At 45.0% G+C, this 1153433-nt stretch overlaps 1 protein-coding gene across 1 annotated transcript; it reads right to left on the reverse strand.

The window, feature by feature from the left end:
- Positions 1 to 155606: 155606 nt before the first annotated feature.
- HOMER2 (homer scaffold protein 2) lies at positions 155607 to 675190 on the reverse strand. The gene is made up of 9 exons (XM_069222560.1): positions 674804 to 675190; positions 520274 to 520430; positions 463186 to 463317; positions 339253 to 339345; positions 309676 to 309809; positions 268369 to 268525; positions 245843 to 245953; positions 222579 to 222659; positions 155607 to 161010 (listed from the first exon to the last, which is right to left on the reverse strand). Exons 1-9 carry the CDS (start codon positions 674806 to 674808, stop codon positions 160822 to 160824), a joined length of 1059 nt encoding a protein of 352 aa, XP_069078661.1. The 5' UTR covers positions 674809 to 675190; the 3' UTR covers positions 155607 to 160821.
- Between the last annotated feature and the right edge of the window lie 478243 nt (positions 675191 to 1153433).

Below are 1153433 nucleotides of genomic sequence, written 5' to 3' on the forward strand. Positions count from 1 at the left end.
CAAATCACAGATCTTGTGGCCCTTGATTTTCATCCAGAAGATAGTCATTAGCTGGCCTGTCACATGTGGAGGACTTGCAGCATTTTTTACGTGACAAATGGCGTAGGCTGTTTTGGCATGTACTTTCTCAGGGCGAATCTGTGATCTGTATGGTGATATGGCCTGTTTCAGCTACATTAAACGTAATGTGTGATTTTTTTCAGTAGCTATATCACACAATGAAGTACCTAATGTTTGGCTTTAGCTTTTTTAACAGGAGCCAATATGAATGCCATCCAGATTCGGGAGTTTCAGCGCCGGGCAATGCATTACCGCCACATTCTGGATGTGGAGTCTGGGTTCCGCCACATGACACGGCGTTATCGTCGTGAAAGAGCCTCAGGAGTGTGGAGGGCATTTGCCCAAGGGGGCCCTTCGGTGTCCACAACAGCCGCCATCACCAGCACCACCACTACCACCCAGGTAGCACCAAGCATATCAGGCACCACTGCAGGACCATCGACCTCCACTGCTACAGGACCTATGACAGCACCACCTGCACCTCCCCCTACAAGCATGGCACCAACAACTGGACAAACATCTACAACCGGCACTCAGACCATCCCTGCTGCAGTCATTGACCCTGCAGATTTCAAAAGGATGCAACGTGACATGCAACTTATGTTGAGGAGAATGAACAGGCTGCAGCAGGAGGCGTCAAAAATTAATAAGAGGGTGCGTGCCATCAAGATGACCCTGCAGAGGGCAAACTTGTGAAAATTATACCCCCTACCTTAAATCCCTCCCATCCCTCCTCTTTCCTGGTTCTTTTAATTAGTGGGTTTGGGGGCTTAGTGTTAGGTTAGAATAGGCTGTTAGTTTAATTAGTAGTAATGGGTTGGAGGGGTATGATAATTGTAATATTTTTTTTATTATGCATGTGGGTGGGTGGGTGTCGCATGATGTTGGGGTTTAAAAAAAATATATATATATATAAATACAAAAAATATATATTTGTTTAGTATAATATAGTATGTGTTTAGGGTTAGTATATGTTGTCCTCCATGTGTCCCGTCTTATAAGGGGGGCAGGGGCTGATGTTTAGAGTGTTTAGTTAAATGTGATAAGTAAGTTTAGCTTAGGTTAGTTAGGGCCTGTTGTGGGTAATGTGTAGTTAGGATAGGTTAGGTTAGTTAAGGTGTTTCCCCAGGTCTTATCGCCCGTTTTTTACAGTTAAATAAATATTTAGGAACTCCTTTACAGTATGTGTCAAATGCTTGGGGATCAGGGCTTTGCCATGGCTGAACAGTGTCTCTTTAGTATTTGCATTTGTGTCCCATCCTGCAACCAATTCCCAATTGAGCTGTTACATTGGCAGCTACACCAGAGCTACTTTTCTAAGATTCTGCCATTCATTGTACCTACCACTCAAGGTTACTATGGATCCCAATGTGTTGTTAATTTTGATGTATGTTTTCAATCTCACATACTTTGGGACCAGATTTGGTATTGAGGACACTGTGTTACGTCTGCCTGCAGCCTGATGTTCAAGTGAAGCCTTATAAGATGAGTGGTGGTAGAATCTCATGTAGTATGGTATACATAACTCACACGTATCATTTGTTACATTGTACAGCCAGGTTACTTATTTGTACGTACACTCATACACATCCATTCATGCTGTATGGAGTGTGTGATCAAAATCTTAGGTCAAATGTCACATACGTAAAGATTGTCTTGAAGAAAAATGTGAAGAAAATTTTTGGCTTAGACATCCCTTGATGAAGACTTATTCTGTCCAACACATCATTATACTGTATAGTTTCTATTTACCTCAGAATTAACCCTCAGGAAGGGCAGATTATGGTACAATCCAGACCACAGTGCATAGTTATCAGCCCACATTCTTTCAGGGCAGTTGTATTGACATTCTATAATAATTGACAAACATCACTGATCTCCCTCACGGTTGATGTGTCACATTACAACAGAGACAATGTGGTTGTGTAAGTGCTATTTATTGTAAAGTGCTGTAGTGCTATATTTACATTGTCCATGATTGTGAGTCCATTAGTGTGACACCTTCCATTGTGATCCTACACAAGTGCAAAATGACATGTCATTGAACATGCTGAGGTGAAGTGTCAGACAGTGCAGAGGGACATGATTTGCCAATGAGTTAGTGAGAGACAATCACAGGGCAGAGTGACAAGATAAACAGTGGGCTGGAGAACAGTGCTTGAGAGCAGCTGTTGCAAGACTGGCATGTTACAAAGCACAGGACCTTGGTTATAAGTGGCCATGTGGCAGGGACTAGTGCTACCAGGTACTCCTACGGGTGAAGGTGATCTGTTCCACGTCTTCATCATCTGATGTGTGTGTTGTCTCCTCTGCCCTTGGTGGTGGTGGTTGTCAAGGGGTAACACACCTCAGTGTTTGAAGACGTGGAGTCAGACATCCCAGTAGCTGCCAACTGTGGGGCTATTAAGGGCAGTACTGCAGCAAGGAGGAGCTGCTGGTTCTTAAGATAGCAGCTACATTACTGTGGTAGGCAGCCAGGTCGGCCATGAGGGGGTCAATATTACATTCGCGCACGCATTGAATGGTTTGTTGTTGGAGGTGTTGTGTCAACTCTCTTACAGCTGTGCTGATTTCCTTCACACTTTTTTCAAGTTCTTGCAAGATTGATGTTCGCCCTTGCATGGCTGCTGCATGTCCTAGCAGTGTTCCATTTCCTCTTCTTACTGTGAGGGTGAATTTCACTAGCCGGTGACATATGACCTCCCCCTCAATGCTGTTGTCTGAGCAGTATGACATTTGGGATGTTATGTTATGTTAAAATTGCTTATAGCACCTAAACTGCCCAGGGGCCTTTTCGCACTTATACTGCAACGTAGACTTGTCACTGTTCATAGTCGCATAGGAAATCATGCTCTAAATAGCCAGGTTTTTAAGGCCTTCCTGAAGGGGATTTCTTGAGAACTTAATCTAATATTAAGAGGAAGACTATTCCAGAGGATAGCACCTTGATATGACAACGACCTTCCTCCCCATCTTGCTTTCTTCACTGTTGGAACTGTGACCAACATAGCTGAGGAGGATCTGAGAGGTCTGCCCGGAGTGTAAAAAGAGGCCAATGTTTTGAGCATTTCAGGGCCTTGATTGAATAAAGCTCTATGAATATGGCATAATGCCTTGAATTGAATCATTTTGTCTACTGGGAGCCAATGTAAGGAAGAGATTCCGGTCCTTATGGATTGTTGCTTAGGTGTTTTTAAAAGCAGTCATGCCGCTGCATTTTGCACCCTCTGTAATCTTTGTATTACGTATCTTGGTGATCCTACAAACAGAGCATTGCCATAATCAAGACGAGATCCTATCAATGCCTGAATAACCAATCTTCTGGCTAGAAAAGGCAGGATTGCTAAAACCTTCCTCAAAGTCCTAAGCAGGGCAAAGGAAGGTCCAGCTACTCTATTGGCATGTTGCGACATTGAGAGTTAGGGGGTCCAACCATACCCCAATACTTTTTATAAGATGTTTAGGGGGCGGGAGAGTGGCCACTCCTGTTATGCCTGGATTAGCTAATGAATTTTTTGTTTGCCCAAAGAACATAACCTCAGTTTTTCCATCATTGAACTTCAATTTACTTCTCGACATCCATACAGCAACTGCTTTTAGGCAAGGACCTAATGCTGTCCCCAAATCCGGTTGAGTATTGGAAAGGGAGACAATAAATTGAGTATCATCTACATATGATACTAAGTTCAGACCAAATGGCTCAACAATCTCTGCTAATGGCAGCATATAGATATTAAAAAGCAGAGGGCTCAGGGCTGAACCCTGTGGGACTCCACAGCTGCTGATGATACACCTGGAAGTACACGATCTGTCCAGCAACTGGAAGGATCTTCCATGAATAATTGATAGGATCCAATCTAAGGCTACTCCAGAGATTCCAATCCCCGCATTCTATCTTTAAGAATGTTAAGGTCAACTGTATCGAATGCCGCACTCAGATCTAGGAGGATGATGGCTGTTTCAATTCCTTTGTCCATCCTCTTTTTTGCTTCCCCCGTGATCGCAATCAGGGCGGTTTATGTCCCATGAAGTGGCCTAAAACCCATCTGTGTGGGGTGTAAGATCTTTCTCTCTTCCAGAAGAGTAGAGAGCTGAGTATGTACCTGCTTCTCTGCAAGTTTAGCCATTATAGGTAACAGTGAAATCGGTCGGTAGTTATTCAATAGCTTTAAATCCAAATTAGTTTTTTTTTTAGGAGAGTCTTAACAATGGCCTTTTACCATAGGTCTGGTACTGCTCCAGATGATAGTGAAGCATTAATAAGATTTGTAATTACCGGACCTAACATGGGTATTCCCATGAAGAGAATCTGAGGAGGAGCCGGATCCAAAGGAGAGCCTGATTTAGTGGATCCCAGTAATTTAGTTACTCTATCCGTATTATTAGGAGTAAAGTTTGTTAAAATAACCTCTTCCCTACCCTCCTGATCCCTAACAGAATGGTCTCCTATTAGAGTATTAGAGAAGGATACATAAATATCCTGAATTTTTTCATGAAAAGAAATTGCCAGATCATCAACATGTTGCTGCAGGGAGTCCATAATTTCTGACTCCTCAAAGGGATGAATAAGATCTTTTAAGGCCTTAAAAATCTCTTTAGGAGAATTAGCTGCTGCTTCAATTCTTGAAGAATAATATTTAGCCTGTGCATTTTTGATTTCTATATGAAACTCGAATCAGATTCTTATATTCCTTTTTCATGGAATCGTCTTGCGTTTGCCTCCATTTCCATTTCATTTCCATGTTGCATGGTGTCATTGGAGCTATTGTGACCCCAGGCACAGGGTGGACCCTGACATATGCAGCATGGATATGACATTAGTGCTGTGTACCTCATAATGTTTATGACAATGGCTGATGTTTGTAGCAACTATGGACATTCACATTTGACAGGATTAGAACATTTTTATTGATTACAGGGGATTGATAACGTTGTCATCCTGAACCCTCTAATTTAGGTGTGTTTGATCCATGTGGATGTTACTGCCATTGGCTACTTGACCTGCACACACAGCAGAAGTGGTAGTGGCAACTGTTGTCAATGTTAAATTTCACTTGCAGATATGGCCTGAGACTGTTAATTGAGCCCTAGTTCATGTAGGGAGAATACCAGCTGTTGCGTGTCAGCAGGCCAGTTTTATGTTGTACCCTTCCCTCCTGGACTGGCTTTACCTTTCCAACATCCTTGGCATGGCAGCATACCCCCATGAAAAGGTTGTTGGTGTAGTGTAGTACTGGGCCCCAGGTTTCCTCTGAACAGCCCATGTCCCTTTCCCAAGCCACTCCCTAATTATCATGACTTACATGCATTGTGTAGTAGGTATGTCCCCCCGCTTGCAGTTAACATTTGTGCATTTTAATTCCCCATGCGACTTACCCTGCATCTGTGTTGTCTCCTGGTAGTCTGCGCTGTCCTGTCCTTGAACTCCTGTGACGATCTCCTCAGGGATGACGGCTGCCACCATCTCCTCCAAATGGTCCAGGGCCTCCTGTGGTGCTGGACTCCCACCTCCAGTCTGCAGTGCTGCCTTCCTGTTGCTGGCCATCTTTTCCTTGGTCCTGCGCTTGCAGTGATGCCAGCGTTTCTTGCACTCGATGACTGTTCTCTGTACTTCTGCCACACTGTTTATCTTGTCAACAATTTGTTGCCATATTGCCTCTCTCCTACTAATTGGCAACTTTGAGGTGACAAAAAGTTGGTGCTGGTGTTCCGTCACCTCTTTCACCAGAATTTCCTGCTCCTCTGCACTGAAGCAACACTTTATTTTCTTCTTCTCCCTCTCCTGGGTCTTGTGTGGGTCCTCCTGGCTGGTTCCTGGTCTGTTATCTTCCTGGGGTCTGTTTAAGCATCTGGGATCCATTTTGGCTGTCCTTAGCACGTTGTGCTGTGTTTGCACCGCTTTTTGGCAGTATTGGTTTAAAAAAAGGCGCGTATCCGGTTTGCGACGTCGTAAACCGGCTCACAGTCATTTTCGCCACATTAACGTTGTTTTTCTTTACGACGTGACACATTGGTTTGAGTAAAAAAATAAATTTTTTAAAAAAAGACTCATACCAGTGGTTTGCGACGCTGTGCATCAAAGTATAAATTTGACACCCGAGCGGCGCAAATAAATGGCATTAGCTGGCGGTAACATTTTTGACGCAAAACTGCGTCGGTGCAGTTTTGCATCAAAAGTATAAATATGGCCCTCAGTGTTTCTTCATCTGCTCTCTCATGAGGCATGTTAACGGTTCCAGACCAGAGAAAGTCATCATCCTTTGGCAAGCGACTGTGTCACCAACTCAGGTTGGCGAAGCCACCTGCTGTGAATGTAGAGGGTAAAGAAAACAAGAGGTTAGATCTGAGAAAGACATTTGATGCCACATCCAGCCCTGGCATACACACAGCTGTATTTTATTCTGTGGAGCTCAAATGCTCTAGAGACTCACTGTACTGCCCAGGAATGCCACAAGACTTCTACCAGCTGTTCATGCTTCGCTAGGCAGACACTACCTCCATGAATCCAAACACACAGGTGGATTAATATGAAAGAGAGTCACATAGCCAGAGAACATTGGCTGCCTTGGTTACTACCAGGTGTTTATGCCATCTATTTCGCTATCAACGCTGCAGCCTGCTGAGTTATCCTGCAAGAAGATCCAAGCACATCACTCCTATTCTAACTATACTCATCTGGCTCCATCTTGAGGCCAGGAGCACATAGGAGCTGGCTTGCGTAATTCACAAAGATGTTTATGAGGGTTCAGCTATACCCTGACACACAAACTACTCCTCTCAGGCTGTCTCGCTCCCACTGAAGTACAGACACTCTACAACAAGACACTTCATCTTTCAAGAAAAAGAAAATCCTGACGGAAGCCTTCTCTGGAAACTTCACAGGCGGAGGCCTACTACTATGTTACTCTTAGTATATCAAAGACACTGTCATGTTGTTAAGGAACACCGAGAATTCAATACCATGATGAATACTTAGGCAGGGAAAGATGGGAAGAATGAATCACAGAGTAAAGGAAAAAGGAGCACAAGAGTAGCCACCTGTGACAAGGTGCACTCAGAATGTTGAGAGGCTCAACTCACACTGCACATGCAGGAAGTGAAAAGCCTACTTGTAAAGGAGGCAACAATTAGGGCACTAAAATTAGTGTAGGGAGAGGCCATGTAGTTAATCTAAATGAGTAAGGATACTTACAGCTGGGTGTGAGAAAATGAAGATGGTGGAGGTGCAGTTTTCACAGGTACAAGGCATAGATGACAGAGTATATGTCTAAATCTTCGAGCCACTGTAAATGAGGCAATGATTTAGGCACACATGTTAGCGTAGGGTAGGCCTTGTAGGTATTCCAGACGAGTAATGATACTTACGCTGGGTATGAGGAGATGAAGATGGTGGAAGAATACCTCCTACAGGTGCTAGGCATAAATAGCAAGGAGGACATGTCCCAATTATCAGAGGAACCAGAGAAAAGTCTACACACAAGCTGAAATGAGGGGAGGCATTCAAGATGTGCCTATTTAAGAGCGAAAAGCGAACCCATATCAGACCTTAGGTGTGAATGAAAGAGAAGCAGTTAAAAAAAAAAAGACGCCCATTAGGGTAACTGACCGCTGCAAGTCTGGTGTTGGTGCTTCAAATGGGTAGGTACTGTCCAGTACTGCGTACCTGCACTTCTTTAATTTGAAGGGGAGAGTACCTCCACTTCTCAGTACTATTGCAATACATTATAATGGATGAGTATCGGCACTTCTCAGGAGGAAATAGGTAAATAGAGAGTAACTGCACTTCTATACCTCCATTTGAAGCAGTCTATGTCATACAAGAATGTGAGACCTGTAAAGGGAGCAATAAAGTATCCTCAAGCCAGGACTGAATGAGTTCAGTCAATGGTGTGGTGCAAAACACATGCAGGATCCCATCTAGACCGGCATTCATCTGTGACCCAGGAAAGTGGTAGGCAAAACTAGTGAAGGGAGAAAGTCAAGTTTCCCTCAAGTAGAAATGGCACCCAGGACAAAAAAAAGAGTTCAGGAACACGCAGCAATCAGTGCTTAGCACGTGGATGCAGCTCCAGCAGCAGTCCGTGACTCCGCAGCCAAAGCAAAGCAGCAAAGTGTCCTTGTATATCACGTTTTATGAGATGTTGCAGACTGAAAACGTTGGTAAAAGTAAAGTTATAGTGTCAAATTGAAAAGGAAAGAACAATAAAGCAACACAGTGTATGGTAGGGTTACTGAATGGACGGGATATTACGCAATTAGAAATTTTTAGCTGACAAAGGAATAGCATTCAGCAAATGAGAAGGAGCCTGACAGTTGACAGGAATGCAGAAGAGAACCATGTCATGGTGCAGTAATGAATGCCGCTTGCGTTCGTGTGGAAAAACGTGATGGGATTGGTTAAAAATCTCTGAGATAGAGGTAAATGTAGAAATATAAGAGAAAAAAATAGAAGAGAGGTAGTGAACACAGAAGAAAGGACAGATCAGACAACACAATAGGTAAAAAGGCTCACAATTATTAGGAGCGAATTGTAAACAGACCATGGTGCACCATACATGAACAGTATTCAACTCCTTACTATGGAACTCAAATAAAGTCACTACGCCCCCAGAATATGAAATACAAGTATCCCTAAAGCAACATGCATTGTGTGTTACAAAACCACAAATAAAAGGCATTGAAACAGACAGTCACAAACTAGCGGGTAGGGCATTTTGAGTACATCTTTTGTGTTTCATATAATTTTCTTGTTGTAGCTATCCTATACTAAATTGAAGTTTCCAAAGAAGACAGACATAAGTATAATTTTTTAATTAATAAAAACACTTTACCACTAATTTCGATGTCGTTTAGGATATAAGACTATGGGCCTGATTCTGACCTTGGCGGTCTTTTCGCAAGACCGCCGAGTTACCGCCGCGGCAAAGACCGCCGACCGCGGCGGTATGCCGCTGCGCGTATTCCGATCGCTGGGAGCGTTCCGCCGGAATACCGCCAGCAGCCACACTGGCGGTCGGCGGGAAAGTGGAGACTGGTCAACCTCCACCGCCACGCCAGCAGAACACCGCCCCCAGAATTACGACCCACATTTCTGTGTGGCGGTCTTCTGTTGGCGGTCTTCTGTTGGCGGTCACGTCCCTATGGCTCCCGTCGCCTCCCGGAGGACCAACGCACAAGGTAAGTTGATCGTCCGTGAGGGGAGGGGGTGGGGGGGTGTTGTGTGATGTGTGCGTGCATGGGGGTGTGTAGAGGGGGTGTGTGAGTGCGTGCATGCGGGCGGGGGGTGCTGCTGTGCCTTTGGGCAATGTGTGTAGTTCGGCGGGTGCGCATGTCGGCATGTATGTGTGCGGGTATGTGCCCCCGTTGTGTATGTGTGTGTGTAGGGGGTGTGCATACGTGCATGTTGGGGGTGCGTGCATGTCGGGGTGCGTGTATGTGCATGTCGGGGTGGGGGGGGCAGGGGGTTCGTACCACCTCTGAGGGGTGGCAGGGGGGTGGAGGGTGTGGGGGGAGGACTCGTGGGGGGCAGTGGGGGGTGGGGGAGACCCCTATCAGTGCCAGGGAAGGAATTCCCTGGCCCTGATAGTGCCTACCGCCATGGTTCGCATGGCGGTTCCCGACCGCCAAAAACCGCGGCGGTAAGCAGGGTCATGATACGGTTGGCGGTCTTGGGTCGACCGCCGGGCCGGAGTGTGCGAACTCCAGCCCGTCGGTCATGACCGCCGTGGCGGTCGGAGTGGGGAAGTGGCGGTCGATCGCGGCGGTGACCGCCGCGGTCAGAATGCAATTTTTTTGGACCGCCGGTCTGTTCGCGGTCCAACCGCCGCCTCTCCGCCGACCGCCAAGGTAAGAATCAGGCCCTATGACTTGAACAGCTTGCACTCACATCCACGCATGTTTGCAGAAAGAAATGTGTACGTTTATTTTATGTCAGCAAGCCTTTTTCACATGCATGTGTTTCTCTGTGTGCAGTTATGGAAAATCAGCGAAATACAAGCCTAGTCCATGGCCTGGTTTGTTTAGCTGAACATAACTGTATTAATTGGTGTCTGTCATGTTCAGGATGCTCCTGTTTTTTTAACTTTCAAAGTGCTTTCCTTGGGGAAACACCCTTTACAACGTAGTCTTGCTAACGCAAGACTGTTACAACGAGCGGGTGCCTTTACGACAAAAGGCATAAAAACACAAGTAGGTTATAACGCATTGTAATAGCACTCATGCTATTGCAACTTTTTTTTTTTTTACCTCTATTGTCTTAACGAGATGCTTTTACAACGCATGTTTTTATAACGCATCCGGGTACAATGGAAGTCTTTCCAACGATTCATGAGTTTGAAAAGGAAGGTAAGTTGGTTATTTATTAATATGTGTAGTATATATGTGTATATATGTGTCTTTCTTGTACACTGGTGTTCTACGGTGGGGTGCCAATCTTGAGCGGAGGTTTCTTTGTTGAATGTATTTGGTTATTTTGTTTCAGATAAAAAGTGGTCCTGTTCCATGAATAGCTTTGTGGGTGATACAAAGCAGCTTGAAGGTGGATCTCCTGGCAACAGTTAACCAGTGTAGTGTTCTCAAGGCAGGGGAGATGTGGGTTTGTTGCTTTACACGTTGTAATTTTTTCATAATAGATAGAGAGGATCCATGGTAGAAGCCATTGGCATAATCCTGTGTGGATAGTACAAGAGAGATAGTAGCCTGCATCTTGTGTGGAAATCTGAGGTGGGGGAAGATGCGTCACTGAGTCTTCAAGGTGATGAAACTTGTTCGTGCTAATTTGTCCACTTGGGCAGTAAACTTGGAGTACATGGTAATTCCGAGGTTTTTAACTTCCTTGGATAATTGAGGTGGTGGTCAGAGATCGTCAGGCCAGGTGCACAGTGGGTCATACTTTTTCCAGTCACCACATATGAGTATTTCCGTTTTGGAGGCATTTAGTTTGAGATGGCTCCAAGTCATCCACTGATCAACAGCTCTGAGGCAACTCAAGATTTGTGAGTTTTCAATGTCTTTAGGGCATTCCAATTTAAGTAGTATTTGTGTGTCATCTGCATAGTTGTAGCATGGGAGTTGAAAATCATTGATCAGTTCTGGAAATGATATCATGTAGATGTTGAAAAGCAAAGATGAGATGAGTGATCCTTGGGGACCTCTGCTTTTTAGAGATAGGGTTTGGATGAGAAGGGGGGAGAATGGATAATATTAGTTCTGTTTTGAAGGTAGGATGTCATCCATTCAAGAGCAGTCCCTTCTATGCTGGTTTCGTGGAGTCTTTGAATTAGGGTGTTGGACTTTTTTGCTTATGCAGGGTCATCCCCAATCTTTTTGCCTCCTATTTTTTTTGTGACCTGTTGCTGTTGGCTTTTGAACTCTGAGCACTTTACCACTGCTAACCAGTGCTAAAGTGCATATGCTCTCTGTGTAAATTAGATCGTTGAGTGGTTTATCCTAGATTGCCATATTTGATTTACTAGTAAGTCCCTAGTAAGGTGCACTAGAGGTGCCAGGGCCTGTAAATCAAATGCTACTAGTGGGCCTGCAGCACTGGTTGTGCCACCCACATGAGTAGCTCTGTAATCATATCTCAGATCTGCCATTGCAGTGTCTGTGTGTGCGGTTTTAACTGTAAATTCGACTTGGCAAGTGTACCCACTTGCCAGGCCTAAACCTTCCCTTTTATTACGTATGAGGCACTCCTAAGGTAGGTCCTAGGTAGCCCCAAGGGCAGGGTGTAGTGTATGGTTAAGGTGGGACATATAGTGATGTGTTTTATATGTCCTGACAGTGAAATGTTGCTGAATTCGTTTTTCACTGTTGCAAGGCCTGTCCCTCTCATAGGTTAACATAGAGGTACCTTTAAATCTGATTAAAGTGTAGATTCCCTTTGGGCGCGGATGGAAATGTGGAGTTTGGGGTCTCTGAGCTCACAATTTAAAAATACATCTTTTAGTAAAGTTGATTTTAAGATTGTGTGTTTGAAAATGCCACTTTTAGAAAGTGAGCATTTTCTTGCTTATACCATTTCTGTGACTCTGCCTGTTTGTGGACTCCCTGTCTGGGTCAGGTTGAAAGTTGGGCTGGTTGCACCTCACACTAGACAGTGAGACACAAGGAGCTGGGGTCTAATCTGCATTTCCTGATGAACCATCTGTGCTAGGAGGGAGGGGAGGAGTGGTCACTCACACCTGAAAGGGCTGTGCCTGTCCTCACACAATGCAGTCTCCGACCCCTGGTGAGTGTCTGGGGCCTGGCCTGGGCAAGGCAGGATTTCACATTCAATAGAGACTTTACTTTGAAGTAGGGTATAAGAAGGGCACCCAAAACCACAGACTTTAGGTCACTTCTGGACATCAAGAGGAACCTCTACCTGGAAAAGAGCTGAGGAGAAGTGCTGCCCTGCCTGTGACTGCACTTTGTGGCGCTATCCTGCAGTTGCTGCTTCTGCCAGAGTAAGAGGGCAAAGACTGGACTGTGTGCGCCTTTCATCTTGTGAAGAAATCTCCAAGGGCTTAATTTAGAGCTTGCCTCCTGTTGTTTCAAGTCTCAGGTACAGCAAAGACGTCTCCCTGCCAGCACCTAGAGTCTCTGGAGAGACTCCCGCTCTGACAAGTGGTGCCCTATCCAGTCCCTGGGCCCTTGAAAGGAAAGCTGGTGGAATTAGACTTCAGACGACTTTGGACCGACGCAGCTGCTGAATCCGGTGATGCCACCTGCAACAGACTCCGTGATCTTCGCTGGAACGCGACGACCTTCGCAGGCCCGACACCGCTGCAGCCCCGCTGAAGTCCGCGACTCTGTGGAAGTTGCTGCACCACGTCATGACCGACGCCGCTCAAAGTGCACAGATACAATGTTTCGCAGAGACACCGTGATCACCGACTTCGCGCATCAACTTGTTTTCACTCTTCATCAAAAGGTACTGTACTTGGGAGTCTACGCGACTCCGTGTCCGGCGCCGCTGGTGTCGGCTTGTTGGGAACGACTCCGTCACGACGCCGTGTTAACACCTCATCAAAGCATTTTGTGTTTCTAAGCACTATTTTTTTGTTTAATCTTTAAAAATTCATAACTTGACTTGTGTATATTGGACTTTTGTCATTTTGGTCTTGTTATGTTTAGATAAATATTTCTTATTGTTCTATACTGGTGTTGTGTCATTTTGTAGTGTTTTCATTAAGTTACTCTGTGTGTTGGTACAAATACTTTACACCTAGCACTCTGACGTTAAGCCTACTGCTCTGCCAAGCTACCAAGGGGGTAAGCAGGAGTTAGCTGAGGGTGATTCTCTTTTACCCTGATTAGAGTCAGGGTCCTTGCTTGAATAGGGGGTAACCTGACTGTCAACCAAAAACCCCATTTCTAACAGGTGTCATGGTTAACCACATCAAAGGCAGCTGAGAGGTCCAAGAGAAGTAGTGCAGCAACTCCATTGCAGTCGACTGCGTTTTTAAGATCATCCCAGATTGCCAGGATTGCTGATTCAGTGCCTCTCCCTTGGTGGAATCCAGTTTAGTAGTCTGAAAGTATGGAATTGTCTTCAATTAATTGTGACATCTGGTGAATGCTGTTTTTTCTATCAGTTTGCCCAGGAAAGGTCCATTTGTGATTGTTTGTGGTTGTTGGGGTCCTGCGGGTCTAGGTTTTTTTCTTTAATAATGGACATATGTATGCCTTTTTCAGGTCTTCAGGAAAAGTTCCTGTAGGTAAAGAGTTGATGATTCTTCTTACAGGTGTGGCATCAGAAGTAGATAAAAGAATGTTCTTGAAAATGTGTGGTGGTCAAGGGTCAGAAGGACAACCAGAAGGCCTGCTTGCTTTGACCAAACCCATAAATTCACCTTGTGATATTTGTTTGAAGGACTGTAGAGGCTGGGTTGGTTTATTCTTATAGGGGATTTTAGGAAAGGGGTTGGCACTGATGGTTTTCTTCTGTTTTAAACAGGAGTCCAATGTGTCTGCCTTGTAATAAGTTGCCAGTTTGTTTGTGAAAACGTGCATAGTGGAATGACTTCCTTCCATGCATTTAGGTTTTAAAAATTCATTGAGAATTTTATAAAATTCTTTGGTTACAGATTTAGCATTATGTATTCTGTCTGAGTAGTAGCTTTTTTTTTTTTTTTAGCTTTTTTGATTGATGATTTGTATATTCTTTTAAATTTGTGTAACTGCAGTTTGTCTTGAATGTTGTTTGTTTTGAGCCAGGTCCACCGCAGCCTTCTGATTTGTTGCTTTATCTTTTTAGGTTCTGTATTTCTCCAAGGTGTTGGTTTTCTTTTGTCCTGTTTAGTTTTTCTGAGTGGTATTAGGATAGCAGCTTCCTGTAGCCACTCACAGTTTTGGAACAGAATTAATTGTATCTAGATCTTTGTTGGCTGTTAGTTGCATTTCTAACTCATGAAAATTGAGTTTGCTCCATGGTCGATAGGTGCATGTATGTAAGTAGTTGTGGGGTGTGTTGATTTGTGGTGTTTTATGTCGGAATGTTATCAAATGGTGGTCTGACCATGTTATTTGCATGATGCTATGAATGGTAACTGGTTCAGACTTAGCAAAAATGACATCTAGGATATGTCATTAATCAGCTGGCAGTTTAGAAAAAGTGTGTTAGTGGTGGTGTTGTTTTGTTTAGAAGGTTGAGCAGTATATTTTGAGATTGTAGCAGGTGTGTTGTTAGTTGTGATAACGGTATATAGTGTTCCTCTTCCAGCATGGTCAGGAGGCATTTTGTTGGGTCTGTGTGTGTTGGTGGTGGACTTGGTGGCTGAGAGAGACATTAAGAGTGTTCTTTTGTTTGTAGGTTAGCCTTATTATGTAATAGTCCAGGGGATGTGAAGCTGTTAAGAGTGGCATGTCTTTTATGTTGTTTGCGTCTGTTTGGCGTGGAAGGTGTATGCGTTAGGGGTGGTGGTTGAGCATGTGGATCATAATGTAAGGCTCTAAATTGTGCAATGAATGAGGCGGGTGAATTAATTTCGCTGTGTTGCGGTACTTGTGGTAGATGTTTGTGAACAGTGAAAAAGTAGGGGTAAAGATAGGTCAGGATTTGTATTTTTTGTGTAGTCATGAGGGTGGGTGTGACGGAAAACATTAAGAAAGTTTGTGTTATTTTGAGGTGCTGATGTGTATGGTCTATATTGTTTTTGTGGAATAGTGACAGGTGATATTGATGTAGTGGTTTTCTATGAAGGAATTGTATGGGAATTAGTGATGTGTTTAAGAGGGGATGGACGAGGCAATAGGTGGGAAAGTACATTAAAACTGTTATACTAAAAAAAAATTTTTGAGTATTAAGTTATATGTATAATTTGTTATTTTAGTTTATATGAATAGATATATATATCATTATTAAATGTAACGCTTACCTTTAGGGGCGGGTGGCAAGGGATTTAGGGGTTATGGGTGGGTATTGTACTAATACTCATGTATTAAAATGTAATTCCAGAGTATTCATTTTTCCTTTAAAAATTTAAATATATATAAAGAAATGCATGTATAAACAATGATCAGACCATAGTTAAAATATTGTGCATACATAGTGGCGTTAGGGTGTGCAGCATCACTTTTATTAAATATGTCAGCAAGATTAGTGGTCGGCAGAATGCATTAATAATTTTTTTTAAATACCAATGTTTTATTTTTACTTACCTTATGTTTAATTACTAATTCATAATGCATGCAATTTAAAAAAATATGTATTTTTAAGTTATAGAAAAAATAATTGTACTTTAAATTTAAAAATTTAATTATAGTTTGATGTCTTTTACTTTTTTTTTCCAAAGCAAAATGTTGAAGAAAATAACATTTTTATTAACTTGAAAAACAATTATTCAGCATTTCATTAAAATATGTATTAAATATGTAAAAAAGTTTTAAGAAAATGTAATTAAAAAAACAAACATTTGTATTTACTTTTAAATGCATGTTTATATTCACTTCCATTGAAATCAACGGATGAAATAGTCAGCTTTTGTTTCTACTATTTCCTTTGCTGTATGTCGCTTTGCATCTGTTTCCATAGTTGGTGGAGGTTCCGGTCGTGTTCAGCATGTAAACAGAGCTCCCATCAGGCAAGCAAACTTTAAAAAATGTTTTCTTCTATGTAGTGTATTTACTGCAACAAAAAGTGGGGGGGGAGTTAAACAATGTGTTATCGTTTTTCAATGTTATTTTTTTGTATTTAATCACATTTTTATCCCTATGCACGTTGCTGTTCATAGCGCTACATAGGAGGGGCTCGTCAGTGTAAAAACATACAGTAAAAGGTATTTTTTTAAATAAAGCATTTTTATGTAGTAAACTGTTGTTTTTGTAAAACGTTTGCTTTTTTAAAAAAAATGTGTTTTTAGTTATGTGAGATGTAAATTCAGATGCAGTTTTTATTTAAAATATATATATGGGAAATATATTTTCATAGATAATTTTCTTCAGTGGTAGTGTTATGATTTTTATTCTCCTAAAATGTAACAGTTAAACATATTTATTCCAGCTTTTTTTGCTACTTTTAGCATAGTATATTCTTGAAAAAAATAATCTAAACAATTTATTTTTCTTCTTATGTACAGTTATACTTTTGTTGTGCAGAAGTTTATTATATTTTTAATTTTTCAGATGAGGAATCATTATGAGTCATTCTGGTAGGTTCTGCACCGAAAAATCCATGACTTGAAGCATGAAGACATCTTCTGGTTGGAATTTTTGTTTACATTATTTAAAACAAATATTTCATTAGAATTGTCAATTGTAAATGTGGTTTTGATTTAAAACAGGCAAGTAATTTTTTATGTCAATAGAGAAAGTTAGTAATTTAATCTGTAAGAAATATTTTCTAGGTTCTCTGAAGTGCCCATTAGTGGAAATTGTTGTAGATTTGCCAATCGCTTTTCACTCATTTCTTTTGTTGAACGTGGGTTCAGAGCACCAGAAAATGACTGTGCCATTCTCATTTCTTGGAAACTTTGTTCTTTTTTCAAAATTTCCCAAAAATGATAGAAGTTAGGATGACTTTTACCTTTAGAGGTATGCCATCCCTCAAAAGCATTATTTGCTTTTCGGGCCCCCTTCAATGCAAATAGAGTATCAATCAAATCATTTGTATAGTGCACTACTCACCCGTGAGGGTCTCAAGGCGTTGATGGGTGGCAGGGGGCTGCTACTGATCAAACAGCCAGTTCTTGAGCTGTCTCCTGAAGGAAAGTAGGTCCTGTGTGACGTAGGTGGGTAGGAAGAGTGTGCCATGGCTTGGCAGCGAGGTGGGAGAACGATCTGCTGTCAGCGGTCATTCTGTGGATGCATAGGATGGTGGTGAGTTCAAGGTCAGCGGAGCGAAGCTGTCGGACTTTGAACATGATTCTCTTGTTGACGAGGAGCCAGTGTAGGTCTCTCAGGTGGGCTGTGATGTGGCTGTGGCGGGGGATGTCCAAGATGAGGCGTGCAGAGACGTTCTATATGTGTTGAAGTCTTTTCTGGAGCTTGGTCGTGGTTCTGCGTAGAGGACATTGCCGTACTCCAGTTTGCTGCTTATGAGGGCTTGGGTGACTGTCCTGGTTTCAGTGGGTATCCATTTGTAGATCTTCTGAAGCATGCGGAGGGTGTTGAAGCAGGAGGAAGAGATGGCGTTGACATGCTGGGTCTTTGATAGCAATGAGTCCAGGATGAGCACCAGGCTCTGTGTGTGGTCGGTGAGGTTCCCAGTGTCACAGGCCACCAGGAGTCATCCCATTTGGAGGAGGTGGAGCCGATGATGAGGACCTCAGTTTTGTCAGGATTCAGTTTCAGGCAGCTGTTCTTCATCCATTTGGCAATTACCTTAATTTCTTCGTGGAGGCTGGTTTTGGTGTTGGCGGGGTCCTTGCTGAGGGAAAGGATCAGCTGGGTGTCATCAGCGTATGAGACGATGTTGAGGTTGTGAAATCGGACGATGTTTGCGTGCGGTGCCATGTAGACGTTAAAGAGGGTCGCGCTGAGGTACGATCCCTGGGGTACGCTGCAGACTATTTTGGTGGCTTTAGAGCAGAATGGAGGGAGGCAGACTGAGTTCTGCCTGTGAGGAGTAGCAGTTCCACCACTCTTTAGGAAACCTTGGCTTCCTCCTACAACCTGACCAGCATACATTCCCAATCCAGGTTTCCTCAAAGTAATTTTAAATAGGTGCCAATCTTTCTGCATTTTCGACAAAATATTTAGATGGTATAATTGATGTGTCCAATTCATCTATACATTCAAGAGGAATACAAGCAGTTTTATTTTTTTTATTCATATTGAAGTTTACTATCTGACACACAATCCTCTGCTAAGGTTGTTTTCTGAATTTTTCTCCAGTATGCCTGGGAAAAGTGAAAAAAACAACCTTGAATTTGGGTTTCTGGATAAAGCTTTGTAATGGTGTTTATCATTTGTATTTTAAAATCAATGACGACTTTCCAAGGACTCTTATTGTTAGTTTTAGATTATATAGTTGACAAAAAGTCAGTATATGTAAAGGAATGTCTATCAGGTAACAAACCATATACTAATGGCACAGTGGTATTATTATTTCAGTGAATAGTATAAATATCAAATGAATGGATGGGGTGTAGATTTAAAGGTCCCATCCATCATTAAAATGTTTGTATTTTCAAGGGTGGCCAAATTATGTATTGAAGAGAATATTAGTATACGTGTTAGAGGGTCTTGATTATCATACAGAAGACTTGCCTGTTTTGTACATTGTATGATGCATCTTAGGTGAGGGATTGAAGGCATTTTAGATGCAACATGCATAGGGATATTTTGTGCAATTTCACGTAGGACTGAGCTGCAGGGTTCATTGGAGGAGGATGCCTAATATTTTATTTGTTCTAAATTTTTCCTAACTTCTATATCCATTGCAGAGGCACAGTGGTTGTGCTCTGTTGACCTCTCTATCATGTCACCCAGAGTAACCCCTCTGCCTTTGCAATAGGTTGAATAGTACTCAACACACCTCCACTGACTCCTGGGCTCAGTCAACCATTATTTGCAGTAAATATATCCCTCATACTTCTATTACCGCATCTCGATCTTATATAAATAGTACGACGACTGCAGGCACTTGTATTTGTAGCTGTGTAGAAGTAAAAATAAATATTAAAAAATATATTAAAGTTTAAGAAACATTCTCTCATTCTCTTCTACTTTCATTAACTACTGTTTGGGAGAAAAAATAATTACATGATTTCATTTTCCAGTTCTCTTTTTTCTTCAATTTGCACTGTTTACATTCATTGCAAAAATAATGCATTTCAAGATTGTGATTACATTTTTATTTCTACCACTTAATATTTCCTATAGGTTTTTATTTCATTTTTCCTGTTAGGCTGGCAAGCAGAAACGTTGCTTTCTGCCCACTAGCTTACTGGGAAACATGTGGTAGCATTGTCTCTAACCTATATTTGAGACAGTGACAGTGTTATCACCTGCAGGGTATATCAGTACCTTAACTGTGTTCATTGTCTACAAAATAGATAATGAACATGAAAATGGTGCTGGGGATCCTGACCATTCCACTACCCATGTCTAGTGCATGGGTAGTTCAGGGGCTGTCTGTGGTCCCCTGTACCTGTTCTCCAACTGCTTTTTCATAGTATTGAAACAGTCTCAAAAAGCTTTGCTGTAAACAAGGTCCTAATCCATTGGGTTGCTCTGCATGCAATGCTGTCCTAGTGGTTTATGATCTCTACCACTATCAGACCATCGGGTTTACCAATCCCAGCGGGGATACTGAAACCCTGGCAGTTTGACCGCCTTGGTCTTTATGTGACTGTCAGACCTTGAAAGCAGCAGCAGTCCTGTCCACCTCTGCTAAGCCATTTGTCTGAAGACTCATAGGTTTGTAAATGGACATTTTCTCTTTGACTGAACAAGGCAGGTTCTCCTTATGAATTAAAAAAATCCTTTAACAGTTTTATTCTCTTCACTTGTAAGGTAAATATTTAGAAGGATGTTTTTTTACCTGTAGGTCCCATACCAGATATTTTTCAATTTATTGCAGCTTGATTTAGTTGTTTTCATTCTTCTTTGTTATTTATACTTCTACAGTACATGAGAAGAAATAATTTGAAATAAGTGAGTGACATATATGCTACAAAACAGTAAAAATGTATTTTAATACTTCTTAATCTTCTACACAATATCTTAATACATTTGTGTTTCTCCCTTAAAACGAAACTTATTTTACTTTGATTTCATAGGTAACTTGTTGGTAAAAAAACTAAACTATTTTTTTCACATAAATATGGTTTTCTGAGTATTTACCTGTTCTAGCTTTCTTCCTTTTCTTTCAATTTATAGATGTTTTTATTCTGTATTTTCTTGTTTACCCAGCTTATCAACTTCTGGATAATGAATGTAACTCAGTTACCTATAGAAGTGTATTATTTGAGGTACAAGTATCCTGTTTTATTTATACAGCACACTATCTATATTATCTTTATCTATAGCCACTGGTCACAGTAGCACTTAGGTAAATACTTACTCCATTAAGATTAGTAATTTTTCATCCATCATTGTCCAGCACTTGCCCTGAGGGAAGTACCAGGTGGAGTTTGATTAGTAACTTTGCCCTCTATTCAGTATCCAGCACCTGACCTGAGGTAAGTACCCGGCGGATCTGGAATAGTAACTTTGCCCTCCCTCCCCCCCCACCAGTCGCTGTCCAGCACCTGCTCTGAGGTAAGTGCCTCCTGTTGTTAGAATAGTAACTTTGTCCCCCAGTCAATGTCCGGCACCTGCCCTGAGGTAAGTACCCTGTGGAGTTAGAATAGTAATTTTTCTCCCCAGTCACTCTACAGCACCTAACCTGAGGTAAGTACCCAGTGGAGTTGGGATAGGAAATCTGCCCCCTACTCACTGTCCAGCTCCTTCCCTGAGGCAAGTATCCGGTGGAGTTAGAATAGTAATTTTGCCCCCAGGTAATTTACTGTTATTCCTTCTTTTTTGGCAATGGTTTTTACTCCCTCATTTGTTAGGTACATTTTTGTTACCTTTTATGTTTTTGAAAAATGTACGTTTATATGTATCTATATTGTTATTAAACTGTTTATATTGTTTCTCAGAAATGAGTTCTAATATATTTATTATGTTATATTTAAATGTGCGATACATGCTTATGTTGAAATGGTGTGAACGGTAACAACATGTGTTATAGACTTTTAGTTCATGTTAAACAATGTGCGTTGTTGTGGTATGCGTGGTAGTTACATCCATGCTAGTGTCTAATGCGTAGTTGCGGCTGCGTTGTAAAGTAATCTGTGTTAATTGTAATCATAATTCCATCATACATCACTTTCCTTGAGTCTTTCTAAGAAATGTTCATTAGTTGAACTCTCCATTGCATTGGTGTATTAAAATAAAATCATATAATTTCTTTAAGTTACTGTGGACCCACATTCATCAATATGTAGTAAAGTAGGTGTTTCAAGATGTATCTTATTGAATGTATCACATATATTAAAATGGTTGTTGGCTTATTAGAATGTTACATTGGTAGTACAACCCTATTGTGTCATCTCTTACCACTAGCACTAGTCTGTCCAAAACCACATAAAACAGCAGTACTTAACCTTTGACTTCCTTGAGCCCTAATGAATCACTAATGAAAGCCAGGGACTTCTGCCTAAACAATCTTTAGGATGTGAACTTCAAACGATACACAAAACCACAGAAACAAGTACACACATTATGAAATATTTTTTTGAATTCACAAACGAAAATTTAAATTATAATTTTAATGGGAAGGTTTAAGCTTTTCAGAATTTCGTTTTATTTCTAAAAGACAAAACTATGTGCTATGCTCCAACGTAACACTTTATATTTTTTGCCTTTAATGTGCCTCTCTTTTCGTTAGAGCATGCTAGTGCTTCAATTGAGGCCACTAATCATCCATATGAGTGTTTGACATCTTTGTGCTGTTTAAGGAATCAGGCTAAGAACATCAACTTAATTTTAGGCCTCCAATTTAAAATTCCTTCATATTTACCGAGCATTTTACAATTTTCAATGTAGCTTTGTTAAGCTTATATACTTTTATCAATACAGCGTCAGCTTTAGTGCTGATGGCACCCTGCGGGGCGAACTTGGTTAACACCTTCAGAAGCACCTCCTTTTCTATGGATTTCCTCACTACCACCCCAACAATGCCCCTCACCCCTTCATAACCCCTCTCATAGAAAATGATTTTTTAGATCAACATAATGAGTGCTACAGTGTGTATGAGTTACATATCATCCATACTGTTGGGGATTGAATGGTTGGAGTTGCTTGCTCTAATATAAAAATACTATTGCTACATAAAGGCACCCTTTTTAGCAACCACTGAAAAAAACACTGAGGGAGGGAAAAACAAGTTGCTAAACCAATACCTTGAGTTCAACTGTTTTATGCTGGTTACTATGGTGTATTAGGGATATTGTATTTCATGCAAGTAATAAAAGGATCTTCGTGACAAAATAATTAACCCACTGGGTTATCTACACAAAATACAAATCTGTGATCTGCATGTTAAACATTTGCAGGAGGAACATTTACCTTCTTTTTTGTGATGAATCTAAATTTCATCTAGAGTACACAAAACTCAGACCTCTCCAGCAAGTATATTAATCACCAGTTAACTAGACATTTTTATTATCGCCTCATAATTGCAAATCGCAGGAAGAACTCTGCAACATATGCCTTTAACCCAGTGCCCCTGAGTTTGGGGCCCAGTTTGGTGGCATCAGCCGCACAACTATAAAGCTTGCACTCATATTATTTAATTTTCCGGCTAGGTGTGGACCACATGAGGAGGAGTAAAGGACACCCAGGGGTCCGCAGAAGGGAGGTTAAGAATCACTGCAATAACATCTTATATTTTGTGAGATGTGCTAGAGCTTTTGACAGACTCTTTGGAGACACATTATGTCAGTCCCTTGCTTAACTATATTTGATTCTGGCTGCTTACATGCTTGGAAGGAGATCTTATGTTGACCATCTTGTATTATTTTAATTTACTATTGAGAGATTTATTGCTAGTTCCCTAGTTCACTACTTTTTATTTTTTTAAATGATCTTCATTTTGAATAAAATTACAATTTTGTCTTTGAATATTGCCTCACATTCGTTTACTTGATTTGGCTTGGACTCAGTCTTAAAAATACTCAGACAGTCTCTATCTAACATCTTGATATTTCTTAATTATTTTAATTAGAGAGTCAACAATGGCTATTCTCACTTTAGATGTAGCTATATACACATTTAAATAGAAGGAACCTTATAGAAATACAGATTACAAACCAGAGCAAAATGGCAAAATGCAGGGTTGTGACAGAACTGTGGTTGTATTTTCATTGTAATGACAAGAGAAATGTGTGGTGATTTGTTTGTGATTCAGGTTGTGCATATAGTCTAAACACAATACTATAGATTGAGTCAACACTGGAGATAATAGAAGATTAAAACCTTTATTGAACTGCAATAATTACTAGAACTTCAATTACAATTAATACTACTTTTACATATCGAAACAATAATTAAATAGAAAACTTGCCAAAGTACACCTCTGAAAAAAGTACACAATATCACTAGTAAAAAGTGGAGAATTAAGAAATGGGGTAGAGTTTACCAGGCTGCACACTGGCTGTTTTTTTATTTTTTATTTTTTACATACCTCATTCTAGGTGCCTGGCCATGAAAACCTTTTTAGGAGGCAGAAAGCTGCCGAAAACCATTACGTCCAACCATTGAGAGCTGTCAAGGTAAGAGGCAGAGGATTGAGGCCTCTTCCCGACTGTGACAGACAGGATTTTGAAGATGGTGCTGTGTGGCACTGAAATAGACGTAGCTGGTACTCTAGTGTGTGGCACATAGTGGGCCTCTACTGTCAACTAGGGGCCCCACAGGGGCCACCTGGTGCCACAGAGTAACTGCAGTCTTAGGAGAGTGGGCTGCCAGTACAATGGGGTGAGGCAACAGCAGGGGCTGTTCCACAGTCAAATATAGTGCTAGTTACCCTCTCCTACGCTTTAAACAGTGTGAAGAAGCTTTGCTGAACAAGGGCTACTAAGGTATCTACTGCATACTATCTTCAGGCTTTATTGGGGTGTGTGGCTTGGTGAAATTGCTTGACCTGCTTCAAAAGGGATTATGAAGCCTTCTAAATAAAATATACCCAATTCCCACAGAACTAAAAGGAATTGTTGGCTCAAAGGTCCTTCACATCCAGAAAATGCAATTATAAAAAAGAAGGAATCTGCCCCCCTCTCTCATCTTAGCCTGGCTGAATATCTTCTGGTTGAAGAAAACCTTTTAAAGCATATCCATTAAATTGTCAGTAGTAAAGGAGGCAGGGTCGCAGATACCCACCAGGGTAGGAACAGCAGGAAATGAGATGCATACATTGATTGGTACGGTCTCATCTGGGGCGCACAACTTCAACGATGGAAGTCTGTATTTCAGATACAGAAGTCCTTCAGAGATTCTGTTCTTTCATCGGAGTCTCGAGTGAAAATGTTGCAAGGGGCAAGAGAGAGAATAGTGGTTGCGGGAATTTTTGCCACGTCAACGGTTGATTGCCTATGCAACCGGAGGAGGGTTGAGGATTTCTGCAGTCAATGTAACAAGACACATCCGGACGTGCGAAAATATTCTACCTGAGTCTACCTGAGGTAGAGGTCCACAAGAAGTTCCATGTCTGTTGACCTTGTATAATCCTGTATTACTGATTTGACAGCGATGCGATGCGCACTCTGGTCTCTTTCGACTAGTGATTTTGGACAGATTGCATTTCCTTTTGCACTATAACAGCCTGATGTTTCTCACAGTGGGCGAATTCTTTAACTTTTTTTTTCTATTTTTGCATTCCTTTTCGTCCCGTCCCGACATACAAAATATTACTGTGCCAAACAATTATCTGAGAACTCCCGTTCCCGATGAAAACACAATTGAATGCACTCTGCTTTTGTGGTCAAAATGCCAACAATTTAAAATTATTCGAGCTGACCTAGCCTCACACCAGTGGTCCGCACATAGTAATACAAGTAAGGATATTTTTTGGGGGGGGAGTGGGATTCTTTTGTTCCCCGCCATTTAATGGCGAAATGAAAAATCAAGAAATGTTTGTTCTTTGGTTCTGGATTTAGGGTACATCTATATGTTTGACATGTGTGGCACTTGAGCACTGTTCGGTCATGTCACTCATTTGTAATGTCTTTTTGTTATTCTCGCGATCTACTTTGTATAAAATTGCATTAATCAATAGGAGGCTGGAGGTATAGTTGTGAATGCCCTTGAAATCTGTTTATATTGAAGTAGCATGTCCCCCCGCCCCAGCAAAAACGTTTATTAATACAAATTACTTTAGCTTATAGGAAACTTTTTTTTGCTTAGAACCAGCTTCCTTACAAAGAAAATATATTGTGTAAAGGGGTTTCCTTTTCCTATGCTTTTCTTGATTTAGATGAAAACACCCTGCCATAAACAGTAGTTAATGTTTTGCACTATTTACGTTTTCCTGTGCAATCTTTCACCATTTTCTCCCTATCCCTTGTACGGTTTAGGTAAAGATGTGTTCAGCTTTTTCTGCTTTCTAAAATGCAAATTAGTTCATAGTTTCCAATTATACTGTTAACCTTTGCTGATCTGTGGCACTTTTATGTTTGCTGTTGATTTACCTAAAGAAACAAAAGGTTAAAAAAGAACCCTTGTAATGACTTCATTCGGAGATCCTCTTTCTTTCTATCAGCTTTGTTGAGAGAATGCTGCAGGTATTCTGCTGATCTACTATTGCCTGAATTAAATATCAAAGTAAACTAAAGGACCCTACCCTATATCTGCTGTGAAGACATGTACTTTTGTGCTATTTTATAACCATACCACCACCCTGCCACATTCCCTCCTTTGCGTACCAGGTAAAGGGTGCGTACTGCAAAGCGTTCTGATTTCCGGCCTGTAGGTAGTGTGAGGTAATAGGGAATGCAGTATTAACTGATCACAATAATATTAATAGAAACTGCAATTCACATCTTATCTTCCCCTCACTGATATGCCACCACTCATCAAGCCATTAGTGCTCAAAATATACCTTCGTCCACATTCCCGTGGCCATAAATTCAGGGACGTCTCAGAAGCCCCTGCTGCACAGTGGTATCCCCCAAACTCCAGGGGCCCCCCAATCCTCCAACGGGATCCTGTTCAGTCGAAGGTCAATGAATATCTGCGGGATATGAGAGACTCTGGGTCCCCTCATCACACTCAATATTTTGGATACATTCTCTATTGCAAAAACTGTTGCACTCAATATACCCGAGCCATATTTGACACCATAATTATTTCTATCTCTTCTTAAAAATGTGCAATAAAATGATTTAAGGATATCACCTTTACAGCAATAGACTGCAAAGGTATCTTATGCCTTTGAGATCTACCAGTGCACCTTGAATTTGTCTTAGAAATATAACAAAGACAAAGTAATTTTACTAAACACAAAGAAGATAACATGTTGTACAACAGCCTGGGAAACCCCATGCTGAAGGCATAATTTACTTTCAGTTTAGTAAGATAGTTTTTTTGAGTTATACATTTGTCTGAACAGTGTGAGCACATTCTAAACTAAGACGGAATTGGCAGTAAAAGACGAAGATCCTGAAGTTGTCATGGGTGGCATAGTTACATTTTTCCAATCTACACCCAGATATCGCACCCAACCTGGACAAGAGTCACACTCTTGGGATTGTTGTTCTTCTATGTGCCCTGACTGGTAGTGAGGAAACACAATCGCCGCCCCCTAGCTGCATCATCTCCTTTCCCCAATTTTGTAATTCTTGAGGATTACGCTAATCAGCTCCACACAACTTTTCTTAGCTTTACCTTTGTGAGCCATCATGCTTTGCAACTTCGAATTTTAAGAATAGCACTTGGGACAAACACAAAAAGCAATCATTCATCAAAGGTTGCAGTAGTTTTGCACTTTGTGTAGGTTGTTCTTTGATTGAAGTCGTTGTAGCCTTTCGTACAAGCAAGGTTTTTAAACAAGCATTGGCAAAGCCAATAGTTCCCGTCTACGCAAGCGCTATTGGCTTTGCCAATGTGTTTTAGCCATGTTGTACACCATCGTGGCTGCTGTTCAGCATGGTTAAAAATTAGTGGTGTAGAGGAGAGTGTTGTAGAATGGAATGGCAAAGAGTGGAGGAAAGTGTTTTAGGGTGGAGTGGCAAAGAGTGTTGTGCATTGGAGTGGGATGGTGTGGAGTCAGAGTGGTATAAACTGGAGTAACAGAGTAGAGAGGACTGGTGTAGAGTGCATTGCCACTGAGTGTTGCAGAGCAAGGTGGCATAAAGTGCAGTGTTGTAGAGTGCAGCAGCACTGAGTGCAGTAACACTGAATTCAGTGGTGTACAATGCAGCGTCGTAGAATAAAGTGACATAGATTAGAGTGGTGCATGGTAGAGTGGAATCGTGCAGAGTGGAATGCCGCACAGTGGAGTGGCAGAGAGTAGAGTGGCCGAGAGTAGAGTGGCCGAGAGTAGAGTGGTTAAAGTAGAATGGTGTGGAGTGGCAGAGTTGAGTGATGCAGAGGGCAGTGGCGTAGAGTAGGCTGGAATAGAGGGATAATGCATAGAGTGCAGAGTAGAGTTGAGTGGCATAGAGTGCAGTGGCGCAGGGTGGTGCAGAGTATAGTGCTGTACGGTGCAGTGGCATAGAGTGCAGTGGGATAGCATAGAGGGGAGTAGTGCACAGAAGAGTGACCGAGTTCAGTAGAGGGGAGTGCAGTTTCAGAGTAGACTGTCAGAGGGCAGTGGAGTAGAGTGGCATAGAGAGCAGTGGCGTAGAGTACAGTGAGGCAGAGTAGAGTGCAGTTGCATAGAGTGCAGTGACTGCAGTTGTGGAGAGTGCAGTGGCATAACGTGTAATGGCATAGAGTAAAGTGGTGTAGAGTCCAGTGGCATAGAGTGCAGTGGTGCAGAGTAGAATAGAGTGGTATACACTGGATTGATGTAGAGTGCAGGGGCATAGAGTTGAGTGTTACAGAGTAAAGTGCAATAGCGTAGAGTGTATTGGCATGGAGTGCAGTGTTGCAGTGTGTCCTAGAGTACAACGGCATAGAGTGAAGTTGCGCAGATTAGATTGGCATGGTCTAGAATGGAGTGACGAAGAGTGCATTGGCATAGAGTAGTGTGGTACAGGGTAGAGTAGAGAGGTATAGCGTGAAGTGGCATATTGGGAAGTGGCATAGAGTGCAGCGGCATAGTGTGAAGTGGTACAGAGTTCAGTGGCATGGAGCAGTGCAGAGTAGAGTACAGTGGTGTGGAGAGGTGTAGAGTGGAGTGGCATAGAGTTGAGCATTCATGGTGTGGTAGCACAATGCCATTACAGACAAACCATTTTCAATTGAAACGCCAACTACATTTGCACAGACATATAGGTTTAGAGTGGAGTGGCATAGAGTGGAGCATTCATGGTGTGGTAGCACAATGCCATCACAGACAACCCATTTTCAATTGAAATACCCACTACGTTTGCACAGACAGTTTTACTGATAAATCTATACAGTGCACAGACGAAAATGTATGGAAATTGCATCATGTAGGGTAATGATTTGTTTTGATCATTTTAAAGTATTTGTGTCCAACAAGCTTCAGAAATAACAAACAAATGTGCATCATTGTGTACCAAATTCTGATATATTCTGAAATACTTACACAGTTCATTTAAATGTTGTAGTGTGCTTGAAAAAAAAACTTTTTCCTACCCCCAGGATCCAGCAACATTGTCACATACATTCTCTCACTTTGACAAAGCCAGCAAATGGAAAGCAAGAACATGTGACTTACAACCCTCACTGTCCAATGGCAAGCAACAGGAAGAATGCATCCCAAGGTCAACTTTCTGAATGTCCCTAAGATGTCTTTAGCAAACCAGACCGCTGTGCTGTGTACTAGGTTGGAACTAAAAAAAAAGCTGCCTGGATCTTTTCAAACATTAATGCCATGTCTCCCTACTATTATGAAAGCAGCTTCCGGATGTTTCCCTTATTGTTATTGAAATGTGTGCTTTATTTTCATTCAACCTTGGGGGAAAACACTCTAATGCGCCTTTATTAGAAAATAATACAATTTCATGATCTTCCTTCCAAGTCTTATTTGAGTTCTCAGATACTAGCACATAGGCTTCAAAGTGGTTATGCACATTACACTACCATAGAAACTATAATGTACCTTTCTGATTACATTTGAATACAACCGGAGATGCAAGGCGAGGATGACAAAAAATATTTACAGATATGCAGATATGAGAAAAGGCTTACCAAAAATAAATCTCGCTGGAATGTGCAAAATTGCAATTGTTCGAGGCAATAGGACATGTTTGGATGTAAATAAGGCTCCCGGATTTCCATTTTTACAGATTTTTACAGATCAATACAGACAGAAAACATTGTGTTTCCTGACCACATTTATTTTTAAAAGCAGAATAGTACAAACTATTATGTTTCTTGTGGGTGACTGTCCATGATGCCTTTCATGATTTCCAGGACAACAGCTGAGTAGATAGACAGCATATGAAGCTAAAAAGCAGGTTGAGAGTTCCCTAAATACTGCAGCTGATGTTTACCTCTTGGTGCAATATTTTGCTCTTATTTGGCTGCTTAATTAGTTAAACTGTGACAGACAGCAAAGTAGGAATACATGTTTATCAGATAAATAAGTGTGGAAATATTCAATTTTACGACTCCATTCATTCATAAAAAAGAAAGTAAATATGGATAAATTCCAATAAGATGGCCCACAAATAAATAAAGATAATTACAAACATGAATGTTAAAAAACAAAAACAAAAAAAAAAAACATAATACCGGGATCCCTATGTAGGAAAGTACCCTCTTCCATGGCATGGTTACCCCCATTTTCTGCCTGTTGTCAGTGTGTTCGACTGTGTTCACTGGGATCCTACTAACCAGGACCCCAGTGACTATGGTCTCTCCCTTTTAATTTGATTGGTTGGACCACACACACACCCACATTTGGCATACTGGTGCCCCCCCTTGTAAGTCCCCAGTATATGGTACCCAAGGCATTGGGGCACGATGGGTTCCCCATGGGCTGCAGTATTATGTCACCCACAGGGAGCCCATGCAAAGTATCTGCAAGCCTGCCATTGCAACCTGCATGAAAGGGTGCATGCACCCTTATCACTACAGGTCACAGCACCAGGTCACTGTTAAGTCACACCTATGATAGGCCCTCCTTGCCCAGAGGGCAGGGTGCAAGTACCTGTGTGTGAGGGCACCCCTGCATGAGCAGTGGTGCCCCCATGAACTCCAGCTCCATTTTCATGGACTTCATGAGTGCAGGGTTGCCATTTTACGAGTGTACTGGATATAGGTCATTACCCATGTCCAGCTACATAATGGTAACTCCGAACCTAGGCATGTTTGGTATCAAACATGTCTGAATAATACCCCAATACTGTTGCCAGCTGCTGCCACCACTCAGTCAGGTTTCCACCCTCCTGTTGCTTGATCAGCTCAAGCCCAGGAAGGCTGAACAAAGGATTTCATTTGGAAGAGGGGGGGTAACACCCTCTCCCTTTGGAAATAGGTGTTGCATGGCTTGGGAGGGGTACACATTTGGTGCCCTCCTTGCATAAACCAGTCTGCACCGGTTCAAGGACCTCCAGTCCCTGCTCTGGCACGAAACTGGACAATGGAAAGGGGAGTGACCCCAGGGGTGGTGCCCAGAACTCCTCCAATGGGTCCCTTGATTCTTCCGTCTTGAATCCAGGGTGGGCAGATGCCTATGGGAGCATCTTAGTGGCCAGGTCAGGCAGGTGACATCACAGCCTCATCCTGATAGGTGATCAGCCTTTTAGGGCTATTTAGGGTCTCTCTCTTGGGTGGGTCCTCAGATTCAGCTTGCAATATTCCAGCAGGACTCCTCTGGAACCTCTAATTTGACTACTAGCCACTGGAACCGCAACTGGACCCTCCAGGAACCGAAAATCTGCTTGCAACATTGTTTCTACAGCACCTGCCAGCTTCTGCTACATTTCCCCAGCTGTGCATCCTCTGAGGACAAATTCTCCAGCCTGCATGAGAAGGAAGAATGAATCCCCCTTGGAGTGATTGAGTCACTCCCCTGCATCCGCAGACACAAACTGCAACAACGACCGGCTGCATGGATCGCCTCTCATCCTGAGCTGCATGGATCCTGCATCACAGGTGGTGGTCTGGAGTGGTCCCCTCGGTTCTCTCCACCAGCTGTTCAACTTTGGTGAAGGTAAGCCCTTGCCTTCCCAGGCAGAACAGAACCCCTGTGCATTGCATCTCTTGCAGCTACCAAGGCTTTTTGGCATCTCCTCCAAGGGATCTTCAGGCCCCAGCCCCCAGCACTCTTTCCTGCGACGCACAGACTTCTGAGTGCTTCTCCTGCAGCGTGGGACCCCTTCTTCAGTTGTGCTGCATGGGCTCATCTGCGACTCCTGGTTCCTCTTCCAGTGGGTCTCCTGTGGGGGCTGCTGTTTTTCTTCTGTGGACTCTCTGCCTTGCCGATGGTCTCCCCAGTACTCCCTCATGGATTGAGTCCTTCTGGACTTTGCTGGTTCCCGGCAGCTCCACTTTTTCTTCATCGCAACTTCTGCCTTTGCCAAGGCTTGTTGGTGGTCTTTCCACACCACTAACCAACTGCAATCATCCACCCGGCATGGGACGTCGACTGCATCCTACAGGAACTCTTCTCCAGCTCCAGGGCTGCATTGCTGACTGTCTTCGTCCTACCGTCTACCAACTCCTGCAACCACAGATTGTTAAGTACCCACCACACACCAGGCCAGCTTCCTACATCCTAGATATAAACTATACCATTAAAAGGAGCTTAGATAGGTAGGTGTCAGTGGTGCTAATAGACTGGCAAGGTTGCAGAGCACTATAGAAAAATACAGACAGGGCATACAACAACAGACGACAGAAAATGGCTGGTGACTGAGTGCTTTAACAGGTATTGATTCTGAGAGATCTCTTACTTCCAGTTGACAAATAAAATTTATATTTTTCAATGTTTTATCAACTAGGAAAATAAGTATCCTCAAAACCGTCTTTGGTGCAGACAGCGTTACAACGCTATTTCTGACAATCTACCTGGAAGACCATGCCAAAGAGGAAACATTCTTGGAAGGAAAGGGCTTCCCCTGGATGCCTTGCCATGCCAACCTTCTGAGTTTCAGTAACTCTATAAAGCCCAAGAATCACTACCACTCAGGTCATACTGTACAGCCTTGTGCAGGACTGTTTTCTTTAGAGATGAATTACTTCTGCAGTATTATTTTGAAGAAAAGAAAAAATGAAAGTAGTGGGTGATAGCCACTGGCTAGCAGCACAGATGTCGGAATGTCTTGCAGGTGTTAACGCGTCCTTTTATGATATTTTATTACACATCAGGACTCGTTTTAGGCCAATGAATCTTTTGACCCAGTTGAGAGACACCGTAGGACAAGATAGCTAATCAATATATCAATTAATGCATCAATAATGTCATCAATATTTATCACGACAATGCATTTCACTTTAGTCAAAGTCATTATTCAATTCAAAGACGCTACCATGACCTTTCAGCCATGAATAACCACACCTTGTTTAGTAGAATTTTATGAATTTTATTCCCTATTAATTACAGTCTAATAGCAAATGCATTAATCTCAACACCAAGAAACATAATAGCATAATCACGATATGGCAACTTTGGTAAGCTTTCATTAAAGCGAGAATCACAAACATCAGAACATAACACAGCATGAACATAGATCAATTTAGCAGAGTGTCAATAATGCGTCAGTTCAACAAAACATAATCTCGGTCGTTTGTCTATTTGCGTCAGTTTGATGAACCCCTGTCCTAACCACTGATTAGCATTCGCATGTTGGGCTTCATGCAAAACAATTTAGAACACCAATTTGGAAAACCTCTAGCTAAGGTCTTTGTCAAAAGCAAGCAGTTGGTACCTAGAAAGGAAAAGCAAACACACAAATTACAAATGCATTGTCATAATTACCCTCCAAGGGTTAGTTCAGCACACAGGTTCAGTCTTCGTCTTCAGGACATCAGTCAAATCGCCATCAGTCAGAATTCGGCTCTGGGGCAAAAAGGCACTTTCCTCATAAGGAGGTAAAGTGTAGAAATGGATAATCTAAGGGCGAAGATGGTTTTAAATAAACCATCAAGACACCAAACAGAGTGACAGAGTTTCTGGATAAAATCAATAGCATTCCCTAACCCACCTCTATGACTCCTCGTGATATGGGTTTTTATCCCTTTTTCATTGTACATTCCCCCAAAATTCTATTGGACATTTGCTATACCCCACTATCTTTAACCTATCATAAAGTACATTAGGTAATCTAATTCTTCACCCCATGTTATTTTACAAGTTTTTGATTGGTCTTCGTAATTGACGTCTTCAGAGGTGGCACGTCCGGTGTGATTTCATCCTTCTGTAATTCCTTGCACATCTTTTGGTCAGCAGTTCCATTGTCTTCATCGGTTTGAATGACCTTGTACATTACATTAATCTACATTGTTTAATTTCACTTTTAACATTTAGTCTGTGGACGAGGGGAGATGGTGAGAACGGATCTAACATGGTTACATTCATCTTCCAAGTCAAAGAAAAAGAATAAACAGGGTCATGGCCCTTTGTGAGTCAGCACACTGGAAAATAGAAAAATGCATTTAATATGAGAGCCAGGCAGCTAAGCTTCGGCTCATGCTAACTTAAGGCCTATGAGGTTTTCAATACAGATTTAATAACGCAAATGTTAGTATAAACTTATTTAAACAAAATTAAAACATTTTGATTATCATTATTAGTTCGCGTATACATTGGTGGCCAATCATGGTCACTATTCAAGAGTACGTCTAAGCAAAATTACCATTATTATAGTTTCTATGTGACAGGATCACACCTTAATTCATAAACATTTCATGTTAATATAGATTATATAAGCTATGCTCTCTCAGTCCCTCCTCTGATGACGTTCGTCATCACGCAAACCTTTCCCTTTGACCTTTCACTTTAATTTTTCACTTTACGCATAATGCGCATTTCAACATCCTGTCCCTTGTGTGAACTCTCCCAAATTTCATTAAACATTTTCTCCCTCTCACTTTCCTCGTTTCTCTTTGTCCAATTTCTTTTGATTTTATCATTTATTTTGCATGCTCCCCATAATCCTAATAGACAGGCCAGAACAATTAATAGACCCCCTAATATTTTTGCAAGTACCCCATTCCAAATATTGCTAAACCAGCTCCCTACCCTGGCAATTCTCTTTCCAAATTTCTCCCATACTCAAGGTTCCTTCAAATCTGCACTATCTTTAGTTAGGTTAGTAAGCATACCCCTAATCTTTTTACTATTGTCTGGTATAAATGAGCAACAATGACGCTTGTTGAGCATCTTGCAGACCCCCCCACTCTTTGCTAAAAGAATGTCTAAAGCAAGCCGATTCTGAAGAGTCATAGCTCTTTCCGCAGCAAGTTCAGTATCCATCAGGAGTATAGCCCCTGTAAAATTTGTCAGCATGTTATCCACAATAGTAGACAACTTTTGAATCTTTATGGAGTTTAAAGTAACCCCTACTGAAGGAATTATGGCTCCAAATATGTTACCAACGACAGCAGCCGCTGTCTCTCGTTTTTGTCTAGCATGTTGTAATTCAGACGTTTTAGGTATTTGCTTTAAGTCATCAATTTGATCAATCTTTGGGAAAACTATTCCCAAATAACATGTCCCGTACTATCCCTTCGGGAGACGGTAATAAGCATTAAGTCCACAGATATAATAAATCCCAGGGATCGCTGGATCCTGTCCATTTAACATGAATGTCCATTTACTCTGAAACAAAAACACGTCTGCATTCACTCGTTCCCACGAATAAAGTGTCCTGTTCAGATTTCGGCCTATATATACAAAGCCTTCCTACATGTAATGCATCTACAGCTAGTTTGCCTTGTGTCTTTATTGCAGTGTAAGCATAATCATTTGCATATGTGTGTTTTTCTAACCCTTTTTCTAATCTTTCTTTCAATGCTTTGCGTCTATCATCGGTGTGATCTAAAAAGCTTTTCTCTACAGGTGTCAATAAGCAGGTCAGATTGTTGCAGTGTGCATAGGCTGTCCCAAATGTAAGCGTCGGTTCAAAGAAACCTCTAACTAATTTTATACTATGCTCTTTAGCTAGCTTGTTCAGAAACTCAATCACAGGCACAAAAGAAAACACAACATTCAGATTTCAATAAAAGTATTGCACATGCTCGTGATTATAGAATCTTGTTAATAGCAAGCTACAACCGTATGTTAGTGGAAGGCTATGGTAGGTGACCCCTTCTTGCACTGATGAAGGAATCTTTGTGCACACAACGGTTTTTCACATCCATGGTCTCAACGTACTTATTCAACAGGCGATAGAAGACATTAGTGGAAAGTTCCCCCTTTGAGTTAGATCCCTCATGCAAGTGTTTTGCATCCTGCTCAAACTTTTCCCACAGTGTTAGTGTTGTAGTTTCAGGTTTTGAACATGGTTAGTCACTTTCTTGTCCAACCACGGCATTCCCACAATCACTTCCACAATTATTATTGCACACACAATACCTAATATAAGACTCAACCAACCACACAACTTACTCTTCTTGTTACTACCTCTATTATAAGCCATGTCTGTAAAGAATCAGATAGCAGACAATAACCAACTTGAGGAGGATATAAAACTTTTTTTTTTTCTTCTTCTTCCTTGATTCAAAAGTCTCTTTCTCACTGCGTGTATTTACAGCGTTTCACTCACTCCAGGACCCCTTTGTCAAATCAAGTTAACAGCTTGTCATAATCAGGTTCTCAAAGTCAAATCAGGTTATCAGTGTCGCATTCGGTAATTTATAAGTCTCTTTTCTTTAGTTTTTTTTTTTCAGTTTTCAATTTTTAACAAAGTCTTTTCTTTGAGTTACTTCAGGTACCGTAGTATTGGCCTGGTACTTCTCGATCAAAACAGAACGCTAAGAATTCTTGTTGCCATTCAGATGTTGTTGCATATGCCCACTCAGGACCTGCGTACCTCCTATTTGCAGTTCTCTTTCTTTTCAATCTGCGTTCGCCTTGCAATTCTCCTTCACTCAGATCTTCTGTTCTTGGGGTGTTGGTTTCTTCTGTTATTGTTTCACCTGGTACGCTTCTTGCTTTTGCAGCATGCTTCTCTGGACAGTTATCTCCCTTATGTGTCTTCTTCCGGTTTATCTTTTCAGGACGCTGAACAGCACCCTCCTCTTGTAATATGGTGTTTTCTCTTGATGGACCTGCTATTGGCTCAGGGGACGTCGGTGTACTTTGATCTCTTTCTACTATTTCGCCTTCCTCTTCCTCTTCTTCTTCTGGATCTGTAACGGGTTCAAGTTCTAACCCGTACCAGTCTGCTTCTGGGAGAACCTCTCCTTGACTTAGTTCTCCTGCTGGCTCTACGGAGATAGGCACATTATCACCTCTCTCGAACTCATTTACTATTTGAGGGATAAGGCTGTTCTCAGTGGGCTCTCCTGTAGTCTCAGTTCTCTCTTGGCTATTTTCAGGCTGTGAGACGTCCCTCTCTGGAACTGTTGAGTCGGAAACTTCAAGTTCCTCATCAGTTAGACACGTTACCTTCCTTGTGTGGCTGGCATGTATCCAGTTTGGAACGCCTGTACATTTCACAGCAGTGGTTGTTGTCAATATTACTTGATATGGCCCCTTCCAGCGCGGCTCCAAACACGACTTTCTCACGTGCTTCTTGACAACCACCCAGTCACCGGCTTGCAGGGTGTGACCTGGATCACCGATCGGTGGCAATGTGTTAGCTTCCACCTGGTGTGAAAAAGAGCTAATCACATCAACCAAGCCTTTGCAGCAGTCCAACACCGTATCATCTGTGATATTCACAAGAACATTTGCAGGTACTGCAGGCAGCCTCATAGCTCTACCCATAAGGATCTCGTGTGGTGATAGTCCTGTCTTCTTATTAGGTGTGTTCCTCATTGACATCAGCACTAAGGGCAATGCATCTGGCCATTTCATATTGGTAGCTGCACACATCTTCGCCATTCTCGATTTTAAAGTACCATTCATTTATTCTACTAGTCGTGATGCTTCGGGACGGTAGCTACAATGCAGCTTCTGTTCGATGTCTAATGCAGCACACAAGAGCTTAATCACCTCATTGTCGAAGTGTCTGCCCCTATCTGATGCTATAGAGACCAGAAACCCGAACCTAGGTATTAATTCCCTCAGCAGCAGTTTTGCAACTGTGAGACTGTTATTTCCACGTGTGGAGTAAGCTTCAATCCAGTGGCTGAAAACACACACAATCACCAACACGTATTTCAATCCTCCGCAAACAGGCATTTCAATGAAATCCATTTGCATCTTGCTAAATGGACCACCAGCTCTCCCTATGTGGCTCAAAGTTACCACAGTCCCTTTTCGGCCATTCATCTGCTGACAGATGATGCACCTGTGACAGGTAACCTCTGTGGCATGTCTGAACTTTGGGTTAAACCAATCGATTTTGAATGACCTGATCATTGCATCTCTTCCAAGATGAGCCTGTCCATGATAGAGCCTAGCAAATTGTGACAGAAGACTATTTGGCAAAACTAATTCCCCCTCCTCTGAGACCCACAATCGTCAGCCCTCTGTACACATTGCATTCTTTGCCAGGAGCGTTTTTCCTCTTTGCTAGCACGACTCTGTAGTGTCTTTAGCTCATCTAATGTATCGACCACCCTTAATGCAAGGTTCAAGCATGTGTCATTTTCAGTTTGCAGCATCAATTCCCACTGACCCTTGAATGATATACAGTTCAATGCGCAAAACCTTGCGACTTGATCTGCATAGCCGTTTCCCATGGACACAAAGTCTGGTGACTTAAAGTGAGCATTACATTTCACCACGGCAATTTCAAGAGGTAACTGAATTGCATGTAACAAATCCTTAATTTGTTCACCATTTTCCCCAGGGGAACCAGGAGGTCATGAAACCTCTCTGCGACCACAATTGGCCAAAATCATGTACAATTCCAAATCCGTATCTGCTGTCATTATAGATAGTGACCCTCAGATTTTCAGCTGCGTGGCATGCTTTAGTAAGGGCAATTAGCTCTGCCACTTGTACGGAATACACTCTCTCAAGCCAGGAAGCTTCGATGATACCAGCTATGGTACATACAGCGTAACCGGCTCTCAGCATTCCGACTGAATCTCTCAAACAGGATCCATCAACAAACATAATGCAGTCATTTTCTTTTAACTGCGTATCTTGAATATCAGGTCGGGGCTTGGTACATAGTTCTGTTACCTCAAGACAATCATGTTCCACTTCCTCTTCATTATTAATCTCGGTATTCTCAACAGGAAGTAGAGTTGCCGGGTTCAATACAGTACATCGCTTCAATGAAACATTAGGTGACCCCAATATGATTGTCTCATATCTGGTAAGTCGGGCATTTGTCATGTGCTGGGTTTTGGTTCGAGTCAACAAAATCTCAACTGAATGCGGAACCATTACTGTTAGAGGATGTCCCATCACTATGCCTTCACATTGCGTGAGGCTTTGACCAACTGCTACAACTGCTTGCAAACAACCCGGTAAGGCTGCTGCGACGGGGTCCAAGGTAGCTGAAAAATATGCTACAGGGCGGTTTGCACCTCCATGGATCTGTGTTAAGACAGACAAAGAACAAGCATCACATTCATGACAAAACAGTAGAAACAGCTTTGTATAATCAGGCATACCCAAAGCTGGTGCTCTGCACATGCATTCTCTCAATTCCATGAATGTCTCAAGCTCTTCCTTGGATAAAGCTATGGTATACGGCTCATCCTTGAGCTCTTTGCCGGTCAGCTTTATCAATGGTTTTGAGATGATCAAGAAGTTGGGTATCCACTGGCGACAGTAGCCCACCATTCCCAAAAACATCCTAACATCTCTCTTGGTTGTTGGAGGGTTAATTTGTAAAATAGCAGTCACCCTTTCCTTCGCTATTCTCCTGGACCCTTTCTCAATCAAGTGTCCTAAGTATTTTACCTCTTTCTGACAGTACTGCAGCTTCTTTGGTGACACTATGTCCGTTCTTTCCCAAATGATTCCGTAAGGCAATTGTATCATATTTACAGTCATCTTTTGTCCTGGACGCAATCAGCAAATCGTCAATGAACTGTACTAGAGTTGAATTGAAAGGCAGTACCAGGGGACTCTAAGTCCTTTTTCAATACCGGATTGAAGATGGACGGTTATTCAGAAAACCCTTGAGGAATTCTGCACCAACTGCACACTTTGTCTAGGAATTTGAAACTGAATAAAAACTGGCTGTCTTCATGAAGAGGTATAGAGAAGAAAGCTTGTGACAGGTCTACCACGGTGAACCATTCAGCATCACACAGACCCTGAAACATAATCACTGCTGGATTGGGCACTATGGGGCAACATTTTACCACAATCTCGTTTATTTTTCTTAGGTCCTGCACAATTCGAACCTTCCCACAAGACTTTTTCAGACCCATTATCGGTGAATCACAAGGGCTGCTCAATACTTCCTTCAGGACTCCCTGTTTTACAAAATCCGCAATTATTTGTGCCACTTGGATAAGAACATCTTGTGCCATGTGATATTGTGGCACCTGGGGAAACACTGCATCTGGCTTCACTTGTACTTTAACTGGTTCTACTCCTTTTATCAGTGCCACTTCTTTTCCTGTCAAATCCCACACTTTCTCTGTCACCGTTCCCTGTAACTCGGCAGGTAGGTCAATCACTGTAAACATCTGGAACAATGTAATCAAGGGGTAATCTTCATTTGTAGTTCCTGTCTCTAACTCTGAAAATTGACCATCGTCCCCTTCATCATCACTGTTTTTCTGCACCTCAATTCCGTCATTGGAACATTTTAATCGAACATTTCGTCTTGCACAGTAAGTCCCTTCCCAGTAGGGACTTGAGTCACAGACTACAAATTTATGCAGTCCCTGGAAGTTGCTGATCTCAACTTGTACTGGATCTGTAATCGGATTTGTCAGGTACTCGTGTGCTACTCCAACCACTCTTATGGTACACCCTGAAAGTGGTAATTTGGGAACTTCTGACTGTAGAGCGTGTAGCTCCGGTATCAACCAAGAATGAAACCTTGTGACCCATTACCTTTGCTTCTACATAGGGTCCCCTCTGATCTACTTCTAAGGACGCTGCAAGCCTGCACTCTTCGCTGTCTGAGCTGTCATCCAACCATTCCTCATTCATTCCATCTTCACCTCGCAATGGGAACTGTTGTACTGTATTATTTTGACTCATCACTTGACCTGTGACCTGCTGAGGAAGCTTCACCTGTTGCTGTCCCATCGGAGCCATTGGTAATTGCATTTGCTGTCTGGGTACCATGGGAACCTGCTGTTGTACTTGCTGCATTTGCGCTGACTGAACACGCAGCATTTGCATTTGCTGCGTGGGCTGTAACCCTTGCATCTGAACCATGTTATTTTGGAAGTTCGGGTTTTGATTTCTCAACTTTGGACCTCTCATATTTTGCAAGTTACAGACATTAGTGCTTTATTGAACAACACCATCCCGCACCACATTCGGGCATTCCTGCTTCCAATGCCCCCGCACGCGTGACATGGTGACATCTTTTTCATCCCTTGCACGTCATTTTGAACCACAATCCTATTTAAGTCTGGACCGCGATTCACAAAACCTCGACCTCTACCTCTCGGTTGTGCCAGAAACACACCATTCCCTTGCAGTCATCTGTTGAATTCCATTTCCCTGCATTCCATAACTTTTTCTGCTTCAGCTCAATTTCGTCACTACAATATTTCGCATATTGCAACACCTCATCAATTGGCTTAGTTTGCCAACAAATCAAATGATTCTTAATCATCTGGCTAACTTCTGGTCTCAACCCTTCAACAAATCTGAACACAAGATGGTTCATGTCTTTCGACTCAATGGTCTCAGTACCACTGTAATGTTTGAATGCCTTCCACAACCTCTCATAATAAGCATGTATTGATTCTTTAACCTCCTGTGAGGTCCAGTCGATTTTTTGCCAATCAGTTACTTTCGGCGACACTTTGTTTCAAAAACTCAATCACCTTATGATAGTACTTCATTACCTCCTCTCTTGCACTCGAGCCATAAGTCGGGCGGGACAATAATCTCAAACAAGGTATTCAAGTCTTCCCAGCGACACTTTGCAAGCTTCACAAACCTACCTGTTTGTTGGTATCACTCGGTTTCTCCCTCAACCTGGGATAATCATTAGTAAAAGATAGGATGTCTCCTCAGGACCATGGTACATGAATTAAGACCCCACCAGCTGTTTCTCTCATTGGTAGTATCTTTACTGATTCCGTGTCTGGTGTAGCTTTGGCTTTACTAGCTCCTGGGCTGTCATCTTTCTCCTTGTCTCTTTTCTTAGCCCATCTGCCTTCCCACTTTTCTAACGCTCCCCAGATTTGCGCACTTTGCAGTATTTCTTTTAAATGTGCTTTCCTTCCGGCAGATTTCATATGCTCGAAGTCTTTTGAATCAAAGTCTAACCTGTAACTTATTTTCAAATGTTTAGTGTTCTTAATGTCGATATCATATTTGTCTGCCAGGTTCGCTAATTTCTGATGCACTTTGCCTACTTCTTTAGTAATCTTAGGGCACATGTATCTCAACTCTGCTTCTGTGTATGATTCTAGCATGTTCACCCCCATTGTTCCTTCTACTAATTCAGCAGCTTCCACACCCAGTCTCACAAGGTTCAGGTAATCATCTTTCTCTGACCTTTCCGGTTCTACTGCTGTTACTGTAGTCTTTTGCGTAGCATAGGTCTTTTCTAACCACTCATTCAACTGCTGTACTGTAAAACCTTGCAGTGAAATGTTCCCCGCATGCATCATCGGCGACTGTGAAGCATTCGTACTTATTGTCTGTGGGGTTAACACCCCTAGCCCTGCCTGTCTTATTGCTTCCAATGCTGCTTCAACTGGGCTAAGGTCTATCAAGGACCTTGGTTTTTCATCCACTTGTTCTCCTGGGGCCATTAACTGAGGGGTTCCTATGGATCCTCCTCTGAGCACATCTTGGGCCATTACTCCCGGATCACATACACCAGGCTTACCTTGTGCATACAGTGGCACCAGTGGACCAACAGAAATTGGCAATGATATTGCAGCTGGTGTCTGACCTGGTCCCAAACCTCGTAGAGCAGTGACTCCAAAGGTTTGATCTAGTGAAGACGGGGCAGGTATTAATGGAGGTCCAGCTGCTGGATTATATCCCGGTATCAGTTGTGGCTGCGGCTGGGGCAGCAATTGCGGAGTCGACTCAATCTGCACTAACCTCGATTTTGTATATATCGGTTCTGGCGGCACTATCAGATTTGTAGTAGTCTCTAGTACTAGGACGTCTGGATAGATTCTCTGTATCTGCGGTGGAGGTTGCAACTGTATCTGCATGTCTGGCGCAGTGGGTACACTGACACCATTCTGTATCAAAGCAGTATCACTAGTCTGTGCTGTATCAGTAACTCCCTTTTCCTGCATCTGGTTCCCAGGACCAGTACTAGTGCTCGGGACACTATCGCTTACCGCAAGGTGGTGGGCAATCATGTAATATCCGATCCATAAATTCTTCATCGTCTGAATCATCTTCTTCCCAAGATCTCTTAGTTTCTTTAGGCTTACTAGAGTCGTTGTCTGTTTTACAGGTGGCTTTATTTCCCTGTGTCTCATCTCCCTGTGTAATTGCTGGGAACAATTTTAATCCATCAACTATTCCCCGTCTCCACATTTTACTTTCATTATCCCATCTAGCTTCCACATAAGTCTTTTCTGCCCTTTTTATTCTTCTTTGGAATTTCTCTTGTCTCTGTTTAAGGGCCATTAAATCCCAAATTGCTAAGGCCTCACACTGAGCTGGCCTCGGAGGTGGTTTCTGTACACTTAACATCCACCTTAGATTTTCTAGAACTCTTGTATTGAACGTCCCATGTTCTGGGAACACCAAACATCCCTCTGTTTCTGTCAATTTGTGCCACTGTTTCATCCATAAACAAGGCGTGACACCTTTTTCCTCCATAACTATGTAAGCTGGAGTACCCTCAGGCGGTGTAGGCTCCCCTTCACTCGCTATAATGTATGCATCTCCTTTCAGAGCACGCTTAAAAGCCTTGACAAAATTCATTTTTGCGTTTTTCTCTTATTTGTATTTAATCAGAAATTGACTTAGTTCCCAGGACACTCTTCACCCACCTTTCTCAACCTATTGCCTCTCACAGACGGCAGCCAATCCGTGCGCAACCCCTCTCGACAACTGACCTATCTCAGGGCAGAACCACTGACGTCACACTCACACACTGCAGCTGACAAGGTCTTGCGGCTCGTCCGCCCCTCACTGGATTCACACCAAACTAATGCAAAATTACTGCGAGCACCTTCAACAACTACACAAATTTGCCAGTTTACTACAGGAAGGGTAACACATTCGCTTCAGAACTTTACAGAGATTTCACTTGAAGCCTCGGCCGCTAGTCTCTCCTTCTCAGTTCCCGCACCCGCAAGCAGAATTCGACCCGCAAATCCTACTCTCGACTTGTCAATGGTTCGTCCTAGTGCGCTTTAGAACTTGCCAAATCTCCATCGAAGGTTTCATACATACAATTTGACTCAAACTCGACTTGTCAACCACGCCCGATTGACCTATTAAACCGCACAAATTACAACATAAACCCAAGTGTCTCCCACACTTGTCAATATACTCCGGAGTCTTAGACCACAACGGGTCCATACATGAACAACCAACCATGTGAATAATTTTGAGCACAAAGCGCCACACTCATATGAAGTACGCCGACTTCCCTACTTTCATACAGCGGAGTACGACCATTCCTACTAAAACAACATTACCTGGCCTAAATACACACAAACTTCACAGTTCACCTGCAATATGCATAAGCTGAGCAAGCGCAACTCCTACACCACACATGCTATGACGCAGAGAACATCCCCAACTCACTTAGGCAGACTCCGAGATCCCGGGAAAGTCATGATGAATTTAGAAACACATCATACCTCCAATTTGCATTATCTCAGAAAAACAATTTAAACAATGATTCTCTGCCCTAGGTCCCCAAAGGGCCTAACCGTTGCTCTGCTACCAGAACTGTTAACGCGTCCTTTTATGATATTTTATTACACATCAGGACTCGTTTTAGGCCAATGAATCTTTTGACCCAGTTGAGAGACACCGTAGGACGAGATAGCTAATCAATATATCAATCAATACATCAATAATGTCATCAATATTTATCACGACAATGCATTTCACTTTAGTCAAAGTCATTAATCAATTCAAAGATGTTACCATGACCTTGCAGCCATGAATAACCACACCTTGTTTAGTAGAATTTTATGAATTTTATTCCCTATTAATTACAGTCTAATAGCAAATGCGTTAATCTCAACACCAAGAAACATAATAGTATAGTCAGGATATGGCAAATTTGGTAAGCTTTCATTAAAGCAAGAATCACAAACATCATAACACGGCGTGAACATAGATCAATTTAGCAGAGTGTCAATAATGCGTCAGTTCAACAAAACATAATCTCGGTCGTTTGTCTATTTGCGTCAGTTTGATGAACCCCTGTCCTAACCACTGATTAGCATTCGCATGTTGGGCTTCATGCAAAACAATTTAGAACACCAATTTGGAAAACCTCTAGCTAAGGTCTCTGTCAAAAGCAAGCAGTTGGTACCTAGAAAGGAAAAGCAAACAGATAAATTACAAATGCATTGTCATAATTACCCTCCAATGATTAGGTCAGCGCACAGGTTCAGTCTTTGTCTTCAGGACATCAGTCAAATCGCCATTAGTCAGATTTCGGCTCTGGGGCAAAAAGGCACTTTTCTCATAAGGAGGTAAAGTGTAGAAATGGATAATAAGGGCGAAGATGGTTTTAAGTAAACCATCAAGACACCAAACAGATTGACAGAGTTTCTGGATAAAATCAATAGCATTCCCTAACCCACCTTTATGACTCCTTGTGACACGGGTTTTTATCCCTTTTTCGTTGTACATTCCCCCAAAATTCTATTGGACATTTGCTATACCCCACTATCTTTAACCTATCAAAGTACATTAGGTAATCTAATTCTTCACCCCATATTATTTTACAAGTTTTTGATTGGTCTTCGTAATTGACGTCTTCAGAGGTGGTACGTCCAGTGTGATTTCATCCTTCTGTAATTCCTTGCACATCTTTTGGTCAGCAGTTCCATTGTCTTCATCGGTTTGAATGACCTTGTACATTACATTAATCTACATTGTTTCATTTAACTTTTAACATTTAGTCTGTGGACGAGGGGAGATGGTGAGAACGGATCTAACATGGTTACATACATCTTCCAAGTCGAAGAAAAAGAATAAACAGGGTCATGGCCCCTTGTGAGTCAGCACACTGGAAAATAGAAAAATGCATTTAATATGAGAGCCAGGCACCTAAGCTTCGGCTCATGCTTACTTAAGGCCTATAAGGGTTTCAATACAGATTTAATAACACAAATGTTAGTATAAACTTATTTGAAAGTAATTAAAACATTTTGATTATCATTATTAGTTCGCGTATACATTGGTGGCCACTCATCGTGGTCACTATTCAAGAGTACGTTTAAGCAAAATTACCATTATTATAGTTTCTATGTGACAGGATCACACCTTAATTCATAAACATTTCATGTTAATATAGATTATATAAGCTACGCTCTCTAACAGGCGTCCATTAGCTCTAATTACTCCCAAGCCTTGTTTACTTTTATAATGGGAGGGAACAAACCAGTGTATGTATGTTGTAGAATCTCTTACCTGGTCATTCTGCTGTCACCATTGTAGTAGTAAATAATCTAATGTGAAACATCCCCAAATACAATTATGATACATCGTTCAATTTCCTTTTCTCTTTGCTGATTTCTTCAGCACCACCCAATCTATTCAGTACAAAAATATAATTCAATATATATTCTCAAAACGATCTTGTGCAACACACTTTTAGCTTGCCTTCAACTTATTGTATTTATCACATGATATGATATAGTCTAATGTTCAAGGAGCAGAAGTACATGTTTTGACAAATACCTTTAAGACAGGGTTAAGTGAAGAAGTGAATTGGATACCATTAGTGGCCCAATAGTACCTTTTGTTTTTCTATACTAATACTATTGATATCCTAGACTCTAGAGCAAGGATGTTCATTGTGCAAAACATGGATGTAGGCATTAACTTTAATATTTAGAGTTTTGAAGATGAACTCATTAAAATGGAAGATAATTAAGTGTCACTGATACATATATTGGAGTAGACAGAGGCAATGAAAGCAAGTAGGATGTAAATCCTGTATGTGTGAGAGAGAAAGTAATAGGAGACTAGTTAAGAAAAAGATTGCGAATATCAAGATTGAATCTAGTTATAAGTGAGTTATAAAATCATACTTATTTGGGAAAGGAAGAGATGCTTTTATGGACAGCACCTTTACACACAGAATGGTTACAATAATACTAATGCAGAGATCCGGTTCTGTGTAACATTACTCTCAAAGTTATCATTCAGTGTTTCAACTTAATAATTTTGAGGAATACGCGGAACCAGAGATTTAAGCACTTCAACAAGAAGCACTCCCAGTCAGATATTCCTTCACTGGTTAGCAAAGGACAGACATCATTGTGCATATAATTCAGGTCTTCCACATACACAGAAAATAAGCTACTACACAAATAAACGATTTCACAAAAACTACCCAGTGAGTCAGGTTTTAGGGGGTCATTCAAAAAATGGAATTCTGACCCTGGCGGGAACCGCCAACACAGCCCGCCACATTAACACTCCGACCGCCACGGCGGTACAGACAAACAGCGCGGCGGTCACCACCAACAGGCAGGCGGCAGACAATGTACCGCCCACACTATCACAACTCACCAATCCGCCACCTTTTCCGGGGCGGGAGCCCCGCCGATAAAAACACGGCGGAAACAGACTACGGACGGGAAAACGCTCACCAAAACACACTCCACGAGTACGGAGGACAGCATGGAACCCGAATTAAACATCCTACCTGCACTCGTCTACCTGCTCATCTACCACGAGTACGAACTCCGGCGCAGACTACAACAGTGAGTGCTGCACCTACGACACACAGGAGGGGGGAGGAGGAAAGGTTACGGGCACACACATATGCGACCCCCACCCCCCAAACTATGTACACACCAATGCAGAGCAACAATGCACAGTGACACCACCCAAACCCCCCTGAAAAATGCAAAGACATAATTAAATTGTGAACCAAATTTTTATATAAAAAATAGACTCTGAGACGTATCGGCAACTATGCAAAATATCCATAACAAAATAATACTATACACACTGCCATGGCGAACCGAGGCAATTAGTCCGCTACATCCAAGTCAAATGGAACAGTCCGTGGGCTACAGTGTAGCAACACAAGGGCAAAGCCCACACAGGAGACCTGAGTCCTTTGGAGAGAACACTGCAGGGGCATCTGATGAAAATACTACAGGCACCTCAGGGGGAAGGGAAGGGGGGGGCACCACAGCCACATGAGTCCACGACGCAAGATCCACGAAGGGGCCAACATGCCCACTGTGCCATCCTGGGGAGTGCAAAGCCACAGTCTCTCAAGTCTCTACAGTGGGTGGGTTGCCCACTGGACCATCCTGGGGAGTGCAAAGCCACAGTCTCTCAAGTCTCTACAGTGGGTGGGTTGCCCACTGTACCATCCTGGGGAGTGCAAAGCCACAGTCTCTCAAGTCTCTACAGTGGGTGGGTTGCCCACTGTACCATCCTGGGGAGTGCAAAGCCACAGTCTCTCAAGTCTCTACAGTGGGTGGGTTGCCCACTCTGCCATCCTGGGGAGTGCAAAGCCACAGTCTCTCAAGTGGATAACAGTCTCCACTGGTCAAGGAGGAGGCATGGTGGGCACAGTGAACCATAAACAGTGCTTGAGACGAAGGGGCCCAGCGGAGCGGTGCTTGAGACGAAGGGGCCCAGCGGAGCGGTGCTGGAGACGGCGGGGCCCAGCGGAGCGGTGCTGGAGACGGCGGGGCCCAGCGGAGCGGTGCTGGGCGGTGCTGGAGACGGCGGGGCCCAGCGGAGCGGTGCTGGAGACGGCGGGGCCCAGCGGAGCGGTGCTGGAGACGGCGGGGCCCAGCGGAGCGGTGCTGGAGACGGCGGGGCCCAGCGGAGCGGTGCTGGACACGGCGGGGCCCAGCGGAGCGGTGCTGGAGACGGCGGGGCCCAGCGGAGCGGTGCTGGAGACGGCGGGGCCCAGCGGAGCGGTGCTGGAGACGGCGGGGCCCAGCGGAGCGGTGCTGGAGACGGCGGGGCCCAGCGGAGCGGTCCTGGAGACGGCGGGGCCCAGCGGAGCGGTCCTGGAGACGGCGGGGCCCAGCGGAGCGGTCCTGGAGACGGCGGGGCCCAGCGGAGCGGTGCTGGAGACGGCGGGGCCCAGCGGAGCGGTGCTGGAGACGGCGGGGCCCAGCGGAGCGGTGCTGGAGACGGCGGGGCCCAGCGGAGCGGTGCTGGAGATGAAGGGGCCCAGCGGAGCGGTGCTGGAGATGAAGGGGCCCAGCGGAGCGGTGCTGGAGATGAAGGGGCCCAGCGGAGCGGTGCTTGAGATGAAGGGGCCCAGCGGAGCGGTGCTTGAGATGAAGGGGCCCAGCGGAGCGGTGCTTGAGATGAAGGGGCCCAGCGGAGCGGTGCTTGAGATGAAGGGGCCCAGCGGAGCGGTGCTTGAGATGAAGGGGCCCAGCGGAGCGCTGCTTGACAGGAAGGGCCCAGCGGAGCGCTGCTTGACAGGAAGGGCCCAGCGGAGCGCTGCTTGACAGGAAGGGCCCAGCGGAGCGCTGCTTGACAGGAAGGGCCCAGCGGAGCGGTGCTCTTCTGCACAGCGGGCCCTGTTCAGCGGTGCCTATCTTCACGGCGGGCCCTGTTCAGCGGTGCTCTTCTGCACGGCGGGCCCTGTTCAGCGGTGCTCTTCTGCACGGCGGGCCCTGTTCAGCGGTGCTCTTCTGCACGGCGGGCCCTGTTCAGCGGTGCTCTTCTGCACGGCGGGCCCTGTTCAGCGGTGCTCTTCTGCACGGCGGGCCCTGTTCAGCGGTGCTCTTCTGCACGGCGGGCCCTGTTCAGCGGTGCTCTTCTGCACGGCGGGCCCTGTTCAGCGGTGCTCTTCTGCACGGCGGGCCCTGTTCAGCGGTGCTCTTCTGCACGGCGGGCCCTGTTCAGCGGTGCACATCCAGTAGGTTCAAGGGAGCCAGACCTGGCCTGGACTCCGTGCTCAGACACCCTCCGGCCGTGATGTTCCTGGGCCCTTCGGTGACTGAGTCCTGGGCCCTTTGGTGTCCTCCTTTACAGCTGGGATGTGGCATGTGGGGCCCACCTGCTCCACGCTCCTGCTGGCTGACGTCTCCGCCCTGCTGCCCTTACGCTCCTTAGATGGGGCTCTCGGGCCCTTGCCTCCCCTAGACGTTGTGGCTGGTGAAGTGGGCGAACTCTGCTCCTTGGGGGCAGCCGTGTCAGTCTTCGCACAGCGGCCCTTGTGTTTCCTGGTCCTCTTGCCGGGGGGGGGGGGGGGCTGGATGTGTCCTTGCTGCTGATGGAGGTGTCACTGCTGGCAAAGGGTGGGCTCCAGAACCCATGCACAACAGTGACACCCGAAGTTGGGCTGGTGGTGGCTGTGGTGCTCTTGGGACTCTTTGCAGATGGAGGGGGTAGGTCATCGGAGGGGAAGAGTGCAGGTGCTGTAGGCTGTTGTGAGGTGGATGTCTGTTGGGTGGGTGTCTGCCTGCGTTTGTGTGTCTTGGAAGGGGTGGTGACAGACACAGTGGGAGAGGACACAGGGGACGTGTAAATGGCAGTGGGGGTGGTGACTGCACGCGTGCGGACTGTACAGGAGGGTGTGGTGGTGATGGAAGCACTGGCTGATGTTGGTGTGCATGCAGGTGTGAGTGGAGACGTCACAGGGAGGGAGGAGGGAGACGAGGAGGAGGGGGACACAGGGGTGGTAGTGACTGTTGGGAGGTCTGCATCTGTGTGTTGCTTGGGTGAGTGTTTGTGGGATCTGTGGTGCTTGTGTCTGGATGAGCTGCCCTTGGGTGTTGAGGTGTGTGCAGGCTGGTCAGATGGTGTGGATGGGATAGGCTGAGGAACAGGAGACAGAGACAGGGTGGAGGCAGTCAGAAGAGGGAGGCTGGAAACCGGGACAATGGCTGCCGTCAGTGCTGAGGCCAGAGCATTGAACAATCGTTGATGGGCAGCCTGACCCGAATGAATGCCCTCCAGGTAGGCATTGCTCCGATGCACCTCCCTTTCTACCCCATGGATGGCATTCAAAAGGGTAGTCTGCCCAACAATGAGTGTCCTGAGGAGATCAATGACCTCCTCACTGAGGGCAGCAGGGGTAACAGGGGCAGGGGCTGAGGTGCCTGGGGCGAAGGAGACGCCCGTCTTCCTGGGTGGGCGGGCACGGAGCGTAGGCTGAGGGGCTGCTGGGAGGGCGGGGCTGGTGCGCTGGGTGGGGGCTGTACCTGTCGAGGTGGGGGGCCCGGATGTTGCCGCCACCGCTAGGGAGCTCCCATCCGAGGACGTGTCGCTGCTCTCACCAGCGGTCCCCGTCGTGGTGCTCCCCTCGCCCTCCGGCTCACTTGGGCCCTCTGTGTCTGTTCCTGTGCCCACCGGGGCCTTGTGGCTTGCAGCTCCCTCGTGCTCCGATGCCAGATCTCCTCCGCCTGATGATGCTAATGCACACATGCACAAGAAGATGAAGAAGAAGGGTGGGGGGAGAAAGAGAAAACCTGGTTGAGTGCATGCAATGTCAACACCGTTGGCAGAGAGGACAGACACAGGAGCCGCATGCACTAAGCCGCGCATTCGGGGCACACTACTCAGTACTTCTGACTCGGACAACAGGTCAGGAGACGACAAGCGCGCACATGTGTGAGGCTGGACCATCAATAGCTGGACTTGTCACCCTACGGAGGTGGGGGCCGGGAGCACAGGGCCATGCCTAAGGGAGAGGACTACACTACAGAAAGCACCCTGGCCTAATGTCACCCCCAACCCTCCTCCCCCACCCAGACGCCTCCACTGCGCAGAAAGATAGCTGAATGTGCTGATAGTCACCCCCTTGTGTCTGCTGTGATGCTCTCAAGCGCCCATCCAACTCCGGGTAGGCCACCGCCAGGATCCGGGACATCAGGGGGGTCAGGGTATGACTGGCACCCCTCCTAGGTTGGGAGGCCATCCCCAGCAGTGACTCGGCGGTCTTACTGGTTCCGCAGCGGATGTCCTCCCACCTCTTGCGGCAGTGGGTGCCCCGTCTGACGTGGACCCCCAGGGCCCGGACTTCCTTGGCGATGGCACGCCAAATCCCGACTTTCTGATGGGCGCTGACCTATGTGACATGTACAGGGTGGGAAGGAAACAATCATCAACTTACTGCATGTTAGATGTGATTGGCCCTCCCTCCCCAACCTTGCAATTTGGCACATGCTCTCATCTGTCGTGCGTTGCACTCCTCGTTCGCCCCCCCACCCCACCAACTTGCATCCACCCCACTCCACACAGGCATCGCCCATTCCATGTGCACCCGGTGTACTCACCTGTTGGTCTGGAGGACCGTAGAGTAACGCATACTGGGGGAGGACCCCATCCACGAGCTTCTCCAACTCTTCAGACGTGAAGGCAGGGGCCCTTTCCCCAGTCGCAGCAGCCATTGTCACTTCCAGACCGAGTTCACAGCAGCACTTGTAGTATAAGTCCTCTCCTGTGGATGATCAGGTCTCGAGTGATTAAGCAGATAGAAAATGGCGGTCACGCCCGCGGCGGTGCGTACCGCGACCGCCGGCGCACATCGTCATTGGCTCCTGAAACCCATAGGCTTCAATGTTATCCAATGCGGCTCCGTATAGCGGTCTTCGACCGCCTACCGCCACGGTGTGCTCCGCCAGCGCAGTGACCTCACATTCCATTGTCCCACTTCACAGGTCAGGCAGCCGCCATTTCAAGGGCCCACATGGCATAATCTCTACTGCGACACACAGGCCTAGGCCTGGCATTGCTACACATACACGCCTTTCAATACCTAGATAACCGTGTGCCATGCAAGCAGTGGTGAACGTACCAGTGATTATCTTGACTCTGTGCTCCATGTTGTCCTTCCTAGGCACCGTCCACTGGGATTTGCGAGGAGAAGGATGAATCCTCGCGTGTACCGACCGCTGGTGGACCTGTCGACAATGGAAGAACGCCACATCATACTACGATACCGACTTGACCGTGCCACCATCCATGAACTGTGTGCCCAGCTGGAGCCAGCCCTGATGTCCCCCATCCGCCAACCCACAGGAATTCCCCCTCTGGTGCAGGTGCTGTCAGTCCTCCATTTTCTTGCAAGTGGCTCATTCCAGACAACAGTGGCCATGTCATCTGGAATGTCTCAGCCAATGTTTTCTAAGGTGTTGTCTAGAGTGTTGTCTGCCCTGACGAAACATGTGGAGTTACATTATATTCCCTGAGGAGGTTGATTTGGCCACTGTGAAGGGTGATTTTTATGCCCTTGGACATATCCCCAACATAATTGGTGCCATTGATGGGACCCATGTAGCCTTAGTCCCCCCAAAAGACGATGAGCAGGTGTACAGAAACAGGAAGAGTTACCATTCTATGAACGTCCAGGTGGTCTGTTTGGCTGACCAGTACATCTCCCATGTGAATGCCAAGTTCCCTGGGTCAGTGCATGACGCGTATGTGATGCGTAATAGCAGCATCCCTTTTGTGATGGAACAGCTACAGAGACAACGTGTGTGGCTAATAGGTGACTCTGGTTACCCCAACCTGCCTTGGCTATTGACCCCAGTGAGGAATCCCCGGACCAGGGCTGAGGAACGGTACAATGAGGCCCATGGGCGAACTAGGAGGGTCATTGAAAGAACCTTTGGCCTCCTGAAGGGCATATTTAGGTGTCTGCATATGACAGGGGGATCCCTGATGTACTCACCAAAGAAGGTGTGCCAGATCATCGTGGCCTGCTGTATGCTTCACAATCTGGCATTGCGACGTCAGGTGCCTTTCCTGCAGGAGGATGGTCCAGATGGTGGTGTTGAAGCAGCTGTAGAGCCTGTGGAGAGTGAAGGAGGAAGACTCAGAGGACGACCCAGACAAAAGGACAGAGTTATCCAACAGTATTTTCAGTAGCACACAGGTAAGAATCACACACGCCATTTTAATTTTCCTGACTGCCTCGTTTTTCTCAACTTTGTCTATGACCCCCCAGTTATTTGAAACTGATGTTTGATTCTCCCTTCCCTTTTCAGTGCTGTATGACCCACTGCGTGACTTCTGCTTGGTTAGCCCATGGACTAATGCTTATTGATCTCGGTATGTGTTCAGCACAAAGTTTACAGAACATAATTGATCGGTAATGTGTTTTACATTTGTAAATAATACAGCCTGACTCCAGCATGATTTCAGTGCATTGAGTGATTTATTTTTTGTGCTAGATAATGGTACATGATATAAACACGGTGATGGGTGGGGGTGGAGTAATGGTCATGGCAGAGTCCAGTTCTCAGTCTCACAGGTGCATTGTCCATATGCCTGTGGAAGGATGGAGCAGGGGCAGTTCAAGGTTGGACAGGGTGGCAATGTGGGACAGTGGGATGACTTCAGGGGGTATCTCATGCTGGCGGGGGTCTTGACATCCTACTCTGTCGATTTTTTTGATCTCAGGCTCCTCTTGCGGGGTGGTTGTTCTTCAGCAGGAGGTGGGGTTCTGGTGGCCTGCCGTTGTGGTGGGGCCTCCTGTCCACTAGCGCCGGCGAAGGTGGTAGGCTGTTCCTGGTCCGGGCTAGTGACAGGGGCCCTGTGTGGTGCCACATGGTCCGCAACGTGTCTTCTATCCGGTGGAGGGCCTGGACTAGGCTCCCCATGGCGGTAGAGATGTTGGTGAGATGATTGTTGAACGACATGTAGCGTTCCTTCTGCTGTGCCTGGATCTCCTGGAACCTGGCCAGTACCGTCGCCATCGTCTCTTGTGAGCGGTGGTAGGCTGCCATGATGGTGGTGAGGGCCTCTTGGAGAGTCGGTTCCCTGGGCCTCTCCTCCCCCCCCCTGTCGCACAGCAGCCCTCCGAGTTGCCCTGTTTCCCCCGGACTCTGTCCCCTGGACGGTGTGCCCACTACCACTGCCCCCAGGTCCCTGTTGTTGTTGGGGTGGTGGGTTAGCCTGGGGGCCCTGTAGTGGCAGACACACCGCTGATTGACCTGTCCTAGAGACAGAGCCATGGGCCCGCTGGGTGGGAGCTGTGCTGTTGTTCCCAGAGGGGGTTGGGTCTGCTGTGGCCTGTGTGTGGGGAACCGACTGTCCAGAGGTCCCCGATGGTCCGGGCTGGTCGTCAGGTTCCAGGTCGACAGAGCTGCTGTCATCACTGGGTGCCTCTTCCGGGGGGAGGATGGACATTTCTGGACCCTCCTGGCTGGTGTGTTGGCGTTCGGGTCCTGCATGGGGTAAGAGAGTATGGTTATTGTTTCTGTGTGTGCTATTGTGTGCGATTTATGGGTGCCCTTGTCCCCCAGTGCTGTCATTCCCTTGGGGGAGGTGTTGTGGGGGTGTTGGGGGGGGGGTATGTGCAGTGGTCATGCTTAGGTGATGGGTGTCCATAGTTTGTGGTGGCATGCAGGGGTTGGTGTTGGGTGGGTTGTGCTGGGGAGACATTCTCAGGGAGGATGTGTGATGGGGGGTTGGGGGTGAGGGTGGTGGTGGGGGTTGGCATGCTGGGGGGGGGGTGAAGTAGTTGAGATTGTACTTACCAGAGTCCATTCCTCCGTGTACTCCAGCGAGGCCATCAGGATGCAGGATGTTTAGTACCTCTTGCTCCCATGCTGTGAATTCGGGTGGTGTGGGTGGGGGTCCCCCGCCAGTCTTCTGCACTGCGATGTTGTGTCGCGAGACCATCGAGCGCACCTTTCCCCGTAAGTCGTTCCAACGTTTGCGGATGTCCTCTCGATTTCTGGGATGTTGTCCCACCGCGTTGACCCTGTCCACGATCCGCTGCCATAGCTCCGCCTTCCTGGCTATAGTGGTGTGCTGCACCTGTGAGCCGAAGAGCTGGGGTTCGACTCTTATGATCTCCTCCACCATGACCCGGAGTTCTTGGTCCGAAAAGCGTGGGTGCCTTTGGGGTGCCATGGGGTGGTGTGGATGAGGTGTGGGGTGGTGTATATGGTGAAGAGTGTGTTGGTGTGTGGTGCTTTGTGCTTCTATGTGGTGTGTGTGATGGTGTAGTGTGCCTCTGTGTGATGTAGCTCTCTATTCTGTGATGTGTCTCTCTCTCCTTCGTCTATGATCTTCGGTCGTAGGGGTTTGTGGGTGATGTGGGTGTGTGTTTTATAGTTGGTTGGATGTGTGGGAGTGTTGTTTGTATGTGTGTCAGGTGTGTGTATTTCAAATTGACCAATGTGGCTGTGTTTTGGAGCTGTGTGTGTATTTTGACCGCGGCGGTGTGTACCGCCAATGGAATACTGCGGTTGAAAGACCGCCGCGTGGATTCGTGGGTCAGAATGGCATGGGCGTGTTTGTGTTGGCGTGACGGTGGAGGTTTGGTCATCTCCAGTTTTCCGCGGCCCGCTGATGTGGCGGCCTTCCTTGGATGTCGGGATTTTGGCGGTTCCGCCGTTGTGGGTCAGAATGACCGTGGCGGTTTACCGCGGCCGCGGCGGTAGAATGGCGGACTTCTGACCGGCGGTAAGGGCCTTTTACCGCCGAGGTCAGAATGACCCCCTTAGTGTTTCCAGTGAAGTAATTAAATGAGGAATGCAAATCTTTGAGGAGACATGAGGTTAGTTCAATTCATGGACGTCATTTAGGGGTCGCCAGGAGTTGCAGCTGCAACTACTGGCTTGCCCTTTGCGACCTCTGACACTGCCTTTGCGACCCCTGACCTAAGAGGTGGGAAACTCTGTGCCTGGAACACAGGGGCAGCTTGTCTTATGGATGTCAGTTGGAGCTCTGCTCTGTTTTCTGTCAATTTTTTATTACACTAACAGTGCATGATAATAGTGGAAGTCAAATGGCATGTGATGTCACTTCCACTAACCCTGGAATTTCAGTGAGTTGACGTCTATGGTTCAATTAGTTAGTCGAGAGCATATTCCTACGTCTGTTAGGGCTGTGCAGAGTGCTCTATGCTTTGCCAATTTTTAAAGAAGATCATTCACCAATTTTCTGGGATTGTTAGATCTATTACCAGCCTTTTTCATAAGGAGTTCATTCTGTATTTAGTTTCGAAGGAGCGTGCTTTCAGCAGTCCTGTGATACAACATCCAAAACTAGAATTACCATTTATTGTAGAAATGTATGCATAATACCATATAACTAGACAGATATATCCTGTAAATCACTTTCCCTGAGGTTTGCCAGCAGAATTAAAATGTAGCATCACAGATGAAGAATTGTTGGCAATAAAGAGATTTTGAAGAGTGGATATTTTTATCGGCGCTAAACTGTCAGGGTGCAGGGTAGTATGCACTTACTATTGCACCATTGTGGTGCTGGTTTCATGTCCCACACCACTCCAAGACTCAAAGGCATGAGGATGGAAGAATGCACAGGATGAGGGCGCTGCCTGGACAGAGCCCTTGTGTCTTAGCAGGATGTGTTTCACAAAACATCTAAAAACAGACAAGAATGTCTACATGTCCAGTCAGCCCATAAGAATCTCACTAGACTTGCAAGGTGGTGGTCGCCTGGAAGCACAATGTTTAAATTCCTCCTAGCTCATAGTGTCTTTGGTAGGCTGTTACAATATATACTTTCTCAGCCAGGACTTCTTGTTGAAATCCTGTTTTCTGTGTTCCTGCCAAAGACAGCTGGAAACCAGAAATGTATGTTGCAAAGAATAGGTTTGCATTTGTTTCACTCAGAGCTATCCATAGTGATTGTGACCTCTATAGTACTTTGTTTATAAGGAATCATCCAGAGATTACAAACTTTATAGTACTTAATTTAATCATCCATAGCACTATGCACTGTTTACTGCAACCCCCAATTGAAGTATATTGTAACAAACATTGTTGCATGGTATACTGAGACCAGAGACAGTTGATGCACATATGACCACGAAACTACACACACAGTATTGACAAATACTTTCATGTTATAGTTATCCACTTGTCATTTTGAACGAAATCCAAGTACAGAAATATATTTCCTATTTGAAGGTAGCAGTCATTGGTAAACTTAATGTAATTCACATTCAGTTATTATACCAAACCCTAATCGTAATTCAGAAAGAAAGGTTGTGTTTCAAATTGTACTTAAGAGTAAAATGACAGAGAGAGTTGACAAGTATATCATAGGCAACCCTAGGTTATAGTATAGTAAATCTCACCTTTGCATTTCAGACATCAACACTCCGGTAATGCGGATATGGGGCTATGTGTGTAATATACAGTGACTTTCTCCACTCTTCCCTGCCCCATTCCCCTTTCCCCAGCCCTATCGCTTAACTCCATGATAGCACTGTGTAGCTGGCTGTGGGTTTTGAGAAGTGTGGAACATATCCTCACTTCATTTCGATACAGATTTTAAGGTTAGTGCAAACTCTGCCACTCCTGCAGAAGTGTACGATTGTCTGGTTATTATTATGGGTGCTATGAGCTCCTGGGTTCACCACTGTCTATTCAGAGAAAAGCAGAGAAATTCTTTATTTGCTTCTAAATATGTAGGATAATACATTTCTGCATTATCACAATGCATTCTCCAAATTTATCAAATGTGCACATTGTTTCTATTGTGGAGACTTAAATCCTACTTCAGTAAGATTTTGAGAGATAGATATAGGTGATCAGACTACAGCACAAGGCAAAAGAAAACAATAATTTGATTCATGAAGGATTATATACAGCTAAAAGAGCATCATATTTTATATATTTTACGTGCCAGATAATATATCCAGAACGAGATGTGAACAAGAACATACTTGCTTCTTCTAGGTGTGTCCTGGAGTGCCGGTTCATACATTTAATTTACACAGTTCTAGACCCTTTATATTTTATGGTATTCGAATAAATGGAAGACATATGGGTCCCTGTTGACAAACTCTCCACCCAAGTGGAACGTTGGATAACATTTTCGCTTTCAATGGCTGGCCAGATCGCTATCCTAAAAATGGTGGCCCTCCCCTGTTCATTTACCTCTTTCTTAATACCCCATTGCCCTTGACACAACCATTCTTCACCACACTTCGTGTTCTTCTACGATTAATTTGGCCCGACCACCAACCCTACATTCGCTGGGATGTATTGACCCTCCCCTATGAGCAGGGCGGATTTGGGGTCCCCGACCCTCTGATTTATTACTTGTCCACACAGTGCAAGTATACATATGAATGATACCACCCAGATGCACAAATTCCCTACCTCAAGCCAGAGAGATACCAGATTGGCGATCTTCCACTTTCTTCCATACTTCCAGAGGGGATCCCTATGGACCCCTCCGATATACAAACACTTTCTACAGACAGCTGGGCATGGTGAAAACTTCGCTGGATCCTAGGAAGAGGTCTCCTTTACTCCCTGAGCATACCAATAATCAACAATCTCTGGCTTCCTCTCAATCAAGGGAAGATGGTTCAACGAGTTCTTCGCCTCTATGACCTACATATGGTGAGAGATGTCTTCCCAGATGGTCATGTTCTTTCTCACTCTGACACTGTTCAATTTCAGATTTCATAACGCCTTTCTCATGGACCATTTCTTGCTCCTTTGCCTCCACCATATTCCAAGGTGCCCTCCTACCCATTGGTCCCAGGTGATTTCCCACGTTTGACACTACTCATCTTTAATCCTGAGGGAGGACGGTTGATTTCTAGACTCTTTCGTGCTGGTCTCGCCTTGAAACCAGACTCTACCAAGTGAGCACAGGAGGCAGACTTTGGTGTATTCCTTTCTGATATAATAGCCATTAGTGGACTCCTGTCTTCTATCTTCTCTCTGCCATGATTGGATCTGCCCTCATGCCCACTCCCCTGATGGCTTTATTGGGATGCACATATGACATCCCACCATGCACCCAATAATTCACGTGTCCATTGCCCTTCTCCCTGCGAAGCAGAAGCTAGCCCTCCATTGAGGCAGCAAACATGCCCCCAAGTACTCTGCCTGGCTGAAAATTATGCTAGGTTGTAAAAAGGTTAGCAAGGACTATTCACAGTTGCAGCCTCACGCCTCTCCACCCAAAGATATATGGTCCCCTTTACCAGAATAGCTACTCTCCTTGGAGTCTGACATCTCTGACTAACTGTTAACTCCAATGGCCTGACGACATTCCCTCTTGCACCCCCACCATCCATCCCTTCATTGTCTTCCTACATGCACGGAATACGGGCAACCCCTCAGCTGATGCAACTATAACATCAAGTACTGGGAAATATTTCACATAGTCTCGCCGATTTTATGTGGTCTTATATCCACTATGCAGTATTCAGACTCTTTCATATAGGAAACAATGTACAATGTGTTTCTCGCTATTGCTTGTCGTATGCAAAAATTGCAGTGTCTTCCTACCCCTGAGATCCTATGCTCCCCCAGTGTGTTTCGTATTTTTGTTACTTGAAATATCATAAATTAAAAAAATTTAAAAAAAAAAAATGGAAGAAATAACAGTTGGTAGCCTACTGATGTCTCATTCTGTATTACTGCTAGGTTTGGATGGAGGTATTGAGCCTAGAAGGATACCTTGCTTCACTTGTTTATAGAAGATTGATTCTAGAACGCTGAAAACAGTATACTGGAAGGTTCTAGACTCAACCAGTAATGACAGCGTACCAGGAGAAACCTCTGGGTCAGAAAGACAAGACAAACATATCAAGTGATATTGATGCTCATATTATAAAATTTCACATATTCAAATTTGAAGAAGGGGCCTTTTTGAGTCTGTAGTTGTATAGATATAGGTTTGTTTTTTTTGTTGTTGTTCGAGTTAGACCTGACAGCCTTAGGGTGGCTTTCCCCCAAACATTTTGCCTACCTTACCTCACTTTCGATGACCTGTTTTTGTTGACCTTAGGACTCTAGGCACTTTACCACTGCTAACCAGTGCTAAAGTGCATATGCTCACTCCCCTAAAACATGGTAACATTGGTGTATCCACAATTGGCATATCTAATGTACATATAAGTCCCTAGTAAAGTGCACTATATGTGCCTCGTGCCTGTAAATTAAATGCTACTAGTAAGCCTGCACCACAGATTTTTAAACTCACTTAAGTAGCCCTTTAAACATGTCTCAGGTCTGCCACTGCAGATTTTGTATGTGCTGTTTCACTGTCATGTCGACTTCGCAGTGAAAACCCTTTGCCAAGCCTTAAACTCTCCTCTCATTATACTTAAGATCCCCCTAAGGTAGGTAGTCCATATAGCAGGGGGTGATGTAAGTAAAAGGCAGGATATATATGTTTTATTTCTACAGGTCCTAGTAGAGAAAACTCCCAAATTAGTTTTTTCACTACTGCAACGCCTACCCCTCTAATAGGATACCATTGGGGATTGGTTAATGCCTGTATTAAGTGTAATTCCTAATTGAGATGGGGTAGGGCTGCTGTGTTTGGTATCTATGGACTTGCAATAAGAAATCCTCTTTCAATGGTAAAGTTGGATTTATGATAACATTTACAAATGCCACTTTTAGAAAGTTGACATTTTTCTGCTCTTATGCCGTGTGTGCCTGGCTGCTACCTCCAATGCAGGTCTGGGTAAAGTGACAGCTGGACTTTGTGCATTCTGTCTAGATAGTCCCACACAAAGGAAGCTGAGGTGTGCCATTTACATGCTGATGGCCCATCATCAGGCTGATGGGCCTTCCTGAGCTTGATGGGAGGGAGGAGCTGACACTTGCACCTGAATAGAACTGTGACTATCCCCCATGTAAAGAGCTGCGAAACCCCCTTTAGTGTGTCTGGAGTCAGGGGAATTCATATATTTGTATCTCAAGTTCTACTTATTGGATTTGTGTCATTTTGGTCTTGTTTTACTCCTAAGAATATTATTTATTCTTCTAATGAGTGTGGAGTCTGTTAGTGGAGTTTCCACTGTTTTACTGTAATTTTAGCATTGTACAAATACTTTACACATTGCCTTTTAAGTTGAGCCTGGTTGCTCTGTGACACACTATCAGAGGGTGAGCACAGATTAATTTAGGTTGGGTATCTGACTTACCCTGATTAGGATTGTGGTCTCTTTCTGGACAGGGTGCACACCTCTGCCAAGTAGAGAACCAATTTCACAATCACAGTAAGAAATTGGATTATTAGTTGGAGTGAGAATCCACCTCAAATAATCACAATCAAAGTCACTAAATACTTTATTTTTAACCCTCTGGTAGCTTGGCACGAAGCTGTCAGACTTACCTCATCACAATGAGGTGTAGGTCAGATACAGGGACCAGGTTTTCTGGATAAAAAGTGGTTGTCGATAACTCGTCAGCATGGGAAGCTGCATCCAAAGGGGGTGAGAGAGCGTAGCTTATATAATCAATATTAACATGAAATGTTTATGAATTAATGTGTGACAATGTTGCATAGAAATTATAATAGTGATTATGTTTAATACGTAGACTAGTAATAATGACCAAAATGTTTATATTATGTTTAAATAAATTTGTACTGATGATTGGGTTATTGAATCTGTGCTGAAATCCTCATAGGTCTTAAGTTAGCATGAGCTGAAGCTTAACTGCCTTGGCTCTCATATTAAATGCATTTTTCTATTTTTCAGTATGCTGACTCACAAAGGGACATGACCCGGTGTTCTTTTTCTTCAAATCAGAAGACAAATGTAACCATGTTAGATCCGTTCACACAGCCTTTGCAGGATAAATGTTAAAAGTAAATTGAGACAGTGTAGATTAATGTAATGTATAAGGTAATTTAAACCTGTGAAGACAATGAAACTGCTGACCAAAAGATGTGCGAAGAAATACAGAAAGATGAAATCATACCGGACGTGCCACCTCGGAAGAAGTCAATTATGAAGACCAATCAAAGACTTGTAAAATAATATGGGGTGAAGAGTTGGGCTACCTAATGTATTTTCTGATAGGTTAAAGATAGTGGGGTATAACAAGTGTCCAATAAAATGTTGGGGGAATGTACAACAGAAAAGGGATAAAAACCCATGTCACAGGGAGTCACGGGGAATTAGGTAGGGAATGCTATTGATTTTATCCAGAAACTCTGTTTGGTGACTTGGTGGATTACTTAAAACCATCCTTGCCCTTAAATTTGTCCATGTTACACTTTATCTCCTTATGAGGGAAGTGCCCTTTTGCCCCGGAGCTGAATTGACTGATGTCCTGAGGACGAAGACTGAATCTGTGCGCTGACCCAAACCTTGGAGGGTAATTATGACGATGCATTTGTGATTTGTCTGTTTGCTTTTCCTTTCTAGGTACCAACTGCTTATTTTGACAGAGACCTTAGATAGATGTTTTCCAAATTAGTATTCTAAATTGTTTTGCATGCAGCCCAACATGCGAATGTTAATCAGAGGTTAGGACAGGTGTTCACCAAAACTGACGCAAATAGACAAACGACCGAGACTATGCTTTGTTGAACTGACGCGTTATTGACACTCTGCTAAACCTGATCTATGTTCACGCCGTGTTATGTTCTGATGTTTGTAATTCTCGCTTTAATGAAATCTTATCAAAGTTGCCATATCGTGACTATGCTATTATGTTTCTTGGTTTTGAGATTGACGTATCTGATATCAGAATTGTAAGCATTAGGGAATAAAACTCATACAATTCTACTAATCAAGGTGTGGTTATTCATGGCTGAAAGGTCATGGTAGTGTCTTTAAATTGATTAATGATTTTACTAAAGTGAAATGCATTGTGATAAATATTGATGACTTTATTGATGTATTGATAGAGATATTGATTAGCTATCTCGTCCTAAGGTGTCTCTCAACTGGGTCAAAAGATTCATTGGCCTAAAGCAAGTCCTGATGTGTAATAAAATATCATAAAGGGACACGTTATCAGTTCTGGTAGCAGAGCGATGGTTTGGCCCTTTGGGGCCCTAGGACGGAGAATTATTGTTTAGACAGTTTTTCTGAGATAATGCAAATTGGAGATATGATGTGTTTCTAAATTCACCATGACTTTCCCGGGATCTCGCCTAAGTGAGTTGGGAATGTTCTCGGCGTCATAGCATGTATGGTGTAGGGTTTGCGCTTGCTCAGCTTGTGCATTTTTGCAGGTAATTTGTGAAGTTTGTGTGTATTAAGGCCAGGTAAATGTTCTTTTAGTAGGAGTGGGCGTACTCTGCAGTATGAGAGTAGGGAAGTCGTCGTACTTCAGATGAGTGTGGCGCTTTGTGCTCCAAATTATCCACGTGGTTGGTTGTTCATGTACGGACCCGTCATGGTCTAAGACTCCGGAGTATATTGACAAGTGTAGGAGACACTTGGGATTATGTTGTAATTTGTGCAGTTCAATAGGTCAATCGGGCGTGGTTGACAAGTCGAGTTTGAGTAAAATTTTATGTGTGAAACCTTAGATGGAGATTTGGCAAGCTCTAAAGTGCACTAGGACGAACCATTGACAAGCCGAGAGTAGAATTTGCGGGTCGAATTTTGCTTGCGGGTACAGGAACTGAGAAGGAGAGAGTAGCAGCCGAGGCTTTAAGTGAAATCTCTGTAAAGTTCTGAGGCAAATGTGTACCATTCCTGTAGTGAACCGGCAAATTTGTGTTGTCGTCGTTGTTAAAGGTGCTCGCAGTAATTTTTGCATTAGTTTGGTGTGAATCCAGTGAGGGGCGGACAAGCTGCAAGACTTTGTCAGCTGCAGTGTGTGAGTATGACGTCATTGGTGCCTCGCTGAGATAGGTCAGTTATCGAGCGGGGTCGCGCACAGATTGGCTGCCGTCCGTGAGAGGCAATAGGTTGAGAAAGGTGGGTGAAGAGTGTCCTGGGAATTAAAGTCACTTCTTGATTAAATACAGACAAAAGAAAAGACGTAAAGATGAATTTTATCAAAGCTTTTAAGAGTGCTCTGAAAGGAGACGCATACATTATGGCGAGTGAAGGGGAGCCTACACCGCCTGAGGGAACTCCAGCTTACATAGTCATGGAGGAAAAATGTGTCGCGCCTTGTTTGTGGATGAAACAGTGGCGCAAATTGACAGAAAAAGAGGGATGTTTGGCGTTCCCAGAACACGGGTCGTTCAATACGAGAGTTCTAGAGAATTTAAGGTGGATGTTAAGTGTACAGAAACCACCTCTGTGGCCAGCTCAGTGTGACTCTTTAGTGATTTAGGATTTAATGGCTCTCAAACAGAGACAAGAAAAATTCCAAAGAAGAATAAAAAGGGCAGAAAAAACTTATGCGGAAGCTAGGTGGAATAATGAAAGCAAAATGTGGAGACGGGGAATAGTTGATGGATTAAAATTGTTCCCAGCTATTACACAGGGAGATGAGACACAGGGAAAGAAAGCCACCTGTAAAACAGACAAAGACTCTAGTAAGCTAAGAAATCTTGGGAGGAAGAAGATGATTCAGACGAAGAATTCCTAAATCAGATCGCCCGCCACCTTATGCGGTAAGCGATAATGTCCCGAGCACAATGTCGCGGGTCCTGGGAACCAGACGCAGGAGAAGGGAGTTACTGATACAGTACAGACTAGTGATATGGGTTTGATACAGAATAGTGTCATTATACCCACTGCGCCAGACATGCAGATACAGTTGCAACCTCCACCGCAGATACAGAGAATCTATCCAGACGTCCCAGTACTAGAGACTACTACAAATCTGATAGTGTCGCCAGACCCGATATATACAAAATTAAGATTAGTGCAGATTGAATCAACTCCGCAATTGCTGACCCAGCCGCAGCCACAACTGATACCAGGGTATAATCCAACAGCAGGTCCTCCATTAATACCTGCCCCGGCTTCAGAAAATCAGACCTTTGGAGTTGCTGCTCCACGAGGTTTGGGACCAGGTCAGACACCAGCTGCAGTATCATTGCCAATTACTGTTGGTCCACCGGTGCCATTGTATGCACAAGGTAAGCCTGGTGTATGTGATCAGGGAGTAATGACCCAAGATGTAATAAGAGGAGGGTCCATAGGAACCCCTCAGTTAATGGCCCCAGGAGAGCAAGCGGTTGAAAAACCATGGTCTTTGATAGACCTTAGCCCAGTTGAAGCCCCGTTGGAAGCAATGAGACAGGCAGGGCTAGGAGTGTTAACCCCACAGACAATAAGTATGAATACTTCACAGTCGCCGATGATGCATGCAGGAAACATTTCCTTACAAGGTTTTATGGTACAACAGTTGAATGAGGGGTTAGAGAAGACCTTTACTACGCAAAAGACTACAGTAACTGCAGTGGAACCGGAAAGGTTGAGGAAAGATGGGTACCTGAACTTTGTGAGACTGGGCGTGGAAGCTGCTGAATTAGTGGACGGAACAATGGGGGTAAACAGATTAGAGTCATACACAGAAGCAGAATTGAGATACCTGTGCCCTAAGATTACTAAAGAAGTAGGTAAGGTACATCAGAAATTAGCGAACCTGGCAGACAAATACAATATCGACATTGATAATGCTAAACATTTGAAAAGAAGTTACAGGTTAGACTTTGATTCAAAAGACTTTGACCACATGAGGTCTGCCGGAATGAAAGCGCATTTAAAAGAAATATTACAAAGTGTGAAAATCTAGGGAGCATTAGAAAAGTGAGGAGGCAGATGGGCTAAGAAAAGAGACAAGGAGAAAGGTGACCGCCCAGGATCAAGTAAAGCTAAAGCTACACCAGATACGGAATCTGTAAAAATGTTACCAATGAGTGAGACAGCTGGTGGGGTTTTAATTCATGTACCGTGGTCCAGAGGAGACATCTTATCTTTTACAAATGATTATCCCAGGTTGAGGGAGAAACCGATCGAGTGGTACCAACAAACAGATAGGTTTGTGAAGCTTGCGAAATGTCTCTGGGAAGACCTGAATACCTTGTTTGAGATCATTGTTCCACCGGACTTATGGCTTGAGTGCAAGCGAGGGGTAGACTGGCCGACGCAGGAGCCGGCAAGGGATAAGGTGACTGGAGCACCCTCTGAGGAGGTGATGAAGTACTATCATAAAGTAATTGAGTTTATAAAGCAGAAAGTGTCGCCAAAAGTGACTGATTGGCAGAAAATCAAAACGGACCTCACAAGAGGTTAAAGAATCAATACATGCTTACTATGAGAGGTTGTTGAAGGCATTCAAACATTACAGTGGTACTGAGACCATTGATCTGAAAGAAATTAACCATCTTGTGTTCAGATTCATTGAAGGGTTGAGACCAGAGGTTAGCCAGATGATCAAGAATCATTTGATCTGTTGGCAAGCGAAGCCGATTGATGAGGTGTTGCAGTATGCGAAATACTGTAGTGATGAGATTGAGCTGAAGCAGAAAAAGTTGAAGGAGAAAGTGATGGTGATGCCGATAAGGGCTGCGCAGGCAGGAATACAGGGAAATGGAATTCAGCAGATGATACAGCAACAACCGCAAGGGAATGGCGTGTTTCAGGCACAACCAATAGGTCGAGGTGTTGTGAATCGCTGTCCGGACTTGAATACTGTTGTGGTTCAAAATGATGTACAAGGGATGAAAAAGATGTCACCATGTCACGCGTGCGGGGGCGTGGGGCATTGGAAGCGGGAATGCCCAAATGTGGTGCAGGATGGCGTCGTTCAACAAAGCACTAATGTCGGTACATTACAAAATATGAGAGGTCCAAAATTGAGAAATCAACACCCGAATTTTCAAAATAACATGGTACAGATGCAGGGGTTACAGCCCATGCAGCAAATACAAATGCTACGTGTTCAACCAGCGCAAATACAGCAAGTACAACAGTAGGTTCTCATGGTACCTAGACAGCAAATGCAACGACCAATGGCTCCAATGGGACAGCAACAGGTGATATTTCCTCAGCAGGTCACAGGTCAGGTGATGAGCCAAAATAATACAGTACAGCAATTCCCATTGCGTGGTGAAGATGGAATGAATGAGGAATGGTCGGATGATAGTTCATTCAGTGAAGAGTGCAGGCTTGCAGCTTCCCTAGACGTAGATCAGAGGGGACCCTATGTAGAGGGGAAAGTAATGGGTCACAAGGTTTCATTCTTGGTTGATACCGGAGCCACATGCTCCACAGTCAGGAGTGCAGAGGTTCAGAAATTGCCACTTTCAGGGCGTACCATAAGAGTGGTCGGAGTAGCTAACCAGTACTTGACGAATCCAATTACAGACCCAGTGCAAGTTGAGATTTGCAACTTCCAGGGACTGCATAAGTTTGTAGTCTGCGATTCAAGTCCGGTATCCCTACTGGGAAGAGACTTACTGTGCAAAACAAAATGTTCGATTACATGTTCCAATGATGGAATTGAGGTGCAAACAAACATTGATGATGAAGGGGATGATGGTCAGTTCTCAGAGTTGGAAGCAGAAACCGCAAATGAAGATTACCCTTTGATAACAATATACCCGATGCTTACAGTGACTGACTTACCGGCTGAATTACAGGGAACTGTGACAGAAAGTGTGGGATTTGACATGAAAAGAAGTGGGACTGATAAAAGGAGTGGAACCAGTTAAAGTTCAAGTGAAACCAAATGCAGTATTCCCCCAGGTGCCGCAGTACCATATGGCACAAGATGTTCTTATCCAGGTGGCACAAATAATAGCGGACTTTGTGAAACAGGGAGTCCTGAAGGAGGTATTGAGCAGTCCATGTAATTCACCGATAATGGGTCTGAAGAAACCTTGTGGGAAGGTTTGAATTGTGCAGGACTTGAGAAAAATAAACGAGATTGTGTTGAAGTGTTGCCCCATAGTGCTCAATCCAGCAGTGATTATGTTTCAGGTTCCGTGCAATGCTGAATGGTTCACCTTTGTAGATTTGTCACAAGCTTTCTTTTCGATGCCTCTTCATGAGGACAGCCAGTTTTTATTCAGTTTCAAATTCCTGGACAAGGTGTACAGTTGGTGCAGAATTCCTCAAGGGTTTTCTGAATCACCGTCCATCTTCAATCAGATATTGAAAAAGGACTTAGAATCCCTAGTTCTGCCTTTCAATTCGACCCTAGTACAGTACATTGATGACTTGCTGATTGCGTCCAGGACAAAAGATGACTGTAAATATGATACAATTGCCTTACTGAATCACGTAGGAAAGAACGGACAAGAAGCTGCAGTACTGCCAGAAAGAGGTGAAAAACTTAGGACACTTGATTGAAAGAGGGTCCAGGAGAATATTGAAGGAAAGGGTTGCAAATGAACCCCCCCTGACAACAAAGAGATGTCAGGATGTTTTTAGGAATGGTGGGCTACTGTCACCAGTGGATGCCCAACTTCTCGATCATCTCAAAACCATTGATAAAGCTGACAAGCAAAGAGACTAAGGATGACCCGTGTACCATAACTCTATCCAAGGAAGAGCTTGAGTCATTCATGGAATTGAGAGTGCATGTGCAGGGCACCAGCTTTAGGTATGCCTGATAACACGAAACCTTTTCCACTGTTTTGTCATGAACGTGATGCTTGTTCTTTGTCTGTCTTAACACAGGTCCATGGAGGTGCAAACCGCCCTGCAGCATATTTTTCAGCTACCTTGGACCCCATCGCAGAAGCCTTACCGGGTTGTTTGTGCGAAGTTGTAGCAGTTGGTCAAAGCCTCACGCAGTGTGAAGGCATAGTGATGGGACATCCCTTGGCAGTAATGGTTCCTCATTCAGTTGAAATTTTATTGACTCGAACCAAAACTCAACACATGACAAATGCCTGACTTACCAGATATGAGACAATTATATTGGGGTCACCTAATGTTTCATTGAAGCGATGTACTGTATTAAACCCAGCAACTCTGCTTCCTGTTGAGAATACCGAGATTAATAATGAAGAGTAAGTGGAGCATGATTGTCTTGAGGTAACAGAACTATGTACCAAGCCCCGACCTGATATTCAAGATATGCAGTTAAAGGAAAATGACTGCATTATGTTTGTTGATGGATCATGTTTGAGAGATTCACTCGGAATGCTGAGAGCAGGTTACGCTGTGTGTACCATAGCTGGCATCATTGAAGCTTCCTGGCTTGAAAGAGTGTTTTCTGCACAAGTGGCAGAATTAATTGCCCTTAGCAAGGCATGCCACGCAGCTGAAAATCTGAGAGTCACTATCTATACTGACAGCAGATACGGATTTGGAATGCTACATGATTTTGGCCAATTGGGGTCACAGAGAGGTTTCATGACCTCCTCTGGTTCTCCTGTGAAAAATGGTGAACAAATTAAGGATTTGCAATTCAGTTACCTCTTGAAATTGCCCTGGTGAAATGCAATGCTCACGTCAAGTCACAAGACTTTGTGTCCTTGGGAAATGGCTATGTCGATCAAGTCGCAAGATTTTGCGCATTGAGCTGTATATCGTTCAAGGACCAGTGGGAATTGTTACAGCAAACTGAAAATGACACCTGTTTGAATCTTGCATTGAGGGTGGTCGATACACTAGACGAGCTAAAGACACTACAGGGTTGTGCTAGCAAAGAGGAAAAACGCTCCTGGCAGAGAATGCAATGTGTACAAAGAGCTGATGACTTATGGGTCTCAGAGGAGGGGAAACTGGTTTCGCCCAACAGTCTTCTGTCACAATTTGCGAGGCTCTACCATGAGCAGGCACATTTTGGGGGAGATGCAATGATCAGGTCATTCAAGATTGACTGGTTTAACCCAAAATTCAGACATGCTGCAGAGGTTACCTGTCACAGGTGCATCATCTGTCAACAGATGAATGCCGGGAAAGGGACTGTGGTAACATTGAGCCACATAGGCAGAGCTGGAGGTCCATTTAGCAAGATGCAAATGGATTTCATTGAGATGCCTGTTTGTGGAGGATTGAAGTACGTGTTGCTGATTGTGTGTGTTTTCAGCCACTGGATTGAAGCTTACCCCACACGTAGAAACAACAGTCTCACAGTTGCAAAGCTGCTGCTTAGGGAACTAATACCCAGGTTCGGGTTTCCGGTCTCTATAGAATCAGATCGGGGCAGACACTTCGACAATGAGGTGATTAAGCTTTTGTGTGCCGCATTAGACATTGATCAGAAGCTGCATTGTAGCTACCGCCCTGAAGCATCAGGACTAGTAGAACAAATGAATGGTACCTTAAAATCGAGAATGGCGAAGATGTGCGCAGCTACCAATACAAAATGGCCAGATGCATTGCCCTTAGTGCTGATGTCGATGAGGAACACTCCTGATAAGACAGGACTATCACCCCACAAGGACCTTATGGGTAGAGCTATGAGGCTACCCGCAGTACCTGCAAATGCTCTTGTGAATATCACGGATGATATGGTGTTGGACTACTGCAAAGGTTTGGCTGATGTGGTTCGCTCTTTTTCTCACCAGGTGGAAGCTAACACATTGCCACCGATCAGTGATCCAGGTCATACCCTGCAAGCCGGTGACTGGGTTGTTAAGAAGCACTTGAGAAAATCGTGTTTGGAGCCGCGCTGGAAGGGGCCATATCAAATTATATTGACAACAACCAATGCTGTAAAATGTGCAGGCGTTCCAAACTGGATACATGCCAATCACACAAAGAAGGTAACATGTCCAACTCACGAGGAACTTGAAGTTTCCGACTCAACAGTTCCAGAGAGGGAAGTCTCAGGGCCTGAAAATAGCCAAGAGAGAACTGAGACTGCAGGAGAACCCGCTGAGAACAGGCTTGTCCCTCAAACAGTAAACGAGTTCAAGAGAGGTGACAGTGTGCCTATCTCAGTAGAGGCAGCAGGAGAACTAAATCAAGGAGAGGTTCTCCCAGAAGCAGACGGATACGGGTTAGAGCTTGAACCCGTTACAGATCCAGAAGAAGAAGAAGAGGAAATAGAAAGAGATCAAAGTTCACCGGCATCCCCTGAGCCAGTTGCAGGTCCCATCAAGAGAAAACACCATAGCACAAGATGAGGGTGCTGTTCAGCGTCCTGAAAGGACAAGCAGGAAAAAGACGCATAAGGGAGATAATTGGCCAGAAAAGCAGGCTGCAAAAGAAAAGGCCGTACCAGATGAAACAATAACAGAAGAAACCGATACCACAAGGACAGGAGATCTGAGTGAAGGAGAATTTCAGGGCGAACGCCGATTGAAAAGAAAAAGAATCGCAAATAGAAGGTACGCAGGCCCAGAATGAGCATATGCAACAACATCTGAATGGCAACAAGAATTCTTAGCATTCTGTTTTGATCGAGAAGTACCAGGTCAATACTACAGTACCTGAAATCAATTAAAGAGAGAGAGACTTTGTTAAAATTGAAACTGAAACTGAAAGCTGAGAAGCTAATACACTACCGGATGTGACACTGATAACCTGAATTGACTTTGAAAATCTGATTATGACAAGCTGCTAACCTGATTTGACAAAAGGGTCCTGGAATGAGTGAAATGCTGTAAATATACGCAGAGAGAAAGAGACTTTTGCATCAAGAGGAAAAAAAAAACAAAAAAGAGAATTTTACATCGTCCTCAATTGATTATTGTTCTGCTATCTGATTCTTTACAGATATGGCTTATAATAGAGGTAGTAACAAAAAGGGTAAGGTGTGTGGTTGGCTGAGTCTTATATTAGGTATTGTGTGCGCGATAATAATTGTAGGTGTGATTGTAGGAATGCCGTGGTTAGATAAAGCGACTAAATGCTTCCAAACCTGAGACTGCAACACTAACACCGTGGGAAAAGTTTAAGCAGGATGCAAAACACTTGCATGAGGGAACTAATTCAAAGGGGGAACTTTCTACTAATGTTTTCTATCGCTTGCTGAATGAGTACGTTGAGACCATGGATGCGAAAAACTTGTGTGCACAAAGATTCCTTCATCAGAACAAGAGGGGGTCACTTTTCATAGCTTGCCACTAACCTATGGGATAAGTTGTAGTCTGTTACTAACAAGATTTTATAATCAAGAGCATGTGCAATATTTTTATTCAAATCTGGATGTGGTGTTTTCTTTTGTGCCTGTGATTGAGTTTCTGAACAAGCTAGCTAAGGAGCATAGTATAAAATTAGGCAGAGGTTTCTTCTTGAACCTACGCTTACATTTGGGACAGCTTATGCACACCGCAATAATCTGACTTGCTTATTGACACCTGTAGAGAAAAGCTTTTTAGATCACACTGATGATAGACGCAAAGCATTGAAGGAAAGATTAGAAAAAGGTTTAGAGAAACGCACATATGCAAATTATTATGCTTACACTGCAATAAAGAAGCAAGGCAAATTAGCTAAAGATGCTTTACATGTAGGAAGGCTTTGTATATATAGGCCGAAATCCGAACAGGACACTTTATTTGTGGGAACGAGTGAATGCAGGCATGTGTTTTTGTTTCAGGGTAAATGGACATTCATGTTAAATGGACAGGATCCAGCGATCCCTGGGATCTATTATATCTGTGGACTTAATGCTTATTACCGTCTTCCTAAGGGATGGTATGGGACATGTTATTTGGGAATAGTTTTCCCAAAGATTTACCAGATTGATGACTTAAAGCAAATACCTAAAACGTCTGAATTACAACATGCTAGACAAAAACGAGAGACAGCGGCTGCTGTCGTTGGAGACATATTTGGAGCCATAATTCCTTCAGTAGGGGTTATCTTAAACTCCATAAAGATTCAAAAGTTGTCTACTATTGTGGATAACATGCTGACAAATTTTACAGGGGCTTTACTCCTGATGGATACTGAACTTGCTGCGGAAAGAGCTATGACTCTTCAAAATCGGCTTGCTTTCTTTTAGCAAAAAGTGGCGGAGTCTGCAAGATGCTCAACAAGCGTCATTGTTGCTCATATATACCTGACAATAGTAAAAAGATTAGAGGTATGCTTACTAACCTAACTAAAGATAGTACAGATCTGAAGGATTTGAAGGAACCTGGAATGTGGGAGAAATTAGTAAGAGGAATTGCCAGAGTAGGGAGCTGGTTTAGCAATATTTGGAATGGGGTACTTGCAAAAATATTAGGGGGTCTATTAATTGTTCTGGCCTGTCTATTAGGATTATGGGGAGCATGCAAAATTAATGATAAAGTTAAAAGAAATTGGACAAAGAGAAACAAGAGAAATGAGGAAAGTGAAAGGGAGAAAATATTTAATGAAATTTGGGAGAGTTCACACAAGGGACAAGATGTTGAAATGCGCATTATGCGTAAAGTGAAAAATTAAAGTGAAAGGTCAAAGGGAAAGGTTTGCGTGATGACGAACGTCATCAGAGGAGGGACTGAGAGAGCGTATCTTATATAATCCATATTAACATGACATGTTTATGAATTAATGTGTGACAATGTTGCATAGAAATTATAATAGTGATTTTTGTTTAATACGTGCACCTGAAATGTGACCACGGGGAGTGGCCACCAATGTATACGTAGACTAATAATAATGACCAAAATGTTTATATTATGTTTAAATAAATTTGTACTAATGATTGAGTTATTGAATCTGTGCTGAAATCCTCATAGGTCTTAAGTTAGCATGAGCTGAAGCTTAGCTGCCTTGGCTCTCATATTAAATACATTTTTCTTTTTTTAAGTATGCTGTCTCACAAAGGGACATGACCCTGCGTGTTCTTTTTCTTCAAATCAGAAGACAAATGTAACCATGTTAGATCCGTTCACACAGACTTTGCAGAATAAATGTTAAAAGTAAATTGAAACAGTGTAGATTAATGTAATGTACAAGGTCATTCAAACTGGTGAAGCCAATGAAACTGCTGACCAAAAGATGTGCGAAGAATTACAGAAAGATGAAATCATACCGGACGTGCCACCTCGGAAGAAGTCAATTATGAAGACCAATCAAAGACTTGTAAAATAATATGGGGTGAATAGTTGGGTTACCTAATGTATTTTATGATAGGTTAAAGATAGTGGGGTATAACAAGTGTCCAATAAAATTTGGGGGAATGTACAACGGAAAAGGGATAAAAACCCATGCCACAGGGAGTCACGGGGAATTAGGTAGGGACTGCTATTGATTTTATCCAGAAACTCTGTCACTCTGTTTGGTGACTTGGTGGTTTACTTAAAACCATCCTTGCCCTTTAATTTGTCCATGTTACACTTTACCTCCTTATGAGGGAAGTGCCCTTTTGCACCAGAGCTGAATTGACTGATGTCCTGAGGATGAAGACTGAACCTGTGCGCTGACCCAAACCTTGGAGGGTAATTATGACAATGATTTGTCTGTTTGCTTTTCCTTTCTAGGTACCAACTGCTTATTTTGACAGACCTTAGACAGATGTTTTCCAAATTAGTGTTCTAAATTGTTTTGCATGAAGCCCAACATGTGAATGTTAATCAGAGGTTAGGACAGGTGTTCACCAAAACTGACGCAAATAGACAAACGACAGAGACTATGCTTTGTTGAACTGACGTGTTACTGACACTCTGCTAAACTGATCTTTGTTCACGCGGTGTTATGTTCTGATGTTTGTAATACTCGCTTTAATGAAATCTTATCAAAGTTGCCATATCGTGACTATGCTATTATGTTTCTTGGTTTTGAGATTGACGTATCTGATATTAGAATTGTAAGCAATAGGGAATTAAACTCATAAAATTCTACTAATCAAGGTGTGGTTATTCATGGCTGAAAGGTCATGGTAGTGTCTTTAAATTGATTAATGACTTTGACTAAAGTTAAATGCATTGTCGTGATAAATATTGATGACATTATTGATGTATTGATTGAGATATTGATTAGCTATCTCATCCTAAGGTGTCTCTCAACTGGGTCAAAAGATTCATTGGCCTAAAACGAGTCCTGATGTGTAATAAAATATCATAAATGGACACGTTATCAGTTCCTTGATGATAGCAGGGTGCCGGAGAGTGGGGTCCCAGTGCAGTCGTAGATGACAAGGTAAGCTTCAAGATGCCAAAGTCTGTAACAGGAAGGCATCAACATTGATTGGATGCAGCTCAGCGTCAGGAGTTAGAAACGTTTCTGGAAGTCAGGTCTCCTTCAGCAAAGAGAGCCTTAGGGGTGATTTATAAGTATTACAAAATGATGATTTAGGCCTGGTAAAATGGTTAGTTTGCCAGGTCAAAATGACAGTTTGAAAATGCATAGCAATGCTGCAGTGGCCAGCCTGGAGACATGTTTTACAGAGCTGCTTTACTGGGTAGCACAATGAGTAGTGCAGCTCACTAATAGCATTTAATCTGCAGTCCTGGGTACTGGTGATACCATATACTAGGGTCTGACAAGCAAATTAAATGTGTCAGTATACCAATTTGAGCATGTTTGAAATGGAGGGCACAAGCACTTTACCACTGATTAGCAGGGGTAAAGTACACAAAGTTCTATGTCCAACAAAATGTCTCAGCAACAGAACGCAAATGTCTGGGGGATTACCACACAAAAGATGGCCATTTCCAACAGTTTCGATGAGACACGCTTCAGCTAGTGTTTCAATAAAATGACCTTCAGATTGGCCTTTATCTGTGAACCACTTGGCCGCTATAAGTTTGCTTTACACCAAAAGCCTCTTTTCCACTCCTGCTCTCTTTGTAAGCTTCCCACAATATGATACTTTTAAATCCTCACCACCTAGCTTCTATTTAGCATGTCAGTAATCCCACATTACTTCTGTATGCCCAAAATTACAGCTAGAGGTTGAAGCCCATGTGGGTCTAGAATATCGAGAAAGGAATATCCAGTGAACACAATACATTGACCAGAGTAGCAAGGACCAAAATACCAACAGGTAAGTTTGTATAGATTTCTGCACCTAACTCAATATCTACGTACCTTTATGTTATATACAGGTATATATATATCTTCAAGGTTCATAGATTGGAGTGCGGAATAATAAATTTAAACCTCCCTCCCTGTGCACTTACCTGCTTGATATTTTGATTTTGCGATACATTGGTCACAATATTGTGGCCACTCAATATTCCCTCTGCAATATTGCAGACGATAGCCACGTGCATTAGGAGTACATGCATTAAAAGTAACAATACAGAATGTGATGTAAAGACTTCAATGACATCAAATGGAAAAATACTTTATCATTTTAAAGTGACTAAAATGTGGAAATCTCATGAAATGAACAATGTGAAATTTAGGTATATAAGGGAATATGTAAAGGAGAATGAAGAGAATGCTAACCCTTTAAATATCAGGTTAAGGGCATCACCCAGAATATTGTAAGATGTTTGTCGACCACATTTCTAATAGGGTAAATATAGAATGGTGTACAACCATAGGTAAGCAAACAAAATACTTCTTTATCCCACAAGTGACAGAAGCCTTGTAATAAAAATGGACATGTGTTAAAAGAAAGTAGGTTTCTAGTGTAAGAGTTAAGGGACAAAGTCAACCCTGAATGGAAAGAAAACAGTACCAGAGTAAAGAAGTTCATCTTAACAGTCTTATGGAAAGTCAGCTATGGACCGAATAACGTTTTTCCTCATATTATTAATAAGGCTCCCAGTTTTCCATTTTTTACTAATTTTTAAAGATAAATATAGACAGAAAGCAATGTGTTTCCTGTCTGTATTTATTTTTTTCCAGACCAACCACTGAGCAGATAGAGAGCATGGGTAGTTAAAAAACAGGATGTGATTTCCTAAAATACAAGCATATGTTAACATATATCTGAAATATAATGGTAATATTTGTGTGTAGAATATCATTTTTGGCTGCTTAATTTGCTAAAATGTGACAGCCAAAGTATGAGTGCATGTTCATTAGTGAAATAAATGTGGAAATTGACTGTTTTATGACTCCATTTATTTTCGAAACAGAAAATAAATATGGATAAATACCAATAAGAAACTGGGATCACTAATTGTTAATTATGCGTCATCTTCCTCATCACAGTCCCTAGTTATTGAGGCACAGTTAAAAACTAGGACCTCACTGTGGCCCGACTGTGGAGACAGGCCCTAGTGCCACAGCTCTAAGAATGTTTTTTCTCCAAAAAATGCTTAATTCTCTTTTGTTCCTTTCATTTTATGTCAAAGACCTCTGCTCCCCTATGACAACATGTTGTTTATATCTATTCTGAGAGACTGGATTACCATTAATGTTATGGATGTTATTGGATCCTCCTTCAGAACATGATAAATGTATTTCCCATATTGGTACATTTAACTCTAAATTCAGTTTTCAACACTTTTAGACTGATCAGACACAAAGGCCAGGGAATGGCTGCAGGTTGACTGGAAAATGGTGGCATGTAGTAACATGGTTTCCTGGGACTGGTAGTCTCTTGGGCCTCTTGGTTGTCTTCTTCTATGCCAATTTTTGTTAAGAAGCCCAGCAAAGGTGTCCTTCCACAATCATCAATTAGCCTCTTATTATATGCATCAAAATTTTGAGCACAACTGTTTAGTCGTCTACTGTGCTTTAGCTTCTTGCAATTTACTATTGGTTCCTAAAGCACTCCTAATCTGTGCCATTTGTTCTTCTGTCATGAACACTGTGGCTGGGCCTGTATACATTTCTTCTATGTTAATCATCTTCAGAAACTCGATCTATAGACTTGCTATTTTCTCTTTCTGCTAAATTTCAGAATAGTGCTTAGAAGTAGTAATAGCTGTTATGATGTTACGAACATATGTTAGACGTGTCCATAGGGTTTCACTGGCCATGTCATGTATTACTGCATTTACATTCTCATTTTGTATGGTTAGTGTTCTATTTCACACATTAGATTTGGTTTTCAGAAATAAACATTTCAAAGTTTTATCCCCTGATTCTTAGTGCAATTATGAGTGTTATTAATTTACAAAAGAGGGTTTGGCGTTCCACTGTGTCTCTGAACTCTTCTAGGACTCAATGTGACCAGATCACAGCACCTGCACAGTATTGCTCAGTGTGCTGTGTACAGGTTACAGTCAAACTGGAATTATAATTAGTGTTGGTGCACTCAAATTAGTCCTTGCATTAGAAGGTTAGAAATCTGACCCATGCAGCTCTCACCGGGGAACCCAGATTCTGACAAATGGCAATGACCTTCGAATGTGTTCAAATTATTTGGACAGTTTTTGTTGACCGACTAAAAATACAATTATTACAAATATACTGAGACATCCGTGATAATATTGGTCCTCAAAGGTAAATAGGAACCCCCTGTTTTTTGTAGTTTGTCAAGCAGGGCTCTTAAAAAGGGTATACTATATTTGTGAGGTTCGCATTTTGGATCTCATGTTAATAGTAAAGTTTGTGGTGCATGCTGCATATGCCCTTAAAATTTTGTTTATTCATTGGTGGAGTATGATCTTGTAGATTTTACTAGGCATTTCCACACATGACATAATGCTGCAGCTGATCCTGCACAATACTAAGCATATCATGCCTTGGAGGCCCCTTTGACCTACTAAAATTATCTTGGTTGTCACTTATACCCATAAGCCTCAGTGTGTCACACTACGTCTCCTAAATAATATGGGCCACCTAGACTGTGTTAACTGAATACACATAATTTCCTAATTTTCGGGCCCTACACGCAAGGGAAGTATTAACTATATCAATTCATACATTATCCATGTACATGTGAATCATACAGTATGTACTGTAGAACATTGCAGAGAGAGCAGTTCTAGTGGGATCTGCACAACAGGTACAGGTTGCCATACAGACAATTAGACCACAGACTATAAACACTATTATGGCAAGGTGCCTGTAAGGTGCAATAAAGGCACTTTTTGGATTGCTTCCAAGACCAACCAGTTGGAAGTGGCCTATCCACACACAACACCCTAGGACAACCATGGAAGCTTGTCTATGTGTTTTGCACTTGGAATGGTACCACCCATAGAGAATTGGAAAACCTGTGGAAGCATATTTGTGTGTATCTATACTACAACAAACGGCACACTCTCATTACAGTACTAAGACAAGCACAAAATGAGCACCAGCTCTAGTTCTAGGAATACAATGAGGATCTGCACCAACTTCTACTTATAGGAATGAAATTCATGGGACATTTTGTAACAATTTCCTCAATCATTAGGAGCAACATCAGTGGAGAAGTAGGAGTTTTGACCAAATACCAAAGACCTGCACCAGTCCCTGTTCACGAGCGTAATCAGGAATTACCTAAAGTAATTTTGGAATCACATACATCTCCGGGCTGTGATACCTTGGGATCATGAGCCATCAAACAGGTTTTCAAAATAAAAAAATTAGACTGATGGTTCTGGTAAGGAAAGACTCAAAAAAAGACTAAAAAGAAACAGGAGAAAGGGACTGGATTGCCATAAACTCAGGAGTCCAGCCACAGTAGCTACAATTTGACAGACCCTGATAAAATTAAAAAGCCAGATAGATATCAGCATTCTGATTGCCATTCATCCCGTTATTTTCAGATCTGATAATTAAAAGTGTAGAAAGGACTGGATGGACCAAGTACCACAAAAAAAGAACAGTATACCAAGTAGAAAAGTGAATCAGTATATGAAGATGAGATTAGTGTAGTGTAGTGTAGAGAAAAAGGAGCAGCCAGATTTTAAAACAAGCTCCAGCACTGTATAGAATAATCTATTCCACAAGTCATTCTTTTTCAAAGTGAGCCCCAAATAGAGGCTCAATGCCCTGCAAGGCCAGATGAAAAAGGTGACATAAAGGCTATCTTAGATCAGCTGCAATATCTCAGTATCACAAGGCTTTGCATTTCCATAATGAACACCCCTCTTTTCTCGGTTTTAAAGGCTGATGGATCATATAGGATAGTTTTAGACTAGAGAAAAACTCACACACACACACACACTGTACTAAATGCTCATAGGTCAGGACTCATGACAAACTTGGTGCCAAAAAGAAAATGTCACAACGCTGGCCATTTCCGATCAGTTTTCAGTCTTTCTCATTTAACTGAAGTTAACTCCGTTTTAAACTATTGCTGATGGGCTACAACAATAGTCCTACTTCTTAGAATTGTTCTGTTTTGTGGGCCAAACATACATAGTCTACAATGAAGGACAGACAGTTCAAATTGATTACAAATCACACACTTATTCCACAACGGAGGCATGCTTTGCTCCCATAGAGAATTTCTTACTGCAGTACAGACAACCATTTCAAAGAAGTGCCCTTAGGATCAAGGGAAATTAATAATTATACTTTCTCCTACTCCTACACTAGAAGCAGCAATTAAATCAAGCATTTCTATTGCTCGCACTCTACACCTGCATTGTGTGCAGTAGAGTGAGCCTTTAAGTGCATTGTATGTAAAATGTGAGTATGGCCAACTCTCCACACTCAAGAATGTTTCCAATATACACAAAATATACCACAAACTCGTAACATCCTACTCTTTGAGAGATGGTTATGCACTAACTGCAGCTGGCACTAAACAAATACTTCATGGCTTATGATGAAGTGCAAGGAATTTTTTTTAAAGGTGAATTCAAATCACTATATGCTCACACTAACACTATAGGTGCTTGCCCTTCACAGCATGTGAAAACGCATGTCTTGTTGCTTGCACTACAAAAGGTTGTCCCATCAGCTTCCACACTAATAGTACTGGATTCATCCATTTGTGTGCAAGGGTACATTTTCGATTTCTCACATCGGAAATTGAATTCAAACTTGAAAATAATTAAAAATAAACAGCTGTGGTGAAATGTGGCTGTTTTAAAAGACAAACTTCCTTTGGTCCATGTTCAACATACCAAGGCCCATGGAAAATTATGCTAAAAGGTACTGTGCAGCAGACTGAGCCACAAATGCAGTGGGGTAAATACATTTAAGGCAGCAGCGATAACCAGATCGCAAACCAAGATTGATACACATTTTGCGCAGTGCTACAAGCAACAGCTAAAGGTGAAAAACCTTCTGATGACTTTTCCTGCAAAACCTCCTACAGCTCATTCACATTATCTCTCCAGTGGTTTCATTACCATTGTTAGAGAGAGAAAAATTCCAAATGAATAAGTTAGGTTAGACTTAATTAAAACAGCTCATGAGATGCAAGCATCTGTCCACACTGCCTTTAGTACAACAGTAGCCGTGCTCCAAAAAAGATACTGGTATCCTTAGCTACCTAAATAAACTAAAAACTAAGAATGGCAATGGAATACCTGCCAACAATTTAAACCCTCCAGACCAGACACCTATTACTTTCTCCAGTCATCCGTTTGGGGTCATTTACCTCAACCATATTGGGCCAATCGATCAAAGAAAACAATATAGATACATATTTGCTGTTGATTTACACTGCAGATTCCTCTGGGTTTGGCCGCTAAGGAATGTTGATGCTCAAGAGGACATTAAATATTTGCAGTGTTTAGTAGCAATGGTCACAGTTCAAATCTTTCATTCCGACAATGTTCCTGTCGTTGTCGCAAAGAGATGCTATGTCTGCTCTGGGTGTAGGTCTGTATTACTCACACCCATTTCACGCAGCAAGCAACAGGTTAATAGAATCCACCGACAGCATGGTCAAGCAGGCCTTGACTGCTTGGTTATTAAGTACAGGACTGAGGTGGTTGCATAATCTGTATGGAGTTCACAAAGCATTACAAAAATGGCCTGGAGTAGTAGGTGGTTGCACTCCATAAGTCTGATCAGAATTTCTACGTATGTGCCATATCGTGGCAGTTCTGGAAAGCATTGGAAAAAATATATATTTTGACCTAGACTAACCTTTGAATGTGTTGCAATGTCTCAAAGAGGTCAGACACAAAATATCTTATCTGAAGCATTCTGACTCCGCCACCAGCAAAGACGAGGTTCCTAAAGCTGCTGCTGGGTGGCTCCCCAAGGTCAGTGAGCTAGTTCAAGGAAAAGTTCCAGATAAGTGTTTGGGCCATCTTACAGACCACTGGATCAAGTCCTTGGTGTAGAAAGTACACAAATTGTAATCCTGCCTCCATTGCCTGGTTCAAAACCAAACAGAAAGATGTCCATAGATCACATTAGAAAGCATTATGTGGCTGAGTCTGTCCATCATACACCGATTGACACCAAGAAATGTTCACAAAAGAGCCTTACAACCTCTTCCTACTCTGAAGGAATTGCCCCAAGACAAAAATGTCACGCTGAAATTCCAAGCTGGAAATTATAGAGCATACTATGCCTCCAGCTTTACACCAAGTGCCAACTTCCACAAAATAGCCTAATGCTGAGATTTCTACAATTCCACTAGTTTCTACTACTGCTATGGTTTACTAAGAGTTATCAAATGAGTCAACATCAAATGAACTGGAGCCTGTGCAAAAAATAATAACACTTTATGGAAATGATTGACTTTGAATTAGATAGAATACTGACAAACTCCTCGTTCAAAGTCACTGTTGCCTCTCAGTTTGCTATGGGGTTTGTAACAATTATGTTATACCACTATGGTCCCATTTCTGGATCATTACCAGAGTGTTTTTCCTTTTAATGTGGATCATCATACTGATTAAACTATTGATGTTAATAAATGAGAATTAGATGCCTGACAAAACTGGGCTGTTTCCTGTAGTTCAAGAAATGCAACAGCATCTTCCCACAGAGGACATCAGAATCACCATGCTCTGAACATTACTGCATAGCACGTGCTAGAGGGTATAGTTTCAGAAAAGGTTCCCTTTCAGATCATGAAACCTACTGAGCTTCCATAAATGCTCCATGTTTTAAGAAATGCTCTTGATGAAATTATAATAAATGGTTCCTTTTCGGATCAATGGGGCATAAAAACTGTTAAGCGTGTTAAATGACCTTCAGAAGAACACCACCTTAGAGAATAAAGAGCTTCCTTTAAATGCTGACAGCCTTAAGGAAATATTCTGATTCCACCACCTTGGTCATTGTTGGAAAATGGCCCTCTCTGAAGGGTCACTCCAAACATTTGGCTTTCCTCCTCTTCTTTTTCGGACCTCGATTTTGTTGGCTTTAGGACTCTGGGTACTTAACCACTGCTAACTAGTGCTAAAATGCATATGGTCTCTCTCTAAAACATGGTAGCATTGGCTCATACCCAATTGGCATAATTAATTTACCTACAGGTCCCTAGTAAAGTGCATTATATGTGCCCAGGGCCTGTAAATTAAATGCTACTAGTGGGCTTGTATCACTGATTGTGCCACCCACATAAGTAGGCCCTTAAACATGTCTGAAGTCCGTCATTTCACAGCCTGTGTGTGCAGTTTCACTGCCACTTCGACTTGGCATTACAACTACTTGCTAAGCCTTAAACTCCCTTTTTATTACACATGTCACCCCTAAGGTAGGACCTGGGTGCCCACAGGGCAGGGTGCTATGTAAGTAAAAGGCAGGACATGTATGTGTGAGTTTCACATGTCCTGGTACTGAAAAACGCCCAAAGTAATTTTTCACTAAAGTGAAGCCTGCTCCTCTCATAGGCCAGCTTTGGAAATTCCCTTATATGATTTTAAGTGGTAACGTCTGATCTGAAAGGAGTGGCATTGTCATGTTTGGTATGGTTGGAATACTAGTGAGGAATCCTGCTTACTGGTGAAGTTGTATTTAGCATTACTATTTTAAAAATGCCCCTTTTAGAAAGTAGGCATTTCTCTGCACTTACCGCTCTCTGTGCATTACAGCCTGTCTCCAATCTACGTCTGGTCTGTGCTGGTTGACAGGTCCCCTTGGGCATTCCACCCAGGCAGCCATAATAAGGACACTCAGCTGCATTCATCTGCACACTGATGTGTCTTCCTGACAAGAAAGAGTGGAGCGGCTCTCCCTTACAATTCAAAGGATAGTGGCCTGACCTCACACAAAGGACTGATAACACCCCACACATCTCCTGGCAAACAGGACTGGGTTGAAAGGGGAACTGGTGCACTTCAAAACCACTCTTTGAAGTCTCCTCCACTTCATATGGGTATATATACTGGGTCTGTGACCCCCTAAAATCAGATACTTCTGGACCTACAATTGGACCCTGTCAGAAAACTGTTGTGCTGCCTAAAGGACTCATCTGGACTGCTTTTCTGGAAGGACTTCTCTTCAACTTGTTGCCCTGCTGCCTGCTACTCCCTGACTCTACTGGAAGGACTCTGAATTCCCCCACAAGTGATCATCAAGGGCTTGGACTGAGCTTGCCCTGAGCTTGCCTCTTGTTAACACGTCTCAGGGCCATCAAAGGATTCACCAGAGGGATAATATCTACTGAGTCAGAAAATCAATGCAATGCCTGCAAAAATCAATGCATTGCATGCGAAATTAATGCAATGCCAATGTTGCGGCTAGAAAAATCGCACCAGCGCCTACCACATCAATGCAGCACCTGCGTCATCATCGCATCGTGTTTTGGATTTTACATGCATCATCCCTGGGTATCAAAATAGCCCCATACCGCAGTAAGAAGCAAAGGCTGTGTAACAGGAAATCGATGCATCACCTGGCCAGCAAGGAAAGATTCGATGCATCACCTCTGCTGCACCAGAAAAATCGATGCATCGCTTTACATTCCGATGCATCACCTTCTCAGCAGCCTTCTTCTTCATTATTTTTGACACATCCAAGGTACTTTGTGCTAAAAAAAAATACATCCATTGATTCCTATGGATTAAGACTAGGGGTGAAGACAGGATAATTTAGGCTGTATTGTGACTTACCCTGAAAATCTTGCAGTACACTGTAGTATATTGAAGAAAAACGTATTTGAGGAACAACATATTGGCTGCATTATTATTTCTATTTGTGGAGCACAGCAGTTGCCAAAAGGTGTCCTAGAGCTAATAACCATCTGCTGCCTAATGGAAAATAAGAAAAGCACAACAAGAGGATGAGAACCAGCCAAAAGGGTAACTTACAGAGCATAGAGCCAGGTTTTCAATAGCTTCCTGTAAGATAATAGGTTGCTAGTGAAGTGAAGCAGAGTAGGGAGAGAGTTCCATAACTGTACGGCCTTCCCTGAGAAAGCACAACTGCCAATTTGTGCCTTCCTGAATTTGGGAACAGTAAGCAGATTGGTACTGGCCGATCGAAGCATATGGGTCGGCTTATAGTGAGTGAATCTGGATTGTAGTTACCCATACCCCCCCCCCCCATAACCCCCTATCTCTCAATTAGGTTGATTTGTCCATTATGCTTAGGGACTTGAACTTGATTCTTTTAGGCACTGGTAGCCAGTCTAATTTGTCCATAGAGGCTGATGATGATGAATAATGAGAACGAGACAGCGCTAACTTAGCTGCAGTTGACTGGATACAACTTATCCATTTAATGAGATAGTCAGGTGCAGATACTTCTAATAATCCAGTCCACTTAATAAATGACTGGACTACCAGTGGGCAAAGACAGTCAGGAAGAAATGCCAACATTCTGCAGAGAGGTTGCATTAAAGAGAAACATGTGGTAGAGAGCTTCTTTACAAGAGCAGAGAGTGAAGGTTGGAGCCCATGTATATGCCAAGGTTTCATACTACCAAAGAGATTTTGGGAGTTAGATTACTGGGTAATTGGCAAATGTTTTCTGGTAATGGAAGGGGAGGTCTGCCTGTGGCACAACAGACAATTTCTGTATTTTCAATGTTAAATTCCAATGAATTCAGCACTAAACAATATAAGATATCCAGTAGGCAATTGTGGAATGCTTCAAATGGCAGAGGGCTAAATCAATCATGTGACCAGATTTTTTGCATGTCATTGGCATAATTAATTACATAAATGTGAATCAATGCCTGGGGTCACAGGTAATAGTGTAGGGCTGAGGGAGGAAACCTGAGGCACCCCAAGCTCCACTTTTCAGAATCCATATAGAAAAGGCAGGGGATGAATATTTTGAGCTCTGCCTGTTAGATAAGATTTACACCAATCAAGGGCAGTGCTCTTGATGCCAATCTACCCAAACATGGAATCGAAATGTCAGAACTTACAGTGTGAAAGTCCAGAAGTATTAAGTCTACAAAGTGGCCATTGTCTGCTGCCCTTCTAAGGTCATCTATGGCAGCAATCCAGGCTGATTCAGTGCTGTGAGGCAGGTAAAAGCCTAACTGTTCTGGATCAAGTAAATTATTGCCTTCAAGGACATTGGAGAAGATGTTACTGATGTTTTTCTCAATGATTTTCACTAGAAAAGGGGGAAAAGATATTGGCCTGGAAAAGCTTAAGACAGAGGTGTCCATAGAAGGTTTCTTAAACAGTGGGACCACCTTAGCTTTTTTCTAGTCTTAGAGTATAACTCCAGATGATAGCAAAATGTAGCATAAAGGCCCTCATTACAACATTGGCAGGCGGCAACCGCCGCCCGCCAAGTTGCAACCGCTGTGCGGCCATTATGACATCCCCGCTGGGCTGGCGGGTGGAAACCGAGTTTCCGCCCGCCGGCCCAGCTGGGATGTCTGCCGCAACACGGCGGTGTTGCAGTGGTGTGACGGGTGCAGTTGCACCCGTCGCGCTTTTCACTGTCTGCTATGCAGACGGTGAAAAGCTTCATGGGGCTGTGACAGGGGGCCATGCACTGCCCAGGCCAAAGACATGGGCAGTCCAGGGGGCGCCAGTGGCCCAGCGACTCTCCTTTCCGCCAGCCTTTTCATGGCGGTTCCTACCACCATGAAAAGGCTGGTGGGAGGGGGACTCAATCCCCTGGGCAGTGCTGCTGGAGGATTACAACCGCTGGGACCAACGTGGCAGAAAACCGCCGGGACCAACGTGGCAGAAAACCGCTGGTCCTGGCGGTGCGACCGCGGCACTTCCGCTGTGGTCGTAATTCACAAGATTGCACCACCAGCCTGTTGGCGGTGCAATCGTCAAAACAGCAGTGGCGGTCTTTGACCGCCAGGGTTGTAATGAGGCCTAAAGACTGCAAAGTTTTAATATGACAGTGAGTCCTGCTTCAAAAAGATTGGAGGTAAAGGATCTAACGGTGAGCCAGAAGAATTAGAGTTGGAAAGATTCAGAGTTTAGAGCACCCAGAGTTGTGATAGTTGGTAGTCTACTCTAGACAATCAAAGACTGCATAATGTTGGGAGAGTTCCAGCCTGGTAATGATTACGAAGGAGGAGTAAGTGAAAAGATATGTGTAAGATTTGAAAGAATGTTATCAACTTTTTCTTCCTGCACAATTGTTGAGTATGCCCTATGATCAAGAAAAGCAAGGAAGATTTGCAAGTGACTGAACCAACGAGAAAAGTAGTTTAGTGGTATTTGAGGCACTGAGATTAGATTGAGCATAATAGTCCACCTTAACATCATGAATAGGTTGCTTGTAATTTTTTTTGTAGAGCATTTAAAACTCAATTCCAAGATCAGGAGAGTACCTCACTCGCCAACAGTTCTCAATTTTTGTACACTCTAATTTAGCTAATCTTAGGCTTTAACTTTAACATGGTACAGAAGGCCGGACATGGAGATGGATATTCTTGTATGGAAGGAAACGTCTAAAGCCTGGATAATTGGAGGAGGCAGTGCATCCTCAACTGTGCGTGAATAGGAAGATAGGCTTTAAGGCCCTCCACCACTATGCTTCTCATTTCCACTTCAGGGATAGTAGACATAGCAGTCGATAATGCTTCACAGGTTAATTTGGCCAAGGAATGGGACCTAATGGATGTATCCTTGGATGGGCACAAAGTTGTGAGGAGGTCTTGGCCAGATATGGAAAAGAAGGAGTTATCAGTCCACACCAGAGGAAGAATCTGACCAATAGTCATCAATACTTTGGGAGCAAAAATGAAATCAATGGTATGGCCATCTATGTGAGTGGGTTCTGAGACCAATTGTGAGACCTTCTGCCACCATAGAGTCTAATAAGTCCCTAGTAGGATGATCATATAAATTTATCAGCCCAGATATTAAATGCCTAAAATGAAGATTTGGGAATGAGATAAGATAAGAGGAGAGAAGTTAAATTAAAGCATTAACAAAATCTACCGGAGGGGATTGAGGGCAACAGCAAAACACACCAGCCATAGATGAAGATAGGTGAATGGTAAAGCCAAAAAGTTCAGTATTGCGCAATATATTGATGGCATAAGGGCTTTACACTCAACGTCTCCCGTAGATTACAGCAAGCCCTCCTCTACGAGGAAGATGTATACTTTTGAACCCTACAGGGCATGTGCAACCCAGATCAAATGCAGAGTCAGGATTTGCCCAAGTTTCAATCATAAAAACCAAATCCAAATTCTTAGCTTTTATTACATCATGTATTTCTACTGCATATTTAACTAAAGATCGCACATTGACCATAGCGCTTTTACACTGAGGAATGGGGCTCATATATTTTATGGGGCAGCATGCGTAGAGTGAGAGTTAGCCTCAAATTGACAAGAACTTCAGAAGGTCCCCCATGTAGTGATTTGATCCAAATATCTGCTTCAATATTCCAATTTCACAGTCTTAGGTGACAAGAATCTACATTTGGATAACTCTTCTGACTCGCAAGCCAAACTTTTACTTAACAACATGGCCACCGGGAATCTCAGTCAATTGGTTAATTAACCAACACACTGATGGCCATTTTCTGGATCCTATATTTTCTAATTGCCTTGTGAATATTGTCGAAATCAGAATTATTGAGTGGACTGATCAGGCTATAATGCATTTTGCCTGGAATATCGGCCCAGTTTCTTCGAGTAGAAGATGTGAGCCAATTGTGCCATATAGAAACTGGTCCAAAGTCTCTAGCAGTGATGTATCGTTATTCCTTGAAAAATCCACTCCTGTGATGAGTGGTAGTATTGAGCCTGACACTGAGGCAGTCAATGCCTGGCTGTTGCATATGGCTAACACTGTTGTTCCCATGAAATAGCAGAGGTATGCTAATTTCTGCAGCAGACTCCCTTCCACCGCTCAGGTTTAACAAGGATATTAGAGCCTACCATAAGCACTGTAAGAAATTGGAAAATTGATGAAGGAAGATTTACTGTCCCAGAGACAATGACTTATAAAAAAAAAAAAAGGCCCTCGTGAACTACCATCTAAATAACAAGCAGCCATTTTTGCCAACCAAATTGCTGAGTCAGGCAATAAGTCCAGAGACATTTTCAAGGTAGTCAGGAAACCCACCCAAACACTCTTTTGCAGGCTTTAAATGGCTCTCCTAATTTGTGTGAGCAACTATTTATTTGACAGTACAATCCCTGGTATTGTGGAAGCTCTTAATTATATTGGTTCTGAGAGCTTCCTAGATTCAAGTTGGATAGATGATTGACTCTCCTGCCCAGCCAAATCCCCGTCCTGCTCCCTCAGAGCTTTCCACCATTTCCTTGGAGAAATCTGGACAGGCCCTGAAATCATGTAAGTCTGGCTCTCCTGTTGACCCTTATCATCCTTGAATTCTGACTGCCTGTTTAATTACTATTGATCCTGTTTGCAACCTTCTCCTGAATAGTTCTATTAGGTCTGCAACTGTTCCTAGCTGTTGGAAACAATCTCGATTGATACTTTTATTGAAAAAAACCTTCTGCAGATAAATCAATTTTGAGCAATTCTCTCTATTGCCTGCTTTTCCTAAAATACTGAATAAGGGAATGAATAGCCAGTTGTCTAATTTATTGGAGCAGGGCCAACTTCTGCAATCATCCCAGTCTGGATTCCGTCCACGTTTCAGCATGGAAACTACCTTGTTTGAGGTCATTGATTACATCAAGATGGCAGTAGACCAAGAGAAACAGGTCACACCGATATTGGTCTTTGACACTTTCATTCCATTCTCCTTCAGTGTCTGGAAAATATAGGCATTGGAGGTTCAGTCTTAGCTTGGACAGAAGTCAATTGGCCTGGATGACACCATTAGCCTCAGACTCTAAAGCTATAAATGTTGGGTGTTCCCCAGGGATGTGCTCTCAGTCCAATGCTTTTTAATGTTTATATGACCCCCTAGTGTCTCTGGTGGAATCCTTCAGCATTCCGATCATGTGCTATGCTGACAATATGCACATCCTAATAACACTGGATAAGAACAAGTTTAATCCTTACAACAAGTTTAAGTCCTGCCTAACAGCTGTTTTTCAGTGGATGCAACACAGCAATCTACAGTGCAACACCAGCAAAATAAAAATTCTGCTATCTGGTACCAGACTACACGGCTCGGATGGAGACTGTTCACCTAATTTTATTCCTCCGCCTCCATCCTCAGCTACATCTGTTTGTAATCTGGGATTAAATTTGACAACCTTATTTCCTTTGGGCCTCAGGTGTAAGGTGTGGTTGGCGTCTGCTTTGGACTTCTCAAGTCTATGAAGAAATCTTTACACCTACTCCCAGTCCAGGCACATAACACAGTCATTAATGCTCTCATCACACCCCGGTTAGGCTATGCTATCTCTTTCTATGTGGATCTTCAGCCTATCAGGCTCACTCTGACCCTTACGGGCCTTCTTTCGGGTTGGCCCAGCATTTTTTGGCTAATAGGCTTACTCCATAACACCCTACCAGATCCCTCCGCTCATCGGGAACTATGCTGGCTGTGGTACCACGATTTGAGAAGGAAAAAATGGGGTGGCTCCTCCTTTGCTCGGTTTGTGTCCAAGGCTTGGAATGTCCTTCCTTCGATCCTCCACACCATCAAGGACAAACCTGCCTTCAAACGCAATCAGTAGGCCAGCTTTGCTTGGGTCGGTTTCTAGTCTGCTTAGCACTGATACACTCTACGAGTAGCAGCAAGCAATGTTCCTCGATTGATTGATCTCTGATTGAGTGTATTCAGCTGAGCAAGCAGGGTACGCATGGTGGGAGAAACTAAAGTGCTAATGTGTAGGGAATTTTAAAACAGGTAATATAAATACAAAAAGAACCTTTAGCTCACCAAGACAAACTATTAACACATGCTCATTCCACTGGCTATTCAATCAGGGCCAGTGGCTAAAATATTCAAAGTATACATATTTTATCATAAAATTACAATATTTAACTAGCAATTTATGAAATTAAAATAATCTTTTGACTAGCAATTCACTCAGGTCAGACAGTTGACAGCAAAATGGTTAAGCATAATTCCAAAAGAGATTAAGAATAAGATTACATGTCTAGGATTAAGTTCTATTAAAGATTTCAAGAAACCTTCAATTCTAAAAGACAATTTGAGCTAATTTCCAAAATGGAAAAGAAAGGAAAATATCACAGGTTCTGAATTAAATTAAATGATCCAGAATTGTATCTACATCTCAACCATGTTTCACCTCAATGGATAGCGCTATGGCCAATTGATATTTATGTATGCATAAACCAATTTATTTTGGAAACATATTGTCCTATAGCTTTTCGCCTGGTCCCAGGTATAATAAATGTATACCTGCAACTTTTTATCACATGCAGTGTGGGTAAGTTGTGCCAAGACTGGCTAGCACATTTTCACTTTGAGGCCGTGAAGGAGCATCTGTCCATAATTAGTGAAACAATGGATTTCAATGACTTCCTTCTGGGTCCAGACCCAGCTAAATTCAAACCATTTATATTTGCAGCCAGCTAGGCAATCCATAATGAGCTGCAAAGATACTCAGAAAAAGAAGCAGTCAAACAAACTTGAGAAATTGGCAGGGAAATTATGCAAACCACATTTAAAGTTATTGGTAATGGCATGTAAACACTATCCAAATTAGTGTATTCTACAAACACTATAACGTTATCAGCCTTTGATCGCCTAAAGGAAGATTTTCATCTTCTAGAACATGGACAGGCTCAGTTGTGAACTATTACACAGCTACATTGGGCATTATAAATCCTGAAATCTAATTCTGAGCCTGATTTAGAGCTTGGCAGACTGGTTACTCCATTACGAATGTGACGGATAGCCCATCCACCATTTTACGATCTCCATAGGCTATTATGGGATTGTAATATGACAGATGTGATATCTATCACATTTGTGATGGAGTAACCCTCTCTGCCACACTCTAAATCAGGCCCAAAGTTCATCGGCAGATCATCAATAAGACCACCGTATTCAAACCACATAATCTAACTTATACACAAAGAATCATAGCTAAAAAGAAGCCACCTACACCCTGTCAAATATAGAAGAAAGGAGAGATGCCCCATTTTCTCAAGCAGAAGACTCAAATATCAGGTGCCTCTTACATGAAGTAATGCCTGCAATTATTCATTAAAGACAGAAGCATAGGTCCTTTGGTTCGTATGAAAAAATGCACAAACATGTAGGAGCTACCATTTGACTTTGCATGTTCCACACAACACAATACTGCATTCATAAATAAGCTGAATCCTCTATGTCACTCACTCCTTTGAAATTACATCACTGTGCAAGAAGCATGTAACCCTTTGAGGCCAGGATTAAGCTGTATATTGGTAGCTGCACCTGTTACATCCATTTCATCCCACTACACATTCATGAATAATGGTTTTTTTCTTAAGAATCACAAACAATACATGTTACGGAGTGACCCAAGGCCAGATGTATTTTTTATTTGCACCAGAAATCATAAAATGCTGCTGGGAAACCTTGTAGCCCACTCTGAGAAGACTGTTTGAAAACATTCCGTGGCCCAGAATAGATATGGATAATATATGTCTTGATAAGTTAAATAAGCTTGTTGCCAAATTAATGCAGGAAGAGGTTCCTTTAATCCCAATGGCCGAAACTTTGACTTACAAATAGCCTGTTCTGCTTCACAAATTCAAAAACTCCTGCAAACATAGTATCCTACTCACGTGGCAGATTTTGTTCACACCATCTTCAATCCATCCAACACAACTGGCATGGCGCAATTCTTCAAGAACATTGGATCTGGTTTAATAACTGCTCTGCAGACTTTCTTTTGGACTTGTTCCTTCATTTTTTCATTTGTTCTTCACCAGCCTAACAGATTTCCATCAATCCTTCTGATCATTGGTTGTGGAGCTCTTATATTCCTCTTTACAAAGATAAAAGGGAGTTCAACTGTCAGCATGGATTTTGAACGGGAAGATCCCAACAACAAGTAATGTCAAGAGACCTTAGCATTATTTCTTGGGTAGATATTGAATTCTGTCCTTCCTCAAATTGGATGCTTCGCAAGTGAGACTAGTCTTTTGGTGCATAACTTGTTTACAAGATACTTGTCTGGAAGTTCCACTGAAACTGGCCCCAATGGAGTTGATCAATGTGGAACAATTACAACCACCACTAAATTTACGTTAATCCTAAAGCTTGGAATTGCAAAAGCCAATTGTGAAATAGCACATTATGATGGACAAGTTGCTCTTCCAATGTTAGAGTCAATAACCACGTCAGTGTTTCAACAGTCAAAGTCCGAGTCAAAACACATGAGATATCACTATTCTGGGGTTCTCAGGAGCTTCACCTCACTGATTAGGTCCAGGTAGGCTGAAACATACCTGGGATATTTTGTGTGACTGATAAGAGGGGACATAGCCTAGCAGTTTGTGCTGGACTGTTCTGATTGGACTTATGTATATTTCCACATTTGCCATTCGCATTTCTGAAGAGTCAAGTTAATGATGGAATATTGTCATGTTGGATCGCATTGGCTTCATTTCAGATGGTAATTCAAGCAACTATAGCCATTTGGTCAGCATGATTTTAGGTGTGAACTCTGAAATATGGCATTTAGTAGCAGGTTGTGATAAGTTATTGCCAGCGATCACCTCTGAGAAAAGCTGCTGTCTGAAAAGGACATCTTCAGGTTTGCAAGACACATCTGATAGTATCCCTCTCTGTATGGCCAAATATGAAGGGAGGAGCGAGAAAGCCAATTCCAGCCATAGATGGTAGACAATGTAGACAGAAGAAAGTCTAGTGTGTCAGTAGAATAACTAAGTAAAGAATCAGTATGCTTAAGAAAGATGTTGAGGTAAAACCTCAGGATTGCTGGGATGAGTTTCATTGATGGTACCACTCCTGGATCCTGTCTCTTATGGCAGGATTTATAGAGACATGGTCAGAAGTAGATTTTAACAGTCGGTAGGGCACTTGACATTGAGGCTATACACAACAGCTGCTGGGGCTAATACTACTGCTGCAAGATGTAGTGCTCTTGATGTTTGGGTCACTGAATTATTGATCTAAAGGTTGTTTTTGTTTTAATTAGGTGATTAGATGTTTTCCATTTCTAAGGTACACCAGTGCACTGTATAGTCTAGAGTGTCTCCCCTAACATGGTAGAACATAGACTTAGTAATCATCACAGTGAAACAAGTCTAGTTGCTCTCAGGAAGGGGCAGGGTCATGTGTCTCACATGTCACTTCCAATGAGTGTGGTCAGTAGATCACAGATGACCAAGAGCAGATATCTTTTCAAGGTCCACATTTATTAGAATGTGGGACCCTGACTCGTTGCATCACAGCAGGAGGGTGGAGTGAGAATTTGCTATGTTCATGACAGCAGCCTTTTTGGTGAGCTCATAAGTGCCCACTTACATATATAAATATTTTGCATGGTTCATGAGGCCTTAGAGTAGACGGAGGGGGGCTCTTTACCTTTGGTGGTCAGTATTGGCACACTCATAGCTTCTGGGTGATTGTAGGCAAAATTTCTGCCATCCTTGGATGTTGTCAGTGAGGCTCGCAAGGATCACACCTGCTATTGGCTAACAGTGCAGAGCTTCCTGGAAGCACAGTGATCTGCAACATTGTCGAACAACATCCCCCACCTGCGGGTCTTTTTACTTAATGTAATATTTTATGCTTTAGCAAGCATAGTTAGTATTGCACACCTTTAAAAGTTGTATTTAATAATGAAGGTCAAAGTGTAGCTTGCAGTTCTATAGGAGGCCCGGTGATATAGCTCTGGAGACAGTAATGGCAGATCCCTACTAATGTGAGGATGGATACCCAGATCTGAATAAAGAGGCAGATGGATGGATGAGAGGTGGGGGCAAGTATTTGTTTGTCTTGACCATTTGTACATGATTTTGCATTTGTACACTATTACCGGAAATATTAAGAAGTGGATGTAATAAGCATGCGCTGCTGTCAATCCGCACTTAAACTATCAGCTGGGGCACTCAGATGTCAACAGTAATAATGAATGATCACAAGCAGAAACTTACATCTTTCACATTTCTTATTAATTAAGTACAGAATATTTGTGCTGTGATTGTTTTAAATAATGAGTTAACATTTTAAATGCACAGCATTCACATGCATCAAACCTAACACAAAGTTTGGTGACATTCTGCAGTATATGTTACATTTACCTAATTTAAAGGTACTTCTTTTAGTAACTTAAATAGATGCAAAGCATTTGATCTTTCTGAAACCTGAAGCAGTTATCTACAGGTTACATATTGATATCTTTACCAGAACCATTTGCCATTAACTATATTATTCTTCGATATTTTTTACAAAGAGTAAGGAAAGTACAAGAGAAGCAAAGCAGAGGCAGCAGGGAAAAACTGATGAGATAGATATCTGCGTCCAGGTGAGTTGGGCTCTCCTTCCACTCAGCAAAAGGGTATAAAGGAGTATTGGTAGCTACTAGACTGGTTTTCCTGGTCATCAATAGGGGAAAACTCTGCTCAGGATGGTACTGCATAAGACAAATAGCTACAAAACAATCAATAGTGATATGGACAAAATAATTTCTGAAATCAAAATTAGAAGTGGAAAAGCATCACTTATAAAATCAAGAAAATCATGACAGAGAAGGGGTTATTTAGAGTTTGGTGGATGTGGGAAATTTGCCAAAAATAGGAAGATGTATGTACACCCTAGTTCAATGTACACATTGCTACGCACCCTAAATAGGGTGGACAGGACAACCTATTTTGGCAGGTGCCCTGCACAAGCCAGGCACTAAATAACACCTTGTGTATTAATAATTCCTAACTTCAGTCCTCTGAGGCAGTGCCATACAGCAATACAAAACAGATAGTGGATGTAACGAACATAAAAAAAATCTCAACATGCCCAATTCAGTGGATGAGAGTGCTTTGAAAGATCTCTCATTTAAACCGATTGTGTTAAAAGGTCTGCTATGGTCCTTAGGAAACAATTGAAGGATCTCGTCAAATTCTCTCATCAGGATAGAAAATACACAGAGCTATCAGTAGTCATGTTGTACAAATCCAGAGTCTAATAAAGGTTCACAACTGCTCCCAGTGGTGAAATGGATTTACTCAACTAATCAATAGTGTCAATGTGCACAGACTCTATTCATGAATAAATAAATCAAAGGAAAAGGCAACACTAGTTAAGCAGCAGCAGTAGCAGGATAACTTCATCACATTTCAAACTCTCCGTCCTGGTCCCCATCAGCATTCATCATAATGCTTTAGGAATGGGAGTTTTACATACAATTAGGTGAACCAAAAGGCCAAAGAAGGTTATCAATGGAACAGAAGTCTCCAAATTGCTAAGCAATTTGCACATGAGTCTAGGCCACACAAGCATCTGTTTCGTTAGACCCGAAAGTTCAAGTCTTATATTCCTTGTAAAAAGTGTGCAAAAGGAACGGAGCTGCAGTGTTGAAATCAGGGCCAGATTAAGACCTCTATAGGCCCTAAGCACTTAAAAGATTTTGGTGGCACCATATATATCTATTTCAAAATATAAACAATAATAAACCGTGAAATGAAATTTATTTTTTGAAATGAAACAAAATTTACAGTAAAATGGAAAATAATGTTTATTTTTTTATACTTCCACTTTATTTATATTTGAAAAGTTCTCTCCTACTTTTTCTCATTACAAAGTCTGATCAGATCCTCAGAAACTAATCTGACGTAACACATCTGCTTCTATACTCAGTAGAGATAAGGCATCCAGCCTGCCTTTTTGCATAATTGTTCTGTTGGGATTTTTAATATACTTCAACTGAGAAAAGAATGTTCAGCTAAGCAGTTTGTGACCATTAATGTTAAAAATGTATGAAAGCAAATGTCTACATTTGGAAAGCCAAACTCAATATTGTCTTCTACAATTATTTTATAAAGTTCAGCATGACTGTCTTGTTTTTAAGTTTTTTGTTGCACTGAACATACGACGCAGAAATAGGAGAAAGTGCTGAAGCTCAGCTGAGACATTAGTGTCCAAGTCTACTGGGTAAGCATCAACCAGCGTTTGACAACACTGGGAATACCTTTCAATTGCAGTAGATAATGAAGTGACATTATGTGTCACATCACTTAGAAAAGAAAATCTCTCTGCGATTTTCTTGGTATATCTCTCCTTTTCTCATCTCAATTTCAAGGTTGTCAACAATTATGTAAAAGATGGTGATACAAAATTTATCTCTAGAATTCAAATATACTTCTGGTGCAGGATCTGTCACTGAGTAGCTTTTTTCTGATACATTTGTGAGTTTGCGCCGCCTTGTAATCAATATCTGGTAGCATTTCCTTGTAGATGCTTCATATCACAGTTGTGTCTCCATGTACAATGCAGGAAATCTTGAAACAAATGTGATGGCAGACCGCAACAAGTTCAGTGCAGAAAAGGATAGTGAAGTATATGGTGTGTGTCTAATCGCAGAATCATCTGGGTGGCAGGATTCTTCAAGGGCTGGATGAAATGCAGAATTTAAGTCTCAGTATAGCACCCAGACTAAATTGTTGTGATGTTTCTTCCGGGTTTCTCTGGTGTTATGCAAAGGTCGAAAATCAATCAACCAATCAAGCACCCTGAGCTTTCCCAATAATAAATAAAATCAAAATCAAGCAGTAGTAAGTGGACCTGGAAACATTATCAATCTTTCTAAGTCGAGGAACAGCATAATTCATTCAATATCTATGGGAGATAAAAGGATTCATTCTCCATGCAACCACACTTTGGCTCAAATGAAAAATCAGACAAAAAAATGTGAACTTGTATGCAAGACCATTTTGCTTGTGTCCTTTCGATTAAAATACATTATATCCTAGATTATTAAGTATTCTTACATTTATAGATGGTTAGAGAAAATAAAAAATGTAAGCAATATTATCCCAAGGAGGTGGTGAGGCTCAGAACCTTATTGACTGGGGTGGAGTTTAGGGGCCTGAAGTGAAGCTAGATCGCTAATACCCAGTAAAATGACATGTCTGGAATAGAAACACACTGGGCAGCACCTCCGCAATGGCTAAGGAGTGTCGCCCCACTGGCTAAGAGCCAGCAGCTGAAAAATAAAACAATATTTAATTATCGTTTTATTTTTCAGATGCTGTCTGAGCCCGCATGTACAGGGAGGGGTGGGGCTGGGCCATGGGAGAGAGGAGGATGATGAGTGGCGTGCACTTAAGTGCGCATGTCTGTTTGGTGGGTGGCCTTAGATCGGGCAAACCGACATGCCCACATAGGTCCCATGCACTGTCTGAGCTGCAGACCAATCGCTCAGACCAATCCTGGTGCTGCTCTCTTGCTGGATATACTGGGACACCATCAGAGAAGAAAAGGAATGAGGAGGCCGTCTGCAGAGGTGGCGGGTCAGGTACGTTTTTTAAAATATTATTTTAAAATTTTCCCTGTTGTCACCCCCCCCACCCCACCCTTTAATATTTGCAGCGGCCACCACTGGAAGCAGGTAAATGTAAAGGTGGAAATTAGTAAAATTAGGTTATTTGCCCTGTTTAAACAGTTGTTTAAAACATGATAGAAGTATGGGTTTTAGACATTTATGGCAGGATATCATTATAAACGGATACAAATAGTTAAAGACCACCATTGTTCAGCATCTTCTTTCCAATTGTGCTTTCTCACTGTTGCGTAATACCTCCTATCTGCACAGAGATATAGTTTTAATAATTTTGAACTTAAAATTGTGAATGGAGACTCCAAAATTAGTGCTTGATGTGTGTACATCTTACTTTCATATCTCATTTTCCTTTTTTGTACCTTTCTTTTGCATTTCTCTACATGAGGAAGCACTGGCATCAAAATCATTTTTTTGTATAGAGCTCAGACAGAAATTATAGTAACACTCAAATGTACATTTTTATTCCTTACATTAACATATGAAACAAAGGCATCCAGCCTGGTTGTGAATTTCATGAGTGCCTTTATTTCTTTCATTGTTGGACCAGGCCCTTTTTTGCTGGGTTATCCCTAAACATTTTGTGCTCTTCCTCCTATTTTTTCTCACCTTTCGTGTTGGCTTTAGGATTCTGGGCACTTTACCACTCCTGACCAGTGCTAAAGTGCAAGTGCTCTTTGTCTAAAATGGTATTGGTAATTGGTTCACCCATGGTTGGCATATTTGGTTTATTAGTAAGTCTCTAGTAAAGTGCACTAGGATTGCCCACGGCCTGTACATCAAGTGCTACCAGTGAGCCTGCAGCACTAATTGTGCCACCCACAGGAATAGCCCTGCAAACATGTCTCTGACCTGCCACTGCAGTGTCTGTGTGTGCAGGTTTAGCTGCCAGTTCGACCTTCCAAGTGCACCCACTTGCCAGGCCCAAACCTTCCCTTTTACTACATGTAAGTCACTCTTAAGCTAGGCCCAAGGCAACCCCATGGGCAGGGTGCAGTGTATTTAAAAGGAAGGACATGTACTGGTGTGGTTTACATGTCCTGACAGTGAAATACTGCTAAATTCAGTTTTCACTATTGCAAGGCCTATCTCTCCCATTGAGTAACATGGGGATTGCCTTGAAATATCTTCTAAGTGTAATTTCCCATTGAAAGCAGATAGAGATATGAAGTTTTGGGTCTCTGAACTCTCAAGTTAAACATACATGTTTTGGTAAAGTTGGTTTTTAAACCGTAAGTTTGTAAATGCCAATTGTTTGCATTTTCTTGCTTAACAATTCCTTTCCCCTGCCTGGCTGTGGAATACACGCCTAGGACAGTATGACGGTTGGGTTGTTGGCGAATTCACTCTAAACAGTCACACAAAGGGAGCAGATATGTGCCCTGCATATCTTGATTGGCCTTCCCGGGATAGAGTGGTGGGTGGAGCGGACACTTGCACCTGAATAGGGCTGTGCCTGGCCTTGCACAAAGCAGTCTCTAACCTCCTGGAGTGTGTCTGGGGCCAGGGCACGAAAGGCACAGTAATGTGCACTTTACTTTTAAGTTTGCCTACTTCAAAGGCAGAAATGAGTATTGATCCTCTAAGACCACAATTTCAGAACACTTGTGGACTGAGTACATTCTGCCAGGAAGAAGAGCTGGATGCTGGAGGAGGGACTGCCACTCTGCCTGTTGCTTTATTGTACTGGCCTGCTGCTTGCTGCACTGGCCTACTGCTTGCTGCTTCTGTACCGGGAGTAAAAGAACTGGACTTTGCTTTCTACATCCTGCTTTCCAAGGTTCTCCAAGGGCTTGAACTGAGCTTGCCTCCTGTTAGATGTCTCAGGGACATCAAAGACTATCTGTTAGTGCCTGGACTCTTCTGCTGAGAGTCCTGACTTGCCAAGTCCAGTCCCTGAAAAATGACACAAGGCCTGGCTTGCTCCAGAAGAATCGACAAAGTGCCTGTCTTGAGGTGGAAGAACCGACGCAGCACCTGTAGGACAGATGCAGCGCCTGTTCCACCGCAGCTCAATCATTACTGTGTGGCTAGATTTTCCTGTGCATCATCCCTGGGTGTCATTTTTGCATCACCCGCCAGTAAGGAACCGACGATTCACCTCTCCTGTGAGAAGAGAACTGACACACCTCCTCCCGTCAGTATGGAACCGATGCATCAGCTCCCCTGTGCAGTAAGGAACCAACGCATCATTTTGTTTTCCAGCGCCTCACCTCCTCTCCGGCCCACATCATCTTGCTTTTGACACATCCCAGGTACTGTGTGTTAAAAAGAGACAACCATTGATTCTTCTGGATTAAGACTGTATGTAACGTTGTTAAAGTGATATCCTTACTTGTGTATGTTGGATTGTTGTTGTTTTGGTCTTGTTTTATTCAGGTTGGCTATTTGTCTAAACTGGTGTGGAATCCTTTTGTAGTGTTTTCACTGTGTTACTCTATGTTTGTACAAATACTTTACACATTGCCTCTGAGATAAGTCTGACTGCTTGAGCCAAGCTACCAAGGGGATGAGCAGGGTCTATCTTAGGTGTGTGACTCCCTTACCCTGACTAGAGTGAAGGTCTGTACTTGGAAAGGGTGTAAACTGACTGCCACCCAGAGACCCCATTTCTAACACTCATGATAGGTAGAGGAGATATAAATTAATGGACTGCAAATTTCTGTTAAACATATCAGCAGGAAAACCATGGACTGCTATCAAAATATAAATTGATGGATCCTAGAGGAGATAATTTTGAAACACTATCAGGCAAGGAATTGTATAACACAGCCCAATCGAAGTGAGCATTAATCCTCAAGTAAGAGAGGATCTGACCTGGGTGACCAAAGCCTTGGTGAGTAAAATATAGGTTTCTACAGAGCAGAAAATCTCAAGCCAGCGGTAAACATAAGATTTTGTAAAATCACAGGACCGCAAAATTATACAGATTTTTTAAATATATTGACTATGACATAGCCTACTTCACAAAAACCTGGCTTTAAGAATTTGTCATTTACAGGATTTCAGGAATTTGCAATTCCTAACTAAAAGCTCCAGTAATAATGGTTGCCTCGCAATCAATATAATTGGACACAAATGCCCTCATATTGTGCAAGTGCCTCCGAGAACTGGTTGTGGCAAAATGTTTCATTCCGTTCCTACTGATCACTACTTAACTAATCTGCTAGTTAACTGTCCTGACATTATTATTACCACTGAATTTAACATAAACTTCCTAGACATCTTGAGTGGAAAACCCACTGATTAAAGCAACTTGCAATGAAAACATTCCCCCTGCTTACCATCAATCCAAAGATTTGACATTGAAGTTAACAGAATCTTGGAGTTCCTATAAGGGTATAATGTCAAAGTCTGGTAATTAAATTGACATAATCTGCAACTACACACATAGATCCATAGGAGGGCAGGCTGTCTTTGACTACACTTTCATCTCAATACTTTTGTCTAAGCTGATTGGTGACTTTGCTGCAATTTCCGTTTTCCTTGATTGGTGACTTTGTTAAAGGCACAAGTTGAAAAGCCTTTACTTTCTACGTATGATCGTCTTTGACCACTAATGTAGCTGCGGATATAAATGCGGAAGGAATTTAGGGTTGGCACAAATGAAAAAAATAAAATGGTGCTTGAGGGGGTGAAGAGCATTATATTAAACAGAACGGCTTACAAACCGACCTCGTGTCCCTGTAGTCGGCAATGTCCCCAATGGTTAACAGGTCACAAACTGTCACATCTCTAGAGTTATACTTATCTCACAGTGTTACTCATGTCAAAGGGGAATGTACTCGATACCGATAACACCCCCTAGCATGGATGGTATCCTTAATGTACATGCAAAAGCTTAAGAGCTCAAGAGCTCAAGTTAAACGGTTACCAAAATGCACCTCTAAAAAGTGACTCCAAATAAAAGAACTAAAAAGGTTTAGCATTAACAGGTATGGAAACCAACTGCGTACCAAAAATGAATGAAGGTATAAAAAATATGTAAAAATTACAATCAAAAGCTCTTTTGAATTTTCGTTTTTAATTAAGATCAAACAAACACCATGTTTAAAAAGACTAATTTAGGACCTAAAACAGCCAGTTTGGTCCCAAATGATGCCAGGGATCCCTGTCCTGTAGAACGATTGCCTCTCACCAGCAAATTACAGGAAAGGGTAATAACGAAGCAATTTCAGCCTTAACTCCTTAGCCATACAAAACTACACCAGCCCAATAAGCACAGGATAGGGACATTTCCTGGATGTACTGCACAATTTAGTAGGTACCGAGCATGGAAACCTCACCATATTGATTGTTATCTGCATTCAACATTGCTAATCACCTTGTGTTGAATACATAGAATCCATAATAGGGATGACCAGGAATGTCACTTCATGGATTAAGTTATTTCTCTCATGAAGAGCCACCATAATTTCTTGGCACCCTAGTTCAACCTTCGTAAGAGATTTATTGTAGGGCGTCTGAGACTCCATTTTATAACAATGCCTCTTTAATGTGCACATTATGCTGCGTTACTCATTCTACAGTGGGGTGTGCAAGGCCATTAATGTGCAGACAACACATCGAAAGTCATAGGTCATCTGATCAGGATGGCTGGCTGTGTCTTCAGCCAAAGAGTTGAGGCTAAAATAGAAATGATTTCTTGATCAATACATCAGTGTAGCTCACTATGCCAAGACCATACCAGAAAACTATCTCACGATGGGACACACGGTCAATTACGTGTCAACATGTTTATTTTCATCTCTTCCATTTTGAAAAGCTTATTTTTTGTGTCTTTTGTTACCGGATACAGTTATTGGGCTGGCAAGACTCCGCCAATAGCCTTCTGCTTTGGATCTGGGAAAGCCTATTCTAAGATGGGGCGACTGGCATAGGTGCAGGAGATCCAGATCCATGCCTCTCGATTCATAATATCCTCATAAGACACATTTACAAACCGTAAAACTTACTGGAACTCATCTAAATAGTCACTGATTATCCTAATAACCCCGGACTAGCTCTGGTGGGTCTGTGCTGGAAGGTCTGGTTCTGGAGTATAAAGCAGCCCAGGACTCAAGCGTAAGGCTAATTGCAGGCTTCAGGTGTATGATCGCATCTCTTTCAAAACCGAATCAATGTCAATCAGTGATGATTTATTTTTCCTATAATAACTCTAATTGAAAGAGCAATCAGCCCTGTTGCTGTTATTTAAAAGATGAACTATTTTAGGATACGTCAATAAATAATTACATACATTTGCCACATTACAGGAACCAGATTGTTTTATGAGACATTAGGAACCTTAAGCATTCGCTGGTAGTGCCTTTCTTCACTTTCGATTGACGAGTTATAAACGCTTTTGCTGTGACATAACTTACTGCCCCTGAGCGGTGAACAGATTAAATTGTCTATGTTTCCGAGTAAGCACTCCTTCTTTCAACCTCATCAGACTTACTTCTTCTATTTCCAATCTGGTGTCTGATTTATTAAATGCAGGGCTAAGCTCATACTAGATGATGTTTCTCTAGTTACACACGATTAGGTTTGAGGAGATTTCTAATAGGATGGAAACGTGCTTTTATCATAGTAGTAAGAGGCATGTTTTCCTTGGCTCTTTTTTTTTTTTAAAAGACAGGGCATCATTACGAGTATGGCGGTCCATGGACTCCCGTACCCTCGGTGGAGGTGGGACACGCTGCAACCTTGGCGGTCCGACCTCCTCACGACAATGCTGTTGGTCAGACCACCAGCACACCACTGCCACCACCAAGATCAGAGATCCCAAAGGGTTGGCGGCGGTGCAAGTTGTGGTCAGCCACAGCAGGGCTGAGTTCGCCATGCTGGTTAGGACTTCCATTTCTGCTGGCCTTGCCATGGCGGGACCCCGCCCTGGAAAGGCCGGCGGAAAGGCAGGGACAGGGCCACAGGGGGGGTCCTATACTGCCAAAGCCCACGGCAGTGCATTGGCAGTACAGGCCACCCCCACCCCATCAGCACCTTTCGGAATGCGCACTGTCTGCCATGAGTGCACAGTCTGTGCGACGGCATTGGCCTCTGCTTCCTGAGATCTGAGGCCAATGCCGCCACACTGTTTCCGCTGGCCAGGGTGGCAGAAACATCATAATACAGCAGAGAAGACAGAAGAAAGAGCTTCCGTTAGATCCCAGAAGTGCTAAACTAGCAGGGGCCTGGCCTTCATTGGTTCAGGGGGTCAATGGCCCTAAGGCCCAGAGGCCTGAGGGGCCTAGTGAACCCTAATTATAATGGGGTGGGCATTTCCTTCCTTGCTCTAGGGAGCATAGCACACTGGATATGCCACTGTAGAAGATGGCTATTGATGAGTGCCACCTTGAGGTACACACGCAATACTTGCTGTGTATATTAAAGTGGTCCATATGTCACAAATACTTTTAGGATAGAAAATCCTTCTCCCGGCAAACCCTCCAATAGAGCTCATTTGCTCTGCTCACTCTTTTAATACAATATGGGACCAGTATTAAAAGTTTTGAGGGCTTGTTTTAGTTCCCATTCAAGCCCTTCTCTGCACCCTTTTCCAGTCCTGCTTTTTTGGCTAGTGAAGACCAATTGCCAGTTCCTACCGGGGTCTTGATTCTCAAATGATTTTGTTTTGGGGTTCACAAATAAAATTTAGAATTGCAAAGTACACAATACTCACCTTCTGCAAATCGCAAGGGAGACAAGGAGGCAAAGAGATATCACATATTCCTTGTGGTTCTCAAGTGCAAGACAAATGCACTGTGACCGCCTTTGCAGTTTCACAGTTCTAAGTTGCTAGCATCTGCTAAAGACCAACATTAGCCATTTGAAAAGTGTGAGCTGTCAACATTTGTCACTAGTTGTGCAGAGTGTGACAGGGCTGGATTTAGCTCTGGTGGCACTGGTCCAACAATCTTTTTCTATCCCCCACCCCAATGACCTCCTTTCTCCACAGATTGCCTCACTATGACCCTCCAATAGTGCACCTCTTCACTCCATGGCCCATCTCTCACATGCATTTCGTTTTTTAGTGCTATTCATACCAGTCTAGGGTGTCAGGGCACTTTACATCACACCCATTATACAGAAACAATAAATTATGTGTGTATAAATCAGTCCTTAGGAAATGTTACAAAAGACAATGAGGATTATAAAATGTAGGAATCACATCATCCATACTAGTAGGCATATTATTGTATGAGTGTTTGGTCTGGCACAATCTTAGAATTTAAAACATATCGCAGTCGTTGGGGTTGGCATTAATAATAAACTTCTATTCAAATGAAGCCTTTTTAGCAATATTCGTATAATGAAATACTGGGGAAGACAATATAATGCTCTACCCTATACCATGCATGCACCTCTTTGAGGACAGTTCATAGGCCACTATGCTATATCAGGATTGTATTTTATGAACTACAAGCTACAAAAAGATGTGTGACAAAAGCAGTAATGTACTGAGCTAGGATAATGAAAGACTGGGGAAGACAACATAAGTACGACCATATACCATACAGTTTGCATGCAGCTCTTTGAGGACAGTTCATAGGTCACTATGCTGTATTAGGATTGTATTTTATGAACTGCAAGCTACAAAAAGATATGTGACAAAAGCAGTAACCCACTGAGCTGTTAACATAAAATACAGCTCTGTGATATGCATGGTACACGTTATTTGCAGCAGGAGAATTAACCCTCTCTGCTACTTTCTGATGAGTCAGCACTGCCACTACACAAAACTGCATCCTTCTCCATCAGTAACATTAATCACCAGAGTTATCATGACATTTTTATTGCTGCCTGAAAACTGCTGGATACACCAGGGACTCTGCAGTAGGTGCTTTTAAACCCATAAGTTATTTCTAAACAGTGTAAAGTTGCCACAATTTCAGCTGCCGTAAATCTCAAGGGGAGGAAGAGGTGGGGGGTGCTTAAAAATAATTAAAATAAAAACTTACCTCTTCCTGTCGCCAACTGCCACCTCAATCCTCTTCAGGTGTCCCAGCATTCACTGGGACACCAGCATAGGCTCCCAGCAATCCTGCCCCTGCTTTCATACTAAACCTAGTATGAAACCAGCATCATGATTGGTCTAAGCATTGGACTGTCGCTTAGACACAACCCTGGGGTCTGTGCAGTTTTTCCAGCTCAGCTGTTCAACACAGCCAAGTTGGAGAAACGCAAGTGTGCAGGCCGGCCAAACACATATGCACACTTAGGTGCACTCTCTCCTCCTTCCCCCTCCCACCTCCGGTTACCCAGCCCCCATCCCCCCCCACTTCATATGCTCCTGGCTGAGCCAGCAGCTCAAACATAAAACAATAAAGAAATATCATTTTATCATTCAGCTCCAGGCTTAGCAGGGAGGACGACGCTGCTCCACCATTGCGAAGGAGTCGCCCCTGCACAATTTGTGATTTGGTCCAAGATTCACAAGTCTCAGGCCTAGCTTTGTTGCTCTTGCCTTTTAACAAACAATAAGATGAGCCAAGTGCAGCGCATTACACAGCGTTCTTGAACATATAACTCCCGTGTACCTTGGATAAACTGAATTTAATTATACTATATTAATGAAAGGTTTTACTAAAGCTGTATTTAAAGGAGAAATTGCACAATTCGGGCTAAAAAAATAAAAATAAAAATCTTTTGGTGAAGATAATCTCTGGGCGCCACAAAACAGCCTGGAGATAGCGTTCACTCGATCTACAGACATCAGGTACAAAAAAAAGCAAGAACATAAAAAAGAGGGTGATTAAGGGCTACTTAAATATCCTCTTGGACCAAAAGGTACACGTAATTGTGCTTGGCTCGATCACGTAAAAGGAGGCGGGATTTTTTATTTTAGGTTTGTTCTCGCTTTTTAACTTGCAGCAGAACTAATTACACGCTTCAAGGGGCTAATCATCTTGTTCCCTATGTATTTTGTGGACAACTGCAATCTATGCCACCGGGGACATACACAATGCTCCTAAAATACCGAACTTGACCTCCTTTTGTTTTTCAGTCACCAAGAACAAAGGGCCTCATGAATAAAGAAAACTATGCACTCGGTGCCTTATGCTACCGGAAGTAATTTCAAAAGGGGCTAAAAAGAACACAGAACTGTTTGTCCCTGTTCCGGACTTGCTGAATGTGTAATTATTGAATCCTCTGACACATTCCTGCAGAGCAAGCACGAGAAGTAACATTTACTGCTGCATTATTTGACGTGCATGAAAGCAACACACACTGAGCAATATTTAAAACTGATGGCAGCGCATCATACAAAGCCAAAGGGAGTACAGCGCAACATAAAACGCGCTTCGGAATGAAAAAGGCAATTTAATGACGCATAAAAGAATACAAAGAAATTAGAGGTGCGAATTACAAAATAAGAGTTGTGTGCCTCAGAATAAGCAGGCTCAAATTCATCATGTAATACTGTTTATTAAGTGGTAGGCGCTTACTCGATAGCTAATCACGAGGCTATTTCTGCTGATCTTGACTTTCAAAAGCCAGACGTAAGATCTGCTGATGAGGAGGAAGATTGGTCTTCCATGCAAAAAATACTCCTAAACACATAACCTTTACCTTTAAGGGTATCATCATAGTGCATTATCCCCGAAAATCGTGCAATCACTGTAAGAACTCCGGCCTGATCAATAGAGTGTAGAAAGCCTAAAATGCAGCAGGCTGACCCTTTTTAGGCTAATGAACATCAACGTGTGACCACCCAACTAAAGAATCTCCAATCTAGTGCTTAATTTGTGCAAAAAAGTGAAGTGCCAGGGCTCAAATATTGCTCAGAAGCATAAAACCAGCACTATGGAAGATCACAGTGGCAAATACCAAGGCTGCATAATCTTAATTCCACATCATGCCTCTTTAAACCTCCAGACACTCCCTGCCTTTTTATCTCACTCTTACAAGTTATCTGTTTTTCCCCGCCTTTCACAACTATCATGTTTTCCTATATTTCTCTTCCTCCTACTTCCTCTATTCTTTCCTCTCTCTTGATAAAAGCCCATTGAGGAAAAAAATAACTGCTGATCCCCAAAAAGTGAGAGGCAGACCCACCAATGCCTCCATTAAGCATTGGTCAACTGCCAGCTGTAGAAGAAAGAATCAAGTAAAAGGTTCTTTGCTTGGCCTGGAAGGAAAGATCCAGGTCCAAATACAGTAAGATGATAACAAAACAAAAAACAAAAAACTATCATCTATTATGTCCACCAATGTTCCACCATAAACAATAAATTAGTCACAAGTAGAGCCAGAAGGCAGAGCAGAGGTTACAAAAACTCTGCAGCTGTTGCTCCTGCCTGTGGATATTTTCTACGGGTAGGAAGTTAGCAAATTCCAGAATTCACCCCTTGTGAAGGCAACCTTTGATGTAGGTTGGATGGACAGTAGTTTGAAGGATGTTTGAGGGGAGTGGATGCAAGAGTTGTTTAATAGGTGAAGTTGTTCAGTCTTGGGGGAGGATTAGGGGTATGAGCGTGTAGGATCGGAGCTGTATTAGTGAGGGAAGGTTTTACTGTTATTGTAATATTTTGATATTTCTGCACATCTGCCTTAATAAGCAGCCTTTTGCTGTTAGATGGTGGTCCTCTTGTTGCACCGTCTCACCTGCAGTGTGCATGGGCGGGGACTGTGGAGAGTGGTAACATCAGGTCTATTTGACCTCAGTTACCAGCAGCTGTGTTCCTGTGTGATGCCCCCGGTAAGTTTTTGTTCCCTCCTTTACTATGAGGTTCATTGTCTGCCCGATGTGTTATGTTGTTCTTTCATGTGCCCATTCCATTTTTCCTATTTAATAGCTCATTCTTTGTTATTCACATACTTCACTGTCATCTTCTTTGTCACTGTGGTCGTTTTGTTAGGATATAGTGTGTTTTTGGCTGTGAGGTCATTGTCAGTTGTATTGCCACATTTAGGGCAGTTGGCAGTTAAACGGTTGTGGCAAGAGGAAGGAATTCTTGAGGGCACAGGGAAGGTTAGAGTCTGGGGAACCTGTGAGGGCAACCTTTGGTACCTGTTGGAAAGACATTGTTTTAAAGATGTTTGGGGAATGAATGCAGGATTCGTTTGATTGGTGAAGTTGTTCAGTGTTGGGAGGGGAAGATTAAGAGTTGGCGGGGGTAGGATTGGAGACGTACAAGTCAGGTGGGATTTCTTGGTATTCTAAAGTTGTAATATTTTTGCACGCCTGCCCTATCGTTGCTTCTACTTAGTGTGTCATTCCCTTTCACCTTGTCCCTGCTCCCCGCCAACTGTTAATCTCTGACAACACATGGCAGGACATTTTGGATTTTGGCTGGTGGGCTAACTCTCGCATGTCCCTTCTGTCTTTCCTGCCCTGCTACTGAAAGGTGCGCCCAGATAGTGCATCGTGGTCTCTATTCTTTCAGGCATGAGAGTTTTAGTCCATCTCAGAGCACCCTCTGATGCATGGCTCATCAAATGGTGGCATGGCTTTCTCTTCTAACCTGTTTGCATTTGGTCCTCTTTGTTAATCATATCCTGTAAGAACATGTTCCTGGAAAACAAGATGTATAGTTTGTCCTCTTTTTATACTCTCCTTCCTCCTTTCTTTGCAGTTTTTTGTTTTTGTCCACTTTGTGTTCTTAGTATGTTCTGTCTCTGACCCTTTCTTTTAATTATTTAGTCTGCTTTCGCTTTCCATTAGTTTACCTCTCCCTCTCAATTTCCTCCCTTCTATTCCTTATTAGACCCATCATCCACTGGACAAGATGGAACTGGAGTGGCCAAGGCCAGCACCTCTTTGTCAGTATTATTATTTTTTTTTAAAGCATTGAAGACGATACAGCTGGTGACTGTTTATATCGTTTTTAAATGTGTATTGATCGAGTTTTTGGGGGGTCGAGTCTAATAAACTATCATCAAAGCACATCATAATCCTATATCCAAAAGAACAAATCAGTTGAGCTAATGGTTTAATATAAATAGGGAATACTGAATGGTTCAGGGAGGATCCTGGGGGTACTCCATGTTTGATGCTTTTGAACTCTGAGAAGGAGTGAGCCATTTTTACTATGCAATCTTTTCTGTAGGTCGAATGTTAAGCAGACCCAGACCTCTCCCCAATACCAATTTCTGAAAGCGTTTCTTTGAGAATCCCATGTGAAACAGTATAAAAATATGCAGATAGGTCCAGAAGTTAGGAGCAGCATAGTCTACCTTCATTCCAGCACCATAAAAGCTCATCTACTACTGTAACCAAGGCAGATTCAGTACTACAAAATTATCTAAAGCCAGATAGCACAGGGATCAGGATGTTGTGATATCTAAAAAGAATGCTATTTTCTTATTTTTCCAAAATTGCCACCCCTCCTCTTGCTTGACATCCACTTTGCCTCTTCCATTATGGAGCTTCCTGTGCCACGTCTTGTTGGTAATATGTTCCTATATTAAGCACCAATTCTTGCTATAAATTGCAAATCGCAAATACACAGCTCAGATTATTATTATTTTTTTATAGTTCTTTTGGGGGTTTTATGAAAACATGATTACATAGTTTGTTATTTTGCATTTAATTTAATATGCTTTAATAACGACTTGACAGTTTGTTGATTATAATCGATGATTATATTTTATCCAGTGTGTTTAAACTCACATCTGGGGAAGAATCAAACTGCAATGATCAACATCATGCTCAGGTTGTACCAAAAAAGTACTTCGAACTTGAAAATTCCCCATACACAATTCTATGCCTTCCTTTTTATTTTCAGAACTGTTTGGAGGGATAATATAAACTCTCTCAAATTGTGTTTAAAACTTGGTTTATAACCTGTGGTAGCAAGACAATGCCCCAAATAATGTTGACTCCCAAAAATGTATCTCATTTGGTTCTCCCACATTACTGGATCTGAGACAGTGTTAAACCTCATTTCCATGAGGCAATATGTCCTCCTGTTAAGGCACCTCCCCGAGCATCAAATGCCCATTTTGAAGTAGGCACTGTACCCACAACAGACAGAAGTCTGGTAGTACAGAAGCAGGATCCTTCAGCACCAGACGGAATGCACACGAATTGTCTAGCCATCCTGTTGTCTCCCTTTCCCAATTGTTAGATGTGGCGCAATAGGTCTGTCAGGCAGGATCTGGCACTGCGGTGTCAACAGAATGCCGACAGCCCCCACTCTGAATATTTTATGGAGCTCAGAGCAGTCATCTGTGCCCTTGCAGGTCAGCCGATTTTCTCTTGAGAGGCATTCACCACCTGTTTCTGGGCTGGGCACAGGTTGGGAGAAGCTGACGAGTTGACGTAATTCAGCCTCCAGACATTAGTCAGGGAAAAGGTAGCTGTCTAAAAGTTATATTTCCTTAATATTTATTAAAAAACAAACAAATCATCATTACATTGTATTTTTAATAACTATTAAAAATGGCTGTTCAATAAGTTAGCTGGTGTCATTCCCAAGATACTATATTATTATTTTAATCTATACTTTGATTTCCTTCATAAAACAGCTGCCACAGTAAAATAGATTTTAGGCCTTTTCTTTGTAGGGTCATTTTAACACTAATTTTGTCACACTTTTAAATGCCATGCATTCTACCTTGTGGGCTACAGGGCCTACATAGGAGTTTTTGACTGATATTTAAAATGGAGGTTCTTACCTGTCAAAATGTGTTATTTCTACAAGTCTTACTGCAGGTCATGCACTGTAGCAGTCAGGCTACAGTGGTAATCCTGACTCCATAGTTTCTTTTGTCACACAGGGGACATTTTCTTCTTAATGCCATGGGTGTATTTTTGCACCATATGCTATGGCATTATAGAAAAGTTAAAGATCACAACTACGGATTTGTCAATTTCTACCTGTTTTAGGAGTCAGAGCACATACACTGGGCACAGGACACCAGTTCCCACAGTATCCATAGAGGTAAGATAACGTTTTGTTTTTTAATGTGCTTTCTTCCACCTGATCGGTTTTTCTAACCTGGGACAAAAACATTTGAGAGATGCTCCAGATAAATTATTTTAGGCAGTCTGACATGATACGTGGTGCTACAGTGTTTACATTATAAATGATAAATTCTCAAGGTTCAGTTTCTGGTACTTAATAAAATCCTCTCTGCCTAGCAAGCAGTTTAGAAAGAATCAGTTGGTTCTGTTGTGTGGTGTAGTTAAAGCATGCCATAACAAACAGAATGGTCTTAATATATTAGATGATGGATTTAATATTTGCTTTTATTAATAATCACATACCTTACAACCAGCTAAATCTGTGTATACTGATTATGGGGGCTGGAAAAAAGGGTATGTCTTTTGGCAAGTATTTTGTGTTGGCATTATATCAAGTTTATGAAGGGTAGACATGTCATTAATGCTGGTTTGTTTCATGCTTCCTGTGTGAGATGAATTGAGGTCTGGTAATGCTAGGGCAGAAACAATTGTGTAGTTCCACTGTGAAATACAATAACTCACTACTGTCATGGTTTGTAGTCATAAACATTTAAACTCGGTCACAGGCAGATGTAGCTAACACCGGGACCTGCCCCTTCCTGTGTCCTCCCACCCAGGCATGCTTCAATCTCAGAGGGAGAGGATCAACCCCAGAATCTCCTCAGAGATGGTCTAGCATTACGCATGTGCTGACTGGGCGGGCTACAGCGGAGCACAGATGCAGGCAGTGGCTTGCAGTTCTTCTGCAGCTTGTGGAGATCACCAGCTGGCTTTGGTGCCCTGGTAGCTGGTAGCAGTGATAGCACACCGCCCCCTGAGGCCATTGTTTCCAGACGTGCCCTGACTGGTCCCGACCGGAGCAAGCCAAGCATGCAGACCGCGCACAGGCCATGCATCCAGTGGCAATGCAATACCCACTGAGGCTCACACTCGCACCTGTATCTATGGCAGGTAGAAGGAGTGCAGAAAGAAGTGTGGAGCGGCTGACAAGAAAGAAACCACTGGAGCTGCAGGACAACTACAGCAGGCCAGTGGCAAGGGCAAAGGTGGGGAGTGGTCGGGGGCAAGGGTGCTAAGGGCCGAGTGGCAAAGGAGAGAGGGACTGTGTGGACCACGCAGCAAGCATGTGCCCTCAGTAGCATCCTCAAACCAGATATTCCATACCCATACCCCAAACCCGTTCCCTTCCGCCTGATGTGAGAAGACTGAGTGAGAAGCAATAATCGCCTACATGTATCACTGAACCAAACCACCAACGCATCAACAAGCCAACTAGCCAAAACAGCCAACAGTCAGACTTAAGCTACAGAGTAGCTTATAATATATTGGGAAGGCAGGACAAGCAGAACATGGGTGGAGTAGTGGCTCAGTGCCTCGGATTCGGCACTGGTAGGGGCGGAAGCAGCCAGCACTAGTCTGGTGCGGCTTGCCCACCTGTCGATTCTGCAAGCACCCATTTGGACAGCATTATTACAAGCAGTCACCTGAATAAAGCTCTGCCCTGAGCGTGCTCATGCCCCCAGCCTGAGGTGCACAAAGAGTGGCAGAGAGCGAGGCAGCGCTCAATTAGTGCTAGTGCAAGTGGGTAAACAGCTCAATATTTACGTCATCCGGAGAACACTCGCAAGGCCATGCAAATATCAAAGCAAGCAACATCTAAGCAACACATCAATATAAGTGTGCAGCCGACCGGGGTCCCTCTCTGGGTCCCTGGGCAAAGTTCCTGGGCAAAGCTCCTGAGTAAAAGATGTTCGCATATGCCTTTCCAGGAGCAGGGGCTGAGGCCGAGAGCAATAACAATAAAATCTCATCCACCTGCATTAAGACCATTAGGAGATTTGAAATCCCTGAGGCTGGTATCTGAGACGCAAAGGGTACAGAAAAGGCTCTTCCTGAAGAGGAGGAGGTCCTAGGTCTTGCGGAGGTGAGTGGGGAGGGAGTTCCAGGCCCTGGGGGCAAAATAGGAGAAAGATCTGCCTCCAGTGGTGGTGTGTTTGATGCGAGGAACTGTGGCGAGAGAGAGGTTGGCGGAGCGGAGGTGGCGTGTGGGAGTGTGGAAGGTCACTCTTTCGTTAAGGTAGGTTGGGCCGGTGTTGTGGAGGGATTTGTGTGCGTGGATGAGGATCTTAAAGGTGAGCCTTTTGTCTATGGGGAGCCAGTGGAGGGATTTGAGGTGTGGTGAGATGTGTTCATGTCGGGGGAGGTCGAGGATGAGTCGTGCTGCTGAGTTCTGGACTCGCTGTAGTTTGCGCTTGAGTTTTAGTGTGGTGCCGGCGTAGAGGGCGTTGCCGTAGTCAAGCCTGCTGCTTATGAGTGCGTGGGTGACTGTCTTTCTGGTCTCTGTGGGGATCCATTTAGTGTGCGGAGTGTGTTAAACATGAGGAGGTGAGGGCGTTGATTTGTTGGGTCATAGAGAGGGAGGAGTCCAGGATGATGCTGAGGTTGCGTGCGTGGTTTGCGGCCTAACGTGGTGGGCCACCAGGAGGGGTCCCAAGTGTTTTTGTGTGGGCCAAAAGTGATTATTTCGGTTTTGTTGGAGTTGAGTTTAAGGTGGTTGGCTGTCATCCAGGCAGCAGTGTCCAGGAGTGCAGCGTGTAGGTTGGATTTGGCGGTGTTGGGGTTGCGGGTGAGGGAGAAGATGAGTTGTGTGTCATCAGCGTATGAGAGGATGGTGATGCCGTGGGGTTTGAGGATGTTGGCTAGTGGGGCCATGTAGATGTTAAAGAGTGTGGGGCTGAGGGAGGAGCCTTGTGGGACTCCGCAGGTGATTTTGGTGGCAGAGGATTGGAAGTGTGGGAAACTGACTTTTTGGGTTTTGTCAGTAAGGAAGGAGGTGAGCCAGTACAGGGCTTTGTGGCGGATCCAGTCATCGAGAAGTCGTGTGCGGAGTGTGTGGTGGCAGACAGTGTCAAAGGCTGCTGAGAGGTCCAGGAGTATGAGTGCTACGGTCTCGCCCATGTCGACTCTGGATCTGATTTCGTCGGTGCATGCGATGAGCGGTTTGACCGCTGTGGTTCTTGCGGAACCCAGATTGGGAGGGGTCGAGTGTGTGGTTTGCCTCAAGGAAGTGGGATAGGTGGGAGTTGACTATTCTTTCCGTGACCTTGGCTGGGAAAGGGAGGTGGGAGATGGGGCGGTAGTTGGAGAGGTCATCTGGGTCGGCTTTGTTTTTTTTTGTTTTTTTTAGGAGCGCAGTGACATCCGCATGTTTCCAGAGGTCTGGGAAGGTGGCGGTTTCGAATGAGCTGTTGATTATGGCTCGGAGTTTGGGGGCAATGGTGGGGCTGGCCTTGTTGTAAATTCGGTGGGGGCATGGGTTGGAGGGGGAGCCAGAGTGAATGGAGTTCATTGTTTCTTCAGTTTCTTCGTCAGAGGTGGGGGCCCAGGTGGTGAGTAGGTTGGGGGGTGTGTGTGGTGGGTTTGCGTTGGGTGGGTAGAGGGTGTGTGTGGTATGAAGCTGTTGTGTATGTCCAGGATTTTGCGCTGGAAATGATTTGAGAGGGAGTTGCAGAGGGTTTGTGTGTGCGTGGGGTCTCGGTTGCTGGCTTTGGGCTTGGAGAGCTCTTTGATGATGATAGAGTTCTTTGCTGCTTTGGGAGTTGTTGTCAATGTGTTCCTTGTAGTGTGCTCTTTTGGTGGTGCATATGAGTTGGTGGTGGTTGCGTGTGGTGGTTTTGAGGGCGGAGAAGTGTGTGGTGGAGGGTTCTTGTCTCCAAGTTTTCTGCTTTGCGGCATTTGCCTTTGGACTCGTGGAGTTCAGTGGTAAACCATGGGGGGTTCTTGGTATTGCGGGTGGTGATGTTTTTTCTGAGGGGCGTGAGAGCGTCGGCTCAGGTGGTGATCCATTTGTTGAGCTTGTGTGCGGTGGAGTTGGGGTCGGTGGTGTTGGGGGGGGGGGGTTTGTCTCAGTTGGGAGTTCAGGCGCTCAGTGGGGATCTTGTCCCACATGCGGTAGGGGGTGGTGTGTGGGTGGTTTGTTGTAGGAGAAGTGGACGCAATGGTGGTCCGTCCATTGCAGTTTGGTGGTGTGGGTGTAGGTGACGTGTTGGCTTGAGGTGAAAATTGCGTCAAGTGTATGTCCAGCCGAGTGGGTGGGGGCTGTGACCAGCTGTTTGTGTCCCAGGTTGTTGAGGTTGTCCAGGAGGGAGGAGGAGTTGTGGTTGTGAGGGTTTTCCAGGTGGAAGTTGAAGTCGCCGAGGAGTATGTAGTCTGTGGAGGTGAGAGCATGCGTGCTGATGGTGTCAGCGATGGTGTCTCACAAGGGGGGGCCTGGTCCTGGGGGTCTGTATATGAGTGTGCCTCTGAGGGTGGTGATGGTGTTGATGTGGATGAGGAAGTGCATGTGTTCTACGTTGTTGAGGTTGTTGGTGGTGACCTTGATGGTGTGTCTGTGAAGGTTGGCGATGCCGCCTCCTGGTTTGTTAAGGCGGTCTTTGCGTTGGAGTTTGTAGCCCTCTGGGGTGGCTGTGGCTATGTCTGGCTCGGATGTGAGGTTTGACCATGTTTCTGTGAGGAAAACTATGTCGGGTGAGTGTGATGTGATGAGGTCCCAGAGTTCCATGGCATGTTTGTGTAGGGACCGGGTGTTTAGTAGCAGACAGCTGAGATGGTTGCGGGTGGTGTGGTTGTTGTGATGTGAGATAGTGTTTGCGGGGGTGCTTGTGGTGTTGCTGTGGGTAGAGGTGGCATTGGCGTGGGGCTTGTGTAGGTTGTGGGGTTTGTTGGTGGGTGCGGACGTTGTTGTGTGGAGGCTGTTGTGTTTGGTAGTGGTGTGGGGTGCGTGGGAGGTGAAGCAGGAGAATAGGCAGGTGTGGCAGGAGAAGGGGCCTTGTGTGTGTGTGTGGGGCTGGTTTGAATGCAGTTGGGGCGAGCTCCGGGGTTGAGGGAGAGGAGGGAGTGGGGGTGGCAGTGCAGTCTGGGGGGAGTTTGGCTGATTGGGCCAGGGGGACTGGCGCTGGGCGCGGACGGGCGCATACTGGCTTGCTTCTGGCACACCTCCGGCGCGGCCGTGCAGCAACTGCCATTAAGAGGGGGAGGCGGGCGGGAACGGGAGAGCGAATGGGGGCGGGAGGGGGCGGGGCCGCAGGGATGCAGCGGCGGGGAATAAGCAGAGCCGAGGGAGCGCACAAGTGTGGAGATGGCCCAGAAAAGAAGAAACGGCGTGGCAAAAACAGTGGAGAAAGGCACAGAAACAATAAACAAGGCACAGATTAGCAAAGAACAGCGGAAGGCAGAAGCAAGAAAGATACGGACAGAAACCGTGTAAACGGCACAAAGACATTAAACAAGGCACAGAATAGTAAAGAACAGCGGAAGGCAGAAGCAAGAAAGATACGGACAGAAACCGTGTAAACGGTACAAAGACAATAAACAAGGCACAGAATAGCAAAGAATAGCGGAAGGCAGAAGCAAGAAAGACACAGTCAGAAACAGTGTAAACGGCACAAAGACAATAAACAAGGCACAGAATAGTAAAGAACAGCGGAAGGCAGAGGCAAGAAGGATACGGTCAGAAACGGTGGTAAAGACACAAAAACAAAACACAGTGCACAGAATAGTAACACTTATCAGTGTCACTGGACACCAGGGATGTGGAGGAGGGCCTCGAACACGCGATCGGTCGTGTGGGCTGGGGGCTGGGGAGAAGTGGCATAGCAAGGTGGTGCTGTCGGCGCAGGGGAGCGAGCTCCGGCCAAAAAGGTCAGGGGACTGATGGAGCTGTTAGGTGCAGCAGTAGGAGAAAACAGGAACAGCCACCTCAACAATCTTTACAACAGGTCAGGCATAGTCATTAACCCAACGGGAACAGACAGTGGAACCAAGGAATCTAGAATTTCTCCCATGGCGGTGACAGCTTGGCCGTGGAACGGGGGCAGGTTGCATTTCCAAGTAAGAACAAACTGTCAATTGAGGCAGAGATCCATCAGATAGCACAATCTCAGCCAGTGGAAACTCATGCACAAGAGTTCTTTGGCAACCTACAAGGTGTAAAGGATGGCCCCCAAGACATTCTTACCACAATAGCACATGGATGCTGGTCATTACCAGAATCAAGCTTGGAAGATCAAGACCGAGAAGTGGAAATTAGGGGTGGCCTCCGGTGGGAATACAGCAAAGGAATTCTCACCTAACGAGGAGATGGGGGAAGAGGATAGATCAGACTGCATCATAAATACCACAAATGCCTCTCCCTTAGTTGCAGTTAAAGCTCTCACCCTGCAGCGACATAAAATGGAGGATCCATCTGGAGATGTAATGATGAAATAGGCAAGCTATCGACCCTGCCAGATCTATGCCCTTGACAAAATGGATTAAATGGGGCATGGCTTTCTCTGCAAAATATTAACTATGGAATCAGGCCAATGGCCCACTAACATTCAAATCTGGGGCAAGTCGGATCACGGACCAGTGTGAAAACATGATCAATGACTTACATGTCTCTCTTCGTAGCCCAGTGCAGCATTGGCATAAAGGGGGCATGATGACATAGCAAAATAGCTAATGAAACTGACAAGAAGCTGAGCTGCCGGACGCTTGAAAAAAAAGCAGCAGGACATAGTGCCTACTGATTATTCAGAAAAGGGGGAACATTCACTTTTATAGATGACAAGGAAGAAGGGAGGGGCATCGAATCAAGTAACAGGTCACCTATTATTGCACAATCGATGCGGTCTGCTCTTTGTGCATTGCCACTGTTGAAAATTGCATAAACGAGCAAGCTCTGGAAGCAACTACTAAGCCACCAGGTGGGCTTCCTATTGGGAATAACCAACAATCACAACTAACAAGACGAAAGAAGAAAAAGCTGAAAATAAATCAGTCAAAGCCACACAAAAAAATAAGATACTGAGTCGCAATGAGAAAGCCACAAATTCACCCGGTGATATTCCAGTACAGCTTGAGACCTATCCAATTTTCCAGCTGAAATCTTCTTTAGTCTTGGCTCCCACTACTTGTCCACATGTGCACACTGCATCTACAATCGTGGAAGATTTGGCCGGTATAGGAGGTCACAAATTTCCCACTGTTAATAATGTGGAAAGTGGCTACAATGCTCAGCTAGCAGGGCCCACATCTTACACCAGCCAGGTGCCTTTGTATGCTCCAATGGTGTGGCCCAAGGTCAACAGATGTGAAATAGAAACTGATGGCCTAACTCAAACGATAAAACAAGCACCCTCACGGACCAGTGAGACAGACAGCGTTTGGCCAGGAGCCACCCCCAGAGGTTGTTGGGGGGGGGAGGGGGAAGGGCTCATGGGAGATGGTACCCCCAAGAGAAAATTCTTGACACACCAGTTGGGTCTGAAGGGGACGATGAGCTCCATATCTCCATGGAGGTAATATCAACGGAGCTGGGGTACGCACGAGCAGAGAATGAAGCTATTTATCAGCTGTTAATACGGTTACCCTGGAATACCTCGTCACATATGGACCACAGCATGAACAGAAGCACAATGGAAAACTAAACACAAATACTGTAAACCATAAGAAGAACTCTGTACTGCCAGCAATAATATTCACCCGGCTATATGCATCACAGGGACCCTGGGATATACTTAACACGTCAAATATTCTACAGTTGCTGCACAATATACCATCACTTGAAAACCTTATAACAGGGGACCTCACAACTGTGAACTTTAACACTTATGCGTGGATCAGTCAGAGAGAATCTACATTGACAACATGGACTGACCAGAGCATTGTAGATGGAATATTTGAACATGAAGAGTTGCTGAAAAGTTGGGGCATAAAAATCAGCAAACCTGAAATAAAACGATACCATAGAGTTCTGTCTATGGGAAATCAATTATTGTACCCAGACAAAAAGCCATTCAGTACGTTGAAAGGAACTCCTGTGATAAAACCTTTGATGATGGACAAAAAAAAATCACTATGCAGCTGGCAAGGTACATAAGTGGTATACAACGTGCAGATGCAAGAACCCAGCTGAGAGAAACAGGCTGTCGGGACTGGGAGTGGCTTCCCAAAGCTCTTACCACATAAGGAAAAATGCATCTTTAGCCACAAAGATTTACCCCCTAATAAACCAAAAAATGTGATCAAGATGGTAAGTTGGTATGTGGCCAGCTTGGCTTCCCTCATTCCTAGTCCCTGTATCAAGGGCTTTGTGACCAATGCAGATATTTTGTGCTTCCAGGAAACTTGGTCGGTGGAGCCACTAACCATTCCTGGCTTCATAACAGACTCCAGCACAAAAGAAAAATGTGTTTCATGGGAGGGCTTGCAACATATGTTAAAATCGATTTAGTCATCAAAGTGAAGCCTTGGGAGAAATCAACAAACTATGTTCACGTGATAACCATACATAGCCTAGCTTTTACTAACAAATCAACACCGATATCAATCGTACATTTGTACATAAATCCCACTCAGTAAAAAAAAAACAGGCAAAAGTCAAATAAATTTTATCCCTATTGAAGAAATTTCTATATGACCCAACCCCACAATCATTAATATATGATTGCAGGAGACTTCAACCTCTGCAAACTTTGGTCAGGAGGCTGGGCTCCCAGGAGACGGCCCAAGAATGGCAGTAGAAATCATCCTTAAAGAATTCGAGCTGAGAACGACCAACTGCAGCGAGATAGTAGTGGGCACACTTATTCCGACTTTTAGAAACATCTCCACATTAGATTACATCTTTTTAAGCACTGCATTGATGGACAGATGTCTAAGTCACAAGGTCATAATAGATCTGAAAGGGACCACAACCCCGTGGCAATAGAAATCGACCTTGGAGCCACAAGATATCAGACCTACAAAGCTAGTGGAAAGCAATCATTATGCAGCCTATGCCCTTGACAAAATGGATTAAATGGGGCATGGCTTTCTCTGCAAAATATTAACTATGGAAGCAGGCCAATGGCCCACTAACATTCAAATCTGGGGCAAGTCGGATCACGGACCAGTGTGAAAACATGATCAATGACTTACATGTCTCTCTTCGTAGCCCAGTGCAGCATTGGCATAAAGGGGGCAGGAGCAGAAAAGCCGACAAGTTTTCAGCACAGCATCCAGGGAATACCTGCATAGCAAAAAGAAATGCAGGCAAGCAGAAATGTGATACAGGAAAAACAAAACCCCTGCAGCGGAAGCTCATAGAAGGCAGGCTAGGAGAGTATAAGGAAATAATATGGAAATTGAAGCTACAGGATATCGAAGAATGCTTGAATCTAATACATGCATTAATGCCACCAAGGAAAAGCAGAGAATTTTGGGATTATGTCAACTATCTGCTACAAGCATCTGTTAACAAGGACAGCGTGATATCTGCCTGTGATTGGGAATGCCAAGTGGAAAAACGCTGTGGATCCAGAGTACGTAGACGCTCACGGTATCACTGGGCTGCAACATGGTTTAGATGGCTTTGACAACACAACACAAATGTAACTGCCAAATCAGTGAAAGCCGTCCTCAGCAGCATTCAGTGTGATAGGGTTCCAGGACCAAATGGCCTTCCAGGGAGCATTTTTAGAGATGACCAAGATCTTTGGGCTGAACCTTTGAGTATTTTATTTCATGATTGTCTATATGACTCTGCGGTCCCGGAGGCCTGGAAAGGGTCAATATTGCACACAATCTACAAAAAAAGGGGATATCACCCTACCTGAAAACAACAGGCTCATAGCCTTATTAGACATGGACTGTAAGGCCTTTGCAAGGGTTGTGCTTCAAGAGCTTGAAAACTGGAATACTAAAAATAACATCATACACAAATACCAAACTGGCTTCAGACCTTGCTCATCCACCATAGATAAAGTACTTGCTCTGTTGTACCTTGGTCAAAAAGCACTGAAATCATCAGCCCAGCCACTCTTTGCCTGTTTCATTGATTATAGTGCAGCTTTTGATAGTGTTGTGCGCCATATTCTTTGGAAGAAACTGGCCACCTGAGGGATACCTAGAAAGTTGTTAGCATCTACAATTGCGCTATACTCTGATACTTAGGTGCGAATCAAGATTACAGATACACATGTGACCAAGAAAATCTGCACTAACAAAGGCTTAAAGCAAGGCTGTGTCATTGCCCCAACCCTCCTTTATCTGTACACAGCCGATCTGGTTGCGGAGTTGCTCAAAGGAAATATATTTTCCCCTGAACCGAGTCAGACTATGACCCCCATAATTCAGTATGCTGATGATCTGGGCCGGCTTACTCATACCGGGATAGAATTGAAAAGGAGCCTGGACATACTACACCGATATGATGAAATAAACAAATAAAGGGCAAATGCAGCTAAAACCAAAGTTTTGGTTTTTGGCTACTAAGCCAAAAAACATCAAATAGGCCTGTTAAAAATAGAGATGGAAGCCATTTACCATTACCTCAGAGTCTGGATATCATACACAGGGTTGACTGCAAAGGCAGAGAGAGCTACTTATGCTCTAACCAAACTCTACCACCAGCTCAAATCACAGAGGCAATTAGGAAAGTCATAAAGGCAAAATTAGTACCAGGAATCTCCGCTGGTCATCTTGCATATCCCGGTAGGCTTACTACAATGCTTGAGAACTGCCAGGTGAGAGCCTACAAAAGGATATTTCAGATTCCTAAATCAACCAGGCATGCAGGGATACACCTGGAATTTGATATGGTAAGAATGGACACAATATGCAAAACGGACATAATTAAGTTTCTCCATTGTGTTTGTAGGGCCAACACTGACAGTTTGAGGGGGTCTTGGACAGTAATTTTCACAGATAAATCTAGTAGTTGGGCCACCTATCTTAGGAATGCTGAGGAATCCTTGAATTTAGCTCCTTCCTATGCATCAGACCCTCATAATGACGGCTCTGCTAAAAAAAGACGTTGAAAGAGCTGGGTGTGCGAGCCTCAAGGGAAAGAGACATTGCCAGAATCGGGAACATCAGTGGCACCGAGGGTTTAGCAGAGTCATATGCAACCATAAATGGTCAACCGTACATGAAAGCGGCATTGTTTATCCTGACTTTCAACTCCTTTCCCATTTGGGGGAAGCTATGCCACTATCAGACATTCTTTTAGCGCCTTGACATTGATGTAGGAGTCTAAGGAAGGAGTATTAGTGTAACAGAGAATGCCGTTGTACATAGTCCTCCTAAAAAGGAACCATATTAAAATGCATAGTCTGCCATAGTAAGTGCACACACACCAGCATCATTCGCATTTTATGGACTATTGTATTTTCCCTGGATCTCCTTGTCTGTCAAAGGTGCAACCCAGCCTTCATACTTTTTTTTTTTGCTTATTCCATTTTCATATGCACCTTCCTGACTGCCAAAGACATCTCCCTTAGAATAGAAGCATATAAAGCAAACAGTTACATTTGTATCCTGATTGGAAGTGAAATATGTTATGGTGGTGTGGCTTGACTTCAGAATGGATAAACTAATGTTCCTAATTATTTAGGACAATACCTAAGTAACCAACCACACTAAATTATATTGTCATTCTGTAGTATTTCAAACTGCAACAATGCAATGTTTCACTAAATCTTACTGGCTTGTTTTTAGGTGCACAAGAGATATGAGCCCTCCAATCTCTTCAACTTGTACAGCTAAGTGCCACTGCTAACGGACAGCTTCAGAGGTGCTGCCAAGAAAGTGGCCAGTAAGAAGAATCAGCTTTCCACCACTGGTGTGCCAACCAAAACATTGTCAGAAAATTGTGCTTGCTGCACCGGCCTCCGGGGAAGCAAGCTGGGAGCAGAACTCCCTCATCAACAGCACCACCCCAAACTCAGCCCATGCCCATATCTGTCAGAGAGGCAGCCATTGCAATTATTGTGATGACAACAAGCAGCAACGTTAAATTGGATTTCTCTTTAGCAAAGTATCACCCAATCACTGCAGGAAACCAAAGAAAGTGGACCACAGCCAGCAGCAGTAGATCTTCCTGAAGTAGCAGAAGAACAGGAGGTTGAGCTTCCTGCTGAGCAAGAGCCAATGCTTTTAGAACCATTGGCTTTCAGATCTACAACAAAAAAGAAGAAGGTTACTCCACCATCTTTTCCAAGTCCTACTTCTGGACATGGATAGAACCCTGCTGAGTATGAGAGACGCTAGGAAAGACAAAGGAAAAGCAAAGCTCATGAAAGCTTCAGAATTATGGAAGGGGATGAGGAGGATAGCGAGCCAGTCATTGTCATGGAAGCTGGCCCAGAGAAGACAAACTTTATCCCTCTTATTCAACCTGCTTTGAGGGATGTGGCACTGGTACTACCACCACCAGCTCCCATATTTGTAACACCCCCACTTAGACCTGCCTCTACCCCCACCTCAGCAGAGGTATGTACTGCAGAGAGGCAATCACTGTCGCACCCACCTACCTCTAGTTCTTCAGGTATTGGCACTAGCACACTAAGAAAGTTCTCCTTCCCTGTTGGGGACTTCTTTACAATTAGCATACAGAAAGATAGCATTGCAATAGGCCACATTTGCCATTCAAGTGTTCGTTGAGGTAAGTCTGGTTCATATTATGGTACTGGATGCCAAATAACCCATATGAAAAAACATCAAGCAATCCCGTAGGAGGAACATCTTAGAAATTGCTGCAGGTGGTGATATGAGAGTAATCAGCGCCGATCACAGTGGAAGGTGAAGGTTATGAGAAAAAGGGGGTGACATCTTTACGCAAAACAGCCCTGTCCCCAGCATTGTGCCAGTATCATCCACCTGAGCAGCCTCAAAATCACACGAAAGTCAGATGGAGACACAATAGCATACAGTGACTGCCCCCAAAACACACATTGAGGCTACCACCTCCTAGATCTTGGAAGTTGCCTGCATCAGTAGCACCAGAAAAGAAAACAAATCCAGGCTACTATTATGGGCATGTTTCGAAAAGAGGGACCCTATAAACACAACCATCCAACAGCATGTTTGTACAATGGGAAGCTGGCTAAAATGTTAGCATTTGATCTCCTCCCTTATTCTTTTATGGAAGGAGTGGTAGCTTTAGAGTTTGTGGCAGCATCTGCCTGAAATGGAAGGTTTCCAGTCAAACTTATTTTGTCAGTTAGTTTTTCCAGTCCTCCATCACAATGTGCTGCAATTGGTTAGACAAACCTTGCAGCAGAGTACTGTTCACTCTATCCACCTGGCAACAGACATGTGGACCAGCTGTCAAGCAACTGATTACATGTGTATCACAGCACACAATCTCTTTTGCAGGTGTTAGGCTACAGCTATCTACAGCTCTCAGTGTTGAAGAAACTTTTAAGGGTGTACATCATGTTTTCCCTTTGAAGTATATATGTGTATATATTTTATTTTTAGAACTGGGTGTGTTCACTTCACTCCTCCATAATTTGTATTTTATTTTAACAGTTGATGACAGAACATTAAGATATCTAATAATAACTTGGGTCTCTGGGGCTGAAGGACTGTTTGCAATGCATTGAACTGAACTGTGCCATACTCATGCCTTTATTTCCTTCCACATCAGATTGATGATATGCTGCTCATCACCCTGATGATTATTGTTGTGTGATTTCTTTAGGTATGATTTAATTCACACCATAAATGGATCACACACTTGGTGGGGTAGATGTGGTTGAAGAAACCCCAGCTCACTGCAGGATCTTCTATTACCTGAGCAATAGCCCACACCAGCCCCACTTACCCATCCACAGAAAAAAAGGTCCATATTTTAGATAGTGATCATTTGTAAACATCAGGCCTTGTGCTGTGTAAACGCTCAACCTTCCTGACTCCACTTCTCCTGACACAAGGACTTTGTAACTTTAGTCTTAATTAAATACTATTCCCTCTTACTCTTTACAGAAGAAATTACTATTGCTACTTTTTGTTATAATATCAGGTAGTCTTTTCTTTGTTGTGTCTAGTCTCAGTCTTTGTAAAGCTATAATATAAATATATAACCCACTAACTCTGTGTTGCTCCTTCAATTTAGTTGCCTGTGATGGATAATCCTTTTGATTACTCCTACAGCTGGAGCTCACCTAGATGGAACATGGACCTCGCTTGTTGTGAATGTGATGCCTTCCCTGTTAGCACATTAGCCTGCTACTACTACCACCACCATTAAGGCGGCACCTTGGGAAACCCTGCAGTAAGTTTTGGAAGATTGCGAGAGGTAGCAGCTATCGCCTTGGGGAACTATGGAGCGAAGTGAACTCGTTGAATGATTAAGTAAATAACTTTTACTGCAGTGCAGGCATGTACTTTGATTTTCTTTATCTAGGTTATAATAGACAACGGCCGCATACCCTACACCCTAATGATCAATAATATAGTTACAGAGGGTAGTAGGGCATGGTTATAGCTAAAGATAAATACACTTTGGTAACCAGATTTAAAAAGCAGGTTGCACGAAAAACTACTTCAGACATAAAGTATCAGAACAGAGGAGTACGTGTTCTCTTTATTTTAAAGAGAAAAAATAAAAGTTTTAAAACGCACCCTGTCCACCCACAATAGGCCCACCCCTCTCCCCAAACAAATCATCTTGTGCCCAACCATTATCCACAAACAATTAGCATGAAAACTATTCCAAAAAGGCAAAATTCTTGGTCCCTTCCCAATTACCCACAACAAGTCCCTCCCACTAAAAGAAAAAATAAGAAAAGGCTAGAGAAGGACACTGTCTATGCAGGTCTGAAGGTCCTCCTGGTTTTGCTTCAGGCATGCCATCTGATGGCTCAGCTGAGTCAGCTGCTGCAGGCAATGCGCTGATATTGGCAGCCTGAGGAGGAAGCAGCAGCTTCAGTGGCTGATATTTGGGTGGCTGCCTGCGATGCTGACAATGTTGTTGCAGGGAGGTTAGGAGCTGGCTGGAGGAACAGGGGCCTGGGGCATTGTCTGGTGCCTCACTTGCAGCCTCTTCCACAACCACAGCCGTTGGTCCTCTGCCCGGATGGCCTCCAACCTCTACCGCCACAGCCGGGCTGCTATCTGCTGCTGTGCAGGTGGTGGATCAGGAGTAGCTACAGCAAGCAAAAACAAAAAAAGAAAATGTAAACAATGCTCTGTGCAAACTCTTGCTTAAAATTATTAGTAAATTATTAAAATATAGTGTGACTATAGCACATGCTTTGCATATAAGCACGAACTGGCTGAGAGGAATTAGGGTAGAATAACAGCACACTAGATTAACTAAACAGTAATGTTTTTTCCTATTTAGGATTTCCTAGTAAAATACTAAACAGATTTTTTGTGTGGGAAAAAAATTAAAGTTAATCTGATTCATGAGTAAGGCATTATGCACTATAAAGCACATGTATTCTTGTGCTAAATTAATGGAGGCATTCTTGCTAGTGTGTCAGGTACTTTGCTACTCTCTGCAGTCTGCAGCTGTGGCAGCTGTGATGAACAATTGTTTTCATCGCAATGCGCCTGCTCTTATCCAAATGCCTTTCAGTTCCACCTGTCTCCAAAAAGGAAGATGAATAATACTACGTCATGCGTCACGTATAAAATACAGATATCCACTCTTCCGTAAGTAGATGGCAGGAAATATGATGCACTGTAGTACAGTGAAAGAAACCAGATATATAGATTGTATTTGTCATGTTTGTCGCAGAGGCTCCTATCTGCAAAACTCAATATCAGGTACTTAGTCCCATTTTTCTCCCTGGCCTCGCTGTCCACACAAATAATTTCCACAAATACATTCATTAGTAAGGAAATGAAACTTCACTTACTCTACTGCAGGATGAGTTAGAGAGGTTATGCCGGGTAGGAAGAGGTTTTGCTATGGAATAGTGGGGTGTCACTGATCATCATCATGTATCTAAGCTTTGGCTTAGTCACTGTAGTTGACAAAAGTCGAAAGGGATATAAATCCATTTGGAAGCCATGAAATATATGAAACACTTGGCCAGAAAAATGTGGCACATGTCACTGGGGCAGAAGGGAAACACCTTGTTTTTGGTTTGCAAATTGCAATTCATTGAACACTTTGAAATTTCACATTAACTGAAGAAGATGAACACTGCACAGCCAACACTGCAGTGCTGAATTGAACCATGCTACAGTTAGGTCAAGGATGGCAAAATGCCATGGGCAGGGAGGTGATTAATGATAGTTGGGATACATATCTGCCTCACTTAATAAAAGTGAGTCGGGTGTAGACAGAAAATTACAATACTCCCCAATTTGAATCAAAACTTTTATAAAACCAAGCAAGCGAAGTAGGTGAGCACACCCCTATCCAAAAGTGCTCCCTTGTTTATTCATCCAAGCAGTTATCCATCCATCCTTTCACTGTTCTATTCACCCCTTGATACCAACCATTTAAGCTTTACGTTCTCTCATTCAGTCTTTGACCATTCCAATCCATCCATCCATATATATCCATTTACCTATTCACCCTTTTGACCATCCTTTGCTTTCACTCAACCATTTACCCACCCACACATCCTTTCACCAATCCACCCTTTCATCCATCCTTTAACCTACCCAACCACCCTTTCACTCATCCACCCAGGCATCCTTTCACCCATATAACCTTTCATCCATCCTTCAAACCATCCATGCATCCTATCACCTACCTGTGCATCTTATCACCCCCTACACATCCTTTCACCCATCCCACCTATGCATTCTTTCGCTCTTAACCATTTCACCCATCCTTTTAACCTTCCACTCTTCTTTCCTTTTCCCATCAGCCCATAATTTTTAGCATGCATGATCAGCATTGTCTGCTGAGTTGCAGATAGAAGAGACCATTAAGAACCCAACCCCTGCTGTAGCTGCTAAAGTAGGGGGAGGGAGGGTTCAAGACACCCTTGCACTGAGTATACTAGTAATTGTCAATAAGAAAACAATGTAACTTACCACCGCCTGTCCTTGCCACCGCTGGGGCTCCCCCTCCAACTGCCACAGTGTCTGATGCTCTGGTGCTGCCGCTGGCCCCAGCACGGGTGGTTTGTGTGGCTAGAAAAACATTACACATTTTAGATGCCAGATAAATCTATCCTGGTTATCTTTTTGAAAAAAATACAATTGCAATAAATCACTACAGTTTTTTTTATCAGTATCTTCTAACAAAAATCACGTTGGGCATTTTGTTGATTGGCAGTGTTAGAAAAGCCAGGTAGTCAAGCCAACCAAAAACGTTTTGTAATGGAGGGCTGAACTATGATGACTGAACCACTGAAGTGCAATGAAGGGGTGGAATAATTGGTCAATGAAGGACATATGGTCTTGGTTGGCAAATGCAATGGGACCATCCGCATACTACTTTCCAGCCTTGCTGCATCATCACCAAAACTGCTAGTGTACCACTATATAAATGAATGATAAAAAAATACAACACAAAATTGGGGGGTCCACCATGACCATGGCCACTCTCTTGTTTTACTGTTTGAGCATTAGCAAGAAAAAGAAATCCTTTTAAACAAACATGAGTAGAACAGCTTACTTGGGCATGCAATCTTCACAGTAGAGCACCTGCCCAAAACTCTGTTCTCTTAGTCTTACAGTACCAGTCCACAAGATATATAAGGAGAGAGGGAAACTAACTTAGAAAGCAGAAGAAAAGTGTAGCCTAGTACAGAAAGAAGTCATTTGAAGGAACAGGAAAAAGTAGAAAAATAGGATAATGCAGGGATAACAAGAATTTAACTAACAGATAGTAGAGAGGAGTTGAAAAAAACAGGCACATTTAAAAAAAAAAAAATAATCTATATGGGGAGAAGTAAAAGTTAGGTACATATTAATAGTCTTAATAGGAGGTTTAACTGGGGCTACCAGATCTGTCAGCCATGGCTGCAGCACTGGTGGTGGTACTTCCACCCACCCTGGCATTGGTGGTGGCACCCTGACTCTCTGACCCCGGCCTCCCGAGCTCTCTTCTTGCACTTGGGGGCTGAAGTAAGAAATACAGAAGAAAAAAAAAATAGATTAGTGGACAGTTAATCTCGCAAAAAATATTTTGACAGGCAAAAGTAAACTCAATAACATTGTACTTTGCTGCAGCAGATCACCTATACTGCTGGTATCGAGATGAACTATTCCTAATTTCCTAAACCTAAGGCCTAATTACAAATTTCCTAAACCTAAACTAAATTTGGAACTACCAATGCATTGCAATGAATGATCTTTGCTTCTCATTTCATTCTCAATCCCTTTTGATCGGTCAACTCAGTCTCCCCTTTTTTTTTTTCAGTGCACAGATGCATACTACACATCACTGGGAGAATGCTTGGGACTGTACAAGCTTCATAAAGAAAGGCACAGAGAACACTAACTCACTGATTGGTACTACCACTATCTTCGTGACAGGAGTGAGGAGTCTGCATGGCTTCTCAAATAACCAGCAAAAGCAATTGCCGACTACCTGGTTAGCTCAAACTAGATCATGTAATATTTGTATTGTAAAATTAACTTACCTGTGGGTGTGAGCAGCATGCTACTTGAAATCAATATTAGCACCGTAGAACACAACAAATAAATTATACGTACCTAGTTCCGCAACCTCGACGCCCAGCAGGTTGAGGATATTGGTCCAACAGTGCATCAACTGCTGTTTGGTGCACTGGACCCCAGTGTTCTAAGGCAAACACTGGTGCACCCTCCCCCATAGCAGCAGACACTCTCCTGGGGTGTACCCACTCCCAGGCCTGCCACCTGCTTCCAGCAGAGGGGCGGTGGTGCTGCACATAGAAAACACGTGTGGCCACGTCCGCCTCCACCAAAAAAAAAAAAAAAAGAACACAGGAATACACCCCTTGGCAGCACCAGCGACCCCACAGGTGTACAGCTAGCAGCCACACTGGCTCCAACAATGAACGTTATTTTGGACCACAGAAAACCTTTGCTTACGTAAAATAAGAGCACATATTTACATGATAAATTCCACACTGCAATTGTAACTGTCAACACCAGATCAGTACGCGCTCTATTGGCGACAAAAATGCAAAAACCCAGCACTCTCAAAACAACGTAATTTATGCATTGTGCTGATATGTTGTGGTTTAACCTTTTGCATTGCAGAGTTCAATCCTGAAAACGTATTTTTAATATGCTTACAAATACTGTTCCTTTGCAATGTATTGCTGCAGGTTTTCAGAGTGTGTTAGGGTGTGGCCCCTTTCCAGGGCCTTCCAGAGACTTTCCCTGAAACATGCCTGGGCGTGGTTCTGGGCTGGGCCAAGACTCTATAAAAGAGAGCCAGCCCAACTCCCAGTGCTCACTATTCAGAGGTCCCGGTGCAGAGCAGCAGCTTCTTCCTGAGCTCCTGTCCCAGCGGCCTATTTGGATCTTCCAGTCTTCTGCCCTTCATCCTTCATTGGTGATCATTGTTCCAGGCGGTAAGACGGTGGTTGTACTGTTCCGACACCGTTATTGAGAATTTTCGTATTCTTGGTTTAATTCTTAAATGAGTAACAGATTACTTGCGCGCTACCATTTCTTGACATTTATATGGTAGTTTACAAATAGGCAAGACGCGCAATTTGTTTCATAAAGGTTTGACTTTGTTATTCATTGCATGCTACCATTTCTTGACATTGGCATGGTGGCTTAAGAATCGGCAAGACGCGCAATTCATTTTATGGTGTTTTAACATTGTTGTCCATTGCGCGCTACTATTTCTTGACATTTACATTATGTTTTATGAATTGGCAAGACGCGCAACTCGTTTTATGAGGATTTAACTTTGTTGTTCATTGCGCGCTACAATTTCTTGACATTTACATGGTGGCTTAAGAATCGGCAAAAGAAGCGCGATTCGTTTCATTGTACTTTGATCTTGTTATTTATTGTGAGCTGTTATTTCTTGACATTTACATTGTGTTTTACGACTCCGCAAGACGCGCGATTCGATTAATGATGATTTGACTGATATTCATTGCGTGCTACCATTTCTTGGTATTTTACATGGCGACACTCGAATCGGCAAGACGCACGATTCTCTCCTCGAGTTTATTTAACTTTTGTTTATTGTATGCCACTATTAAGATACTTATTATGTAATATTCGAGTTGACAAGTTATGTGATTTGTTTCCTGAATCCATATTGTGTTATTCATGGTGCACAATCCTTTTATGGTGTTTTATATATATATATATATATTTCTGCAATATGCGCAATTTGTGTTGAAACATTTTAAGAGTACACAGAAGGCCAGAGTTTCTAGATGCAATATTGTATGGTCCTAGTATACATTCTCAAAACAGGATTTATATGACTGGTTTAAAATTTAGTCAGAATGTTTTTTCTGATTCTCATGTAAAGGAAAGTACTTGAATAAGAAAGTTTTCATTTAATTCATCTTGATTCCCTTACAGGTATCCGGCCATCTTGAAACTTAGTCATTTTAAACTTAACTCTTAGATTGTTCATGTTTTCAGAGTGACTAGGCTTAGAATCATAGTCTAGTATTGATTTCAGGAGATATAATTTTCATATTGTGTGTTCTAACCTTTTTCTTACTACAGGTCTCCTTCCCAGCTGTTCCCTTCCTAATCCCCTCTTCAACTCTCTCAGTCTCTGTGATTTATCTATCAGAGTCTTGGAGCTGTTCAGTGGTGGACGTGTTGGGAACGTGCACAGACCCCGAGGATCTGGTGACTCCGACAGTATCTTAAAATATGTTAATACACAGGGAACATAATTGTTCTTGTGGTTAGACTGGCTGTACCACAGCATCAACAATGTTCTCAGTGTTACAGCTCCTTTTGTACATTGGTCACACATTTACTCCTGACTAAGTATAAAGCCATGTTCAGAGTTGTGAAGGACTTTCCAAAAGTGTAAATATCTGCAAACACATTAGTTTGTGGGTGTTCACTGCTTTCTAGAGTGACCTCACAGAAAAAAAATAACTATTCATAGAAGTACATTTTGTAATAACATCAAATGTAGATTTAAACAAGGAAATCAAGCCATGTGCATTATTAGGCTGAACTTCGGTTACCTATAGGTAGATAAAATCTGTTTCACCCCTCCCCTTCTAACATGCATGTTGTTAGGGATTCTGAATTTACTTGCCAAACCTTTTATGTTTAGATTTCCTTTGATTTCCATCCCTATTACATATGGACTTTGTTTTCAAATTTACTATAAGCAGGATGATATTCACTTTAGTAATATAAAAGTTACCCACTACCCTCTCCAACTACTGAAGAAAACAGCATAAAAAGTAGGTACTGTTTTCCACTTGTGGCCTCCAATAAACAGTTATTCATACTTTTTGGTTTACCAGAGACCCCTAGAAAAGAGCTAGAGGGATACTATGACAGTAGTTTATTGAAAGAACTACTAAATGGCAAGTATGATGGATAAGCAAGATTAACATTTGGCACAGGAGTCCAATATCAAATCCTTGTATTTCTTACATTGATAATTTAAGAGGTCTTTCACCATGAAGGACTGCAAAATTACTTTAAAACACAATCAAACCATATCATACCTTCAACTTAGTTTCCAATATCAATAATCTCACAAGCTCATGTTTTCACGAACATGTATAAAAATAAATGCCTACCAAGTGGCCAATTTATGAAGAACATAAATATTAATTAAGATTTTGTATTCTGTTCTATACAATCTCAGTTCACTGTTAACGCAGAAAGAGTATTTATCATACTTCTGTCCTACACAGTAGCAAACCTCACGTGGATTTTGAAATACAAGGCAACCAAATATTTGGTGCCTACTCAGATTATGCCCAAATGTTTTCATATATGGCGCTTCACCTACAAAATCATGTTAGCTATACAGCCTTAAAATGTCTTTCTCTGACTACTTTTGCGCCACGATTCCAAAAAGAAATTCTGCAAGAGTTTCTTGTAACATGTAGACAGATCCATAAGGAATACATTTTTTGATAAATGATGTCTGTTTGCATGAAATCTCATACTGGTGAATTTAGAGTGAAAAAAGGAAGTCCTAATCTGTTCTTTATTGTGGACCTACAGAACTAGAAATTCCACCAATGGGCCACCACAATCCAATGTAAATGAAGTGGACTAGCATTCAAAATATTAACATTCTTATAGACTCATGTGACCATCTGATACATCCTCTACACTTCTGATCCATGAAACATATGTTTGCAAATGTATCAAATGTAGAATCTCACAAGCAAGAAGGTTATTGGAAACATCTAATTAAATCTTTAAAAGAGGGATTGAAATTGGAACTCAAGGTGCCATACAATTGCAGGAAATATCTTCATTAAGCAAAGTGTAGCTCCAGTTTAACGTAAAACTGATCCACATCATTCAGCATAGTTTTATTTGTGAGATATGATACAGATTTGTCAGACAAAAAGTACTAGTACATCCTGATGGCATATAAAAGGTAAAAGATGTAACCCTAACCTTTTTGGAGTCAACAAGTAACCCCTTGGTGAGGAAAAAAACATGTTGCATCTCATTCGTACAACAGCATAAAAGTAACGTATGAGAGAAGAAAACATTTCCAAGCATATTGACATATGCCCAGCTAGAGTCATAGGTCTCACATTTTTTGTACTAATGAGTTTTGCATTTCTGTCAAAAGATAAATGGCAGCATTAGCAAGACTAGAATGAGTAGGGCACATTTCATAAAGAAGAGTGTGCTCACTTGTGTCACTTCTTTTCCAACCATAGATCAAACATTATTAGTTGTTTTCCTAGAAGGTACCTAGGTGTTTCAGTATTCAGATTAAAAAATCATAGCTGAGTTGAAAATAAGCTTTAGACAGCTACATTTTTTGGGATGGTATTTCAATATTGCCCGCACAGAGTGCCTAGCTACAACAGAATAATTTACACTAAAACTATCCAAAGCCTAATATAAACTTGGGATAAATTACTACTTTTATAGTTGTATGTAGATAAGATGGTATAAACCACGATACTTACCATGCTGACTGTTTAAAAGCAGAAACCACAATGTCCTCAACCTGGGGTAATAGATATATTGCAGCTAAAACTCAGCCATGTTACTAATTAATGTGATATTTCATTCACTAAGACAAGTAATAATAAAAGTCTGGCATAAACCATCTTTCAATGCAGAGTACGAAATTTCCAAAATCACAAATACATAAGACACATACCTACCATTTATTTACAAATCTTAACCTTCAAATCATAACTCGCCACTCAATTGCGTAAGATTAATTTTACAGGTGGTATTTTGCACCTCTTACGAGTTCTCCTGCTAGGTTCACCCTCCAGCTGTTTTTCATGCTGTGAAGTTTGGCCAAAGAGGGCAAATAAAATGAAGCAAAGACTTTTGTTTTTCATAATGAATGATTAACATTACATTTTCTTCTTTGGTTTGTGAATATACATTTTGTGCCTTTAGTACGACATACATTGGACATGATTAAATTAGAATGATGAAAATGAACAGTTGAGATTGTGACGTATGCATACGATGAACAAAGGTATAATACACCTACTTGGTGAAGTTTGCGAGTTTGTAAGTAAAGGCTCTATTTTTCAATCTTTAATGTTTTTAATATGTTTTTTGTATTTGCTAGTGATGGAGCTTCCAAGATAGTAACCTTGATCAGTATCTGTGCTCTTATAAAGCCATAGTATGCACTGCAGAAGGAGATAATATTTACCTCAACATAACTTATTATTTCACTAAAGTGGTCATTTAGTGAAGAGTGAAGTAAGTACAAAATATTTAGAACGCATTTTCTGTAGGAGCAGTAGTGGCTACATTATTAGTAGATGACAGTGTCTCTTTATAGTCATAGTAGAGTTTCTTCATTTTGCAATTGCTCATTGGTCTCTAAACTTAAGAGTCACTTGAACGCTATAAGGCTGGTAGTCTAGAAAAAAAGCATGAAGAAATCAAACTGATTTTTCTAGCAAGTTTATAAAATACTTTAATTTCATGTAAAATATATAATTTCACTTCTATTCTTACCCTAAAGGTTTCCTGAGTTTAAGAGAGACACTGGGAAGTTACCATGGATGAGACAGACCGAGTGAAACAATATGCATTTTAATGCGAAGAAGTTAAAAATGACCATTATAAATAGGTACTCTATCTCCTAATTTGTAAATAAAAACGTGCCAGTGCCCAAAGCTCACCTCTAACGCGGCTGCTGCCATTAAATGTGCGAGCAGGGAATACTGAGGCAGCATAATCCTGAAGACAGCTGAAGCCTCTTTAATCCATTCACAGCCACTCCCTCACCCTTCAGCTCACTCGCAGCCTTCTGCTTTCTCCCTTTGTGAAGCTTTTTCTGTTTTTCTCTTCCTCCCTCTTTGCCACGCGTGCCTTTTGCTCGCAGTATTTGCTTGAGGTAGAAAAATAAGTGCTGACCCTCAAAAATATGCGCTAGTGCCCCGTACTGGAAATCACCAGCTCAAATTAAGCACTGAGATACTCTGTATCATATACTGCAGATTGGATACAGTTTATGAAGTTCCTTGAGACAACTGAAGCTTAGGGTAATTGTCCTTTCTACATCACAAGATCAGAATATAGTTGTGAAAATCATATGCATTTACACGTACATACAGTGATAATTGCCTACATAAATGTAGATGCTATTGCTATAAGAAATGTTTACATTTGTAGTAGAAGCAATAGGTATTTATACTTTTCGTCTAATAATAATTTGTAATGGCCACCTGTTAAATCTGATCAGTGTTGCCCTAATATCTCCTAAGTATGTTCTTTCTACTGTTTTTGTCCCGGTTTATCCTTACAAACTTGAAAAATCAGTATATCTGTGTAACGTATGCAGGCTGTCATTTATGTAAAGGCTGTCAGTGTACTAGGCGCTTATGAATCTGCTAGATTTTGGAATACAACAATCATAACTATTACATTGATCGCAATATTGCATGTAGGCAACTCACTCTCTTCTAGCATTTATAAACCTGTTCACTTGCATCATTTCATAACAGCAATTTGTTAACTCACACCAAATATATAATGTTGGATCATTTATTACATTCTATTGAATTTTAAATGACGAAATCAAATATTACATTTGCTCCTTCTAATGAAGGATGCGCAAGAAACATTTCCAAAAATACAGTAATAGTATATTTGAAGCTGACAGAATTGCGAGCACATCAACCCATAATTGTCAGTATCCCAATATGCACAAATATTTATTTCCAGATATTTTTGTAATTACATTATTCATGCCTCAGACAGGAGTAGTTTTTAACAAAGTGAACCATGCTGTAAAAATACAAAGGACTTTCTGTGATGTCTTGTTCTGATTCTTTGAGTGTCACTCAGTACCAGTGATACTATATTGGTTATCAAGGCAGCAGGCCTGGGCACAACAAAATGGTGGTGCATCATTACTGAAAAAGGCAGGACTGGCATTTTTTTTCTTGGTATGGGGATTGCTTCAGATAACAAGATTATATTTTGCTTAAGCATTGAAAAACATGGCATGGCAAATCACTGAATTTGCCTTTTATGTGACATCACAGAAGTGACTGCAGAATTAGAAGCTGCACAAGGTGACTGTAGAGTGTGCCACTAATTACCTCACCTTCTTGAAAGCACATTAATTAATCCAGCTGGGCATACAACAGGATATAGTGCAGCCTCTGTAATATGGTATGCAAGTGTTCCTGAAAAGTGTGAATGACAGTAATTATATTACACATAACACAAGGTAATACAAGACATAAATAACCTACATCTAGGTCAAAAATGGCTTTCACAGTTAAAGAGTTCCTCTAAAATCAAGTTTCATACTAATGTCATAGCATATCTATCATAATCCAAAATAACCCCAAACACGGGTAAAAGTTAGTAACTCAAAATTGCGATTTTAATTATAGCTTTAGAAATACCATGTATTTGAAGAAACATGGGATGACTTTAATACTGCTCTTTAGAAAAGGTGCGCAATATATGTATATTTAAATCCATGGTGTTTTATACCCCAATATGAAATCTAGTTGGCAGGATAAGACAGGTGTGGGAGTACCGCTTCCATCTCTACTAAAAACGATGTTAAGTCACAGTATCCTTTTGGGATGTAAACTCCTGCTGCACAAGTCTGAAACTCAGTAAAATAAACCAGACAAGATTAAGAACCTCAGCTCGACTATCCAGAAAACGACCAGAAATCTTAAGAAAGGTAAACCATTTTTCATCACAAAAGATATTACTAATTTCGACTACCACTCCCAGGACAATATCAAATTGAGATTCGTCACTGATACAGTGACTGCAACAGCCACAGTTGGATTAGGTATGCAGCTCCAGGAATAAATTGGCCTGGAGTACTACAGTCAACAGACAATGGATGATTCTGTGCCATGAGATGCTCGACCTTCCCAGTCAATGGAATGGGATTGTGCAACCTCTTGTTGCAGGACATGCAGTGTGACACCTGGTGATCACTGAATTTGGTGGGACAAAGCTGGCCCTGAAATGCACCAAGAGACTATAACATGCAGTTCTGGCATGCTCCTTGAGGAAGGCTTAATGAACCACCTCCAAAGGCAAACACTTTAAAAAGCAGGGCTAAATGCTGCAGTTAAGAAAACAATTCCATCTTAAATTAGCATGAAATGTCCCAATGCTTTCATGGTATTCAGATCAAGCCAGAAGCGCCGTAATTGTTGAGGGGGACCCTCCCCCAAGAAAATCTTGAAAATTTTATCACAAGCAATTAACTTTTAGGGATCATATATAGGTATTCTAATCTAGGTTCTCACATGAACAACCAAAATTCATATAGAATATATTTTCTCATACCACTTCCTTTCATTTTTCCATACTTCCTGTTCTAAGCGTGATAGAGATGTTTCTCCTTTTATGTATCAGTTTTCAGCAGTGTAAGACCAGCTTATATGAACTACAGTTTCCAATCATTATACTAGATGAAAACAAAAGGTCACAGAATATGCATTTAATTAGAATAGCTAGGCTTCACTTTCTCTGGAAGATGGATGTGAACTTAAAACGCTCTATGCCCAATCTGCATTTACCCAAAGCTTTGTAAGGAGTTTTGTTCTTCACGTTTTTTTTTTGTTGCTAGTACGTGATCTAACAAACACATTTTATAAATGTATTTAGAACGCTGCCATGGTTGTGGTGGTTCCATGTTTTCCAAACACACATTTGGTATAGTATTTTCACCTTTCTTCAGGATGTACATGTGATTGTATTTAGTAGCCGCCACACAGGCTATATTGCCAATTCCATTATTTATTTCAAAATATGGAAGAAAATATATTCAGCCTTTAAATGGCCCTAAATGTAAACAAAAGTGCAATTTTTAAGAACATCTTTAACAAACCCTTTTTATTCTCTTTTAAAGTGAATGATAGAGGGATGTAACTGATTAGGCTGCAGCAAAGTAAGAAAGACAATAGACCACTGTTTTTAATGGCACCCTGGACTCCAGTGTTCCATCATGCCCTGTATGTGGCACATCGATCAGTTCCTTTTGACACAATATGTAAAAAGATTGTATTAATCAACCTTTTTCTATTTTATCAGGGAAGAGAAAGGGCTGCTTAAGATTTTAGTTGAGGTGCCCCTGAGAGAGAGCTAAGAATACAGGCAAGAAATCATTCCTTTTCTCTCAGGGGATCTCCATTGATAATCATAAGCAGTTAATAGACTGGCTAGCTCATCCCCTAAGCCATGAAGGAAAAGATAAACAAGGTATGTTAAAGCATAGACATTTTCTCAAAGAGGCTTTCCATGCTTGGCCAGCTGCTCAAGAATCTGAATCAGGAAAATAGCATTTTATAAAGGTGTAAGCAGATCTCCAAGTTGCTGCCTTGCAGTTCTCGGAGATTGGAATATCTCTAAGTAATACAGCAGTAGCTACTTTACAGTGGGTTGAACATGCCTTAGGGTTTCAAGGTAAGGGAAAGGGGCAGGAAGTGTAAAGGTTACACAGATTACACAATTGTATATTTTAGACAGCAGATGCAGTCAGGCTTTACAAGCCCAGACAGCGGTCCCTTAGGTTACCGGGGTCTTACATTTTGAGCAAGTTACACTAATCTTACCAGCTCGGGTTGATGACCGCAGCAGCGGAAAAACTACAACCTTAGCAACACCAAGGAAACAAACTACATTGGTAATGTCAGTAAATCAACTTGAATTCAAGCCTACTAGATTTCTACATTGGGTATCTGCACAATGAATACTCTGGTCAGCAGGGCTCAGAGGCAGGTGCTGGGAAAGGGCAGCAGAGAAATAACAGCAAAGTCCTTGCACCAAGTGGGGCTCTGTGATAAATTCTGAAGCTTTCACTTTTATGTCAATGTGAAGATGTAATATTGTGCACTCAACTATACAGGTGATTGTGTAAACTATGTAGAAAGAAAAAAAACATCTCTAGGAGAGATCATGATCGTGACAGCGTTTTCAAACATCAGTACTATACTAATAATATGTTTACCATTTATTGTCCCCTTTGAAAATAGTAGAAGTGGCTTCGTGTATAAAGGTAACCTTCAGCCATGTTTATTGAATGTACTTCTTTTCGTTCATGGTCAGGCAGGACCGACTGTTTAAAATGCGGTCACTTAGTGTCCTTGAGCTCAGAAATTGCGGAAACATACAAAGAAAAACTAATGTCTGAAATGTTTTCACATTTCCACATGACTGCATTCATGTGTTTTTGAATAGTGCACATAGTAAGGCCACTTCAGATAAATATCATCCGCCATATCATTTTAATTTAGCGCAGATAATGACCTTTACCTTCATGTATCATACCAAGATCATTCCACAATGTTTACAGATGCATTGATTATACTTTAAACGTAGGCTCATGGGCCCTATTCATAAAAGCACAGCAGTGAAAGTACCTGCAGCGATGGAGAACTGCCTGAACGTGCATATTTCCAGTTCAACTACAGTATTGAAAGGCTCCGCTAGAACCAGATTTCCAGGTGTGCTACTCGAAATTTCATGACTTATTTCACGATCTTGGGTGATCCGATCCCTTTCCCATCCTGGAGAGGAATACATTTCTGATCATTTGCAGGAAGAAAAGGTGTCACATCTATTTGTGAACACCCACAAACAAATGTTTGTGGGCATTCACAAACTTACAGGTCTAATCAGTCCTTGTAAAGCCCACTTCCCACTCCTTGACTGGAACTTGCTACTGCACATTTGCAGACACTTATGGCAGGCAAATCTAGAGTATCACATGAAGTAACTGCATGGAATTTTCTTATGGATTAATGCCAGACACAAACGGAGGTATTTTCAGGCACAGACCTTTTATGGACAGCCAAAAATATATTTCTGAATCAGGCCTGATGTCTAAAACATTCACTGTTTCACATTTTTAGACAAATTGATGAAGGTGTATGCTTGGCTTAGACATAAATACAGTCATTTAACATTCTGAGGTAGAACATTCATTTGCATGGCAAAGGTTGTACCTCAGCTCTGACCTTTATGCGGGCTTGCTTCATGAATACAGGTATTCAGGTGTTGTGTCACTTCCTGAGACAACACTGCATGTTACATCATTCCATGTACAAATTAGTCCCCACCATTTTTTAACAGACTTGGGTGCATCACAGAGAGTAACAGTGACAACATAATTAGGGTGAAATCAAGTAATCTGTCTATAGGGGAAATTAGCTAGGAAGGACAGTTTTGTCAAGTGATCTTTACTGGAGGGTGTAACAGTGAATGGGAGCAGAGCCGAACTGCAACATGCCCAGACTTATGGAACAGTATGCAGGACAGGCACAGAGAATGCCTTAGACCCAGCTACGGGTACATTAATAGGAAAGCTTGTGACAATCATGTGAGTTAGGCACAGTGACAAGGCGATGGCCAGACCAGAAAAGTAATGGAGAGATGGATGGACACAGGTAGTGACAAATGTTCAAGTTAGAAATAATATTCTGTAAATACCATGAATCACCACTAAATTTCAAAGAGAAAGTTAAACCTTCTGCTGTTAAATTCTTTGTGAAGCAAAGTTGGGTTGAAGCGCAAGTGGGAACTGTGAGTCAAAGTATGTAGGTCTCAAAACGGTCTCCTGTTGGGCTCATCCTCAGTGTTTATATAATCACAAAAGAGTACTGGGACACATGAAGGAGGGACAGTGATTTGTTCTACCACCTACACATCATTCCACTGGCCGGAAAATGCGTATGCTTAATAAGAGCACATTTAAGTTTAAGGCATCAGGACTGGTGAATTTATGCTACGCTTTGCTACAGGCTAATGTGAAGGACACCTTCCGGGAATAAGGATCCTAATCACAGGCCAAACCAGCAAAGCACAAGAGATCCTAGCAACCTGTGTTACTATGGCTACAAGCACTGCTCAGCTATCAGTACCTTAAAATAACTTGTGTTACACAGTCGTAATTGTATCATACCAACTCCCGCATTAAAACAAAGAAAGCTTGATTTAGCAGCATATCATAATGTGTATGTTGTCCACCGACAATGGACAGGTTCTGGGCACAGGTTTGCATGTACTCAATACAAACACCCAGAATAAAGCAGGTTATAAGCATGCTAAACATGCTCCCCGAGTCCACAATTCTTTTCAAGTTTTACATGCAGCACTATTCAAAGGGTCATGACAACTGGTATTAGTTGATCGTAAATCCTCTGAGAAATTGAATTTAAGTGAGTGGATCTTTTTTTTTCTTTTTTAATTACAATAATAATCCATGACATTTCAATTGAAAGAACTTGTTTCCTTTGTTTAGAATGGAGCCATATGACAGTGTCTGGTACATGACCCAGAATAGACAGTTTATTTCTACCAAAATTCACCACAACCCTCTATTTGTGCAAATAATTTACTTTGACAGAACAGCCACAGACACATGTATTACGGTAACGTCAGGCACAAAGTACAATTATAAACAGCTTGAGTCTATCTAGGAAAGAAAAAATAAAAGGTTAGATTCCTATTGACAATTTGCACTGATTTCTGTCAGATTCCTATTGCCTAATTCCAATTTCAAGCACAAAAGCATTACGTGCGAATCTATGAACGATGTGATGTTGAAGAAATATTTTAACTCTGGCAAAGCCTGTGAGTTTTGAGGCGAAGGCGGACTGGTAACTATTTTCCAATACCTTGCCTACACAGAAAACAGCCTGCAGACATCTTCAGTACAGCACAAACTGCAGAGAGCTTTTCGGAAGCAGCCAGATAAAAGCCTTGGGAGGTACGAATAACATTAATCTCAAGTGATAGATATCTATATTGAAGGATGACAAAGTAGAACAAACTTTCAAAAAGTCATTTGGCAGACAACTTTGTTTATTCGCATCTCTTTTGCAAATACAATGCCAGTGAAAACGTCCTTCAACCTTACTGAATAGGTGGGTTATGTCTCTGCCTGCCATAATAGACAGACCCAAGCTCCGAACAGATTTCTATCAGGCTGCTTAGAACCAAAATCATCTAAGGTGCTCTCAGAAGGCTTATGACTTAAATGGGGGTCCATTAACTTATAGGGAGGAGTTAAAGCATCTGTGGTTTGGTATCCCAAAGGACGAGAAGCTAGAAATACCATAGTCTTGATGTCATGCCATGAAAAGAGTGATAAGCCTATAATGCCCATCAAAATATTACCCATTTCATGGTGATACTGTTGAGTCGCACTGGCCAGTCATCCAGAAACTGAATTCTTCTGTGAAAGTTGTCAGTGGTCGGTTCTGATGCGGAGCTGAGAGTAAAAGCATCGTACTGCGTCGGTTCTGCCCACAAGCTCAGCTTTCAAAATGTCCAAGGGCCCAAGACTGAAGTGGCAATACTGGGGGGGTGGGGGTGAGGGGGGCAAGGCTCACAACAAGCAGAGCCCCGGTGCATGGTTCAATGTAGTTGAAACCCTTTCTGTTCCTGAGGCTCTGATCAGGAGGTCAGCCAGCTAGCCCTTGAGTCACCATGGTGGCCCTGTCTCCAAGATACAAGTTCAGTCCTTCTAACTCAGGCAGCAGAGTAACAGTTCTTCTTGCAGAAGAGCACCACAGCACTCCTCCTGAGTCTTCCACAGGTCCAGATGTGTACTGAAGAGTTGGGTCTGAAGGTCTACTATTTCTACTTGGAGCCAACTTTGAAGCAGGAGAAGGTTCTGGAGGTTTCCACCCCCAGGAGTGTTTGGGATTTTCCGCCTCCCTGCCCTAGCCCCAACTAGGGGCACACAAGACTAGTGTGAAACTCTTTACGACTAAGCTTAACCACAGCCTTTGTGATGTGCAAGAGTGGTAGATGACAGCTCCTCTCCCTCCTCAAATCCGAGAAGGCCCGTCCTGCCAACGCCTATTCCCCCTTTGCCTCACTGTCTGGGAGCAATACACAAAGAAAAACTGCCAACTACACTTAATCGTGTGGCCCAGAATACAGGCTGCAGGCACAGAATGATTGGGACAAGAAAATGTAAACTTTCTAAAAATGGCACTTTCAGAATTCTGATTTAAAATCCAACTTTCTCATTAAACAGGGTTTAAATATTTTTTTAGTCCCCAAACTCCATTCCCACCTATTGACAAATGAAAGTTATCACTTATTAAATGTAATAAAGTAACAAATGTCCTGGTTAAATTCCTTTTTCACTATTGTGAGGCCTGCTTCTTCCATAGGATAACATTTTAAAACTTATAAGTACATGTTGAACTTTTTAAATACATGGCACCTTGACCTCTAGGATGTGCAAGGCCTACCCTAGGCGTGGCATATGTATTAGAAAGGTAGCTTTAGGCCTGGCAAAAGGTTTAATTGCCATGTCAAAAGGGCACTTAAAAATTGCACACACATGTTGCAGGGGCAGGCCAGAGCATAAAGACATGTTTAAATGTCTACTTAAGTGGGTGGCACAACCTGCAGGCCCACTAGTAGAATTTAATTAGCAGGCCCTGGGTACACATAGGGACTTACACATAACATAAAAATAAATGTGCCAATTGGGTGTATGCCATGTTTTAGGGAGTGAGTACATGCACTTTAGCACTGGTCAGCAGTGGTAAAGGGCAGATTCCGAACACCAACAAAATTGAGATCAGCAAAAATGGAGGATTAAGGTAAAGATTTTGGGGGAAGACCACCCTAAGGCTGACAAGTCTTACACTTGTCCCCCAAGTTGAAACTGGGGAGAACTACCCAAACTCAGAGTACTCGTCACTAAGGCTAGACCTTTAGCTAGACCATCTGCATTGGTGTGGTCAGGATGTGTTCCACCGTAAAGTCCATTCCCTTTATAGAGATGGACCACCTGACAAACTTGGGATTTTGACCTCTCATTTGCATGAGCCATCTGAGGGGCCTATGGTCTGTCTGAACCTGGAAGTGTGTCCCAAGCAGGTATGGCCTCCACTTCTTCCACGCCAGATCATAGCAAAGGCCTCCCTCTCAATAGCACTCTACCTCCGCTCCCAGAGAAGTAACCTCCTGCAAATAAAGGCTACAGGTTGGTCGAGGCCCTCATTCATTTGTGCTAAGACAGACCCTATGCCATGCTCTGAAGCATCCGTCTGCACAATAACCCCCTTGGAGACGTCAGGAGCCTAGAGCACAGGTACAGGCGCAAATGAGAGAATATCCTCTCAGGATTGCACTGGCCTTACATGTGCACCAGCGCTATCAGTCTTGAAGAAGAGGCAGTACAAGCATTAGCAGCCCCTTCTGTATTATCATACTGCCTAGGGGGCACAAAAAATGGGTCAAATGTCCATTGCCCCCCAGGGGCACTATGTGTAATATACAGTATATTGAGTGTAGTCCTACCATTGTTTTATTACATTTGAACTCATCTGTCACATTGCAAGCTTTCTTTCATTGTACATTCTATGTTCCAGTTCCACTTTGTGTGTTCCAACTGAAAGTCTAGGGCAGTTGCAGCTGGCAGTAAGAGGAGGACGTGCTGGACATGGGATCCTTGCAGTCTTCATACACCACAAAATAACAAGCTAAGTGACAGATCGCCCCTTAGGCTACAGATAAGTTTATTTGAACCAGCAATGAATGACCTTGGTGGTTTGTGTTTGCACACAGGGGTCAGGCAGAAACAACAATATCCTGAGACCACTGAGCATAATCCCTTACTATAGCATGCCAAGATCACTCCCAGGGATTGTTAAAGTGCAAAGTGTCTGCACTAGTTGTGTCTTTCCTCTAATAATTTTTGAGTGGACATGCTATAGTGTGTCCAACAAACTCCGCCATCTCTCCTTTTGTGTCCTATTAAATTGGCAGCATTCTTCATTTATTTCTTCCCAACAGGTGCTTCAAAATCATCATACAGGCAACATGCCTTTGCATGAAGTCCTGAAATGTTACTGCATCTCTTAAGGCTTAGCAGTGAACTTATCAGGTCCTGCAGAATTCTCTTGCTGTATTCCCCTTTTCACTTCATAGGTGTTCTGTCTACTTGGTCTTCTAGGAGGTGGTATAATGCTGAAAATACCATTTTAGATGCCTTTTTTGAGTTTGCCTAGGACTATGTTGGCCCTGCAGGAAAAGCTGCAAGACACAATGGCTTCCAAAATTAAGTGCAGCACTCCTTGTAAACTATCAACACTACTTGAGACTTAGGACGGATCCAGAACAACATTTCACATGACAGCAAGAGAGAGGAGTCTTGGCTTCTGGCAAGAACTACTAACAAATATCCCTAAAGAGAGACTTTCAGAACAGTCTTTAAAAAAAGATACTGTCGAAAAGAAGCAAGTAAAAACCCCAATTCAATAATTTGTGGGTAAAATCAGGAGGTATAATAAATTGCCTTGTATGCATCTTCAACGTGCTTGGTTCTCTGTCTGGAGACAGGATTGTTTTATGTTCATGTTTAAGCCTTCAGAGTCCATGTAGTCCTCTACTATGTAACCTGTTAGGCCATTTGAAATATCAGTGCTTGCTGAAAGTGGAGACCTAGTGTCTAATTGTTGGCATTTGAAAACGGAATGCTTCTGAGGACTTGGAGCTCTGAAACCTACTATAGCTGATATACCTTGCAATTCTTTAATTTTGTTTCAAAACTTGATTATGTATTGTCTTGGAGATCAAGATCTGGTAGAGCATTTACTGAATAATCTGCTAAAATAATCAGACGTGTAGTTTCCAAGTTAGTGCTTTGAGTGACAGGTATGGTAGGGTTTATTTCAAAGGGATCTGGAGAGATGCGAAGTTCTTGGCCTCACATTCTTAAGAACCTTCCTTTGGTTGCCATTACCTTCTGTAGGGCATCCACCTATTGTGGTAACAAAATCAGCTTTCACATTTCTGCCAGCGTGTCCCGGGGTCTTCCCTACAGGTCATTCTTAAATCCCCATCGACCTACAGTTTTCTATTTCCCCTCCTATCCACTCCTTGGGCCAGCACCTAAAATAATCTGTGTTTCATTGTTCTGGCTGTGTGAACAATGCCAAGATAGTAATATAGGACCATATTACACAGTATGTGACTTTTTTATATTACGTTTCATTTGGAGGAATTTTGCTTGAAAAACCTGTTCTCTTCAAAAAGCAGCTAACAGTGAACACTGCTTGGAATTAGAATTTTTAGGTTTTGCTAGGGCCGGCTTTAGGCCTGGTGGAGCCTGATGCAACAATCTTTTTGGGCACAACCCCTTCCCCCCCACCTCCCCACCCCTCAATGACCTCCTCCTCGGATTCCCTCACTAACACCCAGCAAAAAAGTGCCCTTCATCTCTCCATAGCCACTCTTCCACATACATTTAATTTGTTCTAAAGTGCTGGTAAAGGCTGGCTTTACTAATCCACTCAGATATCCACATAAAATACAAATCTGTTCTTGGCAGCAGGCATATTAACCCTCTGCCCTACTTTATGGTGAGTCAAAACAGCCACTAGCCAAAACTCTGATCGCTTTCTCTCTAGCAGAAACATTGATCACAACAGTTTTCTTGACAATTTTATTGCTGCCTGAAAGCTATATGGAAAAGGAACTCTGCAGCAGGTGCTTTTAAATCTTACGTTATTGCTAAACTCCGTGCCCTCCCTGAGGTCAGTGTCCCCTCCGCCCCGAGGTCAGTGCCCAGTGTGACCACACTAGTCACATTGCCCTAAAGCCAGCCCTGAGTTGTGTTGTCTATGAATAGATTGGTGGTAAAACAGAGGACTGTTAGTGCCTGTGGATTAATACAATTATGTGGCTACAGCATTTATAACATAATTATACATTTTTCCAACTTGCCACATACTTTGCACATTTCAACCAAAAATGTTTTTTCTAATACAAATGGGTCGAAATAATACCGGAAAATGTGTAGCCTAATGCAGTAGAATTAACTTTTTGCAGCATAATTACATACTCTTTTTACATAATTTGGTGCTTCAGTGCTGCATAACCATAGTGCCTGACCAGTTATTTTATGTTCATTTATAATTTACCACAAACTAGAAAACAAAAAACGAAAAAAAAAAAACACAATGAGGCGGATAATATTCCCTCAACAAATTTAGCCAAGCATCAAGTGCAAGTATTAACGCTCTTTAGGTAGTGTCCTTCCGAGGTAGACATTCCAATAAGACAAATATTGCATAACCTGGGAGATTACATAGTTCAACATGAGTTTACACACGGCCTCAAACGAATGGATACATTTTAAGGCCTACCCAATCATCCTATGAGTTATCTGATGAAGATATCCTTCAAGAGGACAAGTATTAAAATTACTATGGTCTCAATCTAGCCCTAAATTTCTTTTATCCAAGGCCAATTCAGCTGGCGTGCGCGCATCCCTGACAATTGTTAAAACCTTCCAAAAGATTTCAAGGCTGTCACAGAATGATGAAACAAATAGTTTCTATATTGCATGGTTCCTGGTTAATTATTGTTTTTTATAACACTGCAATTTGTGCACTAAAAGCATCTAAACTGGGGTGTAGGCAACTTCAATAGGTAGTGCGACATACAGAGGTTAATTTTTAGGAACTTTACAATCTATTGTCACTTTTACAATAGATTCATATTTTAACAGCCATGCTGTTTCTTTATTGTTCTGTAACACTTCAACTTACGGAGTGGGCCCTTCAGCTTCCATTTTCAGCCCCCACCAGTCCTCACAGGCCTGTAATCTTCCAGTCTTTTCACTTCAGTCCTTATTACCAGGCAACACCCTCCACTACTAATCAACTGTCTCTCAGACACATCTAATCACCGCACCCATGTCACCGTCACTGGCCTGAAGTCAGGCACTGTAGTGTTCATCGTCCTGAGAATGCCCTTTCCCTTTGAGATATCACCAAATTCGTTCCACAATGGCTTTTTAGCATTCCTGCTGCCACTAGCACATACAATTGCATTTCTGAAGTATCTTCAGCCTGCTTTCCGATGGTATCATGCTGTAAACCATCTGGAATGAGAGTGTTTTCTTTACCCCAGGGACACAGGACTATCACAGTTCGACAAATCTAATGTAATATTTGGTTGATGTCTTGTTAACTCCAATTAATTTATATTTTTTGCCACCAACAGTACTTTTCTATACCAAACAATCTTTAAATCGTTCCTTAACACCAGACGGTTGAGAAAGTAAGGGGTTTGGAAGAATGAAGCGTTTACTTGTGGTTGCAACACAAGACTAAAACTATTACCAAGATTATCATATTTAAATACCTGAGACTACGGTGGCCTCAGTTTGAAAAAACACACACTGAACTATATAAATGAGACTCTTGCTAACTGATTTAGTCAATATTTTGAGGTTTACCAATAGTTTCACCAGTACTGTTTTACATGAAATAAACCTTGGACTATAGAATGTATATTGACTATTGAGCTCCGAATGAAGCAACAACTGAAAACAAATTACATATTACGTATTCAAGCCTGGGGTCTCTTGATGATTAACAGAACAGATGTTTATTGTTACCCAACTCAATAGTACTCCTTTTAAAGACCCTGGAAGGGCGTCTTTGATCCCAATAAATCAAGTAAAAATAGCATCAGATATCACAAATGTAGAACGCAATGGAGTGAGATGTAGCTAGATAACAGAAGCAAATCCAGACTTTAGGTTTATTCAATAGTACCTTTGAGCTTTCCGATGCTTAGGCCCAGTTTTGATATTTCATCGATGAAGCCCATCAGCAATGTCTTGAAGTAACTGTGGTAGTATACACGAAAAATGAACTATATTTGTAAAATATGGGTAGTATATTAACAGAGCACCCCTTTGCCAAACTGAAAAAGGTCAATTTTGTAGCTGAATAGCAGATTCCATATAGTTTATTACTATCACATGAAGCTTTTAAATGCATCAGAGAAGGGAAACATGGTTGTGCAATGGCCTACACTGAAAATGATAAAAGAAATACAAAGCTATTTAGGTTTTGAAAACGTATACTACTGCTTCATGATTTATATAACTTCTTGGCTTCAATTATTAGTACTGCATTTAGGTGTTACTCTTTATAAGGAATTATGAGCCAAATCAGCAATCCTTTCAACTACAATATTGCCCCACCATACTGTTAGCATACAAGTGGTGGATCCGAATGCTTCAAGTAATCTGAGCCAATGGTAATCACACTGGATGCATATCAGTCATGGTCCTGTGCCAATAGGCAGTCCAGCCTGAACTGCCAGGACATGGGTTATTGGGCTGGAATTAATTCACACATGGTCCCATCACTGTTTTATTGCAAAAGTGTGACATCTATTACAAGACCCGGGCTCAATACTCACTGTGCAACTGACTCCAGCTGCACGCCAATGATCTATCTGAATAAGATCCAGGGTTTCTTGCTTTCTGGTCTTGAGGGGACCTGACTTCAGTTTGGAGTGTTCCCACAGGAGTAAGACCAAATCCGATTTGCATAGGGTTGGTCTCTATCTGGAATGTGCCAGTGAGCAAAAACTGATGGACTTGAATGCAGCCCAAGTAATTACCATTGAATAGGTATACAAAATGCCACCTTTTTACTGGTCACCACAATTTCGTTTGGATTGATGCTCCTGGCTTTCCGACTCTGAACTGCTAACTATGACCAGTGTATGTGCTCAGAGAACTAAAACATGTTGAAACTGGCTACACCCTTAATAGGCATATTTAAATTACCTATAGGTTCCTAGTATATAGCACAAAGTCTACCCAGAGCCAGTAAGTTAAATCTCACTAGTATTGTGCCACCCTAAAGTGACAATGCAAAGCATGCCTCAAAGCCTGCCCCTGTAGCCTGGGTGTCCAGTTTGAAAACTGCAAATATGGCCTTGGAAAGGACACCTTTTCCAGTCCTAAACATTCCTTTTTAATATTCGTAAGTCACCTCTAAAGTACGCCATAAATATCCATAGGGCATGGTACATGGTATTTAAAAAGTAGGACACATTTTATGTTTGACATGCCCTGGTATTGCTAAACATTGAACGCTGTTTTTCACTATGGCAAGGCTGGCTCCCCATAGGAAATCACTGGGTTACATTACAACACCTTATAATGCTTAACTTCAGTTTGGGGATATCCACCTAAATGATTTAAGGACTCATTTTAATAGTAATTTTAAATCTAGCTTAACTCTGAAGTCTGATTTTATATTACTTTCAGAAAGTTGTCATTTTTCTTCCTAAGCCAAATGTGGCTTCTGCCAGTGTTCAGTTAATCTTCACTGTTGATGCCCCTCCTGTGGTGAGATGTGGATTGCTCCCAAGCAGTGAAACCTTTTCACTGGACATAAAGAATGGTACCCAGGTACACTTTTCAGAACACCTCTGGACCTGTGGAAGATAGGACTACATCTGCTTTTATGAGAAGGACCCTAAGGGCTAGACCTACTTTGACTTGTACCCAGGACAAAAGAAGGGTACTGCAAGGGGCAGTTGGCTAAACTCCTGTTAAGCTATAGGGACACAAATGCTTCAAGAAGTCCACTTTCTTAAAGAGCCCTGCTGACCAGTGTTAAATGGACCTGTCCTGGACCTTGTGGCTTCTACTGGAGTTCTGACCCCGCCCAATGGTAAATAAGTGAGTAAGCTTTCTCTGAGCAAGACACTATATATGCCCACTGCCCTCAGTGAGATTCTGGCACCATCTTTCCCCAAACAGGACAACTGCACCCACTGGCTTAGTTTTAGCAAAGCCTCATGAGCAGAAGCCAAATGTAATATTGCAGGCAAACGTTAATGGGCCAAGAAGTATTGCTGTACTTTCTCCTATCTTCCTATAAGGCTCTTTAGCTTTGTGTTCCCAAAATAAAGATTTGTATTTATCAAATAATATTCCACACTAGCAGAGGGGAGGTACAAAACCATTTATGTAGTTAGGTGGAAAGCAAATCTATAAGATTAGAAATAGAGGCAACATAGTAAATGGTTTATCTGCCTTCTTTCTGGCAGTTAGGTGCTTGGTTATTTGATCTAATTGGCATAAAGAGAAGTTTTACCAACAAGCCTCACATACTTTATCTTAGAATGTCAGGGAATGGGATGTGAGATTTTAAGGACAGCAGGTTACTCTTGTGAGTTCTCTCTGTATACTTAGAATGGGAGCAAAGCACCACTTTAAAAAATTGTCTTTATTTATTTAGAAGGGTAAGCAATACAACCGAAGATTGGAGATGATTATATTTTAAACCAAACTGTGAATCACCACAATGGACAACTTCAGGATATACAATCACTATATTAAAAAAAAAAAGACTGCTGCTTTCAACCGTCTTGCTCAGACTAAGCTTTATCGACTTGTTTTTGAAACTTTAGTTAAAGGACGCCTGAAATATGTAGCATTCACCCCTGCTATTGAAACACACCTGAAACCTCAAGACCTCTAGGCCCTGCACCTGCAACACTGAGTAAACAAACCGTGCATTTAAGCTAGAGTAAGCAGATATCATGTCATGTCATTTGAGGCACAAAACTATGAAAAAATGCATAAAAAAGCTGAAACCAAGAACAAATGAAAATGTTGATAGCACAATATAGCCACACGTCTCAGGACCTATAGAAGAACTGATTGTGACAGCGTGGGGCTACATTTCAAAGACATTGCTTCCTACTTAGCCCTCTGGCTGGCAATACCTTACAAATCCGGGGTATTTGGTCACTTTTGAAGGTTTCCATTGCAACCATGTATTGAGTGGATCCCAAGCTGCGGGAATGGAGATTGGCCTTAAAAATCAACAAGAGGAACCTGCAACAAGGAGCAGCAGCTGAATAATATTTGGATTCCTACTGTTTTGTTTCCCAAGGACCTTGCCTGAAGCATCACTAATGAAATTAAAGTGAGTGGGATCAACCGTGTACTGTCACTAGCCCCAACTCCCCCAAACCTTCACCTTTTCATGTTCTCCTATATTGTGTACTCACCAACTGAAATGTGAGAATGAACAAAGTGAAAATGAAAATAAGGATATTACAAAAAATGTGTTGTCCTCTCTATATTAAACAAAGTTCAGTGTATTTGAATAGATTAAGTGTGTTTGGGTTGCCTAACTGCAGAAGTAGCAACAACTCATAGGTATGCAAAGGGACAGTGGCTCCTTACTGTCAACAAATGACCCTCCTGTAATTGTACTTTACCATTTTAAACAGAAGCCAATACAATAATTTGCAACAAAAAAAAATGATAATTGATTTGAATTGAAAAATGTGTACACAAATTTATTAAACTATGTATTTTTACATAAACAAGTTGTAACAGTACAAGAAATTCAAGTATAAATCACAAAAGTATAGAAGTTCTTGAAGCATTTTTGAAAAATTCTCCAAACCTATTTTTTCAAAGCACCCACCACCCTTGCCCAACTCAAACGGGGTGCCAATGCTGTAACAAATATGAATATCTGAAGTATCTGACACAAGCAGATGCAAATAACTTACATTATTGTAAACAAACAGGACAATGTAATGGGCAAAGTTTCTCAATATCTCAATAAGTCATTTGGATTAAACACCAACACTTATTATAAATTACCTTTATATATATTACATTTTTAGAGGATAGAAATGTACATTTTAAAGCACTGCAGTGTTTTTCCAGAATACATATGTATAGACAATACAATTATCTGCAAGAATAGATATATTTTTCTTTACCCACTAAAGCAGTACCATGAATACACTTCACAAGTCTTTTTGCATTTCGAAACATTTGTTTACAATCCTAACCCCATGTCCTAAACTAAAGACAAGGGGAAGGCCATATTTGTTTAAAGCATAAGTGCATGTAATTAGTAAAAACATACATTATTGTAGAAAAGCAAAGCAGTGAACATAGTTATAAAGAAGCACTGCTGAATACTATGCTGATTTCCAGGTATGTCTTGTAAGTGATAGGTATTGATAAATGGTGTGGATTCAACATGGTAAAAGCTAGAGACTTCAATGCACTACAGTAAAAGAAACATTCAGATTCTGCACTGTTCAAAAGTTGATAACTGCAATGAAACTTCTCTGGTCTCTATCCCGAAGTCAACCATCCCCAGAACCATTAACTTAGATAGCAATTTTGTGTCCTACAATTTGCTCTGTCAAACAGTTTACTGGTGACACCGACAAACTGTCAGAAAAACTTTACTTAAAATAATCAGAATATATGGACCAATCACACAAACTGTTTTAAATTTTAGAAAACACATGTTTTGAGTACCAGTGGTTGGACACTCATTGGTAGGCAAAGGAAAGGACTCTACCTAAAAGGTATTTAACACTGTCTTCATCTATAAAGACTTCTCATGAAGGAAAATTTGGCAGTTTGGGGAAAACACCCCACACAATTTCTAATTAAAGCAATTTCCACAAGGGAAATCATTCAACTGAATGATCTTTAACACCACATCAAGATAAGGGTTGACCTGAAAAAAAACAGAAATTTGCAGAATCACTTTACCTTCATAGAGGAAGGGTTTGAAAAATGTGTATATTTTCAAAGCTTAATAAAGATGGCTCATATAGTTCTAGTTGTGTGGGATGCAAGTCAGTCATCAATATCACTGCTACGTTATCTACAACTTCAAACTAAATTCCAGTTTGATAAACGTCTAGACTGTTTTTTTCCAATCCTTGGCACATAAAACCAAGGCATGTTTTGGAGTCTTTGAGTATATTGCATTAGAGCTATTTGGAAACTTGTTATAGCAGGGCCTAACAGTTATCTAGAATTCTTTGCGCTAAGGACAAAACATTACCTTTATTTCAACTGATGGAACAGAGGATGTGTCAGGGAGTAGTATAATTCAACAGAGGTACATGCAGTTAAGCTCAAATACCAGTCTGTGCAGTCATCATTCCTGTTGTTTTCTTTAACTATGCTTAAAGAGTATGTGGCCACATGACTTTAAGCAGCCGTGAAGAATGCAACAGATTCTTCTTTTTTTTTTTTTTTTTTTTTACCAAGGACACATTACAACACTACATTAAAAATGAATACAAATAGAATGATATGGTCTCTGATCAGGTAAAATGTTGCTTCATTCAAACATAAAGTAGTTCTTAAACTTAACTGAGGATAGACAGTGCCACATTTTACTGGCAAGCAGTATTATTCTATGGCAGATTTGCTCACATATTTAATTCTCCTAATTTAATTGTAGAAATCAGGTCCCTTTACAGGAAAAAAAAGATACTCTCCAGACTATGACACTAAAAACATAATCTAAATAAGACAGGCAATTTTTCAATGCCAGTATGTGAATTCTTACTGTTGTGTTACACACCCAAAGTAATTAATGCTTCTAAGATACCTGAAGATTTTCAATACAGCACACTTAGCTGTTTGAGTCTTGTGGAACATCTCAGTTGTGCAAGTTTTACCAAGTTAACTGAGGTTTACTAAAATACTTTCTGTAGCATTTGAGGGATAAAGCACACAAATGAGTATGTGAAAGGGTGACAGTGCCTCCTATGACCAGTTATTAAAGTATAATAACAAAAGGTCCCAATATTTAATAATCAAAAATATTAGTTGTTTATTTAGGGATATGATCTACATTGGTAGCCACCTCAGACACTTAACACATTGGCATGGTGGCTGCCAGATGTTCCATGATGACTGAACTACTATAGGTATAAGATAACCCACAAATGTGAAAGTGGTGACTGGGGAAGGAACATATGTGAGGCTGGTAAGTGTGGAGACTACTTCTAAAGTTGGGTGTTCTGGACTGAATTCTGTTCCTTCCCACACACATTACAAGAGTAAACAGAACATTCATGCAACATATTGAATTCTTAACACTTTCCTTCCACAATATGTACATCGCACTCTGTCACATGAACCACAAAAGCAACCTTTTTAAGACAGTGTCTAAGAACAGTAAAAACAGTGCCACTATCAAGTAAGATGTTTTGTTTCATTCTACCACCATTTTCCATCTTCACATTCATATGTTGGAAATATACAGATGCAGCTGTTCATCTATAGACATTTATTTCTCATGGGTAAGTAGGCAAATAAGTTTAAGGTAAAATGTCCCTTTTCATTGTTTACACATTTAAAGAAAATGCACAGATCTTAAAAATAAAAATAGACCTTCTGTTACTTAAAATATGGCGTGTGGGCTGTACCCTGTACCTAGGCACTAATGTGTGCAGTATGGCTTAGCAAATTGTCCTTTCTACATTCTTTAGGTCAATGCACATCATTTTACCTGAGCATACCACACAGGGCATGGCAGGGGCAAAGTTTTGAGTTTGGTGGTAACCAACTCCTCATAAATGTTGACAAACCTGTTTCTGTAGTTAACAACAAAACCACAATTTCTCTTGAGGGAGAACTAATATCTGTGTAAAAGGAAGCTATATCATGTGTAACTAATGAATGCTCAATGACCAGTTCTATGGAAACTGTGGATCTGAGGTGGAGGATATTCACCAACTGCTATCAGATGAGATTCCATAACCTATATAACTACTTGAAGGCATGCATAGTTGATCTTTTCAAGTTCTAAAACTATTCAACTGTTGAGGTCCAATTGCCACTGCTCCCATTTTCTCCATTCAGATTTCTAGTGAAAAGATTTCTTTCCAATTTCACTTTGGGTTAGTAATTGATACATGTTAAATTTATTTTTAATTACTTGTTAATTCAAGAATCTTGCATCTCTTATGCTTAACATGCTTCGCGTGGCCTATTCTCTTTAGGCTAAATGATGCACCACATACTTCAAAAAGTGTGTGTCTGACTGCAAGATCTTCATAAGGAACGTCACACAAACACTAGTAAACAATGAGGTGAGAAAGTTTATAGGTGACATCCTAACAGTTCCAGTTTGCTTGGGGTCTGCACAAGCTTCTTTTGGACATAGCCATGTTAAATCAGTATGAAATAATTGACACTGAAATTTGTTACTAGTGATTAATTGTAACATTTTGCAAGGTCATAGTCAAGCAAACTAAGTGACTGCATCAAGAAATGTTTTTTATATAGTGAGTTTAGAAGCACCAACGTTGTATGTAATCACAAAACGTTAAAGAGTGGGAAAAAACCTTTTTCATACTGATCTTCATTTTCATTGCTGGTCCATAGCTAAAAAGTAATGCAGACGAGATACAAAACACAAAAGTTAAATGCACACCACATTGATTTGTCTATACAACTTTACAACCAGTAGTCTCTTTTGAGAAACTCAAACTAACTAAATGTTCACATCATAACTCTGCACGCAAACAGTACAACATTTAGTATATAGGCACAAATATTTGGTGAAATTTTTCCAGGTTAAACAATTTGTGCTCTCCCTCAGCTAAATGCTAGCAAAAAAAGCAGTAAAGAGCTGGACCAGGGAATTAAACAATAAATTTCAGTTTAAAGGCAAACTGCTCCTAATGTAGCAGCATGCATGCCGTTCTCAATCCTATGAAAGAAAATGGAACGACTTTAGGAAGCACAGTCTTAAAAAGTACAACATTTTGTCAATGTACATATTATATGTATTATAGGAATTCCTAACATACGCCATTTTTACTTCTCAAGAGTTCACATTGATCTGTTGCAGGTCACTGGCTGGCTAGATTCCATATAGTCTTCCATACCTCAATTGTTTTAATATCATACATACACTAGCTTTAGTACTTTAATATGAGGCAGCTGCGATTTTGTTCCACTGTATTTATATATATTTAGTCTCTAAAATTCATATATGTCAGTGCAGGTAATTTTAAAATGAATAAAACCAGAGCAGCTCTACCTAGTAGGCCATGTGTTGCACCTGCCCTGAATTCTAATACTCAATTCTATTTCTTGTTTCTAACTTTTGTCTCTCTTGTATGAATAAAGAACACTGTTCGGACACAAGAATCCATTACTAAGTGAACCATAGCATTAGATTTAGGAGGAGCTTTGATAACATGGCAAAGAGGTGCTCAAAGCACCGCTATTTGCTTATAATGCTAAATAATAAACTAACATTTATGAAATATTCTTTACTGGAAGCTTCAAACATAAGCACTCATGGTGAAGGTTTTGCGTGAATTTGAGACACATAATGGACTGCAACTTAAATACGTGGGATTTGTATTATTAAGTGTTGAATAGGGTACCCTTTTCATTCTAAAACATGTTTAAAAAAAAAAGGAATACTTCTATGGTGCTCATAAAAAGTATATAATCGTAGGAAATGTTGCTTTCTGGCATATGATACAGGCCAACAATTTTATCATTGATAACACGCCCTTCACTCAGACTCAATACATCCAAATTTGCTGTATTTGCAGTACAGTGGTTGTTTGGGATTTAGATATGCATGAGAAGCAACACATACACAGCTATTTTCTGTCCCTCATGGGGTTGCAATTTTACATAAACATCTATGATTTGGGTTAATGCATTCTGTACATTTTTTGTTTTGCAGTGGTATAGTGCTTTATAACCAGTTCCAGTTTCTTCCAGGATGAAGTGATGTCCCATTTCATTTGCACAGATCAATAAGTGTGAACTAACTACACAGGTTGGCTACCTTTAGTTATAACGACCATTATGTCTGGCCGGTCCAATTATACTCTTATGGTTTAATAAATATCACATATTAAATACAAAAAACTACAAGTCAAATGAGAACAAACAACAATGAAACAAGAGGTGGCAATCCATTCTGGGACCTCTGCAATTCCACATATGATTTAGCTATATTCCTCCACTGTAAGTCTCTAAACAACATACTTCTTTGAATAAATACACAAAAATATGATCACCAGTAGAAAGCTATCAAGGGTTCATTCAGTGCCTGCGAGAATTTGTTAATGCAAAATTAGTTTTAATGAGAAAGATATATCAATAATATGATCCAACCATTGGTCACATCCATTGCCTCCATCAACGGCGGAGTAGAAATCTGAAACTATGAATTTTGTCGACTTTCCATAAATTTCAATAGCCACACTTGAGGAAAACACTTATGCTCAGACATAGCAACACAGATTTTCAAAATGTATTTATACATGGTTTAAGAAAGGCTTTAACACTAGACCAGCCATAGCTGCAACCTTAAGTCAAATAGGGAGACGAAGTGAAAAACAATACAATAAATTGGTTATTCTGACGTGATGTGCAGCAAACTCATCAGTTTGGTGTAACTAGTTAATCAAACTGTGCTAAAAATCTCAATGTATTAGAACACGTTTTAAACATATGATTCTAGAGACCACTACATTCAATGTTTTAGGTCGACATATGTTAACATTTCAAAACCCTTAATGCACCCTTGTCTTTGGAGGTAACATGACATTTCACATCATCATTAACAATAATTTCTTCTCATATTGGTCTTTTGTGGCCAAAAACTTCCAGGGAGTCTTATACCGGAAGACATATTACCTGAAATAAAATAGTGATTAGGCAAACTAAACTACATTTGAAAACCAATTAGAAGCTCTGGACCAACTGTAAACCCAGTCTAAACAAATGCACACCATCATGTCACCCAAAATACTGGACTGAGATATGTGGTCAAGTGAAACAGAATATTAATTTAAAAAAAAAAAAAAACAGCAAACATTATTGCAACATGTTGACCTGTCATAATTTACTCATCACAAGAAAAATAATTGTTGCCAAATTGTTTTAACAACCTATTCTGTAAATTCTGTATGCAAATTGATTTAAATGTAATTGCATCCAAAGATCTTATTAGAAAATCTGTTAACGTCTGTCTGCAGTAATGCAAAGCTGAACTATCGGATCCAAGAAGCTGCGCAGACTAACTTTTGTTGTCTAGGTAACTAGTAACATTTCGTGGTGTTGGAAAATGTCCAATTTCTATTAGAAAATACAAAGTTTCTGTGTTGACCATTGCAGCAGCCCTTGAGTAATGTGCAAATTTCTCCGAAACCACAAATAACATATCCATTTCAGGAAGACCAAATTACAGAATCCTGAAACGGAATCAATCTGTTCTCAAACCTACAAGGTCAGACCAGCAATTGTTCATGAAAACAAGTGAGCAGTCCAATTGTTAATGCACAGCAAACTCATCTCTAGGTACAAAACTATGCAAGTTCATTATTCTATTTATACTTTATAAAACACACAAAGGAAGAACACCAAACCATCAGTCCACTACAGAATGACAGCCAACCAAGCTTTAGCTATCAATTCCGAGTTTAGACAGTCCATGTCTAAATTCATGTAAATCATCAATTTTAACATCTAGTACTTCCAAAAATTGTTTGAGTTCCATTTTAAGATGTCCATGTCTGTGCTTGCTTTCTTCAACGTCTGTTTTCAGAGTTCTAACTCTTTCTTCTAATTCTTTGTTCTTAATCTCGGCAGCCTGAAGAAAAATAAAAAATATCAACATAATTTAGCTATGTAATATGTACACTTCAGCTTCTGTCAGACATTTTAAATCTATAAGCATAATTCAATTTCATACAATATATAAATCCACATACCCATGCAAAAAGAAAAATCTGCTCCACAAGCAGCTGAAGACCTATCTCAAACAAGCCTGATCTCTGGTAACAACCTGAATGCCAGATCATCCTGAAGTATTCCAGTTTCCAACACTCCAACAGCCACCACACTCTCACCAGCAGCTCTGCTACTGCCTCACTGTACAAGTAGTACTGTAAGCCTCACCCCAGCATCCCCCTATCTCTATTCTAAACCGCTATCTCTGCGAGGGAGACTACATATCCCAGACTGCTCTTTGGCCCCAGGAGGAGGCTATTTTCTGCTACAGCTGCTTCCACTTGCCACACCAACGAGCGCTATAAAGTGCTAGGAAGCACACCGCAGTGCGGGACGCGCTCTCTCTGCGTGGGGGGACTACATATCCCAGACTGCTCTTTGGCCCCCGGAGGCAGCCATTTTCTGCAACAGCTGCTCCCACTTGCCACACCAACGAGTGCTATGAAGTGCTAGGAAGCACACCGCAGCGCAGGACGCGTGCAGTCCACACCTGGGCCATGGGCAGGCCAGTCCACACCCAAAGGAGGCTGGGCCACCCCCCTTATATCTGGCAATATAGGGCGCGTAGTACTTCCAGGCTGCCATCGCCCAGCCTTTACTTCTATATAGATTGTTCAAGGCGCATACAGGCACGTGAGTAATCTATCTATAAATGGGGGGAAAAAAAAGTAGCGATTTCAATTATAAAAATGGATCAACTCACATGGCTCAAACTTCAATTTCAAACTATTTGTCCTTTGTTATGGGGGTTATTGAGTCAGAATTAGAGCAAGTCAAATCCAAGATTGGGGCAGTGCAGACCTCCCACCTGGAACCCAGTATTATAATTAAACCATCGGCAAAGGAGCACTGATCGAGTAAGCCCCTGGTTAGTACTACTCCCCAGGCTAGCCCTATAGATCATCCGCCAATCTCCCATAAACTAGTGGAAAGTCTACCAGATGACCCAATTATTGACTCTTCCCTGGTGTGTTCCCCCCTTCGAAGAAGAAAAAAGCAGGACCCAAAAAGCCATTGATCACTCTAGAGAAGCAGGGCCCAAATATGTATCCCAAGGAACGGAAGGGTACCCTGGGGAATGAAGAAAAGGACAAGGAACCGCCGAAGGGGTGCCCATTACACTAAATCAGGCAGAAAGGGAAGGGAGGGAAGATTTGATTTTTTGTAGAAACTTGGGTATGCACATTAAATAGGATAAGGTGGATCAAACAATGCTTAACCACAAAATCATTAAAGTGAAGCTAGATTCCATACATATATGCTTATCATTTAACACAATGCATAAGCAAATTGTCCAGGAATATGAGTAGGTATGTAGCTCTATATCCGCTGCCTTAAGCACGGATAGGATAAAAATAACTTCAGAGGCATGCCACTGGTTAAACTCTGCATGCACGTCTGGCCACCTAAACTTAAAGAAAGCTCTTAAAGTTGTTCCACACTCACGTGAACTAGTTAAAATGTCCAGGAGCCTTTACAAGGCTAAACTTAGAAAGGAAAGCTGAAATTAGATTTAAAGCGTGGCATGATCTACTAATAGCTACCCAGATGAAAGATTCTATTAAGTTCTAGGGGGTGATCAACCAATCTTAATTCTCAGAGTATGGTTCCAAATTAGATAACTGCCTGATCACACAAGATGCAAGGGTAAGCCATTATAAAAGTCTTTCAGTGGATAGCGAACAACCCTATGCAGAGGTGGGAAAGCTCAAACTTATCACGCCCCCACCCAATCCCACTAGATCCTCCCATTGATCTGCAGGAGGTCCTCACAGCAGTAGATCACACTAGGGTGGGTAAAACACCTGGGCCGGATGGGGTCCTGCAGATCTTTTTAAAACACTGCCACACTAATGGGGCCCCCTTGTTACAAATATCCCAATAAGTGTAGCTGAGAGTCACCCCCCCCCCCCTCCTGGGAACAGGCTATTTGTTGTTCCTCCTTTTAAGAAAGGTAAAAGGCAGGACCTAACTTGCTATAGACCCATCTCCCTTATAGACTCTACAGACAAAATTCTAGGGAGAGTAATCCTCTCGCGATTGGAGGAGTGGGTAAAGGAGGGAAATATTTTGTTTCCAATATAGTTTGGTTTAAGGCAGGGCCCAAGTACTATCGACCAGGTGTTAAACTTGCAACTTATACTCAGCAAATACGTAATAGCAAAAAAGGGCGCCATTCACGTGGCTTTTATTGACCTTTCTAGCTCCTTTGATATGGTTAACAGAGAGAAGTTATAGCTAAAAATGGAAGCCATGGGCATTGATTCAAACCTGCTGAACTTAATTATCTGCCTGCACTCGGACCTTGGCATAGCAGTACGATATGGCCTTAATGGAGAGAGTACACGCCTATACCCTCTAGGCGTGGCGAGAGGAAGGAATGCATCCTAGCCCCTCTTATTTTAACTCTATATTATTGGGCTTTATGATTGCTTACTTAGGTCTGGGAAGGACCTTCTCAAGATGGACCAGAGAAACCTCCCAGTCTTATTATACGCAGATGATGCAGTACTAATTTCATGCAGTGCAAACGGCCTTCAATGCCTGCTTGATATTACTTTTTCCTTTATGTAGGACCTGGACATGAAAGTAAATTTTAACAAATCTTTTATAATGACGAGTGGACCCTGGAAAATAAAGTCCAAAGAATTTTGCATGGGTGGTTCCAACCTCAATAAGATTAAGGAATTTTGTTATCTGGGTATGCATTTAAGCTCTTCCTTATCATGGGCATGTCACCTAAAGGTCAAGGCCCAGCAAATAGCAAGGAACAGCAAGGTGATTTTCCGTTTCAACTGGAAATTAGGTATTAAGCCTGCCCCCGCAGATGGTGACCCTATATGAATCAATTTGTATATGACCCTATATGAATCAATGTGTATCTGCCGTGATGTATGGCGTGGGGGGCTTTGGGGCTACGTTAATGCTGGTTCCCTACAGTGTATGGAAAATACATTTGTTCAAAGATTGTTGGGGGTGTCAAAGAGTGCTGCAAATATAATATGCCACGAGGAACTGGGTCTGCAGTACTTCGAGGAGACGGTAGCAGTCTCCCTCCTCCTGTTATGGATTAGATGCTGGAGCAATCCAGAGGAGACTGGTACAAGACTGTATATCTGAGTGCCTACAACTGACTAACACATACAAGATCCCGTGGCTCATACATTAAAAGGTCATTCAGAAGTTATGTTTACAGACTCTAAATCCCTGAGAAGTAACGCAAGCAAGATCATCAAACAGTGCTTCAAAGAGCATGTCATATCCCGTAGACTACAGGGTGCTTTGCAACTGAAGACACTAGAGCCCTATATCTTGATCTCAACTACAGATGCCATGGAACCCTACTTCTATGGGTCTGAGAGTGCAACACCCAGTTCCCAAGAGGTTACTTTGGGCTTTTTGAGGGAGGGGGCATTTTAAATTACTGATTTTAAGCTTATTTATTTAGGAAATATTTATCTGGATTACATTTTAGGTTTTGAATATATATGATTTTTAAATATGGCTTTGTCAACTGCCAAATAAAGAAATTTTAACTGTATTGTAAACCACTGCCCCCGTGAAGCAATATCCCAGTGAGTCCACTCCACCATCCCCCTTCTGCCCTACCAACTAGAAAAAACCCACAGTATAAAGCCCTTTGTTGTTCTTTAGCTAAGTGTTGGGCTTTTTCTCACATCCACCGTTGGAAATTTGCCTTTTCTGCAAGGTCATCACAACTTTGTTTGCCTTTTTTCCTGAACCCTGTTCTATTTGTCTAAAGAACTATGTGGACTTGCTAACCAGTGGTAAAAGGACTGTGCTCCTTTCAACAAGGTAGAATTGGTATACTCCTGACTGGCATATTTAACTTACTTATATATAGGTTATATGGTATTTATTGCTTTGACATTTGTCTATTTCCATTTTTATTTGTTGCTATTTTTTCTGTATTTATACATTTTTATATTGCGTTTATTGTATAAAAGAAGCTGCAATTTATTTTTACTGATAAACGCCCCTACCTGTAAATCTGCACACCTACTGACCTGACATACATGATTGACAGTAGTGAGGATCATCCAAAGAGGACTTATTTTCTGTATTTTTCTGTATTTAAATATAAATAAGTATTTATGTGGTAAACATTAGTACAAAAAAGTGGAAAACTGGGAGCACTACTTATAAGTCACTAGTATATAGAACCAAGATGTACCCAGGGCCAGCAAGTTAAATGTCAGACGTGGACTGCAGCACCCATTGTGCCATCCAGTGAGTGTGAACATGATTGTAGGCCTGCCATGAGTAGCCTAGCTGTGCAGGTATGAACTGCAAATTTGACCTGCCAAAATATCTCTTTTGACAGATCTACGCCTTCCTTTTAAATATTTGGCACTGCTAAGTAGGCCTTATTGCCCATAAAGGCAGAGAGCATGCTATTTAAAAGTAGGACATGTAAATGTTTACTGTTAAACACGTCCTTACAGTGAAAAGGTCCATAATGCTATTTTCGCTGTAGAAGAGTGTGCTGTTTCACAGGAAAGCAATGAGATACAATACTAATTTTAATAAATGTTATCTCCGCTAAAGAAACAGCTACAGAAATATTTCAACTATTCTTTAATGGTTAAACAAAGTCCAATTTAATGGCAAAGTAAATTTTTGTTTATTATAGAAAAGATACTTCGGAAAAGTTACCTTTTGCCTGCCTAATGTTTCTAATGCTTTTCAGTCCCTTTCAACTGCTACCTGGCAGCTGTGGATCCCCTGTGGTGCGGTGTTAACTACTCAGAGGAGCAAAAAATAGGTTGACCTGAAGGAGCAGAGATGCCCCATAAGAACCTGATAGAATATGCAGAGGAGGCAGGGTGGATCTATTTGACAGTAAAGTGTCAAGCCCTGCTTCAATGTCACATCCTGCCTGACTGGTCTGCTGTGATTTTTCATATGAAACTTGGGGGTGCACCTCAAAGAGGCCTACCCTGTCACAGGCAAATGTTAGCTGAGGCGTGGAGGGGGCCCTTCTTTTTCCCTGCAAGCCAGTCAAATCTTAATCACAGGGGGACTCTGACATTACAGTGCCACTACCTGTTTGCCAGGTCTGCTGGGTTAGCATATAACGTGTGGGTGCAAAAGAGGGAAAAAAAATGGCAAAACACTTTGGGTGTATCCACTGTGACTGCTGAATATTCAGCTTTGATTTTATCAGATTTCCGTCTCTGAGATTGTTGGGAGTACAGGGATTGCCTCAAACTAAATTTTAGCGTTCGATGTGGGAGAACAGTATGGTAAACATAATACACTCTCCACCCACACACCCCCGCACAGAGTTCAAGACAAGGACTAGGAGTCATTCCCACCTGCTAGCTCATGCCAAGCATATATGTGGCACCACAAGGCACCCACTACAGAATGTGCTTTGACCTAAGGAACAGGACTACTCCTCTCCTGTTGGCCTCTGCCTGCCAATGTGTGAGTTTATAAGTGCTTCTCCTGAGGTCCTGTGAGGCTCTAGATGTGTGCTCCAGTGGTGAATTGGGACTTGAAGGACTAATGTTAGAAGGTAAAATCTTTGACCAGGTCAACCCTGGTAAGAGTATCCAACCTACACAAATGTGGTCAATGCCAAATTGTGTTTAAAACATGTTGTTATTATAGCCACTTTATTGCTTTTTACTGCTATTACTAGCTTAAACAAATAAAAATAAAAATATATCTCTGGTTCCCCTTATTGGTTTTTTTGTCATCTTGGTGTCATATTGGTTATCAAATCTTACTCTACTGTTCTAATTCATTTTGGGGTTTTCATTGTTTTGCATTTCAACTTTATTACTGTTTTGGTACTGCATAAATACTTTACACAATCTCTAAGTTAAGCCTGTCTGCTCTCTGCTATAGCTACCAGGGGGGCTGAGTTCAGGTTAATTTACTGATTGTAAGGGTTCACACCAACAAGGATTGTGGAATTGTGGTTACCTCCTCCTCTTAAACAATCACAAAAGTGGAAAAGCCAGGAACGTGTTACATCAACAGCAGCCACAAAACATTAATAAAAACCTATAAAAATACATGCATTCCTGCTGCAGGTTGTCCTGTGGCTGGGACATCCTGCAAAAGGTAAACCCACTCTCTTTGAACCTGACATATTCCTACAATTGCTCAAGTATATACTCAAGAGGAGAGGAGGTGATGGTGAGTGGGGGGGCGTGAAATCAGGCAAAGGGACTCAGTTGTGTAGGGAATTTCACAGTGTGGGCACAGGCAAGGGTACTCAGAAGTCAGAGAATTAGCCAGTGGAGGATGAGAGCAGGGGACATGTCAAGCAGCACCAGTCCATGCACATTCGTTTCAATTCTAATTACTGTTGCATTAATTTAATATTGTTTGATGCAATAAACCATATGCTGATTGAAGCAGGAGATAACATGGCAACCCATTCATTATTCAGCTTCATAAAAGTAGCAGGTAGTGTTTTTTTTATTTTTTTGGTTTATCTGTAGCACTCCGGTCCTACACTAAACAACTTGAAAAGATTCTAAGTAATGTGTTAAGTGAAACAAAGATCAATTCAATTTTACACATATGATGTGGAGTGGTCAAACAGGAGATAGGGTATCATTCTCATTGCCCACAGCTAGGCTGACCTTAACTCCTGGTAATCCTGAATGTGCCTTCATTTTCCCTATAATTTAAAAGTGGTTTCTAGTTCTGACGATGGACAACGGATGTCATAGCACTCAGTCTATTTGCTCTTTTCTTAGGCAATAAAACACTTTCCTCACTGGATATGGACGTAAAGCAGTCCATTGCAATTTTCTACCTTTTACTACATATTTATTTTGCCTGTGGGTCAACCCTGCTCGCACATTCAACGTTTTCAAGGTTTAAGTACACAAGCTTCTAAAAAACATATGCCACAGTTACCTTAACATGCTCCTGATTTCCAAGTTAAGTACAAAATCAATTCCTTCACAGTTTTTACACTTACATTTCACAGTTTAAGTGAAACACACAACACATGTAATGCATTTCCACAATAAAAGAACAGATGTAACTAGCAGATAGCTCTGCCTGAAAAGCCAACAGATTAATGTTATTTTTATTCCCAGTAAGGTATCAGTATATTTTGTGACTAATCTCATCACTACTTGGGGGATTCCTTTAATCTGGGGTTTAGTACATTTTTCTATCTGCTATGGCAGATAATTTAACACCTGCCTATCCCTCACCAGACCTCCCATACAGTGTAATTGCACCTACCCTTCTCACAGTTGGATACACATCCTTCTGTTTAGTAACAAACTAGATTCCATATCTCGATGCTGCCAAAAACAAGGGATCTAGTTAGCTCACCTGTGAACTAGTCACCAGACAGCCCACCTCTTCACCAGCAACATTCAACCAAGGGAGGGGGTTGGCTCTTGGTACAGTTTATGTCACAGGAGCCTGAAACCGCTCAGCATAAGCCTGTAAGTGGTCACCAAAATGGGAGCTACATGTATGACAGTTTCTTCATTGAAAATGAAAAGAATGCAGGTCTTGGCTCTATTTCCTCAGTGCCAGCAGACACAAAGCTCACATTTTCAACCAATTCTCAACCGACAAGCCTTCTTCCACCTCTGCATCAGCACCACCATTCAAAGGATGGTGTGTGTCAATGCCTCAGCTCTGGTTGGCCATGTAACATTCTGCTCACAAGAAACATACAAGTACACAAGTTGTACATATAAACAAACATATAAACGCTTGTAAATTATGCATTCCATTAGTGAATGGAACAGAAGCTGATTTGAACCCAGCTCAGTGGAACTACGCAATTTCAGCAGTGCTCTAGCATAACCTCTGTTAAAGAGTTTACGATCCTCAGTCAATTGGATTATAGACACCAAGGGTGCTACTTATCCAAGTCTCTGGCCTTGTGACCCAAGCGAACCAGTCTCAAATAATTTGCCCCATCACAAATTAGTGGGTTTACCAAAAGTTTTAAAATGCTCTCCCTTTCCAATACAGTAGTGCAGAAAGAAACTGAGCCAGTTGGGATGTTACCAACAAAAGCATTTAGGAGGTATCAGCCCTACCGCACTTCCTTATAATTGCCTTCACAAGTCACTCTACAGGATAAAGCATTACCACCAGCATGCATGCTGTAGAATAGGACAAACAAGGCTAGGCTTTTTTGCTCGTACAGGTGTCTAAAGCAGGGGGCATAGGTCAGTAAATCACAACCTCCAGCCACTTCTCAGACCCCCAATACCAGATGACAAAGTTGTCACAGGCATGAGCACACAGTAGAACAGGACAGATCTAGCCCGCTGTATGTGGTGCACTTGCAGAAAGGAGAGGTGGGAAATTACACCAGCCACCCCTAAACACTTTAAATGTTTGACTGTGTAAAGGAGGGGACAAAGAACATCTTGATGCATTTTCCATGCTATTTGCTCCCTTGTTTTCCTTTTCTCGTTTCCGATGGCATGGAGTCATATGGGAACTACATAAAGACAGATTGCAATTTCCGTTTTGGAGTGAAAAGCAGAAGCTTAATAAACACTATCCAGGTTTTTTAAGTGTACTACTATCATTTAGAAAGCAGAAAACGTTCGGCATAGTAGGACCAATGCAGTGATTTTACAAAAAAAGATGGCTATGGTTTAAGATCTGTCCGAGAATTAAAACATCGGACTTGACAGATGCAGAAGTGATATACTAAGAGTAATGCATCTGTGACTGAGTAATTAGTCTGGATGCTACCCGAGCCAGACAAACTTTATTTCGAATGAACGACCTTATGAGAGTTACACCTCCAACTACGAGTAAATAAGTGATCAACAAACCATTTTTTGGTTTTATCAAGTCTTCTCTCCAAAGAATTTATTCAGCCCTTATGGAAAACAGAAGCAGAGTATCTTTTGCCAGAATTTAGGGTAAAAGAAGGGCTGTTGTTTTGTCCAATAGAAAGCACACACCAACACGTGCTCCATTTACTTGACTATCACTAGACTAAGAAGCAGTAAAGCATAACATGGCTAATCTCCACTCAAGTCACCTTGGGACACTGGGCTAGGGTACTACCCAAAAGCAGAATAGATTATTCCAAACACTGGCTTTCAAAAAATGGTGTTCGGGGTGCAAAGGAGGAACAGGAGGAAACGCTTCTATTTCTAGGTCTCCTAACCTTAAGATACATGCCCAGTCGTTTACCACATCTATCCTATTCCTCATCATTCATGCACAGAATTTACTGCCCACCAAGCAACCATCCTTATTCCCTTGACTAGGTGAATATTGCAGTACTCTTTAGAGCATCCCAGGCGGTTTCAAGAGCTACATTTCCTCCAGCTTTTTCCATTGTGTACATCCGAATTTTTATTCTCCACCTATTCTCTAATGGGTCAATGTGAGAAAATGCCTATCATTGCATAATCACCCCCATAATTTTGGACTGAGGCTGTTGACTCTTCTGGGGTGAGATGTGTATTGCTCCCAGAGAGTGGACAAAAGGGTAAGGTGTGGGGGAGATGATTGTCCGACTGACAGGGTGGCCATCATTTTGTTCCCAGAAACTTAAACTTGAAAACGTTGCCTTTCCTGTCACAAGCAGATTTAATTCACACCTAGGCCTGCCCCTTCATTGTCCTGCTAGACAACCAGGCACTCATTCTAGTCGGAGACAGCTGCCCTGCGAACTAGTTTCGAGTGCCCACAAGAGCACGTGCCCATTATATTAACTACACCTCAGGTGGGTACAAGGTACTCTGCAAAAGGGCATAACATTTCTGCCATATTGGTCTGGGTAGAGAAGGGCACTGGGGATAGTTTACAGTAAAACACACGGTTAACATGTGTAGGGCCACCCTGGGAACGTTTCCCTAGGGGTTAGTGAGTGGGCAAGTGTTTCCTCAACCTACAGGCTGGCACTGCATCTACATGCCACCCTCACTACCCTCTTCAGAACACCTCTGAACCGGTGAAAGACAGAAGGATCGCACCTGCTGTTTACCCTATGCAGAGAATCCTAAAGGGCTGGACCTGTTCCCTCTTGTAACCAAGCCAAAAGAGTGGACTATAAGGGCTAGCTGGCTGTTGGGCTCCAGGAACACAAAAACCACAAGACGTCCAGATCTCTGCTGAGCCCAGCTGATCAGTTCCAACTGGATTTCCCCCGGACCCTGCTAGTGGCTTGTGGGAAATTGAGCCCTAACCCTCAAGTAGTGACCAAAGGGTCCTGGACTTCTAACTGGTGTGGCTGATGCAGGAGTACTCTTCCCCCCTCCATATTTTCAAAACTTGACACTTATAAACTTTTTCTGAACTTTTCTCCAAAACAACCAGAGGCTTCCACTGGACCGCTGCGAATACGCAGTTGTTTATCTGCCGGTCAGACTCCGCTTTTTGGTTTGTCATCCTGAATGGATCTTGACTTCCATAAAAGTTTCCAAGTCCGAACATAGAGGACTTCACTGTGACCAAGAACTGAGCAGCACCCTGAAGAGGACACCTCCCTGGGCCCAGACTTCGAAATTTGCCCAGTTGAAGTTTTCTTGCCTTCAACATTGCGAGTATTGAACTTCCAGCTGGAATCAAGGCTCACACACTGAGGACTTGTGCTTCAGCCAGCCACTGTCAATCCTCTTTAGTTCTAGACTGCCCCCAAATCCATTGATGAAGACTTTTCTCCAGAAAAATAACTAAGTCCAAAGGTAAACTTTCGACAGGAACAAACCTGGTCCCTTTATTCAACCGGCATTAACTTTTGAGTTATACCCGGTCTAGGTTAACTCAGTTGGTGCTGTGAGCTTTTTGGCACTAGAATTATTTAAACCTTCTAAAAATCATATCTTCAGTTCCCTATGCCTGTTTTCTGTAATTGGTTTGTCCATTTGTTCATTAAAATGTATTCTATTTTTATAAGCTGGTATGTGATTTTTATTGTGTTTTCTACTTTTTAACCATTTTGGTTCTGATAAAAGCTTTAGATATTACTCCTACTTGCTCTGTGCTACTGTTACCAAGGGTTGAGCTCAGGGTTTTGCAGTGAAATATGTGTTTTTGACCACTGACTGTGCTGCACTACTACGGTGAACACTAGACAGTTAATCCAGGTGCAATTGCAGATTATATTTTGTATTCAGTTTCGCTGCCTATTGACTTTATCGTGGCGTTCGACACTGCCATGTTAAATGTGTTAGGAATATTCCACATTGTACACTATGCTTGTTTTCGTATTCTTTCTCCCCAAAGAGCTAGGACATATTATCACCGAACAGTTAGTCAGTAAGCACAATAAGAATGTACCATACTTCTGTTTATACTTCAACTTATACTCTCCCTCACCAAGGACCCCGCCAGCGCCAAGACCAACCTACAAGAGGGTATGAAGGACGTCGCAGATTGGATGAGGCTCAGCCGCCTAAAGCTGAACTCTGAAAAAACGGAAGTCCTCATCCTCGGCAACACCCCGTCTGCCTGGGACGACTCCTGGTGGCCCACGGCCCTCGGCACTGCACCGACCCCCACAGACCACGCCCGCAACCTCGGCTTCATCTTGGACCTTCTTCTCACCATGACCAAGCAAGTCAACGCCGTGTCCTCCGCCTGCTTCCTCACCCTCCGCATGCTCCGCAAGATCTTCTGCTGGATCCCCGCCGACACGAGAAAAACCGTGACCCACGCCCTCGTCACGAGCCGCCTGGACTACGGCAACACCCTCTACGCTGGGACCACAGCCAAACTCCAAAATCGCCTGCAACGCATCCAAAACGCCTCGGCCCGCCTCATCCTCGACGTACCCCGCAACAGCCACATCTCCGCACACCTGAGACACCTGCATTGGCTCCCAGTCAGCAAAAGGATCCCCTTTCGACTTCTCACCCACGCATACAAAGCCCTCCACAACAAGGGACCGGAATACCTCAACGGACGCCTCAGCTTCTACGTCCCCACCCGCCCCCTCCGTTCCTCTGGCCTCGTACTCGCTGCCGTCCCTCGCATCCGCCGCTCCACGGCGGGTGGGAGATCTTTCTCCTTCCTGGCGGCCAAGACCTGGAACTCCCTCCCCACCAGCCTCAGGACCACCCAGGACCACTCCGCTTTCGGGAGACTCCTAAAAACCTGGCTTTTCGAGCAGCAGTAACACCCTCTATCCCCTAGCGCCTTGAGACCCGCACGGGTGAGTAGCGCGCTTTATAAATGTTAATGATTTGATTTGATTTGTTTTTTGTGTAAGCAGGGAACGGTTTGGCCTTGAGAGAAACAATTTGGGAGACTGGCCATTTCCAACCTGTTTCTTTCAACTTTGACCTACATTAGCCAGCATGTTTGAATATTTCTTTTTATGGGAGGGGTTTTTCTAGAAATCCGTTCTGTTCTTTGAGATATAAAAAGGAGGCCCTGCTCAGTAGCAGTGGAATTTCCAAGACCTCGGCCAGGATTAGACATCGAATGCCTGACATATCTGTCCTGTGAGGGTGGAGATGTTTCACGCAGTTGGAAGGGGTCATCTTCTTGCTGGCATGAGAAAAATGAAGAGCTTGGCAGGCCCTACGGTGATTAATTTTTACTTTATTTTTTGCTTTGCAATTATGATATAATATAAACACATATATTTGCTGTGTACATGGCAGCTGAGAATCATGTTGGTATATTTTCCTTTCATTGCTGTGACCATTTTTAAACGTGGGCTTTCAATCTACTAACCTCCTTTTTAGGAACCTCATGGTGAAATAATAAATGTCTTCTTTGAAATGAGATGTGCATTTCAGAGATTACTGTCAGCTCGGTCATTAGTGAATGCAAAACAGGTTTAAATATTGAAATCTAACTGGACCTGGTAAAAAATGTTGCCATTCTTATTTGAAGAGGACCACTTCGACTAATAATCCACTTTCTCACAGTCCGTGAAATAGGAGGTTGTGATTTAACCACCATTTCCTATGTGCAGGGTGAATAGTAGTAGATACTCAGGAAAACTGAAGCATGATCACAAACTCCTAAATGTCCAGCATCAATATGAAGTACAGCAGATGGTAATGAAGCATAAACTAGGAAATTATCGAACCTAACATGTTCTGCGGTGCTGTGGAAAATAATGTAGTCTCTTGTTTCTGGATGTTGCCTCCTCAAAATGTTAACCAAGTATAGGGTAATCAAACCATTTCGTGGCCTTTGCTGGAGAGCAAACATTTCTGGCAACCCTCATCAAGGATCTATCCATGATTTCCTCTATGCCCAAATTTTGATCACCTGGCATCAATTCCTCCCTTCACTTAACTAGCTCCTACTCAACAGGGTCATAACTTTCTGAGTAAAATCCCTTACAACTTCATAGTGGCGCCCATATCAAGATAGCTCCCAACTGCCTCCCACCCCTTCCCCCAACAACCTCTCTCCATACACCGCCCCAACACACACCACATAATTATTGGGCCAAAAGACAGGTGCTGTCTTGGAAACCACCTTGACTCAAGAACAAGCCAATCTTTTAAAAGGTGCATTTCCCGTATTATACATATTACATTCCACAATATGTAACTGAATCAGCAGTGTCTCGTTTTGTTAGGGCATTAAAACTAAGTAGTTTCAGCGATATTTTAAATATACTAAAAATAGCATTAATTTCTGGTCTGTGTAACACCACTCCCATCACCAGGCAGATAGCTATTCCCAGCGGTGCCCTCCTCCCCTAGTCTTGCAGCTCCAACCCCTTAATCTAACACCTATAGTCTTGCCCAACAAAAAATCTTTATTATTTAATAACTCCGCTCTCACTCATGCCCTGGATCATCAATGAGGCCTCAATTACGTACGCCCATGTTCCCCTATACCTACTAAAACCCGCCAATTCCACTAATTCAAACTGTTCTGACCAACCATCACCATTCTATTAGTGTTATCCTGTGAGTGTGTTGCTGAACGCCCCCAAGGTACAGGATTTAATTCAATTTCCTTCTATAGCCTTCAAGTGTTGCAGAATACTGGCCTTGCCCGTGGCTACATACTCTGATGACTGTTCGTTTCTGCTCCACATTTGAGACTTCACCATCTGCAAGAGAGGCTGCTTTTTTGGGGAACATGTTTGTGGCACTCACCTTCCGGTGTTACATCTGCTGTGTCCAGGACACGTGCCCTTGGATTCTCTGAAGGATCTCACCATCACTCTTTTCTTCAGTCATGTATACATCAAAGGATGGCCCTAATTATAAGGTATCTGTAGATCAGTTTTTCCATACCCCCCAGCCCACCCCAGGCTCCAGTGAATGCTCTCCTAGGCAGGGGCATAGCTTGGCCAGTATATTTTGGGGTGGGGGAGGGGGCATTGTAGTCTGTATACGGAGAATGTAGGGAAGAGAATATAAATACATTTTAACATTAAAATGTACATTGGGAACAATGTACGGATGCAGCAGATACATTCAAACATCTGAGACTAAATAGATTCAACACAGAAACTCCTTTATAGATATTTTTGTGTTGCAGTACAGAAGTAAGTAATTTACTGAAAAGAAACTCAAAAACGACATGGAGATGTCTTCATACGATACCTACACAGTCACTACTACTGACTATCTTTTAATTTACTGTGTATATTAAGTGCCTTGTAGTTTGCAAAACTGAATGTATGCCATGTCATGATACCAAGAGGGCAGGCAATTCTTTTTTATTTTGTATTACTGCATCTTGAATCATTTTCTGTAGAGAATGACTCCCACAGGGATTTTCGACCAGTTGTTGGTTTTTGCAATGGTTATACAAACCCGATGCTTTACAATATAATGAAGTGTTATTATGTTGTGTTAGGGTTCTGGAGGAGTTTGGCATTTGGGGAGAACATGGAGATGCCTTGTGTATGTAAAACAAAACCATCAGATGGGGAAGTACTGCAAAGAATTGATTGAGCCAAGCTTGTATGGAACGTATTTGTCATGCATGGGGAAGCATGAAAAATGATATTCTGGGCCAGTGCTTCTCAAACGTTTTTGAACCACAAACCAATTTTTACAGCAGTAAACATTTGTGACCTGTCTAGCATTAACAGAAATGCAGTGGGAGTGATTTCTTAATGTAACATTAGACATGCTTCTAAAGTACTCTGAACTACCAAAATAACATACTCTTTACAATTTCTTGTGTTTTCATCTAAGATTAATGATTTCTAAATGTGTCAACCTTGACCACATCCTTTGATATGTCTTTAATGAACTGTGGTTAATATACTGATTAGCTCATAAAAGTGGCAGATAGTGAACTGCACTGTAGCAGGGGAGTGGGGTCCTGGCCTGTGGCATGCTTTCACTAAAGAACACAAAGCTTCAGAAACATCTTGGTGATAATGTCGGTGATTTTAGCAAATTTGAAAACCCTTTTGCAGCAGAATGTGGGGTAAGGCCAAATATAATTGTTTTTCCAGTGGGATATATATATATAAAATGCAAACACTGCCCAAGAGCAATGGAGCGCTTTACATGTGCAACAGATTGCATTACATGTAGTCAGATTCATTTTCATTTAAGCACAGGAGATTAAGTTATTTGCCCAGAGCCAATGTCAGGACTCAAACCTGGTCCCCCAGATCCAAAGCATATTTGTATTTCTAAATTTATGTGTGAAATCCATACACAAGAAGATTATATGATTAGGTATAGTGAGCACATTCCCTGTTGAAATGTATTTTTTTAAGTTAAAAGAAAAAAATAGGCACATATAACAATGGGAGGGGAAGAGGTATGTCACCCGGAGTGTTGCTTGGGCATACTTATAAGTGTTTGTTTTGTTTATTTGTTTAAAACTTGACTTAGGGGCCTCTGGACCAGTGGCGGTGGAACAATTTTTAGAGTGGGGGTGCTGACATTAATGCTACATTGTTAAGTCACAGGCTTTCACATGAGGTCTAACAAACATTCCTCAGGAGGGTTGTAAGGGTGTGGTGTGTAGCTGGTTGTGCATTTTGGAGCACACTGTTGCAAATATATTACCAAAGTATCATGAAGTAGCTCACTGTCATTTGCAGACAGTACATATTACATTGAAATCACCACTAAATTTGCACAGACCTATAGTTTTACTGATTACACTATACAGACAAACGTGTGGAAATTGGGTTCTAGTGAATATTTTTTTATTTGCACATTACCAATGAAGTGTCTTGATTAGTTTTGATCCAATTAAATGTTTTGCTTACGACACACTTTAGGGTTAAAAAAAAAAAAAAGTGCTTCATTTTTGCTTTCCCAACTGCTGAGATATTCTGAAATATGTACAGTTCATTTACATGTATCTACATTTTGGTTGTGTATTAGAAGGAAAATGTCACTTACCCAGTGTACATCTGTTCGTGGCATTAGTCGCTGCAGATTCACATGCTGTGCACATCCCGCCATCTGGTGTTGGGCTCGGAGTGTTACAAGTTGTTTTTCTTCAAAGAAGTCTTTTCGAGTCACGAGACCGAGGGACTCCTCCCATTTCGACTCCATTGCGCATGGGCGTCGACTCCATCTTAGATTGTTTTCCCCGCAGAGGGTGAGGTAGGAGTTGTGTATGCTAGTAATAGTGCCCATGCAATGGAGTGAATGCGTATGTACATAAAGTTTCAAGTAATCGATTTACAAATGTACAAATGTTTAAGATCTACTTCTAAACGGCTACAGGCTCCCGGGGAGGCGGGTGGGCGCATGTGAATCTGCAGCGACTAATGCCACGAACAGATGTACACTGGGTAAGTGACATTTTCCGTTCGATGGCATGTGTAGCTGCAGATACACATGCTGTGCATAGACTAGTAGGCAGTTATCTCCCCAAAAGCGGTGGTTCAGCCTGTAGGAGTTGAAGTAGTTTGAAATAATGTTCTTAGTACGGCTTGACCTACTGTTGCTTGTTGTGCAGTTAGCACATCTACACAGTAGTGCTTGGTAAATGTATGAGGCATAGACCATGTTGCTGCCTTACATATTTCGTTCATTGGAATATTTCCTAGAAAGGCCATGGTAGCACCTTTCTTTCTGGTTGAGTGTGCCTTTGGTGTAATAGGCAGTTCTCTTTTAGCTTTAAGATAGCAGGTTTGAATGCACCTAACTATCCATCTAGCAATGCCTTGTTTTGAAATTGGATTTCCTGTATGAGGTTTTTGAAAGGCGATAAATAGTTGCTTTGTTTTTCGAATTAGTTTTGTTCTGTCAATGTAGTACATTAGTGCTCTTTTGATGTCTAATGTATGTAGTGCTCTTTCAGCTACAGAATCTGGCTGTGGGAAGAACACTGGTAATCCTACCGTTTGATTCAAGTGGAACGGTGAGATTACTTTTGGTAAAAATTTGGGATTTGTTCGTAGAACAACTTTATTTTTGTGTATTTGAATAAATGGTTCTTGAATGGTAAACGCTTGAATTTCACTCACTCTTCTTAGAGATGTGATGGCAATTAAAAATGCAACTTTCCACGTTAAGTATTGCATTTCACAAGAGTGCATGGGCTCAAAAGGTGGGCCCATGAGTCGTGTTAAGACAATGTTGAGGTTCCACGAAGGAACTGGTGGCGTTCTTGGTGGTATAATTCTCTTTAGGCCTTCCATAAACGCTTTTATGACTGGTATCCTAAATAATGAAGTTGAGTGCGTAATTTGCAGGTAAGCTGAAATTGCAGCCAGATGTATTTTTATGGAAGAGAAAGCTAGTTTTGCTTTTTGCAAATGTAGTAAGTATCCTACTATATCTTTTGTAGATACGTGTAAGGGTTGAATTTGATTATTATGGCAGTAATAGACAAATCTTTTCCATTTATTTGCATAGCAGTGTCTAGTGGTAGGCTTTCTAGCTTGTTTTAGGACCTCCATACATTCTTGTGTGAGGTCTACGTGTCCGAATTCTAGGATTTCAGGAGCCAAATTGCTAGATTCAGCGATGCTGGATTTGGATGCCTGATCTGTTGTTTGTGTTGTGTTAACAGATCTGGTCTGTTTGGTAGTTTGACATGAGGTACTACTGACAGGTCTAGTAGTGTTGTGTACCAAGGTTGCCTTGCCCATGTTGGTGCTATTAGTATGAGTTTGAGTTTGTTTTGACTCAACTTGTTTACTAGATATGGAAGGAGTGGGAGAGGGGGAAAGCGTAAGCAAATATCCCTGACCAGTTCATCCATAGCGCATTGCCCTGAGACTGATGTTGTGGGTACCTGGATGCAAAGTTTTGGTATTTTGAGTTTTCCTTCGTTGCAAATAGATCTATTTGTGGTGTTCCCCAAATTTGGAAGTAAGTGTTCAGTATTTGGGGGTGAATCTCCCATTCGTGGATCTGTTGGTGATCCCGTGGGAGATTGTCTGCTAACTGATTCTGAATTCCTGGAATAAATTGTGTTATTAGGCGAATGTGGTTGTGAATCGCCCAATGCCATATTTTCTGTGTTAGGAGACACAACTGTGTCGAGTGTGTCCCTCCTTGTTTGTTTAGGTAGTACATTGTTGTCATGTTGTCTGTTTTGACAAGAATTTATTTGTGGGTTATCATAGGTTGAAATGCTTTCAGCGCTAGAAATACCGCTAACAGTTCTAGGTGATTTATGTGTAACTGTTTTTGCTGTATGTTCCATTGTCCTTGGATGCTGTGTTGATTGAGGTGTGCTCCCCACCCTGTCATGGAAGCATCTGTCGTTATCATGTATTGTGGCACTGTGTCTTGGAAAGGCCGCCCTTGGTTTAAATTTATACTGTTCCACCATTGAAGCGAGATGTATGTTTGGCGGTCTATCAACACCAGATCTAGAAGCTGACCCTTTGCTTGTGACCATTGTGATGCTAGGCACTGTTTTAAGGGCTGCATGTGTAACCTTGCATTTGGGACAATGGCTATGCATGAGGACATCATGCCTAGTAGTTTTAGTATTATTTTGACTTGTACTTTGTTTTGGATACAAGGCCTGTATTACATTGTGAAATGTTTGTATTCTTTGTGGACTTGGAGTAGCAATCCCTTTTGCTGTGTTGATTGTTGCTCCCAAGTATTGCTGTGTTTGGCACGGCTGCAGGTGTGACTTTGCGTAGTTGATTGAGAAACCTAGTTTGTGTAGGATTTCTATGACATATTTTGTGTGTTGTGAACACTGTTTTAGCGTATTGGTTTTGATTAACCAATCGTCTAGGTATGGGAACACATGTATTTGCTGCCTTCTGATATGTGCAGCTACTACTGCCAGGCATTTTGTAAAAACTCTTGGCGCAGTTGTTATTCCGAATGGCAACACTTTGAATTGGTAATGTATCCCTTGGAATACAAACCTTAGGTACTTTCTGTGTGAAGGATGTATTGGTATATGGAAATATGCATCCTTTAGGTCTAGCGTTGTCATGTAGTCTTGTTGTTTGAGCAGTGGGATTACGTCTTGTAGAGGAACCTTGTGAAAATGGTCTGATTTGATGTAGGTATTTAATGTTCTGAGATCTAGTATCGGTCTCAGGCTCTTGTCCTTTTTAGGTATCAGGAAGTACAGTGAGTAAACCCCTGTGTTTAATTGATCTTTTGGTACTAATTCTATTTCTTCTTTCTGTAGCAATGCCTGAACTTCTAGTCCTAGAAGATCTATATGTTGTTTTGACATATTGTGTGTTTTCCGGTGGGACGTTTGGAGGGAATTTGAGAAATTCTATGCAATAACCATGCTGGATAATTGCTAAGACCCAAGTGTCTGTTGTTATTTCCTCCCAATGTGTGTAAAACTTGGTTAGTCTCCCCCCCACAGGTGTTATGTGTTGGGGATTTGTGACCTTGAAGTCACTGTTTGTTTTGAGGAGTTTTGGGACTTTGGAACTTTCCTCGGTTTCTTTGAAACTGTCCTCCTCTATATTGTCCGCGAAAACCTCCCCGCTGATACTGGCTCTGGTAAGTGGGCTTTGTTTGTGAGGTTGTGGCTTCTGTGGTTTGCCCTCGAAACCCCCCTCAAAATTGTGTTTTTTGAAATGTGCCTCTGCTCTGCGGGGAGTAGAGCGCGCCCATGGCTTTGGCCGTGTCAGTGTCTTTTTTAAGTTTTTCAATTGCAGTGCCCACCTCTGGCCCAAACAACTGCTGTCCGTTGAATGGCATATTTAGCACAGCTTGCTGTATCTCTGGTTTAAATCCTGATGTACGCAGCCATGCATGCCTCCTTATTGTTACTGCTGTGTTGACAGTTCTAGCAGCTGTGTCTGCAGCATCCATTGCTGATCGAATTTGATTATTGGAGATATTTTGTCCCTCTTCTACCACTTGCTGCGCTCTTTTTTGGAACTCCTTTGGCAAGTGTTCAATAAGGTGTTGCATCTCGTCCCAATGGGCCCTATCATATCTGGCTAGCAAAGCTTGCGAATTTGCAATACGCCACTGCTTTGCTGCCTGTGTCGCCACCCTTTTGCTGCCGCGTCGAATTTTCTACTCTCTTTATCTGGAGGTGGCGCATCTCCTGAAGTATGAGAGTTGGCTCTCTTGCGCGCTGCTCCAACTACAACAGAGTCTGGTGATAGCTGTTGTGTGATGTACACTGGGTCTGTTGGTGGCGGTTTATATTTTTTATCTACTCTTGGAGTAATGGCTCTCCCTTTGACAGGCTCTTCAAACACTTGTTTGGAGTGTTTTAGCATTCCGGGCAACATTGGCAGACTTTGATATTGACTGTGAGTAGACGACAGTGTATTAAAAAGGAAGTTTTCTTCCATGGGTTCTGAGTGAAGGCTGACATTGTGAAATGCTGCTGCCCTTGATACCACTTGAACGTAGCCTGTACTATCCTCAGGTGGCAAGGGTCTTGCTGGATAGCATTGAGGACTATTGTCTGACACTGGTGCATCGTAAAGATCCCATGCGTCAGGGTCATCTTGACTCATCCCCGTATGTGTTGGGGATTGCATCATTGGTGGAGTGGCTACCGGTGATAGTTGTGGAGAGTGATGTGGGGATGGTGGTGGTGTTACTTGTTTAGCCACTTTTGCTTGTGGCTTTTTGTCCTTGTCGGCAAGTTTTCGTTTCATTCTGATTGGAGGAAGAGTGCTGATCTTCCCTGTATCTTTCTGAATAAAGAGCCGCCTTTGCGTGTGATCTGGCTCTATTGTCTGTAATTCTTCTTCAAATCTGTGTGTCTTCATTTGAGAGGACAGTCCTTGTTCCTCTGAATAGGAACTAATTTTCGGTTCGGAGGCCGGATGTTTCGGCACCGAAATCTTTTCTGCTGCTTTTTTCGGCTCCGACAAAATCTTTTTGCTTTTCGGCGTCGTGCCCTCTCTGTGCCGACCAATTTCGGTGCCGCTGTCTCTGTGCCGCATCTTTTCGGAGCCACTCTCTCGGGCCCAAGTTTGCTGCGTGCCTGTATCTCGACCGGAGTCGGATGACTCCGACACCAGCTCGCCCTTTTTCGGTGCCGATGGACGGTCACCTACTTTTCGGGTTAAGCCATGGCCTGTTGGCGGTGGCGTCCCCTGGGCTTTGGCAGTCTTTTCGTGAGTTTTTTGTTTCGACGTCTTACTCACGGTTTTCGGCGTTTCTTCGGGATCGACCTCCTCCGAGTCCGAATCCTGGATGGAGAATGATTCTTCCTCCTCCTCGAAACGCCCTTGTCCTGTTGGCGCCGACGCCATTTGCAGTCTCCTTCTCTTCGGTCCCTGAGTGTCTTCCTGGACCGAAACGCTCGACAGGCCTCACAAGTATCCTTCTTGTGTTCTGGTGACAAACACAAGTTACAGACCAGGTGTTGATCTGTATATGGATACTTGTTATGGCATTTTGGACAGAATCGGAATGGGGTCCGTTCCATCAGCCTGAAGAGACGTGGCCGGGCCGACCAGGCCCCGACGGGGATCGAAAAAACCCCGAAGGGCCACCGGAGCTCTTCTCAATTCGGTGTCGATCTGTTGTAACTAACCCGATACCGAACGCAAACAATACCGACGACTTTTCCGAGATTCTAACTAACTTTCCGACCCGAAACATGGAGCGAAAAGGAACACGTCCGAACCCGATGGCGGAAAAAAAACAATCTAAGGTGGAGTCGATGCCCATGCGCAATGGAGTCGAAATGGGAGGAGTCCCTCGGTCTCGTGACTCGAAAAGACTTCTTCGAAGAAAAACAACTTGTAACACTCCGAGCCCAACACCAGATGGCGGATGTGCACAGCATGTGTATCTGCAGCTACACATGCCATCGAACAAATAGTTTTAGAGCCTTTCTTTACACACTCACTATAAAGCAGCAAAATTGTCACAGTTTACTTTAAAGTACAAGTTACTTACTTTGGGTAACAAAATATCTGGTAGACACATTTTAGTTGCAGATTCCTTACCTTAGAATTTCCCCCAGGAGTCAGACTGGATCTGGAGATTTTTCTTCGAGCAATACACTTGCACGTCGGTAGGTGGTGTCAGTTGACTCTGTGGGTGTTGTTGTCGCTGTGATGACGTCAGGAGTAGTACATAGATACCACCTTCGTGCAGTGACGCCAGTTTCTTTTAACAACATTCCACGCCAAAGCACAGAGCTGCTAAGAACATGGAGATTGGTACGTTAGAGCTAAGGACCTGAAGGGGGAATCCCTGTTCCTGGAAATAAGTTTGCAAGCGGAGAGGCCAGTGGGGGGGTAAGGAACCTCAACTTGAATATGTTTCTACCAGATATTTTGTTACCAAAGGTAAGAAACTTGTACATCTGATAGCGACTTTTCGTTGCAGATTCCTTACCTTAGAATAGATACCCAAGCAATGCCATCCTCTAAGGTGGGCTGCGAACCAAGATCATACTAGGAAGTCCTGCAGGACCGAACGGCCAAAGTAGCCGTCCTGACGGACCTGACTGTCCAGGCAGTAGTTTTTGGCAAAGTGTGCAGGGACGCCCACGTAGCTGCTTAGCAGATATCCATGACAGGAACTCCGCGTGCTAAGGCAATGGAAGCAGCAGTTGCACTGGTGGAATGAGCATGCAAGCCCTCGGGGGTTGCTTCTTGGCCAAAGCGTAGCACATTTTGATGCAAAGAAGTACCCATTGAGAGATGGTCTGTTTTTGCACTGCCTTCCCTTTTTTCAATCCCACATACCCCACAAAGAGATGATCATCCACCCGGAAATCTTTAGTATGATTAAGACACAATGCCAACGCTCTTTTTGGGTCCAGACTGTGGAGTCGCTCCTCCTCATGAGGAGGATGTGGGGGTTGCGTAGAAAGTGGACAGGCTGATGGACTGGCCTACCTGAAAAGGCGTAACCACCTTTGGAATGAAGGAAGCCTTAGTGCGTAACACCACTTTGTCAGGGTGCACAGACAAGTATGGAGCTTTAGACGAAAGGGCTTGAGGCTCACTCACCCTGCGAGCAGAGATGATGGCAACATGAAAGACAGTTTTGAAGGTGATGAGCCGTTGGGTCAATTGTGCATCAGCTCAAAGGGAGTACACATTAAACAAGTTTAAGGACAAGATTGCGGTCTCATTGAGGCATGGTAAATGGAGTGGGAGGAAATAAATGGGGGAGGCCTTTTAGGAATCTATTTACAAAAGAAGTTTAAAAAGTGAGGGCTGATCAGGTAAACTAAGGAAGGCAAAAATGGCAGATAAATACCCTTTAATGGTGCCCAAAGCAGAGCCCTGCTGGGCCAAAAAAAGAATGAAGAGAAGAACCTCAGATAGAGGGGCAGAGAGGGGATCAACAGATTTGTTGGTGCACCATGCCACAAATTTATTCCAACAACAGGCATATACAGTTTTGGTGGAGGGACGCCTGGCTGACAAGATACCATCGCAGAATTCGGGTGGAAGATCAAAAGTTGTCAACTGTCGCTGCTCAATCTTCACGCATGAAGGCAGAGGTTGGACAGGTTTGGGTGAAGTACCGTCCCCTGTTGCTGCGACAGAAGATCTGCCCAAAGAGGCAGTCTGAGTGGAAGATCGATGGACATGCTCAATATCTCTGGATACCAGACTCTCCATGCCCAGTCCGTAGCCACCAAGATGAAGAGGGCCCGGTCATTTCTGATCTTCTTGATAACTCTGGGCAGAAATGGTATAGGCGGAAAGGTGTAAAGGAGACCGGAGTTCCACTCGAGACAAAAAGCGCCTCCGAGCGAGTGCTTCCTTGGAAACACCAACGCGCAAAACAGCTGACACTGCGCGTTCTCTGCCGAGGCAAACAGATCCAACCAAGGCTCTCCCCACTGCTGAAAGAGACCTTGTGCCACCCCTGGATGGAGACTCCATTTGTGATCGGCAGTGCATCGACAGCTGAGTTCGTCCGCTCTGGCGCTGAGAACCCGCCAGATGTTGAACCACCAGGGTAATGCCCTGAAGTTCCAGCCATGTCCAGAGGCATAGTGCCTCCTGACAAAGGGTCCAGGACCCTACTCCACCCTGTTTGTTGCAGTACCACATGGCGGTAATATTGTCCGTGAACATCTGCAATACTTTCCCTTTGAGAGAGGGAAGAAATGCTTTCAATGTACGCCTGATCGCCTGGAGCTCAAGAAGACTGATATGGAGCCCAGACTCCGTTGGAGACCCGAGCCTCTGATCGCTGCCTCTCCCATGTGGCCGCCCCAACCCAGAAGTGACGCATCTGTCACCATAGATAGATCTGGTTGGGGAAGGGAGAGGGATCTGCCGTGGACCCATGCGGATTCGAAAGCCACCACTGCAGGTCTTTCGCAGTCCCCTCTGAGATCTGGACCATGTCGGAGAGATTCCCCTGATGCTGTGCCCACTGGAACTTCAGGTCCCATTGTACAGCCCACATATGCCATCTGGCATGTGTTACTAGCAGGATGCAGGCATCCAGGAGGCCCAGCAGCCTCAAAGTCAGTCTCACCAAAACCCAAGACAGAGGCTGAAAGATCAGAATCGTAGCCTGAATGCCTTGGACTCGCTTTTCGGGAGGATAAGCCCGAAACTGCACTCTGTCCAGAACAGCTCTGATGAAGGGGAGCATTTGAGAGGGAGTTAGGTGTGACTTCAGCACATTTTTATTGAACCCCAGAGTGTGCAGAAGTTTGCCGTAATCTGAAAGTGGGAGATGACTTTCTGGGGCAAGTCCACCTTCAACAGCCAGTTGTTGAGGTAGAGGAAGACTGATACCCCTATCCTGGGCAGATAAGCTGCAACCACCGCCATCACTTTTGTGAACACCCGAGGGGTGCTGGTAAGGTTGAAGGGGAGCGCAGTAAACAAAGTGCTTGTGACCCACCACGAATCGTTGTGGACAGGCAGGATGGGGATGTGGAAGTAAGCGTCCTGCAAGTCCAACGCTACCATCCAGTGTCCTGGGTCCAAAGCAGACAGAACCTGAGCTAGGGGGAGCATTTTGAATTTCTCCTTCTTGAGGAAGTAGTTTAGGTCCTGAAGGTCTAGGATAGGACGTAAGCCCTTGTCCTTTTTCATTACCAGAAAGTATCGGTTTTTAGGTGGGTAGCACGGGCCTCCTCCGGTATCTGCGGCAGGACTTGGGCAACCATACCCCACAAACAGTGGGTATAGCAGCCCACAAGGCATGTAGTTTTCACAGACCGCAGCACAAGACTGGTGGAAAAAACAACTTCTTACCCAATTGTTCCAGCCTTTTTGATTCCCTATCCGGGGGTGCATAAGGGAATGCGCCTGAAGAAGAGGAAGCCTGGATGAAAAGACTCTCAGACGTGGGGTGTTGGGACAGGAATTTAGGGTTGTTTGGAGCAGGCCAATGGCAGCGTGCAATAGTCCTATGCACAGGACCCCCTGCGTTGGGTTGTGACCAATGACCCAAAAAAACATCGGTGAGGGCTTCATTGAATGGCAAAAGGGGCTCGGATGTGGAAGCCTCTGGCTGAAGCACCTCCTTCAGGAGATTGGACCGTACCTCTACAGTAGGAAGCTCAAGGCCAAGGACCTCAGCTGCCCTACTTACCACCATACCATAAGTTGCTCTCTCCGCAGTAGCCACGGTAGGAGACAGCATGCCAGCGTCTGGAGAAGTATCCGGACCACTGGTGTCACCCAATTCCTGATCCCAGTCCAAAGATGGGTCATTCTGGTATTCATAAGGGTCCAGGGACCCCTCCAATCCTTCCCGAAATTTGTCCCCATAGGAAAAAGGTAAAGAATCTGACCTGGGGCGAATAGGCCCCATCGAAGACAAAGACTGTGTCGGACGACGCCTCTCCGACTCTTGGGCACTACCGATGTCGGGAGCGTCGACAATCGACCCAGCGCAGAGGAAGGTCTCAATGGTGTGACTGGTGCCGGTGCGGATCTGCGAGCGGATCCGGAGGGGACCTTGGTGGCTGGAGCCGAAGCCGCTGGCTCGGAACCCGAAGGCCCCTCAACCAAAACCCTAGGGCCCGAAGGTGCCGTATCTGGGTTGGTCGTCCAAAGATGAGGCGCAGGGCCTTATAGAATTCTTTAAGTTGGCCGGGGGTTGCTCTGGCAAACTCTAGGAAGCATCGAGCGGACCCAGACGCAGGCTCTGAGGACAGAGGCCTGGAGCGTTGCCGCTCCTCCCATGTCGTGTGAGCCGAGCAACAGAGCGAAGTCGGAGAGCGGTGGGACCTCTTCGACGACTTTTTTCTTACCTGCACCCGAAGATTTCGAAGACGACAACTGGCGATGGCTCCGTGATCGGTCTCAAGACCGTCCTCCTGATAGAGACCAGGACTTATGTGAAGTTGAGTGCCGAGCTGCCATGAGTTTGCCGGACCACAGCCTTAGGGTGCATGGCCCGGCACTTGGAGCACAACTTTGGGTTGTGGTCATGCTCGAAATACCACAAACAAACCCGATGCAGATCCGTCACAGACATCATACGGTGACAGTCGTCGCACGGCTTGAAACCGGTCTTTGGGGACAGCGTGACGCACCAAATATCTCACGAAACGTTGTCAAAACGGTCGAATTCAGTCAAATAGAGACCAGGGTAGCTCTCGCTGGATCAAAGCATGGTGCGGAAAGAAAAGAACTGACGTCACTGCGCGAAGGCGGCATCTATGTACTACTGCTGATGTCATCACAGCGACTATGATGCCAACGACACCCACAGAGTTGACCAACGCCACCTACCGTCGTGCAAAGGTGGTGCTCTAAGAAAGATCTCCGGATCCAGTCTGACGCCTGGGGGAAATTCTAAGGTAAGGAATCTGCAACTAGAAGTCTCCATCAGATAACTTCTCTCACTTTACTGTGAGAGAAAGAAAAATAAACACCGCTCTCCGTGCTAATATAATAAGCAGCAACTTGTCAGCAGATATAGAATGACATTTGGCTGCTGTTTTTGAAGCACAGCAACTGTGACAAGATAAAGACAAAATGTAAAGGCATCTTTATTTATTGCTCTTTAGCAACCCACCACAAATCAGCTGGTGTCCCACAGTTTTAGAAACAGTGTTCTGGGCAATTCCTTGCTGAAAATACATGTTTGACATATGGAAGCTCTCATAATACAATGGTACCACCACCTGGTGCCACAATTCCTCAATAAAGGACTTCATAAACTATTTCTAAAATTGGCCTACTTGGCCTGCTCAGTTACCAAAATGCCCCTCTGCAAGGCCCATCACTAAAAACTGTTCTACCAACATGAAGCAGACATTAGTGTTGACAATTTAATAGGCAGCATTGGAAATGCTCATTAAAATGCTAATTATGCAACACTTTGCAGCATTATTTTCATCCATTTGGGCTAGAAATACTTTTGTTAAAGCACGGTCCGCTATTTTATCAACATCATTTTTATGAAAAGTAAATATTCCAATTCCAAACAAAGCCAATTATTACATTTTCAAGCCAACTACCCCTAAAATTAATAAATCATATAATACATAACAGGTAACCTGCATATAATCTGAGAGCCAGTGGAGTTATGCAAATTTGTGACCACAGATTTACAATAATTATGGATTTACCTTAGTGGCCACAATAGTGCCAGAGGTTGTGCCACATAATTTGCGTTTTTGCTGCATACTTTAGTTAACCTTGCCCCACAGTCCAGTAGCTTTGATAATGGTCTTTATCCATTTACCTATGAACAAGTGTGTGTGTATTTCATTTATATTTGGGGCACACATAAAAAGTTAAGGACAGTAAAATACATTTTATTAATACTTGAATATATTTTTGTAAGGTGCAGAAAGTAAAACTGTAGTGGCAGAACTTTTACTACTGGCATGCAGCTGGAGTGCATCAAGATGGCCACCTCAGCTTGAATCTCCCGCTTGCTTCGAGCTCCGAATCGGGTCTATGGTGTAGCCACAGCTCCTTGAGAAGAATAGATGGGCCTTTGTAGTGTTGTAACATCAGGGGGATGGCTAACCAAATTTGCTGCCCCATTTCTTTAGGATCTTTTTGAAAAAAGAAACTACTAATTTTACCGCCACTTCCCCCGTTATGATTGCCATTTTCTATGCATCTCCCTAAACAGAGCCTTCGAGGGAGTTTGGCTATGCTCTCATCTCAGGGAAACATGCCTACAATTATGTTTTCACTGGGCCTAAACTATTGGTTTTAACCTCCTACTCTGCCACTATTGTTTTTCTAAGTTATTTTAGTCACCCCTTTCTCAGGTGGCTTACTAGTGGAATGTCTGTGTTGCTCCACCCTGTCTGGGTTACAATATTTTCCATATTTTTTTTCTCTATAATGTATTTGGATATAGCCTTTTGGCTTTTTGCCATCCCCTTTTCTACTAACATGGAGAGTTTCTGTTTCAACCTGTCTTTCTTTTTCTTATCTCCTCTCCACCTGGCTTTTTCTGAATCGCTCTCTCCACTAGCCTTAGTTTTCTATTGCCTAAATTGTGTGTGTGTGTGTGTGCATGTGTTTATATATATATATATATATATATATATATATATATATATATATATATATATATACACACACACACACATACACATACACACACACACACACTTATATTAGTTCAACACATAACATACAATGTACTGACTACAAGTTGTCGTAAATCTTAGGTAACTTTTTTCCTACGATTGTTTCTCATGACTAATGTTTGTTTAGTTTCATAGAATATTAAAGGTCTCTATAAACCTATAAAAAACTCAAAGGGATCTCTCACATTTGTCCATTGCTCACTTGCAGGAAACTCATCTTTTGGAAAAAGGTATTAAATCAATACAAGAACAATGGGTGGGTCATGTTTTGTGTTCACCTGCTAAAAACAATAAGAATGGTGCTCTCATTTTGTTTCGTAAATCCCTTAACCTAGATATTGACATCAAGTTAAAGATGATAAAGGTAGATGACTTCTCTTGAATCTCAAAGTTAATAAAACACTGCTCTCCATTTGTAATATCTATTGGCCAACTGGAGTGGACTTTCAGTTTTGGATAATTTTTCTAACTTGCTTTGATCTTGCTCTAATTACAATTCAATTGTGGGTGGAGATTTAAAACAACTGATGGATCCATTTATGAACAGATGTTCTCATTAAAATATATAAATATATAAAATAAAATGCACAATATAAAATGGAAATTAAGATTAAAAGCGTTATATCTCAAAGATGCACGTACCAATTAGAATGCAAGGCCAACATGATATGAGTGGTTGGCAACAGAGTACTCTACTAAGAAGTGTGAGCGCTGGAGTTTTTTTGTTTTTTTTTGCTTCAAATGGTTACTGGGGATGTAATATTAATGTCTGTATGACGTCCACTGCATTTCATGGCGGAACCTCAAGACCAGTTACTACTGTTATTTTTTTTCTTTTTTACTTTACTTTGAATATATATATATTTGATTGACTATTACTTTTATGGCTTTTAGCCAAAATAATGATTATATTGTTATAGTGTGTATATATATATATATATATATATATATATATATATATATATATATATATATATATATATATATATATATATATATATATAGTGAGAGAGAGAGATAAACATGCACAAATCTATTTTTTTTTTTACTATTCTTTTCAGGTGTTTAGTAGTTCATGCATGTATGATTGCAGGCCTTTTAATCCTGGTGGTATGGAATTCACATTCTATTCCCTTGTACACTAGTCAAGATCCAGAATAGACTGTTTTTAACTGAGAATATCATTAGTAATGGCAGAAACTGGTCCTATACGAATATCTGATCATGCATTGGTTACTGTTGATATAGACTTAATTGTTGGAAGTGCCCTATTCTAATAGATGCAAGATTTAACTATGCCCTGTTAAAGTATCATACAATTGTAGACAGATTTGGGCAATTCGCCACTGAGTTTTTTGATACCGATCAAACTGCAGATAAAGGCATGACCATTATTTGGGATGCCTATAACGCAACTGCTAGATTCATTATCGATTATGTGGCAATAAAGAAAAAGAAAGCTTTAAAAGAAACAGACTGTTGCAACTCAAGGGCGTTGCATATGAATTTTTCCTCTAGTCAGAAATCTGCACTGTTTTGTTTAACTAAGGCTAAAATGGAATTTAACAAACTCCACTGAAAGTGCTTTTGGGACTCGTAATAAGGAAGGCAAAGTTTTGGATAATTATTTTAAAGTCAAAAAGCAAAAATCTAAAATAACCTAAGAAATAGATGTCAAATAGATCAGGGAATTTCAGCTTGCTTTCTGGCTTATATTATCCAATTATACACCCTAGACTATTCTCAATCGACAGAGGTTCTAGATGAAATCTTTAATTCTATTCCCAAACACCATGGTAGGTCAGTACAGACCCTTCATTTGCTGAAATTAAGGCAGCTCTCCAGAATTCCCACAAAGATAAAGCTCTGGGTCCAGATGGCTTTTCGGTTGAATCCTATTTACAATTCTCTAATTGATGTTATTAATTCAATATTTAATCTCTGTAAACAAGGTACTTTTTCAGACGCTATGCTCTGTCTGATCCCTAAGACAGAAAAGGGTTTATCTCAGTGTGGAAACTATAACCCTATTTCGCTAACACTTATTGCAAGACCTTAATAAAAATGTTGGCTCGGAGTCTTAACCACATTATTCCTGACTTAATTGCCATTTGGTAATCTGGTTTTGTTAATGGTAGATAAATCATAGACAATTCTATAACCTTTTTGAATATCATACACTCCCCACCTTGCAGTCCACTGATCCTATTGCAGCAATCACACAATGCTGAAAAGACATTTGACCATGTTCATATGGATTATACATCTAGAGCTCTGAAACATTACTGTTTCAGTCCCCAAATTTTAAAATATATCAGCTTTTCTCCTCTCCTAACACCTCTATTTTCGTTAATGGACTGCAATTGCTAAACTTTCAATTACAGATTTATGTGGCAAGCTTGTCAGTCATCTCCAAAATAATTTACTTTTGTTCCAGAACCTTACCTGGAAAAGATAAACCAATCTACAGCCTTTTCGAGATCTAAAAATAGGGACATGGATATTAAATTTACTGCATATGTGGATATTTTATTATTTGTTTCTGGCCCATTTTGTACAGTCCCAAATTACTTTACCTTAGTGACAGAATATTCTGTTGTCTTTGGTTATAAACTTAACATTGATCCATCAGAGGTTTTGCCCCTTAATAAACACTGCCTTAACACATTTAGGGATTCTGTTAAATGAAATGCTCAGGAGTCCACTATTTCAACTCAATGCAAGACACATTTATTTTATCTATCAACATTGATAAAGTAAAACAGAAATTGCTCAGTTTATCAGAAAAATGGTCCCATGGTACTATTTTTTTTTTTTTTTTTTTTTTTTAAAACAAACGTATTCTTTTTCTATCTTATTACAGTACAGCATATTTTGCACCATTCAACTGCCTCTACATATAAAGCATAGATGTAAACATATGTTAAAAATTCCAGACCTGCAAGTGGTACTGCATATTCATATATTATTTAACAGTACTGAAGAACAACAAACCCCTACACCTCCCTCCCCCCCTCCCTACCCTGCTTCAGTTAATAAGTATATAAATTAAGCCATCTTTGTTGCCGGTATCGATGTGCCTTGCAGGAGTACCTTGACTAGCACCAAAAAGGGGGGGGGGGGGGGGGGGGGGGGGTGTATGTGATCTGTGCACAAACACTCCAATCTATTGTTGATTTTATGCAAGGGAGAGTAAGGCCAAACAAGGAGCCCTTGGCTCGTGGTTAGGTTAAGCCTCAACCTCTCCACCTTCAGCCTCATTAAGGGACACTGCTCTCAGTGCTAATACTCCTGTGCCCCATTTTGGGCTCTAAATGTCTCTACTAGTGTGTCCCACTAGAAAGATATTGGTTTCCTTCTCAACCCCCTGTATTATTCTCTCCGAAGAGCTGAGCTTTCAGCCTGGCTCCAGTGTAGAACTTTCTCCATCCATGAATGAATGGTTGGCACATGGGAGGGGGATTTCCAGCGCCTCGTTTGTTGTCGTTTCGCTAACAGCAGAGCCAAATTCATGAACCGTGAAGTTACTTTAGAGCTGCGTGTGATAGGTTGCCACCCCGGGAGGAAATTAGAAGGCACCAGATCTACTTTCATCTCTGTGATCTCCATCAGAGTGGCTCTGATAGTATCCCAGTACTGTGAGAGGGACAGAACCGCCGAGAGCATATGGAGGTCAGCATCAATGGAATGACATTGAGGGCACTGTGCCGTTGTTGTGTTATACATTCTATTTAGCCTATTTGGAGTGAGATATGCACAATAGGTAAAGTTGGATCAGCTTAAATCCAGTATTGCATGATACTTTTGTAGCATATTGTAACTCCTTAACCGTAATGCCCTGACCTAAATCAGTTGCCCACTTAGTTTATAGCGTATCTAAAGATGTGTGGAGGTGTGCTTGAATCCCTCGGTATATCCATTTAATAAGATGTCTGCGAGACCCATTGTGTGTAGTGTCTGAAGGGCTTTGTGTGTTACTGGTTCCCGATGAGTGCGTACATAGATTAATATTTTAGCATGAGTTAAAAAAAATAGCGTTGGGTAGACCATGTACTCGTAAAGTCCGAGTGTGGCACTAACATGCCATATTCAAACAGTTGCCCTAGGGTAAGCGGTCCCTGTTGTTCCCAAATTGAGCTGTGATTGTTCCTGAGGTGGAAGGGTGGCCGCACAGAGGTATGTTGGGTGCGTAGGTGGTTGATGAGACTATTGTGTAGATAGTCTCCAGTAAGCTATTGCCGTTTGCAGCTGCAAGGTAGCCCCAAGGGGTAATTTTGGGGACCCAGGACAGAGCAATCTATGTATGAAACCTTTCTTCCATAACACCGATGTACAATTTATCTCTTCCAGGTTATTCCCGGCCAGCCAGTAGGACTGCCATTGAAGCAGATCCGCTATACAGTAGGCTTTGAAGTCCGGGCTCCCAGGCCACCCATGTCCAGGGGTAACTGTAATTTTGACAGGCCTACCCGGTGGCGACCCTTCCCTCATATTAGCTCAATTAGTAAGGAGTTTAATGTGCAAAATATGCTAGGTGGTACAATGAGCGGCAGGTTATCAAAATGGTATAAGACACTGGGCAACAGAACCATTTTCACCAGCGCTACTCGTCCAATCAAAGAGGGGTAAAGTAGTCCAGAAATAAATTTGGGACCTGAGCGATGCAACCGTCCGGCCCAAATTATCCTCTAGTAAATCTTTCTGGGCCCAGTATATACGAATACTAAGATAACGGAAGGACACCAGTGTGACTGCAATGGTCATAGGTGCCCCGAACGGAAAATGCAATGGATTTATCGGGGTTAATATGAAGTCCTGAGATGAGTGCAAATTGGGCCCATGGTACTATTATCATGGTGGGGTACACTGGATGCCATCAAAATGATGCAGATTATTAAGTATTTATCCAAGCTTCCAGTGAAACTTTCTCAGAACAAAATGTTTGTACTGCTTTCGCAAAACTTCAGACGTTTACAAGCTTCATGGGAGAAAAGGTTAACCCTAGTAACTAACTATTTAACAGCTCCCTCCTAAGATTACCTGTAGAAATGCGACAGCATTACTCGTCCTATAAAATAGATGGGTACCCACGTCTTTCATGATTTTACAGAGCTTTTTTTCTCTAAACCTCGCTGCTACCTTGAATATGGTGCGCACTATTAAAATGGCAAAATCTGCCTCTATCATTGGATGTGTGGTTCTAAGTAAAATGGTTATTCTGCCACTGTTTACATTTATATTTTCGAAAGCAATAATTGAAGTCAGACACCAGTTTTTTGACAAGGCCGATCAGGTAATTAGTCATTAGGGTCGAGCCTGCGTTGCATGCGCTCGCGCATGCGTATCGCAGCGAGACGCTTTAGGGTTTAGAAAAGGGCTCGGAGCCCTGTCGACGTCACGTCAATGTTTTTCATTGGTTAGTGGGCTTGCCTATTAAAAACTGCTTGCTTTCATTAGTCGAAGGCATGCATACGTCATGCCTTTTCCGGTGGCTAGCCTTCCTCCAGCGCATCGACCAAGTACAGAAAACATGTGAGGCTCGCTGTTTTCTGTCCGGCTCGTGGACTACTTTTTCTCCAATTTACTAGTGCAATTTTGCTTGGCAGAATTCGAGCGCTTTACATAGTTAAATGCAGTTTTTCTGCGATAGGTGAAAAGACGGGTTAGGAGTTTACAACGCTATCAGCGCGAACATGAGCAAACGCGGGACCTGTTGCATTGCAAATGCTTGTTTTTTTTGTGGCAGGGGAAACAGGCTAGTTCTAATCTCCAGACAATTCAACTCAATATTGAACACGGCGGGTTGGCGCTGCCACAATATCAAGATGTACTATCAGGCTGCTTTCTTTGATTGGCTCACTCGGACAGCTGTAATAAACAATAACACTCACTGTTTCGATCTCCAGCTCACGCTTCAGGAAGTTGCAATTCAGTTACCCGTATTTCTCTAGATCCCCAATTTGCCCAAACACACTCGTTATAAAGTGCCACATCTGCTCAAGTATAGATTCAATCAGCTCAGGGAGCAAATACACCTACCCTTGTTTCATCCTCAGATGTATATAAGGGAGTGTACAGAACTAGGACCAATCATAGAAACTGGGGTTATTGCAAAATAGGACAAGACGGGGCGTATCTAAATTTAGTGACTTAATGTTGGTAGGAGACATGAAAACCTGGGAACTGCTGTCTGCCAGCAACCCTGCTATCACCCCAGAGTCATCTTTTTCCTATCAGCAAATTATATATTTCATGCATCACCAATCGGGTCAAGATTAATTAATGTTCGGAACATGTAAGTAAAGCTTACTTCATAAGCAACATTAGGGGGGTAGGAAATTGGTATCGCCTGCTTTATCAGTAGACAAAATGGTACTTGCAGCATTGGCCAAGTTTAAGATCTTCACTGGCTGTGAGATAAATCCGCGCTCCTGGGGCTGCTATAATTTAATGGCTCAAAGCCATCGGAGGTGCTAATTTTAAAAGAATGACTTTCTACTGTAAATAGTAGCTCTGTAATACTCCCAACCGTCTTCAAACAATGTACCCTACCAGTTATGCAAAATGTTTTAAAGGTGGCCGTGAGCAGAGAGATTGACTGCAAATATGCTTCACCTGCCACATTCTAAATGACTTTTGGCAGCAAATATTTGCAGCAATTAGTACGCAAGGACAGATCCAGATGACACCTGGACCATTACACTGTTCGGTATGTTGCCCCCATGGAGGCAAGCATATGTGAGACAGAGGCAATTTTACACATTGCTTCATTGGTTCCACATTCATTAATTTTGCAGAAGTGGAAATCCCCCGAAGCTCCTTATTTTTTTTAATTCTGGTTGAATAAGATGCAACAGGTCAAATGGAGGAGAAGTTGTATGCTCAAAAATTTGAGGCCCTTAAAAAATATAGGGGAATTCGGGGCAATGAGGTACAAAAATGAAATGCCAAGCTTTTATCTACGAAGGGTGTGATTATGCAAGGTTGTTGTATGTATATTTACGCCAAAGTGTTGTAATAAATGTTTTCTTCTACCCGACTATTAAAATATTTTGAGGAAAAAAGAGTAGTGAAATACCATGACCTGGCATTACTTAACTGAAAGAAGCAGAGTTGCTGAATCAAACATTACAATCAAATGATCCCACTACCACAGAGTGTCAGAGCAATGTGATATTACAATAATTGACACTTTGGTCATGTCACAATAAACACATCTGGGAGGAGAAAATGGCGGCTGGCTGTAGGCAGCAGGGAGGCTGCTAAGCAGGTCGCGGCATTTATGGGCAGTAAATACAATTAAAGCCCGAATTTGAGGTCCCTCACCCCCCCCCCCCCCCCCCCCCCTATTCTTACCTTACTGGGAGCATATGCCCCCTCGCAACCGTGAACACCGGCACCCTGCGACGAGAGGAGTTCCGCGTCCGGAGAAGCCAGGAGTTTTGGATCCGGCAAAGAGGGGCGGCGGCCCTTGGACTAGGGCGCCCTGGAGGTGAGGAGAGTTAGGACCCTCACTTCCAGAGTAACGCTTAGAGGAGTATCCGGGAGCACGCCGGGTAGAGACAGCACAAGTCCTACCATTAGAAGTGCTGCCGGAAATATGAAAAAAGCCCTGGCAGTGAGGGAGAAGGAGGCGGAGAAGACCGAAGGAAGTCTTTCCTTCCCCCGGGCCCTGGAGGATTTTGTTCAGCCAGATAAGTCTTTTCCATATTTCCAGGAGTCGGGGGAGGGGATATTGGTACAAGGAGTATAAAAATATCTACGGGGATTAATTTAAGAAGGTGATTGTTATCTAAACAAAGCCTAGGAAAAAGGAGTCCCCAGTAAAGACCAAACTTCTGAGGTCCAGGGTGGGATAAAGGCCCCGGCACGGATAACATTACGGGGAATTACAAAAAAAACAAAAAACGGCCGCAGTAAAAAATAACCCCCTCTTTAAGATCTTATTTCAGGGCTAAGGATTTAGCCGCTTCTATGGCTACTCCCTCTTTTTCTTCTCCCCCGTCGCCACATTCGCTGCCAGGAAAGGGATTGTTGACAGGATTGGAGGAAACGGATGAGGGGCAGATAATGGAGCCTCCCGGGAGGCAGACATAAAGGTCCGATGGACATATTGAGGGAGGGGATCCTCACGAGTCTGCGTTGAAAGGCCGAACACAGTCAATGGAGCATAGTCAAGAAACCTCTTTGGGAACCTTAAGTGGGCCCCAGGTGGAAAATTGTGCCCCGGAGAAGATTGTAGGATCTCAGATAGTGATTTCGGAAATGGCAAGTCCGTCGTGTTCACAATCCGGTTCTCTGGAGTTTCAACTACAATCTTTGGCAAAGGAGGTGAGGCAAGGTTTTTCGGTCTCTCAATCCAACCAGAAAGGAATTCAGGAAGCTTGCGAAGGACAAGCAAACAAGATAGACTTGTTGGCTCAAAGAACTTAGGTCTTGGAAATCCAAGTGGAACAATTAAAGGTAGTGTCAGAGAAGAACAGTTGTGATATAGTTGACCTAAAGGCTAAGAACAAATACAATGCAGAGAAGCTAGAGTCACTGGAGAATAATGCCAGGAGAAATATCAAGCTAATGAATGTCCCGGAAGGGAAAGAAGGCAATGATATTAAAACTTGGGTAGTAGACCTCTTGATGCGGAGTGGCTTGTGGGATGGTACAGTCAATATTAAAGGACGATATACAACGGGTACATAGAGACCCCTTTTGGAAAACAGAGAATAGGGTAAAACCCCAGGGGATCCTGGTGAATTTTCTCACCTATACAGTTAAGGAAAAGATTTTGTCTAAGGCTTTAAAAATAGGAACAGTGAAGGTGAACGACTGTTCTTTTGAAATTAGATCTAATGTTTTGCGCATTACTTCGAACAGGCAATGGGAAATAGGTAAAAGGATGGAGGACTTTAGGAAGCTAGGTGCAATGCTTCAATTGAAGTTTCTTGCAACTTTGAGGGTAATGAGGAACAACAAGATATATAATTTAAGAGATGTGCAGGAAGCCGTTACCCTTTTGAATTAATTTAGGGGTGTAGAGATCTACGGGGGAGGCCCTTGTTGGTGGTTCTTTCCATACGTAGAAAGCTTTTTCTTTTTTTTGTTGGCTTAAGTTAGAATATAATAGCCCATAGCGCCGAATGACTTAGTCAGTGGAGATGGGAGGGGTTCTCCAGGGTGAGGGGAAGGGTGTAGGGGTAGAAGACGGGGAGTGGAAAAATTGGGGGGGGGGGGGGGGGGGGGGGAGGGATAGAGGGTTGGGGAAGAATATGTGTGCCTCATTGCAAAAAAGCCCGATGGGCAGTTTTTTTGGTTTGGTGGACCATAAAGTGAAAGTAGCTAGAGGGAATGGCTGAAAAAACATTTTTATTACTGTCCTGGAATGTGAATGGGTTGCGGGCAAAGCCCAGGAAGAATTACATTCTTCAATATATTAGGGATTCTCCAGCCCAGATCATAATGCTGCAGGAGTCCCATCTTGTGATTTCAGAAGCGCAGGATATTTTTGGAACTCCGAAATGGGTGAAACATATGGTTTGTACGAACAACCACTTCTCATGTAAAGGGAGTAATAATTCTGGTTAACCTCTTCTGTGCCTTGGACGAGATGATCTCGTCCAAGGCTACAGTTCCCCTGTGCCTTGGACGAGATCATCTCGTCCATGGCACAGGGGAACTTGGGGGCGCGCTAGCGCGCCCCCGTGCACCCCCCCTCTCCCCCCCCCCCAAGTCGGGGATGGAAGGGGAAGACCTTCCCCTTCCACCCCCGACCCCCCCCCCCCCTGTGACGTCAGCCGCGCGCGCGCAGCGCGCTGATGTGTCACAGGGGCCTCCCTCGTCGCGCTGGAAGCTCCTGCTTCCAGCGGGCGATTGAAAAAGAAAGCAAAAGCATTTCTTTTTCAATCACTTGGGAGGCCCCGGAGGGGCTTCAAAGGGAAGAAAAGTATTTCCTTCCCTTTGAAGTCCCTCCGAGGGTTTCAAAAGCCGGATTGCCTTGCAATCCGGTTTTGAAACCCCACTAGACACCAGGGATTTTTTTTTTTTTTCGTAGAAATGGACAAAAGGGAGCGACCCCTTGGGCAAGGGTCGCTCCCAGGGGGGGCATTTTATTTTGAAAAGGCCTTTTCTGCCCCCCCTGGGGGCAGATCGGCCTTATTAGGCCGATCTGCCCCCCAGGGGGGGCAGAAACCTCTAGGCACCAGGGACCATTTTTTTTTTTGTTTCATTTTTTTTTTATAGAGGTGGGGAGCGACCCCTTAGGCAAGGGTCGTTCCCCCTTGGGGGAAAATTATATTTTGGCCATTTCTGCCCCCCTTAGGGGGCAGATTGGCCTATTTTGATGAGGCCAATCTGCCCCAAGGCGGGTAGAAACCACTAGACACCAGGGGAGTTTTTTCTTTGCGTGAATTTCACGCAAAGGGAGCGACCACTTAGGCAAGGGTCGCTCCCCTGGGGGGGAGGGGAATTTATTTTAGGCCATTTCTGCCCCCCCTGGGGGGCAGATCGGCCTATTAGGCGATCTGCCCCCAGGGGGGGAAGAAACCTCTAGGCGCCAGGGCAAATTTTTTTTTCTGTGTTTTTTTTTTTTGTTCTTTTTTTTTTTTTTTTTTTTTTTTTTTTTAGAGATGGGGGGGCGACCCATCAGGCAAGGGTCGCTCCCCTGGGGGGCAAATTGTATTAGACCATTTCTGCCCCCCTGGGGGGCAGATTGGCCGATTTTAGGTCAATCTGCCCCCCAAGGGGGGTAGAAACCACTAGGCACCGGGGATTTGTTTTTTGGCGCCAATGTCACGCAGGGGGAGCGACCCCCGTAGGCAAGGGTCGCTCCCGCGGGGGTGGGGGTTGGGGGGGCAAATTTATTTTAGGCCATTTCTGCCCCCCCGGGGGACAGATCGGCCCTATTAGGCCGAACTGCCCCCGGGGGGGGGGGGGCCAGAACACTCTAGGCGCCCAGGGCAATTTTTTTTTTGTGTTTTTTTTTTTTGTTGTTTCTTTTTTTAGAGATGGGGAGCGACCCATCAGGCAAGGGTCGCTCCCCCTGGGGGGGGCAACTTGTATTTAGACCATTTCTGCCCCCCTGGGGGCAGATTGGCCAATTTTAGGTCCAATATGCCCCCCAGTGGGGGCAGAAACCACTAGGCACCGGGGATTTTGTTTTTTGGCGCCAATGTCACGCAGGGGGAGCGACCCCGTAGGCAAGGGTCGCTCCGGGGGGGGGGGGGTTGGGGGCGCAAATTTATTTTAGGCCATTTCTGCCCCCTGGGGGGCAGATCGGCCTATTATTAGGCCGATCTGCCCCCGGGGGGGGGGCAGAAACCTCTAGGCGCCAGGGGCATTTTTCTTTTTTTTTTTCTTTGTTTTTTTTTTTTTTTTTTTAGAGATGGGGAGCGACCCCATCAGGCAAAAGTCGCTCCCCTGGGGGGGACAAATTGTATTTAGGCCATTTCTGCCCCCCTTGGGGGCAGATTGGCTGAGTTTAGGTCAACCTGCCCCCAAGGGGGCAGAAAAACCACTAGGCACCGGGGATTTGTTTTTTGGTGCCAATGTCACGCAGGGGGAGCGACCCCGTGAGGCAAGGGTCGCTCCCGGCGGGGGAGGGTGGGGGTTGGGGGGGCCAAATTTATTTAGGGCATTTTCTGCCCCCCCCCCCCCCCCCCCCCCCCCCCCCCCCGGGGCCCGGCTGAGCTACAGGCCAAACACCACAGGTAGGCACCTTGCAAAAAACACCTCTGTTTTCTGCGAAAAAATATGTTGTGTCCACGTTGTGTTTTGGGCCATTTCCTTTTGTGGGCGCTAGGCCTACCCACAGAAGTGAGGTATCATTTTATATCGGGAGACTTGGGGGAACGCTGGGTAGAAGGAAATTTGTGGCTCCTCTCAGATTCTAGAACTTTCTGCCACAGAAATGTGAGTAACATGTGTATTTTTAGCCAAATTTTGAGGTTTGCAAAGGATTCTGGGTAACAGAACCTGGTCCGAGCCCCGCAAGTCACCCCTCCTTGGATTCCCCTAGGTCTCTAGTTTTCAGAAATGCACAGGTTTGGTAGGTTTCCCTAGGTGCCGGCTGAGCTAGAGGCCAAAATCTACAGGTAGGCACTTCGCAAAAAACACCTCTGTTTTTTCCCCAAAATTTAGGATGTGTCCACGTTGCGCTTTGGGGTGTTTCCTGTCGCCGGCGCTAGGCCTACCCACGCAAGTGAGGTATCATTTTTATCGGGAGACTTGGGGGAACGCTGGGTGGAAGGAAATTTGTAGCTCCTCTCAGATTCCAGAACTTTCTGCCACAGAAATGTGAGGGACATGTGTTTTTTTAGCCAAATTTTGAGGTTTGCAAAGGATTCTGGGTAACAGAACCTGGTCCGAGCCCCGCAAGTCACCCCTCCTTGGATTCCCCTAGGTCTCTAGTTTTCAGAAATGCACAGGTTTGGTAGGTTTCCCTAGGTGGCGGCTGAGCTAGAGGCCAAAATCTCCAGGTAGTCACTTTGCTAAAAACAGCTCTGTTTTCTGTGATGTGTCCACGTTGTGTTTTGGGGCATATCCTGTCGCGGGCGCTAGGCCTACCCACACAAGTGAGGTATCATTTTTATCGGGAGACGTGGGGGAACGCTGGGTGGAAGGAAATTTGTGGCTCCTCTCAGATTCCAGAACTTTCTGCCACAGAAATGTGAGGAACATGTGTTTTTTTTAGCCAAATTTTGAGGTTTGCAAAGGATTCTGGGTAACAGAACCTGGTCCGAGCCCCGCAAGTCACCCCTCCTTGGATTCCCCTAGGTCTCTAGTTTTCAGAAATGCACAGGTTTGGTAGGTTTCCCTAGGTGGCGGCTGAGCTAGAGGCCAAAATCTACAGGTAGTCACTTTGCTAAAAACAGCTCTGTTTTCTGTGATATGTCCACGTTGTGTTTTGGGGCATATCCTGTCGCGGGCGCTAGGCCTACCCACACAAGTGAGGTATCATTTTTATCGGGAGACGTGGGAGAACGCTGGGTGGAAGGAAATTTGTGGCTCCTCTCAGATTCCAGAACTTTCTGCCACAGAAATGTGAGGAACATCTGTTTTTTTTAGCCAAATTTTGAGGTTTGCAAAGGATTCTGGGTAACAGAACCTGGTCCGAGCCACACAAGTCACCCCTCCTTGGATTCCCCTAGGTCTCTAGTTTTTAGAAATGTACAGGTTTGGTAGGTTTCCCTAGGTGGCGGCTGAGCTAGAGGCCAAAATCTACAGGTAGTCACTTTGCTAAAAACAGCTCTGTTTTCTGTGATGTGTCCACGTTGTGTTTTGGGGCATATCCTGTCGCGGGTGCTAGGCCTACCCACACAAGTGAGGTATCATTTTTATCGGGAGACGTGGGGGAACGCTGGGTGGAAGGAAATTTGTGGCTCCTCTCAGATTCCAGAACTTTCTGCCACAGAAATGTGAGGAACATGTGTTTTTTTAGCCAAATTTTGAGGTTTGCAAAGGATTCTGGGTAACAGAACCTGGTCCGAGCCACACAAGTCACCCCTCCTTGGATTCCCCTAGGTCTCTAGTTTTCAGAAATGCACAGGTTTGGTAGGTTTCCCTAGGTGGCGGCTGAGCTAGAGGCCAAAATCTACAGGTAGTCACTTTGCTAAAAACAGCTCTGTTTTCTGTGATGTGTCCACGTTGTGTTTTGGGGCATATCCTGTCGCGGGTGCTAGGCCTACCCACACAAGTGAGGTACCATTTTTATCGGGAGACTTGGGGGAACATAGATTAGCAAAACAAGTACTATTGCCCCTTGTCTTTCTCTACATTTTTTCCTTCCAAATATAGGAGTGTGTGTAAAAAAGACATCTATTTGAGAAATTCCCTGTAATTCACGTGCTACTATGGTCACCCCGGAATTCAGAGATGTGCAAATAACCACTGCTCCTCAACACCTTATCTTGTGCCCTTTTTGGAAATGCAAAGGTTTTCTTGATAGCAATTTTTTACTCCTTATATTTCAGCAAATGAATTGCTGTATACCCGGTATAGAATGAAAACGCACTGCAGGGTGCAGCTCATTTATTGGCTCTGGGTTCCTCGGGTTCTTGATGAACCTACAAACCCTATATATCCCCGCAACCAGAGGAGTCCAGCAGACGTAACGGTATATTGCTTTCGATAATCTGACATTGCAGGGAAAAGTTACAGAGTAAAACGTAGAGAAAAATTGATGGTTTTTTCACCTCAATTTCAATATTTTTCTTTTTCAGCTGTTATTTTCTGTAGGAAACCCTTGTAGGATCTACACAAATGACCCCTTGCTGAATTCAGAATTTTGTCTACTTTTCAGAAATGTTTAGGTTTCTGGGATCCAGCATTGGTTTCATGACCATTCCTGTCACTGACTGGAAGGAGGCTGAAAGCACAAAAAATTGCACAAATGGGGTATGCCCCAGTAAAATGCCAAAATTGTGTTGAAAAATTGGGTTTTCGGATTCAAGTCTGCCTGTTCCTGAAAGCTGGGAAGCTGCTGAGTTTAGCACCGCAGACCCTTTGTTGATGCCATTTTCAGGGGAAAAACCACAAGCCTTCTTCTGCAGCCCCTTTTTCCAATTCTTTTGAAAAAAACGAAATTTTCACTGTATTTTGGCCAATTTCTTGGCCTCCTTCAGGGGAACCCACAAAGTCTGGGTACCTTTAGAATCCCTAGGATGTTGGAAAAAAAGGACGCAAATTTGGCTTGGTTAGCTTATGTGGACAAAAAGTTATGAGGGCCTAAGCGCGAACTGCCCCAAATAGGCAAAAAAGGTCCTGGCACAGGAGGGGGAAAAGGCCTGGCAGCGAAGGGGTTAAAAAGGGGATAGATGCGGCTATATTACATAATAAGGCAGACTCGAAAGGTAGATGGGTTATAGCTGATGTTAGATGTAGTGGGAATAACTATACACTTGTTAGCTATTATGGCCCTAATTTGGATGATATAGGACCATTACAGGATTTATGCCCTGAATTGTTAGAAACTCAATATCCAATTATAATGTCAGGGGATTTTAATGTTGTCTTATCTGAAGCATTGGATAAATCCACTGGAAGCAGATCAATAGATCATTTAAAATCGCGAGCGTATATTAAAACAATTATGAAACAATTTGCGTTGGTGGACGTTTGGAGGGAAATTCATGGTCAATCTCAGGCTTATACTTATCATAATAAGAAATATAAACATCATTCCAGGATTGATTATTTTTTGATAGGTAGGTCTCTTAGGCAGTCAGTGGTTGGCACTGGCCATATTCCTGTACACTTGTCTGATCATGCCGTTTTAACTTTGACCCTGGTATGTGAAGTAGAATGTTATCCGCGTAGATGGACACTGGATCGATCCCTTTTAAATGATCCCCAGATAGTGGTACATTTAGAACATGAATCAAAGCTCTTTTTTTAACTTAATAGGAATTCAGCAGCTCCCCAAGTGGTCTGGGATACTTATAAGTCTTATATGAGAGGGATTCTGATAAGCATTTCTGCACAGAAAAATAAAGGCTATAGTAAGAAAATACAAGATCTTGAATAAGAAAGGGTGTTTAGAACAAAAGCTGGTAAAGTTACGGAAGGAAGGAAAGAACGAGGAACTTATACGGATGGATATGTCATCCAAGCAGGCCTTGTTGGTATCTATAATAGAAGTGAGAGTAAGGGAAAGGTAGGAGGCAAGCAAGTTGGTGCATTTTGAATATGGTGAAGGCGTGGGTAAGCTATTGGCTTGGAAGGCTAAATCAGATTCTGTAAGAAATGAGCTAGTAGGAATAAGGGACCCCATTAAGGGGATGGTTTTAAGGGAGGTTTCCAAGGTCCAAAACGTTTTGCACGTTTTTTTAGTGATTGTTCACAGAAAGCCTGTCAGACTCAGAGGGTGGCCAACAAGAAGTAGAAGATTTACAGATGAGGAAATAGGATAATGAAGGGAAGGCGGTTCTGGAGGAGATTTTAGTTAGGGATTTAGTTCAGGCCATTGCTAAAGGTAAAAAGGGGAAGGCAGCAGGGCCTGATGGTCTACCAGTTGAATTTAATGTGAAAATGCAAGCTGTTATAGCTCCAGGTTTACCCCAGCTTTTTAATTCTGTTTTCAATGGAGAGATTCCCCTCCCCAAGTCTTGGAATGAGGCTGATTATGAAGCCGGGGAAGGACCCTTTAAGTTGCGTGTCATATAGGCCAATTTCCTTATTAAATAGCGATTATAAATTATTTTCAAGTATTCTGGCCAATAGGTTACATTTGGTAATTGAGGGACTGATTCAGGGTGATCAAAAGGGCTTTCTAAACGGAAGGTATATGCATGAGTTATCCCATGAATTGGTTGGGGCAATTGCTCTAGCAATTGCATGCAAATTACCTCTGGCAGTCATAACATTGGATGCTACTAAAGCCTTTGATAGAGTAAATTGGAAATATTTACATCGTATTTTGGCTAATCTTAATTTTGGAGCAAAGTTTCGTGGGGCTTTGAAGACTATTTATAAGGCCCCACTAGCTAGGCTATTATTGAATGGGAATTTAATGAAACCCTTTCCTATAACAAGGGGAATGAGGCAGGGATGCCCATTGTCCCCATTATTTGACCTATATATATAGAACCTTTAGCCCGTATGATTAAAAAAGACCCTCTGATTTAACCATTTATTTATATGGGCTGGGAAAAGAAAATCTCTCTATATGCAGACGATATCATGATTTTTACTAGAGATTTGCCCTCTGCGTTAAATAGATTAGAGGTTTTAACAAAAGATTTCGGCCAGATGTCAGGGTATGCAGTAAATTTGGTAAAGACAGAAATAATGACTTGGAATATGAACGAGGTTGATCAAAAAGGAGATGAAGTATTTGGGTATTAAGATATATAATAAATTAGAGGACATCCCAGTAGAAAATTTGAAGAGTGTATTTAAAGAAATAAATAAACACTTGGTGAGTTGGTCTCATTTACCCTTGACATTACATGGGAGGGGAAATTTAGTTAAAATGTCAATTCTCCCTAAGCTCACTTTTCTCTTCAATATGATTCCATTACATTTTCAGAAGGAAGAGATACATAAAATTCAGGCTAGAATTGATAGTTTAATTTGGTCTTATAAGGGGGTCAGGATTGCAAGAAAAAAGCTTAGAAGGAAATATGGTAAAGGAGGGATCGCGCTTCCTGATCTCCAACTATATACTTGGACGTTTCAGTAAAAAAAATGCAAAAGATTTGTTATGCGTAAACACGACAAATCATTATAGGAGAGCTCTGTTAAAATGTGAGAGGCGGGAAGGGCAGAAATTTATGTACAAGTTTGGTCACCCAAAGTTTTACAAACAAGTTAGGCTGAAAACGTTACAAGTGGCTGCCTTATTGTGGAAGCAGATAAGGAGCACCACAAATGTATCTTATTATAGCCTTTAAGCCCCAATATAGGGCTCTCCAGGTACTCTGCATGCTTTAAGGACACCTTATCACGACCTTTACAGGAAGCAGGTATTGAGAAGTGGGGACCGTTACTTCAAGGAGGAAAACTGAGATCTTGGGAGGAATTAGAGATAGAAACACAAAATCCAGTATCCAGGTTTAAATATTATCAGTTGCAAAGCTGGGTTAGGTCATTGCAAGAAAAAGGCACAGATACAAATGAACAAATGAACTAGAGGAGGTATTGGTTAAGGGCTTGTCTGGTAAAAAGGAAATAACCTATTATAGACTTCTTTTGGATAGCTTGAATAGGGATCTTAATTACCCAGGCTCCCTATGGGACAAATTAGTTCATAGCAATGAAATTATTAGGTTATGGCAAACGTCTTGGCAACTTCTATACCAGGTTGTAAAACCGGCCTTTTTGAGGAAGAACCATCTTTTTGTATTACATAGGGCTTATTATACCCTGCAGAAAATAGCTAAGTTTAGTTCTAAGGAGGACATTGCTTGTAGGAAATGTGGCTTACCTAAGGCGAATGATATTCACATGTTTGTGTCCTGTCCTCAAATCGTAGGCTTTTGGTCAGCGGTGTTTGAAATCTTATGTAAAACATTTCAGACTCGATTAATTTGTACTGCAGCACTAATTTTATTTGGGTGGTCCCCCGACATACATTATCTGTCTAGTTATAAAAGGAAGCTTCTGTTTTATTTGATTTTGTTGGGCAGGCGGGAGATATGTAAAAACTGGACATCTGAAACATCACCTATGTTATCTGCGTGGTTGAATGCAATTTCATATATATGCAGGTTAGATTTTGGCCGGAGCTAACCTGCAAAAATGATGGGAACCTTGGGTAAAGTGGGTGGATCAAGGTACCATGTTTCCCTAAGTGTCTGATGATTATTTAAGAGCAGAAGGAGATACATTCCAGGAAGGTGTTCTGGGGGTAGCCTTACTCCTCTTTCTAACATGACTTTCCACTCTGATAGCTGGACCCATCCAGAAGTTCTCGATTCGGGGCGTGGCTTAAATCAGTTTGGAAGTGAATAAAGTGAATGAGGACACAAAAAAAAAAATACACTTTAAAGGAAGCTGTTTAAAAGAACTATGGGAACCCGAAATGATTCACAGGGAGATAGCTAAATTCAAGATATTCTCTTCTGCCAAGGTGATTAAAGGGTTCTTGGTTTCTGTGGCTTAATAACACTTTACACCAAGCATAAATTTAAGGCTGTGGTAATATTTATCAGCAATGTCAACTTTTGTTCCCAAGCACACTGTTGGAGAAGGCTACAAAAACCCTTACTTCAGATGTTTACTAAAAATGCACCATCTCCGGTGTCTTTGAAAGTTATTTCCTGCTGCCACAAATATGGAACGTATTGTTCTTGCCACACATGATTACACGAGGATGCAGCTTGATGACGGAGAATAAAAGGCCTGATCATAATAGACTTCTGTCTTCCAAAGATGATTGACTACCTTTTACTCCCATGGTACATGGCAGAAGTGAGATTCCATGGCTTTCCTCAGCTCTTTCCTTCAAATATGTCCCAGGTGGTGCCATAATTAAATTCTCATGCCCCTCTCCTTTTCTACTACAGGCTGAATGTGTAGGTCTTTTCACTACACCTTCATGAGATGAGAAGTCTAATAAATATCGAGTCAGACTCTTTTGATATGTGCATCATTCTTGTAATTGGATGGTGGTTGTCTTAAAATGTCCTAAAATTAAATTCAATGAAAAAATATACAAGTGTTATTCCCTGGGAATTTTGCCTATGGCCTTCCTCCATGAGTACTTGCCCAAACCCTGTCAATGTAGTTCAAGTCTGATATCTCTGGTGGACAGCTGCCAAAGCATGTTTCTTTCATCTAAGATGTGCAGTAAATGTTAAAATTTATTTTATTAATAAGTACGCATCTGCAAACTTTATGCCAATTTCCAAACGTGAAATGTATTACAAGGCAATCTGGAGCTTTTCATAACAGTTTTGAAAGTCCTAAGTCAAGGAACCTAAGAAACAAAACATGATTTCAACCTCCACTTGCAATCTCCATCTCCTCGCCTCGTTAAATAGAGTTCAGTTCAACTTCCTTTGCCGTCAAGAATTCCTAATATCTTAAACCTATGAACACACCAACCCAGACTGACCAGCAAAACCAGATCTCACAAAGCAAAGGTGGTGGGACAGCTAGTCGGTAGTGAAGAAAAGGAGATGCATTTTGGAAGACAGTAAGACTGTTACCTTGTGTGAAAAGGATCAGATGGTGCCCCATATCTAATGAGAAAGCCCCTCCTTCTGATTATGGAATCACTATTGCTTTGTTTTTTAAATGCTACAGATGTTGGTCTTAATTCTTTAATTGCACCCACTGATCTCGGTTGAATTAAACTGTAGAACAATTCTGAAGTGTTCTGTTTGTAGCTGTTTCCTGAATTGCTTGTAGTTGGACTCGGAGCTCAGTGAGGATAAAAGGCTGAGTCGGCAGGCCGTTTCTGTACATAAAAAAGGCAAAAATGAGGGTTGACTGCTTCAGAGTCGCATCCCTTTGGCCCTACAAACATCTTTTCAATAATACCTATGACTCATTTGGTTTTTCAAAGGTTTTAATCTGAATTCATGCCTATTTCTGCAGGCGCTGTAAAAATGACTATCTTTCTGATTTCCAGGCTGGAGAGAAAATCTAGGCATAGAGACTGTGATGGCAGCCCCTCCGGTGGTGAGTGCACCTAAGTGAGAATACATCCAGCGGGGACACTCATGGAGAAAAATATTGCAACAAATAAGGAAAGGACAAATAAAAAATACTAGGTCATTATGCGTTCAGCTTTGCTAGAATTACCTTTTAAGAACTGCTCAGTTTTTAAGGGCTGGAGTGCTCCATTGTCTTCTTCCCTCATGTGTGCCACACACACTGTCGGCTCCTGCCCCAGCCAGTTTCCTTCCAAACAAACTTTCCAACCCATAACAGTATGTGGTGGGGGAGCGGCCCACACTTTTGCTCACATGTTGAAGGAGCTGTGTGGACCAAGCCCTGGGCCACAGAACCAAATGCCCAAACACAAACAAAGATATCCTCACTCAAAAATGCCACGGCCACTACTCTTGACATCATCATACTGCCTTGTGCCTCCAAGGCGAGTAAACCCTCACCAGGCCAGGCACATGTACAGCTGCAGCCAACCCCTCAAGTTCCAGTCTCTAGATTACCGATGGACAGACCGAGCACCATGAAGTCTTATGTTAAGGCAGCTCAGTGGATTTATTTCTCTTTCTGTTAGTGGGGCCACACCCACTCTGCCCCTTAATGCCATCCACTGCTGAAACAAAATACCATGGATCATGCTTCATTTTTCCCAGACAAGGCTTCTCCTCACTATGGTTATAAACAGGCCAGACTTGGACAATTGTGTGCTAATGGGGAGAAAGTATGTGATGAAGCACTCCTCTTATGTCTTACTGTTTTAGTTCCTTAATTGGTAGCAGAGTACAGCAGTGTCACCTCCTGCTACAGAGATGTGTCCAATCCTGAGTTCACAGCTCCATGTCTGACATAAGCTTTTCATCTATAATGGGTAGATGAACTCAACTGCACCCAGAAGAATATTTATCTCTCCTAATTTCCTTCACAGATATGTCTAAGTTTCCCAGCAACAGTGTGAGACGCTAGCAACACACATGACATCAGAATCACTCCTCTATAGAACTACCCTTTCCTGATTCCTACTGTTTTATGTGATCACTCAATGCTGTTATTCACTATGCAAGAACCCTACATACATTGGCCTGACTGGAACAGCCAGCTGGGCAACTTTGGGTGAAGGCTTGGGTGTCAAAAACCCAGTCCAAGCCACACACAAGTGGACAAGTACTAGGACACGTCTTAAGCATTCTGTGTAGGTCTCATCTCCAAACCAAGTGTTCTTTTGTTAAACCAGATCTGAAGTAATTAGGTAAATGAGGAACCCTTGCCAACTCCTTTTTCAGCTGTTGTACAATGGGTAAATATATGTATTGTGTTTTCCCTTTTCCTCCTCTCAGTGCCTCCTTTTCAGGTCTGGCATAAGCCAAGACCTTTTGATTTGACTAAAATTATGTGTACTCACAGGGGCTTTCAACAACTTTTCTTTCACTGGTCTGTTGTGTCAATCACATTTTGCTTATGCCCATGGCTGCATACACCATTGGGGCAATGGGTTAACCTACTTCAGTCACTGGCTAACTTTACTCTGATTACCTGCATTTTGCTCTTTCACAATGAGCACATCCACACACTAGGTAATTCCCTTCAGTGCCAATGTTTTTGTTCTCACTTAATTACTTTAGTAATGCTTTTGTTTTTAGTGCCTCAGGTGAAAGCAGGACCTTTCTGCCAGATGTCAACACAGGTCACTTTCCCCGCTTTATCAGTTCCCGTCTCCTGCCAATACTGCTGTAAATTCCTTTTAAAGTGTCCTTTGTTTATCTGACTTCTGCGATTACACAGTATAACAGATTGTATATATTGGAAACTTTGTTCTCTTTTTACTATACATGCAGTACACAAACCAAAAGCCTCAAAACTATACTTGTGAATTCATAAGCAGACAATTCTGCATAACAGGTTTCTGCTGTTATCATATTTAAAGGCACTTTAAATTTATTTCCTTTGTTTCTTTCTTGCCTTCTTTCTTTCCTTGCTTGTTTCTTTCTTTCGCTTCTTGCTTTCTTTATCCTGCCTTCATTCTTATTTCCTTTCATGTCTTTCTCCTTAGCAGCTTTCTCTATTTTCTCCTCTTTTCTTCCTTCATCCTTTCCATCTTTTTTCTTCTTCCTTCTTGCCATCATTTCTGCCTTCTTTCTTTCCATCTTTCCTGCCCTTCTTTATTTTCCTTAATTTCCTTCTTGCCTTTCTTTCCTTCCATTCCATTCTTTCTTCTTTCTATCTATTTTTGCCTCTTATATAGGTTTTCAACCAAACTTCATTTGTCTGTGGTTGTGTGACTTATTTTTTCCAACCAATTCAAGCATGCACCAAGTGACAATGCAGCGGCCAACTTCAGCCACTAGCTGACCTCACTACGAGTTACAACATACTGCCATTTCACAATAAGCATATCCACACACAATTTAGTTCCCTTAAGTGCCAGAGAATCCTACGTAATGCTTTTAGTCAATTTATTGCAGATTGTTGAATACCTGCCAGCTTCCTGAACAAAGTTTTGCAAGAATAATGACAAAACAAGATTTGACACAAGGCTGGCAGATACCAGCAGAACTATTGGTTTTGCCAGTGCCTGTTATTGTTGACAACACTTACGTGATCTGCAAAGCATCCATTGCTATACTAATAATCTGCTTAAAATGTCTGATACGTAACGTTCCACACTGTCAAATAACCTAATACCGAGCAACACGGGCAGAGAAGACACATTTATAAATGAGCTAGTTTTAAAAAAATCAAGATTAATTCAGACTTGTCTGATTTATCCACAGGCTCCAGTATTCAATGTATGCCTGGTACATTGCAGAAATATACCTTAAAGTTCAGTGGAGATTGAGAATTCAGTACAAATGGCTTTTTTAGAAGGATCTGATTAGTATAATCGCTTGGCCTACTCTCTTCCTTCCCATCCCTGCTGCGATGAAACAGCATTCTCAAACAGCAAGGCTACTTTTCTAGCTATTATCAGTGCTGCTATGGTAGCAGTTTGAAGGACGGGCTGTGCCTGGCAGGTTTTCCATCATGTGACAAGTACAATCAAACTCAGAGGGTCTTTCCGTTTTATAATAGTGTAACTACCCTACCACCACTGCATCTCTGTAATACATCATGACAATGCTTTTTCAATAAACCCTCAAATAAGTACTAGTATGAAAGTGTGAAGTCGACCTCAACTCAAACGTTACATATAACCATAGAAGCATTGCAACTATTGTGATCCCTTTCTCCGCCCCCAGGTTTCAGCTCAGTATCACTGGACAGCTCAGTAGGTCAGCTAGATAGCTTGTCTTTCAGCTGTACAAGTGTTCTCCTGAACTGAAAATTACTACCAACCTTTGACATTTGATAACATTTTAATGAGTATCTTGATCATTGTACTTTATCACATCATGAGTCATAATGGTTAATCACTTTAGGAATATGTGATTTCAGGGTTCATTTTAACCGTTTTGCCATATCCACATAGGGTTCCACTTTCAAATCATCCGCATGTTCATAAATGGTTAACATATGGCCTCATAAAACACACTATTCTGTCCACTGACTGTCACAAAAATGTCTTTGCAAACGTTACCTCTATATCCAAGCCAAAGGCAAGCCCGTCTTGCACATGTACCACACCCAGTGCCAGGAACTCCCTAGGTCGCTAGTCCCTGCACACTGTACCCCTCCAACTGCTGTTGTGCCACAACTCATACCAGAGTAGGAGCTTTCACCTGCACTCACTGCTGTGTCTTCAGCCAACCACCCACACCCCCATGCAAATATCAACAATGTCCTCAACACATCTACCCCAGCACACGCCACACAAGCACCTACAATGCCTACAACACACCCCACAGCAAAACCGTACATCAACACCCACTTGCATCCATTCTTCTCAACACACACTCAGTAAACACACAAACACTTCATCAGAGAGACCTGGTTCAACCCCTCAACTCCCGACAACGCCACCCCAATCCCAACATGCTACAAGATTACTGGACAAGACAGCCTTTACAAGCCAAGAGAAGGACTCACTATCATCTACAAGGAGTCCATCAAATGCACAACATCCACAGAGAATGCCCACCCAATTCATGGGACACCTACACTTCAAGCTGCAAATCTCTGAAAACTGCAACCTGCACTGAATTCTCACCTACCAACCACCACGATCACAAGCCACCTTTTACCACCCTCATCACCAACTTTGTCAATCCGCTCACCATCTACTCCAGATCCTACATTCTGCTCGGTAACCTCAACTTTCAACTGGAAGACCGAAAAGGCCCCTGTTCCACAGTACTGCTCGAAAGCATGAGCAACATCGGACTCACCCAGCTTATCCTAGAATCAACATCAAATACAACTCCACCACACCACTCTCATGGACCAACCACTACATCATCCTCTTCCAAATCAACATACCTCCACTTAACACCCCTACCAGATCCAGCATTACAGGCCACCACTGAGGCAAAAATCACAAGAGGATACTGGTTCAGTGCCCTCAGCACGGATCAAGCTAGCCACACAGATAACCTCGATAAGGATAACTTGATCAAGAACTGTATGGACTCTTCCACCCATCAAACCCAACAAGCATACTAGATAAACAAGCAGGCCAGCTGGTACACAGAAGACCCGAGACACCAAACTACATTGTAAACAGCTAGAAAGAAAATGGAGAGCCAGCCATACCACCACCGACAGGCTGCACTCATAAGCTATCAAAAGCAAATAAGACACCAAGAAAAAAGCACTAGTGGACCACATCGAAGGAAGCTCCAACAACTGCAAGGAGTTTTTTTCTTAACATTAAGGATTTCACCTTTCCCCTAGCCACTGCCAACAACATTGCTGCCTCCCAACAACTCTACGAAAAACCTATCCAAATTCTTCCACTGCCACATCGCAAACAACAGTAACTATGCACACTAACCCAACCGCAGAGAACTCGTTGCTAACCTACCCACCACCAACCAAAAAAAACACCTGACTCAAAGGACAATCCTCACCAGAAACAACACAGTGTCAATTATGTGGACTATCCAATCAGGGGCCCCAAAGGACTCATGCCACAAAGGACTACATCTACAACCTGGAAACATCAATCAGCACCATCCTGACCCACATCACATCAACACCTCCTTCATGTCCGCCACTTTTTCGGATGAATAGAAACTTGCAGAAATTAACTCCCTCCTCAAGAAGCCCACAGCAGACCAAATTAACTGAGCAACTTCCAAATCATGTCCCTGCTCCCTATCTAGTCTACAAGATTGAAAAGGCCATCAACAAGCAACTCACAACCCACCTTGAACTTCACTATATTCTAGACAATCGGGATTCTAAATAAATCACAGCACCAAACAGCAACCATGGTGCCCACCAACAACTTTAGAATCATGCTGGACCGAGGAGAAACAGCAGCCCTCATTCTGCTCAACCTCTCTGCTGAGAAACCCAAGGGGTCAGGCTGCCACCCTTCACATCAGAGACCAAGAGACTGATATGCACAGTCCCACAGGAATTGTCCTTGCCATCATCACCTGATTACAAGACATCTCCTACGCTGATGACACTCAACTCATCCTCTCCCTGATGGACAAGACAACCAGCACCAGGACCAACTTTACCAACTGCATGACTATGGTAGCAGACTGGAAGCAAACCAACTTCCTGCAAATCAACTCGGACAAGACGAAAGTAGTGGTGGTTGGCAACAAAACCTACCAATGGGACTCCATCGGTTTGCCATCAGCGCTAGGACCAAGGTCCACAGACCACGCAGAAAATCTAGGGATCATCCTACAGATAAGCTCAACATGACGGCTCAAGTCAACTCAGTGTGCACCTCCTGCTACCACATCCTATGAATGCTACGAAAGAGTTTCAAATGGTTGCCTCACAATGCCAGGCAGATTGTCACAGAAGCACTCATCACCACCAGGCTGGACTATAGCAACATTCTCTGCACCGGAATCTCCAAACAGCTTACACAGACTCCAGACCATCCAGAACACTGCAAGAGTCATACTCTACCTCCCACGCCACACCCTCATCACCCCGCACCTCAAGAGGTTTCACTTGCTTATTCACAAGTGCAGCCAATTCAAACTTCTCACACATACATACAAAGCCCTACACAACACAGGACCAGAATACCTGAACAGCCGCATACACTTTCACCAATCTACAAGAGGCATATAGTATGCCTCTGTCGCACACATTCCCCACATATGCAAAGCAAACCTGGAGGTCGCTTGCTCTCCTGCATCGCACCCAAGACATGGAACAATCTCCCTCAGCACATCAAAGTCTCCTCCTCACTTCTGGAGTTCCACAAGAAGCTGTAGGTGGGGACCACACACCTCCACCTCCCAAGCACCTGGATACACTCTTGGATGATTAGTGCGCTATATAAATCAATTTAACAAGGTAAAATCGTAATAGGGTGTTAGAAATGGGGTCTCTAGTTGGCAGAGGTATTCACCTTTGCAAAATAGGGACCACAATCCTAGTCAGGGTAAGTCGCACACAATCCAAATTATCCTGTGCCCACCCTCTGGTAGCTTGGCACGGAGCAGTCAGGCTTAACTTAGAAGGCAATGTGTAAAGTATTTGTGCTATAAATGATGCAATAACAGTGAAAACACTACAAACATACACCACACAGTCTTTGAAAAATATATGATACTAGATAAATATAGTTAAATTAAGGTCAAAATGATACAGATTCAATAAGCACAAGTTGAAATACCACTTTTTCAAGATTAAAAACAGTCTTAGATCTTAAAAAAATCAACAGCTGTCTTTTGTGTGCACAAAGTACCTGGTTTTCGTCAAAATTGCACGCACTGAGACCGCAGAGGAGGTGGTGCGTGGAAAAATTAAGTGTGCGTTGGATAGTCTGACGCGGCACAGACGATGCGTCATTTCTTTCCACGTTGCAAGGGGCTTTGTGTGGATTTCCAGCATGCAGTCTTTGGTCCTCACTGTGATGCAGGGTTCTTTTAACGCCCAGGGATGATGTGTGGAAATCCTGGGCGTGCGGGATAAAGTCACAGGTGTTGCTTCGATCTGGTAGGCATTGCGTAAGATTTTCTGTTACACGGCAGGAGCTGTGTCGATTCTTCAATCAGGAAGTCGGGCTGTGTCATTCCGGCTCGGCTGTCAGTCGATCCGGTAGGGGTTGCGAGTCCAATTTCCAGTCGCAAGGCAGGCGCTGCATCAATCTTCACTCGGGAAGACGGGCTGCCTCTTTCCGGTTCGGCTGTGTGTCGATTTTATTGTCGCAAGGCAGGCTGTGCATCATTTCCAGCAGGCTGTGCATTGATTTTCGGTGCACAAAGAGTTAACTTAAAAAGATGAAGTCTTTTTGGCCCTGAGACTTCAGAAAACAGGAGGCAAGCTGAATCCAAGCCCTTGGAGAGCACTTCTCAGCAAAGTCAGAGGCCAGCAAGCCAGCAGTCCTTCACAGCAAAGCAGTCCAGGTGAGTCCTTCTGCAGCCAGGCAGTTCCCCTAGACAAGTTGCAGGTTCTGGTCCAGAAGTGTCTGATTTGGTGGGGTCGGAGACCCCTTTTACATACCCATAAATGCCTTTGAAGTGGGGGAGCCTTCAAACAGTAGTTTTGAAGGGCACAAGGTCCCCTTTCAGTATAGGTCTGTCTGCCAGGGTCCTAGTAGATGGTTTGGCAGTCCATTGTGTGAGGGCAGGCCACTAGCCTTTGAAATCTAAGTGTCAGGCCCTCCACCCTTTAAGCCCAGGAAGACCCATTCAGTATGCAGATGATTGCAGGTGTGAGCGAGTATCATGTTTTTGTGGTTGTCTGTGTGAAATGCACAAGGAAGGTGTCAACCAGCCCAGCTCAGACGTTTATTGGAGACAGGCTCTAAGGCACAGATTGATTTTAAGTGCAGAGAAATGTTTACGTTCTGAAAGTGGCATTTCTGAAATAGTTATATAAAAACATCCAACCTCACCAATAAGCAGGATTTTCTATTACCATTCTGGCCATATTAAACATGACCTGTTTACCCCTTTCTGGTCAGAATCTACCACTCAAACAGTATATGGGGGCAGCCATAATGCTATCCTATGAAAGAAGCAGGCCTCACAGCAGTGGAAAACGAATTTAGGAGTTTTCCAATGCCAGGACATATAAACCACACAAGTACATATCCTACCTTTTACCTACAAAGCACCCTGACCTATAGGTTACCTAGGGCCTACCTTAGGTGTGACATATGTAGAAAAAGGGGAGTTTAAGGCTTGGCATGTACTTTTAAATGGCAAGTCAAAATGGAAGTGAAACTGCCCACACAGGCCTTGCAATGTCAGGCCTGAGACATGGTTAAGGGGCTACTTATGTGGGTGGCACAATCCGTGCTGCATGCCCACTAACAGCATTTAATTTACAGGCCCTGGGCACATGTAGTGCACCTTACTAAGGACTTAGAAGTACATTAAATATGCCAATTGGGTATGAGCCAATGTTACCATGTTTTTAGTGAGAGAGCACATGCATTTTAGCACTCGTTAGCAGTAGTAAAGTGTCCAGAGTCCTAGACCAATGTGCTGTTTTTTGAGATGTAATCTTGTCAGTGAAAATTGGACTGTGCTGCTTTAATGATAGGAACTACATTGATCGTGTCACTGCTAAATTAAGAAATACAAAATAAAAGATACAAGTACTAACTATAACAGCACTGTGGTACCTTACTGAAGCTCCACACATGTGAAAAGGTATGTACTACTTTTTAGCACTATCGCAATCAGTGTTTTTAGGTCGAGCCTAGGAAGCCCGAATGTGGGGATGGAGTAAAGGCATTTGCTCCCACCTACTACTGCCTGCCACTTACAATAGGTCAAAAGCAGTGCTGCTCTTGTTGTGATGCTTCCTAACTGGTTTGGCAGCCAATACGTCACCTCCTGTACTTGGCTGAGGAGCACTGGCCAAGTACGGTTTAATTATGTCTGGGATGTTTTTCCTGTTTAGACGGACTATTTATTTATTTTTTTGTTTCCTGCCTCTCGTGTTTGTCAGTAAGCACTCGTGTTCATGCGAGCGGTTAATTTTTTGCGTTTGCCCATCACTTGCCACTTAAGACAATCAGTAATTACAAGTCGTTGTGTCGTGCGTGTGTTTTGTACTTTTTTTGCTGCTTTATACAGCATGATATTGACGCAGGAATTAATCCTCGACAGCAGCTCTCCCGGCACAGTGCGAGAGTCGAAGCTACAATATTCACTGCACTCGGGGAAAACTCACCCCATAATGCTTTGCAGGCATTCCTTTTACAACACATTTTTGCCCATAACCTAGGACAATGGGACCACCAAAAAATGTATAACAATGTGCTCTTTCTGATCAGACAGGCCATCTTGTGGGTCACACTAGGTGAGAGGGGGCCCAAAAATCATAACCTCTTCCAATTTTCAATACATATTTAAATGGTCTTGTAGCTGAAATTTTTGTTTTTATAGCAGAGAGGAGTTTGTGTTATAAGGGTCTTGTTTGTAATAGTATTCTGACAGCCCTGTTCGGTCTGCAAATGTGTAATATGCTATGCTCTCTAAGGGCTGAAGGATGATAATTGCTCCAAGGCACTACTAACTCAGCTGGCTTGACAGGGACGTCTGGTACCCACCAATGGTACTGCACCGTCTGCTGTTGACTACAGGGGCATCTAGCCATAACCAGTGGTACTTACCCTTCAGCTGTTGACTCTACAGGGACATCTAGTAATGACCTGCAGCACTGCACCCTTGTGCCACAGACTCCACAGTTAAATGATATCTAAAAGGCCTGCTAGGCCTGAAAATGTGTAATTCACTATGCCCTCAAAGAGCTGATTATATGATTACACTTTAGCATTCTTTTGTATGTGATTATGCCCTCTAGAGGCAGAGTATATGTTTACATGCCTATGTTTCTTGCAAATGCTATTTTTACTGCGGTGCTCTATAGGGGCTGTTCAGACCATTATAGTCTAATGCCAATTGTATAAAGGAATGCACAAAAACAGTTTATTTCTGATAAAGGTTTAATGTGCTGCATGGCTAAATATTTATAAGGTCCCAAATGAGAGGTTGTCATCATTTACAATGTCAACAGCTCCAACTCTCACTAATGTGAAGCCTATTACTTTGCAAATGCTTGTTAAAACCTGTGACCTGTATTCTTGCTCCCTTGCTGAAACAGCCCACCCGGTCACTTTTGCAGCGTTAAAAAGGTAAGCACCACCCAATAGGGTTAAGTTGCGCTTAAGAGCTCTAGTGAAATGTATTGTCATATTGGGAGGGATTAACACTTAATGAAAACAGAATTGTACTGTTTAAATAGCATTACCGAATTCAAAACTGGGCAGTATTTTACTGTTAAAAGAAAATAATTTTAAAAGGAATAAATCAAAGACTACACCTCCCACACCCTTATTGAATTAATCTTACTGAAGGCACCCACCTGTGAAAAGTTCCGTATGGCTTTATTTTAGCACTATTACAATCTGTTCATGTTTATTTTTTTCGCACAGTTCAACACTAAAGGAGGAAATAAATCAACCAGCAAAATCAGATAAAGAGGAATCACTAAGAAACAGAAATTAACTCACAAGAGGACATTATGAAGTTGCAAGTGATTACTGGGAATGTTAAGGGTGACAGGCTTTGATGTGTTACTTTTAAGTTAAATGTTTCTTCATTACAAAGTCAATACGGCGCTTAACAGCTGCTGCAATGCTGCCGTTACTTGCGATTGAGGTCTAAAAAACACATCTTCATCGTTTGCCGACGCCGCCTTTTGTTTAAAGTTGAACTAGTCTTGAGTGTAAAGCAATACAGACGGCTCTGTAAACTGAGCTTGCAAGCTGCTGGTTGTCACTTGCAATACGATGCACGAGAAACGTCTGCGCACAAATCAAGCAGACAGGGCGAAATAGGCGCCGTTTAAAATTATCCAACACCAAAAAAAAAAAAAAAAAAAAAAAAAAAAAGGGTAGACACTTCTGCAGACCGTGTAAAACACTAAGTGAAGTCACAGCTGCACTACAACATATGCACGACAAAAATCGACAATGTCTGCGTTAACTGAGTACTACTTATGCATACTATGACAACACACAGCATATTCAAAACATGGTCAATATATATTTAAAAACAAAAAAACAAAACAAAATAAAGTTTCATTGCTGTCACCTCTCTGATTTTCAGTTAGCTCACTGTTCAAATGTAAATTACGAGAACATTAGGATTCAACACCTAGATCATGGTTCTGCAAAGTCGGTCCTGGAGAGCCAGGCCCATGCCAGATTTTTAGCATATCCACATTCAGAAAAATGTAGATTTCTGAAACATCTTCTTTCTAAATGTGGATATGCTAAATATCTGGCATGGACCTGGCTCTCCAGGACCAACTATGCAGATCCCTGACCTAGTTCATAATAGTTAATAGTAGCCTTTTTCTTACATACGGTGTCCTGAAAACCTGCCTGTACCTTTTCCTCCCCCCAAACAATGCATCCAATGAAGCATTCTCAAAGGCACACCTGGAAATGAGCTGGCGTACCGTGCACATAGAGGGCCATTAGTCGCTCCACAGGCAGGAGGTTACAGTGAGGTCTCTGGCAGCCTCTTGCAGGGGGTTGTGACGTCATCCACCATCACCAAGACAGCAGGACCTTAAGAGCACTGCGGACCCGGAGAGCTCTCTTTTGTCCTTTGGCCACATGGTAGGCAACGACTCCAGAGGCTCAGAACCCACCCACACCTGGAGTAGAAAGCGGCAAAAAATTTGCCCAGAAGAGAATGGGGCTACCCCAGAAACTGGACTGATTGGCTGGTTTTGACCCTATGATGGGGTAATGATCTCAGAGCGGAAGGGGCTGGCTGGAGCGGGGGACTGACTTGCTGGTGATCCTGGACAGTTCAGCCCTACCATAAGTTGCCTGGAGTACCCGGCAGAGCCGGCATGCAATCCGGTGCCCCGGAGTTGTAAGTTATGTACCAAACTATGTATATTTTCCATACCTCATCTAGTTAGAGATGAAACCTTGTATGATTGATTGTTGATAATATTTGCCCAAAAACACTTTGTGGGGAAGGAAATTGTTGGCACCAGGTGCCTGCCCCTGCAGGGGCTGTATAGAGAATTTAACAATTTATCACTGCACTTAGGAATCATGGCTAAATGTATTTGGGTACATTTATCTCAAGAGCCACTTGCTGTACAATATGGGTGTTTCCCTGCGTTGTATATCTAACTCCTACATGTCTGCCATTTTATTCATTAATTGCATTTTGTTTGAATTATTAGCTACGTCTTGGTACTACCACACAATTTGAGTATGTCTTTCATCCATCTTAAGGATGGGGTGGTGGAGTAGGTGTAAAGATCTGCGACTTGCACGTTGTGAGCACACTACCGGTTTGGGTTCTTATGGGCACTGAAGCCCCTAGCATGTAATGCATTGTGGTAACATGCTTGATAGGCACGGGTGTTTGTTTTCTGTGCATGGAATATTACCTCGAGTTTTTCAGTCACAGATTCACATTCTGACATCAGCTGGGGTATAATTTCACCCTGCTTCCGGAGATCCTCCAATTCCTGCGTGAGAGAACACAAGAAAAAACATCTCAGTATAACCAACGTCAGTCAGCAGGAGGCTGTTGCAACATTCACGCGTTGACTCAAACAGGTAACCAATTCATTCAGGAAGTATCCTTTTCCAACTGCAACACAATGGTTCAGAATAGTTGGGCATTAGGTGAATTATGGCCATGTGTATTGTAAAAGCTGAATTAGGGAGACATCTAGAATTCGGGCATGGATAGATCACAAATATCCACTTACATCGAAACTGTACATCATATTGCTTTCTTTGCAAATGAGCGCAAACAAGGTGCAAGGATTCTCCTATCTGCATTTTGAGAATACTCCTCTTCTATTGACTAATTGCTTTACATCTTTCAATTTAAAAGGCATGTTTCAATAGTAGAGATGAGTAACGCCTGCATCAGTAACCATTCAGCTACAAGGACAGTGCAATACTTTTGAAAACAATGCATGAGGCAATCTAGGTTTACCCTATTGGAATAAGCACCAGTCATGTTTTATGGTGGCACTTCAAGGTGACATAACAGTTTATTTAATAGCATGTGTCACAAACATGGATTATTAATAACAAACTTGAGAAACTATTGCAGGCAACTTCAAACATTGTTAGTGGTTAAAAGGTGCGACTGAAAAAGATGTAGTCATGTGTTAATTGCCTAAGCGGCTGCAAGTGCCACCTTCTCCCACTCCTACTGGCTACTTCTTCAGTACCTGCCTACTCCTCTAGCTAACTGAACCGGACTATGAAGCAAGGGCTGGAACAAAGGTGGGGCCACTAATGCTGCCTATCTGTCCCTTTTTATTTATGGCATGCAGTCCTGGGCGTTATTTATCACTGAAAACCAGTGCCTGTCACAGATCCTTTAATAGGTATTTTTGTCGGTAATATTTGTACATAGGCTACTAAATGGTGAACAACCAATGAGACAGGCTTAGCTCATTCAATTAGAACTTAGAATATGCAGCAATTCACAACCATCAAATAATGGAGAGCAATTTGTTAAATTTGATGGGGTTTTGTTTTTAACTTTACATAATCTACCACACATCTTACCACAAGCCTCCTTCTAATAGGTTAAAGAAATGCATGTGTAACTTGAAGTTGGTATATAATTCATGGACACTCCTTCGCTATCCACATCCAGGAAAGTATATCTGTGCGTGATATTTTATCACATGAAATCTTAGTTGGGGAAACGGCGATTGAGAGTGGAGACCCAAAACATTTCAGTGTACCTTACACACTTTCTTAAATCAATTAAGAAAAATTAATATGGACGTGGTTTTTAAGATGTTATAAAGAGAATGTGATGTATTTTAATACATTGTGATGTAAAAGTTTAAAGAGAGCGTTGGACGAACTTAAGTATTAAATTGAATTGTTGTGCATAGATCATTGGATCTGCACTTTAAATACTGCCATTTGCACTTACATTATGCACAATAGGTATTATTCCAAATCTAGCTCCAATTAGCATTAACGTTTTTAGGATGCCCTTCTCCCCTCTAAGCTCTTGCCACCATGAACTGCATATATTTTTTTGCAATTGTCTCAGTATACAGACCACGAGATTTCAACTGCCCAGAGCAAATATTAATACCACAACAGTGCTCACTGCTTGCAGCACGTTTTGCTGGTTTTTGATTATTGTGAGATCGTTAGTTAAACACAAGTGTGAGCTTTTTGAATTTTTAGTCACATTCCCCTCGCCCAATCAGTTTTCTTAACTGAAACATGGCTAGATGAAGCTACTGGTCCTGATGTGGTCTCGACGTTGCCTACTGGCTATGTAAAGAGCAGACTTGACAGAATGGTTAAATGCGGGGTTGGCCTAGCAATAATTCACTGTGATTCTTTGGGAGTTGTGTGTGAACCAACCACCCTGCTGGATTGTGAGGCTCTCTCTTTGGATGTAAGCTTACAGATAGCTTCACTTTTCATGGACTATTGATTTACAGAACCCCCCTCCCCCGGATCTAAGGCTAAGTTTCTTGATGGAATACGTATCTATATTGATAGTAGTGTTCAATATCCCAATTTTACCATGTTAGGGGATTTTAAATTTTATTTAGAGGATTTTAATAGTAAAGATTGAGTACAGCTTACAGAATTTCTGAATTGCTTTAGGCTGGAGCAAAAGGTGCAAATTACCATGCATTCAGCTGGCCATATTTTAGATGGTGTGTTTTCAAATGACTAACCTGAAGGTAGACGCCATACTATCCATACTACAGTCAGACCATACGGCTATCCAGTCCCATATCAATTTGTTGACCCCAATCCTCCTGCTGATACGTTGGAGAAGGACCTAGCAATTCGTTTATGGAGTAAGACTTTTGGAAGAGGTGGTTGAGAGCTTAATATCAACCAAGCCCGAATATTTATGACCTCAAGGTAGTGGCTGCACATTATCCTAAGCGGTTAAACAAGGCAGTCCACAAACATATTCTGATTGAAAAAAATAGATCTCAGACAAAAGCCATCTGCCCCCGGGTTTTCTTCAGCCCTCAGATCTATGAAACAAAAATGCTGTAGACTGGAGAAAGCTTGGAGACATGATTATAATGGCAGGCAAAAGCAGATATTGAGCTGCAATCGGCAAATATAAAAAAAAAAACATGTTGAAAGAAAGAAAAAAATGACTTAGGGAAAATTCAATTGGTCTCTAATTCTTCAAAGGAACTTTTTAAAATAGTTCAATCTCCTTTGAGTGCCAGTCCTTCAAGCTTCCCCCCTTGCCAGGCGTTCTGTGATAAACTGATTTAAAAAAAAATAAAGTGGAGTCAGTATATGGGTAGTTCGATTCCTTTTGTACCTTATCTGATTTGAGTGCAGAGCCCCTGCTCACGGTTTAAAAAAAATTAGAATTATGTAATTTTCCCCTTTAATGGTTGATTAAGTAACTGTTTTAAGCAAGCATATTAAGTCAGGAGTCCCCTCAGATGCTTGTCCACCTAAGTTAATACAAAATCTGGCAGCCAATCTTGCCCCAGCCCTTACGATTTTGATGAATAATTGTACCATAGTTGGAATCTTTCCATCGGAATGGAAGAAGGTGTTCATACTGCCCTTACTAAAGAAAAGCCTTTTGTGGACCCTACGGAGGAGAAGAACTTCCACTCAATATCACAGCTTCCATGTGTAGCCAAGTTGTTTAAAAAGCATCTTCATACCTGTTTGCCAGACTGTACTCAGAATGGCTTTGGAGCAGGCTATATTATGGAAACAGAATTGATAGTTGTCTCAAAAGAGATTAGATCTACTAAAGGTGCGGGAGGGAGAGCTGTGGTGGTCCTTTTGGACTTTTCTGCAGCTTTCGATGTAGTAAGCCATGCCATACTGCTAGATTGTGCGCAGGACCAGAGATACAATATCAGATAAACAATCTCATTTTTTTTTAATTTATTTTTTAGGGAGAGGGACCATATGGTGGCACTGGGTGAATTTAATTCTAGAACCTTCTCCTTTCCTTGTGGCATCTCTCATGGGTCCGTGCTCAGCGCTACGCTTTTTCACATATACCTAGCCACTTTGGCTGAGCAGATCTACTACTTTGGATTTTCCACAGTTGTGTATCCTGATGACAGACAGATTGGGGTCTCTGTCGCAGGCAACCTGGAAGTCTCTGATAGATTTAACAAGTATATGAGCTCAATTGTTAACTGGATGTCTTAAGTTAAACGCAGACAAAATAGAGGTTCTTATTTTTGGTAAGGAGACCAGTTTTTCGGATGACTCTTGGTGGCCGAGGACTCTTGGTTCCTGGCCGTAGCCTGTTTCTAAGGCATGGAACCTTGGAGTGGTCTTTGACTCTGATTTATCCCTCAGGAAACAGATAAATAATCAACTGACCTCTTCCTGCTTTTTGGTGCTAAGATCATTAAGAAAAGCGTTGCCTTTTATTCCTTTTCAGTTACAAAAACTAGTAGTCATTTCCTAGGTTATATCAAAAGATCAACTACTGTAACACCATCTATATGTGTGCCACACAGTGTGCTGAAAAGGCTCGAGATGCTGCAGAATGCAGCTACCCATCATCATAAAAAACTTCCTAAACACAAGTCAAATACAGACACCTTGATGGAGCTTCATTGACTTCCCGTAAGGAAGAAGGTTACTTTTAAGGCATATCTGGCATTTAAAGCTGTGAATGGAATAGGGCCCGATTACCTCAGGAAAACATTTAAGTGGTCCATCCTCAGAGAAGACTAAGATCTGCCTCCTTACATCTGGTCTCTGTTCTCAGGATAAAGAAAGGTTGCTGGGGTGGTTGCAGCATTGTTTTTTTTCCACTTGTCAGCTATGGAATCCAGTGCTATTCCATATTGTAAGTCAGTGCAATTTGCTTAGTTTCCGTAACCAGTTGAAGTCTTGGCTGTTTTATCTCCCTCCACAAGTCATTATACGCTTCTGGTCTGTGTTAAAGGTCCTTAGCGCCAAGTCACCCTCGGGTATTCACGCGCTGGAAGAACATCACATAAACTGTCTAGTTGTGGCTCAATACCCAACAGCATACAACTAATTCTGCTCCTAAAGTGTATGTTTGTGTTCTTAGGAAGCTTCAAGCCCTCTTTTATGTTGATCTCGTTCAGGGAAACTTAGATAATCTTCCCACCAGGTAGAAGGAGAGTGGACCCATATAACTCCTTCTCAAATAACATTCCCAAAGTAAGCTTTTAAAGGGGTAATCTACATCTCCCGTTATTTCCAGCAAATCTTACAAGTTCTCCCATTGCCTATTTGACATAGGATGTTATGTTTCCCAAAGTAGTTTCAATGACAATGTTTGGAAGAATGTAATTCCTAAGTAACTATTTTTCAACCTCATGTTTCTTTCCATCGAGCCACCATGAGGGCGGATTTAGGGACCAACCAATGGTTAATGGGTGAGATGCAGATCCCTCCAAATGTGAGGCTCCCAGCAGCTGCCGGTAACTCTCACTGCCCGCTTTCACTGCAGCCTAGCATCCTGCCCTCCGCAGCCCAGGCCGGCTTGTCTCTTTTCCCTGCCAGGCTGAATTTTGTCCTTCCCAATCTGCATGTATCAGTCACAGCTAGTGAATACAAGAGGGAGAGGTACTCGTGCAAGCGTCGATTGCAGTGCTGGTTACATCCAATACACAATTAATGAGGTAATCAGATAAGGTAGCGTACAAGTGACAGGGGAGTCTTACACGGAGACAGCACTATTTAGAGACACCACGCAGGAACAGAGTCAGATTTCTGTATGTGTTCCCCCTTTGCTGTTCTCTTCTAGCGACGCGGGCAGGGCTCTTATGATTAATGTTTGCCAACCATTTTAATTGAAAAAAAATCTCTTGTTGCACGCCTGTGGATGATTTTTTTTTCCCAGAACAACCCATTTCAAAAGAATGAGCACAATGGATCACTGCTCTTATTTTGAGGGTCTACATTACAATTTTGGAAGATTTCGAGCAATGCAACGTTCACCCTCTTATCCGTAATTGGCTACTTGCAATGAGAAAATCAGATTGCTAAACTGTCTTAACAAGACATGTATGTGTCACAATAGTACATATAAAGTGGCGATGCACAATGCATCTGAGCACCACTGCATCCAAAACTTCAGTTTTTAGATATCTACTATGTACCTTTCCAGCCTGGTGTCGGAAAGTAAATTATGCTCCATTTCAAAGATAACGAACAGCTGGCACTCAGTGATTCAAAACGGCCTTAATACTTACCATGAAACCAGTGGAGGCTAACAAGACAGGGAAGTCCTGATGAAAGTGCTGGACCCAGTGGGCCTCTGAGTATAGGCCTGTAACATGCTGACTTCACGTAGGGTGTAGGACCACTATCTCCAAGACCCCCCTTTTTGCATTGCTTTTAATCATACCAGGGACACCACTAATGAAGGGATGCCTAAGTGTTCTGAGGTATTTTTATTCGAAGACCCCCACAGGAACCTATCCAAAGTGCTCCCGGGAATATGGTTGAGCCCGTCTTGGTTTTACAGACCAGGATGAGACCCAATGATGAAGCATGCTACCAATAGGATGTGCGAGGGCCTAAAACAAAACAAGAACTGCTTGTGTCCTTTAGGGTCAAGTCTCATACCCATTTGTGGGGTTTGTGTGTTTTTTGCTTCGTTAACATATAGAATACTTTGGGGTGAATAGATAGTGCATACAGGAGGAAATATCCTATCCATGTCCTCTCTTTCCCCCCTCATAATGGTTGTCCCTCTTGTCACCTCCTCCAAGATCAATTATGGTAATAAGTGCACTCGACAGAGCATTTTGGATTAGTTGGATTTGCTGGGCGGACTTTTTAGAAAGGCCAGGACATAATATATTACCATAATCAATATGCAACAGAATGACAGCACAAACCGCTTTCTTCTACACAGTTTCTGGAAGTAAAGGGAGAATATCATTACTTTCTCAGATAACACATTTGCCTAACATGAGAAAGTATATACATTTTCATCCCAAGAATTCTAACCACATTGGGAGTGAGAGGACGGCCTAGATCCAGAGGTCACTATTCAGAGGGCCATGACTCTGAGGTGCCCCCAAATAGATCTACTCCATTTTATCACTATTTAGTTTAGGAACGGACACATCATCCAGCCTGCCATAGCCAACATGCAATTGAGAAACCTTTGCCTGAACGGTCTCAGGGCCCTAGCAAAATATTCCACTGTTTGTAAATCATGAGCATCTGACATGAGAGCAAACCCATAACGGAATAAGCTGTCTATTGGCTATAAACATTGAAGATCTAATTGCTATAGATGTTGAAGAGTGTAGGGCTCGAGGTTAAGCCCTTGCAAAATGCCACACCACAATATTAGCCGGGAGCGAAAAGGCTGGAGATGTACTGCCTGAGTCCCGTCAGTCTCAAAGGAGATCAGCCACCTTAACTTAAGATGACAAAAACTGAACTGAGCTGATCAACCAGAACAGTGTTCGATGGTGTCAAAAGCTGTGCTGAGATTCAATAATATCACCGCAGTACAACCTCTCCTATCAAGCATCATATGGATCGAGCCGTCTCAGTGCATGTCATCCCTGGAACCTGGTTTCTGTAACCTAGATGCCTTGCACCAAAGAGTATTTCGTAATACAGCTGCCTGGTACCAGCAAAATGCTCAAATCTATTCTGTATCAATCTTACTTAATGCAGTTTTGGGCTGTAAGTGGAAGGAGGCTGTCTGAGAAATCCACGTTGCCCAAGATTTTTTTGGGAAATGATGGCGTTATGCAAGTGAAAAAAAACTAGTAAAAGAACTAGTTTAAAAAAAGTATTGACCATCAAAGGTTCAAAATCACTAAGACCAATGCATAGTTTATTTTGTTTTGAGCAGAAAAACATTGTATATTTGCATATAGCCAGCAACAATCGCTGAATGAGGAACAGTAGTGGCTTGAAATAAATGTAAAAGAGCCATGGGGAAAAGGGGATAGCTGTGGTGTTCCAGAGAAAGCTTTTGGCAGAGGCAAGTAAAAGGCATCACACTAGACAGAAATGTTTTTCCTGACAAAGAGCACTTGAACTAGGCTACAACCTATCTAACAGCAATTGCTTAACCTAAACTCTGAAGCAGACAGTGAACCAGCCATGCTTACGATAGCCATGCTGGTCCGATAGGATCACATATGGTTGTACAGGACCAGCTTGCCTAAGTCCCTTTGCCAATGATGTTAAGGATATTGTAAGTCAGACCAAGCAAATTGATCAGCACCTGTTAAGACGGTGCAAATTCACTGGAGAGCAGATAGTGTAATCTATTAGATGGGCTGTAATGGCTTTTGCAACAGTTTTAGAAGGTCTTACTCACCACTGCTAAACTTGCAACATGTTCAAGATTGCTTAAGTCTTCTTGACTCAGGTTAGTCTTCGACTTTCTGAAGAGCACATAGGCCTTTTCTGTCCAGGGATCAGCAAACTGTGCCACTTTCCAGAGAGGGAACCTTGGAGGATGATGACTTTTTTTCCAGCCTCCCCCATAAAGTATTTCCCTTCAACTACAATAAAGGCACCTGGAGCCACTTTTGAGTTGTGACCTACATTAATGCCTAAATAAATACAAATTCCTTCTTTCAGTTGTCTCCAATAGGTCAGAACATTCTGACCCCTTTCAATTGCCTGGGCCAGCCTGTGAAAACCTGAGAACAGTGATTGTGAGGTATAGGACTGTTGATGTGTTTCCTTCAGGGCAAGATGGAAACCTGCATAAGCCTGCAGAGATGAGTCAACGTATCTTTCCACCAGAGACTGTAGGAGTGCAATATGATGACCGAGATGGATGATCTGGCAAGATGGCCAACATGAAAGCGACAAGGATTGTTCAGTGAAAGACTGCTCCCCTCCCCCCAACACTAAGGGTGCATTTTTTTTTACAATATTCTGGAAAAGGTAATTGTTTCAGGACCTCTCATTCCTGAAAATAATATTGAGGACAAATAATTCAGTCTGCTTTGCTTCTTCTACTCCCTCATTTTGACAATACTGGATTGTACTGTGCCACTATTCCGCTCAACAAGCTTTGCCCAACATACTCCAATATCTAGTGCAATGCATCCTTTTCAGTATATCCTCATAACTGGCCTAGTTTGGAAGAGCAGTGTCTGGGTCTAGTAGGAATAAGTTGAAGTGTGGAGTGGGGGAGAGAACAGTGCTAATCACTTTATCTGCTCCTTTACTCAGGTGTGCCCAACAGTGAACATACATGTTGCCCAATAAAAGGAGTTATTTGGGATTCCATTAAGCATACATTCAAACATTTATCGATATAGTACAAAGGTCAAAATCTATTTGAATGTCACAGTAAAAGCTACAACTCTGGATGATCTGGACAAACTTCACTGCTTCAGGATTAGAAAACCTATTTATTGGGAACATGCTCTGGTTACATATCTGTATTATTAACTAATATACGTGGTACACAAGCAAGGTAAAACCCTTACATGCAGCTCTGCATGCAGATGTGGGTTCTATGCCCATTCAGCCATTAGAACTGAGCTGGACCTGACTGACTAAGGATAGATTAAGGACTGACTAAGGACGAAAAGGCCAAAATCAGTCTGAGGTCTCTAGTGTTCTAGTTCAGAGATCACCTGGCTGGACAATTCCTACGGCAGCAAGACTAAGACCAATTTGCAGGTGGCAGGATCTAATATCAGGTGGCATAGTGGGCACAAAAATGGACTGGGATGCAGAAATTACCAGTTGCAGAGATTAATTTACGCATTACTTTATTAACTCTTTTGGATTCTTCATTATGATGCTCTAAATACAACGGGTAGGCCTAGATTTTGGTTATGTGCTCACTGTGACACCAGAAACAAGCTGCCCCTATCTGAAGAGGCCAAAATAGGCCAAAACTGGTCTTAACTTGCTTTTGTTCCAGTTTGAAGAGGACCAGCAGCAGTTCAGGCTGTACTGATCCTTATAGAGCAGGGCCAAGGCTCACTTGCATATGGTTTGGTCCAATCTGAGGTGGCACGATAAGCAAGAAAAAAAAACAAAAAAAAACAATGGACCACGATGCTGTCTGAGTAATTGAGTAGCTGAGATTAATTCAAATTCAATCTTTCCTTCCATCACTTCTTGTATTCTTTGTGGTAAATATAAACAGTTTTTTTTTGTTTTTGTTTTTAAAGAAACGGCTTTTAGGTAACAGTATGTTTTGGTACGTTATAAATTGATCTTACTCATTTACATGTACAGAGCTCAGTCAGCTTCAAAGTACTTTATGTTTGTTGTAATATCTGCATATAGGTAATGCTCCCCATTAGGCTCTCATTGCAGATGCAGTGAAATCAAGTCCAGTGCACGAGTTCTAAAGCAAAGTTTTTTCACTTTTCAAAGGTCCATGCATGAGCAGCTCACCTATTCTAATCATAATAGCTTTTAAAAAAATGTTATTTAAATATAGCGCTCCACTGTATTTCTGCCACTTTTAAGCAATTTAAAAGGCAATTGGTACTATTACCTATTCATGGAACATCGGGAGGATAGAAGGCCAACTCTGCTGGGATTCAAACTTGTGACCTGCCAATCAACTCTCTTCATGTGGCAAATGTTCAGCTGACTCGCTATGATTTTTGTCTGCATTCTAACATTTGTTGCCCAGAATTGCTGATGAGATAGGCAGCAGATTGCAAAGAAAAGTGTTGGCAAAGCCACTAGAACTCACATTGACAGCATGCATTGTAGGTCATTATTGAATGCATTATGTATTTAGAAAAACAATGAGAATGTGGGTCATTTTAAAATGCATTAATGAAATAATATAAGAACATAATCCTTTCAGATATATACTGGGCAACATATGGGTTAAAGTACACCCTGATGTTCATTGTAAGGGCACTGTAAGCTCCTTCGTGTTCATTGCAGGCAAGAATAAAATAAAACAACAATATAGAATGAGAAATTAAATCAAAAACCCGTTAATAGTTTTTGTAAAAAAAAAGCCATAAGAATGTGTTTAACGTAAATCAGGTTAAAAATGCTGTCTCAGGTTTTGTAGAAACATGCAAGACGCTGGCTTTCCTGCAATGACCTACAGTTTGGTTAAAAAAAAAAAAAAAAAAAAAAACATTACCAGAAACCTCTATCTGCTGATCACTTATTTTGAAATTCCTCCCTTTTAGTACAGTTAATGTTTGAAATACTTTTGATCATAAATGTGTAGGATATTTGTGTACTCTGCTTAAAAAAACCTATCTTAAGAAAATGAATACCCTAAGCACTTTATGGCACTTATTGCTTGCACTAGGTACCTAGGTCTGTTCGGGACTGTGTTGAGAACAGATGACTAAAGAAGCGTTCTATTCCAAAGAATTTGTTTGCATTTGCCTGAAGCCTATGATTTTTGTACTCATTAAACTGTAGCTCATCTGAAGAAAAGCTCTCTGATATAATCTGCCAAGCTTTGATGGCCAGAACAAGTGATCTTTAGTGTCCCATCTGATCTACAGTTGAACATTCTGTACTGGAGGTAAATCTATTCCATTTAGCAAATGCTGTTATGCTGGGCAAGTTCACATGTATAAACTACATGAGAAAGTCTTACTAACTAGTAAGGGTAATGAGTATCACTGTTTAGCACATAAAGGTTCACTTGTGGGCTTTGCCCACTGGATTGGAGTGGATTGCATATTTCCTTACTTATTAGAGATCCCTAATAAAAGTCTAAAAAATCTAAATTGGGTTTGATCCACCTGGAACATTAATGGTTTTAAACGAAGACTTCAGTTAACTGTGTGCGTTTCTGTAGACTAAACGTTAAATATATAGTCCACTTTCTTCTTGACCATCATCATAATTTAAAGGCAAGAAAAAATATCCTTTGACCAAAATTTGTAAATATGGATGCCAGTCCAGAGGTGAAGCTCTTAATATATCTTCTTTACACTCTTTAGACACTGGTGTCACACTTGGACGATATATATTACACTTGCTCAAAAGAGAATATTTACAAGTAATGAGCAAATGTCAAGATGGTGGGCTTATGGCAGGATGGTAGGCTTACTACCCTACTGGAGGCTTCTATGTAACTGATTGATGCATTGGTGATGGAAGGTTTTATTCTGAATTGTGCCTATTTAATTCTTTTTTCCATCAGAGAAAAGTGGTCAGTTTACATTAATATGTGCTAGCACGTTATTCTTTTTGAGATTGATGTAATTATTACAGATTTGTAAAGTTTTCTTAAGCGATGTACCATATGATAATAGGATTTCTATTATATTATTTCTCGTAAATGCACTGATTTGCAGGTGTAAGAGGATAGGGGCACCAGACAGCAGGGCAGGGTGTGGGGTATGAAGGTAGTTTTGGGGGCCAGCTCTAGGAGGTCGGGATGGCAGGGGACATTTTTGGCCCGATTTCAGCATTAGTGGCCTCTCTATTGGAGTGGAGTGATGGGGAAGAGCACGAGGATCTATTGGGAATGAACAGGGGGGAAAAGGAGGGCATGGAGGTCGAGCCAGTTTTATATTGCAAGCCTTTTAAAAGGGTGTATAGGAGACTAAAGGATGGTGGGGGAATGAGGGGTCGTGGGTGGAACAGCAGGAAGTGGAAGGAGGCTCAAAGGAACGGGATAGTAGGAAGATGCCGGGCCAGGCCACCCATCAGGTAGGGGCGTCAGGTGGTGGGGTCACAGAAAGGGTAGAGGGAGCTTGGGGCAGGGGGACACTGCTTTGTCCAGTGCACAGGGCCTCTGTTCTACTTTGCAGATGTCGGGCAATGCAGTGGACTTAGGAGAGATTTGTATGGCTCGATGACCCCGCGAGGCAGGGCTCTGGGCGGTTAGCTGGAATGCACCGGAGGCAGATCATGTAGTGCCTACATCGAAGACCTCTGTGGGACCCATGATACTGCAGGATGGAGGGTTTTCGGCAGCCTCCAAAGTCATGGTATATGGGACGCACTCTTGTGCAGCAGCACAGTGGGTGAGAGAGCAATGTATGGTCCTTCAGCAACCACTGGAGGCCTCCACCGACAGCAGTGCCAAGGTACACAATGTCCAGGAAGAAAGAGCAGGCCGTCATATGCAGAGGGGTTTGTAACAGTGGAGCATACGGTGCTTGATTATGATGAGTAGAGTTTGGAGGGGGGGATGGAGTGACCAGAGGGAAAGTGACCGACTGGATGAGGGAGCAGTATGTTGGCAGGAGGATGAGGAACAAGGGCTGGGGGGAGTGACTCTCAGGGAGTGGTTTCTTATGTATTGCAGGTGTTGCGGCTAAAGGGACGCCTAGTAGTCACTGAAACAGGTCCAACTGGCAAGGCAGAGGAGTGAAGAGTGGCCACCAATCTTGACCCCAAGTAAGATGGCGCATTGTAAGCACACTAGTACGATGGTGTTAGTGGAGGTTGAGGCTATGGAGCCTTCAGGAAGTGGTGAGGCCCCCTTGAGAAAAGGTATTTACGTAGTAGATGCAGGAGTGGGGTCAGATGACGGGGCGCCTCAAGGGTCTGAGATGACGACACAAACAGGTGTAATCGAAACACAGGCTGATGACAAGGTAGACTAAGGCGAAAGCCAAGGTTCAAGGAGAAGGGGGTACAGTAGGAAAAAATGGGAGGTGTCGGAGTGTAAAGAGATAAAGGTCAAAAAGCTCCCCTACATGGGGACATCTAAGCCAGTGGGAGCTCACATTATGATAGCGACAAAGGAAAATTTTGGAAGGGGGAGTCTTTGGGAATGATGAAGCTCTTGCACAGGGAACTACGAGGGAAAGGTAGCTCGAAGGAGGAGGAGTTAGCAAAAGAACCACGTGTACCAGTAACTATCAAAAACTGGACCGTAGCCTTTCTGATATTCACAAGCGTTTACTGCGAAAAATATCCTGAGAGGCCTGTAGCTTTATTTAAATATATGGACATAATCAGGACGGCCCAGCTCAATTATGGAGGATACGCATGGGTACAGTACGATGAGTTTCGGGCAAGGATGTCAGTGGATCTCGTGGTCAAATGGGGTGAAATTGATAGTGACTTTTGGCAACATACAATGGGGCCTGCAAAGTTTGGCAAGACAGTGTTTATGGCAAGCGGCCTACCAATTCTTTACCACCCATTTCCGGAACATCCCACCCTGGGGGAAGGGGGCTTCCACAAGGAAAGGACTCAGTGGACTGGGTAGCAGTAACACTGAGATCAGGACATATTGGAATTTCAAAAAGGGCCTCTGCACGAAGGAGTATTGTAAATTGCAGCATGCATGCCCCAAATGTGCAGACAGCCATGCCCTGGTCTACTGCTACGGAGGGAGGGACCACGGTAAGGGAAGGGACAGGGTGGAGCCGGGGTCATTCATTATGGTAACGCCAGTATTACCCAGGATGGAAGGGGTTCACAGTCACCTGGAGACAAAACTTCTACACTAGTTAATTTGGAGAGGTTGCATTTTTGGCTTGAACGGTACGACAGGACAGAGAAGGTGGCTCTATTACTGGAAGGTTTCACCTGGGGTTTCCAGCTGAGGTATACGGTTCCTAGGGGGGGGGGGGGGGGGGGGGGGGACAGAGGGCAGAAATTTAAAATCGGCAGGGGCACACATGTAGATGGTACGGGACAAGTTACACAAGGAAATAGGGGAAGGTCGAAAGACAGGCCCTTTTTCAGATTCGCAGAACCTGATTGTTTTCCCTATGGGGTAGTTTCAAAGAAAGAACCAGGCAATTTAGATTAGGCTAACATTTGTCATGGCCAGAGGGTAACTCAGTGAATGATTTCATTTAGGAGGAGCAGGTATTAGTACCTTAAGCACTATGGATGTGGCACTCTCCTTGGTGGAGGAATTCGGACAGGGGACCCTCATGGCAAAGAGTGACATTAAGTTGGCTTTGCTTGTTTGGGCTCCTCCGCATACAGTTTGATAGCTAATGGAATGTGGACATGGCTTTGCCTACGGGCTGCTCCATATCATGTGCACTTTTTGAATGCTTAAGTAAGTTTTTTGCAATGGGTGTTGTTGACATATTCAGGGCACAAGCAAATCACACACCATTTGGACGATTTTTTCCAATGACTGTTCACCTCGTTTGCAGCAGTGTCAGACATTGCTCGGTATCTTTCAAGACATCATGGGTGACCTTGGGGTGTCTTTGGCAATGGAAAAGACTGTCGGTCCAAATACCTCCTTGTCATTTCTGGGGATCAAAATCGACTGTCGCGATGGAGGCTCTCCTACTGGAGGATAAGAAGGTGGCAATGACACTACCTTTAGACAAAATGCTGAGCAGAGACACGGTTTAAGTGAGAAGTGTAGGTCCCTTTGGGTCACCTTAATTTCGTGCGCAGGGTAGTGAGAGCAAGACAGACTTTTTGTAGGCGACTGGCGATGTCCTTGTCAGGCAAACAATTACCACACCATCATGTGAGACTGTCAGCGGGGGTGAAGGATGACCTCTGGATGAGATGTATCTTTTTGGGCGCTTTCAATGGGGTGCCTTTGAGAAAGGGTCCAGAGTTGGAATGGGATGCACAGATATTTTCCAACGAGGCAGGTGGAGCGTTTTTTTTAATGCTTTTATGCTGATGAAGCAACACTTTTTAGTGCTTTGATGGCCTGGATGATCTTCGGGGCATTTCAGGTGTTGGAGCTTTTAGGGAGAAGAGGGAATCACGGGCTATTACGGGTGGACACTCAGGCCCTCATTACGACTTTGGCGGTCTTTTTCAAAGACAGCTGAAGCCGCTGCAGCCAACAGACAGCCAGTGCTATCCACCATATTTGGAGTGGTGTGAGGACTTCTGCCCATTTATGGGTGGAAGTCTGACTCTGTCGGCCAGGGCGACGGAGTTGAAGAGGCTGGTGCATCACCGGCACCGTCACCCCAGCAAGACTCTGCCCGCCGTATTACGAGCCATAAGTCTTGCTGGCATGGTGGTGCTGGCGGTGCAAAATCACCAGGATCCATCCCCTCCCAGACAACCAGCTCACCGGAAAAGGTAAGGTGATCATCCAAAAGAGGGGTGAGGGGGTAGTGTTGGGTGCATGTGTGTGGTGTGTATGTGTGCAAATGGGGGATTGTATGTGTGTGTGTTTGTGAGCGAGTGAGTGGGGGTGTCTGTGTGCAAGTCTGCGAGTGAATGGGGGTGCATGTGTGCAAGTGTGTGTATGTGGAAGGGTGAATGTATGCCTGCGTGGAGGGGGTGTGAATGATTGTGGATGGGTGGTGTGTGAGCGATTGTGGATGGGGTGGGGGTGAGAGTGTTTGTTGATGGGAGGTGGTGGGGAGTGTTTGTGGGTGTATGTGTGCGTGTGCATGTGTGTCAGTGGACGGGGAGGGGGGTGCGTGTTTGTGTGAGTGAACAGGGAGAGTGGGCGACTACATGCGGTGCAGGGGGAGGGAATGTTTGCAGAGGGGGTGCATATGTGTGAATGGGGGTGTGTGTGTCAGTGTGAGAGCGGGGGTGTTTGGGTGGATGTGTATGGTTGGGGGGAGTTTAGAAGTGTGTGGACGGGTGGGAGGGTGCATTGAGGTGTGGGGACATGTGTAATGGCGACAGGAATCCTCATTCCTGTCACTGGGTGCATTATTGCCAGTATTTTGCTAGGGGGACTTTGCTAGGTGGCGGGGGTAGCTCAAGTTCACATGGTGTTTGAGAAGTTTTAGGGTTGTTGAAAGCAGCAGTCCATGTGGAATGGGTAGACAAGATTACGCTTGGACAAGCCAGGATGATAAATGTTCAGTAGGAAGATATGTTAGATAGAAGGTCTGAGTTATTATATAATATTTGGAAGGGAGTTTTAAAGCCAGCAATCTTAAAGCCCCTTCCCCAATGAGGGATGGAGGTTTAAGATGGGGTGCAGCCGACCCCGGGGAGGTCCCCCTCACTCCCCTGGGCTTATAGGGGATTGGAGCAGTCTGCGACTGCTTGCTCTATTTAGGCTATGGGGTCAGTCCCCAAAATGTAACCGGACATTTTGTCCTGCCAGCCACCATTTTATTGAGGTGATCAAGGTGGTTTGCTTAGAGTTAGTTGGGTAAGTTTTTACCCTCCCTCAAGTCCCTGGTTTTAGAATGGCAAAGGGGAAGTCCAATTTCTTTGGCATATGTTTGGCTAGCGTTGTTGGAAACAGAGACAGATGTGCTGAGTATGGGCAGGTCAAGTTCACATGGTATTTTAGAAGTTTTAGAGCTGCTGATAGTGGCAGTCTAGATGGGAAAGGAACAGGTAGACAGGATCATGCCTGGATGATTCAGGATGTTAAATGTTCGGTAGGAAAAGGTTAGTTAGAAGTTCAGAGTTACTATAAACTGGAAGGGAGTTTTAAAGTCAGCAATCACTTAAAACTGCATGGGGAATTCACAGGTTTGCAATAGTAAAACTGGGGGGTATGGTAGGTGTTTTACATAGATAAATGTTCATATAGTGAGGCTGGTAGTTTTGTGAGGCAAAGGCCCAGGTTGGTTATATTAGGTGCACCAGTTTTAAATAAAGCAGCCTTTTTCACACAGCCTGTGGTCAGTCTCAATAATGCTCACCTCTTCCCCAAAGTCTTGCAGTGTAACACTGTACGCCCTGAATGAATCAACAATGTTTATGTAGCTTACAGCATACTCAAAAGAAATATTGGTGCAAAGGACTATCATAGTGACTTGCACAAAATAATTATAGGTCAGAAGAGACTAAAACCCAAGTTTTTAATGCCTCACTGAAAGCACAATGACTGCAAACGGCCGGAAGTGTAAGACTGACACTAATGTGTATAATGGTGTGTATAATTATATGCCTTGTGGCAAACCGACTTCTCTACATATACTTTCATGAATCGACAGCCAGTACAAGCTGGCAAGATTAGTGGGTAACCTTAAAACTAATTGTGCTCTTTTGTACTGAACAAGCTGCAGCATTTAGAGCATGTGTTTGGGGAAGATAAGTGGTACTTCCATAGTTTAACTGCAACAAAATTATGGCTTACGTCATGGTCTTCCTCGAACTAAGCAGAAGCACAAGAATAAAATTTCTAATTTCCCAAAGAAAGGATAAAGGAAGACTGGAGCTTTGGCACCCAACTGGAGGTTGGAAGGCTACGTTAACATCAAAACATGTGCCTAGATTTCTAACCGGGTTTAATTGGTGGGCGCTAAGCCATCAAGAGTTAGCTCAGGAAGAGATGAAACTACCAATCCATTTTATCAGAGCTAAGCTTTAAATGGCTATTTTACTCATCTGGATGTTGCTTGCAGATGACACAAAAAAGAAGGGTAGGGCGATTATTTTGGAGAAACGATAAGGGAGCCATGTAGATATTAAGCACTGTCAAAGCCAATAGGTCTCAACTTTAAACCTTTCGCTGCTTAACCTTTTACCCCGCCAGTGCAGAGCCCTTTTTGGCCATTTGGGGTAGTTTGTGCTTAGGCCTCCATAACTGTTATTTGCGTCCTTTTTTTCCCCGACATCCTGGGGATTCTAATGGTGACCTGGGTTTGTGGATTTCCCTGCAGCGGACTGAGAAAATGGGCAAAATATCACAAAATTTTACGTTTTTTTTAAAAGGGAAAAGGTGCTCCAGATAAAACTGTTTTTTCCCCCAAAAATGGGCCCCACAAACGGGTTGCTGTATTGAAGTTACCATCCTCACAGCTTTCAGGAACATGCAGAGCTGAATAAAAAAACAAATTTTGTACCACAGTTTTTAGCATTTTTGTAAGCTATTTTCTGTGCTCCGAACCTACTTCCAGTTTGTGTCTGAAACCAGAATAAAACCCTGGGGTGATCCAGAAAAGCTATAGATTTCTGAAAAGTAGATTTCGGAGGTCAGCAAGGGGTCAAATGTGTAGCTCCCTTAAGATTTTCTCAAGGAAAATATCTGTTGAAATAAAAATATTGAAAATGACTAGGAAAAATGGGCATTTATGACAACATTTTAATCTGTAACTTTGTCATAACAGCAGATTAACAAATGCAATACATGATTACATCCTCAAGACCCTTCTGTGGTTGTGGGGATATATAGCGTTTGTAGGTTCTCCAAGAACCAAAGCTATCCAGAGCAAACAACTGAGCTGCACCACACAAAAGCTTTTCATCAAGTAGAGTATAGACCAATTCTTATAGTGAAATTGGTAGTGTGAAAAATGGTATCAAGGAAACATATGTATTTCTAAAATGGGCATAAGGGATAGAGTTTAGAAGCAGGGGTCATTTCTACATATCTGAATTTGTAGGCACCCATAGTAGTGTACGATTTGGAGGGTATTTTTCAAAATGTCATCTTTCTTATACATTGGCTTACATTTGAAAGGCACAAATGCAGCAAAATCAATTGGTAATATCAAATGTTTTACTATTCCATGGTCCTACATGTCTCCTGATACAAATGGTACCTCACTTGTGTGGGTAGGGTTAGTGGCTATGACAGGAAACTGCCCAAAATACAATGTGGACACATCACATTTCTCCACCCAAAACTGACCCTCTTTTTACGATGTGGGTAGCTCTAGATTTTGGACCCTAGCTCAGCCGGCACCTTGGAACTCCTAGCCAACCTGTACATTTATGAAAACTACACACCTAGGGGTATCCAGGGTGGGAAGACTTGCGTGGCTCTCATCACATTTTTATTTACCCAGAATCCCATGCAAACCTAAACCTTTGAATATTTTTCTCACATTTCTGTGATGGAAAGTTATTGAATCTGTGGGGTGCTACAAACTTCCTTCCATCTGGCATTCCTCCAGGTCTTCCAATAAAAATGTTACCTCACTTGTGTGGGTAGACCTAGTGCCCACAACAGGAATTTGCCCAAAATACAACATGGAAGCAGCACAATTTTTCACCCAAAACTGACCCTCTTTTTCCAAAGTGGGAAGGTCTATATTTTGGACCCTAGCTCAGCTGGCACCTACGGAACCCTAGCCAACCTGTACATTTTTTTAAAACTAGACACTGAGAGGTATCTAGGGTGGGCTGACTTGTGTGACTAACACCCCATTTTTTTTTAACCCAGAATCCCTTGCAAACCTCAAACTTTGAACAAAAAAAACATTCTCAAATTTCCGCGATAGAAAGTTCTGGAACCTGCGGGAGCCACTGTACATTTTTCAAAACTAGGAGGGGAATACAAGATGATGTGACTTATGTGGATCCCATTAGGTTTTCTTACCCACAACGCCTGTAAACCTTAAATGTTTCCTGAAATGAAACATTTTTCTTACATTCCTGTGATGGAAACTTCCCGAATCTGCAGGAATTCACAATTTTTATTTTACCACCCAACATTGCCCCACCTGTGCCAATAAAAACACTGCCCCACTTATGTGGCTGGGCCTAGTGGCTCAACAGGAGGGGATCAAACCAAGGACATTAGGAGCACTTACTTGGAGACTACTATTGACCTTTGTTGGATCCATTCCTGTCGCTGGCACTAGGCACAGCCACAAAAATGGGGCAGAGTTGTTATCTGCAAGGATGAGGGAATGTTGGGTGGTAGGATTTTTTTGGAATAACAAAGATTGTGAAAGTTTCCATAACAGAAATGTAGGGAAAATGGGTGACTTTTGGCAAAGGAGAGGTTTTCAGGGCATTATGGGTAAGAAAATGTGAGATGCATTTGAAGCACACCATCCTAGACTACTCAAGAGGTCTACTTTTCAAAAGTGATTGGCCTGGTGGGTTTTAGCAGGTAGCAGCCTAACCAAGCCCAAAAAGTGCAGCTGTTCACCATTACAAGTGGGACGATATTGGGAGTTAGGTAAGCTCTGCTGGCCCATATATGAAATTACCACCCAAAGGAGACAAATCTCCTTGTGGTTGCCAATGGAACAAGATGGTTTAGTCAGCAGGGGGGTGAGGGACAGAAAGACTTCTCACTTTTTTTGGGTTGGAGACATGGACAGGCAACCCCCTCCCCTAAACAAAATCAAATATAAACTTCTTTGGTGTGCTAGTGGGCTTTCTGCAGTGCTTAGAAGTAAAAAGTGCCAACCTGTGATATCTGGCCACACCGGACTGCGACAAAGTCAAAAGAGCATGGACCAGCTGCAGGGACCCAGTTAGGTCTGCTGAAGCAAGTACCATAAATCCAGGTCGTGGAGCATTGCGTTGGCTTCAAATCATACAGTACAGGGGATGTGTCAATTTTCTCCATGCTACAACAGTGATGCGTCGGTTCGAAGATGCAGTGAAGTTGTGGTGCAAGTTCCTAATGTGTCAATATCAAGGACCCAGACGACAGGGCTTGCAATGTAAAGGCCAGAGTCGAGGATGTGTTGGGCAGCAGAGGAGATGCGTCTGTTCCAATGAGTGCAGAAGCTCTGGTGCAGTGTTTCATTGTTGTTGTAGAGGCTGCCGTCGGCAGATGTGAGGACCTTGCACTGAGAAAAGCGCTGCAGTGTCAGTTCTAATGGTGATTCACTGGTTTCAAGATGTGAAAAACAGCAGTGACGCGAGTTTGGTTGCACCGGTTCGGACCCACCCAGTACAGGTGATGAGTCTATTTTCTCCACGCAATAGAAGTGATGAGTCTATTCTGCTCCTGCTACGGAGGATGCATATCCGTTGGAGCAAGCCTTTTAGGCCCACTTCCAAGGGTCCAGGACTAGGCAGGACACATTCTCTGATGGCAGAGTCCAGGTGCAGGAGTGCAATGGTTAGACGTTTGTCATGTCTCTGACACTTCATACCAGGAGACCAGACAACTAGCTCTTGAAGCCACTCTGGGTTCTGGGTTGGTGAGATTCAGGTACAGTGCTTCTCAATCCCAGGCAAAAGGAAAGCGGGCACAGGTCAGCACAGCAAAACAGGAGTCCAGCCGAGTGGCAGGCCTTTATCAGCACAGCAGTTCTTATTGACAGAGTATTCACAGGTCCAGAAGTGTACTGAGTTGGTGGTGTCTGAGGTCCAGCTCTCAAACCCAGTGGTGCTGTTGAAGTGGGGAGACTTCAAAAATATGCCTTTGAAGTGCACAGATGTCCTGCCCTTCCTACCTTGGCTCCAGACTCACTACAGGGAACTATGCAGCCATTTGTGTGTAGACAGTAAACAGCCTATTCAGTTGTAGGCGAGGCTGTGTCCAGCTCCTCCCTCCCATCCTGCCCATGGGATGGCCCACCAGGACACATATGGCTCATCAACTCCCAACTAAGCTCCATTTGTGTGTGGCTGTTTAGGGGGAAAACAAAGCCCAGCTGTCCTCCGCCCCAGACATGTGATGAGAGACCGGTATCAGGCACCAAAAGGAAAGAAAATGCCAACTGTCTAAAAGTGGTATTTTCAAAACTGCAATTTAAAATCCAGCTCCACCATAAGTTGCAATTTTAAATTGTGATTCCAGAGACACCAAACTCAAAAAGTGACTCTCATCCAGAATGTGAACTACACTTATAAGATGTATTAAGGTAATCTCAATGTAAACCTATGGGAGAGGTAGTCCTATCAGTGGTGAAAATCAAATTTAAGAGTTTTGTTTCCAGCAGGATATGTGAAATTTAAAAATACATTTTCAACTTTTTAAATATGCTGCAGCCTGCCCTTGGGGCTGTCTAGGGTCTACCTTAGAGGTAACATACATATTAAAAAGGAAGGTTTGGGCCTGGCAAAAGGATGACTATGCCAGGTCAACATGGCAGTTTAAACTGCACACTAGGCTCTGCAGTGGTAGACCTGAGGTAGGTTTAGAGGGCTACTTAAGTGGGTGGCACAGCCATTGGGGAAGGTCCACTAGTAGCATTTAATTAGCAGGCCCTGGGCACATGTAGTGCACTCTACTAGGGACATATAAGTAAACTATATATGCAAACCTGGGACAAGCCAATGTTACCACATTTTCCCAAGCACTAATACTGGTAGCAGAGGTAAAGTGCACAGAATCGCAAGGCCAGCAAAAACGAAGTCAGCAAAAACAGGAGGTCTGAAGGGAAAAATGTTGGGGGACGACAATAAGGATGACAGGTATAACAAAATGTGGTTCAATAAACAACGCAGTGACGGGGAGTGAGTATAGTAAAGTGCACAAGTACTATATACGAACATATGTACAGAACTAGGGGCTGAAATTAATATAAATTTCAACACAGCTCTAAATCAGAGTATAATGTGCCACATCATAATTAAAATCAGTCCTCTAGCACATCATGTAACATTTCGAGCACAATACATTATTTTATGAGGGTTATCATCAGGTCCAAAATCAAGGTAGCACCAATATAAAGGGATAAATTCAGTTGTCTGGATTTCTCAACCTCTTAACATTTTTAGGTTGACTCTTGTGATTCACTAAGGGGTTAAATTACTTGTTTAGTCTATCCAGAGGCAAATCTAAGTGTTAGTGAAAAATGTTCGCCCACATAGACCTTCTGGAGATACATGGGGAACAGTGCACGGTTAAATTCAAGGGAGGTATATAGTGTGGGTCTACCTCCAGTGCAACACAGTTAGTACAAATGCATTAAAATGACTAACAAAGAGCACTAGACCTTAATGTCCAACAATGTCAGAAAAAGACAAACAGATTAAAAGATGTTGTAAACCGCAATTACCAAATGGTTTATTTATGTTGCAGGCGTTTGTTTCTACTTAACGCTTCACAGATCTAAATCCACATTAGTCGCTTACCTTTAAGGCTGTCAACACACCTGAACATTTTGTCAAAATGTTTTCAATCAGCCAGAAACTGGGAAAATAAATCTTCCCTGCAGTATCTCCTCTCCTGGGAGGCAAGACTTGACCCGCTACTTACCAGATCTTTCTCTTGAAGTTCAATCTCCAATTCTTGGAGTCTTTGGCTCAGCTGCAGATTTCTTTCTTTTTCTTTATTTATTTCCTCACACTGGGCTTCCAGTTCTTCGATCTGTAAAAGTCCCAAAATGGAAAATGTGGCATCAGAAACAGCAAATTATTATACAGAATACAGAACAAACCTATGTTTATCAATGCAAAGAATTTGCAACAGTCACACCTAAAGATGAAGTAAACCACTGCGTGATGAACCTTCCACAATATAAACCATCTGAATTGAAAGGGCTATTGGTAGTGTGCACTCGTTTACCCATGTGACTGCCTGAGACACATTATGAATTTACACAGGATAACAGTTCTAAGGTAAGGTTAAGAAGCCAATTAGAACTTAGTTGTGCAAAAGCACACATCTTGTGTCATAAAAGGCAGATCCAGGCTCACGGGATCCAGATCTGCAGACATCTATGCCCACAGACATTTTACTTGCCACAGAAGACAGATATTACTGACACAGAAGTTCAGCCACTGTTGTATGTTTTCCACAGCAGTGATTTAGTGTTAGGAGTAGGAACATGGTTGTTCTTAGGAAAGGGATGGCTATGGAGAAGGTAGTTAACACTTGCAAAGTCAGTGTATATATGGGGGCAAAAACGTTCCCAAAAACTGCAGATTGTCTCATCTTGACCCTATTATGTAAATTTAGATGGAAACCTATGACGTGTGTAGATTCCCACACCGACTTAAGAATTTTTAAAATCACCAACATTTAAAATGGAATGGTTCTTTACTTGAATATAGATTATCCAGACCACTGTTTACTGCTTTTATATCAACTAACAGCCATTATACTACATGTACTGATCTACTAACATTAATTTCCTTGGTAATCCATATACAGCAAAAACTGCTATCACTACTGTTTGTAGTACTACTAGCAGTAATGATACTTATATGACTAGTGATACCACATCGATAGCAACTAATATTGCTATTACCTCTATGACTACTTCAGGCCTTATCCCTCTGAGCACAGCCTAGTCTAAATCACATGTACGTTTACCTTAATCCCTATAATCGTACATCTGAAAATTGCCCACACCTCATTACAAAGAGGACAATCTTTTTTTGAAAAACAAAATCTGTTTATTGAATATTTATCAGCATTCCATGCAGTACATATTATTGCATAAACATTATATTTGTGTACAATGCATTCCTTTAACAATGAATGTAACCATTAGAAACAGTACAATACAATAAAGAAAAACAGGTAGTGGAACTTCAACTGTGTCCATTCTTCCGCAGAGTTGATACCTTACTGAGACATCAGTTGCCCCTCCCTCCTGGCCAGATTCCCTGCTTGGCTAATCCTATCCTTCTCTCCCTTACTGGAACTATTACTCACTTGACATAAGGAGCATTCATGCTTTGGGGGCATTGAGCAGCCATGTGGTCCAGTCATTTCCCAGATTCAATCATCCAACAGTCATCAAGGGCTCATGACGGTCCCACAACCTCTCCTTTAAAAGTAATGCCCTTGCATCCTAACAATACCTAATCTCCTGTAGCTTGTCTATTAATACCACCAACTAATGCATGAAATTCCCATACCCCCTTCCACTGAATATCAAACCTAATTTGCTACTAATGTAATATAACACACAAACTGGAGCAAGGGCATGGGTTGGCTCCTGTAGAGCACTATACTAATCACAACAACTAACAGTAACTCTAAAAACACTTAACCTGGGACCTGGAGCAGTGTGCTTCCCAGCGTAAAGCACAACAAAGCCTCTCAGGGGGAGTAAGTGCTATAAAATCCAATCACAATACAATATATAACCCACACTAAAACTAGTATAGCAGCATTCAGACACTCGGTTGTAGTTGATACAGGCTGGATCATAATTCCATTTACTGCTTGACTCTTACACTCGGATAAAACAAACTGCTAAAGGTTGTGACCACTATCCAGTAGTGTACTAGTCCACAGCAATAAACCACCCATTGCATTTGAACAGGCATGGAATAACTGAAGAGATCTGCTAGATTACTGCTAGCCAAAAGATCATTTCAATTTAGTCCACCACTATAGGTCCTGACTAGCTACATACTACTGCCACTTCTTGGCATCTCTCAACGACAGTCCAATTTGGGATACCAGCCGATACCGCCACCATTTCTCCCTCTAACATGTGCCTGCTCAGGACAATAAACCTTGAACTAAATATCTCAGAATGGACAAACCAGTGCAAAAACCAGCAGTGAACTATGAACATATGAAATACCAAAAAGGGACTTGCAGAACAGCTCAAAGCTACCAGCTTACTAAAAACCAATAACTGCACGTCTACCTCTTAGACTTCTTCATCCATCAAACTGCCCGAACTGCGTCCCATAACACAATAACCACACCTCAGTGCTCCTCACACACAACATGAAAACACTTCCCACATAGGACTTAAACAAACCATCTTCCAACCACACATCCTACAAAGTATGGCGTGCTACCCATGCAAGCAACTGCTTCTGGGCTCTGTGTTATTATGTGTACAACTGCTGGAGCTAAAAATAGGACTACTTTCACTGTTCTTAACATTACTGGTATCACAACTACTAATTCTACAAGTATTTCTACTGATACAAATAGTGATAAAACTACTGTGTGTAGGGCTAGTACTACAACAACTACCTATATTAACACCTACTGTTGTTACTACCACTACTACTGTTGTCTTGGCTCTCATACTAATGAGACTGCTGGAGTCGGGTGACAGCACCACTAGGTTAGAGGGAACTGAGTTCAATTCCACACCACGTGACAACCGTCAGCCTTACCCTTCCGGCTAGCTAGCGGTACTTCAACATGTGGAAGTGATTTGTGGCAGCATATGACATTCTGATTTCTCAGGGAAATTGTGGTCTAACAGACCTCATCCTCTTCTCTCAGCTACATTCATCTCACATTATGGAATCAACTGTGTTCTAAATAAAATAGCATGTACTGCAATGATTAGGATAATAAAACATGATAATAGCAATACAGGGATGAGAAAGGAAAACATAAGAAAAGTCCAACCATAGTGTCAGAATGCTATGGTTTGGAATTCCTACCTATGCTACTAAGGTACTACTAGAGCACAGCAGTGTTAGCCATAATCCACCCTTCAGAAACCCTAGGACGACACCATACCTGAATATGGTAGTAGCGAAGAGGGCTGTTGGTCTACTGAGAGTCCTCTCCCGTGTAGGTGGAAAAGAGGTGAAGTCTCAGCAGACAGCTGCAGTGAAGCGACAGCATGCAGGGGCAGTTTTCTGCCTGGAACTCTCCCTCTAATGTATAGAGGGCAGAGGTATGTTTTATAATAAAACAGCTGGTGTTCTGAGAAAACTGTCTTAACGTAAGAATATGTATGTTTCTCATGAAGTGGCAAAGATTGTGGTGTTCCTACTTTGTACTGACAGCAATATTGAGTACAGCCTTGAATAGGGTATTGAACGAGAATGTCCTGCTAAGAAGAATTAAAACAGTTCCCAGGCTAAAAGTGTATGAGATAAAATAAATAAAACATCACCACAGAATAAAGCTTTTGTTCAGACACTAAAATTAATTATTATTAGGCGTAAGGGCACAAGAGGGAGGCCTATTGCTAAAATATCGTGCCAGTTGCACTCCAGTTCCTCAAGGAGTGGTGCTCCAAAATACTGCATCATGCATTCACAACAGTTGCGCTGGTGGAAGCGCCGTCAGTCCTTCTTGTCAAGATGGGGCAGCCATTGCAAATGAAAAATAGCAACAGTAAAATGGCACCAATTAAGGCCAAGGTAATTGGGAATCCCCCCAAAATGCCCGTAAATATTGAGTGTAGAGCTGAAGGTATTATGCCAAGTATAGATGAAAAGGTGCTACCAAACCCAGAACCAACAGATAAAAGAAGTGTACATTCCCAGCAGTATGGAACGCATTAAATATTCATCCCACAAGCTCAAAGTCCTCGGAAAGCTTGTATACTTAAAAGGGACTGTATTTCCACGGATGATCTTGCTACTTGGAGCGCATTGGTCTTGCAGGCAGATGTCAGCGCTACATGTTTCTGAAACAAAAGTGCTTTTAGTCTGCTCAGGTAGTCAAAGTTTACATTAGAAGTTGCAATATGAGGCCAGATGTCTGGTACTTTCTACTGTTTCGTAGGGTGAAAAAGGATGTTACTGTATCAAGTTACAATCTGGGAGACAAACTACTGAGGCAATACTGGCTCGCATTCCACAGCAGCTCTTGTACATAACTTCCATTTGAGAGCACCTGGAACGCTGGTCGAATCAAGGGGACAGGAACCCCTTCAGATAAAAGGCCAAATGCGCTGCAGAAGTGTTACAAGCTCCGTGCAAGGAAAGCTTTTTGCAAACCATTAAATGGCTCACAAAAGTCTTGCATTCGATGCCACGAAGAAAGACCTCTCATGCCATTTAAACATTTGTATGAAAAGGGTAGCTCTCACAGCTCATGAATATAACTATCTCCCAGCCTTTCATATCTTCATACAGATATGTGTTTCAAGCAGTATGTGAATTGGAGTGTTAAAATAGATTAATAACCCCATGAATTAGCCAGACTGTAGATGGTATTTCTACTATGGTAAAAGGCAACTTTTCCAATATTTCGATGTTCAACATAATATAAGTTGCTTTTTTCTTAGTCATTATTATTTGCTGTTGTGTCAAATTAAATGCGGCAAACGTGTCTCTAGCCCTGACAATGCCATGGAACGTGATCATTTTTCAAGGTGTGTTTTGTCCAACCTAACTGCATAATTGCATAATGAACCTAGGTTGACTCTGTCCATGTTGTAAAGATGACATGTCAGTTTGCATAATGTCAATTGCAAAAAATATTATGTTACTAAGAGTATATTTGCTGTATTTCTGTATGTTTTCATGATCTTTTTGCCTTAATTGGGCTGCAGCTTCTTGTTGTGAAAGTTTCCAAATTTCATTGTAAATTGCATATAAGAAGCACTTTCTATGTTGTCTTCTGGGGACTTGCAAGTCTGTTATCAGACAGGAGACTGAGGTGTTCTTTTACAGGATCTAGTAATTAACTTTTTAACCATAGCTTGCATAATTTTCCTACACTGTATGTTGTCACAATACCCAAATGTTATGATGACACATAGCGAGAGTCTTGTCTATTCGCTCCAAAACCCCTCATGGACAACCATTTGTCCCCGCTGGCCACAAACACCACCTGCCAGAACTTGAAAGTGTTGTGTCAAAAGTTAAATGTTGGGCCCACTCATAGAGGTGTTCTTCTGTTGCATAAATGTATTTTTGCCATTTGTACAATTTTGCAGTGGTGGGGATACTGGGTGCATTTAATTCTTTAATTTTCGCCAAGCCTAAACAACTTGTCTGCTGCACTGTGTCATTTAGAAATATAATTTTTAAAGGTATCAGGCATGCACTAAATAAAGCTTCCCTTCCCTGTATTTGCCAATGTTTAGTTCCCCAAACACTCTTCAAGTCAATCGACTTCATCCAATATTCATAGCCTTCTATGGCCAACCGGTAAACAAAGGAATTAGAATAAATCAATTTTGTATCAGTCAGTAATACATTGTACATTTCCATTGAGGGCAATTTAAAGTAATAGGACGCAGGATCTTGAACATTATGCCCAGAAAAATACGTAAACTTTTCCATATATGTTTTAGACCTCCCCACTGGCGGGTTTGGACAATGTTCCCATTGTGTATAATTAAAAATAGTCTTTCAGGTACTTTATCTATGAATGAAATGATGTCCATAATAATTGTAACAGAACATATCACCATAATTTTCTTTTGTTTGGTACATGTCTTCACTTTTAAATACATAAAGTACTCTAATTCAGATAGCACAGAATCAACAGTTTTACATACCAGTCATCAGAAACATTACTAGGTATTATGTCATTTAAAGAAAGTTTGAAAACATAGAATTTGAAGAACCTCTGAGGGGCAGAAAAGATCAAAGTGTACTTTATCCCAAACAATCCCACTGGGAACTGGTATAGCTCGACAGCAGAGCGATCAGGAGGATAATGGCCATCTCTCAGTAAAAAAAAAAAATTCAATGACAAACTCAATCCAAAGAAGAAAAGCAAGTACAGTTTATAAAAGCCACAGATAGTTCCATGGATGAATGAAATAATTTTCTTTAAGCCATTTTATCAGCTTACATGCTCTGGACTATGGTTTTGCAAAAGAAGTGGATGAGTCAGAGAAGGTATCATCTCAAACGGCAAAATATCCAGAAGCAGTTAGTGCAAAGGCTGGAGTGGTGTTAAGAAGTGGAGAACTAACAAAAGTCTCCCTCTGGTTCGTAGTAGAAAATGCCATCCATTTGAGTTGCATTTAAGTAATAGTGATCATTTCTTGTCACAGAAGATGATAGTGGTACTAATGAAAGACCATTTACCACCCTCCACAAGCTCGGGGAAGTGTCAGCATTGCTGCTCTAAATCTGTAGAGGAACATCCTTGTCTGTAGTGAGGGGGATTCGGGAACTACCCAGGAGTCCACTAGGTCTGCTGCGGAGGATCGGCCATACGACGTAGCCTGACATTATCAATGGAGAAAAAGATGTTTTTTTGATCCAGGCAGCTGTGGTAGAATAACAGTTCTGGTAACATGTATTCCCAGGACTGGAACTAGTGCACGATATGATAGACCAAACACCTTTTACACAGCAATCTTTTCTCGTACTAGATCCCCAACTTTCAGAATTCAGCCAACAGATGTTGTTGGTGCATCCCTTAGCCCCAAGGAGGCGGCACAGGCAGATGGGTTTACGTCACAGAACGGCTGTAACTTCGGCAAGACAGTGACACGTTCATTTATGTCATAAAGTGTCTGCCGCCTCCGCACCAGAGCTATCAAGAACTCAAACATACATTGAGGTGACCAAGCCAACTACAATCTGTGCCTAATATCCTTGCTGTTAAGAACTGGTTTAAGTCTTGATTCCTCTGATCTACTACACTGTTACCCTCAGGATGGTAGGTGGACAAGAAATATAGTTGTACCCCTAACAAAGCCATGGTGTCCCTGAATGCCCTTGAGGTAAAAGAAGGGCCCTGATCAGAGTGGGAAGCTGCAACTGCATATGTACTGATAAAGACTTGCAAATCATTAATAACAGTTTGAGCGTCAGCTGATCATTGTGGCCATATCCATAGGAATCTGGTGCATGAGTCGTCCGGTACTAGAATGGATTTGTATCCACCATCAGGTGTCATGGGACTACAATGGTCCAGGTACACAGACTGTAGTGGTCAGTTTGAAATCAAAAGCGGTGTCGGAGGTGGGGGTTTAACAGTGGACCTTTTTATTTGCTGACAGGTGTCATAACAGAGGACATATTGTTTTGTCAGTTTGTATACACCTGGCCATCAATAGTATTTTTGAAGTAAACAAATAGTAGCTGCCACACCAGCATGGGCTGAAGCAACTCCCTCACATACAATTTTATCAACTCAGATCTTTGATCGCATGATCACCCACCCCTGGCATTGTTACTAAGGTCGTACTTAGGTTAGTTATGTGGTAGGAATATTTGGCAGGATAGTCCTTTGGTAACGGCTTGCCGACAGCCGAAGCCAGAGGTCTTTCTATAATGTCAGCCAGCTGAACAGCAGTCAGAATCTTTATGGGAGCCAAGCATTGTTCAGCTGTGGAGTACAGGTGGAATTTCTATGCAATAGGGATAGTATCACCCTCATTAAATTTCACATAGGTGAACCCAATGGCACTAGCAATTACCCTGATGACCAAATGTGTCTTCTTGTCCCTTGTGTGTAAACGTTTTGCTGCAAGCATGTCTTGTTGTAATGCTCGTACAGTGAGTGTGTGTTCACCTGTTCAAAATTTGCTGGAAAAGTCAGTGTGTATCAAATCAAATAATGGTTTAATGCGTTGTGCATAATCTGGAATTTAAGTTCTGCCAAAGTTTAAAAAGCCCAATAAAGACTTAAAATTGAATTTGTAACCGAATTTGGCAAATCCCACAACTATGCAGGCCACCAGCTTCAGGTGGTGGATGAGATCATCATCCGTTAGGCAGATGTCATCAAGATAGGACAACACCTCCGGGTCAATGTTGTGTAAAATGGATATTACACATGCTGAATACAGCCCAGGACTGTTTTTATACCCATGTGGGGAGCCTACAATTTTTTTCTGGAAGCCTAAAGCACTAAATGCGAATAAATCCCTGCATTCAGACTCTGTATTTTGGCAGAAGAAACCGTTGGAAATATCCATTGTCGTTTTGTATTTTCTGCGCACTATGTTGTTAAGGAGAGCTGTGCTATGTGTATTTTGAATCGCAAATATTCCTGTGGGACTTCACAGAAATTCTGGTGGACAATCCTTTTCAGCCAAATAAAGTAAAATGCCAGTCAGTCATTTCCAGAATATTATAAAAATTGTGCACTCAATGTCACCCGCTAATTGTATTTTCATTTTATACACCCTATTGGAATGGGAGATGTGCATGACCGCAGTCTCAACTTCTATAAAGAAGTCTGTTGCTTTCACCTCTGGAAGTATTGTGACCACTGCTGCGCTGTCTAGCAGAGCATGTGTCCAGTTCCTGTTCTTCAATAAAACTCATCTTGCGTGGCATTTCATACAGAAATAGCTGCCACCTTCTTTTTGAATTGAGGTTTTTTTGGGGGGGAAGTTGGCCTTTTTTAACTGAAACTTCTGCTGAGCATTGTGAATCTTTTTTCGGTTGCAGGTATTTTGTTTTTTTGTTCTGATTGCCCACCTCACTCACTATGTTTATCTGTGAGCCCTGAAAAGAACGAGATTGGTGTGTTTCAATACACTGATATCTATCAGGAGTTTTTATATTATCCCCATTTCTTAAATTATAATGTTTCTCAGGGGTCTCCGAATGTGGATATTCACCCCTGGCTTTTTAAAATGTTTGTTTTTGGTTATCCTAGCATTTGTTAGAACCCTCAGCTGCTTGCTTGTTAGAATCCTTATTGGATTTACCTTGTAATGTGGCCCCCAAACTATCCCAACTTATTCTCGAATAGGTTTTGGCAATAATAATTTTAGGCAGCTTGTGTTTTTGATCCTGTGCAGGAACATCCCGGAACAGCAGTGCTACTGCTTCCCCTTAAGGTTACTCAATATGATGGAGGACACTGTAGCAAATTTGCCCATTAATTGCATCCCCAAATCTAGGGCAGCCCTGTATTCATCTTGAATTTGTTTTAACACTTCCTGGAAGACTGGCAAGTGTGGGTGTATCACGTGCGGTGGTGTAGAGGGTGGCAAATACCATGCCCCAAGGGTTGCAGTTATCCTCTGTGGGAACCATTCCAAACGGCAAGCACATAGTGAGAATTTTGTTTTATCTTGGGGTCCCGTATGGGGAAAAAACTTCCAGAGCATTTATTTTCTGAGATAGCCAAAACTGAATTTCTTCATGTTTTGCAGGTGCTTTACCCATGATCGAATGCACTGTTGCAGGGTTGATGCCTGGTGTGACTGCGTGTGGTTGTGCTGAAGCAGCACGTGCTGGGTTTGTATTTAACGTTTGCATTACAAATTGTACTAAGAGTCTATGTATTGCTACAAGCTCAATGTAGAAGCGGAGAACCTCAGCTACCTCCCAGGTGACTGCATCAGGATGTAGTGCACATGTGGCCGATTAGGGCCAGGTAGGACCATCATTACTCAGAGGACCTAGCCTAACATGTAGTGTTGTATGGGGTAGGATGCCATCAAGCCAGTTCTGGTGGTCTTGAAAGGATAGAGGTATCTCTACGTATGTTTATGCTCTGTATTGTGCAGGTGCATTAGCATGTGTATAATGATTAAATCTATTAGTGTTTCCATCATCTGCTGGAAAATTGACCTAAGAGTAGAACATTTCTGTTCCATTGGCTGGATGAGCCTCAACCACACATGTAACAGCAGCCCCGGGCTGTAAGGCCATTATTTAATACATGATTAGTGAAGGGGTGGGCCTCATATTTACTGCAATTACCACCTGCTGCGGGTTTGCCATAGTAAATGTAGTGGCTCAGATAAGGACACCAATTGGGAATAATCCTATTAAAGTTCAAGTTTGGACAACCTTCAGTCTAAAATATGTGTTACCTATATATCTGAGGAGGAAATCCTTAATACCACAGATGTCTCCGTAAAGAGTATTGGGGTGCCTTTAGCACATAGTGAGAGAGATACTAAGGAGATCCGAAATTCAGTGCATGACTAAACACTGGTGGCGCCATGTTGTGTTGGCTCTCATACTCATGAGTCTGCTGGATTTGGGTGGCAGACCCACAAGGTTGTGGGGAACTAAGTTCAATTCCACACCGTGTGACAACTGCAGGTCCTATCCTTCTGGCCAGCTAGTAGTACCTCACCAACACCTGGAAGTGGCAGTGATTTATGGTAGTTGTGTGCGTGATATTCTGATTTCTCAAAGAAATCGTGGTCGTGGTCCATTGCTCTCAGTTACATTCATCTCACACATGCAAAGACAAAAAGCAGAAATTGGTTCAATGTGCTTTATTGAATCAACTGCATTCTAGATAAAATAGCATGTACCACAATGATTAGGATAATTAAACTTGATAATAGCAATGCAGTGACAAGGAAAGTGAAACATAAGAAAAGTTCCACCATAGTATCAGTATGCTATGGGTTGCAATTCCTACCTACACTACTAAAGTACTACTAGAGCATAGCAGTGTTAGCCATAATGCGCCCTTCAGGATCCCTAGGAAGACCTGAATGGTAGTTGCAAATAGGGTTGCTGATCTACTGAGTCCTCTCTAGTGTAGGTGGAAAAGATGGCAAGTCTCAGCAGACAACTGCGATGAAGCGCCAGCTTGCAGTGGTCGTTTTTTGGCTGGAACTCTCCCTTTAGCGAATAGGAAGCAGAGGGATGGTATATAATAAAACAGCTGGTATTCTGAGAAAACTGTCCTAACGTAAGAATACCTTTGTTTCTCGTGAAGTGGCAAAGATTGTGGTGTTCCTACTTTGTACTGACAACAATATTGAGTACAGCCTTGAGCAGGGTACAGAACGAGAATGTCCTACTAAGAAGAATGAAAAGAGTTCCTAGGCTAAAAGTGTACGATATAAAAGAAATAAAACATCACTGCAGAATGAAGCTTCTGCTCAGAAATTAAAATAAATTATTATTAGGCTAAATGGCACAAGCGGCAGACCTATTGCTAAAATCTTGTGCCCTTTAAAGCTCACTGAAATAACCTCACAACACTACTGGTATGCTTAAGACGCCTCCTACCCCTACTAGAACCAGAGCCAGTAAGTCTATAACTACCTGTCAATTTGGTGGCACTCATGTTTATATCCCATATTTTGCATTCACAATTTCACAAAGGCTATTTCTAAGTCCTTCTGATGGACAACCTCAATGTAAAGAGTACTCTTTGAAAATGACAATGTAAAATGTACACAATCAGTTTGCCCTTAAATAGATGGCTTCTGGAAGTGTTTTATTGTTTGAAGAAATACTATAAAGCTGCTGGCATTCCAAATATTAGACAAATGCACCAGGTGAAATGTTTCACTGATCCACATTTCATAAAATGAGTATTTCCAGCTACAGCCACAGATTGCTCGGTAATGGACTCCAGTGTTTCCAAAGTCATTCTTCTCTGGTAGATTTCTGATTCATTGTCAGTTGTTTATTTTTTTATTAACCATTACAGTTCATGAATTCAAAGTGGATAAAAATATCTGGATCCGTTCGGGCTGACTGACATCTAACTGATTTTTGATAGAAAACGGATAACTGTTAAAAATAAAAAATCCAAACCGTACTATTGATCATGTGGCCAGGTACAGCTGAGACCTCCTGTCAACCCATGAGTCTTCCTTCCCGTGGCCCGGAAACAACCTTTAATCAATAAATCACATTCCTTTGATTACTCTAGATTAGGGGTCATAAACCCCCAGCTGTATTTTATTTAAAAAAAAAAAAATTAAAAAAAAAGAAAATTCAAATCATCTTTCAACACATTTGTACGCAGTAAAATCATCATATTTACAGCTTAGGTTTACATTTGTAGATGTCTAGACTTAACCGAGTATGCTAAAACATCCAGTTTACCAGCACTATCTAAAGTTAGATGCTGTGTATCCACTTCGATGACTGTGGATGAGATCATGACTGGCTCCCATGGTAAATCCCAGACCCGGTTCCACCCCCGGCTGAGTGGCCCAAGGGTAGGTCCCTCCATATGGGAGAGTCCCAGCTCCATCCACAACCCTTCAAGGTGCAATCTTTGTGCAGAGGGGACCGTCTGCCCGCCAAGATACTTACCTCGGACGCCTTTTTCACCTCTCAGACTTCCTCCCCAAGGGCCAGTGCTAGTTTTGTGCCCAATGAGCATGTATGAGTGGTTGGCCCTAAAGACCGGATGTCAGGGATTGCTCGAAACCCCAGCGCCCCTGGATGTCACCTTCGTTTCCCAGCCAGCACCCCTTGGAGGGTCCCATGACCTTGGTTTCCTGCTCAAGTAAGGAAGGTAAGCGGAACTGCCCCACCAATCATGTCACCGTGCCACGGGACAGCATAGTAGACCAATCTGCCCCCTCCCACAGTTGTTCCCCTACTGTAGGTAGTGTACCAACCAGGCCAAGAAGTTTTCTAAAAACATGTCATTACTAGCTCGCAATAGGTGCACCCTGTCCTGTAAGAAGCACTTCCCCCTTTATGTAACCTTATGGAATGGTGACCAATCTGGGTGGCCTGAATAGCTTGGCAATCTTGTTATTTATCTGTCTCACCGAGTCATTAAGACCTCTGACCGAAATGTCACCCCTCCACTGCAACCAGGGATGATACTCGACCAGGCGAGCACCACATATGGAAATCTTTGCCAACAAACTTCTAAGACCACCAGCTCTAAAAGCTGATGCTGTCCAAGGGGTACCAAGTCATTACCAATGCAGTGCAAGATGATGCCCGGGAGCATGCACACCCGTGGCGGCACTGCGTCCACTGCCTTCCTCAACTGAGCAAGCCAGAGCCCTAAAAGACTGTTAGACCGGACACCCTTTGGGTGGTCAATCCCCCAACATTTTACTTACCTCCCTCCACTTTTCCGACACTGTTTTTGCTGGTTTTTAGAACTGTGCACTTTACCACTGCTAACCAGTACATATGCTCTCTCCCTTAAACATTGGTTCATACCCAATTGGCATATGTAAATTGCTTATAAGTCCCTAGTAAAGTGCACTCATGTGCGCATGGCCTGTAAATGAAATGAGACTAGTGGGCCTACAACACTGATTGTGCCACCCACATAAGTAGCTCCTTAACCATGTCCCAGGCCTGCCATTGCAAAGCCTGTGTGGGCAGTTTCACTGCCACTTCGACTTGGCATTTAAAAGTACTTGCCAAGCCTTAAACTCACCTTTGTCTACATATACGTCACCCCTAAGGTAGGCCCTAGGCAACCCATAGGGAAGGATGCTATGTAGGTAAAAGACAGGACGTGTACATATGTATTTTATATGTCCTGGTATTGAAAAATTCCTAAATACGTTTTCCACTACTATGAGGCCTGCCCCTTTCACAGACTAGCATTAGGACTGCCCTCATATACTTTGAGTGGTAGACTCTGATCAGAAAGGAATAACCAGGTCATAATTGGTATGGCCAGAATGGTAATAAAAATTCCTGCTTATTGGTGAGGTAGGATTTTATATCACTGTTTTAGAAATTCCACTTTTAGAAAGTGAGCATTTCTCTGCACTTAAAAACCATCTGTGCCTTACAGCCTGTCTCCAATCAATGCCTGGATTGGGCTGGTTGACAGCTTGCTGGTGCATTTCCCCCAGACAACCACAAACACAGGACACTCATTCGCACCTGCACTCATCTGAATACTGACTGTGTTTTCCTGGGCTGGAAGGGTGGAAGGCCTGACACTTACATTTCAAAGGCTAGTGGCCAGCCCCCAAACAATGGACTACCAAACCCCCTTCTGGGACCCTGGCAGACAGGACTATATTGAAAGGGGAACTTGTGCACTTCAAAACTACTCTTTGAAGTCTCCTCCACTCTGACCCCACCAACTCAGACACTTCTGGACCTACACCTGCATCCTGTCAAGAGGAACTGCCTGGCTGCCCAAAGGACTAATCTGAACTGCTTTGTTGAGAACAACTGCTGCCCTGCTGACCTCTGACTGCTGAGAAAGACTCCACCTTCCCCAAAAGTGCTCTCAAAGGACTCAGATTAAACTTGCCTCCTGTTTTTCTGAAGTCTCTGGGCCAGAAAGACTGTCTCTTCAGGAAACTCCTTGTGCGTCGAAAATCAATGCACCGCCTGCCAGAATCGACGCAAAGCCTGCATTGTGACCAATAAATCGCTGCACAGCTGACTGGAACGACGCAGCCAGACTTTCCGACTGAAATTCGAGGCAGCGCCTGGCTTGTGACGGACAACTGGATCAACATAGCGCCTGTCTCTACTTCCAGGGCGTAAAGGATTTTCCCCCACATTGTCCCGGGCGTCCAAATACCCTGCATCGGAGTGAGGAACCAAAACTGCGCCCCGCAAAACACAAACCCCTTGCAGCGTGGAAATAAATGACGCATTGTCTGTGCTGCACCGGAAAATTTGGCGAACACCTTATTTTTCCACGCATCTCCTCTTCTGCGGTCTCTGTGAGTCGTTATTTTTGACAGAAACCAGTTACTGTGTGTAACAGAGACAACAGTTAACAATCTTTTAAACATTTCAAAAGTGATATTTTAACTTGTGCTTAATGAATCTTTGCCGTTTTGACCTTATTTAATTCAGATACATATCTATTTTTCTAATCCTGTGTGGTGTATTTTTGTGGTGTTTTCACTGTGTTTCTGTAAGATTTATTGCACAAATACTTTTCACATTGCCTTCTAAGTTAAGCCTGACCCTCAGTGCCAAGCTACCAGAGGGTGGGCACAGGATCATTTAGATTGTGTGCGACTTACCCTAACTAGCATTGTGGTCCCTACTTGGACAAAAGGTGCATACCTCCGCCAACTAGAGACCCCATTTCTAACAATGACCATAAAAGGCAAGGTGATACCCTGCCTGCGAGCCATGTGATGCAAAGAGATTTCTTGAATGTAATTCACCAGCTAGCCGCACATGAGAATGGCTGATCACCCAAACATCCGTGATCCCGTCAGCTACTGCAACACCGAAACCCTCAGGACCTCTGACTGATCGCAGCAGCCACCTAACAGAGAGAGTAGGAGGGGACAAAACAGTACAAAGCAGAGCACTTGAAGCACATGCAGTCTCATGTAACGTTTATAACAATTAGAGGATCCCCTGCTAATCCTCCGTATGGCTGAACCTGAGAACCCTGGAATCCGGTCTGGGCCCCTTGAGCAGCTGCCAGCCCTTCAAAGCCATCCTCATCAGGAAAGATTGTCCCATCGGGAGACCCAAGAAGCTGAGCGAAGAAAGAAATTGAGGCAGCGTGGCGCCTAGCACATGCAACTTATCTCCCCTCGTCCCTAAGTGTCCCCAAGAATGCCATGACTGAGGAAGGATCAGACCAATCGGATAACCCCGCACGTACAAGGAATTCTGAATGAGGACCCAAAGCCCCCTTTTAATGCCTTCTTGGTCCTGGGAGCTGAACTGGCTGCCACAAGGTCTGGTAATCTTGGGCACCAATTTGCCACAGATGCTCCAGGAAGAGTATGGGAAATTCCTCCGCTCCTGGATGGTAGAACCTGAAAACCTGCATCTTAAAACAGGATAGGGAATCAGCGGCGTTGTTCAGAACAACAGGCACATGCTTAGCTCTAAAAAGGACATTAAACCGCAGACACAAGAGCACAATTTCCTTCAGAAGCCTCAGAATTCTGCATTTTGCAGCTTGCTGGTTGATACACTCTATCACCGATATGTACTCATACCAGAAAACCATTAACTGATTATGAAAGTGCTCGGGCCACACTGTCAAGTCTATGAGGACTGGGAACAGCTCAGGAAAGCCAATATTAGCTACCAACAAGAATTGCACCCACTCCTTGGGCCAGAGCTGTGCACACCATGCAGTGCCAACCCCTCACTGCCTGCTGCATCCCTAAGGAGACCCAGCTCTTCATTGGACCACAGCTGACTCAGCCACATAACTGTTCCATTCACATGTCCAGGAATGACTCCCAAATCCTCATATCCTGCTTGACCTCGCTGGACAGCCTGGTGTGGTGATGTTTTACCTTCAATCCAGACATGCCTTGAGCAAAGGAACAGGAGAAGGGGCGCCCCATGAGGATGATCTGCAAAGCAAAATTAAGTGGCCCCACTAGTTCTTGCAGCTGATAGAGCGTGTCCTTCTTAGCCCTCAGACATTCCAGCAACGTTTGTGAAAAAGCATCAGCCTCCCACACTAGAAGCCTTGACACCCCTGCAGCAGAATCCAATTCACTATCAAGTAACTCAATTGTGGTGGCTGGGCCTACCATCATGGCCTGTGCTGGTGGGACCCCCAAGTCCTCCATATTTTTTTTAAAGACCCCCAAAGCTTTAGCGTACCGCTCAGATTTGGGAGGGGGGCAAGGGGGCTAAGCATCGTAAAATCAAGGTAGTGAATTGGTGACCTGACTGTTTTATTAAAAACCTGTTCAAGAAATGCTAAGTTTCTCAAAATAGGAACAGGACACAGAGCAACCCATTGGCATACACTTATCAAAATAGTAGGCCCTCCTCAAACTGGCAACCCAGGAGACGAAAGTCTTCTGGTTGGACAGGCAGCAGCCGGAAAGCAGACTCAGTATCAGATTTAGCCATCATAGCCCGGGGCTCCAGCTCCCGCAGCCTGATCAAGGGATGTATACTACTTGACTAAGCAGAATGCCCCGTCAATAGCTTCATTCACAGAATGGCCCTTGGGAGCAGACAGGTTATGGATCAACCTGAACTCCCCTGTATCTTTCTTAGGGACTACTCCCAGGGGGGAACATACAAAATCATCCACAGGGGCCAGATCGAAGGGACCCACTACATGACCCAAGCTCAGTTCCTTTAAAATCTTTGCCTTTGCCACAACCGGGCTTGATCTGAGAGACTGCTGGTTCCTACAGTGGGGAGAGCCCACATAGCCTTCAGCTGGGATCCTAAAACCTTCCTTAAAAACGTCACATTATATCTGTACAGCCATATAGTTAGTATAAGTATTAAGCCAAGGTACCTTTGCCAACAGGTTATCAGGGCAGGGAGCCTTGTCAAAATCAAAGTCCTCAATCCTGCTTCTTGTTGCCTTTGTCTCTGGATATTTTAAAACACTTAAATTCAGGGTGGGAGACCTGACCACAGAACTAACAACAATGCTTGAATCGACAGGTCCCAAGGTCATAAGCAAGTGCGCTGGTTAAAATCTCAGCATGCCCCTTTTGTTTTTGGCCCCCTCACTGGGCCACTAGTAGACACTGACCCTGCTTCAAAGGGCTGACCCCATGTACCTTGCAGAAGATTCATATATCGAAGCCAAGTGATTATATCAATCTGATCCCACCCTAGGTCGGGCCTATTGACCTTAATCCTCCTGAACTCCTTATAATTCTTCCAGGCCGTACCACCACATTTGTCATGAGCACCCACAATTCTGTTGTGAGAGCAAGCCTGCTGAGCCCCAATATTATTGAAATGCTCTGCTAAAATGGCCTGGTAAGTTAAGAAAGCCCTAACACAATTAACCAGATTCTCATTAAACTTCTTCTAGGGATTGGCCATATTCCCTAGAGTGTGCACATTCTTTACAGGGCTTAACCTCCTCTTTCTCAGAGTATTAGGAAAGTGTCCATATAAGCTGCTTGGCACATGCAGACCCAAGCGCTCATGCTCAGAGCGAATGTCACTCAGATCCATAGGGAGTAGAGCCCCTGTGCTGGACCCGAGCCTTGCCACATTCCCCTGCACTCCCCTGATCACCTCTATCAGTACCTAAGTTAAAACCAGGCATCAAGGTCTTTCCATAACATCACGGTCACCAACACCTGCTAGGGCGCCCCCCCCGCCAGAGGTTCCATCAGCAAACCAACCTCAGAGAGCCATAGCAGCACAGATGGTAAATGAGCCACCAAGTCTTGCTGTCCCTGTCCCCCTGTGGAGGTAACTCCTATAGTCATACCAGAATCAACATCCTGCAGAACGCTACCAGCTGCTGCTGACCCAGAGACATTCACAGCGGTACCCTGAACTGACATCTGGTCAGCATTACTCGCAGCCGGCACAACTCCCAAGGAAGGAGCCCACACATTTGTGGTCATGGCCTAACCTGTTGCCTGACCAGGAACATCCAGGGCCAGAGTCAGAACCACCAGGGCCACCAACCCACAGCTAGAAACCGGATTCCCTAGAGTGACCTGGTCAGAGACAGCCAGCTTTAATGGCGTCCCTCTACCTTTCCTCTGCCCGCAAGCTCTCTTCGGGACTGGAGGGAATGCCTCCCTGGGGGGCACTCCTGCCCTCCTTGGCCTTTCCACCTGCTACCCAGGCACCTCACTATGGACTGGGGGCTTCGACGTCAACGATGCAATGGCCTGATCCATAGCATTCATTCTAAGCATCAATGCTTCCAACTGCACCTCAATCCGGAATCGCTTAGCACTCCTATTGCCCACTTGCTGCCATGCTCAACAATCCTCAGAGAAAAATATCACTACAACCACTCTAAGACAAAGGATGCTACACACAACAGAGACTAAATTACTGACAGAAAACAATTACCAACAACAAACTAGAGCAGACCTACTGGAACACCCACAGAGTTGCCGAAATCGTAAATAACCCTAAAGCAAAGTGTGATGCCTAGGTGGAATGACTAGAAACGGAGCGAGGAAAAGCAACTTGTGCCAAACTCTGCTCAGGCACAAGTATTAACACAGGCACGAAGCCCAGCCAACGAATGAACCTAAAAACAAACCAGCAGCATCAGCTCACCCAAAATCAACAAACATCAACCCTGCTGATGACCTTCCTGCACAAATTCCTTCCCAACCACTTAAACTGCATGCCAAGTTATCCCCCTCACCTGCAGCACCAGGGCCCCTGCCAGAGCAGACACCGAGCAACGCTCGAGTTAGGTGAGCAAAGCTCTAACCTGTGTGGTTCCAGGAAGGTGACTATGGGCTGCTGCTGTGTGAAGTGGCAGAGCACAAGCCGGAAGCATGCTTGTCCCCAAATTCTTACAAGCGGAGCATGCTGAACCTATAGGAAAAACTCCCTGAAAATTTGACCCAATTCTTCAAACTCCTTGCGAAGTTACAGTGTAGGTCTTCATGCGGTCGGCAAGAAGGAAGGAAAGATATGCTCCCGACTGTGACCACTCTTAGAGGTGGGGTCAATGCGTGCGTTACATTTGCGCGGCCCGGAAGTACTACGGCCACGCTGGCGCGTCAGTCAATGCCTAAGAGGGGACAGAGGTGCAATGCGCACCCCTCCCCCCACAACAAGTATCTCCCAGCCTACCATCTGTGGGTGCCCCTTTGATATGGGGAAATCCTGTTCATCCCCTTACCTATAAATCAATGACAGTGCTGGAATTAGTAAACATTTACTTGGGAGCCCATAAATCGGGGGTCAAGATGTGGAAGAGTAAGGAGGTGGAGTCACGAGGGAATGAGTCTGAAAACCAAAGTGACAGCATACTTTTTTTTTTTATCTGCTAAAAAGAAATTGCCAACACGGACAAATGTGGCAACATATATGTTCTAGCTTACTTAATTGGTCACAAAGAGGCTACGTTTTAGAATATTTTACAGGCTTAAGACACCTACTGCAGAGATCTTTGTGTGGCTAACAATTTTGAGGGGATGTTTTAATGCTGGTTTAATGCAGTTCTGGGCAAGTACTGTGATTTGTGCCATCACAATTTTGACTCAAAGAAGCATAGAAGGTTAATGTGCCTGATGCAAAGCACATTGTGTAACATGCAGATCACAGATTTGTTTTTTATGTAGATAGGTAAGTGGACTACTGCTTTTGACAGTGCATGCACATCTCTTACACCGGGGTTGAACAAAGTAAAAAAACTGCCTCCAAGTGATAGTTTCTATAAAGTATTCATGATGTGATAAGCTATGTACACTTGTTTCCTTCCATTCTATTGCCATCTAAGTGTTAAGTGACAGATCGACCCTAACCAGGATATTACTTGAACATAAGGAGGGCTGATGGTCTCCTAAATCAAGCCTATTTGTGCCCAGTTGGGCATCAAAATAAAGCCCAGTTCGCTATGTGCACGTTACTGCACCAAACAGAAAGCAGGCGATGTACAGGGACTGCTGAATTATGTCCTGTGTCAGAAAATGACACCAGGACAAATTCAGCATATTTCTCTTGGTCAGCCCAGATCTGGCCCAAAGAAGCTGCTGGAACAAGGATCGCATGAGATTCCCCCCTACTTTCCAGCTCTGATCTAGACCCCTGCATTTCCCACTTGAATCTACATCACAAAATCTTGTAAGTCCACAACTCTTGTATTTGCCAATGTCTTAATCTCAATTGATTTCTACAATGGTTAATACAAGTAAGTATGCACAAGCGCTCTGCCCCTGTTGTAATCTCTTTGGGCTTTTAACCACGCCCATGTCACTGCTGTCACTTTCATTGGTTCGTGGGCTTGCCTTTTAAAATCCACCTGATTTCATTAGTGAAAGGCATGCATACGTCATGCCTTTTCCGGTGTTTGGCCCTCCTCGAGAGCACCGGCCAAATACTGAAAACATACGATCCTCCATGTTTTCAGCATGGTTTCTGGACTACTTTATCTTTTTATTTTCCATGCAGCACGAAAGTGGTGGGTTTTACATAGCGCGATAGCGCTTTTTTTTTTTCCTCTTTCAATGTTGATGGCAAGAAAAGTCCGGTTAGGAGTTTACAACGCTAATAGCTCTAACCTAACTCGAACAAACACGGGACCCGTTGCATAGCAAATGCTTGTATTTCTACAGTGTTCTTTCTTCTGGTGAAGGCAGGATTCAAGAATACAAAAATGTCAGTGACGGAGCTGTGGGTCTATGATGCCTGCTGCAGAAACTTATTTTTGCAGTTTTATACAGTACAAACTCGACCCAAAGGTACTGTTGCACTTTCCATATGCACCAGTAACATTACACAAGGAAACATTCATTTTTTTGGATGGGCACGGGGAGATTAAGTGATTTGCTCAGAATCACAGGATGTTCAGCCGACGCCAAGACTCGAACCTGAATGAATTAATACATTTTTTCAAACCGGATTCCCCAACTTCAAAGTTGGCAGCAAGTATTGACTGCTGCATGCGCCAGGGAGTGCCCTTAGTCTTTGAGGATCATGTTTGTGTGTATATTACATTTATGTAATGCAGCGAAAATAAATGTGGTCCAGTACCACAACTGTACTATCACATTCATACATTAATTGCACAAAGCAAACGTCAAATTCAATGTTATTACAAAAGTGCAGTAAAACTCACATGAGAAAAATAGTATCTTCTGCCCTACAGGTTGCACAATACAAAAACACTTCATGTAAAATCTGCTTATACTTAAGGAGTCATCTTCAATGTGATTTCATCTTAATGCAGAGCTTAAAGCCATCGCATCCCCGTTTTAGACAAATACTTCGGTTTAACAAAAGCAGACATGAATAAAAAAATGCCAAGACAAACCACATGAAGACATGGGTATTGCAATATGCTGTGATCTGCAAGTGTTGAGGGAAGGGATGTCATGATCAACTCGAGGCTTCTTCACCTCTCATGGGTCACAGTCCCTCCTGATACTCAACAATCGTAATCCATGCATGGATAGAGAGATCGATAGACAGATCGATAGACAGATCGATAGACCGATCGATAGGCAGGTCGACAGGCAGGTCGACAGGCAGGTCGACAGGCAGGTCGACAGGCAGGTCGACAGGCAGGTCGACAGGCAGGTCGACAGGCAGGTCGACAGGCAGGTCGACAGGCAGGTCGACAGGCAGGTCGACAGGCAGGTCGACAGGCAGGTCGACAGGCAGGTCGACAGGCAGGTCGACAGGCAGGTCGACAGGCAGGTCGACAGGCAGGTCGCGTGAGTGACCCTAAATTGTCTCCCTCTTGCCAGCCCACCGTGGCCTGACCCCCAATTTCTCAACTGGAATCTGGCCCACCCTGCACATGGGAAGCATCTCTAGCATGATGGTGGCCACCACTGACATGACGGTCATACCTTGCTCACTGTGACCAAAGTAGATAACTGGATGAAAGCAGTGCTGTGAGTAAAGTTTTGACAAACAACAGGTGCAATCCCACACTGCAAAAAACAAGCAGTGTACAAAATATGACAGAGCCGCAAATGGGCACATCGTTGAAAGTAGGATCACATCTTAAAAGATTAGGCAAAGTGAAGAAAGGCATGCATTTTTATTTTAAAATAGGAAAACAGACAACATTAATGCATGCTCGTTTTAAATTGTGCTTCCCTAAGATAAATAATGCATTCTAATGCTTACCTTATTCCTGAGTTGATCATTTTCTTCTTTACATGTTAGAAATTGTTTTTTCCATTGTTCCACGCTGGCAGACGATTCCTGAAGTGCAGATGAGAGTCTAGCATTGCTGTCTCTTAAAGTTTGTAACTCCGTTTCCCATTTTTTCACATTTGATGAGCTGTAAAATATAATTAAAATTATTATTTGGGAACTCCCCTTAGACTGCAGAAAAATGAAAAAATAAGGCCAAGAAGGCTAGCAAGTGGCTTGATCTCCGACAGGCTTGATACTTGCAATGGTCTCTCTGGTGCAACGTCCTTAGTTTTCATTCCCGTGTCTGCAATAGGGACGTTGCTGCTACTGCTAAAATCCTAATCACAATAGGGGTGGGGCTGCAGGATGCGCTGTATTCCAAACTCACCCACACCTCTGAAGCCCGTTGCTGCCCTGGTCAGAACTGTTTCTTAAGTGTCTCCCTTTGTTTTGAAGGCGCTTCAAAGCGTCCTAATTAGCGGTGGGATTGGAACATTTGCACATTTCTAATGCCACTCTCCCACCCTCCCTCGGTTTACACGATGAACACTTTGCAGCCCTCCTCTTTAGAACCAATGAGGTTGCTACAACAGAGGCCAGGGCAATAGGCGCACATACAGTGCAGGACTAGTAGTGAGACAGTTACCCGGGGCTACTATCAACAACAATGTTCACTTGTCATACCGAAACGAGAAAAAATGTTTAACCTACAAAAATATACGATCTTGTGCTGGGTTTGGTGATAAAAAGGCATAAAAACAAATTCCATTTGATTTTTGCTTTCATACTGACGCTATGTGGCCCTGGAGTAGTGTGTGCTACTTTGAGCCATTCGACGTTTTAACCAACAATCTGGCGCACTCGGGAGCTTACAGTTTTGCTCTCAATACCGCAATTATGGTCTCAAAGTCACAGTGTGCAAAACGGTGTTGGCTAAGAAGCGTGGATTGGCTGAGTGCGTTACACATGACATGAAGCCACTTAAAATTTCTCCAAAATATTCTGTTCATTCTGGAAATCTTGACTACTTGTTTCGACGTGAAACAAAAATCAAACTTTGTTCAAGTATTTTGTGAAAGTTCACTCGTAGCACCTACATTAGACAACGTTTAATGAAAAACTTTGTCTAGTTTTATTAATACACAATATAGGTACTAGAATAGGCAGAACTGAAAGCGTCCATAACACAAACAATAGGTACAAGTGTTAACAGGAGGAGAACCATGAGTTCCCGACACAGAACAGGAGTAACAGTTAGTATCATTGGCAGCTTATCCGGCACACACTCTAACAATGGCGGCACACTTCCCGCACACATTGGTAATATGACATTCGCTGAAGGAGGACCACCAGTCGTTCATCTATTTCCTTGCCTTCTTGCCCAAAAACTGCTACTCTGCTTAGGCTTACACATCTTGTTCATATCTCCTTTCTTTGAACTCACTCCTTACGAGCAGGCTTACCACGCCATCACCTTTCACATCCCCTTTCTCTAGCTCACACATGGTCCACTCCCCCCATTTTTTGTTTTTATTTATTTACACACTGTATCTCTTCCTCTGTCACACAGCTTAGTTCACTACATACAGGCACCTAACTCTCCTTATCCTAATACTTCTCATATCTTCCAGTCTCCCCCCCCCCCCACACACACACACACACACACACACACACTAGCCAACCTGCTGTCTCACATTCACTCACCTCTACTTACGTACAAATATCACACATTAGACACACACACACACACATCCGAAAAATTCAACTTTGCTTCATAAACCCTTTTCATTCTTCCTCCATATCCCACGAATCCTGCCTGTTCTTTCATGACCTTTCCTTTCCTATTTCCCATCTTCTGTTTAATATGTCTTTTTACCAACCCAAACACACACTTTCCAAGAATGACAGTTTCTTATGCCATCGCTAGAGCAAGTATTGAATGATACATTTCAGAATTTGTATCAGAATTTGTACTAAGGAAAAATCTGTGCTTTATAATTAGGGAATAACGGTTCAGAGGTCTTGCTGTTAATGTCAACAAATTCTTGGCAGGACTCTATACGTAATTGATGTAGTGAGGATTGCATTATGAAATATGCTTCTTTAGTTGTTGAAAAAGAAGGAAAAGGAAATTTTGAAATGGACGGACTTGTGTTCATTTTTTTTTTTTAAGTATAAGTGACACCCACCAGTAAGACAAATTGGTATAGTAGAGGGTAGGAATGGTGGGAGCCTTTTCAAGACCTAGATGTTTCCTGTTGCTAGGCCAGGGACCTCTAGTTCTGTTAGACCCATCAGTTGTCTTGCCCCCAACTTTTTACCTTCCTCCTCCATTTTTCTGACCTTGTTTTTGCCGGTATTAGTACTCTACACACTTTACCACTGCCAAACAGTGCTAAAATGCTTGTGTTCTCTCCTTTAAAACATGGTCATATTTGCTGATCCACAATCGGCATACTTAATTTACTTATGTCCTTAGTAAAGTGCACTACATGTGCCCAGCGCCTGTATTAAAGGCTACTAGTGGGCCTGCTGCACTGATTGTGCCACCCACTTAAGAGGCCTTTGAACATGGCTCAGGCCACTGAAGAGACTGTGTGGAGTTTTAAACTGCCATGTTGACCTAGTAAAATAAACATTTTGCCAGGGCCAGGCCTCCCTTTTTAATACATATAAGTCACCCCTAGGATATGGCCTGGACTGCCCACAGGGTAGGATGCAATGTATTTAAAAAGAAGGGCGTGTGGGTTTTACATGGTGTGGTGATGAAAAACTCTTAAATTAAGTTTTCACCACCGCAAGGCCTATCTCTCCCGTAGGATGACATCGGAATTGCCTTATTACATTTCGTAAGTGTAATATCCAAATGGGAAGAAACAATTCCTGGTGTCTCTGGAATCATTTAAAATCCTGACTTATGGTGTAGTCTGATTTTAAATTGCTATTCTGAAAAAGTCATTTTAAAAAAGTTGGTGTTAGAAATGGGGTCTTTGGTAGGCAGTCAGGTTACCCCTGTCCAAGCAAGGACCCTCACTCTAGTCAGGGTAAAGGAGAATCACACTCAATTAACCCCCGCTCGCCCACTTGGTAGCTTGGCACGAGCAGGTAGGCTTAAATTCAGACACAAGGTGTAAAGTATTTATACCAACACACACACATATATAGTAAAAACACCACAAAATGACTCAACACAGGTTTAGAAAAAAATGGCGGTATCTTTAAAAAAAAAAAAAAACACAAGACCAAAATGACAAAAATCTGACATACACATGTCCAGTTATGAATTTTTTTAAACATTAAACTTAAAAATAGCGCTTGGAAACAAAATGTTTTGATGAGGTGTTAATACGGCATTGTGATGGAGTCATTCCCAACAAACTGACGCCAACAGCGACGGGCACGGATTCACGCAGACCCTCAGGTACAGTACCTTACTAAAGTGTGAAAACAAGCCGGTGCGCCAAGTCGGGGATCACAGCGTCTCTGGATTCGAGACGGCGTCAGTTCTGGTGCTGCAGGGCGAAGGAGCTGAGACATCACAAAGAGGTGTCTGGTCCTTGCTGCGGAGCGGTGGAGGTGAGGCGGCGGTGGTGCAAATCGTTAAATCTGCGCACTTCGGGGAGGAGTCAATATTCAGTAGTCACGACATGGTGCGGAGGCTTCCACGGAGGCGAGGTCTTTGGTGGAGCTGCAGCGGTGTCAGGCCTGCGAGGCCTTCAGTGGCAGGTCTGAGCCATGTTTACAGAGTTACTAATGTGGGTGGCACAACCAGTGCTGCAGGCCCACTAGTAGCATTTGATTTACAGGCACTGGGCACCTCTAGTGCACTGTACTAGAGACTCACCAGTAAATCAAATATGCCAATCAGGGAAAGTCAATTACACATACATTTTACATAGGAGCACTTGCACTTTAGCACTGGATAGCAGTGGTAAAGTATAGAGAGTGACAAAACCATCAAAAACAGAGTCCAGCATACATCAACAACCTGGGAAACAGGCAAAAAAGTTAGGGGAGACCACGCCAAGGATTCCAAGTCTAACAGTATTTTCTTGTCTTAGCCATTTCATGCCTGCAATCTGTCTCTGGTTACATGACTGGGTGAAGTTAGCAGTTGGGCTTTGTGCATTCACCCTAGACAGCCACATACACTTGGAGCTTAGGTATAACTTGAAGGGCCAGGGTGTAACTTGAAGGGACATAGCTCACCTACACTTGACTAGACTGCGTTCTGTCCACACACATATAGCCTAATGACCCCGTATTGTCACTCCAGCCCCCTTGGAGCCAGGGCAGCGGGTTCAGGAATTCCTTGCACTTCAAAGTTACTGTCTAGACATTTCTTACAGCTTCCAGAACCAGGGCACCCAGGTATAAATATTGGACATAAGACACCACCACTTCAGTACCTTTCCCGACCTGTGAATACTCTGCCAGGAACAAGGACGGCTGTGCTTCTGAATGATTACCACTGTGCTGGACTGCACTCTACTGGACTCCTGCTTTGCTGTGCTACCCTGCAGCCTGCTGCCCCTTTGCCTGAGTAATAAGGACTGGACTTGCATCTCATGAACTCAGAACCCAGAGTTACTCCAAGGGCTAGTTGACGGGCCTCCTGATATGAAGTCTCAGGGCCATAACAGATTTCCCACCACCCTGCTTCTATGCCTGGACTCAACCATCTGTGAGTCTAACCTGCCAAATGGTGCCACCCCAGCCTTAGACCCCTGGAAGTGGATTTAAGGTGCTTGCCAACTGAACCAACGCATCCTCTCTGCTGAGCGGCGCATCCACGAGTTGAAAGAAGCATTGCTGACTCGCATCACCCCAACAACCTTGGCCTGGTGCATTGCCTTGGAACCGCCACTCGGCTATGCTTTTCCAGAGCAAGTCCTTGCATCACTCATTGACAGCAGCCTCAATGACTATGTCGAACCTCTGCAACGCAGGTTCACCGCTCTTTGGAATCGATGCATCGAATCGTCTGCACAACACATCCAACACTGGCCTTCGCATCGCCAACAACGGGATCCTCAATGTCGATGCAACTGGAACTCACACTGCAACCTCGTTGTATCCTGGAACAGAAGCATCATCTCAGTTGCGCAACACATCTTCGACGCAGGTCCTGCAACACAATGCAAGTAGGATTTATGTGAATTTGTTCAATGGGTCTAACTGGGTCCCTATAGCCAGCTGTCCCTCTATTGCGGTTGACTTGAACTTGTGACTTTGTCCTGGCCCAGTGCAACCAGATACCCCAAGTAGGGCTTCTTGGCGTTATTTTTCCTTGAAACATTAAGGTTCAATATCTCCGACTCTACTAATTGAATTTTAATCATTTTGGTCTTGTTTTATTTGTTAAACTCTACTCTATGTCTCAAACGTTGTTGTAGGCTCCTTTTGTGGTGCATTTTCACTGTGTTACTGTTTGAACTGTTGCACAAATACTTTACACATTGCCTCAAATATAAGCCTGACTGCTCTGTGCCAAGTTACCAGGGGTTGAGCACAGTTCAATATGGGGTTTGCTTGCGTCTTATCCCGACAGGGATTGTGGCTGCTGCCTGACCAGGGCTCACACCCCAGTCGCTCAACTCACCCAAGGTCCATCTCCAGTCACAGCTGAATAGACAGCAACCCTTTCCTTAGGTTCTGTCAGTGATGTGGTGGTTCCACAGTTTGCATCAAGGACCTGTGCTGATAGCTGAAGAGGCCTTCACTATCTAGAAACCACATACATCTTCCCTCCTTTCATATATAGTAGGCCCCTTCTGTGGATTTCTCATTGTGGCTCCCACTAGACAACTTACATTGCTTCGTCAGGGAAGCACTTCTTTCAGCAATGTGTACTTTTAGGCAACATGGTGAAGCACTAGAGCCTGCCATTTGTTTTGGAAAAGGAAAAGACTTGGGGTAACTACTTGGGTTTATTAGGGATTCATAGAGTAAGGAAATGTTGTCATGCCCCTTTTTCCGTCTGCAAGTGCCCAGGTGATAGTCTGACTCGTAAAGTTTATCACTACTGGTGAGAAACTGCTTAAGGCAGTGTACGATTCCGAGGTGGGCATCGGCATCCACAACCATCTCGAGCAAATGTCAAGAGGAGCGCCAAAAGCCCAAGGGAACATTGCAGTCGACTGAATATTGAGAAAGAGGGAATACAATATAATCTTTAGTGTGCAGCAAGTTTCCCCCTTAGTCTATTCCAAATAAAGTGTTGCAAAGTAATGACTCGAAGTGAAGTTACTTGACCGCACTCTATGGGCCAAGAGGTATAGCAGTGCCAATTACGTTTGCTTTGATGCTCACTTTAAGCATAAACCCTTGACCTCGAGTGACATTGTAATGTCTTGTGGTGGGTAATTGAGTAACAGCTCTAATGTAATCTAAGTGCACCTACGACTGGACCTAAGAAATACAACAGTGCCCATTTTACACGGTTTTGTTGTTCTCTCTAAGCACTGCTACGTTAATCACCACCACCATGGACATGCTGAATTAGACCAATGGTGCTGGTGTCCACTATTTGTACGATCAGCCAGCTGGCACACCATCTACATAAAAGTGACCATTTTCCATATGTTGGTGCACTTTGTAAGCACTGCCACTTTAACTACACGTGTTATTCCATTATTAAGAACAATGCTGAAACAGACTAAATGCACTGGCAATTTCTATCTGTATGAACACTCAGCTGGTATAGCAGCTACTATCAACTGACGACCTTTGCTCTTTTACCTGTCATTTTAACTTTTCTGTGAAAGACAAAGAGGACTATCCGGAGGTACGTCAGCCATGTTTAAAAAAAAAAAAAATCCACTGTGCACGTTTTATATTTTGAATTTGTAACGTGTTTTAATCATGTAAATGTTTTAATTACATTCATCATGATCAATAAAATAAAGCATATGTTAGCATTTCAGAAACCATAAAAGAAACTAGACAAATGGTAGGCAGTTAGCATTTCTCTATGTGCCATTGGACTGCCTTAAACAACAAACAGCACAGAGACTGGCATACAAGGTGACCCATGGGGCAGTCCAGAATGAGGTTATGGTATACTTACCCACATTCTATGACCAAGCAGTAGGATCTTTCAGATTGCTAACCTGCATAGTAATGACATCACAAGAAATTACATATGACCTTTAACCTGACCATGAGATCACAGGAAACGGCCACGCTATGCGACTTAGAACTGATTGCATGAAAAGTCTATGTGGACCTTGAATCTGAGGACATCACTACTGGGTTGAAGCACCAAGGTAAACTTAGAGATACTTAACTGTGCACCACAGAAACATGGTAGCACTAGGAGGACCGTAAGCTCCAGCCAACCACCCACAGGTAGTAGTCTCTAGCCTTACCAACATCTTTTTCCAGTACTATTCCAGCTCTGTATCTTAGGGCAATTTAGGACCTTATTTAGAGATCGTAGGATAGGCTAGGATACTCTGTCACAAACGTGCCAGATGTCTTGTCCACTGTCTTACAAGGGCATTATAGCCCATGTCATGTGCAATCCTGTGGATGAGATAGCCGCTATATTTTGACAGAGTATCCAGTTCACCAAACTATAAATAATGTCCTTAATGTACCCTGCCCAACGTGGAAAGGCAACATGAATTTAGGCAAAGTAGCTACCCTCTTCCTTAACACCAGTTTGTCTGGGAAAAATTGTGGTGTAGGGCAGTTGTATCACTGTACTTGGAGCTCACTCACCGTCCTTGGAGCTCACTCATTCAACCTGATGAAGTAATCGCAATGAGGAAGATGAGTGAGAGTCAGAAGATAAAAACCTGTGCATACACTCAAAAAGGGTTACACATGGGGAAAGTGTGACCAAATTAAGATCTTATTGTGACATCAAAAATGGTTTGAGGGAGCATGTGCATCAAACCTTTAATGAACCACATCATAACAAGTGATTTAAAAAAGGATTGTTAGTTTGGCACGCACAAAAGGCTCTAAAGGACTGACAAATAACATTTAATGGTGCCCACTGGAAGACCTTGCTTGCCAAAATATTAAAGAAACAGCACACATGCAACAGTTTGGTTTGTAGGGGGTCTGTACTGCAGAATCCACACCAGGATACACATTTGTCCTGGTACTCTGCTAAATGAAGTTCATAGAGGTATCTCTGGCTGTGGGAATCACACTGACAAACTCATGCAGCAGACTGAACACAATCAATTGGTGCTGCTCAATCTCCACAGGTAGAGGTGTAGGCTGAAAGGGCTTGAGTGAGCCTGCAGCTGACAGAAGATCCTCTCAAAATGGTAGCCTGAGTGGAGGAAAAATGCTCATGCCCACACATTCCAGGTACCACATTGTCCTTGGTGACGTGCATAATGTTGGATCCCCGTCCTAGGCCATGAAAGGATTAGGGTGACTTCTGCAGTGGTGGTGGTCTATATCAGCCCTCTGGAGTACCCTTGTAGGGGTCAGAGCTGCTGAGAAAACTGCAGGACAGGGGTTGAAAACTGCAAGAAAGCTGCTGTGGCTCTGCTTTCTTTAAAGTATTTGAAGGCAGAATCGGCCTTTTCGCCAAAGATGCAGACCCATCAAAGGTATATCCCTTAGAGATGCCTGACATCACCAGAAAAGCCATGGGATCATATTAATGCAGGACTAGTGCCCACCGCATGCCCCAAGCAGGCAGTGTCCAGGCCAGCCATAATGACATACTTTCCTGCATGCAGACCACCTTCCCAGAAACCACCGGCAAGATGTCACTGGCTATGTTCCAAAGGGCATGCATATAACATCCTTACAGGCAGACCGCAGTGACTGACCGCAATGGCAAGCAGGTGGATGAGGATATTCACTTACCAAACGTCTCAATAGCTTTGGACTCCCTGTCCGAATGGGTTGCAGTGAACGCATTAGGAACAACTGTTGGTGGAAGACTGAACAACCAAATTCAGGAGTTTGGTGCAGTGTGAGAAATTCCTCATCACCTGGCGCCAGTCTGTTGCACCTAGCCACTTATCTGTTCACCACTAGGTGAGAGCAAGGCTTTGGCCAAGTAATCCAAAAGGATGTTACCCAGGGTTTCATTAAATGGAAGCAAAGGCTCAGAGGAGCTGGCCTAGGGTCAGGAGAATTGTCTTGCCCACTGGCCTCCTCCTAACCCATATAAATATTATCATCACAATGTTGGGGTAAATCATCACCATCACCATCATCATTATCAAGTTCACTGAACAAAGGCGTAAGGCGATCAGGTGTTGGAGTTGAGTCAAGGCACAACCTTGGTCAGAGTCAAAGTGGATGCAGTCAAGGTCAGACACTAGAGTTGCAAATGTTGGACCTCAGACAACACCTGAAAATGCTCATACCCTAAATCAAGAACAGAAGTCAGAGAGGAACCAGAAGCAGGGTTTGAAGGGCACATATGGTGCAGAGGATGGATCTGCCAGTAGTACCCAACTCTTGGCCTCTGTGGATCCTTAGGACCGAAAGTTGTGCAGACGGAGCTGCAAGACTGACAAAAATAGGCAGCACCGAGTCATTAAAGGTCACAACCTGCTGCAGCACCACCCAGGGAATCCCAGGTGCAAAGGGACAAGTTGAGGAATCTGTTCTGGGATCAGGAGGTTGGAATCAAGATTTGTTGTCTCCTAGATGCCCTCTTGAAATCATTGGACAAGGAGTGGCAGTATGGAGTCAAGTTCTGCTTTGACTTCTTTTGTTTCTTCTTGTAATTAGATCTGGACATACTGGATAACTTCAACTGCATAGAAGAACTGTCATGGGAGGTGTCTCAAGAGCAGGAACAAGTCCACGTCTTCGAGCTGGAAAGAGCGCGTGGGACTTAGGGGAGGTCTCAGACTTCTTTTAGTGTTTGGTGATGTACAGTTTCACTTCACCGTCCTGGATCACCTTGGGGTGCATAAAGGCATAATCAGTGTTCAAAGGTGGAGGAATAAAGGAACTGATGCTTGCGCGCAGGGGTGGCGCTTTTATGTTTTTCTCATGTCACTTCTAGAGCATGCCAGGCCAACAAAAAGCTGCACACCACCACCTAGCGTCACATAGGAGCAGTACTGTAAAACATTCAGATCCAGTCCAACGCCTAGTGAATATTCTAAAGGTGAATATTCTGCGATTGCAAGTATCCATCACAAATGATTTGTTAGAACGTCCACATAAAGCCTCAATCACCTTTGTTTTACCAGTCTATTCCTCCAATTTTGATTGTGCTCTCACTTTCACTCATTTTGCTACATCTCAATTTGTTTCCTATACCTTTTTCTCTTGACCGCTCCCACAACATCTGTATGTTGACCAAAGAAGGGTCATATAGATAGTGACGCATTTTCAAGAGATTTATAGCTGAGCACAGCAGTTCTTCTACAAAAGGAAGGCCATGTCTGGTTATTTATGATCCAAACTACTGAAATTTATACTATGAGCTGAGCAGCAGTAAGCACATGCAGTCTTACTAGGACTGCAATCCAGAGGCTGTAACCCAAAAAAGATTTACCCATCACACTATATTTCACATCAGGAGGGATGTTTTCTCTGAGGTTGCCTGGGAATTATCAGTCAAATGGAAGATATATCTCACTAGCAATTGATCCAGCCATAGTGCTACTGGATAATCAAAGAACGATTCTGAGCGCCAATCTGGAAATTTGTTATTGGCCACTTCTTCTGAATGGCTATTAAAATTTGGGTTATGACAGACTGGATTGAGACAAGCAAGTTCCAGAAGGCTTTACAAAACGTTTTCTCAGTAAGTGGTGGAACGTTTGCATTAAATGTACCATAACCCTTTTGAAAACTGTTAATAAGGGTGTTAAGGCACTGAAATATATAGGCCTGCCATGCTAAGAAACAGTATTCTTTTAATTGCTGGGAAGTACTGAAACATTCAATGCCATTTACTGAACTCATCACTGCACTTAAAAGTATCTAACTTTACTTCAAAATGTAATAGCCCCTCAGCTAAGTGGCATTGTTAGCTGTGCCCACTGTCCTCCAGGTCAATTCAAGCGTATCAAGGAGGAGCAGAGGTGGTTTTTAAAATCCTTGGTCTATTTAAAAGAGATTATTATTGTTGGACTTGACCATTTCTGTAGGGTCATCTGTAAAGTTTTCTGAACTCATATTTGTTGGCTTTCAGTACTTTGAGCACCTTACCACTGCTAACCAGCGATAAACTGCTTCTGCTCTCCCTCTCTTTAAAACGTGGCAGATTTGGATTAAACCCAATTGGCAGATTTAATGTACTTGCAGGTCACTAGTAAGGCAGTGCTACCTTTGCCCAGGGCCTGGATATTGAGTGCTACTAGTGGGTAGCACTTTAAACAATCTCAGGCCTGTCATTGCAGCCTGTGTGTGCATTTATAAACTGCCATTTCAACCTGGCATAATACATCTTTTACCATGCCCAAACTTTCCTATATAATATATATATAAATCACCTATAGAGTAGGCCCTAAACATCCCACAGGGCACAGTGCAGTGTATTTAAAAAGTCAAACATGTTCTTTCAAGTTTTACTTGTCCTGGTAGTGAAAAACTCAAACTCATTTTTCACTACTGCAAGACCTACCCCTCTGACAGGACAAAATTGTAGTTACTTTATTACATTTAATATGCTGTAATTTCCAATTGGGACAGGTCCCAATTGGAACAGAGTGTGGTGTGGTAATCAAAGCCCTCTTTAATAGCAAAGTCAGAATCACAATTCTGAAAATGTCACTTTCAGAAAGTTGGAATTTTCTTGTCCTAGCCATTTGGTGCCTACAGCCTTATCCTGGGTCACATGACTAGGTATAGCATGTCTGGGAGCATTCTTTGTAAATTGCTCCCAGACAGTGAGATAAAATGGAAGACCGGTGTTGGCAGGATGGGCCACTCTCAATTAACAAGAGGAAGGAACTGTCATATGTCACACTTGCACTCCACATAGGCTCTGCCTGAGCATTCTCACAAAGGACTTGTCACAAGGCAATTATGACCTCAGACAAGCTAGGGCCAGGACAGGGAGGAAGGGGATGCCAGACATCAGTGGTGTGGAAACCTCTAGAAGCTTCTCCAACTTCAAAGTAGGCAGTGGGTATAAATATTACCCCTCAGACCCAAATTCATCAGTGCATTTCCAGACCTGTGAATACTTTGCCAGAAAGGATTGCTGAAACGACTGCTGCTCTGTGGTCTGACCTGCTGCCCTCTTGCCTGCGTAAGAAGGACTAGACCTACATCTATGAATCCAGGACCCCAGAGTGACCCAAAGGCTGTTGCCTGGCCTCCTGACTTGAGCCTCAGGAACAGAAGGCTCCCACAACCTCAACCCGAGCATTTGGACACTGCCATCTGTTAGTTTGCCTGTCAAGTGGTTCCACCCCAGTCCTGGAGCCTACAAGGTAGGCATAAGTTACTCTGCCAGCCTCTGTAGACTGTGCAGAACCAACCCAGCTCCTGTGCTGGGAGGCACAACCCAGAACAGAACCAATGCATTGCCACTGCTTCATGAACTGGACCTGTTGCAAAGACCTGCATCACGTTCCTAACCCAGGGCCTCTTTGGAACTGCCGCTGCACAACATATCCTCAGCGCAGGCTCTCACATTCCTCATGGACAGCAATCTTGATGATACTGAAGCTTGCATAGCAACCTCATCGTATCTCGGAACCAACACATCGCTCAGCTGCACGACGTATCTTCAACACAGATCCTTGCAATGCACCGCAAACCAGGTTTAAAGGTACTTTCTTCAGTGGGACTAAATGGGTACCTGTAGGCAGTCCATGCTCCATCGTGGTCGGCCTGAACTTGTGACTGTCTTGGTCTGGCACCACCAGATATCCACAGCTGGCGTGTAGTACTTTTTGGTGTTATTTTCACTACAATTTTTAAAATTGCACCTCTCTGGTTCTGCTGATTGGAGTTTTGTCGCTTTGATTTTGTACTGTTTATTAAAATAACTATTGTTCTAGCTTAGTATGGGATCCTTTTTGTGTGGTGCTTTTCACTTTAGCACTGGTGAAAGTGTTGCACATATTTGTTACACATTGCCTGGAAGTTAAGCCGGATTGCTCCGTGCCAATCTACCAGGGGACTGAACATAGGATACATTAAGGTAGGTTTGTGCCTCACCCAGACAAGGATTGTGGTTGTTGCTGAACCAGGGCTCATACTTCAGTCAACCAACAACCAAATTTCTTGCAGCTAACAAAATAAAAGTTAATTTATCCATGTAGTGATTCATACCAACATTTTTCGAATCTCCCCAGAGGCCCAAATTTAAAACTGTTTGCACATGCTCCATCATTCATCTGCACAGGAAGTGACACCACTGCATTTCCCATCATACATCTATACAGGAAGTGACACCAATTCCTGCCCTCCCTCAACTTCAATCAACTCTTCAGGGCATTCCCATTAAATTGCAGATACAGTTATTACCGGTTTGGGCCTGTTAGGGCAGGATGGCAAGATAAAATCATTTGCATCAACCAGCAAAATCATCCTACTCATCCCCACAACAATATCCAAAAGTAGACGACCCAGCCATTCACATAGTATGTACACAACACAGACCCGGTGTAGTGCACATTTCACTACCACACATATTCCAACTCATGCTCATTAATGCTCGTTCTGCATAACTCTATGTACCAGACATTGCAGACCGTATTACCTAAAAACCTCACACCCTCAATCACAGAAACATGTTTCATGACCACATCTCTGCTCATCCTGGACATCCTCCTTCCCACAGGCTATCAGGATCCATTATATAAACAGTGGACAGGAATTAATGAATACAAATATAGAGCTATATTATAGAGTGCACAGCTGCTTCATCAGAAGCATCCCAGAGCTGCAGTAAGGCAAAGACAAACCATGAGCCAGTCTTTACCTAACAAGGAAGGTTTTCGGACCAGTTTCCAAAATAATCTTCTGACATGGACTTTCTCAGGTCGGCCAGTAATTCATTCCAGAGCTTGGCAGCCAACTAGGAAAAGCAGCACCCTACCTTTCTTGCTTCCTTAATCCTGGGGATAGTCAAACCCTGGTTAGCACAGCAAAGTGATGTGGAGGGTATATACTTCTTAATTCTACCTGTTTGGTAGACTGGGCTTTCAATATGTGCTCTATGAGTGATAATTAAGGCCTTCCATTTAATCCTTTTGGCCACTGGAAGCGAGTGAAGTTGCTAGAGGTATGCGGTGATCGAGGGAGAGAAATTCTGACCCTCTGTATCTTGCAGGTGAAAATGGTTTGTGCTCCGACTTGTTCAAACAGTCCACCCTTGAGGTGACCATGAGGATACTATTGTTCTGAGAGTGGAAGCTGACAGCACTTTCAGGATCTTTCTTTAAGATCTCAATGGGTCAAAGCATAAGGCCACAACAACTTAAATCTGGGACATGAAAAGGAGCTCCTAATCAAATTTGATCCACAAATACCGCATCACAATTGATGGGAAAGTTGGTTCTCCTAAATCCTTCAGCCACCCTATGTAATTAAAGTAAGACATAGTGCAGAAGAATAGTATCTCAGGCGGATCTCATTTTAGTTTAAAACAGCTGTGGTGCATCAATACCGCCACTGTATTAAAGCAGCGCTGCTATCTTCCTTACTGCCTCCACATCTGCCAGAAGGGAGGAGGCCTCAATGTGCTCCATAAAGTACTCCTGGTTCCTGCCCCGTAGGCAATCAAGAACTCCATGGTGCTGCTGACATGCCAGGTCCCACTCTTTGCAGCTTTTCCATCTCATCTACAGGCCTCCTGAGCAGAACAAGGACTCCACTGAAATTCTCAGATTTCCTCATCATCTAATCCATCTGTCATGCCCAAATCACACTCTTGAAGGACATCAACATCCCAAATAACAAACTAAAAAAAAAAGACAAGCAACATCCACTTCAACCTCATTTATACACTCAACATGTCCCACAATTAACACACTCCAAAGGCCACATCCTTTACCTTGTCTTCTCAACATCACCAACAATCCAATGCAAAGTACCCACACCTGTGGACTGACCAACCATTTTGCTACACCTATCTTGCTGCTCAGCATGCTACCAACAAACTAAAGTCAACACAAAGGAGAAAACCAAACCTTTGGATCCTCCAAATACTTCTGTCCTCACAGTGACTCTACATTTTCTGAATTCAATTGTTAGACCATTTCAGTTTAGTATTCAAAGAACTGCCTCCCGCAACTGATAGTGTCCAACCTTTCTCTGCCAGTTATCAAAATGTCATCTTGAAAAATAAATGACTCTGTTAAGGTGTTTGAATAGTCAGTACATTAATCTTTGGAACACGGCTCCTGACAAAGCAAGTCCAAAGGCACCGAAATAAATCTGAATCACCCAAAAGGGGGAAGAAAGGCAGTTAATCCCTACTATTGAGATGAAGTGGCACTTGGTGAAACGGTGAAGTGAGCTCAATGATAGAAAACCACCTCACACCCTTGGTCTCAGCTAGTAAAATATTAATCTTAGGACGTGACTATTAGTCCACTACAATGTTTTCGTTGAGATATCTCAGATCAATGCATAATCTAATTTGGCAACTGGCCTTGCATGCAACGACCAAGGGGGGCAAACCATCAATTATTAAATTTTCCATTAACTTATCAAACTCCATGTCAGCCTCTTCCTTAACACTAAAAGGTACGTTTATAGCTTTGGGGGACACAGATATAGCATTAACTTAACACAAGATGATGGGTGAATTTTTAAGTTTTCGAATTTTGCCAGAAATACCTTGGGTAAGGGTTTCTGCAACCTTTATACTATGCCATATCTCTTGCTGTTATGGTCTACAGTGATTCCTAAAGACCTCTGGTCAATCCATCCCAGAACAGAAGACCCTTTTCTGCAACATCTATTTTCCCACTAACCTTCCTCCTCCCTTTAAACTCAAATACTAGAGTTCTATGTCACAACAAGGATACTTTCACCAGCGAAACTCTGGGTGCACATCAGTGGGGAAACAACTTGCAACCCAACAAACAGACATACCTTTCCTCCTTTACTGATTTGGTGAATTAAGATCCATAATCGGCAACAATTTGTATTTCTGCACCTCGAAACCCCATATGACAACCAGGTTTGTTCCTTGATTTTATGTTTAAAACAGCACAATGCATGTGTAACACCCCTTCAGTTTTTAAGCATTCTTCTTCCAAAGTTTCTGTTTCCGATATTTCAACTATATATTGCACATATTTTTTCCTTTTTCTACCATACCTTGAAGAAATAGTCCAAGAGTACAGACGCACACACACACACACACACACACAGAAAATAACTGCGAGAGGGAAAGTTTTCGTCTCTTGCAAAATGATTTTTGCTTCATTTATAACACTGAACATTCCTGTCTCCTTTTGGTTTGTTATCCAAAGAGTTAGATACATTCTTCAGAATCTTGTTCATTCAATTTATTTTAGAAGGATAACTCAGAAATCTTCAATCTGGTGAATGATTTATTCAAGCTCTTTAATGCTGCTTTGGCATACCCTTTAGATAACTCCACTTTCTTGACAATAACAATTTCTTTGAGAGAAGAATCTGGGCTGGCTTAAGAGCTAGTGGAGCCCGGTGCTACAGTTTTTTTTTGGAGGCCTGCACCCTCCAACATCCCTCCAACATCACCTCTCATCTCTCCATAGCCCTCATCTCGCATTCATTTCATTTGTTTTCCAGAACTACTTATACCAGTGTAAGGCGTCAGCAAGCTTAAGATTACACCTCTTATACAGTAACAATGAATCATACGTCTGTAAAACAGTCTATAGGAAATGTTACATAACACAATGAGAATTACAAGATGTAGGAATGACATGTCATCCATATTGAGGCGTCCTCTGCAGCCCGGGTATCCGCCAATCAACAAAAAAAATTAAATTTTTATAAAATCAGCACACACATATATATATATATATATATCTCCAACTATATCTCTTCGATCAATCTTTCTGGTACTTTGATCATACAACCTAAGCTGATTACTGGAAGCTGCTATCTTCAGTGTCAGAGACTGCCAAGGATGGTAAAGAGGTAGTAACAGTGACTGAGTTTTCAGGGTCAGTCTTTCTTTCACCAATTAGAGTTGAAGACCAATGAATCACAGGCATAAAATGAGAAGTCTCAGGTAACAGACCTCCCAGGGAGCAGGGCAGTCACCATGTGTCCCTTGGTAGACACCACTTGGAAAGGTTCAGCATCAAAAAGAGGACCAGATTTTCTTTTGCGCATCTGTTGGGCGATTACCAAATCTTTTCTAAACAAGATGTCCTTCCCATGTCGCCTCCTGTTTGCATAAGCTTTTATTTTCTGCTTGTTAAACAAGTTTTTTGTACGAATCATGTTCTCCCCTTGGTCTCTTTTGTTGGTCCACTGAGGTAACTTGGCTGGCATTTTTCTCCCGAACATCAAAGTTGCTGGAGTTTCGCCAGTTAGTCCTGGCCCCCTGATACACCTCTGTAAAAAAAAAAAAACTATTGTCCAGAGATTTTAATTTTTGATTTGTGTTTTTGTATCATTAGAGAAGTAATTTAGCTTGGTTAGACATTGCTAATCTGGGCCGATTTTTTTTCAGGACTACATATTTAAAAATGGTGGATGTGTTGCAGTGATGATGTAATATTTCAGGATCCATGAGACCTATATACTTCATTTTGATGTCAAAACATAGGATTTAGGGGTCAAGTAGTCAGTCTTATAGAGACAGAAAAGAACTCCTCAGAACAACCCTTCTGCCATTTTCCAAAAGGGCAGCTCTATAATGATGCGTTTTAGCCATTATATAAGAATTTATTTTAAAATTGTTTTTGTTTCAGATTTTCCGTTGATTCAAATTCGTAAACATGAGCGAAGCAGGTGGTAGCAGATGATCTTTACCTCAACAGTATTGCCAACTACAAAAACTGAGGACTCCTAAGAAAAATGTGTCATATGCCAAACAAAAAGCTAACATCAACTGCGGCTGGACAAAAGAGTTTGAGATGCTGCAGAAATACGGCAAGACGAAGTTCACAAAAGATTGAAACTGATGGATGAAGAGGATCACATATTTTATTATTCTAACAAGTGCTACAGGTCATATGCAATGGAAAAAAAGCCTGGAGAAAAAAAAAATAATTAAAAATAGCAGAAACCGGTGAATCACAAGAATCCGAGTCTTATGAGAAAGCAATGAAAACCAAAGCCAGGGCCTATCCACTTAGAAGAGCGATGGCTACCCCTCTTGCACCTCTGAAAGCAGAGGATCCTCAATGTGTTATCTGTGGTTTAGCCAGAAAAAGGGCTAAAGAGATTGACAAAAGCACAAAGCAAGCGAGTCTCAAAGGGCAAACAGGTTTTTATCTGCAGCTGGTTTCTTCCAAAATTAATTTTTCAGCTGAGTAGCTGGATCTAAACAGCGACTTCAATGTATTTGCAGCAGATTTGTATGCCCACCCAAACTGAGTTTGAAAATATGAATGTACAACGAGCTCCCAAGCAGCAACGTAACCGCCAGTCTTTAGTTAAATTTGCACTCTGAAAAAGCAAATGAAGTTTTAAAGCCACCCGAGTGCTGGCTACAGGTTCATACTCCGTAAGATCAGAGAAATAATGGTCAACACTGCTGAAATTGCATTGATCCATAATAATGAAATTATGATTTTTCTGGTGAGAATGTACAATGACAGAATTTGTTTTTGTCAGTCTAACAAAAAGAATAAGCCACTTATGGTGTATGTCAGCTGATTTGACTCCTGCCAAAAAAGATTACAGGATGCAGGAAAATCATCAGGAACCATTTTCAGAAATGTCTTGAAAGATTTGGACTTAATGACAAATCTGTGTAGTGCCGCAGAGCACAGCAAATCATGGGATGTGGTTTTAACATTTTTTTACATATTTGTTTCATATCAGCAAAGCAAAACTGTTACAAACTAAAGTTCTTGAGTTTGGAACAGAAGCTGACAACATTGATGATGGCTTTGAAGATAAGCTAAGTAGTGGAAGACAATCCTTTGAACCGACAGGCTTATGCTGTGCACGTACTGTCCTTTCCAAATCATGCCTTATGAAGTACATCATGGCAAAAAAACTCTGCTGCACATGATGACTGCCCATGCAATCTATGCAAGTGCAAAGTTAAAGAGCTAATCACTTCAATGACCAGGATTGGCATACCAACAAGTTATAATGGCATAGTATGGGGCAGGAACTAGTTAGCAGCTCATGCTGTAAAATCTTGTGAATCAGACAGCATACCACTTCCAAGCCACTTTACCAGGAAAGGATTTACAATAGCTGCTCTTGATAATTTTGATTTGGAAGACAGGTCTTTGTCTGGAACATCCAGCCCACATGATACTGTCATGGTGCTTTTTCAAGACTGTACCAATGAAGTAGCTGCTGGAAAACAAGCTGTGTCAGCTGTAGGTATAAACAAACAAAGCTGCAAACTTATAACCCAAATGCAAAAATCACTACATGTCCTACTATTCCAGAAAGTTTCGAAGTGGCTGAGGACTTCTTCTACCTGGTGCTGCAGTCTGCAAAGCGGATTTAAATGAATTTATCATATCACCTATTTAGTATGGACTGAAGGATGAAGACAAGAAAGTTCCTCAGTGGGCTGTAATTCATGCTCTGATCTCCCAGAACACAGTCTCACTGAAGATGGCTGGCCAGTCAGATTTGAGTGCAACTCATGTTTGTTACAAGGTATGCTCACCATATCGAAGGCTATTGAAGCATTGTGTTGGAATGCTTTCTGGAACAAGAGTGACAAATTAGGTTTTGCAGATCTTATCTCAGAAGTGAACAAGGAACAGGGTGCACTTCATTCAAGACATAATGCAAAAACAGGCAATGTTTATTACCCTCAGTTCAAAATCAGAAAACCACGTTGGTAGACTTTGTCAAAGAATGTGAGGAAAAATCTGAACTTGCAAGTACTGGGGAAATGTTTTACACATGATAACTCTAGTGACAAACTTGGTACATGTTGATCAGGAAGGGGACAGTGAGCTGCACATGAAGGCTGTGGAGTCACTGATAACAGTTTTTTGCAAGTTTGATTGCATAAGCTACCTGAGATATGGGTGCTGGTATTTGGAAAGAGTGAATGATCTAGTGGTGGAAAAACCATACCACTACAGAAAATTAATCCAAAGACATTTTGTGGTGAAAGGCAGAGAGAGAAGGTTCAATGCTGCGGCTCTAGATATGAAAGTGGAACAGACGATCGAGAGATCACAGAAAAGCTCCAAGAGAATTGTTGGTCAGACATGTAAAAGTGAATATCTTGCTTAATGGCAGCTAGTTTACCATGAAGTCCCTTCAGTTTGCATAGAGATGACAAATTCAAAATTAATGGACCATCCTGAAACTGTTCCACACCAGGAACTTTTGGAAAAGAGAAAACATGCTGATAGCCTTCTTCATTTCATGCGGCAGCAAGGAAACCCCTTTGAAATGACTGCGCCTGTGCGACTTCACAACTTTGTGACCAAACAATATGTGGATAATGATATAAGGACGTCTACTAGATGTCCTGAAACAAGGACTGAAACTATACCCAGAACTGAAGCAGGAGGGATTTGTATTGAATGAGAAAAAGCTGTTTGACATAATCACTAAAGCTAAACTTCCACCCTTTAATTGCCATACTAAGAGTTTTGTCCAACCAGCCACTACAAAACAGGTTACAACAAAAACAACGTTTGCAAGCACAAAGATGGATGTAGCAAGAGAAAGGGGTGAATTTATCAAGGACATTCTGTTGCATGAATTTCTTCCAACAAATTCATTACTTGATGGAGATGCTGCAAACAAATCAGTGAGGCCCAAAGTCGTACAAGAGCTCGGAAAAAAAACTTTCACCTGAAGAATTTCAATTCGAAACGGTGTCCTCATTGAAAATTGCTGCTGTTGTGTACTATATGTCACAATTGCACATGGTCAAGATTTCATCCATGCAAAACTTCAAAGCGGTTGTTCCGACCTTTCTACAGATATCAAAGTCAGTGTGCACCTTGCAAGAATTGCACATTGTCGTTGATATTTATCTTGAACTACCTGTCAAAGAATGTGAGAGAATCCGACAAGTGGAAAAATTGACCTGGTCTGCATCAAAACGATACGACACCTATACCTGTGCAACTTGATAAATTCTGGTTATCAACATCAAACAAAATGAACATGGAGAAGTTAACTCACCAAAACACAGCTGATGCGTCAGTGAACTCAGAATTTCCAATTATTGCAATTGGAATGATCCTCAATGAGGAATTGGTGCCTGCAGAGATATATTCAAAAGGTATGGGGCATATTATTCAAGAACTTAACAGCAACTTAGAGGAAGCTGACCTTTGTGTTGTGCCACATGTTAAGGGGGCTGTTTGAAATGGTTCCAGTCGAGTCACTGTACTGTCAAATCACACAGATATTGTGCTACTTGGATTTTTACAATGTTCATGAATGTCGGAGTTATGGAACAGGCGATAAGACACTTAATCCTGCTTCATATTCTGTACAAGAAACTTGACCCAGAGATGCCCAGCGTTCTTATCAAGGCACATATTCTTAAGTGTGAGGACACTAGGAGTAAAACTGGAACAATGCATGGAGCTTTAACTGCTGAACCTGTGAAGTTTCTAAAAGGATTTGTTGAGGAAGAAGAAGAATGTGACTTTGAAAACATAGAAAAATACATTGTACATGTGTGAAAAAATAGTCACATTTGACAATTTTCGGTTAAGTGAGTTCAAGAAATCAGTCCCGCTAAGTGACCTCCCACGGACATCATATTCTGTGTGTGGACATAAAAAGAGCGTTCCACTTGATTAGAAGATGTGTAATGTTTTTGGATCATGCATATATAGAGAAAGATCCGTGTGAATTTGGATGAGAAGATATCAACGGGGTGCTAGAACCTAGGAAATTTCTAAAGCCTAACCACAGAATTTACATGTACATGCAGAATCTGTGCTACAAAAAGATGTCCTTGTCGATATGATTTTCTCACATGTTCAACATGCTGCAAATGTACCACGAGCAATTGCTAAAGCAAATAAAGTGAACCATGAAAATGTGTATAAAACAGGAGTGATAAACATTTTCTTTTCATATTCAGATCAAACAATGTTTGGTGTATACATAAAATGATTAAAAACAATTATTTGTTTCATTTATATGTCTCTTCTTCCTCTATTGTAGTCGCCATTTTAGAAAATGGCAGAATGGTTGCTCTGAGGAGTTAATTTTCTGTCTCTATAAGACTACTTGACCTCCAAAACCAATGTTTTGACACCACAATGAAGCATATATCTCTCGAGGTTCCTGAAATATTACATCACTGCAACACAGCTGTCATTTTAAAAAATGTCGTCCAGAAAAAAAATAATAATAATTGCCCGGATCAGCAATGTATACCCAAACTAAATTACTTCTCTAATAATACAAAAACAAATCAAAAATGAAAATCTCAGGACAACATTTTTTATTTTTTTAAGAGGTGTATCGGGGGCTGGGATTATGTGGTCGAATGAGGTGTTGAACGATAAGCTTGTAGAGTAGAATTTAGTATTATTTTCAAATTGAACTTCTGAAGGATTAGCACGCTGCACTGCTTACTTTGACATACTCATAAAATGTTCAACAAGTTAATTGGCCTCCCAACACAAAGGCGTACTCTCTTGGTGCTTTATGTTTAGCTGCTCCAGGAATGCTTTACTGTTAAAGCGTGGGCCACTGTCAGACTTCGCAACTTGGAGTATTCCACCCACTGTGAAGATGCCATCAAGCTTTTCAATGAGTCATTCGTGAGTTGTAGATGAGAGATCTTCAACCAACAGGAAAAGAGAGTATTCACCTACAATCACCATTAGATGATGTTCATTATCACGTGGACCAAAGAAGTTGATGGTTATTGTCTCCCAAACATGTTTTGGGAGTTTGAACGTGTTCAGAGTATGTTGAGTATCATTGGTAGAAAGGCAGTTGCATATATGACAGGCCTTGAGTTCCTTTTAAACTCCCATTCAAGTAGAGAAGCCAAACTGTCCTTAAGAGCTCTCTTTGAAGCGATAATACCGCTTCGGTGAGCCACTTCAATCACTGTCGGAGATTCTCCAGAATCAGGATTCTCGATCCTCGCATTATAAATCCTTCCTGCGGTATGAACAACTCATCCTTAACATTATTGTATTTTTGATATTCTTAATCATTGGTGAGAGGTTGATCGTGTTGGTTCCATGACTGATGTGTAATTCTGTCTTTTAGATTCAGCAGATCTCTATCATGGCTCATGGCAGTTATAATATGGACTAACGAGATAGCAGCTTGTGTACTTGACAAGAAAATGGATATAGGCTTCAGCCATCTTGGAATGGAATACAGTGTAGGCACTCTCGAAAAGTTGTCAGCAGGAGGATTCTGATCCTTTCTTGGATGATGCACAATTGTATAACCGTATTCTTGCAATTGGATTCCCCATCGTTTAATGTGAGGAGGCATCTTGGCTTTTGGATTGTTTTTCTTACAGGCATACATGGATATGATCACAAGCCACTACCACAACCAAGCTCTCTAATGTCAGGTGGTGAGTAAGCACAATCTGTTTGGGACAAACGTCTACTAGGCCACAATACACTGTCAAGCTTTTGATCTTCCACCATGCTGTGCAAGGATAGCGCCTAACCCAACTAGACAAGCGTAGACTACAACCTCTATATGAAGCTTTGGACTGCAGTATCCCATTTCAGTAGCCTTATAAAGGTGTGTTTTGATTCTTTCATAATGGCGGACTAACAGCGGCAAAGTCTTGGAAGTACCTTGAAAAGTAACTGGTCAAGCGAAGAAAAGAACATACCACTGAAACATCTTGTGGGGTGAATCAGTATTAGACAGAGCTTGTACCTTTGCAGCATCAGGTGTCATACCCCCATCAGGAAAGATATGGCCAAAAAAATTGTGTTGCCTTGTTGAACTCACCTGTCTGCATTCAGTCAATTCTGCATAACTGAGTTAACAACATACTTTTGTGAGAGCTCTATTGTGCTCCTTCTGTGTAACACCAAAAACAAATGTGTCATTGTTATAACTCAATGCATTCACAAGAAGCTGTAGGATATGTCGGATGAGGATGGGGGGGGAGCTTTAAACTGAAAGTTTGCCCTGCATCACACATTCTGAGAATATAGGAAGTACAGCAAGGCAACTTTCCAAGCGGAAATAGGTAGAGAAAATGTTTATGAGAATATGAAGAGCAATGCAAACGGAGCTGGCTTTAAGTTCTTACAGTTAATAAAATAAAAAATGAAAGCATGAGATATGACAAAGTTTCCCTTATTGTCTCATAATCAACAATTGCTTGCCAAAAGTACCTTTCACTCCATAGGTGGCGTTTCTGGTTACTTTGCTTTAACATGTGAATATGTGGTTTGTAAATACTTGCAAATACTTGCTTGTTAGTAGCAGCTGATAATCCCTCACAGACTACACTGGGTGACCAAAATGACCACCACATAAGATCATGCACCATGACCTGGTGATGTGGTGCTGTTTCAATGGCCTGTCACACCAAACATGATAAGATGCGAGTTGCAACATGCCAGCAATTTCTTGTACACTTTTGAGAATGACAGCAAGCACCCAGCAAACGCATCACAAATGTCAAAATGCAGTTTAAACAGATATCAAGACTGTCAGAACAGCCACTGAGGAAGTGGAGGTAGAAGAGAAGTATGACCCGACCATACAAAGAAATCCTACTCTCCCACAACTGCCAGGTCCAGAGGAAGTGAACAGTGGTCTCCACTAAGGTAAGTAGCACTGCCTCCAAATGGTAATTATAGAGAAGCAGGTAGATTCAGACCACTTGTCACCAATTTGTAAAGACAAAGCAACAACAAATTATGTAGAAGTGACGCAGTTTATTCCCCGCTGGTTTGGAACTCCTACAGTCTCTGCTCCAGGTACAAAACGTCTCATTCATCCCCTATCATCTAGGACACCAACAGCAGGCTTGAGCAGAACACAATGCCAAGAGCCATGCATAAGATAATGACTACACACAAATCCTTCCTAAAATTCACAACATAGCATTTGACTGTCACCCAGGGATGTGGAATTCCTATCGCCCAACGCCCGGGACATCTTGTTCTGGGTCAAGGGCAACATGTTTTCTGTTTACTTTGTCCTTGGGACAAGTAGGCCCAACCCTCTGCAGCACAAACCCTTTGGCTGCCAGTTTACAGAGAGTGGAACTCTCTGCAGTTGAGGTAATGTGTTTCCAAAAGATAATGCTGTTCGAACTTGTATTTATGGTTCATTATTTGAAAGCCTTCATTATTAGGGTGAGTGCTGTAAATAAATGTTTTAAGGTCACACTTCACTACTGACGTTGGTTCCAGTACAAAAAAAAAAAAAAAAGTGTACACACGTTTGAAAAGTTTAGGCTATGAGGTTAAGTATAGTACTCCCAGAATGCTCTGATTAGATGCAAATGTTTGCAGAAGCTTGTAAGCAAGAGAGAAGAGTCTTTGCTTTTAAAATAAAATGTTCAGAAAAAATGCAAGTAGGGAAAAAGTTTCGCTACCATGAAATTTTAGGTGCTATTTCTTTGAAGTGTAATTTAGTAAACTGTGTTGATGCATGCTAGTATTTCCAAAAAATATTTCTAATGGAAAATCAGTGTAACCATTTTTAACACGATTATGGGAAGCATGAATATAAACAAACACTGAAAAAAGTCAACTGATCCAACATATTTTTATAAGTCTTTTAGTTTCATCAATGTGTGTCTTGTTTGGACATGGCTTTTGTAACACTTTACTGTTGTGGGAGCTACCATGCCCTCAACATTGTAACAAACACTGGCAAAAACCTCCCCAAAAGTTTTTGAACTCTAAAAGCACACGTTGCCACCAGTGGCATAAAAAAGGCCCCGCAGCAGCCCTCCAGGGGACCCCTTCAGCACAGCACCTGCCCTGAGAGTCTGAAGAGGGGGCTCCTCCATGTTCTTTGCAAAGGGGCACCCTCCAGTTTCGTTACGTCACTGATTGCCGCTGTAGTTCCTGACACTGAACAAAACTACTTTGTGTGCCAATATGCTCTTTATGGAAGAGCAGAATGCGATCACTCACAGTAAAGCCAGCCAATAGAGAGAGAAATAGAAGTTTAATAAAAACAAAATGTCTTTGTTAACACCAGACCTAATTAGGGATCAAAACCCACATGTAGGTAGCTTTTTGCATGTCGCAAACAGCGAATTTCGCTGTTTGCGATGTGCAAAAAGCACATCGCGATGCACAAACCCAGTTTTGTGACTCGCAATTAGGAAGGGGTGTTCCCTTCCTAATTGCGACTCGCAGTGCAATGTAGGATTGTTTTGACTGCGGGCGCAAACCAATCGCAGTTTGCACCCATTTCAAATGGGTGCTAACCCATTCGCAAAAGGGAAGGGGTCCCCATGGGACCCCTTCCCCGTTGTGAATGTCACTGTAAAAAACAATTCTGAGCAGGTAGCGGTCCTGTGGACCACTGCCTGCTCTGAAAAAATGAAACTAAAACATTTAATTTTTCATTTTTGTAATGCATCTCGTTTTCCTTTAATGAAAAAAACGGGCTGCATCACAAAAAAAAAACTGCTTTATTGAAAAGCAGTCACAGACATGGTGGTCTGCTGTCTCCAGCAGGCCACCATCCCTGTGAGGGCCGCCATTCGCAAGGGGGTCGCAAATTGCAGCCCACCTCATGATTATTCATGAGGTGGGCATTTGCGACCCCCTTGTGAATCGCAGATGGTGTCAGGGACACCATCCTACATTCGGATTTGCGACTCGCAAATTGCGAGTCGCAAATCTGAACCTACCTACATGTGGCCCCAATTTCTTAAAGAAAGTCACAAAAGTGCACCCATGGTATATGTCTTTGAATTAGTGGCTTTCAAGAGAAGTATACCAGGACATCGTACCCGAATAACATATTTGTGAACTGTATTTTAGCATGGGTAGATTTGCTCATGTGAAAATCTATTGAGCATTTGCAAGTTCATTTTCCCTCCAGCCACTTTCTTCCCAACCCTGGAAGAAGTTCTAATTCTGCCATTGTCAGGAGTAAATTTCCAACCTTTCTTATTATGGGAAAATATTAGAGAGAAGCTGGTGAAAATCATTAAAACATGCAGGTTAGTAGGTTTGCAGACTCAAAGGCATTCCAGCCCTGGAACTATTGCTTACTGCTTCCTCCAGCCCCAGTATGCAGATATGCAGAAAGGTGGAAAAATAAGGAAATTGCTACAGTAGGGATTGAAACTGCAAGTATTCAAGCCCTGCCATGGTAGTAGCCCTGGCATAATCAGAGAGGATATTATCAGAGCTCTTACATAATGAGATTGCTGTCATAATTTGTCGCCACACTACATGGCACCAGAGGGACAAGTAGATCTTTTTACAGGACAAGTAGATTTCAGAAGCAACTAGTCCCCTGGACAAGTAGATATTTTAATAAATTCCACACCCCTGCTGTCACCCCATCAGAATTAGCTACTTCAGCCGTCAATGGCAGGCAATATTTTTAAGTTAAATGGGGACCAGACAGAAATTCATCAGGTTGGGGGTGTGAACTATGTGCCACGCAAGATGGGCACCTAAAGACAGAGCTATGACGACACTGGGAGTCGCTGAGGACTTTGTGCCAGTCCTTTTTACTTTATTTCAAGATAATGTAATGACAGTATTTTGCCTGCTCTCAAAATCATTTGGATATCCTGAAATCCACTCAAACTTCCTAATCTTTGCAGGTAACCAGTTACATTCTTCACTCTGTTGTAGCCAGGAACAGCGGTTTAATTCTGTCAGAATAATAAACCATGGATACTTGTGCAATTATATTTTTGGAGGAATTATCTTCAGAAAAGGTACAGCACGATCATGCTTATGGTCTTAGCAATGTGTTGCAGGGCATCTACTTTGTTCACTGTTGGACTATGTTGTAGTTATTTTCTGTTCTTCGCTGTAAGCAAGTTCATTTCCACCAATGAACGGTCAAAAATTATCTGCCATCACCAGAAAAAACATCATCTTCCATTTCAATGGAGATCCTCCCCGGAGAAATAAGAGACTAAAGGAGGAAACCAACAAAATACCTCAGAGTATTGATAAGTGGTCTTTTACTGGGAACAAATTATTGGAAGTTGAACAAAGAGTGAGTGACTAACAAGAAGACGTTATCAAGATTCAGAAAGGAAAGTCATAGGTGAAATGTCTTAAAGACAAGCAGATGACTTAGATAAAAAGAAAAAATATTCTTTGACTATAAAGTGTTCTAGAAGATATAGAAGGAAAACGACCCAGTTGCCTTTTTCAATTCTTTTCTGTTACTCAACTTCACAAATGGCCTACCTTTGAATATTTAAAGAGCGCACAGTGTCTGTGCTAAACTTAAGTTCAGAACATTGTCAATTCCAAAATCAAGAAAAATTATTTTATTCTTAAAATATAAAGAAAGTGCTCTCTGCAGCAAAAGGTCAGATTTCATTGTCTGGTCATAAACTCCTTGTTACACAGGTTGTAAAAATAGCAGCATACAGACAAACAGTTCCTCGACATGAGAGTTGAACTGCGAGTTTTAAATGCAAGATCTTATCCAACCATGTTATTTCAAAATAGCTTACAAAAGACAACTACAATCTATGAATACCTAGCCAAGCTAAATAAAATTCCTTTTTTGAGTGTAGAAGAGAAGTGATGGAATCCACTAAATAACATCTTGGAAGTGACATGAGAACCCACTATATCTAGATGCTGCTAGCCGCTCCTGCTGTTGTGGAGCACTGCTGATCTCCACCAAGTTCCCCTCTAAGCTGGAGCTCAGTGAAGCTAGTAAAGAGGCAGTCAAGTCCGCCTATTTGGGGCCGGTTACCAGACACCCTCAATTGCCCTGATCCACGTCTTACACAACTTCCTGCCAGGCAGCAAAAGGGCTCTAAATCAATGAATACCTGAAGACTGTTAATATGTGGATGTTTGTATTGCTACATGCACTACGTGCAAGGTAAACAGTGGTGCAGGGTGTGGACCATTGGCCTCTGCTTCCATTGGCCTTCGCTTCCATTTTGGTTCACGACTCCATTTTGTCAAGTCTGGTTCGGTGCGTAAGGCACTGTTCTGTGTTTTTCCACAAGCTTCGGGAAGCTGCAGGGTGGGGTGTTTTTCTGCTCAATTTCGCTCCATCTGCCTGATACGAAGGGCGCTATTTACATTCCACGAGCTATCAGTTAGGACAACAGGGGGATGCGCCTGTACTCAAGGAGGAATGCAAACTTCACCTTGGAGCCCTCTCCTGGGAACCTGGCCCGTTCTGAGGAGACGTCTCGAAGGGTGAACAAGGTACCGCCGATTGCACAATTTGTAAAGGAGGGGGTCTTTTTCTAGAAAAGACTCCTGGGCGTTAGTAAATACTATAAAGGTCAGGAGCCTGGATGGACTGGTTTAGGAACTCTCTTCTGGGTTGGACGCAACGCCAGGAGGACTGATTGTCCCGAAGGAGACTCCCTGTGCCAGTCGTTTTGGGTTCCCCGGCTTGGTGTGCGGCGGAGGGATGCAGAATCTCTTTTCGGTGAAGCCTTTCAATTTATAAGCATTGAAGTATATTGTGTGTGCGTGTGTTATATGCACTTATTCTTGCAGTTATTTTCATGCTATTATTCATGATATCACAGAGTACTTATATTCTCACCATTATTCTCATGTTATTCTCTTGATATATATTAGTGTGGTTAGTTTTGCCACATGAGAACTTGCCCCTTAAATAAACTTGATTATTCTACTCACTAGGGTGTCTGAGAGTGATTGCTTTACATTGTGCCTTAACCTATCCTGAAGTGCATAGTTCTGTTATTCTGAAGAGTACAGCAACACAAATTGGCGTAGTCGTTTGCAGGATTCGAAAAAAAAAAAGAAAAAAAAAAAAAAAGGGAAAATGCTTAATAAGAAGATCAAAGCGAGCTCAAAAGCAAGTTCTCATGTAGCAAATCCGGACATAGAAATACCGGGGTGGGAAACTGCCCCGTATAAAAACTTTTAGCTCAGGAATGGTCACGTTGTGCTGGTTTGTGTGAAAATTGGAATGCGTGTATGTTAAATGCAGAACCTGAAGATGTTCTTACATGTTTACAAAAAGTGTCAATTGACAAGGGAAGGGAGATTTGTGCGTTGGGGAGGCGAGGCTGGATCTTGCTTTCTGCGTACCGAAAGTTGTATGAAAAATGTTTACAGTTACAAAAAGACCACGAGCAGCTGGAGAAGGAGTTAGTAGAAGCCCGAAATTCATCTACCATGTTAGCTTGTCAAAATAAATTGTTAAGTGATAAGCTTGAAATGTACCAGCTGGTTGCAGAGAGAACGGCCGTTACCGTCGCTCAATATAAACACAAGAAACGAAGAGGGAAAGTTAATAAAAAGAAGGTACATTTAGCTATCTCTCAGGCAGGATTAGCCTTTGACCCTGAATTTTGGGATGGAAACATCTGGGATACGTCTGATTTTTCAGATGAGTCCGGGGGTGATAACTGTCGAGATGTTAGTCAGGAAAGACAGAGCGCAGGAATTTTGTCCGTGCGCAGCCCATATATCGGCGAAAGTTACAGCATAGCCCAGCTAACCCTGAAGGGGTGATGCTGGATGCCCTGGAGGATTATACACAGCAAGAACTAAGTGATGTGATAGACAGATTTCGACAGAGGTCTGGGGAAACATTGCTTACGTGGATGGTGCGAGTGCATGATATGGGGGGGATCAGGGAGTCCAATTGGATCACGGCGACGCCCCGAGGCTTTGTATATTAAGTACAGACCCGGTTATCCAAAATGAGTTTAGAACTTATCCAGGGTTTGGTCCCATGACCAATTTGTTGGAGTTAGCGGCGCAAGGGTCTGCTCAGAAGTATCCGACAGAGTCAGACTGGCCACCTAACGATAAACCTTGGTATACTTTGAGAGATGCAGTACAGAGATTGAAGAAAGAAGGGATGAAAACAGCTATCTTTCTGGGTAATGCTCATAATTTGATGAATGGAATTTTAAATGTGTCTGTGCGAAACCGGTTGATTAGGGCCGCTCCTCCTGCATATAAGCATGTCATCATGACTTTGTTAATCAATCAGACGGGTAACCCGTTGTCTCAGGTGGTAGAAGCGGTGCATGAGTTAAGTGATTTAGGAGAGTGGGCTAAGCCAGAGAGGAATTCACGGTCCGAGAATCGTACTGATAACAGGGTGTCAAGGCAGGATATGTTTCTAGCCTTGCTGAAAGATGGGGTGGCCAGGGATGACATTGATGGGATAACCACCAAGGACATGTAGGAGATGTACCGCAAATGCAGTTTGGATAAAAAGGAGGGGAGCAGGAAAGGGAACAAGAAGGATAACAAAGTGGTGAAGGCAAAGAGAAAGGCAGGATGGGAGGAGCGTGAGGGTGAAAAGGGAGAGAGAGGGAGAGAACCCCACAGTAGAGAGAGATCCCCAGATGATGGAGATTGGGAGCAAGAACACCGAAGCTCAGAGGGAACCCGGAGCAGGGAGAGAGACCGGGAACTGACAGGTTCTGAGAAAACTCGAGGAAGAGAGTGGGAGAGGGAGCTGGTAAGCACAGAGAGGTTGCGAAGCAGAGACAGGGAGGAGGAGTTCCCTGAGAATTACAGCAGACTGTATCCAGATCTGACTTGGGCAGACTCTGATGTGCGCAGAGTGAAAATAGATTAGGAAACAGGTCAAACTCCGGTGCAGGGATGGGCTCGCAAAGATAACAGACCTCATGTCAAAGTAGAAATTTTTTGGAAACGTGGAAATGTTGAAAAAGTTTGAGCCCTCGTTGACACCGGAGCGGAGGCCTCTTTGATTCATGGCAACCCAAGAAAATTCAGGGGACAGTACTTCACCATTACGGGATTGGGCGGAAAAGAAACCCCGGCAGTGCAGATAGTGGTTCCCATGAAAATAGGGGCACTTCCAAAGAGAGAATACACTGTCTTGACTGTGCCCATTCCCGAGTACATTATTGGAATTGACATTTTGAAAGGGATGACCCTACATTTGGAAGATGGATGTTATCAATTTGGTTCCAAAAGATTTATATCAATAGCCGCTGCAAGGGTGGGGCTGTTGAAGATTCCTCCAGTAACACTTCCCCAAGCTACTAAGGTGATTCAAATGAAACAGTACAGAATACCGGGAGGACATGAGGAGATTAGCCAGACTATACATGACTTACTGGAGGCCGGGGTAATAATTCCCATCACCACTGCGTGGAATAATGCCCTCTGCCTGTTCGTAAAAGTGATAACAGTTGGAGGATTTGCATTGATTATCGCCAATTGAATAAGTATACACCTCCTCTGACTACAGCGGTCCCAGACACCATTACCTTGATTGAGAACATACAGAAACACAGTGGGACGTGGTATGCCACCATTGACATTGCCAATGCGTTCTTTACGATACCAATAGCTACTGAGAGCCAGCCTCAGCTGGCATTCCAGTGGGCGGGGCACCAGTACACCTTCTGTAGATTGCCCATGGGGTATTTACACAGCCCCCCTATCTGTCACCGGCTGGTGGCAGAGCATTTGGATGAAGTACCAGTGGTTCCCGGAGTGCAAATTTCCCACTATATAGATGATGTGATGATGCAGGAAGAGACACAAGAACAGGTGCAGATTCAGCTAGACAGGATGGTGGAACATTTGCAGAATAAAGGGTGGGAGATTAACCCCGAGAAAGTGCAGGGACCGTCTCAGAGCGTGACATTTTTGGGCATTCAGTGGAATCAGGGACACAGAAGTGTTGCCAAAAGTGAAATAAAAGATTAAGGAATTTGCAGTGCCGCGAAATCGTAAGGAAGCCCAGAGTTTTATTGGACTATTCGGGTATTGGAGACAGCATATACCCCATTTGTCTCAGATTTTGGCCCCATTGTACAAAGTTACACGAAAGAAGAATGCGTTTGAATGGGGAGAGCAGGAGCAGCGCACGTTTGAATTGGCGAAAGACGCCATTCAGCATGCTTTGGATTTGTGGCCGATTCGGGAGGGAGACCGAGTTGAATGTGACAGTCCAGGGGCAGCCTGCTAATTGGAGTTTATGGCAAAAACAAGGAAGAAAGAGGGTGCCCCTGGGATTTTGGACAAAGAAGTTACCCGAGGCAGGAGAGAGATATACTCCCTTTGAGAAGCAGCTGCTGGCCTGCTATTGGGCCCTGGTTGATACTGAGCAAATTACACTGGGACACAATGTGATTTTAAGGCCTGAAATTCCCATCATGCAGTGGGTGATGAGTTCCCCTAAGACTCATAGAATTGGACATGCGCAGGAAGCCAGCATTATAAAATGGAAATGGTATGTCCAGGACAGGGCACGAGCGGGTCCAAAAAGAACTGCTGTTTTGCATGAGCAGGTAGCGCAGGCTCCAGTGGAGAATTCCGAAATGTTGCACGATGTACCTTCAGTGTGTGAATCCCCAGTAGGGTGGGGCCAGCCGTTCGCAGACTTGTCTGCAGATGACAAAAAACATGTGTGGTTCACAGATGGCTCAGCAAAATATGTTGGAGCGAAAAGGCACTGGAAGGCAGTGTCCTATAATCCTGTTACAAAGAAGCTTTTGCCAACTACAGGACAGGGAAGAAGTAGCCAGTTTGCAGAGCTTTATGCCCTGTATCAGGCTTTAAAACAAGAGCTACCCGGAAAATGTCACATTTATACAGATTCCTGGTCTACTGCCAATGGGTTAGCTAGTTGGCTTCCCACGTGGCATGCACATCAGTACAAAATCCATAACAAAGAGGTATGGGGGAAGGAGTTATGGCAGGAGATCTGGGAAATGTTACCTCAAAGCACCGTGACTGTATCATGTGGACGCTCACTGTCCAACTGATTCTTTAGACCGATGGACCGATGGTTCAATTGTCTTGCAGACGATCGAGCCAAGATTCAAGAGGCTGAAGTGGAGGTGCAGAATTCTGATTTGGTGGGAATGGCTAAATGGGCACACCAGAAATGCGGACATCTTGGAGAAAAGGCTACTCACAGGTGGGCCGAGATTAGAGGGATGCATCTTCCCCTAGATTTGATTAAAACAGCAATCATTGAATGTCCCATTTGATAGCATGCACAGCACAGACCGGTCCCACAGGTGGTGAGAGGCCAGTTAGGCAGAGGTAAATTGCCAGGACAGATATGGCAGATTGATTACATTGGACCAATGCCAGTGAGCAGAGGGTGTCAGTATGCCTGCACAGTGGTAGACACTTACTCTGGTTATCTCATAGCCTTTCCCTGCAAGCGCGCAACTCAGCAGAGCACCCTGAAAACATTAGATCTGTTGATTCTGTATTATGGGGTGCCACTCCAGATTCAAAGTGATAACGCCAGCCACTTTAAGGGCAGAATAGTGCAGGACTATTGTGCACATCACAATATTGAGTGGATTTTTCACATACCTTACTATCCACAAGCAGCGGGACTGATTGAGAGAATGAATGGGTTGTTGAAAGAACAATTGCGTAAACTGTCTGATGGGACACTGAAGGGGTGGAGGGATAATTTGTACGATGCTTTGCAAATTTTGAACAACCGACCCCTTACAAATGCCGAGACACCTCTCATGAGATTGCTCACACCTGCTTTACAGATTAATCCGTTTACAGCAAGCAATACCATTGTGTATTGGGAAACAGCTCCAGGAGCTTTGGCCCCATATCGAACTACACCAGAATCTGCAGGGCTTGACCTGCATGCTTTACACATGCATCGATGGAAGCCTAGAGACATCACTCTGATTGAAACTGGGGTGGGAATTCAGATTCCCCCTGAGCATTACGGTCTGATCGCCCCTCAATCTGGGCTTGCCCTGAGAGGCATCCAAGTTTTAGGAGGCGTGATAGATGCAGACTACCATGGCGAGTTAAAAGTGATTCTCTTGAACAGTGGTGACGCAGACCTAGTGGTGCAACCTGGTGATCGCGTTGCCCAAATTGTCATTATGCCGGTTTATGGAGGTGTTGTTAAGAAGGGGAGCGCCCCAGCTCTTCTCACTGCAAGAGGCAAAGGAGGGTTCGGATCTACTGACAAGAACCCAGGGACCAAAGTGTGGATTGAATCCCCAAATAACCCTCCTCAACCCGCTGATGTCATCGCCACTGGACCAGACAATGTCCTGGTAGTTATGCGGCCTGGTCAAGACAAATGGGAACATGTTCCTGCTGACAAATGCTATTTGTGAGAATGATAATACGTGTTTTGTCCTTTGCATCCTGTGGAGTGCCTGTGCCATGAGTGTGGTGTATGGAGCCCGTTCGGGAGACTCCACCGGGGAGCGGGAGGGGCTCATAGCCCAAAAATTCAACCGCCAGCCGCAGTTGCCGATGCTACTGCATCAAGCGAACAATGTTTGGATTCATCTAGCGCAGGAAGTGCTGAATATATATCACTTCTGTATGAGTAACATGCAAAGCGTTCAAGATCTGATTATCACTTGTCTAGTGGCAGTGCCCACTCCTGCTGCTATATTATTGCACATCTTTAACAATACAAACCAGGATGGAATGGTGGATGTGAATGACGTTCGCTCCCATCTGTCACTCTATGAGTACTGCCGTCATTGCCCGGAGGTGGGCAGGTGGTTGTGGAGGAACAGGACATCTATACTCACGTTTAACATCTCAAATGGGGATGTGTGCTATTCATTGACCTGTGATCCTATGAAGATAGGTAAATGTGCTCAGCTCAAATTGGAGAAAAGAGACGAAAACTTAACTGCTGCACAACGGACATTGTGCCACTCACGGAATAACCTGACCTGTTTGAATGTAAATAATTCAATGTTCTGCCAGAATGTGGTGCCTGCTGCCAGCCACATTCAAAATGTTAAGTTGCCTAAAGGTTGGCTCTTTTCTTGTGGTAACCTTTCTTTTACTTATATTCCAGCCAATCTAACCGGAGGGCCTTGTGCCTGGTCACACTTAGGCTTTCTCATGTTTCCTATGGATACTGCTCTACACCCTCGCTATACCAGAGACACTATTCAATTACCTACGGACTGTGATTCTGAAATTTCATTGCTTTCCAAAACAGAATGTCAGTTTAGCTGGTTCTATCGTAGGGGTGCCAGGACTTGCAGTATATAATACCAGAGTTATTAATAAACTTGCATGTTTAGTAGTCAAGAATATTAACTATACATCAGCTGCCTTAGCTGAGCTGTTATTAGATGTACAGGGAATTAGGAAAGCTGCTTTGCAGAATCGCGCTGCTATTGATTATTTACTGCTTAAACACAACCATGGCTGCAGTGATTTTGAAGGGCGGAATGTTCTAATAATCATAAAAGCCCTTTGTATTTGGGCTATGTGTCCATTCAAGTCCCTTTAACTCTGGGGTGGGCCTTTAACCCTTTGCGTGCGTCGACAGCTGGGAGCCTTGCGACACAGCAGTGTTCGTGTGTGTCAGACGGCTCCCACCCATCCACACACTTCACACATGAAATCCCTCTGGTGCAGGCACCAGAAGGATTTCATTTCAAAACTCAGGCAGCTATATTTGATTTTGAAAAAAGCATTTGATACTGTTGAAAGGGAGTACATGTGGATGGTCATGGAGGAGATTGGGTTGGGCCCAATATTTATCTTTGTCTCCTCTACACTCGCCCGGTTGCACTAGTTCGCTCAGACACTTAACATTGCGAGGGGGAGCAAGACAGGGATTCCCGCTGCCCCTACTCCTATTTGCGCTTGCAATGGAACCTTTAGCGTGAAAATTGCGGAGGGAAATGGAGTTGGGGGTGCCAGTGGGAGGGTATATGTACATCTTCTCCTTACATGCAGATGATGCCCTGATATATCTGACAAACCCTGAACGCTCTGTACCCGTATTATTAGACGTCCGGACACCACTTGGTGATTTGTTAGGCCTTTGTAAATCTACACTTCACAACTGGCAGTCTAGTGGGACGGACTATTGAAGATCTGCCCCAGACACTACCTGCTTGGAAATGTGACAATTTCCGCTACTTGGGCATGCAGTTCGCTCAATCAAGCTTAGCTCACTATGACTTAAGCATAGGAGCAACTTTACAGCACATGGAAAACTTCAATGACTTTTGGAAAAAAATCCCACTCTCCATTATGGGAAGAGAGGCCTTGTGCAGAATGGTCCTTCTCTACCGCTGTCTGTATATCCTACAGAACACACTGTACCTTATTCCTCAAGTAACTTCATAAAATTGAACCGCTCCTGATCTCTCATATGGGGAGGGAGGAGGAGTAGAGTTAAACTTGAAGTGCAAAAATTAGATCCAGAGCAGGGAGGACGGAGGGTCACCGGCCTGCAATACTATTATGCGGGTCTACTACAATACGCTGTACAATAGTGCACAGACGGAATGCCTACTGATAAGGAACTCCTGGGTGGGAGTCAACAACTTCCCCAGATACCTGATGGGGAGTCCCTGGTGAAGCTCCATTCTTGGCCCGCCAGGTGGTGGAGATCTGAGCACGAATGGTCACCTTCACACTCAAACATGCCCAATATGCAAGAATACTACACATGGTTGCAGAGCTTCAGGCAGGCACAAAAGGTCATAGACCTAACAAAATGGTAATAGGGTGGCTGCCTAACTGTAGGGGACCTATACCAACAAGAGACATTCCTTTCATTTGATGAGGCACGAGACATCTTCCAACTGCCCCCAGTCCAGCACTTACAATATGCTAAGATCTCCTACATAGTAGAATATGGCCATTATTTCCGGAGGAACTAGAGGAGTCACACACATTGCGAACCCTACAAGATCCCGAGGTCACCAGAGGTTTGACATCCCGGATATAAAAAAGTCCTTAAAGCTGATTGCAAAGTAGATGTGACTATGGTGTGGAATAGATGGGCGCCGGATCTTGAGCCCCCTCAGCGATTCGGAGTGGAGGAGGGTTTTTGCGCAAGTCCTGGAGGTAGCCAGTAATGTGCATTTTAAATTACCCCAGTTTCACTACTTACATCGCACCTACCTCACGCACCAGAGACTGCACGGGATCTATCCTGCCCACTCGCCGGGTTGCCCATGTTGTGGGCATACACAGACATTCATACGTTTGACTTGGGACTGTCCTCAGATAGGCGAGTTCTGGGCCACTATCATTGACAATCTGAAGGAGATCACTACAGTGCGGATTGACCCTTTATCTAAACATTGCTTATTGGGTAACCTCCCACAGGAAGGGGAAAAAAAGCATTGATTTGCTTTACTGGGGTTGGCCAAACCCACTCTACTGAAGCCCTGAATGACAAACCTTATGGAATGGGGGAATCACTGAAGAGAGACGGCTGAGGATAGTCTGCACCGTTGAAAACACCAAACGAGACATAGAAGTGTGGGGCAACATGTTGGAAAACCTGGACACCAGGGAATCCCAGGAGCCCTAACTTACCTCATGGAAGTCAGATCAGGTTATGGCAGACTCACAGGGCAGAACATTAGCACCAAAGACTGGAGGGGGGAGTCTGAGGTCAGATGCGGTGTAGGAAACGCTCCCCTCCCTCCCACACTTAACCACCCCCCCCCCTTCCTCAGGATACAGAACATAGGCACAAGGAGAGGCCATACATAAATGACAGAAGTCTTCACCCAATGCAACAGCATATGCTCACCTCCCTCATATTGCCTTACCATGGCATGACATACAGGGATATTGTACCCAAACAAAGCTCACACTGCTAGACCTGACTGAAAAATACCCAGACTAGCCATGATTACAGTTGTTAAAGTTAAATTGGTATATGCTGTTGAACTCTGTATAATGCTGTATCATAATGATCCCAGAAAAGCAATGATTACGGACACTACACTGTGAGGCAGCCCTTGATGCACCACCAATTCTTACAAAGCCATGGCACTGTGCCTGATAAGGGGGCCTTTATAGTTAAGACTTGCTAAGGCAGAATGCAAGACTTATTATGTAATTACAGCTTGGGCCCTCAAAGAGGTAATCATTTCAATTATGCAATCTGAGGTTTTTATCTATGTAATGACTCACTGAGATGTTGAATTATATCACTGGTACTGAGAAATGCAAATTAAAAGTGTTTTGGACACATTTTTGAAGTTTGCAACGGATTCTGGGTAATAGAACCTGGTGAGAGCCACACAAATAACTCCATCCTGGATTCCCCTGGGTTTCCAGTTTTAAAAAATGCACAGGTTTCCTAGATTTCCCTCGATGCTGGCTGAGCAAGGGCCCAAAATCCACAGCTAGGCATGTTGCAAAAAAACCCAAAAAGGGCCATTTTTCAGGGAAAAATGTGGTGTGTACACTTTGCATTTTGGGCTGTTTCCTGTCGCGGGTACTAGGCCTACCTACACAAGTGAGGTACCATTTTTATCTGGAGAATTAGAAGAACACAGAATAGTAAAACAAGTATTATTACCAATTGTCTTTCTCTGCATTTGTGCGTTCCAAATGTAAGACAGTATGTAAGAAAGAAATCATTCTGAGAAATGCCCTCTAATTCACATGCTAGTATGGGTATCCTCAAATTAAGAAATGTGCAAATAACCACTGCTTCTCGGAGGCCTAGCAGCGAAAGGGTCAATGGCCGGTATAGCCTGCTACAACGGGCTATAAGGCTATATTAAAATCTTCAATCAAAAGGAGTGCTGCAACATTCACTCATTTTACTTTTGAAATAGGGGAAGAATAATTTTAACCAAGACAGATCTAAACAGTGTTTGGTTTTTTTTATTATACTGATCACATTGATATAAATATATCATGAAGCACAGCCCCAGCACCAGAAAATCAAGATTAAGAATTCATCACAGGATAACATGAAAGATAAAAAGCCATAAAACAAACATTGAAATAAGTTATTTATCTCTGCAGTTTCAAATGTAAAGTTATGACAACAAAACGAAGGTAGAGTTCTTCCTCTGTGGGTCAATTGAAGACCCTGAGATGATGAATAGGATTTTAGTCAATGTATATTGAAAAATCTAATAGACTCATCTGCCAAACATAACTATTTTATTTCTGTTTTAGGTTTGTGGTATGTAATCTTATGACCTGACAGAAGGCACTGGCAGAGAACAGAGCATTCATGATTCAAATGCCTGGTCTTTCCTGCCTAGGTTCCCAACAACTGCCAAACATGGACTGCGGTTACAATACTAGAATGGGAAATATTTGGCAACCACCTCCCCAAGATGTGTACCACTGGTGATGCCCAATCTCTTCCCCACATTGCTTCCTAACAACCTTCTAACTCCTTAGTTGAATGGTGAGGGGGACACAGAGGTCATACACTGTGCTCTTAAAAGAAGCTAACAATATGGGTTTCTGTTCGCATTCATACAATTGGTTACAATCTACCAAAGAACCACCAAACATCAGTAGTAGAATAGTTATTTGCCAATAGCTAGAAAGCGTAATGACAGTATAGGCATTCAGAACTAGTTGCTGAGATGGCCAACATAAATACAGAGTATGATGCCAATGCAATATCCGTAGCTGTGAAAGAGTAACATAAAAAAATAAAAATGTAAAACGCAGACTTAGTGAAGAAATTTGAATTGAGATGTATAACATCGGGTAAATTAAAATAGTAGATGCTTACTAAGGACTCTATTTACAGATAGGTCTGTTGCATTGGATATTCAACTAAAATATCAATCTATGAAGGAGCTAATGATGGACTGGAGGAGAATTCTGATATTTTACACATTCATAACTCGACTTACTTTATTCTTGATGTGGGAGCAGAATGGGAGCCTTCGTTTTGCTCATCTTGCAAGCTTCCAACTCACCTCATACATGGTTGATTAAACTGTGTTGAGACTGTATGTCTTCATAGTTTGTGTGTCAGAAAAGAAAGGGCCCTACCATGCATGGCAAGTGCTTCCTTCCGACTAAGTAGGTGGTGGACTTTACAACTTAAAAAACAGATTAGAGAATTCTGGAGAAAGGTTTTACTGCCCTTCTATTACTTTTATCCTTCACACTGCTAAAATAAAAATTCAAGGTGTAAACATCGCCGCGATCCAGTTTACAACAGAAACGGACTTAGGGAGAATCTACTGCTGTTGCAAATGGATATGTGCGTCTTTCACGTGCCTGTATAAAATACAGGCAGATGTATAGAAGGGGACCGAACCAGAGAACGACTGTAACCCACAGCAACCACTAGTTATCTCAGGTCGTAGTCGGGTAGCTCAATTAAGCTGGAAAGCCAAACGAGACAAAAATCACACACAATTAAAAGGATTTAAAGTACCTTTGTGCCAGCGCGACTTTAAGCTTGTCATTCTCACACTTTAGCTCCAAGTCGACAGGGCCACCGTGGGAGGCCTTTTCATCATCTGTTCCATTTACGCTCGATGCGCGAGAAGGAGTATCGCGTCCGGATTCCTGCAACACATGGATTAAACTAGTATCAAGTGGCAGCGAGTACAGCACTAACGTTAAACCTAGCGCTCCGACATCACACAACTGTGGCTGTCATCCAACAGGGCGAGGACAGCCTGGCTGGCGTACCTTCGGTAAGCAAGTAAACCACCTAACGGGGGTAAATAAAGGCAACTTTGTAACCACCTGAACTCTTCTTATAGAGGGAGTGCAAGAGAGAGAAACAGTCATGTGCGTGAGGAACACGCTACGGTTTGAGATGGTTAACAGCTTTGAACTATTGAGTTGCGTTTAATTATTAGCATATATATACCGCTTTCTTAGTCACTTCAAGGGCCAAAGTGCACTTAAGCAATGAGGTACGAGATACTGTAAGTGACAAACAGCCCAGTGCGGTTTGTCTGAAACCAAATGTGTATTCCAGGGCAAAGATGGCCTGGAAAGTTTGGGAATGTCCATGAAGTCAAGAGTCTGTGCTTATTCACTAACGTCTTGACAACGCACTGCAACCTTGGAAGCAGACAAAGATTTATTCTGGTCAATGGCAAATATAAATGTGTTTCCAGGATAGGAATGGAAAAGGAATACCCCTAAAATTGACAAATATATAGGCGAAGGGGTTTGTCCATGGGGAAAATATTTTCTTAGTGCAAAAAAATTAAGAAATTGTGCACTTGCAGTAGTACAAATACATTTTCTCTTGCTGTACATTACGTACAATTAGACATCCACATTTGCCTTCACAAAAACAATTGGAAATTTACATAGCAGTTTGTTTTACATCTACAAAGTAAATGAAAACATTACATATACAAACTTTGTATCATACGTGCATTGTATACATAAAGCAAACATTTGTGGTTACTTTTTTTTTTATTTACAGAATCAGCCATTTTAATGATTTTGTTAGGACTCGAGTGTGAATCCGGACCTTAAAATAGCTGCCCTATTCTCTTTACATAATGTAATAGCATGACCTCAAAGTCTTTTCTACTAGCCCCCTTTTGCAAATGTATACCCATCATCTGTTTACCTTCATCAAGTTTGAGGTTCTTTGCTCTGCCAAAACAGGGAAAATACATTTATCTGGTGGTATGCATGTTTGCTTTGATTTGGATAGCAACTTGTTGAGAACCAGGAAGCACCAAGCCCTTGGAAAAGAAGGATCCGAGTACCACACTTGGTTAACTGATATTTCTGTAGAACATTCAGTCATGGTGTCATGTACATTCTATAAGCCTCTACTGAGAGATGCTTCTAAATAAAAATTAGTATGTGGGCACCACAATGTAATAGTAAAAATCCTAACATTACATGCAAAATTATTATTTTTTTCGATCTCAGCCTGGCATCATAGGTGTAATGCTTGTTTTCGTTTTTCTTTTTAACATTTTAAGTTTTGGAAAATTTGCTATCGGTAATCTGGCTGAGGACAACCAAACACATTTCACCCCCTATGGGTTACAGGCAGTGGAAGTGACTGGTGGAACTTAAGTAAACCTTTCTGTGTAAGAAACTGAGGCAGAAAGAGTGACTACTACAACGTCTCATTTGGCCATGGTGAAAAATGTCAACATGTCGTCCCACGTCGAGGTGAGTGAGCACGTGCCACAAAGAGACAAGGCAGACATGTCAGGACTGGGGCTTTGTTAGAAATTGGGTTACTGGTCGACTGGGGTGTGAGCTCTGGTCAGGTAGCAAAAAATCCCTGTCACGGTAAGCCACAAGCAAACCCCAAATTAACCTACGCTCAACACCCTGGTAGCTTGGCATAGAGTAGGCAGGTGTAACTTAAAGGCAATGTGTCAGTGGCAGCCAGTAATATTAGGAGGAAGGGGGTCGGGCAGCACACTCGCACTCATATACACACACACACTTACCTTCAGCTCGGAGGTCCTAGGAGGGTTGGGACTGCTGCCTTGCCTCACGGGCTGAGAAGGAAGGCAGCAGTCCCAACTTCGTCAGAGTGAGACTACTGACCCCACCCCACTCTGTGATGAGGTGTCACTGATTGACACTCGCCCTGGGCGCTTCAGGGCTTAAACCTGAAGTGCCCAGGTCAAAGTCAATTGGTGACGCTTCCCCTCGTCACAGAGGGGAAGGGCCTCGAGGCACCTTTGCCGGACTGAGGACATCACGCCCATAGGAGCTGTGACCTCATCAGCCCAGCAAAGTTCAGCTCAAACAGCCAGGAGCCTACACAAGTCACACATGTCTCACTCCTGGATGCCTGATCTAAACATGAAGAGTGTGTCAGGTTGACCTTTGCTCAGCCTGACAGGCACTCTTCATGAGGGCCAAAAGCAGGGCGGTGCGGGGGGCAGGGGGGGGGGGACCTCCGCACTAAAGGACGGGCCGCAGCTGCAATGTATAAAGCATCTATGCATACTTCAAACAGTAAAAAGGTGAAAACACCACACAAAAAGAATCCCACATCAGGTTAGAAAAACAGAGCTTGATTTAATAAATAAAAACATCAAAAAGACAAAGATCCAGAGTTATTCAAATTTCAAGTTTTAAGAGAAAGTAGCAACAAAAGGCACAAAGCACCAACTGTGCCTATATGGTCATGCCAGATCGGGACAAGGTCACAAGTTCAGACTGACCACAATGGAGCGTGGGCTTGCTACAGGGACTCAGTTATGCCCGCTGAAGAGTACCTTCGATCCTGGTTTGCAGAACGTTGTGTGTATCCCTGTCAAAGATGAGTTGCACAGCCGATCCACACAAAGCGGTGGAAATGTGTTGATTTTGCTCTGGGTGGCACCACGCAGTAGAGGAGATGAATCAGTTCCGCTGTTACTACAGAGGCTGCAAAAGAACCTTAAGCCCACTTCCAAGGGTCCAAGATTGCAGTGGCACCACCTGGCAGAGTAGACTCACAGAAGGCAGAGTCCACGTGCAGATGCCAGGTTGTTAGAAGCCTGCTAGTCCCTGAGGCTTCAGAGCAGGTGGCCAGCCAACTAGCCCTTGGAGTCAATCTCTGTTCTGGGTTCAAGTGATGCAGGACCAGTCTTTCTCAACTAGACAAGAAGGCAGCAGGTGAGCATAGCAGGGCGCAGTTCATTCTGAGCAGCAGTAAAGCAGGGTGGCAGTCCTTGTAGCAACACAGCAGTCCTATTTTCGGGTAGAGTATCCACAGGCTCAGAAGTGTAGTGAAGTGGTGGTGTCTGAGCTCCTTTTAAACACAGTTGTGACTGAAGTGGGGGAGATGCCTTGCCTTTCCTGCCCTGTCTCCAGACTAAGTACAGAGTGTATGCTGCCCTTTGTGTGGAGACAGAACACAGAGTATTTAGGTCTAAGTGGGGCTGGGCCCAGCCCCCCCAATCCTGACAGTGATGGGCCCATCCAGTCATACCTAAACTCCCACTGTGTGTGGCTGTCTAGGAGGAATAGACAAAGTCCCACTGACAACTAAACCCAGTCATGTGACAAAAGAGGCTACAGGCACCAAATGGCTAAAGTACCAAATGCTGAAAGTGGCATTTTCAGAATTGTAATTTAAAATAGTACCTCACTATAAGTTAGGTTTTTAAAGGAGGTTTCTAGAGATGCCAAACATGAACCAATTCTCTCTTCTCATTTTGAAATTACATTACTAAAATGTAAAACTTAAAAGTGCATGTCCCTTTTTTTTTTTTTTTTTTTTTTTTAATACACTGCACCATGCCCTGGGGGCTGTCCAGGGTCTACCTTAGGGGTGATATATATGTATTTAAGAAGGAAGGTTGGGGCCTGGCAAAAGTTTTATTTCACCAGGTCAAAAAGGCAGTTTAAACTGCGCACACAGGCTCTGCAATGGCAGTCCTGAGATGTTTAAAGGACTACTTAAATGGGTGGCACAACCAGTGCTGCAGGCCCACTATTAGCATCTAATTTACAGGTCCTGGCCACATGTAGTGCCACTTTACTAGGGACTTACAAGTAAATTACATATGTCAATTGGGTATAGCCAAGGTTACCCTGTTTTCGGGACAGAACATAAGCACTTTAGCACTGGTTAGCAACCCTAAGGCCGGCAAAAACAAAGTCAGCACAAACAGGAGGTCTGAAGGCAAAAAATTAAGGTGAACGCAAGCCAAGAATGCCAGGTCTAATAGGCTTCCTTATGCTCACAGACTATTTTCAGTGTGCTGTAAGAGTGACAATCTTGGCTGGGTAAAAAAAAAAAGTCATGTCGGCAGACTATGAACACCATGGCATGAAAGAATGATTCTAAAAGATATAACACTTCATTATTTCTAATTTATAAGTATGAAACTAATTGAAATACTTGAACAATGTGTATATTTTTTTAAATAAATGTACGTGTACTATACAGGTGCATCTGGTAATGCACTATTGTGATGGGTTTACACTTTTTAATAGGGTTATTGAGTATCTTTGCACTGCCAATGCAGCAAAGATCACCAAAAGAAAAAGTAAATTTCACTGCAACATGACCATCTGCTTCATCAATTAAGACCTCTTTCTTCCTCTGAAGCTTGTGCATTTGCGTTGTTCACTCAGTTCCCTTCTTTGTGGCGAAGGAGACAGCATGCAGGCTGCAATGGAGAAGTTTAATAGGGCAGTGTTTGCCCTCTAGTAGACACCTGTGAGCAGGAGTATGGCCATTTTCCAGGGATTCTATGTTGTTGGCTCTAGTCTAACCACCTATATTTGGTGCTGTGCTACCTCAAGTTGGACCTGGTGACCAGGGTCAGGCTAACTTCCACATCTCACTGTTACGATTCAATAAGGTATTTTACTGTATTGGGGGCATTTTCATTGTGTTTTACTGTTTCCTGGGGGCATTTTAACTTACTTACCAGTCGCTAACTTTGCAGTTTAGTTGACTTGTCTGTTAGAGAGAGCATTCTGCCAATCGCCATTTTGGGTGCTGGTTTAGTCTTTCTCATTCAAACTATAGAAATGAATGCTAGCGCAACCGACTCTGAAGCCTGTTGCAATTCAATCATGTCTTTACTGAGTGGGGGGCATTTTCATTGTGTTTTACTGTTTCTCTGTGGCTTTTTAACTTCCCTACCAATTGCGAAATTTGCACTTTAGTTGACTCGCCTGTTGAACAAGCATTCTGCCAGTCACCATTTCAGGGGCCGGTCTAGTCTTTCTCATTCAGACTATAAAACGAATGTTGGCACAAACCGTGTAGTGGACTCTGTAGTCTGTTGCGATTGAATCCGGTCTTTTACTGTGTTGGGAGCATTTTCACTTACTTAATGGTCTCACACTTTAGTTGACTTGCCTGTTAGCGTAAGCATTCTGCTGGTCGCCATTTTTGGTGCCAGTCTATTGTTCATTGAAAAATGAATGCTGGTGCGACTGTGCAGCGTGCGCCAGCAATGGTGTGCCAAAGGCAAGCTCGTCTGCTCCTGTCAACGGCTGGACTGTGCCGTGCACCAGGACCCCCGGTTTTATTTTTTTCCCAATTTAAGGTGCATAAGGGATGCACTACTGGAACTTCATGGACTAGTTAGGTCTAAATGCTGTAATACTTATGATTTTAATAATGTAAGCTGTCACATTATCACTGTCCTACTTTTTATTATGTTCTCAGGTCAGATTTTATTACCTGTTAGATAAGTAACAGGGCTCTAAAAATCAAGTCATTTTTTGAGGTCGAGCTACTTTTAGAAAATACTGGACCCTTCTGGAGAGTGGACAAAGAACAGGTGTTCTGTTCAGACAAAGTGAATTAGAAATTAAGATGCCTTTAAATCTTATTCTTGTCACATTTGCTCAGAGTTCAGCAACAGAGGTCAAAAGTCAGTTTGTCTTCTTGCAATGCAAATACTTTTCCTTTTAGCTGAAGAGTTCAAGGATTTTGTAAGGTAAACTGTCTGACCTGTGTGAAATGAAAGACTGTGGGTATCAGGTCTTTCCTAACACACAAGATTTTAAATAACTAAGTCAACTTAACTAACATTTCAAAATATATTTCAGTAGCTGTGAAAGACCATTTTTTGTATGTGTGTGATGAAAAAAGTATTTTAATAGGATGAAAAAAAAAGTCATATACTTATTAAAAGTGAGTGTTTAAACAGACACACTCCTGCCCTGATGCCAAAGATATTAGTAAACTAAGGGGCAGTCATGCATGGATCATGTGTATCCTATAAGTGGGCTAGATTTATTCAAACAAAAGGGGACTTTTTTTATTTTTTACAGCAGAAATGCTGAACTTGCATATTTGAAGGTGCACTCATATGTGAGAATGAAGAAAACAGCGACTGCAAAATACAATATTTGAATAGATTCACACAATTTGAAACCCGATTCCGAGTCAAGTACACTACAGTTAGGTCGAGTAGATTGTTCAAGCTACTCCACCTGCAGGTCTAGTGACATTTTTATGATTTTTCGAGGCCTGAGTAGTACTCCCGCTTTCTCCTCTCCCATGGTTCAGGAGCCAAGGAAATCACCAGATTCACTTTGGTGTTTCACTAGGTCATTGATTAAAACTAAGCTTGAATTTCCTGATAGTCGACCTCTATAGTCCAGACATAGGGGGTCATTACAACGTTGGCAGTAAATGCCGCTTACTGCCGTGCAGAAGACCGCCAACACACCGCCGCGGAATTCCGCCACAGCTATTACGAGCCACAGCTCGGAATCCGCCAAAATCCAGATACCCACACAAGTCCGCCACACCAAAGGTCAGTGATAAACTGGCGATAACAAAACCTCCACCGTCACGCCAACAGGAATACGGCCACACTATCACGACCCACTAATCCATGCGGCGGTCTTTCAACCGCGGTATTCCATTGGCGGTACACACCGCTGCGCTCAAAATACACACACTTTTACAAAACACTACCACATTGAACAATTCTAAATACACACACCTGATACACATACACACACCACTCCCACACATCCAATACAATATAAAACACACACCCACATCACCCACAAACCCTTACGACCAGAAATTTAGACGAAGGCCAGAGAGACAGCACAGCAAAGACAACATCACCAAACAGAGGCACACAACACCATCACACATACACATCCACACACAAAACAACACACACCCCTAAACATCACCCCACACATCACAACACACACCTCCTCACACATTACCCACACCACCCCATGGCACCGCAAAGACACCCCAGGTTTTCTGAGGAGGAGCTCAGGGTCATGGTGGAGGAAATCATCCGGGTAGAGCCACAGCTAATAGGATCACAGGTGCAGCACACCACCATAGCTAGGAAGATGGAGCTATGGCGCAGAACTGTGGACAGGGTCAACGCAGTGGGACAACACCTAAGAACACGGGATGACATCAGGAAGAGGTGGAACGACGTACGGGGGAAGGTACGTTCCGTGGTCTCAAGACACCACATCGCGGTTCAGAGGACTGGCTGCAGACCCCCACCTACTCCCCCAGAACTAACAACATGGGAGGAGCAGGTCTTGAATATACTGCATCCTGAGGGCCTCGCAGGAGTAGCTGGAGGAATGGACTCTGGTAAGTCAAATCTTAACTATTACATCCCCCCCACCCTACCTGCATGCTATCACATACCCCCACCCTCGCCATCACCCCCATCACTCCAACTCCTCACATATGTCTCACTATCACAAACCACACATCCCAACACCAAGCCCTGCATGCAACGGCAAAGCATGGACACCCATCACCAATGCATGGCCACTGCACATACCCACACACACCCCTGAACAATTATCAAACAAGGTCCTACACAAGAATGCAAGCACTGGGGTACAGGGTCACCCACCTATTGCACACCATGGCACACACAGACGCAACAATCATGCCTTTACACCCTTGCAGGACCCCTACCCAACGTCATCGGACAGGAGGTTCCAGATATGTCCACTTCCCCCACAGAAGAGGCCCAAAGTGATGACAGCAGCTCTGTCCAACTGGATCTAGATGACCAGCCCGGCCCATTCGGGACCTCGGTACAGTCTGTTCCCCTCACACTGGCACAAGCCACAACAGAGCCTCCCCCCTCAGAATACACCAGCACAGCACCCACCCAGCGGGCCCATACCTCTGTCCCCAGGACATGTCAAGCAGCAGTGTGTCCACCACTACAGGGAACCCAGGCTAACCCACCACCCCCAACAACAGCAGGGACCTGGGGGCAGTGGGCACACGGTTCTGGGGACAGAGGCTCAGGAACACAGGGGAACTGGGAGGGCTGCTTTGCGACAGGGGGAGGACAGGCCCAGGGAACCCACTCTCCACGAGGCCCTCTCCAACATCATGGGAGCCTACCACCATTCCCAGGAGATGATGGCAACAGTACTGGCCAAGTTTCAGGAGACCCAGCGGCTGCAGGAGGAACAGTATTTGGGGTTCAGGGAGGAACTCAAATCCATCAATACCACCCTGGGCACCATTGTAGGGGAGCTGAAGGAACTCGTGAACACCAGGAGGGACACTGTGGCACTTCATTGGGCCCCTGACACTAGCCTGGATGATGAACTGCCCACCACCTCGGCCGGCGCTAGTGGACAGGAGGCACCGCCACAGGACAACGACACCAGCACCCCACCCCCTGCAGATGGAGAACCACCCCGCAAACGGTCCCTGAGATCCAAGACAAAGAGAACAATGCCAAGACCCCCGCCAAGAAATGAGACCACCCTGACTGTCATGCTTTTGTCCCACTTTGTCACCCTGTCCATCCATCAACTGCCCCAACTCCACTTCCTATGCCCCTTTGGACAATGCACCTGTGAGACTAATAGACTGGACTCTGCCATGGACATTCCTCCACCATCACCCCTGACCATTTTACAACCCCCTCCAATATTTAGCACTTAAACACCCTTAAATCACAAAACTACCTGGAGTCAGTGCTTCTGAAAATGTGTATTTGCAATAACTGAGGAAAAATGCAATATCCATTGTATTGTCAACATACCTATGTCACACAGCTCTAGTCCATGAGGAAACAAAGCAGATGTCACACAGTGGGACCCACATTTGTGAAATTGAAAGGGAAAATTAAAACTCAGGGTCCATACACTGGGTGAAAGTGACAGATGAGAGGTAGAACAAGTGTATCAGATTTAGCAGGCAGTGATGTCTGCTTACTTGTGTCTCACTGGAAGTATGGATGAATCACCGTGTTTCTGTTGTCGATATCCTCTTCTTCTGCTTCCTCGTCTTCACTGTCCACAGGCTCCACAGCTGCCACAAGACCTCCATCTTAACCATCCTACTGTAGAAAAGGCACCTGTCATCGCAAAGCCAAGTTGTGAAGCATACAGCAGGCCACGATGATCTGGCACACCTTCTTTGGTGAGTAGAACAGGGAACCACCTGTCATATGGAGGCACCTGAACCTGGCCTTCAGGAGGCCGAAGGTCCTCTCTATAACCCTCCTAGTTCGCCCATGGGCCTCATTGTAGCGTTCCTCTGCCCTTCTCCTCGGATTCCTCACTGGGGTCAGTAGCCATGACAGGTTGGGGTACCCAGAGTCACCTGCAAATGTCGAGGGACAACTGTTAGACACACACTAACTCTTAGGGACAACCCCAGACCCAGACACCTAGTCACACTGTATAGGGTCCATGTCCTCACCCAATAGCCACACGCAGTGCCTCTGGAGTTGCCCCATCACATAAGGGATGCTTCTATTCCTCAGAATGGAAGCGTCATGCACTGAGCCAGGAAACTTGGCATTCACATGGGAGATGTACTGGTTGGCCAAACACACCATCTGCACATTCAGTGAATGGTAACTCTTCCGGTTTCTGTACACATGTTCACTCCTGCGGGGGGACCAAGGCCACATGTGTCCCATCAGTGGCACCAATGGTGTTGGGGATATGTCCCAGGGCATAGGAGTCACCTTTCACTGTAGGCAAATCCTCCACCTGAGGGAAAACGATGTAGCTGCACATGTGTTTCAGCAGGGCAGACAACACTCTGGACAACACGTTACAGAACATATGCTGGGACATCCCTGATGCTATGGCCACTGTCGTCTGAAAAGACCCACTTGGCAGGAAATGGAGTACAGACAGCGCCTGCACTAGAGGGGGGATACCTGTGGGATGGCGGATTGCAGACATCAGGTCCGGCTCCAACTGGGCACACAGTTCCTGGATTGTGGCACGGTCCAGTCTGTAGGTGATAACTACATGTCGCTCTTCCATTGTCAACAGGTCCACCAGCGGTCTGTACACCGGAGGATGCTGCCATCTCCTCACCTGCCCCAGCGGACGTGCTCTATGGAGGAGAACAGCGAGCAGAGGTCAGCCAACACTGAGGTACGAAAACACAACTTTATTGCACACATTTTTCAATCCGCTATGTCCCTGTCTTAATGTGTATGCAAGGCCTAGATATGTGTGACACATTAAAATTAATGCCATGTGGCCCCCTGAAATGGCGGCTTCCTGACCTGTAATGTGGGACAAGGGGCTATGAGGTAACTGCGCTGGTGTTGTACACCGTCGCGGTAGGCAGTCAAAGACCGCGGCGCAATCCTGCATTGGTTAACATTGGACCCTTTGGGTCCCAGGAGCCAATGATGATGTACGCCGGCGGTGATGGTACGCACGGCTGCGGACGTCACCGCCATTTTCTCTTCACTCACTTGATACCTGATCTTCGACAGGAGAGGACCTACACTGCAAGTGCTGCTGTGACCTCAGTCTGGAAGCAACAATGGCTCATGTGTCTGGGGAAAGGGCCCCTGCCTTCACCACATAGGAGTTGGAGAAACTAGTGGATGGGGTCCTCCCCCAGTACATGCTACTCTACGGTCCTCCAGACAAACAGGTAAGTACACTGTGAGCATGATGGATGGGCAATGCCTGTGTGGAGTGGTGTGGATGGAGATTTGGGGGTGGGGGGGGGAAGGAGAATGAGGTGTGCATGAAACAACGGTGAGTGGATGTGAGTCATGGCAAGGGTGGGAACGTGGGCCAATGACTGTGACGGCGTGCCATCGCCAAGGAAGTCCGGACCCTGGGGGTCCACCACTGCCCGAAAAGATGGGAGGACATTCGCCGCTGGAGCAAGAAGACGTTACGGATCCTGCCAGTGGCGAGTTGGATGGGCGCTTGAGGGCATCACAGCAGCCACAAGGGGGTGAGTACAGTCACATTCATCTGATTCAGCGCGCATTGGAGGTATCTGGGTGGGGAGGTGGGCTGTGGGTACCCCTAGGCCAGGGCAAGTTTTGTAGGCAAGGTCCCTTTGTAAGGCAGGCCATGTGGCACCCCACCATTGTTCAGAGCCAACTACACCTAGTCCGGCTCCTGTGACATCCATGTGTGCAGCAATTGGGCATAGGCCTTGTACACCATTTCCCTGGGATTAATTAGGGAACTGTAAGTGCATGGCGTAGTGCAGAGGGCTTCTGTGTCTGTAGTGTCCTCCAACGGTAGCGGTATTGCATGCACTCAACATGTCTTTCTTCTGTCTTTCCCCTCCCTTTTTTTGGTCTCCCTGTTTTTGTGTGCAATAGCATCATCAGGCGGAGGAGCAGTGGCACCGGAGCAGGCGGGAGCTGCATCCCACATGGCCCTGGAGGGCGAGACAATGGAGTCTGAAGGCACCAGTGGAACAGAGGGTGAGGGGAGCTCCACGGCGGGGACATGAGCCGAGACCAGCGGCACGGACTCCTCCTCTGATGGGAGCTCCCTTACAGCCGCCACCCCCCCACCAGCCCGCCTTCCCAGCAGCCCCTCAGCGTGTGCCCTGTGGTCGCTCACCAAGGAGGGTGGGCATCTCCTTCGCCCCAGGCACCTCAGCCCCTGCCCCGGTCAGCCCTGCTGCCCTCAGTGAGAAGGCCACTGACCTCCTCAGATCCCTCACTGTTGGGCAGTCTACCATTCTGAATGCCATTCAGGGTGTAGAGAGGCATTTGCAACAGACAAATGCATACCTGGAGAACATTCATTCTGGTCAGGCAGCCCAACAGCAAGCTTTTCAGACTCCAGCCTCAGCACTGATGGCAGCCATTGTCGCTGTGTCCAGCCTCCCCCCTCCAACTTCCTCCACCCAGACCCAAACCCCTGTACCTCAGCCTATCCCAAGCACACCATCGGACCAGCATGCACACACCTCAACACACAAGGGAAGCTCTGGCAAACATAAGCACCACACATCCACTCACACAAGTATCATACCCATGCAGACATACCAACATCCACTGCCTCCACTGTGTCCCCCTCCTCCTCGTCTCCCTCCTCCCTGTCACGTCTCCACTCACACCTGCATGCACCACATCTTCATTCACTAAGTCCATCACCAGCACACCCATCACCACACACCGCTCACGTGCACTCACCACCCCCACTACTATTCACACATCCCCTGTGTCCTCTCCCAGTGTGTCTGTGAGCCCACCTCCCAAGGTACACGAACGCAGTCACACAACCACCCAACAGCCATCCACCTCACAGCAGCCTCCAGCCCATGCACCTTCACCCAAAGTCAACAAACGTACACCTCCTACAACCACTACCTCTTCCTCCACTCCCATACCCCCTCCATCAACCCATCCCAGTGTGTCTAAAAAACTTTTCCTGTCCAACCGTGACCTCTTCCCCTCACCTCCCCACCCCTTCAGTCCCCCAGGGCACGCCTTTCCATGTCCCAACCCAGCACCTCAGCCACCACATCAGCGGGAACAGTAATGCCAGCAGTAACCGGCTTCTGAAGTGCGCCAAGCAGCAGGGCAGCCAGTGTGCCAAAGAGCCAGACCACAGAGTTCCCCACCTCAGAAGCATAAGAAGTTGGCCATTGGCCGGAGGGAGAAGGGCAAAACACCTGCCACGAAGGGCTCTCCCAGGACTAAAGTTGGGAGTGGGAAGACAGCAGCGCCACCATCCAAGGTGGGGAAGGGGCACAGAAAGAAAGGGAAGTCGCCGCCAACCTGCACGGCGGACAAGACCACCACCAGCCCCGCTGCCCAGGACACCGCCGCCAGCAGCCCCGCTGCCAAGGACACCGCCGCCAGCAGCCCCGCTGCCAAGGACACCGCCGCCAGCAGCCCCGCTGCCAAGGACACCGCCGCCAGCAGCACGCTCACTGAGCCACCCACCAGCACCGCAGGCCAGTGAGCGCCGCAAGCACCGCCACTACTGAGGCCGCTACGAGCAGGATGAAGCACTCTGGGTAGAAAGCCCCCTCCAGAACCAGTGGAGACTGTTATCCACTTGAGAGACTGGCTTTCCACTCCCCAGGATAAATCAGTGGGCAACCCACCCACTGGAGAGACTTGAGACTGTGGCTTTGCACTCCCTAGGATACATCAATGGGCATGGAGCCCCCTTGTGGATCTGGCGTTGTGCACTCATCCGGCTGAGGTGCCCCCCTTCCCTTCCCCCTGAGGTGGCTGTTTTATTTCGATCTGATGCCCCTGCAGTGTTCTCTCTGTTTGGATCGGGTATTGAGGATGGGGCCTCGCCCATGCATTTTGGGCCCAGTGGTCCACGAACTATAAATGGTGCAGTACCTGGACTTGTATTCTTGGTTTATATACTTGCTAATAGTGTATATATATATGTTTGAGTACTGGGTGTTAATTGATTACAATCCTTACAATAATTTCCTTTTGTCTTTGCATTCTTCCGGAGGGGTGTAACTGTAATGTATCAACATGTATTAGTGTGTGTGTGTGTGTGTTGTAGGGGGTGGGGGTGGTGGTTTTGCGTGTGTCACTCTTTTCCCTCCCCCCTCCCCTGTGTCGTAGGTGCAGTACTCACCGTGGTCTTCGCCGACGTCGTTCGTGCTCCTGGTAGAGGAGCAGGAAGACAAAGGTAGTATATGGAGTTCCGGCTCCATGGCGTACTGGTTCCTCGCGGGGTGTGTTGAGGTGAGCGTTTTCCCTTCCAAGTCCTGTTTCTGCCGTGTTTTTGATCGCGGTGAATCCGCCCCGGAAAAGGTGGCGGATTGGCCTATTGTAATACTGTGGGCGGTACATTGTCTTCCGCCTGTCTGTTGGCTGTTACCACCGTGGTGTTTGTACCGCCGTGGCGGGCAGAGTGTTAAAGTGGCTGTCTATGTTGGCAGTTTCCGTCATGGTCATGATTCCATTTGTTTTTCCGCCGGCCTGTTGGCGGTTTTACCGCCGCTTTAACATTGACCGCCAGGGTTGTAATGAGAGCCATAGTATTTGTAACAAACATGGGCTGACTCCTGGTCAGGCCCTCGATTTAAGAGTAGCAATCCCTAACAGTTACAACACCTATAGAGTTGACAGACAACTTGGCCGGGGGTGGGGTGTTAGCAGAAGTGGGGGGTGGGATGGCAGTTTCTTTCACAACTATCTTAAGGCTACGTTCCAACCAACCTCTCAGTTAGCTGACGAAGCGCTCACTCCGGTTTAATATCAAATTTGACAACATTAACACATTTAATGGTATTTTCGTGTATTCCCTCCTCCCTCACCCCCACCCCCAGTCTAAAAGAGAGGTTTATTAGCTCCCTGCAGACATTCATTGAATCCTGCATGGAATTTTCTAAATTTACTATTTTAGGAGACGTCAACTTCGAGCTTGCAGACAATCCAGACACTGACCATCTAGTTTGTAAGGAAGATTGATAGACCCACCATCAATCCAATATATATGTTCAGAACTTCCACTGACCATCTAGTTGACTGTTTTTGTAGATTTGATCTTACCCAGTTCATTAATGTCCCCACTAATCCAGCCAATCACACTTTAGATGGAGTATTCACCAATAGTTTGGACAGTGGTGACTGGTGGAATTTGAAAGTGGGGGGGGGCTTAAACGTATTGAATGAATTTTAATTTTGCGAGCGTGCCTGATGATTATGAGGAAGGTTTGGGGTATTTGTCTCCTGAATTGTTTTAAATAATTGGTGCATTTTGAGGGAATTTTCTGCACTATTTCTGTCATAAATGGGCCAAAACTAACCCTTAAGAGTTTCCTTAGCGCCTCTTCAATCCATGGTCTTTTCATGCAGGAAAGCATGGGGCTTAACTGCCTAATTTGTGAAGCCTAAGCTTGGTCAAAACGATCGTGCCTGTTATTAACACAACGAATGCTTTAAGGCACAAAGATACCGGGCAATACTGCACCTGGTCAGATTTAAATTACCTGCATTGCTCCTGCTGTGAACTGAACTTATTGAAATAAAATTATTATTTCCAAGGCTGTGTGAGTTTTTCACCTCATCCTACACTTTGAGAGACAAGGAAACAATGTTCATAGAGGTGCTGCCTAGTTGTGGGTATATTCAAAAGTTTTGCTGGCCAAGTTGTAATTGCACAGTGGACCCTAACCCCTTGTCGATAGTGGTGACGGAGTCAAGGTAGCGTAGATTGCTGCAATGAAGTTTGCATGGGAACGTATCCAAGAATTTAGGCTAATCATCTTCTAGATCCATCACAACACGGTTTTAGACCCGGTCCCTGTACGGAATCTGCCTTGGGGATTGCAAATGAACTTAGAGGTGGGTAGAGGAAGCAGGGCAGTGCTGATTCTCCTTGATCTCTCTGCCATGTTTGATACGGTTCATCATTTTTGCTCAAACGGTTTGAGAGAATCGGTTTTCAAGGTGCAATCCTTACCATCCTCAGTTCTTTTTTTATCTAACAGAGAGCAAGTGGTAACCTTCAGAGTTTGTCTATGCTCCTTTCTCTGTTCATTGTGGGGTGCTTCAGGGCTCCTCATTAAGTTCCACTCTTTTCAACATCTGTGTCACTCCTCTAGCCAAACTCATTCATTCTCATGTTATCTTGGTTGTTTTACGCCGACGACACAAATTGTAGCATCAGTGTCATCCAACATCAATGAGGTGACCTGACTGTCCAGACAGTAGTGTTTGGTAAACGTGTGCAGAGATGCCCAACGTTGCTACTGACAGATGTCAAGCACTGGAACTCCGTGTGCCAACGCAGTGGTTGCAGCTCTGACTCTGGTAGAAAGAACATTCAAACACACAAGGGGTTGCTTTGTAGCCAGTGTGTAGCATATTTTAATGCCGAGTACGACCATCAGGAGTTGGATCTCTTCTGCACTGCCCACCCTTTCTTCACACCCACATAACCAACAAACAGTTGATCATCCACCCAGAACTACTTAGTACAATGAAGGTGGAACGTCACTCTTTTTGGGCCCCAGCGGTGGAATCTCTCCTTCTTTAGAAGGATGCGAGGGGTGCATAACAAGTAGGCAAGGTGACAGATTGGCCTAACCACTTTTGGCAGAAAGGAAGCCTTTGTGTGAAACACCACTGTCAGGATAGATTGAGAGGTAGACAGGCTTAGTTGACAATGCCTGCAGCTCACCCACCTTGTGGGCAGATATAATGCTCACAAGGAAGGCTGTTTCTAAAGTGAGGCGCTTGAGAGGACAACTGTGGAGAGGAGCTGAAGGACCACACGAGATGTCAAAACTAAATTAAAATCCCATTAGGGCATAATGAATGGAGAAAACACCTAGCAAGACCTTTAGGGAACAGATTTACAATAGGAGACAAACAAGGAAGGTTGATCAGGCAACCTTAAAAAATGAAAAGATTGCAGATAAATAACCATTTGAGAGTGACCATAGCAGTGCACTGCTGTGCCAAGTATAAACAAACTCAGTGAGGGGGCAGAAAGGGGGTCAACAGACTCATCTATGCACCATGCCACCGATGTCTTCCAATGACAGGTGTACACCATTTTGATGAGGGGCACCTGGCTGCCAAGATTATGTTACAGACTTCGGGAGGAAGGTCAAAAGCAGTCAACTGTCTCCACTCAAACTCCACCCAAGAAGGCAGAGACTGGACAGGTTCGGGTGGAGAACCCACCCCTGTTGCTGCAACAGAAGATCCTCCCAAAGGGGCACTCTGATCAGAGGATCGATGGCCATACTCAGTAGCACGGGATACCAGACTCTTCGTGGCCAGTCTGGAGCTACAAGGATTACTTGGGCACCGTCATTTTTGATCTTCTGGGCAGAAATAGTATGGTAGGAAAGGCATACAGGAGGCCTGAGTTCCACGAGACGAAAAGCGTTGTCGAGTGATTGCCCCCTTGGGAACTCCAACATGCAAAACTGCTGACATTACACATTCTCTGTGGAGGTGAAAAGATCTCTCCAAGGATCTCCCCACTGGTGAAAGATCTTGCCAAACCTCAGGATGGAGACCTTTTTTGTCATCAACTAAGCATTGTCGGTGGAGTTTGTCTGCTCTGGCGTTCAGAGAGCTTGCCAGATGTTGAACCACCAGAAAAATGCCCTGATGTTCCAGCTGCGTCCAGCAGCGCAGAGCCTCCTGACAAAGGGTCCACAACCCCTCACCTGTTGCAGTACCACATAGCTGTGGCATTACCCGTGAACACCTACACTACCTCCCCCTGGATAGAGGGAAGAAATGTTTTCAAAGTTACTCTGATCGCATGGAGCTCCAACAGGTGATGTGGAGTCTGGATCGTGCCGGAGACCAGACGCCTCTGTCCTCCACCTCTCCCTGATTGCCTCCCCTTCCCAGGCGTGATGCATCTGTCACTATTGTCAGATGTGGATGGGGAAGGGAGAGGGCTCTGGCTCTGACCCAATCACGGTTCGTTAACCATCACTAGAGATCTTGTACAGTTCCCTACGCGATCCTGAACATGTTAGAGATATTACCCTAATGCTGCGCCCACTGGAACTTCAGGTCCCACTGCAGAGCGCATATATGCCATCTGGCATGAGTCACCAGCAGGATGCAGGAAACCATGAGACCCAGCAGCCTCAGTCATTCTCACTGAAATCCAGGACAGAGGCTGAAACATCGGTAGGATAGCCTGAATATCCTGGACTCACTGCTCAGGAGGATAAGCCCAAAACTGCACTGTGTCCAGAACAACTCGGATGAAAAGGAGCATCTGAAGGGAGTCAGGTGTGTACGTTTATAGTGAACCTCAGCAAATGCAGAAGGCCCGCCATGGTCTGGAGGGGAGAGAGGACAGCTTTGGACGAGCCCACCTTCAACAGTCATCGAGATAGGGGAAGACCGAAACCCCTGATCTGCGCAGATGAGCTGCAACCACTGCCATCACTTCAATTAACACACAAGGGGTACTGGTTAGGCAAAACGGAAGCACAGTGAACTGAAAGTTCTTGCGACCTACAGTGAACTGTAGGCAGGCAGGATGGGAATAGGGAAATAAACATCCTGCAAGTCCAACACTACATTCCAGTCTCCTGGGTAGAGGGCAGAACGAACTGGAGCCAGAATGAGCATTTTTAACTTCTTCTTGAGGAAGAGATTGAGTGGCCCAAGATCTAGATAAGGCAGAGGCCCCTGTCCTTTTTTGGGTACCAGAAAGTAGCAGGAATAGCAACCACAACCTACTTCTGGCACAGGAACCCTCTCTATGGCTCCCTTGGCCAAGAGAGCCATACCTTCCTCAGGGAGAAGTGCCAAGAGAACCTCCAACATCCCATCGTAGGATGGTGGCACGGATGGAGGGGTAGTATCATAGGGGATGGAGTAGCCCCTTTGGACTATCTGCTAAACCCACCTATCGGACGTGATAGATTGCTAGCCTCCCATTGGTCCCTGGTGGAGAAGAGAGTCAGACTAGGAAGGTTTGGAGGTGGCAGCAGCAGAGGGGGAGAAGTAGGGTGCCACAGTGGACTGACCGGACCACTGGCTTCCTGATCCACGAGGGCGGTGGATCCCATGTCCCGGTCAAGCAGAGGCCGGGCAGCATGCACAGCATGGTGGGTGGATGGGAATGGACGTGGCTCGGTGCCCCTGTAGTAGTATGGGAATCCCTGAAGTGCTCGAGTGCAGAGTCTGCTTTTTCTCCGAAGAGGCAGTTGCCAGCAAAGGGCATGTTCATAAGGTTGGCTTGGACATTCCCCAAAAAGCCAGAGTTCACAACCAGGTGTGGTGCCTTAGGGCCACTATTGATGCAACCGCTCTACCCAGTGAGTTGGTCGTGTCCAGTCCACATCGGATCATGAACTCTGCTGCATCTCTCCTGTTAGAAATGGGGTCCCTGGTTGACAGTCAGGTTACCCCCTGTTCAAGCAAAGACCCTCACTCTAGTCAGGGTAAAAGAGAACCACCCTCAGCTAACCCCTGCTTACCCCCTTGGTAGCTTGGCAGAGCAGTAGGCTTAACCTCAGAGTGATAGGCGTAAAGTATTTGTACCAACACACACAGTAACTCAATGAAAACATTACAAAATGACACAACACAGGTTTAGAAAAATAGGAAATATTTATCTAAACAAAACAAGACCAAAACGACAAAAATCCACCATATACAAGTCAAGTTATTAATTAAAAATCAAAAAGAGTCTTTAAGTAGTTTTAAAAACACACTAGCGCTGCTAGAGTGAAAATGTACCTGGTGTGCGTCAAAAATAACCCCGCACGGGCGGGCGTGCGTCGAAAATAACTCCGCACGGCGGTACTCGAGTCAAAAATCCAGCCGCACGATGAGTTGACGATCCAGCCGCGCAGGTTGCGATCTCCCAGCCTCCGTCAGCGATGCTGCGCGTCGTTTCTCCTGCTCCGTGCGTCGATTCTTCGGTCGCGTTTCCTGCGAGCGTTGTTTCTCAGCCGCGGAGCTGGCGGCGCGTCGTTTTTCACCCGCCGATCGGATTTGCGTCTATCTTTTCCCCGCACGGCGCTCTGTGCGTGGATTTTCTTGTCTTTAGGCTGCCAGCTTCTCCTTTCAGGGTCCCAGGACTGGATGGGCACCACAGGGCAGAGTAGGAGTCTCTCCAGAGGCTCCAGGTGCTGGCAGAGAAGTCTTTGCTGTCCCTGAGACTTCAAACAACAGGAGGCAAGCTCTAGATCAAGCCCTTGGAGATTTCTTCTCAAGATGGAAGGCACACAAAGTCCAGTCTTTGCCCTCTTACTCTGGCAGAAGCAGCACTGCAGGAAAGCTCCACAAAGCACAGTCACAGGCAGGGCAGCACTTCCTCCTCAGCTAACAGCTCTTCTCCAGGCAGAGGTTCCTCTTGATTCCAGAAGTGTTTCTAAAGTCTGTAGATTTGGGTGCCCTTCTTATACCCATTTTAGTCTTTGAAGTCACCTTTCTTCAAAGGGGACTCACCTACTTGTGAAATCCTGCCTTGCCCAGGCAAGGCCTCAGACACACACCAGGGGGTTGGAGCCGGCATTGTTAGAGGCAGGCACAGTCCTTTCAGATGAGAGTGACCACTCCACCCCTCCCTCCTAGCAGAGATGGCTAATCAGGAAATGCAGGTTACACCCCAGCTCCCTTTGTGTCACTGTCTGGTGTGAGGTGAAAAACAACCCAACTGTCAAACTGACCCAGACAGGGAATCCACAAACAAGGCAGAGTCACAGAATGGTTTAAGCAAGAAAATGCTCACTTTCTAAAAGTGGCATTTTCAAACGCACAATCTTAAAATCAACTTTACTAAAAGGTGTATTTTTAAATTGTGAGCTCAGGGACCCCAAACTCCACATGTCCATCTACTCTCTAGGGGAATCTACGCTTTAATCATATTTAAAGGTAGCCCCCATATTATCCTATGAGAGAGACAGTTCTTGCAACAGTGAAAAACTAATTTAGCAGTATTTCACTGTCAGGACATATAAACCACATTACTATATGTCCTACCTTATCCATACACTGCACCCTGCCCTTGGGGCTACCTAGGGCCTACCTTAGGGGTGCCTTACATGTAAGAAAAGGGAAGGTTTAGGCCTGGCAAGTGGGTACACTTGCCAAGTCGAATTTACAGTGTAAAAATACACACACACAGACACTGCAGTGGCAGGTCTGAGACATGATTACAGAGCTACTTATGTGGGTGGCACAACCAGTGCTGCAGGCCCACTAGTAGCATTTGATTTACAGGCCCTGGGCACCTCTAGTGCACTTTACTAGGGACTTACTAGTAAATCAAATATGCCAATCATGGATAAACCAATCACATACAATTTCACACAGAGAGCATATGCACTTTAGCACTGGTTAGCAGTGGGAAAGTGCTCAGAGTTCAAAAGCCAACAGCGACAGGTCAGAAAAAAATAGGAGGCAGGAGGCAAAAAGACTGGGGATGACACTGCATAAGCAAAAGTCCAACCCGACCCCCTACCAGCCTAAAGCCAGGGGAGAACAATCAATACCTTGATGTACTTCCCTGATTGGGGCGATAGAACAAGGACCCAGGCCCACAACAGCAGGGGCATGTTCCAGTTCTACGCCTTCCTGACTCCAGTTGGATCCCTCTGTCCATACTCTCAGGGCCCACTAAGCTAACCCATGGGGAACCCTTCTCCACATCTACAGACACCATCTGTGCAGCACCTAACTTTACTTTGCTCACAGATGAATTGCAATGGGCAGATAGTACCACCAGGGCCAACACAGTGGTGTAGCCCACTCCACCCCCGGGGTGTGACTCTCGTCCCCCCCCCAGGGGCAACTCTGTCCACCAGGACAGCAAGCCACGGTGACCCCTGACAACTGTCAGGGATGAGAGCCCGACCTCAGGCCTCTCTAACCACTGTGACTGTGGAGAGTGGGGGGCGGTAGCCCCAGGTGCCTGGCACCCTTTGACCACTCTCTCTTCCACCAGGTCAGGGATGACACCATGAACCTGGCCTTCCAATCCAGGGTCTGTACCCTTAGATTGCACTGGGGCCAGGGGTGAGGCTCTTTCTCCCCTGTCCCTACTCTCAGGGTTCTGCACCCCCCCCTCAGGGAGAGTACCCCTTGAAGTCACACCAGGGGGGGTGATTGGGCAAACCGCCCACCCCTTCAGGTCAGGGTTTACCCCCTGCACCTGATCCTCCAGTCCAGGGTCTGTACCCACAGACTGGACCACTGCCTGGCAACCCAGGACTTCCTGGGGGGCATACCTACCCCCCACCAGGTCAGAGTTTACCCTCTGAACCTGGTCATCCAACCCAGGGTCACCACCCTGCGGTTGAACCACTGCCTGGCGCACCAGGACTTCCTTGGGAGCACACTTACCCCCCATCAGGTCAGAGTTTACCCTCTGAACCTGGTCATCCAACCCAGGGTCACCACCCTGCAGTTGAACCACTGCCTGGCACACCAGGACTTCCAGGGGGGCACACTTACCCCCCTCAAGGGACACACTGTCCCCAAGGGCCACACAAGAGTCTGGCTGGCGCAGGTCTCCTGACCTCTGCCCATCTGACAGAGTCTGGATTCCCCCCAACCCAGAAATGGTCTTACCAAGGTCATTCCTGGGGGGCTCTGCTCTCAGAGCTGACCCCTGACCCTCCAGGTTCTCCACTGGGGTCCGCAACCCCCTCTCAACCCTCTGTCTGGACTTCTGCACCCCCTCACTAGGAGTGGTACTGCCAGACACCAGAACTGGTGGGACGCTGGCTACAGCCGCCCCCCCAAGTTCTCCTGACACTGTGGGGTCTCCCTCAACAGATGGCCCTATGGTACAGGCTAGGCTCCCCTCCTGGTGTTCCCTCATGGAACCCTCCAGGACCTGGGACCTGATCTCGGGCACCTTGGACCTCAGCCCATCCCCATTCCCTCTCCTCAGAGACTGGACATGGGGTCCCTCACCCATCCCACTACACTGGGACCTACCTGGGACACTACAATCCTTCCCTACCTCACCTGGTTGGGAAATACCTAGACCACTCCTCTCAGGAGCACCCCCAAATGCCTCTTCAGACTCTCTGGTACTCACCAAGAGGTCTGCCTCCATTGTAAGCTCCCTGGGGTCAGAGAACTCACACTCCACCTGGTGTTGGCATAGCTCTGGAAAATAAGGACTAGACATATGCTCTCCAGCAATTACATCACTCAGCCCCTCACATGAATTAACCAAAGTACCCTTCACCCAACCATCCAGTGACTCTGCTTTGAAAAAGCACCCCACATCACCCTCCTGAGACTGGTGAGACAGTACCCGACTGTCCCGGACACTCAACCCACACTCTTCTGGGATGTCTTCACACTCCATAACCAGGACTTCTACCTGGGGGGAACCCCTCTCCCTGTCACTCTCACCTAGAGTCAGTAGAGTGTCCTTCCCACCAGTAGGAATATGACTCCCCATGCCAGTTCCCCAATCCACCTCAGGGACCCTGTGCATCACTGGAGCTACCTCATACCCCTGAACCTCCTGGTGTGTGTTAACTCCCTCCTTCACGTAGGGCACCACATCTCTGGGCATGTGCATTTCTTCAGCAGCACTAGATATAAAATTGTTGCTGCCACCATTCCAGCTGGATTCAACCCTCATGACTTCCAGCGGTTTCAATTTAAGCTTGTAAGCATAAATCATCCTTTGTATCTCGAAGTCCCTTTCCCACTTGTCATACTCCCTTTGCATCCTCAACTTTTCTGCCTCCAACCGGCGAACCCTTTCTGCCTGTCTGTCCTGCACATCTTTAGGAGTCAGACCCTTGGACGACACCCTGCTACCCCTCCTGGGGACCCTCCCCCCAGGCGTAACAGGTACCTCCACTACACCACTGTGTATCCTCTGCACTTCCCCACCCACATTCTCCTCCTCTGTGTGCCCTCCAGCCTTCTTGATTGTCACCCCGGCCCTCTGTGCCTTTTGCAGCTCACCCTCCCTGGTGGAGCTCTTAGTGGGACAGTCAAGATCTTTAAGGAACTGTTTCAATTGAGCAACTGAGTACTCCTTCAGTTTCTCCATTTCAAAAACAGCTCCAGCTGTTGCATCTCCAGATTGAGACATGATGGTCACAAGTGCAAAGTTCCAAAGGCAGAAAATAAGTTCCCAATGAAGTAAAAAGAATCAGTCAAGGGATCAGCAAAATCATGGAAGTAGAACAAAAAGGAGTTCTTAAGAGAAATAGCAAAAGATCACCAAACAAGTAGTATGTGGTCACGTAGTGGTCTGAGATCAAAACAGTAGTGTACACTTAATCACTGTATGTCAAGTACAAATACAAGTCCAAATCCCGACCGCTGATCACCAATGTTAGAAATGGGGTCCCTGGTTGACAGTCAGGTTATCCCCTGTTCAAGCAAAGACCCTCACTCTAGTCAGGGTAAAAGAGAATCACCCTCAGCTAACCCCTGCTTACCCCCTTGGTAGCTTGGCAGAGCAGTAGGCTTAACCTCAGAGTGCTAGGCGTAAAGTATTTGTACCAACACACACAGTAACTCAATGAAAACACTACAAAATGACAACACAGGTTTAGAAAAATAGGAAATATTTATCTAAACAAAACAAGACCAAAACGACAAAAATCCACCATTTACAAGTCAAGTTATTAATTAAAAATCAAAAAGAGTCTTTAAGTAGTTTTAAAAACACACTAGCGCTGCTAGAGTGAAAATGTACCTGGTGTGCGTCAAAAATAACCCCGCACGGGCGGGCGTCGAAAATAACTCCGCACGGCGGTACTCGAGTCAAAAATCCAGCCGCACGATGAGTTGACGATCCAGCCGCGCAGGTTGCGATCTTCCAGCCTCCGTCAGCGATGCTGCGCGTCGTTTCTCCTGCTCCGTGCGTCGATTCTTCGGTCGCGTTTCCTGCGAGCGTTGTTTCTCAGCCGCGGAGCTGGCGGCGCGTCGTTTTTCACCCGCCGATCGGATTCGCGTCTATCTTTTCCCCGCACGGCGCTCTGTGCGTGGATTTTCTTGTCTTTAGGCTGCCAGCTTCTCCTTTCAGGGTCCCAGGACTGGATGGGCACCACAGGGCAGAGTAGGAGTCTCTCCAGAGGCTCCAGGTGCTGGAAGAGAAGTCTTTGCTGTCCCTGAGACTTCAAACAACAGGAGGCAAGCTCTAGATCAAGCCCTTGGAGATTTCTTCTCAAGATGGAAGGCACACAAAGTCCAGTCTTTGCCCTCTTACTCTGGCAGAAGCAGCACTGCAGGAAAGCTCCACAAAGCACAGTCACAGGCAGGGCAGCACTTCCTCCTCAGCTAACAGCTCTTCTCCAGGCAGAGGTTCCTCTTGATTCCAGAAGTGTTTCTAAAGTCTGTAGATTTGGGTGCCCTTCTTATACCCATTTTAGTCTTTGAAGTCACCTTTCTTCAAAGGGGACTCACACCTACTTGTGAAATCCTGCCTTGCCCAGGCAAGGCCTCAGACACACACCAGGGGGTTGGAGCCGGCATTGTTAGAGGCAGGCACAGTCCTTTCAGATGAGAGTGACCACTCCACCCCTCCCTCCTAGCAGAGATGGCTAATCAGGAAATGCAGGTTACACCCCAGCTCCCTTTGTGTCACTGTCTGGTGTGAGGTGAAAACAACCCAACTGTCAAACTGACCCAGACAGGGAATCCACAAACAAGGCAGAGTCACAGAATGGTTTAAGCAAGAAAATGCTCTTTCTAAAAGTGGCATTTTCAAACGCACAATCTTAAAATCAACTTTACTAAAAGATGTATTTTTAAATTGTGAGCTCAGGGACCCCAAACTCCACATGTCCATCTACTCTCTAGGGGAATCTACGCTTTAATCATATTTAAAGGTAGCCCCCATATTATCCTATGAGAGAGACAGTTCTTGCAACAGTGAAAAACTAATTTAGCAGTATTTCACTGTCAGGACATATAAATCACATTACTATATGTCCTACCTTATCCATACACTGCACCCTGCCCTTGGGGCTACCTAGGGCCTACCTTAGGGGTGCCTTACATGTAAGAAAAGGGAAGGTTTAGGCCTGGCAAGTGGGTACACTTGCCAAGTCGAATTTACAGTGTAAAAATACACACACAGACACTGCAGTGGCAGGTCTGAGACATGATTACAGAGCTACTTATGTGGGTGGCACAACCAGTGCTGCAGGCCCACTAGTAGCATTTGATTTACAGGCCCTGGGCACCTCTAGTGCACTTTACTAGGGACTTACTAGTAAATCAAATATGCCAATCATGGATAAACCACACATACAATTTCACACAGAGAGCATATGCACTTTAGCACTGGTTAGCAGTGGGAAAGTGCTCAGAGTTCAAAAGCCAACAGCGACAGGTCAGAAAAAAATAGGAGGCAGGAGGCAAAAAGACTGGGGATGACCCTGCATAAGCAAAAGTCCAACATCTCCCATCAGCAACTGCTTGGGAAAGTACAGCCCAGACCTCCTTCAGGACCTGTGGCAGCACTTGTGCAACTGTATCCCACAGTGTATGAGAATGACAGCCCCAAAAGCATGTAGTGTTCAGGGGCCGCAATGCCAGGATGGTGAAAGAGATCATCATCTTCCCAAGTGTGTCCAGCCCCTTGGATTCCCTATCCGGGGGTGCAGATGGGAATGTGCCATGGGAGGTAGAGGCCTGGATGGCCAAGCTCCCAGGAGTTGGGTCGGAGGGAGGGGTGGGGTGTTGCACAAGGACACTTGGATCACCCGGGGCAGGGCTATGGCGGTGGGCAACTGTCCTGTTCACAGGAGCCCGTGTGCTAGGTTTGGGGCAGGGACCCAGCAAGACATCCGTAAGGGCTTCATTGAAGGGGAACAGGGGTTCAGAAGAACAAACTCCAGGCTGAAGCACCTCTGTTATGAGTTTAGTCCTGATTGCCACTGAAGACAACTCAGGGTCCAGAACCTCAGCCGCTCCTCTCACCACAACAGAGAACGACGCCCTCTTCTCCGTAGCCACAGTAGAGGGAGAAAGCCTGCCTGTATCTGGGGAGATAGTCACATCACTGGCTTCACCCAAGTTCGTACATCAGGCCACTGATTCTTGAGCTGGTGTTCTTGGAACCCCTCCTATTCCTCACCGTAACATAGCCCATAGGAATAAGGCTCAGGGTCCCACATAAGGGGCAAGGGACCCTGTCAGAGTGGCCCATGTGACTCAGTGTCGGCAATGAGGATGGGCACGGCATTCTCATGGGTGGTTCCAGGAGCACAGAGACCAGCGTCAGGCAAGGTTGAGCTGGTACAACAAACGTTGTTCCAGATTCAAGCATGGATCGCTGGGTGCCCCTCGGAGCCAAAGCTGCCAGCGCAGACCCAGAGGGCCCCCCTTCCAAGTCCATGGGGCCTAAAGGTGCAACAATGGTGTTGGACTGCCCAAAAATGAGGAGCATGGCCTCTCAGAACTCTGAGTTGGGCAGGGGTCGCTCCAGCTCCTGGAAGCTCGGGGAGGCACAGATTGGCCCAGACACAGACTCCACAGATGGAGACTAAGATCGATGATGCTCCTGCTCAAGACCGTGGCTTGGGCAGAGTCAAGCATTAGGCTACCATCAGCTTCAAGGAACGTTCTCTCCAAGCCTTCGGCTGCATGGCCGGACACTCAGAGCACGACTTGGGGTTGTAGTCGCGCTCAAGGCACCAAAGGCACATGAGGTGCGGATCCATCATGGACATCGCTCAATTAAATGATCCCCAGGGCTTGAAACCGGTCTTCCTCAAAGACATCCCTTGACGCGTGAGGAGTTTAACAACTCACAAAACTGACAAAAAGTAAAAAAAGACCAATCAAAGATAACTGAGGGGTAGCTTTTTCTTTGGATCAGCACTGACTGGCATGGAAAGAAAAGAACTGATGTTGGCTCACTGGGGTGGCGCCTATATAGGACCCACAAATTCATATCTGGTGCGGATGATGACAGACGTGGAGTCAATTGAGCCAATGGTGCACAGGGGTACTGCTTGAGAAAAATCTCTGAATCCAGACTGACGCCTGGGTGAAATTCTAAGGTAAGGAACCTCCAACTATATGTCTCTATCAGATATTGCCAACCTATTGGCACACCAAACTAAATATGTACAATGGCAAATAACATGCACAATCCTAAAAGTATGGTTGCCTTCCTGCTCCGGGGATCGCCACATGTTTTTGGCATCCTGCACTGAATGGGTCATGAAGGGATTTGTATTTATATTGTCTCAAAATGGCAGGCACTGGAATGCAGCTGAAGGGAACACAGTTAACAATAAATGAACAGTGCATGCCAATGACCGTCTATGACTTGTATAAAACTTTCAGGACCATATCATGGGCATCAATTGAACCTCATGCAAATGTACATATAAAAGAAGCACCAGTAATTTGAAAAAGATGCCACAATTTAGGTATGTATGTGTTAATCACTTTTGTAAAAAATGTATGGTGTAATATTTTAGTCCCTTAGTAAGAAGCACAATTAGAACCTCATATCGTTGCTGACATAATAGATTCCTTGTTTTTTGTTACTACAGTGGATGAATAATGCAATTGTTTATGTGATATAGAATTATAATTCAGAAAGATGCACTAGATCTGTAGTCATATTGCTAAAAAAGTCAATGAATACCTTTGGCACTTCCCCTTGTCCTATATCTAAACCACGGGACATAAGATACAAAATTTCTAAGAAGTACAAAATAAATCCATCAACTTTACATGATACATGGTATAATTTATTGGTGAGCAAGTGCAACATTAGGTAGAGTAAAAAGACCACCAGTTTTTAGCTTGTAAACATAGGTGTAAGATGAGAACCTATTAATGAACTTTAATATGAAGCAAAGTTCTACAAACTAATATACGTCTATTGAATTTGTATGTCTCAAAAAAGAAGTCTAGATGTATGATAGGAAGGTGTAGGTAGCATTTTGAGACTTTCATAATGAAACAAAGTATGACAATCATACATTTCAGTTTTGTTGTGTAAAAGTTGTAATTTGCAATATGATACAAGTACAGCCCTGGGGAAGCAGGATCACTACAAAACGCAAGTTGGCTAGAATATCTGAAACATAAACTGGAAATGATACCAAAGAAATACAATTTACTTATGGATTTATCATAATTACTGTTTGTATTTTAAATAAAAGCTTTAAGGTTCCTCTGTAACATTAAGAGATTCAGGCCATCATTATGAGTGTGGTGGTCCGACCGCCACATTACAACCGTGGCGGACCCTTCCAGGTCTAAACGCCGGCATGGCCAGGTTGCCGCCAGTCAACAGCCTGGCGGTCATAATCCACCAGGGCAGCGCTGCAAGCAGCAATGTCCACCAGATTACGAGTCACCTTTCCGCCAGTTTTGAGTGGCAGTCGGTCCGCCATGCAAAGCCCGACGTAAAAGGGGTGTCGGAGGCCTCTGCACTGCACTTGGCATGGGCAGTGAAGGGGTCCCCATAGACAGCCCTGTCGCGCTTTTCACTGCCTGAATTATGGGCAGTGAAAAGTGCAGCGGGTGCTGTCACACCTGAAGCACCGCAGCATTGCCGGCAACTCCCTTATGAGCAGGTGTCAATGTTGTGGTGTGTTTCCGCCGCAGTCCCAGCAGCAAACTCTTAATAGGGCACGCATAGCCAGTCATCCAGACACAGGACTTTAGTGGGTGGCGGAGTCATCATGAGCCCCTCAGTTTGTGTTGGAAGAGCACCAAGACGGAGCATGGTGGCTAATCTAGAGAATTCCATAGAGCTGAACCCAATACTTCACACATCTTTCCCTCCTTTGAACAAATACAAAAATATGGCTGTTCCTTGTTAAGGGATTTTAAAATTCCTATATTACCAAGAAAATGTCTTGACATTAGGGGCATCTTGCAGACTCGGACCTCTATTATTATATAAAACTTACTTGGGAATGATTGCTTGAGGTTTCAGCTTTTTCTTGAGATTTTTCTCTGGCCAATCTAGCAGCTTCCTTCACTTCTTGAAATTTTTCTGCAAACTAAAACGTAAGAGAGGGAATTACAAGGAGTACTTATCTGTACCAAGGCAAGAAGGTGTTTCAATATTGTTCACAGCACACTAACATTTTATCATCTTATTACTTTGGACAGCACTTCAGTAAAATGGCTCGCTGAATCATTCAATACAGAAATACAAACTACTGAACTGAGATCAGACAAAACAATCAAACCCTGCAAAATAATAAAAAATCAAAAACAGCTATTTCCTTAAATTCATAGTAATAATCTTGCTGCAAACTCACTTATTAAATACTACTGAAGTTTGATACTTCATGTAGAAAGTAAAAATCGAGAGATCATAATATTTGCAGTGACCATTCTTTCCTCTATATGACACACTGAGCAAGAAAATAATTCATTTTAAGATTCAGCACAGTCTGGACACTTAGAATATCTGCCAGACTAGCTTGTAGAGGACTCCCAATACCTGGGTGAAAGGTTCTAGTGGTAACATGCCAATTGGAATTTAATGTACAATGTTTTCACCATCCATGGCTCTACAGAATTGTAACAAAATGGGTTCATAAACAGACCAGATTTTTCGCTTTTTGGTCACCTGGTTTCTGACTTTCTAATGAGTTCTGAGGCTCACAACTGATGACTCACAGTAAACGGACGTCACATGTGACTGTGCAGCACGTATGCACATGTGAGGGCTGCACACATGACACTACCATTGTGCGAAGCTCTGTAACTGCACAGGTAACCTGGTGCAGAGGGGTTAGATACTGACCTGGGGTAGGCCTGACATTAATAGTGGAGAATCATAGCGAAAGTCTGAAAGTCAGTGTGGTTTACTCTTCCTCTGCAGTAACACATTATTATACCTACAGGGGAAAAAATGCTTTAGAGTGCAGGTTTGCTTCTCTTTGGCCTACAAAGTGTGTCCATCAACGTATCAAACTTGGGCAAAGGGTATCTGTAGGAAGTTGTCTCTGTATATACTATCTCAAAGTGAAAGATAGAGTGCAGAGTCCAAGGGTTCCCCTTAGAGATTGACAGTGGCAAAATTAGATAATACTAATGCTCTATTTTGTGGTAGTGTGGTCGAGCAGCAGGCTTATCAGAGGGTAGTGTTAAGCATAAGTTGTACACACACAGGCAATAAATGAGAAAACACACTCAAAGACTTAACTCCAGATCAATAGGTTTTTATATAGAAAAATATTTTCTTAATTTATTTTAGAACCACAAGATTAAAAATTCAGGTAAGTACATAAATTGTAAAGGTACTTGGCATAGGTAAATATGGAACTTTGAATGAAAACAGTAATGTACACAGTTTTGGCAAAAATGGCAATAAGCTATTTTAAATGTGGACATTGCAAAAATCAACAGTTCCTGGGGAAGGTAAGTATTGGTTAGTTTTTGAGGTAAGTAAAGCACTTACAAGTTCAGTCTCCAGGGCATAGACAGCCCACCGTTGGGGGTTCAATTTAACCCCTAACACCCAGCACCAGCAACACAGAGCCGGTCAGGTGCAGAGGTCAAAGTAGGGCCAAAATACCATAGGCGCCTATGGAGAATAGGGGGGCTTAGGTTCCAGTCTGCTAGCAGGTAAGTACTTGCGTGCTCGGGGAGCAGACCAGGGGGTGTTTGTAGAGCTCTGGGGGGGGAGGTCACAAACAGGCAAACAAAATACACCCTCAGCGGCACAGGGGTGGCCGGGTGTAGTGTGTGAAGTAGGTGTCGGGATTCAGATAGGAATCAATGGAGAGACCTGGGGCAGCAGGCAGGGCACAGGGGGGCTGCTCAGGTCAGCCACCAACTGAGCAGGGATGAGGGCCGCCTGCTGGCCCACTCCTGCACCGGTAGTTGGTTTCTCTCGGGACTGGGGGCTGCGGTGCATTTCTTCTAGGCGTCGGGTTTCTTTGTTACCGGGCAGTTGCGATCAGGGGGAGGCTCTGGATCCTCTCTGCAGGCATCGCTGTGGGGGTGCAGGGAGGTCGACTTAGGGTGTTCACGTCGTTGGAGTCGCCTGGGGGTCTTCTCTACAGTGTTGGTTCTTCTGGACACGAGCCGGGGGAATGGGGTGCAGAGTATTGGGGACTCACGCTTCCTGGGTGAGGCTGGAGTCCCTTTAAAGATGGTTGTTTCTAGGACAGAGCCGCTGTCCACTAGAGTTTCTTGGTCCTTTGGGTGCAGGTCAGTCCTCAGAGGTCGCTGGTCCTGCTGGATGCGTCACTGTGCAGGTTCTTTGAGTCTGGAGACAGGCCGGTAGGGCCCGGGCCAAGTCAGTTGTCGTCTCCGTCATCTCTGCGGGGCTTTCAGGTCAGCAGTCCTTGTTTCAGGTTGCAGGAATCTCCTTTCCTGGGTTCAGGGTCACCCCTAAATACTCAATTTAGGGGAGTGTTTAGGTCTGGGGGGCTGTAGCCAATGGCTACTGTCCTCGAGGGTGGCTACACCCTCTTTGTGCCTCCTCCCGGTGGGGAGGGGGGCACATCCATAATCCTATTGGGGGGAATCCTTCAAAACAAGATGGAGGATTTCCTAAGGCAGGGGTCATCTCTGCTGAGGACACCTTAGGGGCTGTCCTGACTGGAGGGTGACTCCTTGTTTTTCTCACTATCTCCTCCGGACTTGCCGCCAAAAGTGGGGGCATGTCCGGAGGGGCTGACATCTCCACTAGCTGGATTGCCCTGGGGCCCTGTAACACCAAGCTTGAGCCTTTGAGGCTCACTGCCAAGTGTTACACTTCCTGCCTGGTGAGGTGTGAAGGACCTCCACCCAGTACAGGCTTTGTTCCTGGCCACGGAGTGACAAAGGCACTCACCCCATGTGGCCAAAAACCCATCTGGATGTGGCAGTCCGGCAGAAACTGGTCAGCCTAGCACTAGTAGTTAGGTAGCTATACAAGGGGCATCTCTAAGATGCCCTCTGTGTGCATTTCTCAATAATTCCCACACTGGCATCAGTGTGGATTTAGACGTTTGATACCAAACTTCCCAGTATTCAGTGTAACCATTATGGAACTGTGGAGTTCGTGTTTGACAAACTCCCAGACCATATACCTTTATGGCTACCCTGCACTTACAATGTTTAAGGTTTGGCTTAGATACTGCAGGGGGATAGTGCTCCTGCAATTATTCCCTCACCTGTGGTATAGTGCACCCTGCCTTAGGGTTGTAAGGCCTTACCTATGCCACAGACAGTGGGTTGTGGGCATGGCACTCTGAGGGGAGTGCCATGTCGACTTAGTCATTTTCTCCCCACCACCACACACAAGCTGTGAGGCACTGTGCATGTGCTGAGTGATGGGTCCCAAGGGTGGCATAATACATGCTGCAGCCCTTAGAGACCTTCCCTGATCACAAGGGACTTATCTGTGTGCAAGGGCTGTGCCAATTGTGGAGACAAAGGTATAGTTTAGGGAAATAATCCTGTTGCTGGGGCCTGGATAGCAGGGTCCCAGCACACTTTCAATCATAACTAGCATCAACAAAAGGCAAAAAGTTAGGGGGTAACCATGCCATCAGAGGCATTTTCCTGCAGTATCCAAGAAGATATCTGTACATTTTATGGGCCATCTAGAATGGTCATATTTTCCTGGCTCAGGTCAGGATCAGAGCCCAGGGAGGTCCACTCAGGGTGTCCACGTTGTTGGAGTTACCAGGGGGTACTCTCTGAGGTGCATGGAGTGGGAGTCCCTCCCCAGAGCTCCAGAGACCCAGGGATCTCAACCCCCAGGCTAACTTTTGCACTATGAGGGTCTGTGTCCTCATCTGCAATCTCCCACAATCAAAAGAAGTTGGGGGAGTACTGTTGTGGCCTGCCCCTAAAAAGCAAGGAAAGGGCCCCACAACCCCAACTCCTGAGAGAGTGAGCCCAGTCACTCTCCCCAAAAGAGGAGGAGGGCCCGGGACTCCATCTCCAGGCCCACAAGGATCGAGGGTGAGAGCCACTGTGCTCAGCCAGATTTAATGGGCCTGCTCCACTCCCCTTGACCATGTCTGGAAGGAGAGGGTGGTCACTACATGGAAGACTGAGTTCAGCCAGGAGCAGGCTGTGGAGGAGCGCTGCAGGCTCTCCGAGCAGCCAAGGAGAACACTGGCCGGACGGGGAGCTGGCTGGGGCACCCAATGAATGGAGGAATTCGGGGTGACCAGAAAGGACTGGGCACCCCACTCCTAAAATAAAAAATAAAAAAAATAAAAATAAAAAAAGAGAAAAGAGGAGAAAAAAAAGGAAAGCTGTGCAGCATTGGGCCACACACGACCACAAAGAAAAGCAACTGGAGGGGCCGAATTAAAAATCCTGCTTCCTGCAAATGAGCGACCCCATAAGGCATCCCCCCCCATCCCTCACAGATCCTTCAGAAGGCACTGACCCTGGGTTTACAGGGCCTAAGAATGGATGACCAATCTAGGATTTTCTTCATTTTTAAGTACTCCCAATGCTCTACAGCTGGAAATGCAGACCCCTCTAGGGCCTGGTACTATGGCTGCATTCCTTGTGCCATGAAAGTGTATAAGAAAGGCACAGACCTATGTTTTATGTTTGGATCATGCTTTTTATTTGTCAGGAGTGTTGGTGCTGACGGTAATGACCATTCCTGAAAGGCTGCAATGCTTTATTAATTATAATGTATGCCCATGGGTAGAAGGCTTACTTATGATTGTAGATGGATTATTGATAATGAAGTCCGTGAAGGAATGTAGCATTTTTACATGCAATTCTGGCCATTAAGTGTAGTAAAATGGACCCAATGTAAAGCAACACCCCCTATATGGTTTTGTACTGTATTGTACAGCAAATGGGGTACTGTGATTGTTTTAAGGATCGTAATGTTGTGAAACGTATTTCCAACAGCCTTGGGCATATTTGTAAATTACTGTGGTGTATTGTGGTGTATTCTGTAATGTGTGTATAAAGGTACTTCTCCTTTCCTGAAGAAAAAGCACAGACTGGACAATCATTTATTGAGTGTTATTACTGCGTACTAGCAAATGGTGATTACTAGCCCACATCACCTCCATTGAGTAGCACTACGTCTGCTCTGCTCAATGCCAAGAGAGTCAAACGCTATAATGGGGTGTTTGTTCCCCCAGTGAAGGGGTGAATGTGGACAAATCACTTGTAAGGAAAGGGACTACAGGGAGTGCAGAATTATTAGGCAAGTTGTATTTTTGAGGATTAATTTTATTATTGAACAACAACCATGTTCTCAATGAACCCAAAAAACTCATTAATATCAAAGCTGAATATTTTTGGAAGTAGTTTTTAGTTTGTTTTTAGTTTTAGCTATGTTAGGGGGATATCTGTGTGTGCAGGTGACTATTACTGTGCATAATTATTAGGCAACTTAACAAAAAAAAAATATATGCCCATTTCAATTATTTATTATTACCAGTGAAACCAATATAACATCTCAACATTCACAAATATACATTTCTGACATTCAAAAACAAAACAAAAACAAATCAGTGACCAATATAGCCACCTTTCTTTGCAAGGACACTCAAAAGCCTGCCATCCATGGATTCTGTCAGTGTTTTGATCTGTTCACCATCAACATTGCGTGCAGCAGCAACCACAGCCTCCCAGACACTGTTCAGAGAGGTGTACTGTTTTCCCTCCTTGTAAATCTCACATTTGATGATGGACCACAGGTTCTCAATGGGGTTCAGATCAGGTGAACAAGGAGGCCATGTCATTAGATTTCCTTCTTTTATACCCTTTCTTGCCAGCCACGCTGTGGAGTACTTGGACGCGTGTGATGGAGCATTGTCCTGCATGAAAATCATGTTTTTCTTGAAGGATGCAGACTTCTTCCTGTACCACTGCTTGAAGAAGGTGTCTTCCAGGAACTGGCAGTAGGACTGGGAGTTGAGCTTGACTCCATCCTCAACCCGAAAAGGCCCCACAAGCTCATCTTTGATGATACCAGCCCAAACCAGTACTCCACCTCCACCTTGCTGGCTTCTGAGTCGGACTGGAGCTCTCTGCCCTTTACCAATCCAGCCACGGGCCCATCCATCTGGCCCATCAAGACTCACTCTCATTTCATCAGTCCATAAAACCTTAGAAAAATCAGTCTTGAGATATTTATTGGCCCAGTCTTGATGTTTCAGCTTGTGTGTCTTGTTCAGTGGTGGTCGTCTTTCAGCCTTTCTTACCTTGGCCATGTCTCTGAGTATTGCACACCTTGTGCTTTTGGGCACTCCAGTGATGTTGCAGCTCTGAAATATGGCCGAACTGGTGGCAAGTGGCATCGTGGCAGCTGCACGCTTGACTTTTCTCAGTTCATGGGCAGTTATTTTGCGCCTTGGTTTTTCCACACGCTTCTTGCGACCCTGTTGACTATTTTGAATGAAACGCTTGATTGTTCGATGATCACGCTTCAGAAGCTTTGCAATTTTAAGAGTGCTGCATCCCTCTGCAAGATATCTCACTATTTTTGACTTTTCGGAGCCTGTCAAGTCCTTCTTTTGACCCATTTTGCCAAAGGAAAGGAAGTTGCCTAATAATTATGCACACCTGATATAGGGTGTTGATGTCATTAGACCACACCCCTTCTCATTACAGAGATGCACATCACCTAATATGCTTAATTGGTAGTAGGCTTTCGAGCCTATACAGCTTGGAGTAAGACAACATGCATAAAGAGGATGATGTGGTCAAAATACTAATTTGCCTAATAATTTTGCACTCCCTGTATAGTTGTATGGCACGCACAAGTATTTAAATCTGGGTCAAACAAGAGCTCACTTCTGAATGATAAAAAATGAATACCTTGTGAATAACCCATGCCTTTATTAGTCTTCAGTTTTATATTAAGCCAGTTCGTATGCACATATTTTATAGCATGAGAAGCCCCAAAAGGGATCCATTCAGGAGATGACCACAAACTTGTGAAAGAATTTACAGACTTACTCAAACCAGTCTGAAATTGGTCTCTCCCACCTGGTACAAAGCATCACTCAAAGCACCTCTATAATGTGTCAGTTCAATAGTGCTCCAAATTCTAGTCTGATGTCAAATAGGCCTATGCTTGCTAAGGATATGTTCTTTTTCAGTCCAGTTTATAAAGTACAGGGACTCTAAGGCCATGTCAGGAGTGGTTTTAAAAACAAAATTAATGTTTTTAAAACCCCAAATTTCTAAACCAAATGAAGCAGAGGTTTGAGTAGGCCTGGACAAACTGTTAATTACGGTGGAGTAATGAGTTAATTTCGCCTTATTCTTGTAAAGAAAAGGTACAGAAAATTACGTGATTACACAAGTTTGCATAATTTCTGCGTAAATGTGGGCAAAAATGTCTACCCAAGAGCTCAGGAACAGAGCTCAAGAGGCTGCTGGATGTTGCTATTCCTGTTCTGTTACATGTAGCGTTATTTTCTTAGTGCAAAACATGAAGATACATTTTGCGCTAAGAAAATGGGGCTAAATGCAGTTAGGCTTCCTAAGTAAAATTTGCACATTTTGCTGTCATTTTGGAAATTATGCAAGTTAGCCTAATTTTGACCTTGTACGCTTCAAGCAATGTTGATATGGCACACCCTGGAGCTGAGATAATCAACCTTGCAAGGATTTTCGGTGTGGTACCACTTAAGCCAACAGGAGGATATTTTATTGAATTATTTCTAAAATACCTCCTTATGCACAGCCAAAAACAGGCAATATGAGTTCCTTTCATTACAGCATCAGTTAGAAAACTAATATAGACACCCCAAATCCAAGGTTTGGGCTTCTTAAGGTCAGCTGATATTCTGGCTTGGCCCGGCACCACGCCCTATTTTGACTCTGAATAGCATATGACATCCTGCAATGTGAGTAGTATTTGCCTTTCACCTCCTGTAGCCCATGAGAAGTTGAACTCCACGCGCATGATGGTAACATTAATGTACATATATCAGAACGAACACTACATATACCAGCTCTCCTTTGTTAAATGGGACAGGGACTTGCTGACAATGGTCCTATTACCACTGAAGAAATGTTCTTGTATCACTGACTCAAACTCCTGCTAACAGTGCAGACCACTGTCTACTTTAAGCCATTTTTTTTTTTTTTTTTTAACAACCTTTTGCAGGTCTTTCTAACACGCCTTGCATCTTCTGTGATGGTTGATTTTAAAAATGCCAGTGCATCTGACTTTCCTTTATTACATTCCTTGTTCTCTCAATTATGTATACGTCCCACTTTGACTAAACCATGTTCCTCAAATTTTAAGGTAAACTGTGCAGTTAGCTCATTCATTTCATTGTGAACACGTAAAAGTTGGTTCTTACTTTAGAGAAGTTCATGGTGATAAAAAAAAAAAACACTTCAAGATACACAATTGATGGCTCATGGTCACATTTTGCTCATTAACTACCACCATGACATTTGTCAGATGACAGTGTTTCATTTACCATTAATTAATGCAATTTCGACACTGTCCAGACTACTAAGCTAACAGTAGGATGTGATCCGAGATGTTCTACCATTACAGGCTCACAACTCTTGTGACAGACTCCGAATTGGTGCGAGACTAAGGTGAAAAAAACAAAGCATTTGCTGCTGATGTGGTGGCATTTATGACGAGTTCAAATACAGGCAGGGCTGTCTCGGACAAAACTTACAAAAATTGCGTACAGTTAAATGGAGCAATAGTTACACCGGTCATTCACACTGCTTTTGAATGGCAAAAAGCAGTGGCAGCTGATTCTAGCATATGCTAGTTCTTTGTGAAGGGTTGTACTGATTCTGTTGGAGAACATTTACCAGAAAGGATTCTTGATTCTTCTGCAGAAGCGGCCAGACATGTTCATGCCTGCATTTCCTATGCCTTATTTTCTGCTTGCACCACACTAGAGGCCACCCCCTTTCAGCTCCACATTTGTTATGGGATCTTCCAGTCTTCTATACTGCGGACATCACGGTCACTAGTATGGGATTTGTTTTCCTGATCTGTAGTGTTTTAACATAAAAAGAATGAAAGCTCATGCTAACTTAGGGCAACTTTGCGCTTTCTTTCCATTTTCGATGAGACTTCGTAACATCACGTGATCCTGGTAGTTGTTTCCTGCTGCAATAACCAGTGTAGGCTTTACACTGAGAAGCTAACATTTTCCCAGTCACACCTAATGTGATGTACCTAATCAAAGACAACCTGCGAGCAAGTAACATAATATTTAACCAGTCATGTAACACAAATATGCGCTGTGAATGCATAACACTGTAGTAGAACTGAAAAAATCCTCAAATGTATTGTGGATTAAAATGTTTTCTTGTTTGTTCTCCATTGGTGCATATCCTGTGAACCATGTACTAGTGTAGCATATGTATGAAATCCTGTGTCTGAAGTCTCACAAAAGGATTTGCTTTTCCTCAGTTGGGGCTTCACCTTTTCCCTTTCTTAGAAGGTGAGTATTTGCTGGATTTTTTTATGGAACTTTACTGAGTTCATGACATATTGCGGATTACATGCCTACATGCCTAAATGATTGATGGTCCATCCTATGTATGTTTGTACTTAAAGAAAATAAGTAAACATTTACATTTTAGTTCTCGGCTGTCATTCTTATTGAGAATGGTTACAGACTTTCAAAATGCATTAACTTAATCAAGTGAAGACGGGTCTGGCAGAGAGCACCAAAGTCAATATATGGTCTACACCACTCCTGGACCAAGCTGGGTAGAGTCAGCATTAGCATTGGCGGCACTTGGTGCAACAATCTTTTTTTTGGCACCCCCTGGCTCAATGACCACCTTCTCCAAGGATTCTCTCACTACCACCACCCAACAGCGCCACTCATCTCACCACAGCACCTTTCTCACATGCATTTCATTTGTTTTATAGCGTTACTCATACTACTGTAGGGTGTCAGAGAACTTTACATCACATGCACACTCTACAGAGACAATGACTCATACATGTGTAAATCAGTCCATCGGAAATTTTAGGTAAAATAATGAGGATTACAAAGTGTGTTTTGTTTGGAGAAGCACAAACTCTGGATTTAAAAAGTACCACAGTGGTTGGGTTGGTTCTACTCATAAGAATTAAATTCTAACCAAGCAAATCATGTTTAGTAACATTAGAATAATGAAAGACTGAGAAACAAAACATAACCTTCTAGCCTATAACATACAGTCTGCATGTAGCTGTTTGAGGACAAATCATAGGTCCATGTACTATTTCAGGATTGTAACTTATGAACGTCAAGTAATAAAATAGGATTTCTGTGACAAACACAGTAACCCACTATATGAAATTGACTTATTTGGTTGAGGGGAGTGGGGGGAGACGGTGTGGGGTTACCCCACTCAGACAACAACCACACTGTCAGGATGAACCACAAAAGTCCCTAAATTAACCTGTGCTTAACCCTCTGATAGCTTGGCACAAAAGCAGGCAGGATTAACTCGGAGGCAATGTGCAAAGTATTTATGCAATACACAAACAGTAATAATGTGAAAACAACACAAACCCAAACAATTTAGAATAATAGAGAATTATAATAAATAAAATGACATTAAAACAAATTAAATCCAATCAGTAAAACCAGAGTTTAAAAAATAAAGAAAACAGTATTTTTATTAAGCTTAAGAAGAAAAAAAGAAAAAAAACTACCATAAGAACCTAAAAGAAAACATTGAGCAATCAGTACTGGTACAACGTACATTAAAATAGGTGCAGAGTTATACATTAAGGTTTCTAGTGAAATCTAGCACCTAAAAGATCAAAGCGCCAACCGCATGTAGGGGTATGTGATCATGCAAGACTGGGTTAAAGTCAAAAGTTAAGGCTGACAGCAAGGGAGCATGTGTCCGATACAAGGGGTGCATTTGGCCCAATCTTCACTTACCTTCAGTCTCAAAAGAAAGTCAGTTAAAAAGTCCTGGTGAAGGTAGAATTCAGTGCTGCAAGGCAGAAGGTTGTATCTGAGAAGGATTATTTGTTAACGCCGGGGAGCCACCTGGCAACATCTCAGTGCAGCACTAAATAGTAGTAGGAGAAGTGGGAAAAGCTTGATTTTCAGGCCATGAGGGTCATCTTCAATGGGGAGTCATCATCATTGAGCCAAATCAAGTTTTCTATCTTCAGTCTTAAACAACGTTTTTGAAGTTGAATTTCTCCAATGGGACGAAGCTGCAGGCTGAATCTGAAGAGGGCTCCATGAGATCGGATTCGGTCTCTGACAGGTCTCACCGAAAGGGAGTTGCTGCGGTTGAGAAGAACATAGTGGGAGCTACAACATAGTCAGGCCAATCTGTGATGCACCTTGGACAATCCAGCTGACAGGATGGTCCTTGCCTTCTGTTGGTTCTCCAGGACGTTTTTGTTGAAAGATTAAACATTTCTTGTCTCAGCTTTTAGGGTTAGACAGGATCAGTACCACTGACACCGCTTCCAAGGGACAAGGACCTGCGGACAACGCTTGGGGAGTTAGGACTCACGCCAGCAGGAGGCCAGCAGCACTGTCCTAGACCTCAGGAGTTGTGCTTGGTATGCCCCTGTAACTCACACAGGACAGCCAACTAGCCCTCTTAGTCACTCCAGTGATTCTGGGTACAAGGAGTTGTCCTACGTCTCCTTGAAACAACAAGGCATTACTTCTGGCAGCAAAGCAGTCCTTCCTCTGGCAGCAAGGGAGTTCTGAAACTTCCACAGGTCCAGGAGTGTACTAAAGACGTGTTCTGAAGGTCCAATATTAATACCTGGTGCCAGCCTTGGGGTAGGACAGGGTGCCCCACCCTACACACAAACACCTAGTTCTAGAATGTTCCTCACTTGCCCTGTCAAGTGGGACAGGGTGCAGCCCTGCCCCATTCCTGTTTTGTCACTGCATGGGAGGAATACACAATCCCTAACAGCAGAGGCATTAACATTTATGTGAACCAGGACACTGGCAAAAGGCACAAGTGTTTAGGACAAGGAAATGCCAAATTTCTAAAAGGGGAATTTTCAGATTTGGGACTTTACCATTAAAGAAGATTTTAAGTTACAACTGATTTGACTATAAGCATGATATCTCTAACCAATTCAAATCCACTTAATAAATGTAATAAGGTAGCCCAGTATTAATCAATGAAAGACAGTACTTCCAGTAGTTACAAACTACTTAAAGGTTTTTTCACTAACAGGACATTTAAAACTCAAATCCACATGCCCTACCTTTGATAAACCCCCATGCACCCTGCCCTGTGGACTTTTAAAACCTACCCTAGGGGTGACTCATAAGCATTATAAAAGAAGGTTTAGGCCTGGCTAAATATATTTTGCCAGGTCAAAATGATTTTTAAAACTGCACTATAGACTGCAATGGCAAGTCTGACATGTTTTAAAGGTTACTTTAGTGGCTAGTACAAGGAGTATTGCAGGCCCACTAGCATCATTTCATTTACAGGGCAAGGGAATACGTAGTACCATATATTAGTGATTTACAAGTACATTAAAAGTGCCAATCAGGTGTAGTCAGTGTTTATATGCTTTAGGGAGAGAGAGCACAAACTGGTTAGCAGTAGTAAACATGCACATAGTCCTAATACAAGCAAAAGCGAATTCTGAAAACAGGAGGAGTGAAGGCAAAATGTTTTTGGTCAATGCCAAGAATGTCCACTCTAACATCCACTGAGCTTTCCACATAAAATTCAGGTATGTAATCAGAATAGTCTATGTTCTTTGCAGTAAGCATATGAACCCTCCACGCTACTTTGAGTCAAAACTGCCAGTAGACAAAGATCCTCTCCAGAACAAACATTAATGTGAATTTTTTGTTGTCTGAAAACTGCTTTCCTTCAATGCACGGTTAAACGTTTCTACTTGTCCATTTAATTGAGGCTTGTACAGTGCCAGTGATGACATGGTGAATATTAAAGTATCTAAGCCAACTCTCCATCTCATGTGACTTCAACTATACCCCTTCATCAGTGATAACAACTTTAGGATACCCTTCTGTAGCAAACAGCTTCTTCAGGAATTCAATCACAACAACAGTGGTGACTTGAGACACATTTTACTTCATGCCATTTGAAGTGATAGTCTACCAGAACCATGGCAAACCTATAATCCTGCAATTAATGAAGTAAAAGGTCCTGAAATATCAAAAACAACTTTCGCCAGAGAAGCTCTGGCCAATCAACCTGATTCACCGGTGCCACCCTTAACATTTTTTCACTATTAGCACATACCTCACCGTTGGAAATGGCCTTTCCGCAGGGTCACCCCCAAACTTTTTGCCTTCCTCCTTCTCTTTTTCAGACCTCATTTTTGCTGGCTTTAGGACTATGCGCACTTTACCACTGCTAATCAGTGCTAAAGTGCATATGCTCTCTCCTTAAAACATGGTGACATTGGCTCATAACCAATTGGCTTATTTAATTTACTTGTAAGTCCCTAGTCGAGTGCACTACATGTGCCCAGGGCCTGTACATTTAATGCTACTAGTGGGCTGCAGCACCGGTTGTGCCACCCACATGAGTAGCCCCCCTAACCATGTCTCAGGCCAGCCTCTGCAGTGCCTGTGTGTGCAGTTTCACTACCACCTCGACTTGGCATTTAAAAGTACTTGCCAAGCCTTAAACTCCCCTTTTTCTACATATAAGTCCCCCCTAAGTTAAGCCCTACGTAGCCCGTAGGGCAGGGTGCTATGGGTTAAAGGCATGAACATGGGTGTTCTATATGTCCTGGTAGTGTAAAACTCCTAAATTCGTTTTTTCGCTGCTGTGAGACCTGCTCCTTTCATAGGATAGCATTGGGGCTACCCTCATATACTGCTTTTAGTGGTAGATCCTGATCTGAAAGGAGTAGCCAGGTCATATTTAGTATGCCCAGAATGGTGATACAAAATCCTGCTTAATGGTGAAGTTGGATTTTATATTACTATTTTAGAAATTCTACTTTTAGAAAGTTAGCATTTCTCTACACTTAAATCCTTCTGTGCCTTCCAATCCACATCTGGCTAGGAGGTTTAGTTGACAGATCCCTTGTGCATTCACTCAGACACACCCCATACACAGGATACTCAGCCTCATTTGCATATATCTGCATTCTGAACAGGTTTTCCTGGGCTGGGAGGGTGGAGGGCTTGACACATATGTCAAAGGACAGTAGCCTACCCTCACACAAAGGGCTGCCACACCCCCTAATGGGACCCTGGCTGACAGGATGGAACTGAAAGGGAACCTTGTGCACTTCTAAGCCACTCTTTGAAGTATCCCCCACTTCAAGGGCACATTTGGGTATTTAGGCAATTAGACACTTCTGAGGTAGACACTCTACCTGACAAGACACTTCCTGGAGAAGAGAAGCTGAACTAGAATCTGCAACCTGCCCAGAAGAACAGACTGTCTGCCCAAAGGACTCACCGGACTGCTTTCTGTGAAGGACTGCTGCCTTCCTGTTACCCTGATGCCTTGCTGCTCTCTGGCTGTGGTGAAGTGCGCTCCAAGGGCTTGGATAGAGCTTGCCTCCTGTTCCCTGAAGTCTCCAGACCAAAAAGACTTCATCTCTACAAGGACTCCTCCTTGTGTGGTGCAAATCGACGCACAGCCTACCAGAAACGACAAACAGCCTGCACCGTGGTGAGAAATTCACTGCATGCCAAACCGGAACGACACAGCCCGACTTTGCAACAAGAAGATAGACGCAGCACCAGCTTAGTGACCGGAAATTAGACACACAGCCCACTGCATGGACACAGCTGAGCCGGAACAACGTAGCCCGACTTCGAGAGGAATTGACGCAGCACCTGCCATGCGGTAGAAATTTCCATGCAACGCCCACCGGATTGACGCAGCTCCTGTGACTTCATCCCATCAGTGCCGGAAATCCACGCATCGTCCCCAGGGCATCCGAGAACCCCGCAATCCAAAGAGGATCCACGACCAAGCGACGGAAATCGACACAGCCATCCCTGTGTGAAAACTAAATGACGCATCGCCATGTGCAGCCTGAGAAATCAACACACACCTCCCTGTTTTCCACGCATCTCCTCCTCTGCGGTTCTTTGCGGAGATTTTGAATGCAAACCAGGTACTTTGTGCTTGAAAGAGACATTTATTGCTTTTAAAAGACTAAAGAAACTTTACATCACTTTAACAGTGATATTTCAACATATACTTATTACATTTTAATCGTTTTGACCTGCATCTTATCAGATAAATATTATATATTTTTCTAAACACTATGTGGTGTATTTTTGTGGTGCTATACTGTGTTATTGCCGGATTTATTGCACAAATACTTTACACATTGCCTTCTAAGTTAAGCCTGACTGCTCAGTGCCAAGCTACCAGAGGGTGGACACAGGATAATTTGGATTGTGTGTGACTTACCCTGACTAGAGTGAGGGTCTTTGCTTGGACAGGGGGTAACCTGACTGCCACCCAAAGACACCATTTCTAACACTCACACTATCTCAAAACTCTGTCCACTACCCTATCAATGCCAGGCCACCCAAACAGTTCTTATTAATCTTTTCATAGATGGCATTCCCAAATGTCCTTCAAGGGCTAAAGATAGTATGTGATTCCTTAACCCAGCAGGAGGTACACTATACGCTTTCCTTTCGTAAACATCATATCACCTTGTATCTCAAAATCTTCCAATATGGGAGCAATTCAGCCAAAATCTCTTCTTATGAGCCATCCTTCTTTTACACATTCCATAACACTTTGCAATCGTAAGTCACCATCCTCACCAACCTTCCACAGCTCTTCATTCACACCTTCAAATTTACCAGACATCACATCTGCTATGCTATCACTTCAGTGTCATTAGCATCTTCTATTTGACCATGTGGTAATCTGGACAAACAGTCCGCTGTGACATTTTTCTTACCAGGTATATGTTCCATTTTAAGGTCATATTCCTGGTGTCTGGACATTAATCGTGCAATGTGTGCTATAGCATTACACTCCTCTCCAGAAGGCAAAAATCCTACAAGAGGCTTGTGGTTCATTCTCAGGGTGAAATAAGAGCCCCAAACAATTACAAAAGGTTTCCACAGTCCACACAGATGCCAACAAATCTTTCTCTATCACAGCATACCTTCTTTCAGATATGAATAAGGGTGCAGGAAGCAAATATTACATTCCACTCTTCTTTGTAACAAAAAACTTCCCACCCCGTACAAACTCAGATCCACTGTAATAATGCATTCTCTGTTTACAAAAAAAGTTTACAAAATAAGTTCCCCCTGCAATCTCCAATTTTACCCGTTCAAACGCTTGCTGCTGTTTTTCTAACCAAACAAACTCCGCATTCCTCCTAGTCACCTCTCTTAACTGTTCCATTTTAGTAGCAAATTCATTGATGAATTTACTAGAATATCTGCATAGCCCTGCAAACAAGAGCTATTTCTCCTTGTTGTCCGGTGTGGGTGCCTTGATATCATCCACCAAAGATTTTATGGCACAGCACTATCCCTTGACAAAGTATGTTCCAAATATTGAACGGTTTCACAAAAGAGTTTGCACTAATTCTCTTTCAATGTCCGACCGTTTTTTGTTTTTTTTTCTCCCCAACACCATACATTTCTTTTAAGTGCTTCAAATGTTAATGTATATCTCTAGAGAAAATGAGAATGTCATCCTGGAAACATCTGACAAATCCCTCCATGCCACTGAAAATGTGGAACACTGCTCTTTGAAATGGATGCCGCTGACGCAAGGCCAAAAATAATCTTTTTGAATTTAAATAAGCCTTAAATGAGGTCAAACACCTCAGTTAATACAATTTGATGATATACCGACCTTTGATCTAGAATGGAAAACATAGCACCTTCCAACACAATCACCTCATTAATTTTGGGTAATGGGTGACAATGAACCACAATATTAGTATTAAGTGGTCTGAGATCAATACATAACCTCAAGGTTTTGTCCACTTTACGCACCAAGACAATGGGGGAGACAGATTCTGAAGATTCAACCTCTTTAATAATAAAAGCCCCAGTTAAAATTCCATCCAATACACTTGTAAGTTCATTCCTCACTTTTAAAGGTACACCTCTTAATTATTATTTTATTGGTTGTGCTCCGGGCTTCAGTTTGATACGGGAAGTGTAACCTTCCAAACTATCTAGCTTTTCAGTGAACACATCTGGGAACCGAGAAATCAACCATGCACAATTATGTTCACTAACCACCCATGCGTGTTCTTTGCTACGTGGGTTAAGCACGCCTCCATTCCACTGATCCCTCCATCCTAGCACATTCACTCCTTTTTCCGCTACATATAGTTTGATTTGTAGCAGAAAAATTCCTATTCTTTGATTGTTATACCAACCTCAGTATAACCCATATCAATAACAGAACAAAAGCTCTGAGCAACAATGTCTGAATCTCAAATCACTGAACCACAACCTCACTGAACTTTTCTATAAAATAGTCTTTAGTAATTATAGTCTATGTGGACTCCAAGTCAGTCATAAGCTCCAACTCGGTCAAGAATTTGAACTCTGCACTTCTAGATTTCTAATCGCATCCTCCTCTTCCACCGTAGTATTTACAGATAACACTATCCCCTTTTCTTTATCACTCCTTGTCTCTCCACCACACACGCATCTCACACAAGACACTTCTGCAACACTGGCAGTCCTGCCCTTGGATGGATAAGCACTCTTGTCATCTTTACACACGTGCAAAATGTCCCACCCGGACACATTTGTTGCAATCTTTCCCAATGGCGTGATACTGTGAAAACAAAGCCTAGTGGTTAAAACTTCCACACCTGATCCAATTTTCCAAGCAGGAGCGTTCTAAACAGCACACACTTCTTTTATAACATTTACATTTCTTACTCTAGTATCTTTTACAGACTAAAGCCATTTCTCAGACTGCTCACAAACCATAGCTGTGTTAAGAGCATCCTGCAATTTAGGATCTCCTGTCACTCATAACTGCTCTTGTATTTTCTTCCTCTTTAAAATTACTTGATCTCTGATGGTTTCATTACTCATAGCGCCAAAATTACAGGTTATGGAACGTGCCCTTTTAGCTGTAAGGAAATCAAACGATTCTCCCTCACACTGAGCCATGGTATAAAATGTAAATCTGTCCAAAGCTATGTTGGAGATGCATTTTAACACATACATACACGCACACATACGATCTTCCAGATGCATTACAAAATAAATTTTAAAAAACTTTAAAATTGTTCCCTATTTCTAGGTGGAACCCAGCTACATACAAACACTATACTGAAGTCATAGTTCTGGACCAATCCCCTACTGGTCTACAATGGGGCCTGGAAGTACTATACAATTACACTACCAATCATTCTTTGAAAATAAACTCTACCAAGAGCAAGATTATATTATTCAGATTACATGATAAAGCTAAATATTGCTGGTGGTTAGGCGTAAGGCTCCTGTACAGGCTACTCATTTACTCTAATTAGGGATTGTCCTGACAGAGAACCTCTCCGCTGGCCCCCATATGAGATACATGGATGGGAAAGTTGTTTCCATGCTGGTGGGTTGTGGGTTAAGTACATGAAAAAAACATCTAATTGAGCCTTTAAAGATATATTGTTGCAAAGTATCACACATACTGCTTCACAAAACTGAATGTTTCTCAATTAGATATATTTTTTAAAGATAGAAAAGATTCAGAAATGATTAGTCTCAAAAACAAAAAGCTTTTGTGTACAAGCACTGAGGCTTGAACTAGATCTTACGAGCGCCCATGCACTAGTTCTTATGGCTTCTGTTCGATTGAGCTTTCACTTAAACCAGGCACTACTCCAATGTACTCCAGTGCTGGCAAAACCAGAATGTACAATGACAGAAACAAACAGTGTAGGTGACATCAATTGTCACTCAAATATAATATTAAATGATCTCCTTAATATCTGCATTGGCTCAAACAGATTTGTATAGTTCAAAAATAGAGAATGGATGGGCACTGTTTGCGAGGATGTACGGAAGGAATGTCAGAGTCTGGTTGTGCTTTAAGCTACCTGCACCATTTCAGTGTTTAATTTAATCTGACTGCCCATAATTCGACGTCTTGATTCGATATGTCTGCTGAACGCCTAGGGTTACTTACTGTAAAGCCTAGTTGAGTCAGTCATTTATAAACCACTCACTGGTAGCGATTACCTGTTCCCTGCAAAAATTAAATATAGGTATTTTAGCGGTAAGATGCATAGCAGTCAACTGAAATGCAAGCAGATTTGCTGTGGTTTAGTGATAAACCTCTAAGATCTTCTTGATCTCCCTCAACTCGGGAGATAGTAGAATCTCATTCTACAAGGGTGGAGGTGGCATCTGGTCTTTAAAAATCCATCACCTATTAATTGAAGTATGGCTTTAGTCCTGACCTTCAGAATTACTAAACTTATATACATAACTTACTTACAGGCACTTTCAGCCAGACCGCAGTCCATTGGTCTGGTGATGTGCCACTCACATTTTCCTTTCATCCGGTAAATCACACAGCATGGGGAAATTGGCCTGCCCACTTCAGTCATTGGCTAACTACGTTGTGAGTGACAGCATTCTGCCTTTTCACAAGTAACACATGCATACAAAGTATCCATAATGCTATAGGTGTGTGGTTTTTAAGACCAAAAAATATTTTTGCTTTTAGGCTTGTGTTTTGATAATGAGGGTTTAGAAGCTCCTTCCCTCCCACCCAACCACCCCGCCAACAATGACGTTTTGTAAAATCAATGATTAAACAAAACAAGCACTGACAAAGCAAAAAGGCTGGCAGCCAAGGCAGACCTATTGGCTTTCCATGAAAGTCAGTTAATAAGGGCAGCATCATAACCCAGGATGACATATGATGTAACATAAAGAGCGCGGTAAAGTAGAATAGTAACAAAATCATTGAGTATGATGGTGAAAACTTAGTGAATATGACAAATATAGCTTGGTCATAGTGGGGAAATGAAAACTTTAATAATTAAGTTGTTAATGGACAGAGAGAAAGCTCCCAGAATGGTTCGCTTTCCATTCGTCTCTACAATACAAGTGTCACGGAACAGATGGTAAGTTTTCAAAATGCATCTCGCCTCACTTCACCAAGGAACACACAATGCAGTCAAATGTCAACGAAGAGTCCAAAACCATACTCATTATTCCTTGTATTTTTTATAGGGGCTTGTACTATTTCCCCATTTTCTGTCCCATGTTGGTGTGCCCCAACTAAGGCTTCTTTCAAGATTTTAACTGTAGTGGATGACAGGGGATGAAGGGGCTTACTCCTATTGCGCCTGAGGAAATGACCTGTGCATCTTTTTCTTTAAATAATACTCCTGCAGAGTTGCAAATCCTAGTAAATGAATAAGAAAAAAAGGTGTTCAAGATGCTGCCACTCAGCAGTATAATATGCCATGGAGTTGTGAGCCACAATTACTGCTACATATTTTAAAATGACAACTAAAGAACAAGATGGCCATCCTTCATTGAGAATAGGTGGCCTGAGGTGTAATCCCAACTACACAATTTTATCTTTTCAAAAGCAGTGAAGTGACAAGAGAATGCTTTTCCTAGCAGACCTACAGGTCATGTTAGGACTAGAATAAGCATCAAGTTCAGCTCAAAAATATTTCAACAACTTACCTGGCACATAAAAAGTAAAAAGAAAAACTTCTCAGGCTATGACAGTGATGATAATAACTCAGTTTTTCTATGACACTTCATATAGCATTTCTGCTAATGTAAGTGCTGTAAATGGAAGGGGTTACTATTATCCAATTTAACGGTGCTAAATCACATACTCCGGAACCATGCCACCCTGAATTATGTACTCCAGGAGTCGATCAAGTGGCCTTAGGATGTCAGCACGAGTCATAAGACAAGCATTAAACACACTCATGGCATACCTACCGTGATAGAACATTTGCCTCACTACTTCATGGGTCTACTGTGTATAAACTGACAGGGGCGACTCCTCTGCAATGGCGAAGGAGTGTCGCACCCACCTCCCCAAGATAAGAGCCAGCAGCTGAAAAATTTAACATTTTGATTGTTTTATTTTTCAGCTGCTGGCTCAGGCAGCATGTGCAGGGAGGGGCAGGGCTGGGACATGGGGGGGGGGGGGGTTGAATTGAGTGCACATAAGTGCTCATGTCAGTTTGGCAAGCCATCTCAGGCTGGCCAGCCAAACTGACATGCACACTTTGGTTTCTCCAAGCCAGATGTGTTGCACAGCCGGGTTGGAGAAACAGCACAGACTCCAGTGCACTGTCTGAGCCAAAGACCAAGTGGCTCAGACCAATGCTGGCGCTGCTCTCATGCTAGGTATAGCATGTGAGCAGCAGCATGATTGAGCGAGGAGCATGTGCTGGTGTCCCAGGGACTGCTGGGATACCAACACCATCGGGCAGGAACAGGAGCGAGGCGGCGGCAGACAGATACTTTTTTTAAATGTATTTTTTATTTTATTGTTTCTCCCTCTGAGATTTGTGGTGGCCGCCACTGTAAAAACCATATTAATTTTTCAAGTGTTAAAAAAAAATTGCGCATTGTAATGAAAACCAGTGGTCAAAGCTGACTGTTTTACAAATGAGGCAGTTAGATAAACACAACCAGTAAGCAACTGACCGCAGTTGCGTGGGTTAGAGTGGAATATTATAGACGAATTGTGAACTTTAAAGACTGAGTTAGTTCTCCGAGGACACAATATGTAACGTCTGAGAAAAAAAATACTTGCAATTGACTGGGGACCTCTCACTATCACACATGTGAAATGGGAATGTTCTTGTCATGCACGGACAGTTTTATCTCACTCTGCACATAAGAGTCTGAATGAATGAATGCACAGTACTATAGAAATAAGGAAAGGAAGACATGATCCCATCAATCGTTTTGAGGATGGATTGAACAATACACTGGCCCACATTTCACTAAGCCGTGTATCTTAAGAAAATAAATGAACATGCAGTGGGGCAGGAAATTGGCAAGAAGCGCAAAAGGCTGTCTTATGCATGTGAAGCACACGCTGTGCCATTGAGCTACCTCGCCATATCGGTTATACGTGTACAAATACAGCTAAAAGAACTACTTTCAGTTCAGGCAGGCAAACTAAATTCAGAAAAGATACTACTTCCCTGAGCAGTGCCCAGTCTAGATATACAACTAATCTACCAATGGGCATTTTGCTAAATTAGAATAACGCCATACGTCATGACTGTGTAATTAACCAATGGCTAATGGACGTGTGCTGAGCAAAGTGACGGGCAAGCACTATAACCAATGACTGGGGAAGGTGGCACTTGCCCCATTTCTCGGTGTAGATCACATTCTCTTTGCATTTAATGGCACAAACGCCATTATACACTAAACCTCTCAAAAGGGGTGAATTGTTTGTAAGCTACATATATAAACCGATTTATGACTAAGTCCAGTAAGTAAGTAGAGAGGAAAAGCCCCTCAATTACATACAGGAAAGTGCCATCATTAAAAGATATGTTAGTGAAAAGTCATTTTGAGACCTCTAAAATTTCCAATTGGCTATCCGATGGGAATAAGGGCTTCTTTGTTGCAAAAAGTGCAAAGCGTGTAAAATTGTTTGCAACAAAAAGGCTTTAACAGATTTGAGGGGAAAAGAGATTATGATTAGAGAAAGAATCACATGTGAAACAACTTTTGTGGTATATGTCTTAGAATGCCGGTGTGGTCTTAGATACGTTGGAAGTACTATATGCCCTTTAAAAAAGCTTATCCTGGAACACATCAGAGCAGTGCAAAATGAGAACAATACTTATGCTATGACTAAGCATTTGAAAATTCATCCAGAATCAGATTGGTTGTCTATGAAATATTATGGCATTGCTACGATACAAAAACATGAACGGGGAGGTGACAGTTCAGAAATTGAGACGTTTGGAGTCCAGATATATCATCAGATTAAAAGCTAAGATTCCGTTTGGGATAAACTGTGATGAAGAATTATACTGTCATCTATAATTATGGTTATATAATTGTGTTATATTATTTATGAAAAAAGTAATTGGGTATGTTACCTGTAGAAAATTGGATAGTGGAAAGTTCTAGCAGTTGGGGCACTAGACCCTATAACGAGGTACAGGGACATGATCTGTAATTATATATGTGGAATTAGAGATTGACAACACATAATTACAATTATATATATTTGTGATATGTTTAGATAATGATGACAGTGTAAATCATGATCAATTGGAGTAGAGTATCCGTTGTTATTTTAATCTTTTGTTATTTTAATATTAGTTTTCTTTGTCATGGGAACTTGGTGGGTGTAAGAAATTGTATTGGTTTGGTGTTCATAATGGATTGTATTGAGCTTTTAATACAGTATATATATACATATTGCAAACTACATATCCCAGAATGCCACATAAAGGCATGGCTCAGAGGATTAGCATAAATAGGGCACTTAATGGATTGTGTAATCACCGTGATCAAGACCGTGAAGGTCGAAACGCGTTGGTGTTGGTTTGTTTGGTATCATTTCATATATTAAATGAAGATTTGTGCAATCCTTTAAGTGCCACGTCTTTGACATAATTGTCAAGCTGGTGTGAAGATTAATTTAAAGGGAAAGGTCCTTCCCTGACGTAGGCACTGATAGGGAGATATATATATATATATTTTTCCTTTTAAGCAAGCCAAAGACTGTTGAACTGACATTTAGAGAATTCTTCTCTCAGCTGCTCCTCTTCTAGTTGAAGACAACCAAGAGTGGACTGGAGGGAATACACACTGTCCAGTAAACCAGGTAACTAATTCTGGGATTGGGAAATAATGAGGATTTGGATAGAGCACACAACAAGGGCCACAGTCTGCAAATTTGATTTCTTGAAACAGATTTGTTCGTTTCTGTTACTTAATTTCCATGCTGGTGTTCCCCTGCATGTTGCTCAGATTCTCCAAGATGCTACCACCCACCAAGCGTTAATGAGATTCAGACCACTATTCACTGGATAAACATTTGGTGTCACTAATTCAATATATTGTCACATGATCCTTTATTAAATATACTGTTATCAGATTATCCCAAAAATCTGATTGTCTCTGGTTCAGTGGCCTAGCAGTGTCTTGGGCCCTAATGCAAGCAAAACAAATGGAAGTGTTTGGAGCGTGGCCGTGAGATCCAACATGGCGGACGTGTAATTTTCTAGCTCCACTTCGGCTATAATTATCTTCAATATGGCGGCAGCGTGTGAAGTTCGGAGTCCATCAGTCAATCACTCATTGTAGCGCAACCCAGACACCCCGCTAGCACCATTACCTGTGGGCAGGGAGGGCGCCGCACTGCAGGAGGAGAGGCCGGAGGTTCAGGCCTGCGGGGCCGCAAGCACCCGAGAGCCGGGGATGTGGAGAGTCAGTGGCTGGGCCTGGGGGACACTGTCCCCCCTGGCAGGAGGTGCGGTGCACAGCACGAGTCCTGCTGCTGCAGGAGAGGGGTCCAGAGGCAGAGTGACACGTGCTAATATTGCCGGGGTAGGGGCCCGAAGGCCGTTCCCATACCACCTCATCCATATCATTGTTGCCTGCGGTCAGGGAAAGCGAGGCATCACAGAAGGTGAGACAGGAGCTGGGAGATGGCCGGTGCCTTGGAGTCAGAGGCGTGGGACGCTGACAGCAGGGCTCCTGCCAGCATTCTCTGCTTCAACAAGATGTGGATGCCCCCACCCACCCGTCGGAAGGCCGGTGTACAGCGCAAGACCTGCGGATGCAGCTGAAGGGACCCTCGCCCGAGAGTACCACACACTGGTGTCGGCTCTCCCGCTGGGGAGACAAAACCAGGCTCGCTGGCCTGACTGGGTGCCAATGGATGCAAGAAGCAGTGCACGGGAGGTAAGGGGGGGGGGGAGATTGACCTGCTAAAGAGCCCAGGAGGTCACATCTCAGTGGACTACTACAGGGGATACGTGGTTGGGCAGCATGATTTCCCCCCCCAGGGTAAAGACGACGATGGGCTTGGCCCGGCATGGCTTGTGGAGGTGCGTGGAGAACCAGGATGGAGTAGACCAGCTCATTTTGCCCTAATGTGAAGGGTGGACGTAGGTGGGACCGTCGGACCCAAGACCAGAGGTAGAATCTACTCTGTTCCGTGAGACAGTATGGGAGTGGAAACATTGAAATGATTTGGATGCAGTGACTTGAGTGTCTTGAATGTGGTCCCTGAGGTGGCCCCTGCCACAGAAGGCCAGCAGAAAAGGCACAACACATGTAACAGATTCAGCAAGTGTTTGCCATGGGGCAATTGAAACCCTTTGGTACAAGCTTCCCTGGCTTTACATGACCAGACACCAGAGGCGGCTATCCCCACTGTGCCAGAAGGGATGAGCGACACCTTAAACAAAATACTGGGGGCCATTGAAGACTCCAAACTCACCCTGCAACGAGACATTGGCAAGGTCGTGGCCGAATTCAGTTTGCTGGTAAAGACCATTAGAAACTGTCAAAGTGCGTGATGTGGAATCTACAGTCCCGAACCTCCAACCTTCCCACCAAGCACTGAAACTTCAAGTATCCCATTTAGCAGACAGAGTGGACCACCTGGAACAATGGGAGGAAGACGCAACAACGTCCACATTGTTCAGCTGCCGGAAGGAGTGGAGGGGAGAAACATGGTGGAATTCCTGGAACCATGGCTGCATGCTCTTATGGACGAAAATAGCCTCACGCCCTCCTTTGCCCTGGAGAGGGCACACACTGCATCCCGGGCCGGAGACCACCGCCTGGTAGGCTGCCTCGGCCCGTTGAGGCCAAACTTCATTACCGTGATCAGGGCCTGCTGTTGCAGAGGGCCTGCGCGGTTTGACCTTTCAAAGTGGAAGGAGGACAGGTAAGTCTGTTCCCAGACTTTACAGCTGCTGTGCAGGCCAGGAGGGCCATCTTTACGGCGGTGAAGAGGGCGTCCCGAGAGGAAGGGATAACATATGCACTATTCTTTATATCCTGGCTGAAGCTCATGGTGGAAGCAACTGTGCACTTCTGCCAAGACCAGAGGAGGCATGGCTGGAATGCTACAAATCTAGTACGGCTGGGTCCCATAAAAAGAGGAGATCCCAGAGCCAGGCCCGCCAGCCCAGGTTCACCAAGCCTTCGCTAACCCAGTAGGCGGAGGTTAAGAAGTAGCAATCCAAGCTGCTGCCTCATTAATGGAGCCTGAACTTTCGGATGGGGAAGGGGCGGAAAAGATCAGGATCGTGACTCAGACGCCCACCTGTCAGACTCAGACTCACGAACTAGCATGCCAGAAGATATCCCCCACATGATGCCTCAATCGTCTGATGACATCATTTAAATTGACTTCACTGAACTGCTTGAAGCTGCCGCTGATTCCACAGGCTGATCATGGTTATAGGAAAGTGGGCAGGACTAAGAAAAGAAGTCTCAACTATTGCCTTGCCTTCCCCCCCCTTTTTTCCTGCCTTTTCGTCGTATATCCAGGCGGTATTGCATGACACTCATCATGGCTATTATGTTCTGTTTTGGCGGCCAGTTTTTGCTGGACTGTCCTTGGGAGGGGAGTTGGGGTTTTGTTCAATTCTTTTGTCCTCAGAAATCTCTGGGGAGACTGTGCCTATTGATATGCAGAAGTGGTGGGGCTGCTGGGGGTTCTGGTTCCCGAAGATGACAGAGTAATGTTACATGATGCCTGTACAGTTGACTGCACTTAATGTGACTGCCTGGAATGTTTGAGGGCTGGATCAAAGGCTAAACGGCATAAAATTCTGTCCTATTTAAAACGTTGCGGGGTACATATCACAATGCTGCAAGAGACCTACCTCACACAGATAGAAGCGGAACGCCTCCGCTGGCATCGGAGAGGGCAACTGTTCGGGACTACCTACTCTGCGTATGTCCAGGGTACACTGATCAGGATTAGGGCAGGGGTGCCTTTGGAGGCAACAAGGGTGGTAGTGAATGATGAGGGGTGGTTTATCTTTGTGGAAGGGTGCCTACATAGTAGATTGAACGTGTTGGGGGTCGGTATACGCCCCTAATCACGACCAGGTGGGCTATCTACACACCCTGTCCACACACATGGCTGACTTCCCAGAGGGACATACCTCATTGGGGGTGACTTTAATGGGGTCCTAGATACATGCCTCAACCGCTCTTTCCCGCCGGTGCAGGGTGCTCTCTCAATTAGTATTGCTGCGGGCTGGTTGTCTGGCCATCTAACTGGGCCTTGCAGGATGTGTGGCGCACACAACACTCCAACTACTCCTATTATTCTCATATTCACCAGGTATATACTAAAATAGATATGTTTGTGTGTAGTGGGGGCAGCTAAGACACTCGAGTATATTGGCTGCACATTCTCAGAACACAGCCCGCTCATCATACACATGCAAGTGTTAGAGCCCCAACCCCCTATCCCGACATGGGTCCAAGATGATTATGCTCCAACGGCTTCTATATTTCTTTGTTAATCTGACGATAAATGTTCCGGTACACTGGTTTAGATCATTAGACACCCTCCTCAGAGACCTAATATGAAATGGTGGGCGCCATAGGGTTGCACTGGCCACCTTCCACCTATGCCCAGAGGCATGGGGATGGAGGTCCCAGGCTTTGAGCTCTATTTTGCAGTGGCACAGCTGCAATGGCTGGTGCTGTGGTTAATACTCATCGGTTGTCCAAACTGTATTGAAATGGCTCCGGACAGCACACAGAAACTTATGTCTGCATTATTTCAGCCGAGACTCCTACCCCAGAAGGATGGGGTTCTCGTGGGTGCGGCCTACAGGGCCTGGCGTAGAGCACTTAGGCGCACTGGGACCTGGACACCCTACATACCTGAGATCCCACTGGAGGGACTTCCACTTGGTGAATCCCACTCACTGCTTTACACAGAGACAAATTCTTCCCTGGATTGAGATGGGGTTTGCTACCGTGGGCGACTTATGCCCAGGGTGAGTGGTCCTCTTTCGCTGGACCAGATGGACCTCACACGGGTCTGTTCTTGAGGTACGAGGCAGTGACCTGATCTGTACGGGACTTATGGAGGGAGGGTACGGAGGAGCCCCCCGCACGTGCGGTGCTCCAGACAATGCTCCGGATGGGTAGAGGATCCCACTTGGTGACATGGCTGTACAAGGCACTGAATGGAATGACGAGTAGGCCACTACATTCCCTGACGGCTAGATAGGAGGCGGATGTTGGCAGGGAACTGACGGAGATTGAGTGGGGACGGGTAGCTGCATATGCATCCCATATCTCACGGAACACACGCCTTAAACTAATTCAGTTCAATTTCATACACAGGACGCATCGTGCCCAGCTGAGCAGTTATTGCTCAGGTATTGTCACAGAATCACTAGAGATTACACACCACGCAGACACGGTTAATCAATCAATCAACACAAGCTTTATTCGGTCACATTTAACCATCAAAGCAAGAACAATTGCAACAAATAAAATACTAATATACATGATAAATAAACTGATAAAAGTTTAAAAGAGAGAAAAAGGAAAAAGCAATCATAAGAATATGGAATAAAAGACAAAAATACATATGTGGCCGCAAAGGACTAGCTAGCCGTCTAGATAAAAAGGGAGAAAGGGAAAAACTGACACCCATCAACAACCTTAGTACAGCTAGCAATATCTCATATTACTTTTATCATCAATCAGGAAAAAGTCACATCATAAAACCTTTGTATATAATAAATGGATAAATGAGCTTAAAAACAATAATCAGTTGAGGACAAGTTAATTTGTTATTTTTAAAAAAAACAGTACGAATGTACCGTGCGGCCGCAAGGAACTTGCTGACCGCATAGATTAAAAGGGGAGAACTATCTCTCATCAACATCCTATGTGCAACTTTGCAGTGTCTCAAGCCCATGATCCTACAAACTGGGCGAATCCACTTCCGCCAAGCAATCCTATAAGCTGGACAAATAAACATAAAATGTACTATAGTTTCAGGAGTATAGTTGTAGCTAGGGCATAGATCAGATGTCGAAACAGGTCGCCAATTACCGGTAAGGGACTTCAATGGTAAACACCCATACCTAAAGCGGGCATACAAACTTTTGCTTAATAAAGTGGGAATTAAATCCAGGAAGGGTTCAAAATGGGGATACCATTTGAAATCAAGAAATTGTGATGTCAATCGACCATATGACATACATAACACATGGTTGTTCCTAACGTAGGACCAGTTAGACTGATTTCAAATGTTGCTTCTGAGCCCTCCCTAGGTTATAGGGATGGGTCCAGAAGTCCCCAAGTCCCAGAATCTGGAACCACCTTGAAACATGCTTGAGCCAGGGGATAGAAAGTGCATTCGGTCTGCCTAAGATGTCTTGTAAGGATTCCTTATATACAGCCAACTTGGAGTGGTCCAAATGCGCACCCAAAAAAGTAAAGGTCTTAGTACTATTACATCGGAAATACGAGGAAACACGGAGGTCCAGAAAAACTGGAATCAATGGAGTATTGCGAGGGCATGCAAGAAGAACCCTTGAGAAGTTATTTTCTCCTACAGTTAGTTTGCTGACAGAGAATCCCCAGATCTCGGCACCGTAGGACGCCGCACCCTGCGCCTTTGCTAAAAAGATCTTAATAGCTGGAGCTGGAGAAACTGCTTTAACAATAGTAGAATTGTAAAAACACAGTATGGCCCCAGATCTATGCTAGAGAAACGCAGCGCTCTTGTCGATCTGTGCCTCCCAATGCATGCTGTTTGTAATTCTTACTCCCAAGTAGTCAATAGAACATACCTTACTTAGGGGAGCCTCATTAAGTGAAATAGTGCATCTTCTGGTGGGGCCCCAACTAAAGATCATAAATTTAGTTTTGCTGGCATTGAGCGCCAATCCATTATCTGCACAAAATGCACTAAACCTGTCCACCAAGACCTGGAGACCCATAGGGGTTCTGGAGATCAAAAGTGAGTCATCAGCGAATAGAAGAATCAGGATTTTTTGGCCATCCAAGGAGGGGGCATCGTTTTGGCAAGCAGACACAACTTGCACAACTTCATTAATAAACAAAGAAAAAAAGAGTAGGGGCAAGAACACAGCCCTGTCGGACCCCCCTCCTAATATCCATTCGATCAGTAAGTTCTCCATGATTGCCCCATCCCACTTGCTCATAAGTGTTCTCATGCATCCTATATATTAGGTGTACTAAGTTCTCCGGGATATCGATTTTGCGCAAAACTTCCCATAGCTTCCCTCTGGTGACCAGGTCGAAGACGGCTCTTAAGTCCACGAAAGCAACATACAAATTTTGTTTTGCTAGAATGACATATTTCCAGAATAAAAGGGAAAGCCTAAAGACCTGGTCCATCGCACTGATTTTTGAACAAAAACCAGCCTGGAGTGGGGATAACACCTGGTTGTCTTGAACCGATTCCATTAGCCTATCTAGGACTTGCTTAGCAAAGATTTTTTGGAGGTTGTCGATCAGACTAATTGGTCTGTAATTTGAAGGTAGGCCCACATTGCCCTTTTTGTATGTGGGAATTATTTACACCCAATACCAGGTCTCCGGGATAGGACCACCTGCTGCTATAGCATTTGATAACATGTTTATCTACCACGCCCAAATAACAGGTTCTGATATAAACAAATCCCCCGGTATCTTATCGGGGCCAGGTGCTCTAGCCGGTCACAAAGAGTTAATAGCAACTGTGGTTTCAGCCATTGAAAAAACAATATCCTCTACAGAACCATCAGCAGATGATCTGCAGTCACCGACCCCATGGCACAATCCAGCCTGAGGTGAAGACATGGTGTCCTGTTGGGCGGGTAAGGCATAAAGCTCAGTAAAATGGTCCACCCATCTTTCAGGCTAGATATGCATGCTGATAGTACCATTACCCCCTCTGTATCTACTAGCCAGCAGCTTCCAAAAGGGCCCATTATCTTGGTTCTTAATTGCATCCTGCATCCCCTGCCAGGTAGCATGTTCCCAATCTGTCTTGGCGCGTTCCAGGGCCTTGTTGTCCCTGAGCCTAGCATCTCTAATCATCCCCTGTGATTGCGTATTAAGGACTGATTTTAAATTGAGCTTTGCATCAATACAATCCTTATTAAACCATTCCCTAGAGTGAATAATATCGGTGGGATACCTAGGTATCACAGTTAATCAGTTTGAAGAGTTATACCTTAGTAACAAAGATTATTTTCTGTATGGTTTGATATGGCATGGGTGTGATCTGCACAGCAAGCCGACCCCACCTGAGGGCATGATACTGCTACTTGTAGGTCTCAGTTTCTTACTCTACCTCACCTCTTCCCTCCCAATCTGCGACTGTTTCTCCTTTCCTCCTCCCTTTTCGCTTTCTCCTATTACCTTCCACTTTTCTACACCCGTTTCTCCTATTCATCCTGATTTCTCCTTGTCCCATTTACCCTATTCTTCTTTTTCTCCTCCTTCTCCAGCTTTCTCGTTCTACCTACGAGCCCTCACCCTCCATTTAATCAACTTGCATTCTATCCTCCTACTCCCTTTCTCTTCCACATCTTTTCCCACTTTCCTCTCCCACTCATTCGCCTAGATCTCTCAAATGTTTATATTAAGTACTTTCTACTCCCTAGTCTTTTTTGCTTGCTATTATCTCCTTTCTCTCACTTGGGACCACCTCTTTCCCTTTTCCACCATGTTTTCACTCACCTTCTATCCCTTTCTCTCAATTTTGTGTTCGCCTTAACTTCTCAATTCCTCTCTCATCCCTTCTTTCTTTCCATCCATTATCTGTTCTTTCTTTGTTCTCATTTCTCCCTTCCACTTTCCCTTTGCCCTGCTATTCTCCCCACAGCACCTCAGATGCCCTCTTTACTTTACTACTAAATGTAAACAAATCCATATCCTAAGAAAGGAAAAAGAGGGAATGAAGAAAAGAAAAAGCGAAAAAGAAAGGAGAAAAAGAAAGGAAAAAAGGAACCAAAAGAAAAAAGAATGAAATAAGGCAAGAATAAAAGGAGGAAAGTGAAAGAATAAAGAAAAGTCAATGAAAGAAGAAAAAAATGAAAGAAAAAGGTAAGAAAGAGGAGGAAAGTAAAAAGAGTACAACTTAATACAGAACAGTTTCAAATGGAAACAATCTGGTATAAAATAGCAGCAGTCAGAAAAGCTAAACACTCCAAGAGGAATTTACAACAGCGTTGGAAGGAGATGAGATCTAACAAAGATGGAATGTGCACCAGAAGTGCCCGATCACATTAGGCTCTAAACACAAATAGGATACTAAAGTAATTATAAAGTAAACAAAACTAAAGGCACTGAAGAGACTAGCTTGTGTGTGGAAGTACTCCTTGTCAGAGAGCAAAAAGCAGTCACTCAAAGTGACGTCAATCAGTGGTTCAAGTAGGCTGACCCACTGCCCCATGCTATATGCTTTTGTGGGCGGAAGCAAAATGTGAATGACAGACCAATGGCTGAAGAGAGGTGGCTGAAAGCCCATATGTGTAAGTATATTATACACCCTTCAGTAAAAGGAAAAGGTGTTGGCTGACCACTGACTTAAGGATAGAGCAGGCCTCTTAAGTAAAACTACAGCCGATGTAAAGCGTGCTAGAGTCCCTCAGACCTCTGAGCCCCGCATTAGGAGTATTAAATGCACTACTGGTAGGTAACCCCTGCTGACTCTCAAGGACTGCTTGGTTAAATGGTTCTTCTCAAAGAGTACCATAATGTCAAAGTAAACATCACTAGATACACAGATTTTCATTTCATGGAAAATTGAGCTATACATTAAGGTTGCATGCAAATTTAATAACCTACGTAAAAATTTAAAGCAGACTTTATTCCATGTAAATCATCAAGATCGTCCTTTATGGCTTGCAGCCTCTCCATAGTCTAGAGCAGAAGTCTAGGACAGAACCAGCAGTGCTAGCTTTCTTCACTCCCCCAGCCCAGGTACCATATTAGCAGCAACAGTGCAAGCTTGCTCCCTCAGAGAGCAGGTACGTATATCGAAAGTACCAGGTCTCACCATGAAAACAAGCATTGTACAACACATACCAGCCATGCAATCATCCTTCACACAAAGATACTACACACGCAGCAGGAAGGCTGACTTCTGATGGTCAACGTGCAACTATGCAACCTTTCCTCGAAGAAAGCAAGTATTATTCAATTAGCAAACTAAAAGGTGTTTGCAACACCTACAGTTGTTATACTTTTACAAGGCACTGATGTGGTAGGAGGACAAGCTGCACTGTTTGTAGTTTTAATATTTCCCACCTTCTTTGCCAGAAGTGTGTAAGAGCTTCACTAACCGGGAATGATCTTTAAAAGTATTGATTCAAACAGCAGAAGAACTACACAAATTGGATGAGCTCCTTTAATTGACAGTTGTGGCTGCTGCCAGGAAGTGGTTGCGGGCGGATCAGAGGGGAAGGGGGTGGTGGCTTAACAGTAAAAATAAAAAAATATATAAACTTACCTGCCCCTCTGTGATCCACCACTCTCGCCGCATCTTATCTTCCCTCCCCAACCAATCCTCAGATGGCCAGACAAACGGACATGCGCACTTAGAAGCGTACCACTACTCCTCCTCCACTTGTTGACATGGAGGAGGCTGGCCCTGCCCCACCCTATGAAAGTAGAAAAATAAAGGGATAATAAAAATACTTTCATTATCCCTTTATTTTTCTGCTTTCAGCAGCGGGGTGACGCTCCTCCACCCTAGCGGAAGGGGCAACCCTGTTAATAGATATGTCCAAAATCCTTAAACAATAAAACATACAAAGCCATCAAGTAATACATAAGGACTGAATCTTGTACATGGAAAACGTACCTGTGGATTTCCTCATTAAAACCCAGAGCATGAGGTATTCACTGGCTGAGCATCCTTCGCAAGACCCTGTCAGGAGTTTGAATAGAATAATGAGTTGCCCAAAACATCACCTGTGGACTTTTGTTAAATACTAGCCTGAGGTACAAAGTGGGCAGCTTGAGGAAAACCCAGTGAAAGTACCTAAAGAAAGGTAGGAAGGAGCATGCTTTTAGCATGCTCGTGCTGTGACTTGTGCTTCAGACATCTTGAAAGACATAGCAGTAGCAAAGACTAGTGCTAAAAAAAACAATAGTAGTTCCCAGAATCCATACAATGTCACTAGTAGAAGGATATATGTCAGTCAGAGAAACTGAGATCTAAATACTCCTATGCAGGACATATCCAAACACAAGAATAGGGAAAAAAACCATTGAATCAAGAGGTGTCAGACAATAGAGCCATCCAATCAGGAGTCGGGGATGATCCAAAGCTCACCATGCAGATTCAAATCAATAGGTCAGACCAACTTACAGCTATAGCTAGTTGTAGCCCAGACCTGAAAACTACAGCAAGTAAACCAATAATATTAATGTCAGCAGAACAATGTTGACCTCTTAACAGATCACAGAATAAAAAGTTATTCAGAACGAGCCCTGAAAACGATAAACACTCACAGACCTCTACTTTATCAAAAATAAAACGACATGGAATGTGGATTAAGAAACTGTTCCTTAAACCGGACAGCTGTCACCTTTTGGTACTCAACCCTGTAGGTAAAGAGATGAGCATGGGCTCTACGGATGCATACAATTAACTGTTAATAGAATGTATACGGCAAGACAGATAGGACTCCTCTGTAGTTTTGTACCAAGGCCTGCTCCAGTCTATGTTGCCTCCTCTACAGTGGACCATAGGTAAAGTGGATGAGATGCGGTTGGAATAAAAAATAAAAAAGAAATACAAAAAAGAAAAAAAAAAAAAAGAAAATGCTCTAGGTTTGGGGGCTTTCTTTCTGCTTACACCCATGGCATGGTGCTCTGCAAGGAAGGCCTAACAGACACAAAGGGCCTCATTATGATCCTTTCGGGGTGGCAATCGGACCACCGCCAATTCTGCGGTCTGAGCACCATATTATGACTGCAGCAGTAGTGCCGCAGTCAGACTGCCAGCACCGCCAGATTTTGACTTCACGATGGCCTGGCAGCGCTGGTGGTCCTAATCCACCAGGGCAGCGCTGCCCTGGGGATTGCAACCCTTTTCTCCACCAGCGATTTCATGGCACTGACGGGGTGTAGGGGCTCCCCTGGCCAGTCCCGTTGCAATGTTCACTGCCTGGTTTGCAGACAGTGAACACTGCGACAGGTGCTGGTGCACCCTACGCACTACAGCACTGCCGCCAGCTCTATTACGAGTTGGAAACAATGATGTAGGCCATTTCACGCTGGGCCAGCGAGCAGAAACTGGGTTTCCGCCTGCTAACCCAGCGGGAAACTCTTAATGGCCCTGGCGGGGAGGCTGCCACACTGGCAGCACCCTACCAGTCGGGACTTCGGCTGACGGGTTTTTCCATCCACCAAAGTCATAATCTGAGCCAAATTGCCATAATGTCAGAGTGCAGCATCGTGCCTAGTTATCTCGCTACTGCTATGATCTCAAGCAATACAGGTTATGCTAAGAGGACACACTCCTCATTCTAGGCAAGCAAAGGGAAACAAGGTATTTTTACTTTAAGCATATGCCGCAATATTAAAACAGAAATAAATTATGCAATCACCTTAACATGATACATTCATGCTGGTCTTAAAAATGAAAATTTTAAAAAAACCTCCTCTGATGTTGTGGTTACACTAGTGACTTTCTTGAAAACCCTAAGCCTCTTGTTTGCGTAGGAATATTATTTTTGAAGCAAGCAAGAATAAACCATCACCTAACCAAGCACTCAAATCACAGGCAGCTACAATGTTACACACATTTGATAAAATAAAGTATACAAAGAATTAGTACAGGAAAAAACAATAATAGTAGAAAAAGTTGATATAAATAAAAATAAAGCACACCACAAATCCGTTGGCAGCTAAAGAGAAAGTAACTATTTTTAGGTCTTAGCTCTAGATGGCACGTATGCCCTGTATCAAACCTAGGCATGCTGCATCTACTGTTGTGGGCTTCAGCCCACCCATAGGCTTCCAATAGGTTGGCACTGTCATCGCTCCATTTGTCGCTATCCCCATTTGTTAAGGACATGCATATGTCATGCCTCTTCCAGGGTTTAGTCTGCACCGAGAACACCACCCAACTTCTTTTAACCATATGCAGCAGCCATTTGCATTTATTGTTTTGGGACTTTTTTTTTTTTTTTACTTATTTTGTTAGAAATCCTGTGCCCATGCTGCTGCTCGTCTCCTGTTGCCCCATGGCTGTGCTCATGTTTTTAGTAGCTTTGTTTGCATGCACACTAATGCACATAGGCAGGGTCACTCGTAACGCTCGCTGCTCTGGCCTTGCACCCCCACCTTCTCCCCACTAAAAGCATTAATTCAAAACACTGCTTACTTTCAGCACCATTTGTGGGCACTTCTAAAACTATTTAATCGGAGTGGAAAACCATTCACATTTGAAGCCATTTGCAGTTTCCAATTAATTTGGCAGCCTTTCCTTCCAAATTACCCAACTTCCAAATAGCTGCTAGTCTTGTGAGGGCTCCGTTTCTGCCTGGGAGAGGATGTAGAAATAATTACATACAACAGAAACAACAGACAATGCTGCCAGAGTGACACTGCGTCAAGTGAAGAACACAGGGCGCTCTAACTATAAATTCCAGCAGTGGGATTAATGCGCTGAACAGGCTGACTGAGGAAAGATGTGGTCATATTTACAGACTGCAGTCACAATAGAAATGAAAATGAACACACAATCACTGGCTTCCTCTCAGCCAACCACTCACTAAGATAACTAGGTGACATTTTTCACATCTTAATTGGTATTGTAACGTAGTTACTAGTTTTCAGCTTGTTGCATATGGCGTGAAGCAGGGTGTGATGAGCCAAGATACCACCTACAGCACTCTCAACCGTTTACTGGACATGGCCGGACATGCTTGGTTAGTGGTATTTCGTGCTGTATAATACCGTTTTTGTAAAGCACATCTTTGACTGTTGCATTGCCATTTGGTGCTGTTAAATGGCGCTGGGTATGAACTTGTCAATGTTTTCTATGGTTAGAGTCCGAAGAGGTTCTGCAAGCACCACCTTCCCAACCAACTAGCCACATGACATTGGGTGGGTTGCTAGATGTTGCGTTAGAGGATGTTGTGCTCAGTGAATGCGGTTTGCAGCTTTGGTAAGCAGGCTCTTTGCTGGACGGTTTAGAGCCCAATACCAGTACCTAAAAGGCTTGTGTATACTCGTCTTCAGACCACCTTAGCTGTAAGCATTACTTCCAGTGGCCAAAAGAGCAAAATAGGAGGACTACGACATGCCCATACTTTTTTCTTTTTTTTAATTTAAGAAACACAATTCCCCTTCTTTCTGTTAAAAGATAATTGCCACAGGACAATTAATTCAGAGAGTGAAATGCTTCAGCTGCACTGTAATGCACAGAACCTCCTGCACTGTGAAAATGAGGGAGGGGCAGACAGCTAATCACGCCTTCTTGCCAGGGGACCTGTTTACCTGAAAAACGTACATTTGCACAACAGGTCAATCTGCAAATATAAAGGAAGCTTGGATGCTGGAATTTAAATCACTTGACACTTCCGAATGACACCGATTTATTAGTTTTGAGTGATTTTGGAAAGAAGTTACCAGCCGAGCTGTAAAGTGTGTGGTTTTTAAAGGGTTGTAACCTGTGCTACGCCCCTAACTATTCCCCACTGTTCCAACCGGGATTCAATTCAGTGTCTCTCTGGCTACAGACACAGACCTCTAATAGAGGTTTTATAAAGTATGATAGTGCATTTCCCAATGATTATTTTAACTTGAACTTATTTTACATTTAAGCTGTGTATTATTTTATATGTACGTACTTGAAAGTGAAAGTACAAAAAAAGCTAGAATATTCAATTTTTTTTAGCCACTCCTTGACCCTGCCCCCATACTTACTTGCCCTGCCCCCACTGTGCACAGCATCACAGTTCCCTTAATTATTTTTTTTAAATGCACTTCGACCGCTGGTTACTTCTTCCTATGCCAGTGTTTGTGCCTTGACAACGAACAAATCAGCCTGAAAGTAGACGAGTGCTGCCTTCACTGTTGTTCAGATTTGACCTCATCTTCTGCTTTCCAGGGATTGGAGGGGGTGGGTTAGACTCTCTTTCTGACTGCATATCTCCTAAGAATCTTGCCAAGTACTGACTGCTAACAAAATACAGTGGCTAGCCTTTTATTCAATGGGTAAAAAAATGTACACACATTAGGAGCGATTTCATGACTTAATAAGATGTGCCCTTTGGTAGATCACACTAGTGTTGCATGCTTTTATTAGGTTCTTTTCGGATAAAAGAGCTTTAACTTATGCCTCAGTGGTGCTTGGCCAGCTCAGCTATTAGCCACTTTCCCATCCTCTTGCAAGCGTAGTTCTGTCCACAGACTGAATGGACGTCTCTCCCTGGAGGACAATGGCACATCGACCATGGCTCTGTGGAAAATCATACACTCCTGGAGGTGCAGAGGTTGTATTCTCATGCACTGGTCTTAGGTGTTACAGCAGGGGATCAGTTTTCACCAGGCCTACCCGCACAAAGCCAGCTTTAAGTCGATGTTTTGAAGACTGGCGACTGATTCAATGCATCTTTGCAGCTTGCTTTAGTTGCATTAGAACTATGGGCTTTAGTTTAAACGAGGTTGCTGCAAAAGTTGAAAGCAGCTAGACTTGTAATTAAAGGGAGATTGAGGTAATTGTTTGTTTTTGGTCAGTAGTAAGTCTGGTGGGGCTGCACATCCGTTTACATATAAAACAAGCACTGGTAAAGCCAATAGGTCTCAACAATCTGAGAGCTACAGGCCTTGGCAATGTTAATGGATTGTTGTATATCAATAAAAACAACTCCAGAGCCGTACACAAATGCATTTATATTGCCAATGCCTATAGCTCTCAGATTGCCGAGACCTACAGGCTCTGCCAATGCTTGTTTGATGTATGTCAACAATGTGCACAGGGTCTGTGCAGTCAATCACATTAAAGGGGACAAACGGATTAAGTGGACTCACCAAGTGACCCATTATGTATGCTGTGGTGGATGAAAGCAAAAATATGAATATCAGTTTCACAGACCAATCGATGAAGCCCTCTGACAAGCCTCTCTATGTTAGTATATGTTGTGTGTGTAATATAGTTCAACAGGTAGTTTGTATGAAATGTAAATTCGTGCCTGTTTTGTCATTAATAGTATTCTACAATGTAGCGTATAAGGACTTCACTTTATGCTTTGTTGAGCTGGGGTGAAGTCATGGGTTCCTTTCCTCGCAATAAACTTAGAGCTTTATTCATCTCTTTTTTAACTATTTGAACACATTGGTAGGGGCATTTTATTTGCTCGAGGAACTTGCTTCTGTGATCAACCGACAGCAATGTGATATTGTCCTATCTTGTTGATCTTTTTTTTTGTTAATCTTTCTGCAAGTGCATGTACAATTTATCACCTTCAACTTAAGCTGTATTCAGCGCAGTTCTGTTATATTAAGGTTGTTTTAGAAGGGGGTGAGGGGGTGCCGATCTCGGAGATCTCCATCCCCGGGAAGTTTGTGGAGAGTGGTACATCCCATTGGCGCCGTTTTGGGCACTTTGTGGGCATGTGTTTGGGAGCCTGGGTGGGCCTATAAATGAGGGAGCCATTTTGGGGCAGTCACCATTTTGTCAGGTGACACAATGGCTGGTGAACAGCAGATTTCTCTGCCATTTTTTCACTTGTGCGTGGCCGTTTTTTCAGTGTTTTTTGCGGTGGTTTTTGTATTGGGTTTTCGGGTAGTCAATTAAAAACAAAATATATACATATATATATAGAAGGAAGACCAAGTAAGAGTGAGCAAGAGAATTTGGCTGGCGAGTGAAGTTTTTTCAAATAATTTCACAGCGCAAATTACTACTTACCGGGATATTACAGGATCCATGGATCAACGGGTAGCACAGGCACTACAGCTCCTCCGGGAGGCTGGGCACCTAGATTTGCTGGCAGAAGGTGTGGGACGGAGGGCCCGGCCGGTGCGGCAGGTGGCGAGCAGAGTAGCGGCAGCGGTGGCAGCCTGCTCGCCCCCATGGGGAAAGTGCTGTAGCGAGGAGCGGCAGGTGAGACCCTTTGGGAAAGGGCGGGGTCGGCGCGTGTGTTGCTGGCGCCGCCCAGAAGGGAAAGGAAGAGCCGCTGCTGCTGCCGCACCCCTTGGAGGCGTGGCGGCAGGGGAGCCATGTGGCTTTGAAGGCAAGGGGCGGGGCTGGGGCGGTCCGGAGTAATTTCAGGAAGGATAGGGGCGAGGGAAGGCCTGGAAGAGAAAGGCCAGTGCTGAGCAGCCAAGCGCTTTGCCTCCAGTGGGTCACAAGGGCCCGAGGAGGACTGACAGGGAGCAGGGCTGGGGCTACAAAACTGGGAATGGGCACAGGAGAGTAGTTATACCAGGAGAAGGGGACACAGATTTATTGATGGCTAGTGGGGCCCGCCGGGCAGGAGAGCAAGAGCTTTTAGTGGCAGAGAGGGGAGAGGAGAAGGTCAACGTTGGGCCAGCTATGGCGGAGACTACAGGGGACAAGGGTTTAGGACATATATATATGATTGGATCGACAAGGATGAGGAGCAAGGGGTAGAGGAGGATGGGATCACCTTGAAGGTGCGTCCTCCGCACTGTACTTATGAGTGAAGGGGGGGGGGGGGCGAAGCAGCAGAGGTGACAGGTTGGGAAGTTAGTTCAGACAGTGAGTGGGAAGATAAGGGAGAGGAGCAGAGTGAGGGGTCACAGGGGCAGGTTTCTCATTGCGGTTCTATGCTCACTGGCACACTGGGCGTTTGTCAGCAGGAGCGGCTTCTGGGCGAGGACAGTGTCCCAGGGGAAGAAGACGAGGCGGGGCCCAGTGCGGCCGGCTGGATGGTATCCAAGCACACTCGGGAACTGGCGAGGCCCAAGGTTGCTGGGAAGAGGCAGCACACCGGACTGGGTTTTGCGCCCGCCAGTGGGGCAGCATCTGACACTAAGCGGCCTGGCCTTATGGCAAGGTCAGGAAGGATACCAGTGGCCTCTCGGCGACCGATGCCTCAGACGGCAAATACAAAGAAGGCAAAGTTTGGAATGGCCACTGTGCCAAGTGAGAGTGAGACGAGTAGCAATAATGATGTTTTAGATTATGAGGAGGACAGTACTGAAGAGAGAGAGCTACGCGGGGAAGAATGGGAGAAGGATTGGTGGACCACGGGGTGGTCCTAATTCTGTTCATCAGTCGTCACAGGTCCCAGTTGCAGTATTGGGACCGGGTGGAGCGGCAGGACGGAAGGTTCAGGAGCGGCCCGCGTCATTGCAGAAAAGTAATGGAACAAGGGTGATGCGCCCTGGCGGAGTGTCGGTAGCAACAGAGGCGACTTTAGGCGGTGCGGGGGAGCGTTTACATAAAGGGGTATATGTATTGGATGTTGAGGTGGGCACAGATCCTAAAGGGGACAGAGTAAGTACAGTCTCAGGAAAAAAAAAAACAGGTAAGTCTGACAAAGGCTTGGGGGAGGGCAGGTAGGTGGGAAGCACAAGCGTTTGCCCTATATGGGAACATCTAAGCCGCTTGGGGCGCATATTATGTTGGCCACTAAGGAAATGATTTGGAAAGGAAAGTATGTGGAGATGCTTAAGTTGTTGCACAGAGAGGTTAGAGCGAAGGAGGGATCAAAGGAGGAAGAATACAAATTGGCAAAGCGCCCCAAGGTCCCAGTAACTATCGAGAATTGGATGGCTGCCTTTCTCATTTTTGCAAGTTTATATTGTGAGCACTTTCCGGAACGGGCGGTGGTGTTGTTTAAGTATATGGATGTGATTCGTAAAGCGTACCTCAACTATGAAGGTTACGCTTGGGTAAAATATGAGTTACGTCCCCGGATGGCGACGGATGATGATGTGCAATGGGGAGAAATAGATGCAGATTCGTGGCAGCATACCATGGGCCCAGCAAAGTTTGGCAAAACCATATTTACGGCGAGCGGGTTACCAATTACTCACCGGCCCTTTTGAGAGCGCCCCTCCCAGGTTGGGGCTACCACAGGTGCAAAAGGGCGATCAGGTGCAGCAGGTAATGGGGCGCAGAAAACAGGAGCCTGTTGGGATTGTAAGTTCAGGCACAAATACTCTAAGTGTTCAGGGAAGCATGCCCTTACTAACTGTTCCAGGACCAGCAGCGCCGGGTCGCAGTCTTGGGCGAGAGGGCAGGGCTTTATGGGGAAAAGCTATTACGCCAGTTAAGGTGGACAAGATTTGTTTCTGGGTAGGGCAGTATGGACACGAGCAGGCGGGGCAACTATTGTTGCAGGGGTTTCTGCATGGGTTTGAACTGGGTTACGAGGGGCCTTGACAGTGGGGCTGGGCTGAGAATTTGCAGTCAATCAGCGGGAAGGAGGAGGTAGTGCGTCTCAAGCTGGAGAAGGAGGTGGCGGAGGGCAGGATGGAAGGTCCTTTTCCGGACTGGCCTTTGGAAAACCTTCGTGCCACTAATTGGAGTGGTGCCAAAAAAAGAGCCGGGAAGTATCGTTTGATACACCACTTATCTTGGCCCGAAGGTTCCTCCGTTAATGATTTTATTCCGGAGGAGCTCACAAAAGTGTCCTATGCGTCGGTAGACCTGGCTATGGCAATGGTGGAATCATTGGGCCCGGGCACCCTAATGGCTAAGACTGATATCAAATCAGCCTTTTGATTGCTGCCGGTGCATCCTCCGGATTTTGAGTTGTTGGGCATTCAATTTCAGGACAGCTGGTATGTGGATAAGGCGCTCCCCATAGGCTGCTCCATATCTTGTTCGCTGTTTGAATGCTTCAGCTCCTTTTTGCAGCAGATATTTGTGACGGTCACTGGACACAAGGCAGTGACCCATTACATGGCCGATTTTTTCCTCGCAGGGCCGAAAGATTCTGAGTCTTGTGAGACGGCACTTGGCAAATTTCAGGCTCTTATGGGGGACCAGGGTGTACCCCTGGCTCCTGAGAAAACGGTGGGCCCCTGTATAGCCTTGGCCTTTTTAGGCATTGAACTGGATACAGTGGCAATGGTGGCTCGCTTGCTGGTGGAGAAGAAACAGGCCATGAATGAGAGTGCAGAATCTGGTCAGTAAAAAGAAAGTGACAGTCAGGGATATCCAAGTACTGCTGGGGCACCTAAATTTCACTTGTCGGTACTGAGAGCAGGGCGTACTTTATGCAGGAGACTCGGTGTGTCCCTTTCGGGTTACACTATGCCACATCATCATGTGCATCTTGGTGCGGGGGTGAAGGAGCATTTGAGGATGTGGTGTGTATTTTTGGAATCCTTTAATGGGATCCCGATTCAGACATGGCCATTGTGTGAATGGGACGTACACATTTTTTCGGACGCGTCGGGAGCTTTCGGATTTGGCATTTAATGGCAGGGAAAATTTTGGGCGGAGGAATGGTCGGAGGCATGGCATGCTGGCGAGCGCAGCTTCGCATTTATTGAGTTGTTCCCACTGGTAGTCGCGGTGTATGTGTGGGGTCATCTTTTGATGCTTAAAAAAGTGTTGTTTCGAGTAGACAACATTGCAGTGGTGCAGGTGGTCAAACGGCAGTCTGCCAGGGATGTGCAGGTGTTGCAGTTGTTACGCATTTTTGTTTTGGAGTGATTGCGTCGCGACATTTACTTCAGGGCGCGACATGTGCCGGGGTTAATAATGACATCGCGGATGCGTTCTCGTTCGCAGTGGGAGAGGTTCCATGGGTTGGTTGCAGACGAGCCCCTGTGCAGAACTACTATGCCAGCAGCTCTATGGACCGTAGGCGATGGAGGATTCTGCAGTTGGTTGTGAATTTGTTGGCTCCCTCCAGCAAGCGTATGTAAGGGCTTGGCGGGAATTTGTGGACTCTGAGGCCCGTAGACAGCATGTGGACCAGGACAGAATTGAGGATGTGGTGAATTTCATCATGAGCATGGTTGAGAAACGTTTGTCCAGAGATTTTATTGCAGGGAAATTGGCAGGGATTGCTCTTATGGGCAAGCTTTTTTGGGGTTATGCGCCATCGGCTAGGAGGTGGGCCAAAGAATACTCGAAGGCTGGGCCAGGGAGCAGGGTGTCGTGGGACGGGCGAGACAGCCGATAACGTTGGCTATTTTAAAGGAGGTTATGAAGGCTTTGCAGGGAGTTTGTAGGGATGAGGTGGAATGCTTATTATTGCGTACCCTCATGTCACGGATGTTCTTTGGGGCATTACGGTTATCAGAATTACTAGGATCTAGAGTAGCAGAGGGTCTCCAGTGGGAGGAGGTGTGCATCTATCGCATGGCGTAGGGGTGCATTTGCGGAGGTCAAAGACAGATCAAAGGGGGAGCGGGGCAGGTGTTCTTGAATGCTTATCCCATAGTAGAGGTTTGTCCAGTACATCTGGGTTTGAGGCTGCAGGCTGCGCTCAGGAGGGACATGGGGGAGTTTTTTGTCATATGCAGGGTCAGGCGGTTTCGTCATACCAACTGTTAGCGGTTTTGCGGGCAAGTTTAAGGACAATTGGGCAGGATGCTTCGCAGTTTGGGACTCATTCTTTTATAATAGGCATGGCAACAGAGGCAGGTTTTCGAGGTTGGAAGCTGAAGGACGTATTGGCGCTTGGCCGAAGGAAATCGAATGCGTATAAGAAATATGTGCGTAAGGGGTTTACAACAACGGAATGGTAATGTATTTTTTTCTTGCTACAGGTTCCGTCTCCGGACCAGCGGTGCACTTCATATTCATCTGGGTTGTGGGCCATTCCTTTGTCAAGGGGGCATGGAGACAAGCGCAGTAAACTGCTGTGGGGGACAACTTAGGTCTGGACAGGGACAGATATTGCGTAAGGTGGGAAGGTAAAGGGGATGTGCTAGTTGGAGTTATTGGAGACATTGCAGCGGCTTCAGGGCAGGGGTTTTTGCCCAGATGTATTACTGGTGCATTTGGGTGAAAACAACCTGGTAAAACAGACTTACCTAGATATTATGAGGCAGATGAAGAAAGATTTGTGTGTTACACCAGCAATGGCATGGTTGCCATGTCATTTGGACAGCTTTTGTTCTTCGCCGGATTTGGCAAGGAGCGAGGAAACTGGGTGCGATTGAAAAAGCACGGAGGAAGATTTATAAGGAAATGAGACTATATTGTTTGGAGCATGGTTTGACGTACTTAGAACATAAGGATTTAAGGTTCGAGGACAAAGAATTTTTCGGGGCAATGGCGTCCACCTGTCCTTTATGGGCATGGAGTTGTACCTGCTCCAGATAAAAAAAGGTGTTGAAGGGACTATTTAAGGAGCCTTAATAGTACTCCTGGAACAGAGGATTATGTTTCCAGTTGGGGGGGGGGGGGGGGGGGAGTGGGAAAGAAAAGGAGGGGGGTTGCCTTTCGTTCACCCCTCCCGTTTTCTGGTGGCGGAGACAGAGACTGTTCACATGACATACGATAACGGATAGGAAGAAAATAGGACAAGGCACTTGCAGATTAGAAGAGGGTGGAGAGTAGCAGGACAATAAAGATAACATACTGAGCAGTAGGGGTTGGAGACTTGCACATTCAATACGCCAGCAACTGACTATTAAGGTAATAGACGGATTCAACAAAGAGCATTAAGAAAGGATGACTGGACTAACGAGCTGCAAGTTTAAGGGGGAAAGGAGGGGGGAGGATAGGATAGGGGAGGGTGGAGCGGTTCGGTTAGGAGAAATTATGTATAGTGAGGTGTTTCGTTTTGTAAGGCTTGAGGCCAGGGGGGGTATTTTGTGAGTGCACCTGTTTCCAATAAACGGCCTTTTACACACAAAAGGGGGTAATGGTGCTGATTTCACTCTTCCTCATTGGGGTCTTTGGGGGGGGGGGGGAGAATGGTGCCGATCTCTGAGGTCCTCCCCCCCGTGAAGTTTGTGGAGGGTGGTACAGCACATTGGCGCCATTTTGGGTGCTTTTTGGGCATGTTTTTGGGAGCCTGGACAGGCCTATAAACAAGAGAGCCATTTTGGGGCAGTCACAATTTTGTCAGGTGACACAGTGGCTGGTGAGCAGCAGATTTTTCCCCCTCCCTCCCGCCCAAAGGGGGAAGGATTAGGGTGGTACGGTTTAGTTAGAAGGGATAGTTTAGTGATTGGCTCGGTTGGAAAGGGGTGCACAGGGTACGGAATTTGTATTTGTCGCTTGGATCAGGGGCAGGCGGAGACAGACTGTTCACATGACATACGATAACGGATGGGAAGAAAATATGACAAGACACTTGCAGATTAGAAGAGGGTGGACAGTAGCAGGGCAGCGAAGATAACATACTGAGCAGCAGGGGGTGGAGACTTGCACGTTCAATACGCCAGCAACTGACTATAAAGGTAATAGACGGATTCAACAAAGAGCATTAAGAAAGGATGACTGGACTAACGAGCTGCAAGTTTAAGGGAGAAGGGAGGAGTGGTTCGGTTAGGAGAAATTATGTATAGTGAGGTGTTTAGTCTTGTAAGGCTTGAGGCCAGGGGGGTATTTTGTGAGTGCACCCGTTTACAATAAAGCGGCCTTTTACACACAAAAGGGGGTAATGGTGCTGATTTCACTCTTCCACAACAGTTTCTACAGGCATGCGCTTGCCTGCACCATTAAAATCCTCACATGAAGCAGCAATGAATTTCTGATGCACGTGATTGCTCAGGCCGGGCATTATGTTCCTGATGTGTACGCTTGCTAGCTGCTTGCATTGTCTGAAGAACGGCACGTTCTATTGGGACTTCCACTTACCTGTTTGTTTCTTCATCATGTCATCACGTTTTACTCATTGGCAAAACAAGCTCTACCTCCCCTGAAAAATATGTGCGCACACTGTGGTCGTCATATTTGTACAGCACTGCTTCAATCTACGATGATGTGCACACCATTACTTCGTATTTAACCACACTTCCTTGAAAGTACTCTGGATATTTTCTTGTACACGTCGCTGGGGGGATATTTCATACATCGCCATATTACAGCATATATACTTCAGTACCACGGAGATTTATAGTAACTATACGAGCACATCTCCAACTGGATCACATCCCGAACATTCATTGCATGTCTTCATGTGAAAGGTACACCAATTCTAAAGGTGAACTCTATAACTTATTTCGTACAAAATATAATTACTGTTCATGGCTTTCTTTCAACATGTGGTGCAACCGCCACCCTTTTTACAAAAACCAGGTTCACTGTCCATTTCTTGAAATAAATGGTTAAGGATTTTTGAGAATTATTTAGTTGCGACAGATGCTGCAAAGTATAATGCCTTTCGTAAAGCAGCACTATTTAATCACCTGAGAGAGTTTGTGCAGGAGGTATTTGACAATTTACCCCAGATTCCAGCACCACTTGGAGACGAAAACTGGGATGCATTTGTAGAAGCAACGATACATATGGGGAAACAGTACTCCGATGAACCTTCAGTAATGCTAAAAAAGCACAATTTCATTAAAAGGAAACAACTGATGGAAGAAAATATTGAAGATTATCAAGCTATTTTAAGGGTGTTAGCTGCCAAAAACGAATTTGGTGCCAATGTATGTATGTATTTACGAGATCAGTTTGTGTTTAATTGTTCCAACAAAAAAATTCAGGAATGTATTTTAACTTGTATTGATGACAGAGGATCAGAAAAATCATACACAAGTTGCTGCCAGTGAAGTTAATGAAATTTAAATTAATGCTTTTTCCAACAAAAGTAGAGAGAAGAAAATGGTAGAAAACAAAGAGTTCCTTTATTGTTATAGATGTGGCTCAAAGACACATAATGGTAACAACATTTCATGTCCAGATCAAGGAAAAAATGCAACTATTGTAAAAAAATAAAAATAAAAAGATAAAAGGGGCATTTTCAAAGTGTGTGCAGATTAGTTAAGAATAAGTCTAAAATAATGAGTCAAAATTCATGAAGAACATTTATGTGAGGATATTAATAATGTTGTCCTGACTGTGGCTATTGATATGGTAAATTTGTCTCCTAAAAGATACCAGGGTCCATTATGCAAGTTTACAATTTCATTCAGCTGCATTAACTATAATGGCAGATTCGGGCTGCCCAAATAGCATTCTATCTGATATCACATTTAACAAAAAAAATAAAATAAAAAAAAAAAAAAAACGTTTGCAAATGTCTGATGTGAATCTAAAAGCCTATGGCAAACAAGATATTGGGGGCCATTATGACTCCTGTGGACGGAAGTCCCGACGGTCAGGTTGCCGCTAGTGCCGCCGCCTTCCCAAGGGCCCCATTAAGAGTTCCTCAGTGGGTGATGACCCAGCGGAAAACAGCCTACAACATTGATACAGACTCATAATAGGACCGGCAGCAATGCTGTAGTGCGTAGGTTGCAGCAGCACCTGTTGCAAAGTTCACTGTCTCTAAAGCAGCCATCCCGTCTCCCCCAGCCTTTACATGGCAGTGCTACCGCCATGTAAAGGCTGGTAGTGAGGAGGGTCGTAATCCCCAGGGCGGCGCTGCTTGCAGTGCTGCCCTGGCGGATTAGGACCGCCAGAAACACCAGTCCCTCTTGTGGGGGGGAAAATGGCAGTACTGGCGATCCATCCGTGGCACGACCACCACGGTCATAATGTGGACAGACCGCCACTGCAACCCTGGTGGTCTGAAGACCGCCACGGTCGTAATCAGGCCCATTGTCATGAAAGGTTATTTCATGGATGCCCTAAACTTCAAAGACAGAAGTGCTTATATAAGATTTATGTGTCTCAGAAGGGAAGAGATATCATGGTTTGGCATGGAATGTGGCACCTTTTGTACTGTTAAGAACAAGAAAACCCATTTGTGATATTATTCCAGGATGGCTTGATGATAGAACTTAGAGAAACAATATGCTTTCAGCTAAAATAAAACTAGAAAGCATTTGTATGCATGTGAAAAAACAAACAAAACACTAGTAAGCTATATCATGATAAGAACAGAAACGTTAAATTTGATTTTGAAACCAGGTGATTGGGTTTTGATTAAGAAACCTGTTAAAGTTAGCAATGGAGAATCCAAATTTACCCTTCCCAGAGGGACTGTGCGTGTGTGTGTATTTAGATGTGCTGTCTTGCTCAAAAACAAAATTCACAGTGCAAATTATAAGGAAACACGCAGGAAGGTGGGAGAAGTAAGAGAAACAGATGGGTGAACTTTCACATATTTGTGGAGTACAAAAAAGGGCGAATGAAGCAACCGTTCTCATTCATAACAAGAGTGTACAGAAGTCAGTTAATGGGAAAAACTTTACCAGATTGATGCAGAATTAGATTCACTCCAATTAAACTAAGACTGTTTTTATATATATATATATATATATATATATATATATATATATATATATATATATATATATACACATACACACACAAACATATATACACACAATTTTTTAATTTTACTTTTTTTAGGAAATGGGGAGATCGTGTATGTGTAATGTAGTTCAACAGGTAGCTTATTTGGAAAGTAAATGTGTCACTTATGTCATTAATAGTATTCTAGACTGTAGAGTATAAGGACTCATCTTACGCTGTGCTGAACTGGATTGAATTCCTGGGTTCCTTTCTTCGCAATAAACTTGTAACTTTATAAGAAATACTGGACCTCTCATTGAAGGGAACAAATGGGTAAAGTGGACTCACCAAGTGACCCATGCTGCATGCTGTGGTGGGTGGAAGCAAAAATGTGAATTACAATTTCACAGACCAATCGATGAAGCCCTCGGACAAGCCTCTCTCTGTAGTTATAATAAGATTGCTTTTTGGGGAAAAGCTTAAACTCAAAGGGCAGACCTACAAATACACATATTGGTACACATTTCTACAGTGTAGTGAAAACAACAGTTCTAGCGCTTTGATTAGGAGGAGGCAGGCGTCACCTGTTGCTGGGGCACGGAGCCCTTAAAAAAAACTTTGCGCCTCCCGCTGCCGCGGGTAGCGCTTTGATTAGGAGGAGGCAGGCGTAACCTGTTGCTGGGGCACGGACCCCTTTAAAAAAACTTCGCGCTTCCCGCTGCTGCGGGTAGCGCTTTGATTAGGAGGAGGCAGGCGTCACCTGTTGCTGGGGCATGGAGCCCTTTAAAAAACTTTGCGCTTCCCGCTGCCGCGGGTAGCGCTTTGATTAGGAGGAGGCAGGCGTAACCTGTTGCTGGGGCACGGACCCCTTTAAAAAAACTTTGCGCTTCCCGCTGCCGCGGGTAGCGCTTTGATTAGGAGGAGGCAGGCGTCACCTGTTGCTGGGGCATGGAGCCCTTTAAAAAACTTTGCGCTTCCCGCTGCCGCGGGTAGCGCTTTGATTAGGAGGAGGCAGGCGTCACCTGTTGCTGGGGCACGGAGCCCTTTAAAAAACTTCACGCTTCCCGCTCCCGCAGGACGCGCGTGGGCGGGCGGTGCCCGTCCTGCGCCCATCATCGCCCGTAAGAGGCTGGGCTGGGCCACCCCTCTTTTATTCTCAGTGAAGGGTGACTATTCATAGCTATTAATACTTGGACTGTAAATTGGTGTCTTTAGTCTTTTGTGGGTTTCTTACAGTTTAATTAGTCTGCTCTTGTTATTTTTGTTCTATTGTTGCAGTGTTCTTATTTATTTTGCTATTCTGCTATTTTGTAGTAATGGGCAGGAAAAGAGGTCAATTAACAGGTCCACTGGGGGGTGGTGGGGACGGCAGCAGACAGGGTAGTGGCACCACCACATCGGATTCCTTCCTAGCAAGAGCTGTTGGGGTTGTTACAAAGGAAATTGATCTAGCAGAGAGGAGGTTATCCATGGAACTGGAGGATTGGCTCCAGGCCCCAATAGACAATGGTCCTCGTGAGGTCGTGGATGTGGAGGTGGCTTATATGGGGGGGGGATCAAGGTGCTGTTATAGCTGCTGCTGAGGATGTCCAGGCTGAGCCAACAGAGTCAATAGATGGTTCTGGTGGCCAAGGCCCCTCTAGAAGAAGTAAAAGACTTATTATCTTCTCCCCCGGCCTGCCCCATGGGTAAATGTAGCCCTCACCTGATGAAAAAAAAGGCCCTAAAGAAATTGATACCCAAGCCAAAAACATCTTTCTTGGAGCTCCGTAAGGGTGCGAGCAGGGACCCCGTACCTCGTCAGCACCCGGGGTGTGATGTAACTAATTTATTGTCCAAATTTCGGGAAATGATCCAGGAAATTGTCCCCCGTTTGGGCGAAATTATCAGCCATAGAAAAAACAGTTTTGCAGATATGTGTGCAAGGAAGACAAGGGAAGCATGGGGTAGATGGATGTGTGGCCTCAATTAGGCTTCCCTACTCAGGTGATGAGTTGTCCCTACCAGAGGAAGCTGCAGGGCCACTGGGGTCCCTGGGAAAAACATCCTATCCATTGGTGAATCCTGTAAATTCTGGGGGTCAGGGTGCTCGTGCTGAGTCTGCTCTGGCTGCACCGACCTCTGAATTGAGGGCGGGTACGACTGTTAACATGTCTAGTTGCAGTAGGCAGCCTGATCCGGATTCTGTGGCAGCCGGGGGGGATTGGCCAACAGCTGATTGGAAACGATAACTCAAACTTGCCGATGGCCAGGTCTTCCCTGGCCTGTCTGGATCTTCCCCCAGCGTGTGCCCCCTACGTGGTAGTATTGACGAATGTGCCTGTTCTTGCTCCTGGGGCAATTGAGTCTACGAACAAACTCATAAACGAGGTCGGCCATTGGCTGAGCAACAACTGTGATTTTTCATGTAAGGACTTTAAGGACATTTTGTTTGCTAGAAGAATTGGCTGGGTCGGCCCCAAAACTAAGGTGGGGACTATCATTATAAATATTAGATATTCGGCCCTGACTCAAAGGCTCCTTTCTACCCATCGTTCTGCTGTCCTTAGAGCAGGCTCAATGGGTATGGTCCCTCTGTTTTTTTTTTTGTTTTTTTTTTACAACCACATGCGATTGTGTACTGGGGTGTCTCTTGGTTATGGTAAGAATCCCCCCCAGGGTCAGAACCTGCAGGCGATTAGGAGAAGAACTGTTACCAATAGCAATTTATCCTTGGAAGGGGTGGACTGACAATGCACCAATGCTTTGGCTGTACAGGAAGAGGTTCCTCCTCAGTGTAATCTTATCTCATGGAACATTGCGGGTTATGATGCTAAGTTATCAAGCATGGGTTGGGTGTGTGGCCAACTATGATGTTATCATGCTTCAGGAAACTTGGTCAGAGGGGCTGTCTGTGTGGGATGGGTATGATAGATATGCAATTCCAGCCGTGCAGTCTCTTGGTGGCCGCTCGAAAGGTGGTCTGGTTACCCTAATTCGCCTCTCCAAGATAGTGGGTGCTTTTCAAATCAACTGCAACCACTGAGGTATATTGTTGGTATGGGTAATCTTCTCCAATAATTTTAATATTTTATTGGTTAACTTCTAGAACGCTGTGTGGGATGGGGGTGCCAAATTGGGGCTCTGTTCTCCGTTCTTCAGGTTCTGAAAAATAGAATGGAGAAGGTGGGGCTGGAATTTTGTGCTATTGTCTCTGGAGATTTTAATGCCAAACTGGGCAGGCTCTGCACTGTGGTTAATCCCTTTATTCGTGACTGCGAGGACTACTTAGCGCATGGTCTGCAGGACTCTAGAGGCAGGATTCTAATAAAGGAACTCAGGAAGATGGGCCTTCTGAATTTTTATGATATAGAAGCAGTAGGTACCCACCAACTTCCAACCTATGCGGGAAGAGGGTCTGGATCAACCATTGATTCCATTTTTGTGTCTCCCCCTATCAGAGATTTGGTGACTGGGGGTGAAGTGTTAGGGGAGTGTTTTAGCGACCATAATCCCCTTATAGTGTCCTTTAAACTCCCTGGGGCCCTACGTAAACTAGGGCGAGGTAGGCCTGTAGCAGTGGTGATAAAGGACCAGGGTAGGCAGCTTGGGTGGAAGCAAGTGGACCCCCAAAAATTTGTAGGAAGGGTGGTGGGAGAAAATTTACATCTATTTATGGAAATACTCCTGATAGAGACCCCAAATCCTAAGACTGCTATGGATGCTATAACAGTGGTAAATGCAGCAGTTAGAGACTGCCTTCTCTCAGTAGGCAGCCACCCCAGTAAATGTAAATGTGGCTGGTATGACAAGGCCTGCTATGATGCAAGGGCAAACCTAAAGATGGCTTCCAAGAATCACCCTAGAGACTGGGTCCTCGTAAAAGAAGCTAGAATGAGGTACAAAAGGGCCCCGAGGGATAGTAAGCTAAAATAAAGATAAAGCCTGGGGAGAGTTAGAGCGTGCTATAGCCCTGAAGGACCCTGGCCTGTTCTGGAAGGTGGTAGAGGTTCCTTTGTAACAGAAACTTCTGAGGGCCTTGGCTGTAATATCGCCCCAGAGGCCTGGGTAATTCATTTCTGTAAAATCTTTGAGGGTATCCCCTTAAGAAATATCCGGGAGAACGTGTGCGATGCAGCTCCTAACCTAGCAATCAGGTTCTTGCTCCAGGAGGTTATGGATGCATTACAAAGTAGCGCAAGCAATAAAGCTCCAGGCCCGGATTCGATCCCTATGGACTTATATAAAGCTAACCCCCAGCTATGGGCACCTATTCTCCTAAATGTTCTCAATGCAGCAGTTAATGTGGGCATTCCTGCCTCTTGGAGACTGGCATGCATTGTCCCAGTGTTCAAAAAGGGCGATCGTAATGACCCTAAGTCTTATCGCCCTAGATCTCTCCTGGACTCTTCTGCAAAGATTCTGGGACGGATCATTCTAAGGCGTCTGGAGGCCTGGATGATAGGAAATTATATTTTAAGCCGGGAACAGTATGGTTTTAGGGAAGGCCTTGGTACGCGAGAACAATGTCTCAATTTGCTGATGATGATCGGTAAATACACGCAGGCCAGGAAAGGTACCCTTTATCTTGCCTTTATGGACCTTAGCTGTGCCTTTGATAAAGTGAACCGGTCTATTTTATGGGAGAGGCTAAATCATTTAGGTTTGGATTCTAACAGAGCTGCTTCGATATCTCCACTCTGGGACAGTTGCAAATGTGAGGGTGGTGCCTAATGGGGAATGCTCAGAGGCTTTTAAGCTTTCAAGAGGTGTGCGTCAGGGGTGTGTTCTGGCTCCTACCTTGTTCCTTCTATATACAAATGGACTGTCTGATTTTTTGAGGGAACACTGTAGGGATGTTCCAAAGGTGAAGGGTATTGATATCCCTGTGCTGACGTACGCGGATGACGCAGTCCTCATGGCCCGCACGATGAATGGTCTCCGGGAAATAGTTAGAGCTTATGTTACTTTTATGTCAGCTTTAGGTTTAGAGGTCAATTTTAAGAAATCACATTTTATTGTTTGTGGAAGACCCCTGAGCAGGGTGGGGGAGCTAAGGGTGGAGGATCAAGTTATTAGCAGGGTCCATGAGTTCCCATACTTAGGGGTCATTTTTGATGCGAAAGGATCCTGAAAACCCTGTATTGCCAGAAGGGTTGTGCTTTTCCATGCAACAGTTGGTGCGGCTTTTGACTTTGCTGTAAGGGTAGGGAGTAAACCTATTAAGCCCCTGCTTGAAATCTATAGGCGGAAATGCCTTCCTGCTGTATGGCTCGGCACTTTGGGGGTATAGGGATACCCGAGCTCTTACGGTATAAGAAAATCGTTTTTGTAGAAGGCTCCTGGGAGTTGGACAAAACATCCCTGGTTTTTGCCTTCACTTGGAACTAGAGCTTGAGTTTGTGCAGGATACTATCCATCTGGCTCCCCTTCTGTTATGGATCTCAATCTGGAGTAACGAACATGCCACTCTTAATAGGGATATTCTAAGGGATTGTTTGGCTTGCGACAATGCAAAGAATATTCCCTGGCTGTTGCACATAAGGAAGACGGCTCATGACCTGGGGCGGACTGAATTGTTTGATTATCCCGAGGGTCTGACTAGCTATGACAAGAAATGGGTTAAGGACAATTTTCTGAGAATACAGGACTCCAAGAGGGAGGGGGAGGCCCTAGGGAAAAAATGTATTAGGTATTACATCATGTTAAAGATGTGGGTGGGCCCTGAGCACTATCTCTTAGAAATAAAGGATGTGAGGGAAAGGTCTCTCATAACTTGATTCCGTCTGGGAAGCATTAGAAGTAACTTATGCTTCCCGCTAGGTCAGTATGGGGACAAATGTATTAGACTATTCCCCTGCGATGGGGTGTCCCATCAGACCTTGCTCCATTTTACATTGTTTTGTGTTTTTTATGCACCGTTTAGAACTCGTTTCTTATTACCTCTCCTAAGGCCCAAGGGTTTCGTGCAATATCGTCCTGCTTTCCTGTGGTTACAAATGGCCTCAGATGTATTGGGATGGAAGGGGCTGGGTTCATTCTTGAAGAGAGCTATTACTTGGCGGAATAATGTAGAGTTTTTAGAATAATTTTTGTCTATTTTATTGTTTTTTTTTAATGCGGTTTTTATATGTTCATATTTATGACGCGTGTTTTTATTATTTATGGCTTTATTGGTATATTAATAATGTATTGGTGATCATTTGCTGTAATGGATGAATTTTTTCATACCGAATAAAAGTTTTATTATTATTATTATAACAGTTCTACTGCCTGGTGGTAAATAAGCTAGTGGTGTGCATAGAGATAAGAGTGTTTTAATACTCTTAGAACAAAAACATGGAAATGCTAAGCATATGGAGTCATCAGTATACATTCGATTGCAGTTTATTTAGTCTAACTACACCTTATAAAGAACATACTTCTGGGTCGCTTTCTTATGGCACAGGAGGTAAGTATACCTTTTGAGCATGAACACATGCAGACGCACAAACAAACCATGCATCCCTTCAAGGTAAACCATAAATCCATTCATTTGAATGCAGCTGGAACACGCTTGTCCTACATGATAACAAATACTCTGCTAGTGCTGAACAAACACTCCTCATCGGCTTTGTTTTTGTCTCCAATGATAACCTGAAAGTAGAACACCAGGTGACATTATGTGCACTAAACAAAACATTTATGTTATTGTATTTGTACAAAAAAAAAAAATGGAGGCAATGGCGGGAAGACACACGAGAAAACAATTTGCCTCACACTGGTGTGTAGATATGTAATAAGCATTGTGTTCTTTGGATACAAAGGGTTCGTATGACACAATAGTTTCTATGGAGCAGTTGTAATAAAGTAAAACTGCATATCAAACTCACTAAAATAACTTTTGCAAGCTGACATTATTTGAGGTGTATTTTAAAGCAGTGTTTCCCAACCTGTGATCCGGGGACCCCTGGGGTCCGTGGCTGCTTAGAAAATTTAATAATATTAACAGATTAGGTGCCCATATTTCAGTAATGGCTCATTGGGGAGGTCCCCCGATTCCAATAATGATTCAGTGGGGGTCCCCGGGTTACAGTGCTGATACGGGGGGGTCCACAGAAGTCAAAAGGCTGCGAACCATATAATATAGTATTAAACAGTCTGACTCCAAATATATCTGATGGAAAAAATATGGATCTGCGCTTTATTGTAATTTTCTTTTCGGCCTTTAAGGATTTGTCAATAACAAAAAAAAACTAATTATTAAAAAGAAAAATAATTCATCGGTGCAGCAAATTCGACGATGGGATCATTTTATAGGAATCCAGGAGATTGGCAATCACAAATCCTATTTGCAAGCATTTGAACATGTTTACATTTAACCCCTTCGCTGCCAGGCCTTTTTCCCCCCTCAGGAGCCATGCCTTTTTTTGGATATTAGGGGCAGTTTGCGTTTAGGCCCTCATAACTTTTTGTCCACATAAGCTACCCACGCCAAATTTGCGTCCTGTTTTTTCCAACATCCTAGGGATTCTGGAGGTACCCAGAGTTTGTGGGTTCCCCTGAAGGAGACCAAGAAATTAGCCAAAATACAGCAAAAGGGGAAAAAGGGCTGCAGAAGAAATCTTGTGGTTTTTTTCCCCTCAAAATGGCATTAAAGGGTTTGCAGTGTTACAATCACTATCTTCACAGCTTACAGGAACAGGCAGACTTGAATCAGAAAGCCCAATTTCTCCACACAATTTTGGACATACCCCATTTTAAAACAATTTGGTACTTTCAGCCTTCTAGTTAGTGACAGAAATGGGTGTGAAACCAATGCTGGATCCCGGAAAGCTAAACGTTTCTGAAAAGTAGACAAAATTCTGAATTCAGCAAGGGGTCATTTGTGTAGATCCTACAAGGGTATTCTACAGAAAATAACAGCTGAAATGAAAAAATATTGAAATTGAGGTAAAAAAAAAAAAAAAAACAGCCATTTTACTCCACGTTTCACTCTAACATTTCCCTGCAATGTAGGATTTTTGAAAGCAATATACCATTACGTCTGCTGGACTCTTCTGGTTTCAGGGATATATAGGGCCTGTAGGTTCATCAAGAACCCTAGGTTTCCAGAGCCAATAAATGAGCTGCACCTTGCAATGGGTTTTCATTCTATACGGGGCACACAGCAATTCATTTGCTGAAATATGAAGAGTGACAAATAGGTATCAAGAAACCCTTTGCATTTCCAAAATGGGCACAAGATAAGGTGTTGAGAAGCAGTGGTTATTTGCACATCTCTGAATTCCGGGGTGCCCATAATATCATGTGAATTACAGGCCATTTTTCAAATAGACGTCTTTTACACACTGTCTTACATTTGGAAGGAAAAAATGTAGAAAAATACAAGGGTCAATAACACTTGTTTTGCTATTCTGTGTTCCCCCAAGTCTCTCGATAAAAATGGTACCTCACTTACGTGGGTAGGCCTAATGCTCGCGACAGGAAACACAACATGGACACATCACATTTTTACATTGAAATCTGACATGTTTTTTGCAAAGTGTCTAGCTGTATATTTTGGCCTCTAGCTCAGCCGGCACATAGGGAAACCTACCAAACCTGTGCATTTTTAAAAACTAGACACCTAGGGGAATCAACCTAGGGGGTGACTTGTGGGGCTCTCACCAGGTTCTGTTAACCAGATTCCTTTGCAAACCTCAAAATGTGGCCACAAAAAACACTTTTTCCTCACATTTCGGTGACAGAAAGTTCTGGAATCTCTGAGTAGCCACAAATTTCCTTCCACCCAGCGTTCCCCCAAGACTCCCGATAAAAATGGTACCTCACTTGTGTGGGTAGGCCTAGCGCACATAACAGGAAATGCCCCAAAACACAACATGGACAAATCACATTTTCCCAAAGAAAACAGCTGTTTTTTCCAAAGTGCCTAGCTGTGGATTTTGGCCTCTAGCTCAGCCGGCACCAAGGGAAACCTACCAAACCTACGCATTTTTGAAAACTAGACACCTAGGGGAATCCAAGATGGAGAGACTTGTGGGGCTCTCACCGGGTTCTGTTACCCAGAATCCTTTGCAAATCTCAAAATTTGGCCCAAAAAACACTTTCCTCACATTTCGGTGACACAAGGTTCTGGCATCTGAGAGGAGCCACAAATTTCCTTCCACCCAGCGTTCCCCCAATTCTCCCCATAAAAATAGTACCTCACTTGTGTGGTTAGGCCTAGTTCCCCAAAACACTATGTGGACATACCAAAATGATCAAATACAAAACTACCTGTTTTAGCGGGGGCATGGCACCTGCGTTTTTGGTCCTGGGCTCAGCAGCCATCTAGGGAAACCTACCAAACTCAGACATTTCTGAAAACTAGACACCCAAGGGAGTCCAGGGAGGTGTGACTTGCATGGATCCCCCAACGTTTTCTTACCCAGAATCCTCAGCAAACCTCAAGTTTAGCTAAAAAAAATAAATAAAAAAGAATCAAATTTTTCCCACATTTCTGTGTGGGATCACCGCACCCAGACAAATTTGCTACTAACAAACGTTTCCCTCAGTCTCCTGGTAAAAATGATACCTCACTTGTGTAGGTGGGCTAAGTGCCTGTGACAGGGAAGAGCCAAAAACATGTCGAAATTGAGGGGGAACCAAAGCGGGTACAAAAGGGCAGTTTGAAAAAAAAACATTTTTAGGCTGACAAGTGCAGTAGAATTTTTATCAGTATAGATGAGACACTGTTGAGTGGTAGGAATTTTGTGGATTCCTGCAGATTCCGGAAGGTTCCATCACAAAAATGAGGGAAAAATGTGTGATTTCCAGCAAAGTTGGGGGTTTGCAGGGCACTGTGGGTAAGAAAATGGTGAGGGGTGCATGTGAAGCACACCACCCTGGAATCAACCAGATGTTTAGTTTTCAGATGTGTCTAGGTCTTGTGGATTTTTCTACATGACAGCATCCCAAAGTCAACAAAGTGCAGCCCTCACCATACCAAGTGGCACGATTTTGAGAGTTAGCAAGGTCTAATGGCCCAAATGCAAAACCAAAACCCCAAATAATCAAATGTCCTCTTGCTTGCCGCGGGGTAAGATGTTTTAGTGTGCGGGGGAGCGCTGAAAGACAGTTACCCCCTTCAGTTGGGGTGGGGGCATAACCAGGCACATACTGGTTGTTAGCCACCACCACACTATTTTTTTTTTTTTTATTCCCTGGCATCTAGTAGACTTTCTGCCCCCGCGGTGTGGATCGGGGGTAATTGCCCAATCTGCCCACTGGTGGGCAGAACAACTTTGGCCCCATCTTATTTTGAAAAAAAAAAAAATTATTCCCTGGTCTCTGGTGGGCTTCCGACACCCCTTGGGGGCAGATCGGCCTTCCAAAAATAGGCCGCTCTGCCCCCAAGGGGGGGGGGCAGATATGTCCAACAGTAATGTGCTCTCATGGGGAGCAACCCTTGCCAAAGGGGCTGCCCACCAAAGGAAACACACATACACACACACCAATCCCTGATGTCTAGTGGTTTCAACTAGTGGTAACAAAAATAGGCCAATCTCTCTCAGGGGGTCAGAAATGGCCTAAAAATAATTTGGCCCCCCGGGGAGCGACCTTTGCCCAAGAGGTCGCTCCCCACATTTAAAAACAAATAAAAAAAATTTGTTATCCCTTGTATTAGGCAGAAATGTCGTAAAAATATTTTGCCCCCCCCCCCCCCGGGGGAGCGACCCTTGCCCAGGGGGCCGCTCTTCCTATAGCAAAGTATGATAAAAAAAAAAATCCCTGGTGTCTAGTGGTTCCCCCACCCCCCCACCCCCCAGGGACCGCTCCCCTTATGCGCAAGTATGATAAAAAAAATAATTCCTGGTGTCTAGTGGTTCCCCCCCCCCGGGGCAGATTGGCCCAATTATCTTAGGCCAATCTGCTCCCGGGGGGGCAGAAATGGCCTAAAAATAATTTGGCCTCACGGGAGCGACCCTTGCCTAAGGGTCAGCCACACATAAAAAAATAAAAATGAACAAAAGAAATATATATATCCCTGGTGTCTAGTGGTTTCATGCCCCCCAGGGGGGGCAGAAATGGCCTAAAAATCATTTGGCCCCCTGAGGAGCGGCCGCTCCCCTTTTTGAAAGGTACGGAAAAAAAAATACACATTATATATACACACACACACACACACACACACACACACACACACACACACCTCTCTCTCCCTGGTGTCTAGTGGACATTTCTACTACCCGATCGCGAACGGGCAGCAGAAATGCTGTGAGACATGAAAGGAAAAGAAAGGTCTTTCCTTTCATGTCTATCCCACCACCCCACCTCTCAGTCGCAAGAGAAATGCAAAAGCATTTCTCTTCCGGGATCACGCTGGATCCGAGGTGGCCTCTGATGAGGTCAGCTCAGATGAGGAGGGTTGGGGGAAGCGATTCCCCTTCCATCCAGACTGGGGGCTCTGGGCCGGGTGCAGGACGAACTGGTCTTGTCCGAGGCACACAGCAACCGTGTGCCTGGACGAGATCAGCTCGCCCGGGGCATCGGAGGGATAAGAAACCATTGATTTTACTTTGCTTCAGGTAACACTGAAACAGTTTCCATTTATCTTCAATTGAGCTCAGCGAGTCAAACGAGGAAGCAATTCATCCTAGTTGCACTTGTCAATGGCCTCTTTGCACAGGTTGATGACTCGCTTCTTCTGGTCCTCATAATACTTTAACCAATGCTTTTAGACATGGCATGGATCTGGATCCAGTGCTCAGTGCCTGATGGTCAGGCAGGCCCTTTCCCCTTTGAGAACAAAGAATGAGATGGGTATTTGGTGCCTGTAACCCAGTTTAAGTAGACTGTTTGGTACTGCAAAGATGTTTTTAGCGATTAACTTTCAAACATCTACTTAAAAACCAGTTGTCTAAATTTGCAATGTTAAGCAGATTATGCAGATTCATAGCTGCCATTCTGAACATTTTTTCCTATGGCAACATATAATCAAACATATTTTGCCATGAGGAATGTCTCGAGATTACAGTGAAATGCTTAAACAAAAAAAGGAAAAAAAAAAAAAAAAAAAAAAAAAAAAAAACATTTTGCAATGGAATTTATGATAGATTATCAATCTATTTAACACATCTGGCACGGTGCAAACCTTTCCAATACATGTTAGGTTGCATGCTTAATTCAGGTTATCAATTTCTGCTGCATGTTCTGAAAACCACATGCAGCAATCAGGACAGCCATACATTTTAGTAAAAACACCAGAGCTCTCAAATGTACTTTGATCACAGAAACTGTTCTATAGTGATTCAATTCAGGAGGGCCCTAAACTATTTTTATTTGCTCATCTATTAGCCTTCCTTGAAATCTATAACTGATGTTAGTATGTGGTAAACAGGTTTGCGTTGTGCACAGTTGGAAAATATAAAAAACAAACACAAAATGCCACCATAACATTGGGGTCAACTGTGTTTGTCTCTTTGCTCTCTACAGTAGTGTTGTTCATTAGTTTGGCAACGTGAGGAGCAGATGCTTGTAAGTCAAAAGGTCTAATAAGGATGCTTCATCTTTCTCGAGGGAATATAATTAAACAAAATAAAAATTTACTGTGGGGCATGAATCTATAGCATTTACATAAATTAGCTGCTCTGAGTGATGAAGTCTTACTGCCCCCAAAAGCATTCAATGCTTAAAAAAATATATTTATTGAGATCCAGTACCAAGATACAGTACTCGTATTCCACAAATAGTGGCATAAAGAAACAGAAAAACAGAGCATCTACATAAAGCATTTCATATTGCAAAATTATCACCAGAAGCACCCCGGACCTAAAGTCCTATTTTATTGCAAATTCCTTCCCCAAAGCAACCGCTCCAAAGGGATTTTAAGTCACAACCACCTCTGATGATAGTGTTGAACAATTCTCCCACCATCACCTACAACATCCTTTATTATGCTATAGTGTCTCCATAAACTGCTCATAAATTTTGGAGAATCGCTTGCCCCCCCCCCCCCACACCTCTGCATCTCAGTGCATACAGAAGTTACTCTTTCTTGACGCTGCATTTTGGCAACCCATTCCACAAAAGTGGGGATTACCGAAGTACGCCGCTTCTGTAATAAGAGATCTAGCCACTGCCATTGTGATGTGCAGCAATTTAGTAACTTTGGGATCCCCTTCCCGGTAGGATCGTACCCTAGCGCCAACAGCCAGATGCCGGGAATGACTTATCTGTAAGGCTGTTTCAAGAAACCTAACAACCTTTTTCCACAATTCCTGACCTATTACATGAGTCCAGTTTGCGATGACTGTAGCTTTACATCGAAAACAATGCCCAGACTAATTAGGATTAACCTGTGCTAGAAATTTCAGAGTCCGATAGAGCAGCCATTTACTAAAAAAACACATTCCACGCCAGTTGGCTCCTCTCAATACTTTAAAGTTCAAGTGATTAATTTCCGCCCAAATTTTCCCTGGTAATTCTAACCCTTCATATTTGTCCCATTTTCTGATTGCTTTTAGACAGGGGCCTGAACCCGAGGGATCAACCAGCTCTTTGACTATATTTTCGCTGGCCCGCTTACGGCTGCAGTCGAAATCAACAAATGTATCAAGCATCTTTTTAGAACACCCTAAAAGCAGGAAATCCCCCGCACTGCTTCCCCAATTTCCAACAAGTTTTTCTAGTTATCCCAGTCATAAAGTCACCAACTTTCCGGAATCCAGAATGCTCCCACTACCTTATTATGTCAAGATCTAACTATGTGCCTGATTCAGTTACCAATTCTGACAAAGGGGTGAAGATATTAATGAGGTATTTAGTACCTAGAATAGAGATCAGCCCGCTTCCTGAACAGCCACTTAACAGTCTTATAGCGAACTTTCTTTAGGGATTTCCATAATTTTACCACATCCCGTATATTGTGCTCATTCCAAATTAATTCCACGAAGACGTTGCGACTTTCTATTGAATCTGGCCATATATTGCAAAGTAATCATTTTTAATATTAGAAGTGCCAGGCTCCCCTTTTCCAGTAGAGCATATAAAGTGCTAAGTGCAATTCAAGTAGTTTTGTTTTGCCAAATAGAAGGAGGTTAACATAGATTCTACTGTTCTAAAAAAATGAAGTAGATAAAAACACATGGGATGGCTGAGAATAGAAAGTTGAATAATGGCAATATAGACATTTTAACCAGAGCAACCCTGCCAAAAATTGTCAGAGGAAGCAAGCCCCATCGTGATAGCATGGTCTGAACGTTTGTGAGGAGCGGGGCAAAACTAAGATCATATAGGTCTTCAATTCGTGAAGAAAATTTGACCCCCCAAGAATTTCTTAAGTCGAGAACTCAAGCAGAGAGCCAATTCAGCAAGTACTGTGTCCAACCCACATCCACGTAGGATAATTTCTGTTTCCCGTTGATCTTGTATCCCCCACTTGCTCAAACTGCAAGAACATCTCAAAAGTGTTTTCCTGTGAGCTCCTGTTATCTTAGAATAGAATAATATTGTCAGCATATAGTTTAATCTTCCCCATCTGCTTGACAGGGGGGCAGATTGCAGCGTTTTGCCTAACAGAAATAGCTAGAGGCTCAATAAAGAATGTGAGCAATATTGGCAAGAGAGGTCACCCCTGCCGGGTTCACCAAACCTTTTTTTTATCCACATCTGCAGAATTTATTATAATTTTGGCTTTAGCACGCCGATACATCTTTTGCAGTTATCCCGTCATCTTGGAGGGAACCCCAAATTTTGCTAAGAAGTCAACCTGCATCTCCCAGACCACCAGGTCAAAGGCTTTTTCTGCATCCAGTAAAAGAATGACGGACTGTTGAGAGAGAAATAATCAAACTCATCGGCTAGAAAGTATGTATTAACTGCCAACTTTCGACCAGCAACAAACCCATTCTGATCATGATGAATCAATTTGGCAGCAATTGGGTTAAAGCGGTTAGCCAAAAGCTTCATGATGATCTTATAGTCAGAATTTAAAAGTGTGATCGAATGATATGAATTTGGACCTTCACTATCTTTGTTTTATTTTGTTTTTTGAGAAACGTACAATATTTCCTGCATGGAACGATGTTGGTGTGCCCTGCCAGTACTAAATTGGCCACCAGCAACAAATAGTCTGCCAAGACAAAGTTTTTAAAGAATTCGCTGGTAAGCCATTAAGACTGCACACCTTTCCATTCGGGATTTTCTTAACCAGCTCCACCAGTTCAACCTTGATAAAAGGACGGGAAATACTTTCCCTGTCTTCCTTAGAAGAGTGGGGATAGAGAGTCCAGTTAAAATTTCCCTAATGCTTGGCTATCAACAGATTCTGACTATAAATCCGCCTATAATGTTCTAACATAATTTCCACTATGTTACTATATTCCATATGTCTGGCCCCAGAAATCTGGCATTTCAGTGCAGAAATCCTATTGCTGGCAGCCTGCTTGTGTGCTTGCGATGCCAAGAATCTGCCTGTGAAATTACTTTCCTCAAACTTTCTGCCTATGCGTCTGGTGTGCTGCTTCATACCTACCCACAAACTGGACACTTAGCCTGATCTAAGCTTTTCTTATTTGCGCTTGAGGGGTACCTTAAGAACTTTAAGATTTCTTGCATCCTCCCTTTTAGGGTCCGTTTCAGTTGTCTGATGATATGACTGTTGGCCATATCCCTTGCAATCACAATCCCTCTTATGTAAGCATTCAAAGAATCCTATACAATACCTGGGGGGGCGGCTGTTCTGTTCTGTGGTTCCGGCCAAAATATTCTTGGATCTCTTCTTTGCAAATCTGAACCCAGTCTTCCTCTTGAAGATGCAGCTTATTAAAAGAACACCTCCAGGGTCAAGGTGTGTCACGCTCTTGCGCCACTTCAAGAACAAGAAAGGTATGGTCTGAGAAACCATTGGGAAGCGTCCTCTCGCGGTTAAAAGTTAGGGGTTTTGTTACCAAGAAAAAGTTGATCTGAGATAAGCTATGAAATCAACTGGAGTAATAAGTATATTGTGCCTTAGATTGAAAAGTCTCCCTCCAGGGATCGCTAAGTGTCAGTATGTTTTTGGAAGTCTAGAATCAGCTCCTTGAGCTCACGCTGTATACGTGCTGTGAGTGCAGACATATCTGAAATTATTTTAATCGTATAGTCCTGAGGACTTAATAAGCTTTTGGCTTGATTGCCAGCGTCAAAATACAGTCTTTGATACAATAGTCCCCGAAGCTGACCAATATCTTTTGGGGCTATCTCACATGGGGAGGCTAGACTGGATGTGTAGGTTAAAAAAAAAAAAAAAAAAAAAAAAAAAAAAAAAAAAAAAAAAAAATTGCATGGAATAAAGACTCTCGCTCAACCCCCCCCCACCCCTCCCCCAACCAACCCTTCACCCCACTGCTGCCACAGCTCCTTAACACGGCCTTGGATGATTAATAATCCTGTCTTCTGTATGCCCCGATACCAAACCAGGATCAGAATTTCTCTTCATGAGACAGAAAGAAACAAAAGCATAAAATAAAAAAAACAGAAAAAAACATGCTCAGGAGTTGAACCAGCATTGCCCTGGTATGAGGGAGAGGAGGAGGTCACAGGCAGAACAGAAGAACAAACATCGGAGCATTTCCAAACGCTCGTAGCGCTTGCCTGCAGCGTTATGCTGCTGTATCCGATCTGGAAAAATGCTCTGTGTTCAAGGCACAGGGCTCCCAAGAAGCAGTTATACTGCAAAGTGCGTCCTCACTGGCAACGCGCTACCTCCCTGCCACGAAGCATGACGGGAGCACCCAACACGGCCATCACCATTCAATACTTGACAATAGCGTAACAAGAGGATGGGGGGGGCAAAAGAGAACTGCTATCTGCCCATGTTTGAAAGAAACACAAATATAGCACAACCAGCTATTAACACTAAAGAGAAGTAGGTAATCCACCATCTATTGTGGAACCTGACTGTCTTAGCTTTCACCCTCAAAGAATACAAACGTATGAAATCAGTTGACCATAGACTGACACTGATCACTAGATTCAACTCGCAAAGCCATAATGTGCACAAGATTTTATGTAGACATTGGCATCTTTTGAAATTGAATGGGATTCTGTCCAAGCATAACAACCATTCCACGTATTACATACCGCAGAGGAAGAAACCTCAGACACCATCTTTGCATTACGCACCCCTTTAAACCACCTAGCACACGGGGTATCAATTGGCTGCCCCATCCACTGAAGGGTTCTTATAAAAGTTCCAAATGAAACATGTTCCAGTATGCCAATGACAATTGTACTGCTTTTCAACAGAATACTGGACATGTGCACCAGAGAAAGCTTCATGAACTGCAATACTAAATTTGTAGTCTACTGTATTGTATGTCAATGCAAAAAAATCTATTTGGACAGTACTATAAAACACCTTAAGGAAAGAATGCAAGAACACATTCGAGCAATCAGGAATTGCAGAACGGACTTCCCTCTTACGGTACATTACAATGAGCATCGCACTAGATTATTAACATCAGTTTTCATGGTACTGCAGTGGCTGGCATCAGCCCTGGAGGCGGAGACAGGGCACTTACACTTAGGAAGTTGGAGACCAAGTGGACTATTAAGTTGGGGGCAGTTGATGTGAGCCTTACAGACCCACCCATGGCTCCCTGCTCTGTGGACAGATTTCTAGGGCAGGGATGCTTCCTTTCAGGTTGTTCCAGATCTTCTTGAGAACTCTTGGCAGACGTGGTATAGACAGGAATGAGTACAGGAGTCCTGAGCTCCACTTGAGACAAAAACAGTCTCTGAGCGATTGCCGCCTTGGAAACTTCAATGCACAAAACTGCTGACTTTGTGCATTCTCTTCAGACTCTCTTCATTGCTAAAAGTCCCCATTGCTGAAAGTCCTGTGCCACAGAATGGAGACACCACTAGGCATCAATGGTTGAGTTCACCCACCATGGCGTTTAGAGAACCTGCCAAGTGCTGAACCACCAGAGCTATGCCCTGCTGCTCCAGCCTTGTCCAGAGACGCAGGGCCTCTTGGCAAAGGGTCCATAACCCCGCCCTGCTTGTTGCAGTACCACATGGTGGTAGTGTTTTCCGTGAACACTAACTTCTACTTGACAAAGGTAAAACATGCTTTCAATGCTAGTAGGATCACATTGAGCTCCAGCAAGTTGATGTGGAGTCCGGATTCCGGCGGAGAACAGAGTCCTTTGATCTTCAACTCTGTCACCAATGTCAGATCTGGTTGGGGAAGGGAGAGTCTGCCTTAGGCCCAATTGTGGTTCTTCAGCAGTTCTCTGAGATCTGTACCATGTCAGAAAAATCTCCCTGATGTGACAGCCACTGGAACTTCAAGTCCCATTGCAGAGCCCACATACGCCATCTGGCATGATTCACCAGTAGGATGCAGGATGCCATGAGGCCCAGCAGCCTCAGTTATTTTTACTGAAATCCAGGACAGAGGCTGAAACATCGGTATCACAGCCTGAATATCCTGGGCTCGCTGCTCGGAAGGATAAGCCCAAAACTGTGCAGTGTCCAGAACTGCTCTGATAAAAGGGAACGTCACCAGAATGTTTCACCTTTTAGGAATGCACTTGTAGCACCTCTGTGTGGACACAATTCTACTGTACCCCAAACATTCATCTTTGACCGCCCAAGCTTGTGTAACTTTTATTTACAACTAAAACTGTTGCTAGTACTTTCCCAACAGCAGCATTACCCTGCACTTGTAGATACTCGTATATTTTGGGTAAGAATAATTCTTATAGGTTCATGTACTTGTACTGAGTAATTGCTTTTTGTTTCCAAATCCTTTCAGTTCACTAGCAACTCTTCTTTCACATATTTAAGAAGTTTAAGTATTATAAGTACCCTTTTGGTAATAAATGTCTGTATACTATATGAGATCCAAAACACAACTGGGCTCTGATCAGAGTTCAAAGGTATGCGTAGTTCAGCAGCTACTACTCGTTACAACTAATGGCCATTCGTGCCATTTTACAGTAGCTAAAAAGAGTTTAGCAGAACAATTCTTTGCTGCACTCCCCGTACCACTTCACTGCAGGGCATGAAGTGCACCAAAAGAATGGTAGTGTCGCTTTTATTCACTATGCCCCACCATTTTAGAGCCCATGCTCAAATGTGGAATCACCCCCTCTGTCAAGCTCCTATGTTGTCTAATTAGGATGTGCTGCGAAAGAAATGGATGACCAGTCAAATGCATGGTCTTGCCCCGTTTACACCAATGCCGTTTTCCTCTGCCTTCCATTCTCTAGTACTAGTACAAAATTGTGCAACGCAACTTCTTGCCTTACAGTGCCGAGCTCTCTTTTCCTAAGATCTATAGTGCCTGTACATTGGCCACTTGTGAGCAAATATATAATTTTAAAACTATTTGCATTTGCTTTCAGGGCCTTCACCGTAATACTCCTGATTTTAATGAGCGTCTTTTCTCTTAGTACTTCTAACATAGGACCCTTCACTCTTCATCAGCCTGCCTCTTCCAAATAAAGAAAGTTCGGCAAGGAGGCAGGTCCTTTGCCTATCAAGTAGCTGTGTTTTGGAACTCTCTCTCCTGAAATCTAAGAGAGCAAACCAATACAATGAATTTCAGGAAAGATTTTAAAACGTGGTTATTTTCTCAAGATTAGGTTTTTCGTATACACAGCTCTGTTCATTAGTTCAGTTAGTGCCAGGAGATAACCACGCACTTTAGAAATTTATGAAATAATCGAGATTCTAGAGTTCGTGGTCATAATCAGAGTTGCAGGCATTAAATAATTTTTCATCCCAATACATTTTCTGCATACCAATTTAATTAAACAATTGGCAACCACTGCACAGTTTAAACTTGGGAAACACAATTTTTCCAGTTCAAGTAGGAACCAATCTTCGGGCCTGTAATTTCATCCCAAATGGATATAAACCAATAACAATTTTGGCTTAACTTTAACCCCTGCGCTGCCAGGCCTTTTCCACCTCCTGTGCTGAGCCTTTTTTTTGGCTATTTGGGGCAGTTCGCGCTTAGGCCCTCATAACTTTATGTCCACATAAGCTAGCCAAGCCAAATTTGCGTCCTTTTTTCCAACATCCTAGGGATTCTAGAGGTACCCAGACTTTGTGAGTTCCCCAGAAGGAGACCAAGAAATTAGCCAAAATACAGTGAAAATTGTTTTTTTTCTCCAAAAAATTGGAAAAAGTGGCTGCAGAAGAAGGCTTGTGGTTTTTTCCCTGAAACTGGCATCAACAAAGGGTTTGCGGTGCTAAAATCACCAGCTTCCCAGCTTTCAGGAACAGGCAGACTCTAATCAGAAAACCTACTTTTTCAACACAAATTTAGCATTTTACTGGGACATACCTCATTTTAAAAAAATTTTGTGCTTTCAGCCTCCTTCCAGTCAGTGACAGAAACGGGCAAGAAACCAATGCTGGATCCTAGATACCTAAACATTTCTGAAAAGTAGACAGAATTCTGCATTCAGCAAGGGGTCATTTGTGTAGATCCTACAAGAGTTTCCTACAGAAATGAACAACTGAAAAAGAACAATATTGAAATTGAGGTGAAAAAAACAGCAATTTTTCTCTACGTTTTACTCTAACTTTTTACTGCAATGTCAGATTTTCGAAAGCAATATACTGTTACGTCTGCTGGACTCTTCTGTTTGCGGGGATATATAGGGCTTGTACGTTCATCAAGAACCCTAGGTACCCAGAGCCAATAAATGAGCTGCACCCTGCAGTGCGGTTTCATTCTATACCGGGTATACAGCAATTCATTTGCTGAAATATAAAGAGTGAAAAATAGCTATCAAGAAAACCTTTGTATTTCCACAATAGGCCCAAGATAAGGTGTTGAGGAGCAGTGGTTATTTGCACATCTCTGAAATCCGGGGTGACCATACTATCATGTGAATTACAGAGCATTTCTCAAATAGATGTCTTTTTTACACACACACTTATATTTGGAAGGAAAAAATGTAGATAAAGACAAGGGGCAATAAGACTTGTTTTGCTAATCTATGTTCCCCCAAGTCTCCCGATAAAAATGATACCTCACTTGTGTGGGTAGGCCTAGCGCCCGCGACAGGAAATGCCCCAAAACGCAACATGGACACATCACTTTTTTTTTTTAAAGAAAACAGGTGTTTTTTGCAAAGTGCCTACCTGTAGATTATGGCCTCTAGCTCAGCCGGCACCTAGGGAAACCTACCAACCCTGTGCATTTCTGAAAACTAGAGACCTAGGGGAATCTAAGATGGGGTGACTTGTGGGGCTCTGACCAGGTTCAGTTACCCAGAATCCTTTGCAAACCTCAAAATTCGGCTACAAAAACACGTTTTCCTCACATTTCGGTGACAGAAAGTTCTGGAATCAGAGAGGAGCCACAAATTTCCTTCCACCCAGCGTTCCCCCAAGTCTCCCGATAAAAATGATACCTCACTTGTGTGGGTAGGCCTAGCGCCCGCGAAAGGAAATGGCCCAAAACACAACATGGACACATAAAATTTTTTCATAGAAAACAGTGCCTACCTGTGGATTTCGGCCTCTAGCTCAGCGGGCACCTGGGGTAACCTAGCAAACCAACGCATTTTCGAAAACTAGAAACCCAGGGGAATCTGAGATGGGGTGACTTGTGGGGCTCTGACCAGGTTCTGTTACCCAGAATCCTTTGCAAACATCAACATTTGGCCAAAAAAAAAAAAAAAAAAACTTTTTCCTCTCATTTCGGTGACAGAAAGTTCTGGAATCTGAGAGGAGCCACAAAGTTCCTTCCACCCAGCGTTCCCCCAAGTCTCTCGATAAAAATGGTACCTCACTTGTGTGGGTAGGCCTAGCGCCCACGAAAGGAAATGGCCCAAAACACAACGTGACATCACATTTTTTCACAGAAAACAGGTGTTTTTTGCAAAGTGCCTACCTGCGGATTTTGGCCTCTAGCTCAGCTGGCCCAGGGGGGGTCGCAGAAATGGCCTAAAATAAATTTGTCCCCCACGCCCTCAGGAGAGACCCTTGCCTACGGTGTGACATTGGCGCCAAAAAAAAAAATCCCCGGTGCCTAGTGGTTTCTGCCCCTTGGGGGCAGATTGACCTAAAAATCGGCAAATCTGCCCTCAAGGGGGGCAGAATTGGTCTAAATACAATTTGCCGCCCAGGGGAGCGACCCTTGCCTAATGGGTCGCTCCCCATCTCTAAAAAAAAAACAAAAAAAAATTGCCCTGGCGCCTAGAGGTTTCTGACCCCCCTGGGGCAGATCGGCCACCCTCCATCCCTCCATTCCCCCGCCGGGAGCGACCCTTGCCTACGTGGTCGCTCCCCCTGCGTGACATTGGTGCCAACAAAAAAAATCCCCGGTGCCTAGTGGTTTCTACCCCCGTAGGGGCAGATCTGTGTATTAAAAATCGGCCCATCTGCCCCCAAAGGGGGCAGAAATGGCCCAAATACAATTTTCCCCTCCAGGGGAGCGACCCTTGTCCAAGGGGTCGCTCCCCATCTGTAAAACAAAAAAAACAAAAAATCCCTGGTGCCTAATGGTTTCTGCCCCCCTTGGGGTCAGATCGGCCTAATCAAAATAGGCTGATCTACCCCCAGGGGGGCAGAAATGGCCTAAAATAATTCCCTCCCCTTGCGTGAAATTCACATTAAAAAAAACCTCCCTGGTGTCTAGTGGTTTCTGTCCCCCTTGGGGGCAGATTGGCCTCAACAAAATAGGCCAATCTGCCCCCAAGGGGGCAGAAATGGCCTAAATATAATTTGCCCCCTAGGGGAGTGACCCTTGCCTAAGGGGTCGCTCCCCACACCTAAAACAAAAAAATAAACAAAAAGAAAAAAATATATATATATCCCTGGTGCCCCTCTGGGGGCCCCCCTTACTGCCCCCCCGGGGGCAGAAAAGGCCTAATAGGCCGATCTGTCCCCCGGGGGGGGCAGAAAAGGCCTTCCCAAAAAATGCCCCCCCATGGGAAAGACCCTTGCCCAAGGAGTTGCTCCCTTACGACAATTTAAAAAAAAAAAAAATCCCTGGTGTCTAGTGGGCGTTTCAAAAGCCGAATAGCAAGCAATCCGGCTTTTGAAACGCTCAGAGAGACTTCAAAGGGAAGGAAATACATTCCCTTCCCTTTGAAGCCTCTCCGGGCCTCCCCCACGTGATCGAAAGAGAAATGCAAAGCATTTCTCTTTCGATCGCGCTGTAAGCTGAGCTTCCAGTGCGATGGAGGAGGCTATGTGACAAACAGCGCGTGCTCATGTCACAAGGGGGGAGGGCGGGTCGGGGGTGGGAGGGGAAGGGCTTCCCCTTCCATCCCTGCCTTTGGGGGGGGGGTGGAGGGGAAGCACACAGAGGGAGCGAGAGCGCTCCCTCTGCCGAGGACGTAATGGTTATGTCCTCGGCACAGCAGCACTGTGCCGCAGGACGTAACCACTACGTCCTCGGCACAGAACCGGTTAAATTCACAAACTAACAACCAAAAGACAGCGGATAGCACTGACAGTGTTGCACACTTGCTCCAAATGGTGAGTGTATACATCTGGGACACAGTAAGTGCACCAAGATTTAATTCTAAAAGCCAATAATTTCAAATACCACTCCAAAATATTAACTGTAGCAACAAAATACACTTTTGCACATTTCCACATCTGAGATTATTTAGCTGCATAAAGCAATCTTGCAGGCGTCACATTGTTAACTGTAGTATTTTCTCTAAATCTTTTTTCGAACCTTCCAAGAATTGTATAATAAAGAAGTGCCCATGCTTTTCAGAAACGTTATGCAAATAGCCTACCAATTACGTTCCAGCAAGATTGCAGAAACGTATGCATTCAACATATTTGCTCAGCAACTTGAAATAATTAAGAGTAATTTTCTTCACATGTCCCTGACCCATTTTACCAACCTATCCTCTGTTGCATAACAACCTTTTGGACATAATGATTATAATAATAATGTTTCTCATTGTCTGTTTATCTACACGTGTCCCGTATGAACTGTCCCCTATCCTGTTCAAGAAAAAGGTACTTGATTTTTCAATGGAAAAAAATGTGTTAAACTCCTGGTAGTGTGGATATTTTATGCATTGTGCTATTAATTACCTTGAATTCACCTTAAAGTAATGCACACTGACAAACTTCAAATGGGAGTAGGTACGGCAGTTGTTAAAGAGACGTACTGTCTGATTCATAGGTATAAGACCTGACAGCCTTAGGGTAGTCACCCCTAACTTTTTGCCTGCCTCCCTCCACTTTTTGGACACTGTTTTTGCTGGTTTTTAGACTCTGCGCACTTTATCACTGCTAACCAGTGCTAAAGTGCATATGCTCTCTCCCTTCATAGGCTAACATTGGGGCTGCCCTCATACATTGTTGAAGTGGCAGCTGCTGATCTGAAAGGAGCAGGAAGGTCATATTTAGTATGGCCAGAATGGTAATACAAAATCCTGCTGACTGGTGAAGTCGGATTTAATATTACTATTCTAGAAATGCCACTTTTAGAAAGTGAGCATTTCTTTGCACTTGAATCCTTCTGTGTCTCACAATCCACGCCTGGCTGGGCTTGGTTGACAGCTCCTTGTGCATTCACTCAGACACACCCCAAACACAGGGTACTCAGCCTCACTTGCAAACATCTGCATTTTGAATGGGTCTTCCTGGGCTGGGAGGGTGGAGGGCCTGCTCTCACACAAAGGACTGCCACACCCCTACTGGGACCCTGGCAGACAGGATTGAACTGAAAGGGGACCTGGTGCACTTCTTAGCCACTCTTTGAAGTCTCCCCCACCTCAAAGGCACCTTTGGGTATAAAACAGGGCCTCTGCCCTACCTCATCAGACACTTGCTGGAGAAGAAACCTGAACCAGAAACTACATCCTGCCAAGAAGAACTGCCTGGCTGCTCAAAGGACTCACCTATCTGCTTTCTACAAAGGACTGCTGCCTTGCTGTTGGCCTGCTGCCTTGCTGAACTCTTGTCTGGCTGTGAAAGTGCTCTCCAAGGGCTTGGATAGAGCTTGCCTCCTGTTCCCTGAAGTCTCAGGACCAAAAAGACTTCTCTCTTTCACTTGGACGCTCCATGCGCCGAAAATTTCAACGCACAGCTTGTTCCGCGGCGAGAAAAACGCTGCACACCGACGCGACGCTCTTGGGACGACCGAAAATCCGACGCACGGCTTCGCAAGGACAATGCCGCCCGACCTCTAGAGGAGAAATCGACGCGACGCCTGCCGTGAGATCGTAATTTCGACGCGCAGCCCCGCAGAACGACGCGCAGCTGGAAAACAAGCAGGAAAATCCACGCACAGACCCGGGACATCTGGTAATCCCCGCGATCCACGAAGAGACTGAACGCGCGCTGGAAAAAGACGCACAACTTCCCCGCGTGGAAAATAACGACGCAAGTCCGTGTGTGCTGGTGAGAAATCGACGCACACACCCTTTTTCCATGCACCTCTTTTGTGGCCCTCTGAGGAGATTTTTCCACTCCAAACCAGGTACTTGTGCTTGAAAGAGACTTTGTTTATATTCTAAAGACTTAAGACACTGTATATCACTTTTCAGTGAAATCCCTACAATTTCCCAATGCATACTTTATTCTTTTTGACCTACAATTATCCAGATAAATATTATATATTTTTCTAAACACTGTGTGGTGTATTTTTGTGGTGCTATATGGTGGTATTGTATGATTTATTGCACAAATACTCTACACATTGCTTTCTAAGTTAAGCCTGACTGCTCGTGCCAAGCTACCAGAGGGTGGGCACAGGATAATCTTGGATTGTGTGTGACTTACCCTGACTAGAGAGGACTTTTGCTTGGACAGGGGGTAACCTGACTGCCAACCAAAAACCCCATTTCTAACATCGGTGATCAGCGGTGAGGATAGGACTTGTATTTGTGCAGTGACATACAGTAGCTAAGTATTTCACTACCTACCCACAGTTGAAGGTCAACTTGGTTTTTATCTCTTTTTGCAAATCCGTTTTTTTTTTTCCTGACAATTTTCAAAAACTAAATCCTCACTCAACATGTCTCTGACTGGGTCTCAGACAGGGGACTTTGACCTAGTCCAGTTGGATACATATACGGTCAAACAACTAAGAGGATTCTGCAGGGCATTGAGGTTACCCACCCAAGGGGCCTCCAGAAAGGAGGACTTTCAAGTGGCGCTGAGGGCCTGGGCAGAAGCCCATTTAGAGGATGATGAGGAAGAGGAGCCAGAAAATGGCCCCTCAGAGGAATTTTCACTATCTGTGGATGGTGTTACCACTGCAATTGTGCCCCCTTCCAGACCAGGGAGCAGTGTCTCTGTGCAAAGCCTGACCGCAGAGGAAAGGAGAGAAGAAAGGGAGTTCCAATTGCAAATGGCAAAACTGAAAATTGAGGCTCAACAGGAGGAGAGAAGGGCAGAAAGAGAAGCCAAGCAAGCTGAGGCTGAAAGAGCAGCCAAACAAATTGAAGCCGAAAGAGAAACCAAACAGGTGGAGGCTGAGAGAGCTTTGGCTGAAAAGAAACTATTGTTGGCTCATGAACTGAGTCTCAAGGAGCTGGAGATCAAGGCAAGACAGTCTGAATCCAGCAATAATGGTGGCAGCATACTGACAGGACCTGCTGGAGAAAAGAAGGTTCGTATACCCAAAAATGTGGTGCCCAGTTTTGTGGTGGGAGATGACATAGATAAATGGTTAGCTGCTTATGAAGTTGCACTAAGGGCTCATGAGGTTCCTGAAGGGCAATGGGGGGTAGCTATGTGGGGTTAGGTACCGCCATTGGGGAGGGATACACTCCTCACATTGGATCAACCTGATCAAAACACATACCCACTTCAGAAAGCCATTTTACTTGCCAAGTTTGGGCTGACCCCTGAGGGATACCGTCAGAGGTTCAGGGACAGCACGAAACAAACCACACAAACATGGGTAGATTTCTTTGACTTCTCCAGTAAGGCACTGAATGGATGGTTGCGGGGCAACAAAGTAGCTGATTATAAAGGTTTATATGACTTGATTCTAAGAGAGCATATGCTTAATACTACTTATACAGAGTTGCGCCAGCACTTAGTGGATAGCAAGCTAACTGATTCCAGGAAGCTTGCTGAGGAGGCAGACCTCTGGGTTAGCACCAGAGTGTCCAAGAAGGTACCTGGGGGGGACTCCCACAAAGGTGGTCAGGGTTCCCAACAGAAGAAAGAGGGGGGAGATAAACTTGCAGATAAGGAACTCTCCAAAGGCCACCAAAAGAATTCCCAGGGAGGGGGCGGCAACCCTTCCTTTTCCAAATTTGGGAAAAAGCCAGGGACATATGACAGGTCAGGGAAATCTAACCCCAAATGCATGGAGTATTACCAGTATGGTCACTATAAAGGCAATCCCCAGTGCCCCAAGAGGGCACCGTCCAATAACGGACAGGCACCTGGGTTGACTAGTGTAGCGCTCGGGGGGGGGGGGGGGGGGGAGATGGACCCAGATAGCTTTGGGGAACAGGTAGAGATTTCCCAAGTGTCCCTGGGAGAAGGAGAAATGGTGCCCAAGGTCCACATGCCCAAAAATACTTCCAAGTACCGGCAGTGGGTCACCATTGATGGGCAGAAGGTGGAGGCTCTGCATGACACAGGAGCCAGTATGACTACTATCAAGAGTCAGCTGGTGTCAGCAGAGAAGATAGTACCTAATATATTCCACCAGGTCATAGTCGCTGACAATCGCGAGAGTCACCTACCGGTGGCTCTGGTTCCCTTTGAGTGGGGGGTGGGGGGTCTCTGGTACTCTGAAAGTAGCTGTGAGTCCTGCCATGCCTGTAGATTGTCTGTTAGGCAATGATCTTGAGCATACTGCTTGGAAAGAAGTGGAGCTCTCACCTGGAGATGTTAGGGTTACCTGAGTGGGTCTGCATGACCACACGGTCAATGGCTGACCGAGAGGGAAGTCAAGGGCATCTGGAGCCTGGAACGATGGCACAGAGAGCTGCCAAGAGGAGGGACCAGGGGTGCGGGAAACCGGCCCCAGAAGTTCCTGCAGTGGCTGACGGGGCTCCTGAGGAGGAGGCTCCCGAGCCAACTGGGGAAGACATTGCCACCCTAGGTGACTTACCTGAGCTTGCTGGCTGGCAAGTTGAGGGTGTACGCACCAGGGAGGAATTCTGCAAGGCGCAGAAAGAATGTCCCACTCTAGAAGGTCTGAGGAAACCAGCCTCAAACCAGGCGGCAGGTGACACCTCTGGCGATCACCACCTATATTGGGAGAATGATCTCCTCTACAGTGAGCTTAAGGTTACGGCCTTTGGGGCAGCACGTACGCTGGTGGTCCCCCAATGTTACCGAACCTTCCTACTGGGTCTGGCTCACGACATTCCCCTGGCAGGACATTTGGGGCAAGGCAAGACCTTTGACAGGCTTGTCACCCACTTTTATTGGCCCAAAATGAGGACACACTCAGATAAATTCTGCAGATCTTGTCCTACCTGCCAGGCCAGTGGTAAAGCAGGAAAAAGGGTTAAAAGCCCCCTGATTCCACTTCCTGTCGTTGGCACCCCCTTTGAAAGGGTGGGCATCGACATTGTTGGTCCCTTGGACCCCAAAACTGCCTTAGGCAACAGGTTCATCCTGGTTTTGGTGGACCATGCCACCCGTTACCCAGAGGCAATCCCTCTGAGGACCGTAACTGCACCGGTGGTGACCAGAACTCTGATGGGGATATTTACCCGTGTGGGATTCCCCAAGGAGATAGTGTCTGACAGAGGCACTAACTTCATGTCTGCATACATGAAGTCTCTGTGGGATGCGTGTGGTGTAACCTACAAGTTCACCACACCCTATCACCCCCAGTCTAATGGTCTTGTGGAAAGATTCAACAAGACCCTGAAAGGCATGATTGGTGGCCTCCCTGAGACCATGAGGCGTAAGTGGGACGTCCTCTTACCATGCCTTCTCTTTGCTTACAGAGAGGTCCCCCACAGGGGAATAGGGTTCAGTCCCTTTGAGCTTCTCTATGGGTACCCTGCCATGGGAACCCTTAAGCATTGTCAAGGAGGGATTGGAGAAAGCACCAAAGGCACCCCCTCAGAACGTGGTCAGCTACATGTTGGCCCTCCGCAACCAGATGACCCGCTTCTGGAAAGAGGCCCAAAGTAACCTTGAGGCCAGTCAAGAGGTAATGAAACACTGGTATGACCAGAAGGCCACCCTGGTAGAGTTTCAACCTGGAGACAAAGTGTGGGTAATGGAGCCAGTAGAGCCTAGAGCTCTCCAGGACCGCTGGTCTGGCCCATTTGAAATCAAGGAGCGGAAAGGGGAGGCCACTTACCTAGTGGACCTCCACACCCCTAGGAATCCCCTAAGGGTGCTCCATGTGAACCGACTAAAGGCTCATTTTGAGAGGTCGGAGATCAATATGCTTCTGGTCACAGATGAAGGAATGGAAGAGGAGAGTGAACCACTCCCCGACCTCCTCTCTGCCCAAGAAGGTGATGGGTCAGTAAGCGGGTCATTCTTTCTGACTCCCTGACTCTAAACCAGAAAGGAGACTGCTATGAGCTGTTGGAGCAGTTCTCCCCCCTGTTCTCCCTTACTCCTGGACTGACCCACCTCTGTGTTCATGATATTGACACCGGTGACAGTCTCCCTGTGAAGAACAACATTTACAGGTTGTCGGTTAAGGTGAAGGCCAGCATCAAGGAGGAGGTCTCCAAGATGTTGACTCTAGGGGTCATCGAGAAATCCAGTAGTCCCTGGGCCAGCCCAGTGGTGTTGGTCCCTAAGGCTACTGCCCCAGGTGCGAAGCCAGAACTCCGGTTCTGTGTGGACTACCGGGGTCTCAACTCAGTCACACGGACTGATGCTCACCCCATCCCCCGAGCTGATGAGCTTGTTGACAGGCTAGGCGGTGCCAAGTTCCTGAGTACGTTTGATCTTACTTCAGGGTACTGGCAGATCGCCCTGACTGAGGGGGCTAAGGAAAGATACGCATTTTCAACCCCTGATGGCCATTACCAGTTCCGGGTGATGCCGTTTGGATTGAAAAATGCCCCCGCTACCTTCCAACGGTTGGTTTACGGGGTCCTAGCTGGCAAGGATGCCTTCTGTGCAGCCTACCTGGAGGACACAGCTGTCTACAGTTCCAGATGGGAGGAACACCTGCTTCACCTCAAGGAGGTGCTTCAGGCCCTGCAACAGACAGGCCTGACCATCAAGGCTAGTAAGTGCCAGATTGGGCAGGGTTCCGTGGTGTACCTGGGACACCTAGTGGGTGGTGGCAAGGTGCAGCCACTCCAGGCCAAGATTGAAATTATCAAGGCCTGGCAACCACCGCCAACGCAGACTGAGGTGAGAGCCTTTTTAGGCCTCACCGGATACTACCGCAGATTTGTCAAGGGCTATGGTACCATTGTATCACCCTTGACAGAACTCACTTCCAAGAAACAACCTAGGTTGGTGAATTGGACAGAGGCTTGTCAGAAAGCCTTTGACGCCCTGAAGGAAGCCATGTGCACAGCCCCCGTGCTCAAGGCCCCTGACTACTCCCAGGAATTTATCGTGCAGACAGACGCTTCAGAGCATGGCATAGGGGCAGTCCTAGCACAGCTAAATGAGGAGGGCCGAGATCAACCGGTAGTCTTTATTAGCAGAAGGCTATTACCACGGGAACAGAGGTGGAGTGCTATTGAGAGAGAAGCTTTTGCTGTGGTCTGGGCACTGAAGAAGCTAAGACCCTACCTGTTTGGGACTCACTTCCGGGTTCAGACAGACCACAGGCCCCTCAGATGGCTCATGCAGATGAGGGGTGAGAATCCAAAACTCTTGAGGTGGTCCATTTCCCTACAGGGGATGGACTTTATGGTGGAACATCGCCCAGGGGTTGACCACGCCAATGGTCTCTCCAGGTACTTCCGCCTTAGCGATGAGAGCTCCCAGGAGGTCGGGTAGCTCTCCCCACTTTCAGCTGGGGGGGACACATGTTAGACCTGACAGCCTTAGGGTAGTCACCCCTAACTTTTTGCCTGCCTCCCTCCACTTTTTGGACACTGTTTTTGCTTGTTTTTAGACTCTGTGCACTTTATCACTGCTAACCAGTGCTAAAGTGCATATGCTCTCTCCCTTCATAGGCTAACATTGGGGCTGCCCTCATACACTGTTGAAGTGGCAGCTGCTGATCTGAAAGGAGCAGGAAGGTCATATTTAGTATGGCCAGAATGGTAATACAAAATCCTGCTGACTGGTGAAGTCGGATTTAATATTACTATTCTAGAAATGCCACTTTTAGAAAGTGAGCATTTCTTTGCACTTAAATCCTTCTGTGCCTTACAATCCACGTCTGGCTGGGCTTGGTTGACAGCTCCTTGTGCATTCACTCAGACACACCCCAAACACAGGGTACTCAGCCTCCCTTGCATACATCTGCATTTTAAATGGGTCTTCCTGGGCTGGGAGGGTGGAGGGCCTGCTCTCACACAAAGGACTGCCACACCCCCTACTGGGACCCTGGCAGACAGGATTGAACTGAAAGGGGACCTGGTGCACTTTAGTTGTTTATATTCTAAAGACTTAAGACACTGTATATCACTTTTCACTGATATCCCTACAATTTCCCATTGCATACTTTATTCTTTTTGACCTACAAATATCCAGATAAATATTATATATTTTTCTAAACACTGTGTGGTGTATTTTTGTGGTGCTATATGGTGGTATTGTATGATTTATTGCACAAATACTCTACACATTGCCTTCTAAGTTAAGCCTGACTGCTCGTGCCAAGCTACCAAAGGGTGGGCACAGGATAATCTTGGATTGTGTGTGACTTACCCTGACTAGAGTGAGGACTTTTGCTTGGACAGGGGGTAACCTGACTGCCAACCAAAAAATCAATTTCTAACAATAGGCTATATTGCATTTATAGTACTTAGTTGCTGCTTGTAAATATCTGTATTACTCACACTGTCTCTGACAATATACAGGTGACAGGACTCCAATTGTACTCCTAAAACGACTGAATTACTTGTACCATAAATCAACCAATCTTCTAACTTTCTCTTACTGGGACATTTAGGTCTATGAATTGAGGACAATAACTACAGAAAAATCAAAGTAACCAACAAAGGGTGTTAGAAATGGGGTCTTTGGTTGACAGTCAGGTTACCCCCTGTTCAAGCAAGGACCCTCACTCTAGTCAGGGTAAAAGAGAATCACCCTCAGCTAACCCCTGCTTACCCCCTTGGTAGCTTGGCAGAGCAGTAGGCTTAACCTCAGAGCGCTAGGTGTAAAGTATTTGTACCAACACACACAGTAACTTAATGAAAACACTACAAAATGACAACACCGGTTTAGAAAAATAGGAAATATTTATCTAAACAAAACAAGACCAAAACTACAAAAATCCGACATACACAAGTCAAGTTATGAATTTTTTAAAGATTAAACTCAAAAATAGCGCTTAGAAACAAAAATGCTTCGATGAGATGTTAACACGGCGTCTTGACGGAGTCGTTCCCAACAAGCCGACACCAGCGGCGCCGGACACGGAGTCGTGTAGACCCCCAAGTACAGTACCTTTGGTGAAGAGTGAAAACAAGCCGAGGCGCGAAGTCGGGAATCGCGGCGTCTGTGTGAAACGTTGAATCCGTGCACTTAAAGCGGCGTCGGTCACGACGTGGTGCGGCGACTTCCACGGAGACGCGGACTTCAGCAGAACTGCTGTGGCGTCGGGCCTGCAAAGAGTGTCGTGTTCCAGCGAAGGTCACGGCGTCAGGTGCAGGCGCCGTTACCGGATTCAGCAGCGGCGTCGGTCCGAAGTCGTCCGAAGTCTATTTCCTTGGATTCCACCAGCTTTCCTTTCAAAGGCCCAGAGACTGGATAGGGCACCACTTGTCAGAGCAGAAGTCTCTCCAGAGACTCCAGGTGCTGGCAGAGAGAAGTCTTTGCTGTCCCTGAGACTTCAAACAACAGGAGGCAAGCTCTAAATCAAGCCCTTGGAGATTTCTTCACAAGATGGAAGGCACACAAAGTCCAGTCTTTGCCCTCTTACTCTGGCAGAAGCAGCACTGCAGGAAAGCTCCACAAAGCACAGTCACAGGCAGGGCAGCACGTCTTCCTCAGCTATCAGCTCTTCTCCAGGCAGAGGTTCCACTTGGTTCCAGAAGTGTTTCTAAAGTCTGTAGATTTGGGTGCCCTTCTTATACCCATTTCAGTCTTTGAAGTCACCTTTCTTCAAAGGGGACTCACACCTACTTGTGAAATCCTGCCTTGCCCAGGCAAGTCATCAGACACACAGCAGGGGGTTGGAGCCGGCATTGTCAGAGGCAGGCACAGTCCTTTCAGATGAGAGTGACCACTCCACCCCTCCCTCCTAGCAGAGATGGCTAATCAGGAAATGCAGGTTACACCCCAGCTCCCTTTGTGTCACTGTCTGGTGTGAGGTGAAAAACAACCCAACTGTCAAACTGACCCAGACAGGGAATCCACAAACAAGGCAGAGTCATAAAATGGTTTAAGCAAGAAAATGCTCACTTTCTAAAAGTGGCATTTTCAAACGCACAATCTCAAAATCAACTTTACTAAAAGATGTATTTTTAAATTGTGAGTTCAGGGACCCCAAACTCCACATGTCCATCTACTCTCTAGGGGAATCTACGCTTTAATCATATTTAAAGGTAGCCCCCATATTATCCTATGAGAGAGAACAGTGAAAAACGAATTTAACAATATTTCACTGTCAGGACATATAAACCACATTACTATATGTCCTACCTTATCCATACACTGCACCCTGCCCTTGGGGCTACCTAGGGCCTACCTTAGGGGTGCCTTACATGTAAGAAAAGGGAAGGTTTAGGCCTGGCAAGTGGGTACACTTGCCAAGTCGAATTTACAGAGTACAAATACACACAAAGACACTGCAGTGGCAGGTGTGAGACATGATTACAGGGTTACTTATGTGGGTGGCACAACCAGTGCTGCAGGCCCACTAGTAACATTGATTTACAGGCCCTGGGCACCTCTAGTGCACTTTACTAGGGACTTAACAGTAAAACAAATATGCCAATCATGGAGAACCAATTACGTACACATTTTAAACAGGAGCACTTGCACTTTAGCACTGGTTAGCAGTGGTAAAGTGCCCAGAGTAACAAAAACAATAAAATCAGAGTCCAGCACCCATCAACAACCTGGGGAACAGAGGCAAAAAGTTAAGGGAGACCACGCCAAGGATGAAAAGTCTAACAAAGGGCATAACATAAGATGCTTAGGTTACAACAACTGGTCAAAAGGCTCACACATAAAGCAGGCCATACGTTGGATATAATTCTGGCTACATTTAGAGCTATCTAAGTAGATTAGGGGGCTTCTGTCCCATGTTCAGACCATTTCTCTTTTGGTTGAGAGGCGGTCCTAACCAGTGTCAGAGATGCAATTTGGTGTTCAAGTCACAAGATCTACACTGGTCAGACAAAGCAGAAAACAAAAATGATGGACACTGCAACACTGGAGTAGAATTCATTGTGTACAAGCAGAGCTCCAACATTCGACCATTTTTCACAGAGTGGCAATGCGTTGGAGGACATCAAAAGGTAGTTGTTGAAACACCACTTTATAATCCACATAGGGATAACTTACCCAAACTACTAATTCAAGAATGCACGCGGATTGAATTTATGCAATCAATGGGTGAACGACTCAATTCGCTTGATGACTGGAGCCAACACCTCGGTATCTGTAATCTTGTAACTAATTGATATTTTATGTATTTTTTTGGTTCATGCACTATGTGCTCTGTTTAACAATCACTTTATGTCGTTTATTGGTGCATACCCATCCAAGTTACTGTTCCCAAAACTATGGAATACATTTCAACACATATACATCGTCTTGGCTATTTTACCAAAGATCTGATGAACTCTATTGCTCTGTCTTTTTTTTAAAGTTTCTTGGGCATTTTATTGTATTAGGATATCATTCACTCATGTTTCCTGCAATTACGTCATTTTTGTTGTCTGGAACTAGTGGAGTTAAAATACTCACGAGATTTATTCTAGCATACAGTCCTGTCCCAGAAGCTATTTGTGGCTGATAATCGATGGGCACCTTGCAGATACACATGGTCCCTTTTTGAGGACAGCAGAGACAATGTTGCCAGTACAGCGTTCAGTAAGACTTTCATTTCACCTTTGCCCCAAGCGAACCTTTTATTTTCTTCTGAGCCATCAGTTGTTACAATCCCGCAGTGGACAGGTCTTCGGACCAACACGTCGCGGTAACCATGCACTTGACTGCCCGGATTTCTGGTGATTCATTCTACAGTATTTTGTTGGTTTCTATTCCTAATGCCGCCTCGTTGTTATAATTATTTGAATGATTGGAGAAGGCCCGGCTCCAGGATTTTACATCCGGCAGGGCCTTAGCAAATTATGGGTGGGCCAAAAAGATGGATGTGAAGCGGGAAGATATTAACAAAGGCATGTCTGCTGTTATAGATACCGACAGCATAGGTCTATTTTCGACAAGACTATGAAGTGAAAGTTGCATAGCTTGAAGTAAAGTTGGTTCGAATTGATAGTGACTTAGGCCCTGTCCAGGAAGTCCAGGAACCAATTTGTAAGGTGTGCAGGGGTACTAAGTATCGGACGAGTACAGACCATACTCTGTGTCTAGTGCCCTCTGAGCACAGATGCAGGAAGTGTCCATTTGGGTTCTGGGAGTAGGAAACTGGTTAAAAAGGCAAGGGCAGTAAAGTGAAAACCTCTCCTGACAGAACCTATGTATCACACAGTATATAAATCAGCACATCAAGCCAAACCAAATCACGCAATCAACACAATCAATTAGAGCTACCTCTAACCAAAACGAGTACCACAAGGATATAAAAATGCACAAAGCTTCAATAGTGTGTCTTTAGCACAATATCCATAAACATATATTAACATAAAATGTTTGAAGTAATTTGTTGTGTGAAACATCACAATGAAAATATTTTGCATCACACAATATGAAACAGTCTAATTGAGAATACCACCCTAATCCGGCAAAAATTAAAACCTGCAAACACAACAGAAAGGTTTAAAATCAGAAAACGGGAGAAGAAAATAAGACAATATAAGTATGCCTATATAACTCTTGCTGATCCAGTATGAACATCAATCAAGATTCCTGATGAATCAAACACTCATCTATTGTATCCCAATGTTAAGCAGATTCTACATATAACATCTGTTGACGTGTTTCAGTGGAATTAACACCTTCCTCAGGACAATATGGATAAATATATTTCTCCCAAAAGAATCAGAAAATACATCTGAAGAGACAAATAGCATGGATTATTTAAAATGACATAAAACACAATCACAAGCTCAAAAAACAAATCTCAAACCTTAGTACAACGTTTACCCAAGTGATACTCCGGCTCTCTGAAGTCATTTGTTTTGGACTGCATCACGCCACCACTAACAATCATACTGAACATACACTGTTACATACCATATTCTTATCGTTCCACGCATTAACCCAAATGGCAGGCCATTCAGTCCTAATTTCAGTAATACTTATTGTGTGGTGAACAATGGGCTTCCTGTATGCATCACACCATACAAATCACCAGTTTGTGGGATTAAGAAGTCTTCATGTCAACTTTCATTTACTTAGGAGGTGCCAGGTTTGTAAAAAAAGAAAAAAAAAGAAAAACAACCCACGACTAAAATATACTTTAACTGCATGCATTACATTTTTACTTTTCCTGGGAAGGCAAAATACTTAAACTTTTGTGTCTGTCGTTTTGTGGTCTGACTCTTAATTATTCTCTAATGGGAGTTTGCATTCAGGGTCTTTTGTTGTAACAGGAAACCCTGCTGTTCTTTTATAGCTGGGGAGCGATTATTAGCATCTAGTTCTGCTGATTGTCACACTTAAACACACACTTGCAGGAGCCAAAATCACAAGGGCATTAACAAAAAAGTTAAATAAATAAAGGACATACTTTGAAATGGGATTTGGGCCAAGCGACTTCCTTCAGGGAGCCTGGCCCTCCCGACCCACCCTCTAGAAGAGGACTAGGATTGGAGTTTAAATATGGTAAATATACTGCAGTTTCTGATCCTTTCCCATCTCGGCCACAGATGCTGTTTACATAATGGGTTTGCTTCACACACCAATATATTTGGATATAGCATGTGAGGATCCTTTGGGAACTTACTAATTATGGTAATCACGAACCAGTCTGTGACCCATACATACAGGGAGTGCAGAATTATTAGGCAAGTTGTATTTTTGAGGATTAATTTTATTATTGAACAACAACCATGTTCTCAATGAACCCAAAAAACTCATTAATATCAAAGCTGAATATTTTTGGAAGTAGTTTTTAGTTTGTTTTTAGTTTTAGCTATGTTAGGGGGATATCTGTGTGTGCAGGTGACTATTACTGTGCATAATTATTAGGCAACTCAACAAAAAACAAATATATACCCATTTCAATTATTTATTATTACCAGTGAAACCAATATAACATCTCAACATTCACAAATATACATTTCTGACATTCAAAAACAAAACAAAAACAAATCAGTGACCAATATAGCCACCTTTCTTTGCAAGGACACTCAAAAGCCTGCCATCCATGGATTCTGTCAGTGTTTTGATCTGTTCACCATCAACGTTGCGTGCAGCAGCAACCACAGCCTCCCAGACACTGTTCAGAGAGGTGTACTGTTTTCCCTCCTTGTAAATCTCACATTTGATGATGGACCACAGGTTCTCCATGGGGTTCAGATCAGGTGAACAAGGAGGCCATGTCATTAGATTTCCTTCTTTTATACCCTTTCTTGCCAGCCACGCTGTGGAGTACTTGGACGCGTGTGATGAAGCATTGTCCTGCATAAAAATCATGTTTTTCTTGAAGGATGCAGACTTCTTCCTGTACCACTGCTTGAAGAAGGTGTCTTCCAGGAACTGGCAGTAGGACTGGGAGTTGAGCTTGACTCCATCCTCAACCCGAAAAGGCCCCACAAGCTCATCTTTGATGATACCAGCCCAAACCAGTACTCCACCTCCACCTTGCTGGCGTCTGAGTCGGACTGGAGCTCTCTGCCCTTTACCAATCCAGCCACGGGCCCATCCATCTGGCCCATCAAGACTCACTCTCATTTCATCAGTCCATAAAACCTTAGAAAAATCAGTCTTGAGATATTTCTTGGCCCAGTCTTGACGTTTCAGCTTGTGTGTCTTGTTCAGTGGTGGTCGTCTTTCAGCCTTTCTTACCTTGGCCATGTCTCTGAGTATTGCACACCTTGTGCTTTTGGGCACTCCAGTGATGTTGCAGCTCTGAAATATGGCCAAACTGGTGGCAAGTGGCACCGTGGCAGCTGCACGCTTGAATTTTCTCAGGTCATGGGCAGTTATTTTGCGCCTTGGTTTTTCCACACGCTTCTTGCGACCCTGTTGACTATTCTGAATGAAACGCTCGATTGTTCGATGATCACGCTTCAGAAGCTTTGCAATTTTAAGAGTGCTGCATCCCTCTGCAAGATATCTCACTATTTTTGACTTTTCTGAGCCTGTCAAGTCCTTCTTTTGACCCATTTTGCCAAAGGAAAGGAAGTTGCCCAATAATTATGCACACCTGATATAGGGTGTTGATCATTAGACCACATCCCTTCTCATTACAGAGATGCACATCACCTAATATGCTTAATTGGTAGTAGGCTTTCGAGCCTATACAGCTTGGAGTAAGACAACATGCATAAAGAGGATGATGTGGTCAAAATACTAATTTGCCTAATAATTCTGCACTCCCTGTATATCACGTACAGGGACTCGTAAGGCACGCTCTTTCAGACCCCCTCACCTGCAAGACAGACGCATGCAGATACGGCAGTATGTACTCCCCTTTGTAAATAGAAGCAATTTAATTTGCAAGAATTACTTCATGATTGGTGAATCTTTCCACCATGGGCAGCCTCCTCTCGACCTTCATCTGTATTTACTTTGCATGTTTATCTTTGGGCACCTAAGTTTGAAATTGCATATGTGCCCTTCAGGTACCCCCATTCTTTCATGCATGATCGGATCTTTCCACCACTTTTATTGGGCGGACCATGCATTGTACTCACTGAGGTCTGTTGAGAGTGCGTCTGATGTCAACAAGCATAGTTTGCAACCAGTGCTTTCACATGGAACCACTTAGCTTCACCATTCATGTGACTGCCTGCCCAGAAATAAGATACGTTTAATCTGGAGTGTTGGTTGTATTTACCCTCCCCCCCCTTTATTTAGGGCATGACGACTGGTTTCTTGGATTCCATTTTTGATTGACCAGAATCCTGCAGTTAGGTAAGCGCTGATTTTTCCCATGACTTGCTTTTTAATTTGCCACACTCGATGTGAAAATTGACTATTCTAATGTTGCCTCTACGTTGCTACCTATTTGTTTTGTCCTGAGGAAGACCCTGTACAAATCACCCAGAGGGGTCAAAAAGTCAACTTTTGGTCCATTCATTAGTTGCAGGACTTACGACCTTGAACAGATATTTTGTCTGGATTCCGAAGTAAACATGTCCTAAAGGTGTGGACTCAGTATTGTTCAATCATATGCATTCTAGAAAAATGTTTCCTTCCCTCCATCAAAATGACAGAAAATCTTGTTGGAAGTTGGCTCTGTATATACTATCTGAAAGTGAGAGATAGTGTGCACAGAGTCCAAGGATTCCCCTTAGAGGTTGATAGTGGCAAAATTAGATAACTAATGCTCTATTTTTGTGGTAGTGTGGTCGAGCAGTAGGCTCTATCAAGTCAAAATGGAATAATTCAAAAAGTGAGTCTCGACTAAAACATTTAAGAAACATCCAAGTTCAGTGAAGAAAAAATACACCAAAAAAATGTAATGTGTGATAATACATTAAACTTTTGAGATATAAATAAAGTAATGCCTCAAGCACTGCAATGCACACACTCAAAGTCAAATAATATACCAAACAGCCAATAGCAGGAGGAGAGACAGATAGACCTCTTTTGCCAGATCAAAACCCATTTGTTGCAATGGTACATGAAGGCCAGACAGACCAATGCGCTATTAAGGTAGAGTTAAACAGGCACCCTTGCCCTCTTTCTCTTGTTTTATTTAACTAGTAGAAGTTCCCTTCTGGATGTATTTGCTATAATGCCCAAAAAAGTAAAACCTTTTTATGCCTAGTACTCTGCAGTATGCTTGTACCAACATAAAATTTTTGAGTCTACATGGTTTTATTTTTTTAATTGTTGACTTCTGCCGGTTATCACTGCACGCTGCTCTAGGTGTGCTGTTGTCCCAACTGTAAATCATGTCTTTTTTAACATTATGGCTTAAGTGCGCACAAAAAAAAAAAAAGCGCAGACTGTAAATTGTTTCATTTTTGGGTTTCACAGGACTCCGAGTCCCTTGGTTACCCGGGAGTGTTTTTCAGATGCGTATTACCGCAGTTGCCGCGCCCAGGGAAGGACGCTCCGGCAGAGCTGTGGAGGGAGGAACTTCCAATCATCTGTTCACTATTATGTCTTTTCTTGGACGCCTGCCAGGAAGACGGCGTGGAGATGCTCCCCTCCACCCCCGCGTGAGGGTACCCTCCCACTCCTCTTCTCCTCCCCATCCAATCGAAGACCAGGAACGAGAAAAGGAAGCCCGTCCAGTGCTAGGCCCAGAGGAGTGGAGCAGACGCCACTAGGAAAATTCATAATTTTAGAATCCTGACCTGATGGGCTTCCTGCGTAATAGCTGCAGTGTGAATTCACAACAGAGCCATGTGTGCCAGAGACAGGCTCTGTCATAGGCCAGGTGTAGTGTGACCGGGTGCTCATGGGCTTCAATTCACCAAAAATGACAGGGGTACCAGTTTACTTTTTTCATTATTAGTTTATGTGGCAAGAAAAGTCCGGTTAGGAATTTACAACTCTAATACATCTATCGCGAGCAAACGCGGGACCTGTTGCATTGCAGATGCTTGTTTTTTATTTGTAGCTAAGAGTAGCAAAGCAGCATCACTATATATTTAGTATGCAATAACAGAACAGTTTCTGGTGTGGCTTCACAAAGTGTAGGTTTAGCAACTGTTCGTTTGAACATAAAAAAAATATATTCCCATATTAATACTAAAACAAATGCAATCTGGTTTCCAAACACGTATTTAGGCAATTGTCAGTTCCCTTTTAGCTGTTTGGATTCTCTTGCCTTAAGATTTTAAAAATGTTTCTCTAAAAACATTGTTTTGAAATGCTGACTGCAAACAATTTTCATAAATACGTTCAGGGTTCTAGGGTCAATAGAGCATTTATGTTCTATGAACATCAGACACCTGAATGTATTCTCCACCCCAGGAAATCTCCTAAATATTAGGTAATTAAGATGTGCAGCAACGTTGCAGTAAACTGTAACTTCTTTGATTCTTTAACATTATAAAAATAATGTATCCACATTCACTGAAACAAATAACTCTGGCTACTTCCCTTCATTGCTGTGGTGAACAGGAAGCAGGCCAAATGACGCATCCACCGCCCTGAAGCTGTGACTCACAGTTGTTTAAAAAACGAATGTGGGTGTTGCAGGCTGTTCTTGTAGCTCTGAAGCTTCTGAAGCAAAGATAAGGGCTGTTTATTTCAAAAGGTTTAAAAAAATAAAAAAATAAAAAAAATAAAACACTATTAAATGGAAGATAATATGACAGGAGCTGAAAGATATATTTAATTATCGTTTTATGTTTCAGCTGCTGGCAGAGCCACCATCATGTTCAGCGAGGTGCAGGCTGGGCTATGGGATGTGGGATGGGGAGAAAGTGCACCTAAGTGCGCATGTGTGTTTGGCCAGCCGTCTCAGGCAGGCCAAACACACATGCGCACTTAGGGTTCTGCGTTTAACAGCTGGGCTGGAGAAACTGCACAGACCTCAGGTTTGTGTCTGAGCGGAAGTCCAAGCTGCTCAGACCAATCCCAATGCTGGTTTCATGCTAGGTTTAGCATGAAAGCAGTGCCAGGATTGCTGATGAGCCTGTGCTGGTGTCCCAGTGAATTCTGGGACACCGGAAGAGCAGAGGAGTAGGGCAGCAGCGACGGGAAAAAGTACTTTAAAAAATATACATATATATTTTATTCCTACCCCTGTCCCTGCCCCTGCCCCTCCCCTTGAGATTTGCAGCAGCGCCACTGCATGCAATATGTGCTCATTGGGCCTGACTATCAAAAGTACGCCACTTCGGACCTACACAATGGGCAACAGGTGCTTGAGTGACCCCTTCTAAATCAAGGGGGCGTTCCTCCATGCCAATGAGTTAACACTTTGCCTCTGCACTTTAGATGTGGATGCAGAGACAAAGTGGTCATTAGGAGGCAGAGCTGAGGTAACTGACTCTGTGCCACAGAGTTGGCGCACAGTCAGTGTACCAGCTCTGTTTGCCTGCTCTTTGAGAAGAAAAGTGTTTTAATTTCCCTCCCTGCAGTGCCCCCTTACAGGGAGGTGCAGTCTCGCTTTCCCTGTAAAGTTAGGCCAGGTCGCCGTCTGCTGGGTCAAAGGCAGATCTGTGGCGTCTAACAGCCAGCCCACCTTTCACTATTGCACTTTCAAGGGCAGATGCAAGCTCGTACCTGCGCTTGGGACATTTGGGACTGAGCATTCATTGTGATAGGGTGGAATGACTCAGTTTGTAACCAGCACAGTTAAAGACACTTGGGGGCACAGACCAGGGAAGTGAGTCCTATTATACAGTCCATGGAGCACAAATGCTCTGATATCTGGTCTAGTTTCAAAAGACTGGATGAAAAAGTGGCACTACCTTTCCCATGATTTGTCATCACAGACACTAAATGTCAATCTACAGTCAATGCACATTTACGTTCACTATCTTATCACAGTTAATTTAAAACCTGAAATCTTCATTGTACGAAGGAAAAGAAAATGGCACTCTAACCAATAGGAGACTGTGATTCTAGAAGTGAATTTTAATGAGATCACACATTGAGACAGATAAAACTGGTGGGGTTACCTACAAAGTTTATGGTAAAACAAAGGTTACAGGGACGTTAGTTAGGCTCACATTTTAAACATACAAAACCACAGAAATGTACCTGTTAGTTATCTCAAGTAACTATATCTCACACTCCCACATGCACATTTTGTCAAAAATGTTATTGCAAATACTACATTGATATTATCAAAAATGCTATAAAAGATGTCATGAGTGCCGTAATTTGTGGGGTAATTAGCTGTGCATGGTGAGGGCGTGAGTTAGTTACCTTAGGGCCCGAGTTATACTTGAGATAACTAAACAGGTGAATTTCTATGGTTTTGTACATTTAAAATGTGAGCCTAACTCGAACGTCCCTGTAACCTTTGTTTTTTTCAGTGAGTTTATGGGGATTTTTTCAAAGTAAAGTAAATTTTATTACTATACGTTAAGCCAACAACCGCCACTCACTGTCTTCAGGCGTGTGCAGCAGCAGTTTGTCGCAGGGCCTTGCAGGTGGCCAGATGTTGCTGCACACGGCCTTTGGCTGTGCACAGTGGTAACTGCCATTGTCCTGTCTCTCTGGGTGTGAGACTAGATGTGACAGGGTGTATCTGGGTGTGAGAGTGCGTGCGTCAGTCTCTTAGTGGGTGCATGAGGGTTTCAGTAGGTCTGTGAGTAGGTGTATGAGTGTCTGAGGATCTCTGATTTGTAGCGTGTGGGTCTTAATGCAGCTGTGAGTGGGTGCATAAGGGTATGAGTGGGAGAAAGCGATGGAGTTTTTTTAGGCTTTGATGGATGATGTACTTAGAATGAGTTATTTCTGGACAAATTGAAAAGAAAGATTTGTCAATTAAAAAGATTAAGATCAACTTTCAGCACAAACCTTAACATTTTGAAGTTTAAAAGAAATGAAAGAAGGAAAATTACCATGGCCACACCTAGAGTAGAATCCTCAACGTTAGTGTGAGGGTCTGTGACCTTAACCTTTAGGCCATAGAGGACTCCTTACTGTGATGCTTCCAGCCATACCTATGACAGTCAGCCCACACATGTGGTGGAAAAGAAAAATGAATGTTCCATCACTAAAAAGGTTTAATAGTCAAAACACTAGTAAATAAACAGACATATTGCCAAGCAATACTAGGATTTGAACCTTCAGCCACCTGAGTGACCTTGACCATTAGGCCAGAAGTTCTGCTCTGCATCCAAATGTAACTAACATTCGTATCAACCATTTCGCTAGCCTAACTCTGAGGTAACGGCAAGGAGAGACCATTACAATGACAATGTCTCTCACTTCTAACCCGTAAAAGGTTGGAAAAGAGAGTGACATGACAATGGGGGGGAGCTTGAAGTCCCCTGCAGTCCTAGGAGGCTCCCCACGTCCTGTGGGAGCCGGCATTGCTCCCACAAGCAGGAAGCTGCTTTAAACAACAGCTCCCTGCTTGTGGGAGCAATGCTTTCATCTGTGTCCCTGCAAGGACATTTGTGTGCAGAGAAACAGATGAAAACTCAAGTTGGCAGCGTGGCCTTCTGCACAGAATTACAATGAAGCCCTGGGGAAGTGGCAGTCCCCGGGGCATGAGGGGGTCCACAGGACCCCCCTATATTAGTTAAGGCATTTTTCCCCATGGAGGTGGTGGTCCCCAAGGCGCACGGCCCCAGCATGCAATATGAACAAAGCCCAGGGGAGATAGCAGACCAGGGGACTTGGCCCAACTGGGATCTCAATAAAGAACAAGCGCTGGAGACCACACTTTAAAAAAAACAAATGACCGTGAATTTGCATGGACATTGCAAATTTGCAGTATTTTTTTTTTGTGTCCCTCTGGAACCCCAGCACCACAGAAAAGGTGTCAGGTCAACCGTGGCCCTTTTTCATTTTTTTGTTGGAACTCGGCTGAAGCAGAGTTCCAAGATGGCTGCCAACACTTCCTGGCTGAAGTGTTGGCAGTCAGAATTTTGCATTTCCCTGCACAAGCTCGTCATTATTCATGAAGTCACCGAGGCCAGAGATATACAAGTTTAGATTTCCTTTAATTTCTCAAACTACTGAACATATTTACACCAAGTAACCACAAGAGCAATCTGCGTACCAAAAGCAAGCTTTTTGCCAAATTTGGTGTAATTCCGTCCACTGGTTGGTGCTGTAGTTGTGTTCAAAAGTCCTAAAGGAATTAACAAGGGAAAAACAACTTTTTTGACCCCTCCTTTTTCTCAGCCCCCACTTGACGGATTACCACAAAACTTTCTGTACACAACAAGAATCACCGACACACTTTGTCTGGGAAAATTTCATGATCATTCGTCAAACGGTACCAAAGATATAGGCAAGTCAAAAAACGTTTTTCCTATGGAAACGTGGTCCTAACTATAACTACTTACTGGCGACCTAACTATTATAATAATAATTGTGTGTCAGGAATTGTGTGACACTACAGTTTCAGATCACTGCATGTGAGTGTATAGATTAATTTAAAAAAATTGTCCAAAATCTGAGAAAATCCACTCCTCTAATAGCTGATGCAAAATTTCAATTTATTGTTCACAGAATACAGCCACAGCCAACAAGTGTTTTGTGACTCCATCTCTTCTTCAGGGCTGGCAGGTAAAAATACAATCAAGGGTCACTCACGGTGGGCTTGGGGCTCCTACTGCAGGTGCCTAACAATATTCAAGCTGTGGGTGTTCTAGGTCAGACCAGGGCACCAAAAAATAGAAAAACAATGCAGCTCGAAGCAGCAAAAAAAAGTAAACAAGCCGCCAAGCCACTATTATCCATTACTGCTCCTGGTCCAGGAGGGCCCTATGATGCCCCAATGTGGACTAATTTGCACAAAAATCCCACCACCTACCAGCACCCCCAAGGAAAACCAACCCCCGGCCGACCCAGAGCCACTGGGCCCTCATCACCAGGGAAGACAACCGAAAAATCTTGCACTCTATCCACTCAGGGGCACCCTCGAACTCATGCCCATATCTCATCTTTAACCGAGCCAGCGCCACCATCACCCCTGAAATGTGTTGGACAATCAACCACTCCATCAAGACCGCCACCTTCCAAGATGACTGGAATTCACAGAGATCAACCCTCTACTGAACACTCTGTTGACCCAAGGGATATGGAAAAACTACAGACCAAACTTATTGCTCCCCATCCTGCCCAAGGTAACCAAAAAAGAAGTTAACACAGCGCACAGAGTTCAGAGACTAACCACAACCTAGACCCCTCCCAATCCAGATACAGGAGTAACCATAGGTACTGAAACTGCTCTCTTCGCAGCCATGGATGACATCCACACCCTACTGGACCACAGAGAAACAGTTGCCCTCATCCTCATTGACCTCTCTGCCGCCTTCAACACCATCTCCCACACTGCTGTGCACCAGACTACATGACATAGGTATCAGTGGCAAGGCCTTGGAGTGAATCCAGTCCTTCCTCACCAGAAAAACCCAGAGTCTGACTCCCACCATTCATCTTGTAACCTACAGAAAACATCTGCCGAGTCCTATAGGGCTCTTCCCTGAACCCCACCCTCTAATATCTACATGGCCCAGCTTGCCAAGATCGCCAGACACCATGGCCTTAATATCGTCTCCTACGCCAATGAAACACAAGACGATACACAGCTAATTCTATCTCTTACCGACTCAACATCAACAGCCAAGAGCAACTACCATAATGGAACGTGAGCAGTCACTGACTACATGAAAGACATTTGCCTCAAGCTGAACTTGGACAAGACACAGATCCTCATCCTGGGCCTCACTTCCACTGCCTGTGATGACTCCTGGTGGCCAACAGCCCTTGGAAACGCCCCCACCGACCACGCAAGCAACCTTGGCATCATCCTCGACTCCTCACTGTCCAGGGCCCGCCAAGTCAATGCTGCCTCATTGTCATGCTTCCACACACTTCGCTTGCTCCGGAAGATTTTCAAATGGATCCCCAACCAAAACATGAAGGACGGTCTCCCACGCACTCGTCAGCAGCAAACTCTACTATTGCAATGCACTCTATGCCGACATCACAAAGAAACTTCAAACAAGACTCCAGAGAATACAGAATGCAGCAGCCAGGCACATCCTGGACATCCTCCACCACAGCCACATCTCCACCCAACTGAAAAACCTGCACTGGATCCCCATCAACAAACGCATCACCTTCAAACTCCTGACAGGCTCACAAGGCCCTGCACAACATCGAACCAGCCTACCGCAACCATCACCTATTCTTCTACACCCTCTTCAGATAACTCCGCTCTGCCCAACTGGACCTCACCGCCACACCTAGAAACAGAAAAAACAGCTGGAGGTAGATCCTTCTCCTATCTCACCGCACAGACCTAGAACACGCGGCCATTCCACCACCGGCAATCCCCCTCGCTGAATCAGTTCAAGAAGGACCTCAAGACCCGACTCTTCGACTGATCAGCACCCCCTCACCAGCACCTTGAGACCCCATGAGTGAGAAGTTGCACTATACAAACAACTGTGCAAAAAAGAAAAGGGGGAGTACACTGCCTCACAATCCAGCGAAAGGTTAGCCGCAATGCATCTTGGTAAATGCAGTCAGATTCATTTTACATTAACAAAAGTAATCAAAGTCTTTCACCTTAGTAGGTGCAGCAAGTGCTGTGTATCTCTGGACACGTTTCTAGGTTCTGCCGTCATCCACAGAGAGCAGCATATTTTGTGGGTATGCTTGAAACGCCACCTAGTCTTCTCAGGTTTATGTACCACTCTGGCGCACAGGTGCTTCACCAATGCTCGTCAGCCGTTAGCTCAACGAAGCCGTCATTCGACACAGTAACTTTTTGCTGGAGTGTGAGGCAGTGTGCTCCTTTTTTTGCACTATCAAATAACTGATTGACTGATTGAAATTCAGCTGTTATAGTTCTATTTATCTCAAGAAACTATAACTCGTGCCCTAAGCTAACTATAACTTGCGCCTCCGCCATGCACAGTTTTCTCATCAATAATTTTATTGCAAATGTTGCAGTAATATTTTCAATGATATCAAAGAAGATGTTGTGACTGATGTAATTTGGGGTAATTAGCAGTACATGGTGAGCGCGCAAATGATCACAGAAGGGCCTCCTACCCCCATGATCTGGTAGATCCCTTTCTTAGTTCTTTCAAACATGATGGGGAAAAACATGGATAGAGTTAAAGTTAGGATGGTGTGCAGATGGAAATTAAATACAAATTATTTAGTTCTGTACTTGCAGAATTCTCACCTGGAACTTTGTCTACCGGATGAGGCCTGGTACTCAGTAGTGAAAGGCTTGTATTTGTTTAGCGGACAAGGGAGCTCCCCTTTGCTATATAATTCATTCTTCCAAAACGAGATCTGAGCCTTGGTTTTCTCTAAACCTTGTTCTGGAGAAAAAGCGTTGTAACCAGCGTAAACGCTGTTAGCGTAGGAGATATAGTGAGGAGAGCAAGGCCAATTATAATCAGGCCTTAAGGTACTATCGGAGAAAGATTAAGATTACTCAAGTGCAATTTTTTGCTGATAAAATCAGAACAGTGGATAATTCTGAACAGGAAGCTTTTAGTATTGTTAAACAGTTTCTGTATCCTAAAGTATGTTACACAAGACTTTCAGCGCCCAAGAACTCTGCAACAGGTTCACCAATTTTTTAGTTGATAAAATGGCGAATATCCAAGCTTCATTTACCAACAGGGAGCTGGCCCTGTCATTGTAGGAGGGCATTAGGCCCAATATCACTTGCAATATTTCTTGTTTTTATCAGATTTCTCTTGAAGAGTTGCAGAAAGCAGATGTATCTTGCAAGTTTGGTTTGTCTTTTGATTCTTTTCCACCCACTGCCCTTTTACCTGTGACTGAGGTTGTTACGCCAGTATTTAACCAGAACTACAATTCTTCAGTGGTGTGGCCTGGTACCAAATGCTGGGAACAAACTGCAATGATCCCTTTATTGAAAAAACCTTCCGCTGATCCAACAATACTGGAAAATGTCTGCCTCATTTCCCTGTTACTGTTAGCTGCTAACGTTTTGGAAAAATGTGTAGATCAGCTACTGAACAAGTATTCGTAAGATAACATTTTGCTTTATCCTTCTCATTTGGGTTTTCCCTTCAAGCACAGCACCAAAACAGCCCTTCTGAAGGTTTCAGAGAAATTAAATTTCGTTTAGATGAGGGTCACATGGCCGCCCTCATTCTTTTAGATTTGTCAGGGCTTTCAACACTATTTCCCATCAGCTTCTGTTAGCCAGACTCACTAATTTGGGGATTGGAGGCTCAGCACTAAGCTGGATACAATTCTTTATATCCCATTTTTATCTTTAATTTATCGGAGCCTACAGAAATGAAATGGAGTTCTCAGGGCTGTTCTTTGAGGCCTACATTTTACAGCATTGACTTTACGCACCTTGCACATCTTATTGAAACATTTGGGATTAAAGTGATTTCTTGTGCAGGTGATATCCAACTTATCTTGTCCTTCGGGAAAAAAAAAACAATTGAGACGGTCTTATTTAAAAGGTGCCTGTTGGAGGTGATAAGTTGGATGAACACGGACTGTTTAAAGTGTAATGTTGATGAGATAAGATGCAGAGCCTGCTCTTAGGTCTTTCCGTTTGAGTGATTCAACTACTGGTGGCCGGAGGAACTGAGCCACATCTCCCACCTTCTAGGCTGGCAAGAAACTTGGGGATTAAATTTGATAATGCTCAACGCACTGTCCTTCAGTCATCAAATCTCTATGGTAGGCTCTGGTTTTGCCTTGTTTTGGGCTCTAAAGGAACCTTTGGAATTTGTTCTCCAGAACGCGAGAAAAACTATTGTACATGCTTCTACCATCTCCATATTTGATTATGCAAATACCCCTCTATCTGGGTTTGCCATTGTATCAGCTCAACTGCCTGCAAACTGTGCAAAATGTGGCTGCCCGATTAATCTTGGAACTTACTGAAAAGTAATCAGCACGTCCTCTCCTGAGAAAGCTGCACTGGCTGCCTATTAATAACCGTGTTATTTTCAAAGCCTTTATTTCTTTTGGTGCTTTTAACCACTTAGCTGCTAAATATATCTGTAGTAGGCTTCAACACTACCAGCCTAGACATGACTTAAGATCAGAACAGGCTTATTGCAAAACTGTCTGCGGTTTCACATGAGTACTAGGGGTGCACACTATTTTCAGTTTTGGCCTCCACTTCCTCTTGCTCTAGGAGAGTTTTAGTTCTCAACTGAAAACTTGCCTTTTTGACATAGATTAATATGCCTGTCTGCCCAGCTTCAGGGATCCCACCCCTAGAGGCAGAGATGTAAAGGGATTGGGTGCACAGTCTCTCCTCAAGCCACCAATATGCCCTGGAGAACCCATTCTCTGGGGCTAACATATAAGTATAGGAGAGGGGGTCATACAACCCCGTTCCCAAGCCTCAAAAGACCCCAGGGACCATTTCCCACAGCTGGCTCAAACTGTGTCCTGGGGAGCCGCCCCCCACCACACCCCCAGGACACCGTGGTTTCACTGAGAGAAAGAGCACAGGCAGTGAAAGCAAGAGAGCTCTCACTTCACAGGAGCTTTAAAATGCTCCCAGAGGGTGGGAGAAGACTTGTTCAGGCAGGGACACTCGGACGGCTCCCTTTTGGTGGGAGCAAGCAGAAACAGCTGCTCCCCTGAGCAGAAACAATGCCTTCTCCCATAGCACCCAGGATGGTTGCATGTGGGGAGCAGACCGAGCCATGGGTCTTCCACCCCCATTTGTCTTGTGGGTGCCAAAGTGGTTACAGGGGCACCCACACAGGAACACCACAAGGCCTGTGTTCAGCCAGACCATGCAGCCTAACGCATGCAATCAGGCCCTTCAGCCAACTCCATGCTGCACACTGCCATAGCCCATGAGCGGTGGGTGGGTTGGCTCCCCATGAGGGGTTGGACACAGGGCGTAGCTGAGTTAGGCTCCGTGGCTAATCATATGCCGCACATGGTCAAATGATGTGTGTGGAAAGGGGTACACTGCCTGCAGGGGGTTGGATGCCTGTGATGGGTTGGCTGCAGGCCAACCACCTGAAGGCCGTGCACGGCAAGGGTTTAACTTTACATATGGTAATAAAATATCAATTTAGATTTAAGAAATCTAGAGCGAAAAAAATAAGCTTAAAGTGACATTGTTATGTGAAAATTTCTGTGGCAACATAACATTTTAAACTCAAACACTGAATTTCACCAGCTATAGTTATATCTAGAAGCTAACATGTGCCCTAATGCAACTCTAACATGTGCCCTCACCATACACAGCTAATTACTCTACATATTACATCACTCATGACAAGCTGTATAACATTGAAAGCATCACTGCAACATTTGAAAAAACATAATTGATAAGAAGACAGTGCATGGAGGGCCGGCGAGTTAGTTACCTTAGGGCACAAGTTATTGTTACTATATATAATAAAAATCCCATGCTTAACGACTTTGCTGAATAAATGGAAAAAGACTGCCCCTTTCTAGTGTCACATGGGTGGTACTTTGCTAATCCTATGCATAAAAACATTTGTAGAAAAACAGACATTTGGGATGAGCAAATTTAGAGTGTTGATGGTGTTTTAGGGTGCTCCATATAGGAGCTGCTCCCCACCTAAACTTGGGAACGACCCGGAGTTCTCGGCTTTTATTTTGCATAATTTATGCAGCACTCTTCGTCTGAAAGGGTACTATTTTGACTTACAGAGGGCGCATTCTTTTGTCTGAATAAAGCTAAACCTCTATTAAGAGCTGTAATTACAGTGAAACATGTCAGGGGTTGCGTTTGTTCATTCCAAAGAGATTTTTGTCATTTTACATCTCAGCAGTAACTTTAACACGTGCCCTAAGGTAACTATAACTCACGCCCCCAGCATGCACAGTTTCCTCATCAATAACTTTACAGTGATATTATCAATAATGTTATAGGAGATGTCATGAGTGATTTAATATCTGGGGTAATAGCAGTGCACGGGGAGGGTGTGAGTTAGTTACCTTAGGGCATGAGTTGTAGTTACTTGAAACAACAAAACAGAACAGCTGATTAACTATGGTTCTGTGCGTGTAAAATCTCAACCTAACGTCCCTGTAACCTTTTTTTTTTTTTCCATGAATGTAAGTTTTTTTTTTTTTGTGTTAATTAAAATGTCCATTGCAATGCACAGTTGGTGAGGGGGGCAGGGGCAGATGGACGCAGGGCCTGGCATTGTGCTGCCCCACCCAAGCATGCTGTTCCTGCCCCCTCCTTCTTGCCATCCACTGTCCAAGTCCATGCCCCTGCTCCTTCATTACAGCTGTGAGGCAGTTCTGCCACTGCCCTTCCTGTTAGTGAGCTTGCTGCCCCATCCACATCCTCACTACTCTATGTTGTCGGAGTCCATGCACCAGCCTCTCCCTCCCTCCTGCCCTGCATGGTCTGATGTGCTGCCACTGCCCTCCATTTAGCTTGATGTCTCTGCCCACTCCTCCTGCCTGCCATTGCCCAATTCTATGTCCCATCATTGCCCTTCTGCTCAGCGTCTGTGCTTAGCTTGCTGTCCTTAACCTTCCATCCCCCTGCCCTCCAATGTCTGTATGCTTGCCTCTGCGCCCTCCTTTTTGCCCACCATGTTATATGGACCTGCACCTTCCCCTCCCATCTACTCAGTGTTTTGTTTAACTGCTTCTGACCCTCCCACCTGCATAGCATGAACAGATGATTGCCGCCTGCTCCTCCCACCTCCACCCTTGCCTGTCCTCCATGGTCCATTTTGCTGCCACTCCCTTTGGCCCTTCATGCTCTGTTGTGCTGCAACTGCTTCTCCTGCCTACCCCGCGTGGTCTGTTGTGAAGACCCTTTCCCTGCTCTCTTGTCCGTGTCCACCCCATACTCCTGATCCCTTTTGTCCTCCATGGTCCTTTTTGCATGCCCCTCTCCCCTCCCTCCTCACTCCTCCCTCCTCCCTCCTCCCTCTTGCCCACCATGGCCGTTGTGGGGCCACTAACACTCTAGATTGCCATGCATGGCCTTCTGTGCTGCCACAACCCTCCCACCTGCCCTGTGTGGTCTGCTTGCTGCCTTTGCTTCTTTCCTCTCTGCTCTGTCGTCCACATGGATGGCCCTGTCCCCTTCCTATTGCTTTCCATGGTCCATTGTGCTGCACTGCCATCCCACTTGCCCTGTGTGGTGTATTGCGCTGCTGCAACCCCCGACAACTGCCATGTAAGGTCCATTTGGTGCCTCTGCCCACCTCCCCCCTGCCTTCTGTTATTCAAGTCTATGTCCCTACCTCCCCATTCCTCCTACCCTCAGTGATCCAATGCATCATACGTGCCAACATTTTGAGCTTGGTAAAAGGGTGATTTAATTAAAAAAATAAAACCTGGGGAATTGATTTTCCTTATTGGCGTACATTGGAAAAGAGGAGATTTTAGGCAGGAGACAGATCAAATAAAGACCTCTGGGCCTTAAAAACATGGAGTCTCCTGCCTGTTCCAGGACTGTTGCCATGTACGGTTGTATTGCCCCTGCCTCTTTCTTCTGCCCTCAATCATCTGTTATATTGCCACAGCCTCTCTTGCATGTGCTGCATGGTTGGTTTATTGCCCCTACCCCCTTTTCCCTGCCCTCCATGGTCCGTTGTACTACCACTGCCCCTCCTGTCGACCCAGTGTGGTCAACTTGTTGCCTCTGCACCCTCCTCCCTGTCCTCAATTATCTGAGCCTGTGTCCATGGCCCACAGTATTCTAATGAACAACTAGGTTGCTAACATTCTATATTTATCTCAATGTAATCAAAACTAACACCCAAAGCATTTCTCTTAGAAAATATAAAAATGAGAGGGTCTTATTCCCACAGAAATCATGGTTAGTGAACTTAAAAAATACAATGAGGACATATTTTCTGAGTTCTCAAATAGCGACAAAGCACTTTTAAATTTGCCAGCTTTATGTTTTTTTTTTTATCCAGTTGATCACTTGATTATATGTTGCACTTAAGGGAGAGAATGTGGCGTTACAGCCAGAGCTGCAGACTGCAACTGGGAACCAGGTTCGAGTTTTGGCGTCAGTTAAACATCCTGTCATTCTGGGCAAATCACTTAATGTCCCAATGCCTAAAGCCTAAAGCCCAAAAGGAACGTGTTCTTGTGTAATATAGCTGATGCTCATGTAAAGCACTCCAGTACCTCTGGGTCACGTCTGAGCTATATAAAACTGCAAAACAAAACCCAAAAAACAACAAAATTCATAAGTGTTTTGCACACTCCTATCATTGGGTTATACTTGGGCTACATTTGGGCTCTTTTTCTCGGATGGCCATCTTAGGATACTTATGTTTTATGAAGCTCCCCAAACTCATTTACAGCAGTATTCTCAGTAGAAAATGCTTTGTTTTCCACTTCCATCAAGATTGTGGTCAGATGTGCCACACTTTTGGCATAAATTCAGAATTTTAGCACTCTAATTGCTCCTTAGAACACTGCAGTAAACTGATAATCACCATGGAGTTAACTGGCAGTCTGCTTTGACAAAGCTCCTCATGTTGTTCCTTTCTAAATTAAATGCTTCAGGTTTTACCCGTTTGATTCAATCGAGATGGCTTCAGGTGTGCCACACTTTTGTCATAAGTAAGACTTTTAGCGGTCTAGCTCTTTTAAACATTTTGGGAGACTGCAGTAGAACACAAAGGAATCAAGTGACAGACTGCTCCAGTTGTAAGTATATGCTTTACTGAGAATGTCAGACTTGATTCTCATACGGCTGAGAAAGACTGTGTGAATTTACAGAAAACGTGCTCTCATTTTAGCTCTTGGAAAACCTTCCATACGCTCTAAGGAGAAATCATGTGAAAACAGTTCTCTTAAACACAATTCATAAAATCCCAGCAGAAGGCTTCTTCACAGTAAAATCACCTTAGCAACAAATGATTTATATTGCAACTAACATCTGTTCTTTATAAATTCTCCTTTTTGTGACCCTCAAAACCGGCCATTCATTACAATGCACTTCAATGGGTTGCTATCATGTATATTGGTCCCTAGATGGCTGCCAGCACTATCTGGTTGAAGAGCTGACAGCCAGTCAGAGGCTCACCATGAGATATGCGCTGAGGCTCTGTCCAGATAGCTATATTTCTTTTTTCTTTAATATCTCAAAATCAAACTGAATAAATTTACACCAGATCACAAAAAGCACACTTTCTAGACCAAGAGCTAGCTTTCTGTAAATTTGGTGTAATTCCCTCCAGTGGTTCAGGCTCCAGTAGAGTTAAAAATCCCTATAGGAAATAACAATGGAAACACTGCCCCCCTCTCCACTTCTTTTTCTCAGCCCCCGCTTGTCGAGTCCATCAACTTCCCAGAAAAATGCTATGACAAAGTAGGACATTTTTTGGGGAAAATTTCGTGCAGATTTGTCAAAGCCACCAAAGTTATAGGCAAGTCAAAAAATGATTTCCCTATGAAGCTAGGTCCTAACTATAACTAGCGACCATTAGGTTGTATATAAGTGTGTGGATATATATATATATATATATATATATATATATATATATATCATCCACACACACACAAAAAACAAAATGTAAACATTTTAAGGAAACACTACTCCTTTGACGTTGATGGACAAGTTAACCAGCATGGCAAGAAGCAGTGTATTTTTAACTGTGTTTCCTCCTAGCGCATTCAGGAGCTGTGGTAGCGCACAAAGGGGAGGCAAGGGGCAGGGTATCTAGCCTTCTCACTTCTGAAAATGCCAGTAGAGAGTAAACCTAATTCATTACGGCTGTAATGAGGAAGTGAGGCGAGGAGATAAAGCCTTGATTTCATATCAGTAATTTGCATTGCTCCAGTTTGTTGATTTATGCCACATTTTAATGAAAGCTCCATGCTATTTGCAGCCATTTTGTATGCTCTTGCTCTACTTAGGCCTCTACTGTACTTTTACAGTGACACTTGGAAGGGTGGATTCACAAATGACTAGCTGAGCATCGAAAACCAGAGGTTATCTATTATTTCAAGGTCCTCTCAAACCATCTCATGAGAAAGCACTGCACCTGCTAAAACTCATCATCTTCAGTTTCAGTTTCTGTCCCAATTTTTTTTCCCTTGCTGCTTATGGGCCGAAAGTGCATAAAAAATGAATTACGGGAGAGTCAGCTTTCACTGCTCAATAACTTGGGTAAGCTACGCACTGTCTCACTAGGTACCTATTTTTTTATATTTCTGTTTTATTAAATGTGTTTTAGACTAAGCAGGTGTTGGGAATCAAATTCTTTACAAGTAAAATGGTGCCTTGAGACGGGAAACTGTCTCAGCCCGAGATAAGAAGAGAGCTGGATCTTGCTAGATTTCTGAGCGGGAACTGGGGTGAAACCTGGTCAATCACTCAACCTACTAATCAGACTGGAGAGCCCCAGCATAGCCAAACTATAAGGTGACGTCTAGTATGGGGAAAGGTGGAAACAGGCAGGAGTGCAAGGCCTCTACAACTGACCAGGAGTGGCTTGTGGGGCTTTGAAGGGGTGGGGCAGGGTGGCGCATTGGGGGGGGAAGAGATTAATTTAATAAAAAAATTAAAAAAAGAAAACACTTACCTTCACTCGCTGCCGCCACCACTACACTGCTCCGCTCCTGGAGGGACAGGCTCCCAAGCCTTCCCTGCGGCCAATCTGGATGCTGCTCAGGAGAGCATTAGGATTGGCTGGGAGTGCACAGCCAGGGAGCTCCCAAGCAGACTGGGAGCCTGTTTCTGCAACACAGTGCCAGGCTGGAGACAGCACAGTGCACTTGTGTGTTTGGCCGGCCCGAGATGGCTGGCCAAACATACATGCACACTGAGTGGAGTGCTCCGTGCACTCCCTCCATGGCTGTCATCCCCAATGCCCTGCCCCTTTTACTACAAAACAATAATAAACATAGTTTTAGTTTTGTAGTAAAAGGTTTGCTGCTGCTGGCGGGGGCGGCACTCCTCCGCCATAGCGAAGGCGCTGTCACTGCAACTGACCCTATGAGGATGAACATGTGTGAAAGAGGCTTACCGATTCAGCCGCCCCACGTTAACCAAAGTTCGGCTGAAGATGTGGCGGCCAGTATGTGTGTGTGTGTGTGTGATGAAGACAACCCCCCACCCGTTTTGCCCATGAAATCAATTAAATAAAATAACTGAGGAACCATACCCTCTGCGTCTCTCCCTCCATGGGATGAGCTGTAGTATCACAGGCGGTCTCTTGTGTTCTCCTGTGTGAACACAGACTAGCACTGAGGACTAAGAAATCTAAAGTAGGAGAGCAGCCCGGAACGAAAGGGACCGATGCTCATGCCATTTACTAGCAGATGGAATAAAATATGTACAGATATTTGAAACAGTGGGTGACACTCACTACTTAAGAGAAGGAAGACCTTTACACAAGGAAGTACCCTTTGTCAGAGTGCTAAACTAATATAAGAAAATGTTTGAAAGATCCTAAGACTAAGAGTGATGTAGAACAACGGTAACTGTTTAACTGCCAAGAGGAAACAAACAATCATAAGCATGAATTACAGACCTGTCAGATGAATGAGACTCAAGAGAAACTCCAATATCAGATCACCCATTTCAGTGACAGTTTCAGTGCTCCTTGTGCCCTTGCTGTCCCTACCACCCCCCCACCAATTACTTTCCCAAATTCCTGAAACACCAGATAAATCCACAGACAAGAGAGAAGATGACATTCTAGATGTCTTGAATTTCCCCTTGCCAGTTGAAGTGCTGGGGGAGTACCAGCATTAGAACCCAGAAATAAGGTAGTGCCAGGCATCCCTTTTGGTAAGAGGGGCGCATGGACATAACAGAAATGAGGAGTTAGGGGATGGAGTGCAACATCCCCAACGAGAGGCTGAACCCACTACTCAACCCTATTTTCATTGGGCCTTAGAAAGACACAAGACAGACCAGGACATCAGTCCAAACACCCAGGAAAGCATAAGAATGTACTGCATAAAGTAGGGTTAGAGGGAGAAATCAAAATGACCAACACAATAAACACACTGCACCTTCAAGCACTCCTGATGAGTCTCCTGCAACTCCTTTACATACCTTAAGGGACTATTCTGAACCCCTATGAAGAATTACTGTTCTTATTCCCTTGTCCCCACCTCATTTAATTAATAGCAAGGAACAATTCTAAATATTATTGATAACCTCACAAAGGTCAGTGAAGAACTGCAAATGGTGTTTTAAGTGTACAAACTACATTGGAAAGATGTGAATCAGTTTTTCAGATTAGTGGTGAAGAGTGAAGTGAGATTAATTAGTGGCTAAAAGCAGTTTACTAGGACACGGCCTGACTGATTGTGCTTTAGCAGCATCGAAGGACAGGTTGTTGAATGTTGTGATCAAAGTATGTCTAATCAAACCTAACTGACTAAGATCTCCAGTTGTAAACAGAGCAAGGCTGAGTCTTCAGCAGATTAGACAGGTTTAAGCAGGTGTTTCAATGATACTCTGGTATAGATCACCCCCTAAAATCTGCTTAGGAGAGTTGGTGGGGCCACCCTTTAGACAGGGGGTGGTGCAGAATTAATTACACACTAGTTGTCTTGTAAGGCAAACTGAGAATTTATCTGAAGTTGTCACAAAGGCCACCTACTGTGTGAGCATTCAAGAACGAAAGAATCAAATGAGTCAAAATTAACATCTTTACAAATGAATTAGATCCAACAAACTTTAAAAGGGAGGGGAAGGAAAGAGAATGGTATCCAGAGATGGAGCCAGGTCGACTGAAAGAAAGGGACAGAAATCAGCAAAATACTGCTGGAAAGTCATCCTTCAATTGTGGCTAACTCGGACACTGGAAGAGTGATTGCCCTAACCTAAAGTCAGGAGTCCCATCCTAACCCAATCCTCCTGAATCTATGCAAATTGTTCACCACCACTATTCTGATTACTAAAGCAACCCAGGGGGGTGCCAACCACCTATCACAGTAGTACAAAACTGCCCCTCTGCTAAGTGTCTGATCAATAGAAAACCAAGGCTGCCCCCTCCTGAGACTTCTAACATTGAGTGTGGGCCCATCCTAATTGCTGACAATCCTTATTCGGTTGCAGCCCATCTGATCATCACTAAACACAGAATCTCTCCACTGCAAGATTGTCCCATTATGAGATTCTCCTACTGCCTGCCTCAAATTTGACTTTGATTTGTTGCTCTTGCTTAAACCCGGTTTTGCTAATGTCTACCTCTCATAGTGGTAAGCCAATTGACTGACTACTAGTTCGAGAACACCTTACAAAACCCGCAAACTAACTAGGGAGGGGTGGAACTCTCAGAGTTTAACTCAGTTACATAAAAACTCCACGAGAATCTGCGGAGTTCCGCGAGCAGAATTCAAGCATATGGCTCTGCCTGCACTGATTTTTGGCACCAGGAGCTTTTTTACATGCTGTAAAATCAGCGCAAACGGCAACACACAGCACTCCAGATGGTGGAGCTTTTTTCTGCCACTCAAGCAGATTTTGTAATCGAGCACCGGCTTTCTCAACAGGAAAGGTTGCGACCTTCCACGACGGCCCACGTTGAGAAATCTCACCAGGAGGCATTCTTGCTCCCAATAAAATCATGCTAGGGGACGCAAATCCTCACTCGTGCCAACGTAACGCTGGAGATCCACACGCAAGAAAGAAACTGACATGCGTTGGTTGGCAGAGTTTTGCCAGAACTCCATGCTCCAAGAGGAACACGAAGTGGGCAAAACTCTATTAACTCTGCTAGCGGAGCAGAATGTTTCACCCAGCCCTAAAAATAACCTATCAGATTCACCAACAGTGAGTGTGCCTAGCTCTTTTCATGTCTGAGAAAGGACGATGGAGCAGTTTTAGCCAGCTATGCAATATATACTCTGCATGAAATTGTTGAAAGCTGGCATTTGCCCCAAGTTAATTCAGCACAAGTGGCTGAACATACTGCCTTGACTTGTGCAAACTTCAAGTATGGCTTAGGAGCTGCCCATGACTGTGAATGCAGAGAGGGTTAATCACCTCAGCGGATCAAGAACGGGACAGGTATACAGACTTTGTTATATGCACTCATGCTGCCACTGAAAATAGTAATTATAAAATGTGCAGCACACTAATCTATCTCAGATAGAAGTCTCCTACCGAAATGTGTTGGCAGACTAAGCAACTAGAAAGATCGAGTTGTCTCCAAACAGCAAGACTATAATGTATGTGTTACAAACTAATGTATTTCCTGTACTTTTTCATAAAGATGTGTATGCATTACAGGAACAGACATCCAATTTGGAAAAGTATGGATCAAAAAAACTCCAAAAGGAGTCAAGATGGTCACCTCTGAAATATGAACTCCCCAACTTAGGTCACTTATCAGACAAGTGCCCATGTCGGAAAGGATGGTATTATTTGTGTTGAACTGACCCACAGGTATGTGCCCTTCTTCTGTTCTACTGCCCAAAAACTACTGCCACCCAGAGTCTGCAGGGGAAGTGGAGTACAGTAACTCCCATACTAAAAAACAAGTCAAAAATATGCTCAGAAATCTATCTGAAATAGTCAGATGTCCTACACTTGGCACAACCAAGCCATTCCAGAAAAAAAAAAAAAAATCAAGTCAGTTAGAAATGGTGATGGGCAGACCCACAAGACTCCTTTCGAATCCATCAGTGTCACACCACTTCTTTGAATCTGCAACAGAATGATAATGTGGTCTTGAGAGTACTGCAGGCAATTGATTCACTGTCCCTACTGTTTCTATGCTCAGGTCGAAGCCTTGCCTTGCCCAAGTGTCCAACCGACATTTGCCAAGACCTGAATCCTGCAAGCTGGGTATTTGCAGACGTCCATCAATGGGAGTCCATTCTGAAGTCCCTGATCACCAACAATACTGTGAAGTGCAGAGGGCTCCTGGCCTGGCTCCATGCCAGTCCATGCAAGCATGTTTTGGACTCGCCTGGCTGCTCAAGCGGAGCATCCAATTTCTTGCACACCTTTGGGTCCTAAACCTGCTTCTTTGTACCAGCATGCTTCGTCATCTCAAGTAAGGAGTTTGCTGCCTGCTCCATCAGAAAATGTAGTTGCCCATTCTCATTGTTACCACGTCCTAGCAAGGCTATAAATTGGCATGCACATTATAGCAAGATGCCTATAGTAGCCTGGCCATCCATCTGCTTCAAGTCACTTGCTTTGGATCTCTGTGCAGTACCTTATAGAAGTTGAACAGCAGTGGTGGGGAGGAGACTGCACAGTGTTTTATGTCCATTTCAGGATCCAACTTCCATATATCAGCAGAATACCAATGTGCATTGGTTGAAGAGTTAACAAAAGGGTTTGAACTTTCCTGAGCTGGATTTGAACTCATCCGCCTCTGATTTACCAGGGAGCTTGCTGAGGATTCCTGTGCCCTTAGCGAAAGAGTCTAGTTTAGACCTGTATTTCCACAGGCATCACAGAGGAGTGCATTCCTTTCCCCAAGAAGTACACTATGGATCATCATAGATACAGCACTCCTGATTATTACCTCATGGCCCTGCCCATCCACCTTCTTGTCCATGCAGTTTTGTAAGTCAAGCAAGGACTGCACCTCTGAGAGCCCTACAGAGGGTAATATACCGGACTACTACCCCCTCTTAAGTTTAGACTGGCCATTGGAGTTCTTTACACCTACTATGGTCTAGATGCTGCATATAGCACCTATTTTGTCTGTGGGAAAGAAGCCTGCCGCTGGCTACCTAGTCACTGGACAGGTACCTGCTGCACTGCCTATGCGATTCCTATCCATCACCTCTAATAAATTTCCCTATTGAGAAAGAAACAAAATTATAGAGACTCAAAAGAAAGTGGCGCCAAGATCAGACTTTGGACAACCACACAGCCTTCAAAAACGCCATCCGCAGACACCAACTAATCCGAGCCGCCAAGGAGCTCTTCAACATTGTGAAGGAACTCTCCAACCCCAGCTCCAAAGCCAACGACATCCCTCCATCCCAAGACCTCTGCGACTCCCTAGCCTCCCACTTCCATCGCAAGATTGCAGACATCCATGACATCTTCAGTACCCAGATCCCCCCAGCAACCACCGACACCACAGATTCACCTCCGACCAACCTCCTGCTCTCCTGGACCCCTGACAACACCATCGAAATCATGAACACCATCCACTCCGCTCTCCACCTGACCCCTGCCCTCACTACATCCTCAACAAAGCAAGCTCGGTCATCGCACCCCAACTGTGGAAGATCATCAACAGCTCCTTCAAGTCTGCCACCTTCCCAGGGAGCTGGAAACACGCCGAGATCAACGCCTTCCTCAAGAAACACAAGGCAGACCCAAAGGACCTCAAGAGCTTCCGGGCAATCTCCCTGCTCCCCTTCCTGGCAAAAGTCATTGAAAAGGCCGTCAGACAATTAACCTGCTTCCTCGAAAACCGCACTCCGGACCCTTCCCAATCCAGATTCCGCAGCAACCACAGCACCGATATCGCCCTCATCCACGCCACCGACATCAGAACCATACTGGAGAGTGGCAAAACTGCGGCCCTCATCCTCCTGGACGTCTCGGCCACGTTTGACTGGAATCCGTGACAGAGCCCTGGACTGGGTCACCTCCTTTCTTACCGGCAGAACCCAGAGAGTCTGCCTCCCCCATTCCACTCAGAAGCCACTGAAATAATCTGCGGCGTACCCCAGGGTTCGCCCCTCAGCCCGACCCTCTTCCACATCTACATGGCCCGCTCGCTAACATCGCCCGATCTCACAACCTCAACATCATCTCACACGCCGACGACACCGAGCTGATCCTCTCCCTCACCAAGGACTCCGCCAAGACCTACCCCCACGAAGGAATGAAGGCCATCGCCGAATGGATGAAGAGCAGCTGCCTCAAAGTCAATTCTGACAAGACGGAAGTCCTCATCTTCGGCTCCACCCCCTCCGCATGGGATGACTCCTGGTGGCCTGACACTCTTGGAACCACTCAGACTCCCAACGACCAAGCATGCAACCTAGGATTCATCTTGGACCCCTCACTATCCATGACCCAGCCTGTCAATGCCATCTCCTCCTCCTGCTGCTTCAACACCCTCTGCATGCTCCGAAAGATCTACAAACGGACACCCACCGAAACCAGAAGAACAGTCACCCAAGCCCTCGTAAGCAGCAAGTTGGACTATGGCAATGCCCTCTACGCAGGAACCACGGGAAAACTCCAGAAGAGGCTGCAACGCATCCAGAACATCTCCGCACGCCACATCCTGGACATCCCCCGCCACTGCCACATCACAGACCACCTGAAAAACCTGCACTGGCTCCCAGTCAACAAGAGCATCACCTTCAAACTCCTCACCCACGCTCACAAAGCACTGCACAACAATGGACTGGAATACCCCAACAGACTCTCCTTCTACACCCCGACCCGGCATCTCCGCTCTGCCGACCTCGCCCTCGCAACCGTCCCACGCGTCTGCAGATCTACAACCAGCGGTAGATCATTCTTGCATCTTGCCGCCTAAACATGGAACACTCTTCCCACCCACCTGTGACAGACCAAATGCCTCCTTAGCTTCAGGAAACTTCTCAAGACCTGGCTGTTCGGGCAGTAGCAGCACCTCCCCCCACCCCTTCTCCCCCCCCTTCCCTCCTTAGCGCCTTGAGACCCTCATGGGTGAGTAGTGCGCTTTACAAATTCTTGATTGATTGACTGATGTACGTTGTTGGCCATGCAATTTGTGATGTTAGGATACATACAGTAGTAACTAATACCTATTGCATTGGGACAGGTATCTGATCAATTAGAGGCTCAAATAACTCATTTTTACAAAATCGAATGTGCATTATTGTTTCACAGCAAGTGAGGGCACAGCCTCGTCTTATCCATTAATAATTGCTGAAGTTTGTTCTAGTGATGTACGTTCTTGTGAATGTAAGCTTGGGAGTCGCCATGAATGGGAATGTGGTATTGAAATAAACCGAATACTTTGTAAAAAATATCCTTTAGTTTGTACCTAGGAGGTGCAAATTGAATGGACTGTTAAACCATTGAAAAGACAAAACCAAATTACGTTGCTTTATACTACATTTTAATGAAAACTCCCAGTTGTTTAATCACCACCAATTTATATGCCCTTATGAACTTAGGCTTGCACTGTACTCACACTTCTGACTTGTGTAGCCTCCTTTTTGTAGAGGCACTTGTAAGTGAGGATTCACAAATTACTATATCAGCGACTGGGAAATGTACATTATCTATAAGTTTTCAAGGTACTCTCAATATTGATCATGAGAAAGCCCCGCACCTGCTGAATTCCGACTGTCTAGAGTTGCAATTTCTCTCATGTGTCCCTTTTTATTAATGCTTGTGGGTAGAAGGTGATCAAAATAACGCAATGAATTGTGGGCGCACTCAGCATTCTATGCTCAATAATTCTGCTGGCAAAGCTTATTCTTGATATTTGTGCTTTAATAAACATGTTTTAGTCTTCAATTAGGCATAGAGTCGCTGCTTTTCTTTTACGTGATCATGAATTAAAACTGCAAAACAACTGAAATATACATGTTATGGTTAGGACGATAGCTCCCACAACAGCCATTAACCGATTAAAGTTAACGTTAAAAGGCCTCACTAGAAAGGAAGAGCTGTAAAAGACGCTGAGGGCCTTGGCAGCAAAAGAGGCCAGTGAGCCCACAGGAGGAGGAGGAGAATGCTATTGTGGCTAGAACAGAGCAGAGCCTGCATGGTCATTTTGTAGATGATATGGATCTGCCTGGGGAAAAGGCACCCTTCAGGGCAGCCAGCAGTGTTTGTTCAAAGGGTCTAACCCCAGAGGAGCACAATTTGGAGCTTGAAAGGCTAAACATGGAGGCGAAAAATCTGGCCATAGAAGAAAGGAAAATTCTCTTAGCTCACAAGCTGAGCTTGAGGGAGCTGACTTAAGGAGCAGGTCCAGCACAGATTGTGGCAGCAGATCTGCAGTGAGGTCTGAGGAGAAGGTACATATACCAAAGGATGCGGTGAAGAATTTTGTTGTGGGGGGTGACAGAGCAGTGGTTTAGGGGTTATGTAGTGGCACTGAGAATGAACAGGGTCCCTGAGAGATATTGGGGGTAGGCTTGTGGAAGTGCTTCTCAGTACAGGGGAGGGGCACCTTGTTGACTTTGGAAGAAGATGGGATGAGATACCCTGCCATGAAAGGACCCGTAACTGAGAGGTATGGTGTCACCACAGAGTTGCAGGGAAAAGTTTAGGGAGAGAACTAAGCTTAGTTCTCAGACTTGGGTGAAGTAAGTTGATTCTTTTTGCAGAGCACTGGATGGTTGGGTGAAGGGCAGTGAGGTAACAGACTATCAGGTGCTGTACAATTTGATAACATGGGAGGACTTGTCTAGTCGTTTTCCAGAGCTACACCAGCACTTAATTGACAGCAAGCTTACTGACCCCAGAAAGTTTGCCAAGGAGGCTGCGGCTCACTCAGCACCATGGTACAAAATACGTTGTATGTGGGAGACTCAGCCATGGATGGGCAGGGTTCCCAACAGAGTGGGAACAAGGATAATCAAGGATAAATGTAAGGAGTTCTCAAAAGGGCCCTAAACCAATTCCCAGTGTAAGGATTTCCAAACCCCTGTTGAGAAGAAGAGTTGGTTCCGTTCAAGAAAACCTGCAGGGAAGGGACCCTCAAGGTGTTTCACCTGTATTCAGGAAGGACATTTCAGGGGGAGACCCAAGCATAAAATAGGTTTCTCCCCTCCCCCCACCCCCTCCCTGGTGGGCAGACACCAGGGGTGGCCAGTGTAGTGCTTGGGGAGAAGTTGGGCCAGTTAGTGGTGGGGAGCCAGCTGAGTTAACACCAATCTCCCTTGGTGAGGGTGAGGTGGTCCAAAGAACCCTCATGCCCTACAACACTAAGGAGTACAGGCAGTGGGTGACCATCAATGGGAGGCAGGTGGAGGTTTAGAGTCACGGGAGCCAGTATGACAACTGTCCGCTGTCATCTGGTGTAGGAAAGTAGCCTATTTTCTAGCATGGTTACCTCACTTTTTTGCCTGTTTGTCAGTGTGTTTGACTGTGTTCACTGGGATCCTGCTAACCAGGACCCCAGTGATTATGCTCTCTCCCTTCTAACATGGTTGTTGGAACCTTTTTCACACATTTGGCATACTGGTGCCCCCATGTAAGTCCCTAGTATATTGTACCCAGGGCATTGGAGTGCCAGGGGATCCCTATGGGCTGTAGCATGTACTATGCCATCCATAGGGAGCCCAAGCAAAATTTTCAGCTGGCCTGCCATTGCAACCTGCGTGAAAGGGTGCATGCACCCTTCCACTACCAGGTCACTGCAAGTCACCCCTTTAGTAGGCCCTTCTAGCCCAGGGGGCTGAGTGCAAGTACCTGTGAGAGCACCCCTACGCTAGCAGGTGCCCCCATGAACTCCAGCTCCATTTTTCCTGGATTTTGTTAGTGTGGGGGACACCATTTTATGCGTCTACTGGACATAGGCCACTACCTATGTCTAGCTACATAATGGCAACTCCGGACCTGGGCATGTTTGGTATCAAACATGTCGGAACCATACCCCAATATTGTTGCAAGTATTAGAAGAATGATTCCATGCACTCTGGGGGATCCTTAGAGGACCCCCAGCATTGCTACCACCAGTCTTACAGGGTTTTCCAGGCAGCCCAGCTGCTGCCACCTCTCAGACATGTTTCTGCTCTCATGCTGCTTGATCTGATCAAGCCCAGGAAGGCAGAAAAAAGGATTTCGTTTGGGAGAGGGAGGTTATACCCTCTCTCCCTTTGCAAATAGGTGTGACTGATTTGGAAGGGGTATCCTCGCCAAGCCACTGGTTCGCTTTGAAGGGCACATTTGGTGCCCTCTGTGTATAAACCAGTCCACACAGGCTCAGGGACTGTTGGTGGAATCCGGACAAGCATTCCAGTCTGCAATCTCCTGCCAGCGTGGGACATCAACTGCATCCTCCAGGAACTCAACTCAGTCTTCAGGGGTGCAGTGCTGCCTTCCTGTGTTCACTGGTAACCAACTCCTGCATCTTCAGTGTGGTGGGTAGGAGCTCCTGTCACCACTGGACTCTGTTGTGCTTTCTAGACTTGGTGCCCTCTCTCCACCGGTCCTACTTCACTGGAATCCACCTCTGGGGTCTTGCAGTCTCTTCCGGGTCTTGCATTTCTTCTCTTTTCTTCTTTGTGGGTAGTTTGGGGAAAATCCAGTGGTTAACGCCTGCTTTCCTGGTCGCTGGGGGGTGTTGTTTCACTTACCTCTGTGGTTTTCTAGTACCACCAGCTCCCCTCTACACTTTCCACTTACCTAGGTGGGGGGTCCTTTGGACACATTCCAATTTTTTTAGTATATGGTTTGTGCTCCCCCTAGGGTCACTTTTGGTTATTGCAATTTGCACTGTTTTCTAACCTTTTCTATGCCTGTTTCTGATTGCTAGTATACATATATTTGGTGTATTACTTACCTCCTATTGGTGGGTTGCCATTCTAGTATTCTGTGGTATTGTGTACCAAAAATAAAGTACCTTTATTTTTGTACAACAGTGTTTTCTTTCATGTGTGTTTGTGTTGTGTGTCTACAGTGGTATTGCATGAGCTTTGCATGTCTCCTAGATAAGCCTTGGCTGCTCATCCACAGCTCCCTCTAGAGAGCCTGGCTTCTAGACGCTGCCTAATATGGGATACCTGGACCTGCTATAAGGTGCAAGTACCTTGGGTACCCACCACACACCAGGCCAGCTTCCTACATCTGGTGTCTGAGGAGCAGGTAATCCTTAATGTGGTCCACCAGGTTATAACAGTAGACAACACTGAGCAGCAAAGTTTGGTAGCTCAGGTTCTCTTTGAATTGGGGTGAGGGTTCTCAGGTTCATTGAGGGTAGCTGCAAGTCCACCCATGCCTGCTGATGGTCTGCTAGGGAATGACCTGGCGCATACCACCTGAAGGGAGGTGAAGCTCAGGTCAAACTTGGAGACGTTAGGATTGCCAGAGTGGGCATGCTTGACCACACAGTCCATGGTCGCGAGAGAGAGGTATCAGAAGGACCTGGAACCTGAAACAGTGGCCCAGGTGCCTGCCAGGAGGAGGGGGGCAAGCTGCACGGGAAACCCACTTGTGAGATTCCCACAGTCCTAGAGGAGGCTGAACCTGAGTGAGATGCCCCAGAACCTACAGGGGAAGAAGTGACCGAACTGGGGGGCGTACCTGAACTGACCCGTTGGCAGGGGGAAGGAGGACCTACCAGAGAGTTCTGCGCAGCGCAGAAAGAGTGCCCCACTCTTGAGGGTCTTCAGAAACAGGCTGAGACCATGGCAGGTGGTGAAGCTTCGGGATCTCACTGGATCTATTGGGAGGATGATCTTCTGTATAGACCAAGGTTGCTGAGCATGGGGCAGCCCATGTGCTGGTGACACCCCTGTGTTTCAGAGCCTTCCTACTGGGTTTGGCTCATGATGTGCCACTGGCCAAGTCATGTGGGGAAGTACAAGACCTTTAACAGGCTTGTCATTCACTTTTATTGGCCCCAAATGAGGAAAATCTCAGATGTGTTCTGCAGGACCGGTCATACCTGCCAGACGATTGGCAAACCTTGGAAGACATGCAAGGCTCTTCAACAGTTTCCGGTCGTTAGAACTCCTTTTGAGCAGATGGGCATTGACATTGTGGGGCCTCTGGATCCCAAGACAGCCATGGGAAACAGGTGTATCCTGGCCTTGGTGGACCATTCCACCCAGTGTCCGGAAGCTATCCTTTGAGGACAGTGACTGTGCCCACCGTGGCCATGGCACTTATGGGAATCTTTACCTGTGCGGGTTTCCAGCAGAGGTGGTATATGCCTAGGGTACCGATTTCATGCAATTGTACATGAAAACTATGTGGAAGGTGTGTGGTGTTACAAGTTTACCACACCTTACCACCCCTAAAGCAATGGGTTGGTTGAAAGGTTCAACCATACCCTGGTGGCATGTTTATGGGTCTCTCGGAACCCATGAGGCATAAGTGGGATATCTTGTTACCATGGCTGTTATTTGCCTACAGGGAGGTACCACAGAAGAGGGATGGCTTCAGCGCATTTGAGCTTCTTTATGGGCACCCTGTGAGAAGGCCTCTCAGTTTGGTGAAGGAGGGCTGGGAGCAAGCTTCTTATAAGCCACCCCAGGATGTATTCAGTTACATGCCGGCCTTCAGGAATTAGGACAGCCCGCTTCCAGAAACTCACCTAGGAGAATCTGGAAGCTAGCCAGGAGGATATGAGACACTTGTACGACCAGAATACCACTCTGGTTGAGTTTCAGCCTTGCCAGAAAGTGTGGGTGATGGCCCCAGTACAGCCCGTGCTGTCTGGGCCATTTGAGGTGACAGAGTGAAAGAGTAATGTCACCACCTGGTGGACATACAGACTTCTAGGAACCCTTTGAGGGTCCTGCATGTGAACGTCCTCAAGCCGCACTTTGAAAGGTCTGAGTTGACCATGCTCAGGAGGGGTTCCCCTCTCAAGTCTTGGTAGGAAAGGATCAGGCAGCTGTGTCAGACACAGAGCTGAGGCTTCAAGGGAAGGTTTTTCCATAGACCACTTCAAGTCGCCATCTTTACACGTAACAGAAAGCTGTGCTGAGGGTTGGGACAAAGGTAGACTGATGTGACACCCTCAGACTCGGCAGAGGTACCCACCTTCAAGAACTTTCCACCCCCATATAAAAACTCCAGCTCAAGAAAGACACACGCACTGGACCTGTGAGGTACCACAGTGAACAAATACCCAGCTGGAAGAAGAAGCCACATAACTCAACTGGAAGGAAGAAATAAAGGACTTTGATGCTAACTGCCACAGGGGAGTGGGAGTGCTTCTCTAGGGCCAGTGGTACTGGCCCTTTATAATCTGAGGAAAAGTACAGGTATGGACCTGCTTGGGAAATCCCTGCAGTGTTTCCCTGGATCTTTTGTGGACTGGTCCTGCAGCTGGGTGACCCCCCCCCCCACCCCATCTAGGGTGGGGGCCACTTAAGCCACCACTGACACCTGTGCTCTGCAAGATTGCCAAAGCCATAGGGCCTGAAAGTGAGTCAGGGTGGGTACTTTGCCTGGGGGGCTTCTCCATCATTCCCTCCACAGCCCACCAGCAAAGGTAGGTTCAACAACAGGAGAATTAGAAACCAAGGTTCATGACAACAATATCACAGAGATGACAGGGGGCCTGAAGAAAATACTCCTGGTGGCTAACGTTCACCATGAAAAGTTGAATGACTCCAAGATAAAATAAATCAGCCCACAGGGCTGAAGAAAATTAGGAATAAAGTCCGATTCCCCATTGGACTGGGCAGGAAACCAAGCGCATAGCTTTTTGCTATGAATCATTTATATCCCTTAGGGAGGGCCAAGCTCCCTGGCATTGGTGCAACCTTCACTTTATTTAAATGAAGAGGGGGCATGTATGGAGCCCATGTCAGAGCCTCTCAGCCCAGAGAACCCATCCATGGGGCCTGATACACAGAATGCAATGCTGTGCTGGGGGACTCCATCTCCCTGGAATAGAACAAACAGACAAGATTATGGAGTACTGATCCGGCTTCTTGTGCTAGTATATGGCCTCCTGTCGTCAATGGAGGCAGGAGAGTCACTGGGTCCTGACCCGCCCACAGGTAGAAGTACGGGCAAGAGCACAGAAGATGCCGGCAACCTGGTGGCATCAAGGGAAGGTGGTGTGGAGAGATGGCTGCTTCCCTGGAAGTATTAGGCCTCCTCCCCCACACTACCCTCAACAAATGACAACATTGGGTGCCCATGTAGGCATTGGCACCAGAGTTGAAAACTGAAACGTGCAGCACAAGGCCCCAAATATGAAAAAGAAAGCATTTCTGGAAAGTGTCAAAGTCACTGAAAACTGACTAGGGCAGAATAGTTCCCCAGAGGCCCTTTTCTAGGGACCAAAAACTAGCATATTTGGTTTCTTTGGTGCACCAGGATGGGCAGCTGCGACACAAACACTTCAGTAGAGTGGGGGACTGAAGAATAGGCAGCCACCCATCATAAAGAGTTGCTCAATGTTACAATAAGTTTTCCAGGGGGAAGCTTTCCACGTTTTTAAAGCACTCCTGGAGATTGTGCTTTTGCACAGAGGCTCGAGTGCATGGGATTCTTGTTGGTTTGTTCTAAAGTTGCAGTGGCAGCAGTGTAAACCTAAAATAGGCATTTGCAAAGCCAATAGGTCTGGCGCTGACTGACAGTATTTTAGCTTTGGAAATTCTGTCAGTTTTGCCAAACTTTGTCAGGGGAGCTGCTAAGCCCTTCAATCTCTCAATCTTATAAAAAAAACTAGAAGAAGCATAAATAGTTCCTGATTTAATCAGGTGTTCACTTCTACATTTAGAGAGAGAGAGCAGGCTTCTATCAAGTTATTAAGCAGCATTTATTCAACGTTTTGCAACTGCCCCTCCTCAATGATATTCAGTGCACTGATTACTTCTTCTCCCCTGTGCTAGTATAACATCTCACTTCATCAATGCCGAAGTATAAAATGAACATGCCTTCCATTGACACAATCATACCAATTTTACTTTACTTAAGAGATTGTACTGAAACAATTCCATCCATATCCCTTAAGATTGATATATATTTACAGACTATTTCCTACGAACCATACACATACACACACAAATATGTCCTTCTATATTACATATTAAACTACTAACTTGAGAAAGGTTTTATACAGAATCATAAATGTGTTTACAATACATAGCATACATCTCCTGCATCATATTACTTAATGCAAGCATTGGCAAAACCAATCAAATCAAAAGCTCATGGATACCACCAGACCGAAAAAAGTCAGTCAGTCTGGCGTTGGCTGCCAGCCTCCTGCCTTTGGTAATGCGTTTTTTATATTGTTTTTGTAAATCTTTATTACAAATTAGAGGGCTGAAAAGATGGACTGAGGGACTTTCAGACAGACAGACCGAGGACTGCACAGCCAGCTGGATAGCTAACTAGACAGAGGCTTGACTAGACAGACTGCTAGACACACAGCGTGACCTGGGCAGATAGACATACATGGTTGACTAGGCATATAGACAGCCAGACATACAGTACATGGTCGCTAGGCAGATAGCTAGACATGTAGAGTGGCCTAGGCAGACAGATAGCTAGACATACAACGTTACCTAGACAGGGTGTCAGATGGAAATACAAGGTTACCTAGACAGACAGACGGACAGATAGAGTGACAGACAAGGAGTCGGGGTGACAGACGACAGATAGATACAAAGGACAGGAAATTGTATAAATCGCACAGCAATATAGTTGTTAAATGTCTAAATAAGCATGACATAAAAGAGCACTGAAAGCAAACTAGAAAACCACACAAGCAAAACCTACAGGGTACACTGGTTTACAATTATGACTGAAGTCTTCAGTTAACATCCATACCAACATGACATACAGGCAGTGCAGCCATAAATGCACTTTGTTGCAAGCATACTGAAGAGAGAATACTTTTTATAGAACATCTTCAAATGGACACAATCTGGTATGCTGTGAAATACGAGCAGTCAGATAAACAAAGTATTCTCTAAAAGGACTTTACAACAGCATTAAGAGCAGACAGGAACTATTAAAACTGGAATGTGATCAGTGCTCATAAAAAAAACATTTAAAAAAAACCATGTCATGTTATCACATCAGGCTCAAACACAAAGGCAACACTAAAGTAAAAATAAGAACACTGGGAATCGAAGAGAACTACCCTGTGTGCGGATGTGCTCCTTGTGCACTGCAAAATACAGTAATTGAAAATGAAGTTAGCAAGTGGCTGAAGCAGGCTGACCCACTGCCCATCCTGTATAATGTAACTGGCAGAAGCAAAACACGAATGACAATAGACCACTGGATGAAAACAGATGGCTAAAAGCCCCCTTTTAAAAGTATGTTATGCATAATTTAAGTAAAATCAAAATGTCTTGACAAACATCAGACCTAAAAATTACTCAACCACATGTTGAATGTACAATGCTTTATTGAAAATGCTCACATTAACAGTGGGACATATTACATATTAACAAATGTCTCAGATAGATGGTACCATCAGAGGATGCTATTAATGTAGTTTGCAATTAGATTAAATGTTGTATTTCTATTTTTACAATTGTAATGAAACTGACAAAGCTAGTAGGTCTGACATTTTACAGTTGCAAACAAGGGTACTGTGTCTATAGGCATGTGATATATGGTTACAGCTAGCTGAGGTGCCAACTGTTCTGCAGGTGTCAAAGGTATTTTGATAAGACTATTTGTATGTATTTGTAAATTAATACATAGTGTGCATAATAATGTACTTTTCCTGGGCTACGTTATTGAGTATTGTGACATATCAGCAAGCTAGGGGGTACTTGTCCACACCACTTCCCGTTAGTAAACCTTAGACAGCTCTGCTTCGCTATCCTTTGACAGTGAAGGGCTACAATGGGGTACTTGATTCTCAGTAAGAGAAACTTGTGAACTTATTACTTGCGAATGACTTGCATCCTCCGCAATAACCCAATTTGTAAAGAAAGAAAGTAGCTTTGATGTCCAGCCGTCTAATCAAAAAAGGCAACAGAAAATTCAGTTGCTTTACTTTTAGTTGCTATTGGCAAGCTCAAGAGTACTTTCTTTGGCACAGTGTCCAAACCACTGTGGGAGTTTAACAATGACAACAAAAAAGATGTCCCTAGCAGAGGTACTTTGCAGGACATTGTCATTTGGCAACATAGCTCTACAAATAAGTCTGAAAATGTGTAAATAACTCACAAGACCAGCAAAGAACAACCCTGTCGCCATGGTGTGGCTTTAGCATATATTCTGAGTGCAGGCATCCTTGTTATCTCATCCTTACGAAAAGTCTTAGCAGCTGGTAAGCGACTCTGATGCCTTGGAACCATCTCAGTACATTGCCCGCAGCCTGTTTTCACTGGTCCAAACATGTGGAAACCGCTGACCAGACACACAAAACTAGGGAAACCCATCATATAGATCCAACAAAGTTTATCCTGTTTCTGCCCTTTCCTTCCAGGGTCTTTTCTTTCTTGCCTCACGCCTGCATCGTCTCAGGATCCAACCACGCCAGTCCAAGGCAGTGACATACAAAGTGGATATCACCTGAGAATTTATCCTGTGTAAGCGGACAGAGTTCCATTATTTTTATAAAGCCTAAGGTGGCATTTTAAACTAGGCAAGACTGCCACCTTTACGCTCACAAAACCCATTCATGATGGCCAACTGTACCCAGATTGTGCATAAAGAAACTTTTCTATCCCCTGACGGACGTCAACAGGTCAGTATTAGAAATGTTAATTTATATTAGCATATAGCATCTTATAAAATCAACTTTATCCTGATTTTGCCCCATAAAGTTTTTTGCCGTGTAAATTATAGTTTACATTTTCATACTTAACGTTTTTGGGGCCTAAATTCTTTACATCTCGACTGAATGCAATTTGTATTTCCTGATTCCAACATCTCCAGAATCTGTGGCAAACGTATGCTCTTAAAATGCGATCATGGAGCTTATGGGTACCCTTTGCTAACAACGTCTTTAGAGAGCCTCTGGTTTTTCTTCAACTCCTAGCCTACCTAGGGCAGTTTACTATACAAATCTTTTCTTTTTGGACTTTTGACCTTTGACTTTGTACATGCAGAAATGTTATACATTCTGAACATTAGTATTTACTCAGTAATTAAGGTATTTACAGGTATTATTCAAAACCATCCACACTATTTTTCAGTCTTATGGTGGCATATTTGCAGATCCTGCCATTACCAATCTAAAACACTTACAACTTCTTATTTGGCTGACTGAACAACTTGTTTCACCGAAACACAGAAAATATTTTGCAGGAAGTTTGCTTACCTTGGCTAGCTGCTGTTCCGATCCAAATCCCAGACCAAACACAGTGTTTGCTCTGCTGTCTGCCCATTGGCCAAACTTTTGTGACGTTTTTGTAAAAGTCATGTTAGGCGAAATTGTGCTGTTTATTATCACCTGTGAAAACGATTAGATACCTAAATTAAGTGAATGCAGACATAATCAAGAAATACTTTTTTAAAATTAATGTCAACTCTATCCTATGTATAAGGCAGGTCGTATATTGAGAGCAGGGAGGTTCTTGTGAAAGTTTTTCAAATTTCCTTTGATGTAAATAAAATGTTGAACTATTTTAGTGTATACTCATTTACTGCTGCAATAGATAAAATTAATGTGCTAATAAACATTTAATGAACTGTGTACATATAATTTTACTAAGTTAACATTATAAAATCAAATGTAGCAGCACTTTTCACTAATCGTAAACAGTACTTTATCAACAGTAATTTATATGTCTCCACATAATTTCTGCAAACAAGCAATAGCATACATTTTCAAAAGTACTGCAAAAGTACAGGCAATAAATTCATACTTTTAAGGAGACCCCGGGGGGGACCGCCGAAGAATGAGGTCCCCCCCCCTCCCGGGAAGTTTGGTGAAGTGGTATAGCCCACGGGCGCCGTTGGGCGCTTTTGGGCTATTGGCGGCAAGTATTTAATCCTGCCATCTTAGGTGTCAGCACCATTTTGTTGGTGCGACACGGTGGCCGGAAGTAGGGTATTTCTGGCGTGCGTGCTTAGGGTAGCATTTAGCAGTATTGCTTCAACATGCTTAAAAAAAAAAAAAAAAAAAGAAACAGTTCTCAGGTGGAAGTTTTTTTTTGGTAGGCGTTGGCGACACCTGATCGGTTACGCGGCAGGGCAGCAGAGAGCAAGGTGCAGGAGGCTCTCCGTCTCCTGAGGGAGGCGGGCCGCCTGGACACCTTGAAGGAGGGCGTGGAAGGCCCGTTGCGCCCACCGCGACGGGCCTCCGGCGGCAGCGGTGATCACCTGCTCTTCGCCGCAGGCTCAGGAAGACAGGCAGGTGGTAAGGAGGAGGGGCGGAGGGAGGGGCAGGGCTGGGGGTGCGGCTGTAGGGGGCCACGGGAGGGCCTCGCCACCTCGGCGGCCCAGCCCCTCTGTGGCTCCGAAGCTGCGCGGGGCTGGGTTTCGCGCCCAGGGGACTCCCCAGGGGCGCGCGCTCGCCCCAGGAAGCGGCGCTCTGTGCAGGCTGGGCTTGGGCGCGCAGCGGCCGAGGATTCGGTGGGCCGCGCGCCCACGGCCCGGGCCTCCCTGCAGAGGAGGGTGAGAGGAGCTGCACAGCGCCGCGGCTCTGTGCCAAGCTCAGGAAAGGGCAAGTGAGCCTGCAGAGCAGGCAGTACGTGTCGGGGGCCCAGGGCCCCTAGGCAGATTGGGGTCACGGCAGGCAAGGAAGAGGAAGGGTTTTTACACCTAGATGACACAGAGCGGCAGGGCCACGTGGTTGGAGGCCAGGCTTGGGGGGATGGGAAGTCCTCAGGCAAGTCAGAAGGGGCTGAGGAGGTAATGGTGTCAGGAGGGCCCGCGAGTTGGGATTGGAGTGACGGTGAGGAAGGGGGATCATGGGGGGTAGAGGAGGATGGTATTACTTTACGCATGCTCCACCATCGCCGCACATACGCACGGGCGGAATACAAGGAGAGTTTGGGAGATGCAGGGGATGTCAGGGGAGTAGAGGAGGACGGAGTAGAGGATTGTGAGGAGGTGGAGGGTGAGGGGTTAGGGGATGGGGAGGTTTTTGAAGGTTTGGGGAGCTCCTTGCATGTAGGATTGATGAGCGGCTGCATCGGGACCTGGGCGGGTCTGGGGCGGCCCGAGGACCCCAGGAGGAAGTGATGACGAGGCCCAGCACGGCCGGCCAGAGGACGTCTAGAGAAGTTGCGCACGGCCGGACCGCGACCAATGGGGTTTCCGCAGTGAGCAGTGGCGGAGTGGGTTCTGCGCCCCCCGTTGCGGCTTTCCTGCGGGAGTGGCAACCTGGTAAGGCCTTTACAGGATCTGCGCAGTTTTCAGTGGATGCGGCTCAGGTGCAGGCAAGGGTTTTGGGGGCGCCCTGCCTGCGGAGGATGAGGGGTTTGACGTGATGGAGGAATTGGATTATGATGAGGACAGTCTGGAGGAAGGAGAACTGCAGGAGGAGAACTGCAGGAGGAGAACAAGTGTGCATGGTGGAGTGCCGGGGGGGGGGGGAATGTCTAACGCTGTTCAGTCATTTCAGACCCCAGAACAGGATCGCAGACAGCAAGTTCCACTACGGAGGAGGACACTGGAGCAGCCTCAAGTATTGAAGGCAGGTAAGAGGCGCAGTGCGGTGCGCACTGGGGCTGTTTCGGTGGCGGTGGAAGCAAAGGTAGGCGATACTCAGGACCGGCTATATAAAGGGGTCTACGTCGCGGATGTCTAGGTCGGGCCTGATCAAGTTGAAGGGGACAAAGCGGACAAAGGGTCGCAGCAGGACAAAGGGGCATCTTCGGCGGCGGGGGAGGCGAAGGAGGAGAAGGCGGCGAAATCGGGGACGGACAAGTCCGCTGTCGGGGCAGACAAGGCCAAAAAGTTGCCGTACATGGGGACAGCGAAACCTCTGGGGGCCCACTTAATGTTGACCACTAAGGAAAAGATTTGGAAGGGGGAGTCCGTGGAGATGCTCAAATTGTTGCATCGGGAAATCAGGGCAAAAGAGGGTTCGAAAGAGAAGGAGGAGAACGAGCTTGCTAAACGTCCAAAGGTGCCGGTCACTATCGAAAATTGGACGGCTGCGTTTTTAATATATGCCAGTGTATATTGTGAGCGCTTCCCTGAAAGGGTTGTGGCGCTCTTTAAATATATGGATGTCATTAGGAAGGCGTATCTTAATTACGGCGGTTATGCCTGGGTACAGTATGACTAGGAATTTCGGGCAAGAATGGCGGCCGATGAGGAGGTTAAATGGGGTGGATTGACACGGATCTTTGGCAGCATACCATGGGGCCCACAAAATTCGGTAAGACTGTGTTTACGGCCAGTGGTTTGCCCATCACCTACCAGCCCTTTCGAGAGCGCCCCACTCAGGGTGGGGCAGGCACTGTGGCAAAGGGAGGGTCAGCTGCAGGGAGCGGTCCCACCAAGACAGGCGCATGTTGGGACTACAACAAGGGTCTGTGCACCTGCAAATACTGTAAATTTCGACACGAATGCTCTCGCTGCGCGGGATGACATGTGATTTTGCATTGTAATGTCCCAGCAACACAAGGGGTTGCAGGCACAGGGCAGGGTCAGCAGCCTGGGAGGAGCAACTCTGGGAATCAGCAGTCCGGGCGTTATCGGGGTGGACAGGGGCCTTTGGGAAAAGGCTTGTACGCCGGTTAGATTGGACAGATTGGACCCGTGGTTGTGCGCGTATGGAGACAAACAGGCGGCTACACTTTTGTTCCAGGGTTTCGCGAAGGGTTTTTCATTGGGATACGAAGGGCCACGGGTGCGCCGGTGGTCGGATAATTTACGATCAGTGACTGGGAAAGAAGACATTGTGCTGGACAAGCTGTGAAAGGAAATAGAAGAGGGTCGCATGGCAGGGCCTTTCAGGGACTGGCCGCTGGAGAATCTCATGGTTTCCCCTATTGGGGTTGTTCCTAAGAAGGAGCTGGGACAGTACAGACTCGTACATCATTTGTCGTGGCCAGAGGGGTCCTCTGTTAACAATTTCATTCCGGAGGAACGGACCAAGGTGTCCTATGCGTCGCTTGACGTGGCCATTGAATTGGTGCAGATTTTCGGACAAGGGGCCTTGATGGCCAAGACTGATATTAAGTCGGCCTTTAGACTGTTGCCAGTGCACCCCAGCGATTTTGAATTGTTGGGTATTCAGTTTGGATGCCACTGGTATGTGGACAGGGCTCTCCCCATGGGCTGTTCCATTTCATGTGCTTTGTTTGACTGCTTCAGTACGTTTCTACAGTGGATCTTTGCCACAGCAACAGGGCATACTGCTGTGATGCACTATTTGGATGATTTCTTTTTTGTGGGGCCGCCAGAGTCGGACCAATGTACATTCGTCCTGCAGCGGTTTCAGGCTCTTATGGGGGACCTGGGTGTGCCCCTGGCCCCTGGCCCCTGAGAAAACGGGCAGCTCTGACTTTTCTGGGCATTGAATTGGATACTCACATGATGGTGGCGAGGTTGCCACTCAAGAAGGAAGAGGTCATGGTGAGGACGCTTGCGGAGATCTTGAGGAGACAAGGTGACAGTGAGGGACATTCAGGTGCTGCTGGGTCATCTCAATTTTGCGTGTCGGGTCGTGCGGGCAGGATGGACTTTTTGTAGAAGACTGGGGATGGCCCTGGCGGGCAAGCAGCTACAGCACCATCATGTGCGGTTGCGTGCAGGGATAAAGGAGGACTTGAGGATGTGTGGCGTTTTTCTGGACCGGTTTAATGGTATTCCACTGCGGACATGGCAGGTCGTGGACTGGGACGTGCAAATTTTCTCAGATGCGGCCGGCGAGGCAGGGGTTGGCGTTTACTGGGATGGTAAGTATTGTGCTGATTCGTGGCCGGCGGCGTAGACCTAGGGTGGACGGAATATTGCTTTCCTGGAATTGCTCCCCCTCATCGTTGCGGTTTGCATCTGGGGGCATCTATTGGAACATTGGAGGGTACTTTTCCGTGTGGACAATTTAGCAGTCGTGCACGTAGTCAATAGATAGTCTGCAAGGGAGCTGCAGGTGCTGCGGTTACGAGTTTTTGTGCTTCACTGCCTACGTCGCGATATTCATTTTACTGCTCGACATGTGCTGGGTGTGAACAATGACGTTGCGGATGCTTTGTCTCGTTCATAGTGGGAGAGATTCCATGGGCTGGTTGCGGATGCCAGAGGCGTTGCGGTCAGCAGGAGAGACAGAATGCTTCGATTGCTGTTGAACTCGTTGGCGCCATCCACACAGCAGGCGTATATGCAGGAGTGGAGGGAATTCACGCGATCAGGAGCCTGTCGTAGGGACGACGAGCGCGATAGAGTGGACGATGTGGTACGTTTTATCATGGAGTTGGTGGAGAGACGACAGTCCAGGGTTACCATCTCCGGGAAATTGGTGGGCATTGCATTTATGGGCAAACTGTCATGGGGTTATCCCCCATAGGCGGGTGAGTTGGGACAGCGTATTCTGGATGGTTGGGAAAAAGAGGACGGGAGACCAGGATCGAAAAGGCAACCACTGACACTGGATTTACTGAAGAGTGACGCAGGTTCTCAGGAGCATTTGTTATGATGGGTTTGAATGCCTACTGTTTCGTACTTTTGATGACCTGGATGTTTTTTCGGAGCTTTCAGGGTGTCGGAGCTCCTGGGGACACGGGGACACAGGGAGGTGACGTGGGACGACATAGCCTTTGGACGTGGTCATTTGGTTGTGCGAATCGGGAGCTCTAAAACAGACCAACAAGGTTTTGGGGCGCGGGTGGTTTTGGCGTCTTACCCGGACTGCGCTGTGTGTCCTTTTCGTTAGGCTTGTGAGTTGAGGCAGACGGCTTGGGAGAGAGGACAAGGGTTTTTTAGGCATCGGACAGGGGAGCGGGTGTCACCCTATCAGTTATTGGGTGTTTTGCAGTCAGGCTTGCAGCACATTGGACAGAATGAGTTACAGTTTGGTACTCATTCATTTCAGATCGGGATGGCGACGGAAGCAGGGTGTAGGGGATGGGCGGACAGTCGCATAATGGTTTTGGGGAGATGGAAGTCGGATGTGTATAGGCGTTTTGTGAGGAAAGGGGGGCCAGGTTGGCTGTTTAGTAGAGTGACATGAATTTTTTCCTTTTATCACAGGTTCTGCGCGGGGCCCGGAGGTACAGTTTCTGAACATATGGGTCATTGGACACTCCTTTGTGAAGTGGGCGCAACATCAAGCTCGGGCTACAGCAATAGGGGACAATTTAGGGCTGGACAGGGACCGATATAGGGTGAGATGGTCAGGGAAAGGGGGGATGAAGTGGAGACAGTTGTTGTTGACTTTGAAGGACTTGAAGGGCTAGGGGTTTTGTCCAGACGTGTTGCTCCTGCATTTAGGGGAGAATGACTTGGTGCAGAGGACTGGGCTAGACGTCATTAAGGACAAGAGGGGCGATTTAATGGAGATTAAAAGATTTTGGCATGGGTGCCATCTGGTATGGACCCCGCAGAGTTTGGAGGGGGGCACGGAAACCAGGGGCCATAGAGAAAGCACGGGGGAAAATAAACAAGGAGATTAGAGTTTTTTGTGTGAGCCAGGGTATCACGTGCTTGGAGCACGGTGATCTGAAGTTTGAGGACAAAGTTTTTTAGGGACGACGGGGTGCACTTGTCCTTTATGGGCATGGAGCTATACCTGCTGCAGTTGAGGGAAACTTTGCTCCTCAAGTTTAAACCTCCCGGAAGAGAGCCTTCAAAGACGGGTGGGGGAGACACAGGAAAAGGCGAGGGTGCGCCTTTTCCTGGTGGCGGGGATTGGGCCAGATCGCAGGAATATGACAACAGGGAAGGACGGCAGTGCCAGCAACATATTTGCAGGTGGAAAAGGGAGTGGGCGACAGCAGGACAATTACGACAGATAGTTGGACTTTAGGAGACTAGGAACGTTGACGTTTGGATTATGACAAGAAGAGTTACAGTCGAAAGGTCATGCGGTTGAAAGTAGGGGAGGGGGGTGAGAGGGAGAGGGGTGGGGGGAGAGAGGAAGTAGGAAAATTGATGTCTAGTGAGGCTTTAGTTTTGTGAGGCGGAAGGCGTAGGGTATAAGTAAATGTTAGTGCACCTGTTTCCAATAAAGCGGCCTTTTACACACAACAAGCCTGTGAGGTGTCCTTCTTCCCCAAGGAGGCCCCGGGGGGACCGCTGAAGAATGAGGTCTCCCCCCCGGGAGGTTTGGGGGAAGTGGTATAGCCCACGGGCGCCGTTGGGCGCTTTTGGGCTATTGGCGTCAAGTATTTAATCCTGCCATCTTAGGTGTTGGCACCATTTTGTTGGCACAGTGGCCGGTAGTAGGGTATTTTTGGCCCCTCCCTCCCTCCCTGGGCTCCTGGTGGGTTGGGGGAGGTGTTTTGCGAGGGTATAGGCTGGGCAGGCCCTCCTTTTGGTTGGAAAGAGGTGCACGGGGGCAAGTTTATTGTAATCTGTCGCTGAGGAACAGGTGAAATCGGGGATTGGGCCAGATCGCAGGAATATGACAACAGGGAAGGACGGCAGTGCCGACACCATATTTGCAGGTGGAAAAGGGAGTGGACGACAGCAGGACAATTAGGACAGATTAGTTGGACTTTAGGAGACTAGTAACGTTGACGTTTGGATTATGACCAGAAGAGTTACAGTCGAAAGGTTAATAGGACATGCGGTTCAATGCAGGCGGGGGGGGGGGGGGTGTTGGGAGGCTTAGGGGTGCCGGAGGGAGGAAGCAGGAAAATTGATGTCTAGTGAGGCTTTAATTTTGTGAGGCGGAAGGCCTAGGTTATAATTAAATGTGAGTGCACCTGTTTCCAATAAAGCGGCCTTTTACACACAACAAGCCTGTGAGGTGTCCTTCCCAAATAATGATTTTTTACTCAGCGATTCACATTCGGTTTTGCAGTCATGTTCAAAAACATCAGTAGAGCTCCAGCATACCAGAGCAGTAGCTGTTATGCCTGATGATGTAATACTCACAGAGCCATCTTTTCTTTCCTTGCAGGCAGCCTGCTGCCACTTATCAGGAGGTGCCTGGCTCTGCTGACACGGCTGCCAGATTGCCTTCATTTTGCTTAGTTTAGGATTTTATCCTTCCCCACCTTTAATTTGTTTTACGTTACCAGTAAGAACCTGCCACAGGGGCGCCTGCGACAGGTTTCAGGGGTTGCAGGACCCCGGTTAGTTTTCTTAGTTATCTGCTTGTTCTCACTGAAGACGTGCTGCAGAGCACCTTGGACTACGCTTCCCGCAATGCCCCCCTGCTCATGGCGGCTGATATCAAGGGCAGGAGAGCGCGCTTGCTTCACTGGTGGCTTCTTGAGTGTTACATCTTTTCTTTCCTTGTAGGCAGTTTGCTGCCACTTATCGGGAGGTGCCTGGCTCCGCTGGTGTCCCTACGGCAATCCCGTCTGCACCTGTCCACGCCTGGCCAGCACCAAGCGCCAGATCCCCGGTCTGTCAGACCCCTGATGTGAGCCAATTGACCACATATACCCACAACGCGCTACTGACACCTAAGACAGGTAATTCCAGCTACTACAATCAGATTGAGTTCAGCACCAGCAGTGGCCCCGACACCATCATCTATCCCCACTGTGGTCATCCACTACATCTGCTCTGGACTCCTATCAAGGGCTTTAATAATGCTCATGCCCTGATACATAGGTTCTCTGCATCTCCCCTGGGTCAGCCCGGTAAATCTAAAAACAAGCTAAGCAGCCTTATAATCAGCACTAGTTCCCTAATAAAACATTCCACAGAGTTCCTCCTGCTGAAGGAAACTTATAAACCCTCCTTCGCCTTCATTACTGAAACTTGGGCTGACAGTCTTCAGCCACGATATTCTGGCGACCATACTCGAGGGCTTTGCCATTTTTCGACACCATGGGGAAAGGAAAGCGAGGGGGCGCCCTGGCTGTTGTATTTCAATCAGACATAGCAGCTTGCTGTGATCTGGTACCGTCATCTCTTTGCGAGGCACTTGCCTTCAACTTAAGCCTTTCCACCAACCAAACTTTTAAAGGGCTTGTCATTTATCAGCCTCCCCACTCTAGAGCTGCCTTCCCCCAGGGAGTCAGCAGTCTGATTGAAGTAAACATTTTCTTTCCGATTTTACAGTTTTGGGCCCTGTAGACAAGGACACTGAGGCTCCACTTCAGACTATGGGGGTCATTACAACCTCGGCGGTCTGCATGGCAGATCGCCGAGGTTGCGGGTGCCAGAATACCGCCATTGCTGGCGGTATGGCTGGCTCCCTATTTTGACATTTCCGCTGGCCCAGCGGAAAAGTCACATCAACATTGCCGCCGGCTCGTAATTGAGCCGGCGGCAATGCTGATGTACAGCGGGTGCAGTAGCACCCATCTCGCATTTCACTGCCCGAAATTTAGGCAGTGAAATGCGCGACGGGGCTCTGCCTGGGGGCCCCTGCACTGCCCATGCCAAGTGCATGGGCAGTGCAGGGGCCCCCCGAGTCCCCTTACAGCCAGCCTCTTCATGGTGGTGCAAACCGCCAGAAACAGGCTGGCGGTAGGGCGGCAGGGCAGCGCTGCCCTGGCGTATTATCACCGCCGGGGCTAAAATGGCGGTATACCGCCGGCCCCGGCGGTGCGACCGTGGCGCTACCGCCGCGGTCCAAATACGCCGGGAGGCACCGCCAGCCTGTTGGTGGTGCTCCTGTCGTTTTGGCCCTGGCGGTCAAAGACCGCCAGGGTCATAATGACCCCCTATGTCTGGTTTAGGTCTCGCTCAAATTGTAGATGCCTCTACACACACTGCTGGGCTTACACTTGACGGGATTTTCGCTTATAACCCAGCACTTGGCTACATAAAGTTTCTCCCAATGCCACGGACAGACCATAGTGAAATTTTGACATTAGCATAAAGGGCCCACCACCAGCTACTAATGCCCCTCTTAAGTCAGTGAAAATTTGTGCTCGGGATAAACTTCAACCCATCCCCGTCAACAGTATGCTAATTGATTCTCTCCCACCCTACCTGGATTATCTTGAAACAGCAGTGTTATGCTATACCGCGTGGTTAGACTCTGGGGCCTGCTCTCTGGCCCCTATTGGGATAGTCAAACCCAAGAGACGCACCACTACAGCCCCTTGGTTCTCCGACAAGCTCCGGGCATCCAAACTAATTTGCGGACGGCAAGGGAGGAAATGGAGATTAGATTACAACAATTCCGAGTAGGTTAAATACAGGAGCTGTCTGGCCAATTATAAAGCCCTGATTATCAAGGAGAACCCCACTTATTTTACCAACAAACCAGAAGCAGCAGCCAGTTCACCAAAGAACTGTTTCGAACAGTATCTAAAGTCACTACAATTCCAACCAATTCCAATATGCATTTTAGCCAATATTTTTGCCACTCACTGGCCAATTTCTTTCTGCAAAAAGTTGCTGCTCTATATAGTGACTGTTTCGGTTACTCGTCAAACTCATTCGGCTATGGCCCCCCTATTCCCTTAGTGAATGGGCCATGCCATTCCAATTTCCTGTCCCCTTCAGTTGAGGAAGTGACACCTCTCCACCAAATCAGGATCCCATCTGGACCCTTGTCCCCAGAGAGTGACGAAGCTTGAGGCAGAGAAAATTGCTCCTGTTCTTCTAAATATATTTCAGGCCATGTTCAATCACAGATCTTTTCCTGTCTCTTAGAAGAAAGCCTTTGTGCTTCCCCTCCTTAAGAATCCTAATCTGGACACTAAGGACCCAAACGATTATCGTCCTATTTCCTGCCTACCATATCCAGCTAAAATCACAGAAAAAAATCATAAATAGACATCTTGTAGAATTCATCAACACATATAATATTCTTGATGACAGTTTGGGTTCCATGGTGGGCACAGCAAGGAGCGTAGATGATTCTTAGCCGAGGGTGGGCATGCTGCCCTCGTTCCATTAGGCCTGTCCACGCCTTCGACACGGTCAACCATGAGTTGCTGTTGGAGCGTCACGCCGACATAGGTATCACAGTGGAGCCTGGGACCTTCTGAAGTCTTTTCTCTCCAGTCGCCCACAGGAGGTTCATCTTTGAGAATTTGTTTCACTCACTTTTTCTATCTCATGTGGGGTCCCCCACCCCCAGGGCTCCTCCCTTAGCCCCACCCTCTTTGATGTACATGTCATTTTGCTGGCTAGCTTAATTAGATCTTTTGGCTTTACAATCACTGATGATACACAAATTGTTCTGTCTTTTACCAGCGAAGATTGCAAAGCTGGAACAAGCTTTTGCGACTGCACTAGGGCAGTCAGCACTTGGATGTCTAAGAACTGTTTAAGACAATTGTTTTTGGCACACCTTTCTGGAATGATTTCTGCTGGCCACAGGAATTAGGTCCTCTTCCAGTAACGGTCACCAAAAACCCTAATCTTTGAATTTTGCTAATTAACAGACTATTTTACACCGATCATATCCAAAGAGTCAGCTTTTTTTATGTTCAGGTCTTTGAAAAAGATCCTTCCTTTTATTCCAGCTCATTTACATAAACTAACCTCATTGGTTATGTCCAAATTGGATTACTGCAATAGCCTTCTGCTATATACAAAGCAAAACATACTAAATAAACTAGAAACACTGCAGAACTTCGCAGCTCGTTTACTTTTAACCATTCCTAAGTCCCACTCAGTTTCTGCACAAATTAGGAAACTGAATTGGCTACTCATTAGGGACAGGATTGCTTTCAATGCACTTTGTATTGCTTACAAAGCACTCAATTATCAAGCCCCGCTTTCCTAACTGAAAATATAAAATGCTATACACCAGGAAGGTCATTTAGGTCAGCTTCCAGCTTGATGGCAATATTTCCCAGCTATAAAAATGTAGCCTAGGGTGGCAGATGCTTCATCAGCGGCTCGACCAAGGCATGGACTGCACTGCCCATTGCCATTAAATCAGCCCCCATCTTATTAGCTTTTAGAAAGGATGTGAAAACCTGGCTTTTAAAAACTCCGATTTAGATTTATCTTGCCCTTAGGCCAGTCCACACTGTTCGCATTCCTACCACCAGGGGCTCCTTTCGTGGTGGCGTTCTCCAGTTGCCACTTCAGTTTGCGCCTAGACACCTCTGGGTAATTGCAGGGCACCATCAATTATCTTAACATAACAATTTTCTATTATATATTGCTTGGGCTATTTGTTGCATGTGGGCCATGTGTAGAAAATCTTGCATTTTATCTCCCCAGCCACCATTCTGTCTAGGTGACACTGTGGCTGGGATCAGGGTACCGTTTTTCCCTATTGCTGTAGCATAGGATATTATAAGTGGCTTTGTGAGGCAAGGATCCAGTGCAGGATTAATACTTACACTTACAGCATCATTACAATTTCAGCATGTTGCCAGATGGCAAAGTAGCTCAGGTGGTACAACTGTCACGTGAGGCGGGCCGCCTTGATTTGCTGGGCTCTGATGGTGTTGTGGAAGTCCCGCGGAGAGACATCATGGGATGCACTCAGGTAAGCAGTCTGGGCCGCTCTAGGGGCAGGAGAGCAGCCCCAGGCTGGCGGGGCAGAGCGCGGGGGGCATACTGTCAATATTGCGAGGGTGGCGACAGGTGAAACCAAAATGCAAGAGCCACAAGGCCCTGAGCGATACAGAGAGGTCTCTCACCTTCAATCAGGGGGAGGGGCCTCTGTAAACACAAACGCAGCAGCGGCCGGGAAAGAGCGGGGGAGGGGTGGGACTACCAGAGGCATCAGAGCGTGCGCAAACATTCACACAGCAGTATGGGGAGAGGGAGAAATGGATGCGTTCGCAGGCGCTGTGACGGAGCGCCAAGGAGAGCATAGCTGTTGGGAGCTGGGTACTACAAAGAAGGTATATACCATAGTAAAGGCAGGAGCCAATCATTGCATTGGAGGCAACTGGCTGGCTGGAGAGGGACCGGGCTGGGGCCCGCAAAGTACTTACAGGAGTGTCAGGCAAAGTATGGCAGTGGTCAGGGCAACAGGTGGAGGGACAGTGGGAGGTGGTGGAATGGTACAAGGGAAGACAGGTGACACAGGTACAGGGACCAGTTTCAGCCCTACTAGAATGGAGCCATGCTGGAGAAGAGGAGGGCGGGTAACTGTTTGGAAGGGGGGAGTGTGTTGAGAAGTGGATTGGGGTCCAGGGTTACTGCATCAAGCCCCCCCCCCCCATCCCGGAAGGTATATATCAAAGCAGGGCAGTTGGGGACGGCATAGGCGGCGGAGCAATAGGCAGAGGTGAGGGATGTGGAAGCAGACAGGAACTTTATTGCTCACTGGGTGGAGCGTGGGAAGGCCTCCAGCATCAGGGTGGGGTATGTGCCGCAGAAGGCAAGGGAATTAGAGTGGGTAGGGGAGGGGCTTACCAGCACATAGGGTCTTTGTCTTTGCAGAAGGTGGTCACCAAAGAGGGAGAAAACTCAGGAGAGCTTAGTACGGCTTATCGGCTTCGAGAGAGAAAACGGGGCCCCAGGTGGCTAGCCAGACACCATTGAGGGGCATTCAGATATACACAACAGGGAGAACAAGGGACGCTTTCTCAGTGCTGCAAGACAGAGGGTTCAGAGCAATCTTCAACATAAAGGTTCGGGGGGGGGGGGGGGGGGGTTGGTGACATCCTGCATCAGCAGGGTACGGCCCTGGGGCAAGCACTCGCAATGGACAATTTGATACACCAGGTGGCAAATGCTATCTTGGAGGCGGGGGCCAGGCCATCATGGACAGGCAATTACACGATGCTCAATTAGAGCTTAGAGGAGGGAGAGTGGCAGGATGATGGTGACAGGGTGCAGAGGCCACCTGATGGCAAGAGGGGAGGAGGGAGGGTAGGGGAGCAATCACTAATCTCTCTCTCATATGTTTTAGGTGATGGGTGGTGCAAGGAGGCCTGGCAGACACCGGGACGTATCGCAAGTGGCGAGGCAGCAGGTTCCAGAGTGCCCACCGACCTTGGCGCTAAGTAAAGTCAGAATGCATGGACGGTATGCTGGCAAGATGGTATCAGTTGCAGTGGAGGCGAAGGAGCCTTCAGGGTGCGGGGAGGCCTGCCTCAGAAAAGGTGTGTATGTGCTGGACGCAGCTGTGGGAACAGACTAAGGGACTCACTATTCAGTCAGTTTAGCGTCAGCGGAGGGTGAAAAACAAAAAAGGGGAAAGGTCAGGACAGGTGCCTGAGAGCGACAGGGAAAGGGCAGGTCATAGGAGGCTCCTCAAAGCGGGTGGAAGCTGAGGCTAAAGCTAAACCACAGGAAAGTAAAGAATTGAAGATAAAGAAGTTCCCCTACATGGAGCCGTCTAAACCACTGGGGCCCACCTTATGTTGGCGACAAAGGAAAAGATCTGGAAAGGGGAGTATGTGGAGATGTTGAAGCTATTACATAAGGAGCTACGGGCTAAGGCAGGGTCAAAAGAGGAAGAATACAAGCTGACAAAACAGCCTAAAATGCCAGCAGCTATTGAAAATTTGACAGCGGCCGTCCTTACATACGCCAGCCTGTGTTGTGAAAAATATCATGAAGTCGGTTGAGCTTTTCAACTACATGGACGTTATTAGGAAGGCACAGAAACTATGAGGGTTATCCATGGGCTCAATACACTGAGGAATTTCGGGGGCATATGGTGCTCGACCCAGTAGTCCAATGGGGTGAGGAAATTGACAAATTTATGGCAGCACAGTGTGGGGCCAGCTAAATTTGGGAAGGCGATTTTCACAGTCAGTGGGCTTCCAATAGTGTCTCGCCCCTTTCAGGAATGTCCCACCCGGGGTGGGGTCAACAGCCAGGGCTCAGAATGCAGCACCTGGGTTTTAGCAAAGGCATCTGTTCCCGGAGTCCTGTAAGTTTTGGCACGAATGCTCAAAAGTGCTCAGGCAGACATGCACTGGTTAACTATTACTGGGCAGGGAGCGCGATAGGGGGCACAGCAGGTCAGTGGCAACAGCAGCAAGGTGATATGGGAGGACAACTGAATAGAGGGCCGGGCAACTTCAGAGGAGAGAGAGACACTCTGGGCCCTGTAGGAAAAAGCCCCTACTCCAGTTAATCTGGATCAGCTCCATTTTTGGCTTGAGCAGTACGAGCAGGAGGGATTTTGTTGGCTGGGTTTTCCCGTGGGTTTTGACTGGGATATGTGGGGGTGGCACTGGGCAGAAAATCTAAAAATCAGTGAATGCCCACTAACAGGTAGTACGAGACAAACTGAACAAAGAGGTCAGAGAAGGGCGTATGGTAGGCCCTAGAACAGATTGGCCAATAAAAACTTTTTATATTATCAGCCATTGGAATAATCCCCAAGAGTGAGAAGGGACAATTCCATCTGATTCAGTACCTTTCTTGGCCAGAAGATGAATTCCCTGAATTAATTAAGCCCGGAGGAGGAAGTCCCTGTGTCATTCTGTCATTCGCCTCAGTAGCACTAGCGCTAGTGGAGGAAGTGAGACAGGGGGCGCTTATGGCAAAAGCAATATTAAGTCTGCTTTCCGTCTGCTGCCGGTACATCCTGCTGACTTTGAACTGCTGGGGATCCAATCTGAAGGGGAGAGGCATGTGGATAAAGTGCTTTCAATGGGTTGTTCCATCTCTTGTGCACCCTGAGAGCTTCAGCACATTCCTTCAAAGGGTGTTTCACAAAACAGACAGGACATCGACATAACACTCATTATCTGGACGATTTTTTCTTGGTCGGCGAGCCTGGCTCAGCTCAATGCCAGAGATGCTGGAAAGATTCCAAGAATCACAGGTGAATTGGGGGGTCCCTCTGGTGCCTGAAAAAAAAAAAGTGGATCCTAGTACGCGGTTTGAGGTTGATTCCGAGACAATGATTGCTCGCCTGCCAGAGGACAAGCAATTGGCAATGGCACTACTACCAGATGAGATGTTAAGAGAACAAAAGGTCATTGTAAGGGAGGTACAAGTACTCCCGTGACATTTGAACTTTGTATGCAGAGTTGTGCGGGCAGGCAGGACATTTTGCAGGCGGGTCAGGTTGGTCTTGGTAGGCCAAAAATTGCCACACCATCACGTGAGGCTATCAGCAGGTGTAAAAAGACCTCAGTAAGGTCTTGAAGTCCTTCAATGGGATACCTTTGAGGGCATGGCATAAATGGAATGGGATGCCCAAATATTTTCAGAAGCGGCAGATGGCAAAGACGTTGGCATTTTTTGGCAAGGCAGATGGTGTGCGGAAGAGTGGCCCCTAGAAGGGAGGTGGGGTGAGCACAGCATTATTTTCCTGGAGTTTTTTTCTTCGAGTAGTAGCAGTGATGGTTTGAGGTCTGGAGCTGGCCCACAAAAGAGTTGTCTGGTATTGACAGTTTGTCAGTTGTTCAAGTGGTGAACAGACAATCTGCCAGGGATCCCAAGGTGCTAGAGCTGCTGCGTCACGACATAGCACATTTAGGGCCAGACAAGAGCCAGGAGTGAACAATGACTTTGCATATGCTTTGTCTTGTTCAGTGGGAGACATTCCATGGGTAGGCCACAGCCGCGGAGCCCGACAAGGCCCGGGTGCCAGGTGCTTTATGGAAGATAGAAGACAAAGGACGCTTCATCTAGTGGTAAAGCAGTTTGCAGTTTTCACGCGCGAAGCATACACGCAGACCTGGAAGGACTTTTTCAAGAATGGAGCGCAAAGCCAACGGGAAAGCTGGGCAAGAGTGGAAGAAGTGGTGCAGTATATTTTGACCTTGATCAAGAGTTACCATTTAAAAAAAACTGACAGGGATTGCATTTATGGGAAAGCTGATTTTGGGTTATACACTGTCTGCAGACAAGCTGGGCAGGAGAATCTTGGAGGGGTGGACTAAGGAGGTAGGCAGGGCCAAGTAGGAGACCAGTAACATTGGAAATATTGGTTAAGATGCTCCAGCAGTTTCCCCAGGTATGCGGGGATCATAGGGAGATCGTGCTTTTCAGCACCTTGATTTATTGGATGTTTCTGGAGCATTTAGGGTCTCAGAACTGTTGGGGGGTAAATTGGGGGTGTGTGGTTTATTGTGGGAGGACACACACTTGTGCACAAAGGGTGTCCAAATTTGGCTCTGCCGGTCTAAGACTAATCAAAGAGGGCAGGAGAAGTCAGTATGGCTGAGCCTGTAGCCTGCAGAAAGGGTCTGCCCTTTGCATTAGGGTTTGACTTTACAAGCCCAGGGTGTGGTGGGTACGGATTTGGTGTTCGTACACAGTAACCGGAAGTCAGTTACACCATTCCAGCTATTGGACATTCTACATAAAGCAATGAGGGGGGTGGGACTGGACGATCCTCTTTTTGGTACCCATTCCCATAGAATAGGATTGGCTAGATAAGTGGGAATAAGTGGATGGAGCATGGAACACATCATGAGGGCGGGAAGATGGGTATTATATTGCTTTCAGCAGTATGTGAGACAGGGATATGAGAACGGAGGCAGGGATGCGTTCTTCCAATTTGCTAGGTTTGTATTTTGCAGGTTCCGTTCCCAGCCCGGAGCCCTCTGGATTGTCAATCTGATTGGTAGGGCACTCGCTTATAAAATGAACCCAGAAACAAGCGAAGCAGAGCTCTCAGGGGACCAACCTGGGCCTCAACCCGGAGCTGTACTGTGTGCAGTGGCAGGGAAAAGGGGGGATGAAATGGGGGACACTGTTGTAATGTTTAAACAGGCTGATAGTGAGTGGGCAGTGCCCGGTTATATTGTTACTGCACCTGAGTAAGAATGATATGGTGAGCGAAAAGGAGTTGGTGTTAATGAAGGGGATGAAGAAGGATCTTAAGGAAACACAATAGCAGTGAACTGGTAGCCACGTAGTATGGACAGCTTTTGTTCTGCAAAGGATTTGGCGAGGGGCAGCTAGGTCAGCAGCAATTGAGAAGGCGAGGCGCAAAATGAATAAGGAGATGCGCTCTTTCTGTAATGGAAGGGGCATTACAGTGTAAGAACATTCCGATTTGCATTAGAAGGATTTGGAATTTTTCCAGAGGAGGTGGTGTCAATTTATATTTCCTTGGTATGGAGTTGTATCTTTTGCAGATCAGAGACAGGTTGAAAAAGTTTGACAGGGCACTACAGGCCAGCAAGTCATGTGGTGGGGTGGGCAGAAAAAGTCTAAGGGCTTTTCTCTGGTGACGTTGGCATGTCACATTGCTATGGTTCACAGACGTTTATGGTTGTTGAAAGCGGCAGTCCAGGTGGATAAGGAAAGGTAGACAAGAGCATGCCTGGACGAGCAAGGAAGTTAAACGTTTGTTAAGAAATTATTTTAGTTGCATGTTCAGAGTTACAATAAATTGGAAGGGACTCTAAACCTAGCAATCACTCATATCAGTCTGGGGGAAATACAGCATTGCAGCAGTTAAGTAGGAGGGAGGGGTAGAGTTGGGTTAAGGGGTGAATAACACAGGTAAACTGTTTGTATAGTGAGGCTGGTAGATTTGTAAGGTAAAGGCCCAAGATTGTTATTGCTAAGTGCACCTGTTTTCTATAAAAGGGCCTTTCTCACACAATGCACGATGTCAGTGGTTGGTAATACTCCTGCTTCCCCAACCAAAATTATGTATGTTTGGAGTTTTATCAGCCCCATATCGGAACATTTCAACCACCGGAGTAACCCACACCACAATATTGGTACCTAAATGGTTTAATGTGCTGCATTGTTTGGATGCAGATGGTGTTTCAATTGGCACGCGTCTCATTAAGAGCACTACCAATGAAAAGAGTGAGATAACGGAGAATGGATGAAGATGAGATCAACATGGGGGTAAAGGGTGACTGGGGCAGGGTAAAATGGGCATTGGAGAGACTTGGGTGGATTAATGATATACACCATCAAGGAGAGACAAGGTGGGACAGAGCACATTAGAGAAAAATATGAGAACATGGAACGTAAGGGGAAGAGATCGAATGTTTGGGTCAGGTACAAGTAGCTGTTAAGAAATGGAAAATGTGTCAAGTAGGAGGCACAGAAAGATGGCAGAAGAAGCTTACAAAAAGAAAATGTGTCAAGTAGGAGGCACAGAAAGATGGCAGAAGAAGCTTACAAAATAAAATATATAAGAAATGACGGTCCACGTGTTGGTTTCAAATAAGAGACGTGTGTCCACAAAACAATGTATTTCATAATTTTCTTACTAGTTTCAATGAATGCAACATACAAATAGGATTCCTTAATGCAGTACAATTAAGAAATTGTTGTTTCTACAAATTCTGTATTTATTGAGGTTTTCATTAGAGACCTCACGCAATACAAGACTATATTTAACGTACGTTAAAATGTACGGCCTCAAAACATACACCTACACTCTGTGCTAGTGAGCCTAAAATGGTTGCTCATAATGTCACAGAATATAGAAGTCTCACAGAAGTCATAAATTATTCAAGATGGGGCTCCAAGGTCTGCTGTGGATCGCAAGACTGTTAAAAAAATACATTATTCACAAATATAGAAACCGAAATAAGTGATTTCCACATGAAAATGAAGCATATGACCCAGCAATTGAGGATACTTACAAAGTATAACTATGCATTTTAAGAAACACATATTAGCATAGTGTAAGGTGCTTAAAATGAGCAACGAGCAAATTAGCAATTTTATAACTATGTGGTTAGTTATGAGGTTTATTTTTTTTCCCCAATCAAACCACATCTAGAAAGGCTGATTTAACAATGCAATTGTGCTAAATAAAAACAAAATCCCCAAGTACGAGGCACTTGAAAGAGTACTTATAAATGAAAACAAACATTGATAAAGTCTTTTACCTTGGTCAATGCTTTAGTCGCACTTTTTGTGAAATTGTATTGTATGGAGAGCTGCCAGATCCTTGCTGATGTATAAATAAAATCAGGTCAATCAATCAAGGATTTATAGTGTACGGCTAATCACCTGTGAGGGTATCCAGGCGCTGAGAACATTACTGCATTGTGGGGCGCAGTTGAGCAGCCAGGTCTTGAGTCCTGAGGTCCGTAGGTGAAGGGAAGAGGTTCTTCAAGGATTTTGCCACATGGTCATCCTCTACTGTTGCTTTTGCGAAAGCTGGCTGGGAGAGGGGGGGGGGGGGGGAGAAGAGTGAGAATTACATGTTTTCTGAATGGGAAGCCAGTGGAGCTTCAGGAGGTGGTGGTGGTGGTGGTGGTGGGTAGGAGGATGAGTCTGTTTGGGGAGGTCCTGGACAAGTCTGGCCACTGATTTCTGTATGGTCTCTAGTCTCTTCAGGAGGTGCGTTGGAATTCCTACATAGAGTCCATTGCTATAATCCAGCCAGCTAATGACTAGGGCTTGACTGTTGTTCGTCTGGTGTTAACAGGGTTCCACTTGAACATCTTCCAGAGCATATGAAGAGTGAGGAAGCAGGCAGGAAGACACTGAGTTGATCTGGTTTTTCCTGATGAGTTGAAATCAAAATACATTTCAAGCTTAAAAGTAAAATCAAAAAACACATTGCCAAAGTAGTCCCTGGCACAGAAGGAATCTTCTTTGTGTGTGGAAATGCTTCTTGTGAGAGGGCTAAACAATGTCACTCACAATAAAATTAGCCAATGGCTGAACAGTGTCGTAGTGTGATCCAAATAATGGAGCTTCTCACCACCTAAACTTGGGAGGTGCCCAGAGTTCCCTTCTTCCTTTTTTACATTTGAATCAATGATTTTACTACAATCAAAAAAAGGTCTTGACTAACGCCAGACCCAAAAACACACCAAAATGTTGCTCCCAGATTAAGTCCATGCTCATTAGTCTGCATTTTAGGTGCAATTGGGAATTGAGTATAAGATTCAAATATGTTCATTCGCTTGCATGGGATGGACAGGGTAAAAGAGAAGGAGTAGGAATAACAGCTGTAAGCTAATGAAGTAGAAAGAAACTGACTGTTTCAAGAGAGAATGAAAGACGACCAACTGTGTTTCTGTGGGTTGGACTAATGAAAACGAAATGCATTGATTTAAGTCTCAATCAACATACTGCGCGTGCCATCAATAAAGATACAGATGCTGTAAGACAGCTGACTGATAATGGGCTAATAGAAATACGACAGGTATTTGCACCATTAAAGAAAAACAAAACATTTGTCCTCATGATTCAATGAGCATTGCACAGACTTATTCAAAACCGTATTTGCCTGTAAAAATATACTGTCTTCTCCTTTAGCGTAAATTATTTTTTAGCAGAACCGCCAAGTATGGAAAATAATGCAATACACGGTGAGAGACAGCTTAATTACTACCATCTCGGGGTACCCTGGCAACAACATCGACTGCACTGCTCTGGCAGTCTATTTTTACAGACTCCCCAACAGCACAAATTCTGCAATGGACATTTCCAGCATGTTGAAAATCACGTCAGCACTCTTTAAATAGAACATATGCAAACTAAAATCAAGAGTGGTACGCTCACCAATATTCCCTGTTTAAGCAAAAGCACTTTCATCAACTTTTCAAAGGCAATTGATCCAGTCGAGGTAACGTCAAGGTCTGCTTGTTAATCAGCTGGTAAAAGGCTGCACGGTGGCACTCCTTTACTCATCCGATTGTATTTACTGCACTGCAAAAACATTTCCCACTAAACTACCCTGATCTGATACTGATGAACACCAAGCCACGGGAATACACATAACCCCATCCTACAAGCGCTCTGGGATGCATGAATGATTGTCTTGTCAGTTCATGATCAGTTTCAGCACAACTGGGATAATGGTATTAGGAGGGCCGTGCTTACAATATGATTTGGTGTAAAAACAACCAAGCGGTGGTTGTTTTAGAATTTAACTGCTTGCAAGGCAGACGTTTAAGCCAGGGGTTTCACAATGTGTCACTAAAGCAAACGTCCATATTCATTTTCTTTCGAGTATATATAGAGAGAGATTTTTTTAAATAAATAATAATACTTCTTGCTCTCATAGTTATCGACATAACAGTACAAAAAGCGAGCTCAATCCCTTTGGGTACCACATAACCATCAGGTAATTCCAAGACTCTGAAAACAGCTGTCTCTGCCACTAACCTGCAACAGTCAGTACCATTAAAGTTGGACTGATCCTTTAAAGTCAGACTGACTCATACTCCCCAAACTCGACTGAACTTATGTGGGACCCGCCACGCTTTATATAACAGTTTTTCAAGAGCTGCGCATAAGTCGATAGCTCGCATCCATTCTTGTAGCGTTGGGGCCTGCTCGGCCCTCCAGTGTCTCGCGAGATCCCTCTTGGACATCATGTACGCTGTTACAAGGAGTGAGTGGGTGGGTGGCCCTGGCGTTTCCTAACAATTCCATGATTCCCAATAGCATAATTTTGGGGTTTAGTTCAAGTGGGACGCCCACCACCTGTCCTATGCGACTGTTAATTGATGACCAGTACACCTGCACCCCAGACAAGTCCAGGTTGTATGACAGAAGGGTCCCTGGGGCGAGTCACAGCACAGGCAGGCGGGTCCGCGTGATCTGTCCATACACCAGAGGCATTCCAGAAAACAGTAAATTCTATGGAAGTATTTAAATTGTATGAGGCATAATCGCATGAATGTCATCAGCGTCCTCAGGGCCATCATTGCTTCAACCCAGTACTCATCATCAAGGGTCCCCACGTCAGTCTCCCAGCTGGACGTCCGTGCCCCCATGGGGTTGTGTGCACTTGCAACTAGAGATTTATAAAGCTGCGATATCTTACCCCTACTCAGTGTGTCAGTCACCAACTTGCATTCAAGTGGGTTGTATTCAGGAAGGATCATAAGCTTATCTTTGTAGCGCTCCAATGCATGCCTCAGTTGAAAAGAGCGGTAAAATTGGAAGGAACGGAGACCGTACTCGTCCGCCAGCTCCTGGAAGAATCACGACCATCCCTTCCGACATCCCCCAAGGTGAAGATACCAATAATATCTCATAAACTGAATCCTTCCTGGTTGTTTCACCAGCCATGTCCCATGCCACAGGGGGTGTGTGTTCCGTGACATTGCAGATGCCAAAGCGGTAAGCGCCAACAACTGAGCGGAACCTGAATTACTAGAGGGAGAGCACAGGGGGTCCCTGGACATACAGCAAAGACAGCAAGCTGAGCGGCAGCAGAAGCACTGTTTCTAATCTGTGTGCTGGGTCCCCTCTGTCCCCGCTGTCTGCCCAGAACCATGCATCTATGGTGAGGAGCTGCGAGGCCAAGTAATACAGGCAAATATCTGCGCCCAGCCTCAAATGGAGAGCATCGGCATTTCGCAAATGACATCTTGGGGGGGAGGGGAGGGACTTCATGGCCCAGATAAATGTTGAGATGTGCGATTGTAGTTCAATAAAGAATGAGGGGGGTATCACATATGGGTACTGTTGTAGCACATAGAGGAAGTGGGGAAGAGCTACCATTTTGAAGAGGGCTCCCCGACCTGCAATCAACGGCTGTAGTTTGGACCACTCAGTGCAACTGTCATGCCCAGTTAAAAGAAACAGTCACCTGCTATCTGCAGTCGTGTGTCCACCCAGCCATTTAATGCCTCGTCTCAGATTGGTACTAGAGTAGATTTGGACCAGTTGACATTTAGGCCTGAGGCTGTTCCACAGACATCCAGGACCTCTGTAAGTCTCGGAAGGGTATAGCAGGGCTCCTGAATGAAGAGCATGTCATTGACATATAGAGAGACCCTATCTTCCTCCCCCCATCCCCAGTCGCAGCCAAGGACCCAGGCATCAATACTGAACAGTTCCAACAGGGGCTCCATTACCAACATGAACAGCAAGGGTGAGAGGGGACAACCTTGGACAGTGCCCCTCTCTACCGGGAAGCAGGTGGAGAGAGCGAGAAGCCCATTGACTCAGACCTGGGCCCACAGACCGGTGTAGAGGACCGATATCCACCTGAAAAAGGAGGGTCTGAAACCCATTTTACGAAGTACTGCAAACAGAAAGGGTCTGTGCAACATATGAAACGCCCGCTATATGTCTGCAAGGAGCAGCATTGCCTCGCTTCTCAACTCGCTTGACTGGGCCAAGGCCACATGAACGTGCTGGAGGCAGTGGGGGGTGCTCCTCTGCGGCATGAAGCTGCATGGACTACTGAGCGAATTGCTGCAGCCAAACAGGAAGCCACAACCTGAGCCAGGATCTTCACTTCCAGATTAATAAGTAATATGTGGGGGTAGGACCCACAGTCCTCTGGTGGCTCATCGAGATTTCAGGATGACCATGCGGTTGACCACCTCAGGTCATGTGGAAGGGATCTGCCCTGACGCGCACCCTAACACAGAGCCATCAAATGGGGTATTAACAGAGGTGCGAATTGTTTGTACAGTTCAAGTGAGAACCCGTTGGGGCCCGGGGCCTTACCTGACAGCATGGCAGAGATCACGTGCTGGATCTCCTCTGCTGTGAGTGGCTCGTCGAGGTCCCCTGGTTCAAAGGCTGTGTGTGTCCTAACTGGGATATCAGAGATGTCAGGAAGCTCCATATCAGCTGCCAGAGGACCTGGAATTGCGTAGGTCTCGAAAGTGGGAGACTAAGCATTATGCGAGGCAGACTGTGCCCATTATTATCTCACCCTCCCTGTATCGCAGCTCCGCAATTGTGGTGTAAGCCAATTTATCAGCTTGCCTGTCTTATCCCCCATCTCATAAACCCTGCCGATGGAGTGGAGCCTACTGAGCCTCGCCGTGTCTAGCAGTTTGCTGCAGTCGCACTCGTGCTAGCCTATGGGGGGGGGAGGGGGGTCTTCAGAGGCAACCAGTCCTATTTCCAAGGACAGTAGAAGAAATAATCGAGCTGTGTGTAGATGAATGATAAGTGTAGCGCCGCTCAGCACGGTGATGACAGCGTCAGACATCTACCAAGGCCAGGTCATCTGTCCATGACCGCAGCCTTGTGGTACGGGGTGTTCCTGGATTGGATGTTGAGTCCATTACAGGGTGGTTACGGTGTTAAAGTTCCCCCCCCCCCCAGGGTGAACCCAGGAACAGCCGCTGCAAAGTGCCCTGCCACTGACTCAAGGGTTTCCCCCAGCAGCTGCAGGGGTGCGTATAGGCACATTAATATATGTTATGTTAATACATTTTTAGAGCGCAACGAATGCCCAAGGGTGTCTTGGTGCTGGCGACTACAGGAGAGAGGCTGAAGGCTACAGATTAAGCTGGAACAGCCAGGTTTTAAGTGATTTTCTAAAAAAAACAGACGTGATTAATAATTTGCTAGCTTAATGAATAAAGCTTTTGTTGCATCACAAAGTAGTTTGAATATTGGGTGTCTTAACTAATTTTAAAGTGGCTGATTGAAGGCTTCTTCTTGGGACATACCAAGAGAAATTCTTTCCAAATTGCTCCAGACCTGTTCTATGGAGTGCTTTGTGTCTCAGTCAGACAATGTCTTAAAGGCCACTCTTTTTATGGGAAGCTAGTGAAGGTCCTCCAAAATTTGGGACGGAGTCAAACTTTTTTAGCTGTTTGATTAGTCAGGCAGCTGCATTTTGGACTCCCTGTGGATTCTTTTTTTTTTTTTTTTTTTTTTTTTTTTTTTTTTTTAGAGTGGTCTGTTGTAAGCTCAGACATGGTGCATTGCAGTGGTCAAGCCTCAACAGTAGTAAAGAAATCACCACTGATTTCTTGAGGTCCATGGAAAGAAAAGGCAGAGTTTTCTTTGGCATCTTTAACTCAAAGAAGCAAAGTGAGATAAGGTTATTAATTTGGTCTACAAAGGTGAATTTGGAGTCGAAATTTACTCCAAGGTTTCTTACTTTTGTGACTGGCATGGGAAGGGGGCCAGATGCTGTGGCCACCACAAGGCATTCCAAAAAGATTTCTCTTCCAAACAGCAGCACCTCCGTTTTATCGGAGTTTAATTTAAGACAGTGGTTTACCATCCAAGTAGCCACCTCTTGCATATAGTTAAACCTTTTTGCTGCTTCCTCTGTACTATTATTAACAGATACCACAATTTGTGTGTCATCCACGTAGGAGACTGCGGTCAAGGCAAATGATTATGAGTTTCGCAAGGGGAGCAACAAATATTAACAATGGAGGGCTGAGCGAAGATCCTTGCAGGACACCAAATGGTAAAGAGAAAGAATTGGAAAACAAATCCCCCAGTAATACCACTTGCTCTCTTCCTTCAAGAAAGGAGCTGTGGATAAATCCAGGAGGATCACTGCAGCCTTTCAAGCCCTGTCCATGATGTACCCGATTTCCTCTGCCGCAACTAAGAGAGCCGACTCGGTGCTATGGCATTTTCTGAAGCCAAATTGAGCACCGTCCAAAACGTCATTGTGATCGAGATATTTTGTGATGACCGTGTTCATCTGTTTTTCAGAACTTTATCAGGGAAAGGAAGACGAGCAATTGGACAATAGCTTTTTTCTTTCTTTGGATCAAGGGTGGCTTTTTTCAGTAATAGCAGAATGTTGGCCATTTTCCAGTCACCAGGAAATGGCCCAGTCCAAATCACCATATTAAAGAGTGATGTAAGAAAAGGAGCTAACGCATCAGCTAAGACGTGGCATATTTTAGGTGGACATGGGTCTGAGGGGGGACCCGATTTGGTTAATTTGATCAAATTGGATACTTTATTTGAAGAAAGAAGAATGCGGCTTGCAAGTTTAGGAAGGTCCATTTGGGTTGCTACTTTAGTTAAAGAACTGGCAACCTTCAGATACATTCAATGTACCTTTAAGACATACTGCAAGAGCTATCTTCTAGCTTATCTACCAGAGAAACGATGCTTCAAGTTAGGAAGCAACTATGTGCAGCTTTGGTTTTGCAGTCTCCAGTGATTGGAAACAGAGGATGCCAGGACGGCTTTACAAATCCAAGAGAGACTCAGTATATCATGCCTGAAAGAGGTTGACACCACCAGTCAGTTAAACTCTAATGACCAGAACGTCTACCAAAAAGAATTAAAAGACCTATGGTGTTGCAAAACACTGGAAGTATAAAACATGTTTGGAATTAAGTAAAATTTAGGGGGTATGGCTACAACATAAAAATTTACCTATCCACTTTTCTACTCTAACAAATGTACTTGTTTTGTAACAAATAAGTAAACATGTCTTTTGTCTGGTGAATAAATATCGCATCTGTCAATAAATGTACTGATTACTATGGAACACATAAATTAAGTGCCTTACACAGTCTTGTTGGAAAACCTTTTTTTTTTTTTGAGTGGCACTATATTTATATCCCAGTAAAATGCCCACTTCCTTATGCAACGGGCTGTAGTAGGAAGAATCGAAATGTAAGCCAATACATAAAGACATTTGATGAAAGATACTTTTATTCATATAGATACAGATATAGATACAGACAGAACACAAAACTACAATTCAAGTCAGTACTAGAGGTCCTCACGAGTCACATGCTAAATCCCCCAACTTGTTTCCCAGAGCTATAGTCCCTCGAACCAGTACTTGAAGTCCCTCTCAAATTAGATGCAAAAGCATTAGTCACTCATGTTATGCTCGCTCTCCCGCCATGCACAGTCTTCTCATCAATAATGTCATTGCAAATGATGCAGTGATTATCAATGACATCACAGAAGAGGTCATGAGTGATTTAATATGTGCAGTAATTAGCAGTGCATGGGGAGGGCGCGACAAGTAGTTATCTTAGGGTGCGCGTTATAGTTGCTTGGGAAAACTAATTGATGAATTTCTGAGTTTTATTTTTAAATGTTACTTTGTTACTGAACTTTTCACCCAACTTTAACATTGCATTAACTTTTTTTTCCTTCAGTGAATATCTAGGGTTTAATGTGATGCAATATTCTATTACCATACATAAATCTTTACATAAATCCAACCCATCGCTATGTATGCCCAAAGGTGGGGAAATCGGCAAAAGGGCCTGCAACCAACCCCTCGCATGCAGCCAACACCACACTGTGCACAACCTTTGGTCATGTCTGCCTAACCAGGCAGACATACCCACGCTGCTCAGGACCTTTGGCTGTGCGTGGTGGCAGGGATGTATGACTGAATACCAAATGCCATTTGTACAAATGGTTTTAAAACGCAAGCATTGTAACATTTGCACAAATGCCTTTACATCGAAACGCTTTTAAAACCAATATGCCTTTAGAACGAAATCCTTTATCACAAAATGCAAGTATTTAACAAATATATATATATATAAATATATATTTATTTTTTTTGGTACTTTTAAGATACATTTTTTGTGGAAAGGCTTCCATTGTAAAAAAAATATATATATATATATATATATATATATATATATATATATATATATATATATATCAAAACAAATCCCTTTCAGGGTTAGAGTGCCGCATAAATTATGCAAAAAGAATAGAGAACTCTGGGTAGTTCCCAAGTTTAGGTGGAGAGCAGCTCTAGTAAGGAGCACCCTGCAACACCAGCGACACTCTAGATTTGCTCACCTCAAATGTCTGTTTATCTAGCAAAGTTTTTAAGCATTGGATCAGCACAGTGCTATCCACGCCGAGCTAGATAGTTGCAGGGTGCTCCTTACTAGAGCTGCTCTCCACCTAAACTTGGGAACTACCCAGAGTTCTCTATTCTTTTTTGTGTATATATATATATATATATATATATATATATATATATATATATATATACACACACACACACACACACACATATACATACACCTTTTAACCAATAACTCCTGAAACCTAAAACAAACAAAAAAATCCTTTCCCACCCCAAAATTCCTTTATTCCCCACAAAAAAGCCATGACCACCCTAAAAATTCCCTTACCACCCAAGAAACCGATACACACCCCAAATCCTAAAAATCCCCTTACAGAGGCCCACAGGGGGCAGGACTGGTATTTTAATGGATTCATCAGGTGCCTGCAAGTAATCAAACTAGCTGAAGAGCCTCGCACTCGGTGCAAAGGCCAGAAAGAATGAAAATGCTTCAAGGACTCACCGTGAGTTGCTGGCTTTGTTTTCAAAACCCTTATAACCAGTTGGGAGCGCGCTTTCATTGAGGACATCTCGTTTTTGATATATATATATATATATATATACACACACATACATACACACACACATATACATACACCTTTTAACCAATAACTCCTGAAACCTAAGAAACAAAAATCCTTTCCCACCCCAAAATTCCTTTATTCCCCACAAAAACCCCATGACCACCCTAAAAATTCCCTTACCACCCAAGACACCGATACCCACCCCAAATCCTAAAAATCCCCTCACCACTCAAAAACCTATACCCACCACAAAAAGTAAAATACCCCTTACCCCCCAAAAACCCATACCCACCCCAAAACCTAAAAATCCCCTTAACTCTCAAAAGCCTATACTCACCCTAAACCCGAAAAATCCCTTTACAACCCTAAAAACTATAAGCACCCTAAACCCCAAAAATCCCCTTACCAGCCAAAAACCTACACACACCCTAAAACCTAATATATAAACACATATATATATATATATATATATATATATATATATATATATATATATATATATATATATATTAACATATATTTAAAAGCTGTTTACCTACCTGCAATATATTTAGATCTCCCACAATTTTTGTTGTAAAAAGCATCCATTGTAAATGTATAATCGTTGTAAAATATTTCGTTCTAGAAGTCTTTCATTGTGACGGCATTTTCATTATAACCCATTATGACCCATTTCGGAGTTGTGGGTCACTGCAGTCTTTGGCCTCTGTCTCGGCCTTCACCTCAGGGAAACCTACTAAGTTTACACATTTCGAAAAATTAGACCCCCAAGACAGTCCATGACAGGAACAGATTAAAATTGTGACCATATAAAGTCAAGTCGTTTTATTTTTTATATTTCCCGGTTTGGTTTGTTCCCGTTGCCAGTGACAGGGAGATTGGATGATTTTAAATGATCTAATCTTACGAGCAGAAAGACTGTTAAGGGTGAATGGTTAGTGGCAGTGCTTAATTTGTAAATTTAGACATGCCAGTACCCAAAGCCCTCCTCTTAAACACGCGGCTGCTGCAATTAAATGTGTGAGCACGGAATACTGAGGCAGCGTAATCCTGAAGCCATCTCTGGCCTCTTCAATCCATTTACAGCCACTACCTGCCCTTTCAGCTCACTCTTGCAGCTTTTTGATTTCTCCCATTGCAACACTTTTTTGTTTTTTTTCTTCCTTTGTCTTTCCCGTATATGTCTTTTGCTCACTGTAAATGCTTGAGGCAGAAAAATAAGTGCCGGCCCTCAAAAATAAGTGCTGGTGCCCCGCATCGGAAACCACAAGCACAAATTAAACACTGGTTAGTGGGGCATAGCCCGATGCAGACTGACCCTACACTACCTGTGGCTGAGTAGTCTGTCACTATGGTAATGCAAGGTTGCTCAAGAGATGACACCCAACCCACATGTACATATCACAGTGAATGACGAACAGTGCAGCACAACACAATAAATGTATTTTCAGTAAATTATGCATACAAACGTGCTAAAGTTGGTAAATTATAAAACGGCTCCAACAAAACAAAACTGTCTGAAAGCAGGACTGCTAACGAATGAATGACCAGCTAGACCAATGTGGACTTTGTAGGGAGTGGCTAACATTTTGATTTATGTGGATCCCCACTTAATCCTTAGTAAATCCCGGGAAGCCCAACTGAGTCATTACTGTAATCTGAGACCCCAAACCCCCCCCACAACCTCGCACATGCCCACCGCCCCAACCCACTGATGCCCCCAAGCAACCTCCCCTCCTCATACTTTGAACGTGTTCAAGAAGGAGGGAAATGTCCTCTCTAAAGTCTTCTAGAACAATTTTAATCCCCCACCTCATGGGTCTGAAGGTAGACTCAAACAAAACAGCTTGTCCTCATGGGGTCAGAATAATTTACTTACGACTATTGTATTCTAGTGGTCCAGGACACTTGGAAGGCCATTTGTAGTGTGCATTTTCACTGGCACAGCACCAGAGAGCTTAAAGGGGAGCACTGCTATTTGTTTACATACAAAAGCTGCACTAGATGATCTGGCTTTGTATAAGCCAATTACGCTCTGAAAATGCTGGGTCACTGGAAAAGCAAGCCTTAAGTTATAGGATCAGTAGTAAGGTCCAAATTGGATTTACTACATTCGGTTACTGTCAAAGGACAGCAATAATATTAAATCATTTGGTTTACAATATACAGGAGAAAAATAACAAAACATACAGTTTTTTAGGACATGCGTGTCATATTCGGGCCATGACATGGACGCTGCCCCTGCCGGATTCCTGTGCTGGCAGCATCTTGTTCGCTGTCTGCCCTGCTCCTGGTGGTTGCCCCACTACTATCAGACACTGACACAGGGACCGGGGGACAGGCCTACCACAGTTGGGGAATGCGTGATGGTGCTCCTCCTTTATTTTGGCATCACTCTTGGGGCTGAAAGCCTGGGGAGGAGGTCCCATGCACACCCCCCACCCTGGGTAAAATAATTAATCATTCCACCAAACTCCGGGCCCTGGTCAGAGGGTAACTGAAGCGTACCCCCATGCACTACAAAGCTCAGAAAAGGACAAAGGTTACCGATATTTGAAAGGCCATAACTCAGGCCACTTTGGGCCGACTTCAATGACCTTGGGCTCATTTTACTCCTGGTGGTGAGCTCTAGCAGATCTCCTCACTTTCAATTTTTTTTATTTTGTCTATGTTCATAGAGGCAGTGTACAATACAGCAAAACCTAAGAGTAGACAAAAAAACACATTACCAAGATTCATAATTGTAGTGTAAGATTCAAGTGGATACAGTGCAAATCAAGACCAAGAATAAAGTGCAAATGCATATTCCCAACACATCCGACACAATATAGCATTATCCTTCCAAGAGATATAAAAATACATATTTAATCCAGCATACACAGATAAAGTGGTAGACCAGGAGCGCAATCATATCCCCCACTAAGATCACAGGCTGGTTAAAGTCACAGTGCATAAAAAAAAGCAGTTACCAAGTACAGTCCTGGATGCTCCCCATAAAGATCTAACCTCGCATTGAGACAGGGCCACTAATCAATAAATCGAGGGATCTAAGGAATAAAAAGAAAATATACCATTGGGCTAGGGCTACCTACGCGCCTTACGCTTTCCCCTCTGGGTCAGCTCTCGGCCGCCAACATTTACCCAGTACTATTCCATATTCTCAATCCACTTGGTAATAGCCAGATTCTCTGACCCTTTTTCTATGCCTTCACCACTTTACATACATATAAGCTAGCTATGAGATTATATACTGCCAGCAGCCTAGATCTCCATTCAGCAAACACTGGGGGTTTCATGTTAAGCTAGCATGATGCTATACACATTCGTGCAACTGCCACTGCAATGAATATAAAGAAAGATTCGTTCTTCACAGACTCCCTTCCAAACCACCTTCAACAACCCCCAACAGCATCAACATAGGAGTAATTTGTACCTGTTCCCCAATAATTAGACCAATAAATGTGCCAATGTCCCCAAGAAAGAAGACAAAGTAGAGCATGAAATAAACATGTGCGCCCTTTCCGCCCGACTTGCCTCGCAGTGATGACAAGTACTGCTAGGCCTTTGTAGTAAATAGGATCAATATTTTTATTTTTTTAATTATTTTAGAAGCTATCCATTAGCATCAGACCCCAGCACGAACTCACACCGAGGGAGTTTCTGCTAGAGTTATCCTACTTGTCCTGCCAGTAAACAGAATGTCCATATGTTGCAGCATACAAGACCATTAGTAAAATGTGAGGTTGGGAACTGCCCAACCCCCATGATCTCTGGGAAGTACCATTTATGTGGAGGCCCGCCTTGATTTCTTAAAGCCCCAGAGAAAGCGGAAACACAGGCTTTCATATTTACTTGATTTCCAGAGGAATGACTCTAACCAAAGTTCGGCAGAATTGTCAATCTGAGGACATTACACCTATCCACCAGTGATAAGTGCAAATAACTCTTATTAGTTCCTACCCAACTGCCAAACAGCGGCGTCAAATTTAATGTGATCAGATGTCCTTAATATGCTATCATCTGGCCAACGTGGCCTCTTCAACCCATTGAGAATCCCTACGCCCAATCCCCTTAGTGCATACCACTTGTGTTTTAGCAACATTTAGTTTATAGCCTGAAAACACCGCAAACGCTTTCACTTCTTTTCCTATCTCCATCAAGGCTTATGTGGGGTCTGAGGTGACCACACTATGTTGTTTGCGTAAGCCAGCACCTGCACTCTGCTGGGCCCACCACAACAGGCAGATACTAGAGTTCCCCTGCAAAAGTGTAAAAATAGGATTGATGTAAAGGGCGAACATCAATGGGGAGGAAGGACAGCCTTGGCACGTCCTTCTAGGAAACAAGATGTTTTCCGAACCGGTCCCCATAATCCGTAGTCTTGCATTGGGAGTGTGATACAATGCTTTAACAGCATTAATAAACCCAGGGCCAAACCCCGGCCAGTCCAGGACTGCCAATAAATAACCTTAAGTGATCCGATCAAATACCTTCCCAGCATCTACTAGTACCAGCCCCATTTATGTTGCAGTGGCTTCGCCAATGTCAAGTAAAGTGGTGATCTTTCTAATATGATCCACCGTTCCTTGCCCTGGTAGAAACCCATGCTGCCAGAGAGACACTAGAGAAGGGATGATTCTACTCAACCAGTTTGCCAAAATCTTCGCAGAAATCTTGGAATCACAGTTTATTAGAGAGACTGGTCTATGTGACCCTGGATCCAAGAGGTGTTGCTTTAGTTTCCTCCCATGAGGAAGCTTGAGCTTTAAAAAAAAAAAATTAGTGTACATCTTGACAGATTTTGTTGTAAAAGGTCTTATAGAACTCTAGGGGCATACTATCTGGCCCAGTAGCTTACTCTACAGCTAAGGATTTAAATTGCATTTGCCACTTCCTCTACAGCTGGGGTCTGCTAATTGCATTTAAGACCTTGGCATAGCCAGCCTGGGGAGGAGCAGCATCATCTGTGTAAAGGTTCACGTAACATTCTCTAAATACCCTTATATCAGTAGGAGTATTGTATCTGCGCCATTAAGAATCCTGACTAGCCTCTATCCCTCTTTTGGCCTCCTTCTGCCTAATCCGTACCACAAGTAAGCACCCAACATTCTCCCCAAACTCATAACAATCCAGTTTATGGCTATAGAATTTGGCAGCAGTCTCCTTATTAAAATACTGTGAAATTCTAGTTTTTAACTCACTTATTTTTTCCGTCTGGCATTCCTTCAGTACGGAGATCCTTGTACAGCGCCTGGATCACATTGCGTCTTAATTTTTGCTGATGCAAAGCACAGCTTAATGTCTTCCCCCCCCAATCTCAGCCTTCAGAGCATCCCATACCATCATTGCTGGAGCAGTACCCCTACTGATCTCCAAAACAAAAACCCAGTCAGCCATTAGTGCATATAGACTAAATACTCTGAGTCAAGCAGAAGCTTCCTGTCAAAGGTCCAACTGGATTGTGGCTTGACCAACGTCATGATCGGAATCTCAAGAACCAGAGGATTATGATCAGACAGGGCCCTTGGATATTTCTTGACTGTGGCACTGTGACCTGAGAGCCATGTCCAAAATAAACAAATAGTCCAGACATAACCGCTTATTATGTGGGTGAGAAAAACAAGTATATAAAGAGCCCAGGGCTCTACACTTATTGCAAATATCAGAGTCCATGTTGTTTAATCATCTGCTAAAGTCACGTCCATACCAAGGGTTTCCTACCCAAATACACCTGGGGTCCCGGCAGATCTTTCTTCACTTCCAGGTATAAGTTAAAATAGCCACATAAGACCAGAATAGTAGCCCATGTGGCCAATTCTATATTCAGAAAACCAACTTCGTCAAAATTATACCATATTATTAGTCTATAAACTGAGCAAAGCGTAAAATTCTCCCCTCCCATTTGACACTCCAGAATGACCCACCTACCCAGTTTATCAGCAGAACTTCAAGTTACTGTACAGCTAGACCGGTTAACAAGAATAGCCACCCCTCTGGTTGTTGACCCCAGTGGTGTACAACCCAGAAGTGAGTCCAATATCAGCCAAGAGTCCCTTTCTTGCCCCAAGGAATGTATGTTTCTTCAATAGATTATTTCTGGCTTCATCAGCCTTAGGCAAAGTGCCACTCAAACACTCTTGTTCCTGTCATTCAGGCCATAAACATTGATAGTAAATATGTGTAGTCTGCCATCTCTCATACAAGGGTATTTTAGGAACAAATGTATTTATAAAGCACACAAATGCTTCTGGTTACTACTGCAGAATCAAAAACCCAGGACTGGCTTCCCCAATATCCTAGTAAAACAAAAGAAAAGCAATCTGCAATCCTACTGCTGCACATCAAAGACACCATCCTTGTCTGCTGTACCAAAATCCAGTGCCCTGCCCCTCCACCAAACCCCAGCACTGCCCCCTTCCCCCACCCACCTGACATTCGCCGTCCTCCCTATTCCCACCTCCCCACTCTATCCCTTACCTTATACCCCTCCCTCCACACAGCCACTAAGGGCAATTGGACCACCCATGTCCGTAGATGGCAGAATGCCCTCAGCCCTACCTATGATTTGTTATTGCTACCTAAAACACAATCCCTCAACATTCAGCTTGTTCCGCCTCACGCCCACTGAAAATAATATGTAATGATCTTTAATCAACACTCAATACCCAAAAGAGAATAGCTTAGACCTTGATACTTCCCTATATATGTATAAGCAATCAAAACAATTCTAAATTAACAGTATTTGTCCAAACTCAATGCCTACAACAAACTCTCAGACCACATCATCCTGCATTCAATATGTCAAGGAACTCTTTCGCTTTAATTTCTGAGGTGAAGAAATGTGCCCTATCGTGAATAACAACTTTCAGTTTTGCCAGGCTCTGCAGAAACACTTGGGCCCCTTTATGCTGAAAGAGCTGGATCAACTGTCTTAAGCACCACCGTCTCTCCACAGTAGCATGGCAGAAATCTGGTCTGACGAACAATGAGCACCCATCATGGGTACGCTAAAGATCTGGGCGGGCAAGTTCAAATATCGCCCAAGCAAAAAGTTCCTAAAGAACACCAGGATTCCTCTTGGTTTGCCATCATCTTGTGAGTGTCAGGCTTGTTGTTTCAGCAGAAACCTGCAGGCTCTTTAAACCTCAAAGTCCCAGTGGGTTAGCTGCAGGAAGGCACCTTAAACCAAGCTCACAATGTATTTACGGGTAGCAGCTCCCTCGACTCTCTCTGCCACCCCACGTACTCTGAGGTTATTGCGCCAGAGTCTATTCTCAAATTTGTCAAGCTTCCAGTGGGTGTCAGTAATTTGGGATTCATATGCTTCTGTCTTTTGCTGACAGATATCAGCCTTCTTTTCCAGGGCAACTACTCAATTCTCCACCTCTGTCATTCTTTGGGAGAATTTCATGCAGGCCTTGGTGACCATATGAACGGCCCCTCTAATCTCCAATCACCAGGTTGAGCCTTCCAACTATCGGCCCAGGTTTCCTCACAGTGGGCCATGATACCTTGATAAATCGCCTCCAATATGGCACTATCTGTATGGTTATACACCCCAGGTCCCTTACCCCCCGGTAGATGTCTTTCAAGGACAGGAGTAGCAGTATAGTTCCATTCTAGACCCTCACCTTAACAGAATGATGCCCTACCCTCATGCTGGGGCCTGTTCTCCCTGGCCGTCAGGGAGACGTCTGTCCCAGGAATTTTGGAGATTAGAATTTCCTCCCCTCCATCAAGGCTGCTTACATCACTTATGATGCTACCCAGTGATCCTCTTAAAGCTTTCCCCCAGGGATTCTGTATCCCTAGCCACCCAATCGGACTGATCGGAGAGAGAAAACAAATGTTGTCCCGCCTCAGAGTTTGCCTGTAAAGGATCCTCAGTGACCCATGATCTTAGGTACTAGTAGTTTGGCCTTTCCTGACCTTTCAGATAATGAAGGAGTAACACCATGATGACATGCCACCCGTAGGTATTCAATCAAGCTTATCGCTTCTGCCCTACTTAGCCACCTCCACTGCAGGCTCAGGTATTCCCCCAATACTGTCTGCATCCCCACAGCTATAACCAGAGAGAGCTTTACTAAAACTCTCTAGTCGGTTCTCCAACTACGTCCCGTCGGACTGGTTTTGACAGCTGCTCCTACTAGTTCCACCTAGTGGTTTATAGTCAAAGTACCCCCCACATTTGTGCGATTAGCCATGTCATTATCCGTACTCACGGATGCAGTAGCGACTGCTGAGATGAGCGATTCAGGTGCAGATACGTAGACACCGCCCAATCCATTGGGTGCCTCCATTGAGACGGGGGGGGGGGGAAGAGGTTGGCCTCTAGACACCAAGACTGCCTCTTCTATAGCTGCCTCTGTGTTGCTTCCTGGAATTTGAGCCTACTGCAAGCTGGTTTCTTAAAGAAATCCACTGCTGCCCCAGCAGCCTTAACTGCAGCCCCGTGGTTCCACTCATCCTTGAGGTTACAGGGCTATTCTGCCCGTCAGCGTGGGACTTGGGGGTGCACCCTCAAGCAAGTGCTGGCCTTCACCTGCTCCATCCCACCTGCCATAGTATCAGTAACATGGGACTTAAAGGCTCAAGACGATTTTGGAGACATTGGGAAAACAACGCAAGTCCTTCAGCTAGCCTACGCTGCAGATGATTAATCCCGTCAGCCAAGAATCTCCAGCAAGACATCGGAAGACTGCGGCTCAGCCGAGCTGAACTATGGGAAATTGAAGCTAAAGCGGATCCAAGTATAGGGGCACATAGATGCCAGAACTCGTGCACTGTAATTACTGCATCTGCCCCCCCTCCAACACCAAGAGAGAGGGGCACAAACAGGCTAGTGATCCCACGTGTAATCAGTGAGGGAGGAGGGCAGACTGACTCCTCACACAGCCACCATCTTGCCCCACATCCTCACTTCTGAGACACTGTTCCACTGGCTCCATGCGCCAGCTCTTCTCCAAGTCTTGGTCTCTGAGAGCAGAAGTGCAAATCTTCTCTCTACCCCCCCCCCCAGTACTTAGGGGGGGTATTGGCTAAACAGACTGGATTTACAAGCAATTCAAATAATGTGGGATTAAAATTTTAACATGGCCTCATAGAAATTTTCAAAAACAATTCTCAAGTTAATCCAATTTTAAAAGGCTCTAAAAGTAGAGCTCTCATTGAAATTACCAGGACCTTTAGGGTTGGACACCAAAACAAGTGTCAAAACTTACACTAATATAGGCTCAGGTTGCAGCAGACAGAAGAGTTATATCTAGTGATAATAACAGAGTAAAAGGTAGCTGAGACTAACTGCTGTAGCAACAACTACCCACAATATTGATAAGACATCAATAACAATAACTGCCGACTCCAGAGCATTAATTAGTTCGATATCAGCTTATTTTGTTTTGGGGGTGAAAGGTGGGGGGGGTGGGGGTTAGACCCTTGAGAGTCAGCCGAAAAGAGGGCTCGTGCAGTCTTTCAGCTGGAGAAGGACTTCACACAGGCTCACGAGTGTCTGGGATGATGTTGGACACACTCCTGGGGATGGGTGACTGAGCTCAGGGCAACAAATTGAACTCTGGCTACCTCCCCTCTACTATGAAGACTTTGGTGATTGTCTATGTGCTTTAAGTTGGCAGAGCTGATGGAGAGCATTTTTTTGTTAATGCACACTTACCAAAAGGGCATACATTTGCTATAAGAAAACTGCTGCTGAACTCCACACTGAGTTCAAGTTCCACAAATTCCAAAATTATAGATTCCTGCAGCTTAGTCATTCCCTTTTTCCCACATGGCAACTCCCTAGATAGGGTCCCTGAATATAGACAGATGGAGGGCAAAATTATTATGTGTCCGTTGGGGAAATGTGGCATCACCCGCATTTACTAACAGGGCAGACCCCTTCACACCACTAAAGGAAAAATGTGAGGCTTGGGTAGGCCCCATTTACAAGTGTGACTGGAGAGATGCCAGAATGGACCCATGCATGGCTCGCTATTGTTGCACGGCCTGCGTTTTGGTCTCCATTTTAGATTCAACTTATTATGTGGACATCTCTTTCTTGTGGTGACTGTTCCACACTTTTTTGCCAAGACGTTAATGTGCTGTATGTGCCTTTCTGATAGGCACTGATGCCCGGTAGTCTGTACAGTTTGTTCCAGGGTCATACATTTAGAATGTGATGCATTGTTTTTCTTTCTTGCTGTACTCGTTAGGAGACACTTCATTTTAGCTACACTAAACCAAATGAGCTGTTCAGCACCTTTGTCACAGTGTGTTAAAAACTGTACTGTATTATATAAACAGCGTCTGTGCTTAAAGCTCAGTGAGAGAAGCACTTCTATGATGGTATTATCACAGAACCTCTGCAAATTGTGACTGAGATGCAGACCTCGATCCTGCCAAGGAGGATATCCTGTACTGGCTTCCTGACATCTAACAATAAGGTATGGGGGTTAGACTATCCCAACTGGATCAGCAGAAGGGTACTCCCACTGTGCTCTCTTTAATATAGCATTAGATACAGATAGGAGTAAGTAAACATTAGCAACAATGAACATAGTTGGTTGTTTATATTGTTTCTCTTTCTAATAAGGCAGATTACAGTAACATGTCTCGTCTTTCTAATAATCGCAGCTCAGGCTTTCTTTGAAGAATATGATCATGTCAATAAATGCTTTAAAAATTCCTTCTTGTATCTTTGTGCTTACCTTGGGCACACGACTTACCACACTAAAGGGTTAGATCGGTTTTCCAAGCATGTACTGGGAATGAGTGTTTGAACTTGCCAACAACATATTTACCCTGGTCAGGTTATGGGTTGAATGTGCTACTGTGAGCTAGCAGAGTCATATCAACACTTACTGATGTTATCTGTGGACTAAGGCTTTATATTGGGAAGCTCGTGATGGGCCAATAAAAGGTCCTGCTATATCTGTAGGAAGCATATCTTCAAGTCTTTGAATCCTACAATCATAGCACTTTTGAACTACCTACCTGTTGCCCTTGAGGCTTTGGAGGACAAAATCTCCCCTCCCCTACATGCTTAAGATACCATGATGATGAGGAAGACGCCTTTCACATAGCCTGGATATGTTCCGGGATTCTGAGCTATTGGTCGGCTGTCTTATACAGCAACTCACACATCCTGGAGAGATGTTTGAATCATACCTTTTAATGTACTGTTGGCCCTTGCGAGAAATTGGGTTGTTTGTTTAAGGGCAGGTGATCTCTGTTCAAACAACAGCCGCAATCCCGGTCAGCTTAAACCACAACCTTCATTGAATTAGCCTGTGTTTAAACCTCTGGTATCTTGGCACAATAGCAGCCAGACTTTAGAGGCAATGTGTAAAGTATTTATGTAGAACAGACAGCAATAAAGTGAAAACACAAAAGAAAAATCTCAAATTAGACAAACAGTAAAATTTGATAAATTATTTCACACCACTACCAAAATTCAATCAGTAGAACTAGAGTTTTGAATTTTTAAAGTTTTAGGTAAAATCTAGCACCTGAAAGATCAAAGCGCAACTGCTCACATCTAGTCGTGCAAGACCGGCTCAAGGTAGAAAAAATTGCAGACAGGGATGAAGCAAGAGTCAGATACATAAAGTGGATTGGGCACGTTCGGCGCTTACCTTCAGACTTGGAATTAAATTTCAAATAAAATGTTTTGAGAAGGTTAAGTTCAGTGGGGCTAGACTGTAGGCAGTGTCAGAGTAGGGAGCGTGGTTGTCGGAGAGTCGCTTTACAACATAGGGGTGAAAATTTCCATGTTCAGACTTGAGGCCTGAATCAGATATTGGCGGATTAGTTACACCGTCACAACGATAACGCATATCCCGTCCGTCAATATCTAAATCCCATAGGATATAATGTGATTTAGATATTGACAGACGGGATATCCATCCCAGTTGGAACAGAGTAACTCATCCACCAATATCTAAATCAGGCCCTTAGTCTCTTTTTTAGAAGTCAAAAATCTCCAGCAGGTCAAAGCTGGAGGCTGTACCTGACAAGAGTTCTAGAAGGCTAGATACTCCTCTGCTGAAAGACCGCTGAATAGTATTTGCTGATGCGGAGAATGATGTAGACAGGCCAACTGGCGATGCACCCTGGGTGGACAGACGAGCGGAATGGTCTTGGTTTTCTCCAGATTTTCTGAGCAGTTTTTAGCCAAATATTTTCTAAGTCCCACGTTTTGGATTTTGGCTATCTGGGAACCTTTTGCACTACAACCAAGGGCCCAGGTCTGAAGGAGCACCACTTGGGGGATGAGGACTCGCTCAGGATGGGTCCAGGTGTGGGTTTAAGATGGTGGGAATCTTATGTACCTGAGGCTCCGACTATGTGGCCAACAAACTAGCCCTTCGAGTCACTCTGGTAGTCCTGGGTTTGAATGGTGAAGCAGAGCTCAAGCAGCAAAGCAGTCTTGTGGAGTCCACAGAGTCCTTCTGTAAGTCAAGAAAGTGAACTCAAGAGTTGGCCTGGGGTCCCCCTTTTTTTTTTTTTTTGATAAATGGTGCTTTCTTTGAAGTAGACATTTTCAGAGAGTTTGCTTTGAAGTGCTTCAAGTTTACCGACTCTCGTACCATGGCTCAAAGCTGTCGGCATGAAGACATGAACAATGTAAAGGTGACAAGTCCTTTGTGTGAAGGCAGAACACAGCCTATTCAGTTGCAATTGGGGTTGTACCCACCTCCCCACCCCATTTTGCCAGGTGATGGCTTTAAGGCGATGGGTTAAGTGTGTCAGTTCTGCCCAGATGTTCTGCTTTTTTTGACTACCTGGTAACTGATCTTTGGATTGTGGGCGAACCTCACCAATGGTGACTCACCCACTGTAAATGGACAGTACATGTTTATTCGACAGTGTCTACCTTTTAAGATAAGGCCACTGCAATGAAGCAATTGTAAGGGACACTTCGCTGGTTATACGTGAACATGCATGTGCACACATGAGGGCTGAGCGTGAGGCTCCTGTCATGCGCTACCTGTTCACTGCACACAGGTAGCTCGGCACAGAGGAGACTCTGCAGGATTGAATATTGACCTGGAATAGGCCTCATAATGTTAGAGTTTACTCATATGGAAAGTCATTGTGGCTTACTGCCTGGGCTGCAGGAACACTTCATTATACACCGAAGGGGAAGGCTGCCTTAGGGTGTAGTTTCACTGCCCTTTGGCCTACAGAGACCAGTGACATATCAAAGTAAGGTGGAATCTGTATGCCAAACACAAAAACGAGAGTTCTAAGAAGATGTTCGTACAGCTTATGGGTCATCCAAGACTGTCATATTTCTTTGGCTCAGCCTCAGGATGAGAGCTCAGGTCTTTGGTCACACTGCTGTGCCAAGCTAATCACAGGTCTTTACTGCAGCAGGAACAAATGCTTCCTGACACAGAGGGAGCAATTAACTGTGCTTCACTAAGCTTCTCAGGAGGAAAGAGGTGGGAATGAAGGATCTGATTCAACCAATCATCTGTCACACTGTACCAAAGACAGGTCAGCCCAAGCCCACTGAATACAGGAAGGAACCCAGACCTCTGGAGCCAAAACAGGAGTGGTCTTCGTTTTGAAGATTTGAAGGGAAAGGTTTTGGCAGTGATGCCAGCGAGGGTCAGAGCTGAGGCTCCAGAGGAGATGTGACTAATGACCCCCGGGTGATGCCATTTTGAATGGTCTCAGCATGCAGAGCAGGAGAGTTGGGACAGGGGTGGAGAGGTGATGTGGTACCCCAGGACTGGTCAGAAGTGCCTGGGTTCTGAAACGTTCTGCCCTGACTTAAAAGCTCTTGCACAAGAGGTAGAGCTCTTGGTTGTGTTTTTCTGCCGGATACTGGGAATGGAGGTAGCAGCCATGGACAATTAGAAAGAGGAACCCCCTAATATCCATCTGGACTGAGGACTCAGACTACATTTCTGCCTCCCCTTATGCCCAGTAAGGCCTTGTTGGTGGAAGAACTGGACTTCTTCGCCAAGGAGAAGAGAAGCACCAGGGGAGAAAAAGAAGACTGGCACAGGTAGCCAGTGGAACTAGCTCACAGCAAAGTTTGCCACCTTAGAAAGTGCACCTGGTGGCTAGGGTTCACAACCAAGAGCATAATGAACCCAAGATTGAGCAAAATGTTCCAATAGAGCCTGAGAAATCAGCAGGAGAAGGATTTGAATTTTGACACACCTAATTCTCCCAACCCCCAGCGTGATCACGAAGTGAGTGGAGGTCTGCTGCCCGGTTGACCAAACTGGTGCAGGTGAGCACCACCTGCTTCCTCGGTGGTAGTGGGACCACTTGCTCCCCATTCCCTTGTCCCTTGTGAGGTCACACAGCTTCATTAAAGGAAGCAGCAAAGCCATTAATCAAATATGCAAACTCATGGCAAGGAAGCGTCCCACAATGCCCTGTGGGGTTTTTGCTTTGCCCAAAACCTACGGCAACATGGTGGCCCTTGGACCAACAGACTGCTGCGGCATCACCAAAAACGCTAGAGTGTGTGAGGAGCTTGTAGGAAAGATGCTTATAAAAAATACTGACCATAATGTTGCAGGGTCTCCAAAACTAAGACAATGATGGGATTTTCTCAAGATTTAGGCACTCCCCAGGCTGGAGCTCTACAGCCGGAAAGTGTGGTGCAGCGTTCTAGAGGTTGACTATATGGCTCCATGCTCTGGAGCCTAAGGATGGTAAAAATAAATAAATAAATAAATAATAAAAAAATAAAAAAAGAAGGACACAGCAACCCCCAACCTCACCCCACGTCTCCAACCAGGTTGCCTGCAGTTCATTCACTTGCTGCTCTGTGCTGCCTTCTGCCTCCTCTGGTAGTTTGTGCCACTACTGCCTTCTCCTTTTGCCTACTGACCTCTCCTTTTGCCTCTTCTGCTCATTTTGTTGTGCCTCTTGCCTTTTCTTCCCATTTTGCTTTGCATTTTCTGCTCGTTTTGCCTTTATTGACCTCTTTTCTGCTTTTTTTGGTTTTTTTTCTACGTTGCTCGTTCATGTTCCTCTGCTGCCAGCTTCCCACCGTTTCCCTCCTCATGGCTCCCACCTCCCTCCTCCAACCCCCAGGACCTATTTAATGTAGGCGCAATGCTACCCCATTGAGGAGGTCCTTGCGCCAGCTTCATCTGCGTCAGGTCTCCAACCAAGTTGCCCACAGTGCGCTCACATGTTGTGTCTGTTCCTCGTTGCTCTCTGTTCAGCCTTCTGCCGACTCAGCTTGTTTGTGTTTCTATTGCCCTCTCCTTTTGCCTCTTCTGCTTATTTTTTATTTATTTTTTTGCTTCTTGCCTTTCGCCTCTTCTGCTTGTTTTGCCTTTTTGCTTGTCTGCCTGTTTTATTTTGCCTCTTGCCACTTCTGCTCATTTTGTTTTGCCTTTTCTGCTTGTTTTGTCTTGATTGACCTCTTTTCTGCTTTTTTTTTTTTCCTCTGCTGCTCGTTCATGCTCCTCTGCTGCCCGCTTCCCATCATTTCCAGCCTCCTGGCTTCTGCTACCCAGCACTCCTCCAACCCCCCCCAAGGACCTACTTAATATAGGCTGTAGTGCGACCCCATTGAGCAGGTCCTTGCGTCATCTTCCTCTGCGTCAGGTCTCCGACCAGGCTGCCCACAATCCACTCACATGCTGCCTCTGTTCCTCGTTGCCCTCTGTTCTGCCTTCTGCTTCCTCTGCTTGTTTGTGTTTCTATTGCCCTCTCCTCTTGCCTCTTCTGCTCATTTTGTTTTGCCTTTTGCCTCTTCTGCCCATTTTGTTTGGCCTCTTCTGTTGTATTTTGCCTCTTATGCTCGTCTTGTTTTGTCTTCTGCCTATTCCTGTTTTTTTTGCCTTTTGCCTCTTCTGCTTGTTTTGCTTTAATTGCCCTCTTTTCAGCTTTTTTCTCAGTTGCTCTCTCTTGCTCCTCTGCTGCCAACTTCCAGCTGCTTCTCTCCTCTCACCACCCAGCACCCCTCCCTCTGCCCAGGGCCTACTTAATGGAGGTAGCAGTGTCAGTCTGCACCTGGACTGTGCCCTGCGCCAGGAACCTTGGGCCTCCCGCCACCCACCACTACACCGCCAAGGAGCTCCTGCCCTTCGACCCAGGACACAGCATCAGCTACTGCTACACCTCTTCCCCTCAAGCAACCAAAGGACCCTTCACCTGCCTACACTGCCACTTCTGCTGCAGTACAGAACCGACAATCCACACAGGATCCCATGCCACACCTGCCCAGAAGACCATGAACAACCAAGAACAGCTCCAGTGCATCCTGCTCAATGCCCAATCCCCTTGCAAACATGCTATGGAAATCAGGGGCACCAAATCCACCCTCTGCCCCGATGTAGCCTTCATCCCCAAAACCTGGCTCAGCCCTTCCCCAAACCCCCGACATTATCACTGCAACACCAGGCAGCTACAAGATGATACACCGAGACCATACCAACAAACATGGTGGAGGCATCTCCATCATCTTCAAGAAAAACCATCTGATGCATAGCCTCAAATGATGACCCCACGCCTGTCATGGGACATCTCAACTTTTAACTACAGACCAATGTCAAATCAACGATAAGAGGGATCCTCGTATACAGACCCTGGGGCCTTCTGCAATGCCATCTCCAACCTAATTTCCTCTCTAGCCGTTGACTCCAATCACTACATCCTACTCGGCAACCTCAATTTCCAGGTCGACAACCCCAAAGACACCAACTCTACCACCCTCCTGGAGAGCATTAACAACTTCAGCCTTACCCAAATGGTCACCAAACCCATACACAAATCAGGACACACCTGACCCCATCTTCACCTCCAGCAACAGAGTCAAATTCACCCACGTCACAGAACTCACTTGGCCCAACCACACCATCGTTAACTTTACCTTGCCCCAGCTGCGATAAGAGGAGCTGTGGTGCATGGTGATGGTATGCTGTGTGCCAGAGATGGTGATCGAGATACAGTGGACACAGTCTCTCATCACCACCCAATTCAAAACTTCTACAGACCTAGAACACGCCATCCAGAACTTCTCCACCTGGATCACTTAATTTGCTGACAGAGTTGCCCCAATGAAACCAATGAGAACCAACAAAACCTGAAGACAAGCCAGCTGGTACACCTCAGAGCTCAGAACTACCAAGCTCAACTGTTACCGCCTAGAGAACCAATGGTACTTCACCTGGAACCCCTCAGACAGAGCAGCCCGCAGCAACTACCACCTGCGCATCAAAGAAGCCAAAAGAGCAGCCATCACAGCCCACATTGACAGCAGCTTACCACACAAAAGAACTATTCAAAATAGACAAGGAATACTCTCACCTGGCAGCCACAGAGCACAATCCACCCTTCCCAAGAACTATGCAACACCATCGCTGACGGTTTCCACAGCAATATTGCCACCATCTATAATAACTTCGATCCCCAACCCACAATTCTCAAACTCATCAGCTTCGGTCGCACCAATGTACACCAGCCAAACGATCTCTACATGGACCCCACTCACCACCATGGTCATCGTGTCCTCCATCCGCTACCAAGCACCCACAGACCCATGGTTCCACCATTTTTTCAACCTCGGAACCAAACAAATCAGCACAGAACTCACCAGCATCCTCAACATATCCATCACCATGGCTGCCTTCCAGGACATATGGAAACATGGGGAGATCAGACCCCCTCCTAAAGAAACCCTCATCCGATCCTAGCGTACTCAAAAATTATTCTCTGCTCCCGCATCCTGTTAAAGTTCTCAAAAAGTTATGAACTAACAGCTCATCGAATATCTGGGACAAAACAACCTGTTTGACATCTCTCAATCAGGATTCCAAGCCAACCACAGCATGGAGACTGCATTCACCTCTGCTACAGACATCAGAACCCTCCTCAACCGTGGGGCGGCTGCTGTCCTGATCTTCATGGACCTCAGCAGCATTCAACACCGTATCCCCCCCCCCCCCCCCACACCCTCATCAACAGACTTCACAACATTGGCATAAACACCATCAAGTGGGTTGCCTCCTTCCTTACATGATGTACGCAGAGCATCCGGCTGTCTCTCCTCACCTCCAAACCCAAGAACATCAGATGCGGCGTACCCTGGGGCAGCTCCTTCGCAATGGCGGAGGATCATCACCCCAACCCTCCGGCCAAGCCAGGAGCTGAAAGATAAAACAGTGAAATATAATTTATCTTTCAGCTGCTGGCTCAGCCATCAGCAGGTGTAGGGAGGGATGGGGCCAGAAGAGGTGGGAAGAAATAAATGGAATCTGTGCACCAAGTGCGCATGTGTGTTTGGTTGGCTGTCTCAGGCCGGCCACGCACACTTCGGTTTCTCCAACCCGGCTGTGCAAAGGGGGCTCAGTGTCAGCAGTTCCCAAGTAGTGGGAAAGAGACAACATCTTAATGCATCGAGAGCTGTGGGTTAGCCAGAACGAGGCTTAGGGAGGGGAGGAAATGTAATTGCTTTTGTCTCATAGCCAGAAAACAGTGTGAGGTACCACATGTAAAGTGCCAATGGAAGAAACTCAGAGTATATTATACATGGTATTACATTCTTAACGATTGCATGGTGCAATTCAATCAAAAGAACTTGTGGCCTTGAGACCTGTACATTGGCAAGATGCATTTCGAAAATGCATATAGACTATCCTCATATCAGGCCCGCCACATTCCTGTACCGAATTATGTGCATGTTAATATTCAGTGCATAGCTTGCAAATTTAGGACTTGAGATTGGTACAGATCCAACTGAGATCCAACACAGGTAACATGGATGACATACTGCTTAAAGAGCGAGTGCGACTAATAAAATGGAAAGTGTACACTACGTAATAGTTTGTTCCCTGTAAAGGGAAGAACAGGTTTTGTCTTGCAGTTTGCCTGCAGAGTATAATTTTAAGAGCAAGCACAAATTGTGTAATGGATTAATTTTTATGGTCTTCTTTAATGTCTGTATGTCAGCTTAAGGTCTGATATAGAGTTTGGTGGATGGTCCATCAAAAACCTGATAGTTATCCCATCTGCTTTAACATTGGACAGGTGGGGGTAAATGTCACTCAACTCTAAATAAGGCCTTTCGTTGTAATGTAATCAAAGATTTTGCTAATTTGGCGGATGCTTGAGATAGATGTATTATTTCAGGACCAGCCATAGCTATCTTCATGAATGGCAGGACTATCCACTGCCTCGTCGCTTGCTTTCCTGGTCCCTTCTCCAGAGGTGCACTAATGAGGTCAATTAATTTAGGGGAAGTGTTTGGAAAACGTATTTCATTCAGGAGGTTGTCTGGGGGGCCCACCAGTCGGTTTGAGGCCTTGATACGGACATATAATGTATGGAAGCCTGCAATAATAGTATAATAAAAAAATAAAAAATAAAATATCCCCAATTTACTCATTACAGTGATGTTCTAATATCTCCATCTGTATTAAGAAAACGAGGTAGCTGCTCAACTGCAATTTATTACAGTGAAAATCTGCGTGTTATTTCTTATTTTAACCCATAGCTTTTTATTATTAATTTACATTAAAAATATATATTTTTTTTTTAAATAAAACAAAAAAATCTGCTTTTTTGTATATTTATATTTGCACACCTGAGTCTAGTTTTATGCTCATGTCTGCAAGCATAATCTTTCATATGAAGGAGAAGGAACAGTTTGTGGCAGGAGTGATGGTGTGACCATGTATTTTAAGGAATACAATACCGTATGGCACACGTTAAAAGGGTAATTGCAGGTGACCTTGGAGAAACATGACCTTATAAGAGGATCTCTGCCTTCGTCCTCGTTCCTATATGCAGTGAAAGAACTGCTCAGTGATTTGCATTATCCCTACGATGTATGGCAGGGGTACTTTATCTCATAAATTCTTATGTTTTAATCTCTTTTGTACTTCTGGTTCAGTATTTGCCTTCGAGGCGTGCCAGGGTTTCTATATGTACAATGCTAGTGAAAAACGTGCTCACTAGTACACACTTTGAGCTTTTGGGGTTTGTGACCTTTGAGTTTTCCAAGCACCAAGGTGCTGTCATTCTTCCGGAGTAGCATGGGGGCCAGTGAGCATATTGTCTGAAAACCACGTTTATACAATCAAAGCCAAAAGTTGAGAGCATTTGTTTCAGGTTGTAGGAGCCACTGCAGAGATCGCTTTCAAGCCAATGGAGATAAGTTGCTAAAAATGCTAAGGAAGAGGCAAGCACCTATGGCTGCAGTTAAAGTGCAGGCTTTATTTTATTACAAAGTGGTTGATATGGCAGTGAGATTGACACAGGTATGTGGCTCTGGTTCCAGTCTCTTGTGACTGCCAATAGCTTAAAATGTGTACAATAAACATCTGGTTAATGCATCTCACTGCCAGATGGGTTGGTAAGGCTGACATGGACAATAGTTTGAACAGGGAGATTCACAGGATATACCAACAGGTTGCTCTGGCCACAACATACATGTCTGTTTAACAATTCCAAATGTTCCGGTGATGTAATATGAAGGATATTGGTGCTCTTGTGTCATGCATGACATGGAGTTTCTCTGCTAGATGTAAACATCTAAAAACAGCATTAATTTGTGCATCAAAGCTCCTGCCAAGTGAGAGCAAACCGATATGTCCTGTGGAGGGTACCCCAGGACATATCAGGTGCCAGCCCTGGGGAGGGTGCGGTCCCAGAGACATCATTTGCTCCCTGAGGAGGGGCTCCATGGCCCCCCTACGAAGTGACGTAGCCCCGGGGAGGTGGTGGTCCCTGGAGTCAGTGATTGACTCCCTTCTTCAAAATCAGCCCCAGGGAGGTGGCGTCCCCATCTTAATTAACATGTTAAGCCCCCAGGAGGTGGCTACTGGACTGTGCGCTCCCCCGCACTCATTTACATATTAAGCCCCAGGGATGTGGCGCTCCCCGGGGCTGCATGGAACACCTGCTCTCATTATGAATAAATCCCCGGGGAGGTGGCGGTCCACAGGGCTGCAGGAGGCACAGCCCACCCACACTCATCATCATTTAAGACCTGGGAAGGTGGTGGTTCCATGAAATAAAAATGTCCTAGGAAGGGGCCCGTGCACATCCCCCCCCCCCTTCTTTATTTCAACATGCTCCTGGGACCTGTCCCCCCTGCCCTCCTCCCCCGGGGGCATCATTAAAACAAGCACTGGAGCCTGCGCTTTGATTTCATTTTTTTAATATTCGCAGAATCTGCAGTTCCACTGTGGCTCATGACGACATTTTTGTTTTTAAAAAAAAAAATGCTTTTTTGCCCCGGGGATCTGAGGGTCTCTGGCCCCTTTTCTTTATCTTTTTTGGGGGGGCTCTGCTGAAGCAGAGAGTCCCAAGACGGCTGCCAACACTTCCTGGTTGAAGTGTTAGCAGCCAATCAGAGCTATGCATTTCCCTGCGCGAGCTTGTTATTCGTGAATCCTTCGCACCTCTATATATCTATATTTCTCGAAAACTACTGAATGGATTTACACTAAACAACAAGCATTTGCAATGCAATGGATCACGCATTTGTTAGACTTGGAGCTATTAGCGTTGTAAAGTCCTAACCGGCCTTTTCTTGGCACATAAACTGAAAATTAAAAGTAAGACAGTTTTACATAAGTGAGCCAATTTAAAGCACCATGCCATAGGCATGAGGGTGAAGGAGCACACAAGGAAACAAAAGTTAGCTCGCAGTCAAAAGTATGGCAGCTATGCAATTATAAATGTAACAGGGTTGATGTCATGCAAATCGCTCAACTACTACCCAGTGAGATTGCACTGCGTAGCAAATAAAAAGAAAAAAGTAGTCCAGAAGCCATGAGGAAAACATGGAGCCTCGTATGTTTTCAGTCCTTTACTGATGCTGTCGAGGAGGGCTAAACACCAGAAAAGGCAGGACGTATACATGCCTTTCACAAATGAAATCAAGTGAATTTTAAAAGGCAAGCCCAAGAACCAACTAAACTGATAGGTGTGACATGGGCGTGGTTAAAAGCCCAGAGAGATTACAACAGGGGCTGGAGCACTTGTGCGCTCGACCCTAAAAACCACTCTTTCTGGACCAAGAGGTACCTTTCTGACAACTCTAGTGTAATTCCATCCATCGGTTCAGGCTGAGGTCATGTCTAAAATCCCTATGGGAATTATAATGGGAAATGCACTTTTTTTACCCCCCTTTTTCTCGGCCCCCGCTTGACAGATCACCCTAAAAACTGCTCATGCACAACAAGATTCTCGGGAACACTTTAACAATATTTCTTGAAGATTCATCAAACAGCTTTAAAGATATAGGCTAGTCAAAAAACGATTTTTCCAATGGAAACATGGTCCTAACTAGAACTAGCTATTGGCGACCACCAATAGGAGATATAGACACACACACTATATATATATATATATATATATATATATATATATATATATATATATATATATATATATATATACACACACACATATACATACACACACACACACACACATATATACACACACACATATATACACACACACATATATACACACACCTCCTAACTGACTCAAGGCAACTAACTTAATGCAAAATATACCTATATCTATAGATATGGATATATCTACAGGGAGTGCAGAATTATTAGGCAAGTTGTATTTTTGAGGATTAATTTTATTATTGAACAACAACCATGTTCTCAATGAACCCAAAAAACTCATTAATATCAAAGCTGAATATTTTTGGAAGTAGTTTTTAGTTTGTTTTTAGTTTTAGCTATGTTAGGGGGATATCTGTGTGTGCAGGTGACTATTACTGTGCATAATTATTAGGCAACTTAACAAAAAAAAATATATACCCATTTCAATTATTTATTATTACCAGTGAAACCAATATAACATCTCAACATTCACAAATATACATTTCTGACATTCAAAAACAAAACAAAAACAAATCAGTGACCAATATAGCCACCTTTCTTTGCAAGGACACTCAAAAGCCTGCCATCCATGGATTCTGTCAGTGTTTTGATCTGTTCACCATCAACATTGCGTGCAGCAGCAACCACAGCCTCCCAGACACTGTTCAGAGAGGTGTACTGTTTTCCCTCCTTGTAAATCTCACATTTGATGATGGACCACAGGTTCTCAATGGGGTTCAGATCAGGTGAACAAGGAGGCCATGTCATTAGATTTCCTTCTTTTATACCCTTTCTTGCCAGCCACGCTGTGGAGTACTTGGACGCGTGTGATGGAGCATTGTCCTGCATGAAAACCATGTTTTTCTTGAAGGATGCAGACTTCTTCCTGTACCACTGCTTGAAGAAGGTGTCTTCCAGGAACTGGCAGTAGGACTGGGAGTTGAGCTTGACTCCATCCTCAACCCGAAAAGGCCCCACAAGCTCATCTTTGATGATACCAGCCCAAACCAGTACTCCACCTCCACCTTGCTGGCGTCTGAGTCGGACTGGAGCTCTCTGCCCTTTACCAATCCAGCCACGGGCCCATCCATCTGGCCCATCAAGACTCACTCTCATTTCATCAGTCCATAAAACCTTAGAAAAATCAGTCTTGAGATATTTCTTGGCCCAGTCTTGACGTTTCAGCTTGTGTGTCTTGTTCAGTGGTGGTCGTCTTTCAGCCTTTCTTACCTTGGCCATGTCTCTGAATATTGCACACCTTGTGCTTTTGGGCACTCCAGTGATGTTGCAGATCTGAAATATGGCCAAACTGGTGGCAAGTGGCATCGTGGCAGCTGCACGCTTGACTTTTCTCAGTTCATGGGCAGTTATTTTGCGCCTTGGTTTTTCCACACGCTTCTTGCGACCCTGTTGACTATTTTGAATGAAACGCTTGATTGTTCGATGATCACGCTTCAGAAGCTTTGCAATTTTAAGAGTGCTGCATCCCTCTGCAAGATATCTCACTATTTTTGACTTTTCTGCGCCTGTCAAGTCCTTCTTTTGACCCATTTTGCCAAAGGAAAGGAAGTTGCCTAATAATTATGCACACCTGATATAGGGTGTTGATGTCATTAGACCACACCCCTTCTCATTACAGAGATGCACATCACCTAATATGCTTAATTGGTAGTAGGCTTTCGAGCCTATACAGCTTGGAGTAAGACAACATGCATAAAGAGGATGATGTGGTCAAAATACTCATTTGCCTAATAATTCTGCACTCCCTGTATAGATATATCTCCATTAAAAAAAAAAACTCACATATCCGCGGCTCAAATTAACTCATAATGCTAAAACTGTACTCATATTTCCCTATACTAATCCACCACTAATTCCTTTTGGGTTCCGGAGTAGCGTGCTACTCGCCAAAAAGCGCTTCGACACCTCATCAGGGGTAGTAAGCGCTATATAAAATACATATATCTCCCCAACCCCGAGTTTACATTTCTTTATGTATAGTTTTAAGATGTGCATTTTGAGATTAGTTTTATAGTTATCCAGAATGTCAAATGTTTTACTGCACAACAGAAGGCTTTGCAATACATATCATGAATCTCCTGCATTACATTACTTAATGCAATCATTGGCAAAGTCAAAAGAGTTGGCTGACAGATTTTGACTGTTGATTCTGGTTTTGTTTTGAAAAACTATATTGCTGGGTAAGCTACCATGCCCTTGTCAATTTAAAAATAAACGCTAAAAGCAAACTTTTTTTGCCTCAAAAGCACATGTTGCCACAGTAGTCTGACACTCGAGGGAGCTATTTTCTTTGTGATTGTGCTGCTTTTGATATGTCACAATGCCATCACTCACAGTGAAATTAACCAATTGCTGTGGTGGGCTGCATCACTGCATCATGCTGTACGATGTATAAGTCAAATAAAAGTGTTTATTACAGTAACAAAGCAATGGATGAAGAAGGCTGATGGAAAACCCCAGCAGTAAATATATTTAACATGTTTAACACAAGTTCCCTCCCAAACCATTTGTGATGCCACAGTGGGACCTTAATTTGGCCCTGACATTTCCCATGTGTGGTTTCTTTGGGCTAATGTACAGATGCTTGTTGCATCTTCTGACACTAAAGACTGTCTTCTTCATTGTTATCAATTCAGCTTGTCCCATGAGTGAGTGAGCTCCAAGCTCTCTGTGCAGCCAACCTACAAATTTTTCTCAGAAAATCTGGGGCCGAGAACCAAGGCAGCTTTTTTGCCAAGTCATGACTTTTTTCCACATTAGGCAATCCAACACTCCATCGTTCTTTACGCCACCTCACCCCTCGAGAGAGGAGAGACTACATAGGTTTCTACACTGATTACACCAAAGACCATCAGGTCAACAATCAGGCTTTTATGGGGTTCTTTTGGCCAAAGAAAGTTAAGGTGGTGCAGAAAAAGACGTTGCCAAGGTGGAAAGTCCTCTATATTAAGATCTGCTACACTCTGGCCAAGAAGCAACCTCCAGAAGGATTGAAAACTCATTCTACCAGGTCAAAACCTGCTACCACAGTGATGGCACACAGATGGTCTGTTCTTAACAGTTCTCAGGCTACGATAGGGGCATCTGTGCACACATTCACCAAGCACTACTGCCTTGACAACCGGACCCAACAGAAAGTGCATGTCGCCTGTTTGGTCTTGTATGACTTTTGGTATGAGCCAAGTCCACAGACCTTGGGAAGTACTGCTTTGCAATCTATTCTAAAAGGTGAGGAATCTACTGTTAGAAGTATCCATCAGAAGAATACACTACTTACCTTCGGTAACACTTTTTCTGATGGCTATTCCAACTGTAGATTTCTCAACGTCCTTCAACCTTCCTATAATGTGGGATGGTCTCCTATAATCTGAAATGGTTCCAAATTATATCTCTTCAATCTGGTGCCTCCAACTGTTTGGTGCGTCACGTCAGAGGGTAGGAAAGAGTCAAGCAAGAAACTGATGTTGGCATGTGTGGAGCTTGTATTCCATATAAGGCCACTCCATCACTTCAGAGTCTGATTAAAGCCAATATTGTGCTGCACTGTGCCAACTAGCGGCATGCAGAACTACTGCTAGGAAATCTTCCAGATCCAGTCTGGCATCTTGGGAATATTCTAAAGGTGAGGAATCTGCAGCTAGATAGAGTACCCACCAGAAACAAAGTTGCCAAAGGTAAGTAAGAAATTTTGTTTTTCTTTACTTTCCACAAGATAGGAAGCTGGATTGCACTTAATTTAGGTGTAACTACTGTGAACAAAATTAACCTTCAGCTGGCTCCCAGCATGTAAAATTGATGTAGAATTTTTTTGTTTCTTCAAAAGAGGACTGGCGAACAGTGTGTGTGGGTCTGCCTGACTGGTGGGCAGCAGTACTGACAGCACCAGCTGGATTGTATTGCAGTTGCAGTTATATAGTGCTTACTACCCTTGATGAAATGCTAAACCATTTTAGGGAGAGTAGCACACTTCTCCAGATCCCAAACATAATGGTTAAGCCAGTGATTTTTGCCTATTGGGTTTAGTCATGTGATCTCCGTAAACCATTCGGTACATTTATTCCAGTTTCTTTGTAACAGATTAAATTATTAGCAGTTAGAAGCGATCATTAGCAGGAGCTATGCAAATTCATGAAAATGGCTGGTCTGAAAGATACTGAGACCGAGTATTGTTACGTCGCAGAGAAATGGCTTTAAAGGAGAACTTACAAAGGTGTTCCTATAGTAGAGGAACCGCTGATACGAAAGGCAACAGGCTCTAACATCCCAAGTGTATGTTGTCCATCTTTGTGTAAGTGGCCTGCCTGGTACATGCACCTTGAATATGAGCGGACAATTGTAATGAAGGTCTCAGGGCTCCATTTAGACACCCCCGGCCTGTTCATATGCACAAGATGGTGGTGAGGTTGTTTTCCCAGATGGTGGAAGTGTTTTCTTGACATTCCTGAGCTGGAGGGAGGAGAATCAGACACTGAAGTGAGGGCAGAGGAGACGAGGCATGTTTAAAACTTAAAGTAGACATTTTCCTGCTAGGAGCTACAGATATGTCTTCCTGTACAACTGTGATTTGATAGCTGGGGGTGAAGGGGCGGTGGGGGAGAGGAAGGGAGAGAGGAGGTAGGTCTGCATTTCTAGTTGACAGGTGTGAAGTCTTTAGAAGCATATGGGGGGTGGTCAGCTTTGTGTGTCTTTTCTGCCCATTGTCATAGCACCTGTTGATAGCCAGGTGCAGTTCTCACACACCTCAGTACCTCTGCTGTGGGTGCTCCATGATAGAGATTACCCTGCTGTGAGGAGTGTCACTCTACGCAAAGGCTAAGTCTGTTGAACAGCCGCAACAGCACTGGTTCTATGTAGCTAAAAAAAAATCATGTTTTCACGTTCACATTCTCTTTCAAATATAAATGAAAACTATCTGAAGTCATTCTAACTGGATGAGCTCTGATGTCCTGTGATCACCAAGCAAAATGCTGGTTTGTTTTCTATGAGGCAGATGGTTGTAGAGTGACATGCAGTGCCTGGCCTGCTTTCCATAGCTCTCGCTGCGAATGCCAGGACATTAGGTAAAGGGAAGAACAAGCTGGACTATTTTTTAAAGGGGAAAAAAAAAAAATAGGTAATAGGTTGGATACCAAGAATATTACACACTGACAATGTGTGGAATATGATGCAGTAATACACAACGGACAATGGAACAATGAAAGGAAAGAGGAGTTCCTTGCAGGTTTATAGAGATGGTCATTGGAAGCATGCCTTCACCCAGGGTGGCAAGACTGCGCTCTACGTGCATTACGTTTTTACAGCTCAGAATACTCGATAGGCGAGACGAGATAACTATGGCACACATACTTTTAAGCACTCTAGAAATACACAGGAACAAACTAGTGAGGGAAAAAAAAAAAAAAACTGCCCAAATTTGGGGTCAGTCACACTGACCATAACAAATTATTTAAAAAGTTACTGTTGCATGTTAAATAGAAAAAAAAACAATTATGGTTTCTGCACAGAATGCATGAATTAGATAAAGGATTGATAGCGGTAAAAAAAAAAAAAAAAAAAAAAACCCTAGGATGAATGTTTGTACCCTAAAGATGTAAATTAATCCTTAACGCTTTGAAAGGCAAGCAATTTTCAGGTGGGGGGCGGGGGATACACCAAGTAGCCAACAGCATTTAGTGATTGTAGTACTCTGGGAGGCGCCAAAACCCACTCTGTATTATTTACCACATTGTGCAGAGGGGAGCGACTCCGGTCACAGTTGATGACAGTGTGATGCACGGTCTTGTGGAGCATAGCATGCTGAAAATCCAGTATTCAGACAGCTTCGTGTGCAGAGATACATGCATCTTTAAGATTTAGTTAACTTTTTTTCCCCGCAGTGGATCTCTCTACACATGCTTTACCCTTGCCCTCACCCAATAAAACCAGCACCTCCTTTCATAGATGCCTCGTGGTGAGGCTACCAAAGTCGGTCTCATCCCCCCCACCCCCCCCAAAAAAAGTCAATGGTGCTGTACCGTTACCCAAGGAACACAAGAGCCACAGAAAGTTTGCTTCTCTGGTAGACTTTTTTCATATCACATGTGCAAGAGATTGATCTAATTAATTTGAAACCCTGCGCATCACGCTGAACCAGCAGGTACAACTGATGTGTCTGCAGCACCCTACCTTGACTCCATCCACGCTGATAATCCGATAGCTATTTCTTGTGCTGTCATAGAAGTAGGAGACTGTAACAGCCTGCTTGCTTGCAGGAACCCAATTCTTCTTCGTGCTGGGGTCGATTTGGAAGACATGTGCTCTTGTGGTGAAGATGGGCTGTTCTCTGGAATAGTGGGAGAAGAGAAACAAGATGGTGTGGTTGAGAAACGTTTCAAAACACTGCACCTCTCTGCCATTTGTAATTTTAAACAATAGAACCCCTGCCCCACTTGCTGGAAGGCCTCAATGAGATTGGTGAGACAGACGCTTACATTATTACCCTCCGTCAGCATTCCTACACGTGTATGCGGGTCTATTCTGGGCAGCGTCACATGACGTTAAGCCACACAGAGCCAGTGACACTGGTCCCATCGCTTCTGGCAGCAGAAATGCAAACTCAGTTCTGCTGAAGCAGATGTTTTTAACAGAATTATTAATGATTAATAATGTATCCCGAGTTTTGAATATACATAGAAAATGAAATAACGTAGGAAAAATAATGCACAAATTTGAAAGTGTCCCCACGATGAGTGCCCGCCAATGTTCACGAAGTGTACTTATTAATGGCTCATTAATATGAGACATTGAGCATATGTTTGATTAATGTAGGAATAGGTCATATTTAGGGTTATGCATTATGTACTATCTCTATTAAGAGCCCTAACTTAGCAGAGGTCTTGGCCTAGTTGCACGGCCTCATGTCAAACTGCAGTTCTGAAGCTGCATTTCTTAATCTGCCTAGAGAATTAAACTGTGATTTTCCACCGTGCGGTCTTAATGTGCTTGTAGCTAAAAGTCTTCCTCATGAGAAGCACTTGCTAGAAGATGCTGTTCTTGCTAAATGTAACAATATAAGTGAAATGTGTTTAAGACTAACTTTCTCAGGACAAGACACTGACTAGAATATAAACTGCAACAATATTGTTACAAGACGAGCCGGATGGATGAGAACTGTACAAGATGAGCCAATCAATCATGGACATGTGAACCGTGTGCTAATAGAAATATAGATTTGATGTTTTCGTTTTATTGGACAAAGAATAAAACGTACGATCCCTTGAACAATAGGGACTCGGGAAGTAGTTTTAGGAAATCTAACTCAGCAGGACTGCACTGAGAAGAAGTTGCAACTGTGCATTTGCTTTTTGCCAAACGAATTTGCCCATTTACTATCTTGCCATAAGGCTAGTATTTTCTCGTGCGTCTTGAGAAGAGACGTACTTATTTTGATATTTAAAGACTTTGCCTTTTCTGAACTTTGCCTGAAGCTTTGCTGACAGAACTGATGTCCTGAGGACGAAGACTGTCACTGCTTGCTGATCCACAATGAGGATTAGGTATACAAATGAAATGTTTGTCATTTATGTTTGCTAGGTACCAACCGCAATAGTTTGCTAGAGCCATAGTTAGAGGTTTTCCAAATTTGTGTGACTAAATTATTTTGCATGAAGCCCAACATGCTGATGCTAATTTGGTGTTAGTTAAGGATCCTCACTAATGAAGTCTGTTGTATGGAGTAATTTTTGATGTATTCTTTGTTGAAACTAAATGTATGTGATATTGTTTGCACAGTTATTCTTGCTATTATTTTGCAGCGTAATCTTAGAATGTGTAGTAGCACAAGCCTTGATTAGATTGCATTTCTTTTGCCGCTTCGGACAGCCAGTGTTGTTTCTGTATGTTTATCATTTGATTTGGAGAATAACTTACGTGACATTAGCATTGTTAATATAGGGAAATAAATATTCTAACTTTAACACAAAGGTGTGGTTATTCATGACTGAAAGGTCATGCGTGTGAAAATTACTGACTCCTATTGATTATTTTTGATTGGTATTGATTATTGATCTGCAAGTATTGTAACTATGATGAGGACATCTTAAATGCGAGTCAAAAGGTTCATCGACTTATTCGCGTCACCTTGTAAGTTTACTTAAACGTCTGACGCGCTAACAGTTCTCAGGATGCTTCTGCAACTCGAAACCATCAAACATCAATACCATTTTCAACAAAGTGATCAGTCATTACAGTGAACTAACTTAGGCTTGCAGTTACTGACAGATCCAAATGCATGGGCGCTCTCCAGACTTCCACCCGCGAGTCACAGCCAGATTACTTTCAAACTCTGTCAAGAGGATACCTGGAGTTGCAATTTAGATAAGCTTACATTCAGTTCACGTCTGTTAACTGGGTACTACAGAGGGTTACCATGTTAGAGATCACAGTGATCTCCAAAAACAACTCAAAAAGAACTAGCACACTGCAGCTCAATTGGTAAAGACGTTTAACCCATTCACTTTTTTCATCATCAAAATATTTAGGTGTGGGAATAAAGGAGACGTTTCAAATGATATTTTGTGCACTAGGGTCGCATCATGAAGTGATCTCTGCAGCTTCTAATTTAAGACCGGGCCCGCTCACAAAGCATTTTAGACTAGCGCTATTTCAAGTCCTTGGTGGTAAGTTATGTGGTGCTTACTCCCAAACACCTTTTATCACTGCATTATGAAAACATGAATCAGGAGGTAGTATAAGACTTTTGTGAGACATTTTGCAGCGGTAGTTATGTGTCTGTCCTGTTTGTGCATATCATGGTCTTATGCTCTGTTAACTATGGCATCAAATGCTGCATCAAAAATTGTGGCAAACACTGGCTTAACTTCTCTATACCAAGGATCACTTTGTGAGAAGCAGTGCTTGAAATGGAAAATAGAACTGCAGGTACTCTGTGTCAGAGTACCTGCTTGCTTCTGTGAAGTGCCAGTACTCTCCAATTAGAAGGTACTACGTTTATCTTGAGAAGTGCATGTATGCTCCCTCTCAAAATAAAAAAAGTGCTGGTACTCCGTACCGGGCCATTTAAAACACTGATAAGTGTCTGCCAAAGTTACCCCAGCTATGAGAGAGAGAGATACTTGAAAGAACTTGAACCAATATCATAGTGGTGTTTACTGATGCATGCCAAACTCTGGAACTTTAATGGCTTAAGTTAGAGGTGGTTTGAGCATTTTAAAAAATAGTTGGGCTGGGGGGGGGTGGAGACATTTAGTGGTGGAACACCTCCCAATTTAACGATAAATAACTCCACAGATTACATCTCCGGTATGGGTGTATCTGGAGTCCTCATTAAGCAGTGGTTCCCAACCTTTTGACTTCGGTGGCCCCTGCTCAATCAATCAATCAATCAGTACATTTGTAGAGCGCACTACTCACCTGTGAGGGTCTCAAGGCACTAAGGGGGTGGGGGGGGTGCTCCATCATTAGTGTAACCTGAAGACCCCCACTGAATTACTGGAATCCGGGGACCCCCCACTGAGTTATTACTGAAAGTTGGGGACCCAATCTGCTAAGATTATTTAATTTTCCAAGCAGTCACGGACCCCCTGAGAAGGCTTTGTGGACCACTAGGGGGGCCCCAGTCCACAGGTTGAGAACCACTGGATTAGAGTGTTTAAATAGGTCATGTTTCATGTGTTTCTAAAGTACGACTGTCGCCCTAAAGCGGGGAACTGGCACTACAAATTCAGTTAATAAAAAGTCTGAACACAGGCTTAGAAAAGTCTAGTTTACTAACCCCAAAATGAACAGTAGTGAACAAGCAATGCTTTGCGAAGTTTCCTTCAAGTGATTTTTAACCACCTTAAGGGAAGTACGTAGAGAATTCCAATGTTTTACAGCCAACAGTCCAAACACTTCCATCCCAGAGTGCTTTTCTTTGCAAGATGGTACAACCACATTGTAAACGGAAGATGGACAAAGAAATCTGGTGACGATACATCTCTGGAAATTAATTCTAACAGTAAGAAAAATGAGCAAAACAGAGGCACCTAAACAAGACTTGTTTTTTTACTACTCCTAGCCAATGCAGATGATGATTTTAACCCCTTCAATGCGGGCGACGGCCACTGGCCGACGCCCGCACTACCTCCCTGGTGCGGGTCACGACCACTGGCCGACACCAGGGAGGGTGTTAATAAATCCTCGGGTGCGTCGCACCAGAGGATTTATTTATTTATTTTTCCTAGCCCCGGGAGACACGGAAGCTTCCGTGTCTCCCCCCCGCCCCTTTGTGACGTCAGCGCGTTACAAAGTTGTTTTCCCCATCGAGAAGCAGGAAGCAGCCTTGCGGCCGCTTCCTGCTTCGATGGGGAAAACGTCCTTCCCCACGTTCGGGAAGGCCTCGTAAGAAAGGGGAGTCTCTCCCCTTTCTTACGAGGCCTTCCTGAAAGTGTTTGCTGTGCTGCGATCGGGGGAAGGCCTCGTAAGAAAGGGGATCGGGGGCCAGGAAACACCACTAGACGCCAGGGATTTCACTTGGGGGATCGGCCCCCTCGGGAAAATGGGCCGCCCCCCCCCCCGGCCCTAAAAAGGTAGGTGCCCCCTGGGGGGGGCGCGATCAGGCCCCCCCCCCCCCCTTTGGGGGCAATATTATTTTTAGATGTTGTAAGGTTTCCCTGGGGGCCATTTTGGCCCCCAACGAACCATACAACAACTAAAAAAATAGATCTCTATATATATAGATATATCTATAGGTATATCTATATATATATAACTATATATATATATATATATATATATATATATATATATATATATATATAGTTAAAGATCTATATATATCAATCAAAAGATTTATAAAGCGCGCTACTCACCCGTGAGGGTCTCAAGGCGCTGGGGGGGGGGGGGGGGGGGAGGGAAAGGGGCTGGGAGATTCACTGTTCGAAAAGCCAGGTTTGAGGCCCTTCCTGAAAAGAAGTAGGTTTTGGGTCTTGCGAGGTGGGTTGGGAGGGCGTTCCAGGTTTGGGTGCAAGGTAGGAGAAGGATCTGCCCCCGGTGGTGGTGTGATTGATGCGGGGGGACAGAAGCGAGAGAGAGGTCAGCTGAGCGGAGGTTTCGTGTGGGGGTGTGGAAGGTGGACTCTCGTTGAGGTAGGCAGGGCCTGTGTTGTGGAGTGATGTGTGCGAGGATGAGGATCTTGAGGTGATCCTTTTGTCAATGGGGAGCCAGTGGAGGGATTTGAGGTGTGGAGAGATGTGTTCGTGTCGGGGGAGGTCGAGGAAGAGTCGTGCTGCTGAGTTCTGGATGCGTGTAGTTTGCGCTTGAGTTTTAGAGTGGTGCCTTCGTAAGGGCGTTTCCGTAATCAAGTCTGCTGCTGATGATGTGCGTGAGTGACAGTTTTTCTGGTCTCTGTGGGGATCCATTTGAATGTTTTTTTCAGTATACGGAGTGTGTTGAAGCATGAGGAGGTGAGAGCGTTGATTTGTTGGGTCATCGAGAGGGAGGAGTCTAGGATGATGCTGAGGTTGCGTGCGTGGTTGGCGGGGGTGGGTACAGGGCCTAGCGTGGTGGGCCACCATGAGGGGTCCCAGGTGTTTTTGTGTGGGCCAAAGAGGATTATTTCGGTTTTGCTTGAGTTGAGTTTCAGGTGGTTGGCTGTCATATTTATATCACTTTTGTCAATATGTGTGTGGTTTCCCTGGGGGGAAAAGGGTCAGACTTGTCTAGTGGCAGTTTTAGTGCCATAAAGAAGCGCAGAAGGTTTATATGCCTACTGCAAAGAGCAAATCTGTATTTTATGTAAATAGCTGAGTACATTAGTAAAGTCAGCCATTACCTGCGCTATAATACCAATGAAATGTATGTGCGGGGTGGAGGGCGGCTAGGAGAGATGAAGGGCACTTTTGCTGGGTGGTAATGAGGGAATCCGAGGAGGAGGGAGTGGGAGCACCAATAATGATTGTTGGACTGGGCGCAGGAGGTGCTAAAGACTGTGACGAATGGTATGTGACAAGGTGTTTTTTGAGTGTCTTGAAAGAACGTGCTGATTGAGGGAAGCAGCGCAGGTAAGGTGGCCTCTACTGTTGCACGTATCTCACACACACCATTCATTTTGTGACTGTCTACGTAGGCTAGTGTTTAGAGCAACAGTTTAGCCAATAGCAGAGATGGCATCTTGATGGATGACTGCTGCCTGCACTCGTGTTATAGAGGACCGCTCTGACATAGGATCAGAGACTGAGACAGCATCTGAGGGATAGGACAATGGCGCAGACTCTGGGAGTGATTTTTCAGTCAGTGGAGTCCCATTCGATAACTCCTCTTCCAGTACATTATAAGGGAGGTGATGAGGACAGTCCTGCTGTCCCTTCGCAAGCTGTTTGTGCAACTTGGTTAGCCCAACCCAGAGAGCAGGTGAATGTGGCGGCAGGAGGGGGGGGGGGGGGGGAAGAGAGAGAGAGAGAGAGAGAGAGAGGGGGGGGGGGGAAGAGAGAGAGAGAGAGAGAGAGAGAGAGAGAGAGAGAGAGAGAGGGGGGAAGAGAGAGAGAGAGAGAGAGAGAGGAGAGAGAGGAGAGAGAGAGAGAGAGAGAGAGAGAGAGAGAGAGAGAGAGAGAGAGAGAGAGGGGGGGGAAGAGAGAGAGAGAGAGAGAGAGAGAGAGAGAGAGAGAGGGGGGGGGGAGAGAGAGAGAGAGCTCTCTCTCTCTCGGGAGCTCCCCAATTTAGTTCAGCCCCAAATTCCACCACCCAAATCGTATTGTGGAGACATCAAAATTATCTATGGCAAAACAAACTGGTTTTGTAAGGCAGGCACCTGTGTTTTTGGTCCTGGGTTCGGCGGCCATATAGAGAAACACACTAAACCCAAAAATTTCTGGAAACTAGACATTCAGGGGAGTCCACAGAGGTGTGACTTGTGTGGATTCCCCAAAGTTTTCTTACCCAGAATACCCTGCAAAGCTGAAATGTTGAATACAAACTATTTTTCCTCACATTTCGGTCACACAAACTACAGGAATATGCTGGGATCCACAAAATTCCTACCACCCAGTGACTCCTCACCTGTCCTGATAAAAACACTACCCCACTTGAGTGCCTACACCTAGTGCCTGCGTCAGGAATGGATCACCCCAGGGTCAACAGCTGCCTCATGTAAGGACAACATTGATCGCTGTGTGATCTATTCCCGTCGCGGGGCACCAGGCCTACCCACACAAGTGAGGTATCATTTTTATCGAGACACTTGGGGGAACGCTGGGTGGAAGGAAATTTGTGGCTCCTCTCAGATTCCAGAACTTTCTGTCACCGAAATGTGAGGAAAACTTGTTTTTTTTTAGCCACTTTTTGAGGTTTGCAAAGGATTCTGGGTAACAGAACCTGGTCAGAGCCCCACAAGTCACCCCATCTTGATTCCCCTAGGTCTCTAGTTTTCAAAAATGCATAGGGTTGGTAGGTTTTCCTAGGTGCCGGCTGAGCTAGAGGCCAAAACCAAAATCCACAGCTAGGCACTTTGCAAAAAACAGCTCTGTTTTCTGTAAAAAAATGTGATGGTGTCCACGTGGTGTTTTGGGGCATTTCTGTCGCGGGCGCTAGCCTACCCACACAAGTGAGGTATAATTTTTATCGGGAGACTTGGGGGAACATAGAATAGCAAAACAAGTGTTATTGCCCCTTATCTTTCTCTACATTTTTTCCTTCCAAATATAAGAGAGTGTGTAAAAAAGACGTCTATTTGAGAAATGCCCTGCAATTCACATGCTAGTATGGGCACCCCGGAATTCAGAGATGTGCAAATAACCACTGCTCCTCAAAACCTTATCTTGAGCCCATTTTGGAAATGCAAAGGTTTTCTTGGTACCTATTTTTCACTCTTCATATTTCAGCAAATGAATTGCTGTATACCCAGAATAGAACGAAAACCAAATGCAGGGTGAAGCTCATTTATTGGCTCTGGGAACCTAGGGTTCTTGATGAACCTACAAGCCCTTTATATCCCCGCAACCAGAAGAGTCCAGCAGACAAAACGGTATATTGCTTTCAGAAATCTGACATCGCAGGAAAAAGTTACAGAGTAAAGCAAAGAAAAATGGCTGTTTTCAGCTCAATTTCAATATGTTTTTATTTCATCTGTTATTTTCTGTAGGAAAACCTTGTAGGATCTACACAAATGCAAATCCAGCATTGGTTTCACACCCATTCCTGTCACTAACTGAAGGAGGCTGAAAGCACCAAAAATAGTAAAAATGGGGTATGTCCCAGTAAAATGCCAAATTTGTGTTGAAAAATGTGTTTTTCTGATTCAAGTCTGCCCGTTCCTGAAAGGTGGGAAGATAGTGATTTCAGCACCAGAAACCCTTTGTTGATGGCATTTTCAGGGAAAAAACCACAAGCCTTCTTCGGCAGCCCTTTTTTCCCATTTCTTTGGAAAAAACGAAATTTTCACTGTATTTTGGCTATTTTCTTGGTCTCCTCCAGGGGAAAACCACAAACTCTGGGTACCATTAGAATCCCTAGGATGTTGGAAAAAAGGACGCAAATTTGGCGTGGATAGCTTATGTGGACAAAAAGTTATGAAGGCCTAAGCGCGAACTACCCCAAATAGCCAAAAAAGGGCTCAGCACTGGGGGGGGAAAGGCCCAGCAGCTAAGAGGTTAAGAAGTGAAGTGGCATGCATGCGTGTGTCAGCCTAGACCAAAGTTAATTTAGAGACCGTGCCCTGTGGCAATTGATATGAAAGCAGGTCTTTTGGGGCTCCCACATAAAGGATCTTGTAGTAGTCAAGTTCCAGCTTAATCAGTGCTTGTAGAGCCAGAGACTTAATCAGAAAGATATTTTCTTCAACAAAACAAGTAGCAATGGTCTTATCACCTTGAGTAGTCAAGGTAAGCCGATCATCCAAGTAGACATCAAGATTTCTTACTGAGGTCTTTGGTACTTGTGGGGCACCCAGATCCAAATGCCACACAACTTTTAGGCGAGATGGTGTTTGAGTGACCCAGTATTACCACTTCAGTTTTGTCTGTATTAAATATTAGGGTGTTACAATCCACCCATTTGGTCATTGCAGATAACATTTTCTAAACTATGCTTGTTTAGTGACCATGGGGCCTTGATCTTGATGGTAAAAAAAGTATAATTGACGCACAAAGAAATGGCGAAAGAAACTAATAGGATGAGACAGAAGAGCATGATAAATGTTAAACCATGTGGGGCTCAAAAAATTACTTTTGAGTACTACTCCTTGTTTGTTTATCTTTATTCAGTTCAAATAATACAAACCATGAAACATACATTAAAACAATCAATAACATTTCATACAGTTCCCATTAAACTGCGTGTGCCTACTGCTCCAACAAGAAAAAAAAGCAACAGAATCACAAGTATAGACATCTGGTAAAAGCTGTAAGTATAAAAGTGTGGGTCTAACTTGTTTAAAATTCAATTCCTTAAGCAGATGGCAAATAAAATTGTTTCTTAAAATGCTATACATGGGGCAAAACATATTAAAGTGCAATGCGTCTTGGTAGGAAACTTTATCCAAGGGCCAATATTAGATTCCTTTTCCCAACCCTCCGGCATTCAAAGCAGGTGGTGAACAAGTTTCATCCTAAACCGTGTAAATAAGTACAGCTGGTGACTAAGCACTGCGTAGAAAAGATATGGCTCAATTGATGGAGTAGCTTTTAACATGATAAATTGTCTGAGCAGACATTTTGCCATCGCCCCTGCTACTCTTCAATGATTTCCAAAGATAAAAGGCATTTTTAGTCCAGTCAACGTCTGCCCTGGTAATATGGCAGGGTTGAAGAAATCACTTAGGCCTGCCTAGTAACCTAAAGAACAAGTTACTTACCTTCCACAATGAATTATCTGGTAGAGACATATTCTAGTTGCAGATACCTTACCTTAGAATTTTCCCAGGCGTCAGACTGGATCCAGCGACTTCTTCGAACACCCTTGCACGCTGTTAGGTGGCGTCAGTCGACTCTGCATCCATCGTTGGCATCGTAGTCGCCATGAGGACATCGGGTCGAATATAGGCAACATCAGTTTCTTTTCACAACTTCCTACGCCAAAGCACAGAGCTATGAAAAACACTGAAGTGGTGCGCCAGAGATAAGGACCAAGTAGTAGGCTCTGCTAACTGAGGCCAGAGCGTCGACGCTCTTCCAGCATCGCATATTCCTGAGCAACTGGGTGAAGCCGGAGAATGTCTGGCCTTCTTCGACAACTTTTTTCTTACCCAAATGTCCCAATGACTTTGAGGACGACGAGTGGTGGTGACACCGCGGTCGGTCTGGAGACCGGGAACGATGCAGTTGAGTGCCGGGCCACCATGAGCTTTAGGGACGCTCCCTCAAAGCCTTCGGGTGCATGGCCTGGCACTCGGAGAACGACTTCGGGTCTTGGTCATGCTCCAGACACCAAAACCAAACCCGATGTGGATCCAACACTGACATTTGGTGAAAATCCCCGCAAGGCCTGAACCTGGTCTTCGGGGACATCCTTAGATGAGCCAACAGTCACCACACAATTTGACAAAAGTGTTGAGCCTGGTCAAAAAGTGACCAGAGTAGCTCTTCTCCGGATCAGCACGGAAAGAAAAGAACTGATGTCACAGCGCAGAGGCGGCGCCTATATTTGAACCAGACGTCATCACGGCAATCACGATGCCAACGACCGATGCCACCCAATGGTGCACAAGGGTATTGCTCGAAGAAGTCTCTGGATCCAGTCTGATGACTGGGGAAATTCTAAGGTAAGGAATCTGCAACTAGACCAGCAGCTATAACGCATCTTAAATAAAGCTCATACCCACCTCTTCATGCACCATAACTAAGGAAACACTCAGTGTTAAGGATAACCATCTTTTTAATAATTTTCTTTCGTCTATCTGAAGTACAGGAGCACAGCCAAGGCCCCAAATGCCACAGCCATAATAAACCATCAAAATACACTGTAAATTCATAGCAACAATGGATCTATGTACCAGCCATCTAGCAAAATGAAATAAACAACTGATGGTCCTACCAAACAAAATAATCTTTTCTGCTTCAATAATCGGGACCAGCTAAGCGAGGAACCAAATAACTAACCCATGTAGGAAAAATACTGCACTCTGTTGATATGATGGCTCTTACCAGAGAACATCCTGCATTTGGTGCTCTTCGTACCAATTAACATGCAATGTAATTTTTGTAACATTTTTGTTCAAGTCCAAGTGAAATAAGCACAGTATTATCTTCATACAGCAGAGCTTCTAAAGATTCCTTGCCATCACTGGGCAGATCTATCCCGCTTAACCAATTTGAGGTCTAGATGATTAATAAACAAGGTGATCAAAAAGGATCTCAAATACATAATTGACTAACATTTCTTTTCAATCTAAAAGGCTGCGAACATTCCCAACTCTCATCATACCAAACTAATTCATTTAAATTAGGATGTAAATGTATTAGCAACCAAATAATGTCTTGCTCGATCCCCATGGAACCCCGGACATCCCAGAGCTTTTCTTTATTAACTCTGTTGAACGCTTAACTGAGATCCATAAAGGTCAAGTGAACTGAGGTATTTTTTGCTATATTATATTTTGAGATGATCATATATAGATTTAGCAAAACACAAATGATGGACAGAATGCGGAACCAATCAAACATTCACCCCCAGTCACAGATCTGGGTGTAATCCATGGTTCTTTTGCTCACCATGCCACCCCACTTTAGACCCAGCCATATGTAAATCAGTCTTGACCCTGTTCCTCATAGGAACAGTCAAATCCGAACTGCCAGGCCAGGTCCTCCCTGGACCGGAAACAAGCATCCTAGGACCGGTTTCAGGGTTTCACCCTTCATCAGCCAGGCTAGCTTGAATCCACTGATGGATTAAACCCAGATCTGTGACTGGGGGTGAATGTTTGATTTGCTCTGCATTCCGTCCATCATCTGTTGTTTTTGCATTTGTTGCCCCAAGTGGGAAGGGTATGCCCAGACGTGGGTCCCGTGCTTGCTATGCCACCAGATTAAAGCTAGCCTGGCTGATGAAGGGTGATACCCTGAAACCAGTCCCAGGATGCTTGTTTCTGGTCCAGGGAAGAACTGGCCTGGCAGTTCGGGCTGGACTGTTTCCATGGAGAACAGGGTCAAGACTGATTTGCATATTGCTGGGTCCAAACTGGAATGGCATGGTGTAGGAGGCTGGACTGGCTTGTAGTGAGTACCAAGGGGTACTTACACCTTGCACCAGGCCCAGTTATCCCTTATCAGTGTATAGGGTGTCTAGCAGCTTAGGCTGATAGATAATGGTAGCTTAGCAGAGCAGCTTAGGCTGAACTAGGAGACGAGTGAAGCTCCTACAGTACCACTAGTGTCATATGCACAATATCATAAGAAAACAATACACAGATATACTGAAAATAAAAGGTACTTTATTTTTATGACAATATGCCAAAAGTATCTCAGTGAGTACCCTCAGTATGAGGATAGCAAATATACACAAGATATATGTACACAATACCAAAAATATGCAGGATAGTATTAGAAAACAGTGCAAACAATGTATAGTTACAATAGGATGCAATGGGGACACATAGGGATAGGGGCAACACAAACCATATACTCCAAAAGTTGAATGCGAACCACAAATGGACCCCAAACCTATGTGACCTTGTAGAGGGTCGCTGGGACTGTAAGAAAACAGTTAGGGTTAGAAAAATAGCCCACCCCAAGACCCTGAAAAGTGAGTGCAAAGTGCACTAAAGTTCCCCAAAGGACATAGAAGTCGTGATAGGGGAATTCTGCAGGAAAGACACAAATCAGCAATGCAACAACGATGGATTTCCAAACGAGGGTACCTGTGGAACAAGGGGACCAAGTCCAAAAGTCACAAGCAAGTCGGAGGTGGGCAGATGCCCAGGAAATGCCAGCTGTGGGTGCAAAGAAGCTGCCACTGGACAGTAGAAGCTGAAGATTCTGCAGGAACGACAAGGGCTAGGAACTTCCCCTTTGGAGGACAGATCCCTCACGCCGTGGAGAGTCGTGCAGAAGTGTTTTCCTGAAGAAAGACCGCAAACAAGCCTTGCTAGCTGCAAGTCGTGCGGTTAGGGTTTTTGGATGCTGCTGTGGCCCAGGAAGGACCAGTATGTTGCCAATTGCGTCTGGGGACAGAGGGGGCGTCGAGCAAGACGAGGAGCCCTCTCAGAAGCAGGCAGCTCCCGCAGAAGTGCCGGAACAGGCACTACGAAGTGGAGTGAAACGGTGCTCACCCGAAGTTGCACAAAGGAGTCCCACGCCGCCGGAGGACAACTTAGGAGGTCGTGCAATGCAGGTTAGAGTGCCGTGGACCCAGGCTGGACTGTGCACAAAGGATTTCCGCCGGAAGTGCACGGAGGCCGGAGTAGCTGCAAAAGTCGCGGTTCCCAGCAATGCAGTCTGGCGTGGGGAAGCAAGGACTTACCTCCACCAAACTTGGACTGAAGAGTCACTGGACTGTGGGAGTCACTTGGACAGAGTTGCTGGATTCAAGGGACCTCGCTCGTCGTGCTGAGAGGAGACCCAGGGTACCGGTGATGCAGTTCTTTGGTGCCTGCGGTTGCAGGGGGACGATTCCGTCGACCCACGGGAGATTTCTTCGGAGCTTCTAGTGCAGAGAGGAGGCAGACTACCCCCACAGCATGCACCACCAGGAAAGCAGTCGAGAAGGCGGCAGGATCAGCGTTAGAGTTGCAGTAGTCGTCTTTGCTACTTTGTTGCAGTTTTGCAGGCTTCCAGCGCGGTCAGCAGTCGATTCCTTGGCAGAAGGTGAAAAGAGAGATGCAGAGGAACTCGGATGAGCTCTTGCATTCGTTATCTAAGGAATTCCCCAAAGCAGAGACCCTAAATAGCCTGAAAAGAGGGTTTGGCTACTTAGGAGAGAAGATAGGCTAGCAACACCTGAAGGAGCCTATCAGAAGGAGTCTCTGACGTCCCCTGCTGGCCCTGGCCACTCAGAGCAGTCCAGTGTGCCAGCAGCACCTCTGTTTCCAAGATGGCAGAGGTCTGGAGCACACTGGAGGAGCTCTGGGCAACCCCCAGGGGAGGTGCAGGTCAGGGGAGTGGTCCCTCCCCTTTTCTTTGTCCAGTTTCGCGCCAGAGCAGGGCTGAGGGGTCCCTGAACCGGTGTAGACTGGCTTATGCAGAAATGGGCACCATGTGTGCCCATGAAAGCATTTCCAGAGGCTGGGGGAGGCTACTCCTCCCCTGCCTTCACACCATTTTCCAAAGGGAGAGGGTGTAACACCCTCTCTCTGAGGAAGTCCTTTGTTCTGCCATCCTGGGCCAAGCCTGGCTGGACCCCAGGAGGGCAGAAACCTGTCTGAGGGGTTGGCAGCAGCAGCAGCTGCAGTGAAACCACGGGAAAGGCAGTTTGGCAGTACCAGGGTCTGTGCTATAGACCCGTGGGATCATGGGATTGTGCCAACTATGCCAGGATGGTATAGAGGGGGCAATTCCATGATCATAGACATGTTACATGGCCATATTCGGAGTTACCATTGCGAAGCTACACATAGGTGGTGACCTATATGTAGTGCACGCGTGTAATGGTGTCCCCGCACTCACAAAGTCCGGGGAATTGGCCCTGGACAATGTGGGGGCACCTTGGCTAGTGCCAGGGTGCCCACACACTAAGTAACTTTGCACCCAACCTTTACCAGGTAAAGGTTAGACATATAGGTGACTTATAAGTTACTTAAGTGCAGTGTAAAATGGCTGTGAAATAACGTGGATGTTATTTCACTCAGGCTGCAGTGGCAGGCCTGTGTAAGAATTGTCAGAGCTCCCTATGGGTGGCAAAAGAAATGCTGCAGCCCATAGGGATCTCCTGGAACCCCAATACCCTGGGTACCTTAGTACCATATACTAGGGAATTATAAGGGTGTTCCAGTATGCCAATGTAAATTGGTGAAATTGGTCACTAGCCTGTTAGTGACAATTTGTACAGAGAGAGCATAACCACTGAGGTTCTGGTTAGCAGAGCCTCAGTGAGACAGTTAGGCATCACACAGGGAACACATACATATAGGTCACAAACTTATGAGAACTGGGGTCCTGGCTAGCAGGGTCCCAGTGACACAAACATACTGAAAACATAGGGTTTTCACTATGAGCACTGGGTCCTGGCTAGCAGGATACCAGTGAGACAGTGAAAACACCCTGACATACACTCACAAACAGGCCAAAAGTGGGGGTAACAAGGCTAGAAAGAGGCTACTTTCTCACACATGGCAAGCAAAAATACTGATGGATTAAACCCAGATCTGTGACTGGGGGTGAATGTTTGATTTGCTCTGCATTCCGTCCATCATCTGTTTTTGCATATATAGATGCAGACAATGGTTGTTTGTCCCAAGGCCCTAAAACCATACGGTGTGTCAGACAATACATTTTGTTCTTTAGCTTAAGTATGTAGACAATTTAAAATTGTCACCTCCAAATCAACCAGCGAAATAGGCCAGTAACTGCCTGGGTCCTCCCTGCAACCATCTAGAACACTTGCACAATCACCGAGCATGACCAGGAATCTTGCAGCCCATTAAGATGCAACTTGACCTAAGGGGCCCACAGGTCAACATTAGATTTGAACAGATCACGTGTTGTGGAGGGAAGATGATCGTGCAGTTGTGAGCTCTTCTTCCCCACCCGCTCTTGCTGCTGCCTTTGACCGCTGCTACAGTTGCCCAGCCGGACTGGTTATCTTGTATGCCCATCCGAATCTCAGAGCTACCTGGGGGGCCGTATGTGCTGCAGCTATGCGGGTGGAGAAGTGTGGGCTCACAAAGCTGCTCTGGAAAATCCAGCATGTTGCCATCCCCTCTCCACTTACCTACCTTGGGCCTAGCATTGTGGCACTATAATGCTGCTGTGCTCAAATGCATCTCACAGTGGCTGTGGGGCTTGTAATGTACCTAAAACCTGCAGTGATCTCAGTCCCAAGGAGGCAGATGTGAAGGGGTCCGGCCTCCGATGGACAGTCGCACTCCAAGGCTCAGGCACCTGATCCAGAAGTTGACAGAGTTGGGTGCAGCAGCTGTTTTGCTCCACATGCATGCTGGGGAGCTACTGGCTTTAGGAGAGGAGCCTTCCTGGGAGAAATCTTAATGGCTGCAGTCCCAGATGGCAAAATCAATTGCTGCATGACTATCCCAGCACCGGTGGGCAACACTGTAGCTGGAACTCTGGAATCTTCAACTTTGCTACATTCTAGCAATATCCAGCATGCTACATCCGAAGTCTCTTTCCAGGAGCCCCCTGGAGCTGCAGTCAGCAGAATGCTCTGGTGCTGTTCGAACATCTGGGAGTACATTGGGGTCCATCTTACAGAATAACACAGGGATGAACTGTGGGCTGATTAAGGGCTCTGAACTTGAGGGCCTTCCCCCTCACCTACTCAAACATGCAGTACACATTGCATCCCTATCGCCAGCGTCCCCAGCTAAGAAAGACAGGCAGACGCCGCTGCGCAGTCAAGGTAATGCTAAGAAATCTAAGTCAGCTCAAAAGGGCCCCCAACCTGGTAAGCCTACGCCCTTGCGGTCAAGGAGCAGAGCAGCAAGCAGTGGCACTACATGTAGCCTGCTGTGGGACTGGGTCATGTCGAATAGAGGTGAAAACGCTAATTTCTCGACTATCCATCGCTCAGATGAAGTATCAGTAGTCAATAACTGCAGACAAGCAACAGGGTGCAGGGGCGTCCTCCTTAGCTCCCTCTAGCTCTGAGGGTTCAGAACCTACAAACACCAGCCACAATGCTTCAGGAGATCCTCTCCTCTCACTAATTGCTTCCACAGACGCTTCTTTAGTAGACAGTGTGCAGGAGCTATCCTTGTTTACAATTCTACAGTTGCTCCAAGCTCTACCAGCAAAGGCACAACAACATTATACCCAAGTCAGGGCAGACAATGCGTCAAAACAGCAGTATCTGGCCGAAGTAACTGGTAAAGTCATGGCCCTCTACAGAAATTCTGGTGCTACAGCAGCGAGAGGCCAATGTGGAAGAGGTGGGGTCACCCCGGGTAAAATCTGTTGATAATCATGATAGCTATTTAACATTGGTTCAGTCTAAAACCGACGACTTAGAAACTTGTCAAAGGAGGTACAATCTGCAAGTCTTTGGAATTCTAGAAGGGAGAGAAGGCAAAGCTCTCAGACAATCTATTGTACAGCTGGCATTCCCAGAATTAGCAAATTGGGACATGGACTCACAAGTACAACGTACACATCAGCTTCCCATCAACCGGAATAATAGTGCAGCTCCATCTAATGTCAAGCCTGCGCCTCCCTGACCAATTCTAATATATGTTTGTAACTTTATGTTGAAGCAGACAATCTCGTTGAAAGCTCGTCCCGCTTTTCTGGTGGCTGTCATCTATGTTTATTTCTGTCCAGTCAGATCTGTGCAAGTACACAATGGATAGGTGATGGAAGCTTTGCCAACTAACTGATCCTCTTAAGGCAGTTTGGGCCCAAGGCTTTCTGCAGGAACCCGCCAGGCTCAAGGTCATTAAAAATGGTCGGAGTAGGAGGTGCTTTACTGAGCAAGATGCTGTATAGGTTCTGAGTAGCCCAAATGGGTCTGCATTGTAGATTTATTCTAATGTATGTGCTCTAATCTTGAGTGAGCTTTTCTTTGACCTGGAGGTCTTACTAGGTTATTTTTTTTTATTTTTTTTTGGGTGGAGCTATCTTTTTATGGGGACGATGTGGTGGACTGTAGCAAGGTGGTCACAGGGAGGATCGCGCTTAAGGTTGTCTTTTTTTTTTTCCCCATCGACAGCCATGGGATGGGGGTGATTCTTAGCCCCGTTGGGGGGTTGAGGTCTCTGCAGTAGAGAGAGTGGGCTTGTTTGAAATAGATCTGCAAAGTGCACCCCCTCCCATACACTTTTGTAATTGGTGGGTTGGCTGTAGAGATGGGTAAAAAGAGTTAGACAGGTAAATCCTTTCCAACTGGTTCAAATACTTACATATATATTGATATGTTGATATGTTTCATGAGTTAATCATCTTTCTCACAAAACACTAATGGCTATACTAAAGTGCATGTGTTGGAATGAATCTGGCCTCAATGCAGCTAGTAAATGATGGCTGGTACGACAGGAGATTAAAAAGTATAGCCCGCAGTTGCTTCCCCTAACTGAGACCCATCTGGCATAAAAAGGACCACAAACTGCTTAATTTATTTGGTTATAATGTGGTTATAAGTACATCACAACCTGCCTGTCTCTACGGGTTGTGGCAAACTTGATAGCTAAGACCCTAGAGTATAAGGTGTTAAGGACTGCCTTGGATTTTAGAGGAAGCTTGGTGATTGCTCAGATAGTAATATTTTGCCGAGATCATGTGGTCGGTGTTTTTTATGGACCGATTGCTGATGAGCAACGGATCTTAGACATGCTCAGATTTGAAATGTTAGACTGGCCTGGCGAGATGCTCATAATCCGCAATTTAAATGCATGGACTAAAGCACTGATTGAACTAACTATCTTGCTTCCTCATTGTTAAAACTAGGGCATCTATCCTGGATCTAGCACATCTACATAGGTTGATTGATATCTGGCGGCATTATATCCTACAGTGCCAGGTTATCCATTCTATTCCTCAATGCACAAACATTATTTCAGGAAAGATATGCTCTTCACCAAAGGTCATCTGCTGCAGGATAAAGAAAGGCAGGTCTGCCCGAAGGCCACATTGGATCATAATCCTATTCTTTTTACACTGAATGTCACAGCTAAGGAAGAACAGCAACAGTTCACCTTTCCTCGAGTTCTTCTCATGAACCCGGATGCCTGTAAGTTCATGTCTGGCTCCCTTAGCGAATTCTTGAACATTAACATAGGTACAGAGTCACTGCTGGTGGTGTGGGACATAATGAAGGCCTACATTAGAGGCATCATAGCAGTTAATTTTTTGTAAAAACAAGGATATGCGAGATAGTGATTATACACTTGGCCAGACAATCTTACAGTTGGAAACACTACATGTTCATGCAATAAGAATTGGGTGTTTCGATGAACAGGCCCTCCATATCCAGCTAATCAATAAAAGGTTTCAACTTAACCAGTCTCTGACAGAAAGTTACCGCCAGGTATATCAAAAATAAGGTGCTCCAATAAGAGTATGGGGAGCAGGTTGGACAGGTCTTGGCACACCAAATTTCAGATAGAAAGGCAAGGTGCACAACCAGCGAATTAGAGAGTGATTGAATGATGTATGCATCTGCAGGCCATATTAGATCAGTTCTTGATCTTTTATCAGAACTATATGGTCCACCCCAACAGATCAGTCTGTCCAGGCGTAACATGTACATGTACAAGCTGCAGATTATCATGCTTAGGTGATCTTCAGGCATCAGTGCTGCAGGAAGATATATCCTCTAGGGAATTTGAAGCTGCTTTAGCCACACTGCGGTCAGGTAAGGCGGCTGGGGAAGATTCTATTCCACTTTAATTTTTAAAGGTGTTTAAGGATATTATAGTTCCCCTCCTCCTACTGATAATACACCATATTGATAAAAACAGGGAAGTGCCTGACACTTGGAACTTGACCAACATCATAGTATTTCCTAAGAAGGGCAAGCCGTCCGATGATCAGGGGTCTTACCACCCCATCTCCTTGATTAATGCAGAAGCAAAGATATTCACTAGGATCTTAGCCACTTGTCACGCTCTTTTTACCAGATGTAGTCTTGCAGCAACAGCACCAGACAGGGATATCACGAGTCATTCCAATACATCAATTGCTGCATTTGATGTGACAGGAAGGCAAAGTGTGCAGCTAGGGATAGTTCTATTGGACGCGGAGAATGCCTTCAATTGTGTAGTGTGGGACAGTTCATCGCTGACAATGGAGGCAGCTGGGATTGAAGATCGGATTTGTATCTGGGTACAGTCTCTATATGAGGGCCCCCACCGCCAAGATTGTATATGCTGGGGTTTTATCACCACCATTTAAGATCTATCTAGGCACCTGGCAGGGGGGTCTGCTATATCCCCTCTTATTCACTCTCTATTTGGGGCCATCCCTTCAATCGCTGATGTTCGGCGGTATCGAGCTTAAAATAACAGAATACGCTGATGAAGTTACAATATATACATCGGACCCATCAGTTGCATTAGATCATATCAAAAAGGAATCTGACAGATTTGGAACTTTCTCAGGCTAGAAGAAGTCAAACTCACTGCACCACACCTAAGAGTTGGAGAGGGTCAATAAAACATCCAATTTTCAAAGGCAGAGACCGACTAGTCCCAGCAAACTACAGGCTTATAGCATTAATAGACTATGAAGCCTAGTACTATGCCTCTCTACTCTTACAAGAAGTAATTGAGTGGTTGAACGCAAACAACTTAGTGCAAGTCAACCAAACCAGTTCTAGAAGGGGATTTGGCAGGGATTACAAACATTTTAGCACTAACAGTATTAGCAAACAAGTGCAAACGACCAAGAAAACAATCTGTACCTCTGTTTTATAGACTTCAAATTTGCATTCAATTGTGCTGATCGAGGGATACTGTGGCACAAGTTACAACAGATGAGCATCCTAAATACCTTTGTCATTGAAGCCTTTCATACAAACATTTGGATTCTGGTTAACCTGGGCGATGGTTCGAGGTTATCAAGAAAAATTACAACATAAAAGTGGTTGAAACAAGGGTGCGTGCTGGCTCCACATCTTTATCTGTTCATGGCTCACCTATCTAGCAGGTTAGACAGTGCAAACTCTCATTCCCCGCGCTTGGGCCCTTTAAACTTATCGCATCTTGCATATGCAGACAATGTTGTACTGTTGAGCCTAACCAAAATTGGCATGGAAATATCAATCCTGGAACTAAACAAGTACTTAAAAGTAAACAAACTGGAAATAAATACCAATAAAACAACAAGCATTTGCAATGCAATGGGTCTCGCTTTTGCTAGAGTAGAAGCTATTAGAGTTGTAAATTCCTAACTTGACATTTCTTTCCACAAATTGAAAAGGAAAAGGAAAACAGTTGACATAATCTGGTAAATTCAAAGCGCCAGAGCCGCCGTGAGCGCGAAGGAGACACAAAAGGAAAAACAAGCATTGGCAAAACCAGTAGGGCTCACCTCTGTGAAATCCATTGGTTTTGTTATTGTTTGTTCAGGCATGTGACCCAGTAGCGATAGCTGCTGTGCAGCAAGTCTTAAAGTTTAACAAACTTGAAACTATTATCACGCGGTCACTGCTAAACTTTAATGCAGTCAATTCTGGACACGTTATAGCGTTTAAAAAAAAAAAAACTTTAGGATGTGTGGCGTGTTAAAAAACATTGACAAAACCAATAGATTTTGTAGATCTGAAACCTATTGACTTTGCCAATGCTTTTGCCATGAACATAATTATGATCCACGCGTTTCCATGCAAATGACAGTGAAAAAAATCTTGTACAAAGCCAATAGCTTGGCTTTATGATCCCAAGACTATTTACTGTGCCATTGCTTGTTTGATAATGTAAGGTGGTGGCACTTTGCACTAAATAAGTGGGAATCATATAGATGTAAAGGATTAACAGGTCTCTCTAGTTTACATAGTGCATTATCTGTAAATCATATAGGGCACCAAAATTGTTAAGGTTTAATTCAGCTACAGAATCCTTAATCAAGATATGTCTATCTTCAGTAATTTATAGGCAGCATGCAGATGGCAGCCACACAGCTGTTCCAATACATTCATATCACCCCTTTAAGTAATGCACTTTCGCAAATACAATTACACAATTACATTTAATTGGCAAATATCGGGTGTTCATTACAAAACTAACAAGTATTGGGAAAGTCAATAGGACTAGTTTTAAGACTGTAATCTCACGAAAACATCATGTGTGCATGGCTGTGACTGCATGTATTACCACATGAAAGCCAGATCTATGGCTTTGCCACGCTTGTTAACTTCTAGCATGCTATCCAATACTTGAAAAATTAATTGGCCTCTCTCACTTCCTAATTACTTTCTCCTTAGAAGCACCGGAACTGTGCAATTCAGGTGTATTTTAATTAAAAAATCCAAATCTCTCAATTGTGAAAGAGACTTCTTATTTATCTGTTCAGTGGGATTGAAAGTGCCAAAAATGCACGAATCAGCACGATTTTATTAAAGGAAAAGGTGGCCTGTAACTCTGGTGAAATTAAAAATACTTTTATGCGACCTCTTAATACACACACACACCAGCATTTGGGTTCTTCCTGTAAGTGATAAATGAATGCAAAGATGAAAAGTAAGGCAACAAAACTACCCTGAATCACAGCTGAGAAAGAATAACTCTCCACAAACTAGAAATCCAACTGCAAAGTAGACAACACGTATAATTTAGTCTGTCTAGTCCTTACATTTTCACCTGCAAGGGGGATGCCTCTAGGGCAGCCTAGGTGCAAGTCTTCTTTGTTGATTTTGTAATTTGTGCTGTATTATGATGGCTTTTTTTTGGGGGAGAGAATAGTGAAATAGAACTATATCCCGCGTGTTATGTGAAGTCCGAACCGTCCACAGTTCTTGTCCATTCTTGAACAGAAACCTAAAAAAAAGATATGCGCAGTGCCATTTTATGTGTGAATCGGCATAAGTAAAAGAAATCTGTTGCACAGTTGACATTTTGCAGTGCCCAATCACGTCCCTTGAATGGTTGTAGCTGTAACCACGCACTTCCGGTGTTTAGCTATGCAGAGCCGCGATGTCATTGGTGGTGAAGTTTAAGTTACGGGTGGCAGTGGGGTAGAAACGCTGACAAGCGGTTGCGCCGTCCTGTAAAGAGGAAAAAAAATTCTGAGAGCTGGCCCAGCACGATAAATACATTCGCTTACTAGTTTCAATCCTTTTATATCTCTTCGCCAAAATCAGGGATGAGCGAGGGTTACTGAAGGTGGGAAATAGTATTGGACTCCAGACATTAAAATATGTAATCTGGGGCCAACATAAATATGAACTCAACGGAGAGTTCATTCTTTCTATTTACTTTGGTGAAACTGCTCCTTTCTTCCATGCAGCTCACCTCTGTTCAGTGCATGTCCTCCTCGCTTGTTTTCGGCATGGTACCTGAGTTACTCAGCCCTGTGAGTACCTTTTGTGTTGGGTAATGATAAAGCGTTTCAGCGATGGGCAGGACAAAATGGTGATGGTAAACTAGATGCCACGCTGTTTTATGCTATCGAATAACTCTCCCTGAATCCCAAACTCTCATTGTGGACAGTTAAATACCAATGAACTGCCAATTGCTATTGTGAGCTCAGCCACAGTATATTACACTAAATCATATTTTAACTTTGCTGGAAACTCATATTGTTGTTTAAGCAGAGTTGCTGCTCCATTAATACAAACAGCCTTCCCTCAGTTTGTGGCCTCAGTTATGCAATTCTTTGTGAGTACTTCTCGTCGATGGTCAGCCAGGACTGGCTTCGGAAAAGAAACAAGACTGCAAATGATAGTGTCCAGTAAGAGAGCGCCATTGGCAGCCTGCTAACACGCGGCAGTTTCAAGAAAGTGCAACAAGAGCACTACTGGGCAAATAGCTGGCACCAAGATTGGAAGGAGGGCGGGAGTGCAGAGGGAGTGCTTGTTCCGGTATTAAAACAAGCCACGTTGAAAGAAAAAAACAGCGCGATCGCGCTGCTACAGTTCACACGTAATGAAACCTATCGGCAAAGGTGCAATTATGGACGTAACTGGCAAAAGTGCAATAAACTATGTAACAAGGTCGATATTATGCAAAGCGCTCGACTTCTGCCAAGCGAGATCACGCTGCGAACAAAAGATAAAAAGTAGTCCACAAACCTAACTGGAAACAGCGAGCCTCGGATGTTTTCTGTCCTTGGTCGCTGCGCTCGAGGAGGGCTAACCACCAGAAAAGGCATGATGTATGCGAGCCTTCCACTAATGAAAGCAAGCAGATTTTAACAGGCAAGCCCACAAACCAATGAAAGATGCTGACGTGACATAGATGGGGCTCCGAGCCCTTTTCTAATTCCCAAAGCGTCTCGCAAGCGATACGCAAGCGACGGATCTCGACCCTAAAAATTATGGCGATCAGAAATGGAGTCTCACAGCCTACCAAAATTTGCTTGGACAACACGCTTTTAGAGGCAGTAAACATCAATACATTTTTGAGTATTTACTCAGATAAAGTAAGTTTCACTGAGCATAAAAATTACATAAGTAAGAAAGCAAAGGTGCTAATTCACGCATTTTCTATTCTCCGCAAAAGGCTCCATGGCCCCTCTTTTAAGCCTTTATTGTTAATAATATCAGTAAAACTTCTTCTACCACTAGCATATGCAGGTGTTGCTCTATATGGGAAGGAGGGACTCCTTTTGCATAAACTGAAAATCAACCAGTATAAGACTATTTGGTCTCCCAAGAAATGTCTCACCAGCACAAGTTTGCTTGGAATTGGGCCTTACAATTGAGGTGCTGGGAAGAAAATATAAAGCAGTAAAATCTAGGTATAAAATCAGAACAATGCCAGTCAACATAATATGAAAGCATTCCTAGATCTAAGAAAACAGCCTAAAAACATTTTAAAGAAATACATGAGCGCATAGTCTTAAGCAAAATTTGAATTTTACAAATTCATGGTTAACAGGTTACCGAATTTCTTGAACCATACCAAAACAGCTGCTAGGTTCTGGGAACATGTATCCAAGATATCAATTTGGCATTCCAAGCACAAGGTAACTAAAATAAGAAGACCTCCCTTGGCCCCTCCCATGCATAACTGGTTTAATGGGAATAAGGCAGGAGGATACAGCCCTGCAACAACCATCTACATACCATATCCCACGTTTCCTAGGAAAAAATCTATATGAAATTCTTAAAAAAATTAAATAAAATACTCCAGTCAACATCTTCCTTTTTCCCTGCCAGGCTGGCAATATTCCATTTTAGGATTTTCAATTATCCCTTCACCTTTATATCAGTAGGAGAGCAAATAAGGTCCTTTTCAGAAGTGGCTATAGTCGTTTGCAGTCAATCGCGGGTGAAAAATAAAGAGCCCTATTGTATTATGTGTACGTTTCTTCCCCCCCTCCACTGACCTCGAATATGGTGCATCGAGAGCTGGAGATTTGGATTTAAGACAGACCGTATTGTTTAAACTATCCGGTCTCATGAGAACCATTAGAACTGTTGTGAGTCATGGGAAGATGATGGAATGTATCGAGCAATGTACAGAGTTGCTAGGTATTGCCGGTGTCGCATGGTAGGAGAGATGACTTCACCCAGACTTGGGAATCTTCATCGTTGTTGCAAGTTCATCTTACGTTTTCATTTTAATTAGGTATTGTCTTTTTGCATAATGTGGACTCAAACCGACCAATCAAACTGTTCAAAGTAATTTTAAGTAGGGAATGGGCTTGTACGTTAGAGAGCAGAACCCCTCTGCATCTTGAACTGTTAACTTGTCCCCCTGAACGTTCCAGTTTCCTGTGTGCAGCCAGTGTTCTGCAATTCTCCCAGTGGTATTTCTAATGGACTTTGCTGATGATTCTTTGTTTTGTTGACAAACCTAAATTGCATGCTGATCCCAGAAGAGGTATATTCAACTGAAAGGCTAATTGTCCTCCTTGTCTTGTTTTTCAAATTAGAGTTAGCATGTTGATACTTGTCTATTTTTATAGTTAGATGAACTTAGCCCGAGATGGATTACCATTCCAAATGATTTTTGTCTTAATTTTCTTTTGCCCCCATGTATTAGTCCGTCCCTACATGTTCTTGCCTAATTTGCTATAGTAGTTCGTTGCCACTACACCTTGTCCATCTAATTTGATATATTGATTTGTGAAACTGGCTTGACTAATGTCATCAGCAAATTAATTGACATCTGTTTCTGTTGCACAAATTGTTTTTTCTGCTAGTATGTATAATTCTTAAGGATGCTTAATGGTGCTGAAATTGATCAGATTAAATGTGTTTCATAGATTTGCTCAGCCTAAATTTTTTCTGTTTGTATAACTTAATCTTGCCCATAATTTACGTTACGTTGGCTCTGTGGATATAATAAAGCTTTTAAACTGTTCACAGACTGAAATGTTGCTTCTGTGGCAGATTGGTCTCAGTATTTAAATTTATTGTTGTACTGATTGAGATTGGAATGATTGTATACAGTTAACCACGCTCCTCACTGGGTCCAACGATCCCATCGACCTCAGAGAAAAGAGTTTTCGAATCCTCACAGAGGAGAAAACATGTTAACACCATGAATGGTGGTAAGCAACAGAAATCTTCCCTCTGAACAATCTTATCTCACAGCCGGGCAGGGGGAATTGCATTACTGCTCTGGAGGGGTGGTAAGGTATGACCCAAAGTCCCAACCCTACTTGGTGGGACAGTCTTTGACATTAGATTTAACCAATACTTTAAAGGACTCCACTAAATTGAGATCATAGTTTTTACCTTAATCACTGGCTGCGAGAATCAAAAGAGTCCTAAATAAAATGTTCCAGTCTCTTAAAGTGCTCCCTTTCATAGCCCGAGTCGAATGTACTTGACGAGGCCTCCGCTGTACTGCCTTACCACCCCCCCTTCATATCACCATTCAGAAAACTGATAGACCCTTTCTGTTTGTTCAAAAGGGTTACAGGAGTGTCATTCTTTGGAGCCTGAATGATTGGAGTATTGGCTGCCAGGGGCATTGGAGCACTGAACTGCCCTTGCTTGCAGAATCTCCCTTGTTTATAAGGTCCATAGGAGCCTCATTGATAGGATTAGGGCAGTGAGAGGCTGCACTAACGGCGCCTCCACAGAAGTAATTTTTCGGTGATTGCACTAATGGAGGAAGTAAGGTATGTTACCATGGAGGAGCTAGTACAGGATCTTTTAGTCACCAAATGGGCTGTACTAGTTTTGTCCTTACCAATGATCCAAGAAAGACAGTAAGCCAAGAGGGGTGACCAAGTGCTATCTTGGTCAGGCACGGATGGGCCTGCTCTTGGCCCAGTAATGAAGACCTGGGCACCTACCGCCAACTCCAAACAAGTGTCCCCGTGCACTGTGGGCAATTAAGTCCTCAAGCAGCCTCCCAAGAGAGTCTCCATGTTTAATTGACAGACCTCAGAAAAAGAACCACCAATTGTAACCACTTGCGTCCTTTTAAGTAAATAAGAGGCAGTCCAAAGTAGGTTTTCTGACACCAACCTAATGAGGTCTTGGTGTTAAAATCTTGTTTGAGATGGTAGCAAAGGCCATGGATAGATCAAAAAGGATCAGAGACTTCATCCCCTTATCCTAATCAAGACTCCATCGACAACTGCTAGAAGGGATTGTCTCAGTAATATATGTAGATCTAAAACCTGAGTGAGCTAAGTTAAGACTGGAGTTGGACTCCAGAAAAGAGGCCCGAATATAACTTACATGCTTATCCAAAAGCAAAATAGGCACTGGAGTAAGAAAACAGGGCAGTAGTTGCTGGAGCTGGACAGTTAGAATAGAGGAAATCACAATAGGTTTCCATGCCAACTGTACTCCCCCCACGATAAGAGAAGCTTTGTAGAGCTTAGTGAGAACTCTGGTGAGCTTGTCAGTGATCAAACAAATTCTGAACTGGGCATAGTTTAAAGTGGGGAATCCCAAATTAATAGAAAGTAGTGTCAGTTCTAGGAGATGTTCTGGAGATAACAAATCAAGGTTAATGAGCAGTGTTGATGGGCCATATTGGATTGCTGCTTGAATTAATGGACTATCTCTGCTCTATCAGTGTAACAAACATGGTCATTTTTCTTCTTATTATATGGCGGGAGTGTTGCAAATCTCATAAGTTGGAAATTTTGCAGTGCATGCAACTAAGTTTTGTGGAAGAACTTCACAATGTTAAATATCTTGAGCCGAGGGGGCCAAGGAAATGAAAACCAGTGCAGGGAGGAACTGAGGCATGACAACCTGGGAGTTGGTAAAGGCAAGAGAATACACAACTGGGCTGCAGTGTTGAAGAAAAGATGGGTTGGTGCAGAAAAACACTGTAAGGGAAAGAAATGCCAAAGTTAAGAACATCTGTTTTTTATAGACCTTTCCTCCAGAAACATGGCACAACATGGTTACAGCCTAACTCCGGACTCTAATGTAAAGGTTGATGCCTCTAGAGGTTGCCCAGCCTAATTAACATGTGAACTCATGAAGGGTATATGTTGGTATTGCAACTACAAATAAGACTGCATGACCATGGGAGTTGAATTAACTTGTCATTTATTGATACTCTGTAATTGATGCGGTTACTCAAAATAATACAAATTTTACACACAAAAAAAAAAGAAATCCCACATTAGAATGGACAAGACTCCAGTACAAATCCAAATGTAAGACCATGGTAGAAGCAAGCATTTGCAATGCAATGGGTCTCATATTTGCTCAAGTTAGAGCTATTAGCGTTGTAAACTTCTAAACAGACTTTTCTTGCCACATAAATTGAAAATTAAAAGTAAAACAGTTTCACATAAGTGAGCCGATTCAAAGCGCCATGCCATGAGCAAGAAGACACAAAAGGAAAAAAGCTTGCTCGCAGTCAAACGTATCTGCAAAAGTGCAGTTAGCCATGTAACAGGGTTGATGTCCAAGGTGGTAACCAAACCGCCCCAAGGAGAGACAAACGTAAAGCATTTACCAGTGATAACAAAGGATTTTTGAAGGGCAAGCCCATGAACGAGCGATGGTGATGGGCATGAGGTGAGTGTGGTTAAAAACCCAAATAGATAGTAACACATAGGTAAAGCAACGCTTGTACGCTGCTATGCTCGACCTTAAAAGGAACCCGCAACAAGCAAGAGCCCATTTGTAGCATTAGTTTCAAAATTTAAATCAGAATCATTTTCATACAGCACAATTTTTTACTGTGGCAGCATTTCAACTGATGTAGATTCTGCTGGGGGTTTACAGTAAACCACAACTGTAGAGGGTGTAATTGTTGATATTACATGATGATAATAAAGCATCAGATTAATTTGTTGAAGCAACAACAACAACAAAAAACAACAAACAAAAAAAAAAGAATTTTGGTAAGATGAGTTGCTCCTTAATAAACCTTGACTCCTTTTTCAAAAATTGTCAGAACGTTTATCATCTTGACATTTATACAAAAGTGCACAGGATCAACATTTGTGATAAGAGCCCGTCTGTAGGTTTGCATCATGGCTTGGTTAAAGACATCTTGTAGCACCTTTCTTCGATCTAGCAGCACGGCCGTGTAAATGTAAAGGACGTGAACTGTAGACTCTTTAACTGCATCATCGAGTCCACAGACAACTGATGAATTTATTCACAGCCACTGGGGCATGAAGTCCAAAGTAGGATGGACTCCCAGCCGTAGTTGCATGAACCAGCTTTGTTTCGTACCCATGGCCCGTTCAAAGTATAGCTGTGATTTCAGCACTTTGTAGGTGTTAATTTGCAAGGCATGGCTTTTTATTAGATTGAATTTATCCTTAAGTAAGGCGAGAGAATTAGTCATGCCATTAAATTGTAATATTGCATTATTCACTATTTGTTACCGTTTTATCAATGTATTTCATCTCGATTCCAAAACGAGATTGTTCTATGATTTTTACTACTGCCTTTTCTGTGTAATCTAAAATATAATTAAAAAAATTAACAGGCAAAAAAAAAAAAATGCTAAATTTCACTGTTTGCATATTTTTATTTAGTACTGGATTGCTTCTGTAAGGAATTTAGATTTTGTTAATGTAACCATCTCGTTAAAGTGGCACCTGACAAATATGTTAACTTTGAATTCGAACTGTAATCCATCCTCCATGTACGTTTAAGCTTCTTGCACTATTTTAAAAAAATCCTTAGTTCACATTAAAACCAAGGTCTGTATGGTTAGACTGGTGACAAATGTCTTTAAAGGGGCTATCTCATCAAGAGATTTATTTCGCCAGATATACACTCTTTCGTTAAGATTATGGACATCTGAAAGTTCCATATGAAACCCATGTGCAGTAGCATAAAGCGCCTCTGGGGTGATTATATACTACATTCATGATGGGATCCCTGGTGTAGGGGCCGTGTTCTTATCTGACTTAACCAGATTAAAAAACAAGCATTTGCAATACAACAAGTCTTGCATTTGCTCAAGTTGGAGCTATTAGCACTGTAAACTCTTAATTGGACTTTTCTTGCCACAAAAATTGAAAGAAAAAAAAACAAGTGCGATTGCGCTGTATAAAACTCAGTGTGATTGCGTTGCGTGGAAAATAAAAAGATAAAGTAATCCAGAAAACATGGAGCCTCGTATGTTTTCAGTAGTTGGTCGGTGTGCTCGAGGAGGTCTAAACACTGGTAAATGCATGACGTATGCATGCCTATCACTAATGAAATCAAGTGGATTTTAAAAGGCAGGAAAGGCAATGAAAGTGACAGGTGTGACATGGGCGTGGTTAAAAGCCCAGAGAGAATACAACAGGGACAGAGCGCTTGTGTGCTCAACTTTAAAAAAGATGGAGATGATGAGCAGTGTGAGGGAGTGGATCACTATTCAGATTTTCAACATTTAGACTTGATTAAAGTATCAGATCTAAAATATGCCCTTTAACGTGACTCGAGCCAGTAACGAACTGGGAAGGGCCCAATACCAAAGAAAAATACAAAAAAGCGAGAGGAGTCGGAATGTGAATGCAGTCAGTACAAATTTCAAATATTGCAATCACCTCAGACCATAATGGTTGAAATGGTTTCCACTAGTGTGACAAGAAATCATAGGGAGAGGTTACTGAAATAGGGATTAGCATTAAACACACACAGAGTTATATACACGCTTCTGGGAGATTTTTTTGGTTGGGCAATCGAGTTAAAGTCTGTTCGCTAGGACGTTCAAACAAATTATGCATATTTTTCACGATTAATAGTTTGCCATCATATAAAAGCCAAGTGGCAGTATTGAATGGCCACCAACAGAATAAATGCACAATCTCAGTTAGGCAGTGGGTATACAAACGGGCTGATACCGTAATTTCAACTTGGAACTGTGAAAAGCATGCCAAGCTTTGTAGAGCCGCACAGTTCTCACTGGCACAAATATAGTCAGCAACATACTAGTTGCCTGCTGGATGCAGATTCTGAAATAGTGGGCGAGAACAGGAGGCTGTAACTCAAGATTTAAATCCCCACGGCATTATTATGGAAATAATGATTTCAAAATGTGTTGAGTGCTCACTTACAACTGCTAGGTGTTTAACACGTTATTATCTATATCAAAAGAAACAGGAAAATGGCAATGTAGATTCGAGGACTACAAATTATATATTGTGTTTACACAAGCTTATTTTAGTGGCTCCTTATGCAAACGTTCATATTCCCAGTATGCAAAATTAGTAGCAACAATATCTAAAGCTGTAATGTTATCATTTATTTAAATGGGTTACTGTACAGATGCTTAGAACTGCTTAAAGACAATTCCAGGTGGAGGCGAGATATTAGAAAACCTTACTAATGTCTGTTTAGAAAAAGCAAAACGTTTTTTTTGAATTCACCTTATTGGCACGTTTCTCGACAAGCACTTAACATTTGCATGTAGTGGAGTGAGAGACCATGTCATGCCATCTTTAGGTGGTTATAAAATGTAACAGCCCTTCTTATTTCATTCTTTGCAGAGTCCTCAAACATCCCAGCCCTTGCACAATAACGACATGTTATTCAAGTACACTCGTCCAATCCGTTCCGTTCAACGCCTCGTCCTTCACAGCGCTCAGAAGCCGCAAGAACACATTCCGGACCGTCATCACTCCACTACTTATCTTGTCGAGCCCTAAATGGTTTGCTACGTAAACTGGAACAGGATCAGTGGCATCTTACGGATTTTGGGGGGCCCTGTTCGGAACAGCTCTAAATTTATAACCCAATGTCAGCTCTTTCATGCACTCTTTCGGCAGGTCACCGACAGTGCACAGACAGTGCACAGACCGTGCACAGACAGTGCACAGACAGTTCCAAATTCTTAATGTGTTTACATCTCATTCAGAAATAGGGATTTTTCAAGCCTAACACAGTAGACGCTCACTAATATTACTGCAACTATCTGTGACGTCCTCCCGTTTCTCATATGTGAGGTCCTGGTTTGATCTAAAAGAGTTTTATGGATGTTTGCTGCATGAAACAAACGTGTCTGCAAAATGTAATAGACACACAATCAGACCTGTGACAAATCCGTGCTCACGTTCCAGTGATCTGATGGCAGCCTAATTTACCCTAAAGAAATGTCACCTTTGCCTTGCACCATATACAGCACTTATTGATCTACTCCAGTTAAATCAAACCATATGTAACATTATGTCCCATTATGTCACGTCCTGGATGAAGATTAGGAAAGAATGGTCTTTAAATAAGACACTGGGTGGCAAGCGTGGTTTTAATGCAATGCCTTGTTTGTTAAAACTACTTGGGAAAAAAATCAAACTGTTTCAATAGTGGAAAGGTGAACCCTGTAGAAACAGATACATTAAAATCACACTTCAAAATACTTACTATTATGTACTATTTTTTACTATGACCTTTAAAAAGGTCAACTATAGCCTTATGATGTTACTGGTGAACTTTAACATTAACGATGTCAAACAATACAACTGTATTCAATACCGTCTTGTTCTACAGTGACAGGTAATGTAAAAAAAAAATCTGGCAATAATCTTGAAATAATCCTTCACACGTTATGTAAATTTTTTGACAGTAAAAGTAATATATTAATGCGATGTTTCCGTTTCAACCTTCAAAGTTAGGATTACCGTGAATAATGAGAAGATACTATTGGTGCGAAGAAAATGTTTCAGATCACACCAGAATATAAAGATTAGGTTTCAAGGCTTAAATTCTACAGACACGGGTGAGACCTGACCTGACCCCTCCCCCGCCCCTCCCCATTCCTCCCAATTCCAGATTACAGTTCGTACAGCATGATGGCGAGCTTTGTCCGGCAAACAACCCTGCACTAGAACTTCACAATTTACATTTTATCCTCTTATCACTGCATGAGCACAAATACCTGATCTATGCTACAAAAGCCCTTCTTAACTGGCTTTAATAAGGCAGGCACTCCCCTTGATTCCGTTTTGTCGCACCCTCACCACGACACTCAATTACTTTGTTTGCTCATCATTGCATCCAATACCCTTGATCAAGAGTGAGAGGAAAAATCTGTACAAGGTCATTGTGTTGGGTGAATAGTATTTTATATATGAATAGAAGGCTAAAAGAAAGTTGTAGTAGCAGAAAAACTGATGAGGCAGTTGTAGCATCCTTAAGGTATGCACACTGGAGCCCTCGTGATTCTGGGCGGACTCTGAACAGGAAGTGTGCAATGGATGCGAGGTGTTAAGGTGTGGTTAACAGAATGTAGTAATGTGCAGTACGTTAGTGTGCACAAGGAATAAATTAACATTTGAACGCAGTTCTGTGTGGCATCGGTCGCGTGTATGCTTAGGGCTTGGGAAGATGCTACAGTATTGTTGGGCGATGTAACAGTATATTAAACTCGAAGGGTCTGCTTATATGGTTCATTCCATGTCAATCTTATGTGTAGTTATATACAAATGTATTCAGCCAGAAACTAGCATATCAATCCATGTAATTAAATGATTTTTTTTCCTCTCTATAGGATCTGTAACAAACTGCAAGACAGCAAGCAGTATTTACACATTAAGCTGTACTTTGGTATAGACTTCAACTGTAACCTTTTCCTCGCAGTAATAAATGATATTCTGCATATCTGTAAATTTGCCCCAAATAACATTTTACGTAGCACAATTATTTTTAGTGGCATGGACCCCTTTTGTGGGCCAAAGGGCAAACATAGGCTACTGTCCCTCAACCATGGATGCTGGGAAGTGCTGAAGCTCAAAACTAAATTGTAGCAGGACAATATCATTTTATTTGATTGGTAACACTCTCTGGTAAATTCTCGAACCACAGTTTCTTCATATTTACAATATTCCCAGGTGCCACACTGGATCCAGAAAATCTTTCATCATAGACCCTATGTGCCAGTAGGTCACACGTGCAACTTTACAGCAACTCCGGCCCATCCCGGAAGTAATGGCTGGAGCCCCATGTAGACATTACCCAAGCACCCACAGGCGGGTTTCTTTCTGGACACCATCCTGGCCCTTGAATGTGGAGTTCAAAAAACAGTTGTTCGTTCCTGTGTGCAGATCTCTAATTTGGGACCCTTTTAAATTGAAAATAGTGCATTACATAGAACTGGGAGGAGAGAGGAGGAGAGAGGGTGGTGATATGTGCACCTAAATAGAGTACCCACCAGGAGAGTGCTACAGAAAGTAAGTTAATTTGTTTTTCTGATGGACACTAACCACAAATTCCTCGGTGGTGGGTCTGGGAGAACGACTCAGACCAAAAAGTCGTGCAGGATAAAATGGCCAAAATGCCCTTTCAGTGGGTCTTAGCCAAAACAGTAGTACTTCATGAGTGTGCAGTGATCCGCAAGGTGCAGTCTGACAAATATCCAGGACAAGCGTTCTGCATGGTAATGCAGTGCTAGCAGCCTTGGCCAAAATTACTGTAGGTCTTTTCAATTTCCTCTGAAACCCGGATAGGATCCAAAGGTTCTCTTGGTGCGGAACCCACTGAGACTTAACCATGGCCACGGTTCAGCAAGTGGAAGCATCTGTTAAGGGGACTTCTCCCTCACTCTCTTGCACACCAGATAACTCATTAATCATGGCACACCAGAGCTCCAAGTCACGGTCAGCATGCTCATCCACTTGAACCTTTCGTAGGCAACACTCCTCTGCGGTAGCCCATTCAGCCAAGTGGCACACAGCGAGGGTGTGGGCTAGCCCATCGGATCGCAATACGCCTCTTCACCAAGATAAGCCCCAGCTGTGCAAATCTATAAGCCATTTTACGACTCTTTTTAGGGACAGGGAGCAGGCCCAGCAAACAGTGTTTCATCGTTGCCTGCTCTCGCACAGCCGTGTCCTCCCTCGGTGCCTCCACTACCGGACGCCAAAAGGGTTGGACAGAGCTACAGACCCATGCCATATGATCAAATGAAGCAGACGGCGCCCCACAACGGTCACCGCTGTCAGGTATAGGTATTGAGGGGGATGTTCTATGCAAGCGTTGAGGTTTCAGGTATGCTCTATGCAAGTAATAGAAGTGCGTCAACTTAAATCGAGCATTGCTAGCCACATCCCGCACCAGTGAACAGGCTCTATTCCATTCCCCATCCGTGAGCGCCACTCCCAGGTCAGTTTCCCAGCAGCCCCTGCTCCTTTGCGTCACCCTTGAGAGCTTTATAAGTTCGGGACAGGAGACAGCGGTCACCTCCAGGGTCAAGAAGAGTCACCAGGAGGTAGGATTCAGCTGGCTCCTCTGGAAAGGACGCCCAAATCCCTCTGGCCGTCCGCAAAATGTTCACATACTGTAGTAACTGCCCCGACCCACTCCAAACAGGGACTTTGCTTCTTCCCTTGTAATGAACGTGCCATTGTGGTATAAGTCACCTGCATTATTACAACCCCCTGCGTGCCACTTCGCAAAATCCATCACCTCAGCAGCCTTGACAAAGGGTCGGATCTACCATAGTGGAAGTAGGCGTGTGTACGGGGCCCTGCATAGAACCTGCACAACCGCACTCTCCCAAGCTCTCAATACCTGTGCCACCAAATAGGGGTCACCCTGCGGAACCCTAGAGCCCCCCATTAGTATATGCGGGAGACGCTCCGCACAGACAGAGCCAGCTAACTAATCCTTTTCCCAATTGGAAGGGTTCTCACACCACCGGACTGCATACTGTAGTAACCCCGCTAGGTAATGTACTTAGAGGTCTGGCAGTCCCAGACCCCCACTAACCAGGTCCAATTTCAAGACTTTCATGTGGACTCTAAATCTTTTGCCCGTCCAGACTAGAGATAATAGCAATTTATCCAGCTGCCGGAATAATTAAAGAGGAAGCTCACCGAGTGAATTCTGCATAACATATAGGCACCGGGGAAGAACGATTATTTTACTAAGTGCGATTCTACCCATAACCGATAATAGGAGAGAGGTCCAGAATTGAACCGAGGTGCGGAGGCCCTCCAGTACTCTTCACTTGTTTAAAGTAAATTGCAGTTGTGGGGAGTGCGTCACTTGAATGCCTAAATTTGAAAAGGACTCAGTCTCCCAGGACAGCCCAAAACAGGATAACACTGGTGCTGCCATCGTCGACAGACCTGCCATCTGGAATAACACAGTTTTGTGCCTATTGACTCGGAGGCCCGACACCTGCCCAAAAATGTCCATCATACCAACAAGAGGGGGACCGCTCGCTCCGGGTCTGTGATATACACGAGGGCATCATCTGCATGCAGTGATATTATACGCGTTCTTGTCCCCACACGGATGCCCCACCAATCCAGCCCAGACTGTAGTTGTATGGCCAGAGGCTCCATAGCCAACATGAACAGTAGTGGCGACAAGGGGCACCCCTGCCATGTGCCTCGTTCAATAGTAAAGGACTCTGACACTATCGCACCCGTACGCACTCTCGCCCGAGGCACTGTATGCAAAAGATGCACTCAGGACAGAAAGACAGGTCCTTTACCCATCCTGGGCATCACCTCCCATAAGTATTCCCAGGATAAGGTGTCAAACGCTTTCTCCATATCAAAAGCCACCAGGGCTGCAGGAAACGTGGAGTCACAGGTCTCGTATAGCATAGGTGTTAAGCGCCATATTCAGATATGAGTCCCCATCCCCGGTATAAATCAACATTGATCTCCCTGTACTAAATGTGTCACCACTCGACTCAAACGAGATGCCAAAACTTTAGCTAATAATTTAACATCAACATTTAGCATGGATAATGGTCTATAGGAGCCCGGGTCTTCAGCCACCTTCCTAGGTTTTGGTAGCAGGACTATCAATACTTCCCGCATATTCTCCGGGAGAAGGCCCTCACTCTGCGCCTCATGAAGCATTTCCAACAGTTGTAGCAGAATCACAGCGGGATAAATTCAGTAAAATTCGACTAGTAGCCTGTCAGAACCAGGCACTTTCCCAGACGCTATACCTCCCAACGCCTCCACCAGGTCGTACAAAGACACCTTCCCCTCCAATTCCTCTGACTGGGCCTCTGTAAGGCGAGGCATATGGAGACCATCCAAGTACTCCCGTATCCGGGACACATCTACACCACAAGGTGCTCTCTCAGGTGTGAATTCACCCGCAGCTGTCCTAAAATCTTTTCCCCAGAAGGCCCGCGGAGCATCTGGATGATGGGGATGGGATGCTCTGTCGGAGGAACCAAGCCAACATACGCCCAAGCAGTCCCCTTCCCAAAACAGCCGCTGCCTATAATTCCGGTGGACATAATTATCCAGTCTATCCCAGAGGTCTACAATTCTGCCGCGCACCTCAAGACAATCCAACTCTGACGCGTCGCCGTTATCTACTTGGCGCTGTAAGGCTGCCAATACGTCTTACTGTTGCGTGAGCTCCTGGTCCAAATGCTTCCTGGTACCATACGTTTTACTGAGGCTTTCCCCTCTGATAACTACTTTCAATGCCTCCCATTCGATGCCTCGGGCCGTAGCCGTACCCCAATTTGTACTAAAATAACCATTCAGCACACCTTGAAGGTCTGGTCTATATTCGGGATCACCTAGTAGTTCAGGCTGCAGATGCCACAGGGGGATGGCAGGCTTGGGTATGTGTGTTTTGCATTCCAAAAGGAGAGGGGCATGGTCCGATAAGAACCGGACCTGATAAACACCTCGGCGGACGTCAAGTGATCCGTCATTGGCAAGGAGAAATCTATCCAGGCGGCTGTAAGCCCCATGGGTGGGTGTGTAACACGAAAATATTTTAGAGGTGGGGCACATCTCTCTCCACACATCTACAAAGTGTAAATTCCTCATAACATTCCGCAATTTGGCAATCATGTGTGGCTTAGTGTTCATCTTTGGCGGTCCCTATCTGGTTCTCCGTCTAGGACACAATTAAAATCACCAGCCCACAAAATGGGCATCCCAGTGTAAGATATTAACTCCTGTTGGAGCTGATGATAGAACCGCGCATCATCAGTGTTAGGGGCATAAATATTCAAAATACAGAGCTCCCGGCTATCTGATACCCCGTGTAAGAATATGTATCAATCCTGCACATCCGCTTTTAGACTTAACGTAAAGGGAGTCCCGGGAGCAATCCAAACAGAGCTCCACCCTCCCCCCTAACGTGGGAGGAATAGGTCGCCGAATAAAACTGCCCCCTCCACTTTTTCTGCACTTTTTGCGCTTCATTTTCTACCAAATGAGTCTCTTGTAGGAGAGCAATATGTACGACAAGCCGCTTAAGATAAGTATGTACTCTGTAGCGCTTCACAAAGGAATTCAATCCTCTAACATTCAATGTAACCATGCGCGTCAGGGTACCCACCATATTCTGTTCCACTCCACCTGGTCCACTATGGTACTCAACTGCCCCCTCCCCACATACATGCAGCCCCCCCCCCCCCCCAACACCACCCACCAGCACGGCGCATGCGCAACCCAATGACTTCTCAACAGGAGAATGTCCACAGTGATCACAGTGTCAAAAACAGAATGCCAATTCCAACTAGAACCCACATAACACTCCCCCATCCCACCCCGGGTAAACAGCTCCCACAACTAGTGTCTGCCCAATCGTGTGTGTACCCCGCTATCACTTCTAGTTCCCAGAAGTGGGGAACAATCGCCACTCCAGCTCGATAGCCAGATTCAGGTCCGGACTACGCTGCAACACTCCCAACACACACCAATCGTCCAGCCCACACACACACTGTTCCCAAAATGTGAACTAACAACAGGGGGGGTTTATCTCAGGCCCAACACTCTGCCACAGCCCCAGACCAACCGCCAACCCGGACCCCCGCACCTAAAGGCAGCAATAGACAGGAGAGAAAAAGGGCCAGAGGAGAACCAACAGAGGGAAGACCCCGAGCATCGACCCAGAACTTGGCTAACCACAACGGAAGGTCCAATAAATCATTCAGGTGACCTCAGCTTCCCCTTCTGGAGACAAACCACTTGAGACAGGGGGGATCCAGAGCGCGAGGACGCCTCCGACGTGACATTTTGTACCAACAGTTTAGCCTCCTCACGCTCCGGTCTCCTATGCTCAAGACTCAGAGTACCATCCGCGCGCACAATCACTCTGCTTCCACGGCCGGCACGATGGCATCTGGTACTTCTGCACGCTGCAGTACGCACTTCCGCTGTCTCGGAGTCTCCCACCACTCTCCCCCCCGCAGGGATTCCGGCATTCCTGTCCCATCATTCCACTCCAACCAGACCCACACTGCTTCAGGAGACCGAAAGAAATGTGAGCAGCCCGCATGAAGAGCCTTCAACTTGGCTGGACACAACAACATATAAGTATAGCCCAGGTCTTCTAGCTTACGTTTAACACCAGCATATGACTGTCCGAGCTGCACCGCCCTGGTGTAGTCAGGAAAAAAGCAGATAGTGTGATTCTCGAATGTAGGATCTCCAGGTTTGCGAACCTCCTGCAAGATTGTGTTGCAGTCTCTATAGTTATGGATCTTGGCTATGATCTTTCGTGGAGGGGCCCCCGCTGGCGGCGCCAAGGCCCTGTGGGCATGCTCCACCACAAACACAGCTGACAAGGAGGCATCAGGCAACGATTTACGGCTCCAGTCCTCTAGGAAGGCCTTGACATTTGCCCCCACTACTCCTTCGGGGAAGCCCACTATACGGAGGTTACAGTGTCTCGCCCTACCCTCTGCATCCTCGACACGCGCTTCCAGTTTGCGCGTTTTAGCTTCAAGGATGGCCACCGTGGCGGTCAGAGTGTCCACATCAGACTGCATGCATGTCACTTGTTGCTCAGTGGCCACCTATCGTTCCAGCCACTACCTTCAAATCGGCTCTCAGCAGGTTGACATCTACCGCTATGGCTGCAATCTGAGTTTGCGTTGCCAGACTAGATGACTCAATAGCAGCCAGGATTTGCGCTCCGGTGGGCTCTGCTCCCTTCTGCAAGGGGCCAGGGGGATCTTTTTGCAGACTCGCTCCTGAACTCTGCGCTGTGTATCGATCCATCCGTGTTTGCTGCGTCCCCTTATTCGCTCTGTCCTTGCCCATGGTGCACACTTGATGAGGCGCCTGCTACAAGCGAATACTCCCAGTGCCATGCACCACACTACCAGGTACAGTGCAAGTGGTCGAATTCCGTGCCCTCACCATGCACCCGGTCCCCAACTGCCTCACCCTCACCAGGCCACTTCAGGGCGAACACTGGCACAGGCAGTAGCAGCGCAGGCGTCGTTCTCGGCTCAGTGTGGCTGTCTCACAACCAACCAGTCTCGCACTCCAGGAGCCGGGCGACACAGGGCCATTCTATCAGAACACTGCCATAGGAGGGGTACACCCCCAGAACTAGCTCAGCGACAATCCCCAGCTACCGTTGTATGTTCAGTGCAGCTCCATACAACTCCAGCAGCCCAAGCGCCCTCCTCAGCTGGCCAACGAACGACACCCTGCAGCATCCAATTCACCATGATGGGGCCCCAGGCCTGTGGGAGGGCCCACCGCCAGCTCCATGTGGGTGGGGGGGGGGGGGGTACGGTGCCTAAGCACAACTGAGTCCATACTTTGAAGGCCCCCCCCCCCCCCGACAGGGTCGCTCCCCCTAGGTTGCACCTCACCACCGCTTCAATCAGTCAACTGACTTATTTTCAGAACACGCCTGCAATCGCGGCCGCCATCTTGGGGTCAGCCGCTCTTCACATGCTCTCCCTGTTACACCTGCTACCAGTTTTGGTGCTCCTCTCATCCTCCCCTCTGCTCCAGGGGCCTCCAGGACCTGTCTGCCGGGCCCGCGGGGGCCCAGGGCAGCAGGATCTTGCAGGATGCCGGATCTGGGGCCAGGAGCACTCCTATAGTGCTGCCGGTCAGCCATCTTGCTGGCCACACCCCCAGATTGGGAAAGTTAAGTACTGACTACTAGATCACACGTACACTTTCAGTGGCAGTTGGAATGACAGTTTTGGAAATAATTGATTGCATATTCAATGGACATTTGCACAACCATACAGAGGAAAAAGGCTGAATACAGAGATCCTTTACAAGGTCATGGAACTCTGAGCAGAAAGCTTTTATTGCTTTTAATATATGGGTCGCACCATTACCCTTGTAAAAAACTAATTAAATATATGGTGTCTTGGTCTGTCATGTTCATGGCAGAATCTGTGCTACTAAATTAAACACACCAAAAATCAGTTAGTAATTTTTGCGAAAAGATATTTGAATGTGTTTAATGCAAGTCAGGTTAAAAATACTGTGAATCTGATTGTCTGCGAAAAAACATGTTGCCTTAAACATCTAGGTGATGCTGATCTATTATTTATTTTTAGAAACAGCTCATAAGAACAAAGAGACAGTACTCATTGTCAATAGTTAAACTGCAGCTGTAATTCTGCTCCATGACCAGCCTTTTATCCTGGCTGCAGATACTGTGGTGTCAGAAGTTAATTGGAATAACAGAGTTAAGGAGTTTTATCATTTTATTTTACTACGGGTGATTAGAGTAGTACAACCAAACTGTAATAATGAAATTAGAGACTGGCTTATGTACAGGAATCGCAGTCACTCCTGCATTACATTCAGATACTGACCTATTAAGAGAACTTGTGACAAGTTTCCTTTGTTGACTAATTCATGCGAGGTGTGTTAGTCTATTTAAGTTTGGATAAAAATCTTAACACTTTGAAAGTGGACTCGAATTTAAAAAAATAAATTCTAAGTATAGCAAAGTACCTATAGCTTGTTTAATAAAGTTCTGAATTTAATATGCATAGTAGAAAGTGAGCAAAGAAAGGAGTAAAACTGACAGAATGTTGATGTTCTATGTTAATTCTGTACAGTGAACCTTTCTGCTGTGCAAGTGTCTCCAGAGCTTACTGAGTGCCTGTGGGTTTGCTACTTTTAGGCACATCTAGTCCAGTGAGACTGCTGTATCATTTTGCTGACTTCCGTTTATGATAATCAGTGTTCCATATGATAGGCCCTTATTGAGACATCTCCGATCGAGTTCATGGGCATGGTTTAGAAATACTCTTCTGGAGACTAGATGAATATGCATCTGCTGATGTACATCAATAGTTTTTTGTATGTTTTTTCTGGTACTTTCATTTGTTTACAACCAGCGTTAACAATTACCTCCCGTGGATCAACAGTTTTCATTTCATGTCATAAGGACAAATTGGTAATTTCCTTTGCCCAATGATTTGCTGTTCTCTGTAGAGTTGCGTACATTTCCAAGTGGTGCTCTGAAACCAGTACTCTCAAGAGGTGCTAGACTTATACCAAGTAGTGCCATGTCTTCTGCGCACAATAATTAGTAAATCTTCTAAATATATGAAGTCTGCGGTGGGAGGAGGGACATAGTGATAACAGTTTAATTTCTTGTTGGTAAGTCACACCACAATCGCTATGCTCCAGACTTGTCAAAGTCCTAGGTTTCCACACATCCTCTCATGTGGTAAGTCTTCAAACTTATTTGGTACTACTTGGACATTGAAAATATGGCTTTGGAGGGTGGGTTGGAGAGTCAGGTATTCATGCTTCCATTAAAAACGAGATAAACATTGTTATATTGTATTTCACACAGGGGCCCAAAACCATAACGCTAGTACCAGGATTAGGAAGAGTCTGACTCAATTGAATGAGGGTTACTACTAAGTATTAAGTACTAACAGCAAATGCAAAGAAGCAATGTATGACTGTTGGTGCCACTGGCCATGCTTCAGGAAGTGGCTCTGGAACATTTGTAGTCTGAAGGCAAGTAATTATACAATATTGGTCAACTTTTTTCTCTGAGATTTTTTATATTGTACTGTAAGTCACAAGAGCAACATGTATATTCCGCTATCTCTCCAGTCTTATCAATCAAGAAACTATGGTCTCTTATTACAAAAATAAATATAACAATGTTAGTATGACAAAGTTTAGTAACAAACCATAATAAAAGAAAAAACAAAATTGAAGATGCCAGTGAGATCAAATCTGCTTGGTTCTCAAACGATGTGACAACACTAAATAATACTAATATTAATAATTGAAAATAATAAAATTCTACATTAAAATCTCAAACTGAGAACGCAACTCTACAGACGCAATTGCCTCTAGATCTTAAATTGCAAAAATGCCAAAACCAAAACAAAGCAGGGAAACTATGGACCTCTTCATGGTTACCTTATTCATCCATCGGCCACTCAAACTCTGGCAAGATTCTACGATTTAATCAGCAGAAAGGATAGGGGATTTGGACAGAAACTTCTCCCCCCTCCTAGGCTGCAAATAAAAGCTTAATATTGGCCAAAATCGGGCAGTATGACATATGCAATTTACAAAAATGAACCTTGGCTTGAGAAGGGCACTAAATATTAAACAGTTTTTTAGGTCGAGCATAGTAGCCTGCATGGGCTGCTTTGCCGACATGTTGTATTTAAAAGCCTAGATACATACCATCACCGCATGCCCATCATTACCACTCGTTTGTGGACTTGCCTTTCAAAAATTCTGTGTTTCCATTAGTAAATGCTTTACGTTTGTACCTCCTTGGGGTGGTTTTGTTACCTCCTTGGCTATTCCCCATTACATGGATAACTGCACGTTTGCAGATAAATTTGACTGCAAGCAAACATTTTTCCTTTTGCTTCTCTCTTCGCGCAAACGGCGGTGCTTTGAATTGGCGCACTTATGTCAACTGTTTTACTTTTTATTTTCAGTCTGTGTTGCAAGAAAAGTCCAGTTAGTAATTTAGAATGCTAATAGCTCTAACTTTATTCTCTACAGGATACTTTGTGGAGTGTTTTATTCATTTCGGATATCTGGCCCTGTCTTGGGATTTTGTGAGTTTTCTGAACCCTAGCTGTGCGGTATTAGACGTGTCATGTGATTGCGTCATCTCGACAGGGCACGTTTCTAACTCGTACCCATCATTTCGTGATGTTTTTATCAAAACATGCTTCTCAAAAAACAGAAAAACGCTTTAAAGCACTGCAATTTTTTTAATTGGAAAATAAACCAACCAAAAGTGAGGCAAGAAAGCAGCAACATTCTTTGCCATTAATTGGGGTAAACTCGGGGTCACTATAGCTGCTGCCACTTTTTGCTGCCAGAATTGGAGACGAGGTAAACATCACAGAGTTCTTGGTTGAAGGATGGGTTTGGATACCAGTATGAATTTCAGTTTCCTCCCTGCTAGTCAACAAGTTCACCACAAGTGTCAGTCTGTGACCCTACATCATTGTCCCTTTGGCATATAGTGCATAGGTGGAAACGGTGCAAATTGTTAGGGTTTGCCTTTGAGCTATAGCCTTCCACCTCTGATATTTTTACTGAAGTGCAGGCAATTCCCACAGGTATGATAACAACCACTTTCGATACCCTGTTTAAGTGTTCTGTATGAAATCGTCTAGGTCTCAAATTAGAAACTGCTGCTTCCTAAGTGACCCTGCTGGTTCTTTCACAACCATGAGTAAAACCACCTTTGTGACGGAACTTGTGGCCATCTGAGGCGTCCTTGCAAAGGGAATGATAGCTTCAGTTTCTGTACTCCTTACCAGCTCTGCCTACATGTGCTATTCAGTGTAGAGCTACAAGTCAATGATGTCTTTCTGATTAATAATAGGGTTGATACTGGGTTCTTGTCCAATACTTCTTGAATGGATCATTGCCTATATCATACAGCCCAGTGGTAGTTCACGGTACATAGGTGAGCTCATCTAATTTTCTTTTTTTCAGAGGGATTCTACATGTTATTTGTCAAACAGAATACAGTAGAGAGCTCCGTTCCTTTCAATCATTGGCTGATTTTGCCCAGCCCCTTTCAGCCATTGGCTTGAGACTTTGTCAGTCATGTCTTGTCTCAGCCCAGTGGAGTATTTATCTCTCAGCTAATGCTGTTGGCTGTTTAAGTGTGTCCTTTCGCCTTCACTCAAGAGCTTACATTCAGTGGTATGGACAACTAATTAAAACTATAGCCCTCTCTGCTAATATTTCTGGCTCTGCCCAGTGTGTCCTGCTCTGATCTGCTAATGCGCTATACGTTAATACATTAAACCCTGAACTATTTTTTCCTCTCACGTGCCTCTCTCAGCGTACCTTTTTATGCTTGCACTCATTTTTTTCCACCCATAAAATGCTCATGGCTCATCTTATTTTTGTCGGATCTGACAGAATTAGAGATTAATATTTCAGTTGGCCATCAGTGCTACTGCTATTCTGTTGGTATGGCATTCTGTGGGATAGGTGAGGAAAAGTACAATTAGTTTCTCGAGAACCTTTACCAGCAGATGGTCATTTAATAGAACCATGCTTTTGACAAATCAGACTCCTTGGCTCCGTCTTCAAGCATCGAGAAGGCTAAGGTGTATATTGCTTTATGTCAGGGTTCAAGTTTCTAGTTAGTTTTGCTTAGTAAGTTTAGCAAAAAAATGTTTTAATCAGTTACCGATGTATTTTAGAAATTATATTCATGAAGTCATTAAGAGTATCACCTTCCAATTATGCGTATATCTGGTTACATCTGACACATCTCAGAGCAGTATTCAGATCCACATAATTGGTTTCCAGCATGAACGCCACTCTAAACATCCCTCTCGCAATACCCCATCTAAATCCTCGTCACTCCATCGATTAATATTAAGTAATTGCTACAATAAATGGAGTTGTCCAAACCTCCCCCTCTTTTCCAGAAAGCACCACTCCCATCTAATACCTTTTAATGTAGCACTGTGTATTTGGTGGTCGTTTTGGGTAGGCATGCGTGCATTGTTCTCACAACCCTAGTCCACTGGTGCTGAAGTCCTAGCTGTTTCACACACACACGTTTTCAGAATCCACAGCTAGAATGCAGTTGCATGCAGACACAATTGCCCTCGTCTAGTCACTCACACTGTTGCACACGTACTCAGAGTACCACAGCATCTCATATTCCGAAGGGAAAATTGCTTCTAGAGAATATGTGGCATAACAGCCAGAGCTGCAGACCTAGGAACTTCGAAATCAGGTTCGAGTCACGGGTTCCACTTACTATCCTGCGATTACAAGCAAACCACTTTAATCTCCCTGTGCATAAAATCAACAAGCATTGGAAAAGCCAAAAAGTTTCACCTGTGCAAAATCTGTAGTACAATTATTTATTTGTTGCGCTTGGGCAATGTCAACTGACCAACTGTCAAGTAAATACTTTTTGCACCTGGGAGTAGTTTGTGTTTTAAGGGCCTTGTTTAAAAATAAATAAATCCAGTAGGCCTACTAACCCTTTAGTTATATACAGGGTCACTGGAATCCTATGTCAGAAAGGACCAAAATATGTGGTAGGGTTGACCAATTAATGTGGCAAAAAAAGTCCAGTTATGCATTTACAATGCCAATAGCTCCAACTCAAGTAAATGTGAGAACTATTGCATTGCAAATGCTTGTCTATTATCTAGCTTCCTGCTCTAGCCATGGAGAAGAAACCAGAGTTCAAAAGCAGTTCAAATCACATACAATTATCTTTCAATGTATTTTTGTTTCTGATACTCTTCGTCCATATTAGCAATTTTAAACTTACTGTATATATTGTTATATTAACTTGATGTATTCAGTGAGGAACAGTCAATCATAGTTCCAAAGTGAAACAAAAAACATATACATAAAAAAAATAGTTCCACACATCCATTGTGTGCACAATCACAAAAAGGGCCAAATAAAACATTTAAGCAAAAATATATGCAAACCAGTTCAAGTCACAAGTCAGTTAGTAAAAACATATACACCAGTTTTCAAACATACGGGCCAAGACAGAACAAGCATTGGCAAAGCCAATAGGTCTCACCTATACAAGAGCTATTGGCTTTGCCAATGTGTTTTAGCCACGTAGTATACCAGCATGGCTGCTGTTCAGCATGGATGAAAGTTAGTGGTGTAGAGGACAGCGGTGTGGAGTGTTGCAGAGTGGAATAGCGAAGAGTTGAGTAATGTGTTGCAGAGTGGAGTGGCACAGAATGTCATGTATTGGAGTGGCGTAGTACAGAGCTGCATGGCATACAGTGGAGTGGTATGAAGTGGACGGGTGTGGAGTGCACTTGCGTAGTGTTGCAGGGTATAATGGAGTAGAATGCAGCAGCATACAATGCAGTGGCATAGATCAGAGTGTTGCATAGTGGACTGCAATGATGCAGAGTAGAATGGCAGAGTGCAGTGGCATAGAGTGGTGCACAGTACAGTGGCACAAAGAGGTGCCAATTAGATTGAGTCAAGTAGGGCAGAGTATAGTGCCGTGGAGTAATGCAGAGTAGAGTGGCATAGAGTGCTTTGGCATAGAATGCAGTTGCGCAGCGTAGAGTGGATAAGAGTTCAGGACCTAGAGTGAAGTGTTTAAGAATAGTGTCATAATGCAGTAGTGTAGGGTGCATTGCCATACAGTGCGGTGGCAGAGTGGGGTGATACGGAGTAGAGTGGTGTAAAATGCATTGGCATAAAATGCAGTAGTGCAGTAGAGTTCAGGGCATAGAGTGCAGTGTTTAAGAGTAGAATGCAGTGGTGTATAGTAGCATAGAATGCAAAGAGTACATTGGTGCAGAGTAGAGCACAGTGGCATACTGGTGTGCAGTGGACTGCATGAATTAAAGTACAGTGGACTGGTATTGAGTGTGCTGGCATAGAGTGATGCAGTGTATAGTAGAGTGCAGAGGCATAGAATTCAGTGGCATACAATGCAGGCTCCTAGAATGCAGTGGCATAAATTATAGGGGTGCATAGTAGAGTGCAGTGGTGCAGACTGGCGCAGAGCAGAGTGGCATACAGTGCACTGCAGAGTGCCATACAGTGCAGTGGCGTAGAGTGGTGTAGAGTATAGTGGCGTGGCAGAGTGCAGTGGCATTGAATGCAGAAGTGTAGAGCTGAGTGGCACAGTAGTGCAGTGGTGGAGAGCAGATTAGAGTGATGTATAGTGGATTGGCAGACTGCAGGCAAGTAGAGTGGAATGGTACAGAGTTGAGTGGATTCGCAGAGTGTAATGTCGCAGAGTGGAGGGGTAGAGTGGCGTTGTGCAGAGTGGAGTGGCCTAGACTATAGTGACGTAGAGCACAGTGGCAGAGTGCACTGACAGAATAAAGTGTTGCAGAGTACAGAGCCGTGGAGTGGTACAGAGTGAAATGGTGCGGGGTGGAGTGGTGCAAGGGTGCAGAGCACAGTGGTGTGGTGTAAGGTGGAGCGGTGCAGAGTAGACTGCAGTGGCGTGGAGCGGAGTGGTAGTAGAGGGAGTATGCGTGCTGTGGTAGTACACTGCCATTACAGACAACACATTTTCAAATGAAATGACCACAACATTTGCACAGACATACAGTTTTAATAGAAAAGAACTATACAGAGAACAAAAGATGAGTGGAAATTGCATATTTTATCAATCTGTTTTGAGCATATTAAAGCATTTGTTTCCAACACTTCAGAATTAACAAACGTGTGCTTCATTTTAGCTTTGCTACTTCTTTTATATTCTGAAATGTTTGAACAGTTCACTTAAATATTGTTGTATGCTAGGGAAAAAATAACTTGTCTCTACCCACCAGTATCCTTCAAGGCTGTCACACACATTCTCACTTTGAAATCAGAGAAAGAAATGTAAACACCAGGCTCCCTCGTAAGAGAGCCTTACATTTGGCTTATATCTTTGAATGTAAAACAAATACCACAACATGAGAACACGTTTTACTGGCCTGTTTACAGAAAGGAGCACTCGTGGAAGAATGCAATGAGAGGTAGTGTACTCCTTGGGAGGGGCGAACTGAACCTGGACAGCCTAAAACAAATAAAACCAGCAAATAGAAAGCCAGAAAATATCAGTTACAAGCCACAAAGCCAATGGTATGCAACAGGTGGAACGCATTCCCAGAGAAGCTTTCCGAATGTCCCCAAGATGCCTTTGTCAAAGCAGACAGCTGCGCCTGGTCTGGTAGTCTGGGCACACCAGATAATTGTTAATAAATTCTTTTTCAGGCACATGAGCTCTCTTACTAGCATGTATTAACAACACTGCCATAGGTTTATCTCACCAAAACAGGTGCATAAAAATTGGGGGACACACAGTCCTGTAGATCTGTACGTGACCTGCAGATCTGTACAATACCTCTGCACGTACTTGGTTTCCTCAGGTGAAGAGAACTTAATGCCACCAAAACGACTGAAGCAATGCTGTAGTACAGACCCGCTATCTCCCAACACAGTTGCAGCAGCATCCAATAAGGCAACGACAATGGGGTTTTGGGGTTAAACATGCAGCACTCAATTATCAAAACATAAGTCTCACCCAATGCTGCACCACGAGGTGCGGCATAAGTCCAGGAACATGGCTTCCATTGTCAACACACAACACCACAAAGGTACTCCACCTTAAATTCAAGAAAAGATAAAAAGCCCAACTTCTGTGAAACTATACCATTCTCCTAAGCATTGTCAGTGACCATAACACAACCTTGCTGCTCCGTTTTTTGTCATATGCCCCTTGGCATGATTCGTATTTCCAATAAGGAATTAAAACTAATATGTACAATAAATGTATCCATTCACCCATGTATGAGCTTTTTCTTAAAATTTCGAACTCCCAAATCTTCCCCAGATGGAGAGCACTAGAGACTGCACAAAATTCAGATTTTGTGGAATTTCAATAGTCTTAAAAAAAAAAAACTGATTTTGCTATAAGGTAAATCACGAATAACTATCACAGGCTACCATTCAACAGGGGGGGGTTCCATTTAGGTAAAATTAGATTAAGAAAGAAAGTTGTTTACGGTGTATTCTTCAAAGAACTACTAGCGTAAAAATGAATTGGGTAATGATTGGGATGTACCTGTGAGCCAATTGCTCTACTCAAATGTAGAAATTCATGAGCACAATATTTAAATTTTAACATTGGAAAATATGGATGTACTTAATGGATATTTTAGCATATTATTTCATGATCAAACTGCACTGATACATTTTACAGGTCTCTGTATTGAAACGACAATCATTTTGACATACTTTCTCAGGAGAAAGTCAAGTGCTTGGAGGTAAAACTATTCGGTCTACGATTTTAAGACGGGAGATCTATGTAAAAGCGGTCTTGTCTGAGACATACCTTTAGATATTGTGGACTGAAGGAAATATTGCTAACAAACATGACAAATCTTTTTTCAAACTACAAATAATGTTAAAGATGGTTGTAGCTCTCCATCGGAGGTCCACCACCGTCAGTATATATTTATTTTACACTGCCATTTGTTTTCTTTTCCCACAATTACAGTGCACTGCCAAATTTACTTGTTTGCCAGTTTCAGCTCTTTACCCCTGTAGACTCAAATGAATTACCACCAAGAGAACTCCACTGTTATTTACACAAAACAATGTTCTCAACGAATACATTTTTATATATTCGCAATTTATGTTATCCAGCATTTTTATAGCACACAGCTGCTGCTTGCATGATTTTGTAGCACTAAACGGCCTGAGTTGATAAAAGGCACATCGCGTAGAAGCTTTAGAGATTATGTGTAGTATCCGAGGTCAGACGAAAGGTCCCGACAGAGTCTAGTCAGAGAAAGGCATCATCGGAATGAACGCCAATAAACTAGAGTTATGCGAGATGGGCAGACTGGCATTAGTTCTACATATTTGGTTGAGTAATCTATCTGGGAATGGTGGATCTAATCAACTATTCCATCAGAGCTCTTGACATGGAGCCAAAGAATAGCATGGACGCCCCTGCAGGAAATCCTAGGAGTGTCCCTGTTTACATAACGTTATGCTTTGGCTTGTTGTGAAGTAGATTTGAGAGCTAAGTAAATGTTGGGTGGTAGATGCTTTATGAACATTGAACTGTCTAAAACGTAGAAAAACACATTTTTATATTCTGTCAGAAGCCAAGATGGTTCAGAGTTAATTCCTGCAGACAGTGGTCTTGCCCCATTTCCGTTAGGCTTAATACTGAAGCCACAACTTCAGATGCGGACTGTAAATGACGATAAAACTACAATGTAATGTGGGCAGGACACATAAATATGTATCTATAAAGTAACTTAGGTTTGTTTGCCAACAGAAGTCACAAAGTTAAACTTTTTTCTAATTGCCTCGCTGAACTGTTATCACAAGGACTGCCTTGCAATACCGCATTTTGAACGATTGGTCTCTACTTAACCATCTTTTAGCTCTTACGAAGTATTAACCACCAAGGGTCAGGTCCAGATAGATGGCATAACACCCTCTAACCACAACTGTTTTAGAAAACTGCACCACAAAGCTGGCCCAATAATCAGTCAATCAAATAATGTGTTACGGGACCATGCATGGATGAGCCTTCTTTTGCTCTCTATTCAAATGTTACCTTTAGGTTTTAAGCACTGATGAATCGATTGAAATATGAGAAGGGCTATTTTCTTTCGTTCCCTTAACTTAAAGGACCATCACAGAAATATCGGATGATGTCGTAAGGTATCTGACTTACATTCCCTTCTTATTTTGTTGCACCAGATTTAAAACGGTGTGTGCCATAGAACCGGATGCTCAGGTCTATCGCACAAAAATGGCTGTAGGTAAATAAGAGGGAACCATGCTGTTTCAAAGAGGCAGTGTGTATTTTGGTTTATAAGAAAAATCTACATTCCTAATTTAAATGTTTAATTCTGTTGTACACAATGACTGCCACTGATGCCTTTGCAACCTCCAGCTAAGACATCAGACTGTTAAACACATCGAGCACGCCAGGTCGTTCTTAATTTAGACAGAAAGACAGCCAGTACTAATAATCACTGTTAGCACTGTAGCTCATGTCACTTCACATCCAGTACTACATGGCACACTATAATCATCTAGAGAGGGGAACACGACAGACGCAGCCACAAAAAGCGTGTTCCATTTCAGAAGCTGGATAACAGTCCATTTATGGTAATCGTCAACGGATGGAATGTGTTGTGCGAGATAAGCAGCGCAATTTTTAGAACATGGCAAACTACTTCAAGACTGGCATGAAATTGCCTCGTGAGCTCTAACAGTATGCAACATCACATCTTCAACCTATAAGTTTGGTTAGAGAGACATAAGTCATAATGTGTCATACTGGAAGAGTTGGAGTGGCGAAAGACGTCCTGACATGATGGACTGGTGGTGGGTGTAGAAAACGTGTCCCTGCTGTTATGCTGATCAATGCTTTTAGGGCACGCAAGAGGTGACATGCCTAACATCTCATGATTGAGTACTTCCTACCATATTTTAGCACGATAGTGAAAGGCCCCTTTAGTTACATGGCCAGAGAAACTTAAAAGCGACTTGTTATAGCAGGTTTACTGTCGCTGGGGAGCATTCGGTTGCTAAATAACAAGGTTTCTCTCCTTCACCCATTCTTGCTATTTCAGTTTGCTGTCATACTTCCTCTGATGTCATAGCTTACAGATGTGACAAGGAGAATTAATCAAATATTATCATGGCATGGGAGCTGGTGGTACTGTACCTCCATCATCTAGAAACAACTTGTTGCCCACTGAGAAGTCCCTACCCCTTCGACTAAAAGACGCATGGAGCTGTCGAGCAGTAGTGCCTTGTCAGTGTGCAAAGCATGCTGCTGATGGGTCAAACAAGGGGGTCCAGACATCCTGATTACATCATTGTGTGATATTTGTATTATTTTATATTACTTCTTAGATTTTTTAAATATTATTGCTCTATTTGTTTTTCTTAGCGCACACACACTTCTAGTTAAGGGTGAAAGATGGCAATTAAGTACCCAGAGTCAATAATTGATCTGCACCTTGCAATGGGTTTTCATTCTATACCGGGTATAGAATAATTAATTTGCTGAAATATAAAGAGTGAAAAATAGGTATCAAGGAAACCTTTGTATTTCCAAAATGGACACTAGATAAGGTGTTGGGAAGCAGTGGTTATTTGCACAACTCTGAATTCCAGGGTGCCCATACTAGCATGTGAATTACAGTGCATTTCTCAAATAGACGTCTTTTTTACACACAGTCTTACATTTTGAAGGAAAACATTTTGAGAACGACAAGGGGCAATAACACTTTGTTAGACCCGACAGCCTTAGGGTGGTCACCCCTAACTTTTTGCCTGCCTCCCTCCACTGTTTGGACACAGTTTTTTCTGGCTTTTAGACTCTGCACACTTTACCACTGCTAACCAGTGCTAAAGCGCACATGCTCTCTCCCTTTAAACATGGTAACCTTGGATCATACCCAATTGGACTATTTAATATACTTATAAGTCCCTAGTAATGTGCACTGTATGTGCCTAGGGCCTGTAGATTAAATGCTACTATTGGGCCTGCAGCACTGGTTGTGCCACCCACTCAAGTAGCCGCTTTTACCTTGTCTCAGGCCTGCCATTGCAAGGCCTGTGTGTGCAGTTTCACTGTCACTTAGACTTGGCATTTAAAAGTACTTGCCAAGTCTAAACCTCCCCTTACTCTACATATAAGTTACCCCTAATGTGTGCCCTAGGTAACCCCTAGGGTAGGGTGCTGTGTTGGTAAAAGGCAGGACATGTACCTGTGTAGTTTACATGTCCTGGTAGTGTAAAACGCCTAAATTTGTTTTTACACTACTGTGAGGCCGGCTCCCTTCATAGGCTAACATTGGGGCTGCCCTCATACATTGTTGAAGTGGTAGCTGCTGATCTGAAGGGAGTAAGAAGGTCATATTTAGTATGGCCAGAATGGTAATACAAAATCCTGCTGACTGGTGAAGTTGGATTTAATATTACTATTTTAGAAATGCCACTTTAAGAAAGTGAGCATTTCTCTGCACTTAAATCTTTCTGTGCCTTACAATCCACGTCTGACTAGGTTTAGTTGACAGCTCCTTGTGCATTCACTCAGACACACCCCAAACACAGGGAACTCAGCCTCACTTGCATACATCTGCATTTTGAATGGGTCTTCCTGGGCTGGGAGGGCGGAGGGCCTGCTCTGACACAAAGGACTGCCACACCCCCTACTGGGACCCTGGCAGACAGGATTGAACTGAAAGGGGACCTGGTGCACTTCTAAGCCACTCTTTGAAGTCTCCCCCACTTCAAAGGCACATTTGGGTATAAAACAGGGCCTCTGCCCTACCACCTCAGACACTTGCTGGAGAAGAAACCAGAACCTGCATCCTGCCAAGAACAACTGCCTGGCTGCTCAAAGGACTCACCTGACTGCTTTCTACAGAGGACTGCTGTCTTGCTGTTGCCCTGCTGATTTGCTGAACTCTTGCCTTGCTGCAGAAGTGCTCTCCAAGGGCTTGGACAGAGCTTGCTTCCTGTTCCCTGAAGTCTCAGGACCAAAAAGACTTCTTTCTTTCAACTGGACTCCTTGTGCGCCGAAACATTTGATGCACAGCTTGCTCCGCGGTGAAAAATTCACTGCACACCGATCCGGAAAGACGCCGCTTGACCCTGCAAGGAAAAGATCGACGCGACGCCTGCGATGCGACCGGAACTTCGATGCACGGCCCGCCTGGACAACGCCGCCCGACTTCCAGAGAGGAAATTGATGCAGTTCCTGGCGTGAGGAAGAAAATTCCACGCACAGCCCACCAGAACGACACGCAGCCGGACAACAAGCCAAGGATTCCACGCACACACCCCGGGGCGTTTGAAAACCCCGCGACCCATAGAGGAGACCTGTCCGCGCGCCAGAAGTCGACGCACGTCTTCCCCCCGTGTGTGAAGGGGCAAAACCGAAGCACACACCATTTTTCCACCCATCTCCTCCTCTGCGGCCCTTTGCAGAGATTTTTCACTCCGAACCAGGTACTTTGTGCTTGAAAGAGACTTTGTTTGCTTTTTAAAGACTTAAGACACTTTATATCACTTTTCAGTGATATCTCTACAATTTCTTATTGCATCTTTTATCGTTTTGACCTGCAAATACCCAGATAAATATTATATATTTTTCTAAACACTGTGTGGTGTATTTTTGTGGTGCTATATTATGTTATTGTATGATTTATTGCACAAATACTTTACACATTGCCTCCTAAGTTAAGCCTGACTGCTCAGTGCCAAGCTACCAGAGGATGGGCACAGGATAATTTGGATTGTGTGTGACTTACCCTGACTAGAGCGAGGGTCCTTGCTTGGACAGGGGGTAACCTGACTGCCAACCAAAGACCCCATTTCTAACACACTTGTTCTTATATTCTGTTTTTCCCCCCGAAGTCTCCAGATAAAAATGGTACCTCACTTGTGTGGGTAGGCCTAGAGCCTGCGACAGGAAACGCAACATAGACACATCACATTTTTACACTGAAATCTGAAATGTTTTTTGGAAAGTGCCTAGCTGTGGATTTTGGTCTCTAGATCAGCCGGCACCTAGGGAAATGTCAGAAATGGGGTTTCTGGTTGGCTAGGGTATGCACCTATACCAGGCAGAACCCACCCACTCTAGTCAGAGCAAGGGAGTTACACGTCCAAGATAACCCCTGCTCACCCCCTTGGTAGCTTGGCACAAGCAGTCAGGTCTATCCCAGAGGCAATGTGTAAAGCGTTTGCACAACACACGCACAACAGGCGTGATGCACTATCCCCACTACAAAGGAAACACAACACCAAGTTATATAAAAATACTGTATTGTACACAACGCAAATATTAGACCAAACACAACAGGTCTGTAATATCCTGCTACCTTAGCTTGTTGTCGGAACGTTACACATTAGTTACTCTGCAGAACTAGCAGTAGTCACATAACACAAAGGTTACTTAGTATTCTGCAACATAAGCAGTAGTCAGGAATCACATTATTACACAAATGCACTTGTCATAGAAATATTATAAACGCTCATATCAGGAACATTATAAAACATATGGCAAGTCAAGAAAACATTCGTATGTTATTCCCATAAAAGGAACATTAGCAAACATAGCATCATAAAACTACGCAGGTTAACCTATAAATCCCCTATGTCCATGCTAGGAACATATGCCTTAAGTAGGTCCAGAGAAAGTACCCGTTTTTAAGATTAAGGCTCCTCGGGTGCCAAGAAGATCCAGAAAAAGGGGGCCCCTGGCGCTCCTATGCACAAAAATGGGGGCCACACATTGCTCCCGGGGGAGGGGGTGGCGCGCACACACCCCCTCTTGGTTTTTAAAAAGGGCCCCTCCTGGGGCCCGTGATCTCTGGGGGGCCCCCTGTTGGAGGGCCAGTGAAGGCCCCACAGCAATGCCCCAAAACGATACGGGCCCCGGTGGTGCGGGGAGCCTCCGATGAGGCTTCCACCCCGCCCGCCATTCAAGATATTTGTATCGGGGCCCCTCCTGGGTCTATGGGGGGGCCTCCCCAGGTCCTTCAGCATGAAGGGGGGCCCAAATAAGGACCCAGGATAACAAGTGGGTGCGCCGATGGAGACCTGCGGCACGGGGGACCCCTCCGTCGAGGCTTCTGCCTCAGTCCACACAACAAGGGCTCCATTGGGGTTGGGGGGAGCCTCTGATGAGTCTTCCTTCCCCCCGTCCGTCCACAAAGGAAAAAAGGGGGGCACGGTGGGGTGGGAGGGAAGCCTCCAATGAGGCTTCCTTCCCCCTGCCCGGGTTCCGAATGCCGACTGCGACCCGCCCAGCCGTAACAGAGGGCAGGCACCAGAGTGGGTGCTTGCCTGTGCCCCAGGGTGCTTCTCAGAGCGTGCTTTGCCTGGGGGGGGGGGGGGCACGATAGGAGTGCGCTCACTCCTTTTCTGCAAACGATGGTTCCTCAGGGGCACAGAAGCAGCGTGTCACTCGCGCTCTGGAAATTCATAACACCCGGGTCGCGGTGGTGATCCTCTCATGGCAGCAACGCGCTTTCAAGCGCAGATATTCCAGATAGGCAGCACTCCTCAAGGTGCTATTGTTTTAAAGCCCAAGGCGCTCTCAGGGTGCCATGTGACCGTAAGATCAAGCACTATCCCGGCGCTGTGTGTTTAAGAAGAAGCACTCATGTGCTTCAGGCAGTAGCAGGGGTCAGAGGCCACGACGGAGCACAGGTGGCAGGGCCCAGCGGCAGGCCAGCACAAGGAGGATGCAGGCAGATGGCAGTCTTTCCTAGTGACCCAGCAGGTCACAGTACAGCACAGCAGCGGAAGCAGTCCATGGTGGTTCCTTGTGAGTCCCTCCAGCATTCTGTGTCCAGTTCCACGGAAGTTCCAAAGTGTCTCCAAATTGTGGGGAAAATTCCCCTGTACTTATACTCGATTTTACAGTGTGTTACAAAGGAAGGGGAGAGGAGGTTCCAACCAATTACAACTGGTTCTGGGAGTGCCCCCTCTCTCCTCCAGCACAGGCTCCAAACATCAGTTGGGGATAAACAACCCTATTGTTTGAGGCCAGGGCACAGCCTTTACAAATGCAGGTGTGCCCCGACTCTCCAGTGTCTCAGCCCAGAAAGACTATTCAGTATGCAGATGCACTTCTGTGACACCTCCACCCTCCATGTGTACAGGCTGTTTGAAAAGCATGCCCAAAGCCCAACTGTCACTCTGGCCAGACGTGGATTGGGGTCAAGCTGCAAACCCCCATAGTCATAAGCACAGAGAAATGCTCACTTTCTACAAGTGGCATTTCTGTAATAGTAATAAAAAATCCACTTACATCAGTAAGCAGCATTTCTCATCACCATTACAACCATACCAAACATGCCTACGCTACCCCTCATAAATTAGACAATATCCCTCACATATCAGGCAGGGCATTTCTCATGCAATCCTATGAGAAGGCAGCACTCACAGCATCGAGACACCAAGTTAGGGTGTTTGTCACTACCAGGACAGGCCACGCAACAGGGCGCATGTCCTGCCTGCTACATACGTAGCACCCTGCCCATAGGGCTAGATAGGGCGTACCTTAGGGGTGACTTACATGTAGTAAAAAGGGAGTTCTGGGCCTGGCAAGTAAATTTAGATGCCAGGTCCCTGTGGCAGAAAACTGCGCACACAGGCCCTGCACTAGCAAGTCTGAGACAGGTTTGAAAGGCTACTTCAGTGGGTGGTGCAAGCAGGGCTGCAGACCCACTGGTAGCATTTAATTTACAGGCCCTGGGCATAGAGATACCACTGTACAAGGGACGTACAGGTAAATTAAATATGCCAAATAGGTATAAGCCAATCATACAAACTTTAGATGGGACAGCACCTGCACTTTAGCACTGATCAGCAGTGATAAAGTGCTCAGAGTCCTAGAGCAAACAGCGAGAGGTCATAAAAAATAGGAGGAAGGAGGCAAAAAGTCAGGGGCTGAACCTGCCACAAGGGCCAGGTTCAACAGGAAACCTACCAAACCTGTGCATTTTTTTTTAAACTAGACACTTAGGGGAATCCTAGACGGGGTGACTTGTGGGGCTCACAGCAGGTTCTGTTACCCAAAATCCTTTGCAAACCTCAAAATCTGGCAAGAAAAAACACTTTCGGTGCTACAAAGCACTGGAATCTGAGAGGAGCCACAACCCAGTGTTCCCCCAGGTCTCCCGATAAAAAAGGTACCTCACGTGTGTGGGTAGGCCTAGTGCCCGCGACAGGAAGTGTCCCAAAACACTATGTGGACACATCAAAATTATCAAATACAAAACCACCCGTTTTTGCAGGGGCACTAGCGTTTTTGGTCCTGGGCTCAGCAGCCATCTAGGGAAACCTACCAAACCCAAACATTTCTGAAAACTAGACACCCGAGGGCATCCAGGGGGGTGTGACTTGCGTGGATTCCCCAGTGTTTTCTTTCCCAGAATCCTCAGCAAACCTCAAATTTAGATTTTAAAAAATGACATTTTCTCAAATTTCTGTGTGGGATCACCCCACTGGCACAAATTTCCTACCACCCAACGTTCCCCTCAGTCTCACAGTAAAAATGATACCTCACTTGTGTAGGTGGGCCAAGTGCCTGTGACAGGGAAGAGCCAAAAACATGTGAAAAATGAAGGAGAACCAAAGCAGATCCAAAAGGGCAGTTTGAAAGAAAATGTTTTTAAGCTGACAAGTCGGGCAGATTATTTTTTTTTTATTTATTTATTTTTAAATCGGTATGGATGAGACAATGCAGGAAGGTAGGAATTTTGTGGATTCCTGCAGATACCGGAAGGTTCCGTCACAAAAATTTGTGATTTCCAGCAAAGTTGGAGGTTTGCAGGGCATTGGGGGTAAGAAAAGGGGTGCGAGGTGCATGTGAAGCACACCACCCTAGACTCACCCAGATGTTTAGTTTTCAGATGGGTCTAGGTCTTGTGGATTTTTCTACATGGCAGCGTCCCAAAGCCAAAAAAGTGAAGCCCTCACCATTTCAAGTGGGATGATTGAGAGTTAGACAGGCTTGAATGGCCCAAATGTAAAACCAAAACCCAAAATATTCAAATGTCCTCTTGCTTGCTGTGGGATAAGATGTTTTAGTGTGCGGGATAAAGCTGAAAGACTGTTACTCCCTTCAGTTAGGGGTGGGGCATAACCATGCCCATATTGGTTGGTAAACATCACCCCGCTTTTTTTTTTTTTTTTAATTCCCTGGCATCTAGTAGGCTTTTTGCCCCCACCCCCCACGAGTGGATCGTGGGTAAATGCCCCATCTACCCACCGGTGGGCAGAACAACTTTGGCCCCATATATTTGGGGTGCAGGTATGGCCATACCCTTACCCTCTTTTCTGAAAGAAAAATAAATCTTTTGTGGTCTCTGGTGGTCTTTCTGCCCCCCATGGGAGCAGATGGGCCTTCCAAAAATAGGCCGATCTGCTCCCAAAGGGGGGCAGATATGGCCAACAGTAATGTGCCACCATGGGGAGCGACCCTTGCCCAAGGGGCTACCCCCCCCAAAACAAAAACACACACACACACACACACACACACACACACACACCAATCCCTGGTGCTTTACTGGTTTCTGTCCCCCCCCCCCCCCCCAGGGGCAGATCAGCCTATGCCCTCCGGGGAGGGGAAGACATGGCCTAAAATAAATCCACCCATTCCCCACCCCCTCCCCCGGGGAATGACTCTTACCTAAGGGGTCACACCTCTTGCATGAAGATTGGCACACAAAAAAAAGTTTGTATTGTGGTTCTAGGTAAGGGTGAAGTTTATGTCCCTGTAAGGAATGACAATCTTTTGTGTGGTATTTCCCCATTTATTTTCCTTCTGTTGCTGAACCAGTTACTGCTGACCACAGAAGTCTGTGTAATTTGCCCCTTCCAACCATGGTAGGGTGCTTATGCTTTCCTTTGTAAACATGATAAAGCTGGCACACACCTCACTGTCACATTTAAATTCCTCTACGTCAATAGTACAAGGTACAACATGAACAGAGCCTGTAAATTAATTTTTACTAGTGGACAGCAGCACTCCTTGTGCCAGTCACTAAAGTAGCACTGTGCACCACTGCAGCCTGTGTGTGCAGGTTTAAACTGCGATGTTGACCAGGCAAAATACACTTTTTGCTAACACTCAAACTACCTTTTAAGACTTATAGGGCACCCCTAAGGTAGGCCCTACAAGCTCATAGGGCAGAGTGCATGGTATTTAAAATGTAGGCAATGTATATTTATTGTTTTCATGCCCTGGCAGTGAAAACCCTCCAATGCTGTTTTTTCACTGTGGCAAGGCTGGCTCCCCCAAATGTTAACACTGGTAAACACGATTACATTTAATAAGTGCTGAATCTAATTTGGTGGTAGCTAGAGAAATGTTTCAAAGGCTCATGTTAATAGACCTTTAAAATCCAACTGAATGGTCAAGTCAGATGCATTTTATAATACAATATTAGTAATGACACATTAGGAATTTGTCATTTTTCTGTCTGGAACCAATAGGTTTTCCTGCCAGTGACCAGCTGTCACCTCGCCGCTGATGGCTCCTCAGTGGTGAGATTTGGATTGCTTCCAGATAGTGGGCAAAGGGCTCCTTGTTTGGGGAGGGACGAATCGTTCCTTGAAAAGATTGCCTGGGGCTGTACCAAGCTCCTTCCTGAGCTTTAAATGATACCCACCTTGTCACTGGCAGATGAAGCTCACACCTAGGCCAGGCTGCTTTTTGTCCCTCTGGGCCAAGCCCAGAGGAAGGGAGGAACTTATCAGGATTGGTTTAGGGGGTAGACAAAAGCTTGCCCTTCATCCACAAGCTGGCACTGGGCATAAACATGGACATCAAAGATCTCTCCTCAGAACACTTCTGGACCTGTGCTGAATGAGGAGAACCCAAAGGAAGACTGGACCTGCTCGCTTTAAGCCAGGACCCAACTGGTCAGGTGGCTAACCTCCATTCTGAGCTACAGTGATACAAGTTTCCAGAGGCCTGGCTCCCTGCAACTGCCCAGCTAACCAGTTGCAACTGTACCTGCCTTGGACCTTGCTGCTGGCCGCTACTGGAGTTCTACTCCCCTCCAGCCCCAGGGTCCTGGACCATTGGCTAGTGTGAGGGTGTACTCCCTCCAGTCCTCCAATTGATAGAAGCCGAACGTTGAAATATTTTGCCAAATTCCTACCTAAAGAACCTATGGAGACCAGGGTCTTTGTTCCCCCCGCAGAAGGAGATCCGACTTCCAGAAAAAAGGCTCAGCCTGAATGTAGATGCTTCACCAAAACAGACTCCGAGCCATAGTCAATTGACATCGAGGTCTGCCTGGGCACAGATTCTGGAGGTTACCCAGCTTCATCGATAAATCACACCGAGACCCCACTTATCAGCAGCCTGCTATCATCAAGCACCACTTTGGATCTGCCCTGCCAATGACTCGTCAACAACATTTTATCCATACAAGTTTTTTTATATTAGAAGGTAAACTTTCCACTAGAACAAACCTTGTCCCACGATCCATTGTGGCCTGCCTTAACCTTTCACTTGGACCTGGTCTAGCGTGACCAGATACCTGTGGTTAGCACTTTCTGCTTTTTGTGCTATTTTTCGATTCAAACTTCAAAAAATCGTATCTTTGGACCCAGTTATTGGATGTTTGTTGTTCAGGTGTCTTTATTGTTAAAATATTCTCTATTTTTTTAATTAATGGGTGGTGAATTTTTGTATTGAGTTTTGACGTCAATACTTCGAGTGCTATACCTAAATATATTGCCCATAAGTTAAGCAAGACTGCGTTGTGCCAAGCTATCGGAGCGTTAAACGCAGGTTTATTGACTTAAGTGGTTCACCCTGACAAGGATTGTGATTCGAAGGTGGGTCCCCCCTTTCAAAAACTAACACTTTCTTATACTCCCTATGACTAAAGTTGAAACAACATCCATTTCGAGTTCAAAACTGGGGAAGCAGAGCAAGCACTGCCCTGCCCTTAAATACAAATTAAAGAGAGAATGGCTAAGAACAATCTCAAAAGTCTCTCATTCTCAAACTAACTTTAACCGACTTTGAGGTCTATTCTGCACCACCCCAGAACAATAAAGAGGTCAAAGGGACTCCTGACCCTTTTAATAGCACCCACAGTGAAAGGTTGTTCTACAAGCAAGATTCAGCAGTGTTACATCTCTACTAAGAACTGCACCAGAGCCCAGAGTTTTGCTGATACCTTATTCAAGTTTACACATGTTCAGTAACAAAAGTATTTCTCATGTTATCAGGGAGCATGTTACTCGATGCCGTGGCTCAAGGTGTAGGAAAGCCTTTGTTCAGCCTACAACTCAATGGAAACTTCAAACAGATGGTCAACGCAGAGGGGTAATCCTCAAGCTGCATGGAGCACCAGGTATGTATTGATGGAGTGCAGAATTTAGCACTGGGAAAATATGTCAAACTAGTGCTTCGTCATGTGCCAGTTGCCATCAGTTTCAGGAAGGGAGTAATAATAATTAAATCTGCTGTGTCCAAGATGTTGGTCTATCCATAGAACACTATGCAAGGTTTCTATTTAAAGATGATCTATGATCTTTTCTTTTGTTGTTTTTCCTGTTTGACTCATAGGATGCATCACAATGCATTAATTCACTTTTCTGTCACGTTCTCTGGGCCCTTGATTCTATTTTTTATTCTAGTAGTTGGAATTTCTGGTGGATACTCATCTTGCTTGGCTCCTTCCTCTTCCCAGATGTCAGGGGGATTTTTTATGACTTGTTAATAACTTCAATATAAATCTTCCTCTTCAATCAAGTGTTACAAGATTGACAGGATTTTTACCTTTCTGTTACCTTTCACCCACCTTGAACTCTCTCAAGCAGACAACGGACATTTAATGCATACTACTCAGTGCAGGGGGTACCATGGCTACTGGGAGAAGTCACTCAAGAAGAGGACTCAAACCTTCTCAGCATCCTGTCCTCGACAATCAGCTACACTGGATTTTCCAGCAGAGGTCTTCTTTGATGTGCCAAGAGAGTTTCTAAAATTACTGGAGGCTCTCCAGGTCTTACAAAGAATCTTAAGTTGTATTCCAAGGCTTCTGGAGAAACCAATATCTGGACCCTAATTTCAGAGCCCTATCACACATTCTGGCTCTTCTTGTTGAGGCAATGAAATGTGTCTTAAGGAAGATGACCACCTACCTTTCTGCACTGTTCACAGATGGTTCAAGGCATACAGTATGACATACACTTGTAAAAAAAAAAAAAATCCTACTTCTTGCACTGTAGCTATGTAGAGGGATGGGGGAGCCGAGAAGCCATCACCTCCTATCTTAAATGCAAGTGGATCAAATTGAGATGTGTCTCGGGTACGGTCCCTGGCATTAAGAAATAAGCTAATGTGTAAGTGATCAGGGTGCCAAAGGGACAGCCCTGATCAGGTTCATTTTCTACTAAAGCTCTGCTCCAAAGCTCCCCAAACTGTTGACAAGTCTGGTGAGCAGACTAAACTTAGGATGAGAAAATCTGGTGAAACAAGGTCAGAATCATCAAAAAATAAAAGGGTAAAAAAAAAAAAAAAATTGAAAATAATGAAGGGGAAAATGAAGAGCAGCACACTGTCCAAAAGACCTCTTAGTTTTTTAAGATTAGAGGCCTCTGGTTGGCACCACCAGACCTAGCTCATCCTACCTTGTCCTGTCAGGATGTTAATGATTCATCTATTTGAACTTGGTTGGCTGAAAGAGTCATTAGTCATCCAGTAGACACTAGGTTAACAGCCATTTTTTTTTCACAGCTGTAACAGCTATACCAATAAGGAACAAACAATCCTTTAAAAGTGGGTCTCATTCAGAGACTGAATCAGCCAGGAACTTACCACTCTGCTCAACACCTCTATCACCACTGCAAACTTTCCCGATGCCTGGAAACACACCGAATTCAAACCACCACGCGAAAAAACACTCTCCTGACCCAAAAACCACCGGCCAATCTCCCTGCTCCAATTCCAAAGCAAGGTGCTGGAAAACATCTTCAATAAGCAACTCATGACATACCTAGAGCAAAACCAGCTAATTGACATCTCCCAATCAATCGTCCGAAGCAATCACAGCACCGAAACCTCTCTGATTACAGCCACAGACGACATCTGAACCCTCTTTGCGTGAGGAGAAACAGCAGCTTTGATCCTCCTCAACCTCCCAGCCGCATCCCTCATCGTATCCGACCATATGCTGATCAAAAGACTCCACCACACTGGTATCCAAGAGGACATGCTCACCGGAAGAGCCCAGAGGATCCACCACTCACCTTTCACCTCCAAACCCAAGGAGATCACCTGCGGTGTCCCCCCAGGGCTCATCTCTCAGTCCCACGCTCTTCAATGCATATATGACCCCGAAGGCCAACATGGTCAGATCCCACAGTCGCTAAACAAAGGGGGAGAGGAGGGTTAAAGGGGAGGGTCTATCCTCCTTGAAGCTTCACTAAACGTATTTAGAGACCCAACCCAGAAGGGGAACACTTCCACAGAAAAAAAAAACGTTTTTTTGTTAGAAAAACCCTCACCCAGCATGGTTACCCCTTGGTGGCATGCTTCATCACTGGGTTTCTTCCCGTTCTGCTGCAAAATGAGGCGTGCTACTATGGAGATCACTTTGGTCCTGAAGAGGAGTTTAGGGGTAAACTCCAAAACGTGTAGACCACCAAGGAGGACAGGTACATAATATACCCACCCTCCCGACACCCCTTTTTAATCATGCCACCCCTGTGAGACATATTAAACTAGCAATACCATCCAGAGGGGGGTATTTTTAACTTACCAAGACCCCACCACTCCTATCCTTTTCTAGCATCCACATCGCTGATACCAACAGTGCTCCCACGTATTCAGTCGGTCACAGCACACCTCGTTCTGCAGCAGAACAGGAAGCAGCCCAATGATGAAGCATGCCACCAAGGGGTAATCCTGGTGGGCGAGGGTTTTTCTAACAAAAAAAACTTTGTGTACGTTTACAGATCCCACGGTCAACATAATTTCCTACGCAGACGACACCCATCTCATCCTCTCACTCAAAAACAACCCCTCCACCACCAGAAGCAACTTCCACAGATGCAAGACCAGTATTGCTGACTGGATGAAGAACAACTGCCTGAAGCTGAACACAGACAAGACAGAAGTACTGATCTTTGCCAAGAGCAGCAACACATGGAACAACTCCTGGTGGCCATTGTGACCGCACTCACTCCCTCCCTCCGACCACACCAGAAACCTCGGAATCATCATTGACAACAAGCTAACCATGAAATCACAGATCAACACAGTCTCCTCATCCTGCTTCCTCACTTTTTACATGCTACATATGATCCTCAAATGGCTATCCCTACACAAAAGACGCACAGTGACACAGGCTCTCATCATCAGCCGACTGGACTACAGCAAAACCCTTTACACAGGTATCGCCACACACCTCCTATAGATACTTCAGACCATACAGAACCCCGCAGCAAGACTCGCCCTTGGCCTTCCCCGATGAACACACATCACATCCCACCTCGGGGAACTCCACTGGCTCCCTGTACAGAACAGATGTCAATTCAAGCTGCTGACCCAAGTACACAAGGCTCTACACAAAGCAAGGACTTGCGTACATTAACCACCACCTGAGCTTCCACCAACTGCTGAGAAGAGTATGCATTGCCTCCCTTTCACTTGCCCATACATGTACCGAAGCAGAAGTGGAGGACGCTCCTTCTCTTACATCACAGCAAAAACCTGGAACAGCCCCCCCATACGCGTCCTGACCATCACATCACTTCGGAATTCCAAACGGCCTTCAAGGCCTGGCTGTTCAAATAACCCTCCGGGACCTGCAGGCGCCGGGATTCCCCATCTGGTGATCATCCGCCCTTTATAAATCCTGATTGATTACTCAACTGAGATTAAAGTTGCACCTCTTTAGTCCTGTGCGGTTGATCTTTTTGGCACACTACTCAACTGTTCTAGTACTTTGGGAATAGTCTTAGTACTCCCTAACCAACCATGCTGAACTCTACAGATATCAAGCTAGTTAAGCTGCTTGCTGGTTCACCTCACAACTGCAACACGTTCAGATCTAGGGTGAAGTTTACATCAAACTTAGCTCCCTGTGTGATTATGGAATGTGAAGACTGTTGTAAGGGGAATAGGTGTCTTATCAGTCTTTACTCATTTTTAAAAGGGAAGACTCTCTGGCGGATGGCTTTAGCTCCAATGTGAGCAGTGAGAGCCACTTAACAAGAGGCACTGTTGTATCTCCAAATTGAGTCAATAGGGCCAGACTTAAAATCTGTACTCGTTCTGTTTCTAAAGTGTAGTGGGCCCTTTTGGACCTAGGTTAGTTCCCCATTTTACCTTCATTTTGTACGTTTTAGCTGCATCACTTTTAGCAGTGACTTTTACACACTCTGCATAGTATTATTCTATAAATATACGGTAGGAGTTGCTTCTTTTAATTAGCCTTTTCTCAACATATAATCAGTACATTCTGTAGAAGACTAGAAACACAGTATCCTAGTTCTTGTGTTGTCCGTTCAGAGACAGCTTTACGCATCTAGACATAGAAGCACAGCTCTGATGCAATGTTAACACAGTGTGACTTTATTATATAAAATCAGTGGGTCCCAACCTGTGGTCCAGGGATCCCTGGGGGTCCGTGAAGCCTCCTCAAGGGGTCCGCAACTGCTCAGAAAATTAAATATTAACGGTTTAGGTTTCCAGCTTTCAGTAGTGACTCATTGGTGGGTCCCTGGATTCCAATAATGATTCAGTGGGGTTCCCGGGTTCCAGTAATGAGAAAATGGGGTCCACAGAAGTTGAAAGGTTGTGAACCACGGATATAAATGATGCACTGACTCGGAAGGGGCAGGGAGACCCTGCAGCCGCGACCACCTGGGATGAATGCTGTGTTCAACATGCAGCTCTGCTGCCGTTAATCTACCAGCTTCCCAAAAGTATTGTCATTCACACAACAGTCTGACTCCAGATGCTGTTCTCCAGGTATGGGCGAAGGGTAATTTCTTTGATCGGGCAGAGGATACACCCACTATGCTCTCAATATAGGTTTACAAATATGTAGGAATGTCTAGAAATAATTTACTATGGTTGGATTGTTCATTCTCTTTACCAAGTTCATAAAGCTAGTTACTTTGTTTCATCTGCCTAATTATCGTAGCTCATTCTCACTATGCAAGACTACAACTGTTTCAATAAATGTATTGAAAACTTATCTTGTGTTTTCACCTGGGCATGCATAAGTAATACAACAAAAGAGGTTAAGATCTTTTTTCACCACTTCCTTGGGAATTAGTGTCCTGTTTAGGTTGCCACAATCACAGTCCACCCAAGTAATTTAAGGGGTGTAGGTGTGGCACTGTGAGGTAGCTAGGAATTGGGCTGACAGCTCCTGATGGTGTCAACGGACTAAGTTCCCTATATTCTGATGTTCGTCGTCCTAATACTCAATCCTATTATATTAGTTGGAACTGTCCAACAGGGAAGCAAATTTGTCTAAGACAAGTATAATTTCCTAGCTGACTAGTTAAAGGGATATGTGGAGGCTTTATTCTGGCTTGGAGGAAATTGCTCTTCTAATTAATCTAAGTCTGTCAATTCTCTTGTGGAATTTGGTTGGGTTGCTTTAAAACCAACAAAAGTTTGATTTTATTTTTGGCACAAATGCTGAAATTATTTGCCTTCATGAAACCTGGGTGTTAGAAATGGGGTCTTTGGTTGACAGTCAGGTTACCCCCTGTTCAAGCAAGGACCCTCACTCTAGTCAAGGTAAAAGAGAATCACCCTCAGCTAACCCCTGCTTACCCCTTGGTAGCTTGGCAGAGCAGTAGGCTTAATTTCAGATCGCTAGGTGTAAAGTATTTGTACCAACACACACAGTAACTTCATGAAAACACTACAAAATGACAACACCGGTTTAGAAACATAGGAAATATTTATCTAAACAAAACAAAACCAAAAACGACAAAAATCCGACATACACAAGTCAAGTTATGAATTTTTAAAAGATTAAACTCAAAAATAGCACTTCGAAACAAAAATGCTTCGATGAGATGTTAACACGGCGTCGTGACGGAGTCGTTTCCAACAAGCCGACACCAGCGGCGCCGGACACGGAGTCGTGTAGACCCCCAAGTACAGTACCTTTGGTGAAGAGTGAAAACAAGCTGATGCGCAGTCAGGAATCGCGCCGTCTGTGCGAAACGTTAAATCTGTGCACTTCGAGCAGCGGTCACAACGTGGTGCGGCGACTTCCACGGAGTCGCGAACTTCAGTGGGGCTGCTGCTGCGTCGGGCCTGCGAAGAGCGTCACGTTCCAGCAAAGGTCACGGCGTCGGGTGCAGGCGGCGTTACCGGATTCAGCAGCGGCGTCGGTCCGAAGTCATCCGAAGTCGATTTCCTTGGATTCCACCAGATTTCCTTTCAAGGGCCCAGGGACTGAATAGGGCACCACTTGTCGGGGCAGGAGTCTCTCCAGAGACTCCAGGTGCTGGCAGAGAGAAGTCTTTGCTGTCCCTGAGACTTCAAACAACAGGAGGCAAGCTCTAACTCAAGCCCTTGGAGATTTCTTCACAAGATGGAAGGCACACAAAGTCCAGTCTTTGCCCTCTTACTCTGGCAGAAGCAGACACCATCTGTGCAGCACCTAACTTTACTTTGCTCACAGATGTATCCCAATGGGCAGATAGCACCACCAGGGCCAACACAGTGGTGTTGCCCACTCCACCCCCGGGGTGTGACTCTCGTCCCCACCCCCCCCCCCCCCCCCCGGGGCAACTCTGTCCACCAGGACAGCAAGCCACGGTGGCCCCGGACAACTGTCAGGGATGAGAGCCCAACCTCAGGCCTCTCCAACCACTGTGACTGCGGAGAGTGGGGGGCGGTAGCCCCAGGTGCCTGATACCCTTTGACCACTCTCTCTTCCACCAGGTCAGGGATGACAGCCTGACCCTGGTCCTCCCCTCTGGGGCTCTGTACCCTCCCTGCAGAAGCGGCACCCCCAGAGTCAAAAACTGTCAGGGTGCTTGTAGAAGCAGTCCTGCACAATTCTTCCACCAGTGCAGGGCTGTTAACCTGCAACTGGTCCACCAACCTGGGGTCTGTACCTTCAGGTTGGACCAGGGCCAGGGGTGAGGCTTACCTCCCCCCTGCCCTCCCTTCTGGGGTCCTGCACCCCCCCAACTAGGAGTGGCCCCCTCAGAAGACAACATGGGATGGGCACTGTTAGCAGTAGCCCCTTCCTCCAGGTCAGGGGACACACCCTGAACCTGGCCTTCCAATCCAGAGTCTGTACCCTTAGATTGCACTGGGGCCAGGGGTGAGGCTCTTTCTCCCCTGCCCCTACTCTCAGGGTTCTGCACCCCCCCCCCCCCCCCAGGGAGAGTACCCCTTGAAATCACACCAGGGGGGTGATTGGGCAAACCGCCCACCCCTTCAGGTCAGGGTTTGCCCCCTGCACCTGATCCTCCAGTCCAGGGTCTGTACCCACAGACTGGACCACTGCCTGGCAACCCAGGGCTTCCTGGGGGGGGGGGGGTGGGGGGGGGCATACCTACCCCCCACCAGGTCAGAGTTTACCCTCTGAACCTGGTCATCCAACCCAGTCACCACCCTGCGGTTGAACCTTTGCCTGGCACACCAGGACTTCCCGGGGGCACACTTACTGCCCTCAAGGGACACACTCTCCCCAAGGGCCACACAAGAGTCTGGCTGGCGCAGGTCCCCTGACCTCTGCCCATCTGACAGAGTCTGGATTCCCCCCAACTCAGAAATTGTCTCACCAAGGTCATTCCTGGGGGGCTCTGTTCTCAGAGCTGACCCCTGACCCTCCAGGTTCTCCACTGGGGTCTGCAACCCCCTCTCAACCCTCTGTCTGGACTTTGGCACCCCCTCACTAGGAGTGGTACTGCCAGACACCTGAACTGGTGGGACGCTGGCTACAGCCGCCCCCCCAAGTTCTCCTGACACTGTGGGATCTCCCTCAACAGATGGCCCTATGGTACAGGCTAGGCTCCCCTCCTGGTGTTCCCTCATGGAACGCTCCAGGACCTGGGACCAGATCTCAGGCACCTTGGACCTCAGCCCATCCCCATTCCCTCTCCTCAGAGACTGGACATGGGGTCCCTCACCCATCCCACTACACTGGGACCTACCTGGGACACTACAATCCTTCCCTACCTCACCTGGTTGGGAAATACCTAGACCACTCCTCTCAGAAGCCCCCCCCAAATGCCTCTTCAGACTCTCTGGTACTCACCAAGAGGTCTGCCTCCATTGTAAGCTCCCTGGGGTCAGAGAACTCACACTCCACCTGGTGTTGGCGTAGCTCTGGAAAATAAGGACTAGACATATGCACTCCAGCAATTACATCACTCAGCCCCTTACATGAATTAACCAAAGTACCCTTCACCCAACCATCCAGTGACTCTGCTTTGGAAAAGCACCCCACATCACCCTCCTGAGACTGGTGAGACAGTACCTGACTGTCCCTGACACTCAACCCACACTCTTCTGGGATGTCTTCACACTCCATAACCAGGACTTCTACCTGGGGGGAACCCCTCTCCCTCTCACCTAGTCAGTAGAGTGTCCCTCCCACCAGTAGGAATATGACTCCCCATGCCAGTTCCCCAATCCACCTCAGGGACCCTGTGCATCACTGGAGCTACCTCATACCCTTGAACCTCCTGGCGTGTGTTAACTCCCTCCTTCAAGTAGGGCACCACATCTCTGGGCATGTGCACTTCTTCAGCAGTACTGGATACAAGATTTTTGCTGCCACCATCTGAACTGGACTCAGCCCTCAAGGCCTCCAGCTTCAGCTCTTCACAGCTCAGCTCTTGAGCTGTAATCCTTTCTTTTTCCAGGACTAAGGCTCTCTTCTCCTCAGCCCTCTCAAGCTCTGCATCTAGCTCTTCCAGACTCGAGCTAGGAGCCAATCATCTCTTTCTGTTCCCTCCTCAGGGCCACTGCCCTCCTCCTCAGAGTAGTCCTCCTCCTCCTCAGAGTAGTCCTCCTCCTCCTCAGAGTAGTCCTCCTCCGAGTCATTTGGTGGTGTTGCCTGACAATGTTTCAATTCATACTGAAACAGGGCTGACTCAAGATCCTCCCTTCTGGATTTCTTGTTCACAGCCAGTCCCCTTTCCATGCAGAATGCTTTAAGCTGCCACTTTTTATACATAAATAGGTGCCAGAAATTGACTTCCATTCTGCAAAGGCTTCACAACCAAAAACCAAAGTCCAAAAATATTAGCAATACTTCCAGGAGGACATCAGAGAACCAAAAGCAGAATCACAAGACAACTAGTATGTGGTCACGTAGTGGTCTGAACTCAAACAGTAGTGTACACTTAATCACTGTATGTCGAGTACAAATACAAGTCCAAATCCCAACCGCTGATCACCAATGTTAGAAATGGGGTCTTTGGTTGACAGTCAGGTTACCCCCTGTTCAAGCAAGGACCCTCACTCTAGTCAAGGTAAAAGAGAATCACCCTCAGCTAACCCCTGCTTACCCCCTTGGTAGCTTGGCAGAGCAGTAGGCTTAACTTCAGAGCGCTAGGTGTAAAGTATTTGTACCAACACACACAGTAACTTCATGAAAACACTACAAAATGACAACACCGGTTTAGAAAAATAGGAAATATTTATCTAAACAAAAACAAGACCAAAACGACACAAATCCGACATACACAAGTCAAGTTATGAATTTTTAAAGATTAAACTCAAAAATAGCGCTTAGAAACAAAAATGCTTCGATGAGATGTTAACACGGTGTCGTGACGGAATCGTTCCCAACAAGCCGACACCAGCGGCGCCGGACACGGAGTCGTGTAGACCCCCAAGTACAGTACCTTTGGTGAAGAGTGAAAACAAGCTGATGCGAAGTCAGGAATCGCGGAGTCTGTGCAAAACGTTGAATCCGTGCACTTCGAGCGGCGTCGGTCACGACGTGGTGCGGCGACTTCCACGGAGTCGCGGACTTCAGCAGGGCTGCTGTGGCGTCGGGCCTGCAAAGAGCGTCGCGTTCCAGCGAAGGTCACGGCGTCAGGTGCAGGCGGCGTTACCTGATTCAGCAGCGGCGTCGGTCCTAAGTCGTCCGAAGTCTATTTCCTTGGATTCCACCAGCTTTCCTTTCAAGGGCCCAGGGACTGGATAGGGCACCACTTGTCGGGGCAGGAGTCTCTCCAGAGACTCCAGGTGCTGGCAGAGAGAAGTCTTTGCTGTCCCTGAGACTTCAAACAACAGGAGGCAAGCTCTAACTCAAGCCCTTGGAGATTTCTTCACAAGATGGAAGGCACACAAAGTCCAGTCTTTGCCCTCTTACTCTGGCAGAAGCAGCACTGCAGGAAAGCTCCACAAAGCACAGTCACAGGCAGGGCAACACTTCTTCCTCAGCTATCAGCTCTTCTCCAGGCAGAGGTTCCTCTTGGTTCCAGAAGTGTTTCTAAAGTCTGTAGATTTGGGTGCCCTTCTTATACCCATTTTATTCTTTGAAGTCACCTTTCTTCAAAGGGGACTCACACCTACTTGTGAAATCCTGCCTTGCCCAGGCAAGGCCTCAGACACACACCAGGGGGTTGGAGCCGGCATTGTCAGAGACAGGCACAGTCCTTTCAGATGAGAGTGACGACTCCACCCCTTCCTCCTAGCAGAGATGGCTAATCAGGAAATGCAGGTTACACCCCAGGCCCCTGTGTGTCACTGTCTAGTGCGAGGTGAAAAACAACCCAACTGTCAAACTGACCCAGACAGGGAATCCACAAACAAGGCAGAGTCACAGAATGGTTTAAGCAAGAAAATGCTCACTTTCTAAAAGTGGCATTTTCAAACGCACAATCTTAAAATCAACTTTACTAAAAGATGTATTTTTAAATTGTGAGTTCAGGGGCCCCAAACTCCACATGTCCATCTACTCTCTAGGGGAATCTACACTTTAATCATATTTGAAGGTAGCCCCCATGTTATCCTATGAGAGAGACAGGCCTTGCAACAGTGAAAAACGAAGTTGGCAGTATTTCACTGTCAGGACATATAAACCACATTACTATATGTCCTACCTTATCCATACACTGCACCCTGTCCTTGGGGCTACCTAGGGCCTACCTTAGGGGTGCCTTACATGTACGAAAAGGGAAGGATTAGGCCTGGCAAGTGGGTACACTTGCCAAGTCGAATTTATAGTGTAAAAATACACACAGACACTGCAGTGGCAGGTCTGAGACATGATTACAGGGTTACTTATGTGGGTGGCACAACCAGTATTGCAGGCCCACTAGTAACATTTGATTTACAGGCCCTAGGCACCTCTAGTGCACTTTACTAGGGACTTAACAGTAAAACAAATATGCCAATCATGGATAAACCAATTACATACAATTTACACAGAGAGCATATGCACTTTAGCACTGGTAAAGTGCTCAGAGTTCAAAAGCCAACAGCAACAGGTCAGAAAAAATAGAAGGCAGGAGGCAAAAAGATTGGGGATGACCCTGCATAAGCAAAAAAGTCCAACACTGGGTTACAGACAAAATTTAAATTGATAAATACTATATAGTTTGCACCCTGGCTAAAAGTTCAAATGTCATGCTAGCAGCAGAATAGCAGTTCTATATGTTCAGCAAATTTATATTGGAATTACGCAGTACTTCACACTTGTATTTTTGTTAGATGACAGATTTAAATTTCATATACCATCTACAGAACAGCGCAGTTCCATTTTGCTATAGAATGTACATATTCTTCCCGGGACTCACACTGTACAGTAGGCAAAAATCTAAGATTTCAAAGTGGCCATAACTGAAAAGGCGCAAGATGATTTGGTGTTAATCATGGGAGAATTAGATGCCAAAGTGTCCAATCATGCACTGGAAGTGTTTAGGAATACAGATATTGAAATACGAGTGGAATGTCTAAACTGATTCTTGTCTGAAATTACCTGAAAATTTAAGGGAATATATGCTATGATAGTCAATAACCACTTTGATGATGACTCCCTCCCAGAACCAAACAAGGGTAGGGCATAATAGCACTCCTATAACGGGCAAATGTTTCAAAAGTAGTGGTGATTTTTATCAATCTTTCAGAGACTCTCGTACTGCGCAGTGAATACAGCTAATATCAGGTCTCAGCTATTGAATGAATAGTTCACTTGTTACCATTTTGACTGGAACCAGGGCAGGGGAGACGCGATTCAAGACTCCTGTGATTGTATACAGAGCCAGAAACGGGTCTACCCTTCCGTATGCTCAATGGATGATGCTATTAGTAGATGTGAGCTACTCATGTCGGGCTTTATGCAACAGTAATATATTACAAACCAGAAAAGGTATCCTTTTAGGGATGCATTAGACAGTATACCTTATGCACATGTTAACTGTGTGGTTTGCTGAGAATTCATGTATTGTTCAGCAGGCGCTCAAAGTTGATTCAAGATTTAGGAATCCACGCAGGCACTGAAATGTTTGCAAAAGATTTACAGTTGATTAAGCATGGTGTGCCTTGCATCGTACTGCTCAGGAAAATAATTTCGGCAACTTTTAGATCAAGACAAATGAAGAAATCGTTGCCATTTCAGTTGCGGAGAAAGGCGGGAAAAGTGGGACATATCGCATCAATGGGTTCTTGCAACAGGAAAGAATGTAAAGCGTGAGAAACAACGTGTACTTATTGAGGCAACTTTTCAAAATTTGAATAACAAGCTTCATGTAAAGCAGCAAGGTGGTAAGGCTGGCACACAGTGGTAGGGTAAGCTCTTTCTACATATCTCTGAAGCGCAAATATCGCAAACAGTTAGAGCATGTTTATGGAGGCCATAGGCTTGCAGTATTGCTTTTAAAAATAAATCACACGTCATACTAAATTTTAATAGAACAGTACGGGTGCTTTCTAGCAGGCAGTTCTTAAAATATGCACACAGTCCACCCACAGTGCAATGTAGCACAACACACACTTCATGCGCAATGTTCTCTCTTCAAGAAAACTGACACAAATACCTCTGTGCACCCTTAGGTTGGTAGCTTCAATCCAATTTGCGCTTGTACTTTGGTTTGGTTTTATGATTGTAGCAGGCGTGATTGGATGGCGTTACAAATTAACTTTACCTTTGAGCAATGAGGGCAGTCTTTTATATTAGAATTATTTGGGGATTCCTGGCAGAACAGTATAGTTATTAGGAATTGTAATCATTGTACTGGAATCTTCCCCAATAACTGGGGAGGCTCAATAGACCTGCTATGAGGGAGATGGGGGGGGGGGGGGGGCGTTCACTTGAAATTGAGTTTGAAGATGTCTATAAATATGCTAGCTGTAGACTAGGCCATTATCCGATGCTTAAATTGTATAAACTTTGCTAGAAGCAGTTTGAGGAAGTAAATGCAAATTTTATACATACATAATATACAGAGAGAGAGAGATTGTAAAAGCTTAAGATCAGAATAGTGCTGCTTCTTTTGAGATACGGGGGTTGCCTCTGAAAATTCGTACTGGGGCAGGGGAAGAGTTACAACTTTATCTTAAGAAGTAGGATATTTAAATCAGTGAATGATATGGGAAAATTCCTGATGTGCGCTACCGGATTTAATAATTCGGTCATTTATTTTAATTATTGTAAATATTATCGCTGTTGGTCTCGAGGTCCAATCAGCTGTAAAAATTGTAGTTTTGAAATACAACAAAAACACACTTGCAGCCTTTTAGCGTGAACAACTGTTTGATACAGTTTAATAAAGACTGCAAAGTTGCATTTCTGTTTTTGGAATGCGTGGCTTCTAGGTCCCATCCTTAGGATCCGGTTTATTCCTGTGCAGATGATAAATGGATCGTCAAATACAGTTCAAATGTACAACAAGCACTAGCATGGCCAGTAAGTATGGTCTTCTGAAATTGGTGCGATAGTATTTTGATTGCAAACCAAAAAGACTATGTCACCAATATTAAATACGGAGTCTATATGCTTGCATTAAAAAAAATATACATTTAAAAATTAACCATTGCATATCATTTTAACAGAACAGTATGGGTAATTTCTAGTAGAAAAATAGGATCATCATTGGTGCAAATAAAAAGTACTATAGGCTTTAATATGCTACAACCTGAATACACCGTTTGGATGAATGAAAAAATAAAGCAGAAACTACGGAAACTAAAAACATTAGGCAAGTAAAGAATTGACCCATCACAACTGGCTCAGACATGCACTTCTTTCTAGATGGATGCCATTATGTGATCAAGCAAACTGCGTTCGAGAGCAAATGGATGAAGAGAGCTGACCTATTGACCTATGCTATGGTTGGTGGAAGCAAAGTGTTTATGTGCTTAACGAGAAATGGAAAAGTAGGGCTGGCCTAAAGACCCTCTGTGCATGTACATATGGATTTTTATTCATCATTTTTTGATTACACAGGACAGTAAAGACAGCTAAATCAATGTCTAGGCCGGATCTTAAAATGTGACATCAAGTAGAGCCAAGCCTCATTTTCAATTTCTCCTGAGCATCTGCTTCTATTATCTCCAGGAAGCTACTTTAAACAGCCTGTATATTAACTCTGATTAGAAACCAACGATATGTCTTGTACTCAAATCGTGGTCCCTTGGCAATATAATTAGACAAATTAAGAGGTCAAAAGATTAATCCTGCACTGGGTGCAAACTATCACTATCCATTTACAACAGAATTTATATGATCCACACTACCCCTATCTGGGGTTTCTGGGCTCTGGTGGTTTGGGAAGGCTAAAATAGGTGCTTTTTAGCCGGCCGGGAGGAGGCACGATTAATTATAAGCCTAACATGAGATGGTATAAAGTTCCAAAGAGAACAACCCAATACAGAAGGGGCCTGACTCCCTAGATCTAAGCCTACCCTGGGAACCAAAAACAGGTTCTGTCCTTGACTCTGCAGTTAGATTGGTACTCCATGGCCAAGTTAATCTTGCATTTCAATATTCAACATGCCATTTAAAATCATCCTATGATGAACTGGCAGGCACTCTTAGGTGGCGTAACATAACATTTTCTTGAGACCCATAATGAGGCATGCCACTATTTTGCACCCTCTGGAGAGGATTAGCCTGCTCAACAGAAATACCTAAATAGTGGCAGTTGCAATAGCTCAGCATACATTTCATGGCCACCCACACCACAAACATTCTGTGCAATGCAGACAGGAGTGGTAAAATTGGTCTCAATTTACCAAGAGCATGGTATTAACTATTTATTACTGAGCTACTCTGGAAGAACAGTGCCACGTCCGTGTTGAAAACCCACAAGATATTTGGTCTTACTGGTGTGGTTTAAATTCAGACCTAGGGTGTTTGAGATTTTGAGTGCTAGTGTATCTAGGTTACTAAGCTTGCAACAGTTCTTGCCAATCCAAGCTACTATACACCCCATGGTGGACTGATTGTCAACGGTAGGTTCCATTTTGCTGGAAAATATGACATATAACTGATTGATCTTGAGCTGAGCCCTCATCTAGGAGACACTTAAAGGGAACAGAATGAAAAAGGACAGAGGAAGGGAGTGATCCCTACAGACCCATCCAGCATAGTGGGACGTTTAAGTGAATGGGACCAAGGGTCGCACAACGCAAATGAGGGGACAAGAAGGAAATTAATTGAAAAGCAGGGTTAGCAGCCTGAGCAACAAAGGAAAGGGTTTGGAAGTACTGAGTGATATACAGTATAAAATGACACCAAGAGTTCCAGCATTACAATAAAACACCCTGCTCTAATTTCAACAAAGCAAAATGTGTTTTAGACTGTTTGGGGGGATGCTATTTGTGTCCTGGAGATCATAACCTAGTATGATTCTGCAAACTGGGCCAAGTACAATCCTTTCCACACTTGATCTTCAGGGAAGTGAGTGTGAGCACTAACTGGCTTCTCAGAGGTAGCGTGATCAGCAGCTCAGTCTTCAGTCATCCAACCAACACCATAACTTAACGTCTAACCCAGTGCTTGTCTTTTTGTAAAATTGAGTAGTTTTATCACACAGCAGATCTAATTACTGCTCGAATCAATCAGATTAACAAATACATGGTTATGTCTAGCTGCTCCACTGCTAGCAAAATCAGTTAATAGCATGCTCGTGGTTGCGATCTCAGTAAGCACGCCTATCAGCCTATTTCCGACTGGCTAACCATAGCAGCTACAGTTACCCATATTCCGTGGCAGAGGCATGAATTAGGCACAGGTGCAAATTAGGTCACAGTTACCCCACCAAGGGTTGGTTCACAACTCAGTTCAATAGTTCTTATACCAGGTTTAGTCTGTGCAGAACGTCCTCACACTCCACTTTCTCAAAGCTAGTCTTAATGCTTCACTGAAGCCTTGCATTACTCAAGGGATGGTATTGTAGATTGGGTGATCGAATGGGTGGGCCCAGGTCTTCCATCCTCATGGAAGCCTCTCCTCAGTACCAGCATTGATGGACCATTACAGGAAGGCAGTTCAGACATCATAGCTTCTTTAACTTTAACAGTTGTGGCTTTCCAAACAACTGAGCTCCACTTAGCAGCAACGTGTCTTCTTCCCTTCTGGCTTCAACGCCAGCTTGTGGCCAGTGGCCATGGTCAGCAGAAACAGCTATACTTTGGTCAAATCTTTGGAACAGTTCTCATCAGGAACCATGGAGAGACAGACACAGATGTTCACCATTATGGCTCACTCGTGGCATCACTTTCAAACGCAGTTTACATTCTCTGGATGCTCCAAATGCCAGGAATAGGTTAGGTTTTTGACTCCTATACAGTCTCTCCTTCGGCAGAGCCAAGCACACTCCTTCCCTCTCTAACACAGACAGGCTTCTAAGAAGACCTCCACCAAAAATAACAGACTTATGGTGATATCCTATCACCTCTGGGACACTGGATGTCGGGTAGACACCCAGACCTGCTTACACAGAAGTCAGTGGTTCTTCTAGTAGTCGGCATACCACTTGCTTCCTTGGTCATGAAAATGTTGAGACTAAACAAAGTGTTGTGGTTTAGATTCTACTTTTATATACATTTTCCATACGAGGAGACGGATCCAAATTCTCAAACTTCAGACCCAGTTTAGGGTGGCTCCCTTTTAAGTGTCTTTGTACAGCTGCTTTACAAACAGCCTTTGTGTAAACGGGTGGCTGACACCACAGGTAGCACTAGGACTAGGTCTATGAAGGAGTAGCCAAAACATGGGCATGATGAATTGTGAACTATCTGCATCTGGCTGTCATCAGCCTGCCTGAAGCACTAATAACGGCCATACAAAGTGGAGGGTCTAGCCTAGAAACTTCCTCAGCTTGAATAACAAACTGCAGTGCATCCCTCAACCCTACCATTGAACAACATTGCTCAGAAATAACTAATCAGCAGCTGATTGCTCCCTAAGGCTACTGGGAATTTCTAAAATAAGCAGTCTCCACCTCTGTCACTTCAGTGACTGGATCTCCACCCTCTAGCCCCAAGAATGCAGGCAATACACTTCTGTCTTGGTGTTGGACCTGGCCCTTTTACAGGGTCATTCCCCAGACTTTTTGCTTTTGCCTCCTTATTTTTCTGACCTTTGTTGGCTGATGTTTTGACTCTCAGCACTTTTTCACTGCTAACCAGTGCTAAAGTGCATGCGCTCTCTCTTACAAATTTAGTATGATTGGATTCTACCTGATTGGCATATTTAATTTACCTATGTCCCTTGTAAAGTGGTATCCCTATACCCAGGGCCTGTAAATTAAATGCTACAAGTGGGCCTGCAGCGCTGCTTGCGCCACCCACTGAAGTAGCCTGTCAAACCTATCTAAGCCTGCTAGCGCAGAGCCTTTGTGCGCACTTTCCTGCCACAGGGACCTGGCATCTAAATTTACTTGCCAGGCCCAGAACTCCCCTTTTACTACATGTAAGTCGCCCCTAAGGTACGCCCCAGCTAGCCCTTTGGGCAGGGTGCCATGTATGTAGAAGGAAGGACATGTGCCATGTTGTGTGGCCTGTCCTGGTAGTGACAAACAGCCTAACTTTGTGTCTCACTGCTGTGAGTGCTGCCCTCTCATAGGATTGCATTGGGAATGCCCTGCCTTAGGTGTAAGGGGTATTGTCTGATTTAGGAGGGGTAGCGTAGACATGTTTGGTGTGGTTGCGACAGTGGTAAAAAATGCTTCTTACTGATGTAGGTGTATTTTTTATTACTATCACAGAAATGCCACTTCTAGAAAGTGCATATTTATCTGTGCTTATAACTTTGGTGTTTTGCAGCTTGTCCCCAATCAACGTCTGGGTAGACTGACAGTTGGGGCTTGGTGCATACTTCTCAGACAGCCTGAACACACGGAGGGTGGAGGTGACACAGAGGTGCATCTACATACTGTAAAGCCTTCCTGGGCTGAGAGAAGGGAGAGGCGAGGCACACCTGCATTTGTAAAGACTGCCCTGGCCTCACACAATAGGGTTGTTAACCCCCCACTGATGTTTGGAGCCTGTGCTGAAAGGAGAAACACTAAGAACTGACTAGAAGTACAGGGGAATCTTCCCCACAATTTGAACATTCTTGGAACCGGAAACTGGACACAAAGCGCTGATAAAAGGACTCCCCAGGAAACCACCTTGGACTGCTGCTGTGGTGCTGACCTGTGACCTGCCTGGTCACTAGGAGGAACTGCACTATCTGCACCGCTTGTGCTGGTCTGTAGTTGGGCCCCCCAGCCCTGTGCTCCTTGGGCTCCTGATTGCTCCCAGGGGCAGGGTGCTGTGCCCCTGACCCCTGCACCGCTCTCTTCAGCGTTTTCTTAGAGCTTTGGGAAAAGCGCTTTCCTCTTGAAATTGCTGGGAAATCTCACCGCCGCAGCCCGGGCTTTAACTGTGCCCTGAGCGCTCTAAAAGCGCTTTGCCTTTGCCCCAGGACACTGCCGCAGCCCGGGGCTCAAATCTTTTTTCAGCGCTTGGGAAGCGCTTTATTCATGCCCTAGAAATCACCGTCGCAGCCCGGGTTGCGGGGCTCGAGTCAGCGCGAGATCCGCGCTACACTCCGTACCCCCGGGGCACGAAGAGACTTTACTCGGAGCCAGCGCGCTCCTCTCAGCGCCCCGAGGCACCTCCCATTTCTGGGAGCGCCCCAGGGGCACCAGCCGCCTTTGGTCGACAGGAAGCCTCCCGGCGGCTCGGGAAGCTTCCTTCACTCGCACACCACATCAGGTGCGTTTGAGTGTTTTTCCTTGGGCCCCCGGAGGGGTCCGAGATTTCTTTCCCAATTGAGGCAGGACTCGGGGAAGGCGTGGGGAGCACCCCCCTTCCCTGGTCGCCGCATAAGGAGCGGGACGCTCCTGTTATTGGGCATCTTTGGACCGACCTGAAATCGGGAAGGGAGACCTCAACGGAGGTCCCTTCCCACCTTTTTGCTCAAGCATTACTTGTTGGCCCGTGCCCGGCCCCCACCCCACGGACAGGGTGCGAGGAGGCCGAGGCCGGCCTCCACCCAGAACGGAGGCCCCCAGAGGGGCCCTTCATGGTAGAGAGGTGGCAGACCACCCCTCTCCCCAAAAACATCGCGTGGCCCCCGTTTTGCGCACTGGAGTGCCGGGGGCCCCCTACACTCACCTTTACGCACTGGAAGTGCCTCTTCAGCCAGAAAACAGGTACTTTCTAGGGAATCTAGGTTCTAGGAGCCTAGTACAGACTTTTGGTTGTTTAGATTTCCTACCTGTTTACTGATGATACATATATGTGCTCATGTTCCTTTTCTAGGCATGTCTAGCTGATATGTATGTATATGACTTGTGGTATATTCTCCAATGTTCCTTTTATGGGTATTTAGGAATTGTTCATGACAAGTGCATATACCTTTTTCTATAATTCCTGACTACTGCTTATGTTGCAGAATCCTGAGTACTTACGTGTTCTAATGTGACAACTGCATATTCCTGCAGAGTATTAGTAACTTGTGTAACATTCTGACAACTGCTAAGGTAGCAGGGTATTACTTACGTGTAATGTTGGTCTAATTATGTTTTGTGCAATACCGATTATTTTTGCATAGCTCAGTGTTGTGTTTACTTTGTGGTGTACATTTTGCGTCACGTGTGTTGTGCAAACACTTTACACATTGTCTCCAGGTTAAGCCTGACTGCTCGTGCCAAGCTACCAAGGGGGTGAGCAGGGGTTATCTTGGACGTGTAACTCCCAAGCCCTGACTAGAGTGGGTAGGTTCTGCCTGGCTGAGGTGCATACCCTAGCCAACCAGAAACCCCATTTCTAACATTGGTTGTCAGCGTTGCGGATAGGACTTGCTCTTGCACAGTACCTTGTGACTCATTTTTTGCACCGCAAATTGCATTTAGACCATTACATGTTTTAATTCTCTTTTCTTAAATTATTCTCCTGTTCTCTCAAGCTAGTCATTTTTATTTTTTACTCCTGTGTTGTATACTCGCACTTTGGACTCTTGTTGTTTACGCTAGTGTTGTGCGCTTTACAAAATGAAGCCTACCTTTGACATGAATTATATATTGTTTTACACAATAGAAGAGTTAGAGGGATTCTGCAGGGAGAGAGGTATACCTTTTAGAGAGGGTGACGCCCATATAGGGATCCTCAGGAGAGCCCTGTTCAGTTTTAATGAGGCTGACTTTATAGCACAGAAAGAGGCCCAAAGGGGAAATGGTTCTGAGGGAGACCCTAGAGAGACCCACGAGAGTAGTGAGGACTCTGAGGAAGAGGGTCCCCAGTCCACATCCCAGGGGGATAGTGACCCCGAGGAGTTAGACACTGAGGGAGAAGATGACTTGTCAGGGGCACCAGTAGCGAGAGAGGACCCCATAGATAGGGAGTCCCTTACTGGGTCCTTGCGGGGGGGGCATGCCGTGAGCTGAGCTTGATAGACAGCTCTTTCCACAATGCAAAATTACTGCTTTTCAACTCTTTCTAAAAAAATAGTTAGGAAATGTCTAACTTTCCTCAAAATATTCCAGAACTGAGTCTACTTAATACAGTTACACTCTCCCCAAACATTCTAGGCATGCAGTTAGAATGGAAAATTTACCTTCCATGTGTCTGAAAAGGCTCTGTTCTAGGGAAAACTATCCTCTATCGTGTGCCAGCTAAAGGAGGAACAACAACAATTGATCCCACTGAATTCAGTATTCAGACTTGCTCAGAGATGGTCCTGTTACCATACACATCACTTTCCCACTGTACACAAACTAGAAATGTGCACAGTGTAGGACGCTGGCCTGGTGTGTGGTGAGCACCTATGGTTATATCACCCAATACCAGGTACAGGAATCCCCTATTAGTGAGGTGTAGGCAGTGTCTAGAAAGCCAGGCTCTCTAGAGGTAGCTGTGGATGAGCAGCCGAAGCTTATCTAGGAGACATGCAAAGCTTCTGCAATGCCACATAGTCACAAAGCACTTACAAAAATAAAAGGTACTCTATTTTAGTGACACAAATACTAAAATACTATATAGGCAATATTCTACTAGCAGATGAGTAAACACTATTATATACACCTTAGTAATCAGGAATGGACATAGAAAGCAAACAGTGAAATAACAGTAGACAATAGTGACCCTAGGGAAGACCAAACCATATAAAAATAAAAAAATAAAAAATCTCTAGAGGGGAGCTGGAGGAACCAAGTAACCCAAAAGGTAAGTACCAGAGTGCCCTTCCCTCCCCCCCTCCCCCGAGCGACCAGGAGAGAAGAGATAAGTACCTGTTTTTCCCCAAACCCACAGAGAAATCTTGTAAAAGGACTGTGCAAGACCCAAGCAAGGCTGGAAGAAACAGAAGATGGATCCAGACAGAAAAGGACCTGCAAATGAAGGTGACCAAGTCCAGTTCAGGTTGGAGTGTCTGGCTGAGGCAGGAGCCACTACCCTCTCTTCTGGTGATGCAGGACAAGGTAGGCGGTGAAGACCAGGAATCTGCTATGCAGCACAGGAGCAGAGGAAGAGTTCCAGAAGTGATACAGTCTATGTCCCACGTCGGAAAAAGAGTTGCAGTATATCAGTGGTGTGGAAAACCCACCAACAAGCCTTGGCAAAGGCAAGAGTCACATATGAAGAATTGCAGAGCTGCTGGGGACCAGGAAGGTAGGAGGAGACTCAACCCAAAGAGGGGAGTCCCAGGCGACCCTCAGCATTAAGGAGAGCCAGAAGTCAAGGATGCAGCCCCCAGAACAACTTACAGGGAGCAGGCACAGGAGTCGCAGTGAGGCCCACTCCGCACACCTGGAAGGGAGCAGCAGACAAGAGACTACACATTAGAGGACAGTGCTGGAGGCCGGGGCAACGCAGAGCCTGAAGATCCCTTGGAAGGAGAGCCAAGAAGCCTTGGTAGCTGCAAGAGTCGCAGGGCATAGGGGTACTGTCCTGCGAGGACAGGCAATGACTCACCACCTCCAAAGTTGGACAGCTGGTAGAGGAGACCAACTGTGTTGCAGGAGCCACGCACAGTCGCAGGAGAGAGGACCCACACAGCCGGTCATCATTGCAGTTGGTGCCTGCGGATGCAGGGGAGTGACTCCTCCACTCTAAGGAAGATTCCTTTTTGCTTCTTGGTGCAGACTGAAGACTTGCCGCCTTCAGAGGATGCACAGCCAGGGAAATGTTGATTCACATAGAGCAGAAGCTCACAACGATACTGCAACCTGTAACTCAATCACTCATACAAAAAATCCCAGAAAACCTCATTAAATGCACTATGCCAAGATGCGACATGTCATTGTGGAGCAGATTACTAAACACCTATGGATTAGACTCATAAATCCATCTTTCAACGGGACAAGTCCCATCTGAGGCTGCCCGCGTCATGTATAACATGACAGCTTGGCCGGCAGAGGCATTACACCGTACTCCCCTGCCCTATCACAAACCCAAACTCCATCACCTTCGCTGCATGGGGAATTCAGTAGTGCAACAGGAGAAGCTGGGCGCCCTCTAACCCCTCAGTTTGGATGAGGTCACTTCTAGGGTGTGGTGGAGGGTTGGGTAGGTTTAAATACCTACGTGCCACCAGTCCTCTTCAGTAGTTTTTAAAAGTGAACAAACTCTTGCTTACCCTTGATCTCAGATGTACAGAATGGGCAAACAAGGTTGTGTGCATTTGCATACAATGCAATGATTCTTTTCCATTTTGTTAATTTTTAGCTCAGTCTTTACTCTCTTGGTACGTTCATCCATTCCACCATAGCAGTAGGCGTGCATCGGCCTTTGGGGTATTGGCGTTATGCAAATGTTGCGTACTGACATCATGGATATTTGCCCAAAAGTTGAAGAGGATAACTCCCCTAACAGGTGATGGTGACAACAAATAAAGCAAATTCATTTGAACCACAATTGAATTCCTGGGAAGACAACCATGAGGACAACTGGTGCGTACTGGGTGGTATAGGTTTTACTCACATTTCCATGCTCTGCCTCCAAAGACAGACACTCAAATGCACTAAAGTGGAGACAAGAGTGGATGTTGTTCTGTGTACCCTGCCATATACAAATAGGTGTAAGCAGGCATTTTACATCACATCTAATCACTCAGATGGTCCTTGCATTCACTTATTGTTACGATGCTTGTAGAATGTCCTCCTCGACATCAGTAACAATGTAGAAAAAAAAAAAACAATGGTCTAGCACTCTTTACTGATTCATTAGGTCTGGAAATTACTTATACGGCAAACAGCCCAAATCTTTCATATCCCATGTTATACACCAGCTAACTTTGTTAGTTATTTAGCTGAGACGCACCTATCAGAAAGATGAGAAAACGTTTTCCCCAGTGGGTTATTAATGAGGCTATTTAGGGTCACAGTCCCACCACGGCATCGCGTATTTTGTACCTTGCAGCTTAACATGTTAATCTCACCTCGATTCACTCCTTCATTCATCCATTCAATCTGCTGCCAGTCACTAACCATCCAAGCAAAATTCCCTTAGACATTGATAGGTATCCAGATAAACCACCAAGAAGCCTAATATTATAAATGTTTTCCTCTCACCAGAAGAGATTAACAATCCTAAACTCTCATACCCTCACCCCAAATGAAAAAGCATTCGTGGCATATACCAGCTATACCTCAAACAAACCAATACATAAACTTACGCCTGGGCTACATGTATGAATTGGGACATTATTCGGAACAGTATTTGGGATCTCTGTTTCAATAATGCAGATACATTGCCACTCTGGATAAAACCTACAGGGAAGTGTGTGGATTACCAGGGGAATTAGAAATGAGCAAACAAGCAAGGATCGAGCCTTATACTCACAGAATGTCTGGCTGTGGCTTGGCCCTTATCCTATAGGGACTGAAGAGGCAAGATATTGCCCAGCCTCACATCTCCTGCACTACTGTATTCCCTTACTAAAACAGTTTTAAAAGTCAAAAACCACTAGACGCACAAAAACAGAGTGTAGGAATTCCCAAAAGTTCAGTATGTGGGTAGTCAGAGTGCGTGTATCCATGTGTGTGTATGTTCATTTGCTAGTAGGCTGAGCAGCAATTGCCATGGATCTTACTGAAGACCCACAGACGTCAGTCATAGGTTTTGCTTATCACTATATTTGCAGTCACTGAAGTGCCGACCCTCTTCCTCATTACCATCTTAGGAAAGTAGTGATTTTAAGATTAACGTAGCGACCTGATTTTCTCACACTACATCGGATAAACAGGAGAGAGGAGATATTAATACAGTAGTAGAATTGCACAACGAGTGACCAGCAAACCTGGGTTCAAAACCCAGCTTCCCCACTTGACCATCAACTGAGCGATTTAAGCAAATTCATTTGCTTCACTGACACATTTTAATTGTATTTCAAATTGAGACAACCTTGGAAAAATTTTAGTCAGGATCTGTGGTATAGCCAACGCCGCCCTCGCCCCTTTACGTATGTAGAGTTATGGGACAGTTTTGCATTACACAAAACAATATTCGCACATGACAAACAAATCCATTGGTTCACTTATGCCAGTTTTGTCTGGGCACTAATGTTGGAAAAAAGTTCATGCTTTAAAACACGGACTTGAAAAATGACAACGCAATGTAATCCAGTAAAGTGAAATACAAGTTCAAGAAACAAAGACTTGTTCAGGTTAAAAATAGATTATAAATGTTTTACATGACCTTTGCTATATCATTGTAATGCTGAATCTTGATGGCTTAGCTCGTGTTTTGGCTCTTGAAACATGGCTCAGCACTCCCTATGAATTTTCAGGGTTGTCCACCACAGCAGGTAATGCATATCTCTTCCCATCCATGATCCTTTTCGTCTCAACTCTGAAGGGCACACGTGGCAAAAGTACATGTGCTTCTATTCTATTAGAACAGACAATTGTACGTGGGTTTCTATTAAATCAGACAACTGTACATGAACTTCTATTAAATTACAGTTGTATGTGTACATCTATTAAATGAGAATTGCGCGAGCTTATATTAAATAAATCAGTTGTACATGTGCTTCTATTAAATCAGACAACTGTACGCGTGCTTCTATTAAATGAGAGAATTGAATGTGTACTATTTAATTACAGTTGTAGGTGTACTTCTATTGAATGAGACAATTGTGCATATACTGCTACTAAATTGCAGTTGTACGTGTGCTTCTATTACATCGGACAACTGTATGTGCGCTTCTATTGAAAATCAGACAATTGTACGTGTGCTTCAATTAAATGAGAATTGTATGTGTACTGCATTACAGTTGTACCTTACTTCTTTCTATTAAATGAGACAATTCTGCTTCTATTAAATCACACAACTGTACGTGTACTTCTATTACAGTTGTAAGTCTACTTCTATTAAATGAGAAGTGTGTGTACTATTAAATCACAGTTGTGCATGTGCTTCTATTAAATGAGAATTGTGCGTGTGCTTCTATTAAATCAAATCAGACAATAGTGCTCATGCTTCCATTAAATGACAATTGTGTGTGCTTCTATTAAAATCAGACAATTGTACGCGTGCTTCAATTAAATGAGACAATTGTGAGTGCGGTTCTATTAAATCAGATAATTGTACGTGTATTTCTATTAAATTACAGTTGTACGCGTACGTCTATTAAAAATCAGACAATTGCACGTGTGGTTCTATTACATGACACTTGTAGGTGTACTTCTATTAAATGAGACACTGGGAAGTGTACTTGTATTGATCAGACAATTGTCTGTACTCATTTTCTAATACACTCTAATTCCATGCAGAAGGTCTGGCGGTTATAGTCAGCCATATTCAAGTTTTATTTAACTTTCTTAATGCCCAGAAGTTTTATGTACAGGCTGTGATGCATACTAAACTAGTACTCTAGAAAAACCTCGAAGACCTACATCTCCCTGGCAGCTCCAGGCAAAAAGCATCTCTCAATCGGACGAGACGTGTATGTAAAAATAAAAACATCAAGCGCACACTCAGAACCTTAGCCTGCCCATCGAGAATCCCCAATCAGCCCTGGTTTTCTGTGCAGAATTCACGCGCTTGCCTCGAGTACTCTGGTGTGGTCAGAGCCAAGCGTTTTAAGTCAGGTTTTAGCATGATGTATACACAACATGCACGTTCAAAAATAGTACCTGCATTACTGAAGTCCCAGGCAATGGAAATCAATCCCATGCTCCCAGCGCCCCATGAAATTCGATATAATGTAACATTACACAAAACGAAAACAAAAATCATTAAATCCGTCGCGCTGCACCGTCCTGCCCTTAATGCCGTCAGATTGCTGGTATATAAATAGTGCGAAAGCAGTTTATTTCCAGAACAAATTTGACACTTCGGCAGTCATCCTTTTCCTAATTATACACGTTCACACAAGCAGACTCGCTTTTTAAACAATACCCAAAGTAGTTAGAGGGGACACTAGGTCTGTTTAGGCAGGCCTACCTCTTAGACAACTGTATAGCTCACAGCAAAAGGCACAGTAGTATATTCAACAAAATATATTAAGGATTTGTTTTTATAATACAGCGTGAACCTGGCCCAAGAGCGCCAGTAGCACTGAAGTGCTTTACAAAACAACCAGTCTACGTTACACTTTTTGGTGCAGGTCAAGTTAAATGATCTGCCCAGAATCACAGGGTAAGCGCCGCTGAGATGTGAACCTGGTTCCCCATGTTCCAAGGTTAGCAGCTCCAGCCACTGGGCCACATCGTCTGCCTAATCTTATATGGGACCACAAGAGCAGGATACTTCGCATATCCCAAATGTAATGTTGTCATTTATATATTGAGTGAATACCAGTGTCCAAGAGTAATCCTTCACATAGGAGTACTGACCATTGTACGGGTGATCAGTGAATATTTACGACAGTGATTCCTCTGGCAGCTGCCCCTGTGAAGTGATCACGTTATTTTTTTAATTTATTTTTTATTTTATTTTTACATAATCCGTTTGTCAGTGTGCCTTTTTGACATGTTAGTTTTGAACACTGGTATTCTCCAGCGTTATCAATGACGACGATATTGCACTTGGGATACATGAAAAATCTTGTCTCCGTCCTCTCATCTGGGAGATCATCCTCTCATCTGGGATTTCATCCTCAAGGCTTGGTACTGAAAACATTGCTGTGACCTCTGCTAAGGTCGCCATACACTTATTGTATTCTAACTGTGTAATTGTAGGCATCTCAGTGTGTAATTGTTATAATTTGTCTTATAAAGTCATAATTCTCATCAACGAGATTTGAAAACAGAGTGGTACCAGTTGCAGCCTTGCATACTTCCCTACCAGTCTGATCCTAGTCGAACTTGTGTTTACAGCGATGGAAAGGGCCTGGTCCTTCTGGAATGGACTGTCAATACTTCTTATTCGACCACACACAGGATGCCAGATTTTGGCTGTCTGAACAATGAAGGAGGTTCTGCTAGCCCGATTCTTTTGAAAATGAGGTACAGCCAATAACAGAGTAGGAAAAGTTACTGTTCTTAATCCCCTACTATATTTTGCTCACCTTGGAGATTAAATCATTTTCAAATTTTTGCTAAATTCTTGAAAGGCAGGTGTTGGGCTAGATAGCCATATTGACTATACAAATATTTAACTATGGCAAACATTTGCTATGTGTGACTGTGCATCCATAAAGTTCTGAGAGAAAACAGGCCCTAGCTGAAAGCAAGGGTTTCTTCTAGACCTTTAACTCGAGCTTAAATATTTTTCTACACGCCTAGCATCGGTTTATTCAGGCTAGCTATGACAAATGTCTATTCTGATGAATGACCCATAATAACGGAGCTTTCTACCAGTTAAACCAGCCTTCACGCCTGGGAGGTAGCAAAGGAACGAATGTACTTTTTTTGTAGGCTGTGGGGTTTAAGATACATTCGGAGAAATTGAATATCTGCAAAAGCTCCTTTCTGGTCTATGAGGCGCAGGAGCTTGGTTCAGGGAGACCTATCCCTCCTTTCCCCGACAAATCACAAATTTATCAAGTCAATCATGGATGGAAGGGGAAATAGGGAAAGACTTGTGATTAGGGCTTTGGAAAAGAGAATTTTAAAATGTGACATCCTAAATTCCAAAAAAACTAAACATATGAGGGAGACAGAGGTTAGCTCACCCCTTTTAGATGGTACAATGCCAGCATGAAAGAGGTTTCCGAAGATGCGCCACTTAAGCTTGCTCATTTCAAATGTTGCCAAATTGCATACCTAACTTCACATCTGACACATCAGATCAATTAGGAGATTAACGAGCAGTGCTTCGAATTGGCGCAAATTCAACATCCTTTGTTTATATGTGGAAGGAATGTGCAGCAGTGGCCCAGCTGGGAACTTCGAGCAAAACGTATCCAGTTAATTTTGCAACCTACTATTAAGTTGCATTTGATTGCTATTATAACCAGTAATACAAGTAACAAGCCAACTTCTGATTCTTTAGTTCTTGGTCAGATGCTGGCTAAACGTACTGTAAGTACACAGCAAGGGAACAGTAGTACTCTGTCGAAATGATGGACGTGCAGAAAATGGCTCCTGCAAACAGGATAAAGAAGATTAAATGTATGGACAAGTAGACGGGTGAAGCAATAGATTCTGTTTGGGACCAGTTATTAGACTCAGTGAATTAACATGTGTACTGGACAATGAAGAATGTGTCTTCGGTCATTTGATATTTACCATCGACACATCAAATAAGGGGGTTTAGTGGCTGAATGTGAATCAACACAACAGCAGGTCTGCTGGTAGCTGTATTTTTAAACAGTCTCTTCTATCCAGTCATAAATCCTGGATTTCCTCGCAGAATCACAAGAGGCCATTAAAACAAAAACACACCAGGATAGATAAGCCCATATACTAGCTATATCCAATGATTTGTGATTTCCAAGGATGAACTCCTCAGGGAGATACAGGCCATTTTATAGGATGTGGTCGGGCAAAGCACCATTTGCCATTGTATCTGGGGGTATGGAAGCAAGATGGGGACGTTACACGAAACGGAAAATATCTGCTACATATTATGGCAGCAGCAGGCAGTAAGTGCATCACATGCCTTTAAAAATGCGAGTCTACCCTCACAATTGTGCAACTAAAGGCAAGAATGGAGGATCGAGTAGCAAACAGAATATTAACTATTGTTCCGGTAGCCGCATGGCACTCAGGCGAGCTGAGGGGAACATTGAATTCTGCAAGCATTCCAGGGGCAACAGATATTCATTTAGAGTGGTCAAGGCTCCTATTAATCAAAACAAACGTTGGACGCATAAATTAATTGAGGAGGCTGAGAGGTTGCCGGACTCTGGGTGTAAGGAGCTTACCTACCAGATGTATTAACAAGGTGATTCATCAAATTTATATTTGAAGAGGGGGCAAACTGACTTGAAATAAGAGCATGGATGTAAAAGTGACCTACTGAGCTGTCCTCCTAACTACAACGTGGATTTACAGTCATTAAAATGAAATCAATATATAACATGTATGTTCAAAAAAGTAAATCTCTTGTTAAACTTGCTAGTCCGCATATGTTTTTAGGATTCTGTCCAAATGCTAAATTGTATTCTCCAATTCCTGCCGAGCAACTACACCCATGCATAAATCATACATGTATTCAATGGAAACAGTAATAGAAATACAATCACGTGTAGGAAATTCGAAAAATAAACACATTTATAATTTTGGTTGAGGTTGGTGGCGAACTTCACAATACATCTTACTTGTGGCTACCGACCACCTGCCACTGTTAAACCTCTAGAGGCAGACATATAAAACAGAGTTGTGTCCATATTTGGCATTTGAAATATGCAATTTTTTTTAAATCATATTTCGATAAACCTCTGAAGAATTTTGGGTTTATGGCGTTTCTTCGGACTGTAACGTGTTTTTCGAACAATTGTGAAAGCCAACTACAAAAAATAAACAACTCTACAGTGCAGTTGTCTAAAATTGTAGAACTAGCATAATGTCCCAAACATCCTCAACAGGCCATGGAGTCATTTGGCAACCATCTGTGCCAGAAAAAGCAGGTCTAAAGTTGCTCGCCCATGTGACAGACAGTTCAGCCGGCTCCCGCTTTGCTGGTACATTGCGTTTGACACCCACCGAGTACCACCTGCAAGAGGTGCGTGGCTATTGCTTCCCTTTTGTAGATATTCATAAAATGGGAATACACTTCAAAGTGGAAAGCACATTTCGAAAACTGTTATTAAAGTGATTACGCTGGGTACTCCTCTTTCCAAAAATTATATAACATACAAGTAAAAAAAAATGCAATTTAAATTATTCAATATTATAAAAATGTAACGCTTCTTACAAATGTATTGTAGCGACAGCCTTTGCTGATCGGGTTCTTACTCTGTAGATCAAGTTTAACGAAGTTTTTTTATTATAAGAATAAGACTAAAAATTCATTTTTTATCTATTCATGGATCGAAAAATAAACTCTGTCGCGAAAGATCCAGTTCTACCCAAATAAACCTGCCATTTACAAACTAACCCAAGAGCACACAAGAAATGAGTCTCTACATCTATCGTCTGGAGAAGCTCATTCTCTTTACTTCTCGTTTAATATGTATACAATCACGTATGGCCCTTTCACATGCGCACACAGTACCGAGCCTGCTCATACAGTGGAAGCTATAGCAACCGAAGCTACAACTCACCGGCTCTAGTGGAAACCATAGCAACCGCGTACACAAGCTCGTAAGAAAGCCCAAACAGGGGGGCGGAATCCATGGACTCAAACCGCGGCAAGCAAACGCGGCACTAACGCTGAATCTGAGTAACCGCATTCCCAAAGGAAGGCTTAATTGTAATGGCTGCCCTCATGCAAAACCGACACGACATGCTCCTAGTGCAACTAATCAAACCCACAGGGAATTATAGGAAAGACGTATGCTGTACCTTCCACAGAAGCAAAAAACGTTGCCCACACAACGCTTTCGCCCACCAACACTGTGTAAGCTTACCTACACACAGTGGACACTGAAAATACGTTACCTGTCTTTTAAAGCAGGATGAGGAAACAAATCGTACCCAGTCAGCAGCCACGCTTTGTGATTAACGACTAAAATGGGTGAAAGCATGTTATGGTATCCAGACCTTCATTACAGGTAACCTGATAATTCTGATTTATATGGTAACAGGAGTGCCACACATAAGAATTTATGTGTTTTATGTTTTGTTTTTTAATTACACCCAGTATGTACCTCTCATCAGACCAGCTCAAACTTAAAGAAAAGGGCCAGGAAAATGGCAGGACATGCAGATTTTGGAGAGGTAAGCACCAAAATTAGCATTTTATTCAAGATTCCATGGAAAAAAATGTAACAAGCGCTAATTATCGCACATGATTGAGTCAGAACACCTCAACTTGGGGTTTTATCAGGTGCAGTAATTATCACATCCAGGTCTGAACAGCTCGTAATACAGCCGGTGTAGGGTTTGTCACATGGCGGATTAAAGCACAAGGGAGAAGGTCAGTGCATCAACCATCTGGCTAAGTGTGGACACTATACCTGTTTCCAAGCACTAAAATTTGCCAAAACCAGTGTTTTTTGACCCCCCCGGCATAAAATGTCGAAATGGCATGAAATAAGAAAGGAATATAATTTTGTCTTTACCCAAGTAGTTGCAATAACATTCCGAAGGGCTCAAAGTTCTGAAATAATTGCAATCGTTGCCAGGTGAACCAAAAACATTGAAAATCGTACTATTACTATACGGTGTTACCTGCAAAACTCGAACAAGGGAATATATGGTCTATCAGCGGTTGGACACAACTTTATCTATAAAACTTAAGCAAGGACCAGAGACCTGTAGCTGTGCTGGCAACCGGGCGAGAGAACAGAACTACCCCAGCGAAGTAAGCATGCTGTATCATCCGAATATGGAAGCCAGGCCTTGGTCACATACACTGTTACAAGAAACTGGCTAGCCGAGTAGAATGCCCAGAAGACTTCGAGGTTGTTAAACAATAAGTCTCTAAACCCATAGCCGACATCAATAAAGCAACATTCTGAAAAGCATATTGCTGGTGGTTGTTAGACAAGCACGCCTAGGTAAAGATAATTTTCCTCTACACTGGATTTCTCCTTTAAATTATTTTTCCTTCAGTAACAGTGGGCAGAGGCTCAGCTTTTAGCATCTTCTACTATGGTAGGGACACGTAAACAAAAAACGAACTCCACTTCATATCCAAAAATAAGCATTTGCAATGCAATGGTCTCGTGTTTGCTCGAGTTAGAGCTATTGGTGTTGTAAATACCTGACTGGACTTTTCTTGCCACATAAATTGAAAATAAAGTACAACAGTAGACATAAACAAGCCAATTCAAAGTGCCATAGCTGCCATGAGCGTGAATGAGAGACACAAAAGGAAGTTCACTCGCAGTCAAACGTATCTATCGGCAAAAGTGCAATTAGCCATGTAACAGGGAGGATGGGCAAGGAGGGACAAACGTAAAGCATTTAGCAATGATAAAGGATTTTTGAAAGGCAAGCCCATGAACGAGTGATGGGCATGCAGTGGGGGTGGTTAAAAGCCCACAAATAGACTACAACAGGCCAGTGCACTTGCAAACTCAATCTAATAACCGCTTCTGAACAAAATATGGTCATCGCCACATTCTCCACTGTTCTCGCACCACACTATACATCCGAGGACTGCTAATTTTTTAAGCTTGACTTTCAGAATAAAAATGTATTCACTTTTTGAAGCCAGCAGGCATGGTGTTTAAAATTACAGTGGAGACATCACTTCTTTAAACGTTCAAGTCACTTACTTAGTAAGTGACCTATAGTCTGATGTTTGGAAGTGCAACATGTCTATTTATCCAGAATCTCTTTACAAACTTCCAGAAATCTGCTCATAAATTCCTGCTCGTGAGGGTTGTAATGTGGGGCCCTAGGCCCTCATGCTGGTAAGTAAAGGGACGCAGACACGGTGGTAGGGTGGTACTGAACTGGCCTCAGGCACGTGCGCCCGGCCCCTTTTATTGGCAGGGTCACCTGACTGGTGACGCCTGTGTTGGGTGGGTGTAGGTTACACAAGTAAGACCAGCCCTCAGCAGAGTGGCTGGCAGAAAGACTAGAATGAGTCCAGCTGGACTCTACATCCCTCCCAAACTTTATTGAGGAACCAAACAAAAGTCCAACCTGTAAAAGAAACAATAACAAAGCACCACAATCAGTCTCTCGGCCTCGAAAAGGCAGACTGCAGAATTGCAGTGGACATGGTGCAGCTGGGAGCATCCGGACACCTCCGCACGAGTCCATAATTTAACCAGGTACAGCTGGGCACGAACACGGTGTGGATGAAGTCCAGATACTTCAGTTGCTTGTCCACGACCTCACAGTTCACTGGATATAGTCGATCCGGTCCTGCCTGGGCTCATGTGGTCAAAGTCTATTTACAGTTTCTGATGCGGGTGCATCTGGAGCAGTGGGGAGTCCACTGTACACAGTTCTGGACGGCATTCTGACTCTGGAGATTGTCTACCTCCTAGGACTGCAGATGACGTGACGGCCTGGGGCGCCTGGGAGTCCAGCAGCAGAGAAGCAGCAGTCTTCCCTCTCGTGCCAGATCTCCATCAAGCAGGAGTCTCCTCGAGGCCCTTTCGCGGGCTTCCACAGGACTGTGTGGACTGTGCTTGCCTATCTCAGGCCCAGCAAAGACGTCTCAGAGGAACAGCCTACAGGACCACATCCTAGTCTCGCATGGAGCCACAAGGGTTGTTGATGCAGGGTCCGCTTGCTCGAGCCATCCGGATTTAGGTGCTCTGGCCATAGTGCAAAGTCTTCAGGTGACCAGTCTCTCGATATGAGACCTCCGTGCTTCCGGATGCCTGACGTGGAGCTGTCTCAGATGCATTCTCTCAGTGATATTCCGCTCTCACAGGAATTTGTTGGAGGCCCTTGTCCCTGGATTGCGGCGGGACTGCGTGGGCTGTGCGGGCCAACGTCGGCCACGCCAAAGGAGTCTCTCTGAACTCCCAACAGGGCCACGTCCTAGTCTTGTGCAACCCCAAGGGTGGATGGTCCAAATGATCTGGTCTGCTCTCACCGGCAGGCGTCTGGTTCACAGTGCTCATGGCAAGTGTTCAGATGATAAGTTTCTACGTTGCCAGACATGCCTTGTCAGCATCGGTTCTTGTTGCTGACTGTCTCCACTCAGGTGGTGCTGTGCTCCTCCTTCGATGATTGGGCGATGCACCACATCATGATGATGATTTTTTTTTCATCCTGTTGCAGATCAAACAGGTGGCGGCGGCTTCGTCAGCGTAAGGACCACTTGATGGACATAGGGGCCACGGCGGGTCTTGTGTGGCCTGTGCAGTCGGCGTCAGGGATGCCATCACAGCCAAGCAGCCGGTGACAGGTGACAGGTCGGTCGTTCTGGGAAGCGTGGGGGACCACCCACATCGCTGTCTTCAGTGACTTCTGCTCACCCCGGTGACTGTCTTGTACTGATGGGTACCTCCTCATCTGCTCGCACGAGTCCTCAGTTGTGTCACTCTACTTCCTTCCACTTTCACACCTGCGATGGAGTTGATCTGTGGTGTGACCGGTCTGTCACACTCCTCTCCTCATTTCTTGTTGGCATCGTGCCACTCTCTCTTCTCCTTGCTGTGGCATCGTGCCACAGGTCACATGTTGCGGCACATGGACCTTGCGCTGCACCTCTGCTGGTACATCTTCCTCTTTGTCCTCGACGTGGCGTTGTGCCACTGGTCGCATGCTGCTTCACACGGACCTCTCACTGCACCTTCGCTGGTGCATCTTGCTCTTCGTCCTCAATGTGGCGTTGTGCCACAGGTCGCATGCTGCGTCACATGGACCTATCACTGCACCTCCTCCGGTGCATCTTGCTCGGTCGCAGCCTCTCACAGGCTGAGTCCTGCGGGTAGGACATGATCTGCTCTTCAAGCAGACCTCTCCCGGTCTGGTCCGTTCCCGGATCCTCTTGGTGGACCTCTCTCTCTGGCAGGAGGGTCCCCGCTCTCTTCCTCCTTCTCTTCACTCGAGGCACCGCTCTTGCGCCTCGAGGCTGCGCTGTTACGGCGCTCACTCCTGCCATCTGCTCTGGCAGGGTCGATCAGTTCAGATGACCTGCTCACTGATGGGCCAACAGTGGCCATCTTCCGTCGCTGTGTGGCCAGCTGACATGGCCTCTTTTCCCGTGCGTTACGTCACGCTCTCGGGTACTCTCTCCATCTTCATGGACTTTTACCCATGTCGTCACATTCTCTAGCGCAGCTCTCCGTGCACGCTGCGCACGTGTCAGTCTCTTGTTTTTTTCTGGGTGTCCTGTGGCAACGCCTGGCATGTCCCTTTCTTGTCCTGCGGTGATGTCCATCACTGCTGGGGCGTGTGGCGTTCTTTCGTCGGTGGCGGCGGACGACCGCCAGGGGCTGCGCAGACCATGCGCGCTCTCTTCGTATCTCACGTGGCACTGGCGTCCGTTTCTCACTGTTGCAGCTTGGCTGGGGCAGCTGCAGTCTTCTCCTTCCCTTTTACAGCGTTGCTTCCTTCTTCTTCGCCGTTTCCGTCTTCTGCGCCAATTCTGTCCACGGGTGCACTCTTGGTTTGGAGCAGTCACTTTCTGAAGGTGCTGCTGTAAACTTTCCTTCATCCAAGTTTGCTTTATCTTTAAAACAGAAATAGGGTGCAATACCAACTCTGGCCACTGGATGCCAGTAGTGCACTTTTTTTTCCTAGCTTCAAGACGGTCTTTCCTGTTACCGGCCTCGTTTGTTTCAACAGATGCCGGTGAGGAGGGCATGCTGCTGGGAGGACTTCTTGTGCTGGTGGGGGCTGCAGGTAAGTTCAATTTTATTTTTCTTTTATCTTCTCTCCCTGTTTCTCTTCTCTTTGTTTTTTTTTTCTTTCTATCCAATTTTTTTTCCTGCACAGCCTCCTTAAAGAGGCATGCAGATGGCAGCAAACGTCAGTGAGGGGGGGGGCGTGGGGCTCCGGCACCGCTTTTTTTTTCTCTCTCGCTAGCTGTGAGCACTTTTATTCTTTTGTTGGAGGTGGGGGCGCGGCCCTGGGCATCTGGTGCGTGCCTGCACCATGTTATTTCACTTATTTCAGTGCGTGTCTGCACCTCTTGCTTTAGTTGCTGCCAGGACGAGGGGGGAGCCCCTGGGCATATTCATTTATTTTCCGGATGCCTGGTGACACCGTCGCGGGTCACTTGTTGCGGCCGCAGCAATCCTCCGGGCTGCGGCCGTTTTGCCGGCATTTTCGAGGTGGGGGCGGCCCTGGGCACGTTTTCTTTGGTGCACGAGTGCACCATTGTTGAAATGAAAAGGGGGCGACCGGCATCGGCACAATACTTCTTCCCCTCATGGCGCACGGCTTGCTACAGCGCCAATTTAAAAGTACCCAGGGGGGGAAACAACCCCGGGTCTTTTTCCAATCTTGGTGCTCGATCGCACCATGTTTTTTTTTCTTTTCTGTACGTGCGGCCGCAGCAGTATGGGACAGCTGCGGACCGCGTTTGTTTTTCTGGGGCGACCGGCCCCGGCCATTTTTTTTCCACTTTCTTTTCACGGCGCGCAGCAACCCCCTGCGGGCGCGCTCTATCCGACTCTTGGGGGGGTGGGTGGGTTCAGGGCAATTTCTTCGGGGGCACCGGTAACCCAGCACTGGGCGCCTCACAGCGCTTTACTTATTTTCGGCACCGCAGCCTTTGGCAGCGCTGCGGGACGCTGTGATCGACAGCACTCACCCCCTTCCTTGTACCAATAGGGCTGGGGCTGCTACTGTTTCACTTCTCCTCTTTCCTCCACCCATTGCTCCGTCGTAGGTTCATGTCTGCAACCACGTGGGGTTGCAGATCCCACTCGTCGCCATTGTAATGTGGGGCCCTAGGCCCTCATGCTGGTAAGTAAAGGGACGCAGACACGGTGGTAGGGTGGTACTGAACTGGCCTCAGGCACGTGCGCCCGGCCCCTTTTATAGGCAGGGTCACCTGACTGGTGACGCCTGTGTTGGGTGGGTGTAGGTTACACAAGTAAGACCAGCCCTCAGCAGAGTGGCTGGCAGAAAGACTAGAATGAGTCCAGCTGGACTCTACATCGGTGGGGAGGGGGTCTCATGGGAGGAGCTTAGCTTACAGCCAGACATAGCGTCTGCTCTTTAGGGAAGCTCCAACTCCTTAAACATTTGACCTGATAATCGGGCCTTAATCCAACATTCCCCTCGCTCACAAATGCCAGAAATGTAAGGAGGCAATGTATTGCAGACACACACAGCAACAGCGTTTTCAGCCTGGGGGATAGGCGTTATCACTGTAAAGCCTATCTTGTCCTCCTTACATTGCTGGCATATGTGAGCAGGGGTAACGTCTGATTAAGGACGGACTATCAGGCCCATGATATGGGCTGGGGATGCCACAGCAGGGAGTATGACTGGGGCCGCGTGGAGCCCTGCAGATCTACAGGACCGATGAGGGACCCATGTGACAATCAAGGTGGCAGTGGAGGAGGAGGCTACTGCGACTGGAGGCTCCCGGAGTACGGGCAGCCCTGCCACGGCGAGTTGGCTGGGCCCGGAACTCTGGGACACTGCGGCGGCCATTTTAATCTCAGTGGCTGCTCGGGAAATAAGTGAAGTGGTAGCGGGGGAGACATCCAGCTGCCTAAGAACCGACGAGGGAGGTGGCTGGGCCCTGATGTCCCTTGCACGGAGAGTGGCCCCTGCTGCCTTCCATCCAGGACTTGGTGGGTCCGCCATGGCCATTTTGAAGATCAGGCACAATGAAGCAGCAGGTGAGGCTGTGGAAGATACTAGCCCACACCTGAAGTATACACTGAGATTAGGGCCTGCAGGAACTGCTGGCTGCTTCGGAGTAAAACCCTCCTATCCCCTCAGAACAGTTTAACGGGGAGTACCAAACTGAGAGACTGTTGACATCCGGAATGAGCGCTGTGCTCTGAGGATTGTATACACTGCTGGGGACTCCATTTTGTTCGTGACAGCACTGTGCGACTGGGTGTGCACAGGTTGCCTCCTCCTTGCGTTACTGAGGAAGGGGAGAGACAGAGGAACCTACGGTTGGGAGGCCTGGCTGCGAGGAGCTTTGGGGGGTCCTCTTCCCCTTCGAGTAACCTTAAGTGGTTTTGGACTATTAATGGGTTCTTTAAGTGAGAGAAGCGGTTGCAAGGGGACAAGGGCCTCCTCTGTGCTACTGTACCCTTGGGGAAGCAAAAGAGCCTTAATGTGGAGGGAGTGAAACTGTGGGACATACTGCTGGACACAGACTCCACATGCCTACTTGTAGGTCAAGTAAACCCACCCCACTCATGAGCAAGGAACATCTTTAAGAACCCACACTAGTGGGGCACCGGAGATGCAAACACTGAAAGGCCGCACAACCGGAGGGCAGCTACTGGGAGAAATCAACCCTCCCCCTGGAAGGCAGCAGAGCATAGTGCTCCATTGTGCATCCCCCCACGTTAAGATAACCTACATTTTATAAGTATTACAGACACTAGTATATAGCAAATGCCTTTAATCTGTAATTCCAACAGTTGTTTATTTGTAGGATGTACATATAAAATGGCTTTAGAAGCTTCTAGATCTGTAAATAGAGATCTATTTCTTCTGAGAAGAGGAGGGACAATGCCTCAGAACTATATTGTTAACCAATCATCTAAGTAAAATATTACGAACAGACCAAACTGCAAATTGCTATGGGTAGATTCAAAAAGTGAAGACACAGATAAGTAATGTCTGATGATGCCTTACCCAAACAAACCAATGGCTAAAGGCATTAGACCTAAACACCCTTTCAGTGCATTTAATTCATTATGTGTTGGAGACATGAGCTCTGATAACAGCAAAAGCATTTTGTAACAAGCCCTAAATATCTTTGGACTAGGACTGTAGAATTGGCTTAGATAGTGGTAAAAATACTGCTTCTCTCTTTATTGCTGAAGTGTGTAGACATGAGATGGACAAAGACAATTTGAAACACTGCCACATGCCCCGTTAATCCACCAGCACTAGCTTAGTATATTTACTGGCAGCATTTGGTCTTGTGTTTCGTTTGGGCGTTTGCTAAAAAAAAACAAAAAAAAAAAACAGTTTAATCAAGAGTGGCGATTATTTTTGCTATTCATACCAATACATTTTTTTGTACTGCTTTTATGGACTGTAGCACTGAGGTTGTTTGTTATGCCCAAAGAAGAAAGACAATATTGTTATGTTCACACTGAATACTTCTAGTAACATGTCTTAAGTAACATGACTGGCAAAAATATCAACATAAGCTACTTACTTGAGGTTTGGGGTATATCACATACAATTCGGCAGGAATTATCACATCTAACAAAAACAAATGAACCACTCCAAGTAGCCAACATAGCAGAAAGTGCCAAGACAAGATAGATAAACAAACAAACAATAAGCCAAAAAAAAAAACACCACAAAAAAAACGATCCAGGTGCTTTTATTCGAGAGAGATATTCAGAGGGAGTATACCTTCACATCCTGAAATGAAGAGGTTTTAACTTAACTCCAGACAAATATGGAGATTTCTGTACCACATATCTACAGCATTGCTGTACCGTCTGGACATTTATACTGGACCTCAGGTGGGACCTATGGCATTCAACAATAAAATATTATTAAAATAAAATTAACAAACTTGAGTCAATCCTTCCCCCTCTATGCACTGAGTAACTGGATTAACATACCTCAACACACCAGGCTTTCATCCTCATCGTTCCAGTTCTGGAAGGCTGTAAAAATCACACCTCTTCATAGCACTATCCTAGGACCAACAGCCGCCGACTCAGCTAGCCAAACACCATTTTGCTTCCTTTTTATGGTACAATCAAACTGGTCGATTCCAATATCTCCCCTTACTGATACATGCAGAATTCATTGGTCTTTAACTATACATTTTGTAGAAACATCGATACATGTCTCCACTCAATACATACAGAAGAGATGTTTGCGCTCCATCCAATAATAGCTTCCTGTATGCAAGTCGATCTGTACTGGATTGATGAGAATATGTTAGAAGTTGTAGTATATAAGGAAATAGTCTTCATAGCAGTGGCAACGGACAAACTAAAACAATTCCTGTAGTCAATGGGTTCTTCTGGTAGGGCTCTTCTTGACTAACAATAGAAAGATTGCAAATGAACCAGATTTACAGGTGTGGATATCACTAAAGATCGTTAGAACATTGGAATGTTGGGGGCTCCACTGAAAACTATGGAGTGCTGTGGGCTTCTAATGGCCGGTAGAAGCCCGGAGCTCCAACATTCCAGTGCTTGTGTTCACAGCTGTTGCAGTGAACGTAGTTCTCACGGAGCCTGAAGGGATTTCAATCCCCTTGGGCTCCGTGAGGCCTTTGTTTTATTTATTAGAACATTTTGCCCTCTAGTGACGGATTGTTCTAATTGCCTTATAGCCCTCTGTAGCTGGGCTATACCAGCATTAAAGTCCCACTCTCTTAATGGTAGAGTGGGCCTTTAATGACTAGTATAGCCAGCTACAGCGCGCCATAGTGGCAAACCCAACGTTAATGCCCTGTGCACTCACCCACACTGTTATTTATCCATCTGCCATATACATTACATAAATACCAGGATGTAGTGGAGAGTCAGAAAATACACGAAAATCACCATTACAACAAACTAAGTTTGTATTATAGACTTTTATTTCTTCATTAATAAACACATACCTTCAAATTCTTATCAGAATTTGTGGCTTGTTGAGAGAATTCATACATAAAGCAAAATTGTATATTAGTCTCTGAAGTTGCCAAGGAGATATTACATTGTTGTTATGGGAATTTAATATAAAGTAGTAGCTACATTAATTAATAAAGTTGACAACATGGGTTTCACGGTCTGTATCCACTTTTTCTGGGCTGAAAAAGATATATACAATAATTTCACTTGCTTATAGTTACAGATACAAACAAGTCAAGCTGTTGAACAGAATTTATAACATACAGAGCTTGACCGTCAATGTTGAAAACACAGTGAATAACCTAATAGAAAAGTGGTCTGATTGATTAACACAGCAGTTTACATGACAGAAGACCCTCTGTCTCAGAATGAAAGAGAAACTAAACACAAACTTTTTAGAAAATGGAGAGGTATTATGAAAATGGAATGTGCACTAAACAGAGTGGGGGGTAACCAGTGGGATTGGGGTTATAGAAAATCAAAAGGAATAAAACATCCTCAAGTGTGTTTTCTTATGTTAAATATATCCCAGTTGAATATGTCACTACCATAACAGATTCACCAAAAGATTCTTTACAGAAGCGTCCCTTACTCCAAGTAGTTTCATCACACCACGTTCATAAATCTTTCAAACCTTATTTAGAGAAGCAAAAATAATCAAAGCACATAAGAGCGGTCACAAAACAGAAGTGTCACCCTACATGGTGACAAATGCATGTATCACAGCTTGAACCACTGAGCAGTATGGAATGCTTACCAAAAATATATAACTATAGCCACACACTTGCAGAGAATTTAGATATAGAATGCAATCAAATGCAGTGCAAATTTTACAACTAAGGTCAAACCAGAAAGACAAATATAAAAAAATATATATATATACACACACACATATATATACATACACACACACACACATTTAATTTAATGTCAAAAATGCATTCAGAATCACATGATACACCGAAAACACCCAATCTAATGTAAAAGGCTGATACAAATTACCTACATTCTTCAACTGCTCTTATTAACCACCCACATGATCCCACTTCAAGTTCCTAACATGGTAATGCATTTGAAATATTAAGCACATATGACAATTCTCATGGATCAACTTGATACCATATGCTGTGTGTACGTATTGTCATAATAGTACATATTCTACAAACCAAATTACTAAACCATTTTCAGAGCTTTTACAAATAGCTAGATATAACATATGCCTCGATAGTGGATTTGTATGAATAAAAATAAACAATAAAAAAAAATTGAAAAACTATGAGAATCATCCAAGCGTGCTTCCCCTACGTAGGCACTTAACTCCTACGAATGATCAGTTAAAATAAAAAAAAAAACAGTTACCTTCACTTTTAAACATTCTCCAATACTGCGTTTTTGAAGTTCTTAAATAACTAGTTATCCTAGCGTGTTCCCAGAATGAGGGCACATTGTTGTAATATATATCAATAAAAATATCAAGAACATCTTGTTCAATTAAAGGTAGACTTCACCAACACGATGATTGTTCCATCATTATATATCAAAGTAACAAAGATTGTTGTGATGGATTATTAAACGGAAGCAATTAAACAGCTAAATGTCTCTACAGCCTATGCCAAATGTTAACAGAAGTTGTATAACAATGCTGTAGATAATTGTTAGCAAATGTTACGGAAGTGGTTAAATTAGTTTTTTTCTACGAGGAAGAATTTAGATATCTGGCAGTCGACAACCCTACTATATCCATCATTTACTCTTTACCCAAAATACACCAAGGCGGAACGAGTTCACCTTCTAGACCCATCATGTCAGGTACTGGTTAGTGTATGGAGAAAATGTCAGAATATGTAGACATCTATTTGGCCCATATGGTGACAGCTTTGTCATACTGTATAAGACACTACCTTTGCAAATTATCTGAAATTCTGTGGGGAAAACTCATATTTGCTAGTATCCATAGATTTTAAAAGACTGTATGCGATGATCTCCCATAAATGATGGGATCAAAGCCCTCAGATATTTCTATTCATCTAAAAGTCATTACAAACGTACAGATGAGCCTTGAAATGACCACGTTTGTTCTAGAAAATAAATATATTCCTTTCCAACAAGAGTTTTATCTTCAGTTACGAGGTACTGCAATGGGTGCCAGGCTTGCTCCCTCCTATGCCAATATATTCATGGGTTGGAATGAGGGGGGGGGGGGGTTCAGGTCTGGAATAAAAAATTACATATAGGATATCAAAAATAGCTTTGATCTGGTACAGATTTATTGACAATATTTTCCTTGTATGGAATGGAACTGTAGCAGGACTGAAGGAATATCAGGCCTTTTAACTACCAAGACTGAATGTAGAACTATTTGGAGTATAATTCACACAAAATAACTTTTTGGGATCTTGAACTGTATCTCAAAGACCAGATCTTCGCATGCTCTTTTCGTAAACCTACTGCTTGCAATAGTGTTCTACATTTCAGCTCAGGTCATCCCATGAAACAAAAATCCAATATTCCTTCGGTAGAGTTACTGAGGCAGAAACATAACTGTAGTGAACCAGATAACTACACCTTACTAACACAAAAAACATTTCTAAGGTTCCAACAATGAGGATATCCACATATAATACTCAACCACATTTAAGAAAGCTAATAGGATTAAGAGTTAGAAAGAAAACATGCTCTGTAGGCAAACAGACATAGCTCATCACAAAATCCTCAAATTAGACAAGGAACTAAATTCCCTCAATCACATATAGAAAAAATAATAACTTTAAAAACCATCTTGAGTCCAAGTGACAAGATATACAGAAGTGAAACCCAGAACTTGGTTAGATAAGAAGCAAACAGGATGTTATAAATGTGGTGGATGCCTCTGCTGTAAACATGTTAAAGATAAATCAATGTTTTTTTCCCCCCAATCATGATCAGTCTAAACAGTTTAAATGAATTCCTTCATAAACTGTAACACAAGTTATTGTGTTGACATTATGTGTGTCTGTTCACTACAATATGTTGGTTCAACCAAAAGAGCGCTGAAAGAGAAGTAGAAGGACACCCCAATGCTATTAGGAATCAAGACACCAAATATCCTATAGCTGTGTATCCCAAAGACACACATCAAAAAATACACAGAAGTCAAATTTCCTTAGTTGGCACTGATCAAGTTCCACCTCACCACGAAGGAGGAGATGGGGAACTCAGACCGAGACGAAAAGAGCTGGTGGATCCACCAACTGCACTCTAAGTGTGGTTTTAATATTGCCCATGAACATTATGCCACTCTCTAACAGGATGGTACATTTGAGGTGTGGTACTCTGCTCTGAGAAAGTGTTTATTGGATCTTAATTTCTAGCTTACAAGAAGCCTGTTAGACTTCACTTGAAGTTCATCGCCTAGGTGAAATTAGTTGACACTTTTTTTGTGTTTTGAGCCTTTACAAAAAAATTAATTCTTGGCTGTGTATACATATGTAAACATTTATCTTTTAAGCAAGGACACAACTATAATAATTTCCAATCAGCTGAGGATATATCAATTCTGCATGATTCTCTAAGAGAATGATTTAGTACTTTGGCTTAGTGATTTTGTGAGCTATCTGAGCTTGAACCATTTACTGTATGTTAATTTTCCTAGTATATGTATAGGCATATTTACACAGAGAAGACATACATTTAAAAAAAAAAATTTTTTTTTAATGTAAACAATGAGTTGCCTTATCTTGAATGCGGACTAGTGCACCTTTTTCTTGGGCGGACATCTTGTGGTCCATGTTGTCTTTGGCAATTATTTCCTTTTGTCATGTATCACAGAGTACAAGTAGGTTTCATTTGTGGCTATCTTTTAGTCCCATCAATAGGCCTTGCCCTGTTCAGGAATATTCTGAATGCACATATATTATCTTTACCAAGATATCATAAAGGTGTGCCTTATGACCAGAGGCATGCACTTTTATTCAAGTGAACCTGTAGCAGAATAGGAGTTTCCCCAAACTGCTACATCTCTAAGTGCACCATGTATAGGTTGGAGACCCAAGCAAAATCCTACAGAATCAGTGCATTTTGTTTTTTCAATAAATATACAAATTTTGTGTGCAAAAACGATAGGCTATATCTAGATAAGCTTGGCTTGACAATCGAAGTTAAAGGAGTGGCTTTCACTTTATCGCCAGACTGCTTTATTTTTCTATCCACAGCATTCATATAGGTTCAAGACCTGATATAGTTTCATTATGCATAACTTATTTGTTACTTTTCTGAAGGAATCACACAGTATAAATAGGTTTTCATTTTGGCATAATACTAGCATGATGAATTAGATATGACCTCACAAAATGAGCCAGCCTATAGCATACTGGTATTTACCTCATAGTTGGATGTTTCATATTTGGAGTTTACACAGGTTCAGGACCCAAAAGTAACTTACCAAGTATTATTTATCTTCTGTATATTTTGGTTGTTTTAATCATATAGATTGCTTCCACTTTAGTCTGATTAAAAGGTATTTCTTATTCTAGATTGATCACAGTGAGAACACCTTGCTAATCACTGTCGAACCAAAAGAATGGTAGAAACATGCGACCAAACAATAGGAATAATATTTAGCACATCTTGCGATTTAATTGGTACATTCCATTTTTTTTTCCCCATCTTATTACCCTGCCATGTGCCATACGTTTTAGGATAATCAGGTTAACCTTATATAAACCAGGGAGGAGTACTGGGCATATTGTGTCGTTAAGAAGGTTTGATGCCAAAGCTTTTCAAAGGTATATTCCAAACTAGAGTTGGTAATAATGGAGCTATGGGCGCTGCAGATAGGGCATTTAAGATAAGTGATGTTCTTTACGTTTTATTTTAGTGCTTGGATGACAGTCTTGAGATTGACACATCCTTGTATCCTCAAGTACAAATCGGACTTAAAGGAAGGCTTGAAATTGGCCGTGATCACACAAATTATGCAGAAGAGTTGAGCAAATTATACGGCAAGACAAGGCAAATTATGCAGCATTATTTCATGGTTTTTAACCTTGGTAACACTCCGAGCATTGGTTGCAACTCATTAGTACCAGTTTAACATCCAGTTCTAGCAATAAGCAACAGAAAGCAGTGCAGTCTAGCTTAGCAAAGGGCCCTCCACTGTACGGCAACATGTCATTGCCTTTTCAGTAACTTTTGAACCGTTAGTCCTAGAAACGGAATTGTTTGGTGAAATCTGCAGATTGTGCGGCAGTGGATGGATTATGTGGCAAATATGTAATTATAGGAAAATCAACACGGCTGCATGTAGGAAGCTGGCTCTGTATATACTATATCAAAATGAGATACAGTGTGCACAGTCCTGGGGTTCCCCAAGAGGCTTAACAGAGGCAATAATAGATAATACTAATGCTCTATTTGTGGTAGTGTGGGTGAGCAGTTGCGCTTAGAGGGTAGCGCTAAGCATTTGTTGTACCCACACAAGCAATAAGTGAAAAACACAGTCAATGACTTAACTCCAGGCCAATAGGTTTTTATTTAGAAACATATTCTTTTGTTAATTGATGTTTAGAACCACAAGATTCATTTAGCAGGTTGTAACATTAAATGAAAGGTATTTTGCATAGTAATAGTTGAGACATTGAATAGATTCAATATTGTACACAGCTTTCATAGAAATGGCAAAAAGCTATTTTAAAAAGTGGACAGTGCAATTTTGAACAGTTCTTGAGAAGGCAAGTACAGTACAATTTCAGAGGTAAATACCATACTCCAGGTATAATCTCTGGGGTATACGTAGTCCACCGTTGGGGGTTTAAGGCAACCCCAAACATCCAGCACCAGCAACACAGGGCCGGTCAGGTGCAGAGGTCAAACAGGAGCCAAAATAACGTGGGTGCCTATGGAGACAGGGGGTACTCCGGTTCCAGTCTGCTGGCAGGTAAGTACCTGCGTTGTCGAGGGGCAGACCAGGGGGTTTGGAGGAGTACTGGAGGGGCCCCAAGTAGGCACAAAAAGCACACCAGCATGGGGTGGCCGGGTGTGGTGTGTGCCAACAGGGCGTTGGGTTCTCAATAGAACTCTATGGAGGGACCTGGGGGTCACTTAGGCGCTGCAGGCAGGGCACAGGGGGGCCTCTCGGGCAAGCCACCTCAAGGGTGAGGGCCGTCTGCTGGTCGTTGTTGCACCAGTGTTCGGTTTCTCACAGGCCTCGGGGCTGCGGGTGCAGTGCTTCTTCTAGGCATCTGATATCTTCATCCCGGGCAGTCACGGTCAGGGGGGTCCTCGGGATTCCCTCTGTAGGAGTCGTTGTGGGGGTGCAGGGAGGTCAGCCCAGGGTGAACACATCGTTGGAGTCACCTTGGGTCCTCTCTGGATAGTTAGTTCCTCTCGACACGGGCTGGGGACGTCGGGTGCAGAGTGTTGGGGACTCACGCTTCTAGAGTGAGGTGGGAGTCCCTTTAAAGATGGTTTCTTCTTTCTTGGTTGGACAGATCTGCTGTCCACGGGAGTTCTTGATCCTTCTTAGGTGTAGGGCAGTCCTCTGAGTTGACAGAGGTCGCCGGGCCCGCAGGATGCATAGTTGGTGCAGGTTCTCTGAAGTAGGAGACATGCTGGTAGGGCTGGGACCAAAGCAGTTGTCTTCCTTCTTCTCTGCGGGGTTTTTCAGCTAAGCAGTCCTCCTTCTTTGTAGGTCGTCAGGAATCTGATGATCTGGGTTCAGGGTTGCCCTTAAATACAAAATTTAGGGGTGTGTTAGGGTCAGGGGGCAGTAGCCATATGACTACTGTCCCTGAGGGTGGCTACACCCTCCTTGTGCCCACTCCCTCTGGGGATGGGGGGGCACATTCCTATCCCTATTAGTCCTACTCCTCCAAAGCAAGATGGAGGATTTCTCAAGGAGGGGGTCACTTCAGCTCTGGTCACCTTAAGGGTGGACCTGGCTGGAGGGGTGACTCCTTGTTTTTCTCATTATCCCTCTGGACTTGCTGCCAAAAGTGGGGGCGTCTCCACTGGCTGGGAGTGCCCAGGGGGGCATTGTACCACCAGGTCCGAGCCTTTGAGGCTCACCGCCAGGTGTTACAGTTCCTGCAGTGGGGGAGTGTGAAGCACCTCCTCCCAGTGCAGGCTTTGTTTCTGACCCCAGAGAGCACAAAGGCTCCCAGGGGGTCAGAAACTCATCTCAGTGGCAGGCTGGCACAGACCAATCAGTCCTGCACTGAAGGGTTGGGTAAAATACAGGGAGCATCTCTAAGATGCCCGCGGTTTCCTTTTTATTTAAATAAATCCAGCACTGGCATCAGTGTGGGTTTATTATTCTGAGAAGTTTGATACTAAACTTCCCAGTATTCAGTGTAGCCATTATTGAACTGTGGAGTTCGTTCTGACAAACTCCAAGACCATATACGTAATAAGGCCACATTGTACTTACAATGTCTAAGAATGGACTTAGCTGCATGAGCAATATGCCCCTACAGTGTCTATGCCCTCACCTGTGGTATAGTGTACCCTGCCTTAGGGCTGTAAGGCCTGCTAGAGGGGTGACTTACCTATGCCACAGGCAGTGTTTTGTGTGCATGGCACCCTGAGGGGGATGCCATGTTGACTTTGCCTTTTTCTCTCCACCAACACACACAATCTGCAATGGCAGTGTGCATGTGTTAGGTGAGGTGTCCCTTAGGGTGGCACATCCTTCCATGGTCACAGGGCCCTTGGTACCACTGGTACCTTTTACAAGGGACTTCTGTGTGCCAGGGGTGTGCCAATTGTGTAAACAATGGTACATTTTTAGGGAAAGAACATTGGTGCTGGGGCCTCTCAGTAAAGTCAGCATCAATATCAGGCAAAAAGTGTGGGGGGGTTGGGGGGGGGGGGGGACTGCAACAAGGAGCCATTTTCCTACACCGCACAAAAGTATAATTCCAGGGGCCCTGGAAATTAGATACATTGTGGCATTGCACCTATTTTGAGTAAATTAGCGCACGCAGTTATTTGTTGGCAAGTTGGCATTTAATTGACAAGAGGTTCTTTATATTTTCATTGCTGTATATAGTGTGCAGTCTCAGTGATAACGCGCTGGGGTAGCTAGTTAAGTATTTCAAGAACGTGGTATTAGACAACGATTAACTGTGTATGCAACTGTAATTTCATTTTAAGTCTGCATTCATGATAGTACAGTGCCCATGTGGTGGGAGCATGGTCAGATGATACTCAATTTTTCATTTTTTTTTTTTTTTGGGTCAAGCACACAAGCGCTCCGTCCTGTTGTAATCTCTTTGGGCTTGTAACCGCGCCCATGTCACACCTGTCACTTTCATTGGTTTGTGGGCTTGCCTTTTAAAATCTGCTTGCTTTCATTAGTGAAAGGCATGTATACGTCATGCCTTTTTTCGGTGTTTAGCCCTCCTCGAGCGCACTGGCCAACTGCTGAATACTTACGAGGCTCAATGTTTTCAGACTGGTTTCGGCACTACTTTATCTTTTTATTTCCCACACAGCGCGATCACACTGTGTTTTACATAGCGTGATCGTGCAATATTATTTTCCTTTCAATTTTAGAAAAGTCCGGTTAGAAATTTACAACGCTAAAAGCTCTAACTTGAGCAAATGCGAGACCTGTTGCATTGCAAATGCTTGTTTATTTTTATTGATACAAATCAGCTATCAAGGCACCAGGGTTATACCTAGCTATATGTACACACACTGGAAACATCTTTTAGTAATTTGGTTTAGGTGATATGTACCATTATGAAGATACCATATTCTGGATGTACATATCGAGTTGATCTATGAGAATTGTCATGTGTGCAATATTTCAAATGTATTACTGTGTTAGGAACAAGTGAAAGTGGCAACGTGTGGGTGGTTATTAAGAGCAGAATTAAAGTAACTTGTTCCTGCCTTTGGATTAGGTTGGGTGTTTTCAGTGTATCATGTGAATTTTAATGCATCTATGACAAATGTATATTTTTTATATTTATTGTGCCTTTCTAGTTTGTCCACAATTGTAAAATTTGGACTGCGTTTGATTACGTTCTATATCCAAGTTCTCTGCAAGTGTGTGGACATAATTATATTTTTGGTAAGCACTCCATACTGCTCAATGGTTCAAGCTGGGATACCTACATTTGTCACCATTAGGATGACACTTCTGTTTTCTGACAGCTCATATGTTTTGATCATTTTCACTTCTCTAGATAAGGTTTAAAAGATTTATGAATGTCATGTGATGAAACTATTTACAATAAGGGAAACTTCGGGAAAGACTATTGGCGAGTCACTTATGGTAGTGATATATTCAACTAGGAAAACATAAGAATACACACTCAAGGATGTTTTATTCCTTTAATTTCTATCACACCAATCCCACTGGTTACCCCACAACCAATGCTTGGTGCAAATTCCATTTTCATCATATCTTTCCATTTTCTAAAAATTATATCTTTACTTTCTCTTTTATTCTGAGGCACACAGAGGGTGTTCTTGTCACACAAATCGCTGTGTTTAACAATTACAACACTTTTCAACTATTTAGACTCTGTACTGTTTTTTTACCCCCCCAACACTGACAGTCAAACTCTGTATGTTATAAATATTGGTCAACATCTTGACTTGTTTGTGTATGTAATTATAAGCAAGTGAAATTACTGTATATGTCTTTTTCAGCCCTGAAGAAGTGGATACAGTCCATGAAACGTGTTGGTAACTTTATTGGTTGATGTAACCACTACTTTATATTGTATTAAATGACCATAACAATGTAATATATCTGCTTGGCAACTTCAGAGACCAATGTATTGTTTTACTATATATTATATGAATTCTCACAACAAGGTGTGAATATCAGTTAATATGAAATTTTACTCTTGCACTGCAACCTGAAAAGTCTGATTAAGCAGATGTACGACAATCAATCCCTATTGCCTATTCAGACTTTTTTTTTTTTTCCAGAAGAATTATCCTAGATCCAGATAACAAGGGTGTCTTGAGAGTATTTGATCTTCAATTATCATTGGAACATTAGAGGACAGGAGCGGCTCCTTCACTAAGGCGGAGGAGGGTGGCCCTACTGAATTTTAGAAAAAGGGAAAATAAATGAAAATAAACGCTACATTATTTTATTTTTCTGGGGATAAGGGGTGGGGCTGGGCTGGAGGGAGGGGGCATGTGCACTACAAAGTGTGCATGTCTGTTTGGCCAGTCGTGTTGGGCCTACCAAACAGAAATTAGCACTTTGCATGTTCTCTACCACGCTGTATTGACCAGCCGAGTGGAGAACACGCACAGGCTCCCACTCCCAATATGAGCAGCGAAGCAAGCCACTCAGACCAATCATGATGCTGCTGTCATGCTGGTGACAGCAGCGTTGCGATTGGTTGGGAGCCTGTCTGAAGTGCAGCTGGGAAGAGGACAAGGATAGAGAGGAGACTACCGTGTCCACCCAAAAAGGTGGGCTTTTTTTTTGTTCTTCACCTCCCCCCTCCCAGCTGCCACTGATAGAGGAGCAAAAAAAGGACAAAAATCTGCTCACAAAAAATGGTTTAATGTATGATGCCAAACGGTCTAGAATCTGGGACCTACAATTCATTCAAACCAGACTCAGGATTCTTTCTTATTCACAAGCTAAGCATAAAAGTTAAGACTTAGACATTACCAAAAGAACAATAGACTTAAGAGTCTAGGATTCCACAGTTTATGAGGAAGTAGGGTGCCGATTACATGGGAATGGCAGGTCTTGCTGTTCCTTAAAGTAAATGTAACCATGTACAGCCCTCACCAGATATCTCCTTTGTCAGACTAGAGTATTGGGACCACCCAAGACTCAATGTAAAAGGAATCCTTCCTGGAAACAGACATTGTCAAGCCCACTACAAACATTTGGCACAGTAGCGCTTGAAGAATTTTCAAACTGGAGGTGCTGCCATCAATGTTATACCATTGAACTCCTAGGGATTCTGAAAAATCTAAGCCTTACAAGTGTCCCAAATAAGCCACACCCATTTAGCAGGAGATTGAACGGGGTGTAGTATGTAGCTGGTATTGCATTGAATATACACAGTCACCAATATATTACTAAAAGCATGGCGTGATAGCACACTGTTTATCAAACATCAAATTTTCCCTTTAAATGACAAATAAATATGCACAAACTATTGGTGCACTAACAATGTGTGGAGATTGGGTTTCAGTGAATATTTGTAATTTGCACATCACCAAATAAAGGTGGCTTGATTTGTTTTGATCGTAATAAAATCTTTGTTTCATCACACTTGAGAATTAAAAAAAATGCTACATACATTAGCCCTTTCCTGTCCATTTTAAAATACTCGATTAGGTTATTTACAGGTATTTACTTTTTGCTGTGGTTTGGAAGAAAACATATCCTACAACCTCTCTTTTCAAACCACAAGATTGTCCCATAGTTCACTTGTAAAACAATTCTACCATTTTGCAGTAGGAGAGAGAAAAGTAAACACCGGTCTCCATGTTAAAAGAATAAGCAGCAATTTTTCAGAAGAAATAGCCTGACATCTGACCTATTTCATGAGCACTCAGCAAAAGTGACAAGATACAAACACAATCTCAAGTTCTCTTTAATGCTCATTCACCTTTGGGACTTCAACATGATGGCGCTGCAACACCACCCACACCAATATTTCCAATACCTCACTGACTAGTTTTGACAACTTGATCGGTTTAGAGCGAATGATACCATTTGTCACATCTCACTGAAAGCTTCTGCAGTATATATTCAACCCACTTGTCAGCCTGTCTTTAAATAGACCCCAGACAGGGACCCTCTGGTCATCTTCAAAAGCCCAATTTCTTAGAAAGCTAAAAGTGGCAGCTGTGATTTGACTAACCACCAACTTAAGGTCTGATGCATTAACTAGAAACATTCTGTGGCATTGCCCTGCTGATGTCAGAACTTCACAAAGAACCACTGAAAAAGGTACCCAACCTTTTCAAGCCCTATTGTGAGATAACCTGAAGCTTAGTATTGTTGCAAGCATTTTTATTATGTAATAATTACAAAGCTAGATTGCTTTATTGGGGCTAACCCCTACCTTGGTTTTCAACAGCATGTACTTATGGATGGTGCACAAGACAGTCAACATTCTGAAAGTCATTTAGAAACCTTTTAACTGTTTTCAGGGATTTTTATTGCAATAGTTTCTCGCTTGTGTTTTCCTGACTGAATTTATATTTTTTTACAATTTTCACACTGAAGGATATGTTCTGAAAATCTCCTGTGTGACTTTGTGCCATGCAACTGTCTCACAAGCACCCAAAGACAGAGTCCAAGAACCCAGAGTCCCAGTTAAATGAAATAAGGTGATGATTACACCATGCTAGAGGAAGTATCTTAATATTAATCTTAGAATAGAGTGGGCAGTCTAGTGCATGACCTTAAAATGTGCGAGATTGCATAAATGGAGACCCCCCTAGAGGTTTGAACTATCTAGGAGATCCTGGTCTTTCTCATGTAAAGTAACATCAGCCACTTTTGGTCTGCAATAGCTTTTAGACACCCTTCCATGCTTTACAAGACGGCACAAACTCGAAATTAGTTACAATAAAAGTGGTGAAATTCTGCAAGAAAACAGATCTGCATCATGGTTTACAGATGTGCTACATTTTACAGTCGAACTGAAATACAAATATCTAGGGATAACAGTCGACTCAAGATGCAATTTTGTCACACATATGGCATTATGAAATCCAAAACTGCCGGCTTTCACACCCTCTCAAAATCTCTGCAAGGCCCAATTTAAGGGCCTGTGCAGAAGGCCATGGCAGCAAAGTTGCTCTACTTCATCCAGTTGCAAAATACCAATACGAAAGAAGGTGGCAGGGCTGTTGGACTTGCTAATTGCAAATTCCTGCTGGACCGTTTACAGGCTACCTAATTACACATCGCAGGCCCAACTGTTCCTAGGGCAAGGCTTAATGAAACAATCACTTGCCACAAAATACTGTTTCTTAAATTAAAAATGAGCGATAGATTCAGATTGGCAGAGGACAACAGGCTAGCTAAACTCAAAATCAATATACAGACTCTGCTTTGTGATGGCCTGCAGTGGTTGCACGCCTCAGACCTATACCTCTAGGGCCTCAACTGGCGAGTTTTAAGAAGCTCAATAATTCCAACAGATTTCTTTCCATCCAAGAAGATACAGTGGCCTTGGCAAAGCAAGCATGTGCCTGCCAATCATCAACTCATACAGGTCTTTAAAACCACAGGCATACTTGACGTTGGATTCCCATTTCATATTCAACTCAAGTTAATACATCTTCGCCTAGGAATCTAACCTGGCTAAAACCTGCTAAGACAAATTGCAGACTTTGGTGTAGAAAAAAAAAAAAGATCTTAACACGTCCTAGGCATCTCTCGGGCTATGTTATCAGATCGCAGAAGGATGGTGGAGGGTGCCTTTAATCAAGCTGTCATTGGAACATGCAGGCAAGACCTTATACCTGCATTCAATCCAGAATTCACATGTCTTATTATCAGGGAGGTGAAGGTTTTGAAAATTGTTGAAGCCAGAACAAAAGATATCGGGGAGAAATGAAGGAACCTCTTAGCACTGGCAGATATTTTTGGCACAGGGTGCTATTAAAAGTAAATTTCACAAATAAGTGGCCACGCCTCATCCACATGTATCCTGGAGACTGATATAGGTGTGGTACCTGCAAAGGACCTTGCAGACAAGCACAGCCCCCTGGACAATGTGATGACTGCAGAGCCGAGCTTATTAAGTCCTGCTACAGCTGAGCACTGCTCTAGAAACAAACCGCTTTGCATAGTTATAAAGGATAGTCGAGTTCTGTCATGCTCTAGCGACTACAGCTAGCTCAACAAAGCTTGCTCAGTTATGTTCGTGGTCATGCATAGACACTAACATTTCCTGTACAGCTAAGTTCATGATTCACCTATGGCACCTACAAATGCATTTTATGCCTTTTTAATTTAAATGAATGACCAATCTTAAAGCATTTGATTATGGCTATCTGGCATACTGCAATCTCATTACTGTACTTTTACAACTTTATTACTGCTTTGACGTTTTGATGGTGTGATGGTTTTAAGTAACTATGCACTTTGGAAATAAGTTAACATTTGGACAATCAGCCCACAAAATTAAAAAATCCTTAAACCAACAGATTTGAGGAAACCAAAGGCTGGGCAGGCAGCAAATCCAGTAATGAGTCCCTAAAGTTAGGATCACAACCCAGTGGTCGATAGAGTGGTAGTGTCAGGTAGGAGCCCAATGAAGAAAACAACATCTAGATTCCAAAAGCACCACATACTTGAATTTTCCTAGTGTTAAGATGTGCACCATCAAATCCTCCTTACAAACGTCTGCCACTCCCCCCTCTACAAAGACCCATTTCTATTTTCACAATCTCAAATCCCAATGCAATTGACAATGCAAACACTGGATTAGATGTCTCCTGGAGCAATGTTTACTTAAAAAATAGAAGATACAGCTCCGATCAATAATCAGACTGTGCACCTGTTTAGGTAGCGTCCTAACATGAGGGAGATCGGGAGTGTGTGCACAGTGTAATGAGAAGTCAAATTTCCTGGGATACGTTTTCCCATTACTACTGGTAGTCTCCACTAGCACACACTAACACACAAAGCCCAACATACTATATTAAGTTTTGAGTTTCATCTAAGAAATTCATAACTCAACTAGTACAATCCTGAAAGTAGACGAAAGGAACTGCAGAAAAGTAACAAGCAGCAACATAGTGGTAGTAACATGTTTCAAAACTTCTTGGGGAAAATGTTACTAGTCACCCACAGGACACTTCTCAATAAGGTGGGTATGGCTATGTTTTGGAATTAGCGTTTTGTCTTAACAGTGGACTTGTTCCAGCTGGAAGTGGCTGAAATATTAAGTCACACTTGGAGAATGTGATCCTCAGAGGGTTTCATAGAGACCTTCTGTAGATGCAAGGCCAGACATCCACATATCTCCATACCCACTAGCACTAGGGTTAAAGATTTATCAATGTACAGCCTTCCGACCAACATATTAACCGTAGTGGCCACTAAATTAATTTTACAGTCGAAGTGGCCTTTAAACTTCAACACATTCTACAGACCTGGAAAATTTGAGAGCACTGTTGTGCTCTAGGCCTCTTCAAAGTGTGGTTGTTTGAATCTGCTAATATGACAAAGCATTCAATTGATTCAAGCATCGAATTGCAATCTACATGAGTAGTCATTTGCATTAAATACAACAAAGGGGGCGGGTACAGGTTGTCAAATGATTCGATCTGAAAGGCATGATGGGCTAGTTCAGAACCAGTCACAGGTCACCGAACGGTTGTTTGGGCTGTACACACTGAGCCACAAGTCGGCCATGGAAGGGCAGCTGAGAAAGAATCAAACATCAGTCTTGCATCTGAAATGGCATTTATCTGATGCCTCTTTTTTGCTGCTACTGACAAAATTATCTGTTTATTTATTGTTACCAAACTCAATGTTGCTTATTTTCTCAACCTCGGAAAGATGAAAGACTGAGTTGACCTACTGAGATTTGAACCTGTGACATGGGGTCAAATACAGATCTCTGCAGTAAATGCATTAGTCAACTGAGCAACTCCATGCTTAATGCAAGACTTATTCACATTAAAAACAATTGTGCCCAAAATATATAATCTTTCTTTTAATCATTGTTTTAACAACACCGAATGCAACCAAATGATTGCTAAACAGGAAGGGGGGAGAGAGAGAAATTAAGGCGTATGGGATAGTATCTCCCTAACTTAATCAAATACACCTCAAAGATAGTATATAAAAACGTTGCTGCCTTAAGACTGAAGATGTAGGTCACAGCAAAGCATATAGTAACTAACCTACGTCAGCCAAAAAACATTTGGTATTTGTTTGAAAGAACCTCACACACAGCAGTAGTGGCATACTTCATCATGCTGCATCCTAGTCCCTAAGAACCGGGATCGGCTTGCCCATACTTCAAGGAGCACTCTAAGATATTTGTCCACCACGATCTTCTAGAAAAGGTAAACATACCATAAAACACCCATGTATTACTTTTTAATAACGGGCATTTGTGGTATAGATTAAAGCTATTTATGGGGGATGTGGGGTTAAGGAGTGTACACCCTTATTTGCATCAAACTGTTTCAGGTCTAAAGGTTCGGGGCTTCCCCAAGACTAAATTTGCCCCTCAAGAATAGCTGGCCTATTGCCTATTCTCAGTCACTTGTCCTAGCTCAGTTGGTCTGTAAATACACCATAAAACAAAAAACATGGCCCAATGTTGGGTTTGCCACTCTGGGTTCCTGTGAAAAACATCATTCATGGGTATAACACAATTATTGATTATCAGCAGAAAGTCAACTTGGCCTAATTAACATACATGCATGCATGTAGTCATACTGTAATTATTACAAAGAATGTTAAAACATGAATAAAGATACAGAAGGAAAGTTCAACGAACATAAGGTGTAGTCACTCTGTCCTTCACTGCAAGCCACAAAAACACATGGTTAGGAGCTTGTGTCATCTATTCACACTGGTATCTGGCCCTAACAGGATCTTCTTAGTGTGACAAATGAAAGGGGGGGGGGGGGGGGGGGGGGGGGGGAGGGGAAATGGGGGAGGAAAAAAAAAAAAAAACAGAACAAAGTGGTCAGGCTTACTCCAAATATTTGGTGCTCACCCTCATATCAGCATATATGGTTATTCACATCATCAAGGATGCCATGTCGCCCTATGAAACATCTAAACCCCATTCTCTTCTTGCCTTCCTAAATCATGGTTTTAAATAGCTATTTAAATGAAAAGGCTGCACAGATGTGACTGCCAACAGCGTGCTACTGCGATAGAAGGGTCTGGGGGGAGCGGGAGATATATATATTAAAAACCCACTGGTCTGCCAGGAATAACTACAATATAAGCTGTCCGTGTCTTTATTCCCACCAGTAGTGTAGCTCCGCAACGCTCAGATACGCGACAACACACCACCACAACACTCAAGTCGAGTGTACAACGTTCATCATAAAGATAATGCTGGGAATTGTGGCCCTACTTGCTCCTCTTATCTAGTCGGCTTATGCAGTGTTGTAGATCAAACTGAGAAGCTGGCAACTCGTTTTATCAGCCTCATATTTTGCCAGATGAAATGGACAAATATTAATTCAGTCTACTAATCTGTGTAAATTGGAATTCCTTTATCTTCTCACAACCAGAACAAGCATTGTCAAAGTCAGTCGTCCTGGCATTGGCTCCCAGCCTTTTGGCCTTGCAAATGCTTGCTTTTGCAAAAGTTTATTGTTGGCGAACGGAAGCCAAAGATTAAAAAAATAAATATACTTTGTGCATGAATGTGCTTCGTGTAAAAGAGTAGAATGCAGTCACTCACAGTGAAGTCAGCCATTTGCTGAAGAGGGCTGACCAACTGCCCCATGCTGTGTTCTGCAGCAGTCTGAGAAAAATGTGAATGATAACTGAATAATGAACGAAGGATAGCTGAAAGCCCCTAAAATAAGTCCATTATATACACACATACTTCATCTTAGGAAAATCAAAAGGACTTGTAAAAGCAACATATGCTCTGTGCTGAGACAAGTAGGGGCAGGTTGGCTCGGGACAGAACAAAGTGCCTCGCAGGAGCTTAGAATTAAAAAAAAAAAAAAATTGAACAGAGCTTAAAAATAACTTTATAAAGGCTAAATGTAACAATGCGCTCTGTATTAAAAGCCACGTGGAATGCATCTACAGAGACCCAATTGCAGGCATGGTGGCTTTCTTCGGCAAAATGTGCCTCATATCTGTGCCCTGAGCACAGTGAAAAACAATAAGAGATATTTCTTCCTACTAAGTGCAAGCTGAAGATGCGTCACCCTCAGAGGATGCACACACAGCCAGGGAAATGCTGCAGTTGCTGGAAGGAGCTGGAGAAACAATGTTGCAAAGCAGAGTTGCAGATGGTCGGTGCCTGCAGGGTCCAGTTGCTGTCCCGGTGGCCGGAAGATGAAGTAAACGATGCAGAGGAGTCCTGCTGGAATCTTGCACGTCTAATCTGAGGACCCACCTGAGAGGGAGACCCTAAATGGCCCAGGAAGGGGCATTGGTCACCTGTCAGGAGGGGGATGTGACGTCACCTGCCTGACCTGGCCATTCAGATGCTCACAGGGGCCCCTGTCCACCTTGGATTCAAGATGGCAGAATCAAGTGGCCACCTGGAGGAGCTCTAGGCACCACCCTTGGGGGGGTGATGGACAGTGGAGTGGTCACACCCTTTTCCATTGTCCAGTTTCGCACCAGAGCAGGAAGCGGGGGTCCCTGAACTGGTGCAAACTGGTTTATGCTAGGAGGGCACCAAATGTGCCCTTCAAAGCATACGGGTGGCTTGGGGAGGCTCCCTCTTCCACGCTAGGTAACACCTATTTTCAAGAGAGAGGGGGTTACCCCCCTCTCCCACAGGAAGTCCTTTGTTCTGCCTTCCTCTGCTTGAGCTGGTCAAGCAGCAGGAAGGCAGATACTCATGTGAGGGGGGGCAGCAGCGCAGGCTGCCCGGAAAACCCCAGAAGACTAGTAGGAGCAGTGCTGGGGGTCCTCTATGGAATCATGCAACCACTAATGGCAACAGTATTGGGGTATGATTCCAAGACGTTTGATACCAAACATGCTCAGGTTAGAAGTTACCATTATGTAGCTGGACACAGGTAAAATGGCTTCTTCACACTTATGAAGTCTAGTGTAATGGAGCTGGAGTTCATAGGGGCACCTCTGCTCATGAAGGGGTGCCCTCACACACAGGTACCTGCACTCTGCTCTCGGGCCGGAGGGCCTACTATAGAGGTGACTTAAAGTGACCTGGTGCAGTGACCTGTAGTTAAAGCGTGCATGCACCTTTTCACGCAGGCTGCAATGGCAGGTCTGCAGACACATTTTGCATGGGCTCCCATGGGTGGCACAATACATGCTGCAGCCCACAGGGAAACCCTGCTGCCTTAATGCCCTGGTTACCTAAGTACCATATGATAGGGTCTTATATGGGGGCACCAATATGCCAATTGTGGGGTGTGCTAATTCCTGAGTAACCGAATTTAGAGGGAGAAAGCACAGTCACTGGGGTCTGACAGCAGTTACTTTACTACATGTGCTCCTTGAGAAAAGGCAGGATGCAGTCACTCTCAGTGAAGTTAGTCAGTGGCTGAAATGAGCTAAACCACTGGGTGCTGCATTCTGTAGTGGGAGTGAGAAAAATGTAAACGAACAAAAAAAAAAAAAAAACACACAGATGAAACGGGCTGGCTGGAAAGCCTGTTATACGTATGTATATTATGCATATAGTTTTACTAATTTCAAAAGGTATTGGCGAACACAGACTCTAAAAGAACACTGGTTATCCATCTCGAAAAAAGTGTACTTAATTATGCGGGGATATCAGAGTGGCAAACTTTGTTGAAACATTTGTTAAAAATATTATTAAAAATAGTGTTTAAGTGCAGTGTGAATGGCGATGCATGACACACTGAAGGGATTTCCAGCAAGTAGTTATGCTGTGACTGCACTCATTCCAGTTTTGCATATTGTAAATGATTGTAAAAATGCTTAATCATACACAGCACTACATAAGGAAACAACTTTGCTGATGAGCACTATATAAACACATACTGCTTAGAAGATGAAGTATGCACGGTTTTATGGAAAGAAGTTAGCAGTCACAAGCTATTTTAGCACCGATTTACTGTTTAATAATGAATAAGATGATTTCAAACATCTATGAGCAAGGATTGCTGGCTGTGCCGCGAGAGTACAGCTACTAAACATGTTGAACGTTGGGTTTAAGTGACTTATTGTTTCCATTTCACCTTGTGTGCAACACGGAGTGATTACATTCTAAATGTTATCTAGTGGGTGAGGCAGAAGATGGGTGTGCAGCAATTTGTATGTTTCTATAAACACCCAGCACCGAACATTTCTGCATCTTGTTTTAGCTTGTGGTAGACATCTCAGCTCTTGCCATGGTTTCCCCGGTCTTCACTTCTGACCTCCTGTTTTTGATCCTGTGCTAAATTTCATTTTTGCTGCCTTTAGGACTCTGGGCACTTTACCACTGCTGAGCAGTGCTAAAGTGTAAGTGCTCCCCGTCTAAATTGTATTTGTGATTGGTTTATCCATGATTGGCGTATCGGATTTACTAGTATGTCCTTAGTAAAGCTTACTATGTGTGCCCATGGCCTGTAACCAGGGCAAGTGAGCCTCCAGCCTTGATTGTGCCACCCACATAAGTAGCCCTGTAAACATGTTTCAGACCTGCCACTGCAGTGTCTGTGTGAGCAGTTTTAAACTACCATTGCAACATGTCAAGTGCACCCACTTGCCAGGACCAAACCTTTCCTGTCACCCCTAAGGTAGGCCCAAGGAAGCCCCATGGGCAGGGTGAAGTGTATTTAAAAGGTAGAACATGTACTTGTGTGTTTTACATGTCCTGATAGTGAAATACTGCTAGATTTGTTTTTCGCTATTGCAAGGACTATCTCTCCCATAGAGAGACATAGGAATTATCTTGAAATATCTTTTTGGTGTAGTTTCCACATTGGGAGCAGATAGAGATTTGGAGTTTGGGCTCTCTGAACTCACTATTCAAAAATACATCATTTGGTGAAGTTAGTTTTTGAACTGTGAGTTTGAAAATGCCACTTTTAGAAAGTGGGCATTTTCTTGCTTAGCCATTCTGTGCCTCTGCCTGCCTGCTGAAAAGCACATCTGGGTGAGGATGACAGTTGGGCTGTTTGTGCATTCACTCTAGACAGTCACTGAAACGGAGAAAAGGTGTGCCCTGCATATCCTAATGGCCCATCACCAGGCTGATTGGTCTTCCTGAGCTAGGGTGATGGGAGAGGCTAACACTTGCACCTGAATAAGGCTTTGCCTGTCATCACACAAAGCATTCTCCATCCCCCTGGAGTGTCTCTGGGGCCAGGGCAGAGAAAGGCACTACCAAGAACTCTTTAAAGTATACCTACTTTCAAGACAGAAATGGGTACAAGTACTGGACCTCTGACACCACATAGAACCTTTCTGGACTGAGGAAATTCTGCCAAGAAGAAGAGCTAGATGCTGAAGGAGGGACTGCCATTCTGTCTGTTGCTTTGTTGTACTGGCCTGTTTCTGTCCTGGGAATGAAAGGACTGGACTTGGCTTTCTACATCCTGCTTCCAAAGGTTCTCCAAGGGATCAGATTGAGCTTGCTCTTTGCTAAGAAGTCTCAGGGACATCAAAGACTTAGTCTGCCAGTGCCTGGGCTATTCTGCGGATCGTCCTAATTTGCAAGCGGTGCCAACTTCAGTTCCCGGACCCTTGAAACTGAAGGAGAAAATCCACACAAAAACGCCGAAGAATCGACGCAGCTGCGGACTCGTGGCTGAAGACTCGGCGCAGCGCCCGCTTCACCACAGTCCTATCAACACAGCATGTCTGGATTTTCCACACATGCTGTCCCTGGGCACCAATTCTTCAACGACCCCGCACAGCAATAAGGAACCAAGGCTGTGTGTCCGGAAATCTATATATCGCCTCTCCTGAGAGGAAAGAGATGATCACCTCCCCTGCCAGTAAGGAACCAACGCATCGTCTCACCTGCGAGGAAAGAATCAATGCATTATATCCCCTGCGCAGTAAGGAAGCAGTGCATCGCTTTGCTTTTCTGGCACCTCACCTCCCCGTGGCCCGTATCGTCTTTGATGCATCTCAAGTACTTTGTGCTAAAGAAATACATTAATTGAGTCCTATGGATTAAGACTTACTTAAGCTTCAAAGAGATATTTTGACTTGTGTACGTTGGACTTGTCGTTTTGGTCTTGTTTTACTCAGATTAATATTGACTACTGTTCTAAATTGGTGTGGAGTATATATATATATATATACATATACATATACATACACACACACACACACACACACACCTCCGAGATAAGCCTAACTGCTTGAGCCAAGCTACCAAGGAAGTGTGTAGGGGTTACCATAGCTGTGCGACTCCCTTCACCAGACTAGGGTGAGGGTCCCTTCTTGAACAGGGTGCAAACCACTACCAACTAGAGATCCTATTTCTAAAATTATATACATACATATATATACACACACATTTACACCCACCCCTCGCTGTCCTGCTGACTACCGATTACATCCACCAAATGGGGTCGGTGCAGGACAATGGGAGCAGGCCTAACTTAATATTCATTGAGATAGTCTGGGATGATTTTTGCCTTGGGGCACTTAAATACAAAAGGTTCTGAGTTTTGTTTTTATATGCTGCATTTTTTTTTTTTGCTGGTGTTTATAATTCGTCTTTCTGAGGCATGATTCACACATTATGTGAAAGATTTGTTCCTAGTGTATTTTCTATTGATGGTGAAATTTTGTTTTAAAAAGGGAGTGGGGCACAATATATTTCATGGCTTTGACAAAGACCGGTGAGGTGGAAACGCATCAGCCTTTGCAATAGACTCAGTGTATGTTGCCATTAAAAAATAAATATATATTTGTATATATCTCTATTTATTTTTTTTGACTTGCCTATATCTTCGGAGGCATTTGACAAATCTTCACAAAACTTTACCCTCCCCCCCCTAAAAAAAAAAAAAAAAAAAAAAAAAAAAAAATGGTGCTGTGATTCTGGTTGTGCATGGAAAGTGTTGGGGTGATCCGTCAAGCGGGGAAATCAAAATGTATTAAAAAAAAAGGGGAGGGTTTTTTTTTTGTTTTTTTCTCATAGTGGTTTTTAACACAACTACAGCACAAACCGCTGTACGGAATTACTCCAAATTTGCCAGAAAGATATCTTTTGTCCGCAGATCAGGGTGTTTTTTTATTTGGTGTTAATCAGTTCAGTAGTTTTAGAGATATTTCGGGAAAACCAAATTTGTAAATCTGGCCGGAACCTAAGCACAAATCTCCTGGTTAGATCAGATTGGCTAACAGTCCTTCAATCAGAAAGTGCTGGCAGCCATCTTGGAACCAAAATACAGGATAGCACTCCATTGAAATGCATTACAGTGATGGCAGGGTTTGAGGGTGACAAAAAGGAGAACGTATAAAGGGTGATAACAAATGTTAGTTACAATATAAATCATTTGTTGATGGTACCATACTTATTTTAGGAATTTTGGTGTGCTCCAAAGTGATTTTACCATGCTGGGATTTCAGGAATCATGTCTGAGAGAAAACGGTTTTCTCATGAGTTTTCCAAAGAGGTGATGGGAGGTGCTCCAGAAGCTATCAGAGCATGTTTTCTGTAAATTCACACCATCTTTCTCAGCCATACAAGAATGAAGTCTGGTATTCTCAGTAAAACATGTACTTCCAATAGGAGTAGGCTGTCAGTTGATTCCCTGGTGTTCTACTGCAGCCTCCCAAAGTGTTCTAAAGAATAACTAGAACAGTAACAGTCTTACTTATGACAAAAGTTAGGCACAACTTAAACCATCTTGATTGAATAAAACTGGTAAAAAGTAAAACATTTAATTTCAAAAGGAACACAATGGTCTTAGAAACTATGGTTAGTGCTGTAGGGGGAACAGCCTTTACAGTGAAGGCTGAACCCCCACATGCTTTATCACACATGCCTAACCACGCATGCCATTACAACAGATTTCATTGTAAAGGAATGAATGGTAAAAGCATATTCGTTGTAAAGGTTTTACAGGTAATTGTTAGGGTGGGTATTAGGTTTTGGGTGGCAAGGGTTAATTTTAGGGTAGGTATAGGTGGCAAGGCGTATTTTAGGGTGGTTGAGGGTTTTTAGGTGTGAATGACAAATTTAGGTTTTAGGATGGGTATGGGTTTTTGGGTGGCAAAGAGATTTTTAGGGTTCAGGGAGGGAATGGGTTTTTGGGTGGTAAGGTGTTTTTAGGGAGGATATGGGAGGTGGTTTGATTAACATATAGTAATTAAAATTACTTTGTTAAAAAACAGATTACATTTTTTTATAAATAAATAAATAAATAAATAAATAAATAAATAAATAAATAATACAACCCCACATAGGTTACGGGGACGTTATAGTTAGGCTCACATTTTAAACATACGAAAACCATAGAAATTAATCTATAATAGTTAGTTATTTCAAGTAACTAACTCGTGCCCTAAGGTAACTATCTTGCGCACCCCATGCACAGTTATCATCAACAATTTTATTATTTTAAATGTTACAGTAACATTATCAATGGTGTGAGCCTAACTATAATGTCCCTGTAACCTTTGGTTATTTTAAAGTAAGAGTGTGTGTGTGTCTCGATATAAATATACACACATATATTTTCCCTACTGGCAGGGGTAAAAAAAAAAAAAAAAAAAAAAAAAAAAAAAAAGTGCTTTTCCTATGTTAATTCCCATAGGAGTTTTGAACACAACTACAGTCTCCAAACCGATAGACGGAATTACACTAAATCAGGCAGAAAGGTAGCTTTCAGTACACAGATGATACCTTTTGGTTCAGTAGTTTGAGATCTTAAAAGGGAAAATAAATTGTATATCTAGGGACGCAGATCCTTCACGAAGATCGCGACGTATTCGTGAATGTGCACGCCACTAGGAATACTGTGATTCTGGTCAAGTTGAGACCAGCCAAAGTTGAGACTACCATTAATGGCCCCAGGGCACGGTCCCGGGGGCTGAAAAACAAAATGAATACTGGCATAAGATGTCCAGGGTCCCAGGGGTGTGATACGTGCGCTTGAGGGAGAAATTATGGGTTTAAAATTATTTTTATTCACCACGCACGATATTCGTGAATATGCTGCAATGCTCTGCCACAGTGTAACGTTGCAACATATTCATGTTTGTTGTGACGAATTTGCAATTAAGTCAAATAAATAAATAAAATTCACAGACTCATTCATACACCAATTCATTCAGTCATGGATGCACTCAGACTCATGCGCCCACTCGCACACTCATAGACCCACTCAGACTGACACACCCACTTTCAGTCACACTCGGACACCTATGCACTCATTCACAGATCCACTCACAGAGACAGGCCCTGTGGCCAACCCACACGGTCAAAGGGCCGTTACGGCACAAGGTTGGTTGGATATAAGGGCTTGGCCGCAGGCCACCCTAAGGTAACTATAACTCACGTCTTCACAAGGCACAGCTAATTACTCCATATATTATATCACTGATGACACCTATACTATCAGTGATATCACTATAACATTTGCAATAAAAATTTGTGACAAAAATGTACATTGCAAAGGCACGAGTTAGATCTACTTGAAATAGCTAACTGTAACTGCTGAATTTCTATGGTTTTGTCCGAGTAAATTCAGAGCATCTTAACTATAATATCCCTGTAACGTAATTTTTTTTCAGTGAATGTGTTTTATTTATTTCCTAGCTATAACATCCCTGTAACCTTTGCTTTTTCAGTGTAGATATACACACACTTTTTTTTACATAAAAAAATAATAATAAAAAAAAAAAACATTTACAGGAATGTTATAGTTAGGTGCTTAAATTACTTGCACAAAGCCATAGAAAATCTGCAGTTATCTTAAGCAACCCTAACTCACGCCCTAAGGTTACTTTAACTCCCACCCTCGCCATGCACATTTTTATGTCATGAGTGCTGTAATATAATCGGGTGAATTAGCAGTGCCTGGCAAGGGCCTGAGTTATAGTTACTTGACATAACTATAAATTTATGGTCTTTTGTGAGAAAATTCAGACCCTAATTATAATGTCCCTGTAACCTTTGATTTTCAAGTGATAGGTCGATATCCATCTATCCATCTATGTTTTTGTACATGACTAACGCACCTGCAGCCCAGCTAACTAACTGCAGCCCAGCCACAGCACAGTGATGTTCCTGATAGATGCGTTTTTGAAAATGTGGGTGGTGTATGTACACGCAGCAGCCCACGTATTAGATCCAACTTACATGCAAGGTGTGCATTAGTTATGGCCTTACAGGAAAGTTAAAGAAGCCAACAATGCCAAGTCAATGCAAAGTTGAGGTTTTTTGGGGAAAACATGCTCAATATACAACTGTTTAGCTGAGTTACAGCATACAGAGCCCTCCGCTGTTAAAATCACACTGAAAGGAATTTGCAAAGCCAACAGGTCAAGCGCTGGCTGCCAGTCTTTTGGATTGCCGATGCTTGTTTTGTTATGGCTTTCATAGAACTCTGTCAGAAGATTTGTTAAGGGGTCACCACCAACATAAAAAGAAACCATTGGCTAAAAGCAAAAATAGTTCCTGCCACTGAAGGGAACTATTTTGCATGTGGATGTGATCTTAAACAATTGTCAAAAATATAAAGAAAATATGAAACTAAACTTCATTAATGCCCAACCTAAACATGGGGGGGTAGGAAATCACAACAAAAGCATTATACTTTCTTACAAAGAGTGACATTAAAGGGTGCCCAGATTTAAAAAAATGAAAAAAAATTATCCCATTCAGATTTATTAGTGAAATCCACTTGCATGATGCCAGGCAGGGTACACATTCTCGTACACAGTGTTATATATCCCTCTATGCCCCAAAACGTCTAAACAACTGCCTGCAAACTGAATGTTCCCTGTCCTGCTCATGTACCCAAATAATTAATCCAGCAAGCATATGGGTTTACTAGTAGAAACGTTTGCTCCAAAACATTCTTGATGGTTCCAGATTGTTAGGATTTTTAATGTTATGTCACCCCCACCCCATTTTTTATCATACTTGTAGCCCAGCAGTGGGTCATAGACACCATCCAATATGGCACTTCCTTTACCATCCTTGGTGTTTCCGCAGACCCTGTCTGAACCTTTCAAGTATCTGTCCTTACAGCATTTACTTGAAGAGCCTAATCTCTAGATTCTACCTTCTGTCAGGGCCTTTTACACACATTCCAATCTCCTGACCACACTAAACTTAGTCCAGCATGTTACAATATCACCCAATGGGGGGCATTAAAGTGAGTACTATACTTCTTCACCTGCCAGGACTCTTTACTACAAATGGTCCTCCTATAAACTAATGGTCATCTTCCTTAAATTCAGATCCCCTCGGATTTGTAAGTCAATATCACAGAAGAAAAGCCCAATACAATGTCTTGAAGAAACAAAAATGCATACCTACCATCCCATCTACTGGCAGACGAAAACTTGAATAACCTCTTTGAGTACTACCACAAAACCACTACTGACTTAAGTTACCACATGAGCCCTGATTAACCACACTCTCCTGGAGTCCCTCTATGCACCCGTCTCCCAATTATGCAACATTGTATCAATAGCTGCTAAATAACATGTGCAAAGGTGAGCGATTTGCAAAAATCTGGCAACCACCTTGTCCTATCCCAGATGAAAAGCAAATCTAGACTGTGCAGAGCTCTCTTCCCCATCTGCAAAGCTGGTTCACTACTCCAGTGAAATATTCTCAGCCTAATATCAAGCCCATTTCCAGTTCTAGTCCATAGGACATTAGTAAAGAGCTCTCTTAAATGGGTCCTCTCCCTTGTGCATCATAGTCAACTCCCCCAGGTCCATGAAAATGTGCCCGATTGGGCTGAAAATGTGACTCTTTGCTCCACTAATTTAAAAAAAAAAGAAAAAAAAAAAAAAAAAAAAAAAAAAAAAAAAAACCCACACACACAACACACACACCACTGTAGACAGTGCAACATTTAAGAACCATCTGGCCCCTCATAACGCTGTATGTCTCAGATAGAATAATCACAAAATCAGTAACAGAGTTTTCTACAGCCCCTATTAGAATAACCATGATGTCTGTCCCCTGCATTGATCAATAAGGTGTCAGTCAATCAAGGAATTGGTATAGCGCGGCTAATCACCTGCAAAGGTATCCGGGCACTGCGAACAATGCTGCTATGGGGGCTCAGCTGAGTAGCCAAGTCTCGAGTCCTTTCCTGAATTACAGAAGGGAGGATTTCAGTCTGTAGGTGAAGGGGGAGGTCGTTCCAGCATTTTGCCGTGAGTTTGGAGAAGGAGCATCCTCCACTGCTGCTCCAGCAGAGGTGAGCAAAGGTGTTTGAAGGGTAGGCGAAGTTCAGGCGGTGGTTGATGTTTGCTGGTCCTTGATTGTGAAGGGACTTGTGGGCGTGGCTCAGCATCCTAAATAGACATTTCTTCTGAATGGAGAGATCTCAGACCAGATCTCATTTCAGCACAGAGACCATCACTCTACAGGTGGCTAATGATAACCTCAGAAAACTGATAATTGGAGCCCTAATTTATTAGTGCTGATGGGTCTCCGCAGGTTTTCACAAGGTTAGTCAAAGTGCTTTCTCCTCGGTCCTATCCGCCATAACTGGTCTTAGTGTGGCTGGGAAGTCATGGTGAGAACCATTTCTGGACCTTGCAATCAAATGCAGCCAGATGGGTGCTTCCTTGTTTTCACCTTACCTTGTCAATTGTTTTACAGGGACACATACTCTCTAGTGGTTTGGATTTCATCTCATATAGAGTCCCAAGGAGATATACTAGCCAACTGCAGTGTAGCCAGCTGCATAATCAGTCCAGCATGGGCGCCCAGCTGTACCTCAGGGTATATTCAGAGGCTAATGTACACAGACTGAGGAGCTACCTCAGTGATTAAGGCCTGTTCAGTTGCAGCCAACCCAACCTCAAATGTATGAAGACTACCTGTTTAAGTTCAATTATGATTTAGTATCAACCCGACCATAAAGAAAAGTTAATACATCAATAAAGTCAGGGAACAAAATAAATGAATTCCACAACCTCTGGACACATCAGAAATCATTTACCCATAATCAGTCAGTTCCTCAGGTACTTAATATAGCTTCCTTCTTAACAATAATGCCCATGGCAAAAACTGAAATGTTACTTCACATACTAAAATTACCCAGCTCGGGCACGAAATAAGCCCACCTGCAACGTCTTCATGCCAAATGGCAATAAATTAGGCCACTAATGAAGTGCACATTTGATTTTAATAATCATTCATCACATATAATACTTTAACCAACCAAAGGTTTGATCCCTTGCGGAAAACAGAGCGTTGAAGAACCAAGACCCGTCCTAAAGCATATTAATAAATTCCATGGGTACACAATCTCAAATTATAAAATCTAAAAGCCCTCTCAATACTTATAAATTGGGGGAAAAAAGAAAAAAAAGAAAAAAAAAAAAAAACACACACACACACAGGAGTGCACCTTGACTGTATGGAATTTGGTGGCTTCTGGTTCAGTACTCAAGCTCCAAGAATTTGGACTATGTACAGTTGTGGTGCTCCAGGTGCAGCCTTCCTGACCTTCACATGCTGCCCTCAGCTAAATGACTCCACTGGGTTGCTGTTTACTTCAGAAAGCACCAACATTAAAAAATGTTTCATAAATGTTAGAGGCTAACTGAAGTAACACAAAAAAAATTACAAAATAAAGATAAGGTGTCCCGCAAAATGTAATTTTAGAAACACATTCATTTTTTTCAATACATCGTGCAACAAATGTGTAAAAATATGGTCAAATCTCTTCAAAATGTGTATTTAATTAACGTGGAGAAGTGTTACACCTTGGTACATCAGAATAGGTAAGTGCATTCAGAAATATTTTATTTAAGACTGATAGTTTAAAAAAAAAAAAAAAAACACACACCACACACAACACTGACAACAATGGCAACAGTGAAATAAGATGCAAGTCAGTTGTCACTTGGAACCCTCTGGGTGGTAAGGATTGTTATTATACATGGACAACGTTATAGTTTATTAATGACACACAAGAGGTTTGGACAACATATTTCCTGAACTCATGTACAGGGAGTGCAGAATTATTAGGCAAGTTGTATTTTTGAGGATTAATTTTATTATTGAACAACAACCATGTTCTCAATGAACCCAAAAAACTCATTAATATCAAAGCTGACATTTTTGGAAGTAGTTTTTAGTTTGTTTTTAGTTTTAGCTATGTTAGGGGGATATCTGTGTGTGCAGGTGACTATTACTGTGCATAATTATTAGGCAACTTAACAAAAAAAAATATATACCCATTTCAATTATTTATTATTACCAGTGAAACCAATATAATATCTCAACATTCACAAATATACATTTCTGACATTCAAAAACAAAACAAAAACAAATCAGTGACCAATATAGCCACCTTTCTTTGCAAGGACACTCAAAAGCCTGCCATCCATGGATTCTGTCAGTGTTTTGATCTGTTCACCATCAACATTGCGTGCAGCAGCAACCACAGCCTCCCAGACACTGTTCAGAGAGGTGTACTGTTTTCCCTCCTTGTAAATCTCACATGTGATGATGGACCACAGGTTCTCAATGGGGTTCAGATCAGGTGAACAAGGAGGCCATGTCATTAGATTTCCTTCTTTTATACCCTTTCTTGCCAGCCACGCTGTGGAGTACTTGGACGCGTGTGATGGAGCATTGTCCTGCATGAAAATCATGTTTTTCTTGAAGGATGCAGACTTCTTCCTGTACCACTGCTTGAAGAAGGTGTCTTCCAGGAACTGGCAGTAGGCCCCACAAGCTCATCTTTGATGATACCAGCCCAAACCAGTACTCCACCTCCACCTTGCTGGCGTCTGAGTCGGACTGGAGCTCTCTGCCCTTTACCAATCCAGCCACGGGCCCATCCATCCTCACTCTCATTTCATCAGTCCATAAAACCTTAGAAAAATCAGTCTTGAGATATTTCTTGGCCCAGTCTTGACGTTTCAGCTTGTGTGTCTTGTTCAGTGGTGGTCGTCTTTCAGCCTTTCTTACCTTGGCCATGTCTCTGAGTATTGCACACCTTGTGCTTTTGGGCACTCCAGTGATGTTGCAGCTCTGAAATATGGCCAAACTGGTGGCAAGTGGCATCGTGGCAGCTGCACACTTGACTTTTCTCAGTTCATGGGCAGTTAATTTGCGCCTTAATTTTTCCACACGCTTCTTGCGACCCTGTTGACTATTTTGAATGAAACGCTTGATTGTTCGATGATCACGCTTCAGAAGCTTTGCAATTTTAAGAGTGCTGCATCCCTCTGCAAGATATCTCACTATTTTTGACTTTTCTGAGCCTGTCAAGTCCTTCTTTTGACCCATTTTGCCAAAGGAAAGGAAGTTGCCTAATAATTATGCACACCTGATATAGGGTGTTGATGTCATTAGACCACACCCCTTCTCATTACAGAGATGCACATCACCTAATATGCTTAATTGGTAGTAGGCTTTCGAGCCTATACAGCTTGGAGTAAGACAACATGCATAAAGAGGATGATGTGGTCAAAATACTCATTTGCCTAATAATTCTGCACTCCCTGTATTTCAAGGTGCTCTTGTATCTCACAATGAAGAAAAATGAGGCAAAGTGAAATTAGGTAATTGCCTAGGAATAAACAATTGGGTCAAGTGGGGTAGCCGTGATGGAGCCTAGGTTTTCAGGTTTCAACGTTGTGCAATTCTATTTCACTTCAATAATAATAAACATAAAGAATAGTTTGTATGCCAGTTTTTGATGAGCCTCTTAGAAAAGAACCACCTGCCCCCTTTCAACGAGTCCGCAGGATTACTCAGGATCCTCCTGCATTCCAAGCAGGCAACGGAAGCCACATCACCAAACACATATGCTGGGTACTTTGTGCAGCGCCTCAAAAGGATAAAGCCCTTTAAATAACCCACCTCCTGTGACCTATTCCAGATTACAATGCCATTACGGGGCGTTTGCACATGCAAGAGGAATGTTGGTTATAGAAGGGAATCAGAAATACACCCACTTCCCCATACAAGCTGTATGCCACAATGAAGCGCCCAGTCATTAGAGGACCAAGGAAATGTCACCATATAATGCCAATATTGTGGACTGTGCAATGGTTGCAGTCAGAGGCTCGGATTAAATTCAAACTAGGCTGTCTGACTAACAATGCCCTAATCCATCAGCAACCTACTGCTATATTTGGACACAATACAGATTCAGCTAGGTCGGACTCAAATTAAATATGGCCCTCTAATAAACACGAGGTGGATGCAGCTGACAGTGGAAAGCTTTCACCAGGGGGACATATCTGCCATTAGCTACTTCTTTTAAAATTGCTGTCCTGGGAGGTACCAACCTCCCCACCACCAGTACTGCGCCCCCTCCTTATCTTCCCTTCCTTCCTCCTCCTCTTCTTTACGCAGGGTGCCCTCACTACCCTCCCAGACTCACAATTCACCTTGCCCTTGTTAGTTAGTGTTTTCTGTACCCTCTCTCCTCCTCTTGCCAATTTCCCTACTGCCCCCTCTACCTTTCTCTCCTTACCTCTTTTTCCCTATACTATAAAAGTATGGCCCCCAGCTGGCCTTCATTGTGGTGGTCCAAACAATTATTTTCCTAAAATAAATGTTCTTTTTAACTATTTGTAAATTAACTAACATTTCTTTTAGTGTTCTTTTGGGTTTATTTTTTTTTTCCACCAAACTATTATTAATTTGTTTTTCAGCTAAATGGATTTTCAATTACTTTATTTCTCACTATTATTCACTTAACATATTATGCTGTCCACATGCGTCACGTGATGCAACACTATCATCAATGTTTTCCCTCTTCAGTCTTCAAGACGGCATAGTTACAATATCAAGATTTTGACATCTGAAATTGCTGGCCTTTTATGTAAGCGATTTATTGCTTGTTTATTCAAGCACAAGAAACCCAAGCCCGTGAGCCCGCCTGGACTGTGCCCTACAAATTAAGAAAAATATCTAACTTCCACTGTGCTAGAGAGGCAAGAATTTAGATTTTTACAATGATTAATTAAAGAGACACTCCCAATTTGACATCTAAATTTAAAAGTTGACACGAAACAAACATTCAGCCAGGCAAACCTTTAACAGTTCAGATAAACAGAAAGTGAATAGTTTTCAATAATTACAGAATGGGGTTCTAACTGGCACGACCAAATCACAAGCTAGTTTAGCCACAGAGCCAGTCTCTGCTAAGACTCACCCAAAGAGTTGTTTTTGGGAAGATTCTCATGGCCCATATTATATTTTAGATGGGCTGTGGCTAAAAGCGACTTAAGTGTATGTGGTTGCCTTCAATATTACACTCTTAGTACCTGCTGAGACTGGAGTTCAGCGAACGTAAAGGAAACAATGAGCAGCTACAGAGAGGTCTGACAGTAACTTGTGGTCAGAATATTCAGCATTATTTCCCTTTATGTGCTACAGCATCCCGCAGAAACAGTTTACTATTCAGGAAAAGTTTTTATTTTTTATGTTTTTTAAGTAAGGCTAAAACAACTTAATACTGTAAAGTTATAATACTCTTGCTTCAACTACATTGCAAGTATGGCAATCATGAGTAACTTTGGCTAGCTCTTCAAAGCTACGGACTCATCACATTACACAACAGAAACAAGATGTAACAGCACAGATGCATCAGAACAGTCCAAATGCAGTGAGGAAAGGGATGCCATAGTATCCCGTCACACACTAGAACAACAAAGAGTAAAACACTGAGAAGCACCTAAAATAGCTAGTTGAAATAAGATGGATAAGAGTGTATATATTTTAACCAGATTATTTCTGGGTGCAGGTAGCCAGGAAGAAACCAAGGGGAAAAAAAAAAATAGTGAGTAAAACATATACGCCTGGATTTACCTGAAGACAACCCACTTCCCTCTACCCCACTCCAATATTAGCCGCTAGACCTGCATTTATTTCCTATCATTTGGAAGAGGTTCTGAACTTAGTAACAAGTACGGAGTTGCTCTATCAATGGAGGATTGCCTAATGTGAGTAGCTCATTTTGTTAGTAGTGCAACTATTGCTCCTGGAATGGGTGGAGTTTTTAGGTAACGTTAACATGCTTAATGTTTGAATATATTCTTTGAAACCATCATCAAGCACAACTTCTGAAACATACCACCATGAATTTAACCCAAGCTCAACAGGGCTTCTAAATTGTGGAAGGGAGGATGTAGGAGTTGAAACTCCAGTGGGAGGCACAGTATGCTGCTGCATGGAGTTCACTCTGTTATATGGTAACCAGTGGGAAGACTCCCGACCTTTTCAACAGCATTAATAATGAAAAGAAAGGGCGACTCAGAGCTGACGTTTTGTTGGTTTCAGAAAGTGAGAGAGAACATTATGCAAAGAGTAAAATACTTGAATAAAGTCAAGAAAGCGGCAACAATGGAAATACAGCCCAGTGCAAATGTTTTGCATTTAGGTCCGAGAGCAAACCATTGCAGTGGTTGATAGGGACTTTACAAATTAAGCACTGCTAAGTGCCAGGGCCTGTTTTAGGAGGCTACTGCAGCCTGCACCACCCATTGCCCCTGCCAGCACATTCAACAACGGTACCATTAAAACTACTAACCTTTGCACTGCTATGCTACAAGAGTAACAGTTCAGAATATTTCAGGCCACCCAAAGCTATAAGAATGGCATGGATCAGTCCGAACTGTCATTTTTAACGTATCCAGAGTTATTAAAACACTGCTATAGTGCTCATCTCAAAATCAGCACTTCCATGTGCTGCACTGTTATTCAGTGGCGGGGGATTTGGGGGGGGGAGGAAATGGAGAAGAAAAAGAAAAAATACCTGCTTCATCAGGAGACTGGTTCATCTCCTCAGCTCTCGTCCTGAGCAGCCTTTTCCTCTTTCAGGAACCACACAGGCTCCCACACCCACCTCAGACAATCACGACGCTGCTGTCACCAGTAAGACAGCAGCGTTGTGATTGGTGTAAGCGGCCTCGTTCCGCACTCACACACGGAGTGGGACCCTGTGCACTTTCTTGTGGAGAAATACTAAGTGTGCACGTCTGTTTGACTGGCCCAACGCAGCTGGCCAAACACACATGAGGACTTATGGTGCACATACCACTCCTCCTTCAGCCCCAGCCCATCATAACCTGGCTCCAAATAAAAATAAAATGATGATAACATTCCATTATCATTTTAGTTTTTCTTCTCCCCACAAGCAGTGGGATGACGCTCCTCTGCCTTTACGAAGGAGCCGCTGCTGCTGTTTATTAGTACTGGGGCTAGAAATTAAATGGTGGTGCTGAAAACCAGAAACCACAGGCTCAAATTAAGCACTGGTTGGTAGGGGAGTAATAGTTTCTGATTGGACATCAAGTAAAAGTATCCAGGAGGCCCTATTTCAGGGCTTTTATGTAGGTACAGTAAAATAGCTAGAGCAAGGAACACACTGTGTTACAAACAGCAGAGTTTGTAGACAGAAAACCAAATGTTGGTTACATCTACATAAAGCATTGCTTAGGACTCATTGGAGAGTGTAGCTCTAAATACAGCATATCCAGAAGGACTAAAAGAAATTATAGAGACCAAAATGAAGGCTGCAAAGGCCCTGTAAAAAAAAAGTGGACATTAGCAGAGTGTAGAGAGGGGTGCGGTGATATAGGCATTTAAAAACCAATGTGTACAATATAAGAGGTTAGCACAATACCACAGAGGTGCAAAACACTATATGAAACACCTACTGGATCAAGTTTGATTCCTGACAAAAATCACAGGAAAAAGGTACCAGAATCTTTTAAACAAAAAGGACAGTCCATTGCGGGTTTTTTAAAAACATTTTTCAGCAATCTTCATTGGAAACATAAGGCTGTAGCAGTTTTACAAATTGCGAGTTACAACAGGCAGAAGCATCACATCAATAGCCAGACTGGTTGGCACTGGTGTAACTATGTAGGGCAGAAGAATGACCAAAGACTTCTGTAGGGGTTGGGCAAGCAAGCAGCAGTATAGGAGTTTTGCTTGTGTTCAACTAGTGCTTAAAGCTGCCATGAAAGTAACCTAAGGAAATACAATGCACATCAAGAATGACAAATGTATCTGCCTCCAGGGTTTGCTAAAAAAACTAAAGAAAAGGTCTGTAACCAGTGGCGTAACTAATGCCACTTCAGCGCAGGGGGTGGGGTGAGCACCATGGGGAACCCCCTCAGCACAGTGCACTGTGTATGGGCGGCAGGTCCCTGACTGGTTCCAGGGAGGAAGGGGCCCCCTACAGGTACTTTGCAGGGGGGCCCCCTCAAGTTGTGTTACGCCACTGCCTGTGACATACTCGGAGGATTAACACAATGGTAGTGTTGATAGAGATGTAAAATAGGATTAAAAACATTTTAATGGAGCCTAAGCATTTTTCATGCAAGTTTGCTTTCTAAAAGTAGCCATGTTTTGGGTCAGTCCAGCTTGGAAAACATGCCCACACAACTGCCTACATAGTTGTGCCAAGGCAAGGCTCCGTTTTCCGATACTCTATATCAAATTAGTGCGACCATCCCACCCCCAGGTCATTACAGACAGTCTCCAGTTGTGAATGTTTCGCCTACAAATCATCAACATCAGGTGCTAGTCTAGTTAGTTCAATGGAAGGAAAACAATAGCACACTAGGATAGTGCACAAAAGTCGCAGAATGGAAACCTTGCCCGTAATAGGCTGGAGGGACGTGGTGGCCCTGCTGGAATTCATTATACGGGATTGTGCATCTCCCCTGAAGGGCATAGCAACTATATCAAGGCCAACTTTTACACTACTTCAGACCCAAAAAATGTGGTATTAGATACCGCAGGCATGGTTTGGACTTTCATGCCCGGGCATGTAACTTGACTGTCTGAAACCTTTATGTTTTAAGGTATGCAGATCTACACTATACCATCTCAGAAACTCATTCCATTCTACAGTAGTACATAAAGTTTTGACATACACATAATACTGCTGATCACACAATTTGTCAATCAAGCCTAGAAATCTCAAAATAAGCCTGCCAAAAAATGAACGTGTCCTTGTGTAATGTAACTGGTGCTCATGTAAGGCACTCCAATACCTTCTGGTCATGTTCGCTCTATACAAAACCCGCAAAAAAATAAAAAGTCTATGTTTGCATCCTTATGGGCAATTGACGGGGTGTGATAGTACAGAACGTTATTCTTGTTTTTTGTAAAGCCAAATGACAAAAGACTTGAACGTCAGAGAACGTAGTTTACTAATGGATTGACTTCCCCATTAGATCAGAGAAGGATTACAAAACACGATTTCCTGCAGCAAGTGCTCCTTTCTAAACTATCGGTACAAAGAGAAGTCACTAGAAGGAAAGAGTTGTATTGAAATTACAGAGTGTCCAGGAAAATGCAATCTAATTATGCATGGCTAGGTTCAGGTACAAACCATTGCTTTAACTGTCGTAATAGTAAAATGTGGGTTTCGCTGCAAGGGAGGTAGATCTAACTGTGATGGAAGCAGACCTACGCGGTACTTCAAAACCTTCTCCTTGATGGCGTTTGTGTACCCAGTGTGGAAGTATGCCTGAGGAGCAGCTGTTCTATAGTTGTTTAGAATGAACCACAAATGGGCTCTACGTTCTAAGGTCGCCTTGTCCTCAATCACTGAGCAATTGTATGGTTTTGCTAACCAATTTTTTTTTTTTTTTTAAGCACAAATGACTGGTACGAGCTTCCCCAGAGATGGGTTAACCAGGTTACAGTTAGCGACTGAGGTAATTCTCTGACAGCCAAGAAGTCCCTATTTTGCAACTCCTGCCACAGATGGAAACTCAAAGTGTTAATGGCTGCCTTCCTAAATGTATTCCAGAAGTTTATGTACCACTGCAAACTAGTGCTTAAGTGCTTGTGCTCTTTCCTTGAAACATGGTACATTGGTTTACACCCAAATGGCACATTTAATTTACTTGTACGTCCCTAGCAAAGTGGCACTACATGTACCCTGGATTTGTAAATTAATGCTTCTAGCGGGCTAGCAGCACTGATTGCGCCACTCAGTTAAATAGGCTATTAAACATGTCTCAGGCCTCCCACTGAAGTCTGAGTGTGCAGTTTTAAACTGCCATTTTGACTTGACAATGTAAACCTTTTGCCGTGCCTAAACCTTCCTTTTTTATACATGTCACCCCTAGGGTAGGCCATAAACAGCCCATAGGGCAGGGTATTTAAAAAGGTAGAGATGCACTACTAAGTTTTACATGTCCAGGTAGTGTAAAACTCTTTAAATAATTTTTCACTACTGTGAGGGCTCTCTCTCATAGGATAACATTGGTTTAACTTATTAAATGTAATAAGTTATAATTTTCAATTGTGAGCAAATGGGAATGTCAAGTTTGCTGTCTAAAGAATTGTAATTTAAAACCCTCTTTAATTGTATAAGTTGGATTTTAAGTCAAAGTTCAGAAGATGTCACTTTTAGGAAGTTGGCATTTTCTTGCCCCAAACATTTGATGCCTGCAGCCTGTAAACCTGGGTCACAAGACTAGGTGTAGCTGGTAATTGGTCTTGGTGTATTGCTCCCAGAAATTGGGACAAAGTAGAATAGCAGCTGACAAGATTGACCATCTCCAACCTGATGAGGGAGGCTACACTTGCACATCACAAAGGCTCTGCCCAGCACACCCACAAAGGGTTTTGACACTTCTTTTGATGCCCCAGAAAATCTGGGGCCAGGGAAGGGAGTAAGGAAATTCCAAACACCCCTGGGGGTGGAAACCTCTAAACTTTCTCATACTTCAAAGTGAGAACCACATATAAATGATGGACTCTGACAACTCTTCAGTACATCTCTGAACCTGTTGAAGACTCAGGACTGCTGTACTGGCATGCAAGAAAAACTGCTGCTCTATTGCCCCGCTGCCTGAGTGAAAGGACTGGAACTGCATCTTGAACCCAGGTTCACCACAGTGACTCCAAAGGCTAGTTGGCTGGACTCCTGATCAGACCCTAAGGGAGAGGAAAGACTCCAACCATCATGAACCCGGCACCTGGACTGTCTGCTGCGAATCTTCCCCAACCCCCACATCATGCCATCCCTGTCCTGGAGCCTTGGAAGTGGGAACTGACCCAGCACTACATATCCCCATCACCAATTCCTACGTCAAAGCTGCAGTCTGCCCAGGACCGCCACTGCAAAACATATTCTTACGCAGGCCCCCGCATCGTATCCCCACAGCTTCTCCATAACCGCCGGTGTGCAATGCATTTTCAATGCAGAACTTAGCAATGCAAGCCACTCATTAATGACAACCTCGATGACGACCCGGGACTCTTCATCGCCACCTCACAGTTCCTCAGAACTGCTGCTGTGAGAGGCATCTTTGATGTGGGATCTCACAACACTATACAACCAAGATTTAAAGGTACTTCGTTAATTCAGCATGCCTAACTTGGTCCCTGTATCCAGCACGTGCTCCATTACAGTCGGCCTGAACTTGTGACTTTGTCCCGGTCCAACGCAACCAGATAACCACAGTTGGCACTTTGTGTTTCTAGACACTGCTTTCACTTAAAACTTTTAAAAAGTACATAACTCTGGTTCTACTGATTGGATTTGTCGTTTTGGTCTCAAATAATTTATTAGATTTTATTCTATTTTTCTAAATTCATGTAGGATTCTCTTGTGTTGTGTTTTCACTTTATAACTTTTTGAAGTGCTGAATAAGTACTCTACACACTGCTTCCAAGTTAAGCCTGACTGCTTTAGGTTTAAGCACAGGTTAATTTGGTGTTTGCTCGTGTTTCACCCTGACAGAGACTGGCGTTGCTACTTGAGTAGGGTTTTAACCCCACTCAACCAGTAACCCAATTTCAAACAGTAACATTGTATTTGCCCGCAATTTGCGTACTTGATTGCATGGTGATTTATTCTGGTCTCTTTCACAAACAACATAGAGAGAGAAAAAAAAAGTCAAGTTGTGTATAAAAAAAAAAAAAAAAAAAAAAAAAAAAAAACCCTTCACTGGTAAAATTACCCCATGAATTAATGATTTTGTTACAATTAAAGTTTTATTGCAGAGACGGAGCAGTTACTTAAGTTGAGTTTCATTTTCCTCTTTTTTGTGTCACATTCTTTCAGTAAAAATAAACAAGAATAACCATCCCCAGTTGAAAGTAGGCTCTTTCAATGTGTGAAGAATAAACCTTCTCTTACAATTTGAATGGTGTGCAGTCTTAGTGGTGATGAGAATTGATTTCGAACTGTATAGAACCACATTTTAAAGTTGAAATTCTTCTCTGCCAGCTCAGGCCCTGTGGGTGCAAAGAGATCTTGTGGAAATTAACAGGTGGTAGGGTGCACCACACCAGCTGGCACTGCAGATGCTGCGGGCAGTGAGAGGGACATTGAGTGCATACTTCCCTTTTGATTTAATTACCCATACTTAGGTTAGTACATGCAATTTTTCGCTTTCTAAGTGTGGGGAGTCCCGATACTAGAAGGGGGACGTGATGCGGGAGCCAGAGAAGCTACTAAGCTATTGGCCACATGTAAATTAGACTTCTGAAGCATGTGTACATATGAACTCTGTGGACAAGTCACAAACGAACTGGCATGAGAGCATTTATCTTTGCGAGTTCAGAGACGTGCTATCCTACTGCCCACGGGGGCCATCCGAAGGCAGTTAACCATGCGACTGCAACTTGGGCTTGCCAGGTGCTCATGGAAGATGCTGAAGTGTGCTGTCAAAATGTGACCTGACAGGAAGTGAGAAGAGGCAGAATCCTCCAATCTGTGCTGGAAGAAAAGGCTGAACCAAGTAGAAGGGCGAGTCAGAGTTCTGATAAGCATCTGTGCTGTCCTGTACTCTTTGCTGTGCGATGCTGAAAGTGGAAAAGGGCTCAGGTATGCAGCAGCAAGGACTTAAACGGTAGTAGGTTCCTTTCAGTTTTCAAAATTAAAGTGGCAGCTGTATTTGTGTTAGACAGGAAAGGGTAGACCTTTATGTTTGTGCATTGGAACCAATGAATAATGAGCACTAAATGGCATTCGACTATTGTGTGGATAACTGTGGCTAAATGTATTACTTTACATTGCTACTCTGAAAAGAATAAGAAGGAAGAAAATACATATTATAAGCAAATTCTAGACAGAAAATGCAATTGAGGATACGGCCTCCAATTTTCAGCAAAATTGGTGAAACCTCTGCTTCAATGGCAGGAATAGAGGGGTATGTTCGACGATTACTCGACGGCTGTGGATGGGGAGGGGTTAATGGCAAAGCAGAATGTAGCTAGGTAACGTACAGTTTCGGGGTGGAAGGGTGGCAAGTCTTAAAGCATTTTCTGATGCCCAAGAGAGGCGATGGGCAGGAGGGAGGCGGCTTGTGAGACAAATGAAGGGCATGATTAGGAGTATGAAAACGATGACACTAAAATGAATAATGTGGCTGAAAGACAGGTTTTCAGATGCCAATCAAGACAGAGGGTATAATGGTATGTAGCAGTATTGTGCACATTGGCAGCAATGTGTACATTTAAAGGCCTACAGGAGGTAATAAGGGATCTACTAGTTCATATAGGCCAAACAATCTGAAAATTAAGGAGAAGCTGTTGTGTAATAAGGGATCTGCGTTAGAAAAGGCTACAACGTTTTGTCCCATGTATTGAGAACACATAGTATTTGAGAACACACAGGATTTGAAGAAATTGGTTTGGAGGAAGGGTTTAGTGTGAATGTTTTAAATGAGGTAGCAAAAGGAAAGTGGGATAGAATAATTAAGTGTAGCATGTTACTTTGCTGCAGCTATTGTTGAGAAAGACATCTATTTTTTCGCCATCAAGATGAACTGTTATAAGTGTAAACAAGAAGGTCTTCCGTCACAGGTGTGTAAAAGTGACGTGCATTGTAAAATAAAAAATAATATATATATATATATTTTTTTTTTTTAAAACACCTGTACTTGACATGGACGATGGGTGAAAAAATGAAGATGACCGGTCTAAATAATAGGAAGTGGAAGGGTAGTTCAAATGGTGCACCAGAACATTAGCCTCCAAAAAAGATGTACAACTGTGACAAGCAGTAGAACTGAGCATTTGGCAGATCGGTAGTCCCCAGATACTTTGACAGAATTCAGAACATTAAAAAAAAAAAAAAAACACAACACACACACACCACATGTACGTCATACGGAGAAAGCTGAATAGTGATCTGGGAGGGTTCTGGGTGCGACGTTACCTCGGAGGTGATACTGAAACTTAAAAATAACGTAAGGAAGAGTGTACAAGCTCAGGAAAGGCAGAGGGATTTTGGTGTAGGGAGAACACAAATATTTGGGCAACGGTTTAGACTCCAATCATCCTGACCAAGTTCTTTACTCACCCTCAGTCAGTCTCAGGGGCACTAAAACGCATGGTGGTGGTTCAACAAGTACACGTTCTCACACAGTTCCCCAAAGACCATGACAAGAAGTAGGGCTATCTGTAATTGGATGGTGCACGTAGGATATCTGAAGCATACTGTGATGATGATGATAGACTGTTCTACTAGGTGGCTTACATCAAATGTGTAGACAAGGTAAAGAGTATGGATGTTGTAAAGTTCAATGAAGAGTGTTTGAAGGAATGATGCCCAGATGCTGTAGCGATTATTATGGATTTGCATCTTCCATTTTAAGATGATGTGACAAAGAAAGCAAATAGGGAGACGTGGAGCTATGTCAGGAGAGGCAGGACATTTACAGAGCAGAAGAATAGAGTGGAAGAAGAAGGGCTGTTCAGAGTTGGAATGTATGTTAAGAGAAAGTAACTACTACAGCAGTTGTGGTTGAAAAGTGAAATTTCAGAGAGGGTGAAGCATAGTAATCTGGTAAGGGAGGTGGATAACATGAGGGATGGCACAAAGATAAAAGGAAGGGATGGGGAAATGCTGAGAGAGCGAAGGGTGTGTTTGGAGCAGACCTTACAATTTTAAAGTCTGTGGAAGTTCTGTGGGCGATCCTCAAAGTGTAAGGTGCAATCTTGCACTCTGGTGCCTGCTAGGGTAAACAGATCTAGTTTATACATACACAGCAGTCATGGTATGTTTATTATGTACAATGATTTCCTTTGTTCAATTACACGAAACAGCAATGTTTTATGTTGTTTTATAGAAGTACATTTAGCTCTGCACTTATCATAACATTCTGTTAAAACCGTGAGGGAATGAATGATGAGTTCTGGACTTGGCATATACACTGAAATCCTGACATTGGACTAATAACCTTCCTCTCTTCTCTACAGTTTGAGTGATGCAGCTTACATTTACACACTTTGTTAAATGCCCTGCAAAGCAACAAAACGGTTTATAGGAGAACCAACTACCCTGTGAATGAGAGAGAAGGAAATTAAAATTACAAGCTCTATGGACCTTACAAAACTCAGTAAGATTTGTGTTTTATAAGGGAGGTAGCCCAGTGGTGAATCTAATAAAATGGATCGTAACAGACACTGCAACAAATTAGAGCAACTACGTTTTGCAGTCTTTAACCATTTTTAAAGATTGTTTATAACTTTTCACAATGAAAATATTCATAGATTATGGTTCTGACTCAAGTGGGTAAAACTGAAATTCACTAGTAATGGTTTGTGCCACACACGATGTACACCATACCAATGTTACCCACCATGTTTTGCTCTTGCTAGACTGCCTCTTTATCATGAGCCATTTGCAAATGGATTAAGGTAGTTCAGCAAGTCAATTAATGACCTGCGATGTGTAACACTGGTACACTAAACACTCCAGCCAGCGCCATCATCAGACCAACATGCTTCCAAAAATAGGAAAGGGCTGCTTTTCTATCAGTCACATCCTGTGTCCTCGGCTGGTGGTAAAGAAAGGGCCTAGCAACAGCTCTTGGTCAGCCAGATGGCTATCTGCTTCCAATCCATATACACAAAAGGTATTTGTGGGGGGGAAATCTAGCTAACGAACCGTCAGGGTATGTCCAACTTGTAACAAGATCACTCTTTTCCGTGATAGAGGATTAGAGTGACATAAGGCATTATACCCAATAGTGCCCCGACTTTGTTTTTATTTTACCAACAGACACCATCATTAAAGGGTGTGAGCTACACTGGTGATCTGTTAGGTCATTTTATTCATACAACTGGGTCCCTACATTATCCAGAGAAATATAATTTCAGGACTCCCTCAGGGTTCATTTAACCACGAGGTTGAGTCCGTCCAGATGGTATTATCCTACCTGGGTGGGGCTAGGCGGTCAAGTGATGAAGCATTACACTATAATGTGTGTGAGACCACCTACTCTGTAAGGAGGAACCCCCCTAATAGGTCCCCAAGACACCGTTATCACAACCATACTGCATCTTTAACTAAATCACGGAAGAGAGAGATATTATTACAAGTTGGACAGGCCCTGATGGTTTGTTCGCTAGATCTTTCCATGTCTTTTGTGTATATGGCTTTTGATTCAGGGAGGTAGTATGGGGGCTGGAAACTTCCTTCTCTCTCTCTCTATGTGTAAAATAGATCTGCTTCCAATCTACAGATTGCAGTGAATATTGTAGTATGACTACTACCCTCAAAGAAACAAGAGTGACAGTACACATTAGGTAGCACTTTTTCTTGGATCTGTAACCGCACCACCATGAACATGCACTTTTAACTTATTGGTTGACTTTATATCTCAAACTTTACATCTTAGCAGTGGCTTGGCCTTAGACCAACTTCAAATGTTTCTGTATTTTGCTGCCACTATACAGCTATGACCTAGACCAAAGGCAGGATAACTTAGCTGTCTTCCACAAAGGAGTAGTGAATACAATCCACGTTTGAGGAAAATACTCTACAGCTGCCGCAATCTGAAAAGACTGTCTAGCATGCACAGAACTGACCTTTCTTTCGGCTAAAGACTGTCCAGCTGTGCTTCCATGAGACGTTTTGTTAATTAGAAACTACTAAGACCAGAGGCCTGCAACCACTATCAAGCCCAACCAAAATCAGGTCAGTGAGTGTGCCATAGTGGGTATGTGGAGAGAGCTCAGCCAGCTTGGACAAACTGCTAGTGAAATGTTAATTGCCACAGCTTACCTCCCTTCTTAGTATCCCCATCATCAGTATGTTTCTTTGCTGTGGTACAGACCATAAGCGTCTTCCCATGCCTCTAAAAAAACGAATAAGATTACACCTGCAAACTTTATTAATTTAACTAAACTTAATACTGAGCTTTGGTTAAACTACTTTGCAAGATTCTAGCCCAGGTTTATATACACATAGAATTCCTAGCTTGCATAGGAGACACAGCAAAACTGCAGGGGAGAAGCAAAGGAAGTGAGGTCCAATAAAGTATTCTCTGTTCACATAAATAAATATGTCTGAATAGTATATTTATTGTGAAAGATGTGTGCCGACTAAAATGTATCCCTAACTATTCTGAGACAACAACCTTGACTGTTCCACTTCACTACTCCGTGAATGTCAGAGCTTATTTGAAGAAGTAGTTTGGAATTAAATGACCTGCCATTCACTGTCAGGTGTTTCCTTTTACGGTAGTTTCCACATCAGTGTAAGAAGAATAAACCACTGTGGTGTAGTGACTAACTGCACTGAATCGTCAGCTAATTGTCTGTGTGTGCAGGTGTTTTCTATGTACTAATAGAACAACTCTTGCTCCTCATTGTTCACTATATATTTGTATTGCATTGGGTTTTGTGAAGAGAGCGATTACCCAGGAGTAGGATGCCCTGATGCTAGCAAATGAGATGACTGAATCAGCCACAAAAGAAGAGAAGAAGGGAAAAAAAAAAAAAAAAAAAAAAAAAAAGAAGACTGGTTTTCAATGATTTATGGAATCGTAACAACTACTTCTCAAAACGGATGTTTGAAGGAGACAACATTCCAAACTTTAGCAGTAACCACTGCAAGGAAATACTTTCTGGACATTCCTTCTTATAGTTGGGTATAGACACCACGTGAGCATGGCCACAATGAAGAGATCTGGGTGCAGTGTAAACAGAGAAGAGAAACCATGTAATTATTAGCAATAGGGCAGGCATTTTGCCATGTAACAGAAGTAGAGAGCCTTGAACAGGGCGATTTCTTGTGATAGGAAGCAAACAAGTCAAGAGTGATCATGTGAGAATGAATATGGGTATGTTTGAGACCAAGAATTTGTCACACAGCTGAGATATGGAATAACTAAAGTTGCTTCATCAAACATCCAAGCTAGCCCACAAAGGAGAAATTGCAGTAATCCAGCCTGAAATTAATGACTGCTTAAACAACGGTTTTTCTTGTCACACATGGGGTAAAGGCAGAATTTTCCTAAACACTCATCATCAAACTTGTAGGCGGCTGATGTGCATTTCAAAACTTAGATGCTTATCAAATACAATAACAAAGTTGCAGATCAAAAAAGCATGGTTAGGTAACATACCAAATTATAGGACCAGACCAATAGATTTCTGGAGTGGAGGTCCTTTGGCGTGTCCTTGCTAAGCCTGAGAGAACTGTAGCTCAGCCACAGAGCAGAGAGAGCATTTGAACTGGTTCTAAAGTCTTGAAAGGTCACCATCAAGTTGAAGAATAACTTGGTGTCATCAGGATAAACGAAAACCTTGAAACCACAGGACGCTAAGAGCACAGATAAAGGGGTCACATAGATATTAAATAAAGACCAGCTGAGGGAAAAGCCCTGCAGAACGCTACAGATGTTTTTCTTGGAAGGAGTCATAAAGGGCCTAATGAAGCTGTCCATGCATGCTTCTTGAGAAAAAAGAAGTTAGTCAGACCTGTGTTGAGCTGTTGAATCCAATATCCCAAAGCAAAAGTAAAATGGTGGTATGGGATATTGTGTTAATAGCTAGAGAAAGGTCTAATAAAACCATGGCCCATGCACCTCAGAGTCAAGAAGCATGTTAATGTCATTACATGCTGTGAAAGGAAATGTTTCAGTGGTTAAACTGGATTGCAACCCTGAATGAAAAAGGTTAAAGAGGTTGCGTTCTTCAATGTAACTGGAGAGCTGACACTTGACACGCCTTGCCATGATTTTAGAAACCACAGGCAGAAGCTAGATAGGGCAATAATTCACCAGGATAGAGGTTTAGACAATAGGCTTCTTCACAAGGGGGGTGTACAGGTTTTTTGTCACGGCTCAGGTACAATGCCAAAACTGAGAGATTAATTATGCAGTGTAGCCAGGAACAGAACAAGAGATAATGTGATTGCCTTAGCTACTCTAGCAGGACACAAATTGAGATGCGAGCTAGATGTCACTCACTGAGGCCTACTGAAAATCTGCATCCTGGCTGACTTAAGTGGGAGAAACACAGGACGGGGATGAGTTTTCAGCTGAATAAAGGGTAGGTATCTGCCTGCTTTATTCTGTTCAGTACTAATAGCATAAAGGGTCAAAACATCTGCTCCACTTCTATTTCCCAGAATATTGCCCCAAACATCTTCATCTACCCTTGCTAATCCTGTCCAGTAAAGGTGTACCTGAGCAGACTTTAGCAACACTAAAACTGCTAAAGACCAACCCTAAAACTATTTGGAACACAAAATGCTTCTTTCCAACTAGTACTTTTTTGTACATACTTTCTTGGATAGTTCTAGTTTTCATCCTTAGTAATGAAGAAAAGCATGGTCATAGGTCACATACATAGACAGCGCGAAATGTCTCCATCTTGCTATATCGTTCCCCTGGGAGTACCCAACGCGCTCTCTCCAAAGACTGCCTTGTAAAGTATGCCCATTTTCATTCATTCTCATGTATACAAACCAGACATAAGTTGTATTAACAAGTGCTCTGTCCAAACACCCAAGCCATTCTCATTCACTCTACACTTTTAATTCTAAATCAATTCAGTACAGATCGATAAATGACCTACAGAGACTAAAATATATATTTAAAAAAAAAAAAAAAAACTTTGAGAAGCACGGAGAAAGGTCTGAATTCAAACGATACCCGATCCTAATGCCAACAAACAAATAACTAGTCGCCAACCTGCCTTTTCACACATTTGCCAGAAAATAGTGCAACATGGAAGGACATGATAAGAGTCTAATAAGGACTGTCCACTACACACCAAACTTGTTTTCAACAGGTCACAAAATGTTAAGATCAAGAAGTTAAGCCTACAATGCTTTCTAACCTGTGTCAAGTCTGTTCCAACTGTACATAGTACTTTACTTGCGTGAAAGGTAAAAGTAGGATGAATTACTTCAACAAAATAATTTAGTGTATGTAGTTCAGGGAGCGCAAACCTGGCTCTGGAGACCAGCTTAGAGCTTTACAGCGAGACCCCAGCAAAAATCACCTAAAACACGGGGTGTTTTCCAAGGATCGGTTTTGAAATTGTGAAGCGGAGTTTTAGGAACCAAGTAGTTATGGAAAAGGAAAGGAGAACTAGGACACTGGGAGTTGGGACAATACTAGTTGGCCCAGAGTACATTTTTATGACACTGTATCGGTTCCAAGAGTGCAGGTCGCCGCTATGCCAGTCTGAAAGCAAGATGGAAAGATCACAAGGTAGTGTAATTGGGTTACAGTTCATAGTATCAAACGTTTGAGGGACACTTTCCCAAGAAACCTGTTATGCCAAGTGCAGGTTAAGTGACTCCTGAATATTTTAGAGCATCCGAGATTACAGGCTACAGCCATTACTAGTGCTGTGCTCTCGTTCAATGCTCATTTGAAAATAGTTGTTGATAATTCGGTCTCAGGGAAGGGTGTCTGCAAATTTCTGACCCACTGCCCCCATGACATCAACTGAACCAAGAAACAGTAAACGTAAGGTGTGAGTATCTCTTTAAAACTAACGCCTCGAGAGGTGGTGGCTGCTCGATACTTCTCACCCGATGGAGTGGAAACAGTCCTAGCACGCCTCTGGGGTGTGAGAAGTAGTCATTCAAGGGTGTTGGCGCATCTATTGGTTTGTATCGCAGTATCACACTAAGTAGAGGGCGGTGACCAAGGAGCGTAAGGTATAATTTTGAAGGTGTTGCAAGTAATAAACACCCTTCCAGGGTGCAGGGTAAGAGATTGCATCATGGTGGACTTGCCTTGCGATCGAATTTGCTTTTCCGATGGGTTTTGACTGTGTGAACCTGCGCCACAGACAAGCCTCGTTCTGCACGCGATGCAGGTGTGAAGAGTGTGATGCGAGCTCGTGGCTTGACGTAAGCTCCTCTGGAGTACTCGCGTGCGTGAACCGGTGAGCTCCTGCTCTGCTGGTGTTCATTACAGGCGCGTCACTTCTGCCTAAAGATAGTTTAGTGGCACAGGCAGCGGGTGTGCCGGGCAAGCAAGCCCCGCGCCAAACAGTGACAGCAGCAGTAACGGGGACAGCTGGCCTCTCTACCTTAGCACCAATCCAAGCTCTGGCTCTACAAAATACCGCGCAGGCGGGCGCCTATTTTAAAGCAACCTCCCCCAACAGAATGGCCATGGTGGACTTCCCGGAGGTCAGGTTCGAGTCACTGGGCTGCTGCTATATGTGCGTAACTCTTTTCCTGGCACAGCCAGTCTTGTTCGAAGTTACTATGTCGGCGCTACAAAAGTGTGCTTCGGTTTCGAGAATGAGATTATTTTAGGGATCCACAAAACCTTAAAAACTAACTCTTTACCACTTTCAGTAACACGGTTTAAGAACAAAAAACATGAATGCTATATTTAATCTCTGTCAATCTGCAAACCTCATTTAAAGCAAATAAGTATTTTTCACCCCAAAATGACTGAATCCAAAGTACACACTTAGGACATCTGGGGAGAAAGTAAGTCAATAACTATCAGCAATAGACGGAATATATGTCGTCTGTTCCGAATACCGTTTATCGGGTGGACTAGTGGCTAGTGTGGCTTCACTGTCTGATATGGACATGCACGAGCCTTGAGTGTTGCACTTTGAACAGTGTGCATTTCTCATGCTATTCTGGCAGAGGGGATCTAAGTGTGCTCGATGAGTCAGGTTTTGCTGGTGGGCATGTGTTTTGCTGTTTGTGTTTTTTGTACGTGAATAACTCTGGAAGCAAGTGTTTAAAAAGTGGGCAGAAGTTTCACCCTCTTCGCGCCATTAAATAACGAGTAAGATCCGCAGGCACACCATGGAAGATGGAGTTATTGGCATTGATTCCAGGTGATGCCACCGGTACCTCCCACGCTCGCTGCCTTCTTCCACACTTACAGCTTGGTACATTCTTTTCAGCAGGGATGACGAGCAGCAAACACACTGTGGCTCATTACACAGCGCGGGAGTCTCTTCTCGTCACTTAGGAACGCGCAGAGACGCCCTCGCATCACATTATGAGTCAGGCCTCCACGGTACAAGGAGACGCGGTGTGCAGATATGTGAGACCCTTAAAGTAAATCTTTAATGCCAACATGCAACGCGGCAGCGCCAGGGACGTAGCATGGAGGCGTGAATCACCAACACCTGCTGCCCGGTGTTCACTCTTAACGCAAGTCAACAACCCATTTAGAATGACGGTCAGACAGCTGTCACACTCAGGGGCGCTTTACCACATGTTCCTATCCTTCATACCCAATCACCCGCAACAGACCGGCTCCTCTCCCAACACTCCATGGACGCAGATTAAAGAGGTCCAGGCCTCACCAACCGTGCACACAACTCCAGACCAAATCTCACCTGTTCACTCTTCCCCTCAAAACCATCTCCAGACACGTGCATGTAGCGCTCCAAACCTCATCACCCCAATGCACGCCTCCAACAGACCCAAGGGCCACCCGCTCGCATTCATCCACCCTACAGACCCAATACCTCATGCAACAGCCCCACAGAAATTCAATATCACATAGGCCACGCAACAAACATCACTCAACTGATTATACGCTAGTGCAACTCTCTCTCCCCAACCTTCTTTCTCTCGTATATCCAAAAGATTTTAAAAGCACCCTGCCTTAAACTTTCACATCACAGAAACAATTCTAACTGTCACGCACTCAACCAGGAGAACGCACACAGCACGCTTTCACACTGTGGTACAACTTATCCACAGAATACACTGCCACGGAAAATAGACACAGCACGAGTTAATACAGTAGTGCAACTGATGGCTCTGTGTCCAACTATCATCTATTTACATCTTCCCTAAGTGTGTAACGTTTCCCGATGCCTCCCTACCCAGTGATCAGCCCACGTGGAACCCAACCATAATGAGCACACCCCCAACCCCCAGTAACCCGATACAACAGCAATTACTTCAGCCTCATTCAAAACTCAGTCAAAAACAGATATTGACTCAGGAGAAACCCAACACGACTACCTGCCCCAGACACACCTCATTCCTTTAATTATGAACTAACATACTAGTGGTGTGGCCAGTGGGTCATGGACCCTAGTGGAAAGGAGGATATGGACCACTAGCTACTGTTTGAATTTGTGAAATACAGCAATAATCAGGATTCAGCGAGGCACCCATGCCTATGTAACCCCGTGCTACTGCTCCACAAATGGAAGGTGCGTCCCTGCGGACTATCAAAACGCCTAAATAAAAACCATGTATTCCCGCACCCAAAAAAAAAAAAAAAAACTGTTACACGTGCAAGTCATTGCCCGACCGAACAAGCAGAACCCAACTCTCCGGACTGCACCTGTCCCAGAGCACACACTCACCCCATCTCTCCCTCCGAGTCCTGTCCCGGAGCCAGGCTCTCCGGAGCGGACGTGCGCCGGGCTTGTCTCTGTCCAAGAACCGGTGCTCTCAAGTTTAAGCGCTCGGCGCTTCACCCGGCTCAGCTTCGGTGCAGTTCCATGCCAGACGCGGTGCCGGCTGCCAGGGTCCGCTGGCCAGGGCTAGAGCTTTCCGCGGAGGTCACTGTCCGCCCAGCCGCTCTAAGACATTAATACCCGCGTCGATGCGGCTCAACAGCACGCCTGGGCGATGAGTGTGCGCGTGGGGGAAGGGGTGAGTCGGTGCTTGAACCTCTGTTACCCCCGGGAACGCAACTCAGACGGCTCTCCTTCCCACCTGCTTCCAGCATCAGCCACCTCCCACATAAAGAGAGCGAGAGGCACGACCATGCGGCTCCGCTGCCTGCGTGTCTCTGCTCCTCCCCCAGAGCGTGGGGCTGTGGGGAGGCGAGCACCCATGGGCGGGCGACGGAAGCACGTGGCCTCCGTATGGGTGCCGGACCCTCGAGGAATACCGGGGTCTCTGACTAAAGCGCCCACTCGAACCATGTGCCTGCCTGCTGGTGACAGATGCTTTGGCTTCCTTGCAAACACAAAACAATGTCTTCTCTTCCCGCTACCTCTCCACCTGGCACTTAAACGAGTTAAGAAGATGGAGTGTGCGTTCATGTTTGTTAAAGTGTTTAGTAGTCTTTCCAAAAACATTGTTTAATGACCAAGAGACCTGTAGTTTCGGGAACAGGAGAAAACCTGTGTCATTCATCGTTTTAGGGTATGTACAATCGTTCTACGAAAATGAATTACTTTAATTTATTTTTGCATATTCAAGTGTTCTGCACTTAAATCCAATTTCTCATAAGAATTACACTGTAAAATGCTTAGCTGACAAGTGACCTTATGCCGCGTGTGACCATATATACCCCGGGGCGAATCGCTGCGGTATGAAAAGCCAGAATTGACTGAAAGGGTAGGTCGCTCCCCCTGCCGCTGCAGCTCCTCCAGGTTCCTGAGTTCCTGAGACCCACCTCACAGTAAGTACCCCCCCACCTCCCAGGCCCTCCTCCTGCCCCGCACTACTCACCCTCTCTCCTGCTCCTGCTTTTTTTCCTCCTCTCTGTCTCTTCCTCCTCGCTCCTCCTCTGCAATTTTCTTCTGTACTCTTCTTCTCCCCGTCTTCTCTCTTCTTCTGTGTGCTCCTCATCCTCTCCTCTCGCCTCTCTTCTTCCTCATCTTGCTCTGTGGTCTTCTGCTCTTCGTCTTCTGTATCTTCTTTGTTGATCTTCTGCTCGTCTGCTCTTCTGCTTCTTCGTCCCCCGCATCTTCCTCGGTGTTCTTCGGTTCTTCTGTGTTCTCCTCTTCTGTTCTTCTGTGTTCTTCTGTTCTTCTGTGTTCTTCTCTTCGGTTCTTCTGTGTTCTTTTGTTCTTCTGTGTTCTTCTCTTCTGTTCTTCTGTGTTCTTCTGTTCTTCTGTGTTCTTCTCTTCGGTTCTTCTGTGTTCTTCCGGTCTTCTGTGTTCTTCTCTTCTGTTCTTCCGGTCCTCTTCTGTTCTTCTGTGTTCTTCTCTTCTGTTCTTCCGGTCCTCTTCTGTTCTTCTGTGTTCTTCTCTTCTGTTCTTCCGGTCCTCTTCTGTGTTCTTCTCTTCTGTTCTTCGGGTCTTCTTCTGTTATTCGGTCCTCTCCGACTCCTGTCTCTTCCCGCCCCTGTCTCTGCCCTCCTGCTCCTGCCTCACCCCCCTCTATCTCTCCACCTATCTCTCACTATCACCCACATCTACCCTTTCGCTACCTGCCTCCCTCTCTCCTCTACCTATCTCTCCACCTAACTCCCTCACTCACCCCCTCCTCCTATCTACCTATTTTTCTATCTCTCCACCTATCTCTCCATCTATCTATTTCCCTATCTCTCCCCCCTGTCCCAACACCCCCTCTGTTACCTATCTCCCTATCCTCTCACTCTACCTCTCACCCTCACCCACCTCTACCACCCCCCTCCCCTATCTTTTCAACCCTACTCCTATCTATCTCCCTATTCTCCTAAAACTCTAACATTCACCCCCCTCCACCCTTAAACCACCCTCCCCCAGCTCTTCTCACTCTACCTGTCCCCCCCTCGCGATTTCCCGCCGCGACCTCCTGCACGCCCCGCCCCCCAGCTCCCATTCGCCCCCAGCTGACCCCTCCCCCCCTCCTCCCTCTTATGGCGGCCGCTGCGCGTCCGCGCCGCTGGCGCGCCAGAGGCAAGCCCGTCTGCGCCCGTCCGCGCCTGGCCCGTGCCCAGCGCCACGACCCCTGGTCCCCAGCCCTCCCCTACCCCGCTGACCCGTTACGACCCCACCACCCTCCACGCCCTCAACCCCGGGCGCTCCAACACCTGCTTCCAAGCCCACCTCAAGCGCACCCATGGACCCTTCGCCTGTAACTCCTGCAAACGCATCTTCCACCACGCAACTACCACGACCACCAGCCCACGCGCCATCAACCACCTCAAGTGCATCCTGGTCAACGCTCGCTCTGTCCACAAGCACGCCGTTGAACTCTGGGACCTCCTGGACTCCACAGCTCCGGACGTCGCCTTCATCACGGAAACCTGGATGAACGCCTCATTAGCTCCAGACATCGCCACTGCCATCCCCGAAGGCTACAAGATCTCCAGAAAAGACCGCACCAACCAAGTAGGAGGAGGTATCGCCATCGTCTTTAAAGACTCCATCAGCGTCACCACCTCCACCGAAGACACCCCTGTCGCCGTTGAACATCTGCATTTTCAAATTCGCACCGACCCCAGGACCACCCTCAGAGGATCCCTCATCTACCGCCCCCCCGGACTGTGCGCCCCTTTCAGCGACGCCATCGCCGACTTCATCACCCCGCACGCCCTCGCCTCGCCAGACTACATCCTCCTAGGCGACCTCAACTTCCATCTGGAACAGAACAACGACCCCAACACCACCGCCCTGCTCGACAACCTCGGCCTCAAGCAACTGGTGAACACCGCCACCCACATCGCCGGACACACGCTCGACCCTATCTTCTCCGCCAGCAAACACATCTTCTTCAGCCACACCTCCGCTCTACACTGGACCGACCACAGCTGTGTCCACTTCACATTCCGACGCGAAACCCGCCACCTCCGCACTCAACCCATCCCTCGTCGACAGTGGAACAAGATCCCCGAAGAGCAACTCTCCTCCGCACTCGCCGCCAACCAACCCACCCTCACCACCGACCCCAACGATGCAGCCCTCAGCCTCACAAACTGGATCTCCAACTGCGCAGACAACCTTGCTCCCCTCAAACGCACGCATCAACAGACCAACACCAAAAAACCTCTCTGGTTCTCTGACACCCTCAAAGAACCAAAGAAAACTTGTCGCACCCTCGAGAAGGCCTGGCGCAAGGACCACACCGCTGACAACATGACCGCCCTCAAGAACACTGCCCGCGAACACCACCACCTGATCCGCGCTGCCAAAAGGAACTTTTTCACAGACAGACTGGACAAAAACAGCCACAACAGCAGAGAACTTTTCAGCATCGTCAAGGAGTTCTCCAACCCCAACGCCGTCACGCCCTCACAGGATTTGTGCGAATCCCTCGCTACCTTCTTCCATCGCAAGATCAGCGACCTCCATGACAGCTTCGGACACCAGACCCAACCAAACATCACCGAACCCGCACCCCCGGCCTTCACCCTCAACAACTGGACCCACATCAACACTGAAGAAACCAAATCCATCATGAACTCTATCCACTCTGCGCCCCTTCGGACCCCTGCCCTCACTTCATCTTTAATAAAGCTGACGACATCATCGCCCCGCACCTCCAGGCCGTCATCAACTCTTCTTTTTCTTCTGCTACCTTCCCCAAATGCTGGAAACATGCCGAAGTCAACGCCCTCCTAAAGAAACCTACGGCTGACCCGAGCGACCTGAAAAACTTCCGCCCCATCTCTCTCCTGCCTTTCCCAGCCAAGGTGATAGAGAAGACCGTCAACAAACAGCTGACCACCTTCCTGGAAAACAACAACCTGATCGACCCTTCACAAACCGGATTCCGAACCAACCACAGCACGGAAACCGCCCTCATCTCAGTCACAGACGACATCAGAACCTGATGGACAACAGTGAAACAGTCGCCCTCATCCTCCTCGACCTCTTGGCTGCCTTCGACACCGTCTGTCACCACACCCTAATCACCCGCCTCCGCTCCATCGGGATCCAAGGCCAGGCCCTGGACTGGATCGCCTCCTTCCTCTCAAACCGTTCCCAAAGAGTTTACCTCCCACCGTTTCGCTCAGACCCCACCGAGATCATCTGCGGCGTACCTCAAGGCTCATCGCTCAGCCCGACACTCTTCAATGTCTACATGAGCCCCCTCGCCAACATCGTACGCAAGCACGACATCATCATCACCTCCTACGCCGACGACACCCAACTTATACTCTCCCTCACCAAGGACCCCGCCAGCGCCAAGACCAACCTACAAGAGGGGAGGAAGGACGTCGCAGATTGGATGAGGCTCACCCGCCTAAAGCTGAACTCTGACAAAACGGAAGTCCTCATCCTCGGCAACACCCCGTCTGCCTGGGACGACTCCTGGTGGCCCACGGCCCTCGGCACCGCACCGACCCCCACAGACCACGCCCGCAACCTCGGCTTCATCTTGGACCCCCTTCTCACCATGACCAAGCAAGTCAACGCCGTGTCCTCCGCCTGCTTCCTCACCCTCCGCATGCTCCGCAATATCTTCCGCTGGATCCTCGCCAACACTAGAAAAAACGTGACCCACGCCCTCGTCACGAGCCGCCTGGACTACGGCAACACCCTCTACGCTGGGACCACCGCCAAACTCCAGAATCGCCTGCAACGCATTCAAAACGCCGCGGCCCGCCTCATCCTCGACGCTGGGACCACCGCCAAACTCCAAAATCGCCTGCAACGCATTCAAAACGCCGCGGCCCGCCTCATCCTCGACGTACCCCGCAACAGCCACATCTCCGCACACCTGAGACACCTGCATTGGCTCCCAGTCAGCAAAAGGATCACCTTTCGACTTCTCACCCACGCACACAAAGCCCTCCACAACAAGGGACCGGAATACCTCAACCGACGCCTCAGCTTCTACGTCCCCACCCGCCTCCTCCTTTCCTCGGGCCTCGTGCTCGCTGCCGTCCCTCGCATCTGCCGCTCCACGGCGGGTGGGAGGTCTTTCTCCTTCCTGGCAGCCAAGACCTGGAACTCCCTCCCCACCAGCCTCAGGACCACCCAGGACCACTCCGCATTCCGGAGACTCCTAAAAACCTGGCTTTTCGAGCAGCAGTAACCCCCCCCCTTTCCCCTAGCGCTTTGAGACCCGCACGGATGAGTAGCGCGCTTTATAAATGTTAATGATTTGATTTGAAAGTAACACTCATGGAAGAGCGCCCTCCCAACATGGGGGGAGCGCGGACCCTTAGGGGTCGGGGACGCTGGGGCCTGAACCTCGCACTAGTTGTGCGCAGGCTGGCCATGGGCTTCCGCTCGCGCGTCTCGCGAGATGCGCGGGCGGAAGTCCGACGTTTGGAGAACGTCGGTGGGCGCTGGCAGCGCCGGACCGGTTTGGGCCGCCGCGCACTGGTGGGGGGCATAAAAGCACCCCCCCAGAAGGCTCTGCCTTCTTACCTCGTGCACGGCGGCCCGAGCGGACGGACCTGGCGGCAATTGGACTTCATATATCCAAAGCGACCTAGATTTGAAGCAGGGGAGCGACCTTGTGAGAAGAGCCTGTGGATCGGATAGCAGGGGAGCGACCTTGTAGAGTCGGGTGATTCGAATCAGACGCGCATTTGCAGGCGCAGGGGAGCGACCTCGTCAAACAATCGTGTGGGCAATTTTGATAAATGAAAGCGAGGTGAGTGAGCGCACGGAGGTTGTTCTGTGCGCGCTCTCACCTGCTAGGGGTTTCACCCCAGGTCAATTAGTTAAAGGGTTTCCCCCTGTTTTAAAGGTGTAATTGTTGGGGTGCCACGTGGGAGAGAGCTGTGGCGCTAAGGCTAAAGTGATTGGGGCAACAGATGTTCATTCTCCCCCAATTTTCTTCATCTTTATGGTAAAGTGAAAGGGTGTCATATATCAATTGTTGAAGGTGCTTATTTGCAGTTATAATTGTGGTATTGGTATGTTGGTAAATTTGTCGCTAATTTGAACTTGTTTAATTGTGCATTACGTGAAAGTGTTTTAGGACTGTTAGCCACTGTATTTTGCAAAAGTGCTGTGGGCATTGGGCTAACAGATTTATTCCTTTCAGGTTAATTAGTTTAAAAAGTTTTATTACCGCTGCCTACAACTTGTTTACCTAACATTGGCATTATGGCATCAAATAGGGTGAGAGGAGGTAAGAGGAAGAGCACAGATCCTGATCTTGCCCAACTATTGAAATTGGTCCTAGCTAAGTTAGGGGGCGGGGATTTAGAAGGGGAGGCTGCTCCTTCAGATGGAGATGACGGTGAGGTAGACGCTTCCCGCCCGCGCCGTGCGAACGTAGCACCACCTGCAGCTTTTCCTCCAGTTAAGTGTAGGAATAAAAAACAGACTGGGGGGACGGTAGTCCAACAACCTACGCCTCAGGCAGTTCTCGTCCCTCCTCCCCCTGTGACTGAGTTAGTCACAGTGGTGGCCCCCAGTATTGCAGCGGCTGCGCCTTCTGAAGAAATTGCTGGGCATTACGCAGGGGTGGGGTTGCCTAGCACGGGTCCGGCGGGAGGTGTGGAAGCTATGCTGGCAGATATACGGCGTTCTGTAGCAGCATTAGCAGCACCAACCAATGATGTACCCACACAAGCATTACCCATTGCGCAGGGAGTGGCTCCAGGAGCCAGCACAATCACAGAGCAGGGGCAGGCGGCAAGGGCCCATCCAGGGGCATCTCAGGACCTGACAACTCAAACATTGATGTCAGTATCACAGATGTTGGCCAATCTCACTGTGCCAGTGCCAACACCACCCCCCACGACCCCATGGGCTAGTGACCCATTGCAGAACACGGTACTTGAACTTAAGCGCCAGGTGGAGGCATTGGTAGCAGCGCGTAATGTTCCTTCATTGCAGGTGGCGACCTCAGGCCCGTGTGTCAGCCAGGCACCGGGCTCGCTGTCTCAGACTCCTCCAGTGGAAAAAGAACATGGTAAGGTCATAGAACAGGGTGTTAACACCATAGTAACACAGACTCCAGCTGAGGTCACGGGTGCAGACACATTGCTATCTAGGCCAGGGAAGTTAGCTGCACATGTGGCTTCTGAAATCAAAGAGAAAATATGGAAAGGGGATTTTGTGGACATTTTTAGCCTGGTAAGGGCTAAGAGAAGGGAAATGGAATCAAAAGATAAAGATACTAAAGCTTCTTCATATACAGATAAAAAACCAAAGATAGAGGAGAATATTACAAATTGGTTATTCGGTTTTAATGTGTTGATGTCGGTCATGCTGGAAAAGAAGCCTGAAATTGGTTTGTCAATGATATTTTATGCAAAAAAAATTTAAAAGCGCACCATATGTACGGGGGGAACGCTTGGCTGGAGTATGACTGTGATTTCAGGTGGGCAAAGGTAGAGGATCCAGCAACTGGTTGGGACCAGACTGAAGTAAATGTTTGGCTGGAGTGCGTGAACAACAAATTACCCAGCAAGCAGCCCTTTCGAGCGCAGTATACAAGCGACAAAAAAGGGTCTTGTTGGGCGTTTAACAAGAAAGTATGTCCCCCTGGGACGTGCAAATTCAAGCACTCCTGTGCATTTTGTCAGCACCCCTCTCACCCCGAATTTAAATGCCTTAAAAAACCAAAGGACAAAGCTAAGGAAGGGAGTAAATCCAGTATCTAGTTCTTCCTTGCCTTATCCCATTCATTTAGAGGTTTTGTTGCCTTGGCTGAAGGTTTACCCAGTCAAGGCTTCAGCTGAACTACTGATTAAAGGTTTTTCACAGGGTTTTGGAATTCCAGCATCCCAGGTCCCCCCCTTAGGTCATGGCAGAAATCTTATGTCTGACGTGAAAAACCCTGGCGTGGTGGCTAGAAAAATTGCAAAAGAATGCGCTCTAGGGAGACTGGCTGGCCCCTTCACTTCCCCACCCACATCTAATTCTGTCTGTTCCCCATTAGGAGTAGTACCCAAAAAAGAGCCGGGACAGTTCAGATTGATCCATAATCTATCAGCCCCACGCGGCGCATCAGTGAATGAGGCGATAGACCCGACTCTATGTTCAGTGCGTTACGCTACCGTAGACCAGGCACTAGGGTTGCTATGGGGTCTAGGGCGGGGGGCGCTCTTAGCAAAAACAGATATCGAAGCAGCTTTCCGGCTTTTGCCAGTTCACCCGGAAGATTACCATCTTTTGGGACTCCAATTTAATGGGGAGTATTTTTATGACAAATGTATGCCCATGGGATGCAGTGTGTCCTGCAGTTATTTCGAACAGTTCAGTTCTGCTTTGCAATGGATTTTCACCAAGCGTACAAGTCATGCGAATGTAATACATTATTTGGATGACTTCCTAGTGTTGGGCCCTCCTGAGTCTAAAAAATGCCTTTGGGCCCTGCAGTCTCTGACAACCATGTTCAGGGAATTTGGGGTCCCAATAGCCCAAGAAAAAACAGAAGGCCCCTCCACATGCATCACTTTCCTGGGCATAGAAATTGACACCATAGCGGGGGAGTGCCGCCTTCCTCTGGACAAGCTTCAAGTTTTTAAGGTGTCCATCAGAACTGTCTTATCCCATACCAAGGTCACCCTGCACCAGTTGCAAGTCCTGGTGGGTCAATTGAATTTCGCCCTGAGGATCATTCCCATGGCCCGTCCTTTTTCCAGATCCATAGCTAGGTCTATGGCAGGGTTGACAGAGAAACACCATCACACCAGGCTGTCTGCTGGAGTAAAGGACGATTTGAGAGTGTGGGAAGCATTCCTACAAGACTTTAACGGGCGGTGATCTGGCCTCATCCCCCTGCCGACAGCCCTTCTCTTGGCCTATTTACGGACGCTGCAGGCAGTGTGGGCTTTGGGGCTATCCTTGGTTCTGCATGGTGCAGGGCGGATTGGCCAAATGGTTGGGTGGAGTTGGGGCTCACCAAAAATATAGCATTCTTAGAATTATTTCCCATCATTGTAGCGGTTTCTGTTTGGGAGGGCACATTGAGAAACAAGACAGTAGTATTTTGGTCAGACAACATGGCAGTCGTGGAGTCGATCAATAGACAAAAGGCTAGCTGCAGATGGGTGCTGAGACTACTTAAGTATCTGGTGCTGTAATGTTTGAAACTCAACATCACATTCCGGACGAAACATGTTCCTGGGGTAAATAACAATGCAGCTGATGCCTTGTCTCGATCATTAATGCAGGATTTTCAGAGGTTCCACCCACAGGCGTCGGAGAGGATGACAGAGTTTCCAACATCACTGTGGAGGATTGGTGTCCCGCGCTGTCAGCCCTAGTAGGGGCTTCTTTGGCGACACGAACAAAGGGGGCATACGAAAGGGCCTTCTTGCATTATAGACTGTTTTTGAAATCAGTGAACTCCTCAGATTGGTTTTCATCCGAAGCAATCTGTGCCTTTTTGCAACATTTAAAGAGCAATGGTAAACCTGTCTCGTGCGCCAAGGCCAACTTGGCAGCCATCCGTTTTTTGGCCAAACTAAGAGGGCAAGACTCTAAACTCAATGCCTTTATTATTAAGCAGGCACTGGTGGGGTGGTCAAGAGCGGAGGGCCCCAAAGTAGACTCCAGGCGGCCTATAACCCCCCAGATATTAGAAAAAATACTTGGTGCAGTTGCTCTAGTTTCTTCCTCCCCGTTTGAGACTGCCTTATTCACATCAGCCTTTTCTGTGGCCTTCTATGGGGCCTTCCGTATTGGGGAATTGTTAGGTACTTCCAAGAACGACCATGCGGGGGGCCTCCAGTGGCCAGATGTAATAATCGATAATAACTCCGCCACCATACTGCTGCGCAAATCAAAGACTGATCAGTCAGGAAAAGGGGCGAGGATTGCTCTTCAGGCAGCGCAGGGGTCTCTTATCTGTCCGGTAGCCAACCTAGATGCTTACCTAAAGGTGCGCCCTTTAGAAAAATCAACGGCGTTATTTATACGCTCAAATGGGGACTGTCTGTCGCGCTACCAATTTACAGAGGTAATGAAAATATCATTAAAGGCAGCAGGCATAGAGCCTCTAGGCTACTCCCCTCACTCGTTCAGGATTGGCGCGGCTACGTTAGCTGCGGGGGCAGGCTTGCCCATCTCTGAAGTTAAGGCAATTGGCAGATGGTCGTCTAACTGTTATAAGCGTTACGTTAGGCCGGAGCTGGTGTAATGTGGAGTTTACGTGTGTCTTAACATTCTGTATCATTCCTCACACAATTTTCCCTTTATTGCAGTAGATGGCTCCGCGTGTGGTTTGGGTACTGGGGCATTCATTCGTTCGTCGGGCGGCATACCGGTTGCAGCAGCTCCGTAAACCGAATCCGGCGACAAGCTTAGACGTGGCCTTCAGGTGGGGCGGGGTTGGCGGCAAAGGAATTAAACAGTTACAACAGCTGGTTGATTTGGCTCGCGGATGTTCAGGGCTCCAATACCCAGACCTCATCATCATTCACCTTGGGGGCAATGACCTGGTACATCTAGGTCGAAAAGCCTTCAGAGAGGCAATATTCTTAGAAATAACAAAGCTTGCTAAGCAATTTCCTAATGCGGCCATCGCCTGGTCTCGCATGGTGCCACAGAAAAAATGGGGCCCAGGAATCAAACCAAGAACAATCAATGTGTCAGTTAGGCGGCTTAACGCGGAGATGTCTAAGCTTTGCCCTGGTCCAGGCCGTTTGTGGAACATACCACATAGACAATTGAAAGGACCTGAAATGTTTCATAGAGATTTGGTTCATTTATCCGATGCAGGTACTGACCAATTCATGGCAGACATGTGGTTCTTCGCTAAGTGTTTGTTTTCTGGTGGGGAGGGCGTAGGACCCTGGGGCCCTGGTCGCCCTCGTGGCGCAGAAAGAGAGAATAAAGTAACCGGAAGCAACAGAGGGGACCCCAAGGGTGGGCCCCGGTATAACAACAGAGATAGGATCCTGAAGTCCTGGACCAACCTGCGGATGGACACACCTGTTTGGGGGTAGGGAGCCCAGATCACTGGGGTGGTCACGGGGCTCATGCCCTGGGCTGCCCTGGTACACCCCTTGGTTGATTGATGTTTGGAGAGGGGGCGGACCCCTGAGCATGGGGGCAAGGAACAGAGGAAGCAGGGATACCGCCCCCCCTAAGGATACAGGTGGCGATCAGTCCCTGTGTGGTCCAAAGGAGGTTCAGGACAGGAAGGGATCCTGTCAAAATAATCTATGGTTACAAAGTAGCGTCTATAACAGTATATGTATATATTAAAGTTTGCAGTGAAATGTTTTAGTTGAGTAATGTGCATATGATGACTTATAAAAATTGTGTATATGAATTTTTATGAAAGTATATATAAAAATAAATACTTCTTCCATCAAGCAAAAATTGTCTTGTCGGTTGGTGTATGACCGGTGTTGGGGTAAGGGCCCTATGGCGGCCTCCGAGTCCTATGGAAGAGCGCCCCCCCAACATGGGGGGAGCACGGACCCTTAGGGGTCGGGACGCTGGGGCCTGAACCTCGCACTAGTTGTGCGCAGGCAGGCCATGGGCTTCCGCTCGCGAGACGCGCGGGCGGAAGTCCGACGTTTGGAGAACGTCGGTGGGCGCTGGCAGCGCCGGACCGGTTTGGGCCGCCGCGCACTGGTGGGGGGGCATAAAAGCGCCCCCCCCCAGAAGGCTCTGCCTTCTTACCTCGTGCACGGCGGCCCGAGCGGACGGACCTGGCGGCAATTCCCACCCACCCTCTCCTTATTATTAGGCTTGGAGGAAGAGGCGCAGAAAGAGAGAATAAAGTAACCGGAAGCAACAGAGGGGACCCCAAGGGTGGGGCCCCGGTATAACAACACAGATAGGATCCTGAAGTCCTGGACCAACCTGCGGATGGACACACCTGTTTGGGGGTAGGGAGCCCAGATCACTGGGGTGGTCACGGGGCTCATGCCCTGGGCCGCCCTGGTACACCCCTTGGTTGATTGGTGTTTGGAGAGGGGGCGGACCCCTGAGCATGGGGGCAAGGAACAGAGGAAGCAGGGATACCGCCCCCCCTAAGGATACAGGTGATGATCAGTCCCTGTGTGGTCCAAAGGAGGTTCAGGACAGGAAGGGATCCTGTCAAAATAATCTATGGTTACAAAGTAGCGTCTATAACAGTATATGTATATATTAAAGTTTGCAGTGAAATGTTTTAGTTGAGTAATGTGCATATGATGACTTACAAAAATTGTGTATATGAATTTTTATGAAAGTGTATATAAAAATAAATACTTCTTCCATCAAGCAAAAATTGTCTTGTCGGTTGGTGTATGACCGGTGTTGGGGTAAGGGCCCTATGGCGGCCTCCGAGTCCTATCACAGGCGGTCACTTGGCATCTGAGAAAGAGACGTACTGCCAGGGGTCTAGTGGGCCTAAAAGGCAGTGTTTCATTTTGTCCTGTGCTGTGGTTACAGGTGTTGGGCATTTGTACTCACTTTTGTGATCGAGACTGAGTTTCCATATACAGACTTTGACCTAGGGGACGAGAGAAAAATAAGGAGGGAAAACAACTACTGGAAAATAATGATAAAGGAAGAAAACAGCTTGGAAAATTTCCGGGAGAGCGGACTAAAGAGGCATGAGGTGTAGGGCGCAAAAGAAGGAGAAATAAGGTGGAATCAAGAGTACCCAGCCTGGGCTTTCAGCAGCCCCACCCACCATTCCTCAGTGCTAGCCGCGGCACCTAGAAAAAACGTTGGGCCCTTCGCTTTTTTTTTATAATCTAAGGTCCGCTAAAAGGTATCTCGTTTCAAGACAGAGACATACAGAAAATAAACTTGATCCTTATTTAGCAATTTTCTTCTTTGTCTCTATTAAAAAATCAACTGTGCCTATTCAATTACGAAGTTGCTGTGCTTAGTTCTTTCTCTTTCAGGCCTGTGTTTTCTTTGAAGGCTTTACTCAGGAAGGCATGAAACCAAATCCAATATTTGGGCGTTTCTATATTTTATAATCATGTTTTATGTGTATCGTTGTTCTTCTTGTTTCTTTTAATAAATTAATAGAGTAAAACTGCACTGCAAATAGTGTTTCCATTCCTTATATGGTCTGAATGAGTACAGCCTGGCATGAGACTTCATCAGAAAATCCCAAGTGTCCTTGTTTACAAATATTGGTATGTGCTGTGATTATGTCCCAAAAACCCAAATGGTACTTGAGTTCCTTTCAACTGTTATCAGTCCAATTAAAAAAGATCGGATACTCCAGTTAAATCTCTTCTTGTGTTCCTCCCTGAAGTAACGAACTTTCAATCAACATCATTTCTTCTTCTTCTCCAAAGAAGTGCTCACAGTTCTAGAAATACTTCAGTGACAAAACCAGTTTAATGTGTACGAGTCTCCAGTCCTTCAGTCTACTTGACTCATGCTTGAAAGGAATGGACACGGAGCACAGGAATGAGGCCCTAGAAAGCATAATGAAGGGGCTTTAGAAAAGGGGTGGCCTGTGTAACTAAAGGTGTGGCCTCACAAGTGGATTATAACCCTTTGCTTGATAAATTCACACTTAAAATACACTCCTACAGAAATCTAAAAATACAAAAAACATTTTGAATGTGCGTGAGTGGATTTAGGTTGAGGAGCTAGAAGCTACTAACACCTGAACATGACACAAATACTGTAGTGACAAGACCGAAATTCTGATGACATCAGTACAAACCCCATTCTGGCTGCACCACTTTTAACCATACATTTTGGAGCCTTCCCAACTCCTGTGAACTGAGTAAAAAATAATTCAAGGGGTCAAGCGAGACCCCATCCTTAATGTAAATCCTCAAGTCATTGCAGTGACTGGTGCATGTTGCTTCCACCTTGGGGCCCTTGAAATAATTCTACATTTCCTTACTTTTTTCACAGAAAGTTAAAGTCTTGAATCATTTTATAGCCGAGTTAGGTTTATAAAATGAATCCTTCAATAGCCTAATTGTATTTAAAATGCAGCAGCTCATTGGGCTTGTGTCAAAGAGACCATATTACTTCGGCATTAGCCCCTCTGCACTGGCTACCCATTAATGAACTGACTAAGTCCAAGGCAGGTTGGACTACAAATCAGTTGACAACAATGTTCACTTGCTGTTAGCTAAATTGTTTAGCTCGTATTTCCCCACACGCTGCTATTTCTGGTTGATTTTTACTGCAGGTTCCCAAACTCAAAGAAATCCAGATCAATGGCAACTCTTTTTCATTAATTACTCTTTTCTTGTGGTATATGCTGCTGTCTCCCGAATGCATGGAGATTAATCTATTAAGATATTTGAAAACCCTGGCTCTCCCCTATTAATTCACCTCATAGTTTCTTCTGCTTCCCTTCATCATTAATCTTTGCTCGCAGCATCTTAATGACTTCATTTAGGGGTTGCAAATGTAGGAAGCTGGCCTGGTGTGTGGTGAGCACCTATGGTATTATCACCTTATACCAGGTCCAGTTATCCCCTATTAGTGAGGTGTAGACAGTGTTTAGGAAGCCAAGGCTCTCTAGAGGTAGCTGTGGATGAACAGCCAAGACTTATCTAGGAGACATGCAAATCTTATGCAGTACCACTCCAGTCACACAGCACTTACACACATGAAAGAACCACACAGTGTTACAAAAATAAAGGTACCTTTTTTTATAGTAACACAATTATTAAAATACTGTATAGGCAATACTCCACTAGGAGGTGAGTAAACCCATCTATTATGTACACATTAGAGGTCAGTGCTAGCTGAAGACACTCATCCTCCTCGGTTGCTTTCAGTATCTCTGACAAAGGAACTGGTAGAGGCCACGATATCAGGACCACTAACTTCACAAACTCTTCCACCTCTTCTGCGTTGAATTCCTCATTGACAGTGGCATGTCTGGCATGCCGAGACAGATAGTCCACCGGATTCTGGATTCCTGGCCGATAGACCATTGAGAAGTCATATTCTTGCAATTGGGGGATCCATTTTTTGATTCCTGGCAGGGGCTTGGCGGAAGAACCAGTGGAAGGAGTGGGTTATGATCCGTATTGATTGTGAAGTGGTGCCCATAGATATAGAGATGGGAATGGCGACACCCACAATGGATTGCGATAGCCTCCTTCTCGATGTGGGAGTATAACTGTTCGGTGTCAGTCAGCGCCCGGCTGGTGTAGGCTATGAGGGCCATTCCCATTGACCTGCTTCTGAGACAGCACTGCTGTGAGGCCAGTGGGGCTTGCATCGACTGACAGTTCAGATTCACAATGCAGGTCAAAATATGCCAGCGTAGTGTTTTCCGAGAGTGCTTGTTTTGTGGCTTTGAAAACTTCCTCTTGGAGTGTTCCCCACACTCCCACAAGGCATTGGCTTTGGTCAGTTCACAAAGGGGGGCTGTGAGGTTTGGGATGAATTGGCCTCAGTATGTTACTATACCCAAGAAGCTTTGGATGTGACATTTATGGGAGCGGGTGCTGATCATACGTCTCTAACCATTACAGGATCAGGCATGGCTCCACTCTCTCAGAACCAATACCCAAAAAAACTAATCTCTCTCTGGAGGAAAGCACACTTTTCTTTATGGAGTGTGAGTCCATTGTCCATAAGGCATTGATATGTTGCTCTTAGTCTTTCAAGATGCTCTTTTAGTGATGGAGCGTGCACCAGGATATCATTGCTGACGTTGATGACGCCAGGGAGACCTGCTAGGACACCACGGATGGTATTCTGAAATACTTCCACAGCACTGATACCTCAAAACTGAGACACTTGTATCTCCTTAAGCCGACGTGGGTAGAGAACGTTGTTATCGACCTCGACTCAGATGCTAGCATCAGCAGGAGGTAGCCTGCTCGGAAGTCTACCTTCGAGAACAACTTGGATCCGCTCACCTCTGCCAAAAGATCATCAACAGTGGGTGTCCGGTGTGGTTCACACCTTATTGCCATGTTGGGGAGGCACATATCCACGTAGATCTGGGCTTCCCCGGGCTGTTTTGGTTTCCTTGTGACCACTATCAGTGACACCCATGGGTTTGGACCCTCGACCTTCTCAATGATGTCTGCCGCTTCTAGTTTTTGGAGCTCCTCCTTCATCCTTCGGACGAAGTTGTAACGCCACTCGACGATGACGAAGAGCGACAGGCTGGATTGGTTCTTCGATGTGGAGGCGAACAATGCGACCCTTAAGACATCCAATCGCTTCAAATTCACTTACTGGGGCATCAACGGCTGACAGGTGTGCACTGAATGCAATTGTGACCAGTTGGAGTCATTCAGCCGTCTTGCAGCTCAGTAGTACTCCAGCGCCCACTTGGGTGACATATACTTTGGCCCTGGTCATGCGGTCTTCATGGACGTTGTTGGTTACAAAAACACCTGCAGGAGGCGAAGGGGGGTGACGGAGCCAGAAGCATATATTTGTGTTGCAGTGGGATGTAGTGTCAGCTGGCACGGGAGGGTTTGGAATACCATTTGTGCCTTGATATTGATTGAGGCACCGGTGTCAGTCAGTGCAGAGGGAGGATGACCAGTGATGGTGACAGTACACTTGGGAATGCGTATTATGTGTGCTTTCCCTTTGGTGTCATCATCGTCCATGTCCTCATCTTCGTCCGGGGTCCGCTGCGCTTCCAGGGAGTTCAGTGACTTGGGTCTTTGTGGCTTCTTAAAACTTGAGGATCGGCAGACCTTCGCAAAGTGATTCAGTTTATTACAAGATGTGCATGGTTTCCCTTGCGCCGGACAGGCACCTTGCTATTGATACTGGCCTCCGCACCAGTGACAGGTTCTTGGGGCGGTTGGTGACCTGGGGTGTGCTTTCTTCGTGTCAGTGGGAATGGTGATGGCGTTGTCAGGCTTGGTCTTTATAGGTCATTGCAGAACTACCTCCATGTGTGCAGCGCGTGCCTTAGAGAGTTCCTTGGAGCGGCCAAGAGTTAGTATTTTCTCCATGGACATCCCTGGCACTTAGAGTATGTTTTCCCTCAATTTTGTGGACGAAGACCCTTGAATGAATTGTGCTCGGATATCATCCTGAACATCTGGCAGGGTGCACGTGCTGGCCAGCTCCCGGGGCCGAGCACAGAAGGCGTTGACGGACTCCTCCGGCTGTTGCCTTGCTTGCCCCAGCAGGAATCGCCATAGTCCTGTTTGGTGAGGGGTTTGAAATCGGCTGTTAGGGCGTTCTTTAATGTGGTGTAGAAAAAAGGTGGTTCCGCCTCTGTCACTGATTTGGCAATCCTTTGTGTTGCAGCCCCACCTAGGTGTAGGAGCATGGGACGTCTTTGGTCATTTTCTAAAGCCACTACAGCAAAGTACGTTTCTAAGTGATCTACCCATTCCTTCCATTTGGCCTCTTGAGATAATGGAGGCCCCTCACACACGAATGGCTCAAGAGTGGGTACGGAGGGCATAGTGTTATGTTATATGTTATGTTATAACTGCTTGTATAGCGCCTAAAAACTGCCCGGGGGCCTTGTAGCGCTTTCTGTACATAACGGCAAGTGACACCATCTGAGTTCAGATAGAAATTAGGCTTTAAATAGCCAGGTTTTCAAGGCCTTTCCAAACAAAATCTCTTGGGGTATCGATCTAATACTAAAAGGAAGGCTATTCCAGAGAATGGCACCTTGATAGGCTAGGGATCTTCCTCCCCATCTTACTTTCTTTATTGTGGGTACTGTGGCCAGCATAGCTGAAGAGGATCTCAGTAGTCTGGTCAGAGTATATACTGATGCCAGGGTTTTGAGCATTTCAGGGCCATGATTAAACATGGATCTATGAAAATGGCATAACGTCTTAAACTGAATTCTTTTATCCACTGGGAGGCAATGTAGAGATGAGATTGCAGCCTGTATAGAATGATGTTTAGGGGTATTTAAGAGTAGACGTGCTGCCGCATTTTGCACCCTCTGCAGCCTCTGGGTAACATATTTTGGTGCTCCTACCAAGAGAGCATTGCCGTAGTCGAGACGAGAGCCTATCAGAGCCTGAATAACCAGTCTCCTAGCAAGTGGTGGAAGTATTGTTATAATCTTCCTCAGGGTTCTAAGCAGGGCAAAGGAAGTTCCAGCTAATCTATTGGCATGTTGTGACATAGAAAGTTGAGGATCTAACCATACTCCAAGACTCTTAATAATAGATTTAGGGGGGGGAAGAGTAAGATCTCCAACTAAAGATCTTGGCTTGGTGGAGGAGGCGTTTTGTGGTCCAAAGAACATGACCTCTGTCTTATCATCATTAAGTTTTAATTTACTTCCTGACATCCAAGTCGCAATTGCTTTCAGGCATGGTCCCACTGCTGTATCCATGTCCGGATAGGAATCAGAAAAGGAGACAATTAGTTGAGTGTCATCTGCGTAAGACACCAGCTTGAGTCCATATGATTCGATAATTTCTGCTAAAGGCTGCATGTAGACATTAAAAAGTAGTGGGCTCAGGGCAGAGCCCTGAGGAACTCCACAGTTATTGAGAGTGCGCCTAGAGGTACATGATCTGTCTAGGACCTGGAGGGATCTTCCATGAAGGAATGAAAGAATCCACTCCAATGCTACTCCCGAAATGCCACATCGTTGTAATCTATCTTTGAGAATGTTCAAATCAACCGTATCAAACGCCGCCCTTAAGTCTAATAGGATAATGGCGGTTTCCATTCCTTTATCCTTCCTCATTTTAGCTTCTTCTGTAATCGCGACCAAGGCGGTTTCCGTCCCATGTTGTGGTCTAAAACCCATCTGAGTGGGATGCAAATTTTTTTTGTCTTCCAGAAAAGTAGATAGCTGAGCATGTATATACTTTTCTGTTATTTTGGACATTATAGGTAGCAAAGAGATCGGTCTATAATTGGACAGTATTTTTGGGTCCAGATTGTTTTTTTTCAAAAGAGGCTAACAATAGCCCATTCCAGGAATCGGGTACGGTACCAGAGGTTAACGAGGTATTAATAAGATTTGTGATTGCCGGACCTAACACTGGATTTCCCAGACCAAGAATTTGAGCGGGGGCAGGATCGAGTGGGGAGCCTGATTTAATTGAACCCAATAGTCTAGTCACTATGTCCAAGCTAATAGGGGTAAAATTAGTTAAGGCGACTTCGGTTTCCTTCCTGGCCTCCAGGTTGACCACCACCTGATCACTAATCAGGGAGTCAGGAAAAGAGACATAAATGTCCTGAATTTTACTTAGAAAAAAACTTGCAAGATTCTCCACATGTTGCTGCGGAGACTCTAAAATTTCTGGCTCCTCCTTAGGATGAATAAGATCTTTTAGGACATTAAAAATTTCTTTAGGGGAATTGGTAGCGGCTTCAATTCTGCCAGTATAGTAAGTTGCCTGAACCTTTTTCATTTCTAAATGGTATGCTCGAATCATATTCTTATAATCTTTTTTCAATGAATCATCTGGGGAATGCCTCCATTTTCTTTCTTGCTTCCTACATTCTCTTTTCATCTCAAGTAAACTTGTGGTGAACCAAGGAGCTGATTTCTTTCGAGGCAGTTTTTTCGAAGTAGAGAGAGCTATGGTTGCTTCCAAGCTATCCTCTATCCATTTGTTTATAGAGCAGGTGAGATCAGTTATATTTTTAGAATCTAAGTTTCCTGGTTTCTTCTTTACCAATGCATTAATAAAATCTGCGGGCTTTAATTTGTGCCATTTTCTTCTAAAAAGTGGGGGATTGCTAAACCAGGATTTCTGCCGAGAGATAGTTAACTCTAGTTCTATCAAAAAATGATCAGACCAGGCTAGTGGATAGGAGGATAAGAATTCTAAATCTGGCATGTTGGAAAAAACAAGGTCAAGGTATGGCCCCTGTTATGCGTAGGTCCCTGCACCAGTTGCACTAAATCACAGGCCTTCATGTCTGCAATTATCATCCTGGTCGAGGCTTTATCTTCCATTTCTGCGTGTAAATTAAAATCTCCCAACAATAGGAAGTTAGATTTAGTAAAAACCGATTGAGAGATAATCTCTGCAAGTGAGGTCACAAAGTCTCCACTAGGACCCGGTGGTCGGTAGACCAAGACACCAGAAATTGTATAATGAGGATTAACATTAATAGAAAAGAACATGCTCTCACCTCCTTTAATTATTGTAGGGGCTATTGTTATCCCACATATATCTTTATAGACAACTGCAATACCACCACCTCGATTGGGTCTATCAATTCTGCTAAGTTTGTATCCAGTAGGAAGAGTCATAACAATATCTGGGCCATAGCTTTCATCCAGCCAAGTTTCAGTGAAAAACAGGTTTTTTTTTTGTTCCACCAAGAGGTGGATATCCATTATATGGGCCCCTAGCGAGCGACAGTTAACTAGTAGAATCGGCAATTTATCAGATTTACTATTTTTTTGATAGTCCATACCTCGTTGAGGGGTCCAAGCACATGCAGAGCATCTGTAATTTTCCACACAAGGATCTAACCTTTGAGAACAGCTATAGTGAGATTTATTGTTTAACGAGAATATTGTATCCCTAGCGTAAGTGATAATTCCCTGCTCAGTAGTGTTTGGATCATAATCTCTTGGCTCTTGGCACGGTCTGGCGTGGACGGGCGCAGACGGGCTTGCCTTTGGTGCGCCTTCGGAGCGCCATCGGCGCGCCCGCTGCGCGCCGGGGTCATGTGGGCTAAAAATAGCCCAACAGCAGGAGAAAGCTAGAGCGCCTACTCCAAAATGGTGCAAACTAACCTAAGATGGCGGCGGTACTTCCGATTTTTCAGCGTTTTTAAATAGGTTAATAAAATGATAAAATATCTCACAAAAAACACTCTTCGCATTAGTTTATAGTTTTACAGTATTGAGCATGTGCAGAAAGTGCTTCCGTGCAAATCAAACATCAGATTCAAAGTGCATGCAGTCAGTGTTGCAAGGTTAGCAGGGGTTAAACAGGGGTGTCTTTCAAGGACTGTATCAGAGCATTTGTGCATAAGGCAGGCTCTGCAGCACGGTGGGAGATGATAAGAAGGGAGGAGAAAGCAAAACGAGTAGCCAGTACTGGGCACAGTTCACCACTGACCTCTAGGGGCCATCACAAGTCCCAGTTCTTACCCGACACTTGGGTGAGGTGTACAGCTGCAAGTGGGTGTCGTAAGCAGTGTGCGGAGATGAGTCCGTAGAACCTTGGTCACAGGAGAGTCAGGTTGTGTTGCAAGTGGGTGCAGGATCAGCACAGTTCTTCACAATGTAGCTGGGGCCACTCATGCCGCATGAGTCAGCGCGTGACACAGAAGGGGGGCTGGAGCTTCTCCTAGGGAGCCCGTGTTGCCACCATGATGTCGCCGGTCCACCTGGCGAGGTGAGTGCCGACAGCAGTGTCAGGGGGAGAAGCCAACCCCGTAAGGTGCATTCACCAGCAGCGGGTTTGAGGCTGCCTGTATCATGCAGGGCAGTGGTTGAAGCACGTAGCAGGGATCACTGAACTTGAAGGGCAGGGTATAGGGTTGATCCCTCCCTGGTCACCAGTTGTTACAACGTGTCGAGCAGCTACCGGAGACACAGGTAGGCCGCTCCACTCCTCACTATACCAGGCCAGTCAGCGACTGGTAGGTGCAAATGACTCAGACTCTGATATGTGGTGATAACTCCTGGGCAGAAGCTCCTAGGCTCCTTTATTAACCAAACTCCTTACATCAGGGGTTACAACCACTGCTTGCTAATATGGGAAGGGGTGGATGAGAATCCCCTCGGTTAGTTCGGTGAGTTGGAGTGGGCCACAACATAACACGCTCCTGCGTCTTTGGGGGCACTTTTATCCCACCATAGTTTTAGGTGAGGTTTTTCATTTCACATTTTAAGTTTGGCTACAAGTTTCTTGCCGCCTTCAAGCCAAATATTTTGTAGATATATAGGAAGAAATTACTTGAGTGGGCAACGCGGAAATGCTGTCTCTGTGACTGACTTAGAACAAGTCACGTGTTTGGAAGCACATCAAGCCTGTCTGTACGCCTCTGCAGAGTTACTGCTGAAGACTCATTTGAAGTTCACCAGGCCTACCTCGGCCTACCAGGGGGTGGAGAGGGCCCGCATCACACTGCGATTGACAGCAGGGTCACATTAAGCTCTGCAAAGTCAAGTACATGAGCAATGGAATGAGTTCTAGGTGTTGCACCACAATGACCTAGCACATGATGTGGTCATTGGTGGCACTGTTGAAAACAAGTCATGTCTTTACAGAAGACATTATGGATTTATTTCTAGGTCTGATCTTTTATGCTTTTAACAGTGCACTCTGAGTTGTAGTCTTTATTTTATTGGCCCAGTTGGATAGACACACTTCCCATGATTGGCAAAAGTATAACGTGCACCAACTCATCATCCAACCTGTACCAGTGAAGTTTCATGTCTCATAGCCAAGGTCGGTGTTTGAGACTCATGGCCACTTCTCGCGTTTCCTAGCACCTGAGGAACAGGTTGTGTGTGACCTGGCCCGGGTGAGAACTGCTCATACCCCAGCACATCAGGGTAATACAGGGACTCTTCAGCTCTCTGTGTGACCCTGGACACACAGCTGTTGAAAACGGAAGAAGTGGGGCCATATGTGCAGCCTTAAGTAATTGGTCTCAAGATTACTGTAGGAAGTTGGCTCTGTATATACTATCTCAAAGTAAGAGATAGTGTGCACAGAGTCCAAAGGTTCCACTTAGAGGTAAGATAGTGGCAAAATGAGATAATTGTAATGCTCTATTTTGTGGTAGTGTGGTTGAGCAGTAGGCTTATCAGAGGGTAGTGTTAAGCATTTGTTGTACACACACAGGCAATAAATGAGGAACACACACTCAAAGACTTAACTCCAGGCCAATAGTTTTTATATAGAAAAATATATTTTCTTAATTTATTTTTAGAACCACAAGTTCAAGATTTGAAGTAAATACATAAAATGCACTCCACACAGGTAAGTTAGGAACTTTGAATTAGATCAATAGCATGCACAGTTTTAGTAAAAATGGCAATAAGCTATTTTAAAAGTGGACACAGTGCACAAATCAACAGTTCCTTGGGGAGCTAAGTAATGTTTAGTTTGTCAAGTAAGCAAGACACTTACAAGTCTAAGTTCCTGGGCATAGGCAGCCCACCGCTGGGGGTTCAAAGAAACCCCAAAGTTACCACACCAGCAGCACAGGGCCGGTCAGGTGCAGAGGTCAAATATGAGCCAAAAACACATAGGTGTCTATGAAGAACAGGGTGCTCCGGTTCCAGTTTGCCAGCAGGTAAGTACCCATGTCCTCGAAGGGCAGACCAGGGGGGTTTTGTAGAGCACTGGGGAGGATAAAAGTAGGCACACAAAACACACCCTCAGTGACAGAGGGGCAGCCGGTTGCAATGAGCAAAGCAGGCGTTTGGTTTGGAAACAATGGAGGGACCCGGGGGTCACTCTAGCGGTGCAGGCAGGGCACAGGGGGGCTTCCCGGGCCAGCCACCAACTGGTCTAGGCAGAAGGTGGCCTGATGGTCACTCCTGCACTGAGGTTCCTTTCCTTCTGATCCTGGGAGCTGCGGGTGCAGTGCTTGGTCAAGGCGTCGGGTTCCTTGTTACAGGCAGTCACGGTCAGGGGGAGCCTCTGGGTTCTCTCTGCATGCGTTACTGTTGGAATCCAGGGGGGTCGTCTCGGGCTACTCACAAGGTCGCAGTTACCTGGGAGTCCTCCCTGTAGTTTTGGTTCTCTGGAGCTCGAGCCGGGGGCGTCGGGTGCAGAGGGTGAAGTCTCACGCTTCCGGCAGGAAGAGTGAGTTCTTGGAAAGTTGTTAGAAAGTTGCAAAAATGTTGCTGTAGGTGTACAGTGCCGCTGTTCTCTGGAGTTTCTTGGTCCTTTGGTTCAGGGCAGTCCTCTGAGGCTTCAGAGGTCGCTGGTCCCTGTCGGATGCGTCGCTTTTGCAGTTTTCTTCGAGTCAGGAGACAGGCCAGTAGTGCTGGGGCCAAAGCAGTTGTCGTCTCTGTCGTCTCTGCAGGGCTTTCAGGTCAGCAGTCCTTCTTCTTGTTTCAGGTTGCAGGAATCTGATTTCCTGGCTTTTGGTGTGCCCCTAAATACTAAATTTAGGGGTGTGTTTAGGTCTAGGGGGCAGTAGCCAATGGCTACTGTCCTGGAGGGTGGCTACACCATTATAAGGACAATGGATCGTGACAAGATAGCAGCAGATTTATTTAACAGCTTGGAAGCCAATTGCACCACTAATATCAAGAGTACTGGTGGGATTCACAAACCTAAGGACGGTTTAAGAGAAACATTTATCAGACTAGAGAAGCTCAAGAAACAAGAAGTCTCAAAGTGGTGGGATGGAGCAACTCTTAAACGATATGTGAAACTCATTAGGGTACTGGGGGGACTTAGATCAAACATTTTTCCTACTTTTGATGACTTGGATGATGATCTCTTAGATTGTTGGGAGAAAGAATTAACTCCGAGCTCCATGAAATTGATAGGCATTCTAATTGAGCATGCTGAGAGGAAAGTTTCAAAATTACAATCAGAATTTAGGAGAGGCAACTACTAAGAACTATGCAATTCTTAATGACATTATCACTAGGCACCAGAATGAAATTACGCAAAGAAAGGCAAGGAAACTCAGACGTGATGAGTTGGATTATAGGAATGGTAGAATTTTTACTTTTTCTATGGGATATGATCACCTGATCAGAAAAGATGATAAGCTTCAAGTATTAGATAGAGGGTCTCAATCCTATGTTAGTGTTCCATCAACTAGTGGCAGTGATTTGGATGCCAGTGAGAGAGCAGTACAACATGAGAGGACAAATAATAATAGTACCCCTTCTTTTTCAAGGAGGTACAGAGAATCAGGCAGGGACATCGGGAAACAAATTGGAGAAAAGATACTACCACAAAACCAGGAGGGGCAAACGAAGAGGGAACCGTGAAAAAAAGGAAGGGAATGAGGATAGGATCTTGGAACAAGGTGAAATAACGAACACTAATGACGGATCTATTAACATGAAGAATTTTTCCAACCGGTGTCTGACAGATGATGATGTATCCCTACTGAGGAAAGGTTTGGGCTTTTGTCCGGGGGTTTTGGAGAATTCTATAAAATAAAGTTTGACTTATTCAAATTTATTAGACGTTTGGAACTGAAAAAATATTTCAACACTAATGTTAATAACCGGGGTCAGAATACTTTATATGACATCAATAGGGATCATAGTCCCTTAGCTATTCAGGATATACATTATAAGGTTACTTTAATATCTAATACTGATTATGAACAGGATTCAATTACCATTCCACAAATACTTTCGGATCTGGACATTTTTTCCAATACTTCGGCTAGTGGATTGAAAATGAAATCTAAATGGATACCGAATTTGTCGAGTGGCAATTGTATTGATACATTTTACAAATTGGTCTGGAGAGCCCTTGATTAAATGGAAAACAAAATGAAAAAACATTATAGGTCTTACAAAAGAAATCTCAGCAATCGTGAATATGCGGTCCTCAAATCCTTAGAGAAATGTGATGATATTATTATAAGGAGTCTGACAAGGGGGGCAATATTGTAATTATGAACACATTAGATTATGAACAGGAAATGTAATCACAATTGGGGGATCAGGTGTGTTATAAAAGAATTACATATGATCCCACACCAGCTTTAACTAATAACATCAATAACTACCTAAGGAAGTGTTTAGAGAAGGGTTTACTGAATGAAAAATGAATGTATGTATTTGCGGGTTTTCAGACGCTGATATCCATCTTCCTAAGATACACAAGAACTTACCATTTCCACCAGGGAGGCCTATAGTTTCGGGTGTAGGGAGCCCCACTGAAAGACTTTCGGAGTTTGCAGATATCTTTTTACAGCCATTTGTACTCTATTTCCCTTCATATATCAAGGATACTAAACATATTTTAAGCATCTTAGCGGACATCACCTGGGAGCCAGGTATGAATTTAGTTACTCTGGATGTGACTTCATTATACACCAGTATTAAACATAATCTGGGCATTCTTGCATTGAAACATTTTTTGAATAAGAGATCAGCAAGTTTATGGGAACATACAAAGATGTTGATTGCTATGGTCGAATTGATACTACATAACAACTTCTTTTTGTTCAAAACTGAATGGTACAGACAAAAACAGGGTGTAGCAATCGGTTCCAGATTTTCTCCCTCGTATGCTAATTTGTTTATGGGCTACTTTGAGCAGGAATTAATTTGGGGTTTAAGGGGAAAAGAATGGAATACCAATATCCTATACTGGGGTAGATATATTGATGATTGCTTGATGATTTGGAATGGAAGCATTGCTGATTTGAATAGCTTTTGTGAATACCTGAATTCAAATGAGTTCAATATTAGATTTACCTGTGAACATAGTACCACCAATATTTCTTTTTTGGATGTTGAGTTGTATGTTAAGGATGGGAGAATTGAGAGCAGATTATTTAGAAAAAGCACAGCATGTAATTCTTTATTACATGCAACTAGCGCACATCAAATTGAGGCGATTCCATATGGAGAGTTGATGCGGGCAAGATGCAATTGTAGCAATGATTTAGACTTTCAACAATGCATTACAGATATGGAAACACGTTGAAGATAATGTGGATATCAGCCACATATTCTAGAACCAGCTCGGGAAAAAATTATGAAGATTTCTAGGAAGGATACTTTGAGTTATAAACATAAGCATAGAGGATAAGAGATTTTCTGCATTGTGAATTACACACAGACATCGGATTTGTTACGTAGATGCATGTATACACACTGGCACGTGCTACGTGCGGATGATAGTCTGAGAAAGTTCATCTCAGACAATCGACACTTTACTTATCGTAGGGGTAGGAACTTGAAAAATATTCTTTGTCCCAGCTATTCTACCAAGAAATCTATTGGCAATTGGCTGACTACCCGCACGCAGGGTTTTCACAAATGTGGCCACTGTGGGATGTGTAAATGGGCTCGGAATGGTACACATACGTTTACCAAAAAAATTGATGAAGAGTTTCCTATACTTACGAATATTACTTGCAACAGTAATTTTGTAATCTACGTTATTGTATGCAAATGTGAACGTATATGTAGGAAGTACGATCAGATCATTGAAAATAAGGATCAGTGAACACTGTAGAGCCTTGAGACAGGATGATGTAAATTACCCCATTATAGTGCACATGAGACAATGTCCGAAGCAGGGACTCATTAAGAGTTTTGAATTTTTTGGTTTGGAGCATGTCCATAAAGTCTCACGCGGGGGCAACATAGAACTAAATCTTAGGTAGAGGGAGTGCACTTGGGTTTTGAGATTGCGAGCAGTAGAAGAGGGCCTAAACACAAATCATGAATTAGAATTCTTCTTGGGTGAATAATTATGAAAATTAATGTAAACTTACTACTTTCTGTTGAACTGTCCTCTTTTGTTTATGCAATGGTTAGACTTGGTTACCTCTCCAAATGATGATACTATTTATGGTTGAATGAATGCAACTTAATAATATATGTTTTTTGGAGGGGAGATGTTCCCGGGGGTGCTGTTTTTCATTTTTGTGATGTGCTTTATAGGGATACTTTAAACTGTATGATTTCCGTTTAGATTTTCTATGATAGTGTTGTTCTATTGTGTTTTACTATTGATTTTCTTTTCGTGTTTTAAAAAAAATGTAATGTTATTTTTCAGTTTTATCAGTGGCTATTATGGAATAAATTCATATTGGTTTTTCAACACATTTCATATTTGATAAGGAACCATTTATTAGAGGTATATGTTTTTTTTTTAGATATGGGTATTCCATTTGAAGTTATTGCTCTCTTATTTTTAAATGAAATGCACTGACATTAACTGCCAATGCACTGTGTACCTTTACGAGTACACTGGCACTGCTTATCTACTTGATGGTTACTTTTATACCTCCAAGATGACGACCATTGTTATTTGTTTTAGTCCTTCATCTCTGTTTAGGCCGTTGATATTTATGACGGGACCAAGATGGAGTCGGTCATACGAATTAGTGGCGTACACGCCGATCGGAAGTGCTACTGCATAGAGACTCTGCCTGAGACCGGTAAACACTATAATGATTTCTATGCTGCTGTATAATTGTTTTGTAGATGTCGTTGATATTATAGCAAGGGGTCTACGATATGAAACACACTTAACTTTTACACATTGTAGGCTTAAGACTGTTTTTGTGTAATTGAAAACTACAAGATTATAAATATTTGTTGGCGTGCAACTATAATACATCTAATTTAGTATAAGCTTTTGGTTCAATACTGATTTCATTACCTCACCACTAGTTGTGGGTTTATTTGGAGTAATGTTAGGATCATTTGCATATGTAATAATAATTGCTCAATAATAAGGGCTCAACGGGTGATTCCCGGTTACAACTTTCCATTGTTTGTGACTTTTAGTGATATCTTGGTTTTATGAGGATCCAGACGTCTTGATATTGAGTCAAGTTTGCATGTTTGTGATTTCCTTCTTTTTGGGGTAGATTTTGAATTTTTCTTTCGGAATAATGGAAACAAATAGTCCAAGTGACTAATGGAGGCAAGTTGTGGATCTGAGGTACGATTATATTTTTTACAATATTTATGTGGTGTATTTATTTTCCAATTTAACAATTCAGGGGTGTTTTTTTTTATTTGTCTTTCAACTTACTATTTTGGCTGATGGAATTGAGCACTTCACACATATGAATGCAGCACGTTTGGGGATTTCTCTTTATATCAAGTGGTGCCCGTTTTTATATTCTATCTCAACAATGAACCTTGTACACCGCCCACCATAATGGAGGTTGGATTAACTTCGGGATCTGCTGAATTTCTCGATTGTTAGCTTTAATGCACGAGTGACAATGCTGTTATACATATATTAATTAGACCATGGGTACTCACAAACATTACTCCAGGGGTCAAAAGATATTGTCTGTGATGTGACCGAGGAACGCATTGATGCCAGCAAGGTGGCTCTACATAGGATGCACTGATATAATATAATAATGTGATGTACTAAGGTGACACAGTTCTGCATGTTAATGAAATATTCTTTGGAATTTTAAACACCTTATTACATTTTTGCTGCAGGATGCCTTTAGAAACACATTTATTTTTAAAGTTAGCTGGTGCAGGATGACTTAATTGCTTCCTTTCTTTAACTTCAATTAACCTTTAAATAAAGGCTTGTCTTTTTAGTTAACTTCCTTCTCAGTGTTGGTGCTGAGATAAGAAAGCAGCAGCCCAGTGCATCTGACCAGGGGCCGCATGTAAAGGTCACGAGGGCCGCATGCGGCCCCCGGGCCGTACTTTGAGTATCACTGAATTAGACTAATATTGTTTATTTTTGTTGTGGTGATGGCTATACTCAGTTGTTTTGAAAATTTGGGGCTAAGTCTTTAATCAAATGTAATTGTATTGGTTTTCAGCCTTAGGGAAGTCAATGCGAGTACTGTTCGCACAACGAAACACGTGTTGGCTGGATTTTTCTGGAACTTCAAGAACGCACTGGATAAAACTAGAGAATTGGATGGTTTACAAGATTTGGACAATGATCATGTTTTAATTGACATGTGTGACTTGGATTGTGTATCTATTCATGAGCTATGTCTATGTGTGCTATGGATAATTCTTTAAGGAGAACGAACATGTATTTACTATCTGGGTGACATTGATTAAATTGCACCAGGAGTCTGATTGGATCTATCATTTCAATTTGTACTGGTGGTTGTTTAGGTTTTTCTGCAGTATATTTTTTCTTCCTATCTCTCATGATAGAATATGTGAAGCGTTTACTTTTTTATTCCTCTTATCATGTCTTCAGAGGCATTAACAAATTCAGAATATTAAGTGCAGTTGTGGTATGCCCTTAACAGTGCACAATAGTGCTGTACTACTCAGTAGTAACACCTCAGGCTTTCAGTAAAGTGAGATGTTATTTCTCTGTCCACAACCTTCACCTTAAAATCCCCCCAAATGTATAATTTGTATTACATTTATTGGTTGAAACACAATTGAATGTTTTTAAGATGTGAATGTATTGCAGAAGGTTGGTTTATGTGGAACTCCAAATAAAAACCATTGTTGATTTAACAACTGCACACCTGGATATGGGTCATTGTGCATTGCAGATCCCACAGCTGTTCCATGGAGCTGTAGGAAAAATGCTTGATTGGAAATAAAGTAATTATTTTAAAGAGTAAATTTGGATTATTATTTTAGTGTGACCTAAGTTGTACAAAGAACTGTCTGACTAAAAATATGCCAAGGCTTGCAGAAAAAACTCTTGCTGATTCACTCAATAAATTGACGTATTATGTGACGAAGAGCCAGCACCATTTATTTGGGTGAGCTTCTGATTTGTGATGCATAGTATCCCTAACATACTGTGTGGTGATATATGATATGTAGAATAATTTGGTTTTTTTAGAAAGTGGTGGGTCTGCCTGTGTTTTTTTCTGTGCATAGTATTTAAACTATTTCAGATTGTGGGTAAATGTCAGTATGTCTACTTGAAGTCAGTTACCTGGGTGTTCTTAGTGGGGCTAAGTGACTTTCTGTATCCCAAATGACCACATCTTCAGGTGTAGAAGATTTTAATTTATTCTTTGAAGCTCACACATGTGGCAGCTGTTATCAGGAAAATACAATTCAGACTTATTTGCTGTTTACGGAACATTCACATTAAGAAATGTAGAATCCAAAAGCACAAGACTGGAAAGAAAAGTCATGAAGAAAGTACTATTTAAATACAATTGTGCTAACACTATTCAAAAAGGATTAAGGTAAACTGATGAACAATGGTATACCTCTTACCAGCAGACAATCCTTCATTTGGACCTAACAAATCAATAGCCAACTCAGCCCATGATGAATCAAGAAATTTGTGAACTTGGACATTAACAGAACTTGTTTTTTACAATTTGACAGCACTGATGCAAGGACCAAAATTAAAAACAAATATAATTTCCAGACTATCTAAGCTATGTAAAAAAGGAAATCTCTAATCTTCCTAGAAGTGCCTGCATGCACAATAAATATGTTCTTCACGGTCAATACTGATAAAATCCTTCATAGAGGCACTAGTAGAAACATATCTCCCAGATTTAACAATAATGTCACCTTCCATTGCTAATTCGTCTCGAAGATACCAAAAAGATTGAGGTTGTGACTTAATTAATGTTTCTCTTGACCATTCTTCATTGATAATTTTTAACTGTCTTTCTTCAGAGATTATGTGAGAAAATGCTGAAATACCATTGATGGGAACAACAGCTTCCTCTTCTTCAACAAACCACCAACATCCACAAATGTAAACCTCTGCAAACAATCCGCTCTTACATTGTATGTGACTGGAAGATACTAGAAAAGTAGATTTAAGAAGTCCTATTAGAATCCTTGTAAAATTAGGTGATGTTTTACCTGTGCCATTGCTGTTTAATAAGAAAAGCAATCTACTTTATCCATTAAATCCTATATATGTGGAAGTGGATGTCAATACACATCTATGTATTTATTTACAGATCTTATGCCAACACACAATCTTATAGATCCAGATTTGTTTAACCAAAGCTGTATGAGAAACCTAATCAGACACATCAACCGTCTCAGTCACACCAAATGAATACACCTGTCTCAGCTTCTCTTACAATTCACTCCTAACACTCATGGGAACATTCCTTAACTCGTGTTTGACAAGGCACAACAAATTGCTTTAAGACTGTATCGGGGGAAAATCATTGAACTTTCCCCAAGTTCTAGCTAATTACAGACTTAATTTCTCCAACAATAGCTCAAAATCAATAATCATTATTGAGAGCAACAAAGCATAATTCTGTCTGATGAAATTCATTCACACAGAATACAAGTATTACAATGCACTAAATGACCACATTGTGGCCACACATAAATCTGTAGATTCATTCACATGATGATGACAAATATAAAAGTTAAACCGTTCCATATCTATATGGAGTCCTTCCGTTAACTTTTTTCAAGTCTATCCATAGCCTCAGTGAAACAGTCATAATCATGTGCATCCACTACTGATGGTGTGGAAGAGCCTGGAAATGCTCAAATACTTCCTTCCAATAGATTAAAAAAATATGTTTTTTTTCTGATTCAAATCATTTGAATCTCCATCTATTACTAACATATAATTCTTGAACCACCTTAACCACTTGTCCCGTATCATAGATGACTCTCCAGGTTGTTTTAAAAATGGAGTAAGTGGATTCCCACCCTGCTTGGACATATATATATATATTTTTTAACACTGTACAAACTTCAAAATACTCAAAAATGAATTCAAAGGTTAACAAATGTCTGCTTGGATTGAAAAAGCAGGATTAGAGTAGACTCAAAATAGAAAGCAAGTGATGTCTGATACAAACTGCCCACCCAATAAGTATTGAACACCAAGCTTGTCATAAATGTTTCAAATAGATGATTTCACTTCCTCATTTTTATATATATTTAAAGTTTACCTCATGAGTTTGAGGAATAATATCTTGACAGACCTTCACACACAATAAACGCTTATGCATGATGAGAGAAGCTCCACCTAACAAATCACTGTCCGACATTAGACAGTGGTCGTGCTCCCTCAATCCCACATTTGTTGCTGCCGTACTGGTGCCCACCTGCCCGATTGTTGGTGCAAACGTGAGAAGGCAGTTGGAGGCCCATCCAGGAGTGTTCCCTACTTATCAAGCATGTTTTTTAAAATCTGCAACCCCTGAGGACTGGCTAGGTTCATGATGTCAGCTTGGGGGAGCCCTGGTAGGCCATGCTCATTCTCTTTGGGTCACAGAGAAACACGCTCAAGGGGTTGTACGAGGTAAGAAACAGCGTTGAGTATTCATCCAATTCCATATCAAATTTTGAGGATAGTGTGACGGAACGTTGGAGCGATTTGGATTAGGGAGTAGGGACTTTCATAGCCTTGTAGTTCAATCCTGGCATATTGGGGGGTGTAGGAACTTCTCAACCCTAAACTCATTCAAAGAAATGTTGGAAATGTATGAGATCATGTGTCTGCAAGAGATCTGTTTGTGTGAAGAACCCGAACCAGTGGACAGGTTCCCAATGTTATCAAAAGATGCAAGGTGTCAGGACTCAGGTCGCCCATCGAGTGATCTGTTCAGGCTCATCCCGACAAAAGTGGCCAACAAAGTGACGGATGCAAAGATTAAAAGTTGATGGATCTTAGAAGGTCAAGCAGAATTCTACAGTAGCTTCTTAGTAAAGGTTTGTATAATTGTGGTTAACATTTAGATTGAAGCCCAGAATGTTGGAGGCTATGCTTTACAGCTAGGGCTCCTCGAAGACAGCTTAGAGAAGATAAGTACTGAACATCCTACCCAGCTGATAGCTCTTTTAGGTGATTTTAACCACAAAGTAATCCCAACATTTAGGGGGTTATTACAACTTTGGAGGAGGTGTTAATCCGTCCCAAAAGTGACGGTAAAGTGACGGATATACCACCAGCCGTATTATGAGTCAATTATATCCTATGGAACTCGTAATACAGCTGGTGGTATATCCGTCACTTTACTGTCACTTTTGGGATGGATTAACACCTCCTCCAAAGTTGTAATAACCCCCTTAGTGATTTAGGCCCTTATTTTAGCAGAAAATGGTGCAGCGCTGTGCTGCGCCAAAATTGGCAGTGCTGTGCTGCGTCACTTTAGAAACATAGGGATGCGTCATATTTATTAGAATACGGCGACCCCTGTTTTTCCCCCTGCAGTCGTGCTAAATTGAGCTGCCTAGCGCCAACGCAGGCATCCTTACACTGTTCTGCAAAGATGTCTGCATTGAGAGGTTTGATTGTTTATGTGCAGGAAGGTGTCCCTTCCTGCGCATAAGCAATCACTAATGGGGATTTGGCACTTCTGTGTCTGCTGCAGAATACAGTGCACATAGAATTGCCAAAGCGTCACTTTGAATGATTGTTTATGTGCAGGAAGAAACACCTTCCTGCACATAAACAATCATTTCTGGCATTTTGCTCTTTCTATGCGTGCTGCAGAATGTAGCGCACATTGGAAAAGCAAAAAATGAGGAGAAATAAAAGTATTTCTCCTCGTTGTGCCACTCTAACACTGCCCCTGGGTTGGTGTTATATTTTGGAGTTGCCTCAGGTTTACTAAAACATGTAAATCTGGGGCAGCATCAAAATGCAATTGGTGTTATTGTGGCATGTCCACAGCAACACCCATTGCACCCCCTTCTATGCAAAGTGCTGCGTGTGAAGGGGCCATATTTACAAGGTGGCGTGAAGCCACAATGTGGCTTAATGCCACCTTGTAAATACGGTGCAGGGCAAAGCACCACTGGAGAGTCATGTAAGGTGACGCTCCGGTGGCGCTAGGGGCTCATAAATATGCCCCTCAATGTATAAAGATTTGTGGTTGCTACCCAGGTGCCCACTGCTAGTTTCCCCAAAACCTGCTGCTCTCAGCACAATGTGGCGTTGGTGAAGTTGTTAGGGTCAATAGGACTGTTCTGTGAGAGTGGTCGGGTAGCCGCGGACCGTCCAGCAACTCAAGCCTTTCGTTATGTGAATCAGGGTTGCCCAACTGATTATGTATTAAGTAATGCACAGCCTTTTTACTCTATAGAAGAGTTTAAGGTGCTGCACACCGAAGACAGAAACCACAGGCCCTGGCATTTAGTGTTAAGAGTGCAGCAAAGGGAGAGAAGAGATAAAGTTTTCCAGATGCAAGTGGAATACCGCAGACATATCACTACCAGTATCTCTGAGGAACACCTAAAGCTACTTAATAACTTTGTACTAGAACAAAAGTTGCCCAAGGTGCAGTAGGTTCAGGATGATTTGTTAATATGGCATGATGGGGTTTTGGCACAGGTTGTTGACTGTCTGAAGGAGAGGTTTTACAATAAAGCAAGTAAGGGGAAAGGGTGAGTCATACAAGGAAAGAGGAAAGGCTGATTAGAGGGGGAATGTGGAAGATAAAAATAAGGAAATGGGAGAGGTAGCTCATGAACAAGTATGACCCGGGATTAGTTAGTGATCTCCGCATGCAAAAATTGAATATAAGAACCTGTTAAAAAGAAGGAAATATGTTTTTATTAGTGAAAACTGGCAAACTAAAATTAAGGTACTTGAACCAAAGAATATCAGGAAATGTTGCCATTTGGTATGTGAAGGAAAAGGCTCAGGGAAAATGAGATTTTTGGTTGGTGAAGATGACTCGATTAGTTATCTGGGTAAAATAAATGGTAGTGATGATGGTGAGTTGTGCCCGATTGCAAAGTTTGATATGGATAATGAGACTGTCATATTTTTCACTTAAAAGGATAACATAAACTATTCTGTCCCTAAAGTTAACTAAGGCAACAGACCTTGACAAAATCCCAGCAGTTGTTAAAAAAAGTAATATAGATTGGTGAGCAAGTTTTAATTATGTACTCTTCCGAAAGGCTTTGGCCTCTGGTGGTTTCCCAGACAGCAGGGTAGGTGCTATTATAAGACCTATCTATCAAAAGGGTGATGCCACGACCCCTAAGAATTATCGGCTAATCAGCTTGCTGGATGTGTGTGAGAAAGTTTTCTAAATTTTTTTGCTATGCTTGATGAAGGTTTGGGTAGAAAACAATATATTATCCCAATAGGAAAAGGTGGGTTCAAAGAAGGCCACTCATCCCTAGACCACTGCTATAGTTTGTGGGCAATGGCAAGGTAATCAATAGATTTAAGGGGGAAATTGATTTTTTGTTTTGTTGACTTCCGCACCACTTTTGATCAGTGAACCAAAATTTATTGTGGGAAATGCTGAGGAGGCCTGTAATCCACAACAACCTACTCTTGCTTTTCCAGGAGCTACAAAGCCAGAACTGGGCTCGGGTAATATTAGATACAACAGGAACCTTAGCAAGAAAGATACAGATCAAGAACGGCCTGCGCCGGGCTGTGTTTGGCCCCCTTATTATTTTTCCTGTTCTTAGCAGATTTGCCAAAAATATTGAAAGAAGTAAAAGGTTTATGCCCAAAGATGACTGGCTTGCATGTTCATGTCTGTTATAGGCTAATGATCTGGTGATAATGGACATGACGGAAGTAGGCCTCCAAAGGAAGCTGGATGTCTTCCACAACTACCGTGTAAGGAAGAAGCTTAGTATAAATCTGGACAAAACACAGATCATGGTGTTGGGGAAAGGAAATGTTGTGTTCAATTGCCTCCAGGGAGGGAATAAAGTGGAGGTTTTAGAAAATTATAATGTACCTTGCTATGTGTTTCGATGTAAAGCTAAAATGGAAAGAGCATTTAGAATCATTAGAATCAATTAAAGCCAAAGGTTTGACCTCAGTGTGGGGCCTAATGCAATTTAACCGGAAGTATGACAGTCCCTCCCTACCTCTCATATTGTCAGCCTACAAAGCAATGGTTCGCCCTCAATTCCAGTATGGAGTGGAAGTCTTAACCTTAGGTGGTAAATTGGATTGGAATTGTGAAGGAGGTAAATGTGTAAAAAGACTTCTCATGTTGCCTCCTTCATCTATGACTCAGGCAATAAGGATGGAGGCCCAGCTTACTGCTTGAAGTTATTTAGAGTATGCAGCTGAACTTAGGCTTGGGCTGGGGCCACTGAGAGGAGGAGATCTCCACATTTTGCAAAAGTGAGGTCAAAACTAGTGAATCGAAATGGGCTTGGCAGGTAAGACAAGCATTGATTGAAATCTGTGGTAGTTGGACAATAAAACTGGATCAGAGGAAGTTGGAATTGAAGATCTCCAAATCAAAGTTACGATTCCTTGCAAATAAATGTGCAATAGAGGAGAACCTACTACGGCTAGGGGGAAATCTACCACACAGTTTTTGACAAAGGCTTGGGTTGAAGACGACTGTTTTCCATATAAGGAGGCCTTACCTAACTCCAGGCTTAGGTATGCAGTTTTAAAATTTAGAGTTGGGAATAATTATGCTGATAAAAGGCACATCATCGGCAATTATAGATGATTTGAGCAAGTGTACCTGTGGTATGATGATAAAATGTAATGGGGCACATACCCTATTATTCTGTCAATGGTTTTTAAATATGTAGACAGTATTTTTAAAACAAATACATGTAAAATATGGAATTGTTAATTGGAATCAAGCATTTAATCTATTGATCAACATGAGATGAACATGAGCATGAGCTCCTTGGATGTCACATGTGCGAATGGGAGATTTGTAATTGCATTGAGGTGTGTTTACAAAGATCTTGGGGCTTACTTACAAGAAAGTGGTGCATTGTTCCTGATGCACCACCTTTCTAGCATTGCCCTGTCCCACCTAATGACAGCATGGTTCTGCTGTATTTACAATATGGCGCACCACAGGGACAGTAGGAAGATATGTCAACATTTTTTATGCCACTGTGGCGCTGTTAGAAATGGGATCTTTGGTTGGCAGTCAGGTTACCCCTTGTCCAACCAAGGACCCTCACTCTAGTCAGGGTAAAGAAGAATCACCCTTAGTTAACCCCTGCTCAACCCCTGGGTAGCTTGGCACAAGCAGGCAGGCTTAACTTCAGAGTCTAGGTGTAAAGTATTTGCACCAACACACACAGTAACTCAGTGAAAACACTACAAAATGACACAACACAGGTTTAGAAAAATAGTAAATATTTATCTAAACAAAACAAGACCAAAACAACAAAAATCCACAGTACACAAGTCAAGTTATTAATTTTAAAAGCAAAAGAGTCTTAAATCCTTTTGTAAACAGTAAAAACACTGTTAGCATTAAAGAGTACCTGGGTGGCATCAAAATAACACACACAGGCCAATGTGCGTCAGAAAAGGTTAGCGATGCGTCGATTTCCCACCAGCAAGCGAGACTGTGCATTGTTTCTCTTCCTCCGGTCGGGTCCGTGTGCGTTGTTTTTCCTCTCGGCAGATGAGCGATGCCTCGATCGGGGCAAGCACTCGGGTCCGAGCAGGTGTTGTGTTGTTTTTCCACACCCAGCAAGGTTTGCGTTGAAAATCCTTCCGCACGGTATCAGAAAAAACGTGCTATGTGGGTTGCGACGTTATCAGCCTCCGTCAGCGGGTGTTGCGCATCGTTTCTCCAGCTGCGTGCGTCGATCTTCCAGCCGCGATGACAGTGGAGCATCGATTTCTGCCGTGAAGCTGGCAGCATGTCGTTTTTCAGCCACGTCTCTGAAAGTGCATTGCTATTTTCCCCGCACGGCGGTCTGTGCGTGGATTTTCTGTCTTGGTCTGCAAGCTTCACCTGTCAAGGCCCCAGGAACTGGATAAGGCACCACTTGGCAGGGCAGGAGTCTCAGCAGAGAGTGCAGGTGCTGGCAGGAGAAGTCTTTGATGGCCCTGAGACTTCAACAACAGGAGGCAAGCTCAAGACAAGCCCTTGGAGATTTCTTCACAAGCAGGAATGCACAATCAATTCCAGTCTTTGTCCCCTTGCACAGTCACAGGCAGGGCAGCACTTCTCCTCAGCTCTTCAGCTCTTCTCCAGGCAGAGGTTTCTCTTGATGTCCAGAAGTGATCTTAAGTCTGTGGTTTTGGGTGCTCTTCTTATACCCATTTTGGCCTTTAAAGTAGGCTTACTTCAAAGGAAAGTCTCTCTTGTTTGTGAAATCCTGCCTTGCCCAGGCCAGGCCCCAGACACACACCAGGGGGTTGGAGACTGCATTGTGTGAGGGCAGGCACAGCCTTTTCAGGTGTGAATGACCACTGCTCCCCTCCCTCCTAACACAGATGGTGTAGGAAGCTGGCTCTGTATGTACTATTTCAAAGTAAGAAATAGCATGCACAGAGTCCAAGGGTTCCCCTTAGAGGTAAGATAGTGGCAAAAAGAGATAATTCTAATGCTCTATTTTGTGGTAGTGTGGTCGAGCAGAGGGTAGTGTTAAGCATTTGTTGTACACACACAGGCAGTAAATGAGGAACACACACTCAAAGACAATTCCAGGCCTATAGATTGTTATATAGAAAAAAATATTTTCTTAGTTTATTTTAAGAACCACAGGTTCAAGATTTACAAACAATACTTTAAATGAAAGGTATTTCACTCAGGTATCTTAGGAACTTTGAATCAAAACAATAGCATGTACAGTTTTGGCAAATATGGCAATAAGCTATTTTAAAATTGGACACAGTGCAAAATTCAACAGTTCCTGGGGAGGTAAGTATTTGTTAGTTTCACAGGTAAGTAAACCACTTACAGGGTTCAAAGTTGGGCCCAAGGTAGCCCACCGTTGGGGGTTCAGGGCAACCCCAAAGTTACCACACCAGCAGCTCAGGGCCGGTCAGGTGCCGAGGTCCGAGTGGTGCCCAAAATGCATAGGCTTCAATGGAGAAGGGGGTGCCCCGGTTCCAGTCTGCCAGCAGGTAAGTACCTGCGACTTCGGAGGGCGACCAGGGGTGTTTTGTAGGGCACCGGGGGGGACACAAGTCAGCACAAAAAGTACACCCTCAGCGGCACAGGGGCGGCCGGGTGCAGAGTGCAAACAGGTGTCGGGTTTGCAATAGGTTTCAATGGGAGACCCAGGGGTCTCTTCAGCGATGCAGGCAGGCAAGGGGGGTGCTCCTTGGGGTAGCCACCACCTGGGCAAGGGAGAGGGCCACCTGGGGGTCGCTCCTGCACTGGAGGACGGATCCTTCAGGTCCAGGGGGCTGCGGGTGCAGTGTCTTTACCAGGCGTCGGGTTCTTTGAAGCAGGCAGTCGCAGTCAGGGGGAGCCTCTGGATTCCCTCTGCAGGCGTCGCTGGGGAGGCTCAGGGGGGTCAATGAATCACAACTAGCGATTACAAAATAGCAATTTGGTAAAATAGCGAATCAATATTTGGTAATTGCAAATTGTGAGTTTTGCATTAATGAGAAGTATGATGACATTACAGCCAGGAGGTGAGTTTCCAGAAGTCTCAGCCGCAGCAGCAGGCACACATACCTAGCACAGTACCAGGGAGGCACTCAGGAGAGTCAACTAGGACCATAAGACACAATGGTCATTGAAGGGAATGGCGAGGACACAGGAGGAAGAAAGAGAAAACAAGTTCAGTGAACAGGAATTGGGGGTGCTCACAGAAGAGGCTGCCAAGAACCATGATAATTTATTTGGTAAAAACTCACTCCATGTTCTGGAAAGTGAGAAAAGAAAAATATGGAGCGACATATAGGCTAAAATCAGTGCGGTGGGTGTTGTGCAGCACACGATTTGCACGCACTGGTACGAATTACGGTCACGTGCCAAGGAGAGGGTAGCAAGCAGGCTGAAGGAAGCAAGGAGCACTGGTGGAGGACCATCCACCCAGACACCGTCCACCCACTTGCAGGACATGGTGGAGTCAACACTACAGCCTGAAGCAGTAGTTGGTGTCACTGACATAGACACCTCAGGCACACCAGGCACAAGCCAAGGTAAGAACAGTAATTAATTGAATCACCATATGTCCATGTAAATGTGTCCCTTAGTGTAATGCAATGCTACCATGCACTGTGTAAAATAGTCCATGCCACATTTTCCAATGCTACTCAACAATGCCTTATTGAAGTGGAAGTCCATACCCCAACAGTGCACCTAGAACAAACATTGCAGTATTGTGTATAACAGAGAGACAATACAAACAACAATTGGAGACACCATGCCAGGGAAAATGTTTACTAAAAATTGTAACTCCAAACAGAGAAATGAACAAAGTACTTTATGACTGACATGCTGCACATTGATGTTGCAGATGTTCCTGCACCAGATGCAGCAGAAACAGGGGAGGATGAAAAAAGCCAGTCACAGTCTGAGACCAACATCATGGAGTCCATTACACCACCCCAACCAGACGCAGGGCAACAGTGGACCCACTAACTGAATTTACTCAGGACTCTGATGACTTGCAAGAAGACGTACACACACCACCTTCTAATGGTAGATGCACCCACAGACATCAGTCCCTTTTCCAGGGCCAGTATACTCCCCCCAGATGACGTAGAGCAGACCTCAGACAGAGCTCAGAGAAACGTGTAGGTCCATCTCTGCTAAGTGGTCTGGAGGTATTCATGTTAAAGGTGCAGTGCCTACTGTTAGAAATGGGGTCTTTGGTTGGCAGTCAGTTTACCCCCTGTCCAATCAAGGACCCTCACTCTAGTCAGGGTAAGTCACACACAATCCAAATTATCCTGTGCCCACCCTCTGGTATCTTGGCACTGAGCAGTCAGGCTTACTTAGAAGGCAATGTGTAAAGTATTTGTACAATAAATCATGCAATAACACAGTATAAACACCACAAAAATACACCACACAGGTTTAGAAAAATATAGAATATTTATCTGAGTAGAATAAGGTCAAAATTATCAGATATTTATCTGAGTAGAATAAGGTCAAAATGATCAAGATTTGATAAGTACAAGTTGAAATATCACTTTTGTAATGATAAATAGAGGGGGTCATTACAACATTGGCAGTAAAAGGCGCTTACCGCCGTGCAGAAGACCGCCAATACACCGCTGCAGAATTCCGCCACAGCTATAATGACACACATCTCGGAAACCGCTGAAATTCAGACACCCACACAAGTCCGCCACACCAAAGGTCAGTGATAAACTGGCGATAACAAAACCTCCACCTCCACGCCAACAGAAACACGCCCATGCTATTACGACCCACGAATCCACGCGGCGTTCTTTCAACCGCGGTATTCCATTGGCGGTACACACCGTCACGCTCAAAATACACACACATCTCCAAAACACCGCCACATTGGACAATTCGAAATACACACACCTGACACACATACAAACAACACTCCCACACACCCAACACAATATAAAACACACACCCACATCACCCACAAACCCCTACGACCAAAAATTTATCACGAAGGCCAGAGACACAGCACAGATCAGACAATCCCACCACGCAGAGGCACACAACACCATCACCAACACAACATCCCCGCACAAAACACCACACACCACGACACATCACCACACACATCAACACTCACACCGCCCCACACATCACACACACCACCCCATGGCACGCCAAAGACACCCCCGCTTTTCTGAGGATGAGCTCAGGGTCATGGTGGAGGAAATTGGCCGGGTAGAGCCACAGCTATTTGGCTCACAGGTACAGCACACATCAATAGCCAGGAAGATGGAGCTATGGCGAAGAATAGTGGACAGGGTCAACGCTGTGGGACAGCACCCAAGAAATAGGGAGGACATCAGGAAGAGGTGGAACGACCTACGGGGGAAGGTCCGTTCAACGGTCTCCAGGCACAACATCGCGGTTCAGCGGACTGGCGGCAGACCTCCACCTCCTCCCCCACAACTAACAACATGGGAGGAGCAAGTCTTGACCATCATGCATCCAGAGGGCCTCGGAGGAGTCGGTGGATGATGGGACACTGGTAAGTCAAACCTTAACTAACATATCCCCCACCCTACCTGCATGCTATCACACACCCCCACCCTCACACCCTCCCCTATCACCCCAAATACTCACTAATGTACTAATAACACAAACTACACATCCCAACACCAAGCCCTGCATAACACAACGAAGCATGGACACCTATCACCTAAGCATGCCCACTGCACATACCCAGAACAACCCTCTAACCATCATCACACAAGCCCCCACACAGGAATGCTAGCACTGGGGTACACGGTCACCCACCCATTGCACACCATGACACACACACATGCAATAATCATGCTCTTATGCCCCTGCAGGAATGCGAAGGACCGTCACCACACCAGAGCGTCCAGACAACACCACTCCACCCCCAGAAGAGGCCCACAGTGACGATAGCAGCTCTGCCCTACTGGAGCCTGATGACCAGGCCGGACCATCGTGGGCCTCAGGACAGTCGGTTCCCCTCGCACAGGCACAGCCCAACACTGACCTTCCACCCTCTGGTAACACCAGCACAGCACCCACCCAGCGGGCCCAAACCTCCCTACCCAAGACAGGTCAATCAGCGGTGTGTCCACCACTACAGGGAACCCAGGCTAACCCACCACCCCAACAACAACAGGGACCTGGGGGCAGTGGTAATGGACACACGGTCCAGAGGACGGAGGCACAGGAACACAGGGGAACTGGGAGGGCTGCTGTGCGACAGGGGGCGGACAGGCTAAGGGAACCCACTCTCCACGAGGCCCTCACCTCCATCATGGGAGCATACCACCACTCCCAGGAGACGATAGCCACGGTCCTGGTCAAGTTTCAGGAGACCCAGCGCCTGCAGGAGGACCAGTATTTGGGGTTCAGGGAGGAGCTCAGGACCATCAGCTCTGCCCTGGGCACCATCGTAGGGGTGCTGAAGGACATACAGCAGACCCTGAGGGACACCGTGGCACTCCAAGGGGCCCCTGACACTAGCCAGGACAATGAACTGCCCACCACCTCCGCCGGCGCTAGTGGACAGGACGCCCGCCACAGGACCACCACACCAGCACCCCACCCCCTGCAGACGGACAACCACCCCGCAAGCGGTCCCTGAGATTCAGGAACAGGACAGAGCAAGATCGCAAGACCCCCGCCAGGAAATGAGACCACCCTGATTGTCCCCCCACTGCCCCACTTTGTTACCCTGTCCATACTTGAACTGCCCCAGCTCCTCTTCCTATGCCCAGATGGGCAGTGCACCTGTGAGACTAATAGACTGGACTCTGCCATGGACATTCCTCCACCATCACCCATCACCATGTAACAACCCCCTCCCAATTCTGAGCACTGCAATAAACACCCTTGAAACACAAAACAATCTGGAGTCAGTCTATGATTTGTTAAAATGTAATATCAATGACAGTGTGAAAATGCGTTGTGAGATGTAAAAGCAACATACCAATGTCACACATCAAAAGTCCTTGAAGGATGCAAGTAGATGACACACGTTGGTAACCACACCTGTGAAACCGTAATGGAAAGAAACAACTCAATTACCAAATAATCCCAAGTAATTACACACAGGATAGAGGAAGACGAGTGACAGTGAATGTAATGTAAAATCTGAAAATGTTCTCACCTGTGTGTCACTGGAAATATTGCTGTATGACTGACTCCCTGTTGTCATTGTCTTCTTCCTCAGCTTCCTCCTCATCACTGCCCCCAGGCTCCACAGCTGCCGCAACACCGTCATCTGGACCATCCTCCTGCAGAAAAGGCAACTGGCGTCGAAAAGCCAAATTATGAAGCATCGAGCAGGCGATGATGATCTGGCACACCTTCTTCGGTGAGTAGAATAGGGAACCACCTGTCATATGGAGGCACCTGAACCTGGCCTTAAGGAGGCCGAAGGTGCGTTCGATCACCCTCCTAGTCCGCCCAAGGGCCTCATTGTAGCGTTCCTCTGCCCTGGTCCTGGGATTCCTCACTGGGGTCAGTAGCCAGGAAAGGTTGGGGTAACCAGAGTCCCCTAATAGCCATACACAGTGCCTCTGGAGTTGACCCATCATATCAGGGATGCTGCTATTCCGCAGGATGTAGGCGTCGTGCTCAGAGCCAGGGAACATAGCATTAACCTGGGAAATGTACTGGTCTGCCAAACATACCATCTGTACATTCATAGAATGATAATTCTTCCTGTTTCTGTACACCTGTTCACTCCTGTGGGGGGGGACCAGAGCTACATGGGTCCCATCAATGGCACCTATGACGTTGGGGATATGTCCAAGGGCATAGAAGTCACCTTTAACTGTAGGCAAATCCTCCACCTCAGGGAAAATGATGTATCTCCTTACGTGTTTCAGCAGGGCAGACAACATTCTGGACAAGACGTTGGAAAACATAGGCTGGGACATCCCTGATGCCATGGCCACTGTTGTCTGAAAAGAGCCACTTGCAAGGAAATGGAGCACTGACAGCACCTGCACGTCAGGAGGAATTCCAGTGGGATGGCGGATTGGTGACATCAGGTCTGGCTCCAACTGGGTACATAGTTCCTGGATTGTTGCACGGTCAAACCTGTAGGTGACGATGACATGTCGCTCTTCCATTGTCAACAGGTCCACCAGCGGTCGGTACACCGGAGGATTCCGCCATCTTCTCCCATGTCCCAGCTGACGGCGCCTACGAAGGACAAGAGCGACGATAAAGTCAATTTTCAGCCAGGTATGTACCCACAGTTACACAGAACACGACACCACACACAAAACCCTTCCTGTATGTGTGTTGAGTGTAGGCCTAGCTATGTGTGACGCAGAATCAAATGAAGCCATGTGGCCCCCTGAAATGGCGGCTGCCTGACCTCTACACTGGGACAATGGGATTGTGGGGTAACTGCGCTGGCGTTGCACACCATCGCGGTAGGCGGTCGTAGACCGCGCGCAATGCTGCATTCGTTCACATAGGACCCTATGGGTCCCAGGAGCCAATGAACAGGTGCGCCGGCGGTGATGATACGCACCGCCGTGGACGTCACCGCCGCGGACGTCACCACTATTTTCTATCTGTTCAATCACTAGATACCTGACCTTCGACAGGAGAGGACCTACACTGCAAGTGCTGCTGTGACCTCGGTCTGGAAGCGACGATGGCTGCTGCGTCTGGGGAAAGGGCTCCTGCCTTCACTGCTCAGGAGTTGGAGAAACTGGTAGACGGGGTCCTCCCCCAGTACACGCTACTCTACGGTCCTCCAGACCAACAGGTTAGTACACAGGGAGCACGTTGTATGGGCTAGGCCTGGGTGGAGAGGGCTGGGTGGAAGAGGGAAGGGGGCAGAGTTCAGGAAACATTAATGCATGTCAATGAATGGGCCACATGGCTAGAGTAGGGAGGGGGGCCAGTCACATTGACGGTGCAGTTGGTAATGACTTCTCTTCTTCCCTTGTGCATGTCATGTAGGTCAGCGCCCACCAGAAGAGGGACATTTGGCGTGCCATCGCCAAGGACGTCCCGACCCTGGGGGCCCACCAGAGACGGGGCACCCACTGCCGTAAAAGATGGGCAGACATTCGCCGCTGCAGCAAGAAAACGGTGGAGGCTCAGCTGGGGATGGCCTCCCAACGTGGGAGGGGTGCCCGTCGCACTATGACCCCCCTGATGTTCCGCATCCTGGCGGTGGCCTATCCGGAGTTGGATGGGCGCTTGAGGGCATCACAGCAGACACAAGGGGGTGAGTACAACCTCATTTTGCGGACTTTGCGTGCAGTAGAGGGGTCTGGGTGGGGGAGGAGGGCTGTGGGTGTACCTAGGCCAGCCAGAAATGCGTAGACTAGGCCCCTCTGTAATGCAGCCCATGTGGCACTCTACCCCACCTCAGTACAGTGCCAAGTACAGTTATAGTTGCCCCAGTGGCATCCATGTGTGCAGATGTCCACCATGGCGATGTAGGCCATATCCCAGGAATTGCATATGCAGAGGCCAGGAGCACAGCGTAATGCAGGGGGCTGCTGTGTCTGTCTTGTCCGCCAACGGTAGCGGTATGCCATGCACTCAACCTGTTCTTCTTCTGTCTTCCCCCCCTTTTTGTGCTCTCCCTGTTCTTTTGTGCATCAGCATCATCAGGCGGAGGTACAGTGGCACCGGAGCACAAGGGAGCTGCATCCCACATGGCCATGGAGGGCCACACCACGGACTCAGAATGCACCAGTGGGACGGAGGGCGAGGGGAGCTTCACGTCAGCCACCGGATCACCAAGCAGCGACACGGACTGGTCCGCGGATGGGGGCTCCCTTGTGGTGGCGGTACCATCTGTCCCCCCCACTTCTACAGGTACAGCTGCCACCTCCCCTACCAGCACTGCCCTCCCAGCAGCCCCTCAGCGTTCGCCCCGTGCCCGCTCAACCAGGAGGGTGGGCATCACCTTCGCCCCAGGCACCTCAGGCCCTGCCCCAGTCACCCCTGCTGCCCTCAGTGAAGAGGCCATTGACCTCCTCAGGTCACTCACTATTGGGCAGTCTACCATTGTGAATGCCATCCAGGGTGTAGAACGAGAGTTGCAACACGGTAATGCATTCCTGGAGGGCATTCATTCTTGTCAGGCTGTCCTTCAGCGAACCCTGCAATCTCTGGCCTCAGCACTGATGGCAGCCATTGTCCCTGTGTCTAGTCTCCCCCCTCCAACCTCCTCCACCCAGACCCAATCCCCTGTACCCCAGACCATCCCAAGCACAACTACAGACCAGCATGCACACAAGTCAGCACACACAAGTAGCTCAAGCAAACATAGGCACCACAAAACCCACAGGCACTCACGCAAGCATCACACACATACAGACACAGCAACATCCACTGCCTCCACTGTGTCCCCCTCCTCCTCTTCTCCCTCCTCCCTCCCAGTCTCGTCTACACACACACCTGCATGCACCACATCTACAGGCACCAGGAATCGCACCAGGACACCCAGCACCACAAGTCGCTCAACTGCACTCACCACCTCCACTGCCATTTACACGTCCCCTGTGTCCTCTCCCAGTGTGTCTGTGACGCCCCCTCCCAAAGTACACAAACGCGGGCACCCACACACCCAACATCCATCCACCTCACGACAGCCTTCAGTACCTGCACCCAAAACACCTAAAGTGACAGCTCCTACAACCACCTCCTCTTCCTCCACTCCCAGCCCCCCTCCAACTACCCATCCCAGTGTTCGTCAGAAACTGTCCCTGTGTAAAGTTGACCTTTTTGCCCCCAGCCCCCCTCCAATTCATCAGTCCCGTCGTAGCGCCTCAGCCAAAAAGCCTCCAATACCAGTGGTGCCTGTTCAAGGTATGTGGAGTGCACCGGCCACCAGGGCAGGCAGTATGACCCGGAGCTAAGGCACTGGCAGCCCACCCCCTGTAAAGGCTCTGAAATTGGAAAGTGGACGACGGGACCGTGTGAAGACTCCTGGTGGGAAAACAACTCACAGGTGTCCCAAGGGGATTGGAGAGTCAGCTGTGACTCCACCAAAGGTGGGGAAGGGCCAGAGGAAGTCTGCCCAGCCTGATGTGAGTCTCACGGCAGAGAAGGGCGGCATCATTCCCGGCGGTCGAGACGCCACCGCCAGCACCGTCGTCACTGGTCAGGAGACCACCGTCGGAGTCAGTGCCCAGGAGGGCCCAAGTATTGTCACTGGTCAGGAGACCACCGCCCAAGTCATTGCCCAGGAGGGCCCAAGGATCGTCACTGGTCAGGAGACCACCGCCACCGCCGGAGTCAGTGCCCAGGAGGGCCCAAGTATCGTCACTGGTCAGGAGACCACCGCCACCGCCGGAGTCAGTGCCTAGGAGGGCCCAAGTATTGTCACTGGTCAGGTGACCACCGCCGGAGTCATTGCCCAGGAGGGCCCAAGTATCGTCACTGGTCAGGAGACCACCGCCCAAGTCATTGCCCAGGAGGGCCCAAGTATCGTCACTGGTCAGGAGACCACCGCCACCGCCACTGCCGGAGTCAGTGCCCAGGAGGGCCCAAGAATCGTCACTGGTCAGGAGACCACCACCGGAGTCAGTGCCCATGAGGGCCCAAGTATCATCACTGGTCAGGAGACCACCGCCCAAGTCAGTGCCCAGTAGGGCCCAAGTATCATCACTGGTCAGGAGACCACCGCCACTGCCGGAGTCAGTGCCCAGGAGGGCCCAAGTATCGTCACTGGTCAGGAGACCACCGCCGGAGTCAGTGCCCAGGAGGGCCCAAGTATCGTCACTGGTCAGGAGACCACCACCGGAGTCAGTGCCCAGGAGGGCCCAAGTATCGTCACTGGTCAGGAGACCACCGCCGGGGTCAGTGCCCCGGAGGGACCCGGCTGCCACAGCCCCGGTGCGCTATGAGGGAACGTCATGCTACACACCAATGCCCAGTCTGGGTATCGTCATGCCACACACCAGTGCCCAGTCTAGGGATCGTCATGCCACACACCAATGCCCGTTCCAGAGACCGCCATGGCAAAGCACCGCTGAACAGTCCAGAACCGCCATGGCAAAGCACTGCTGAACAGTCCAGAGACCGCCATGGCAAAGCACCGCTAAACAGTCCAGAACCGCCATGGCAAAGCACCGCTGAACAGTCCAGAACCGCCATGGCAAAGCACCGCTGAACAGTCCAGAGACCGCCATGGCATAGCACTGCTGAACAGTCCAGAGACCGCCATGGCAAAGCACCGCTGAACAGTCCAGAGACCGCCATGGCAAAGCACAGCTGAACAGTCCAGAGACCGCCATGGCAAAGCACCGTTGAACAGTCCAGAGACCGCCATGGCAAAGCACCGCTGAACAGTTCAGAACCGCCATGGCAAAGCACCGTTGAACAGTCCAGAGACCACCATGGCAAAGCACCGCTGAACAGTCCAGAGACCGCCATGGCAAAGCATCCCTGAACAGGGCATGCACGGGGTAAGAATGTAAAGACCGCCACATCAAGCATCCTTATCCCATGTGCATCTGGGACAGTGACGGGACAGGAACTTTCACGGGGAGACTGATCCAGTCTGGCCACCAGTCCCCCTCCAGAGCCACTGGCGGATGTTATCTACTTGAGAGACTGTGGCTTTGCACTCCCCAGGATATGGCAGTGGGCAACCCACCAACTGTAGAGACTTGAGAGACTGTGGCTTTGCACTCCCCAGGATATGGCAGTGGGCAACCCACCCACTGTAGAGACTTGAAAGACTGTGCCTTTGCACTCCCCAGGATGGTACAGTGGTCAACCCACCTAGTGTAGAGACTTGAGAGACTGTGGCTTTGCACTTCCCAGGATACATCAATGGGCATGGAGCCCCATCGTGGATCTGGCTTTGCAGTCATCTGGCTGAGGTGCCCCCCCTTCCCTTCCCCCTGAGGTGCCTGTAGTATTTCTATCTGATGCCCCAGCAGTGTTCTCTCCGATTGAGGACAGGTATCTTTTGTGGGCCTCGCCCATGCTTTTTTGGACTAGTGGTGCACGGACATTGCTATATGCATATCTGCACTACTTCTCGTAATGTATATATTTCTGGCTGATTTTCTTATATATCTGTATATTTTTGACAGACATGTATATTGATACATTACAATGTTTGAACAGATTTCGCTTTGTCTTTGCATTCTTCCAGTGGGATTGTGGGTTGTTACTGTGATTTTTTGGGATGCATTGGTGTGTATGTTGTAATATGTGAGGGTGGGGGTGGGGGTGAGAGTGTTTCGTGGGTGTTCCCCCTAACTTTTGCCTCCCTCCTCCCCCATGTCGTAGGTGCGGTACTCACTGTTGTCTTCGGCTGCGTCGCTGTTGCTCTTCGTAGATGAGTAGGAATACAAGGGTCGGAAGAATGTGTAATTCGGGCTCCATGGAGTCCTCGTTCCTCGTGGGATGTGTTGAGGTGAGCGTTTTCCCATTGCAGTAACTGTTTCTGCCGTGTTTTTGTCCACGGTGAATCTGCCCCGGAAAAGGTGGCGGATTGGCGGGTTGTGATACTATGGGCGGTACATTGTCTTCCGCCTGTCTGTTGGCGGTGACCGCCGCGCTGCTTGTCTGTACCGCCGTGGCGGGCGGTGTGTTAAAGTGGCTGTCTTTGTTGGCGGTTTCCGCCAGGGTCATAATTCCCTTTTTTTGTCCGCCGGCCTGTTTGCGGTATTGCCGCACCTTTAACACCGTCCGCCAGGGTTGTAATGACCACCCGAGTCTTTAGTTCTTAAAAAGCAATAAGTGTCTCTTGCAAACAGAAAGTACCTGGTTTGCATCTAAAGTATCCGCACGGGACCACAGAGGAGGAGATGCATGGAAAACAGGGAGGTGTGCGTCGGCTTCTTTGGATGCACACAATTGATGCGTCTATGCTTTTTCATGCAACAAGGGCTTTGCGTCGATTTCTGGTGCGCAGACTTGGATCCTCTTAGGGTTGAGGGTATTTGGACACCCTGGGGACGATGCAGAGAAATCCTGGGCATGCAGGACGAAGTCACAGGAGCTGTGTCGATCTGGTGGGCGATGTGGGGAAATTTCTATTGCACAGCAGGCGCTGCATCGATTCCTCTCACAGGAAGTCGGGCTTTGTCATTCAGGCTCGGCTATGCGTCGGTCCAGTGGGCCGTGCGTCGAACTTCTGGTCGCAACACTAGTGCTGCGTCGATCTCCAATCGGGGAGCCAGGCTGCGACGTTCCGGTTCGGCATTGCAGTGGTTTTCTCACTGCAGGGCAGGCTGTGCGCCGATTCCGGCAGGCTGTACTTAGATTTTCACCGCACAAGGAGTTCTTTGCAGAGATAAAGTCTTTTTGGCCCTGAGACTTCAGAACACAGGATGCAAGCTCCATCCAAGCCCTTGGAGAGCACTTCTCAGCAGAGCCAGAGGGCAGCAAGGCAGCAGGGCAACAGGAAGGCAGCAGTCCTTTGCAGAAAAGCAGTTAGGTGAGTCCTTTGGGCAGCCAGGCAGCTTCTCTCAGCAGGTTGCATGTTCTGGTTCAGAGTTTCTTTCCAAGGAGGTATCTTGTCAAGAAGTATCTAAGTTGGTAGGGTCAGAGGCCCTTTTAAATAACCAAATATGCCTTTGAAGTGGGGGAGCCTTCAAAGAGTGGCTTTGTAGTGCACAAAGTTCCCTTTTAGTTCTATCCTGTCTGCCAGGGTCCCAGCGGAGGGATTGGCAGTACATTATGTGAGGGCAGGCCACTGTCCTTTGACATGTAAGTGTCAGGCCCTCCACCCTCCCAGCCCAGGAAGACCCATTCAGTATCAGATTTGTGCAGGTGTGACCGAGCATCCTGTGTTTGGATTGTCTGAGTGAAATGCACAAGGGAGCTGTCAACTAACCCAGCCAGATGTGTATTGTACGGCACAGAAGGATTTAAGTGCAGAGAAATGCTCACTTTCTAAAAATGGCATTTCTAAAATAGTAATATTAAATCCAACTTCACCAGTCAGCAGGATATTGTATTACTATTCTGGCCATTCTAAATATGACCTTGTTACTCCTTTCAGACTTATATGTAGAAAAAGGGGAGTTTAAGGCTTGGCAAGTACTTTTAAATGCCAAGTCGAATTGGCAGAGAAACTACACACACAGGCCTTGCAATGGCAGGCCTGAGACATGGTTAGGGGGCTACTTATGTGGGGGGCAAAATCAGTGCTGCAGGGCCACTAGTAGTATTTAATGTACAGGCCCTGGGCACATGTAGTGCATTCTACTAGGGACTTATAAGTAAATTAAATAAGCCAATTGGGTATGAGCCAATGTCACTATGTTTTAAGGGAGAGAGCATATGCACTTTAGCACTGGTTAGCAGTGGTAAAGTGTCCAGAGTGCTAAAACCAGCAAAAACAGTGTCAGAAGGTGGAGGGAGGCAGGCAAATAGTTGAGGATGACCACCCTGAGGCTGTCAGGTCAAACACCTACAGTATAAGCAGATGAAATCAATGCACAGGCAGTTGGTGGTTCTAAATCACAACATGTGCCAACTGAATTCAACAGTGCAGGAAGGACAGACATCTACAGAAGAAAATCTAAGGGAGATGACAAATGCAAATAAGGAACTCTGCACTGTAATGCAGCAGGACCATGTCACCCAGCGTAGGCGCCATCACACATTGATGGGTAGGTTGGATGGGTTCAGCAGATCTGTAAATCACCTCACTAATGCAACTGCTTTGCTATCACAAATTGTTGTGAGCATGCAAGTGGAAATGGCACATTGCAGTCGGGACGTTGCACGGGGATTGGTGCAGGTTTCCAATGTACTGGAGACCATGCAGACAACCCAGAGTGCTGCAAACAGCGAGCTGGGTGGTGGGGAGAGTGAGGAGCTCTCTAGCCTCAGTAGTGTCCCAGCCCCTGTGATGTATCCAGGGCATTGCAGTTCCAGACACAGATACCGCTGAGCCCACTAAGTGTTCTAGTGGAGTGCATGTACGCAAAAAGTAATGTGGACATGTGCTGGGCCTTGCATATTTTGTGATTTTACATTGATAATATGATGTTAATAGTATAACATTTAAATTGAGTACAGATAGTGCTTTTGGGCTACCTATATTCTATGCCCACATATTTGACCTGAAGGTAAGGCAATAAATGTGATACCTGTGGCAAAAAAGAAATAAGACGTGGTGTTGTCATTACTTATATCAGAAATAGTTGCACGTAATCTCAGCACATCTTTGCCTGCCGTCTGCTGCTCTGGATCGGTTTGCTAGGTGAAAGGGTGGCAATGGGTCATCATCCTCATCTGAGTCTGTATCTGTGGGTTCCAATGGTATGCCTCTTGTTGTTGTGATGTTGTGCAACATAACACATGGGGCCACAATCTTACAGCAGGTTTCCGGACTGTATTGTAGTGCGCCCCCACTTTTGTGCAGGCACCGGAAGCGACTCTTCATCAGGCCAAAGGTCCTCTCAATAACACTTTGCGCTCTCCTATGTGCCGCATTGTAATGCCGTTCACTTGGTGTGGCTGGATGGAGATATGGTTAGGATAAAGGACTGCAGCGCATATGCACTGTCTCCTACAATGACAGGGTTGAAAATTGAGACATTGTCATGTCTGACCTCACCTGTAGGACATGCTACATTGTTCTCTGTTACATTACCAAGAAGGTATCCTTCTTCAGACTCTCCAGCAAGAAGCTGTGTGTACATTCCACTATGTCTGAAGATGTATGAATCATGTGCGCTACCAGGGAATCTGACCACTAAATCAGTAATGATGTGTGAGGCATTGCAGATGACCTGTATGTATACTGAATGGCTATTTTTCTATTCCTGTATATGTATTCAGTTTCAGATGGTGGACAGATTGCCACATGTGTCCAATCAATGCAGCCAATGACATGTGGGATTTGGGCTACCTGGTAAAAATTTAATTTTGGGAGCTCCAAGTCCTGTGGGGTTTGGGGGAATTTGATGTGCTGATCTATTTTAAATAACATTGAATTGAGGAATGCACTGAAGAAGCGTGAGAGCCACTTTGAGACACATCTCCAGCTGCTGCTATAACTCCCTGATAGCTTCCTGAGGCTAAGAGGTGCAGGGAGCATAATGTCTGCACATGAGTGGGTATGGCATTGGTTATGTGAGTGTTGCTGCAGTTGTGGTTGTAAATCTGATCTTTGATCTAGTATCATGGTAGAATTCAACCTATACTTATTCAAATATGTCCTCCTCTGTTTGGTCAAACAGAGTAATGCGCACTCTGGAAATGTGCTCCTGTCTCCTCCTCCCTCTCCTCAAACCTATCAGGATCCTCATCCTCCTTGCAATGACGTAGAGAGCAGCCATTGTTGAAAAGGGCTGATGCACTCTGGGCGTATTTTTATAGGTTGCACCTGATTACCACCTGAATTGAGTTGGTGGTAAATTGCACAGACAAAATCCCCGTTTTGCGACCATTCACAATTTGCGATTGGTTCAGATATTTAAATTGCGATTCCTTATTTGTGAATTGCATTTCGTGATTCGCAAAATTGAGTCACAAGTTTAGGAAATCACTATTTTAGTGATTCCTTAAAATTGCACTGCGAATGCCTTTCTTAAATCATGAAAGGCTATTTTGCATTTGCAAACGGTGTAATTCTGTGATTTGCACCGTTTGGAAATGCAAAATAGTTTGATACATCTGGACCGTAGAATCCAAAAGCATGAGGGACACAATTTGAGAGAATAGGCAATACCAAAATACTAGCTAAATAAATTGTACTACCAATATAACATAGCCTTTCAAAAAGGAGTTGTTATACCTTTTTGTTATAGCGCATACATTGCATACAATTCATTTCAGTCAAAGATCTGTTTGAAAGATTAATCATCAATAGGGATCCCAGTTTTATGTTTTACTGATTTATACCGATACATGCAGACAGATATATCAATTTTTTGGCTGTATTTATATTTAATTATGGAAAAATACAGAAAATAGGTCTTCTTTAGATGAATTCTCACTACTGTCACTTATGAGTATCAGGTTAGTAAGTGTGCAGATTGATAGAATGAGGAGTTTAAAAAAAGAACAAAAGGTTTCCTAACTAAGCTTAAACAAGTACATATATATATAGCTGTTTATGCTGTTCTACGATGCAAATGTTTTTAGATGACCATATTCTACTTTATATAGGTAAAACCTGTCATAAATGTGGAAATATACCCATTTGCAGCTTCATTTATACAGGAGACATAAACTAAAAATAGAAAACATTCACGAATTAGCAAAAAAAGGATAAATACATAGGGAAATCACAAAACAAAATACCATAAAACCATCAATATATGGTTATTTGCCTCATAGATGTATTCCTGGTCTCTTGTCTTTGAAGCAACTGCCGGAAACGAAGCCTGTGTCCTCTCCTTGTACTTTTCCTCTTACTTTGCCCCATCCCCAAGAAGGATGGTTTGTTTACCCGAAAGGCGCTTTCTCATGTCTCCTCAAAATCAATGTATTATCTACATAATAATTCTCATTTTCTGCAGAAGTATTGTCAGAGGAGCTTGGTGTATGATTGCACCTAGACAAACATTGTTTCCTCGAACACCTGTGATACAGTGATGAAGTGTGTAGCAAGAGCCTTCTATATTTTCTTTGTTACATACAATAAAGGTCAGTTTGTGTGGTAACAGTTTCACTGTTTAGTCATTTGAAGCACAAGAGTGTGTGGTGCAAGCACAGGAGCCTGGAAAGCAGACTGCTTTGTGGTTTAGGTGGCTAATAAGTGTACTATTGGATTGCCATGTCTTTCTTGATTCACACTAACAAAAGCAGAGGAAGAACATTTCAATTTTCTTGTACATGCTCTGCTTATAAACAGTGCAACTTAAGTTTGTCTATAAAGTAAGATGACCGTGTGAATACCTTCTTATAAGAAAAAATAATAAAATGAGTCCAGCCAGTTGACTTCCTTAGAATGCCGTTATTTATAAGGTAAATGTGAGAACTCTAAACCGGAAGGCCTGGACTCTATGCCTCCCAATAGAAATAGTACAGAATTTGTTATAGGTGAGTTCCCACTGCAAAAATTACAATGAACGATTTTTCAAATTCAGTGGAATCCACCGAATTACATTGTCCCCACGGGGTGGGAACTTACAGTTACGTTTACGCCAAGAGGAAAGCAGGATGATCATCCAATATGATACAGTGAAGAATGGTTTGAATCAGGACTACGAATGGCATTATTGGCTATTGTAATTGTTGTATTGTTACTGTTGTCCTAATTAGCTGTAGTCTAAGTTCGCTGTTGACCTACCACCACTACTTTTCTTTTCTCTCCAAATTGCCTGTCATACTATGGGTTTTTTCATCATAACAATTATTTTCAAAAAGTGCTTTCCACTCTATCCGCTTCCCTCCTACTCTATAATAAAGTTCTTCCTCTGTTCTATTATTTCTTCCTAAGGCATCAGTCCTCAGTAGTTGAATTATTTAAATTTCCCTTTTCCCTCCTCTATCACCCACGTTACTGTCCAGTGGAATTCTTCCTGATTTATGGTTTTAAACCATTTCTAATATGGCCGCTACAGTTGCATTGCATGCCGAATGTTGTGTCCCTCCTCTGTCTCGCTGAACTCGAGACAGAGGAAGGACGCCCTCGGTATAATTACTGCGTCGTTTCCAGACGGCGTCCTTACGATTTATCGTAGGACGCGCTTGAGATTTCTCATTTGGATTGTTCGATAGGCTGTTTCTTTTCCTCTTTTTCCACCGAAATGACAGGTAAAAATATTCTCACCTTACTCTGCTAATAATGTGCTAACTGAGAACTTTTCATCCTTATTCTTAGCAAAATTATCGATTTTTAGATACGATTGTGGCATATTTTGACAGGGAGTATTTTCCCTATGAGAAATAGGTTCACACAATTGAGAGCATGTTGCTCATATTTACTTGCCATTACGGCTCAGTAAACTAGGATCACATTATTCTTATCTCCTTGTAACATTAAGAAATTTTCCGTCTACCTATTTGGTTAGATATCTAATTTAACTGCTTTGTTTGATATCAGTTGAGCTATGATTTTTCAAGGGGGAGATCTTATTTTTATTATTACCACCAATGTCTGGGCATTTTTCATCATTGTGCTATTTAGCTTAAATTGTATGTATATGTGAGTTTCCAAAACTTGTTTTCATGTCTAGATTCCTTGCCCATAAATTGTGACAATTGGTGTCAGAAGTTCGCAATTTAGCTTTGAACTGGGATATGTTATTATTCTTTTTAGAGTCTTTCACCTTGGCCATACTAATATTTCTTATTGCATGTGTCTATAAATACCTGTTGATTTACATATCTCCTTGAAGCATGAATCATCATTACGTGAGTGCCAGTATGTACTCGTTTTTCCACCTAATGAATAGAACTACAATCACTTGCTTAACTTCTCGCACTTCCTTTTTCCTTTCTTTTAATTTTTTCTAAACCGAAGCACAGTTAACATTGGGGATTCTTCTATGCACCATATTTCTATAATCATAGTTTTCACTGCGTGGGAGCACAATAGGCACCGCATGACCTGCACGGACAGCATACTTATATACTAGAAATACTCTAGCTGAACAAGTAACTCATATTGCACATATATTTTCCACAGCCTTGAGAAAGCCCCCGCCTACCCGCGAAAGGGGCGAAACACGTGTTGGCTGTTCGTCCTTCAAACATCGCTACTCAATTACTTTCTCAACTTTGGTTTGATCGCTTTATTATTTGATTGGACTACGACTTTGTTGACCTTTGGAACCTATTTTCAACTCAAAGACTGTCATTTAGTATTTGGATTACATACCTATGGAACAGAACTTTTCATTCTGGTGCATTAAACAATTATTTAAGCATTGGGCTTACTAATTGTAATTTTTGCAGTGGGAACTCACCTATAACAAATTCTGTACCTTCTTATAAGAAGTAAGAAAAGGAGCAGTGAGCTTCTCCGTATATCTTGAAGACGAAGCATTGTTCAAATAGTCCCCTGTTCTTAAGTCTAGATTCGAGTTCTAGGATGCCCTGCTGGACAGCAGTTACACTTTTCAAACTCTATCATATTATATCATATATGTAATGGAGCAGTGTTAGAAATGGGGTCTGTGGTTGACAGTCAGGTTACCCCCTGTTCAAGCAAGGACCCTCACTCTAGTCAGGGTAAAAGAGAATCACCCTCAGCTAACCCCTCCTTACCCCCTTGGTAGCTTGGCAGAGCAGTAGGCTTAACTTCAGAGTGCTAGGTGTAAAGTATGTGTACCAACACACACAGTAAATTAATGAAAACACTACAAAATGACACAACACCAGTTTAGAAAAATAGGAAATATTTATCTAAACAAAACAAGACCAAAATGACAAAAATCCACAATACACAAGTCAAGTTATCAATTAAAAATCAAAAAGAGTCTTTAAGTAGTTTTAAACACACACTAATGCTGTCAGCGTGAAAAAGTACCTTGGGCGCGTCAAAATAACCCTGCACGGGCGAGTGCGCATCAAAAAGGGCTTGCAAGGCGTTGATTTCACTCACAAGCAGGACCGTGCCTCGTTTCTCCTTTTGCCGGGTCGAGGCGCGCCGTTTCTGCAGGAGAGCGATGTGTGGATCCGGTCAGCACCCTCGGGTCCAGGCAGGCCTTGCGCTGTTTTTCCACGCACATCGGTACTTGAGTTGGAAATCCAGCCGCACGATTATCCGATAACCCCGCAGCACGGGTTGTGATCTCCCAGCCTCCATCAGTGATGCTGCGCGTCGTTTCTCCTGCTCCGTGTGTCTATTCTTCGGTTGCGTTCCCTGCGAGCATCGTTTCTCAGCTGTGGAGCCGGTGGCGCGTTATTTCTTCAGCCGCAGATCGTAGTCACGTCGATCTTTTCCCCGCATGGTGCTCTGTGTGTGGATTCCCTTGTCTTTAGGCTGCCAGCTTCTCCTTTCAGGGTCCCAGGAACTGGATGGGCACCACATGGCAGAGTAGGAGTCTCTCCAGAGACTCCAGGTGCTGGCACAGAGAAGTCTTTGCTGTCCCTGAGACTTCAAACAACAGGAGGCAAGCCCTAATCAAGCCCTTGGAGATTTGTTCTCAAGGTGGAAGGCACACAAAGTCCAGTCTTTGCCCTCTTACTCTGGCAGAAGCAGCAACTGCAGGATAGCTCCACAAAGCACAGTCACAGGCAGGGCAGCCCTTATTCCTCAGCTCTTCAGCTCTTCTCCAGGCAGAGGTTCCTCTTGTTTCCAGAAGGGTTTCTAAAGTCTGTGGTTTTGGGTGCCATTCTTATACCCAATTTCTCCTCTGAAGTAGGCCTACTTCAAAGCAAAGTCTCTTGTGAATGTGAAATCCTGCCATGTCCAGGCCAGGCCCCAGACACTCACCAGGGGTTTGGAGACTGCATTGTGTGAGGGCAGGCACAGCCCTTTCAGGTGTGAGTGACCACTCATCCCCTCCCTCCTAGAACAGATGGCTCATCAGGATATGCAGGCTACACCCCAGCTCCTTTTGTGTCACTGTCTAGTTTGAGGTGCAACCAGCCCAACTGTCAAACTGACCCAGACAGGGAATCCACAAACAGGCAGAGTCACAGAAATGGTATAAGCAAGAAAATGCTCACTTTCTAAAAGTGGCATTTTCAAACACACAATCTTAAAATCAACTTTACTAAAAGATGTATTTTTAAATTGTGAGCTCAAAGACCCCAAACTCCACATGCCTATCTGCTCCCAAAACGAATCTACACTTTAATCAGATTTAAAGGTAGCCCTTATGTTAACCTATGAGAGGGACAGGCCTTGCAACAGTGAAAAACGAACTTAGCAATATTTCACTGTCAGGACATATAAAACACATTCCCATGGCCCTCATTACAACCCTGGCGGACGGTGGTAAAGCAGCAGTAATACCGCCAACAGGGCGGCGTAAAACAAAATGGAATCACGACCATGGCGGAAACCGCCAACATAGACAGCCACTTTAACACTCCGACCGCCATGGCGGTAGAAACAAACACCACAGCTGTAACTGCCAACAGACAGGCGGAGGACAAAGTGCTGCCCACAGTATAACAACAGGCCTATCCGCCACCTTTCCCAGGGCGGAACCAATGCTATCAAAAGCATGGCGAAAACAGTACACAGAAGGGAAACCACTCACCTCTCGACACCCAACGAGGAACCAGGACGCCATGGAGCCCGAACTACAGGTCCTGCCCATTCTGGTCTTCCTCCTGCTCTATCAGGAGCAGGACAGACGCCGTCGACCACGGTGAGTACTGCACCTACAACACAGGGGAGGGGGGAGGGAAAAGAGAGTGACATACACACACGCAATACCCCCACCCCCACCCTCACCCACAACACCATACAGACAAATACATGCAGCAACATTACATATACATGCCCCCACCCCCTGGAAGAACGCAAGGACAAAATTAAATGATTGTAACGATTGTAATCATGAAAAATCTGATAGTGAAAGTTCAAAATTCAGTATATACAAATATGTACACCAACTACACAAGTGCGTATAGTGTACCAATCAGTCCGTGGACCAGTGGTCCCAAAATGCATGGGCGAAGCCCACACAAGATACCTGACTCGAAACTGAGAGAACACTGTAGGGGCATCAGATCCAAATTAAACAGGCACCTCAGGGGGATGAGGGGGGGCACCTCAGCCGAATGAACGCACGACGCCACTGCTGCACGAGGGGGCTCCATGCCCATTGCTGTATCCTGAGGAGTGCAAAGCCACAGTCTCTCAAGTCTTTCCAGTGGGTGGTTTGCCCCTTGCTGTATCCTGGGGAGTGCAAAGCCACAGTCTCTCAAGTCTTTCCAGTGGGTGGTTTGCCCACTGCTTTATCCTGGGGAGTGCAAAGCCACAGTCTCTCAAGTGGATAACATTCTCCACTGGTTCTGGAGGGGGCCTTGTGCCCAGAGTGCTTCATCCTGCCAAGGACTGAGGTAGTGGATGTCTTTCTCCACTGGTTCTGGAGGGGTCCTTGTGCCCAGAGTGCTTCATCCTGTCAAGGACTGAGGTAGTGGATGTCTTTCTCCACTGGTTCTGGAGGGGGCCTTTTGCCCAGAGTGCTGCATCCTGCCAAGGACTGAGGTAGTGGATGTGATTCTCCACTGGTTCTGGAGGGGGCCTCGTGCCCAGAGTGCTCCACATGCAGTGTGGCTGGTCCCATTCCCTCACATGGGTGTGTGTGCCACGAGATTGCCTAGGAACAGGTAGCATGATATGCCATGGAGGCAGAGACATACCCCACCCTGCTGCTGCTTCCCCTACCACCTGCAGGTGCAAACAGTGATGAAAGTCATGTCTCCTGGAAGCTGGGCAGGGTCCAGGAAGTCTCCTCCAGCCTCGGACGGCTGACCACTGGGGATGGTAGCCATGTCAGTGGTGGTGCCACTGTCCAAGCACGTTGCGGGGATGGTGGTGGTGCTTGCGGCGGTGTCTGTGGCGGCGGTGCTGGCGGTGGTGCATGTGTCAGCACCTGTTGAGGGACACAGCAGGATGTCTCCTGCAGCCTTGGACGGCTGGCCACTGGGGTAGATGCTGGGGACTGTTGCTGAGGCTGCAGATGTGCAGGTGGCGGTGCAGGTGGCTGTGCAGGTGGCGGTGCTGGTGGCTGTGCAGGTGGCGGTGCTGGTGGCGGTGCAGGTGGCGGTGCTGGTGGCGGGGCAGGTTGTGGTTTTCACCGCTGTACAGATTGGTGTAGCCATTGACAGAAGGGGTGACACTAGTCCCTCAGTCGGTGCCACCGTGCCCTGTCCTGACCTGCTCTTCTGCTTTTGTCCCTTCCCCACCTTTGATGGTGCTGCAGGTGTCTTGCCACTGTCCCCTTTAGTTTTGGCAGAGCCCTTGGTGGCTGGTAGGTGCGGCTTCTCCCTCCGGGATGTGGGCACCTTCTTCACCTTGGCAGGTGGCAGAATGTCCTTGGCCTCACAAGGTGGCACACTGGCAGACCTTAGGGGTGGCACACTCGATGACCTTGCAGGTGCTGGCACAACTGGGCCTGGGGATTTGGTGGCTGAGGTGCTGGGCTGGGACCTGGAAAGCCTGGCCCTAGGAGAATGCCGGGGGGGAAGGTGAAGGGAAGAGGTCAAAGTTTGGCAGGAAAAGTTTTTTAGACACACTGGGACGGGAAGATGGAGGGGGTTTGGGAGTGGAAGAAGAGGTAGTGGTTGTAGGAGGTGTACGTTTGCTGAATTTGGGTGAAGGTGCATGGGCCGGAGGCTGTTGTGAGGTGGATGGCTGTTGGGTGGGTGTGTGCCTGGGTTTGTGTACTTTAGGAGGAGGGCTCACAGACACACTGGGAGAGGACACTGGGGATGTGTGAATGGTACTGGGTGTGGTGAGTGCACGTGAGTGGTGTGTGGTGATGGGCGTGCTGGTGATGGAGGTAGTGGCTGAGGATGTAGTGCATGCAGGTGTGAGTGGAGACGAGACAGGGAGGGAGAAGGAGGACGTGGAGGAGGGGGACACAGTGGAGGCAGTGGCTGTTGCTGTGTCTGCATGGGGATGGTGCTTGTGTGAGTGCTTGTGGGATGTGTGGTGCTTATGTTTGCCATGTCCTCTTGTGTGTTGATGAGTGTGCATGCTGGTCTGATGGTGTGCTTGGGATAGGCTGAGGTACAGGGGATTGGGTCTGGGTGTAGGAAGTTGGAGGGGGGAGGCTGGACACAGTGCTGAGGCCAGAGCCTGAAATGCTCTCTGTTGGGCCACCTGCCCAGAATGAATGCCCTCCCGGTATGCATTTGTTTGTTGCAAATGCCTCTCACCACCCTGGATGGCATTCAAAATGGTCGATTGCCCAACAGTGCGTGATCTCAGGAGATCAATAGCCTCCTCACTGAGGGCAGCAGGGCTGACTGGGGCAGGGGCTGAGGTGCCTGGGGCGAAGGAGATGCCCACCCTCCTGGGTGAGGGGGCACGGGACACACGCTGAGGAGCTGCTGGGAGGGCGGTGCTGGTGGGGGGGATGGCGGCTGTACCTGTTGATGCAGTGGGCACAGAGGTGCCCGCCACCGCAAGGGAGCTCCATCAGAGGAGGAGTCGCTGTCGCTGGTGTATGCTCCTGTCGTGGAGCTCCCCTCACCCTCTGTCCCACTGGTGGCTTCAGACTCCATTGCTTCACCCTCCAGGGCCAAGTGGGTTGCAGCTCCCTCCTGCTCCGGTGCCACTGCTCCTCTGCCAGATGATGCTATTGCACACAAGAACAGGTAGACAAAAACAAAGGGGTGGAAGACAGAAGAAACACATGTTCAGTGCATGCAACACCACTACAGTTGGCGGACACAACACACAGGGAGCAGCCCTCTGCTCTAAGCCATGCACTAACAGTTCCTAGCAAATTCACCTGCCCATGGGGGACGAGGCCTAAGCCCAATTGCTGCACACCTGGAAGCCACAGGAGCCTGACTAGGTGTAGATGGCTATTACCAGTAGTTGGGTTGGGGTACCACAGAGCCTGCCTAACAAGGGACCTTGCCTACCAAGTTCACCCTGGCCTAGGGGAACCCACAGCCCACCTCCCCCACCCAGACACCTCGTAATGCTCTCAGATTCAGCTGAATTAGAGTGTACTCTCCCCCTTGTGGCTGATGTGATGCCCTCAAGCGCCCATCCAACTCCGGATAGGCCACTGCCAGGATCCAGTACATCAGGGGGGTCATGGTGCGATGGGCACCCCTTCCACGTTGGGAGGCCATCCCCAGCTGGGCCTCTGCCGTCTTCTTGCTCCAGCCGCGCAGGTCCTCCCATCTTTTACGGCAGTGGGTGCCCTGTCTATGGTATACCCCCAGGATCCGGACGTCCTGGGCGATGGCACACCAAGTACCCTTCTTCTGGTGGGCGCTGACCTAAAGGAAAAGTGAAGTAAAAATGGATGTTTCTAGCCCGCATATTTCATCTCACGCATTGCCAAACACCTCCCACACTGGCCCTGCCATACATACACACACAACCCTGACATGCTGACCTGTAACCCTCCCCACCCTCTTCCATTCATGACACTCCATACATTCAGGTGCCATCCACCATGCTCACAGTGTACTCACCTGTTTGTCTGGAGGACTGTACAGTTGCGTGTACTGGGGGAGGACCCCATCCATCAGTTTCTCCAACTCCTCCGAAGTGAGGGCAGGGGACCTTTCTCCAGACACTGTAGCCATCGTCGCTTCCAGACACAGGTCACAGCAGCACTTGCAGTGTAGCTCCTCTCCTGTTGAAGGTCAGGTATCAAGTGAGTAAACAGTAAGAAAATGGCGGTCACGTCCAAGGCGGTGCGTACTGTCACTGCCGGTGTACATTGTCATTGGCTCCTGGGACCCATAGGGCCCAATGTTAACCAATGCTGAATTGCACCGTGGTCTTCGACCGCCCACCGCGACAGTGTACAACACCAGCGCAGTTACCTCATTTTCCCTTGTCCCACCTTACAGGTCAGGTAGCCGCCATTTCAGGGGGCCACATGGGATGGAAAAAAACTGCGTCACCCCTATCTAGGCCTGGAATACAGACAGCTACCGGCATATTGCGATTTTCCAACGTTTTAGCAAATAACACATTGTGATATCTAAGTGTTGGCTGACCCCCTGCTCGCTGTTCTCCTCCATAGAGCACGTCTGCTGGGGCAGGTGATGAGATGGCGGCATCCTAGAGTGTACAGACCCCTGGTGGACCTGTCGACAATGGAAGAGTGACACATAATTATCACATAAAGACTTGATCGTGCAACAATACTGGAACTGTGTGCCCAGTTGGAGCTAGACCTGATTTCAGCTATCCGCCATCCCACAGGAATCCCCCCTCTAATGCAGGATCTGTCTGTACTCCATTTCCTGGCCAGTGGGTCTTTTCAAACAACAGTGGCCAAGCCATCAGGGATGTTCCAGCCAATGTTCCCTAACGTGTTGTCCAGAGTGTTATCTGCCCTGCTGAAACACATGCGCAGTTACATTGTTTTCCCTCAAGTGCAGGATTTGCCCACAGTGAAAGGTGACTTCTATGCCCTGGGACATATCCCCAACATCATTGGTGCCATTGATGGTACACATGTGGCATTTGTCCCCCCCGCAGGAATGAACAGGTGTACAGAAACCGGAAAAGCTACCATTCGATGAATGTGCAGATGGTGTGTTTGGCAGACCAGTACATCTCTCATGTGAATGCCAAGTATCCTGGCTCTGTGCATGACGCGTACATTTTGAGGAAAAGCAGCATCCCTTATGTGATGGGGCAACTTCTGAGGCACCGTGTGTGGCTAATAGGTGAGGCCAAGGTCCCAACACAGTTGACATAGGTGTCTGGGTGTGGGGTTGTCCCTAAGGGTTAGTGTGTATCTAACAGTTGTCCCTCGACATTTGCAGGTGACTCTGGGTACCCCAACCTGTCATGGCTACTGACCCCAGTGAAGAATCCCAGGCCAAGGGCAGAGGAACGCTACAATAAGGCACATGGGCGAACTAGGAGGATTATAGAATGCACCTTCGGCCTCCTGAAGGCCAGATTCCGGTGCATCCATCTGACAGGTAGATCCCTATACTACTCACCGAAGAAGGTGTGCCAGATCATCGTGGCATACTGTATGCTGCACAACCTGGCTTTGCAACGCCAGGTGCCTTTTCTGCAGGAGGATGGGCCAGATGGTGGTCTTGAGCAGCTGTGGTGCCTGTGGACAGTGAAGAAGAGAAGGCAGAAGAAGAAGATGTCGACAACCGAAACAACATCATAATGCAATACTTCCAGTGAGACACAGGTAAGAAGATGTAACTGCTTCCCACATCTTACACTATTGTTGGAGCTAGCATAAGTCTATCATTTTCACTCAGTGTATGGACCCTGACTTGTTACTTTGCCTTTCCATTTCACAGATCTGGCTCCCACTTTGTGCCCTCTGCTATGTTTACTGCTGGCCTACAGCTGTTTTATATTGGTATGTGAACAAGTACATTGACATTGCTATATTCCAGAGGTTTTGCAATTACACATTAGTGAAAGCACAGACAGACTCCAGATTGTTTTGTGATTCAAGTGTCTTTATTTCTGTGCAAATAAGTGGAAGGGTATGTGAAATGGGCTGGGGTGATGGTGGAAGAATGTCCATGGCAGAGTCCAGTCTATTTGTTTCACAGGTGCATTGTCCAATGGGGGGCATAGGGAGTGGAGCAATGGCAGTTTAAGGTGGACAGGGTGACAAAGTGGGACAGAAGGGTGACATTCAGGGGGGTCTTATTTCCTGGCGGGGGTCTTGGCAATGTTCTCTCTCTTGTTCTTGGATCTCAGGGACCGTTTGCGGGGTGTTTCTCCTTCTGCAGGGGGTGGGGTGCTGGTGGCATGTTGTTCCTGTGGCAGTGCCTCTTGTGCACTAGCGCCGGTGGAGGTGGAGGCTGTTCATTGTCCAGGCTAGTGTCAGGGGCCCGTTGGTGTACCACTTTGTCCCTCCTGGTATTGAGAAGGTCTGCCAGCACCCCTGCAATGGTGACCAGGGTGGTGTTGATGGACTTCAAGTCCTCCCTGATCCCCAGGTAGTGTTCCTCCTGCAGCGGCTGGGTCTCCTGAAACTTGTCCAGTACCGTGCCCATGGTCTCCTGGGAATGATGGTAAGCTCCCATGATGTTGGAGAGTGCCTCGTGGAGAGTGGGTTCCCTGGGCCTGTCCTCTCCCTGTCACACAGCTGTCCTCCCAGCTTCCCTGTTATCCTGTGCCTCTGTCCCCTGAACCGTGTGCCCACTGCCACTGCCCCCAGGTCCCTGATTGTCCTGTATTAGTGTTCCCTGTAGAGGTGGACACATTGCTGATTGACGTGTCCTGGGGACAGAGGGATGGGCCCGCTGGGTGGGTGATGTGGTGGTGTTTCCGGAGGGGGGAGGTTCAGTGGTGGTTTGTGACTGTGTCAGGGGAACCGACTGTCCCGAGGTCCCTGATGGGCCAGGCTGGTCATCTTGATCCAGGCATGCAGAGCTGCTGTCGTCACTGTGGCCCTCTTCTGTGGGGGGACTGGATATGTCTGGCACCTCCTGTCTGGTATGGGTCCTGTTGGGGTGTAAATGCATAGTTATTGTATCTGTGTGTGCCATCTTGTGCAATGGGTGAGTTAACCTCTACTCCTGTGCTTGCATTATTGCTGTGGCCCTTATGTGATTGGTGATTTTGGGGCATGAGTGAGTCTCTCTACTGGACATGCTTTGGTGATGGGTGTCCATGCATTGGTGTTACATTCAGGACTTGAATTTGGGATGTGTGGGTTGTGTTAGTAGGGTATCTGTGGGTTGTTGGGGTGATGGGTGTGAGGGTGGGAGTATGTGATGGCATGCAGGTGGGGTGGGGGGATGAAGTAGTAAAGATTTGCCTTACCAGAGTCCAGTCCTCCTGCTACTCCTGCGAGGCCCTCAGGATGCATGATCGCCAAGACTTGCTTCTCCCATGTTGTTAGTTGTGGGGGAGGAGGCGGGGGTCCACCACCAGTCCTCTGTCTAGCAATCTGGTGTCTGGATACCACGGAACGTACCTTCCCCCGTAGGTCGTTCCACCTCTTCATGATGTCATCCCGTGTTCTTGGATGCTGTCCCACTGCGTTAACCCTGACGACAATTCTGCGCCATAGCTCCATCTTCCCTGCAATGGACGTCTGCTGCACCAGTGATCCGAATAGCTGTGGCTCTACCCGGACAATATCCTTCACCAGGACCCTGAGCTCCTCCTCAGAGAACCTGGGGTGTCTTTGAGGTGCCATGATGTGGTGTGGGTGATGTGTGAGGTGGTGTCTGTTGTGATGTGTGAGGGGATGTGTTGGTGTGTGTTGTTTGAGGGGCGTGGATGTTGTATGAGTGATGTTGTTGTGTGTCTGTGGATGCTGGTGTTGTGTTAGGTAGTCTCTCTCTCCGGCCTTCTTTCAGAATTTTGGTTGTAAGGGATTGTGGGTGATGTGGGTGTGTGTTTTATATTGGATTGGGTGTGTGGGTGTGTGTATGTGTGTCAGGTGTGTGTATTTTGAATTGTCCAATGTGGTTGTGTTTTGTAAATATGTGTGTATTTTGAGTGCGGCGGTGTGTACCACCAATGGAATACCGCGGTTGAAAGACCGCTGCGTTGATTCGTGGGCCGTGATAGTATGGGCGTATTCCTGTTGGCTTGACTGTGTAGATTTTGATATCGCCAGTTTATCACTGACCTTTGGTGTGGTGGACTTGTGTGGGTGTCTGTGATGTGGCAGATTCGGAGCTGTGAGTCGTAATACCTGTAGCGGAATTTCGCTGCCACAACGGTATGTTGGCGGTCTTCTGCGCGGCGGAAAGCGGGATTTACCACCAGGGTTGTAATGAGGGCCTATATGTCCTACCTTAACCATACACTGCACCCTTCCCTTGGGGCTACCTAGGGCCTACCTTAGGGGTGTCTGACATGTAAGAAAAGGGAAGGTTTAGGCCTGGCAAGTGGGGACACTTGCCAAGTCGAATTTACAGGAAAACTGCACACACAGACACTGCAATGGCAGGTCTGAGACATGATTACAGAGTTACTTAAGTGGGTGGCACAACCAGTGCAGCAGGCCCACTAGTAGCATTTGAGTTACAGGCCCTGGCACCTCCAGTGCACTTTAGTAGGGACTTACTAGTAAATCAAATATGCCAGTCACGGATAAGCCAATTACACGTACATTTTGTAAAGGGGCACTTCCACTTAAGCACAGGTTAGCAGTGGTAAAGTGCCCAGAGTAATAAAAACGGCAAAATCAGAGTCCAGGACATATCAACAACCTGGGGAACAGAGGCAAAAAGTTAAGGGAGCACACGCCAAGGATGAAAAGTCTAACAAGTGTCCCCCCCAGCTGAAAGTGGGGAGCAACTACCCAACCTCATGGGACTTCTCATCACTAAGGCGGAAGAACCTGGACAGACCATCAGCATTGGCGTGTTCTGTACCAGGACGGTGTTCCACCATAAAGTCCATCCCCTGTAGGGAAATGGGCCACCTCAACAGTTTTGGATTCTCACCCCTCATCTGCATTAACCATCTGAGGGGCCTGTGGTCGGTCTGAACTCAGAAGTGAGTCCCAAACAAGTAGGGTCTTGGCTTCTTCAGTGCCCACACCACAGCAAACGCTTCACGTTCTATGGCACTCCACCTACGTTTCCTGGGTAGTAACCTCCTGCTAATGAAGGCTATGGGTTGATCCAGGCCCTCTTCATTAAGCTGTGAGTACTGCTCCAATACCATGCTCTGAGGCGTCTGTTTGCACAACAAACTCCTTGGAGTAGTCAGGTGCCTTCAGCACAGGTGCTGTGCACATGGCAGCCTTCAGGGCATCAAAAGCGTTCTGGCAAGCCTCTGCCCAGATCACTTTCCTGGGTTGCTTCTTAGAAGTCAACTCAGTTAAGGGGTAACAATGGTAGCATATCCCTTAACAAACCTCCTGTAATATCCTGTGAGACCTAAAAAGGCTCTCACTTCAGTCTGGGTGTAGGGAGGCTCCCAAGCCAGAATCGTGTCAATCTTAGGCTGTAGGGGTCCCACCTGGTGTCCTAAGTACACCACAGAACCCTGCCCTATGTGGCACGTGCTCACCTTAATAGTGAGGCCTGCCTTCTGCAGGGCCTCTAACACTCTCCAGAGGTGTTGCAGGTGTTCCTCCCATGTGGAACTAAACACAGCAATGTCATCCAGGTAGGCAGGACTGAACTCATCCAGTCCTGCCAACACCTAGTTGACCAACCTCTGAAAGGTGGCAGGGGCATTCTTCTTCCCAAATGGCATCACTTTAAATTGAAAGTGCCCATCTGGAGTAGAAAATGCTGACCTCTCCTTGTCCCCCTCAGATAAGGCAATCTGCCAGTACACAGATGTTAAATCAAATGTACTGAGGTACTTGGCAGCTCCCAACCGGTCTATGAGCTCATCAGCTCGGGGGATGGGGTGTGCGTCAGTCTTGCTGACCACATTGAGTCACTGGTAGTCCACACAGAACCTGAGTCCTGGAGTGGCACCAGGTGCAGTAGTCTTTGGAACCAATACCACTGGGCTGGCCCAAGGACTTCTGGAGTGCTCAATAACCCCTCGGGCAAGCATTTTGGACACCTCATCCTTAATACATGCCCTGACCCTGTCAGTCATCCTGTAAACCTTCTGTTTAATAGGTGTACTGTCCCCAGTGTCCACATCATGTGTGCACAAGTGTGTGACTCCTGGGATCAGGGAAAACAATGAGGAAAACTGTCCCAACACGTGGCAACAGTCACCTTGCTGCTCCTCAGTCAGGGAGGGGGAGAGGATCTCTCCATCCACTGACCCATCTTTTTCTCCTGCAGACAGGAGGTCAGGAAGAGGCTCGCTCTCCTCCTCTACCCCATCATCTGTGGCAAGGAGCATTGACAGCTCAGTCCGCTCAAAGTGTGGCTTGTGGCGGTTGACATGCAGGACCCTTAAAGGATTCCTTGGAGACCGCAAGTCCACTAGGTAGGTGACTTTACTCTTGAACTCCACCACCTCAAATGGCCCAGTCCACGTATCCTGGAGCACCCTAGGCTCCACTGGTGCCATCACCCACACCTTTTGTCCAGGTTAAAACTCGGCCAGAGTGGCATTCTGGTCATACCAGTATTTCATGTCCTCCTGGCTTGCTTCCAGGTTCTCCTGAGCAAGACTCCTGAAGCGGGCAGTCTGGTTTCTTAGAGCCAGCATGTAACTGAATACATCCTGGGGGGGTTTACTAGGAGCTTTCTCCAAAGCTTCTTTAACCAGACTCAAAGGTCCCCTCACAGGGTGGCCATACATCAGCTCAAAGGGACTAAACCCAAGTCCCTTTTGAGGCACCTCCCTGTAGGTGAACAGAAGGCATGGCAAGAGGACCTCCCACTTCCGCCTCAAGGGCTCTGACAGGCCCATGATCATGCTTTTCAAGGTGCGGTTGAATCTCTCAACCAGACCATTACTGTGGGGGTGGTAAGGGTGGTGAACTTGTAGGTTACCCCACACTCCTTCCACAGGGACTTCATATACGTGGATGTCAAGTTGGTACCCCTATCAGATACCACTTCCTTGGGGAACCCCATGCGGGTAAAAACCCCCATCAAAGCACGACCCCCCACAGGGGAAGTGATTGATCTCAAAGGAATGGCTTCTGGGTACCGGGTGTCTTGGTCCACCAAGAACAGGATAAACCTGTTGCCCATGGCTGTCTTGGGATCCAGAGGCCCCACAATGTCAATGCCTACCCTCTCAAAGGGAGTACTGACAAAAGGGAAAGGCTGGAGGGGAGCCTTACATTTCCTCCCACTCTTGCCACTTGCCTGACAAGTCTGACAAGACCTGCAATGTGCATCTGAGTGCCCGCACATTAGGGTCCAGTAAAAGTGGGTGACAAGCCTCTCAAAGGTCTTGTCCTGCCACAGATGTCCAGCTAAAGGCACATCATGAGCCAACCCCAGTAGGAAGGCCCTGAAACACTGGGGTACCACCAGCACACGGACTGACCCAGGCTCAGGAACCTTAGGCCCTCTATACCGGAGGTCATCCTCCCAATAAATCAGGTGTGATCCTGGCTCCTTGCCAGCCGCCTGGTCTGCCCGCCGCTGCTGCATACCCTCCAAAGTAGGGCATGTCTTCTGTGCTGCACAGAATGTTTCCCTGGTGGGCCCCCCTTCCTGCTGCCACTGTGACAGCTCAGGGACATCCCTCAGTTTAGCCACCTGTTCTCTTGTAGGCTCCGGGGCGTCACCCTCAGGCTCTGCCTCCTCCCAGATCATGGGAACTTCTGGGGCCGGTTTACTGCACACCCTGCCCTTCCTCTTCTTGGCGGTTCCCTGGGCCACTGTTTCAGGCTCCAGGGGCTATTGACCACCCTGCCGGGCTGCCATTGACCAGGTGGACACGCATACCCACCCAGGTAGACCCAACATCTCCAAGTGAGACCTGTGTTCCACTTCCTTCCAAGGGGAATCCTCCAGGTCATTGCCTAGCAAACAATCAACAGGCATGGTTGGACTCATAGCTACCTTCAAGGAACCTGAGACCCCCACCCCCCCATTCAAAGGGAACCTGCGCCACTCTGCACAGGCGCTCTGAGTTGTCCACTGCAACTACTTGGTGAAGTACCCAGGGATCAATCTGCTCTTCAGACACCGGCTAACTGTTACGTACTGCGCTGGACTTCTCACCTCTGGATACCGGGTTGGCGAATACACCAAGTCTTCTACAGGTTCTGGATACTCCCAGATAAGGGCGACCCCTTCTAGTAGCCACGGTGCCGCTTGACAGGCTACGCAAAAGCAGACCGTACCCTCCAGAATGAGTCCCAGAGGGAAAAAAAACCAACACTGGGGAAAAAACCTCAAACAGGAACTCCTGAAGAAAAACAAGAAAAAACAGGACTAAACAACAGGAAACAAAAATAGGCAAAAATCTCCCAAGGCAAAAAGCAGGAACAAAGAACAGGAGCGAACAGCACAACCAGAAGGAAGTGTTTGCAACGCAAGGTGGAACAAGACTGACTGACTTATATACTGAGAAAAGGGAAGTGACATCACAGGAAAAGGAAAGAACACCATCTTGAATTGGGAAGAGCCCATAGACCAGTATAGAAAAAAGAAAGTAGTATAAAAGAAAAACAGAGCATGCTGGGACAAAAACACGAAGAAGACAAGATGGACACAACATGGACAGAGACAGGTAAAAAGACCAGCCAAACCCACCAACAACAAAAAAGAAGAAAGGGCTACAAGTAAGTATATGTTTCCCAGAATGTGTAGTCAAAAAACGCAGAGAACGGCGCTCCGAATATCGGTATCGCGTTCCATCTGCGAGGACAGAAAGAGATGCTGCGTCTGAGCGCAGCGTTACAGCTAACTCCTCACTGTAGTCATGCTGGCTCCTGTGTCTCTCAGCGCCTCCACCCTCTGTCCATTGATGGTCACCCACTGCCAGTACTTCTTAGTGTTTTCAGGCACTAGGGTTCTCTGGACCATCTCACTGTCCCCTAGTGAGACAAAGGTCATCTCAGCTGGTTCCCACCCACCTGACACCAACTCCTCCCCAAGCACTACACTGGCCAAACCCTGGGATGAGGCACCAGTGGGTGCCAATGTACTTTTGGGGCATTTAGGGCCCCACCTCACATGACCCACCAGGTCACATGCAGAGCACTTACATAGGGGACCAACTGCCACTGGCTTCCCTTTGGAGAACCATGGCTTCTTCTCACTGGGGGGTTGGGAATCCTTACCCTGGGAATCAGTTTGGGGCCCTTTAGAGCACTCCCCCTGTTTACCCATACCCCCCCCTTTCTTCTGCGAGGGACCCTGCCCACCCTTGACCTCTTTTTGACCCTGGTGCTCTCCCAGCGGTCCGCTTCCTGCGCAAGCTTCCTGGGGTCAGTCAGCTTGCTGTCAGTCAGGTGCTGGCGCAGCTCTGGAAAACATAAACTGTACAAGTGCTCCCAAGCAATCAGATTGTAAAGCCCCTCATACGTAGTTACCTTACTGCCCTTCACCCAACCATCCAGTGACCTGCAAAAAGAATCAACACATTCCAACCATGTTTGGAATTCCTTCTTCTTGTAGGACCTAAACTTATCCTTTTACTGCTCAGGGGTAAGACCATACCTTGTAAGCAAGGCATCCTTCATGCTAGAGTAGATGCGATTCTGAGCATCCCCTATATCTGTCAGTGTATCCCTCCCCTCTACCTCAAACTGCTTCCACAGACCCACCCCCCCAATGAGCTTCAGGGACCAGATTCATATGGAGAGCAGACTCATACACCTTGAACCACAAGTATATGTCGTGCTCCCTTTTATAATCCTTCACAAGATCTTTAGGGATGTGCATCCTCCTTTCAGGCTGCACTGTGATGTGACTGCCACCATCCCTACTGGACTGGTTCCTCTGATCCGGCTCTCTCAAGCTAAGCTCATGAGCCAACAAAAACTTCTTCTCTTCTAGGGCCATCCTCATTTTCTCCAATTCCCTCTGCTGCTTCCTCTCTGCCTGTCTGTGCTGCAATCCTTCAGGGGTCAGACCCTTAGATGAGACCCTGCTACCTGCCCTGGAGACCTTCTCCATGGACATAGCAGGCCCACCCACAATACCATTGTGTATGGACTGCACTTCCTCCTCCTCATCTTCCTCATCTTCTGTGTGCCCTCCAGTGCTCTTGGCTGTCACCCTGTCACAGTGCCCTTTCCTCGGGATCTGCACGCTGCTGACCAAAAGGCCCACCTCCCGGCGTTACCAACTCAGAAAGCTATCAGAGCGCAGAGTATTGATGAAGCCAGGCGGGGGAAGGGAATTAGGGTAGGGAACTGCAGGGAGAGAGATCTGAAAAGAAAATGTTTAGGACAAATATGCATATACTCTTTCATAACAGTTTAAACTCACCAATAGACTCTGGAACAAAGGAGTCTCCGTGATATTGGTTTGAGACTCTTTGTGAACTGGGCGTAGCCCCTTCTTTGAATCAAGAACAAACTGCAATCTCTGTACCTAAAGATGGCAAGAGCTTTGGACTATGATCATACTCTGAATATTAACCATGTAGCAATTATGCTTTCATGACATAAACATTTGATCTCAGCCTAGAAATGCACAAAGATTTAAATATGTATCTCACATATTGTACTTCCCAAAAAACAATGAAACTACAGTTTGCTTTTCTCAAGCGCTTTCACATTTGCAACTGAGGCTTGAAAAGTTTTACTAACTGAACTTGAAGCGCTTTGATCGTCATGCATGAAGCGCTTTACTCATTATGCCAGGGGCGATTCTACTTGTTTTGCCTGAAGCGCTTTGCTCGTTGTGTCAAGGGTCGCTTTACTCGTTTTGTCTGAAGCGCTTTGATCGTTGTGCCAAGGGCACTTTACTCGTGTGGCCTGAAGCACTTTGATTGTAGTGCCAAGGGCACTTTACTCGTGTGGCCTGAAGTTCTTTGATTGTCGTGCCAAGGGCACTTTCCTCGTGTGGCCTGAATTGCTTTGATTATCGTGCCAAGGGTGCTTTACTCGTGTGGCCTGAAGTGCTTTGCTCGTTGTGCTAAGGGGCGCTTTACTCGTGTGGCCTGAATCGCTTTGATTAGCGTGCCAAGGACGCTTTACTCGTTTGGGCTGAAGCGCTTTGATCGTCGTGCCAGGAGACTTTACTTTTGGTCTAAAGCATTTTAGCTTGTTTTGCTAAGGGGCACTTTACTTTTGGGAGTAAAAAATCCCCTTCAAGATTTGACTCATCAAGACCTTACCGATACGAGTCTGGACTACTCGTTTTTGAACTCACCATGGAAACAAGGATACTCTGACAAGCTGTCACTCTGCCATGCAGGAAATCCGCTTTCTTCAGAGGAACTCCTCCTGAGGTCTGATGGCACCGAAGTCTTCGAAATAGTGAGCAATGTGCTTGGGTGTGGCTGGGCTTTATACGCCTGCCACATCCCAAGATGGCCGCTACCTCTAAAAACTTGGGAGTTGTAGTCCATTCATAGAATGGCATTGATAAGTGCATCTTGTCCCCCAATGTCCTGACCCTGCAGCTACATGAACTTTACCACAGGGCAGGTGACACTGATGACCACTTCTGGAGCAAGCAGGGATGACAAGCGGCGCACATGACGCACTGCAAAGACGCGAAGCAGAGGTCAGGGCCGGTCCTGGACCGCGCACAGCCTTATTCCTGTCACACCCAGGCCCTCAGTGCCTTTTGCAGCTCCTCCTTCTTGGATGAGCTCTTAAAGGGACAGTCAAAGCTTTTACAGAACTCTTTTAACTGGGCCTTGGTATAGCTATCTAATTTCTCCCGGTCAAAAGTAGCTCCAACTGCTGCATCTCCGGATTGGGACATGATAAAAAGTCAACAAAAGTGCAAAGTTCCAAAAAGCAGAAAAGTTTACCACAAAAATGGATGTAGGGAAAAATCCAAGCAAAAGAGAAAAATCAAAAATCACCAAACAAGTAGTATGTGGTCATGTAGTGGTCTGCACTCAAAACAGTAGTGTACACTTAATTACTGTATGTCAAGTACAAATAAAAGTACAAATCCCAACCGCTGATCACCAATGTTAGAAATGGGGTCTTTGGTTGACAGTCAGGTTACTGCCTGTTCAAGCAAGGACCCTCACTCTAGTCAGGGTAAAAGAGAATCACCCTCAGCTAACCCCTGCTTACCCCCTTGGTAGTCTGGCAGAACAGTAGGCTTAACTTCAGAGTGCTAGGTGTAAAGTATTTGTACCAACACACACAGTAACTTAATGAAAACACTACAAAATAACACAACAAGAGTTTAGAAAAATAGGAAATATTTATCTAAACAAAACAAGACCAAAATGACAAAAATCCACAATACACAAGTCAAGTTATCAATTAAAAATCAAAAAGAGTCTTTAATAGTTTTAACCACACACTAATGCTGTCAGTGTGAAAAGTACCTTGGGCGCGTCAAAAATAACCCCGCACGAGCGAGTACGCATCAAAAAGGGCTTGTGAGGCGTTGATTCCACTCACGAGTGGGACCGTGCGTAGTTTCTCCTTTTGCCAGGTCGGGGCGCGTTGTTTCTTCTCTCTGCAGGAGAGCGATGCGTCGATCCGGTCAGCACCCTTGGGTCCGGGCAGGCCTTGTGTTGTTTTTCCACACACAGTGGTACTTGAGTCGGAAATCCAGCCTCACGATGATCCGAAAACCCTGCAGTGCGGGTTGTGATCTCCCAGCCTCCGTCAGTGATGCTGGGTGTCGTTTCTCCTGCTCCATGCGTCGATTCTTCAGTCACGTTCCCTGCGAGCATTGTTTCTCAGCTGCGGAGCTGGTGGCGTGTTGTTTCTTCAGCTGCAGATCTGAGTTGCGTCGATCTTTTCCCCGTACGGTGCTCTGTGCATGGATTTCCTTGTCTTTAGGGTGCCAGCTTCTCCTTTCAGGGTCCAAGGAACTGGATGGGCACCACAGGGCAGAGTAGGTATCTCTCCAGAGACCCCAGGTGCTGGCAGAGAGAAGTCTTTGCTGTCCCTGAGACTTCAAACAACAGGAGGCAAGCTCTAAACCAAGCCCTTGGAGATTTCTTCTCAAGATGGAATTCACACAAAGTCAAGTCTTTGCCCTCTTACTCTGGCAGACGCAGCACCTGCAGGATAGCTCCACAGAGCACAGTCACAGGCAGGGCAGCTCTTCTTCCTCTGCTCTTCAGCTCTTCTCCAGGCAGAGGTTCCTCTTGTTTCCAGAAGGGTTTCTAAAGTCTGTGGTTTTGGGTGCCCTTCTTATACCCAATTTCTCGTGTGAAGTAGGCCTACTTCAAAGCAAAGTCTCTTTGGAATGTGAAATCCTGCCTTGCCCAGGCCAGGCCCCAGACACTCACCAGGGGGTTGGAGACTGCATTGTGTGAGGGCAGGCACAGCCCTTTCAGGTGTGAGTGACCACGCCTCCCCTCCCTCCTAGCACAGGTGGCTGATTAGGATATGCAGGCTACACCCTAGTTCCCTTTGTGTCACTGTCTAGTGTGAGGTGCAACCAGCCCAACTGTCAAACTGACACAGACAGGGAATCCACAAACAGGCAGAGTCACAGAAATGGTATAAGCAAAAAAATGCTTACTTTCTAAAAGTGGCATTTTCAACACACACTCTTAAAATCAACTTTACTAAAAGATGTATTTTTAAATTGTGAGCTCATCGACCCCAAACTCCACATGTCCATCTGCTCCCAAAAGCAATCTACACTTTAATCAGATTTAAAGGTAGCCCCCAGGTTAACCTATGAGAGGGAAAGGCCTTGCAACAGTGAAAAACTAATTTAGCAATATTTCACTGTCAGGACATATAAAACACATTACTATATGTCCCACCTTAACCATACACTGCACCCTGCCCTTGGGGCTACCTAGGGCCTACCTTAAGGGTGTCCAACATGTAAGAAAAGGGAAGGTTTAGGCGGGGTAAGTGGGAACACTTGCCAAGTCGAATTAACAGTTAAAAATGCACACACCGACACTGCAAAGGCAGGTCTGAGACATGATTACAGAGCTACTTCTGTGGGTGGCACAACCAGTGCTGCAGGCCCACTAGTAGCATTTGATTTACAGGCCCTGGTACCTCCAGTGCACTTTACTAGGGACTTACTATTAAATCAAATATGCCAGTCATGGATAAGCCAATTACATACACAATTTGTAGCGGGGCACTTGCACTTTAGCACTGGTTAGCAGTGGTAAAGTGCCCAGAGTAACAAAAACAGCAAAATCAGAGTCCAGCACACATCAACAACCTGGGGAACAGAGGCAAAAAGTTAAGGGAGACCACGCCAAGGATAAAAAGTCTAACCAGCAGGAGCTGAGTATTGGCCATAAAGTCAATAATCTAGCAATCAGACCCAAAATGCTTTCATTATCTAACCACCCACTGTTTGTCAGGGTGGGACTAAAAGTAGACATGAACATCATTTCCTTGTCCTTCAGGGAAGTTGTACAACCATGCCTGACAATTTACAAAAGAGTAACAGCATTCCTCTAGGTTTTTGCAGACACTGTTTCCAGTGCCGTATTTTTGTGTGATAGCTTGGTGTATTCTGGATGTTGAATTGTTTTGTATTTGCTTTTCTTCTTTGAAACTAGACGAATAAACCTGAAATTATTTATTGGTATGTTCAGGACTGGAGACAGTGTCTGTAATTATCTGAAGTGAGGTTGTCACCCTTATTGAGTGGAAAGCATCTGAAAGAAGAGCCTTGTTTTATCGTCCCTGTGAAAGTAGTGGCGTTGGTGTGAATTCCAAGTTGGTTTGCATGACAATACCTAAGCTGAACATTTTTATATTACTTAAAACACCACAGATCCTGTGCACTCTGCCAATTGCACGTTTCATAGTGGTAATCCTCTGTGTAGGTCCGACGCCTTTGTTATGTTTTACGACCAAAACAATTACTGGAGGCAGATGCATGCATGTCATCCTTAATGCTTAAACCAAGGAGTTAGGGACTAGCTAGATGATGCAATTAGTAATCTTATACTGCTTCTTGCATTTCAACCCTATTGATTGCTTTGAACATCCCCACTAATATGTCAACTGGTTTTGCTTTCATATTATGAAAGTCCTAAGAAAAAGCCTACCTCTCATTCCCAGACCTTCCAAGCAACCTTTGATCCAATGCCTAAATTCTCACAGCCCATAATAAAGTTTAAATGGTCTGTGCTTTGATGCGTATCACGTTTATGTGGTAGCATTTAGTCTTATACCCCTATCACCTGCTGAGCCTTGAGCTTAGCCAGCCTAAAAGAGTCATTCTGCATCTCCAGAGCGGTTTGACAGTAACATATGGACAGAATGTTAAGCTTTATTTCACTCTGGGAGCTACCAGGACTGCAGCATCATGTAGAAACAGACTACTATTCAAGATAAATTATTTTGAAAATGAGGCTATATCAATTTAATTGAGTACAATAATCAAAATAAGTTCACTTCAACCATGATGAAAGTATACAGTCATTTGTAACATTGTCTAGGTCTTCAAAGTTGCCCATATGAGACAGCAGAAGCAAAAGGTAATGGCACAAATGTTTTGGAACAGTCAAAATATGATACAAAGAAGGAAACCACAATGTTCTGATGTATGTTAGAAGGGCAAAGAATAAAGCATTTAGGAGCACTTGAAAGATCTGTTTTGAAGTGAGATGAGGCAAGAGCATACAATTGAACCTGAATATTTATTTACGGATATATGTAAGAAAAAACTAAAATAAAAGGATCTGAAAAAAGATACACTTTTATTTACCTGGACAAAATGCACAACCCCAATATGAGTGGCTTGAACTGCAGTAATTTCCTATCCTTTTGAAGAGATTGTGAATTTAGTAGGTTGGATTATTGTATTATTGTTGGCTTTCCATCTTATCTGACAAGCAGCAAGCTACAGCTCATCTAGATTGTAGCTTCCAGACTCGTACTGGATATCTCTAAATATGTTGGCATCACAGCATATCTCAAAATCCTGCACTGGCTCCTGATTCTTGAGTTGTTTCTTTTAAGACACCCTGCTTCTGTCATAAGGCTATTCATTCATCCACTCATATAAACTATGGCCCTCATTCCAACCCTGGCGGTCATAGACCGCCAGGGTGGCGAATGACGGAAGCACCGCCAACAGGCTGGCGGTGCTTCACACGTCATTCCGACCGTGGCGGTACAGCCGCGGTCGCCCAGCCGGGTCCGGCGGTTTCCCGCTGGGAGAATCCTCCATGGCGGCGCTGATGGGGATTCTTAACCTGCTAGGGAACTCCCAGACCATCAATCCCAGCTTGCATCTTTTCTAGGCCACTACCTCCCATAAACCTTTGACTCCTCTCCATTCTGAATGATTTTTAATGTTATTGGGCTGTATTATACAGTACCATCTCAAACAGGTGTCTTAATATCACACCTTCCCCATTCCCCCCTACTTTCTCTAAGAATGCTTTTACTCCATAAGGCCTCCATTGGTGCAGTACTAGTAGCGCAGATGTGGCCCTGTGGTTCCCCACTCTGACTCTGGTCTTATTCCCTGCATACATCTGCAAGCTCTCATGTTATCCACTGCTGTCTGTTCTGGTGCCCCCTTGCTTCTCCTGTCTCACTAGTGAGGATGGTGGAGGGGCGAATATCTGAGTGGCTGGTTGGTCCCCCAGGTCCAAGCTTTCTACATTGTCTACTGCACCTTGATGCTTGAAGCTCTGCATCACAATTCATATTGCAAGCTAAGTGGCACATCTCAAACAACATGGAACATCAATTTCCCCATCTCCTACAATGCTCTCAGCATGTTGGCAACAGTGAGGTGGATGATTTTCCTAGGGACAGATAATAGCTACACTGCAAACAGCCACGCCAATGCCTCTAAGACTCCTAATACCAACTCTATTATTTGTTATAGAAAACAGGGCCCAATTTTATGGGGATCTGGTGCAGGGCAGTGCATCAAGTCACCTTGCTGCTCTGCCTTTTGTCAAAGTGAAAGAGCAGGAATGCACAGTATCTATGGCGTACAGATCATTCTTGCACCATGCTGCCAAAATGTGGAACACTCTTCCCACCCACCTGCGCCAGACCAAAGACCTCCTTGCCTTCAGTAAACTTCTCAAGACCTGGCTGTTCGAGCAGTAGCAGCACCTCCTCCCATCCTTCTCCCCTCCTCAGTGCCTTGAGGCCCTCACGGGTGAGTAGTGCGCTTTACAAATTCCTGATTGATTGATTGAGTGCGTTTTTGTCATTTCCCTCTACGCTGGCACCATTGGCATATAAGTTGCAGGAGATGGCTTTATCCATTTGAGAAGTTAAAGAAAGTATCCAGCATCTGGGCTTTGGTGATGTGTCTTGCAGTGACCACTTTGAATTCAGGAGGAAGCTAAGTGAGCATGCTGACTTATTGGGGGTGGGTTGAGGCCGTTCTCCTCCAGCTCTAGGGAGGCCTGTCAAAAATAGAGGTCATCCTGTTCTAGAATAAAGAAGAAGATAGTGGAATGCCACTCTCATTGGAAAGATATATATAATACCAGGGGTTGGGTGCTAAGTGCATCTCAGACTCATCAACGTGACACCTTTGTCACCTTTGTAAATAGGTGTTGAAAAAAAACCATCCATGTCCAAAGCTATTTTGCAGTATGTGACCTATTTTGACAAGGCATATAGTATTTCTTGGCATGCTTGTGCATCAGAGATGCTTAAATTTGACAGGGTGTGCATACTGAATAACTCACGCATACTAGTGAAAGCCCAAAAAAACTGTGCCCAATCCACAATTTGGAATTCAAGACTCTGACGTTCCCAACTGGTCATTTTAAGTTGGTACAGCTCATACAACATGGAACACCAACCTCCCCATCTCTTATAATGCTGTCAGCATGTTGGCAATAGTGGGGTGGATGCTTTTTCCTAGGGACACATACAAGCTAGTCTGCAAACAGCCACTTCAATGCTGCCAAGACTCCTAATTCCAACTCTATTATTTAATGTAGAAAATAGGGCCCAATTTTATGGGGATCCGGTGCAGGGCAGTGCAGCAAGTCGCATTGCAGCTCTGCCCATTGTCAGAGTAAAATGGCAGAAATGCACAGTATCTATGGCGTACGGTGCATTTCTGTCCTTTCCCTCTATGCTGGCGCCATTGGCGTATAATTTGCAGGAGATGGCTTTCTCTAGCTGAGAAATTAAAGAAAGTATCCAGCATCTGGGCTTTGATGATGTGTCTTGCAGTGACCATAACGCAGCAGGACAAGCAGAGTCATTACAAGCACAAACGTGGTGTATTCTGACCCAACTCTAAAACATATGGGGCCTAATTCACAAAGCTAATTTGCACTTTGAGTTAGTTTACGCTTTTGAGTAAGTTTGCTATTTTTCGGTGTCCACAAACTCAGAATGTAAATTACTACTAAAAAGAAAAAAACATTAATAAGTCGAGCGCGACTCCTGAACAATATCAATGAAGGATAACATATATAAACAGTACATATTTAGCATATAATTATAAAATATTTCAATAACCTATTTTGAGTTTTACAAATATTGTAACAATAAATGGTGTTTAAAAATAATTACATTATTTTTTATTAGTTTTATACATCACTTTTATTAACTATCAATCCACATTAATACATCCACATTAAATACTTTAAATATATTTTTTCTTTTGAGAAGGAATTCTTATTTAAAATAAACTTCAGAACAAAACATTTTAACTTAAAATATTTCAATTAAATAAAGTTTTGATAATTCAAAATCATTTTAATTGGTACTGTAGCTTTTATTTTTTTGTTGCACATTTAAAGTTAGTCTTTACAATTCATTTATATTAATATTTAGCATAAGAATAGTGTTAACCCGTGCAAAATATTGTTATCCTTCATGCATTCAGACAATTATTTTAAAATATGTTTTGCAAACAACGTGCCTCCAATAACTAAGAGAGCTTTCATCTGGAAGTAGAAGGGCATTCTCTATTACCTTTGTCAAAGATCAGCACTAGAATTCCACCTTGCCGCAATTTAGGAACTATACTCTGTTTGGAGGCGGATGAATCAGAGACTGACAAAAGTCCTTTCTTACCGATCACTCAACCAATGTCTACGCAGCGTCCATGTAGATCCTCCCTGAAAGACAAAAAGAAGTAGGAAAGTAGGAACAAAGAAAAACAATGTAGCAATTACTTAAAAAAACAACTCCCGTTTCCCAATAGGAAGAAGGACAGGATGAAAAGGAGAATGTAAGAGAGGAGAAGGAAGGAAGGAGGGGCCTTGCTCAAGAGGGACCACAAGAAGCTGAAGCAACAGATTGTAGCAGACAGAGAAGTGACCATGGGGGTCATTACAACCCTGGCGGACGGCGTTAAAGCGGCGGAAGAGACCGCCAACAGGCTGGCGGTCTTTTTTGGAGTATTAAGACCATGGCGGTTACCGCCATGGTCATCCGCCGCTTCTCCGTTCCGTAAAAAAAAGAATACTAGGAGTTGGAGGTAATTTTAACTTACTTTCACTTCAGATCCCAAACAGTAAAAAAAATTATTTAGAAGTGCTCCCTCCTGGAGGAGGTTGAGCCCACCCAGACACATTAGGTGTTTGGGTGATGACCAGATGATGAAGCATGCCACTAGAAGAAACCTGTGAGTGACGGTGTCTTACAAATCTTTTTGAGGCTTTTAAGCTATACTGGCTTGTACGGGTCCCACTCTCCAATGATTCCTTGATTTTGCCTCTGGAAGCGAAGTGAATGTATCTCTACTGCTTCTTTCTCCCATGTGTTTGTGATGTTTGGGCAGTACTGGAACATGTCAGATCCCGTTCATGAAGCCATGGGCAAGCAACCCTTACTGGGCCATAAATGTGCCAGATGAGCCTTTCACCACTGATGTCCTGGGGCCTGCGTTACTATGCCTCTGCAAAGTGGTCAAGTACAACCCTTTCCACACTTACCTCTCAGTAGTAAAAAGGGCAAGCGGTCATCTTCTTAGGGTGAGTAGGCTTTTTATAGGGGTTACTCAGGCTCACAAAATCAATACCACCTCCCAACAGCAGAATAAGATTAATTTCCTGCCTGATGCTTCTCTTTGTAGAAAAGGCAAGTTCATTAATAGAAAGAAAACATAGAATTCCACTACACAATCAATAATACACAAATACCCTGTTTACAGGTGTGTCTTTGTTCTCTATGAACTTTGGTTGACTAGCCCTGTACCTGCCCCTCGTGAGCCATTCCAGCCTCTGGGCTCCACTACTCAGGTTAAGCATTCAAGGTAGATTGTGGGTGCAGGTGGTACTTCCCCCAACTTTTGTCTAGTATTAGTACTCAGTCTCATGGGCCTAGGACCGTCTCACCAAGTTCATAGTAGCAGCACAAGGCTGCATTTGATCCTCCAGTGACAGCAGGAGTTCACTGGTAACAGGAGCTTCAATGCAGCACGTGGCAGTTTTCTCACAGCAGCCAGCCATGCAGCCCATAGCTCAGAAGTTTGTGGCAGCAGCAGAGATTTCTGACCTGGGCCTTGTTCCTGGCTGCTTTCGGCAGATCACGGCTCACTGGGTCACTGGTGGGTTCTTGATTCACAACACAGCTCACTCCAACACTAAAGTGATACTTGGGGCTTTTTCTCAAGCGTCACTGCCCACACCTGCAGATAACGAGTGTTCAGTGCAGTGGATGTTAGGTGCTATCGCAAGACACTCTCGAGGCACCTCTCAAGGCACTTAGGGGGTTATTACAACTTTGGAGGAGGTGTTAATCCGTCCCAAAAGCGACGGTAAAGTGACGGATATACCACCAGACGTATTACGAGATCCATAGGATATAATGGACTTGTAATACGGCTGGTGGTATATCCGTCACTTTACCGTCACTTTTGGGACAGATTAACACCACCTCCAAAGTTGTAATAACCCCCTTAATCTTCTGGACTGGCTCTGACCCACCGACAAACTTGACAGTGGTGTGGTCATGCACTCCATATGGGGCACATAGGCCACCACTAACAGGCATTTATTCTGGCTTCATTTAGGCCTACACCGCAGGCAAACTTCTTTAGGTTGCATGACAGCTACGATGGGAATAAATGAGGAAGGTCACACTGCCCGATCTGCCAGTACTGCGAGCCCTTCATTGTATTTAGCAAGTCTCTGTCGGATGGACTCTATGCCAGTCTCTCCCATAATCTGCTCCTCCTGCAGGGTTGGCTAATCCTCCCCTTGCTGAGAGGTAGGATATCTTGTCACCCAGCACAGTTCAATAGTATCTCCTTCAGATACGACTCCAGCACTTCTAAGAAAAGTCTGTCTCCTTTTCCTCACCACAGCTCCTGGTACTCCCATGTAGCAGGTGCAAGCAATACACATGTGTTGTCTGGAGAAAACATCCTCTCATCTATCTTGTACTCTGGTCCAAGCTGTGGGCTTCCAAAATTTAACACGCAATCCCATGTTACTCATGCATAGCACACTGTCATGTTTAGCACACACACACACAGGACTGGATGCCACGTTCAGAATTCTGGATTCATCGTGAGCAGCAGAACTTTCTATGAATGAACCCGTAAGCGCACATTCATATCTCACAGGTACAAGCCTATCACTATAATTCACCAACCATGGTACGCTGCCACTTCATGCAGGAAACCTGTGACAGGGACTGTGATCCCATGACACTATGAGAGTGCGCTTGGTGCTCTCCTTCAGGTTCACAACTACATCCAGAACATATCATTGTCAAAAGACTAGATCTAGGGCAATGCATGCACACAGGAGTAGTGTGTTGCATGATCAAAAATCAAATACCTGGATCATATGTATCTGCACTTAGGGCACACAGGTTGGGAGTCACAACTGTACCTCTTGCAGGCGACATTTTTGTCCCAATAAAACATTACAATGTTCCTTTGTGAAAACCTGCAGTATTTTAATGGAGATCCTGCTCTATATGGCAGGAAATAGATGTTATGCATGAATAAGATAATTTTTATCTACACTTCACTGCTATTAAAAGTGAGCACCAAGTAGTTCCTCTTGTATTCCATTGGTAACACCTATTAGCTTTAATTTCAAAGGAAGAACAATTACCTATGACACAATCTAATAGATGCCATGTTTTGTGCGTACAAATTATGTCAAATTGATTTAAATATTCAACCACATATTCTTCAGGCAAACATTTCTTCATCCCAGAATTATTCCAAAACAAAATGGATAGTGGACTGTTATCCTTATTATTAGCTATCCATAACTTGGAAGCTGAACCAGGACAAGCAAAAACTTTCTTTGTACCCTGTCACTTTAGACATGTTTCTAAAAGCAAAATACAAATATCATTGACATGCAATGCTTTCAGTTCTAACATATGATGCAAATCCTTGAATGTGTGTGGTATTTGGATAGAGAACATTAACCAAAAGACAGTGGAGCTCCGTACAGGATCAAAGTCAAGCATGCAGTCATGGAGTGATAGGAGAGGTAGATACATTATGGGAGAAGTGCATTATGATGTGCTCTTTAAAGAGGTGCTTCTTCAACTCTTTCTTAAAATGGGGGAATGTTGCAGCGATCATGATGGATATGGGAATGTTGCTCCAGATCCTGAATGCATAGATGGAAAAAGCCTGCTGCCTTATTTCTTTTCTTTTTACTGATCGTAGTCTTCATGCTGATGGTTTTGTTGCTGCGGCATGTAAAGAGCCACCAGAGATGGTTAGTTTACCTTTAAGATAAGCAGGGGTGCTGCTCATGATGACTTTGTCGTCCAGATGCGTGCGTGAGAATGCTGGAACAACAGTTCTGAAGTTGCTTTCTGGAAGGAACAATTTCAGGTTCTTCAGGAGAGAGAGCTGGTACAATGCTGTCTTGTGTTTTTTTGGTGATGTGTTTGTTTTGGGTGTGGTTAGTGTCCAATGTGAATGCATGTGATTTGGTATTCAGTGAAAGTTGGGGTTTTAGGCTGCCAAAGCTCATGTCACTGAGCAAAATGTGTACTATTTCTTACTTGTTGTTCTAGGCAAATAGCAAGCAAGGAATCTATTTTTATGGGGTTGAGCTTTAGGTAGGTGCTTGACATCTACATCTGGCTAAGGTCCCTGGAGTGCTTTAGGCACTGGATGTTTGGAGTGGAGAGGAGGTTCAAGTAGATGTGTGTATCATTGGCATATTGGTGAATTGTGATGTGAGTAGAGTACCAAAAGGCTCCACATAGAGGTTAAAGATGACATAGGAGAGTATTTAATCCAGTAAAGAACCAGTGAATCTTATTTGAGACTCTAGGGTAAGGATGAGAGTGTGATGTTCAACTATGTCGAAGGCAGTGGAGAGGTCAAAATTATCAGAAGACAGGGTCATATTCATCTGTGGTCAGGAGGGTGTTGTTAACGACCTGTAAGGTAGTGACCTCTGTGCTGCATTGTGATCTGAAGCAAGATTGGCAGTCATACATGAGATTGCTCACACTGATGTCATCTTGGGGTTGACATTGATAAGCGATGTACCAGTAGTTGGCAAGGTCATCAGTGTCTAGTTTAGGTTTCTTTAAGTGTGGAATAATCTGGTGTGTTTGGGGAAATTCTGGAAAGATGCTTTGAGTGAAGGACCCATTAGCAATAGTGAGCAGGGATGAGAGAGCTTCCCTCAAGAGCACTTTAATGTAGGATGTGGGTAAGACATCATCTTAATAGAATGAGGCTTTATGGTAGCATTTCTCAAACTATATGTAAGTAATACTTAAAATGATTAGCCATGTTTGTCCACCAGTGCAAAGGAGCAAAACCATGTCCCTAAGTCCTGTTTTAAAATAAACCCTTGCAAGAATTCCCAAGCAAGACTCCATGTGAACTTTCCAATAACTGATGCTGCTGTTTCTTTACTTCACAAAGTCAGTTCAACAGAGTGTGCTCACTATGGGGGTCATTCTGACCCTAGTGGTCACCGACCGCCAGGGCCAACGACCGCGGAAGCACCGCCAACAGGCTGGCGGTGCTTCCTGGGGCATTCTGACCGCGGCGGTAAAGCCTCGGTCAGAAAAGGGGAACCGGCGGTTTCCCGCCGGTTTACCCCTGGCCCAGGGAAGCAGCGCCGCCATGGGGATTCCGACCCCCTTCCCGCCATCCTGTTCCTGGCGGTTTTTACCGCCAGGAACAGGATGGCGGGAATAGGTGTTGTGGGGCCCCTGGGGGCCCCTGCACTGCCCATGCCACTGGCATGGGCAGTACAGGGGCCCCCTAACAGGGCCCCACAAAGATTTTCAGTGTCTGCAAAGCAGACACTGAAAATCACGACGGGTGCCACTGCACCCGTCGCACCTCTGCATATCCGCCGGCTCCATTCGGAGCCGGCTTCCTCTTTGCAGGGGCTTTCCCGCTGGGCCAGTGGGCGATCTTTTGGAGATCGCCCGCCGGCCCAGCGGGAAAGTCAGAATGACCGCCGCGGTCATTTGACCGCGGTGCGGTCTTTTGGCGGTCTCCGCCTGCCGCCCACCGGGGTCAGAATGACCCCCTATGTGTGATCATGCACAATCATACCACTTGTCACACATAAGGAGAGAAATATGGATGTGATCTAACAGCCAGGGCTGCCGAATCTGGATCTGGGGAACCAGGGTCAAGTCCCAGCTTTAGCTCAACATCCTTTTGTTCTGGACAAATCACTCAATCACCTGTGCATGAAATAAAATGATTCTGACCTTGTGCAATGTAACCTGTTGCTCATGTAAAGTGCTCCAATACCCTTGGTTGTATTTGGGTTGTGCGTAATATAAATATGTCACCCAGTGGTGGTTGTCACAGGGTAATTATAGTTAGGACCACGTTTCTATAGGAAATTGATTTTTTCGTTTGCTTGTAACATTGGTGCTGTTTGATGAATCTTCATGAAACCTTACAAAAAAAAGTCTCATCCACATCAGCTCCTTCTTGGTAGGTTTTGGGTCATCAGTCAAGCAGGGGACCAAGAATAAAGGGGGATTCCCAAAACACCTTTTCCCCATGCAGTTTTCCATAGGAAAATTAGACACAGCTACTGCCAAAACGGGTGAACGGAATTACACAGAAATTGGCAGAAAGCTGGATCTTTTCCTAGAAAGCATGCTTCTTGTGATTTGGTGTAAATCCATTCAGCATTTTTTGAGAAATTAAGGTTAAAAATGTATGTATATTTGAAGCTGCAAAGTAATAAAACTCTCCTGGAGTGCAAACGAATCAATTGTTTTGCAATTGTTGGTGTTGGAGATTGTGGAGGAATTCCTCACGTTTGCACCCGTGAAATTTGCGCGCCACAAGTTGGACCTTAGGATGGTGTAATATATATATATATATATATATATATATATATATATATATATATATATACACAGAAGAAAAGTGGCCTAGCCACTACATCATTGAAATAGCGAGGCTGCTAATAAAATATTCACTACTCCCACCTGGAAGAACCCCATAATGCTTAGTATGGACTATTTGCTGAAAATTGTGGTTGTTGTGGTGCCCAAAGAAGGGGCACCACCTACAATTTTCAAAAGTCTATTGCGGGACTTTCAGAAGCATGTCAGCCCCAGGAAAGTTTTTAAAACAAACAGTAAATCTTGGGGGTCATTAAATGCATAACCACAGGAGTGAGTACCATTTTCATTGCACTCTGTGTTGGAGCTGTATGCTCTTTAGCTGGAGTGCGTGGACCTCTAATGGTTAGTTACATGGCTGCATTTTGTGGCCTGAAGAGTCTTAAATACAGATTCAAACACACATTCATAGTTGTTTGGAATGAACATGGTGTATCTTAATTTTAAATTAAAATAATTACTATGTATGCATGGTGACTTTTTGACAAAGCAAATCGGTCTGTTTTATATAGGTTGATATGCTCACCCCTTGCTAATTAGGCCTGCCCTTTATTGTTTGGTGTTCTGACTGTTTGACAAACCCAGTTGGTCTGTCTTACTTAAAATAACAGCTCTTAACATTGTTACTTTTCGTTAAAAACAATCCTAGAAATTCACTGAAAAACAATGGCTCAAGTGACATTATTGTTAGGTCTGGTAATACTCTATGGCTTTACATAAAAAAACTCAAAAATTCACTGAAAAAAACAAAGGTTAAAGTGATGTTCTAGCTAGGCGAAAATGTAATGTTTTATACTCTAAGGGCCATATTTATACTTTTTGACGCACAACTGCGCCAACGCAGTTGTGCGTCAAAAAATTTAACGCCGGCTAACGCCATTCCAAAGCGCCATGCGGGTGCCTTATTTATGGAATGACGTTAGCCGGTGCTGCGGACTGGTGTGCGTCAAAAAAAATGACCCACACCAGGCAGCGCCGGCGTAGGGGAAAATGGAGCTTGGGCGTCAAAAAATGGGGCAAGTCGGTCTGAGGCAAAAAATCTGCCTCAACCCGATTTGCGCCATTTTTTTTACTCCCAACCCCCATTGAAATGACTCCTGTCTTAGCACAGACAGGAGTCATGCCCCCTTGCTCAATGGCCATGCCCAGGGAACTTATGTCCCCTGGGCATGGTCATTGGGCATAGTGGCATGTAGGGGGGCACAAATCAGGCCCCCCTATGCCACAAAAAAATAAAAAAAGAACTACTTACCTGAACTTACCTTAAGTTCCCTGGGATGGGTCCCTCCATCTTTGGGCGTCTTCCTGGGGTGGGCAAGGGTGGCAGGGGGTGTCCCTGGGGGCATGGGAGGGCACCTCTGGGCTCCTTCCGAGCCCACAGGTCCCTTAACGCCTGCCCTGACCAGGCATTAAAAAATGACGCAAAAGCAGCTGGACGTCATTTTTTTTGACCCGCCCACTCCCGTGCGTCATTTTTGCGCGGGAGTTTAAATAAGGCGCACATGCCTTGGAGTAATTTTTTAGACGGGAACGCCTTCCTTGCATATCATTAACGCAAGGTAGGTGTCCACGCAAAAAAATTACGCAAACTCCAAGATCTTTGGCGCTAGACGGGTCTAACGCCAAAGTATAAATATGGAGTTAGCTTTGCGTCGGATTTGCGTAAAAAAAAACGTCGCAATTCCGACGCAAACAGAGTATAAATATGCCCCTAAATATCACTGAAATTCACTGACATAACTATAACTCTTGCCACCTGAGGTTCTTTTAAAAGGTAATGAAGAGTGGAGTTGTCCTTTTATCCCAATAGGAATGTTTTTTAAAAAATAAATAGGGCTTTTTGTCTTGCCCATTTGTTGCATGTAAAACCCAAAGTGCTGCGGGCGCAGTTCTGGAGAATGCCACAATTATGACTTCATCACCTCTGGGCCATCTATTATGAACTACGAAGGCCAGTTTCCCTCAGCTAATATTACATGATATTCATTTGGCAAAATAAAACCAGAACGTATTTTTTATTGACCTTTTGTGCTCCCTTTTGTTCACTTCCTGTTGGATGTGGTGTACTTTAATCTGGTCTGGCTCATGTACACCTTTCTGTAGTTTCTGCCTTAACATATTTATTTGTTCAAGTCGATTTCAGAAGTTTCTGGATACCATGAGGACACAATAGTATTTTCTGCTATGCTGTCAAAGAATACCAAGTCCTTTCTCATTTTTTCTTCTTAGTTCCTAATCTGGTTCCTTTTGTTTTCTTTTTTACGTAGGCCTTCTGAACTGATTTACTTTTTGTAACTAATATAGGACCCTCTTTCATATTGGGATTTAGATCTTCTACTGGGAGATCTACACTTATTTCTTTTTTTGCAACATTTATTACTTAAGAAGAGGAAAGGGGGTACAGACACAGATCGATCATCCACATAATCTCTTTATTGCTCAACATCAGCAACAGGTCTGTTAAAGAAACCACTATAATCCCGGTACCAAAACTGCGGATTTGGCAAATGGATTAGGTGTCTCTTCAGCATTACGTGTCTACAGGCCTCCAGGCTTGAGCCCCCAGGGCTCCCTTTAAGAAGCAGTCAGCTATGCCACTATCATATAGGCCAATGGGCAGGTTGGCATGTATGCACTACGGCGCTGTTCCTAAGGACGAGGGCGGGGAGAAAAGAGCCCTCAAACATATGCTTCTATAGAATTAAAAAAAGGTTTTAGTTTGTCATGAGTGTGTATGTAATTTGCTCATGCCCAACTACTCCGTAGAGCTGAGTCAGCCATTAATGGCAGGTCGGGATAGAGGGCTTGTGCGAGACAGGCGCCATTGCCTGCCATCAGGGCGTGTGGGTGGTCAGGTCCCTTGTCTTTTACATTATGAAGGGTAACTAGCTGGGGTGAAGGGATGTTGAGGTAGAGATGTAGCAGCGTAGATGTGCCCATACATCAGCCCCAAAACCGCTGTAAAGTTGGCCAGGTCCATAAGATGTGATAAATATTAAAACTGATAGCACTGCAATTCCAGCATAAGTCGTGAGGTATTAACTTGGACCTGCGTAATTTCCAGGGGACCAGTACCAGTTATTCAGCAGCTATAGGAAGTGTTAGAAATGGGGTTTTTGGTTGGCAGTCAGGTTGCCCTCTGTCCAAGCAAGAACCCTCACTCTAGTCAGGGTAAGTCACACACAATCCAAAATCAGCCTGTGCCCACCCTCTGGTAGCTTGGCACGAGCAGTCAGGCTTAACTTAGAAGGCAATGTGTAAAGCATTTTTGCAATAAATCATACAATACCATAATATAACACCACAAAAAATACACCACACAGTGTTTAGAAAAATACATAATATTTATCTGGGTATTTGCAGGTCAAAACGATCAAAGATGCAATATGAATTTGTAAAGATATCACTGAAAAGTGATATAAAGTGTCTTAAGTCTTTAAAAAGTAAACAAAGTCTTTTTCAAGCACAAAGTACCTGGTTTCGGGTGAAAAATCTCTGCAAAGGGCCGCAGAAGAAGAGATACGTGGAAAAATGGGGTGTGCGTCGATTTCTCCCCAGCACACACGGACTTGCGTCGTTATTTTTCACGCAGGAAGTCGTGCGTCGTTTTCCGGCGCAAGCACAGTCTCTTTCTATGGGTCGCGGGGATTACCAGATGTCCTGGGTCTGTGCGTGGATTCTCCTGCTTGTTTTCCGGCTGCGCGTTGTTCCGCGGGGCTGTGCGTCGAAGTTTCGATCTCACGGCAGGCGTCGCGTCGATTTCTCCTCTAGAAGTCGGACGGCTTTGTCCTTGCGAGGCCGTGCGTCGAAGTTCCGGTCGTCCCGAAGGCGTCGCGTCGATCAGCGACGGTGTGCGGCGTTTTTCTTGCCGCGGAACAAGCTGTGCGTCGAAAATTTCGCCGCACGAAGCGTCCAAGTGAAAAAGAGAAGTCTTTTTGGTCCTGAGACTTCAGGGAACAGGAGGCAAGCTCTATCCAAGCCCTTGGAGAGCACTTTCACAGCCAGACAAGAGTTCAGCAAGGCAGCAGGCCAACAGCAAGGCAGCAGTCCTTTGTAGAAAGCAGACAGGTGAGTCCTTTGAGCAGCCAGGCAGTTCTTCTTGGCAGGATGTAGTTTCTGGTTCAGCTTTCTTCTCCAGCAAGTGCCTGATAAGGTAGGGCAGAGGCCCTGTTTTATACTAAGTTGTGCCTTTGAAGTGGGGGTGACTTCAAAGAGTGTCTAAGAAATGCACCAGGCCCCCTTTCAGTTCAATCCTGTCTGCCAGAGTCCCAGTAGGGGGTGTGGCAGTCCTTTGTGTGAGGGCAGGCCCTCCACCCTCCCAGCCCAGGAAGACCCATTCAAAATGCAGATGTATGCAAGTGAGGCTGAGTACCCTGTGTTTGGGGTGTGTCTGAGTGAATGCACAAGGAGCTGTCAACTAAACCTAGCCAGACGTGGACTGAAGGGCACACAAGATTTAAGTGCAAAGAAATGCTCACTTTCTAAAAGTGGCATTTCTAGAATAGTAATATTAAATTCAACTTCACCAGTCAGCAGGACTTTATATTACCATTCTGGCCATACTAAATATGACCTTCCTGCTCCTTTCAGATCAGCAGCTGCCACTTCAACAATCTATGAGGGCAGCCCCAATGTTAGCCTATGAAGGGAGCAGGTCTCACAGTAGTGTAAAAACGAATTTAGGAGTTTTACACTACCAGGACATATAACTACAGAGGTACATGTCCTGCCTTTTACCCACATAGCACCCAGCTCTAGGGGTTACCTAGGACACACATTAGGGGTGACTTATATGTAGAAAAAGGGGAGTTCTAGGCTTTGCAAGTACTTTTAAATGCCAAGTCGAAGTGGCAGTGAAACTGCACACACAGGCCTTGCAATGGCAGGCCTGAGACAAGGTTAAGGGGCTACTGAAGTGGGTGGCACAACCAGTGTTAATCTACAGGCCCTAGGCACATATAGTGCACTCTACTAGGGACTTATAAGTACATTAAATAGCCAATCATGGACAAACCAATCAATAGTACAATTTACACAGAGAGCATATGCACTTTAGCACTGGTTAGCAGTGGTAAAGTGCCGAGAGGTCAAAAGCCAACAACAACAGGTCAGAAAAAATAGGAGGAAGGAGGCAAAAAGTTTGGGGATGTCCCCGTCAAAAAGCAAGGTCCAACAGGAAGTTTACCTTGTACTTCCTTAGGACCCTATCATGATCGCACAGCAATGACGCACAATGTTTAAGAGTATATGCTTTTCAAATGAGTGTCTGCCACATGACTAGGCTGTGTTGATATTAGGGCCTGAGTGTATGAATTGTATGAGAACACTGTACAATCCAGACACTACATCTCAGTTATGGGGGAGCTTAAAGGGTCTGTGGGCGAGGGTCCCACTGCAGTGCGCAATCAATGGGCTAGTTGGTAATATTGCAAATGATCTGCGTCCTGGAGGCCATATTCCTGTTGTAATGCTGCAAAAGTTTGGAGGGACTTGTTGTCAGAGAGTTGGTGCAATCTCCTCAGGCCCATTTCACACTGGGATGCAAGGGCGGCTCCTGTGCTAAGGTGGAGGAGTGTTGCCCCACTAGATTGTGGGAAAAATTAAAATAAAATGATAATAACACTACATTATAATCATTATTATTTTTACTGGGAGAATGGGCGGGGCTGGGCTGGAGGGAGGGGGCCAGAGGGGGGCTATGTGCACCACAAAATGTGCATGTCTGTTTGGCCGGTCGTGTTGGGCCGGCCAAACAGACATGCGCACATTGAATGTTCTCTACCTGGTTGCATTGCACAGCCGAGTAGAGAACATGCCCAGGCTCCCACTCCCAGTCTCAGCGGTGAAGCAGTCTGCTCAGACCAGTCACGACGCTGCTGTCATGCTGGTGACAGCAACGTCATGATTGGCTGGGAGCCTGTGTGCAGCCGGGAAGAGGACGGAGGGGAGACAAACATGTTTCTCCACAGGTAAGCTTTTTTTTCAGTCCCTACCCCATTCCCCCCCCCCACTCCACCACCCCAGCTGAGTGGCAGCTGCCACTGCTGGGACGCCCAATATGTCTGTTTGGCAGCTATTGGAAAAGTAATTTTAGGTCGCAACAGGGCATTATGGAGTAGAAATGGGGGAATATTCATTGATTTATGGGCCTCATGCTGACACCGTCACAGTCAGAATAGAGCCTGCTGTGACATAATGGTCAGATGTGTCAAGATAAACTGGCAGGGATATATTTGGATGGTTCAGCAAATGCCTTTCTAGCTGCAACAACCCTGGGGGCTTTCCTAGGTTACACATGTAGAAGGACAGCTGTGATAACTGAAAGGCCTAATAGTATAGTTGTTAGACATGGCATCCTTGGTGTGGTTTCCCCTGTCTTTTTGCCTCTGCTTCCTGGATTTTTGACTGTGTGCTGGACTTCGTTTTTGCTATTTTTTATTCTCCGGGCACTTTACCACTATTGACCAGTGCTAAAGTAGAAGAGCTCCATGTGTAAATTGTGATTATGATTTGTTATCTCTGATTGGCTTATTTGATTTACTAGTACATCCCTAGTAAAGTGCACTAGAGGTGCCCAGGGCCTGTAAATCAAATGCTACTAGTGGGCCTGCAGCACTGATTGTGCCACCCAAATGAGTAGCCCTATAAACATGTCTCAAACCTGCCACTGCAGTGTCTGTGTGTGCAGTCTTGCACTGCCAAATTCTACCTGGAATGTGTACCCCCTTCCAAAACAGGCTGCTGCAGCGTCGCGCCCAGCCTCAAGATGCACAGCCACAAAAGCGCAAATCTGGGGAAAAAAGGTTATGAGGCCAACTTTCGTTCCAGTAATCAATTTTATTCTATGTTTATCATCAAAGTTTCAAAGTTCACAATGGAGGTGATGTGATTTCCAACTTTTAACAAAGAGGAAATGTCCATCCAGGTCTTTTACAACGGCATGTTGGAATACACAGTTCATCCTGGGTAACTGTGGAAATATTCACCAAATGCATTTAGGGCACTAAGCCCTTCTTCAGGGGTAACTACAGTATAAAAGCAGCTCATCAGAGACCATTGATGACTTCATGACATTAAACTACACATTTTAAACAAAAAGGTTTAAAAAACGGTTGAAGAAAATAAAATAAATCCATGCTGCCCATCACTCAAAGTAACTGGTGCAACTCTACTATATGTGCTTAATATAAACCAAGACTTTACCAAAAAATTAAACATAAAATGTGAAGAAATCATGTGTCTTAACGTGACATGCAACACCCTTATCACATTGTATAACACAACTAGTCGCCAACCCAACATACATCAAATCTGGAAACCCAATGTCTTAGTGCCATGAGTGGCAGCAAGACCACTTGTCAAACTCCACAGAAAAAGTGCACCAAACAAACTCATGACATGCCCCTCATGTGAAACCCATCCATTTTAAACCTGCCTTTAAATTCAAATGGAGCATGTGACTGTGCAACCCACTCCAAAAATAAACACAAGACCTCTGTGAGCCCCTGTATGCAAATACAACATGCATTCACCTTCTAAAACTGTGCCACTACACAATCACGTCCCAAACCAACAACAAACCGCCAAGACAACACTGAAATATTGAAAATTAACATGACATCTAAACATGAGCATTGAATCAATTGTTTTTAAGACTATTTAGCAAATATTATGAATGCTCCCCACTGATTGATGTTATGCAAACATGGAGTGCACTCCTTATTATACTCAAAGTTCCATATTTTCAAATGTGCTCAGGGCAAAGGTTTGGCGTGCAAGCTTTCAAAGGTGCTCTGTTCACATTTAAGAGAACCCACTTGCCAGGGCCAAACCTTCCATTTTACTACATGTATGTCACCCCTAAGGTAGGCCCGAGGTAGCCCAATTGGGAGAATGCAGTATGTTTAAAAGTTAGGACATGTACTGGCATGTTTTACATGTCCTGATAGTGAAATACTGCCAAAGTCGTTTTTCACTATTGCAAGGCCTATCTTTCCCATAGGTTAACATGGGGACTGCCTTTAAATATCTTTTAAGTGTAGTTTCCCATTGGGAGCCGATAGAGGTTTTGAGTTTGGGGTCTCTGAACTCACAATTTAAAAATACTTCTTTTGGTAGAGTTGTTTTTTAGATTGTTTGTTTGAAAATGCCACATTTAGGAAGTGGGCATTTTCTTGCTTAACCATTCTTTGCCTCTGTCTGCCTGTGGAATCCACATCTGTGTCAGACTGACAGTTGGGCTGTTTGTGAATGCTCTTCAGGCAGTGACACAAAGGGAGCTCAGGTGTGTCCTGCATATCCTGATTAGTCTTCTTGGGCTAGAGTGGGGAGGGAAGAGCTGACACCTGCACCTGAAAGGTCTGTGCCTGTCCTCACACAATGCAGTCTCCAACCCCCTGGAGAGCGTCTGTGGCCAGGCCTGGGCAAGATAGGATCTTTTAACAACAGAGACTTTCCTTTGAAGTTTGCACACTTGAAAGGCAGAAATGAGTTTGGTTTCTGGATTAACAGCTTCTGGAGGTGCACCCAGAGGAGCAAGCACAATAGGTCAGGGAACCATTGTCTTAACCGTCTTTAAACCATTATTAATCCATATAACATTGCTTGGGAGACCTGATGATTTTGAAGGTTCTACCGTAGGTGAAGGATGTAATCCCCTAGCTCTGGCCAGCATGCATTGTCATATTGAGTTGATCCCTTTTAACACATAATATAATGAGTTGGAAATTACCATAAAACCACTGCATGTGTTCCTGGTATGGTGCTGGTACTTCCAAGTTTTGGTAAGGAGCATTTTGCACCAGCAGATTAACTGTTTATACTGGGTACAATGCCTGTATAGGGATCAACTTGGTTGAACATAACCTACTGATAAAATATTTTTTGTGGTAAATTGTGGGTCTACTCCCAAATGACCATGATGTTGCATCACTTAAGTTGTACACCTCACCCAATGAGGTGGGCAGAAAAAGACTCATACACATTTAGGGGTGTGTTTATGGCACCCATGGTTTAAATCCAGGTATTAACAGACTAAAGGGACTTCCTGTTAAATGTTAAGTTTAACAACACCTTACAAAAATTCAAAAAGATGGAGGGTACTTTGCAGTTGTCTCCACTTCACTATGGTTTCTGGCTAATCTCAGAGCTGGGCATTTGAGGTTCCAAAAATAACTATAGGACCCATGTTGGACACCACATGTGGAAGATTTCAGCCCATCTGGTAGATGCTTCTTGGCCCCTAGACGCATTTACTGGACCATTGTTGGACTTGCTCCTTTATGCATCATCATCCCCAAACTTTTTGTCTTCTGTTTTTTTAACACATTTTTGTCAGCTTTTAGGACTCAACTGCATGTGCTCTCTCCTTTAAACATTGAAGATTGGCTTATACCCAATTGGAAAATTGCATTTACTTGTAAGCCCCTAGTAAGATGGCACTACCTGTGCCCAGTGCCTGTAAATGAAATGCTAATAGTGGACCACGCACTTAAGTAGTACTTTAAACATGCCTCAGGGCTCCCACTGCAGCCTAACTGTGTGCAGTTTTAAACTGCCATTTCGATCTGGCAAAATAAACTCTGCTGATTGGTTGCTGTGAAGGACTGCTGCCCTGCTGTGCTGACATGCTGCCTGCTGCCCTCTTGCCTGGATGAGAAGGACTGGACCTGCATTCCTTGAACCCAGAACCCAATAGTGACTCCGGGGCTAGTTGGCTGGCCTCCTAATCTGAAGCCTCAGGTACACAACATGCTTCTAACAACCTTGGACCTGCACCTGGACTCTGCCATCTGTGGATCTACCCTGCCAAGTGGTTCCACCCTAGTCCTGGAACATTGTAAGTGGGCTTAATGTGCTTTGCCAGCCTCTGTGATCCAGTGGAACTGAAGCATAATCTCTGATGTGCATTGCAAACCTGACCAGAACCGACGCATCACAGCTACTGCATGGATCCACTGCAAAGATCTGTATTGCAGGCCATCGGAACCACCGCTGTACGACGCATTCTCAGTGCAGGCCTTCACATCCCTCTTCGACAGAAGCTTTAACAATGATGTCGGACTCTGCATCACAGCCTCACAGCTCCTCGGAACCAACACATCACCTCATCTGCGCAACCCATCCTTGATGTTGGACTTCGCATCGCAAGCCCATGTTGACGTGATCCTAAACAATGCTGCAGGACCCAGCATCGCAGCCTCACCAGTTGGTGCCTTGTACTTTTTGCCACTATTTTCACCAAATCTTTAAAACTGCATACATCCAGTTCTACCGACTGGGCTTTTTCTGTGTTTCTCTTGTTTAATTTATTAAAAAATAACTCTATTTTGCTTACTTGGTGTGGGATCCTTTTCTGTATGGTGTTTTCACTTTATTACAGTTCGAAGAGCTGACCAGATACTTTACACATTGCCTCTACGTTAAGCCTGACTGCTCTGTGCCAAGCTAACAGGTGGTTGAGCACAGGTTAATTTAGGGTTTGCTTGTGCCCCACCCTGACAAGGGTTGTGGTTGCTGGTTGACAAGGGTCACACCCAAGTCAACTCTCAACCCAATTTCTTACAACCATGAACCTGTAGAGTGGAGGATTTCTAGGTCTTACTGACCCACCCATGGGCTTTTACACAGAACCAGTCAGTCTGGGAAGCACACAAGAAACATGCTCAGGGAACATGACAATGAACACAACACTATAGTATCTAAAAATCATTATTATACCCTAACCTAGAACTTGAATAATAAAAAAGATAATGCAAGGAATGAAAGTGCCTAAAACGTGGTAAAAACAGAATCATGTATTGATTTCTGGCATTATGAGGAAATGTATTGGCCTTCACATACCTCTTCCTGTCCTGCCTTCTGTGAGCAGAGCCCTAACATTTGTTTCAAATCCATGAACTTAGGATGAAAGCATGACTTTGAGAGTTTTGCTCAGCACAGCAACCTTATTCCCAAGCCTTAAGTTAAAATGTGTTCTTTTTATACTATGTTACACTAGATAAACAGTGGGTGAACAGACAGTACTAACTCTCTGAGAATGGTCCTGAAATGCCTAGGCCCAGGCCCTTACTTACATGGACCAGTTCTCCAATCAGTCAAGGATCATTCAGACCCGACTCCTTGCCTGAGGCTTCCTGCCTCTATGCTGCTGCTCTGTCTTCGTTCTCTCCTGGGCCTCTGTCCTTTTTATTTCATCTCTTAATCTCTCACTTCTTCCTTTTATGCCTTATCTTTTCTGTTTTCATCCTGTTTGTGCTACTTTCATACTCTTCTGTCTCACTTATTGTGCCTTTTTTCACCCACTATTTAGCCTTTTTGTGCCACTCTCATACTCCTCTGTGTTAATGTTTGTGCCTTTTCTCCCCCATTTTTAGACTCTTTGTACCACTTTCATATTTCTCTGTCTCACTTTTTCTTGCCTTTTCTTATCCTTTTTTAGCCTTTTTGTGCCACTTTCATACATCTCACCCTCACTTTTTCTTTCTTTCCCTCCTCTGTTCTTAGCCTCTTTGTGCAGCTTTCCTTTCCATTGCTCCACCCGCTGCTGCCGCGCTGCACCACACATTACAGTAGGACCTTTTATATACATCTACTACCACTTCACCTCCAGCAGCACACTCACAAATGTCCCCCATGCACCAACAACTTCACCTCCCACTTGAGCTAACACCACACAACACACAAAATCAGTACCACAACAACTACTTGCATGCATGCTTCTGAACACTCTCTCAGCAAACATGCCACCGAGATCTGTGATCTCCTCAGCAACAGTGCGCCGGACCTCCTCTTCCTTACCTGTTTCATCCCCACGTCAAAATACAACATTGCTGTGGCTATCCCAATGGGCTACAAGATCGAACAACAGGGCTGCCTTCACAAACCAGGAGAGGAACTCACAGTCATCCACAAGACCACCATCAAATGCTTACATCCATAGACATCACCCCCCCCTCCATTGACACATGCATCTCAGACTACAAACAGACAACAGCTTCACCTTGTAAGGCACCCTCGCATTTCGACCACCAGGACCACAAATCAACTTCAGCAACCCCATCACAGGCTTTAACGCTCCCTTCACCATCAACTCAAAGGACATTGTGCTACTCAGCAACCTCAACTTCCATCTCGAGGACCCAAAAGATGCCTGCTCTACTGCCCTCCTTGAAACCAGAACATCATTGTAGTCACCAAACTCATCACAGACAATATACACATTGCAGGCTATACTCTGAATGAAATCTTTGACAACAGGATCATGTACAACTTCGTCTCACCACTCACATTTACTGACCACCCCATCATACACTTCCAAATCACCACGCCTCAAATCAACCCACCCACCAGCACCTTCCTACTTAGCCAGAACTGGAGCAAAGTAACAGAGGCATAGTGGCTCAAGGCTCTAAAAAATAAACCAACTGAACACATCAACAACCTTGACAACGACATCACCGTCCTCAGAGAAGATCAAGAACTCCACTGACTCCCCCACACACCCAGCAAAAGCAACAGATAAATAAGAACTAACAAACAAGCTAGCTGGTGTTCGGACAACCTCTGAGAATCTAAACAGTACTGCAAACAGCTACAAAATAAATGTAGAACCAGCAGCGATGCCAAAGCCAGAACTTTGCTCAGTCACTACCTTATAGGTAACAAGGCTGCACTCAGGTCCTACCACCAACATCTGAGAGACAACAAAAAGACCACTAACCAAATGTACGGAGGCCAGCTTCAAGCAAGGAGATCTCAATTGTCAAAGAGTTCACCACCCCTGAGGCTGCAGGCAACACCATCACCCCATCACAGGAACTCTGTGACAACTTATCAAACTTCTTCCAGAGCAAAATAAGAAGTATCTACATCAACTTCAGACAACACCCAGGCAAACCTGATCAACACCAACTGAGTCCTTCTGGACGACACCCAATCAGGATTGTGGAGCAACCAAAATAGCACTCATCGCACTGCTGACCACTGGATTGTGTAGAAACTGCAGCCCTCACCCTACTTGAACACTTTCCGCAGCCATAGGCATCCAAATACTGGCCATCAACTAGATAGGCTCCTTCCTCACAGGAATACCACAGCGTGTCAGACTACTACATTAGAATCCAAGTACCTATTCTGCTGAGCCCTTTAAGGTTCATCGCTCAGTCACACCCTGTTCAACATGACACCACTAGTCAACAGGTCCCAAGACATCACCATCATATCCCACGTCGATGACACCCAGATCATCCATTCTAATGCCATCAATTCCACCAGGACCAACTTCTCTAACTGCACGATCAACATAGCCAACTGGATGAGATCAAATTGCCTAAAACTCAACTCTGACAAGATGGAAGTGCTGATCCTTCTCTCTGTGGTACCACACCTGGTGGCCATCAGAGCTTAGACCTACACCCACACCAACTGACCACACCAGAAACTTAGGAATCATCCTGGATGACAACCTCAACAAGCTTGGTCAGCTTCCACATTCTAATTCTTCCTGTTTCAATATTCTTTGCATGCTTCACAAGATATTCAAATGGCTACCCCTGAACAGCAAATGCACTGTCATGCAAGCTTTCATCGCAGTCAACCTAGACTAGACGACGGAAACGCACTCTACACTGGGATCACCAACCATGTCCTACACTGACTCCAGAACATCCAGAATGCCACAGGGAGACTCAACCTTCCACGATGCACCCACATCTCAGAAAACCTCAGTGAGCTCCACTGGCTCCCCTTTCAGAAATGCAGCCATTTCAAACTCCTTACGCACACTTACAAGGCGATGCACAACATTGGACCAACATACCTGAATAACTACCTACACTTGCACCAACCCTCCAGACACCTACGCTCAGCCACACTCTCATTCACATACATCCATCCCCCTCATCCACAAAGGCAGAACGGGATGTCAAGCATTCTCATACATTGCACCCAAGTCCTGGAACAACCTCCCTCCACACATCAGGGCCTCTTTATCACATATTAAATTCCGCAAAAAACTGAAGACCTGGCTCTTCAAATAATTCTTCATGGTCTGACATCGAACATCCTTTGTCTTATGTCTGCATGCCTGTTCTGGCACCTGGATACCCTGACAGGGGATGGAATGGGCCATAGAAATCTAAATATCATAGAATACAAAACATAACATAGCAGAACAACGCATCATATAACATCAACCTGTATGCATCACTGATGTATCCTGTGGAGTCTTGATGACAATATGCTGATTCTGATTCTTTTGAGCTCTTCTGAGAGTTCTTGAATAGTATGTTAGCAGAGAATGTGTGCCAATGTAAGTATTTTTATAATGCTACTTAAAAGTTCGGGTTTGTAGTTTGTTTCTTAAAGACAGGGTGCCCCTGCCCCACAGCCAAACTGTGTTAATTATGACTGTGAAGGAAACGAACAAGCTCCTACACAACCTATTTCGAAAAGCAGGTGGTTGCTCCACAAACATTAACAGTACTTTTTCATCAATTTGCTGTCACATGGCCATATAAAAGGATGACATTAGGAGAGCAGGTGAATAAACGGTCCAATCATTCATGTAAATTCCTATTAATGAAAGAGGACCACAAAACATTGTGCAATTGAAAATATAAATTGTAACAAAACAAAGTAAAGTCACAAGGAGATTAAAACAAATACGAACATTACATTTCTAAGTTAGAGTAAATGGAGGGTTTTTATAAACCTTTTTTCCTACACCAACAAGCAGTGCCCAGACACACTACGCTTACTCCTTCGCATGCTGCTTTTTGTCTTGGCTGTATAGCATTATAGCAAAGCGGCAGGCATATCTCCAAATGTTGTCATCACCCATCTTTGGATACATTCACGGACTGAAAAGTATTTTCTATTTGAAGTACACATCTTTCGTACACACACATCTTTGTTAGTATATCCCACTGTAACAGTGATGCCCCTATTTATGGTCTCAGTTGCTACTGACAGTGCTTCTTGTAAAGCGGTACATTTGGAGCATTCCCAAATTAATGTCTTTATAAACTGGATGGCAGCCTTAAGTAAGGGATGTGTGGGAGTCCATGGCGACGGAACAGATGGACAGGGTAGCAGCTGGCATGGGACTACCACTGTGCAGGGAGTAGACAGTCGCTGCTGTTCTAGTTTCAAGTTTTCTGCACTGCTGATTTCAGAAGGATTGGTGTAAAGGAAAATCCCAATTAGATAGGTATGGAGACTTCAATACTGTTCAGTGTACTCGTCCTTTGAGCAGCGAGAGGCCCCTTCTGCTGCCAATGAATCACAGGTACTCTTTTGGAAATGAATTCAGTGTTAGCAATAGGAGACCTTCCTGACAGGTAAGTGCCTCTTAAAAGCCGACGTGAACTGGGGATAAGTCGTATGTGGCAACCTTTTCTATATTTCTTTGGGTCTGAGCCTGGACCCCAGCTGGTCGGGGAAAATCTAACAATGCCGTTGTAAGCCTGTACCCCAAAGCTTCTTGCCACTTCGAATAGCAACATGCTACGTAAAATCCAGTGGTATAACAGCAGGGGCGGGAACAATTTTCAGAGTGGGGGTGCTGCCATCAATGTTATGCCAGTGAAGTCAAAGGGGTTGTTGAAATTCCAAGTGTTACTCACAGAACACGTGAAACTAATGAACCACGAGTAGTCATCAGGAGAAATGTGGGCGAGTCCAGGGGTGCATTTTGGAGCACATTGTCCCAAGTACATGGCTAAAAGCATGGCGTCCTAGGGTGCCGCAGTTTTGAGAGAGAGCACAGTTACCATTTAAACGATATCATGAGAAGGCCTCTGTATTTGTATACGTCATGCAACTTTACTGCTAAACCTATGTGGCGCACAAGTGAAGTCGGAGTTGCTGGCATATCATTTGTGCATCACACAAGTAGAGTGTTTTGGTTTGGTTAGATCCCATTGTGATCTTTGTTTTCAATGACACTAATGAATTGCAAAAAAAAACAAAAAACAAAAAAACTAATGTGTCTCATTGCTAATATATGTTGAAATATTTGTGAAGCTCATACGTTTTCACAAATTTTGTTGTGTGTAGGATAATATTTCACATCCTGCAGCCTTTCCCCTCAACCCAGCAAGATTGTTAGTTGGTTCACTTACAAAATGTCTTCACTTTGCAGTCAATGAATGACAAAGTGAAAACTAAACCCCGGGCTAAATAAACAGTTTTTGTTGGTTACTTCTTCATATCAGACGTGTCCCTTGGGCTCAGAGAGCTTTAGCGCCCCCTCTCCCAAACTTCGTCTGCTACAGGCCAGGCTGTGCAGCCTCAGCCTTAAGGCAACAGACAGTTTTTGATCAATCCTGGGCTGTGGATGACACTTAAGATAAATTGGAGTATCTTGAAGGTCTTCAAAAGACCATTTAACACTTAAGGAGTCTTCTGTCTGCTTCTTTTCATCCTGTGCCCCCTGCCCTCACCACTCTTGTAAGGAATGTAGCTGGCACAGTGTGGAGTAGATTTCAGGGAAATACAGAGTTGGCAAGCAGAATATTAATAGGGAGTATCAAGTCAGAGATCAGCAAATTATCAGGCTTGACTCTAAGCGCTATAACGCAAACAAAGTCCTCAGCATGGTATGTAAGCCGTTGTGCAAAAATGTGCTAGACTCTTTAAAAAGTGCATTTAATTAATGTAAAAGCCTTTCACTTCAGAACACTAGAATTAGCTGCTTTATTAAGTGACATTTATCAGACGTCTGTGAGCAGATTTACTAACTTAATGCACTGTGTTTGTAAATAATAATCTGGAATTTACGTTTGAGTGCAAAACTTGTTTTGGGCTGCAAATTGCCTCAAAGTAATGCAAAGCAGCACTTTCTTCTGATTTGCTTTACTTTGTGTCAAGAGGTTGTTCCAAGGGCAGTGCATTAATGTTCCATGTTTCCATGGTTTTTATTGCAAAGCCTTATCTACTACCAATAGTAGAGAGGGCTTTGTGCCAAACAATATTGCCTCTTTTAGGCAGGTGTTAAAAGAGGAGAAAATATTTTTATTTCACCAAAGTTTTGCAACTTAGCATCTATGCTGCAGCGTACAGCATGAATCCAAAGTAGGAAAAGTTTTAAAGTTTGCCTAGCTATAGTATTTTGCACTGGAATGATACCCTTACTGTGCATAACCTATGGAGGAAATCATGCACACAGCCTTGCACTATTGTGCAAAGATGTGTGTATGGTGGTAGGTAGCCTGATTGTCCATCAGTGCTAACCTAATAGATACGGCGCTGTTCTGCTCTCTCCTCTCAGGCAATGCAGTGCAGCAACTTGCTGTGCTGCTTTGCATGGGTTTTTAGCAAATCTACCCCATAGTTTCTAAACATAAACCTATATATAATATTTCGTCCAATGATGATGCTATTGAACCAAGATACAATTATCATGTGAACCCTGCAAGAATTTTAATAACATTTGGAGCAACATTAAAATCTATCGAACATATACAAATGGGCATACATCCTAAACTGATGTTCTATAAAGGGACACTCAAATAAGAGGATAAAGGAAATCCCATAATTGCCACTGTCACACAGTTTAGTAAAACAGGTAAACCATTTGATCCCAGGATCCTGGTTTCATATTGCACAATTTAGCCACTAGATGAAGGGGCAGCAGGCTTGGTTATTGACCAAAGGGGTGGCTGGCAGAAGCCACATGACGCCTGTACTAGAGGTTCAAAAGATGCATCTTCCTGAGTCAAAGTTCCAGATTTGGCTCTGGTCTTCACACCTATAGAAAAGTGCATTTTCCCCAAAAGTTGACATTTTGTTGCAGGATCAGCCGATCTTCCCGTAATACTAGATGCCTATTCAGTTCCATCTACAACCACAGGGACGGTTTAAGAGGGAAGAATATAATGAGCTGTGGGATGGAAAGGAAAGGGTGATCATGCTGAGTGGGCTGGTGTGGGGGTCGAGATCAGTCTTAGTCCGGGGGGATGAGCCAGGAGAAAGTGGTGTTATGATACAAGAGGGGAATGCAGGTGAAATGTGCTGGAGGAGGAGCAAGCACAACAGGCTAGGGGGGAAGCACTGGATCTGAGGCCGTGGCCTGGTGTCAGAACTGAGTGGGGATCACCGGCTAAAGTTTTATGTGGGCACAAGCTGTAGATCTACTTGTTGATCCCGCACTTTAGCCCTGTCGGCCTTCCTACTGGTTGCTGTGAATGACAGAGGTTGTGGGTCACTGGTGGCCAGACCCTTTTTGCTGCTTCTGAAGCCGCAATGTTGACCAACATCTGTGCTCCTTTGACCTCCAGAGTGTTAGTGCACTGAAAGGACTGCTAGTGGCAGGGACAGTGAGCTGAAGCTGTTTGGACTAGCGCGGGACAAGGGAGCTGGTTGTGGAGTAGCTGGTGTAGTTGGAAAGGGTGAACTGAGACTGTGGGAGGGAAGTATTCGTAGGATTATTTTTGGGACACCAGATTACAGGCTATGACTGCAGCAAATAGCACATCCGTTAGAGTGCCAGAAAGAGGCACTGCATGTGACATACACAAATGAGAAAGAAAACACATAAAGAAACTCAGACAACGCTGCATCATCAGGCTGTGTGCAGCAGCCATTTTGGATAAGGGACAAAGTCTTATCGGCAATCTCTATACACCAATGCTTCTAACAGCCATACTGCTGCTGGCTCACAGAGCAATGCTCATAGCTAATACTATCAAATCATGATTGAGGGATCATCCTCTTGTACACTGCCATTTCGTTATAATTTAATGGGCAGTTGTCTTAGGTAAGAAAACACCCCTCAGGAGCCATTGGGAGTGTAATAAGCCCTCTTTCTTGGCAGCAGCACAAAACCTCTGCCCAATCAAGAGCTTTATTCAAGGTAAATAACATGGACGGAGCGAATGTCCTCTCCCATTTGTGCCTCACAAAGGCATTTTCCTTGTGATCATACAAGTTCTGGCAACAGTTGCACTGTCAAGACTGATCTAAAAAGTAAGGTTTAGAAGAACTAAAACACAACAGTGAAGGTGTTCAAAAACTATTCAGAGCACTATAAAAGTACATTAACTCTTCACAAATAATGCATGAAGTTATGCTATGTGTTGTGGACTACTGGGGATTACCCTGAATCAGTGAACTGGTTTTAATAACACTCCAGTGCCTTAATGCAATTAGTGATGAGAATCTTGTACCATTCCTATCTGCACCCATTGGGCCCTGGACTTCCACTGAAAATGTTATATTAATTGAATTGCAGTGGCTATATAGAGTTAGGAGGCATACAGTGCAACGTTTATAATTTTTAATACATTCCCTTCATGTTAGAGCAGAACGTGTTCAGGGGGCCATGGCAGACCATGTTCAGGGGCCCATTGGGGCAAACAGGGGCTATTAGGTCTCATCCTTGGGGCTAGGGTTGTTTGCCTCTGATGTGCAGGAATCCATCCAATTACGGCTGAGCAAACTGTCAAGTACATCCCCTTCAGTACTTGGGTCTCAGAGGTAGCAATGGAGAGTAGTCACAAGCATCTCAGGGAGGTAGCGTGGGGGTTGCCAGTGACTAGAAGTCAGAGTGGGTGTCTAAAGTCCTTCGATTAATGCAGATACTGTTGTTGGTGGGGGCTGACAGCAGGCATCGGACCCACTTCTTGGTCACTTGGTGTTGAACAGCAGATGGGAAGTCTTGTGGACAGGGACACAGTGGCATGCAGTTAGCAGTGGTGACAACCACAGGCCTTGGATTCAGTGGCTTCAGCCACAATCTTTCTTATTGCACAGAAATTCCCACTTGGTTTCTCCAATATGTTAAAAATGCACAGTCAGTCACTTCTTTCCTTCATATTGGCTACCAAGATAGCTCTGCCCACATTCCTTGAAATGTGTGTCCCGCACCACTTGCTGGAAGAGTTAGCCCCTCCCCCTGTAGCCCCCCCAAAAGGTCGGGTCTAGTTGATGCTATTGTAATCTTTGTTTCAATGACACGTCTAAATCGCAAAGAAACGAATGTGCCTCACTTTAACTTTTCTTGCTGCTGATATATTCTGAAATATTTGTGGAGTTCATTTATACGTTTTTACTAATGTTGTTGTGTGTAGGTTAATATGTCACATCCTGCAGCCTTTCCTTTCATACTTTTGCACCCCAGCAAGATTGTCACTTGGTTCACTTACCAAATGACTTCACTTTGCAGTAAAGGAGTGAAAAAGTAAACACCACGCTCCACAATAAATAAACAAATGTTGTTGCTCACTGTACAGCAAAACTGTCTTCACATTATATCATACAAAGTTTGGTGTGCCTTTAAAAAACGCAAAACGATTAAGAAGGAGTTCCAGTAATGAGTTTACAGAATGATATGCACATGCCTCCTTTGGGACTCTTTTTCTGAAAATATACACAGGTCGATCAAATTAGGATAATCAAGTGTCAGAAGGCTTGAAAATCAGGCAGGTCCGTCTCTGAACCAGACAGCGTTTCTAGCCAGCTGAAGGGGTGAATAAAAACTGTACATCCACTTTTTTGTATAAAACGGGGTGAGAGACGTTTTTTAATGGCTGGGAAAAATTATATAAGAAACTGTATGAGCCATTTCAAAGATATCTACTATACTGTGTTTCAGCTAGCTTATGTGAAGTGATATAAAACATTTTTCGATTTCGACTGTGTCTGTGGCAAGACTTCTGAAGCTGCAATAGAAGCCTTATACTATTTTGCATCCATTAACAATACTCATAACATTCAAACATGCACGCACGCACCAAACATGCATTTTAAAAGTTCACGCACACTCATTCTTTCACACACACACACGCATGCACGCACATCCAGTAACAACACTCATACCATTCAAACATGTACGCACGCTCCAAACATTAATTTTAACACTTCACACACACACATTTACCTTCAGCCTCGAGGTCTCAGGAGGGTTGGGACTGCTGCCTTCCTTCAGGGAAGGCAGCAGTCCCAGGCTCGTCACAGAGTGGGATAGAGTCAGTGAGACTGCTGACCCCACCCCACTCTGTGACGAAGTGCCACTGATTGACACTCGCCCCGGGCACTTCAGGGCTTAAACCTGAAACACCCAGGTCGAAGTCAATGGGTGACGCTTTCCTCGTCACCCAGGGGAGGGCCTCAAAGCACCTTTGCTGAGCCGAGGAGGTCACGCCCATTGGAGCTGTGACCTCCTCAGCCCAGCAAAGTTCAGCTCAGGCAGCCAGGAGTCTCGTGCATGTTTCACTCCTGGCTGTCTGAGCTGCAAATGAAGAGTGTCTGTCAGGCTGACCTTTGTTCAGCCTGACAGACACTCTTCATAAGGGGCAAAAGGTAGGGGGCATGGCCCCTCCACCCTAAAGGACGGGCGGCGCCTGCTATTTTGTGTTGGAGTTGAGCAGTTCTTTAGAATCCTAACCTTTGTTCTGGTGAACTTGTATCCAACTACACCACAGGGTAAATTTTGTAAAGTTCTGTAGGGCTTTCCTAGCAGAACAGAAAAAAGGCTTATGTTGGGACATGGAAAACAAAGTGATTATTCCAGCTTTACTGGCTCTAATAAACATGAAAAGGATGATACTGGCCAGAATATGCCTGAATAATAAGGGAGAAGCTGCTATGCAAAACAATGTGTGTATTACGCATGGTTTCTGGACTACTTTGCTTTAGAGTCGAGCTTCTCTCGTCTCTCCCCTTCGCGCAGTATTGGAGCGCTTTGCATGGGATTGGTAAACGTGAGACACACATCAATTGCGGCTTGCATGCTAACGATAATTGTGACCGGGCACCAAGCTCGGCCACAAATTGGTTTTATAATGAGTGAAGTATACACATAAATACGACGACAGATGTATTTTTCTATGCATCATTTTTATTTTATTTTGACTTTTTTCAGCCCCAAGTTGTTTGCTAAACTGATCCAGCCATGGCGCGCCAGAAAGGCTTTTACTGTGCGAGTGTCTTCTCGAAACTTAAACAGTGTTTACAGCTAAATTCTGCTGCATAAACGTATTCTTCTAATCATGTTGTTTTTACCATTACACACCAGTTCTCCTTGTGAATGTAATGCATTTGTTAAAGAGCGTTTTGGAGAACGTTTGTGCTGTATCTGACCTTTCAATGTTAATAGAAGGAAACTGCAGTGTAATTAAACATTATTTGGTCCTTCCCACAGGTTTTATTGTTTTTTGGTTTGGTGAATGAATGTTTATTTAAAGAGTATATCTGAAATTAAACATATATAAGTTTCATCTGTTTTTCCCCTCAGAGGAGGAGGGGTGGAAGGGCTGCAGAACTTGTGGCAGTTGTATGAGAACCGAAATTTCAGCCTGCCCTGGCACCGCCCTCTATGTCATCACAGGCACAATTTGCAGTCCTGAACTTTCTCCTATAAATCACTGGTATCAGACCCATTAGTCCGAGAATTTTAATAGAAGAATACAAATTCTACACACCACACTTGAGATGTACTAGGTTTTCCTATGACAGCAAATGACTGACAACAGTGTCCACAGTAAGGTGGAGCGAGGTGATAATCCTGTTTCCAAGTATTTAGCCTTTCCAAGTTGGATAGATGGTTTCATGCATGCGATGATGGGAATGCAGCTCATTACATCCTGAGTCAGGCATATAAATTATGGCTTTAGCCTAAATAAACTGTGATGGTCCCATACCATGTTAGAAGTAAACAGCAACATAGTTGGTAAGGGCCTTCCTTTTGGCAGCTCTTTTTAGGTTGAGCCTTGGTAGCCTGTCTCTTGGCATGTTGTAATGTACATCTGTGGCCTTGCACCACACCCATCTCAAACCTATCACTTATTTCGTTCCTTGGCCTGCCTTTCTAAATTCCCTTGATTTCGCAGGTAAATGCTTTGCATTTGTCTCGCCTTGAGGCTGCTTTATTACCGCCTTGGAGACAGACCCTGTTACGTGGATTACTGCACGATCGGCCATATACTTTTTTATTTTCCCGCGCAGCTTCGAGCTGTGTGGCTGTATGTTGTTTCTTCCTCTTCGTTGTTTTGGGCATGCCGCTGTTTCTTTGTGGTGTCAGAGCACAAAGGCTGCATGCTGGAGGGGCGTTCTTTTTGATTTATTTAATATTTTTTTGGAAGGTTAGATTAGCGCAAACATGATCGGAGGAGCGCTTTACATGACTATGTGAGGTTTCATATAGCGCAAACTCGATCGGAGGAATGCTTTACATGAGTGACATTTCATATAGCGAAAACATGTTCTGAGGAGCGTTTTACATGATTACCACTTAGGTATAAGTTTAGCAGTTGAAAAATATACAGTAGGCCTGAAAATATGTAAGGCACTGTGCCCTCTAGGGGCTGCATATATGGTTACACTGCATTACTTTCTGCCATTCTGTTTTCATGTGTTTAGGCCCTCTAGGGGCTGCATATATGGTTACATGGCCATGCTTCTTACAAATGCTGTTTTTATTATGGTGTCCTCTGGGGTCTGTTCTGAGCATTACTGTTAGGACTTGGCATCATTGGCATGGTCTTCCCTAAATTTTTGCCTCTACTTCCCAGGTTGTTTCTGCGTGATGGTCTCTGTTTTTGCTGTTTTGTTTGCTCTGGACACTTTACCACTGCTGACCATTGCTAAAATGTAGGTGTTCCCTGTCTAAATTACATGTGTACATTAGCTTATGCGTGATTGGCATATTTGATTTACTAGTAAGTCCCTAGTAAAGTGCACTAGAAGTGCCCAGGACCTGTAAATCAAATGCTACTAGTGGGACTGCAGCACTGGTTATGCCACCCACATTAGTGGCCCTGTAAACATGGCTCACACCTGCCACTGCAGTATATGTGAGTGCAGTTTTAAACTGCCAGTTCGACTTGGCAATTGTACCCACTTGCCAGGCCTAAACCTTCCCTTTTTATACATGTAAGTTACCCCTAAGGTAGGCCCTAGGTAGCCCCATGGTCAGAGTGCAGTGTATGTTAAAAGTGGGACATGTACTTATGTGTTTTACAGGTCCTGACAATGAAATGCTGCCAAATTCGGTTTTCACTGTTGCAAGGCCTATCTCTCTCATAGGTGAACATGGGTGCTGCCTCTAAATATTACTAAAGCACAGATTCCCTTTGGGAGCAGATAGACATGTGGAGTTTGGGGTCTCTGAACACAAAATTTAAAAATACACGTTTTAGTGAATTTGTTTTTTAGGTTGTGTGTTTGAAAATGCCACTTTTAGAAAGTAAGCATTTTCTTGCTTAAACCATTCTGTGACTCTGCTTGTTTGTGGATTCCCTGTCTGGGTCAGTTTGACAATTGGGCTGTTTGCACCTCTCCTCTACACTGTGACACAAAGGGAGTTGGGGTGTAGCCTGCATATCCTGATGGGTCATCTGGACTGAGGGCAGGGGGGGAGTGGTCACTTACACCTGAAAGGGCTGTGCCTGCCCTCACACAATGCAGTTTCCAACCCTCTGGTGTGTGTCTGGGGCCTGGCCTGGGCAAGGCAGGATCTTGAAAACAACAGAGACTTCTCTTTGAAGTAGGCCTACTTCAAAGGCAGAAAGTGGTATAAGAAGGGCACCCAAAACCCCAGAAAAATCAGATTACTTCTGGAACCAAGAGGAACCTCTGCCAAGGAGAAGAGCTGGAGGAGGAGTACTGCCCCTTTGCTGTCAGGGGGTAACAGGCGCCTACCTGGCCGATCGGGATTTTGTAGTCCTTAGGGACTACATATCCCATGACGCTTCGCGCGGGAAGACCGCATAACTCCGGCACTTCCCGGAAGCGGTTGCGCGTTATTCTTTCCTCATTTCCCCGTCGGAGGCACAACGAGGGCAGGGTGGACGGCGTTCCCATGGGGGAAGTCACCACGTCCACAACGACGAACTGAAGGCATCCGGAACCCTCACGGAGATCAGCATTTCAAGGCAGCTGGAGATACGAGCTGCCTCCCTTCGAGAATTGGAACCTGTGGTAAGAGGCGAGCCGGTTTCTTGCCAGAGGCTTTCGCCTTCCGGTATGGTTTTGGATCTAGTGATCCGACATTTGGTGTACTTCCGAGATGGTGCACAAAAATTAGAGATCCTCGTGAAACATGAGTGGTGGTAGTTCAGGACAGAACCTTGGTGGTAGTTCAGGACAGAACCTTTGTTTTCTTCGTGGCAACTCAGGATCAAGACGTACTGTTTGCAGAAGTCAAACAGCCGGGAACATTTGTCCGTTTATCTTATTCTATGAATTAGGAAGGGGTGACTTCTTCAAGTGCGTGACATTACTTAGAGGCTCAATGTTTTAATTGAATCCAAAGAAGAAGTGCGGGACAAGTTCTTTTCCTTATTATATATTTTTTTCTCTCTTTTTTGTTGCAACCTAGCTACAGGATTAATTTGCTTAAAACATAGGGTTTTGAAAAAACCCTTAAGTGACTAGTGGTGTTCGTAGTCGGCCTGGGCATCCATCGATGATTTAGGTGGAGAATAGACAGGCGTTGGACTAGTTCTGCCCACCTGAGTTATGGGCAGGGACGGTCGTGGGTATTTTAGTGAGACTTTATGAGAATAGATAGGCAATGTGATAATTAACACTGTGTATTTTTTCTTTACAGTTATCCCGTCCCTGCTGTTCCTTCCCCTTCCTTCCCTCACCTGATGACTCCAATGCACCGTGGTTTTTATCGGTGACTTGGTGGTGTCGGGAGGTGGACCTTATTTGCATCACACCGAGTCTGAGGAGTACCTACAACGTGACAGAATAACGCGCCCACGAATAATACTCCTCCCGCTCGGTGTAATGCAAAATGGCATCTATGGATGACGTATTGCAGGCGTTGGTGGTGGTGCAACAAGAGTTAGCTAATTCTAGGGCCGAGACGGCGACCCTAAGGGAAAAAGTAGAAAGGCTTACTAGGAATCCCTTCGATGCCTCAACATCTACACCGCAGATAACCGTGAACGTCTCCCCTCCAATCCCTTTGGCCAGTCCGGAACGGTTTTCAGGGGACCCCAGGAGAGTTCAGGCCTTTTTAACCCAGTTGTCTCTTCAATTCTCTTGTAAGCCTGCGTCTTTTCCCTCTAACCTTTCCCGGGTAATGTTCGCTATCTCTTATCTCTCGGGAGACGCAGCTAACTGGGCAGTGCCGTTAGTCAGAAACGATGACCCCTTATTAGCGGATTGGAATGCCTTTCGGGCGGCCTTCGAGAGGGTGTTTGATCATAGAACAACCACCTTTAGCGCTGATAGGGAATTATTGGAGCTGAGACAGGGGAGATCTGACCTGGTCACTTATCTTACGACCTTCAATAGACTGGTGGCGGAATCAGGGTGGCCAGAGGAGAAGCGAATGTCTCTCTATTATCAAGGCTTACGAGACGACATGAAAGACATACTAGCTCAAATAGATCCGCAGCCTTCCACTTGTACGGATCTTGTGAATCTTACTCTAAGATTGAATCACAGAATAGCAGAACGAAGAGTTGAGCGTAGAGCAGGTGATCGGCGACCTGTCATTCCAGAAAAGGAGGGGCAACCAGTTCCTAATCCCAATGATTTGAGTGGGGAGCCTATGGAAGTGGGAGCCGTTAGGGCACCCCTGTCAAAGACCGAGAAGGAGACCAGGAGGGTACAGGGGTTGTGCATGTACTGTGGCAGGAAGGGTCATTATGTGAGAGAGTGTCCCCAAAAACCAAAAAAAAGGTTATCCTACTTCCCCACTCAAAAGGCAGCGGTTACTTCAGGGAAGACTTCAGAGAAAGAGGATTTGTCTCTTATAGATTTTCAACCGGGGTTACGGTTAACTTCTTTAACCCTTGCTCCACAAGAGGAAAAGGCGTCACATCTCTTGTTAGCAGTAGAGCTGGGGTCCCGAGATCGAAACTATCCAGTAAGGGCAATGATAGACTCCGGAGCCACGGGAAATTTCATAGATGCAGGTTTGGTAAAGAGACTGGGACTTCCTAGCATTCCCAGGAAGGAACCCGAAATAGTACTGGCAGTTGATGGTACACCACTGAAATCTGGACCCCTTACAGAACAAACTGAGGACGTTGAATTGGTTTTTAAAGGGGTATCTCCTGCCCATAAAGAAAGGATCAGGCTAGATATAATAGAGGCTCCTCAGTATGAAATAATTTTGGGGATGCCTTGGTTAAGAATACACAATCCTGTTATCAATTGGCAAACCAAGACGGTTAGTTTTCAGTCTTTGAGGTGTGAGAGCGTCTGTTTCTTGTGCGACAATCCCCCCACGTTAGCATTGGCTCAAGGGCTACAGTTGGCCACAGTGGTGGAGAAAGCAGTGATATTACCCTCTGTGTATGCCGAGTTCAAGGATTTGTTTGACGAAGGTCAGGCTGAGACGTTGCCACCCCATCGTATATATGACTGCAAGATAGATCTGATTCCTGGAGCACTCCTTCCTTCTTGTAGGGTATATGCTCTATCCAACCCAGAAACCAAGCATTTGAGAAATTATTTGGACCACTTCCTGGAAATCGGGTTCATTAGACCCTCTTGTTCTCCGGCAGCCTCCCCACTCTTTTTCATAGCTAAGGCTAATAAAGAGTTGAGAACCTGCATCGATTATCGAATGTTGAACAAGAACACGATAAGGAATAGATACCCTCTTCCCCTCATTCCTGTGCTATTGGAACAGGTGAAAGAGGCAGTAATATATACAAGGTTGGACCTGAAGGGAGCTTACCATCTGGTCAGAATCCGCGAAGGGGATGAGTGGAAGACAGCGTTCAAAACTCGCTATGGCCTGTTTGAGTACTTGGTAATGCCGTTCGGGTTGTGTAACGCCCCGGCGGCTTTCCAGTATTTTCTGAACGATGTTCTCAAAGAATACATAGACCATTTCGTGATCGTTTATATAGATGACATTCTGGTGTATTCTACATCCTTGGAGCGCCACCTTGAACATGTTTCCTTAGTACTTCAAGCATTGCGACATCACAGTCTTTATTGCAAACTGAGCAAATGCGAGTTCCATGTCCAGAAGGTTGAGTTCTTGGGAGTGGATTTAAGCCCTGAAGGGTTCGGCATGTCGACAAGAAAGATACAGGCAGTTCAAGGGTGGCCAGTACCCACTAGTGTGAGAGACGTGCAGTGCTTCCTTGGGTTCTCCAATTATTACAGGAGATTCATTTGTCGTTTTTCCCACATTGTGTCACCTATAACAAGGTTGCTAAGAAAGGGTGTGTCTTTTGTTTGGTCAGAGGAGGCAGAGAAGGCCTTTTGCTTTTTAAAACAGGCCTTTTGCTCAGCACCTATACTTCAACATCCACAGCCAGACGTACCTTTTATAGTCGAAGCAGATGCCTCGGACATAGCGATTGGGGCTGTGTTATCCCAAAGAAACAAAACCACCGGACAGCTTCATCCTGTTGCATTTCTATCTAGGAAGCTATCCGCTGCGGAACTCAACTATACGGTAGCAGAAAAGGAACTGCTAGCCATAAAAAAGGCTTTTCAGGAATGGCGACACTATCTGTGGGGGGCCCAACACCCGGTCACGGTATATACTGATCACCGAAACCTTCAGTATATGAAGGAGGCTAGGCAGCTTACCCAGCGACAAATGAGGTGGATGCTGTTTTTTTCAGAATATGAGTTTGTAGTCACTTTCCGTCCTGGGGTTGATAATCGCAAGGCAGATTCACTGTCTCGACAAGAGGATGTGAAAGAAATCGCTTCAAGACCTGATGAAGCAATCATCCAACCTGAAAGAGTGATTTGTGCCCTTCATGTCTCCCATTTCCTAGAAAAGGTTTCGAAGCATAAGTCTGCTGCTCAATGGAAGAAATGGGCCGAAGTAAGTCAGGACCGTACCCTTAAGCATGGAATACCGTTGCAAGGTAATCGTTTATATTTACCAACACACGAACTCCGAGTACAAGCCCTCAAGTGGTGTCATGATGCAGTAACGGCTGGTCATCCAGGATACACCAAAACCGCGCAAATAGTTCAACGACATTTCCGGTGGGAAGGTTGGGCTAAAGACGTTGCGACATGGGTGGCTCGGTGTGAGATATGTGCTCGAGCCAAGGGAGAAAACGCAAAAAGCCAGGGCAAGTTGATGCCTTTGCCCACTCCGGAGAAACCCTGGCAAACCATCAGCGTGGATTTTGTGGTGGGATTACCAATGGATCAGGGGTACAACGCTATCATGGTGGTAATCGATAGTCTTACCAAGATGGGTCACTTTCTCCCTTGCAGAAACCTACCTACAGCAAGCCAAACCGCCCATCTAATTCTGTCGCAAGTGGTGCGGTTACATGGCCTACCAAGAACCATTATTTCGGACAGAGGCCCCCAGTTCGTCGCTAGGTTTTGGCGCATGTGGTGCAAGGTTCTGCGCATTGAATCCGCCCTATCCACCAGTTTCCACCCACAAACCGATGGCCAGACGGAGCGCCTCAACCAAACCCTGAAGAAATATCTGAGATGCTATGCAAAGGACGCCCAGGAATCTTGGGTAACGTTGCTGTGGCTGGCCGAACTATCATACAACAATGCTTGGCATAGCTCGATAAAGGAGTCTCCTTTCCGTGCTAACACGGGATTCCACGCGGAGATGTTACCTTTAATCATACCTCGGAATGTCACGGATCAACCTACGGTCCATGCTATGATTAAGAACCTCCAATCCATGCACAAAAAGATACGATTCAATCTGGAGAAGGCCAAGGAACAATATAAGAAATGGGGTGATGAGCACCGGCGTGAGGCGCCGGTGTATCAACCAGGGGATCGAGTGTGGCTTTCCACCAAGTATATACGCTTCAAGATACGTAGCGTCTTTCATCCTCGTTACATTGGTCCCTATGTGGTATCACGCCAGGTAAACCCTGTGGCTTACCGTCTTAACTTACCTGCTTCCTTAAGGATCCATCCGGTGTTTCACTGCAGTCTTTTGAAACCAGCTCTTTCAACGGCCCAACGGGCGGTACCTCCGGTGGTTAGAGATGGGCAGCTGGAGTATGAAGTGCGCAGTGTGTTAGATTCCAAGCGGAGAGGGGGTAAGTTATGGTACTTGGTTTCATGGAAAGGGTACACTGCCGAGGAGGATTCATGGGAGCCGGAGGGCAATATCCATGCCCCTAGGGCGGTGCAACGGTTTCATGCTCGCCATCCCACTAAACCTGGCCCTAGGAGGCGCGTTGGAGGGGGGCGTACTGTCAGGGGGTAACAGGCGCCTACCTGGCCGATCGGGATTTTGTAGTCCTTAGGGACTACATATCCCATGACGCTTCGCGCGGGAAGACCGCATAACTCCGGCACTTCCCGGAAGCGGTTGCGCGTTATTCTTTCCTCATTTCCCCGTCGGAGGCACAACGAGGGCAGGGTGGACGGCGTTCCCATGGGGGAAGTCACCACGTCCACAACGACGAACTGAAGGCATCCGGAACCCTCACGGAGATCAGCATTTCAAGGCAGCTGGAGATACGAGCTGCCTCCCTTCGAGAATTGGAACCTGTGGTAAGAGGCGAGCCGGTTTCTTGCCAGAGGCTTTCGCCTTCCGGTATGGTTTTGGATCTAGTGATCCGACATTTGGTGTACTTCCGAGATGGTGCACAAAAATTAGAGATCCTCGTGAAACATGAGTGGTGGTAGTTCAGGACAGAACCTTGGTGGTAGTTCAGGACAGAACCTTTGTTTTCTTCGTGGCAACTCAGGATCAAGACGTACTGTTTGCAGAAGTCAAACAGCCGGGAACATTTGTCCGTTTATCTTATTCTATGAATTAGGAAGGGGTGACTTCTTCAAGTGCGTGACATTACTTAGAGGCTCAATGTTTTAATTGAATCCAAAGAAGAAGTGCGGGACAAGTTCTTTTCCTTATTATATATTTTTTTCTCTCTTTTTTGTTGCAACCTAGCTACAGGATTAATTTGCTTAAAACATAGGGTTTTGAAAAAACCCTTAAGTGACTAGTGGTGTTCGTAGTCGGCCTGGGCATCCATCGATGATTTAGGTGGAGAATAGACAGGCGTTGGACTAGTTCTGCCCACCTGAGTTATGGGCAGGGACGGTCGTGGGTATTTTAGTGAGACTTTATGAGAATAGATAGGCAATGTGATAATTAACACTGTGTATTTTTTCTTTACAGTTATCCCGTCCCTGCTGTTCCTTCCCCTTCCTTCCCTCACCTGATGACTCCAATGCACCGTGGTTTTTATCGGTGACTTGGTGGTGTCGGGAGGTGGACCTTATTTGCATCACACCGAGTCTGAGGAGTACCTACAACGTGACATTTGCCTATGACTGTGTTTTGCTGGGTTGGCCTGCAGTAGCTGCTTCTACCTGAGAGAGGACAAAGACTTACTTTTGTGTGACTTCCCACTGGTGAAGAATCTCCAAGGGCTTGAAACTGAGCTTGCCTCCTTTTGTTGAAGTCTCAGGGACAACAAAGACTTCTCTCTGCCAGCACGTGGGCTTTCTGCTGAGAGTCCTGCCTGCAAAGTGATGCCCTAAGCTGTCTCTAGACCCCTAAAAGGTGCAGCTGGTGGAAAAGGACAGAAATCCACGCAGAGACCGCCGTGCAGGGAAACGTTTGAGGCACAACCTGCCTCGCAGCTGAGAAACGACACTCTGCCGGCCTCATGGCTAAAATCAACACTCCACCAGCATCATGGCTGGAAAATCAATGCAACACGGCTGGAGAAACGATGAGCAACACCCTCAGCGGCTGCTGTTAACGACACAAGCCCCCATGCAGCACAGTTTCTTGACACCTTGCGACCGGACTTCAACGCAACATGGCTGGGTGTGGAAAAATCAACGCAATGCCTGCCCGGACCCGAGGTGCCAGTCCAGATTGACGCATCGTTCTCTTGCGGGAGAGAAGAAACGACGCACGGCAACCCGACTGGAGGAGGAGCAATGCATGATCTCACTTAAGAGTGAGAAACTGACACCTCGCTGGCCTTTTCAGACGCACACTCACCCGTGCAGCTTTATTTTGATGCTACCCAGGTACTTTTGTGCGCTAACAGCTTTCTCACTATTTTCTAAAGGATTTAAGACTCTTTTGCCTTTTAAATTCATAACTTGACTTGTGTATGTTAGATTTATGTTGTTTTGATCTTATTTTGTTTAGATAAATATTACCGATTTTTCTAAACCTGTGTTGTGTCATTTTGTAGTGTTTTCACTGAGTTACTCTGTGTGGTGGTACAAATACTTTACACCTTTCTTCTGAAGTTAAGCCTGCCTGCTCGTGCCAAGCTGCCAAGGGGGTGAACGGGTGTTAACTGAGGGTGATTCTCCTTTACCCTGACTAGAGTGTGGGTCCTTGCTTGGGCAGAGGGTAACATGACTGCCAACCAAAGGCCCCATTTCTAACAATTACAGTGAAGACACTACAATATTCGCTGCACTTAGAAACTCACCCCATAATGCTTTGCAGGGCGTTCCTTTTACAAAACATTTTTGCCCAAAACTCACCATGTGGTAGTCCTAAATGAGACCACCCTCAAAACGGTCAGCACAGTGAGCTCTTTCTGTCTAGTTCAACTTTGGGTCCCCACACTAGGTTGGGGGGGACTCCAAATTAGTAACCTCTCCTGCCATTCAGTGTCTTTATAAGTTTTCTCATGGCTGGAACTTTTGTTTTACAGCTGGGAGTAGTTTGTGTATTCAGGGCCTTGTTTGTAATAGTATTGTAGTAGGCTTGCTAAGCCTAAAAATGTGTAAAACACTACACCCGATAGGGGCTGTACATATGGGTACACTGCATTACTTTCTGCCTTTCTGTTTTCATGTCGTTTTTGTCCTCTAGGAGCTGACTATATGGTTACATGACCATGTTTCTTACAAATGCTATTTTTATTATGGTGTCCTCTAGGGGCTGTTCTGAGCATTACAGTCAACATACTACAATATTCGCTGCACTCAGAACCTCACCCCATAATGTTTTCCGGGGCATTCCTTCTACAAAACGTTTTTGCCCATAACTCACCACATGACGTGCTCTTTCTGTCTAGGTCATCTCTGGGTCCCCCACACTAAGTTGGCGGGGGGCAAAATAATAATATAAAAAATATAATAAATAATGGCAATATTTTCATTTTTTGAGGTAAATAGAGGAAGAAGGTAAACCTAAGTGCTTTAGGTATATGGAGGGCAAATGGAATTATGTGACAGAGAGCACCAAATTATGTGGCCAGGTTAACCAATTTATGTTGCAAGGAAAGTACAGTTATGCATTCACAGCGCCAATAGCTCTAACTCACAAATGTGAGACCTATTGCATTGCAAATGCTCGTTAAAATATGCATTTCCATATCATTGTACTCTCTGTGTACTGTTCCTTCATCATGTTTCTTAAACAGGGGATTGATCAATAACTCCTGGCATAGAGAATTGCGCACAAAGCTCCCCTGATTTGCAGGAAAGACGGTCTTGATGATGCATTTACTATGTAGTATACTCACCTAAGAATGTTATTCATATGTTACGGCTAGTTATCTGTCAGTCATTTTTCTCTCTGAGCTTTCACAGTCCAGGAAATACATTACATAAAACTCGGGTTTCATTAACTGTGAAAAGCAATGCACTTTGACTATGCAGACAGCATAAATATATTTATTACACAAAAGGACACAATAAAATAAAAATGCATTAACAGTACCATAAATAATATCAAATGCAACAAAAAAATTCCTATGTAGCAATAGGTAGAACGGAAGCGAGTTATATCCACTTACTCCTTCTGAGCGTATGCATGTCATAGGAACATACTAAATTTGACATTTGTTTTACTATAAAGCCTAAAATAAAGAGACGTAGTTTCACTGGCCTTACCAAAGAAACCTACTGCTGACCCTTCAGACCCAGCTGATTACTCACAAGTGTCTGTTCCTCCATTCTTCTAAAAAAATCTTGAATGGTTAGGTTTTGAAGAACCGTACCTCCTTCCTCTCAATTAATAAGTTTAGTTTAGTTTAGTTTTTTAGATTCATAGAGCGCATAGTTACCCAAGGGCATCCCAGCGCTAACAACAGCGGAAATCACGTACAGTTAGAAGAACAAAAGTTAGTTACGGAAAAGAATAGTTTTAAGTTTTTTCCTGAAGAGTCGCTCTGAAGATTCATGACGGAGCTCCAAGGGAAGGGTATTCCAGAGACGAGCAGCTTTACTAGAAAAGGAGTTGCTACCCCAGTTTCTCCTGGACCGAGAAGTGTGAACATACCTAAGAGAGGAAGATCGTAGATTCCTAGATGGAGAACACAGAAAAATCCGATTTCTTAAGAGGATTGGGCCCCTACCATGTAGGGCCCTATGAACAATGCAAAGTGATTTAAAGTGAATCCGCTCCTTGATGGGGAGCCAGTGAAGAGTAGAGATAGCCGATTTGGCAGAAGAGTATTTTGATGAATGAGTAAGGAGACTAGCTGCTACATTTAGCACTCTCTGCAACTTCTTTATTACGTAGAGCGGAGAGCTAAGGAACAAGGAGTTTCCGTAGTCAAGCCGAGAGAGAATTAGGGCATGGATAAGAATTCTTCTTGCGGTGGGAGGAAGAAGAGTGAGAATCTCCCTAAACACGCGTAGAAGGCCAAAACAGGCGGAGGAGACTTTGTTTGCTTGAAAATCCATGGTGAGCCGAGGATCCAGCCACACACCCAGGCTCTTAACTTGAGATTTGAGAGGGGGGAGATTATTAAAAGTATCAGAGAATGATGGAAGAGGGAGGGCAGGAGAACTATTGCCCAAGACCAAAACTTCTGATTTCTCATCGTTAAATTTAAGTTTGGAGTTAATCATCCAATTAGTGATGTCCCTCATACAGCGGGAGAGGTTATCCACCGACGAGTCTCCCGAGCTGGAGAGGGACACCACCAGTTGAGTGTCGTCTGCATAGGTGACCAATGAGAGGTTATGAGGGGCGATCACTTTGGCCAATGGTGACAAATAGACATTAAAAAGAGTAGGACTAAGAGATGAGCCCTGGGGGACTCCACAGGTCAAAGGGAGAATATCAGAGAAGAAAGTGCGGTCCAGAACTTGAAAGGATCTCCCTTTGAGAAAGGAGGAGAACCAAGACAAAGAGCGTCCTCCTACCCCTATTTCTGAGAGTCTGCAGCAAAGAAGATCATGATCGACAGTGTCGAAGGCTGCACTCAGATCAAGCAAGATAATGGCTACATGAGTACCTTGATCTAAGAGCTGACGAGCCGACTCGGTTACAGTGAGAAGGGCAGACTTGGTGCTATGCAAGGCTCTGAAGCCCATTTGGGTGGGATGTAGGAGCTCATGGTTCTCAAGATAGCTAGTTAATTCAGAATTTACATGCTTCTCTAGGATCTTGGCGGCAATAGGGAGGAGAGCAATAGGTCTGTAATTTTCTGGTAGGGTGGGGTCAAGTTTGGGTTTCTTCAGAAGAGGCTTAATAACAGCATGTTTAAAAGACTGAGGAAGGAAGCCAGAGGATAGCGAGTGGTTCAGGATTTTGGTAAGCGGAGGAACAATAGTATCTGAAACCCGTAGAAGAACAGAGGGAGGGGCAGGGTCCAAGGGAGAGCCAGATTTAATTTTGGACAGAAGGTTGTCAATTATCACATCAGTGAGAGGGGAGAAAGTAGATAATGAGACTCCTTCAAAGCAAGAATCTAAGGCCTGGCAAATAGGGGGCAGATTCATTGAAGTGGGGAACCCAGAGTATATGCTGGTGATTTTATCCTGAAAGTATGATGCCAGTAGATTACTGTGAGTAACAGACGCTTCAATCATGGGGGCGGTTGTAGGAGGTGTAGTAAGTTCTTTAAAAATGTGAAAAATTTCTTTCTGGGGGCATAAGGAATTTTCTATTTTCCTACCATAATAGGTGGACTGGGCCATTTTGATATTGCGATGATATGCTCTGATAGACTGTCTATAGATATCTCTATCAGAGAGACTGTAGTTTTTTCGGCACCCCCTCTCTAACTTTTTACAGTTCTTCCTAAGTTCAAGAAGGGGGGGGAGAAAACTAAGGTTTGGGTTTCTGAGAAGATTTTTTTATTCTAGGTTTGATGGGTAAAATAGCATCCAAGGAGGATAGAATCCATTTATCAAATAAGTCAGCCGATTCAGGGGCAAGAGAGTGATTGGTTTTGCTGAGGGCCCGGAGGGCACTACGCCATTCCTCTGGATCAAGTTTTGACCAAATACACCCAGATGTTGAAGGGCTGAGGAGCTGTTCGGCATCTTTCAGTCTGGATTCAGAACACAGCACTCAACAGCAACAGCCTCCTCATAAGTTTCCAACTCCATAACCTCTGCTTACCATAATCACTTCTCCTCTATTGTCATTTCTCATAGCCCTCCATCTTCCTGTGACATTCAGTACCGTTGATCATCCCACGGTTCCATCCACCTCTATCAATCATCTTGGGGTTTCAAAATATAGTTTTCATTCTATCTCTTTTCAAATTGGTGTTTCTCAAGGTTCAGTGATGTGTCTTCTTCCACTCTCACTTGCCTATTCTTTTTATAATATCACAACATCGTTTGGTTCATCCGATCATCTCTATGCAGATTATACTTAAATAATGTTATCACTTCCTACTTTTCTCCACTTTGTCATAGTTCTCAGAATGATATAAAATCATTCAGCACTTGATGTCAGTTAACTATGTTAAACTCATTAGAACAGAAATAGGCCCTCATTACAACCCTGGCGGTTGGTGGTAAAGCGACGGTAAAACCGCCAACAGGCCGACGGTAAAAAAAATGGGATTCCGACCATGGCGGAAACCGCCAACATAGACAGCCACTTTAACACTCCGACCGCCACAGCGGTACAAACAAACAGCATGGCGGTCACCGCCAACAAACAGGCGGAAGACAATGTACCGCCCACACTATTATGAGATGCCAATCCGCCACCTTTTCCTGGGCAGATTCAACGTGAACAAAAACACGGCGGAAACAGGACTTGGAAGGGAAAACACTCACCTCCACACAACCCATGAGAAACCAGGACGCCATGGAGCCAGAATTCCAAATCTTCCCTATGATAGTCGTCCGGCTCCTCTACCAGGAGCAAAAAAGACGGCGGCGATGACCACGGTGAGTACTGCACCTACACTACAGAGGATGGGGGAGGGAAAAAAGAGTGACACACACACACGCAACACGCAACACCCCCACCCACAACAACACACACCAATACATGCTGCAACATTACATTTACACCCCCAAACCCCCCCATGGAAGAACACAAGGACAAAAGGAAATGATTGTAACCATTGTAATCAATAAAAATCCATTAGTCAAAACTTTAAATACAGTATAAACGACTACCACGGTGAGTACTGAACCTACAACACAGGGGAGGGGGGAGGGGAAAGAGAGTGACACACACACAACACGCAATATCCCCCCCCTCACCCACAACAACACACACACCAATACATGCTGAAACATTACATGTACACCCCACAACCCCTCCTGGAAAAACACAATGACAAAAGCAAATGATTGTAACCACATGTAAACAACAAAAATATATATACAAAATAAACTATGTACACCAACAATTCAAGTCCGGGTACTGCACCATTCATAGTCCATGGACCACTGGGCCCAAAATGCATGGGCGAGGCCCACACTCGATACCCGACTCGAAATGGAGAGAACACTGCTGGGGCATCAGATTGAAATGAAACAGGCACCTCAGGGGGAAGGGAAGAGGGGGCACCTCAGCCGGATGAGTGCACGACGCCAGCTCCACGAGGGGGCTCCATGCCCAATGATGTATCCTGGGGAGTGCAAAGCCATAGTCTCTGAAGTCTCTCCAGTGGGTGGGTTGCCCACTGCTTTATCCTGGGGAGTGCAAAGCCACAGTCTCTGAAGTCTCTCCAGTGGGTGGTTTGCCCACTGCTTTATCCTGGAGAGTGCAAAGCCACAGTCTCTCAAGTGTCTCCAGTGGGTGGTTTGCCCACTGCTTTATCCTGGGGAGTGTAAAGCCACAGTCTCTCAAGTGTCTCCAGTGGGTGGTTTGCCCACTGCTTTATCCTGGGGAGTGCAAAGCCACAGTCTCTCAAGTGTCTCCAGTGGGTGGTTTGCACACTGCTCTATCCTGGGGAGTGCAAAGCCACAGTCTCTCAAGTCTCTCCAGTGGGTGGGTTGCCCACTGGTTTATCCCGGGGAGTGCAAAGCCACAGTCTCTCAAGTGAATGCCTTTCTCCACTGGTTCTGGAGGGGGCTTTGTGCCCAGAGTGCTTTATCTTGCCAAGGACTCAGGTAGTGGATGCCTTTCTCCACTGGTTCTGGAGGGGGCTTTGTGCCCAGAGTGCTTCATCCTGCCAATGACTGAGGTAGTGGATGCCTTTCTCCACTGGTTCTGGAGGGGGCGTGGCGCCCAGAGTGCTTCATCCTGCCAAGGACTGAGGTAGTGGATGTGAATCTCCACTGGTTCTGGAGGGGGCTTTGTGCCCAGAGTGCTTCATCCTGCCAAGGACTGAGGTAGTGGATGCCTTTCTCCACTGGTTCTGGAGGGGGCTTTGTGCCCAGAGTGCTTCATCCTGCCAAGGACTGAGGTAGTGGATGTGAATCTCCACTGGTTCTGGAGGGGGCTTGGTGCCCAGAGTGCTTCATCCTGCCAAGGACTGAGGTAGTGGATGTGACACTCCACTGACGGTGGTGCAAAATGCAAGCTGCCCAGGCTCCTGGAACTGACCACCAGCCTCGTACGACTGACCACTGGGGATGCCAACCATGTCTGCGGTGGTGCCACTGGCTCAGGATGTCGCGGGGCCGCCGGCGGTGCTGGCGGCAGGGTCAGTAGCGGTGGTGCTTGCGGCGGACTCTGTGGCATAGGTGCTGGAGGCGGTCTTTGTGGCGGCGGTGCGGGTGGTGGCCTCACTGACCGCGGTGCTGGCCTCACTGACTGCGGTGCTGGTGGTGGCCTCACTGACTGTGGTGCTGGCGGCAGTGTCAGTAGTGGTGGTGCTGGTGGCAGGCTCACTGACTGCGGTGCTGGCGGCGGTGCAGGTGGCGGTGCCGGTGGTGGTCTTGTCCGCCGTGAAGGTTGGCATCGACGTGGACCTGCCTTTTATTTTTTGGCCCTTCCCCACCTTGGATGGTGGCGCAGCTGTCTTGCCACTTTCAATTTTTGTTTTTCCTGGGCCCTGGGCAGGTGTTTTCGCCTCTCCCTCTGGGATGTGGGCAACTTTTTCTGTTTTGGAGGTGGGGGAATGTCCTTGGCCTCGCTCCTTGGGACACTGGCAGCCCTGTTGCTTGGCACACTCCAAAATCCTGCTATTGCTGGCACCACTGTGCCCGGTGATGTGGGGGCTGAGGTGCTGGGTTGGGACCTGGAAAGGTGGGCCCTAGGGGACGGACGGGGGGGGATGTAGGGAAGAGGTCAACATTTGAAAGGAAAAGCTTTTTAGACACACTGGGATGGGTAGATGGAGGTGGTTTGGGAGAGGAGGAAGAGGTAGTGGATGTAGGAGGCGTACGTTTGCTGACTTTGGGTGAAGGTGCATGGGTTGGAGGCTGTTGTGAGGTGGATAGCTGTTGGGTGGGTGTGTGACTGCGTTTGTGTATTTTGGGAGGAGGGCTCACAGACACACTGGGAGAGGACACAGGGGATGTGTGAATGGTAGTGGGTGTGGTGAGTGCACGTGAGCAGTGTGTGGTGATGGGTGTGCTGGTGATGGAGGCAGTGGCTGAAGATGTAGTGCATGCAGGTGAGAGTGGAGACGAGACTGGGAGGGAGGAGGGAGACGTGGAGGAGGGGTACACAGTGGAGGCAGTGGATGCTGGTATTTCTGCATGGGTATGATGCTTGTGTGAGTGCCTGTAGGATGTGTGGTGCTTATGTTTGCCTGAGCCACCCTTGTGTGTTGAGGTGTGTGCATGCTGGTCTGATGGTGTGCTTGGTACAGGGTCTGATGGTAGGCTGAGGTACAGGGGATTGGGTCTGGGTGGAGGAGGTTGGAGGGGGGAGGATGGACACAGGAACAATGGCTGCCATCAGTGCTGAGGCCAGAGCCTGAAATGCTCGCTGTTGGGCTGCTTGGCCAGAATTAATGCCCTCCAGGTATGCATTTGTTTGTTGCAACTGCCTCTCTACACCCTGGATGGCATTCAAAATGGTAGATTGGCCAACAGTGAGAGATCTCAGGAGGTCAATAGCCTCCTCACTGAGGGCAGCAGGGCCTGAGGGGCCTGGGGCGAAGGAGATGCCCACCCTCCTGGGTGAGCGGCCACGGGACACACGCTGAGGGGCTGCTGGGAGGGCGGTGCTGGTAGGGGGGGTGGCGGCTGTACCTGTAGATGCGGTGGGCACAGAGGGGCCCACCACCGCAAGGGAGCTCCCATCAGAGGAGGAGTCGGTTTCGCTGGTCTCTGCTCCCGCCGTGGAGCTCACCTCGCCCTCCGTCCCACTGGTGGCTTCAGACTCCGTGGTCTCACCCTCCAGGGCCATGTGGGATGCAGCTCTCTCCTGCTCCAGTGCACTGCTCCTCCGCCTGATGATGCTAATGCACACAAGAACAGGGAGACCACAAAAAGGGGGGGGAGAAAGACATGTTCAGTGCATGCAATCCCACTACCGTCGGCGGACACAACAGACACAGCAGCCCTCTGCACTACGCCATGCACTTAGAGTTCCCTAATTAATCACAGGGATATGGGGTACAAGGCCTATGCCCGATTGCTGCGCACATGGAAGTCACAGGAGCCTGATTAGGTGTAGATGGCTCTTACCACTGGTGGGGTTGAGGTGCCACATAGTCTGCTTCACAAAGGGTCCTTGCCTACAAAGGTCGCCCTGGTCTAGGGTAACCCACTGCCCACCTCACCCACCCAGACACCTCCTGGGTGGCTGTAATAGTTAAGATCTGACTTACCAGAGTCCATTCCTCCTGCTACTCCTGCGAGGCCCTCAGGATGCAGTATAGCCAAGACCTGTTCCTCCCATGCTGTTAGTTGGGAGGAGGTGGGGGTCCTCCGCCAGTCCTCTGTACTGCAATCTGGTGTCTTGAGACCACGGAACGCACCTTCCCCCGTAGGTCGTTCCACCTCTTCCTGATGTCATCCCGCGTTCTTGGATGCTGTCCCACTGCGTTGACCCTGTCTACGATTCTGCGCCATAACTCCATCTTCTTAGCAATGGAGGTGTGCTGCACCTGTGATCCGAATAGCTGTGACTCTACCCGGACGATTTCCTCCACCATGACCCTGAGCTCCTCCTCAGAGAACCTGGGGTGTCTTTGCGGTGCCATGGTGTGGTGTGGGTGATGTGTGAGGTGGTGTGTGTTGTGATGTGTGAGGGGATGTGTTTGTGTGTGTTTTGTGAGGCACGTGGATGTTGTGTGAGTGATTGTGTTGTGTGCCTGTGGATGCTAGTTTGTTGATGGTGGTGTCTCTCTCTGTGCTTCGTTCTCAAATTTTTGTCGTAGGGGTTTGTGGGTGATGTGAGTGTGTGATATATATTGTATTGAGTGTGTGGGAGTGGTTTGTGTATGTGTATCAGGTGTGTGTATTTGGAATTGTCCAATGTGGTTGTGTTTTGTAAATGTGTGTGTGTTTTGAGCGCGGCGGTGTGTACCGCCAATGGAATACCGCGGTTGAAAGACCGCCATGTGGATTCATGGGTCGTGATACAGTGGGCGTATTCCTGTTGGCGTGACGGTGGAGGTTTTGTTATCACCAGTTTATCACTGACCTTTGGTGTGGCGGACTTGTGTGGGTGACTAGATTTTGGCAGATTCTGGCCTGTGGGTCGTAATAGCTGTCGCGGATTTCTGCAGTCACAGAGGTGTGTTGGCGGTCTTCTTCACGGCGGTAAGCGGGATTTACTGCCAATGTTGTAATGAGGGCCAAATTCTATTTTCCATTCACCTCAGTACCTTTCTCTCACCCTTACCCTAGGCCAGAGGTCTCCAAACTTTTTAATGCCGCGCCCCCCCAGTTGAAAAATAAAAATCATTGGGCCCCCCCTCAGAATTCTTCACAATTATTTTATAAAAATGGCGATGTTTAAATATATCTAAACCTATTTAAACATTGCAGTTAATTCCTGTTACCTTTTTAAAACTGCAATAACATGCTTCTGCTTAAAACAAAGGCCTGTTATCTGTATAATATTTATTTTGGGCAGAGTCTGGGGCCCCCCCTGGGATCACTTCAGGCCCCCCTAGGGGGGCCCGCCCCCCAGTTTGAAGACCTCTGCCCTGGGCACTTCCCCCAGACAACATGACTGTGGCATTCTCTGCAAGAAATGTAAGTTACATTTCTATCTGTCAATAAATATGACATTCTTCCTAAACCTAAAAGCCACAGTATCATGAGGCCTTCTTAGGCCCACGTTGGTTCTCCATTTTATTTTATTTTGATATTTTACAGTTCACATGTTTTTAGCAGACCACTTTTAGCAATTGCATTTTACACACTTTATTCTTCCACAATACTATTCCGAGAAATACATTGTACAAGCTGTTTGTTTTTAGTTAGCCTTCCTCAACATGTAATCTGTAAACTCTGTTCATAGATAGGAACATGGAATAAGTGTAGGAAGTTGGCTCTGTATATACTATCTCAAAGTGAGAGATAGTGTGCACAGAGTCCAGGGGTTCCCATTAGAGGTTGGTAGTGGCAAAATTGGATAATACTAATGCTCTATTTTGTGGTAGTATGGTTGAGCAGTAGGCTTATCAGAGGGTAGTGTTAAGCATTTGTTGTACACACACAGGCAATAAATGAGAACACACACTCAAAGACTTAACTCCAGGCCAATAAGTTTTTATATAGAATAAAATATATTATTTTCTTAATTTATTTTAGAACCACAAGATTCAGAATTTAGGTAGATGCATAAATTGTAAGGTACTTTACACAGGCAAGTATGAACTTTCAATTAAAACAGTAATGTACACAGTTTTGGCAAAAATGGCAATAAGCTATTTTAAAAGTGGACACTGCCAAAATCAACAGTTCCTGGGGGAGGAAGTATTGGTTAGTTTCTCAGGTAAGTAAAGCACTTCGAAGTTCAGTCTCCTGGGCATAGGCAGCCCACCTTTGGGGGTTCAAGTCAACCCCAAACACCCAGCACCAGCAACACAGGGCCGGTCAGGTGCAGAGGTCAAAGTAGGGCTCAAATAGAATAGGCGCCTACGGAGAACAGGGGTGCTCCGGTTCCAGCTTGCAAGCAGGTAAGTACATGTGTCCTCGGGGAGCAGACCAGAGGGGTTTTGTAGAGCACTGGGGGGGTCCCAAACAGGCACACAAAATACACCCACAGCAGCCCAGGTGCAGTGTGCAAAGTAGGTGTTGGTTTGTAGATATGAAACAATGGAGAGACCCGGGGTCACTCTGGCGATGCAGGCAGGGCACAGGGGAGTTCCTCAGGACAGCCACCAACTGGGCTAGGATAAGGGCCGCCTGCTGGTCACTCCTGCATCGGTAGTTGGTTCTTCTCGGTCCTGGGGGCTGCGGGTGCAGTGCTTCTTCCAAGCGTCAGGTTCCTTTGGCAGTCGCGGTCAGTGGGAGCCTCTGGATCCTCTCTGCAGGCGGCGCTGTGGGGGTGCAGGGAGGTCGACTCAGGGTGTCCACGTCGTTGGAGTCGCATGGGGGTCCTCTCTGCGGTGTTGGTTCCTCTGAACACGAGCCGGGGGCGTGAAGACTCACACTTCCGGAGTGAAGCTGTAGTCTCTTTAAAGATGGTTTCTTTGTTGCAGTTTTGGACAGAGCGGCTGTCCTCAGGAGGTTCTTGGTCCTTTAGGTGCAGGTCAGTCCTCTGAGTTGTCAGAGGTCGCTGGTCCTGTTGGATGCATCGCTGTGCAGGTTCTCTGAGTCTGGAGACAGACAGGTAGGGCTGGGGCCAAGTCGGTTGTCGTCTCCGTTGTCTCTGCGGGGCTTTCAGGTCAGCAGTCCTTCTTCTTTCTTCAGGTTGCAGGAACCTGATTTCCTGGGTTTAGGGTCGCCCCTAAATACTTGATTTAGGGGTGTGTTTAGGTCTGGGGGGCAGTAGCCAATGGCTACTGTCTTGGAGGGTGGCTACACTGTCTTTGTGCCTCCTCCCTGTGGGGTGGGGGGCACATCCCTAATCCTATTGGGGAAATAATCCTCCAAAACAAGATGGGGGATTTCTTAAGGCAGGAGTCACCTCAGCTCAGGACACCTTGGGGGCTGTCCTGACTGGTTGTTGACTCCTCCTTGTTTTTCTCATTATCTACTCCGGAGTTGCCGCCAAAAGTGGGGCTGTGTCCGGAGGGGCGGGCATCTCCACTAGCTGGAGTGCCCTGGGGCACTGTAACACCAGGCTTGGGCCTTTGAGGCTCACCGCCAGGTATTTCAATTCCTGCAGGGGGAGGTGAGAAGCACCTCCACCCAGTACAGGCTTTGTTCCTAGCCACAGAGTGACAACCCGTCTGGATGTGGCAGGCTGGCAGAAACTGGTCAGCCTAACACTCGTAGTTGGACTGGTATATAGGGGGCATCTCTAGGATGCCCTCTGTGTGCATTTTTCAATAAATCCCCCACTGGCATCAGTGTCGATTTATTGTGCTGAGAAGTTTGATACCAAACTTCCCAGAATTTAGTGTAGCCATTATGGAACTGTGGAGTTCATATTTGACAGACTCCCAGACCATATACTCTTTGTGGCTACTCTGCACTTACAATGTCTAAGATTTGGCTTAGACACTGTAGGGGCATAGTGCTCATGCAAATATGCTCTCAACTGTGGTATTGTGCACCCTACCTTAGGGCTGTAAGGCCTGCTAGAGGGGTGACTTACCTATGCCACAGGCAGTGGGTTGTGAGCATGCCAAACTGAGTGGAGTGCCATATCAACTTAGTCTTTTTCTCCCCACCAGCACGCAAAAGCTATGAGGCAGTGTGCATGTGCTGAGTGAGGGGTCCCTAGGGTGGCATAATACATTCTGCTTCCCTTAGAGACCTTCCCTGGCCACAGGGTCCTTGGTACCAGGGGCACCATTTACAAGGGACTTATCTGTGTGCCAGGGCTGTGCCAATTGTGGAGACAAAGGTACAGTTTAGGGGAAGAACACTGGTGCTTGGGGCTGGTTAGCAGGGTCCCAGCACACCTTCAATCATAACTAGCATCAACAAAAGGCAAAAGGTTAGGGGGTAACCATGCCATGAGAGGCATTTTCCTACAATAAGGTATCCTAGTGCTTGCGTTGCCCATTTGGAGCCAGCGTCTAACATCTAGACATATTGCACTAGAGCTGTGCCTCTAACACAGTGCGGGTTTGATTATGTAAACTGTGCACTGTCCTGACAGGGACTCTAGCCACTACTGTCCTGGAACGAATGCTCTGTTGGACATGCAGCTCTGCTGATGCAGATTGTCTATCTTGCAGAGAAGAATTGGCAGCTTTACTCAAGACCAGCCCCCTGCTCAGCTCTCCAGGTATGGGGATCTCAGGCTATACTCCTAGATCGGGCACAGGCAGAGGGTACATCTGCTATGCTCTCAGGTTGAAGCTAGTGCTAGGTAGGAAGATATAGATCTAAGATTATCATGGTTGGACTATTTATTCTTGTCACTGTGTTAATAACGCTGATTACAAAGGTTTGTTTTAATCTGCCTAATAATTGCAGCTCATTCTCTCTATGCAAGAATAAGATTGTTTCAATAAATGTTTCAAAACTTTTATGTGTATCTTTCTTGTGTTTACCCTTGGTATGTATGAGTTAAACAAGAAAAGGGGTAAGATCTGTTCCCATTACTTCCTTGGTAGTCAGAGTATCATATTTAAGGTTGCTGTAATGATGTGCTACCCGGGGAAGTTTGGGGTTCACATGAGGCACTGTCAGCTAGCTAGGAATTGGCTTGACAGTTCTTGATTGTGTAGACAGACTCATTCCTCTCTTCCAGGTTCGGCCACCCTAATACACAGTCCTACCTTTTAGTGGGAACCAAAACACAACCAGACATTTCCTTTCACACTGTCATCCTCATCTAATCATTTATTTGATGGATCAATTCTTTGTTGACATGAGAGGTAGAGGGAGTTAGCATTAGCCAAACAATCTTAATTAATGGTGTAACCTAATTGGCTACACAGTGAGAACTAAGAATCAGAAATAAGGTTTATTACAAGTTAACAGTCAGGTTAATATAAACCAATCTTAATAATATGCTGTAAAGATACAAGATGACAATAGGATAACCAACACTGCGGGAGAAGTTTAGGCAAATCAGCATAAGGCAAACCCAGAGTTAACGTACAGCAATACAGAAAATTAGAAACAAAATCTGGTGCTCAGAGAAGAGTCTTTAATCTTCTCTCCTCAACATGCGTAATATCTAAAATTATCTAATTTTAGATCTAAATCAATCAAGGATAATTAATAAAAAAAATCTCAAACAGTTGGGGAAATGCAGAAAATTGTCAGAGTCTTCTAGAGAGAAATAAGTGCTACACAAGACCACACTCAGCAAACTGAAAAATAAGAAGACAAGGAAAATGCATAGAGATTTGCACCTCTTAAAGTCCAGAAGATTAGTCTCCCATCCCAACCTGTGAGAACACTAGTTAATATCACATAAAACCTCTAAGTAACACCCCTCGTTCATGTCAACAGAGGTTCCATTGTCCTCTCCATTCTCAGGTTGTAAGCTGCAACCTTTACATATTCTCCCAGACCTGTCCTGAAAACGAGTTTGACCTTGGGTAGCTTGTATCTCCTCGATACATTACTGAATGAGGACTGTCAGGTAACGTTCTTGATCTCCATGTTCTTTGTCAAGGTCTTTTTCCCAGGCTCTCTATCACTAGTACAGTGTTTAATCTATTCTCAGCTAAAACTTCATGTGAATGCACCTGCAAAGTAAAACAACGCAGCAGAAATGTAAAACAATATTTCATGCTGAAAGAAAGAGAGCCCTAATCATGTCAAGTTTACGCATATAATTCTATGGTGCACATTTAACATGTGTCATTTGTGCATGTATAAGTAATAAATAAAGTTAAATATCAGTATATATACTCAAATTAAAATCATGCTACACTTTCAGGTAAATGTAATACGACTTTGAGTACATGAATATAAATGCAACTAATAATTACACTGTAATAGTCACATGTGAAAACATTAGTTCACATGTTTACATAACCTTAATTATGTCACCATAACATATTCTTTCTTGTTTCTGAGCTAAATATATTTCAGTAGAGTAAGGATGATCTTATACACTCCTCTAAACCATATTTCTTTTAATAAGGTTAAGACATATAGAATATATGAATTTCTAGTTCTACTGTGAATGCACTTCAGTATTGGGTTCAAGTGCAACCCTTTACATTAATAACATTAGAATACACAAAATATGTAATGCTAAGTACAAACATATATATTGCGGATTTATGATGATTAAGGATTTTAAGGGTGGAGCCAAAATTACGCTGCTGCAATTCCCCTCTGATGGCGAACCAAGCCATCACATCAAGACATTGATCTCTTATCAGATCGACCAGTCAAAACCTTATAGACGTATTCAGAAATGCTCTTCTGGATTCCTTCAGATGCTTTATGTCATCATAATATCTGCTCTGTCTATCTTCAAGTTCTGTCTGCTCTTTTCCTCTTTACTGCTTCTTTACTTATACTCGTTTGTATCCCTTATTAAGTCAAAACAAGAATAACTATCATAGAATGATTGTCAATAGAGTTCTCAAAATACTTCCAATAATCCCACTCCCTAAATATTCCAAAGCATCGGCCTATAGCAGAAAATCCATTCCCTACTGCTTCCTATGCACCAGTTGCTTCTAATCCCTTCACATCTTTCTTCACATCAGTAATGTTTTTAATATAGTTTTTCATGTCCTTACAGGAACGTAAGTACAGCACTGCTGAACTTTTAACATCCTACAGAGTCCACCCTCCTCTGTGAGGAGAACGTCTAACGCAAAGTTTGTTTTGCAAAACCATAGATGTAATTGCTACCATCTCAGTATCTGTAACTAAAAATGCTCCAATTGTATTTGTAGAAAGCTTATCAACAATAGTAGACAACTTTCTAATGTTATGATAATTCAGTATCACTTCTACAGATGGAATAACTGTATCAGAAATGTCTCCAACAGTTTCACTAGCACCTCTTTTCATCCTAGCATGTTCTTTCCCTGTTGGATTTTCAAGATGTCTCGCATGATAGATTTTTGGAAAAGCTATCTCAATATAGCATGTAACATACCATCTCCTAGCTACCCTATAATAAGCGTTTTATTTTACAAACATAATAAACTTCAGAATCCGCTCCCTCTAACTATAATCCCCAATTTCCTTGGATTTCAAAAGTGAGATCACATTCACTCCTGCCTACAAAATATGTGCCTAATTTGGATGGTCTAGTGTACAGAAACTATCTCTCATGATGTTGCCAATCCAATTCTAAAGTTGCAATATCGCCTGCTGCTTTATGTTCAAGCTCCTCCTTAGCACAAATTGGTGCAAGTGTGTGATTTGTCACGCTGCCCTTTATATTTCTTCTCCTATCTTCTACTGAATCTATACAATTCTTCTCCTCATCTGTCAATATACAGGTCAAGTTGCAATATCTAATGTCATAATAGGTCTAAAGAAGTCTTCAACTATTTCTTGTGTTTTAGTAGCAGGTTGACAATTCAAATGTTTCAACAAAAGAACCTCTGAGAAAACCAAGTCATAATTTCAGTAATAATATTTTAGATGTCCCTTTCCATGAAATAGGCTCAGCAAATAAACTACATGACACACCATACGTTAGAGGAATATGGTGATACATTTTAGATGGAGAAGAAGAGGAAGCACATACTTTAGACAGTCTGGATTTTAACATCCCATTGATTTGCTCCACGATACCTGATGCCTCAGGTCAATAACTGCAATGTATTCTCTGCTTCAGTTTATATGCTGCACACAGTAATCTCAGGACACAATTACTGTTAAAGAGAGTCCCTCAATCTGACTCCGGAGAAGTCGGTAACCCGTATCTGAGTATTAGCTCTCTCAATAACAATTTAGCTACTGCAAGACTATCATTTCTCCTAGTCAGGTAGGCGTCAACCCTTCATAAGAAAATGCAAACTGTTAAACCTGACAGCCTTAGGGTGGTCACCCCTAACTTTTTGCCTGCCTCCTTACACTTTTTGGCTACTGTGTTTGCTGGTTTTAGGACTCTGCGCACTTTACCACTGCTATCATGCTAAAGTGCATATGCTTTCTCCCTTTAAACATGATGATGTTGGATCATACCCACCTGGATTATTTAATTTACTTATAAGTCCCTAGTAAAATGCATTATATGTGCCCAAGACCTGTAGATTAAATGCTACTAGTGGGCTTGCAGCACTGATTGTGCCACCCACTTAAGTAACTCCTTAACCATGTCTCAGGCCTGCCATTGCAAGGCCTGTGTGTGCAGTTTTACTGTCAATTCAACTTGGCATTTAAAAGTACTTGCCAATCCTAAAAGTCCTCTTTTTCTACATATGTCATCCCTAAGGTATGCCCCAGGTAACCCATAGGGCAGGGTGCTGTGTAGGCAAAAGGCACAACTTGTACCTGTGTAATTGACATGTCCTGGTAGTGTAAAACTCCTAAATTCGTTTTTACACTGCTGTGAGGCCTGCTACTTTCATAGGCTAACATTGGGGCTACCCTCATATACTGTTTGAGTGGTAGTTGCTGATCTGAAAGGAGAAGGAAGGTCATTTTTAGTATGGCCAGAATGGTGATACAAAATCCTGCTGACTGGTGAAGTTGGATTTAATATTACTATTTTAGAAATGCCACTTTTAGAAAGTGAGCATTTCTCTGCACTTAAATCCCTTCTGTGACTTACAATCCACGTCTGGCTGGGTTCAGTTGGCAGCTCCTTTGTGCATTCACTCAGACACACCCCAAACACAGGATACTCAGCCTCAATTGCATACATCTGCATTTTGAATGGGTCTTCCTGTGCTGGGAGGGTGGAGGGCCTGACACTGACATGTCAAAGGACAGTAGCCTGCCCTCACACAAAGGATTGCCACTGCCCCTACTGGGACCCTGGCAGACAGGATTGAACTGAAAGGGGACTTTGTGCACTTCTAAGCCACTCTTTGAAGTCTCCGCCACTTCAAAGGCACATTTGGGGAATTAAACAGGGCCTCTGCCCCTGCCAACTCAGACACTTCCTGGAGAAGAGAACCTGAACCAGAATCTGCAACCTGCCCAGAAGAACTGCCTGGCTGCCCAAAGGACTCACCTGACTGCTGCCTTGCTGTTGCCCTGCATCCTTGCTGCTCTCTGGCTGTGCTGAGAAGTGCTCTCCAAGGGCTTGGATAGAGCTTGCCTCCTATTCCCTGAAGTCTCAGGACCAAAAAGACTTCAACTCTACAAGAAGGACTCCTTGTTTGGCAAAAATTGACTCACAGCCTGCCAGAAACGATGCACAGCTTGCATTGCAGTGAAAGATTCAGTGCACGCTGAACCGGTTTGACGCAGCCTGACTTCGCAATGAGAAGATCAATGCAGCGCCAGCGTAGCAACTAGAAATTCGATGCACGTCCCACTGGATCGAGGCACAGCCGAGCCGGAACGATGCAGCCCCACTTCCAGAGAGGAATCGACGCAGCCCCTGCTGTGCGGTAGAAATTACCACGCAACGCCCACCGGATCCACGCAGTCCCTGTGACTTCATCCTGTCAGTGCCGGAAATCCACTCATCTTCCCCGGGGTGTCCAAAAACCCCGCAACCCAAAGAGGGTCCAAGACCAAGCACCAGAAATCGACGCAAAGCCTTCCCTGCGTGAAAAAAAAAATGACCCATCGCCGTGTGCTGCGTAGAGAAATCGACGCACACCTCCCTGTTTTCCACACATCTCCTCCTCTGCGGTTCTTTGTGGAGATTTTGAACGCAAACCAGGTACTTTGTGCTTGAAAGAGACATTTAGGGGGTTATTCTAACTTTGGAGGAGTGTTAATCCGTCCCAAAAGTGACGGTAAAGTGACGGATATACCACCAGCCGTATTACGAGTTCCATAGGATATAATGGACTCGTAATACGGCTGGTGGTAAATCCGTCACTTTTCCGTCACTTTTGGGACGGATTAACACCTCCTCCAAAGTTAGAATAACCCCCTTAATGCTTTTAAGATACTAAAGACACTTTATCATTTTTACAGTGATATTTCAACATATACTTATTGCATTTTAATCGTTTTGACCTCCATCTTATTAGATAAATATTATATATTTTTCTAAACACTGTGGTGTATTTTTGTGGTGCTATACTGTGTATTGCATGATCGCACAAATACTTTACATATTGCCTTCTAAGTTAAGCCTGACTGCTCAGTGCCAAGCTACCTGAGGGTGGGCACAGGATAATCTGGATTGTGTGTGACTTAGCCTGACTAGAGTGAGGGTCCTTGCTTGGACAGGGGGTAACCATTCTGCCGACCAAAGACCCCATTTCTATTCACTAATCACTAGAACATATCTCAGCCCATTGCGCCCAGGATCTCAATGAAGTCCAATTGCATCTTGTTGAAGGGACCACCTGATCTCCCTGTGTGACTCAATGTTACAGCAGTTCTTTTACCTACATTCATCTGCTGACACAACACATCTGTGGCATAGGCCCTCATTACAACATTGGCGGTAAGTACCGCCTACTGCCACGGCGACGGCCGCCAATATACTGCCGCCATGGCTACCAGCCATCTAGGCGTATCATCACCGCCAACGGTATACCACCAGAATACTGGCGGAACACCGCCGACGGTAAGGCGGCGCTGCTGACAGCAGCACCGCCACGCCAGCAAAACATCACCGACCGTATCATGTCCAATAATACGGCCTGGCAGTGTTTTGCTGGCGGACGCTGCTGCTGATTGCAGCAGTGCCGCGGACCGTCTCCAGCCAGAGGACCCCCCCGCAAGCAGGTAGTTCGGGTTCTCTGACCGGAGAAGGGGGTGGGGGGTGTTGTGTATATGTGGGGGGGTGTATGTTTTGGAATGCGTGCATGCGGGTGTGAGTCACATTGGATGCATGCGTGAATGAGTGATTGTGAGTGTTGTGTGTTGTGAATGCATGTGTGTGACAAGGTATGTTGATGTGTGTTGCAGTGTGTGGGTATGTATGTGTACATGCGTGGGTGGTGGTGGGTATGCGTGAGTGCATGTGTGTATATGGGTCGCATGCGGGTGTATATATGTGCGGGGGCAGGAGTGGGAGGGTAGGGGAGGACTCTGGGGAGAGGGAGGGGGTGGGTAATCCCTTCCCTGGCACTGATAGTGCCTACCGCCATGGTTTTCGTGGTGGTAAGTTTGGCACGAAAACCATGGCGGTAGGCTGGATCGTAAATCTGAGGGTGGGATTGTGGCTGCCGCCGGGCTGGAGCCCCAGGTCTCCATCCCAGCGGCCGTTACCACCCTGGTGGTCGGAGTGTTAAAGTGGAGGTCTTGGATGGCGGTTACCACCAGTGATATAATCCCTTTTCTTTTTACCGCCGGTCTGTTGGCGGTATTAAAGCCGCTTTAACACCGACCGCCAGGTTTGTAATGAGGGCCATAATGCTTAAGCCATCAGTTTGAACCTAGGATTAAACCATATCTGCTAAAACAGACGAACCTTGGCATCCCTTCCTACAGGAGCAGGTGCATGATAATGTCACGCCATTGGGTGTAACAAACTGTGTGGCAACACAGGTCTTCCATCTCCTGAAACCCAAATCTTATTCTCAGCTATTCCAAACACAGCCTAATGTAACCCATACTTGCTTTTCTGACACTGCCTCCTGTAGTACCTTAACTTCCTCTCAGGTATCTGCTGTGGTTAGCAAAAGGTTGTAATTGTTCCCTGATTTTGATATTCACCATTAAAAGTACAAGCATTCAAGGCACAATATCTGGTGACTTCAGCAGCATATCTGTGACCTATTGTCAGATAGTCACCCTCTTTGTGGTGTGCAGAGCATTTCTCAGCCGCAATATGAGCAGGTAGCTGTAATGGCTTTAAGAAATTCTGCACTTTTTCTACATTCCTAATTGGTGACCCTGAAGAGGTCATAAATCCTGTTGTGACCATAGCTGTCATGAACGACATCAAAGTCATACTGACCATCAGTGAAAATGGTCACTTTCAGCTGGTCTGAAACACAGCATGCTCTGGTAAGGGCAATCAATTCAGTCACTTGTGCTGAAAACACTTCTTGAAGCCAGGAGGCTTCGACCACACCTGAGACAGTACAGACTGCTTAGGCTGCTCTCAGGCTTATTTCATAGTCTCGCAAGCAGCAACCATCAACAAACATTACATAATCTGATTCAGGTAGTAGCACATCTTGAATGTCAAGCCTTGGCTTGGTACACAGTTCAGTAACATCGAGACAGTCATGCTCATCTTTACCTGCAATAACATCATTTCCGGGAATGGGCAACAAGTTAGCAGTATTTATAAAAGTACATCTCTTAAGAATGATATTGCTAGCAGCAAGTATGACTTGTTCATATTAGCCCATACGGCTACTGTTAAGATGTTGAGTTCCGTTGCAGGTCAACAATATTTCCACAGAGTGGGGGACAATATCATTCATAGGGTGACCCATAACAAGCCTTTCCACTGTTCAATGCTGTTACTGCCATGGCTTTGAAACAGCTTGGCAATGCAGCAGCTAATGAGTCAAGGGTAGGTTAAAAATAAGCAACAGGTCTGTGAGCACTTCCGTGCATCTGAGTAGGCATGGAGAAAGTGCAGCCCTCCCACTCACTGCAAAACAAAGTGAAGCATTTGTTATAATTAGGCATTTCCACTGTTGGGGCATGGCAGAGATTTTCTCAGCTCTGAGAAGTCAGGTATGCAAGTGTCATCCCATGGTACCGGATCTGACACATCCTTATGTGCCAGCCTCTGTAAAGGCTAGGCCACAATGGAAAAGTTGGGAACCCACTGTTGACAGTAGCCCACCAGTCCCAGGAACATCCTGACTTCTTTGTGAGTGGTTGGTGGAGTCATTTGCAGAATTGCCGAGATTCTATTGTGTGACAACTTCCTCGCTCCTTTCACGATGTGATAGCCGAGGTACAAAACCTCTCTCTCACAGTACTGTAATTTGGTCGGGGATACTTTATGTCCATTCTCAGCTAATTGGTTCAACAGGGCAATGGTATCTTGTCTACAAGTTTCCCCTGTATTTGACATCACCAATAGGTCGTCAATATATTAGACCAAAAGTGAGTGATTGGGCATAACGTTCTTTTTAAGGATCTGGTTGAAAATGGAGGGACTCTCTGTGTACCCTTGTGGGACTCGGCACCATGCCAAAACACGATTGCTGATCTGAAATGTGAAGAGGAACTGCCTGTCTTCATGCAACGGTATGGAGAACAATGCTTAGCAAAGGTCAACGAAAGTGAACTACTCAGCCTTTCATTGAATCTGAAATAAAATAAAGGCTGGATTTGGTATCACACGACAACAAGGGACTTAAATGGCACTGATATTCAACAAGTATGCAGCACTTGTAATTGGGTTTCTGCAAGCCCGTAATTGGTGAGTTACATGGACTCCCTACAATCTCTTTTAATATGCCTTTTTAATCATTGAGTCAGTCACAGAAGTAATCTCAGCAGTGGTTTCAGGAGCCAAATTATATTGCAGGACTCTCAGATACTCAGCTTTAGGTCTCACTGTTATACAGACAGGTTCAACACCTTTATTGAGACCGATGTTCTTCCCTGAAGAGTCCCAGACTTCAGGTAGCACTGTGTCTCTCAGCTCTGGGGGCAAGTCATTGCGTGTCAGCAAAGGGTACAGTCTGACATCTGTATTGTGATTTACAAGTTTAAAGGCAATGTCTTCATCATGAGTTTGAAACTCAATGCCTTTTGGGGTACAATAAATGGAACAATTCAGCTTGCACAAAAGATCACACAAAAGCAGGGACTTGAATCGCACACGCCACAAATCAGTGATTCTCTTTAAAGGACCTTATTTTAACAGGTACAGCTTCAGTGACAGGGCTAGTTTCTTGCCAATTCCTACACCTTTGATGCTTTTTCCCATGAGGATTAGGTTGGAAACATCTGGTGTTCCAACAGTACAGCAGGTAGCATCAATATCAATCAAGAATGATAAGGAGTGACCATTCACCTTACCATCAACAAACTGACCACTCTGATCTACCTCTATGATTGTGCCATTCACACAATCCTAATCCCCCCTCAGGCACCTTCATTGTGACAGATCTGAACTGTAATACTCGTCTGTTTGTATCATAGGATAATGTCAAGACATGCCCAAATTCACAAAAGGGTTATTATTCACATTAGAGATCTGATTTAAGTTAGATATTTCAGCATTTGCATTCTGTTGTGGCATTGGCATTGGGGCTTGTGGAACCTGCATCGCTGGAACTTGGGCCACATTAACATTTTGTGTTCTCTGTCCCAGTATATGCTGTATCTGAACCAAAACATTAACCTGTGATTGTACAAATCCACCATTCTGAACCTGGTTCTCATTCATTATGCTACCAGCATTGAAACAACATTGCTGCTTCCAATGTCTCATCCTACTGCAGATGTGACAAGGATCTGTGTTCTTCAGAGTAGCCACATCAATCCCTGTACTTGGATCTATTGGGATACCTCAACCTCTGCTCTGTTGTTGAAATACATTAACACAGTGCATTGTAGGAGTTCTCTGTTGATATACTCCCTGCACAGCACCAACATTCCCAACAAACTGCTGATTCTGACTTTGCTGTGCAGCTTTCATTTGTGCCACCATAAGCTTCTCTTTCAATTTCTTCTGCTTCATTTCCAATTCATCACTGCAATATTTGGTGTACCTCAGAATTTCATCAGTTTACTTACTCTGCCAGCATATTAAATGCTGTTGAACCATCATGCTAATCTCAGATCTCAATCCGTGCACAAATCTGAACACAAAATAGCTCATATCTTTGCTCTCAACAGTCTCCGTCCCACCATACTGCTTAAAGACCTGCAGTAGACTTTCATAATAAGAGTGTATTGACTCTTTGGACTCGAGTCGTTCTGTCAGTCTTGATCCAATCAATGTCTTTATGAGATACTTTTAATTTCAATAACCTAAAAAACCATTTTGTACTTTCTTATCACCAATGGTGATGGACCCTTCATTATTGGTTGTCTCATAGGTTCTTTTTCATATCAATCACAGCTATTTTGTATTCAACCCATACATCATTTGAGACCACAATCTCAAACAAAGTATTCAAATCCATCCACAGGACCTTTGATATTTTCACAAACTGGTCAACCTGTCTATATCATTCCACTGGTTTTTCCCTCAATTTTGGAAAATAATTTGTGAATGATGCAAGATCACTTCTACTCCAGGGTACATGGACATATCCTGTACCATGAACTTAGCTCATTGAGAGAATTTGTATATTTTCCTACTTCTCCGCTTCAGCCGGAGGCAATTCTAACCTTACTTTCTTAGGTTCCTTCTCTGTAATGCTCTGGATTTATTCAAATCAATTTTGTATTTATGGGTTAATTTGGCTAACCTTTCATGAGCCTGTCCTGCACTGGAGGTGCTTTCTTTACATATGAGCAAGAGCTCATTCTCTTGGTAGCTATCTAATTGGGACATATCAAGATTTGTTATATTATGTTACTATTATTTATATTTTGCATGCCACTCACCCCGAGAGGGGTATCTCGGCACACAGGCCTAGAAACAACTAGGCAGAAGTCACAAATAATACACTAAAACAGTTCCATTTTAAGTCCCTTCCTGAATTTAAAATGATCAGGGCACTGGCGTATAGGAAGGGAATTCCAAGAAGTGTGGGCCAGGTGGGAGAAAGATCTACCCCCAGACCGAGACTTTTTAATCTGTCAGCAACATTTTAGCATGCAATCGTAGGGATTTTCCTGGATGTAAGAGAGTGAGCTTCGAAGAAAGATAACGAGGCCCCTTTGCCAAAAGTGCTTTGGGAGTGATACAACAGATTTTGAAAATAATCCTTTTACGGACAGGTAACCAAAGTAGAGAATGTAAAATGAGGGGCGATGATCTTGCAGGGACATTACAAATGAGGTGGATTGCCGTATTTTGCTAATTTAATTAGCAAGAACTCATTGATGAAGGCGAGTAAAGCTTTGCCATAGTACAGGCAACTCACAACTTAGGTTTGGACTAAGGTTTTCTTTGCTGAATGAAGAGGAACCCCACCCCCCCTTAGCGAGTGTAACAAATGAAAGCACAACCTTGTGGTATGGCAAACCTGTTCTTTTATAGTGAGGGATTGGTCCAAATGCATCCCTAGGTCTTTGACAATCAATTTTGGGTGGGAAGCTTGACCAAGTTCAGATGGCCACTAATTGAGAGCCCATATATTGGGGGACGTCCCGAATAGCATGATCTCTGTTTTGATAGCATTAAGCTGGAGACAGTTCTTAGTCATCCATGCAGTGATGGCTCTAAAGCCAGTTCAAAAGCATTCTTTCACTGCACTTGACTCAAGTCAAAGGAAAGCAGTATCTGTGTGTTATTTGCATAGGAGTACAGTTCCAAACCATGCAATTTTACTATCTTTGTCAGGGGTGCCACATAGACGATAAATATTGAATGGCTAAGGCAAGAGCCCTGGGGCACACCTTTGTCAAGAAATACAAGATAAGATCTGAAAGAGCCTAAGATTTGCTGCTAAATAATCCATGACTTACCTGTTTATCATGCCTTTCGACAACTTATTCAATAAGGAGAGAAGTGAAATAGGATGGTAGTTAGTTAAGTTATTTGGTGCCAGATTTGGTTTCTTTTTGGATGGGAATCACCTGTTCTGCTTTCCAAGTTGACGGAATTTTCCACTCATTATTGATAAGTTAAATAAAGTGTAGACAACAGGCGCAAGTATCTTAGATAGAGAGGCTGATATCCTAGTTGTCCAGATATCCAAAGAAGACACAGATTTTGCCAAGGTAAGGGCCGTCTGGTTTGTTTCCATCGTGAAGATAAGATATTTCCACATATCATTTCATATAATTCTAATTTTAATTTAGCCACATCTATGGTCATTTCCCTTTCTGGGATTTGGACTGTCTTTCCACTTGATTGTGAACCTTTAATTTTATTTTGAACGTCTATACCTTTGAGCCAACTATCTAATTCCCAGACACTAAGACCCTGTTACTCTGCTGGAGTATGAACTATTATCTCTCTTCTAGAGATACTAGGATTTGTATTATTTTGTGAATTCCTTATGGACATCCCAGAATTTGGCGAATCTAAGGGTATTCTTGTCCCAGGGGTACTGCAGTTAGAACTCCGATGTGCATTTGTTTTAGGCAAGGAAAAGGGTGGTGACCTTTGGAAAACCTTTAATTATGGGAAAATCCTTTCTGTCTTAATGCTGGATCTGTACTTGTGACACGTGGAATATTCTTCTGTGTCTGGACTAAAGGAATTCTTCTCATTACCAAGCCCAAAGGATTGTTGAAATACCCCTTTCAGTAGGAACAAATAAGGTATTTGTAGTACTCCCTATGAATCCAGGTTTATACAAAGGAACTACAGGATCAATTGTGACAGTAATGGTTAGTGCATCTGGGGTATTTAAAACAGATGAATTTGGAGGGTATGTCATCCCTGAACTCTCTCCCATCAAATTAGGACTTGCATCTGCTGGTGCTGTAGGTACATCACAATTATCACTCACATTTGCTTTACTCGCTTTTCCTTTTTGGGTCACATTATATGGAGGTGGATGATTTAACAATAGTTCATTTATGAAATCCTCATCCGAAACACCATCACTTGTCTCACCTACATTCTCTCTGTCATCCATTTCTTCCTTCTTTTTCCTTTCCTTTAGTTTACCCTTTCCCTCTTCCTCACTCATCAGTGCAGGATAAAATCTAGTTCCCTCGATCATATCAGTTCTCCATGTCTTCTGTTCCTCATCCCACCTAGCATCTGCACAAGTGTGTATTGCCTTCTTGACCCTTCCTTCATATCTTTCCTTGTAACTCTAGTGTGCTGTGTGTTCCCAAGCATTATGTGCTTTGTATTGTGCAGGTATAAGAGGCAGGTTCATGTCATACAACATCCTCCTTAAATGTTCAATAATTTTCAAACTATGTGTGCCATAACGAACAAATGCCAGTGCACCCTCTTTCACACTGATCTTATGCCATTGTTCAAGCCAAATACATATTTATTGCCATATAATGAACTGGTGCATCTTTGTGAGGTCCTCTTCTCCCCTTCTAACGGGTATAGTCACATCTCCGTTTAAAGATCTTTCTGGACCGCGCTCACAGTGAATCACTAAATCAAAATTAGAACATTCTTAAAGCACGGTGCTCCTGGCAGGAGGATCTTCCTCCCTCCTCCAATGTTTCAGAAAGAACTGTATTGCTGGTTGGCACTCGGGTATTTTGATAACGTTTTGTCTTTTTCAATTTGCAATTTTGATTACTTGGGACACACTTCCATATCATTTTTATTTCGTGTGAGGACATGCACGCTGGTGTCATGACTATTTTTGATCACATCAAACTTGTCTATTTGTCTTCTCTATTTTATTTAATTTAAGGTGTCACCGTTCCTGTTAATTTTCAGTACATGATATCTTTTAGGTATTTTGCTGTATGTTATGGAATACAAGTTGGTATGATGGTGGCCTTCTGTTTAATTGTATGTTTTAACTATCATGTCACGCAAAGTCACATATTGTGATAGCTTTCTTGTCACAAAAGTCACGGGGACAAGGGTTTGAATTGTACATTGGGACGAGTCTATAATATAACCAAAGCTACCATTTATATTTATTACTGCCCTGATGAAGTCTTTGAGAATATTTGTCTCATAGGACGAAACACGTGTTGGCTGTTGTTGCATTATGGATATTGTTTCCAGGGACGGCTTTTGTTGCCTTGATGGACTTTGCATTTCAATATTAAACTGAACCTTTGCTCACTAATCCCGGTCCGACTTATATTTGATGATTTTGAACTGAACATCAAGCTCTGATGAAAACATACATGGAGGATTGAGCTTTGATTCATGAGTGCCCTGACATTTGTTTGTCACTGTTTGGTTTCTTTCTGAAACATTGGAGGAGGGAGGAAGATCCTCCTGTCAGGAGCACTGTGCTTTAAGAATGTTCTAATTTTGATTTAGTGATTCACTGTGAGCGCTGTTTCCTATGATTATCTTCCTTCTCGCATTATACAGGAATCAAGCCCAGTCCAAGTCCTCGGAGAACCTTTGAAAGCAGGAAATAGAATCACTCCCAGGACAGATGCAGCAAGCAGCAGGCCAGCACAACAAAGCAACAGGCAGAGTGGCAATCCCTCCTGCAGCATCCAGCTCTTCTTCTTGGTAGAATGCCCTCAGTCCAGAAGGATTCTAATTATGTGGTGTCAGAGATCCAGTACTTATACCTATTTCTGTCTTTGAAGTAGACCCACTTCAAAGAAAAGTCTTTGTAGTGCGCAAGACGCTGCCTTTCCTTGGCCCCAGACACACTCCACGGGGTTGGAGACTGCTTTGTGTGAGGACAGGAACAGCCCGATTCAGGTGCAGGTGTCAGTTCCTCCCATCACTCCAGCCCAGGAAGACCCATCAGTCTGGTGATGGGCCATCAGGTTATGCAGGGCACACCTCAGGTCTATTTGTGTTACTGTCTAGAGTGATTGTACAAACAGACCAGCTGTCATCCTGACCCAGATGTGTTTTCAGCAGACAGGCAGAGGCACAGAATGGTTAAGCAAGAAAATGCCCACTTTCTAAAAGTAGCATTTTCAAACCCACAGTTCAAAAAACAACTTCACCAAAAGGTGTATTTTTAAATTGTGAGTTCAGAGACCACAAACTCCATATCTCTATCTGCTTGCAATAGGAAATTACACTTAAAAGATATTTCAAGACAATCCCTGTGTTACTCCATGGGAAAAATAGGATGTGCAATAGTGAAAATCGAATTTAGCAGTGTTTTACTATCAGGACATGTAGAACACACCAGTACATGTCCTACGTTTTAAATACACTGCTCTCTACCCATGGGGCTGCCTTGGGCCTACTTTAGGGGTGTCTTCATTGTGGGTAAAGGGAAGCTTTGAGCCTGGCAAGTGGGTGAACTTGCCAGGTCGAAACGGCAGTGTAAAACTGCACACAGAGACACTATAATGGCAGGCCTGAGACTTGTTTGCAAGGCTACTCATGTTGGTAGCACAATCAGTGCTGCATACCCGCTAGTAACATTTGGTTTACAGGCCCTGGGCACAGCTGGTGCTCTGTACTAGGGACTTACTAGTAAATCAAATACCCCAATCATGGGGAAACCAATCACCAATAAAATTAACACGGGAGCACTTGCACTTTAGCAATGGTCAGCAGTGGTAAAGTGCCCACAGTCGTAAAGCCAACAAAAATGAAAATTAGCACAGGATTTAAACCAGGAGGTCAGAAGCAAAAAGACAGGGGAAACTACACCAAGAGCTGACAGGTCTAACACAACTGATCATGGTTTTCTAAGCCATAAATTGATCCTCTCCAGTTCTGAGTTGGTACATGTCTACACAATACTTACAGTTAGCCAGCAAGAACGTCCTAGACACAACCATTCACCTCTTGCAGCATCAAAGGTCCATTCTTTTTATTCACTACCTTGGAACGTTCTCTCAGCTGAAACTTGCTTATTTCTTTTGCTGTTTCCATTCAAAACTTCTATGAAGGAACACCTCATGAGACTGGTGTAAACTAATCACTCTATCAAGATAGACCTGTCACTAAAAATATGTATATTCATTTATGTGGTTATTGTATGCAATGTCAAGATACTTATATGCATGGCATGTATTTTCTCCACCCAACATCAATAACAGCCCATCTCCATCTTTATGTATTAATGCAAACTTGCTAAATGACCTCTGTTGCAAGTTACTATTGCTATGTACACCTTTGTGTTAATGAATTATATTAATAAACACTATGAAGAATCCCAGAACAGCAGCACTTTTGTCTTAGGTTCTAATTATGTTTTGGTAGCCCAGCAACAAAAAAGGGATATACATGGTCTCAAGATGGACACTCCTATAGCAGTCAATCATATGAAGACTCTACATGACTGCAGCTTGCTATGTGGGTAGATGGGAATAAAAAGAAATTCCTGGGGACAGTGTCAGACCATGTGCACTGAGATAGCAGAAGACAGCTCTCTACAGCATCTACCCTTAAAATACAGCAACATTCTTATTTCGTGGTTAGCTGAACAGCACGTAACACACACCTCACAGAACATACAGTCTGACTAGTAATCAGCATGAAACTGCTCCTCAAGACACAGATGATGTACAAGTTAGTGTACAGCCCAGAGGTGCAAGTAAACCACTCAGAGTATGCTGTTGTGAAGAAGGATGCACCCGGTTAAGAAAGCTAGCATCCTGTAGGTACACTTGAGCCTCAGAAAAAAACAAAAGTGAATGCACAGGTACGTCTCAGCGAGTTAAGGCCCACATTTTAGTGGGATTTTGTTCCAAGTGAGAGTAACTGGCCCATTACAATTAAGAGAATTTTAGTAACCCTGTGTATTTGTTGTGTTCGACTTGGAGACAACACCTGATAAGGACATTTTGAGGGCATCAGGTGGTTTTAAGGCGGTATTGCTCCAACATGTTATTGCACCGACCTGGGGCTTCTGAGCAGAGTATCGGTCACCGCATACTTTAATTTACAAATTAAGCACTGCCTACTGAAACTAGAAGACAAACGTTAGCTTTGGCAATATAATTGGTTGCCCAAATATGCCTAGCCTGTAAAAAGGAATTCTGGCTCCATGGTGAAGCGACACATGGCTGTGTTGAAAGGTTAGCACAGATTACCCTAGCAGGATGCGTTAAATTCGTGCAACGTGATATAATCTCAGTGCACCCCGTGCCTGGAAAGATGTTCCAGTTCGATGTCTTAATATGGTGAAAAGGGGCAAAAATGACGAAAACTTTGTTCCTGCATGGTAATGACTTCAGAAGCCGTGCCAGAGAAACGAGAGGATGAAAACGTCCTCATTTGCATATCAAAGCCAGATGCCGTGTTACAACCATAAGAATAAATGAAGCAGAATAAAATCAGAACATCTACAAATATATCCTTTGCACAGTGAGTGGAAACATATTGCTTCCTATTTGTTGAGAAGAGCAAGGGCATAATTGAATTTTATTATTTGAAATAATCGTGCAGATGGGAACTAACCGTGTAATTTCTTATTGCTGTAATTATAATGTTGTTTAAAATATGTTCTGCTATTTTCAGACACAAAAGGGAGGCGTTGTGTGAATGTTATCGCTCTATACTGGGTAAAATCAATTTATTTTCTTCCGCTCTGTAAATCATTGAACATGCACGCACACCGTGGGAGAGCCATGGCCGTGTGAGTAGAATAAAGGAACACCGTTTCAAGGAGAACAGTAGTATAGAATGGGATAATCTGACCAGGTGGGTCATTCCGAGTAATATAAAACTATGCATGCCCGAAGCCAGGCCTTCAACCAGTTCACGTGAATTCCCTGCCCAGTGACGTTTAGCACACAGCTCAGCCGCTCAATCACGTTTCCTGGAAAAAAAAGCCACTAAGGGACAATACTAAGTTAAATGGAAATGGCTATAAAATACCTACACTACTTACTAATTTACGTGCCGTGCATTTAGACCTATTTCATAGACTGCTGGTGGTCCATTCGAAGCTTTGTTTCAGCTTCAGGCAGAAAAGAACACTGTCACATCGAATATTCCTTTTACACCATTCTCATGAATAAAGCAAGTGCACAATTTAACGGTAAAACCGCTGAGACGGCTTTAGCAGAAAAAGTAAAAACCCGATAACGCACTGTGCTTCTAATACATGCTCTCCCTAGCGATCGAGAGGTCAGGCATGCAAGTCTTCTGGGAGTAAGGCCTCTTTTAATCTACCAATGGTTATGCAGAACTCTCACCACTATGGCTTCTGGAAGCTACAAAGCAATTCACGGAAACCTGCCAATGTCTCTACTTGAAATATATTCACTGTTTAGGCATTAGGCTTATTTCAGTTCCTTAATCAAACCTGAATATCCATGAGCATTACGTGCACACGTCGCTTCCTTAAAAATAGGAAAGACACGGGGAACACGCCCGAGAAGCCTAACAATAGAAGATGAAAAAATGCGTTCGGCTGTTGCCTAGTATCAGGACTGAGCAATCATGTGGGACCTCTCTCTCACACACAGCCAGCACATTCTGAAACCAATTACCTGTCAGGGAAAGGCCTGTAAAAAGGCACAGCTACAGAAGGGCAGCATCTCAGCACGAGAGACAATAGCTCCTTTCTTGGCTTGACTGTTCAGTCATTTAGGTTTGGATTGACCTCGTTCCAGCGCCAGCCCTCATTTCCATCCTTTTAAGGAAAGTTCCCTTGGTGGTCGCTCCCCCTGGCTTTGGACCCATCTCCAGCCTCTCATTGTTTGGGTTCATTTCCACTACTGATCCAGTGAACCTGCCTGTTGGGTTCCCTCTGACTGATTACAGTGACGGGCACTTGTCCCAGTGTACAGCCATTCTCCAGAGGGATTAATCCCTATTTCAGTGCAAATTTTTCCTGGTGATACATAGTATTAGCTGGATCAGGTTGTTCACTTGGGAAATTATGTTTGCCTTCTCAGCAGCAACTGGCGACTCCTTCCCCAGGTTAAATTCTTACCCTGTTAACCTGACTTGCTTCCCTTGTGATTAAAACCATGACAGCTCCTTTCCTGGATCTGCAGTTGTACTTGAGAACAGAGTCTTCCTTCAAAAAGGAGATCTGAAAATGGCACTGTGTGCTTCTAGGTTCCCCAAATACTCTACTGACTTAGAGAAACAATTATATTTCTTCTCTTTTAAAGTCAAACCACTTTTCTTCAAGGCCTTTTCATATGCACACACTTTTCATATGCTCCATATGTTCCTTTCCATTCCTTGAGAATATCAAAACATGATCTTGGAAACACTTCACACGATGTTCCATATAACAAATGAAATATTGCTCTTTAGAATACCTACTCTGCAGAGGCCAATTCAAAAGGCATTTTTATGAAGTGGAATAGCCCCTGTGGCATGATAAATGCTGTGATATGGTGAAAATCATTTGTCAGCTCAATTTGATGGTATGCCAACCTCAAATCCAAACTGGAAAACATTTTGGCTCCATCAACATCTAATTACTTCATTTCTATTAGGCAAAGGATGACAGTTCACTACAATATTTGCATTCACAACTCAGAGGTCCACACATTACCTCTACCTTCCGGGCCAAAACTATTGGAGAGACCCATTCCAAGGATTCTAGTTCCTCTGGAACATCTTCTTCCTCCTGCACAGTAATGGGCACATTTCTGAGCTTTTGCACCACTGGTTTAGCATTAGCTTTAACTTTGATCTTGTGACTGTACCCTTCCAGTTTTCCCAATTTATCAGTGATGACTCGTGGGTATTTAGATTCTATCTATTCTCTCTCCTCACAGTTTCCCACTACCAACACAGGTTTACCACTTCTTGGGTTCAATATTATTTCTAGTTTCCACTGGTCCTTCGAGCCTTGCACATTTACCCCTTTCAACGCAACATGCAGTTTTATAGTAGCATATCTTCCGTTAAATTTTATCTCAGTTTCCACCTAACCTATGATATCAATAATTGTGTCATCAAAACTTTCTGCTGTAATATCAGATGCCTTTAAATCTTTTATATTTCAAACTTTCTCAAACTTTTTAACAAAATATCTTTGCATAACGATTGTCCAGAGTGATCCTAAGTCAGCCATAAGTTCTAGTTCAGTGTCCCTTGTCCACACTTTGCATTTGAGAGGGCCTTTCATTTCACCAGCCTCAACATATTCATCATTGTTTTTAAGGGATAACACCATACCTTTTCCATTTTCATCCTTACAATCACACTTGTGTCCACACTCACTAGCCCTTCCATTGCTCATATATGCCCTTCACAGTAGTATAACTTTTTTTAAAATCTCTACACACACGAGCAAACTGTCTAATCCTGCCACATTTTTTACCTTCTTTAGTAATAGCAAGACAATGAGCTGAAGATGCAATATGGCTTGTGCTACCACAATGATAGCATGACATTTTCTCTAGTTTATCATGTTTGTCATACTCCTTTCCTAACATATTCCCTTGTATATTGAAACTGGTGCTCCCCATAGCACATACCACTTCACTCTCATCCCCTTTAACTTTGTCAGATTCCTGCACAGACTTCATCCACCTTTCAGACTGTTCTAACGCCTTAGCTGTGGTAATTCCATCTTGCAATTTAATCCACAGTTGTTCTTGTCTTTTTTTGCTTTTGACATGTACAATTATCTTATCACTTATCACCTTATCAGTTATCGCACTAAAATTAAAATGCAAAGATAATCCTCCTAATGCAGCCAGAAACTCATCAAAGGTCTCTTCATTTTTCTGCGCTCTAGTATAAAATTGAAATCTTTTTAATGCTATACTTGCAGTGATTTTAAATCATACCATTAAAACATACGAAATGCAGTCTTTCCTAACGTAGGCAATACCTGATAATAGGACATTACAAGTGGGTGAATGAAACTCTATTGGAGGCTGTGTGAGTGAAACTCTGTTGATATCTATGGGCAAGGAAGTCTCTAAAAATTAAGGGCAAGCAGACAGTGAAAAGCGTGAAGGGTGCTGCTGCACCTGACACACTGCAACATTGACCCCAGCTCGATTACGAGCCGGAGTCAATGTTGTGGGCTGTTTCCCACAGGGCCAGCAGGTGGAAACTCTGTTTCCGCCCACTGGCCCAGTGGGAAACTCATAATAGGGGCTGCGGGAGGGCTGCCGCATAAACGGTAACCCGACTGCGGGAGTTTGGCGGGTGGGCTTTTCCACTCGCCAAACTCATAATCAAGGCCTGAGTGCCTTTGCCCCCCCATCTAGCTATCTTCCCCAGCATGTGATAAAGATCAAAACATATTTTATAATAGTGGACTTGCAAATTCACAGAAAGGAAGACAGGTTGGGTAAGGTAGAGAAACTCCAGAAGAGTGATGTTTAACGCAGCAAATTTCACCTGACACTTCTCAGCATGTTTATTAAGGTCATCCTTCATAAGAACATTTAACATTTAACAAACCATATATTTCTGCAATTGGACATAGCCTTCCACTTAATAAAAAAATCCACCAGGTCCATTGTGGAGAACCCCGAGGGGCTGCCGCTCTTTCAGCTAAGAAAATCACAATATGGAGATGTTTGAAGTGCTCCCGATGTCCAACATTATATTCCCTTTTGCGTTCCTCAAAAGAGACAATGCTGGAATAAGATAAAATATCCCCCAACCTATTGAGGCTGAAAGCCTTCCAATGAGAGATACAGGAATCTCTAAATATATCTGGCAATAAAGAATTATTACAGAGGGGTGTATTATTATTCAGTCACCAAATACTCAAATTTGTATGTATCACAGACCAAACCTGAAAAACACCCTGCAGAGACTTGAATTGAGCTTTCTTAAAATAACTAAATTCAACTTGTCTCCACAGACACCTCCATGCCTTTTTCCTCAATAGTATCTCAAAGGGCGAGGGAGTGCTGCCTACTGCTCCCAACACTTCATCTTTGTCCTGAAACAAAATTAGACTTTGTTGTAATACTGTTGCCCAATAATAAAGCTTCATATTCGGTACTGCCCATCCCCCCTTTCCTGAGGGAGTGTGAGAAATCTCCATGTTCTCCTAGTCTTAGTAAAAGCCCATAAAAATCTTGTCATGATATTCTCAAGTTTCTTAAACCATTGCTTCTCCACTTCCAAGGGGATAGCTTGGAAAAATATAAAACCTTTGGGAGGAATAACATTTTCTGAATATTGCCTATACCCATCAAGGAGAGATGTACGTTGTTAAACCCACAGAAGTCCTTCCTGGCTTTCCCTATTAAGGGATCAAGATTATTTCTCACAAGTTTAACAACATTAGTGGAAATACTGACCCCCAAGTAAATCGCACTATCCACCACCCGGGTGTCCCTCAACAGGACACTACTATTAATGACGACTTGTGTTTTATCCTCGTTCAATAAATATCCAGAAAATCTCCCAAACCTTATGGCCTCCTATTCAATCTCATTTAAGGTTAGACCAGAGTCACATCATCGGCATATGCTTAGATCTTTGTATCCCATCCGTTAAAATGAATTGGTGGGATTATTGGGTTACCATCCAGTCTCTGAATATAGGGATCAATATAGATAGCAGAAAGTATGGGAGAACACAGGAAGCCCTGCCTTGTTCCCCTTTGAATCTGGACCTGACTGACCACCCATTACAATAACCATAGCCACTGGATCATGGTATAGCGTGCCAACTGCCAAGACGAATCCTGCCCCAATACCCGCTCTTTGCATGGCATCCCAAAGATAGCTCCAGTTGACCCTATTGAAAGCCTTTTCAGCTTCAAACAAAATTGAAGCCATAGGGTCCCCAGCCACAGCAAAAGCATCAAAAAGAGATATCACACTGCAAATATGGTCCGTTGTCCCTCTCATGGGGATAAACCTGTGTTGTTTAGGAGATGCAATTTAACTGCTCACTCTAGAAAGTCTACTAATCCAGGTAATTGGATGCTATGAGCTGAGTTCCTGCTGAGGCTTATTTTTGTAATTTTTTTATAGAAGACAACTATTAGCCGTAAACCATGATTTCGGGGAGGTAGCGCAATAGTAAATCTGCATGAAGGGAACCATGATATAATCTTTTAAAGTGGCACAGGAGACCCAATAAAATTCAGAAGGAATGGAGTCAGCGCCGACCGCTTTACTTGATGGAAGACTAGAGATGGCAGTGAGGATTTTCTACCAAGAGAGAGGACCCTCCAAAGAATTGCAGTCCTCCACGCCAAGATCATTACGTGGGATATGATCTCAGAATTGTAATACCTCATTATCATCCCATGTTGAATTATCGGTATAAAGGTTCAAACAGAACCTCTGAAAAGCAGTGTGGATGTCCACGAGGTTAGAGACTATCCCAATCACAGGATCTCTCAGTTCCTGAATTTCCCCTTGGACCTGTTTTTGTTGGGAGCAGATAGCAAGTAGATGACTTACCTTCTTACCAAACTCATAAGATTTTTATTTCCAGACCAGAAATTTGTCAAGAGCCTTTTTTGCGGATATATCCCATATTGCGGCTTTAGCAATTGCAATCCTTTGTCAAATTTCTTGGGGACTGTCCCCTTTTAGGGCTGTAAGTGCCAACTTAGTTTCGGCAGATGACAATGCCTCATATAATTCGAGTGGTTTAAGCTTTCCCTTTTTTTGGCGATTCAGGCTGAATTGAAGGGTCTCCGCGTGGACATCAGCCTTACAATAATCCCAGACTATCCTCACAAGAGCGCTCCCAATATTCACTCTCAGAAAGATCGGTATATATTTAATGTAATCCGTATCCAATAATAAAGCATGCTGAAAGCTCCAGTTTGAGGCCTGCCTAACCCATCCTTCAACAACAATTTCCAAGATTATGGGCTATGGTCCATTATTACCCTGAAAAACTTCTAAATTCTGCAATCCTGAAGGAGGGAGCGTGAGACAAAGAAATAATCTGATTGTGCGTGCATCTGATGTGGTGCAGAAAAATAAGTGAACTCAGGTTCCGCAGCCCTTTTGGTCAACCATACATCCACCAGGCCATGGTCACGAATTAGATTACATAATGACTGGAACACCCTGGGCTTCTGACTGGGATAATTTTTGAGGCCCCCGAAAGTCCAATCCCCTGTAGCAATTATATTAAAGTCTACCACAGACAATGTGCGGGGGGCATAAAGTCAGCTCATTGTTAAGACAATCCTGTACCATACACTGAACAAAGTGTAAATACTCCATTAGGAAGATGACATTCTGTTATAACCCATTACCCCCTTGGTTATCCACCCGCGTATGCATAAACTTAAAGAGTTGGTGCCTAAAAACACCTTGTGTCCGAAACCCTTGCAAGGTTCTCCCAACTAATTGAAAACCAAATGATTCAAGGATGTCCTGCCTAGTAACTTTAATATGTGTGTCTTGGAGACATAATATATACGCTTTTAGCATCTGGAGCTCAAAATCTAGCCTTTGTCTTTTCACCCAATCATTTATCCCTCATATGTTAAAGGTAGCTACCCAAATATTACTCATGGTAAAGCTCTAGGTGAAACATAAGCAGACAGACCATGGATGAGGCATTCCTCCCTGAAAAAAACTGCCTTTCCACATTTTTACAACAAAGATAAACCCACTCCCACTAACAAGACTGAAGCCAATCTCCTGTGCTGCTCCCATCCCACCACCCACCATTCTCTCCAGCCTCTTTGCTCAGACATCCCCCCTGCCCCCTACACTGAGCAATCAGGTCTGAAATCCTGAAGGATGTCACCCAGTTGTATACCTACTGCTGCCCCCCCCACCTCAAAGCCATTGAACAAGAGCATGAAAAGACAGCTGAAAAAAAGTCACCTATGGACAGCTGCTTTTACAGACAGCTCACAGCTCCCACTACCATTCCTAGTTCATAACATTGCACTTCATTTAATTACTGTCAGGGAACATATTTTCTTAGGGCCCAGTCGTGGCCCCAGCGATAAGGTCCTTTAAATATTCCTGAGCTTTAATTTCTGAAGTGAAGAACAGAGGGCCTGATTACAACTTTGGAGGAGGTGTTAATCCGTCCCAAAGGTGACGGTAAGGTGATGGATATACCACCAGCCGTATTACGAGTCCATTATATCCTATGGAACTCGTAATACGGCTGGTGGTATATCTGTCACATTTGGGACGGATTAACACCTCCTCCAAAGTTGTAATCAGGCCCAGAGTCTCTCCCCTACATATAACCATTAAGAAAGCCGGATTCAGTAGAACACCTTCTCCTCCCAGTTGCTGAAATGGATTAATGAGTTGTCTCAGATGCCACCATCCCTCCATTGTGGCATGACAAAAATCAGCTCTAACAAAAAAGGAGTGCCCATCAATGTCTCTTTTGGCGTTGGGTCATGCTTTCTTGTAAGCCTGCTGTAGGAGGAAGCTTCCAAAGTACACCAGTATTGCTCTGGGTTTTTCAGAGTCTACATCACTGCATTTCTTTCACATAAGGGGGAAGCGGTGAACCTGTTGGATCTCTTAGTCCCATTTTCATTGGGAAATCTCAGGACATGCCCCTTTCAGTAGAGTCAACATGAAAGAGCGGATATTGTTACCCTCAGCCCCTTCGGCAATTCCAAGGAAACTTAAGTTGTTTCTTTGCTGACAATTTTCAAAATCTTTGAGCATACACCTTACGCCCATCAGCTGGATATCTTGGGAAGTTTGTTGAGCCTTCAAGGACCCCACCTCAGTTTCAAGGGCTCCAGCTCGCTCTTCAATCTCAGAGATCTGCTCAGCGATTTCAGAGCAAGTTTTGTTGATTGTTTGTATGTCATTTTGAGTTTTTTTAGAAGAAAGATGAGCATGTTGGCTGTCACTCCGAACTTCCTCTTGTAAGATAGATTGGAGGATGAGCGAAAGTGAGGGTTCCATGACAGAAGGGGTGCCGGTTAGAGTAAGTCCATGGGATTAACTAGTCGCTAATAAATTCAACACACCTTTCCCCTCATGATAGACTTGCTGGGTGGCTGAGTAGTCCCATGTCAGCTTATGAGTGACATTCTCTTTGGTATTCTAACCATGATCAGCATGTGCTGTGATTGGGGAGATCGGAGTCATCTGTCATACAGAAGAATTTTTCCCCAGCATCCGGGGACCCGGCAGCAGCCTGAAACTCAGCTTTTGCCCTACTAGCCTGCGTCATTCCTTGACAGGGGATTCTGTGAGTCAGTCAAGTCAATCAAGGGGTCAGTAGAGACCATATCACCATTAGATTTGACCGGGACAACCCCCCACTCTGAGACTCTCTTTTAGCCCCCCAATAGCGAGTACCACATTCTCCCCTTTATTATTACAGTGCCCCATACTTGTCAGTGGAGAATCCTCCGGGCTGTTACTGGTGCTTTCTTGGGGGTTCTCTAGCTGTCTTTCGGTGCTGCTTGTGGGTTGATGCGCATCTCCCCTGTATCTCCATTTGCTGGGTTTACAAGGTCCGTTGCTAGATTATGGTGACAGGCCCTTAGATCCTTAGATGTTGCTGACAGGCCCCCATATATAAACACACAAAACATTTCCCCAATTGAAGGCTGAGATGCATTGCAGGCAGGAAGAAGTGTTCGCTGAACCACTAGCGGTTGCTGCTGTTTCTGCTTCTTGATTTCTAGCCCTTGGGTAGTCAGAGAGGTTCCTGCCATCTCCTCTGATCTCCCCCGCTGGAACTTCCCAGAGCTGCGTTGAACAGTAGCCGCACCGACCGCAAGCCGGCACTTGCCAATCTTGAGGCCCCTTCTGTGCATGTTTCATACAGGGGCCGTCATAACAGGTAGTGGCTGAGAGCAGGGATTGAGCAACACGCCAACAGCAAAACGCAGAGTACTGAAGGAAGGGGAGCACCTTGCAAGCCTCGGCACCGAACTAAAAACAGGCCAGGCATGCCACACAATGTTACACCAGTATTAACTAAGCCAGTTAGTTTCCTGTATTCTGGATGGGCTCACACGACTATAGCTGCTGGAGTGGAGAGGAGCAGCTGACAAGGTGTACTAAGTGGGTGCCATCTTGCTCCCCCTGTATTTATCTTCAAGCGCATTAAATATCAGTATATTGTCTATCAGTTTATTGTCAATCTTTCAGAACAAAAACATGATTGATCAAATGGAAGAAATTATTATGTTAAACCCAATGTAAAAGAGCAGAAAATAGAGTGTTTGTAAACTGTTTACTGATATATCACACAGGACAATTAGGTGATAATTCTGAGGATGTTTTCTACTTTCCTTCTTATGTACCGAGATATATAGAAAACCTCACCAAGTGGATGGAATACCTAGTATTTGAATACATAATATAAATAATTGATATAACAAAGTAGCCCAGTCAGAAGGATTCACTTGATACACTGTGATAGGAGTTCTATTGTGCCCTTCTGCCATGGAAGATCTGCTCGAACTGTTATAATTGACAGTGTTATCCTCAGTAACCCATAAGCATAATGCAGCCATTAAAAGTTTTGAATAATATGGAGACTATAGTATAGTAATGTCTGAGTGCTTGTTGTTATATACATCTTGAAAATATCTACATCATCCTGCTTCACACAGAAAGATCAGCTTTAATGGAAAGGCTGTTCCCATCATAGTACCAACAAGGAACCAAAATTGTTGCATACTTCCCTTTGTTAATATTGTATAGATGTTACACCAGGCTCTTGCTATCTCCAATTCAGATGCATGAGCAATAGTGAGGTAGCAGGAGAAGTGTGATTGCTCTTTTCTTCTAGAGGTGATTTTCTTTACGTGCTGTAGCTTGATCGTATCTGCAACATTTGAAATCAAAGGCACAACATCATCAGTTTTCTATGTGTTTTTTATGTTGAAATTATTCACTAAGTATCCTGAAAGAGAAAGTGCAGTCCCCTAGATGCCTCTTCTCAGGTTACAGACTGTGGTGGATTGGAATTTAAAAGATTAAAATTAGAAGGTCCTCTTCTGATCTTCCTCAGGTCCAGGAGTGTTTTGAGGTGGGTGCCTAAATGTGACACATGTATGCCTGGCACAAGTGTGTTTGTGGCAATGACCCCTGTGGACGATCCAGCTAATGGGTTAAAGGTTCCCAGGGCTACCTCTGCCCATTTTGGGCATTTTTAAGATGGCCAAAATCATTGTCCACACTACACTTGGGCTCTGAGGATATGTGTGGGCAGTGTATTATGATAATCCCAGTGCCACCCCACATCTAATATCAAAATACAGTTTGATGCAGCCCCTGTACCCACAACAACCTAAGAGACATAGATCTGTTATAACAAAGCAGAAATGTTACCAACCACCCAGTGGATACATACACATTGTTTTACCATTCTGTTAACCTCCCTTAAAATGCACCCTAAATACTATATTTAAATCTAGCACACCTGTCAAATAGGGTGTGACACTGTCATGTTAACAGAGGACCACCATGATTTGGCCATGACTGGATGGGAAGACAACAGAAAGGCCGTGTCAGGTGTCAGATAACATTTGCCTGTGACAGGAGAGGCCTCTGTGAATTGCACCTCAAGGGTTTTATATATGAAGCACCCCACTGGAGCTGTCAAGCAGGATATGACATTGTAGGAGGACTTGACAATTTAATGTCAAAAAGGGTCTTCCCAGACCCTCATCCTGCATATCGTGTCCGTTTCAGGTAGGGCAGCCCTGCCCATTCATTTCAGCCTATTGTAACTCCACTGAAAAAGTTTACACCTCATTCATAACTATTTAAATGCCAATTACTTACTGGCTTAAGTGGGAACACAAAATGCAGATATAGCATCTAGGGGCTTCAGGCAGGGAAAAAGTAGCTTTAGAAAAATAACTTACCGTAATATTTAGAATAAATCAGACTCCACCACTAAATTGGATTTTTAACAACTATTAAAAATAATTGTTTAAATATTTTACCAGCTTGCCTGATGTGCGAGATACAGGGTTTGTATTTTAGATTGCATTACAGTCTATGTCTATGGAACAGACAAACCTGTTACAGTGAACATAGCATTTAGAGCCTTTTCATTGGATGGACATGTTTAAAATTGAACTTTTACATGTCCTACTATTATTTACCATGCAGATTGCTTTTATAGGTAATAAGGCCTACTCTGTGGTGTCTTATAAATATTTAAAATTTGGGTTAGCTGTGTCAAAAGGGTTTTATTTGACTAGTTGAATTTGCGGTTAAAACGTGGACAGCCAGGCATCTGGTGGCAGGCCTACATGCATGTTCTTTTTGTCAATGTAGTGGATTGCATTTGTGGCATTTAACTTATGGCCCTGGGTACATATTGGTACCATATATAAGGAACCTGTAGTTAAGTTGAATATGCCAATCAGGAGTTTATCAACTTTACCATGTTGTAAGGAGTACACAAACATTTTACCTCTGGTTAGCATAGGTAAAGTGCACACAGTTCTATATAGAGCAACAGTGGGACTTGGCAAAAGGGCAAAAACTCAGTGTGACTCGGCAGAAACGGCAAATTTACATGCATACTTTAAAGACAGTGAACTTTTAATTTTTTTACTGTTATCACAAGCATAACAATTTCCCACCTCTTCCTCAACCTCTTTCTCATATTTTGTTTCCTCCAGAATGCCCCTCTGATAGAACGGCAGGACGCTCCAAACCAATGAGTATGTGTTGTGTTTATTCGAGCAAAACACCACCACTTCACCCACCAAGAAAATGACACCTCAGAATTGTGTATGTAATAAAGAAGAATGTTACATGTGATAATAGAGAAGAAAGGCAGACTGTACATATCTTTCCCCTTTAGTAAAAACTAAAGAACATCTAGAAAGGAAAGAGAAATAAAGAAGATGGAAGAGAAGAATAAACAATGACAAATGTAAAACAACCTAAGAATGAAATAATACTAAGTACATCTTTATGTTCTAATTTTACTATGTGCATGCATGGGTCTAAAGTGAGAACAATTTCATAGTCTGTTTGAAGTCTATTTCCAAATATTAGCTCTTGCCTTACTCTATGATACTTCTTTGCTCCTTTTTCTAATATAGCTAAACCTGTCCAACACTTTATAACTCTCTCTTTTACCTTCTCCTGAATTTGATCTCTGTCTGCATCCTTCTCACATTATCCTTCCTCCAACGCTAACTCATAATCTATTAATGCCACTAGCTATTCCACCTCCTGTTCCTACTTAGCATTTTCCAATGGCAGTCTTCACAAACAATCAGCAAGAACATTACTAATAATTTTCACATTTAACATACCATAGTAGCAGTGCATTACTTACAATATCAACCTCAGTCTGTGTGGTGTTAGGTTAATCTCTGCCCCTTTGAACTCTTAAAAATAGGTAAAAAACGTTTATGATCATTCTTAATGCTAACTAGTAAACACCATACAGCACACACATTTTTTCCCTAACAACACACTAGCAGCTGTTTTTGTAGGACAGAACAGAACAATTCTACAACTACACCAATTTTAGCTGCATGGATGCAAAGCTAGGTATCCTTTTTTCTCCATCCACTATCTGGTCCACACAATGTGCCTATACCTACTTTACTGGAATCTGTCATAATATATATTTTTCCAATCACACTGTTTTAATGTACCTTCAAATGTCCTAATGTAGGCACATTTGCAAAATTGTCTCTAAAGAATTATTCTCAAAATCACCTACTGCATGATGTGTAGAAGCTTTGAAATATTTTCTTTTATCCTCTTCATTGCTTTATTAAATTCTGCGCCCCATTCAAACAGAACATTATTTTCATTGGTTTCACAATATCTGTCAAACGGATTATATATTTAGAACAATACTCTGGCAGTTAAAGAAAAGGTTTCCCAAGTGCCATCCTAAGAGGTCATACCCCTTTTTTGTGGTGTAAACATGGCGTTTACACCACAAAAAAGGGGTATGACCTCTTAGGATGGCACTTGGGAAACCTTTTCTTTAACTGCATTCCTGTATCCTTATTTATTGTTCTATTTATTGCAGTCTGAAATTTTCTTGTTCAACCAATATCCAGCTGCACTCAAATCTGAGCCTACTCAATTTATCCATGAGTGAGTTATTTAGATATAAGCATCTAAGGCAGCTAATGCAGGTACAGTTCTACCTCCAACTTCTATTTCACAAAAGGGATTTTTCAATTTATTGCAGTAATTTCTCTTTATTTTCATACATGTTTTATTTTTTGTTGCTGTTTTTTCATGAAGTCTATTTATGTTGCTTGTCTTTGTTTTCTCTGAAGTCTGTCCATCTATTGCCAATACCATTTCGTGATTTTTTCCAATATCAGCTACTTATGATACTCCCAGAACGTGCACACACTTAGGCAAAGTGGCCCCTCTTTCCACAATTTCTACACACTATTTTTCTCACTCTGTACACAGAACCTGACTTTTGTGTGTCCTAGATAACTATAAAGATAATAATTTATAGTTCTACCATTATTAGTTTGCATGTTTGTATGTTAGTTTATTTGGTCACATCCTTATTCTTTTACTGCTTTTTTCAAATTGTACTGCCGCAATCTCTTTAGGTTTTCCAGTGGAGGCACCAATACATCATATGTTCTATGCCTCTAGCTATCTGAATCGCCTTTTCCAAAGTGTGATCCTTTGTCAACAATTTTCTTTAACTTTTTCAGTATTTATACATCTAACTATCTGGTGCCCTATTAAGGAATAAATTAATGCTCCAAACTCACACACCACAGGCAATTCTATTAAAGCTGCTACGTTACTGATATCTTCTTACATTTTATGTAACCATATGAAAAATCTACAAGGTTCCAAAACAACATTCTTCTGGGAGTCAACTGTTTTTCTAACAATTTTAGTGACATTTTAAATATATTTGTATGCCAACCATTGCCACCTCCTGATTGAATCTCTGGCATATCCTTATATAATGTTCTTCCCTCAGTTCCTAAATTATACAGTGATATTGGTTGTCTTTTTTTTGGACCACACTTATCTCCATCTGTGGCTAACATATCTTTCAATAATATTTTCTTCAGTTGTTTCCAGGATACTGGTGGATCCCCGGGTGTAGCCATGGACAGTGAAAGAAGGGACATATGTTCTTCCATTTTACACTAAATTGTTTGCATAGCTAATAAGCTACAATAATAAAATAAATTAAAATAACTAATATAAAAAGTTAAAATATTAATCCTTTGCTGTCAGAATACCTGGTTGCATTTTCCACAGTAACAGAAGTAGATCCCAATCACTCCACCACTGCGCCGGGTAAAACTATAAATATTCACCACAACGTGCCAGCAGGGGGGCAAGGGGAAGTGGATAAGGAGAGACTGCCACAGTAGACCAGGGTGCCATCTTCAATGCCTCTATGCTTTACACCTGCCTTTCTTCTAATGAAAGGTATGCTGGGGATACCTAAAATAAGTCACAGTGATAACAACAACATTCAATGAAGTACTATTTTATTAACATTCTAATTCACTTCATAAGTATATATGTTACTTTTTCTTACGTTTTACCTGGATGAATCTGTGGGTTAGCTACTCTCAAGAATGAACGTCAATTAAATTATTTGTCATCAACATTGGCAATTCATAAACATTCTCAATGGAAGAGATTACACATATTCGTACATACAATTTTAACAGCCTCTATGTTATAGTTGACCCTTCTCTTATTCTTTTGATGGTTTTTATTTTGCTTGTGACTGCTGATGAAATTTTGAAATAAATCTTGGTAAAAAGTCTTATTTATGTTGCCAGAAGAGGAGGATATTTCTCTTTGTGTTGAAGGCAGAACATAGAACTGTAATGTATGCAATGTTCAGTCTGCTAATATCACACAGAGAATTTCAAAATTGTACCTGTAAATAACTAAAGCTTCTTCGAAATAAGCTCTCTATTCTCTGAGGATATTTGTCCACACTGTAAGCACTTGCTTTGTAGATATACATGTACCATGCTGAGGAACCTGAATTAAAGAATACACTCATACAAATGAAACACTCCGCTGATTCTCTAGTCGCTGAGTTGAATTTTGGTATTTGAACTTCAAAAGAACTGTGCTTAACATGAATACTGTTTACCAACTTTTAGCACCACTCCAGACCAACGGGGCATGCACCTCTCACAGACGCTACTACTTGCTGAGGAGAATTTCCTTTGACTTGACACTCTGAGAAACATTACTCACAGGAACATACATGAGCGATATAACAAGGCTTCAGAAAACCTGACTAGAATTCATGAACTCTGCAATTCCAGTCTGGCGAGGGAGAGAGATGCTACCTCTCATCTTGAATCACAGTTGAAGTGCCCTGTATGAACCTCATGCATGCGCATTAATAATGCAAATGGTTTTTAGGTGGACAAAGACTAGGCTACTTCTTTCTCCTGCTGCTAGTGTCCACTGTCTGGGGGTTTTCCTTTCCGCTTGTTTCTGTAAGTACTGCAGAATATCCTTTAACTTCATTTTCCAACAAGGACACAATCTGGTTGTATTTAATCTTTTCAGACCCCCAGCTTGTCTAATTGTATCCTGACTATAGCAAGTTCTGACGTTCCTGACACTTATTTAGTTCAAACTGTTCTCTTCTCTCTTTTTTCTTTTTCAGATTTGTATGTCATCTTTAAGTATTTTTTCATACAGTATAATTTCCCTTTGCTTATTTCTAACTGTGTTCAACTTATGTTTCTGAATACCTTATGACCTGTACACCCATATTTATTAAATGTTTGCGCCGCCTTAGCATCATTTTTACTGATGCTAACACAGCGCAAAAATAAATCCATATCTATATTTTGACACTAGACCCGTCTAGAGTCAAAATTTAGGAGTTAGTGCCATTTTAAGGGAGCGCTATACCACCTTGCATCTCATTCCCACAACGAGATGCAAGACAGATGTTCCCTTCAAAAAAATTACGCTAGCCCTTTAGTGCCATATTTATAGACTGACGCAAAAATGACGCTAACCAAGGAAGCAGATTTAATGGCGCTGTCTGATTAGCGTCAAATTTTAATGCCTGGTCAGACCAGGCATTAAAAAGAGGCTCACAGACCACCACTCAAAGAAATCACACAGAAGGAGCTTTGGAAACCTCCAGGACAACATGGAAGTGGTACTGCTCCAGCTTGGCACACGCCGCAGACGTCAGCTGAGACAGCAGATCCCTTCACCACCATCACAGCAGCCCCAAACACCATCACAGCAGCCACAAAGGAAGCGCAGAAGGAGGGAGAGGATCTTCAGACAGCACACAACCATTCTTGGACTGACGGAACAAGATGTGGTCCGGATGTACAGACTCAAACAGGAGTCCATTGTACGCCTGCTGCACCATATTGCGCCACACATCACAGAAAGGGTGCAAACTCCCAATAACATTCCACCCTTGACCAAACTCCTCGCTGTAATCCATATGCTGGAATCTGGATCATTTCAGATAACGGGTGCACAAGTGGCTGGTATCTCCCAGTTATCCTTCTTGGTCTTTCTACCTAAGGTCCTGGTCACTATCCTATGCCTCACACCCCACCACATCTGCTTCCCAAACACCCAGCATCTGCAGCAGGAGACCAAGCAAGGTTTCTATCAAATTTCTGGGTTTCCGCATGCGCTGGGTGCAATGAACTGCACCCATGTGCAACTGGTGCCACCTGCAGCAACGGAACACCTATATAGGAACCGCAAGCACACACATTCTATCAATGTGCACGCCATCGTGGACGACCGTGGGCTCTTCACCAACATCCTTGCTAAATATCCAGGCAGCGTCCATTATGCATACATATTTCGCCATTGCACCATCAACAAGAAGTTCCAGGATAGCCAATATGGCAATGGTCTACTCATAGGTAGGCCACCATACCAATCATAACACACAACACACCAACCATCTATTAGAAACAAGACAAACACCACACTAAATACACATGGGCAGGGCCACAGAGATGTATAGGCAACAACACATATGCAACATGCCACACTACACTGCATACATTGCACTTTACAAACACATACACCCACATGTACATAACACAGCCACACCCTTACTGGCACACCATATGTGGACAGGTGGAGCCAAGTCCCCTTGGCATACAGAAGCTGCTCACAAACCACTACAAGTGTCTATAGATTGACAACTAAAAACAGATCACACACACATTACACCAAGCAAAGAAGGACCCAGGCATGTCAATGGCATACGCCATGGTCATTTTGAGTAAGTCAAACATAGGCACACTCCCACGTCAACATCTGGCAGTGTTGTGGTGCAAGGAGGTGGTAGGTTTCATCTAACAATAGAACACTGCTTCAAATATGGACTACACAACACATTTACCTAAATTATAACCATAATTTTGGGATCAACATAAAAGTTCATAGGCCCTTGAGCCACTACACAAGATTGTCATGCCCATCAACACAGTCAAATTAAACCATTTCACAAGAACAGGAACATACAGTATACCACCAGCAAGTCTGTGTCACCACTGCAACTAAAACTAACAACTGCCATGGTATGTTCCAAACCACTATCAACACTTACCAACACATCCTATTTCTATTCTTTGCAGCTGATCACGGGTACAGCATACAGCCGTGGGTAATGACCCCATTTGCCAATCCCACAATGGTGGAGGAGCAGGCCTACAACAAGGGGCACAGGAAAACTCGCAGTGTGGTGGAGAGGACATTTGGGCTCCTGAAATCCAGGTTCAGGTGCCTGGCCCTGACAGGAGGAAGCCTTTTGAATGCTCCACCACTTATTTGTAAGATAATTCTGGCATGTGCAATCCCCCACAACATCTGTGTCAAAACAAATATCCCTTCGGATGACAAGTTCGATGTCCCCAACGAGGAGGATGATGATGATGGAGCAGATAATGTGGAGGGGGAACAACAGAACACTGCTGCAGGAGTTCGTAGGAGACTCCACATTGTTGAGAACCTCTACACATAGACACTATACTAAAAACATCACATTGTAAATAGCACAAATAAAATACTTTGCACCTGATTCTCCTTGGTCTACTCACTCTCCACTGCATACACCATTGGAATGTGACTCAAACCTCAGTGAGCAGGTAAGTAACACAAAGGTGACAAGTATGGTAGCAACATCATTTGTGATGTAAGAGGGTCTAATGCCTCCATCTCACATATCAGCGGCACACAATTTGCGGGACTGTGACTCCTGAAGGTCTAGATCCATGCACCACTACATTTATTGTTTCATCAGTGGGTAAGGTGCCAATACCTAGCCCATTCACCACAACAACATCATGCCTAACAGGATATATGCAAGGGGGGCACACATATTGTAGGGGCTGTCAGCAAATAGATATCAAGTAATGTAGGAACAGAAGACTGTCACAACTCATGGTGACTGCAGCTTTAACTGCATGGCACATGTGTGACAAGGGTGGAACATCATTGGTGACTATGGACCTTCAGTAATTGTCCAGGGATTGTAACCAATGTCCGATGCTGAGCCTGCACTTTGTATCCATGGGATAATGTCCTGTCACTGCCATTGGGCACAACCCTGGCACATGGTGGACTGTACCTCATGTATGGCACACACACGTTGGCTGTGGAGAGCGCAATGGGTTGCCAGACAAAATAGTCAGCTATGGTTGCAGAATCACTATCCAAACACATGACCCATAGTCAGGATCCAAGCACTTATTGCGACAATGCACATGTACATGAGGTGCACACGTGTCACACAAATCTGCTGTCTTGACACATGCCTAGAGCAAATTCAGGTAAACAAGTGAAGACTGATGTACGGGTGTATGTCCTAGGTAGTAAAGGGTTTGCCAGTATCAACAATGCTAGACATGTGTCAGCATGTTTAGCTAGTATGCTGTGTACAACAACATCACACAGCACATAGCAATACACACCACTCATTGTCACTCACATGACAGAACAAGTGCATGATAGCAACAGTAACAATTTATCCCATACAAGTTTTGGGCTCCAACATCGCAATCAGATGTGGGATGTGCTACAATGTCCAGCATTGTTGAAAAATGTCTGAGACACGACATCAAACTAAGTGGAAGTAGACCTAGCATATATGTTGCAATTGGCTAATGAACAGTACAGCACTGAGATGATTTCAAACCTCAATATCATTCAGTCATAGTAAGAGTTACCTAGGCTGTGGCATGGTGGAAGAAATGCATACCCATGTTCAATGGAGGTTGTGGATGGACAGCTTCGAGAGATCCACAGATACTTGCAAATACAACAAGGGAGGTGAAATGGGGACACACAAGTGCTGTGGCAGGAGTAATGTCATGTGTGTGTGTAACTCATTACATTTCACAAATACCGTTAATGGAACCGGCAACAATTAAGTAGCCAGTAGTAGGAGATGTGTTCATCTTACAATTACACAAGTTACATGTTGCATCGTGTCTATGTATGACCAGACAATGTTGCTGTAGAAGATGTGTACAAAGTGCAAGCAGCCTAAACAATAGAAGCAATGTAGGTGACAATACATGCTTTACCATTAAAGCAGGGAGACATGGAGAAGGGACATACATAGACCAATACTGACTGTACAACACATCAATGTCTACATGTCAACATTTAACATATGTACAGAGAGGGTGGCGAGGTCAGTACATAACCCAGTCATGTTGGCCACTAGCATATCTTGGTATTTGCCCATCACATGCCACCATGACAGGAGGCTGTGACGGACAACACCATCTGTACCCTGGCATGTTTCCAATATTGAAGTCACAACAGATATACAAGCCCAAACAAGCTGCCCATGGAAATAACTAAGGACATCAAATAATGATACATGTTTTACATATTAAAGCACTTGAGCTATGTACATGAGAGGGGAAAGCTGACATCAAGTACCGCAGAGGAAAATGTGATATCCCGATCTGTACGAACACAATTGTGCAAGTGTCTGTCTGCTGGGGAGTGTGCATAGTTCTGCTGAGTAGCAATCATGAAGAGTGTAGGTCCCTGCTCAATAAACCCACATAGCACTGCTCTGGCTATATTAACGTATGACATTGTCAGGGGCCTGATGCATGTGCACAGAGGGCTGAGTAAACTGGAGCACCATTAACCTGCCCCTTCCCATGTAACCATGAGATTGTGTTGCCATACAAACTCACACAGCGTTGTAAAATGTCAACATGTTTCAATGCAGGAAAATAGTAATTTTAGGTTTCACACCCTATGAACACACCACTGACGTCATATGCTACAGAAATTACCCAACACATGTCTATACACACACACGGCATATACCAGCCTTCACTAACACATGTGTACATAACATCTCCTGTAACTGAGATGAATGGGGGGCCAAATGGCACACGTGTAACAGAGCAACATGATGTAAAATCCAACAACACACCACAGAGTGGACACACATGCACACGCAAATTGCCAGGGGTTATGTGATGTCAATGCAGTCCAAGTCCACTCTGAGTACAAATTATCATAGTTGTCACATGCCTTACTACATGTTGGACATAGGCCACCATATCTATTGTGTTGTAGGTATATTTGTATCTCAGACATAACAATGTTGTCCACCTACAAATTAGTCTAAATACACATATGTACACACATAGTACACATTTGCCAACATGCATGTGGACATAGTGTAGCTATACATTCACAAATGCACAAGGTATGACTAATTACATGCAGCAGACTCAGAAATAAACCTATAAGTCCAACATACCAATGCCACCGTAATAACATTACTGGACAGTCAAGCACATGTAGCCATACCACGTATACAACATTGTAACACAGCCCATGTGACATGTTAAGTGAATCAGGGTGCACCCAAGGCCTACAATGCAAAAATCCATGCAATTAAAAATTACGCAAACGCATCAACTCTACACTGCAACATTAGTAAAATAACGAATGGGCTCTGAATGGCAACTACACGTTCAGACGCCTCTTAACACACCATGGTGAAAAATCGGCGCATGACCGTCATGCATGCAAATGTTTCACGCATACGCATATACTATGCAATTCACCTAAGCTTAAAGGTTCTTAGCCCCTGAACGTCAATCGCACGTCGACAGGAAATTTCACGCTAAAGGTGAGAAAAACAACGCATGACCGTCAGGCGTAAAAAAACAACACATGACTGGAAATATTACACACACACACCCAGGAAGTGATGAAACAGGAAATCCTGCCTGCAAATATGGTACAGCGAGTTCTCTTTCACTTCACAGTCTTTTTGTCTGTGAGTATGTGAGGGTATGTGGAGCTGGTGTTGTAGGCGTTTTGGAGTGTTTGGAGTGCTTGTAGCATTTATTGTGCTGTGTTCCGTAGGTGTTGTGTTTTGTATGGTTAGTGTACTGTTTGTGCCTCTGTATTGTGGGGTGTTTGTCTGGGGTACTATGGTTGTTGGGGTAGTTAGGTTAGGTGTAAGTTATATATTTTTTATTTTGGGTGAACTGCATTTGCAGTTCAGTATGTCTGGGAAATGGATGATGACGCAGATGTCGGCTGATGAGCTGGGGGAAGGTTCATCTGGCTTGTTCAGCACTACCTCCCCTCGAAGCTGCAACTGGGTGGCTGTGTAACTTTTGGCTACCACATAGAGGTAAGGCGGCTGCAATGGGGCAAGGTGCTCCACCACCTCATACGGATCTTTGGGACAGGAAAAAATGACCACCAACTCAAGCATCGCTTGGCAGATCTCGTGACATGGGAGCAGAATCTGCTGGATCATCTGGGCATAGAGATTGGTGGAGCAGTGGGTAAGTCTCCCATTTCCATTCAAAGTCCTTTCTTTTGTATGTGCATGGCAGTTGAAGATACGGTTGAGTGATGCATGTAATGGCTGTGGATCTGGACATGTCGTATGCTGCCTGTAGGAAGAGTCCCAGCGCCACCTTAGTCCTGCAATACAAATGTAAAAATGTAGGCTGATTCTGGGTTGATGTACCATTTTCCCTACAATACCACTACAAAATGTTGTGATGCATGCATAGTTCAACTCGGTAATGAACAGCACCAAATAAGGCCGGCGCCATGCATCATGTATGGAAGGGCGTCCAAAAACCTGTTTGGGAGGCAAATGTACAAGCCACTGAGGAAAATAAGAAATCCCTTAATTCAATGTTTCATGCACTCTGAACCGCTGCTGAGAGCAGGTATGATATGGGGTCATTAAAATGTATGAGATGGGCCACCATTTACTCAGCAGAAGTTGTGATGATCTGTTGCAACTACTGCTGAGTGCATCATTTACCTACACATAAATAGATGCAGTTGGACCCTACCTGCATCATGCTCTGCCTTAATTCTCATGAGGCACACACATAAAGAGGGGTAAGGGGTGCACTGAGGGCCACAAGGACTGTATGGATTCACTTGGTGCTGCACCTCTGTTGTTCTATTGGCCCCTTTGTGTGATTGGCCAAGGCCATGTAAGGGAGCTTGACCATGCACTGGGTCCAGACTACTAGCACTTCCCTGTTCCAGTTCATTGTGTATCACATACACCCTATACTATGGCCCTCATTACAACCCTGGCGGTAAATACTGCATTCCGCCATGCAGAAGACCGCCACCATACTGCTGTGGCTGCGGAATTCCGCTACAGGTATTACGACCCACAGCTCGGAATCCGCCACAATACAGACACCCACACAAATCCGCCACGCCAAAGTTCAGTGATAAACTGGCAATACAAAAACCCACACCGTCACGCCAACAGGAATACGCCCACACTATCACGACCCACGAATCAACGCAGCAGTCTTTCAACCGCGGTAAACTATTGGCGGTACACACCACTGTGCTCAAAATACACACACACTAACAAAACACAACCACATTGGACAATTCAAAAATACACACACCTGATACACATACACACACCACACCCACACACCCAATCCAATATAAAGCACACACCCACAAACCCTTACAACCAACATTTTTAAAGAAGGCCAGAGAGAGAGACTACCTAACACAACACCAGCATCCACAGACACACAACACCATCACTTATACAACATCCATTCACCTCAAACAACACACCAACACATCCCCTCACACATCACAACAGACAGCACCTCACACATCACCCACACCACATCATGGCACCTCAAAGACACCCCAGGTTCTCTGAGGAGCAGCTCAGGGTCATGGTGGAGGACATTGTCCGGGTAGAGCCACAGCTATTCAGATCACAGGTGCAGCAGACATCCATTGCAAGGAAGATGGAGCTATGGCGCAGAATTGTCGACAGGGTTAACGCAGTGGGACAGCATCCAAGAACACGGGATGACATCAGAAAGAGGTGGAACGACCTACGGGGGAAGGTACGTTCCGTGGTATCCAGACACCAGATTGCTGTACAGAGGACTGGCGGTGGACCCCCACCTCCTCCACCACAACTAACAACATGGGAGGAGCAAGTCTTGGCGATCATGCATCCTGAGGGTCTCGCAGGAGTAGCAGGAGGACTGGACTCTGGTAAGGCAAATCATTACTACTTTAACCACCACACCTGCATGCCATCACATACTCCCACCCTCACTCTCACACCCATCACCCCAACACCTCACAGATACCACACTAACACAACCCACACATCCCACAATCAAGCCCTGCATGTAACACCAATGCATGGACACCCATCACCAAAGCATGTCCAGTAGAGAGACTCACTCATGCCCCAAAATCACCAATCACACAAGGGCCAAGCCAATAATACAAGCACAGTAGAGGGTAACTCACCCATTGCACAAGATGGCACACACAGATACAATAACTATACATTTACACCCCAACAGGATCCCTACCCATCGTCACAGGACAGGAGGTGCCAGACATATCCAGTCCCCCCGCAGAAGAGGCCCACAGTGACGACAGCAGCTCTGCACGCCTGGATCAAGATGACCAGCCCGGCCCATCAGGGACCTCGGACAGTCGGTTCCCCTGACACAGTCACAAACCACCACTGAACCTCCCCTCTCAGGAAACACCACCACAGCACCCACCCAGCGGGCCCATCCCTCTGTCCCCAAGATACATCAATCAGCAGTGTGTCCACCCTTACAGCGAACCCAGGCAACCCCACTAACACAGGATGATCAGGGACCTGGGAGCAGTGGCAGTGGGCACACAGTTCAGGGGACAGAGGCACAGGATAACAGGGAAGCTGGGAGGACTGCTGTGCAACAGGGGTAGCACATGCCCAGGGAAGCGACACTGCACGAGGCACTCTCCAACATCATGAGAGCTTACCACCATTCCCAGGAGACCATGGGGATGGTACTGGCCAAGTTTCAGGAGACCCAGCGGCTGCAGGAGGAACACTACCTAAGGATCAGGGAGGACTTGAAGTCCATCAACACCACCCTGGTCACCATTGCAGGAGTGCTGGAAGACCTTCTCAACACCAGGAGGGACACCGTGGCAACCAACGGGCCCCTGACACTAGCCTGGACGATGAACAGCCCTCCACCTCCACCGGCGCTAGTGGACAGGAGGCACCGCCACAGGTACAACAGGCCATCCGCACCCCACCCCCTGCAGATGGAGAACCATACCGCAAACGGTCCCTGAGATCCAGGAACAAGACAGAGAACATTGTCAAGACCCCAGCCAGGAAATAAGACCCCCCAGAATATCACCCTTTTGTCCCACTTTGTCACCCTCTCCACCTTAAACAGCCATTGCTCCACTTCCTATGCACCATTGGACAATGCACCTGTGAAACAAATAAACTGGACTCTGCCATGAAAATTCCTCCACCATCACCCCAGCCCATTTTACAACCCCCTCCACTTATTTGCAGAGAAATAAACACACTTCAATCACAAAACAATCTGGAGTCAGTCTGTGCTTTCACAAACTTGTAATTGCAATATCTCAGGAATATAGCAATGTCAATGTACTTGTTCACATACCAATGCAACACAGCTGTAGGCCAGCAGTAACCATAGCAGAGGGCACAAAGTGGGACCCAGATCTGTGAAATGGAAAGCCAAAGTAACAAGTCAGGGTCCATACACTGAGTGAAAATGACAGACTTATGCTAGCTCCAACAATAGTATGAGCTGTGGGAAGCAGTTACATCTTCTTACCTGTGCCTCACTGGAAGTATTGCATGATGATGTTGTTTTGGTTGTCGACATCTTCTTCTTCTGCCTCCTCTTCTTCACTGTCCACAGGCTCCACAGCTGCCACAAGACCACCATCTGGCCCATCCTCCTGCAGAAAAGGCACCTTGCGTCGCAAAGCCAGATTGTGCAGCATACAGCAGGCCATGATTATCTGGCACACCTTCTTCGGTGAGTAGTTTGGGTAGCCACCTGTCAGATGGAGGCACCGTACTCTGGCCTTCAGGAGGCCGAAGGTGCGCTCTATAATCCTCCTAGTTCACCCATGTGCCTCATTGTAGCGTTCCTCTGGGGTCAGTAGCCATGACAGGTTGGGGTAACCAGAGTCACCTGCAAATGTCAAGGGACAACTTTTAGACAGACACTAACCCTTAGGGACAACCCCATACCCAGACACCCATGTCAACTGTGTTGGGACCCTGGCCTCACCTATTAGCCACACACGGTGCCTCAGGAGTTGCCCCATCACATAAGGGATGCTGCTATTCCTCAAAATGTAAGCGTCATGCACTGAGCCAGGATACTTGGCATTCACATGGGAGAGGTACTGGTCTGCCAAACACACCATCTGCACATTCATCGAATGGCAGCTTTTCCGGTTTCTGTACACCTGTTCATTCCTGCGGGGGGGGGGTGTACAAATGCCACATGTGTACCATCAATGGCACCAATGATGTTGGGGATATGTCCCAGGGCATAGAAGTCACCTTTTTCAAATCCTCCGCCTGAGGGAAAACGATGTAGCTACGCATGTGTTTCAGGAGGGCAGACAACACTCTGGACAACACGTTAGAGACATCCCTGATGCCATGGCCACTGTAGTTTGAAAAGACCCACTGGCAAGGAAATGTAGTACAGACAGCACCTGCACTAGAGGGGGGATTCCTGTGGGATGGCGGTTATCTGAAATCAGGTCTGGCTCCAACTGGGCACACAGTTCCAGGATTGTTGCACGATCAAGTCTGTATGTGATTATGATGTGTCTCTTCCATTGTCGACAGGTCCACCAGGGGACTGTACACCGGAGGATGCTGCCATCTCATCACCTGCCCCAGCAGATGTGCCCTATGGAGGAGAACAGCGAGCAGAGAGTCATCTAACACTGAGGTATCACAATGTGTTATTTGCAGAAACGTTGGTAATTCGCAATGTGCCGGTATCTGTCTGTATTCCCGGCCTAGATAGGTGTGATGCAGTTTTTATCCATCCCATGTGCCCCCCTGAAATGGTGGCTGCCTGACCTGTAAGGTGGGACAAGGGGAAATTAGGTAACTGCGCTGGCATTGTACACCGTCGCGGTGGGCGGTCGAAGACCGCTGCGCAATTCTGCATTGGTTATTATTGGGCCCTATGGGTCCCAGGAGCCAATGGCGGTGTACGCCGGCAGTGATGGTACGCACCGCCGCGGACGTGACCGACATTTTCTGTCTGTTCACTCACTTGATACCTGACCTTCAACAGGAGAGGACCTACACTGCAAGTGCTGCTGTGACCTGTGTCTGGAAGAGACGATGGCTACAGTGTCTGGGGAAAGGGCACCTGCCTTCACTTCAGAGGAGTTGGAGAAACTAGCGGATGGGGTCCTCCCCCAGTACACGCAACTGTACGGTCCTCCAGACAAACAGGTGAGTACACTGTGAGCATGCTGCATGGGCAATGCCTGTTTTGAGTAGTGTGGATGGAAGATACATGGGGGAGTTGAGGCCTGCATGTGCGGATGGTGAGTGTATGTGCGTCAGGGCATGGGTGGGAACTGGTGGGCAATGAGTATGACGGTCCGGACGGGTGAGTAATTTCCTTTCCTCCTGTTGTCGCGTGGGCTCTCATTATCCTAAATAAGACTACTGGATTTCTAGGTAGCAGGATCGTTCCTGGTGTGAGGGACTGAGTCTGACCCACTTGGAAGTACCTCTGTCACCCTAAATCCGGTTTTGCTCCGACTAACTAGCAGTGCCTCATCTCTCCCAAGGGGGAGGGATGATTGGGCAGCCGAGCGCATGACATCTTTAGAACTTCTCAGGGAAGTCGTGGTCACTCAGGTCCCAACTAGCTCTCTCATTTACAGAATGATCTCATATACAAATGACAAAGGCAGTTTAAGTTTTATATATTTTTTTAATAAAACGTCTGCATTTTAGATATTAAGGCATGAGCCGCAATAACCAGAACCATACAACACAGTAGGATTGAAATAGTCACGATGAGAGTGAAACATAAAAACAACGCTATCATGGTGTTAATAGGTTCTATTCTCTTTCAAGAAGTTATATTTCGAGCACAGGATGTTAAGCTATTAACTTGCCTTTCAGATTCCCTGGGAAGACATCAACCCTCATACCTGAGCAAAGGCCTGTGATCTGGTTCAGCATCTGCAACAAGGCAGTCAGCATCTAGTTGTGGTTCCCTGGTCGGAATCTCCCTCTTGCGTGTATTAGGACAAGGAAGTGTTTTTATAATTAACATGTCAGTGAGATCACAAAATGTCCTTACGCAATAATGTATTCAAAGACTAAACTCCTACCACGTCTATCGGCAATGTACCAGACCGTATCCTTGACTGGAGCCCAGAGTGAGCAAGAATGTGTTATTGAGAACTCCAGCTCTGAAGTAGGCTAAACAGTGTGATATCAAAAATAAAACAAGACCGTAGAACTGGCTATTTGAAAAATAACAGTACGAAGCTGAATAAAAATGCATTTAGAGCAAAGTGCACAAAGGCTCAATGCTGCAAGCAAAGGAATAAAATACACCCAGGGCAAAGTGCACAAAGGCCTAACGCCTGAAGCAAACGTGCAAAGGATACATATACCCGACCACACTACACCCTCCCCTTGTCGGTAGTAAGTGGTTCTAATTTAAACAAAAATAATATGCCCTAGATATAAAAACACACACAATATACTGTATATTTCGACAAGTCCAGAGGACAGCAAAGCACAGATCCACATATTCATTTTGATAAGCAAGTGACGGTAAAGCTGAATCAATATAATGTCAATTTAGAAGAAAACCAATTTTAAATGGAAGCCACGGAAAGCAGGAGATCCTCCACTTCGACAGATGTCAACACTGGAAAATCCTCGTAAATACTATCATGGAGCAGGTGTGTTCCAAAGCCCCAGAACCACCCAAGGCGGCACCCCGTGTAGGGCCTATGAATGAGACAATACCATCTTCCTCCAGGAAGGGAATCTCGTAAACTGCCTCACGAAGCAAACGCAACCGCAGTGCACAAGTCTGGGAATGAGCCCTAATCGGGAACATCAACAGATCAGCATCAACCACTGGGGGGCGCTGTAGTGAGAGACAGAGAGCCAGTGCATGTTCAAACGAGCACCAAAGGCACCGAAACACGGGTTGCACACAATCCAAAACTGGTCAGAATGACAGAGACCAGTCACACTCCAACTGTCCCAGGAGTGTTGCTCCAAAATGCTGCATCATGCGTTCACGACACAGCTGCGCTGACGGGGGCGCCAATATTGGATCTCGTTGCGGTGGGACAGCCATTGCGGAAGAACAACAGCAACAGCAAAACACCAGCCAATAAAGCCAAAGTAATCGGAAATCCCCCAAAAATGCTTCCGAAATTAGAATGAATAGCCAAAGGTATCAAACCGAATATGGAAGAGAAGGTATGAGCAAAACCAACACCAACGGCTTTGAAAAAATGTGCAATTCCAGCAGTGCTGGACGCATTAAATATACGTCCCACGAGTTCACCAAAGTGGCTCGGAAAGTTAGTATTTAAAAGGGACTGTATTTCCGCCAATGACCTCGCCACCTGAAGTGCGTAGGTCTCGCGTGCAGATGTAAGGGCCACATGCTTTTGAAACAATTATGCCTTTAGTCGACTCAACTTGTCGAAATTCACCTTGGAAGTAGCAATGTGAGGCCAGATGTCTGCTACCTCCCTAAATTGAGTGGGGGGAAATAACACATTTCCACAGCACGTAACGGCCTTGGTGACAACGACCACGTAAACTATTCCGGCATGCATGCCACAACAGGCTTCACTGTTAAGAAGGACGTAGCTGCCGTATGAAAGCACTTGGAATGTGTTTTTAATCACGGGAACTGGAACTCCCTTCAGATAGCAAGCCAAATTCGCAACCGAGGCGTTACACGCCCCATGCAAGGACAGCTGCATACAAACCATCGAATGGCTGACAGAAGTTTCACACTCGCTACCGCTAAGAAAAACCTCCCTCATTCCATTAAGACATCTGTATAAAAAGGGAAGCTCCCACACCTCATGTATGTAACTGTCTCCCAATTTCTCATATCTGCCAACCGGAATATGCTTCAAACAGGAAGTGAATTGAAGAGTAGAAACAGGCAAATTGATTACCCTGTGTATCAATCATTCAGCCGACGGAATCTCAGCCACAGTAAAAGGCAATTTTTCCTATTTTTCAATATTCAACATGACATATGTCGCCTCCTTTTTAGCCATCAGCTGCTGCTGACGTGTCAAATTAAAGGAAAAAAATATCTCCCTGGCCCTGATGTGCTGCCACGGAACGCGACCTGCCTTTAATGTCTGTAGAGTCCAACCCAACTGCATAATGGACCGCGTTTGACTCTGCCCATGATATAAAGAAGACATATCTGATTTAATAATGTCTATAGCAGAGGAAACAATGTTATCAATCGTATATACACGGTCAGACAGGGTATGCATTCCATTATCCACAACAGATAATGCTTGTTTCAAATTCTCTTGATCTAGCTGCCTCAACCGGGCCGCCGACTCCTGTTGTGAAAGCTTCCATATCTCATTGTACACTTTATACAGAAAACGTTATTTCTGGGGCACTCTTGGACCTGACAAAAAATCTTGCAAGTCAGTATGATTAGACAGTAACGTGAGATGTGTCTTAACTGCATCCAGTGTGGATGACTTCAACCATTGTTGACAAAGTTTCCCCACGCTATATGTAGTAATGATATCAGCATGTTCTGGTGATATGTAGCGAGGGTCTGCCCTACTAGTCCTGAACCCCCCCAAGAGGTGACAAAATGCTGATGACACCCATTAGTGTCTATGGGCCACAATAACCACCCGCCTGGACGTGTCAATGGAGTGTTAAGCGTACCATTCTGGACCCAGTCTGTAAGCTCACTAAACGTGGCATTAATATATTGCTGCCAATTTTTCATTTTGGAAGGGACAGGTATGCTAGGCAAATTCAAATCTCTAATTGTTGCTAAGCCCAAACAGATAGTCTGTTGTACAGTGTCATTTAAGAAAATCATTTGGACAGGAATAATACATGCCCTAAACAGTGTGTCCCTACCCCGCATTTGCCAATTTTTCGTTCCCCAAACACTTTTCAAATCAACAGTTTTGGACCAGTATTCATACCCCTCAACCGAAAGTTTGGATACAAACAAATTTGAATACAGTAATTTAGTATCAGTCAATAACATCTGCTTATTAGCATGCGGAGTAACCTTAAAATAGTAAGACTTAGCACTCTGTTGATGATGCCCAGAAAAATATGCAAATTTATCAGAATAAGTTTTAGAGCTCCCCTGTGGAGTAGTCGGGCAATGTTCCCATTGCATATACTCAAATATCGATTTAGGGCTACTAGCTTTATGAATAAAGTGGTGTTCATAATAATTGTAACAAAACATGTCACCATAATTATCTCTAAACTGGTAAGCATCTTCATTTTCATAGACAGTATAATACTGCAATTCTGTCAACATAGAATCAACTGTCTTCACATCCCAATCATCAGATACAATGCCTGGTATTACTATATCATTCATTGATAATTTGAGAACATACGGTATTTGAATTATTTCCGTGGGACCATATATATCAAACATTACTCTATCCCACACAATTCCATCCGGATTTGGTATAGCAGAAATGTTCACAAAGGACAAGTCTCTTCGAACCATATGTGATGAAAAATGCGGTTTCAACACCTTCTCCACCTGCTCAATCTCCGATCGTTCAGGAAGAAAATGACCATGTATCACCAAAAAAAAAGTGACAACAAACCCCAGCCATAGGAAAAAAGCCATCACAGTCATAAAAAGCCACAGATAGTTCCAAGGAAAAACAAAATACTTATGTTTGAGCCAATACAGCAGCTTACGTGGACCCAGGGCTGGTGTTGAAGAGGACGAAGAGTCCGACACAGTATCATCATTGGTATTAAAGCAGCCGGAGGCAGTTCTCGCAAAAGGTGCAACCGTAAACAAAGGAGCAGATTGTGGCTCTCGCCGTGGTACGCTGTAGATAACACCTTCAGCAACATCAGTAGTCACAACAACTTGATCAAAAGATTCCAAATTATTCGCCGTTAGTGGAACAATCGCAAGATCAGCTTCCACCCTCCCCAAGCTCGGAGAGGAAACAGCGTCAGTGCAAATCACCTGCAGCGGAACATCGTCCCCAGTAGTGAGAGGGATTCGGGAACTACTGGGCGTTCCTCTGGGTCTGCTGTGCAGAATCGGCCACATGTTGTAACTTGACATTGTCGATGGAAACAAAGCGATTTCCTTTGGCCCCTTGCAGCGGTGGCAAAATCACATTTCTTGTGCCGTGGATCCCCAGTATAGGGACTGGTACTCTATATGAAGGGCCAAATTCTTTTTTCACTGCGACCTTTTCACGCACAAGATCCCCAATTCTGGGAATCCAACCAGTAGGCGTTACTGGTTCATCCTTAATTCCTGTGAAGGCAGCACTGGCAGAAGAGTTATCTTCACAGAATTGTTGTAAATCCTGCAAAACAATGACACGATCATTTATGTCAAAGGGCGTATCTGCTGTCTCCACACCAGGACCATCTAGATCAGGAACATACATTCGTGTTCCAAACAGGCACTCATATGAAGTATGACCCCCCAGGGACCTTCTAGGCAAGTTATTAAGTGCTCTCTGTACTCCATACAGGTGGGCTAGCCAACTATGACCCGTACCTATAACTCTAGCCGTTAAGGATTGCTTTAAATCGCGATTTAAACGCTCCACGACAGAATTTCCCTCGGGATGAAATGGAGACGAGAACTGGAGCTGGACCCCCAACGAAGCCATGGTGTCCCTGAATACCTTAGAGGCAAAAGCAGGGCCCTGGTCCGAATGAAAAGCCGCAACTGCATATGTATCGACAAAGATGCGCAAATATTTAATAACAGTTCGAGCGTCAGCCGAGCGCTGTGGCCAGACCCACACAAATCTGGAGCACGATTCTACAGCAACCAATATATATTTGTATGCACTATCTGGTGTCAGTGGACCACAATGATCCAAATACACACACTGTAATGGTTTATTTGATATCAGAAGGGGCGTCTGCTGCGGGCGTCTAGCCGTTGAAACTTTAATTTGTTGACAAATGTCACAACAAAGGACATACTGCTTTGTCTCCTTATAGAGACCAGGCCACCAGTAAGAGCGAAATTGTGGCAGCCACGCCAGCATGTGCAGATGCCGCCCCCTCATGTGCTGCAGTAATTAATCGAGGTCGCTCAATTTTATTGGGCATCTCACGTACACCAAACGCCTGGGATTTTAACCTCAGCGTTCAGCATACCACCCATGGAATAGTGATATTAGGAAGGGAATCCCTTAGGATATGGCGTGCCATCAGCCGGAGCCTTTATGGCAGCCAAAATCTCTGTGTCTGGTTTGGAACTCGAACGAGTTACTGCGGCTACAGTGGCAACTGCCACTGCCGATTTTGCAGCTTCATCAGCCAAAGTATTCCCAGCAACGTGTATTCCAACGCGCTGGTGTCCAAGTGTATGCACAACATGGACTTTAGGAAGCGTTTCCTTCAGATCCGCAACCTTCCCCCACAGCAATCTGTGTTTTATGGTGTTACCCTTGGAATCTCTGAACCCATTTAACCTCCAGTAATGTAAATATTCATTGAAAGACTGAACACAGTAATAGGAATCACAAACCAGCAGTGTGAATATTGCCGGATCCGCATGTTCCAAGGCTAACAACAGAGCTTTCAGCTCAGCCAACTGTGCCGTACAGTCTCCCAAAGTCTGTGTATAAGTATGTTGGGGGCAGAACTTCTCCCCCTCCATATGGCAGCAGAATACTGTTGTTTAGTCCCAACAGCTGTTTGCGCAGAGCCATCGGTGTACATGACCACCTGATATTGATCAATAGGCAATGGGAACTGGGTACTCCATTTCATATTGAAGAAATTCCTGAGTCTGCACTTTAGGGTCAAATATGTAATCTACATCAGTGGCTGTCAAAGACGTTGCCCATTGTATCCATCGCGGGTGTAATGTTTTTGAATTAGGAACACTCGCTTTTGTAACAGCCTCTAAGGCTGGAATCGGGGAAACGACAATGATGCGTTGGCCCTGGGCAAGAGGTCGTTCTTTCATCACAGCCATCTGTACAGCAGTGAGAATTTTCTCAGTCTGTGCAAAACTTTGTTCTGCAGCAGAATACAAGTGGGACTTGTATGCTATCGGGACTGTCTCACCTCATTAAAGGTGACATATGTAAACCCAACGGCACCAGCTATATCCCTGATGACCAGATGTGTCTTATTGTCCCGTGTGTGTAAATGCTTTACCGCTAAGAGATCAGTTTGCAAATCTCGAAGAATATGTGTATGCTCAATCGTCCAAAATCTACTCGAAAAATTCGGGCGAATCAACTCATACAAAGGCTTTATACGAGTAGCATAATCAGGAATGTAAGTTCTGCCAAAATTTAGAAATCCCAACAACGACTGGAGTTTCGTAATCATATTAGGAGGTTGCAAACGTGCACATTTTTCCAAAAAGTGTGGCGCTAGGCTCTTGCCCTCATTCGACAGCTTATATCCCAGGAAAATGACGCTGAGGAAGGCAATTTTTGACTTCTTAAAGTTAAATTTGTAGCCAATTTCGGCAAATCCTACAACAATGCGGGCTACCCGCCTTAAATGTTGTAGTAACTCGTCATCTGTCAGATATATATCATCGACATGTGACAAAGCTTCAGGGCCCAACTAGTGCAAAATTTCAGTCACACGAGCAGAAAACAGTCCTGGGCTATTCTTATACCCCTGAGGCAAACGACCAAAAATTTTCTGAGAGCCAAATGCACTAAAGCTTGTAAAATCCCTACTTTCGGGTGCTATATTTTGGCAGAAGAAACCATTCGAGATATCTAAAGTTGTTTTGTACTTCTTACGCACAATATTGTTCATGAGTGCTGCGCTGTGTGAATTTTGTGTTGCATATGTGCGTGTATGTCCATTTAAATGTCAGTAATCCACCACTATCCTATAAGAATGGTCCGGTTTAGCTACAGTAAATAAGGGATTATTCATCGGCGAGACACAGGGTTCAATAACTCCCTGGTACTCCAATTGTGTAAGTATTTTCCTTACCAATGCCCTTGCTTCAAATTTTATAGGATATTGAGGTTGCGGCTGAGGTTCGCCCTTAATCAGAATGACATGATAAGGTGAATCCCTATCCCACCCTACATGATTTCTATATAAGGCGGGTGCTTGTGCCAGAGCCCATTCAATGCTATAAGACTCTGCGAGTTCTCCCGGAACAAGTGGTGAGAATGAAGGTGTAATAACCTCTTCCCCAACTGGACAGTCGCGAACAAAGTCTGGGGGCCAATCCTGTTCTGCTAGCAGAATGTCATACAGTTTGGCTACACAATCCCAAAAGATGGTGTTTATTGTGCGCTCAATGTCCCCTTCTAATTGTAAAGTTACTGTATAAACTCTATCCGGATTAGAGACACGCATATCTGCTGTTTCGACTTGTATGAAGTCATCAGTTGCTTTCACCTCCAGATGCTCTAGAAGATTCCGGCGAACTATTATGACCTCTTCCGCGCTGTCTAACAGTGCTATTTCCCATGTCTTGTTCTTCAAGAGAACTCTCTTCTTGTGTGGCATGTCTAACCGAGACCGCCGCCACTTTCTTCTTTTTAAACTGCTGTTTTTGTTGGACCGGTTTCTCTTCCTTCTTGACAGAAACCTCTGAAGAGCGTTGTGATTCCTGTTTCGGTTTCACGTACTCAGTTCTCCGCTCTGACCGCCCACCTCTCTCATTTCTCTTTTCCGATGAGTCCTGAAAGGAACGAGATTGGCGTGTATCAGTATATTGATATCTATCAGGCGTCTTCAAATTATCCCTATTTCTGAGATTATACCTAGCCTGCGGGGTCTCCGATCGCTGAGATTCTCCCCTTTCTTTTTTAGGTGTATGTTGTTTTTTCTCCCAGCGCTTTTTAGTACCCTCAGGTTGCTGTTGTTTTGTAGTATCTTTACTACCCTTAGTCTGAAACTGTGGTTTTTGTGGTCTAGCCCCCAGGCTATCACGACCGATACTGGAATAAGTTTCCGCTATTATTCTCAGCAGCTCCCGCTCCTGGTTAAGTTGCGGGATGTCTCGAAGACTCATACGCACCGCCAGTGCCACTGCCTCCCCTTTTAGATTACTCAATATAATAGAAGAAACCGTGGCAAAATTGCCCATCAGTTGCATTCCTAAATCTAAGGCTGGGGCAGCCCCATATTCATCTTGAATTTGTTTGAGCACCTCCGGTAAATTAGCCAATGTCGGAGTACCGTGTGCTGTAGTGTAGAGCGCGGCAAACACCGTGCCCCATGTATTACAATGGTCCACGGTAGGAACCATACCAAACGGCAAACACATCGTTAATATTCTATGTTTATCATGAGGTCCCGTATGGGGAAATACTGCTTCCAGCGTATTAATTTTTTGCGCCAGCCAAAATGGAGTTTCCTCTCTTTTAGCCGGTACTTTGCCAATAACCGAGTGCACAGTGGCCGGATTAATACCCGGAACCACTGCATGTTGTTGCGCCGGAGCAGCACGCGCTGGGTTTGTGTTTAGTGTCTGCATCACAAATTGAACTAAACGTCTATATGTAGCTGTTAATTCCGTATATAATCGACGAACTTCAGCCCCTGCCAATTGAGCAACCGCAGGATGTGGTGTATATGTAGCCAATAAAGGCCAGGTAGGGCCAACATTACTCAGTGGACCCAACCGAACATGTGCTATGGTGTGTGGGAGGGCGCCATCAAGCCAATTATGGTGTTCTTGATAAGATAAAGGTATCTCTAAGTATGCATATCCCCTGTATTGTCCAGGGGCATTCGCAACAGTGTCATCATGAAAAGTGTGTGAAGGCCCATCAACTGCCGGAAAGACGACCCAGGAATAAAAAAGTTCTGTTCTATAGGCTGCATGGGCGTCCACCACAAACGTGACCGGACCCCCCTGGTTCATCAGACCATGTACTATTAGATGTCCCGTGAGCGGTTGTCGCATATTAAGTGCGATGTTCACTACTTGGGGATTCGCCATTATGAAAACAGCGCTAGGTTAGAGAAGGCACACCAATATCGGGGTTTTCCTTTCAGAGTTCAAGCTTGAACAACCAACCACAAAAAATAGGAACTACCTATATTGCGGTGGCGGAAGTCTTCAGTGCCACGGACGTCTCCGTTAACGGAACCGAGGAGTCAATATCTATATGAGACCGAGAGAGTCAGCCGGACCCGAAAATTAGAGCCTGACCAATCGTTGGCGGCACCATGTTGCGTGGGCTCTCATTCTCCTAAATGAGACTACTGGATTTCTAGGTAGCAGGATCGTTGCTGGTGTGGGGGACTGAGTCTGATCCACTTGGAAGTACCTCTGTCACCCTAAATCCGGTTTTGCTCCGGCTAACTAGCAGTGCTTCATCTCTCCCAAGGGGGAGGGATGATTGGGCAGCCGAGTGCATGACATCTTTAGAACTTCTCAGGGAAGTCGTGGTCACTCAGGTCCCAACTAGCTCTCTCATTTACAGTATGATCTCATATACAAATGACAAAGGCAGTTTAAGTTTTATATATTGTTTTTAATAAAACGTCTGCATTTTAGATATTAAGGCATGAGCCACAATAACCAGAACCATACAACACAGTAGGATTGAAATAGTCACGATGAGAGTGAAACATAAAAACAACGCTATCATGGTGTTAATAGATTCTATGCTCTCTCAAGAAGTTATATTTCAAGCACAGCATGTTAAGCTATTAACTTGCCTTTCAGATTCCCTGGGAAGACATCAACCCTCATACCTGAGCAAAGGCCTGTGATCTGGATCAGCATCTGCAACAAGGTAGTCAGCGTCTAGTTGTGGTTCTCTGGTCGGAATCTCCCTCTTGCGTGTATTAGGACAAGGAAGTGTTTTTATAACTAACATGTCAGTGTGATCACAAAATGTCCTTACGCAATAATGTATTCAAAGACTAAACTCTTACCACGTCTATCGGCAATGTACCAGACCGTATCCTTGACTGGAGCCCAGAGTGAGCAAGAATGTGTTATTGAGAACTCCAGCTCTGAAGTAGGCTAAACAGTGTGATATCAAAAATAAAACAAGACCATAGAACTGGCTATTTGAAAAATAACAGTACGAAGCTGAATAAAAATGCATTTAGAGCAAAGTGCACAAAGGCTCAATGCTGCAAGCAAAGGAATAAAATACACCCAGGGCAAAGTGCACAAAGGCCTAACGCCTGAAGCAAACGTGCAAAGGATACATATACCCGACCACACTACACTGTACCATTCCTCTAGGTCAGTGCCCACCAGAAGAAGGGTATTTGGCGTGCCATCACCAAGGACATCTGGACCCTGCGAGTCTACCACAGACAGAGCACCCACTGCCGTAAAAGATGGGAGGACCTGCACCGCTGGAGCAAGAAGACGGCGGAGGCCCAGCTGGGGATGGCCTCCCAACGTGGAAGGGCTGCCCGTCGCACCATTACCCCCATGATGTACCGGATCCTGGCGGTAGCCTATCCGGAGTTGGATGGGCGCTTGAGGGCATCACAGCAGCCACAAGGGGGTGAGTACACTCTCATTCAGCTGACTCTGTGCGCATTACGAGGTGTCTGGGTGAAGGAGGTAGGCAGTGGGTTCCCCTAGGCCAGGGCGAACTTGGTAGGCAAGGTCCCTTGTGAGGCAGGCTCTGTGGCACCCCAACCCCGCTAGTGGTAATAGCCATCTACACTTAGTCAGGCTCCTGTGACTTACAGGTGTGCAGCAATTGGGCTTAGGCCTCGTTCCCCATGGGCATGTGAAATTGCTAGGAACTGTTAGTGCATGGCGTAGTGCAAAGGGCTGCTCCCTGTGTGTTGTGTCCTCCAACGGTAGTGGTGTTGCATGCACCGAACATGTTTTTCTTCTGTCTTTCCCCCCTTTTTGTTTTGTCTCCCTGTTCTTGTGTTCAATAGCATCATCTGGCGGAGGAGCAGTGGCACCGGAGCAGGAGGGAGCTGCAACCCACTTGGCCCTGGAGGGTGAAGCAACGGAGTCTGAAGCCACCAGTGGGATGGAGGGCAAGGGGAGCTCCACGACGGGGACATGAGCATACACCAGTGACAGCGACTCCTCCTCTGATGGGAGCTCTCTTGTACAGCTCCTACAACCCCCCCTCCCAGCAGCCCCTCAGCGTGTGTCCCGTGTGTACCGTGCCCGCTCACCCAGGAGGGTGGGCATCTTCTTCGCCCCAGGCACCTCAGGCCGTGCCCCAGTCAGCCTTGCTGCCCTCAGTGAGGAGGCTATTGACCTCCTGAGATCCCTCACTGTTGGGCAATCTACCGTTTTGAATGCCATCCAGGGTGTTGAGAGGCATTTGCAACAAACAAATGCATACCTGGAGGGCATTCATTCTGAACAGGCGGACCAACATAAAGCGTTTCAGGCTCTGGCCTCAGCACTGATGGCAGCCATTGTCCCTTGATCCAGCCTCCACCCTCCAACTTCATCCACCCCGACCCAATCCCCTGTACCTCAGCCTATCCCAAGCACACCATCAGACCAGCATGCACACTCATCAACATACAAGAGTGGACATGGCAAACATAAGCACCACATATCCCACAAGCACTCACACAAGCACCATCCCAATGCAGACACAGCAACATCTACTGCCTCCACTGTGTCCCCCTCTTCCACATCCTCCTCCTCCCTCCCTGTCTCTTCTCCACTCACACCGGCATGCACTACATCCTCAGCCACTACCTCCATCACCAGCACGCCCATCACCACATACCGCTCACGTGCAATCACCACCCCCACTACCATGCACACATCCGCAGTGTCCTCTCCCAGTGTGTCTGTGAGCCCTCCTCCCAAAGTACACAAATGCAGGCACACACCCACCCAACAGCCATCCACCTCACACCAGCCTCCGACCCATGCATCTTCACCCAAATTCAGCAAACGTACACCTCCTACAACCACTACCTCTTCCTCCACTCCCAAACCCGCTCCATCTTCCCGTCCCAGCGTGTCTAAAAAACTTTTCCTGGCAAACCTTGACCTCTTCCCTTGACCTCTCCCCCCGTCCTTCCCCTAGGGTCAGGCTTTCCAGGTCGCAGCCTAGCACCTCAGCCACCAAATCCCCAGGCAGAGTGGTGCCAGCAACTGCGGGGTCATCGAGTGCGCTACCCATAAGGGCTGCCAGTGTGCCATGTAGCGAGGGCAAGGACATTCTGCCACCTGCCAAGGTGAAGAAGGTGCCCACATCCCGGAGGGAGAAGCCGTACCTACCAGCCACCAAGGGCTCTGCCAAAACAAAATGGGATAGTGGCAAGACACCTGCGGCACCATCAAAGGTGGGGAAGGGACAAAAGCAGAAGAGAAGGTCAGGATAGGGCACGGTGGCACCAACTGAGGGACTAGTGTCACCCCTTCTGTCCACGACAAAACCAACCTATACGGCGGCGAACACCGCAAGCTGCCCCGCCACCTGCACCGCCACCTGCACCACCACCTGCACCGCCACTGGCACGTCTGCAGCTTCAGCAACAGTCCCCAGCATCTTCCCCAGTGGGCAGCTGTCCGAGGCTGCAGGAGACGTCCTGCTGTGTCCCTCAACAGGTGCTGACCCATGCACCATCTCCAGCACCGCCGCCACAGACACCACCGCAAGCACCGCCACCAGCCCCGCTACGGGCTCGGACAGTGGCACCACCATTGACATGGCTACCATCCCCAGTGGTCAGTCGTCCGAGGCTGGAGGAGACTTCCTGGACCCTGCCCAGCTTCCATGAGGCATGACTTCCATCACTGTTTGCATCTGCAGGTGGAAGGCGAAGCCGTAGCAGTGTGGGGTATGTCTCTGCCTCCATGCATGTCATGCTACCTGTTCCTAGGCAATCTCGTGGCACACACACCCAGGTGAGGGAATGGGACCGGCCGCACTGTATGTGGAGCACTCTGGGCACCATGCCCCTCCAGAACCAGTGGAGAATGACATCCACTACCTCAGTCCTTGGCAGGATGAAGCACTCTGGGCACCAGGCCCCCTCCAGAACCAATGGAGACTGTTATCCACTTGAGACACTGTGGCTTTACACTTCCCAGGATAAAGCAGTGGGCAGACCACCCACTGGAGAGACTTGAGAGACTGTGGCTTTGCACTTCCCAGGATAAAGCAGTGAGCAAACCACCCACTGTAAAGACTTGAGAGACTGTGGCTTTGCACTCCCCAGGATAAAGCAGTGGGCAAACCACCCACTGGAGAGACTTGAGAGACTGTGGCTTTGCACTCCCTAGGATAAAGCAGTGGGCAAACCACCTACTGGAGAGACTTGAGAGACTGTGGCTTTGCACTCCCCAGGATAAAGCAGTGGGCAAACCACCCACTGTAAAGACTTGAGAGACTGTGGCTTTGCACTCCCCAGGATAAAGCAGTGGGCAAACCACCCACTGGAAAGACTTGAGAGACTGTGGCTTTGCACTCCCCAGGATAAAGCAGTGGGCAAACCACACACTGTAAAGACTTGAGAGACTGTGGCTTTGCACTCACCAGGATAAAGCAGTGGGAAAACCACCCACTGGAGAGACTTGAGAGACTGTGGCTTTGCACTCCCCAGGATAAAGCAGTGGGCAAACCACCCACTGTAAAGACTTGAGAGGTGTGTGTGTCACTCTCTTTTCCCTCCCCCTCCCCTGTGTTGTAGGTGCAGTACTCACCATGGTAGTTGACGACATCTGTCCTGCTCCTGATAGAGCAGGAGGAAGACCAGTATAGGCAGTACGTGTAGTCCGGGCTCCATGGCGTCCTGGTTCCTCAATGGGTGTCAATAGGTGAGTGGTTTCCCTTCTGTGTACTGTTTCCGCCGTGGTTTTGATAGCGTTGTTTCCGCCCCGGAAAAGGTGGTGGATAGGCCTGTTGTGATACGGTGGGCAGTACTTTGTCCTCCGCCTGTCTGTTGGCGGTGACCGCCGCGGGGCTTGTTTCTACCGATGTGGCGGTCGGAGTGTTAAAGTGGCTGTCTATGTTGGCGGTTTCTGCCATGATCGTGATTCCATTTTTTTTTCCGCCGGCCTGTAGGCAGTATTACCGCCGCTTTAACACTGACCGCCAGGGTTGTAATGAGGGCCTATGTCTGTTACCACACACATGTGCAGTTTGACAGACCTACCGCTTCTTACTGACAGTATGGGGCTGCTCTGCATCTGCTCAACACTGGCACATCACTCAGTAACCTGCACCAACGAATGCATCCTTGGACCACAGAGCAAGTGTTTCTGTGTCGAGGCATATTTCTGTGCCCATGTTCTTATCCCTCCCTGAACAAATAATGGTATACAATGGCAACTATGGCTGGCCACACACTATTGGCGATACATCCATGATTTCAAACAGTCAATGTGCAGGTAGGTACAGCTATCTTCACATGAGTATACTCCAATAGCATTATTGCTCATGTGTGTGTCTTGTGATGGCACTCACATATCACTTACTTTACTGAAGGATGTTTCACATCATTCCTCAACACCTTGGAATACCCACACAACCCCTGAGCAGTAGTTTGTCGGTTTGCTGTGACAATGAGGTAGATGTCTACAGCATCTGAAACAGGCTCAAATGCTATGGGTATCACAATGGGACAGCCACTGCAACAACCATTGCATGACCCTCAGATGCAATATACAGTATCAAGCAGTCCCATATGCATGACAATGCCATGTATAAATGGTGCGGTGTGAAGCTTCACAGGAGTGTATGGGATAGTGATGGTTTGTAGATTAGTGGGTCTACATTATCTGAGACTATGTGTGATTGACTGATCATGGATGTCTGTCAGCTGATCTACCACTAGGATGACTTGCTCACTCAGCCTAACAACTTAACAGTGAACAATGGCGTCCATTAACTGATATGTACAAATTACTAAGCAATGTTTTCCATTCATGTGTTGCAGGTGGACCTGCGTCCTACACCGTAGAAGAGGTTGCCCGATTTGAAGGCCCGATGCATCCAGTAAGTGTCATCTTGTGCGTCGTGTGTGCTAATCCAGGTTTTGGTGTAAGTCAGTCTGAAGTGTGGTATGCCATGAAATATGGTTTGCCTGCTCAATGATATGATATAATTGGAGAATGGATGGTGACATCATGTTTGTTGGAATGTTGTGCAATGAGAATGGCTTGCTTGTAGTTCAAGTTGCAATATGTGCTGGCATGAAATTGTGTGAAATAGGAACTGTAATGGCTGGCCATTTATTCATTGATGTCTACCATGATAGATCTGAGGGCGGCTGTTAATGTACACAGCAAGGCTGTTGACAACCACTTTGACACAGCACCATTGTCAGCACTGAGTGCCACACATAGCTTACACTTACTGACAAGATGGTACAAATGTGGGTTATATCTGCAGATGTTTCTAGGGGGCTTATGTAGGAGACACATACACCACAGGTGCCTCAGTACCCTTCAGATGTAATGAGTCTGTAGTACTGCAAGGAGCCATATTGTGCTGCACAACGGTCAGTAGTGTACACAATTAGTAAACAACTAAGCTCTAGATGGCTGTGTGAGAAGTCTATGTTTCTTCCCACGTCTGATCCCAGCAGTTTTCACAACATGGTCCTGCCACCATGATATTTGCGAATGATGTGCATATGATGTGAATGATGTGTACGTAGCTGGTACTTTGATGATTTCTGACATGCAAGTGCAAATGATGTACAATGTTTCTGGATATTTTTGCAGCACCCAGTGCAGTACCAAACTCACTGTAGGCCTAAGGGCACCCATACAGCCACCATGTGTGTGCCATTTAACACATGTAGCACTAAACAGCACAGGGTAGGAGGCTTCCGTTCTGTAATGTGTTGACAACTTTGATGTGCAGCTCAGGCTTTGTCCAGACTTTCTGGGTACATTGCATTAGTTGCACATGTGGGCACATCATGGGTAATGGTTTGCCCCCTCGTAATGTATGCTCAGGCCTGGTCTTACACCAGGACACAGTAAAGTTGATTTACCAAACCTTAGAATAGCAGGTGGGAAGTTACCAGACCACTAATTTTATGGCCCACATCTTGCCTCCATGATGACTGGGCAAGCCTTGATGTTTCACCGGGGGTGTCAAGGTGATGGATTGCATGCACAGCCCCCGTTAGGCACAGGGACACAGGAAATCCAGAGTTAATGGGGCACGTGATCCTCACAAATTAGAAGACACATATATTGATCATGGACAATTATGTTCAATCAGCTCTGGGCACTGTTGGATAACAATGGATAGCCGTCATCCCAGTGACATGTACATGATACTGCTGATGGTTGGTAGGAAATAGTGGTAGATGAGGAGTAAGTCATTGTTCAGGAATGTGTGTTGGAGGTATGTGTTATTTGCAGTTGCAGTATACATTATGGCCCTCATTCTAACCCCGGCAGTCTCAGACCGCCGGGGCCAGGGTCGGCGGTAGCACCGCCGACAGACCGGCGGTGCCCCGCAGGGCATTCTGACCGCGGCGGTTTGGCCGCGGTCAGAAAGGGTAAACCGGCGGTCTCCCGCCGGTTTACCTCTGCCCTTAGAATCCCCCATGGCGGCGCAGCTTGCTGCGCCGCCATGGGGAATTCTGACACCCCCTACTGCCATCCTGTTCCTGGCGGTTCGCCCGCCAGGAACAGGATGGCGGTAGGGGGTGCCGCGGGGCCCCTGGGGGCCCCTGCCGTGCCCATGCCAATGGCATGGGCACGGCAGGGGCCCCCGTAAGAGGGCCCCACAAAGTATTTCAGTGTCTGCCTAGCAGACACTGAAATACGCGACGGGTGCAACTGCACCCGTCGCACCTTCCTACTCCGCCGGATCAATTCTGAGCCGGCATCTTAGTGGGAAGGTTGATTTGCCCTGGGCTGGCGGGCGGCCTTTTGGCGGTCGCCCGCCAGCCCAGGGCAAATCCCAAAATACCCTCAGCGGTCTTTTGACCGCGGAGCGGTATTTTGGTGGGGGAACTTCGGCGGGCGGTTAGAATCACCCCCTATATGTCTGTGCAACCTCCACCCAATGCTGATACTGATGCTTGCTTCTCCTCATATTTCAGCTGCCTACATGACAGAAAAGAGGGGAGCATTCCACAAGATGGCCGAACACTACTGCCACATCATGGATATTGAGGCCGAATACCGCTGAATGGGCAGGATGTTCAGAAGTGTAAAAACATCAGGGACCTCCACTAAAGCCACACAAGGACACTGGAGCAAAGTCATCGGAATGCAGGGGGCCACAGCTGGACCAAGGCCTTCCATGTCAGTTGCACCAGTCATTACGCAGCCACCAGTTCAGCTATGTGCAGCAGTAGTCCTGAGCCAGTTCAAAGAGGACATACAAAGGGACATTGGCAAGATTTTAGCCAGACTGGACAAATTGGAGGATGAATCAGCAGAGAACCGGAGAATGTTGCAATACATCAAGAAGAAGATTACAAAAAGCAGGAAGTAAACTTTTTAGTATTGCACAACCTCCCAGTTTCTTCCCCTCCCTTTTACATTTCTACATAGTTTTGTATTGGGTTTAGGATGTGTAGTTGTAGGTTAGTTTAGGGTAGGCATAGGTTAGGTTAAGTATAGTGGGGCTGTTTTTTTCTATATTATTTTATTATTGGGGGATTGGGTGGGGGGTCATGTTAGGGTATTTGTGTAAAAAAACTAATCTTTAAAAAATAAAATATATACTTGTTTAGGCCATAGGTTATGTTAGTACATGTGTAGTCATAGTTTATTTTGTCCTTCTTGTATCTTGTTTCTTAAGGGGGTGGGAGGGGCAATGTTTAGAGTGTGGTGTTACATGTGTAAGATAAGTTTAGAATAGGTTATATAAGTGTAGTTGTTAATTAAGTATAGTTAGTATAGGTTAGTTTAGCACAGGGTAGGTTTTAGGTATTCTTTAGGTATATGGTTTTCAAATAAATCATGTTCATCTTAGCCTAATAAGTTTTGTAATTTGATTGAGTGTCTGGGGCTTGTCATGAGTGCACTGACCCAGTTGGGGTTATAGCCTAGGTTATGCTTACTGTCTTGATTTCCCAGGTTTTCCATATGGATCCCCTATGACCAAAGAGCTGTAAGAATGGATGCTACATACCGTACACTAGTGCACACCTTTGCCATCCAGTGTTCCAGCCATTCACAATGTGTATGCATTCTTTATCTTGTACAAGTAAATATGGTATGTCACCTGTCATTGGTGGGGTCCTGCTATTTCACTGTTGGTAAGTGTGTTACATCTGGATTAATTTGGAATTGCATCCTGCAACACTGACAGGTAGCCATCACTCATAGGGTAAGCTTTTCCTGTTCCACACAAATATGTTGTACTTGTACTCCCATCTGAGTAAATTACCATTGATTGGTTTCAGAGCCATACGTGCCATACGTCTACTTCAAAGGATATGGGTCCTAAATCATTTAGTAAGTTGGTTGTACCCGAGTATACCATCATTCAGCTTTCACTTGTTTGGATCCTAGTGTGTGGCTAAGCATCTGATAGTCATGTACTCATGTACTGATATTCTGTACACATTGAAATGGATTGACACAATGCTCTGTTTTACCTGAGTAGATGGATCACAGTAAACGTAGAAATACTAAATGTGCACAAGGTGCTTTATTTACAGGTGCAACTGTAAATGTGATTTTTATACAATATCCATTTCACAGAGCCCATGAGTGAACGTTTCCCATACGTAGCACAATCAGTGTCCAGGGTTGTGGGATATGTCATGAGACATGGCTAGGAGTAGAGTGCATTAGCGAGGAGTGCATACAATTGCAAATTGGTATGGAAGAGACCATGACAGCACATAGCAGACAATTCAACAGTGGTTAGGTGAAGAGGGCACATTTTCTACTTTCACAACACTGGCATGATCTTAAGCCCAGATGTAAAGAGAAACTGGCCATGTGGCACAGACTGGTGCTACCAGGTGATTTTCCTTGTGAATGTTATTCCTTCCACATCTTCATCCTCTGATGTGTGTGGTGCGTCCTGTGCCATGGCTGACACTGTTGGAGAGGTAGATGGGACCACACACACTTCAGGGGATAGAGATGTGGAGTGTAAGGTCTGGGCAGCTGCCATTTGTGGGAACACATAAGGTATCACTGCAGCAAGGAGGAACTGCTGATTTCTCAACTCCGCAGCAACATCACGGCAGTAGGCAGCCATGTTTTCCCTGAGGCAGGCCATTTCCCACTGTATGGACTCCTGGGTATTCTGCATGCTGCTAGCATTTTGGGAGGGCATTTGCTGTAGCAACTGATGCATTATAGCAGCTATGTCAGACAGAGACTGCTGGAGTCCACGAAGCAGGGAGTGGGTACCTCTGATGGCAGCTGAGTTGTCCTTATTTGGACTGAGGCACATCCGCGCTCCCTCTAGGCAGCCTGCCATGGTCTCCATCCCATCCCCCGAACCTGCTTTGCCAGCTCCGGTTGGAATCCTACCATTGTCCTCTGAAAGATGGTCTCTGGGTCCTTGGAACCCAGGGCTGAGTGAGTACTGGCTGGTGGCATGTGATGGTGGCTGGGTGTTTCATGTGGAGACCCCGCAACGCTGTGTGTCCTCCCTGCGACTGGAGGTGGTGTCTGGAGGGATCCTAGGACATGCTGGATAGTCTGTTCATTGAGGGTTGGCAGCTGGTCATCCATGTCATCAGGAAAATCCAGGACCGGCAGGTCCGCAGGAGTTAAGCCATCACCCTCTGCAACGAGACAGTGCATAATCAATATTCAATTGCATTGGCTGTTGACAAGGAACATCATGTATTTGCCACTGGAGGCTCAGTGACATGTCACTGATCCAAGGTTGTGGTTGTACGTATGTGTAGCATTGTGCAACACACAAGGATCAAGCTCACTAGTAAAGGAAAATGACAGAGCGCAATGCTGTGTTAAAAGTGCCAGCACCCCACTCTATTATTTTCACAATGCAGGGATGTGCCACATTCATTTACACACGGCGGACCCCTGTGTTGTCCCCTGCGCTGGCACTAGATAGAGCTGCCTAGCACCAACGCAGGCATCCTTGCACCATCATGCAAGCATGTCTGCATTGAAAGGTTTGATTATTTATGTGTGGGAAGGTGTCCATTTCTGAACATACCGAATCACTTATGGTGATTTGGCTCTTCTGTGTGTGCTGCAGAATGCAGCATGCAGCATGCATAGAAAAAGAAAAAATGAGGGGGGATAACTATATATATACCTCCTCGTTCTGCCTTGCTAGCACGACCACTAGGGTGGCGTTAGAATTTGGCACTGCCTCAGATTTACTGATACTCGTAAATCTGAGGCAGGGTCAAAATGCAATGGGTGTTGCTGTGGCATGCCCACAGCAACATCCTTTGCACGCCCCTTCCACAAAAAGTGCTGGGTCTGAAGGGGCCATATTTACAAGGTGGTGTTAAGGCACAACACCACCTTGTAAATCGGGCACAGGGCATTGCGCCACCGGAGCATCACAAAAAGTGATGCTTAGTGTTAGACCTAAAAGCCTTAGGGTGGTCACCCCCAACTTTATATCTGCCTGCTCCCGCTTTTTTTACACTGTTTTTGCTGGTTTTATGACTCTGCACACTTTACCACTGTTCACCAGTGCTAAAGTGTGTTGGACTTGGCCCTTTTTGCAGGGTCATCCCCAATATTTATGCCTCCTTCCTCCTAGCTTTTCTGACCTGTTTTTGTTGGCTTTAGGACTAAGGGCCAGATGTAGGAAGGCATTAGCGCCTCGCAAGCGAAAAACGCCGTTTGCGAGGTGCAAATGCCCTCACACGATGCAGAAACACATATTGCGAGTCGGTACCGAATCGCAAAATGTGTGTCAGACTCGCAAATAGGAAGGGGTGTTCCCTTCCTATGTGCGAGTCACACCGCGATGTAGAGTTGATTTGTGAACGCGAAAGCGGTCGCAAATCAACTCGCAGTTACCATCCATTCGCAAACGGGAAGGGGTCCCTTCTCCTTTGTGAATGCAAAAAAAAATATTTTTTTCAGAGCAGGCAGTGGTCCTGTGGACAGGCAAAAGCTCCAGGATTGGAGAGGGTCCAAATTACTATTCTCCTGTGTAAATGCCTAATTCATAAGATAGGGGACTCGGCCAGAGGACAGGGACCCAAACGTCCTCTAGAGTAGAATATACAGCACCAAAAAGAGGTAAAGTCCCACTCAAAATTCTTGAGGTTATCAATTCAAGGTTTATTACATTGCTTGTTCAATCAATTTGCTTCCAAACATTCAAAGAGAGTCACTTCATATCCTTTAGCGAAAGCAACATCCAAAATAATGGCACTAGAGAAAAGAAGAAAAAAACAGCCAACACGTGTTTCGCCCCCTCTGGCATTGTAAGCCGGGGCTTTCTCAAGGCTGAAAGAAAAGAAAAGATCAAAACTCGTTGATAGTATTGATAAAACGAAGAAAGATATCGAAAAACCTCCAAACGCCACCGAAATGTGAGCAAAAAAGCAGAATATTCTGTGGAAAAAATCACCGATATTGTGCGAAAGATATCACCGATATAGAAGCGCAGTCATTTTGCGAGTAGGTTCATGGTCACTTAAATAATTAGTTAATTGCAGAGAGGTGTAGAAGAAAGTGATAAAATAGTGGTGAAGCATCTAGGGTTTAAGTCCCAAAGAAAAGGGAGAATAAACCAGTGCTAGAAACATTGTTTTAGAAAAATACAAGTGAAGCTAATTGATGCGACACAAGTAAAAAAGTAATTACATTAAGCTAAGTATATCGTAGAAGTAAACATACATTTATAATATAAATCAGTCACATTTTGTAACAAGTATATCTGACAATTATTGAAGCATTTCTAACATAAGAAAAAGTAGTAATGATAATCATGTTATCAATTATAATATAATTAAACTACTAGCTTAAATGGACATGCAAATTATATTAAACCATCAAAACACGCCTTCGGTGTTTACGGGGCTCATTGGTCAAAAGGACTATCTTACTGACAATAAGGTGAATTATATTTGTTAACTAAAAAATACGCTAAGTCAAAAAGACAGAGGGGGTCATTCTGACCCTGGCGGTCTTTGACCGCCAGGGTTGCGAATGACAGAAGCACCGCCAACAGGCTGGCGGTGCTTCCAAGCCCATTCTGACCGCGGCGGTAAAGCCGCGGTCAGAAAACCGGGGACAGCGGTTTCCCGCCGTTTTTCCCCCGGCTGGGCGAATCCGCCAGGGCAGTGCTGCCCTGGGGATTCTGACCCCCTTCCCGCCAGCCTGTTTCTGGCGGTTTTCACCGCCAGGAAGAGGCTGGCGGGAACGGGTGTCCTGGGGCCCCTGGGGGCCCCTGCACTGCCCATGCCATTGGCATGGGCAGTGCAGGGGCCCCCTAACAAGGCCCCATGAAGCTTTTCACTGTCTGCTTAGCAGACAGTGAAAAGCGCGACGGGTGCAACTGCACCCGTCGCATGCCCGCAATACCGCCGGCTCCATTCGGAGCCGGCTTCTGTGTTGCAGGCATCCTTCCCGCTGGGCCGGCGGGCGCTAACATGGTTAGCGCCCGCCGGCCCAGCGGGAAGGTTGAAATGCCGGCAGCGGTCTTTTGACCGCGTAGCGGGCAAATGGCCGTTCCCGCCTGGCGGGCGGCAACCGCCGCCCGCCTGTGTCAGAATGACCGCCAGAGTCTCTATGTGTAGCAAAGACCGCTCCTTTTTCTTACCTTAGGGTTACATAAATGTCGGAAACGCCGACTGTCAAAGGCGAAGAGCTATAAAAAGCCGGGACGGGCGCATTAAGCGTCGCGCTCGCAGTGAACAAGCCTGTTACTCAACATGACATAGCAACTGTGTATATACTCCCTGTGCTCATAAAAGATGGCCTAACTTATGGTTTTTCGGTCGTTTGCATCGTTTCAAAATGGTGGTTGCCTTTTTCCTTTTCCTTCCTTTACGCTCTAAAAATGACAATAGTCCGTCGTTTGTTTCTATATGAAACTGAACGACGTTAGGAACTTTCCAGCCGATGAAGGCTTGCTCACTGCGAGCACGACGCTTAATGCGCCCGTCCCGGCTTTTTATAGCTCTTCGCCTGTGACAGTTGGCGTTTCCGACATTTCTGTAACCCTAAGGTAAGAAAAAGGAGCGGTCTTTGCTACACATAGAGACTCTGGGGGTCATTCCGACCCCGGCGGGTGGCGGGCACCGCCCGCCGGGCGGAAACCTCCAAAAGCCCGCACCGCGGTCAAATGACGCGGGGATCATTACAACTTTCCCGCTGGGCCGGCGGGCGATCTCCAAAAGATCGCCCGCCGGCCCAGCGGGAAAGCCCCTGCAAAGAGGAAGCCGGCTCCGAATGGAGCCGGCGGATTTGCAGGGGTGCGACGGGTGCAGTGGCACCCGTCGCGATTTTCAGTGTCTGCAAAGCAGACACTGAAAATCTTTGTGGGGCCCTGTTAGGGGGCCCCTGCACTGCCCATGCCAGTGGCATGGGCAGTGCAGGGGCCCCCAGGGGCCCCACGACACCCGTTCCCGCCAGCCTCTTCCTGGTGGTGTAAACCGGCAGGAACAGGCTGGCAGGAAGGGGGTCGGAATCCCCATGGCGGAGCCATGGAGGATTCCCTGGGCCAGTTCCCCTTTTCTGACCGCGGCGGTAGCCCGGGAAGCACCGCCAGCCTGTTGGCGGTGCTCCCTCTGCCCTCCACCCTGGCGGTTTGAAACCGCCAGGGTCGGAATGAGGGCCTCTGTCTTTTTGACTTAGCATATTTTTTAGTTAACAAATATAATTCACCTTATTGTCAGTAAGATAGTCCTTTTGACCAATGAGCCCCGTAAACACCGAAGACGTGTTTTGATGGTTTAATATAATTTGCATGTCCATCTAAGCTAGTAGTTTAATTATATTATAATTGATAACATGATTATCATTACTACTTTTTCTTATGTTAGAAATGCTTCAATAATTGTCAGATATACTTGTTACAAAATGTGACTGATTCATATTATAAATGTATGTTTACTTCTACAATATACTTTGCTTAATGTAATTACTTTTTTACTTGTGTCTCATCAATTAGCTTCACTTGTATTTTTCTAAAACAATGTTTCTAGCACTGGTTTATTCTCCCTTTTCTTTGGGACTTAAACCCTAGATGCTTCACCACTATTTTATCACTTTCTTCTACACCTCTCTGCAATTAACTAATTATTTAAGTGACCATGAAACTACTCGCAAAATGACTGCGCTTCTATATCGGTGATATCTTTCGCACAATATCGGTGATTTTTTCCACAGAGTATTCTGCTTTTTTGCTCACATTTCGGTGGCGTTTGGAGGTTTCTCGATATCTTTCTTCGTTTTATCAATACTATCAACGAGTTTTGATCTTTTCTTTTCTTTCAGCCTTGAGAAAGTCCCGGCTTACAATGCCAGAGGGGGCGAAACACGTGTTGGCTGTTTTTTTCTTCTTTTCTCTTGTGCCATTATTTTGGATGTTGCTTTCGCTAAAGGATATAAAGTGACTCTCTTTGAATGTTTGGAAGCAAAATGATTGAACAAGCAATGTAATAAACCTTGAATTGATAACCTCAAGAATTTTGAGTGGGACTTTACCTCTTTCTGGTGCAGTGGTCCTGTGGACCACTGCCTACTCTGAAAAAAAACGAAACAAAAAGGTTTCGGTATTTTTTCTTTTTGCAGCTCGTTTTCCTTTAAGGAAAACGGGCTGCAAAGAGAAAAAAAAACTGCTTTATTGAAAAGCAGTCACGGACATGGTGGTCTGCTGTCTCCAGCAGGCCACCATTCCCGTGAGTGCCTAGACTCGCTATGGGACCCCATAGCGAGTCGCAGAAGGTGTCTGAGACACCTTTCTGCATTTCCTTTTGCGAGGTGCAAATTGCGAGTCGCTGGGACTCGCAATTTGCACCTCGCAAAAGAAAACCTACCTACATCTGGCCCTAAGAACTTTACCACCGCTAACCAGTGCTAAACTGCATATGCTGTCTGTGTAAATTGTATTGATGATTTGTTTATTCCTGATTGGCCTATTTGATTTAGTAGTAAGTCCCTAGTACAGTGTACTAGATGTGCCCAGGGCCTGTAAATCAAATGCTATTAGTGGGCCTGCAGCACTGGTTGTGCCCCCCACATGAGTAGCCCGGTAAACATAGCTCAGACCTGCCACTGCAGTGTCTGTGTGTGCAGTTTTAAACTGCCAATTCGACTTGGCAAGTGTACCTACTTCTACTTGCCAGGCTTAAACCTTCCCTTTTTATACATGTAATGCATCCCTAAGGTAGGCCCTAGGTAGCCCCATGGGCAGGGCGCAGTGTATGTTAACGGTGAGGCATGTACTGTAGTGTTTTAGATGTCCTAACAGTGAAATACTGCCAAATTTGTTTTTCACTGTTGCAAGGCCTATCTCTTTCATAGGTTAACATGCGACTGCCTTTAAATATCATTAAAGTGCAGATTCCCTTTGGGAGCGGATAGAAATATGGAGTTTAGGTTCTCTGAACTCACAATTTAAAAATACATCTTTTGATAAAGGTTGTTTTTAGAATGTGTGTTTGAAAATGGCACTTTTAGAAAGTAGGCATTTTCTTGCTTAAATCATTCTGTGACTCTGCCCGTTTGTACATTCCCTGTCTGGGTCAGTTTGACAGTTGGGCAGTTTGCACCTCTCCTCTAGATAGTGACACAAAGGGAGCTGGGGTATAGCCTGCATATCCTGATGGGCCATCTGGGTTGGAGCGGAGGGGGGGAGTGGTCACTTTCACTTGAAAGGGCTGTCACTGCCCTCAGACAATGCAGTCTCCAACCCCCTGGTGTGTGTCTGGGTCTTGCCCTGTGCAAGGCAGGATCTTGAAAACAACAGAGACTTCTCTTTGAAGTAGGCCTACTTCAAAGGCAAAGGGGGTGCCAAGCTACCAAAGGGGTGAGCAGGGGTTAACTGAGGGTGATTCTCCTTTACCCTGACTAGAGTGAGGGTCCTTGCTTGGACAGGGGTATGTAAACTAAGGCCCATATTTATACTTTTTGACGCACAACTGCGCCAACGCAGTTGTGCGTCAAAAATTTTAACGCCATTCCAAAGTGCCATGCGGGCGCCTTATTTATTGAATGACGTTAGCCGGCGCAGCTGACTGGTGTGCGTCAAAAAAAATGACTCACACCAGGCAGCGGCGCCGTGGGGGAAAATGGAGCTTGGGCGTCAAAAAATGGGGCAAGTCAGGTCTGAGGCAAAATTTTGGCCTCAACCCGATTTGCGCCATTTGTTTTGACGCCCAACCCCCATTGAAATGACTCCTGTCTTAGCAAAGACAGGAGTCATGCCCCCTTGCCCAATGGCCATGCCCAGGGGACTTATGTCCCCTGGGCATGGTCATTGGGCATAGTGGCATGTAGGGGGGCACAAATCAGGCCCCCCTATGCCACAAAACAAATACGAAAAAAATACTTACCTGAACTTACCTTAACTTCCCTGGGATGGGTCCCTCCATCCTTGGGTGTCCTCCTGGGGTGGGCAAGGGTGGCAGGGGGTGTCCCTGGGGGCATGGGAGGGCACCTCTGGGCTCCTTCTGAGCCCACAGGTCCCTTAACGCCTGCCCTGACCCAGGCGTTAAAAAACGGCACCCATCAGGCTGGGCGCCGTTTGTTAAGGCCTGCCCCCTCCTGTGCGTCAAAATTACGTCACAGAATAAATAAGGCGCACAGGCCTTAAAGTCATTTTTTGGAAGGGAACGCCTACCTTGCATATAATTAACGCAAGGCTGGTTCCCCTTTCTAAAAAATGACGCACATGGTGGAACTTTGACGCCCTCGGGGTCGGACGTCAAAGTATAAATATGGGGCAGTGTTTGCACCGATTGTGCGTCAAAAATTTTGACGCACATTTGGCGCAAAGAGAGTATAAATATGGGCCTAAGTACCTGACCCTATCAACTCAGACATTTCCTGGGACAGACACTCTGACACTCATATCCTGCAACCTGCCAAGAGGAGCTGCCTGGCTGCCCAAAGGACTCACCTGGACTGCTTTGCTGTGAAGGACTGCTGCCTTGCTGTTGCTCTGCTGCCTTGCTGGCCTCTGGCTCTGCTGAGAAGTGCTCTCCATGGCTTGGACTGAGATTGCCTGCTGTTTCCTGAAGTCTCAGGCCCAAAAAAAGTCTTCTCTTCCAAGGAACTCCTTGTGCGGTGACAATCGACACACAGAATGCTGGAATAGATGCACAGCCTATCCAGAACAATGCAGTCTGGCTCCCCGAGGGGAGAGCGACACAGCGACAGCGTTGCGACCAGAACTTTGACGCACAGCCCACTGGATTGATGCATCGTCGAGTTGGACCAACACAGCCTAACTTCCTGTGTGAGGAATCGACGCAGCGTCTGCGGTGTGACAGAAACTCTTACGCATTTCCCATGGGATCTACGCATTACCTGTGATTTCGTCCAGCACACCCAGGATTTACACGCATCGTCCCTGGGCATCCAAAGGCCCCGCTTTGCAAAGAGGATTCAAGCCTGCATGCCGGAATTTGACGCAAAGCCCTTGCCGCATAAAAAAGAATCGACGCATCGTCTGTGTGCGCCCGGAAATCCGACACACACCTTTTTTTTTCCACGCTTCTGCTCCTCTGCTGTCTCCTTGCGTGTAATTTTGACTTTGTGCATACAAAAGACATTTGTTGCTTTTCAAAGATTTAAGCCTCTTCCTATAATTGCAAAAGTGATATTTCAACTTGTACTTATCAAATCTTGATTGTTTTTACCTTAATTTACCCAGATAAATATCTGGTGTTTTCACTGTGTTGTTGCATGATTTATTGCACAAATACCTTCTATGTTAAGCCTGACTGCTCAGTGCCAAGTTACCAGAGGGTGGGCACAGGATAATTTAGATTGTGTGTGACTTACCCTGACTAGGATTGTGGTCCCTACCTAGACAAGGGTGTATAACTCTGCCAACTAAAGACCCATTTCTAACACTCGGTGGTGCTTGGGGCTTGTAAATATGCTCCTATGGCATATGTAGGTGCCCCAAATGCCACTTGAGTGTAACTTTTGGTGAGGTTCAGCTGGCAGAATGCCCTGCCTGTATCTACTAGGTGGCATGAAGCCACTTTTTGTGCCTTGATGCCACCTTGTATATATGGCCCCTTCACACCCAGCACTTTGCGTGGAAGGTGTGCAATGGGTGTTGCTGTGGGCGTGCCATGGCAACACCCATTGCGTTTTGACACTGCCTCAGAATTTTGATTATTTGTATTCAGGACGCTGGGCCAATATCTGACACCAGCCCTGGGGTAGGTTTAGCATGGCAAAATCTAGGAGTAATACTTACATTAGTACTGCATTTCTTGCTTTTACTGTAAGAGCGAATCGCGCGTTAAGGTTGTTGTTGTGCAGGACAGTGTTCCTATCTGAACATAAACATTCTCCTCCTCAACGCAGCCATCCTTGCACTATGGTGCAAGGGTGGCTGCATTGGTGCACAACATCCCATTTCCACTTGCACAGGGAGGTACACAGGGGTGCAGTGTATTCTTATGTATATGGTGCATCCCTGCATTTTAAAAATTACCGTGTGTGATGCCGTCTAATTTTTCACAGCAGCACATACCATCATTTTCTGTTTGATCTAGCACTCTATCTAGTCAAATGGCCGAGATTGCAGCCGCTTGTTTAGCTGCACACATGATGTTCACATACATGCACAATGGGTAGTATGCATTTTGTTTTGTGGTCATTCCCATATGACACATATGGTTGGGTGTGATTGCACAACCAAAGTGTTAGTACAAGTGTTGCTTGGGTGAGGATGGTTCATCTTGATTCTAGGCCTATGTGTCCCAATGCAACCCTTTAACATGCACTGAGTGTGTCCTATTTGCCTCCCCCTTCTGCCATTACTGGAGTTCCAGATATCCACACCTACAACTTACCTTGCATTTGTGGTGGTTCCTGGTAGTCTGCGCTGTCCTGTACTGCGATTCCAGTGACCAGCTCCTCCAGGATGACCGCTGCAACCATCTTCTCCAGCTTAACCACGTCCTCCTGTGGTGCAGTACTGCCTTATGGTTCCTGGCAAGTTTCTCCTTAGTCCTACGATTGAAATTATGCCAGCGCTTCTTGACCTCAGTGACAGTCCTCTTCACCTCAGCAACACTGTTGATTTTGTCCACTATTTGCTGCCATATTGCGTCTCTCCAACCAACTGGCAATTTTTGAGGTGACGAATAGCTGATGTTGGTGCTCTGTTACCTCTCTGACCAGGATGTCATGCTCCTCCTTGCTTAAGTGACATTGGCGTTTTCTCTTCAACTTCTCCTGTGACTTTTCTGTACCGTTCTGGCTGGTACTTGGGTGTTTGCAGTCTCCCTGGGGTCTCTCCTGGCCTGATGATTCCATCTTCTCTTGCATTCGCACTCTTTTGCGTTTTATTTTCATGCTAATGCGATGCAAAAAAGGCGCTAACATTTTTGCGACATGTTTACATGCCGCAAAACGGCGTAGCTCAATTTTTGCAGCATTAACTTCATTTTTCCTTACGCCATTGTGCAGCCATTCCTTATCGCCATCCTACGTCATTTCATAAATGTGGCACAAGGATGGCGCTAAGGAATGTCGCTAGCTTGCATTAATAAAAATGACGCACAACTGCATTAGCGCAGTTGTGCATCGTTTTTCTTAAATGTGCCCCTTAGTTTTTCTTGCTAAAGTATTTCCTTTATTTCAGCTGTTCCTTTAGTAAACATGCTTGGGCTCAGCAGTACAGTCAAATCCATGTCAATCCTTTACGTTCTACTGCCCGCTGGGGCATAACTGTAACATCTTCAGTAACTTTTTGTGTTTTTTTTATTTGTACATTGTGTGATGTTCTTTATTAAACACTCCTCATCACAAGCTGCTAGGTGCATGTGTCATGTTCATCAAGTTGGTACTCTTTGTGCTAGCTTCTTGGACTTGTGGTTTTGCAGCCTCCCGGTCACGTTGTGATTTCAGGATTGAGCTCCGGTGCTTCCCTGAAAAAACGATTATCATTTAACTAGCGCAAGGCATAGGCCATATGTTAAAGAGTTAAAGTTCTTTTGACTGCCGTATAAATTTAAGGAAGGTTTGAGCACAATTACTATCCTCACTGTAATTTGCTATACTTAGAAGTTGAAAAGCTGGTGCTCACATATTCCATGGTGTCCTTATTTGTTGATCAAGAGTGTAAGGTCACATTTCATACCTGCTGTTTGCACAGTTCTCTGTCACCAAATTGTTATGTTCTTTAGAGCTACAGCACACACAGGGAATACCTAATTAATAACACAGGTTTGTTCTTTACAATCTCCAAGCAAAAGCTTGGGTTTCTTTGATTCTTTTAATACAGGTGTATGAGTGTACTACACCATATATAAACAATCATTCATATATATATATATATATATATATATATGTATACGTATTACTTATTTTCTGTAGTAGGGAGACCCTAGTTTTTTTTCAAAATTATAAAAATACACATTTTCCCTTTTGCTGGGCACCCTTCAAACTCCCCTTTTTTGTAACCTTACCTTCCTCTACACTTACCCACCCCTAAACCCTAAAAAACACTCATACCACCCTATACTCTTACCTGTCCCTAAACCCTTAAACCAGCCTTATCACCTTTTAGCCCTACCCACCATTAAACCCTAAAGCACCTTTAACTCCTATAGCCTTACCCTGACCTAAATCCTAAAAACTAAAACCTAAAAAAACTTTACCATCCTATACCTTTACTGACCCCTAAACCTTAAAATCACCTTTACCACCCTTACCGACTCCTAAAACCCCCCTTACCACCCTATATCTCTACCCACCCCTAAACCCTAAAAACAACTGCACCACCCTATACCCTTACCCAAAACCCTCAAAACACCTTACCACCCTATACCCTTACCCAATCATAAACCGTAAAACCACCCTTACCACCCTATACCCGTCCCACCCTTAAACCCTAAAAACACCTTTATCCACCCTAAACCCTAAAACATCCTTACCACCCTATACCAAAACCCAACCACTAAACCCTAAAAACACCCCTACAACCCAATACACTTACCCACCCCTAATATTATATATATATATATATATCTATCTATATATATATATATATATATATATATATATATATCTATATCTATCTATCTATCTATCTATCTATCTATCTATCTATCTATCTATCTATATATATATATATATATATATGCATATATATATATATATATATATATATATATACCACACATATGCCCTTACTATGCACATCTTTACAATGAAAGCTAAGTATATTTAAGGTGTATGTGTATCTATCTATCTATCTATCTATCTATCTATCTATCTATCTATCTATCTATCTATCTATCTATCTATCTATCTGTGTGTGTGTGTGTACATATATATATATATATACATATATATATATATGTATATATATATATATATATATATATATATATATATATATATATATATATGCACTAACTGCATTTTCAGGAATGCAATAATGGATGTCCCAGAGAGCCCTATAAATCTAGAAGAAAGGTTCTATGGATAACTGACAGCTCCACACTGGTTATCTAGTACCTGAATGAAAGCAATGCTCTGCTGACTAGAGATTGATGTCAAAAAGAAGGAAAGGAAGACAATGCTAGTGGAGTTGGCCTTTACAATAATGTTGCCAATCGTAACACCAATTGCACTAAGGTTGAAGTTGGAAATAGGGTAACAAGATCCTTTAGTATAGAGCTCTTTAGAAGATGCAACTTTGAGGTCGGTTTGAAAAAGGGTTGCTCATTATAAAGATGATCTGTTAGAAGAATCATTTTAATCTACCTCAGAAAAAAATCATTTTGAAGCAATATCTAGAACTTACATGCATTTTTTGTCTCTAAACCTTACCAGCATAGAGACGATGAAGGTGTCAGTGAGGCTGCCAATCTACTCCCTCAGGTGGATTTTGGGTAGGGGATTCCACTTATACCTGTAGAATATCAGTGGGTAAGTAAGCTCTACATAAGGGTGTCTACAATAGCCCTCTGGATTTCCAAATTCAGCTAATTTGAACAGTTATTATTGGGCAATGGATACTCTGGAGCCACAATTGACAACAGAGATGAAATTATATCTCTTCATGGAAACTCTTCAACCGGTAGCATTCTCTGTACAGCCTTTGATGCCTGCTAAAGAGATTCAGTGGGCTTCTATTTTAGCAGCATGGGAGAAAGCAAACTCAGCAGAGCCTACACAAAAATAGCAAGTTAGCATCTTCCTACCTTATCCTACCTTATCCAAACCTATGTGTCTTTTGTCACATGATACACTGAAGAGACTCCAGTCTTCTTCTGTGAAAAGGAAGCTGAATCTAGTAACTTCCATACCACTAATAGAAGCTCCAAAAAAAGAGTTAGTTTTAACAAATGCTTCTTGCATTTTAGTGCTTACTGACAGAGTTAAAGATATTAGCAGGGCTGAAATACAGGTGCATGGCTTAGTCAGTGAGATTCAGGGAGTGTGAATCTAAAATTTCCCAAGTGAAAAAGAAGTAGGCTGCAGGCTGCAAAGGTGAGATGACCAGGGCATGGATGTCATTTAGAGGTCACCAGGGATAGCATCTGTGACCCCTGGCTTGTCCCTTGCAGCACCTGCCACTGCTTTTGTGCCCCCTGGCCTCACTGTGGCTAAATCAGTGTGAGGAACATAGACGTAACTCATCCCCATTGACATCGATTCGGGCTCCACTTTCCTTGTTTTCTGGTATTTTTATAATTACACTAATAGTGAATAATACTATTCACTATTAGTGTCATAAAAATGGAGTACAATTGCTTTTAAATTCTGTTTTATGCTTAGCCTTGTGTTGATAATTTTTTGGGGAAATGTTTATTATGTTACTTGTTGAACATCTACACATTTAACACATGACTCTTATAATACTCATTGCCAGTGCATGTACGCCATCCCATATCGTTACATACGAAGGGCCTATGATGATGTCCATACGTAGCTATAATATTATCACCTGGAATGTGCGCAGAATGGGCTCCATTCATAAACGGCACATAATTGTGGCTCAGTTAAACCCCCACAAAGCACACATAGGGGGTTATTACAACTTTGGAGGAGGTGTTAATCCATCCCAAAAGTGACGGTAAAGTGACGGATATACCACCAGCCGTATTACGAGTCCATTATGTCCTATGGAACTTGTAATACGGCTGGTGGTATATCCGTCACTTTACCGTCACTTTTGGGACGGATTAACACCTCCTCCAAAGTTGTAATAACCCCCATAGTGTACTTGCAAAAACCACACCTGAGCTTACATGAAGCAACTAAATTTCGCAGGAAATGAAAAGAGGGAAATTGTTCCACATTTCCTATTCTGCGTTTGTCCGTGGAATGGCCATATGGCACCGCTCCGAAGTCCCCTTTGAGGTGACAGGCATTAAAATAGATAACATTGGCAGATATGTGTTGCTCTGGGGTACCTTAGATGGAGAGCCTGAAGTACTGGGAAGTCTCTATGCTCTCAATACTGAACAGGATACATTCCTAGCACACCTATCTACTGCCCTGCCCTGCAAGTTGGGCACCGCTATCCTGGTTATTGGGCGGCGACTTAAAATAAACCATAGTAAAGCAATCGCATTCTCTTCCTGGAGGGTCTATGTTGGGGATACCATCTCCTTTGGTAACAAGACTTTGCAAGTGACATCTGACACATTTTGATATCTAGGAATACAAATATACAGAACCCCCTTGGATCCTCTGGATGGAAACATACAGAGAGAGATCACTTCCCTCAGATCGCAGATCTGCTTTTGGATCACATTACTGTTGTCTGTTGCTGGCAGGCTGGCACTCGCCAAGATGGTGATGTTGCCACGCATATTGTACTACTTCGTAAACATGCCAATAATGGATCCAGACACTTATTTTAAGACACTGCACTCCCTCCTGACTGACCTGGATGGGATGATGGTAAACGATGGGTAGGTTTCACAAAAATGCAGATGCTAGCGCATCAAGGTGGAATGGGAGCACTGGATTTTGAGACTTACTGCATAGCAGGACAGCTACGGTGGCTAGCATATTGGTTGGCCAGACAAAACCTACAGGAAATAGAATATACGCAATCCATGTTATGTAGGAGTTGGCACTATTATTTGATTTGCCCAGGGTCTCACCCCCCGGACAATTTACTGCTACTGTTGCGTGTGGCCTTCCAATACTGGAAGCTGACCATGCACTATACCACTGCTATAGTGCCTTACTCAACAATTATACCATTACTTGGACTTCCTACGAACATTTGGATCCTGATACAAACTAGTATACAATTGTGGGCACAGTGAGGGGTGGTAGCGATTGGTAGTTATTCAAAGATCAAACATTGCACATTCATACTGACTTTGTTCATGAACACAACTTGCCCAACTTACTGTTTGTATTACATGCTAATAAAAACCACTATATCAAACATTATTGGGAACTGAATCTACAACACACAAATGTATTTAGGCACTCTATACCATGGGGCATGGGAAACATTTAATCCTATGGTTCTATAGAGGTCTCCGGGCGCACCTGTACCTGCCCTTGACACCCCTGGGGACCAAATGGGAGGGAGACAGAATAAGGGACATTCTAGATAAAGAAATGGCCTTCATACTGGCATACCCTAAGAGGAAATCACGAAACTCCAGATTTAATTTTATCATATACTCAATACTGCACAGAGCATACCCTACACCATGTAAATTGCACATTTTATACCCAACGGCGTCACCCGAATGCCCTAGGTGCAAAACAGATGAAGCAACGTTATTGCTTTTTGCTCTGGAATTGGGCTAGTATAGTCCCTTACTGGTCCCACATTAGAAAAACACTCACGGAGGTAACTGAGAGAGATGAATGGCGAACAGTGGAATCCTGCCTCTTAGGGCTTTTCTCACATACTGAGAAAAAAGGCGACTTCAGGATTTGCTGACCCAGACTTAATGTTAGCGAAGCGATTAATTACTTAGCACTGGAAAGCCACCATGGCACCTTCAATAGTATGGTGGATGGCAGAAGTGGGGCCTAGCTGAAAGTACAGCACTTCACAGGAAAGTATACAGAGGTCTACAGAGACACCCAATAGCGTTAGAGTGGGATGCTGTTTTGGAATCTTTTAAAGCAGTCACTGATAGTGAGACGGAGACAGGGTAACGCTACTTCTACTGCTGTCCTCATTAGCTCAGGCTCTCCTGCCTCGATCCTGACATCATTGACATTAAAACAGCAGGACCAAGACAGTGGGCCTCACATAGTATTCAGGAGCCGCTATTAATGGATTAATGCTGGAGGCCATTTTAGTATTAGTCTTATTCAGTCACCGACTGCTATACTAAGTGTTATGGGGGCATGGAGTTTACACAATACAATTAGAATAGAGAGTAGATGTCAAGGTGCAGGGAGGTGAGAGGGGAAATGTTCAGTGTTGGTTTTGTTGCTACAAATAAGCAGTCTTGAGACAATTGTATGATGTTCTTCCTCTCTGATAATGTTGTGGCTCACCCTTGAGCACATTATGTAGCTTTGTACTTTCAGTTATATGCTGTAGGTCAGGCATGAGTAATATGATATATGTTGCCTGTTGGCGAACTGTTACGTGTAACATTATGATACTTACTTATGTTATAACGAAAATGCAAAAAACATTGTTTTTAAATCTATGTTGTGTATATCCTGGTGGGTGAGAGTGTGGGGCACATGTTTGAGGCATGATACATCACATTCACAGTGGTATTGTGAGTGCACCACTTAATTCACCAAAAAAACTGAGGATGGACTGGAGAAGATGGGGAAAGATGGCATTGTTCTGATAAATAGACCCTTTTAGCAAGCTGGTATTGCAGGGAGAGTTAATGTTATCCTATTAGTAGAAGACGTTGCCATTTGCATCTGAAATTGTATCACGGTCCTCTCACCCACTGGGCTGTTTAACTGGTGATTGCTTACACAGAAAAAAGGCAGAAAGACAGGAACTACATTTTATTTTGCATTTCACAACTCTGTGCTTTGGAACTACAACCTATAATATCATCCATTTTCTTTTAGCCAACAGCACGTTGCATTGTGGGGTTTGTAGTTTTGTTTTTAACATTTTCATTATGGCATTAAAACCTCCACATACTAAGTGATGTAGGCTAAAATGCCGAAATTTGGCTGGAGGTGTTATACATGACATGGAGCCACTTGTTAGCTGTCTTCTAAAATTTTACATAGTTGCCTACTCCATTAAAAGAAATTACTGTTTCATGCACAAAACCCACATGCAAAAAATGAAACTCAGGCAGAATGATGGGGCGGGCTTTTTAACAGGATGTTGGTGAGGTTGTCAGTATGAAGCATGTTTCACAGGATGAGCCTTTGCAGCTGCAGCCAACATTATGAAACAGACGTTGTCCATGCTGCTAAGCCACACTTGAATTTGACTGGGTATGGGCAGTAAGAGTACATAGGCCTTGAGCCTGTGAACTATATTCCCAAAACATCTCCTGCCTCCACTCCTTGGTCAGTAAGAGTGCATAGGCCGTGAGCCTGTGAACTATATGCCCAAAACATCTCCTGCCTCACTCCTAGCACCAATAGGGCAGTGTTAGTGAGGCAGTGCCCACCAGGTGCCATCATCCTCTGCAACCCCATCTGTGTTGCATCAGTGCCATGGAGGCGCAAAGCAAAAGCTCTGGGCTCACTGAGCCTGGACATCTCACTCTTCTGTAAGTGATAGTGGCTGCCAATTTATTTATAGCTGAGGTATTATCTTTTACATAAAAAAGCGTATTTTGGATTGTTTCACTTCAACACCTTAAAATATAACACTGCTCCGAGCGGCCTTTATTCAAATTAGTGAACCCCACCCTTTCTGTAGTGACAATTATATAAATGACTCAATAAGCAAGTCGATTTGTCTTGTTTCCTCCTATCTAATCATTTTATTTGTTTTACAAATGGAACAACATTAGGGTCTATTAAATATTAACCAAGAGAGATTGCTGTTCAGTGTGCATCCTGAACTATTTTAAGGTGCTCTCAGATGCGGTGACCATGGAAAGGGAGGCAAGGTGGAGAAAAGTGACTGCCCAGAGTCACACTGTTTGGTCAAACTTGGGAACTGGGAATGAAAACAGATTTACTGATTAGACATTGTTTAATTCAGATCCTGGTTGAATACTGCATTCTTTCGCCTTTAAGCTCTGAGAAAAAGTTTATTAGTTACCCAAAAGGGGTCTCCATAAGCAGGTAGAAATCGACAACAGCAGTACAAGCTTTAGTTACTCATTGAAAAGGAACAGCATGGCAATAGCAAAGCAAACCTTCCCTCCATCACAGAAGGTAGTAAGTGCAATCCTTCTTTTCTTTGGAAAAGATCCAGCATCACAGAGTTGTTCAAACTATAATCGCAGACAGAACATAAACTGTTAAGGCATGAGTAACATGTAGGTTACAGAAAGGTGTCAAGAACAGATGCTTAACTCACTGAAAAGAATGTACAAGTGGATGAGTGAGTGACTATTCACTTTCTGACACCATTATCACTAGCGTGATATTCCATGTCAGCACCAAGAAAATACTGCTGTTATCACCCTGAGACCTGGTTTTAGTGATTCCAGTAACCTATTATGTCATTGCTTTTCGGAACAGGCTCACCACAGCCTGGGTAACAATGCTAGAGATGGGCACACAGATGCCAACCTCTTCAAAAAGTTTTTAAGTGCATGTGCATCAGGCTGCATGCAGTCCCAACCTCGGTGCTGCTCCTGTTCAAAATGTTGAGGGCCTCCAGTGTGAGAGAGAGTGTGTGTATATGTGACTGTGTATGTGCAAGCATGTCTGTGTGAGTGAAAGTAAGATCAAAAGTCAAATGACATGTGATGTCACTTCTGCAACTCCTGGCATAATGCTGAATTGACGTTCACGGCCAAAGGTTTGGAATGGACCCGTTTCCATTTAGAACAGGGACATTACTTCCATTAGGTGGGCCTTTGTCTAGAAAGGCATAGTGGGCCAAAACAAGGGGTTGGAAAGCTACGCCCAGCGATTGCCACTTGCCAGTCTATTTGCAAGCGTTCATCACTGTTGGCAATGGCCCTTTGTGCAGGGTCATCCCCAATCTTTTTGCCTCCTGCCTCCTATTTTTCTGACCTGTTGCTGTTGGCTTTTGAACTCTGAGCACTTTACCACTGCTAACCAGTGCTAAAGTGCATATGCTCTTTGTGTAAATTGTATTGTTGATTGGTTTATCCATGATTATCATATTTGATTTACTAGTAAGTCCCTAGTAAAGTGCACTAGAGGTGCCCATGGCCTGTAAATCAAATGCTACTAGTGGGCCTGCAGCACTGGTTGTACCACCCACAATAGAAGCTCTGTAAACATGGCTCAGACCTGACTATGGGGGTGCCACTCCTGGAGGGGGGTATAGAGCCCCAGAGGGGAGGACCAGGGTCAGGCTGTCATCCCTGACCTGGTGGAAGGGAGGGTGTTCAAAGGGTGCCAGGCACCTGGGGCTACCACCCCCCACTCTCCACAGTCACAGTGGTTGGAGAGCCTTGAGAGGCCTGGGGCCTGGCTCTCATCCCTGACAGCTGTCAATGGCCACTGTGGCTTGCTGTCCTGGTGAACAGAGTTGCCCTTGGGGGGGCGGTGGTTACAAGAGTCACACCCCAGGGGTGGAGTGGGCAACACCACTGTGTTGGCCCTGGTGGCACTATCTGCCCCCTGGAATACATCTGTGAGCAAGGTAAAGTTAGGTGCTGCACAGATGTTATCTGCAGGTGACTAGAAGGGTTCCCCTTGAGTTAGCATAGTGGGCCCTGAGAGTATGGACAGAAGGATCCAACTGGAGTCAGGAAGGCTTTGAACTGGAACATGCCCTTGCTATTGTGGGCCTGGGTCCCTGTTCTATCGCCCCAATCAGGGAAGCACATCAAGTTATTGATTGGTCTCCCCTGGCTTTAGGCTGATGGAGGATTGTGTTGGAAATGGCCCTTTTGCACGGTCATCCCCAATCATTTTGCCTCTTGCCTCCTATTTGTTCTGACCTGTTGCTGTTGGCTTTTGAACTCTGAGCACTTTACCACTGCTAACCAGTGCTAAAGTGCATATGGTCTCTGTGTAAATTGTATTGTTGATTGGTTTATCCATGATTAGCATATTTGATTTACTAGTAAGTCCCCAGTAAAGTGCACTAGAGGTGCCCAGGGCCTGTAAATCAAATGCCAATAGTGGGCCTGCAGCACTGGTTATGCCACCCACAAAAGTAGCTCTGTAAACATGGCTCAGACCTGCCACTGCAGTGTCTGTGTGTGCAGTTTTAAACTGCCAATTCGACTTGGCAAGTGTACCCACTTGCCAGGCCTAAACCGTCCCTTTTCTTACAGGTAAGACATCCCTAAGGTAGGCCCTAGGTAGCCCCATGGGCAGGGTGCAGCGTATGTTTAAGGTAGGACATCTACTAATGTGTTTTATATGTCCTAACAGTGAAATACTGCTACATTCAGTTTTCACTGTTGTAAGGTCTATCCCTCCCATAGGTTAACATGGGGGCTGCCCTTAAATATGATTAAAGTGTAGATTCCCTTTGGGAGCGGATAGACATGTGGACTATGGGGTCTCTGAGCTCACAATTAAAAATACATCTCTTAGTAAAGTTGATTTTATTTTGAGATTGTGTGTTTGAAAATGCCACTTTTAAAAGTGATACAGACCCTTAGAAAGTGAGAATTTTTTTGCTTAGACCATTCTGTGACTCTGCCCGTTTGTGGATTCCCTATCTGGGTCAGTTTGACAGTTGGGCTGTTTGCACCTCTCTCTAGAGAGTGACAAAAAGGGAGCTGGGGTGTAGCCTGCATATCCTGGTGGGCCATCTGTGCTAGGAGGGAGGGGAAGAGTGGTCACTCACACCTGAAAGGGCTGTGCCTACCCTCACACTATGCAGTATCCAACCCCCTGGTGTATGTCTGGGGCCTGTCTTGGGCAAGGCAGGATCTCACTAAAAAGAGAGACTTTTCTTTGAAGTAAGCCTACTTCAAAGGGAAAAATGGATATAAGAAGGACACCCAAAACCAAAGACTTTAGATCACTTCTGGAAACCAAAAGGAACCTCTGCCTGGAGAAGAGCTGAAGAGCTGAGGGAGAAGAGCTGCTCGGCCTGTGACATTGCTTTGTGGAGCTATCCTGCAGTTGCTGCTTCTGCCTGTGCAAGAGGACAAAGACTGGACTTTGTGTGCCTTCCTTCTTGTGAAGAACTCTCCAATGGCTTCAAACAGAACTTGCCTCCTGTTGTTGAAGTCTCAGCAAAGACACCTCTCTTCCAGCACCTGAAGTCTCTGCTGAGACTCCTACCCTGCCAAGTGGTGCCCATCCAGTTCCTGGGACCTTGAAAGGAGAACAGGAGTAAGAAATGCACGCACAGACCGCCGTGCGGGGAAAAGATCAACGCAACTCTGAGACGTGGCTGAAAAATCGATGCTCGCGGCTGTAGAAAAGACACGCAGCATCGCTGACGGAGACTGGTGAGATCGAAACCCGCGCTGCGTGGTTTTCGAATCATCGTGCGGCAGGATTTCCGACGCAAACATCAATGGGCGTGTAAAAATGACGCAAGGCCTGCCCGGACCTAAGAGTGCTGTTTGGATCGACGCATCGCTCTCCTGCGGAGAGAAGAAATGACGCACGCTGACCCGACCGAAGGTGAAACGACGCACGGTCTCGCTCGTGAGTGATATCGATGCATCGCAAGCCCTTTTTGATGCACACACTCCCGTGTGGGGTTATTTTTGACGCACCCAGGTACATTTCAACGCTAACAGTGTTAGCGTTGTGTTTTCTTTTTGTTTTTTAATTGATAATTTGACTTGTGTATGGTGGATTTTTGTCATTTTGGTCTTGTTTTGTTTAGATAAATATTTTCTATTTTCCTAAACCTATTTTGTGTCATTTTGTAGTGTTTTCATTAAGTTACTGTGTGTGTTGGTACAAATACTTTACACCTAGCACTTTGAAGTTAAGCCTGTCTGCTTGTGCCAAGCTACCAAGGGGTAGAGCGGGGGTTAGCGGAGGTTTATTCTCTTTTACCCTGACTAGAGTGAGGGTCCTTGCTTGGACAGGGGGTAACTGCCAACTAAAGACCCCATTTCTAACAATCACAACATCTTTTGGATGTTTCATTGCCAGAAGAATGCCTGGAAACCTGAGACTGATACAACTTTCAAAGCCTACTACTGACAATGTTTTGTGAATGCAAAAAAGTGGCAAATTTACACCTATTCAAGGAGTACTTCTATGGGTGCAGATTTATTATTTGTAAACCAGTCACTGTATACATTTAAGTTTCCAACACAAACCATGATATATGAACCCAACTCATGGCCCCATAGCCCATTGACCAATCCAAGAAGGCATTTTGGGGCTGTCACACCTCTCATCAACCCCCTGCCCCTCCCCCCCACTTAAAAACTACCCTCCTGCACCTGGGAACTTATGAATACAGTCACATGCAACACAACAGCTACAAAAGTAAGTGGTACCAGCTCTAGGATCACTTATTTTAAATGTATTTATACTGTGCACATCCTTCTTTATCTCTGCTACAAGAAGTCTTAGTGACAGAGTTGTCAAATTGGTGCATGTAGACAGGACTCTAAGTTTCCAGTCCTTGCATTTTACAAATCATTTTATCAAGTGACTGATTCCCCCATCTACTAAGCCCAAGCGCAAATAAAGGTGGGTGCTCTAGGAAATTAGTAAGGCAAGCCAAGCCAAGCCAATTCAAAAGTTTGGCTTGGCTATAAGTGTTTATGCAAGAGCCACGGTATGAAAACATCTAGCATGTATACCATGCAACAAATATAATGTGAAAATATAATTCAGTCTCTTCAAAATTCAAACAAACAGTCTTTAACTTGTGGAAGCGTTTCACTTTAGTAGATCAGATTATATCACTGCATAGAAAAACATTTATTAAAAGCAATAGTTTTAATCATAAACTTCGAACTGTTACTTGCTCACCCCAAACGACAATCCCATTACTGACGTGGCTCAGATTCTTTTTATCGATGAAGCAACATTATAGACTATTAAATTAAACTTAAGAGGTGCTTGTACAACGTACATCGTCAACCAATGTATTTACAAGTGCTCTCATGTGATGATAAAGACAAAGGAGGCTATGTGAGGCAGATGTAATGCGCAAGCCATTTGAAGAGAGTCTGTTTTATCATTTTGCCAAGCAGTTGGCTCAGTCTCTTGCTAGTTGTGCATGCACAATGTCTGCAGAAGCTGCTGGGCAAGCATTTGCCCTCGGCCTCGAATTCCTTGCTCTCTCTTTGCAGTTTCTGGGCTCTGTGGTCTCAATGAAATAGCAGATTTGTGCTCTGTAAGATTCAGCAGTGCCTTGTAGTGCTCTGGTGTGGCTACAGCATGCATCCTACCATATTAGACCCAACTCCTATTCTCTTGCTGAAAATGTAGTAGTGTCCTGGGTATTGCAAGGGGTGCCAACCATGAAAAGGTGAAAGCCGATGCAACTTGCAGCTCACCTAATGTCTGTGGGATATTAGTGGTCTTCAGAATATCCCAATCACTCTTGTTCTCTACCTTCACACCAATTTTCTCTGAAGTCTCTAAATCTGTAAGACACTTACACCCTTTTTCTATCCACAGCTTTCTGAAATCTTCCATCTGCAGATTTCAAATTTCATATCATTCCTCTTCCGCACCCTCATTTCACTCTCTGCTTTTCATGTTATATTTAACTTCTCCTTCACTTCACTTCACCATCCCCCAGACACACACAACACACCTAAGCACACCTAAGCACCTGTCAACAATGCAGTTTTGTGCCTCCTTCACACACTTCACAGTTACAGTTGGCATATGTCACCATTGCTTTGTGGGTTTTGCAAAGAGGCCAGGGATTGAATGAGAATGCATTTTGAACACTTTTATGCCTAACTGACATGCACGATGAGAGACTAGCTCTGCCTTCAGCCTCAGATCCAGAGCTCTCAATCGTGGTCTATCGGCAACCCAGTTTACAGTCAGGTACAAGTGTAATCTGCAGGATGAAAAGTACAGCTAAGCATTACCCTGGAAAAAGTAAATACTGTTAGGGAAGTCAATTGGATAAAACACGTGAAATGTAAACAGAGCTACATCACTGGCATGGATTACATTCATGGTTTTAAAGTTATTGTTGGATCACCGTTTTAGTCTGCAATGCTAAGTATTTGAGTTTAGAGCCCAGTATGGACCCGTTTCAAAATCTATTTTTAAGTCCGTTTTAGAGCCCCGAGTGTGCCTGCAGACTTCAGTCATTGTGATATTGTACTACATATTACTCTGTCATCATGCGACATCCAATGATATTACTTTACCTCTGAACTCTTTAATTTTGTTGTTGAAGCTGAAGACGAGAAAATAGGTAAAAGAGCTTCCATCCGAGGTAACATGGGCACAGCAATCGGCTGCAAAATTAGACATATTAGGCCAGTCCCATTGATAGTTCAGAGCAGAAAACACCAAAATTAGACAAGTTAAGCCACCCCCATTGATAGTATAAAGCAGACACCACCACCTTCCTTGGAGTGGGTATTGCACATGCTTGTAGATGAAAGAGGTATATTCTACGACCACAGTGTCTTCAGGACTGTCGGATACTCAAAGATCTAGAGTGGGCTGTGCTACTCAGCTTGTTTTTGAGTCAGCTGTGTTTTTTTTTTTTAAACTACTGTTCTTGTAGTATAAACTTGATGTAAACCCGAATACGAGCTGCAGCCCCCCTAGTTTTATTTATTTATCTGTAACGAACTGCTTTTTGCTTTGCGGAGCAATTACAATGAGACACTACATTTTGAGTTTCATCTTTTTTATATATGCTCCTCTGACATTGATTTGCATGACTTTAGCAAACAAGATTGTTTCTGGCTTGAAGAAAGTAAAGGGCAAACACCACACTTAATACAAAGTACACTGCACCTACCAATAAACTGCTTGATTTTCCTGCCCCCGTCCTTCAGCCTTTTTTTGCCGTAATCTTACTATGAAACGCCGTTTATATCCCACCCACCTCCTCCTTACAGAGTGGTCAGTGTTCTACTGTTGATCTTGATGTTTTTTTTTTTGGGGGGGGTTGTTTTCTTTTGCTCAGAAACAAAGAGATGCACATTTAAATACACTTGAACATGTACACATGAGGCAATGGTTACAAGGCTACCTTCAAGCACATAATAGGAAAGATAAAATCTAAAGTGGATGTATACACAATCACAAAGGCATTTATTTCATGTTGTGCACTGATGCCTTATTTTGTCTTTATTATTTCAATTCACTATTGGAAGGGTAGGCCTACTGGATGAAAACAATAGATCTTTACCCCCACACCGGCCTCAAAATATTATTTTTTCTCAGAGGGTATCGGAATCTAGAAGAGGCCTAAATGTGTATCAACATTTACTTGTTTGAAGGCAATAACTCAACTAAATATTTAAACGATTTCTTTTTTTGTCGGAAGTGCTTTTTATGAGCTTAACATGGTACACTAAATAAGCCAAGCAATGACTTTCGAAAGGCAAGCATAAGATGGCGCATACTTTAAGAAGTCTGCACACCTTCACTGCTAAATGTTTCTGCAATTGTCTTTCTTTTGAATATCCACCACTTTATAAAGCATTGGCTGTCTGAAGTGGTAAGCGTTTTTATAACGGAAAGCCTACGCTCCATTAAATCACAGGCTTTGAAAATGCAAAAATGCAGGTCATAATTTAAAAATGTATAAACGAAAAGCAGTTAAATTGACTGTTTAACATAAAAATATACATAAAGAGGTAAAACTATAGGTATGTTGTGCACTTAAGTACACACATGGTGTGTTGCAGGCTGTGGACGATGACGAAAGTGTAAGGTGAGTGCTTTCGAATTTGAAATATTACATCTCTACTGATACTGAAGCAAATTATATATAGTAATGTTTTCAGGAATAGTTCAACATAAACAACATAAAATCAGGTCTTAGGGCCTGATTATGACCTTGGCGGATGGGATACTCTGTCACAAAGGTGACGGATATCCTGCCCACCGTTTTACAGGTTCCATAGAATATAATAGAACTTGTAATATTGGGGGTGGAATAGCCTTCACGTTTGTGACTGAGATCCCAGCCGCCAAGATCGCAATCAGGCCCTTAGCCACCAGGCAGGGTACTGGTCAAAATATAGAAAAAGAGTAAGTTAAGAAAATTACATTCTTTCTTTGCCCTTGATAACGCGTCAGAACCTTGATAAGGGTCCAAAGTAGCTGAAAAATCTGCTACTGGTCGGTTTACACCTCCATGGACCTGTGTCAGGACAGACAAAGAACATGCATCACGTTCATAACAAAACAAAAGGCTTCGTGTAATCAGGCATACCAAAAGCTGGAGCTTTACACATGCTCTCCCTTAGCTCAGTAAATGCCTTCATTTCTTTCTCTGACAAAGTTATGACATCTAGCCCATCCTTAACCGTCAGTCTCACCAATGGCTTGGAGATGACTGAGAAATTTGGGATCCACTGACGACAGTAACCTACCATTCCCAGAAACATCCTAACATCTCTCCGTGTCGGAAGGGGTTCATCTGCAACAGGGCAGTCACTCTTTCCCTGGATAACTTCCTCAACCCTTTCTCAATTTGATGACCTAAGTATTTCACCTCCTTCTGGCAGTATTGTAGCTTCTTTGGGGACACCTTATGCCCATTCTTTCCCAAGTGGTTCAGTAAGGCAATCGAATCATACTTGCAGTCATCCTTTGTCTTGGAAGCGATCAACAAATCATCAATGTACTGCACTAAAGTTGATTGAAAAGGCAATTCCAATGACTCTAAATCATTCTTCAGTATCTGATTGAAAAAGGAAGGTGATTCCGAAAATCTTTGAGGAATTCGACACCAATTGTAAACCTTATCCAGGAATTTGAAACTGAAGAGAAATTGGCTGTCCTCATGAAGAGGCACAGAAAAGAACGCTTGAGACCAGTCTACTACTGTGAACCACTCTGCATCAGATGGAACCTGAAACATAATCACAGCTGGATTTAGCACTACTGGGCAATATTTCACCATTATGTTGTTAATCTTTCTCAGGTCTTGGACAATTGGAACCTTCCCACAAGGCTTTCTCAGTCCCATTATCGGTGAATTCATGGACTGCTCATCACTTCTTTCAAAACTCCCTGCTTCACAAAGTCTGCAATTATTTGCGCCACCTTTTTAAGGACATCTTGCGCCATGTGGTACTGCGGTACCTGGGGGAACACAGCATTTGGCTTCACACTGACTTTGACCGGTTCCACTCCTTTTATCAGTCCTACTTCGTTTCCTGTCAAGTCCCACACTTTCTCTCTGACTGTCCCCTGCAAGTCTGCTGGCAGATCAGTCACTGTGAACATTGGGAAGAAGTTAATCAGAGGATACTCCTCATCTGTCGTCTTCATTTCAGGCTCTGAAACCTGCCCTTCATCTCCTTCATCGTCACTGTTTGTCTGAACCTCAATTCCTTCATTGGAACAGGTACTCAAACACCTTGTTTTGCACAGTAAGTCTCTGCCCAGTAGGGACACAGGACTTGAATCGCAAACTACAAACCTGTGCAACCCCTGAAAAGTACCAAGCTCAACCTGAACTAGATCCGTGATCGGGTTAGTCAAGAGCTGATTCGCCACTCCTACTACCTTGACTGTACGTCCCAAAAGAGGCAGTTTCGGAACCTCTGCACTTCTAACTGTAGAGCGTGTAGCTCCTGTGTCAACCAAGAATGAGACCTTGTGACCCATTATTTTCCCTTGCACATAGGGTCCTCTCTGATCTACTTCTAGGGACGCTGCAAGCCTACACTCCTCACCATCTGAGCTCTCATCCGACCATTCATTGTTTATACCATTCTCACCACGTAATGGGAATTGTTGTACTGTGTTAGTTTGACTCATTCTTTGACCTGTGACCTGTTGAGAAAGCATCACCTGTTGCTGTTCCATTGGTGCTAAGGGCAACTGCATTTGTTGTTTAGGTACCATGGAAACCTGCTGTTGCATTTGCTGCATCTGCATCGGTTGTACACATGGCATCTGCACCTGTTGCATGGGTTGAAGACCCTGCATCTGAACCATGCTATTCTGAAAGTTCGGATTAGGACCTCTCAACCTTGGTCCTTTACATTTTGTAATGCATTAACATCATTGCTTTGTTGAACAACACCCTCCTGCATCATCATCGGGCAATCCCGCTTCCAGTGTCCAACGCCCCCACAAGCATGACAAGGTAACACTTTCTTCATCTCCTGCACACCATTCTGAACCATTACGGTATTTAGATCTAGACCACGGTTCACAAAACTTCCTCGACCTCTGCCTCTCACGTGCGCCTGAAACATCCCGTTTCCTTGCGGCTGTTGCACCATCTGCTGTGTGCAACCTCCCTGCATCCACGACTGTGCTGCCTTAATTTGCATCACCATCACTTTCTCTTTCAACTTTCTCTGTTTCAACTCAATTTCGTCACTACAGTACTTCGCATACTGCAACACCTCATCAATCAGCTTCGCTTGCCAACAGATCAAATGATTCATAATCATCTGACTAATCTCAGGTCTCAATCCTTCAACAAATCGGAACACAAGGTGATTCATGTCCTTCGCCTCTAGAACCTCTGTACCACTGTAGTGCTTGAACGCTTTCAACAACCTCTCATAGTAGGCATGTATCCACTCCTTGGCCTCCTGTGCTGTCCGATCAATCTTTTGCCAATCAACATTCTGCGGCGAAACCCTCTGTTTCAAGAACTCAATCACCTTATAGTAGTACTTCATCACCTCAGAAGACGGTGCTCCTGTGACTCTATCCTTTGCCGGTAACGCGGTTGGCCAATCCACACTTCTATTACACTCAAGCCACAAATCCGCTGAAACTATGATCTCAAAAAGAGTATTCAGGTCTTCCCAAAGACACTTCGCAAGCTTAACAAACTTGTCCGTCTGCTGATACCACTCTATTGGCTTCTCTCTCAGCCTGGGGAAATCATTTGTGAATGACAGAATATCACCTCTGGTCCACAGTACATGGACAAGAACCCCTCCGGCCGTTTCTCTCATTGGTAACATCTTTATTGTACCGGTATCCGGTATGGCTTTCGCCTGCTGCTCTATGCCGTCACTCTTCCTTTTATCTCTTTTCTTCGCCCATCTGCCTTCCCACTTCTTTAATGCTCCCCAAACTTGTGCACTCTGCAGTATCTCTTTGAGGTGTGCCTTCATCCCAGTAGACCTCATGTGTTCAAAATCTTTGGGCTCAAAATCTAACCTATAACTTCTCTTCAGATGTTTGGTATTTTCTAAATCTATTCCATATTTATCTGCCAGGTTCACCAACCTCTGGTGCACCTTGCCCACTTCTTTGGTTATTTTTGGGCACAAATACCTAAATTCTGCTTCAGTGTATGACTCTATCCTGTTCACTCCCATGCTCCCTTCAACTAGTTCATTTGCCTCCATGCCCAACCTCACAAAATTCAGGTACTCTTCTCTTTCCGACCGCTCTGTTGTCGCAGGAGTGGTCTGTGGTGAATTTAACTTGTCTAACCATTCATTCAGTTGTTGCACAGGTAAACCTTCCAATGAGATATTTCCGGCCTGTACTATCAGTGTTTGCGGTACATTCGCACTTGAGATCTGTGGAGTCAGCAGTCCCAAACCTGATTGTCTCAGGTTATCTGGAGGAACCCCAATCGGACTGAAGTCTAATAAAGACCTAGATCTTTCGAATGTCGGTTCCACTGGAGTCATCCCTTGAGAGCTCCCTACGAACCCTCCTCTTGTCATTTCTTGGGTCATTATTCCCTGATCACATACACTAGGCTTTGCCTGTGCATACAATGGTACTGGTGAACCAACTGTAATAGGCAAGGATATGGCGGCTGGCGGCTGCTTGCTTCCCAAAACCTGTGGAACATTAACTCCCATATTCTGATTCATTCCTGGTGCTATGGCTGACTGCGGTCCTGTGACCGAAGTGTAATTCGGAAGCATCTGTTGCTGCACCTGAGGCAGTAAAAGTGGAGTTGGGTCAGTCTGTATCAGCTTTGGTCTCGTATATGCCAGATCTGACGGCACCATCAAATTTGTGGTAGTCTCTAATATTGGGACATCAGGGTAAAGTCTCTGGACCTGTGGTGGCTGTAACTGATATTGCATCTCTGGAGCAGTAGACACACTGACACTATTCTGCAACGGAACTGGTGTCGCAACAGTATTAACCTGTACCGTATTTGTTGTTCCCTTATTTTGAGTCGAATCTATAGGACCTGCACGAGTACTTGGTCTATTGTCATCTAGGGCGTATGGCGGTGGTCGATCATTTAGCAACTGATTAAGGAACTCATCATCATCTGAGTCATCTGCCTCTGCCCAGGACCTCTTAGTCTCCTTTTCATTGCTAGAACCCTTGTCAGTCTTACAAATGGCTTTCCCTCATTTGGTTTCACCTTCTTGAGTTATTGCTGGAAACATCCTAACTCCGTCTATTGTTTCTCTTCTCCAAACCCTCTGTGCGCTATCCCACCTAGCCTCCGCTAGTGTCTTTTCTACTTTCCTCATTCTCCTCTCAAACTTCTGTTGCTGTTGTCATATAGCCATCATTCCAAAATTGCCAGTGCCTCAAACTGTGCTGGCCTCGGAGGTGGCTTTAACTCATTCAACACCCTCCGCAAATTTTCCAAAATCCTTATATTGAAAGTTCCATGCTCCGGAAACGCCAAACACCCTTCTTTCTCTGTCACTTTGCACCATTGCTTTAGCCAAAGACATGGCTCGACTCCCCTCTCCTCCATCACGGCATGAGCCGGTGTATCCTATGGTGGTGTAGGTTCCCCTACACTCACGGTAATGTACACGTCTCCCCTCAAAGCGCTCTTTAAAGCCTTGAAAAACTTCTTTTTTGCGTCTTATATTTTGTTAACAATCGAATCAGGAAGTGACTTTAATTCCCAGAACTCTCTTCGCTCACCTTCTCAATCAATTGTCTCTCATGGACGGCTGCCAATCCGTGCGCAACCCTTCTCACTAACCGACCTATCCCTGCGCTGCTCCAATGACGTCACACTCACACACACTGTGGCTGACAAAGTCTTGCGGCTTGTCTTCCTCACTCTATTCACACAAAAACGAATGCAATATATTGCGAGCACTATCAAAACTCAAATTTGCCGGTTTACTACAGGAAAGGGTAACACAATCGCTTCAGAACTTTACAGAGATTTCGCCTAGCCTCAGCCGCTACTCTCTCCTTCTCAGATCCTGCACTCGCAACCAAAATTTGACCCACAAATTCTACTCTCGACTTGTCAATGGGTTGTTCTAGTGCACTTTAGAACTCACCAAATCTTCATTGAAGTTTTAATTCAGTCACTTTGACTCAAACTGGACTCGTCAACCACACCCGATTGACCTATTAAACTGCACAAATTACAACATAAACCAAGTGTCTCATACACTTATCAGTATACTCCGGAGTCTTACACCACGCAGGGTCCATACATCACCAACAACCACGTGGACAATTTTTGAGCACAAAGCGCCACACTCACATGAAGTTCGCCGACTTCCCTACTCTCATACCGCGGAGTACGCACACTCCTACTAAAACATTACCTGGCCTCAAATTCTCACAAACCTCACAATTCACCTGTGATATGCATAAGCTGTGCACGCGCAAAACCTATTTCATTCACACTATCACTAGGACGCCGAGAACATACCTAACTCACTTCAGCAAGCTCTGAGATTCCAGGAAAGTCAATCGGGACTTAGGGGCACATCATCTCTCCAAGTTGCATCATTTTAAAACAATTTTCAAACAGTGGTCGCTCGTCCTGGGGCCTCAAAGGGCCAAACCATCTACCTCTGCTACCAAAACTGATAACGCGTCAGAACCTTGATAAGTAAACTTACAAGGAGATACGTCTAGGCCAATGAACCTTTTGACCACATTTGGAGACTTCCCAGAACGAGATATCCCTTTAGCATCACAATCGATATGTCAATAACTCTTTCAATATTCACAATAACTAATCATTAAGCTAATCAATAACATTCAATGTAGCTGAATATAGCGAACGCACCATAACCTTTCAGCCATGAATAACCGCACAAACCTAGTTATGTGTTAGAATATTTATTCCCTATTAGTTAGAATCTAATATCATATTTATTAGTTTCAACATCAACAAGCATGTCAAAACCACCATAACTTGGCAATCAGAGCAAAACTTTGTCAAAGCATAGATCATGAACATTTAGAATAAAGCATGACGTTAATATGAATCAACTTTAGCAGAGTAACATTAGTACATTATTCAACAAAGCAAGATCTTAGTCATTTGTCTATTTGCATCCGATATTAGTGAATTCCTTAACTAACTTTGAATTAGCATCAGCATGTTAGGCTTCATGCAAAACAATCTGGCAAACACAAATTTAGCAAAACATCTAACTATGGCCTCTCTCAAAAGAGCAGTTGGTACCTAGAAAGAAAAGGCAAACAGACAATTACAATTTTTCATCAGATAGTTACCCCTCCAACGTATCAGCAATCAGTGTCAGTCTTCGTCCTCAGGACATCAGTCGATTTGCCATCAGCAAAGATAGTACGGGACAAGTCTCAGTATGGCATAGTTAAGAATAAGCTCTTCCCTCATAAGGAGGAGAAGTCAGTATCAGGTAAGGATTCAATAGAGGGTGGTTGAGACATCAGAACAGCAAAGTCTCAAAGAATAATGGCAAAGTATAGCTTAAGGCAGAATGTCAAAATAACGGCAAACGTGTCCCAATAATAGCCGATTCCTTCTCGAGTCATGCTGTTATATCAAAACTGTCAAACTAGCCCTTAATTTCTCTTTGGATAAATTTTGGTGCATCATTATCTCTGTCCAATAATTCTCCACGCACCTTACTAGAATTTTCCGCAAAACATAGTTCTCATGCAATCGATTGGTTTCTGTGATTGACGTCTTCAAAGGGTGGAATGTCAGGTAAGAAAAGTTACACTTTATGCTCCAGTCAGTAGTTCCATTGTCTTCTCCTAGTCCAGGCGGCCTTGCACCTGTTGTGAATTACACTGTTGCATTCGACAAGAATGTCTCCTTGAGCATGCCGGGTCCCATGAGAAAGAATTTACTACAGCTACACACACATATCTCTAGCTTCTGGAAAAGTAAAGCTTCGTGTCCTTCAGGAAAGCAGCACATTGCACTTTAGAAAAACACAATTAGTAGGAGACCAGGCAGCTAGGCCCAGACCCTCGCTAACTAATGCCTAATGTTTCATTTAGCAAAACCCCTAATTCATAACCCTTAATGCTAATACAAAGTCATACATTAGTACAATATTAATTCATCATTAATCAGTTTAATTAATCATCGTATATATTGGTGGCCACTACCCGTGGGCACATTTCAAACGCGTACATTATTTTCTATGTTAACATATTTCTATGCAGTTTCACTACACATTATATTGCAAGCTTTTCATGTTAATATTAATTTTAAAGGTCACACTCCAACACCCTGCAGGTTGCTCGACTGAAAAACAGACCAGCCCAGTCCTATTACAGGTGGACATTCTGGCAGAAAGATCGGATCACAAAAGTAGCTATTGATACTTCTTTCGAATGTAGCTTTATCCTATTTAGAACTTACTCAATGGCCATACTTGAAATGTGAGCATAAGACCTGATTTCCAAAGTTTTTCCACACATACGTTTAACTTACTTATGAAAATTTAGAAGCAAGTCACACCTAAGTCTGAGATAGGTCACACATGCTGCCAGAAATATGTAAATATGTGGATGAATGACTGGGAATACCACTTCTGAGGTTAAAGCTCAATGGAATAAAGTAAATGCAAGTGTAAATGTGAGTTTAAAGGTTAAAGTAAAGGTTATATTATTAGTTACAGTCTAGTGTGAAGTTTCAGATACGGGGTAGGTCAAGGCGCTTATAAGATTGTGGAGTGGTTTGGAGGCAGGTTCACCATTTATGTATGTAGGATTTGTATGGTGTGAGCCTGACCCAAAGGAGGCAGAGCCCTGTACAAGGATAAAGACAAACATACAGTTATTCAGTGACTAGAAGGAAATCTGGGTTCTGACAGTGAAGGTGGACTGGTACTTCATTGTGATGTAGTGTTGATTACAGGAGAGTGTTTTCTTTCCTAAAACGGAACAGAGTTGGGCAGTCCTGAGGAAGTTTTCTACTTTGTAAGTTTTATGTTGAGGGTTAATGTAAGGTATAATATTAGGTTGAGGTTTAGCAGTAGGGTTAGGCTAAGGTTTAGGCTTATGGTCACATTAGGTTTAAATTTAGGGATGTGTATATTTAGAGTTTGGCTTAAGGAAAGTAGACTTACACTTGTACTTATCTTATTCAATTATGTGATACTCACAGTAGTCGTAACTTCGATGCAGTGGGTTCTATGTAGCAGAATCTCAATGCAGTTGCATTCTACTGAGTGAGTTACAACCTTTGATACATCTGACAAATTCCAAAGTGTATCTAGAACATTTCTGTTTACCAAAGTATTTTGAAAAAAAGGTATTTTAAAGCTGAAAAGGACCTACATGAAATCTGGTCAGGATATAAGGAGATATTTTAGGATCCACCAACTACAACACACTATAAAACAAGACATCCTCAAATGAGAGAAGTCCATCTAAAGAAGAGAGGTGCACAATGCTATGGTGAATTATACCATTTGTGAAACCATGGGGCCAGTATTTCCTATATATTTGGTGTGTACGTTTCACTTTTTAGTTTTGCACTTTGAGGCAGCATTAGACCTCATGTCTGTTAGACCTGTCAGACTTAGGGTGGTCTTCCCTGAAACATTTTGCCCTACTCCTCAATTGCTGATCTCATTTTTGTTGGCCTATAAGACTCTTTGCACTTTGCCACTGATAACTAGTGCTAAAGTGCATTTACCATCTCCTTTAAGCATGGTGAAATAGACTTACACCCAATTGGCACATTTAATTTACGTGTAAGTCCCTACTAAAGTAGTGCTACATTTACCCAGGGCCTGTAAATTAAATTATATCTGTGGCCTGCAGCACTTACTGTGACACCCACTTAAGTAGCCCTTTAAACCTGTCTCAGCCCTGTTATTGCAGCCTGTGTGTGTGTAGTTTAAATTTCCAGTTCGACTTGGCACAATAGCCTTTTACCAGGCCTAAACCTTCCATTTCAATGCATATAAGTCACCCCTAGGGTAGGCCCTAAATAGCCCATAGGTTAGGGTGCAGTGTATTTTAAAAGTTAGACATGTACTTTTAACTTTTACATGTCCTAGTAACGAAAAACTCCTAAATTTGTTTCCACTACTGCAAGGCCTGACTCTCCCAGAGGATAACATTAGGTTAACTTATTACGTTTAATAAGTAATAACTTTCAAATGGAAGCATGTGGGAGTGTTGAGTTTGGTGTCCATGAATTTGTCATTTAAAACTCTCTATATGGCTAAAGTTTGATTATAGGTCACAATTCTGAAAATGCCACTTCTAAAAGGTTGTAATTTTCTTGTCCCAACCATTTGGTGCCTTCAGCTTGTCTTCTGGGTCACATGACTAGATGTACCTGGCAGTTGGGGGGTGATTTAGAACTCGGTGGACAGGTTACTCTGTCACAACAGTGATGGATATCCCCTCCACCAAAATCTAAATCTGATTATATTCAATGGGATTTAGATTTGGGCAGACGGGATATCCGTCACCGTTGTGTCAGAGTAACCCGTCCGCCGAGTTAGAAAATCAGGCCCCTGGTGTTTGTATATTGCTCTCAAACAGTGAGTCAAAGGAGAATTGGTGTTGGCAGGATGGGCCCTCTCTGATTTGATGAAGGGGAGAAGCTGTCACCTACCACACTTGCACAGCACAAAGGCTCTGCCTGAGCACACTCACAAAGGGTTTGACTGTAGTTTTTTGTGACCCCAGACAAGCTACGGCCAGGGAAGGTAGGGAGGGCATTTCAAACACCTTTGGGGGTAGAAACCACTAGAACCTTCTCCTACTCCAAAGCTGGCACCAAGTATGAATAATGGACCCTCAGACCTAACTCTTCTGTATACCTCTGGACCTGTGGAAGACTCAGAAGGACTGCTGTGCTGCTCTGCAAGAAGGACTGCTACTCTGCTGCCCTACTACTTAAGTAAAAGGGCTGGACCTGCATCTTGATCCCAGGACCATCAGAATGACTCCAAGGGCTAGTTGCCTGGTCTCCTGATCAGAGCCTCTGGGACAGAAAAGGCTCAAACTATCTTCACCCGGCACCTGGATTCTACTTGCTGTAAATCTTTCCCACACAGTGGTGCCAGCTCAGACCTAGACCCTTGGAAGTGGGCCTGAAGGTACTCTGCCAAACCAGCTGTAGTCCTATAAGCAGAACCAATGCAGCAGAATGTATCTTCTTGCAGCCACTTCCAAACCTGTGTTGCAGTGTGAAGCATTCCCGATGCAATACCTTGTATTGCAGGCCATAGATTATTCAGAACCACTGCTGTATGACACATCCTAGATGCAGGCCTTCACATTGCAAGCCCCTCGTCAATGGCATTCTTGATGATGATGTAAGACTTTGCATTGCAGCCCTGTAGCTTCCTCAGAACCACTGTTGGTGACGCATCCTTGATGCCACACTTTGTATCGCAAACCCTTGTTGATGACTCAGGCCTCTGCATTGCAGGCCCACAGCTCCTCGGAGTTACCCCTGCGCAACACATCCTTGATGCGGGTGCTCGCAACACTCTACAAACAAGAATTTAAGGTACTTTTTTTCAGATGGCCTAACTTGGTCTCTGTATCTGGCCCATGCTCCATCACAGACAGCCTACATTTGTGATTTTGTCCCAGTCTGGTGTGACCAGATAACAAAGGCTGGCGTGTTGTGCTTTTAGGCACTGTTTTCACTTACATTTTTAAAATTGTATATGTCCAGGTCTACTGATTGGATTTTTGATGTTTGGATCTCAAATACTTGTTTTAAATTTTACTCTATTTTCCTAAATTGGTGTGGGTTTTTCTTGTATTGTGGCTTCCCTTCATTACTATTTGAAGTGCTGCATAAATACTTTCCACATTGTCTCTAAGTTAAGCCTGACTGCTTTGTGCCAAGCTATCCGAAGATTCAGCACAGGTTAATTTTGAGTGTGACCACTTTCACAGACATTGTCGCTGATGCTTGAGTAGGGTTTTACCCCCCTCAACCAGTAACCCAATTTCAAACAATGTCAAATTGACTTTATTTAAAAATCAGATACAATATAGAAATGTACAGGACTTTTGGCTGGAAGTCACAGCCACTGGTCTGTTAAATGGCATTCACATTCAGATTCCTTCCATCACACCACAAAGCATCCACTCTGCCCACTTCAGCCATTGACTTCCATCTTTGTGAGGGCAGTCTTTTTGCTTGTGTAAAATGTGCATATCTACCATGAAAAATAGTCCACATCTGTGGTAGGCTAGTGGTACAATGTCTGCTTTCTTTTTTACCAAACCTTTTTTCATTTAAATATTATATGTATTTTATTAATTTTGCAAATGCTCAGCGGCACCACAAACACTGTTACTGCATCCACACTGCCACTTGTAGTAGGCAACAGCCCTTGTGGAAACTACTGATGGCATCTGGAGCAACGTGATTTTGGCTGCACCCCTACGTGTTACAGAAGTAGCATGACAATGTACTCTACATCATATGCTTTGTGTGCTTCAGCCTAATGTTAGGCGAAGCCTCAAAACATATTGTTGAAGTTGCATTCACTGTAGAAACTAGAGATTTCATATGTACGTGTGTGTTTTAATGTTTAGCTTTGACATGCAAATTTGTAGTCCTCATTTATATTTTCACTTGTATTTCAAAATGTTGCATTTATTGAAAGGTACATTGCATCTGTAATCATGAATTTATTGTTCATGTTTTGCATTTAGTCTGATATTATGCTTGTGCTAATGTGCCACAGAATCCTAGCTATTATTAATACTGAATAGTGGATTCAGCGCTAGAGGACGATGGATCCAAGTGACATAGGTTTGAGGGGATGTCACCAATGGGAGGTGTGAGGACCATCAATAACAACAACAATCAATACTATAAAGTTTTCAGTCAATAACTACAACAGTTTAGTAATTAAAAGTCATGGATTCATTTCCCTATATTAACAACGCTAGTGTCACGAAAATAACTCTCACACACAAATGATAAGCATATAAGATCAATAGCGGCTGGTTAAAATGACGTATATATCTCAATCCAATAAATACAATTAAATAAATTATCTCCAAAAAAATCACACTTATTAATAATACAAAAACTGGTAATAATGGCAAAGAATACATTAGTTCAGCCTCAAATGATCTCTGGACAAGTGATAAGCATATCAAGGGAAATTCCCTAACTAACCACAAATTAGCATTACATGTTGGGCTTCATGTGAAAAGAAAATGTAGTAACGTTAACTTAGAAAACTCTTAACTTGATTAAGATATATTAAAAAACTATTAATGTGCAGCATTAAAATCATTAGTTGCAACTGGTACCCGGAAAGCAAGAGAGGCACAATTCACATTTAATAACATACATTACCACAATAGTCGTAACAGCAAATGATCAGCTTCAGCTTGAGTACAACACCAGCTATCTCATCAGAAGATTTGGGCCTAACGACAGCTAATCTCGAACATTGTCTGCTCTAGAAGAATAGCATTGGATGACGATTGACAAACTCCCTAACGAAAGCTCTAAATCATTCTACACAGGTTATTATACTAAAATCTAATCAACTCCTGATTGATCAGTCTATGGGGTGGTTTCATTTCAGCCAATCAAAAACTAAATTGATGCCCTAAACTTAACAAATCTATGCTAACTATAACAGTTTCTCCCAATGTACCTTTACTTCTTCCGTCTCGTCTGTAACTCCATTGTCTCATCGCCTCTCAAATATCTTGTTCTCAGGAAGAAACTTTTACTGTATCCGTCTACTTCCATCCTCGAGGAAAGATCAGATATTAGTAACATATCCAAACAATAGGACATTTCAACTTATGCAATGCTCAGTTAATACTCGACCTTGTCAGACATAACACTGCAACCCACTAGGGGTAGCTGTGGATACATCTACACAAGCTTTGAAAACACCTATTATGAAAGCTTTGATTCATGGAAAATAATCACAGCGTTTTAATATAATTTCGCTTAGCCAAGAACAGAAAAACAAATATTTAAGAAGATTTCTCATTTTACACGTTAGTTCATTACACATTTGTTATATAATAAACATATTAAAACACTCTCACAATCCCTCCTCTCATGACTATTCATGTCATCACATTACTCTTTATTAAATGTATTTATTATCATAGAATTCAAACTTTGTCTCATTTCTTTCTGAATTATTTCTTTTTCTCTTTTTATTTTCTCTGTAAAATCTATTCATTTCTTTCCAAAATGTTGTTTATTCCTTTGTAATTTTCTCTTCTTAACACATTTTATCACTTTATAGGTTCCCTAAATCCCAATTAAACAAAACACAATTATTGACACCCATTTTGCTATTGTCAGAATAACATTTCTTCCCACATTGCTAAACCAGTTTCCCACAGCTTCAATTCCTTTTCCAGCCTTTTTTACCAAATTGAAGTTTCTGTTAGTTCTTTCCAGTCTTCATTATTGGTGTTAGTCACATTAGTGATTAATTCTTTCCCGTTCGCCGAATTATCAGGGATAAAAGAACAACAATGATTAGAACCAATTAATTTACAAACTCCGCCAAAAGAATGTCTAATGCAAGGCGATTCTGAAGTGCCATAGCTCTTGTAGCAGCCAACTCTATATCAAGAAGAATAATAGCTCTGGAATATATTGTCAATATGTTATCCACTATTGTGGACAACTTCTGAATCCTAATTGAATTCAAAGCTACTCCCACTGAAGGAATTATATCCCCAAATATGTCTCCCACAATACTAGAAACTAGAAAAATACTTGGAAAGACTATTCCCCAATAACATGTCCCGTGCCACCATCTAGAAAGACGGTAATATGCATTTCTTCCACAAATATAGTAAATCCCAGGTATCGGAAGGTCTTGTCCATTCATCATAAAATCCCACTTACTCCTAAACATAAAAACATGCCTACATTCACTCTTTCCAACAAACACTTTATCATTCTTACTCCAAGGCCTTTGTATGCAAAGTTTCCCTATATGCTCAGCATCTATTGTTAGTTTGCCCTGTCTAGTGACTTCAGTATAAGCATAATCTATTCCAGGATTTCTACTTATAATTCCCTTATCCATTTTTGCCTTTATCTCTCTTCTTCTATCTTCTATATTATCTAAACATTTCTTCTCTACTGTCATTAGTAAACAAGTCAGGTTACTACGATGAGCAAAGGCATTTCCAAAAATTAAACTAGGCTCAAAGAAATCTCTCATAATTACTATGTTATTTTCTTTGGCTATTTTATTCAAATATCCTATGACAGGTACAAAAGATAATACCATATCATAGTTTGAATACAAATATTGAATATATTCTAGATTGTAGAAACTTGTTAGCAAAAGACTGCAACTTATAGCATAAGTAACAGGTAAGCTGTGATGCGTAGTTCCTCCTTCTACTGAAGTTGGAATCTCCGTGCATACATAACAATCAGTCGCATCTATCACTTCAACATACTCATGCAATAAGCAATAGAAAACATTAGAAGAAAGCTCTTTTTCCTCATGTAAGTATTTTACATCTATCCTAAATTTATCTTCGGTTAATGATTTATCAGTCAAGTCTAAAGAACTCATTTCACAGTTTGATTTGCTCCATCAATCTCATAAACATACACTCCCACAAATAACAATAAACATATCAACACACTTGTTACCACTAAACCAATACCAAGTACTTTGCAACAACTAATTCTACAGTCCTGGTTATGTGAATTACTCATTTTCTCTGTTAGAAAAAATAAAAAAATAAAAATTTCAAAAAATTTCAAAATTTCAAAAAAACTTCAAAAAATCCCTAATTGTTGAATTTTTTTATAATGAATTCATTCACTCTTGGACAGTTTCTCCTTTGTCAAGTTCGGTATAGCAGCTTGTCTAAGTTCAGTTGTTTATTTGTCTTCTCCAGTGATTCTCAATTTCTGTCTTTGCAGCATAAATTCTAATACTCAGTTTTCATTCTCTTTAACCCAATGTCTCTTTCTTGTGAATGTTCACGTTCCGAAATCAGAATTTTTTAAATCTCTGTCAAAACAATACCTCAAAAATTCTTCTTGCCAGTCACTTATATTTAAATATGCCCATTCAGGTCCAGCATATCTCCTACTCGCAACTCTTTTCCTCTTTGGTCGCCTTCCACTTCTTCACTAGTGTGTTCTTCTCCAAGCAACTCTCTCTCCTCTGGTATTGATGGTATCACATCAACCTTTCCTTTTTCCGCAGTTTTCTCTGGCCAGTTGTCTCCTTTCAATGTTCCTTTTGTCAATAGTCTTCTCAATATTGAGCCTTTTTCTTCAGACGTTCCCGCAATTGGTTCTGGAAGAGTATAATCCACCGGGGCGGGGGACTATTATCAATTCCTTTCCCAATGAGGTTTGTCTCATCTTTGGTTTGGTTTGTCAAACCACCTGCTAGTTAGGTCACCCTTCTCTGAGCAGATCTTTCTTCTGTTGTTCCCTGTTTTTTGTTCTCGTTCGAGGACACCCGCCTCGGATCAAAATCAGTCTCATCTCTTTCCTCTTGAACTGATTCTTCTACTCCTTTTACAACTTGCTCAACCTATTCTCTGTTTTGTTCTCTTTCATTTGCTCTTGGAGTAGGTACATTTCTGTCATTTTCGATATTTCGCTCACTCTTTTCTCCTCGGTTTCCCGTATTCTCAACTGTTGGTAATCTCAACAGTTCCTCTTCTCTTTCTGTTGGATCATGCACTTTCCTCGTGTGGCTCGCATGCACCTAATTCGGCAAACCAGCACACTTCACAGCAGTTGTTGTAGTGAACACGATTTGATATGGTCCCTTCCAACATGGTTCAAGGCAAGACTTTTGCATGTGCTTCCGTATAAGCACCCAGTCTTCTGCTCTCAGACCATGTCCTTGACCTTGTGCTTGTTGGGCTGTTGCAACTTCCACCTGATGAGAAAAAGACCGAACCACATCAGCCAGGCTTTTGCAGTAATCTAACACCATATATTCTGTAATATTCACAAGTGCGTTTGCAGGTATTGCTGGTAATCTCATTGCTCTCCCCATCAATATATCAATATCTCATGTGGAGATAACTCAGCCTTTTTGTCAGGTGTACTTCTCATTGACATTAGTACTAGAGGTAAAGCATCTGGCCATTTAAAATTTGTTGATGCACACACTTTTGACAATCGTGATTTCAGTGTTCCATTCATTTGTTCTAGAAGACCTGAAGCTTCTAGGCGGTAACTGCAATGCAATCTTTGCTGAATGTTTAATGCCGAAAAAAGCAATTTTATCACCTCATTATTGAAATGTGTGACCCTATCTGATTCAATTGAGACTGGAAAACCAAAACGCGGAATTAGTTCTAGCAGAAGCCATTTAGCGCACAGTTAAACTGTCATTTCTCCTTGTCGGGTAAGCCTCAATCCAATGACTGAAAATGCACACAATCACCAACACATATTTCAAACCGGCACACACAGGCATCTCAATGAAATCCATTTGCATTCTACTGAATGGACCTCCTGCCATACCTATGTGACCCATGTTGACAATTGCTCCTTTGCCAACATTCAGCTGCTGGCATAGTATACACCTATGGCACACCAACTCTGCCACTTGTCTGAATTTTGGATTGTACCAGTATTGTTTAAAACTCCTGATCATTGCATCTTTTCCAATTTGTGTTTGACCATGATAGTACCTCTCCATCTGCATCAGTAGACTGTTTGGCAGAACTACCCTTCCTTCTATTGTCACCAAAATCTCACCCTCCATTTGTATGCATCGATGTTTAATCCAATCTCTCATTTCCTCTTCTGGCACATTGTTCTGTATTGCTTTCAATTCATCTAGTGTCTCCACTATCTGTATAGTGAAATTGGCATAAATCGCCTCATTTTCAGACATTAATTCCCAATTTCCCTTGAAGGAAATTCCAGTTAGAGCACAACATTTTGCAACCTGGTCTGCATAAGCATTTTCTAAAGTTACATAATCCTGTCCTCGCTGGTGTGCACTGCATTTGACCACAGCCATTTTCTCAGGTTTCTGCACTGCTTGTAGCAAATCATGTATCCTTTCCCCATTTCTTACAGGTGATCCTGAAGAAGTTAGGAACCCTCTCTGTGACCAAAGTTGCCCAAAATCATGCACAATTCCAAATCCATATTGACTATCAGTATAGATTGTGACCTTCATTTGATCTGACAATTGACATGCTCTGGTAAGAGCCACCAGCTCTGAAACGTGTGCAGCAGCTATTACTCCTTAAAGCCATGAAACTTCTAGTATGCCTGCGACTGTACACAATGCATACCCCGCTCTCAATGCACCCCTGTTGTCCCGCAAGCAAGAACCATCAACAAAAAGAATTTGATCATTGTCTTCTAAACAAGTATCTTTAATGTCTTCTCTTGGTTTAGTACAAAGTTCTGTCACTTCCAAACAATCATGTTCAACGTCATCTATGTTGGACAGATCTTCCCCCTCATTTGGTAATAATGTTGCCAGGTTAAGCGCTGTGCACCTTTTTATTGTCACATTTGGTGCCCCTAGAATAATTGTTTCATAACGAGTCAATCTTCATTTGTCAAATATTGTGTCTTTGACCTTGGCAGTAGTATTTCAATTGAATGAGGTACCATTGCTGTCAGAGGATAACCCATCACAATATTTTCACTTTGAGTTACACTCTGTTCAACAGCTGCAACAGCTTGCAGGCATCCGGGTAGGGCTGTTGCAACATTATCCAAGCTAGCTGAAAAATATGCTACCGGGCGATTGACACCACCATGTTTTTGTGTAAAGACAGACAAAAAACATCCATCTCTCTCATGCCAAAAACAATAGAAAAGGTTTTGTGTAGTCAGGCATACCTAAAGCTGGTGCTTGACACAAACTCTCTCTCAGCTCAGTGAAAACTTTCACACACACCTCATCCATCATTATAGGATCTGAAACATCCTTATGTGTCAATCTTTGCAATGGCTTTGAAACCGCTGAAAAATTAGGGATCCACTGTCATGCACATTGACAGTAATTTACTAAGTTAGCATGAGTAGGCCTTCATTTTAATGTGTGAAATGTATTTTCTGTGCTCTGCATGTTTGTCTTTTGCATGTGCATATTCTTGATTTCTTAGCTAGTGAAAGGAGTCTAGTGTTTGAGAGATAGAAAGGCCTGAGAAAGGAGATCTTGGCATGGACTGGACAATTTAATGAAAAAAAGAAACCTCCTATTCATTGCCCATCTGAAGAGAAGAAACACAAGGCTAACCTGGTCGTTCTGTGGGATGGGAGAATCACTCCGTGTTGTTAGTGTGATTCATGAGAAAGATAAATAATCGGGTTTCTGGTGATATGTTCAGAAGATACAGATGCTCCAGGAATTTTCCGCTTTAAGTTAGTGTTTACATTGTTAGAAAGGCAACAGATTTGTTTCGACTTTGAGATTTACAGACCTCTTAGCACCCCTTGCCCTTACAGTGCGTAGTTTCATGCTAGCACTGGATTCTTTATTTCTGAAGACTTCTACTGGAGCCTTTACAATGCTGACACCCACCTTGCTTCATTCTCAAATCCCCAGAGGCCCCCTTTTGCCCTAAATTCCTCATTTAGTTAGAACCTAAGCTAGATTTCTTTTAACATGTCCATGCTGAGGAGGACCAATCCAAATTCTTTTAAGGAATGTCAGTTTGTGTTTCTAATTATCTGTATTGCTGTGACTGTATGCCTTATGCTATTGAGATTAAACGTTTTCTGGCGTGTCAGCTTGCTGGTTCTGATTCTAAAACTTTATAATCTGATTTTGATATGCACACATATTGGAGTGATTACAAATTGGTAATAAATTCACTAAACTTCAATATTGATTCTTGGTCTTCTTTGTAGGGCCAAATTGGCTTCACGACCGAAAATTGTAAACTCGTTACTAACTCCCTTGCTTCCCAGGACACTCATTCATCAGATGGAGACTACCAGCCGATTCTGGATGCACCCTCTCACATCCATCTTTAATTTTTTTCTTTATACTTTGTGAGGGCCCAGTAGCTTCCAAGGCACTGCTACAAGACCATCCCTGCCACCTGCAATGGTTGTAAAGTTAATTGTTAAGCATGAGGAAGATGGTCCCTCTTCAGATATTGCTGATGAGGCTACTAAGAGCTCCCTCGCAGTCACTACGTCTGTTATTCCCATGGCTTCTTGTACCCAGGTGAAGCAGCTTCTTTTTCTGCTGAACTCTGTTTCTCAGGACGACCTTTCCCATCCCCATGTCCTGCAGTTAGCCTCAGATCAGATCTCCTGTTTTCTTGAAAATGTCTTTAATTGTGTTCTTTCAACAGGAATCTTCCCCCATTCCTGGAAGGAGGTGATCACAGTTCTCCTTAAAAAGAAGCCTAAAGGGAACCCTGAAGACTAGAATAATCTTCGTCCTACATCTCTCCTTCCTGCACCATCTAAGATATTTGAAAAATATTTGAATCAAGAGCTGGTAGCATTCTTAGAGTCTCAGGATCTTATGGATCCTTCACAGAATGGGTTCCGGATAGGTCACAGTACGGAATCTGCTTTGCTGGCTGCCACTGATACCATTCGTCATCAAGTTGACCAGGGAGGTTCTGCCATTCTGGTGCTGCTGGATCTTTCAGCGACATTCGATATGGTGTCACCATTCTGTCTAGTATATAGATTGTGCCGGTTTGGGCTGAGGGTCTCCGCCCTGGCCCTGAAGGAGTCTTTTCAATCTGACAGATCTCACACAGTGAGCTGTGGTCAGTCTAGGTCTGGTTCTTTCTAGCTACCATGCAGGGTGCCACAGGGCTCCTCTCTCACCCAAACTTCTTCAATATTTATGTGGCCCTCCTTGCTAAACTGATCCAATATTTTGACCTCCAGGTATTATTGTATGCTGATGATATGCAAATTAATATCTATTGATGAGGACATTCACGTGGTGGCAGAGAGATTTAAACAGTGCATGGTAGACATCAACTATTGGATGAAAGAGAATTAGTTAAAAATGAATACCAACAAGACTGTGATCTTGGTCATTGGTGAGCAAAATTCGCTATGGTCAGAATTGTGGAGGCCAGAGATTTTCACCCCCCTCCCGGTCACTGAGGCTACAAATTCAGGGTTGGTTTCTCATACTTCCCTCCCTTTTGATATGCAGGCGAAGAGGATTGTCAGTTCCTGCTGCTTCATCACTAAAATCATAAGGAAGGTCTTTCCTTTCATCCCTGTTGAGCCTAGGGTTGCTGTGGTCATTGCGCTTATTACTTCGTGCATCTGACTATTGCAATGCGCTGTATCTTAATATTAATAGAGGCACTTTAAACAGACTCCAGATAATTCAAAATGGAACTGCCCGTCTGGTCTTTGGCCTCCCTAAACATCTGTTAATCAGAGAGGGCATCCACCCTCTGCACTGGCTGCTAGTTGTGAAGTGTGTGAGGTTTAAAGCCCTTTGTTTGGTTCACACCACTCTCCACTGCCAAGGGCTGATGATTTGAGAAAGGGCTTTAAATGGTACACTCCCAATAGACACTTGACGTCTGCCACTCTTAAGAAGGTAGAAGTTCTGAGATTTCGGAAAGCAAGGTGGGTGACATTATTTTTGCGTAGCTGCTGCCAGGCTATGGAACTCCCTGTCAATCCATATCCCTAGTCTCTGAAAACCTGACTTTTCTCTTGTTGCTATGAATATGCCTTGCTGTGTCTCTTGTTGGTGCTTCTTTGATTTGCCAGCGCTTTGACACTTTCAGGTATAATGCGCTCTATAAGCTCTTAAATTTCAAATATCACATTCCCACAATTTTTTTTTCATTCCTTATTATTGTTCACCATTCTAAGATTTCTGATTCCTTTCTTTAAACATGTCAGCCATCTTTACAAAAATAGTATTTTCTCTTTCTTTACCATTTTAAGAAGCCCTGCACATTCCTCTGAAACACATTGACCATCTTGGATTTGTAAAAAAATTAAAAATGATGCCAAAACATTTTAAGATTGATGGCTATGCTGGCACAGGCAAGGACAACCATCTTTGCATGCTTTTTTCTCATTGTTGTTGGTATACTCTATTATTCAAGCACAGATTTTGGTAACACCAAAACAAAGCAGCATAGATCTTTTCTCATATATTTGCCTTCAGTGACTTTGCCATTAGTGTGTTTTTATACTTTAACATTTATTTACCATTCTAAGATAGCCAATAGGTTGGTTTTAACACATTGGCCATCTTTGAATAGTAAAGTAATAATGAGGTATACTAAAGGAAACAAGCATTGCAAAGCCAAAAGCTCTAATGCCACAGTTTAAAGGTCAGACTTATTAAAGGAGCAAAATATGTAAAGGTGTTTAAGAAGCCAGGCAGGAAGGAAACAATATAAATAATTTCAATGATTCTGCCCAGAGCTAAACTGAAAGTTTCAGAGTAATTGAAAGCTAAACAAAAGCAATATTTCCCATGGATTGGGTTGAAAGGATATTAGTGGGTAAAGAATGGCTGACAATAAATTCACTGGACTTTAGAAAGTGGAGGGGAGAAAACATAAGAGGCATCGCTGTGGGAGACGGTAGGGCTGAAAAGGTGATGGCCCAGTTCCCAAAGTAGAAAACCTTGCCTGAGGACACGTATACCAATTGCTGCTGGGAATTATGATCAGAAAAGGCACAGGCATATGTTTTGAAAACTTTTGTAAATTTCCACAAATACATAATGAAAGCCCAAATCTTTGGAAAAGGGATTGACCACAAGAGGACAAGTAGCTTCTTCAGGAAGGGGTCTGGTTATAAGGGCCAATGTGTTGCATATTTATTTTCCCTCTGAATAAATGCTCCCTGCTACACCCCATTGTATTAGAGGGAGCATTGGCTGCATGGTCCATCCCACCCTGAAAATGCATCCATTCATACTTTTTGTAGCAGTACTTGTCTGTGTTTTTCAGACTACGAAAAAAGATTGCAGTGCAACGATTTCTACAACGTTTCAATCAATCAATCAATCAGTTTTTATAAAGCGCAACTACTCACCTGTGAGGGTCTCAAGGCGCTAAGGGTGGGTCTGGGCCTCATTCAAAGAGCCATGTCTTGAGGTTCTTCCTGAAGATGGTGAGTGATGGACTTTGTCTGAGGTGCGTGACTAGGTTGTTCCAGGCTGTGAGGTACATGAAAGATCTTCCTCTGGCCGTGGTTTTCCGGATGCGAGGATGGTGGCTAGTGCCTGCTGGGCAGATCAGTGTGGTCTGGCGGGGTTAAGGAAAGAGATGCGATGATTAAGGTAGGCTGGTCCGATGTTGTGATGGGCTTTGTAGGTGTGAGTGAGTAGTTTGAAGTTGATTTGCTTCTCAACCTGGAGCCAATGGAGGACTCTCAGGTGTTGGGAGATGTGCTCCTTGCGGGGGAGGTTCAGGATGAGTCTGGAGGTGGCGTTTTGGATGAGTTGTAGTTTCCTGATGTTCTTTGTCGTGGTGCCGATGTACAGTGCTTTGCCGTAGTCCAGCTTGTTTGTGACTAGGGCATTGGTGACTTTATTGCAGCAGTTGTCCGGGATCCATTTGAAGATTTTGTGGAGTTGGCAGAGGGTGTGCCAGCAGGAAGAGGAGTCAAGGATGATTCCCAGGTTGCGGGCGTGATTAGTCGGAGTAGGTGGGACACTGAGCGATGTGGGCCACCAGGAGCCATCCCAGGCTGAAGTGGAGTTTCCAAAGATGATGAGCTTGGTCTTGTCTGAGTTGAGTTTGAGGCAGCTCTCCCTCATCCAGGCGGCGACGGCTTTTATTCTCGTGTGAAAGTTCCTCTTGAGTTTGATCGGGTCTTCAGTGAGGGATATGATGAGTTGTGTGTCATCGGCGTATGCCACGATGTTGTGAGAAAGTAGCCTATTTCTAGCATGGTTACCCCCATTTTTGGTCTGTTTGTCAGTGTGGTTTTACTGTCTCACTGGGATCCTGCTAGCCAGGACCCCAGTGCTCATAGTTTGTGGCCTATGTGTGTTGTCAGTATGCTTGACTGGGTCACTGGAGTTCTGCTAACCATAACTCCAGTGCTTATGCTTTCTCTGTGTACCAAATGTGTCACTATAGTTTAGTGACTCCACATACCAATTCTAATTGGCACACTGGATCCCCCTTATAAGTCTCTAGTATATGGTACCTAGGTACCCAGGGCATTGGGGTTCCAGGAGATCCTTATGGGCTGCAGCATTTCTTTTGCCACCCATAAGGAGCTCATACAAACACTCCTTCAGGACTGCCACTGCAGCCTGAGTGAAATAGTGCACACACTATTTCACAGCCATTTTCACTGCACCAGGTAACTTATAAGTCACCCGTATGTCTAACCTTCAGGTACTGAAGTCTAGGTGCAAAGTTACTGTGTGTGAGGGCACCCTTGCACTAGCAAAGTTGGCCCCACGTTGTCCAGGCCTAATTTCACGGATTTCGTGTATGGGGACACTATTATAAGCGTGCACTACATATATTTATTGACATATGTGTAGCTTCACAATGGTAACTTCTAATATGGCCATGTGAGGTGTCTAGGATTGTGAAATTGAAACCCCAATCCAAATCTGGTATTGGGGGCCAATTCCATGCACCCTGGGGGCTCCACCATGGACCCCCAGTGCCACCAAACCAGCTCTCTGAGGTTTCCACTGCAGCCCCAACTGCTGCCAACTCACAGACAGGTTTCTGCCCTACTGGGGATTGAGCAGCTTAATCCCAGGAAGACAGAACAATGCATTTCCTTTAGGAGAGGGGTGTTACACCCTCTCCCATTGGAAATAGGTGTTATAGGCATGGGAGGAGTATCCTCCCAGAGCCTCTGAAAATGCTTTGAAGGGCACAAACAGTGCCCTCCTTGCATAATCCAGTCTACACCGGTTCAGGCACCCACAGTCCATGCTCTGGCGCAAAACTGGGTAACAGAAAGGGGGAGTGACAACTCCCCTGTCCATCACCATCCCAGGGGTTGGGCCGAGAGCTCCTCCAGAGTATCCCTGGCATTAGCCATCTTAGATTCCAAGGAGTGGGGACCCTCTGGGAGCATCTGAGTGGCCAGTACCAGCAGGTGATGTCAGAAACCCCTCCTGATAGGTGCATACCTCGGCAGGTAGCCAATTCCCCTCTCAGGGCTATTTAGGGTCTCTCCTCTGGGTGTTTCCCCAGATTCCGTTTGCAAGACTCCTCTGCATCAGCTTCTAACCATTGTATCAACCGCAGAATGCCCCAGGAACCGCTGTAACTGCAACAAAATATCCAGGAAGGCTACTGTGACCTGCAACTTCAGATCCAGCCAGCAACTGCAACAGTTTCCAGGTTGTGCATGCTCAGAGGACTGCCTGTCTTCACCCTGCACCAGAAGAACCAGAGAAATCTCCCATGGAGTGACGGAGTCACTTCCCTGCTTCAGCAGGCACCTCTCTGCAATGACGACCAGTACACTGGGACTCCTTTCCTGTCAACGAGCGTGATCCTTGGAACACAGGTGGTGGACAGAATTGATCCTGACTGTCCAAGGTTCCAGCTGTCCAAATTTGGTGGAGGTAAGAGCTTGCCTCCCGGTGCCAGACAGTACCCCTGTGCATCGTGTCCTCTGCAGCTCCTTGGGCTTCTGTGCACTTCTGCCAAAAGTTCTTCATGCACAGCGTAGCCCAGGTCACCAGCACTCTATCCTGCGATGCTCAGCTCCCTGAGTTGTTCTCCGGCTGCATGGGATACTTCTGTGTAGTGCTACAACAACTGCACTTTGCAACACCTTTGTCCCCGTGTCAAGGAACTCCCGTGGGTGCTGCCTGGTCTTCTGAGGGCTCTCTGAAGTGCTGAGAGCCCTCTCTGTCTCCTCAGTCTGAGTTGAGACCCCCAGATCCCTCCTGGGTCCAGGCAGCTCCTCTTTGACGCAAAACACGTTCTTGCATGAGCCAAGGCTTGTTGGCAGAATCCTGTGACACAAACAGCCTGCATCCAACAACTTGACGTGGACATCTCTTGCACCAAGCAGGAACGTGCAGCTATCTTCTTTGGTGCATTTCTGTACTTTTCTTTCAATTGGAGAATCCACTTTTGCACCTTCTTCCAGGTGGGCAGGGGCTCCTGTTCTTCCTGGACTCTTCATCGACTTCTGTACGTGGTCTCCTCTCTCCACAGGTCTTCAGGTCAAGGAATCCATTGTTGGTTGCTTGCAGTCTTGCTTGGTTCTTGCACAATCCTTCACCATGACTCGTATTGTGTTCTGAGGAATCTTGCTGTACTTTACTCCTGTTTTCCTGGGCTCTGGGAAGGGGTACTTTACTTACCTTTGGTGTTTTCTTACACTCCCAGCTTCCCTTCTACACACTACACTTGCCCAGGGGTGAATCCGACTTTCACATTCCACTATTTTAGTATATGGATTGTGTTGCCCCTAGGCTTATTGCAATCTATTGTGTTTTTCACTGTTTGCACTATTCAATGACTGTTTACTTACCTGATTTTGGTTACTAATGTATATATTGTGTATAATACTGACCTCCAGAAGGAGTATTGCATCCAAGATATTTTTGGTCTTGTGTCACTAAAATAAATTACCTTTATTTTTGGTAACACTGAGTATTGTCTTTTATTGTGTATAAGTAATGTGAGACTATAGTGGTGTTGTAGGAGCTTTGCATGTCTCCTAGTTCAGCCTTGGCTGTTCTGCTACAGCTACCTATAGACAGCCTAAGCTGCTAGACACTGCCTACATTTCACTAATAAGGGATAACTGTACCTGGTATAAGGTGTAAGTACCTTAGGTACCCACTACAAACCAGGCTAGCCTCCTACAGATGTTCAGTCCGTGGCCTCTGACAGTGGCTGTAAGCAGGGCCATGTAGATGTTGAAGATCACTGGGCTCAGGGAAGATCCCTGAGGGACTCCGCAGCTGACTTCTGTTGGTTTGGATATGAAGGGTAGGAACATGGCTCTCTGTGTTCTTCTGTGAGGAAGGAGTGAACCCACTGAAAAGCTTTTCCGCAGATTTCTGCATCGTGGAGTCTGGTGCATAAGGTGATGTCGGAGACTGTGTCGAAGACTGGTGAGAGGTCGAGGAGTATGAGTGCTGCGGTGTGGCTGCGGTCGAGGAGTCAGTGGATGTCATTGGTAGCTGCAAGAAGAGCTGCCTCCGTGCTGTGGTTGCTGTGGAAGCCAGATAGGGAGGTATCTAGAGAGTTGTTGTTTTCGATGAATTGTCGCAGCTGTGAGTTTATGGCTTTTTCCAGGACTTTGGCCAGGTAGAGTAGTAGCAAGATGGGCCAGAAATTCTTTAGCTCTGATGGGTCGGCTGTGGGTCTCTTCAGGAGGGGGCGGACTTTGGCGTGTTTCCAATCATCAGGGAAGGTGGCTGTTTTGATAGAGCAGTTTAGTGTCTTGCGGAGTAAGGGGGCGATGGATGCACTGACTCTGTTGTAGATGTAGTGAGGACGGGTCTGTGGAAGCCCAGAAGTGAATGCTGTTCATGATGATTTCAGTCTCTTCAGTGGTGAGAGTGGACCAGCTGTGGACAGTCTGGGTGTGTTCTGGGGGGGCTGAGTCGGCCCTAGGTGCTGATGCTGGGCGGGTTCTGCATGAGGAAGCTGTCATAAATGTCCTTAGTCTTGCAGTGGAAGAAGGTGGGCAGTTTGTCGCAGAGGTCTTGCGATGGGGGGATGTTGGTGGCTTCGGAGGGAGGATTGGTGAATTTGTTGATTACAGAGAAGAGTTCCCTTGTGTTGTGCAGGGAGGTGGTGGTGCGTTCCCGGAGTGCGGCTTTTTTTGCGTTTCTGATGCGTCGGTGACGGGTGGCAGTAGCGGCTCTGAAGAAGGCGAGGTCTTCGCTGGTTTTGCTGTTTCTCCATTTCTTCTTTAGGCGCCTGCACATGCGCTTGGATTATTAGAGTTTGTGGTGAACCAGTTGGCTCTTTTTGGGATGCGCTTGACCGAAGTTGATCGGAGGGGGGCTAAGGAGTTGGAGCATTCGAAGATCCAGATGTTGAAGTTTCATGCTGCGGTGTTGGCGTCGATGGTGGATGGCGAGGGTGATTTGACAAGTTGTGAGTTGCTCATTTTGTTTCATTTTCTGTGGGGGCGAAGTGTAGGCAGTGATGGTTGGGCCAGTCCGGGATGCGGATATTCTTGTTGGTAATCCGGTTGCTTGAGGTGAAATTGGGGTCTAGCTTGTGTCCGCGGCGTGCGTAGGCATGGTGATTAGTTGTTGGAGTCTGAGAGTGGCAACATTTTCGAGTAGGGAAATGGTGTTTTGGTTGTTGCAGTCCTCGAGGTGGAAGTTCAAGTCTCTGAGGAGGAGGTAGTCAGTGGACGCCAGGGTGTGGGGGGTGGCGATATCTACAATAGTGTAGATGAAGGCTGAGCGGGGGCCAGGAGTTCTGTTGACCAAGGTGCCGCGGAGGAAGGAGTTGTGAGTGGTGTGGATCAGGAAGTGTAGGTGTTCCATTGTGGTGCAGTGTTCCTCCGTGTTGACCATGATGCAGAGTGGGGACTTGTGTACGATGGCCAGTCCTCCGCCGGACAGGAGTGCCGGTCCTTCCTTAGGATTTTGTATCCGTCTGGGATTGCAATATCGATGTCTGGTCCGGAGCTGGTTGGTCCAGGTCTCAGTTAGGAATGCAATGTCTGGACAGGTGGAGTCAATCAGGTCCCAAAGTTCTGTGGTGTGTTTATGGAGCGAGCGTATATTTAGAAGGAGGCAGTTGAAGAGGTTGTAGCTGACGCTGGTGGTTTCAGGGTTGGGGTTTTCCGGTTGTTTGTTGTGGCTGAACCTGAGGTTACAGTGGTTTCCTACTACTCTAGGCAATGTTTACATTTGTAACCTTATCCAGCATGGTTTAAGTTTTTTGCATGAAAACCCATTTAATGTCAAACAAACCCATTTTATGTCAAAGGGGTCTTGGCACTAACCCTTCCCAACATGTACTATTGATCCCATAGTCTATCCTAATTTACTCCCAAGTTTATCAGGCATTGGCTCACTGTCACTCTGTTTAAGGTACTTTGTTCAGTTGGCCCATGTTGTGATCAAGGTGGCTGCTTCCTATATCACACACCTCCTACTTTTCCGTTGCTAGTGCTGCTTTAAACAAATTTTACCACTAAGTAAATGTGAATACAGGGATGGATACCTGCTGCCTCTCACAGGCTTCCATTCCATTTTTCACAGAGTTGCAATCAGACTCATACCTCCTGAATATTAATGAAGCAGGAATTTTGATGACTTTCTGCAAATGGGAAGGCAAAACGGAGCATCCCTACATTTGGTGGGAGTGTAAGAGAAGGGTTCTGTTAAAGACAATCATTAAATGTGGAGCAGAGCAATTTATACTCCATCTTTCACATGTCAACATTGCACAATTACGCATTTATATCTGACATTATATTTACTGTGTGCCTTAATAATGTTAATGTGTGTGAAACACTTGAATGCATTATTGAAATGTGACCATTGCAAAGACTAAAGACTTTTACAAGTGTGCACTAATGTTCGTTTTATATGCTGACATGTATTCATTATTTATGTTATATATTCACACTTCAAGTTTATTTGCATAAGTAAACATGCATTCTTTTGTTCGCATTTTTCATTTATTCTGAAAGATGTACATGTGCATGCATAATTAAATATTCGAAATGCAAAATAAATGTTTGGTTAAAGTTAGCCAGACTAAAGGCTTCATTTTGAAATGTACTCTGCTTGGTCAGCATGTCCTTCTTTTGCAGGAGTGTTCTCATCATTTTCATTTGCTACAGAAAGGAGTATTGTTGCATGTATTATTTTACTGATAGTAAGGCCTGAGAGGAGAAATCCTGGCAAGGAGCGTGGAGACCTGTCTAGCGAATGAAGCCTCAGACTCATCGTGTACCATAAACGAGAGACACTCATGGTTGCAGTAACTGTCTACGTTTCTGTGGCACGGGCTCACCACGAGGAGTGAATTGATTGATTCTTGGTGGCCTGGGAAGCGATTCAAATGTTTTTGAAGTTTCTGTTTGTTTTAAATAATGTTCACACTGGTGGGCGTTCCCTTCAACTTTGAGGGGTACAAACCCCTTTGTTTCCTTTATTCTTATAAGTCAGACGCTTTAAGGTCAACATGTATTCCCTTTTCTGGAAGACTTCTACTGAAACCTTCCCTATGCTGACACCTTATCACATTTCCTTGAGCCCTCATTCTAAAAACAATCCTTATTTCTAATTTAGAGCTCTGATTAGATGACTTTAGAATTATTTCATGTTTAGAAGAGAGAACCAGAGTTGTTTATGGAACACTTATTTCTAATTCTTAGTTTCTGTATTGCAGTGGCTGTTACTGTCTTGTATCTAATTCTACTGAGACTGACCCACTGTGATATTTCAGCTTGCCAGTTGTATTGTTGCATCTTGTGAATATATTCTTGGCATAGCTATATACTGGACCAATTATTATTTTGAAATAAATATTTTAACTTCAGTCACTGGTTCCTAGTCCTTATTGTAGGGTCAATTTGGCTTCAAAAGATATGTATTATGGTTGTTAACTCCCTTTCATGCTTTCATGCTTCATACCAATTTAAAAAGTTCCATATGACTAAGAGGTTGTGAATTACACTCCTGTGCTCTCTCAGATGGAAGCATGTTGGATGGTTTTGTTGCTGAAGCAAAAGGAGTTACTTATCCCTGTAAGAGGCCAAGATTTGCCTAAGCTCAGTTCTGATCCCAAAACCCATGTCTCGATGGGTTCCCAACAATTTGAAATGGAGTTGTAGCAGTGGAGGAGTGAGGGCTGTGTGTTGCAATTGCTTACATTTTGCTGAGGTTGTGTGGTGTGATACAGCGACGTTTATAGTTGTTGTGCAGATGTGGGATTGCTTAATGCTAAGAAGCTGAAGTGTGATCGGGCTGGACATAGCCTAAGATCCCAGGATAGTAATATGTTAACAGTGTACAATGCACTGCGTTGTAATTGACTCCTAGGTTTGGTGTTGTTAGTCATGAGTTAGCATCGGCTACACAATTGAGACAGGGACAAATACCTTTGTGTGAGAGTAAGATGCGGTTGGTGTCGTTGATCTTTTTGCGCAGGGGTGAAGCTGCATTAATCAGAGTGTGAGTCAGAGTAGGACAGAAGGTGTCATTCCGGACCATTTCTTGTGTGATTGAATACTATCGATTCTTTAGTGGAGTGGGCAAAGTTTGTTGAATTTTTTTACATTTGTTGTGCTTGTAGTGCAACACTTGTGAAAAATTGTAGAGGAGGGTATACCACTACGAGGAATAAGAAAGACTTCACAGTGTACTGTGCTGAGATTGGATGGTTGCCGTTAGTGCTGCGCTGTTATTGTTTGACTACGTCAGAGAGTGCCTCGTCGCTATTGGTTGATATCGTCAGACAAGAATTGTGGGTAAAAGAAATTGTTTCCTGTTTTGGAATTAATTCCTATTTGTGATTGTTGATATTATTGTTGAAAAATGAAATTCTTTAAGGCTATACATGATTTGATTAGGGGAGATGTGAGAATACCTGTTTTAAAGAGAGAAGGGGTGCCACCAGAAGACACCCCAAGTCATTATATGGTCACAAATGTGGAGCTCAACAAATGTTTTTTGGCCTAGTCACTGCCATACGATCACTGAGAAAGAAAGTGCATTGATTTTTCCATGTAATGGCACATTTAATTTGAGAATCATTGAAAACCTGAGAAGGGTATTGTATGAAATGAGGCCACCTCCTACACCGACACAGTTTGAATCATGAGTTACAGCTCATGTTCGGCAAAGGAGAGGTATCCTGGAAGAGCTTGGAAGGCAGTGCGCAGCTGGGTTGAAGTTAGGTGGGATTCAGAATGGAGAACTGATCAACTAGAGAACACTAGACTAAGCCCTAAATTGACAAGTGAAGAACCTGAGAAAAAGAAAGAAAAGAAAAGGAGGATGCAGGAGGACAAGGCAGAAAACCCAGAGATTACATGTGAAGATTGTGATAGTGATTCTAGCTGTGATTTCCTAGACATATTGTAATCAACTCGTCCACCACCATATAATGTGGCCCAACCCTAAGGAATAAATGGTGCAGTTAGTGGTGGAAACTCTGGAATAGCCACCAGGCTAGTAAATACAAGTCAGAACTGATGGACGAGGGATCAGGGATCAATGTCCCTGTTACCTCCATTGTTCACAATGCCAAAGATGCAATAACTGTTCCAGTCACTATTGATCCAGCGGTTCCTTTGTAGAAACCCAAGTTGTCAGGAATCACAACACATACTTTGACGGTTCATTCTGGAGTAATTATGTCAGTCAATGCTCCTGTGGCCTCTGGGAGGAGAAGAATGAGAGGTGCTACCCTAGTTCATTGCTCCTATAGCATCAACCTTGAATCAGACAGGATTTACATTGTTCCTAGATCATCAACCATGAATCAGACAAGACTTAGGCATGTAGGAGTTGGCCATTTGGAATTCACCTCAGTATGTTACCAGCAGAGGTCCCTAAAAAGGGATAGTGTCCAATACCCCTGGAGTACAAAATGGTACACATTCATGAGAATTGAATTAGATGATTTGATTAGGTTTTTCAATGGGTCCCCAAGGAAAGGTAGAAGTTCAGGATTAAGCAGAGAAATCCAGGGAAAAGTAGTGGATGTGGTCAGATTACAATTAGAATTGGGTGTGTTCATATTATGAAACCTTGATCTTTTCTGATTAGATACCTATCAAGAGAATTAACGTGCATTTGTGTGTAAAGACATCAGTAAATTTGCAGGACAAGCTCATGATAAGCTGTCTGAATTAGCTCGAACCTATGATGTTGATTTAAGCAGAATCAAATCATTGTAGAAAAGCTATTGCTTGTGTTTTGATGAGAATGACATTCACAGCATGAAAACATCAGGAATGAAAATACAAATTAAGGAAGTAATTGGCAGCATCCGAAAATGGAGTGAGGTAGATAAGTGGGAAGGCAGACGAGCGAATAAGAAAGATCAAAAGAAAACAAAGGGAGAGCCTCTCCTGTCTTTAACTGATGGGTGAGGCCACTTCAAATTTTCCATTGAGGGATGTACCCGCTGGAGGCTATGTCCATGTGCAATGGAATAGAGATGAACCTGCATCATTCACAAATTATTTCCCAAAACTGAGAAAAAAGACAGTGGAATGCTATACACAGGTTGAGTGATTTGTGTATTTTGGGTGGATTTGAATAACATTTTAAAAATTGTGGTTCTGAGCGACCTGTGGTCAGACTGCAAAGTAGCTAAAGAGTAGCCAGAGAAGGAATCTCAAAGAAATCCAATATCACATGCCCTGTCACCATTGGTAATGAAAAAGCAGCATCATGTGACATTATTATTTTACGACCCAATTTAAAACTGGTGGTAACCCATTCAAAAAGGGGAAGGGGTCCACAGTGGACCCCTTCCCTTTGAGAATTTAAATAATAATATTTTTTAAGAACAGGCAGTGGTCCAAGGGACCACTGCCTGCTCTTAAAAAATGAAACTGAAAAGTTTCATTTTTTCTTTTTAAATGCATCCCATTTCCCTTTAAGGAAAACAGGCTGCTTTAAAAAAAAGATTGCCTTATTAAAAAGCAGTCACAAACATGGTATTATGGTGGGCCCAGCAAGCCACCCTCCCTGTGATGGTTGTGATTCCTAGTGGGTTGTAAATTGCAACCTACCTCAAAATATGCATGAGGTAGGTCTATTTGCAACCCACTGAGAAGCGCTAATGAAACTCAAAGGAGTTTCTTACTTTGGGATTCACAGAAAATCACCATTAGGAAATCTGTATTCCTAATGATAGTACATCTAGCCCATAGCTTCTAGTCAAGCATCTCACTGGGAATTTTCAGTAGAATCTCTCAGCAATAGGTTGAGGCAAGATGAAGTTAGTCTCAGAAAGAATCCAAGAGATCTGCAAAGAGAATAAGACAAAATATGTCAGAGTGCTCTCTCTCAGAAGCTGAGTAAAGAGTCTAGCGAGTCCTGTCAGTCTAGCAAGTATGGTGAGTCTTGCCTTACCTTTTCTTAGTCTAGGAACACACTTTTACAATAGTATATGCTGTAACAAATTATAAAGCTGGAGTAGATAATCTTTGGCTCTAGCCAATCAGCACTTGACGTCTTAATGTGAACAGGACAGCTTCCGTTGAGATGGCAAGTTTTAAATAAGAACATTCTGAATGCACACAACATTTAACTATTATCTAAACAGTATTGAAAGACTCAGGTTTCTTTCCACCAGTCAATGTCTATAAAGAAAAGAACAGTTACGTGAGCATGATACATTTTTTGAATTATTAAATTTCCATTCTCACATATCTTTGTAGCATTCTATCATTATTCATAATGAAGCAGTTTTAAAATTAATCTAACATTGCAACAATTCTTCTCATATGTTATATGATCATGAAACAAAGCACTAACACTCACTGTATTCATTTGTTTGTTACCATAGAACATTTGTGTCATGATGACACAGGTCAAAACTAACAAAGAGGAAAGAACAAGGGAAAAAAAAAGAAATAGGAAGTTCGAACTTGCTAGCAGCTCAACAAAGTACATGTTGTTGTGCAAGCTTCAAATGCAACCCCTACCTTTAAATGCAGTGTTTAGTAGAGGTCCACAAGACCTTCCATACAGGCTAATACAATAATGTTTTTATTCTCATAAAAGACTCTCTCTCAATTCCCCCATCTGATGGTTTAGAACCATTTGATTACTACATTCACAGATGTATTTAGAGTTCACTCTCATCTTCTTCTGAATCGCTCCTTTTTATCTTTCGATTTACTCTTTTTTTAGTTTGTTATACTCTTTGTTAATACGCTCACTCAATTTTAAATCTTTCTTCATTCTATTATTCATTTCTCTATTCTTCTTCTAACAGATTCTTTATTGTCTTGTAAATTGCTAGTGTAGATAGAAAACAGACAATTACTATTAGTGCAGGAACTAAGGTAGCTTTGAGAATTCCTCCTCTTGCTGCTTTCATCCAGTTGCCTATTGTAGAAACTCCTTTAGTAATGCTTTGTACAATGCTGGTGGTTTCTAAAGGTTCTAAATCAAGCCTTAAGCCAGAAATATTCTTTGCATAGTTTATAATCTTCTTGCTTTTGCCTGGTAAATACGTAGATCAATTTCAATTTTCAGCATCTTGCAGACTCCATCCTTTTCTACAAGTAAATGTCTAAAGCAAAACGGTTTTGAGGTACCATTGATCTGATTGCTACTAGTTCTGTGTTTTCATCTAATAAAGCTCCAGAAGTACTGGATGCTAATTGGGCTTCTTCTGTTGAAAGCTTTCTAATCATTTCATCATTTAATACTACTCCTACTACTGGTATACCAGCTCCAAATATGTCTCCCTCTAATTGCGTTCCTTCATTTACACTACGTGAATATCTATGTGCAGGTAGCATTGTTAAAGCATCTAAACTCTGTACATGATATATATTTGGAAAAAGCAGACCTAAGCAGCACATTTCTAGCTAGTCAGCTGGCAATCTGAAATAAGCATTCTCTCCACAAATAAAATCTACTCCAGGTATAGTTGGATCATCCTCCTGCAAAATTTTCCGGGTTCCCCCTGACAATTCAAAAACATGTTCATAATTTCTATTCTCTACTGGTGTCTTTTTCCTATCAATTGTTCTTTTAAACACATACTTTCCCTTTGTGTCTCATCTAATTTTAATCGTTGAACAGGCATTTCCTCTCTAAACTCATCTTCTTCCCCTCTCCATACATTTTTACAACATCTTTCTTTTTATATGCATTGCATGCAAACTGAGCATTTCTCTCCTCTAACATTAAAATAAAATATTTTTCGAGTGGCTTCATTAAGCAAGTTGTATTATTTGCATAAGGTTTATTAGTGGTTACAGGAAGAAAAAGTCAAAGATAATTCTAAGCCATCTCTATCTCTTGTAGATTCACACTCTTCATTAATGGATCTTTTGTAGATTCATACACTTCATTAATGGAACTTTTGAAAGAACCATGTCAAAGTTGGAGAAATATTGTTCAAAGTGTCTCTACCTATATACTAAACTAAGCAATATGCTGCATGATATAGGATAGGAAAGAGGAATGTGAGGATATGCTACTTGTTCATCTGCTGATGAAGGCATAAGTGCACATAGATAGCAGTCCTTTGCATCAATAGCTCTTGCATATTTTTGTACTAATCTAGAATAAACATTTGTCAAACAGTCTTCTTTCATATAATCTACAAAAGAAGCCTTTAGCTCATCTTCATTAATACCTGGTCTAGATATTGGTGGTCATTACAACCCTGGCGGACGGTGTTAAAGCGGCGGTAAGACCGCCAACAGGCCGGCGGTAACAAAATTGGAATTATGACCGTGGCGGAAACCGCCAACAAAGACAGACACTTTTACACTCCAACCGCCACGGCAGTATAAACAAACAGCGCGGCGGTCACCTCCAACAGACAGGCGGAAGACAATGTACCGCCCACAGTATCACAACCTACCAATCCGCCACTTTTTCCAGGGCGGATTCACCGCGGATAAAAACACGGCGGAAACAGCCATTTCAAAGGGAAAACGCTCATCTCTACACACTCCACGAGGAAGGAGGGCACCATGGAGCCGGAACTCCATATTCTGCCAGCGCTAGTCTTCCTGCTCTTCTATGAGGATCATCAACGCCGGCGGCGAAGACCACGGTGAGTACTGCACCTACGACATAGGGGAGGGGGGAGGCAAAAACACAGGGACACACACACTCAACACTCCAACCCCCACCCTGACCCTCACCCACTACAACACACACACCAAAGCATATCTATACATTACAGTAACACCCCCTAACCCCCCCGGAAGAATGCAAAGACACAAGGAAATGAGTGGAACCATTGGAATATATCAAAATACAGTAAGCAAATATATACATATATATATATATATATATACACAATAAACAAAATATACACCACGATTAGTAGTGCAGGTATTGCACCATTCATAGTCCGTGGACCACTGGGCCCAAAATGCATGGGCGAGGCCCACACAAGATACCCGATCCAAACGGAGAGAACACTGCAGGGGCATCAGATCGAAATACAACAGGCACCTCAGGGGGAAGGGAAGGGGGGCACCTCAGCCGGATGAGTGCACCAATGCAGATCCACGAGGGGGCTCCATGCCCATTGATGTATCCTGGGGAGTGCAAAGCCACAGTCTCTCAAGTCTGTACAGTGGGTGGGTTGCCCACTGTTCAATCCTTGGAAATGCAAAGCCACAGTCTCACAAGTCTCTACAGTGGGTGGGTTGCCCACTGTACCATCCTGGGGAGTGAAAAGCCACAGTCTCTCAAGTCTCTACAGTGGGTGGGTTGCCCACTGTGCCATCCTGGGGAGTGCAAAGCCACAGTCTCTCAAGTCTCTACAGTGGGTGGGTTGCCCACTGTGCAATCCTGGGGAGTGCAAAGCCACTGTCTCACAAGTCTCTACAGTGGGTGGGTTGCCCACTGTGCAATCCTGGGGAGTGCAAAGCCACAGTCTCACAAGTCTCTACAGTGGGTGGGTTGCCCACTGTACCATCCTGGGGAGTGCAAAGCCACAGTCTCTCAAGTGGATGCAGGCCTCCACTGGTTCTGGAGGGGGACTGGTGCCCAGAGTGCTTCATCCTGTGCAGGACAGACGGAGTGGATGCTGTTCTCCACTGGTTCTGAAGGGGGACTGGTGCCCAAACTGCTTCATCCTGTGCAGTACAGACGGAGTGGATGCATGTCTCCACTGGTTCTGGAGGGGGACTGGTGCCCAGAGTGCTTCATCCTGTGCAGGACAGACGGAGTGGATGCTGTTTTCCACTGGTTCTGGAGGGGACTGGTGCCCAAACTGCTTCATCCTGTGCAGTACAGACGGAGTGGATGCATGTCTCCACTGGTTCTGGAGGGGGACTGGTGCCCAGAGTGCTTCATCCTGTGCAGGACAGACGGAGTGGATGCATGTTTCCACTGGTTCTGGAGGGGGACTGGTGCCCAGAGTGCTTCATCCTGTGCAGAACAGACGGAGAGGATGCTGTTCTCCACTGGTTCTGGAGGGGGACTGGTGCCCAGAGTGCTTCATCCTGTGCAGAACAGACGGAGTGATGCTGTTCTCCACTGGTTCTGGAGGGGGACTGGTGCCCAGATTGCTTCATCCTGTGCAGGACAGACGGAATGGATGCATGTCTCCACTGGTTCTGGAGGGGGACTGGTGCCCAGAGTGCTTCATCCTGTGCAGGACAGACGGAGTGGATGCATGTCTCCACTGGTTCTGGAGGGGGACTGGAGCCCAGAGTGCAGCACACACCCCGTGACGGTCCCAGTTGCGTCACTGGCCCTGCCGCAAATGGGCTAGCGGTGCTTTCCATGGTGGTCTTTGCCCTGTTCAGCGGTGCTTGAGTTGCCAGTGTCAGACCTGTTCAGCGGTGCTTTCCATGGCGGTCTTTGCCCTGTTCAGCGGTCCATGGCCTGTTCAGCGGTGCTTGAGTTGCCAGTGTCAGACCTGTTCAGCGGTGCTTTCCATGGCGGTCTTTGCCCTGTTCAGCGGTCCATGGCCTGTTCAGCGGTGCTTGAGTTGCCAGTGTCAGACCTGTTCAGCGGTGCTTTCCATGGCGGTCTTTGCCCTGTTCAGCGGTCCTTGGCCTGTTCAGCGGTGCTTGAATTGCCAATGTCAGACCTGTTCAGCGGTGCTTTCCATGGCGGTCTTTGCCCTGTTCAGCGGTCCTTGCCAAGGCGGTCCTTCATTGCCCAGCAGGGCTGTGGCTGGCGGTCCTTTATGGGTCAGCTGGGCTGTGGGTGGCAGTGGCCTCCTGGGCAGTGATGATGGGGCTGGCGGTGTCCTCCTGGGCAGTGACTCTGGCAGTGTCCTCCTGGGCAGTGACTCTGGCGGTGGCCTCCTGGCCAGTGACTCTGGGGCTGGCGGTGGCCTCCTGGGCAGTGACGATGAGGCTGGCGGTGGCCTCCTGGGCAGTGACGATGAGGCTGGCGGTGGCCCCCTGGGCAATGACGATGAGGCTGGCGGTGGCCTCCTGGGCAGTGACGATGAGGCTGGCGGTGGCCTCCTGGCCAGTGACTGTGGGGCTGGCGGTGGCCCCCTGGGCAGTGACTCTGGGGCTGGCAGTGGCCTCCTGGCCAGTGACGATGGGTCTGGCGGTGGCCTCCTGGGCAGTGACAATGAGGCTGGCGGTGGCCTCCTGGCCAGTGACGATGGGGCTGATGGTGTCCTCCTGGGCAGTGACTCTGGCGGTGGCCTCCTGAGCAGTGACGATGGGGCTGGCGGTGGCCTCCTGGGCAGTGACGATGGGGCTAGCGGAGGCCTCCTGGGCAGCGGGGATGATGGCGGTCTTCTCCGCCATGCTGCTCCTCCCAGACTTTGGAGATTTCTTCTGCCCCTTCCCCACCTTGGGAGGAGTCACAGCTGAATCAACTCTCCTCCCGGGACCCCTGTGAGTGGCTTTGCTGGCTGGAGTCTTCCCCCTCTCCCGCCGGGCACTGTCCAACTTCTGGTGCTTCACAGGGGGGGGACTGGTTGTGCTGTGGCTCCGTGCCACACTGGCTGGCCTGGTGGCCGGTGCACTCCACATACCTGTAACAACAGGCACCACTGGTCCCGGAGATTATTTGGCTGAGGTGCTAGTACGGGACCTATGAGTTGGACGGGGGGAATAGTTAAGGGAGGACAGGAAAAGTTTTTTGGAGACACTGGGACGGGTAGCTGGACGGGGTTTGGGAGTGGAGGAAGAAGTGGTGGTTGTAGGAGATGTAACTTTTGTGGATTTGGGTGCAGGTGCATGGGCTGGAGGCTGTCGTGAGGTGGATGGCTGTTGGGTGGGTGTGTGCCTGTGTTTGTGTATCTTGGGAGGTTGCGTCACAGACACACTGGGAGAGGACACAGGGGACGTGGAATTGGTAGTGGGGGTGGTGACTGCACGTGAGCAGGGTGTGGTGGTGGGTGTGCTGGTGCGGGACGTAGTGGCTGTAGTGGTAGTGCATGCAGGTGTGAGTGTAGGCGAGACTGGGAGGGAGGAGGGAGACAACGAGGAGGGGGACACAGTGGAGGCAGTGGATTTTGGTGTGTCTGTATGTGTGTGATGCTTGCGTGAGTGCCTGTGGGATGTGTGGTGCTTATGTTTGCCTGAGCTTCCCTTGTGTGGTGAGGTGTGTGCAGGCTGGTCTGATGGTGTGCTTGGGATAGGCAGAGGTACAGGGGATTGGGTCTGGGTGGAGGAAGTTGGAGGGGGGAGGCTAGACACAGGGACAATGGCTGCCATCAGTGCTGAGGACGGAGTTTGCAGGGTTCGATGAAGGGCAGCCTGACCAGAATGAATGCCCTCCAGGAATGCATTTGTGTGTTGCAACACCCTTTCTACACCCTGGATGGCATTCAAAATGGTAGACTGCCCAACAGTGAGGGCCCTGAGGAGGTCAATGGCCTCCTCACTGAGGCCGCAGAGGTGACAGGGGCAGGGGCTGAGGTGACTGGGGCGAAGGTGATGCCCACCCTCCTGGGTGAGCGGGCACGGGCGAAGGTTGAGGGGCTGCTGGGAGGGCGGTGCTGGTAGGGGGGTGGCGGCTGTACCTGTAGAAGTGGGGGCACAGATGTTGTCGCCACCACAAGGGAGCTCTCATCGGAGGATGAGTCCGTGTCGCTGGTTGCAGATCCTGTGACCGCCGTGGTGCTCCCCTCGCCCTCTGTCCCACTGGTGTATTCTGAGTCCGTGGTGTGGCCCTCCATGGCCATGTGGGATGCAGCTCCCTCATGCTCCGGTGCCACTGTACCTCCGCCTGATGATGCTAATGAACACAAGAACAGGGAGACCACAAAAAGGGGGGAGACGACAGAAGAAAGACAGGTTGAGTGCATGGCTTACCGCTATCGTTGGCGGACAATACAGACACAGCAGTCCCCTGCACTACGTCGCGCTGTTGGGCTCTACAGATGCAATTCCTGGGAAATGGCCTACAAGGCTATGGACGACATCTGCACACATAGATGGCACAGGGGCATGAATACCTGTACTTGGCACTCTACAGAGGTGGGGTGGGGGGCCACATGGCCTGCATTACGGAGGGGCCTAGCCTACGGAACTCCCCCTGGCCTAGGGAAACCCACAGCCCTCCTCCCCCATCCAGACACCTTCACTGCGTGCAAAGTCCGCTGAATGATAGTGTGCTCACCCCCTTGTGTCTGCTGTGATGCCCTCAAGCGCCCATCCAACTCAGGGAAGGCCACCGCCAGGATCCTGAACATTAGGGGGGTCATGGTTCGACGGGCACCCCTCCCACGTTGGGAGGCCATCCCCAGCTGAGCCTCCGCCATCTTCTTGCTCCAGCAGTGAATGTCCTCCCATCTTTTACGGCAGTGGGTGCTCCGTCTGTGGTGGACCCCCAGGGTACAGACGTCCTTGGCGATGGCACGCCAAATATCCTTCTTCTGGTGGGCGCTGACCTACATGACATGTACAGGGGAAGAAGAGAAGTCATTACCAACTGCACCGTCAAGGTGAGTGGCCCACATCCCTACCCTTGCCATGTGGTACATGCATTCACAGTCCTTCATGCACGCAGAATTGTGCCCCCTTCCTTCTTACAACCAGCCCTCTCCACACAGGCATAGCCCATACAACATGCTCCCTGTGTACTTACCTGTTGGTCTGGAGGACCGTAGAGTAGCGTGTACTGGGGGAGGACCCCGTCGACGAGCTTCTCCAACTCCTCTGCAGTGAAGGCAGTGGCCCTTTCCTCAGACGCACGAGCCATTGTCTCTTCCAGACAGAGGTCACAGCAGCGATTGCTGTCGAAGATCAGGTATTGAGTGATTCAACAGCTAGAAAATGGCGGTCACGTCCGCGGCGGTCACGTCCACAGCGGTGCGTACCATCACCGCCGGCGTACATCGTCATTGGCTCCTGGGACCCATAGGGTCCAATGTTAACCAATGCAGCATTGCGCCGCGGTCCTCGACCGCCTACCCCGACGGTGTACAACGCCAGAGCAGTTACCTCACATCCCATTGTCCCAGTTTAGAGGTCAGGCAGCTGCCATTTCAGGGGCCCACATGGCCTGATTACCAACTGCGTCACACATACCTAGGCCTTGTCTCACAACACAAATACAGGCCACATGTTGTGTATGAATGGTGTTCTGTGTAGACTGTGGGTACATACCTCTGAGTTGTTTGTCTCTGTGGTCGCTGTTGTCATTCATAGGCACCGTCCGCTGGGACATGTGAGGAGATGGCGGAATCCTTCGGTGTACCGACCGCTGGTGGACCTGTCGAAAATGGAGGAAAGAAGTTTGGTCATCACCAACAGGTTTGACCGTGCCACAATCCAGGAACTGTGTACCCAGTTGGAGCCTGACCTGATGTCAGCAATCCGCCATCCCACAGGAGTCCCCCCTCAAGTGCAGGTGCTATCAGTGCTCCATTTCCTTGCAAGTGGGTCATTTCAAACAACAGTGGCCATGGCATCAGGGATGTCCCAGCCTACGTTTTCCAACGTGTTGTCCAGAGTGTTGTCTGCCCTCCTGAAACACATGCAGAGCTATATCGGTTTCCCTCAGGTGGAGGACTTGCCTACAGTGAAAGGAGACTTCTATGCCCTTGGACATATCCCCAACATCATAGGTGCCATTGATGGGACCCAGGTAGCTCTGGTCCCCCCCCACAGGAGTGAACAGGTGTACAGGAACCGGAAGAGTTATCATTCCATGAATGTACAGATGGTATATTTGGCAGACCAGTACATCTCCCAGGTAAATGCTATGTTCCCTGGCTCTGTGCATGACGCCTACATCCTGCGGAATAGCAGCATCCCTTATGTGATGGGTCAACTCCAGAGGCACCGGGTGTGGCTATTAGGGGACTCTGGTTACCCCAACCTGTCATGGCTACTGACCCCAGTGAGGAATCCCAGGACCAGGGCAGAGGAACGCTACAATGAGGCCCATGGGGGGACTAGGAGGGTGATCGAACGCACCTTTGGACTCCTAAAGGCCAGGTTCAGGTGCCTCCATATGACAGGTGGTTCCCTATTCTACTCACCAAAGAAGGTGTGCCAGATCATCGTGGCCTGCTGTATGCTTCACAACTTGGCTTTGCGATGACAGGTGCCTTTTCTGCAGGAGGATGGTCCAGATGGCGGTGTTGTGGCAGCTGTGGAGCCTGTGGACAGTGATGAGGAAGCAGAGGAAGAAGACATTGACAACAGGGACTCAGTCATCCAGCAATATTTCCAGTGACACACAAGTGAGACAACATTCCTGCCTACTACAAGTACTTTAACACTTCTACCTCTATCCTGTCTGTCGATTTCAACCAGTATATGGTCACTGAGTTGTAAATTTCCCTTACGGTTTCACAGGTGTGGTTTCCATCGTGTGTCATCTGCTTAGATTCCTCATGGACTGGAGCTGTGTGACATAGGTATGTTGACATTACATTTGAAAAAGCATTTTGTCACTGTCATTGCTAATACACAATTTCGAAATCACAGACGGACTCCAGATTGTTTTGTGCTTCAAGGGTGTTTATTGAAGTGCTCAATATTGGAGGGGGTTGTAAAATGGTGAGGGGTGATGGTGGAGGAATGTCCATGGCAGAGTCCAGTCTATTAGTCTCACAGGTGCATTGCCCATATGGGCATAGTAAGTGGAGCTGGGGCAGTTTAATTTTGGACAGGGTGACAAAGTGGGACAGTAGGATGACAATCAGGGTGGTCTCATTTCTTGGCGGGGGTCTTGCCATCGTGCTCTGCCTTGTTCCTGGATCTCAGGGACCGCTTGCGGGGTGGTTCTCTGTCTGCGGGGGGGGTGCTGGTGTGGTGGTCCTGTGGCAGCGCCTCCTGTCCACTAGCGCCGGCGGTGGTGGGCAGTTCATCGTCCATGCTAGTGTCAGGGGCCCCTTGTAGTGCCACAGTGTCCCTCCTGGTGCTAAGTATTTCCATCAGCACCCTACGATGGTGCCCAGGGCGGAGCTGATGGTTCTGAGTTCCTCCCTGAACCCCAAATACTGTTCCTCCTGCATGCGCTGGGTCTCCTGAAACTTGGCCAGGACCGTAGCCATCGTCTCCTGTGAGTGGTGGTATGCTCCCATGATGGAGGAGAGGGTCTCGTGGAGAGTGGGTTCCCTTAGCCTGTCTGCCCCCTGTCGCACGGCAGCCTTCCCAGTTCCCCTGTGTTCCTGGGCCTCCGTCCCCTGCACCGTGTGCCCACTGCCCCCAGGTCCCTGTTGTTGTTGGGGTGGTGGGTTATCCTGGGTTCCCTGTAGTGGTGGACACACAGCTGATTGACATGTCTTGGGCACGGAGGTATGTGCACGCTGGGTGGGAGCTGTGGTGGTGTTACCAGAGGGTGGAAGGTCTGTGGTGGGCTGTGACTGGGTGAGGGGAACCGACTGTCCTGAGGCCCACGATGGTCCGGGCTGGTCATCTGGATCCACTTGGACAGAGCTGCTGTCATCACTGTGGGCCTCTTCTGTGGGTGGGGTGGAGATGTCTGGACCCTCCTGTCTGGTGACGTTGGGTAGTGGTCCTGCAGGGGTGTAAAAGCATGATTATTGCATCTGTGTGTGTCATGGTGTGTAATGGGTGGGTGACCGTGTACCCCAGTGCTAGCATTCCTGTGTGGGGGCTTGTGTGATGATGGTTGAGGGGGGTGTTATGGGTATGTGCAGTGGGCATGCTTTAGTGATGGGTGTCCATGCTTTGTTGTGTCATGCAGGGCTTGGTGTTGGGATGTGTGGTTTGTGTTATTAGTACATTTGTGAGGAGTTGGAGTGATAGCGGAGGGGGCGAGGGTGGGGGTCTGTGATAGCATGCAGGTAGGGTGGGGGATATGATAGTTAAAGGTTTGACTTACCAGAGTCCATTCCTCCACCGACTCCTGCGAGGCCCTCAGGATGCAGTATAGCCAAGACCTGCTCCTCCCATGTTGTTAGTTGTGGGGGAGGAGGTGGGGGTCCGCCGCCAGTCCGCTGTACCGCCAGGTGGTGTCTTGAGACCACGGATCGCACCTTCTCCCGTAGGTTGTTCCACCTCTTCCTGATGTCGTCCCGATTTCTTGGGTGCTGTCCCACTGCGTTGACCCTGTCGACTATTCTTCGCCATAGCTCCATTTTCCTAGCTATGGAGGTGTGCTGCACCTGTGCTCCAAATAGCTGTGGCTCTACCCGGACGATTTCCTCCACCATGACCCTGAGCTCTTCCTCCGAGAACCTGGGGTGCCTTTGGCGTGCCATGGGGTAGTGTGGGTGATGTGTGGGGTGGTGTGTGTGGTGATAAGTGTGGTGATAAGTAGTGGTGTGTGGTGTTTTGTGCGTGGAAGTAGTGTGGGTGATGGTGTTGAGTGCCTGTGGCTGCTAGTTTGTGGATGGTGGTGTCTCTCTCTGGGCTTCTTTCGGAATTTTTGGTTGTAGGGGTTTGTGGGTGATGTGGGTGTGTGTTTTATATTGTTTCGGGTGTGTGGGTGTGGTGTGTGTATGTGTATCAGGTGTGTATATTTGGAATTGTCCAATGTGGCGGTGTTTTGTAGAAGTGTGTGTATTTTGAGCGTGGCGGCGTGTACCGCTAATGGAATACTGCGGTTGAAAGACCGCCGCGTGGATTCGTGAGTCGTGATAGTGTGGGCGTATTTCTGTTGGCGTGACGGTGGGGGTTTTGTTTTCGCCAGTTTATCACTGACCTTTGGTGTGGCGGACTTGTGTGGGTGTCTGAATTTTGTCGGATTTCGAGATGTGGGTCATAATAGCTGTGGCAGAATTCCGCAGCCGAGGCGGTGTGCTGGCGGTCTTCTGCACGGCGGTAAGCGGCTTTTACCACCAATGTTGTAATGACCCCCGTTGTGTTAGTGAATGTATCTTCTGATTTCTCTGTCTCTGGTGTAAAATATATTAGTCATAATATCGTAACCGCTAGTAAAACTATTAATGAAAATATAATGCCTATAATAATCTGACATCTATTTCTAATTAGGGCACACATGTTTGTCTAAAGTCAGACCATGTAGAAACAATGTGTATAGCAGCAAAATTAATACAGCAAAGTAAATGTCTTTAACACAATATGCAAATTTCTTGATTACCTTCTTCTTTCAGAGTATTTTTCGTACAGCTTTTTTTACAGCAGTCTTCATGTAGTGTTCCTTAACCCTACTCTGTGCTCCTCTGAAATGTTATCCCAACTCTTCTTCTGCTGCCTCCGGCCTAAGTATTCTTCTTATCTTCTTTTAGTAACGTTATCAAAATCCTTATTTCAAACAGTTAATGATTTGACACAACTGAAGTTTAGCTCTGAGTAACTCAAGGAGATTCAGTCAACTCTTTATTCCAGTCAAACAAAGTTGAGATTAGAATGTTTAGCATTTGGCTCACATAATAGGTCTATTCAGGTGCTAAATATCTTCAACAAGGTACTCTAGCTGTTTTGGATCTTCTGAGTGCTTGTTGATTTCCTTCTGTGTCACTTATACCACTTGATTATGTTTCTTCAGCAATTGTCAGTAGTATGGATCCTAATGACACACTTTATTTCAATTTCTTTTAATCGTAAGTCTTTGGGCATTTAGCATTGTGGGCAACTTCTTTTGTTCTTGATACAGAACAGGTTCCTTCTCCCAGATATTCTTTTCGTTCTCAAGGTATTTTAACTGTCAATTCAGCTGAAGTTTCTGTTTCTCCGCTATCTATGTCAAGAGCACCAGTGGCACTCTGTGAGATATTTGACAGTTGGAATTCTTCACCTGTCTGCAGATCTTCACATCTTTCATCTTCATGATTCTGATCACAAACTCTACTTTTCTCTACTCAAGTCTGAACAACTTGCTGTGGTACATTCACCAGTATTCTCAGTTATGACTCACAGAACATTTTCTTCATTTTTTTCATAATTATCTCTTGTTCTCTGGGTATGAGAAGTTACTGTAGAATACTTGACAGCTGTAGTCGTGATCAGGCTTATCTGGTAGGGGCCTTTCACCTGAGCTCCAGACCCAGTTGCCTGGATTGAGGTCATGGCACTGCACTTGATGTGGATTTACAGTGGCAGCTTTAACCTGTCGAAAGACAGAATTCACCACATCAGCTAGTTAGTCCTTTGCATAGGTATCTCGTGTGAGGATACACCAGTCTTTCTATCAGGTGTACTTTGCATACACATTAACACCAAAAGTAAAGCATCAGGCCATTTTCTGTAAAGTTCAAGCACAAACTTTTGCCTTTTGGGGTTTAATGGTTCAGTTGATATATCTCAGCCCATTACAAACAGGCATTCAATAAAATCCGCCTGCATTCTATTGAAAGGACCTCCTGATCTCCCTACATAACTCATTGTAACTGTTAATTCTCATCATGAGGACAAATTGCCTTCCCTCTCCTAATACCTGAATCGTTTGTGGTAGTGTCCACACAACAATCTGTGAATTTTGTGAAATCTGAATATATCTTGTCACTGATGTACCTCCAACAGCTCCTTGAACTACTGTATTTGGTGCACAATGCATCTGGGCTTCTGGTGCATTTGTTACACATGTCTCTGTTAACACATTTCTTCCTTTACAGGAATCAATGCTTGACAAGGTCAATGAATCTTTGGACCCAGAATGAGGATGTAGAGAACAAAACATAAACTTTCAATGGAAGCCAATACAATTACACAGTATGACCAATGTGGCCACACAAAGGAAACTTCAGTCAGAAATTAAATTAAGGTTTTTTATTACAAACTTAGACAGAATGTCATATAAACAATTCTGAAGACAATGCTATAAAGATAAAGAGTCACCAAGGGTTGACCAAGCCAACGAAATAGATTTAGGTGAAATAACATTAAAAGGACTAGACACTCAACAAATACCATACAAAACATCAACAAAGGAACTTGATGTATAGAAAACAAGCACTGCTCAGTTCTTATACGCATTAAGGCACTTAAATCATCTAGATTTATATAGTTTGGCCAAGAGAAACACCTACAGATCAGCCAGTCAGGGATTAACATGTGCTGGGCTGAGCACATGCAGACAAAAGACAAAAAAGAACGAAATCAGGCAAAAAGAATTTGTGAAACAGGAAATCTTGAATAACAGGTCACTAACTAGAGTAGGTAAAAGGCAAGTAAAATGGGAAGGCATCAGCATTTCAGAAACTCAGTCATGAGACTTCTTATTGGGGTAAGGAGAAAAATCTATAAGTCTCAGAAAAGTGTTTAAAAGAGGCCAGGGCAGAGAGGATGATACCTCTCAGAGTCCTGGGGATTCAGCAAAGGAGAATGTAGATTCTGACCAAAGTCCAGCTGGGGAATTATATATTAAAGTTCATAGGGCGAGGTGATTCGTCAATCCATCATCTTACATGGCAGAGGTTTAACATCCAATAGAAAACAATCATGTGACTTAATCTGCAACATTTGCAAGATTTCCCAGGTTTGTAATGAGAAAGGTGCCCAACTGTACTATTCCATCTGAGGTTACCACAATTGTATGTATTGCCAGTCTATAGACCTGCATGTTCCTTACTCAGGACAACTTCCCATACTCACTATGTGTAGAACAATAGACATCTAGCACCAAGCCAGCATTTTCATGAGAATGAAATCTGAAAGATAGGTTCACGTTGGCAAGATGACTTGAAAATTTCTGCACAGTCACAAATACAAGATCTAACAGGCCTCACTTAGGCTAAAGCACACAAATTAAACAGCACATTAAGGGCCATATGAACGAACACATTTTCCCATAAGGACAGAATGGGTAAAACCATTTGCTACATCTGGCCCTAAATCACGCAAATAAAACATTTAGCACTCAAGTTACCATTTCATCATTAATCAACTTCTATTAACACTTGAGCTACAATAATATTAAATGAAAAATAACGATGTTAATATATTTCTATGAATACGGCTCAAAAGTGCACTTCTTAATTTTGCATACAAATTTTTAAAAAAACTTTTTATCAGCAATCTAATATTGTTTTAATGCAGACTGTCAATTTACACTCTAAAATATAATAACAGATTAATTCTCCAAACATGAAATGTATTCCTTATACCACATGGGTTTTGATATCTAGTCTAGAGTGAATGCACACTATTATGGATTCTAGGTGCATCACTATACAATAAAACTATTATTAAACTTTGATTAATAAAATGAATAAACTGTCAAGTATAACTGTGACATGAGGGACAATACTCACTTTTTTACTACATAATTTCTACTGGCTGGGCTATAGATACCGTATTACCGAGTGCTGGTACAGTCACCACAGAAGCAGTAACACCTATAGGCATCACTATCTGGGCAATCCCTACTTTAGCTGAAACATTTGGAATTACTTGCTGAACAAGAGACTATGGGCCTGATTACAACTTTGGAGGATGGTGTTAATCCGTCCCAAATGTGACGGATATACCACCTATTGTATTACGAGTTCCATAGGATATAATGGACTTGTAATACCGTAGGTGGTATATCTGTCACATTTGGGACAGATTAACACCGTCCTCCAAAGTTGTAATCAGGCCCTATGTCATAACAGTCTGTGCTACAATTGGCTGATTCACTACAGGTTGGGCAACAACTGGTTGAGTCACTTGTAACAGTCTTTGAATTGGATACACACTTAGATCAATATGAGCTGTAGAGACTGTCACATTATTAATTACTGGTGCATCCACATTTGTTACAGTAAAATTTAAATGAATGAATAAGGTTTACTTGGATCTTTTTTTGAATCAGCATAATATGATTCATTAATAAAGAGAAATGTGACAATTACAAAAGAAACAATGTTATGCTAAAACTGTTAATGATATATAATGAGTAAAATGTCAAACATTAGCAAAGGCTGTGACAAAATAATCACTTTTAAACTAACCATTTTCAGAACTAAAATAAGCCTATCATGCTTAGGCTTGAAATTTTAAGGCAAAGAGTTATATGAGCGTCAGTTACATGCTCGCTTTGAACTATTCAAAAGAAATAGAGTTTGAACAGTCAGAGACTCTTGTTGGGGTTGCATATTTGAAGTTCTCTCTACATCTGTTGTACAGTTATGATATTAATTTAGAAGAGAAGCTATTGTCTCCTAGTGAGTTATTGTAAGTGAGAAGCTATTGTCTCCTAGGTATGTTTCCCAAAAAGCAGCCAGTTACCTTGTAAGGTTTAAATGTACATAAATGTATATTAATTCATATATGTTAGTCTTATAGTATAGGATTGGCTTAGAAACTAATTGTATTACATCTTATGTGAAAATAGTTTTCTAATGAAGAAGATAAATGACGAAACAAGGCAGAGAAAGCCAGAATGTAGACTGGGAGCAGTCTTGTTTCGATCTCATTCCTCTTTCCCCCGACTTTTTGACAGTCAGAGACTCTTGCTGACTTTTTGTATTTGAAGTTCTCTCTACGACTGTTGTAGAGTTACTTTATTGATTTAGAAGAAAAGCTATTGTCTCCTAGTAAGTTCCGAGCAGTCTCTTTTCTATCCCATTCCCCTTTTCCCCTCAAATTGTTGACAACTAGTCCAATTCAACAGAAATTCTGAAATAGTTGCAGCTGCAGGGAGACATTGACCGCCGTTGTCAGCCTGCTTCGGTGGATAGTTATTGGAGCCTGACAGGTGGCTAGGTGTTTACTGATTAACTTTTTCAAGCCTTTTTTTGAGTAGGGTATGAAGGGGAAAGGCCAGTAGTTATCTAACTTTGTCAGGTCTGCTAAGGGTATCCTGAGGAGGGGGAGATCTGTGAAGTGTTTCCAGGCATCTGGATAGGTGGCTGTAGAGATAGAGTCATTTAGGATTTGGGTGAGTTGTATGTTGATTAGATCTAGTCCTTTAATGAAGATGTGGTGAGGGCAGGGGTCCGAGTGGGCTCTGAAATTGATAGACTGCATTGTGGTGGCAGTTTTCTCCATGATGATGGTGGGACAGTAGGTAAGAGAGTACTCTGGGCGGAAAAGGAGAAGCCCAGTAGAGTTACGAAGGCAGAAGGGTCTGTTTGGGGCTTGAAGTTGCTATAAATGCTAGTGATTTTGTTGTTGAAGAATATGGGCAGCTCATTGTGGAGGTCCTGAGAGGGAGTGGTGCTGGCGAAGCTTGCGCCAGACGAGGAGAAAATGTTTATAATGGTGAAGATTTTCTTTGTGTTGTTGGTGCTGCCTTCAATGTGGTCTGTGATTGCGTAGTGTTTGGTGGCTCTGATCTGCTGATGGTAACATTTGAGGGAAGATTTGTAGGTGTTCATGTATGTGTTGTTTTGGCTTCTTCTAACTATAAAGTTGATTTGCTTGAAGTGCCGTTTGGTCATTCTGAACTGTTCCAAGTACCAACTTGCTTGGGGTCTGCTTCTCATCACTTTGCTAGGATTGAAAGGGGCCAAGGTACCTGCACAATCGGTGATCCAGGCACTGAAGTTGGAGATGGAGGCCAGGAGACTGCTGAGGCAGATGGTGAAGGAGTTCAGCAGACCAGGTAGCTTCTGGGATCTTGTTCCAGTCTCGTTGTGAGGATCTGGCACTGGTGATGATGTGGGGGTGTGGAATGGGTAGTCTGAAGTTGACAAGGGTGTGGTCGGACCAGGTGATCAGTCTGTGCTTGTCTACTGTAATATTGATGAAATTGGTGAAGATGGGGTCTAGTGGGTGTCCAATGATACGGATTGGGCCTTCTACGCACTAAGTGAGGCCGCGGTTAGACGTCCCCTCGAGGAGGGAGGTTATGTTGTGATTGGTGCGGTCTTCCATGTGCAAGTTCATAAAGCCGAGGTGGAGGAAGGCGCTAGAGTCAAGGGTCAGCTGTGTGATGAAATCTGCAATGGTATTGCTGAAATTAGTGTGTGGTATTGGACGGAAAATAGACGAGAACACCACTTAAGATGTATTTGGTGCGGATGTGAAGTTTGGAGAACAGGTGCTCCATGTTGCTGGAGGTACTTTCCAGGGTGGTAGACGATTGGTGGATTCTTCATACATGATGGCGATACCGCCTCTAGGTCTCTGTTTGCTGTCCTGTCAAAGATATTGTATCGGGGGAGGGATTGCTGAAGCAATGTCGGGGGCTGACGAGGGTGACATCCAGCTTTCTGCCAGGTAGCCCGGATCTGGTAAGTGGTTGTGATGCAGGCCCCAATTCTTGGTGGTATGCTTGGTGAGGTAATCTGTGTTGAGGAGGATGTAGGATAGCGAGTAGTGTGGTGTGGTGGGAATCAAGTGTGTGCAGTTGAGAGTGTGATGAGTGTCTGGAGTGTGATGAGTGTCTGGGGTGCAGGAGAGCTGTGAGGTAGATGTGGGAGTGCAAAAGTGAACTGGCAAGTGATGCAAGAGATTGCACCTTTTGTGGTGTGTGGCATGGCAGTAGTGCTAGGAGAGGTGTCCAGGGTTCAGGGCGTCGAGGGTTGCAGCAGTGTAGCAATGGGTGGGAGGATAATGAGGGGTTCAGGTGCTGGGTGATGGCAGGACATGGACAGGTGTCTGCTGCGGGACATGCAGCAGACACCTATTAAGTAGAGCTAGGAGGAGGGACGAGGGAGGAGAGCCAATGGTGGTGGGCAGAGCTGTGAGAGGGTGCAAGAGGACGGGGAGCACAGCAAGAAAATCCAGGAAGGCCATGACAGCCAGAAAGGGGAGGAGCAATAGGAGGAGGCAAAAAGGCACAACACAGAGATCAAAGGAAACAAGAGAGTGAGTGTAATAGTGGAAAACGGTCGCAAAAAGAGCGTCACAAATCACAAATGAAATAAAAAAAAAGCAAACGGAGGCAGAAAGTGTGCAATCAGCAGAAATACCAGTGGCAAAATAGCTATAAACGGGACAAATGAAAGCAAAAGAAAGCAAACTGAGAAAAAAGGCGAGCAGGTGCGAGAGTGAGAATGCATACGAGAGAGGGTGAAGTATGACAGAAAGAGTACAGTGAGAGAGGGTGGAAGATACAAAAGGATAACAAGGCTGGGAGCCTAAGACGGCCTCCAGAGAGATCTGTAAGGGTCGGGACTGGTCACAGATACATTTCCCTTCAGCACCAAGCATATGCAAGGAAATCTCCCTAACGTTTGAGGTAAGTGTGAGCAGATGATGCCCTAAAAAATGATGCGAGTAGTCATATAACACTGCCCATTGGACTCCATCCCTCTTCACCCAGGCCAATTAAAGAACAGCAGCATCCACGCAAGCAATGTAACTGGGCAATAAAGCACCTGTTTTTGCAACTCTCTTGAGCCCAAGACTGCGGGCTTTGAATATAATTTCTATTTTCTAATGCCACTTGTTGCTCTCCTGCAAACTCGCTGCAGTGTCTGTGAGTGAAGGATTAGGTGGTCATTCTCATCACCCAGAATGTGCATGGCTTGTGAGTGTTGCAGTCCAGAGGTGGTAGGATGCAAAATGGCATGGAGACGTGGGCTTTTTAGATGCTTTTTGTGGGGAGGAGGGGGGAATGAGTACATACATCCGTGGAAGGTGATCATGTTATTTATCACTTATACTTTATACTTCCGTGGCTGACTAGAGGGCACACTTTCTCATTTTGGAGCAAGGGACTAAGTGGCACATTCACCAATATATTGCACAGCACAGCAAGTCAACTTTCTGCACTGAGCTGTGTGAGAGGGAAAGGGCAGGAATGTGCCATCCTTAAAATGTTACAGCGCATTCCTGTCATTTCTCAGCGGTGGAGCACAACGTACTGCCTAGTGCCAACTTAGACACCCTTGCATGATAGTGCAAGAGTGCCTGCATTGTAAGCAGGATTGTTTTTATGCAGGAAGGGACACCTTCCAGCACAAAAACAATGCTCTGAGGCATGGTCCTCTTTCTATACTTGCTGCTTATTTGTGCTGTGTTGTGTTGCTCTAGATTTATCAAGCCAGACAAGGCCACACAAGTTGCATGGTGCAAGAGCGATGGAACTCTGATGAATATGGCTCCTAGGATGTTCACAGACTCTAGACGATGCACTTAAAGCACACATTCACCACTCACATTACAGTCAACATACTTTGAGCACCCACTAGCCAATCACAATCCTTTGTCCCTAAACTAACCGTTCACCATCCATCCATTCACTTTTGGACACATGACTTCATGCACTTGACACAATACTTCAAGTCACCTCTATGACTGCCCCAGAACTAGACATACCTCAACAGATGTGGCCTCTGAAATTGGACAGAAAACTCCGAAAGTGATCCCCCAACTAGCACAGCATTTCAGAGACATGTTTGTGCGTTGCACACAACAGACGACACAAACATAATAGTAACAGTTGGGACAGAGGGAGCTTCTAGAGGTAGGAGTCTCTAGAGATAGAAGCAGAGGGGGCTTCTTGCATTCGACACAATAGTGCGGATGACAACCGGGTCAGAACTGAACAGAACTTTGCCACATAATTAGAACACAATATTCCAGAGGTGACCTCTTAAGATGAAAGCAGGGTAAAAACTAGAACTCTGGACACAATTTTCGGGCTGAACCCTTCAGAATTGTACTACACTTCAGATAAAATCTTAATATGATGTGTACACTGTATATGTATAATACACCCTACCTTTTCTGCTGGTATTTTATCTACGTAGGCAACATAACACTTATTTTACTTCTCCTGTATCAATGCTATAATGTTTATCCACTGTGAAGTCATCCAGTATGGCAGCGCGGATATGTTCCGGGGCAAGGGACAGTGCTCCCTTTGGCTTGGCTGTTTCCGTCGCTGCTGCCGGTGCTGTAACCCGTCTGTGTATGTGAGGACGTTCACATCGCTGCTGCACGTACTTTACTAGTTCTCTTGCTGTGAGGGAAGCATGCACTGATGCCTGCTGTTTGTTAGTTATGACTGGTAAAATGCCTTCACAGCACAGGAGGTAAAACGAGTTGTTTGTCAACGCCTGTTTATTCACCTTTCATTTATGCGTGCTCTCTGGCCCTCATAGGCCATATTTAGTGCCATGTCTCTGTTACCTCTCTCTACGGTGCTTGTTTCCATGGATGCTGCTCACCTTGCCTCTGCTGTCGCTGGAGTTGCATCTTTGCTGTGTGTGCGTCTGGCACGTCTTCCTCGAGCAAATTCGCACAATCGAGGGAAATAATATGCTTTTTATTCTTAGCCATGACTGAAGGTAGGAAGAGTGCGATTTTTATTTTGCAGAGTCTTATTGGGCATGAAAAAACTCATCTTATATGTTGACTGTTTTCACTTTGTCTTCTTGTCTCAGAGCCGTGCCTCTCAAGAGTGCAGGGCTGGCAGTCATAGTAACCGACGTTCTTCATTTATTCATAGCAGTAGAACAGAATCCTCAAAGTGTAGTTTCAGCTTCCAGCCTTTTAAGTCCTTGGCCTGTGTGTTCAGGGACAATAGGTTATGAGGATGATTTTTGTGCTACTCTCGCCTGTCAGTGAGTGAATCGAGACCATCAATTCAGTTTACCTGAAGCACAAACCAACCACGAGAGAATAATGAGACTGAAATATGCTTAGAGCGAAAATAAATAACGCATGCACGATTAAGTCTTTGTTTTGGATAACACTGTGTGCAGTTTAGTGTGAACCTTGATAACCTGACAGGTGCAATGGGCTTTCGTTTAGGATGCTGCACTCAAGCTGCCATGTTTGTAGTCCGCATTTTTGTGCATAATTTCTACCTGAGGTTGATTCCATTTTTAATTTGTTCACTTAAATAAAATGAAATACATTCTCATATTTGACGAATCGACTGCTAGCCTAGGTGATTTCAGCATTTTTGATCAATGTATTTATGAAGTAACTTATATATTAAGGACTGAGCCCTATTCACAACTATAAGGCACAGCTAAATTGAACATGGATGCAGACATACAAACATTAGAGAGGGCAGCAAGCTGTGACGTTTGCCTTCAGATTACGGATTTGGTCACGCAAAATATGCAAGAGTGTGGTGGGATTTCTGCATGAACACATTTTTTCTGGTGGCAAGATAGTGGACTTTCTTGAGGGTGTGTAACTATTACAATGCAGTAAATTACATCACAGTACATTTACCTCTAAGTAATTACAATAAATAGGGGGTGATTCTGAGCTTGGCGGGCGGCGGGAGCCGCCCGCCAAGCGGGAACCGCCAGAAGACCGTACCGCGGTCATTCTGGGTTTCCCACTGGGCTGGCGGGCGACCGCCAAAAGGCCGCCCGCCAGCCCAGTGGGAAACACCCTTCCACGAGGAAGCCGGCTCCGAATGGAGCCGGCGGAGTGGAAGGGGTGCGACGGGTGCAGTAGCACCCGTCGCGAATTTCAGTGTCTGCTAAGCAGACACTGAAATTCTAAGTGGGGCCCTCTTACGGGGGCCCCTGCAGTGCCCATGCCATTGGCATGGGCACTGCAGGGGCCCCCAGGGGCCCCACGACACCCCATACCGCCATCCTGTTCCTGGCGGCCGAAACCGCCAGGAACAGGATGGCGGTATGGGGGTCGGAATCCCCATGGCGGAGCAGCAAGCTGCGCCGCCATGGAGGATTCCCCTGGGCAGCGGAAAGCCGGCGGGAGACCGCCGACTTTCCGTTTCTGGCCGCGGCTGTACCGCCGCGGTCAGAATGCCCAAAGGAGCACCGCCAGCCTGTTGGCGGTGCTCCCGCGGACCACGGCCCTGGCGGTTTTTACCGCCAGGGTCAGAATGACCGCCATAGTATGTTATAACTCATGTCATTATAACACATTGTTTTACAATGCCAGTTACAATACATAAGTAAGTAAAGTAAAAATAGGTATGGGTTCATGAGTAAAAAGGGGAACTGGAGGTGGTCTTCCACTGCCTTCCAAACAAAGTATTTAGGGGGTTTTGATATAGGTTTCGGGGTATTGGGCTGATGTAGAGTTAATGGTTAAATGGTGATCTGAGGCGGTTTACCCCCCACCATGAAAACAGAATTTAGGAACTTTAAATCCAGGCTTAGATTGTTTGAGCAGGGTTTGGGGTGTCTACCCCCTCAAAATAATTTAAGAATTTAATGGTTTTTAACGTGGCATAATTTTAGCTCGAAGACATATTTGTAAAATTCATACCAGGGGTCTACAAACGTTTCTCTAGTGAGAGCAATACTTAATCAGTGAAAATCATTAAGAGCTACTAAATACCAAGCAACTTGCGCACTGTTCCCTAAGAGCCGCCAAGCCCAATTTCATTGACTTAAATACTCCTTTAAATGGAGGCAAAACTATGGTTCGAACAAAATAAAAATCAGCTGCCAGCATACTAAAAATCATAAACTGCGCGTCTGTCTCTCACATTCCATCATCTATTACACTGCTAAGTGTTGCAGCCCATACCATGATAACCACACCTCAGTGGTCACAAGCATGACATGGAAACACTTCCCACATAGGATCAAAGGCAACACCCTTCCAACCACATACCCTGCATGACGTACCTTCCTGACTGATGGACCTGACATCCTTGGCATGGTCCCTGCTGACTTTTTTGCCTTCTGACCACCTATTTTTCTGTCTTCATTTTTACTAGCTTTAGGACTCTGGGCACCTTACCACTGCTAACCAGTGCTGAAGTGTTTGTGCTCTCTACTTAAAGTATGGTTACCTTGGCTTATTCTCAACTGGCATATTTAATTTAGTTAGTGTAGTGCACTACATGTGCCTGGGCCTATAAATTAAATGATACTACTGGACCTGATTGTGTTACCCACTTCCGTAGCCCCTTCAAACTTGTCTCAGGCCTGCCATTGCAGAGCCTGTAACAGTTTTAAACTACAGTGTTGACCTGGCATGTTAACCCTCTTGCCAGGCCCAATCCTTCCTTTTTAATACATAAAAGTCATCCCTAAGGTAGGCCCATGTCAGCCCCATGGGCAGGGTACAGTGTATTTAAAAGATGGGGCATGTACTTTTCAGTTTTACATATTCATGAAATAAATTCTTAAATTAATTTTCCACTACTGGAAGCCTAGCTCTCCCATAGGTTAACATTGGGATTACCTCATTACATTTTATAAGTGTAATTTCCAATTGGGAAGCCATGGAACCCCCAAATATGGAGTTTCTGGAATCACAATTTGAAATCCTAATTTAGGATGAAGTTGTTTTTTAAATTATAATTCTGAAAATGCCACTTTTAGAATGTTGGCATTTTTTTACTTCAACCATTCTGTGCCTTCTGTCTGCTCTGAATACGCACCTGGGTTGAGTGACAGGTGGGCTTTGTGCATTCCTTCCAGACGGCCACACACAAAGGGAGCTTAGGTGTGACTGATAAGCCATCAACATGCTGATGGGTCATCCTGGGCAGGATGGGGGGGGAGGAGCTGACATGGCCACCTGAATAGATTGTGCCTGTACCCACACAAAGGGTTGCATACCCACCTGTGTGAGTCTGGAGCCAGGGCAGGAAAAACAGGGACCCTGTGCACTTCAAAGGCCTCTCATTAAAGTCACCCTCACTTTAACAGCACAACTGGGTATAAGTGGGTATAAGTACTGGACCTCAGACACCACCACCTCATTACACTTCTAGACCTGAGGACATTCTGCCAGGAAGAAGGACTGCTGTGCTGCTGAAGGGACTATGATTTGGCTGGACTTTGCTGGACTCCTTGTCTGTTGTGTATGCCCTGCTGCCTGCTGCCCTCCTTGCCAGGGATTGAAAAGGACTAGACCTGCAGTTCTATATCCCCAGAATCAAAGTGACTGCAAGGGCTTGCTGGCTTGCCTCCTGTTCTGAAGTCTAAGGGACATCAAAGACTTCACTTCATCCTACACATCAAAGACTTCATTTCATTCTGCAACAGTGCCTGGACATTGCTTACTGCAAGTCTTGCCCTGCCAAGTGGTGCCAATTCAGTCCTGGGCCCTTGAAAGTGGGTATAAAGTGCTGCAACTGCCAAAACCTGCACATCGCCAATTGCACCAGTTGGAACTGATGCATTGCCACTGCCGCCAAGGACATTGCCAGCTGAGTGGCTCGACATTGACGCATCACCTACACCCAGGGCTGCTTGACGACAACACAACTGAAGTGCGCAGCTTAACAGCAACACATCACCTATGAATCCTGAAGGATCAAAACTGATGCATCGCATCTCTGCACCCCGTATCTTACCCCTCAACGTTGACACAACCCTCTAACAAGGTAGTGTTGCTGCAGGACAAGGTTGGTTCCTGTATCCGTGCGCACTCCATTAGGGTTGGCCTGAACATTTGAATTTACCCAAGTCAAGCACAACCAGATAGCCCCAGTTGGCACTTTATGCTTTTAAGGACTATATTCGCAGATATTCTTTAAAAATTCATATCCCAACTTATGTTTATTGGATTTTTTTCATTATCTCTTGTTTTGGTCATTAAATTAAGCTCTGTTTTTAACTAGATGTGTGGTGTTTTTTTACTATTTACTGTTTTACTGTTTTAAGTGTTGCACCCATACTTTACACATTGCCTCCTAAATTAAGCCTGTCTGTTGTGTGCAAAGATACCAGATGGTGATCACAGGTTAATTTATGGTGTGTATCTGACTTAACCTGACTAGGATTGTGGTTCTTGCTTGGACAGGGTTCATACCTCTGCCAACCAGAAACCCAATTTCGAACTCTAAGGTAAGTGCCATAGTGCCCTGAATAGGGATATTTAGTGCTATAAATGCTTCAATAAAGTACAATGAATTATGCCTCCTTTTTCTTCATTATCACACAGCATAACAGAATTGTGCCATGAGTAATAACAACCTATGCCTCATAGATGGTGCACAAGACATATGGGTTGCTTTTTGATTAATATAGCATTGTCATCAGGGTGGCGGAGCCCCTGATGTTTAAAAACAACTACTGCAAAAAAAAAGCCTCTAAATGCAATCATAAAATCTGATGTTCTAAGATGAAACACTTCTGCATGTTAGAGAAACAGGCCCGCCATTGACTACTTGCTCTTGAAGCAAGATCATGGCTGCTCAGAATTTGAGAGAATGTGTTGCTTCAATTTGTCAGATCACTCCACCTCTATTCAGTCTGACATTGACGTTTTACATGAATTGGTGAAGGGAGTAAAACAAGATGTAGATAAAGGGTGATGGAACTGGTTGTTCAGCTGGTTGCCAGATTTTGGGCAATTACGCAATATTTTAGGTGGAGTACTTGTATTGATTTGCATTATAATAATTCTATGTTTCTGTATATAATGCATACCTAATCTGTTTGCAATGTTTAGACCAAAAAGGGTTACTTTTAGACCAGTTTCTTATGAGAGTCACTGGTCAAAGGGTTTAGTTTCATGCTATCTGTATTTAACCAATGACTCCATCTTGACCACTGACTCCATTTTGAGTTTAGCTTAGCTTCAGATGTTGTCACATCGGTGGCGCAGGTATTTTTCCACAAAGCTTGTTTCCTACACTGAACATGCTTTTGCTTCCTCTCACCAGCACCAGTTGCACCGTGCAGGAACATAACATGAGAGATGTGGCCGGTAGACATGATAAGAGAGTCTCTGCCTGGGAATAGTTTCAATGTTTTCACTACGGAAAAGTACTGCTCCTCTGCCTCTGGAATGCACATCGGTGCAGGGCCCGCTTGTAGGAGACTGGCCTGGCTTATAGTGGGTACCTAATGGTACTTACACCTTGTGCCAGGTCCAGTTATCCCTTACTAGTAGATTAGTAATGTTCTAGCAGCTTAGGCTGATAGAGGTAGCTATAGCAGAGCAGCTTAGGCTGAACTAGGAGACATACAAAGCTCCTACTATACCACTTACATCATATAGCAATATATCACAAGAAACACAATACTCAGAGTTACTAAAAATAAAAGTACTTTATTTTAGTGACAAAGTGCCAAAAATATCTCAGAGGATTTACTCCCTTAGGAGGTAAGTAAAATACACAAAATATACACACAAACCAAAATCAGGTAAGTAAACAGTTAGAAAAGTAGTGCAAACACTGTAGAATACAATAGGATGCAATAGGCCTAGGGGCAACAGAAACCATATACTCTAAAAGTGGAATGCGAACTACGAATGGACCCCAGGCCTAGTGTAGTTTGTAGAGGGTCACTGGGAAACACTAAGGATGTCCAAGATACCCCACCCCAAGACCCTGAAAAGTAGGAGTAAAGTTACCCTACTTCTCCAGAAACACACTAAAGTCGTGATAGGAGATTCTGCAAAGGTAACAACTGACTGCACTGAAGATGGATTCCTGGACCTGAGGACCTGTAAAGGAAGAGGACCAAGTCCAAGAGTAACGCAAGTGTCCAGGGGGGCAGAATCCCACTAAACCCCGGATGAAGGTGCAAAATGGCTGCCTCTGGGTGGAAAAAGCTGAAGATTCTGCAACAATGGAAGATGCCAGGAACTTCTCCTTTGCACAGAAGATGTTCCACGGTGTGCTGGAGGATGCAGAGTTGTTTTCACGCAGAAAGACTGAAAACAAGCCTTGCTAGCTGCAAAAGTTGCGGTTGAAGAAAATGGGTGCTGCCCGGGCCCAGGAAGGACCAGGAGGTCGCCCTTTGGAGGAGGAGACAGAGGGGTCGCTCAGCAGCACAGAGAGCCCAAGCAGAAGCAGGCAGCACCCGCAGAAGGACTTGAACAGGTGTTCAAGAAATCTGAGCATAGCGGTTGTCTCAACACTACAAAGGAGGGTCCCACGAAGCCGGTGGTCAACTCAGTGAGTTGAGCAATGCAGGACGGAGTGCTGGGGACCTGGGCTATTCTGTGCACAAAGGATTCTTTGCAAGAGTGCACAGAAGCCCTAGCAGATTCAGTTCACGCAGTACACAGGATTACTGTCTGGCGTGGGGAGGTAAGGACTTACCTCCACCAAATTTGGACAGAAGGACCTCTGGACTGTCGGGGTCACTTGGATCCTGCTCCTGTGTTCCAAGAACCACACTCGTCAAGATGAGAGGGGACCCAGAGGCACGGTGATGCAGAAGTTTGGTGCCTTTGTTAGCAGGGGGAAGATTCTGTCGACCCACAGGAGATTTCTTCTTGGCTTCCAGTGCAGGGTGAAGGCAGATAGCCCTCAGAGCATGCACCACCAGGAAACAGTCGAGAAAGCTGATAGGATTAGGTGCTACAATGTTGCTGGTAGTCTTCTTGCTACTTTGTTGATGTTTTGCAGGCGTCCTGGAGCAGTCAGTGGTCGATCCTTGGAAGAAGTCAAAGATGGAGATGCAGAGGAACTCTGGTGAGCTCTTGCATTCGTTATCTGACGAGAAACCCACAGGAGAGACCCTAAATAGCCCTCAGAGGAGGATTGGCCACCTAGTCAGGTAAGCACCTATCAGGAAGTGTCTCTGACGTCAACTGCTGGCACTGGCCACTCAGAGGCCTCCACTATGCCCTCACACCTCTGCATTCAAGATGGCAGAGGTCTGGGACACACTGGAGGAGCTCTGGGCACCACCCCTGGGGTGGTGATGGACAGGGGAGTGGTCACTCCCCTTTCCTTTGTCCAGTTTTGTGCCAAAGCAGGGGCTGGGGGATCCCTGAACTGGTGTAGACTGGTTTATGCAAGGAGGGCTCCATCTGTGCCCTTCAAAGCATTCCCAGGGGCCAGGAGAGGCTACTCCTCTCAGACCCTTAACACCAATTTCCAAAGGGAGAGGGTGTAACACTCTCTCTCAGAGGAAATCCTTTGTTCTGCCTTCCTGGGATTGGGCTTCCCAGACTCCAGGAGGGAAGAAGCCTGTCTGTGGGTTGGCAGCAGCGGTAGCTGCAGTGAAAACTCCAGAGAGCTAGTTTGGCAGTTGGCAGTTTGGAGCCCCGGGGATGCATGGGATTGGCACCCCAATACCAGATTTGGCTTGGGGGGACAATTCCATGATCTTAGACATTTTACATGGCCATGTTCGGAGGTACCATTGTGAAGCTACATATAGGTATTGATGTAGTGCACATGTGTAATGGTGTCCCGCACTCACAAAGTCTGGGTAAATTGCCCTGAACAATGTGGGGGCACCTTGGCTAGTGCCAGGGTACGCTCACGCTAAGTAACTTTACACCTAACCTTCACCAACTGAGGGTTAGACATATAGGTGACTTATAAGTTACTTAAGTGCAGTGTAAAATAGCTGTCAAATAACGTGGACATTATTTCACTCAGGCTGCAGTGGCAGTCCTGTGTAAGAATGGTCTGAGCTCCCTATGGGTGGCAAAAGAAATGCTGCAGCCCAAAGGGATCTCCTGGAACCCCAATACCCTGGGTACCTAGGTACCATATACTAAGGAATTATAAGGGTGTTCCAGTGTGCCAATCAGAATTGATGAAAATGGCCACTGGCCTGCAGTGACAATTGTAAAGCAGAGAGAGCATAAACACTGAGGTTCTGGTTAGCAGAGCCTCAGTGATACAGTTAGGCACCACACAGGGAACACATATAGGCCACAAACTATGAGCACTGGGGTCCTGGCTAGCAGGATCCCAGTGACACAGGCAAAAACAAACTGACACACAAGTAAAAATGGGGGTAACATGTCAGGCAAGATGGTACTTTCCTACACCGCTCCTTTGCATGTTTTCGACACATACCAAGTACAGCTAGCACTTGTAAGTGTTAAATTTCATTAAGGATTTTTTAACTTATATACTTTTATTTGAGATATATATTTACATATTGTAATGAAGTAATCATCCTTTTTGCCCTGATCACTCCCATTTTCTGACTGGTACTGGTGGTTACTGTCTCTGAAAGTGCCCTGGGCTCTGTAAACCAGGCCCGGGGACAGTGTTCTGCCCTTAAAAGACTTATGGTAATTGGAAAAACTCTAATTGGCCAAGACAACCTACCTGTAAGTCCCAAGTATATGGTAGGGCATGTAGGTTTAAAGACTCCAGTGGACATATAAGTCACCCCTAAAGTCTTCCCTAGGTGCTCCAATGGTAGGATGCCTTATTATGAAAAGCTGGGACAATACAAAATATATTTTATATGCCCTGATAGGGTAAACAACCAAAGTTGTTTCCCCATTGTAGTGCTGCGTGCCCCATGGGCTAACACTGGTAGGCTTTATTAAAATTCAGTAAAGTCTATTTTTTGACTGGAGTTAGGTAGTGTTAGAAATTGGGTTTTCTGGTTGGCTAGGGTATGCACCTAAGCCAGGCAGAATCTACCCACTCTAGTCATGGCAAGGGAGTTACACGTCCAATACTGTATATACCCCTGCTCGCCCCCTTGGTAGCTTAGCACGAGCAGTCAGGCCTATCCCAGAGGCAATGTGTAAAGCGTTTGCACAACACACACAACACATGTGATGCACTATCCCCACTACAAAGGAAACACAACACCAAGGGCCAGATGTAGGTAGTAAAAAAATTGTGACTCGGAAATAGCGACTCCAGGTGAATCGCTATTTCTGACTAGCAAAACCAAATGCCAGAAAGACTCGCCATCCCAAATAGTGAGTCGCAGAGGTGTCGCACCGCATTTTGCGACCTCCGTTTTTAGCGAGGTCGCAAATTGCGCGAAGGGTGTGGTCCGGTTTCGCAAATTGCAACTGACTCGCAAATTGCCTGCAGGTGGAACAAAACAGTTGGAATACCCACTTCCTGGCTCTCGGTGATGACATCAGAACCAGGAAGTAACCAAATAGAACTGGGAGGAGAGAGGAGCCCACCCAGCCCAAACTGCAGAGCCACACCCAGGTGAGAGGAGCTGCAGCAACAATGGAGAAGGAGACACCCAGTGCTGGCAGGAAGAGAAAAATCAAGTTCTCTGACAAGGAGTTGGAGGTACTAAGTGAGGAGTGCTGCCTGCACCATGAACAACTCTTTGGCAAGACAGCAATTAGTGTCCCTGACACCCAAAAAAATAAATAAGGCAAGACTTGCAGGACAAATAAATGCCATTGGGGTAAGCCACCGCACCCTGGATGAAATTAGGAAAAGGTGGTATGACCTTCGCTCCAGGACCAAGGAGAGGGTTGCGGAGCACATGAGGGAGATGCAGGGCACTGGAGGAGGCCCATGCACTGTTTCACCACCGACACCAATTGAAACCATGGCGGAGACAATACTGGAGCTAGAGACTGTACTGGGCATAGGAGATGTGGACAGTTCGGCACCTGGAACATCAAAAAGTAAGTACCAAAATATATGCTTTGACACCCACAAATGCTCCATACACACAATCCCAGTACACAGCAGCAGGCACCTCAAGACTAGCTCCATTCCAGTCTAGCAGCCTCTAGAATAGTGCATTATGGTCAATGTAGTACAGTAGTCCAAATATAGGCAAATGTTTATTATGAGGCAAAAAACAGATGTGTGAGACTGACAGTGTATCCCCTATGTTCCGCAGGTCTCCCACAAGGCCCCCCCATCAGCGCAAACGTGCAGGGAGAGGAACATGGGCCAGACCCACAGGAGGAGACTGCCACTGACACAGCAGGGGACTGCAGGACAACACCACCCATGGAATTGCCACCGGAGTACATGGAAGATCCTGCACTGGATATGGAGGCAGCTGTGGTAGCGCCAGGGCCAATGCCTATGGAGGGGCACACACAGCCATCATCAGGCGCAGTGCGCAGACGCCGCCGCATAGTGCAGTCTGTGCACAGTGAGGATGTCACAGATGTTGAGATTGCGGGACTTGAGGCATCCTTAGTACAGGGTCAACACCTGCAAAATAGACAGTTCAGGTTAATTAACCTGAACCTAACAAGACTGCAGACCACTGTGACCCATGGGCTGGCTAATGTGGACAATCAGTTCCAAACAATGAACACGCATCTGGGGAACCTGACACAATCCATTGACTTTTTGGTCAGGGAACTGGTGGCTGACAGGGCACAGGCACGGCACAGGGAGCGCAACACTGCAGCCCGTTTAGACAGACTTGCAGCATCCATAGGGCGTCTGGCAACTAACATAACCTGCCTCTCAAGGCGCACTGTCAGCCTGCAGATAGAACTGGGGCATTTTGCTGGAGATGTAGCACGGGAACTTGGCTGCATCAGTCATGTGGTTGATATCATGGAGACCAGACAGGCTGCAAGGGGCACAGGGGATACCCCACAGGACAGTGAGGAGGGCTCAACAATCAGCAGTGTGTCTGCCACTGATGCACATGTGCTGCGGAGTAGCAGTGCATGGCAGGGCTCAAGGGACCAACCTGGAGTGGGCCATGGCGGCTGCAGTTGGAGGAGGCTGTGAGCCACTGACATGTACTGGTACTGAGGCACATGAAAATAATGTGTCTGATTTGACTGTTTCCATACCAGACTGTTACATACCACACATTTATATCAACATTATAGTTTAGCAATAAAAAGGTTTTGTTTGTTTGACTACACAACTGGGCTATGTGTGTCTGACATTAGTGAGTGTGGTCACGGTTGCCACGTACCTGACAAAGTATTGGGTTGAAATGTGGTTCCGTCTCTGTCTGCCCTCATTTGCGATGCTTCTATCCCCAGGCTGTCGGTGTGGTAGCTCTTGCTCCTCATCCTCCGTGTCTGTGTCTTCAGGGGTGAGATGTAGCCCACGTCTGGTGACAATGTTGTGTAGGATGGAACAGGTGGCAACTATCTTGCATGCTGTTTCTGGGGCATACTGGAGTGCTCCTCCACTTTTGTGGAGGCATCGGAATCTTGCCTTTAACAAGCCAAAGGTCCTCTCGACTACAGTTCTGGTCCGCTGATGTGCAATGTTGTATCGCCTCTCGTTCTGATTGCCAGGTGTTAGGTATAGGGTGAGTATCCATGGTCTCAGGGCATATGCACTGTCACCTGTTTGACAAAAGAGGCAAATTTAGCAGGGCATCACAGGGTTACACAGTGACCTGTATGTAAGGTTTCAGAGTGTAATCAACAATACCTAATAGATATCCTTCTCCAAACTCCGAACGTGCTAGGCGTTGGTGTATCCCACTGTGCCTGAATATGTATGAGTCATGTGTACTCCCTGGATATTTAGCTCCAATGTCAGTAATGACATTATGGGCGTCACATACCACCTGGATGTTTAGTGAGTGGGTACATTTCCTATTGCGGAACACATATTCCAGATTTGTCCCGTCCACACACCCTATTACATGGGGGAAGTTGGCAATTCTGTAGAAGTCCAACTTGGTGCTGTTCATTTCTGCCTCATTCCTGGGAAGGTATATATATCTGGACATGTGTGCGAGTATGGCATCTAGGAAACGTCTGAAGAATCGTGAGAGTGCACTTTGGGATATCCCACCTGCCACTGCAATCACCCCCTGATAGCTACCCGAGGCCAAGAGGTGCAGTGAACATAACACTTGCACATGTGTGGGGATGGTGCTGCCGCGCATTGTCTGTCATTCAAGCTGAGGTTTCAGCAGTTCAATAATCTCTAAAATAACAGCACTGCTCAATCTATATTTGTCATAAATCTCCTCCTCAGTTTGTTGAAATAGTGTCTGCCTGGTTCGGTATATCCTCTCCTGTCTCTGCCTCCTCCTCCTCTGCTGGGCAGCCTGGACTCTCCTCCTCCATGCAATCACATACAGTTCAGCCATTTTGATTAGCCCTGATGCCTTCTGGGTCTCCTTTTATACTTTGGTTCTGGTTACCACCTGCTCTGAATCAGTGGTAATCTGGGTGTGCAAAATGGGCATTTTGCGACTAGTCGCAATTTGCGACTGGCTTTTGCATATGGTTTGCGACTCACAATTTGCGACTTCCTAATTGCGGGCTGTAAAATCAGGTCACAAATTTTGCGAGTCGGTGCTGGGTTGCATCGCTATTTGGTGATTGGAAATGGGATTTTTGCATCCCATTTCGGATTTTGCAGGGTCGCAAATAGCGATGCGAGCCATTTGCGACTCGCAAAACTTTGCTACATCTGGCCCCAAGTTACATAAAAATAAACTGTATTGTACACAACATTATTAGACCAAACACAACATGTCAGTAATACCCTCCTACCCAAGCAGTTGTCAGAATGTTACACCATAGTTACTCTGCAGAATTCAGCAGTAGTCACACATAACACACTGGTTACTTATTATTCTGCAATATAAGCAGTAGTCAGGAATCACATTACTAAAGAAGTGCACTTGTAATACAAATATCAGAAATGCCCACACCAGGAACATTAGAAAGCATATCGCAAGTCATTAAAAAAACATGCAGCATGTCATGACCATAAAAGGAACATCAGGACATATATGTCACATCATAAAGAAAACAGGTTTGCACGCCAGTTCATAATGCCCATTCTAGGAACTTTAGGAAAGGGTAGTTCCATAAAAGAGTACCTGACTCTATGATGAAAAAGGAACCTCCAGTGCTGTGAAATACAACAAGGGGGCCCCCGTCCCTCCTCTGTGCACACAGGGGCCTCGTGGTGATGTTTTGGTGGCACGCACCCCCTCTGGTTTTTATCCCAGGCCCCTCCTGGGGCCCGTGCTCACAGGGGCCTCCCCACGGGCCACGACTGACCCTTCCAATGGGGAGGGGGAATAGCTCCCACAAACAGTCAGTGGCCAAAGAGGGGACCTTGCATGTTGGGGCTTCCAGTGAGGCTTCCGCCCCTCCCGCGGTCTCCACAACAACAATCAGGGCTCCGGTGGGGCAGGGAGCGTCCACTGAGGCTTCCTTCCCCACCCGATCTCCAAAGCAATGATGAGGGGCTCGGTGGGGTGGGAAGCCTCTGATGAGGCTTCCTCCCCTGCCCATCCTCCCACGAGGATAGGAGCCTGCCCGGCCGCGGTGGTGATCGGCCCTAAGTTAGGGCTGTCTGGTGCCCTGGGGGCGCTCCTCAGTGTGTACTTCATCCAGGGAGCATCAATAGGAGTGCGCTCGTTATGATTACCTTTTCTTCGTGCCCCAGGGGTACAGGACAGAGCGGTTCACTCACGCTTGAAATTGGCAACACTCAGGTCGCGGCGGTGATTCCCCCTCACGGCAATACGCTTCTCCAAAGTGCTGGGGACAGTTTTTTTGGCACAAGAACGCGCTTTCAGAGCACAAGGCAAATCACAAGAGAAGCGCTTCAAAGGTGCTTCGAGGTAATTAAACAGAGCCCTCTCACAGTGTTGGGGGTAAAAAGAGAAGCGCTCTCCAGGGGATTTAGCAGATGATGGTAGGAGTCAGGGGCCACAGCACCCAGCCCCTGGGGGACACAACAAAATGGAGCACTGGGCAGCAGGGCCCAGCAGCAAGCCAGCACAAGGTGGGTGCAGGCAATTGGCAGTTCCTCCTAGTGACCCAGCAGGTCACCGGTCAGCACAGCAGCAGCAGTCCAAAGCAGTTCCTAGAGAGTCCCTCCAGCAGCATTCTGTGACCACTTACAAGTAAGTTCAAGTCCAGAGTGTCTCTAAATTGTGGGGAAAAATCCCCTGTACTTATACAAATTTTTTCAATGGTTCCACAAAGAAGGGGAGCGGACGTTCCAACTAGTTCCAACTTGTTCTGGGAGTGCCCCCTCTCTCTTTCAGCACAGTCTACAAACTTCAGTTGGGGTAAACTACCCTTTTGTGTGAGGCCAGGGCACAGCCTTTACAGATGCATGTGTGCCCCGCCTCTCTCTTCTCTCAGCCCAGGAAGACTATTCAAAATGATGCAGATGCACCTCTGTGACACCTCCACCCTCCCTGTGTACAGGCTGTCTGAAAAGTATGCACAAAGCCCAACTGTCACTCTGACCAGACGTAGATTGGAGTGAAGCTGCAAAACACCAGAGTCATACACACAGAGAGATGCTCACTTTCTAGAAGTTGCATTTCTGTAATAGTAATAAAAAATCCACTTACACCGGTAAGCAGCATTTCTCACTACTATTACAACCATACCAAACACTCCTATGCTACCCCTCATAAATCAGACAATACCCCCTACACATAAGGCAGGGCATTTCCAATGCAAACCTATAAGGAGGCAGCACTCACAGCAGTGAGAAACCAACTAGGCTGTCTGTCACTACCAGGACAGGCCACGCTACTAGGCACATGTCCTGCCTTCTACATACATAGCAACCTGCCCCTAAGGCTTGCTAGGGCCTACCTTAGGGGTGACTTGCATGTAGTAAAAGGGGGAATCTTGGTATGGCAAGTAAATTTAGATGTCAGGTCCCTGTGGCAGCAAACTGCGGATGCAGGCCCTGTGCTAGCAGAACTGAGACAGATTTGAGAGGCTACTTCTGTGGGCGGAGCAAGCAGTGCTGGAGGCTCACTAGTAATATTTAATTTACAGACCCTGGGTATAGTGATACCGCTGTGCAAGGGATTTACAGGTAAATTAAATATGCCAATTAGGTATAAGCCAATCATTCCAAGTTTAGAAGGGAGAGCACCTGCACTTTAGCACTGATCAGCAGTGCCCAGAGTCCTAAAGCCAAAAGCAAGAGGTCAGAAAAAAATGGAGGAAGGAGGCTAAAAGTCAAGGGATATACCTGCCAAAAGGGCAAGGTCCAACAGGTAGCAACATGATTCAAAGTATCAAAATAATCTTTACAATAAATCCAACAACTTGCCAACGTTGGCTATTGCAGGAAAGTAGTTTTAGAACTCACTATCCCGAAGCTCCCTAATGCAGCCCTGTAGCAGCCTGTTCTGACTGGTTAGCCTTTCGCAGCCTGAGCCAAGCTGCTGTCTGAGTAGGTGTGAAGAGGCCTAGAGCTAAATAATACAGCCATTTGGTGGGTGGAAATTTGCTTCCTGGAGAAGCCAGAGACAGGAAGGGGCATGGGGGGATAAACTGGACTTCAAAGGCAGTAGCACATACGGAACAGGACACAGACTAGCCCCCACTTATTTGATGCCCAATCAGATAGGAACCCCCCTAATTAGATTAGGAGAGAGGCTGGACGGGGAGTGTAGGAAAAAGTTAGCCACACCTGCGGGTTGGGTTAGCCAGACCTGCACTCCAAGGAGAGGTTTGCTCAATTTAGATTTTTAGAGGACTCTGCATTCTGGGACATAAATATGTCACACCCCCAGGAAGTGGCCATAACAGAGAGTGGCAACTGGAACCCCATTGGTGGGGGTGTCACTCCTCTTGCCAGCCCAGAATAAGGAATAAATATGGGAGATCTGCAGGAGCCCTTCAGAACACTGTCTGGAACAATAAGAGAAGGAGGACTGGCCTGCTGGAGTTGTGGATTGTGTCACAGAAGGCTTGCACTCCAAAGGACTGCACCTGCTGCACTCTCAAGGTTCCACCATATAAGGACTGTGCCTGTCTTAAAGGAAAAGGAGTGGACTCCCTGAGCAGCAACAGGTAGTAAAGTAGGGGTATAGCAGGAGCCGACCCTGGGGGATGGCCGTCCCCAGGGCCATCAGTGGCTCCTCGAGGAGGGCATGAGGCCCCCATCTAACAAAAATAGCATCAGGGATGTGGTGGTTCCAGGGGATGCAAGGGGGCTGGGTTGCCCCCACATTGTATTTAGAATGTGTGCCCCGGGGAGGTGGTACTCCCCAGGGTTGCAGGGGTCCACATGGCCCTCCACATAAAAATAGAACTTGTGCCCCAAGGAGGTGGTGGTATCCGGGGATGCGGGGCGTGGCCCTGTATAACAATAGAACTTATGCCTCTGGGAGGTGGCAGTCCCTTGGGCTGTGGGAGGGCTGGACAGGCCCCTGCATTTTTTTCAGAATCTGCTCCAGGGAGTAGGGGGTCCCTAGGGTGCGTGGGGCCATGCAGCCCTCCCACATTTGTTCTTCACAATGTGCCCTGGGAAGCTGGCGGTCCTGGGTCTGTGGGGGGGGTAGATGCCCCCCTTACATTCCTTTGCACAATAAGCCCTGGGAAGGTGGTGGTCACCGGGGCTGCAGAGGAGTCGGTCAGCCCTCGCATTTCTTTGCATATTGTACAGGAGGTAGGTGGTGGTCCCCAGGACTGTGGGGGCCAGGTGGCCCCTCCATATTTCATTTTCTCAATCTGCCCTGGGGAGGTGGCGGTCCTCGGGCTGCCTACTCTGGGGCTGCAGTTAAACAAGGGCAGGTTTAAAAAAAAAATCAGTGGATCTGCTGTGGCTCCTGCTGAAAATTCAGACAGAAAAATGTTTTTTTGCTGGGGGTCCATCTGGGACCCCAGAGCCAAGGGGTCAAGGTGTCCCTACCCTGGTCCTTTTCTTTTTTTAATCCTGTTTACTGAGACTCAGCTTAAGCCAAGTCCCAACATGGCTGCCAACACTTCCTTGTTGTAGCGTTGGCAGCCAATCAGATCTCAGCACGAGACCAGGAGGGTTCGATGAGCCTTCCCGTCCATATATATATATATATAATCAAATATGGATTTTCTTTAATATCTCAAAAACTACTGAATGGTTTTACACCAAAGAACAACAAGCATTTGCAATGTAATGGGCCTCGCATTTCTCAGAGTTAGAGCTATTAGCAGTTGTAAACTCCCAACAGTACTTTTCTTGCCACATTAAATGGGAAAAAAGAACACAATTGCGCTGCTACAGTTCACTCATAGTGAAACCTATCAGAAAAAGTGCAATTATCTACGTAACCAGCAAAAGTGCAATTAACTATGGGTCGATGTCATGGAAAGCGCTCAACTTCTGCCAAGCGAGATCGCACTGCGAAAAAATATAAAAAGTAGTCCACAAAACGGATGGAAAACAGCGAACCTCGCATGTTTTCAGTACTTGGGCCCATATTTATACTTTTTTAGCGCTGCATTTGCGTCATTGTTTGATGCATAAGCGACGCAAACTTACAAAATACATATTTTGTATGTTTGCACCGCTTATGCATCAATAAATGACGCAAATGCGGTGCTAAAAAAGTATAAATATGGGCCTTGGGCGCTGCGCTCGAGGAGGGCTAACCACCGGAAAAGGCATGACATATGCATGCCTTCCATTAATGAAAGCAAGCAGATTTTAAGGCAAGCCCACGAACCAATGAAAGACACTGACGTGACATGGATGGGGCTCCAAGCCCTTTTCCAACTACTAAAGCGTCTCGCAAGCGAAACGCATGCGCAAGCGCATGTGACGCAGGCTTGACCCTAAAAAGGGCACTATTCCTATTCCTATTATCTGAGTAGGTAAGTCCACCACTTTGGTGAAACTAAAGTCTTTTATTAGCTCCAGCAGCCTAGTGGAGTCACTACAGTCAGTGTGTCCAGATGGAAATTAAACCTCCCAAGACAGTAACACTGGGACAAGTAATATAAGGTTCCAGTGCAAAGCTCCAGTTCTCGATTGACCGGGGACCTTGAGGATGGCCGTGAAAAAATGGAGTTATGATTAACATTGATTCTAAAACAGGCCATCTTCTATGTATCGGATGGCCCCGGGAATAGTGGTGCTATCGAGCAGTTTAGCAAGTTTTGAGAATCAAGGACAGTACTGCTCTGTCTAGCATCGCATATTCAGGAGGCAAAGCCACTACTAGGTCAGGTTCGGAGTCTTCTCTAGCCCAGGGCTCAGTAATGAACCCTAAACCCTGGGAGAAAAACATCTCTTTGATTTCAGTACAGCGCTTGACCATAGACCGTACATTAATCAAGGCACACAAAATCACTTCATCGCCGGAGGAACCCTTAGTGGTACAGTCTATTATTAAGTATGAAAGTGCCAGTCTCCACAAGTAGTTTAGGTTGCCAGCTGCAGTTCGAACAGTAATCAGTTGATATTACTGCAGGATTATAAATATTGTGCCTGAACATAACCAATATACATATTTCAGGACAGCACACAACAGTTTTTCAAGAATAGACAACCTCTTCGTGCTAGACCTCCAGGCGAGACAATTTCACGGGGCAACTCATATTGTGAGGAGAGTCTCTGATCAATCCCCAGTGATGGTGGTGCTCAGCGGTCCGAGTAGGGCTCAGGGGCTGCCCCCAAGGTTGGACACGTGGTATTTTACAGATCATGTATTCAGGGACAGGGTAAGAGACCAGACCACTTCGTACTTCCAAGAGAACAATGGGTCGGTGACTTCACCAGCTATCCTGTGGCAGGCATTCAAAGCAGTAATCCGAGGCCAGGTACAGGCACTGATAGGAGGGATTAGAAAGGAGCAATCCATCAGGTCAAAGGGGCTGGAAACAGAAATCAGGGCTCACAAGGTGGCAGCAGAGCAGAGTGGCCGGCCGTGTCCTGAGCGGTGTCATCGGCTCAGGCTCCTTCAGCAGGAGTTGAGGGATCTGGCAGATAATAAGGCAAGGACACATGCGCTTGTTACTCAGCGTCGACTCTATGATGTTGGGGATAATGCCAACAAATTAATAGCCTGGCTTGCAGTGAGAAATAGGGGGAGGAAATTGGGTGGGGAAAGTCCGGGATGCGACAGGGAAGGCATGCACGACCAGTGGGGACATTGCTGAACTGTTTGCAGAGTACTATGAGAGGCTGTGAGTCCAGGGTCAAATTTTCAGGGGTGGAATACGCAGACCTCCTGAAAGATGTCCCCCTGTGGACCTTCTCAACTGTGGACCATGGTGATTTGGAGGAGGAGCTGTCAGAGGAAGAGGTCGGACAGGCCATTCAGGAGTTACAGTCCGGAAAGGCAGCCAGGCCGAATGGCATACCGGTTTAGTTGTATAAGTGTGTGGCCAAGAAGAATGCAGCAAAAAATGTGTTAAAAATGTTCTGGGTAGCTAGGATGGAGGGGATCCTGCCAATGGACCAGAGAATGGCCACTATAGTAGTCATCCCAAAGAAGGGGAAAAACCCAGACACCTGCAGTTCATACAGGGCCATCTTGTTGTTGAATGTGGAGGTTAAGGTCCTGGCGAAGATCCTAGCCAATAGACTGAGAAAGGTAATCACAACACTGATTCACCTGGATCAAGCAGGGTCTATGCCCCAGAGTAGCACTAGACTTAACCTCAGATGCCTGTATGGGGTCTTGCATAAGATGAACTCCGGAGATCATGAGGAGGTGGTGGTGCTACCACTAGACGCGAGGATGGCATTCAATAGTATAGAATGGCCGCATTTGTTTGCAACCCTGATTAGGCTAGGATTCTGCCCTAGATTCTGTGAGTGGATCCAACTCCTCTACCGTCCCCCCTGAGGAAAGTGCGGGTAAATGGGGCACTATCTTGCCCGTTTGCTCTACATAGAGGGACGAGGTAGGTGTGCCACCTATCCCCCATGATTTACGCATTGACGCTGGAGGACCCTTTGGTGTATGGGATTGTAGGAAGTGGGGGATGGGAGGAACAAATCTCCTTGTACGCAGACGATATTCTGCTATATGCTGCACAAATGGGAGTCACAGTAGATAGGTTACTCCATATCTTTCAAATTTTCAGCAGTTACTCTGGGTACCAGATCAATTGGTACAAATTGTTGGTTTACCCTCTGACGAAGGGCCCCCTGATATTGCCCACGCAATGTGTAGCCCCGGTGGCAACGGAGGGGTTCCGATACTTAGGTATCTATGTCACACGAAATGTGACTAGATATCTGGAAAAAAAATTGCTACCGCAACTGCGACGTCTTCAGGCTGATGTTTCCCACTGGCAGAGACTCTCAGTGTCCCTGATGGGATGCGCCATACTCTTCAAGATGATGACTCTACCGTGGCTGCTGTACAGCCTCCAAAATACCACCTACAGGGTGTCGCCCGGGGTGTTCCAAAATATTAATAATGAACTGAGGAAACTTCTCTCTGGTGGGGGTAGCTCACGTATCTCCCTCATTAAACTCCAGAGGGGGTTGTCTGAACGAGGACTGGTGGTCCCGGACATACGTACATGTTATTGGGCAGCACAACTTTGCATAATTAATGACTGGGTGTTTGCGGCAGGGGATGACCCGGCATTTCGTGCGGACATAAAGGGAATGGGAGGCCAAGGCTACCCCACACTACTGTTTGGTGGTGGACAGTTAGACCGACTGCCATTCCACACACTGTCAGTATTGAGAGCCTGGAGGGCGACCAACAGATTTTTGGGTTGGGAAGGTATGCTTACAAATAGAACTCCACTAAGGGACAGTATACTGCTGCAGGAGGTCAGGAAACTCCAGGAGTTTAGGAAATGGAAGCTGATTGAGATAGAATGCCTGGGGGATGTACGGAGGTGAGAGACGGTCCTGACCTTTGAGGACATGGAGAGGGAGTATGAGATGGGACAGTCAGAACGCTATAGGCTGTTGCAGATTGGGCATCCGCTATACAGGCACATATTGGAGGGGGAACAGCTACAAAGTCATCAACTCTAAAGGATAGACTGCTGACAGAGCCCTTGATGAGTAAGGCTATCTCTCTGACCTATAAGAAAATTATGAAAAACTTCCCAGACCCTATGAAAACCTTGCGGGCTGCCTGGGAGAGAGATATCGGAACACTGGAAGGTGAGGATTGGGTGGAGGCAGTTCAGAGCGCTAGGAAGGTAGCTGTCGGGCCCACTTCTGTCTCATACAACTGAGGGTCCTACACAGAGCATATTATTCTAGATCATTGCTGCATAGAATGGGATGCAGTGACTCGAACCTGTGTGACACGGGGTTGTGGGGGAGTGGGATCCTATTTCCCTACCCTGTGGGGATGTCCGGTGATTCAAGGGTTCTGGGGAAGGGTGATACGAATCATGGGTAAAGTAACCGGGCTACTCATACTACTGGTTGCAAAATGGTTAGTCCTGGCCATTATGGGGGATGAAGTGTGGCCCAGATTCTTGAAGATCTGGTTACAATTGGCGACGGGCGTTGCTAAGTGAAATATTGCACCGGGATGGGGAGAAAGAGATCCCCCGTGGATTGCGGATTGGGAGAGGAACCTGGATTGGTGCCAAATGGCGGAACAGGTGGTCTACAAAAGCAGGGGATGTATGATGAAATATGAGAAAATATGGTCCAAATGGGTTGCATACAGAGACACAGTGGGATAATTGGGGGGGAACGGGATTGCCATACCGGGCGCATGGGTGGGGAAGAGCCGCAGGGATAGACTCAGGGGACGATGTGAGTAAAGTGGTCGTGGAACGTTGGCTAGTTTCCAAATGCTATTGTGCACCTCGCATGAGCGGTTAATAATATGAACTTGATGTGTGTTCTAACTGTATGATGACCTTTGAAATAAAAAATAATATATATATATATATATATATATTTATATATTTCAGAGACCGTGTAACATGGCGTCCTCTCACAGGCAACAAAGACAAGGGTCGCGGAACCCTTTACAATAAACAAGCAAGTTTCCACTTACGGAAAAAAGTCTCTGCCACGCACGGTGTCCAATTCCTTGTTCCTTTATTTGGCAAACAGAAAAACTCAAACTCAGCGCGTTTCGGCAGTCCTTGCTGCCTTGTTCACGATTAGTCCTTATTCCTAATTCTATTTCCATATATTAATTCCTAATAACAATAACATAAAAAACGGACTACATTCTTTATTGCATATACGGCGGCCATCTTAGACTTTCATATTTTGTCAAATTGAATGAATATTTACCAACTTCTTTCACCAATCTTTACTTAAAAACTCCCTTATATAAAAATCATTAATCATTAATCTTTTTCGTTTAGGTTCCTTTTTCCATAACACCATAATCAATAATATTTCTTTATATCACTTATGTACTGTAATAATAAATGAATATAAATCTATTTCTGAAACAGAAGATCATTCATAATACTTCACCTATATCTTTTATGAAACAATAGCTCTTCTGCATTTCCGATAACTCATCTCTATCTTTTGAGGTACAATAGCTCTTCTGCATTTCCAATAGCTCATCTATAAAAGACAATACAAAGGAGAAAAAATATGTAGTTAATATGGTGCTATGTTTTGATAAAAGCAGCATTTACAAAAAACACTCATATTCAATGAATTTCAAATTCCTAATGTTCAAAATTAACCCAATAGTCTCATATCTCTAATTTCTCCATATTCTCTAACAATGCACTGACTTTTTCTAATTTAACAAATGTGCTGCTAATTCCTCATCCTTATTAAGTCCTTCAGGTTCCATGGTGTTACAATCGATAACTAAAACGGGATTCTAATTTCCTTAACTCTAGTGTTCTGTTTCCCCCTCTTACATTTAACATTATTCTGTCTAATACCATACATTTTAACTCACTGACCCTGTTACCATGAAATTCTTTATAATGTCTGGCAACCGGGTAGGATCTGTCCTCATTATTTATGGCCCTCATATGTTCCAATACCCTTTTCTTGGCCATGTGTATCGTACTACCAATATAAAATTTATCACACGGCATTTTAAAGCATAACATTGACACAATAGATGTTTCCTAATCTTGAATGGTTTCAACCTACCCTTAAAACAAATTTCTTTACAATTATCACTATGTTTACATGCTTTACATTTCCCACAGATAAAGAAACCTTGACTCGTCTTTTTATCCAGTGCTGGAATCAAACATTGGCTTAATGTGTCCTTCAGGGATCTACATCTCCTAAATGTAAAAGTCGGATAATCATTGATCGTATTGACTAGATTCAAATCTGTTTGTAATACCAGTCAAAATTTATTAGACATCCTCTTAATCTCCCATATTTTATCATGATATGTAGTGATGAATCTCACTTCATTCTTCTTTTTTTCTTCTTGAATAATCATTTTGGTCACCAACAGGTATATATATATTGTGCCCTCTACTCTAAAAACACCAGCACCCCTGGTGAAGTCCAGGCATGGATGGGCGGAGACATGTTTTCAATAGGCGCATTTGGTGTGCCAGCAGGGAGCCCACTGCGCATACACGTGCCTTTTATACCCCAGCCTACACATGTAAGTAGAAACTAGAGCACTCCCTTGCTCCACTCTGTTGCTACCAGTACAAACAAGATGGCCAGCAGTGAAACACCACTGTGGACTCTAACAGGCACAGCAGGAAAAGAAGGAGCATTTCCAGGGAGCAGGGAACATGTAGGAACCGTTCGTCAGATGAAAAGATTACTAACCCACTAATAGCACAAGAAACCAAGTAAAATCCAAAATCCTGTCTCACCCAGGCTGAAAGCTAGAGCAACTCAAATCAATAATTAAAAGAAATGAAAACAAGACTAGCAAAACAATTGTTCTAGTGTCTTTACATTGACCCCTTTGCTGTCAAGCCTTTCCCCCTCTGGTGCCAAACCTTTTTTTCTTGGCTATTTGAGGTAGATCACGCTTAGGCCCCATAACGTTTTGTCCACATAAGCTATCCACAACACATTTGCATGCTTTTTTTCCAACATCCTGGGTATCCTGAAGGTTGCCAAGGTTTGTGGATTCCTCTGTAGGGGACTGAGAAAATGTGTTTTTTAGGGGAAAATGGGGAAAAAGTGCTGCAGAAGAAAGCATCTGCTTTTTTCCCTGCAAATGGCATCAATGAAGGGCTTGTGATGCTAAAATCACCATCTTCTCAGCATTCAGGAACAGGCAGACTTGCATCAGAAAATAAAAAATTTCAACACAGTTTTGGCATTTTACTGACATAGCCCAATTTGACTGTTTTTTGTGCTTTCAACCTTCTTCCAGTTACTGGTAGAAATGGGAGTGAAACCAATAGTGGATCCAATACATTTCTGAAAAGTAAACAAACGTTGAATGCAGCAAGGAGTTATATGTAGATCCTTCAAGGTTTTACTATAGAAAGTAAGAGTTGAAATTTAAAAAAAATTGAAATTGAGTTGAACAAAACGGCTATTTGTGTCTATGTTTTCATCTGTAACGTCTTCAAACTATGGCAGATTTTCTAAAGCAATATACTGTTGCGTCCGCTGGACCCTTTTGGTTGCGGGGATATATGGGGCTTGTAGGTTCACCAAGAACCCTATGTTCTCAGAGCCAATAACTGAGCTGCATCTTGCAATGTTTTTTCACGGTGTACTAGGTATACAGCAATTGATTTGCCAAAATAGGAAGAGTGAAAAATAGGTATCAAGGTAACCTATGTATTTCCGAAATGGACACAAGTTATGGAATTTAGAAGCAGTGGTTATTTGCACATCTCTTTATTTGGCAGTACCCATACTAGCATGTGAATTACAGGGCATTTCTCAAAATTACGTCTTTCTTACATCCTATGTTACATTTAGAAGGCGCAAATGCAGGCAAAAACAATTGGTAATAACACTTGTTCTGCAAATAGGTGTGCCCCCAAGTCTCCTGATAAAAATGGTACCTCACTTGTGTGGGTAGGCCTAGTGCCCACAACAGGAAATGCCCCAAAATGCAACATGGACACATCACATTTTTCGTTGGACAACTGACTTGTTTTTTGCAAAGTGCGTAGCTGTGGATTTTGGGCTCTAGCTCAGCCGGCACCCAGGGAACCATAGCAAACCCATATACTTTTTAAAACTAGACACCTAGGGAAATCTAGAATGGGGTGACTTTTGGGGCTCTCACCAGGTCTGTCACCCAGAATCCTTTGCAAACCTCAAAATGTACCTAAAAACACATTTTCTTCTTATTTCTGTGATGTAAAGTACTCGAATCTGAGGGGAGACATAAACTTTCTTCCACCCAGCATCCCCACAAGTCTCCCAATAATAATAGTACCTCACTTTTGTGCTTAGGCCTAGTGCCCTTGACAGGAAACACCCCAAAATGCAACATGGGCACATCAAATCTTTCCACTGAAAACTGACTTGTTTTTTGCAAAGTGCCTAGCTGTGGATTTTTGGCTCTAGCTCTGCTGGCACCTAGGGAAACCAAGCAAACCTCTACATTTTTTAAAACTAGACACTTAGGAAAAATTCCCACAAGTCTACTGATAAAAATGGTTCCTTACTTGTGTGGGTAGACCTAGTGCCCGTGACATGAAACAGCCCAAAACACAACATGTATGCAGCGAATGTTTCCACTGAAAACTGACCCACTTTTTCCAATGCAGGTAGCTCTAGATCTTGGACCCTACCTCTGTCAGCACATAGGGAAACCTATCTAACCTGTACATTTTTTTAAACTAGACACCCAGGGGAATCTAGGATGGTGTGACTTGCGTAGATTTCATTAGGTTTTCTTACCCACAATGCACTGCAAACCTCACCCTTTTCCTGAAACCACTCCATTTTCCTTACATTTCTGTGATGGAAACATCTGGAATCTGCAGGAATCCACAAAATTCCTACCACCCACTATTGCCCCACCTGTGCCCAAAAAAACGCTCTCCCACCTGCGTGGCTGGGCTTAGTGCTCCAACAGGAAAGGCTCAAACCGAGGGCAACAGGAGCGCTTGTGTGGAGACACCAATTGACCTTGGTTGAATCTGTTCCTGTCCCTGGTACTAGGCCCAGTCACACAAATGGGGCAGAGTTTTTATAAGCACAGGGGAGCAATGCTGTGGATTCCTGCAGACTCCAGACATTTCTGTCACAAAAATGTAGGGAAAATGCGTGACTTCAGGCAAAGCTGGAGATTTGCAGGGCATTGTGGGTAAGAAAATGGTGTGGGTGCATTTGAAGCACACCACCCTGGACTTCCCCAGATGTCTACTTTTCAGAAGTGGCTGGGTCTGGTAGGTTTTTCCATGTAGCAGCCTATCCAAGCCGAAAAAGTGCAGCCACTCACCACTGCAAGTGGGAGAATATTGGGAGTTAACCAAGCTCTGCTGGACCATATGTGAAATCAACACCCAAAAAAGTCAAATCTCATTTTCCTTAGCATTGGGATGAGATGCTCTAGTCAGCAGGATGGGCAGAAAGAGTGTGCCCATTTTGGTGGTTGGGGTCATTGCAATGCCCATTCTGTGCAGCCCCCACCCCTAATAGTCCCTGGTGGCTAGAAAGCTCGGGGGCAGATCAGGAGTTATTCCCCCCATCTGCCTCCAGAAAGACTGTGTCCATTTTCTTTTGGGATGGGGGCATTGACAGGGCCATAATGTCTCACCCCACCCCTACACTAATTAAATAAAAAAAATCCCTGATGTCCTACTGGACTTTCTGCCCACCCCCTGGGGGACAGATCAGGGGCTATTGTGCCAATCTGCCCCCCTACAGGGTGAAGAAAGATTGTGCCCACTTTTGTGGGGTGGGACCATTGACAAGGCCAGCCCCCACCTCTACACTAATAAAAATATCCCTGGTGTACTAGTGGGCTTTCTGCCCCTCTGGGGGGCAAATTGAGGGCTATTGCCCCTTGGGCAGAAAGACTGTACTATTTTACTTTCGGGGTGGAGGGCATTGATAGGGTAATCATGGCCCTCCCTCACCCTTACACGAAAAAAAAAAAACAATTACAGGCTATTCCCCCTAATCTGCCGAAAGCAGAAAGACTAACAATGCCCAAAATTCTAAGGGGAAGTAAAAGCCCTTACCCAAGGGGCTGCTACCCCCTCCCTGGTGCCTAGTGGGTGGATCCCTGCTTGGGGATCGCCCTCCTTGGACAATCCCCAAGCAAGGATCCACCTGGGAGGATTCTCCCCTTTTTAACAAGTCCACTTCCACCTGTCTCAGTGCTCAGGGGGCTGTGGCAGCTCCCTGAGTACCAAGGCAGGGAACGTGTAATGAGCCGATCATCTCATTTCACTTTCATTTTCAGTGAAGTGGCGTCAGCACAACTTGCATGCTGCTTGTTATTTCACTGAAAACCCAAAACATGCTCCTGAGGAAATCCCTCTGGTGCCCGCATGTAGTGAAATATGTCAAATCAAATCATTAACATTCATAAAGCGCGCTACTCACCCGTGCGGGTCTCAAGGCGCTAGGGGAAAGGGGGGGTTACTGCTGCTCGAATAGCCAGGTTTTTAGGAGTCTCCGGAAAGCGGGGTGGTCCTGGGTGGTCCTGAGGCTGGTGGGGAGGGACTTCCAGGTCTTGGCCGCCAGGAAGGAAAAAGTTCTCCCACCCGCCGTGGAGCAGCGGATGCGAGGGACGGCAGCGAGTGCGAGACCAGAGGAACTGAGGAGGCGGGTGGGGACGTAGAAGCTGAGGCGTCGGTTGAGGTATTCCGGTCCCTTGTTGTGGAGGGCTTTGTGTGCGTGGGTGAGAAGTCGAAAGGTGATCCTTTTGCTGACTGGGAGCCAATGCAGGTGTCTCAGGTGTGCGGAGATGTGGCTGTTGCGGGGTACGTCGAGGATGAGGCGTGCCGATGCGTTTTGAATGCGTTGCAGGCGATTTTGGAGTTTGGCTGTGGTCCCGGCGTAGAGGGTGTTGCTGTAGTCCAGGCGGCTCGTGACGAGGGCGTGGGTCACGGTTTTTCTAGTGTCAGCGGGGATCCAGCGGAAGATCTTGCGGAGCATGCGGAGGGTGAGGAAGCAGGCGGAGGACACGGCGTTGACTTGCTTGGTCATGGTGAGAAGAGGGTCCAAGATGAAGCCGAGGTTGCGGGTGTGATCTGTGGGGGTCGGTGCGGTGCCGAGGGGCGTGGGCCACCAGGAGTCGTCCCAGGCGGACGGGGTGTTGCCAAGGATGAGGACTTCCATTTTTTCAGAGTTCAGCTTTAGGCGGCTGAGCCTCATCCAATCTGCGACGTCCTTCATACCCTCTTGTAGGTTGGTCTTGGCGCTGGCGGGGTCCTTGGAGAGTATAAGTTGGGTGTCGTCGGCGTAGGAGGTGATGATGATGTCGTGCTTGCGAACGATGTTGGCGAGGGGGCTCATGTAGACATTGAAGAGTGTCGGGCTGAGCGATGAGCCTTGAGGAACGCCGCAGATGATCTTGGTGGGTTCTGAGCAAAACGGAGGGAGGTAAACTCTTTGGGAACGGTTTGAGAGGAAGGAGGCGATCCAGTCCAGGGCCTGGCGTTGGATCCCGGTGGAGCGGAGGCGGGTGATTAGGGTGCGGTGACAGACGGTGTCGAAGGCAGCCGAGAGGTCGAGGAGAATGAGGGCGACTGTTTCACCGTTGTCCATCAGGGTTCTGATGTCGTCAGTGACTGAGATGAGGGCGGTTTCCGTGCTGTGGTTGGTTCGGAAACCGGTTTGTGAAGGGTCGAGCAGGTTGTTGTTTTCCAGGAAGGTGGTCAGCTGTTTGTTGACTGTCTTCTCTATTACCTTGGCTGGGAAAGGCAGAAGAGAGATGGGGCGGAAGTTTTTCAGGTCGCTCGGGTCAGCCGTAGGTTTCTTTAGTAGGGCGTTGACTTCGGCGTGTTTCCAGCATTCTGGGAAGGTAGCAGAAGAAAAAGAAGAGTTGATGACGGTCTGGAGGTGCGGGGCGATGATGTCGTCGGCTTTGTTAAAGATGAAGTGAGGGCAGGGGTCCGAAGGGGCGCCGGAGTGGATAGAGATCATGATGGATTTGGTTTCCTCAGTGTTGATGTGGGTCCAGTTGTTGAGGGTAATGGCCGGGGGTGCGGGTTCGGTGGTGTTATGTTGGGTCTGGTGTCCGAAGCTGTTGTGGAGGTCGCTGATCTTGCGATGGAAGAAAGTGGCGAGGGATTCGCACAAATCCTGTGAGGGCGTGACGGCGTTGGGGTTGGAGAACTCCTTGACGATGCTGAAGAGTTCTCTGCTGTTGTGGCTGTTTTTGTCCAGTCTGTCGGTGAAAAAGTTCTTTTTAGCAGCGCGGATCAGGCGGTGGTGTTCGCGGGTAGCGTTCTTGAGGGCGGTCATGTTGTCAGCGGTGTGGTCCTTGCGCCAGGCCTTCTCGAGGGCGCAACAAGTTTTCTTTGATTTTTTGAGGGTGTCAGAGAACCAGAGAGGTTTTTTGGTGTTGGTCTGTCGATGCGTGCGTTTGAGGGGAGCAAGGTTGTCTGCGCAGTTGGAGATCCAGTTTGTGAGGCTGAGGGCTGCGTCGTTGGGGTCGGTGATGAGGGTGGGTTGGTTGGCGGCGAGTGCTGAGAAGAGTTGCTCTTCGGGGATCTTGTTCCACTGTCGACGAGGGATGGGTTGAGTGCGGAGGTGGCGGGTCTCGCGTCCGAATGTGAAGTGGACACAGCTGTGGTCGGTCCAGTGTAGAGCGGAGGTGTGGCTGAAGAAGACGTGTTTGCTGGAGGAGAAGATAGGGTCAAGCGTGTGTCCGGCGATGTGGGTGGCGGTGTTCACCAGTTGTTTGAGGCCGAGGTTGGCGAGGTTGTCGAGCAGGGTGGTGGTGTTGGGGTCGTTGTTTTGTTCCAGATGGAAGTTGAGGTCGCCTAGGAGGATGTAGTCCGGTGAGGCGAGGACGTGCGGGGAGATGAAGTCGGCTATGGCGTCGCTGAAGGGGGCGCGCAGTCCAGGAGGACGGTAGACGAGGGATCCTCTGAGGGTGGTCCTCGGGTCGGTGCGAATCTGAAAATGCAGGTGTTCAGCGGCGAGAGGGGTGTCTTCAGTGGAGGTGGTGACGCTGATGGAGTCTTTGAAGACGATGACGATACCTCCTCCTACTTGGTTGGTGTGGTCTTTTCTGGAGATCTTGTAGCCTTCGGGAATGGCGGTGGCGATGTCTGGAGCAGAGGAGGCGTTCATCCAGGTCTCTGTGATGAAGGCGACGTCTGGTGCTGTGGAGTCCAGGAGGTCCCAGAGTTCAATGGCGCGCTTGTGGACGGATCGAGCGTTGACCAGGATGCACTTGAGGTGGTTGATGGTGCGTGGGCTTGTGGTCGTGGTAGTTGCGTGGTGGAAGATGCGTTTGCAGGAGTTGCAGGCGAAGGGTCCATGGGTGTGTTTGGGGTGAGCTTGGAAGCAGGTGTTGGAGCGTCCTGGGTTGAGGGCGAGGAGGGTGGTGGGGTCGTAGCGGATCAGCAGGGTTTGGGAGAGCTGGGGACCAGGGGTCGTGGCGCTGGGCGCGGGCCAGGCGCGGACGGGTGCAGACGGGCTTGCCTCTGGCGCGCCAGCGGCGCTGTCGCGCAGCGGCCGCCATATGAGGTAGGAGGGGGGGAGGGGTCAGCTAGGGGCGAATGGGAGCTGGGGGGTCGGGGCGTGCAGGAGGTCGTGGCGGGAAAGCGCGAGGGAGGGGGGGACAGGTAGAGTGAGAAGAGCTGGGTGAGGGGGGTTTAAGGGTGGAGGGGGGAGAGTGTTAGGAGGTTTGGGAGATTAGGGAGAGAGATAGGAGTAGGGTTGTGAAGATAGGGGAGGGGGGTTGTAGAGGTGGGTGAGGGTGAGAGGTAGAGTGAGAGGATAGGAAGAATAGGTAATAGAGGGGGTGGTGGGAAGGGGGGGAATGATAGAGAAATAGATAGAGAAAATGGATAGATAGAGAAATCGATAGATAGAGAAATAGATAGATAGCGAGATAGGTAGATAGGAGGAGGTGGAGAGTGAGGGAGTTAGATAGTGAGATAGAGAGATAGAGAGATAGGTGGATAGGAGGAGGGAGGGAGGTAGATAGCGAATGGGTTAGATAGGGGTGATAGAGAGGGGGAGGCGAGTGAGGGAGGGGGATGAGGCAGGAGCAGGAGGGCAGGCGCGGGGAGCAGAAGACGGAGGGGGCAGAGGAGCCGAAGACAGAAGATAGAAGACAGAAGAACAGAAGACAGAAGAACAGAAGACCGGAAGAACAGAAGAACAGAAGACCGGAAGAACAGAAGAACAGAAGACCGGAAGAACAGAAGAACAGAAGAACAGGAGAACAGAAGAACAGGAGAACAGAAGAACAGGAGTCCAGAAGAACTCAGAAGAGCAGAAGTTCACAGATGAGCAGAAGATCACAGATGAAGATACGAAGAACAGAAGGCAGAAGACAGGCAGAAGACCTCAGAAGAAGATGAAGAAGAAGAGAGGCGACGGGAGAGGCAGAGAAGCACACAGAAGAAGAGAGAAGACGGGGAGAAGAAGAGTACAGAAGAAGATTACAGGCGAGGAGGAAGAACAGAGAAGAAGAAAAGTAGAAAAGAAGCAGGAGCAGGAGGGAGGGTGAGTAGCGCGGGGCAGGGCGAGGGGCTGGTAGGTGGGGGGTACTTACTGTGAGGTGGGTCTCAGGAACTCAGGAACCTGAAGGAGCTGCAGCGGCAGGGGGAGCGACCTACCCTTGGGTCAAGGGTCGCTACCACTGTCGCGCAGCGGCCGCCATATGAGGTAGGAGGGGGAGGGGTCAGCTGGGGGCGAATGGGAGCTAGGGGGGCGGGGGCGTGCAGGAGGTTGCGGCGGGAAAGCGCGAGGGAGGGGGGGACAGGTAGAGTGAGAAGAGCTGGGGGAGGGGGGTTTAAGGGTGGAGGGGGGAGAGTGTTAGGAGGTTTGGGAGATTAGGGAGAGAGATAGGAGTAGGGTTGTGAAGATAGGGGAGGGGGGGTTGTAGAGGTGGGTGAGAGTGAGAGGTAGAGTGAGAGGATAGGAAGAATAGGTAATAGAGGGGGTGGCGGGAAGGGGGAGAGATAGAGAAATAGATAGGGAAAATGGATAGATAGAGAAATCGATAGATAGAGAAATAGATAGATAGAGAGATAGGTAGATAGGAGGAGGTGGAGAGTGCGGGAGTTAGATAGTGAGATAGAGAGATAGGTGGATAGGAGGAGGGAGGGAGGTAGATAGCGAATGGGTTAGATAGGGGTGATAGAGAGGGGGAGGCGAGTGAGGGAGGGGGATGAGGCAGGAGCAGGAGGGCAGGCGCGGGGAGCAGAAGACGGAAGGGGCAGAGGAGCCGAAGACAGAAGATAGAAGACAGAAGAACAGAAGACAGAAGAACAGAAGACCGGAAGAACAGAAGAACAGAAGACCGGAAGAACAGAAGAACAGAAGACCGGAAGAACAGAAGAACAGAAGAACAGGAGAACAGAAGAACAGGAGAACAGAAGAACAGGAGAACAGAAGAACAGGAGTCCAGAAGAACTCAGAAGAGCAGAAGTTCACAGAAGAGCAGAAGATCACAGATGAAGATACGAAGAACAGAAGGCAGAAGACCTCAGAAGAAGATGAAGAAGAAGAGAGGCGACGGGAGAGGCAGAGAAGCACACAGAAGAAGAGAGAAGACGGGGAGAAGAAGAGTACAGAAGAAGATTACAGGCGAGGAGCGAGGAGGAAGAACAGAGAAGAAGAAAAGTAGAAAAGAAGCAGGAGCAGGAGAGAGGGTGAGTAGCGCGGGGCAGGGCGAGGGGCTGGGAGGTGGGGGGTACTTACTGTGAGGTGGGTCTCAGGAACTCAGGAACCTGGAGGAGCTGGAGGAGCTGCAGCGGCAGGGGGAGCGACCTACCCTTGGGTCAAGGGTCGCTACCACTGTCGCGCAGCGGCCGCCATATGAGGTAGGAGGGGGGGGAGGGGTCAGCTGGGGGCGAATGGGAGCTGGGGGGGCGGGGGCGTGCAGGAGGTCGCGGCGGGAAGGCGCGAGGGAGGGGGGACAGGTAGAGTGAGAAGAGCTGGGGGAGGGGGATTTAAGGGTGGAGGGGGGAGAGTGTTAGGAGGTTTGGGAGATTAGGGAGAGAGATAGGAGTAGGGTTGTGAATACAGGGGAGGGGGGTTGTAGAGGTGGGTGAGGGTGAGAGGTAGAGTGAGAGGATAGGAAGAATAGGTAATAGAGGGGGTGGCGGGAAGGGGGGGAGAGATAGAGAAATAGATAGAGAAAATGGATAGATAGAGAAATCGATAGATAGAGAAATAGATAGATAGAGAGATAGGTAGATAGGAGGAGGTGGAGAGTGAGGGAGTTAGATAGTGAGATAGAGAGATAGAGAGATAGGTGGATAGGAGGAGGGAGGGAGGTAGATAGCGAATGGGTTAGATAGGGGTGATAGAGAGGGGGAGGCGAGTGAGGGAGGGGGATGAGGCAGGAGCAGGAGGGCAGGCGCGGGGAGCAGAAGACGGAGGGGGCAGAGGAGCCGAAGACAGAAGATAGAAGACAGAAGAACAGAAGACAGAAGAACAGAAGACCGGAAGAACAGAAGAACAGAAGACCGGAAGAACAGAAGAACAGAAGAACAGAAGACCGGAAGAACAGAAGAAAAGAAGAACAGAAGAACAGGAGAACAGAAGAACAGGAAAACAGGAGTCCAGAAGAACTCAGAAGAGCAGAAGTTCACAGAAGAGCAGAAGATCACAGATGAAGATACGAAGAACAGAAGGCAGAAGACAGGCAGAAGACCTCAGAAGAAGATGAAGAAGAAGAGAGGCGACGGGAGAGGCAGAGAAGCACACAGAAGAAGAGAGAAGACGGGGAGAAGAAGAGTACAGAAGAAGATTACAGGCGAGGAGTGAGGAGGAAGAACAGAGAAGAAGAAAAGTAGAAAAGAAGCAGGAGCAGGAGAGAGGGTGAGTAGCGCGGGGCAGGGCGAGGGGCTGGGAGGTGGGGGGTACTTACTGTGAGGTGGGTCTCAGGAACTCAGGAACCTGGAGGAGCTGGAGGAGCTGCAGCGGCAGGGGGAGCAACCTACCCTTGGGTCAAGGGTCGCTACCACTGTCGCGCAGCGGCCGCCATATGAGGTAGGAGGGGGGGAGGGGTCAGCTGGGGGTGAATGGGAGCTGGGGGGGCGGGCGTGCAGGAGGTCGCGGCGGGAAATCGCGAGGGAGGCGGTTTCCGTGCTGTGGTTGGTTCGGAAACCGGTTTGTGAAGGGTCGAGCAGGTTGTTGTTTTCCAGGAAGGTGGTCAGCTGTTTGTTGACGGTCTTCTCTATTACCTTGGCTGGGAAAGGCAGAAGAGAGATGGGGCGGAAGTTTTTCAGGTCGCTCGGGTCAGCCGTAGGTTTCTTTAGTAGGGCGTTGACTTCGGCGTGTTTCCAGCATTCTGGGAAGGTAGCAGAAGAAAAAGAAGAGTTGATGACGGTCTGGAGGTGCGGGGCGATGATGTCGTCGGCTTTGTTAAAGATGAAGTGAGGGCAGGGGTCCGAAGGGGCGCCGGAGTGGATAGAGATCATGATGGATTTGGTTTCCTTAGTGTTGATGTGGGTCCAGTTGTTGAGGGTAATGGCCGGGGGTGCGGGTTCGGTGGTGTTATGTTGGGTCTGGTGTCCGAAGCTGTCGTGGAGGTCGCTGATCTTGCGATGGAAGAAAGTGGCGAGGGATTCGCACAAATCCTGTGAGGGCGTGACGGCGTTGGCGTTGGGGTTGGAGAACTCCTTGACGATGCTGAAGAGTTCTCTGCTGTTGTGGCTGTTTTTGTCCAGTCTTTCGGTGAAAAAGTTCTTTTTAGCAGCGCGGATCAGGCGGTGGTGTTCGCGGGTAGCGTTCTTGAGGGCGGTCATGTTGTCAGCGGTGTGGTCCTTGCGCCAGGCCTTCTCGAGGGCGCAACAAGTTTTCTTTGATTTTTTGAGGGTGTCAGAGAACCAGAGAGGTTTTTTGGTGTTGGTCTGTCGATGCGTGCGTTTGAGGGGAGCAAGGTTGTCTGCGCAGTTGGAGATCCAGTTTGTGAGGCTGAGGGCTGCGTCGTTGGGGTCGGTGATGAGGGTGGGTTGGTTGGCGGCGAGTGCTGAGAAGAGTTGCTCTTCGGGGATCTTGTTCCACTGTCGTCGAGGGATGGGTTGAGTGCGGAGGTGGCGGGTCTCGCGTCCGAATGTGAAGTGGACACAGCTGTGGTCGGTCCAGTGTAGAGCGGAGGTGTGGCTGAAGAAGACGTGTTTGCTGGAGGAGAAGATAGGGTCAAGCGTGTGTCCGGCGATGTGGGTGGCGGTGTTCACCAGTTGTTTGAGGCCGAGGTTGGCGAGGTTGTCGAGCAGGGTGGTGGTGTTGGGGTCGTTGTTTTGTTCCAGATGGAAGTTGAGGTCGCCTAGGAGGATGTAGTCCGGTGAGGCGAGGACGTGCGGGGAGATGAAGTCGGCTATGGCGTCGCTGAAGGGGGCGCGCAGTCCGGGAGGACGGTAGACGAGGGATCCTCTGAGGGTGGTCCTCGGGTCGGTGCGAATCTGAAAATGCAGGTGTTCAGCGGCGAGAGGGGTGTCTTCAGTGGAGGTGGTGACGCTGATGGAGTCTTTGAAGATGATGGCGATACCTCCTCCTACTTGGTTGGTGTGGTCTTTTCTGGAGATCTTGTAGCCTTCGGGAATGGCGGTGGCGATGTCTGGAGCAGAGGAGGCGTTCATCCAGGTCTCTGTGATGAAGGCGACGTCCGGTGCTGTGGAGTCCAGGAGGTCCCAGAGTTCAATGGCGCGCTTGTGGACGGATCGAGCGTTGACCAGGATGCACTTGAGGTGGTTGATGGTGCGTGGGCTTGTGGTCGTGGTAGTTGCGTGGTAGAAGATGCGTTTGCAGGAGTTGCAGGCGAAGGGTCCATGGGTGCGTTTGGGGTGAGCTTGGAAGCAGGTGTTGGAGCGTCCTGGGTTGAGGGCGAGGAGGGTGGTGGGGTCGTAGCGGATCAGCAGGGTTTGGGAGAGCTGGGGACCAGGGGTCGTGGCGCTGGGCGCGGGCCAGGCGCGGACGGGCGCAGACGGGCTTGCCTCTGGCGCGCCAGCGGCGCTGTCGCGCAGCGGCCGCCATATGAGGTAGGAGGGGGGAGGGGTCAGCTGGGGGCGAATGGGAGCTGGGGGGTCGGGGGCGTGCAGGAGGTCGTGGCGGGAAAGCGCGAGGGAGGGGGGGACAGGTAGAGTGAGAAGAGCTGGGTGAGGGGGGTTTAAGGGTGGAGGGGGGAGAGTGTTAGGAGGTTTGGGAGATTAGGGAGAGAGATAGGAGTAGGGTTGTGAAGATAGGGGAGGGGGGTTGTAGAGGTGGGTGAGGGTGAGAGGTAGAGTGAGAGGATAGGAAGAATAGGTAATAGAGGGGGTGGTGGGAAGGGGGGGAATGATAGAGAAATAGATAGAGAAAATGGATAGATAGAGAAATCGATAGATAGAGAAATAGATAGATAGCGAGATAGGTAGATAGGAGGAGGTGGAGAGTGAGGGAGTTAGATAGTGAGATAGAGAGATAGAGAGATAGGTGGATAGGAGGAGGGAGGGAGGTAGATAGCGAATGGGTTAGATAGGGGTGATAGAGAGGGGGAGGCGAGTGAGGGAGGGGGATGAGGCAGGAGCAGGAGGGCAGGCGCGGGGAGCAGAAGACGGAGGGGGCAGAGGAGCCGAAGACAGAAGATAGAAGACAGAAGAACAGAAGACAGAAGAACAGAAGACCGGAAGAACAGAAGACCGGAAGAACAGAAGAACAGAAGACCGGAAGAACAGAAGAACAGAAGAACAGAAGACCGGAAGAACAGAAGAACAGAAGAACAGGAGAACAGAAGAACAGGAGAACAGAAGAACAGGAGTCCAGAAGAACTCAGAAGAGCAGAAGTTCACAGATGAGCAGAAGATCACAGATGAAGATACGAAGAACAGAAGGCAGAAGACAGGCAGAAGACCTCAGAAGAAGATGAAGAAGAAGAGAGGCGACGGGAGAGGCAGAGAAGCACACAGAAGAAGAGAGAAGACGGGGAGAAGAAGAGTACAGAAGAAGATTACAGGCGAGGAGGAAGAACAGAGAAGAAGAAAAGTAGAAAAGAAGCAGGAGCAGGAGGGAGGGTGAGTAGCGCGGGGCAGGGCGAGGGGCTGGTAGGTGGGGGGTACTTACTGTGAGGTGGGTCTCAGGAACTCAGGAACCTGAAGGAGCTGCAGCGGCAGGGGGAGCGACCTACCCTTGGGTCAAGGGTCGCTACCACTGTCGCGCAGCGGCCGCCATATGAGGTAGGAGGGGGAGGGGTCAGCTGGGGGCGAATGGGAGCTAGGGGGGCGGGGGCGTGCAGGAGGTTGCGGCGGGAAAGCGCGAGGGAGGGGGGGACAGGTAGAGTGAGAAGAGCTGGGGGAGGGGGGTTTAAGGGTGGAGGGGGGAGAGTGTTAGGAGGTTTGGGAGATTAGGGAGAGAGATAGGAGTAGGGTTGTGAAGATAGGGGAGGGGGGGTTGTAGAGGTGGGTGAGAGTGAGAGGTAGAGTGAGAGGATAGGAAGAATAGGTAATAGAGGGGGTGGCGGGAAGGGGGAGAGATAGAGAAATAGATAGGGAAAATGGATAGATAGAGAAATCGATAGATAGAGAAATAGATAGATAGAGAGATAGGTAGATAGGAGGAGGTGGAGAGTGCGGGAGTTAGATAGTGAGATAGAGAGATAGGTGGATAGGAGGAGGGAGGGATGTAGATAGCGAATGGGTTAGATAGGGGTGATAGAGAGGGGGAGGCGAGTGAGGGAGGGGGATGAGGCAGGAGCAGGAGGGCAGGCGCGGGGAGCAGAAGACGGAAGGGGCAGAGGAGCCGAAGACAGAAGATAGAAGACAGAAGAACAGAAGACAGAAGAACAGAAGACCGGAAGAACAGAAGAACAGAAGAACAGGAGAACAGAAGAACAGGAGAACAGAAGAACAGGAGAACAGAAGAACAGGAGTCCAGAAGAACTCAGAAGAGCAGAAGTTCACAGAAGAGCAGAAGATCACAGATGAAGATACGAAGAACAGAAGGCAGAAGACAGGCAGAAGACCTCAGAAGAAGATGAAGAAGAAGAGAGGCGACGGGAGAGGCAGAGAAGCACACAGAAGAAGAGAGAAGACGGGGAGAAGAAGAGTACAGAAGAAGATTACAGGCGAGGAGGAAGAACAGAGAAGAAAAAAGTAGAAAAGAAGCAGGAGCAGGAGAGAGGGTGAGTAGCGCGGGGCAGGGCGAGGGGCTGGGAGGTGGGGTGTACTTACTGTGAGGTGGGTCTCAGGAACTCAGGAACCTGGAGGAGCTGGAGGAGCTGCAGCGGCAGGGGGAGCGACCTACCCTTGGGTCAAGGGTCGCTACCACTGTCGCGCAGCGGCCGCCATATGAGGTAGGAGGGGGGGGAGGGGTCAGCTGGGGGCGAATGGGAGCTGGGGGGGCGGGGGCGTGCAGGAGGTCGCGGCGGGAAGGCGCGAGGGAGGGGGGACAGGTAGAGTGAGAAGAGCTGGGGGAGGGGGATTTAAGGGTGGAGGGGGGAGAGTGTTAGGAGGTTTGGGAGATTAGGGAGAGAGATAGGAGTAGGGTTGTGAAGACAGGGGAGGGGGGGTTGTAGAGGTGGGTGAGGGTGAGAGGTAGAGTGAGAGGATAGGAAGAATAGGTAATAGAGGGGGTGGCGGGAAGGGGGGGAGAGATAGAGAAATAGATAGAGAAAATGGATAGATAGAGAAATCGATAGATAGAGAAATAGATAGATAGAGAGATAGGTAGATAGGAGGAGGTGGAGAGTGAGGGAGTTAGATAGTGAGATAGAGAGATAGAGAGATAGGTGGATAGGAGGAGGGAGGGAGGTAGATAGCGAATGGGTTAGATAGGGGTGATAGAGAGGGGGAGGCGAGTGAGGGAGGGGGATGAGGCAGGAGCAGGAGGGCAGGCGCGGGGAGCAGAAGACGGAGGGGGCAGAGGAGCCGAAGACAGAAGATAGAAGACAGAAGAACAGAAGACAGAAGAACAGAAGACCGGAAGAACAGAAGAACAGAAGACCGGAAGAACAGAAGAACAGAAGAACAGAAGACCGGAAGAACAGAAGAACAGAAGAACAGAAGAACAGAAGAACAGGAGAACAGAAGAACAGGAAAACAGGAGTCCAGAAGAACTCAGAAGAGCAGAAGTTCACAGAAGAGCAGAAGATCACAGATGAAGATACGAAGAACAGAAGGCAGAAGACAGGCAGAAGACCTCAGAAGAAGATGAAGAAGAAGAGAGGCGACGGGAGAGGCAGAGAAGCACACAGAAGAAGAGAGAAGACGGGGAGAAGAAGAGTACAGAAGAAGATTACAGGCGAGGAGTGAGGAGGAAGAACAGAGAAGAAGAATAGTAGAAAAGAAGCAGGAGCAGGAGAGAGGGTGAGTAGCGCGGGGCAGGGCGAGGGGCTGGGAGGTGGGGGGTACTTACTGTGAGGTGGGTCTCAGGAACTCAGGAACCTGGAGGAGCTGGAGGAGCTGCAGCGGCAGGGGGAGCGACCTACCCTTGGGTCAAGGGTCGCTACCACTGTCGCGCAGCGGCCGCCATATGAGGTAGGAGGGGGGGAGGGGTCAGCTGGGGGTGAATGGGAGCTGGGGGGGCGGGCGTGCAGGAGGTCGCGGCGGGAAATCGCGAGGGAGGCGGTTTCCGTGCTGTGGTTGGTTCGGAAACCGGTTTGTGAAGGGTCGAGCAGGTTGTTGTTTTCCAGGAAGGTGGTCAGCTGTTTGTTGACGGTCTTCTCTATTACCTTGGCTGGGAAAGGCAGAAGAGAGATGGGGCGGAAGTTTTTCAGGTCGCTCGGGTCAGCCGTAGGTTTCTTTAGTAGGGCGTTGACTTCGGCGTGTTTCCAGCATTCTGGGAAGGTAGCAGAAGAAAAAGAAGAGTTGATGACGGTCTGGAGGTGCGGGGCGATGATGTCGTCGGCTTTGTTAAAGATGAAGTGAGGGCAGGGGTCCGAAGGGGCGCCGGAGTGGATAGAGATCATGATGGATTTGGTTTCCTCAGTGTTGATGTGGGTCCAGTTGTTGAGGGTAATGGCCGGGGGTGCGGGTTCGGTGGTGTTATGTTGGGTCTGGTGTCCGAAGCTGTCGTGGAGGTCGCTGATCTTGCGATGGAAGAAAGTGGCGAGGGATTCGCACAAATCCTGTGAGGGCGTGACGGCGTTGGCGTTGGGGTTGGAGAACTCCTTGACGATGCTGAAGAGTTCTCTGCTGTTGTGGCTGTTTTTGTCCAGTCTGTCGGTGAAAAAGTTCTTTTTAGCAGCGCGGATCAGGCGGTGGTGTTCGCGGGTAGCGTTCTTGAGGGCGGTCATGTTGTCAGCGGTGTGGTCCTTGCGCCAGGCCTTCTCGAGGGCGCAACAAGTTTTCTTAGATTTTTTGAGGGTGTCAGAGAACCAGAGAGGTTTTTTGGTGTTGGTCTGTCGATGCGTGCGTTTGAGGGGAGCAAGGTTGTCTGCGCAGTTGGAGATCCAGTTTGTGAGGCTGAGGGCTGCGTCGTTGGGGTCGGTGATGAGGGTGGGTTGGTTGGCGGCGAGTGCTGAGAAGAGTTGCTCTTCGGGGATCTTGTTCCACTGTCGTCGAGGGATGGGTTGAGTGCGGAGGTGGCGGGTCTCGCGTCCGAATGTGAAGTGGACACAGCTGTGGTCGGTCCAGTGTAGAGCGGAGGTGTGGCTGAAGAAGACGTGTTTGCTGGAGGAGAAGATAGGGTCAAGCGTGTGTCCGGCGATGTGGGTGGCGGTGTTCACCAGTTGTTTGAGGCCGAGGTTGGCGAGGTTGTCGAGCAGGGTGGTGGTGTTGGGGTCGTTGTTTTGTTCCAGATGGAAGTTGAGGTCGCCTAGGAGGATGTAGTCCGGTGAGGCGAGGACGTGCGGGGAGATGAAGTCGGCTATGGCGTCGCTGAAGGGGGCGCGCAGTCCGGGAGGACGGTAGACGAGGGATCCTCTGAGGGTGGTCCTCGGGTCGGTGCGAATCTGAAAATGCAGGTGTTCAGCGGCGAGAGGGGTGTCTTCAGTGGAGGTGGTGACGCTGATGGAGTCTTTGAAGATGATGGCGATACCTCCTCCTACTTGGTTGGTGTGGTCTTTTCTGGAGATCTTGTAGCCTTCGGGAATGGCGGTGGCGATGTCTGGAGCAGAGGAGGCGTTCATCCAGGTCTCTGTGATGAAGGCGACGTCCGGTGCTGTGGAGTCCAGGAGGTCCCAGAGTTCAATGGCGCGCTTGTGGACGGATCGAGCGTTGACCAGGATGCACTTGAGGTGGTTGATGGTGCGTGGGCTTGTGGTCGTGGTAGTTGCGTGGTAGAAGATGCGTTTGCAGGAGTTGCAGGCGAAGGGTCCATGGGTGCGTTTGGGGTGAGCTTGGAAGCAGGTGTTGGAGCGTCCTGGGTTGAGGGCGAGGAGGGTGGTGGGGTCGTAGCGGATCAGCAGGGTTTGGGAGAGCTGGGGACCAGGGGTCGTGGCGCTGGGCGCGGGCCAGGCGCGGACGGGCGCAGACGGGCTTGCCTCTGGCGCGCCAAAGGCGCTGTCGCGCAGCGGCCGCCATATGAGGTAGGAGGGGGGAGGGGTCAGCTGGGGCCGAATGGGAGCTGGGGGGTCGGGGGCGTGCAGGAGGTCGTGGCGGGAAAGCGCGAGGGAGGGGGGGACAGGTAGAGTGAGAAGAGCTGGGGGAGGAGGGTTTAAGGGTGGAGGGGGGAGAGTGTTAGGAGGTTTGGGAGATTAGGGAGAGAGATAGGAGTAGGGTTGTGAAGATAGGGGAGGGGGGGTTGTAGAGGTGGGTGAGGGTGAGAGGTAGAGTGAGAGGATAGGAAGAATAGGTAATAGAGGGGGTGGTGGGAAGGGGGGGAGAGATAGAGAAATAGATAGAGAAAATGGATAGATAGAGAAATCGATAGATAGAGAAATAGATAGATAGCGAGATAGGTAGATAGGAGGAGGTGGAGAGTGAGGGAGTTAGATAGTGATATAGAGAGATAGAGAGATAGGTGGATAGGAGGAGGGAGGGAGGTAGATAGCGAATGGGTTAGATAGGGGTGATAGAGAGGGGGAGGCGAGTGAGGGAGGGGGATGAGGCAGGAGCAGGAGGGCAGGCGCGGGGAGCAGAAGACGGAGGGGGCAGAGGAGCCGAAGACAGAAGATAGAAGACAGAAGAACAGAAGACAGAAGAACAGAAACCGGAAGAACAGAAGAACAGAAGACCGGAAGAACAGAAGAACAGAAGACCGGAAGAACAGAAGAACAGAAGAACAGAAGACCGGAAGAACAGAAGAACAGAAGAACAGGAGAACAGAAGAACAGGAAAACAGAAGAACAGGAGTCCAGAAGAACTCAGAAGAGCAGAAGTTCACAGAAGAGCAGAAGATCACAGATGAAGATACGAAGAACAGAAGGCAGAAGACAGGCAGAAGACCTCAGAAGAAGATGAAGAAGAAGAGAGGCGACGGGAGAGGCAGAGAAGCACACAGAAGAAGAGAGAAGACGGGGAGAAGAAGAGTACAGAAGAAGATTACAGGCGAGGAGGAAGAACAGAGAAGAAGAAAAGTAGAAAAGAAGCAGGAGCAGGAGAGAGGGTGAGTAGCGCGGGGCAGGGCGAGGGGCTGGTAGGTGGGGGGTACTTACTGTGAGGTGGGTCTCAGGAACTCAGGAACCTGGAGGAGCTGCAGCGGCAGGGGGAGCGACCTACCCTTGGGTCAAGGGTCGCTACCACTGTCGCACAGCGGCCGCCATATGAGGTAGGAGGGGAGAGGGGTCAGCTGGGGGCGAATGGGAGCTGGGGGGGCGGGGGCGTGCAGGAGGTTGCGGCGGGAAAGCGCGAGGGAGGGGGGGACAGGTAGAGTGAGAAGAGCTGGGGGAGGGGGGATTTAAGGGTGGAGGGGGGAGAGTGTTAGGAGGTTTGGGAGATTAGGTAGAGAGATAGGAGTAGGGTTGTGAAGATAGGGGAGGGGGGGTTGTAGAGGTGGGTGAGAGTGAGAGGTAGAGTGAGAGGATAGGAAGAATAGGTAATAGAGGGGGTGGCGGGAAGGGGGAGAGATAGAGAAATAGATAGGGAAAATGGATAGATAGAGAAATCGATAGATAGAGAAATAGATAGATAGAGAGATAGGTAGATAGGAGGAGGTGGAGAGTGCGGGAGTTAGATAGTGAGATAGAGAGATAGGTGGATAGGAGGAGGGAGGGAGGTAGATAGCGAATGGGTTACATAGGGGTGATAGAGAGGGGGAGGCGAGTGAGGGAGGGAGATGAGGCAGGAGCAGGAGGGCAGGCGCGGGGAGCAGAAGACGGAGGGGGCAGAGGAGCCGAAGACAGAAGATAGAAGACAGAAGAACAGAAGACAGAAGAACAGAAGATCGGAAGAACAGAAGAACAGAAGACCGGAAGAACAGAAGAACAGAAGACCGGAAGAACAGAAGAACAGAAGAACAGGAGAACAGAAGAACAGGAGAACAGAAGAACAGGATAACAGAAGAACAGGAGTCCAGAAGAACTCAGAAGAGCAGAAGTTCACAGAAGAGCAGAAGATCACAGATGAAGATACGAAGAACAGAAGGCAGAAGACAGGCAGAAGACCTCAGAAGAAGATGAAGAAGAAGAGAGGCGACGGGAGAGGCAGAGAAGCACACAGAAGAAGAGAGAAGACGGGGAGAAGAAGAGTACAGAAGAAGATTACAGGCGAGGAGCGAGGATGAAGAACAGAGGAGAAGAAAAGTAGAAAAGAAGCAGGAGCAGGAGAGAGGGTGAGTAGCGCGGGGCAGGGCGAGGGGCTGGGAGGTGGGGGGTACTTACTGTGAGGTGGGTCTCAGGAACTCAGGAACCTGGAGGAGCTGGAGGAGCTGCAGCGGCAGGGGGAGCGACCTACCCTTGGGTCAAGGGTCGCTACCACTGTCGCGCAGCGGGCGCCATATGAGGTAGGAGGGGGGGAGGGGTCAGCTGGGGGCGAATGGGAGCTGGGGAGGCGGGGGCGTGCAGGAGGTCGCGGCGGGAAGGCGCGAGGGAGGGGGGACAGGTAGAGTGAGAAGAGCTGGGGGAGGGGGATTTAAGGGTGGAGGGGGGAGAGTGTTAGGAGGTTTGGGAGATTAGGGAGAGAGATAGGAGTAGGGTTGTGAAGACAGGGGAGGGGGGGTTGTAGAGGTGGGTGAGGGTGAGAGGTAGAGTGAGAGGATAGGAAGAATAGGTAATAGAGGGGGTGGCGGGAAGGGGGGGAGAGATAGAGAAATAGATAGAGAAAATGGATAGATAGAGAAATCGATAGATAGAGAAATAGATAGATAGAGAGATAGGTAGATAGGAGGAGGTGGAGAGTGAGGGAGTTAGATAGTGAGATAGAGAGATAGAGAGATAGGTGGATAGGAGGAGGGAGGGAGGTAGATAGCGAATGGGTTAGATAGGGGTGATAGAGAGGGGGAGGCGAGTGAGGGAGGGGGATGAGGCAGGAGCAGGAGGGCAGGCGCGGGGAGCAGAAGACGGAGGGGGCAGAGGAGCCGAAGACAGAAGATAGAAGACAGAAGAACAGAAGACAGAAGAACAGAAGACCGGAAGAACAGAAGAACAGAAGACCGGAAGAACAGAAGAACAGAAGACCGGAAGAACAGAAGAACAGAAGAACAGGAGAACAGAAGAACAGGAGAACAGAAGAACAGGAGAACAGGAGAACAGGAGTCCAGAAGAACTCAGAAGAGCAGAAGTTCACAGAAGAGCAGAAGATCACAGATGAAGATACGAAGAACAGAAGGCAGAAGACAGGCAGAAGACCTCAGAAGAAGATGAAGAAGAAGAGAGGCGACGGGAGAGGCAGAGAAGCACACAGAAGAAGAGAGAAGACGGGGAGAAGAAGAGTACAGAAGAAGATTACAGGCGAGGAGCGAGGAGGAAGAACAGAGAAGAAGAAAAGTAGAAAAGAACAGGAGCAGGAGAGAGGGTGAGTAGCGCGGGGCAGAGCGAGGGTCTGGGAGGTGGGGGGTACTTACTGTGAGGTGGGTCTCAGGAACCTGGAGGAGCTGGAGGAGCTGCAGCGGCAGGGGGAGCGACCTACCCTTGGGTCAATATGTGTTTTTGACCACTGACTTTGTGTTGCACCACTTTGCACCTGGCCTGGCTGTCCAGTGTTCACCAGTTACAGACTACATTTTGTATTCAGTTTAGCCTTAGATTCTCCTGCCTATTGACTTTATCATAGCATTAGACACTGCCATGTTACAGCTGCTCGTAATTTTCCACATTGTAAACTGTGCATTATGTCTTGTTTGCGTGCTGTTTCTCACCAAAGAGCTAGGACATATTATCACCGAAGAGCTAGCACATAATATGGAGGAGTTAGTCAGTTAGAATGATAAGGGTGTACTAGACTGATGTTTATGGTACAGCAGGAAACAGCTTAGGCTTGGGAGAGACACCTTGGGAAACTGGCAAGTTCCAACCTGTTTCTTTCAACCCTGGCCTAAACTAGCCAGCATGACTGAATTGCGAAATGAGGTTTTTTTTTCTCCAGAAAGCTCCTTTTGTTTTTTTAAGATATAAAAAGACCCAGTGGGACTGAGTGAGTGAGTGACCTCAATCAGGATTCTAGGTGTCAGATGCCTGATATCTTTCCCGTGAGGGTGGAGATTTCTTTCTCTTTCGCAGTCGAACGGGGTCATCGTCTTGCTGGCATGAGAAAGATGAAGAACTTGACAGGCCCTATGGTGATGCATTTTTACTTCATCATTTCCTTTGCATTATAATATAATACATATATTTGCTGTGTACATTGCAGTGGAGAATCATTTTGGTATGTTTTCCTTTCATTGCTGTGACTATTTTTAAAAGTGTGCTTTCAACATGCTGATCTCCTTTTAGGAACCTCGTGGTGAATTAATAAATATCTTCCTTGAACTGAGAAGTGCATTCGAGAGATGTTTGTCAGCTCGGACATTAGTGAAAGCAAAACACTGCATCAGAGGGATTTCTTGCTCGTGTGCAGAGGATGGCTGGGAGACATCCTCGGCACACAAACACACTGTCTGAGGACAGCTCCCGGCCGTCCTCGGCAGAGAAGGGGTTAACAATGCTTCATGGGTACGCGCATGTCAAGCCCCCACTATCAATAATAGTATTGCAAATGTTGCAGTGATAATATAAATGATGCCATAGAAGATGTCAAGAATGATGTAATATATGGGGTAATTAGCTGTGCCTGGCAAGGGTGCAAGTTATAGATACCTTAGGGCATGAGTTATAGTCACTTGAAATAACACTAACAGCTGAATTTCTAGGGTTTTTTAAAGGCTAATACCTAACTATAACGTCACTTTGTTTTGTTAATTGAATATCTATTTAATTTTATTGCGGGGTTGGCAGCTGCACCTGGCCTGTGTCCAGGCCATGGGGCCAACTCCCCACATGAGTCCAGCCCCATGTGGCTCATATTCTTCAGTATCACATTACTGATGACATTATTCAAACTTTATTTTCCTGCATGCGGATGTATAAATTCCTATAACATTACAGGTCTGATGGTAAGTACAAAGTAGCCCAGGACAAGATCGGGCATAATTTCTACAAACACAGAAACAATTCCCCTAGGTGTGGAAAGCAAGCATTATGCGCAACATTGACCCTGTACCACAAACTTTATGCGAATCATAGTTCACATTATCAGTTAACCACACATATATGGGAAACCCTCCTTGCACAAGCTGTTCAATACCTATACAACTGGTCATAGAAAGCTAAAATAGTGAAGGCCAATTCTTAAGCAAATGCCCTCCTAGGGACAGATTTTGTCTCCATCAAACCACAGACATTCTGAGGCTACATTAAGAAATAAACTTCATATCAGTTGGCAACTGAGTACTGTAAACAGTGTCTATGAACAGAGTTGATTCCATACCACACTGTTTCTCAAGTGAAATTCACGTGGCAAGTACACAACACAGTATTCAGAAGAATCTACTAAGAACAGTGTTCATTGTATGCAACAGTGGTCAAATAATACTATGGCCTTCATTACAACCCTGGCGGTAAATGCTGCCTATTGCCGTTCTGACGGCCGCCAAAATACCGTGACGCAGTGGTATTCCGCCATGGGTATTATGCCCTACAATGAGAATTCCATCACCACACAGACACCCACACAAGTCCGCCAGACCAAAGGTCAGTAATAAACTGGCGATAGCCAAACCCACACCGTTATATGCCTACAGTATCACGACCCACGAATCACCCCAGCAGGCTTTCAGTCACGGTAAACCATTAGCGGCACATACTGCCGTGCTCAAAATACACACACACTTACAAAACTACACCACATTGGACAATTCAAACTACACACACCTGACACACATACACACACCACACCCACACACCGAATCCAATATAAAACACATACCCACATTACCCACAACCCCTTACAGCGAAAAAAAAGATAGCAAGCAGAGAGACAAGCAAGGAGCACCCACTCAATCAGAGGCACAGAACACCATCACCCATACACCATTCACGCACATCACAGCATACACCACAACACATCACCCCACACATCACCCCACACATCCTCACACATATCACTCACACCACATCCATGGCACCCCAAAGACACCCCAGGTTTTCTGAGGAGGAGCTAAGGGTAATGGTGGAGGAAATCATCCGGGTAGAGCCACAGCTATTCGGATCACAGGTGCAGCAGACATCCATTGCAAGGAAGATGGAGCTATGGCGGAGGATTGTGGACAGGGTCAACACCGTGGGACAGCACCCTAGAACCAGGGATGATATCAGGAAGAGGTGGAACGACCTATGGGGGAAGGTGTCTTCTGTGGTTTCAAGACACCAGATAGCTGTACAGAGGACTGGCGGTGGACTCCCACCTCCTCCCCCACAACTAACAACATAGGAGGAGCAAGTCTTGGCAATCATGCATCCTGAGGGCCTCGCAGGAGAAGCAGAATGACTGGACTCTGGTAAGTCAAATTTTAACTACTTCATCCCCCCCACCCTGCCTGCATGCCATCACAAACTCATACCCCTACCCTCACCCCATCACTCCACCACTTCACATATACCCCACCATCACAACCCAACCATCCTAATACCAAGCCCTGCAAGCAACAACAATGCATGGACCCCCATCACAGACCTGCATGAACACCCATCACCCCAGCATGCCCAGTAGACAGACTCACCCAGCCCACAAATCACCACTCACACAAGGGCAAGCAGACAGGGAAATCACAATCATAGAGGGAAAAACACCCATTCACAATATGGCCCACACAGATACATTAACAATGCATTTGCATCCCAACAGGACCCCTACTCAATGTCACCGGAGAGGAGGTTCCAGCTACATCCAGTCCCCCTCCCCGAAGAGCCCCACAGTGACGACAGCAGCTCTGCACGCCTGGACCAGGATGACCAACCTGGCCCATCAGGGGCCTCTGGACAGTCGGTTCCCCTGCCACAGTCCCAACCCACCACAGAGCCTCCCCCTCAGGAAACACCAGCACAGCACCCACCCAGCGGGCCCATGCCACTGTCCCCAGGACACGTCAATTAGCAGTGTCCCCCACTACAGGGACCCCAGGCAACCCCACAAACACAGGACAATCAGGTACCTGAGGTCAGTGGCAGTGGGCACACAGTTCAAGGGACAGAGGCACAGGACAACAGGGAAGTTGGGAGGACTGCTGTGCGACAGGGGGAGGACAGGCCCAGGGAACCCACTCTCCACGAGGCACTCTCCAACATCCTGGGAGCGTACCACCATTCTCAGGAGACGATGGGCCAGATTCTGGCCAAGTTGCAGGAGACCCAGCGGCTGCAGGAGGGACAGTACCTGGGGATTAGGGATGACCTAACCAAAATGTACACCATCCTGATCACCATTGCAGGAGTGCTGGCTGACATGGGCTAGGCCATGAGGGAGGCAGTGGCACAACAAAGGGCGCCTGACACTAGCCAAACCGAGGAACAGCCTTCCACCTCCGCCGGCGCTAGTGGATAGGAGTACCCGCCACAGGACCAACAGGCCACCAGCACCCCACCCCATGCAGAAGGGAAACCACCCCGCAAACGGTCCCTGCGATCCAGGCAGAAGACAGAGAACATTGCCAAGACCCTCGCCAGGAAATAGGACTCTCCTGATAGTCACCCTTCTGTCCCACTCTGTTACCGTGTCCACCTTGAACTGCCATTGCTCTCCTTCCTATGCCCCTTGGACAATGCACCTGTGATACCAAGAGACTGGACTCTACCATGGACTTTCCTCCACCATCACCCCAGCCCCTTGCACATACCCCTATACTTATTAGCACCTAAATAAACACCCTTGAAACAAATACCAATCTGGAGTCAGTCTAATGATTCACAAATGTATTAGTACAACATTATCAAACCATTGCAACGCATATGTACAGTGAAATATACTACATGATGACCTTTGGTGGGCAGCAGTACATATAGCAGGAGCCAGAATGGGGCACAGAGATCTGAAAATAGAGAATCCAAAGGGATCAGCCAGTAGCCATAGACATAGGGTAAGACGCTGCCTTGTACAATGTCCAACAGATAACTGAAATGTTAAGTGGAGTTACAGTCTCTTACCTGTGTGTCGCTGGAAGTACTGCTGTATTATATTTGTTCTGTTGTCCACATCTTCTTCCTCTGCCTCCTCTTGGTCACTGCCCACAGGCTCCACCGCTGCCACAAGACCATCTCCAGGCACATCCACCTGCAGAAAAAGCACCTGGCATCTCAAGGCCAGGTTGTGCAACATGCAGCATGCAACGATGATCTAGCACACCTCCTTGGGTGAGTAGTACAGGGATCCACCTGCCAGATGGAGGGACCTGACGTGGCCTTCAGGAGGCCGAAGGTTCTTTCTATAATCCTCCTTGTACGCCCATGTGCCTCATTGTAACGTTCCTCTGCCCTTGTCCTGGGATTCCTCACTGGGGTGAGAAGCCATGAGAGGTTGGGGTAACCAAAGTCATCTGTAAATATCGAGTGACACACTAACTCTTAGGGACAATCCCATACCCAGACACCAACATATACAGGGTGGGGATGTTTGGCTCACCTATTAGCCACACCCAGTGCCTCTGAAGTTGGCCCATCACATATGGGATGCTGCTATTCCTCAATATAAAGGCGTCATGCACAGAGCCAGGATATTTGGCATTCACATGGGAGATGTACTGGTCTGCCAAACACACCATCTGCACATTCAATGAGTGATAGCTTTTTCTATTCCTGTAAACCTGTTCATTTCTCCGGGGGGGGGGGGGGGGGGACAAATGCTACATGTGTACCATCAATGGCACCAATGATGTTGGGGATATGTCCCAGGGCATAAAAGTCAGCCTTCACTGTGGCCAAATCCTCCACATGGGGGAACACGATGCAGCTGCGCATGTGTTTCAGCAGGGCAGACAACACTCTGGTCAACACGTTGGAGAACAATGGCTGATATATCCCTGATGCCATGGTCACTGTTGTTTGGAAGGAACTACTTACCAGGAAATGGAGCACTGACAGGACCTGCACTAGAGGGGGGATTCCTGTGGGATGGCGGATAGCTGACATCAGGTCTGGCTCCAATTGGGCACACAGTTCTTGGATTGTGGCACGATCAAGTCTGTATGTTATGATAATATGTCTGTCCTCCATTGTTGCAATGTCCACCAGGGGTCTGTACATCAGAGGATGCCGCCATCTCATATTCTGCCTCAGCGGTTGAAGGCTATGGAGGAGAACGATGAGCAGAGGGTCATATTCCCACATCTGTTGCACTAATGTTGATTTATTTACTTTACAGAAGCAGTATGTGAAGTTGAGAGTCAGTTGATGTGCCAGTCTCTGCTGTGATGCAGTTAGGTGACATGCCCTGTGCTCCCCTGAAATGGCGGCTGCCTGACCTGTGAGGAGGAACAAGTGTAAATGAGGTAATTGCGCTGGCGTTGTGCGCGTCACGGTAGGAGGTCGATGAGCGCTGCGCAACTTTGCATTGGTTATTATTGGGCCCTATGGGTTCCACAAACCAATGGAGATGTATGCCGGCGGTGACGGTACGCACCGCCGCGGACGTGACCACCATTTTCTAACTATTCACTCACTTGATACCTGACCTTGAGCAGGAGGGGACCTATACTGCAAGTGCTGCTGTGACCTGTGTCTGGAAGTGACAATGGCTCATGTGTCTGGGGAAAGGGCCCCTGCCTTCACTGTGGAGGGGTTGGGGAAACTGGTGGATGGGGTCCTACCCCGGTACACTTTACTCTACGGTCCACCAGACAAACAGGTGAGTACACTGTGGGCATGATACGTGGGCCATGGATGTATGGAGTACTGTGGATGTAAGCCACATGTTGGGGTGGGGCTGAGGCGTCCTGGCCAGAGTGCAGCATGTAAGGTGGTCAGTGCATGTGCATCAGGGCATGGGTGGGAACTGGTGGGCAATGAGTATGACATTCCGGACGGGTGAGTAATTTCCTTTTCTGCTGTCTTTTCCCTCCAGGTCACCTGGGGCTGGCCTCCCAACGGGGAAGGGGTGCCCGTCACACCATGACAACACTGATGTTCCGCATCCTGGCAGAGGCCTATACAGAGTTGGACGGGCGCTTCAACGGCATCACAGCAGCCACAAGGGGGTGAGTACAGATTCTGAAAGCTGACTTTGGGCACGTTAGGAGGTACCTGGTTAGAGGATGTGGGCTGTAGGTGCCCCTAGGCCAGGGTGATCATGGCAGGGTAGGTCCCTTGTTGGGCAGGCTCTGGAGCACTCCTACCCCAATGGTGTAAGTGACCATCTACTACTGGGCAGGATTCTGTGGGTTTCTGGTGTGCAGATGCTGGCATTAGGCATTGTACCACATAGGCTGGTGACTGTCTCAGTAAATGGTTGGGCATGGCCTAGTGCATAGGGCTGATCCCTGTGTGTTGTGTACGCCAATGGTGGTGTTGTTGCTGGCATTGACCAAGTGTATCCTCTGTCTCTTCCCCCCTTTTTGTTTTGTCACCCTGTCCTTGTGTGCATTAGCATCATCTGGTGGAGGAGCAGAGGCACCGGTGATGGATGGAGCTGCATCCCACATGGGCCTGGAGGGTGAATCCACTGAGGAATGGAAGCTCCCTGGAGGTGGTGGACACCCCTGTGCCCACCCCAACAACAGGTACAGCTGCCACCCCCTACCAGCATCGCCCTTCCAGCAGCCTCTCAGTGTGTTTCCCGTGCCCGGTCACCCAGGAGGGTGGGCATCTCCTTCGCCCGAGGCACCTCAGGCCCTGCCCCAGTGAGCCCTGCTGCCCTCAGTGAGGAGGCTATTGACCTCCTGTGATCCCTCTCTGTTGGGCAGTCAACCATATTGAATGCCATCCAGCAGGGCATTTTCAACAAACAAGTGCATACCTGAAGTGCATTCACTCTGGCGTGGCAGCCTAACAGAGAGCATTTCAGGCTCTGGCCTCAGCACTGATGGCAGTCCTTGTTCCTGTGTCTAGCCTCCCCCCTCCAACTTCCTCTACCCAGACCCAATCCCCTCAACCTCAGCCTATCCCGAGCACACCTTCAGACCAGCATTCACCCAAATCAACAAACAAAAGTGGCTCAGGCAAACATAAGCACCACACTTCATCTCGCAGGCACTCACACAAGCACCATGCCCATGCAAACACACCAACATCCACTGCCTCCACTGTGTCCCCCTCCTCCTCATCGTCCACCTCCCTCCCAGTAGCATCTCCACTCACACCTGTATGCACTACATCTTCATCCACTACATCCATCACCAGCACGCCTGTCACAACACAGGCCTCATGAGCAGTCACCGCCCCCACAACCATGCACATGTCCCCTGTGTCCTCTCCCAGTGTGCCTGTGACCCCTCCTCCCAAAGTACACAAACGCAAGCACACACACACTCAACAGCCATCCACCTCACAACAGCATCCAGCCCATGCCCCTTTACCCAAACTCAGCAGACATGCACCTCCTACAACCACTCCTTCTTCCCCCACTCCCAAACCTTCTCCATCTTCCTGTCCCAGTGTGTCTAAAAAACTGTTCCTGGCAAACATTGACCTGTTCTCTACGCCCCCCCTCGGGCCAGGGTGTCCAGATCCCAGGCCAGCACCTCAGCCACCAAGTCAGTGGACGCTGTGGTACCTGCAACTCCCAGAGGATCAAAGTGGGCACCCGTCAGGCCAGGCAGTGTGCCACTGACCCCTGCAAAGGACCAACCCATTCCGCCCCCTGCCAAGGTGAAAAAGGGGCCAGCAAGCAGCACAGCCAAGGAGCACAACCCACCCAGCAAGGCCTCCTCCAAAACTCCAGCTGCCAGTGCCAAGGTCCCAGAAGTATCTGCCAAGGTGAGGAAGGGGCAGAAAAGCCAAGGTAAGGCACTTCAGGCCTCGGAGGCTTCAGGTGAGGGCCTTGTGCCCACCATCAGAACGGACAGCCCCGTCACCTGTACCGCGGCAAGCACCGCCACCTACCCTGCCACTGCCACCACAACTGTCAGCAGCAGCAGCATCCCTAGTGGGCAGCTGTCTGAGGCTGCAGGAGACAGGCTGGTGCCTCCCTCCACCACTGGCAGCACCAGCACCTGTACTACGGCCAGCACCGCCAGCATCCCCGCCGCAAGCACCGGCACCTTCACCGCTGACAGTAGGACCACTACCAGCAGCAGTGCCCCATTGTGCGTCCGTCCGAGGCTGCAGGAGATGGCCTGGAGCCTCCCACCGCCACTGGAAGCACCCCCACCAGCACCGGCACTACCACCAGTTTGCAGCCTTAGTCGCTGCAGGATGGAGTGTGGCCCTGCCTCCACAGAGTATCATGCTACCTGTTCCCTACAAATCTCGTGCCCTCAGACACCCAGGTGAGGGAATGTGAACTACCACACCCCAAGTGCTGCATCACTGGGCACAAAGCTCCCTCCAGAACCAGTGGAGAAATGCATCCACTCACCCTATCCTTGGCAGGATGAAGCAGACTGGGCACAAGGCACCCTCCAGAACCAGTGGAGAAATGCATCCACTCACCCTATCCTTGGCAGGATGAAGCAGACTGGGCATAAGGACCCCTCCAGAACCAGTGGAGAAATGCATCCACTCACCCTATCCTTGGCAGGATGAAGCACAAGGCCCCCTCCAGAACCAGTGGAGAAATGCATCCACTCACCCCACCCTTGGCAGGATGAAGCAGACTGAGCACAAAGCCCCCTCCAGAAACAGTGGAGAAGCCATCCACTTGAGAGACTGTGGCCTTGCACTCCCCAGGACCAAGCAGTGGGCAACCCGCCCACTTGAGAGACTGTGGCCTTGCACTCCCCACGACCAAGCAGTGGGCAACCCACCCACTTGAGAGACTGTGGCTCTGCACTCCCCAGGACCTAGCTGTGGGCATGGAGCCCCCTCGAGGAGCAGTGGTGTTATTCCTTCTCATTCTAAGGTGCCCCCCCTACCCCGTCCCCCTGAGGTGCCTGTGTGTTTACACAATGCCCCTGCAGTGTTCTCTCCATATTGAGGCAGGAGCCAAGTGTCAGCTTGGCCCATGATTTTTGGCCCAGTGGGCCACGGACATTTGCAAAGGACAATGTACGGCCTTCTGTACATATTGTAAAAAATTGTAAATACTGTTTTTCTATTTGTTAAGTATATCTGCATATTTCAAAATATCACTGATTTAACTCAATTCCTTTTGTCTGTGCGTTCTTCCTAGCGGTAACGGGGTGTACATGTACTGTTGTTGCATGTGCTTGGGTGTATAGTGTTGTGGGTGAGGGTGGGGGCGGGGGTGTTGCTTGTTGCATGTGTGTGCCACTCTCTTTGTTCTTCCCCTCTCCCCTGTGTGCTAGGTGCAGTACTCACCGTGGTCGTCGCCGCCGCCTTTGATATCCCTCGTGTATGGGGAGGTAGACCAGCATCGGCAGGACCTGCAGCTCAGGCTCCATGGTGTCCTGGTTCTTCGTTGAGTGTCGAGAGGTGAGTGGTTTCCCTTCCAAAGACTGTTTCCACCGTGCTTTTGATGGCGTTGGTACCGCCCCAGAAAAGCTGGTGGATTGGCGGGTTGTAATGGGGTGGGCAGTACATTGTATTCCGCCTGTCTGTTGGTGGTGACCGCCGCGGTGTTTGTTGCTATCGCCGTGGCGGTCCGAGTGTTAAAGTGGCTTTCTATGTTGGCGGTTTCCACTGTGGTCATGATCCCATTTCTTTTTACCGCCGGCCTGTTGGCGTTATTACCGTCGCTTTAACACCGACCGCCAAAGTTGTAATGAGGGCCTATATGTTAAAAATTACAAGATCTGTGCTAAAGTGCTAAAAATCATACTATTTGCACCTTTCATACTGTATACTTTATAGATAACTTATCTATGGAAGCAAAATAAGCAAACTTAGATTAGTATCTGGTGCACACAATCTTCTATGTTAAGTATAAATTATTATACTGACACAATTCTCTCTAATAACTGAGGCATGCTCACAAAGGCTAGTATCTACTGTGTAGAGTGTTTTTCCTGTTGGAATCTTTTTCTGTGAACCAAAAAGTTGTGTAGACCATAATGAACACTCAACTGTTCCTTGCAAACAGAGTTAGTCTTCAATGCAAAGACTTTTGACATGCTTAATACCTGTACACATCTATGGTGCATTACATGTACATCAATCAATCAATCAGTTCATTTGTAGAGCACATGTTGTCACCCCTAGGGGTCTCAGGTCGCTTTTGTGCCATGTCTCTGTTGAAAAGCCAGGTCTTGAGCTCTTTCTGGAACTCTGTCAGGGAGGGCGCTATTCAGAGGTGGAAGGGTAGGGAGTTCCAGGTCTTGGCAGTGATGTAGGAAAACGAGCGGCTTCTGATGCTGCTGCGGTGGATGCCGGGAGGTGTGTGCTAGGACGAGTGAGGCAGAGAGCAAGTGTCTTCTGGGTTGGTGGAAGTTCAGACAGTAGTTGAGGTAGGACGGTCCTTGATTCTGTAGTGCTTTATAGGCGTGCATAAGGATCTTGAACTGACGTCTCTTCTGGATAGGGAGCCAGAGGAGTTGTCTGAGGTGGGGGGTGATGTGAGTCCATCTGGGTAGGTCCAGGATGAGTCTGGCTGCTGTGTTCTGTATGGTCTGGATGCTTCTGAGGAGTTGGGTGGATAGTCCGGTGTGGAGAGTATTGCAGTAGTCCAGGTGGCTGGAGAAAAGGGTCTGTGTGATGGCTTTTCTGGTGTTGGTGGGGATCCATCTGAAGATTTTGCGGAGCACGCAAAGGTGTAGGAGCATGAGGAAACAATTGTGTTTATTTATTGTTTCATTGTCAGTTGGCTGTCGAGGATGATGCCGAAGTTGGATTGTTGGCGAGGGTGTTGTTCCGAGTTCATGTACATGCATTTTGTACACACTTACAACAATTAGCTGGACCTAAGCTGTACAAAATTAGGCAGACAACTAATATTGTAGTCATCTACCACTAAGTACACTGTAAAATGAACTAGCACACTCATTGGATGATGTCATCAGTGACGTCGTCAATGATGTCATTTGGAATGTCATTAGTGATGTAATTTGAGATGTCATCAATTATGTCATAAATGATGTCATAGAACATGTCATGACTGATGTTATATGTGAGGTCCTAAGCAGTGCATCGCTGGGGCGCAAAGTATAGTTAGTGCTGCTAACTATAACTGATAAATTTCTGTAGTTTTTTTTAATTTAAACTCTTAATGCTGTCACTGAGAAAAGCACCTAGTTATAACGTTACTTTGACCTTTGTTTTTTTTCAGTGAATTTCTAGGGTTTGTTTAAACATAGAAATATATTTAAAAATAAATAGACACTAAGGGCCTGATTACAAGTTGGTGGTCTGTGGAACGCCATGGCGACAGTGGCGGTCCAACTGCTGTCAGGTTGGCGGTTGGACCACAGTATTACAATGCATGTCGTTCCATAGACCAAAGACTGCCATGATCCCGTCAGCACCGCCAGGCAGAGCAGACAGTCACAGTGGCGAGATAGGCCAATGAAGCCATCGGAGCCAGTGCTTCTGCCAGACAGGTTATGATGTTGCCTTCCACCAGCCTGACTATGACAGTCCAACCACCACATCCCAGCTGAAGGAAACAGAGACATAAAAGGCAAGAACTCACCTGCAGGCAGCGCCACACATCCTTTGCTGCCATGGAGCTGATCACACATGTCTTGCTGCTGCTCATAGATGAAGGCCAAAATACACACCACCGTGGACGCAACCAATGGTAAGATCACACACCTACCTGTGTCCAGAAAGTCCACAACAGATCATCACACCGCCACCGAACTACTATTTGGGTTACGCTATGTGGACCAAGTACACTTTTTATGTGCCCGGGTCGGAATCAATAACGACAAATGACCCATACACAGCTACGATGCCCCCTTTGGGCTGGTCACTGACACTGCACCACCACACTCCACAAAACCACACCTGTCTGCCCATCCCAGTTGCTGGGACAGTGAAGGGTACATAACAATGTGTCACACAACAGCAACACCACATCAACGTCACACATAATCAAACTGACACCCTCACATTGTTCACATGCCATGGACTGTCATGACATTGAAAACACATATGTATTGATGTGTAATTTCACCCAAACACACCCTCCATGAAACATCCCTATGATGGACCCACACATAACACCCACATTGCAACACAATGGAAGGTAGATGGGATACACAATATTTTGTGAGAGAAATATCCAAAACTCACAATGTAAACCATACCTGCACAACAAGGATGGGGGCTTCAGGGATACTCCAGGAAGGATGCTGCCCTGGGACATATTTCACTTTTCACCTGCCCCTAAAACACCATTTGCACAGGAATCATGTATCTTAGGGACAACAAATAGTAGAGCCAAGTGACATGCCAATCTGCATAATGTGTTCAAGTTCAAGTCAAAAAAGCAAATACAATAGCAAAGAAGCTGCAAGGTACACACATCAAAATGGACCCATGGTCAATCAAATGTAAAGGAAGGCAGCACAATTGAACACCCTCCATGTATGGACAGACAAAAAAGCTAGCTTGCACACATGATACAAATGTCCAATTGACATCAGGATGACCAATTCCAACACAATACATGCTGACATTGGCTAACCCAACATGAAATACTTACCATATCAAGCAAAACACAATGCAGTGACACCCCATTGGATTACCACCCACATATCCATACAGTGAACATCTACCCTTGTTCTGGGTGATACCAGCACTGCCCCAAAGTCAGATCTTGCCAACCACAGCAAATGGATCAACAATCAGGGTGAAACACACACACTGTTGGCATACAACACAAATTACTCAGCAACAACAAAAAGGTAGAAAAGCAATGGCAGGACAAATGTGTACCCAAAAAACAGCAACTTGGGCTTACTGAATGCAAATAATTTAAATCAAAGACCACTGGCTAGTCCATATTAGCCCATGCACAGTACTGTGCTCCAACTTCACTCCAGTCACTGCCAGGGAACCTCCCTAGGAAGGGGCATCACGTGGGCATACAGGCACCTCAGGGATCATTCCTGGGAAGGGTGGGGTGGGGTCTGATTTGGGAAGGGTAGGTTTGGGAGGGTAGGCTTTTTCTTATGAGGGCTTCTTCTTCAGTGTGGGAGCTGTATGTGAACTTGCAAAGGGGGCAGGTGTGACAGGGAGGACTTGAATGTGGAAGGGATGGTTTAGTGTGTGGGTGGGGTCCTCTTGGGTTTGGGAGGGGGGTGGAGGTCATAAGGGAAAAATGGAAAGGGCAAGGTCAAAATGGAAACTTTCCTTGGGAAAAAGGGTATAGTCTTCAGAAGGGATTGGGGCTTTGGAGGTTGTGGGAGTGGTTATCTTCCCTCTGGGTGTTGATGCTGCTGGTGTGTGCCCAAATGAGGCAAGCATGGGTTTGAGTGGTGTTAGTTGCGTGTGTGAGCGTGGGCAGTTTAATTTTTTGGAGGGCTGTGATGTGGAGGTGCTGGGTAATGTGGGAGTGAATGCTGTATTTATGGGTGTTGGGTTGGTGTCTAGGGGTATGGTGGATGTGGTGTCTGTGTTTCTGGGTGTTAGGGTGGTATCTGGGTGTATGGTAGATGTGGTGTCTGTGTTTGTGGGTGCTGGAGTGGTGTCTGGGGGTATGGTGGATGTAGTGTCTATATATGTGGGTGTTGGGGTGGTGCCTGTGGGTACGGTAGATGTGGTGTATGTGTTTGTGTGTTTTGGTGTGGTGTCTAGGGGTATGATGGATGGGTGGCTGTGTCTGTGTGTGTTGGGGTGGTGTCTGGGGCTATGGTGTCTGGGGTGTGTAGGTCTACGGGTAATGAGGTGGTATCTGGGGGTATGCTGGGTGTGGTGGATGTGTCACTGGGTGTTGTGGTGGTGTCTGTGAGTACGGTGGTTGTGGTGTGTGGGTCCATGGGGGTGGTCATGGTGTCTGTGGGAATGGTGGTTATCATGGTCTGTGTGAGTAACTGTTGAGTGCTTGTGTGCTGGTGTGTCTTGTGCTGCTTGTGTTTATGTGTTCTGCTTGTGTCTGTTGAGGTGGATGCGTGTGAATGTGTCTGAGTGCGTGGGACCGGTAGGGGAATAGGGAATTTGGATGACGAAGAGGTAGGTGGTGGGGGGCGAGGATTGTGGGGGGTGGATGGCTGCTGTCAGTGAGGAGGCCGGAGCGTGAAAAGATGTCTGTAGGCCAAACAAGGGACATTATGAAAGCCTTCCAGGTAAGCAACCATCTGATGGAACTGGCTGCCCTGCACCTGGATAGCATTCAGAACGGCTGTCTGACTGACAGAGATACTCCTCGTGAGGTCAATAGCCTCCTCACTCAGGGCAGCAGGGTTAACAGGAGCAGGGGGTAAGGTTGTCAACATCAGGACAGTGTGCGCTCTACGGGCGACAAAAATGCAAAAACCCAGTCTTTATGCAAGAGCATAATTCATGCATTGTGTTTATCTGCAGTATGTTGACCTTTTGCAATTCAGAGTTTAACCTTGAAAAGTACTATAAATGATGTTTGCAATAACTGTTCATTTGCAAGGTATTGCTGAAGGCTTACTGAGTGTTTTAGGGTGTGTTCCCTTTCTAGGACCTTCTAGACGCTTTCCCTGCAGGATGACTGGGTGTGGTTTGTGGGCTGGGCTTGACTCTATATAAGGGAGCCAGCCCAGCTCCACGTGCCTACTATTCAGAGGTCCCCTTGATATTCCAGGCCTGCCCTCATTATATTGGTGATCGTTGAGCAGGGCGGTAAGGCGGAGGTTGGCTGGACCCCCGACCCCCGTTCTCAAAGACATTCGAGTTTTGGGCCTGGTTGTGAAACTCTCTGTGTTGCCTGAGAGTGATTTCATGGCATTTGCATATTCTTGTTCGAATAGGCAGAGTGCGCGATTCATTTCTAACTTGTAAACCTTGGCATTCAGATCGGCAACAGTGTGCGCGATCATTTCATGGCATTTGCATATACTTGTTTGAATCGGCAGAGTGCACGATTCATTTCTAACATGTAGACCTTGGCATTCAGATCGGCAACAGGGTGCGCGATCATTTCATGGCATTTGCATATTCTTGTTCGAATCGGCAACAGTGTGCGCGATTCAACCATTTAAGATCGGCAGTGTGCACGATCATTTCATGACATTGAAAACTTTGGTGTGCCGTGTTTGTTGAGGTGCACACATTTATCCTGAGCTTTTGGATTTCTTTGAAATGCTTAATTCAAAGTGTGACATTCTTTGTGCATATTAAGTTCCTAATACAGTTCCTGTTGTTTCTAGGGAATGTTCAGGTAGCCTTTATCCTCATGTAAAAATGCAATGTTTATTCTGAAACATTATTGATGAAGGTTCTTGTATTCTAGACAGTATGTGGTATTTCCTGAAAAGCTCATATGAAACATTGTATTAACCCATTCTTGATTTTTCCAGGTACCTAGATTTCTTGAGGTCTCGTTATAGTCATTTTTTAAGTTATCCATGATTACAGTATCAGAACTCTTAAAACCATAGTCTATTGAAAGTCAATGTGATTATATCTTGACATTGCGTTGTTTAACCTCTTGCTTCCTACAGGTCTCCTTCCCAGCTGTTCCCTACCTAATCCCCTTTTCCCCCACTTGGACTCTCCCAGGCTCTGGGATATATCTATCAGAGCTTTGGAGCTGTCTAGTCGTGGACATGTTGGGAACGTGCGCAGGCCCCGAGGATCTGGTCCCTGACAAAAGTGTCTGGGGTGAAGGAGACACCCACCCTTTTAGGTGAGTGGGCATGGCCAGCTGGGTGGGGAGCAACAGGGAGGATGGAGATGGAACTAGAGGTGGTGGACAAGGGTGGAACAGGAGCAGGTTCTGATGGGTTTGCCACCACTAGAGAGTGGCCACTGGGTGAAGAATCAGATGACAATGTGGTCGATCTTGTGTCTTGTGTGGCACTCCTCTCCTCCTCTGTGTTAGTCATCCCATGACTAGAGGTACTTTGGATAGCTGCTTTCCCACTTGGTTCCACCCACAGCTAATTCAGAATCAAAGAGAACTCCAATCACATGGGTGAAGTTGTGCAATCACAGTACCCATTGGACAAGTAGGAGACCTCATCACCTTCAATGGTTTGTCTCATGTAGCATTCCTCCGTTAGCTGTAGTCACACAATAGTAGGGCAATGCCATGATCAGTTACACAGATCCCACACAGGGTCATGCATCCCGCTAATCTTCATGTATCTAATGCCACATTATTTAGAAACAATATCTCAAAAAATCCCAGCCATGTTGCTGACAGAAGTACAGTAGCCTGAAGGGAGTGACATGGAAACATCCATGTCACACTGGAAACAAATCAACAATGGTCACTTCACTATGGTGGTCATTTCGACATTGGCGGTAAAAACCGCTTACTGACACGGTGGCAATTATCCGTTCAGCATTGTAATAGGGGTTTCGCAATGATGACACTAAGCCCGTGGTTAGATAGCACGCATACAGTCTTTATTGAAGACTACAGGACAATTTTTCTTTATATGTTGCGTTGTTCGGCCACTCTTACTCTGGCATTAACTTCTTGTCTTCTTCTTTTCAGGGAGACTGCCAGAAGGCACATGGGGAAGAAAATGGATACAGACAACGGTAAGTGGTCTGGTGAGTGTTTTTATTTTTTCTCTCTCGCTTTCCCTGTTTCCTCTTTTCTTTCTTCCTGTTATCCTCTCAGTATTTTTCTTCTGTCTCTTTTTCCTTTTCTTTTACTTGAGTTTTCTATCTCTCTCTTCTCCTGAGCCTTCTGCCCCTTTTCTTTTCCTTCCTTTCCCTTGTTGTAGGATAAGACTGACCTTATTCATCTTCCCTTTTCCTTCAGGGGTATCTATGCTACTCTTGAAGATTAAGCACTTTCCCTCTCCTTAGCTGATAGCATACCACAGAACACACACACAAAAAGGGAAAAAAACAAATAAAACTTAAGTGTGTAGGAGGGGAAAACCAAACATGGACCAAAATAAACCAGAAACAAAAAACTCCCAATGCCCCTCCCTGCGTTTTACTCTCCCTCCTTGTTCTCCTCCTCCCCCTGATATTAGTGAATCCTGCCCCACACACCTGCTGAGGCCACGCTCTTCCCAGAGCGTGGCTGGGGTTCTGGGGTACTGCCTCCTGGTCCTCCGCTGTCTCGGGTTGCCACTCGTGGTCCCGGTGTCTTCTCTGCTCTCCCGCCTTCCTCGGGTCCTTCACCGCCTCCTTTTCTCTCCCGACATCGCGTTCTTCTCTGCCATCCTTTCTGCCATCGCTGTGTTCTTTTCTGCCTTCTCTCCCGTCATCGCGTTCTTCTCCCCCTTCTCTTCCTTAGTTTCCGCGAAGAGTCCCTTTTCCCTCTCTTCGTCACCTGGACGTCCACCACGATTGGTTCCCACCCCGAGGACTTCCGGGTCGGGAAGCACTGCAATGCCGGTGACCCAGGGGTATGGCGAGTCTGACAGAGGTAGTGTCGGCCCATCACATTCACCCCCCCAGAAGGTGGCTGATAGAGCCACGCGACCGACGGGTACCTGGACAGGTAGTCCGCATTAGTCTGACGGGCCCCAGGTGAGTGAAGAAACTGAAAGGAGAAAGATTGCAGTGAAAGGAACGACCAGAGGACACGTGCGTTTGTATCCTTGTGTCGGGCCAACCATGTCAAAGGCGCATGATCAGTAATCAAAGTAAAAGGGCGCTCGGCTAAATAATAACGGAGGGATTCAATAGCCCACTTGATGGCTAGACACTCTTTCTCAAGGGTTGGATAATGGCGCTCTCGTGGTAAGAGTTTCCGGCTGATATAGACAACCGGATGTAGAAACCTTTCTCCATCAGATTGAGACAACACTGCCCCTAGACCCAGGGCGAAGGAAAGGTTTACTGAAATCCGGGCAACAGAGTACTGGTTCAGAGGTCAAAAGAGTTTTTAAGCACTCAAAACTGTGCCTCTTGAGGGCAGAGAGGGCCGACAGGCGATTGGGTTTAGTCTTACCCAGTAAATCAGTTAGAGGGGCAGCTATTTCAGAAAAATGAGGTATAAACCACCGGCAATACCCAACCATGCCCAGGAAAGCTTGGATGTCTTTTTATTTACATGGAAGGGGCAACTGCGTAATGGCCTGTACCTTCTCAATTTGGGGTCAGACCTTTCCTTCCCCTATGATATACCTGAGGTATGCAATTCACACTTCTCAGGGTTTGCAGTGAGGTGGGCTGCTCGTAATGCTTGTAGCACATTTCTTAAATGATCGAGGTGCTCCTCCCACGTGGTACTATAAATGACTATATAATCCAAGTATGCAGCAGCATATGGCTGGAAGGGTCGCAGAATCATATCTACGAGACGTTGGAAAGTAGCTGGTGCTCCGTGGAGACCAAATGGTAGAACTGTGAAATGATACAGGCCAGAGGGTGTGGCAAATGCCGTCTTCTCCCTATCCTCGGTTCTAAGGGGTATTTGCCAATACCCCTTAGTTAGATCCTGGGTGGTCATATATCCTGCTTGCCCTAACCGTTCCAGTAGCTCATCAATCCGGGGCATTGGGTATGAGTTGAAATGGGATAAAGCATTTACTTGCCTAAAATCAATGCAGAACCTGGTGGTCCCATTGGGTTTTGGTACTAAGACTACTGGGGAACATCAGGTGCTGGAAGAGGGTTCAATTATACCAGCATCTAGCGTAGCCTTGACTTCCTGTTCCACTACCTCTCGTTTACCTTCCGGGATTCTATAAGGTCGTTAGCGGGCTACTTTGTCCCCAATTGTACGTATTTGGGGCCAGATGTACAAAACTTTTTGCACGCCGCAAACAGTGAATTTCACTGTTTGCGACATGCAAAAAGCACACCGCGATGCCCAATCCCCGTTTTGCGAGTCGGTAACCTGGTTACCAATTCGCAAAACGGGACTACGAGTCGCAATTAGGAAGGGGTGTTCCCCTTCCAAATTGCGAGTCGCAGTGCGATGTTGTATTGTTTTGTGACCGCGAAAACGGTCGCAAAACAATCGCAGTAAACCCATTTGCAAAAGGGAAGGGGTCCCCAACGGACCTCTTCCCCTTTGTGAATGGCATGGAAAACATTTTTTCAGAGCAGGCAGTGGCCCTATGGACCACTGCCTCCTCTGAAAAAATGAAACGGAAACGTTTCATTTTTTAGTTTTGTAATGCATCTCGTTTTCCTTTAAAGAAAAGGGGCTGCATTACAACAAAAAAATGCTTTATTTAAAAGCAGCCACAGACATGGTGGTCTGCTGTCTCCAGCAGGCCACCATCCCTGTGAGTGCGGCGAGTCTCAAGGGGGTCGCAAATTGCGACACACCTCATGAATATTCATGAGGTTGGCCTTTGCGACCCCCCTGCGAAACAATTCTGAATTGTGACTCGCAAATTGCGAGTCGGTCTGACTCGCAATTTGCAGGTCGAAATTCAGAATTTTGCTACATGTGGCCCTTGGTGCTGTACCAAGTGGGTCCTGCCTGGGGTTTTGGAGAACACGTCTAGGCTAAGTAGGACTAAGGGGGTCATTCTGACCTCGGCGGTAAAAGGCCCTTACCGCCGGTCAGAAGACCGCCATAACACCGCCGCGGCCGCGGTTAACCGCCACGGTCATTCTGACCCACAACGGCCAAACCTCCAAAAATCCGTCCTCCACTGCAGCCCGCCACATCAGCGGGCAGCGAGAAACTGGAGATGACCAAACCTCCACCGTCACGTCAACAGAAATACGCCCATGCCATTACGACCCACGAATCCACACGGCGGTCATTCAAACGCGGTATTCCATTGGCGCTACACACCGCCGCGGTCAGAATACACACACAGCACCAAAACACAGCCACATTGGACAATTTGAAATACACACACCTGATACGCATACACACACCACTCCCACACAATCAACCAACTATAAAACACACACCCACATCACCCACAAACCCCTGCGACCCTAATTACTGAGAGAAGGAGAGAGAGACACAGCAGACAATCCATAGCAAGACACACTGAGGCACACTACACCATCACACACACCACATAGTAGCACAAAGCACCACTCACCAACATACTTATCATCACATACACCACCCCACACCTCACCCACACCACCCCATGGCACCCCAAAGGCACCCACGCTTTTCGGACCAAGAACTCCAGGTCATGGTGGAGGAAATCCTAAGAGTGGAACCCCAGCTCTTCGGCTCGCAGGTGCAGCACACCAGTATAGCTAGGAAGGCGGAGCTATGGCAGCGGATCGTGGACAGGGTCAACGCGGTGGGACAGTATCCCAGGAATAGGGAGGACATCCGCAAAAGATGGAACGACCTACGGGGGAAGGTCCGATCGATGGTCTCCAGGCACAACATCGCGGTCCAGAAGACTGGCGGCGGACCCCCACCCACCCCTCCCGAATTCACATCGTGGGAGCAAGAGGTCTTGAACATCCTGCATCCTCAGGGCCTCGCAGGAGTAGCCGGAGGAATGGACTCTGGTAAGTCAAATCTAAACTACTATATCCCCCCCACCCCAACATCAGCCAGTTCTTCCACCACCAGCAAACCCTCCACTACAGTCCGCACACCTGCAGTCACCACCCCCACTGGCATTTACACGTCCCCTGTGTCCTCTCCCACTGTGTCTGTCACCCCCTCTTCCAAGACACATAAACGCAGGCAGACACCCAAACAACAGCCAACCACCTCACCACAGCCTACGTCCCAGTCACCTGCACCCAAGGACAGCACACCTGGCTCTCATACAACCACATCCTCTTCCTCCACTTCTCTCACCACTACTCCTACCCCTTACCTTGGTCCCAAGAAAAATTACCTCTCCAGTTTTGACCTCTTTCCCTCCCCCGACCCACCCCCTCCAACTGGGAAAAGTCCCAAGGGCACCTCAGCCACCACCAGCCCAACTTCTACAGTGCAAGTGGTGCATGGCATGTGGAGTCCACCCTTTGGCGGCAGTAACACTTCGGTGAGCAGCAAGGGGACAGCCAGCCCCCCCCCCAGGCAAGAGGACCCGGAAATTGAAGGGCCGCCGTGAGCGGACAGAGACGGCTGCCCCCAAGGAGGTGACTCCGGCCACTTCACCGGCCACAGCAGCCAGGGGAGGCAAGGGCCCGAGAGCCCCATCTAAGGAGCGGAAGGACAGCAGGGCGGAGAGGACAACCACCAGGAGCGCGGAGCAGGAGGGCCCCACAAGCCCCATCCCGGCTGCAAGGGATGACACCAAAGGGCCCAGGACTCACTCCCCAAAGGGGCCTGACACAGCACGGTCGGAGGGCGACTGAGCAGGGTGTCCAGGCCAGGTATGACTCCCTTGACATACTGCAAGAGCACCGCTGAACAGGGCCCCGCCGTGCAGAAGAGCACCGCTGAACAGGGCCCCGCCGTGAAGACAGGTACCGCTGAACAGGGCCCCGCCGTGCAGAAGAGCACCGCTGAACAGGGCCCCGCCGTGAAGACATGTACCGCTGAACAGGGCCCCGCCGTGCAGAAGAGCACCGCTGAACAGGGCCCCGCCGTGAAGACAGGTACCGCTGAACAGGGCCCCGCCGTGAAGACAGGTACCGCTGAACAGGGCCCCGCCGTGAAGACAGGTACCGCTGAACAGGGCCCCGCCGTGCAGAAGAGCACCGCTGAACAGGGCCCCGCCGTGAAGACAGGTACCACTGAACAGGGCCCCGCCGTGCAGAAGAGCACCGCTGAACAGGGCCCCGCCGTGAAGACAGGTACCGCTGAACAGGGCCCCGCCGTGAAGACAGGTACCGCTGAACAGGGCCCGCCATGAAGACAGGTACCGCTGAACAGGGCCCCGCCGTGCAGAAGAGCACCGCTGAACAGGGCCCCGCCGTGAAGACAGGTACCGCTGAACAGGGCCCCGCCGTGAAGACAGGTACCGCTGAACAGGGCCCCGCCGTGCAGAAGAGCACCGCTGAACAGGGCCCTGCCGTGAAGACAGGTACCGCTGAACAGGGCCCCGCCGTGAAGACAGGTACCCCTGAACAGGGCCCCGCCGTGAAGACAGGTACCGCTGAACAGGGCCCCGCCGTGCAGAAGAGCACCGCTGAACAGGGCCCCGCCGTGAAGACAGGTACCGCTGAACAGGGCCCCGCCGTGCAGAAGAGCACCGCTGAACAGGGCCCCGCCGTGAAGACAGGTACCGCTGAACAGGGCCCCGCCGTGAAGACAGGTACCGCTGAACAGGGCCCCGCCGTGCAGAAGAGCACCGCTGAACAGGGCCCCGCCGTGAAGACAGGTACCGCTGAACAGGGCCCGCCGTGCAGAAGAGCACCGCTGAACAGGGCCCCGCCGTGAAGACAGGTACCGCTGAACAGGGCCCCGCCGTCTCAAGCACCGCTCCGCTGGGCCCTTCCTGTCAAGCACCGCTCCGCTGGGCCCTTCCTGTCAAGCACCGCTCCGCTGGACCCTTCCTGTCAAGCACCGCTCCGCTGGACCCTTCCTGTCAAGCACCGCTCCGCTGGACCCTTCCTGTCAAGCACCGCTCCGCTGGACCCTTCCTGTCAAGCACCGCTCCGCTGGACATCGCCATGTCATGCACCGCTGCGCTGGGTCCTGCTGTCTCAGGCACTGTGTATGGTTCACTGTGCCCACCATGCCTCCTCCTTGACCAGTGGACTCTGTAATCCACCTGAGAGACTGTGGCTTTGCACTCCCCAGGATGGCACAGTGGGCAATCCACCCACTGTAGAGACTTGAGAGACTGTGGCTTTGCACTCCCCAGGATGGTCCAGTGGGCAATCCACCCACTGTAGAGACATTGAGAGACTGTGGCTTTGCACTCCCCAGGATGGTACAGTGGGCAACCCACCCACTGTAGAGACATTGAGAGACTGTGGCTTTGCACTCCCCAGGATGGTACAGTGGGCAACCCACCCACTGTAGAGACATTGAGAGACTGTGGCTTTGCACTCCCCAGGATGGTACAGTGGGCAACCCACCCACTGTAGTGACATTGAGAGACTGTGGCTTTGCACTCCCCAGGATGGTACAGTGGGCAACCCACCCACTGTAGAGACATTGAGAGACTGTGGCTTTGCACTCCCCAGGATGGTACAGTGGGCAACCCACCCACTGCAGAGACTTGAGACCCACTGTAGTGACATTGAGAGACTGTGGCTTTGCACTCCCCAGGATGGTACAGTGGGCAACCCACCCACTGTAGAGACATTGAGAGACTGTGGCTTTGCACTCCCCAGGATGGTACAGTGGGCAACCCACCCACTGCAGAGACTTGAGAGACTGTGGCTTTGCACTCCCCAGGATGGTACAGTGGGCATGGTGGCTCCTCGTGGATCTGGCGTCGTGGACTCATGTGGCTGTGGTGGCCCCCCCTTCCCTTCCCCCTGAGGTGCCTGTAGTTTTGACATCAGATGCCCCTGCAGTGTTCTCTCCAAAGGACTCAGGTCTCGTGTGTGGGCTTTGCCCTTGTTTCGCAGAACCTTGGCCCACGGACATGTTAGATTCGTAGGATGTGCAGGACTTGTTACTTCAGTGATACACTGATGTGTATATCTTTTTGGTTTTTGTAAATATTTTTCACGGTTGCTCAATTATTTCCAGGTGCTTTTTTTGTACATGAAAATTTATTCCAAATTTGGTTGTGTCATTGTATTTTTAAAGGGTCTTTGTGTGGTGTCACTGTGACTTCCTGCTCTGCATTGGTGTGTACATATTGGGGGGGTGGGGGGGTCGCATATGTGTATGCCCATAACCTTTCTTCCTCCCCCCTCCCGTGTGTCGTAGGTGCAGTACTCACCGTTGACGTCTGCGCCGGAGTTCGTACTCGTGGTAGATGAGCAGGTAGACGAGAGCAGGTATGATGTTCAATTCGGGTTCCATGCTGTCCGGATTCCACGTGGAGTGTCTCGAGGTGAGCGTTTTCCATTGGAAATGTCTGTTTCCGCCGTGTTTTTATCGGCGGGGCTCCCGCCCCGGAAAAGGTGGCGGATTGGTGGGTCGTGATAGGGTGGGCGGTACATTGTCTGCCGCCTGGCTGTTGGCGGTGACCGCCGCGCTGTTTGTTTGTTCCGCCGTGGCGGTCGGAGTGTTAATGCGGCGGGCTGTGTTGGCGGTTCCCGCCAGGGTCAGAATTGCATTTTTTTGTCCGCCGGCCTGTTGGCGGGTTGGCCGCCGCTTTATCACCGACCGCCAGGGTCAGAATGACCCCCTAAGTGTTCCAATTGCTTCTTTTGTTTTGGTAAGAGGTTTTCATTTATTTGGGGCATCAGGGTATCGGACTGGGGTGTTGCCATCATGGGATAGAGCAGAATCTCATTCTTTTAAGAAGATTAATGTGATAGATTTGTTCCCTACCGGATCCATTGGGTATTTCAATCTTATATGTTGTGGGTGTGACTTGGTCAAGGACCGTTTACAGACCCTGCCATCGGGCTAAAAGCTTATTTTCACCAGTGGGTAAGAGTACCAGTACCTTGTTTCCTACAGCTAGGCTACATGGCTTAGTGTGGGAGTTGTAATAAGACTTTTGTTTTTCTTGAGCATCCCTCAATGTTTTGTGAGTCTTCTCCCAAATAGTATGTAGATTTTCTCTAAGGTCTTTGGTATATGAAAGGAAATCCTTTATGTCATCCTCAGACTCGTCCCACTGTTCTTCCAACATTTCCAGTAAAGTACGCGGCTGTCTGCCAAATAACAATTCAAAGGAACTATGCCCGGTGGAAGATTGTATGTGTGTGCGTAAGGCATAAAGGACTAGGGGCAATTTTTTTTCACAGTCTCTTCCGGAGTCACTTATGACTTTACGTAATAAGGTCTTAATAGCCTTATTATAGCGTTGCACTAGACCATCCGTCTGTGGGTGGTAGACCGAGGTCCGAATATGTGTTACCCCAAGGGTTTTACATATTTCCGACATGAGTCGTGACATAAATGGAGTACCCTGATCGGTAAGAATTTCTTTGGGGAAACCTATATGTGAAAAAAATTCAATCATGGCCTGGGCTATGGTCTTAGGCCCTCATTACAGCCCTGGCGGTCGGTTTTAAAGCGGCGGTAATACCGCAAACAGGCCGGTGGAAAAAAATGGGATTACGACCGTGGCGGAACCCGCCAACATAGACAGCCACTTTAGCACTCCGACCGCCATGGCGGTAGAAACAAACAGCGCAGCGGACACCGCCAACAGACAGGCGGAAGACAATGTACCGCCCACTCTATCACAAGATGCCTATCTGACACCTTGTCCGGGGTGAAACCAACGTGAACAAAAACATGGCAGTAACAGTACACAGAAGGGAAAGCACTCACCTCTCCACACCCCACGAGGAACCAGGACGCCATGGAGCCCGAATTGCAGATACTGCCGATGATGGTCTTCCTTCTCTTCTATCAGGAGCTCCAACAACGGTGGCGGCGACCATGGTGAATACTGCACCTACAACACAGGGGAGGGGGGAGGGAAAAGAGAGTGACACACACACGCAACATGCAACACCCCCACACCTCCCTCAGCCACAACACCATACACACAAATACATGCAGCAACAGTACACATACACCCCCCACCCCCTGAAAGAACGCAAGGACAAAAGGAATTGATTTGAACAAATGTAATCATGTGAAATCTCATTATCAAAGTTCCAAATCCAGTAAACACAATTATGTACACCAACTACACAAGTCCGGGTAGTGCACCAATCAGTGTCCGTGGACCTCTGGGCCCAAAATGCATGGGCGTAGCCCACACTAGATACCTGACTCCAAACGGAGAGAACACTGCAGGGGCATCTGATCGAAATGAAACAGGCACCTCAGGGGGAGAGGGGGACCTCAGCCAGATGAATGCACAACACCATTGCTGCACGAGGAGGCTCCATGCCCATTGATGTATCCTGAGGAGTGCAAAGCCACAGTCTCTCAAGTCTCTCCAGTGGGTGGTTTGCCCACTGCTTTATCCTGGGGAGTGCAAAGCCACAGTCTCTCAAGTCTTTCCAGTGGGTGGTTTGCCCACTGCTTTATCCTGGGGAATGCAAAGCCACAGTCTCTCAAGTGGATAACAGTCTCTACTGGTTCTGGAGGGGGCTTTGTGCCCCGAGTGATTCATCCTGCCAAGGACTGAGGTAGTGGATGCCTTTCCTAACTGGTTTTGGAGGGGGCTTCGTGCCCAGAGTGCTTCATCCTGCCAAGGACTGAGGTAGTGGATGTCTTTCTCCACTGGTTCTGGGGGGGGCTTTGTGCCCAGAGTGCTTCATCCTGCCAAGGACTGAGGGAGTGGATGCCTTTCTCCACTGGTTCTGGAGGGGGCTTTGTGCCCAGAGTGCTTCATCCTGCCAAGGACTGAGGTAGTGGATGCCTTTCCCCAGTGGTTTTGGAGGGGGCTTTGTGCCCAGAGTGCTTCATCCTGCCAAGGACTGAGGTAGTGGAAGCCTTTCTCCACTGGTCCTGGAGGGGGCTTTGTGCCCAGAGTGCTTCATCCTGCGAAGGACTGGGTGAGTGGATGTCATTCTCCACTGGTTCTGGAGGGGGCTTTGTGCCCAGAGTGCTCCACGTGCAGTGTGGCCGGTACAATTCCCTCACCTGGGTGTGTGTGCCACAAGATTGCCGAGGTACAGGTAGCATGATACGCCATGGAGGCAGAGACATACCCCACCACTGCTGCGGCTTCACATTCCATATGCAGGTGACAACTGTGATGACAGTAATGCTTCATGGAAGCTGCCTAGGGTCCTGGAACTCACCACCAGCCTCGGACGACTGACCACTAGGGATGGTAGGCATGTCTGCGGTGGTGCCACTGTCCGAGGACGTCGCGGGGCCGCTGGTGGTGCTTGCGGCGGCGTCAGCCGTGGAGGTGCTTGTGGCGGTGTCAGTCATGGCGGTGCTGGCTGCGGGGTCTGTGGCGGCGGTGCTGGCTACGTGGTCTGTGGCGACGGTGCTGGTGGCGGGGTCTGTGGCGGCAGTGCTTGCGGCGGGGTCTGTGGCAGTGGGGCATGTGTCAGCACCTGCTGAGGGAGAAAGCAGGATGTCTCCTACAGCCTCGGACAGCTGCCCACCGGTGAAGAAGCTGGGGACTGTTGCAGTGTCTGTAGACGTGCCGGAGGTGGTGCAGGTGGTGGTGCAGGTGGCAGTGCAGGTGGCAGTGCAGATGGCGGTGTTCGCCGCCGTACAGGTTGCCGTGGACATGGACAGAAGTTGTGACACTGGTCCCTCAGTAGGTGCCACCATGCCCTCTCCTGACCTGCCCCTCAGTTTTTTGCCTTTCTCCACCTTTGATGGTGGCGCAGTTGTCTTGCCACTATCCCCTTTCGTTTTCGCTGACCCCTTGGTGGCAGGTGTTTTCGGCTTCTCCCCCTGGGATGTGGGCACCTTTTTAACCTTGGCAGGTGGCGGAATGTCCTTGCCCTCGCTCCGTGGCACACTGGCAGCCCTGATGGTTGGCATACTCCATGACCCTGCAGTTGCTGGCACCACTGTGCCTGGGGATGTGGTGGCTGAGGTGCTGGGCTGGGACCTGGAAAGCCTGGCCCTAGGGGAAGGACCGGGGGGAGGTGAAGGGAAGAGGTCAAGGTTTTTTAGACACACTGGGATGGGTAGATGAAGGGAGTTTGGGAGTGGAGGAAGAGGTAGTAGTTGTAGGAGGTGTACGTCTGCTGAATTTGGGTGAAAGTGCATGGGCTGGAGGCTGTTGTGAGGTGGATGGCTGTTGGGTGGGTGTGTGCCTGCATTTGTGTACTTTGGGAGGAGGGCTCACTGACACACTGGGAGAGGACGCTTGGGATGTATGAATGGTAGTGGCGGTGGTGAGTGCACGTGAGCGGTGTGTGGTGATGGGCTTGCTGGTGATGGAGGTAGTGGATGAGGATGTAGTGCATGTAGGTGTGAGTGGAGACGAGACTGGGAGGGAGGAGAGAGACGTGGAGGAGGGTGACACAGTGGAGGAAGTGGATGTTGGTATGTCTGCATAAGTGTGATGCTTGTGTGAGTGCCTGCGGGATGGTTGGTGCATATGTTTGCCTGAGCCACTCTTGTGTGTTGATGTGTGTGCATGCTGGTCTGATGGTGTGCTTGGGATAGGCTGAGGTACAGGGGATTGGGTCAGGGTGGAGGAGGTTGGAGGGGGGAGGCTGGACACGGGGACAATGGCTGCCATCAATGCTGAGGCCAGAGCCTGAAATGCTCTCTGTTGGGCTGCTTGGCCAGAATGAATGCCCTCCAGGTATGCATTTGTTTGTTGCAAATGCCTCTCAGGACCCTGGATGGCATTCAGAATGGTAGACTGCCCAACAGTGAGGGATCTCAGGAGGTCAATAGCCTCCTCACTGAGGGCAGCAGGGCTGACAGGGAAGGGCCTGAGGTGGCTGGGGCGAAGGAGATGCCCACCCTCCTGGGTGAGCAGGCACGGGACACACGCTGAGGGGCTGCTGGGAGGGCGGTGCTGGTAAGGGGGTGGTGGCTGTACCTGTTGATGCGGTGAGCACAGAGGGGCCCGCCACCGCAAGGGAGCTCCCATCAGAGGAGGAGTCGCTGTCGCTGGTCTCTGCTCCTGTCCCCACCGTGCAGCTTCCCTCGCCCTCCGTCCCACTGGTGACTTCAGACTCCGTTGCTTCACCCTCCAGGGCCAAGTAGGATGCAGCTCCCTCCTGCTCCGGTGCCAATGCTCCTCCGCCTGATGATGCTATTGCACACAAGAACAGGAAGACCACAAAAAGGGGGGGAAGATGGAAGAAAGACATGTTCAATGCATGCAATACCACTCCCGTTGGCGGACACAACAGACACAGCAGCCCTCTGCACTACGCCATGCACTTATAGTTCCTAGATTAATCACATGCCCATGGAGTACGAGGCCTAAGCCCAATTGCTGTACACCTGGAAGCCACAGGAGCCTGACTAGGTGTAGATGCCTCTAACCACTAGTGGGGTTGGGGTGTCACATAGCCTGCCTCACAAGGGACCTTGCCTACCAAGATCGTCTGGCCTAGGGGAAGCCACTGCCCACCTCCCCCACCCAGACACCTCGTAATGCGCACAAAGTTAGCTCAATGAGAGTGTACTCACCCCCTTGTGGCTGCTGTGATGCCCTCAAGTGCCCTTCCAACTCCGGATATGCCACTGCCAGGATCTGGAACATCAGGGGGGTCATGGTGCGACGGGCACCCCTCCCATGTTGGGAGGCCATCTCCAGCTGGGCCTCCGCCATCTTCTTGCTCCAGGGGCGCATGTCCTCCCATCTTTTACGGCAGTGGGTGCTCCGTCTGTGGTGGACCCCCAGGGTCCGGACGTCCTTGGCGATGGCACGCCAAATAGCCTTCTTCTGGTGGGCGATGACCTAGAGGAATGGTACAGGGGGAAAGGAAATTCATTACCCGTCCAGACCCTCATACTCATGGCCCCCCGTTCCCACCCATGCCCTGACGCACATACACTCACCATCCACACATGCAGGCCTCAGCCCCCCCCATGTATCTTCCATCCACACCACTCAAAACAGGCATTGCCCATGCAGCATGCTCACAGTGTAATCACCTGTTTGTCTGGAGGACCGTACAGTTGTGCGTACTGGGGAGGACCCCATCCACTAGTTCCTCCAACTCCTCTGAAGTGAAGGCAGGGACCCTTTCCCCAGACACATGAGCCATCGTCCCTTCCAGACACAGGTCACAGCAGCACTTGCAGTGTAGGTCCTCTCCTGTTGAAGGTCAGGTATCAAGTGAGTTAACAGACAGAAAATGGTGGTCACGTCCGCGGGGGTGCGTATTGTCACCGCCGGCGTACATCGTCATTGGCTCCTCAGACCCAAGGGGCCCAATGTTAACCAATGCAGAATTGCACAGCCGCCCACCGCGACAGCGTACAACGCCAGTGCAGTTACCTCATATCCCCTTGTCCCATCTTACAGGTCAGGCAGCCGCCATTTCAGGGGGCCACATGGCATTAATAATAACTGCGTCACACCAATGTGGGCCTAGAATACACACAGTTACAGGCACATTGTGGATTAATAAATGTGTGCAAATGACATATTGTGATACCTCAGTGATGGCTGACTCTCTGCTCGCTGTTCTCCTCCATAGGGCACGTCTGCTGGGGCAGGTGATGAGATGGCGGCATCCTTCGGTGTACAGAACGCTGGTGAGCCTGTCGACAATGGAAGAGAGACACATAATAGTCACATACAGACTTAATCGTGCAACAATCCAGGAACTGTGTGCCCAGTTGGAGCCAGACCTGACGTCAGCTATCCGCCATCTCACAGGGATACACCCTCTAGTGCAGGTCCTGTCAGTACTGCATTTCCTGGCAAGTGGTTCCTTTCAAACAACAGTGGCCATTGCATCAGGGATGTCCCAGCCAATGTTCTCTAACGTGTTGTCCAGAGTGTTGTCTGCCTTGCTGAAACACATGCGCAGCTACATCGTGTTCCCTCAGGTGGAGGATTTGCCCACAGTGAAAGGTGGCTTCTATGCTCTGGGACATATCCCCAACATCATTGGTGCCATTGATGGGACACATGTGGCATTGGTACCCCCCGCAGGAGTGAACAGATGTACAGAAACCGTAAGAGCTACCATTCAATGAATGTGCAGATGGTGTGTTTGGCAGACCAGTACCTCTCCCATGTGAATGCCAAGTTTTCTGGCTCAGTGCATGATGCTTAAATTTTGAGGAATAGCAGCATCCCTTATGTGATGGGGCAACTCTAGAGGCACGTGTGTGGCTAATAGGTGAGGCCAAGGACCCTATACAGTGTGAATAGGTGTCTGGGTATGGGGTTGTCCCTAAGGGTTAGTGTGTGTCTAACAGTTGTCCCTCGATATTTGCAGGTGACTCTGGTTACCCCATCCTGTCATGGCTACTGACCCCAGTGAGGAATCCCAGGACAAGGGCAGAGGAACGCTACAATGAGGCACATGGGCAAACTAGGAGGATGATCGAAAGAACCTTCCGCCTCCTGAAGGCCAGATTACGGTGCCTCCATATGACAGGTGATTCCCTCTACTACTCACCAAAGAAGGTGTGCCAGATCATCGTGGCCTGCTTTATGCTCCACAACCTGGCTTTGCGACGGCAGGTACCTTTTCTGCAGGAGGATGGTCCAGCTGGTGGTCTTGTGGCAGCTGTGGAGCCTGTGGACAGTGAAGAAGAGAAGGCAGAAGAAGAGGATATCGACAACCAAAACAACATAATCATGCAATACTTCCAGTGAGACACAGGTAAGAATATGTCACTGCCTCCCACATCTCATACAATTTCTGGAGCTAGCATAAGTCTGTCATTTTTACTCAGTGTATGGACCCTGACTTGTCACTTTGCCTTTCCATTTCACAGATGTGGGTCCAACTTTTTGCCCTCTGCTATATTTCCTCCAGGCCTACAGCTGTGTTACATCGGTATGTGCACAAGTAAATTGACATTGCTATATTCCATGGTTATTGCAATTACACGTTTGTGAAAGCACAGACTGACTCCAGACTGTTTTGTGATTGAAGTGTGTTTATTTCTGTGCAAATAAGTGGAGGGGTCGTAAAATGGGCTGGGGGGGTGGTGGAGGAATGTCCATGGCAGAGTCACTTCTATTTGTTTCACAGGTGTATTGTCCAAAGGGGCATAGGAAGTGGAGCAATAGCAGTTGAATGATGGACAGGGTGACAAAGTGGGACACAAGGGTGACATTCAGGGGGGTCTCATTTCCTGGCAGGGGTCTTGGCAATGTTCTCTGTCTTGTTCCTGGATCTCAGGGACCGTTTGCGGGGTGGTTCTCCATCTGCAGGGGGTGGGGTGCTGGTGTCGTGTTCCTGTGGCCGTGCCTCCTGTCCACTAGCGCCGGCGGAGGTGGAGGGCTGTTCATCGTCCAGGCTAGTGTCAGGGGCCCCTTGTTGTGCCACTGTTTCCCTCCTGGTGTTGACAGGGTCTTGAAGCACCCCTGCAATGGTGACAAGGGTGTTGTTAATGGACTTCAGGTCCTCCCTGATCCCCAGATAGTGTTCCTCCTGCAGCCGCTGGGTCTCCTGAAACTTGGCCAGTACTGTTGCCATCGTCTCCTGGGAATGATGGTAAGCTCCCATGATGTTGGAGAGGGCCTCGTGGAGAGTGGGTTCCCTGGGCCTGTCCTCCCCCGTCACACAGCAGTCCTCCCAGCTCCCTGTTGTCCTGTGCCTCTGTTCCCTGAACTGTGTACTCACTGCCACTGACCCCAGGTCCCTGATCGTCCTGTGTTAGTGGGGTTGCCTGGGTTCCCTGTAGTGGGTGACACACTGCTGATTTACGTGTCCTGGGGACAGAGGGATGGGCCCGCTGGATGGGTGCTGTGGTGGTGTTTCCTGAGGGGGAGGCTCTGTGGTGGCTTGTGCCAGTGTCAGGGGAACCGGCTGTCCCGAGGTCCCTGATGGGACGGGCTTGTCATCTTGATACAGTTGTGCAGAGCTGCTGTCATCACTGTGGGTCTCTTCTGTGGGGGGACTGGATATGTCTGGAACCTCCTGTCCGGTGACGTTGGGTAGGGGTCCTGCAGGGGTTAAAAGGCATGATTATTGCATCTGTGTGTGCCATTGTGTGCAATGGGTGAGTGACCCTGTACTCCAGTGCTTGCATTCTTGGCTTGGTCCTTGTGTGATAGTTGGTTTGGGGTCTGTGTGGGTATCTGTACTGGACATGCTTTGGTGATGGGTGTCCATGCTTTGGTGTTGCATGCAGGGCTTGGTATTGGGATGGCTGGGTTGTGATAGTGGGGCATATGTGAAGTGTTAGAGTGATGGAGGTGAGGGTGAGGGTGTAGGTATGTGATGGCATGCAGGTGGGGGATATGGTAATACAGATTTGCCTTACCAGAGTCCAGTCCTCCTGCTACTTTTGTGAGGCCCTCAGGATGCAGTATTGCCAAGACTTGCCCCTTCCATGTTGTTAGTTGTGGGGGAGGAGGTGGAGGTCCACCGCCAGTCATCTGTACAGCAATCTGGTGTCTGGAGACCATGGAACACACCTTCCCCGTAGGTCATTCCACCTCTTCCTGATGTCATCCCTAGTTCTTGGATGCTGTCCCACTACGTTGACCCTGTCGACAATTCTGCGCCATAGCTCCATCTTCCTTGCAATCGAGGTGTGCTGCACCTGTGATCCGAATAGTTGTGGCTCTACCCGGACGATTTCCTCCACCATGACCCTGAGCTCCTCCTCAGAGAACCTGGGGTGTCGTTGAGGTGCCATGATGTGGTGTGGGTTATGTGTGAGGTGGTGTGTGTTGTGATGTGTGAGGGAATGTGTTGTGTGTTGGTTGAGGCACGTGGATGTTGTGTAAGTGATGGTGTTGTGTTTTGTAAATGTGTGTGTATTTTGAGCGCGGCGGTGTGTACCGCCAATGGGTTACCGCGGTTGAAAGACCGCCGCATTGATTTGTGGGTCGTGATAGTGTGGGCGTATTCCTGTTCGTGTGACAGTGTTGGTTTTGTTATTGCCAGTTTATCACTGACCTTTGGTGTGGCGGACCTGTGTGGGTGTCTGTATTATGGCGGATCCGAGCTGTGGGTCGTGATACCTGTAGCGGAAATCCGCAGGCGCAGCGGTATGTTGGCGGTCTTCTGCATGGCGGTAAGCGGCATTTACCGCCAGGGTTGTAATGAGGGCCTTAGTGTTCATACTTGCTATCGGCATAGCCTCCGGATACCTCGTAGCATAGTCAACTAAAACCAATAAGTACTGGTGCCCCTTTACGGACGGGGTTAGGGGCCCCACTAAATCCATGCCCGCCCGGGAAAAAGGAACCTCTATTATGGGTAACGGTTGTAGAGGAACAGCACGGTCGTGTGATAGGTTTATTAGTTGACATTTTGGGCATACCTGACAATGGGCCAGATGTAGGAAGAAAGCAAATTGCGACTTGCAATTTGCGAGTCCGTGCGACTCGCAAATTGCAAGTCGCAATTTGCTATGCAGAAAGGTGTCTCAGACACCTTCTGCAACTCGCAATGGGGTCGCAAAGACCCACCTCATAAATATTTATGAGGTGGGTCGCAGTTTGCGACCCCATTGCGAGTATGGGCACTCACGGGGATGGTGGCCTTCTGGAGACAGCAGACCACCATGTCCGTGACTGCTTTTTAATAAAGCAGTTTTTTTTTTTCTATCTGCAGCCTGTTTTCCTTAAAGGAAAACGAGCTGCACTTAGAAAAAAAACCGAAACCTTTTGTTTCGGTATTTTTCAGAGCAGGCAGTGGTCCATAGGACCACTACCTGCTCTGAAAAATTGTTTTTGTGATCATTCACAAAGGGGAAGGGGTCCCATGGGGACCCCTTCCCGTTTGCGAATGGGTTACCATCCACTTCAAGTGGATGGTAACAGCGATTTCATTTGCGACCGCTTTCGCGGGCGCAAATGAAATTGCATAGCATTGCGAGTCGCAAATAGGAAGGGAACACCCCTTCCTATTTGCGAGTCGGAAATGCATTTTGCGAGTCGGATCCGACTCGCAAAATGCATTTCTGCATAGCAGAGAGGCTTTTGCGCCTCGCAAACGGCGTTTTTCGCCGTTTGCGAGGCGCAAACCCTTTGCTACATCTGGCCCAATGTTTTCTAATGTCCCCAAAATCTCCCGGCCAATAGAATAGTTGTAGAATCTCTGCTTCTGCTTTTTCCCTCCCCAAGTGGCCTTCCCCGTTATCCCCGTGGGCCAGGTGGAGAACTTGTTCTCGATAGGTCTGGGGCACTACCAACTGACGTTTCCTCCCTGGATTGTTGGGACATTCCCTATACAACAAGTCATTCGTAAAGGTAAACGTAGGATCGACTGAGGCCACATCCGAGGCCAATGCGGTTTGCCATGCATTTTTCATAGTAGGGTCCTCTCTTTGGGCCTGTTGAAAACTCCCCGCTACAGACATTAAGGCCTTTGGGCCAGTGAGTTTGTGGCCTTCATTATTTTTCCGATAACCCCGCTTCTGTTCAAGTTTTTTTTACTGAGCTTCCTTCAGATACTGTTAGCCTCAATGTCGGTGGAAACGAAAGGAGCTTCTTTCCATTATGAATCCGCCACACGATCCTGATTGGTATTACTCAGTAAGTGAGAGAAATCATCGTAATCAGTTCCTATGATCATGTCCTCACGAAGATTTGGAATCACTCCTACGAAAAGACACTCTTCTTGTCCTCTCCAATTAATCAAGACAGTAGCCACGGGATATGTTTTCCGATCCCCGTGAACGCATGTTATTAAGACCTGAGCATTTGGAATCCACTGGTCAGGCTGTACATAGTCTTGTTTTATCACACTCTGATTGTTTGCAATGATTGTCCCCTGGCTCTTCAGGACAGTTTGCAGTGCTTCTCATTCTTCCTTCAATTCCTTTAGTTGCTGCTCCCAGACTAACTGGAGATGCCTTTGTCCTTCTGCCAACTGCGCTATCATTTCAGCGAGGGTGGGTTTGTCTTCCATTGCTGCCCCTACTGTTGTGGGGTCTTCCTGAGAAGACTAGATCTCACTTCTGATACCACTGTAATAGGGGTTGTCCAATGATGACACTAAGCCCATGGTTAGATTGCACGCAGACAGTCTTTATTGCAGACCACAGGACAATTTTTCTTTATATGTTGCGTTGTTCAGCCACTCTTCCTCTGGCGTTAACTTCTTGTCTTCTTCTTTCCAGGGAGACTCCCAGGAGGCACATGGGGGAAGAAAATGGATACAGACAACGGTAAGTGGCCTGGTGAGTGTTTTTATTTTTTCTCTCTCGCGTTCCCTGTTTCCTCTTTTCTTTCTTCCTGTTATCCTCTCAGTATTTTACTTCTGTCTCTTTTTCCTTTTCTTTTGCTTGTGGTGTTCTATCTCTCTCTTCTCCTGAGCCTTCCGCCCCTTTTCTTTTCCTTCCTTTCCCTTGTTGTAGGATAAGACTAACCTTCGGAAAATTAACTCATTTATCTTCCCTTTTCCTTCAGGGGTATCTATGCTACTCTTGAAGATTAGGCACTTTCCCTCTCCTTAGCTGGTAGCACACCACAGAACACACACACAAAAAGGGAAAAAAATAAAATTAAAATAAAACTTAAGTGGGTAGGAGGGGAAAACCAAACATGGACCAAAGTAAACCAGCAACAAAAACCTCCCAATGCCCTTCCCTGCGTTTTACTCTCCCTCCTTGTTCCCCTCTTCCTCCCTGACATTAGTGAATCCTGCCCCACACACCTGCTGAGGCCACGCTCTTCCCAGAGCGTGGCCGGGTTCTGGGGTACTGCCTCCTGATCCTCCATTGTCTCGGGTTGCCACTGGTGGTCCCGGTGTCTTCCCTGCTCTCCTGCCGTCCTTGGGTCCTTCACGCCTCCTTTTCTCTCCCGACGTCGCGTTCTTCTCTGCCTTCCTTTCTGCCGTCGCTGTGTTCTTTTCTGCCTTCTCTCCCGTTGTCGCGTTCTTCTCCACCTTCTCTTCCTTCGTTTCTGGGGCAGCACGAAGAGTCCATTTTCCCTCTTTCGTCACCCGGAACTCCACCATGATTGGTTCCCGCCCCGAGGACTTCCGGGTCGGGAAGCACTGCAATGCCGGTGTCCCAGGGGTATGGTGGGTCCGACAGAGGTAGTGTTGGCCCATCACAGTCATATTATGACACACACACACCAAACCGACAGAATACAGCCACATACACAAATCCGCCAGCCCAAAGGTCAGTGGTAAACTGTCGGTCCCAACACCCATACCGTTACGCCAACAGAACAACGCCCACCACATCATGACCCACGAATCACCACGGCGGACATTCAACAGTGGTAAACCATTGGCGGTACACACTGCCGCGCTCAGAATGGACACCCAAACACTAAACTACACAACATTGTCCAATTAAAAAAACACACACCTGACACCTACACACACACCCACTCACACCACTATAAAACACACATCCACATTACCGACAACCCCTTACGAATACAAATCATTGCCACCAGACAGAAATCAAGACCACTGCGACAGCTACACACACACCCATACATCCCTCACGCACTCCACTATACACACCCAATCACACCACCCAACACCCACACACTTACACACACCACACAACACCCATTGCCCCACAAAGGCACCCCCATTTCACAGATGAGGGGTTGCAGGTCATGGTGGAGGAAATAGTCAGGGTAGAGCCACAGCTGTTTGGAGCACAGATACAGCAGATATCCATTGCAAGGAAGATGGAGCTATGGCGGAGAATCATGGACAGGGTGAATGCCGGTGGACAGCATCCAAGAACAAGTGATGACATCAAGAAGAGGTGGAATGACCCACGGGAGAAGGTACGTTCCGTGGCAGCAAGTCAGCTCACCATACAGAGGACTAGCGGTTGACTCCCACCTCCTCTCCCACAGCTCACAGCATGGGAGGAGCAAATCTTGGCATTGCTGCATCCTGAGGGACACACTGAGGTAGCCGGATGACTGGACACTGGTAAGTCAACATTTCACACTTATCACCCCCCATACCCCACAATCCCATCTCTCCACTCCATCCCACACACTGCACCTACACATATAACTAACCAAAATGCCAAGCCCTACATCCTATACCAATGCATGGACAGCCCTGCAAGTACACCCATCTCCAAAGCATGCACAGCATCGAGAACTAACAAGCACACAATACACCACCATACACAAACAAAGGTGGCCGGGCAACAGCAACAATAGAGGGGAAGATAGGGATGTACAACATGCACAGGCATGAAGTATAATACATCACTTACATCCCCACAGGTGCCCCAGCCAATCTCAGTGGAGAGGAGGTACCACGACTATCCAGTCCCCAAACAGAAGATGGTCCCAGTGATGACAGTAACTCTGGACTCCAGGATCTGGATCAACAACCTGGCCCATCAGGGACCACTGGTCAGTCAGTCAGTCACCCCATCCCACTCACAGTCCACCGCAGAGCCTCCCCCATCAGTTACCAACACAACAGCACCCACCCAGTGTCCCCACACCTCTGTCCCCAGGACACCTCAATCAGCAGTGTGCCCACCTGTACAGGGACCCCAGTCCACACCTCATACCCAAGACAATCAGGGACCTGGGGTCAGTGGCAGTGGGCACACCGTTCAGGGGACACAGCCACAGGGCAACAGGGATACTAGGAGGACCGCCGTGCGCCAGGGGGAGGACAGGCCCAGGGAACCGACTTTCCAGGAGGCACTCACCAATGTCCTGGGTGTCTACCAACAATCCCAGGACACGATGAGCCAGATCCTGAACAACGTGCAGGAGGACAAGCGGCTATAGGAGAAACACCATCAGAATATCAGGGAGGACATGCAGGCCCTCAACACCACGATGATCTCCATAGCAGGGGTGCTGGCAGACATGGCCAACATCATGAGGAAATGGACTGCACAGCAGCGGGCCCCTACCACTAGCCAGTCCATTGACCAGCCCACCACATCTGCTGCAGCTAGTGGACAGTAGGCCCCGCCACAGGACCCACAGGCTACCTGCACCCCTCCCCCTGCAGAAGGTGAACAACCCAGCAAACATTCCCTGTGAACCAGACACTTGCCAAGACCAAGACCACTACCAGGAAATGAGACTCTCCTTATTGTCCCCCTTGTGTCCCACAGTGTCACCTTGTCCACTTTGAACTGCCTTTGCTCCCTTCCTATGGCCCCTTGGACACTGGACCTGTGCTACAAACAGACTGGAACAATACCCTGGACTTTCCTCTACCATCACCCCATTCCATTGCACTTTACCCACAATTTTATAGCACTACAATTAATACCCTTGAACACAATTTAAATAACACTGTTTTATGTGTCTTGAATGTGCATGTGTGGGAACAGTCACATCGAGTGCAAATGATCTGAACACTGTGATAGCTAACAAATAATGACCTGGAACTGTGGGTAGTGATCACATCAGGACAATGTTGTCATATCACCAACATCTGGAAAATGAGAAGCCATGGGTGACAGTAAGTTGAGATGCAAAGGAAGTGAATGCCATCATGCCACAGGCACACAGATAAATCAATAGAGTGATGATCAGTTCCACTGTCTCACCTGTGTGTCATTGGAAGTGTTGTCATGTAGCTGATGTTCTGTTGTCCTCATCCTCATCCTTCTGCCTCCTCATTCTCACTGTCCTCAGGGTCCACTGTGGCCACAGGGTCATCTCCAGCCCCCTCCTCCTGAAGAAAACATGCAGCATGCCACTATTATCAGACGGCCGAAGGTCCACTCGATTATTCTTCTGGTTCGCCCATGTGCCTCATTTATAACAGTCCTCAGCCCCTGTCCTGGCATTTCTCACAGGGGTCAGCAGCCAGGATAGGTTCGGGTAGCCAGAGTCACCTGAAAGTATTGAGGGACAGCATTTAGCCTTACACAATCCTATGGAGAGAACACCTGAAGGCATACACTGACATACAGTGGGTGGGGGATCTGGCTCACCTATTAGCCACACCCTGTGCCTCTGTAGTAGGGCCATCACATTTGGGATGCTGCTATTCCTCAGGATGAAGGCGTCATGCACTGACCCAGGACACTTGACAGTGTCGTGGGAGATGTACTGGTCTGCGAGGCACACCGTGTGCACTTTCAGTGAGTGGAAACTCTTACGAGTCCTGAACACCTGTTCATTATGGCGGGGGGGGCTAACGCAATATGTGTATCATCAATCGCCCCAATAATATTGGGGAAATGGCCCATTGCATAGAATCCTGCCTTTACAGTGGCCAAATCTTCCACCTAGGGGAAAGCAATGTAGCTGCACATATGTTTCACCAGAGCAGACAAGGCCCTTGCCAGCACTATAGAAAACATTGGCTGTGACATTCCAGCTGCCAAGCCCACTGTTACTAAGATAGAACCAGTTACCAGGAAATGGAGCACTGATAACACTTGCACAAGATGGGGGATCCCAGTGGGGTGATGGATAGCTGATATCAGGTCAGGCACCAATTGGGCACACAGCTCTGTGATTGTGGCCCTGTCCAGTCTATAAGTCAGAATAATGTGTCTGTCCTCCAGTGTAGCCAAGTCCACAAGGGGTCTGTACACGGGGGTTCGTCTTCTCCTCCCATTCATCCGCAGCGGTTGGTATCAAAGGGACACAAGAGTGAGTAGGCTGTCGCAATTTGAACAATGGAACCACAACCTCAGTGTACATGTTGCATTTATGTGATGGGACAGTGGGAATGGCAAGGTATGTGCAAATCTAGGCAGTGACGCAGTAAACGTTAATCTGATGGTTGTCCATCAACATGACATGGCGACTGCCTGTCCTGTATGTAGGGACAGGTGGAAGTGAGGTAACTCCGCTGACATTGCGCAATTCCTCATTGGATGATGTGGGGCTCTATGGAGTACAGTGGCCAATGGGCATCTGCGCCGGCGGTGACGGCTTACACCGCTGCGGACGTGACCGCCATTTTCTGTCTGATTCCTCACTTGTTTCCTGAACTTCAACAGGAGAACACCTACACTGCCTGTGCTGCTGTGACCTGTGTCTGGAACCTACCATGGCCCGTGTGACCGGGGAAAGGGCCCCTGCCTTCACTACGGAGGAGTTGGAGCAATTGATGGATGGGGTCCTACCCCAGTACGGACTGCTGTATGGGCCTCCAGACCAACAGGTAAGTACACCTTGGGCACGATGCATGTGGGAAGGATGTGTGGAGATGTGTGTGCAAGCATTGTGTCATGGGGGAAGTGATATCATGTGGTGGTGTACATGGTGTGCGCTGGCCGATGTGTGTGCCAGTGGTGAAGGAAATGAGATTGGTGGGCCATATCTGTGACAGCCTGGATTATATGTGTAATGGTGTCCTCCCGTTTGTATCGCCTCTGCAGGTCGGCGCCCATCAAAAGAAGGGATAATGGCGTGCCATCACCAAGGACGTGCGGACCCTGGGGGTCTATGGCAGGTGGAGCACCTACTGTCGGAAACGGTGGGAGGACCTGAGACGCTGGGCATGGAAGACTGCGGAGGCCCAGCTGGGGATGGCCTCCCAATGAGGAAGGGGTGCCCGTCCGAACCTGACCCCCTTGATGGGCCGCATACTGGCAGTGGCCTACCCAGAGCTGGCTGGGCGCTTGAGGGCATCACAGCAGCCACAATGGGGTGAGTATAGTGGCCGTTACAACAATGTTTTGTAGGTGGCATGGGATCCAGGTGGTGTGTGTCAGTTAGTGTGTGCCCCTTAATGCCAGGCCAGACATTGCAGCGTGATCCAGCTCCAGGGTAATGTTTGAAAGGGAAAACAAGGTAACCTTGCAAGGTTTCATTCCATGTCAGACAGGGCTTAGTGCATCCCAGGAGGTGTGGAGTTGGCTGTGTTTGGCCCTCATCTTGCTGTGGTATCTTGCCAAATCAATGGCACTGCAATGCATAGTGCTCAATCCTGATGCCTGTGTGTGATGGTGATGAGTACGCCAACTGTGGTGTTGGTGCATTAATTGACCCAGTGTTCCCTTTCTCTCTCTCCCCCCCTTTATTTTCTGTCAACCTGTCCATGTGTGCATTAGCATCATCTGGCAAAGGAGCTGGGGCACCAGTGACAGGGGGAGCTGCATTCCACAGGACCCAGGAGGCAGAGTCCACCGACGCCGAGGGAACCAGTGGGACGGAGGGCGAGGTGAGCACTATGGCGGAGACAGGAGGTGACAACTCAGACTCATACCTCCAACGATTGAAGCTCCCTGGTGGTGGTGGACACTGTGACCACCCCAGCTGCAGGTACAGCCACCACCCCCGTACCAGCACTGCCCTCCCAGAAGCCCCTCAGCGAGTTGCCTGTGCCCGCTCACCCAGGAGGTGGGCATCTCCTTCGTCCCCGGCACCTCAGGCCCTGCGCCATTGAGTCCTGCTCCCCTCCGTGAGGAGGCTATTGGCCCCCTGAGATCCATCTCTGTAGGGCAGTCAACCATTGTGAATGCCATCCCGGGGCTGGCATCCCAGATGCAGCAATACAATGCATTCCTGGAGGGCATCCATGATGGATTGGTGGCCCAACAGAGATCGATTCAGGCTCTGGCCTCCTCTCTGATGGCAGTCATTGTCCCTGTCCCTAATGTCCCCCCCAACTACCACTCCCCAGTCTCAGTCCCCTCAATCCCAACCCATCCCATGCAGACATACAGACGAGCATGCACACAAGACAACACACAAGAGTGGCACAGTCAAACACAGGCACCACACATCAACACACAAGTACACATGCAAACACCAGACAGTTGCAGACACAACCACATCTACTGCCTCCTCTGTCTCCCCCTCCTCCCCCACCTCCTCATAGTCATGTCCATACTCACACCTGCATGCACTGCTTCAACATCCACCACCAGCATCACCACACTAAGCAGCGCACACACCTCACTAGCAGACACCTCCACAACATCCAGGCACGTGTCCTGTGTCCTCTCCACCCCTGTCTGCCCCCCCTCCTAAAGGTCACAAACGCAAGCACTCAGACACCCAACAGCCATCCTCCTCACATCAGTACACTCCCCATGCACCTGCACCCAAGTCCAGCAGACGTACTCCTCCAACAACCACTCCCTCAACCTCCACTCCCATCCCTCCTCCCTCTTCCCACCCCACTGTACCTAAAAAGCTTTTACTTGCCCAACTTAACCTCTTCCCTCCTCCTCCTCCCCCCGTCCTGCCCATAAGAGCAGGATCCTAATGACCCAGCCAAGCACCTTAGCCAAACAATCCATGCAGACAGTGGAGGTACCTCCTAGTTGTGGAGGCAAGACAGTGATGGTTCCCACTCCACCAGCCAGGAAGGGTAAGGATCCCACAGCCACTGCCAGGAAGGGGAAGAAGCCCTCGACTCCTTTCATGAAAGGGAAGGAGGCCACACCTCATGCCATGAAGGGGAAGAAGCCCTCGAATCCTGCCATGAAGGGAAAGAAGCCCTCAACTGACTCCTGCCATGAAGGGGAAGGAGGCCGCACCTCCTGCCATGAAGGGGAAGAAGCCCTCGACTTTTGCCATGAAGGGGAAGAAGCCCTTGACTCCAGCAGAAGCCAGCAGGATGACACCACCAGCAGCACCACCAGTGGTCATACAGGCAGACACACACACATTTCCAAACACAGTAGACCCCCTACATGCATACACGCACTCACACACCCCCTCTTCATAATCACACGCACACCCCCATGCACACACACAACACACAACACCCCCCCACCCCTCTCCCCTAACGGACGATCAACTTACCTGGTCCGTTGATCCTCCGGGAGGGGACGGGATCCATGGGGCTGCTCTGCCGCCAGCACCCCGTCAACAGAACACCGCCACGCCGAATCACGTAACGTGATTCGGTGGACGGTGTTCTGTTGACGGGCGGTGGAGGTGGAGCAATCTACACTTCCCCGCCGACTGCCAGTATGGCTGCTGGTGGCTCTCCGTCCGGAAAAGGACAGAGGGCTGCCAGCAGTCACAATTCGCTGAGCGGAAAACCGCCAGCACTGGCGGTCTTCAGCACGGTGGACCCTCTGTGGTCTTGTGAAAAGACTACTGAGGTTGAAATGACCCCTTATGTATATTGTATTAATTATTTTGTTTACAAACTTGCGGCTCTAGCGAGATGATCGCAGCAGCTGAACACACAATCCCCTGTGTGCACTCCTGTTGTGAGGACGTCTTGGGCATGTGTTGGTTGCACCTGGTTTACTTTCATTTAGCTCTATTTTACATTTCATATTTTATCTGTTTTAGTATGTTACAACTCTGTCATCCCATCTCTAAACAGACTATCTGTAGCCTGGGAATCACCATTAACACTCACCGAGAGTCCCTTTCTGACTCCTGTTTGCTTCCCTTTTCGATATGGCATTCTATGGAAGAACTACATTTGATCCCATGGACTTCAGGTCCCATAATGCACTGCCTGGTAGTCGGTAAAATCTGTAATCTTCTGTCCATTGCTTCCTATGGGAAAAGTCTGGTTGTTCCTTTATACTGGATTCTCTCCTCCAGGACTTGTGAGAGACTGAAACTGCACACACCTGTGACCTATCTTGTGCAGCCCAGCCATGTGACTCCACCCTGGGTTTGCGGCAGCCTGAAACTGCTTATAAGCTGATATTTCCTGAAGCTCCTCGTTGTGCATTGGAGTTCGATTCCTTTGTGTACCAGACCCCTTCATGGATTGTGTTCCAGTCCTGTTCCTGTTCTGCTTTAGCCTGAACTTGCTCTTTGTTTCTCAGCTCTGTTCCTGCTTGTTTCAGCCAGAGTCTGCTCCCTGTTTCTCAGCCCTGTTCCTGTTTGTTTCAGCCAGAGCCTGCTTCCTGTTTTTCAGTCCTGTTCCTGTCTTGTTTCGGTCTGAACCTGCTCTCTGTTTCCCAGTCCTGTTCCTGCTTGTTCCAGCTCCCTGTATTCCAGACTTGTTCTTGCTTGTTCCAGCCAGAGTCTGATTTCTGTTTTTCCAGTCCTGTTCCTGCCTTTGCTTCAGCCTGAGCCTGTTCCCTGTTCCTGCCTTTGCCTTCTAGTTTGTTCCTTCTGTTTCTGTTTCCTCTTGGGTTATCGCGTCTGGTAAGTGTACTATCAGTCCTCACCTGTTTATAAGTGTTTTCCTTTGTACTGGGTTGGCTCCTGGCTTCCAGGAGGTAATTCCAGCTCCCATCCTTTGTCTAGTGTTTTATATAGTATTTAGTGCCTAACAGTGACAGTGTGCTATTGCTGTTTTCAGGTATTGCCACTGTGTTTCCAGCTGGACCCACAAGGGCTAGTCTCGTGTATGTAAGTACAATCCTTGTTTGTGCCCTAAGGGTACAGAGACAGACTCACTTCTGCTGCCTCCTTTCTATGGAGCTTGCGGGGTGACTATCTGTAAGAATAATCTGCACAGAGGCATTGACGTTCCCTGTTGTTGTGGGAAGTTCTGAGCCCTGGCCCTGTTTGCAACCTTAGTGATCACCCCAGCGTGTTTGTCCATTACTGATCTGTTCCTTGTTTGTTCACACTAAGGTTGCTCTGCCTTCACTTTCCTGTTTGTGCCTTACCATAGCTGTCCTTTCCCAGTGTATGCCTTTAGCTGCTCTTCTGCTTCGTTATACTACCTCCTTAGGAGATATTCTGTGAACTCAAGGGGTGCCCCTACCAGAGTCCTGACAAGACCTGCCTGAAACTGTGACAAGAAAAGCTGCTTTTAACAAAGAGTTTTTTAAATATTTTATCAGCTTACTCTTATTCTAGGAATATAGAGAACACGTTGCTTGTTTAGTTCGTTTTTGTACGATATGCAATAAGTACTTTCTGTCCAAGGCTAAGACCACTGTACGTGATGCACTAGTTCGCTAGGCCCATTCAGGCGACAGCTTCTAACACCTAGATTCAGTATTAAATCACAACTGTGCTTCCAATTCAGTATGATTTTATTATGCAAGTGATGTGCTGACCCAGGAGGGGCAGAGGGGCTTCCGGCCGTGACTGTCCTGGGATGAATACTGTTTGACATGCTATTTAGCTCGCGCTAATCTACCAGCCCAAAAGGATTGCCATTTGTTCTAACGGACGATTCCTGGCATTATTCTCAGGTATGGAGCTGGGGAATTATCCTTAGAATGAGACCAGGCAAATGGGTGCATCCACTATGCTCTTGAGTATAGTCTTAGGGTTGGGTAGGAATTTCTAGAACCTCTTGAATGGCTGGAATCACATTCACCATGGTTGGATTGTTTATTTCTTTATTGTGTTTATAATTCTGATTACGTTGCTTTGTTTCATCTGCCTAATTATTGGAGCTCATTCACTTTATGCTAGATTGCAATTGTTTCAATAAATGTATTGAAAGCCTATCTCAAATATCTTTGTGTCTCACCTGGGCATGCATGAGTAATACAACAAAAGGGTAAGATTTGTTTCCACAACTTCCTTGAGGAGTCACAGTGTTATGTTTAGGTTGCCACAATCATCTTCCAGTATGGTTGGTTTAGGGGTTCAGGTGAGGCACTGTGAGCTAGCCAGGAATTAGGCTAACAGTTTATGATGGTGTGGATAGACTATGTTGTTATTATACACTGTCCTGTTACATAGGAGAAAATGAATACCACTACGAGGGGGCTGTATTTCATGTCCTGCACTTGCGATCACCTTACAAGATTGTACATTTGGAATAAAGTTCATAACAGTGTATTTTTGTCATTTTGAAGAAAGTAAGACATGGGAAGTGTTGTTTAAATTGTAAAAACAGTTGATGTATTGTGCATTTGAGATATTAAGAAAGTTATCTGTATCTTATGATCTCACAGGCTTCTCACAAGACTCCCGTAAAACACCCAGAACGAGAGACACATCCCAAAGAACAATTGTGATTGGTTCATATGGATGTCTTTTTTTAGCAAAGGAAGACTCCTTCCTTGTTGCATCATTGGCTAGTGATTTGTTCTCTGATTACACCTTTTTGGCTACCTCTCTGACTTTGCTGATTTTCTGTGATCAGAATGTCATCATCTGATTCAGATGAGAACCCTACTCCTGTTCCTACATGTCAGCTACCTTAGCCACCCAGGGAGTATTTGGTCTGGCAATGTTTTCGGATGAGGCCTGGTAGGAAGAAAGCCAAATATGTAATTTGTAACATATACCAAAAAGAGTTCAGAAGGACAGCCGGAGCAAGCAATAGTCCATGAGTACTACTGGGATGTGGTGACATTCGGGAGCTATGCACCCTGAATGCCTTGCTCGCGCTGAGTTAGCCCACGGTGCAGAGCTTGATAACTCCTCAGGGGTGTCCACATCTTTCCGACCTGGTGACAGTGTGCCTTCCCAGATACTCACTGCGCAAGCAGATAACAACCCGGTATATCTGAACAAAGTCCTTTAGTGCTATCTAAGCAAGGAGATTATTTTTTCTTCTGAGACAAGCAGGGGAGCACAGGACAGGCTAGGCCAGACTCTTAAATGCCTACATAGGCAATAGTTTTTGTCTACATTTTTCTCCTCTTTGTTTTAAGGAGATTGTTGCTTTTTTAATCCAGGTTTCTTGTTTTTGATCTATTCATTTTTAAAACAAAAATACAAAAGTTTAAAATGTTAAAAAACACATAAAATATAGTTATTGAAAATGTTACTTGAAAAAGCTCTTTTCAGAGCTACACTATACTTTTATTATGTATGTCAGTGGTTCCCAACATTTTGACTTCTGTGGACCCCCACTTTATCATTATTGGAACCTGGAGACCCCCCACTGAATCATTATTTAAAACCGGGGACCCCCAACTCAGTCATTACTGGAAACCGAGGACCTCGGCCTAAACATTGTTGATGATTTGAACTGCAAAACAATACACAAAAAGTACATAAACAACCATTCCAAACACATAAATAAATGATAACGTATTTTATTTAATTTGCAAACAAATAAAACAAATCAACATTATAATGCACCCACAAATCAATTTGAGAATACTAATTTAAATTTAGCCTCCAATTTCACATTTCTTTACATTTAAAGTAGGTTTTAAAATTTTCAATTGAACATTTAGCCACCTAATTTCTATAGACTTTATTAATCTGTTAAAATTAGTTAATCTTCTAAGCAGTAATGGACCCCCTGAGGAGGCTTCACTGACCCCCAGAGGTCCCCGGAACACAGGTTGGAACCACTGATGTATATTGTTTTTACTGAATACCACTTTTTTTCTTTCTTGATGACTTTTGTGAGACACTCACGAGAGCCATGATGCTCATAGCAGGCCTCTGGCGAGAGTCAGGATCACAATACTCCACGTTCACTCTGAGGGGTTGTGTTTGCTGCTTTATGCTTGTGAGCCTCTCGCAAGAGTATACTTTTCTAATGAAATTAGCATTTTCACTAAACATATCCTGTTGTGATACGTCCAATTTATATGTACCAGATTTTCGCTACCCCTTTTTTTTATATGATCATGAAAGACTCTTGGAGATCATAAAAATACTGTAGAGGAATAAAATAAAAATGTCTTTCATTACATTACCTACCTCTTACAATCCCCACTACTAGACACTGTTCTCTCCACTGAGACCTTGCATTAAGATAACTGATGTGTAGAGTAGGCTGTAAAGAGACACTGCCACTCCAGTCACACCTTTCTGAGGCTCAGTAGCATGCATAGTAGGGTGGGGATGGTACTCACCTCACATGTAAGACCTCACTATTCCATACTAAGTATAACATTTACTAGCCTCCCAATTTACACTTCTCCCCAGGGGAATAACCCCATTTATTAGTGTGTGGGAATTGATTTCCCTGTACACTCACAGATCTCCCCAGCTCTTGACAGATTTATACAGTAGTATGTAGGGAAACATTGTTTTCTGCAGTAACTCCTGTCTCCACGACAGCTTGGCTGTAAAGTACAGTCTAGTGAACCAGTGGCATCTGTCCTCATACCTCTCCTTAGAACAACAGCAATATGTAGTGTTGTCAAGGTGACTCTAGTAGGGTTGAAACAAATGTATCTCTCTAATCACACCTCTTCTCATGGTAACAGGTATCCATACCAGGCTGTGGCTAGAAACTGTCCTGTTTCCTAGGACAATTCTTGTGCATGATAACTCTGCGTAGTATAGTGTATAGAGAGACTGGCCTCTACCCTGTGGTGTGTCTCATGGGTAATGCTTATGCAAATTAGGGTGTGAAAAGTGGCTTACCTTTGTGGTTAGAAGTCTCCCCATTATGAGAGAAGTAGAAGTAAAGTATGCAGTTGAAATGACCTTTATACTTATAAGTATAATTTACATAACAACTGTAGAGACTATGATATGAAAACACACTGTGCTGTCAGCTGAGACATATCCCCCATGTGCAAAATATGATGGCGGTAAAGACTGTTGTCTCTGCTCATACCTCTCTTCATGATAATGATCCTCTCTGTTCACAAATGTGCCTGGCACAACCAGTGTTCACATTTGAATAAAAGACATGCTCACCTCTCTCTCAGACAACTCCTTATGGGGACAGGCATGTGTAGTATGGTGTACATAAGACAAAGCTCGGCGCTGAAACGTCTCTCCAGAGTGACAAGCATACACAGAACTGCCCTCTCCATCAGCAGACAGCCTTGTGTAGTATTGAATGGCAATACATTCGCCTCTGTAACAAAACCTGCCTTGTATAAAAAATCTTTATTCTACAGCTGGGAGAAACACTAATCTCTCTGTGGTTCCTTAAACATACATATACATGCAGGAGAACAGTTACAGTTCTTGAAGAATGAACTGACACTTTAGGTCAACGTTAGAAGACTACATTAATTTTCAAATCTTTAAAAGCTATTAAGGAAAAATATCAGTAGTAGCTTCAAACATTTTCTTTAAAAAAAACAATATAACAAAATAACAAAGAATAACAGCATTAATAACATCAACAGTAAAAACAATAAACTTCACAAATTATTATTTATCTTTGCTGATTTGTAAAATATACAAAAAGGAGTTCAGCAGGGGCAGCAAGAACAAGGAATACACCTTGAGTACAACTGGCATGTGGCAACATTTGAGGGCTATGCACCCTGAACACCTTGCACAGGCTGAGTTAACCACTGCTGCACAGCTTGATAACTCCTACAAGGTGACCTTATCTTTTGAACCTGGTGACATTATGCCTGCGCAGGTACTCAATTCTCAAGTAGACAACCCTCCTCATATAAATAAAGCACGTTTCTGCTGCTTAACTAAGAAAATATTTTTGTCATCAGAAACAAGCATAGTAGAGCTACACAGAACAACCTTCTCCAAGGGTATAAATGCCGCTGTAGACAATAAGAACAACATCAGTTGTGCAGTAACAGTTTTTCGTGACTTTCCACACAGTTACTGTTTCATCTTTCTTCCAAAGTAAACAATTTTTGTTTTACGCCTCCATATATTGTGTGACATGGTACTTCTGGTTTTCAGATCTTGTTTTCCATTTGCTCCCTAAATAAAGACAAAATATTAAAAAATATAAAGTTTATAAGCAATTGATAACGACGACACATCACTACATTCTCTGACAATTTCTCAATTTTTCAGCCACAATCATATATTCAGATGTACTGCACCACCAACTTCATGTTCCTTTCTGTAAAAAAATCCACAGCCTCAAACACTGCTTTTTCTATCCACAATTTAGTAATATCATGCCTTCAAATATAGTTCCATAACAATTTGTAAAGTAGCACATTCCTCTTTACATACCTTTCCTAAGAGTGAGCACAATGTTTTACCCTAGAAATGTTAACATCTCCACTCGAACATCTCAAAGGGGTAAAGTGCACTGTAAGGTGCATAAAAAAAACACAAGTGCTGTATTAGCAGATTGCAGATGCTTTGTTTTCTAATTTCCAAAACACTGCCTCTTTTGCTTACGGCCACTTACAGATTGAACATTTCCTTTGAGTGATATCTCTCCACAATCTAAAGTGTGCCTCTCAAAATCTATATTAATAAATATGCACCTCTACGAACAGCATTTCACTCACATAACCTTGTGTAAAATACATTTACCACAGTGCACTTAATAACACTTCTCAACAAAGTTCATAAAGTATACTTCTAATTACCCTGAACTTAGAGCACTTTCTTATGTACAGCTGAAGGCACTAGTCTGTCTCAGTTCCAAATGCAGTCACTTCTTCTGAGCTCAAATGCAACAGGCGTCCTCCTCCTCCAAATCACCAAGAACAATCTGAGCTTTCCCTGAGTCTGCACCCAATCACAATCTTGCGGGATCGTAAAATACCTTGTGGCAGGTCAAGTAATTTTCCATGTGTTTCTTGTGACAGACTTGTGGGATCGTAAAATCCTTTGTGGCAGGCTCAGTAATTTCCCCTCAGGCCTCACAAGCCTCTCGCGATATTGCACGTATCCATGCAACAAGCTTCACTCCCAGAGGCTTATGAGCTACTTTTGTGAAAGTCTTGCAAAACTGCAACAAAATTGTAGGGAAATAGTAGTATGTGTGATGGAGTATCCTCTCCACTGAGATCTTACATGACATGTATGTGTAGTAGGGTTTGGGGAGAGGCTGGCCTCCCCACACACACCTTTGTCTCAGATGATGTGTACATAGTAATGTGTATGGAGGGACTGCCCTCTCCAGTGAGACTCCTCTCTTGGATGATGGTTGTGCATAGTAGCGTCTGAGGAGAGACGGCCTCTCTCTTACATGAAAGGTGTGCAGGCAGGGAAACAGAGGGAACCTCCACTTGCAGCAAGTGAGAGCTGTTTGACAGCTCTCATTTACTGGAACTGTAGTGTTCGCTCTGAATTGGTGGAAACTCTCAAAAGGAGGTGTTAGTCCCCGGGGGTCTACAATGGACTCCCTATCTTATTTAAATTTAGCCCTGGGGAGGTGGCGGTTCCCAGGGCTGCCCACATTTAATTAAATGTTAGCCCTGGGGAGGTGTTCGTCCGCCGGGCTGCGGGAGGCTGGGCGGTCCCCCTGCATTTAATTAAATGTTGGCTTGGGGAGGTGGGGGACCCTGGGGCTGTTGAGGGAGGGGGTCAGGCGGTCCCCGGCATTTAGTACTCTGGCCCTTTGGAAGAGGCAGTCCCTGGGGCAGTTGCGGTGGGGTTAAGTGGACCCCACATTCAAAACTTCAATGCCCCCAGGACCTGGCCCATCGGGAGGCTGTTAACAAAACAGGCGCTGGAGCATGAGCTTGTTTTTTTTTTTTTGCTGGATTCACGGATCTGTCTCGACTCTGTCAACATTTTAAAAAAATATGCTTTTTTTGCTCTGGGGGGATCCCTCTAGGATTCCATCACCACAGCTAAGGGGTCATGGTGTCCCTACCCTGGCCCCTTTTCTTTTTTTCAATCTTTTTTTCTGGGACTCGGCTGAAGCTGAGTCCTAACATGCTGCCAACACTTCCTTGTTGAAGTGTTGGCAGCCAATCAGATCTCAGCACAAGATTAAGTGGGTTTGCGGAGCCTTCACTTCTCCATATATACAAATATATTTTTTCTTTAATTTCTCAAAAACTACTGAACAGATTCACACCAAATAACAGAAAGGGCACTTTCTGGACCAAGAGCTACCTTTCTGCCAAATTTAGTGTAAGTGCGCTATTCCTTTTTAAAATCCCTATAGAAAAATGCACAGGGAAAATGCATGAGGAAAAATGTTTTGGGGCCCCTCCTTTTTCTTGGTCCCTGTTAGACGGATCACTCAAAAACTTTACAGACAGCAGCTAAAGTGAGCATTGAATGTTTTGGTGAAATCTTGTGAAGATTCATCAAACGGCGCCAAAGTTATTAGCAGAACAAAAAATGCTTTTTCTATGAAAAATAGGTCATAACTATAACTACACATTGGCAATCGCCACTAGGTAATATAGGTATTGTTCACCCATAACTTTGGCACCTTTTATCAAATGTCCACAGACCTTTCAAAAAGTTCCTTCTTGTTGTCTACATTGTGCATGTAAAGTTTTGGGATGATCTTTCAAGAGGGGGCTGAGAAGTAGGTGAGTCCCAAAATGAAAATCCCCATGCATTTTTCATAGAACTTTTTAGGCAGAACTACCCCAAAAACTGCGGAGCAGAATTACACCAAATTCGGCAGGAAGCTAGATAAGAAAGTGTGCTTTTTGTAGTTTGGTGTAAATCTATTCAGTTGATTTTGATATCTTAAGGGGGTCATTATGAGTTTGGCAGACGAAAAACTCAGTCCGCCAAACTTTCAACAGGGTGGTCACCACCTATGAGTTATTTTGGGTTTCCTGGTAGATCGGCAGGCGGAAACCTACGTTTCCGTCTGCTGGCCTAGCGGGAAACAGGCTACAGCAATGTCTCCGGCCAGCACTAATGCTGTAGCCTGCAGGGTGCACCAGAACCCTCGCAATGTTAACTGCCTGCAAAGCAGACAGTGAACATTGCAATGGTGCTGGGCAGGGGGGCCCTTGTAATGTCCATGTCAAGTGGCCCCCTCCACCTGTTCTCTGCCAGCCTTTTCACGGTTGTGTTTCTGGTGTGAAAAGGCCGAGTGGAGAACGAAGTTGTAATCTCAAGGGTAGCGCAGCTTGTGGCCCTGCCCGGGACGATTAGGATCTCCGCCACCTCCAGATCACTGGGATCCAAGATCATGGAGGAGCTGGGGGTTACCTGGCAGTCCGCCACACTCGTAATGACCCCTTAGGTCTAAAAAATATTTCTATATCTGGATGGTGGGGTTCGAGGGACTCTCTTAAGAGTCCCTCAAACCCAGTTTTAAAAAATAGAGCCTTCAGATTTGCCCAGGGTTCCTTTTTCAACTAGGAGCCTTGCTTCTGTGAGAGGCAGTATACAATTGGCTGCATGCAAAAAGAGGAACATTTTTGCTGTCCTGTGTGTAATTACAAAGATAATATACAAGGGGAAGGTTATCCCTACCCTACCCCCTCTAGACCGTCACCTCTGGTGCCAAAATAATCCAGTACCATTCCACAGGAATCCAGAGGCCTTGCGCCTTTAAAAAAAAAAGTTCATTAGCTTAAAAAAAAAATATATATAAGGGGAGGTAGCATGCAGGCCCACCTCTCAGAGCGACAATGGGCCTGAGGACCATACTGTATACCTCGGGGCTAAATGTTAATTAAAAGGATGAGGGAATATGGGTCCCCTCCCTTTGCCACAAATGGGCCTCAGGGACCCGATCCTTGGGGCCAAAATTATTATAAAGGGGAGGGAAAGGGAGGTGCACATCCCCCTCCCAAGCCTCATTGGGCCCCAGGGACTCAGTCCATGGGGCCTAAAATAAAAGGGAGAGGGACAACATGCACCCCCTCCCTGTGGTGGTATTTGCCCCAGGTACGTTATCCCCGGGACACAATAATTAATGATGTCCCAGGGAGCCCACCCTCAGGACACTGTGGTTCCCTACCCAGCAGAGTGCAGGTATACCCTGCCTGTACTCTCCTTGGCAGAGGACTCTAGTTTACTCCTGCCTGGTGGAAGAAGTAGAAAAATGGTGCTCCCCACAAGCGGGATCAAACAGAAGGCTGTTTTTTGCTAGTATCCACTATGGTGCTAGCTGGGGAGCCAGCTGGGGCAGGGGGACTGGTCTGTTGGTGCCTGGGTGGGCATCAAGATACCCACTAGAGGCCCTCGGCCAATTAAGACTTGGGCAGGGAGGCACACCGCCTCTTAATTTAATAAATAAGTCCTGAGCTATGGGGCTATGGGGTTCTCAGGGCTCTTTGTGGCTTAGGGAGGAGACCAGTGTGCCCCCTCCCACTGTTATTTAAAATAAAAGACCCAGAGGAATGGGGTCCCTGGGGCCACTAGTGGCTCGGGGAGGGGGGCCGTACACCCCCTCCACCTATTTGTAACAGAAGGCCAGCAGGATGCCGCCCCCTCCACTTATAAAAAAATAAAATATAGGTGTCGCGTGTGGGCGCTGGGCCACCCACAGTAGCTTGTTTTTTTTTAATGAATTATAATATCAGAGCGGCAGGAGTCACTCATTTATTATTCACTGCTCCTTTGGAGGAGCTCCCCATAATGTCCTGCAAAGGCTTTGTTTTACATAGTTTTTTTTTTTTACTTCATGGTGTCTCTAGAATAGGGAGGGGCATGGCCAAGCCTTTTTATAATGTTGTTGGGGACTGCAGGGAGTCTACCAGGCCCCCAGCAGCATTGAAAAAAGCAGTAAGTCTCCTGGGTCATTAAATAAATGACCCCAGTAGAAATTACCATATTTTTACAGCACCCCTAGTTGGAGGACTATGCACTTCAGCTGAAATTCAAGGCCTTCTTGAGGTTGTTTTTGTGATAGCATTTTCTGGTCCACAAAATGTTAAAGAACAACTTAGAGACATGTTGTTGTTTTTTAAACCCAATATATGTCAGATCCACTCACCTGAAAAGCAGTATGTCTACAGGGGCGAGGAGTAACCCTCTGACCTCCCATGACACTTCTCAATACTACTGCTCCATCACACAAGTCTCTGCATGAGTACAGAAAGGGAAGGGGAATGGGACGAGAGATAAGATAAAACACTGGAATGCCTTTGCTGCGTGGTTCAGCGCCGCAGTTTTATTTTTTGTAGAGAGTGTAAAGGTCGCTGTCGGTGTTCTGTCAATTATGCTGTCAGCAGTGTTTGTCTGGAGTCTACGGTACGGCTAGTCTAAGAAACATTAGCTCAGTACATTAATGTACATTTTGACCTCTTTGAATTTTTTCTAGTATTTTTACCAATATAGGCTACAGAAGAAAGGACCTGCTAGGATATTTTTTTTGTCTTTTTATCCAAAGATTTTTTTTTTGCAAGTAGCATGTAGCGTTCTTTACTTGTCTACATTTTTCATTTTTTTTAATATATGTTTTACTATCTTTGGGAAACTCAAATTTGTTTTTCCTGCACTTTGGTTTCAAGTGTAGAGAAATGTTGCATGGTAAACTCGGCTCAAATTTCCTAGCTACATTCTCTTTCCTATTGTATAGGTAGTGTTCTTTTACATTTTTTATGATTTTAACTGCATCTGTATGTATTGTGGATGGATGTTTCCCTAAAACTTAAAACAAAAACAAAAAAACATTTTCTGTTTTTTAATGGTTTCAATTATCAATCTGGGTGTTGATCTTTGTATTACCATGGATTGGTAGAAGGATTTTAAAATACCATCATCAGTAGAAGACAGACGATTTCTCTAGGTAGGAAAGCTCTGAATTCTTTTAAAGTTTTCAACTGAATTTTATTGTACGGTAATACAGTAAAGTTATTTATATTGTGTTACTTTATAGTTAGTATAGTCAGTATTGTTGGTTTTAGGCTATGTTTTCTAGGTAGTCAGTCCCAGCAAACATGACTGCAGACTACTTGACTTGTTGCATTTCCTAGAAATGTTACTGCTTTTTCAAAATTTCAGAAAATTGTAGAAATTGGGGTGTGCGTCTTTATAGATCCTGAGAATGAGTTATGCCAGTCCTCAACAGCATTATTATTTTTTGTTCCACCTGCTGAAGAAATCAGATAGCAATTCCATCAGCCAATTTGAAGTCTTGTAACTCTTCCACTACCCAACCTGTTCAGATGTCCACTCTACATTTCCTCAAAATAATTTAGTAAAAGGGCAAGTTTCTTCTCATTTTGTGACAAATACTCTGATTGTATATTCGCTATGTAGAAATCATCTAAATGTTGAAGAGGCACACAAGATGATGCAATTTGGGACAGATTTATTATTGTATTGTGTTGCCCTTGCGTCACACATGGTATTGCAAGGGCAGTGCAATACTGAAGTCAGATTTACCAAGCAACGCTAAGCCACCTTGCATGGCCCTGAGTTGCTTGGTAAATCTGCAGTAACTCAAAGCAGAGCAAGTTGCAGTCTTGAGTTACTCTGCCCTTAGAAAGCATTTCATAGGTAGAACGTGGGTGTTCCCATGCATGCACCCTTGGACTTTGGTGTATTGGCAAATTTATCAAGACTGGAAAAATGCTATGCCTTCCCAGGGGTGGCATGATGAGGAGAAATATCTTAATTTCTCCTCATTGTTACCTCTTTCTAAGGGTGCTACTTAAAACACATTAGAAGATTTTGTTTTCTTTGTAAAAAGGCATCTGTTCTTGCACAAAAACAATCCTGCCTACAAAGCAAGCACTCTTGCACTATGATGCAAGGGTGCCTGCGTTGGCCCTAGGCAGCAGATTTTCTATTAGCACAGGCAGAGAGGAGGAAAGCTACATATATTGGTAAATATGGAACACCCCCATATGTCTTGCCACTTTTGGAGGAAATGTCTTATCCTGCCTTCTACAGAGTGGGTGTTTGTCAAAAAGGACATGCTAAAACGTTTTTATGATTGTGGTTGGAGGTGTGGAGTACTGAGTTGCACTTTGTCCCAGATACCCTTAAAGTTTTCTCTGGGTTTTCGTGGATTCAGCCTCAAAATGGGGAGGAGACTGAACCCTAGTGTAGCCATGAAGGGGCAAAACTGCTATAGAATTTATCTAGTAAGGACAAACACCCTTAGGGAGCTTGCTGTGGCACGAATCTCCTTACAGCATACCAGAGTTTAGTCCACTTTCTCACAAAATTGTAAGGGCTATCAATGGCATGTTCATAAAAGATGTCTGTACATCAACAGAAAAGCCTGTAGACCTCATCAAGGAGTGGTGATAATGCACCACAATCATGTCCATAGCATGACCCAAGGAATCAGTTGTGCTGAGGCCAGACCTTATCACAAATTTTGCAGCATCCCGGCAGGCCTGAATGATTTGAAGTAAAAGGTCCTGTAGGTCCACTGAAACTGCAGGCAGGATTTTACCAACTGCATTCCATAAGGCATGACAATAGCAATATAGAAGGCAGCTGGCATTAACTAGGCACAAAGTAAAGTTAGATGAGGAAATAATTTTCTTGCCAAAAGTTTCCATGTGCTTAGACTCACAGTCAGGAAGAGAAGCTGGCAAGGTTTTACGGTTGACTCTGCAGGTTGATGTCTAGACCACCATGCTCTCAGGCATAGGATGTTGTGTTAAAAAATAAGGATCTTCCCGTGCTGGTCTGTGGCAATGACCTACCTGTCTATTAACTGGGTGGAGGGGCAGGACATTACTTTTTCCCAAGTGCCTAACACAGTATTTGTTAAGGCCTCATTAAAAGATAGTAGAGGTTCAGTAGGTGTCTGGCCAGGATGAACAACCTCGTCAAGATGTTAGTTTTGACCACCATTGTGGGTAGCTGAAAGTCAAGGACCTTTGCAGCCCACTTCATTAGCATCACAGGACCAGGGGTTGAGGTAAGGGGGAGAAATTACTGAGTGTCTGGGGAAGTGTCCAGACCATTGGTATCCTTTGGTCGATGAAACAATTGTCCTCAACTTATTGAGGGGCACATTTGTTCCTTTTATCATAGTCATCATCTGATCCAAAGACCTGATGTATGGTGTGAGCTCTAACATGTGATAAGAGCAAGGTATCAGAGTCTGAAGAATTGATTATAGGCTGCACCCCCCTATGACTGGGAGTAGCCTTAGTCAATGCAAAGTCACTTCAGAGCAGGAGACAGAGACCACCATTGGTATTGGCACCTCTTTTGGTGCCGGCATGTTTGCACCAGCATTGATGAGAAAGGAACCAACACAGAGAGTGCCGTCGAAACCAAAGTTGGAACTGATGTCGATTCAAGAGGCACAGACAGCGCTAAAAGTGAATCTGCCAGTGGGATCCATACTAGAGGTCTCTGCAGATTCTTGAGGCCCAAAGGTGCACCAGATGGAGCCAGATGCATATAAAACAAGCATTTGCAATGCAATAGGTCTCACATTTGCTTGAGTTAGAGATATTGGCATTGTAAATTCATAACTGGACTTTTCCTGCCACATAAATTGGTCAACCCTGTCTCATAATTTTGTCTTTTCCTGCCATATAATTCCAGTGGCCCTGCATATAGCTAAAGCACTTCCATTTACCTCCTTCCTCTATCTGCAGCAAAAAAGAAAATGTTGCCATTTAGCATCCTAATTTAAATCTGACATGCTAACTCCAATAGAATACCACTTTCACCACCCCATCATCAGAGTTCCTGACTGGCTAATACAATTCCCCAAAAAAGACACAAGACAGCAACAGAGGAGAAATAAACTAGAAGGGCCACCCAAACATCAAGATTGTTCAAACAGTCATTGTGTAATAAGGATGTTAAGTTGGCCTGAATCATGGTCATAATTATAATAAGATGAGTTTATTAAAATGTATACAATTATCATATAAAACTTTATCAGAAATAAACTTTTGGCATTAGTCTGTAATGCTCAAAACAGCCCTTAGAGGACACCATAACAAAAATATTATTTGTAATTAACATGGTCATGTAATCAGGTTGTTAGCCCCTAGAGGGCATAACTTCATGAAAAAAATCAGAAGAGAGTAATGCAGTGTAACCATATACTTAGTCCTTAGAAGGCGTTTTTGGGGATAGAAGGCCTACTACAATGATATTACAAACAAGGTCTTTAAAACAAAACTTCTTCCAGCTGTAAAACAAAAATTCTAGCCATGACTAAGCTTAAAAAAAACTGAATGGTGGGAGAGGTTATTATTTTGGGGTCCCCAATAACCTAGTGTGGGGACTCAGAGATGATGTAGACAGAGCGTTTTGAAGGTGGTCCCATTGTCCCAGGACCACCACAGGCTGAGTTATGGACAAAAAGGTTTTGTAAAAGTAATGCCCTACAAAGCATTATGGGATGAGTTTTCTTGCCGCAAATATTATAGTATGTTGACTGCAATACTAAGAACAGCCCACAGAGGACACCACAATAAAAATAGCATTTGGGAGACACCTGGTGATGTAATCATACAGTCAGCTCTTAGAGAGCATAACCACACGAAAAACGAATGGGGGGGAAATAATGATGTGCAACCATACATGTAGCCCCTAGAGAGCATAGTGCATTATACATTTTCAAGACTCACAGGCCTATTGCAATGATATTACAAACAAGGCCCATAAAACATAATTTCTCCTAGCTGTAAAACAAAAGTTCCAGACATGAGAGCACTTAAAACGATAATGAATGGACCCTACTAAGATGTAGACAGAAAGAGCACATTATGGCCCATGTTTTGAAGGCGGTCCCATTATCCTAGGACCACCACAGGCTGAGTTATGAACAAAAATGTTTTGTAAAAGTAATGCCCTGCAAAGCACTTTGGGGTGATTTTCCAGAGTGCGGTGAATATTGTAGTATTGGTTTTCCCACTGTGATGGGAGAGCCGCTTTCGCTTTGAGGATTTATGTTTTACGTAAAGCATTTACCAATTTAAAGTGTTTTCAAGAGAGAGCCACAAGAAATGACTGATTAGGTAACTGTGAACAATGTGACCGACGCTCCAATATCACCAATCAAGTTCACGCTGTTGTGCCAGTTTGCCTATTTGCGCTGTAAGCACCATCGCTGCCATGCAGCACAAAGGAAAAAGACAAAAGAAAAAAATAGTTTGCCCATTCTGAAGTATGTTGACAATCGTGCAATAATCCATGCAACAGGGGCAGACTGCAAGGCAGGAGAAAAACAGCCTCAAGGTGGGACAAACATAAACCATTAACCAATGACATCAAGTAATTTTTGAAAGGCAAGCTCAGGAACGAATGAAAGTGATGGGTGTGGTTAAAAGCCCACAATACTTATAAAAGGTCAAAGCCCTTGCGCACTCTACCTTAAAAGAAGGCAGAATGTATGGAAGATTAGGGTGTGTGAGAGAAGGGCAAGCGGTATGTTTGCAAGGGAAAGCAGTAACAGCAGCAGGACTAGCAGAGAATGACAGCCGCAGCAGGAACTGCCACGATTAATAGCAGGAAGACTGCAGGATATGACAACAGCAGGAGTTACTGCACTGACAGCAGCAGTGATGACTGACAGAGAATAGCAACAGTTTATCGCTGCCTCTGTCTGTCAAAATGTAAAACATGATAGCACAATCCTTCACTGAGCGTGCGGTTAGAATGTGGAACTCAAACTTCCAAATTCACAAAAATCTTTAAATGTGAGTTGAAAAGTCTCGTCTTTCAAACATACTTCTTATGCGGTCCTACTTGTCTTAAACTCACTGAGAAATGTTCATCTGTTGCATATGTTTTTTTTTAAATTGTATTTATGTATTTTTGCATTGATCTAGCTTGAACTGTATTACCATTGTTGTCATGGAGGAGTGTGGCATCCAGGTAAGAGATTAAAATACTGCAGAATTTGTCAAACCGCTTGTTACAAAACTCGTGAAACTCTGCTTTAACTACCTCGCGACTCAGTAGCTCAACAAAAATCTTTTTATTATTTGGAGGAACTGGATTCACAGTAACTGTGCACTTTCACGGGTATTTATTTTTTAAAACAATTCTGAGAAAAAAAACGTACATTTTTGTAAGATGTATATGTTAATGTCCTTCTCTACGTTTCAGAGCTGGAAGCAGAACACAGCCGCACACTTGGCGGTGTCATAGATACCACGTGAGACGTCACCAGGGTACAGAGGACAGGAAAACAATGACGTCTTTACAGGGAAACTATGTCAGAGTCAGTGTGTAATGACGCATGTTTATGTTCATAGCTGGATCTGTTTACGTGTCTTCATACTTCATAGCTGCTTTCAGTCTGTCAAGAAACTGTCTCCCCTCCCTCTCAGTCCACCCGCCTCCCCTGTTCCGCTCAGAAGCATGTGTTATCTCCCACAATCTTGTGATGACGTGCGGTAGGTCCCCATTGTGACGTACCTAGGCCGATCACCTGGGAGCTGCGGGAGGACATTGGCGGAGTTAGTTCACCTTTGGGGGCGGCAGCGGCGGGAGGATGCAGACCCCTGAGATGAAGAGGCCAGGGTGATGTCTGCAACGGGCAACCAACGGTGAGTGAATAAACCAAATTATTAAAACAGCGAGCTGGCCCTGGAAAAGCCCTCTCTGATGTTGGTTTATGTTTATAGAGGGAGCTGGTGGGGAGAAGGGACGGAACACACACCCACCAGTGCAAGGCAAACAGGCCAATACTGAAAGAAAAAGTCCCCTTCAGAAGAGATAAACAGGACATAGCGTAATTGCACAGTACTTTGTGCTGCTCCCAAAGTGAAAAAAGGCAGGACAAAGAGGCAGAACTGACCACTAGCAAGCAAGGATTTTTGAAGGACACTGCAACTAACAAATCACAATGCTGGAACTCACTCTATTGTATACTTTAGCATACAGCAGGCCGAACGCTAACGCTCAACCTAAAAACACAGCATGCTTGCCTAAAAGGCCTCCCATTTGCTGCGATGTCACTGATGGACCCCAAACTGCATCAGGACCAAACTTGGAATCTGCTTCTCAGGAGTTCAGCAGCAAGACTGGGAGACACATTGACACCCTCATGCCCTCTGAGTTTGAGAGTGGTCAGAAAGGGCCTAGAATTACATTAAATAAGTGTGACTTACTCCTAAATTAGATGTGAAATTCCCGTGACTTTCTTGACTAAGCACACTTACTCAGGCCCAATTTGTGGGGGGGGGTTAAATGGTACGATAAACTGTTAGACACATTGAGCATTATTAAAAAATCTTATAAATTTATCTGGGAAATTTATTTTTGGATGAGCAGATTAGTAGGCTTTCGGGAAGGAGTATATTTGAGGTATTTAGAACAGAGATGGAGCTGGTGTTTAGTAGTAGTAAACTTTTATTGTTCGATTACTTAAAATCGTTACAAAATGCCATAAAAACGTCTCATAAGCTATCAAATGCAGATTAAAATGTGAAAAAAATATTCACATTTAAAATACTCAACTTGTTAACAAGAATGTATGCAACAGTATTAGCCAAGGTCAACGAGCACAGGTCCTGCATTCGTTACAAGGGAGGTTTTATACCAAAGACAGATGTCACTACAGAATAACGTAAAAGCATCTCATAAAATATCAGATGCAAATTAGTACGAACAGAATATACACATTTACTTCTCATAAAATACCACATGCAGAATAAAGTGCAAGGAAAATGTACACATTTAAAACACTTAACTTGTTAAAAAGATTGTGTGTAACAGTTTTGGCCAAAGTCCGTAAACACATGGACCTGCATTTGTACCAAGGGAGGTTCTATACCAATGACGGAAGCCAGGGGCTGCTCAACTCCTGAAAGGTACTCCACCCTTTGAAAGATCATTCTCTGGTCTGCTGAACTGAGGCAACACAAAATAACTTGCGTGCAAGTGCGCACCCCCTGATGATTCCAGAGTGGGGCCAACCATTTTCTGCGTATGGCCAGAGTAGCATTGCAGATACAAAAAATGTGGATCACGGATTCCGAAGTGAGCCCTCGTAAGTGACAAGGTACTTCCTTTTCAGCCCTCAGCCCATTACTTTTGTGCTTCATTACTGGTAAAATCCCCAGGTGCTAGATCAGGTATTTCCTCTTTGTTCTATAGTTTAAGACTTCTCCCAAGTATGATTGTGAATACAGGGTCGTGTAACTGTTTAATATTACCCAAGCATAGGAGCGTTTCTGAAGAGATGTCTCATTTTCTAAAGAGGAAATTAAGTTGGTAACTTTTTAAACTATTGTTTTAAAGATGTTATGATTTACTGCTGACGACCATAAGTCCCCCAGGACTAACTGATCAATTGAGCCATCAAGGTAATCTCGAGCTGGTGAGCGTTAACTTCTTTGTAATCTCCTCCCGTTTATAATGGTTTATGGTATTGCCCGTCACATTTTTCAGTGTGTGGCAGAAGTTGACAATAGCTGCAGGTCAAGCCAAACTCCAATCTGAGCTGAACAGGCGAGGGAGCTCAGGGGAGCGTAAAGATGTACCTGTATATACATACTATAGTGGCGTCCAGTACCTTGGAGTGTCTCCCACAGAGGGACTACCGTAGGCCAGGGTCAGAACCACCTTTGCTTTGGCTATTTCTAGCAATGGGCTGAGCAAGTACTTATTCAGATGGAGCTGTTGTTTAATTTATTTTTCTTCAGATTTTTGGGCTTGAATAGCATTATGTCAGTTTGGAAACACTGATTTTTAAAAGCTGTGGGGCTCGAGAAGTATCTTGTTATAAAAGTAAACATGAAACGGCTGTTGTGTAATTTCAGCAGTACAAGTACAGATATAGGTTTGATCTGGAAATCAGTTGACGAAATTTATAAAATAGGCTCTCTATTAAATTCTGCACGATATTGGAAGAGCGCCATTCGTCTTCTGTCGTATCAATTTTATGCAGTGTTTCCAAAGGGCAACAAAACCACATATTCTGTGCTGTATACTCCGAAGTCATTGGGATGGTGCCTGATTTCATGAAAGTTCCACTTCATGGTTCAGGTTATATTCATTACCTGTATTTCAAGTTCATTGATCCAAGCAGATAGGGCAATCTAATACTATGTTTATGGGTTACTGTAAATCATGTATCTCTTTAATTAACTCTCTGACATCTGAAACAAAATCACTAGATACTCCTAAAAATGTAACTATTCTAATTAACTAGTATTTTTTTCCAGATTATCAAGAGCTGGAATCACACAACATCAGCTACAAATGCTCACCCTGAATGAATGAATGAACAGTTGTGTACAGTGCAGCAGTTGCTTCCTAAGGAGCATTCTTGGTCTGTGAGCTGGGGGGAGATAGCAAGTGACTTAAAGATTGAAAAAATGTGTTTTTAACTTTTTCTTAAATATGTCTACAGTAGAAGCCTATCTCAGGGAAGGTGGTAAGGTGTCTGCAGGGGCAGAAAAGAACAGACCTCCCTTTCCTAACCTGAGGATCTTGGAAATTTGCAGGGGGACTACAGTGGCAGTGCACATGTGGGGGTGTATATAATAAAACAAGCGTGTAGGCAGGCTGGGGTCTGAGTACGCCAGGCCCTGAGGGTAGTAAGCAGGGACTTGTTAAATAATTATCTTCCTGACCGAGAGCCAGTGTAGATTCCTCAAACTCTGGCTCAGGGAGTGTCTGCGCAGCAGGTTGACAATGAGCCTCACTGCAGCATTCTGAACCCTCTGCAATCTGTTGGTTAATCTGGCTGGAACCCCCAGGCAAAGAGGGTTGTAGTAATCCAACCTGGAGGTAACCAAAGAATGTACAATGGTCTTCCTGGAGCCCTTCAGGAGAAATTCTATGAAAGATCTTAATGCTGAAGCAAGGGCCTACTATAGCCTGAATCTGTGGTTCAAAGGACAGGTCTTGATCAAACTTAACTCCCAGGTTCCATACTACTGTCGATGGGGCCAGGGGGGCTACCCAGTTCTGAAGGTCACCAGTTCTGTAAGTCTCCGGGGATGGACTTCCTGAAGAAGAGTATCTCAGATTTCTTCCCATTAAGTTTGACACAACTCTTCTTTACCCAGTCTGCTACAGCATCGAGGCAGCTCTGGACTTTTTTGGTGACTGAGCCTTCTATCTGATTGAAGAAAAAAGCATCAGTTGGGTGGCATCTACGTAGGAGACAACCTTGAAGTCTTATGTTTCCACCACTCCTGCCAATGGGACAATATAGATCTTAAACAGTGATGGTCTCAGGGCCAGGCCTTGCGGGACACAAAACTCCAACTGCCGGTAGGAGGATAGGAAAGGAATCAGGTGGACAGCCTGATCTCTATCAGCCAAAAAGGACCTAAGCCAGTTCCACGCTTGAACCCTCACTCCTATGATCTCCAGCAAACTAGCAAACAGATTGACCAACCAGGGATAGGAGTATGAGATCAGGTAAAGCACGAAATAATGCCACCAGTCAACCCACAAATCAAACGCAGAGGAAAAGGAAAAGAGAACCAACTACGAACGGAGTAGCAATAAAAAGGAGAGCAAGCAGTGACATGGACTTGGATCCCCCATTTCGTACAGGAGAAACTCCCCAGGCAATGGCCCAGGCAGGTGGCAGGTTGAGCAATTCTCTAGCACGGAAGAAAAAAACTGGGGAAAACTGAATACTCTGGAAGAGGGGATCCCACCACCCAATCATCGCAAGATAACTGACTACTTTGCTGCTGTAACAACTTCTCGTGCCAGAAAAAGGATCAGATCACCGGCACCAAGCTATTAATCCATAGGGGGTGGCCTATCACCCATTTCCGATTTGCAAACGCCAGGAATCCTCAGAGAGAGTCCCAGAGTGAACTCACCTGTCCCCGTCCCTCTTTCACCAGCAATAGTGATCATGAGGAAGTAGCCTCTGAAATTAGACGATCCGGACACAGCGCAGGAGCCCCGCACTCTGGCACCAGGATCGCCCCCCACTCTCGGGCAAGAGAGAACCATAAGGAGCACCAGTGCAGATCCCGCAAAGCTCCGTCGAACATCCAGCTCAGCAAACCAATCGATTCTGGACTCAGATGGTAGCAACTGCTGAAATCCTAGAACAAGACCCCCGGCAAGGCGACCCCGTGTGCCAAAGCCTCAAACTCCATTACTTCCCAGTATTTGGATGTGCAAGTGAGGAATTAGAGCTCTGGAATACGGATCAGGGATGTCCAGCTAGATCACCCAAAAAAGAAACTGAGATAGTTGCTCAGAACCACGCCCATAAAGCAACAAAAACTGAAAGTACCACAAGCGGGGACTACAAATCCAACCTGCAACTACAATCACAACTATGACCCCCGGATGTTATAAGGGCAGATGACATGTGGGCTGCAATCCTAAACTCAATGCAAGCAACGGTTATGGCTCTGCAGTTCCACTCAAATAAAATGGATATTCAAGTAGACTTGTTAAATACAATGGCAGTATTTGTCTCCGGTATTGACAGCAAGCTGGAAGAGTTAAACGCCTTAATCACAAGGGCACAAGCTAAACAAGCCAATGACTTTACCATCTGTTCCAGCAAGGAGGTGGTAGATAAATTGTCTCAACTGCCGCAAATCCTAGAAGGAATACTTAAAGGAATCGGCTCCGCCCAGAATGTTGAACACACACATACGACTCCCCTTGCTACCATGCTAACATCTGCCCCATTTGTGCAAAAACAAGAGGAGAGGCCACGTTCCCCTCGACCAACCTCACCGTCGACCATAAGAGAGAAAAAAACTCAGGCAGAAAGTAATGCTTCAGCAAGCTTCAGAATGGAAAACATGGAGAATCACTTTTCATCGCAAGCTAATGCCAAACCCGGGAACTGTGAGAAACCCTCAACACGGGTTCTATCAAAAAGAGAACGCAAACGGGCAAGAAAAGGAAGGAGATCTGCACGATCACTTCAACTATCCATCTCAAAAACCACTGAAATTATTTCATATCAACAAAGTCAGGAGCATATGGCTCCAAGTGGTAGGCAAAACGGCGATATCCACGTTCCAGCAAGTACTAGCACAAACACAAAAGCTGGAGCAAAGACCACTTCTGACCCAATAGGGGTCTTCCAGCTAACAAATCCCCCGTTGGGGCTCCCCGCTGTGCTTGGCAAACCTACGAACAATTGTACAAGTCCCCAAAGGGACCAGCAGAGCACAAAATCAAAAACCACTATGCTCGGACAATTGCGACAATTAATACAGCCACCGCAGGCAAATTTAAGCGGCAAGAGGAATGTCCACGGCACAAGGCTGGGTGAAGTGGTCTACATGGAACATATCGAGCATGCAGAGCAAATCCAGGCCCCTCACGCAGATACCCAAAATTACAAACCAATCCTCCAGCTGCTCTGGGTTACGGAATTCACCTCAAGATCTCCCACAGATGTTCTCAATCGCTCTACTATTCTAAGACTCATAAAGGCACTCCCGGATCTACAGCACGTGGCCTCGGATGACATCGCTGCAATTAAATTTATCCAGGCCAGAGGTAGCCAACACATGGACCCAATGCTTAGTATCTTTGCAGAGCCAGTCCTACCCAAGCAGATTATGGAAAGAAGGGACCTATTGAAAGCCTGGGGTATTGAGGTGGTCATCTACAAAGGTGAACGATATCCACCCCCACTATTAGACTCTCAGCATCTGGAAATGCCAAAAGGCATGCGGTCCATCTTGCATAGAGCATGCGCAGCCACCACTGACAGCAGAGCCTCTGCAGAAACAATTATAGAGAAAATGCTTCCCAAATCCCCGTTGCAAGACCAAATTTGGAAGGAAGAAGGCAGGAAAAGACTGGTTCGAGGCCAGAGACCCCCCACGGAAGGGAATGGGTAGCGCCGGATCCTCCCCCGGGAGCAATGGGTAACAGCTGAACAGCTGGAGAATCATTCCCACAAGGCGTATTGAACATCTGCGCGTGGAACATGGGTGGCCTACGGGCAAAAATGGAGGACCTAGAGGTAACAAAGTTTTTTTGCACCTTTGATATCATACTCTTACAGGAATCCTGGGTGATGGAATCAATACCGTTAGTAGGATTTACAGAATATCTCAGTCCAGCCACAAAAATGCACAGGCCCGAACGGCCAAAGGGAGGCCTAGTGACATATATTAGCACGAGCATCCTAGCAAAGATCTCAGAGCACAAGGAAGAAGACCTACCCTTTCAACTAATCAGGCTTGATGGATGGGGAAAGAACATACAGGAACCACTGATCTTAGTCAACATATACATCAACCCAAAAACCAAAACAATTGAAGCAAGTAAGTTATTACCCAAACTGATAAGGATGAAAAGTACGGTACAATCAGCATATTGGCTAATATCGGGTGATTTCAACCTCAACCTATTCCACTGGTCGAAAGCTGCCTGACATCCCACCAGCATGGACAAGATCCTCTGGGAAAACAGTCTCCCACCTAGACTATACACTGGTAACCCCTGCCCTGTATACATTAGTGAGTAATTTCAGCATTTTGAACCGAGTGGAAAGTGATCACAAGCCACAGGTAATCGGGATCCGCTCATCACCACACAAGCCAGAAAAAGGGGTGGCCCTGGAAGGGGCAATTGGCACCGAAAACCTAAAACGACTTAAATCGTCATCCGATACTATTGTAAGCCAAGCAGAAGGGGCTCTACTAAGGCTAAAATCAATGGCCATGGTCGAATTTGACAACGGTCTGGGAGAACTTTGCCACCAACCTTATTAACAAAGTCAACGTATGAAGCGCGAGAAAGGGAGCGCAATTGATCCACCAAAATCGTTTACATCTACCACAGCCTGTACGGAGAAGGAAAGCAATCGTAGCTAAACTACTAATGCAAATGCGAAAATTCCCAGACAATAGACCTCTATTGGCTGCCCTGCGAGAGCAAAGGAAACTTTTCAAAAGCAAATTATGGTCTATTAAAAAACTGCAGCAGGAGACGCTTTGGGCCAAACTACACTACGCATCTAAATCATCTGACCCCAAAAGATTCTGGAAAATCATCAACACAATGGACAAGGGTCCAATGGCAGCTAATAACGCAAACATTTCAGAGGAAGCATGGGTGTGCCATTTAAAGTCTCATCTAAAGGAGTTGGACACCGAAATCGTGCCGCAAACCCAGTAGTTTTCGGAAAGCCAGGAACCCGAGGTTGTAGAAAGCCTAAAGATCTCAGCATCGGAATTAATAAACATCATTGGGAAGTCGCGAACTGATTGCGCTCCAGGGCCAAACAGTTTACCACAGGCACTGTTTAAACAGGAAACAGAAAGATGGGCCAAATTCCTTGTTCAACTGTGTGCTCACAATGGGAATTGTCCCGGCAACCTGGAGAGGCTCAATAATTCACCCCATCTACAAAGGAGGGAACACGGCTTCTCCAAGTAATTACAGACTCATAGCTCTCCTAGATGTCGACCATAAGTATTTTTCATCTTGTGTGTTAAACCACCTAGAGACTTGGATTACAGACAACAACATTCCGCCATTCAATCAAACATCAAGGAACACTAACAAACCTCATGGCACTGGGACTCATTACCATCAGAGCAAAAGCAATCAGGACTCCCACCTATCTGTGTTTTGTTGACTTTAAAGCTGCCTTTGATTGTGTCTAATGTGGTAAACTGTTGGTTAAACTACAGCTTTGGGTGCTTCCTGTTACTATTTTAAAAGCCATTGGAATGATTTATTCTGACACATGGGTGAAGGTAAAACTAGGGGGCGGCTCTCATTTATCCAGGGCGGTTAAAACAACAGTTAGTGTTAAACAAGGCTGTGTATTGTCCCCAGCACTCTTTAACCTGTATATAGTGGATCTGTCTGCAAAGTTAAACGTGAAATCATCCCATTCCCCCTCACTGGGTGGCCAGCAACTATCTAATATGTTATATGGAGATGATCTATTACTAATTAGCAACTCCAGAATAGGCATGCAGAAACTGCTAAATAAATTAGAAGAGTTTGCAAGGATAAATGAATTAGAAATCAACCACAACAAATCTAAAATGATTACCATAAATTGCAGACCCAACGGCCAGCGTAAATGGTTCCTAAATTAAAAGACCCTGGAGGAAGTAAGCTCCTACAGATACCTAGGAGTCATGGTCGACGCCAGGTGCAACTTTGCGTCACAAAAAGAAGCAATAAAAAACAAGGCGCAGACTCTTGCTTATGACTTCTTCAAGCTCTCTAAATCAATCTGTGGCCATGCCTTGAATCTCTAGACAGCCATAATGCGAGCAACATTATTGCCAACCCTCTCATATGGGGAAGAAATAATGAGGGGTATAGAGGTAGCTCTTTTGGAGAAGCTTTTGATAAAGACGTACAAGCGTGTCTTTCGGTTACCAAGGCATGCCTCCGCAGCCCAGGTCAGACTAGAATTCATGTTGGTTAAACAGTCGCTGGCTCGCCCGGCAGCATTCATCAAATGTTGTTACAAACTGAGTCGCGCCCATAAAGGGTCTCTAGCTAACCTAGTCTGGCATGAAATCACCCTAGAAATAGGGAATGGAAACTACAAAAGGTATCTGGAAAAGAGTATAAGCCTCTTGAATCTAGGTGGGGTATGGGATCAGTCGCTTACCACGACGGCTTTTAACAAAGCAGTCAATAAGTCAACTAAACTGCTTAGCTGGTTAAAAGACAGAGAGGCTCTGACCAAAAGGTCGCATGGCTGGCTGACCCTTAATTCGTATAAAACTCTTAAAGAATCTTCACTTATGGCTGCCCCCTACTCACGAAAAATTAAGCAACGCTTTCTAAGGCTCAGGCTGGGCGATGTTCCAACGCCAGACCTCTTGCCAAATTGGATGAAGGGGCCACGAGTGGGCATACATGAGTGCCGCCTTAGTCATCTGGCGGTAGAAAATTTGGTGTATGTGGTCTGCATTTGCCCGGCACTGGCTGTAGAAAGAAAACGCTTACTGAAAAAACAACTAAACGGCCTAGGGATTAGATCCTGTAGACAAGCACTAATTGAAGCATTCAACCCACAAAACACCATATTGATTATTAGATTGGTTCAATTTCTGGAAATCTATTCCGGTAAAATAACTTCTGCTGAAACAAGCCTGTGATAGGGAGGGGGCAAATAGAGACATAATCCATCTACTCTGAGTAAACACATCAAAAAAAGAAAGGTAATTTGGTAACATCGCCACACAGTTAGACCTCTGTGAAGTCCTGCACCAGTAACCGGAGTCAAGTAAGAGTATTTTAAATTTGTAGAATGTATTTAGCTCTTGACAGTTTTATAAATTTATGTAATTCATATGTTTCAGTGTACTAACATGGTACTGTCAAATTTTATGTTGAAGGATTACTTTTATGGTTTTAATTAACTAATAAAATAAATATTCTGTCTCTCTCTCTCTCTCCTATGACATCCAGATGATCTACAAGAATCTGGTGAGACAAGGTGCAAAAGGCAGCTGAGAGATCTAAGAGAACCGTCGGTGCTTTATTGTCTTGGTCAAGACTGGACCTGATGAAATCCATGACCTCCAGAACTGCCTCCTCCATCCCGATGCCTGGCCTGAAACCAGACTGCATAAGATGTAATATGTCACTCTCCTCCAAAAAGACCAACAGCTGCTTATTCCCCTGTTTTTCCAGAATTTTAGAAAACACTGGAAGCAGGGAAATGGGACTACAGGGGTTTGAAAAATTTGTGCAAAATGTTGAGGCTAATCGCTGGTCCCAGGGTTTTTAGAAGCCAGACAGGATATGGATCCAAAGGCGAACCTCAGCTGCACCCGGCCAATAGCTGAGCTGTTTCGTTCACAGTTCAAGAGGGGTGAAATGGAAGAGAGGGAAAGTAACATTTATGGGGCAAACTCCTGCTGTCGCTGTCTTCTCAGACTCCGACATTAGCTTGATTTGGCTGTAAATGTTTTAGCTCTTATCGGTAAAGAAGTCTGGCAGAGAGTCACAAAGCACCTGAGAAAAAGGAGTATGTTGCTGGTGGGCACTAGACGCCAAGAATGTTTTTACTACTTTAAAGAACTCCTTGGGCTCATTGCAGGCTTTGGAAATTTTCAGAGAAAAATACATAATCCGTGAAGACTGAATTGTTTTCCTGAATAGTTTCAGGGTCGACTTATACACCACTTTGTCATCTGCATTATAGTTGGTCCTGCAGGTTCTTTTGAGATTTTCACAATTGCGCTTGTCCCCCCTTAGCTCTTTGGTGAGCCATGCGGCAGATGGTTTAGCACGGGAAGCATCCCGAACCACGACTCGGGCAGAACGAAGTCGTGAACAACAAAAGTGGAACAGCGCTTTTGTTAACCATGACTTTGTTCTTCTGTGCCTTAACCACGCATGTGCTGAACAACTGCATGGTTAAGGCACAGAAGAAGGAAGTCTGCTTCGGAGGAGGACGCGGTCAGGTAAGTAGGGCTAAGGCCATTTTAGGAGCGGGTGGGGGGTATCAATAATTTTAGGGGCGGGATGGGGTGTTGGGGTATATTTAGGGGTAGTTTTAGGGGCAGGGGTGGTGGTTCAGGTAGATGAGGTTTTAGGAGGGTGGGGGGTTGCAGTAGTTTTAGGGGCAGGTGTGGGGGGTCTGGGTATTTTGGTTTTTTTAGGTTTTAGGGGTGGGGTCGGGGTAGTTTAGGTTTTGGGGGTCCTTGGTAGTTTTAGGGGTGGGGGTCGGGTTGTTTTTAGGGGGGTGGAGGGTCACTGTAGTTTTAGGGACAGGGTAGTTTAAGTTTTAGGGGTGGGGTCAGGGTAGTGGGGTAGAGGTAGAATTGTTTTTAGGGGCAGGGGTGAGAGCTTGGGGCATGATTGTTTTAGGGGTGGGGGCTGGGGGTCGCATGCTGGAATGACGCATACCGTTCAATGCATGCCTTTACCAGGAATCGTAAAATCGTTAAGGCATTCATGGTAAAGGCATTCGTGGTAACAACGTGGTTGTTGTTCCAACCACGTTGTTTAGGCATGCGTGGTTCCAGCATTTGTTGTTCCTACTTATTTTCGTTTAACGGAGTTCCCTGAAGACATTTTAGAGGGCACAATCTTATCTCATACTGCTATTACTCACATGAGAGTCACCAGCCTGTCTGAAAGTGGTCTCTGTGACTGTATGTCAGGACCTAGTTTTATCTTCCCCTGTAGGATGGCAGCACCGGGACCCTAAAAGCCAAATGTAAAAGGGATCAGTGCATGGTCTGACCAGATCAATGGCAAAGAGGGAAGAGTTTGAAATAAACCAGAGATGAGGTCCAATTGGTGACCCCCAGTATGCATAGGGCCCACTGATCTCAGGGGTAGATTAAAAAACTTCAAAGTGTGACCTGATGTATCAATGATATCGTCTATTTGCATGTTAAAATCTCCAAAGATTGTGAGGTTAAAATATTTTATTGACGCATTGCTGATGGCATCAGTCATAGTATCCAGGAAGTCATAGTTTCTCAAAGTTCTATAAACCAGGACACTAGAGAAGGTGAAGCTCCTTGAGATTTTAATAGAGAAAATGAGTCGTATGTGATTGGACACATTTTTCCCTTTGTCATTTTTACTACAACTCTGTGATTCCTCACATAACACTCTGAGGTAACAAAGGTTACAAGCAACACTCGAAAAAACTCCCTAAATCTTTCATTGGCGTTGATCTATATTGCACGTTTCCAATGTACTTTGCCATCTTAGTAATTCTTCCTTTCTGGCAAGCAGTGTTAGTAAGGAAAATTCGCAGATAGCATAGGGAGGCAGCTTTCCATGTCAGTCTGGAGGCAGAAAGCATGTATTGGTGGGGTCTGCTACTCCTATCCCTGTGGACTTGTTGATGCAGAATCCCACCAGCGGCGGATTCTAGAGGGTGGGGCGGGGGGGGGGGGGTGGGTGGCTTAAAGAGCAACGCCTGTCCAATTATTTGCAAAATGGATGGTAATTGCAAAAAGCAATTACCATCCAATTTACATTATGCTTTAAGTATCCACTGCCTTGGTTTTCCCAGTCTATTTTCAAACCGGATGTCAGGAAGTCAGGCAGTTTTAAACAGACACATGCAATAGTGTGCATGTGCCAGTTGGCAGCAGTGAATATTAAAGTAGGGTCCGGGCTTCTGCAATACTTGTGGTCCTCTGGAACCCCCTCAAAAGACGTAATAAAGCGTCACCTTCTGAAGCAGCCTCGGGCTGTACAGCATCAGCCCTGTGCTCCCGGGACTGCTCGCCAATTCTCAGCTGCCTCTCACCACCCCTCCCTTTCCAAGTTGTCACAGGGTGACCAGTTAGGAAGGGAGGGGTTGCAGCATTTGCAAGAAGGCCTGACGATTCACGTGCTGTAAAATTATGCACAGCGCATGCTTCCGCGCCTCTGTATCTGTTTAGAGTACTCCATATAGAGGATCTGAGGAGCTGCCAGCTGAGCGTCGTGGACAGGAACCACTGCAGACAGACTTGATAACAGCGTGCAATAAATACCTCCAGTGCAGTTCGACACCAATCGGACGTGGAGACTGTTGGGGTAAGTGACCTTGAATTCTCTTGTTGAACCTTCATGGTCCAATACTTTCCCTCTACTTTCTCTTTCCTTTGCTGCACTGTCCTTGCTTTTCCAGTCACCAAGAATGTTTCTTCCTGAGTTATGTGTTTACAAAACAAGTTACCTAATTAAATTAAATTAGGCAACTTCCTTTCTAGACATAGAACGTACCTATTTTCTTAGTAATTTATACTCTGCATATGTCTTATATTTAGAAAGCAAGTTTGTAATGTAATTAGGCAACTTGCTTTCTCGAAACAGAACATAAAAATTGGTGGATCAGAAGCATGAATCTTGGTTGTTTCACTGTTTCTGACAGCTAACGTGATCACTGCTTTGTGCTGTAATGAGAGGCTAAGGACTCCATGAAGATGGAGTCACACAGCTTTTTGACCTACTGACGGGGCCTGTGAAAAACATGTAATACCTGCACCCTGATCTCCAGAGCTCTCAACAAACTGTGACAAATAGTCTAAAAAATCAAACCCAATATGTGTTTGTACAACTAGTATTCTATACTCACATATTTAAAAGTACTTTTAGAAAATTGAGTTTTGGTGAAATAGAATATTTGTCTAACATCGCACAGCTGAAGTGGTGAAGCCGTGATTTATACAAAATGTTTGTTTCACTTTATACGAATCAGTCACTGAATTAGTATCTATCCGTCTTTCCTTATGTTAAAGCTTTGTTTTTACCCTTGGTGTGTGTAGGAAAGTACCATCTTGCCTGGCATGTTACCCCCATTTTTTCACTGTATATATGTTGTTTTAGTTGTATGTGTCGCTGGGACCCTGGTAACCCAGGGCCCCAGTGCTCATAAGTGTGCCTGAATGTGTTACCTGTGTAGTGACTAACTGTCTCACTGAGGCTCTGCTAATCAGAACCTCAGTGGTTATGCTCTCTCATTTCTTTCCAAATTGTCACTAACAGGCTAGTGACCATTTTTACCAATTTACATTGGCTTACTGGAACACCCTTATAATTCCCTAGTATATGGTACTGAAGTATCCAGGGTATTGGGGTTCCAGGAGATCCCTATGGGCTGCAGCATTTCTTTTGCCACCCATAGGGAGCTCTGACAATTCTTACACAGGCCTGCCACTGCAGCCTGAGTGAAATAACGTCCACGTTATTTCACAACCATTTTACACTGCACTTAAGTAACTTATAAGTCACCTATATGTCTAACCTTTACCTGGTAAAGGTTAGGTGCAAAGTTACTTAGTGTGAGGGCACCCTGGCACTAGCCAAGGTGCCCCCACATTGTTCAGAGCCAATTCCCTGAACTTTGTGAGTGCGGGGACACCATTACACGCGTGCACTACATATAGGTCACTACCTATATGTAGCTTCACAATGGTAACTCCGAATATGGCCATGTAACATGTCTATGATCATGGAATTGCCCCCTCTATGCCATCCTGGCATAGTTGGCACAATCCCATGATCCCAGTGGTCTGTAGCACAGACCCTGGTACTGCCAAACTGCCCTTCCTGGGGTTTCACTGCAGCTGCTGCTGCTACCAACCCCTCAGACAGGCATCTGCCCTCCTGGGGTCCAGCCAGGCCTGGCCCAGGATGGCAGAACAAAGAACTTCCTCTGAGAGAGGGTGTGACAACCTCTCCCTTTGGAAAATGGTGTGAAGGCAGGGGAGGAGTAGCCTCCCCCAGCCTCTGGAAATGCTTTGTTGGGCACAGAGGTGCCCAATTCTGCATAAGCCAGTCTACACCGGTTCAGGGGACCCCTTAGCCCTGCTCTGGCGCGAAACTGGACAAAGGAAAGGGGAGTGACCACTCCCCTGACCTGCACCTCCCCTGGGAGGTGTCCAGAGCTCCTCCAGTGTGCTCCAGACCTCTGCCATCTTGGAAACAGAGGTGCTGCTGGCACACTGGACTGCTCTGAGTGGCCAGTGCCACCAGGTGACGTCAGAGACTCCTTGTGATAGGCTCCTTCAGGTGTTGCTAGCCTATCCTCTCTCCTGGGTAGCCAAACCCTATTTTCTGTCTATTTAGGGTCTCTGTCTCTGGGGAAACTTTAGATAACGAATGCAAGAGCTCATCCGAGTTCCTCTGCATCTCTCTCTTCACCTTCTGATAAGGAATCGACTGCTGACTGCGCTGGAAGCCTGCAAACCTGCAAACCTGCAACATAGTAGCAAAGACGACTACTGCAACTCTGTAACGCTGATCCTGCCGCCTTCTCGACTGTTTTCCTGCTTGTGCATGCTGTGGGGGTAGTCTGCCTCCTCTCTGCACCAGAAGCTCCGAAGAAATCTCCCGTGGGTCGACGGAATCTTCCCCCTGCAACCGCAGGCACCAAAAAGCTGCATTACCGGTCCCTTGGGTCTCCTCTCAGCACGACGAGCGAGGTCCCTTGAATCCAGCGACTCTGTCCAAGTGACCCCCACAGTCCAGTGACTCTTCAGTCCAAGTTTGGTGAAGGTAAGTCCTTGCCTCACCTCGCTGGGCTGCATTGCTGGGAACCGCGACTTTGCAGCTACTCCAGCCCCTGTGCACTTCCGGCGGAAATCCTTTGTGCACAGCCAAGCCTGGGTCCACGGCACTCTAACCTGCATTGCACGACTTTCTAAGTTGGTCTCCGGCGACGTGGGACTCCTTTGTGCAACTTCGGCAAGCACCGTTTCACGCATCCTTGTAGTGCCTGTTTCTGGCACTTCTCCGGGTGCTACCTGCTTCAGTGAGGGCTCTTTGTCTTGCTCAATGTCCCCTCTCTCTTCAGGTCCAATTTGCGACCTCCTGGTCCCTCCTGGGCCTCAGCAGCGTCCAAAAACGCTAACCGCACGATTTGCAGCTAGCAAGGCTTGTTGGCGTTCTTTCGGCGGGAAAGCACTTCTGCACGACTCTCCACGGCGAGAGGGATCCGTCCACCAAAGGGGAAGTCTCTAGCCCTTTTCGTTCCTGCAGAAACCTCAGCTTCTTCTGTCCAGTAGAAGCTTCTTTGCACCCGCAGCTGGCATTTCCTGGGCATCTGCCCATCTCCGACTTGCTTGTGACTTTTGGACTTGGTCCCCTTGTTCCACAGGTACCCTAGATTGGAAATCCACAGTTGTTGCATTGCTGGTTTGTGTCTTTCCTGCATTATTCCTCTAACACGACTTCTTTGTCCTTAGGGGAACTTTAGTGCACTTTGCACTCACTTTTCAGGGTCTTGGGGAGGGTTATTTTTCTAACTCTCACTATTTTCTAATAGTCCCAGCGACCCTCTACAAGGTCACATAGGTTTGGGGTCCATTCGTGGTTCGCATTCCACTTTTGGAGTATATGGTTTGTGTTGCCCCTATCCCTATGTTTCCCCATTGCATCCTATTGTAGCTATACATTGTTTGCACTGTTTTCTAAGACTATACTGCATATTTTTGCTATTGTGTATATATATCTTGTGTATATTTCCTATCCTCTCACTGAGGGTACACTCTAAGATACTTTGGCATATTGTCATAAAAATAAAGTACCTTTATTTTTAGTATAACTGTGTATTGTGTTTTCTTATGATATTGTGCATATGACACTAAGTGGTACTGTAGTAGCTTCACACGTCTCCTAGTTCAGCCTAAGCTGCTCTGCTAAGCTACCATTATCTATCAGCCTAAGCTGCTAGACACCCTATACACTAATAAGGGATAACTGGGCCTGGTGCAAGGTGCAAGTACCCCTTGGTACTCACTACTAGCCAGTCCAGCCTCCTACATTGGTTGTGCAGTGGTGGGATAAGTGCTTGAGACTACTTACCACTCTTGTTATTGTACTTTTCATAAGAGAAAAATATACAAAACAAGGTCAGTGTATATACACATAGCCAAAAAGTTTTGCATTTCCTCTTTTCACTCTTTTCTAAGTGCTGAAAAGTACTTCTAACTTTCTAAAAAGTTCAAAAAAGTTTTTAAAGTTTTTTTTCTCTGTCTTTCTAAAAGCTCTGACAAACTTTTAATCTTTTACTATCACTTTAACTCTCTCTAAAAAATGTCTGGCACAGGCCAAAATGTTGATCTGTCCAAACTTGCATATGACAACCTTAGCTGGAAAAGAGCAAGGAGTCTCTGTATAGAGAGAGGTTTGAATGTAGGGAAGAATCCTTCCTTGGAACTGTTACTTAACATGCTTAGAGAACAGGATAAGGCCATAGGTGCCTCATCTGTTGAAAAAGTACCTAATAGTTCCCAATCTGATTCAGGGACTCCCCCAGGAAAAGATTCAGGAAAGAAACTTCCTAGCCAGCCCATTACTAGACAGTCTAGCATAGTTGGGAATGATGATGAGCCACACCATACAAATAGTGTTGTCTCACATCATAGCAAAAGCATTTATTCTCACCATACTGGTAGTAATGTTTCTGTTAACCAAGCTGTTAGGGTGGCTTCTGTAAGGGACAGGTCTCCTTCTGTTCATTCCCATCATACCTCTGTTTCTAGGAATGTCCCTCCCACCAACCCTGATGACAGAATGTTAGAGAGGGAACTCAATAAGTTGAGGGTGGAACAAACCAGACTGAAGCTTAAAAAGCAACAGCTGGATTTGGATAGACAGTCTTTTGAACTAGAGAAGGAAAGACAGAAGTTGGGTTTAGAAACCCATGGTGGCAGCAGCAGTATTCCCCATAGTCATCCTGCAAAAGAGCATGATTCCAGGAATCTGCACAAGATAGTTCCCCCTTATAAGGAGGGGGATGACATTAACAAGTGGTTTGCTGCACTTGAGAGGGCCTGTGTTGTACAGGATGTCCCTCAAAGGCAGTGGGCTGCTATCCTATGGCTATCATTTAGTGGAAAAGGTAGGGATAGGCTCCTTACTGTGAAAGAAAATGATGCTAATAATTTCCAAGTTCTTAAGAATGCACTCCTGGATGGTTATGGCTTAACCACTGAACAGTACAGGATAAAGTTCAGAGAGACCAAAAAGGAGTCTTCACAAGACTGGGTTGATTTCATTGACCATTCAGTGAAGGCCTTGGAGGGGTGGTTACATGGCAGTAAAGTTACTGATTATGACAGCCTGTATAACTTAATCCTGAGAGAGCATATTCTTAATAATTGTGTGTCTGATTTGCTGCACCAGTACTTGGTGGACTCTGATCTGACCTCTCCCCAAGAATTGGGAAAGAAGGCAGACAAATGGGTCAGAACAAGAGTGAACAGAAAAGTTCATACAGGGGGTGACAAAGATGGCAACAAAAAGAAGGATGGTAAGTCTTCAGACAAGGGTGGGGACAAATCTAAAAATGAGTCTTCATCAGGCCCACAAAAATACTCTTGAGGGGGTGGTGGGTCCAAATCCTCCTTTAATCAGAACAAGGAAAAGAAACCATGGTGCTATTTATGTAAAATAAAAGGCCATTGGACAACAGATCCCAGTTGTCCAAAGAAAGGCACCACTGCTCCTACCACTACAACCCCTACTGCTACACCTAGTGTCCCTACTAATAGCAGTGGTGGTGGGAGCAAACCTACTAATAGCCAATCCAAGGGAGTAGCTGGGCTCACTTTTGGTAATTTAGTTGGGGTTGGCCTTGTTAGGGAGGCCACAGAGGCTGTGTTAGTCTCTGAGGGGGCTATTGATTTAGCCACCTTAGTTGCTTGTCCCCTTAATATGGATAAGTACAAGCAGCTACCCCTAATAAATGGTGTTGAGGTTCAGGCCTACAGGGACACTGGTGCCAGTGTGACTATGGTCATAGAGAAACTGGTCCACCCTGAACAACACCTACTTGGTTACCAGTACCAAGTAACCGATGCTCACAACAACACACTTAGCCACCCCATGGCTGTTGTTAATCTCAACTGGGGGGGGGTTACTGGTCCAAAGAAAGTTGTGGTAGCTTCAGATTTACCTGTAGACTGTCTATTAGGGAATGATTTGGAGACATCAGCTTGGTCAGATGTGGAGTTGGAGGCCCATGCAGCAATGCTGGGCATCCCAGGGCATATTTTTGCTTTGACAAGGGCTCAGGCCAAAAAGCAAAAAGGACAGGGAAGCTTGGATCCTGGAACAATGGACCAAGTGCTCCCTAAAGCTAGGGCTAGTAGAAGCAAACCACTTCCTACTATCCCTCCCTCTACAGTGGATTCAACTTCTGAGGAAGAAGAATTCCCTCCCTGTGCAGAACCTACACCAGAGGAGCTGGAAGCAGACACTGCTGAGCTTTTGGGTGAAGGGGGGCCTGCCAGAGAGGAGCTGAGTGTGGCACAGCAAACCTGTCCCACATTAGAGGGTCTCAGACAGCAATCTGTCAAACAGGCTAATGGGGATGTCAGTGACTCTCACAGAGTTTACTGGGAGGACAACCTCTTGTACACTGAGCATAGGGATCCTAAACCTGGAGCTGCCAGGAGATTAGTGATTCCTCAGGAGTACAGAAAGTTCCTCCTAACACTGGCACATGACATTCCCCTAGCTGGGCACCTGGGTCAAATGAAAACTTGGGACAGATTGGTTCCATTGTTTCATTGGCCTAGGATGTCTGAGGACACAAAGGAATTTTGTAAGTCCTGTGAAACCTGTCAAGCCAGTGGCAAGACAGGTGGCACCCCAAAGGCACCCCTTATCCCACTGCCTGTGGTTGGGGTTCCCTTTGAAAGGGTAGGGGTTGACATAGTTGGCCCCCTTGACCCTCCTACTGCTTCAGGCAATAGGTTTATGTTGGTGGTAGTGGACCATGCCACAAGATATCCTGAAGCTATTCCTTTAAGGACCACTACAGCTCCTGCAGTGGCAAAGGCCCTCCTGGGAATATTTTCCAGGGTGGGCTTCCCAAAGGAAGTAGTATCAGACAGGGGAAGCAATTTCATGTCTGCATACTTAAAGGCCATGTGGAAGGAGTGTGGTGTAACGTACAAGTTCACAACACCCTATCATCCACAAACAAATGGACTGGTGGAGAGATTTAATAAAACTCTCAAAGGCATGATTATGGGTCTCCCTGAAAAACTCCGCAGGAGATGGGATATCCTTCTACCATGCCTCCTTTTTGCCTACAGGGAGGTACCCCAGAAAGGAGTGGGCTTCAGCCCCTTTGAACTTCTTTTTGGACACCCTGTTAGGGGTCCACTCACACTTGTAAAGGAGGGTTGGGAACAACCTTTAAAAGCTCCTAAGCAGGATATTGTGGACTATGTACTTGGCCTCAGATCAAGGATGGCTGAGTACATGAAAAAGGCCAGTAAAAACCTTCAGGCCAGCCAAGAGCTCCAGAAGCAATGGCATGATCAGAAGGCTGTTTTGGTTCAGTACCAACCAGGGCAGAAAGTGTGGGTCTTGGAGCCTGTGGCCCCAAGAGCACTCCAAGATAAATGGAGTGGTCCCCACACAATTGTTGAAAAGAAGGGAGAAGTCACCTATTTAGTTGACTTAGGCACTGCCAGGAGCCCCCTTAGGGTGCTCCATGTCAACCGCCTGAAACCCTACTATGACAGGGCTGATCTCACCCTGCTCATGGCAACTGATGAGGGACAGGAAGAAGACAGTGATCCTCTACCTGATCTCTTCTCTTCCACAGATCAAGATGCTCTTGTGGAAGGTGTAGTTTTGGCTGATTGTCTTACTGCTGAGCAGAAAGACAATTGCATAAATCTCCTAGATCAATTCTCTGAACTCTTCTCTACTGTGCCAGGTACCACTTCTTGGTGTGAGCACACTATAGATACTGGAGACAGTTTACCTGTCAAAAGTAAGATCTATAGGCAGCCTGACCATGTCAGGGACTGCATAAAGCAAGAGGTCCAGAAAATGTTAGAACTAGGAGTGGTTGAGCACTCTGACAGTCCATGGGCTTCTCCTGTGGTACTGCTACCAAAACCCCATTCCAAAGATGGAAAGAAGGAAATGCGGTTTTGTGTAGACTATAGAGGTCTCAACTTGGTAACCAAAACTGATGCTCACCCTATACCCAGGGCAGATGAGCTCATAGATACACTGGCATCTGCCAAGTATCTAAGCACTTTTGATTTGACTGCAGGGTATTGGCAGATCAAATTATCAGAAGATGCTAAACCTAAGACTGCATTTTCTACCATTGGAGGACATTACCAGTTTACTGTAATGCCTTTTGGTTTGAAAAATGCACCTGCCACTTTTCAGAGGTTGGCGAACACAGTCCTGCAAGGGCTGGAAGCTTTCAGTGCAGCATATTTGGACGATATAGCTGTCTTTAGCTCCAGCTGGGATGATCACCTGGTCCACCTATGGAAAGTTTTGGAGGCCCTGCAAAAGGCAGGCCTCACTATCAAGGCTTCAAAGTGCCAGATAGGGCAGGGTAAGGTGGTTTATCTGGGACACCTTGTTCGTGGGGAACAGATTGCACCACTTCAGGGGAAAATCCAAACAATTATTGATTGGGTTCCCCCTACCACTCAGACTCAGGTGAGAGCCTTCCTAGGCCTCACTGGGTATTACAGGAGGTTCATTAAGAACTATGGCTCCATTGCAGCCCCTCTTAATGACCTCACATCCAAGAAAATGCCTAAAAAGGTATTATGGACAGCAAACTGTCAGAAAGCTTTTGAGGAGCTGAAGCAGGCCATGTGCTCTGCACCTGTCCTGAAAAGCCCTTGTTACTCTAAAAATTTCTATGTCCAGACTGATGCATCTGAATTAGGAGTAGGGGCAGTCCTATCACAACTTAATTCTGAGGGCCAGGATCAACCTGTTGCTTTTATTAGTAGGAGGTTGACCCCTAGAGAAAAGCGTTGGTCTGCCATTGAGAGGGAGGCCTTTGCTGTTGTCTGGGCTCTGAAGAAGTTGAGGCCATACCTGTTTGGCACTCACTTCATTGTTCAGACAGACCACAAACCTCTACTTTGGCTAAAACAAATGAAAGGTGAAAATCCTAAATTGTTGAGGTGGTCCATATCCCTACAGGGAATGGACTATACAGTGGAACATAGACCTGGGAGTAGCCACTCCAATGCAGATGGACTCTCCAGATATTTCCACTTAGACAATGAAGACTCATCAGGGCATGGCTAGTCTTATTGTCCTTCGTTTGGGGGGGGGTTGTGTAGGAAAGTACCATCTTGCCTGGCATGTTACCCCCATTTTTTCACTGTATATATGTTGTTTTAGTTGTATGTGTCACTGGGACCCTGGTAACCCAGGGCCCCAGTGCTCATAAGTGTGCCTGAATGTGTTACCTGTGTAGTGACTAACTGTCTCACTGAGGCTCTGCTAATCAGAACCTCAGTGGTTATGCTCTCTCATTTCTTTCCAAATTGTCACTAACAGGCTAGTGACCATTTTTACCAATTTACATTGGCTTACTGGAACACCCTTATAATTCCCTAGTATATGGTACTGAAGTACCCAGGGTATTGGGGTTCCAGGAGATCCCTATGGGCTGCAGCATTTCTTTTGCCACCCATAGGGAGCTCTGACAATTCTTACACAGGCCTGCCACTGCAGCCTGAGTGAAATAACGTCCACGTTATTTCACAACCATTTTACACTGCACTTAAGTAACTTATAAGTCACCTATATGTCTAACCTTTACCTGGTAAAGGTTAGGTGCAAAGTTACTTAGTGTGAGGGCACCCTGGCACTAGCCAAGGTGCCCCCACATTGTTCAGAGCCAATTCCCTGAACTTTGTGAGTGCGGGGACACCATTACACGCGTGCACTACATATAGGTCACTACCTATATGTAGCTTCACAATGGTAACTCCGAATATGGCCATGTAACATGTCTATGATCATGGAATTGCCCCCTCTATGCCATCCTGGCATAGTTGCCACAATCCCATGATCCCAGTGGTCTGTAGCACAGACCCTGGTACTGCCAAACTGCCCTTCCTGGGGTTTCACTGCAGCTGCTGCTGCTACCAACCCCTCAGACAGGCATCTGCCCTCCTGGGGTCCAGCCAGGCCTGGCCCAGGATGGCAGAACAAAGAACTTCCTCTGAGAGAGGGTGTGACACCCTCTCCCTTTGGAAAATGGTGTGAAGGCAGGGGAGGAGTAGCCTCCCCCAGCCTCTGGAAATGCTTTGTTGGGCACAGAGGTGCCCAATTCTGCATAAGTGCCACCAGGTGACGTCAGAGACTCCTTGTGATAGGCTCCATCAGGTGTTGCTAGCCTATCCTCTCTCCTGGGTAGCCAAACCCTCTTTTCTGGCTATTTAGGGTCTCTGTCTCTGGGGAAACTTTAGATAACGAATGCAAGAGCTCATCTGAGTTCCTCTGCATCTCTCTCTTCACCTTCTGATAAGGAATCGACTGCTGACCGCGCTGGAAGCCTGCAAACCTGCAACATAGTAGCAAAGACGACTACTGCAACTCTGTAACGCTGATCCTGCCGCCTTCTCGACTGTTTTCCTGCTTGTGCATGCTGTGGGGGTAGTCTGCCTCCTCTCTGCACCAGAAGCTCCGAAGAAATCTCCTGTGGGTCGACGGAATCTTCCCCCTGCAACCGCAGGCACCAAAAAACTGCATTACCGGTCCCTTGGGTCTCCTCTCAGCACAACGAGCGAGGTCCCTCGAATCCAGCGACTCTGTCCAAGTGACCCGCACAGTCCAGTGACTCTTCAGTCCAAGTTTGGTGAAGGTAAGTCCTTGCCTCACCTCGCTGGGCTGCATTGCTGGGAACCGCGACTTTGCAGCTACTCCGGCCCCTGTGCACTTCCGGCGGAAATCCTTTGTGCACAGCCAAGCCTGGGTCCACGGTACTCTAACCTGCATTGCACGACTTTCTAAGTTGGTCTCCGGCGACGTGGGACTCCTTTGTGCAACTTCGGCGAGCACCGTTTCACGCATCCTCGTAGTGCCTGTTTCTGGCACTTCTCCGGGTGCTACCTGCTTCAGTGAGGGCTCTATATCTTGCTCGACGTCCCCTCTCTCTTCAGGTCCAATTTGCGACCTCCTGGTCCCTCCGGGCCTCAGCAGCATCCAAAAATGCTAACCGCATGATTTGCAGCTAGCAAGGCTTGTTGGCGTTCTTTCGGCGGGAAAACACTTCTGCACGACTCTCCACGGCGAGAGGGATCCGTCCACCAAAGGGGAAGTCTCTAGCCCTTTTCGTTCCTGCAGAAACCTCAGCTTCTTCTGTCCAGTAGAAGCTTCTTTGCACCCGCAGCTGGCATTTCCTGGGCATCTGCCCATCTCCGACTTGCTTGTGACTTTTGGACTTGGTCCCCTTGTTCCACAGGTACCCTAGATTGGAAATCCACAGTTGTTGCATTGCTGGTTTGTGTCTTTCCTGCATTATTCCTCTAACACGACTTCTTTGTCCTTAGGGGAACTTTAGTGCACTTTGCACTCACTTTTCAGGGTCTTGGGGAGGGTTATTTTTCTAACTCTCACTATTTTCTAATAGTCCCAGCGACCCTCTACAGGGTCACATAGGTTTGGGGTCCATTCGTGGTTCGCATTCCACTTTTGGAGTATATGGTTTGTGTTGCCCCTATCCCTATGTTTCCCCATTGCATCCTATTGTAGCTATACATTGTTTGCACTGTTTTCTAAGACTATACTGCATATTTTTGCTATTGTGTATATATATCTTGTGTACATTTCCTATCCTCTCACTGAGGGTACACTCTAAGATACTTTGGCATATTGTCATAAAAATAAAGTACCTTTATTTTTAGTATAACTGTGTATTGTGTTTTCTTATGATATTGTGCATATGACACTAAGTGGTACTGTAGTAGCTTCACACGTCTCCTAGTTCAGCCTAAGCTGCTCTGCTAAGCTACCATTATCTATCAGCCTAAGCTGCTAGACACCCTATACACTAATAAGGGATAACTGGGCCTGGTGCAAGGTGCAAGTACCCCTTGGTACTCACTACAAGCCAGTCCAGCCTCCTACAGTGTGCAGCTTTTATGTAGTGCAAACTGGACCTGAAGTTATTGAAGAAATTTACATGAGCACCAATTACTACACAAGGTAACATTATTATTTTATGGACACATGGGAGATTAAGCAATTTTTCCAGATCCACACGATGTTCAGCCAAGGCAGACAATTGAACCTAGTTCCTGAGTTCCAAAGTCAGCAGCTTTAGCCATAGCAACACATCCTGGGTACAGGGAGGGTAGCAGCTGAACCTAGTATATATAAGACCTGTGTTTCTGGCCCATGTATCACAGAAATAGTGCACAAATTGCACCAAAATACACCAATTGTTAAATGTTTTCATCAGGGGAGGACATCAGCCCCCCTATTAAACATCTGGATCACTTGCTTCACTAGCTTGTGCAATACATCCATTGTTCTGACGCCCCACCATTTTCAAATTCCACCAGCCGCCATTGCCCGAGACGGCGAGATTGTACAAATTGAGCATAGCCTGGTAGCAGAGGGTGCACATCCTTCATGTATCTAAAAGTAAATGACAAAAATAAGTAAGAAGAACAAACAACAGTTAACTTATATCGTGGGGCTGAATGGTAGATTATGTATGCCCTACAACCCATAGGCATATTAGTGCAACTGGAAAGGTAACACTATACATGTAATAGCTACAAGAATACTGCAGCACTTATAGACAGTCCACAATATATTGTCAACCAAGATAAGTCCATAGAAAACTTGAAAGGTTAGATCCTTTTATTGATGTTTGAAAGCATCAGTACAAATGTAGAAACATCCACGGCCACAGCCAACAGGTGTTTCGTCATCAGTGTGACTTTCAAGACTGTAAAGTATGCAAAATACAGATAATTACATGGTGATATATCCTTGAGGAAAATGACAGGAAAGCAACAGGCCTACATTCCATACCATATTAGTGACTGATACATTAGACCCATGCGTTGCTGAAAGGAGTGTCCATGTTGACATGGCAAGAAAAGAAAACGTGAATCAACCCAAAGATGAAACATAATCCACCAATCAGAAAAAAAGTAAGTGAAAGAAGATAAAATTAGAATCAATAGGGGTGCCACCACCTAAAAAAAACTGTGTTGGTAAGTAAAAAATAAGAACTGGAAGCTTTGTCAAGTTGATACTGACACAGTGTGTAACAAATTATTAATTAAGGCAAGCTACTCAAGAAGTGATGCAGCGAAATGAAGTGCTATAAAAACAATTCAAGCCATATGTGCAAGACTCTGTATTGCCATGGACCAGTAAGCCTCAGTAAATACCACATAATAAGAATACCTAGATTTGGCAAATAATGCCATGAACTTTGAAAAAAATCATCAGAAGTCAGCGTAGCCTGTGTCCCAATCGCAACAACCGTAGTAAAGGCAGTTGATGTCATGGGCTGAACACATATAATGAAGCCCAGTATCTGAAACGAGATTGTACACAACACTAGAAAGACAGTATGTGGAAGTACATGGTAGTCCAAAACAAACATACATTTGGATGTAATACAACATCATAATACCTACAAACATACATCTGGATGTAATACAACATCATAATACCTACGCTATAAGTACTTGGGTTTCAGAGAGCACAATAACATATAATGCCTAGTAATTACAGTGGTTGCCCTCACACCAACGTCCAGTGAAACCAGAAATTCTCAATGGCGGGTGACTATGATAAGTCACCTGCCTGGAAAGACAAAACCACACCATAATAAGTGCATAGAGACTAGAAGTAATGACACTAAAAAGGTTGCGAACAACCATGCCACCATAAAATAGGAGTAATCAAGATATGTAAAGTTGGAAAGCGTCAGAACCAAATTAAACACATGGACACACCCTGCTAAATGTCTATCATAAAATAGTCCATAGAGTAGTCATCAACCATTGTCCCTTTATGGTATACAAACAACATGAATATATCAGATCGATAGTCTAGTACAACTAGTAAATAACTACTGTGTGTAAAACCAAAGATTCATAGCTGCATGGCAGTACATGAGCATTACAATATTTAGGAAAACTGCACTACAGTAGGTCAAACTGAAACTTAATAATAACCGGTATATTACACTCTCAACATGGGCGTAGTAGGGACTCATGTGTGAGTCTACCAAACCCAAAACATTGTAATGGATCAATAGTATCAGGATGTATTTCATATTCACAATCTTCACATGATGAGAACCACGCTCTGTAGTCCAGCCCCACATACACAGCAAAAAAGATCAAATGTAGCTGTCAGAAAAAAAAACTTACCTGACATCCCGTAAAGTGCAAAAGAACGTATCCAGGAGCATGCCAGGGCTATAAAAAACAATAATACTAGCTATCCATTAGCGACTCATTACAACTCTGCTCATGCAAGGTCGGAAGTGATTGGTATCAAATTTCATGGCATAACATATGTTACCAATGAAATAAGGAGGGGACAGAGCTGTTAAACTAAGGAACGATGAAGCAAATGGATTGTCAAACTATGTGCAATGGACAAAGGTCTTAACACTGATAGAGAACTACATGTCTTTCTCTGAGTATAAAGTTTGTTCATTTTGGTTGATGATTGGCAAGGCCTCTGAGTTAGGGCACATGAGCATACACTTATTGTAGTGACCTTATTAAGACTTTGCATATGTTCATTTTGATTACCTACTTGTTTTTCTTGTGTGAATTGGACTCCTCATCTAATATTTGATTATTATATCTACAAGATTATATACATGTGTGCTATGTGTGTCCTTGGACACTTTATAATATGTTTAGTATATTTGTTCATGCTGGTGCACCCCACTTCTCTTATCGCATAAATCCTTTTATAATGACACCAGTGGTTTTGGTTGTACTGGGTTCTTCAGATGCAGCTTCAAACAGGAGTTTGGCATCTCCTTTCCCTAATTTTTACATACTATATCTCCTTTTGCAGGTCCAAATGTTGGATGGCTATTGATTTTTTGGGGGTAAGAAGTAGGCAAGAAATCTATTTCACGCATGACCAGTGTACAGCATATGTAGTTTTCCTATTAGAGATACTACCAATATGGCCGCTGCCTTTGCACTTTAGCTTTTGGGAAGCGTAAGTCATTTCCTATGTGTATTTGAATAAGGAAAGACAAAGTGCTATTAATGATTGAGACATCACTTTCATACTCTTTAGAGCTCCTGGTATGCTTGGATCCTTCATATGAATGGTTTTAACCCTATCAGTGTGTGTGGATGACACACGCACACCCTCCCAGGTGCGGCCACGATCACTGGCCGATGGCAGAGAGAGGTTTTAAAAATCCTCCGGTGCAAAGCACGGATGATATATTTTTTTAATCCCCTTGGGAGACACTGAAGAACTTCCGCGTTATCCCCCACCCCCATCCCACCCATCTGTGACATCAGCGCACCGCAAGGCGCACTGACGTCACACTTTCCCAACTGGAGCAGCCAGTTGGGATGTTTTTTTTTTTTTTAAACATTGGTTTTCCCCTGGGGGACAACTGCGCACCAATGGAATAATAATTTTTTTAATTCAAAATGGCGGGTTGGCCCTCCTGACATGGGCCGACCCCTGGGGGGGGGGCTCATTTTATTAAAAAAAAGAATGGTTTCCACTGGGGGAGCAATCACACACCACGAGGGGAAATAAAAAAATAATAATAAAAAATGTTGGGGTTGGCCCTCCTGACATGGGCCGACCCCCTATGGGAGCATATTTATTTTATATATGTGTGGTTTGCTTTGGGGTTGCGGCCACAGGGAAAGCACACATGTATTAAAAAAAAAAAGTGATATAGACAGAGACTGTTTTTCTTTTTGTTTTTTTCAGTGCCTTCAGGAAATCTGCTGATTCAGAGAAGAAGTGAAGGTAAGGTGACTGACATTTACTGTTGCACACATCACACACACACCCATAAGCAATTTTGTGACTCTACCTGCCTTCTACGTAGGCTAGTGCTTTAGAGAGACAGTATAGCCAGTAGCAGGGATGGCATCTAGTTGGATGGCTGCTTCTGAAGCCGTAACTCGGGTTATGGAGGAGAAGCTCTGAGGCAGGATCAGAAACTGATACAGCAGATACTGAGACAGCATCTGAGGGAGAGGACAATGGGGCAGAATGTGGGAGTGATTTTTCAGTCAGCGGAGTCCAATCCAACGAACTTTCTTCCAATGATTCTGAGGGAGACGATGAGGACAGTTGTGCAGTCTCTTTGCCATCACAGTCTGTGCAGCGGGACAACAGGGGGTAGCCCAACCCAGAGAGCAGGTGTGTATGGCAGCAAGCACAGAGAGAGTGCTATCTTGGCAGCCTCAGATGCCACCTTTTACTAGTGACGCTGGATGTAAAGTTGATACGGGCAACTTTTTGCCATTCGACTACGTCCATCTCTTTTTGGATGTTGACTTTCTTTTGCAAATTGTGCAGCAAACAAATTTGCGTGCAAAACAATATCTGATGGAGCATGGAGGCACTCTATGGCCCCATTCTAGGGCACGCCAGTGGACTCCCACTTCGCTGGCGGAGTTGAAGATATTTTTGGGCCTTGTGCTCAAAATGGGGTTAGTGCAGAAACCCACCTTGCAGTCCTACTGGACAACTCGCATGGTTTGGGTAACCCCCAACTTTGCATCGCACATGAGCAGAGATCGTTTTTGCTATTCTAGCGCATGCTGCATTTCAATGACAATTCTGCTGCATTGCCCCGGGACCATCCAGACCATGACAAGTTGTTCAAAATTCGGTCTGTCGTGGAACATTTGTCTGCCAGGTTTCCAGAAATCTATACTCCCTCCTGGGAAGAATATAGCAGCTGATGATCCTGTACAAAGGGCGGTAGCTGTTCAGACAGTACATTGTGAGCAAAAGAGCTCGCTATGGCATCAAGCTGTGCATGCTGTGAGAGAGCTCATCTGGCTATGTGTACAGCTTGAGAGTGTATACAGGGAAGGACTCCACCCTAACCCCTTTAGGTTGACCTCCCACGTTAGGGGTCACAGGGAAGATTGTATGTGAGCTTATCCAGCCACTCTTTCACAAATGTTATAACCTTAGGTGGACACTTTCTATACAGTAGAGCTATTCAGTGAACTCTACAAAGCTGGCATTGTGGCCTGCGGTACAGTTCATTGTAACCACAAAGGATTCCCGCAGGAACTTGTTTGCAAGAAGCTCCAGAAATCCCAGAGTACTGTGTTGCGTTCCAATGAACTGCTTGCAGTCAAGTTCTCAGATAGGCATGATGTATACGTGCTCACTACAATGCATGATGAGAGCACTTCCCCCATCACAGTTTGGGGGGTAGATGGCCGAAGTCCACACTTGATTACAATAAGTACATGGGCAAAGTGGACAAGATCAACCAGGTTCTTCAACCATACAATGCATGTAAAACTCACACTTGGTACAAGAAACTGTTTACCCACCAGATCCAGATGGCAACATCCAATGTGTATCTTGTTTATGGTCAGACAGCTACAGGAAGACTCATGACCTTCCTTGACTTCCAGTTGTCTGCAATTTGAAGCTTCACTGTTGTTACAGAAGCAGCAGCCTCCACTTCTTATGTTCTGGAGCAATACTTTGCTGATCGCATTCCTAAAACACCCAAAAAGGATCGTCCATGTCTTCAATGGAAAGTGTGCTTGAAGCATGGAAAGTGGCAGGAGAGTCGTTATCACTGTCCCCAGTGCCCATCTCAGCCAGGCCATGCTTTACGTTGTATCATACTAAAGCAAATTTCTGGGAAATTGACTAAGGTGGAGATGCCGTTGGGTAAACCTTTCAGTGGCTGTGCATGGAGACCGACGTCCATGTGCCACTGCTTCGTTAGGCAAGCAGCCACAGAATTTTACTTCATCTACTTCAGGAAATCATGGACTTCCTTATGGCCTGCTCGACACCTTTATTCTCTGTCAGAATGTGGTAGGTGTTATGTTTGATTAACATGCATTATAGTCCCCCACACTGCACATACTAATGGACAGAATATATGCCACATTGTCACAAAGTACCCTGTGTATTAAAATGTTAAAGGTGTGACTGTATTTTTATGTGCTTGTTAGGGAACTTATGTATGCTACATAAGGACCACCATAATTGCCAACGAGAACCAGTGTAATAAGACAAAAAAATGTCCTGTGGGACATATTCACCAACATTTCTATGTGTTTGAATGTGTGCAAACTCAATTTGTAGCTTCACTTTCAAAGCAAAAGTAGAAGTATTTATGAATGAGTTCCACAGGATATTTGTCTGACTGTTTACTTTAGCAGTATTTACCATCATGTATGCCTTAGTTTCAGTGGTAGATATGCTGGGTCAGTTCAAGGAATAGGCCTCTCAAGGCATACTCGGACACCCCCAACTTGCATCCACAAACTGGAAGGAGTTGGATTTAGCACAGTAGGTGCACTGATGGTGCATGAAAGACATGTTTTCTTGAGCTTCAAGTAGCTAATGTCGGAAGGCATTAGTATAGGTTCACTTGGCAATTAACCAAGATTACTCAGAACTCTGATGAGGACAGAGACATGAACAAGTCAGAAAAGCTTATGGTAGGTGTGCTTTCCTAGGGATATTGCACAGGTAGAAGGCAGATAGCAAAGGTAGTACAGATGCACATCATCTACACGTATGGATTCAAACCCACTGGTCCCTCGTGGGCACTGAAGGACAATGACACATAATGGCCAGTGTTTGGCCTACTTGCCATTTTCATCCTCTGTCAGAACTTAGTAGATGTTCAATTTGCTGTATGATAAGTGCATTACAGTCACAGCACTGCACATAACGGTGGCTGGGACATATGTTACATTCTTACGAACTACCCTGTATGCTAAAAACTACCCTGCTTCATAGTTTATGAAGTTCTCTTTAAAAAACTTCGGGAAAATTCCCCAGCGTGTCTGCATAGTTTCAATGGTAGATATGCTCACTCAGTTGAGTGAATGGGCCTCACAAGGCATTTTTTGGACACCCCCAGCTTGCATCTACAAACTGGAAGGTGTTGGATTCAGTACAGGGAGTACAATAAAAGTGCATGAAAAACAAGTCTTCCTGAGTCTCAGGTGGCTGTCATGGGAGTCATTAGTAAAGGTTCCTTACGCATACCTTCGGTAATGTTCAGGAAGAAGGAGGCGGTTACTTGACAGGTGGTAAAATGTTGCCAAACGTATTCCATCCTGTGGCATATGAATGTGATGGGCCATTGTCTGGCAGCAGTAAGTTGATGTGAGTGCAGTGACTGGTTGGATTGGGCACGTGGCCAATGGTATGAAAGTGTTATGTGTTGTGCGTGAATGGCATGTGAATGGACCATAAAGCGGTTGGTGCGTTGAAGTGGCTTTATGGCTCACCATCATAAGGCTTGGTTTCAATATTCAGATACTTTGATCATTATTCATATTTTGAAACTATAATTTCTGGAAGTGCTAAAACCAACCAATGTGAGTGGTGGATTAACTTTAACATACTGGTACCAGGGGAGTCCAAGGGTGCAGGACTTGCGTGGCTCTCACCATTTTTCCTTCACTCAGAATCCCCCGAGAAATCACAACTGTTGTTTAAAAACACATTTTCCTTGGATTTCTGTGAGGGAAAGTCCTGGAATTTGCAGGCAGTCACAAATTTTCTACCACCAAGCATTCCCTTAAGTCTCCAGAGAAAAGCATTGCGTCACTTGTGTGGGTGGGCAAGTGAACACAACAGTGAAGTACCCAGAACCTATTGTAGAGAAATCAAAATTACCTATCATAAATCAACCTGGTTTTGTAAGACGTTCACCTGTGTCTTTGGTCCTGGGCTCGGCGGCCGTATAGGTAAACCTACCAAACACAGACATTTCTGAAAACTAAACACCCAGGGCAATCCATGTAGCTGTGGAGTGTGTGGATTCCACAAAGTTTTCTTACCCAAAATACCCTGCGAAGGTGACAAGTTGTTTAAAAACACTATTTTTCCTTGCTTTTTTGTCACATAATCTACAGGAATGTGCAGGGATCCAGAAAATTCCTACCACCCAGTACTTCCCCACTTGTTCTGATAAAAACACAACCCCATTTGTGTGCCTCTGCCTAGTGCCCACATCAGGAATGGATCACTCCAGGGTCAACAGTTGCCCTCATTCAAGGACTACCATTGACCCTTGGGTGATCCATTCCTGTCACGGTCACTAGGTCCAGGCACACCAGAGGGGTAGCGTTTGTATCAAGGCAAGTTGGGGAACGCTATTTCTTAAGATGTTTGTGGATCCATGCATTTTCCTATAATTTACTTCACTGAAATGCAAAGAAAAATACTGTTTTATTCATCGTTTCAGGTTTTCAGAGTATTCTGGATAAAAAGTATTTGGGGAATTAACACAATCCACATCTCTGTGGACTCCCATGGATGTCAATTTGTTAGAAATGTCTGTGTTTGTTATTTTTCCCTAAATGGTCCAGATCCCAGGACTAATTAGTACACTCACCGCTGTTATCATTATTGCCACAGTACGTTTCAGGCATTTCCTGTTGTGGGCACTAGGCCTACCCACACAGATGAGGTACCATTTGTATCAGGAGATTTGGGGGAATGCTGGGTGGAAGGACGTTGGTGGCTCCTCTCAAATCCCAGAACTTTGCAGCACTGAAATGTGAGGAAAAGTATTTATTTAGCCACAGTTTGAGGTTTGCAAAGGATTCTGGGTGACGGAACCCAGTGAGAACCCCACAAGTCACCCCATCCTAGATTTCCCTAGATTCCTAGTTTTTTAAACATTTACAGGCTTGGTAGGTTTCCCAAGGTGCCGGCTGAGCTAGAGGCCAAAATCAACAGCTAGGCACTTTGCAAAAACACAAATCCGTTTTCATTGGAAAAATGTGATGTGTTCATGTTGTGTTTTGGGCCCTAGGCCTACCCACGCAATTTTCATCGGGCACTTGGGGGAATGGTGGGTGGAAGGAAGTTTGTGGCTCCCCTCAGGTCCCAGAACTTTGCAGCCCCCATCCTGCATTCCCCTGGTTGTCTACTTTACAAAGATGTACAGGTTTGCTAGGTTTCTCTAGGTGCTGGCTGAGCTACAGCCCAAAATCCACAGCTTGGCACTTTGCAAAACAACAAGTCATTTTTCAATGGAAAAATGTGGCTTCCATGTTGGGTTTTGGGGATTTTCCTGTCTCAGGCACTATGCCAATCCACACAAGTGAGGTACCATTTTTATTGAGAGACTTGGGGAAACACAGAATCGAAGTTCAAGTGTTATTGCCAACTGTCTTTCTCTACATTTTTGCCTTTCAAATGTAAGACAGTGTGTAAGAAAGAAGTAATTTTGAGAAATGCCCTGTAATTCATATGCTAGTATGGGACCCGTGAATTCAGAGATGTGCAAATAACCATTGCTTCTAAACTCCTTGTCTCATGTCCATTTCGAAAATACATGGGTTTTCTTGATACCTATTTTTCACTCTTTATATTTTACCATATAAATGCTTTACACCCGGTATACAATGAATACCCGTTTTCAAGGTTCAGCTCATTTATTGGCTCTGGGTACCTTGGATTCTTGATGAATGTTACAAATGGGGTCTTTGGTTGGCAGTCAGGTTACCCCCTGTCCAAGCAAGGACCCTCACTCTAGTCAGGGTAAAGGAGAATCACCCTCAGCTAACCCCTCCTTACGCCCTTGGTAGCTTGACGTGAGCAGTAGGCTTAACTTCAGAGTGATAGGTGTAAAATATTTGTACCAATACACACAGTAACTTAATGAACACACTACAAAGTGACACAACACAGGTTTAGAAAAATAGAAAATATTTATCTAAACAAAACAAGACCAAAACGACAAAAAAACAGAATACACAAGTGAAGTTATCACTATATATGCAAAAAGAGTCTTCATGTAATTTTAAACACAACGCTAATGCTGTTAGCGTGAAAATGTACCTTGGATGCATCAAAAATAACCCTGCATGGGCGAGTGTCTGTCAAAAGGGCTTGCAATGTGTCAATTTCACTCACGAACGAGACCTTGCATAATTTCTCCTTTAGTCAGGTCGGCGTGCGTCGCTTCTTCTCTCTGCCGGGCAGCGATGCGTCGATCAAGTCAGCACTCTTGGGTCCGGGCAGGCCTTGCGTTGTTTTTACACACCCAGTGGTGTTTGCGACAGAAATCCAGCCGCATGATGATCCGAAAACCACGCAGCGCGGGTTGCGATCTCACCAGCACTCGTCAGCAATGCTGTGCGTCGTTTCTCCAGCCCCGGGTGTCGATCTTCGGGTCACGGTGCAGGCAAGCGTTGATTTTCAGCCGTGAAGCTGGCAGCGCGTCGATTTTTTAGCCGCAGATCAGAGTTGCGTCAATCTTTTCCCCACACGGCATTCTGTGCGTGGATTTCTCACTCTTGGGCTGCCAGCTTCTCCTTTCCGGGTCCCAGGAACAGGATGGGCACCACTTGGCGAAGTAGGTGTCTCTCCAGAGACTCCAGGTGCTGGCAGAGAGAAGTCTTTGCTGTCCATGAGACTTCAAACAACAGGAGGCAAGCTTTAAACCAAGCCCTTGGAAATCTTCACAAGAAGGAAGGCAACACAAAATCCAGTCTTTGTCCTCTTAGCACAGAAAGAAGCAGCAACTGCAGGATAGCTCCACAAAGCACAGGCAGGGCAGCTCTTCTTCCTCAGCTCTTTCCCAGGCAGAGGTTCCTCTTGGTTTCCAGAAGTGTTCTAAAGTTTGTGGTTTTGGGTGCCCTTCTAATACCCATTTTGCCCTTTGAAGTAGGCCTACTTCAAAGGAAAGTCTCTCTTGGTCGTGAAATCCTGCCTTGCCCATGCCAGGCCCCAGACACACACCAGGGGGTTGGAGACTGCATTGCGTGAGGGCAGGCACAGCCCTTTCAGTTGTGAGTGACCACTTCTCCCCACCCTCCTAGCACAGATTGCTCATCAGGATATGCAGACTACACCCCAGCTCCCTTTGTGTCACTGTCTAGAGAGAGGTGCAAGCAGCCCAACTGTCAAACTGACCCAGACAGGGAATCCACAAACAGGCAGAGTCACAGAAATGGTTTAAGCAAGAAAATGCTCACTTTCTAAAAGTGGCATTTTCAAACACACAATCTTAAAATCTTTACTAAGAGATGTTTTTTTAAATTGTGAGCTCAGAGACCCCAAACTCCACATGTCTATCCGCTCCCAAAGGGATATACACTTTAATCATATTTAAAGGTAGCCCCCATGTTAACCTATAAGAGGGACAGGCCTTGCAACAGTGAAAAACAAATTTTGCAGTATTTCACTGTCAGGGCTTATAAAACACATTACTATTTGTCCTACCTTACCCATACACTGCATCCTGCCCTTTGAGCTCCCTAGGGCCTACCTTAGGGGTGCCTTACATGTAAGAAAAGGAAAGTTTTAGGTCTAACAAGTGGGTACACTTTCCAAGTCGAATTTACAGTTAAAAACTGTACACACAGACACTGCAGTGGCAGGTCTGAGACATGATTACAGAGCTACTTATGTGGGTGGCACAACCAGTGCTGCAGGCCTACTAGTAGTATTTGGTTTACAGGCCCTGGGTTCCTCTAGTGCACTTTACTAGAGACTTACTAGTAAATTAAATATGCCAATCATGGAAAAACCAATTAACCATGCAATTTACACAGAGAGCATATGCACTTTAGCACTGGTTAGCAGTGGTAAAGTGCTCAGAGTTCAAAAGCCAACAGCAACAGGTCAGAAAAAAATAGGAGGCAGGAGGCAAAAAGATTGGGGATGACCCTGCATAAGCACAAAAGTCCAACAATGAACCTACAAGACCTATATATCCGTTCAACCAGAAGGGTGCAGCAGACACAACAGTATATTGCTTTCAAAAGTCTGCGGTTGCTGGAAAAAGTTACGGAAGAAAACGTAGACAGAATTGGATGGTTTTTTTCACTCTATTTTAATATTCTTTCATTTCAACTGTTACTTTCTGTAGGAAAATCTTGAAGGATCTACACAAATGACCCCTTGCTGAATTTAGAATTTTGTCTACTTTTCAGGAATGCGTAGCTGTCTGGCATCCACTATTGTTTTTACACCCATTTCTATCACTAACTGGAAGGAGGCAGGAGGCACAATAAAATAGTTAAATTGGGGTATGCCCCAGTAAAATGTCAAAACTGTCTTGAAAAATCTGGTTTTCTGATTCAAGTCTGCCTGTTCCTGAAAGCTTGGAAGATGGTTATTTTAGCACTGCAAACCCTTTGTTGATGCCATTTTAGGGACAAAACAGATGCTTTCTTCTGCAGCACTTTTATTCTCTGTTTTCCACAAAAAAACAAGTTTTAGCTGTATTCTGGGTTATTTCTTGGTCTCCTCCAGGGAAACCCAGAAACTCTGGGTACCTTTACAATCCCCAGAATGATGGGAAAAAAACGATGGGCTCATTTTACTTTCACTGAATCAGTGCTTGGGTGCAAATCTCAGCCCCCTGAGCACTGATTCTCTTGGGGGAGGTATCACTGGAAAGAGAAAAACTCCTTTCCAATGGTACCACTGCCCAGTGGGTCCTTGCTTGGGAATTGCCACAGGAGCGCGATCCCCATGCAGGGATCCACCCACTAGGCACCAGGGATGGGGGAGCGGCCCTTAGGTAAGGGCTTGTGCTCCCCCCAATATATTTACATAGAGCAGTCATTCTGGCCCACCTGGCGGGGGGCAGATGGCGATATTTACCCCCGATCTGCTCCCCTGGTTAATCGTTACAATTTTAAAATTGTTAATTTTGTTAATCGCAGGCTGCATACTGTGCCTCATGCCTTCATTCCATATAGTTTCCTTGGATTACCTAGAGCAATCATATCTGCTGCATGCTGAAGCATGGACAACACACGCTGCAGTAATTTTAAATAGGAGGAGAAAGTGATTTGAAAGTACTCTGGGCTTGAGACAATCCTGTTTAACCTGTTTTTGAGTTACAGCATTAATTTCTCAAGGATGAAGAGGTGTACACGCCCAAGACTAAGATAATACTCGTCAATGATGAGTCTTTTCTACTTCCTGTAAATGGGAGTTGCAGTTTCAATCTGAAAAAACGCACCAATTATATAATGTTATTAAAAATGACTATTTTAAAATACTGACATTGAGCAAGATGACCTGCTGTTGTTAGAGGTGCTTTGTGCCTAATTAAAAGAGAGATGCTTGCTGTCTAGTTAGGATTTTTTCTAAAACAGATGGTGTTGAGCAGTCATCACATCCAGCATGCTAGCTTGACTCTGCATCATATCTGGTATATTCGTTTAATGGAAAATGATGGCAATGAGACAATCTCATAATTATGTGGTTCAGATACCAGCCAGATGTCCCATTGTAGTTCTTATGCGAATGCAAGGTGCAGATGCATTTTTCTCGAGGGTGCGCGCTCACCCAGAATACATGGTTCTCCCTCAAAATGTGTGTCTTAAAGAAGCACACTGACAACCTTTATCAGAACCCTTCTCCTTTTCAGAAATCAAAATAGCTATTGATCAATTGGCGGAGGCAATGCAAGTGGAACAGGCAGATAGCCTAATTGCAACCTTGCCCCGCCTCCGTTGGCACCTGCATGCCTGGCTAGGACGGAGTGCTCTGCCAGTCATACAGACAAGACCGCTGTCATGTCTAAATGTAAATAATACTTGGCAGAGTAACAATCTATGATTTGACATTCCCCTCTCCTTTCGGGAGCAGGCCGGTTTTGTTGTGGGCAGGATTAGGTCACATAACTTGCGCACGCCCTCTTTCCCCACAGTCTTCTCTGCATCTTGATAAAATGGGAGAAGTCAGAAGTCGTTCTACTTACGCCAGGTACCTTTCAGATGGATCTGAAGCGCCTGCTGCTAAAGTGCAAACTTCCATGGGCTACCTGGGGGTTATAGGTCACACAGACTGGGGCACGGCCATTAAGAATAACTATGTGCCGGTGATAGATATGCGGAATGTCCAGGAACACCGATGGATTAATTAACTGTATCAACTGCGGGAAGAACTGGAGACGTCAAAATGGTTGTGATGCTAAAATCTACCTATATCTGTTCTTTAACATTCTACTCCTTTTGCCAAGTCACTTTTCTCTCTCTACACTCAGTCCTGGCCAGTGCTTTAAGTGGGATGGAAAAAGTGGGGGGCTCAAAAGAGGCATAAATGATGTAACAAAGGGTTTGGCATAACAGAGGGGAATACAACCATGCACAAGTTCATAAACAGTTATTTCACAAACGCATAAGCTGAAAACCGCAAGCAACAATATTTTTAAGTTTATACAGAAACATTTTTCTTGCCATTAGAGACAGTAAGGAGCTGATTTAGGTCTTGGAAGAGGGAACACTCCGTCACAGATCTCCCATCCGCCTTATTGCAATCTCCATAGGAAATCATGGGATCGTAATAAGGTGAACGGGATATCCGTCATATGGTGCCCAGCAGCTATCCCACAGTTTTTGGTTTATCCTGAAAGTCTTGGCAGCCATGGAAAAGTGAGAAAACAGTAATACTGGGCAAACTGCAAAAAAAGTCCAGGAGGGACAAGCAGCAATGACAATTTAAGTCCCAGGGTTCAGTCAAAAAAGAGAGCAGATTGTGAGAGGATATGAATGTTTATGCCTGTGTGTTAACAAAGTCACTTAAGCAGGACGTTAGAGCCAATAATTTGTCACAGTAAGCCTGCCATGACAAGAATGAAAACCAAAATGCACTTAACAGACCTTCGCATTGGTTGCAGTGAATACTGTATCCCACTAACTGCTGAGAAGGAAGGGCTTTAAAAGGAATGTTTTATTCTCCGATTTAAGACCTCTCCTTTTGTATCATCAGCTCAGAATATGCCGATATTCAGCTCGTTCTCTCTCTTCCTCTTGCTGGACAGGGCTGCTACCTATAGTGATAATGCTCCATTAGGAACTTTAAATGAAACCCTTGGAAATGTACTTTTCATTTTTTTGTGGCTTGAAAAATATACAGTAGCTGTCCAGCAGAAGCCCAAGAAGTAGTTCTTTCACATGAGGTCTGCCCACCCTTGTTGCCCCATGTGAATTCTATGGCATGCGCTTTCAGATCACTATCCAGTAATCATACCTTCCAATCAAGGCAGCAGCCATGACAAAGCAGCCACTTTGAATTTACATCAAACACCAGGAATAGGTGATACAGCTACAGCAGCCAGCTTGTTTTCACACTGATCGCGAGGGCAAAAATAGAGTGCCTGATTTGGACCTGTCTCAGCACCTGGTTTTTAGAAGTGGCAGTCCTGAGCACTGGCAAGATCAGACCCACTTTAAGCCTTGATCTCAACATGCTTGGTATGGAAGGGGAGTTGGCCCCTGGGCACACTGTGAATTACTGACATTCTCAAATGACAGAGGAGGGTTTGTGGTTCTGGACTTGAAGCAACACTCCTCTGCCACCGGAGCCCACTTTCCTACATGTTGGTTCCATCATCAAAAGCTCTCCACCATCATGCTTGCCTCATTTGATTGTTGAGACAGAACAGGTGATGGATGGCACTCTACAGACAATGCTGACTGTAGTGTCTTAGAACTGTAAGAGCTATGACACTATGACAAGGGGTGGACTTAGGAAGGACATTATGGCCCTCATTACAACCCTGGCGGTAAATCCCGCTTACCGCTGTGCTGAAGGCCGCCAACATACCGTGGCCGCGGCGGAAATCCACTACAGGTATTACGACCCACATCTCGTTATCCGCCACAATACAGACACCCACACAAGTCTGCCACACCAAAGGTCAGTGATAAACTGGCGATACCAAAACCTACACCGTCACGCCAACAGAACTCCGCCCACACTATCACGACCCATGAATCAACGCGGCGGTCTTTCAACTGCAGTAATCCATTGGCGGTACACACCGCGGCACTCAAAATACACACACATTTTCAAAACACAACCACATTGGACAATTCCAAATACACAAACCTGATACACATACACACACCACACCCATACACCCATAACACTATAAAACACACACCCACATTACCCACAACCCCTTACAATGAAATTTTTTTGATGACGCACAGAGAAAGAGAATAGCAAACACAACACCAGCATCCACAGGCACACAACACCATCACTCAAACAACATTCACGCACCTCAAAGAACACACACCAACACAACACATCACATCACAAAGCACAACAAACAGCACCTCACACATCACCAACACCACATTATGGCACCTCAAAGACACCCCAGGTTTTCTGAGGAGGAGCTCAGGGTCATGGTGGAGGAAATCATTTGGGTAGAGCCACAGCTTTTCAAATCACAGGTGCAGCACACCTCCATTGCTAGGAAGATGGAGCGATGGCGGAGAATCGTCGACAGGGTCAATGCAGTGGGACAGCACCCCAGAACACGGGATGACATCAGGAAGAGGTGGAACGACCTACAGGGGAAGGTGCGTTCCGTGGTATCCAGACACCAGATAGCAGTACAGAGGACTGGCGGTGGACCCCCACCTCCTCCCCCACAACTAACAACATGGGAGGAGCAAGTCTTGGCAATACTGCATCCTGAGGGCCTCACAGGAGTAGCAGAAGGACTGGACTCTGGTAAGTCAAACTTTACTACTACATCCCCCACCCCACCCCACCCCACCTGCATGCCATCACATACCCCCACCCTCACCCTCACCCCCATCACTCCAACACCTCACATATGCCCCACCATTACAACCCACCCATCCCAATACCAAGCCCTGCATGCAACACCTATGCATGGACCCCCGTCACTAAAGCATGCCCAGTACGGATACCCACCCATACCCCAAAATCACTAATCACACTAGGGCAAACACAATAATGCAAGCACAGGAGTAGAGGGTAACCCACCCATTGCACAATATGGCACACACAGATACAATAACTATGCATTTATACCCCAACAGGACCCATACCCAACATCACCGGACAGGAGGTGCCAGACATATCCAGTCCCCCCACAGAAGAGGCCCACAGTGATGACAGCAGCTCTGCACGCCTGGATCAAGATGACCAGCCTGGCCCATCAGGGACGTCGGGACAGTCGGTTCCCCTGACACAGTCACAAACCACCACTGAACTTCCCCTCTCAGGAAACACCACCACAGCACCCACCCAGGGGCCCATCCTTCTGCCCCAGGACTCGTCAATCAGCAGTGTGTCCACTACTACAGGGACCCCAGGCAAACCCACCAACCCAAGACAATCAGGGACCTGGGGTCAGTGGCAGTGGGCACTTGTTCAGGGAACAGAGGCACAAGATAACAGGGAAACTGGGAAGACTGCTGTGCGTCAGGGGGAGGACAGGCCCAGGGAAACCACTCTCCAACATCATGGGAGCATACCATTATTCCCAGGAGACCATGGGCACGGTACTGGCCAAGTTTCAGGAGACCCAGCGGCTGCAGGAGGAACACAACCTGGGGATCAGGGAGGACTTGAAGTCCATCAACACCACCCTGGTCACCATTGCGGGGGTGCTGGCAGACATGGCCAAGACCATGAGGGACACAGTGGCACACAAACGGGCGCCTGACACTAGCCTGAACGATGAACAGCCCTCCACTTCTGCCGGCGCTAGTGGACAGGAGGTCCCGCCACAGGTCCAACAGGCCACCAGCACTCCCCCCCCCCTACAGAAGGAGAACCATCCCACAAACGGTCCCTGAGATCCAGGAACAAGACAGAGAACATTGCCAAGACTCCCGCCAGGAGATAACACTCTTCTGATTGTCACTCACTCTTTTGTCCCACTTTGTCACCCTGACAACTTTGAACTGCCATTACTCCACATCCTATGCCCCCTTGGACAATGCACCTGTGATACCAAGAGACTGGACTCTTCCATGGACATTCCTCCACCATCACCCCACCCCATTGTACAGCCCCCTCCACTTATTAGCACAGAAATAAACACCCTTGAATCGCAAATCAATCTGGAGTCAGTCTGTACTTTCACAAATGTGTAATTGCAACCTCTCAGAAATATAGCAATGTCAATGTTCATGTTCACATACCAATGTTCGACAGTTGTTGGGCATCAGTAAACATAGCAGAAGGCAGAAAGTGTGACCCAGATCTGTGAAATGGAAAACCAAAGTGACATGTCAGGGTCCATACATAGAGGTAAAAAGGCAGATTCATGCAATGTCCAACAATAGTATGATATGAGCGGAGCAGTGCCAGTCTCTTACCTGTGTCTCACTGGAAGTATTGCATGATGATGTTGTTTCGGTTGTCTATATCATCTTCTTCTGCCTCCTTTTCTTCACTGTCCACAGGCTCCACAGCTGTACATCAGGCCCATCCTCCTGCAGAAAAGGCACCTGGCGTTGCAAAGCCAGGTTGTGCAACATACAGCATGCCACGATGATCTGGCACACCTTCTTGGGTGAGTACTATAGGGAGCCACCTGTTAGATGGAGGCACCGGAATCTGGCCTTCAGGAGGCCGAAGGTTTTTTCAATCACCCTCCTAGTTCACCCATGTGCCTCATTGTAGCGTTCCTCTGCCCTTGTCCTGGGATTCCTCACTGGGGTCAGTAGCCATGACAGGTTGGGGTAACCAGAGTCACCTGCAAATATCGAGGGACGACTGTTAGACATACACCAACCCTTAGGGGCTCTTCCATACCCAGAGACCTATGTCAACTGTGTTGGGACCTTGGGCTCCCCTATTAGCCACACACAGTGCCTCTCGAGTTGCCCCATCACATAAGGGATGCTGCTATTCCTCAAAATGTAAGCGTCATGCACTGAGCCTGGATACTTGGCTTTCACATGGGAGATGTACTGGTCTGCCAAACACACCATCTGCACATTCATAGAATGGTAGCTTTTGTGGTTTCTGTACACCTGTTCATTCCTGCGGGGGTTTGGGGGGTAAATGCCACATGTGTACCATCAGTGGCACCAATGATGTTGGGGATATGTCCCAGGGCATAGAAGTCACCTTTCACTGTGGGCAAATCCTCCACCTGAGGGAAAACGATGTAGCTGGGCATTTGTTTCAGCAGGGCAGACAACACTCTGGACAACACGTTAGAGAACATTGGCTGTGACATCCCTGATGCTATGGACACTGTTGTTTGAAAGGACCCACTGGCCAGGAAATGGAGTACTGCAGGATCTGCACTAGAGGGGGGATTCCTGTGGGATGGCGGATAACTTACATCAGGTCTGGCTCCAACTGGGCACACAGTTCCATGATTGTTGCACAATCAAGTCTGTATGTGATTATGATGTGTCTCTCTTCCATTGTCGACAGGCCCACCAGGGGTCTGTACACCAGAGGATGCCGTCATCTCATCACCTGCCCCAGCAGACGTGCCCTATGGAGGAGAACAGCGAGCAGAGAGTCATCCAACACTGAGGTATCACAATGTGTTATTTGCAGAAATGTTAGTAATCCGCAATGTGCCGGTATCTGTCTGTATTCCTGGCCTAGATAGGTGTGATGCAGTTTTCATCCATCCCATGTGGCCCTCTGAAATGGCGGCTGCCTGACCTGTAAGGTAGGACATGGGGATATGAGGTAACTGCGCTGGCGTTGTACACCGTTGCCGTGGGCGGTCGAAGACCGCGGTGCAATTCTGCATTGGTTAACATTGGGCCCTATGGGTCCCAGGAGCCAATGACGATGTATGCTGGCGGTGACGGTACGCACCGCCGCGGACGTGACCGCCATTTTCTGTCTGTTCACTCACTTGATACCTGACCTTCAACAGGAGAGGACCTACACTGCAAGTGCTGCTGTGACCTGTGTCTGGAAGCAACAATGGCTACACTGTCTGGGGAAAGGGCCCCTGCCTTCACTTCGGAGGAGCTGGAGAAACTAGTGGATGGGGTCCTCCCCCAGTACACGCAACTGACCCCCCTGATGTATGGGATCCTGGCGGTGGGATTGCCTGTGATGGATGGGCGCTTGAGGGCATCACAGCAGCCACAAGGGGGTGAGTACAGTCTCATTCAGCTGACTTTGCACGCTTTATGAGGTTTCTGGGTGGGGGAAGTGGGCTGTGGGTTCCCCTAGGCCAGGGCAAACGCGCCAAGGTAGATCCATTGTTTGGCAGGCTCAGTGGCACTCCCAACTCAAAAGTGGTAGGGGCCCTCTACACCTAGTCATGCTCCTGTGGGTTCCAGCTGTGCATCAAATGGGTCTTGGCAGAGTCCCCCATGGGCATGTGCTTTTCCCCTGAACTGTTAGTGCATGGGCTAGTGCATAGGGCTGCTCCCTGTGTGTTGTGTCCGCCAACGGTAGTGGTGTTGCAGGCATTGACCATGTGCCTCTTCTGTCTTTCCTCCCCTTTTTGTTTTGTCACCCTGTCCTTGTGTGCATTAGCATAATCTGGCGGAGGAGCATTGGCACTGGAGCAGGAGGGAGCTGCAACCCACATGGCCCTGGAGGGTGAATTTACGGAGTCTGAAGGCACCAGTGGGACAGAGGGTGAGGGGAGCTCCACGACAGGGAAAGGAGGAGACACCAGCGACAGCGACTCCTCCTCTGATGGGAGCTCCCTTGCGGGGGCGGGCACCTCTGTGCCCGCCTCATCAACAGGTACAGCAGCCACCTCCCCTACCAGCACCGCCCTCCCAACAGCCCCTCAGCGTGTTTCCTGTGCGCGCTCACCCAGGAGGGTGGGCATCTCCTTTGCCCCAGGCACCTCAGGCCCTGCTCCAGTCAGTCCTGCTGCCCTATGTGAGGAGGATCCCTCACTGTTGGGCAATCAACCATTTTGAACGCGATCCAGGGTGTCGAGAGGCATTTGCAGCAAACAAATGCATACCTCGAGGGCATTCATTCTGGGGTGGCAGCTCAACAGAGAGCATTTCAGGCTCTGGCCTCAGCACTGATGGCAGCCATTGTCCCAGTGTCCAGCCTCCCCCCTCCAACGCCCACTACCCAGACCCAATCCCATGTACCTCAGCCTATCCCAAGCACACCATCAGACCAGCATGCACACTCATCAACACACAAGAGTGGACATGGCAAACATAAGCACCACACATCCCACAGGCAATCACACAAGCACCATCCCAATGCAGACAGAGCAACATCCACTGCCTCCACTGTGTCCCCCTCCTCCACGCCCTCCTCCTCCCTCCCTGTCTCTTCTCCACTCACACCTGCATGCACTACATCCTCAGTCACTATCTCCATCACCAGCACGCCCATCAACACACACCGCTCACGTGCAATCACCACCCCCACTACCATTCACACATCCCCTGTGTCCTCTCCCAGTGTGTCTGTGAGCCCTCCTCCCAAAGTACACAAACGCAGGCACACACCCACCCAACAACCATCCACCTCACAACAGCCTCCGGCCCATGTACCTTCACCCAAATTCAGCAGACGTACACCTCCTACAACCACTACCTCTTCCTCCACTCCCAAACCCCCTCCATCTTCCTGTCCAAGTGTGTCTAAAAAACTTTTCCTGGCAACCCTTGAGCTCTTCCCTTCATCCCCCCATCCTTCCCCTAGGGCCAGGCTTTTCAGGTCCCAGCCCAGCACCTCAGCCACCAAATCCCCAGGCACAGTGGTGCCAGCAACTGCGGGGTCATCGAGTGCGCCGCCCATCAGGGCTGCCAGTGTGCCACGTAGCGAGGGCAACGACATTCTGCCACCTGCCAAGGTGAAAAAGGTGCCCACATCCCAGAGGGAGAAGCCGAAACTACCAGCTACCAAGGGCTCAGCAAAAACAAAAGGGGATAGTGGCAAGACAACTGCGGCACCATCAAAGATGGGGAAGGAACAAAAGCAGAAGAGCAGGTCAGGAGAGGGCACGGTGGCACTGACTGAGGGACCAGTGTCACACCTTCTGTCCACGACCACACCAAGCTGTAAACATCGAACACCGCAAGCTGCCCCGCCACCACAACCGCCACCTGCACAGCCCCCTGCACAGCCACTGGCGCGTCTACAGCCTCAGCGACAGTCCCCAGCCTCTTCCCCAGTGGGCGGCCGTCCGAGGCTGCAGGAGACGTCCTGCTGTGTCCCTCAGCAGGGGCTGACCCTTGCACCACCGCCAGCACCGCCGCAAGAACCGCCTCCTGCCCCGCGACGTGCTCGGACTGTGGCACCACCTCTGACATGGCTACCATCCCCAGTGGTCAGTCGTCCGAGGCTGGAGGAAACTTCCTGGACCCTGCCCAGCTTCCATGAGGCATGACTTCCATCACTGTTTGCACCTGCAGGTGGAAGGCGAAGCCACAGCAGTGTGGGGTATGTCGCTGCCTCCATGGCATATCATGCTACCTGTACCTCAGCAATCTCGTGGCACACACACCCGGGTGAGGGAATTGTACCGGCCACAGTGCACATGGAGCACTCTGGGCACCAGGCCCCCACCAGAACCAGTGGAGAATCACATCCATTACCTCAGTCCTTGGCAGGATGAAGCACTCTGGGCACCAGTCCCCCTCCAGAACCAGTGGAGAGATACATCCACTACCTCAGTCCTTGGCAGGATGAAGCACTCCGGGCACCAGGACCCCTCTAGGACCAGTGGAGAATCACATCCACTACCTCAGTCCTTGTCAGGATGAAGCACTCCGGGCACCAGGCCCCCTCCAGAACCAGTGGAGAATCACATCCACTACCTCAGTCCTTGGCAGGATGAAGCACTCTGGGCACCAGACCCCCTCCAGAACCAGTGGAGAGATACATCCACTACCTCAGTCCTTGGCAGGATGAAGCACTCTGGGCACCAGGCCCCCTCCAGAACCAGTGGAGACTGTTATCCACTTGAGAGACTGTGGCTTTGTACTCCCCAGGATAAAGCAGCGGGCAAACCACCCACTTGAGAGACTTGAGAGACTGTGGCTTTGCACTCCCCAGGATAAAGCAATGGGCAAACCACCCACTTGAGAGACTTGAGAGACTGTGGCTTTGCACTCCCCAGGATAAAGCAGTGGGCAAACCACCCACTGGAGAGACTTGAGAGACTGTGGCTTTGCACTCCCCAGGATAAAGCAGTGGGCAAACCACCCACTCGAGAGACTTGAGAGACTGTGGCTTTGCACTCCTCAGGATAAAGCAGTGGGCAAACTACCCACTTGAGAGACTTGAGGGACTGTGGTTTTGTACTCCCCAGGATAAAGCAGTGGTCAAACCACCCACTTGAGAGACTTGAGGTACTGTGGCTTTGCACTCCCCAGGATAAAGCTGTGGGCAAACCACCCACTGGAGAGACTTGAGAGACTGTGGCTTTGAACTCCCCAGGATAAAGCAGTGAGCAAACCACCCACTTGAGAGACTTGAGAGACTTGAGAGACTGTGGCTTTGTATTCCCAAGGAGACAGCAATGGGCATGGAGCCCCCTTATGCAGCAGTGGTGTTGTGCATTCATCTGGCCTCCCCCTCCCCCTGAGGTACCTGTATATTTTCGGTCTGATGCCCCAGCAGTGTTCTCTCCGTTTCCACTAAGGTATCTTGTGTGGGCTTTGCCCATGCATTTTGGGACCAGTGGTCCACGGACAATGATTGGTACACTATCCGGACTTGTGTAGTTGGTGTACATATTTGTATATACTGAATTTTGATTTTTGACTATCAGATTTTTCATGATTACATTGATTACAATCATTTCCTTTTGTCCTTGCATTCTTCCATGGGGTGATGGGGTGTATATGTAATGTTGCTGCATGTATTTGTGTGTATGTTGTTGTGGGTGAGGGTGGAGGTGGGGTATTGCGTGTTGCATGTGTGTGTCACTCTCTTCCCCCTCCCCCCGTGTTGTAGGTGCAGTACTCACTGTGGTCGTCGACGGCGTCTGTCTTGCTCCTGATAGAGCAGGAGGAAGAGCAGCATTGGTAACACCTGTAGTTCGGGCTCCATGGCGTCCTGGTTCCTCGTTGGGTGTCGAGAGGTGAGTGATTTCCCTTCTATGTACTGTTTCCGCTGTGCTTTTGATAGCATTGGTTCCGCCCCGGAAAAGGTGGCAGATATGCGTGTTGAAATACAGTGGGCGGTACTTTGTCTTCCGCCTGTCTGTTGGCGGTTACCGCCGCCATGGAGGTCGGAGTGTTAAAGTGGCTGTCTATGTTGGCAGTTTCCGCCATGGTTGTGATTCCATTTTTTTTCCGCCGGCCTGTTGGCGGTATTACCGCCACTTTAACACTGACCGCCAGGGTTGTAATGAAGGCCTTAGTGAATTTCATGATGAAGAAGCCATGCCCTTTAAAGTCATTGATAGTTGTTTGTCAGAAGACGTATGTTGTGAGAGACACTAAACTAGAAAAGGTATTAATGTCTGGCAGTGCTGAGGAACAAGCCAATTGTCAAGCCACTGACATGGAAGTGGTAATGAGCCCGTGCGTCCTCGAGCCAGTGCTCTTATTCAGTTCCGATGCAGCCCCGCTGCTACGGGTAGCGTAAGTGTTTTATTAATTTTATTTTTGGGGAATATTGTTTTGGACTCTGTTTGGGGGGCATCTGATTTTTAGTGCAGGATATTTTTACTTTATTTTAGCAGCAGAAGCCGTTTTTTAATCTTGGAAGGTAGGGGGCCTGTTAGAGCCCTCCCCTCCATTTTTACTCCTATTCTTGGCTAATTAAATGTCAGCAGCCTAGCTGCTGCCAGTCACGTGACCCCGTGCGTCCTTGAGCCGGTGCTCTTATTCAGTTCTGATGCGGCCGCGTTGCTACTGGTAGCGCAAGTGTTTTATGAATTTTATTTTTGGGGAATATTGTTTTGGACTCTGTTTGTGGGCATCTAATTTTTAGTGCAGGATATATATATATATATATTTTTTAGCAGCAGAAGCCGTTTATTACTCTTGGAAGGTAGGGGGCCTGTTAGAGCACTCCCCTCCATTTTTACTCCTATTCTTGGCTAACTAAAGGTCAGCAGTCTAGCTGCTGCCGGTCACGTGAGTCGGTGCCCTTTTTCAGTTCCAATGAGGCCACGCAGCGGGCACGCCTCTGGCGCACCAAAGGCGCGCCTAAGGCATGCCCGTCTGCGCCCGTCCGGGGCGGGGGCCAGTGATTATGCCCCGCCTCAGGCAATTTTGGACCATCTTTCCTATTCTTCTCAAACCCTCCATTCTTTAGCGGGAAGCCAGCTATGCAAGTGTTTGCACAAGATTGCCCCAGATAACTTAAAAGAGTGGAGCTGCAAACACTGTAATTGGTCACTCCGGGCTACATGCAATACTAAGGCACCCGGCAAGTCTTCATCTAAGGGATGCAAGAGGTTAAAAAAGGGTATGGCCCAAACTATGGACCCTTTAATCTGAGCTTTAATTAATGCGCGCTCTTTAATTAAACATAAAATGGAACTTGAAGATTAAATTGGTCATCACAACCTAAACTGCCTTTTTATTACTGAAACATGGGCAAAAGTTGACTCTAATCCAGATTTTATATCTGTTACGCCTCTGGGATATACATATTATAGACTGGACAGAGCCACTGGCAGAGGTGGAGGATTAGCAATTATATGCAGGTCTAATCTCTCTTGCCAGTGGAACGGGGCCAATCCCACATCAGAGACTTGTGAGGGAATGTATTTTAAAATATGTCAAAAAAATTCCATATTATTTGAAGAACTTCTGGTTTATCGGCCGCCAGGCCCCTACTCCAACTTTCTGCAGTACTGGCCAAATGTAATTGAACCTCTAACCATGTCTACTAAGGGCATTATTCTAGGGGATTTCAATATTAATTTTGACGACAGCCAGAACCCATATATTGAGGAATTTTTAAGTTTTATGGCAGCCTTGGATTGGGAATTGAAAGTCAAAACAGCTACTTATATAGCAGGCCATTTGTTAGACAGAACATTTTCTCGTCCTGAGGATCAGGTGATGATGACAAATACCCCACTTGATTGGACGGACCATCATCTCCTAACCTTCAGGTTCATGAAGGCTTATTCTTCCCAGCACATTAGTTCTATTGGGAAACCTATTAGACACTGGAGCTGTATTAATAAGCAACAGCTAGGCCCGGCTCTAGTTGCAGGTTGGGAAGCCCCCAAAAGCCTTTCCCTGTCAGCTACGGACAGTTTTAACCATGGAATAAATATTGCAATCAATCAACTTGCCCCACTTAAGACCTCTGTCTTTTCAGAAATTAAAAAAACAGATGCCCTTATTTTACTAAGGACCTCAAGCAACTTCAATGAAAATATCGCCAACAGAATGACCCCCTATGTCTGAGCATGGAGGTGTATCTGAATATTTGTCCTTGAGGCTACATTGGTATAGGCCGAGTCGGCAACTCAGATCAACATGAGCCTACATCATCCATGTCCCTCGTACTTGTAGGGCTAGATGTGGAGATAAGGCCTTTATGGTAGCTGCTGCCAAATACTGGAATTTTCTACCTTCGTCCATAAGTAAGGAACACAGTTTTTATGCCCTTCAGGGGGTTAGTAAAAACTTGGCTCTTCCCTTGCTAATCTTCTTCTCTTGAGTTCTTTTTGGTTTTTCTGACACTTACTCTTCTCGTACTTAGCGCTTCGATGCAATGGCCGGAATGCGCTTTATAAATACCAAATACAAATACAAAAGGTGAATTGGCATTACTCATGAAGAGTAGACACCAGCACCAAGCAGATGCCCTTAAGTCAACATTCTTGAAAAAAGAAAGACAGCATTTCCGATGTGGACTTTCATTTCCGCATGAGAAAAAATGCCCACCCATCTGACAAAATGTATAAAAGGTGTAGAAAGGAGAACCACTTCATAACGTCCTGTAAAGAGAAGAAAAACAACAAGTGTGTTGCAGCAGGATGAGTAAATGGATGCCAAAAGGTTCCAGAAGCAGTCACACCACAGCCACAAAGACACAAAAAGGCCTCAACTGTGACAGGTCAAAACTAAACGAAGTCAATAGCCATCAAGTTCATCCTGCAAGAGTTCCTTGATGTCACCATCCCTCAACAGTAAAAAGGGTCAATGTGGGATGATCATAGATAAAAGTGAACAACATGCACAGGTGGGCATTGCCGCTTGCATGGAAGACTAAAGAAGGGTAGAAACAAGTGAGCTGAGAGAGCAAAAGAGCTCATAGGGACATTGCCCCAAAATCAAACTGGAAATCAACGGTTGTCCTGTAACTTTTTTAATCAATAGTTATGCATCAATCAACATCAGGCCAGTTTAACAATTTCACAGATTATCACTTATACTGCAAGTCAACGCGTCAGGTATGAAGGTGTACACATGGGCTACTTCCAAACCGTTGCAGAGTCAAAGATAATATATAGCAGTCCTGCGGCATAAGAAGACGTCTCTGCAGGCCCCAATTCACTTTCTTCCGGGTACTCCATCTAGTGCAAGCCTACTTAACTTTACAACTGCTGTTGACATGGGGGATATCAATCAATTACAACCTAAATACGCAACCCTGAACTGTGTTCCCATCACTGTTTCATGGTCTAGAAAGTTTCAAAATGATGAAGGTGCAACTTCACATTAATGAAGAGATCAGGCCTGTTGCAAGGTGACACCAGAGGAGAGCATTTCATCTATAGGAAGCGGTCAAGAAGGAACTAGAAGCTTTGCTAAGACATTACATTATTGAGCGCTCTACTGGTCCCACACCATGGCTGTCGCCCATCATGGTAGTACTGAAAAAGAGAGTGATGGTGTAGTGCACATCTGCATGGATATGCGCCAAGCCAACAAAGCAATTGAGAGAAAGAGAGAGACATCCTGGTCTGCACACTGCAGATATGATAAAGCAGTTCAATGGAGCAAAAGCATTTTTTCATCTTAACCTGAACATAGGATACCATCAGCTTCAACTGGAAGAGAACTGCAGGTACATCACCACTTTTTCAACTCATGTCGGTTTATTTAGATATGAAAAAATAGGCGTTTGGAGTGTCCTCTGCTGCAGAAATATTCCAAGATGTTATACATAGGATTATTCAGCCTGTGACACCTGCCTTCAATTACAGTGATGATATACTGGTATTTGGTGCAACACAGAAGGAGCATGATAAAGTTCTCTAACAAGTGTGTTAGTTACTTACAGATGCAGGCTTCACTTTAAATGCAAAAAAGTGTGAATTTCACAAAAAACCCTCAAATTCTTTAAACGTTTATTTTCTGATGGAGGCATGACTCCTGATAATGTACAGGCACTAACAGTCACTGGTCCTCCACAAGATGTCACCATGGTATGGTCTTTCTTGGGCATGCCCAGCTATTGTTCGAGGTAAATTTCAGATTTTGCCACAATGAGTGCCCCTTTGCGACACTTGACAAAACAAAATGTCCAGTTCCGATGGTTCACTGAATGTGATCACAGTTTCAAAACTATAAAACAATGCAATTGAAAATGCGAATGAGATGGCTTATTGTGATCCTAAACTGCATACTGAAATCACTGTTAATGCGAACTCAGTGGGGTTGGGAGCAATCTTTGCTCAGCATGGTGAACATCCAAATGCTCAGAGACACATTGTGGTTTATGTCAACCAATGTTTGCCTGACCCAGCGTATTCCCAGCTGGAAAAGGAGAGTTTGTTGGTGGTATGGGCCTGTGAATATGTTCATCTGTCTCTGTCTGGAATACATTTCACAATTGTCACTGACCACCAGGCTTCACTCACCATCTTCAGCATCCAAAAGCCAAGATGCCCCCTTGCATTGAGAGGTAGGGGTTGTGCCTACAAGAGTACAATTGTACACAAGCAAGGCAGGAATCGAAACCTTGCAGATTACTTCTCACATGTACCCCTCGGCAGCACAGTTCAATTCATCCCCGAAAACTGCTGAGGAGTACAGCCACCTAATTGTAAAGTCCAGCATCCTATAGCTCTGTCCATTGAGCAGATCATTGCCACTACCGATGCAGATAAGGACATGTGTTCCCTTGACAACATTGTTTCAGCCCAGTCTGGAAACAGTGTTTGACCTTTAAGTGACGATGTTGAATTCAACAAATATTGCAAAGTCCAAGATGAACTGCTTGTCACTTAGAAGGGATTGTGCTAAGAGGACCCTGGATTGTCAGACCTGTGAGTTTGAGACAGCAAGCTAGGAAACTTGCCAACAAAGGCCATCGTAGCATTGTGGCCACCAAGAGGGCATTGAGGGATCACGTATGGTTCTTTTATGGATGAGAAAGTAGAGAGGGAACTAAAGGAGTGTCGTTTATGCAACTGCCTGTCACCCAAGATGACCCAGCTTCCCCTGCCAATGTCCAATCTCCTTGTGCATGCGTGGGAAAGAACTGCTGTTGATTTCTTTGGGACTTTGGCCAATGGGCATCGCCTCATGTGATCATGGACAAGCAATCCCTGTTTCCTTTGGTAGAAGACATGTCATCCACAACCCATAACAAACTAATTGAGTGGCTATATAACATTTTTGCAGTGTGGAGCCTACCAGACATTCTCAAGTCTGACAATGGTCCACTGTTCAACAGCAAGGAGTTTCTAGCCGGTCTTAGCATTAAACATCAGAAAAGCACACGTTTGTGGCCTCAAGCCAACGGTGATGTGGAATGACTTATGAGGACCCCGAAACAGGTGATTCAACGGTATCGACAGAGGACTAGATTTGAGTCAGGCATTACGCCAAGCCCTCATTGCTTATCTGACAACCCATCATTCCACTAAAGGTGAGAGTGCTGCTACTCTGATGTTGCGGAGAGCCATGAGAACCAAACTACCACAGTGGACCCCTGAGCGAACCTTACATGATGATGTGGTTCATACTACTGATGCTTTTCGGAAGCATCAGATGAAGATATATGCTGATCGACGATGTCAAACCCGAGAGGTTGTGTTCAATAAGGGTGACTTGGTTGTCATCAAGAAGTTGAACCTTTAAAGGTTGTGACATGAAAGGGACATATGATAACATTGCATTGTCCTGGCAAATCCATCACGAGGGACTCATCCCACTTCAGACAGCTGCCTTGTCAATCATCTGTCCCTACAGGTTTAGAGGAAACTGTCCCACCTGAAGACTCTGCTCAGACATTGTGCCCTGTACCTCTCGGGTCAACCACTGGGTACATTTCAACTACCTCATACATAGGGTTTGGCCAAACTGCGTGAGCACCTAGACGTCTGATCGAGGAAATGTAATGCTGCTATTGATTCATGTCTTTTGTTTATGTCTTTTTATTTAACAAGGGGGGATGTAGTGTCTTAGAATGTAAGAGCTAGGAACCCGCTACTAGTGGCGGACATATGAAGGACATTACGTAATGGATCTGGGAGGTGTTAGGATGTGGTTTCCAATGGTTATTGGGATATTGAGAGTTCAGATGAATGTTGTATGCTGATGAGTAAAGCGGATAACTAGGAGCTCTGTGTTGTGTTCTTGTGCCTACTATCGGGCTGGGGAGGACTCCACAATGACCTTCAGGCCAAAGAAACCACCTGCATGTATTGTACAGTAGCTACTATGAGTTGGCCATGGCAGGAGGTGGGTGAGATGACTGGGCAAACCTCTATATCCTCCCCTGTAACTTTGCTGAGGTGTGATCTACTTTGCTTGACCATGGAGAAATCTGTTATACCTGTTACACATGACGGTGCTACAACAGCCAGTATAGCTATATAGTGATAAGCAAACAAACATTACCCATAGAAAAACATAACATAAAAAAATCATAAAGAGGGGGTTCAGGAACAGCTGTTGACGAGTTCACAAATTCCCAATGAGTCATACAGTACAGACAGTGTATCCCACCCATCCAGACAAACCTGTAGAAGATGTACCTCTGATCTAGATTATACTTTTACAACTTTATGCTATAGTAATGTCCTCAAGTATGGATGTATCACAAAAGACCATATGGGCCGTGGGAGAAGGCTTATAGGGCTTAAGGGTACCGACCAATGCTGGCTATAATGCTGTGCCCAAAAAGATCTGACAGTATGAATTATAGAAATAAACTGATTAATTAACATTTTCTGCACTATATATAATACACCTGTGCTGTTGCATAAAATGGACCCTTCAATAAATTCAGAATGCAGGAGGTGTTAATATTCGCAAGCTGACTTTGTTCACCTTGCTTGGAATAGCTTGAGTGCAGACATGCTGGGAAAGGTGAAGGCATGTCTTTTTCAGATTACTGACTATGAACATACGCCCTTGCTACTAACGACATTGCTGGGATGTGTCAGTTGCATATCAAACTGGATCAGGAAACTGTTGGCACTGGCTTCATGCAATAAGCAAACCTAAACATGCTTTTGATCCAACCTGAGATGGCGCAACCTAAATATATATTTGGAACTTTTAGGCTCCTTATGTACAACCATTTGGTTTTGCGACTCACAATTTGTGATTTTTTGAAAATCTCAAATTGCGAGTCACAAAATAAAATGTATAACAGTGTCAACCACACTGTTTGCGATTTGCAAATCGGTCGCAAGGGACCTGCCTCATTGATATTCATGAGGCAGGTCACAAGTTTCAACCCATTTGGGAATGGCCACAGTCACAGGGTTGGTGGCCTGCTAGGGTCAGCAGACCACCATGTCTGTGACTGCTTTTTTAATAAAGTTGTTTTTTTAAACAGCAGCCTGTTTTCCTTAAAGGAAAATGGGATGCATTTAAAAAATAAAAATTAAACGTTTCAGTTTCATTTTTTCAGGGTAGGCAGTGGTTCCTTGGACCACCGCCTGCTCTGAGAAAATATTGATGCCCCCATTCACAAAGCTGAAGGAGTCCCCTGAGGACCCATTCCCATTGCAAATGGGTTACCTCCAATTTGAAATTGATGGTAACTGTGATTGTTTTGCGACACATTCACGGTCACAAAACAATCATACATGGGCCTGCGAGTCGCAATTAGGAAGGGACGCCCTTGGAACACCCCTTCCTAATTACGAGTCGCAGTCCCTATTTTGCGAATTGGTAACAGGTTACCCACTCGCAAAATAGGGATGGTACATGTTACAAAGCCATTTTGCGGTTGCAAAAAGCACATTTTGCCGTTTGCGACTGCAAAATAGCTTTGTACATCTGGAGATAAGTCTTAACTGTGGAAATTGTCCTTTCTGTCATTTGCCAGACCTGTTTTCAGAACATCAGGCTAGTACATGGATTTTCATATGCCTACAATGCTTTCTATGGCACACACTAGGGCTTTAATGTTAAATGAGACATGACTTTTATATGGAACATGAGATATGCCATTTGATATCTATATATTCTTAATACTTATGTATGCCAGATTGGCTAAGACAGTGTTGGGTGACTGCTGCTTTGAAGTGATAATTCTTTCTATAGGGCATGTTTCCTTAGAATTTCCTGAGGGTCAAAATAATTTTAAAAAAATGTCCTCAAATCTTGTGATGGCTACCAGCAACATTCTTCCCATGATGCTGGCAGCCAATCAGAGTGCTTGCTTCCGCAGGTGTGTCACTCCCAAGAGGAGTGAGATGATCCAAGGAGGAAAAAAAACTCCCCTCAAAGCTAAGCAGAAATAAAAAAAAGAGTGGGATGCCATGCATTAAAAAAAGAAAATCCTGGGTGGACAAGGGCCCAGGAGGAAGATGCGGAATTTATTTAAGGGGGGGAGGGGGCCCTACTTTAGGAGTCTCCACGAGGCCCCTGGAACCTCATCCCTGGGGCCGATATTTCAGTTAAGGGGAGGGGACCCAGGGAACCCAGGGAACCCACCCCCTGTGGCCGATAACTGAATTTAAGGGGAACTGTAAGCTATACAATGGCACCAGGGACTCGATCCCCTGGGGTTGACTCAGTGACATTGTCCAGGGGTCCCCAACCCCCGGGACACTGCCTATTTCCCTGCCTGCGAGTATGGGCAGGGAAATAGATGGGAGGAGCACTGGGCCTTCCTCGCAACCTCCAACAAGGGAACTAGTTGTGTCATGCCCCAGGTGGGCACGCCACCATAAACGTTTTTAAAAATGACAATGGCAGTTCCTGCAAGGAGCCAGCGGAGTACCAGGGGCCCTGGGGTTCTCCACGCAGCCCCTTATAAAAAATGTGAATAATAAATGAGTGGCCACAGCTTTTCATTTACTATATACACAGACATGCATATACACATGGGTATATATATTTATATACATGTTAAAGTGATGCTATAGTAAATATAAAGTTAAGTATTGAAATCAGGTCTAATCTAACCTTTTAAAAACAAAAGAAGTCTGAAATTCACTGGTTATAGATTACTGAGCTAACTATTACTTGCACCCCGGCCATGCACTATTATGGCCTCATATATTACATCACTCATGACAAGTTATATGAGACGATTGATGGCATCACTGACATCTCAAATGACATAATTGATCAGTGATATTTCAGTTTTACTTTTTAACCTTTACTGCATTACCTGCGCTTTTAACTTATTTTTTAAGTTTGTTTTCTCTTTATTCTTTGTTAATGTATTATAAACAAATATAACTATAACTTTACTCTACCTGAGCCGTACAATGGCCCCAGGGATTCGATCCTTGTACAGAAATGAAATTCATATATATTCTATATATATGAATCTACTATATATACATTTCTATACATATATGTATAGATATACGTTCGTACATGTGTGTGTATAAATATACACAAAATACAGTTGTATAAAAACCCTTATTTCAAAGGGAACAGTTAAATATGAAAATATTTTGCAATTCCCTGTGAAATATAGGTTCCATCATCATAATGACAGCCCCCAAACCACTATACCTAGTTTTACCATTGTGGGGCTTCTAGTACAATATGGGAACTGCATACCAAATTATGCAACAAGTTTCTTTAAATTATCTGACAAGGAAAGACATCATGCAGCACACTCTCTGGTAGTATGATTTTCATCCATTTGAGCTAGGGTACAAGGTCTACTGACCTGTTTTTAGATTCCATCGAGACTTCATTTAATCAGTGTGAGCTGTAGAACTTTCTGAAAGAAAACAAGCAAACCAACCTAAAGAAAAAGGGAAGAAAAACTAGAGACAGACAGATAGCGAGAAGACATACTAACAAATTGAGAGAAGGTAGGATATAAAAAGGGAGGAAGGGCTAATTAGTTTTGGCGCACATGAGGAGCTAGACAGGGATTGCAGGGTTTCAATTGGAACCACAGCACTTTTGAAGGGTGCAACCTTGCCAGGAAGCTGAGGAATATGAGAATCCTGACCCAGTCCCAGATTGACGTCCAGCAAAGAGGACACAGAGGATACTTAAAGTGAGGAGTGTTGGAGTCCCTTCCGAATTAAGAGACCTGCGGTCCAACACAGTTCAGGAAAACTGTGGTTAGACCATGTGGGTGTTTGGATATATGAACCACTCATAGTATGTGGGAGGGAAAAAGGTACGGATATTCAGGGGTAAAACAATCTCAGGCTGTCCTCACGAATAAAACATTTTCATTTCCACACTCCAGTTAAACCTAGGAAAGGAAGAATGACATATTACCTTAAAAACCGAAGTTAGAAAGAGAAACATATACATATAGGAAAAGGAGAGGGAAAATGAGGGGTATTATGTATTTTATTGTTTTGACACAGTAGACGTAGCTAATATCTTTTGTCTGGGTGTAGTAACCCAGTCATGGTAAATGGCAAAAATTGAAGACTTACACATAGGTGTAGGAGTAGGTCTACACATGAGTAGATCTACACCAGCAAACTTACCTTTGTGAATGGGCCCTGTAGTTGTTTGCATTACTCTAAAATGGTTGTGTATAAGGCATTATGAGTGCTTCCATTCAGCCGTGAGTCTGTTGCTCAGTTTGTCCTTCAAATTGTGAGTAATGTATTATTACCATAGGATAGTCCTATTTTAACACATTTATGGTGGTTAAAGGCACATTTGTATGTAATGATTTCATAACATCACACAGATTTAACCCCCTGTGCTTACAATCTGCTAGCCAGTGACTACTATCGACAGCTAACTATGTCTCATACCTGTTGTGAAATGATCACATCAACAGGAACAGAAGGAAAAGATCTACCCAACAAACTTTAACCTGCACCATCTTCCCATATTCCCTTTCCTTAAAGGTCCTTGAGCTTTTGACTGGACGATGAGAAGACTATACTTTGCCTGCAATTAATATAGAAGAGGGTGTGAAATGTGTCTACAACCCAACCCCAGTGTGTTGCTCAGCAGGAACAAGTATTGCATAGTTCCTCAGAAGATGATAATGCACAGTGTTTAGATCTCCCTCATGAGTGGCAAGATCTCCACATCCATATATAACCCATTTAAGGGGAGGGCTCAAGGGCATTCCAAGGTGTTCTTCACCTTGCAAGTTTGTGAATGCCCCAAGTATGTTTTTGGGCATTCACCAACTGCTCCCATTCTTTTTTCCTGTCTGTAAATAGTTTGATTTTTACTCCAGCCAAGTGCTGGCTTACATCTCTTTCCAGGGTGGGAAGGGGAATGGATCAACCATAAATTCGCAGGGTGTAGTAGATGGGTTTTCTCCTTTAGGAGAAATATTTTCTCATGGAGAAAAAAGAAGTAAAAAAATTTGAATTTGCACAGGGGAATCCATTCTCCTTCTGTGAAGTTCTGTACAGTGGGAATGGATTCCCAGCTTAGAAATCACACGATTGCACAAGGAATTTACATGCATACATGTAAAAGATTTAACTTTCCATGTGCCTTCTAATGATCTAACAAGAATTTGTGAATTTGAAAAAGTGGTAAAACTACATTCAGATGTAGATTTAAAAATCCGAGTGTAGATTTAGGATTTCTTTTGTGAAGAGGCGGCAAGTTCTAAATACACAATAAATTGACAGCACAATGCCTAGTGCAGGGAACAGAAAGCAGTATTTCCTTTACAGTGAAAGGGCAGCAGAATGTCTCAATACAGGAAATGTAATAACCTATGCCTAAATTCAGAACAATTACCATACATAGTTTCTTTAATAACAAGGGGGACAGTGTTAGTATAAGCTGATTATCCAGATAGGAGGCACACTAAAGCTGCCATTCTCACAGCGGTAGAAAATCCCAAAGAATGGGCAGAAAGTTGAAATCTTATGGGAACAAACACCAAGGTGAATATGGGCAGCAAATCACGCATGTACCAAGTCAGTACACTGCGAATCAAGAGGACAAAAGAGACCACATACACAGGGCTAGACTGACTAATATGCCAATGTGACATTTACTCAGTAGGCTGCAGACTAGGGTGCTTCTTTTAGATGAGAATGGGCTGCTAAGACTTCAGGGCCTCAGTCTAGTCGTGGCCCTCAGCACTGTGGGGATTGGTTTAATATTTTTTGCAAGAGCCTATTAGGTTTTCATTCGGCCCTGTGCACCCAAATGGAACAATGGTTATGTATTCTGGTTTGTGCATAGACTTGAAAGGTCTCTGAATGTTTGAACAGTCTTGAGTAAATATGGGATAGATATACCAGAGTGTGATCCCCCTAACGTGATCCTGCATGCTCTAAATTCCCTATACGGATGCTCCAGTCCTCATTGTGTTCATAACATACTAGCTAGTGGTTCCCTTACTAGTGCAGACAATAGAGGCTGTATCCTATTCTAGAAATATTAACAGTTATTTCTTGCACTCTTTTCACTTTTGCCTAGGGGATCATGTGCTACAGCTTCTCACAATTAAAAAACAAATGTCCAAAGTTCAGCCACTGCAGAATACACATAGGTAAAGTTGTGGGCCACAGCCAAATTAATATATACTTGCATTTGACCATCTTGCCAATTTGAGCAGCTTGTAAGCTACCACTTTTGTTGTATCTTGATGAAGGGAACACACAGGGCATATGCTGTGTAACAGCACACCTTCGCCTTAATAACAGCTGCTCTTCAGGGGTGGTGGTGGACAAAGGGACTCAAATTCTCTTTTCCATTGCAGAATAGTGCAAAGACCTCACTACATGGAAATCATTAATTGTTTTTGTTAGAGTTGCGCCCTCACTTGGAGCATTTAGTATTTCAAAGGACTACACCTACACTATTCTGGCATTTTCAGGTAGCCAACTGGGACAGTAGAGAAACACTGAGCATGTGAATTTGAACAAATATTTTAAGGTGTTTTGCCTTTCTGAATCTTTCTATGTAAGATATTGTAGTAACGACAGGACATGGGAGTAGTGTAGGCAACTTTATCCCTCTTCATGCACCACCTCGTCCTAAAATGCCACCCACAGCCATTTCAGCCCAATTGCAAAAACCCCCTTAAACATTCCACCATGATGCAAGGACAATTAACATGAACGCTTCAACCATATTTACAATTATGAACTCACACATCAGATACTACATTATCTCCCCTCTTCAGCAAATGTACATCAGAAAATCCTTGGGTTTTGAAGGCATTTCCACATTGTGTTTAGGTCTTCAATTCAATCCATCATGTGTATTCTCAATTTGTCTATAACTATTTACATGTATACTAGGGGTAACTGGTAATGGTGTGGTTTCTTTAATATGTCCTTGAGGACATGTGTGTGTGTCAAACTAACTAAACCGTACTACCTGATCTCCTCCCATTCCTCTACTATTCATAGCTTCTTTTGTGTTTTCCACAACATTGGGAGCCCCTGCAACTCTCCAACCCAATGGCAGACCCTGATGCTCTGATAACTCAAAGTAGCTCTCCAAATTTAGTTACACCTGCACTAATCCTAGGACATCTGATCTTTAAAAAATTTCCTACATTTACCTTTGTCTGAACCACTGCCTTTCTTCAATTGTAATACTGCTTCATTTTAATTTGTTTACTAACCACCACATCACGTACAGTATTTCTTTTTACATAGAATGTTTTCAACACTAGTACATTTTACTTTGACCACAATATGTATACTAATTTTAGTTACAGGCATTCTTCCCCTGAACAATTCAAAAGGTGTGGCACCCGTAACACTGTAAGAGGTAGTATGGTAGGCCCATAAACAATCTTGCAAAGCTTCTCTCACTAGTACCTTATTTCTTAAAGCCAGTTGAATAGTTTCCTTAATGATGCAGCTAGCACACGCAACTTGACTATTTACTTGGGGATGATATAAGGGTGACTTACAATGACTGATTCCTCAAGCTTTTAAGAATGCTTTCATTTCCATTGACAAGAACTGAGACCAGCTGTCACTCACAATACTATGTGGTATACCTTCCCTGGCAAAAATAGTTTAAGAAACTTTATCACATTGCTTGTAGTGGTATTATACATACATTCTAATTCAATCCATTTAATATAATATTCAATACATACAATTGTACATTTCATCTCATTAGGTAATTTGTACATTGGACCAATAAAATCAATCCCAACCTTATGCCATAGTCCTTCAGGTAAAGGTACAGGGGTTAAAGGATATGACTGAATTCACATAGTTTTATCAGCAGCTTGACAAACATAACAATTCTGCACCAATCTCTCAACATCACGGTCCACATAATGCCACCAATATTTAGACCTTAATCTTTACTTTAGCACTGTCATTCCCATATGTCACTCATGGACCAATTTGAGAAGCTTGTTTTTGACACTTGATGGAGGTACCAGTTTATCATATCTCATAATGATGGTTCCTATAAGTGTTAACTCATCATTCATTTTCCAATATGGTCTTAAAGTATCTTCAAAGTTTTCTTTAGGCTACCCTTTAACAATGTCAGACACAAGATGATATTCAACATCATCGCAAATAGCCTCAAGCCACTGCTGTTTACTTACAACATTCATACTATCAAATTCATCTGACAAGAAAGCAACAGTCAAGTCATTATTCATCTCATTCATGTCATTTTCATCATCACCATCACAAGGAAAACGTAGTCTGCTGTAATGTTAGACTTTTCTAGCAGATACTCAACATCAAATACATATTCATGCAGCTTACATACCAATTTGATAATACATGGAGACACCTTTTCAGTGCTGCATTTGCTCAATATGCTTACTACTAGTTTGTGATCAGTACAAATTAGGAAACGTTTGGCCCATAAAAAAACTCTTGAATTTTGCCATCGCTCTCACACAAGCCAGTAATTCTTTCTCAATTACAGAATATTTTGTTTCTGGTTCTTTCAGTTTTCTTGAAGCGAAGCCAATTAATTCTTTGTTGTTTTGGTTGGCTCAAAACAGCTCCAAGTGCAACTTGATTGTATCTAAAGTTACTATTGAGACAAGAAGATTCATCAAATGATTTCAGTGATGGCACTTTTTGAATTTCTTTCTTCAACATGCATATGCATCCTTCACACTCATCACTCCACTCAAAGTCTCTTCTTTTTTAGTTAATTTTTGTATTGATTACATTTTTCTGAGTAGTTGTGGAAAAACTTTGAATAAAATTCACATAGTCCTAATAATGATCTTAACTCATCCTTGTGTGGAGGCTTTGGAGAATTGACAATTGATGCAACAAAACTTGGTTTAAGTTTGACTCCTTCAGCACTTATAATATGGCTCAAATAGGTTACCTCACTTTTGAAGAACTTGCATTTGTCTTTGTGAAGAGTTAAACCACTTGTTTGAATGCATTTAAGCACTTCCTTTAGCATGTCCAAGTGACTCTCATCATCCCTTGAGAAATTTTATATATCATCTTGGAACACCTTTAATCCAGTCATTCCATCAAGCAATGTATTAATTAATATATATAATTTAATTATCTTTTGGATAACCCAAAAGGCATACGGCAACATTTAAATGATCCCACTAGTGTTATAAATGAAGGGAGATCACAAGGTCCGGATGCAATAAAACCTGATGGTATGTCGTTGTGAAGTTTAACAGGGAGAATACTTTAACATCGCCAAGAGTTGTCATCAATTCATAAAGGTTTGGTAATGGTTGCGATTCCACAACCACTTGCTGCTTCAGTTGCCTTAGGTCAACACATAATCTGGTTTCACCACATTTTCTTGGGCAATGATGATTGGAGACAACCAAGATAATGCATCCACAGGTTCAATTATTTCCTCCTTCTGCCATTTACCTAGAAATAATTGTATTGCTTCTCTTACAGACAGTTGTAGGTTGTACAATTTTTGTTTTACAGGAATAGCTTTGTCTTTAAGTTTAATCATGTGCTGAAAACCTTTTAAATGTCCTAATTTGTATTAGCTTTGTATTCCTGTAATACTTCTTCTGGATGTACTTCTGTTAGGGCCAACACATGTGGTGCTTTACATGGACTTATCATCGTGAGTAACTGTTTCTGTTCAGACCAACTAAGAATGTTCACTCCTTGATTTACCATATATACATTCATTATGGTTATTACTTCCTTACATACTCATTCTAGTTAAATTGTATGCCCTCTGTATGCCCCAGGCACAATTCTATTAGGGTTTAAAGATGTCTTATTTTGTATTTGGCCATTCTCGTTTCTTGATATAACTGTTATTCAAGATCCAGTATCCACCAACATTTCCAATGAATAACCATCTATTTGAACCATGCATCTTGGCTGATCTAACTCATTGATCAGATTTACCATCAGTATCAAGACTTCTAGATGTGTATCCAAATCGTTCAATTCATTGTTTTCTTCTTGTACTGTCAGCACCTTCTTGAGGCATAACCCCGCCCTACATACCTTTGCAAAATGATCCTTTCTGCCACATTTTCTACACCTTTCCTCAAGCGCATGACAATTCCTGTATGAGGCCATGTGGTTGTTAAATCCACAATGGTAACACTCTGTTTAAATATGATCATTACACTTTTGCATGGTTGACTCCATCTTGCTTCTTATTCGTATATTATCATCCTTGTCTCCTTTAGGCATTCGTACTAGATTGATTTCACTAAACACAGCATCAGGTCTATGTAACATTTTGATGCCCTTTGCAAACCGTTTATAACTCTTAATTGTGCTAACAACTGTATCTAATGTAGGATTTCTATGGCATAACAAATTTTTCTGTGGTTTGGTGCACGCTGTGCACATTACTAATTGATCCCAGATCTTTTTATCTGGATTGTGAAAAGCACAGGACAATGCCTGGTATCTATAATAGAAATGAATCGTTATCATTATAATGATTATTGTATTAGAGTAGTCATTCATTCTTTTTTCTGCTTCTCTGTATGTATCCCAGACTTCTTCTCCTTCTGGTTTTAAAGCAATCTTACATTATCAAAAATGAGTTTGCCCTCCATTCCAAGACTCTTGTATAATAGTGCAGTTTTGTGCTTCAAGCTAAATTCTAACCAATCATTAGCTAGTAAATGCATTTCAAAACTTCTTATCCACTGTCCCCACCATTCTCTGGGCACTCCCGGCATATCTAAAAGAAATTCTTGCATTGAAATAGCATTCATCACTCCAGCTACATTGAATCGTATGGATAAAGTCAGTGGCAATATCAGGCACTGATGTGGGAGTCAACCAGGTTTCTGTCAGGAAGAGCAGGTCTGGTCATGCAACAGATTCCAGATTTTGATGGCATGTTTGATGGGGGCGTATTTGTTGAGGAGGAGGATAGATAAGGAGGGGTGGGGTGTGGGTGAGCATTGGTGAGTCTTAGGTGTGTGTTGTGTGCAGTGAGTGCTGGTGTGCCATGAGGGTACTGGAGGGTGCAGGAGAAGCAGGAGAGGCTAATCAGCAGCATTTGGAAGTGCATCCAGTGTTCAGGGCCAGTAGCGAAGCGGATGAGTAGCAGTGGTGAGTGGGAAATGGACCAGAGGTCCTCGCAATGGGCACTGGCATGGCATGGACAGGCACAGTGGGGTTTCCCTGTGGCATGCCAGGAGCACATCTCCACTAGAAGCACCATTACCTAGAAGCGAGAGTGGGCGAGGAGCTTCTGGTAGTGGGAGGGGATAAGTGAGTAGGAGGTAGGAAACGCAGCATAGGAGAGGAGGCTGGAACGGCCACTGCAGGGTGAGAAGGGCACAGAGAACAAAGTAGCTGAGAAAAGGAAGGAGGTATTTATGAGCTATGTAAGACAGCACAAAAAAATGCAGACTAAATAAACATGTCAAGAGGGCTGTGAATAAAAGAGGCCAAAAGCAGCAAGTAATGTGTGAAAAAGGCAGAGAGAGAATTTAAAGAATGAATGACAAAGCACAAAATAGCAGCAACATAATAATGAAAAGAGTGACAGGTGTAAAGAAAATCAGCACAGCCTGAGTGAGAAATGCTCAAAGCAGAGAATCAGTGAAAAAGAATGGCAAAAGCATAGTAAGAGACAGAGAATGAGAAATGCACAAAAAAGCATCAAGGAATAAATGAGAGAGAATAAGAGATGTACATAAAACTGTAAGGCAAGGTAGAGAAATTCTCAAGAAAGTGGCAGAGAATAAAAGGAAAAAGAAAGAGTAAAAGCCTATAAAAAGGCAAAGGAGGTCGAATGGCAAAAAAGCAGAGAAAGTGGTGAGAGAATAGAGAGGTATAGAATGAATGAGAAAGAATGAGACGTGCAAAGAGGCAGCAAAGAAAGACTAATAAATGCACACACAAGCTGTAAAGAATGGATGAGAGAGTAAAAGGTGCACATAAAATTGCAAGGAAAAGTGAGAAATGCTTATGAAAGCAGCCGAGAATATAAGAGAAAGGAAAGAGAAAAAGCCCAGAAAGCAGCAGAGGAGACCAAATGGCAAAGAGGCAGAGAAATTAGTGAAACATGAGGCAGAGAAGAGGAATAAGATAGGGAAGTGAAAGGTTGAGAAGAGAGAAATGAGATCTAGGTGGGGAACGTTTTAACTGCTCTGGAGTTGAGCCCAAAGGGCTGGACTTGCTCAGCGGAACACGCACAGGTAAGGGCGCAGGTGCAAGTCATGGAGCCAGGCAAACGCCAGATTACATTACACAAGGTCAGAATTTTTTTGTTTCTTCAGTCACAGGCAAATAAAGTGATGTTCCCTGAATAACAGGAAGTTAAGCCTACACAGAGACTTGAACCTGGGTCCTCAGTTCGAAAGTTGGCAGCTCAGGCCATCATTAGGCCACATTTCCTCAATAGTCATGTCTGACGGGAAGGGAATTTAGCCTGTTCAGTCCTGCAGGACTTTCTGATCTGAGCCATTCCACAATCCCACCTCCTTTGGAGGTACTACTGTGGTATCTATTCACAAGGTGATGAAAACTGTACTAAAGGCTACAATGGCAGCCCTAAGACATATTTTACAGAGCTACTTTTGTGGTTGGCACAATGAGTGGTGAAACAAATTTGTAGCTGGCGATGTAGATTATTATTTCCTATGGAATTATAAATAAATTAAATGTAGCAATTAGGTGGATTGCAATTTTACTATGGGCCTCATTCCAACGTTGGCTGGCGGCGGGCGCCGCCAGCCAAACGGGAACCGCCAAATGGCCGCTCCGCGGTCAGAAGACCGCGGATGCCATTCTGGCTTTCCCGCTGGGCCGGCGGGCGACCGCCAAAAGGGCGCCCGCCGGCCCAGCGGGAAAGACCCTGCAATAAGGAAGCCGGCTCCGAATGGAGCCGGCGGAGTTGCAGGGGTGCGACGGGTGCAGTTGCACCTGTTGCGATTTTCACTGTCTGCAAAGCAAAAATAGAGTAGTGGAGGCATAAATCTGGGGGAAAACATGAAAAGGATGGTAATTTCCAACTCGCACCAACAGTACTTGCTAGACAGTACCAGCAGCTCCATCATACTCACAACACACCTCTAACATATATAGTTACATAAGTCCTTGGCACCTCAATGCCTACAAATATAACAGGCAGTGGACAGCTGTACACCACAGCAGAATGAATGTAATCCTAATGTCCTTTGGCAAACACATCCATCCTCACAATGCTACACACACAGAAATGATCCCACTCATCTATTCACACACGCAAGCTCACCAATCAAAGACAAAGACGTTTTTCTTATTGGCCAGACCTGTTGGCTTTTCCTACGCATTCAGCCTTTTTAATTGCATTCATCCTTATACCTTATAGGTTTTGGGCGATGTGTGCAATGCTCTTGTAATAGGGTTACGGGGGAACCTTTGCCATCTTAAAACTTAAATTAATCCTATTTGCAACATTTTCCCTGTATTAAAAGAATATAGGTGCAGGTTTCCATGCAGAGTCCTTGAACTGTCATATGGCTTTCACGCTGGGATCCTGTTATGTGGAGTTCTACATGGTGGAGAATACCGCATGTGGAAATATGATTCCATTTGTAAAGGCACATTTCTTTTTTTCTCCAAAGGGAAAATATTATTCCCCCGGAGAAATCCTTTCTTCTACATCCAAGCACATCTGATGGTAATCCATTCTATTTCTCACCCATTTTAAATTCCGCCAGTCCTACTGTTTCCCTGGTGGAGAGGTGGGTGAGGGGAGTTTGTAAATGTCACACAAGTACATGTTTGTCTGCATTCCCAAATTTACAAGGCTAACCACACCTTTGAATGCCCATTTTCCTCACACTTGAGTGGGATATACAGGTACAGAGAACTCTGCATTGGTAGCGGACATCACACATGTGAATAGGTTTATGCCTTCCAAGGATTGCTGGCACATCTAATACCTGTAAATTCAGCCATAAATGTATGTTTACCACAGATTTTTACCTTTGTGAAGAGGACAATGTATGTTTTACTGGCTACAAAGGTATGTGGTGAATTTAGGAGATTTGTATGATTTACCCAAGACTTGAACATTTGACATTACACCTAATACTTGACCATGTTCTAGACTGTCTTCCTGACCATAAACATATTTAACCTTATCACATTTTCCATTTGTGTAGATGACTGGCCTTGCCATCACCACCTGTGCTTTTCAAAACTCTTGCTGTTTTCCAAGTCTTTGTCATCATTATGTTCATATTAGTGTGAGAGTATCCACCCCCAGAATTCAAACTTGTGGATTATGGACTGGTTCTTCCATCCCCAAGTTGTTAATCATGTCATAAATTAAGCATCCTCTCAGGCTGCCACAAATTTGAATGTAGCGCTATACAGAAACTCTCTACAGACAATGGTAATCAACTTGTGCGGGGTGGTTCATCCTGTATCAATAATCTTCCTGTACTATTTTGCTAGCAGTGCTATCAACAGTGTGATCAATTATCAAAGTGACATTTAAGTTGTCAAACTGCAGTTTACAGCCAAATTTTCTAGGTTGGATCCATGTCATGTTCGCTCTCATCACAACCCTGCTTCCTCTCGAACAGCTGGCCTAACATCAGACAGGGTGAGATCATAAGCAGGTCATCTCCAAATATTTTGAAAGTTGGACCTTTACTAAGGTTACTGTACTGTACTGATAAATGACATCATTCCCCCATTAATTCCATAATGGCAAAGATATACTGGCTTACATTGATTCCTAGAAATTCATGATGGATCTTTTCGCCCCACCACTTAAACCTTTCACCAGCACCACTGCATACCTTCCAGAAACATATATAACATTATGGATTTTGTAATTAAACCTGTGAGCCAAACTTCACAGGTGAACATCAGAAGAAACCCCCACCAGAATTTGCAGACTCTTGTTTCTTAATGTTTGCATTGTTTAACCCATATATCCTGTTGCGCTGTTGTGATCATGAGGTTGCCGCTTCCCTCAGCCTAAAGCTCTTGATATGTCTCTGTCTGTGCATCTAGCCATTACTTCTTGGCTCCAGCGCCTGACCTGATCACTTGTTCTTGTTGAAATTGTGGTTTAATGGTAGCCTCATAAAAATAATGCTGTTTCTTTCAATAGTTTTGCACCCTCAGCCATTATGCTGTCTCAGAAAAGTGCCCTGTGCATTCCAAAAACTCTGCATGAAAGGTAGACCTTGAATTCAATCTTCCAATTACTTTCCATCCTCTTTAGACCCCTTCTGTCTGAGAACAGCCCACTCAAAGTCATAAAGTCATATGCATGTATTACTGTAAATTGCACACACCTTGTTTCAAAGGTCACAATCCTCCTTCTTTAAGAGTCGTACCCTGTAAGCCAATAATACTTCATTTCCTCTATCCTGTCTCTTAATAGCATCAGTCATTTGCATGAACCCAGACAGCCTCCACTAATACTCTCACATACCCCCTTTTAATGTGGAGCAGCGTGTTGCTCAATGTAGAGAGTTTCAGCGCCTCGTCAGGGTTTCTAAGCACTATATAAATGAAAATGCAATTCAATACAATACATTATCTACACAAATGAAATCCAAGCACATATCAAATGTCAGAACGCTTCTGGGATGAAATATGCAAGGAAACAAAATACAGAAAAGTGCAAGCATGTTTTTAATCATGAGGCATTTAAAGAACGCCGTAAAGAAGAGGGGATCCTGAATATTTTGAATATTTACTTCCTGATTTAAAAGTGCTGTAAGTACCAGGATGCAGCCTGACACATAGTTCTACAGTCAGTAGCGTGCCAGTGATTTCCACTTGAACCTCTGAGGCTGCTGGGCCCTTCCATTCTTTCTAATGGTGGCTCCTACATTAGTGAACACTGAACACATACTTAATAATGCTCTCTCGAGGCATTGATGGTACAATGTGTTCCTTTCCTTTTAAATCAAAGAGCGTTGGCTCTCAGGGAACAATGTTTTGGCAAACCAGAAGTACTAGATAATGAACTTTTTAGATATGGTTGTCTGTTACTATGACAAATACCACTTTACTCTTTTTACTGCTGCACATTAGCTTGAAATAGCCTTGTATTTCTGAACCCTGTAAATTGCAACTTGAACAGACAAAAAATACCTGGGGACTTTGCAGTGGCAGCCGGCAGTTTTAGGAGGGAGTGGGTGGGCAGGAAGCACACTCACACTTTCTCACACACACACACACACGCACGCACATCCATTAACAACACTCATCAACATTCAAACATACATGCACGCACCAAAAATTCATTGAAAAAGATCACACACACACTTACCCTCAGCCTCGGAGGTCCCAGGAGGGCTGGGACTGCTGCCTTCCCTCATTGGCTGGCTGACCTTAGGTCAGCCAAAGGCAGCAGTCCCAGCCTCATCACAAAGTGGGATGGGGTCAGTGAGACTGCTGACCCCACCCCACTCTGTGACGAAGTGTCACTGATTGGCATTCGCCCTGGGCGCTTCAGGGCTTAAACCTGAAGCACCCAGGTTGAAGTCAATGGGTGACGCTTTCCTTGTCACCCGGGGAGGGCCTCAAGGCACATTTGCTGAGTCGAGGAGGTCATGCCCAAAAGAGCTGTGACCTCTTCAGCCCAGCAAAGTTCAGCTCAGGCAGCCAGGAGTCTGCGCAAATTGCACATATCTGCTCCTGGCTGTCTGAGCTGAAAATGAAGAGTGTCTGTCAGGCCGACCTTAGGTCAGCCTGACAGACACTCTTCATGAGGGGCAAAAGGTGGGGGGGGGCATGGCCCCTCGCCCTAAAGGACAGGCCGCGCCTGGGACTTTGTCATTTTTGTTTGGGTTGGTTGTTCGAAAACACGATGGAGTCTGCGAAAGCCTGGTATCAGAAGGCAGAGGATTTGTAGTCATCTTTTATAGTTGGTTGTGATAGATGTTAAAAGGGATCAAGGTAAGGAAACCTCTTAGACATATGGTACTGAACAGATAATATCTGACCCTATGTATCACGTTGATGAACTTGTGTATTTGGCAGTAATGCCTCGTCAGCAGAAATAACCTCATCTTTTCTCGTCACATTACATTGATCCATATTCAGTAACAGAAATTATCCCATCAGTAATGATTAGGTTGCGTTTAGCTCCCCTCTTCCAAAAGAAGCATACAAAACGTCTGGTGTTGGCCGACAGCCTTTTTGGTTTGCCATACTTGTTTTGTTATGGCTTTGAAAAATGTTACTGTCAAGGAAGCTGCTGGGCGCTCATCAATATAGAAAAAATGTAGCTAAAATCCAAAATAGTTTTAGTCTTCAAAAGCACATATTTCCTTTAGAGTAGCTGGCACTGAAGGGAACTACTTTGTGTGTAGATATGGCCCTTGTAAAAGGGCCGAATTCAGCCAGTCACAGTGAAGGCAGCCAGTGGATGAAGGGGGCTGAACCACTGGGCCTTGCTGTATGCCCGAGTGGGCAAAGACAAATCTGTTTGACAAAATAAAAGACCAGTGGTTAAACAAGGCTGAATGAAAGCCCCTGTCAATAACTATATTTTACATATGATTTTAGTAAAATCAAAAGGTCTTTGCTAATACCAAACCTAAAAAATGCAGCCAAACTTTGGTCCACACAACTGAGTCCCCCTTGCTCTATCTCAAATAATGGGGTACTTTCCTTTAACATCACTCCATCTTATCTTCAAAAACCTGGGTTCAGTTAGGGCGAATAAAATGGAAAATACTGTAATGATGGAATACGTCAACTATCTGATTTGTTAAGGGTAAACTGGGACAGAAAACAGTCCCAGGGGCCAAAATAAAAGTGTACCCTATTTGAGAATCAGACAGCTAAAACAGCGGGCATTTTCAAATTAGGACCGTTTTGAATCTGTGAAGATCAACTCTTTTTTCCTCCAAATATGGGAGTCTATGCATTTGTGCTTGCTGCAGGCAAGGGCTGTGTACTATCAGGGAATTCAACCATAAAATTCACCCACCAGCCCTATAACGGGTCATCTACATGCCAAAAAAGCCCACTCACTAACTTATCAGACGAGGTCTTCTGGCACAGCTATAATGATTGATAGGCCAGTCCATCCCTTGCTCTGCTATTTAATGCCGTGGCTGTGACAGTATGGCTGCCTCTAAAAGAATGCCAGGCTCCATAAGAGTAATTGCTGCCAGGGTCACTAAAAGCAGGCACACAAGATGTGGCACACCACGAGGTCAGCCAATATCGTGGTTTACGCTGCAGGTTGTTCTGCTGTTTGTTAAATATCTTGCAGCGAGAACAGCGTGGATCCTGCACCCTCCCCCCTTCTCCTTCAGACACTAGGGGATCCCTTTCAGAGGATTGGCCTTTGGTAACAACTACTTTCCCGTCTTGGGGCCCATCCCGGGAGCCATCCAAGACCATTGTAAGAGTCCCTCTGGATCCTGCACCCTCCCCCCGCTGGATTTTGTCAGGGTCAGTTAAATTCCCACCTTGGGGCACCAAGGTGTTTTTTAGATTTTAGCCCATTCAATGCTGCCAGTCTCTTGTACATGAAGTTTCATTACGGCACCTTACCCTTTTTGCCTTTTTGCTCAAGATGGAAATCAAAAAACAATAAGAGCATTACATGTCCAGTATAGTGCTGCGCTGAGGGAATGTTATCTCACTACTTTTTCTTTTGCCCAGGAAACGCCAGATGACAAAAAGCCTGGCTCCTCCCAATATGTAGACTGTTGGGGGTCAGGCAGTGTGCAACTCCACTTAGAATGTTGGGTACTCTACATACATGGCACCCTGCCCATAGGGCTAACTAGGGCGTCCCTTAGGGGTGACTTACATGTAGAAAAAGGGGAGTTCTGGGCCTGGCAAGTAAATTTAGATGCCAGATCCCTGTGACAGAAAGTGCGCTAGCAGGCCTGAGATAGGTTTGAGAGGCTACTTCAGTGAGTGGCGCAAGCTGCGCTGCAGGCCCACTACTAGCATTTAATTTACAGGTCCTGGGTATAGGGATACCACTTTACAAGGGACATATAGGTACGTTAAATATGCCAATTAGGTATAAGCCAATCATACCAATGTTACAAGGGAGAGCACATGCACTTTAGCACTGATTTGCTCATGGTCATAACGTCAGCCAACAAAGGTCAGAACAATAAGGAGGCAAAAGGCAAAATGTCTGGGGAATGACCCTGTAAAAGGGCCAGGTCCAACATGACCCCCTACCAGCCTAAAGCCAGGGGAGACCAATCAATACCTTGATGGACTTCCCTGCTTGGGGCGAAAGAACCAGGACCCTGGCCTGCAACTGCAGGGGCATGATCCAGTTCTATGCCAATCTGGATCCTGCACCCTCCCCCGCTGGATTTTGTCAGGGTCAGTTAAATTCCCACCTTGGGGCACCGATAAGAACCCCCTTAAAACATACGTAAGAGGACAGGTCCTTCTCGATCCTGCACCCTCCCTGCTGAGAACTTGGCCTGGAGTACCCAGAACCTCCTCCACCCCCTCCCGGGGTGAACCTAAGATGGCATGTCAAAGGACAGAAGCCTGCTCTCACACAAAGGACTGCCACACCCCCTACTGGGACCATGGCAGACAGGATGGAACCAAAAGGGGACCTGGTGCACTCCTAAGCCACTCTTTGAAGTCTCCCCCACTTCAAAGGCATATTTGGGTTTTGAAGCAGGGTCTCTGATCCTAGCAACTCAGACACTTCTTGGGGTAGACACTACCTCACAGGCACTTCCTGGAGAAGAGAACCTGAACCAGAACCTGCATCCTGCCAAGAAGAACTGCCTGGCTGCTCAAAGGACTCACCTGTCTGCTTTCTGTGAAGGACTGCTGCCTTGCTGTTGCCCTGCTTCCTTGACTAAAAAGACTTCATCACTGCAAGAAGGACTCCTTGTGCGGCGAAATTCAACGCCCAGTCTGCCAGAAACAATGCACAGCCTGCACCGTGGTGAAAGTTTCACTGCATGCCTGACCGGGATGACGCAGCCCGACTTCGCAACGACAACATCGATGCAGCGCCAGCGTAGCGACTGGAAATTTGCCGCATGGCCTCACTGGATCGATGCACAGCTGTGCCGGAACGATGAAGCCTGCTTTCTAGAGAGGAATTGAGGCAGCGCCTGCTGTGCAGTAGAAAATTTGAACGCCTACCGGATCAATGCAGCTCCTGTGACTTCATCCTAGCAGCGGCCGAAATCCACGCATCATCACAGGGGCATCTGAAAACCCTGCAACCCGCAGGGGATCCACAATCGAGTGCCAGAAATCAACACACAGCTGTCTCTGTGTGAAAACTAACCAGCGCATCGCTGTGTGCGGCCTGAGAAATCGATGCACACCCCTTTGTTTCCAACCAACTCCTCCTCTGCAGTTCTTTGCAGAGATTTTTCATGCGAACGGTTGTTTGTGCTTGAAAGAGACTTTGGGGGTCATTACAACATTGGCAGTAAAAGCCGCTTACCGCCGTGCAGAAGACCGCCAATACACCGCCGCGGCCGCGGAATTCCGCCACAGCTATTATGACCCACATCTCGCAATCCGCCAAAATTCAGACACCCACACAAGTCCGCCGCACCAAAGGTCAGTGATAAACTGGTGAAAACAAAACCTCCACCGTCACGCCAACATAAACACGCCCATGCTATCACGACCCACGAATCCACGCGGCGGTCTTTCAACCACGGTATTCCATTGGCGGTACACACCGCTGCGCTCAAAATACACACACATCTCCAAAACACCGCATACAAACACCACTCCCACACACCCAATTCAATATAAAACACACACCCACATCACCCACAAACCCCTACGACCAGAAATTTTGATGAAGCCGAGAGACAGAAAGCACAGCAATTGAGAACCCCACCACACAGAGGCACACAACACCATCACCCATACATCATTCCATGCACAAAACACCACACACCACTACACATCACCACACACATCAACACTTACACCACCCCATACATCACCCACACCACCCCAGGTCACGCCAAAGACACCCCCGGTTTACAGAGGAGGAGCTCAGGGTCATGGTGGAGGAAATCCTACGGGTAGAGCCACAGCTATTTGGCTCACAGGTTCAGCACACCTCCATAGCCAGGAAGATGGAGCTATGGTGCAGAATCGTGGACAGGGTCAACGCTGCGGGACAGCATCCAAGAAATCGGGAGGACATCAGGAAGAGGTGGAACGACCTACGGGGGAAGGTGCGTTCTGTGGTCTCCAAGCACAACATTGCGGTACAGCGGACTGGCGGCGGACCCCCACCTCCTCCCCCACAACTAACAACATGGGAGGAGCAAGTCTTGACCATCATGCATCCAGAGGGCCTCGGAGGAATCGGTGGAGGAATGGACACTGGTAAGTCAAATCTTAACTATCATATCCCCCACCCTACCTGCATGCTATCACACACCCCCACCCTCACCCCCTCCCCTATCACTCCAACACCTCACTAATGTACTAATAACACAAACCACCCATCCCAACACCAAGCCCTGCATGACACAACTAAGCATGGTCACCCCTCACCAAAGCATGCTCACTGCACATATCCATAACAACCCCCTAACCATCATCACACAAACCCACACACAGGAATGCTTGCACTGGGGTACACGCACACCTACCCATTGCACACCATTACACACACACATACAATAATCATGCTCTTATATCCCTGCAGGACCACTACAGAACGTCACCACACAGGAGGGTCCAGACATCCTCACTCCACCCACAGAAGAGGCCCACAGTGATGACAGCAGCTCTGCCCTACTGGATCCTGATGACCAGCCCGGACCATCGTGGGCCTTGGGACAGTCGGTTCCCCTTGCACAGGCACAGCCCAACACTGACCTTCCACCCTCTGGTAACACCAGCACAGCACCCACCCAGCGGGCCCATACCTCCGTACCCAGGACACGTCAATCAGCGGTGTGTCCACCACTACAAGGAACCCAGGATAACCCACCACCCCAATAAGAACAGGACCTGGGGGCAGTGGTAGTGGGCACACGGTCCAGGGGACGGAGGCACAGGAACACAGGGAAACTGGGAGGGCTATTGTGCGACAGGGGGCGGAAACGCCAAGGGAACCCACTCTCCACGAGGCCCTGTCCTCCATCATGGGAGCATACCACCACTCCCAGGATACGATGGCGACGGTCCTGGACAAGTTTCAGGAGACCCAGCGCCTGCAGGAGGAGCAGTATTTGGGGTTCAGGGAGGAGCTAAGAACCATCAGCTCCACCCTGGGCACCATCGTAGGTGTGCTGTAGGACATACAGAAGACCATGAGGGACACCGTGGCACTCCAAGGGGCCCCTGACTCTAGCCAGGACGATGAACTGCCCACCACCTCCACCGGCGCTAGTGGACAGGATGCCCCGCCACAGGACCACCACACCAGCACCCCACCCCCTGCAGACGGACAACCACCCCGCAAGCGGTCCCTGAGATCCAGGAACAGGACAGAGCAAGATGGCAAGACCCCCGCCAGGAAATGAGACCACCCTGATTGTCCTCCCACTGTCCCACTTTGTTACCCTGTCCATACTTAAACTGCCCCAGCTCCACTTCCTATGCCCATATGGGCAGTGCACCTGTGTGACCAATAGACTGGACTTTGCCGTGGACATTCCTCCACTGTCCTCATCACCATTTCACAACCCCCCTCCATTTTTGAGCACTTAAATAAACACCCTTGAAGCACAAAACAATCTGGAGTCAGTCTGTGATTTGTTAAATTTGTATTATCAATGACAGTGTCAAAATGCGTGTTCAATTGTAAAGCCAACATACCTATGTCGCACATCACAAGTCCATGAAGGATGCAAGCAGATGACACACGTTGGTAACCACACCTGTGAAACCGTAATGGAAAGGTACAACTCAGTTACCAAATACTGCTACTAAATGACAGACAGGATAGAGGTAGAAGTGTGAAAGTGAATGTATTAGTAAAATTAAATGTTCTCATCTGTGTGTCACTGGAAATATTGCTGTATGACTGACTCCCTGTTGTCTATGTCTTCTTCTTCAGCTTCCAACTCATCACTGTCCACAGGCTCCACAGGCTCCACAGCTGCCATAACACCACCATCTGGACCATCCTCCTGCAGAAAAGGCACCTGGCGTCGCAAAGCAGAATTGTGAAGCATCGAGCAGGCGATGATGATCTGGCACACCTTCTTCGGTGAGTAGAATAGGGAACCACCTGTCATATGGAGGCACCTGTACCTGGCCTTTAGGAGGCCGAAGGTGTGTTCGATCACCCTCCTGGTCCGCCCATGGGCCTCATTGTAGCGTTCCTCTGCCCTGGTCCTGGGATTCTTCACTGGGGTCAATAGCCAGGACAGGTTAGGGTACCCAGAGTCCCCTAATAGCCACACACGGTGCCTCTGGAGTTGACCCATCACATACGGGATACTACTATTCCGCAGGATGTAGGCGTCATGCACTGAGCCAGGGAACATAGCATTTACCTGGGAGATGTACTGGTCTGCCAAACATACCATCTGTACATTCATAGAATGGTAACTCTTCCGGTCCCTGTACACCTGTTCACTCCTGTGGGGGGTGCAGGGACCAGAACTACATGGGTGCCATCAATAGCACCTATGATGTTGGGGATATGTCCAAGGGCATAGAAGTCACCTTTAACTGTAGCCAAATCCTCCACCTGAGGGAAAATGATGTAGCTCCTTACGTGTTTCAGCAGGGCAGACAACACTCTGGACAACACGTTGGAAAACATAGGCTGGGACATCCCTGATGCCGTGGCCACTGTTGTCTGAAAAGACCCACTTGCAAGGAAATGTAGCACTGACAGCACCTGCACGTCAGGGGGGATTCCTGTGGGATGGCGGATTGGTGACATCAGGTCTGGCTCCAACTGGGTACATAGTTCCTGGATAGTGGCACGGTCAAACCTGTAGGTGATGGTTAAATGTCGCTCCTCCATTGTCAACAGGTCCACCAGCGGTCGGTACACCGGAGGATTCCACCATCTTCTCAAATGTCCCAGTTGACGGCGCCTAGGAAGGACAACAACGACCACAGAGTCAACAAATTCCCAGGTATGTACCCACAGATACACAGAACACGACACCAAACACAAAACTCTTCCTGTATGTGTGTTGAGTGTAGGCCTAGGTATGTGTGACGCAGTAGTAAGTGAAGCCATGTGGGCCCCTGAAATGGCGGCTGTCTGACCTCTAAACTGGGACAATGGGATGTGAGGTATCTGCGCTGGCGTTGTACACCGTCGCAGTAGGCGGTCGTAGACCGCGGCGCAATGCTGAATTGGTTAACATAGGACCCTATGGGTCCCAGGAGCCAATGATAAAGTGCGCTGGCGGTGATGAGACGCACCGCCATGGACGTCACCGCCACAGGCGTGACCGCCATTTTCTATCTGTTCAATCACTCGATACCTGATCTTCGACAGGAGAGGACCTACAATGCAAGTGCTGCTGTGACCTCGGTCTGGAAGAGACAATGGCTGCTGCGTCTGGGGAAAGGGCCCTGCATTCACTGCTCAGGAGTTGGAAAAGCTCGTGGACGGGGTCCTCCCCCAGTACACGCTACTCTACGGTCCTCCAGACCAACAGGTAAGTACACAGGGAGCACGTTGTATGGGCTATGCCTGGGTGGAGAGGGCTGGATGTTAGTTGGAAGGGGGCAGAGTTCAGAGAACATGAAGGACTGTGAATGCATGTGCCACATGGCAAGGGTAGGGATGGGGGCCACTCACATTGACGGTGCAGTTGGTAATGACTTCTCTTCTTCCCCTATGCATGTCATGTAGGTCAGCGCCCACCAGAAGAAGGACATTTGGCGTGCCATCGCCAAGGACGTCCGGACCCTGGGGGTCCACCAGAGACGGGGCACCCACTGCCGGAAAAGATGGGAGGACATTCGGCGCTGGAGCAAGAAGACTGGCGGAGGCTCAGCTGGGGATGGCCTCCCAATGTGGGAGGGGTTCCCGTCGCACCATGACCCCCCTGATGTTCAAGATCCTGGCGGTGGCCTACCTGGAGTTGGATGGGCGCTTGAGGGCATCACAGCAGACACAAGGGGGTGAGTACACTCTCATTCTGGGGACTTTGCGCGCAGTGGAGGGGTCTGGGTGGGGGAGGAGGGCTGTGGGTTTCCCTAGGCCAGGGCGAGTTACGTAGGCTAGGCCCCTCCGTAATGCAGGCCATGTGGCACTCCACCCCACCTCAGTAGAGTGCCAAGTACAGGTATTAATGCCCCTTTGGCATCTATGAGTGCAGATGTCCACCATAGCCATGTAGGCCAGATCCCAGGAATTGCAACTGTAGAGGCCAAGAGCACGGCGTAGTGCAGGGGGCTGCTGTGTCTGTATTGTCCTCCAACGGTAGCGGTAAGCCATGCACTCAACCTGTCTTTCTTCTGTCGTCCCCCCCCCCCCTTTTTCTGCTCTCCCGGTTCTTTTGTCCATCAGCATCATCAGGCAGAGGTACAGTGGCACCGGAGCATGAGGGAGCTGCATCCCACATGGCCATGGAGGGGCACACCATGGACTCTGAATACACCAGTGGGACGGAGGGCGAGGGGAGCTTCACGTCGGTAACCGGATCACCATACAGCAACACTGACTCGTCCGTCGATGGGAGCTCCCTTACCTCCCCTACCAGCACCGCCCTCCCAGCAGCCCCTCAGCGTTCGCCCTGTGCCCGCTCACCCAGGAGGGTGGGCATCACCTTCGCCCCAGGCACCTCAGCCCCTGCCCCTGTCACCCCTGCTGCCCTCAGTGAGGAGGCCATTGACCTCCTCAGGTCACTCACTGTTGGGCAGTCTACCATTGTGAATGCCATCCAGGGTGTAGAAAGGGAGTTGCAACACGGTAATGCATTCCTGGAGGGCATTCATTCTGGTCAGGCTGCCCTTCATCGAACCCTGCAATCTCTGGCCTCAGCACTGATGGCAGCCATTGTCCCTGTGTCTAGCCTCCCCCTCCAACTTCCTCCACCCAGACCCAACCCCCAGTACCCCAGCCTATCCCAAGCACACCATCAGACAAGCATGCATACAACTCAACACACACAAGTAGCTCAGGCAAACATAAGCACCACACAACCCACAGGCACTAACGCAAGCATCACCCACATACAGACACAGCAACATCCACTGCCTCCACTGTGTCCCCCTCCTCATCGTCTCCCTCCTCCCTCCCAGTGTCGTCTACACTCTCACCTACATGCACTACATCTACAGGCACTAGGACTCACACCAGAACACCCAGCACCACACCCCGCACACCTGCACTCACCATCCCCACTACCATTTACACGTCCCTTGTGTCCACTCCCAGTGTGTCTGTGACGCCCCCTCCCAAAGTACACAAACGCTGGCACCCACACACCCAACATCCATCCACCTCACGACAGCCTCCAGTACCTGCACCCAAATCACCTAAAGTTACACCTCCTACAACCACCTCCTCTTCCTCCACTCCCAGACCCCCTCCAGCTACCCATCCCAGTCTTCGTCAGCAACTCTTCCTCAGCAACGTTGACCTCTTTGCCCCCACCCCCACCCCTCCAATTGATAGGTCCTGTAGTAGCACCTCAGCCAAAAAAAGTCCTGTACCAGTGATGCGTGTTAAAGGTGTGTGGAGTGCACTGGCCACCAGGGCAGCCAGTGTGACACGGAGCATTTATCCAGATGAATATTATATATTTTTCTAAACACTGTGTGGTGTATTTTTGTGGTGCTATATGGTGTTATTGCACAATTTATTGCACAAATACTTTACACATTGCCTTCTAAGTTAAGCCTGACTGCTCGCTGCCATGCTATCAGAGGGTGGGCACAGGATAATTTGGATTGTGCGTAATTTACCCTGACTAAAGTGAGGGCCCTTGCATGGACAGGGGGTAACCTGACTGCCAACCAAAGACCCCGTTTCTAACTGGTACCAACACCAAAGCACCCAATGCTTATGCTGTTGCTAAATATTTGCACTTGAGCTGTTGTATAACAGTCAGAGTATTGGGTCAGGAGTAGTTATATGATCAACTGGGAACTGAAAATTCTTCACACAAGGTCATGTTAACTCTGTACTAACTCTATCTTTTTCTTGATTGATGTGACTTTGACCCCTTTCTTAACTTTTGCACACCCTTTATTTTTTAAAATGTTGTGATTATTGGAATGTATTGTAGATGTTGTGCATGTTTAAGCTATTGATTTTAATGGAGTGTTTTAGAATGTTCTAATCTTGTTCAGTGTATTTTTACAGACTTTTATGGTTTCCATAAACCAAATAAAGTATCTTTTGACTTTGACACTCATCAGTAGCTGTAGCCTTGATGATCTCTGCTAGAGAAACGGGAAAACGGGTAGTGGTCGGGAGTGTTCCACAGCCAGTTGCAAATATTCTTCAACTTCTTCTGCAGACAACTCTTCCGTTTTTGGGGCCGGTCGTGCATGAGGTGACAGATAATCTGCTGGATTCTGAGTTCCAGGGTGATAGACAACTGTGAAATGATATTACTGCAGTTGCAGAATCAATTTTTCGATTCTCAGCAGGGTTTTTGAAGACAACCCCATGAACAGAATTAGGGGTTTGTGAACTTTATGAACAAGGAAGGGTGCTGCAAATGTCGACAGCCTCAGTGTACTGCAATGGCCTCCTTCTCAATGTGGGAATACCGCAAAAACTCCCCCTCCTGCTCATTGCGCAGAGGGATCACCCACAGATGCAACATAAGAGAGGGGTAGATCGTGGGAGGAAAGCGAAGTTCTACTCCTGTTATACACCATGTGTGAAGGAAAATGCATTCTTGCTGCTAAAACGCTTCCTTTGAATGCCAGTGCTCTCACTAGGCATGACCTTGGCAGGTAGGTTTTTGAGAGGCATGACCTTGACAGGTGGGTGTGTGAGGGGTAAAACATCTGAATATATATGGTCTCCAGCACGATTATTCTGAATTATTTTCTACTCTACTGAGAACATTTCTGACAGTGACACAGATTTGCTGTAGAAAGGCAATTTTAATTGTACATGCAAATCTTTTCTTGCTTGATATATTATTTGTATATCATCCTTAGTCACTAAAGGGAAGCCAGATGAAGCTGACAGGCATCTAGGACAGACATTTTATAAGGTTGAGACAAATTTGCATGCCCTGTGCATGATTTATTTAGTTTGTGTTGGGCATTGTATGACAAGCAGCAGCTTTCCTGTTGTGTCAACATTAAACCTGCATTCAAATCTCATATGCCATGTGATCCAGTGCCTCAGTGGTGTATAAGACTTTATTGCAGTTTGTAAGAACGTAACTTTTACTGTGTATTCAACTATAGGGTAAGGGTTTACAACACGGTACTATTAGGACAGGGGAACCCAGAAATTAGCCTTCAGTAAATGTGCTGATTGCAAGAACCTGCACATGTGTTTCCTATAAATGACTTGTGTCTCTATTAAAGTAGCGATAGTGTTGATTCAAAGACCTTTTCATCAAAGAGACCACCAATCGCCAGCAGGACACAGTGTGCAAAGTGCTCTGCGTGGCATAGTAAGTCTGATTTAAGGGCTTCTGATGCATTGTGTGATGAAACAGCATTGTTAAGCCGTTAGTATATGTGGGCCAAAATGATTGGGGCTACTGATCACATACTCCAGGAGCACAGAAACTGATATGCAATGGTATAGTGAGCTTCACTATCATAGGGGTGGGCGTGAAGGTGTTAGTAATAGTGATATGCCTGAGAATAATGTCTTTGTGATTGTGCTTTGGATGACCATAGTTTCAGCAAGTACATTGTGTTTGTACCAAGAAATATTTTTAGATTTTGATAATTTTAAGTGAAATCCCAGAACTAGAAACAGAAATGGTACTTGTGGAAGAATGACATCTCATGCACTGAATATACATACAAGTTTCTACACAGAGACCACGAGGTGATGTAGTGCAATGTGGTGGACTACTATCAGTTAATGTAATTTAGCGGGATTATTCCTCTATAATGCAATGTCGTGGAATTATATTTCTGATTTGCACTTTCATGTGACGGGTTAGTGTGCCTAAGACGCAGTCTGTCATTGTGAGTTAGAGTCTGTAGGGTGCAGTGTCATGAGTAACTGCCTGAGAATGCAAAACAGTGTAGTGGATGAATTAATATCCTTAATGGTGTGATAGTGTTTAAGAGATAAAAGCCTGATTATGACTTCGGCGGAGGGGATTACTCCAATCAAATGTGACAGATATCCCGCCCGTGGTATTATGAGTTCCATAGGATATAATGGACTCGTAATTCAGCTGGAGGGATATCTGTCACATTTGGGTCGGAGTAATCCCCTCCGCTGAAGTCGTAATCAGGCCCAAAGTGTGGTATGTTAATACTTATAAAATGCAGCACAATGTGGTGTATTTGGATCTCTTGGGTGCAGTGTGGTTTGTGAACACAGAACTCAGTGCAATAATATAGGTTAGACTCCCTAGGATTCAATAAAGTAGTTAGTGTCCTTATGATACAGCATAGTGTGTGGGTAAGTGGCCACTGGGCACAGTGCAATATCGTGGATTCGTTCAGAGTGCTGAATCTGTAACACAGAATGACATGGGATAGACTAGTGTCCCTAGGACTGCCCTGTGGTATTTCAGCATCATTTTCAGGCAATCAGCAGCTATGTGGATGCTGAAGGATCAGAGTTGATACTAAAATTAGAGCAACTTCAGATGAAAGGATGGGAAAAAAGTAAATAAACAAAAAAAGTGACACAAAATGACCTACTACAAAGTACAGTGCATAAGTACAGATGCACCATGTATTCCGCTGTACGTCATTGGTAATCTTAGAAGACCATACAACTGCACTTCCTCCCCAGATTCCACACCTTACTGCTGTCACATCCATGAATGTCCTTCTCTGCTGTGCTGCTTCTCCTTCCCATCCTCTTATCCATCTTTCTGTGTGTTAATAGCCCCATCAGAATTATGAGATCTGCCAGAACAAAGCAGATCTGTTTGATTCACCTAGCGATTTTGGTGGCTTCTCCGGGGGGGAATAAGAAATTACTGAGGGAATCATCCTGGTATTACCGACTGCTCTGGTAGCTTTTTATGTATGAGAGCCCCCAGTAGCCCATATGCAATCCCCCTGTAACACCACCTCATGGAGGTAGTGGCACCAATGGTATTTGTAGCAATATTTGTAGCTATGAGGGGGCAGAGTTACTGAAAGGAGCACCAAGGCACACATTGAGCAACTTCATCAACAACCAAATCAACAACAACACTTTGGCCCTCATTTCGACTTCAATGGTCTTTTGCAAAGACTTCCGTTGAAGCGGGTGCCAAAAGACTGCCGTATTACGAATCACCTAAGGATTTACACCAATAAACAGGCAGAAATCCGACACTGTCGGCCTGACAGACTGCGGTGAGAGGGGGTTCTACTGCCAGCACAGCCACGCCAGAAAGGCTCCGCCCACCATATTACGAGCAGTAATATGGCACGGCGGTCCTTACATGGTGGTGCTGTATTGGCGTGGGACCGCCGACATCCACCCCTCCCGGACGACCACCTCGACGTGGAATGCTGTGCAGCCCAGACAGGTAGGTGGACCGACCGGAAAGGGTGTGTGTGTGTGTGTGTGTCGTAGGTGCATGTGTGTGGTGCATACGTGTATGTGTGCGAGCATGTGTGTTTGTCAGAATGGGTGTGCCTGCGTGTGTGTGTGACTGTAGGTGTGCGTGGTGGTGGAGGGGTGAATGTATGCAGAGGGTGGGTGTGTGTGTGTGTGTGTATGAATGCAGATGGTGTGTGTGTGTGTCTGTATGAATGCAGAGGGTGGGTGTGTATGTATGAATGCGGAGGGGTGTGTGTGTGAGTATGAATGCAGAGGGGGTAGGGTGTGTATGAATGCGGAGGGGGTGCATGTCTGTGTGTCTGATTGGAGTGGGGGGGTGTGTGTGCAAGCAAGTAGTAATGTTTGTATGTATGCGTACGGTTGGGTGGGGGTGTTTGTATGTATGCATGCATTTGGGTGGGAGTGTTTGTATGCATGCGTGTGGTTGGGTGAGGGTGTGTGTATGTATGCTTGCGGTCAGGTGGGGTGTGTATCAGAAGGTGTGTGGGCGAGTGTGGATGTGTAGAGGTGCATGTGTCAGTGACAGGAATGGGGATTCCTGTCACCAGGTCATTACCACCAGGGTTTTCATGGCGTGGCAACCGCAGCAAAAAGCCTAGTAGTTTGTACCTTGTAATACGGCCAGCGGTCTTAGGCATGCCGCCGGCTCGGAGGAGCTCACTGCTGGCTGCACCGGTCTGACTGCATTGGCCGGACTGGCGGCGTTGTGGAGGTTTGGCTTCGAACAAACCACCGACCTTGTAATGCGGCTGTCTTTACCTCCAGGACTGCAGCGGTAAGACCACCACCCTTGTAATGAGGGCCTTTGTTTCTAGAGTACTTTGAACCCTACAATTACTCTTGAGCCCTAAACAGCAACTTCAAACTGTGTGGGTGTTACTTTCTTAAGCTTCACTATGCATCAGGCAATAGCATGGGCTACACCTCACTGTCACACAAAGATGGATTTCATCAGGCACACAAATCCGGCTCACATAATCTTCCAGTACCTTTCCTGGGAACATTTTGACCAGCTAAAAGGTGCTGAAATTTGTTGGGCAATTTATCAACGCAGCTATAATTCCCCTAATATTCGTATAAAACATTGATAGTTACATATGAATGACGAGCAATAACTAGGAGCAGACTTACAGCTTGTTCTTGCTTGGCAGGAGCTGTTAAAGCTTTGCCAAGCGAAAACAAACTGCTATCTCCCCAGGATGGGCACCTCAGGAGTTAGAAACCCGGTCCTGGGGGGTGGCCGTCCCAGGGCCATTAATGCCTCCAGGAGGGGGTCCCCTTCTTTCCAAATGCATGGCTTTACCGGGGGGTCCCCAGGGCTCTTGAGAGCCATAGGAGGGAGGTTTGCACGCCCCCCCTTCTGAATTGAGCCCCAGGGAGGTGGTGGTCTGCCCAACCCCCCTCCAATTTTGCTATATATATATATATATATATATATGCAAAGTAAGATTTAAACATTTTAAGCAGACACAAATACACACATATATATATATATATATATATATATACTCCTAGCTGTTTCTCCATTTTTACTCACCATTTGGACCATGGAGAAATTAAATAATCATCAACACTGGACCGATGGGCAAGCCAGGTTTGCGCTTTGCAGCACCATCTTGAAAGTTCATAACAAAATCAACATAATTTATGATATGCACTTTTAAATTAACGTTAAATCATAACCATCACCTAATTCATTCTTCATAACAATGTGCAGTATACAAACACAATTATATGTATTCCAACATTAATAACATAGCATGATTTCACTGTCTAACACCTCAACTGATTCTATTGCTTGATTTTCAAGTTTTAAATACACATTATGGCAAAACCTATAATAAATTTTTATACAGCCTAAGTGTGCATTACTTTAATTTCTAGATCAGAATGCCTTATGTTAATAATGCCTACACAGATACTCAAGTAAAAAATCTAAACAGTTTCTCATATAGTTTCCCATTCTTAATCAAATAATACAAATACTATACAGCAATCAGCAGTGGACACCACTAACTCATTACGTGTGAGATGAAGGATCATTGATTCATGTCCAAACCCACACTGGATGGCACACTATTACTCTTTCCACTAAGATTATTCTACATAAATCACAATTTTGGCTGCAAATCCACACCATAAAGCCCAAGTAGGCATAAATGTAGCCCACTACGATCATTACCGTCTATATACATTAGGGTTCCATCCTGCCTAAAATCTTCTTTCAGTTCTCCCATGCTGTAATTCTGAAAAGACATGTAAATAAAAACAACACTTAAAAACGTACTCAAGTAACTGGCAGTCAAATACACTGCAGCTTCAGTTGAAGGAAGTTAAAGGTGAATGTACACTTCTTCATCTATACTTAAACCATGAAGTTGCACGGGGTCCATTTTTAAAATGTATCTGGACTTGAACCTTCTAAGTTTGCTTTCCCTGTTTCCCCCGCTTAACTTCCCCGGTACACTGTCACTTATGCTGTATTTTAGTCCCCATCATGGAATTGTTGAAAGTGGCAGGCTACTGGATAAGGTGTTGGAGAACGCGTTTATGTACTGGCAGTATAGTGCTGCCTTCATAGGTTTTGAGATATGGGCAGAACAAAACATACACTGCAAAATCTGTTTTGCAGTTAAACACACTTTTTATTGTAATCCTCTTTTTGAGAGGTGTGCAAATTACAGTAAAATTAATTCCATTGGCACCATTACTAGGTATTAACCATTGCTATTTCGTTGTAGTGATTTTACTATTAACTAGCAAATCTCTCACAGAGCTTTCCTAAATATAATCTCTGATCTCCTTCTCATATCTTTGCCTACTATTGGATTATTCCTAATGAGGTGTCAGTGTTTATTTAAAGCACTTCTCAATTTGTTGGGTTGATCATGGTAAAATGTAATAAATCTGACTTTCTGCTCTTCATTCTTCTCTTCCTTCTGTATCCTAAAAAGGACACCCTCCCTCCTACACTTAGCTACTCTAGTCCTAGCTGCTGTCAAGTTGCTATCTAAGTAACCTCTTGCCTTCAGTCTGGTTAACATCTCCTGTTGTGTACTATGAAAGTGTTCTTGGGTGCTGCAAATTCTTCTACCATGCATTTGTTCCCCATACAGAATACTATTTTTAGTGCTCCAGGGTTAAAACTTCTGGCATGTAGCATGATATTTCCTGCTGTCAACTTTCTGTGCACTGTTGTTAATTTTGAGTCCTGAACTAGTATTCTCTCATCAAGGAAGTCTAACTGTGATCTACCATTTGGCTAGTAAATGTCAAGTTCAAATTATTGTTGCTGATTCTGTCAACAAAACTTTTAGCTGATGCTTCATCACCTTTCCACAGTACAAAACGATCATCAATATACATGACCCATAAAAAAAATTTCATAGGCCATTCTTCCATCTCAGGCCCATTGAGTACCTACTTCTCCCACCAACCCATATGCAGATTAGCTTAGCTGGGGGCAAGCAGGTATCCATCGCTGTTCCTCTTAGCTGTTGAAATAGCTCACCATTGAACAAAAAAAGTTCCCTCATACAATCTTCATGGCTGATACGCGTGTATATTGAGGTCATTTAACTGTGCATATGCCTATTCCATTTACATTTTCTTGGACCACAACACTACATTACCCCCTTTATTGGAGCCCCTTATTAGTTTTGCTTCTCACTTCATTTCTGTATTACCTGTCTATATTTCTTTTTATGCAACATTTCCAGTCTTTTGCCACAACTAGACAATAATGACAACTTCCTCAGTTCTGTCACCATGACTTCAGAATACAGATCAGTATTATCATGAACATACGGTGGTATACATTTCGAATTAGGTCTAAAATCTGTGCCCCCCCTTCTTCATCCACAAAAACATTCATCATTGTGAGCAATTCCAAATCATTCACTTCTGTTTCTCCATTACCACATTCTTTCTCCAATTGTGCTAGCTCTCTCATGAGTTCCCCTTCCCTCAACTGCTTACACTCACTAAGTTTTTCTTTGAAAAATGTCATCAGTGTCAACAAACAACCAATTTTGAATAAATCAATCCTTGACTGTGCATAGTTAAAATGGGAACTCGGATAAAAGGAAAGACATAGAGTCAACATTTGTATTTCTTCTTCAGTCAGTATCTCAGTCAAAGTAATTATTGTACTGTTCTCTACTACTACTTCTGTTTGCTGCGTTCCACTATCCCCTTGTATTCCTTGTTTCCTTCTCTTCCCTTGGCCGCCTCTCCTTTGGCTCTTGTTCCTCTTTGTTTTTGTTGTCCTCCCCTTGATCAGTGGTTGGTCTGCCTCTCCAGCCATAAAAAAGGAACTCCTCCTGAACTGATGAACACTCTTTTTCCACTAATCAATCAATCAATCAGGAAATTTGTAAAGCACGCTACTCACCCATGAGGGTTTCAAGGCGCTGGTGGGGGGTGGGGCATGTTACTGTTCAAACAGCCAAGTCTTGAGAAGTCTCCTGAAGGTAAGGAGGTCCTTGGTCTGATGCAGATGGGTAGGCAGAGTGTTCCACATCTTGGCGGCAAGGTGCAAGAAGGATCTGCCGCCGGTGGTGGTTGTTCTGCAGATGCGTTGGACAGTCGCGAGGGCAAGGTCGGCGGAGCAAACCTGTTGGGTCGGGGTGTAGAAGGAGAGCAATCTGTTGAGGTATTCTGATCCGGTGTTGTGCAGTGCCTTGCGAGCGTGGGTGAGGAGTTTGAAGGTGATTCTCTTGTTGACAGGGAGCCAATGCAGGTCTCTCAGGTGGGCTGTGATGTGGCAGTAGCTGGGGATGTCCAGGATGAGGCGTGCAGAGGCGTTCTGGATGCGTTGCAGTCTTTTCTGGAGTTTGGCTGTGGTTCCTGCGTAGAGGGCATTGCCGTAGTCCAGTTTGCTGCTTACGAGGGCTTGGGTGACTGTTCTTCTGGTTTCAGTGGGGATCCATTTGTAGATCTTCCGAGCATGCGGATAGTGTTGAAGCAGGAGGAGGAGATGGCGTTGACTTGCTGGGTCATAGATAGTGAGGAGTCCAGGATTAATCCCAGGTTGCGTGCGTGGTTGTTGGTTGTCGGTGCGGTTCCCAGTGTGGCAGGGCACCAGGAGGCGTCCCATGAGGAGGGGGTGGAGCCGAAGATGAGGACCTCAGTCTTGTCGGAATTCAGTTTAAGGCAGCTGTTCTTCATCCATTCGGCGATGGCCTTCATTCCTTCGTGGAAGTTGGTCTTGGTGGTGTCCTTGGTGAGGGAGAGGATTAGCTGGGTGTCATCGGCATATGAGATGATGTTGAGGTTGTGAGATTGGTCGATGTTAGACAGCTTCTACTCTTTTCATCTTCAGTTTCTGATCCTGTTTCCAAACTAAAATCACTTAATGTGACGTCCTGTCTTAATTGATTTAATTCTCCCAATTTTTGCCATTAGATATTATCAAACTGTTTCACAAAAGTGTAGATCTGTCCCCTCTCATAATCCAATTTATCTCTTTGAAACGTCTGTGCCTTCTTTAATTTATTAGTCTCCTATCTGGTCAGTCTTGTTTTCATTTCTTGTCTAAAATTACTCACCTGTTCCTTGTTGCCTTCTTTATTCAATTGCTCATTCCCTTGTTTAATTTGTTCCTTATTAATCCCCTTTCAATTGCTGCATATTTAATTAGCACTTTAACCATATTTAATGAGCTCTGTGTGTTGAGTTCTGCCCATTCTTTAATTAGCTCCGGATGTGGGTTCCCATAACTTCACATTATCATACTTCTTAGTCCTCAAGTTATTCTCCCCATCTTGACCTATTTTTTAAGTGACCCTGCTCTCCACCACTTTGACAGTTCAGATTTTGATAACTTCTTGAGAGTGTATAACAAACCTTGCATGCTACTGCTATCTCTCAGCCCGTAAAAAAGTGTGACTTTCCTCACTTCCACCGCTACCAGCACCCTCTCCCAGAAATAGAGCATCCACTGCCTTCAATCTGGCTGCAATCTCCTCCTCTTCCATTTTTAATACGCAAGTCACTCAACTGTCCTTGCCGTCAGTCTATGTATGCTCTCTCCTGACACCGCTTCCCCATTTAATCGCATAACATTTCCTCCCACCTGGTGACAGGAAAATAAGCACTGCAAGTGTCCTCCTCCTGTGTATACACACACTCCGCAATATCCTCCACAGTTACCAAAAGAATGCTGCGTATTCAAGCGGCAGATAGACCGATAAATAGAAAATGAAACACATTGATATATCTGCCGCATTAGCTTGAACTGTGGAGTAGTTTGGTGAGATTCTACTACGCAAGCGGTTGGCTCCCACTCACCTTCTTCCTTAGTCGGCATAACCAATACTAGCCAATTTTGAAGACCCCTAAAAAGAAGCTGCATACACCTGATTGAAGATAGTGCTTAAGTAGAAAAAACATTGGTAGGAATAAAGAACCTTTTTCCAGTTTTAGCAACAATATTGTGGCCATATTAGACTGTAATGGATTCTTTGATGCAAATGGTGTCTGGTCTTTACAGACCGCATTCTCAGACATCTAGCTTGCCCAAAAATTAAACTCTCTTGAATTTATAAAAGGTTACACCAACGAAGCACACAGACTGCATACACAGTATATTACTGTCA

Source organism: Pleurodeles waltl, chromosome 3_1 (assembly GCF_031143425.1).
Source record: "Pleurodeles waltl isolate 20211129_DDA chromosome 3_1, aPleWal1.hap1.20221129, whole genome shotgun sequence".
In the NCBI taxonomy this organism is placed as follows: domain Eukaryota; kingdom Metazoa; phylum Chordata; class Amphibia; order Caudata; family Salamandridae; genus Pleurodeles; species Pleurodeles waltl.

Excerpts from the sequence above, each read along its gene's own strand:
- HOMER2 (XM_069222560.1), bottom strand. Across the intron at positions 268,526-309,675 it reads AAAGTCGCGCTGGCACAAAG|CTCATCAAATGTGAAAAAAT; the intron begins GTACTTTAAATC and ends TATATTTTACAG. Across the intron at positions 161,011-222,578 it reads CTGTGACTGAAAAACTCGAG|GCTGCCGAGATTAAGAACAA; the intron begins GTAATATTCCAT and ends ATTTTTCTTCAG.